The sequence below is a fragment of the Pleurodeles waltl genome, chromosome 4_2, assembly GCF_031143425.1.
Source record: "Pleurodeles waltl isolate 20211129_DDA chromosome 4_2, aPleWal1.hap1.20221129, whole genome shotgun sequence".
Lineage (NCBI taxonomy): Eukaryota > Metazoa > Chordata > Amphibia > Caudata > Salamandridae > Pleurodeles > Pleurodeles waltl.
In genome coordinates, this window is record NC_090443.1 from 552811770 (window position 1) to 553760489 (window position 948720).

At 45.6% G+C, this 948720-nt stretch overlaps 3 protein-coding genes and 1 long non-coding RNA gene across 9 annotated transcripts; 3 read left to right on the forward strand and 1 right to left on the reverse strand.

Moving 5' to 3' along the window:
- Positions 1-59709: 59709 nt before the first annotated feature.
- On the forward strand, positions 59710-78190 carry LOC138294186 (uncharacterized). The gene is made up of 4 exons (XR_011203253.1): positions 59710-60113; positions 60975-61203; positions 70345-70441; positions 77337-78190. It is a non-coding gene; the product is annotated as an uncharacterized lncRNA (long non-coding RNA).
- Positions 78191-123417: 45227 nt separating this feature from the next.
- Positions 123418-405586, forward strand: LOC138293086 (ADAMTS-like protein 2). Of its 6 annotated transcripts, none has more exons than XM_069232092.1 (18): positions 123418-123634; positions 170226-170366; positions 198391-198466; positions 202737-202839; positions 213166-213311; positions 214440-214558; positions 215502-215582; positions 254843-255018; positions 262968-263376; positions 265649-266099; positions 293752-293855; positions 312819-312945; positions 315285-315498; positions 338977-339132; positions 375364-375534; positions 383581-383757; positions 386830-386974; positions 404422-405586. In XM_069232092.1, the coding sequence occupies exons 5-18, from the start codon at positions 213253-213255 to the stop codon at positions 404538-404540; spliced, it is 2508 nt and encodes an 835-aa protein (XP_069088193.1). In that variant the 5' UTR covers positions 123418-123634; positions 170226-170366; positions 198391-198466; positions 202737-202839; positions 213166-213252; the 3' UTR covers positions 404541-405586. The 6 variants fall into 6 exon arrangements, with proteins under 6 accessions (XP_069088193.1, XP_069088189.1, XP_069088190.1 ...); XM_069232088.1 differs by having other exon boundaries at positions 123469-123634; positions 170221-170366; positions 214440-214563; positions 404422-404758; XM_069232089.1 differs by lacking the exon at positions 198391-198466 and having other exon boundaries at positions 123509-123634; positions 214440-214563; positions 404422-404758.
- Positions 405587-417245: 11659 nt separating this feature from the next.
- On the reverse strand, positions 417246-646881 carry LOC138293088 (protein FAM163A-like). Its single transcript, XM_069232095.1, has 4 exons — positions 646609-646881; positions 446960-447064; positions 436423-436537; positions 417246-420654 (listed from the first exon to the last, which is right to left on the reverse strand). Exons 3-4 carry the CDS (start codon positions 436513-436515, stop codon positions 420277-420279), a joined length of 471 nt encoding a protein of 156 aa, XP_069088196.1. The 5' UTR covers positions 436516-436537; positions 446960-447064; positions 646609-646881; the 3' UTR covers positions 417246-420276.
- On the forward strand, positions 564865-571245 carry LOC138293087 (uncharacterized). The gene is made up of 5 exons (XM_069232094.1): positions 564865-565405; positions 568891-568942; positions 569035-569133; positions 569281-569409; positions 569534-571245. The coding sequence occupies exons 1-5, from the start codon at positions 565346-565348 to the stop codon at positions 570772-570774; spliced, it is 1581 nt and encodes a 526-aa protein (XP_069088195.1). The 5' UTR covers positions 564865-565345; the 3' UTR covers positions 570775-571245.
- Positions 646882-948720: the final 301839 nt, after the last annotated feature.

A 948720-nucleotide genomic window follows, 5' to 3' on the forward strand; every position in this document is an offset into this window, starting at 1 on the left:
GTGGGGAGCGATCCCTTAGGTAAGGGTCGCTCCCTGGGGGCAAAATTACTTTTAGGCTATTTCTGACCCCCCCCCCTTGGGGGCAGATCGGCCTATTTTTATTAGGCCAATCTGCCCCCAGGGGGGGCAGACACCACTAGACACCAGGGATTTTTTTTTTTATATTATTGAATGAGGGGAGCGGCCCCTTGGGCAAGGACTACTCCCCAAGGGGTCAAAATATTTGTGGGCCTTTTCTGCCCCCCCTAGGGGCAGATTGGCCTATTATAATTAGCCCGCTCTGCCCCCAAGGGGGGACAGAAACCCCTAGACACCAGGGATTTATTTTTTTGGTTACTCTATTTTTTTATATATGGGGAGCGACACCTTAGGCAAGGGTCGCTCCCCTGGGGGGGGGAATTTATTTTAGGCCACTTCTGCTCCCCTTGGGGGCAGATTGGCCTATTTCAATTAGGCCAATCGGCCTCCGGGGGCCAGAAACCACTTAGGCACCAGGGATTGGTGTGTGTGTATGTGTGTGTTTTGTTTGGGGGGGCAGCCCCTTGGGCAAGGGTCGCTCCCCATGGGGGCACATGGCCATTGGCCTATTTTTGGAAGGCCCATCTGCCACCTAGAAGGGCAGAGAGCCCACCAGAGACCAGGGAAGATTTTTTTTCAAAATAAGAGGGTGGGGGTATGGCCATACCCCCACCCCAAATAAATGGGACCAAAGTTACCCCCGACCCACACCCCGGGGGGGGCAGAAAGTCTACTAGATGCCAGGGAATTTTTAAAAAAGTAGTGTGGTGGTGGCTACCAACCAGTATGGGCATGGTTATGCCCCCACCCCAACTGAAGGGGGTAACAGTCTTTCAACTCTCCCCCCGCACACTAAAACATCTTATCCCATGGCAAGCAAGAGGACATTTGATTATTTTGGGTTTTGGTTTTACATTTGGGCCATGAGAGCTTGGCTAACTCTCAAAATCGTCCCACTTGGAATGGTGAGGGCTGCACTTTTTGGACTTTGGGACGCTGCCATATAGAAAAATCCACAAGACCTAGACCCATCTGAAAACTAAACATCTGGGTGAGTCCAGGGTGGTGTGCTTTACATGCACCCTGCACCATTTTCTTACCCACAATGCCCTGCAAATCTCCAACTTCGCTGGAAATCACACATTATTTCCACATTTTTGTGATGAAACCTTCTGGAATCTGCAGGAATCCACAAAATTCATACCACCCGGCATTGTCTCATTTATACCGATAAAAATTCTGCCCCACTTGTCAGCCTAAAACTTTTTTTTTTCAAACTGCCCTTTTGGACCCGCTTTGGTTCCCCCTCAATTTCGACATGTTTTTGGCTCTTCCCTGTCACAGGCACTTGGCCCACCTACACAAGTGAGGTATCATTTTCACCGGGAGACTGAGGGGAACGTTGGGTGGTAGGAAATGTATCCCGGTGAGGTGATCCCTTACAGAAATGTGGGAAAGATGTGATTTTTCAGCTAAATTTGAGGTTTGCTGAGGATTCTGGGTAAGAAAACACTTTGGGATCCACGCAAGTCACACCTCTCTGGGTGTCTAGTTTTCAGAAATGTCTGGGTTTGGTAGGTTTCCCTGTATGGCTGCTGAGCCCAGGACCAAAAACACAGATGCCCTCCCGCAAAAACAGGTAGTTTTGTATTTGATAATTTTGATGTGTCCAGATAGTGTTTTGTGGCATTTCCTTTTGCGGGCACTAGGCCTACCCACACAAGTGAGGTACCATTTTTATCGGGAGACTTGGCAGATTCCAGAACTTTCTGTCACCACAATGTGAGGAAAAAGTGTTTTTTGGCCAAATTTTGAGGTTTGTAAAGGATTTTGGGTAACAGAACCTGGTGAGAACCCCACAAGTCACCCCATCCTAGATTTCCCTAGGCGTCTAGTTTTCAAAAATGCACAGAGTTGGTAGGTTTCCCTAGCTGCCGGGTGAGCTAGAGGCCAAAATCCACAGCTAGGGACTTTGCAAAAAACACGTCAGATTTCAATGTAAAAATGTGATGTGTACATGTTGCGTTTCCTGTCGCGAGCATTAGGCCTACCCACACAAGTGAGGTGCTATTTTTATCGGGAGACTTGGAGGAACACAGAATAGCAAAACAAGTGTTATTGCCCCTTGTCTTTCTCTACATTTTTTCCTTCCAAATGTAAGACAGTGTGTAAAAAAGACATCTATTTGAGAAATGCCCTGTAATTCACATGCTATTATGGGGACCCCGGAATTCAGAGATGTGCAAATAACCACTGCTTCTCAACACCTTATCTTGTGCCCATTTTGGAAATACCTATTATTCACTCTTTATATTTCAGCAAATGAATTGCTGTATACCTGGTATTGAATAAAAACCCATTGCAAGGTGCATCTCATTTATTGGCTCTGGGTACCTAGGGTTATTGATGAACCTACAAGCCCTATATATCCCCGCAAACAGAAGGGTCCAAGAGACATAACGATATATTGCTTTTAAAAATCTGACATCGCAGGAAAAAGTTACAGAGTAAAACGTGGAGAAAAATGGCTGTTTTTTTACCTCAATTGCAATATTTTATATTTCAGCTGTTATTTTCTGTAGGAATACCCTGTAGGATCTACACAAATTACACCTTGCTGAATTCAGACTTTAGTCTACTTTTCAGAAATGTTTAGCTTTCTGGGATCCAGCACTGGTTTCACACCCATTTCTGTCACTAACTGTAAGGAGGCTGAAAGCACAAAAAATAGTAAGAATAGGGGATGTCCCAGTAAAATGCCAACATTGTGTTGAAAAATTGGGTTTTCTGATTCAAGTCTGCCTGTTCCCGAAAGCTGGGAGGATGGTGATTTTAGCACCGCAAACCCTTTGTTGATGCCATTTTCAGGGAAAAAAACACAAGCCTTCTTCTGTAGCCATTTTTCCCATTGTTTTGAAAAAATGAAAGGTTCGCTGTATTTTGGCTAATTACTTGGTCTCCTTCAGAACCCACAAAGTCTGGGTACCTCTAGAATCCCTAGGATGTTTGAAAAAAAGGACGCAAATTTGGTGTGGATAGCTTATATGGACAAAATGTTATGAGGGCCTAAGCGCGAACTGACCCAAACAGCCAAAAATGTCTTGGCACCTGAGGGGGAAAAGGCCTGGCAGCGAAGGGGTTAATATATCAAACAGTTTGTGAGCAACGAAGATTATGAGGACCCTGTATTGAATGGGTTGAGAATTTCATTCTACTTTTTGTAGACAATGCTTCAAAGACACACCTTGGGCTACAGAACCTTTTAGACAAATTATTTTTTTAAATATTTGTATTGGAAGAAATCAAAGTCTTTTGATTTAGAACTACAATTAAATGGGTGTCAATTCAACATCCATTTTATACAGACATAAATAAATAGAGGCCTTGCACATCATCAGTCCAAATCTAATCCTGCTACCATAATCTGGAAATAATCTTGCTATATTTCAGGTCAGTTCCTATCTAAATCTAGAAATACTTCCAGTATATTCTTATCTTTACATCACCTGAAAGTTCAACCTACTTCTTAGTTGACCCAGACCTTAAGGCATACGGCCTCTAACGTTCTTTTTTTTTAACCTTTTATTTATGCTTTTACACAAACAAGTAAAGCAGTACAGCAAATCATGTGTTTGCAGACTAATACAATTTAAACAGCACATTGTATCATTTCGATGGACATTTTCTCCTTCTGTATTTTAGAAGCACATAGCCTTTTACTTGTGTATCCAAACCATTGGGGGTCTTGGACTATATATCTATCTACCATCTTGCTTTGTTTATCAATCAATTGTCTCTCCTTCTGCTTCTCCAGTCTCTTTCCCTATAAGGTACTGTCTGTATATGTCCCAGAATTTCGCTGGTTTGCTAGCGGGAGGGAGTAACTCGATGTAAGTGTCTGTTTGCGTGTTGCAATAGGTCATATCTCTATGCCATTCGTCTACTTTAGGAATCGGCCCACGGTCCCACCGCATGGCAACTCTACGCTTAGCTAGTACCAGACCCATTGCCACCAATTTACGTATTGATTTTGGTAAATGGATATCCCACCCCATAAGGGCCAAAATTGGTTCAGCATCTATCTGTATACTAGTTATAGTTTCCAATTCTCTAAATATCGCTCTCCAAAAGGTTTGCATATTCTCACACCCACATGCCATATGGAAAAAATCGGCTCGCTCCTTCCCACATCTGGGGCAGTTAGAATTTTCACGCAACCCATATCTATGTAAACGGATTGGGGTATAATATATTCTGTTAAGGAATTTAAAGTGAATGAGACGGTGTCTGCCATTTAAGGAGATAAAGCGTGTCTCAGTGCAGCAGTAACGCCACTGCGCGTCTGTGATCTGTACCCCCAGATCTCTTTGCCACTCCACTCGGGGTCTTGAGAGCTCTTGGTCTCTTGTCCCCTGTATTGTTGCGTACAGACGGGACACCAAGTGTCTCGTACAATTTCCCTGCAGGATCATAGAAAGCGATGTGATCTCAGGAGGTTCTCGTATGTCATCGCCCAACAACTGTGCTAGAGCATGTCGTGTCCTGTGGTATTGGAATTGGTATAGGGGAGTAGTATCACCGGTACCCCCTTTTATTTTGTCCCAACTTTTCATACTGCCGTTCTCAAGTAGGTCCCCCAATGTGTTAATGCCTAATTCACTAAGGGGTATATCAGTTTACTGTCCCGCCAAAGTGTGAACCAAGTACAGCAATCTACTGGTATCTGTGGAGAGTACAGCATAGCCAACTTTTGTTTTTCCATAATCTCGTGCCATGCTTTTGCTACTGAGTCTAGGGATGCCAATTTTTTATATTGCCTGCTTGGGGTATGGTATAGTCTTCCCTGTAACGGAGCTGGTGCTGTCAGCTCCCTCTCTATACCAAGAAATGGGGTATCTCCTGGGCCATGGAGCCAAGCCTGTGCCACTGCAGCTCGAGCCGCTACATTGTAGGCTTCCAGATCCGGAGCCCCCAGGCAGCCGAGCTCATATGGCAAAGTCAGTACACGCCATTGCACCTGGGGCTGTTTGCCTGCCCAGGCTAGTTTTATGAGGAGTGATCTTAACGTGGCAAAATATTTCTTGGGTAGCACCATCGGGATATTCTGGAACAAAAAGAGAAAACGCGGCAACACCACCATTTTCATCAGTGCCACTCTGCCAAGCAGGGACAGCGGGAGTCGTATCTATTTCTCAACATCTGTTGCTAATTTAGTTATCGCTGTGTCATAATTCTCCATCACTATAATGTTGGGGTCGGTGTGTACCTTAATACCAAGATACCTGACTGGGGCAGTCTCCCACTTAAGCGGGAATCCCACCTCTATCTGCGCTGTGGTGGGAGTCAGCGGGAACATCAAAGATTTGCCCCAATTGACTTTAAGGCCGGATAATGCTCCGTATCGTACTATTTCTTGGAGCATTGGTGCCACATTACATTTTGGATCTTTAATGTACAGCAAAGTGTTGTCTGCGTATGCTGAAATTACTGCTTTGTAGTGCTTGAAGTCAAGGCCCCGATGTCCATGACGTTCCCTCAGTGCGCAAGCTAGCGGCTCTGCTACCAGCGCGTACAGCAAGTGGGAGAGCGGGCATCCCTGTCTAGTACCTCTGGTGATACCCAGTGCCTGTGTCACTGCCTCGTTGACCCGAACCCTGGCCTGTGGTTCCCTGTATAGTGTGGCTATTAAGTGTAGAAAAGTATCCCCAACTCCAAATTTTCGCAGTGCTGCCCATAAGAAGTCGCACTTCACCGAATCGAATGCTTTTTCCACATCCAAAAAGACCACTATTGCTTGCATGTCGGGGTTAATGTTCTGTATTATGCCGAATAACGTGCGTAGATTCATGGTTAGATTGCGGCCAGGGACGAATCCCGCCTGTTCAGGTTTTACCAGCAGAGGCAGTACTTTGGCCAGCCATTCCGCTAAAAGTTTGGCATATATTTTGACAACATTCAATAACGACAGCGGCATATAGGAGGAGCATTGTTCTTTTGGCTTCCCTGGCTTAAGCAGTGTTACTATCATGGCTTCCCTCATCGATGGAGGCATGCAACCCTCTTTGATCATCTCCTCAAATACCTCTTTTAGGTGCGGAAGTATTAGTGTTTGATATGCTTTATAGAAGTATACGGTCAGGCCATCAGGGCCCGGGGCCTTACCCTCTGCCATGCTTCCCAGCGCTTTTGCTATCTCGCCCAGAGTGAATGGTGCCCCCAGAGCCTCCCTATCGTTCTCCAAAAGTTTTGGTAATACCATGCGGGTGAGATATTCATTTATGGCGTTAGGATCTGAGTTTCCCCTTGTGGTGTATAGTGTTTGATAATATTCACTAAATCTAACGGCTATATCTTCGGGGTCATTGAGTGTGCTACCATCTGTTGCTGTTATTTTGGTAATTAGATTAGTGTTGCGACTGGGGTGGATTAAGTTTTCCAGGACTTTGCCAGGTCTGTCCCCCTCCCCGTATGTCCGGGCGACGGCGTACTTCCCCATGTGACGAATTTCCGATAGAGCTGTCTCCTGATACTCCTGTATATTGGAACGTATATGACCCAGTGTACCTGTATCTGCAGTGTTGCGATGTTTTTGTTCTAACTGGGATAGTTCCCTTTCGAGTAATTGTAGTCTTCCCCGTATTGATCGGAGTACCCCTGCGTGTTTGGACATGGTAATTCCTCTTATGTATACCTTAAATGTCTCCCAGACTGTGCCTACTCTAGCAACTGTTCCTTTATTTAGTTGGAAGAATTCTTTGATTGCGCTGGCCAGTTCCTCCTTGAACACAGTGTCTGTCAGTGAGTATGGCGGGAATCTCCAGGAGAACGGCGGTGGTGGAACACGACCCATTATCAATAATATCGGAACAGGAGAGTGGTCCGAATAGGTTCGTGGCCAGGGAGCCTCGGGCGTAACTCTGTGCGATATGCTGTGAGAGACTAACCAATAATCTATGCGTGTATGCAGGTCATGTGCTGATGAGTAATGGGTGTAGCGTCCCCTTTCCGGATGCCTGTCTCTCCAAACATCTACCAGCCCTGAGACCACCATTATGTCTCGTATTGCACGTGCTGCAGCAGCTGGGCCTCTGGTTCTACCCCCCGATCTATCCAATTCAGGAGATAATGTGCAATTAAAGTCTCCACACCAAAGTTGTGGAACATCTCTCCACTTCACTGTTCTCGCCGCTAAATCCCTGTAAAACTTGGGGTCGTCATAGTTCGGCCCGTATATTCCTATTAATATGAAAGTGAAAGCTCTACCCCTGCACTTTGCTATCACATATCGCCCTCCGGGGTCGATTTCTGCACTATCGAACTCAATGGCCGATGCGCGGGAGGCGCATAGCAGAACACCCCTGGAGTGTGTTGTGTATCCTGCAGCTAAACACTGTCCTTTCATTCTACGAGGGTTGAGCATAAGACTATCTGGGGCCAAGTGTGTCTCTTGCAGTACTGCGATATCGACCTTGTGTCTGAGCAAATACGCCACCACCCCCGGGTTTTGCGTGTGTCATTAAGACCTCTCACATTCCAGGTGACCAACCTAGGTTTGTGTTGGTCTTTTTGTGTGTCAGTAGTTGTATATACCGGAGTCATCTATTTTTCCAAATTGTTTTTCTGCGCCTGATTGTGTATAGTATTCGTCTGCATTTTGTCTGCTTTGTTTTGCCCTACATTTCCACCATACTACTGCTGCAACTTTTACCCTCCCGCCAACCCCCCTCCCACAATAGGCTAAACCCCAACCTGCCCATCTGATAGTAACATTTAATTTCCTCCCACGAACTACCTCTCTAAATGCTAACCCCAACATTTCCGTAGTGGAACACACACGAGGGCGGATGTTGCTTCGCCCTAACAATGGTTTTGTTATCTTGGCTACCAATGTACTTTTCTAACAGACCTTCCCTATATCTCTGGGGACGTCGCACGCATTGCGTAATACACGTATGGTTTATCTCTGGACCTAGAAGGCCTCGGACATTCTTATTGTGGGTGATATTCAATTGTCACTGATTTACAACTATATTGCACATAACTTTCTCAGTTTTGGTGTACTGAACATATTACTACAGATAGAGGCCAAAATCTAGTCTTTGATTAGTCATTTGCCGGGTCAGCATCCAGAACATTTATTTTATCTGCTAGCTTACGGTTAACAAATTGTTCCAACTTTTTATGGTCGGTGAAGAATATTGTTACCATCTACATCTACTCTCAGTTTAGCTGGGTATAACATTCTATAATCTAGTTGCAAAGTTCTTAGCTGTTTCTTTCCTGGCAGAAATTGCTTCCTCGCTTCCTGAACCTGCAGTGTGAAGTCAGGGTACAACGAGAGAGTCATTCCCTCGTATCGCAATGTTTTCCACTCACGCGCCCGTTTCAATGCAGCATCACGGTCCCTATAGTTCAACAGTCTTGCTATCACAGGGCGAGGTGGAGCCCCCGGCGGAGACCGGATCGCCAGCGACCTATGTGCTCATTCCCACAATGAAGAACGTCGAGAAAGTGTCCTGCCCCAGCAGTTGTATTAGCAAGTTCTCAACAAATTTCTCCATATTTACAATCGATGTGGACTCCGCAAGCCATACGATGCGAAGATTGTTCCGTCGAGAGTGGGATTCCAAATCATCCATTTTGTGTTTAAGGATATCCAGTTCCGTGATCCCTTTTAGCTGCCCAGTTGCCCAGTTGCCCAGTGTGTCCATCCCCCACTGCTGATACACGCCGTTCCACTTGGTCCAAACGCTCTGTTTGCTTATCTAATCTTTCCGACATTCTATCCACTCGGTATGATAGTGAGTCGATTTTACTGTCTATTTGAGTTAGACTTTGTTGCATAGTTGTTAAAATGTGGCGCAGGTTTTGTTCATCATGAATTGGGGCCTCTGGGGTCCCCTCAGGTCTGGCTTCAGCTCCTTCATCGGTCTGACTCATAGTTTTGCGTCTCTCGAAATGCAGTTTAGGCTGTGCTTTATCGTGTTTTCCCAAGTTGGTATGGGCTAATGACTTTTTCTCGCAATCTGTTTCCTGTAGGTATTAGTATCCTCTGTGTCCCAAACTCTTGTCCCTAAAGGCTGCACCAAAGGGTCAGTGCTTCCAATCTTATGCCCAGTTCTGGTTTCCAGGGTTGCCGCGACAGCGCACCGCAAACAGCTCACTTGGGGGCCTTCTTACTTTTGTTGTGTGTGCGCGCGATATGCCGTATCGGCCCTCACCGAAGCTTCTCTCCTAGTTTTGTTGCAGCCGTGTCAATTCTGGGCTATCTGGTTCGATTCCCCCGTCCGCAACAGCGGTAGGTTTCTTTCTGCACACCCCGGCACATCTCCAGGCCTTTACTTCTCTCGCCGGGTCAACTGTGCCTCCGATCTGGAAGGGGAGCATTGCCACGTGCATTCTATGCCACCCGGGGGCTCCCGCAGCTACGCTGAGCTGACCGGGGCTGCCTTCTGTGCACCCACGTTCTTGTCCCGGGCGCCGCCGCTCCCGCCGTTGCACCCCTCGGGATCTCTCCTGCACCACCACCACCTGACTCACAGTTTCCTGGCCTCGCCCGATTCGCTCCAGCCCTTGCGCTCCGCTTTTCCAGTCCGACACTCACGCTGGGTCTCGTCGGAGCCCCCGGACGGCAGAATCTTCTCCCCTGACGTGCAGGCATCAGTTGCTCACTCAGGGAGTTCGAGAACTCGGGTTAGGTCTGCAGGATTGTGAAGGATTTTCTGGTAGCCGGCGGAGCTCTGCTAAAGCGCGGCCATCTTTCGGCTTGGCAAGCTCCGCCCCCCTCTAACGTTCTTTTACTCTCAGCATCTCAACTTTCCATAATTCAACCGTGGGTCCATTAGGTGTTCACCAATTTAACTAAATTAATTAATGTGCTATAAGTGTTATTATTTCACTTTTCGTACATTGTTCTGACTCCAAGACTACATTAGATGAGTATCCCAATAATATTAATTGGGGATCTTCAGGAAAGGTAAATTACAACATTGCCTTGCAATATTGAGGTTTTCCAACCAAAAATCCCTCTAATTACAGACATAAAAAAATAATGTGTGTCCAACTACCCTCTGACTGAGGCGAACATCTAAAGCAGCTAGATGGAATGCGCAGCATAATTCTATGTATAGGTGCAGGTGTTCTATATAAAAGACATTTTGTGAAAAAAATGAATTCTACAGAAAGTTGACCTTTTAAAATGGAAAAATTCAAGGCATTTATTTTATTACATGTTTCCTGCGAAATAGTCAATTTCTCAGTTGTGCACACTTCTGAGCCATTTTTGAGAATACATCAGTCTCTTTTGCTGCCTCTAAAATGGTTTTCCAGTAGCTGACTGATCTAATCTCAATCAGGTCTCCAACCAACTTCGAGCTCTCCCTTGTTACTATGGGATCACATTTCTTCAAAAGCTGAAAAATTTGATTATTGGACCAAATTATGGAGGCTTTAAAACACTGAATTTCGGTATCAATATTAGCCCAGGTTTTCGAAGTGTCCGGAACCACAAAATCTGACAAACTAGTATATCCATTTTTTCCTCATCTGCACCACATATCGTTCCATAAGTGGCTGATCTAATTGCCTAATATCCTTTAAGGCGGTAGGCATATATAAACATGAAATGGAGTAAGTTCTGAACAATTGGTGCCTCCTTTTCAGAGCACAGAAGATAGTTCTTAAGTGGATAAAGGTTCCAATTTAAAAAATATGTATTTAATCATATTTATTAGACTTCCATAGTTTAAGTCATATAGATCATCAATGGTAGCCACTGTATATCCCTAAATACCACTTTGGACTCCAATTAACTAATGGTCGTAAATCGGGATTTACATGTCTAAAGTTCCATAGCAAAATCTCGGTTTTCCATTTAATAATCTTATAGCCACCTAGGGGCCAGATGTAGCAAGGCATTAGCGCCTCGCAAACGGCGAAAAACGCCGTTTGCGAGGCGCTAATGCCTGTGCGCGATGCAGAAACACATTTTGCGAGTCGGAACCGACTCGCAAAATGTGTTTCCGACTTGCAAATAGGAAGGGGTGTTCCCTTCCTATTTGCAACTCGCACCGCGATGTAAGTTGATTTGTGACCGCAAAAGCGGTCACAAATCAACTCGCAGTTACCATCCACTTGAAGTGGATGGTAACTCATTCGCAAACGGGAAGGGGTCCCCATGGGACCCCTTCCCCTTTGTGAATGATCACAAAAATAATTTTTCAGAGCAGGCAGTGGTCCAATGGACCACTACCTGCCCTGAAAAATACCGAAACAAAAGGTTTCGGTTTATTTTTCAAAGTGCAGCTCGTTTTCCTTTAAGGAAAACGGGTTGCACTTTGAAAAAAAAAACCTGCTTTATTGAAAAGCAGTCGCAAACATGGAGGTCTGCTGACGACAGCAGGCCTCCATGTTTGCGAGTGCCCATAGTCGGTATGGGGCCGCAATTTGCGACCCACCTCATTAATATTAAAGAGGTGGGTCATTGCGACCCCATACCGACTCGCAGAAGGTGTCTGAGACACCTTTCTGCATGTGGTTTTGCGAGTTGCAATTTGCGAGTCTCTATGACTCGCAAATTGCAACTCGCAAAACCATACTTACCTACATCTGGCCCCTAGTTCTTGGAATTCTGAAAAACATGTTACGTTATGTTACTTTTTTGACCGCATTAAGACCTGCAGTATCGAATCGCTAAGCGGGTCAGGAGGACTGACGCAAACCAAAATACACTACTGTGAAAATAATCAATTCTTAAGTTGCTTTCGAAACAATAAAAGGGCCATTACACCCCTCAACTTGGCTGGTAACGAGATATATAGCTTGGCTGCTGCCACTGAAAAGGCCCAGTCCCCCCATTTTACTTTTTTGCTTCTCTGAATAAGTGCTAACCTAAGGTCCACTGACCTTAACGTGCAATTAGGGGAGTACCAATTAATAGCCTCTTGCAGATAATCTGAGCCCTGAGAATGAAGGGCTTTGTATGTCAGACACAATGCCTTAAAAGAAATGCGATTCTTGACAGGTTGCCAGAACTCTGCTCTGAAAACCTAGCCCAGGTCTTAAAATGAGCATAATTTTGTTCGCAATAAGCTTAATTTTGAATATTTCATTTGTTGGGGCTTTGATTTGGTCGTCCTTTCTAACAGCAATTGCTAGTAGCTCAATAAAGTGAGCAAATGGAATGGGAGACAATAGGCATCCCTGCATGGTACCTGCGTTAACTTTACATGCTCTGGTGGAATTCACGATCGATCGAGCTCTTGATCCTTCATAAAGATGAGTTCATATTGAAATGAATAGAGATGCGAACCCCGAACCTTTCAACGTTGAAAATAGATTTTCCTAGTTAACCACGTCAAAGGGATTTTCAGCATCGAAAAACAAATATGTGCTGGAATCCATTTACTATTAAAAAAATCATGCGTTTCAACTAAATAATGTGTCTTTGTTGATAAATGCCTTCCTGCTAGAAAGCTAACTAGATCTTTATTTATCAGCACAGCCGCTACTTGATTTAATCTGTTGGCCAACAGTTTAACTACTATTTCGTAATCCGAATTCAGCAAACTAATTGATCTATAGGAGGTTAGATTTACTGGGTCTTTATTTTTTCATAGAAAACATACAACAACCACGGTATTAAAAGATGGAGTGATGCTTCCTTCCTGTAAAATATGATCTGCAAGATGCACAATGTAAGCATTTAACATTTTTGCAAACCTTTTAAAGAACTCAGCATGGAGACCATCTTCTCCACAACTTTCCATTAGATAGAGAATTCATCACATTTTCCACTTCTTCCAGTAAAACTAGTTGTAGTAAGGCATTTCCTGCCTGTTGGCCTAAGACTGGGATTGGTAGATGTTTTAGAACATCTTGCAATTTAATATGATCTATGGTCATAAATTATTTCATAAAGTTAGAATACTCTGCCCTGAATATGTTTAGTATAAATAAGAGATTTAATTACATTTTGGATGCCATTTCGAAGCTTGCTGTGCTAGAATCCGACATGAATATTCACTTTCTTAATAGACCTGCTGCATGTAGACTTTATTACTTTGAATAACTTCCTTGCAATAATAATCTTGTATGTCTCTTTTTTGCCTGCTCAAATTGCTGGCACTAAGCACTACTTTTAAGGCACGGGTATTTTTTTAGTTGGTCTGCAAGCTCTTCCTTTCCTGTTTAGAGTTTCTCCTCCTTGCAATATCTTTCGATATTATAATCTTCCTGATGTTTGCCCCAAATGTATCCCACACTATCACTAGGCTTGCTGAATGCATGTTCAGTAGAAAGAACTGGATGATTTATTTTTCGTTTCTATAACCTAAAGTTCCTTCTCCTAGTAAACCTTATTAAAGCATGGATTGATCTGAAAAGCTATTTGGACGCTGAATGTAGTGTTTGAGAACGAAATCGGCAGGTACCAAGAAGAAATCTAACCTCGCTTCAGAATTAAATCTGGCCAATAGGCATGTATATTCCTATAGATTAGGTAATTTCACCCTCTAGGTGTCAACTATTTCAGGTTTTCCTGATATTGTAACAATATCCGGGCAATTGTACATTTATTTTATCTATGATTTTCAGCAGATGAGTCAAGGCTTGGGTTCTGGAGAAAATTAAAAACCCCTTGTCCATGGAAGACCACGAATGACTAAAACAGCCCACCAAATAATTTGGGCTGGTCTTCCATAGGGGAATAAATTGTAGCAAATGTGAACCAAGAACCCCCTATTAAACATTTAATCCAGAGCCATCTAACATAATTATTGACCTTGAAACCTAAAATCTCCATCTGCACACACTTATTGCTAAAAATACCAATGCCTTTGTGGGCTGCAGCTGAGGAAGAGATAGATACCTTCAAACCCTGGCCCTTTCTGAAACATATGATAAACATCTGATTTAGAATGCTTTATTTGGTTCTCTTGTACAAAGATTATGGCCCTCATTACGACTTCAGTGGTCTTTTACAAAAACCGCCGAAGCCGCAGGCACCGAAAGACTGCCTTATCATGACTGCTGTCAGATTTCCACCCGATTTTAGGTGGAAATCCAACAGCAGTTGTCCTGGCGTACGGCGATGGAGGGGCGGTTCCACCACCGGCACCGGCTCGCCAAAAAGACTCCGCCCGCCGTATTATGACCTGTAATACGGCGTGGCAATGTCCTGAAGGCGGTTTTGATGCTGGCAGTGGAAGCGCCGGGACCCATCCCCTCCTGGACGACCTCCTCACCGGAAAAGGTAAGTGATCGTCTGACAAGGGAGGGGGGGTGTCTGTGTGTGCGTGTCTGCGTGTGTGAGTGTGTCTGTGAATGAACTGAATGGGGGGGAGGGGTGTCTGTGCATGTGAGTGCCTGAGGTGCGAGTAAGCGGATGGGGGATGTTGTATTCGTGTGTGTATGTGGAGGGGAAGGGGATGGTGTATGCCAGTGAATGTGAATGTATGCATGCATGTATGTGAATGAATGTGAATGTATGCATGCATGTATGCGAGTGAATGTGAATGAATGCATGCATGTATGCGAGTGAATGTGCATGTATGAGTTTGTGTATGCAAGTGAATGTGAATGTATGCGTGCGTGTATATGAGTGAATGTGAATGTATGCATGCATGTACACAAGTGAATGTGAATGTATGTGTGCTTGTGCGCATGAATGGGGGTGTTCATGTGAGCATTTGCATGGGTGTGCCTGAGTGCATGTACGTGCGTGAATGAGTATTTCTGTTTGAGTGGGTGTGCTCGAGTGAATGGGGGTGTACGTAGCGAGTGCATAGGTGAGTGTTTGTAAGAGTTTAGAAGTGTGTGGGTGCATGTGTGCGGGTGTGTGGACGTGTAGGGGTGAGTCTCCTGGCAAAAAGAATGAAGATTCCTGTCACCAGGTGCAGGAACTGGCGGTCTGCCTCCCAAAACCGCAAGGTTGGTCTTTACCGCCGGCCCGTCGGCGTTAAAACCGCCACCGCAAGTCTGGCGGTCTTAGACTGCCAGAGTCGTAATGAGGTCCTATGTCTCGGACATGGCTTGATAACTAGATTTTTACAGCTTGCCTTTTACTTTTATTATGCAGGTCATTAGCATTAAATGAGAGAATCTTCAGTTCATCCCACCTATTTTTGTCTAGATTGAAGAGGCTATATCTAGCTAAGTGGACTTCAGCAGACCTGCATATTCTAAAATGTTATGCTGCTGAATATCTGAAAGTGTTTGAAAATTATGCGTGTTGGACCTGGCCCTTTTGGCAGGTTCATCCCCTGAATTTTTGTCTCCTTCCTCCTATTTTTTCTGACCTCTTGCAGTTGGCTCTAGGACTCTGAGCACTTTATCACTGCTGATTAGTGCTAAAGTGCAGGTGCTTCCCCTTCTAAAGTTGGTATGATTAGCTTATACCTAATTAACATATTTAATTTACCTGTAAGTCCCTTGTTCAGTGGTATCTCTATAGCCAGGGCCTGTAAATTAAATGCTACCAGTGGGCCTGAGCGCTGGTTGCGCCACCCACTAAAGTAGCCTTCAAACATGTCTCAGGCCTGCTAGCGCAGGGCCTGTGTGCACAGTTTGCTGCTGCACGGGCCTGGCATCTAAATTAATTTGCCAGACCCAGAACTCCTCTTTTACTACATGTAATTCACCCCTAAGGTTGGCCCTAGCTAGCCCTATGGGCAGGGTGCTATGTATGTAGAAGGCAGGACATGTGCCTAGTAGCGTGGTTTGTCCTGGTAGTGACCAATAGCCTATTTGCTTTCTCACTGCTGTGAGTGCTGCCTTCTCATAGATTTACATTAGAAATGCACTGCCTTATGTCTAGGGGGTATTGTCTGATTTATAAGGGGTAATGTAGGCATGCTTGGTATGGTTGTAATGGTAGTGAGAAATGCTGCTTAATGGCGTAAGTGGAATGTTTTATTACTATTACAGAAATGGCACTTCTAGAAAATGAGTATTTCTCTGTGCTTATGACTCTGGTGTTTTGCAGCTTGACTCCAATCCACATCTGGGCAGAGTGACAGTTGGGCCTTGTGCATACTTTTCAGACAGCCTGTACACAGGGAGGGTGGAGGGTGCATCTGCATTTTGAAAAGTCTTCATGGGCTGAGAAAAAGGGGAGGTGGGACACACTTGCATCTGTAAAGGCTGGGTCATGGCCTCACACAAAAGGGTTGTTTACCCCCAAATGATGTTTGGAGCCTGTGCTGGAGGAGAGAGGGGGCTCTCCCAGAACCAGTTGTAACTGGTTGGAACCTCCTCTCCCCTTCTTTGTTAACACACTGCAAAACTGAGTATAAGGTCAGGGGAATTTTCCCCACAGTTGGGTGACATTTTGGAACTGGACACAGAATGCTGCTGGAGGGACTCACCAGGAATCGCCATGGACTGCTGCTGCTGTGCTGGCCTGTGACCTGCTTGGTCTTGGGGAGGAACTGCCAACTGTTTGCATTCACCTTGTGCTGGCCTGCTTGTGGGCCCTGCCACCCTGTGCTTCCCTTGTACTGTTGTACCCCAGGGGCTGGGTGCTGTGGACCCTGACCCCTGCAACTGTCTGTGGTGACTCTGCCTGAAAGAGCGTTTCCTGTCGAAGGGTGCAGAGCCTGGAGAGAGTTTCACTAATGCCCCCAGCACTTTGAGAGCACCCTATGTAATTTTCTCAAAGCGCATTGGGAGCGCTTTTCTGTGGATTCTCCACATGCTCTGCAAGCGCTCTACTGCCATTAAAAATCATTGCAGCGACCAGGGCTCATTGAATTTCCCCCAGCGCTCGTAAGCGCGTTGTTGCCAAGGGATTCACAGCCGCAAGCAGGCTTTGTTTTTCCAGTGTGCCAGAGTCGCGCTGCCCCTGGGACCACCGGGGCACCACTGGAGTCAAAAAAGGAGCGAGCGCACTCCTACCAGGCCCTCGGGGCAAAGCAGCCCTGAGGAGCGCCCCCAGAGCACAAGCAGGCACCTACTTTGGTGCCTGCTCACCGCTGTGCCCCGGACGGGCCTTTCTGAAGCTAGAAGCCGGGTGGGAAAGGAAGCAACTCAGAGGCTCCCCGCCCCACCAGGCCCCCTTTTGCTGCTGTGAGGACAGGTGGGGGAAAGGAAGCCTCATCCGAGGCTCCCACTGGAGCCCTGATAGCTCATATGAGACCAGGGGCGGAGTGAAAGCCTCGCCAGAGCCCCCCGCACCGCGAGGTCTCCCTGGTCAGGCCCCCGTGAGAGACGGGTGAGGACCCTCCTGATTTGGACCCCATGTTGTTGCGCTGGCTTTGGCCCCTCTCCCTCTGGAGGGCCTGTTGTGAGCAGGGGGCCCCCAGAGATCGCAGGCCCCAGGCGGGGCCCATTAGAAAAGCAGGAGGGGGTGCATGTCACCCCCCCAAATTATCACGAGGCCACCCGTTTTGCGCAGTAGAGTGAAGGGGCGCCCTTTGTTCTCTTCGTGGCATAAGAGGTGCTCTCACACCAGTAAACAGGTACTCTTTTTGGGGACATATGCTTTCTGAATTATCCTGATATGGACATTATAGATTAATAAGTTTTCCTGTCTAGTAAAACCAGAAAGGGAGCACCCTGCCTCACACTCCAGCATGCAGTCAGCCCCAATGCATCATGGTAAATGCAGTACAAGTTCGTTTTTTATCCTTAAAGCAAACTAAAGTTTTTCACCTTAGTAGGTGCAGCAAGTGCTGTAAATCTCTGGACATGTGTTTCTGGGTAAGCCCTTCATCAGCAGAGAGCAGCTTTGTCTGTGGGGTTGCTGGAAATGATGCCAAAAGTCCTCTCAGGTTTCTGTACCACTCACTGGCACGCAGGTGCTTCAAGGGAGCCTTTTTAAACAGGAAAACCAGAAAGGGAGCATCCTGCCTCACACTCCAGCATGCAGTCAGCCCCAGTAACCTGTGTGTTATGTGTGACTACTGCTGGTTCTGCAGAGTAACTATTGTGTAACGTTCTGACAACTGCTTGGGTAGCAGGATGTTACTGACATGTTGTATTTGGTCTAATAATTATGTTGTGTACCATACAGTTTATTTTTATATAACTTGGTGTTGTGTTTTCTTTGTGCGTCACATGTGTTGTGTGTGTTGTGCAAATGCTTTACACATTGCCTCTGGGATAGGCCTGACTGCTCATGCCAACCGGAAACCCCATTTCTAACACATACCTTTGAGGGGAATAGGATCCTTAGTATATCCGCTAGGTGATATGTCCAGAGTGTGTAGATTAGCATCTTCATTGCCTAACATAGATTTCAAATTTGAAAAGTTAATGAGTGTGAATGGGGACCATAAATCTGCAAATATTTTAATGGACTTACAGTCAAAATAAACTTTACACTCAGGGTATTTGATTTGATTAATAGAGTTGCTGTCTTTTATTTGTAGGATAATTTTCTTTACAACTTTGGACCCATCTTCAGGTGTTCTATTTTCACTTCCTTTCCCATTTCTGATTATGTCCCTGCACACCCTGACGAAGTGGCGTTTGTTGTTGTGTTTCCTGCATGTGGCACATCCGGCTTCGCAATTCAAGTGATTAGCTAAATGATTACTGCTGCCAAAGTGATAGCATTTAGGCTTGTGACTTTCCCTTCATTTCTTTGGCGGTATTTATTTTTGGGATCATTGTTCGATTTTATTTTGCATACTACAGTTTTTTGTTCTTCTGTTATCGCAGAAATTCGCTCATTTGTGGCAGGTGTTTTTATTTCCTTCAAACGCCTGGCTGTGTCCTCTTAGTACTGCTGTATAATTGGTCACACTTTCTTGTTTGTTTTGGGCTTTTTAACTTCCACATACAGGATCCTTGCAGTGAGCTGTCACAGGAAAGTTTTCTGACACACTGCATATAGGTCTGCGTGTCACTGAGAGTTCCCGTGTATGCTATATATAAAGCATAGATGTGCATGTTTTCATCAGTTAATGTTTGCGCTTCAATGCTGACCGCATTATTATATTCCTGAAATTCTTAAGTTATGAGGTGTGAGTATCACCGCAATAATATATTTTATGGCTTGAGGCATGCTAAGCACTATCTTGGTGCCCGCATCATCACTGGATTTCAAAGACGCCAGAGACACTTCATAAAGGGTGTGCGTATCACAGCAGCAGGCACAGCGAAGACACACCAGAGACATTTGTTAATGGTGTGCATGTCACCGTGTGAGCACGTCTGACCTTATTTGGTCTTTTATAATTTATTCATGAGGGGGCACGTTAGAGGTTTAATAGATCTTTTGACTGCGCTTTGAGGAAACTCACCATCATTTCTCTCAACTCTCTCCACAACCAAATCTAGTGACAAACAACATATACAACAATCAATTTGTCAAAATCTTGAGTCAGTAAACTTCACACACCATGACCCATGTGGCCATGAATAACCACACCTTTTGGTAAAAGTTTAGTAAAAGTTAGAAAGTTTATTTCTCTATATTAACAATGCTAACATCACGTATATTAGTCTCCAAATGATAAACATATATGAAAAACACTGGCTGACCAAATCTTCTAAAGAATCTCAATTTAACCAAAGCTCTTACAATGAAGCATTCCAAAGTCACAGTGCAAATCAATAGAAACAATAACTGCGCAATAGAAATTACATACATCTCAATTCAATCAGGTGAACAAGATGAAGGCCCTCACTATGACTTTGGCGGTCTCAAAATGAGACCGCCAAAGCCACGGGCGCCAGGAGATCACCATATTATGGATACTGCTGGATTTCTGCCACACTTTGGGTGGAAATCCGCAGTAGCCATGCTGGCGGTTGGATGCACCTGGGCAGTGCTACCACCTGCATCGTCCCACCAGTAGGATGCCGCCAGCTGTATTTTGACCATACAGATGGGCTGGCGGTGTCCTGCTGGAGGGGCGCTGGCAGTGGTAGCAGCGCCCCTTTCCGTTCCCTGCCGGATGACCTCCTCGCCGGACAAGGTAAGTTGGCATCCGACAGAGGAGGAGGAGGTTGGGAGGGTGGGGGGTGTTGTGTGTGAGTGTGTGGTGTCTGCGTGTATGTATGAATGTGTGTGTGCATGTGTGAATGCGTCTGTGAGTGTTGTGGTGTATGCGTGGTTGTATGCATGTGAGTGAATGCGTGTTTGAATGTTACAGTGAGTGCGTGTCTGCATGTCAGTGTGTATGCGTGTGAGCATGTTAGTGTGGATGCGTCCCTGAATGTATTTGAGTATGGGTGAGTGAATCCATGTATGGATGAGTGTGAGTGGATGAGTGTATGGAAGTGGAGGTGAATGGGTGTATGCGTGGTGCATGTGGGTGTGTGTTTGCATGTATGCTTGGGTGATTTGTGACTCTACGGGGTGGGGGCGCTATGACTCTGGGAGGTTGGGGGTGGGTGCACTGTGACTCAAGGGGGTGGAGGGCACTGTGACTCTAGTGGGGTGGAGGGGTCAGGTGATTGCTGGAGGGGTGGGGGAGCTGTCTACTGATGACAGGGAAGGAATTCCCTGTCACCGGTAGCCCTACCACCAGGGTTTTCGTGGCAGTGCTATGGCTGCAGAAACCATGGCGGTAGGCCGGCTCATTATACCGCCAGTGGTCTTGTGTGGACCGTCGGGTCAGAGATGCACAGCTCCGGCCCGACGGTGCATACCACCATGGCAGTATGAGTGGAGATGTGGCAGGTTGGCAGCGGCCAACCCGTCACACTCATAATGTGTTGGTGTACACTGCCAGCCTGTTGGTAGTGATACCACCACATTAACCCTGGTAGTCAAAAGATCGCCAGGGTCAAAATGAGGGCCTAAGTTCTTAGCTAATAACATTTTCCAATGTTGGGATTACTAACTAACACTCAAATTAGCACAGCATGTTTGGACTTCATGCAAAACTAATTTAGTCAAAGTTAATTTAGAAAACATCTAACTAGGGCTCTGTCAAAATAGCAGTTGGTACCCAGAAAGCAAAAGAACAAAAACCTATAACAAACAATAGCATTTTGTTATACCTCTCCTCAATAAATCAGCAAGCTGCAATACTCTTTGTCAGTTGGACATCCATCTGGTCAGCTTCAGCAATGGGACAGTGAAAGGGAATGGCTCAGACACGATGGACTCTAAGCTATCTGAATCATTTAAGTAGCGATTTCTAAAGGATCAGCATTCACCATCAGCAATTTAAGCAATAAAATCAAAGTTAGAAAATAAAGTCATCAGGAACTGTTCAGCTCCTCAAACAGAATAAGGCAGTGCGTAAAAGAAGAATGGCGAAAAATGGCACAGAGCTCTCTCTGCAGTCAGGCTAAGTTAGAATTACCTAAAGAATCTTCCGACATCGTCATTGGTCAGGAAATCGTACGTTTACAGTTGGTCCAATAAAGACTAAAACCTAAATCTAAGATATAACTAAACTGTCTTTCACATGTCAATGATTGGCTCCTTTTCTCCTGTTCTCATCATCAGGCTCGTCAGGTAACTCTTTTGTTGCAACCCATACTCTAGTCAGTGCATTCATTGTTGGTTCCTGGGAACATTTCAGTCTCACGCATCAAGTGTACATTGTAACAATCTATAATACAGCATGATTCTACAAGCAGTTCTCATGAGAAAGTTAAAGACATCTGCAAATCGTGTGGTCAGCACAGTGTGAACAATGCAAGCATTAGTTCTCTAGCCGTACAACACATTTTCCACTATTTATTAAACATTGCAGCTTACCATGAGGTTCTGTAAACTAGGCCCAAACCTCGCCAACTTACAGCCTAAAGTTAATAAGACTAATACATAGCATGAAATGATTAATATGATATACTAATACATTTTTCTCTACACGTGCACAATAACCAATAATAATATGCATTCTGTCAAAGCATTACGTATTTTGAGACAGCCACTCAAGTAGGCACATCTTCTAAGTCACACATTATTTTCTCTTTTAGCCTAATTCCATGCTGATTCATAACTCTTAAGAAATGCAAATAAGTTATAATTAATTCAGCTTTCACAATCCCTTCCCTGCTGATTAAATATGTCATCACACCTTACATCATTCTATACACATTTTTGTTTACTTAAAATTAGGATTCACTGTAACTTTTAACTATTCTTTCCCTTTTTTAATTTTCTCTAAAGAACTTCTCCCTTTTAATTTCATCCCTCCTCTGATCATTTTTTGAACTTCTTCATTTTAATCACACAATACAGTTTAAAGATTCCCCATGCTCCAATTATATAAATCACAATATTCAATATTATCTGTATTATTTTCAAAATTATACCTTTCCCTAGGTTTCCCAGCGAGTCTCCCACAGAAGCAAAACCTTTGCCAACCTTTTCCGAAACTTCAGGCTCTTTCAATTTGTTTATATAAGAGCTGCTATTAGTCAAATTAATTAATAAGGCTTCTAACTTGCTTACTATTGTCTGGAATGAAAGTACAACAATGTTGCAACTGTGCCAACTTACAAACTCCGCCCTCCTTTGCTAAAAGGATATCTAACGCAAGGCGGTTCTGAAGAGTCATAGATATTACTGCAGCCATTTCTGTGCCCGTTAGCATCATGGATCCTGAAAAAACTGTCAGCATGGGATCCACAATAGAAGTCAACTTTCAAATTTTCACCCAATTCAGAATAACTCCCACTGATGGAATCATTGCTCCAAATATATCTCCAACTATGCCCGAATAAGATCCTCTCTTTGGTATAACATGATATAACCCTTTCAGGTTCTCAAACTGATAAATCTTTGGGAAAACCATCCCCAAGTACGATATGCCATACCATCCTCTTGGAAGACTGTAATAAACATTTAGTCCACAGATGTGATAAACTCCTGGAATTGCTGGCTCTTGTCCATTTAACATAAAAGTCCATTTACTCTGGAAAAGAAACACATGTCTACATTCACTTGTTCCCACAAATAATGTGTCAGTTCTAGATTTTGGCCTATATACACAAATCTTCCCTGCGTGTTGTACAGCTAAAGCTAATTTCCCCTGTGTTTAGATTTAATTAAATGCATAGCCCTTTTCTAACTTCTCCTTTAATGCTTTTCTCCTGTTAACAGTCTGATCTAAAAAAATATTTTCTATTGGTGTTAGCAAACATGTCAAATTGCTCCGGTGTGCGTAAGCTGTGCCAAATGTCAATGTAGGTTCAAAGAAACCTCTCACTAATTCTATACTATTTTCTTTAGCTGCTCTACTCAAGTATTAAATTATAGGAACAAATGAAAATACTACTTCATGATTTGAATAGAAATACTGAATAAACTCCTGGTTATAGAATCTTGTTAATAAAAGACTACAACTAATCTAATTAGTTAGTGGTAAGCCATGATAGATAATCCCGTCCTCTGTTGGTGAAGGAATTTGCGTGCATACATAACATTCTCTCGCATTCATTGTCTCAATATACTCATTTAATGAGTGATAGAAAACAATAGAAGAAAGATCTTGCTGCGCATTATTTGCATGTAAGTATATCTCATCCCTCTTGAACTTCTCTAATTCTGTAAGTACAGTAGTCGCCTAAGTACAGTAGTCGTCTCTAAAGCACTAACATTATTAGCCATAGTCTTTTCAATGAGATTCATGCTCAAAATCAGTATCAAGCATACTATCAAGCACACAATTGCTAGGCCAATACCTATGTATTTACAATACCTACTCTCTCTAATTTGCTTGTTAGGGTTACTCATGGTCTGTAAAAATTACAAAGTAGAAAGGACCCAAATATTATAGCTATGCAGCGAAACAAAAATCTTCTTTTGCAAATATTTACAGCTTTTAGTCTCATTTCCAGGACTTTTGTCAAAAATTGGTAACTTGTCAAAATTGGCAATTGTTGTCACAAATCGGTTTAGCAATTTGTCAAATCAGTTTACTCAAAATGACTCTTCTGGTTACTTTCAATTGTCTCTTTTCTGACAAAATATTGACCGGGAATTTCACGATCAAAACAAAAAGGCAAAAATCCACTCTGCCAATCACTTGTTGTGGCATATGCCCATTCAGGTCCAGCGTCCCTTCTGCTTGCAATTAGCTTTCTTTGCAACCTTCGATCTCCATTTAACTCTCCATCGCTCAAATCTTCTCTTTTTGTTGTGTCTATTTCCTCTTCAATTGTCAACACTGTAATTGATTAGTTTCTCTTAGCTTGTGATTTGGCCACTTATATAATTTCAGTGGACCCTTGGTCAATGCTCTTTTCAGCGATAAACTTTCAACTTCTTCTAGTTCTGCATATTTTGACTTGATGTACCTGAAACTTCTGTCAGAGGAGTCGGATCACTTTGACTTTGATCTGCCTCAACTCCTTCAACCTCGGGACTTGTTGTTTGCTCTGTTTGTCCTTCAAGACCGTCTGCTTCTAGGAGAGCCTTCCACTGACTAGACGCTCCTGTTGTCTCATATCAGGTTGGTTTGCTGTTATCTTCCTGTAGGTCTTCTACTTCGTCTCTCACAGGAGTGCCTGAACCTCTTTCAGTCTGTTCAGATTCAGTCTCTGATTTTCCCGTTGCCTTCTCCCTTTCTGGTGATTGTCTAGAAGTTGTTGGTACTCTCAACAACTCATCTTCAGTATCCAGAAGACTGAATACTTTCCAAGTATGGCTTGCATGAATCCAGTTCGGGTGTCCTGCACACTTCACAGCTGTAGTAGTAGCCAGTACTACTTGAGATGGGCCTTTCTACTGAGGCTCCAAGCACGGCTTCCTCATGTGTTTTTTGATCACAACCCAATCTCCCGCTCTCAGGTTGTGGGTTTGATCTTGGGACAGTTGCACAGTGGTGGCTTCCACTTGATGAGAGAAAGAGCAAACTACATCAGCCAGACCCTTGCAGTAGTCCAACACCATGTCATCTCTTATATTCACAAGAGCATTTGCAGGAACCGCCAGCAACCTCATTGCTCTGCCCATGAGGATTTCATGTGGCGACAGTCCAGTCTTCCTGTTTGGTGTGTTTCTCATACTCATCAGAACTAGCTGTAGTGTGTCTGGCCATTTCAGATTCGTTGACTTCAAGGTACCATTCATTTGCTCAACAAGTCCTGATGCTTCGGACGGTAGCTACAATGCAATTTCTGCTCAATGTTTAAAGCTGAACATAGCTATTTAATTACTTCATTGTTGAAGTGACTTCCTCTATCGATTCTAAAAAGACCAGAAACCCAAAATGAAGTATCAGTTCCCTAAGCAGTAATTTTAAAGACTATCATTTCTTTGTGTGGGGTAAGCCTTAATCCATTGACTAAAAATGCACACAATCACTAGCACATATCTCAATCCTCAACACACAGGCATCTCAATAAAATCCATCTGCACCCTGCTAGATGGACCTCCTTCTCTTTCAGTGTGGCTCAAATTGACCACAGTTATCTTTCCCACGTTCATCTGCTGACAGATGAGGCAATGGTGGCAAACTGCTTCGGTAATTTTGGATTGAACCAAAAGTGTTTAAATACGCGAATCATGGCATCTCTCCCAACATGTGCTTGACCATGATAATATCTAGCCATATGAGTCAACAAATGATTTGGTAAAACCACTTGTCCCTTCCCGGACACCCAAACATCGTCTTCTCACTGAACACATTTCAATTTGACCCAAGCTTTCTTCTCTTCCTTGTCAACATTATCCTGAAGCGCTTTCAATTCTTCCCAAATGTCAATCACATTTAGGGCATAATTGGTACATATCTCTTCCTCCAGTAACAATTCCCATTTGTCCTTGAAGGATATACAACTCAGGGCACAAAACCTTGCTACTTGATCCACATATCAATTTCCCATTGATACAAAATCTTGGGACTTTAGGTGTGCACTGCATTTCATCACAGCAGTCTTTTCAGGCATTTGTAAAGCTTGTAACAAATCATGGAATATTTCACCATTTCTAACTGGCGAACCAGAAGAGGTCAGGAAAGCTCTCTGTGACCATAGCTGGCCAAAGCCATGGACTATTCCAAATCCATACTGACTATAAGTATAAATGGTAACTTTAAGCTGAGCAGAAACATGGCATGCTCTAGTAACAGCCACTAATTCAGCCATCTGAGCAGAATACACTCCTCAAAGCCAAGACACTTCAAGTATACCAGAAATTGTGCACACAGCATATCCTGCTCTCAGTATTCCCATGTTATCTCTTATACAGGAACCATCAACAAAAATAATGTGGTCGTTTTCTTCCAATTGAGTATCCTTAATGGCAGGTCTTGGTTTTGTGCACAAATCAGTTATCTCCAGACAGTCATGTTCAACTTCCTTCAGTTTATCAATGTCAACATTTTATTTTGGAAGTAAAGTTGATGGGTTAAGCTCTGTACACCTTTTCAGTGTGACATTCGGAGAACCTAAAATTACAGTTTCATATCTGGTCAATCTAGCATTGGTCAGATATTGGGTCTTAGTTTGGGTAAGCAAAACTTCAATGGAGTGAGGGACCACAACAATTAAAAGATGTCCCATCACAATGCTCTCACTCTGAGTGAGGCTCGGTCTAACCGCTGCTACTGTGCGCAAACAGCCAGGTAGTGATGCTGCAAGTGGGTCCAGAGTAGCTGAAAAATATGCTACTGGGTGGTTTACACCACCATGGACTTGTGTCAAAACAGACAAAGAACATGCATCACGCTCATGACAAAACAACATGAAGGATTTTGGTAGTCAGGCATTCCCAAAGCCAGGACTTTGCACATACTCTCTCTCAATTCAGTAAAGGCTTTCATACAGACTTGGTCTAACCCTAAGGGATCAGTAACTTCTTTGTGAGTCAGCTTCTGCAATGGCTTTGAAATACTCGAAAAGTTGGCAATCCACTGGCGACATTAGCACACCATTGCCAGAAACAGTCCGACCTCTCTCTGTGTAACAGGGGGATTCATTTGTAATATAGTTGTAATCCACTCCCTGGAAATTTTCCTAGCTCCCTTTTCATTTTGGTGTCCCAAATATTTTGCTTCTTTCTGACAGTACTTTAACTTAGCCGGGGACACTTTGGCCCTCATTCCAATCCTGGCGGGAGGATGCCGGAAGCACCGCCAACAGGCTGGCGGTGCTTCACACGGCATTCTGACCGCGGCTGTAAAGCTGCGATCTCCCAGCCGGATCCGGCGGTTTCCCGCCGGATTTCCCCCGGCTGGGGGAATCGCCATGGGGATTCCGACCCCCTTCCCGCCAGCCTGTTTCTGGCGGTTTTCACCGCCAGAAACAGGATGGCGGGAACGGGTGTCGTGGGGCCCCTGGGGGCCCCTGCACTGCCCATGCCACTGGCCCATGCCACTGGCATGGGCAGTGCAGAGGCCCCCTAACAGGGCCCCAGCAGGATTTTCACTGTCTGCTTTGCAGACAGTGAAAATCGCGACGGGTGCAACTGCACCTGTCGCACCCCTGCAACACCGCCGGCTCCATTCGGAGCCGGCTTCAATGTTGCAGGGGCTTTCCCGCTGGGCCGGCGGGCGCTCTTTTGGAGGGAGCCCGCCGGCCCAGCGGGAAAGTAGGAATGGCCGCTGCGGTCTTTTGACCGCAGTGCGGTCTTTCGGCGGCCAGATTTTGGCGGGCTGCAACCGCCGCCCGCCAAAATCAGAATGAGGGCCTTTATGTCCATTCTTTCCCACGTTATTTAACAAGGCAATAGTATCATACTTGCATGCTTCTCTTGTCTTTGAAGCAACCAATAAATCATCAAAGTACTGTACCAAAGTCAATTGGAAAGGCAATTACAATGACTCCAAATTCTTCTTCAATATCTGATTGAAAATGGACGGTGACCTTGAAAATTCTTGAGGAATTCTGCATCAACAATAGACTCGGTCCATGAATTTAAAGCAAAAGAGAAATTGGCTATCCTCATGCAGAGGCAGGGAAAAGAATGCTTGTGACAGGTCCACTACGGTAAACCATTCAGCATTGCATGGGATCTAAAACAATATCACTGCTGGATTTGGCACCACGGGACAACATTTAATCACAATATATATTTTACTTTCTTTAAATTCTGAACAATCCGACTTTGTAAGTCCATTATTGGAGAGTTACATGGGCTGCTTAGTACTTCTTTTAAAACACCTTGGTTTACGAATTCTGCAATTATAGGTGCAATCCCTTCAATTGTGTCCTGTGTCATGTATTATTGGGTTATCTGGGAAAAAATTGCATTTGGCTTGACTGGGACTTTAACTGGTTCAACTCCTTTAATTAGACCAATTTTTTTTCCTGTAACATCCCACACTTTCATTTGAACTGTTCTCTTTAAGTCAGATGTTAGATCTTATATTGTAAAAACTGGAAAAACTCATTCTCTGAGTCACAATCTGCTTCTGCAGGCAAGTCATCTTCATCATCATTGTTAGTCTGGATGGCAATGCCATCGTTCAAACAAGTAAGTGAACATCTTGTTTTGCAAAGCAAGTCTCTTCCTAGTAAGGAAACTGGACTTGAGTCACAAACTATGTATTTGTGTAATCCTTTAAAGTTTCAAATTTTAACCTGAACTGGTTCTGTAATTGGATTTGCAACTCCTACAATCTGTACTGTTTTCCCCGAAAGAGGCAAGTTTGGAACTTCTGCAGTCCTCACTGTACAGCGTGTAGCTCCTGTGTCAACTAAAAATGAGACTTTGTGACCCATCACTTTTTACTTCACGTATGGACCCTTTTGATCTACTAATGAAGCTGCTAACACGCATTCCTTTTCAACTGAACTCTCACTCACCCAAGCATCATTCGCTTCATCCTCACTGTGTAGTGGGAATTGATGCACTGTGTTATTACCCTGGTTAAGCCTTTGACTTATGACCTGCGAAGGAAGCATCACATGCTGCCACTCCAATGGGGCTTGAGGTATCTGAATTTGCTGCCTAGGTACCATTTGGACTTTCATTTGCTGTGACTGGGGCATCTACAAACATGGCATTTGCATATGTTGCATTGCCTGAAAACCTTGCATCTGGTTCACATTACTTTGGAAGTTTGGATTTTGTCCTCTCATTCTTGGTCCGCTCATATTTTGAAAATAATTGATTTTGTTTGTCTGCTGAACACCTTCCTGACTTAATATTGGACACTCCAGTTTCCAATTTCCGATGCCTCCACAAGCATGACAAGGTAACATCCTTTTCATCCCCTGCATGCCATTCTGAATGACCACAGTATTCAAATCAGGACCACGGTTCACATTTCCAATTCCACCACGACCTCTACCTTTCGCCTGGTTCTGCAACCACACGTTTTCCTACTGCTGCTGCAGAAAACTTCCCTGCCTTCCTGATTGTGCCGCTTTACTCTCCTCACCATTGCCTTTTCTTTCAACTTTCTCTATTTCAACTCAATCTCATCACTACAGTACTTTGCAAGTTTCAACACTTCATAAATCGGCTTCGCTTGTCAACAAATCAAATGACTCTTAATCATCTGGCTAATTTCAGGTCTCAAACCTTCAACAAACCTAAACACAAAGTGAATCGTCTTTTGGCTTGTTTGTTTCTGTCCCACTGTAATGTTTGAATGCTTGCAACAATCTCTCATAGTACGCATGTATCAACTCTTTCCCTTCCTGACCTGTCCTGTCTATTCTCTGACAATCAATATTCTTGGGCAAAGTTCTTGTTTTCAAAAATGCAATCACCTTATAGTAATATCTCATTATATCAGGAGACGGTGCACCTGTAGCCAGATCTCTGAGGTTCTCTTGTTGGCCAATCTACACGCCTCTTGCATTCGATCCATAAGTCTGCCGGAACTACGAGTTCTAACAGGGTGTTTAAATCCTCCCACAAGCATTTTGCAAGCTTCACAAACCTATCTGTTTGCTGGTACCATTCCACTGGCTTCTCTCTCAACCTGGGATAATCACTGGTAAACGACAATATGTCACTTCTGCTTCAAGGGACATGAACAAAGTTCCCTCCCGGAATTTATCCCATTCATAATATTTTTACTGGGTCCTCATCCTGCTGTACATTTGCAGTAAGATTCGCAGAAACCCTTTTCTACTTGTCTCTTTTCTTCACCCATCTGCCTTCCCACTTATCTAATGCTCCCCCTGTTTGAATTACTGAATGAATTCTCTATTGTGAATTTTCATTTCCAGTATTCTCATGTTCTCAATGTCCTCTGAGTCAAACTCTAATCTGTAACTCCTCTTTAAAAGCTTTGTTTTCTCAATTTCTACATCATATTTCTCTACCAGATCTGCTAATTTCTGATGGACTATTCCTACTTTGTTGGTAATCAGTTTGCACAAATAACGCAACTCCTTTTCACTGTATGAGTCAATTCTGTCTATCCCTACCGTTCCTTAAATCAAGTCCTGTGTTTCTCGTCTAAGCCTGGTCAAATTCAGTGCACTTCCTCCACTGGAATCTCCTTGTGTGCTACTCAACTTCTCCAACCATTCAGTTAACTGCTGAGCTGTCAAACCTTGTAATGAAATGTTGTCATTATTTACACTGGATACTTGCTGTAACGTTAAGCTCGGGGCCTCTGGTGTTACCATGCGTGGATTGCAACCTATATAGAATCTCCCCTGATTATTTGGAGTAGTCCTAAAAGAACTCAATTCAATTAGTGGGCCTGTTCCATCAAATGTCAGTCTTGTGGGGGTCATCATTCCTGCGGTTTCATTGAACCTCTCCCTTTCTATGCTTTGAGTCAGGATTTTCGGTTCAGTGCTCCTATTATTTCCCTGGGCAAGCAATGGTATAACTGGACCTATGGTTACCAGGTACTGATACGGCATCTGGACTTGATCGGACATTTGGATCTCTAGGGTACATTAGGGTACATTACTCCTGAATTCTGACTTTGTCAATGCAGACATCTCCGTCTGTGACCCTGTTATGGGGGTGCATCTAGGGATCGTCGGTGTTTGTATTGGAGTCATTAAATTCGGGGTAGACTCTATCTGGACCAATTGTGTCTTCTGATAAACCTGTCTCATGTGGGCAGTCTGTCCTGTCGGCACTACTAAGTTTGTTACAGCATCTATAATAGGTACATCTGGATAAATCCTCGGTGTGTCAATCTGGGGCATAGGCACACCCGACTGACCTATTAAACAGACAAATTACCACATAAACCAAGTGTCTCATACACTTATATAATACTCCGGAGTGTTAGACCATGCTGGGCCCGGATACCAACAACCATGTGGGCAATTTTTTAGTACAAAGCGCCACACACGTATGAAGTTCGACGACTTCCCTACTCACACACTTTGGAGTACGCAAACTCCCTAAACAACTTCATTTGGAGTACGCAAACTCCTTAAACAATCTCATTTGGAGGACGCAGACTCCCTATCCACTCACAAACATCACAATTCACCTGTGATTTACTTAAGCTGTGCAAGCGCAAACCTATTTCATTCACTCTCTCACTAGAACGTCAAGAACATCTTCAAACAAGCATTGGCAAACTCCAAGTTTTCGGGAAAATCACGTTAGGCTCTTAGGAGACATAACTGGGAAATGCTGGTGTGTTCTTGGTGAGACAAACCATTCGACTGTCCAAACTGGGAAAACTGACAACCTGGAAAAATGATGGTTTCCTCATAAGGAGACTAACCATCCTCTGCTACCAAAAACTGTGAGCGTGTCTGACCTTATTTGGTCGTTCATAATTTATTCATAAGGGGACCCGTTAGAGGTTCGATAGATCTTTTGACTGTGTTTGGAGGAATCTCACCATTATTTTTCTCAGCACTCTCCACAGCCAAATCTAGTGACAAACAACATATACAACAATCAATTTGTTAAAATCTTGAGTCAGTAAACTTCACGCACCATGACTCATGTGGCCATGAATAACCACACCTTTTAGTAAAAGTTAGAAAGTTTATTTCCCTATATTAACAATGCTAACATCACGTATATTAGTCTCAATACCAAATGATAAACATATATGAATAACAATGCCTGATCAAATCTTTTAAAGAATCTCAAATTAACCAAAACACTTACAATTAAGCATTCCAAAGTCACAGTACACATCAATAGCAACAATAACTGCGCAATAGAAATGACATGCATCTAAATTCAATCAGGTGAAAAAGATTACATTCTTAGTTAATAACATTTGCCAACATTGGGATTAATAACACTCAAATTAACATAGCATATTTGAACATCATGCAAAAGTAATTTAGTCAAGGTTAGGCTGGAAAACATCTAACTAACTAGGGCTCTATCATAATAGTGGTTGCTATCTAGAAAGCAAAAGAACAAAAACCTACAACAAACAATAGCATTTTGTTATACCTCTCTTCAATAGATCGGCAAGCTGTGATTCTCTTCATCAGTTAGACATCTGTCTGGTCAGCTTCAGCAACAGGACAGTGAAAGGGACTGGCTCAGACACAGTGGGCTCTAAGCTATCCAAACCATTTAAGTGGCAATTTCTAAAGGATCAGCCTTCACCATTAGCAATTTAAGCAATAAAATCAAAGTTAGAAAATAAAGTCATCAGGAACTGTTTAGCTCCTCTAACAGAATAAGACAGTGCATAAAAGAAAAATGGTGAAAAATGGCACGGAACTCTCTCTGCAGTCAGGCTAAGTTAGAATTAGCTTAAGAGTTTTCCGACATCGTCATTGGTCAGGAAATCATACGTTTATAGTGGTCCAATAAAGACTAAAACCCAAATCTAAGATATAACTAAACTGTCTTTCATACGACGATGATTGCCTCCTCTTCTCCTGTTCCCATCGTCTGGCTTGTCAGGTAACACTTTTGTTGCAATCCATACTCCAGTCAGTGCATCCATTGTTGGTTCCTGGGAACAGTTCAGTCTAACGCATCAAGTTTACATTGTAACGACCTTTAATACAGCATGACCCTACAAGCTGTTCTCATGAGAAAGTTAAACACATCTGCAAATCGTTTGGTCAGCACAGCGTGAACAATTAAAGCATTAGTTCTCTAGTCTTACAATACATTTTCCACTATTTATTAAACATTGCAGCTTGATATGAGGTTCTGCAAACTATGCCCAAACCTCACCAACTTACGGCCTAAAATTAATACATTTATCTCTACACATGCACAATAACTAATAATAATATGCATTCTTTAAAAGCGTAATTTGTGGCGGCCCCTCAAGTGGTCACGTCTTCCAAGTGGCACATTATTTTTTATGTTAGCCTAATTCCATGCAAATTCTTAACTCATAATACATGCAAGTCATTATTAATTAATTCAGCTTTCACAACCGTAGCCAGCATAGGGAAAGACATGCCCCTAGGCTGCAAGGTTGTGTGTGTATGGAGATGCCTTGAAAGCCTCAGAGCCTCCCATCGATGACTGTTACACGCCTGGAAGTACTGCCCATTTAGGAACACGCCCTGAAGTGGGTTGTTCCCTGATGCCTCAACCGGAACTCTGAAACAATGGTAGAGGGGAAGCGAAGGTGCTAAAGCCCTGGTAAGGTGAATCTTAAGGAGTGTAACCGCGTCCTCCAGAGCACAGTCAGGTAAGGTGCTTCCCGTAATTTGAGGGAGTATAAGAGACCTGAAAGGTGCCAAAGAGGACACAGTGGACACCGCAAATATTAATGATTATGCTGATACTCTTTCAGAAGGAATATGGCTCCACTAAAGGTCACAGCACTCTACACCCAACGGGTGCAGAAAAATTTGCCGCACTGTATCTTGAAGTATGGGTATGTCCCTTTAAAGACAATAATTACAGTACCTTACGACTTGTTTCCTCTTATCGGAGGAAGCTCATAGGAGTTCCGTAGATTCTCAATTGGCATGAATTCCCAAGCCAGGAGATCATAAACTTGGTTAAAGTGGAGGTCACTTAGAAGGGGAGGAGACAGCCTCTGCCTCCTTATGCGAACCGCTCATTGCCACTGTTATAAAGACAACACTCTGATGATTGATTAAACACTGGTATTTAGTCTGTGTCTCCTCTCTCCACTCACATCGCAGGTTCTGTCACCTGCTTGACAGAGTAGAATCTCCTGACCCCATTTAATCCACAGATATTCATAAATATCTGAACTTTCTGTATGTTAAGGTTACAGCAGTTTTTGGGTTCATACTTCATTGTCAATGTGGATAGGAATGAAACATTTTATTTGCAAAGGTGTATTGGAGGGAGGCCTGGAATGATAACGAAATGAAAACAAACCACCCTGTATGTCCTCATCAAGAGGTTATTGTTACAGTTGATCACCGAAACCCCACATTCGGTCAGCATGTCACCCAGAAGTTCAACATAAATGAAAAGAGTAATGGGGCAGGTATGGAGCACACAAGGACGCCACATAGAAGTGGAGAGATTTTATTGAGTGAGTTCTCGATTTTTAATTGAGGGCCATACATTTGTTTTAGTAAGACATGAACCATTTTAGAACTTTTCAACGCCCATTGTCTTGCTTTTGAAAGTATTTGAAAGCTGCAGAAGCACGTTTGCCCAGGATGTGAGAGAGCACTTCATTATAGTTTGTGACTAAAGCAGTTAGGTCAGAATTTGTATTTAGTGGGAGTGTTATGGAAGAGAATCATGAGACTATGGGAAGACTTTACATCATAAGTCCAAGGGCAATGGTGAAAGAGTGTTGCCCCACGGGCTGAGCCAGCAGCCTTAAAATATATTTTATATATTTATTTTTATATTTCACTATTGTTTTATTTTTCAGCTACTGGCTCAGCCAGCATGTGCAGGGAGGGGCAGGCTCGGCCATGGGAGAGGGGATAAGAAGTGGAGTGTCCTAAGTGTGCATGACATGCGCATTCAGGTTTCTCCAACCCAGCTGTGTTGCAAGGCCGGGTTGGAGAAACTGCACAGACCCCAGTGCACAGTCTGAGTGCAGACCAAGCCGCTCAGACCAATCCTGTCACGGCTCTCATACTAGGCATAGCATGGAAGCAGCACCAGGATTGTGTCGGGAGCCTGTGCTGGTGTCCCAGGGACTGCTGGGACATCAGGAGAGCAAAGGAGCGAGGAGGCAGGCAGCGGCGGCGGAACAGTAAGTTTAAAAAAATAAAATATATATATTTTATTCTCCCCACCCCTACACCCGCCTGCCCCTCCCCTTGAGATTTGCGGCAGCAGCTGCCACCAAGGGAGCCCACTCCATGCTAGATTTTCAGAATACACTATGACTATGTAAATGAGTTCCATTTAATCTAATTGTATGTAGATGTATCATATGAGGATGTCTTTAAAATCTAGCCTGGATCAGGCCCTATGGATGAACTGTGGACATAACTGACCTAAGGCATCTCTATCAATCAATGATGTACCTTATCTCTATCATATTTTTGTCTGGTTGAACTATGAGTGCTTGAAGTACTAATCGTGAAAGGTATGTGCATGTGGTTAGATCAATCAATATTACAGGTTAACGAACCTGCAGACAATCATATCTAGAGCTGATAAGATCATGAGTAGCACTTCCATTGTGACTACATAAGATGTAGCGTAGAAAGAGGTTATTCTGTTTTAAGACGGACTCAAAGAGGGATGTGTTAGCTTTGTCATCCTTTTTTCCCAGTGGAGATTAAAACCACAAGGAAAAAATATGAGAAAAAAGCTAAGTTGGTATATGAGGACCTATATGAGATTTATGAGAAAAAGAAGATGGATAGTGCGAATTCCAGTAATGATATTGTTCATAAATAATGTGGAGTGCTGTTGGACATGGCCCTTCTTATGGGAGTACCCTAAAACCTTTTGCTTTTTCCTCCCAGTTTCTTGCTGACTCTCTTTGCGTGGCCTTAGGACACTGGGCACTCTCCAGCTGTTCTGCAGTGGGAAAGTGAGCTCGCCCATGCTACACATGCCAGGAAGGGGCGCTTACGTGATTGGTTGAGTTGCTGTACCCAGGAGTGCCCTGTAAAAAGGTACAACACATACCCAGGGTGGGTACGGCCCTGGATATTAGTGGAAGCTGCACTGAGTGTGCCACCTACCAGAATGGCCTGCCAAATAGGTATCAGGCCTGTTATTGCAGGCCTGTGGGGACGCAGATGAGCTTGCGCTTATGGTGGCATTTCTCAATCCTTGGCCAACACTGAGTGGGTCTTAAACTACCCCTAGAGCACCCCCTGAAGGGTGTTCCATGCCCCTACCTAGGAGGGTTTTCCGTGCCTATGAGATTGGCTCTTTCCATAAGGCTTGCTGATTCTCTTTTAGTGGCCTTAGGGCCCTGGGCACTTCCCCACTGTAAGTATAGTGTGAAAGTGCGCGCACCCTTCCTACATATGTTAGGAAGTGGTACAAACCAGTATGCATGAGCTTGTACGATGGTATTCTCAAACATGCGCGGAACCCGCCATTGCAGGCCGGGGGGTGCGATCTTGCGCCAAGGGTTTTGTCAAACATGTGCTGAGCCTGCCATTGCAGGCAAGTGTATGCCTGCTTGCCAGTAGTGTTTTAACATGTCTCCAGCCTGACATGCAGGCCCATGTGTGCACGCTTATAGAATGGTGTTTTAACATGTGCCCAGCCTGCCATTGCAGGCCTGTCAATGCGCACTTGCACACTGGTGTTTTAACATGTGTCCAGGCTGCCATCGCAGGCACACTTGCACTAAGGGTGTTTCTTAACGTAGTGAAGAATACACATACGTGTTCTTACTACCTCTGAAGTTTTCTCTCCCCATAGGCTAACATGGGGGAATGATTGAAATCTCTCCTAGCTGCAATAGTGGATTGCAGTGGAGTAGCCTCATGTTATTTCCTATCATTGGATTCACAGTGATAAACCCCTTCCTATGGTAAGGGTGGTTTCATTATTTATAGCTGAGAAATGCCACTTCTGGAAGTGGGCATTTCTCTGCTCTAGAGTTCACAGTGTGCCTTTCTGCCTGGCTCCAATCGACACCTGAGGTTGGGGGAGCACATTTGTACATTCCCCAGTGACAGCTATAAACAATGGGCAAGCAACTGGATGCCAGACCTCTGCCATTTGAGGGTCTGGCTGGATAGATTGGACTGGGAGGTTAAGCTCTGCACTTCACGGCTTCATGGCAGACAGGACTGAAATTTAGAGGAGAGATCTGTGGTTCAAAGAGAGAACCTTTGAAGCACCAAAAACTTCAAAGGGACATTACAGTATAACTACTGGTGCCATACTACAGAAGGGTAGAAATACACTTGCAGTGATTTGGGACTGGAGAAGCTTGTCTGCGTGGTGCACACTGGCAGAGGAATCTGTTGTGCACAAGGAGAATTACTGCCCTTGAAAGAGACCGTGCACTCTTCCTGAATCGTAGCTGGTCTGAACAGACCACACTTGCTGCTGTGTGGCACCTTGAAGTATGCCCTCCAAGGGCCTGTTGGCTTGCCCCCTGTTCTCTTCTGGAGATCTCAGGGACATGAAAGACCTCCTGCGGGGCACCCACAATGCCTGCTTGTGACACCTGAATAGCAGTTCACTCATAAGGGCCCACATTGCCTGCTGGGTTCCATCTGACATTGCAAAGTGAGTGTGAAACTAAGAATTGCACCTGGAGACCGGATTGCCTGGAGTGGAGTCCCAGAAGCACTGCCCGCATTTAAGGAGTGTGGCCCGTGCATCGTTGGGCATCAGCCCACATAAGTGTCTTGTTGGTGGGGAGTGGATTTACCGGTTGTGAGGCCCCACGTGGCCTGCTTCGAAGATCAAGCTGCATCTCTCTTGTGCGTCATGCCAACTGCATGCTTATTGCGTGCGGTGTCCAATTCACAGGTTGCGACCCTCGGAGCTGGGGGCGTAACCGTATTAGTGGCTCATTCTACCTCATGTGGCACTACTGAACTTGTGCATGTCTGTGGGACCAGAACAGTCTTGTGCTGCCCGTATCAATGTGAAGCGGGCATTGTGCCTCATTTCCATGGAAATACTGAATTTGCATCTTTTCGATTGTGTGAGATTGTAACTGTCTGGTGCAACTCGTATCAATGCACATTGGGTGTTGTGCCTCGTTTCCAGGGAGGCACGGAACTGGATTGCCTGGGTGCAACTCTGATCACTGTGTACTAGACTAGGCTCTTCTACCTTCTTAGAGGCTCCTCTGTTACATTCCCCTCTTCATTGATAATTCCTTTTGGGCCCTCTAAGTGGCAAACTACCTGCCCTCTCCTCACCTGGCCCCACACCACAGCGTGTCCTAGGTAGTATTGCCCGGGTGCAAGAGTAATTGACTGGGCTGGAGGAACGCTTTGGAGAGCGATCGGAAAGTGGGTCAAGAAACTACGTAACTCCCCCGGTGTTTTGCAGAACTACGCTGGTGCTGGAAAACACGTTACAGAATCCTTTAATTCAACAAATTATTACCCTCAGCTGCTTCTGCTCCGCATCCTGTGGGTGAACTTCCTGAGTAGTGGCCAACCCCTTTTTGTTTGTCAACTGCCACATAATCAGTCCTGCTACCTACCCCCGACCTGTTTCCGTAGGACCTCAATTAAGTGTGACTCTGGCTGAAAGCGGCCTTATGTCGGGGTGATCTCTTTCGAATCCGTGGTTTTGGAGTAGTCGGTGAGATTGAGGGTGGAGGAGGGTTTGGGCCTTGAGGTCTTCATTGTGCTACAAATTGACCTGCTGGATAAGTGTGCTCCATACGGACCTGTCTGATATCCATTGCACCGCATAGCGGTGCTGAGTGAATGTGTGCGTGTGGGAGAGCTTGCATGAAGTCCGCCTGCTACTGATTACATCAACCGGTGGTGCTGCTTTACATGCTGATTTCTTGCCAACTGAATACAACAGTTCTACCCGTGCGGCCATGACCCACGGTGCTACTAAAAGTGTTATTGTTAACTGTGTGTACATATTCCTGATATAATTGTGATCTGGGGTATATCCTATAACTGTGCGGTATTATATTAATTGCCAGGGTGGGCCTAGTAGTGACAACGTATGGCCTCGTATAAGGGTGCGGGGTTAATGTATGATTTCTCCTAATAGTACATGCTATTGATGTCTTTTTAACTTTAACACGGTTGGTCCTAGTACTGCTTGTAATATTACCAAGTGTGATTTAGGCCCAGAAGTTCATGACTTTTATATGCTGTGTTAATTAATGTGCGTATTGAATACAAACTGTGTTTTCCTATCACACGTGTGAAGTCTCTTTTGTGACTCTCAGTGTATTTATTGCATGGGAGTGCTGTGCCAATGCTTTACACATTGCCTCTGTGATAAGCCTGACTGCTCAGTGCCAAGTTACCCAGGGTGAGCACAGGTTATAGAGTGAGTGTAATCACCCACCCCTGACAGGAATGGCAGGTTCTGCCTGGCTGGGGCCGCACCACAGCCAACCAGAACGGGCCGCCTCCAAAAAGTGCTTACCTAAAACTCAACCTGTTGACTATCAAACTCCTTTTATTCACCAAAAGGAGCAAACTACTACAGATTCAGGTCTGGCTATCAGAAATAAACTTGGACAGCATCCCCCTCTAGCTGATGCCAAACAAATCATTAGGAATCACCATTGACACCAACCTCACCTTCAAAAAACACTTCAACAAAAAAATCAGGACAGCATGGTAACAACTGTTCCTCCTGAAGCCAGTGAATCCTTTCCTACCTGTAAATGACTTAAAAAAAACATTGCATGTCTTAGTACTCTCACACTTGAAGACAGCAAAGTACTGTACTATAATCTCTTTAACAACACAAAAGGATGATGGACGGCGTGCTGAACAATGCAAACACTCACCCCCAGTCACAGATCTGGGTTTAATCCATCGTTCTTTTGCTCACCATGCCACCCCAGTTTGGACCCAGCCATATGCAAATCAGTATTGACCCTGTTCCTCATGGGAACAGTCCAGACCGAACTTCCAAGCCAGGTCCTCACTGGACCGGAAACAAGCATCCTGGGACCGGTTTCAGGGTTTCACCCTTTATCAGCCAGGCTAGCTTGAATCCAGTGGCACAGTGAGCAAGGCACCCACGTCTGGGCATACCCTTCCCACTTAGCGCAACTTTAGCAACACAAAAGGATGATGGACGGAGTGCTGAACAATGCAAACACTCAACCCCAGTCACAGATCTGGGTTTAATCCATCGTTCTTTTGCTCACCATGCCACCCCAGTTTGGACCCAGCCATATGCAAATCAGTCTTGACCCTGTTCTTCATGTGAACAGTCCAGCCCAAACTGCCAAGCCAGGTCCTCACTGGACTGGAAACAAGCATCCTGGGACCGGTTTCAGGGTTTCACCCTTCATCAGCCAGGCTAGCTTGAATCCAGTGGCACAGTGAGCAAGGGACCGACGTCTGGGCACACCCTTCCCACTTAGGGCAACTTTAGCAACACAAAAGGATGATGGATTAAACCCATATCTTTGACTGGGGGTGAATGTTTGATTTGTTCTACATTCCGTCCATCAACTGTTCTTTTTGCTATAATCTCTTTAACACCACAGTGTCCCTCCAACCCTCTACCCCCCCCCAAAAAAAAAGGCATTCTACTTGCTTTATTACATTTCATCAAAGGACTGAAGACATTCAACCACATAACTTCAAACCTGAAAAGAATATACTGGCTCCAGATCGCCATCCTGAATGATCTTCAAGACCCACTGCATCATCTACAAGGCTAATAGAAAAGGCACCCCTTCAAACTGGGCAGAGGAAATAACTATCTCAGGTGGACACCAACAGGCGAGAAGCCACAACATCCCAAGACTGGAAACAAAAGAATTGCATGACAGAAAAAACCTATGATATGCCTTCTCCAGCTACAGTCCCAATAGCAGAAAAAGCACCCCTTTCAGTATCAGAACTACCCAAACCCTCCTGCAGTTCATAAAGTATCTGAAAACTCACGTCTTCAGAAACCCAACATTACAGCATGATAAGACCCACCACCCAGAAACATTGTAAACAATCCTGAATCATATCTTTTGGCTTCCACCCTTGTTAACTACTGTGTTGCCATCCAGCTAGATTTGTGCTTTAAAAATACCAGTACATACATACTTGAGGTTGGTGAATGTAGTCACAGATGCTCTCAAGGAGTCAAAGTTAGTTGTGAAAATGTGAAGGTTATTGTTAGGGGACTGATGGCAAATGGTCCGACTGTATACTTATGTGTACTTCACAGGTTTAGATAATTTATTATTCGAATTTTGTAAGTGATGCATCACTCCTTTTGGGTATTCCAGTGTGTCTGACAAAGGGGGGACATTTTTACAATAGTATGAGAGAGTTTGCAGGTTAGAGTCCAGACTGACGGTGATTTGTATGAAATGCTTCAATCACAACTGGTGTTCCATATTCAGATTAATAAATAGCAAGTCTGACTAGTTCAGTTTTCAAACGTTTCCTAAACTGCCTGCAGTTGGGTTTTAAACTTAAGGGCAGTTTTAAGAAAAGTGGCCCTGCACCTAGTGCAGGGCCACTTTTCTGGCGCCCCTTAGCACCCCCCCGATGCCACAATGTGTGCGGCAAATTTAATATGCGGTGCACCATGGTGGTAGTTAGGAAACCAGCATCATAATTTTTTACACTAGTTTGGCGCTTTGCAGGGTTAGCGTCAAAAATGTTTACATTAATCCTACCAAGCCCATTGAGGTCCATTGTCAACAATTATGTGCCTCCTTTTAACGCCTGCTCCGAGCAGGCGTTAAAAGTGCCGAAAAAAATGATGCAAAGAAATCTCTTAGATTTCTTTGGCCATTTTTTTGCAGCCCCCACCCCCCAACGGGAGAACGCCCCCTTTGCATGCATTATACCTGGAACAGGCATAATGTGTTGCAAAGGGTTACAAAGTGGCGCAAAGCATGCATTGCGCCACTTTGTAAATTTGGTGCAGTGATTTTTGCCTCATTGGTGCACATTAGCGAAATAAATTACGCTAATGTGGTGAATGGCGGCGCTAGGGGCTCTTAAATCTGCCCCTTAATCTTATGCCCTTGTATGATTTTTTGTTTTTTTTAATATCTTCATTAGTTTTGATACAGTCACTTAGAGCAAAATGATCACATGCAGCAACAAGTGAAAGGTGTAGTTACAGAGATAAGGGTTATACTAATCAAAAATACTGCAATTGAAATAATATTTAACTTTGGCACGTAATGAGAGTAAGTGTTTCAGTGCAATTTGCAAGGGTGGGACACCATCATTTGATTCTAGGAGCAGTTGCGCTATGGTGAATTAGCGTATAGTTCTTTGCCCTCTAAGTGTGCAGAGCAGCGCTGAGTAGTATTACTCATAGAGTGATGTGGTATACAATACATCACAGATGACTGGGTCGGGTGAGTAAATCCCAATAGCATCATACATGTGGACGATGGAGCAGCAGTGTGGCACACCCCAAGGGTGCTGAAGAATTCACACCAACAAGGTGTTGTAAACCCCAAGGGTGGGCGTGTATCATTTTTAGCTTCAATATGTACAATGAAGGCATCCCAAATTTCAAAGCCTCGATCTGCCAGCCCCCTGAACTGTAAAAGCTGCAGGGTTTGGGCCTCTGCATGAGACCACTGAAGCAGGTCGTGTAGCCACTTGGTGTAGCTAGGGGCGTGTGGAGCCTTCCAGTGGGTTGCTATTAAATGTTTAAAAGTTATGAAGGCCAGATCAATAAATCTATGTAGTTGTTTGTCCCCTTTGGTACGGCAACACAGTCCCAGTAAGCAGGACTCTGGGTCCGGCGTCAGAACATAGTCAGGAATTTCCGCAACCGTTTCTGTGATGCGTTGCCAAGCTGTCGCCAACGGTGGCCAATCCCATACCATATGATAGAAATCCGCTCTTGGTTCCCCGCATCGACGGCACACAGGGTTCGATGTAGGAAACATATGTTTTATGTGGGAGGGGGACAAGTAGGAATGGTGTAAGTAGTTAAATTGGGTGTAACAGAACTTATGGTTCCGTGAAACACTCTTAACGGTAGAAAGCGCTGCTTTCCAAGCCAACTGCGACAGGGGAGCAGGGAGTACTGCATCTCAGCAAGATCGTGTGTGTTCCAAACTCGGGCAGGCCTCCGACAATAACATAGAGTATAACTGTGATATCACTCTTTTGGTGACCCTAATAGAGAGGATCAGCGGGAGAATCTGTGACTTCTGGGGTTCGTCATCTCCTGTGTCCCATGTGAGTAGCAGTGAGTGACGTATTGTGCAATATGTCAGAAAGGCGCCAGCATGTATCCCCATGCTCTCTGTCAGCTTGCCAAAAGTTAACAGTGTAGCGTCCGAGTAGAAATCACCTACTTTCTCAAGACCTGCTTCCCGCCATGGGGCCATGTTATGGTGCACTAGCAGGTCACGGGTTCTAGGCAAATGTAACAGTGGAATCAGAGGTGAGTACGGTGCATTAGGACCCCTTCCATGGACATAATGCAGGCAGCATGTCTTAGCAGTGTCCAATATGACGTTACCACGAGATGTGGGGCATGCCTTTTCCAATAACCAAGTCAGCAATGGTGTCGGTGCAAGTGTGCCCGTCATCATTTTTTTCTCTGCTGTGTGATGTTCCCCCTTCCAACCGACAGGACATTGCAGCTGGGCGGCAGCGTAATACATTTCAAAGTTAGGCATACCTAAACCCCTATTATCAAGTGTGTACTGGGTCGTGGTTAATGCTACGCAGCGTCTGTCTTTTCCCCATAATAAATTGGTTGTTATACTTTGTAGGGACTTAAAGAATGAGCGAGGGAGAACAACCAGTAGCGCTGCAAAGTGGTATAATAATCGAGGAAGGATGAGCATTTTGGCAATGGCTACTCTGCCCATGGGTGATAAAGGGAGAGATCCCCAGAAGGGGAGCGAACCCCGTATAGAACAGATAACGCTATCCATGTTGCCCTCTCTAATGTCCTCCATCGAATGATACACCTGTATTCCCAGATACGTAAAGGTGGTATGACACCATGGTAAGTGGTACTCTGGTAGGTCCGATTGGAGATCTAGGGGGACAGGAGTTAAGGGGAAAATACAGGATTTAGACCAGTTTACTCGCAAGCCAGAAATGTCCGCAAAGGTATCTAATGTGTCCATAACCCCTGGCATACAGATTGCGTGGTCACGCAAGTAAATCAAGGCGTCGTCTGCATATAGGGATATAATCTGGTGTGTGTGTAGCTCCAGAATGCCCCACTGCTGTGCATGCTTGCGAAGATTGGCGGCCAGGGGCTCTATAGCTATGGCGAACAGTAGGGGAGAGAGGGGGCACCCCTGTCTAGTGCCCCTGTGTATGGGGAATGGATCTGAGATGATTTGCCCCGTCTTAAGTTGAGGCGATGGGCTAGAGTATAATGTTGTGATCCATGCTATATACCCTTTGCCAAGTCCCTTTGGGCCAATCATTTTGATGAGGAAGTCCCAGCTCAGTGTATCGAATGCCTTCTCTATGTCTAACGATATGGCTACCTAACGTCCTACTGGTGGCGCCTGTAGGAGGCTGGCCTGGCTTGTAGTGGGTACCGGAGGTACTTACACCTTGTGCCAGGTCCAGTTATCCCTTATTAGTGTAGAAGAGGTGATTCTAGCAGCTTAGACTGATAGAAGGTAGCTATGGCAAAGCAGCTTAGGCTGAACTAGGAGACATGTAAAGCTCCTACCATACCACTGGAGTCATGTGCACAATATCATAAGAAAACACAATACACAGATATACTAAAAATAAAGGTACTTTATTTTTATGACAATATGCCAAAAGTATCTCAGTGAGTACCCTCAGTATGAGGATAAGTTATATACACAAGATGTCTGTACACAAACCAAAATTATGCAGATAATAGCAAAAGGAAGTAATGCAAGCGATGTAAAGTTACAGTAGATTGCAATAGGAGCACATAGGTATAGGGGCAACAGAAACCATATACTCCAAAAGTGAAATGCGAACCACGAATGGACCTCAAACCTATGTGAGCTTGTAGAGGGTCGCTGGGACTGAAGGAAAACATTGAGGGTTAGAAAAATAGCCCACCCCAAGACCCTGAAAGGTAGGTGTAAAGTGCACCTACTATCCCCAGAGAGCACCAAAGTTGTGATAGGGGGATTCTGCAGGAAGAACAAACACCAGCAATGCAACAACAGTGGATTTCCGGACCTGAGTACCTGTAAGACAAGGGGACCAAGTCCAATAGCCGCGACAGTGTCGAGAGTGGGCAGGAGCCCGGGAAATGCCAGCTGAAGGTGCAAGGAAGCTGCCACCTGTTGAAAGAAGCTTGGTGTTCTGCAAGAACGAAGAGGACTAGGAAGTTTCCCTTTGGAGGATGGATGTCCCACGTCGTGAAGAAGATTGCAGAGGTGTTCCCACGCAGAAAGACCGCAAACAAGCCTTGCTAGCTGCAAGGGTCGCGTTTAGGGTTTTTCGATGCTGCTGTGGCCCAGGACGGACCAGGATGTCGCCACTTGGATGAGGAGACAGAGGGGGTGTCCAGCAGGTCAGGGAGCCCTCACAGAAGCAGGCAGCACCCGCAGAAGTACCTGAACAGGCACTTAGAAGAAAAGTGAACCGGAGTCCACCCGAAGTCACAAAAGGGAGTCCCACGAGGACAACTCAGAAGGTTGTGCACTGCAGGTTAGAGTGTCGGGGACCCAGGCTTGGCTGTGCACGAAGGAAATCCTGGAAGAGTGCACAGGAGCCGGAGCAGCTGCAATTCACGCGGTACCCAGCAATGCAGTCTAGCATGGGGAGGCAAGGACTTACCTCCACCAAACTTGGACTGAAGAGTCACTGGACTGTGGGAGTCACTTGGACAGAGTTGCTGAGTTCCAGGGACCACGCCTCAACACTACAAAAGAGGGTCCCACAAAGCCGGAGGTCAACTCAGGGAGTTGAGCAATGCAGGACTGAGTGCTGGGGACCTGGGCTTGGCTGTGTACGAATGACTCCCTAGAAATGTGCACAGAAGCCCTAGCAGCTGCAGTTCATGCAGTGCACAGGATTAGTGTCTGGAGAGGGGAGGCAAGGACTTACCTCCTCCAAATTTGGACAGTTGGACCACTGGACAGTCTGGGTCACTTGGGTCCACCACCTGTGTTCCAGGGGCCATGCTTGTCAGGATGAGAGGGGTCCCAGAGTACCAGTGACGCTGAAGTTTGGTGCCTGCTGGAGCAGGGGGAAGATTCTGTCACCCACAGGAGATTTCTTTGTGGCTTCCAGTGCAGGATGAAGGCAGGCAGCCCCCAAAGCATGCGCCACCAGGAAACGGTCGAGAAAGCCGGCAGGATTAGGTGCTACAATGTCGCTGGTAGTCTTCTTGCTACTTTGTTGCAGTCTTGCAGGCCTCCTGGAGCAGTCAGCGGTCGATCCTTGGCAGAAGTCGAAGAGAGAGGTGCAGAGGAACTCTGGTGAATTCTTGCAAGTTGTTATCTGAGGAAAGGCCCACAGGAGAGACCCTAAATAGCCCTCAGAGGAGGATTGGCCACCTATCAGGTAAGCACCTATCAGGAGGGGTCTCGGACGTCACCTGCTGGCACTGGGCACTCAGAGGCCTCCAAAGTGCCCTTACACCTCTGGATCCAAGATGGCAGAGGTCTGAGACACACTGGAGGAGCTCTGGGCACCACCCCTGGAGTGGTGATGGACAGGGGAGTGGTCACTCCCCTTTCCTTTGTCCAGTTTCGTGCCAGAGCAAGGACTGGGGGTTCCCTGAACCGGTGTAGACTGGCTTATGCAAGGAGGGCACCATCTGTGCCCTTCAAAGCATTTCCAGAGGCTGGGAGAGGCAACCCCTCCCCAGCCTTTAACACCAATTTCCAAAGGGAGAAGGTGTAACACCCTCTCTCAGATGAAATTCTTTGTTCTGCCTTCCTGGGGCTGGTCTGTCCATATCCCAGGAGGGCAGAACCCTGTCTGTGGGGTGGCAGCAGCAGAAGATGCAGAGCAAAACCCAGAGAGCTGGATTGGCAGTACCCGGGATCCATAGTGGAGCCCGGGGATGCATGGGATTGGCACCCCAATGCCAGATTTGGCATGGTGGGACAATTTCATGATCTTAGACATGTTACATGGCCATATTTGGAGTTACCATGGTGAAGCTACATATAGGTATTGACCTATATGTAGTGCATGCGTGTAATGGTGTCACTGGACTCACAAAGTCCGGGGAAATGGCCCTGGAGTATGTGGGGGCACCTTTGCTAGTGCAAGGGTGCCCTCACACTTAGTAACTTTGCACCTAACCTTTAGCAAGTGAAGGCTAGACATATAGGTGACTTATAAGTTACTTAAGTGCAGTGAAAAATGGCTGTGAAATAACGTGTGCATTATTTCACTCAGGCTGCAGTGGCAGTCCTGTATAAGATTTGTCTGAGCTCTCTATGGGTGGCAAAAGAAATGCTGCAGCCCATAGGGATCTCCTGGAACCCCAATACCCTGGGCACCTACATACCATATACTAGGGTATTATAAGGGTGTTCCAGTGTGCCAATTAGAATTGATAAAAATGGTCACTAGCCTATAGTGACACTTTTAAAGGCAGAGTGTCAGAGTCACCAGATCCTCGGGGTCCGTGCATGTTCCCAACACTTCCACCACAAGACAGCTCCAATACTCTGATTAGATTTATCACAGAGTCTAAGAGAGTCCAAGTCGGGAAAAGGGGATTAGGACGGGAACAGCTGGGAAGGAGACCTGTAGGAAGCAAAAGGTTAAAACACAACATCAAAATTACATCTCATGAAATCAGTACCATGCTACAACTCTAAGCTTCGTCTTTTCTAGAATAATCCTAAAACTGACTAGGCTTTAGATGACCGAATACCTGAGGGGGAAACAGGAAAAGTTAAATAGGACTTTCAGATTCAAGTACTTTCTTTAGCATGAGAATCAGGAAACACTCTGAGCAATTTCTAAACAACCATATGAATCTCCTTTTAGGAATACAAATCAGGAACACACAGAATTACATCTAGAACTCTGGTATTGTGTTGTGTTCATCTCAGAAAAAACATTGGGAAGTAAATTGCGCACACTGCAGATTTTTATATGAGTGTTAAACACCATAAAGGTTTGTGCACCATGAAATCACACAACGTAGATTCAAGGAATAAATCATGCGACGTGTCAACTTGAAATGCTACCAAGAAAATGTCTTAGAATGGTAGCGCACAGTAACTTACATTATTTATACACGAGGAAAGAATTGCGCGTCTTGCCGATTCAAATGCCACCATACAAAAGCCAAGAAATGGTAGCGCACAATGAATAACATGAAAAAACACTCAAGGAAAGAATTGCGCGTGTTGCCGATTCGAAAGCCACCATGTAAATGCCAGAAAATGGTAGCGCACAATGAACAGCATGAATTACACACGAGAAGTGAATTGCGCGTTTCGCCGATTCGAATGCCACCATGTAAATGGCAAGAAAAGGTAGCGTGCAATGAACAACAAAGTTAAATGCTCATGAAACGAGTTGCACGTCTTGCCAACTCGTAAAACATCATGTAAATGTCAAGAAATATCAGCGCGCAATGAACAATAATGTAATAACGAAGTCAAATCTTTATGGAATAAATTGCGCGTCCTCCCTATTTGCAAACCACCATACAAATGTCAAAAAATGGCAGCGCACAAGTAATCTGTTATTCATTTAAGAATTAAAATCAAGAATATGAAGATTCTCAATTACGGTGTTGGGAAATGTCCAAACACCGTCTTACCGCCTGGAAACAGTGATCACCAATGAGAGATGAGTGCAGAAGACTGGAAAATCCAAATAGGCCGCCGGGACAGGAGCTCAGGAAGAAGCTGCTGCTTTGCACCGGGACCTCTGAATAGTGAGCACTGGAAGTTGGGCTGACTCTCTTTTATAGAGTCTTGGCCCAGCCTAGAACCACGCCCAGGCATGTTGCAGGGAAATTCTCCAGAAGGCCCTGGAAAGGGACCACACCCTAACACACTCTGAATGTCTGCAGCAACACATTGTAAATGTACAGTATTTATAAGCACCTTAAAAATTAATCTTTTGGATGGAATTCTGCAATGCAAAAGGTTAAACAATAACATATCATCACAATGCATAAATTACTTTATCTTGCGAGTGTTGGGTTTTTGCATTCTAGATGCCCATAGAGCGCGCACTGTCCTGGTGTTGACACAGAGAGAGCATAAGCACTGAGGTTCTGGTTAGCAGAGCCTCAGTGACACAGTTAGTCACTACACAGGTGCACACATTCAGGCCACCAACTATGAACACTGGGGTCCTGGCTAGGAGGATCCCAGTGAGACAGGCAAAAACAAACTTACATACCTGTAAAAATGGGGGTAACATGACAGGCAAGATGGTATTTTCCTACACCATTCGCCATATGTCACATAAGCCATTCTTCACTCTCCAAGCCTCATACTCGTGAGAAATATGCCTACTCGGTGTAGTCGGCAGTGGGGGGAAGGAGCGGTCAAGATGAACTTCAAGGACACAGTTGAAGTCACCCCCCCATAGGCTCTCCCCAGCAGGATCTCGAAGCAGCCCAGCTGTTGTCGTATTTAAGAAACTTCTTTGATTAGTATTGGATGTGTATAGTGCCACTAGGGACAATGGTGCGCAGTCAAGATAGCCCTCGGTTACTACATATCTACCGTTGGGGTCTACTTGTGTGTGGTCAACCATGTAGGGCACTCCGGGGGCAATCCAAATCGCCACGCCCAGGGCGAATGATGAGGAAGTGGTACCAAAGGTTTGGCCTTTCCAGCTAGAGTGTATTCTCCCTAAAGTGGACTCTGAGAAGTGTGTTTCCTGCAGCATAGCTATATGCACTAGGTGGCGCTTCAGGTATGCGTATATACGTCATCGCTTTTGTGGTGTGGTCATTCCCCTTACGTTCCATGTGACCACATTGTAGTGTGGTGTATGTGCTTGTGTCTGTGTAGTCATGTCTGTGTAGTAATGTGAGTCAGTGATGGATCCCAAGGATTCTGGTCCACATCCGTCCAAACAGGACCTGTCTGTGCCCACTCTGGAGGTATAACATCACCCCTAAGACTGTGATCGTGCCCCCTTCCCTTCTCTCTAAGTATGATTAGTGGCAGTTACAAAGCGAACCGATGGGAATATAAAAGGAGAAACCCATACAAGTCTAACACGGGACCAACATTATGAGTCATTAACAATGTACATATAAAGACAAAACGTAGCCTGCGAGCAGACATGGGGAACAACTGGTCCATACGGAGTAAGGCGAGGGTGGTGAAAGCCAGACAGTGAGACCTGTGCTCCCAGCCATCCGGACAGCAGCTCGAGTCCTGTCGCCCCCTGGCTCCGCCAAGGGATCCCGGGTGTCAACCCAGAGATCCGACATCGCCCAACCATGGGCCCGGAAGGGCGGTCAACTGCCAGCCAGGGAGTTAACAGGGGGCCCATTGTAGCATGATTTCTAACAATGTAAGGAACTTAGTTCAGATATCATCCGCAGAGCGTGGGGTGAGCAGCGGGCCCTCGGGGGAGTCCTCGGAATCAGAGAGCCCCCCCCCTCGATCAGTGTCCGTGTCCATGGGCTCCTGTAGTGTAGAGAAAGGGTTAGCCACGAACTGTGTGGTCTCGCGCAACAGTCGAGAATGTTCCTCCACCGCCTGGGCCGGGGTGGGCTTGGCCCTCATCCGTGCCCGGCGTTTACGTTTCCCCTTAGGAGTCGACCATTGCTCCCCGGTATCGGCCGGATGCGTAGGTTGAGGGAGTCCTTTGGTATGAAGCCAGGTCCAGGCATCTTCCGAGGAGGCAAAAATGTGTACTTTGGAGCCATCTTGTACACGTAGTTTGCAGGATACAGAAGAGCATACTTGATGTTATGCTCTTGAAGGCGTTGCTTCACCTGATAGAAGGAGCTGCGTTTCTTTTGGACTTCAGCAGTGAAGTCCGGGTAGGCAGATATTAGTGCATTCTCAAACCTCTGCGGTCCATCTTTACGGAAAAGCTGAAGCACAAGGTCCCTATCTCGGTAATTGAGCAAGCCGGCTATTAATGGACGGGGTGTGCTCCCGGCAGTGGGGTTCTGCCTGGCACTCTGTGTGCTCGTTCCACAGAGAAAAATGTCAGTATTTTATCCTGTAGGACTGTATCTGCAAGCCACTGTTCCAGGCACAATTTAGCGTTGGAGCCCTCTGCCCATTCCAGGAATCCCACCAGGCGGATGTTGTTACGCTGCGACCTCCCCTCCGCATACTCCGCTCTTCGCCTCAGAGTGTCCACTTCCATAGATAATTGAAGCATCTTCTTTTGAAGTTCCTTCATAGTGGGATTTAGCGCAGCCACTTCTTTCTCCATTTCTGTGACTCTCGCGGTCAATGTGCGATGGTCGGCTCGTAGTAAGTTAACATCAAGTGTTACCTCGTCGACCTTTGCTTCCAAGGTGGTTTTGGTGTCCAATATGGGCTGTAGTACCTTTTCGAATTGCGATGTGTGATTGTGTAGCGTGGCATCCATTTGCTGTAGTGCCTGGGAGGCTATGTCCAGGCCCGTAGGTGGGGTTTCTGGCGTGTCCATAATCGCCGCAGGTGTCCTAGCAGACTTTTGCTCGCCCATCCGAGCACTAAACGTTGAGGAGGCCCCCGGGGGTCACCCATCCACTGGCCCGCCAGGTAGCGTGGCACAAACTGTGTTTGTCAGGGGGGTGGTGGCTAGCATCCCCTTGGGCAGCCACAGATCCCAGAGAGGCCCCTGTCCCGGCACAGATTCAGCACTACTATATAGGGCTGATTAAGGCCTGCGCCTTTCTGCGTGGTGATGACCTGATATACCTTGTGTCTGCCAGGCTGTGGTACAGTCTAATTACAAAGTATCACAGGCGCGATACAGCTTCACCGTCAAGGAGGCGCGGAGAAGATGTCACCAACCGTCACCTCCTCGTTGCAGCTCAAACTGGGGGCCACGACAAGGCCGGTCCCAGGGCTTGGTCCGTTTATTGGGCCCTGCACTACAATTCTGGTTGGATCTCTTCCGTGGTCCACCAAGCCACTGTGAAAGGGTGTGAGTACCAGTCCCCCAGCTGCTGGGCTGAGCCTCTCTGCATCAGATCACTGCAGCGGCCCTCCAGTCCCCGATCAGGCAGCTGGGACCTCACCAAAAGCCATGCTCCTCATCCGATCAAAGCAGCGCAGACCGCACAGGCTGCGGCCCGAAGAGTGCTGGTGAGGCGCCGCTCCATGGCTCAGAACCGCCGTCCGCCCAGGCGCGGGCCCTCGTGCCCCTTCAGCGACCGTCAGCGACGGGTCACAGACCTCCGATCGCCCTCTGCCACTCACCCCAAGCAGGCTGGTGTCCAGCACTAGCGGTGTTTACCAATGCGCTTACCAGGGCTGGCGCGTGACTCCACCGCAGGGCCGCGTAGCCTTGGCCCCCTCCACGCCGCAGACGAGGCATTGTCACTGCCTCCAATTGCGCCACACCGCGGTCCGTCACCTTCCGGGGTGGCCCAGGGGCGACAGGGTTCGCTACGATCTGCCGGGAAAGCCGGAGATCGCCTGGATACAGGAGATTACTTTTGGCTTGGCGCAGAGCTCCAAACTACGCTGCCGCTCTGGTCGCCATCTTGGCCAAGTCCATGCCCTTGTATGCTATGAACTGGTGGATGCTGTTTAAGGGAGCCATAACACTCCAGTGGTTTGTCATAGGTCACCCACACTGTGTGGTATTGTACCCTATAGTACATCAGTGCTAGTCCCCGTGGAACTTAGGGGGACAGTTCTTTTTCAGTTGAGGGGCTACCAAGAAACCAGGCTTTCCGTTCTCCTTATCACCTCAAGTGGTTACCTAGCCATCCGTTCAAATACCTCTACCCACTTACCACCCTTTGCAAGGCTGGTACAGGCAGGCTTGTGGCTTTCATAGGTGTCTGGTATTAAGGGGCCCCAAAGAGAGAGCACAACAAGGGGCTGCCATGTCACAGAATCAAGGTAAAGTACCAGAAAGGTGGAAGGATCCCTTCTTCTGATAGTGAGTGGGGTAATCAAAGTAGAAGAGCTAATGTGGAGACAGGGACTCTCCCAAGCATGGGCCCTCCCTAAGACAGACCAATCCTATCCACTTCTGGAAGGATGAGAGAGGGGATGGGGCCAAGCTCCATATAAACCCAACATTGCAAGCCTTACAGTGTTAGATTGGAAAGCTTGGTGGCTTCCTAATGCCTCCTCACCATTCCCTGCAGGCAAGCCAGGAGAGCCAAGGGAAAGGGTAATGTGAGATCTTCGTGCAGGATGAAAGCTGGGTTAGAAAGCTTGGCAACTTCCTGATGTCTCCTCACCATTCCTTGCACGTGATTGAAGCAAGTACCCTGGTCCCTCTCCCCTGGACCTCATAAATCCCTCAACCCTACTCCTTTTGGGAACAAGCCCACCAAAAATAAATTTGGTCAAAGGTTTCCATAATGGATTATGCACAGGACTGGGTACCTCTGTGAATGAAACAGGCAGACTACCAGCCCCCTTCCTGATGAAAAAGATTGTTGGCTGAGAATAGACTAAAAGTCTTCATAAAGCACTAATCAATGGCTTGTGGTGAAAGACTCTGTCAGACTTGGAGATTTTGTAACTGGGAGATTTTCCCTGGAGTTATAGGTCTAATCATCTTCACCTTGTACCAAAATTAGATTGTTCCAATAAAAAGATCTGCACTACCTCAGCATCTGGGTCTTCAGTAGCATTATTTTACATATGTCCAGTGATGTCTTTTATGTTTCATACTTTTGAGTGATTGATGGTTTATCTGATTGGTGTTATGTAGCAGCACACTTTAAAGACTTGAACCACTCCACACTGAATAGGACAGGTTAAGGTGGTGTCCTGCTATTTGATGGAGTTTTGTTTTGACCAATGACTTTGTGTTTCACCACTGCGCATATTAGTTGCTCAATGTTCACCAGTAGCACATGGTATGTTTTGTTCAGTTGAGCCGCCTATTGGCTTTGACATGGCATTAGCCATTACTTTCTGTATTCAGTTTAGCCGTCTATGGGCTTTGACATTGCATTAGTCATTACATTCTGTATTGTGCCTATTGGCTTTGACATGGCATTAGCCATTGCTTTCTGTATTCAGTTTAGCCGCCTATGGGCTTTGACATTGCATTAGCCATTACATTCTGTATTCTGCCTATTGGCTTTGACATGCTGTATCCAGTCTAGCCGCCTATTGGCTTTGACATTGCATGCCTATTGACTTTGACATGATGTATTCAATTTAGCTGCCTATTGACTTTGACATGCTATTAGATATTCTGCCTATTGGCTTTGACATGATATCATATATTCCGCTGCCTATTGGCTTTGACATGATATCATATATTACACTTTGTATTCAGCCTAACTGCCTATTGGCTTTGACATGATATTCAGCTCCGCTGCCTATTGGCTTTGACATGATATTCAGCTTAACTGCCTATTGGCTTTGACATGATATTAGACATTGCATTTTGTATTCAGCTCCGCTGCCTTTTGGCTTTGACATGATATTATACATTGCATTTTGTATTCAGCTCAGCTGCCTATGGGCTTTGACATGATATAAGACATTGCATTTTGTATTCAGCTTAGATGCCTATTGGCTTTGACATGACACTAGACATTGCATTTGATATTTAGGTTAGCTGCCTATTGCCTTTAACATGACATTGCATTTGATATTTAGGTTAGCTGCCCATTGCCTTTAACGTGGAGTTCTGTATTTTTCCAAGCTGTGTTTTTGCACCAGAGAACCAAGATGTTTTGCTCTCACAGTAGACTAGACCTGATAAGAGAGAGTACATGGGCGTCGTTTCTCTTCCCTTGAGCTTGGGAACAGGAGTAGTCTTGGAGACCTGGCCAGTCTCCAAAAGGCTTGCTCAGTTTCCCAGGTCTGAGAGGAGGGGGCACACCTTTGTAACGAATGTAACAGGCTGCAGAGAGTCAGATTCGAATCTGCCGGACCTCGTGCTGGAGCTTGGCGCCAGTTGCCAGCATCCCGTGTGGGTAGATGACACTCTTTCTCGCGGCTGACAGGGGTCTCAGCTTGCAGACCTTAGAAAGATGTAGCTGTAAATAGTTCCTACACGGTGAAGTATTTGTTTTGCTTTGCATTCAATATCTTATAAATATAACCTGCTGTGTATATTGCAAACTGATATATTTTGTTTGATTAACGCGGACTTGAAAGCTACTAATTCGTCATTCATTCATAAACATTGTGGTTGGGGAAGAATAAAATAACAATAAAAGTCTTCTTTGACCTCAGAAGTGCATTTATGTTAGTGCTTAGAAACTAAATAAGAGGAAAGCACTACAATTGGTACCTGGAGTCGTGGGGTCGGTCATTAAGAGGTGATTAAAGGGGTTTGACGAGTTAGTAGATTTCTAAGTGCACACTTTAAAAGTGTAATTGTTTTTTGTTGTTTGGAGAATTACAGAAATTGTTTTCTGTTTGGAGAATCACAGTAGCACGGCAGACCATGTCTGAGAATACATGTGTTGATGAACTGCCTGATGGTGCTAAGAAAAACTGTGAATTGTTTTCTGTTTGGGGAATTACAGAAGAAAATGCATGTGTAGCTAAAATGCCTGATGTTGTTTTGAGAAATAATTCCCGTTGTATATATGTAGAAAAAGTGTGTTTTGGAAGTAATGATGACAGAAAGGTCTGGATACCTTTATCTGCTTACAGAGAAATGCAGGAGAAATGTAGGAAGTTGGAACATGAAAATAGGAATTTACGTGAGCAAATTAGCCCGACTGAAAGTTATAAAAAGGCTGTTTTTGAAGAATCTTTCTTGTCCCATTCCAGTAATGAGGGGGTTAAGACAGCTCCGAGCTGCACTGAGTTTCCGTGTGAGCCAGGGTTTTTGGCAGCCAAAGTGCATTCCTTAACTGATAACAGGGATGAGAGACCAGAATGTGATTTACGAGTTACGTTGCAAAATGCACAAAAGATTTTAGAGCAAGACACCCCGAGTTTCATTAGCTTGTTTGATTTTTGGAAAAAGAATAGCCCTCATTTGAGAGAAATCCTAACACTTTTGTACATGGTCACTGTGAAAAATAATATGCAGCTGCGCGCTTGTGATTTGGCAAATGAAATAATGCAGACTTTAGGTTTCTGCGCAGTGCAAGAAGGAAATACTGATGTACATTTAAATCAAGAACAAGGAAAGAAAATAGGGCCCCTAGCTAGAATCATACAATGGATCTGGTACTTGCAAGACAGGGCTAGAGTACCACAGGTAAAAGAATTATCAATGAAATTGTGTGCACCATTTGAATTCGTGTCTACTGAAGATAAAAAGCATGTTTGTTTTACTAATGATTCATTGACTGAAATGTTGCTTTCTGGCACAGTAGAAGGAACAGCGTTGTATAATGTGTGTCAGATTTTAAAGCAAGAGCTACGTGAGATGTGTCATTTTTACGCTGATTTTTGGTTCTTTGATAATGTTTTAGCACCTAACTGGTTCAATTACCTTGCAGATGTTAATGAGAAAAATGCAGAGAGAGAAGTGTTCACCCAGAATTCTGCCTTAGTGGGGATGGCTATGTGGGTGCCCCAGAAATGTGAAAAGGCCACTTACAGGTGGGCAGAGATGAGAGAGATGCCCATTCCCCTAGATTTGATAAAAACTGTGCAGCACGCACAAAAGCAATCTGTCATGCAAGCAGTCACAGAGCAGTTGGGGAGAGGAAAGTTACCAGAACAGAAATGGCAAATTGATCAGGTTTTAGGGAGAGTGATTGCTGCAAATTACCAAGGAAAAATCGAAATTATGCTGATACCTAGAAAAGAATCTGATTCATTCATACAAATTGGAGACAGAATGGCCCAAATTGGCAAAAGTGCAGTGAATGGAGGTTTGGTAAAGAAGGAGTCTGCCCCAGCCCTTCTGACAGTGCAAGAAAAGGGAAGCTGTGGTGCAGCAGATAAAAACCTCAGTGCTGATGTGTGGGCTGACGCCCCAAGTTACCCTCCAGAACCTGCAGAAAATATAACAAAGGGCCCCAAAAACGTCCTGCTGATTATAAAACAGGGAAAGAAAGAGGAAGGGTGCAGTTTAAATGAAAAATGTTATTTGCAAGAAAAGTCATACTTGTTTCTTTTGCAGATCCTACCACGTTTCGCCACTGTCCCTGAGTGCGCTGTGTGGTCCCCCTTCCGGTGTGTGCGTGTGGGGTCGGGGAAGGGACCGAATCCCCAACCTGAACCTGGCTGAGTAAAGTGCCAGCACCATGGATCCATTTTGCGCAAACTGCGCCTTCAGTTCAAGTTCAACTTGTTTGCTGTGTTTTTTTTTTTTTTCTCCCCTCTCGTATGGAACTCTGACTTTTGCTTACCTTCCAGCAAACCTTTCAAGTGGACCGTGCATCTTTACATGAGTAGAACTCATGCCACATCAAATTGCTAACACTGTTGAATTAGAGACTCATTCAGAAAAAAAAAAAAAAATTGCCCAGTCTTTTCTGTATAGATGTATCTGATGTGAAAGGTTATGAAATCAATGTGTTAATTCACTTCTATTGCTTTACAGGGATTGCTTTGATCATTGAAATTTGATTTGCTGATAATGTTTTTTTTGTTTGTTTGAAATATGAGATATGTGAAACAAAAATTCATTGGTCAAAGGGCGGAATGTCCTGCTATTTGATGGAGTTTTGTTTTGACCAATGACTTTGTGTTTCACCACTGCGCATATTAGTTGCTCAATGTTCACCAGTAGCACATGGTATGTTTTGTTCAGTTGAGCCGCCTATTGGCTTTGACATGGCATTAGCCATTACTTTCTGTATTCAGTTTAGCCGTCTATGGGCTTTGACATTGCATTAGTCATTACATTCTGTATTGTGCCTATTGGCTTTGACATGGCATTAGCCATTGCTTTCTGTATTCAGTTTAGCCGCCTATGGGCTTTGACATTGCATTAGCCATTACATTCTGTATTCTGCCTATTGGCTTTGACATGCTGTATCCAGTCTAGCCGCCTATTGGCTTTGACATTGCATGCCTATTGACTTTGACATGATGTATTCAATTTAGCTGCCTATTGACTTTGACATGCTATTAGATATTCTGCCTATTGGCTTTGACATGATATCATATATTCCGCTGCCTATTGGCTTTGACATGATATCATATATTACACTTTGTATTCAGCCTAACTGCCTATTGGCTTTGACATGATATTCAGCTCCGCTGCCTATTGGCTTTGACATGATATTCAGCTTAACTGCCTATTGGCTTTGACATGATATTAGACATTGCATTTTGTATTCAGCTCCGCTGCCTTTTGGCTTTGACATGATATTATACATTGCATTTTGTATTCAGCTCAGCTGCCTATGGGCTTTGACATGATATAAGACATTGCATTTTGTATTCAGCTTAGATGCCTATTGGCTTTGACATGACACTAGACATTGCATTTGATATTTAGGTTAGCTGCCTATTGCCTTTAACATGACATTGCATTTGATATTTAGGTTAGCTGCCCATTGCCTTTAACGTGGAGTTCTGTATTTTTCCAAGCTGTGTTTTTGCACCAGAGAACCAAGATGTTTTGCTCTCACAGTAGACTAGACCTGATAAGAGAGAGTACATGGGCGTCGTTTCTCTTCCCTTGAGCTTGGGAACAGGAGTAGTCTTGGAGACCTGGCCAGTCTCCAAAAGGCTTGCTCAGTTTCCCAGGTCTGAGAGGAGGGGGCACACCTTTGTAACGAATGTAACAGGCTGCAGAGAGTCAGATTCGAATCTGCCGGACCTCGTGCTGGAGCTTGGCGCCAGTTGCCAGCATCCCGTGTGGGTAGATGACACTCTTTCTCGCGGCTGACAGGGGTCTCAGCTTGCAGACCTTAGAAAGATGTAGCTGTAAATAGTTCCTACACGGTGAAGTATTTGTTTTGCTTTGCATTCAATATCTTATAAATATAACCTGCTGTGTATATTGCAAACTGATATATTTTGTTTGATTAACGCGGACTTGAAAGCTACTAATTCGTCATTCATTCATAAACATTGTGGTTGGGGAAGAATAAAATAACAATAAAAGTCTTCTTTGACCTCAGAAGTGCATTTATGTTAGTGCTTAGAAACTAAATAAGAGGAAAGCACTACAGGTGGCTAACATGAGCCGATGGCTTTAGCTGCTGTTGTTCAGTACCTGTTGTCCTCTCTTTTTTCTTTACTTAGTGATAGCAAATATCAGCACCAGAGACCATGGAACACATATACATTCGATATTGTGTTTGTTTATTGTACCAGCATGGAGGTTATTAAGAGGTAGTTTTCCCAATACAAGATGAACATCATAATCTCGCAAGATTTGCGAGTTTTGCAAGATTTTATGAGGCTTCCTACGTGGCAGCCATGTTTAGCTTTCACCCTTCATCTAGATAGCCATTGTCTTCAGTTACTTGTTGAGTGTTTTGAGAACTTATTATTTCAAGCAAAGGATTATTCATTATTGGATTGTGCAGTAACAAAGAACAGAGTGGCTTGATTTTCTAGACACAATTAAGGACATGATGATGGAACAGTAAAAGAGAGGTTGAAATCGAAGAGAATCCTCTGATGATTTACATTTGGCAAAATTAAGGACCAGGCTAATGGTAGTAAATTGGAATTAGTCTATCCAGTTACTAAGATCACGATCTTGATGCCATTCATGCGCAAGACGTTCTGCGTCAGAACATATTGTGCAGGCATACATTGATGGTGGTTAGATTCCCAGACCTGTTTTCCAAGTGGTAGTGGATTTGTGTGTTGTCAGTGTACGTTTGGAAGTTCACCTATCATTTGCTGGAAGAGCTAAGCCAGCAGGCACAAGGTGGGGCTTGCGGGACAGCTGACTGGAGGGAGGTCCATCGCCCAGGGGCATTTGGGCATGAGGTGGCACAGTATAGATGGCCGGTGCTACCTTTGGGCTACATCTGGTAAAGGAGGTAGCCCAACCATTACAGAGCCGACATTTTGGGGCTGCCACCCACCATTTTGTGTGTATAGGTATACCCGGTGGCCCCAGAGACATTTCACGACAGCAGTTTTTTTGTCAGTTGGCTTATTTAAAATTGGGAAGGCTGTTTCTGTTGTAGCGGCGAGGAGTTAGTTCAAGGCAGCAGATCAGTGGAAGGGTGGTGGTGACGTCAGACTGAAGGACAAGGACTGCCGGCATGGCAGTGGGTCCATGGGTGCAGGAGGCACTGCAGCTCCTCATGGCGGCTGGGCACCTCGAATTGATCCGAGGGAGCGTGTCGGCGTAGCCCGCGCGTCGAGCTTCCAGCGGTGTAGCGGCAGCAGAGTTCGCCTGCTCGCCAGGTGGAGGACAAAGTCAGTGGGGAATGAAGTAGGAAGGCGGGCCGCCCGCATTTGGGTGGTGCGGCCCGATCAGTGGTGAGGGGTAGGGGTGGGGGAGATGGGGCCGCGGGCTAAAAGCGGCTTAGAGGAATCGAGGGGGGCTTCAAAACAGTGCCTGACATGGGGGAAGGGGTAGGTGAGGGATAATCAAGGGGTTGTCCAGGCTCCAGGGCAGGAGGAGGATGTCACCGCCCACATAACACAAATAGCCTGCACACCCACTACGAGCTATGTAAGCCAAGGGGAGCACAGGGAGGAACAAAATGGGCAGCATAAAGGTACAGTAGGGGCCGGGGGAAAGTCAGAGGGTGGTTTAATTCCTGGAGGGGGTTACAGAGCCCCAGTAGATCATTAGGCAGTAACGGATAGGGGAGATGTAGACCAGGAATCCCTACTGGCTTACTGGGAGTGACTGGTGAGGACATCTGAAGAAGGGCAAAGGAAAACACAGGAATCCAATGTTTGCGGGGAAGAGGTCAAGGGCAGGACAATGGTGCCAGTGGGGAGGGACCCCCTGCAAGATCAGGGTTAGCTCAAGGGTTTAGGACAAGGGGTAGAGCAGCAGGTGAGAGTAGAGGGCACCTAAGTACCGGATGTAGCAGATTTGGAATGGAGCGAGGATGAGGGGGAGATGGCACAGTTCTCTGTGGAGAGAAAGAGGCCACAAAGAGTCTACGCTCGTAAAAAGAGTGCAAAGACACTCCACTTGGAGGCATAATCAGGACTCGAGTTACCATTCCATAGCATAGAAGCTAATTGGGGGGACATAGAGAAAGCAAAGAGGGAGGACCATGCACACCGGACTTACCAAGTTTTTTGCAGATTCCAGGTGGAAACAGGGATGCTGACTCGGGAGAGCACTATGTGGCTGCAACACCTTGAGGGGAAGAGAAGGCATGGTGCAGTGCGACCGGCTGGACATCGGCAGGGAACAAGGAGGCGTGCATCCAGCGAAGGTCTGTAGCGGCCTCGCAGGGGAGAATGCAGTTGGATCAAGGAGCAGCAGTGGCTACATATCCTTTCATATTTGAAGCGTGTTTGAGCGAGTCTGGTACGTCTCTTCAAGGTCCATTGGAACATCTCACGGGGGACTGGCAGGCAAAGATTTTGATGCCAGGCAAGACCTCACTGTTTGGGAACAGGTGACAACCCATTGGGTGATGTGGCAGGTGTAAAAAGAGTGTGGGTGCGCGGAGAGTGCTCAGAGTTAGAAGAGCTGGATTATGAAGAGGAAAGTGTGGAGGAGAGAGAGATTGTGGAGGATACTAAGCCACGTGGGAGGTAGAGGGCCCAGAGTACAGCCCAACGTTTTTTCAGAACGACGGGGTGCACCTCTTACTTTTTAGGATGCGCCTTTGCTTGTTAGAGGTAAGAGGATTTTTGTAAGAAAATATTAAAATTTAGAAACAGGTAAGTAGCGCTCATACATGGGAGTGGGACGGAAGAAAAGGCCAGTTGGCTTGCCTTTCTTCTGGTGGTGGGTTGCCCACAAGTCACAGGGCTTCAAAAAAGGTTATTGGGGTTTCTTGACAGAGGAAGAGCAGGCTGGAAAGGAGGGGATCAGAAAATTCACAACAGAAACAGAGCAAAACGTTAAGTTACCTCACAGGTTCTTTGTAGGCACATATAACGTTTAAGTTTACAAATGCTGGAGTGCATTGATTTATAATGTACAATGCTTTTTTTTTAGTTAAGGGGAGTTTGAGTTTTAGGGGTGGGGGTAAGGAGTAGGAGGCAGAGTAAGTACAGTGGGGTTTAGTTTTGTAAGGCCACATGCCAGGGTATTTCTTTGTGATGCACACCTGGTTCAATAAAGTGCCCTTTTTCACACACACAATATTAGGAGTCAGTGGTCTGATTTGTGCCCCATCCTTGCCCAAGGTGGTGCTTGGGGGATATCTGTCCCATGGGGCATTTGGGCATGAGGTGGCATAGTTTAGACGACTGTGCTACCTTTGGGCTACATACGGTAAAGGAGGTAGCCAATGATTATACAGCTGACATTTTGGGGTTCCCACACACCTTTTTGTGTGGGTAGGTGTAAACTAGGCAGCCCCATAGACACTTCACAATAGCAGTTTTTGCCCACCCACCCAGCCCTATAGTATAATTTTTTGGAGGAGCAGGCCAGGTGTAGTTAGAATAAGTGGCTTGTTGGGGACAGGTGTGCAGGTTTTGGTCGGTATGGTTGTCGCTGATGCAGGTGTTGCAGGGGCGGGTCGCCCACAAGTCACACAGCTTCACAGACGTTTATTGGGGTTTCGTGATAGTGGAAGAGCAGGCTGGAAAGGAGGGGATCAGAAAATTCACAACAGAAAAGAATGTTAAGTTACCTTACAGGAGGTTGAGGGAAGGGTGGTTTATAGGGCTGGGGGGCAGGTGTAGGAGGCAGTGTATGTATAGTGAGGTTGTTAGTTTTGTAAGGGCACAGGCCAGGGTATTTCTTTGTGATGCACTCCTGTTTTAATAAAGCAGCCTTTTTCACACGCACTATATTGGGAGTCAGTGGTATGGTTTGTGCCTCATTTTTTCCCAAGCAGCAACTGAGAAATAATAATTTTATATTAGCGTAATTGTAACCTGCTTTGCCATGTTTTTCTGCCTGAAGGAACTGCCCTAGTTTAGTGTCTGTCTTTCGCATATTGGCTCCCAAGAAGAATGTTGATAATAAGCTTTGGAGCTGAATTGTTTACATCCTTACTACAATCTGAAGATCATATTTTTCCTTTCTCGTTCTCTCAGTCTTCGGAAATCTCTATGTTCTCTTTTGTTTGAATCTATCACGTTTCCTACTGTATAACTGCTCTTCTGTTTTGAAAAACCTTTTTATTTGTCTTTTAACAGGTGCATACCACATCCAAAAAGGATATATACAGTAATACCACCTCTTTGCACCCCGTTTATCAAACACCAACACCATTAAACCACCCCCCTTCCCTACCTCCCTCCACAGAACCAATAACATACCGCCGGACAATCAGCCCGTTCTTCATTTCCCATTCATAGTCGTCCCCGCCTCTGCGTCTCTTATTAGGCCGCCAGTCTCGTCTTTTTACTCAACCTGTGCCTCCTCAGCTGTTGGGCTCCTGGAAATCCAGTGAATAGTAGTTCCTCCAGGCCCCCCAGACCTTCCCAAATTTCCTAGGGCAGCCTTTATACCCATATGTAACCTGCTCTGCCATCATAAATCAGTCTATTCCTCTTCGCCACATTTCCACCTCCGGGCCTACCTCTGATTACTATAAACGGGCGATATCTCTTTTAGCCACCGCCAGCCCAAGGTTACAAAAAAGGAAGCAGGCCCGAGGTAGGTCCACATTATTGGGAATCCCTAGGAGAATGAATTTGGGGTCTAGCGGGATCTGTTCCATCAATATTCCTTGTAACTCCCCCACAATCCTTGACCAGTAGTCCTGTATTACAGGGCTCCCCCAGATAGTGTGTATGAAGTCTCCCATTCTAGTTCTGCATCTAAGACATTCCGGATATTGCGACTTACCAACCTCATGTAACCGCTGTCTATCGTAATAGATCCTATGCAGGATCTTAAACTGGATTAATCGCAACTGTGACCGGATGGCCACCTCTCTCTGGAACATAGATGCAGCCTTTCAATCCAGATCCCCTATTTCCACCATACTCTCACCATAGCCACTGGACTGCAACAGAGCAATCTCAACCACTCTCAATATCTTGGGCCCATGCTACATCCCTCCAAAGTACTTTCCAGGAAAGGTCAATATACTGCATCAAATGCCTTTTTGGCTTTCGAGGGGCCAGGAACATATGGGAGTTCAGGTGCCTTAATATAGTATGTATCCAATTATGGGTACGCCTTAGATTATATCTCGTGGAGCATCCAGGCATAAAGACAGATTGGTCTCTATGAAAAAGAGGAGCGGTAACTCCCATCAATCGCATTGCTAAAACCATGGCTAGAATTTTCACCTCTACATTTAGGAGGGAGACTGGTCTGCAGGATGTGCATGAAGTCCCAGGCCTCCCCTCATTAGGAATTACCACTATTTCTGCCAGTCGAAGAACTAGGGGGAGGGCCCCTTGGGCTCTCACCTCTTTAAACATATCCAGTAAATGAGGGGCCAGAATGTCATTGTATCTCTTGTATAGCTCCATTGGGAACACATTGAGGCCCAGGACCTTCCCAGAACGGAGCTTCGTGGTAGCTGCTTTAATCTCCTCCAAGGTAATCTCCCCTTCCAGCACCTCCTGAGCCTCGGCATACCAGGACTTCAAGGCCTTCTAGGTAGGCCCGAATCTGCTGTTTATCTCGTAGCAGTCGTGCTGCATATAACTTCTAGTGGTATTCAGCGAAGGCCCCTGCTATGTCTTTGCTAGATATCGCCCTTTCCCCCTTCGGGGTCACTAGCTCGTCTATCCATCTGGCTTCCATTTCCTTTTCCCAAGACAACCCAGGAGTTTCCCTGCTTTGTCCCCCGTATCGTATAGCCGATATTGGGCGTTACAAAGCCTGGCCCTTGCCTTCTTTTCTGCCCCTGCCCTATTCTCTACCCTTTTGAGTTCTAGCCGGCGAAGGGCCTGGAGGGTCAGTTCCCATCCCACTACCTCCTCCAGATCCTCAAGCTGGTGCTCCTCTTACGCACTACCGGAGACTCAACCGCTTCCATATTCTCTCGAACATAGAGCTCGGCATCCACCCGCAGCCCATGTGACACCTCCTCATCCAGTAAATCCCAAGTCGCCATCTACGCTGTCCCTCTCCACCTCTCCCAAACCTCACTAGTAGGGGCGAATGGTCGGACAAACCCCGGGCCAAATAATCTGCTTATGTAACTGATTCCACCTCTCCCTCTGGTGGAAAAATGTGATCTAACCTCAAAAAGACCTTATGAGCTCCAGAGAAATAAGAATACTTGCGTTCACCTGGATGAGCCCTCTGCCACAAGTCAGAGAGTCCTGGGGCTGTGACAAGGTGGTTTAGTGGAGTGGGGGAAGTCCTGCTCTCAGTCCCTCCCGATCTATCCACCTCCATGTCCATCACATGAGTAAAGTTGCCTCCTACCACACGCACCTCAGACTCTGTCCCCTGGAGTATCTCTGTCAGTTTCTCTAACACCGGGGACTGGAGCCTCGGTGGTGCATAGACACTCAGGAGTAACATCTTTTGCCCCGCCCCAGGACCCCTACACCCCCACCTATCTCCCTGCCTTGTAGGCCGGAAGGGAGGGGACCTATGAACTAGGATCGCCACTCCTCTCAAGCCCGAAGTGAAGCCTACATGCGCCAAGTGACATATGTCCCCCTGCCCAAACATTTACACTTCGTCCCTTCGAGATTACTCCTGGAGAAGCACTATATCCGATCGCAGCTTCTTTATATAGTGAGACACCAGACCCCTCTTTACCTTATCTCCCAATACGTTAATGTGCCATGATAAGACCGACAAGGCCCTGAGGGCTGTCCTGGGGGCTCTGGATCACCCATGGTAGCCATGTTGATTCATCTGTTGAATATCATTGAGGGGAGTAGTCCGTTTCTCTACAACCCCCACGAAAGCCCTGGGGACGCCTATAGTCTGACACCTCTTCAGTAAAGACCTGTGGCATGTCTGTGTCTGTAGCTTTAGAACCCTACACATAAACCCCTCAGAAACAAACTTTTTCAAAACAGATAACTCACCCACTCCCTCCCCACCTCTGATGAACCCCTGTGAGCCTGAAACCTTAAACAGCGTCTCATCGGGAGTTGAGAGGTATGTAGCCCCCCCCACTACCCTATCCCTTCAACTCACAACTTTCAAGCTTCAACAACCCAAAATGTCTGAAATTGGATATCACGGCAAGATCAGCGCCCACTCTTCTCCACTTAAGGTGGGGGATCACGGAAAGAAAAACCCATTCATCCTCCTATGGTCTTGTATTAAGTTGCTGCCTCAGCAGTTTTGGCACCGCCATTGGCCCCCAGGGCCTTCTCCTCTGTCTCCAGATGGCTGATGGCTGATGGCCACTGCCAAGGGATGGGGAGACTCAGCCTCTGACTCTGTGTCCATCCCGTCTCATTCATTCTTGAAATTTAAGCAGGATTGTCTCTTCTGTCGCTCTTCCTAATGGACCAGCTGCAGCTCCCTTCCAATTCAGACCAATCCACTCCAGTCCTTGCCCCCCGCGACTGTCTCAACGGGCTGCCTCCATCTCCTCTCTGCCTTCTTCGACTTCATCTCTTAGGGTGCTGCCATTTGTTTGATCCCATGCCTTCCTTTTCTCTGGGCCTGCAGTCAGTCCCTTGACCCCCTCTATCAGGGAGCTGGAGGCAGTACTACAACCACTCCTACACCTCCTCCGGCGTTTGAAAGAAAAAGGGTTTTCCTCAGAATAGAACCTTCAGTTTGGCTGGGAAAAGGAGCATGTACTGCATCTGGAGGGTGCGGAGCTTGGCCTTCACAAAGTTAAATGAGCGCTGCTGCTTCTGAACCTCTCTTGTGTAGTCGGGGAAGATAGGATTCTTATAGTTTCTGTGACGCACTTCTCACCGCTTAGGGAATCTCCTTCAGGATCATGTCTCTATCTTGAAAGTTCAGGAGCTGGGCGATGGTTGGCCTGGGGGTCTGTCAGCGAGACCGGATCCTCGGGGTTTGCGCCTGTTCCCAATGCGTTCACCTCTTGGCAGCTCCAAACTCTACTAGCTATCATAGCACAGATTTAAAGAATGGCCAAGTGGGGGATGGGGTTTTAGGTCGGGAACAGCGGGGAAAGAGACCTGTGGAAGCAAGAGTTAAGAACACAATAGCAAGGTTATTCACATTAATCTTCATGAACTTTGTTTTAATTATCTATACTCTAATAACATGAGAGATCAAGAACTTTTCAATAACGTGACCTTTTTAACTCTGGATACCTGGAAATAAAAGAAGGATTACGCAGACTTTCATATGAACGTTTTCAAAATAACATCTTCTTATAATCATATACTCTGAACATTGAACTCTCTCAAGTTAGTCCTTAGAATAGCAATTACTTATTATAACAAGAATCAATGAGTACATTCGTTCCCAAATAATTCCCTGTTATAGGATTCATGAATGATACTGTAGAAGAGGTAAACTGACTGAACTTGTTTTGTCTAGAAGGATCACACTCTGTTTGGTCTGAGTTTCAAGATTCAATTGTTCAGAAATTATTGCGCACCTTATTGCCAGACTGCGCATCAAGACTCAAATACCTGAAATGATCGCGCACTCTGCCGATCTGAACTGCAAGGGTTAATTGCCAAGAATGAATCACGCACACTGTTGCCGATTCAACCATCAAGATTCAAATGCCTCGAAATGATTGCGCCCTCTGCAGATCCGATCTGCAAAGGTTAATTGCCAAGAATGATTTGCGCACACTGTTGCCGATTCAACCATCAAGATTCAAATGCCTTGAAATGATCGCGCCCTCTGCCAATCCGAACTGCAAGGGTTAATTGCCAAGAATGAATCACGCACACTGTTGCAGATTCAACCATCAAGATTCAAATGCCTCGAAATGATTGCGCACTCTGCCGATCCGAACTGCAAGGTTAACTGCCATGAATGAATTGCGCACACTGTTGCAGATTCAACCACCAAGATTCAAATGCCTCGAAATGATTGCGCACTCTGCCGATCCGAACTGCAAGGGTTAATTGCCAAGAATGAATCGCGCACACTGTTGCAGATTCAACCACCAAGATTCAAATGCCTCAAAATGATTGCGCACTCTGCCGATCCGAACTGCAAGGGTTAATTGCCAAGAATGAATCACGCACACTGTTGCAGATTCAACCATCAAGATTCAAATGCCTCGAAATGATTGCGCACTCTGCCGATCCGAACTGCAAGGGTTAACTGCCAAGAATGAATCGCGCACACTGTTGCAGATTCAACCACCAAGATTCAAATGCCTCGAAATGATTGCGCACTCTGCCGATCCGAACTGCAAGGGTTAATTGCCAAGAATGAATCGTGCACACTGTAAATCACAAGGTCAAAACTCAAAAGCTTCTAGAAACGGAGTCTGGGGCCTACCCCGACCTCCACCTTACCGCCCTGCTTGAAGATCAGCAAAATAATTAGGACAGGGACAGGTAAATGCCTAAGTATGCCTCCGGAACAGGAGTTCAGGGAAATGCTGCTGCTCTGCATCGGGAGCACGTGGAGTGAGCACGTGGAGCTGGGCTGGGTCCCTTTAATAGACCCAAGCCCCGCCCACATGCCACACCCACCCAGGCAGCAGGAAAGGCGTCTAGAAAGGCTCAGAATAGGGACCACACCCTGTATTCCTGCAGCAAAACCTTGAAAATGAACAATACATTACAAACAGCATTAATGACATTTCAAGATAAATACCTGCAATGCAAAAGGTTAATATACAATATCAACACATAATGCATGAATTATTACATTGCATAAGGTTTGTCATTTTGCATTATGCTGCCCATAGAGCACGCACTGTCCTGGTGTTGACAGGGTCTACCTCCCAGAGCCCTGTGTGCGCGATCAACCACAAAGCAAGCCGAGAGCCTTGTCTCCAGGAAGTGACCCCTATCCGACCCCTCAGCTCCCTCCGGAAAGCCTACAAATCGTAAGTTGTTTCTGCGGGCCCGGTTCTCGGCAGCCGCCATATGATGTCCTTATCCCGGACCCAGGCTCTGCTACTTCTTTACAGAGGTCTTGAACAGTATCTTCAAGATAGGATATCCAAGTTTCCGCGGATGTGGCTCATTCGGCCACATTCCGGAGTTCTTGCAGAAGGAGGGAAACCTCTGATCTTACCTCCCCCACTCCGCCCTCCAGGGCCTCACCAGAAGACTGAATGGGAGCCAGAAGGGCTGCATTATCTGGCACCATCAGACATTCTAGGGCCGGTGGCGGAGGGGGGGGGTCATCACCTTCGTGTAGTGGTCCCTCTGGAGCGACCTTACCAGCGACTCCACCCCCACTTACTGCATCCGTGTGGGCCCCCTTCACGCCCTCCGGTCCCCCCAGAACGCCAAACACAGGGGGTTGGGGAGGGCTGGGGGGAATCAGGAGTCCTTCCACCCCCACTGGCCGTGGAGCTAATATGGTCCCCTCACCCCGGCTTCAACATCGCTGCGACCGAGGTCGGCCAGCCGCGCCGAAAAACGTCTGCCCGTCAACAGGCCTAGTCGAACCCTCACACAGCCTCAGCCGCACCTCCAGCACTTGGGCAGCGGCTCCAGAGGCTCACTCGACAGCCCCAGGGCCCGAACTGCATGGCAGCAGGATCTTCTGCACGAATGGTAAGAGGCCAGGACGGAGCTCGTGCCTTAGGTGTCCGTCCCGCGCACCATCTTGCTGGAAGTGCTATAACTGATTTTCTGATGCTATAAATCTGGCATACGTTATCAGTGTGCTTTCAATTTTTTTACATGTAAAGTTTGATTATGCTTAGTGACGATATGAGTCTAATTTAATTTGTGTTTGAAATCAACATATTTTATCTGGACAAAAACAATGTGGCTGGCTGGGGGTTGGGGTAGGGTTCCTGGGGGGGTGATGAAGAGACATCAGTTGTGTGCATGCATGAAATCTACAGACAAGAGCAGGAGGTTTCTAGAGGAGTACAGGGGCAAATGTTACCTAGGATCCTTTGACCAGATCCTGGCAGATGACTGTGTCAATGAAATAGGCAGCTGATTTACCTGCCCTAAAATCTCTGTGAGCCGCAAAAGGCTGTGATGGGAGGTCTCCAAGCACAAGGGGACAGTGAAGAAGCATGAATGCACATTCCTCCCTTCCTCCTCAGAACACAGGAAGAGCTACTTGTCAGAAACCTGAGACAAAAGCCTAGGAGAGGATAGGAAGTCAATGAAATAGGCGTACATACCCTAGTCAGCAGGGAGCAATAGTATGACATAGAAGAGCACTGAGTGAATGGAGAAGGTGACAGCTGAGCCTGTGGAGAATGGGGAGACAGAGTAAGAGGTCAGACTTCTAGGCCATGAGCTGGCATAAGACCAATAGAAGAAGATGAAGTGGTGGGTAGGACGTTTCAGGTTACCTTATGTAGAGTCAGCAGAATTGAAGAAGTGGCCTCTTAACTTCATTGGTTGTAGGGTCTTGGTAGCTGCTAGTTTGTCCAGTGTTGGCATCTCACTACACGTTTGTTATGTTTCCCTTTCCTCTGGCTTTCTTTATTTGCACTAAAGTTTTGATCTTTGTGTCTGTTAGGCATTTTGGACATGTGTCAAACGTTAGTGCTCCTGAGTATGCAGCGAGTTCCTGGTACTCTCTGGGGTGGTCAACTACTCATTCACTGGATCGTCAGGTAAGCGGGCAAAGAGATTCTGTTAGCATGCTCTCATTAAGTGAATTATATAATTAATATATGTCTATTCATATTTTCTACGAGTTCACATATGTGAGAAGCATGAGTCCAATAGTCAGAGGAAATAGCAAACTCATCTGCAATTGGCTTAAGTTTGATTGCTGATTAATTAGCGGGCTGGAATTTTTCGCAGAACAAAATGGTTCTTGATTTTTTCCTGTCATCCAAAGGTGGAGTTTGTGCTGTTATAGGGTCAGTATGTTGCACATTTATTCCAAATGTCTGTACAGGAATACATGAGCAGAGGCAAATTGACCACACATGTGATAGTGTTTAGCGACTGCTTACCATAGACAACGGTTTTGAATTCAGTGGTGTTTGGTTCTGGCAAAGAAGAATTTTGGGGGTTGTGGAATGAAGACTATGGAGATTGTGTTGATCATCTATTTGTAATATTATAAATTTGTGCCTCACCTTTGCTTACAGAGAACACTCCATTACAACTTTCTGGGAGATACTCTGGCCGACTGGACCTGTGATTAACAGGCTATCAATTTTGCTTTTGTTAATAAACCCTTTCAGACTTTGAATGGTGTGTGAACAGATTTCTTTAACAATGTTCAACAGACAACAGGAGAGTTTAGATCCTTCAGGAGCGACTCAAGACATTGCATCTGTGGATTATATAATGATGCAATCCTGACATTTTGATTCCATTACAGCACAGGGTGGATATGTCTGCCAACTGTTTCAGTCTCTCCAGTAAGTCTGTACAGGCTACAGTGGAATAGGCAGTGAGGAGTCAAGAAGTATAAGGGCAGTTTTGTTGTCTTGGTCCGGGAGAGGAGAGCGCGATCTTCTTATTGACCAATTTAATATCTGAGATTCCTGAGGGGTGCAATCCTGGCTGTTGGTCCTGGAGGAGGTGGTTAAACTCCACTTAATCTTGAAGTTGTCTTTCACCTCCCCTGCCAGATTTTTACTGATTGAATGGGAGTTTTGAGATGTATTGGTGGATTGCCAGATGTTCCTTTTTTGAGATTGGTGTGACAAGGACATGTTCCACAGTCCAGGAATTGTGCCAGAGAGAAAGGATGAGTTGATCGTGTTGTCTGAGTGGTGGGGAAAGAGTGTGATGTATGCAATGTAGCATAAATGCATAGGGTAAATTGGTAATTACAAGAGAGTCCAATAACGTACAGTTTGGCTGAGAAGAAAATTAGGACTGGTTTAATATCTCTAGTCTTCAAACTATGACATTTGACAAAAGTGAAGGATTCTGGGTTTGCAGTCAAAGCATTTTGGTCCTCAACTATTAAGGCATTTTTGGATACACTTTAGGGGAATGTGATTTTTATCGATTGACTCAACATAATCTACAGTTTGATTTTATTTGGTCTTTTTTTATTTAGCATGTGTTATAGCAGGATGGGAATGCAGACAAGGGCATGGATGAAATACTTTAAAGGGAGTTCTAGAGTAGGGGGTGATTAAAGGGTTTAGGGAGGAAATGGTTGAGACGTTTTATTTGGATAGGAAAGTAGCTACTATCATGTTTAACTCGGTAACCATCTCTCCAAACAAAACTGATCACACTGTAAAATTAGCTTAGTGAAAAGTGGCTGAACGAGAGGTTAGTTATTATGTAACGTTTCCGCAACACCAGTGTATTTAACGTTGTGTACTATATATAAACAGATTTAAGGGATAGTCATTGTACTAGAAGTATTGTTTAATATTTTCGAGACAATGTTTTTTTGTTTTGTAAAGTGACTATGTGGTAATCATCTTTGTGGACTATGAGATACCAGACTACTATAAAGGGATCTGCAGATCTGGGTAAGGCGGAAAACATACTACTCACCATAAAGTGAACATCTGTCTTTTAAACTTCATCACCCTCCACACTATCCTCATATTCCTAATCTTCAAACTTGGCACTCACATAAGAGAGATGTGCTACAGATCTTGTCAATCAACTAGTTCTGTTCTAGCTTCCAAACCTGACTTCTCCATCTAGAGTGGAAGAGGTCAGCTTATACTGCTGGCTGATCTGATCTAGAACACCACTGCAGGTCCCCTGTAGCTACATACTATGGTGACTTCTTTACATTTCACAATGACAATTAGATATGATGTCATAGCAACAAAGTCCATCCCAGCAAATTTCCAAACTACTCCTCTCTCCAACTTATGACAGCTCAGGACGATAAACTTTAAACCAATTATCTCATATTGGAAAATCCAGTGCAGTACCGAGCAAAGTGGATTATAATCATAAGAAATACCATAACAGGACATGCAGTGTGCAGGAAAGTGCCACTTTTTGTCATGGTTGCCACCTTTTGTCACGGTTGCCCGCACTTTTTGCTTACCTGTACTGATCTTATTGATCGGTGGTGCACTGTGGTCTCTGCTAACGAGGCCTCCATACCAGTGCTCTTTCCCCTAAAACAGGACACATGTTCAATTGTAACTCAATTGGCAAGGACATTAGCACCCCTGCAAGCTCCTAGTAAATGGTACCCCTGGTCTCCAGGGCATGGATACTAAAGAGGGACCCTGAGGGCAGCAGTATGTATTATGCCACCCTAAGGAACAATCCCACAATCCCACAAACTGCATGCAGACTGCCATTGAAGGATGTGTGAAATTGTGCAAACCATACTGAAAACACCACATGGCACGCTCACTGTGTGCTATGCCCATGTACACTACATGTATTATATGTAAGCCACCCCTACAGCAGGGTGCACTATATTTCAGGTGAGGGCACATCTGCATGAGCAGATGTGTCCCTGTAATGCCTAGTTCAAATGCTAGACATTTTAAGTATCAGGAAGTCATCTTAAACTGAAAATAAGGTTGTTTGGTATCAAATATACTGATGCCAATATCGGATTTATGAAGATATGCACCCAGAGGGCATCTTAGAAGAGCCCCCTATATCCCTACTACTCACTTAAGTGTGCTGGCTGACTGGTATAGTCTAGACTACCACCACAAACGACTTTCTGAACCCCAGCAGTTGGGAGCCATGCTCCCAGAGGTCAAGAGCAATGCCTGCCTGGTGGAAGATGATCACAACCCCTCCAGCAGGGTGGCTAGCGAATTTAGCATATCAAGGCCAGAGGCTTCAAAGCCTCTGCTGCCTTTGATATGTGACCTGGCTTCCCAACACCTCTCAACACCAGAAAGACAGATTCATCTACCCGGGAACAGAAGAAGGACAAAGAAGAGTCAACACCACGAGGATGTGGACCTACACCGAACTTGGCAGAAAACCATGCCTGGCTGCGGGTACCTCAACAATTTTGAAGACCCAACTTGTCCGAAAGCTGTGCATCCCCCTCAACACCGGGGGGACTGCCCAGCACTTTGCCAAACATCTAGCATCTCCCTTGGGGTGGAGTTGTCATTTCCTGGCATCTGCAGGCACTGACTGCATCTATCGGGAACATCGTAAAAATGTTGTAATACCATAAACGGCTAAGCTCTGCATTCCATAACACAGCCTGATCATGCTCAACATAGGAACACTTCCTACATAAGATGAAAACAAGGACAACACCCTTTCAACTACACAGCCTACCTGTTGCAGCATAGAAAGCGCTATATTTTTCCCCAACAACCTTTATTGCATTTTAGATTTTGCAGACGTTCCAATATAATTTACAATTTTAAAGGTACATTTTCATGCCTATCAGGAGTTGCAAAACAGGAAAATTACAGGTATATAGATTTAATAACAGTGCATTACCTAACTATATCCCCCCTCCCTAGCCCATAGCAACAGCGTTCATTTCCGGTGGGTTACATTGCAGGATGTAGGAACAAATGACTGGCTGTGTGATTATATACCCAGTAGGGCTTAAGTGTTCATTACACTCTAACATGTTGGGAAACGAGTGTTATTTGTGTTGATTCCTGTCGCTATCCATAGGTCTAATTCCGGTGGGACGTCACTCCCAATGTGCTCAGTCCTTAATCCACAGTGTATACCAAAATCGTGTCCTTAGTACAGTGAGGGTGGTTAATTTGGTGCCAAGTCACAGGACTTGAAACCTTCAAGCAGTGCATCCCATTTCATGGCTATGTGTTTTTTTTTTACAGAGGCCCCTGTACTCTTCATGTCATAGGGCCTCACTCTCTGTTTGCCCCCAGTCTTCTTGTTATGCCATCTGACCAGTATCGGGCTGACTGCGCTTTCCACTGTTGTGTAATCAAGTGCTTTCTTTGCCAATAAGAGTGCTAGGTTTGTGAAATGCTGTACCCTGGAACCTCGAGGCGTAGGGTGCAACCCCAAGAGGCACTGTGCCGGTGTGTTCTACTGATCTAACCCTGTAGTTTGCGTCAGGATCTCGGCTACACCAGACTACTACCCAGCCAAACGGGGACAAGTTCATAACATGTGCAACAAATCTGCCCCTGTAGCCCAACAGCGAGGGCAATTAGAGGGAGCATTTGGATATATTTTTGCAATTTTAAGAGGCGTTAGATATGCTCTGTGAAGGATTAAAAACTGTACCAATTTAAATCTACAATTTACTGAGACCTGTTTTGGATATTGTAGTATGTGCTCCCATTCCCTGTCAATTATTTAAAAATAGGCCAGTTTCCCACGTATGTTTTAGAGTGATTAAGGTTGTTCCCGAGTGTGTATGAATACCGCAATAGAGAAGGGTGTGCCTGCCGTTCCCCATAACATGTATTGATTGTATTAATTCATGATTAGCTGGTTCGACGCCATCAGGGGCCCAATGCTGTCTTATGTATTTGAGTATACTAGTGTGAGTTAGAAATAATGAGTCAGGAAGGTAATACTGGTGAACAAATTCGGTGTGGGATAATAATGTATGTTCTTGAAACAGGGAGCCCACAGTCGACACCCCTTCTAGTGTCCATGGCAGTAGGCGTCATTCAGTGAGTGTCTCAGAGGGCACTGGGAGTCCACAGAGAGGGATGTTTGGTGCCTATGGCGTAGTATACGCAGTACATTTCAGCACCAGTTTCCAATATGCTAACGCTATGTGTAGTAAAGGGGGACAATCCCTAGGTATTATTGCTTCAGGCATAACAGTTTGTGCAGTTGCCCCTTCTCAATCTGCGCAGGTAAATAACCAATTGCAGACAGGTTGTGACCAGCCACCCAGTATGCCAGCCATTGCAACTACCTGACTATACAATATGATTTAAAATCTGGGGCCTCCAAATCACCTCTAGGTGAAGGTAGCTGCAATTTATTAAAACTCACCCGTCGGCGGGATTGCCCCACGCCAGCGCAGCTAGCATAGTGTTAAGTGTTCGAAAGATACTCGCCGGTACTGTCACCGGTAAACTGACAAAATTATATAATAATCTAGGTAGCATAACCATTTTGGCTAGAGCTTGGCGGTCAGCAACCGACAAAGGTAGTGTGATCCAAAACTCTATCTGTGTCTTAAGCAGTGCTTTAAATGGGCCGGTACTCACAGGTACTGAGTACCGGCACTTCTTATTTTTTTCACTCTGAGTACCGGCACTTCTCTGCTGCCAAGGAGAGTACCTGTACTCATGAAAGGTAGGCTCATTAACTGCTAGTGCTGGTGAGCACTAGGCTGTCAGGGTTGAACCCGCCTCAGACAGTAAAGGTGCTTCTGTCGCCCTAAACTGACGGGATTATGATCCTAATGTCTGGGTATTCACGATCACGCTGTGTTTGACAGAACAGGGTTCATTCAGACCCTGTGCTGTCAATCACATTTACACACTTGTGTGCTTTTGTGTAAACACAGGAATTGAGGCAGCCCCGCTGACAGTGACAACTAAGAAAGCCATGGGAGGAAAGTTTAAAATGGCTTTGATCCCACCTGAGTCTCTCGAACGAGGGTCTGCTTATGTATGCGTGTTTGCCTGCTTGTATGTGTGTGTCTTTGTGTGAGAAAAAAGCGTATGAAAGAGGGAGAGATTCGAAACACTTTAAGGAGGACTGTGGGTGTGCTTTGGGTGTACGTGTCGGCTTGTTTCTGTCTGTGTGTGCACGTTCAAGAATATATAGTATTGTACAAAACGACAGCAAATAACAGTATGCCAGTAAGATAAATAGCATTGTGTTTTGCTTTCATTTCGTTTAACGAGTTAACTTGTTTTGTTTATTCAAACACATTTCTCATGGGCCTTGGCATGTGCTGCAACTGGTATATAAGTCTAAGTATCCTCATGTCTTGCTCTTAGCCCCGCCCCGCCCCTAGCCCCACCCCCACACTAATAGTATATGTTAATGAGTACCTGCACTTATTTTTTCCCATTTAAAGCCCTGGTCTTAATGGGTATTTATTGTCCACACAAGGTTACCTTCTAGTAAATCGTGTGTAGTGCAGTAAGTGTGGATGCCCAGGTATCAGAAGGTATGTGTGGCAAGAGGCAATGGCAATCCATCAAAGATGGGTGCAGGGCCTTGAGCATCTGCATTGAAATAAAATGTGAAGGATTTCTCGATATTAATGAGAAGTGCAGACAAGGCCCGGAAGGTAGTAAGCAGTCTAGGAACATTTCACAAACAGAGTGGGAGAACCTGATAATATATTATCATGTCATCTGGATACATAGAGACGGAGTGCAGCACACATGCCAGTTGCATACCCCACTCCCCTGAACTCTGACGAATATGCTGTTGTTGAAGCAGATATGCTAATAAAGAAATTATTGATGGGCTATATGTCATTACTAATAAGAAATTGCATAGAGAAATTAATTAGAGAAAAATAATGTGCCCGTTTGAAAATGTGCCCTCAGGGAGTGAGCACCATGTGTACTAAAATGACTAAAGCTTTATGAAATAATGAAAATGTATGAAGATAAATGTAATAATATGTCATAATGAGATGTATAACCTATGTTTTATATTAATTTGTAGTATTACGTTAGCGGGACTAAAGGCCTAGTTCCACTGGGCCTCGCACACTCTGAAAGCATGAAATACTGAACGCTTTGCAAAGGACTGGAAATCGTTATAACCAACCTTGACCCGTTCGAAGTTCAAGTAGCTAGAACGTTCTGCAATGTACCAGCGGACTGGAGATGATGAAGACAATTTGATACAATTATGTGTAGAGCAGGCTAAATGTACTTTCCCAGGACTTGAACAATAGGAGCACTGACTGAAGAAGGATATGCAACAATTTTGATACCTGATGAGCCGGATGATGAGGGCATCGCACAAGGAACCAATCCGCATCTTGTGACCCGAGACATATGAAAATTTGTAGATTTGGTAAACAAAAACTATAGGTTAAAATCATATCTGCCGACTGACTGACCAATTAGCAATTAGGGGGATGGACTGGGAGACCCTAAAAAAAGTCATGACAAGGGCAAGAAATCAGAGTTGAGGAGAAAAGTTGATGACGTCAGGAGACGCTGTCCGAGGTGCTGATATTGGGCTCATGGTCTGTGAGCCTGATCCGTAGCTGACTAATAGATAACCTGAAGACAAAGACTGACTTGTTGCTGATCCATCCTGGATAGGTAGCTATGAAAATGAGACTGATTATTTTGTGCCTTTTCTTCTAGGTACCAACTGTGCTGTGTTATAAAGATCCTCACTTAAGTAGATTTTTCCAAAATGATGTTTTCCCTTAATTGTTTTTGCATGAAGACCCCATGCTAATGCTAATCTGGGTTAAGTAGGTTGTTAGGGGTGAAGTTTACAGTGACCAATGACTGACAAACTTAATTGCTGAATTTCACTATTAATGCTGGTATTCTTAGTTGTGGTATTGCATTGTCGTATAAGCTTTCTTTAAGAATTGATGTCTTTTATAAATGATAAATAAAAAGATTGATTTGAATAAAGATTGAACTAATTGATGATCTAGAATTGTAATCAATAGGGAATAAAATTGTTAACTCCTTTCTGCATAGTGGTTATTCCTGAGTATTATGGTTTAAGCTGTTTCCCATAGAATGTTTCTTGATTATTGATGTTAGTTATCGATTCAGTAGTTACTGTATGACTAGGATACTCCATGCGATTCAAAAGGTTCATCAACCTATACGCGTCCCCTTGTAAGTTTACTTACTAAGAACAAGGCGTGCTAGCAGTTTTTGGTAGCAGCTTGATGGTTGGTTTCCTTGGAGAACTAGTTATGTGGTAATTATTGGCTATGGTGGTAGTTTTAAGTTAAGGTTATTTGTGTGTATTTTATGAGGTTTGAATTTTGTTTTTCTGAAATGGCAATTGTAGCAAAGATGATGTCCCCTTAAGCCCAGAAATGACTTTCCCAAATCCTGTATCCTGCTATTAAAGTTGGGTATGTTCTGAGCGTGTTTTGTGATAGTGTGAAAGTGGTAGGTTGCGCTTGCACAGGCTTAAGCAAACCGCAGGTGAATTGTGATGTATGTGAGGTAAAGTAGGGAGTCTGCGTACTCCAGTTGAGGTTAGTAGGAGTGTGCGTACTCCGCAGTGTGAGAGTAGGGAAGTCGTCGAACTTCACATGTGAGTGGCGCTTCATGCTTAAAAATAATCCACGTGGTTGTTGGTGATGTACGGACCCTGCGTGGTCTAAGACTCCGGAGTATATTGACAATTGTAGGAGACACTTGGCTATATGTTGTAATCTGTCTGGTTTAGTAGGTTGATCGGGCATGGTCAACAAGTCAGTGAGTTAACTGAGTAACTGAAAACATTTCGACTGAGATTTGGCAAGTTCTATGTGCACTAGGACAGACCCACTGATCAGTTGAGAGTAAAATTTGTGGGTCGAATTTTGCTTGCGAATGTGGGAGACTGAGAAAGAGGAATAGCTACATGAGCGAAAGAGCCATTAGTGAAAATCCGCAAGGTCTCTGAAGCGATTGTGTCCCTTCCTGTAGTAAACCACCAGGTTTGTTTTAGTTATTGGTATTTGGTTAAAGTGCTCGCAATAATTTGCATTAGTTGTGTGAGTCGAGGTAGGAGGACGAACCGCAAGACTTTGTCAGCCGCTGTGTGTGGGTGTGATGTCAGAGTGTGCCGTGCTGGGATAGGCTGGTTAGTGAGAAGAGTCGCAAGCGGATTGGCAGCTGTCCGTAGGAAGCAATTGGTTGATTAAGCAGGTGAAGGGAATCTTGGGAGTAAGATTCATTTCATTATTGAATCGAAGTAAACAAACAGACAAAATGAAGTTTTTCAAGGCGTTTAGAAGTGCGATGAAAGGAGATACTAATATTAAAGCGTCAGTGGGGGAGCTGACCCCACCCTAAAATTCTCCAGCTTATATCATAATGGAAGAGCGAGGTGTAACGCTGTGTCTTTGGTTAAAGCAGTGGTGTAAGCTAACAAAGAAGCGAGGGTCCTTAGCGTTTCTAGAGCATGGAACATTTAATTTGAGAATTTTGGACCAATTGTGAATGTCATTATATGAGATGAAGCCGTTACCAAGGCCAGCACAGTTTGAGGCTTTAGCGGTTTGGGAACTGGTAGCCAGACAGCAACAAGAGATGAAGTTCAAAAGGAGGATGAAACGAGTAGAGAAAACTTTAGCTGAAGCTAGATGGGATTGGGAACAGAAAAAATGGAGAGTGGAGGCCCTACAGTGTGACAAATTGTTTCCTGCCATTACGGAGGAAGATGAGGCAAAGAAGGAAGATAGCGCTAAAGAGGATGAAAGTGCAGAAAATAAGAAAAAGAGGAATTCTTATGTAGATGATGAAGATTCTGATGAGGATCTCATTACGCAGTTGTTGAGGGAACGACCTGCACCTTTTGCAACCTATTCAGGGGGTCCAGGTTTTGTACTGCTACAGCTGCTCCAGCACAAGCATCAGGAACAGAGGGAGCAGGACAGACAGATAGTGGACAGATACCAGGGGTAGTACAAACTTCACCCAATGAAGGGACTACTGCTGTGGTCCAAGTGCAAATACATCCACCTTCAGGTCAGAGGATTTATCCAGATGTGCCAGTATTCAAGACAGTTTCAAATATAGTGGTGCCAATGGAGCAAGTGCTCCCGAGGCCAATGCTAGTTCTGACAGAGCTGACTCCAATGTTATTACCCTCTGCACAGTCACAGGGTTTGCCGAAATTCATACCAATGACAGGAACACAGTCAGATATTACACCAGTCATGAATCAGGCAATGGGGGTAATATTCCCACAAGGTGCGGGTGTCAGAACAGCTCCAGATGCAATATCGCTACCAATTGCTGTAGGTCCAGCGGTACCCTTATTTGCGCAAAACAAATCAAGCACAGGGGAGCAGAATGAGATGTCACAGAATCTAGTGAGAAGGGGAATGAGTGATCCTGTACAGATGATGTCATCCACGGGTCAGACTTTCAATGGATCTAGACCTTTAATGGATCTAAGTCCACTTGTAGCGCTTCCAGATACAGTGAATGGCCCAAATGCGAGTCATAGTTTGAAACTTTTGACGCCGCAGACTCTAGGAGCAGTGGTGCAACAGCTACCAGTGCCAAATGCGAGTAACATTTTGTTACAGGGATTCTCAGTTCAGCAATTGAGTGAATGGTTAGTGTAGGAAAGTAGCCTCTTTCTAGCCTTGTTACCCGCACTTTTGGCCTGTTTGTGAGTATATGTCAGGGTGTTTTCACTGTCTCACTGGGATCCTGCTAGCCAGGGCCCAGTGTTCATATTGAAAACCCTATGTTGTCAGTATGTTTGTTATGTGTCACTGGGATCCTGCTAGCCTGGACCCCAGTGCTCATAAGTTTGTGGCCTATATGTGTTCCCTGTGTGGTGCCTAACTGTCTCACTGAGGCTCTGCTAACCAGAACCTCAGTGGTTATGCTCTCTCTGCTTTCCAAATTTGTCACTAACAGGCTAGTGACTAAATTTACCAATTCACATTGGCATACTGGTACACCCATATAATTCCCTTGTATATGGTACTAAGGTACCCAGGGTATTGGGGTTCCAGGAGATCCCTATGGGCTGCAGCATTTCTTTTGCCACCCATAGGGAGCTCTGACAATTCTTACACAGGCCTGCCACTGCAGCATGCGTGAAATAACTTCCACGTTATTTCACAGCCATTTACCACTGCACATAAGTAACTTATAAGTCACCTATATGTCTAACCTTCACCTGGTGAAGGTTGGGTGCAAAGTTACTTAGTGTGTGGGCACCCTGGCACTAGCCAAGGTGCCCCCACATCGTTCAGGGCAAATTCCCCGGACTTTGTGAGTGCGGGGACACCATTACACGTGTGCAATATACGTAGGTCACTACCTATGTGTAGCGTCACTATGGTAACTCCGAACATGGCCATGTAACATGTCTAAGATCATGGAATTGTCACCCCAATACCATTCTGGTATAGGGGGGGCAATTCCATGATCCCCCGGGTCTCTAGCACAGAACCCGGGTACTGCCAAACTGCCTTTCCGGGGTCTCCACTGCAGCTGCTGCTGCTGCCAACCCCTCAGACAGGTTTCTGCCCTCCTGGGGTCCAGGCAGCCCTGGCCCAGGAAGGCAGAACAAAGGATTTCCTCTGAGAGAGGGTGTTACACCCTCTCCCTTTGGAAATAGGTGTGAGGGGCTGGGGAGGAGTAGCCTCCCCCAGCGTCTGGAAATGCTTTGATGGGCACAGATGGTGCCCATCTCTGCATAAGCCAGTCTACACCGGTTCAGGGATCCCCCAGCCCTGCTCTGGCGCAAAACTGGACAAAGGAAAGGGGAGTGACCACTCCCCTGACCAGTACCTCCCTGGGGAGGTACCCAGAGTTCCTCCAGTGTGTCCCAGACCCCTGCCATCTTGGAAACAGAGTTGTTGGGGGCACACTGGACTGCTCTGAGTGGCCAGTGCCAGTAGGTGACATCAGAGGCTCCTTTGGATAGGCTCTTACCTCTCTTGGTAGCCAATCCTCCTTCCTTGGTAGCCAAACCTCCTTTTCTGGCTATTTAGGGTCTCTGCTTTGGGGAATTCTTCAGATAACGAATGCAAGAGCTCACCAGAGTTCCTCTGCATCTCCCTCTTCACCTTCTACCAAACGATTGACCTCTGACTGCTCCAGGACGCCTGCAAAACCGCAACAAAGTAGCAAGATGACTACCAGCAACATTGTAGCGCCTAATCCTGACGGCTTTCTCGACTGTTTCCAGGTGGTGCATGCTCTGGGGGTAGCCTGCCTTCACCCTGCACCAGAAGCTCAGAAGAAATCTCCTGTTGGTCGACGGAATCTTCCCCCTGCTAACGCAGGCACCAAAAGACTGCATCACTGGTCCTCTGGGTCCCCTCTCATCCTGGCGAGTGTGATCCCTGGAACACAGCAACTCTGTCCAACCCACAGTCCAGTGACTCTTCAGTCCAAGTTTGGTGGAGGTAAGTCCTTGCCTCCCCACACTAGACTGCAAAGCTGTGTACCTCGTGATTTGCAGCTGCTCCGGCTCCTGTGCACTCTTCCAGGATTTCCTTCGTGCACAGCCAAGCCTGGGTCCCCAGCACTCCGTCCTGCAGCGCACAACCTTCTGAGTTGTCTTCCGGTGTTGTGGGACTCCCTTTTGTGACTTTGCGTGGACTCCAATTCACTTTATTTCCAAGTGCCTGTTGGGGTACTTCTGCGGGTGCTGCCTGCTTCTGTGAGGGCTCTCTGAGATGCTGAGCACCCCTTCTGTCTCCTCCTCCAAGTGGCGACATCCTGGTCCCTCCTGGGCCCCTGCAGCACCCAAAAACCTCTACCGCAACCCTTACAGCTAGAAAGGCTTGTTTGCGGTCTTTCTGCGTGCTTCATCGCGACGTGGGACATCCGTCTTCCAAAGGAGAAGTTCCTAGTCCTCCTCTTTCTTGCAGAACTCCAAGCTTCTTCCAACCAGTGGCAGCTTCCTTGCACCTTCAGCTGGCATTTCCTGGGCTCCTGCCCCCTCTCGACACTGTCGTGACTATTGGACTTGGTCCCCTTGTCTTACAGGTACTCAGGTCCTGAAATCCGTAGTCAGTGCACTGCTGGTGTGTGTTCTTCCTGCAGAATCCCCATATCACGACTTCTGTGCTCTCTGGAGGTAGTAGGTGCACTTTACTCCTACTTTTCAGGGTCTTGGGGTGGGGTAGTTTTCTAACCCTCACTGTTTTCTTACAGTCCCAGTGACCCTCTACAAGCTCACATAGGTCTGGGGTCCATTTGTGGTTCGCATTCCACTTTTGGAGCATATGGTTTGTGTTGCCCCTATACCTATGTGCTCCTATGGCAACCTATTGTGATTCTACACAGTTTGCATTACTTTTCTTGCTATTACTTACCTAATTTTGGTTTGTGTACATATAACTTGTGTATATATATTACCTTCTTACTGAGGGTACTCACTGAGATACTTTTGGCATATTGTCATAAAAATAAAGTACCTTTATTTTTAGTAACTGTTTATTGTGTTTTCTTATGATATTGTGCATATGACATGAGTGGTATAGTAGGAGCTTTGCATGTCTCCTAGTTCAGCCTAAGCTGCTTTGCCATAGCTACCTTCTATCAGTCTAAGCTGCTAGAAACACCTCTTCTACACTAATAAGGGATAACTGGACCTGGCACAAGGTGTATGTACCTCTGGTACCCACTACAAGCCAGGCCAGCCTCCTACATTGGTTATGCAGCAGTGGGATAAGTACTTGTAACTACTTACCACTTTGTCATTGTGTACTTTTCATAAGAGAATCATATACCAAACAGGTCAGTGTATGTACACTTAACCAAAAAGTTTGCTTTTCTTCTCTAAAACGTTTTACAAAAGTTCTGAAACGTTTCTTAAAACTTCTAAAAGTTTTCTAAAAGTTAGAAAAAGTTTTTTCTCTGTGCTTTCTAAAGTTCTGAAACTTTTTCTTTCTTCTCACTATCTCTAAACCTTTTGCTATCATGTCTGTGGTAGATTCAGCCCTTAAAACTGTCAATGCAACTTATGACAATTTGAATTATAAGAGCTTAAGGAGTCTCTGCTTAGATAGAGGTTTAGTTATAGGAAATAACCCTACAAAAGAGTTTCTGTTTAACATGCTTATTGTAAATGATGAGTCCCAAGCTGGCCCATCAAATGAGAGGTTAATAGAAGCTTCCCAGTCTGATTCAGAGGAATCCCCTGAGGAAGTTGGGGAGGGTTCTGTCAAGGGTCTGCCCTCTAGCAGGACACCTAGTAATGTTGGTAGTAATGGAGGGTCCCATCACAGTAGGGCATCCTTCATTCCTAGAGGCCAAGTTACCAGGGTCCAGACAGATAGGGACAGATCCCTCTCTGAAGTTTCCAATTTGTCATCTGTGTCAAGGCATTCCCAACCCACCCACCTTGAGGATAACTTGTTAGAAAGGGAACTCAAAAAGTTGAGGGTTGAAGAGACCAGACTGAAGTTTAAACAGCAACAGCTGGCCTTACATAGGGAATCTCTAGACATTGAGAAGGAAAGAAAGAGGTTGGGGTTAGGACCCCATGGTGGCAGCAGCAGTATTCCTGATAGTAATCCTGTTAGACAGCATGATCCAGGAATCTGCACAAGATAGTCCCCCCTTACAAGGAGGGGGATGACATCAACAAGTGGTTTACTGCACTTGAGAGGGCCTGTATGGTATAGGGGGTCCCTCAAAGGCAGTGGGCTGCTATTTTGTGTTTCTTTCACTGGAAAGGGTAGGGATAGGCTCAATACTGTTAGAGAAAGTGAAGCTAACAATTTCACAGTTTTGAAGGATGCACTCGTGGATGGATTTGGCTTAACCACTTAACAATACAGGATTAAGTTCAGAGACACCATAAAAGATTCCTCCCAAGACTGGACAGACTTTGTGGACTGTTCAGTGAAGGCCTTGGAAGGGTGGTTACATGGCAGTAAGTTGTCTTGACTATGAAAGCCTGTATAATCTTATTCTGAGAGAGCATATTCTTAACAATTCTGTGTCTGATTTGTTACACCAGTACTCGATAGACTCAGATCTGACCTCTCCCCAAGATTTGGGAAAGAAGGCAGACAAATGGGTCAGAACAAGAGTGAACAGAAAAGTTCATAAAGGAGGTGACAAGGATGGCAAGAAGAAAGATGGTGAGAAATATCAGGATAAGCATGGGGATAAGGGTAAAACCAAAGATCCTTCTTCAAATCCTCAACACTCTTCAGGGGGTGGGGATAAATCAAATTCTTCCTCTTCTTCACAACTTACACACATTAAAAAGCCTTGGTGCTATGTGTGTAAAAATAAAGGCCATTGGCAAGGGGATAAGTCCTGTCCAGGTAAACCCCCTGAGCCAACCACCACTAATACATCAAACTCTAGTGCCCCTAGCAGTAGTGGTAATAGTGGTGGGACTGCTGGCAACAGCCAAAGTAAGGGTGTAGTTGGGTTCACTTATGGGTCCATCATAGAAACTGGGGTAGTCAGTCCCAAGACAGTTTCTGTCACACCTAGTGGCATTGGCCTTGCCACACTGGCTGCTTGTCCCCTTACAATGGATAAGTACAGGCAGACAGTTTCAATAAATGGTGTTGAGGCCCAGGCCTACAGAGACACAGGTGCCAGTATCACTTTGGTGACTGAAAACCTAGTGTCTCCTGAACAACACATCATTGGACAACAGTACAAGATTATTGATGTCCATAACTCCACTAAGATTCTTCCCTTAGCTATAGTTCAGCTTAGTTGGGGTGGAGTTACTGGCCCTAAGCAGGTGGTAGTGTCACCTAGCTTACCTGTAGACTGTCTCTTAGGTAATGACCTAGATACCTCGGTTGTATGTCGGAACGACGCCTGCCGGAACAACGAATGCCAGAACAACGAGGTCGGAACAACGACCTCGTTGTTACCACTAATGCCTTTACCACGAATGCCTTAACAACGATTTTTTGTTGTAAAGGCATTCCTGGTAAAGGCATTAGTGATAGGCATCCATTGTTCCTGCATGCGTCCCCCCTAGCCCCTCACCCCACCCCTAAAAATTACCACAACCCCCCCTAAAACCACACCAACCCCCCACCCTTGCCCCTAAAACTACCCCCGCCCACCTCTAAAACTGACCCCCACCCTACCCCCAAAACCTAAAACAACCCCAACCCCCACCCCATCCCTGAAACCTAAAGTACCCCCACCACTAAAACTACTCCGAGCCCCCCACCCTGCCCCTAAACCTAAACCCCCCAACCCGCCCCTAAAATTACCCGACCCCCCCAACCCACCCCTAAAACCTAAAACCCCAACCCCCCACCCGCCCCTAAAACTGACCCCCACCCTACCCCCAAAACCTAAAACAACCTCCACCCAATCCCTGAAACCTAAAGTACCCAAACCCCCACCCCTAAAACTATTCCGAGTCCCCCACTCTGCCCCAAAACCTCAACCCCCAACCCCCCACCCCACCACTAAAATTACCTGACCCCCACCCCTAAAACCTAAAACCCCAACCCCAACCCCCACCCCCGCCCCTAAACCAGAAAATATCCCGACCCCACCACCCCGACCCTAAACCTGAAACCTAAAGTACCCCAACCCCCACCCCTAAAACTACTCCGAGCCCCCCACCCTGCCCCTAAACCTAAACCCCCCCAACCCCCCACCCCGCCCCTAAAATTACCCGACCCCCAACCCACCCCTAAAACCTAAAACCCCAACCCCGCCCCTAAAACTGATCCCCACCCTACCCCCAAAACCTAAAACAACCCCAACCCCCACCCCATCCCTGAAACCTAAAGTACCCCAACCCCCACCCCTAAAACTACTCCGAGCCCCCCACCCTGCCCCTAAACCTAAACCCCCCCAACCCCCTTCCCCGCCCCTAAAATTACCCGACCCCCAACCCACCCCTAAAACCTAAAACCCCAACCCCCACCCCCGCCCCTAAACCAGAAAATACCCCGACCCCACCACCCCGGCCCTAAACCTAAAACCCGACCCCCCACCCTGCCCCTAAACCAGAAAATACCCCGACACCCCAACCCTGGCCCTAAACCTAAAACCCCGACCCCCCACACCGGCCCCCAAACAGAAAATACCCCGACCCCCCACCCCCGGCCCTAAAACTTAAATCCCTACCCCCCACCCCTAAAACAGAAAGTACCCCGATCCCCCACCCCCGGCCCTAAAACTTAAACCCCAACCCCCCACCCCCGCCCCACTTACCTGAATCGCCACCTCGTCGCGTCGTCCTCCTCAGCCGACTCCCTTGTTTGTGCCTTAACCACACATGTGCGTTGTTCAGCACATGCGTGGTTAAGGCACAAAATAACGAAGTCGTGGTTAAGGAAAGCGGTGTTTCCGCTTTCGTTAACCAGGACTTCGTTGTTCGGGAGTCGGCCTTAAGGCCGTTTACCAGATACCTCAGGTTGGGCTGAGGTAGAATTTCATACCCATGCAGCCATGCTGGGTATCCCTGAGGAATTGCTTCCTCTCATTTCAGCTGAAATGAAAAAGCAAAGGAGAGGAACGGCCTGAAAACTCAGGATCCTTCTCCAACAACAGGTAAAAAGGGAATCACAGTATCCCCTACCCACCCTGCCATTCAGGATACCATTCCTGTTGTAGGAGAACCCTCTCCTGGGGTGGCATCTGTACCAAGGGAACAATCAGCTGGCACAGCTGAACTTTCTGAGGTAAAAGTACCTCTCTGTGGGATAACTAATATTGGTGAGGAAAAGAGCACCATTTTAGTTAACATGGAGCATCCCTCCAACCCTCCCAGAGAACCTTTAGTCCAGAAACCCTGCACTGCCTCAAAATACTTAGGACAGCAGCCCTGCCCTAGTGTGGAGCTCATAGGACAGCAGCCCTGCCCTGCTCCAACTCAAGAGAAACAGCATCCCTGTTCTCTCTTACAGCCATATGGACAACGTTTTTGCCCAGCTATGGCTTTACTGAGACAGCATCCCTGTCTGGCATTCTCATCACTTGAAATAGGTCCAGTGGACAATTCCCACTGCTCTAAACTAAAACTTACTGATAGGAACTCTGAGAATATATCTTCACATTGTTGGCTAGCTAAAAAACTTCAAACAGGGTGGTTTACATCACCACAGGGAAGTAACCATATAGTGGATGATAAAGGGAGTAACCAGTCTATTGCAGAGCTACTCTCCACTTATCACCACTTAGACAATAAAGACTCAACTGACCAAGGTTAGCCTTATTGTCCTTCGTTTGTGGGGGTTGTGTAGGAAAGTAGCCTCTTTCTAGCCTTGTTACCCCCACTTTTGGCCTGTTTGTGAGTATATGTCAGGGTGTTTTCACTGTCTCACTGGGATCCTGCTAGCCAGGGCCCAGTGTTCATAGTGAAAACCCTATGTTGTCAGTATGTTTGTTATGTGTCACTGGGATCCTGCTAGCCAGGACCCCAGTGCTCATAAGTTTGTGGCCTATATGTGTTCCCTGTGTGGTGCCTAACTGTCTCACTGAGGCTCTGCTAACCAGAACCTCAGTGGTTATGCTCTCTCTGCTTTCCAAATTTGTCACTAACAGGCTAGTGACTAAATTTACCAATTCACATTGGCATACTGGTACACCCATATAATTCCCTTGAATATGGTACTAAGGTACCCAGGGCATTGGGGTTCCAGGAGATCCCTACGGGCTGCAGCATTTCTTTTGCTACCCATAGGGAGCTCTGACAATTCTTACACAGGCCTGCCACTGCAGCCTGCGTGAAATAACGTCCACGTTATTTCACAGCCATTTACCACTGCACAAAAGTAGCTTATAAGCCACCTATATGTCTAACCTTCACCTGGTGAAGGTTGGGTGCAAAGTAACTTAGTGTGTGGGCACCCTGGCACTAGCCAAGGTGCCCCCACATCGTTCAGGGCAAATTCCCCGGACTTTGTGAGTGCGGGTACACCATTGCACGCGTGCACTATACATAGGTCACTACCTATGTATAGCGTCACAATGGTAACTCCGAACATGGCCATGTAACATGTCTAAGATCATGGAATTGTCCCCCAATACCATTCTGGAAATGCTTTGATGGGCACAGATGGTGCCCATCTCTGCATAAGCCAGTCTACACCGGTTTAGGGATCCCCCAGCCCTGCTCTGGCGCGAAACTGGACAAAGGAAAGGGGAGTGACCACTCCCCTGACCAGTGCCTCCAAGGGGAGATACCCAGAGCTCCTCCAGTGTGTCCCAGACCCCTGCCATCTTGGAAACAGAGATGTTTGGGGCACACTGGACTGCTCTGAGTGGTCAGTGCCAGTAGGTGACGTCAGATAGGCTCTTACCTCTCTTGGTAGCCAAACCTCCTTTTCTGGCTATTTAGGGTCTCTGCTTTGGGGAATTCTTCAGATAATGAATGCAAGAGCTCACCAGAGTTCCTCTGCATCTCCCTCTTCACCTTCTACCAAAGGATCGACCGCTGACTGCTCCAGGACGCCTGCAAAACCGCAACAAAGTAGCAAGACGACTACCAGCAACATTGTAGTGCCTAATCCTGCCAGCTTTCTCGACTGTTTCCAGGTGGTGCATGCTCTGGGGGTAGCCTGCCTTCACTCTGCACCAGAAGCTCCGAAGAAATCTCCTGTGGGTCGACGGAATCTTCCCCCTGCTAACGCAGGCACCAAAAGACTGCATCACTGGTCCTCTGGGTCCCCTCTCATCCTGACGAGCGTGGTCCCTGGAACACAGCAACTCTGTCCAAGTGACTCCCACAGTCCAGTGACTCTTCAGTCCAAGTTTGGTGGAGGTAAGTCCTTGCCTCCCCACGCTAGACTGCAAAGCTGTGTACCTCGTGATTTGCAGCTGCTCCGGCTCCTGTGCACTCTTCCAGGATTTCCTTCGTGCACAGCCAAGCCTGGGTCCCCAGCACTCCGTCCTGCAGTGCACAACCTTCTGAGTTGTCCTCCAGCGTCGTGGGACTCCCTTTTGTGACTTTGCGTGGACTCATGTTCACTTTACTTCCAAGTGCCTGTTGGGGTACTTCTGCGGGTGCTGCCTGCTTCTGTGAGGGCTCTCCGAGTTGCTGAGCGCCCCCTCTGTCTCCTCCTCTAAGTGGCGACATCCTGGTCCCTCCTGGGCCCCTGCAGCACCCAAAAACCTCTACCATGACCCTTGCAGCTAGCAAGGCTTGTTTGCGGTCTTTCTGCGTGTGAACACCTCTGCATGCTTCATCGCAACGTGGGACATCCGTCTTCCAAAGGAGAAGTTCCTAGTCCTCTTCTTTCTTGCAGAACTACAAGCGTCTTCCAACTGGTGGCAGCTTCCTTGCACCTTCAGCTGGCATTTCCTACTGGGCTCCTGCCCCCTCTCGACACTGTTGCGACTATTGGGCTTGGTCCCCTTGTCTTACAGGTACTCAGGTCCGGAAATCCATTGTCAGTGAACTGCTGATGTGTGTTCTTCCTGCAGAATCCCCCTATCACGACTTCTGTGCTCTCTGGGTGTAGTAGGTGCACTTTACTCCTACTTTTCAGGGTCTTCGGGTGGGGTATTTTTCTAACCCTCACTGTTTTCTTACACTCCCAGCAACCCTCTACAAGCTCACATAGGTGTGGGGTCCATTCGTGGGTCGCATTCCACTTTTGGAGTATATGGTTTGTGTTGCCCCTATACCTATGTGCTCCTATTGCAACCTATTGTGATTCTACACTGTTTGCATTACTTTTCTTGCTATTACTTACCTAATTTTGGTTTGTGTACATATAACTTGTGTATATGTATTACCTTCTTACTGAGGGTACTCACTGAGATACTTTTGGCATATTGTCATAAAAATAAAGGTGGTCATTACAACCCTGGTGGACGATGTTAAAGCGGCGGTAAGACAGCCAACAGGCCGGTGGTACAAAAATAGCAATTACGACCGTGGCAGAAACCGCCAACAAAGACAGCCACTTTAACACTCCGACCGCCACGGCAGTACAAACAAACAGCGCAGCGGTCACCACCAACAGACAGGCGGGAGTCACTGTACCGCCCACAGTATCACAACCTACCAATCCGCCACCTTTTCTGGGGCGGATACGCCGCGGATAAAAACACAGTGGAAACAGGAATTTCGAAGGGAAAACGCTCACCTCTACACACTCCACGAGGAACGAGGACACCATGGAACCGGAACTCCAAATTCTACCTGCGATAGTCTTCCTGCTCCTCTACCAGGAGCACGAACGTCGGCGGCGAGGACCACGGTGAGTACTGCACCTACAACACAGGGGAGGAGGAAGGCAAAAAACAGGGACACACACACGCAACAACCCCACCCCCACCCACTACAACACACACACTAATGCATATCAATACATCACAGTTACACCCCCAAACCTCCCCGGAAGAATGCAAAGACCAAATAAAATGAGTGTAACCATCTGAATATATTACAAACAAGTAGGCAGAAATATATATATATATATATATATATACACACCATGTAAAAAATATATACTAGGCATAGTAGTCCAGGTACTGCACAAAGAAAGTCCGTGGAACACTGGGACCACACGGTATGGGCGAGGCCCACACACGATCCCCGACCACAACAGAGAGAACACTGCAGGAGCATCAGACAGCAAGAAAACAGGCACCTCAGGGGGAGGGAAAGGGGGGGCACCTCAGCCGCTTGAGTGCACGATGCCAAATCCACGAGGGGGCCACATGCCCACTGTCCAATCCTGGGGAGTGCAAAGCCACAGTCTCTCAAGTCTCTACAGTGGGTGGCTTGCCCATTGTTCAATCCTGGGGAGTGCAAAGCCACAGTCTCTCAAGTCTCTACAGTGGGTGGGTTGCCCACTGCCATATTCTGGGAAGTGCAAAGCCACAGTCTATCAAGTCTCTACAGTGGGTGGGTTGCCCACTGTTCAATTCTGGGGAGTGCAAAGCCACAGTTTCTCAAGTGGATAACAGTCTCCACTGGTTCTGGAGGGGGACTGGTGCTCAGAGTGCTTCATCCTGTGAAGGACAGAGGTAGTGGATAACAGTCTCCACTGGTTCTGGAAGGGGACTGGTGCCCAGAGTGCTTCATCCTATGAAAGACAGAGGTAGTGGATGGATCTCTCCACTGGTTCTGGAGGTGGACTGGTGCCCAGAGTGCTTCATCCTGTGAAGGACAGAGGTAGTGGATAACAGTCTCCAGTGGTTCTGGAGGGGGACTGGTGCCCAGAGTGCTTCATCCTGTGAAGGACAGAGGTAGTGGATGGATCTCTCCACTGGTTCTGGAGGGGGACTGGTGCCCAGAGTGCATCACTCACCCCGTGACGGACCCAGTTGCATCAGTGCCCCTGCCGCTCATGGGCTAGCGGTGCTTGAGTTGGGGGTGCCCTGTTCAGCGGTGCTTGAGTTGGCTGTGCCCTGTTCAGCGGTGCTTGAGTTGGCGGTGCCCTGTTCAGCGGTGCTTGAGTTGGCGGTGCCGTGTTCAGCAGGGCTTGTGCTGGCGGTCCTTCATGGCCCAGCGGGGCTGGTGCTGGCGGTGGCCTCCTGGGCAGCTGGGCTGGGGCTGGCAGTGGCCTCCTGGGCAGCTGGGCTGGGGCTGGCGGTGGCCTCCTGGGCAGCTGTGCTGGGGCTGGCGGTGGCCTCCTGGGCAGCTGAGCTGGGCCTGGTGGTGGCCTCTTGGGCAGCTGGGGTGGGGCTGGCGGTGGCCTCCTGGGCAGCGGGGATGATGGCGGTCTTCTCCGCCGTGCAGCTCTTCCCAGACTTGCCGGGTTTCTTGTGGCCCTTCCCCACCTTGGAAGGTGTCACAGCTGACTCCACACTCCCAACGGGACCCCTGGGAGCGGCTTGGGTGACTGGAGTCTTCCCCCTCTCCCGCTGGGCACTGGCCAACTTCTGATGCTTCACAGGTGGGGGACTGTCTGTGCTGTGGCTCAGTGCCACACTGGCTGTCCTGGTGGCCGGTGCACTCCACATACCAGTGACTACAGGCACCACTGGTCCCGGAGATGTTGTGGCTGAGGTGCTACTTCGGGATCTATGAGATGGACGGGGTGGGGGAGGTGTGGGAAAAAGGTCAAGGAAAAAGGAAAGGTTTTTGGACACACTGGGACGGGTAGCTGGAGGGGGTTTGGGAGTGGAGGAAGAGGTGGTGGTAGTAGGAGGTGTACGTTTGGTGACTTTGGGTGCAGGTGTATGCTCTGGAGGCTGTCGTGAGGTGGATGGCTGTTGGGTGGGTGTGTGCCTGCGTTTTTGTATCTTGGGAGGGGGCGTCACAGACACACTGGGAGAGGACACAGGGGACGTGTGAATGGTAGTGGGGGTGGTGACTGCACGTGAGCGGGGTGTGGTGGTGGGTGTGCTGGTGAGGGACGTAGTGGCTGTAGAGGTAGTGCATGCAGGTGTGAGTGTAGACTACACTAGGAGGGAGGAGGGAGACGACGAGGAGGGGGACACAGTGGAGGCAGTGGATGTTGGTGTGTCTGCATGTGTGTGTTGCTTGCGTGAGTGCCTGTGGGATGTGTGGTGCTTATGTTTGCCTGAGCTTCCCTTGTGTGTTGAGGTGTGTGCAGGCTGGTCTGATGGTGTGCTTGGGATAGGCAGAGGTACAGGGGATTGGGCCTGGGTGGAGGAAGTTGGAGGGGGGAGGCTAGAGACGGGGACAATGGCTGCCATCAGTGCTGAGGCCAGAGTTTGAAAAGCTCGGTGAAGGGCCACCTGACCAGAATGAATGCCCTCCAGGAATGCATTAGTTTGTTGCAACTACCTTTCTACACCCTGGATGGCATTCAAAATGGTAGACTGCCCAACAGTGAGGGACCTGAGGAGGTCAATGGCCTCCTCACTGAGGGCAGCAGGGGTGATTGGGGCAGGGTCTGAGGTGCCTGGGGCGAAGGTGATGCCCACCCTCCTGGGTGAGCGGGCACGGGGCGAAGGCTGAGGAGCTGCTCGGAGGGCGGTGCTGGTAGGGGGGGTGGCGGCCGTACCTGTAGATGCGGGGGACACAGATGTTGCCACCACCACAAGGGAGCTCCCATCAGAGGACGAGTCCGTGTCGCTGGTGTCAGCTCCTGTCTCCGCCGTGAATCTCCCCTCGCCCTCCGTCCAACTGGTGAATTCCAAGTCCGTAGTCTCGCCCTCCCCGGCCATGTGGGATGCAGCTCTGTCGTGCTCCGGTGCCACTGCTCCTCCGCCTGATGATGCTAATGCACACAAGAACAGGGAGACCACAAAAAGGGGGACGACGACACAAGAAAGACATGTTGAGTGCATGGATTACCGCTACTGTTGGCGGACAAGACTGACACAGAAGCCCCCTGCACTACGCCGCGCTCTTGGGCTCCACTGTTCAATTCCTGGGAAATGGCCTACAAGGCTATGGACGACATCTGCACACATAGATGACACAGGGCCATTGTAGGAAGTTGGCTCTGTATGTACTATTTCAAAGTAAGAAATAGCATGCACAGAGTCCAAGGGTTCACCTTAGAGGTAAGATAGTAGCAAAAAGAGATCATTCTAATGCTCTATTTTGTAGTAGTGTAGTCGAGCAGTAGGCTTATCAGAGGGTAGTGTTAAGCATTTGTTGTACACACACAGGCAATAAATGAGGAACACACACTCAAAGACAATTCCAGGCCAATAGGTTTTTGTATAGAAAAATATATTTTCTTAGTTTATTTTAAGAACCACTGGTTCAAGATTTACAAGTAATACTTCAAATGAAAGGTATTTCACTTAGGTACTTTAGGAACTTTGGATTAGCAAAATAGCATGTACAGTTTTCACAAAAATGGCAATAAGCTATTTTAAAACTAGACACAGTGCAATTTTCAACAGTTCCTGGGGAGGTAAGTGTTTGTTAGTTTTGCAGGTAAGTAATCCACCTACAGGGTTCAAAGTTGGGTCCAAGGTAGCCCACCGTTGAGGGGTTCAGGGCAACCCCAAAGTTACACACCAGCAGCTCAGGGCTGGTCAGGTGCAGAGGTCAAAGTGGTGCCCAAAACGCATAGGCTTCAATGGAGAAGGGGGTGCCCCAGTTCCAGTCTGCCAGCAGGTAAGTATCCGCGTCTTCGGAGGGCAGACCAGGGGGGTTTTGTAGGGCACCAGGGGGGACACAAGTCAGCACAAAAAGTACACCCTCAGCGGCACGGGGGCGGCCGGGTGCAGAGTGCAAACAGGCGTCGGGTTTGCAATAGAGTTCAATGGGAGACCCAGGGGTCTCTTCAGCGAGAAGCAGGCAGGCAAGGGGGGGGGGCTCCTCGGGGTAGCCACCACCTGGGCAAGGGAGAGGGCCACCTGGGGGTCGCTTCTGCACTGGAGGTCGGATCCTTCAGGTCCTGGGGGCTGCGGGTGCAGTGTCTTTACCAGGCGTCGGGTTCTTAGAAGCAGGCAGTTGCGGTCAGGGGGAGCCTCTGGATTCCCTCTGCAGGCGTCGCTGAGGGGACTCAGGGGGGTCAACTCTGGCTACTCACAGGGTTGCAGTCGCCGGGGAGTACTCCCTGTAGTGTTGGTTCTCCGCAGGTCGAGCCGGGGGCGTCGGGTGCAGAGTGGAAAGTCTCACGCTTCCGGCGGGAAACGAGTGGTCTTTAAAAGTTGCTTCTTTGTTGCAAAGTTGCAGTCTTTTTGGAACAGGGCCGCTATCCTCTGGAGTTCTTGGTCCTTTTAGACGCAGGGTAGTCCTCTGAGGCTTCAGAGGTCGCTGGACCCTGGGGAACGCGTTGCTGTTGCAGTTTTTCTTGAAGTGGGGAGACAGGCCGGTAGGGCTGGGGCCAAAGCAGTTGGTGTCTCCGTCTTCTCTGCAGGGCTTTCAGGTCAGCAGTCCTTCTTCGTCTTGGGTTGCAGGAATCTATCTTGCTTGGTTCTGGGGGCCCCTAAATATTCAATTTAGGGGTGTGTTTAGGTCTGGGGGGTTAGTAGCAATGGCTACTAGCCCTGAGGGTATCTACACCCTCTTTGTGCCTCCTCCCTGAGGGGAGGGGGGCACATCCCTAATCCTATTGGGGGAATCCTCCATCTGCAAGATGGAGGATTTCTAAAAGTCAGAGTCACCTCAGCTCAGGACACCTTAGGGGCTTGTTTTTCTCATTATCTCCTCCGGCCTTGCCCCCAATAATGGGACGTGGCCGGAGGGGGCGGGCATCTCCACTAGCTGGAGTGCCCTGGGGTGCTGTAACAAAGGGGGTGAGCCTTTGAGGCTCACCGCCAGGTGTTACAGTTCCTGCAGGGGGAGGTGAAAAGCACCTCCACCCAGTACAGGCTTTGTTACTAGCCACAGAGTGACAAAGGCACTCTCCCCATGTGGCCGGCTGGTAAAACTAGTCAGCCCACACTGGAAGTCGGGTATGTTTTCAGGGGGCATCTCTAAGATGCCCTCTGGGGTGTATTTCACAATAAAATGTAGACTGGTATCAGTGTGCATTTATTGTGCTGAGAAGTTTGATACCAAACTTCCCAGTTTTCAGTGTAGCCATTATGGTGCTGTGGAGTTCGTGTATGACAGACTCCCAGAACATATACTCTTATGGCTACCCTGCACTTGCAATGTCTAAGGTTTTGCTTAGACACTGTAGGGTTATAGTGATCATGCACCTATGCCCTCACCTATGGTATAGTGCACCCTGCCTTAGGGCTGTAAGGCCTGCTAGAGGGGTGACTTGTCTATGCCATAGGCAGTGTGAGGTTGGCATGGCACCCTGAGGGGAGTGCCATGTCGACTTAGTCATTTTCTCCCCACCAGCACACACAAGCTGGCAAGCAGTGTGTCTGTGCTGAGTGAGGGGTCTCCAGGGTGGCATAAGACATTGCAGCCCTTAGAGACCTTCCCTGGCATCAGGGCCCTTGGTACCAGGGGTACCAGTTACAAGGGACTTACCTGGATGCCAGGGTGTGTTAATTGTGGAAACAAAGGTACCGGTTAGGGAAAGAACACTGGTGCTGGGTCCTGGTTAGCAGGCATCAGCACACTTTCAAATCATAACTTGGCATCAGCAAAGGCAAAAAGTCAGGGGGTAACCATGCCAAGGAGGCATTTCCTTACAGCCATGAATAGCTGTACTTGGCAATCTACAGAGGTGGGTTGGGGTGCCACATGGCCTGCCTTACGGAGGGGCCTTGCCTACGGAACTCGCCCTGGCCTAGGGAAACCCACAGCCCTCCTCCCCCACCCAGACAACTCCACTGTGTGCAAAGTCAGCAGAATGAGAGTGTACTCACCCCCTTGTGTCTGCTGTGATGCCCTCAAGCGCCCATCCAACTCCGGGTAGGCCACCGCCAGGATCCTGAACATCAGGGGGGTCATTGTGCGACGGGCACCCCTCCCACGTTGGGAGGCCATCCCCAGCTGAGCCTCCGCCGTCTTCTTGCTCCAGCAGCGAATGTCCTCCCATCTTTTACGGCAGTGGGTGCTCCGTCTGTGGTAGACCCCCAGGGTCCGGACGTCCTTGGCGATGGCACGCCAAATATCTTTCTTCTGGTGGGCGCTGACCTACATGAAATGTACAGGGGAAGAAGAGAAGTCATTACCAACTGCACCGTCAAAGTGATTGGCCCCCATCCCTACCCTTGCCATGTGGCACATGCATTCACCGTCTTTCATGCACGCAGCACTCTGCCCCCTTCCTTCTTACATCCAGCCCTCTCCACACAGGCATAGCCCATACAACATGCTCCCTGTGTACTTACCTGTTTGTCTGGAGGACCGTAGAGTAGCGTGTACTGGGGGAGGACCCCATCCACGAGCTTCTCCAACTCCTCCGATGTGAAGGCTGGGGCCCTTTCCCCAGACGCACGAGCCATTGTCTCTTCCAGACCGAGGTCACAGCAGCACTTGCAGTGTAGGTCCTCTCCTGTCGAAGATCAGGTATCGAGTGATTGAACAGATAGAAAATGGCGGTCACGTCCGTGGCAGTGCGTACCGTCACCGCCGACGTACATCATCATTGGCTCCAGGGACCCATAGGGTCCAATGTTAACCAATGCAGCATTGCGCCCCGGTCTTCGACCACCTACCGCAACGGTGTACAACGCCAGCGCAGTTACCGCACATCCCACTGACCCACTTTACAGGTCAGGCAGCCGCCATTTCAGGGGCCCACATGGCTTCATTTTCAACTGCGTCACACATACCTAGGCCTAGGCTCAACACATACAGGCCACCTTTTGTGTATGATTGGTGTTCTGGGTAAACTGTGGGTACGTACCTCTGAGTTGTTTTACTCTGTGCTTGCTGTTGTCCTTCATAGGCAGAGTCTGCTGGGACATGTGAGGAGATGGCGGAATCCTCCGGTGTACCGACCGTTGGTGGACCTGTCGACAATGGAGGAGCGACATTTGATAATCACCTACAGGCTTGACCGTGCCACAATCCAGGAACTGTGTACCCAGTTGGAGCCAGACCTGATGTCAGCAATCCGCCATCCCACAGGAATCCCCCCTCAAGTGCAGGTGCTGTCAGTGCTCCATTTCCTTGCAAGTGGCTCTTTTCAAACAACTGTGGCCATGGAATCATTGATGTTCCAGCCTATGTTTTCTAACGTATTGTCCAGAGTGTTGTCTTCCCTTCTGAAACACATGCGGAGCTACATCGTTTTCCCTCAGGTGGAGGATTTGCCTACAGTGAAAGGTGATTTCTATGCCCAGGGACATATCCCCAACATCATAGGTGCCATTGATGGGACCCATGTGGCTTTGCCCCCCCGCCCCCCACAGGAGTGAACAGGTGTACAGGAACCGGAATAATTATCATTCTATGAATGTACAGATGGGATGTTTGGCAGACCAGTACATCTCCCATGTGAATGCCTTGTTCCCTGGTTCAGTGCATGACGCCTACATCCTGCGGAATAGCAGCATCCCTTATGTGATGGGTCAACTCCAGAGGCACCGTGTGTGGCTATTAGTTGAGCACCTGGAAGCAAGTCAGTGGGAATGGTTGTCTGGGTCTGGGGTTATCCCTCCAGGTTAGTGTGTGTCTAACAGTTGCCCCTCACCATTTGCAGGTGACTCTGGTTACCCCAACCTGTCATGGCTACTGACCCCAGTGAGGAATCCCAGGACAAGGGCAGAGGAACGCTACAATGAGGCCCATGGGTGAACTAGGAGGGTAATCGAGCGGACCTTCGGCCTCCTGAAAGCCAGGTTCAGGTGCCTCCATATGACAAGTGGATCCCTATTCTACTCACCAAAGAAGGTGTGCCAGATTATCGTAGCCTGCTGTATGCTTCACAACTTGGCTTTGCGATGCCAGGTGCCTTTTCTGCAGGAGGATGGTCCAGATGGCGGTGTTGTTGCAGCTGTGGAGCCTGTGGACAGTGATGAGGAGGAAGCAGAGGAAGAAGACATGCACAACAGGGACTAAGTGATCCAGCAATATTTCCAGTGAGACACAGGTAAGAATACAATCCTGCCTACTACATGTACTTTAACACTACTACCTCTCTCCTGTCTGTCGTTTTCACCCAGTGTATGGTCACTGAGTTGTCACTTTCCCTTACGGTTTCACAGACGTGGGTCCCACTGTGTGACATCTGCTTAGATTCCTCATGGACTACAGCTGTGTGACATAGGTATGTTGACATTATTATTTAAAAAACATTTTGTCACTGTAATTGCTAATACACTATTTCGAAATCACAGACAGACTCCAGATCATTTTGTGCTTTAGGTGTGTTTATTTAAAAGCTCAAAATTGGAGGGGGTAGTGAAATGGTGAGGGGTGATGGCGGAGGAGTGTCCATGGCAGAGTCCAGTCTATTAGTCTCACAGGTGCATTACCCATATGGGTATAGGAAGTGGAGCTGGAGCAGTTTAATTATGGACAGGGTGACAAAGTGGGACAGTAGGATGACAATCAGGGTGGTCTCATTTCTTGGCGGGGGTCTTGGCATCGTTCTCTGTTTTGTTCCTGGATCTCAGTGACCGTTTGCGGGGTAGTTCTCCCTCTGCAGGGGGTGGGGTGCTGGTGTGGTGGTCCTGTGGTGGGGCGTCCTGTGCACTAGCGCCGGCGGAGATGGTGGGCAGTTCATCGTCCATGCTAGTGTCAGGGGCCCCTTGTAGTGCCACAGTGTCCCTCCTGATGTTGAGTACTTCCCTCAGCACCCCTACGATGGTGCCCAGGTTGGAGCTGATGGTTCTGAGTTCTTCCCTGAAGCCCATATACTGTTCCTTCTGCAGACGCTGGGTCTCCTGAAACTTGGCCAGTACCATTGCCATCGTCTTCTGGGAGTGGTGGTAGGCTCCCATGATGGAGGAGAGGGCCTCATGGAGAGTGGGTTCCCTTGGCCTGTCCGCCCCCTGTCGCACGGCAGCCCTCCCAGTTCCCCTGTGTTCCAGTGCCTCCGTCCCCTGAACCATGTGCCCACTACCACTGCCCCCAGGTCCCTGTTGTTGTTGGGGTGGTGGGTTATCCTGGGTTCCATGAAGTGGTGGACACACAGCTGATTGACGTGTCCTGGGGACGGAGGTATGGGCCCGCTGGGTGGGTGCTATGCTGGTGTTTCCAAAGGGGGGAAGGCCTGTGGTGGCCTGTGCCTGTGTGAGGGGAATCGACTGTCCAGAGGTTCCCGATGGTCCGGGCTGGTCATCTAGATCCAGTTGGACAGAGGTGCTGTCATCACTTTGGGCCTCTTCTGTTGGTGGTGTGGACATGTGTGGACCCTCCTGTCCGGTGACGTTGGGTAGGCCTCCTGCAGGGGTATAAAAGGATGTTTATTACATCTGTGTGTGCCATGGTGTGCAAAGGGTGGGTGACCGTGTACCCCAGTGCTAGTATTCCTGTGTGGGAGCTTGTGTGATGATGGTTTAGGGGGGGTGTATGGGTATGTGCAGTGGGCATGCTTTGGTGATGGGTGTCCATGCTTTGTTGTTGCATGCAGGGCTTGGTGTTGGGATGTGTGGTTTGTGATGTTGGGACATTTGTGAGGAGTTGGGGTGCTGGGGGTGAGGGTGACGGTGGGGGTATGTGATAGCATGCAGGTAGGGTGGGGGATGTAAGAGTAAAGCTTTGACTTACCAGAGTCCATTCCTCCACCTACTCCTGCGAGGCCCTCAGGATGCAGAATCACCAAGACCTGCTCCTCCCATGTTGTTAGTTGTGGGGGAGGAGATGGGGGTCCGCCGCCAGTCCGCTGAACCGCCAGGTGGTGTCTTGAGACCACGGAACGCACCTTCCCCCGTAGGTCGTTCCACCTCTTCCTGATGTCCTCCCGATTTCTTGGGTGTTGTCCCACTGCGTTGACCCTGTCCACTATTCTGTGCCATAGCTCCATCTTCCTAGCTATAGAGGTGTGGTGCACCTGTGCTCCGAATAGCTGTGGCTCTACCCGGATGATTTCCTCCACCGTGACCCTGAGCTCCTCCTCCGAGAACCTGGGGTGTCTTTGCCGTACCATGGGGTGGTGTAGGTGATGTGTGGGGTGGAGTGTGTGGTGATGAGTGTGGTGATATGTAGTGGTGTGTTGTGTGAGGTGCGTGGAAGTTGTGTGGGTGATGGTGTTGTGTGCCTGTGGATGCTGTTGTTCTTGCTGGTGGTGTCTCTCTCTGGCCTTCTTTCGGATTTTTTGTTGTGGGGGTTTGTGGGTGATGTGGGTGTGTGTTTTATATTGTAATGGGTGTGTGGGTGTGGTGGGTGTATGTGTATCAGGTGTGTGTATTTTGAATTGTCCAATGTGGCAGTGTTTTGTAAATATGTGTGTATTTAGAGCGCGGCGGTGTGTACCGCCAATGGAATACTGCGGTTGAAAGACCGCCGCGTGGATTCGTGTGTCATGATAGTGTGGGTGTATTTCTGTTGGCGTGACGGTGTCGGTTTTGTTTTCGCCAGTTTATCACTGACCTTTGGTGTGGCGGACTTGTGTGGGTGTCTGACTTTTGGCGGATTCCGAGATGTGGGTCACAATAGCTGTGGCGGAATTCCGCGGCGGTGTGTTGGCGGTCTTCTGCACAGCGGTAAGCGGCTTTTACCGCCAATGTTGTAATGAGGGCCAAAGTACCTTTATTTTTAGTAACTCTGTGTATTGTGTTTTCTTATGATATTGTGCATATGACATGAGTGGTATAGTAGGAGCTTTGCATGTCTCCTAGTTCAGCCTAAGCTGCTTTGCCATAGCTACCTTCTATCAGTCTAAGCTGCTAGAAACACCTTTTCTACACTAATAAGGGATAACTGGACCTGGCACAAGGTGTAAGTACCTCTGGTACCCACTACAAGCCAGGCCAGCCTCCTACAGTTAGACAGTCTAAACACTCCTCAAAATGCATCCAAAGGCGAAGAGCAGATAAATTGTGTGAGGCTGAATATGGAAGCAACCAAGTTAGTCGAAGAAACTATGGGTGTGAATAGGTTAGAGTCCTACACTGAAGAAGAGCTAAGGTACTTGTGCCCAAGAATTACAAGAGAAGTGAGTAAAATTCATAAAAAATTGGCAGAGCTGGCAGAAAAACATAATATTGAGATTGAGAAAACAAAGCATTTGAAACGCAGTTACAGATTAGATATCGAGGCAAAGGATTTTGACATGAGATCAGAAGGAATGAAGGCTCATTTAAGGGAATTGCTGCAGAGTGCTCAGATTTGGGGAGCATTAGAGAAGTGGGAAGGTAGATGGATGAAAAAAAAGACAAACGAAAGAGGGATTCACAAGAGGGGTCTGAAGATGTTCAAAAGGAAAGGGAATCAGTAAAAAATGGTGAGAGATTCCAGGAGGGCAGTTTTTTCATGTGCCATGGCACAGGAGTGATATACTATCATTCACAAATGTTTACCCAAAATTGAGAGAGAAGCTGGTCGAGTGGTATCAGCAGACAGATAGATTTGTAAAACTTTCCAAATGTTTGTGGGCAGAATTAAACATGCTATTGGAGATAGTGGTGCCAACCAACTTGTGGGTTGAGTGCAAGAGAGCAGTGGATTGGCCAACAAGTGAATCGGAAAGGGATAAAGTAACGGGTGCATCTTCACCTGAGGTAATGAAAAATTATTATAAGGTGATCGAGTTCCTGAATACAAGACTTTCTCCCAAAAATATTGATTGGCAGCAAATTGATAGAACAGTTCAGGCGTCTAAAGAGTCAATACATACCTACTATGAAAGATTGTTAAAAGCATTCAAGGAATACAGTGGCAAGGAAGCAATTGAGCCGAAAGACATGTTACATTTTGTGTCTAGGTTCGTTAAAGGTTTGAGACCAGATGTAGGACAGATGATTAAGAGTCATTTGATTTTCTGGCAGCCAAAGCCGATTGATGAATTGCTGCAGTATGCAAAATACTGTAGTGACGAGACTGAATTGAAGCAGAAAAAGTTAAAGGAGGAAGTGATGGTGATGCAAATAAAAGCAGCTCAGACAGGAGTGCAGGGAGCAATAGTACCGCCTATGCCGCCACAGCAGAGGGCCGTTATGTTCCAGCCTCAAATGAGAGGTGGAGGATGTGGAGTTGCCACCATGCGTAGTCTGGAGTTAGGGACTGTAGAATGACATGCAGGGAATGAAAAAGATGTTGCTGTGTCATTTGTGCGGAAACGTGGGACACTGGAAGCAGGAGTGTCCGTTGATGGTGCAGGATGGTGTTATTCAGTAAAGTGATGTAGGTACATTTCAAACTGTGAAAGTCCCAAGAATGAACGGATTTATTCCTAATATTCAGAATAAAGGACAGAATTTTCTACCAGTACAGCAAATGCAGGTGCCACGCACACAATTTACACAGGTGCAACCAGTACAGCAGCAGGTTCCCATGGTACCTAGACAGCAAATGCAGATACCTCAAGCCCCAATGGAGCAGCAACAAGTGATGCTTACTCAACAGGTCACAGGTCAGAGACAGGAGAGTAGTAATAACACAGTGCACCAATTCCCATTTTATAGTGAGGATGAAATAAACGAAGAATGGATGAGTAACAGTTCGGATGAAGGAGCGTGTATGCTTGCAGCATCTTTAGAAGTAGATCAGAGAGGACCTTTTGTGAAGGGAAAGGTGATAGGTTACAAGGTCTCATTCTTGATGGATACAGGAGCTACGCGCTCTACATTGAGATGTATAGAGGTCCAGAATTGACCTCTTTCAGGCAATACAATGTTTGGCCAGGTGAACACTCCCCGCGCACACAGCACCACCGAGCCGTGCCCGTGTCTCCCCCTCCCCGCCCTCGCTGCTCCAAGGGATCGAGGCCCTCCTGGACCCGATCCTCCCTGGTGCCTGGTAAGCGCTAGAGTGCTTTTCTGTTTCTTTGTCTATCTTTCTTGCATTTCTTGTTCTGGTTTTTGCCTTTTCACTTTTTCACTTTTCTGCCCGCTGCTCTCCTGTTTATTTTATTTGTTCTCCTATTGTGCCTTTTTCCCGCTCTCTCTCTCCATTCCCCCGCCCCCGCACCACCATTCGCCCGCGCCTCCCGCCTCCCAGCTGCTCCTCCCTCCCCCCTCCCTTCTTAATGGTGGTTGCTGTGCACTAAGGTGAGTGTCCCCTGACCTGTTTTGGCCAGGTGAACACTCCCCGTGCGCACAGCACCACTGAGCCATGCCCGTGTCTCCCCCTCCCCGCCCTCGCTGCTCCAAGGGATCGAGGCCCTCCTGAACCCGATCCTCCCTGGTGCCTGGTAAGTGCTAGAGTGCATTTATGTTTCTTTGTCTATCTTTGTCTATCTTTTTTGCATTCCTTGTTCTGGTTTTTGCCTTTTCACTTTTTTTGACTTTTTCACTTTTCTGCCTGCTGCTTTCCTGTTTATTATATTTGTTCTCCTTTTGCGCCTTTTTCCCGCTCTCTCTCTCTGTTCCCCCTGCCCCCCGCGCCCCTATTCGCCCACGCCTCCCAGCTGCTCTTCCCTCCCCCCTCCCTTCTTAATGGCGGTCGCTGCGCGCTAAGGTGAGTGTCCCCTGACCTGTTTTGGCCAGATGAACACTCCCCGCGCGCACAGCACCACCGAGCCGTGCCAGTGTCTCCACCTCCCCGCCCTCACTGCTCCAAGGGATCGAGGCCCTCCCGGACCCGATCCTCCCTAGTGCCTGGTAAGCGCTAGAGTGCTTTCCTGTTTCTTTGTCTATCTTTCTTGCATTCCTTGTTCTGATTTTTGCCTTTTCACTTTTTTTCACTTTTTCACTTTTCTGCCCGCTGCTCTCCTGTTTGTTTTATTTGTTCTCCTATTGCGCCTTTTTCCCGCTCTCTCTCCGTTCCCCCCGCCCCGTGCCCCCATTCGCCTGTGCCACCCGCCTCCCAGCTGCTCCTCCCTCCCCCCTCCCTTCTTAATGGCGGTTGCTGTGCGACTGCACAGAGGGCATGCCAAAGGCGCGCCAGAGGCGGGCCAGAGGCAAGCCCGTCTGCGCCCGTCCAAACCTGGACTGCGCCCAGCACCAGAACCCCTGGACCCCGCAACAGCCACACCGCCAGTCTCCATTACGACGCCAGCACCCTCCTCGCACTCAACAACGGTCGAAGCACCACCTGCTTCCAGGCCACTCCGAAAAGCACACACGGACCCTTCTCCTGCCACAACTGTAGCTTCACCTGCGACAGAGCCTATAAACCTCCCAGGACCAAAACCAACCACCTCCACTGCAAACTCCTCAACACTCGCTCCGCACGTAAACACGCCATCGAGCTCTGGGACCGCATCAACGGAACAGGAGGAGGCATAGCCATCGTCCACAAGGCCACCCTCGAAGTTCACACCCACCTGGACGACACCCTCAACTCCGCCGAACTCCTACACTTCCAAATCCACACCGACCCAAACACCACCCTCAGAGGAACGCTCGTCTACAGACCCCCTGGACCCAGGGCGCTGTTCAGCAACGCCATCGCCGACCTTGCCAGCACCCACGCACTCGCCTCCACGGATTACATCCTCCTCGGGGACCTAAACTTCCACCTCGAAAACAATAACGACGTCAACTCCACCACCCTGATTGACAACCTTGCCAACCTCGGCCTCAGACAACTTGTCGACGCACCCACCCACGCCGCCGGTCACACTCTAGACCCCATCTTCTCCACAAGCGACCACATCGCCTTCAACCGCACCACCGAACTCTACTGGACCGACCACCACTGCATCCACTTCACCTTCAAGAAACAAACCAAACACCACCACACTGAGTGACCACCCGTCGATGCTGGAGCAAAGTCAGCGAATATCAGCTGACCAACGCCCTAGCCCAGAAACTGCCCACTGACCCCACCAACCCTGACATCGCCGCCCACAACCTCAGGCTATAGATCAACGACTGCGCCAACCGCCTCGCACCACTCAAAAAGACCACCAACAACCAAACCAGCAAGAAAGCCACCTGGTTCACCAACGACCTCCAAGCCTCCAAACGTAACTGCTCCAACCTCAAGAAGAAATGGCTCCACGAATGCACACCCGACAGCCACACAGCACTCAAGAACGCCACACGCAGACATCACCAACTCATCAGGCTAGCAAAGAGATCCTCCTTCAAAACCCGCCTGGAAAACAACGCTCACGACTGCAAAGAACTCTTCAACATCGTGAAGGAACTCTCCAACCCCAGCGCCACCGTCAACGACATCCCACCCTCCCAAGAACTGTGCGACGCTCTAGCCACCGCTTTCCACCAAAAGATTGCTGACATCCACGACAGCTTCAACGCCCCAACTACCTCAAACACGCCAATCTCCCCCTCCACGAAGTCCACCCGCACCAACCGCCTGACCGCTTGGACGACGATGAGACTCGCAAGACCATGAATTCCATCCACTCAGGATCACTGTCAGACCCGTGCCCACACCACATTTACAACAAAGCAGACACAGCCATCGCACCCCACCTACGGAAGGTCATCAACATCTCCTTCGAAACAGTAAGATTCCCGGAAAGCTGGAAACATGCGGAAATCAACACCCTACTCAAGAAATCGAAGGCGGACCCCAAGGACCACAAGAATTTGCGGCCCATCTCTCTGCTTACATTCCCAGCAAAGGTCATTGAGAAAATCATCAACACACAACTAACCCGCTACCTCGAAGACAACATCCTCGACCCCTCTCAGTCACCACAGCACCGAGACCGCCCTCCTCACCGCCACAGACGACATCAGAAGCCAACTCGACAATGGAGAAACATCAGCCCTCATCCTCCTAGACCTGTCTGCCACTTTCGACACAGTCTGCCACCACACTCTGAAAATCCGCCTCCACGAAGCAGGGATCCAAGAGAAAGCCCTTGACTGGACCACATCCTTCCTCTCCGGCAGAACCCAGAGAGTCCGCCTCCCCCATTTCCAATCCGAAGCCACCAACATCATCTGCGGCGTACCCCTGGGCTCAGCCCGACGCTGTTCAATATCTACATGGCCCCCCTCGCACAAGTGGCCCACCAACACAACCTCAACATCATCTCCTACGCCGACGACACCCAACTCATCCTCTCCCTCACCAAGGACCCACACACCGGCAAAACCAACCTCCACGAGGGCATGAAGGCCGTCGCCGACTGGATGAGAGGCAGCCGGCTGAAACTGAACTCGGACAAAACAGAGGTGGTCATCCTTGGGCCCACCCCCTCCGCCTGGGATGACTCGTGGTGGCCAGCCTCACTGGGGACCCCACCGACACCAACTGACCACGCGCACAACCTTGGCTTTATCTTCGACTCATCCCTCTCCATGTCAAAACAGGTCAACGCCATCTCTTCCTCCTGCTATAACAGCCTCCGCATGCTTCGCAGGATCTACAAATGGATCCCAACCGAAACAAGAAAAACAGTAACACAGGCCCTCGTCAGCAGCAGGCTCGACTACGGCAACGTACTCTACGCAGGCATCCCGTCCAAACACCTGCAACGCCTCCAACGCATCCAACACGCCTCCGCCCGACTCATCCTCAACATACCCTGCCACAGCACCCCCCACCTGAGAGACCTGCACTGGCTCCCCGTCTACAAGAGGATTACCTTCAAGCTCCTCACCCACGCACACAAAGCACTCCACAACACCGGACCAGCCTACCTGAACAACTGACTCAGCTTCTACACCCGCACCCGTCAGCTCCGCTCTTCCAACTCGCCCTTGCCTCCGTCCCCCGCATCCGACGAAAATCCTCCAGCGGCAGATCTTTCTCCTACCTCGCCGCCTAGACTTGGAACACCCTCCCGACCGACCTAAGAAAGATCCAAGACCTACTCACCTTCAGAAGACACCTCTAGACTTGGCTCTTCGAGCAGTAGCAGCACCCCTCCCCCCCCCTTTTTTCCCAGCGCTTTGAGACCCTTGAGGGTATGTAGTGCGCTTTATAAATGTATTGATAGATTGAAGTTGTGGGAGTGGAAAATAGACAGTTGACAAACCCAATCACAGAACCAGTGCAGGCTGAAAGTGGCAATTACCAGGGACTACATAGATTTGTGGTGTGTGACTCGAGTCCCGTATCTCTACTTGGAAGAGACTTACTGTGTAAGACAAGATGCTCCATTAATTGTTCAGACACTGGAATAGAAGTTCAAACAAATAGTGATGATGAGGAAGAACAGGTGACTGGAATTATAGTTAACAATGCTAATGGAGAATACCCGTTGATTGAATTTTTCCCAGTGTTTACTGTGAAGGAATTGCATGCAGATTTACAGGGAACAGTGAAAGAAGAAGTCTGGGACCTGACAGGTAAAGACGTAGGTCAGATTAAGGGAGTGGAGCCAATTAGGATCACTTTAAAGCCTAATGTAGTATTTCTGCAGCTTCCAAGATATAACATGCCACAAGATGATTTGATGAAAGTGGCGCAAATAACTATAGATTTTCTAAAACAAGGAGTTTTGAAGGAAGTGTTAAGCAGCCCATGCAATTCGCCAATAATGAGCTTGAAAAGGCCATGTGGGAAAGTATGCGTTGTACAGGACTTGCGAAAAGTGAATGATTTGGTGGTTAAATGTTGTCCAGTGGTGCCAAATCCAGCAGTGATACTGTTTCAGATTCCTTGCGATGCAGAGTGTTTCACAGTGGTTGATTTGCCACAAGCTTTCTTTTCCGTGCCTCTTCATGAGGACAGTCAGTTTCTTTTTAGTTTCAAATTCCTAGACAGAGTCTACAGCTGGTGCAGGCTTCCACAAGGGTATACGGAGTCACTGTTTAATCAGATCTTGAAAAAGAACTTGGAGTCATTAGAATTACCATACCAATCGATTCTAGTGCAATACATTGATGATTTGCTGATCGCATCCAGAACAAGGGACGTGTGTAAGTATGACTCGATTGCCCTGTTGAATCATTTGGGAGAATTTGGACATGAAGTTTCACCTGTGAAATTGCAGTATTGCCAAAAATCAGTAAAATATCTGGGACACCAGATTGAGAAGGGATTAAGGAGAATCTCCAGGGAGAGAATTACCATGATTCTGCAGAGAAGTCCCCCGACTTCAGAGATGTCAGAATGTTTCTGGCAATGGTGGGGTACTGTAGACAGTGGATTCCAAATTTTGCTGAAATTGATAAACCCTTACAGCAGTAGACACATAAGGAAGTTACAGATCCCATTACCCTAGATGAAGATCAGCTGAAAGCATTCACTGAATTGAGAGAGAGTTTCTGCAGAGCTCCAGCGTTGGGAATGCCTGATTACACAAAGCCTTTAACATTGTTTTGCCATGAGCATGATGCTTGTTCTTTGTCTGTTTTGACACAGGTCCATGGAGGTGCTTATCGCCCTGTAGTTTATTTTTCAGCTACCTTGGACCCGGTCACAGCAGCTTTACCAGGGTGCCTTCGTGCAGTAGCCACAGTTGGTCAAAGTCTTTCCCAATGTGAGGGGGTAGTGATGGGATACCCGTTGACGGTAATGGTACCACATTCTGTTGAAAATTTACTGACAAGGACGAAAACGCAATACTTGATGGGTGCAAAACTGACAAGGTATGAGACAAACATATTGGGTGCTCCAAACGTAACGTTAAAGAGATGTATAGTGCTGAATCCAGTGACATTGCTTCCAAGTGATACTGTTGAAATTGAAAAAGAAGAAGACATCGAGCATGATTGTCTTGAGGTAACTGAATTGTGTACAAAACTGAGACCTGATATTAGAGACACACGTTTGGAAGAAAATGACCAAATTGTCTTTGTTGATGGTTCGTGTCTCAGAGATGGAACAAGGACTTTGAGAGCAGGATATGCAGTATGCACAATTACAGGCACATTAGAAGCTTCATGGCTTCCAGGTGTATACTCTGCACAGGTGGCAGAATTAGTAGCTCTTACTAGAGCATGCAAGATTAAGAATGACAATCTATACTGACAGTCAATATGGAGTTGGAATTGTTCATGATTTTGGCCAGTTGTGGTCGCAGCAAGGTTTCATGACCTCTACTGGAACACCAGTGAGAAATGGCGACCGAATAAAAGAGTTGTATTCAATACAGTTACCTGAAGAAATTGCTGTGGTAAAATGGAGTGAAAATCAAAAGACACAGGATTACATTTCATTGGGAAATGGATATGCAGATCAAGTCGCATGTTTTGTGCACTTAACTGTAGCTCGTTTAAAGACAAGTGGGAATTAATGCCAGAAGAAGAGAACAGTTGCAGAAGATTTGGCCTAAAGGCGATTGATACTTTAGAAGAACTAAAAACATTGTAGGACAATGCAGACAAGGAAGAGAAGAGGCTTTGGATTAAGTTGAAATGCGTATACAGAGCTGATGAGATTTGGGTTTCTGAGGAGGGCCAGATGGTGTTGCCAAATAGTCTGTTGACTCAGTTGGCTCGCTACTATCATGGCCAGGTGCATATTGGAAGGGACGCCATGGTCAGACTGTTTAAAGTTGATTGGTTCAATCTAAAATTCAGCAGAGGCAGTGTGTCATTGATGTGTAATTTGTCAGCAACTAAATGTGGGAAAAGGGACAGTGGTGAATTTGAGCCACATTGGAAGAGCAGGAGGACCATTCAGCAGAATGCAGTTGAATTTCATTGAGATGCCTGCATGTAGTGGATTGAGGTACGTGCTGGTGATTGTGTGTTTCTTTAGTCATTGGATTGAAGCATACCCTACACTAAGAAATTATAGTCTCACAGTAGCAAAGTTGTTTCTTAGAGAGTTAATACCACGGTTCGGATTTCCGATCTCTTTAGAATCAGATAGGGGAACTCACTTCAATAACGAAGTGATCAAACTCTTATGTGCAGCCCTAAACATTGAGCAGAAGTTGCATTGCAGCTATAGCCCTGAAGCATCAGGACTAGTGGAACAAATGAATGGTACATTGAAATCAAGAATTGCCAAGATGTGTGCCGCAACAAATCTGAAATGGCCAGATGTCTTACCCTTCGTACTGATGTCAATGCAAAATATACCTGACAGAAAGACAAGAGTGTCACCCCATGAGATCCTCAAGGGCAGAGCAATGAGGTTGCCAACAATTCCAGCCAATGCACTTTCAATATTACAGATGATATGGTGTTGGACTACTGCAAAGGTCTGGCTGATGTTGTTCGCTCTTTCTCTCAGCAGGTGCAGGCTGTTACCCCGCCACCCATCCATGACCCAGGTCACAATCTGAGAGCTGGAGATTGGGTCGTCATCAAAAAGCATGTTTGAAAAACCTGTTTAGAACCGCGTTGGAAAGGTCCCTACCAGGTAATGCTAACAACTACAACAGCTGTAAAGTGTGCAGGACTGCTGAATTGGATACATGCAAGCCATACAAAGAGAGTGGTGGGTCTGCAAGAACATGAAGAAGTGTTGTTGAGAGCACCAACAGCAGCAGAACAAGTGGCTATACCTGAGCCATAACAAGAGCAAGCTGAACCTGAAGTTGATCCTGAGCTTGTGGAAGATGGATCAATCACCCCTGTAAGAGACGAAAGTGAAGATTTACAGGAGGGTGAGCAAGAGTATAACCCAACGGATACAGCAGGAGAACTAAGTACAGTAGGGGTTCTCCCAGAAGCAGATGGTGCTGAAAACCAACCAGAGCAAGTGCCAGATCGAGAGGGGGAAAGAGCTGAGACGGATCAAAGTCAAAGTGGTCGACTCCTCCTGAACCCACTGCAGGTCCATCAAGAGAAAACACCACATAGAGAGAAAAGGAAAAGAGTCCAATCCTGAGGAGAATATTGACAGAAGGAACGAGAAAAGGAGATAATTGGACTGAGTCGCAAATTAGGAAAAAGAAGGAATTGGTCATAAATGAACCAATAGAGGAAGAAGTGGATACTACGAGAAAGGAGGAATTAAGGGCCAGATGTAGCAAATTCCCAAATTGCGACTTGCAATTTGCGAGTCCCAGCGACTCGCAAATTGCAAGTCGCAATTTGGGATGCAGAAAGGTGCCTCAGACACCTTCTGCGAGTCGCTATGGGGTCGCAAAGACCCACCTCATTAATATTCACGAGGTGGGTCGCAATTTGCGCCCCCATAGCGACTCTGGGCACTCACGGGGATGGAGGCCTGCTGGGAACAGCAGACCTCCATGTCCGTGACTGCTTTTAAATAAAGCAGTTTTTTTTTCCCAAGTGTAGCCCGTTTTCCTTAAAGGAAAACGAGCTGCACTTAGAAAAAGAAAAAAACAACTTACGTTTCGGATTTTTTCAGGGCAGGCAGTGGTCCCTTGGACCACTGCCTGCTCTGAAAAAATATTTTTGGGTCCAGTCACAAAGGGGAAGGGGTCCCATGGGGACCCCTTCCCGTTTGCGAGTGGGTTACCATCCACTTCAAGTGGATGGTAACTGCGACTCCATTTGCGACCGCGTACGCGGTCGCAAATGGAATTGCATACCACTGCGACTCGCAAATAGGAAGGGAACACCCCTTCCTATTTGCGACTCGGAAATGCATTTTGCGAGTTGGAATGCATTTCTACATAGCAAACACGCATTTGCGAATCGCAAACGGCGATTTTCGCCGTTTGCGAGTCGCAAAGTGTTTGATACATCTGGCCCTAAGTGAAGGAGAATTAAGTGGAGAACGAAGGTTGAAAAGAAAGAGAGTAGCAAGTCGAAGATACGCAGGTCCTGAGTGGGCATATGCAGCAACAAGTGAATGGCAAAACGAGTTTATGTCCTTTTGCTTTGATAGAGGAGTTCAGAATCAGTACTTTGATGCAACCTAAAAGTGATCAATAGTCTGAGTTGTTGAGCTAATCTGAAGAAACCTGAAAAGAAAGACTGTTAAAAATAAACCGGAAAAGACATTGATAACCTGATGTGACAATTGAAAAACCGGATGTGACGAGCTGCTAATCGATTTTGACAAGGAAAAAGTGTTCCTGTGTGAAAATGAACTGTTAGAAAGAAAAATAAATTCCTCATTTTTGATTTTTCATTTTTGATTTAGATTTTGCTGTTGCACTTTATCTAAGAGTTATTTCTACTTTCTGATTCTTTACAGATCATGGTAATTAACCGCATTAGAAATATTAGATATTGGTGGTATTTGAGTTGGAGTGGCAATTATGTGTGGAATAATGTTTATAATAGTGATAGTGGGAATGTCTGTTCACAAGATGAAGGTGGCTACTATTGTTTCTATTCCTGAGACTACTACGCTAACATCTTTAAAGAAATTTAAGCTGGATGAGAAACACTTGCATGACTATACTAATGCTCAAGGAGAGCTTTCTTCTAATGTATTCTATTGGTTGTTGAGTGAGTATGTTGAGACGATGGATGCGAGGAATTGTCTTGTGTGTACGCAAATTCCTTCCTCTGTGGAAGAAGGGGTTACATACCATAGTCTGCCACTAACTTATGGCATAACTTGTAGTTTGCTACTAACTAGATTCTATAACCAAGAGTATATCCAGTATTTTTATTCTAACAATGATGTTGTATTTTCTTTTGTCCCTATTATTAGATATTTGAGTAAAGTAGCAAAAGAGCATGATATAGTTAGAGGATTCTTTGAACGTTTGGCACTGCTTAGGCTCATAAAAATAATTTAACCTGCTTACTAACCCCATTAAAAAAGAGCTTTATAGGGCATATTGATGACAGGAAGAAGGCATTGAAGGAAAAGTTAGAGAAAGGATTGGAGAAGAGGACTTATAAAAATTATAATGCTTATACTGCTACTAAAACGCAAGGGAAATTAGCTTTAGATGCATTACATGTAGGGAAGCTTTGTATATATAGGCCAAAATCACGCACTGACACTTTATTTCTGGGAACAAGTGAATGTAGGCATGTGTTTTTGTTTCAGAGTAAATGGGCTTTTATGCTGAATGGTCAGGACCCTGCAATTCCTGGGATCTACTATATTTGTGGACTTAAAGCTTATTACCGTCTTCCTAGAGGATGGTATGGGACATGCTATTTGGGGATAGTTTTCCCTAAAATTTATCAGATAGATGATTTAAAGAAATTTCAGAAAGTGACTGAATTAAATCATGAGCGACAGAGGAGGGAAACCTCATTTGAAATTATGGGAGACATTTTTGGTGCAATAATTCCTTCTGTAGGAGTTGTTTTAAATGCATTCAAGTTGGCTACTATTGTGGATAACATGCTGACAAATTTTACAGGGGCAATACTCCTGTTAGATACTGAATTCGCTGTGGATAGAGCTATGATGCTTCAAAATAGGCTTGCGTTAGATATTATTTTAGCAAGAGACGGCGGAGTCTGTAGGATGATTAGCGCTAGGCATTGTTGTTCATATATACGCAATAGTGATAAGGAGATAAGAGACTTACTTACTAACTTAACTAATTTGAGCAAGGATTTGAAGGAATTGAAGGAACCAGGAGTTTGGGAAAAAGTTGGAAATGGATTTGCTTCCGTAGGTAATTGGTGTAGTCAAATTTGGAATGGGGTGTTATGGAAAATTGTACAGGAAATATTAATTGTGATTGTTTCTATACTAGGATTATGGGGTACATGTAAATTATTGCAGAAAATAAAATTAAAGAGATCTAAGAATAATCAGAGGAGGGAAGAACAGCCTAGGACAAGAATCTATACAGAAAATTTAAGGGGAAATCAAGGTACATCAGAAACCGAACTGTAAAATAATGATAAAGGAAGTTGGGATGACATATTTAGTCATCAGAGGAGGGACTGTTGAAGCAGATATGCTAATTAAGAAATTATTGCTAGGCTACATGTCATTACTAATAAGAAATTGCTTAGAGAAATTAATTATAGAAAAATAATGTGCCCGTTTGAAAAAGTGCCCTCGGGGAGTGATCACCATGTGTACCAAAATGACTAAAGCTTTATGAAATAATGAAAATGTATACAGAAAAATGTAATAATATGTCACAGTGAGATGTATAACCTATGTTTTATATTAATTTGTAGTATTAAGTTAGCAGGAGTAAAGCCCTAGTTCCACTAGGTCTCGCACACTCTGAAAGCATGAAATACTGAACGCTTTGCAAAGGACTGAAAATCGTTATAACCAACCTTGACCCGTTCGAAGTTCAAGTAGCTAGAACATTCTGCAATGTACCATCGGACTGGAGATGATGAAGACAATTTGATACAAATATGTGTAGAGCAGGCTAAATGTACTTACCCAGGACTTGAACAATAGGAGCACTGACTGAAGACGGATATGCAATAATTTTGATACCTGATGAGCCGGATGATGAGGGCATCGAACAAGGAACCAATCCGCATCTTGTGACCCGAGACATATAAGAATTAGTAGATTTGGTAAGCAAAAACTATAGGTTAAAATCATATCTGCCGACTGACTGACCAATTAGCAATTAGGGGGATGGACTGGGAGACCCTAATAAAAAGTCATGACAAGGGCAAGATATCAGAGTTGAGGAGAAAAGTTGATGAAGTCAGGAGCGCTGTCCGAGGTGCTGATATTGGGCTCATGGTCTGTGAGCCTGATCTGTAACTGACTAATAGATGACCTGAAGACGAAGACTGACTTGTTGCTGATCCATCCTGGATAGGTAGCTATGAAAATGTGACAGATTATTGTGTGCCTTTTCTTCTAGGTACCAAGTGCGCTGTGTTATAAAGATTCTCTCTTAGGTAGATTTTTCCAAACTGATGTTTTCTCTAAATTGTTTTTGCATGAAGACCACCTTGCTAATGCTAATCTGGGTTAGGTAGGTTGTTAGGGGTGACGTTGGCAGTGACAAATGACTGACAAACGTAATTGCTGAATTTCACTATTAATGCTGGTATTCTTAGTTGTGGTATTGCATTGTCGTATAAGCTTTCTTTAAGAATTGTTGTCTTTTATAACTGATAAATAAAAAGATTGATTTGAATGAAGAGATGAACTAATGGATGATCTACAACTGTAATCAATAGGGAATAAAAATGGTTAATTCCTTTCTGCGTAGTGGTTATTCTTGAGTATTATGGTTTAAGCTGTTTCCCATAGAATGTTTCTTGATTATTGATGTTAGCTATCGATTCAGTAGTTACTGTATGACTAGGATGCTCCATGCGATTCAAAAGGTTAAGCGTCCCCTTGTAAGTTTACTTACAAAGGTCAAGGCGTGCTAGCACTGTGCTAGGGGCTCCATCACTAGCACAAAAAATAGTGGTGATAGAGGGCAGACTGCCTTGTCACATGCATTACTCCATAGGAATTAGAGATATGTGGCTCTGTTCTGGCCCTTGCCGTTGGATCGCATTATAATAGCGAGACCCATTTTATATAATTCTGTGGGATCCTGATTCACGCCAGTGCTGCAATCACATAGTTCCAACCCAATGTATCGAACACTTGTCTCACATTTAATGAGACACATCCTGCATGCGGGTGAGGGCTTTGTGATGCCATCATGATCTGAATGGATATTTAGTGAGGTGCTGCGACGTGGCACAAACCATCATTGGTCCCTGTGTACCTCTGTATTCAATAGTGAAAGGGGCCGATAAGATGCTAATTCGGAGGGTTGTTTAGTCTGCTTTAGCAGCAACATTACTACTGCTTCTCTTGTGGTAGTGGGTATTTGGCCTTTGGCCAATGAACACTTGTAAAGCTTTTCAAGTCATGGCACAAGCCTAGAGGCAAAGGCAGCATAAAACTCTAATGGTATCTCGTTTGACCCTGTTGTTTTATTTCTAGATAATTCCTTTATTGCTCCTCTTATCTCTGCTGCTGTAATGGGTGCCCTCAAGGTTTCACATTCTGTCGGAGAAAGACTAGATAAGGTGGCTGCTTGTAAAAATCTACCCACTTCTGTGGAGTCTGGGGTGGCGGGGAATTGTAAAGGAGTGAGTAGTAGTCGCAGAACGCTCCATTTATGTGTTTCTAAGTGTCAAGGACACCTCCCAGATGGTTGTGGATAGTTAATATTGAAGTGGGTGTAAGTTCAGGATGGATCAGGTGAGCCAGCAGCGCTCCCGATCTGTCTGCCTCTGAGTGAATTTTCTGGGTATATGCCTTGTAGTGAATTTGACGAAGTCTGTCCAGTAATTCTGCATATGTTATTCAGGCCTCCTGTAACTCGGCCTCTGTATCAGTAAGTGCTTGTATCTCTAAGGGGCCCAGCCTGGATTCTAATTGCGTAATTTTCCTCTGTACTTCCTGTCTGGCTTCCACCATCACTCCTATGGAAACACCCCGCACAGCAACCTTAAAGATCTTCCCTTCAATCAGTGTCGATGAGGCGGTGCCCTCGTTTTCTTTAAAGTAGTTGTCTATTGTGTGGGACAACATCTCCCCGTATACTGCGTCTTTCAACAAGGCAGGTTGCAACCGCTAAGTGGGGCTGGGTTGACAACCCCAGTGTAGGATGATTTCTACCAGGTTATGATCCGAGATTGTTTTGCCCAGGTGTGTGGACTGTGTCACATTGGGTAGGACCTTGAAGGGGCATAGGAACCTACCTACTCTTGAGTGGAGGATATGTGGGAGAGAGTAAAACATGTATTCCCACATGTGTTAATTCTGGCAACGCCATATGTCAAAAAGCCCCCATACCCCCACCCAGTGGCACACGGACGCCGACTGTCGGATGAGAAGTGTGCCTGGTAAAAGGGGGTTAAACCTGTCCAAATTTGTGTCTAATGCTGCATTAAAGTCTTCACCCAGGATCCATGTGTACGCTGACCAGTCTGTTAACACAGTTGATAAATGTGAAAGGAAGATCTCCTGTCCTGTGTTTGGTGCATATAAGCTGTCCAGTACAATATGGTTGCCATCTAATATGCCTCGGAGCACGATGTATCTACAGAATGCTCTACATAATACATTACAAATATACATATGGCATTGTGCGAAGCACTATGAAAGTACTGAAAGAGAGAGAGTTATCAAATTTGAGTCTAAGTGAAAAGCATCAGAGACAGTTTCCACAATATCTGAGTGTGCGACAAGCAGTATTTCAGTACTTTTCAATCTCTCCCTTATTTGGAAATTAGACTCTGATAGATTGGAAGTGTGCATTCTGCCGGTCTGTATCCAAGGATATTCTGAATAGAGCAGCAGCTCCCTCCTCCCTTCCACAGGGGCTTGGGCCTACTGATTGGCTCTCTAGCTCCCAGGCAACCTGATCCCTCCTCTAACACCTAAACTGGGCCTTTATAGTTTTTTAGAGGGAACCCCAAGACAGCCACCTCAATTTTGTAAGCCCAACTTTTTCCCTGTGCCCTAATACAGCCCACTGATTAAGAAATCCCAGGCGACTGGTAAGAGCCCCAGGCATTCTAGGAAATCTTGTTATTTGTTAAAAAGTGTTTGTGCTGCAACCCGTGCCTGTTTACTGTGGCCTCCCTGTGTTTCAGCCAGCTTGGCCTTTTTAAACTGCTTTTTCCCCCGTGATTGCATGAAATTTTCCTCCTAGTTTGTGGCAAAAGACTGCATAAGGCCAACTGCCATCTCCCCCTTCCCTCCTTTTTGAGGAAATAGGCTACATACACCTCAGTGGCTAACCAGAGTGTGTTTAGGAGACTGCTTAATCTGTTTCTGTGATTTAAATTGTATTTTTTGTGTTTGGAAGGTATCTGCAACACTTGTTTTTGCCTTGAAGAGGCCAAATATCTGAGTGCGCAACAAGCAATATTTCAGTACTTTTCAGTCTGCCACTTGCCTGGAAGGCAGACTCTTCTAGCTTGGAAGTGTGGATTCTGCCTATCTGTATCTAAGGAAATTTTGAATAGAGCAGCAGCTCTCTCCTCCCTTCCACAGGGACTTGGGCTTCAGTTAACTTGGCCTTCAGTTAACTTGGCCCATATATAAGTTTCTATTGGTTGCTGTATATGTTGTTGTGATTGGTTGCTGGGATTAGTATTTTTATTGGCTTTTAGGATTGGTGTTGTGATTGGTACTAGTGTTGAGATTCCTATTGGCTCATGGTTTTAGGGTTGGTGTTGTGATTGGTACTAGCGATGGGATTCCTATTGGTTCATGATTTTAGGGTTGGTGTTGTGATTGGTACTGGGGTTGGGATTCCTATTGGTTCATGGTTTTAGGGTTAGTGTTGTGTTTGGTTGTCAGGACTAGATGTGTGATTGGTTAATAGGGCTAGGTCTCCCATTGGCTGTGGGGTTTAGGGTTACAAATCTGATTGGCTAGCGTTAGGACTAGGTTTCTATTGGCCAGTAGGGCTATTTACTCCTATGGCTCAAAGCGTCTCAGCCCTGGGGTCACAGCTAAGGGCGGAGAGGACAAGGGCAATTGCCTGTTTGAGTCTGTTTGGGACTGGTCGGGCCTAGAGCCAGAAATGCTACACCAGTGTTCCCCAACCCCCGGGCCGCGGACCGGTGCCGGTCCGTGGATCAATCGGCACCGGGCCGCCCCACTGTGGTGGGCGGTAAATGTTTGATAATTTTTCCGTGGCCCGCTTGTCACACAATGGGACAAGCGGTCCACGGAAAAATGATCAAACATTTACCGGTCCGCGGCGATAAAAAGGTTGGACAACACTGTGCTACACAATTTACCTTTAACTAGAAAGGACCTTACTCCCTACATATCCTTCAACATGCAAACACAGTATAAGCAAAGGCATTCAAATCTTCTACCACATACTGACCTCATACAGATTGCAATGTCTCATCAACCAACACAAAACCCCACATACCACACCTATGCACATATCCTCAAATACAATGGTAAGACACCTTCATTCTGACACCAAACACTACTCTGTCCATTCACAGTAACGCATTCTGCTATTGCCCACACAACACAAAACCACGTTATACATTACTTTCAGCCATCCAGATACACACTCCCTGTTCATACAAACCAACAGCACTATCTTCTATTTGCTCCTGCCAGACCCCCTGTTATCATGACAATACCTAAACCCAGCCTTCCAACACACCATATACAAACATCCTCCCCCTCTCTTCACCAATTACACACAACCATACAATCCTTACACTCCACTCCACCACACATATTATCTCTTCCAGTGATCAAAACTAACACAAACACAAGACAGACCACAAACATCAGCATATCAAAATACCACATACTTTCACAATACTTTCCATCACACCAACTCCCACCCTTATGACTACACAAAAAATACAAATCTTAACCAATCTTTGCTCCTAATTCTCACTCTTTACAAACATCTACCCCCAACTCAGCAACATTCATTCACCCGCATCTCGCTCATTGCACAATTTAGAGCCTTACATTATGATCCACATAGGTCTCTACCACCCATAACCCATACTCCTTCCACACTCAACAGATGCAAACAAAATAAACAGCATGCCACTCTGAACAACTTTGCATCCCCTTGTCTATTACACAATAAGGCTACTCTACAAAAAAACTATACTCATCATTCAGTTGCCTAGGAGTTGTTGATCAGTGGATGACTTGCAGGCATCTCAAACTGAATGCTTCCATACCAGAAATACTCACATGTGGCGAATGGAAAAATTATGATCCACTGTGCGCCTGGCATGACGATCTGGGACCACCTCCTCAAGTATCCAAGGAAGTTAAAAACCTTGGAATTACCATGGACTCCAAGTTAACAATGAATGCCCAAGTGGATGAATTAGCACGATCAAGCTTTATCACCTTGAAGACTCTGTGATGCATCGTTCCGCACCTCGTATTTACACACAAGGTGCAGGCTACTATCTCTCTTGTATTAGCCAACTTGTATTATGTCAATGGCCTCTACCGTGGATCATCTCTATCTATTATGAAAAACTACAATGTATTCAGAACTCGGCTGCCAGGCTACTATTACAGGTGAAGCCACAAGCTCACATCTCCCCAGCCTTGACAGCACAACACTGGTTACCCTTGCCAGAGGAACCACCTTCAAGCTGCTTTGTATCACCCACAAAGCTATACTTGGAATAGGACCGCTTCTCATCAGAAACAAATTAACCAAATACATTCAACAAAGAAACATCCGCTCAAGATTGGCACCCCGTCTTAAAACACCACCGTACAAGAAAAAGACAATAGGTGGTACATCCTTCTCTGTTCAAGCAGCCAAACTACGGAATTCATTACCCCCAAATAAAAGATGCACAGATACCTAATTTTGCCTTCAGAAGACTACTCAAGAGTTGGCTCTTTCCTTCATAACCACTATATTCAAACAGAAACGGGTTGCATATGCCTGTATTGATAAATATTTATAATCTGATTATGTGGATAATCTAGATATGTATATTTCTTTAAGAAATATGTATAGTTACTATTTCATAATAATAAATTATACACATATTCTTTAAGCCTGTTTAACAAATGTATATTTACTCACGGTTATATATATATATATGTATATATATATATATATATATACATATATATATATATATGTATATTATTCTATGCTTAACATGTTCATTGCTCATTGCATGGCTCCTAGATAAGTTGTTATATAGGATAGTTTGAATCCCTGATTTTTATATCACAATGAGCAAATGTTATCTTAACTATTTAACATCAAGCATTTTGCTATTGAAAAACTGAGGACAGATAAATGAATTAGAAAAGTACACTTATTAATTAACATCAAATATAACAAATCTTGAAAGTCTGTGTTTATAGAATACCACTTTTCTTCTCATATAATTATACCCATTATTATATTCCCTGCACATATATTCCCTTACTATGTATTTACACATCTATTTATTACTCTAGTCCTACTGTACTAGAGAAAAAATAATAAAATTAAATCTATAAATAGAATTCAAATTATTAATAATTAAATTAAATTTTAAAAAATAAAAATTATAACAAATAAAAAAAAAGATATAAGTATATGTATATATATATATGAAGATATAAAATAATAAATAAATAAAATAATATAAATGTACTCTCTCATAAGCTTTACTCTGCCTCCCCATCACCCTATGTCTCTATCAATCTATCCTCCATCCTCTCTGACTCATCCCAAACCCATTCTACTACTTTAATCTCCAAAATAACCCTGCCCAAGCTCTTCTCTTCTCTACCACATTTAGCTCAGCCCAAGCCTCAGTTTACAACCATGATCTCCAAACAACCCTACTAAATTCTCCCTCATTTATCTCACCTTTGACTCATCCGAAACCCCTCGTGCTACTATGATCTCCCTAACCCCTTTCCACAGGCTCTTCCCTCCTCCATCTATCATCCCAAGCCTCATCCTCTTACTATAAACTACCAATTAACACTTCTGGATTCTTCCCTCCTTTGTCCCTCCATTACTGTAGTCAATCCAACTAACAAACTCACATATCCTCTGCTCAAATTAACTCATGATAATACTAAAACTGTACTCATATTTCCCTGTACTAATCTACTAATTCCTCTTGGGTTCCGGAGTAGTGTGCTACTCGCCGAAAAGCGCTTAGACGCCTCCTCAGGGGTAGTAAGCGATATTTAAAAACAATTACAATTACAAATTATAGTATAGGGGTTCAACATGGTTTCATATATCAATTTTTACAATTTTCTGTCAAGGTTTACTACACAAATCATTATTGTTTAACAATTAAATTTCGCCAGTGTGGCAACGTGGATATAAATCATAAGGAGACACGCGTATATGATGCTTGGTATGATAAAAGTGTGTTCATGAAATTCACCAAGCGCTTTGGAGCTGCCATTGGCGGAGTACTAGCACTTCTATAAACAAATAAATAGATGATGCTCTTCCCCAAAGAAGCCTGAGAATCACTTGACCTCGGGACACACACAGCCCCCTCCTGTGGGCCTTTGCTCTACCCACATGTCTGGGCTCTGCCTCCTCGGTGCTCTGCCCCTCTCTCTTCGCTCCCCTCCCATTGCCCCTCCCTCCTCTCAGCCCACCCCTTCCTCTGCCCGGGGGGCTCAGGTTGGCATGCCAATCAGGGCCCGACGCCTGAGCAGGCTTCCCTCCAGTGGACAGGTTGTAAAGGCCGGTCCGCTCACCATGCGGCCTCTCATTGAACTGGTGCTGTGCACTGCTGTTGCTGCTGGCGCGCGCGCTGCTCCGAGCCCGGACCATGCCCGGGGGTGCCCGCCTCCTGCCCCCACTGCTGCTGCTGCTGCTCTGGCCTCTCCCGCTGCACCTTAAGGTAAGGCTGGACTCTGCCCCTCGACTCGCTAGCTCTTCTTGGGCGGGGAATTGCGACGGGTTGGCCTGTGTGAATGTGCGGTGTTTGCGACAAGGCGGGAACCTTTGAAAGGCCGGTAGGGCTGGGGTGAGTGCGTCAGATGTGGCGCGGTGCTTCGGCAGTGCCTCCCAGCTCACTGTGGCTGCTATGAAATCACAACGCAATGCATACCGAATTCAGTATTGGGCCCCAACATGGGTTAACCACTATTATTTTGGAATCTAAACCTTATACACTCCCAGTTGGGTAACTCCTGTTTATGCGCAGTTTAACTACTATATGGTTCTTACCATAAATGTATGTATATATATATATATATATATATATATATATATATATACACACACACACACACACACACACACACACATAAATCATGAACACTGAAGCACTCATCTGGCGAACTGCAATCCTTATTTGCTGTCTTTCATGAAAATTGTCATTCCATAATTTAGGTGCACAAGTTCAGATACGCTTTTAAATCTGGTTCACTGGTTCAGTGAAAGATGTGTCTGGAGCTCACACCTTAGCCACCCCCCCCCCCCCCCCCCCCCCCCCCCAAAAAGAGGAATTTCCATATCCCTCGGCGGGGAGTTTTTACATATCTTGAAAGGAGCATGCATATCACACTGAGAGGAGCTTGTACATTCTCTTCAGGGGAGCTTTCGCACCCCACCGTATACATCCTCCTGAGAAGAGTGTGTGCGTCACAAAGGGCATTTATGGGAGATTTCATATTCCACTGAAAGGAGCGTGCGCATCCTACTGACAGGAGCTTGTGCATCTGACTGAGATGAACTTTCACATCCCACGATGCAAGCTTTCACATCCTACTGGAAGGCATACACATCCTACTGAGGGGAGCTTGCACATGCCGCTGAGTGGAGCCTGCCCATCCCACCGAGGTAAGATGGTGCATCCCACCTGTGGGCTTTTTTTTTTAATTCCTTAATCACTCTTCTGAGTGAAGTTTGCCCATCGCTTATGGGGTGCTGTGAAATCTGGCTGAGGGAAGCTTTTGCATTCCACTGAGAGGAGCATAGAGATCCCACTGAGGGAACTGACACACACCATTTATTGAAACTTGTACATCCAGCTAGGAGAAGCTTATGCTTTCCAGTGAGGTACATTATTCATTACTTATAGACACCAAAGGTAGCTTGCACATCTAAATGAGGAGAGCTTTAGCTTGCACATCCAACTGAGGTGAGCTTACACATCCTCTTGAGGGGACCTTGAACGTGCAACTGAAGGGTGCTTGCACATTTCACTGAAGGAAGTTACTTCTTTTCACCAATGGGAATGTGTGCTTATGACTGAGGGGGGCTTGTTCACCCTAATGAATGGAACTTATTCTCCGAACTTAAGGAAGCTTCTCCTTTCCATTTAGGGGAGCTTGAAAATCCCACTGAATGGAGTGTGTACAATCTATTAAGTGAGCATGTGCATTCCATTAAGGGGAGTTTGCACATACCCCTCATAGCACCTAACACTTCCTACTGAGGTAAGCAAGTATGCACAGAGGAGGGGAGCTTGCCCATCCCACAGGGCGAAGCTTGAACACCACAGAGAGACCGGATTTGTACATCCATTCCCTTGAGAGGAACTTGCTCTTCCCACCGCATGAAGCGTACACATCCCACTATGGGAATTGTACACATCCCTCTAATCAGGATCTTGTACGTCTCAGTGATGAAGCTTGTATAACTCAGACTAAGTTTTTAGATCGCACTGAGGGTAAATTAGGCCCGTGCTTGTCAATGAAAAGGATTTTGTGCCAAGAGCCAAGGCCCTCCCTTGCACTCTTTGTAGGATACAGCCTGATCCCAGACACCAGATCCCGCCCTCTCCCAATCCTGTTCAAACATACTGCGGGAGACTTCCATTCGCAGTCATTTGACATCTTAGATCAAAGCATCTGCCTGGGGGAGTAGGTTTGTGTTCTTCCAGCTGCTGTCACCCCCTTCCCCCTCCCTTCACAACCTCCCACCTTCTCTTCCCTGCTGGTGCCTATCCGAACGGCTGGTGATGACAGAGAGGATGAAGGAGCCATATGTGAATTCACAGCTGGAAAGGACTAACCCGTGCATTATACACTGCTGCTACAGAGAAGACCTGTGTGGAGCACCCACACTCACATACATCATGGCTGTGAGGCACCCGGCATGGAGGGAGGCAGGGGCATAAATAAAACCAAACTTAAGAAATTGACTGGAGGTTCGGGGGCTACCATTTAGAACAACAGAGGTGGAGTTGCCCCCAGAGTCCCATCCAAAATACTTTTTTTGGGCGGGGGGAGGAGGGGCTTTCCATTTATTTCATTGCCTGAGACAATATGTAAGGAATAGTTCGTATTAAAACTTACTTAGCCAGTAACACTGGTCCCAGCATAACAATACTTTACTCTTTTTACACAGAATTCCTGAAGAATGTTACATTATATTTATGACTCCCGGTTTATATCTATTTTTTTGGCATTTCCTTGTGTATTTATCCATATTTATTTTTTGCTAATTTTATCTGTGTTTATCCATTACTATGTCTTGGTTTCTGAAAATATGAATGTTAGACTAGTATATTTCCACATTTATTAAACCAGTGAGTGTACGCTCATGGTTGAATACCCAACAGCTTCTAATGATATAAATCCCCGTAGATGATGAATATTTAAACTTGTATGAACGGATGCATATTTTAGTATCAGCGTTGTGCACGTATATAGCTTTTTAGGCCTCATTAGGAAACAGTCTCTCTTTTTTAACTCCCCTTCCTGTCAATCTGCACAGCTATTTACTTGCCAGTCATGACTGGCAGCATTTAGAATCACTCAAAAACAACTTAATTTCCTTTTTTTAACCCATAATTAAAAATTGCATACAGATAGGAAAATAGATGGTTTCTCTCTGTATTCATCTGTAAAACTCAGTAAAGACGAAAAACTGGGAGTTTTAATTATAATACGCATTTGCCAATAGACCAGATAGGATGTGGAATATCAGGTGTCTAGCCTTAGACAAGTAGTGACAAAAGGTACATTTGTATTATTATTTTCATAGCATATTCCCTACCCATTGTGCAGCATAAAACACTTACTGGGTGTTCTAATTGTATTTTTTATAAAGCGCTACATACTTGTGATGAGGCCACAAAGTATCCCGATTTGCATCAGGTTCCTGGGCACCCTTTGGAGTGCATTATTGAAAGAGTGTTGTTTGCAGTTTCGCCTACTTGTGATATGGAGGATGAGGACCATGAGGTTTGATGGCATGGTGGACGCATAGTGTATCTAATGTTGCTGCACATAACCATGGTATTTTACGGAGTGTGTCTTGGAAACAGGTGAAGTTGGAATGCATGCACTTTCCATCTTTAGAGGTTGCCCGTGTTGTATGTAGGAATTCTCCAACAGGTATGAAAAACCCAGCTCGTTGGAGGGAAATTGTAACCACAAAAGGAGAATTATTTTTTGGAGTATATTCAGGAGTGTCATAGAACTATTGCACTGGAGCCACTTTTAAACCAGTACCAGGAGGCACTGCCGCCCATCATCAGGAGTAACAGGAGCCCACCATGAGATGCTGTTACCATTTAAAACCAGCATTTGCAATGCAATGGGTCTTGTGTTTGCTTGAGTTAGAGCTATTAGCGTCTTAAATTCCTAACTGTACTTTTCTTGCCACATAAATTGAAAATTAAAAGTAAAACAGTTGACATATGCAAGCCGATTCAAAGCGCCACGGCCGCTGTGAGCCCGAAGGTGAGAGACACAAATGGAAAACAAGCCGATTCAAAGTACCGCTTCCTCCATGAGCGTGAGCGCGAAGGAGACACACAAAAGGAAACAAAAAGTTTGCACGCAGTCAAACGTATCGGCATACATGCAATTATCCATGTAAGAGAGTCGATGGCCAAGGCTGTAACAAAACTGAACCAAGGAGGGACAAACGTAAAGCATTTTCCAATGATAACAAAGGATTTTTGAAAGACAAGCCCATGAACGAGTGATAGTGATGGGCGAGCGGGGAGCGTGGTTAAAAGCCCACAGATAGATCAAATAGGCCAGAGCGCTTGCACTCTCGACCTAAAAACACAGACATACTATTCCTACTTGGTCTGTATGGGACAGCCACAGACAGTGCTGGAGCAGACCGTGTAGAAGCATAAGCACCACTGTAGGATTTCTGTGGGGAAGATGGGGGGGGGACTCAGTAGAGGTAAGAGGGGGGTCCAATAGTATCACCGACACTCAGTGCTGACATGCAGCCTACATCAGCGGGTCTTATTAGGGGACCAGCTGTTGTAAAATAAAACATATATCCTGTGAATGGAAGATGTGTTTGGCATTTGGGTGTGAGAAGAGTGGCAGGAAGGGGTTGAGGAGTAGAGGATATGGATCATAAAGTGATAGGAGCTCTGGCCCTAGCCCCTAATAAGCCAAGACAAGGAATACAGAATTAATTGTCTACCGTGAACCTGGGCACCTGGGCTGAACTCTATAGCAGACCAGGTGAAATGGGTCTGTGATGGCCCGGTGGGAGGCCCTGGTGTGACATGACTCTAATGTGGATGGACAATAGCCTTATTACCAGTGGTAGTAAGTGAATGGGAACAGAACAGGAAGGACTCAGCCCAAAAAGTGACTGCCCTAATGCACACAAATAAACAATGGCACTAGCCTAAAATAATGCTACAAATCTGGACCCTCATCTGCACACATGCAGGAAAATTAGACAGTTTTTCCAGCTGAAGTTGCCCTATCCTCAATACAGACCTCCAGGAAAATTAAAATGATGCACTCGTAGTTTAGATACACATTTCCCAAAAAATGTAATGTCTGCTATGATGTGTATTTAGGCCCATTAGTCTACAAGAGTTCATCCACATTTTGTCCACAGCTTTCAGGCTTGCTTCATTAGTACGCAGGAGCACAGATAGTTGCAGAACAATAAATAGTAATTTCCTTCTGGAAGTATTTGGCAACAGTGCAGGAAGATTTACAAAGCAACAACATACCGGGTGTATTTCAGTGAAATTCTTGTGTGAAATGATGGGATCATGAAATATTACATCTTGGGAGAAAATGTTCAGAAGTGGCATGGTAAAGATCTTGCATGAAGACCGATAAACGTACCCAGTGGTGGGACTAGAGATAGAACTATTAAGCTTTGGCAATGCTAAAAGATCTGTCTTATGAATGAAAGTACCTTTTGTGTCAGTGTTATGTTTAGGTACTCAGTATGTCTTCATACATGCACTCTGTCACTCATCTTTGCACTCATACTTCCATTCATCAGGCCTTCGAAAAATCATAAAAATTTTACTAGACCTGCAGGCCGAGTAACTTGAATAATATCCTCGACCTAACTATAATGTACTTGACCAGTAAATGGGTCTCAAATTGTGTGATCCTAGGGAAATATTTCAGTTTACAGAGTCAGCTTTGTCTTTATTCTCACATATGAGGGCACCTTCAACTATGTGAGCTCAACATTTCTGTACAAGAAAAACATATTTAGTTTGGATAAATTGACTAAACATTTGCTCCATGTATAATTAGGTTCTAGCCCACATATAGGGAACACATGATCCATGGTTTGGCTCTTAATTTACTAATAACATAACCATCAGGGCAGGAGTGTTTCTCATTTAATGTTTAAACACTCACTTTTAATAAATATATTATTAAGCATGATGTGGTAGCACACTGTCATTTACAGACAGTAAAGTTCCAAGAAATGTCCAAAAACCTTTCCACTAACTTGCAGCTTTACTGATAAAACTGTGTAGGTTATTAATAATAATCAGTTAAATTGGGTTTCAGAAAACATATATATCCTTTGCTCATCACCAAGTGATGTGTTGTGATTTGTTTTCATCCTATTAAAATATTTCTTTACTATCGCACAGAAGTACAGATAATGGGCTTTCACAATTACTGAAATATATTTTGAAGTGTTTGTACAATTGACTTAGTTATTTGAATGTTATGTGTTAGGAAAAACCTGACACTCTAAAGCCTTTCATTTCACACTCTTCCTACAGAAGGTCAGAAAGTTAACCTTACAAAATCCTTTAACTCTGTAGTCAGAAGGAAAGTTAATTGTAAGAAGACAAACTGACTTTTCACCTCTGTCAGTGAACATAGAGCCAGTGTGATAAGATCAAGATTTAAATTCCTGTATTGCTTCTTCACTTTCTTACTGAACATAACACCTATTCTTTGTCAACTTGCCAGAAAGGGTGGGCAAGTCCTAAATATAGCTTGACCTGATAAAATATGACGCCATAGGAGTGGGACAGTAGATTTTTCGAGGAATGCATTCATCCATCATCTGACTTATTCTTGCATTTACTATCTGACACAATCATAATAAAATATCCACAAACTCAGCAACATACGTAAGAAAAATTGAAAGAATACAAGTAGAAAAAAGAAACCCAATGCCATCTATACATGGTATATTCTTGCAATAACAAACCTAACATATCAGTGGATGTGCATCCTGCAGTGATTTTGTACATAGTTTGTCATAGCTTTGATGTTCCAGAATGGCCGCCATGTTTAGAATCAATGTGTCTGCCCCTTTGGAATGGTAAAACAATGATACACTATGGACAACAGCATTCTATAATTGGCTTCTGGTTTAGAGAAGTTGCCAAGTGGGATGCGGTGCACTGCAGATTAAATCAGTGTCAAGCAAACAGCCCTTTAGCACTACTTGGGGAGCTGCAGTATCATTTGAAAGAAAGCTTAAAATATAAAGAGAAGCAAAGAAGCAAAACTGGAACTTTAAAAGTAGACTGTTGAAAACGAAAAGACTGACCAATCAGCTGTGACACTGAAGCACACTCATTTTCAGGTGGATGTGTACATGTCATTAAAAATGCCTTCATTCACTGAGTAAGAGAACCTATGACTGATGTGGACAGAACATTACCTCCACTGTACGCTGTCATTAATGGATGCAGAGCGTAAATGACACTCAGACAGGCCAATGACAGAAGAGGGCTGATTCAAAGGCCTTCTATGTATCCATAAGGATATATATTTACATTGATGAATGTATGTATTATTGTATGATTTTCTTCTAAGATCTTGGCAGACAGCTAAGGCTATGGGACCTCAGAAGAGATTCTAGCAAGACTTACTCTAGTGCAAATGCACATTTTCTACCCCAACGGTCTGTCTAAGGGGACAACCAACATCTAATTCTTACGGACAAAGCTAATCTGTGAGATTTCATGTGTAAGGTTTAACAAAGTGTTATGGCACATATTGGAATTATTAATACTGTGACATAAATCGCATTCCTGGATACATTTTGGCAGGTCAAACTTGATATTTATTGAGGGATCACTGCCCTGTAAATATGGAACATGTGGAAATCTGCATGTGATTTCTCATTATCAGAGAAAAACTAGTAATTGAGTGGTATATATTGCACACAATATATTCCAACCTAAATGACTCAGATTTTTATTCAGGTGTGATAGCTATCATACCAATTACTAACCAACTCGTAATGAGTATCAATTAATGGTGGTAAATGTGTGCTGCTGGGATTTTTATAGTGCACCTACAGTTTGGCATATGTTACTGCATTTCCTAGCAACGTCGGACATTGCATTACATTGGACAAATCCTGTATACGTCTCTGTCATACCTGATACCATGTCCAACAGTATTTATTATCATATAATGAAGTTATTACCACAGAGTGAAGTGGGTTATAGGTACCCTTCTAATGCTTACTTCTCTCACTTACCTGTAAGCATTAGCCTGATATTGCAAATTCTGTGGGTGCACTCATTGCTAATGAATGCGATGACTGCTTCAAGCCACAATTCTTAGCACAGCATATAGCTATCTTTGACACATTTTTTACTTTTCAACATTTAAATGTGTAGAACCATGAGCCCTTATTTGGAGAATTCATAACAGGGTGTACATTATCCTGTAAATAGAAAGACTGTGTGGGAGAGATCCCAGAGTCTGGACAGGATACCATCTGGCCAATAAATTCCTCGCCTCGTGTGACGGTCCATCAGTATTCAGGAAGAGACCTACAGAAAGGAGGAGGCATATTTACATCTCGCCTACCAGACAGCACAAGCTGTTTGATAAAAGACCTATTGTCAGCTTACAGTGGGCTCAGTCCAAGCCTGTTTCTTACCATTGGTTGGATTTATTGTCACTCTCGTTTGCTTGCTTTTTATTCATTAGCTTGTGTGGACTTTATTTCCTCATTTTGTGTTTGTCCCTTATGAAGCATGTCCTTATTACTTGTGTCCCTCTTCTTATTTTCCAGGCACTACTTACTTTTCTTTTTGGTTAAGCACTCCATGAGCGAGCATGTGTTTCTAGCTGTCACCTTCATGTGCTTCTGTTCTGCCCCTTCAGCTGCACTCGGTATTGCTAACTAAAGCCTGTGTGATTCTCCACTGCTCCTCCTTTTTGTGCTCGCCCTCGTGTTTTTCTCCCCATTGCTTCCTTGATCACGTGCCTCTACTCTGTCCCACCCATGCTCCATGTTGCTCTCTCTCGCATGTGATGTGTATGTCTCCCCGCACTCTGTGTTATTCCCACTCACTGTGATGTTCACCCCACTCCTGTGTTTCTTCTTCCACCTGCTTTGAAAAAAAATCTTTTGCGGCAATTGTGCAGCACATTTTGCAGGCATGTGTGTGCATGTTGGGCACGCCAGTAAAATGAGGTGTCCGCAGCTAATAGCGCCTTTTTTTGTGTTCCACTTTACCAATGCTGCAAAGTGATAGGGGACGCTATACAGCATAACAAAACAAAAAAAACACCGTCAAAGCTAACAGGGCCTGAAGGCGAGAGTAATCTGCTTTGCCAACGCTTATTATTTTTTGGCATGAATGTAGGGGGGCCTTGAGATGGGTTTTGTTTGAAGATTTTTTAATTTTATCAGTACACCTTGCTGTGCACTTTTGCTTGTTTGTGGAGGATGCTCAGCATCATAGTATGTATGTACCCTTAAAGGCTGTTTATGCTGCAAGAGTAGCAGAACAAAACTGTGTTAAGAATCAATGTGCACAAACAGCATGACAGGATGAGTGCGGCACACTTATTGCCCCACTCAACCCAAAAGAGCAAGTTCCAGAGTAAAAGAAACACTATTAGCGGGGTAGGAAATGTTACTGTCACTTCTTGTTTCAACTCTTACTCATGTAATACTAATGCTATACTTGGTTGCTGAAAATGGAAGTTCACAACAAGTGAAAAAATCATGGGACAAACAAAAGACAGTAACACTACCAAGAAAGTGAGTGTAAAGATGGAGACTATTTAGGGCCTGTGTTTTTAGAAAGAAACACAAAGTGAGTGAACTAGATGGGTTTGGCCATACTAATTTGTCCTTTAATTCTATATTTCTGTCTTCATGGTAATAGCCGCAATGCCACTTTTGTTGGTTGTCAGACATGGTGCAACACCTAAAGGCTGTCAGACACGGTGTTGCACCTCACCATTTTTAGATGAGATGTCACAGCTCTTGTTTATCAGACATAGGGGGTCATTCCAACCCTGGCGGTCATCGACCGCCAGGGTGGAGGACCACGGAAGCACCGCTAACAGGCTGGCGGTGCTTCCCTGCCCATTCTGACCGCGGCGGTAAAGCCGCGGTCAGAAAAGGGGATCCGGCGGTTTCCCGCCGGATTTCCCCTGTCTGGGCTGAATCTCCATGGCGGCGCTGCAAGCAGTGCCGCCATGGAGATTCCGACCCCCTTCCCGCCACCCTGTTTCTGGCGGTTTTTACCGCCAGGAACGGGTGACCTGGGGGCCCCTGCACTGCCCATGCCCCCTAACAGAATGACCGCCATAGAGTCATATCTCTTGGTTACCGAACACTGTGTTGCATCTTGTGGATATGTGAAATGGTGACACATCCCATGTTTAAAAGATGAACTCTAATCAGAGCGTAACACTAATAACATAAATCTGGGAATAGGGCAACTGTACATTTCTGTCATTGCATCAGATTTTGTGACTTTGGGTGAATTCCACAACAGGTAACCACCCGTTAACATCTGATGATAGCAGCAAGGGGGCTAAACATACAGTGTACAATGTTCGGCATGTTATTACTTATTTTAAGGTTGCAGCACACCAGACTGCACAGATGTCTGTTTTGCTAAAGAAATCATGGGGACTTTCAGAAGGTTGACCTAGCAATGCATTTCACTCGTTGATTACCATTGGCTTTGTGGTTTGTAACTCACACTTTCTGGCTTTCCATTTGCTGGCTTTATTTACTTTAGGCTCCTCAGGTTCAGTTCGTCCCTCCCATGCCTAACCATGTTATCGGTCCCCTTCCACAAACTCGCTTTCTGTAACCAGGCATTTATATCTTGTTCTTATCTCGTCACATTTGCTGTGCATTCAAAGATCGAGGTCAAATGTCAGGCGCTGTCTTCCAAGGGCCCTTGTTTACTTTTCTTTCGCTGACTTCAAAGTGAGAGGATTATGTGACAATCTTGTTGGATACCTTGGGGGGTAGGAAAGAATTTCTTTCTAGCACAGGGCAACGTTTAAATGAACTGTATATGTATTTCAGAATATATCAGAATTCTGAATGTACAAATTAAGCACACTTTTTGTTATTTCTGAAGTGTGTTGGAAACAAATACTTTATGTGATCGAAACGATTCATTAAATGAGGTGATGCAATTTCCACACATTGTAGTCTATGCACAGTATAGTTTTGTTATTAAAACTGCATGCCTGTGCAAATGTAATGGCCATTTCAATTGAGAATGTGTTGTCTGTATTTACAGTGTGCCACCACACCATGAATACTTTACTCCACTCCACTCTGCACCACTCTACACCACTGTACTGTACTCTGCACAACTCTACTTTACTTCACACCTCTGCACCCTGCACCAGTCCACTCTATTCCGCTGCACTTTACAGCACTTCAGGCTACGCCTCTCTACGCTACCTTGTACTACTCTACTCTATGCCAATGCACTCTTCACTACTCTACTCTACACCACTGCACTCTACACCACATCCAGTATAGACCACACCAGTCTACTCTTTAAAACTCTACTCTACGGCACTGTACTCTACGCCACTCCACAACACTTCACTCTATGCCACTGCACGATATGCCTATGCACTCTACGCCAATGCACTTTACTCTGTAACACTCAACTCTACGCCCCTGCACTCTACCCCATCCACTTTACGCTCCTCTAATCTACTCTGCACATTACACTCTATGCCACTGCACTCAACATTACTTTAGGCCATTACACTCTAAGCCACTCTACACAACTGCACTCCACCTTGTACCACTTCAATCAACACCACTTCACTCTACTCTGAAACAATCTACTTTATGCCACTGCACTCTACGCCACTCTACTCCACTCTGCGCCACTCCACTCTTTGCCAGCGCACTACATGTCACTTTACTCTTAACCACTGCACTCTACGCCAGTGCACTCTACACAGCTGCACTCTATGTCACTGCACTCTAAGCCACTCCACTCCACTCTGCATCACTTTACTCTATGCCACTGCTTTCTACACCACTCTGTTCCACTCTACACCACTGCACTCTGACACTCTACTCTGCAACACTGCACTCTCTGCCATTAAACTCTGTGCCACTCTACACTGCACTTTTTGCCTCTCAACTTTACTCTGCTCTCTACCGATTGCACTCTATGTCACTTGACCGGTCTGAGCCACTGTCCTCTGCATCACTCAACTCTACATCACTTCACTCTATGCCACTCTACGCCACCGCACTCAACCCCACTCTACTCTGCACCACGCTTCTCTTAGCCACTCCACTCTGTACCACTCTACTTTGTGCCACTCCACTCTGTGCCACTTCACTCTGACAACTCCACTCTGCACCACTGCTTTCTACAATGCACCACTCTAATCTACTCCACTGCATTCTACGATGGTACATTGTACACCGCTGAATTCAATGCCACTACACTCAATAGTACCACTCTCTATGTCACTATACTCTGCACCACTCGCCAGTGCAATGTCCACCGGTCCGCACTACTCCAGGACACTCCTGTGTATGCCATTCTACACAACTCTATACTATGCCACTCCAGTACACAACACTCTCTACCACTCCACTTTACAACACTTTATTCCACCAACTTTTAGCCATGCTGAACAGCAGCCACACTGGTGGACAACATGGCTAAAACGCATTGGCAAACCCAAAAGCTTTTGTATAAGCAAGACCCATTTGCTTTGCTAATGTTTGTTTTGCATTGGAACCCTACTTCTTGTGCTGCCGTATTATGGTAATGCTACTAATGCATCTCTTCATTTCTTTTTGATTTATCACAACATTCTAGATTAGTCTCATGGTATTGCATCTTTTGGTTGTCGGTTGTAATGTCATGTCTCATGGTGGTGTTATGTCATGTCTCATGGTGGTGTCATAGTTCTAAGGTATCAGACATGAATCCACATCTCGTTGTTGAGACATGGAACCACATCTTTTTTATTTTAACAGGCAAGGTGACACATCTTTTGGTTTTCAGACATGGTTTCTCATATTGTTTTCAGACATGGCCTTCCCAAATCTAATTTTGCACCTGTCACAGGAGTATTTCATACAGCAGCTCATTTTGGTACTGGGAGTTGCAATTTTCCCTTTATAACATTGATCAGTTTTATGTTCTATGGCTCCCCAATGAAGCTAGATCCATTTTTAGCTCTGGTTTGGCAGTGCAGCTGTCTCCAGAGTACTGCACAGAGTTGCTTTGACTCCACACACGTTGGTAGCCAATAACACATATTTTGATAAGGCAGACATTTTGTGCTTCCACAGATAAAAGTACCTGGCCTCCAAGCAGCAGTGATTATTTTTTTATTTTTAAAAAAATCCAGCTGTCTGAGCCAGCAGCAGCATGGTTGCCTGAGCTTGAACTTTCAGGAGCATCCATTTTTTAGGTCTGGTTTGGCAGTGCAGCTGTTTCCAGAGTACTGCACAAAGGGGCTTTGACTCCGCACACATGTTGGTAGCCAATAATTCATGTTTTGATTGGGCAGAAGTTTGGTGCTTCCACAGATAAAAGTACTTGCCCTCCAAGCAGTAGTGTTTTCTTTTTGTAATCCAGCTGTCTGAGCCAGCAGCAACATGGCTGCCTGAGCTTGAACTATCAGGGGCACTCACATGGCACTGTAATGCTCTTAGAGCGTGTGAGAAATAGGGTTGTTGGTTGACTGGGGGTGTGAGCCCTGGTCAAGCAACAGCCACAATCCTGTTCAGGGTGAACCCCAAAATGTCACCAATTTAATCTGTGCTTAACCCTGGGTAGCTTTGCACAAAAAGAAGTCAGACTAAATTTAGAGGCAACGTGCTAAGTATTTATACAGTACACAAACAAGAATCAAGTGAAAACACAGCACAATAAAAATTCTAAACCAATTTAGAAAAATAGAATAATGTTTAATAAATCATCTGATCAAGACTCACTCAGGCTGGGTCCAGGTGTGGGTTCACAATGCTGAGATTCTGTTATGTCCCTGTGGCTCTGAGCAGGAGGCCAGCTAAACTAGCCTTTTGAGTCACTTGTGAAGTCATGGGTACAAGTGAAGATGCAGGGCTTCACAGCAGGGCTGGCATCTGAAGGTTCAAGGCAGGCTCCAGGCAGCTAAGCAGTCCTTCCAGGTGCAGCATACGACTGGTGGAATGCACCACAGGTCACAGCAGCAGGCAGGCCTTTAATAGTCCTTCTGCAGATCTAGTAGTGAACTGAAGAGTTGGTCTGAGAACCCTTTTTTTATACTTCTGTGCCCTGCTCCTAGAAGCTGGGAAATGTCTCCAGAAAGGTTCTCTGTAGTTCTAGGAGTTTCCTGCCTCCCCTACACTGGTTCCTAACTGACTACACTGACAATACAGGGTCTTTAAGCCTTTTGTGTGGTGGCAGAGCCCAGCCTATTCAGCTGCAAGTTGGGTCGTGCTTAGCTCTGACCCCACCATTAGTTGATGGCCCATTCAGGCTCTTCTAATCACACTATTGTGTGACTGTCTGGGTGAATTCACAAAGTCTCACCTGTCAGTTACACCCAGTTATGTGACTTATGGCAGACTGCAGGCCCAGAGGGCTAAGGGCAGAAAAATGCTAACTTTCTAAAAGTGGCATTTTAAAAATTTGTAATGATAAATCCTACTTTACAATTAAAGAGGGTTTATCATTACAAGTTCCCCACTGTTAGCCTATGGGAGGGGTAGGCCTCACAGTAGTGAAAAATGAATTTGGGAGCTTTTCACTAGTAGGACATGTAAAACTAAAAGGCTCATGTCCTACCTTTTAATTTCACAGCACCCTGTCCTATGGGCTACCTAGTGACTACCTAGGGGGTGAATTATATGTAATAAAAAGGGAGTTCAAGACTTGACAAAGGGTTTTAAATGACAAGTCGACAGGGCGGTGGGACACTGCCTTCAGGCTGCAATGGCAGGCCCAGGACATGTTTTAAGGTGCTACATAAGCGGGTGGCACAATGTGTGCTGCAGGCGCACTGGTACCATTTAATTTACAGACCCTGGGTATATGGTGTACCACTCTACAGGGGACATACATGTAAATTAAATATGCCAATCAGGTATATGCCAATCAAACCATGCTCAAGCCTCACTCATGGTGGGTCTAGGCGCGGGTTCAAGATGCTGGGAGCCTGTTATATCCCTGTGGCTCTGAACGGGAGGCTAGCTCCTTAGGTAGGAGGAGAAAAGCAAAATGTTTAGGGGTGACCCTGTAGGGAGGGCTATTTCTAACAGAGCATCTTAGATAACTAGATAATTTAATGTGTTTCTTTTTCTCTAGCAGCAGCACAGACAGGAGTAGTCATGAGGAGTGTACTGCTGTCCTAGCACCCTCAGCTTCTGTCATTAACTTTAGATTTCAGAGTGCAGTTTTGTGTTTGAGAGCAGTATGGGATGCCCCTGGCTATGCTAGTTTACATGATTTTTAGGTCTGGCTTGACAGTGCGATTTGCACCTGATTTTATGTGATCAACTACAAAGAGATTTTCGAGCACTACTGAGAGATGGGCCTAGGCCCCACCAACATATTGGTTTCCCATACCGCAGAGTACAGGATTTGACTGGGCCTAGTTGGACCTGACCCTCTCTACCGGGTCACCCCTAAATGTTTAGCCTCCACCCCTCCTATTTCTGCTTGTTGGCCTCAGGACTCTGTGCGCTTTACCACTGCTAACCAGTGCTAAAGTGCTTGTGCTCACTCCCAAAAAAACATGGTAAGATTCGCATACACCTGATTGGCATACTTAATTTACTTGTACTTTCCTAGTAACGTGGTATACCATTTACCCAGGACCTTTAAATTAAATGCTGCTAGTGGGCCTGCAGCACTTATTGTGCCATCCACTTATTTAGCCCATTACCTTAAGATGTGTCCCAGGCCTGTTGATTTGGCAATATAGCCTTCTTTCCAGGCCTTAAATTCCCCTTTTATTGCATATGTCACCCCTAAGGTTGGTCCTAGGTAACCCATACGACACAGTGCATTGTAATTAACAGGTTGGAAATGCACTTTTAAGTTTTGCATGTCTTGGTAGTGAAAAACTCCTAAATTCATTTTCACTATTGTGAGGCCTATCACTCCCATAGGATAACATTGAGTTGTCTTATTACGTTTAATAAGTGGTAACTTTTGAATATAAACATTTCACATTTGGTGTCTGAGAAAGTGTAATTAAAAATCCTCTTTAATGGTAAAGTTAGATTTGGGACTTAGGGCCAGATGTACGAAGCAGTTTTCAAGTCGCAAACGGCGAATCGGGCCGTTTGCGACTTGAAAAATGCTATTTGGGATGCACAAAGCCCAAATTGCGATTCGGTAACTTGTTACCGTATCGCAGTTTGGGTTTTGCAATTCGGTATTAGGAAGGGGCGTGACAAGGACGTCACTTCCTAATACTGAATCCAGATGGTATGTATGATTGTTTTGTGACCGCGAATGCAGTTGCAAAACAATCGGAGTTATGTACCACGGACCAATGCCTGCTCTGAAAAAATGAAAAGAAAACATTTTTATTTTTGATTTTGAAATGCATCTCATTTTCCTTTAAGGAAAATGGGCTGCATTAAAAAAAAAAAAGTTTTATTTAAAAGCAGTCATAGACATGGTGGTCTGCTGTCTCCAGCGCATATAACCCGTAGGCATCTTGGCGCTGAATAACAGATGTTTATTGTTACCCAACTCAATGGTACTCATTTTATCAACCTCAGAACTTGGTTGAAAGGCTGAGTGGACCTGCCAGGATGTGAACCTGTTACTATGAGGTAAAACACAGGCTCCTACAGTGGACACAGTCCACTAAGCAAACCAGACCAGCAATGCAGAGAAGCCCTCACACTAGGGAACAGAGCAAAGGGCTAGGGGGAACTATAATATATATTTTTCTTCCCGAAAAAATAAACAAGAAGAATTCAACAATATAAATGTTCAAGGTGATTCATGGGTGATACAGAATGAGAAAAGTACAATATTATTAGACAATTACATAACATGTATGACAAAGTTTGCATATATAAACCAAAACATACTGAGACTCCTAGTAGAACTAGGGACATAAATGAGAAATGAGAAACAAAATGCAGACTGAATAATCTCCTTACTATAGGTGTATTTTTTTGCCCAATTTGGTGCACTGCATTCTGGTCACGATCACTTTTGGTTTGGGTTATGTAACATAACGTTTCATGAATTCTGCTGAGAGTAAATAGGGTTTGAGGCAAGAGCACCTTAATGACATACCACTATTTCCCACCAACCATAAAAGCACACTTACATCTTCCACCACATTCCTGGAATAGATTTTTGACAGGTTAAGGCCTTACAGATTTGACCCTTACAAAATCTCCAACTTCAAATGATTTACAGTTCTTGGAGCTGTGTTTGTCAGAAGCCGTTTTACTGTCATTTTTAGCCATTTTTCTTAGCTACCTTTTCTGCTTCTTTTCAGTTCAAAATCGCTATAACTTGCTGGTTGCATTCAGTGTTGGCATATTTTTGAACTTTCAGGTCTACCTCTCAACAGAAAAAATAGAAAAATGCCAGTGAGACTCTGCTTTGTATTATGTAGAACCAAAGCATATTGCGAATAGATTTTTCTACTGGAGTCTCTCTAACAATGTACTGTTGAACACAGTCATTAATAAGCTTGTTGTCTCTTTCAGCTAAGCTAAGTCATTGCATTGGGGGTGGTATACAGAAACTCTTCTGTGACTGATTCCTGTATGTTTCAAAGAAGGTGCCATCTTCTGTGATGTAAATCTTACTCTATTTTCAGGGACTGTTTCTTTGGGTAACCCCTTTCTAATAAATACATCTTATAAGAAGTGGGTAACAGCCTCAGTATTACGCTCATTAGTAAATTTTACTGTAACCCATTTGCTGAAGTAGTCACTCGAAAACTACAACATATTGATACTGTCTGGTTAGAGCCCTAAATGGACAAAGGACATCAATAGCCAATTTGAACTGTGCTTGATCAGGAATTTCAGTTGGCACTAATGGAGGTGTGTTAGTTTTGTAATGTTTGGTACTTGTAAGACACACTGCATTTTTCAATTTTTCAATTCATTTTTTTGCCTGTCCATTGCCACCAATACTTGTCATCTGTTCCACATTTGGTGAGTGAAATGCCAAGATGTCCTTCTTGTGTAGAGTCTATAGCATTACTCCTCAGGTGGTATCAGTTTATCTTCGTTAAATAGTATTCCATCTATAACAAACAACTTTAGCGATACTTTCCAGTATGGTTTCAAACAAAAAAATGTTTGGTTAACCTTTTGGTTAAATCTGACCACATTTTTCAAATTAGGATCACATTCCATCGCCTTTTACCCACTGACATGGTGTTATCTTAAATGATGAGAAACTTGAATCGAGGGCTGCAAAAAATACTCACCATCATCTTTGTCCTCACTATAACATTCAACCATGGAAGATTAATGCAATAAAAAGTCTGCAAAATACTTTTTTTGTACTTGATATATGTTCTGCAACATATCTGTTTTAAAGCAGTTTTTCACTTAATCTTACAATCCTCGCAGTGGATCTGTTTGATAATAATATTTCTTAGTAGGTGATGATCAGTTCTTAATAAGAATTATTTTCCACCAAAAGAAATTCCAACATTTCTCAACTGCTCAAGTGTAGGCTAATAGTTCCTTCCCATTTACAGAGTAAGGCTTTTTCAAGATCTCTTAAAACTTTGTGAAACAAATCCATTAACTACTGCTTTTTCACTATCCATTTGACTTAAAACAGCTCCAAGAGAGTTCTGTAATGAGGCAGAAGAATGTTTGTGTTTGACCCATTCAAAATGTTCTTGTGGGTTAGATCATAACCTTTACATTTTATGTAAAGATTTCTCTTAAGCGCGCAGTGTTGCTTGCAAAACCTTGAATAAACTTTGCATGGAACTCACATAATCTTAGGACTCATTTTTGGTGTTCTTTATTGGTTAGGGGGTCTAGCCTTATCAATGACTTCTACTAGGTGTGATACATTTACTTGAAATGTTGTGACCCAAATAATCTATTTCTTCTTTACATAATAGACACTTTTCTTGTGTGAAAGCGGTACCCATTTTGAAATTGAAATTGAAAAAGCTAACCGGTGGGAGAAATTAAAGAACAACTGGACCCCATATCATTTAGTATAGATAAAACGTTGTCAAGAGTGCTCTCATTTTGTTTTCATAAATCTGTTTGTTAACATTTTAAACTTTACATTGTTTCCTGTTCTGGCATTTGCTTCAAGTTGGCATATCTTGTTGAGTATTACTACATCATTAAGCATTATTATTTAGTACATTGGCGACACATTGATGCAGTGTTTTTTGCAATTTGTCAATGCAGTTGTTCGGGTAGTCTTTACAACCATTGTGTTGTTAATAGTTTCCAACATATGTGGCTTTTGATTCCTAGTGTGCTGCGTTTTTGTTGTTCAGTACTGTGAATGTAGCTTAAGTGGTCGTTTGTATGACTATTTTTGTTTAGATCGGCACAGCGCCTGGTGGCATTTATTAATATAACGTTTTTTCATCACAATTGTTTGATTATAGTATTTTTGTTAAGAAGACAGACACTATGAATTTGATGTAAGTTAACATTTGAATAAAGAAAAAATCTAAGGAAAAAAAAACAACAACAATGTTTGCCGGGTTCGGACAGTTATGTGGTCATTTCGGGCGTGACTGTTTTAGTGTTGGGGTGAGGGTTAGTTACAACAGGTTGGTTTATCTGCGGAAAGGCTGGGTCAGCTATCTGGTTTGATGTGCATAGTTTTCCCTCCCCATGGTGCCATAGTGTGTCTCGTTAATTTCCACATTCAGTCCCCTTGTGTGTTGCCTTTACAGGGTTGTTGATACTTGTCTGTGTTAGTCCTGTCCCTCTTCTGTTGGGTGTACCCCCGTGTCACGCAGCTGTAGCAAGAGCTCTTACCAGCAGGCGGAAATCGGGAACTGTCGCAGCCCCAGGGTTTCCTCCCGTCGCAAAGCAGAGCCCTCCGCTCCCGCCCACACCTCGAGCGAGCGCCTCCAGGCCTGCACTGGTGGGGGGTCTGGCGATTTCCACCTGCGGGTCACCAATCTCTTCGCCACAATAAGTCCTAAGTCTCTGAATCGCGTCTCTGTTCTTCGTTGCTTGCTTCTGGGGAACAGTCCTAGAATGCATGTCTCCCATGTGAAGGGTATCTGTTGCACTGTGCAGTTAGATAAGTTGTCAACCACTACTCTCCAGTAGGGGGCCAGGCTAGGACAGGACCACACCATGTGCAACAGGTCCACCCCAGTCTCGCGGCATCGAGGACAGGCTGCATCTTTCCGGTTAAAATATCTATTCCCTCGGGCAGGTGTGATATAGGCTCTGTTAACTATATAGTATTGTATAAGGCGGAATCGGGAATTACGTGGTATGTTAAGGTGGCCTGCAAGAGCAGCCTTCCATCGTGCCGTCTCAATCGGGTTGCCGGTGTCTATCTCCCATGCCCTGCGCAATGGTCCTTTTCAGGGGTGGCCTGATTCCTCAAGGCGTCCGCTAGCTAGCTAATTTGATGTTGGCCACAGCCCACCACCTACAAGTACTGTACCAGCAAGTGGGTAGGTGGGGCTGTTGTGATGTCCCCCCATTTGGATCTCAGCGCCTTCACCAGAGAGCAGTGTAAAAGAAATTGGCCAGGTGGAAGCCCCATTTCTTGAAGTCTAGCAAACGGTAGTAATTGAGTGTCTTCGTAAAGGTTTCCCAGTGTGTGTAGTTCTATCTCGTGCCATGTGCGTAGCTCGGAATCTGATGTGACCTTGGGGCCTCTAGGTGTACCCAACAATGCCAGCGCGGGTGCAAATGGGATCACCGATCTTGTGAGGCAAAGCGATCTGAGGAAACATTTATGGGCTAGTTGGAGGTACAATTGCCGTGGGGTTTGTGTGTGCGTGAGCGGGTGGAAAAAGTGCTGTATCTGCTGGAGCGGCCATGGTTCCTCCCCTGATGCTGTGTCTGCAAGCTGTGTGCCGGCCAACCACTTGGATATCCACTGGAGTTGGGCTGCTAGATAATAGTGTTCCATGTTGGGGACCGTTAGCCCACCCCTATCAGGTGGTAAGTATAGTTTCTTTAGGGCAACTCTGCAACGGCCGCCGCTCCAGATGAACTCCCTAAATCCCGTCTCCAGTGCCCTGAAGAATTTTGGAGGTACGTAATATGGGATATTGGAGAAGAAGTGTAATAGCCGTGGGAGAACCATCATTTTTAGAAGTGCTATCCTGCCCACCACGGACAACGGCAGCGTCCTCCAGAACGCCATTTGGGACCTGACATGGGCACTGGCATGGGCACTGCAGGGGCCCCCAGGGGCCCCGCGGCACCCCCTACCGCCATCCTGTTCCTGGCGGGAGACCCGCCAGGAACAGGATGGCGGTAGGGGGTGTAAGAATCCCCATGGCGGCGGAGCGCGCTCCGCCGCCATGGAGGATTCTCCCGAGCAGCGGAAAGTCGGCGGGAGACCGCCGACTTTCCGTTTCTGACCGCGGCTGAACCGCCGCGGTCAGAATGCTCGAGGGAGCACCGCCAGCCTGTTGGCGGTGCTCCCGTGGTCGGTGACCCTGGCGGTCACCGGCCGCCAGGGTCATAATGACCCCCTATGTGTGAGCAGTCTCCCCAGTTACCTCCTTCCCTGCCCAAAGCAGCTGCCAGAGGCTCCATGGCAAGTGAAAATAACAGTGGCGATAGGGGGCAGCCCTGCCTTGTATCTTTGCACACCTGGATTGGTTCCGATATTTCTGGCCCCAGCCTCACCCGGATCAGTGGTTTGGTGTACAATAGTTTCACTAAGCGAATAAAGGATGGCCCCATGCCAAAGTGTTGCAACACCTTGAACAGGTAGGGCCATTCTAGGGAGTCAAAGGCTTTTTCTAGATCAAGGGCAAGACATCCCGCCCGCGGCCAATCGTGACTGGCATATTGCATTACTCGGAATAGTCTTGTGATGTTGTGGGAGGTGTCTCTGGCTGGTACAAACCCGTTTTGGTTGGGGTGTATTAGTTCTGGCACGTTCGGTGCGAGGCGTGTTGCCAGTGCTTTTGCTAGTATTTTGTAGTCAGTGTTTATTATTGCCAGCGGCCTATATGAGCCCATATCCACTGGGTCCCTCCCGGGTTTAGGAAGGGAAACCAGCAGCGCCTCCCTCTGTGTGGCCGACAAGTGGCCCTCCTGCTCAGCTGTCATGTATACCTGAAGTAGCTTGGGTGCCAACTGTGTCGCAAAGGCTTTATAAAAGTCTGCTGGTAGCCCGTCTGGGCCTGGCATTTTGCCGGATCTAAGTTCCTTGATGCTAGAGATGATCTCCTCGAGGTCAAGGGGTGCCTCTAGTGCCTCGGCCCGATCATATTCTAAGTGTGGGAGCGCTACCCCAGCAAGGAATTCGGTGCTGGTTTCACATCCAGCGGTTGCCCGCGAGGCGTAGAGCGCCTCGTAGTGTCTCGTAAATTCAGCCTGTATCTCTGCGGGAGTGTGCGTCAGTTCCCCTGTCTGTGTACAGATTTCCGTTATCGGCTTCCTCCCGGAATCACGGCGTATCAGCCAGGCCAGGAGTTTGCCTGCTTTATCCGCTGACAAGTGAGTTCTCGTGGAGTGTGCTGTGTAATTTAGGCATCTGAGACGCTCTAGTAATGACAGGTGCTCTGCGCGTATTGCAGATAGCTCTGTCTGTTAGTTTTGGTTGCTTGCAATTTCTTCTTCTGTCCTCAACAGGGCCCGTTCTATTCGGGTCAGGTCTCGTTCAACAGAACGACGCATGTTACACTGAGCCCCCAGGCAGTGTCCCCAGATGAAGACTTTGAATGCATCCCACTCAATCAATTCCGATGTGGCCGTGCCCTCATTTTGCTCAAAGAATTCTGGGATTATGGCACTGAATGATGCTCTGAAGGTAGCATCTTCCAGTAGCTCTGGCCTCAGTCTCCACGTGGGGACAGCCGAGCGCGGAGGTCCCCAACATAAGTGCACCATCAGTGGATTATGATCTGAATGTGTGCGCCCCATGTATTGCGAGTTCACCACCACTGGTGCAAAGTATGCGGTCTAGGCGCACGTGCAGGGAGTGCGGGGCAGAGTAGAAGGAGTAGACTCTGTCCCCTCTGTGTCGTTGCCGCCACACATCCACTAGGTTCCATTGTTGGGTCCAGTCAGTTAGGCCGCCGGAGATGTAGGCAAGGGGGGAAAAGAGCGGTCCAGGTCAACATCTATTACGCTGTTGTAATCTCCCCCCAATAGCCACGGAAGGGTGCTCCAACCCGCCAGATGGTGTGATAAATTGTGTAGGAAAGCGGTCTGATCTGTGTTTGTAGCATAGATAGAACCCAATATTACCACGTGGCCCGCTAACCTTCCCCTGACAAACACAAATCTGCCCCGTGAGTCCACGACTTGCTCTTCCGCTACGAAAGGGGTGCCTGCTCTGATCCAAATTAGTGCTCCTCTGGCGTATGCTGAGTGTCCTGTCGCATATAATTGTCCTTACCAGCGCTGGCGCAGTCGGGGAATCTCAGAGCTTACTAAGTGTGTCTCCTGTAAAAATGCTATTTGGATTGAATGCCTTTTAAGGTAGGAGTAGATAGCATATCGCCGCTTGGGGGTATGAATGCCTCTTACATTCCAGGTAATTGCTGTGTATGTGGCCATATTGTGGGTGTTAGGCATTTTTCCAAGTCTAACCGTCTAGTCTCAACATGTGGCCCCACCCCGTCAGTCTTCCGTTCCCATCTATCATTTAAAGGGTTAGTAAATGTCCACCGGCAAGAACGATCTAAAACTAATACCATCAGAGCAGATAGACAACAGGTCACCGCCCAAACACTGCAACAAAAACAACGTTCAATCGTACAGCTGTACACTGTGTGTCTCCACTGGTCGGAGAGTGGGGGTGTGCCAAGCATGTAAGGGAGTGGTTTCAGTCTCACACCAGATTGTTCGGCTGTGTCGGATAATTGAAAGGATGGGATAGAGGAGAGTGTGGAGGGGGGTCTCTTTGTGGTTAGTCACCAAATAGCGCAGTGCTTGGGAGCAGGGGGCGCAAACGCCAGCGAGAACAGGACTCCGGCGAGTCCGACACGCTTATTTCGCAGCCAGGGCTGTTGTTTGCTCGCCTCTTGAGACAAATCCACGTGACCGTTTCTAATTGGGTATTTCCTGGAGACTACAGTTTCTTTACCTTGTGCAAGAGTTCCTAAGAAGAGTTCGTCTGCGGTGGCCGGTGTCACGGGGGTCGAAGCCCGGCTCGGATATACTATCCGGTGTGGGAGGGTGGTCGTTGGTCAGCTGGGAGAGGTCCGTGTCCGACCCCGAGCCCGGGGGAGATGCACCCATCGCTGCTGCAGTGTGGATCGCCTCTCTTCTCTCTTGAATTAGTTGTTCCAGGTCTGGGGCGCATTTTGTTGCTTCTGCGTGAGGAGTGTTTCTTCTCCGGTCTCTTTTATTTCGATTACGCTTGGCATGGGGGATCGGCCCAGTCTGCCCCGGCGCACCGTCAGTAGATAGTCCCATCGATTCAAGCCATTCCCAGGCGGCTTCAGGTGTGGGGAAAAAGTGTGTTTTGTTATCAACCACAACTCGTAGCTTAGCAGGGAACAGCAAGGAATAAGTTATGCCAAGAGATCGCAGCTTGCGCTTCAGAGGGAGATAGGAGGCTCGGTCCTTTTGCACCGCCAAGGTGTAATCTGGAAATAGTAGGATCTGCATGTCATCTATCCTGGGTGGTGGCGCAGCACTTACCGTTTGTAGTATGGTGTCTCTGTCTGCATAGTGGAGGAGGCGGATGATGAATGGGCGTGGAGTACTCCCGAGTGGTCTTGTCCGAGCCGGTATTCGGTGGGCACGTTCCACAGAGAAGAAGGGGGTAAGCACCCCGTCGGGCACCAGTCCCCGCAGCCAGCTCTCAGAGTAGGCAGTCGGGTCTTTGCCTTCTGATCCCTCCGGCAGGTTCACCACACGGATGTTGTTTCTTCTGGAGCGGCCCTCCGCGTCCTCCGCTCGGCGCTCCAGTTCCAGTACCCTGGCCTGTATGTCTTCTATTCCTGTTTTTAGCTGGGCGGTCGCAGGCGTTAGGTCCTTTACTGTGGATTCAATCTCCTTGGTTTTGTCTGCTAGTTTGCGGTGGTCTGCGTGCAGCAAAACAAGGTCACTCGCCACCTTGTCTATTTTAGTTTCTAGCGAGGTGCGGGCACGTTCCAGTGCATCTTCGATGCGTTCCACTGCTGCGAGCATCGCGTCTAGTTTTTGACTGTCTTGGGATAAGGAGTCCAGTGCTTTCCTGGCACCAGCTCCCGAGCGCAAGCGCCCCGCTCCGGCCATGGTCCAATTCCTGGGGATTTTTGTTTGGATTTAGATCAATGCTCTCCACCCAGTTGGCCTCCTCGTGCGTGCTGCTCTTTAGTTCAGTTTGGATTGGTGTGGCTCGGGGTAGACTCGCCGTTTATTGCTGGGTCCGACCCACGGCTGTTGCTTCTGGTTCCGTAGCACTGAGTTTTATTTACGGTCAGTCTTGTGAGGAATAGTACCGGATGGGAACCGTCCTGTGGTGTCTCACTCGTCCTAATTGCCAGTGGGTCCCATGTTTAGGCCTCCGCGCCGGTCAGTGGGGGAGCCGGACCAGCTTGTTGGGGGGGGACAGCCTATCTCCCCGCAACAGCACGAGCAGCCCGGCCAAATAGTTCCTCTCCCCAAGTCCTGGATCAATTACTATTGGCTTAGTGGTGTTTTGAGGCCTCTAGAAAGTTCTGGTGGGTCGGGGGGGCCTCAGCGCCAGCACGGTTGTTGCTCGTTGATCCCCGCCGATTCACTCCCCCCTTTAACCACCAACACCGCTGGCGGGGCCCAAAGTGCTCCAAGTGTTGTCTGCCCACCCGGGGGATTCCCGCTTTACATCGGCCTCACCTTGGTTTCAGCTCAGGATCCGGTTGGGCCGTGTGTTCACTTTGCCGCTCTGCTGCTGGGGGGCCGGTATGGCCACCACCCATACGGCATGGTCCACTGAGGAGAAGAGAGGTAGAGGGCGCCTCCGGTCGGCTACGCGGCCACGGCCGTAGTGGTTGCTTTATTTCCCCCCCCCACTTGCTTGTGCCAATTTTCATCAGCTCCCCAGCTTAATGGCCCGTGTCTACCCCCAACAAGGGAGGGGGGGCCCCACAAGCGACTCCCGGGTCCGGCACTAGTTCCAGCCCGGGACCCCACGGGGGCGGTTCCAGTCCGCCGATCTATCGTCAGTGGCGGGATAGGTGGGGGCCCGCCACTTCCCAGCAGGTCGCGTTGGGCGATAAGTGAGGGCGGGTCGGAGCCGTCCCAGCTCCGGCGCACGCCCCAAGCCTCGTCGGCTGGCTCCTTTGTGGCGCGTTCGCCGCTCCGTAGTAAGGCCCTCAGGCCTAGTCCATGCGGCCGCAGCACCGATCTGCTGGTGCGGGGGTGCCAGAGCCCGCCGTCCACCCAGGCGGTCCCGCCATCTCCCCCACTCCCACCCAACGCTCTGAGCGTGTTATGCCCCCCGCATCTCCTCAGGAAAAGCGATTGTGTCGAGCGTGGCGCGGAGCTCTAACAGCTCGCGCCCGCCATATTTGCTGGCTTGGCCACGCCCCGTCAAAGGTGCACTCATGAGATGACTTGTCTACTCTAATGTTGAGTAAGTCGTCTTGGAAGGCAATAACTCTGGGTGAGTTTTTAAACAACTTTGACATTAATGTCTGAAAAGCAGAACCAGCTGAGGCAAAGTCCATCATCTGTTCTTTTTGCATTTGTCGCAAAAGTGGGAAGGGTATGCCCAGACGTGGGTCCGTGCTCACTGCGCCAGTGGATTCAAGCTAGCCTAGCTGATGAAGGGTGATACCCTGAAACCGGTCCTAGGATGCTTGTTTCCGGTCCAGGGAGGACCTGGCTTGGCAGTTCGGGCTGGACTGTTCCCATGAGGAACAGGGTCAAGACTGATTTGCATATGGCTGGGTCCAACCTGGGGTGACGTGGTGAGCAAAAAAACGATGGATTAAACCCAGATCTTTGTGACTGGGGGTGAATGTTTGATTTGCTCTGCATTCCGTCCATCATCTGTTCTTTTTGCATTTGTCGCCCCAAGTGGGAAGGGTATGCCCAGACGTGGGTCCCGTGCTCACTGCGCCACTGGATTCAAGCTAGTCTAGCTGATGAAGGGTGATACCCTGAAACTGGTCCTAGGATGCTTGTTTCTGGTCTAGGGAGGACCTTGCTTGGCAGTTCGGGCTGGACTGTTCCCATGAGGAACAGGGTCAAGACTGATTTGCATATGGCTGGGTTCAACCTGGGGTGACGTGGTGAGCAAAAAAACGATGGATTAAACCCAGATCATTGTGACTGGGGTGAATGTTTGATGTGCTCTGCATTCCGTCCATTATCTGTTCTTGAGGCAAAGTCAAAAGGCATGCATACAAATTGAAGTAGACTGTTGGGTGAGAAATGCTGTTAAATCTCACATTGGTGTTTGCTCTCTCTCATGATGTTGCTTTCCCCCTCCCATCGTGTCAGGGAAAAAAAAGCATTTGCAAAGGAAATAGGGCTCGCCTATGCGAGGGCTATTGGTTTTGTCTATTTTATTTAGGTATGTAGGATGGCAGTGTGGCTGAAAGTAAAAAAAAATGATATAAGGCAATCAACAATGGCTGCATCATAGCACTTTTAGGTTGAGCTTAGCAGCGTGCAAGCGCTGCGCTTCGACCTGTTGTAATCTACTCTGTGGGATTTAACTACACCCATCTCATGCCCATCACTTTCCTTTGTTCCGAGGCCTGCCTTTCAAAGTTCCCTTGATTTCGTAGGTAAATGGTTTACGTTTGTCCTGCCTTGAGGCTGCTTTGTTACACCTTGCAGACTGACCCTGTTACATACATTATTGCACCTTTGGCCAGATACCTTAGTGTAGTGCACTATTTTTTTCCCTTTGCTTTGCTGCTTCGTGGTGTGTGTTTCTTCCTCTTTCTTGTTTTGGGAAAGCCGCTGTTTCTTTGTGGTGTCTGCGCACAAAGGCTGCAAGCTGAAGTGGGGTTCCTTTTAATTAATTTATTATTTTATTTTTATTTTTTTAAGTTTCATATAGCGTGAACTTGATCTTAGGAGTGATTTCCATGACAACACAAAGTTTCATGTAGCGCGACCTCCATCAGCTGAGCGCTTTACATGAGGACCACTTTAAAAGTTTAGCAGTAGAAAAATATACTAACCGGAGCATTTTCAACAGAAATAAACACAGAAATCCTCAAAGCGGCTCTCCCGGCACAGCGAGAGAGCTGATACTACAATATTCACTGCACCTGGGACACTCCCGTAATGCTTTGCGGTGCATTTCTTTTTCAAAACATTTTTGCCCATAACTCAGCTCATAACTCCTACGACAATGGGACCACTACCAAACTGTTCAGCACAACACTCTCCTTCTGTCTAGGCCGTCACTGGGTCCCCACCTTGGTTGGGGGAAGGTCCAAAATAGTAACCTCTCCCACCATTCAGTGTCTATTTAAGCTCTCTCATGGCTGAAACGTTTATTTTACAGCTGAGAGTTGTTTGTGTTTTAAGGGCCTTGTTTGTAATAGACTGCAGTAGGCCTGCTAGACCTGAAAATGTGCAAGGCACTACGCTGTCTAGGGGCTATATATAAGGTGACACTGCATTGCTTTTTGCCATTCTGTTTTCATGTCGTTATGCCCTGCAGGGGCTGACTATTTGGTTACATGACCATGTTTATTACAGATGCGATTTTTATTATGGTGTCCTCTAGGAGCTGTTCTGAGCATTACAACAAAGATACTACAATACTCGCTGCACCCGGGAAATCGCCCATAATGATTTGTGGGGCATTCCTTTTACAACACATTTCTGTCCATAACTCACTTTGTGGTGGTCCTAGAACAATGGGACCATCATCAAAATGTTCAGCACAGCACACTCTATCTGTCTAGAGCACCTCTAGGTCCCCTCACTAGGTTTGTATGGATCTCAGAATAGTAACCTCTCTCACCATTCAGTGTCTTATAAAGCTCTCCCATGACTAGAATTTTTGTTTTACAACTGGGAGTAGTTTGTGTTATAAGGGCATAGTTTGTAATAGTATTGCAGTCGGCCTGCTAGGCCTGAAAATGTGTAAGTCTCTAGGGGCTACATATATTGTTATACTGCATTATTTTCTGCCATTCTGTTTTCATGTCGTTATGCCCTGTAGAGGCTGACTGTATGGTTATATGACAATGTTTCTGACAATTGGTATTTTTATTCTGGTGCCCTCTAGGGGCTGTTCTGAGCATTACAGTCAAGAAACCACAATATTTGCTTCACTCGGTTTGCGTGGTATTCCTTTTACAAAACATTTTTGTCCATAACCCACCGCACGACCTGCTCTTTCTGTCTAGGTCAACTCTGAGTCCCCACACTAGGTTGGGGGGGGACCCCCAAATAATAATAGAAAAAATATAATAAATCATGGCAATAGTTAAATTTTTTGCTATAGATAGAGGAAGAAGGTAAATGAAAGTGCTTTACTTATATGCAGGGCCACTGTAATTATGTGGCAGAGGGGACCAAATTATGCAGCAGGGTTGACCAATTTATGTGGCACGAAAAGTCCAGTTAAGCATTTACAACACCAATAGCTCTAACTCAAGCAAATGCTACGCCTGTTGCATTGCAAATGCTTCTATTTTTACCTACCGCCATGCTGCACAGCCGTCGCACTGTTGTACAACACGGTTAAGAAACACTGACCATGCCAATAGCTCTTGCATAATGAAGGCCTGTTGGCTTTCCCACTGCTTGTTTTGAGTTTGGTTTCATCTTTCCTGGCAGAACAAATTCTTGGTATGGCCAGGGAAGCTGCAGCAGCGCACCTAGCTTGCAGTCAGCCTCTGTCATCATAAGTCCTACGTTGGTCAGTTGTGTTGTGGCCCTGCTGCCCTTGCCACCTAAATGTCAGTTCTACCCTTAAAGTGATTTTGGTGCTGAGTCTTTATTGTGCTTAGGGTTATCCCAAATGTGACCTCTTCAGTGGACTTGGTGTGTACTTGTGAAAGTCCCCCGCACCTCCTTTCATGAGAGATAAAATGGGTGGTGGTGGGGAGAGGGCAGCCTCCCTCTGAGTTCTGCCCTCCCTCTGAGTTACAATGGTGACCTGAAAAACTACCACAGAGGCCTCAATGGGGTGTACTCAGGGTAACCCTGATCACTTATGTCCCTTGATGGCTGCCAACTGTTGTCTTGGCCCCACAGGTTTGAGGCCGTGATCTGCAGTCTCATGACCACTTAAAATCGAGTATGCTCGATCTGTGGCCTACCAGCTGCCTTCTGGAAGTTTATTGTTGAAAATTGTCACCTCCTGATATCCTTACCTGGGCAGGTGGTGGCAAAAGTTCTGAAGCTTATGTACGCCAATGTTGGCTTTCTAAATACTATGTGCCAGATATACTAAAAAGTGGAACAGCGCAGTGCTGCGCCAAAATTTGCAGTGCTGCATCACTTTAGAAATGCAGTGATGCAGCATATTTACTCAAATTCTGTGCACCCCCTGCGCCTCTGCTAAATTTAGCTGACAGTGCCAACGCAGGCATCCTGGCATAGTGCAAGGGTGTCTGCGTTTAGGGGATTGATTGTTTATGTGCAGGAAGGTGTCCCTTCCTGCACATAAACAATCTACAGTGGCAATTCGGCACTTCAATGTGTGCTTCAGAATGGCCACACATAGAAGTACCAAATCTTCATTTTTGAATGATTGTTTATGTGCAGGAAGGTGTGCCTTCCTGCACATAAACAATAATTCATGGCCTTTTGCTCTTTCTGTGGGGAAAAATGAAGAGGAATAAAAGTATTCCTCCTCGTTGTACTATGCTTACGCCACTCCTGGAGTGGCATTAGTTTTTAACGCTGCCACAGATTTCAGACTTGTTGTAAGTCGGGGGCAGCGTCAAAAGCAATGGGCGTTGCGGTGGAATGTCAAAGTAACATCCATTGCAGGCCCCTTTGAGGCAGAATCCTGCATCGAGGGGCCCATATTTTCAAGGCGGTGCTAAGCCACAAAAAGTGGCTTAGCTCTACCCTTGTAAATGGGCCGCACTGCACAGCGCCAACAGAGCGTCACAAAAAGTGATGCTCCGGTGGCGCAAGGGCCTTGTAAATCTGGCTCTTTGTGCCTTTTACAGGGGTTCTTGTGAATGGACATCAAAACCACCTTTGGTTTCTCAATGATAGCTTTTCGGCTAGTATATTCATGTCACCAGGCACCAGATGCTGACCTCCCACCTCCTTTTGAGTAACTGTTTGCTTGTCAGGCGTTTGGATGAGTACTCTATCTCATGTTTGGGAGGTGGCTCCCTTGGGAAACAGTGTATCCGGAAAGGATTCATAGAAAGTTTATTGAAAACTTGAAACCTTTTACGAATTGTCACAACAGTAACACAGAACTCATTGAGGACTGACACAAAGATACATGATATTTTGGAAGTGTGGCAACCATAGCTGATGGCTGCCGGTGGTAGCAAGAGAAAGGCTAAGACAGTGTGTGATGTTTCAGACTGTGAGTAGTGCCTCTAGACCACGAACAGGAGGCTTGCAAACATGATCCATTTAATAACACTGCTCGTATACTTCAGCAGTGAGGGATCTACATCACATAACACCCAAGTGTCGGAAGATAGCCTCTTTCTAGCCTTGTTACCCCCACTTTTAGCCTGTTTTTGAGTATATGTCAGGGTGTTTTTACTGTCTCACTGGGATCCTGCCAGCCAGGGCCCAGTGGTCATAGTGAAAACCCTATGTAGTCAGTGTGTTTGATATGTGTCACTGGGATCCTGCTAGTCAGGACCCCAGTGCTCATAAGTTTGTGGCCTATATGTGTTCCCTGTGTGGTGCCTAACTGTATCACCAAGGCTCTGCTAACCAGAACCTCAGTGTTTATGCTCTCTCTGCTTTCTAAAATTGTCACTGCAGGCTAGTGACTAATTTTACCAATTCTCATTGGCACACTGGTACACCCATATAATTCCCTTGTATATTGTACTTAGGTACCCAGGGTATTGGGGTTCCAGGAGATCCCTATGGGCTGCAGCATTTCTTTTGCCACCCATAGGGAGCTCAGACAATTCTTACACAGGACTGCCACTGCAGCGTGAGTGAAATAACGTCCACGTTATTTCACAGCCATTTTTCATTGCACATAAGTAACTTATAAGTCACCTATATGTCTAACCCTCACTTGGTGAAGGTTAGGTGCCAAGTTACTTAGTGTGTGGGCACCCTGGCACTAGCCAAGGTGCCCCCACATCGTTCAGGGCAAATTCCCCGGACTTTGTGAGTGCGGGGACACCATTACACACGTGCACTGCACATAGGTCACTACCTATGTGTAGCGTCACCATGGTAACTCCGAACATGGCCATGTAACATGTCTAAGATGATGGAATTGTCACCCCAATACCATTCTGGTATTGGGGTGACAATTCCATGATCCCCCAGGTCTCTAGCACAGAACCCGGGTACTGCCAAAATGCCTTTCCGGGGTTTCCACTGCAGCTGCTGCTGCTGCCAACCCCTGAGACAGGATTCTGCCCTCCTGGGGTCTGGGCAGCCCTGGCCCAGGAAGGGAGAACAAAGGATTTCCTCTGAGAGAGGGTGTTACACCCTCTCCCTTTGGAAATAGGTGTGAAGGGCTGGGGAGGAGTAGCCTCCCCCAGCCTCTGGAAATGCTTTGATGGGCACAGATGGTGCCCATCTCTGCATAAGCCAGTCTACACCGGTTTAGGGATCCCCCAGCCCTGCTCTGGTGCGAAACTGGACAAAGGAAAGGGGAGTGACCACTCCCCTGACCAGTACCTCCCAGGGGAGGTGCCCAGAGCTCCTCCAGTGTGTCCCAGACCTCTGCCATCTTGGATTCAGAGGTGTTGCGGCACACTGGATTGCTCTGAGTGGCCAGTGCCAGCAGGTGACGTCAGAGACCCCTCCTGATAGCTTCTTACCTCTCTTGGTAGCCAAACCTCCTTTCTTGCTAGCCAAACCTCCTTTTCTGGCTATTTAGGGTCTCCTCTGGGCTATTCCTCAGATAACGAATGCAAGAGCTCACCAGAGTTCCTCTGCACTTCCCTCTTCGACTTCTGCCAAGGATCGACCGCTGACTGCTCCAGGATACCTGCAAAACCGCAACAAAGTAGCAAGACGACTACCAGCAACATTGTAGCACCTCATCCTGCCGGCATTCTTGATTGTTTCCTGGTGGTGCATGCTCTGAGGGCTGTCTGCCTTCACCCTGCACCGGAAGCCAAGAAGAAATCTCCTGTGGGTTGACGGAATTTTCCCCCTGCTAACGCAGGCACCAAAAGACTGCATCACCTGTCCTCTGGGTCCTCTCTCATCCTGACTAGCGCTGTCCCTGGAACACAGGAGCTGGGTCCAAGTGTCTCCCACAGTGAAGTGGCCCTTCTGCCCAACTTTGGTGGAGGTAAGTCCTTGCCTCCCCACGCCAGACAGCAAACCTGTGTACTGCGTGATTTGCAGCTGTTCCGGCTTCTGTGCACTTCTCCAAGGATTCCTTTGTGCATAGCCTAGCCTGGGTCCCCAGCACTCCGTCCTGCAGTGCTCAACCTGCTGAGGTGGACTCCGACGTCATGGGACCCTCCTTTTGTGACTCTGAGTTCCCAGAACCTCCAAGTGCCTGCTCCGGTACTTCTGCGGATGCTGCCTGCTTCTGCAGGGGCTCTCTGAGTTGCTGAGCGCCCCCCCTGTCTCCTCCTCCAAGGGGCGACATCCTGGTCCCCAGCAGCACCCAAAAACCTCTACGGCGAGCCTTGCAGCTAGCAAGGCTTGTTTGCGGTATTTCTGCGTGGAAACACTTCTGCAACATCCAGCACGCCGTGGGACATCTTACATCCAAAGGAGAAGTTCCTAGCCCTTTTCGTTGTTGCAGAATCTTCAGCTTCTGCCACCCAGAGGCAGCCCTTTTACACCTTCATCCGGGGTTTCCTGGGCTCCTGCCCCCCCATGGAAACTATCGCGACTCTTGGACTTGGTCCCCTTCCTTTTCAGGTCCTCAGGTCCAGGAATCCATCTTCAGTGTTTTGCTGGTGCTTGTGGTTCTTGCAGAATCCCCCTATCACGACTATTGTGTCTTTCTGGGGTAGTAGGGTAACTTTACTCCTACTTTTCAGGGTCTTGGGGTGGGGTATTTTGGACACCCTTACTGTTTTCTTACAGTCCCAGCGACCCTCTACAATCCCCCATAGGTCTGGGGTCCATTTGTGATTCGCATTCCACTTTTGGAGTATATGGTTTGTGTTGCCCCTAGACCTATGTTTGCCTATTGCATCCTATTGTGATTCTACATTGTTTGCACTACTTTTCTTACTGTTACTTACCTGTTTTGGGTTTGTGGACATATACCTTGTGTATATTACTTACCTCCTAAATGAGGGTATTGTCTAAGATACTTTTGGCATATTGTCACTAAAATAAAGTACCTTTATTTTTAGTAACTCTGAGTATGGTGTTTTCTTGTGATATTGTGCTATATGATATAAGTGGTGTAGTAGGAGCTTTGCATGTCTCCTAGTTCAGCATAATCGGCCTTGCCATAGCTACCTTCTATCAGCCTAAGCTGCTAGAAACACCTCTATTCTACTAATAAGGGATAACTGGACCTGGCACAGGGTGTAAGTACCACAAGGTACCCACCATAAGCCAGGCCAGCCTCCTACACCAAGCACAACAATAACTCTTAGGTATCAGTTCTCTGGCTAGGAAGAAGCTAGAGAGAGTGCTGATTTATTTTCTATATCCTTATTTTGTGTATACTATGTTGTCATATGTGTGCTCAGAAACTTCATTTTACAAACAAAAGCGCTGATTGAAGTGGGGGCCTTTTTGACATATATTGTTGATTTTGGTTGTGTTGTTGTGTTGTGAGTGCCTAGCCCACATCACCTCCTTGAGTAAGCCTTGAACTACTTTGCGTTGCTGTCCTTGGGTTCAAGTGCTACAGGGGAGCACATGGCAATCCAGTTTGGTAGACCAAATTGCCTGGTAGGCAACATCTTTTAGTTGTCACAGCTGGAGCCCAGTATCCCCTGTTTGTTGTGGTACTCATCCGAACCCGGTCTCACATATATATCAGGAGGATCTACATCAATAAAGAAGTATGCAGCTTAAAAAATTGGACACTATAGGTTTTCCGAATGATACAGCATTCACATTTAAAAAAAAAAATACTATAGAGTCATTTAGTTTTATCGAACAGCATTAAATAGCTCTCCCTCACATATAGCCTAATTATACAGTGGTTCCCAACCTTTTGACTCCTGTGACCCCCCCCCTTTATTAATACTGAAACCTGGGGACCCCCACTGAATTATTATTGGAATCCGGGGACCCCTCCACTGAGTCATTACTGTAAGCTGGGGACCTAATCTGTTAATATTACTGAATTTTCTAAGCAGTCGTGGACACCTTGAGGAGGCTTGGCAGACCCTTAAGGGTCCCGGACCACAGGTTGGGAACCACTGGCCTAATATTTTAATAATAAATGCAATAACAGACTTGGGTATTTCTGAAAGATCAGTGGCTGTAATAACTTAGGGCCATATGTACGAACACTTTTTCCCATAGACACAGAATGGGTAAATACCTTTGCTACATCTGGCCCTTAGTTACTATTGTGCAAGCCAGACCCAAAGTATGTGTTTTTCAAAACAAGTGGTTTTGTGATCCTGTAATGTAGTAAAATGTTAGGTTCATAAAGGTATCTTGCAGCAAAAGCACAGTTTGGGAAGCATCCTTTTGTGGCTAAATTGTGCATACTTTTAACTATCACCTACAGATAACTTTTAGCTATTGTATATGCATGGTGATTCCAGCACATGCATGATGACACTGATACTGAGAGAGATCAAATTTTATGAATAAATTAGTGGCATTGAAGTTAGTATATGGTGAATAATTAAACATATTTTAAAATGCCTAACAGAGAAATTAACACAGGATTGTAAAATGTGAATGTATGAATATGTATTAATTGTATTAATGTGTATTAAGGCTTTCTTAGCTTGACTAGGCCTGAAAGATTCATTTTGTAGCAGTAGAAGAAAATTATTTGCTCATTCCGTATTCTTTACCTAGGTTGCTGACGTAATATTGAATGTCCTATTGTATTGAAGACGAAAAACATATTTTAGTGATAACTATGTAACAGTGTTTGTTCTAGCTGTCGAACATGACAGGAAACTCATAATTCCATGTGAGACTTGCTTAGTCCATCCTGTGTATCGTGAGATAGGATTCTGAAGTAACAAACGACTAGAAAATGTAATATTTTGTCAGACCTGTGTGAAATGTTTGAAATGACAACTCGCTTTTGCTGAGAAAATCTGGAATAGTTCCAAACATGATAGCACCAGCCATTGGACTCTGGATCTTGTGCGTAAGATGAGCCCACCTGAAAGACCAATCAAAGGATCATGGATATTTCTAATTAGTGAGGAACTTTGAAACTTGAAGTTAGTTCATCTGGTCACTCTGCTAGAGCCAGTCTTGATGCGCTTATGATGCCCAATTGCTCTCTGCTTCTTCTGAATCCCTTTATGCTCTAGCTAACTTCTGAAGAATAAAGTCATATTTTCTAATTACCCTACTTACTTGTGTTATTCAGTACTAATATGCCCAACTAATTCTGAAACTGCTGACTTATTCTATGTGCAGTCCGTGTTCTGCACTGTCCTGATGCTGCTGTCTACTAATTTCGGGGGAAAGTGAACGCTCGCTCTGATGAAGTATTCCTGTCTGCTGTCCCATGAGGAGAGGCATAACTAAATGTGGCCCCTTGTTACTTTTGCAGCTTAGATATTTACACCAGCATATTTTTATAGAGAGTAACCCTAGATAAATGATTTTTCCAAATTATATTTGTCTTCTCTTTTGTTTTTGCCCACATATATTAGGCCGTTACCACACATGTAAGTGCACATTTTTGTTAGTGATAGGAACAGCCCAGCCCTGAAATTGATTGTTAAATATTGTATTTTAATGATTTACTGATGTCACCATCATCTGCTTTGAAATCTGATACTAATGTGCATATTGTGGTTTTGCTAATTTATGTCATTCTTTTGACGTGTTTAACAGTATTGATGTTTAGTAGGTTAAGTCTCTTTAGGCGTTTTGATCAGCCAATGGTTTTCATGTATGTTTATAACTTATGGCCTGATTTTAAAAAAGTGGCTCTGCACCCAGTGCAGCGCCACTTTTCTTGCACCCTTAAGCGCCCTCCTAATGCCACCATGTGTGTGCTGTATCTAAGATATGACGCACCATGGTGGTAGTTAGTGAAACTAGCATAACATTTTTTTACACTACATTTTGGATGCTAATCCTGCAAAGCCCATTGACGCCCATTGAAAACACCGGTGTGCCGCCTTTTAAAGCCTTCTCTAAGTAGGCGTTAAAAGTGGCAGAAAAAATAACACAAAGAAATCTGTTTACGGGGGAACGCCCCCGTTGCATACATAATGCCTGGCGCAGGCATAATGTGGCAGAAAGGGTTACAAAGTGGTGCAATGCATGCATTGGGCCACTTTGTAAATTTGGTGCGCTGATTTTGGCCTCGTTGGGCCACATTAGTGTAAAAAACAATTCCGCTAGTGTGGCGTGAGGAGGAGATAGGGGCTCTTAAATCTGCCCCTTAGTTTTGCGCACAATATACGTTACATTGATTATGGGATTGTAATAAAGCTTTGAAACTTTTATTCGGTTTGGAGTGTTCAGAATTGTTTATGGTTTTATGTTATGGATTTGTGATTGAATGAATCTGACTACTATACTCTTCATCAAGTTTAAGGATTCACTTGCCCTCTAGTGGTGAGGTTAAGGTATGTTGTCTCACTTGAGTGCTTGCGGTTTCTGAACCTGAGGCGGGAAGTAGACCTCCGCGAGTGCACCAGCAGCTTTGGTAGCAGACTTATGGTTCTGTCTTATGAGGAGGAGAGACAGAATTTGCCCACATTGTGAGTTGTTTTTGGTGTAGTGTTTGGGTTGATGAAATTCCAACCTGATGGTTGCATTCAATACGTGAGATGCATGTAGACAAGATACAGTAGCGTTGTTGTATAATTTGGACAAAAACGGGCATAAGGTTTCTCCTACAAAATTAAAGTATTGTCAGAAAGAAGTAAAGTATTTGGATCACCAAATTGAGAAAGGTGCAAGGAGAGTATCCAGAGAGAGAATTGCAGCTATTATGCTAATGAATCCCCAGTCACACAGAGAGATGGCAGAATGTTTTTGGGTGTGGTGAGTTACTGTGGCCAGTGGATCCAAATTTTTCTAGTAATTTCCAAACCACTGCAGAAGTTAACTCACAAAGGTGTTACAGACCCAGTCACCTTTGATGAAGAATGTATGAAAGCTTTCACTGAGTTGAGAGAGAGCTTGTGCATAGCTCCAGCTTTGGGAATGCCTGATTATACTAAAGGCTTTTCACTGTTTTCGTCATGAACGTGATGGTTGTGCTCTTTCTGTTTTGACACAGTTGTTTGGAGTAACGAACAGACCTGTGGCATATTTGTAACGCCACTTTGGATCCTGTTGCTGCTGCTTTGCCTGGCTGATAAAGGCAGTAGCGGCTGCTGGTGTAAGCATAGGTCAATGCGAAGACATTGTGATGAGACACCCTTTAATTGTTTATGTGCCACATTCAGCTGAGGCTCTTTTGACAAGGACCAAGACCTAATGTCTGACCAGTGCCCATCTTAGCCGTTATGAGTTATTGAATCTTGGATCAGTCAGTGTGATTATCAAGCGGTCTGATACGTTAATCCCAGCTACATTATTGCCTGTTAATGTTAATGATTTGAATGATGTTAATGAAATGGAACATGACTGCCTAGATGTCACTGAACTGTGCACCAAACCTGGACCTGGTATTCAGGATACTCTTTTTGAGGAGAATGATCAAGTTTGTTGATGGCTCCTGTCTAAGAAACAATGAGGGTACTCTGAGAGCTGGTTATGCAGTTCGCACCCTTTCAGTAGTCGAAGCTTCTTGGCTTCACTGAGTCGTTTCTGCCCAAGTAGCTCAGTTAGTTGCTCTTACAAGAGTATGCTGCGTGTCTCAGCAGCTCAAAGTGACAACATTCACAGATAGTCAATACGGAATTGGTGTTGTGCATGTCTTCAGGCAGTTATGGCACCAGAGAGGTTTTATGACCTCTTCAGGGTCGGCCTTTCGAAATGGCGAAATAATTCACAGTTTGTTAAATGCTTTGCAGTTACCTGAGAAGATTGCACTAGTCAAGTGCACAGCCCATCAAAAGTCAAATGATTATGTATCATTGGGCAATGCCTATGCTGACCAAATTGCCAAATATTGCGCACTCCATTGCGTCACCTTCAATGAAGGGTGGAAGTGACACAAGTGAGACAAATCAAAGTTTCTTGATGTCAGTTGTTGATACTTGTATTGAGATTAAGAGGTTGCAGGAAGATGCAACAGAGGAAGAACATAGAGGTTAGAATAGAGCAGGTTGTGTTCAAAGAGAGGAAGATAATGGCTGGATTTCAAATGAAGGGAAAGTTGTGTTGCCAAATTATTTGTTGAGCTCTGCAGCTAGATATTACCATGGTCAGATTCATCTCAGCAGAGATGCAATGATTTGCACATTCAAACAGACATAGTACAACCTCAGATTTAGGTTGATTGCAGAAGCGGTTTGTCACAGATGTGTTGATTGTCAACAAATGAATGTAGGGAAACGCACAGTAATACATTTTTGCCACATAGGCAGATCAGGAGGTCCTTTTAACAGAATGGAACTTGATTTCTCTGAGATTGGTTTGGTGGAACAGATTAATGGAACATTGAAAGCTCAATTGGCAAAGGTTTGTGCCTCCACAGGGTTAAAATGGCCTGATGCATTACCACTTGTCCTGACGAGCATGTGTAGCACCCCTGACAAGAGGACAGGACTGTCTCCCCACAAGATTCTTATGGCACGTGCAATGAGGGTACCAGCAGTACCTGCAAATGCACTTGTGAACATAACAGATGAGTTACGGCTGGTTTATTGCAAAGGTACGGCTGATGTGGTTCGCTCTTTGGCCCATCACGTTGAAGCAGCAACAGTTCAAACGGCTCAAGAACAGTGTCACAGCTTGAAAGTTGGAGATTAGATTCAAATTAAAAAACAGGTAAAGAAGACTTGCCTAGAGCCAAAGTGGAAAGGACAGCATCAAGTTATCTTGGTGACGACAACAGCTGTGAAGTGTGCTGGTCTTCCAAACTGGCATCACACAAGCCACACACGCAAATTTCTGTGTCCTCTTGAAAACATAGACTCTGATCCCGTAAGAGCGAATGCAGAAGAAAAAGGAGTTCAGCTTGAACAAGCTGTGAGGACAAAATAAGTGGCTGAAGCAGAAATCTTGTAAAATGGTGAAGGTGCAAGCAATCTGAATGCAGACAAAGGTGCAGGAGAGCAAAGTCAGCTGATTCCTGCCGACACAGCAAACGTTGTGAACAAAGTTGTGCCTGAAAAGAGAACTGTGGAAGGAGATCATTGGCCTGCAGCTGCACATGAACTGGTTGCTGATAAACTCCTAGCTATAACAGAAGCAGTTGAACAGCCAAATCAGAGTGAAGACGAAGATGGTGCTGTAAGGAGAACGAAAAGGAAAAGAGTGCCAAGTTGCTGATACTTTTCACCTGAGTGGATCTATCTTGTCTCAAATGAATGAGAAAACGAGTTTATGGCATTTTGTTTTGACCGGTAAGAATTCAGTTAAACATTCTGGAACTTGGAATTGCATTTGAACTGAATTTTTAAATAACCTTGCCAATTGCTCAACAAAGACATTACACTCTGAAAGTGACCATAAGTAATCACCAGACTGTGTTTTATTGAAAAGAACACCTTGCACTATTTTGAGAACTTTTAGTTGAAACCTGATGAACTTTTTGAAGATCGAGAATTGCTGTAAATAGTGCAAAAGACCTTGAAAAGCTGTTTTGGATTTAATTTTGCTCACTTTGTGTTTTCATTTTCCTTATTCTTTCCTTATCTGATTCTGCAGAAGCCATGAACCCAGGGCAGGATAAACACAATAAATGTAAATGTATGTGAATTGGTTTAGTTATAGTATGTATGATTGCGCGTGTTTAATTGATTGCGGGAATGAGTGTTTCAATGAAAGGAAATATACAAAGCACATCAACCTCAATGCAGGGGATGACAACATCTAAGCAGGATAAGATTTATAAGGTTGTGGAATTGCTTCATTTAGATGACACAAAGGAAGATTTGACTTCCAGTGTTTATTATTGGTTGCTGTATGAGTACGTGGACACAATGAATGTGCGTGACTGTTTTGTGTGTACACAAATTCCTTTGTCAGTACAAGAGGGAATCACCTATCACAGCTTACCATTGACATATGGCATTAGTTGCAGTTTATTATTAACACGCTTGTACAATCAAGAATACATTTAGTATTTCCATTCTAACTTTCATTTAGTTTTCTCTTTGTTCCGTTCTCATTAATCAGTAATGGAACATCATTGCAAAGGCTAAGAACATAGATATAGTAAGTGGGTTCTTTGAACATACACTAACATTTGGCACAGTATATGCACACCGGAATAATCTCACATGTCTTCTTAGACAGGTAGGAAAGGAGTTAATTAATCAAGTTGGTGACAGAAGAAAGGCAAGGAAAAAAAAAATAGATAAGGGTATAATTTCCAAGAAGAAAACAGTTCACTTCACACCCGAAACACAAGGACGCTTAGCTTTAGATTGGCAATATGTAGAGAAGCTTTGTATATACAGGCCACAATTGAAAACCGACTATACGTTTTTAGGAACGCGTGTGTTTTTGTTTAAGAGTAAACAGGACTTTATGGGATTTTATGCTAAATGGACAAGACACCGCTGTGCCTGTGTATATCACATCTGTGGTAAGAACGCTTATTACAAGTTACCAAAAGGTTGGTATGGCACATGCTATTTTGGAGTGTTTTTTCCAAAAAACTACCAAGATGACAACATTTACAATTCAGCAGGGATTGAGAGACTTAAAGTGAGGTTTAAAAGAGGAGCAGATGGTTCAGAGATTACAGGAGATATTTGAGATATTTTTGGAGCTTTTATTCCATCAGTAGGTGTTATCTTGAATGACATAAATATAAGGAAGTTATCAACGATTGTAGAGAAGATATCAACTGATTTTTTAGGTGCAGTGCTCTTAATGGATACAGAAATGGTTGCCGTAAGGTTTATTATTTTGCAGAATCATCCTACATTAGACATCCTTTTAGCAAAAGAAGGCAGAGTTTGCCAAGTTTTAAAGTCACAGCACTGCTGCACTTCCATTCCAAATAACAGCATGGAGACATTTAGATATTTATCTAATCTGACAAGTCTGAAACATGATTTGAATGACCTGAAACAGACAAATGTTTGGGAGACAATAGGTGAAGGATTCTCAAAGATAGGATCTTGATTTAGAGATCTGGGGAATGGATTTGTGAGAATGATCCTGAAACCTTTATTGATTGTGACAGTGTGCATAGTTTGTGCACTTGGGTTTTACAAGGCTTACAATTTGTGGAAACACACAAAGAGTACATTATAGACAGATTTGGGAAGAAATGGAAATGCAAAATATGAGAAACAGGTATTATTAGACTATGAAGAGAATTGACAATTATCTCAGACCTAGATCTATGCGTTTTCAAACTACAAGATTTTGATTTGTCTCATTGTAAATGAGAAAAGTTATTTTGTGACAGCATAGATTGCGGTCAAAAGAGGGACTGTGAGAGATCAAATTTTATTAATGTATTAGTGGCATAGAAGTTAGCATATGGTGACTAATTACAACTGTCGCTTATCCGCCCAGGCTGATACTAGATCTGTAATTTTAGAGTGAATATGGCCACTCTATATGGATGAAAGTGGCTTTGGGACCCGGACATTTGGGACCTGTGTCAGGATTTGTGTGAAATATTCTCTGTAACTTAAAAGAAGATAATTATGTATGATGGTAATAATTAAATTGTAAGAATTTCAAATGGGTGTTCCTGGAGCTTTTATCCACAAAGTTGAGCAAGTTTGGCCATTCAATATCTGAGAGGTCTAGTACTAAGTCGTATTCCCAGCCAGCCCAAAGAGAAGAAAGATTCCCAGGTGTGTAGATGGGAGAGATTTATAAAGATAGAAACTGGGGCTCTGACCTAGGTTAAAAGCATTTGCAATTTGTGGTCTGCTTGAAGTTCTTCATATGAAGGACCCCAAACAGATTTAATGATTGGAGTCAGAGTTGCATGTGTTGAAAATTGATCTGGGGGTATGGGTGTGTCTTGTAAGTCTCATAAGGAGCCTAGGGGCAGATTTAAGAGCTCTGTGTGCCATATATCGCAACATTAGCATAATTTTTGGCTCTAATGTTTTGATATTATGGCAAAAACGCTGCACCACATTGTGCCACTTTGTAACCCCTTGCGCCACATTATGCCTGCGCAGGTCATAATGTGTGCAAGGGGGGGGGTGTTCCCCCATTAGGGGGGCCACGAAAATGGTGCAAAGAAAGCTAAAAGGTTTCTTTGCGCCATTTATTTCAGCATTTTTAACGCATGCTCAGAGCAGGTGTTAAAAGGGGGCACACCATTGGTTACTATGTACTGTTCAGGGTTCAAAATGTTGGCGCTAACCCTGTACAGTACATCAATAGCGTCAAAAGTTCTGATACTATTGCCCCCTACCCTGCGCCACGGTGTGCTGTATTTTAAATGCGGTGCACACATGGTGGCGGAAGGGGGGCGCTAAGGGGTGCAAGGAATGTGGCACTGCACTGGGTGCAGCACCACTTTTCTTAAATCTGCCCCCTAGAGTCATAAAGTTGTTCGACCTGTGTGATGGCATCATCGAGCAATACAGAAGTATTAGGTATTGTAATGTATGGGTGTTGGTACACAATCATTTTATAATGACATTCTGGTTTTCAAAAGCAACTCTAACAAGCATAGGATCAACGTAAAAACTGTTTGAAAAATATTACAGGAAAAGGTTTTACTGTGGTAATGACTGAATGCAGGATTAGAAATCCTTGTGTAAGCCTGTCAAGGGCACAGTGCACCTGGCAAAGTGGTAAGGCTTTATCATATTTTATCCCATATTTACAGAACAAAATATTCACCAGAGACGTCTAATGAAGGCATGTGCTCAGTTCAGATAGAGCACTGTGTTCAAAGAAGCATTTCACACTGCTAAAAGTACTATCAGTAACGTGCCACTTTTAAATATATTTGATCCAAATGGTTTAGTCACTACTGATACTGGTGTCTAAGGTATTGGTGCTGTGAAGAAATAATGTCATGATGGAACTGAGGGTGAAATTGACAATGCATCCACAGCAGTATCTCAGACTGAGGACAGTTACTAAAATAAGTCACATACATTGATAGCAAGGACTCTTGGATAGGATGGATGGTCACTTGTTGGTATTAAAAACCATCTTTTAACTGTACATTCTTTTTTATGCTCTCTTCAAAACCGGATGGGTTCCTGACACTTGGAGGGGGATCATACTGCTGCCATTGTATAACAATGAAAAAAATGATTGCTTTTCTAATTGTCACCTTTTCCCCTTCCTCTGTGATCTTTGGTAATGAGTTCGCTTGATGGTGTGAGTGTGAACATTCCCGTGACCTAAATGGGCTTTCAGCAAAGAATCCCAACTGTGCACATTGCAGGGCCTCTCGCATTCTGCACTTGCTAACTTATCAACAGCTCTGCTAAAGATCAGTCATGCCCTATTATGGGCTAGATCCTGAGCAAGCTCTACAATGGAAGCTGGGGACACAGCATGTATCCTAGTGGTGGAATACCATTGAAGTCCACCCACAGCAGCTTGGGTGTGAGACAGAGCAGTGTATTCTTCACCCTCCTGTTTAACATTATTGTATTGATTTGGAGATAAATGGAGGAATGGGGTGTTTTCCTCCCAGATTGCGGAGTAAAACCATGCCAGTACTCTTTTTGTCTCAGATGACATGGTGCTGCTTGATGTGATGTGGACTGAATAACTCAGGAATTATGCCTCATGAAACATCTAGCCCTTAAACAGATAGATAACCAAAGTCATGCAGTTGGGATTTGTCAGGGTCAAGTATAAATAGTTTTTAGGATGATAGGCTAGAGACAATTGATAACTGCAAGTATTTAGGCTCACAGATTGATAACAAATTGACTTAGGGCTAAATGTTTGCTATTAGCAAAAGCTGTATCCTTGCAGCGTAATAAGCAGCATAGTGTAAGCCAGGGGGTGATCTAGAGCTTGGTGGGTAGTGTACTCTGTTGAAAACGGAGAGTACCCTGTTTGCCAGTCCCTATTCCCGCTTTGGGACTTTGTTTTTGAAAAACAAAAAACTTTGGAAATGTTTGACGGTCAGCTGTCATGTATGAGCGTACTGTCGTCCATCTTTTCATACATTGACAGGAACCGACGTGGCAGATTCTTTACAGCTTCATTTATTAGCCCATCTAATTTTGATGTGAGGTTGAGAACCTGAACAACCAGCAGCGACGATGACACTTGGTTCATATCTCAAAATATAAATCATAAAACTTGATTTCTTTACATACATCCTCACAGGCCTTATCTAAACCACACAGCAACTGAGATTCCCCTTACTACTTGAAAAACTTGTCTCATTTAATGTACAATATCTAACCTCAAGCCCAAGAAATCTTGGTGAAATTCAGCAAATCCCTTTGCCCACGTGTGTCTGGTTTTCTTCCAGTTTTATGTAATTAGAGCTACCCGCTATGACCTAGCTTTGAAAATCCGCTGACTCCAAACAGAGGCCTGAGGCACTTGCTGACGCACCTACCCTGGTCCGCCCTGACATTCTCATGCGATACAGAGGGCCGCCTCTGGCCACATTTTTCTTCTATTCTAATTATTGTTTGAGATTTGTCCTGCAAAATGTGTATTTTGACTAATTCCTGCACACGTTTAGAAACCCATGACACAGTCGCTCATTCTGGGTGGCCCTATACCGGAGTTTTGAAAGTGCTAGGTTGCTATCCTCTGGGAGGCTGCTGTAAGTCTCTTTTTCCATTTGTAAGGATTGCCCCTTTTTGTCAATAAAGACGTTGGTTGTTTTAAAACTAGAGCTGTAAAATGTTGGTAAAGCTTCGCACCAGAAAATTGGTGTCTGTTACAGGGATTCATACACAAAAGATTTTGCAATCACAAAGCTTGCGATTTGTAAACTCACTGGTTATGTGAAGCTCCGCAGAATTCTTTTTGTGAATTACAACACCACCACCACTGCAAGTAGGAAAAGCCTTCCAAAAAAGGAGTTCTGGGATTTACTCAGACTCGCAATTAGGATGAGGCGTAAAACCAGCGACCCTTCTCCTAATTGCAGTTCGCCATGACATGTATGAGTAGGTTTTGACCACTGCGTGCTGCGTGCTCTCCCCCATGTCTTCCCAAATCTAAAACATTTTTTAAAAGCAGAACCAGTCTTATTAAACAGCACAGAGTGCTTTAAAAAATGGTTCCGTTTCAGTTTGGAAAGGTTAAGTATGGATAGAGGTCTGCTGTTGTCCCTTGCTAGCCACCATCCCTGTGTTCGGCGAAACTTGTCTATAAATAGCGCTTGGTACTGCAATTTGACCATTTATTAGAAAGGTAAATATCTGGTGAATTTTTATTCAAGCAATTGTACTCAGTTTATTAACCTAAAGTTAAATCAGTCCAGCCTCAATCCAAAACTATCACCTGCAGGTTATGCACTGTGGTCGACAATGAGGTCTTAATTAATGGGCTAATGTACTAGATGTTGTAGTGAATGCACTGTTTTGTATATCAGTGTGGTGAGTTGCATTTACATGTGTTTTCCATGGCTTTGTTGTGTGTCTGTGCTTTGTATCGGTCCCCTCACTGACCGCTCTCTGGTTTTGTCAGGACAGTAGTGAGGTGTCAGAAGATGGTGCTGCTTTGGAAGATGCTGTCTCCCCCTGGTGGTGGGGTGAATGGAGCTCATGGTCGACCTGTTCGCGAACGTGTGGAGGAGGTGTCATGTCTCAGGAGAGGCACTGCCTGCGGCAAAGGTGATCCGTCTGTCCTAGCATTTCAGTCATTGCTGTCTAAGCTTGGAGAGATGTGATATAAGTGTGACCTAATTAAGTCTCTCACTGTGTCCCTGATCATCCAGTGCATCTAACAAGAATGATCTCATTCATCATTTTCTGATTCTTCAAGTTATTGTTTTCAATCATTACCAAAGGATTCTTCCAATCACTCGCTTCCAGATCACCCTTTAATTATTCCATTAATTGGCCCCCACGTTACTCTCTGCTTCGTCCAATCTCTGTTTTCCACATCATCCTCTTATGCTTCAATCAGTCTCCCACATCACTCTATGATTCTGCCAACCAGTCCCTCCATCGTTATCCTCCAACTTGGCCTGTCACTGTTTTCCTCCTAATGCTTCATTCCGTAAGTTGGTGTCTCACTCATCTGTTTGTTACTTTCTCAGTAATCATCAGGTGAGTCTTCCAGTCATTGTCATACTTATCATTGCATGTATCTGACTTTGTTTTTTCTCCATATGTAATGTGTGTAGGCGCACATGCTTTCCTGTGTCTATTTACATATATATCTTCAACGTCTGTAGAAATGAAGTTAAGAATACTAAAGCAATACTTTTGCGGCATGAACCTTTTCTGGATTTGTATGATGTGCATTATTCCACTATTTAGTGGTTGGGTAAGGAATGTTTTTTTTCCTTCTCTTTTTTGTTTTTGTGTGTGTGAGACATCGGTGTTGACCACCATTTGATGCTATATCATTCCGCCAGTGATGTCTGATGTATGACCTGGAAGGCCCAGTGCCTGGTCGCCATCTTCAGATTCTTTTTTACACCATTGGGTCTGAAAGCACAATCCTGGATCTCTAATGAAGAAGTAGGAAAATCAAGTTTTTAGCAAAACATCGGTGGAAAATGGGGATGAGTTGAAGAAACCGATCAGATTGTCAAGTGAAGTTGAAAGCACTGAAGAAAACCGAAAGGTTAGGGTGTTTTCATTGAAGATTCTGTCGACTGAACTGTTTGAAAATGAGTGAAGGGTGTGGCGCATACATCTTTTAGATTTTGCTGAATGCGTCACCATATGTTTTCGCAAGAAGGACAACCAAAAAATGTGCAATTTCAAGGCCTGTTTTAGAGTTTGGAGGACGGAGTAATTACATGAAAGATACAAAGAAATTTACTCCATCACCCAGAAAGGCATCCTGTCCACCCATGTCGAGGTATCTGGCATCTCCTTAGACATTTCTTAGCATTGTAAGAAACTGCCATGATAGCAATTTCTGTCAATACTGTAAAAGTTTGACAGATTACTCTGTCAAACATGATGGCTGGTCGTACAAAATGTTTCTTTTTTTTTCAAAAACAAACTCCCAAAGCTGGAGTTTGTTTTTGAAAAAAGTAAAACCAATGACTCCCACAACATGGGAGTTTTCTCCCGAGGTATGGGGATAAGGTTTTTGTGTCCCTCAGCAGTGACGGACAATTAAAAAAGCCATCTGATTGACCACTAAATTGGATGGACGTTTGGATGGCTAATATCTGACTGCCGATACTCTGTTGAGTCATTGGAGGCGGATGTCTGCGTCAGAGCTAAAGTGGGCTCCATCTGCAACATACTGTCGGTCTGCTCACTTCTAAATTGGGTAGGTGGACTGCAAGTCTAACAGAGCGGATACCCTCTCGACAAAACTCTAAATCTGTTTGCCAAAGTTTCATTGCGCAGAGAGATGAGACTTGTGACAAATTTCTACCCAAGACTTTGAAATCCCGAAGGAAACAAGGTGGGCACACTATGTAATGGAGCAACCTCAAAACAAGTTCACCTTTTTAAAGGACCTGGGGTGATCCAGCAACAAGGGGACACAAAGAAATGAAGTTGGCGCAAGTAGAAGGATATGACACTGAGGAGGTTGAGCTGAAAAGTATGCAGAAAAGAGCATCGCAGGACAGTGAGCTGAAAAAGCACAAGGTAGCACATGAAACCCGCATTGAGGCCAAGCAGAAACACTTACACGCAAGGCCCTGGAAGAGTAGCCACGCCAAAGCCATCAGCAATCGAAGGGAGCACAAACATAAAGATCCCCTTGGGTCAATGATTAAAGGCGGTGTTGGATGAAAAACATCTGAGTCGGCATTGACTCCCAAAGTCGATTGAGAGTGCAGCAGCTGACAAAAAGAGTCCCCGACGCCAAAACGGAAAGCGTCTACACCTGACACTAAACAAAAGGCACTCAATGTCCAACATAAAAGGCATTGCCTCGAGGCTGAAATGGAGGCTTTGATAAAAAGGAAACATTAATTTGACAACTCCTTGAAGGATTACCGAGTTCTAATGAAAACTCAGGAAGGAAAGTTACAAGAGCAGGAGCCTCCTTCTATGCTAGAGCCGCAAGAGAAAGAAGAGGAAGTCTTCTTTGCCTACGAAGATGAACAATGAAAAAGCAAGTATAAAGGCCAGTACATCAGCATTGAAATGAAAGGGTTGGAGTGGCAGGACCTGGAAACCAGCTTCCCACAGGAAGGTGTAAAGTTAAATACCTCGAGATGCTCACCCCCAGAAGATTTGGCAATGATGATATGATCTTGGTGTACAATGCTCACATCAAAACAGTGGCTGATACATATGGAGTTCAGTTGGAGGAATTGTGTGTGTGGAGTATATTTGTGTAGTGGAATTACGTGGCATGGTTGCAGTAGAATTATGTAAATAGTAATTATGTGGTATTGAGTGTACTGCAATTATGTGGAGTGGGATTGTGTGTCATGGAGTGTAGGTATGTGGAATGGTGTTCTGTGTTGTGGAGTGGTATGTAGTGGAGTTTAATTATGTGGTGTGCTGTTGAATTTTGTGGCATGATGTGGAATTCTGTGGTGTGGATTGGATGTGTGTTGTGTAATTGTGTTGTTGAGTTGAATTATGTGGTTTGTTGTCAAATAATGTGGTGTTCCCGTGTGAGTGCAGTGAACGGTTTGCCTGTGTGAGTGGAGAGTGAGGTGAGTGCAAGGTGAGAGGGGTGCTGAGAGAGAGCTTGGAGATAGGTTTGTCTGTGTGAGTGTAGGGGAATGCAGGGTGAGAGGAGAACCTGTGTGATTGCTGGAGTAAAAGTGTGACTGTAAATGCACGGTGAGAGGTGTGCCTGGGTGAGTGCATGGTGAGCAGTGTGCAGGATGAGAGGTGAACCTGTGTGCCTGCAGAGAGAGAGGTGAGCTTGTGTGCTTGCAGAGAGAGAGGTGTGCTTGCATGAAGAGAGGTAAGCCCATGCATCTGCAGGGAGCGAGGTGAGCCCATGCGCCTGCAGGGAGAAAGGTGAGCCCATGTGCCTACAAGGAGAGAGGTGAGCCCATGCGCCTGCAGGGAGAGACGTGAGCCCTTGCACCTGCAGGGAGAGAGGTAACCTGTGTGAGTGCAAAATGAAAGTGTGCTTGAGTAAATGCAAGGTGAGAGATGTGCTTGCCTGTAGTGCGAGCAGTGTGCCTTTGCGTGCAGATGGAGGAAAGTGTCAATAATGAGATACGGTCCAGTTTTAGAATAAGGTTATGTTGTGTTATGCAATTGTATAGCATGCAACTCATGCAGGAGGGTATTCTGACCTTGAGTTAAACGCCTTTGTGATTACAGAGTGAGAACTGAGCCCTTATGAGCTCATGAGAGGTGAGCCTGTGTCAGTACAGGTGGAGCAGTGTGCCCATATGAATCAAGAGTTGTGCCTGTGTGGTGGCAGGGTGCAGCAGTAAAGCCCAGTATGTTTTAAATCCAATAAGGTAAGTGCTACACCCACCAGTGGTATTATGCAATAATGAAGTGTGGCTCCAAGACCGGAATGATTCGTCCCACACCCACGCCATGAAAAGTGTTTGATCATTCCACAAAGCACACTCCTTTCTTCATCCACAGTGTTTCATTGGAGTCCAAGAACACTCTGCTCTTTGCTACTGTTCTAACATTTGTACAATCATAAGTAGTTCTTGTTTTTACAGAGTGTTTAGCAAACATTGCTTTGAGAAGGGACAAAAACCTTTTTTTCTTGTATGCCTGCCAGTAACATATTCACTTCAAATGCAGCATTCATTATATTGTAAAATTAGTTTTAATTTTTAGGTTGAGCTTTCGAGACCTCTTATATATGCTTTAGTATATACTTCTTTGTGGGCTTACTGCTTTTCATTGGTTTGTTTCTGTGTTCTTTAAAAATCCTTGCTTGCTAGTGGTCAATCTTTGCTATTTGTCCCTCCTTCTCAATCCATGGAGCAGTGCCTCAGTACTTTACGCTTCCACTTGTCTCACTGTACCATGTGTTTGGGGACTACTTTTCCCTTTCTCTAAGAGCATTTGACCAGAGTGCTTGATTTCTTCCCTGCTCCTGTTACTATTCGCCTGATAGGGCTGTAATACGTGTTATCTCCTCACATTTGCTGTGCCTTCAAACACCGAGATCAAATACCAGACAGGAGGTCATTTTCTTTCTCTGAAGTGAGAGGATTTCCCCCGTTCCAAAACCCCTCCCGCTTTGCTGCTCATCTTTGTTTCCTGCTCATGTTTGTCCGACTCCTACGAATGGTCGGTGCCTGCTCCTTTAACAATCCTCGTGCTCCGCTTTGCCTTTAACTCAGCTGTTCTGCTGATCGGCAAATAAAAATAAAATGACACAATTTTCTTCCTCTGTCTTCTCAAAACTAATTGTGGCTAAGGGGTAATTCTAGCTTTGCTGCCACCGCTTGAGCCTTGTTATTCCTTTTCATCGCCACTGCCATAGGAGTTCCAACCTTCTTTCGTTGGCTCAGTCGCGATACTTATGCACGCTTTGGAGATGGTGGGTCTGACAGCATTGGAGGAGCAGCACGCTTTTGTTGTGCAAGGAAGGGGCAATGTGTTTTCATGCTCTACTGGTATAAACGCTGCAACAACTGCAGGGTTTGTTTCATATTGTTCTCTTCAAAGAGTCTGTAGTTAGAAGGATTCGGGTACTACTCTAGGTCTGCTGTGCAGGATCGGCCATATGGTGTAGCTTGACATTGTCGATGGAGACAAAGCGATTTTCTTTAGAACCAGGCAGCGGTGCTAGAATAGTAGTTCTGGTACAGTGTATTCCCAGGACTGGAAACTCCTCTTTCCCAGCAATCTTTTCACACACTAGATCCCCAACTTTTGGAATCCAACTGGGAGGTGTTATTGGTGCATCCCCTATTCCCAAGGAGTCTGCACTGCCAGATGCGTTGTCGTCACTGAACTGTTGTAAGTCCTGCAAGACATTGACATGTTCATTTATGTCAAAAGGTGTAGGAACGTACATTTGTTTTCCGAACAGGCATTCATATGGGGTACGCCCACCCAGGGAGCTTCTAGGCAGATTATTTAGTGCTCTCTGGATCTCATACAGGTGATGAAGCCAACTACGAACCGTGCCTAATACTATAGCTGTTAAGGATTACTTTAAATCACAGTTTCTTAGCTCATCGACACTGTTTCCCTCTGGATGATAAGGGGACAAATAATGCAGTTGGACCCCTAACGAAGCCATAGTGGCCCTGAATGCTCTTGAGGAGAAAGCAGGGCCCTGGTCTGAGTGGAAAGCCACACCTGCATATGTGCCGTTAAAGACTTGCAAATCTTTAATAACAGTTTGAGCGTAGGCCGAGCGTTGTAGCCATACCCATAGAAATCTGGAGCATGAGTCAACAGCGACTAGGGTGTATTTGTATGCATCTCAGGTATTAGGGGACCACAGTGGTCCAGGTACACACATTGTAAAGGTTTGTTGTAAATTAGGAGGGGTGTCTGCGGTGGGCGTTTGACGGTAAACCCTTTTTTGGGGGCAATTGTCACAGCAAAGGACATACTGCTTGGTCTGTTTTTATAGACCTAGCCACCAGTAGCGTGCTTCAAAGAATGAAATTGTAGCCGCCGTACCAGAAACAACTCCCTCATGGGCTGCTTTAATCATCTCTGGTCTTTGATCTTGGTTGGGGATCACATGGCATTGTTACTAGGGCAGTATTGAGGTTAGATATGCAGCAGGAATATTTGACAGGATATGCCTTTGGCGTGGGCTTGCCTTCAGCCGGAGCTTTCACAGCAGCCAGTGTTCCATCATCCAACCTTATCTGTGAATGGGTTATTGCAGCAACGGAAGCCGTGGCTACTGCTGACGTGGCTACTTCATCAAGCAAGGTTTTGCCAGTAATGTGTATTCCAACACGTTGGTGTCCCAATGTATGAACTACATGGACATTGGGTAGTTTTTCTTTCAGATCTGCTACTTTCCCCCACAGGAGTCTGTGTTTGATGGTGTTGCCTTTTGAATCTCTAAACCCATTTTGGCACCAGTAATGCAGAAATTCATTGAAGGACTGGACACAGTAGTACAAATCAGATGATTAATAACTGTCCTGGATCCATGTATTCCAGTGCCATCAACAGAGTCTGAACTCTGCTAATTGTGCAGTGCAGAACCCTAAGGTCTGCGTGTAAGTTTGTTGTGGATGGAATTTACCACCCTTCATGTAGCCACTCATGACTGCGCAGGCGGCAGAGTATTAATGTTTAGTGCCTACTCCGGGCTGAGTTGAACCATCGGTGTACATAATTGTTTGATATTGTTCAATAGGCAATGTGTTTGCTGGGACAGGGTATTCAAGTTAGGAATTCTTGAGTTTGTAATGTTGGGTCAAAAAACAGTCAACACCAGTGGCCGTCAGAGACTTTGCCTCTTGAATCCAATGTGGATGTAATGCCTTAGCGTTAGCAGCAGTAGATTTGCTGACAGCCTCAAGGGCTGGGATTTGAGAAACGACAATGATGTGTTTTCCGTGGGCCAGAGGTCTCTCTTTAATGACAGCCATCCGAACAGCAGTCAGAATTTTTTCTATGGAAGCAAAGCGTTGTTCAGCTGTGGAATACAAATGTGATTTGTATGCAACAGGGATGGTATCACCCTCATTGAACGTTACATAGGTGAAACCAAAGGCACCAGCAATTACTGTGATGACCAAATGTGTTTTGTTGTCCCTTGTGTGTAAGTGTTTAGCTGCAAGCATGTCTTGTTGCAATGCTCTGAGAATGCGTGTGTGTTCGACTGTCCAATAAATTGAAATTGAAAAGTCAGGACATATTAAATCATATTATGGTTTAATGCGTTGTGCATAATCTGGACTGTATGTTCTACCAAAGTTTAAAAAGCCCAACAATGACTGGAGCTTTTTGTTGTATTTGGTAGTTGTGCGCATTTTTCTAAAAATTGGGGTGCTAGGCTCTTGCCTTCATTTGATAGTTTGTATCCCAAGAAACCAACACTAAGGAAGGCTATTTTTGTTTTTTAAAAATTAAATTTGTAGCCTAATTCGGCAAATCCCACAACAACGTGGCCCAACCGTCTTACATGTTGAACGAGATCATCATCCATAAGGTAGATGTCGTCTACCTAGGACAATGCTTCAGGTTCAATCTTGTGTAAAATTGAAGTAACACGTTTGTATACCCTTTTGGGAGACAGGAACACATTTTTCTGTGAGCCTAGGGCACTAAAACTTGTTAAGTCTCTACTTTCAGGTGCTATAATTTGGCAGAAAAAACATTGGAAATATCCAAGGTTGTTTTGTATTTTTTGCTCACTATATTGTTAATAAGTGCTGTACTGTGTGCACTTTGAATGGCAAATGTGCGTGTGTGACTATTTAAATGTTTGTAGTCTAAGACTATACTATATGAGTGGTCTGGGTTGTTCATTGGTGAGACACAGTGTTCAATGACGCCCTGGTACTCTAGCTGTGTGAGGATTTCCTCACAAGTGCTCTATCTTCATGCTTTTTTGGGGTATTGGGGTTGAGGTTGGGGTTGCGATGTCATTGGTATTAAATGGTGGGGGTATAATGCAGGTGTCTGTGCCTTCGCCCAATCAATGGCATAAGCTTCCCTGAGCTCTCTGGGAGCAAGGGGTGAGAAAGCGGGTTCAATTAGCTCTTCCCCATATGGGAGATTATGGACAAATTCTGGTAGCCAATCTTTTTCAGCCAATAAGATCTAATTGTATTTTTCGTCTAAACACACTATCGGGTGTGGAGATGGGCATGTCCGCAGTCTCAACTTGTAAGAAGCCATCAGTTGCTTTCACCTCCAGATGCTCTTGAAAATTCCGGCAAACTATTGTGACCTCTGTCGCTCTGTCTAGCAGTGCCAGTGCCCACTTCCTGTTCTTCAGTAAAACTCTCATCCTGAGTGGCATTTCGTATAGAAATTGCTGCCACTTTTTTTCTCTTTGAATTAGGGTTTATGTTGACGTTTCTCTTCTTTTTTAACAGAAACTTCTGACGAGCGTTGGGAGTTCTTTCTCAGTTTCACATACTCAGTTTGCTGCTCTGTCTGCCCACTTCTTTCACTGCGTTTATCTGGTGAGTCCTGAAAGGAACGAGATTAGGGTGTATCAGTATATTGATATCTCTCAGTTTTTATATTATGTCTATTTCTAAGATTATGGCGCTTTTGAGAGGTCTCCAAATGCAGAGATTCTCCCCTTTCTTTTTTAGGTGTTTGTTTTTGTTTATCCCAGCGTTTTTAGAACCCTCAGGTGCTTGCTTGGTAGAATCCTTATTGGATTTACCCTTTAATTGTGGTTTAATTGGTCTGGCTCACAGACTAACTCGACCAATACTGGAGTAGGGCTCAGTGATAATCTGTGGCAGCAAGCGCTCTTGATCCTGTACAAGAACGCTCACAGCTGCATGCACACTGCTAGCGCAACCGCTTCCCCTTTAAAATTACTTAATATTATTGAAGATACAGTGGCAAAATTGCCCATTAATTGCATACCCAAATCCAGGGCTGGGGCAGCCCGTATTCATCTTGAATTTGTTTTAACACTTCCGGAAGATTGGCAAGTGTTGGTGTATCATGTACAGTAGTATAGTGTGTGGCTAATACTGTGCCCCAAGTATTGCAGTTGTCTACTGTGGGAACCATCCCAAGTGGCAAGCACATAGTGAGTATTCTATGTTTATCCTGAGGTCCCATATGGTGAAAAACTACTTCCAGTGCATTTATTGTTTGAGCTAACCAAAAAGGAATTTCCTCCCATTTGGCGGGTACTTTACCCATGATCGAATGTACAGTGGCAGGGTTAATGCCTGGTGTGACTGCATGTGGTTGCGCTGGGGCAGCTTGTCTTGGGTTAGTATTTAATATTTGCATTACGAACTGTAGTAACTGTCTCTATTTCGCTGTAAGCTCAACATACTAGTGGCAAACCTCAGCTACTGCCAAGGTGGCCGCATCAGGATGCTGTGTATATGTGGCCAATAAAAGCTAGGTAGGGCCATCATTAATCAGAGGACCTAACCTAGTATTGTGCATGGTAGGGCACCATCAAGCCAGTTATTATGGTCTTGAAAAGATAGAGATATCTCTAAGAATGCATATGCTCTGTATTATGCAAATATGTTTGCAGGTGTGTAGTGATGAAATGTATTAGTGTTCCCATCAACTACTGGAAATGTGACTCAGGAGTAGAATATTTCTGTTCTGTTGGCTGGATGAGCCTCAACTGCAAATGTTACAGGACCTCCCCCACCCCGGGCTGTGAGGCCATTTGCTAGCAAATGAGCAGTGAGGGGAGGTTGCATATTTACTGCAATTTCCACCCTATGAGGGTTCGCCATGGTGGATATACATGTTCAGAGATAAGGACACCAAATGGTGATTGATCCTTTTGAGGTTCAAGCATGGCCATCCTACAGCGTTGGATAGGTACTACCTACCCAGCTGAGGAGAAAATCCTCAATACCACGGACATCTCCATGTATAGTATTGAGGTGCCTTTAGCACGTAGTGAGACAGAGATAATCAGGAGAATCTGAAAATTAGTGCCTGGCCAAACGTTGGCAGTGCCATGTCTCAAGGATTCTCATTGTCCTAATGAGTCTGCTGAATTTGGGCTGGATGAGCCTCAACTGCAAATGTTACAGGACCTCCCCCACCCCGGGCTGTGAGGCCATTTGCTAGCAAATGAGCAGTGAGGGGAGGTTGCATATTTACTGCAATTTCCACCCTATGAGGGTTCGCCATGGTGGATATACATGTTCAGAGATAAGGACACCAAATGGTGATTGATCCTTTTGAGGTTCAAGCATGGCCATCCTACAGCGTTGGATAGGTACTACCTACCCAGCTGAGGAGAAAATCCTCAATACCACGGACATCTCCATGTATAGTATTGAGGTGCCTTTAGCACGTAGTGAGACAGAGATAATCAGGAGAATCTGAAAATTAGTGCCTGGCCAAACGTTGGCAGTGCCATGTCTCAAGGATTCTCATTGTCCTAATGAGTCTGCTGAATTTGGGCGGAAGCATCACCTGAATTGTGGGGAACTGGGTCCAATCCCATACCATGTGACAACTGTCAGCCTAATCGTTTCTAGCCAGCTAACAGCACCTCATCTCTACCCAAGAGCAGGGATCATTTGTGGCAACCTGGCACATGACAAGATGACTTCTCAGGGAAATCGTGGCATATCAGATCTCATCCTTTTCTCTTAGTTACGTTAGTCTCACACATGCAAAGACAGAGGCAGAAAATGGTTCAATAAAATTTATTGAAACAACTGCATCTTAGATAAAATGGCATGAATTGCAATAATTAGAATATTGAAACATAATTGAAGCAAAATGGTGACAAGAAAGTGAAACACAGAAGTCCCACCATACTGTCACTGTGCGTAAAATATGTGGTTCCTACCTAAGCTATGTTAGAGTACAGCATGATAAGCCCTAATGTGCCCTTCAGATTCCTCCCTGGAAAGACATCATCCCCATACCTGAGCAGGGAAACCTGTTGTCAATACAGCCACAATTCCCACTTAGGCCAGGGAACCGGTAGTCTCAGCAAGCAGCTGTAGCAAAGTCAATCAGCATGCAGTTCTAGTCATCTGGCTGGAATCTCCCTCTAAAGTGCATGGGACAGAGAAGTGGTTTTATAATAAAACAGCTGATGTTCTGAGAAAATGTCCCCATGTAAGGATGGGTGTGTTTCTGTGAACATAGAAAACGCAGTGTACCACTTGTGCCGGCCACCCCATCTCACTGCAGCCTTGAGGAAACCACAAAGTGAAAAGAATGTCTTGGTAAGAAGCGCAGTGCTTTCCTAGGTGAAAGAACAACTAGATAAAAAAAATAAAACAACACGACAAATGTGGCCTATGTTGAAATAATAAAAATGAAGCAGAATAAAATGTAACTGGTCTTAAGGGCACAAGCGGCAGGCCTAGTTGGTAAAATAACATGCCCAGAGACATCATTAAAATGGCTATACAACAGTACATTCTCTGTGAGTTAAGCTTACATTGTACCTTCTGTGTGAGGGAAGCTTGCATTTTATCTTCTCTGTGAGGGAAGGTTGCATAGTACTTTCTCTGTGAGGGAAGCTTACATGGTACTTTCTCTGTGAAAGCAGCTTGCATTGTACCTTCTGTGTGAGGGAGGCTTGCAATGTACCTTCTTTGTGAGGGAAGCTCGCATTGTACCTTCTCTGCGAGGCAAGCTAGCATTGTACCTTCTCTGTAAGGGAGGCTTGCTTTGCTGTTGTGCTGGTGTGTGTGAGGGAAGCTTACGCTACTGCCTGCACTGTACCTATGACTTGTGTAAGGGAAGCTTACATTGTACCTTCTCTATGAGGGAAGCGTGCACTGGTGCTGTGCTGTATCTGGAGTGTGTGAGGGAAGTTTGGACTGCTGCCTGCACTGTATCTGTTCTTTGTGTAAGTGAAGCGTGCACTGTACATTCTCTGAGAGGGAAATTTGCACTGCTGCTGTGCTGTATCTGCTGTGTGTGAGGGATTCTTGCACTGCTTCTGCCTATGCTGTATCTGCTGTGTGTGAGGGAAGCTTGTACTGCTGCTGCCTGTACTGTATCTGCTGTGTGTAAGAGAAGCTTGCACTGCTGCCTGTGCTGTATCTGCTTTGTGTGAAGTAAGCATGCACTGCTGCTGCCTTTACTGTATCTGCTGTGTGTGAGGGAAGCTTGCATGGTACATTCTCTGTGAGGGGAAACTTGCATTGTACCTTCTGTGTGAGGGAAGCTTGCTTTGTATCTTCTCTGTGAGGGAAGCTTGCATTGTCCCTTCTGTGGGAGGGAAGCTTGCATGATACCTTCTCTGTGAGGGAAGCTTGAATTGTACTTTCTGTGAGGGGTGCTTGCATTGTACCTTCTGTGTGAGGGAAGCTAGCATTGTACCTTCTCTGTGAGGGAAGTGTGCACTGCTGCTGTGCAGTATCTGATGTGCATGAGAGAAGCTTGCTCTGCTGCCTGCACTATATCTGTTCCTTGTGTAAAGGAAGCTTGCATTGTACATTCTCCTAGAAGGAAGCTTGCTCGTCTGCTGTGCTGTATCTGCTGTGTGTGAGCGAAGCTTGCACTGCTGCTGCCTATGCTATATCTGCTGTGTCTGAGGGAAGCTTGCACTGCTTCTGTGCTGTATCTGCGCTGTGTGTGAGGGGAGCTTACACTGCTGCTGTGCTGTATCTGCTGTGTGTGAGGGAGGCTTGCATGGTACATTCTTTGTGAGGGAAGCTTGTATTGTACCTTCTGTGTGAGGGAAGCTTGCATTGTACCTTCTCTGTGAGGGAATCTTGCATTGTACCTTTTGTGTGAGAGACGCTTGCATTGTTCTTTCTGTGTGAGGAAAGCTTCCACCAGTCCTTAAATAAACTACCTATCCCTCTCTATCTTCCTATCTGTCTATTCAATTCAGCTTCTACTCAAATATATTCACCATGCCACATAATTCCACTAAACAAATACTACTCTGCACCACACAATTCCACACTGCACAATTCCACATGTAACAATTAAAATACAAACCATAAATTTCCACTCCACTACACATACATCCTCTACACTCTAAACAATAACATATAAATAAAAGTCATTGTCATTTACAATGCCAATACCAATATCTTTAACTCTCACAAATGCAAGACCTATTGCATTGCAAATGCTTGTTTTTGAGTTCCAAAAATGCATTCTGTTTTTCTTTAAACTCAACTTTTACTTTTGTTACTAAACACTCATGTAAGCATTAGACCTTACCATAAGTTATTATGTACTGTGTTCACCTTCTGTTTCCAAACAGCTAATTACTAGCTGCAGATTGGAGGTAAAACTTTCCACTTCCACAATTGCTTATTAATATCCGAGTCTTGGAGGTAAAACTTTCCAAAGCTATTTCCTGGCAAAGTCTCCAGTTTTGGCTCTACCTGCCTCAACTGCAACAAAGACTTAACGTTTCAGATGAAAGCACTGTATCCGGCAAATGCTGATATTCATAACTCGCCCAACATGCATTTTAGACAGGATGGGGTTTCCCACCAGATTCAATATGGTGCTTAGGGTAAATAAGTTTACCTCAATTAGGGATGCAAGAAAGGGAGAGGCGATGTACAGCACCCTTAAATTAAAAAAAAAACTAGATACTTATGAAAACACAAGGAGTCTCCCACGAACTAAACATAAAACATGAGATTGCTCTGCAACTAAAATCACAGAACAGGCCAGACATACAAATGACGAGTAAAGGTTAATCCAGAAGCTGAGCCTTTCAACACCTTGTATAGTACTCAGTTAAATTCATTAAATTAACAGTGAATTAAATTCTGTGTTTGATTAGCAGATAATAGAATGGTAATAAAGGTAAAATAACGTGATCAAAGCCTGTATAGGGCACCTCCAAAGGTGCCCAAAAGACACATTACAGTGCACATGTCATAGCAATTATGTGGTCCCAGAGCATTAAAATGAACCACATGCTGCAGGTTCATAGAGTGCTACACTGTAGTGCCCAAGAACTACCTCTCAGACTCAGGCAATGGAATAAGTTTGAAGAAAACATCCATCAACTGAGCGGTGTTGGGCTTTGCAAAGGGCAGTAAAGGCAAAAAAAGATAATTGACCTCTCGCCCCCATCTCACAAGCTCTGCCGCCGAGTTGGTGATGCTATACCTGCCCAGACAGACCACCGCCCCATTCTTCTAACAAATCAGTCTCTGAGGCCATGTCTGTCGCCTGCTCCAGCTTCGCCAGGCCCAGTTTCACCTGCTGCTGTAATGGGCTTGTTGCTACCTTCCACGGCCTGCAGAGGGCCGTCAGCCCGACTGCAGCAGCTCGGTTAGCTTTAGGGACTCCTGCTCTTCAGCGGAGAACACCAAGGAGAAAACAGCTCTGCCACCATGATACAGTGGGCGGAAGGATGATGCGAAATCGAGTTGATTTGTACAATGTCACCCGAAGGACGCTTTATTGGGATGCACCATCTTGGTTAAGGGCTTGCACACTTATTACTGCGGCAGCAGCAGGACAAAACAAGCAATGGCGAATTAAAAATTTTCATGATGCTAAAGATGTCATTGCACATGATGTGAGGCCGCCATCTTAAAATATTCTTTCAAAATTGTAACAGTAGGGATTTTTCCTGCGCAGCATGTACCTGGAAATAAATGTAAATAGCTGTGGTCACGATTCTCTTTGCACAGCAGTGGGGGAGGGGGTGTGGAAACAGCCACCTTCGGAAAACAGCTTCTAACATATAACCTCGATCTTTGAATGCACAGCAAATGTAAAAAGAGAAGAACATGATTTACAGCCCTGTTTACAGAAAGGGACCAGGAGGACTCGAAATTTCCAGCGTTCTGGTGAAATGCTATTAGAGAAAAGGAAAGGTAGACCCTAACCAGATGCTACAATGGGACGGTGGAAGGGCACAAGTAATGGGGTGCTGCTCTGTGGGAGGGAACAACTGAGGAAAAGGAGGGACAAAGAGCAAGGATTCACCACTAGCAAGCAGGGGTTTTTAAAGGACACTGAAACTAACAAATGAGAAAGCAGAGAGCCACAAATAAGTATATACTAAAGTATATAATAGAGATCTTGAATGCTAGACCTACAAAAAGGGTTGAAAATGATCCATTGGAAATGTGTGCCCAAGGGTTGTTCGGAAGAATTCCATGTCTCATTGTGTCTAATTAACTTAAATCACACTGATTGCAGTGTTGAGTTATAGGACAAGGCAGAACTTACTGATTTTGAAGGCAAAAGATCGTAAAGATAGAATTTCACATCATACACATCTTAATCGAGGCAAAGAGTGCATTTTACCACAAATAAATAATTCTATGTTAGCTATACTCCAGGCAAACATGCTACTGGACCTGCAGCTAATTGACTCCAAAGTAAGTAGATAGTAGTCAAAACAAATCTATCTCATAGGGCTGAACATTATTATTTTAATGATTAACAGAAAATCCACATTTAAATAAACAATATCGGATAAAGGAGAACCCCTAGTATCGATCAATCAAGGTGACAATGTTCAAGACACAAGCAACTATGAGCTGACTCTACTTGAAAATACTTAACGGGCTGACATAAAACCAGAGAATAATATCTGTCTGTTAATACTTTAATTCAAAAAATGTTAAAAACGCAGCAGGGTGTCTGTATGCCTTGTAAATTTTCATTACATTAAAATGCAAAGTAAATGTGTTGTAAAATATGCATTGTAATTGAATCCGTTGACTTTGTTCTCACTGTAATGACCGTTACCCCTGTCCTCAAAGCAGAAAAATAAATTTCTACTAGTGCTGCCTAGGGTATTACACCAACGACACAAATCAACAACGGCTAAAGCAATAACGCCGAGCATAGAGAAAAAATACAAACATTCATCAAAGGACCCAGTTTGCTTCTAGAGGAATTCAGTGGTGGAGTCTGTCATCGTTGCCAGGGTTTGTGAAAGAACCACTGTGCCAACAGCAATGGGACCTGTTCCGGACAAAGTGAGCAAGAGGTTAGAAATGGTATGGAGAAGGATGGAGACAGCAACCAACGTGCAATGGGCAATCACCAGTTATGATTCAGAGCTTAAGAGGTATGGCCACTGAAAAAAGGGCGTAGATAGAAAAAATCATGCAGCACCTCCCAGAGAAGCACAAGAAAAGAACACACAGCATCCTCCATAAAGGTAAGACCCATCACCAACATATGTTTTAAGTCTGCTTTATATGCAGATGACACAGCAAACAAACAGCTCTGCTTGGAAAGCACCCTGTGGAGACATGTCTGGCTGTGAGTGCCAGGGTTCAAGCCAAAAGTACTGGTGGCCGTGGTCAATATGTCGTTCAATGGTGGAAGCAGCTTCAAAGCTGCAGTGGATGATTCATTACAAAGGATGATTAAAGATTACGATTCCACAAAGGCAATGACAGCAGTGCAGTCTAGAGGACTACGCAGAAGGGGATTTGCTCCTTCAAAGTAGTGCAAAACAATTACCGGGGCAATGGCTAGAAGCAACAAGGGAACATCCTTATCTGAGAACAGTCAGAAGAAGGGTACCAGCCCATGAGGGTGGGGCCATCAAGCAAGTGACTTAGCCAAAAATAAGCTCCAACACACAACACTAGTGGGAGGCAGAATCAAAGGTTTCCAGCACAAATGGAGAGCTATTGCTTCTGACAAATGGACACTAAACATTATAAAAATGGATACTGCATAGAACTAATACAGAAGCTACCAAACATTAGGCTAAAGGCAAGACCATGCAGCAAGGAAGAGAAGATTAACTTTCCGCCACAAATCAAGGATCTCCTAAAGAAACAGGCACTAGAGAGGGTTCTGAGGAAAGAAATACACCAAGAAATGACTCAACCTATTCCCTAGTATTCAGACCGGACAGGACACTCAGGCCAATTCTAGATCTACTTAACTTGACTCAAACATTCAAGATGACCACACTGCGGGGGGTCATCCCGCTACTAAAGAAAGGCACCATATGGTTATCATACACCTCAAACACACCTACCTGCACGTGCCGATGAATGCAGGACACAAGACGTTCCTGAGTGTCATTAAACAATGTACTTTACCAATCAATTCAAAGAGATTTCCTTTGGGATAAACTCTGCATCAACTGTTTTCACAAAGTGCCTTGCGGTTATCTAAGCACACTTAAGGAGGCACGGCATCCAAATGTACCCTTATTTAGATGACTGACCAGTAAAAATGGGAACATTCAGGCATTGCCAGGAAAACATAAACACAGCCATGGAAACAGCCCACAGACTAGACTTCTTTTTAAAAGTAGGGAAATCATCCCCACTTCCAGAGAAGGAGAAGATCTTTTAGGCGCAACAGTAAAATTAAGGCAAGCTAAAGCTTACTCAATGGCAAAAGGATCTTGGTAATTACAAAGAACACTCACTGTTCCCAAAAGGGCATGCTCTGACAATGAGGACAGAGGAGAAAAGACTGGGCATGATGGCTTTTTGCATTCAACTACTATCCCATGCCAGGTTACACTTAAGACCACTCCAGAAGTGTCTGCAACTTCAGTGATCACATGCTAATTGGATTGATCTTGTGGTTGTCACAAGGAAAATGTAGAGGGAGATACAGTGGCGGGCCATAGGGAATATCACTGTGGGCAAACGTTTTGAAACACTCAGTACCATTTGTAAGCATCACAACATAGGGGGGACTGACATCACGAGATGCAGTACTGCACATAAATTTGTTGGAATTAAGCACAGTCTTTTTAGCCATTAAATCATTCCAAGCACAAATAGAAATCATTCCAAGCACAAATAGAGGAAAGAACAGTTCAGCTCCAAACAGACAACAAGACCAAAATGTTTTAGCTGAACAAACGGGGTAACGAGGTCACATCAACCATCCCAGCTGGTGCAGGAGTTATGACAATGACCCATACGGAAAAGGATTAGCCTAACAGACATTCCCCAGCTAGCCACCCTAAACACATAGGCAGACAAACTAAGCAGGTATGCAGGCACTTCTCACGAGTAGGAACTAAAACAACAAATAGTAGGAAAAATGTACAAACTTCAGACTTTCATTTACCTGCGCTGTTGACCTTTCCTAGACCTGAATCAGGAAGGACTGTTCCCTATCGCCAAGGTTGGGTGAGGCCATGTGTGCCATTGGCCTTGCCATCCCTCAGACTTGCCATCCAACAGAGTCAGCTATCTGCTGCTGTCCCAGCCCTTTCCTTTTCAGCAATATCTCTTTGACTATGGAGCTGTGGCTCTCAAGTCAGCTCTGCATCAGCCACCCACACAGTTCAAAACAAAAGATTAATCAGAGAAATGTGAAGTACTATTTTATGGTACAAATTTGCAGGAGTGTCAAATCTTCAAAAATATTCAGGTGAGGCTCAGCCCCATGCTTACCTGAATCGATCCGCCAAGCATTCATGTCTCTTTTGGCCTCGGCCCCTCGCCTGAGGCTCCCTGCCTCTGTTTTGTTGCTCTCTTTACTCCTCTTTCTCTTTCTCTCCTGGGTGTCTTCCCTCTTCTTAATGTCTTAATCTCTCACTTCTCCATTTTGGGCCTTATCTCCTCCGTTTTCATCCTCTTCATGCCACTTTCATATTCCTCTATCCACTTTTTGTGCCTTTTCTTCCCCGTTGTTAGCCCTGTTTGTGCCACTTTCATACTCCTTTGTCTCACTTTTTGTGCTTTTTATCCTCGCTTTTAACCTCTTTGTGCCTATTTCATATCTTTCTCTCAGACTTTATTCAGTGCCTTTTCTCATCCATTTTTATCCGCTTTTCTTTCTCCTCCTCATCCACTCTTTTCAGCTTTTTTTTGCCTCTCCCACCGCTTCCCCCGTTTCCTGCTCTCGTGCCTTTTTCCCCCTTGTGCCTGCCTCATGTTGCCCGCACTACTTCCCCCTCCGGTGCTTCTTCCCACCTCCCCCAACTTCTTACCTGCTCTTCTGCCAATCTCCTTCCTGCCTCTTCTTCCCGCACCAGCTAGCCCTGCCTATTGTCCCTGCGCTCATCTCTCTTGCCAAGAGCTACTTAATGGGAGCTGTAGTGTACCAAAGGCAAGCCTATCTGTGCCCGTCTGCGCCTGCACCTTGGCCAGAGCCACAAACCCTGGTCTATCAGCCACCACCGGTACACAGCAGCGATCCTCCTCCTGCTCGAACAGGGCTGCTGCCGCACCACATACCACGGTAGGACCCTTCACATGCACCCATTGTTGATTCTGCAAGAGCACTCCCACACATGTCCCCATGCACCAACAACTTCACCTCTCACTTCGGCTAATGTCACACAACACACCAAACCAACACCACAACAACCACTCGCATACCTGGTTCTCAACAAACATGCCACAGAGATCTGGGATTTCTTAAGCAACAGCTCGCCAGACTTCCTCTTCCTTATGGAAACCTGTATCAACCCTGCTTCGGCACCCAACATCGCGATGACTATCCCAGCGGGCTACATGATCGTGCCACAGGACTGTCTTCACAAGGCAGGAGGAGGACTCCCAATCATCCACAAGGATGCCATCAAAAGCTCCACATCCATGGACATCAACGACCATTTCATGGAGAAAGTTCAGTTCAGACTACAAACAGATGACAGCTTCACCCTGAAAGGCACCCTCACATATTGACCACCAGGACCACAAACCAACTTCAGCAACTCATCACAGATTTCATTGCTCCTTTCAACTCCAAGAACTTCATGCTACTCAGCGACCCCCAACTTCCACTTCAAGGACCCACTGGACCCCTGGTTCGCAGCCCTTCTCATAAGCTTGAACAACATCTGGCTCACCCAGTTCGTCACAGAGTTCCACACATTGCAGGACATACTCTGGATCCTATCTTTGCCACCAGCAACAGGATCATGGACAACTCCACCTCACAGCTCACATGGACCGACCACTCCATCATACACTTCCAAATCACCACAAGTCAACACACTCACCAGCACCAGTGTACCTAGCCGAGCAAAGTAACAAAGGCGGACTGGCTCAATGCCCTCAAAACAGATCAACCCAACACCACCAACAACTTCAACAAGGACATCACCAACTTCAACAAGCAGAGGCGAACCACAGCCCTCATCCTACTCAACCTCTCTACAGTCTTCAATAGAGTCTCCCACTACACACTCATCAGAAGATTGCACAACATAGACATACAAGGATTGGCCCTTAACTGAATAGGCCCCCTCCTTACAGGAAGAACACAAGAATACAGTGAGTCAGACTACCACCGTACCCACTGGAATCCAGGAATCTGATCTGGTGAGTCCCTCAAGATTCATCTGTCAGTCCCACCCTGTACAGCACCAACATGATTCAACTAGCCAACTTCATCAGATGCCAAGGCATTACCATCATATCCTACGCCAATGACACCCAACTCATCTTTTCCCTGACTGACAAGTTCACCACCACTGTAACCAACTTCTCCAACTGCATGATCAATGTAGCAAACTTGATGAGATCGAATTGCCTGAAACTCAACTCCGACAAGACGGAAGTGCTGATCTTCAGGAACAAGAACTCTCTTTGGGATGCCACCTGGTGGCCATCAGAGCTTCGACTTACGCCCAAACCAACCCACCATGTCAGAAACAAGGAATCATCCTGGATGACAGCTCAGCATGACAGCGCAGGTTATCTTGGTCAGCTCTTCCATCTTCTTTGCATGCTCCACAAGATACTGAAAGGGCTACTATTGGACACCAGACTGTTGAGAAGTGGTCCAAGAAACGGTGAGGCAATACGCCGGGTTAACAGAATTGTTTATTCAAGTAAAACGAGCAAGCAGCACCGACAGACCGATCGCGATCACCGCCTCCAACCGTCCTCCTTGTTCCTGCCGCACGCGCATCCCATTCCAATTCTTAGAATACCTACCTATTCCCACACATCACCCTCTCAACAAAGAAAACTACAACAACAAAAATATATATAACTACACAACAAAGCTAACCCTAACAATCCCCAAATCCCCAATACATTTGAAATATATAGCATACAATGAATGCCGCATAATAAGGCAAAAACAAAGAACAACATTTCACTTGTGGATTACATAGTCCTTTAAAGATGTAGGCATCTTTCTGTCCCTCTCGCTACGGCGTGGCACTTCGCACTCATTGACGTGATCATCATGACATCCAGACTCAACTACGCCAGCAGAATCACTTCCAAATAGATATCCACTGCATTCCTCCCTACACTCCGCATCTTGCATCACAACATTAGGCTCTAGCCTACATATAGACACACTCCTTACATTCCAAACGTTGCCATCATCCAGTTTTACCGCATTCTTCAAAACTCTTACAATCTTCCTCGGTTCGGACCATTGGGATTTCCCTTTTTCCACAAATCCAGGTAACTTGACTCGGGCACTTTGTCCCACTTCCAGTCTACCAATACTGGATCTGACATTATGGCACAACTTAACCTAAGATTGGAACTCTAGCACCCTGTTCCTCATCTCCTCATCACAAACTACCTTGAATTTCCCACGATTTCTTTCCATCAACCACCAAGGAACCAAACTGGTAGAAGACTTCCTTCCCCTTAACAGTTCAAAAGGCATTTTCCCTGCCACAGAATGCGGCGATGCCCTGTAGGAAGAAAGCATCTTTCTTACAGCTTCCTTCCACGGAATTCCAGACTTTAAAGCTAGTTGAATAGTTTCCTTAACAACTCTGTTAAATCGTTCAACCAATCCATTTGAAGAAGGATTATACAAAGCTACTCTGACATGCTTAATACCATTTCTATCCAAAAATGCTGCCGTTTTTGTAGAAGTAAACTGCACACCGTTATCAGATACTAATGTCTCTGGAACCCCTTCTCTAGCAAAAACATTTTCCAAAAACTCTATGACAACCTCAGTGGAAATTTTGCTTACAAACTCAACCTCAGGCCATTTGGAAAAATAATCCATTAAAACAACAGCGTAAGCTTTTCTTGCTGGTGAAGTGGAGAACGGACCAATGAAATCAATAACCAATTTCCTCCAAGGCCTATCAGGTAGTTTAACTGGCAATATCAGTGCAGAACAAGGTTTGGCACTCTTGTCACTTTGGGCACAAGCAACACAATTTCGCACAAATCTGTCAACCATTGCATCCACACCTGGCCACCAGAAAAATTCCTTTACTTGCCGTTTATTCCGAGACATTCCGTTGTGACCAACATGACTCCTTTGCACAATCACATCACGTACTCCCTTCGGAGGAATTATTCTGTCACCACGCATGATTATACCATTTTCTAAACTAAGTTCACTCTGCAATTTCCATAACACTGCACTCTCACCTATCAGAGATCTCTCACTAGGCCACCCATCGCTCATGTATTTTTTTATCAATTGCATTTCATTATCTTTCATCATTTCTCGTTCCCATACTTGTTCAGTTAATACCGTTTGTTCTGTCTCACGATTCATCTCAGAACCAGAAATTACATCAGTATACGTATATGCAACATCACATTCCAAGTCTTCATGTGCATCTTGAATAGGTAACCTAGACAATCCATCAGCAATAAAATTGTCTTTACCGGGTATATACTCTGTTTCAAAGAAATACATTTGCAACTTGGAAGCAAGTCTTGCTAATCTTGGAGACAAATTCCGTCCACCGCCCGGTTGTAGAAGATTTACTAAAGGTTTGTGGTCTGTATGCAATTTAAATTTTCTTCCCCACACATATATTCGAAAACTTTCTACAGCCCATGAAGCTGCTAACAGTTCTTTCTCAATCACTGAGTAATTTCTTTCAGATTGAGATAAAAGTGCGTGAGGCATAAGATACAATCCAATTCTCACCATTATTTTTCGGCGATAAAACAGCCCCAATGCCATAATTACTTGCATCAACTGCAATCATACAATCAGCATTCGTTACAAATGGTTTCAGACATGGTGAGTTCACAATTTCTTGTTTGATACAGTCACAACATTCTGGAGGTGATTCTGACCCCGGCGGTACTAGACCGCCGGGGCCAGGGTCGGCGGGAGCACCGCCAACAGGCTGGCGGTGCCCCGCAGGGCATTCTGACCGCGGCGGTTCAGCCGCGGTCAGAAGAGGAAAACCGGCGGTCTCCCACCGGTTTTCCGCTGCCCTTCTGAATCCTCCATGGCGGCGCAGCTCGCTGCGCCGCCATGGGGATTCAGACACCCCATACCGCCATCCTGTTCCTGGCGGTTCGCCTGCCAGGAACAGGATGGCGGTATGGGGTGTCGTGGGGCCCCTGGGGGCCCCTGCAGTGCCCATGCCAATGGCATGGGCACTGCAGGGGCCCCCGTAAGCGGGCCCCACTTTGAATTTCACTGTCTGCATTGCAGACAGTGAAATTCGCGATGGGTGCAACTGCACCCGTCGCACCTTCCCACTTCGCCGGCTCAATTCTGAGCCGGCGTCCTCGTGGGAAGGGTTTTTGTACTGGGCTGGCGGGCGGCCTTTTGGCGGTCGCCCGCCAGCCCAGTGCAAAAGCCAAAATACTCTCAGCGGTCTTGCGACCGCGGAGCGGTATTTTGGAGGGGGGAAGTCTGGCGGGCGGCCTCCGCCGCCCGCCAGACTTAGAATGACCCCCTCTGACTGTTCTTGCTCCCAAACAAATTGAACATTTTTCTTTAAAAAAATTCTCAAATTCTCCACCTTGGTTGCATAATTCTCAATGAACCGAGAATAAAATTCGGTGAGACCCAAAAACGACATTAATTGTTCCTTACATTCTGGTATAGGTGAGTCCACTATTGCTTTTACATGACTCACTTTGGGACGAATACCTTCAGATGAAATGACTTGTCCTAAATATTCCACTTGGGATTGGCCAAATCTGCATTTATCTTTCCTTACAGTTGAGCCATTTTTGTCAAGCAATGTTAAAACATGCTTGAGAACTTTGTCGTGTTCCACCTTATTCTTGCCATATATCAATATGTCGTCCTGGAACTCCCTCGCATTACTCACGTCACAAAAGATCTTGCTCATCTCCCTTTGGAATACTGCAGATGCACTGGCAAGACCAAAGGGCATTCTTTTATACTGAAATGCACCTTCCGTCGTTAAAAGTGCCGTGTAATGCTTTGAACATTGATCCAGTTCTATCTGGTGATATGCACTGGATAAATCAATAGTAGAAGAGATTGAAGCTTGGCACACAGAAGAAACCAATTCTTGCAGATTTGGGAATGGAAATGTATCAACCCAGATCACTTCATTCAAGGATCTTAAGTCGACACACAATCTGAGATCCCCATTCCTCTAAAGAGATAAAACTACTAGTGATATCCAATCTGAGCTCTCAATTGGTTCGATAATATTTTTGACGCACAAATCCTTCAACAATTCTTTTAACTTAGGTCTATAATTTACTGGAACATTGCATACTTTATGCCTCACAGGACTTGCTTTTTCGTGTAATATAATGTTATGTTTAAATCCTTCCAATTTACCTAACCACTTCGAAAACACTGTAGGATACCATTCGTCTAATTTGTCATACTGCAGCTCTCCCAGAAAATCATGCTTCAACACTGCATACACGGGATGAGATTTCGTAGGATCAATCTTAATTCCTAATTTCTTTATGTGTGGCCATCCTAAAATTGTTTGGCCCCTTTCAGCTATGTATAGCTTACCTGCACACTGTTTTTGCCCAAACTCCATATGTACATTGACATAACCAACAATAGGAATTGTGTGTCCTGAGTAACTCCCAGGATTCACATCTGAAGGTATTAACTTCCTACCAGGTCACAAGCTCTTAAATTTACTTAAACACATGATCGTAAACCACGCACATGAGTCAACCATGGTAGTGACCACCACGCCATCTATGCGCAAGTCACAAGTGGGTAAACCAGCCGACCGATCCTGGGACATTCGATCATCATTAGGTAACACACTCAAAACCACTTCATGCACCCCTACACAATAGAGATCTTCTTGCCTACAAATATAACTAACCCCTTTCATACTCTTACACACTTTGCTAAAGTGTCCTATTTTCTTACATAGATTGCAACACTTGTTAATCGCTGGACACTTCTTAAAATTTGCTAAGTGGTCAGCAGCACCACATCTGTAACAATTCCTTTTAGTACTCTTCTTCCATTCAATTCTCTTTTCAACACCTTTCGAGTCTTTAGTAATAGCGCTAACATCAACCACAACATGCTCAGCATCATTCATATTCTTCCTGACGGGTTGAATACATTTTTCAGACACTTCCATTGTTCACGCTACATCAATTGCACGGTTCAGGGACAAGTCGCTACCACACGACCACAATTTCTCTTGAATTTTGCGAGATTTTGTTTTCATCTAAATCTGATCCCGCAAAACTTGGTCATACGACATTTGTTCAAACTTGCAAGTAACAGCTAAACCTCTAAGAGCAGCTACTGGATGACAGCTCAGCATGACAGCGCAGGTTATCTTGGTCAGCTCTTCCTGCTTCCATCTTCTTTGCATGCTCCACAAGATACTCAAAGGGCTACTATTTGACACCAGACGCACCACCATGCAAGCCCTCATCATAAGACTAGACTACAGCAACACACCCTAGAGTGGGATCTCCAACCATCTGATACACTGACTCCAGACCATCTAGAATGCTGTAGCGAGGCTCATCATCAACCTTTCAGAGCTCACCCACATCTCAGCACACCTCAGAGAGCTCCACTGGCTTCCGATCCAGAAACACAGCCAATTCAAACTCCTTTTGCACATTTACAAGGCACTGCACAACATCGGACCAACATACCTGAACAATCATCTACACTTTCACCAACCCTCCAGCTCACACACATCCCCGGCATTCACAAAAGCAGAACAGGAGGTTGAAGATTCTTCTACATCGTACCCAAGACCTGGACCGACCTCTCTCAACACATCAGGGCCTCCTCCTCACTTCTTGAATACTGCAAGAAGCTGGAAGACCTGGTTATTGAATATTTCTGACGCCAACATCCTTCGTCCTACGCCTGCTCCAGCACCTGGACACCCTCATGGGTGATTAGCTGTGCCATATAAGTCTACATAACATATCATAATATGGGGCAAAGCACAAGTGAATCAATGTGCAACCCCAGAGAACACAAAATGCCAAAGCTTCAAATCCAGGTACCCACACCACCAGTTACTAGGCAATGACTTTTCTGTAGACTGTTCATGGAAATTAACATACCCTTTGCCACCAATCTTGCTGATACCGCTAGTACGGGACAGATGCAAACAAGTTCAGGTGACGGCACTTCTGATAGCTTCCCAATGGGCCAGACTGACATGATTTTCAAACCTAGTGGAAATGGCATAGGGCGGAATGATGAGACTCCAAGCCCATCAGGACCTGCTCACAACACAGAGGGCCAGGTGCACCATCCAGAACTGAGTACCATCCGTCTAGTGTCAAAGCTCCTGAAGACATGGAGTTTGAACATCCTAGGTTGCCACAGAGGACACTGGAAGTCCTTAAAGAAGCCAAAAGGGTGACCAAAGGAAGGTGTTATATGGACAACTAGAACAGGTTCATTCACTGTGCAATATAAACAGACGCAAAGACACCTGGGCAAGGAGACTGCCGTTACCAAGTACCTTAAATACCTTCTAGGGACTAATGCCTCGCTTAAGATACATCCCTCTACCATAGTGGCATATTCTGGAGGTGTCATAGGAAGAAGTTTTTTTAGTACACCAGTACTCAAAAGGTTTCCGGAACGGGTAAAAAAATTAAACAACCACACTTTTATGACACTTAAATCTGGTACTCACACAGTTGATGAAGCTACCCTTTTGAGTCCTTGCACAAGGGGGACACAAATACTTACAGCTTAAGACGTCTTTGTTCATAGCCATCACACCCTTATGAAGCGTGAGAGAGTTACAAACTTTCACTGCTCAAGAACCCTACTTACAAATACACAAAGCTAGAATAGTGATGAGCACGGATACAAAATTTCTTCCTTTTATTCCTTCTTATACACTGGATGTTAGAAGGGCAGTGATGTACTGCTTAAAAGAAATAAAGCACTACAAAATGGGAACCCCTTTATTTGCAGCAGCTTGCAAGGTTTGCTGGTAACCAAGGGAACTGTTGCAAGGTGGATAGTCGAAACAATCAAGATATGCTGCAAGAGGGCAAAAGTAGCTTTGCAAGAGAAACGAAGAGCACACTCAACAAGGGAGAAGGCAGCAACACTGGCTTTCACTGTCAATGTGTTGGTTAATGACATTTTCAAAGTAGCCACATGGTTTTCTGTGTTCATGTTTACCAAGCACTACTGTATGTATGTTCAAGCTAACAAAGAGCACAAGTGGACAGCAAGTACTTTAACATCTGTTTGCAAACACACTCGATTCAACCCAACCTCCCAAAGTAAGGGAACTCTGCTACAAAATCTATCCTAAACAGGTGAATCCAGAAAAGATTCACACTGAAAAACTGAATGGTTTCTGACCCATAGGCATAGTTTTATAGCTTGAAAATATTTCTGATTTCACATGTGACCCTCCCACCCTCCAAACAAAGATGGTTGATTTGTAACACAAATGGAGAGAACAGAGACTGAACTAAGGGTAGCCAAACCTACCAAGTCGCCAGGGGAAAAAGAATCTGAAGATGATGACCATTTGCAAGCGTTTTTATGGCATTCGTGCGACTACATTGGGGGATGGATATGGCATCAAATGGCGGTCGACATCGACAACACCAACATATTAAAAAGGCATTCTGGACCCAACCACTAGATGGCGGAATAATGCACACACTTACATTTAAGAAACTACTTTGGTCCGTAAACATACATACAATATTGTGATAGTCAATATTCTGACGACAGTATTTTTGTTGGGTAATAATTTTGTGCTGAAGTTTCTGACACACCACCATGATTTCATTATAGAGCATTTGCACTCCTTGTTCTAGCGGGTGCTCTGTGGTTCCAGTGGAAAATATGTGGGCTCTAACACTGTGAAGCAGTTCTTTGAATACCCTGTACTTTCTGTGAACTCTGCTGTCTAATATCTAGCTGTTGCAGTTGCTGTTTGTTTATTGTGAGTGGTGAAGTCTGCCCCAATGTAGATAACAATGAGACTCCTCCCTGAGCTCTCATTAGTAGGTTTGTGAGCACTTTTGCGTAGTCTAAAGGTAAAAGTTGTTTGTGGACTTCCATGGCTGGTGAAGAATATCTTACCTTTTCTCTTGTCGTCCCCTAGGCTTGGAGTGTATCCAGGGTTGGACAGCTCAGTGTGTCTGGGTCAAACCAAACAGTACCAGCTGTGTCAGGAGCAGGTAAAACTGTATCTTGTATATGCATGTCTTGTGGGCCACTGGCCAAAGAGTGTGGTCCCGTCACAGTGAGTGAAAGGGGATCTCCATATTCTGTGGGTTCACAAGTCCTTCTCCATGAGGGTGAGCGAACCTCCATGTTCTGGTATGATAGTGCCTCAGTTTCTTCTGTTAATAGGTTATTTTCTGCTTTTGGTTTGGTAGGGTTATTTGTTATAGTTTTTGGATCATGCCTTGTGATATAATAAAACAATGCTTGATTTAAGGTATGGGTTCATTCACACCACCAGTGAAGCAGCGACCTGCACCCTTCTGGCCAATATCTCCACCTCCTCAAAATATATGCCGAAGATGAGGCCAGGATCCAAATGCATTCAACTGAAAGCTCACATTTAGGGGGTCATTCTGACCCCGGCGGTAATTACCGCCATGGCGGAGGTTGGCGGTAGCACCGCCAACAGGCCGGCGGTGCTCCGCCGGGCATTCTGACCGCGGCGGCCAGAAGCGGAAAGCCGGCGGTGTACCGCCGACTTTCCGCTGCCCGTCAGAATCCTCCATGGCGGCGGAGCGCGGATTCTGACACCCCCTACCGCCATCCTGTTCATGGCGGTTCTCCCGCCAGGAACAGGATGGCGGTAGGGGGTGCCGCGGGGCCCCAGTAAGAGGGCCCCACAAAGTATTTCAGTGTCTGCCTAGCAGACACTGAAATACGCGACGGGTGCAACTGCACCCGTCGCACCTTCCCACTCCGCCGGCTCAATTCTGAGCCGGCCACCTAGTGGGAAGGTTGATTTGCCCTGGGCTGGCGGGCGGTCTTTTGAATCTCAGAATCACCGCCGCGGTCTTTTGCCGTCCGCCAAGGTCAGAATGACCCCCTTAGTGTTGCTGTACTTATCAAGAGGTTAATTTCCATCCTTTTTATTTTTCAAGACAAGCCCTAGGGGTACCTTAGGAAGGTCCACCCTAGGCCTGTCTTACCTAAAGGATGCTTGTTACCCAGTACCTTTCCTAGTCCTATGGAAGAAACTATAGGCTTTATAGAACTGGTGGTTGGGAAACCGGACACATACTTACAGTGGGAAATAGCCTTGCACTTCAATATCAACTTCCGGAAGCAAAATTATCTTCAACCTGATAACATGCACATCTACACTGAACCTAACCATAATACTACCCCTTGCTTTAAAATAAGTAAAATTAAACCAAGTAACCTCAATCTAATAATATTGCTGATCCTGAATCTAAGTTAAATTAAAATACAAATACATCAAATAGTATTAAATTAAATAATATTATATTGTAGTGTGGTCAGTTTTACGTATTCGTTGCGCTTTAGCTTCAGGCTTTAGGCCTTTATGCACTTTGCCCTGAATATATTTTATTCATTTGCTGACAGCTTAGAGCCTCTGTGCACTTTGCTCTACATGCTTTTTATTAGGCTTCGTACTGTTATTTTTCGAATAGCCAGTTCTACGGTGTTGTTTTTTTTATTCATATCACACTGTTTTGCCTACTTCAGCACTGGAGTTCTCCATAACATTTACTCTGTGCTTCAGTCAAGGATACAGTCTGGTACATTGCCGATAGATGTGGTAGGAGTTTAGACTTGGCATTCCTGCGTAGGGACATTTTGTGATCACGATGACATGTTAGTTATAAAATCACTTCCTTGTCCCAATACACGCAAGAGGGAGATTCCGACCAGGGAACCACAACTAGACGCTGACTGCCTCGTTGCAGATGCTGAACCAAGATCACAGGTCTTTGCTCAGGTATGAGGGCTGATGTCTCCACAGTGATTCTAATAGGCAAGCTAGAAGCTTAACATGCTGTGCTCTAAATAGAACAAGCAGAGGGAGAGTAGAAACTGTTAGACAATATGATAGCTTTGTTCTTATGTTTTACTCTCCTGGTGACTATTTCAATCCTACTGTGTTGTATCGTTCTGGTTATTGCGGCTCACGCCTTAATATCTAAAATACAGTCGTTTTATTAAAATATTATATAAAACTTATACTGTCTTTGTCATTTGTATATGAGATCATATTGTAAATAAGAGAGTTGGTTTGGATCTGAGTAACCACGACTTCCCTGAGAAGTTCCAAAGATGTCATGCGCTCGGCTGCCGAATTATTCCTTCCACATGGGAGAAATAAGGCACTGCTAGTTAGCCGGAGCAAAAACCGGATTTAGGGTGACAGAGTTCTTTACAAGTGGGTCAGACTCAGTCCCCCACACCGTTATCGATCCTGCTGCCTAGAAATCCAGTAGTCTCATTTAGAATAATGAGAGCCCACGCGACATGGCGCCGCCAACGTTTGGTCAGGCTCTAATGTTTAGGTCCGACTGACTCTCTTGGTCTCATATATATTTTGACTCCTCGGTTCCGTATACGGAGACGTCTGTGGGGCTGAGGCTTTCCGCCGCCACGGGATAGGTGCTTCCTATTGCTTTGTGGTTGGTTGTTCAAGCTTGAACTTTGAAAGGAAAACCCCGATATTGGTGTGCCTTCTCTGACCTGGAGCTATTTTTTATAAATGGCGAATCCTAATGTAGTGAATATTTAAATAGTTCTATATTTAATTCATTTGGTAGCCTTAACCTGCCCACAAGGCTGCACCTGACCCAAATGATGTATTCAATTCCACTAAAATTATATAAATACCATTATATTAAATGAGAGAAACATATTGTTAACCCAAACACCATCCACAATTAGAGTAATTGCAATAATTGAATTAAACTTAACTTCAATGCTAAGTCTAACTAAAACCCTCAATAAAGCTAAATCAAATAATAATAATTAAATTAATAATACTTAAGTCATGTGTAATTCTTCATTAGTTTAAATGTAGATATATTTGATCGAATAAGTAACCTCAAAGTAATTTTAGTGCTAACCCTATTCCTAAAGTCAAATTACATCACATTAAATGAAGTTAGATCAAATAAGTAATTTTAGTTTATTACTAATGTTAATGCTAGAACATACCTTAACCGATGTAGAGCACTTTCAGTGGTGGTATTGTAAGTAGTGTTTTTTTTAAAGTAATGATTCTGTGTTATCAGTTAATCAGTACTGGGCGCGTGCTCGCATCATGCTCTGTCATCCCACGATTTGAGAGTACAGAACACGGTCCCTTCCCACTCCTTATTTCCCCACCTCTCCTTCTCTATTTAGTTTGACCCATTTTCTCTATTCCCCTTTCATTCATCCCATTGTCTTTTTTAATATATTTTCCATGAAAGGCTGAGGCTCAGCATGGAACACATAAACCCACCCTTATGTAGTAGGAGATTGTAACTGGTGGACTGAGGTCCCATTTCACCTGGGAACATGGACTGTTTCAGGGACGACAACTGGTGTATGAGAGGTGACTGGTGAATTATAGTCAACATGAGCAAGTCGACTATGATTGCCCCGACCTACAGAGACAGTCGCTAATGTCAGGAGTGTAGTTTGTTTCAAATAACAAAACATGACACAGTGCCTGGCATACTGGACCCTGTTTTTGTTATAGTGCATCAAGGTAAAAATCAGCCTCATTTCAATTTCTGTTAAAAACACTATTTCTTTAGTTTTGTTGATCTTCTGTTTTTTAATATGTGAGCTATATAGGTAGATATAGAAATGCATAATTTGGAGGTGCATTGTGGCCTGGAGGTGAGCATAGTTTTGGAAAGTTATAAGCCCTTTTCCAGGTGTTAAAGAAACAGTGGTAAAATATGCTGCTGCTCTTAGGGGCATCCTAGCAATCTTCCAAGGCAAAGGTTCCATATACGTGCTCAACTGATGTTGTGTGGATTCTGCTCAAACAGTTGTTTCCCCTTCCCTCCACAGAGGAGCCACTATTAATAGGGAAGCTTGTCCACCGCGACCATCCTTTGCCCTTGAAAGGTTGCAATATCCTTTTGTGAGAGGTGCAGTCTAGGGGAGAAGACTGAAGTCCTGCATGAAAGGTCAAGAGGCGCTCTGATGTGCTTTAATTGAGAGATCTTGAGCCGTAATTAAGTGTCCCAGTGTTGCCCTGACTGAGAGGTCCTGATTTACCCTTCAGTGAAAAGGGGGAATATTGGGAGGTGCCAAGTCTGTTCATTTCAAGCACCCTTAGTCTTCGGGTTTTGGCCAGAGTTCTTATGGAGTGGTCCTCAACAATGAACGGGATGTTCACGGTCAGTCTCTTTAAGAGATCAAAAAGTGCAGTGTCCATCCCCTCAGTTGACAGCCTCACCTCCACACTCTGACAGTGATTGTATTTTTGTTTGCTTGCAGGCATGTCCGTCTGATACAGTCAGTTTTAAGCAGCAACAGTGTGCGTCCTTCAATGGCAAGGCCTTCGGAAAACACTACTACATCTGGACACCACTCTATCCAGGTCAGTGCATGACGTAGATGTCTTTCAACTAACCTTCTACCCAAGACGTGATGCATACATGTGAGTGTGTGCCTGATGTGTATGCAGATGATAGTACTAAGCATGAATTATGCTTGTGAGCGAATGTGCATGTCTTTTTGGATTTGTGTGCAGTTTGTGTGTGTCTTTATTCATAAGGATGCCCAAGTGTGTGTATGTATGGATGTGTGTTGGTGAATTTGCGGATATGTATCTTTGTGTGTGTATTGCCATTGTGTGGTTATGTGTTTGTGTGCACGTCTGACCATGACTGTCTTCATGCCCAGGTGCATTTTACTGCTGCCTCTGTGTGTGTGTGTTCCTTATAGAACCTCAACAAACACAATCACAATTGTACAACTAGACTTAGGACCACATCTATTAAAGGGACATCTCCACTACCATTTCAGTGGGAAACAGCTGAACTTCTGACAGTGGAGCCTCACCTGACTCTGTTATCGGAAATTCTCTCCTTCCTTCCATTCAAAGGGTAAGATGGGTTTTAGAGGATAGTCATTGTTTCATGTCCAGCACAGTCATTGGCACCATGGTAGCCCGGCATGAGAAAGTAACAATGTCTCAAAAATGCAGGAATAAAACTCCAAGGGGACATGGATATTTATTGTTTGTTTTCCAAGGATAATCTCCGCCTTAGGGGGTTGTTGTTGGAAAAACATAAAATGCTGCCCTATGTCAATGCTGTACTGGCAGGGTGGACTAGCTGGCATAGACCAGGTTTGTGGCAAGTCTTCCGCTGTCTTGTTGACAGCTCTTTCGCCAGAAATTCAGCACCAGTCCGGTGGGGAAGGTTAAATATAACAGGCAGGTCATGTGGGGCCAATATTGGTGTCTCATTTCACCCTATGGCTTGAGGCATGTCTGCTAAGCTCTAAATGGACACCTTAGATTCAAAATAAATCATAAGGGAACATCCAGGGAATTGGTGGTAGGGGAACATGTTTCTCCAGGGTCAAAAGTTTTTTCCCTGTGGAGAGAAACAAGTTGTGAACGCCAATTGCACTCATAAAAGATTGTGAAGTTTTGATGTGCATTTGCACTCATGTAATTGTTTCACGTGCTTAATGGTATGCTCTGTGCTATTTCACATGCAGGAATTATGCTATATGCAAATGTAAATTCTCCAGTATTTTAGGGCCATATGTATGAACACATTGTCCCATAGACACAGAATAGGTCAAACCCTTTGATACATCTGACCCTTAACGAACATTCTTGGAAACCTGCTACTGTTGTAGCTTCCCCTCAACAGTGCTGGAAACCTTTGTGAATTCCAAATAAATCTGAAATGTTCTCCAAACTTACGAGGAAACCTGTGTGCGTAATTTCTGATCTATTTTTCATGAACTGGACCAGCAGACTTCCCGTTAAGTGCATATACATTTTAAATACTCCAGATTGTTTTCATTGCTTGTATCTGGAAGTTTGTTTTAGTCAGTGAGCACACACTTCACTGCAAAATCACTAAGTAGTCCTCTATTGCTGGGTTGTAAAGTGGGAAAGAAACAAAGACTATAACTTCCTCCCTAGGAGTTGGAAGTCACAGTGGTATGAAACGATGCCATTTGCTACTACACCAACTACAAGTCTCGCCTCTACTATGGTGGAGACTCCAATTCAAGCCCGTTGGCACTACTATTCGAAACATGATAAGAGATTGCTGATAAGAGGACCTACCACACCCTAATGCATCCTCCAGCTAGAACATGTGCTTCTGCAGTTTCTGAGGACTACCAGATGATGAATGGAACAGATTGGTGTGGGTGGGATAGTGTAATTCTGTACATGTCAAAAGGTGTTGGAGCCTCTGTGGATCTCTCAAGCTTTAGGAATGAGTAGATCATAGTGTAAGGGGGAAGAGTGTGTTTGATGGCATGTGTGGCCGTAGATACACAAGTTCTGAATACTTCTGCTATCTAGTGTTGGGTCCGGATGAGTGCAAGTTGTTTTCTTCGAAGAAGTTGTCAGAGTCACAAGGTAAAGTGACCCCTCCTTTTGGTGATACTGCACATGGGCATCAACTCCATTGTTAGATAGTTTTCTTTCTGCCATTGGGTTCAGACATGTTCTCTCGTGTGTTCCGGTTCGAGCCGCTTCGAGCACCTTCGGAATAACTTTGACTTCTATACTCTGCAGTATTGTTTTTGATCGCGCTTCATTCACATTCAGGATGCAAAACACACTTCGTCGGGTCGACGTACTCTGCTCTCAGCCTTTGGGCCTTGCCTGATCAAGCCTCTCTTTTTTCTACACTTTGATATCTAACTGAAATTTGCTGCTGATGGAACGGACACCTTTTCGTTTTTGCCCTAGGTGTCATGCTAAAAAAACCCACACAGATCTCCACTGGGTTTGTAACCTTTGTTTATCACCGGATCACAAAGAAGAGGGCTGTGAGGCCTGTGGATCGTTTCGGTAGAAGAAGATGCTAGGAGATCATCCGTCACGTCGAAAAGAAAGGCAGCGAAAAGACCTAGAGGAGACACCAGATGTCTTAGATCTCCAGGACATCAAGCCGCAGGAAAAGTTCCACGAGACTACTGCGGTGGAAGAGGATGCCTTATCCATTTCGGGATCTAGATCTGAGTCAGAGGCTGAAGAGGGCATACAGACACAACAGATACCATTGCTGCAGCACGCAGTAAGTACAAAGGCCCATGTACTAAGGAAGCATTCCGCTTCAACAGAGACTAATGCTATCTGGCCACCTAAGCCCGCAGGCCATGGTCAGCACCGAATCATTGCCAAGGATGCCCCGCCTTCCAGCTAGGCACTGAAGGCCAAGCCTAAAGACTCCTCCCATAAAATGGCCTCAGAGATTTCAGCACCGACCCAACCTGGGCTGTCTTCGGTCCCAACAACTTCGGCATCAAGTTTTTCAGCACTGAAATCAAAACATTCTTAGACGCCAAAAGTTCTGCCATTCGGATCGATATCACCTACTTCAACACCAGAGCCTATTTTACAGACTTTGGAAGAGAAGCTTGATCCGCATCAAAAGACTACATATTCAACCAAATACTGGTCGGATCGTGGCAAAATCTTCTCATCTTAAGCCTCAGACTTCATTTGAGGAGGCTATTGATGTCCAACCATCTCCACAGAAAAAAAGGAAAAAGAACATTGCCACCAGTCCATTACCTCCACCTTTACCCTCCCTCTCCTCCACCTCTACCTCCTTCACCACATCATTTACACTCGGAGGCAGACGATTTAATACACAACACTCCATTATAGTCACAATAATCCTATGTAGAAGATCAGGAGAGGGATAATAACACACAACAGCCATAATTAAATCCTTGGGACACATATATTGACCCACCAGAGGCACAGATCCTGATTTATATCCGTCAAAACCATCTCCACCAGATGACACTAAATCCTTAAATGAGCTGGTACCTAGGGCAGCCTCCATGCCATCAGGTCCCATTGCATAGGGACACTATAGAAGATGCTTTTCTATTCGAAACCCTTTCTTCCACCACTATGGTTTCTCAATATCTGCCCATGTTAAAGGACATGACGCGGCATGCGGAGGACATTTTTAAAGACCCTGTTTGCTCCCGAATAATTACACCCAGGGTTGGCAAAAAATATAAACCAGCCCCATCAGATCCTGCTTATATTAGGGACAGATTTCACCAGATTCCTTAGTAGTCTTCATTGCTCGTAAAAGAGCTAAAATCGCAAACATCTGGGGACGCACCTCCACCAGACAAAGAGTCACAGCTCATTGATGCTTCAGGTAAAAGGGTGAGGGTTCAAGCAACCAACCACTGGAGATTTGCCAACACACAAGCCCTATTTCAAGATATGACAGAGCACACTGGGACGAGATGGAAGATCTTATTCAACATCTCCCAGAAGAATTTCAAAAGAAAGGACAACAACTTGTACAGGAGGGCAAGTTGATTTCCAAAAACTGTAATAAATCTCCTCTTGATGCAGCAGATAACAGCTGCCAGGGGAATAAACACAAGAGTATTATTACACCGTCATGAATGGCTGCGTATATCAGGTTTTAAACCTCAAGTCCAACAAACGTTGTTAAATTCCCCCTTTGATCAAGAACATCTTTTTGATCCACAAGTAGACCAAGCTCTAGAAAAAATTAAAAAAGATGCTGATGTTGCCAAGTCTTTGGGAGCTCTACAAACTCCTGGAAGCCGAGGCTTCTTTACTCAAACAAGTTTTAAACAAAGTAATAGACAATCAGCATAAGAATCCTCCACCTCTTTCAGACAGCAACATTCACCATCCCCTTCAAGAGGTTTATATAGAGGACCATATAGGGGAAACAATTCCAAAGGTAGAGGAAGAGATGTCTCCACTCGCGCCACCCCTCCCACCTCAAAACAGTGACTCTCTCCTCATTCCCACCCAATCACACAAACTTGTCAGGGGACGTCTACAGCAGTTTTCCTCCAACTGGCAAAATATAATAACTAGTGGTTGTTGGACATTATCCAACATGGTTATTGCCTGGAGCTCATAACCACACCTCCAAATATATCCCCAGGAAAACACAAACTCTCTCTAGAACATCTACAATTGTTAAATCAAGCGGGACAGGCTCTCATTCACAAAGGTACAATAGAGTTAGATCCCAGTCATCAGAAGGGAAAATTAGTTTATTCTCTCTATTTTCACATTCCCAAAAAAGATGGGTCCCTTTGTCCAATTCTAGATTTCAGACCACTGAATCAATACATCCTATCGGAGCATTTTCATATGGTCACTCTGCAAAGTGTAGTACTACTATTACAACAAGGAGACTTCATGTCTGCCCTAGATCTAAAGGATGTTTATTTCCACATCCCAATACATCCAGCACACAGAAAACATCTGAGGTTTGTCATTTGGCAGATTTTACTAGTTCAAAGTTCTCCCATTCAGCGTAACAACTGCACCTCATGTATTCACAATTTGCATTGCAATAGTCGCAGCGCCTTTACGCAGACAAAGCATTCATGTCTTCCCATATCTGGACGATTGGCTTATCATATCTAGTTCCCTTCAGCAATGTCTTCAGCACACACAGACAACCATTCATCTCCTACACCAGTTAGGGTTTACCATCAAAGTACAAAAATCACACCTACAATCGTCTCAGATTCATCCCTACTTAGACGCTGTTCTCAACACACATTTAGGATTAGCCTACCCCAATCCAATCAGGATTCAAAATATAACAACTCTATTGACTTAACTATTTCCCAATCAATATTTTCCAGTATGAACAATCCAAACAAATCTAGGGGTGATGGCATCTTGTATTGTAATACTCCCATATGCAAGACTACACATGTGTCCGCTGCAGGAGTGTCTGGCAAGTCAATGGTCTCAAGCAAAGGGTCAGATACACGATCTAGTGTTGGTAGACAGCTGCACCCACTCTTCTCTGCAATGGTAGAGCACATAAAATCTGACAAAAGGGTGGCTGTTTCTAGACCCTGTTTCCCAGCTCACTCTCACAGCGGACATCTCACTTACAGGTTGGGGTGCTCATTGCCTCATTCTTTCAATACAGGGGATGTGGGATACCAAACATCATGCTCTGCACATAAATAACTTGAAGCTTCAACCAATTACCTAGCACTTTAAGCTTTTCTTGTTCACCTCCAAGGTAAGACTGTTTTAGTCCCGACAGACAATACAACAGCCATGTTTTATTTACAAAAACACGGGGTACTCTCTACAGTTGTCTCGATTAGCTGAGATGATCTGGTATTGGGCAATTCAACACCACATTCAACTGTTAGCAGAACACCTCCCAGGGAAGGACTACAACCTTCCGACCTACTCAACAGGACGTGGCAACAAGCCCATGAGTGGGAACTCCACCCTCCAGTCCTACAAAAATACTTCCATCAGTGGAGATTTCCACACATAGATCTGCTCTCCCCAAAATACTCAAACTTTGCCTTAAGGATCCCACACCCCCCTCTCCAAGGGTAATGCTCCATGGATGAATTGGTCAGGGATATTTGCTTACGCTTTTCCATTTCTTCTCCTCTTTTCCTTTGTGTTGAGGAAGCTCAAACAATCCTCTACTGGTGGCTCCAACTTGGGCATGTCAATCATGGTTCACAACACTACTCAAACTTTCAGAAGTTCTGCACAAGAAGCTTCCCCTATGCCCGGACCTTCTCGCTCAGAACCTTGGAGAAAGTAGACACCCAAATCCCAAAGAACTCAACCCTGTGATTTGGCTTCTGAAGTCAAAGAGTTTGGATATTTACCCTTACCTCCTGAATGCATGACCATTCCTAAGGAAGCATGCAAACCCACAACTAGATCCGCTAAATGGAAAAGGTTTGCTATTTATTATCTAAACAAACAAATGTATCTATTTAATGTAACGATTCAAGATATTGTTTGCTCTTTGCTCTACTTGCAAACATGTGGCCTAGCATATACCTCAATACTACTGCATTTGTCAGCAATAGCAGCTTATCTACAAAATAGGCAACATTTAACATTATTCAAAATCCCAGTTACTAAAGCATTTATGGAATGCCTTAAAAGCACCAACATGAAAGCCTAATATTGTGCATACCAGACTTATGTGATCTCCATTCGAACATTTATATAAATGTCCAATCCAGTTTCTTTTTTGGAAAGTAGCTTTTTTCGTGCTAATCTCTTCACTACAATGCATGAGTGAGCTTTAGGCAGTAACCTTAGAAGAACCTTTTTTCCAGGTACATAAGGATAGCGTAGTACTTTGTATCAACCCAAAGTTTTTTCCAAAAGTGTTTTCTGCTTTTCGGTTAAGCTCCCAGTTTTCTTTCCTCAACCTGATCCAGTTGCTGAAAGACGTCTACCCACCTTGGATGTTAAAAGAGCATTCATTTGTTACAATGATAGAACTAAAGACTGTTGTAACACTTAACAACTTTTTGTGGCTTTTTCACCTCCACATATAGGAAACACTATGGGTCTTATTACGAGCCTGGCGGTCTTAGGACAACCAGCCTCGCGATGGCGGTCGGACCGCCTCAGACAGGGCAGTCGGACCGCCCCAGCAGCCTGCAGCCTGGTGGTCCCTGCAGTTGTAATCCGTCAAGACAGCGCTGCAAGCATTACTGTCCTGGGGACTACGAGTCCCTATCCGTCAGCATTGTTTACCGCCCTGGAAAGGCTGGCAGAATGGGGGTGTCAGGGCCCCCTGGGAGCACCTGCACTGCCCATGCATTTGGCATGGGCAATGCAGGGGCCCCCATGCACAGCCCCACTGCACATTTCAGTGCCTGAATTACAGGTACTGAAATGTGCGATGAGTGCTGTCGCACCCGGCGCACCACAACATTGTTGCCGGCTCAATTATGAGCCGGCGTCAATGTTGTGGTGAGTGTTACACTGTTTTCTCCCGCTGGCCCAGCAGAACACTCCTAATATGGCGGGCAAACGATTTTCAGTCTTGGCGGTCTTTTGCCTGCAGCGGCTTCGGCGATCCTGTAAAAGGACCGCTGAAGTCGTAATGAGGCCCTATATCTAAAGCAGATATATCAAGATGGATAATTTAATGTATCTAAACATGCTTTACTAAGGCTAAAAGATCTTTACCTATACCTCCTAGAGCACACTCAACATGTAGAATAGGTGCTTCTACAGCTTTTTCGGGAAACATACCAATCATTGATCTATGCAAAGCAGCCACACAGTCAAATCCACACACATTTACTAAACATTACTGTGTGGAGGTCTTCGCACAGCGACAGGAACATGTTGGAGAAGCTGTGCTTTGTGCTCTTATTCAGACAACTGCAACACCCATGGGTTAGCCACAGATTTTTGAACGGCACTGCTTTACAGTCTATGCAGAGCATGTGTATCTACAGCCACACATGCCATAGAACGGATTATGTTACTTAACCCTGTAAGCATCTGTTTTTGGCATGTAGTGCTGTAGATTCACATGCATCCTCCCACTTCCCCGGACACCTGTGGCTGTTGTAGTATTTCTATTATACTTCACATGCATGGACCACTCTTACTAACACTGAATTCACACTCCATTCTCACCCAACTGTGGGAAAACAATCTAACAATGGAGTCCGTGTGCAGTATCACCGATAGGAGGGGTCACTTTACCTCATGACCATGACGACTTCTTAGAAGAAAAACAACTTGTACACATCCGGACCCAACACTGATGGCAGAAGTATGCAGTGCACGTGAATCTACAGCACTACATGCCAGGGCCAATTTCTTAAATGGTAAGTAACATAATCCTTATTGAGCAAGGAACATTGTATTTCTTCTAATTAAGCAGTTGTATGAAAAAGTAGGATATAACTCAAACCATTCTTGACAGACAGTTACTTTCAGTTGAAAATAAAATGAAAGCACTTGCGGGATGTGTCTGGCAATCAAATGCTAACAATAATGCTAAACATCACAAAGAAACTGAATATAACCAATTGGCATTATAAGTCTAAAGAGAGGAGAAACGCTAAACTGAGCGTTAAAAATATTGTTTTGTTCCACAAGTAATCTTAGTAAGTACTAGTAGTAACATTTTTTCAAAATAAATGTTTTTATTGGTTTAATAGAAAAAACACAAGTCATCTTAGGAGCAAAAGCTAACAGGCACCCTTAAAGTGACACAAAACAGCATGAAGGTGTGACAGTGGCAGCAGAAATATAAAGACAAAGTTAGTGTGAGTACAGAGGCAGTGTGAGGATGGAGGGCTATGAATATTGAAGCACTGTGAGAGCTCTAGTACATTGAGATTGGGACACAACAAAGATTGGGACACTGAAGATATAGGGGAATGGGTCCTCAGAAGAGAAGCTCGGTGTCACTGTGAGAACGGCCGTACTTGAGGACTACAGTAAAATGAGTCCAGAGGTTCTGTGAGGAGGAGGAATTTGATTGTGCGATTAATGACAAGGGTTAACCTCGAAGCAGTTTGCAATTGAGGATTGACTGTGAGGGCATGAAATGACTTAAGAGGCATTTGATAGCCTGGAGGAACGCTGATGAAAGAAGGCAAGGAGCATGTGGATGAAGAAAACTGATTACGCTCCTGATGCATGAAGAAGTTTGAGGAACTGTCTGTATAAATTGATTGAGAGAAGCGGGTCCCTTAAAGTAGTCATGTAAACAAGAAATTGGGAGTCTGAGTGTTGTTACTGGTATAATAAGCACACCCTCAAATAAAAATCCACCCTGCTTGGTTTCCTGGTTGCAGAGAGTCATCCTATTGTTTAGTAGGTCCTAATGAAAGTGGTGTAGAAAATGTGAAAGCCATCGAAACATATGTTGACCAACATTACGTGGAAGCCTTAGATATTTGGAGTACTAAATAAAAAATGATCCCTATAGTGAGCAAAATTGTATAATATAAAAAAAATTCTGAGGTTTCTGAGAGAAAATGTGCTACGAGTGTGGATGGATGTAGTTCAGAATAAGGGATGATAATTCAAGTGTGGTGGTGAGTTGTGTATATATGGATATATATTGATGTATAATAATTATCTGAATTTTGTATTGCAATTGTTGGTTGTTTAATGAGCTCAGTGTTAACCATGTTAACTGTGGTTAATGAAATGTATAGACATAATTGATGTATAAATTATGGGGGATATGTTTTTCAGAAAATTATAAAATTAAAAAAACAAAAAAAAACAAATTTGATTTGGTAAATATTGGGGTCATAGACTTGGTTAGATATATTTTGCCTATTTGTGTAGATAGATCAAGTGGTAACAATTATTTGCCACTATTAAGAACAATGGCTGTGAGTTATAAGGTTGTGTGTGAGTGCCAGTGCAGTTATTGTGAGGCAACCTCAGCCGACGACTGAGCTTGCAATCTTGCGGTATGGATAAGTGGTGATGGACTGAGGGAGCGAGTTCTTGAGCTGTCAGTTTGAGGTCTGACACTGTGTTCATCTCTACGCATCACAAAATATGAAGTCTAGGACTGAGTTGTTGTCTAAACGAGCAAGTTCTTAGGGTGCTGGTGTGAGTTCCTGCAATGGATTTATCTCCGCTTACAATAATGGCTGTTGTGGGACTAGGGCTGAGAAATCTAGGACTACATATGCTGTGTTTGTGTGTGGTGCATGTGTATGCATGTGTGTGTGTTAGAGAGAGAGAGATAACAATCTCTGCTATATTTGAGAAGTGTAGGACTATGCAGGGAGGGCCCAGAATTGTGGCTGTGACTTGAGGTCTGTGAGTGTGAGATCTTTGCTGGTGAGATTTAGGTGTAGGATTCAGACCGCCATTTTCGCTCCTCTAAGTAAATTAATTTTGTTCTGTGCCCCAGTACAGATGATTACACCAGTATCTCCAACAAGCCCTGCGACCTGCAGTGTACCACTGTGGGAGGAGAGAGGCAGCTGATGGTGCCAGCACAAGATGGCACATCTTGCAAAGATCGTACTTACCAAGGCGTCTGCATCAGCGGCAAGTGTGAGGTATTCAATTTCAATAAGTATCCTATTTTAGTGATGTCTGACAGGAAAAAAATTTAACACACTTCCTGGAGCATCAGTTCCAAACTATCCGAGTAAGTCAGATGGATTGGTCTTGGCTAGCAGGGTCCCCATGGTTCACTGGCATCTCAGGCCTACTATCCTCAAAAATCCAAAACGGTTCTTGTGGGGCAAGTGTAAGCCTCGATTTCCATGGCAGTAGTATAAACAAAGCCTCCCTAAGGTAGAGTTATGTAAATTGATTTTATTAAATATATACGCTTTAGTTCTATTTTCTTTCTTCCTTTATGCAAAACAAAGTCTTATAGTGCCTGGTTTGTCATCTGCCAATCCAACATCACATCAAAATCAAAAACATAAAAAATATACCTATGCAATTCTAAAGGTGCTTTTGAAACAAGTGAGGACGCAGTGAAAGTGAATGAGTGAATTCAAAGAGCCCCATTCAAGGTATATTTCATTCATGAGTGACGCACATATATTGTGCATCACCAATCTTCAACCCAAACAAATTGTAAACAGTCCACATTTAATATTGTCGACGCATGGACCCCAGAAGTAAATAAATTACTAACGGGCCATCATCAGGACCAAGAAAATCTATGGGAGACACCCAACAACACCTAATGACAACTCTTTGGGCTCCTTGAGACCACACCAAGGCCCTGTGACACTGCAGAGACCAAACACCCTCAAATGCTGTGCTGATAACTCAGACCAGAATAGGCATAACCTTCATATCACTGTGTGCCTGTATGTCCCATTAGTTGGACATCCAAATGAGGAGTTTTAACTAAAGAAAACCAGTCGGAAGGGTTAATCACGGGGTGGGCCAGATCCACCTTCTTATCCCTATCCCACTGGCGTCTCTTGCTCTAATTCAACCTACTATCCTGGCAGTTGGACCATACCGTTGTCTCAGCACAAGAAACATGTTTACTTACTTTCCTGACTCATTTTTCATACTTTATATGTTGGCTGGCATATTGCCAATTATTAATGAATAGCCTCATAAGATGTCTATTTTCATATACCTGTTGTTTTGATACATTGACCACGCCCCAATATCCCATTGACCATCTTTTTTTCCTCTGATCTTCTTTTTACTAGCCTGTGGGGTGTGACGGGAGGCTTCATTCCTCCAGGACGATGGATCGCTGCAGAGTGTGCGGCGGGGATGGCAGTGCTTGTTTCCGTGTCTCTGGCAGCTTCAGAAAGGGCATCTCACAGTTAGGTACTCAGGTTTCTATCATGGAATATGTCTGCCTCTAGAATCTTCTTCGCATCCTGTGCACAGTTAGGAGTGGAAGAGCAAAGGTAGAGAGAGAGAGTCAGATAAGAAATAAAGGAGAAAGAGGAGAACAAAAGAAACAATTAAATGAAATAACAGGCCCTGATGTACAAAGTCATTCTGCAGTCGCAAAGCCACAGGGTTTGCAACTGCAAAATGGCTTTTTGTTATTTACCAAACCCATTTTATGATTTGGTAAGACGTAACCGAATCTCAAAGTAGGCTGAGAAACCCATTACAAATTAGTATTTTAAAAGGGCATGTTTAGGGCATCCCACCAAACCACCAAATGGTGATTTATAATGCAAACTATGGTGCCAACTTTAAAAATATATATTTTTTTGTTTTTTGGCAAACACAGACACATTTCCTTTAAGGAAGCAGGTGGCATTCAAAAAAGTACTTAATTGAAATGCTATCAGAGATATAGTGGGCTGCTGAACCCAGCAGACCAAAATCTAATTTCTTTGATAACATCCAGGTTTAGTGAGTCACATATGTTCATGTCGTAGGAATTTGAAGAACCGACTAATTAATATGTCTGTCAGTTCTTAAAATTCTTCACAGGTTACATATTGTGACTAGTATTTTGCGACCAGTAAATAGTATATCTGGTCATCAGGAGTGGGCGAGGAATGTAGGAAGGAGAATGAGATGGACTGAAGAGGAATAGAGAGATGACTAAGGGTGAGGTATCAAAAGGGGAGATTAAATCACTCTTTGATGTATCAATAATTGTGTAAGTGTCTCATTGCAATGTTGTCAGACTGTGGAAGTGTTGAGGGTGAGGAGTTTTTGAAAGCAGTGGAGGTTTCATGACAGCAGTTTAGGTGTTAAAAGCTCTTAAAACGATGTTCTAATATATTTTCCTCCCTTTGTAGGCTACGCATTGATCACCCACATCCCTGCTGGAGCACTGGACATTCTGATCATTGAGCGCAGAAAGACTGAAAACATCTTAGGTAAACCGTTGAGTGTTTATGTACATGTTCCATGAAGGTATTTACAGATCTAGACTAGTTTACACTTTTAGCCATTTAACCACACACAGACCCCAAGATCCATGTAGGCTTAGATCTAAAGGATATAGGTAGGAGATGCCTGAACTTGTGTTGTAAAGTAGTAAACCAGACCAAGCAATAGAGAAGAAGATGACCAGGAAAAGTAAAACACAGCAAGCCAGGTGTTTGCAGCAGGCTTATATTAATAACTTCAGTTCTGCCTGTTTCCTGAGTATCAGATGTTTGCTATAGCCTTCAAGAAAGCCTTGGATATTGGTTGGATAAAAGGATGGTGCTGGGTCGTGCACATTCCTCATATCTCATGTGAAGGCTCCAGCAAGTTGTAGCATTACATTGTCCTGAATGGAGGAAGATGCTTGTTACCCGCACACACACTTATCTTCCACTTGCTCTCACTGCAAATGCCTTCATAGGGGCTTCTGTTTATGGTGACAGGGAGAGCAGTGCCAACTCTAGATGGGAAACTTGTGTCTAGAGGGACTTCCTGAGTGAGGGTGACCCTGGTAGTTATAGGAACTGTCTTTAACGCTGCATTCCCATTTATGTCCCATGTCGTCGCTGAGTTTGAGGATAGCATTATGTATAATAAGGAACATTGACAAGGAAACTGATGAAAGTATGAAAGTTAAAAATTTAAAGAGTTTAAAAAGAAATATGATGAAGTGCCAACTCTAGACAGGAAACCTGTGTCTAGAGAGACTTCCTGAGTGAGGGTGACCCTGGTAGTTGTAGGAACTGACTTTTACGCTGCATTCCCATTTATGTCCCATATCGTGGGTGAGTTTGAGAATAGCATTTTATATAATAAGGATCATTTACAAGGAAACTGATGAAAATATGAAAGTTACAGATTAAAAAAGTTTGAAAAGAAATGCACTGAAAATATGAAAACTTGGTCACAAATAATGGTGGTAAGAATTTAATGAATTGTGTTGATGAACCCAAAGATCCCAAAAGGTCTCTTTTAGTATAAGTTTGAAATTACCAAGTGAAGAATAACAGAATAGATCAGTCAAAGTTGAGTATACATCCAAGAAATCATTATTATACGTAAGGAGTGTGCAAGGAAAATGTTACTTACCCAATATGCATCTGTTTGTGGCATGTAGTGCTGTAGATTCACATGCTCTACATACATTTTCCGTATGATGGCATGTGTGGCTGTAGATACACATCCTCTGCAAAAACTGTGATGCAGTGCCTCTCCAAAGCGGTGGCTAACCTGTGGGTGTTGTAGTGGTCTGGAATACTGTACGTAGCACTGTGTGACCTATGTTAGCGTCTGTCGTGCTTAAATATCCACATAATAATGTTTAGTGAAGGTGTTTTCTGTAGACCATGTAGCTGCCTTACATATGTCAGCTATGGGAATGTTTCCTAAAAAGGCCATTGTTGCTCCTTTTCTATGAGTGGCATGTGCTCTAGGAGGAATAGGAATGCCTTTGTGTGGAAGAGAAAAGGCAAGAAAAAGTTTCCTAAATGTTTTAGCTGTGTCAGTGTAAAACATAAGCTCTCTCCTTACATCTAACGTTTGGAGGGCTCTTTCAGAAACAGAATCAGGGTGCGGAAAAAAGACTAGAACTATACCATACTTTGATTCAGATGAAATTGAGATACCACTTTTGGTACAAATTTTGGATTGGTGTTTAGAACTACTTTATCCTTGCGTATTTGACAAAGGGTTCTTGCAAGATTAAGGCCTGGAGCTCACGTACACGTCTAAAAGAAGTGATTGCAGCTAAGAATGCCACTTACCAAGATATAAATTGTAAGGGACATGAAGTAGAGGTTCAAATTGTGGGTCCATATGTCTAGTGAGTACAATGTTAAGGTTTCAAGAAGGTACTGGGGGGTGCTCTTTGCAGAAACACTCTTTTAAGTCCTTCCATAACAGCTTTAGTGACCGGGATTTTGAAAACGGAAGACTGTTATCTGTTTTGAATGTAAGCAGCGATAGCTGGCAGATGTAACGTTATGGAAGTGTACGCTAAATTAACATTTTGCTGCTTTACATACTCTTGTAGTAGGTTTACTTGCCTACATAAGAGTATCCATGCATTCATGTAGTAGTTTAATGTATCCAAACTCTATGACTTCAGGAGCCATATCGCAAGGTTTAATTCCTTGAGATTTGGGTGCCTGATTTGACCATGGTTCTGAGTGAGAAGTCCCGGTTTTAGGTGAAACGTCTCGTGAGGAACAACTGATAGCTATAACAGAGTAGTGAGCCTTAGCTGTCTGGCCCACGTTGGGGCCACTAGTATCAATGTGAGAGATTTTGCCTGAGCTTCCAAACCAGTAACAGAAGCAGGGGGAGAGGTGGAAAAGTGTAGGCAAATATCCCTAACCAGTTCATCCATAGAGCATTGCCCTTGGACTGAGAGTGTTGGAACCTGGAGGCGAAGTGTGGGCATTTTGCATTTCTTTCGTTTTAAATAGGTCTATGTCAGGAAGACCCTACTTTTGCAAATAGGGAAGCAGGACTTCTGGGTGGAGTCCTCATTTGTGGACTTGTTGCTGCATCCTGCCGAGGAAGTCGGCAAAGTTGTGTATTCCTGGGAGGTGTTCCGCTAGCTGCTAGCAGATAAATGTTGTGATGAATGCCACAGTGATAAATTGTCTGCGAAAGATGAGAGAGTTGGAGGGAGTGTGTCTCCCCCTCTTTCTGCACATAATACATCATGTCATGTTATCTGTGCGCCTGAGGACCACGTTGTTGATGAGCTGAACTACAGACACTTTGGCACATATTTATGGATTTGGACGCAAAACTGCGCTAACACAGTTTTGCATCGAAATCCATAGCACCTGCTAGCGCCATTTCATAACATCAGCCGGCCTCCATATTTATTGAATGGCACACGGTGGCGCAAAGGACAGGCTAGCGTCTAAAGAAAAGACCCCTAGAGTCAAAATAGGAATATCGAGTTAGCTATGCTCCCTTTTACCATCCACATTTTTTATGCTTTTCATGCTAAAACGGTGCAAGTGAAGAATAAATATGTACCTTTGAGCGCTAGGTGAACAGTTAGAAGCTCTAGGTAATTGATGTGCAAAATACGATGTGTGGGATCCCACAGACCCTGAACTGTGACATCTTGAGCGCCCAGCCTGTCTGAGAAGCATCTTTTGCCAGAATGATCTGTGGAACAGGGTCTAGGAAAGGCCACCCCTTCAAGAGTTTTTTTTCCACCACTACAGAGAGCGATGGGAGGAGTCACGTCAAATCTGGTGACTCAAAACGTCTTTGAAAAAAGCAAGTTGTATTGTCTTAGCCCAATAGTAAATGGCAGAGTTATATATAGCATTTGATTCTACGGCACTTAACGGTACGAACAAATGCTAACTTGGTAAATAACATGTCCTAGCCTTCCAAATTCTTTTATTACTTTTTTGATTTTTTTTGGAAAGAAAGTTTATTTGAGTGCAGGTCTTGCCTCATATTCACAAAACATAAATTTGCACTCATAAAGAGATTTATAGATGCATAAGTTTAAAGCACAATTGATAATATTCAGCGTACATAAATCCAACTCCATGAATGTACAGTAGTAATTCCAAAGGTTGAGAGTCACGCTCTGGAAAAGTTTGGGGACTCCATATGCAACATATTTGACCCTCAACCTGACCCTGTCATCCTTGCAACACAACTTCACAGCGGACGAACGAACCCAGACCTTGCGCCCTGTCATCACTACAGTAAAAATAATTGCCACCATGAAGAAAATACGCTCGGGGTCCTATATGACCCTTGTCCCAATAACACCTTCACCAAAGGACTCCTACCGATCAGTGAACCACTAACACTCACCCTCAATGCCTCCATCGACTCAGCTACATTCCCAGACACCTGGAAACACGCCACAGTCATGCCCCTGGTTATGTTACCTTCCTCTGACCCACCACGCTTTCCAAAAACAGACACATTTTTCTCCTACTATAGCTGGCAAAGGTATTAGAGAAACTAATCAAGCAACCCCTTACCAACCACTTCATCAACCACCAGCTCCTCAAGGCTGCGCAGTCCGGATTCAGGACCACCTACAGTACAGAAACAACACTCATCATCGCCACAGATGACATCTGCATGATTCTTGACAGAGGATTCATGGCAGGCCGCATTCTCGTGGACCTCTCTGCCGCATTTGACTTGGTCTCACACCTTATCCTTATCAATTGCCTGCTCAAAATTGGCATCAAGGACCTGGTCTCCGCTTTACCTGTTCCTCCTGGAAAGACAGAACACAGGCTGTCAACCTGGCACCTTATTCCTCAGAAGCCCACAAACTCATTCCTGGAGTGCCTTAGGTTCATCGCTCAGCTCCACCTGCTGAAACTCATTCATGATCTCTCAGGCCAACATCATCTGAGCACGACATCAACATCCTCTCCTATGCCGATACTTAATGGATAACCTGTTCTGCAGTGGGTTTTCCCCCTCTGGTGGAGTTGCCAGCCTGTCTGCATACATAAAAGAGTGAGCCTGTTGAGGTGTCACCATCTGCTTCACTGAGGTTGGGCCGTCTGTGGCCACTGCCCAGCAGTCATCATACTGGAGGATGCAACACCTCCTCCCACCAATTGCTCTCTTTGTTCTCTGTTCCTAAAGTGGTTCATACTTCCTTGCAGGGGGCAGCATGTTGTCGGGTGACAACTGCTGCAGATATTAAGGAAAGACTAATGGAGGTTTGGCCAACAAAGTGGTGACATTCTAAGGTCATCCTTCTTTGGCTAAAGTGGGAATGGTAATTTTATGTTTTCACTTTTAGGGCATGTTAAATAATAAAAGGAATTTGCTCTTCTTTTAATATTTAGCTCCCTGCCTGACGGGCTACCAAGGCCTCAGCTAGACATGGCTTGTTAATGTTAAAAAGGAATATTTTGATCTGGAAAAAGGGTTTATTTTGCCATGGCGAGTTGCCATTTTTAACATTGTCCTACTAGGCTGCAGTGGCAGGCCTGGAGTCACATTTCCACTTTGTCATTGTAGTGGTGGCACAATTAAGTGCTGCATTCCACTAAGTGACTAGCCCCTGCTACCATAAACTATGGACATATGGGTAAGTTAGTTAAGGCAGTCGGTATGAGCCAATTGTACACATACTTTGTGGGTCAGAGCACATGCACTGGTCCTGGACAGAAAGACTCATTGCAACTGAAGCATATCTAATAAAGGAGTGTCCAAAGTGTCTTCTTCATCAGTACAGGTCACTTCCTCTAATATTGAGGAAAGTGATGAATTTACTGAGAATAGTGGCTTTGGGCCTGATTCTAACCTTGGCGGACGGCGGAGGCCGTCCGCCAAGGTTCCGCCGCCAAATGACCGCACCGCGGTCACAAGACCGCGGCGGCCATTCTAACATTTCCTCTGGGCCGGCGGGCGCTCTCCAAAAGAGCGCCCGCCGGCCCAGAGGAAATGCCCCTGCAACGAGGACGCCGGCTCAGAATTGAGCCGGCGTAGTTGCAGGGGTGCGACGGGTGCAGTTGCACCCGTCGCGTATTTCAGTGTCTGCATGGCAGACACTGAAATACTTTGCGGGGCCCTCTTACGGGGGCCCCTGCAGTGCCCATGCCATGGGCATGGGCACTGCAGGGGCCCCCAGGGGCCCCGCGGCACCCCCTACTGCCATCCTGTTCCTGGCGGGAGACCCGCCAGGAACAGGATGGCGGTAGGGGGTGTCAGAATCCCCATGGCTGCGGAGCGCGCTCCGCAGCCATGGAGGATTCCCCCGAGCAGCGGAAAGTCGGCGGGAGACCGCTGACTTTCCGCTTCTGACCGCGGCTGAACCGCCGCGGTCAGAATGCTCGTGGGAGCACCGCCAGCCTGTTGGCGGTGCTCCCGTGGTCGGTGGCCCTGGCGGCCACCGGCCGCCAGGTTCAGAATGACCCCCTTTGTGTCTTGCCGCCCGATCCAAATGCATGTCTTTTCATTTGTCGGTTACATAAATACCTAGCACATCAATGTTCAGAGACGAGTACGGGAGAACGAGCCAGGGTAGGTGTAAGAAGCCACGACCAGCACCACACAATAATGACCGTCGAAAGGCATGTTCCTTCCCAAGGGGCCCCTCCTAGGACTGGGGATGGGCGACCTTTTGGTTCTTTTTAACTGACAGTTTACTTGAATGTAAGTGACTGTTTGCTAATACATATACAAAGCAGTTTTATGTATTTGACTTAAAAAAAAAATGTAAGCACTTTATTAATTATGAGTCAGGAGAAGTCCTGTTTACATGATGGTCCTGAAGAAGCGTCCTAGGATCTATATAGACCGCCGGACACGAAACATGTTGACCAGTTTTTAGGGGAGAGGTGATAATTTCCCCAACCCCCTCCACCGTATGAAAGTGGCTGAGCATTAATTCTCAAATTCCACTTTCCCCGTGTTTTTAACCTTGGTCTAACCCCCTTCGTTTAGATACAATAAACAGTGCTGGTTTCTGTGGGGTATAGAACCAATTTTAACATGTTACTCTCCTGCCAGAAATAGTGTCTGACCATAATAATTTCCAGTGAGATTTACACATCACGGCAGCCACTTTAGAAAGATCTCCGGCAAAGAGCGCCCTAACGGGGAGCCCGTCAGACATTGCAGCACCAGTCTGACGAGGAGCAACCCGATGATGAAGCATGACATCCGTTAGGATGTGTGAGGGCTCTTGCTCCTGAACTATTAAGTTCCCCTAGATTTATTCTTTCTCTGGAACAGTGCACACTTTTCTTGTGTGATCAGAGACAAGTGGAGCCTTGGAGGATCTAGTGTTAATGGAGCATAGGGACCAGCACAATCTTCAGTGGTGGAACAAGAGGAATTTCTTACTGGGCAGGTTTTTTTTAAGACACACAGCCATAATTCGCCATATGCTGGGGATGACACTTTGAAGCAAGTCATCACAAATGGGCATCTAATTACTCACCAATATCCTGGAGCTCAAGTCAATTCAGTTGGTGTTTCAAACATTCAAAAAAATCTGTACAACAATGTAGGGTTTATTCACAAAAGCAGTATGATCACCATGTTATGTTCTACTTCAGTATCAAAGTTTTAATATCTGCCTGTTCTTATATCGACTCCACAATGTTGTCTACCAACATATTGTCAAAGTATTGTGACTTACAACCCACCATATACTACAATGAAAAACAAGGAGGCCTTCATTCTCCCCAGCTGTTCTCGATGGCACAAACAATTTGGCCATTGGCATAATGCCATTACATTAATTTACTGGCAGACCTTCTGTGAGAGGTGGACAACAACTTTGAGCAGAAATCACCAGGAAACTCAAGAATAGGAGCTCAACATTCACATTCTAAACTAACACTATTAAACGTGGCAGAGACTACACATCGACATATATGCCAAGCACCTCAGCAAAAAATACCAGAATCACAGCCCAAGATATTTGCAACACAATTCACTGAGGTGTGCCATGTGGATCGATTAGTCTTGGAATATGCTTTTCCCAAGCTTCAGGTGATGCCATATGTAATTTGTGAGACACATCAAGTGATAATGATCCTTAATGCTCCCTCATGGGCTTGAAAACTTTGGTTCTCACAACTGCTGGAAATGTCCATCCTTCATTTTCACAAGCTATCCTATCAAGTAGACTTGGGGCCTGATTTAGATATTGGCAGACAAGTTACTACGTCCGCCAATATCTAAATCCCATTATGTACTATCAGATTTAAATATTGGCAGACGAGATATCCGTCACCATTGTGACGGAGTAACTCGTCCACCAATACCTAAATCAGGCCCTTTATAAGCCCTTGTGTCATCTTTTACATGACAATCCAGAATTTCTGAATTTAGTGATTTGACACCTGAAATCTTAAATTTGGGGCCAGGTGTACAAAGCCATTTCACCAAATAACAAGGTTTGTTACTGCAAAATGGCTTTTAAAAATGCCCTAAACTTGTTTAGTGATTCAGCAACTGGTTACTGAATCGCAAAATATTTTTTGAAATTTATTATAAATCACATTTTGGAAGTGGTGTGTTTAAGATATCCCTTCCAAATTCAATTTTTCAGTGATATGTATCAAAAATTTGTGGCTGCAGTTTTGGCTGCAAACCATTGATAGGTTATTGACTCTTCCTTGGCAGTGGTAATCCATTCTAAAAAGGGGTCAGATCCCTTAGTGTCCCCCTAACCTTTGTGAATGATAAACAAAGGTTTGTATGGGAGAGGGCAGTGGCCCAGTGGACCACTGGCATCGCTTAAACAAACTTTTTTTTAAAGTATTTTTAAGGAAGACGGTCTATATTTAAGAAACAAGCATTGGCAAAGCAATAGGTATCACCCTTTGGACCTTATCAGTGTTTAGCTATTCTGCACCTTATCCTGGGACAAATAAAATATGAAGTAAATTATGTAATATATATATATATATATATATATATATATATATATATATTTATATATATATATATATATATATATGCAACCACCGAAGTTCTTTCGTTTCTCTTCCAGGGGATCCTCATCAATAGTCATAAACATTGAGGCCCATATTTATACTTTTTGACGCTAAACTGCGCTAACGCAGTTTAGCGCCAAAAAATTTTGCGCCGTCTAACGCCATTCTGAAGCGCCATGCGGGCGCCGTATTTATGGAATGGCGTTAGACGGCGCAATCAGACCGGCGCTGCCTGGTGTGCGTGGAAAAAAACCACGTACACCAGACAGCGCCGGCGTAGGGGGAAAATGGCGTATGGGCGTCTTAAAATGGGGCAAGTCAGGTTACGTCGAAAAAATCGTCGTAACCCGACTTGCGCCATTTTTTTTCGACGCCCATCCCCCATCAACATGACTCCTATCATTGTAAAGATAGGAGTCATGCCCCCTTGCCCAATGGCCATGCCCAGGGGACTTCTGTCCCCTGGGCATGGTCATTGGGCATAGTGGCATGTAGGGGGGCACAAATCAGGCCCCCCTATGCCACAAAAAAAAAAAAAAAAAAAACGTACCTGGACTTACCTTAATGTCCATGGGATGGGTCCCTCCGTCCTTGGGTGTCCTCCTGGGGTGGGCAAGGGTGGCAGGGGGGGTCCCTGGGGGCAGGGGAGGGCACCTCTGGGCTCATTTTGAGGCCACTTGTCCCTTAACGCCATGCCTGACCCAGGCGTTAAAAAGCGGCGCAAAAGCGCCGTTTTTGGCCACGCCCACTCCCGGGCGTCATTTTTGCCCGGGAGTATAAATACCACGTAAAGGCCTGGGAGTCATTTTTTAAGACGGGAATGCCTCCCTTGCATATCATTAACGCAAGGAAGGGGTTCACGCTAAAAAATGACGCCCACTCCGGGCACTTTGGCGCCCGAAGCGTCTAACGCCATAGTATAAATATGGCGTTAGTTGGCGTTAGTTTAGCGTCGAATTTGCGTCGAAAAAAACGACGCAAATTCGGCGCAACCAGAGTATAAATACGGCCCTGAATATTCCCGCCCTTGTGCGGGGACCCCGGAGCATATATAAAATATATACACATTATACATGTGTAACAAACAGTCATGCAGGCTATCATGTTAAAAACAGGCTAAAATGCTTTATTTCTATGAAGTTTTTTTTTTTTTTTTTTTTTTAAATACTACAATAGAGCATAAATAAGTACCCAAGCTCCTAAAACTAGGCTTGGGGAAGTAAGCAGTAGCAAACTCTAGTGAAAAAATAGAGAAAACTGCATTGAAAAACAATGAAGCATTCTTAGCCAATAGGCTGCATGTAGGTTAACACAGGAGAACCATAAAAACTTTGGCACTGTGCCTTTAAGACCCTGAGCACCTCCAGTATCCCACCATGCCTCAGGGGTGAAGGAAAGGTGACAGTTGGTTCACAGTTAGGTCAGTTCTTTTTTCCGGCTTCTTCTGAGAGGATCCTGGAGCATTGAGCTCTCAGTTTTTCTGAGTTTTCCTCAGAAAAATTCTTTAAAAAAGCGTTTTTTCACTTTTCACTCGACAAGTAACATCTTTGTCTGAGCTAGGAAGGTTTTTTCTGACAGAAAAATGCCTTCTCTTTTTGTCAAATGCCCTGCTTGTGGGAAGAAGAAGGCCCAGTCAGATCCCCACTCTCTGTGCATAGTGTGCCTGCCTCAGAGTCACTGCCCTGACACTTGTAAGTACTGTAAGAACATGTCTAGGAGGACTCTGAAAGACAGAGAGAAGATCCGACTTCATGGGCTTCAGGAGAGGAAAAGAACATCGTCCTCCTCACTCCCCAGGCATCCAGAAGGCCATTCTCAGGAGAGAATGGCCCGGTCGACGTCGACAGGTAGGAAAATACCTGTTTGTTCACCGTCGACGTCGTCGCTACCACCGTCCCACCGGCATAGATCGCCGTCGACGGCGACGCACCCGACGTCGAAGGGAACGGCGTCGAGGGAACATCAGAGCAGGGGCAGGTCTCCGTCGACGGCAGCCCGCCGATCGACGTCGAGCCACCGCCGGCATGCCCGGTCGCCGCCAAAGGCTGTGCGCCCCCGACGTCAGGACACACGACGTCGAGATCTCCACGACGGCACGAGAAACATCCGCCGTCAACCTCCCATCGCTCCACGTCGAGGCACACGACGGCGAGCAGGTCGAGGTCCAAGGAACGCCGTTCGACGTCAAGGCACTCAACGTCGAGGCAATCAACGTCGAGGCAGGACCAACCGACTGGGCGTCCTTCGACGTCGAAACAGCCATCGACGTTGACGCAGGTTTTACCTGTCCAACAGGGAGCAGAACATCGCCCCTCGCCAGACAAGGCTCAGTCTCCAGTGGTCTCCATACCGAGCGACTCTTCTCGGTCAAGAGCATCTCCTGGGCATGTCTCGCCCATCAACCTATCTCCGAGATGGCTGGAGAGCCTCAACAGACCAGGGGCCTCCCCAGATTCGCAATATTCGCGAATGTATTCACCCACTGCCTCCCCGCCAAGAACGCCATCGCCGACAGCCGGGGCAGAACGGGCTCGTTCAGCTCCTCGACAGCCGACCGCGAGGCCTAGGCGCTCGGCTACAGCGTCCCGCAGCAGATCTCGCTCTCAACGGAGATCCAGGTCGCGCTCAAGAAGATCACCCTCTTGGTCTTCATCAGGTTCTTCTGTCGGGCGTTACTCACCTACTCTTACAGATTCACCACCTGCTAGAGTCTCACCAGTGGATGACATAACCACTTTCAACGAGGTGTTGCTAAGAGGAGCGCAGAAACTCAATATAGAGGTTCCAGAACCGTCTACCTCCTCATCAATCATCTTTGAGACGCTACAACAGAGATTAGCGTCGAAAAAGTTGCTGCCTCTAGTGCCTGGTTTGTTGCAGCCGACCATGGACACTTTTCTGGCCCCAGCCTCGCTTAAGTCTGCCCCGGCTCGGATTCTTAAAAAGTACAAGGCTCCAGAGCAAGACCCTTTATTCCTTAGGAAGGATCCGCCGCCAGACTCAGTGATCATAGCTGCCGCCCGAAAGACCCACTCGGTGGCATCTTCATCCACGGTACCCCCGGATAAAGAGAGCAGGCATTTAGACTCTCTGGGAAGAAAGATGTGCGGGACAGCAGCTTCAGCAATGAAGGTCTCTAGTGCGTCTGCGCTCCTGGGCAGGTACGATCGTTCTCTGTGGGATTCCCTCAGTAGATTTACAGAAAAACTGCCCAGAGAAGACAGGCAAGATTTCCAAGAGATTCTACAGGAAGGATGCCTGGTATCTAACCAAGTTATCAGCGCGGCAGCGGATGGGGCGGATTTGGCGGCTCATGGGTACGCACATGGTATCTGTGCGAGGAGATCTTCCTGGCTGAGGCTCACTGGCTTGAAACAGGAGGCACAACAACGTATCCTGAATCTCCCATTTGCCGGGAATTCTCTATTCGGTGCCCATGCAGACGAAGAGATGGCCCGCATGAAGACCGAGGTGGATACCATGAAGGCGGTAGGCCTCGAAAGAAGGAAAGATTTCAGGCGGAGGTACAGACCGTACGATAGACGCCCTTTCCAACAGAGGGTTCAAACCCCTCATTGGTCGCAAAGGTCTCAGCAACGACAGGGACGCCCTCTGTTTCAGCGAAGAAACACAAGGGAGCGACGGTCAAGTAGACCTCAACAGTCCACTCCAAAAGCACCCACTAAGCAATGAAGTCTCGCTTCCCTCGACACTGTACACCACTCCGGTGGGGGGAAGTATTATTGCTCATCTTCACGAGTGGCACTCTATCACAAGAGACAAATGGGTGCTCAATATTGTCGAACATGGCTATTCTCTCCTTTTCAAGCAGCCTCCACCACACTTGCCACCAACCAAACACAATCCGGCTCATCTCACCTTGCTACGCAAGGAGGCTCTCGCCCTCCTAAGAAAGAATGCCATAGAAAGGGTTCCACCTGCCCACAGAGGAAAGGGGGTCTACTCCCGTTACTTTCTAGTAGCAAAGAAGGGTCAAGAGGGCGTTTTCAGGCCAATCCTGGATCTAAGACTGCTGAACAAATACATAAGAAAGCAGAAGTTCAGAATGCTAGCGCTTCACCAAATTTTCCCTCAACTGCATCAGGGAGACTGGATGTGCTCCATCGACCTGCAGGATGCGTATTTCCACATCCCAATAGCTCCAAAGCATCGAAAATTCCTGCGCTTTCGAGTAGCGTTACAGCATTACCAGTTCAGGGTTCTACCCTTTGGCCTGAAATCTGCTCCAAGAGTTTTCTCGAAATGTATGGCAGTGGTGGCGGCGCATCTACGAAGACAAAGGATATACATATATCCATACCTAGACGACTGGCTACTAAAGGCTTCTTCTCCGGAGCAGGCGAGAAGCCATCGGGACATTGTACTAGGAGTTTGCGAAGCTCTAGGTCTTCAGGTCAATTACCAGAAGTCAACCTTGACTCCAACGCAGAGTCTTCACTACCTAGGAGCTATCATAAACACAGAACTACAAAAAGTGTATCCTTCGGAGGAACGACTGTCCTCAATAAACATGAAGTGCCAGGACCTGTTGAGAGCCAGCGCACCTACGGCACGTCAGGTGACATCACTACTGGGCTCCATGGCATCGTGCATCTTTATTGTCCCAAATGCCAGACTCCACATGAGACCCCTCCAAGAGGCATTGGAGGCCAATTGGAGCCAAAGAACAGGTCGCTGGGAAGACACAATGCGGCTACCGGAGGTAGCACTGCAGTCATTGAGATGGTGGATGCACAGACCTCACCTGTCAGTGGGCGCTCCGTTTCACCAGGTACTTCCATCCGACACTCTGGTAACGGATGCGTCTCTTCAGGGATGGGGGGCTCATCTGGGTCCTTTTCAAGCGCAGGGTCTGTGGTCAGACAAGGAGAAGCAGTACCACATCAATCTGCTAGAACTCAGAGCGGTCCATCTGGCTCTCAAGTCTTTCACACCGCTAATTCAGGGGAAAACTCTATTGATACAGACGGACAATACAACCACGATGTATTACTTGAACAAACAAGGGGGAACGAGATCCCTACCCCTTTCACGAGAGTCCCAAGCGATATGGCATTGGCTCCTGGCCAGAGGAATGTCAATCACAGCAGTTCACCTGCCAGGTCAGCAGAACGTAGAAGCAGACTTTCTAAGCAGACACCTGGAGGACGTTCACGATTGGGTCCTGCACGACGAAGTCGCAGAATACATCTTCGCGCAATGGGGTCGGCCTCAACTGGACCTCTTCGCAGACGATGTAAACAGGAAATGCCCAGACTTCGCATCCAGGTTCTACCGTCCAGGATCTCGAGGGAATGCCCTGTTGATCGACTGGTCAGGGACATTTCTTTACGCTTTTCCTCCGATTCCCCTCATTCCGGCAGTGATCAGCAAACTTTACGGATCCAGGACCAGAATGATTCTTATAGCGCCACAATGGCCTCGACAATTCTGGTACACGGATCTCCTCAACCTGTCGGAAAAACCTCACGGGAGGCTGCCGTGCAGACCGGATCTTCTGAGCAGAATGGAGGGCAGGATTCTGCATCCCAACCTACCCTCTCTGAGCTTAACAGCATGGCTCCTGAATTCCTGCAGTATGGGCACCTAGGACTCTCGCAGGAGTGCATGAACATCTTGAAAGAGTCCAAACGGCCTTCCACGCGGCGTTCCTACGCTTTTAAGTGGAAGAGATTCTACATATGGTGCTGTCAGCAAGGCCATAATCCCATACGGGCGCAGGAGGACGTCATACTGTCCTATTTGCTTCACCTAGCGAAATCCGGTCTGCAGGTATCATCTATTAAGGTACATTTGTCTGCTATTACTGCCTATCGCAAGTCACCTTCTCAGGAATCCTTCTTTACGAAACCTGTAGTCAAGGATTTCTTAGAAGGTTTGAAGAAAGTTTTTCCGCCAATTCGGAGGCCTTCTCCTCCGTGGGAACTGAACATAGTCCTAGCAAAACTTATGGGCCCTCCTTTCGAGCCTATCCATAAGGCCTCCTTACAACACCTTACGTGGAAAACGGCTTTTCTGGTGGCCATTACTTCAGCGAGGAGGGTCAGTGAGATCCAGGCCTTGTCTGCAAAAGAACCGTACACGGTTTTTCATGACAATAGAGTAGTTCTACGAACTCACCCATCTTTCCTTCCGAAGGTGGTGTCAGAATTCCATATTAATCAGACCATAACTTTACCGACGTTCTTTCCCAATCCGGAAACTCCGGCTGAGAAAGCATTGCACTCATTAGACTTGAAAAGAGTGCTGAAATTTTATCTGGACAAGACAAAATCGATTAGACACTCTAACCGCTTGTTTGTGAACTATGGTCATTTAAGGACAGGAGAAGCAGCATCTAAGCGAACAATATCAAGATGGATAGTCTCTTGTATTGTTAATACTTACCAGCTAGCTAATAGACAATTGCTAGCGCGGCCTAGAGCGCATTCCACAAGGGGAAAAGCGGCTACTGCTGCTCTCCTTAACAATGTTCCTATATCTGAGATTTGTAAGGCTGCTACATGGAAGTCTGTCCATACTTTTACAAGACATTATTGTTTAGACTCAGATGCAAGAGCGGATGCCCAAGTGGGGCAGGCCTCTCTAAGGAATTTATTTGCGTAAGACATGTCTATTCCTGCACTTCTATCGGACAGTCCGCTGGGTTTAGGGATGGGCTTGCTAATCTATTCAATGTTTATGACTATTGATGAGGATCCCCTGGAAGAGAAGGATAAGTTACTTACCTGTAAATCCTAGTTCTCTTCCAGGGGTATCCTCATCAAAGTCATAAACAACCCACCCTCCTCCCCGGACACACGTCTACTGGAAGTGCAGGACAGACAGTATTTTGATTCAATTATACAAATTGTCACCGTAAAAAGAACTGACCTAACTGTGAACCAACTGTCACCTTTCCTTCACCCCTGAGGCATGGTGGGATACTGGAGGTGCTCAGGGTCTTAAAGGCACAGTGCCAAAGTTTTTATGGTTCTCCTGTGTTAACCTACATGCAGCCTATTGGCTAAGAATGCTTCATTGTTTTTCAATGCAGTTTTCTCTATTTTTTCACTAGAGTTTGCTACTGCTTACTTCCCCAAGCCTAGTTTTAGGAGCTTGGGTACTTATTTATGCTCTATTGTAGTATTTAAAAAAAAAAAAAAAAAAAAAACTTCATAGAAATAAAGCATTTTAGCCTGTTTTTAACATGATAGCCTGCATGACTGTTTGTTACACATGTATAATGTGTATATATTTTATATATGCTCCGGGGTCCCCGCACAAGGGCGGGAATATTCAATGTTTATGACTTTGATGAGGATACCCCTGGAAGAGAACTAGGATTTACAGGTAAGTAACTTATCCATCACCTCTATGAAGTGACATTAATATCAGCAATCCAAAATGCATATGACTAGTCCAGGGCATGTAAACAAAGCAAAAAAGTTAAGCTTTGCCCGTAAATCTATTTTCCCAAAATAGTAAAGTAGTGGCGTGGTTGTGAAAAAAAAGATAATGAACTGCAACGTTTGTGGCTTTTTATGAAAGAATGCAGGAGCACATAAAGCTTGAGCATGGTGGATGTTCATTCCCATCTCAAAGAAGCAGGGCAACCAGGTAAGCCCTTTTTGCTAATGAAAGAGCCACTTCTGTCATTTTGAGTGTTGCTCAATATGTCTACAATGAACATGGAACAACGTGAGCAAGTGAAACGGGCCCACACGGAGCAGCTGGAACAGAGGTTTTGGCAATGCCTGCTATTCCAATTGTCCCTTTATGCCTTTGAAGACTTTTCAAAATATGAAACTTAAATGTCCTTCTTCTTCTTGGTTATGATTTGTAAAATAAATGTGTGTGGCAAATATGTAATGCATTATCCCTTTGAATAATAACAATGATCGCTGTAATTGATGACATTCAGTGAGCATGCTAAGTTGTTTATGCAAAGTATTAACACAGAGAGACTTTACTGTAGTTTCAAGAAGCTGTAATAATTCTATTTTTGATGAGTGAAGCCTGGAGTGAAGTGAGGATGAAGGAGTGTGGTAGTGGCTGGATGACGAACTTGCATTACATTTTAATGGGTGCGTCTCTGTCACCATTCTGAGCCTGAAAACGAGCCAACTCAACAAAAAAAATAGTGCGCCGACAAACAGGTACATTAAGAACAGAGTAAGTGTACATGTAAGACGGGCAGTCTCCATGGGAGGAAACCAAGCAATGAAAGGAGGGACAAATACAACTAAGTGACCAGTAAAAACACACATTTAAGAGGCACTACAAAGAACCAATTAGAAGCAACGGGCAGCAATGGGCATGTACTTACTCCACAGAGTAGATAACAGCATATTTTAAAGAGACAGCGCATATGCTGCCTAGGCGAGGCCTAAACAGTGCTTTATTTAAATGTGATCAAAGAAATGTTTGCCTGCTGGCTCCAGCATGCAACCTTCCCTGTGATGGCATCAAATCGGAGTAAGTCGCAATTTGCCACCTATCTTATTAAGATTCATGCGGTAGGTCAGATTATGAACCACATCGAACGGTGAATTAGCATACCACCAATTAATACATATGTCAGTTTACAAAATCCGATTTTGTTTGCGAAATTTGATGAGCAGTTTGCTTTTTTCAAATGAAATGTTAGTACATCTACCTATCGGTTACATATACATTCCTGAAGGATGTATGACCATCCCTTAAGAAGCCAGTCATCCTACTTCATGGGCATACTATGTATGAGAATGGAAGTGGTTTCGACATTGCTGCAATTCTCTTTGTCTGGACAATATTAAGGCAGCAGTCCAAGACAGTCTTCATTAGCTTCTCACCTTTGCAGGCTTGGCTTGCACATCTGTAAGGGTACATTTAGCAGCCCTGGCCATTAACTTACAAAGTAGACAGTGCCAAACTATTTTTAAAGCCCCAGTTCAAAAGGTAACTCTGTGGGTCTCCTCTTGCAGTATGGCAGGCCACAGTGGGATGAGATGGAAGATTCCAGCTATACGTCATAGAACATTAAAAGAAAAGTGTGGAGGAAATTGCAGCTGAAGGAAAAAAATAAGTTAATAGCATGTGTAGATGTAGATACACATTGTGTGCATACTCCTGCCATCTAGTGTTGGGCACGGATGTGTACAAGTTGTTTTTCTTCAATGAAGTCTTTCGAGTCACAAGGTATAGTGATTCGACCCATTACTAGGAATGCGCTTGGGGTTTGGCTCCATTGTCAGATTGTTTTTTCTCTGCTGTAGGTTTCAGATGTGTCCCATCAACCTTTGGTTTAATGCCGCGTGGTGTTCTTGCCAGGTCTGCTTAGATCTTTCTTACTCGTCAGACAAATTGATAGTTACGTTTCCTCACTGTTTCTAAACATGGCATACTTTTTCTCTTCGGATCCGCTGTCGAAAAACACGACACCCTAGAATGTGCTCAAAACCCTAGAATGTACCTGTGATGGGAAGAACTCCGTTCTGCTACTGCCTGAAGTGGTTAGTGAGCTTCTCGGAGACACACCTCCATCTGATGAGTACCCTCTGTCCATCCCTGGACCACCAGGAGACCGCCTGCTCGGCGTGTCCCATTCTGGAACAAAAAAAAACCTGTGTTACTGCCAAGATCATTGTATCACCTGTACTTCAATTGCGCAACACCAAGTGGACTATCCTCTGGACATGTTCAGAGAACAGGACACCGAGGACAAGCTTCCGGTGCAGAGGCTCAAGTATTGGTGATAGAGGAAAGCTCCGACGTCGAAGCAAACGAGCCTCCACCTGACAGGGTCCATCTACAAAAATGGCTGCAGTGAATACTGACATACCGCCTCCCACCCCTCTACACCACTTAGAAGACAATCATCACCCTAGAGGTGGTTGAGCGTCGAACATCGAGCTTGCAGGCCAGGCTTGAGGCCTCCTGTCCACCAAACCGCAAGGTCATGGTCGGCACTGAACTACTGAGTCTGACCTGATGCCCATCCAATTCTTGGTGCTGAAGCTTGCCTCCAAGCCTTGCCTTTGATTTGACCAGCTCTTCCGCTCGGGCTTGAAGACACCTGAGAAGCCAGCTTTGGAGTCCAGACCTTAAGAGCTGAAGTCAGACTCAGTGATGCAAAGCCAACTGACATCCTAATTTTTTAAACAAACTGGATCCAGGGCACCTTCCCCTGCAACTTTCCGAGGATCAAGACCTACCCATCCTCCCTCTGCTTCAAGAAGAACTCAGTACCAAACAGCAGCACATTCACCCAGACACTGGACGGATTCTAGCCATGCTCATTCTTCAGGCAAAGGACTCTATTCCTCCAAAGAGGAAACCGACCTTTGAGGAGCCTTTGAATCCACCCTCAGAGCCAGTGAGTAAGAAGCTTCAGTAGCATGACAAAGTCATTTCTCCAGCACCTCCTTTGCTTAAGAAGTCTCTGTGCCATGACGAAGGCAATTCTCCACCACCTACTTTGCCTTCCTCTCTACCACCTCCATGCCCACAATCCCCACACCTACCACTGGACCCTTTGGCAGAATCACTTTATGCTTCTCCTCCTTCTGGGTTTGGGGTGATAGTTCAGGGTCTTCCTGTGACCCATATGAAACGCCAAAAGACCCACAACGACCCTGACCTCTATCTGGCCAAACCTTCCCCGTCAAATGCCACTACTGCATACCATGATATATTACAAAGGGCAGCAGCATTCCACAAGGTGTAGATGCACTAACCACCAGAGGAAAACAACTTCCTTGTGGAGACACTGTCCACCATCCAGAGGCCCATACAATTCTTAACCATGCTAAGCAGGGTGCTTAAGCTCACCTCTGATATCTTTAAGGAACCTTTAAATGCGTGAGTCATCATGCCTAGCGTCGACAGAAATATAAAAGTTCTCCTTCTGACCCTGCCTACATCAGGGATCAACTGTCACCTGATTCCCTGATTGTGCACACAACCTGGAAATGTGCTAGTTCTCTGGGCACGGTAATGCCCCCCAGCACTTGATTGGGAGAGTAAAAGGTTAGACGCGGCAGCAAAACACGTTGATGCCCAATCTGCTGCGCTGAGGTATATCACCAATTCTGTGGGTTTACGACAGAGCACATTGGGATGAGATGGAGGAATTGTTGCAGTACTTCCCAGATCAGTATAAGAATAGGGGTCAGGAACTGGTAGCTGAGGGGAAGATTATATCGAACACAAACATTTGTTGTGCCCTAGATGCTACGAACACCTCTGCCCTATACACCAGTGTCCCCCTCCTCAGACACTCCTGGCTGCGCAGACACGCCTGGCTGCGTTCTTCCAGCTGTAAGCCAGAGGTCCAACAGCATCTGTCAACTTGCCTTTCCGTGGTGAGCATCGGTTCGGCCCACAAGTTGACTCGATGCTGGAAAGGATAAAAAAAGATACTGAAACAGCTAAAGTCATGGGTGTTATACAGAACTCATCTGCCTGGAGCTTATTTTGATGCACACAGCAATGATTAGGGGCTAAAAACACTACCCGAGGCATCCATTTTTTTCCTGAGGCACCAGCAGAAGCAAACACCCTTTCAGGACTACTAAAGATGAAGGTATAAAAATAACAACAGTAGATGTAGGGGGTAAAGGTGCACCTCCCAAACAGTAACTCTTGCCCTTTCCCTTGACAATTTAACACCTGTCAGTGGAAGACTTCAAGGGTTCCTGTCCTGCTGGACAGAGATCACCTTGGACCTGTGAGTTCTGAACATCATAACAGAGGGGTACTGTCTAGAACTCATGCAGACAACTCCAAATATCCCCCCAACTAAATCCCCAGAGACAGCCTCTCCTCAGAACATCAGCGTCTGCTTCAAGAAGAGATGCACTCACTACTCAGCAAAGGGCCATACTACCTGTGCCACCACACCACTGCAGCAAAGGGTTATACTCCCTATGCTTCCTCATTCCTAAGAAGGTTGGGTCACTAAGACCCACTGTCGGCCTCAGACCCCTCAACAAATACATCCTATCAGAGCACTTCCACCTGGTGACATTTCAGGATGTTATTTCTGTACTACAGCAAGGCGACTTCTTCACCACCCTCGACCTGAGGGATGTCTGCTTTTATATCCCCATCCACCCTGCACATTGCAGGTTTTTCTGGTTTGGGGTAAATGTTCAACATTTTAACTTCAAAGTGCTGCCCTTCGGAGTGAACAGCTCCCAGGGTCTCTAGCAAGTGTCTCGCAGTGGTAGCCGCTTACCTCAGAAGGAACGGCGTCCACGTCTTTCCTTACCTAGACAGCTGGCTGATCAAGAGTGCAACGGAACAGCAGTGCCTAAACACCCAAGCCACCATATATCACTTGAACAGTGTAGGATTCACCATCAATACCACCAAATCTCATCTCTAGCGCCTTCTAGTACAGCCCTACCTCAGGGCCATACTTGACCCTCACACAGGGAAAGCATACCCCAGCCATGCAAAGGTAAAAGGGTTCCAAGTGCTGCTCCCTCTTTTTCAGGCAGATTATCAGGTAATGGTCAGAAAGGTCAGGTGTCTCCTAGGTATGATGGCCTCTTACATTGCTATAGTCCCTCATGCCAGGATACACATGCACCTATTGCAGAAGCACCTATTGCAGAAGCAACACAATCGTCTGAAGCGAGGATCTAATGTTGATCTGGGGGCGTACTTATCACTCTCTACAGTGGTATAGTGCCAAGAACCTGTTGCAATGCCTGCCCTTCTTGGACCGAGTGCTCCAGGTGACCTTACAACAGACGCCTCTCCCACTGGCTGGGGGCGAATTTACAGGATCTTACAGTGCATGGGGTGTGATTGCCCAACCAACAGGGTCTCCACACCAACCGTCTGGAGTTGCTAGCCCTTAAGCCAGCCCTCAAAGCATTTGCCCACCCTCTCAATCCAACTCAAGTTGTTACTAGTTCAAACAGACAATACAACTGCCACGTTTTACATGCAGAAACAGGGTGGCACGCAGTCTCTTCACTTGTCTGCTTTAACCTAGGGCATTTGGCAGTGGGCAATACATCACAAAGTCCATCTTCTGATAGAGTACTTACAATGGGTGGAAGCGATTTTGCAGACCTGCTCAACAAAATTCAGCACCAAGTCCATGAGTGGGAACTCCACCCTCAGGTTCTACTCCCATAGTTCCAGCACTGTGGGGCTCCACATAGACTCGTTTGCCACCGCAGAAAACGCAAAATTTTCACTTCATCTGCAGGTTCCCAGATTCCATGGGCAATGCACTATGGAGAAATTGGCTAGGGATATTTGCTTATGTTTTTCTGCCGGTCGCACATCTTCAGTTCCCTGGTTTTCAGAATCGGCAAACATCCCTCACTCTCATCGTGGTAACCCCAACCTGGGCCAGGCAGCTATGGTTCACCACTCTCCCCGACCTGTCTCTAGTGCCTCATGAGAAGCTTCCCAAACCGGCCAGATCTTCTCTCACAAAATTAGTGCACACTCAGGCATCTCAACCCCAAACAGCTCAATCTTGCAATGTGGCTCCTGAAGTCCTAGAGTTTGGGTACCTCACCCTGCCTTCAGGATGCATGACCATCCTTAAGGACGAATGCAGGCCTACAACCAGAAACTGCTACACCTCTAAATGGAAAAGGATCATATATTACTGTCTTGTTAGACATACTGACTCTATCCAGGCAACAGTCCAAGACATTGGCCCTCATTACAACCCTGGCGGTCCAAGACCGCCAGGGCTGTTTTGGCTGAAGCACCGCTAACAGGCTGGTGGTGCTTCAGAGGGGATTACGACTGCGGCGGTAGCGCTGCGGTCGCACCGCCGGGGCCGGCGGTTTCCCGCCAAATTTGCCCCGGCGGTGATAATCCGCAGCGCTGCCCAGGGGATTACGAGTCCCCCTTCATGCCAGCCTTTTCCTGGCAGTTTGAACCGCCAGGAAAAGGCTGGCGGTACGGGGAGTTGCGGGGCACCTGGGGGCCCATGCAGCTTTTCACTGCCTGCTATGCAGACAGTGAAAAGCGCGACGGGTGCAACTGCACCCGTCGCACGGCCGCAACACCGCCGGCTCCATTTGGAGCCGGCTCCTGTTGCGGCCGAGATCCCCGCTGGGCCGGCGGGCGGAAACCAGGTTTCCGCCCGCCGGCCCAGCGGGGATCTCATAATGACCGCGGCTGGGGTGCGGCCGCATTGGCTTTCAACAGTGGGGTGTCTCTCAAATAGATCTCTGCCACCCATGGAAATGCAAAATACCAAAACTTTGCCTAAAGGTTTCTGCACCCACAGTACACCGGCAATGCCCTGTGGATGAACTGGTCACAGATATTTGCCTCCACTTTTCCTCTGCTCCTACTCCTTCTGTATATCAATAGAGAGTTACCACAAACGTCCCTCATGCTCATCCGGGTTGCTCACACAAAGGCCAGGCAACCATTGTCCCCAACCCTCCTTGACATTCCTGTTATCTCTCATTAGAAGCTCTCCAACAGGCCGGGCCTTCTCACTCAGAAACAAGACTCCAGGCAACTTTGTCTAGCAATATGGCACCTAAGGTCTTAGAGTTCGGTTATTTGCTACTTCCATAAGAATGTAAAGACATCCTGAAGGAAGCCTGCAGACCTATTACTATAGTATGTTATGTGGCAAAGTGGAAAGGGTGTGTCCTCTATTGTAATTGTAACAACTTGGACACCCTCACTCAGTCCAAGACATGGTCTGTTATTTCCTTCAGCTGCACAAATCAGGGTCAGCATATACCTTTATATGTCTTCACCTTGCACCTGTTGCTGCACAAATGCACAATAGGGAACATTTTTTCTATTCAGGATCCCAGTTATTAAAGCCTTCATTAAAGGCCTTAAAGGGATTATTCCACCACTAAGGGTTCCATCTGCCCTCCTATGGAACCTCAGTATAATACGCACTAGACTCATCGGCTCCTCGTTTGAGCGTCTACATTTCTGTCCTTTCTTGGAAGGTTGATTTCCTAATAGCTATTTCTTCCCCCAGACTTATAAGTGAATTGCAGGCTCTGACCCTAGAAGAACCCTTCATTCAAGTTCATGCTGACAGGGTAATCCTTACAACACACACCAAGGGGGTCATTCTGACCGCGGCGGACGGCGGTCGCCGCCCGCCACGCGGTTCCCGCCGAAAGACCGCGGCGGTCATTCTGGCTTTCCCACTGGGCTGGCGGGCGACCGCCGAAAGTCCGCCCGCCATCCCAGCGGGAAACACCCTTCCCACGAGGACGCCGGCTCAGAATTGAGCCGGCGGTGTGGGAAGGTGCGACGGGTGCAGTTGCACCCGTCGCGAATTTCAGTGTCTGCTAGGCAGACACTGAAATTCTTTTTGGGGCCCTCTTACGGGGGCCCCTGCAGTGCCCATGCCATTGGCATGGGCACTGCAGGGGCCCCCAGGGGCCCCGCGGCACCCCCTACCGCCATCCTGTTCCCGGCGGGAGAACCGCCAGGAACTGGATGGCGGTAGGGGGTGTCAGAATCCCCATGGCGGCGGAGCGCGCTCCGCCGCCATGGAGGATTCTCAAGGGCAGCGGAAAGTCGCCGGGACACCGCCGACTTTCCGTTTCTGGCCGCGGCTGAACCGCTGCGGTCAGAATGCCCAGCGGTGCACCGCCAGCCTGTTGGCGGTGCTACCGCCGACCTCCGCCATGGCGGTAATTACCGCCAGGGTCAGAATGACCCCCCAAGTGTCTACCAAAGGTGGTCTCTCCTTTCTACCTCAATCAGATGATTGAGCTGCCAGTAATTTTCTCTCACCCAGACTCAGTTGCTCTACACTGTAAATGTTAAAAGAGCTTTAACGTACTATATCAACAGAGCTAAACTCCATGAAGGGCATCCATTATCAAAAGCTGGCATGGCTAGATGTATTTTTGAATGTATCCAAACATGTTCCTTCTAGACACACACTAGGAACAGGCATTGGCAAAGCCAATAGGTCTTGCCTACGCAAGAGCTTTGCCAATGTGTTTTAGCCATGTTGTACACCAGCATGGCTGCTGTTCAGCATGGCTAAATGTTTGTGACATAAAGTAGAGTGTCTTGGAGTGTCATTGATTAGAATGGAGTGGCATGAAGTGTTGTGGAGTGTTGTTGCGTGGCATAGACAGTCGTAGAGTGGCTTAGAGTTACAGAGTGTCATAGAGTGCTGGTTTGTAGAGTGGAGTGTTCTACAGTTAAGTGACGTAGAGTAGAGTGGTGTAGAGTGGAGTGATGTAGAATGGCTTCGGGTAAAGAGACGTAGAGTGGAGAGGTTTAGAGTGTGGGGGCCTAGAGTGGAGTGGAGTGGCATATAGTGTTGTGGCATAGAGTGGAGTAGAGTGTCGTAGAGTGGATTTGCAGAGAATGTCGAGGAGTGGCATAGAGTGGAGTGGCGTAGAGAGGAGCTTTGTTGAGTGTCCTCGAGTGGAGCAGAGTCACTCAGAATGGTGTGCCTTAGAGTGTGGTAAAGTGGAGTAGAATGTCATAGAGTGTTGTGGAGTCGAGGGTCATAGAATGTCATGGAGTGCCATGGAGTAGAGTGTTGTGGCATAGAGTGAGGTAGAGTGGAGTGGAGTGTTGTGTCTTAAAATGGAGGAGCATGGCATAGAGTGGCATAGAGAGGCAAAGGGTGGAGTTGCGTAGAGTGCAGTGACGTAGAGGGGAGGAGCATAGAGTGGCATAGCATAGAGTAGAGTACATTTTTGCAGCATGGAGTAAAGTGTTGTAGAGTGGAGTGGAGGAAAGTGTCATAGAGTGGAGTGAAGTGATATAGAATGGAGTAGCATAGGGTGTCATGGAGTGGAGTCTCGTAGAGTAGACTGGCAGAGATTGTAGTGGCATACAGTGGAGTGGCAAAGAGTGAAATGACAGAGTGGAGTGGTGTAAGGAAATGCCTCCTTGGCATGGTTACCCCCTGACTTTTTGCCTTTGCTGATGCTATGTTTTGAATTGAAAGTGTGCTGAGGCCTGCTAACCAGGCCCCAGCACCAGTGTTCTTTCCCTAACCTGTACTTTTGATTTCACAATTGGCACACCCTGGCATCCAGATAAGTCCCTTGTAAGTGGTACCCCTGGTACCAAGGGCCCTGATGCCAGGGAAGGTCTCTAAGGGCTGCAGCATGTCTTATGCCACCCTGGAGACCCCTCACTCAGCACAGACACACTGCTTGCCAGCTTGTGTGTGCTGGTGAGAACAAAACGAGTAAGTCGACATGGCACTCCCCTCAGGGTGCTATGCCAGCCTATCACTGCCTATGCAGGTATAGATAAATCACCCCTCTAGTAGGCCTTACAGCCCTAAGGCAGGGTGCACTATACCATAGGTGAGGGCACCAGTGCATGAGCACTGTGCCCCTACAGTGTCTAAGCAATACCTTAGACATTGTAAGTGCAGGGTAGCCATAAGAGTATATGGTCTGGGAGTCTGTTTTACACGAACTCCACAGCACCATAATGGCTACACTGAAAACTGGGAAGTTTGGTATCAAACTTCTCAGCAGAATAAATGCACACTGATGCCAGTGTACATTTTATTGTGAAACACACCCCAGAGGGCACCTTAGAGGTGCCCCCTGAAACCTTAACCGACTATCTGTGTAGGCTGACTGGTTCCAGCAGCCTGCCACAACCGAGACATGTTGCTGGCCCCATGGGGAGAGGGCCTTTGTCACTCTGAGGCCAGTAACAAAGCCTGCACTGGGTGGAGATGCTAACACCTCCCCCAGGCAGGAGCTGTCACACCTGGCGGTGAGCCTCAAAGGCTCACCCCTTTGTGCCAGCACAGCAGGACACTCCAGCTAGTGGAGTTGCCCGCCCCCTCCGGCCCCGGCCCCCACTTTTGGAGGCAAGGCCGGAGAAAATAATGAGAAAAACAAGGAGGAGTCACTGACCAGTCAGGACAGCCCCTAAGGTGTCCTGAGCTGAAGTGACTCTAACTTTTGGAAATCCTCCATCTTGCAGATGGAGGATTCCCCCAATAGGATTAGGGATGTGACCCCCTCCCCTTGGGAGGAGGCACAAAGAGGGTGTACTCACCCTCAGGGCTAGTAGCCATTGGCTACTAACCCCCCAGACCTAAACACGCCCTTAAATTTAGTATTTAGGGGCTTCCCTGAACCTAAGAATTTAGATTCCTGAAACTACAAGAAGAAGAGGACTGCTGAGCTGAAAAACCCCTGCAGAAGAAGAACAGAAGACACCAACTGCTTTGACCCCAGACTTACCGGCCTGTCTCCTGCCTTCCAAAGAAACCTGCTCCAGCGACGCTTTCCAAGGGACCAGCGACCTCTGAATCCTCTGAGGACTGCCCTGCTTCAAGAAAGACAAGAAACTCCCGAGGACAGCGGCACTGCTCCAAAAGAACTGCAACTTTGTTTCAAGGAGCAGATTTAAAGACCCCTGCAACTCCCCACAAGAAGCTTGAGACTTGCAACACTGCACCCGGCGACCCCGACTCGACTGGTGGAGAACCAACACCTCAGGGAGGACCCTCCGGCGACTCCAAGACTGTGAGTAACCAAAGTTGTCCCCCCTGAGCCCCCACAGCGACGCCTGCAGAGGGAATCCCGAGGCTCCCCCTGACCGCGACTGCCTGAACTCCATTTCCCGACGGCTGGAAAAGACCCTGCACCCGCTGCCCCCAGCACCTAAAGGAACGGAACTCCTGTGCAGGAGTGACCCCCAGGAGGCCCTCTCCCTTGCCCAGGTGGTGGCTACCCCGAGGAGCCCCCCCCCTTGCCTGCCTGCAACGCTGAAGAGATCCCTTGGTCTCCCATAGGAAACTATTGGAAACCCGACGCGTGTTCCCACACTGCACCCGGCCACCCCCGCGCTGCTGAGGGTGTACTTTTTGTGTGGACTTGTGTCCCCCACGGTGCCCTACAAAACCCCCCTGGTCTGCCCTCCGAAGACGCGGGTACTTACCTGCTGGCAGACTGGAACCGGGGCACCCCCTTCTCTCCATTATAGCCTATGTGTTTTGGGCACCTCTTTGACCTCTGCACCTGACCGGCCCTGAGCTGCTGGTGTGGTGACTTTGGGGTTGCTCTGAACCCCCAACGGTGGGCTACCTTGGACCAAGAACTGAAACCTGTAAGTGACTTACTTACCTGTGAAACCTAACAATACTTTACCTCCCCATGGGAACTGTGAAAATTGCAGTGTGTCCACTTTTAAAACAGCTTATTGTGTTTTATGTAAAACGTATACATGCTAATGTAATGATTCAAAGTTCCTAAAGTACTTACCTGCAATACCTTTCAAATGAGATATTACATGTAGAATTTGAACCTGTGGTTCTTAAAATAAACTAAGAAAATATATTTTTCTATAACAAAACCTATTGGCTGGATTTGTCTCTGAGTGTGTGTTCCTCATTTATTGCCTGTGTGTATGTACAACAAATGCTTAACACTACTCCTTTGATAAGCCTACTGCTCGACCACACTACCACAAAATAGAGCATTAGTATTATCTCTTTTTGCCACTATCTTACCTCTAAGGGGAACCCTTGGACTCTGTGCATGCTATTCCTTACTTTGAAATAGCACATACAGAGCCAACTTCCTACAAGTGGTGTAGAGTGGACTGGCATAGAATAGAGTGTTGTAGAATGGAGAGACATAGAACGGAGAAGAGTGGAGTAGCATGGTGTGGAGTGGAGTAGAGTGGCATAGAGTAGAGTGATGTAGAGAAGTCTTAGAGTAAAGGGGAGCCGAGTGAGATGGCACAGACTGAAGTGGCATAGAGTGAATTTGCATACAGCAGAGTGGCATTCTGTGGAGTGAAGTTGGGTCGAGTGGCATAAACTGGCACTGAGTAGAGTGGAGTGGCATTGAGTGGAGTCATGTAGATTTGCCTAAAGTGAAGTAGAGTGGCGTAGAGTGGCATAGGGTGCAGCAGTGGAAACTGCAGTAACCTAGAATGTAGTGCCATAGAATGCAGTGGAGTAGATTAGAGTGGTTCAGAGTAGAGTTATTGGCCTAGACTGTAGTGGCATAGAGTGGGGTAGGGAAGAATTGAGTAGAGTAGGGTGGGCATTGAGTAGAGTACAGTGGCGTAGAGTAGAGTGGTGCAGAGTACAGTTGTGTATAGTGCAGTGGGTTAGAATGTAGTTGGGTAGAGTGGAGTGGTGCAGATTAGAGTAAAGTGGCAAAGAGTGCATTGGCATAGAGTGGTGTAGAGTGGAGTAGCGCAGAGCTGAGTGGCGTAGAGCAAAGTTGCATAAAGTGGAGTGGTGCACAGTTGAATGGCATAGAGTGTAGTGGCAGAGAGTACATTGGCCTATACTGCAGAAGAATTGCCTAGACTAGAGTGGTGCAGAGTAGAGTGCAGTGGCATAGAGTGCAAAAGTGCAGAGTAGAGTGACATAGAGTTCGGTGGCTGGAAGTGCAAATGGTGGAGAGTAGAGTGTTGTAAAGCACAGTGGTGTAGAGTGTATTGGCATACAGTACATTGATGTAGAGTGGTGCATAGTAGGGTGGTTTACAGTACATGGGCTTGGAGTGCAGTTGCGGTTCGCGGGGTGCTGAAGGGGTGGGGCAGCGCACAGAGGGTGTGGTGGGGGGAATAAAAATGTTATTTAAAAAATTAAGAAACAAACCCTACCTTCTCCGTCGCTCTGCGCCACTCCTCTGCCTCCTCCCGTCTTGCTGGTGCTGCAGGCACAGGCTCCCAGCCTGCCCTGTGACCAATCCTGACGCTGCACAAAGCAGCACAGATTTGGCTGGGAGCACCCAGTCAGGGCGCTCCCAGGCAGACTGGAAGCCTGTGCAGGCTCTCTTCAGCCCAGCAACCCTGTTGCGGGGCTGGAGAGAGACCTGCGTGCATGTGTGTTTGGCTGGACCCGAGAAGGCTGGCCAAACATACATGCGCAGTGACCCCTGTGGCCCGACCCTTTCAAAGAGAAGGATAATAAACATAGTTTATTATCCTTCTCTTTGAAAGTGTTTGCAGCTGGCGCTGCTGGCGGGGGACAACGCCCTTCCGCCCTAATGGTGGAGCCGCCCCTGGTGCAGTGGTTTAGAGTAGAGTGTTGTAGAGTGCAGTGGCATGGAGTAGAGTGGAACTGAGTACAGTGCATTTATGTAGAGTGTATTGGTGTAGAGTCCAGTGACATAGAGTGCAGTGGTGTAGAGTGCAGCGGCATACAGTGCAGTGGCATAGAGTGCAGTGGCCTAGAGTGAGTGTTGAAGAGTGCAGTGGTGCAGAGAAGAGTAGAGTAGCATAGAGTGTATTGGCATACAGAGTAGAGTGGTGCAGAGTAGAGAGACTTAGGGCCAGATGTATGAAAGCATTTTGCATTCGCAAACGGTGCGAATACCCGTTTGCGAATCCAAATGCCATTTCAGAATGTATGAAAGACATTCTGAACGCAATTTTAAGGAATCGCTAAAATAGCGATTCCTTAAAAATGCGAGCCTGTTTAGATAGTCGCAAATTACGACTCTCTAAATAAGAAATCGCAAATAAGGAATCCTTATTTGCGATTTCTTAGCACATGTATGAAGCAATTCCTAAAATGCATTTTTAAAACTTACAATGTAAAGCACACATGCCATTTTGGCATGTGTGCACCTTACATGGTAAAAAAAATAATTTTGGGGGCCCCCAGCACCCTGGGGTTTTGCATTTCCAAAATTGCGATTTCTAGTTAAGAAATCGCAATTTTGGAAATGCAAAAAATTTGCAGATGTGGGCCAACAGGCCCATAGGTGCGAATGGGGCCGGTATCGCAATTTACGATTCGGTAATAGCATTTGCGATTTTTAAGAAATTGATATTACCGATTCGCAAATATGATACATGGCATTTTGCGAGTCGGAAATAGCGATTTCTTAAAAATCGCTATTTCTGAATCGCAAAAGGCCTTCATGATACATCTGGCCCTTAGAGTAGAGTAGCATAGAGTCCAATGGTGAAGAGTAGAGTGTATTGGCATAAAGTGGATTGGCATAGAGTGGAGGACATTGTGTGGAGTCGAGTGGGGTAGAGTGGCACTGTGTGCATTGGAGTGGCACAGAGTGGAGTGGCGTGGAGTGGCAGAGTTGCGTAAACTGCCATAAAGTGGAGTGGAGTAGAGTAGAGTGGACTGGCATAGAATGCGTTGGGGTAAACTGTTTTAGAGTAGAATGCATTGATGTATAGTGGAGTGATGCAGAGTAGAGTGATGTTTAGTGCAGTGGCATAGAGTGCAGAGGTGTAGAATGCAGCAGCATAGAACGCAGTGCCATAGAATGCAGTGGAGTAGATTATAGTGGTGTAGAGTAGACTGGCTAGAATGCAGTGGCATAGAGTGGAGTGGCGCAGAGCTGAGTGAATTGGCATACAATAGAGTGGTTCAGAATAGAGTGCAGTGACAAACTGCAGTGGTGCAGAATAGATTAGAGTGGTGTAGAATGCAGTGGTGTAATGGAGTGGTACAGATTATAGTGCATTGGTGTAGTATATTGGTGTAAAGTCCAGTAGTTTAGAGTCCTGTGGCATAGAGTGCAGTGTTGCTGAGTGGATTGGAGAAGCCTAGAGGTGAGTGTTGTAGAGTACAATGGTACAGAGTACAGTAGAGAGGCCTAGAGTGCATTAGCATAGAGTAGAGTAGTGCAGAGCAGAATAGAGAGGTGTAGAGTGGAGTGACATAAAGTGGAGTGGTGCAGAGTAGAGTGCAGTGGCATAGAGTGGTCTGGCATTGTGTGGGGTGGGGTAGACTGGCATAGAGTGGTTCTGTGTGAAGTGGAGTGATGTACAGTAGTGCAGAGTAGAGTGGCGTACAGTGCAGTGTCACAGAGTGCAGTAGTGCAGAGTAGAGAGCAGTAGTGTGGCATACAGTGCAGTGGCATCGAGTGGAGTAGAGTAGAGTGGCGTAGTGGGCAGTGGTCTAGAGTAGAGTTGCATATACTGCATTGGAGTAGAGTGCAGTGGTGTAGAGTGTTGCAGAGTAGATTATTGTAGTGTAGAGTGCAGTGCTAAAGCACAGATTGTAGTGTTGTTGCAAAGCAGATTGGTTTTGAGTAGCGTGGGGTAAAGTGTATTGGCATAAAATGCAGTGGTTTCGAGTACAGTGGCCTAGACTGTAGTGGCGTAGAGTAGAGTGGTACAGAGTAGAGTAGAGTGGCATAGAATGCAGTGCCACAGCGTAGATAGCAGTGGTGTAGACTGCAGTGGCATATAGTGGAGTGGCACAGAGTGGAATAGAGTAGTCTAGAGTGCAGCAGCATAGAGTAGATTGTTTTAAGGTAGAGTGAAGTGGCGTAGAGTGGACTGGTGCAGGGTAGAATGCAGTGGCTTAGACTAGAGTGGCATAGATTGTACTGGTGCAGAGTTGCGTAGAGTGGATTGGCATGGAGTGCAGTGGCATAGATTGTGGTGGTACAGAGTAGAGAGCAGTGGCGTAGAGTGCAGTGTTGCAGAGTAGAGTGGCAAACATTGGAGTGGTGCAGAGTCAAGTGGATTGGCCTAGACTAGAGTGGTATAGAGTGCAGTGGTGCAAAGTAAAGTAGAGTGGCATAGAATGCATTGGCATAGAGTATCATGGCGCAGAGTAGAGTATAGAGGCAGAAGTGAAGTGGTGTAAAGGGCAGTGTTGTAGATTGGAGTGGTGCAGAGGAGAGTAGATTGTCATAGAGTGCAGTGACAGAATGGAGTGGTGTAAAGTGGAGGGGTGCAGAGTAGAGTGCAGTGGCGTGGATTGATGCAAAGTGGAATGGAGTGGCGTTAAGTGAGTATGCATGGTGTGGTAGCGCACTGCTATTATGGAGAACACATTTTCAATTCAACTGACCATTACATTTGCGCAGGCATGCAGTTTTACTAATAAAAATAGCAGTGCACAAGTGATACTGGGTGGAAATGTCATCACCTAGTGTATTGATTTGTTTTGATGATATTTAAATATCTGTCACCACACCTCAGAATTACAGAAAATGTGCTTCATTTGTGCTTTCCTAATTCTGATATATTCTGAAATATCTGTGTTAGTTAATTTACAGACATTTAAATTTTGTTGTGCGCTAGGAAAAAAAAACATATCTTCCACAGTGAGATTGTCACATAAATACACTCACCTTGAAGTCAGAGAAAGAAAAGTAAACACAAAGCTCCCTCTGAACACAGAGCCTGGCATTTGACTTCTGTCTTTGAATGCACAGCAAATGTGATAAGATAAAAAAACGATTTATGGGCCTATTTGCAGAAAGGAAGCACTATGGAAGAATACAGTAAACAGGTTATGCTCCATGGAAGGGACAAATTCAAGCTGGACAGCCTAAAACCAATAAACCCAGCAAATAGAAAGCAAGCAAAGGGACTTATAAGCCACAAAGTCTGTGGTAAGCAGTGGGTGGAAGGCATTCCCGGAGAAGCTTTCTGAATGTCCTCAAGATGTTTCTAGCAAACCAGGCAGTTGCACTGTCTGCTAGGCTTTGACCTAAAAAAGGGGGACAACCTTGACTTTCTTAGGGAATATTCCCAAACCTAACATGTGTAAAGCAGCTACATGGTCAACCCCACACATCTTTACAAAGCATTACTGTGTAGATATGTTTTCCCATCAACAGGCTGTGGTTGACCAAACATTCTGAAGAATTCTGTTTCAGACATCTGCACCATCAACGTACAAGCCAACTCTGGGGAGTACTGTTTACAGTCTATGCGGAGCATGCATATCTACAGCTACTCATGATTTGAAAGAAATACATTTCTCACCATGTAAGCATCTATTCATAGCTTGGCTTATTTTTGGAAGGCCCATCTGCCCCCAAAGGGGGCATAAAGCCCACCAGAAACCAGGGAAGATTTATTTTTCAAAATAAAAGGGTGGGGGTATGGCCATATGCCCCCCCCAAATAAATGGGGTCAAAGTTGTTCTGCCCACCAGTGGGCAAATGGGACAATTACCCCGATCCACACCCTGGGGGGGGGGGTGGGGGGGGGGCAGAAAGTCCACTAGGCACCAGGGATTTTTTTTTTTTTTTTCTACAGATGGGGAGTGACCCCTTAGGCAAGGGTCGTTACCCTGGGGGGTGGGGGGGGGGGGGAAATTGTATTTAGGCCTTTTCTGCCCCCTTTGGGGGCAGATCGGCTGATTTTTGCTATGCCAATCTGCCCCCAAGGGGGGCAGAAACCACTAGACACCAGGGATCTTTATTTTTTTGCGTCAGTTTCACGCAAGGGGAGCGACCCCTTAGGCAAGGGTCGTTCCCCTGGGGGGGCAAATTTATTTTAGGCCATTTCTGCCCCCCCTTGGGGGTAGATCAGCCTATTTTTATTGGCCGATCTGCCCCCGGGGGGGCAGAAACCACTTAGGCACCAGGGATTGGTGTGTGTGTGTATGTGTATGTTTTGTTTGGGGGGGCAGCCCCTTGGGCAAGGGTCGCTCCCCATGGCGGCACATTACTGTTGGCCATATCAGCCCCCTTGGGGGCAGATTGGCTTATTTTTGGAAGACCAATCTGCCCCCAAAGGGGGCAGAAAGCCCACCAGAAACCAGGGAAGATTTTTTTTTCAAAATAAAAGGGTGGGGGTATGGCCATATGCCCCCCCCCCAAATAAATGGGGTCAAAGTTGTTCTGCCCACCAGTGGGCAAATGGGACAATTACCCCGATCCACACCCTGGGGGGGGGGGGCAGAAAGTCTACTAGATGCCAGGGAATTTTAAAAAAATAATTGTGGGGTGATGGCTACCAACCAGTATGGGCCTGGTTATGCCCCCACCCCAACTGAAGGGGGTAACAGTCTTTTAGCTGTCCCCCACACACTAAAACATCTTATCCCTCGGCAAACAAGAGGACATTTGATTATTTGGGGTTTTCGTTTTACATTTGGGCCATGAGAGTTTAGCCAGCTCTCAAAATCTTCCCACTTGGAATGGTGAGGGCTGCACTTTATGGACTTTGGGACTCTACCATGTAGAAAAATCCACGAGACCTTGACACATCTGAAAACTAAACATCTGGTTGATTCCAGGGTGGTGTGCTTCACAGGCACCACGCACCATTTTCTTACCCACAATGCCCCGCAAACCTCCAACTTTGCTGGAAATCACACATTTTCCCCACATTTTTGTGATGGAACCTTCCGGAATCTGCAGGAATCCACAAAATTCCTACCACCCAGCATTGTCTCATCTATACTGATAAAAACTCAGCTGCACTTGTCAGCCTAAAAATGTGTTTTTTCTCAAACTGCCCTTTTGGACCCGCTTTGGTTCCCCCTCAATTTCGACATGTTTTTGGCTCTTCCCTGTCACAATCACTTGGCCCACCTACACAAGTAAGGTACTATTTTTATCAGGAGACATGGGGGAACGCTGGGTGGAAGGAAATTTGTGGCTCCTCTCAGATCTGAGAACTTTTTGTCACCGAAATGTGAGGAAAAAGTGTTTTTTTGGCCAAATTTTGAGGTTTGCAAAGGATTCTGGGAAACAGAACCTGGGGAGAGCCCCACAACTCACCCCATCTTGTTTTCCCCTAGGTGTCTAGTTTTAAAAAAATGCACAGGTTTGGTAGGTTTTCCTAGGTGCCGGCTGAGCTAGAGGCCAAAATCCACAGCTAGGCACTTAGCAAAAAAACAGTCTGTTTTCTTTGGGAAAATGTGATGTGTCCACGTTGTGTTTTGGGGCATATCCTGTCACGGGCGCTAGGCCTACCCACACAAGTGAGGTACCATTTTTATCGGGAGACTTGGGGGAACGCTGGGTGGAAGTAAATTTGTGGCTCCTCTCATGTTTCAGAACTTTCTGTCACCAAAATGTGAGGAAAAAGTGTTTTCTTGGCCAAATTTTGAGGTTTGCAAAGGATTCTGGGTAAGAAAACCTGGGGAGAGCCCCACAAGTCACCCCATCTTGGATTCCCCTAGGTGTCTAGTTTTAAAAAATACACTGGTTTGGTAGGTTTTCCTAGGTGCCTGCTGAGCTAGAAGCCAAAACCTACAGCTAGGCACTTTGCAAGAAACACATCAGATGTCAGTGTAAAAATGTGATGTGTCCATGTTGCGTTTCCTGTCGCGAGCATTAGGCCTATCCATGCAAGTGAGGTACCATTTGTATCGGGAGACTTGGAGGAACACAAAATAGCAAAACAAGTGTTATTGCCCCTTGTCTTTCTCTACATTTTTTCCTTCCAAATGTAAGACAGTGTGTAAAAAAGACGTCTATTTGAGAAATGCCCTGTAATTCACATGCTAGCATGGGCACCCCGGAATTCAGAGATATGCAAATAACCACTGCTTCTCAACACCTTATCTTGTGACCATTTTGGAAATACAAAGGTTTTCTTGATACCTATTTCTCGCGTTTTATATTTCACCAAATTAATTGCTGTGTGCCCGGTATACAATAAAAACCCATTGCAAGGTGCAACTCCTTTATTGGCTCTGGGTACCTAGAGTTCTTGATGAACCTACAAGCCCTATATATCCCCGCAACCAGAAGAGTCCCGCAGATGTAACGGGTATTGCTTTTGAACATCTGACATTGCAGGGTAAAACTTGGAGACAAATGGCTGTTTTTTTCACCTCAATTTCAATATTGTTTTATTTCAGCTGTTATTTTCTGTAGGAAACCCTTGTAGGATCTACACAAATGACCACTTGCTGAATTCAGAATTTTGTTTACTTTTCAGAAATGTTTAGGTTTCTGGGATCCAGCATTGGTTTCATACCCATTTCTGTCACTAACTGAAAGGAGGCTAAAAGCACAAACATTTTTTTAAATGAGGTATGTCCCAGTAAAATGCCAAAATTGTGTTGAAAAATTGGGTTTTGTGATTCAAGCCTGTCTGTTCCCGAAAGCTGGGAGGATGGTGATTTTAGCACCGCAAACCCTTTGTTGATGCCATTTTCAGAGAAAAAAACACAAGCCTTCTTCTGCAGACCTTTTTTCCAATTTTTTGTAAAAAAACGAAATATTCGCTGTATTTTGGCTAATTTCTTGGTCTCCTTCAGGGGAACCCACAAAGTCTGGGTACCTCTAGAATCCCTGGCATGTTGGAAGAAAAGGACGCAAATTTGGTGTGGGTAGCTTATGTGGAGAAAACGTTATGAGGGCCTAAGCACGAACTGCCCAAAATAGCCAAAAAAAGGCTTGGCACAGGAGGGGAAAAGGCCTGGCAGCGAAGGGGTTAAAACATAATAGGTTGACCTATTGTACAGATAAAAAGATGCCAGTATTTGAGAGGTGCAGAAAGCACAAAGGGGCAGATTTATGGAAAGTGGCACTGCATCAAGTGCAGTGTCCCTGCGTCCCTTAGCACCCCCCTACCGCCACCATGTGTGCGCCATTTTTGAAATATGGCGCACCATGGCGCTGGGTAGGGGGCAATAGCGTCATTTTTCATGACTCTATTGATGTACTCTGCGGGAGTAGCCCCAATATATGGCGCTATTCCTGCAGAGCACATAGGGCCCCATTATAAAGAATGGAAGCCCCCTTTTAACGCCTGCCCTTGAGCAGGCGTTAAAAGTGCTGAAAAAAATGACACAAGGAAATCTCATAAATTTCCATACTCCATTTTTCCGGCTCCACTAAATGGGAATGCCCCCTTTGCATACATTATGCCTGGACAGGCAAAATGTAGAGCAAAGGGTTACAGAGTGGCCCAATGCATGCATGTAAATAAGGCGAAGGGATTTCGGCCTCATTGGGCCACATTAACGTCAAGAACAATTACGTTAATGTGGCACAAGGTGGCACTAGGGCATTATAAGTATGCCCCCAGATTTCATGTTTATCATTCGAGAACAAGCAATCTATTTAGCTCATATTTCTCATTAGTAATGGTGGAGGATGAGGAGGAGAATGAAAGAACTGTGCATTAGGTGAATGGAGACAAAGGATAACAGTTATATTGCTGTCATGATTCTCTAGGTCTACGTTTATTTATTCCTTTCTTGTGTGTATATGCATTTATATCTTAATTAATATTTACACATCCATGAGTATATGAACCAATGGAATTATTCAGCATTTTGAAGAGTCTGTATGACACATTATTTTTCTGTTTTATTCCTGCCCATGGTAAACTTGTTTGAAAAATAAATATTATTAAAAACGTTTGCAAGGAAAATAGGAAAAGGCAGGTAAAAAGGACGATGGAGAAAATAAAAGTAAAGCTTACATTACTGTAGCAAATAATTTCACTGGCTTGTTGGAAGATTAAACAGTAGATTAATGGGTGAAAGTGGAGGAGATGGGTAACGTGCAGAATAAAAGCCAGAATCTAGCTTACATCTTTTTAATGCAATTTCCCTTCCACAAAATGGTGAAAAGCTGTGCATCTACAAAACAAAATATTTCGGTGCCTGTCTTGGTCTCTACAAGGTCTGGTGGCAGAGCAGGCAAAGTAAGGAGAATATTGGTAACACAGCTGTACCAGATGACACAGGGAGTCAGAGGACAAAAAATGGATCACAGTGGAGAAGCTGTGCACAAGATAACAAGAAAGTCAAAGATTACAAAGAACAGACACTCAACAGACAATTTGGTATCCATAATAACTAAATCCCAGGACATGCAAGACGTACATATAACAACATTAACTATAGAGTAAACGTGGGTAAAGCATGTGGAGCGCCACACAGTTATACTGTAGCTCAGTATGCTCCTCACTCACAATTGCTATTAAGGATACTGACTGGAAATGTTCTAAAAACTATATAATGGCAATACTCACAGGGGAGGAGAAGCTCCTCCTAGGTTATCAACGGTGCCAAAAATTCTGGCGACCACAGAGGAACACGTGCAGCGATAACAGCAAGGGTGGAGAATTTAAATACACAGGTATCAGGTATAGGCAAGGGGCTAGAGAGGAATAGTTCTTAACAGAAAAAGGGGAAACAAAGGGAACCTGGAAGCTCTGGCAGTAGAGATAAGAAGGCAGCACACTGGGAAATTAAACTAAGAAAGGCAGGGACTGGTAAAAAGGTAACTACTGAAATAGAGGATGACTGAGAAACAAGTCTGCACTAAAACAGGGAAAATCAAGTCAAGAAACAAGCATTAAGAGCTATAGCTCAGGAATCTTCTGAAAACAAAGACTTGCAATAACTCTGGAAACAAGGGGTCAGTCGAACAGGAACATTGCTACAATAACCAAACCCTGGGTTAAAGGCAGGTGTGGCTTAAAGAGCTTACTCTGATCACCAATGTGATCGGACTGCATATGCCAGGCTCGTGTGTGCTGAATTCACCCTCCCATCCTTTTCCTGTAGTTGGGGAGACGAAGCAATGAGGAGGGAATTTTAGGTAATGATGTTTTTAGCAAGAAAATCAATCTGGCTTCCACAAAACCTAGCATGGATCTGGAATGAATGGGAAATTCTGAATAGTGTCCAAGAGGCTGGAAGCCAGTATACGGATACAGAAGAAGGTCTAGAATCATATTTGAAAACTGGAAAGTCCCACAGGTAGACCCCCCCCCGATGGTGAGTACGAGCGGTCACAGTGAATCATGACAGTGCCGTAGACAACATACATTTATGTGGTTTTGGTATTTTGTTTTGATTTTTAAGGAAATTTGTTACCATCATCCCATCTCTTCTGGACATTTATGGTGACATTGTAAGGCACTGGAAGACCCTCTAACTAAGATCCCATACACAGCTCTTAATGCAAAGGCTCATAGCACACCTCATAGCATGCCCCATGTCCTGAAACACTCCAGTTTAGCGGCTGTAATGTGAGAAGGTCGCTAACGACAAGTATGTATATAAATTATGTGCAGGGGAATGAGGTATTTTATTGGTGCAGTTTATCATATTTGCTTCTACGTTTGACTGAACACACATAACTGTTAGCAAATTATCTTTCTCTCTGCAGCCCTGTCTGATGCAGCAGGAAACTTTTTCATCAATGGGAACACAGCAATTGACAACCCCCAGAACTTTCGTACTGCTGGAACTTTGATCAAGTACAGGCGTCCTACTACGCAGCACGCAGAGGGACTAGAGTACATCATGGCACAAGGCCCAATCAATCAGTCACTCAACGTCATGGTATCTATTTATTGTAAATGTGCACTGAGTAAATTAATGAATATTAATGAATATCAGTTCCTAACCTTCGATGTCTTTTCTACTCACTTTAACACCTAACTATAATGTCACTTTAACCTATGGCTTTTCCGTGAATTTCTAGAGTTCTATTAACATACGTTAAGGTATCAGCACCTAACTTAACTGTAATTTCACTTTCACCTTTGATATTTCTGTGAATTGCTGGGTTATTTTTGATCATGTTCTTAAATTGCCAAGCGCCCAACCCTGTGCTGCCATCCATCCCCGCTGCACACAGTTTATGTACCAAATGTTAAAATTTTTAGATTAGGGAGCTTTTAAGTGACTGAGAAGATGTAGAGGGGAGTAAACAGATGTGGAAAAGGGATGCTGTATTTACACAGATGCTTCTCTATTTAACTATTTTAGGTCCTTTTAAAAATACATTATGCCTCAAATTACAAAAAACCCATACTTCCATATACCTTTTAAGTGGCTGTTTTCATACTTGCATTAACCTTCCAATGCTCATTCACTTCAGCTTGCCCCCACAAAAGGATTTCAATTAACAGTTTCTTTTCAGACAAAATGCTATTGAGGAGTACCTAACTTTTATCTTGAATACAAAACGTTAGCACTCTATTTGCTCATTAGATCTGATAGATTGGAGAAGCTGCAGTCGACCACTAGGGCAGTGGTTCCCAACCTTTTGCCTTCTGTGGACCCCCACTTTATCATTACTGGAATCTGGGGACCTCCACTGAATCATTTTTGGAATCTGGGGACCCTCCAATGAGCCATTACTAAAAGCTGGGGACCTAATCTGTTAATATTATTTATTTTTCTAAGCAGTCGCGGACCCCTTGAGGAGGCTTTGTGGACTCCTAGGGGTCCTGGGACCACAGTTTGGAAACCACTGCATTAGAGAGTTAACTAAAAGACTGCTGCTGGTGTTGGAAGTAAGTTTCACTGTATGTACCGGAATATTTTACTGGCATGGATGAGAAAGATAATTGAGAACTCATAGAAAGTGGTCCCTGATGTTAGCTTTCTGGAGCAGTAACCATAATTTGTATAACAAAAAGAATCCCCTCATTTTGTTAATCTAATGTTGGAAACACATTCGGGTTTACAGTCAGGAGTGCCATACTCTTACAGAAATTAGCACTCTAGTTGTTCATCATAGCACTGTGGTGAAACTGCAATAGAACACCAGGGAATCAAATGGCGGGCTGCTGCTGTTGTTGGAAGTACATGATTCACTCAGCATACAATACTTTTTTCTGACATTGATGAGGCAGATGTTTGAAAATTAATAGAAAATGTGACCTCATTTCAGCTTTCTAGAGCCAGCACCATAATTTCTGAACCCTCTCATTTTGTTCATTTCTAAGGGAAAGTTTCCAGTTTTACAGTCTTGATTTAACCAAGATGGTGTTTAGGTGTGCCACACTTCTGTACTATACTTTGACTCTCTAAATTTGTAATAGAACGCTAGGGAATTGACTGACAGGTTGGTGCTGCTGTTGGAAGTACATGTTTTACTCAGAATAACAGGCTTGTTTTCTAACATGGCTCAAGAAGATAGTGTGAATTTATAGAAAATAAGTTTTCATTTTAGCTTCTGGAGCATCCTCCATATTTCTGTGAGAAAATTATGAGAGAAATATATTTTCCCTCAACCCTGGCTCATCAAATCCAAGCAGAGGACCAGCAGTTTTCATAGGGTAAAATCACAATAAAATACACCACAACTCTAAAATTAGTATGGTACCACCAACAAACAGTTATATTCTGACTAAAATCTGTTACCACCCTTCATTTGTATTCCTTTTTGTGACTTTGAAAATTAAGCTTTAACTGCAATGGAATTCAAGTTCTGTAACGGCTGCTACAATATGTTGCCCATGTTGCTGCTAGCCAGTTAAGTGGGATCGCTTTAGGACCCCCTGCAGATGACCCTGGGCGTCAAGATGAGCTCACGCTGCCTGCTTCTGTTTTTTTAATTCATTTTTGGAACCCAGGGACCATGTCCTTGAGTCCTGGAATGGCTGCCACAACATTTTGTTCATGATGTGGCCAGCCTGTTAGTATTGACAAATTGCCTTTAAATTGACCAATAAGGGCATATCTGGACACCAGCGGTCCAGATATCACGAATTATTTACGAAGTTTAACCCCTTCATGCCCAACCGGAGCACCTCTTTAAATGCAATTTTTCAAAGACAGAACAGATTTACACCTAATATGGGAATTACAATGGGAAATTGACGTTCTGGGACCCACCCTTATTGTTGGCCCTGCTTGTCAGACTTTCCAGGAAGGTGCCAAAGTGGATGAATTCTTGTTTTTTTGGAGAGTTATTAAGAAAAAAAAACCAATTTTCCCGGGAAGACTCTGACATAGCAATAACTACGTTGGCGCCATCACTATGAGTTATTTACTGTGTAATTATAGTTACATCACACTTTCCATAGGAAGAGCGTTCTTTGTTTTGCTAATAACTTTGGCACTGTTTGAATGCAATTTCCCTGTACAATTTCCACAAAGAATTTCAGACAGCTCTACAGCCAAAATGACTGAACTGAAGTAGAACAAATGTGGCAGAAAGCTAGATCTTTACCAGAAAGCATACTTTTTGTGATTTAGTGTAAATTTGTTTAGTAGTTTTGAAACTATTAAGGTTCAAAATGTATATATATTGGCAGTTTGAAATTCAAAAATGCAAGCCTAATTGACTGAGGAGGCTTTTTTTGGAGTGAGAGCTATGATTGACTGGCTGCAAAATGAACAGAAATGTTGCGGTGGCCATTACAGGACTGAGGGACTTGGTCCCCCATACTGAAAATGTTTTAAAAATACCATATCAGTGGGCCAGAGGTAGCCTGGCCCTTGTTGTATGGTTCTGAGGCTTCTATATGGATTACCAGGTACCAAGATTAAAAAAGAATTTTGGGTAGGGGGTCAAGGCGAAACGTGAGGGAGTACCGAAGGATTACAGAGGCACCAGCAAAATTACTTACCCCCCAAAAAAACAAGCATTGGCAAAGCCAATAGGTCTCACCTATACAAGAGTTATTCGCTTGGGCAATGTGTTTTGCCATGTTGTACACCAGTGTGGCTGCTGTTCAGCATGGCTAAAATTTTGTTCCGTGGAGTGTAAGAATGAAGTGGGAGAGTAGAGTGTTGTGGAGTAGATTTGTTGGAATGTCGTAAAGTGGAGTAGGAGGAGTAAAGTGTTGCAAAGTTTAGTAGAGGGAAATAGAGCTCAGTGGTTTAGTGGCAGAGAGTGTCGCAGAGTGCAGTGTAGTGGGGTGGAATAGGGTGGAGTGGGTTGGAATGGATTGAGATAGTGGGGTGCATTGGAATGGAGTAGAGTGGGGTGGATTGAGTGGAATGAGGTGGACTGATGTGGGGTGGATTAGTTTGAAGTAGGGTGGATTAAAATGGGATCAGTTGGATGGGATTGCAGTGGATTTGAGTGGGTGGATTAGATTGGATTGGGGTGGGTGGTTTGTATTGGAGAGATATGGGTGGGGTGGGGTGGATTGGATTAGGGTAGGGTGGAATGGATTAGAGTGGGGTGGATTAGATTGGGCTGAAGTAGGGTAGATTAGATTGGAGTAGGGTGGATTGGATTCACTGCTTTGGAGTGGGGTGGGTTGCATTGTAGTGTGGTGGATTGAAGTGCAGTAGCGTGGATGGATTGGATTAGAGTGATGTGGGCTGAACTGGGATGGGGTGGATTAGGGTGGGGTGGATTGGAGTAGGTTGGGCTGGATGGGTTGGAGTGGGACTGACTGGATGGATTGAAGTAGAGCAGGGTGGATTGGAGTGAGTGGGGTACATTGGAATGGGGTGGGGTGGATTGGAGTGGATGGACTGGAGCGGAGTGGGGAGGACTGACATAGGGTGCTGTGTGTTGGATTGGATTGGGGTGGATTGGAGAGGGGTGAATTGCATTGAGATGGGGTGGAAGAATTGGATTGGCGTGGGGTGGACTCAACTGGGATAGGGTGGGGTGGATTGGAGTGGGGTAGGCTGGCTGGGTTGGATTGGAGTGTGGTGGACTGAATTGGGATGTGGTGGGTTAGATTAGGGTGGAGTGGGTTGGAGTGCAGTGGGCCGATCAGTGTGGGAGGATTGGAGTGGGGTGGACTGGGGTGGGGTGGATTGGATTGGGGTGGGTTGGATTGCATTGATGTGAGGTGGATTGAGGTGAGGTGGATTGGATTGTTGTGGGGTGGACTGAGGTGGATTTGATTGACTGGGGTGGATTGGTTTGAGTGGAGTGGAGTAGGATGAGGTGGATTGTATTGAGTGTAGTGGATTGGATTGGGGTGGATGGGGTGGATTGGATTGGTGGATTGGGTTAGGATGGGTTGGAGTGAGGTGGGGTGTGTGGATGGATTGGATTGGGGTGAACTGAACTAGGATGGGTTGGGTGGATTGGATTGGAGTGGGATACGTTGGCTGGATTGGATAGGAGCGCTGTGGATTGAATTGTGATGGGGTGGACTAGATTAAGGTAGAGTGGGATGGATTGGAGTGGGGTGGATGAGTGGGGTGGAATAGATTGAAACGGGGTGGGCAGGAGGGGGTGGACTGGTTTGGGGTGGGAGGATTGCATTGAGTTGAGGTGGATTGGATTGGCATGGGGTGGATTGGAGTCGGGTGGAGGGGTTGGGAGTGAGGTAGATTGGATTGAGTGTAGTGGATTAGAATGTGGTGGATTGTATTGAGTGTGGTGGATTGGATTGGGGTGGATTCGTGTAGGAGTGGATAGTGATGGATTGGACTGGAGTGGGATAGATTGGATTGGATTGGAGTGGTTTTTTTTGGATTGATGTGGGGCAAATTGGATTGATTGGAGAGGGGTGGACTGGATAGAAATAGGATAGATTAAGGTGGATTGTAGTGGGGTGGACTGGACTAAAGTAGGGTGGATTAATGTGGATTGTATTGGAATGGGATGGTGTGGGTGGATTGGAGTGAAGTGAAGTGGGTTGGATGGATTGGAGTGGGATGGCTTGGATTGGAGTACGGTGGGTTGACTGGAGTAGAGTGGGCTGGATTGGAGTAGGGTGGGTTGGATTGGGGTGGGATGGAATAGATTGGAGTGGGGTAGGATGCTCTTGAGTGGGGTGGATTGGACTGGAGTGGGGTGGATTGGACTGGAGTAAGGTGGATTGGACTGGAGTGGGGTGGATTGAACTGGGGTGGGTTGGGGTGTATTGAAGTGGGGTGGATTGGATTGGTGTGGGGTGGACTGGGCTGTAGTGGGGTGGGGGGATTGGAGTGGGGTGAATTGGGTTTGAGTGGGGTGGATTGGATTTGGGCGAGGTGAGATGTGGATTGGAGTGGGGCTGATTGTTTTGGATTGGAGTGGAACAGATTGGTGTGGGGCAGATTGTTTTGGATTGGAATTGGGCAGAGTGGAGTGGGGAGAGTTGGAGTGGGACAGATCGCTTTGGATTGGAGTGGGCAAATTGGAGTGAGGCAGATTGTTTTGGATTGGAGTGGGACAGATTGTATTAGGATGTATTGGAGTGGGGTGGATTGGGTTAGTGTGGGGTGGATTGGATGGAAGCGGGATGGATTGGAATGGGGTGAATTGGGGTGGAATGGGGTAGATTGGATTGGGGTGAGTAGACTGGATTGGAGTGGGCGTATTGTTTTAGAATGGAGTGGGGCAGGTAGGAGTAGGGTGGATTGGAGTGGGACAGATTGTTTTGTAGTGGAGTGAAGCAGACAGTAGTGGGGCAGATTGGAGTGGGAGAGATTGTTTTGGATTGAAGTGGTGCAGATTGGAGGGAATGGATTTGAGTGGGACAGATTGTTTTGGATTAAAGTGGGGCAGATTGGAGTGAGGTGGACTGGAGTGGGGATGATTGTTTTGGATTGGAGTGCAGCAGATTGCACTGGTTGCAGACTGTTTTGGATTGGGGCATATTGTTTTCTATTGTAAAGGGGTAGATTGTTTTGGATTGGAGTGGGGCAGATTGTTTTGAAGTGGTGCAGATTGTTTTGGAGTAGAGTGGGGTGAATTGGAGTGGGGGAGATTAGTTTGGAGTGGGTTGGGAAGATTGGAGTGGGTGGACTGGTTTGGAGTGGGGTGGACTGTTGTGGGGTAAAGTGGGATGGATGGAAGTGGGGCAGATTAGAGTGAGGTGGTTTGGGGCATACTGCACGATTATGTGTTAAAGCATCATGTCATAAATTGCACATAATAAAGAAACAATTTCGCATTTCAATATTTTATTCACAATCTTTTAAGAAGAGCACCCACGAGCAAAAACAAAATAAAGCATGACTGCAAAGTGAAAAAAGACAGCTTGGCAAAATAGAAGAAAGTTAGCTATAAAAAAAGAAAATTTAGCAATTTTGTTTGTCCTGCTGGGCACATTTTTGCCAGTCACAAGCCTTCTGTTTGCAAGGAACTAGACATTAAAAAGAACATAATAGTACCTTGATTACGTTGGGAGCAACAAACAGTCACTGATTAAGGTGAATCAATCAGTGCTTGGTCCCTGTGCCACAAAGGGGAATGGAAATTATGCCAGGACTGAAGAGGACAAATTAAGAGGCTGTAAAGAAGAGTAGCACACAAGCCAACAAATGGTGAGCGACAGGCAGGCTCCAAGCCCTTTACTGTACACAAGAGAGTCTCGTAATCAAACTCATGCACCAATGCATGCACTTGCAGGCATACACCCTAAAATGTGGGGTGAGTGTTTCTGTGGTGGTTGGGTAGGTTAATAAGATCTAACATGTTAAAACAACCCTAGACATTCACTGACAAAACAATTATTAAAGTGATGTGATAGTTAGTTTTGGTAATAATATATTGCTTTACATTAAATAAAACTCAGAAATTTACTGAAAAAAACAAAAGTTGAAGTGACAGAGAAAATGTAATCTAAAACTTTTAAAAAACTCTGAAAATCGCCAGTTACAGTTTGCTGCCTTAACTAGAACACGTGCACCACCGTGCTCTGCGTATGACCTCACAGATTGCATCACTCATGACATGTTTAATGACATCATTGGTGACATCATTGATAACCTCTCAACTGACATCATTGATGACAACACTGGGCGTGGTGCAGACAGTAAGAACTACCTGCATTTCCTGTACTAGTAATCTGTGCATCATCAATCAACCCACTACTCACGCTACAGCAGTGCTGTGTACATCCTCTTCTAACCCTCCTGCAAACCCTATGTCAAACATCTGCACACTGTGCAAACATCCTGCACTCTGCCATCATCCTGCACACAAACTAGGTGTTCCCTAAACCACATAGCATAATTCTGCAGACTTCATGCAAATTCTCTCTTCACTCTTTCCTTACCTATTGAAAAACATTTGAAAATGTGCTGCTCACATTTTATCAATCTATGACTAGTTCTCATCCAACCTTCTGCACACCCTCTGCAATAGTCCCATGCTCACAATTCTAAATTATGCTCTGACATTTTTCTACACACTCTGTCAGCATTCTGAAAACTGCCTGCAAATCCCAGCATACTTTTTGTCAGCCTCCTGTGCGCCATCCTCCTCCTGTATACCGTCTGTCACGTCCGTCTGCCACTCCCTTAATGCCCACTGCCAGCATCCTGCACTCAGTCAATCAGCATAATTTTCACCATCTGTAGACCTGGATTCACTCTCCCGTTAATCTACCATTGTCTGCCAACCTATCACGCACCATCAGCCAAACTGTTTCTCAGCCTCAAACAAATTTCTTTGACATCCACACATCATGTGCTCTTGTAGTATCCCCTCCAGCATTGCATTATTAGGCCAACTATTCAGCGGAGAGCTTGTTGGTTAGAATCACAACAAGTCCATAAAATATTATGGTCTTCTGTGTCCTGCTTTTAATTTGTTATGCTTATTGAGTTTTATTTCAATAAAATATTATATGTTTGTGGTTTACTCTCAGTATTACAACTTCAATGGCAAATTGCCCCATATCACATATGAGTACACAGTACCTCGGATGCCAGCAGCGGCGTACGGCCTGGATGTGCCACCATACTCCCACCACTCAACCTCTCACCTAAATGCTGTTGACCTCGACTCGCCAGGTTCTGCCAGCAATCTCAACTCCACATGGCTGTCACAGGCTGAAGCATCCCGTGGCTTCACTCAGAATGGTGACAAAGACTTTAGCAGTAAGCAGTTCAACTGGGCCAACAACACTGGAGCCACTGGAGATTGGAAGTGGATAGCAGAGGAGGAGGTATTTAACGGCCGAGACACGATCTACCACACCAATCGAGTGGGAGAACAGGAAAAGGGGGAAGATGATCAAGACGCAGAGGGTGGAGATGAGGATGAAGGACATTTGGGTGAGTAGCTCCTCTGAAAGTGAGGTCTGCCTCACAGAATGTGAGTTAGTCTTGTGAAATTTGTAAGGTGAATCTCTCATTTTATTATATTTGATACTTTATTCATTGTTTTATCTAATGCTCAGTCTGTTAGGAGGAACAAGAGACAATAATGAACAAGTGGCTGAGACAGTTTGTCCTCAAATTGATGTTAGATCAAAGAGAGTCCAAGCATGTAGTGGAAGAGTTGTGATTTTTTCAGCATTTACGCAGCTTTCGCAAGTCAGTCTTCAGGAACAACTGGAGGAAGATCTGGGGAAAGAGCACTGACCATGAAGGGAATTCCCTTAAATCTGAACCACATTGGCCAGTAGAAACATCTAATTATGGGCGATCGACTGGCGGGTAAAATCACCTAGTTATGGGAGATTAACCTGAGGCATCTAGTATGTGAGCAACCGTTTTGCTCAACAACCAAGGCTGTGTTTTGAGGTCAACATGCTGCTTGACTGGCAACCAGCAAAGTGACTTAAGTGCAGGTCTTGCCTTTTTAGGCTTGTTTCGTAATTCAATGCTAGGTCACTATTGACCATCTTTGAGGTGATTTGTATGAGGACCAAGTTGACGAACTCTGGCAACATATTCCTATGTCCTAACGAGAAAGGTAAAATATCTTTTAGTTGCATTGTTAATCTACCATACAGCCAACTTCTCATCATCAAAAGTGATTGTGGTTTGGGAATCTGCAGTACAGGCATGAAGCATTTCTTGAAGTAGAGCCAGTTGAACAAAGGGATGATGGGATCTCCATAGCCTCAGAAAGGACCTATATTACAGTGGCATTAAGGCATACCTAGTTAAATTGCATTGGTTATTGAACATAGTGAGCCAGTTTGTAACATGGTACTGGTTGTCTTGGTCCTCAGCTATATGGATTCAGATCTTAGTGCAATCCATATACATGCAATAGTTGGTAAGAGACAGCAGAGCTATATGGGGGATGCCACAAACAACATTAGCGGGTTCTATAAAGAGGCCCTTATGAGCATGGCTTGAGAAGAATTAACTGAAACACAGCAGATATTTTCCTCCTGTTACTCTGACATGCACGGGCAGGAAAATGGTGGTAGATAGTTCACTTATTCTTGTCGAAAATGAGATGCATCTTCTGCATTAAGTGACCTGATTTTCTCAAGTCGAAATTAGATTAGTGTCTAGTTAGCTTTTGAGACGTGTTTTTCGCCTCAGTTGTATTGATGGATAGGAAATCAGTTTCTACGGTAGAGTGTGAGATGAGTCTCTTGTTCAGGGTCTGATATGGATTTCTGCAGTGTAGTGGCGTGAAATGAGTTGTTAATACAGGGAGTGAATTGCTGACCAGTTATACGACCGTCAGATTTTACGACTCGCAAATTGTGAATTTCAAAATCTGATGTACAACAACATCTGAGACACTTTGTGATTCCCAAATGAGTTGCAAGGGACATGCCTCAGTAATATTCATGAAGCAGGTCGCAATCTGTGACCCTTTGGGAATGGCCAGCACTCACAGGCATGGTGGACTGCTGGGGTTTGCAGACGACCATGTCTGTGACTGTTTTTTTAAATAAAGAAGTTTCTTTTTTTAAATGCAGCCAGGAAAACGGAATGCATTTCAAACAAAAAAAATTAAAAATGTTGTTTTTAGTTTTTGTGTAGGCAGTGGTCCGTGGGATGACTGCCTGCCCTGAAAAAATGTTGCCATCCCCATTCAGAAAGGGAAAGGGGTCCTAAAGAGAGCCCTTCCCGTTTGTGAATGGATTATTACTAATTTGAAATTGGCGGTAATCTTCAAATTTTTGCATGCCAGTCACAAAACATTCATACACACCAGTGCGATTAGGTACTGGGAAGAGACGCCCTAAAAACGCTACTTCCAAGTACTGAATCACAAAAGCAAAATATGATTTGGCAACAAGTTACCAAGCCACATTTTGTCTTTTGTGCAACTTACATCTGGCCCTTGGTTCCTTGTGCAAGTTCCTATACTGGTCTCTCATGGGATGCCAGTAATGCATCCCACACATGGGTTTTTCATTCAAGGTGTGAAATAGCATCTCCTGTAGTACATGAGGCTGGTCTTTTTTTAAGTGAGTGATAAGCTTGTAATGAAGTTTTCAAAATAATCTCTTGCAAATCCTGAAACCAGTCTCTGTTAAGGTGTAACATTAATTAATCGTGCATATTGACACATGTATCTCTCTGTCCGTATAGTGTCTTGTCATATTACTCACCTTCAACCATGTTCTTGCAGAAATCCAGGTAAACCACATCCCAATGAGCACAGCCCGCCCCATGGGGCCACTGAGGTCAAGAAAGGTGGGAAGTAGCAGGATTCGAGCATCCAGGCTACGATACTTCTGGAGATTGTGCCACCGTGGTGATCGTGTTGAACTGGCCCTGTGCCGAGGTATCCAACATCTAGCAGCTATTTTAGCTCGCAGGAACAGCACCGGTGGCTTTTGGGGGGCTCTGTTAGCAGGCTTGGCAGTGAAGGGAGACCTTCGTAATAGATCTGAGAAGATGAATGCTTTGGGAATGACCGGCACTGAAGACCATATTATGATTGGTGCCAAGCTGGCAGACGAAGACCATGTACCAGAAGTGTCTGAGGATATTGCCCTGATGGTGGCTGTCTCACAAGATCCAGCAGTCTCCAATGCAACGTCGAAGGTGCAGCCCTTGCAAGCCACAGATACGGACAGGTACTGATGTACAAAGTTGCATAGCTTTTGATGGCAAATAAGAACTGCCAACTCCACCTGGTGCACGAATGTACCCGACTGCTGCTAGAAGCAGTTCTAAATAACCTCTTCTGTGAATGATTGCCCTTGGCTTCTTCCCGTGCCCCTCTCCCACAACCAGTTTTAAAGTCTTATCTAGTGATCCTCCCCCCACCATTCTACAACTCCACCACCGTCCCTAGAATATGTGTGACTGGTCATATCTCTCACTTGTTACCCTCTTGTAGGTGATGCAGATTTAAACTATTACATCCCTCTTTGTATGATTTGTGAAGCAGAGTTTACATGACCTTTGTAACTCTGTTCCAGATTGCCTGGAATGTGTGGTTTTGTCTTCTTGGAGACATGGCATCAATACTGGACACAGTAGTTTATATATTGTCTCCAGACTGGTATATCATACAATGGCTTTCAGAACTGAGCACAGTTCTCTAGGGGAAGCCTTTTAATGAGTTATAAACTTTAAACTCAACTTCCTTGCTTCTGCTGGTCATATGTCTCTCTTTGCATTCCAACATTCTGTTCACTTTCCTCTCTGCCTGTACCATAAAATATTAAACACAATGAAGATGATATCCCTGGTCCCTTCTGTGAATACCTTCTAAAAACGAGGAGAAATAAAGGTATTTCTCCTTATTGTGCCACTTTTATGCATTCCCAGGTTTACGAAACCTTGTAAATCTGGGAATGCATCAGATTTCATGGGTGTTGCGTGGGAACACCCACAGCAACACCCATGGAACACCTCTTTCCCTCAGAGTTATGGGGCCATATTTAAAAGGCCAAGAAAAGCCACGTAAGGTGTGTGGGCACAAAGCACCACCGGAGAATCAGAAAAGTGACACCTGGGCAGCACTATCTTGCTGCAGGAGCGTGGTAAATATGCCCCTATGTGTTTAATTAAATCTCTTACTATGTGATCCATTTCCACAGGAGATTCATTAAACTGGAAATCATAGTATTCTATGTCAAGAGGGATTCCTTTTCTCTGCAGTGAGGTAGATTGGTGCATTGAAAAAAGAGTGGACATGTGTTGATCATGTGATATCCCTCGGGTCTCCCCATCTCCTCAGAGTGAGATCATACTGAACTGCACACACATTTAGGCACACAGGATCCCATACTGAGGCCTGCTTACTTATAGTGCAGAAGTGTCAAAAAGAGTTTCTGAATTGCCGCTAGACAAGATCGCTATCCTTCACACATCCAAATTTAATACCTACACAGTCTAACATATTGGATGTGTCTTCCGGAATCTCTCTGACAGAAAGAATCACACCACTGTGGAATCCTTCATCTTGTGACTGATTAGAACTTTAGAAAAGCAGAGTGCCACTACTTGATTTGAATCATGTGGTCTCAAGTTCCAAATTTAGAATATCGGAGAGAAGATTTACATTAGCAGCTTTTTCTAATAGTTTGCTTACGAACTGACCATTGCAAATTGTGCTTTAGTTAGAAGAGAACATTGTGTTAGGACCTGTTTTTTATTGTTGTTTGGAAATGATTCAATATAGGCAGTTTTGAGTTCATCTGGAAACAGATGACATTCCTGAAAAGTGGTTCATGATAGCTCTGTCCATGATTGCTGTTGACCAATTACCGGGATGTCCTTGCCCATGTGAATCTAGGTGCACTCAAACATTTTTCAAAAGTTCAGACAGTCATCCTATGGTAGATGTGCTCCAAAGGAGAAATGTACAGTCTGAAAACACCAAGGGACTTACAAGGCCCGTGCACCACTGGTCTGTCTTTTTTTGTGACGCACCGTAGGCGCATAGTGCAGGTCCATATCTACAAGGCATCACAAAGCCACTTTGTGTGGCTTTTAACAGCATTATGGATATGGTGTAAGGCAACACAAGGCAAGGCACTGTGGTGTCTTACATTGTGTCGTGGAGGTGTTCTGTAGGCATTGTGGTGGGTTTTCCAATGCATGGCCCATGGGTTTTGGTGCATTCCCAGATTTTCAAGGCATTGTAAACATGGGAATGCGTCAAAATTGTACGCCATCCTAAGGGAGGCACAACAAGGAGAAAGATCTTTATTTTTCCTTGTTTTTCCCTCTTTCTTTGTATGCTGCATTCTGCAGCACACATATTAAGAGGAAAAAACCTCCATGGATTATTTTTGTACAGGAAGGTATCTCTTCCTGCACAGAACCAATCCTGTATGCGACACAGGCATCCTTGCACCATGGCGCAAGGGTGCCTGCTTCGGTGATAGGCACCTCATTGAGCACCAGCGCAGGGGGAGAGGACAGACATATCCTGTATCTTGTAGATACAGCGCATTTCTGCCTTTTCCCTTTGACGCAGGGCAGCGCATCAAGCCCCCAAGTTATGCAACAAGTGAAAGCTGCTTTCCATCAGTGGAAGGAGTTCCCTTAAGCACTATTGGGTGGCTACTCTGAGCTTTCTCACAAATTAAATTCCCTCTATTTTGCAAATTTTCAAGTCCATCCGTTCATTATTCTACAAACCAGTTTTGAATTCCAGTTATAGATTGTTCAATTTTTTTTTTTTTACAATTCACTTACATGAACAAATCACATTTTGCTTTCAGATCAAGAGTTTATCACAGCAATCCTCTTGCATCAAAGAGCAGTGCTGTTTACATTCTCTTCTAACCCTCCTTCAAACCCTGGGCTAAACATCTGCACACTGTGTGCAAACATCTGCACTCCCCCAACATTCTGCACAGAAACTAATGGGCTTATTTACAAGTCCCTTGCACCGCCGGTGTGTCAAACCTTGGCGGAGCAAGGCGTTTGTATATAAGCCCACAAGTGTTCTTCAAACCACATAGCATAATTCTGAAGACCTCTAGACAATTCTCTCTTCACTCTTTTCTTACCTATTGGAAAATATTTGAAAATGTGCTTGCTCTGAACATACCCCCATTCTTACTAGACCAAATATTAACAAGAAAATCAAAGGGTTAAAAAGAAAGGAAAAAACAGAGAACCCATACGTATCACTTCATGTGTCGAGTGACACAGTGCATTTCTCTCAATACACCGCCTGTGTGTATTCGAAACAAAATCGCCAGTGATAGCAGTCATCACCAAACATCCAAATTATTAAGAGGGACCATAGGTGCTGGAAGCAGCAGTGCAGGGGGATGCTGCAGCACCCCCAGATATAACCAGGTTGTAGTTCTGAAAGCGAATTTCCATTAAAGATTACTTTAAATTGTGTTTTTATCTTGTCACATTTGCTGTGCGTTCCAAGACAGCGATCAAATGTCAAGCTAGTCTTATAACAAATTGCTACTTATTATTCTATCATTTAGACTGGTGTTTACTTTTCTTTTTCTGTCAACAAAGTAGAAGGATTTTGTAAAGTGAGCTATACAGCAATCTTGCTGATGTGAAAGTAAAGGCTGTAAGATGTTTTTTCTAACACGCAGTGCAGAGGTGTGGAATTTAATAAAATATCTACTTGTCCATTGGACAGGGTGCTTCTTAAATCTACTTGTCCCTTAGGTGCCATGTAGTACGGCGGCAAATTATGGCTGCAATCTTATTATGTAAGAGCTCTGATAATAGACTCTATGATTATGCCATGGCTACTGCTACAGTAGAGTTTAAATAATTGCAATTTCAATTCCTACTATAGCAATGTCCTTATTTTGCCACCTTTTTGCAGATCTACATACTGGGGCTGGAGGAAGCAGTAAGCAATAGTTCCAGGGCTGTAATGCATTTGAGTCTGCAAAGCTACTAACTTACATGTTTAAGAATTTTCACCAGCTTTTCTGTAATATTTTCCCATACTGAGAAAGGTTGGAAATTTACTCCTGACAACGGCAGAAGTAGAAGTTCTTCCAGGGTTGGGAAAAAAAGTGGTTGGTGGGAAAGTGAACTTGTAAACGCTCAATCGACTTTCAAATGAGCAAATCTACACATGCATATTTGCTTGTGCTAAAGTATAGATGTTTTCTAGGAGTATGATTTCCTGGTCTACTTATGTAAGTTCTTTTGAATTCATGAAAGCCACTATTTCAAAGACATATACCATGGGTGCAACTCTGTGACTTTCTTTAAGAATTGGGTCCCTAATTAGGTCTGGCATTGACCAAGACATTTTGTGTTTATTACACTTTTATTTCTCTCTCTATGTCTATGGGTTGGCTTTACTGTGAGTGTTCGCATTCTTCCACTAGGAGCATATTGGCACACAAAGTACTTTTGTTCGGTGCCAGGAATTACTGTGCAATCAGTGAAGTAACAAAACTAGATAGGGCCCCTACAAAGAACATGGAGGGCCCCCCCCCCTCCAGACTCACTCATGGCAGATACTGTGCTGAGCAGACCCCCTGGAGGGGACCCGCCGCACAGCAGGGGCTTTGGGGCCTTTGTTACGCCACTGGTGATAATGTGTGCTTTTTGAGCCCAAAAAACCTTTATTGCTTTCTGCCAGTGTTTGTTACAATTATGAGGGTCTGGCAGCTCCCATAATAACAATAAAGTGGCACAAAAGCCATGTCAAAACAAGACACGTATTGACAAAACCAAAAGACTCAAAACAAATGTAGGATTGGTTGGCTTTGCCAGTGCATTTTTATTTTCATGCTTCTCATAATCTTGTTGAAACTAGTTACACTGTTTTTTCTGGAAGTACTAGCATGCATCAACACATTTTACTAAGTGACGCTTCAAAGACATAGCACCTAAACTTTCAAAGTAGCAATTTGTTTCTTCCTACTTGCATTTTTTTCTGAACATTTGGCCCATATTTATACATTTTTGCGCCACCGACGCAAAAGCGGCGTAAACTTCCAAAATACAATTATATTTTATAAGTTTGCGCCGCATTTGCATCAAAAAGTGACACAAATGCAGCGCAAAAAAAGTATAAATATGGGCCCTTATTTTGAAAGCAAAGTATCATCACTCTTGCTTACAAGCTTCTGCAAATATTTGCATCTAATCAGAGGGCATTCTGGGAGAATTATACTCAGCCTTATATTGTTAAACCTTTCAAACAAGTGTGAACACTTTTTTTTTTAACTGGAACTATTGGCAGTAGCGCAGTGTGACCTCAAATGGCCGACACGTTTCGAGCTTGAAACTGGGAGAGGTTTAATATTAGTCCTATTGTGATTTTGTTTGTACAGGGCACTTTGTGTTTGGTGTATTTACATTTGGTGAAAGAAACGGGTCAGTTACCCGTGAACAAGAAAATTCATATTTCCGAAACGCGTTGGGACTTCGCCAAATAAACGGTTGTTTTCAACTCTTTGGAGTGATGGAGACTTGTCTGTCTACGCTCGGGCGCTGATATTTTAGGGCCGAACGTTGTGGATGTTCGTTTTTTGAAATATTGGGGTTCGCGACCCTGTCTCCATCTGCTGCCGTGAGGCAAAGACGCTGTGGCTTCTTTGCTGTATATATATATATATATATGTTCGGTGGCATGTGTAGCTGCAGATACACATGCTGTGCACAGTCCGGCGTCTGGTGTTGGGCTCGGAGTGTTACAAGTTGTTTTTCTTCGAAGAAGTCTTTTCGAGTCACGAGACCGAGGGACTCCTCCCACTTCGGTTCCATTGTGCATGGGCGTCGACTCCATCTTAGATTGTTTTTTTTCCGCCATCGGGTTCGGACGTGTTCCTTTTCGCTCCGTGTTTCGGGTCGGAAAGTTAGTCAGAATCTCGGAAAAATTCGTTGGTATTGTTTCGTTCGGTATCGGGTTAGTTGGAACAAATCGACACCGAATCTTGAAGAGCTCCAGTAGCCCTTCGGGGTAATTTCGATCCCCCGTCGGGGCCTGGTCGGCCCGACCGCGTGCGACTTCAAGACTGATGGAACGGACCCCGTTCCGATTCTGTCCTAAATGCCATAATAAATATCCGTATACGGATCAACATTTGGTCTGTAACTTGTGCCTGTCCCCCGAGCACAAGGAGGATACGTGCGAAGCCTGTCGCGCGTTTCGGTCGGGGAAAACGCTCAGAGACCGAAGAGCCAGGAGATTGTAGATGGCGTCCACGCCGACAGGACAACAACGGTTCGAGGACGAAGAGGGAGCGTTCTCCATCCACGAGTCGGACTCGGGGGAATCCGACGCCGAAGCCATAACAACGTGAGTAAGACGTCGAAAATTAAAACTCACGAAAAATCCACAAAAGCCCAGGGGACGCCACTGCCAACAGGCCATGGCTTAACCCAAAAATTAGGTGACCGAGCCAAGGCACCAAAAAAGGGCATGCTGGTGTCGAAGTCATCCGACTCCGGTCGTGATACCGCCACGCAGCAACCTCGGAGCCGAGACACTGGCTCCGAGAAACTTTGGCGCAGAGACAGCGGCACCGAAGACGTTCGGCACCGAGATACCACGCCGAAATTAAAGAAACCTTCTTCGGAACCGAAAAAGCCTGGCGAAACGGGTTCGGTACCGAAAAAAGCCTCGGAACCGAAAATTAGTTCCTATACAGAGGAACAAGGACTAAACACCCAATTGCATACATTCGGGGAACAGCTTCAAGCTGTAGAGACTGACTACACTCAAAGGAGGCTGTACATCCATGAAGACACAGGGAAGATAACCACTCTTCCCCCAATCACAATGAAAAGGAAACTTGCCTTACAACAAGGAGACAAACAACCACAATCAAAGGTGGCAAAGAAAGTAACTCCACCACCTTCTCCACCACCATCAACTCATGCATCACCGGCGCAAACTCCACCATTAACACATTCACCAGCTCATACCACAATGAGCCATGATGATCCCGATGCATGGGACCTCTACGACGCACCAGTACCGGACAATAGCCCAGAGTCGTACCCAACTAAACCGTCACCACCTGAGGACAGTACATCATATGCACAGGTGGTCGCTAGGGCAGCCGAATTCCACAATGTCTCACTACATTCAGAACCTATTGAGGATGACTTTCTCTTTAACACCCTGTCCTCCACCCATAGCCATTATCAAAGCCTTCCCATGCTCCCAGGAATGCTAAGGCACTCAAAACAAATATTTCAGGAGCCAGTTAAAAGCAGAGCCATAACTCCAAGGGTGGAGAAAAAATATAAGGCACCGCCCACAGACCCTATATTTATTACAACACAACTGACACCGGACTCAGTAGTTGTGGGGGCAGCTCGTAAGAGAGCCAACTCGCATACATCAGGCGACGCACCACCTCCGGACAAGGAGAGCCGCAAATTTGACACCGCGGGAAAAAGGGTTGCAGCACAAGCAGCAAATCAGTGGCGTATCGCCAACTCGCAAGCACTCTTGGCGAGATATGACAGGGCTCATTGGGATGGAATGCAACATTTCATCGAACACCTACCCAAAGAGTTCCAAAAAAGAGCGCAACAAGTGGTGGAAGAGGGACAAAGTATCTCGAACAATCAGATACGGTCTTCCATGGATGCAGCGGATACAGCTGCAAGGACAATAAACACTGCAGTCACAATAAGGAGGCACGCATGGCTGCGCACTTCTGGGTTCAAACCCGAAATCCAACAGGCTGTGCTCAATATGCCGTTTAATGAACAGCAATTGTTTGGGCCGGAGGTGGACACTGCCATTGAAAAACTAAAAAAGGACACCGATACAGCCAAAGCCATGGGTGCACTGTACTCCCCGCAGAGCAGAGGCACATTTCGGTAAACACCTTTTAGGGGAGGGTTTCGAGGGCAACCCACAGAAACCAACACCTCACAAACAAGACCACCTACCTACCAGGGTCAATATCAAAGGGGAGGTTTTCGGGGACAATATAGAGCAGGCCAATTCCCAAGAAATCGGGGAAAATTTCAAGGTCCCAAAACCCCTCAAAATAAACAGTGACTCACAAGTCACACAACCCCTTCACACAACACCTGTGGGGGGAAGACTACGCCAATTCTACAAAGCTTGGGAAGAAATAACAACAGAGACTTGGGTCTTAGCAATTATCCAACATGGATATTGCATAGAATTTCTCAAATTCCCTCCAAACGTCCCACCGAAAACACACAATATGTCAAAACAGCATATAGATCTTCTAGGACTAGAAGTTCAAGCATTACTACAAAAGGACGCAATAGAATTAGTACCAAGCCAACAGGAGAACACAAGAGTTTACTCACTGTACTTTCTAATACCAAAAAAGGACAACACTCTGAGACCCATACTAGATCTCAGAACACTAAATACCTACATCAAATCAGACCACTTTCACATGGTCACATTACAAGACGTAATCCCACTGCTCAAACAGCAAGACTACATGACAACATTAGACCTAAAAGATGCGTACCGATACATCATTCGCACAGGAAATACCTAAGGTTCGTATTCAAAGGAATACATTACCAATTCAAAGTATTGCCATTCGGCATAACAACTGCGCCAAGAGTCTTTACAAAATGCCTGGCAGTAGTAGCTGCACATATCAGAAGGCAGCAAATACACGTGTTCCCTTACTTAGACGACTGGTTAATCAAGACCAACACGCTAACAAGGTGTTCACATCACACAAAGTATGTCATACAAACCCTCCACAAGCTGGGTTTCTCCATCAACTATGCAAAGTCACACCTTTTGCCGTGTCAAACACAGCAATACTTAGGAGCGACAATCAACACAACAAAAGGGATAGCCACTCCAAGTCCACAAAGGGTTCAAACTTTTCACAAGGTAATACAAGCCATGTATCCAGCACAAAGGATACAAGCAAAAATAGTATTAAAACTCCTAGGCATGATGTCTTCATGCATAGCCATTGTCCCGAACGCAAGGTTGCACATGCGGCCCTTACAACAGTGCCTAGCATCACAATGGTCACATGCACAGGGTCAACTTCTAGATCTGGTGTTGATAGACCGCCAAACATACATCTCGCTTCTATGGTGGAACAGTACAAATTTAAACAAAGGGCGGCCTTTCCAAGACCCAGTGCCACAATACGTCATAACAACAGATGCTTCCATGACAGGGTGGGGAGCACACCTCAATCAACACAGCATCCAAGGACAATGGGACATACATCAAACGCAGTTTCACATAAATCACCTAGAACTGTTAGCAGTATTTCTAGCGCTGAAAGCATTTCAGCCCATGATAACCCAAAATACATTCTTGTCAAAACAGACAACATGACAACAATGTATTATTTAAACAAACAGGGGGGGACACACTCGACACAGTTGTGTCTCCTAACACAAGAAATATGGCATTGGGCGATTCACAACCACATTCGCCTAATAGCACAATTTATTCCAGGGATCCAAAACCAGCTAGCAGACAATCTGTCTCGGGATCACCAACAAATCCACGAATGGGAAATTCACCCCCAAATACTGAACACTTACTTTCAAATTTGGGGAACACCCCAAATAGATCTATTTGCAACAAAAGAAAACTCAAAATGCCAAAACTTCGCATCCAGGTACCCACACCATCAATCCCAAGGCAATGCTCTATGGATGAATTGGTCAGGGATATTTGCGTACGCTTTTCCCCCTCTCCCTCTCCTTCCATATCTAGTAAACAGATTGAGTCAAAACAAACTCAAACTCATACTAATAGCACCAACATGGGCAAGACAACCTTAGTACACAACACTACTAGACCTGTCAGTAGTACCTCATGTCAAGCTACCCAACAGACCAGATCTGTTAACACAACACAAACAACAGACCAGGCATCCAAACCCAGCATCGCTGAATCTAGCAATTTGGCTCCTGAAATCCTAGAATTTGGACACTTAGACCTCACACAGGAATGTATGGAGGTCATAAAACAAGCTAGAAGACCTTCCACTAGACACTGCTATGCAAATAAATGGAAAAGATTTGTTTGTTACTGCCATAATAATCAAATTCAACCATTACACGCATCTCCAAAAGATGTAGTAGGATATTTACTACATTTGCAAAAATCTAATCTAGCTTTCTCTTCCATAAAGATACATCTCACCGCAATATCTGCTTACCTGCAGATTACTCATTCAACTTCCCTATTTAGAATACTAATCATTAAAGCGTTTATGGAAGGCCTAAAGAGAATTATACCACCAAGGACACCACCTGTTCCTTCATGGAACCTCAACATTGTCTTAACAAGACTCATGGGTCCACCTTTCGAGCCCATGCATTCTTGTGAAATGCAATACTTAACGTGGAAAGTTGCATTTCTCATTGCCATCACATCTCTAAGAAGAGTAAGTGAGATTCAGGCATTTACCATACAAGAACCATTTATTCAAATACATAAGAATAAGGTAGTTCTAAGAACAAATCCAAAATTCTTACCAAAGGTTATCTCACCGTTCCACTTAAATCAAACAGTAGAATTACCAGTGTTCTTCCCACAACCAGATTCAGTAGCTGAAAGAGCACTACATACATTAGACATCAAAAGAGCACTAATGTACTACATTGACAGAACAAAACTAATTAGGAAGACAAAACAACTATTTATTGCCTTTCAAAAACCTCATACAGGAAATCCAATTTCAAAACAAGGCATTGCTAGATGGATAGTTAGGTGCATTCAAACCTGCTATCTTAAAACAAAGAGAGAGCTGCCTATTACACCAAAGGCACACTCAACCAGAAAAAAAGGTGCTACCATGGACTTTTTAGGAAATATTCCAATGAATGAAATATGTAAGGCAGCAACATGGTCTACGCCTCATACATTTACCAAGCACTACTGTGTAGATGTGTTATCTGCACAACAAGCCACAGTAGGTCAAGCTGTACTAAGAACTTTATTTCAAACTACTTCTACTCCTACAGGCTGAACCACCGCTTTTGGGGAGATAACTGCTTACTAGTCTATGCACAGCATGTGTATCTGCAGCTACACATGCCATTGAACGGAAAATGTCACTTACCCAGTGTACATCTGTTCGTGGCATTAGTCGCTGCAGATTCACATGCGCCCACCCGCCTCCCCGGGAGCCTGTAGCCGTTCAGAAGTAGATCTTGAACATTTGTACATTTGTAAATATATTACTTTAAACTTCATTTTGTACATACGTATTCATTCCATTGCATGGGCACTATTACTAGCATACACAACTCCTACCTCACCCTCTGCGGGGAAAAACAATCTAAGATGGAGTCGACGCCCATGCGCAATGGAACCGAAGTGGGAGGAGTCCCTCGGTCTCGTGACTCGAAAAGACTTCTTAGAAGAAAAACAACTTGTAACACTCCGAGCCCAACACCAGACGGCGGACTGTGCACAGCATGTGAATCTGCAGCGACTAATGCCACGAACAGATGCACACTGGGTAAGTGACATTTTCCATATATATATATAAATTATAAATAAAAAATAAATTTCTACCCTCTTGTAAGCTTTACTTTGTCTACCCATCACCATATGTCATGTTTCTGTCAAACTAGCCTCCATTCCCACTCTGACTCATCCCAAATCCATTCTACTACTTTCATCCCCTAAATAACCCTGCCTATGTTCTTCCCTCCTTTTCCACATCTAACTCACCCAAACCTCAGTTTACTACTATGATCTCCCAAACAACCCTACTAAATTCTCCTTCATTTATATCACCTTTAACTCATCCAAAAGCCCTCCTGCTACTATTATCTCCCTAACCCTTTCCACAGACTCTTCCCTCCTCCATCCCTCCTTTACTCATTCCAAGCCTAAATTCTATTACTATAAACTCCCAATTAACACTTCTGGATTCTTCCCTCCTCCACCCCTCCATTACTGCAGTCAATTCAACTAACAAACTCACATATCCGCGGCTCAAATTAACTCATAATACTATTAAAACTGTACTCATATTTCCCTATACTAATTCCTTTTGGGTTCCGGAGTAGCGTGCTACTCGCCGAAAAGCGCTTCGACTCCTCGTCAGGGGTAGTAAGCGGTCTATAAATACTATTACAATACAATACAATACCTATTTACTTTTTGTGATACATTAGGTATATGCTTTTAAACAGCTATTGTAATAATTGTTTTTCGCAATACATTTCAAGCCTTTTCAATTCGTTTTCAGGAGCATACAATCACCAACATTTCATTTTCAACTATCAGCGGAAAAACGATATGAAAAATAATTTGAACATAGTGTAATGCAAACAATTCACAAAAACATTCCAAAAGAGGTTTTAATTGGCATTCAAACTCACTGTGGTGTGGCACCTGTTCCCTTATTTTCTGTGTCTCTGATCTTACAGTGTCTTGCCGCCATTACCTATTGGTTTGATTTCACAGCGTAAACCCGCTGTGGTTAATATTTACTGTCACATGACCAATCCTTTTAGTAGCCAACCCGCCTCTTTTATTGTATAGATGTAATATTTCATTCCAGTTCTCTCATTACAGCCATATGGTTGTAAAGCCCCTAAGTATTTAAACCATATAGATTGTCATTGTCGAAAGTATTCAATCTGTCACCTCTTCTGTATGTGTTTTTTCACTTGTCGAATGACTAGAAAAAGAATCTGGTTCAAATTATTTTGTGCTGTCAAAAAGGGCATTACCTCTGTAAAAGTAGTTTTTTGTTTAGTCTGGTGGTAGACTTATATTTGGTCCTTCGGGCCTTTGCTTTTCTTGAGGTTTTGTCTACCGTCACTAACCCACAAGGCCACTTAATTAAACCGTTGCAGTACCTGAAGTTACACCTTCAATGCCACTACACGAGGTATGGAACTTAAACAAAACTATGGATTCAAACCTCTCCATACTTTTTCCTGTGACTAAAGTTACAAGGTGATCCTTTTACATGATTAGATTCATGTGCTAAGTTTTCCCTCATCTAGGTTTCCCTCAAAGAGTACAAACCACCATCAATCTAGTACTCTTCCCTTCAGACTATACCAAACATATATACCCTGGAGCATCCTACTGTGTGATTCAGAGGTTACAGAGAATCCAGGACACAACTGCAAGATGGAACTTAATATTCAAACTTTATTTTCATCTGCTCTTCAGTCTTTATCTACAGTGACTGCCTGTGGCCAAACATATCATTTTTAAAGCAAGGTGTAGCTCACCATGATCTTCATAGCTCTGGACCTCTTTTCCTTTAGTACAAACTTCATACCAAAGATATGGAACACACTGCATGCTATCAGTGATTAATCTACAACCATCTCACGTTCCAAAAAGCATTAAAAACCCGGTGCATCCCCCGCTCATAACTGTGTAATACAGGTAACACTTACATACATGTGTAGCTATCACTACGTGTGACTGCATCAATAGTCTTTAACACCACATGGGGAGCCTAGTGCAACCCGATCAAAAATCTTTGCTCCCATGCCTGGGAAATGAAGTGCTATATAAATGCTACAATACAAAGCAATGCTTTACTTTACTTGTACTCTTTTCTTCACCTTTTTCTTGATTGCCATTTAAGTGGTGTAAAGAAATGGCTCCCTGTTGCAGTTACCCCCCACTTTTTGCCTGATACTGATGCTGACTTGACTGAGAAGTGTGCTGGGACCCTGCTAACCAGGCCCCAGCACCAGTGTTCCTTCACCTAAAATGTACCATTGTATCCACAATTGGCACACCCTGGCATTCAGATAAGTCCCTTGTAACTGGTACTTCTAGTACCAAGGGCCCTGATGCCAAGAAAGGTCTCTAAGGGCTGCAGCATGTCTTATGCCACCCTAGAGACCCCTCACTCAGCACAGACACACTGCTTACAAGCCTGTGTGTGCTGGTGAGAACAAAATGAGTAAGTCGACATGGCACTCCCCTCAGGGTGCCATGCCAGCCTCTCACTGCCTATGCAGTATAGGTAAGACACCCCTCTAGCAGGCCTTACAGCCCTAAGGCAGGGTGCACTATACCATAGGTGAGGGTACCAGTGCATGAGCACTGTGCCCCTACAGTGTCTAAGCAAAACCTTAGACATTGTAAGTGCAGGGTAGCCATAAGAGTATATGGTCTGGGAGTCTGTTTTACACGAACTCCACAGCACCATAATGGCTACACTGAAAACTGGGAAGTTTGGTATCAAACTTCTCAGCACAATAAATGCACACTGATGCCAGTGTACATTTTATTGCAAAATACACCCCAGAGGGCACCTTAGAGGTGCCCCCTGAAACTTAACCAACTAGCTGTGTAGGCTGACTGGTTCCAGCAGCCTGCCACACTAGAGACATGTTGCTGGCCCCATGGGGAGAGTGCCTTTGTCACTCTGAGGCCAGTAACAAAGCCTGCACTGGGTGGAGATGCTAACACCTCCCCCAGGCAGGAGCTGTGACACCTGGCGGTGAGCCTCAAAGGCTCACCCCTTTGTCACAGCCCAGCAGGGCACTCCAGCTTAGTGGAGTTGCCCGCCCCCTCCGGCCACGGCCCCCACTTTTGGCGGCAAGGCTGGAGGGAACAAAGAAAGCAACAAGGAGGAGTCACTGGCCAGTCAGGACAGCCCCTAAGGTGTCCTGAGCTGAAGTGACTCTAACTTTTAGAAATCCTCCATCTTGCAGATGGAGGATTCCCCCAATAGGGTTAGGATTGTGACCCCCTCCCCTTGGGAGGAGGCACAAAGAGGGTGTACCCACCCTCAGGGCTAGTAGCCATTGGCTACTAACCCCCCAGACCTAAACACGCCCTTAAATTTAGTATTTAAGGGCTACCCTGAACCCTAGAAAATTAGATTCCTGCAACAAGAAGAAGGACTGCCCAGCTGAAAACCCCTGCAGCGGAAGACCAGAAGACGACAACTGCCTTGGCTCCAGAAACTCACCGGCCTGTCTCCTGCCTTCCAAAGATCCTGCTCCAGCGACGCCTTCCGAAGGGACCAGCGACCTCGACATCCTCTGAGGACTGCCCCTGCTTCGAAAAGACAAGAAACTCCCGAGGACAGCGGACCTGCTCCACGAAAAGCTGCAACTTTGTTTCCAGCAGCTTTAAAGAACCCTGCAAGCTCCCCGCAAGAAGCGTGAGACTTGCAACACTGCACCCGGCGACCCCGACTCGACTGGTGGAGATCCGACGCCTCAGGAGGGACCCCAGGACTACTCTGATACTGTGAGTACCAAAACCTGTCCCCCCTGAGCCCCCACAGCGCCGCCTGCAGAGGGAATCCCGAGGCTTCCCCTGACCGCGACTCTTTGAACCTAAAGTCCCGACGCCTGGGAGAGACCCTGCACCCGCAGCCCCCAGGACCTGAAGGACCGGACTTTCACTGGAGAAGTGACCCCCAGGAGTCCCTCTCCCTTGCCCAAGTGGAGGTTTCCCCGAGGAATCCCCCCCTTGCCTGCCTGCAGCGCTGAAGAGATCCCGAGATCTCTCATAGACTAACATTGCGAACCCGACGCTTGTTTCTACACTGCACCCGGCCGCCCCCGCGCCGCTGAGGGTGAAATTTCTGTGTGGACCTGTGTCCCCCCCGGTGCCCTACAAAACCCCCCTGGTCTGCACTCCGAAGACGCGGGTACTTACCTGCAAGCAGACCGGAACCGGGGCACCCCCTTCTCTCCATTCTAGCCTATGTGTTTTGGGCACCACTTTGAACTCTGCACCTGACCGGCCCTGAGCTGCTGGTGTGGTGACTTTGGGGTTGCTCTGAACCCCCAACGGTGGGCTACCTTGGACCAAGAACTAAGCCCTGTAAGTGTCTTACTTACCTGGTTAACCTAACAAATACTTACCTCCCCTAGGAACTGTGAAAATTGCACTGTGTCCACTTTTAAAACAGCTATTTGCGACTAACTTGAAAAGTATACATGCAATTTTGATGATTTGAAGTTCCTAAAGTACTTACCTGCAATACCTTTCGAATGAGATATTACATGTAGAATTTGAACCTGTGGTTCTTAAAATAAACTAAGAAAAGATATTTTTCTATAACAAAACCTATTGGCTGGATTTGTCTCTGAGTGTGTGTACCTCATTTATTGTCTAGGTGTATGTACAACAAATGCTTAACACTACTCCTTGGATAAGCCTACTGCTCGACCACACTACCACAAAATAGAGCATTAGTATTATCTATTTTTACCACTATTTTACCTCTAAGGGGAACCCTTGGACTCTGTGCATGCTATTCCTTACTTTGAAATAGCACATACAGAGCCAACTTCCTACATTGGTGGATCAGCGGTGGGGTACAAGACTTTGCATTTGCTGGACTACTCAGCCAATACCTGATCACACGACAAATTCCAAAATTGTCATTAGAAATTGATTTTTGCAATTTGAAAAGTTTTCTAAATTCTTAAAAGTCCTGCTAGGGCCTTGTGTGTTAAGTCCCTGTTTAGCATTTCTTTTAGAGTTTAAAAGTTTGTAAAAGTTTGAATTAGATTCTAGAACCAGTTGTAGATTCTTAAAAAGTATTCCAACTTTTAGAAACAAAATGTCTAGCACAGATGTGACTGTGGTGGAACTCGACACCACACCTTACCTCCATCTTAAGATGAGGGAGCTAAGGTCACTCTGTAAAATAAAGAAAATAACAATGGGCCCCAAACCTACCAAAATACAGCTCCAGGAGCTTTTGGCAGAGTTTGAAAAGGCCAACCCCTCTGAGGGTGGCAACTCAGAGGAAGAGGATAGTGACTTGGAGGACAATTCCCCCCTACCAGTCCTATCTAGGGAGAACAGGGTCCCTCAAACCCTGACTCCAAAAATAATAGTCAGAGATGCTGGTTCCCTCACAGGAGAGACCAACACCTCTGAAATCACTGAGGATAGCCCCAGTGAAGAGGACATCCAGTTAGCCAGGATGGCCAAAAGATTGGCTTTGGAAAGACAGATCCTAGCCATAGAGAGGGAAAGAAAAGAGATGGGCCTAGGTCCCATCGATGGTGGCAGCAACTTAAATAGGGTCAGAGATTCTCCTGACATCCTAAAAATCCCCAAAGGGATTGTAACAAAATATGAAGATGGTGATGACATCACCAAATGGTTCACAGCTTTTGAGAGGGCTTGTGTAACCAGAAAAGTAAACAGATCTCACTGGGGTGCTCTCCTTTGGGAAATGTTCACTGGAAAGTGTAGGGATAGACTCCTCACACTCTCTGGAAAAGATGCAGAATCTTATGACCTCATGAAGGGTACCCTGATTGAGGGCTTTGGATTCTCCACTGAGGAGTATAGAATTAGGTTCAGGGGGGCTCAAAAATCCTCGAGTCAGACCTGGGTTGATTTTGTAGACTACTCAGTAAAAACACTAGATGGTTGGTTAACTGGAAATGAAGTGTGTGACTATGTTGGGCTTTATAATTTGTTTATGAAAGAACACATTTTAAGTAACTGCTTCAATGAAAAGTTGCATCAGTATCTGGTAGACCTAGGTCCAATTTCTCCCCAAGAATTGGGAAAGAATGCAGACCACTGGGTCAAGACTAGGGTAACCAAAACTTCCACTGGGGGTGACCAAAAGAAAGGGGTTACAAAAACTCCCCAGGAGAAAGTGGGTGACACTAGAAACAAAGAAAAAGAGTCCTCTGTAGGCCCCCAAAAACCAGAACAGGTGGGTGGGCCCCAAGACACAACCCAAAACAAAGGTGGGTACCAGGGTAAGAACTGGGATGCCACTAAGGCATGGTGCCACATCTGTAAACAGTCTGGGCACCACACCAAGGACACTTCTTGTCCCAAAAACAAACCTCAGAACAAAATTCCAGGGGTAACCAGTATAGCCATGGGAGATGACTCTTCAGATGAGGAGGTCTTCATAGCCTTCAACTGGAAACAGGGCCCAACAGGTGAGTTGGAGATTCCAGAGGGAAGTAGACACTTCCACCACCTACTGGTGAATGGAATCCCAACCACTGCCCTGAGAGACACTTGTGCCAGTCACACTATTGTGCATGACAGGCTGGTGCTCTCAAACCAGTACATCCCAGGTGAGACTGCCAGGGTAAGAGTTAGCCTAGACAGGGTCACTAAGAGGCCTGTGGCTTTAGTACCCATAGAAGTGGGTGGCACTCTTAGCTGGAGAAGGGTAGTAGTCAGTACAGACCTCCCCCTTGATTGTCTCCTTGGAAATGACTACCCAGAGGTTAGTCAGAGCTCAAGAGAGGAACTGGTCCAGTGCCAGTCCTCTCCCAAGGTTTCTGGAAGTCCTGCCTCTGCAGTAAATGCAAGCAGGCCCCAGAAGAAGAAGAAAAGAAAACAGAGTAGGAAGGGTGGACAACCTTTAGCCAAGGTTACAGCAAGCCAAGGAGATTCTGCTCCAGTAGGGGAGAACTCCAAAAATGGCCCTGATAAAGTCCAACCTGACCCACAAGAAGTCCTGGCTAGTCAGGCAACTGTTAAACCTGAGTGGGTGGCTCCTCAGCTAACAGAAGAAAGAGTGGAAGAAGGGTGTTCACTACAAGATGTGGTAACCCCCCACTCCAATACAGCAGACAGGCAACCTGAACCCAAAGAAGCCTGTAACTTAGCCCCTTCCCTTTTAGGTGAAGAGCTAAAGGTGTGGTTCTGGGCACTGACAGCTGTCAGTGGCCTCTGCTGGGTGTTAGCCTTTATGGCTGCACTATCCTTGGCATGGTGGTCTGACCCCATGCCAAATAACAAGTTAGGCCCCCTGACCCTGTTGGTCATGGTGGGGTTACTCCAGCTCTGGGTAACCTCTTTGGGTAAGCTAGGGGTGACCTTGGCTAAGATAAGATTAGCAGAGGTGGATACCTCTGACCTCAAAATAGAGAGAATGGGTGAAGACATAAAAAGCACAGACAAGAGGCAGTTCAGACTAGGTCCTATCACTGTGGAAGTGGGTCAGTTCCCCAGAGGGAATGACCTGAACAGGAGGATGTAAGGCAGAGTAGGCCCTGCAACAAACCAGCCATTTCCTCTACTCTTCCTCGCCTGACAGACTAGGAAGACTCTTCCAGCGTTGGCTGAGTCTCCTGGCCTGTGGGCTGGGGGGGGCTTGTGTAAAGAAATGGCTCCCTGTTGCAGTTACCCCCCACTTTTTGCCTGATACTGATGCTGACTTGACTGAGAAGTGTGCTGGGACCCTGCTAACCAGGCCCCAGCACCAGTGTTCCTTCACCTAAAATGTACCATTGTATCCACAATTGGCACACCCTGGCATTCAGATAAGTCCCTTGTAACTGGTACTTCTAGTACCAAGGGCCCTGATGCCAAGAAAGGTCTCTAAGGGCTGCAGCATGTCTTATGCCACCCTAGAGACCCCTCACTCAGCACAGACACACTGCTTACAAGCCTGTGTGTGCTGGTGAGAACAAAATGAGTAAGTCGACATGGCACTCCCCTCAGGGTGCCATGCCAGCCTCTCACTGCCTATGCAGTATAGGTAAGACACCCCTCTAGCAGGCCTTACAGCCCTAAGGCAGGGTGCACTATACCATAGGTGAGGGTACCAGTGCATGAGCACTGTGCCCCTACAGTGTCTAAGCAAAACCTTAGACATTGTAAGTGCAGGGTAGCCATAAGAGTATATGGTCTGGGAGTCTGTTTTACACGAACTCCACAGCACCATAATGGCTACACTGAAAACTGGGAAGTTTGGTATCAAACTTCTCAGCACAATAAATGCACACTGATGCCAGTGTACATTTTATTGCAAAATACACCCCAGAGGGCACCTTAGAGGTGCCCCCTGAAACTTAACCAACTAGCTGTGTAGGCTGACTGGTTCCAGCAGCCTGCCACACTAGAGACATGTTGCTGGCCCCATGGGGAGAGTGCCTTTGTCACTCTGAGGCCAGTAACAAAGCCTGCACTGGGTGGAGATGCTAACACCTCCCCCAGGCAGGAGCTGTGACACCTGGCGGTGAGCCTCAAAGGCTCACCCCTTTGTCACAGCCCAGCAGGGCACTCCAGCTTAGTGGAGTTGCCCGCCCCCTCCGGCCACGGCCCCCACTTTTGGCGGCAAGGCTGGAGGGAACAAAGAAAGCAACAAGGAGGAGTCACTGGCCAGTCAGGACAGCCCCTAAGGTGTCCTGAGCTGAAGTGACTCTAACTTTTAGAAATCCTCCATCTTGCAGATGGAGGATTCCCCCAATAGGGTTAGGATTGTGACCCCCTCCCCTTGGGAGGAGGCACAAAGAGGGTGTACCCACCCTCAGGGCTAGTAGCCATTGGCTACTAACCCCCCAGACCTAAACACGCCCTTAAATTTAGTATTTAAGGGCTACCCTGAACCCTAGAAAATTAGATTCCTGCAACAAGAAGAAGGACTGCCCAGCTGAAAACCCCTGCAGCGGAAGACCAGAAGACGACAACTGCCTTGGCTCCAGAAACTCACCGGCCTGTCTCCTGCCTTCCAAAGATCCTGCTCCAGCGACGCCTTCCGAAGGGACCAGCGACCTCGACATCCTCTGAGGACTGCCCCTGCTTCGAAAAGACAAGAAACTCCCGAGGACAGCGGACCTGCTCCACGAAAAGCTGCAACTTTGTTTCCAGCAGCTTTAAAGAACCCTGCAAGCTCCCCGCAAGAAGCGTGAGACTTGCAACACTGCACCCGGCGACCCCGACTCGACTGGTGGAGATCCGACGCCTCAGGAGGGACCCCAGGACTACTCTGATACTGTGAGTACCAAAACCTGTCCCCCCTGAGCCCCCACAGCGCCGCCTGCAGAGGGAATCCCGAGGCTTCCCCTGACCGCGACTCTTTGAACCTAAAGTCCCGACGCCTGGGAGAGACCCTGCACCCGCAGCCCCCAGGACCTGAAGGACCGGACTTTCACTGGAGAAGTGACCCCCAGGAGTCCCTCTCCCTTGCCCAAGTGGAGGTTTCCCCGAGGAATCCCCCCCTTGCCTGCCTGCAGCGCTGAAGAGATCCCGAGATCTCTCATAGACTAACATTGCGAACCCGACGCTTGTTTCTACACTGCACCCGGCCGCCCCCGCGCCGCTGAGGGTGAAATTTCTGTGTGGACCTGTGTCCCCCCCGGTGCCCTACAAAACCCCCCTGGTCTGCACTCCGAAGACGCGGGTACTTACCTGCAAGCAGACCGGAACCGGGGCACCCCCTTCTCTCCATTCTAGCCTATGTGTTTTGGGCACCACTTTGAACTCTGCACCTGACCGGCCCTGAGCTGCTGGTGTGGTGACTTTGGGGTTGCTCTGAACCCCCAACGGTGGGCTACCTTGGACCAAGAACTAAGCCCTGTAAGTGTCTTACTTACCTGGTTAACCTAACAAATACTTACCTCCCCTAGGAACTGTGAAAATTGCACTGTGTCCACTTTTAAAACAGCTATTTGCGACTAACTTGAAAAGTATACATGCAATTTTGATGATTTGAAGTTCCTAAAGTACTTACCTGCAATACCTTTCGAATGAGATATTACATGTAGAATTTGAACCTGTGGTTCTTAAAATAAACTAAGAAAAGATATTTTTCTATAACAAAACCTATTGGCTGGATTTGTCTCTGAGTGTGTGTACCTCATTTATTGTCTAGGTGTATGTACAACAAATGCTTAACACTACTCCTTGGATAAGCCTACTGCTCGACCACACTACCACAAAATAGAGCATTAGTATTATCTATTTTTACCACTATTTTACCTCTAAGGGGAACCCTTGGACTCTGTGCATGCTATTCCTTACTTTGAAATAGCACATACAGAGCCAACTTCCTACAAGTGGCATCTGTATTGTTCTATTCTGGGTTGACCGTAGGCATAATCTTTGTGAGGGTGAGCATCCCACATGACTTGCAGCCCGTATCCATCAGCAAAATCAAGAGGAGAATTTTGAATGAGAAAAAATGCAATATATATTAATGACTGCAACAACTACTGTGTCCTGCCTTTCATTGCTACTTTATAAATGGCTTTGTTTAACTGTGTACAGATGTTTCCATTTTGATAGCGGTGCATACATGATTAATTCACAAGCCACTCCCATTTTTTTCTCTGAAGAGTGATGTATAGGGCCTTGGATGTCAGAGGCACTTTGATGTCCTCTTGCCTTACTGAAAAAGAGCATGACCAGTCATCAAAATGGATCTCACCAAAACAAGTCTCTGTGGTACCAACTATGATGTGAAACTGCTTCTCTTTTCTGATCCCCATTGTTGTTACTTACACTATGGCCCTGATTTAAAATGGCATAGCGCCACTTTAGCGCCACCTTAGCATAATTTTATTTTTTACGCTAAGGTGACCTTTTTCCTGCGCCATTTACAAAGTGGCACAATGCATGCATTGCCCCACTTTTGTAACCCTTTGTGCTACTTTAGGCCTGCCCCAGACACGATGTATGCAAAGGGGGCGTTCCCCTGTGGGGGTGGGAGGTGTCAAAAAAGGGTGCAAAGAAATCTAAGAGATTTCTTTGCTTTATTTTTGTCAGCACTTTTAACGCCTGCACCTAGCAGATGTTAAAAGGGGGCACACCATTGTTCACAATGGGTCCCTATCTACTGTACAGGGTTAGCGCCAACATTTTGGCACTAACCCTGAACAGTTTATCAATAGTGTCAGAAATTCTGACACTATTGCCCCCACCCTGCGCCATAGTGCGCCGTATTTTAAATACAGCGCACAAATGGTGGCGGTAGGGGGGCGCAAGGGGCCGCAAGAAAAGTGGCGCTACATATAATGTAGCACCACTTTTCATAAGTTTGGCTCTATATTTCATAACTCCTTTAAGTGCCACAAGCTCTGTATCTGCTCTTTAGGTATAACGTCACTCGTCTGTGTCATGCAAGTGTACTTAATAGTTTGTCTCACCTATAAGTGACATCTCCGTAGTTGCTGCTCTCTGTGTAGCAAAAAGTATCTTAAGTGCCAGTGTTGCAGACGTAGATATCTGTCGTTCCTTTCCTGCCTGACCCCCCAATCTTACTTTAACCAGTTTGCTCTAATCTTTCTTTTCTGGTAACAAGAAAACATTTGGCAGTGGCTATTCCCTTCTTTAATACTGTTTTTGTGTGAACACTTCAGTTTGCCTTTCACGTTTATCTTCCCATACTTTTACTGTCTTCTTCTGGGTTGTATGTTGCTGGACGGTATGTTTGATAAACATGGGGGCATTAGCTACAGTTGTTGAGGTTATCTATGCGCTTTCTCCACCACTATAGTTTCAATTTACCGTTGCTCAGAAGTGAACCCTTAGCTTTATGCATAACACAGGCAGTATTTATCACATTTATTAAATAGGGCGTTTTTGATATAGTGACAGCATCACTTTGTAGTCTCTGTAGAGCACTAGTTTTACAGCTAAATTTCAGGAACCTGACCGTGGACAGTTGATGTCCATCTGCATTGTGAACCCGTATTCAGTATTGTTCAGGCACTATTCTCTTTGAGGAAAGCTCTCTGTCAATAGCCCAGTTTATACTTCTCATCTTTTCAGGAGTATTATGAAGTGCCAGTGAATGTGTTCTTCCATCAGGTCAGGGATTAGAGCAGTTTTCCTCAAACTTTTTCGAACCTTGACCCACTTTTTACACCAAACTTTCGAGACCCACCAAACTTTATTGGGCATGAGACAGGTAATTGTTGAATATAACTAAAGCATGTGTGGTAGTGCACTGCCATTTAGAGTTAAGCATATGTTCCATTGAAATGACCATTAAATTGGCACTGATCTATAGTTTTATTGATAAAACTATATAACACACAAATTATACTGTGTGGAAATCGGGATTCAGTGGTTATTTATCATTTGTGCTTCACTAAGGCCCTCATCATGACCCTGGCGGTCGGCGGTAATATGGTGGAAAGTACTGCCAACAGGCTGCTGGTACTTTCCACCATATTATGACAAGGGCGGTTTGGCTGCAGCCAAACCTCCAATGTACCACACCGTCGTAACAGTATCAATCTCCAGCCCGGGGCAGTCACTGTACCGCCTGCGGGATAATGACCCCGCCTACCGCCATGGTTTCTGTGGCTTCCTTACCGTCATGAAAACCATGGCGGTAGGCACTATCAGTGACAGGGAATCCCTTCCCTGTCACTGATAAAAGTCTTCCCCACTCCCACTCCCCTCTCCAGATACCTCCTGACCCCCATTCCTCCTCAAACCCCCCTTACATTCACACCCCCTTCACACACACACCCATTCCCACATACATCCACGCATGCATACATGTATTCACACACACATCCGCACACACTTTCATGCATACACGCAGACATGCATTCACAGATCACAACATACATGCACTCACACCTCCATTCATGCAAGGACATTCAACACGGAACACGCAATCGCTTACACGCACCCACAAAAATTCTCCCCTGTTGGAGCATCCACTAACCTGTGCTCAGGGGGTCCTCCGGCAGGAGACGAGACTTGGCGCTGCTGGCCGCCAGCAGAACAGTGCCAGGCTGTATTAAGGGTCATAATACGGCTGGCGGTGGTCTACTGGCGTCGTGCTGCTGCTGGCAGCAGCGCCACCTTACCGCCATCCTCCGGCATGGCCACAGCCGGATTTCCGCCATTCTTCTGGTGGAAATCCGTCTGTGGTCATATTACGTCAGATGGGTGGTAGCCGCGGCGACAGTCTTTTGACGGGCATCGTCAACTGGGTAGGCATTTTTTACTGCCAATATCATAATGAGGGCCTAAGTGTCTTCATTTGTTTTGATACTACTAAAGTCTTTGTTTCCATCACACTACAGAATTACAAAAAATGTGCTTCATTTGTGCTTTACTAACTGCTGAATGTATACTGCACGTTTACAAGTACAATGTGTTGTGTGTTGCACAAAAAATGACATCGTACAGCCTTTCACACTCCTAGCTCCCAAGCAAGATTGTCACATAATTCACTTTACTTTTCTTTCTCTCACTGCAAAGTGAGAGGAGTTGTAAACAGCAATCCCCATGTTAAAACATAAGCATCATTCTGTCAGAAGACATAGCCTGACATTTGACCTCGGTTTTTGAAGTGCAGCAAAAGAATCAAGATAAACACAGAATTTAAGGGCATCTTTATTGCTTGGACTTTCTCGAAGCACTAAAATCGGCTCGCGACCCAACAGAAACACTGGATTAGGTTGTTGCTGAGACTTGATCCTTGGAAGCCCAGGGATTCGACCCTATGATTCTGTCATGTGAACCCTGATTGGTGAATCACATTAAAGGTGTTGGACCGAAAAAGTCAGACAGAAGTATCTTGGAATATCCGTTTATGTTATTAGTGTGTGTATTTGCACTAGTAAACCTACCGTATGGTGCAATGTCTTTTTTTAGTATACATTCTACTGGTATTTAAGTATGACAAGCTTATCACAAGTTTATCACATTAGTATATGGTTGTGAAGAAAACAAAAACCTTTCCTCCCGACCCTAACATGCTCTACGATAACACACAGAAGGGCAATATGTTTGAACAAATGAAATGGCTTATGCGAGAGCGGGCTCGTACAAATGCCCACACTCCATCTCACACAAAAGCAGCGCTTACGAAGCTGACCCTCCCCTCCATTCCAGCATCACGTCCACCCACCCTCTTGCCCACCCACAGCTCACGGGGCCTGGGTCTGTAGCCTCCAGAAGTTAGGCAAGCATTGTTATCCCTGCGTGTTTTTCGCATATGGCTCTCCTCTGCCATCGCCCATTCAGACATGTTTCACATCCTCGAGCACTAAGGTTGAGTTTAATTCAAGCATCCTTCTGGAGTCAATGGAGTGATCTCTAATCCAGCTCCCGTGGCCTTGTTTTTGTATGTTCAGGCTAATTGTGGCTTCCCGGTGTATGCCCTGCTGCAGTCTTTCTCTAAGTTTCTTCTGTTGTCTTGAACAAATTCAGTCATAATAAAATGTGGCAACTTGCCAAGGTGGGTATTTTGTTAGAGTCTCTATAGTAATTTCTTCTGTTAGTCCGAGGCTCGGGATCTGTCGGGATCCGTCCTATGCTGCACAGCTGATGACAAGCTGATGTTGTGGACCAAATGAGCATCTACCAAAAATGAAAATAAATAATTAAAAGCTGCTATTTCAGGACAATTTAGTATTTTCTTGTGAAAACAACAAGCTTTCATTTAGGGGAACAGAGTGTAATTATCCCGAAAAGAAAAGCTTGTCTTAGTAAAATGACACTCTCCCTTCACTCTCTCCACCCTCTTCTACAATGTCACCCTTCCGACTTACTTTTCTCCTTCTACAGGGAGTGCAGAATTATTAGGCAAATGAGTATTTTGACCACATCATCCTCTTCATGCATGTTGTCTTACTCCAAGCTGTATAGGCTCGAAAGCCTACTACCAATTAAGCATATTAGGTGATGTGCATCTCTGTAATGAGAAGGGGTGTGGTCTAATGACATCAACACCCTATATCAGGTGTGCATAATTATTAGGCAACTTCCTTTCCTTTGGCAAAATGGGTCAAAAGAAGGACTTGACAGGCTCAGAAAAGTAAAAAATAGAGAGATATCTTGCAGAGGGATGCAGCACTCTTAAAATTGCAAAGCTTCTGAAGCGTGATCATCGAACAATCAAGCGTTTCATTCAAAATAGTCAACAGGGTCGCAAGAAGCGTGTGGAAAAACCAAGGCGCAAAATAACTGCCCATGAACTGAGAAAAGTCAAGCGTGCAGCTGCCACGATGCCACTTGCCACCAGTTTGGCCATATTTCAGAGCTGCAACATCACTGGAGTGCCCAAAAGCACAAGGTGTGCAATACTCAGAGACATGGCCAAGGTAAGAAAGGCTGAAAGACGACCACCACTGAACAAGACACACAAGCTGAAACGTCAAGACTGGGCCAAGAAATATCTCAAGACTGATTTTTCTAAGGTTTTATGGACTGATGAAATGAGAGTGAGTCTTGATGGGCCAGATGGATGGGCCCGTGGCTGGATTGGTAAAGGGCAGAGAGCTCCAGTCCGACTCAGACGCCAGCAAGGTGGAGGTGGAGTACTGGTTTGGGCTGGTATCATCAAAGATGAGCTTGTGGGGCCTTTTCGGGTTGAGGATGGAGTCAAGCTCAACTCCCAGTCCTACTGCCAGTTCCTGGAAGACACCTTCTTCAAGCAGTGGTACAGGAAGAAGTCTGCATCCCATTCAAGAAAAACATGATTTTCATGCAGGACAATGCTCCATCACACGCGTCCAAGTACTCCACAGCGTGGCTGGCAAGAAAGGGTATAAAAGAAGGAAATCTAATGACATGGCCTCCTTGTTCACCTGATCTGAACCCCATTGAGAACCTGTGGTCCATCATCAAATGTGAGATTTACAAGGAGGGAAAACAGTACACCTCTCTGAACAGTGTCTGGGAGGCTGTGGTTGCTGCTGCACGCAATGTTGATGGTGAACAGATCAAAACACTGACAGAATCCATGGATGGCAGGCTTTTGAGTGTCCTTGCAAAGAAAGGTGGCTATATTGGTCACTGATTTGTTTTTGTTTTGTTTTTGAATGTCAGAAATGTATATTTGAGAATGTTGAGATGTTATATTGGTTTCACTGGTAATAATAAATAATTGAAATGGGTATATATTTGTTTTTTGTTAAGTTGCCTAATAATTATGCACAGTAATAGTCACCTGCACACACAGATATCCCCCTAACATAGCTAAAACTAAAAACAAACTAAAAACTACTTCCAAAAATATTCAGCTTTGATATTTATGAGTTTTTTGGGTTCATTGAGAACATGGTTGTTGTTCAATAATAAAATTAATCCTCAAAAATACAACTTGCCTAATAATTCTGCACTCCCTGTATATTTTCTGTTGCTCACTTTTACATCCATACTTATTAAATGTAATTCTTCTGTCTCTCCAGCAATGACTTTGATGTGAATCCGCTAGGCCAGGACATCAGTGTGGCAGACATGTATCGATGGAAAGTTTCGGCATATGCTCCCTGCAGCTCCAGCTGTTCCTCAGGTAAGATTAACAGATGAGCCCCATTACACACCAGTGGCTTAAAACAAGGGGAGTATCCCGCCTCAGAGAAAGTGAAATAGCTGCAGCTTGAGAAAGGGTGGGTTTCCTGCCTCATTTAAGAGCCACACCTGAGTCCGATCAAACGCAAACAGCTCTAACGAGATGGCTTTTTATATTAACTAAAGTCGACATAGAAGGCCATCACACACCAACATCTCTACAAAGTGATGTTTCTATAATAATATAAGGTCACATCCAGCCCATAATGAGAAGATCTTCCTGCCTGTTGTAAGGACTAATACAAGTGCACTACAGAGGGTTTGCTTCCCACTCATTCTAAGTCCATATATGTCCCTAACGCTCACACACAGCTCCTGTGAGGTTAGGCCAACTATCCAAGGAAGTTTCCTGTCACAATTAAGATCATACTCAAGTTTTTCAGGGAGGGTGGGAAACTCACCCCAGTTAAGGTGGCATACCAGCTGTTCTCAAGTGATTGCTATTCCTTATTTGTTAAAATACCTCAGATAAGCCACATTACACACAGGACAACGTTTCTGACTGGTGTAAGGGAACACACCTGTGTTTCCAAACTGGGTGGTTGGAGTTTGATCATTGCTAAGACGTGTATGTTTTGATGTGATTTGTAGCATGCATGCTACAGGCTAATTTGTAAGTGTTCCGTGCCAAAACCTACGTAGCCAAAGACCTGACACTACTAACAGCATGAGTCCAGGTGTTTGCTGCTTCATCACACACTTCCCTGGACCTTCTCTCACTTAATTCAAAGCTCACATTTCAGCTGACATTCATAAGTGCCGTTTGAGTTTCACTCTTGGCACTCCTCACATCCTAGATGTGTTGGATTATTCTTAGTGTAGTCCAAGGCAGTAGGTCATTTTGGGGAGTATGGCTTAGTATGTCTGATACTTGGTTGTCACCAGCATTTGCTACAAGGGAGAGAGCAGCTTAGTCATATTTATTAAAAATGGCCTTCTGCAGATGTTATTTCCTGTGCTGGGACACCTCAGAGGCTGCCTCGCACCACACACAACTTAGCACCATGGTGCAGAGGCGTGCACTTTCTGTCTACAATAGGATTTCTATTAGAAGTATAACCTTCATTTGGTTCATGGAGTCTCAATTTGTCAGGCAGCACGGGTACTAATAGCCTGGCTTCCTGATCAGCTGCTGCATAGGACAGTCTAGTATTCCACCCATTGTTCTTTTTATGCCTGGTTTGGGCTATTTCTGGAGTCTGCCAACCCTCCTACTTGATCTATTATCTGCATTGGTTAGGCTCTCTAGGGATCTTCCTGTAGCAGACAGCAGGTGCAACAGGGATTTATTACAGTGCCATCCTGCTTTAGGTTAAAAAAACATACACAGCCTGATTTACTGTTCTCTGACAAAATATCGAAACCCCAAATATCATGATACAAAAATATTGTGTCAAAAATATCGAACCCCAAAATATTGTTTTCCTATACCGATCATGAACATGACAAAAATATTGGAAAAAAATATCGCTTTACGCTAATATAAAAAAATATAGACAAAATATGGACAACAATATCGTTTTTTATGTTATATATAGTTATAAATAGTAAACATTAAATATATTAACATCTAAATGTAATATAATGTAAATTAAATATATTTAAATAATAAAAATACATATATGTAAATATATGCTTATTCAAACAAACACACATATATGTATGTGTTTATTATTTACACATATATAATGTAAAACTTATTAAAAAATATTTTTAATTTTTATCATAATTTACTATTTTTTATTTAATATTACAAGTTTATATATATATATATATGTATAATTATACACATATATGTATATATACACACAAATAATAAATTAAAAACTGTAACAAATGGAAAAAAAGGAAAAAAAAATACCAAGTTGCTTACACATAAAAAGTAAACAACATAAACAATATATTTACTAAAAATATATTAGATATTACAAATATTACCAATTAACAATGTTTAATTTAAAATACACAGAAACATAATAATGATATCTTTTTAAACAATATAAACAAATGTTTAAATTGCTAGACATAATACATATGATATTCCCACTCCAGTCCGTGCAACAATAGGTAAAGCCTTAGACTCAGAAAGGGTAGAATTTACTATTCCCACTCCAGTCTGTGCAACTGTAGGGAAAGCACTGGACTCGGGAGGGGTAAAATGTACTATTCCCACTCCAGTCAGTGCAACAGTAGGAAAAGCGTTGGATGCAGGATGGGTAAAATTTACTATTCCCACGCCAGTCTGTGCAACAGTAGGAAAAGCGTTGGACTCAGGATGGGTACAATGTACTATTGCCGCTCCAGTCGGTGCAACACCAAGGAAAGCATTGGACTCAGTAGGGGTAAAATGTACTGTTCACACTCCTGTCTGTGTAACAGTAGGGAAAGTGTTGGACTTAGGATTTGTAAAATTTACTATTCCCACTCAAGTCTGTGTAGCAGTAGGGAAAGCACTGGACTCATGAGGGGTAAATTTCACTATAGGCACTCCAGTCTGTGCAACAGTAGGGAAAGCGTTGGACTCAGGAGGTGTAAAATGTACTATTCCCACTCCAGTCTGTGTAACAGTTGGGAAAGCATTAGACTCAGGAGGGGTAAAGTTTACTATTCCTACTCCAGTCACTGCAACAGTAGGGAAAGCGCTGGAGTCAGGTGTGGTAAAATGCATTATTCTCACTTCAGTTGGTGCAACAGTAGGGAACGCGTTGGACTCAGGAGGGGTAAAATTTACTATTCCCACTCCAATCTGTGCAACAGTAGGGAAAGTGGTAGACTCAGGAGGGGTAAAATTTACTATTCCCACTCCAGTCAGTACAACAGCAGGGAAAGCGCTGGAGTCAGGTTGGGTAACATTTACTATTCCCACCCCAGTCGGTGTAACAGTAGAGAAAGTGTTGGACTCTCGAAGGGTAAAATGTACTATTCCTACTCCAGTCTGTTCAATAGTAGGGAAAGCGTTGAACTTAAGAGGGGTAAAATTAACTATTCCCACTCCAATCTGTGCAACATTAGGGAAAGCGTTAGACTGAGGAGGTGGGGGTAAAATTCACTATTCTCACTCCTTTCGGTGCAACAATAGGGAAATCGTTAGACTCATGAGGGGTAACATTTACTGTTCTCACTACTGTCTGTGTAACAGTAGGGAAAGTGTTGGACTCAGGCGGGGTAAACTTTACTATTCCCACTCCAGTCTGTGCAATAGTAGGGAAAGCGTTGAACTTAAGAGAGGTAACATTTACCATTCCCACTTCTGTTGGTGCAACAGTAGGGAAAGCGTTGGAGTCAGGAGCGGTAACATTTACTAGTCTCACTCCAGTCTGTGTAACAGTAGGGAAAGTGTTGTACTCAGGATTTGTAAAATTTACTATTCCCACTCCAGTCTGTGTAGCAGTAGGGAAAGCGCTGGACTCAGGAGGGGTAAATTTCACCATAGGCACTCCGGTCTGTGCAACAGTAGGGAAAGCGCTGGAGTCAGGTGGGGTAAAATTTACTATTCCCACTCCAGTTGGTGCAACAGTAGTGAAAGCGTTGGACTCAGGAGGGGTAACATTTACTATTCACACTCCAGTCTGTCCAATAGTAGGGAAAGTGTTGAACTTAAGAGTTGAACTTAAGAGTTAACTATTCCCACTCCAGTCTGTGCAACAGTTGTGAAATCGTTGGACTCAGGAGGGGTAAAATTTACTATTCCCACTCCACTCTGTGCAATAGTAGGGAAAGCGCTGAACTTGAGAGGGGTAAAATTTACTATTTCCACACCTGTCGGTGCAAAAGTAGGGAAATCGTTGGACTCAGGAGGCGTAAAATTCACTATTCATACTGCAGTCGGTGCAACAGTAGGGAAAACGTAATATCCCCACTCCAGTTTGTGCAACATTAGGGAAAGCGTTGGATTCGGGAGGGTAAAATTTACTATTCTCACTCCTGTCTGTGTAACAGTAGGGAAAGCGTTGGACTCAGGAGGGGTAAAATTTACTATTCTAACTCCTGTCTGTGTAACAGCAGGAAAATCGTTTGACTCAGGAGGGGTCAAATTCACTATTCGTACTCCAGTCGGTGCAACAGCAGGGAAAGCGCTGGACTCGAGAGGTGTAGAATGTAATATTCCCGCTCTAGACTGTGCAACAGTAAAGCGTTGGACTCCGGCGGGGTAAAATTTACTATTCCCACTTCAGTCGGTGCAACAGTAGGGAAGCGTGGGACTCAAGGGATAAAATGTAATAATCCCACTCCAGTCTGTGCAACAGTAGGGAAAGCATTGGACTCAGGAAGGGTACAATTTACTATTCCCACTCCAGTTGGTCTAACAGTAGGGAAAGACTCAGGAGGGGTAAAATTTACCATTCACACTACAGTCTGTGCAATAGTAGGGGGAACGTGGGACTTAAGAGGGGTGAGATTTAGCATTTCCACTCCAGTCGTTGCAACAGTAGGGAAAGCGTTGGACGCAAGAGGTGTTAAATTTAATATTCCCACTCCAGTCTGTGCAACAGTAGGGAAAGCGTTGGACTTAAAAGGGGTCAAATTAACTATTCCCACTCCAGTTGGTGCAACAGTAGGGAAAGCGTTAGACTCAGGAGGGGTAACATTTACTGTTCTCACTCCTGTCTGTGTAACAATAGGGAAAGTGTTGGACTCAGGAGGGGTAAAATTTACTATTCCCACTCGTCTGTGCAATGGTAGGGAAACCTTTGAACTTAAGAGAGGTAACATTTACTATCCTCACTCCTGTTGGTGCATCAGTAGGGAAATCGTTGGACTCAGGAGGGGTAAAAATTTTAATTTTCACTCCAGTCTGTGTAACAGTAGGGAAAGCATTGGACTCAGGAGGGGTAAAATTCACTATTCGTACTGCAGTCGGTGCAACAGTAGGTAAAACTTAATATCCTCACTCCAGTCTGTGCTACAGTAGGGAAAGCGTTAGACTCGGGAGGTTAAAATTTGCTATTCTTACTCCAGTCTGAGCAACAGTAGGAAAAGTACTGCACTTCAAACACATACCTTATTTTAATACAAGTATTAATTTCATAAAATTATAAAATAATTAACATAAAATTGAATATATACATTAAAAAACAAACAATTACAATAGTTATACATTTGTCTTTAAATATTTAATATTTAAAACTTTATTTAACAATTATTTCATTAAATTCCCAAACTATAGTCACACACTTAACATATATCTAAATTAAAAAATGGTAATTACAATAGTTACATGATTAATTAACAATTAAGTAATTAACAATAAATAAATAATTGATAATTAATCAATTGTTATTTAATTAATTTCCCACCCTACACCCATACAAACCAAGACTGTACGTAAAATATGAATTAAAAAATTATACTAATTACACAATTAACATAATTAATTACCAATTAAGTAATTAATACTTTTTCAAAAATTAAGAATTCATAATGTATTATTTAATTAACTTCCCACCCTATACCTCTACAAACCCAAGAACCCGCACCTAAAATATAACTTAAAAATATTATTTACACAATTACATACTTAATAATCAAATAAATAATTAATATGAATTGAAAAATATATAAACTAATTATAGTTAATTATCTTTGCACCCTGTACCCCTACAAACCTCACAACTTGCTACAACACCATAAATTACTATTTTACAATTAAATAAAGAATATAAATGAATTTAAATGACAAACTACATTTTAAAACATTAACAAGTACACAAACAATATAAAGTATATACAATTAAAATATTGTTTAAACACATGAAGACACTTAAAAAACAATATTTCTTACCTTTAAACATCAATATTTTTGTCAGCAATATTATTGCACAGAATATTTTATTGTCACAATATTAAAAACTCAATGTTTCTTCAACTCGATATGTTTAATTCGCCATTTTCTCTAAACACCCTGATTTACGAAGGTAAATGTACACTTTAGTGTAAGTTTACAATTTTTTTCAATTTACAAAGCTATTTTAGGAGTAGTATTTTTACAACTTCGGAGTCTCCACACTTGTGGCAGGTAGTCGTAAAGATACTACTCATAAAATTGCTTTGTGAACTGCAAAAAATTGTAGGCTTACACTAAAGTATAAGTTTAGAGCCAAGTTTAGAGCCATTGTTTCTGTAATTCAGTCTCAAAAGCATGATGGGCCAGGCCAAGTAGTCTTACTGACCACTGGACAAGAACTTGTGATGTCTCTGGTCAGTCTCGGGTTGTGATTAAATGACTTCATAGACATTTTATGTAATTGAGGCTTAGGTGCTGTTTTCTCATAGATTGCAGATGGGGACTTTCTAAACGTTAAATGATGTTCCCAGTCACACTGGCCTGTCAAACAGAACATGGTTAGGAAGGTAATGCCTTACCATAAGATCCTCTGTTTTTCCTGTATTAAAGGCTAGTCAACTGTATGTCATGCAACAAGTTTGTCTAGTTTGTTGTAATGGTATCTCCTGCAATTTGTCCTGGTCCATCCATGCCTTTTTTTTACCACCATTTGGGTTTCATCTGAATGCAGTCCAGGTTCAGATGCTTGACTCCCTTAGCCAGTAGATTTTGTTCAACAGTGGGGACAGTGCTGAGCTCTGAGAAACCTAGCTTATCAGCAGGTTTCACAGAGGTGAGATGGGATACTGCCTATATCTATTCCTCAGTTGTGACCCAGAAAATGGTCTGCAAGATAACTAAATACTCTCCTCAAAGCCTATACACCACACTGCTCATATTGCGTTTAGTATTATTAATGGCATACAGCTTCTATTTTTTTTTACTGGTCTTTTACATAAATCCAAAACTTCATGTCCATTAATATCATCAGTTGCATCCAGTATTAGAATGGACTAGTCCAGTCACCAACGAGTAAAATATGGGCAAATATTTTAGATTGACCTACACATATGCAAATACTATCCAGTAAATATGATTTTGAAGCATGATTTTACATGCCGTACATTATTCCACCTTCCTTGGTTAGATCCCAAATGCTTTTCTTAGTCTTCTTTTTTTTATTTTGCTGGCTGGGCATTTTATGTTACTGCTTGGTGTTATGTCCATCTCCTTCTGACATCAGACGTGCGCCCCAATGCCTGGTCATCACCTTCAGATTCCTTTTTCTGCAGCTCTGTAGTTACTGAAAAAGAAGACCAAGGATTTCGATGGATTGTTGAAGAAAACAGAGAAAACACAGATAATAAAGAACATCTGTAGAGGGTGAAGGGAGATTTTTTTTTAAAAACCACCAAAGATTACCAAACAGTAGGTGTACCACGTGGACTGACCAGGCAGTGGGAGAATGCGCAGACATGAGTCTCTAGAACGGTTGAAGGAAATGGAGATCACGCCTTTTGCTTCTGCCCCAAGCCTTGTGAAAAAAAGTGAACCACATGGTCCGCAACCCCTGCTTCCCAACAGACCAAATCTCAGAAGGCTGCAAGGTGTGCACCAAGTTCCTACTGAAGATGGTAAGGACCAGATCAAATCGGACAGGCACTCTATGCCGCTATGCAGGTGCAGAAAAAAGAAAGCTCGTCACTGAGGGAACTCGTGTTACCAAGCAAAGAAGAGGACAGTTTGGGCACAGAGATGAAACAGATGGAGGGATCCGATGCTGAGAGAGAGGTTGTTGAGATAGAGCCAGAAGTATCATAAAGAAAACATAAGGAGGGAGAGCACTAAAAACGCCCTCAGGTAACAGTAACAAACTGACTGGGAGTCGCAGATCGGAAGCCTTTGGACTCTGAACGTTCCACAAGACTGCCTTGACACCAAAACCCTATTGGATCAAACAAAAGTGAAAACAGGAGGAGCCTCACCTGTTCCGTCACAAGGTTACTAGTTGAGGATGTCCCTCTGAGAAACATTTGATGGCAAAGGATGATCAATAACATGATAGGACAAAAAAGGCAGCCATTGATGTAGCAGTCCCGAAGGAGAGCCTGCCATTGGTGCCAGATGCCGAAAAGAGGGCTCTCGAAGTCGAGAAAAAATACGTCAAGGTCGAAATGGTAGCGATCCTCCAGAGGAAGAGGAATTTCAATGCATCGTTATGAGAAGAGGAAGAAGAGAGTGAGTTCAAGCCACCCACCATGCCTGAGCCACAGGATGAAGACGATGAGCAAATGTTCTTCGAGGAGGAGGACCTAGAGGGCCATGGCATATGCCATGGCTCTAAATGCATTGATGAATAGTGGCAGGACCACAAAGACGACTCACAGTAGGAGGGGGTCGACCTGTACCTGTCAAGACTTTCCTATTCACATGACAAATCAATGTACAATTCGGTTGTAAACAGATTGGAAAAAGGGTGGGAAAAGAACTGCAAATAATTACGAGGCCCAGCTGGAAGAGGAGAAAGCACAGACCTGCTTCGTCTTAGAGACTCTACTACCCTCACTGACCAAGAGCCTTTTCCTCCCAGTGTTGCCCAGCAACCTAGATCAGGGAAGAGAGGTGTTCAGATAGCAGGCAGCCTGCAAATATGTTACTACAAGGATGGAGAACAAATACAAGCACTCATTGGAGACCCTTGAACATCAGGAACATCAGGATTAATGCAGCAATAGATTCATGGTGACCACTGCAAGGAAGAGAGCAAGTCAATGTCCCCTCATCCACTCCCCACCCTGAGAAGGACAGAAAAAGAGTAGAGATGGTAAGACAAAAAAGTCAAAACATGAGCAGAATCCAGTGGAGGATTGCTAGATCTCCTGCCTTCCTAAACCTCTAGGCCCACTAATATTGGGAGAAAGTGGAGAGGTGATGAAGCACCTCCCGGAGAAGTACCAAAAGAGGGCTCTCCATGAGGAGGAAAATATCATCCCCACCAATTCTGCATCTGCACTGAACATCACAGATATGGCTAACAGGGAGCCTGTCACAGGAACAAACCTGAGGAGAGACACCTGGCTGCATGTGCGAGGAGAACATTATTAATATACCCTTCACAGGACAACACCTGTTAGGTGCTGCATCAAATAAACAGTTTTGAGGGCACCAGCGAGGAGGAACAACCCCCTAGAGAAAGCTTACAGGAATAGAACACTTCCAAAATGTACCATCACGGTTGCCTTACCAACACAGAGGTCAGCAGCAAACTACAACACAGTTCCAAACAGCCCAGGACCAGCATTTCAGTGTAGGGCAAGAGGGAGGGGATAGTCTACTCAAACAAGCCACGGCACACAGCAACAGCCCCACCACAGAACACCAGTGGCTTATGTAATAGAGAGCTTTCTCCAGGACAGGAGGAGAGTCACATCAGAAAATTGGGTTCTCAACATTATCCAGCATGGTTGTAAAGATGCCCCAGAGTTCAGGACAAAAATAAGATCACACAGAGATAATAACGAGATGCCTGCAACAGGAGGTAGAGAAACCCTTACAAAAATGGCCAATAGAAAGAGTCCCCCCATGAGAAATCAGTTGGGGAAACTATTCAGCTTGCATTCTAGTCCCAAAGTCAGACAATTCACAGTACCTTTGTTTCCCAAGCAAGTTCCCAATGACACAGAAATTCAAAATGACAACACTCCATTAAGTCACTACCGGTTCAGGCTGCTTCCTTTAGTGGTCAAGTCAGCACCCAGAGTGTTTACAAAATGTTGAGCCACCATAGCAGCTTACCTGAGAAGAAAATGGATGCATTTATCCTCAGCAAACCCCAAAACTACTGGCCAATCTTCCTGCCCCCATTCCCAGCGAAGGTACTGGAAAAGATCATCAACAAGCAACTCAGAACATACCTGGGGCAGAACCAGCTACCAGCTACTCAGCGACTCCCAATCTGGCTTCCGCAACAATCATAGCACTGAATCTGCCCTGATTGCAACCACCAACAACATCTGAACCCTCCTTGACCGAGGAGAAACAGCAACTTTGATCATCCTCAAGCGCTCTCCGCAGCCTTCGACACCGTATCCCACCTCATTCTGATTAAAAAACTCCACCACATTGGCATCCAAGGAGAGGCAGTCAGATTGATCACTTCCTTCCTCACCAGAAGAACCCAGAGGATCCACCTTCCACCTTTCACCTTTGAACCAAGGAGATCACCTGCAGTGTCCCTCAGGGCTCACCTCTTAAACCCATGCTCTTATATATATGACTCAGTTGGCCAACATCGTCCGATCCCACGTCTCAACATAATTTCCTATGCAGACGACACCCAAATCATCCTCTCACTCACCGACGACCCCTCCACCACCGGAACCAACTTCCACAGATGCATGACAGGCGTCGCTAACTGGATGAAGCACAACTGCCTGCATACAAACACAGACAAGATGGATGTATTGATCTTTGGCAATAGCAGAAACACATGAAACAACTCCTGGTGGCCATCAGACTTAGGACCCACAGCCACTCCCTCTGACCATGCCAGAAACCTCAGGATCATCTTTGACATCAAGCTCACCATGAAATCACAGATCAACGCCACCTCCTCTGCCTCCTTCCTCACTTTGCACATGCTACGTAAGATCTTCAAGTGGCTACCCCTACACACGAGATGCACTGTGACACAGGCCCTCATCACCATCCGACTGGACTACAGCAACCCCCTCTATGTAGGAATTGCAGCACACCTCCTACAGAGACTTCAGACTGTATAGAGCACTGCAGCCAGATTCATCCTCAGCCTTCTCCAACAAAGCCACATCACACCCCACCTCAGGCAACTCCACTGGCTCACCGTAGACAGAGACGCCAATTCAAGCTGCTGACCCACGCACACAAGGATCTTCACTACCAAGGACCCACATACATTACACCACCTTCCACCAGCCATCAAGAAGACTACACTCTGCCTCCCTTTCATTTGCCCATACTCCCAGCATCTACTGAAGCAGAAGTGGAGGACGATCCTCCTCTCACATCACAGCAAAATCCTGGAAACAGCTTCTCCTCGCACCTCCGGACAATCACCTCGCTTCTGGAATTCCGAATGGCCCTCAAGACCTGGTTGCTCGAATAAGCCTCCGGGACCTGCAAGTGACTGGATACCCTATCAGGTGATTAGTCGTGCTTTATAAATCCTGATTTATTGATTGATTTATAACCTTATGTAGATGATTGCCTGATGCACGTAAGTTCGTTCTCTTAAGGTAAGAGGAGTATCAAGACAGTTATGGGCACCCTCCACAAGCTAGAGTTTAGGGTAAGCCTAGAAAAATCATCACAAAGCCAGGCAGGGAAAGGAGCAAGAATCAACACAGTGGAGGCGAGAACCTTCCCCATCACCACAAAGATCCAAGTGACAACAGAACAGGCTAGCTGCTACTACTGGGCTCAGTCTCTTATAGCGAGGACTGTGGGGAAAATGATGGGCATGAAGGCCTCCTGAATACCACTGATTCCCTATGTAAGACTGCATATGAGACCAATTAAGGAGTGGATCCACAATCAATGGTCAGAACAAATGGGGAGTTGGGAAGATTTAGTAGTTGGAACACAAGGGGTACAGGAAGAGATGACATGGTGGAACGTGGTCAACATACTAGTAAGCAGACCTTTCATACAACCAACTCAAATGGTGACCGTCACCACGGACGCATCCCACACGGGATGGGTAGCGCATATGGGGAGAGCTCAACATCAAGGGACTATGGAAAGCAGAAGATGTAGTCCAGCACATGAATGTCCTGGAACTCAAGATGGCCCTTCTAGCCTTAAAGACCTTCCAAACACAGGTGCAAGGAGAGACAGTGCAAGTCCAGATGGACAACACAACCACAGTGTCTTGCTTTAACAGACAAAGAGGGTCAAGGTCATATGCATTGTGTAAGAAGTTGGCTCTGTATGCACTATTTCAAAGTAAGGAATAGTATGCACAGAGTCCAAGGGTTCCCCTTAGAGGTAAGATAGTGGCAAAAAGAGATAATTCTAATGCTCTATTTTGTGGTAGTGTGGTCGAGCAGTAGGCTTATCAAAGGAGTAGTGTTAAGCATTTGTTGTACATACACAAGCAATAAATGAGGAACACACACTCAGAGACAATTCCAGGCCAATAGGTTTTTGCATAGAAAAATATATTTTCTTAGTTTATTTTAAGAACCACAGGTTCAGGATTTACATGTAATACTTTAAATGAAAGGTATTGCAGGTAGGTACTTTAGGAACTTTGAATAATCAAAATAGCATATACAGTTTTCACATAAATCACATATAGCTATTATAAAACTAGACAGTGCAATTTTCAACAGTTCCTGGGGGAGTAAGAGTTTGTTAGTTTTTGCAGGTAAGTAAACCACCTACGGGGTTCAAGTTTGGGTCCAAGGTAGCCCACTGTTGGGGGTTCAGAGCAACCCCAAAGTTACCACACCAGCAGCTCAGGGCCGGTCAGGTGCAGAGGTCAAAGTGGTGCCCAAAACGCACAGGCTTCAATAGAGAAGGGGGTGCCCCGGTTCCAGTCTGCCAGCAGGTAAGTACCTACGTCTTCGGAGGGCAGACCAGGGGGGTTTTGTAGGGCACCGGGGGGGACACAAGTCAGCACAGAAAGTACACCCTCAGCAGCACGGGGGCGGCCGGGTGCAGTGTGCAAACAAGCATCGGGTTAGCAATAGAAATCAATGGGAGACCAAGGGGTCTCTTCAGCGATGCAGGCAGGCAAGGGGGGGGCTCCTCGGGGTAGCCACCACCTGGGCAAGGGAAAGGGCCTCCTGGGGGTCACTCTTGCACTGGAGTTCGGATCCTTCAGGTCCTGGGGGCTGCGGGTGCAGAGTCTTTTCCAGGCGTCGGGATCTGAGGAACAGGCAGTCGCGGTCATGGGGAGCCTCGGGATTCCCTCTGCAGGCGTTGCTGTGGGAGCTCAGGGGGGGGCAACTCTGGCTACTCACGGTCTCGCAGTCGCCGAGGAGTCCTCCCTGAAGTGTTTGTTCTCCACAAGTCGAGCCGGGGGCATCGGGTGCAGGGTAGCAAGTCTCACGCTTCCGGCAGGAAATGCAAGTTGTTTTGTAACAAAGTTGCAGTCTTGGGTGAACAGAGCCGCTGTCCTCAGGAGTTCTTGGTCCTTCTAGAGCAGGGCAGTCCTCTGAGGATTCAGAGGTCGCTGGTCCCTGGGGAAAGCGTCGCTGGAGCAGTGTCTTCAGAAGAGGGGGAGACAGGCCGGTAGAGCTGGGGCCAAAGCAGTTGGTGTCTCCGTCTTCTCTGCAGGGTTTTTCAGCTTAGCAGTCCTCGTCTTCTTAGGTTGCAGGAATCTAAGTTCCTAGGTTCTGGGGAGCCCTTAAATACAAAATTTAAGGGCGTGTTTAGGTCTGGGGGGTTAGTAGCCAATGGCTACTAGCCCTGAGGGTGGGTACACCCTCTTTGTGCCTCCTCCCAATGGGAGGGGGTCACATTCCTATCCCTATTGGGGGAATCCTCCATCTGCAAGATGGAGGATTTCTAAAAGTCAGAGTCACCTCAGCTCAGGACACCTTAGGGGCTGTCCTGACTGGCCAGTGACTCCTACTTGTTTTTCTCATTATCTCCTCCGGCCTTGCCGCCAAAAGTGGGGCCGTGGCCGGAGGGGGGCGGGCAACTCCACTAGCTGGAGTGCCCTGTGGTGCTGAAACAAAGGGGGTGAGCCTTTGAAGCTCACCGCCAGGTGTTACAGTTCCTGCAGGGGGAGGTGTGAAGCACCTCCACCCAGTACAGGCTTTGTTACTAGCCACAGAGTGACAAAGGCACTCTCCCCATTTGGCCAGCAACATGTCTCTAGTGTGGCAGGCTGCAAAAAACAGTCAGCCTACACCGGTAGTCGGTTAAGGTATCAGGGGGCACCTCTAAGGTGCCCTCTGGGGTGTATGTTACAATAAAATGTACACTGGCATCAGTGTGCATTTATTGTGCAGAGAAGTTTGATACCAAACTTCACAGTTTTCAGTGTAGCCATTATGGTGCTGTGGAGTTCGTGCATGACAGACTCCCAGACCATATACTCTTATGGCTACCCTGCACTTACAATGTCTAAGGTTTTGCTTAGACACTGTAGGGGCACAGTGCTCTTGCACTTGTGCCCTCACCTATGGTATAGTGCACCCTGCCTTAGGGCTGTAAGGCCTGCTAGAGGGGTGACTTATCTATACTGCATAGGCAGTGTGAGGTTGGCATGGCACCCTGAGGGGAGTGCCATGTCGACGTACTCGTTTTGTCTTCACCAGCACACACAAGCTGGCAAGCAGTGTGTCTGTGCTGAGTGAGGGGTCCCCAGGGTGGCATAATACATGCTGCATCCCTTAGAGACCTTCCCTGGCATCAGGGCCCTTGGTACCAGGGGTACCAGTTACAAGGGACTTACCTGGATGCCAGGGTGTGCCAATTGTGGAAACAAAATTACAGGTTACGGAAAGAACACTTGTGCTGGGGCCTGGATAGCAGGCCTCAGCACGCTTTCAAATCAAAACTTAGCATCAGCAAGGCAAAAAGCCAGGGGGTAACCATGCCAAGGAGGCATTTCCTTACACATTGTCAAAGCTAGTCCTGGAGATCTGTCAGGCATAGAAAATGTAAAAACAGGCAGACTAAGTAGGTAAGCCTCTGTTTGTAGGAAACTGTGATTTGGTTGCAGAAGGCCCCCCCCCCCCCTTTTTGCCTGGGTTTTGATACAACTTTGACTCATATGCACTGGATTCCTGCTAAACAGGTCTCCAGTACCAGTGTTTCTTCCCCAAAAACAAGGCCACTGGTCCCTTGATGCCCAAGTGGAAATGGGTCCACAGGTCCCCTAACGCTGGTCTGACCCAGGCATTAAATAATGGGACAAAGCAAGCTTTGCAACATTATTTAGCCCCTCCTCCCACCTGTGCATCATTTTAGCATGGGGGATAAATATGGGGCTATGGGGTTAGCACCATTTTTTAGATGGGAACACCTGCCTTGCATCTCATTGACGCAAGGTAGGTGCACACATCCAAAAAATTGTGCTAACTTCAATATTTTGATGCTAGACTTGTCTAGCGTCAAAATATAAATATGGAGGTAAGTTTGCACCGTATATGCGTCAATAAAATGACACAAATTTGGCGCAAACATATTATAAATATTCCCCTTAGTGTGCACATAGTCCAGGAGTTTCCCAGAGGCTTGACAGAAGCTAAAGTAGATAAAACTAAGGCTCTCTTTTGTGGTAGTGTGATCGAGCAGTTAGGCCTATCAGAGGGTAGTGCAAAGCATTTGTTGTACGCACACAGACAATAGAAGAAGCACACACTCAATGACTTAACTCCAGAGCAATGTTTTTTTTTTTTTCCATAAATCTGTTTATTGGTATTTTCATCTTTACATTGCTTCATGTTTCTACATTTGTTTCCGTTTCACACAATATGGTATGTATTCTTATACCATTACATAGCTGGTGTTGTATATAAGATGCATTGCTGCAATATATTATTTGGCATACATTTGCAGTTATTCAGTTATACATTTCCATTGTTATGGTATCCACAGTTATCCAGACCAATGGTTTTTATATGGCAACAATAGCTTTTCTTAATTTATTTCTAGAACCACAAGATCCAAGTTGCAGGTAAGTACTTTAATAAACTTGTATTTCACCTTTGAATCAATATCACTTTGTGTAGAATTGGTAAGTAATATAGTTTAAAACAATTGGCAATAATCTGTTTTAAAAGTTGACACACTGCAATTTTCAGAAACAGTTCCAGACGGGGGGGCGAAAAGTTAGTATGATTTACAGGTAAGTACTTGGGTTAGGCTGTCCACAGGTTGGGGTTCAAGTTAACCCCAAACACCCACCAACATAAAAACGCGGCCGGCTTGGTGCAGTGGTCAAAGTTGAGGCAAATTTAACATGGGCTCCTATAGAGGCTGGGGACATTCGGTTTCAAATCTGCTGGCATGTAAGTACCTGGGTCTTTGGAGGGCAGACCTGGGGCGTTGAGAGGATCACCGGGGGGCCACAAGTAGGCACCAAACACACACCCTCAGCGGCACAGGGGCAGCCAGGTGAAGGGTGCAAACAGAGCATCGGGCTCCCAATGCTTTCCTATGAGGGGACCCCGGGGGTCACTTAGATGCTGCAGGCTGGGTCCACAGGGTCGGTTTGGGAAAACCACAGGCTGGACAAGTAGGAGGGCTGCCTGCTGAACGTTGCTGCACCAGTGATCGGGTTCACCAAGGCCTGGGGGCTGTGGGTGCAGTGTTTCTTTAGGCTTTGGATATTTTTGACCAGAGCTTTCCCGGTCAGGGGGGTCCTCTGGATTCACCCTGCAGGTGTCATTGTTGACTTGCTCAGAATTGCCTGGGGATCCTCTCTAGCCAGTTGGGCCACCTGGACACGGGCCGTGGGCGTCGGGTGCAAAGTGGTCAGGACGCACGGATCCGGGGAGGCTCTGGAGTCCTTTGTTGTAGTTTCATTTTGGACAGGGCCGCTGTCCTCAGGAGTTCTTGGTTCTTTGTGATGCAGGGCAGTCCTCTGGAGCTTGGCAGAGGTCACTGGTCCCGCAGGATGCGTTGCTGTTCTTGTGCAGGTTATTTGAAGCAGGAGAAAGGCCAGTATGGCTGGGGACAAGTCAGTTTTCATCTTCCTACTTCTCTGCTGGGGTTTCAGCTTAGCAATCCTTCTTCGTTCTTGTCAGGTCACCTGGAATCTGACGATTTGGTTTCAGGGGAGGCCTTAAATCCTGGATTTAGGAACGTTACGGGGTCAGAAACTCGTCTCTTAGTGGCAGTGTGGCACAGACCAGTCAGCTCTGCTCTAGAGGATTGGGTAAAATATAGTGGGCATCTCTAATATGCCCTTTGGGTGCAATCCTGGCATCAGTATGGATTTATTGTGCTGAGAAGTTTTATACCAGACTTCCCAGTATTCAGTGAAGCCATTATGGAGCTGTGGTGTTCGTAATGACAAACTCCCAGACCACATACTCAGTATGGCTACACTGCACTTACACTGTCTAAGAACGGACTTATGCACTGTAGGGACATATTGCTCATTCAGCTATGTCCTCACCTGTGGTATAGAGCACCCTGCCTTAGGGCTGTAAGGCCAGCTAGAGGGGTGACTTACCTATGCCACAGGTAGTGGTTTGTGGGCAGGGTGCCATGGCGACTTTGCCTTTTTCTCCCCACCAGCACACATGAGCTGCAAAGGCAGTGTGCATGTGCTTGGTGAGGGGCCCCCCAGGGGGGCATAATACATGTTGCAGCACTTAGGGACCTTCCCTGGCCACAGGGCCCTTGTGGTGTGCCAATTGTGGAAACAAAGGTACAGATTCCGGGAAAGAACACTGGTACTGGGGCCTGATTAGCAGGATCCCAGCACACTCTCAATCAAAGTTGGCGTCAATATTAGGCAAAAAGTGTGGAGGGGGACCATGCCAACAAGGGCACTTTCTTATACCACCAAAATGTCGGTGTGAAACTAGACACAAAACCTAGCGCACATTTCACAAGGAAAAGGGGAGTCATACTTTATAGCAAATGTTCCAATAAACGAAATATGTATGTCAAGCATTTGGTCATCTATTCATACATTCACAAAATATTACTGTGTGGACATCCAAGTGAACAAAGAATCACAGGTGGGACAGAGAGTACAGAAACATCTGTTTGCAAAATGAGCCTCATTTCAACCAACCCTTAAGGGGTGACCAAGGATAGAGCCACCAAATCAATGCACAGCATGTGAATCCAGAAAAGATTCACTCTGAAAAATGGAAAGGTTACTTGCAGGTTGGAATAGAAATGAGATGCAACAAAGCAAAAAAAAGAGTACCCTTTCAGACACAACTAGAAGCCAATAAGGGCAAGGCAATTTACCAAGGGGAAAAAGAATCAGAATATGCGACCACACTAACAGGATTTCAGAGCCCAGATCTAAAATCACAATGGTATTGAATAGCACCAAAAGATAACAGACCACGCCCAGCAAAAGAAAAATAGAAGAGTACCAAGAAAAGTATTCCAGATCAAACCACTAGATGGCACAGTAATGCACAGCCTGTGAATCCAGAAAATTCTTCAAGCTACAAAAAAGGTTTAACTGCTAAGTAACCATTTCCTCATTTGTAAATTTACTATATACATACCGATTATAGATACATGTAAACATTGAAGTACATTTTACAAAACAGTGGGATGACAAGTCCAATACTAGTTTGTGATCATTGTTCTACTTACGTTTTATTTAGTTTGAGCATGTATTTAATAATGCTGCATGTAGAATTCTTATGTATAATTTATGAGTCTATTGAATAATTTTGTATATTGAATAATTGTGGCATGTCACAGGTGTATTTTGTTTATTTAATTTAATTGGCAATCCCTTAGCAACTGTAGGCATTTTATATCTGACTGGAAGGACAGGCGGGCACTTCTGGCATTTCTTGAGCTTCTTGTGTCTTTTCAGTGTATAGTCGCATCACTTTATCGATCATGTTGTAATAAAGTGCATTTCCAATTTGTAATATTGCGTTTCATCAGGAAGAAATTCTATTGTTGTATGTCCAGGGCAAATGAGCTCATATGTTAAAATAAACTGTGTAATTTCTGTGAAGCTTTGTGTGCCCTCGATGGAGGCAGTCATTATGGTTAATGCACTTCCCGTCTTGACCCTCAAACTTACCTGGCAAGTGGAGAGAATGGAAGCCAACGTTGTCTCCCTGTTATGTTTTAATCCATGGTATCTCCATGGTGATTGCTTGGGTGATAGAATCCTCGTTCTTGGGATTCTATAAGGAACGGTTGGGAACTGGGAAGGTGAGACGACATTGAAGGAGGTTGGAGCTGGTTGTTGTGGGTGGATGCTAAATAAAGGAGATTTAAATAAGAACGGTCTCCATGTCACTCCCCTACACATGTATCCTCGTCTTGTGCTGGATCATATTCTAGAGTGGTTTGTGTGTGTTTTACTCCTCACAAAATCATCTGCATACCATGTCCTGATGGCTCTTTGTTTTGTTTCCATGGCAGGAATCAGCTCTTCCTATGCAATGTGTGTGCGCTATGATGGCGTGGAAGTGGATGAGGCACACTGTGATTCTGTCACCCGTCCGGAACCCACTCATGAATTCTGTTCAGGGAGAGAATGTCAGCCCAGGTGAGTGTGGAAGGAGCAGGAGTATGTGATCAAGTTGATCTGTAACGGGGCAGGGTTTCCATCAAGGTCATTGTGCGTGAATAGGGAATGTCATCTTATGGCTTTGCGTTAGGGGTTTACATGTCAGAACACATGAGTGTGTAAGGGCAGGAATTTCAGCCCAGGTGTGAGTAAGAGATGGAAGTGTCAGCCCCATTAAGTGTGAGAAGTGGAGGTGTCAGTTCATTCAGGTATGCGGAATAGCAGTGTCAGCCTTGGTGAGTGAGCATGAGTTAGGAGTGTCAACTTTGAATAGTAGAAGTATATGTGTTAGTGAGTGGGCACAGGACTGGTGTCAGCCCCGGTGACAACAGATTGACAACAGACATGTTACAAACTAGGTAAGTAATTGCAAGCTTTGGTGGGAGTATTAGCTATTCCAGTATCAGATTAGGTGAGTGTGCAAGGAATGGGAGTGTCAATCTAGATGAGATTGCAGGGAGTTGGAGTGGGAGTTTAAGTCACTAGGAGCACAAGTTCTAGCCCAGGAGGGTGTGCAGAGGTGATTAGGGCAAAGCCATCAGATTCAGTAGATCACACAGTGTGATTTCCTCAATGTAGGTGCTGGGAGAGGAAATGGGAGGCAGAAAGGAGACTTTTATCCACGTGTTACTGGGGAGCCTGTAGCAATGGATGTGGAGGAAAGACTGCACACAGATGGAACAGGAAGGGTGGAAGCTGCTGGTCAATGGTGGGGAAATTGTGAGAAGAGAGAGGCTTAATGAAGTAGTAACATATAAAGAAAGACTGGGACGTAGAGTAGGCGCTATTGCTGGAGGTAGTTAAATAGTTAATGAAGTAGGAATAAATTTAGTAAAGCAGTTGGAGAAGTAAAGGATGATTAATGAAGAAAGAGTGTCGGAACAATGAGAGTATGGACATTTGCAGGCTGACAAGATGGCTGATTGGTTGAGTGGGTTTATCGCTTGCTTTTGAGTGTTGCATGAAGATGCTGGTGAAATCCCTGTAGGGTTATCTCAGCTACTCTTATTCTCATACTTGTTAAATGAATATCAGTTAGTTGGGCAATAATTACACTTAAGTAATTATGATAGCAAGCCTTATATAAACGAAAATATTATTGCTATCACTTGATTAAGGACGTGGGAGTGAGGAAGACAGAAAAGTAAGAAGTGGATGACAGAACAACGTGACGGAATGAATTAGGGACAGTGGGAGCACAATGGCGGGAGGAGGTAGAGCTAACTGATGTGTGTCTGGAGGACGGAGGGAGGCAAAAAGGTGGCAGGACCTGAAGTAGTGAGAGAGAGGGTGAATGGAGGAAAGATAATAGAATAAAAGAAGAAAGAAGTGAAAGAAGAAGGGAGTACAGGAGACATATTTGTCAGAATGAGGGGAAGGTGTGACAAGTCTATTTAGACAACTGAATCTGGTGATATGGCGGTAGTATTGTAGAAGTAGGATTGGAATGAAAAATCAAGCAATAGGAACAGTATGAGAGGAGGGACTAAAGTGTGTAAATGAGAAAGAAAGAGAGAAAGTGAAAGTGAGGAAGGAAAGGAGTGAAGAAGGTATGAGCAAGGGAAGCAGAGGATCCTTTGGATGTGAATTACAAGGAGTTATATTATGTTTACCACACCAGTGAATCCATTCCTTTGGCCAAGGGGTGTGGAAACGATTCCCTGTAGTCAGCCCCTTCACTTGCAGTACTTAAATGACCTGTCTGTTTCCTCTGATAATGTTGTAGTGATGTGGTTTCCAGAGAGTGCTTTGCCTGCAGTTCATATGGTCTACAATCCCGAGTGTTCCGGTAGAGTCTCAAAGATGTATTGTTTGTCTACAGATTTGGCAACATGTTGATAGACTGTCTTCTCACAAAGGCACTTTTTGTTAGTGTTCGGTGTGCAAAGAAACAAAGTGGACAGTTTGTGTGAGTGCCGACCAGTGAGAAGAAGGTGTGTTGGTTCTCAGATATGAATGTTTTGTGTCACTTGTAGAATGTGCATTCCCAGATACGCTTTTTATAGGCCTTAATGCTTCTCTTTGAAGGTAATAGCTTAGATTATAGAGGGATCATTGAGGCAGATGCTTGATTTCATTCCCTTCTCTCTTCTTTCTGGAGGCGACGGATAAGAAGATGGTGTGTTTTCTCACACATATATGACTTGTGTGACTTGCATGTTTTCCCCAGAGATGATAGCAAAAGTGCTAAGAGTGATAGTTTTCATACATGTATGCATTCCCCTAGTTCACTGTATACCTGCAATTTATATTTGAGATGTTAAAGTGACATTTGTCAAACATGCATGATTTTGCTATTGTGCATCTTCTCTTTGGAGATGGGAGACGAGCCGTTGGAGTGAGTGCTCGCGTACCTGTGGTGAAGGTGTGCAGGTCCGCAGTGTCCGCTGCTGGAAGATGATGGCGCCTGGTTTTGACAGCTCTGTCTACAATCAAGTGTGTGAAGAGCAAGACTTAGTGAGGCCCATGGAAAGGAAAGTGTGTAAGAACAAGGCGTGTGGGCCACAGTGGGAGCTCTCTGAGTGGTCCGAGGTAGGTTGATTGGCAAATTACTCATGTCATAGGTGTGGATACTTGGTCCTTGGAGGATCTATAATCTTTATTTTTTATATAAACAATTTCATTGATTTTTGAAGATGCAGGGAAAGACACAACAGGGTAGGAATAATCGTACACCTTGAGAAACAAGCCAACGAAACAGAATACAGAATCAATCCATACCCGCCAACCCCAAGTCCCTTGTATCCCTGGAAGTTTATGGTATGAGACCCAGCCATTTCCCAAACACCTTTAGATGTTTGCGCGGACATCCTCTCACCTCATAAACTGACCTTTCTTGGCTAGGGCACCAGTCAACCCAGTGCCTCCACTTCAGAAGGGACGGTGCAGTGGGGGAGTTCCAATGAACTGCAATGTCTCATTTTGCTACCATCAGTGCAGTACCCACAAAAGTTATCTCTGCCCTCGAACCCCTCACTCCTTCCATCACACCCAGGTGCCCGAGACAGCTTCTTCCCCCATCCCACCACAGCATGCAGTTCTCGAAAAAGCCCTTGCCAATAGAATACAATTTGGGGGCATCACCAAACCATGTGAAAAAATTCTGCAGGTCCCCCAATGCACGTAGGGCAGTTGGAGGGAAGATCGGAGCCCAGCCCGATGAAGTTGCGCCAGAGAGAGATATGTCCCATACCGGAAGTATAATTGATTAAATCTCAATCTGGACGATATAGTTATCAACCTGGGCGCCATCAGTGCATCTTGACAGTCTACCTCTTCCACAGGACCTAGCCAACCCTCCCAGCGGGCCCAACGATGATCCAAGTCACCCGGAATATTGTTGATTAGCATTCTGTAGAGCTGGGAAACACCCCTTTTCCCAGAGCCCCCATCATCACCTTGGCTTCTTGGGGGCTATGTTCTGGAATCATGTCGATGCGCAGTAAGTGTATGTGAAGGGTATCTCGGAGTTGGAGGTATTTATAAAACTGTGTGTGGGCAAATTGATGGGTAGCCTGTAGGTCCTGAAAGGTTCTCATGGTTCCCCCCTCCGCACATCCCCCAGCAGAGATAGGCCCAGCAAATCCCACCTCCCAAACCCATGCTCAGCTGCCAGTTCCCTCAGCCAAGTACCATGTCATAGGGGGATCTACTGGGTAACTACATTCTCCCAACTCGTATGCTGCAAAGCTGCCTGCCAGGCGAGGATGACCACCCTGGTCACTGGTTCTAGGTCGCGAGGGAGAGGGGATCCGTAAAGAAGAGCTAGTATCCGAGGAAAATTCTGAGCCGTCAGTTCGAGCTGATAAGCCGGGTCCGCCCAGCCCCCATTAAACCAGTCGTGAATGACCAGCAGTTGTGTTGCCAGATAGTACAGTTGTAGGTTGGCCATGCCCATCCCACCTTCGTAAGAACTCCTATGACAGTACTGTAGCACCATACGGTGTCTCGTTCTGCGCCAAAGAAAGGAGGCTGCCACTCGGTCTAGGTCCCGGAACCACGAGCAAGGGATTGGAAGCGGAAAGTTCTGAAGAACATATAGGAACCGCGGCAAGATCATCATTTTATATAAGGCCACATGACCCAAAACGTTTGATGGCAGGGATTGCCACATCGCCAAGTCTTCCCTTGCCCGAGATGCCAGTGGGGTCATGTTCAGGGCCCACGTCAGTTCAGCGAGGAGAGTCACCCGGACACCCAGGTATTTAAAGCTCAGTCAACGGATATGGACCTGATCTTGCCAAACATAGCATTCACATGATGGGGCCAGTGGCGCGAGCACCGACTTAGCCTGATTAATTCGCAAGCCTGATGCTTCCTCAAAACAACTCAACAGATGAAGGCTTTGCAGGCCAGTTTCATTAGGGTTGACCATATATGATAGGAGGTCATCTGCATACAACGCCATGCGATCCTCATAAGTGTGATCCCAGCTCCACACACGGCATATTGTATCCATCCTAACCAGGCGAGCTAAGGGCTCGATTGCCAGAGCAAATAGAAGTGGGGATAAAGGCAGCCCTGACACATCCCTTGACAAATGGAGAAGGCAAAGGATAGGGTGTTGTTCACCTCAACCCAGCTACTGAATTGATGTATAGAGCTTGGACCATCCGGCAAAATCTTGGCCCCATGCCCGCCCGGATTAGCACTGAACTCAAGTATTCCCAGTCCACCCCTCCAAAAACCTAATCGAAATCAATAAAAAGGAGTGCTAGATCAGAGAGAATGTGGTGACGTCGAGCCAGCGCTACATGGAGATGATGTATACAAGGACGCGTACCCCGGTTGGTCATAAAGCTGCATTGGTCGTGGTGAATCAGAAGTGGCAGGACCTGGGTCGCAAGAATTTTGGCATAGATTTTTATTTTGTTATTAATAAGTGAAATTGGTCTGTAGTCCGGTAAGACCTGGTCGGTGGCTGTGTCTTAGGGAGCACCACTATGGTGGCCGTGTTCAGTCCATCCGGAAAGGAGCCAACCTGGGCCACTTCATCATAGAGGGCCTGAAGTTGTGGTGTTAACCCTTCCTTAAACATTTTGTAGTATTCCAGCGGAAACCCATCGGGTCCAGGACTTTTCCCTGCCCCCTGTGACATGATTGCATTATTATAGGTTCATGAACGATGCCTATGTCTGTTTGTGACAACTCCGAAGAGGGACATCGTTCATGAATTGTCAGGCGTGTTCTGGGGTAATCGTTGAGGAAGCTTTGTATTAAACGCTGTAATAAGAGGCAAAATTGTCTGCTACTTCTTGTAGCTTGGTGATGACCTCCCCCCATGTTGCTAATTTCGGGGATAATTCTAGATGAGTGATGATGTGATACCAACCAATAAAGCAGCTTCCCATTTTTGTCTCCCCATCCATATACCCTGGTGGTGGAGGTGCTCCATAAGTGTCTTGCTGCCTCCAGGGAGAGGTCGTGTATCTCCTCCCGTATGAGCATGAGTTGGCAATTCAGTTCCTCAGTGGGCTGTGTGTATTGATTAGCTTCCAGACCGAGGGCTCGGGCTTCCAAGCTAGAGATGTGAAGCCTCCGAGTTCGCTCCCGGGCGCCGACCAGTGGATCTGCTATCTTAACAAGAATCAGGAGCAGTCATGGAGAATGGAATCAAGTTTGTCAGCTTTGGTATTTCATACTTCCAAGGAAACAAAGGTCTAGGTTTTAGGTCTAGAGTGGATACCACACCAGCCATCATTGAGGGTAAATGTATAATCCACATTGGTTACACTTTTCTATTTGAACCCAGATTTTTATGAAGTATGGGTGTTGCCTGTTTTAACATGTCCATCCCCATTATGCCTTCCCCCCAAGTAACCCAATAGGAGATTTGGTTATTCTGAATGTTGGACCTAAATGAAAAGCAGGGTCAACAGAATATTTCTAATAATCCCCACCTTATATTTGAAAGATGAATATGGTAGTCACTGGAGAATTGGAAATGGGCTGGTAGTTGTACCTCATCAAAGTGTAGGTGTGTTTATAAGTTGGTGAGTGTTCCCCAGTTTTAGGTTAAGTAAAGCTAAAACAAATCCTTTCAGGGAACTAAACAGTGCATGTGTTTCCAACTACAGCAGTAAAGTGAAGTTTGCCAAGGAAGTGCAGGTTTTTGCAATGAACTATAGTATTACAATGAACATAAAAACTCATAGACTTTATAAGGAAAAGTAATCATCAAGTTTAATACTGCCATCAAGCTAAAAGAGAAAAACATTTTAGGACAAACGCATTATTATAAACTATGAATTCTGCTTTTACAGTTCACTTCCGCTACCACTGGACAGATTGTGCATTCTGACTCATTGGTGCTAATTCTTATCTTATTAAAATGGGAACTCCTGTTAACTACCTAGCCTGGGTTTGTTGTGATGTACATTTGATGGTAGTGAGAGTGAGATATTTGTCTTTCAGAGGCCTACTCACTGTGAAGAAGGTTGGATGTTGACCTCAATCTGTTCCACAGCTGAGCTTGAGAACTCACTAAAGGGATACCTTCTTTACCAAAGTGGCTGGACCAGGCCGACTAACCATGAATCCATCTAAATTGGACAGTGCCTTGTTGCCACTACAACTTAGAACACATTTTGTGACTGTAAAAAAGTAAATTAATAACTAATATTAACAACCTCAGAACCAGAAAATCAACAACTTGCACATATACAAAGACAGAGAATAATTGTCTTTATAAGAGGAGGTTGAATGCATGTCTGAGTTCCAAGGGGACAGTCACTTACTCAGGAAGAGTTCTCCATTGATATTACGGCTGACATGTATTAGGTCTCCCTGACTGAGGAGAAGAGCATTACACTGGAAAAGGCCCTAAATAAAGAATAGTTTATTTTTTAAAGTCTGGCAGCCATGAAACTATAGAGGTCTGTTGGTAGTTGAACTAGTTTATGGAGGGCTGGCTTAGAGCATACACATGTAGGTTGATGTGATACTAGAGGTTACTTGTGGTTGGGAGGGCAGCAGCCACTTTGTACTTTGTTGCAATACCCCTCCAGCTCCCACTTTTTGCCTGGTATTTGATGCAACTTTGACTGAAGTGCACTGGGACCCTGCTAACCAGGTCCCCAGTGCCAGTGTTCTTTCCCCCAAAACTGTACAATTGGGAAAACCTTTAACACCCTCTGTAAGTCCCTATAAATGGTACCCCTGGTACCTAGGGCCCAAAGTACTAAAGAGGGCCCCTAAGGGCTGCAGCACAAATTGTTCTACCCCATGGGACCCCCTCAACAAGCAAAGACAGGCAGCCATTGAAGGCTGCTTGTCTTGGTGCAAACAAAAGTAAAAACACAACATGCCACACCCTGTGTGCCATGTCCCCTAACACTGCTTGCAATATATGTAAGTCACCCCTACAGCAGGCCTTACAGCTCTAAGGGAGGGTGCATTATATTACATGTGAGGGCATATCCTCTGGTGCAGTAATGTCACTGCTATGTCTTTGTCAATTCTTAGACATAGTAAGTGGCCAAGGAAGCCATTCTAAATGCATGAACTGGACACTGGTCAATATGAGTTCCCCAGCTACATGATGGCTTCACTGCAGGTAGGGATGTTTGGTATCAAACATCTCGTATTGATAAGCCCACACTGATTCCAGTTAGGGATTTATCAATACATGCACCCAGAGGACACATTAAATCAAATCAAATCAGGGTTTATAAAGAGCTGTTACTTACTCGTAAGGGTCTCAAGGCTCTAAGGTTTTTTTTCCTCTGAGCTTCAGTTGAAGAGGCAGGTTTTAAGGTCCCTTCCTGAATTGAGGTAGCAATGGTGACTGCCTGAGGTGCAGGGGCAGGGTGTTCCAGCTCTTTGCTGCAAGGTAGGTGAAGGATCTTCCACCAGCCGAGGTCTTCTGCATGCGGGGTATGGTGGCTAGTGCTTGTTAAGCGGAGGGTTCTGGTGGAGGAGTAGAAGGTGATGTGGTGGTTGAGATAGGTGGGTCCTAGGTCGTGGAGGGCCTGCGTGGACGAGGAGCTTGAAGTTAATTCTTTTCTCGATAGGAAGCCAGTGGAGGTTTCTTAGGTGATTGGAGATATGTTTGTGGCGGGGAATGTCCTGGATGAGTCTGGCAGAGGAATTTTGGAGGTGCTGTAATTTCTTCAGGTCCTTCTGGGTGGAACCGGCATAGAGGGGTTGCCATAGTCAAGTCTGCTGGTAACCAGGGCATGGGTTATGGTTTTGCCACAGTCCTTTGGAATCCATTTGTAGATCTTCCGGAGAAGTCGGAGTGTGTGGAAGCAAGAAGATGCGACCAAGTTGTCTTGGCGGGTCATGGCGAGCGATGAGTCCAGGATGAAACTGAGGTTGTGTGCCTGGTTTGTTGAGGTTTGGGGCGGTTGCCGAGGGGTGATGGCCACCAGGAGTCGTCCCAGGCTGATGTGGATGGTCCCAGGATGAGGATCTTCGTCTTGTTGGAGTTGAGCTTGAGGCAGCTGTTCTTCATCCAGGCGACGACAGCATCCATCCCTTTGTGGAAATTCTTCCTGGCAGTAGTGGGGTATTTGGTCAGTGAGATGATCATCTGGGTATCATTGGTGTAGTAGACGATGTTCAGTCCATGGTCCCTGACAATGGATGCGAGCGGGGCCATGTAGACGTTGAAGACTGTGGGGCTCAGGGAGGAGCCCTGTGGAACTCCGCAGCTGATCTCTGCAGGTTCTGACAGGTAAGGCAGGAATCTGACTCTCTGTGTTCTAAGACTGTGTCTTTAGGTTTTGGGTTTTCCTTATCGAAGTGATTGTGGTAGAGGGGGGACTGCATGAAGAGGCCGCAGGTGTCATCGGGGATTCCAGGAGGAGGTGAAGAGGCTGACTAGCCTGCTGCAGAGGAGATGGAGATCAGTCGCTGCGAAAAGATGTTTAGAGGTGCCCCCTGAAAACCGACTAGCATCTGGTATGTTTGTTGACTGGTTTCCACCAGCCTGCCACTGGAGACACGCTTCTGGCCCCCTTGGGTGAGAGCCTTCTGCTCTTAGGAGGCCCAAAACAAAAGCCTGTCCAGAAAGAGAGTGTAACACTCCCTCCCACAGGATAACCTACTGATTAACCTTCCTAAGGCGGTAAGCCTCAAAGGGCTGCCATGTTTGAAATGCACATCTGGACTCCCCCCTCACAGGAGAGGAAGCTGACTCCCTTTGTCCAGAGCCCCTTGACACCTGGACAAGTGGTAAAATTAGCTAGTCAGATAGGTGTGCCCCCCTCAGGCTAGTACCACTCCTAAGGAGGGCTAAGCCGTGCAGAAGTAGCCACCTTTGAGTTGGCATACCTAGGAACTATGGGACAGGGTTATGCCCACATCCCACGGGAATTGGTCATCTACGGGGCGTAGTTTGGCTACAACACTACACACCCCTAATGCCCCTAAATCCAGTATTAAGGGGAGTCCCTGGCACCAGAAAAGCTGATCCTGATGACCTAATAAGACCAAGGACCCTTGTGAAAGCAGAAGAGAAGAAAAGAAGCAGCTGACCTAGTACCAACCCCACCGGCCTTTCTGCATCCCTCGTCAAAATCTGCACTAAAGTTGACTTTTGATGCAGCTGTGATTCCAAAAACCTGGGAGGACTAAAGACCCCCGTGAACAGTGGACCTGTTCTCCAGCATACTCCAAAGAAGCCTCTGGAACCACTGAAACGTGAAGTCTCCACTGCACCCGCTGTCTCTGACCCAAGTTAAAGTGGACCACCAGTGCCAACAAGGTTCCCCAGTCCTCCAGAGTCTGAGTCCGTTGTGGTTTCACCACATCCTTGACTCCCAGAGCCTGCAGCCTCTGCATGCAGCCTCCCTCTACCACGACCACTCTGGTAATGAAAACCCAAAACCTAAAGACACCTCTGCACCCGTCACCCCTGAGCTGTGGAGAGGAGGACCAAATGTGCCTACCTGTGCCCAAGCACCATGAAGCCTGAGCCCCACTATTAATTCAGCCTGACTGGCTTCCTGGTCAGAGCCCGCAGCCTCTTTTCGCAGTGACTGATCTCCATCGAAATGGTTTGGGCACCCTATGCTGTTTTGCACCCTGCGCCTGGCCGCCCCTCACCACTGCTAATGTACTGCTGGTGCTGCCTTGGACTTTGCCCACTCCTCACTTTAACTCTTGGAGATTGGTCTTGTAAGTCGCTGTACTCTACCTGTTTGCAGAACTTGTTTTCCTTCCCGTACGATAAAATTACAGAACTCTGAAACTGCAGTATCCACTTAAAGTGAAAAGAATTCCTTTTTTAAAAACATACTTACCTGAATGATTTTTCTTTGATGCTTAAACATATATGAAGATACTTGCTATTTTTATAAATTGGTATGGATCTCCTTTTTGAGTCGTGTGTCTCATTTATTGGCTTTTGTGTGTATTTGTGGATGCCTTGCTCTCCTCTGTGTTAAGCCTAAGGCTGCTTGCCCACACTACCGCCAAATAGAGCACTTTGAGGTTGCACAGCAAGCCCTGTCCACTCACTGGGGAACCCCTGGACCCTCTACACGGTATTGACCTACCACATAAAGGGCCAGCTTCCGACAGACACAATATTGATTCTCTCAATGACACCAATAGGTTAAAAAAGTGCAACAGTTTTAGATCACTCCTAGGAGATTTGGGCATGTAAATCTAAAAAAAACCACAAATGATAACCACACTGCAGAACCAGTGTTACCGTTGAGTAACATATTCTTCCTCACTACTAGTAGCAGGAGAGAATCAGTGAATGTAGCAAAGGAGAGACAGTAAAGGAATTAAAAATGACCTGTACCAGCTTTGATAAGTGTCCTACCATCTGGCATGGCAAACAGTGCAACACACTGGATGCCTTTATTGTCTTTATAGAGTATCTGGTTTATGACCATATATTCATGTTTTCACCATTTTCTTCTAATTGAGTTTTACTTCTAGGCATTGCCATGGATTTACTGAGAGATTGTGGTATCCAATCTAACTCCCCTGTCATGAAGATTGCACACATTCCATCTAGGAATTTGGTCCAAATCATATTGGCTCACTGCTTTTGTGGGTGTAGGAGCTTACAGGAATATAGAATTACATATACATGTTTTTCCAGCAAGTCACTCAAGGTTTATCATGCAAAGTACAGGACACTTACTTACACCCTCTACCTTCCGCATGGATTGTAGTCATGAATATCGACTACAAAAACATTGACCTACCAAAAGGTTGACTACTAAAATATTGTAAATCCTACATTTATCATTAAAACAACAAAAATGTTGATTCCAAGCATCGGCCTTCAAAAATATCTGGAAGTTAGAAAAAATCTACCACAAAAATACAGACTACAATTATATTGAGGTTTAAAATTAACATCAATGATGCCCTGACTGACACCATTATGGGCACCTAGTCTAAGCCTTGTTCCTTCCCTCCGGTAACTGACATGTTGCCCGACACCACAGGCTGACGACTGGTGATAATGATATTTTGACGTCGCACCCTACACCTGAAAGTTTGGTGGTTCTAGCTTCCAACACTAGGGTTAAACCCAATTGTTTCCAACAACTCTCCCTGACAGAGAGTCAAAATGCCTTGAGACCTTTGGGAAGCAGATTATTTCCTCAGCCAGCCTTGGTCTCTGATTAGTCAATGCCAGCTGATATTTGGGACAGTATATTTATGCTTTATGGGACATGGAGGTGAGATCTTGGCAGCAGGCCCGAAGAATTTCGGACAAGTTTGTCTCACACCATCCAGGATGGTCAGGATGCCACAAAGTATACTATTCACTCTGGGATGGGCACTACTGACTGCATGGGCAGAGCAGCTGACCCTAGTGTGGTGCTTCATCAGCATGCCTAGATGCAACTTACAGGCTTCTTTGGAGACGTGCAAGCCTCCTTGATGGGCGTGCTATTGGATATGTCTTGCTTGTTTAGCGAGAAGGCTAATTTAGCATTGAAATGCTTTAAAGGAAGCTAGGTTACAGCACATTCTCTAGGCCTTTCCCTGCAAGACTTATTCTCACGGGTTTGGCCCCTTTCAAGTCTCCTCCAAAAGATTTGTGTACTGGCCACACCAAGGTCCACCACCCAGCAACAAGCACCCCAGTCCTTTTAGGGTCACAGTTGAGGATCAAGCCAACAACGTTCAGGCCATAAAGGGCAGCAAGTTTCCTTGTCCTGTGCTTCTGTAGTGTGCATCTTCAAACTGCTTTAGTTTGCCTTTAGCAGCAAACGAGACAAGATCAGACATTTTCTCCCCAAGTGGCACAGGGCTACCCCCAACAGGTGTGTCCTGCAGATAGTCCAACAAGACTATGGTGGTCATTATGAATACTGCGGTAAAAACCGTTGTGTTCATGCTGGCGGTCAACACACTGACAGCCAGTGACCCCGTATCCCCGCCAGCCAAATAATGAACCTTCCTGTGAGCCGGCAGGCGGAAACTTTGTTTCCGCCCACAGGAAGGCCTGGCCGGGTCATTGACGGCGGCTCCACATGGACCCGCCGCCAATGCCTCTGTGCGGCGGGTGCAGCTGCACCTGTCGTGCAGATCACTGCCTGAAAATCGGGCAGTAACCTGCGTGACGGGGCACTGCACCGGGGCCCCTGCACTGCATAGGCAGTGCAGGGGCACCCCCTCTGCCAGCCTTTCCCTGGCGGAGAAACCCGCCAGGGAAAGGCTGGAGGATTTGGAAACATTATCCGAGGGGTAGCACGGCTGCCCTGTCGGATGATGTTTCCACCCACCGCCAGGCTGCATGTTCATTATGTGGCGGTTTGGCCCGCCATGTTGGCTGGCGGTTTCACCCGCCAACGCCAGCATGGCGGGCCAACCCGCCATGTGTTTAATGACCACCAATATCTTGCCATTCCTTTTGGACCTGCCCCACCTCCCACCTGCAACTGAGCATTTTTCGTAGAAGCATCTTTCCATCTTGCTCCAAGAAATACAGGCTGTTTTGGTCAAATGAGTCATAGAGAGGGTTCTTGCCCCGAAAATAGGAATTGGTTGTTCCTCTTGTTATTTCCTCATACCAAAGGACAGAGGCCTTCATCCTATTTTAGATCTCAGCCCAAGTGCCTTCTTGCAGAGTGAAAAATTCAAGATGCTCACATTAGCCCAGGTTCTGCCTGCCCTGGACCCATGCAATTGGATGGTGACTCGCACCTGTACACCCGCACCTTCGCATAGGCCACCTTTCATTGGAACACAACAAAATGATGGGCGGAGTGTTGAAACTTTTTAAACACTCACCCCCAGTCACAGACCTGGGTTAAATTAATTTTTATTTTGCTCACCATGCCACCCCAGTTTGGACCTAGTCATATGCAAATCAGTCTTGACCTTGCCTCCCATGGGAACAGTCCAGCCCGAACTGCCAGGGCCGGTGCTCCCGGGACTGAAAACAAGCATCCTGGGACTGGTTTCAGGGTATCACCCCTCATCAGCCAGGCTAGCTTGAATCCAGTGGCACAGCCAGCAAGGGACCCACATCTGGGCGTACCGTGGCCACTTACCGTGAACATAGCAACACAACATTCATTGGAGAATTCCTGAATTTGGTGTAGTTTCAGACCTTGCTTCCAACGCAATGAATCAAGAACATTTGGGCTATAATCCAGAGGTTTCAGCCTTGGTCGTGGGTCTCAGTGAGAGAGGCTCTGAGACTTCTGGGCCTCTTGGCATTCTGCATCCTACTCATCAACTATGCCAGGTTGCATATACGAGCTCTGCAGTGGAACATGAAGTCTCAGTGTGCCGAGCACCATGGGGATCTATTAGATTCCGTCCAGGCTTTGGAGGGGACAGCAAAAGACCTGCAATGGTGGCCCAACTGCAGTTTGAAAGGTGCACTCAGAGCTGACAGTGGAGTCAAAAGCATAACAGCTGGGATGGGGAGGTCATCTGGGAGCGGTGGAGATCAGAGGACTCTGGTCTCAAGTGTAAACCCATCTCCGCACCAAAATGTTGGAGCTGCGGACAAGGTCGCCTGGTGCTGAAAGCCTTCCTAGCAAAGGGAGTCTGGTTCAGGTTCTCATAGACAGCACCACCTACTTGTGGTACTGCAACAAGCATTGCAGAGTAGGGTCCTGTGGCAAGAAGACCTTCACTTCTGCAGCTGACTGAGTGCCAGGGCATTTCCCTGGTCATGAAACATCTAGCGGGATCTTTAAATGCTAAGGCGACAAACTCAGCCAATGGCAAATAGCAGTTACACCTCAAGGTGATACATGGCATCTTCCAGCAATAGGGAACACCCTAGCTAGATCCTTTCACCACCACTGAGAATGAACAACGTAATAATGTTTGCATGCTGGAGTTTCCAAGAAAGCTGTCTCTCAGAGATGCTTTCCGGCTAGAGTGAAGCACGGAACTCCTGTACGCATTTCCACCAATGTCTCTCCAATCTGGAGTTCTGAAGAAGATCAGAAGCAATTGGGCCCTAGTCTTCCTAGTGACTCCATATTGGGCAAGGAGAGTGTGATACCTGGAACTTCTTGACATTAGCATATGTCCTACGATCAAGCTACTACTTAGGGAGAAGCAGGGCAGGGACCTGCATCCGAATCTTCATGATCTGCACCTCCATGTGTAGAGACTGAGCAGCCGCAGTTGATTGTCTTTGATCCTCCTCCCAAAGATGTAGATGTCATCCTGGCTTCCAGGTTTCCCTCTACAAAGTTTGTCTATGTAGGGTGCTGGGACAAGTTTTTAGTTTAGTGTAGCACCAGCAGTACTGACCACTACAGGCCAAACCGTTGGATGTCTTGGTATTTGCAGTGGGCATTCTTGAAGGTTATTTGTAAGCTCTATTGGCCATTTAACGTTTCCAGACCAGCTGTCCCTGTTCAAATCACTTGTTGTAATGCAGTTTCTGAACAGTTTGAGTCATTTGTTTTCTCCCAAGCCCTCAGTGATTCCACAGTGAAATCTTAATTTGGTCCTCTCATGTGTACGCTTTCTGAACCCATGCACAGCTGTCCACCATGTCTCCTAACTCTAAACAATGTGCTTCTGTTAGGGGCAACATTTGCTCATCACATGAGTGAACTCTAAACTCTCTGGCCCGTATTTATACTTTTTTTAGCGCCGCATTTGCGTCGTTTTTTGACGCAAAAACGGCGCAAACTTGCAAAATACCATTGTATTTTGTAGCTTTGCGCCGTTAGCCGTCAAAAAGCGGCGCAAATGCGGCGCTAAAAAAAGTATAAATACGGGCCTCTCTGTCTAACTGCCTTACACTTCCTTTTTCCCCAGACAAATTGGTGCTGAAGACCAAGTCAGAATTTTTGCCTGGAAATCCATCACTTTCCCAACGTTCTTCTCCCCATCTTCCCTTTAAAGCAATAGGAGAAACTCCCATCAGCTGGACCCTAAAAGTCCCCTTAAGTTTTTACATTAATCATATCCAAGAACAAAGGGTGGGGGGCCTTCTCTTTGGAAGGCTCCCTGGGACAAACAAAGGCAAGATGGTGCAGAAAAAGGACTTTATCAAGGTGGATAGTCCTTTGCATCAAGATCTGGTACACGCTGGCCAAGAAGCTGCCTCCGGAGGTGTTGAGGATCCAGTCAGTGTTGAGTGTCCAATCCACTAGATCTAAGTATGATACAGTGTGCAGGGATGCAGAGAGCCTGTCCTTGACTTCTGGCTTCGACATTGGCATCAGTATGCACATTCATGAAGCAGTACCAGCTTGACACCCACTGATCCTCTTTGGGAGGTACTGCTTTTCTAAATGTGAGGAATCTGCAGTTAAAAGTATCCATCAAAAGAACAAGTTGCTTACCTTTCAAAATGCTCTTTTTGGTAGATACTGTATCTGACTAGAGATTTCTCTCCACCCTCCCTTCTACCTGTTCTGTGGAATGCTCTCTTTTTGCCATCTAAAACAGTCCTAAATCAGAGATCTGCATACTGATACCTCTGATTATTGTTGGGTTCCGCATTCAAGGACGCAGACAGAGTTAAGAACGAAATTGACATTGATGCACCAGGGTGGCACTTATATGTGGTTTCATTGACACTTCCGGAGTGTAACATAGTCAACAAGAAGCTGCACGGTGCCACCTTCTGGCGTGCAAGAGCATTGTTGTTTAAAATTTTCCAGATCCAGTCTGGCACATGGGGATTACCTAAAGGAGAGGAATCTGTCTAGATAGAGTTTCCACCAGAAAGAACATCACCAATGTGAATTTGTTAAATTGCTGGCTCCTACGTTTGGCAGCTTTAGTACTCTCAATCGATTATGCTCTTTGAAACTTGGCCATGCGTCCATCTGTTGCTCTATTCATTTGTTGATAAATGTCTTCTGCTCTTACTGTGGGCTCCCAGCCGGAGTTTTTCAGAGCGTCTTGCAGTACTTTCCTTTCACCTCCCTTCTACTTGCGTGGACCTAAGCTCTATTAGTTAGGGCAACCATAAATTCACACGTAGCATACACACAATTCATGACAAACCAAATACCACAACAAAACTCATAATGCACTAAACCATTCTGCTGCTAGTAGTATGTTGGTGAGGTAATTGTCAATATGGAGTTCTGTTGAGGATCCACAATATCTCTTTACTGTGGGGTGTTGGCTGGGTGTCGGGGTTCAGTGCGTTATGAATTGTGCCTCTCTATCTCTGTAACACTTGGGGAGCAAATCCCGCGTCTACCTCAGATAAACTCTCACAAACAGACCATGATGCGGCGATAAAATAATATGGCACTATGGGCCAGATGTATGATGCATTTTTGCGATCGCAAGCGGCTCGATTGGGCCGTTTGCAATCTCAAAAATGCATTTAGGTTTGTATGAATTCCAATTTGCAATTCGTAACTTGTTACCGAATCGCAAATTGGAATTGCGACTACATACCTATTCGGTAGTAGGAAGGTGCGTGTCAAGAGCATCCCTTCCTAATAACAAATCGCAGCGGTATGTAGGAATGTTTTGTGACCGAAATGCGGTTGCAAAACATTCTCATTTTACCACCTACTTCAAGTAGGTGGTAACCCATTTATAAACGGAAAGAGCCTCCCATGGGAGCCCTTCCCCTTTGTGAATGCATGCAAAAACATTTTTTAAGAGCAGGAAGTTGTCCCACAGACCACTGCCTACTCTTAAAAAACAAAAAGAACACTTTTCATTTTTCTTTTTTAAACGCATTCCGTTTTAATTTAAGGAAAACGGGCTGCATTTAAAAATATATATATATATATATTGCTTTATTTAAAAGCAATCACAGACATGGTGGTCTGCTGAGCCCAGCAGGCTACTATCCCTGTGATTATAGCCATTCACAATGGGTCACAAATTGTGACCTTCCTCATGAATATTCATGAGGTAGGTCGATTTGCGAGCCATTTGGGAATTGCTAAATGAAACTCTTGTAGTTTCATACATTCAAATAGTGATTACGTAATTGCGATTCGCAGATAATCGCAATTAGGTAATCACTGTTTGGATAAATGATACATCTGGCCTTATGTCTTTTATCTTTAGTACTCATTTCCAAGAAGTTCTATCTACCACTAGAACTTGCTTAGGGAATCTCAGGGCGATTCCAAGAATTGGATGAGGTGGGCTCACTCACGTAATCTGACTTGCTAGCTTCATCATTGGCCACCTCATCCCACCCTGATAAGATAGGCCTACCTTACCTTAATAGGTCCAGATCCCTAACGTGCCCTGAGACACAGCCGACTGGCTCTTATTAGCCTTTTCTAAAAATGGATAGGCTCATACATTTTATCAACAGACAATATAGCAATCTTGGAGGCTACGGGGAATGTACATTTTGGGTCTGTAGACAGAAGGACTAACCTAAGTGTTTAGCTCTCACATAGCAGAGCTATCAAATGCTCAGGTTTCAGCAGAGCTATCAAATGCTCATGTCTCAGCAGAGCTACCAAATGCTCAGGTCTTAGCAGAGCTATCAAATGTTCTTGCCTCAGATAGCAGAGCTATCTCACTAATTCAGGGCTCATGCTGAACGGACTCAGAATACATATGCTATAGATTTAGACTGTAGAACTATCTTTAAAGGGGGCTTTCTTTAGATAGCTGTAATATACCTGAGGTAACATTGATTTTACATACTTTATCAATATACATCACAGATATCTCACAGGGTATGCATAAACTACAAGTTCAAGCCTCAGATACTAGAGCTATCCCTGAGGTGACACAAAACCTGCAAGCCCAGGCCTTTGATAGTAAAGCTATTTCACTGGCTCAGGTATAACACTGCAGAGATATGCTTGAATTGGCACACACCATGTAGACTGTCACTTTAAACAAGAGTAACAGTTCTTATGTTCCACAAATCAAATTTCATTTGGACAGTAGAGCTAGGACCAAAGTTACTGCCAACGTACAGACTTTGGCATTAGCACATCTTTCGCGCTTGCTACACCGAATTTATGGATTCAGTGGCCAGTGGAGCTACTCCTTGGTTGAATTTGCTTTAGGCAGCAGACTTATTTCTTCCTATCTCTTTTACAACGTCTCTCTTTGTCACTTTCTCAATCTTGTAGTCTCACTCACTTACTCCCTGAATGTCACACTAATCTCAAAATGGTTCTTTGAAAGAGGCTATTTGGACCCCTTCCTGTGCATGAATATTGTCAATTGCAGATTCCTGTAAGTATTAAGGGTGAAACTTTCATTGCTGTCAGTATGGTTGGGAACACTGACGATCGATGGCATCTGTCGCTGTAGATACGCATGTTTTGCATAGCTCGCCATCTGGTGTTGGGTCGGAGTGTTACAAGTTGTTTTTCTTCGAAGAAGTCTTTCGAGTCACGGGACCGAGTGACTCCTCCTTTTGTCTCCATTGCGCATGGGCGTCGACTCCATCTTCGATTGTTTTTTTTCCGCCATCGGGTTCGGACGTGTTCCTGTCGCTCCGAGTTTCGGAACGGAAAGATAGCTAATTTCGGAAGATTTTCGTAGGTATTGTTGCGTTCGGGATCGGCGTAGTTAGATTCAACACCGCATCGAAGATCGAAGAGCTCCGGTGCCCTTCGGGGTAGTTTTTCGATCCCCCGTCGGGGCCTGGTCGGCCCGACCGCGTGCAGAAGAACGCCGATGGAATGGACCCCGTTCCGTTTCTGTCCCAAATGCCACAACAAATACCCCTATACAGACCAACACTTGGCCTGTAACCTGTGCCTGTCACCTGAGCACAGTGAAGACACCTGCGAGGCCTGTCGTGCGTTCCGGTCCCGAAAAACACTCCAAGACCGTCGAGCCAGAAGACTTCAAATGGCGTCCGCGCCGACAGCCCACCGAGAGTTCGAGGAACAAGAAGAGGAAGGAACCTTTTCGATCCACGAATCGGACTCGGAGGAATTCGACGATCCACGAACCGTGAGTAAGACGTCGAAAACCATTCAGAAGAAGATTGACAAGGCCCAGGGGACGCCACTGCCATCAGGCCATGGCTCGACCCATAAATTCGGTGACCGACCGTCGGCACCGAAAAAGGCCCAAACAGTGCCGAGACCGTCCGACTCCGGTCGAGACACCGGCACGCAGCCTTCTCGGGACCGAGAGAGTGCTGGAGACAAGCATCGACACCGAGATACCGGTGTAGACACGGCTCGACGCCGAGACAGCGGCACCGACGAAGATCGACGCCGAGAGGTTTCGGCCCCGAAAAAGAAAAAAGTCACCTCGGAGCCGAAAAAAGATGCAGACAGGGTTTCGGTGCCAAAACAAACTGCAACCGACCCAGTTTCAGGCTCTTATACAGAAGAGCAATCGCTAACCTCCCAAATGCGAAAGCATAGGTTTGAGGAAGAGCTGCAATCAACTGATGTAGACCATACGCAAAAGCGTATTTTCATACAGGAGGGGACAGGAAAAATAAGCACCCTTCCCCCTATTAGAAGAAAGAGAAGATTGGAGTTCCAAACTGAACAAACACCACAAACAAAGGTGGTGAAAAAGGTTACTCCGCCACCCTCTCCTCCACCTGTAATTAACGTCTCACCAGCACAAACTCCATCACATTCCCCGGCTCACACCACCATGAGCCAGGGTGACCAAGATCAGGACGCATGGGACTTATACGACGCCCCAGTGTCAGATAACAGTCCGGAGGCATACCCTACGAAGCCATCTCCACCAGAGGACAGCACTGCGTATTCTCAAGTGGTGGCTAGAGCAGCACAATTTCACAATGTAAGCCTCCACTCAGAACAGGTCGAGGATGACTTTTTATTCAACACCCTCTCCTCCACCCACAGCTCCTACCAAAGCCTGCCTATGCTCCCTGGTATGCTCCGGCACGCAAAAGAAATCTTTAAGGAGCCGGTCAAAAGTAGGGCAATCACACCAAGAGTGGAAAAAAAGTATAAGGCGCCTCCTACAGACCCGGTTTTCATCACTACACAGCTGCCACCAGATTCCGTCGTTGTGGGAGCAGCCAGGAAAAGGGCCAACTCCCACACATCTGGGGATGCACCACCCCCAGAGAAGGAAAGCCGCAAGTTCGATGCAGCCGGAAAGAGAGTCGCAGCACAGGCTGCAAACCAGTGGCGCATCGCTAACTCTCAAGCACTACTTGCGCGCTATGACAGAGCCCATTGGGATGAGATGCAACACCTCATTGAACATCTACCCAGGGACCTACAAAAGAGGGCAAAGCAAGTGGTTGAGGAAGGTCAGAACATTTCAAACAACCAAATACGCTCCTCCATGGATGCAGCAGACACAGCTGCAAGAACTATTAATACATCTGTGACCATCAGAAGGCATGCATGGCTACGAACGTCTGGGTTTAAACCAGAGATACAGCAGGCAGTTCTCAATATGCCATTCAATGAAAAAGAACTGTTCGGTCCAGAAGTGGACACGGCGATAGAAAAACTTAAAAAGGACACAGACACTGCTAAAGCCATGGGCGCACTCTACTCCCCGCAGAGCAGAGGAAACTACAACACTTTCCGCAAAACACCCTTTAGAGGGGGGTTTCGGGGTCAGGCCACACAAGCCAGCACCTCACAGGCAACACCGTCCAGTTACCAGGGACAGTACAGGGGAGGATTTCGGGGCCAATACAGAGGAGGGCAATTCCCTAGGAATAGGGGAAAATTTCAAAGCCCCAAAACCCCTACAACTAAGCAGTGACTCACATGTCACTCATCCCCTCCACACAACACCAGTGGGGGGAAGAATAGGTCATTATTACAAAGCATGGCAGGAAATCACTACAGACACTTGGGTTCTAGCAATTATCCAACATGGTTATTGCATAGAATTTCTACAATTCCCTCCAAACATACCACCAAGAGCACAGAATTTATCAAAACATCATTCCGAGCTCCTGGAGACAGAAGTTCAAGCACTATTGCAAAAGAATGCAATCAAATTAGTACCAAGCACACAAATAAACACAGGAGTTTATTCACTGTACTTCTTAATACCAAAGAAGGACAAGACGCTAAGACCAATCCTAGACCTCAGAATAGTAAACACATACATCAAATCAGACCACTTTCACATGGTCACACTACAAGAAGTGTTACCATTGCTGAAACTACACGACTACATGACAACCTTAGACCTCAAAGACGCGTATTTCCATATACCAATACATCCATCGCACAGGAAATACCTAAGGTTTGTATTCAAAGGAATACATTACCAATTCAAAGTATTGCCTTTCGGTTTAACAACAGCACCAAGAGTCTTTACAAAATGTCTAGCAGTAGTCGCTGCACACATCAGAAGGCAGCAAATACATGTATTCCCGTATCTAGACGACTGGCTAATCAAGACCCATTCGTTAGCAAAGTGCTCACACCACACAAATCAAATCATACAAACCCTCTACAAACTAGGGTTCACCGTCAACTTCGCAAAATCAAACATCCTGCCGTGCAAGGTACAACAGTACCTAGGAGCCATAATAAACACAACAAAAGGAATAGCCATTCCAAGTCCACAAAGAATTCAAAATTTCAACAACATCATACAACGCATGTATCCAACACAAAAGATACAAGCAAAGATGATATTACAACTCCTAGGCATGATGTCTTCATGCATAGCCATTGTCCCGAACGCAAGACTGCACATGAGGCCATTACAACAGTGCCTAGCATCACAATGGTCACAAGCACAGGGTCACCTTCTAGATCTGGTGTTAATAGACCGCCAAACTTACCTCTCGCTTCTATGGTGGAACAATATAAATTTAAACAAAGGGCGGCCTTTCCAAGACCCAGTGCCACAATACGTAATAACAACAGATGCTTCCATGACAGGGTGGGGAGCACACCTCGATCAACACAGCATACAAGGACAATGGAACGTACATCAAACAAAACTGCATATAAATCACCTAGAACTGCTAGCAGTTTTTCAAGCACTAAAGGCTTTCCAACCAATAATAGTTCACAAATACATTCTCGTCAAAACAGACAACATGACAACAATGTATTATCTAAACAAGCAAGGGGGGACACACTCAACGCAGTTGAGCCTGTTAGCACAAAAAAATTGGCATTGGGCAATTCACAACCAAATTCGCCTAATAGCGCAGTTTATCCCAGGGATTCAGAATCAACTCGCAGACAATCTCTCTCGAGATCACCAACAGGTCCACGAATGGGAAATTCACCCCCAAACTCTGAACACTTACTTCAAGCTCTGGGGAACACCTCAAATAGACTTGTTTGCAACAAAAGAGAACGCAAAATGCCAAAACTTCGCATCCAGATACCCACACAGGCAGTCACAGGGCAATGCCCTATGGATGAACTGGTCAGGGATATTTGCCTACGCTTTTCCTCCTCTCCCTCTCCTTCCTTATCTGGTAAACAAACTCAGTCAAAACAAACTCAAACTCATATTAATAGCCCCAACTTGGGCAAGGCAACCCTGGTACACAACGCTGCTAGACCTATCAGTAGTACCCCACATCAAATTGCCCAACAGGCCGGATCTGTTAACACAACACAACCAACAGATCAGACACCCAAATCCAGCATCGCTGAATCTAGCAATCTGGCTCCTGAAATCCTAGAATTCGGACACTTACAACTTACCCAAGAGTGTATGGAAGTCATAAAGCAAGCCAGAAGGCCATCCACTAGGCACTGCTATGCAAGTAAATGGAAAAGGTTTGTCTGCTACTGCCATACTAATAAGATCCAACCACTACACGCATCTCCGAAGGATGTAGTAGGTTACTTGCTTCACTTACAAAAGTCTAACCTAGCTTTCTCTTCCATTAAAATACACCTTGCAGCAATATCTGCATACCTACAGACTACCTATTCAACTTCCCTATATAGGATACCAGTCATTAAAGCATTCATGGAGGGCCTTAAGAGAATTATACCACCAAGAACACCACCTGTTCCTTCATGGAACCTAAATGTTGTCCTAACTAGACTTATGGGTCCACCTTTTGAACCCATGCACTCCTGCGAAATACAGTTCCTAACCTGGAAGGTTGCATTTCTCATCGCCATTACTTCCCTAAGAAGAGTAAGCGAGATTCAGGCGTTTACAATACAAGAACCTTTTATACAACTACACAAGAATAAGGTCGTCCTAAGGACTAATCCTAAATTTTTACCAAAGGTTATTTCACCGTTCCATCTAAATCAAACAGTGGAACTTCCAGTGTTCTTTCCACAGCCAGATTCCGTAGCTGAGAGGGCACTACATACATTAGATGTCAAAAGAGCATTAATGTATTACATTGACAGAACAAAGAACATCAGAAAGACTAAACAACTATTTATTGCATTCCAAAAACCTCATGCAGGAAACCCAATATCAAAACAAGGTATAGCCAGATGGATAGTTAAATGCATCCAAATCTGCTACCTTAAAGCTAAACGACAGCTGCCCATTACACCAAGGGCACACTCAACCAGAAAGAAAGGTGCTACCATGGCCTTTCTAGGAAACATCCCAATGCAAGAAATATGTAAGGCAGCCACATGGTCTACGCCTCACACATTCACCAAGCACTACTGTGTAGACGTGTTATCCGCACAACAAGCCACAGTAGGTCAAGCCGTATTAAGAACATTGTTTCAGACTACTTCCACTCCTACAGGCTGAGCCACCGCTTTTGGGGAGATAACTGCTTACTAGTCTATGCAAAACATGCGTATCTACAGCGACAGATGCCATCGAACTGAAAATGTCACTTACCCAGTGTACATCTGTTCGTGGCATCAGTCGCTGTAGATTCGCATGTGCCCACCCGCCTCCCCGGGAGCCTGTAGCAGTTCGGAAGTTACCTTCAACTATTTGTATATATATCATTTCAACCTTAAATAGGTACATACTTAGTCACTCCATTGCATGGGCACTATTACTACAATTCAACTCCTACCTCACCCTCTGCGGGGAAAAACAATCGAAGATGGAGTCGACGCCCATGCGCAATGGAGACAAAAGGAGGAGTCACTCGGTCCCGTGACTCGAAAGACTTCTTCGAAGAAAAACAACTTGTAACACTCCGACCCAACACCAGATGGCGAGCTATGCAAAACAAGCGAATCTACAGCGACTGATGCCACGAACAGATGTACACTGGGTAAGTGACATTTTCATTACAGGGCCTCTCCAAACAATTCTAAAGCAACAATCACCTCCTTGAACTACCCCTGAATGTACATACAGTTCCATTTTAAAAAACAAAAAACGATCTGATTCCTGATGACTTCATCTAGAATATTGCTTTCACGTATGTGCTTGTTATCTCTCAAAAGACAAGTCATGTTCTATTACTTGTGGGTCTTGAATAGTTGAATATCAGTCACAAAATATTGAACAGGTGATAGTATAGTGTGGAATCAGTGCCCAAAGTAAATATTTTGTATGTACTTATAGTCTAATCACAAAATATTTAAATGAACATGCATCCACCTCAGCCTTTTGTGGATATCCTAGATGGCATTAATGGTCAAAACTGCTGAGCTTCCCAACATGGGGTTTGAATTTCCAGCTATAAAAGATGGGTCAAGAATGATCTAGATAGTTCTGCATGAACACAGTGTCAGTAAAGGGAGAGTTAGCTGTGATTGGCTTCCGTTTCCATACCACAGTCAGTGAGATTTAGCAATTTATCAGTCAAATAAACAGATCTTCCAGATGTAACTCCTGGCTACTAAGGGCCCCATTTTCATGCCCCAGTGTTGTTGATATTCAGCTGTGTCAAAGTTAGCTCAAGTCTGGAATTTCAGAGGCTGAAGATATGTTTAAAAAAAGTGTATATGTAAATGAAATTCATATTTTTCCATGTACTTGGTCATCAAAGGACCTCAGATTTCAATATATATGACAAATACGTGACCAGCATTCGATTGTTGAGAAATGATTGTCACTCGGGATGCATACTTGTGCTATCTCTTGAATAGCTCCCAATGCCTAGACAAATATGTCAATAAAATTAGGAAGAGTTGGATTATCATCTCTTTCATATGAGAAGAACAGTGCCTTTTGGGTTCACAGGTCGATGCTCCAATGCAGACGGCAGTGGAAAATGCCAGTGGCCTTTTCTCCGGGATCACACTCTATCTTATTGCTAGTAACCTGCATTTCTCATTTCCTATGTATGCGTCACCAGACAAAATATTTGTGGACACCAGATTAGTTGATGGAAAAAAATTAATTGCAGCTACGTATGGCATAAATAAGTACTATCACTCAGACTTTGCACCAGACACATTACCAGTCTTGTTTACCCATAGTTGGAATGGAAGTGTTAATTGGCAGACTGTTTCACCAAAATGACTTGTTTGTGCATGAAATAATGTCCCTGAATGTTTCATTTTGTCCAGTCAACCTCAAACCACTCAGTAAGGTATTCCTGACTCTGCCAAGCTATTTTTTCACTTAAATCTGCAGCTCATAGTAGTAATTTTCATGAAGTTTGATGTCTTAACCAATGTCCTAAAAGTCTTGTTTTACCTACTTTCATACAATTAAACTAAGATGTCCTCTTTGCATCCTGCTCCATGCCTTCCATCTTTGAGAATTCACCCATCTTCACATCTTATATTACTTTAATCTTCCCTTGCTGTGTGTTAGTGCTCAGCTCCTTGTGGCTCAACTGGTGTCATGAGACGGGAGGTGCGCTGTTCGGTAGAGTCCCACCTGTGTAACGAGGCGACGAGGCCCGTCAGTGAGAAGGAATGTGCAGGACCTCCCTGTGACTGGCAATGGACAGCCTCTGACTGGGGACCGGTAAGCCTTTTTTCAGTCTTTAATCTTTGTTCCCCTTTCAAACGGGAAATGTTTATTCTCCGGAGATCATGGCTTAGCTCTGCTGATGCCAACACATATGATTTAGAATATGTGTACCTGTGTGATATATGCATGATAATATTTGTGCGATGTGGTGCAAGTCTTTTGTAATTGATATGTTGTATTCTTTTAAAATATGTTTTGCATGAATTAGGAATGTCGTCTGGTGGAGGTTCCATTCTGTAAGCAGTTTGCTGTTGGACAGGACGTTCCTGGCCATGGGTGATGTGAATGAAACTTAGTAACCCATCAATTTACAAGAACGAAAGGGCAGCCTCCGTACTTGTTACATTTAGCGAAGAGGATGGGATGGTGCAAACAAAGGCAAACCAATTAAGGTTCCATTGTGTACTGTCATTGTTAATGATATTCCTTTACAGGATATGGTAGATTCAGGATCACCCATAACTATCCTAGACAATATAACATTTAACGAGAAGTGTGGTGGAAAAATCTCTTTATATCAAACTGATGTGAACCCTTCAGCATTTGGGGATAAAGAGATTGATATGGTAGGATTTTTCTGGTCCAGTATACAGTGCTTGGACAGAGAAACGTACACCAAGGTATATGTAGCGAAAAAAGGGAAAAACATTAGTGGTTGGAGAGATTTGGCAAAAATGGGGTAATACCTTGTTCCGGTGTTATAAAATCCCATTAGGGGTGCAGGAACCAAATGTATGTCAAGTAGATTTTGATACTCTGTGATGGATATAGTAATGGAGTTCCAATCTGTATTCAGTGAATGAGTGGGGGTTGCGAAGAGTGTGGAACACCATATCCGACTCATACCCAATGCCCAACCTGTCACAATCAAGTTGCAATCAGTCCCTAACAATTTTAGAGAAGATTTAAAGCATACATTGCAAAACCTGTGTTCACACAAGGCATCATACAACCCACTAATTCTTCACAATGGGTAGCCCCCTCAAGTTGTTGCACGGAAAAGGTCAGGTGAGGTGAGGTTATGCATTTACTTACTCGCCCTGAATAAAAATATCAACATAGATTGTTATCTGTTACCCAGGATTCAAGACTACCTGGCGAATCTGGGAAGGGCAAGATGGTTTTTCATGTTCCACCTAAGATCAGCGTATCACCAAATAGCATTAACAACAGAATACCAAGAATTAACAAGATTTGCAACTTTCTTTGGAGCTTACAAATTCCTCAGGTTGCCTTTTTAAATTGGCTTCGGCAGCTAGCGTTTTCCAAAAGTTGATGGATACATTGTTCCATGACATGAGGGGAGTACAGGCGTACCAGGATGACATCCTGATACATGGAGAGTGTCTGGCCAAACACGATGACATCTGTGGAAAACCTTGGCGATACTAGAGAGTAGAGGCATGACTGTTAGGCAAGTCAAATGTAAGTATGCCATGAGTGAAGTGGAGTATTTGGGTCATACGGTGTCAGATGAAGGCATCAAACCCAAGATCTCTGTGGTAAGGGCAATAGAGGAAGCCAAACCACCAACAGTTAAGGATTCACTCAGTTCCTTTCTTGGGTTGGCAGAGTACTACACACGGTTTGTGGCTAGGCATGCTCGAGCCGTAGAACCGCTGCAAGCATTATTGAGGAAAGGCCACAGGTTTGAGTGGACCAGTGATGTAAATTTAGCATTCACAAGAGTGAAAACAATGATTGTTTTAGCACCAGCGTTCCATGCGTTTTGCAATAACTGTTTAAGTGTCATAACAGTGGATGGCAGTATGGGCAGTATGGGTTGGGTGCTATTCTCTCGCAAAATGTTAATGGTTACGAGCAGACAGTAGCTTTGGCGTTGAAAGTGCTTAAACAGTTTGAACTCCATTACAGCACCATTGAACGGGAGGCTTTGGCCTGGATGGGCAGTACAGAAATGTAAAACATACGTGTGGGGAAGTAAGTTTGAATTATTCACTGACCATAAACCGTTGGTTTATATTTTCAATGAAGTCACTGGTAACAATATGTCAGCAAGACTCACCAGACTAGTTTCTAAATTGCAGGAACACAACTTTGTGGTTAAGCCCATTTCAGGAGGGAAATAAACTTCAAGACAGACTGCCTTTCAAGGTTGCTACTTGATAATGATGAAGGTGAAATAGGTGAGGATGATGTGGAGTGTGTAGCGCTAGTAGATGCCATAGCAGATTTTGAACCTGCAATAAGTGAGAAGGATTGGGAAGGTGCATATTCCAAAGACAAGGTGGACTTAGAAGCCATCAAATACACCACTAGTAAGTGGCCTGATGCCAGATGTCTGCAAGGGGAGTAACAAAGGTTTTGCTCAGGTAGCAGATAAGTTGTCAGTAGGAAATGATTTTATGATGAGGGGAGATACATTTGTACCCCTTTCGGATTTGAGGCCCAAAATCATAAAAAGGCCACACCTGGGATATTTAGGCACAACAAAAACTTGTATGAAGATAAAACAATATTATTGGTGGCCAGCTATAGACACTCAGGTTTGGATTTTGATAGACAAGTGCCCTGAATGTTTGCTTTTGGATAAACATTGGAGGACAACAAAATTACCACTACATCTCTCTCCACTTCCCGATGGAGCTTGGGAAAAGATTGGGATGGGGTTTTCACTGCCTTTTTGAATCTAGGCAAAAATATGAAATATGTGAGTTTAGTTGTGGATTATTATTCCAATTGGATGCATTACAAATTTGTTGATAAACCTGGCACTGGTTCAACAATACAGTTCCTTAAGCAAATATTTTTGATTGAGGGAGCACCTAAAGTGGTGGTGACTGATAATAGTACACACTATGGTCCTCATTATGACAGTGGCGGTAAAAACCGCCACAGCGACAGCCACCAAAAGACCGTCGCCATGACTACCAACCGACTGCCATATTATGACCATAGCCGGAATTCCGCCAGAAGGATGGTGGAATCCCGGCTACAGTCATGGCGGCGGACGGCAGCATGGTGGTGCTGCTTCCAGAAGCAGCGCCACACCAGTAGACCACAGCAGACCGTATCATGACCCATGATACGGCCTGGCGGTGTTTTGCTGGCGGACGCTGCTGCAGGCAGCAGTGTCCCGTCTCCTGCGGGAGGACCCCCTGAAATCAGGTAAGTCGGGTGCTCCGACAGGGGAGGGGGGCGGGGGCTGTTGTGTGTTTGTGTGGGTGTGTGTGTGTATGTTTGTGTGTGCATGAATGTGGGTGCGTGCTGGGTGTGGTATGTGTGTGCATGTGTGGATGTGTGAGTGCGTGTATTGTGCGAATGTGTGTGTGCCTGTATGTATGTCAGTGTGTGTGAATGTGTGTGTGAATGGATGTATACATGTGCGGATGAATGTGGGTATGAGTGTGTGTGTGTGTGTGCGTGTGTATGATGGTGCATGAATGCGTGTATGTCGGGGGTTCTGGAGGGGAAGGGTGGGGTAGGTCTCTGGGGAAGGGGAGGGGGGCGGGGAAGACCCCTATCAGTGACTGGAAAGGGATTCTCTGTCACTGATAGTTCCTACCGCCATGGTTTTCGTAGCGGTAAGGAAGCCACAAAAACCATGGAGGTAGGTGGGGTCATAATCCCGCTGTGGGACAGTGACGGCCGACCTGGCTGGAGGCTGTTACCGCCCTGGCAGACGGAGTGGTACAAGCCAAACCGCCAATGTCATATTTTGGGCAAAGGTACCGTCTGCCTGTTGGCAGTACTTTTCTCCAAAATACCGCCGTCCGCCAGGGTCATAATGAGGGCATTTTTGTCTGAGAAGATGTGTGGATTTCTAGTCAACCAGGATTTGAAGCATCTTAAGGTAGGCTCTTTATTCATCTACATCTAATGGCCTGGTGGTAATAAGGTGATTTAAGACGGCATACAAACTACAATAGTATTGGGATTGGATTGTGTGAGTTTGTAGAAAGAACGGTGTGGAATTACAACACATCCCCGCATTGCACTACCGGGGTGACCACATTCTCTTTACTTAGAGGGAGGGAGGTACACACACCCTTATTCCCTTCATGGCTGGATGAGTAAAGACCCTTACACAAGAAATTACGTGAGTTGGAAAGTTTGGAAGAGTTTCCTGCAAACAGTTGATAGTGAAGAACAAAACACACTGACAGACAACCTTGTTTGGATGCTTTTAATGTAAAAACTATGTTTAACAAAAATAGTAATTGAAGTAATGGACATGTTAATATTGGATCAGTCATTGCTGATGTGTACAGCAGCACATTCATACACACAAACGAAGTCGCATCACCATTATTAGATCCCCCATTGTGAACTCTCCTTCAACCCCGGAATGAAGTTATGTGTCCAGGCAGGCAGTGAGGCCTAGACCTGAGAAGGCTGCCTGCTAACACATAGCAGGCAGGAAAACGCACAAACAGGAAACTTAGTGCAGTGACACCACAATGGTCCCAGGAGGTTGGATCCAATAAAACAATAAAACACACATGGGCGGAGAGGCTAGTGCATTCCCAAAAACACCATAAAGTTAGGGGCCACATGTAGTTAGGAACACATACCCAAACACAACACAGCACACACAGTAGACGCAGTCACTACGCGCCACTCAGACTGGACATCTGGACATATACTCGCTGGCCCACATTGTGTCCACGCAAGATTGAGGCCCACCTGCATTAGTTATATGAAACTGTATTTATGACTCTATGACAACTGTTCACATTTTTAACTAAAAAAGGAATATTTTTATTGCTTTATGGTACTCAGAGGAATGTATAAAAACCTACTGCAAACTGATGTACTTTTAGGAGGCAGTCCTCAGACCCCGGGTCTGTATCTGCTTTCTTGGCTGCAATGTTTAATTAAATGATCTGTTCCTGTTTTGCCAGACGCCTCATGTCTTTTGTTTTTTTAAAGGTAAATTCCCATTCGAGCAAAAGACTATGGGCCATATTTATACTTTTTGACGCAAAACTGCGCTAACGCAGTTTTGCATCAAAAAAATTAGCTCCGGCTAACGCCATTCTGAAGCACCATGCGGGCGCCGTATTTATTCAATGACGTTAGCCGGCGTTAGCGTGTCCGTGAAAAAAAATGACGTACACCAGGCAGCGCCGGCGTAGGGGAATATGGAGCTTGGGCGCCAAAAAATGGGGCAAGTCAGGCTGAGGCAAATTTTTCACCTCAACCCGATTTGCGCCATTTTTTTCGACTCCCAAACCCCATTGAAATGACTCCTGTCTTAGCAAAGACAGGAGTCATGCCCCCTTGCCCAATGGCCATGCCCAGGGGACTTCTGTCCCCTGGGCATGGTCATTGGGCATAGTGGCATGTAGGGGGGCACAAATCAGGCCCCCCTATGCCACAAAAATATATATATATATATACTTACCTGAACTTACCTTAAGTTCCCTGGGATGGGTCCCTCCATCCTTGGGTGTCCTCCTGGGGTGGGCAAGGGTGGCAGGGGGTGTCCCTGGGGGCATGGGAGGGCACCTCTGGGCTCCTTCCGAGCCCACAGGTCCCTTAACGCCTGCCTTGTCCAGGCGCTAAAAAACGGCGCAAAAGCGGCTGGACGTCATTTTTTTTGACCCGCCCACTCCCGGGCGTGAATTTTGCCCGGGAGTGTAAATACGGCGCACATGCCTCGGAGTCACTTTTTTAGACGGGAACGCCTACCTTGCATATCATTAACGCAAAGTAGGTGTCCACGCTAAAAAATGACGCAAACTCCATGGACTTTGCCGCTAGACGCGTCTAACGCCAAAGTATAAATATGGAGTTAGTTTTGCGTCGGAATTGCGTCAAAAAAAACGACGCAATTCCGGCGCAAACGGAGTATAAATATGCCCCTATATTGTCTGATTGCCTTCTTAACTACATAGTTAAGCAATACTTAGTAATGTAGCTAAGAATGTCAAAAACATTCTTCTGTAGACAGGAGAAACTGTTGTAGCTATTCCATTCATAGTGCAGTTAACAATCGGCACTGATTGGAATTAGAATGTTTGGGTTTTGTTTACCTTTCATTAATAGATTGTTGATAAAAACAATAAACAATGATCAGGGCCAGTGGCATTATGCGCTTCTGTAGTGGATACCATCCTGCCCAACTGTGGATTTATAACAAATGCCACATACTTTACATAATTTGCAGATGTACATAAAAATGTATTTGATTCCACCAACCTTTACCTGTTACCAGTGCTGCTCCCTTGCTTATCTTGAGAATTTGTCTTGGTTCTGAAAAATTGGATTCTCCCTTCCTCACTTTTACTGGATTCTTGATTATGACCCAATCACCTACTGCTAAGCCGGTAGAGGCATTGCGTTGCTTATTATCAAACCTGTTCATTTTGAAACACTTACCAATTCCCATAAGTCCACACAATACATGTTTAAAGGTTTGTGGAGGCATGCGGATGATATTTTCCAAGACCCCGCTAGAGCACGCATTATCACTCAGTGGGTGGAGAAAAAATATAAGGCCTCCCCCATCTGACCCAGTACTTATTAAAGGTCACATACCTGCTGACTCTTTAGTGGTATCTAATGCCAGTAAAGGAGCTAATTCACGATTCATGATGTACCGCCTCCTAATAAGTAGAGCAGGCTCAGTGAGGCTTCTGGCAAGCATGTTGCTGCTCAGGTTGGCCAATCACTGGCATATCGCCAATACTCAAGGTCTACTTGCCAGATACGATCGTGCCCACTAGGACGAAATGGAGGAGCTTTTCCAGTACCTCGCAGAGAAGCACAGGAAAAGAAGCCTGGAAGTTGTTAGTGAGGGGCAACTAAAATCCAACAATTCCATCCGCTGCAAGAGGAATAAATAAAGAGTCCTTTTATGCCGATATGAGTGGCTTAGCATTCCAGGTTTCAAGCAGGGGGTACAACAGACAGTCTTAAATGTACCATTTGATAAAGATCACCTTTAGATCAGGTGTTAGAAAAGATAAAGAAGAACAAAGTGGCAAAATCCATGAGGGCATTTGTTGTAACCGTCACAGAGACAAAATGCACAACACATCTGAAAATGGAGCTTAATCTTAAAAATAACTGGCAATCGCTCTGTCGGGCCGAAAATAAAGTTTCCATGCATCGGAAATCACCGTACATAAATTATTAAAAGCTTGAAAATTTGTTTCCGTAATACTTGCGGTACAAGAAGTTCTTCTGGGTTCGCTACAAGTTCTCCGGCTCGTCGCCAGTTCCTGTAATGAATATCTCTGTCACCGTGGTGAGTAAACAAGATTAATTAGTTAATTCAAACAAAGGAGGGAGACACCAAAGCTGAGTGAAGTTCGCTCCGCAAAGCTGCTCTTTCTCTCACTCACCCTCTGTCTGTCACTGTTCCAGAACCCCACTATGTCAGCGATGACATCAGGGAAAAGAGAACTGGAACGGTGCATGACTGATACATACACATAATAAACGTAATGGCTGCACATACGAAATGCACAACAACGCAGTGTTCCAACTCCCTGCCTTGCGTGGTACTTTTCACAGGCCTCAGTTTAAAACAGCCACTAAGCCCTCTACATCTGAAACTTCACTATCATACAGTAAAGGGCAACCCCCCACATCATCTCAAAGAGGATTTTACAAGGGATCCTATATAAGGAATGACTACAGAGATAGGGGAAAACCACCTTTCCCTCAAATCTCTTCCACTGTCACCATGCAGTGACTCACTCCATCTTACTCCAGTATTGGAACTTTCATAGATTCACATGATTGAGTCATTCTCCGTTGTCAAGATGGAAGCCCCCGGTGTAATACAAAAGCCATGCTTAATTACATATAAAGCTCAGAGGCACTAGACCTCTTAATTTAGTAACATCATATAGTCGTTTTATAAAAAAGGACCAAACTTAACAGACAACCAATCAGCTCACACCACCCTCTAGAACCCTCCTGTGAGGAGCTGATTTCCCTCAGATTTTCCACCGCACGTTGTGATAAGGAGTCTCCTCTGAGATGTGATCAGTTTTTCTCTCAGAAATCCTTTCTGAAGAGATTTGGATACTTTTTCTCTTCAGAAATCGTTCAAGGTGGGTCAACCTGGCTACCATGTCAGAGACACCTAAGAAGGACTTTTTAGAGCCTGTGCTACCTGCATGAAGAAAAGGCTGCATGTGGATGACCAGCATAAGGACTGCATATATTGTCTCTATCATAACCATAAACCTAGAGACTGTAAGGTATGTAGAACCTTTTTAACTAAGACTATTAAGGGAAGAGAGGGTCGTCTTCTCATCTGGCTAAAAAAATTGAAATCCAGAGACAGTCCAGTTTCTGATGAAGACAGTGCCTCTTCTTCTGTTTCTGTGGTGAAAACACCTGTCAAACGACAATCTGAAGTTTCTTCAGAGGAAAGACCCAGGAAAGCTTTTAAAAAATCTACTGAGGTGTCCTGAAAAATTGGTAGCCCTTCAAGGATGAAGACTAAGGGGGTCATTCTGATCCCGGCCGGCGGCGGAAGCCGCCGGCCTGGCGGGGACCGCCAGAATACCGCTGTGCGGTCAAAAGACCGCCGCGGGTATTCTGGGTTTCCCGCTGGGCTGGCGGGCGACCGCCAGAAGGCCGCCCGCCAGCCCAGCGGGAAACACCCTTCCATGAGGATGCCGGCTCCGAATGGAGCCGGCGGAGTGGAAGGGGTGCGACGGGTGCAGTTGCACCCGTCGCGATTTTCAGTGTCTGCATGGCAGACACTGAAAATCTTTGTGGGGCCCTGTTATGGGGGCTCCTGCAGTGCCCATGCCATTGGCATGGGCACTGCAGGGGCCCCCAGGGGCCCCAAGACACCCCATACCGCCATTCTGTTCCCGGCAGCCAAAACCGCCAGGAACAGGATGGCGGTATGGGGGTCGGAATCCCCATGGCGGCGCAGCAAGCTGCGCCGCCATGGAGAATTCCCCAGGGCAGCGGGAAACCAGCGGTACACTGCCGGTTTTCCGTTTCTGACCGCGGCTGTACCGCTGCGGTCAGAATGCCCATGGGAGCACCGCCAGCCTGTTGGCGGTGCTCCCGCGGTCGTTGGCCCTGGCGGATTTTACCGCCATGGTCAGAATGACCCCCAATAGCTTCAGACTTAAAGTAAAAAAAGAAGCCTGTCTCTGAGTCATCAACACCACCATTCAAGGTAAAGCATACCTTCAAAAAACCAACTTCTGCGCCGTCGACAGGATCATCGTCGACGATGGCGCTGTCGACGGCTCAGGTCCTGATGACGACTACCACCATCGCCACACTGTGTCTATGGTGAAATCCGGCTCTTCGTCGACGGTATGCTAATTCTCGTCGACGGCACGTCCTATATCTTCACCGTCGGCGTTGATACCGTTGACGCTTCCATCGACGACCCCGCCGGCGACGGCCTCATCGACGCTGTTTCCACTGACGATGGCAGTCCCACCGTCAACGACAACCGTTCCGTTGACGCTCTTGTCGACGATACCCCCATCAACGCCACCACCCTCGGCGGCATATCTCTCGTCGATGGCGAAGACTGCAGCGAAAGTGCAGAGACCATGTTCCTTGCCTCTGTTTTCATCAGCGGACCAGGATGAACAAAGGACGGCAAAGAAGTATCACCTAATGCCCTCAGACACGTCCCCTAGCAAGGTTTCCAGCCTTTTACCCTCACATCTCTTAGATGACGATGACTCAGATGAGGAGGGTATTTTTGAAGTAGCCAGCAGCCCTTCCCAGTTAAGGGTTAAATGCCAATAATACTCAGATGACAATGCTTCATACTATACGCAAAGCTGTTATGAGAAGCCGGGGCTAGAAGGTCTTCCCCCTGGGCTTGATTCAAACTTCAAGCAATGTTGTCAGACTTACAGGAACGTTTTCCAGCAAAGACTTAGTTGGTTCAAGAACCGATACTTCTGCCTCAACCAACAACTCCTCACTTGCAGCAGCCGCATCGTACACCTCAGCCAAGATCAAAGCATTCTGTTCTTTCCACACCAAGGAATCAGGTCTCCTCCAATGAGGATGCAGAGGAAGGTGAAATACAGCCTGACAACGATGAGTCGGATGATTACATCATACCGGCACCTGCTTCTCCTACAGCACCCGTGGTAGAGTCCCCACCTGAAGATATAGGTGACTTCCATAACCTGCTTGAGCATGCCACCACGCAGTTTCATCTTCCAATGCCCGCAACTCAGCAGGATTGCTTCCTCTATGATTTTGAAGAACCCCACAGGAAGATGGTCAGAGCTGTACCCATCATAGACCATGTTTGGAGCCAGGGCCTGAAAATTATGCAGAATCCGGCAACGGTCCCTGCAGTGCTGCCGAGACTGGACAAAAAATATAAACCCACGGAGGATGCTCGGACTTGCCTCTCAGGCCACCCGAAGCCAGACTCTGTGATTTCGCAAGCTGCCTAACGTCGCTCCAGGAACCCCTCTACGCCATTGACACCGCCAGATAAAAAGGGGAGACGCTTAGATAACATCGGCAAGCGTTTCTCCTCCATGTCCGCTATTGTAGTAAGGGCGGCCAATTCCCTTGCTCTACTTGGCAGATATGATCGACAGCTCTGGTCAGACATGTCCGAATCATTGGAAGAGCTTTCAGATGCTTCCAAAACAGAAGCCAGGAAAGTACCCATAGAGGGCCAGCGATCTTCAGCAGAGATCATCGATTGTGCACTAGATATAGCAGCGATGGGCTTCAGATTACTCGCGGGTTCAGCTGTTTTGAGGCGTCAAGGATGGCTCAAAGCCGCTAACTTCCGTCCCGAAGTACAGACAAAAATTCTGGATCTTCCATATGACGGGGAAGCACTGTTTGGGAAGCAAGTCGACGACGCTCTTCAAACCATTACATCTGATACGGAGACGGCAAAATCCTTAGGCACTCTGCAATACAGGAAAGTGCCCTTTTGTGGTGCTAGGGGCAGAGGTCAACCTTCTTTCGCGGAGGATACCAGCAATATAGGTATCCATCCTATTCCTCCACATTCCAGCCTTCTAGGACACAATACCAGCGGAGGCAACCGCCTCCTGCAGCCTATACCAGGCCCTACAAGAACAAGTCGGGGTGACAGTCTAAGGAATCCACACGTAGACAATGACTGTCTAATGACACATCCTCTACACTCTTCTCCTACAATTTATCACAGAATTTTTAAAAATCATATCCAACGCTGACAACAAATAACGAAAGATAAGTAGGTGCTGGATGTCGTCCAATTCGGACACCTGTTGGAATTCCCCCAGATTCCCCCTTCAATGCCTCTAACCCAGTCCGAATAAAAACACCTTTGTCTGCTCCGCTTGGAGGTAATAACCATGCTGAAGAAAGGGGCTGTAGAGTCTGTTCCGCATTCCTAGAGGGTAGAGGGTTTCTACTCCTGATTCTTTCTCTTCCGAAAGAAGTCTCACCTATGGAAGCCAATTCTGGATGTACGGGAGCTGAACAAGTACCTCAAGAAACAAACATTTTGGATGGTCACCCTACAACACGTTCTCCAGCTTCTGAACAGAGCAGACTACATGGCCTCTCTAGACCTTCAGGACGCGTACTTACACATTTCCATACATCTGCTACACATAAAGTACCTGAGGTTTGTGGTCAATGGCAAACACTTCCAGTTCAAGATCCTTCCCTTTGGCCTACGTTCAGCACCACGAATCTTCACCAAATGTCTAGCCCCAGTGGCGGCCTACCTAAGGAGAAACAAACACCAGGTTTTTCCCTATCTCGTCGACTGGCTAGTAAAAGCTCCAGATGTCAGGTTAGCAGAAAACTCAGTCAAGGCGATTCTGCGACTTTTCAAGGAATTAGGCCTTATGCTCAACAACGAAAAATCGTTCCTACAGCCATCCACTCGGTTAGCCCTCCTAGGGGCTATCTTAGACACTCAACAGGCCAAAGCCTATCCAGCGCCGGACAGACAAGCAAGGTTAATACAACTGGTAAGGCGCTTCCAAAGAAAAAGGTGTCTTTCAGTTCGGCGGTACAAGTCCTTACTGGGCATGATGGCGTCATGTATAAGCCTCATTCCATTCTGCCGCCTGCGCATGCGCCCAATTCAGGAGGAGCTGGACAGGCAATGGATGCAAGCATGAGGATTCTTCGAGGATACCATCCTCATAACACCGCGCATGGTCCACTCTCTGGATTGGTGGACAATTCCCGAGAACATTTCTAAAGGACTCAGCTTTTTGGCACAAATTCCTCCAATGATTGTAACTACTGATGCATCGCTCACAGGATGGGGCGCATGCCTGCAGGACCTTCGGGTGAGCGGCAGGTGGCCACCTTCTCACCATCTTTTCCACGTAAACCTTCTCGAGCTGAGAGCGGTCTATCATGCCTTGCAAGCCTTCTTTCCGAGGATACGAGGATCAGCAGTGCTTGTCTGGACAGACAGTACCACCACCAGGCACTATCTAAACAAGCAGGGAGGAACACGTTCTCACATACTTTCTCGAGAAGCGCAAACCATTTGGAAATGGTGCATTCACCACTCAGTCCACATAACAGTGGAGCATGTCCCAGGCCTACAGAATACCATTGCGAATTCGCTAAGCAGGTTGGCGACATCTTCCCACGAGTGGGAATTAGACCAGAGAACAATCAATCAATCAATCAGACAATTTGTAAAGCGCGCTACATACCCGTGAGGGTTTCAAGGCGCTGGGGGGGGAGGTGCTGCTACTGCTCGAAGAGCCAAGTCTTGAGGAGTTTTCTGAAGGAAAGAAGGTCCTGGGTCTGTCGTAGATCCGGCAGGAGGGTGTTCCAGGTCTTGGCGGCGAGGTACGAGAATGATCTGCCGCCGGAAGATTTGCGTCGGATGCGGGGGATGGAGGCGAGGGCGAGGTTAGCGGAGCGGAGATGTCAGGTGGGGGTGTAGAAGCTGAGTCTGTGGTTCAGGTATGATAGTCCAGTGTTGTGGAGTGCCTTGTGTGCGTGGGTGAGGAGCTTGAAGGTGATCCTCTTGTTGACGGGGAGCCAGTGAAAGTCTCTTAGGTGGGGGGTGATGTGGCAGTGGCGAGGGATGTTGAGGATGAGTCGGGCGGAGGTGTTTTGGATGCGTTGGAGGCATTGGAGGAGTTTGGATGAGATACCGGTGTAGAGGGCGTTGCTGTAGTTGAGTCTGCTGCTGACGAGGGCCTGGGTTACTGTTTTTCTTGTTTCTGTTGGGATCCATTTGTAAACTCTGTGAAGCATGCAGAGGGTGTTGTAGCAGGAGGAGGAGATGGCACTGACCTGCTTTGACATGGAGAGTGAGGAGTCGAGGGTGAAGCCGAGGTTTCGTGCTCTGTCGGTGGTTGTCGGTGGGGGACCCAGCGTGGACGGCCACCATGAGTTGTCCCAGGCGGAGGGGGTGCGCCCAAGGATGAGGACCTCTGTTTTGTCCGAGTTCAGTTTTAGCCGGCTGTCTCTCATCCAGTCGGCGATGGCTTTTAGTCCCTCGTGGAGGTTGGTTTTGGTGGTGTGCGGGTCCTTGGTGAGGGAGAGGATGAGTTGGGTGTCGTCGGCGTAGGAGATGATGTTGAGGTTGTGCTGGCGGGCCACTTGTGCGAGGGGGGCCATGTAGATGTCGAACAGCGTCGGGCTGAGGGATGAGCCTGGGGTACGCCGCAGATGATGTTGAAGGCTTTGGATTGGTATGGGGGGAGGCGGGCTCTTTGGGTTCTGCCAGTGAGGAAAGATGTGGCCCATTCGAGGGCTTGGTCCTGGATTCCTGCTGCGTGGAGGCAGGATTTTAGGGTGTGGTGACAGACGGTGTCAAAGGCGGCTGATAGTTCTAGGAGGATGAGGGCTGATGTTTCTCCATTGTCGAGGTGGCTTCTGATGTCGTCTGTGGCGGCGAGGAGGGCGGTTTCGGTGCTGTGGTTGCATCTGAAGCCGGACTGGGAGGGGTCGAGGATGTTGTTGTCTTCGAGGTACCGAGTGAGCTGAGTGTTGACGATTTTCTCGATGACCTTCGCCGGGAAAGGGAGCAGAGAGATGGGCCAGAAGTTTTTCAGGTCCTTGGGGTCCGCCTTTGGTTTCTTGAAAAGGGCGTTGATTTTGGCATGTTTCCAGCTTTCCGGGAATCTTGCAGTTTCGAAGGAGATGTTGATGGCTTTCCGTAGGTGTGGTGCGATGGCTGTGTCTGCTTTGTTGAAGATGTGGTGTGGGCAGGGGTCTGATGGTTATCCGGAGTGGATAGAGTTCATGGTCTTGTGGGTATCATCGTTGCTGATGTTGGTCCAGGAGGTCAGTTGGCTGGAGCGGTTGGAGTTCGTGGTGGGTGGGGTAGGAGCGTCCGGAGTGTGAGGGGAGTTGACGCTGTCGTGGATGTCTGTGATTTTTTGGTGGAAGGCGGTTGCTAGGGCGTCGCATAGTTCTTGGGAGGGGGTGATGTCGTTGCCGGTGGCGTTTGGGTTGGAGAGTTCTTTTACGATGCTGAAAAGTTCTTTACAGTCGTGGGCGTTGTTTTCTAGGTGGGTTTTGAAGGAGGATCTTTTTGCGAGCCTGATGAGTTGGTGGTGTTTGCATGTGGCATCCTTGAGTGCCGTGTGGTTGTCTAGAGTGCGTTCGAGTAGCCATATTTGCTTGAGTTTTCGGCAGTGGCGTTTGGAGGCTTGGAGGTTGTTGGTGAACCAGGTGGCTTTTTTGTTGATGTGGTTGTTGGAGGGTTTTCTGAGTGGAGCAAGGCGGTCGGCGCAGTCGTTGATCCATAGTTTGAGGTTGTGTGCCGCGATGTCGTGGTCGGTGGGGTTGACGGGTGGATTCTGGGCTAGGGCGGTGGTTAGTTGGAATTAGAACACTAGATCGAATCTTCGATCAGTGGGGACAACCGAATCTGGACCTCTTTGCAACCTCCCAGAACGTCAAATGTTGACATTATGCAAGCTGACATCACCAACAGGGATCATGGGGGGATGCATTTTCGATCGCTTGGTCAGGGATCAATGCGTATGCTTTTCCTCCGATCCCTCTCCTCTCAAGGGTGATCAGGAAGATGAAGTCGGAACCCTGCCAGATAATCCTAATAGCTCCAGCTTGGCCGTGTCAACTGTGGTACACGGAGTTGCTTCTCTTGTCTGCTTGTCCACCCATCAGACTCAGACCAATTCCAGAGCTGCTTACCATCAACCGGGGGCAAGTGAGGCACCCGAATCCCAAGCCTCTGAGTTTATGCGCATGGCTCCTGAATACAATGAATTCGGCCATCTAGATCTACTGACTGAGTGCAAGGAAGTGCTAGCTAACGCACGTACTGCTAGCACCAACAAATCTTACCGCCTAAAGTGGAAACAATTTTGTTTGTGGTGTGAAACCCCAAAAATGCACCCTCTCTCCTCCGCACCGGAGGCGGTGTTGCCATATTTCTTACAACTGGCACGTTCCGGACTGGCCTATTCCTCAATTAGAGTCCATTTAGGGGCCATCTCCAGATACAGAAGAGTACCAGGCAAGCCATCCTTATGCTCTCTTAGATTAGTCAAGCAATTTGTGAAGGGTCACTTCCTCCAGTAAAGCCTCCACCTCCGGCATGGCAACTTAACATCGTCCTTGGCCAGCTTATGAAGGGGCCTTTTGAGCCTATTCACTGGGCGGACATCAAGTACCTCACTTGGAAAGTGGTTCTCCTTCTTGCCCTTACTTCAGCACTCAGAGTTAGTGAAATTCAAGCTTTCACTATACAAGAACCTTTTTTGCAGTTCAAACAAGATAGAGTTATCCTACGCACCAATCCCAAATTAATTCCTAAAGTGCCTTAGGAACTCAATATCAACGAGCCGGTGGTGCTCAAATCTTTCTTCCCGAACCTGCAAACTACTGCAGAAAGGACTCTCCATTCACTCGACCTCAAAAGGTGCATAAAATTCTATCTGGACAGAACAAAGTCGTTCAGACAGTCCACTCAGTCATTTGTAGCTTTCAGTGCCGCTAGAAAAGGTCATTCTGTAACGAAACAGACTATAGCCCGATGGATTAAAGACGCAATCATATTCTGCCGTCAGAAAGCAGGTAGACCATTGCAAACAAGTGTGAGAGCACATTCTACCAGAGCTATATCTGCTTCCTGTGCGCTGTTTGCTGGTGTATCAATTAAAGACATCTGTCGAGCTCCGACATGGAGGACAACTCACACTTTCACGCAGCATTACTTCTTGGACACGGAGTCACTTCAGGATGCAGCCGTTGGGCAAGCAACCTGTTTTAATGAAGGTGAGCTAAATAATTATTTTCCCCCGTCCGCTTGTTTTCTGTTATCTCACATTTTCTTTAAAATAATGCTGTAGATCGTAGAAAGAAGTGTATGTACATATTATCATGCCAGTTTGCATTTCAGAGTGCTATGCTGCTATCTGTATGTCGAAAATGTGTTATCCACTGCTTACTATTCTGATTCAAGTATGTGAATCTATGAAAGTTCCAATCCTGGAGTAAGAAACAGGTTACTTACCTGTAACTGTAGTTCTCCAGGATTGGAAACTTTAATAGATTCACATGCAACCCACCCTTCCTCCCCTGAGGAGCTCACCTTCATTTTCCTCAGTCCTAGATGTATTATTGCACTTGTGCTTGGAAAATCTGATGGAAATCAGCTCCTCACAAGAGGGTTCTAGAGGGTGGTGTGAGCTGATTGGTTGTCTGTTAAGTTTGGTCCTTTTTTATAAAATGACTATAAGATGTTACCAAATTAAGAGGCCTAGTGCCTCTGAGCTTTATATGCAATTGAGCATGGCTTTTGTATTATACCGGGGACTCCCATCTCGAAGACGGGGAATGATTCAAGCATGTGAATCTATGAAAGTTTCCAATACTGGAGAACTACAGTTACAGGCAAGTAACTAGTTTCTTCCCTCCGATTACCAACATCTGTAGGAGGACGGCTTTAGTTATTTTTCCAAAACTGTCAAAAAATCACTACAGATCAATGGGTGTTGGAAATTATCCAACATGATTATGGTCTGGAGCTCAAGTCCACACCTCCAAACATTCCCCCTCACACTCACATACTTTCATAGGATCATCTCACTCTCCTCAAACAGAAAGTGCAGGCCTTACTGGCAATAGGAGCAATAGAACCAGTCCCTCTACAACATCAGGGACTAGGGATATATTCACTATATTTTCTCACACCCAGAAAAAACGGTTCCTTAAGACCTATCCTAGATCTCAGGCCTTTAAATCATTACATCATATCAGAACACTTTCACATGGTCACACTTCAGGATGTGATCCCATTGCTGCAATAAGGTGACTTTTTATCAGCACTGGATTTAAAGGACGCTTACTTTCACATTCCCATACACCCATCACATCACAAATATCTCAGATTTGTGCTAGAAGGACAACACTACAAATTCAAAGTGGACCCCTTTGGGGTCACAACAGCTTCAAGGGTGTTTAAAAAAATGCATCACAATTGTAGCAGCTCACTTGCACAGGCAGAAGAATAATGTTTACCTATACACCCAACACATCACAAATATCTCAGATTTGTGGTAGAAGGACAAAACTACCAATTCAAACTGCCCCCCTTTGGGGTCACAACAGCTCCAAGGGTGTTCAAAAAAATGCCTCGCAGTTGTAGCAGCTCATTTGCACAGGCAGAAGAATAATGTTTACCCATACCTAGATGACTGTCTCATCAAGTCAGCAATCTTAAACAAGGATTGCACCGTACTCAAACCACAAAAGCCTTACTTCATTAATTAGGCTTCACCATAAATTTTCAAAAATCACATCTAAATCCACTTCAGATACAGTCCTAACTATGGGGCATGCTCAACACACAGTTGGGAATAGCCTACTCAAATACAGCAAGGGTACAAAACTTTCAAACAGATTTCTCACTTTCGTCCCAATCACCCAGACACAGTAAAATCAGTCTGAAACTCCTAGGAATGATGGCTTCTTGCATTGTAATCGTACCACATTCCCGCCTTCACATACGCCCGTTGCAAGAATGTCTAACACCAATGGTCTCAGGCACAGGGTCGCTTAGATGATCTAGTGTTGGTAGACAGCTGCGCTTTTTGCTCTCTGCAGTGGTGGAACAAAACCAACCTTCTAAAGAGGCAGCCGTTCCTGGACCCTATTCCCCAGATCATTCTGACAGCGGACATCTCTCAGACAGGGTGGGGTGTTCATCTCCAGGATCTCACAGTTCAGGGTCCTTGAGATGACACACATCGAACTCTACACATCAAGAGTTGCTAGCTGTTCACTTAGCACTCAAAACTTTTGTAATTCATCTCACCAAAAAGGTAATTCTCATACACACAGACATGACAACCATGTATTATGTGCAAAAACAGTGGGGGACACATTGTCTACAACTGTTGCACCTTGCACAGACAATTTGGCATTGGGCCATACGTCACAATATATACCTGTTAGCGGAACACCTCCCAAGAACACACAACACTTTTTCAGACCTCCTCAGGAGAATGCAGCAACAAGTCCATGGGAACACCATTCGTAAGTCCTTCTACCCTACTTTCAAAAGTGGGGATTTCCAGACATAGGCGGTCATTCTGACCCTGGCGGTAAAAACCGCCAGGGCCGTGGTCCGCGGGAGCACCGGCAACAGGCTGGCGGTGCTCCTTTGGGCATTCTGACCGTGGCGGTACAGCCGCGGCCAGAAACGGAAAGTCGGCGGTCTCCCGCCGGCTTTCCGCTGCCCAGGGGAATCCTCCATGGGCGCCGCCATGGGGATTCCGACCCCCATACCGCCATCCTGTTCCTGGCGGTTTCGGCCGCCAGGTACAGGATGGCGGTATGGGGTGTCGTGGGGCCCCTGGGGGCCCCTGCAGTGCCCATGCCGATGGCATGGGCACTGCAGGGGCTCGCGTAAAAGGGCCCCACTTAGAATTTCAGTGTCTGCTTAGCAGACACTGAAATTCGCGACGGGTGCTACTGCACCCGTCGCACCCCTTCCACTCCGCCGGCTCCATTCGGAGCTGGCTTCCTCGTGGAAGGGTGTTTCCCGCTGGGCTGGCGGGCGGCCTTTTGGCGGTCGCCCGCCAGCCCAGTGGGAAACCCAGAATGACCGCCGCAGTCTTTTGACCGCGGTACGGTCTTCTGGCGGTTCCCGCTTGGCGGGCGGCTCCCGCCGCCCGCCAAGCTTAGAATCACCCCCATAGACTTTTCGCAACAAGAGAAAATTCAAAATGCCCACACTTCATCTCCAGGTTCCCACCCCTCAGTCGAAGGGCAATGCTGTATGGATTGACTGGTCAAGAATATTTTCCTATGTTTTTCCACCTCTCCCTCTCCTTCCGCATCTGGTTCGGAAACTCAGGCAAACCTCTGTCACACTCATTCTAGTGGCACCCACATGGGTCACACAACCATGGTTCAGCACACTATTAGACCTATCAGTAGTCCCACACGAGAAGCTTCCCCTCAACCTGGACCTTCTCTCGCAAATCCACGGTCAAATCAGACACCCAAATCTCAAGGAGTTAAATCTTGTAATTTGGCTCCTGAGGTCATGGAATGGGGTTATTTAAACCTACCTCAAGAATATATGGATATTCTTAAGGAAGCACGTAGACCAACTACTATGCAGCAAAATGGAAATGTTTTGTGCACTTTTGCATTGCTCAAAGTTGGGACTCCTTCCAATTATCAGTGCAAAATATCATTATCTACCTTCTTCATTTACAGAAGGCAAAGTTAGCATACACTTCCATAAGGTTACATTTAGCAGCTATTGCTGCTTATCTTTACCTATCTCAAAATTCCTGTTATTAAAGCTTTTGTGGAAGGGCCAAAAAGAATAATATCCCCTAGACTACCCCAGTGCCTTTATGGAACCTTTGTGTGGTCTTTGCTAGACTAATGGGCTCAACGTTTGAGCCACCACATTCATGTCCTTTACAGTTTCTGTCTTGTAAATTGGCATTCCTAGTTGCAATAACCTCCCTCAGATATGTCAGTGAACCCCAGGCATTAAACCTACAACAACCTTTTTTCCAAATAAATAAGGATAAAGTGGTTCTTCATACCAACCCAAACTTTTTACCAAAAGTAGTATCTCGATTTCATCTTAGTCAAACGATAGACTTGCAGGTCTCTTTTCCTCAACCTGATTGTGTTGCTGAGAGAGCCCTACACACATTAGATGTTAAAAGAGCGCTTATGTTCTATATTATTAGGACTAAAACCTTTAGAAAGTCAAAACAACTTTTTATTGCCTTTTCTCCACCACACAAAGGCAATCCTGTTACTAAATCAACTGTAGCAAGATGGATTGTCAAATGTATCCAAACTTGCTATGCAAAAGCCAAAAGGTAATTTCCTATTCCCACTAGAGCACACTCAACTCGTAAAAAAGGTGCATCTGTTGCCTTTTCAGGTAATATTCCCATAGCTGACATGTGTAAAGCAGCTACATGGGCTACACCACACAATTTTACCAAACATTCCTGTGTGAATGTTTTACTACGCCACAAGCTGATGTAGGCCAGGCAGTGATACGTACCCAGTTCCAAAATACTACAACACCCACAGGTTAACAACAGGTTTTTGGGAGGCACTGCTTTACAGTCTGTAGAGCATAAGTACCTACAGCCCAAATGCCATCAAATGGAAAATGCTACTTACCAAGTAAGCATCTGTTTGTGGCATGTAGTGCTGTAGATTCACATGCGCCCACCCACCTCCCCGGACACCTGTGGCTGTAGTAGTCTCTTCTACACATTTGTAAGCATGGACATTTCATTTACATTATCTAAGCCACAATCCATTCATAGAAACTGCCTAAGGGAAAACAATCTGAGGATGGAGTAGATGCCCATGGGCATCAACAGCAAGAGGAGGTGTCACTGTATCTCGTGACTCAAAAGACTTTTAGAAATAAAACAGTTTGCAACCTTCCAGACCCAACACTAGATGGCAGAAGTACACAAAGCATATGAATCTACTGCACTACATGTTTCAAACAGATGCTCACTGCGTAACATTTTCCTTCTACATTGCACATATCTCATAGGGCCAAAGTGACATAAATCATAAGTACTGTGCATAGCATGTAATCATTGGCATGGTATGTGTTACCGGGGTAATGCAATTGTCAAACAACATATACCATAACTAAGCCTATCCTATGCAGTAATGCGAAATTTCCTAGCTATCGTGAAGGAAAGTTTCAATTCTATTAAGGACACGGAGGCGAGGATTATGCATATCTTTCTTCACTTTTTATTAATCAGCAAGTTCAAAGTTAAACAAAAATGAACAGAAAAACTACAAGTTCCATGAAGCCGCCGCCATGGTAACCAGTATCCAATGAGGTTCCTCCTTTCACGCTGGTATAAATATCCTCAGCTGCGACACACTTCCTCGACTTCACTGCGGAAATCCTGTTCGAGTCAATTGGATGTAGTCTGGGAACCTATAAAAGACGGTGAAATTAGGGCCCAAACTGATAACTCAACATTGCATTATAATGCCAATAAAGTATGAAATATACATATTTTACAAACTTGAATCATAATTACAATCCTAATGACTATCAACATTGTGTAAAGAAAAACTAGATACATGAGCAAAGATAAGGAATAATAAATAAATAAATAAATAAAATAAAGATATAAAAGGTATACATGCAAATATACCACCTCCATACAAAGATATAAGAGTTCGGGTGGGCAGAAAACTCGAGAGTAGTATGTGGGTGGGATAATCCTCGCCTCCGTGTCCTTAATAGAATTGAAACGTTCCTTCACGATAGCTAGGAAATTTCGCATTCTATAGCAGGACCGGAGGCGAGGATTATGCAAGTTCAAAGCTTACCTACCACCAGAGAGGCTGCCTCATGAATTGGTTTAAAGTAAAACTTTTTAAAAGTGGATTCAGAAGACCAATCCGCAGCATGCATGATGTCGTCCAATCTACCCCCCACTTGTATGGCCTTTGAGGCCATGGCTCCCCGTGTAGAATGGGCGCCAAAAACCTGAATATCGATACCTGCTTCAGACAGAATCCAACGGACCCATCTCGCAATGGAAGGAGAAGAAACCGCCTTAAACGTTTTTTTTTTTTTTTTTTATGGAAATCAATAATTGATTTTCACCTGGAGGTCTATGATTCACGGTTATTTCCTCATAGACCTTGAGACATCTAACCACGCATAATTTTGGGGAATCAGGAAAAGCGGGATAGGATACTGACCTGGTATTATTCTTTGTTCCCCTGGAAATAGTAAACGTGACTCCTTCTGGAGTAAAGACACGAGCTGATACATCCAGAGCCCTGATATCTGACACACGTTTACATGAAATGAGGCATAAAAGCATGGCTAATTTGGCAGACAACTCCTTCCGTGACAAATACTGATTATCCTGCCATGAGGCTAAAAGATGACGGACTATGTTAACATCCCAGAGATTTGTATATCTGGGCTGTGGAGGTCTGGAGAGTCTAATACCCTTGAGGAGTTTACACATCCAGGGATGTTCGCCGACCGGGAGGTTGTTCAGAGGGGGGGGACCCACAGATATAGCTGAACGAAAAGAATTAATCGTACAATAAGCGAGACCAGATTCCGCTAATTCTGCAAGGAAATTTATGATGTCTGTAATACTGGCCCCCATGGGATCGCGGTGTTTGCCCACACACCAACGAGACCATCTGTTCCATGCTGAACTGTATCGTTTGCATGTCCCAGGGGCCCAGGCTTGCGCAATGAAGTTTTTAGCTTCCTGGGAAAGTCGGCCGTCTTGCCAACGATGCCTGAAATCTTCCAAGCTATGAGAGAGAGATGACCCTGAAGGACCAGGTGGAAGGCCTTCAGACGCTGTAGGGCTCTGTAGTAAAGGGAACCTGGAAAGATGGCCTGAATTGAGGAGGAAAGCAGGCCGACCACTCAGGCTAATTGACGTAGAGAAATCCTGTCTCGCCGAAGGACTTTCCTCAGTTCCTTCTTTATCTTGGATATCTTCGTCGTCGGAAGACTGAGGGATGCCGACCGAGAATCTATGAGAAAGCCTAGGAAGATTAACGATTGGGTCGGAGAGAGTTCCGATTTGTGTTGGTTGATTACAAACCCCAGATCCTGGAAAAGAGCAATAGTTGTGTTCATATTGGATAAAAGTTGAGACCTGGATTGATCCAATAAAAGGATGTCATCCAGGTAAATGATGAGCCGAATGCCCTGCAACCTCAGTGTTTCCACCACTGGTTTGAGGAGTTTGGTAAAGCACCACGGTGCCGACAAGAGACCGAACGGGAGAGTGATAAATTCGAATACCTGATTGTTCCAGATGAATTGTAGGAATCTGCGATGAGGGGGAAAAATAGGGACGGTGAGGTATGCGTCCTTGAGATCTAGGCGCACCATCCAGTCCCCCTGAAGAAGGAGGTCGCGGAGCAAATGAATACCTTCCATTTTGAAATGCCTGTAAACAACCCATTCGTTGAATGCTCGAAGATTGATGACAGGCCGAAAACCCTTGTCCTTCTTCTCTACTAAGAAGATGTTGCTTACAAACCCCTGGGGTGCCGGGAAGTTAAGGCTATGGCGCCCTTGTCCAGCAGATCCTGAACTTCTAAATCTATGAGGTGGCAGTCTGCTGCAGAAAACACTATCGGTGGTGGCAGTTTCCCTTGAATTGGGGTACCCCAGAATTCTATTTGAAACCCCGACACTGTCTGTAGCACCCAAGCGTCTGATGTAATACGTCTCCAGTTGGTCTTGAAATACTGCAACCACCCTCCGAAATTTCGAGGGGAAAAAGGGATAAGCCTTACCAGAGGGACCTCCTGGGGCATTAGCTGCCCCACGTGCGGTTCTGGAAGCTCTGCCTTTACCCCTTCCTCTGTTGGGGAAGAACGTTCCCTGTCGGCCATCACGCCAACCGTTGTTTCGGAAGGAACCGGGGCCTTGTTGGTAAGGACGTCCGGAAGAGCGACCCCTGCCTCGTCCGGCCCCGCCAAAAACCTTACTGGGAAAAATCTTTTTAATAGATGACTGGGCTTAATCCAGAGCCGAAAAAGTAGCCACGAATTTACCCAATTCTTAATACGAAAGGGTCACCAAATAAATTGCCTTGGGCAATAGCCCCTGCCTCCGAATTTGAAAGTTCCCCCAATTTGGGGTCAATTTTTATTAATAGAGACCTGGGTCTATATCCGGAGTAAAAGCGACCTTATCTGATAAAGATGGGCGTGGGCATTCGCCCGTAAACGAGCACGCACTTCCTTGTCCAAGGGTTGCCTAATTTTACTGGCGACAGATTCCGCAACCTTGAGGTCTGGGCGCCACTCAGAGGAACGTGGATGGTATATACCCTCCGGTTCAAACATATCTGAGTCCGAATCCCCAGGGTCAGAAGGATCCGGTAGGGTAGCATTAGGACGCAAAGGGCGACCTGAGGCATCGTCCAACGATGAGGAATCCTCGTCTGAACCACCCATGATGCCTTTAGGTGACCCTGAATTAGGGTTCCATAGATGGTGAAGCATGTCACCCATTACTCCGGGCAATCGACCCTCCCGGGAGGGTAAACGCGTATGCGCGCGCGCACTCTTGGAGTGTGATAAAAAATCGCTATCCTCCAGGTGCCCCGCGTCGCGCTTGCGCCTATTCTTGGGGGCCGAAAGGGTATATGAATCACCCTCCGCTCCCGTCACGCCAAACATGCCCGTACCCTTGGACACCTGCACTGTGAGTTTAGCTACGGTCTCCCTAAGAGGGGCCAGGGCGTGCAAAATCGCTTGCGAGAACAAAGCGTCCACCCCAGGGGGGATGGTACGGTGAGAGGTACCCTCACCTGGGGACATGTTGGCAAAAGGCTCATGTTCCTGAGAGGATTGCATGCTGAGGTTCAGACGAAGCGCAATAATGTGACAGAGAAATTACACCCTATAAAAATATATAAAGGGTAATTCCCTACCCCCTCTGTCAAGAAGAACACAATTATAACAAAAATTTCTTCCCCTCGGGGTATAACCGACCAACAGGTGTCACGGGGTAGGGAACAGCAAAACACAGAGGTGTTGCCAAATATGGAAGAAAAATGGCTCCAAAACCGAGCGCCCAGTGTTCAGAACAGCCGAGCGCTAAAAACGCTTTAAACAAGCCCGCGCGCCCTCAGCCGAGTGCGACGCGTGTAAACAAAGAATGAAAGAATGAAGAAAAACAAACACGCGCGCCCTCTGTTGGGTGCGACGCGTGTGGAGAGGCTGACAAATACAGAAAATAAAGGCGCTCGAGCGGAACGTCTTGTTCCTAGCACCTTCGTAGCAACGCCCGTTGCTACAACAGGCTAAACATACAAAAATACAAAGTCGAAGCGCTCGAGCGGAACGGGTGTTCCGAGTCGAGCACTCCCGTAACAACCCTCGTTGCTACCACAGGCCAAAGGCAATAACGCGCCAAGCAAAGCAAACACAATGCTAAGAGCAAATTTAAACGGAGGCAGTAAAGGCACTTATCTGACGGAGCAGTGAAGAAAGAGGAAGTGTGTCGCAGCTGAGGATATTTATACCAGCGTGAAAGGAGGAACCTCATTGGATACTGGTTACCATGGCGGCGGCTTCATGGAACTTGTAGTTTTTCTGTTCATTTTTGTTTAACTTTGAACTTGCTGATTAATAAAAAGTGAAGAAAGATATGCATAATCCTCGCCTCCGGTCCTGCTATAGAATCATAACTGCTGTACAACAAATGCAGCCCTGCAGTTGTTATCTGTGTTCCTAAACACTGCAAGGTAACACTAACATATACTCATCCGTGTTGGGCCCAACCTACAACAAATATTGAACAAAAAAGGCACATAAATCCTCGCAGTAGCGCAGATTAACTAACCTTGTGTGGGGGTAAAGACCCATGTATCTTTGGATATCACCAGTTATTCACCTCAGGCCATAAATACTTTGCTGGTAATGCAGACTGGTCTCGCAACATCACATGAGTCTCACACAAAACAAAAATAATATAGGACCGCTGCGCTCCTACTAGCACAGTTATGGTAGTTCCTCACAAACCAGCTACCACAATTGTATTCACGAGTCCTATGGTAGGGTGCAAAAGCACCGGTGCTTATTACAGCACTTACGGTAATCCTGGGATGGGTCCCCACCAGAAACAGGCCAATGGCGGTGGGAACTCGGTGGCCTTGCAGAGTCAAGGACAGGTGCTTCCTTTATGCGCAATAAAGGGCGTTGGTGTGGGATCGGGAAACTTCCAGAGGAAATCCCACTCCTCTCTTCAGGTCTGTGATCCTCCACCGATTTAATGTCCCCTGACACTGCGCTGTTAAGGAGGGGGGAATGTGGCACAAGCTTGTGGATCAGTGCGGGCTGCCTCCCACAGTCTATCCAGGTGGCTTGCGCCTGGGGCGAAGTGCGTCACCCTTGATGTTCACTGCAGGGTACCTCTTTGGCTGGAATGGGGACGTGTGGGACGATCCACCCGTGGTTCTTGATAGTAGCCAATGCACACCACGCGCTAAGGTACCTTCCTTAGAAGACACAGCTCCTACTCCAGTGCTCAACACGCGCCGGGAGAAAATTCAATGATCACTATGTGCTATTGAAAAGTATTAAGTAAATTGTTAAAGTGCTCGTCGTGTGCTAGTTTTTGGGGTGAGAGCAAAGGAAAATGCATATACAAGAACACTGTCCTGTAGAAGAGGGGAAGTGTTACCATTGTGCTTAGATGAGATATTGAGCTATGCACAGCACAGTAAAGCTACTTTGAGAAACTCCTACACACAGTAGATACAGATAGGCGCTTGACCTCAGGTATTTACTGCACCTTGCAAGAGGCCTCTTGAAAGTTGCTGAACGGTTACAGAAGTGGTTTCCACACCGCATGGGAGAGGGAATCGGGTATGACCTACTCGGATAAGGAATGGGATGACATTCTATTCACGCAGGAGAGATAAAAGCGTGAGAGTGAATTAAGAGTTTGAAATTTTTTTGTGAGTGGCATTACACTCCTAACAAATTGCTCACACTAGACAAAAGGCAACTTGATATCTGTTGGATAAAATGTTGGGATCGAGGGACTATTTTACATATTGCATGGGATTGTCTAAAGATCCAAGCATTTTGGGACCAAATTTTAAACTTTGCATTTCAGGTAACTTAAGTAAGATATCCAGCTCCTGCTACTCTTGGGGCAAGCACTGAGATCAGCTGGGGGCGATTTAGGGTGCATGTCAACTGGTGATGCTACCCTTGCTGTCAGCCAGACTGATTCCTTTATCAAGGTGACAGTAAGGTGAACTCCCAGTGGTGATAGGTTAGGTTCACAGGGTGTGGTACATGTGTAGGGACAGAAAAGATCTCCCATGAGAGAGGGTGTTCTCCAAAATGTAGTCAACATTACTAGCATTTGTTTCTAAAGATGCCTCTCCAAATATCTGACTAAGATCTTAAAAGGACTGCAAATGGTGCAGAATCATGAGGTATCCTGAGGTTTCCATGGTAGGACAGTTAGTGGTGGGCTCCATTTATTGCTTGGAACTGGCCATCAAAACTTTGTACTTTCATTTTTTTGGGCTATTTCGAAGAGCTTCAATCTTGGGATGTGGGCTGGAAAAGGGAAAAGGGTACGGTTTACTGTCTTGCCTTCTGCTGTCTCAAATATCAGTAACGGTTATCTTCAGCCTGAACGTCCTCTTCGGATGCCGATATACCATTAGATGACATATCTGCACTGACGCTATCCTTTGGAGGCACGCATGGCTAAGAATCTCAAGAAAAAGGGCAGTGACGCTCTTAGAGCCATGGGCCTTGCAATTCAAAGGGGCTTTCAGCAAGGGAGCTCCTTATAACTGGAGAGTTTAGGGACACCTTCCTAACCAACAAACTTTTCAAGCAAGAAAAGCCATGGGAAGTCAGCAGTCAGCAGAAATGTGGCAGCAGACAGCCCTGAACTAGAAGTCTTTATAGACAGCAAAAGGAGACAGGCTGCTAGAGGTTATGGGTGGGCCAATGAATAAAGCAATCCGAGATGGTCCTGATTACAAAATTCATTTAGGGCAGACCGTGAAGTTTTCTGCAAGAATAGCAGAAAATAACATCCAACAATTAGGGTCTAAATATTGTACGTTATGGATGCTGCATAGAAATAAGAGACTAGACCTCTAACAGTGCCAGAACAGTACAAATCAGATTGTTCACACCGTGTTCTCACTAGATTTCAAAGTCATTACGAAAAGATCTTCAACGTTTGTCTGGGGCCAAGCTCCACATACTAAAATCAATGGCCTTTCCCATTCAGAGATTAGTTCTGGCATAACAGAAGCTGGTTCCCCTCTGTTACATGACCTAGTCTGTGACAGTGAGGATGGGCATGATGGCATCATTCATTTTTCTAATAACATTAGCAAGGTAACACAAGAGGCCAAAAGAGCACTGGGACCTGAATCAGTGGTCAGAGTCATTTGGTATTGAGACAAGCTACTGGTTATCATGAGCAAATCACAAAAGGAACTGCAATGCTGATCACAAGAAAACATGATGAAGATCCAGTCTCCTCTGTGACAATCACCACAGATGCATCACATACAGTGTGGCTTGCACAAATGGGCAAACTCATAGTCAGAGGTCAGTAGACAAACAGGAAGCAGAGAAATATATCAAGGTCTTACAACTAAAGACTGGATTTCTATCTTTCAAGGCCCTCCACACACAGGTGTCTGAGCAACTCTGTAGACACCACAGACAACACCACAGCAATGTGCCTTAATAAATAGAGGGGAATGACATCCTACCCTCTCTTGAAAGTAGCACAGGAAATTTGGGCATCGGCCAACATTAGACAGATAGGTATAGTGGTAATCAAGAGAACAAAACACAGAACCAGACTGGCTAAGCAGGTAAATTGTATCACATGAATGGGTGCTGTAGGGAAATGCCTCCCTTGGCATGGTTACCCCCTAACCTTTTGCTTTTTTTATGCCAGTTATGATTGAATGTGTCCTGGGACCCTCCTATCCAGGCCCCAGCACCAGTGTTCTTTCCCTAAACTGTACCTTTGTTCCCATAATTGTCACAGCCCTGGCATACAGATAAGTCCCTTGTAACTGGTACCTCTGGTACCAATGGCCCTGTGGCCAGCGAAGGTCTCTAAGGGCTGCAGCATGTATTATGCCACCCTGGGGACCCCTCACTCAGCACATGCACACTGCCTCACAGCTTGTGTGTGCTGGTGGGGAGAAAATGACTAAGTCGACATGGCACTCCCTTCAGGTTGCCATGCCCTCAACCCACTGCCTGTGGCATAGGTAAATCACCCCTCTAGCAGGCCTTACAGCCCCAAGGCAGGGTACACTATACCACAGGTGAGGGCATAGTTGCATGAGCACTATGCCCCTACAGTGTCTAAGCCAAACCTTAGATGTTGTAAGTGCAGGGTAGCCATAAAGAGTATATGGTCTGGGAGTCTGTCAATTATGAACTCCACAGTTCCATAATGGCTACACTGAAATCTGGGAAGTTTGGTATCAAACTTTTCAGCACAATAAATGCGCATTGATGCCAGTGTGGAATTTATTGAAAAATGCACACAGAGGGCATCTTAGAGATACCCCCTGTATACCAGTCCATTTCCTAGTGTTAGGCTGACCAGTTCCTGCCAGCCTGCCACAACCAGACGAGCTCCTGGCCACATGGGGTGAGTGCCTTTTATCACTCTGTGGCCAGGAACAAAGCCTGCACTGGGAGGAGGTGCTTCTCACCTCCCCCTGCAGGAACTGTAACACCTGGCGGTGAGCCTCAAAGGCTCATGCCAGTTGTTACAGCGCCTCAGGGCATCCCACCTAGTGGAGGTGCCCGCCCCTCCAGACACAGCCCCCACTTTTGGCAGCAAGTCTGGAGGAGATAATGAGAAAAACAAGGAGGAGGCAGCCACCAGTCAGGACAGCCCCTAAGGTGTCCTGAGCTGAGGTGACCCCTGCCTTAAGAAATCCTCCATCTTGGTTTTGGAGGATCCCCCCAATAGGAATAGGGATGTGCCCTCCTCCCCTCAGGGAGGAGGCACAAAGAGGGTGTAGCCACCCTTCAGGGCAGTAGCCATTGGCTACTGCCCCCCAGACCTAAACACACCCCTAAATTCAGTATTTAGGGGCGACCCTGAACCCAGGAAATCAGATTCTTGCAACCTACAACCAGAAGAAGGACTGCTGACCTGAAAGCCCCGCAGAGACGACGAAGACGACAACTGACTTGGCCCCAGCCCTACTGGCCTGTCTCCACACTCAAAGAACCTGCACAGCGATGCATCCAGCGGGACCAGCGACCTCTGAGGACTCAGAGGATTGACCTGCACCTAAAGGACCAAGAACCTCCAGAGGACAGCGGCTCTGTCCAGAAACAGCAACAAAACTGCAACAATGAAGCAACTTTAAAGAGACTCTCACTTCCCGCCAGAAGCGTGAGTCTTCGCACTCTGCACCCGACGCCCCTGGCTCGAGTTCAGGACAACAAACACTGCAGAGAGGACTTCCATGCGACTCTAACTACGTGGACACCCTGAGTCGACCCTCCTGCACCCCCACATCGACGCCTGCAGAGAAGATCCAGAGGCTTCCCCTGACCGCGATTGCCTGGTAACAAAGGAACCCGACGCCTGGACCAAGCACTGCACCTGCAGCCCCCAGGACCGAGAGGACGCAGGTACTTACCTGCTATTAGACTGGAACCGAAGTACCCCTGTCCTCCATAGGCACCTATGTGTTTTGGGCCCTCCTTTAACCTCTGCACCTGACCGACCCTGTGTTGCTGGTGCTGTGGCTTTGGGGTTGCCTTGAACCCCCAACGGTGGGCTGCCTATGCCTAGGAGACTGACTGTGTAATTGCTTTATTTACCTTAGAATCTAACCAAAACTTACCTCCCCCAGGAACTGTTGATTGTTGCAGTGTCCACTTTTAAAATAGCTATTTGCTATTTTAACCAAAACTGTGTGTACTACTGTTTTAAGTCAAAGTTCTATACTTACCTGTGTGAAGTACCTTACATTTTATGTACTTACCACAAATTTGAATCTTGTGGTTCTAAAAATAAATTAAGAAAATATATTTTTCTATATAAAAATCTATTGGGGTGGAGTTAAGTCTTTGAGTGTGTGTTCCTCATCTGTTGCCTGTGGGTGTACAACAAATGCTTAACACTACCCTTTGATAAGCCTACTGCTCAACCACAGTACCACAAAATAGAGCATTGGTATTATCTACTTTTGCCACTATTAACCTCTAAGGGGAACCCTTGGACTCTGTGCACACTATCTCTCACTTTAAGATAGTATATACAGAGCCAACTTCCTACAGGTGCTATGTCAGGAACATGCACATATGATCTGCAAGAAATTAGAAATCTGTTTTCAAGAAAGGAGAATGCAAAATGCCTCAACTTTGCCTCTAGGTAGCCACACCCACTTTCCAGGGTAAATCACTATTGCTATGCTGGGGTGGAATATTTGCACCTCTCATCAATGATACTGTGGTATGGAATAAAGGATTCTAATACTCTACATTATACATTTTGCTTTGTATACAAAGGCTTGGACTTCCCCTGTCTCAGTTGCTTCGCCTGCATCTCATTCCCTCCCTAAATGGTCGAATCCCATACTAAGAACATTCTATACAGTTACACGCATTCCTCTAAAAACTTGCCACGCTCCCCATATTTTTCCCATTTTTCAGGGCATCCTCTACCTTCATAGATCTGCTTTTCTACCAGCATGCACCACTCCATGTCCCCTTTCCAATTTTCCAGTTCTGCTGTCTCCTGTGCCCCTCAGCTTCTGGAGACATTAGTTTGACAACTATCAAAGCTATGACTAAGCATAGCTTTGTGTGCTTGGGGATCCCATCTTCCCACCATGTATTTAATGCGAATTCTTTTGGGCAGAAGGCTATCCAGTGTCCAGTGACTTGTATCAAACATTTCTGCACTAATTCCCAGTACTGTCGCCTTTCTGGGGATGACTACAGTATATGGAACAAGACCCAAACCGCATGCACTCTCTAAGACACTCCTGGGATAGTTTGAGCACCAGAAGAAAATTTGGAAGCTTTGAAAAATAAATCTCCCCGGGGCTTCAGTGCTGCAGAGAAAAGTATCTTACCTATAGCTCCACGGTAAGAAATGAAATTTAAGCTTCATCCCCTCAAGGCTCCCAATACCTCTGGAAAACCTATTATGTCCCATTCTGTGCTGGGTCTTTTCAGGTCCATCAGAATCAGCCTGTTTCAAGTATCCGGCCTTCGGTTCCACAGTGGCAGCTTCAGTTTCAGGGACTGCCCGCTCAAGAAAGATTGTTGAACTTTTTGACTGCCATACTTTCACCTAGACCACTTGTTATATCCGGCCTCAAGTTACACCTTCATATCTCCAGGTGCCCTTAATCGATTTTTGTCGTGTTGGTCTTATTTTACTCCTATCATTTTTCTCTGTAGTATTGAAGTGGTTGTGCAGTTTTATTGTTTTGTGTGACCTTTTCTTCTGTGTATGCACTGCTTAAATTCTTTACACATTGCCTGTCTGCTTTGTTTCGCATTATCAGGAAATGAGCACAGGTTTATGTTATTTAATATGTTTAACATCCAGCAAATGATGGATCTATCTTTGAGGAGGGCAACATTCCTACAATGGTCATCAGTAGACAACTTAATAAACACTAATGTGTTTGAATGTTCACTTAAGAAGGGAGGACAGGGAATTTAAAACAGTTATTTCCAATTACCAGCACTCCTCTTTTCTCCACAATCACCCAAAACTTCTACATAAAGTATTGATTCACATTAAAAAAGGAAAAGGTTAATAACCTGTAACTGTAGACTTACGCTCAAAATCGTTGTGAGTCATCATGAGTCCTCATATGGTTGACTCCCAAAATTATTTTTTTATGGATTCAGAAGTAGTATGACATAGTAATAGACAGCATGTGACTCTAGAAGGGCTTGAAACTAGGAGTGGGCCTAACGCGCATAATTCAATGTAACGGAATTATGCAGAATTTGCTAAGAATTCAACAAGATTACACCTGGATTACTCTAAAACAGTGACTCTACATTTATGGCTATTTTCTAATGCGAAAATGCTCCCTTGTGTCCAAAATTGACGCAAGGATGCATTTTGCACTAATGAATAGCACTAAATGCAACAGAACCTGAATAGTGACCACAAGCAGCTACTTGCGCTTGCTAAATGTGCATTTAGCATAGGATTTCTCCTGGTTTACTACCGGCATTTAGTGTTATTTTGTTAGCTCAAAGTGCACCTTTGTGTCTAAAATGGATGCAAGGATGCATTTTGTACAAAGAAACAGTGATAAACGCAGCAGAACACTAATAGTGAATGGCTGCTTGCACTCTGTAAATGTGCTCTCGCGATATGATTTTCCCCCAAAATTACTCTTCATTACTCAAGGAGAAGTAATTGTGTAATTTTCGGTAATTCTGCATCAAAGAGTAACATTGTATTACCGAAATTACTACAATTACTCCTGCGTAATCAAAATTCTGCCCAGGTCTACGTGAAAGTCCAAAATTATTGTTAAAAGTAAGTACCCTGTTTCTTTCCTCTTGATAACATGGTTTACAAACTGACCGATGCCCACTTGGTCTGCTCTTCGGCATTTCGGTATAACCTGATGGAGCTGCTTCAAACAACGCTTAAGTTGTTCCACAGCCAGCATTTTGCACAGTATCTCCTTTATTCGTCCCCTACCTCTACGCCATTGTTGGACCTCAATTAGAGGAGAAAGCAAGGTCTGATGATTATTTTGTGCCGTTTTAAGGCAATTGTTTTCCCATTTCTATTAACTGCTGACATGGCTTAGTCAAACATAATAACTTAATTGGAGTAGCCCATGTTTGTTGTAGTCTGAAATGTTGAGTAGGGAATAATATTACACCTCAATATAGTAGCCAAAATATCGAGGACAAAAATATTGAAACGGAGGTGCAAATGGGGAAGTATAGATTTACTGTTTTAACTCCATATCTATGTACCTTGGCGATATATACATTGTGAAGGTACCTATATGTAGTTAGGTATAGAAAATCTATACATACTTAGCTGTCAGTATTTTGGCCATGATTTTCAGGTATATTGATATTGGCTACTCAGTATTCAGGATCCACACCATCCATGTGAAGAGCTGTTCTAGCCTTCGTCACTATGGATAATTACCACAATAGTTCAATTGAGCTTAACTCATAGAGACCACTGATAAGACAGAATGTGTGAGGGGGGATGTCGGTCATGAGGAGATCTGTCCCTAGATGGTACATTTGTTACTTGGTAGGAGGCACAACAGGTATTGCAGCTGGGGCCCGGGCAGTTTCTTCAGTAAGGAAACGTGTCCAGAATTGTGTGACATATCTCACCTGACCTCTCTGATGAACCAGCAGAGTCACATACACTGGAACTAATTCTAGACACAGGATGCAGCAAAGGTATGATCCCACAGCTATATGTAGTATTAAAGAAAGACAAAAAGTGTCAGTCGCTTAAGGCACAAAGCCTGTGGGATACAAATCTTCCGGAACCACTCACAGATGGCAAGTGGACCAGGACCTGTGCCCTGTGACCAAGAATGACAGATTCAAAATGGCCCATTTTTATTATCTGCATTGCACTTCACACCTTAGAGAATGTGTAGAATTTTCCCTGCCAGATCCAAGGCGAGCCCGGGGTGTGGCACAAAGCGAGGAACTTTTCTTCATCTGACTAGGACATGTAATAGGTGGAAAAATTATTGGACTGACGTGGTATAGCAAATTAGGGGCGTGACTGCGTTGCAGTTGGAGGTGATCATTAAACAGTGCCTCTTGCGGGAAATACCAAGGCCAATAAAGGTTGCAAAATTTAGAATTGTTTTGCTGCCTTGGGACTACTGCTAGCTAAGAGATGCATAACCATACACTAGCTTTCTCCAATTCCCCCCAGACCCCAGTCGTAAAGTGCAGACTTAGATGAGTGGGCTGTGGATGAGGAACATAGACTGCATGAAATGAGAGTGGATGAGAATGCAGAATGAGACCTGAATTTATGGGAGGAAATGGTCATCAGGCTGATGACCCCTCTGACAGATCAAAATGTAATGGATAACTCATCGGAAGGTGGGGGTACGGCCTGGGAAATGTAAGAGAAGGTTTAGATGGGATGAGACATTTTGGAGGTAGAAGAAAGGGGATGGTATGTATTGACTGATTGCTTTTAACAGAGAAGGGAAATGTACAAACACTAATCTAAGGCTTCCACACTCCCACTGAAAAAGTTGTAATGTCAATCTATCAGGTTTAATGTTGGGCACTGACTGATCTACGAGATGATATTGAAGCTGGATTCTGTTACATGTTAAGTATTAAATTGTTATTTGATGTCTAAGTGATAAATTATTAAACCTTGAAAAACATGGATGACATTAAGCCATCCCTATTGATATTAGCACCAAAGTGGCATACTCAGTTTACAACATTTGCACATGTCCAACACACTGTACCCTTTTGCTACAGCCTTTTGGTGGTTTCTCCCCATTCTTTGGCTCTTTAGCACTCGTCTGTCCTTCCTCTGCTGCTTTCCCGGGCAGCCGTACATGCTCTCCATTTTCTTTTGGACCTCCACTTTTTTCATCTCTCCATCTTTCTTGCTCACACTGTCTTCTTGTACGTCCACCTCACTATCCTTGTCAGTCCATCTCTTTTCCTCTTTCTCTCTTTTGAGCCCATTCTTTTTAATCTCCCTTCCCGTCTCTCTCTCTCTCTCTCTCTCTCTCTCTCTCTCTCCCCCCCTTGTGAATCACTAATAGTTTTTCTCTATGTTTTCTGGTCAGTCCATCTTCTTTAACTCTCTTACTCCTTTGCATTCTGCCACCCGTAGTTGCCTACCTGTTTCTCTCCATTGCACTTTTTTTCAGTATCTCCTCTCTTTTAACCTCTCTCTCTCGCTCTCTCTCTCTGTCTCCCCCTGTCTCTGTCTCCCTCTCGGTGTCAGTTCTTTTCTCTTTGACTCTAAGACTAGTTCACCTATCCCTTTTTTGGTTTCTGTTGGCCTTTCCAATATCCAGTTGGTAGCCTCCCCATAAATCAGCAGCCTGATTCTCTTTTGATGTTCTTATTCATAAGCAACAGTAAGATAATCTTTTACAGAATCTATTTGAGTAATTGGCTGGGGATTGCCAGAAAAGTTGGGTGTAAATCTATAACTTGACTTCCGCTTTTTTTTACATTGTACTGTGCTATTTTGTGATCGAAAGGTATTACGTTTGGTGTGAGCAAAGACTAAAATACTGTTTTTTGTCTTCCCAGTGCTCAGGTCCGTGTGGAGAGGGCCAGATGATTCGTCATATCGACTGCAAAAACATGGAAGGAGAGGTGATTGCGAACTCACACTGTGATCGAGACACCAAACCACTGGCAGTTCACCCATGTGGTGGCAAAAACTGCCCTGCACACTGGGTAGAACAAGAATGGGAACAGGTAATACAAGTGATTTAGAGGCATGTAATGCACATGAGGGAGAAGCATGCATGAAATGTCCTGAGTCAGACAGTAAGTTTCAGTAAAATCTGATAATAAAATCAGTCAGGCAGTTAAAATAAATGGATGTACATCCTTAAAGTGCATGATGGGTAACTATACAGTGTTTGACCATTCCTCAGCACTAGCAGAATTGCTGGAAAATGTGTCCACCCGCTGGATTAACTACTAGAAGTTCAGTCACAACAGATAAGGTGCCTATGATTCCGTAAAATGCACACTGGGCAGAACTACAATGCTGGACCGTCCACTGCAGCAGTAGATGGATGAATGTCTATGGACACCCCAAAGATTCCCTATTTGCCAAGGTTTTTAGGGGTGCGTAGCGCTTCGAGGGAGCAAAGTGCATCCCATGGCCTAAATGAGCATTGGACAGTTATACCACCCGTTTAGTTATCCTTCGCTAAACTTTACAAAAAAGTGCTAAGTGCAGTTGCAAAAGTCAGTAAATAAGCTTTTGGGTATACTTGGTTGGATTAGGAACTTTGGATCGTGGCGGAGGAGTGCTCTAAGTACGTTAGCGTATTTGCCGCACCTTGCCTAAGATCTTCCATCAGTTTGAGAAAAGCATACCGAAGAGGCAAGTGTGGGCCCCCTTCCTCAAGAAAATCGGCTTCAGCAGAGATTTCCTGGTAGCATCAAGCGAGGTGCAGCAGCACAGAAGATGGAACCAAGATTCGTTCCTAAAGTCACCCACTTGCAGGCTTCCTTCTTCCCCAGTGAGAGCCAAGCCGGGTTGAAATCTGACACGGGTAGGTTTAACAGTCGCAAATACATAATGCGGCAGTTGATGGCCTCTAGGAGGTATGGCTGAGGTCTTCCTGCCAAGTCAGACGAATTCAGTGAGAGCAAGATATCTGAAGTGCGCAGGGAAGGAGTGTCTGGCTGAAATGGCACCAAGAGGGCCTGTTTGTTGATTACCTTTTTCCATGTTAGGAAAGTAATGGTATCGAGAGGTAAGGCTGGTGTTTCTGTTTGAAGACATTGAATTGCCTTCTGCATCTGCTGCTGCCAAGGGTTCCCAAGCCTCTCAAATGTATCTTTCAAACAAGCTTTCAGTGAATTCGCAGGTGCTTTCAGTAGACGGCTGTAGTATTTCAAAATTTCCGACTCACAGGCTAGCCTTTTGCTTGACAGTCCAAATTCCAAACTTATTCTTGTTCGTTTTAGGTTTCTGGGTAATTGAAATACCTTCTTGTATCCTATAATCTGCAGATGCTCCAAAGTATTTGCACAGTCCCCTGGGTACGCCTGGTCCCGTAGTGGAGCCACAGAAGGAGACAGGCCTTTATAAATTTGAGGCAGTGGCACTTTAAAAAAAATTGTTGAGGCAAACAAGACCATACGTAATGGCTGCTGCTTTCTTTTTCTAGCCAGCATATGTGGGCTAATGGTTTGGATGCCTCAGTAAACCAGATCACCAAAAAGTTGTATTTCTGTACCGTTTTAATTGTTTTGTTCCCCATACACCATGTCAGAAGTTTCTTTTTCTTATAGCGCCTGAATATTAGGATTTTAGTCTTGTCTCCATTTACCTTGAAAAATGAATTTCATTATAAGTTTGGAGGCTGCTCAAAGCTCGCTGCATATCCATTTTCGTAGGATTCATAATGACAATATCATCAGCAAATTGGAGAATATGTAGAGTCATATGGCCTAGTCATGGGGGCACCAGGCTACCGTTTGCTAGGGCTCTTCCCAAATCTGTCATATATAGATTAAAAAGTTGTGGTGCTAGGACGCATCCTGTTTCAGACTACCCTCTGTGGAAAATTTGGGAGTGAAGGTCTGAGGCCCAGTTTTGATACGAACCCATGTTTCTGAACAGAGAGAAGTTATCGCCGTAAGAGAGTTGAGGCAATGCACCACATGCTTAATTTCCTCCATAGTGTGGGACGGTCATCTTTGTCAAATGCAGCACTTTAATCAATGAAACAGCAAAAGAGGGGAATGTGTTTTCTTTGGGCTGCTTACTGGCTCAGTACTGCGAGAGACATGATGTGATTGATGGTTGGTGCTGTCGCCCAGAAGTCTGTCTGAAAGAATAGGAGTATGTCATTGTCCAGAACCCAGGCTTCTAGGTGCTTAAGTAGTAGCCGTGGATAGGCATTTGGCTCTGAGTCCAACAGGGCTATTAGTCAATAAATAGATGGTTTGCTGGGTCGCCTTTTTTGAAGATTGGGTTCAGTATCGAACCCCTCCATGCTTCTGGAATTTGGGCAGTAAAAAAAAAAGCTTGGTTGAAAAGAGGAGTTAGCAGCTTGGTCCAGTCCTCCAAAACACATTTAAAGATACTGACTCGCAAGCCATTTGGGCCTGAAGTCCCGTCATTTTTCATTTTCTTTATAAGTTTGGACACCTGAGACAGGTTTATAAAAGCCGAATGGTTCAGGGTTATCTGGTCGGCCGATTCCTCTTTGTCTGTGTGCGCTGGGGCCGTCGGGTGACTAGAGTATTGTGCAGCTACGTAAGTTAGCCAAGCTCCTTCTGGAACTCCATGTTCTCTAGTGGAGCAGGGCGTTTTTAATTGATTAACATAATTCCAGAAGCGAGCCAGGCCTCTTTCCTGTAGCATTTTGTGCACCTTTAACCATTGATTGTCCTCCCTGGCTTTCTTCGCTTTTCACACTGCTTTTTTTTGTCCCTTGTGTATTTTGCTGGGATGCATTATTAATGTGCAGTATGACCTGTGATCTCACCAGGCCTTTCTTAGCTTGCTCTTTGAGTTTAGGATGGCCTTGTTCTGTGGTCTTTGAGGGGTAAGTGCGGGCCCCGGCTGCTTTTAGTATATCCATGAGCTCCTATAAGAGATTGCTTTACTTAGTATGCATTTCTGCCTGGGAACTTTTGGGGTCCGTAGTCGTCTTGAGTAGGCATTTGGTAATGGGTGACGTATCTACGGACCTCCATTTCAGCATCCTGATTAGCTTTGTTACTTCTGTGTGCACGGAAGACCCCACTGTCTGATATTTTACTGCAACGGGTGCTCCCAGATTCACTGTTATCGTCAGGGGGTTGTGGTCACTTTCACTCCTATTGTGGATCTCAAAGTTCATGAGACGGTTAGCTAGAGATCCAGACAAAAAAATATAATCAATTGTTGAAATTCCCCTAAAAGTCTGGGGAAGCTGAAGTTTGGGTGCGGTGGCCTTGAATACTTGTTCTGCTGAGACTAACTTGTAAGTGCTCAGGAAGTTGTTCATTTTTTCCTGTTCCTTGTTGTTTTGGTTGGCTGCCCGCCCCAGTGGGTCCCAGGTCCTTCATGTTGAAAACACCTGTCAGCAGGACTTTGTAAAAAGCGTGTTTCAAATGAATTGTTTCCAGGGGATTACGGGAATCCTCTATTGCATTTCATTTTGATGTTTCTGTCTGTTGTAATAGCAAATTGTTAGAAGCAAAGGAATCTTCCCATGGCAGATTGTTAGTCCTTAAACTGTTGCCACTTGCAGGAGCCAGACAGCATATCTTTGAATGTGTACAAGAGATAGTACATTGTTTTCTGAGGGATAATCATTGAAGTTAATTCTGTCTAGCATATTATAATGGAATGCATTGGATTCCGTTATACACTGTTCAGGAGACTGCCAAAGGTGCTTTGTTTTGCTAGTGTTAGTATTCTAAAGTGATACATGACTCTTCTGAATGTATTTTGTGGCCCATCACAAATGTATCCTAGCCCACTGTTATCATGTGTTGTGTAGAAGTGACATGGAGGGGCCGACATCTGTTTACACAGTGGGTCGGATGGAGGGGAGGCAGCATAGCTATCCTGTAACTGCAGCTTTAACAGTCCTTTTGTTTTTGTCACCCTAAGCGGGAAGGGTATGCCCAGACGTGGGTCCCGTGCTCACTATGCCACTGAATTCAAGCTAGTCTGGTGGATGAGGGGTGATACCCTGAAACCGGTGACAGGATGCTTGTTTACAGTCCAGGGAGGACCTGACTTGGCAGTTTGGGATGGACTGTCCCCATGGGGAGCAGGGTCAAGACTGATTTGCTTATGGCTGGGTCCAAACTGGGATGGCATGGTGAGCAGAAAAAATGATGAATTAAACTCAGATCTGTGACTGGGGTGAATGTTTGATTTGCTCCGAATTCCTTCTATTTTTGCTTTTGTCACCCTAAGTCCCGTGCTTACAGTACCGATGGATTCGAGCTAGCCAGGCTTATGAGGGGTGATACCATGAAACCAGTCCCAGGATACTTGTTACCAGTCCAGGGAGGACTTGACTAGGCAGTTCGGGCTGAACTGTTCCAATGGGGAGCATGGTCAAGACTGATTTGCTTAAGGCTGGTTCCAAACTGGGGTGGCATGGTGAGCAGAAGAAAATGATGGGTTAAACCTAGATCTGTGACTGGGGTAAATGTTTGATTTGTTCCGCATTCCGCCCAACATCTGTTCTTTTCACTGATAGAAGGCAACATTCTTCAAACATGTATGTTGTATCAGCTGAATTGTAAAGTTTTAAGTTTTGCTGTGAGATTTTTTTTCATAAAGATAAGCATTGGACTGGACATTACCTTACTGTGTCTGTTGATTACCTGTTGATTTATGAGCCCTTTTCCCCCACACTACATCACTGAGAAGCCTGTTATTGCTTGGCCTCGCTATCCTGAAAGTCAAGTGTTGAAAGAGTTGTACTTAGCCCAGTTTCCAGAGCCATCAGTCGGACAGAACACAGGATACCACTAACAAACAAACTCAACTACCACGCTTGAGGCTCATTAGTCTCTGTCTACCCAGTGGCCCCACAAACAGGGTCTGGCAGTGACTTACTCCACCTTTTCCACTCTCAACCATAGACTTGGAATCATACTTTTCCTTCAAATTCCACTGTCTGAGACACCCACTCTATTTGGCTTGATGCCCCACCTCCCCACTCTACATCATCACCAGCCCAACCACCCTCACTCCACTTTTGTCTTGCACTTCTCTCCTCATTCTCACCCCAAGTGATCCATCTTGGGCACCAGCTGACCTTTAAGACGCAAACTATTGAAACCCTTCTCTCTTTACTACAAATTAAGTTAGACACTTTTATGCCTAAATGCTTTCAGTCACTTCTAGTTAACTGACGTCCACCCACAAATCTTGAAATCAGGTGTGGTGCATCCTCTTTTCCAACAATCTTTTCACATCTTTCCAGTATTGGGTTCAACCTTTGCATCCAATGAAAACGGTGCTCTCCTCCATCACCAGCCTTATTTCCTTTGCTCTGCACAGTCACTGATCTTATGTCCTCAGTCTTCTTGACCGCTCTGCAGCTTTTGACACAATAGATTACTCCATATTACTGCTATGCCACCAAGCAATTACCATCAACAACAGAACTCCTGGCGGGTCTTCGTCCTCTCTGACTGATAGCGCCACAAGGATTACTTCTAGGTCCTGTCCTATGCTCTCTGTAGATCACCCCACTTGAGAACATCATGGTCTTGTTTAGTTACTCTTACCATCTCTACGCAAATGGCATGTAGATATTCTTTGCTTCTCCTACCTTTTCTCTCTACCTCCCAGACTGCAGTTTTACACTGGACAGCTCGCCCTTCCCTCTTTCAAAATGGAGGACCTCTACTTTCCCACACCATTGATCCCATCGCCTCGCCTACCACACTCCACTTCGCGTCTCACAGCCTGATCTCTGCCTCCTCTGCTACAAACCTTGGTGTACAGTTCAACTCTTTGATGAATAATGAAGAGTTTTTTTTCTACCACTGCTATGGCAGCACAATACGTAGTGATAAGTGTGCAAAAAATAACATATGCCCATGTCGCTCATTCCAAAATACTAGGGCACTAATTAATTTTCTAGTACTGGTATTTTCTTGTACTTATTATTTTGAATAATTGCAACAGTCTGCGGCATCCCTTAATATTCCTTTTCCTCACTGGAAAAGCAGTCGCGGCTGGCGACTGGGCAAATTGGCAGGGGGGAATAACACAAAAATAAATAAATATATTTTAAAAAGACTTACCTGAAGCTTACTGCTTCTCTCCGCCTCTCTCTGCTGCACTGCAGGCTCCCAGCCTGCCCTGCGGCCAATCATGATGCTGCTCCGAGCCGAATTATAATTGGCTGGAGCACCCTGGCTGGGCTCTCCAATGCAGACTGGGAGCTTGGGCTTGCTCTCCCCAACACAGGGGAGAGCCCTTGTGCGCATATGTGTTTGGCCTGCCCGAGACGGCTGGCTAAACATACATGCGCACTGAGGGGAGTACTCTGTACACTCCCCTTGCTGCTTGTCACCCCCGTGGTCCTGCCCCTTTAACAATAAAACGATAATAAACATCTTTTATTATCATTTTATTTTCACAGGTTTGCATCTCCTGTTGCTGGCGGGGGTGGGGGGTGATGCCCCTCCGCCATAGCGGGGGAGCCGCCCCTGTGGAAAAGGAGCATTGTCTATATGAACTCCTTTCACTTTGGCAACAAATCTGAGTGGCTCTCAGCTAAAAACCAGGGCCTTCTAAACTGTTTAACAGTAGAGTTGAAAATGGATCATAGTGTTACCCTGCACTATCTTGTCGCTATTCTAACCCGCCACACATTCACCAGGGACTTGCACTCCTCCACGTGGCACCAAAACCATCTCGTACGGTCTCCAAGTTCCAATCTGTCCCACACAGCGAGTTTGAAACCAAAGTGAAGAGCCACCTCGAGAGATCACAGAAAAAGTGGACCTAAAGCTCCTGTTCGGTTGACCACTCAGCACTCCCCAACATCTTCACACATTGCCTCGGTTGACTAATCTGTTTTTTGTTCCACAGCCTATCGTGTAATGTACTGACTTTGTCCTTTGTATTTCATTTCTACGCAAAATCTAGACCTGCTCGTGTAAAAAAATAGAGAAATTCTAAATGAATACATTTGAACCAATTCATCCAAATACACAGTGGTGGTCCCTTTTAGCGGTGTGTGAGGAGAGCTCCTACCAAGTCTATAGACTTTTGTGATTCTTCCCCTCCATGGACACAAGAGGGCAGCAGACCCAATTATAGCTCTCTAAACCTGTAAACTAGTCCTGTTCCTATCGCCAAATGTGCTGCTCTTTTGACCTAATCTTCCTGCCTTCGCTCCTAATGCTACCTACCTCTTTCCCGTCCCTCCCATCCTACCGTGCGCCCACCACCTCAGACCAACTCTGCCACAAGGACTGATCCGCTGTCTTCAAAATAATCTCACTCCCTGGTGGTCTGTCTTTTCTTCTGGCGGCAACATGGCGCGCCACGGGTCTGCCCGGTCCCCTTTAACATTCACTTAATAGACATCTTATATTTTGTTTGCCTTCAGGTTCACGAATACTTTACAATATGCTGCATTTGTAGGTGACGTAGATACACCATACCTTGTGTTTGCCTGCTAATAAACAAAACAAGTGATTATCAAAAAAGGCTTTGCGAGTTACATGCTGATTGCTGACATCTGGTGGGATATGCATGTCACGAGTTTGAATACTGTCAAGGCCAATTCCGCTTTTCATCGTTCCAAGGCAAATATAGTGCCTACTGTTAAATATGATGATATGCACATCTGTCACTAACACCATTCTAAAATCGCAGAACAAACTAAGGGGCAGATATATGAAAAATGGCACTGCACCGAGTGCAGCGCCACTTTCCGTGCGCCCCTTAGTGCCCCACTACCGCCACGATGTGTGCGACATATTTAAAAAACGGCACACCATGGCGTAGGGTAGGGGGCAATAGTGTCATTTTTCATGACACTATTGATGTACTGATGAACGCCCCCTTTGCATACATTATGCCTGGCGCAGGTATAATGTAGCGCTAAGGGTTATAAAGGTGCACAATGCATGCATTGCCCCACTTTGTAAATGTGGCGCAAGGATTTTGGCCTCATTGGGCCTTATTAGCATCATAAAAAATTACACTAATGTGGCGCAAGGTGGTGCTAGGGGCTTATAAATATGCCCTTAAATTCCATGATGTGCCTCTTTGCTGCTAACCATGCTGTCTCTTTGCAGTGCAATGCCAGCTGTGGACGTGGAGAGAAAACTCGCCGTGTTGTGTGTGCAGGCCTGGAGCACGGGGCTTATAAAGAGTACCCCGAAGCACGTTGTGACCTTACGAGCAAACCGGAGGTGCTGACTGCCTGTTTCCGGAGGCCTTGCTCCACCTGGTTTACCACTTCCTGGTCGCAGGTACTAGGCCTCACCTATTCATGGTTATATGGTATTGGTGCAAAAGAAACACCTTATAAAAGCTTATTTATTTATGTCATGTTTTTTAAATACTCTCAGTTGACGAGACGCAACAGGAATATCGAGGAAAGGTGGAAGGCTAGAAGGCAGGGCAGGGCTGCTCATTGTCACTGGAGAGTAAATACTCGATGGTAAAATCATGTCTTCGGGTGCTTCCGAAAGGATTAGATCAGGCTTCTCCAACGAGTACTTCGTGAGCTACTGGTAGCTATCCAGCTACTTGTACGTAGCTCTCCTGTGTGCAGCCCAGCCCAGCCCACTCATTCTGAAGCTTTGCTTGGCTAAATTCATATATCTGTACTAACATTTAAAAGTGTGTAGTTGAGACGAAAATGTATGTATTTTCAGAACTCCTAAGCTAATATTTAGAGAAAAATGTTTAAATACCCAAAATATACTTACAATTGATATTTGAGTGATAAATAATGTAGCACTAGGGTACTTATTGCTGGTATTATTCCCTTGGAGTCAGGAGCATTTTGAGCTATACCAGCAATATATTACTCATGCAAAGGCATTCTAAATAGACAACATCCTATTCTACATTACTGCTGTCAATCCTGTCTGGTGCACAGAGGTGTTCATTGCTAGTAATCTTGCCTATGGTGGCCATTCATACAATCCTGTCTGATCTGGTCCCTATTACTGTATTAATAATATTAGTAGCTTGGGATGATTTTTATTAACCATAAGTAGCTCTCATTACAGAAAAGGTTGGCGATCCCTGGATGAGATGTAGCAGTTGTTCCAGAGATGGAATTGAAGAGAAACTATTTCAGCTTGGACAGAAGCAATGTGGGACAGTTGAAAGAGGCCAAGTTCAGGGGTCTGGTCTGGTGATATGGAGGGAATAGATGTGAGAGGTAGCGCTTGGCTACGGCATGAAATCATTTGTGTAGTAGGCACAGAGTTTTAAAGGCAGTCCTTTATTTTACGGACAGCCAATGAAGCGATCAGAAGGAGTGATGTGATCCGAGCCTTTTAAGGATGAGACGAGAAGCAAAGTTCTGATCTCTTTGTGGCCTAGTGATTTGGTGGGTGACCCCTGGAAATGGAGTAGGCCATACATAAGGCCTTAACATATAATCTTCGGACTGAAGTAGTGGAGAATCGCTTGGAGATGGAAAACACAGTTCTGGAAACATAATTAACCTGATGGACAAAGGAAAAATCGTAGTAGAAGATGACTCCCAGATTTCTGATTGAGTTAACTAGAAGGGAAGGATGAGATGCCAAAGAGAGGCATCTTTTGGGGCATCGTAAGGCTCTCATTACGAGTGTCCTGCTGTTTGGTGCAATAATTAGCACCTGGTTACAAGTTTTGCCCTTAAAATGGGGCATAATTTGGATTTCGGTGCTTTTTGCACCAAAATCCTCATGTAACTGTAATTTCCCGGGCATTTCTCCTATTTAAATTCCGGCAGGTTTGACCCGTCAAAAGTTGACAAGAGGTGTGATTGATAAATGTTGCAGTTTGACTGGGCCACTCGTAATGAGGGCTATGATGCCTGTTTGAAGGTATGTTGCACCATGTGCCCGGATTTGTCACTTTTGCCAAATATGCCCCTGACCACTGCATAACTTGCAGATTTGAACAAAAAATGTCTCTAGAGCAGATAGCAAATTATTTTTTTTAAACACAGCACAGATGGTGCAAAATGGTGGTAGACACTTTATGAAAGTCAGCTTTCAGTAGTTGGGTGTTGTATTTAGGAGATAAACTGGTTCTAATAGAGTTAAACTTTTGCCCAGACGGTGGTAATGTCCAGAATTGTTGGACTGGGGAGGGGCGTTTGACTGCAGTTTAGAAACAGTACTTACATATTAATGTAATTCAAACAGGGTAGAAAAAATGAATTTGACTTTGTAATGGAAAATGAGTGGTTTCGTTATTTGTGCAAATTCACCCAGAGTAATAAAAACATTTTACTTCTCTTCTTAGGACTAATGTCTTGCAACTTAAATTGCCTGTTAGTGAAAGTCTTACGTTATACATGTGTAATTTACATTAGTACGCTGCAGGACTGTTTCTTGCTGGAAAGGGGTACTTCCAGACGCCCACAGTCTGGGCACAAAGTGAACCTGCTACTGAAGAACAGTTCTAAAATGTAGTATAATACGCTGAATAAAAGTGGCAAAACTGTTATTTCAGGGAATGTAGGCTTCTTTCCCGCTGAGTGAAGTAGCTACGGAGTTAAAAGGAATATTGTTAATAACTTGTCATTCCTGTGATTTCATGCAAGGCAAAACATTATTTTTTGGTGAATACCCTTTTTTATAGGATACGATGAATGTGTATAATTTTATTTTTTGAGAAACCTTTGTATTTGCTCGCTACTGGGATTCTTTTAGCATCAGTATATGTTAAAATAGCAAAATGATACTGCCACTGACTGTATCCCATAATTTGCATTTTCTTGCCACATAATGTAGGCATCCTTGCCATATAATTTGGTCATCCACTGGTGCATACCTCCAGTGGTCCTGCTTAGCCTTCAATCCTCAGATCTCATACTGCTTTGTAGAGAGGTTACAAATTATACAGCACCATCAAGCCACAGATTTAACAGTGCTCTTTAGTGGTTACATATTATATAGACCAGAGTTCTGCAAAGTCGGTCCTGGAGAGCCGGGTCCATGCCAGATTTTTAGCATATCCACATTTAGAAACATGTAGATTTCTGAGACATATTTTTTCTAAATGTGGATATGCTAAAAACCTGGCATGGACCCGGCTCTCCAGGACCAACTTTGCAGAACCCTGATATAGACCATCGGTCCTCAGACCTCATTACACTGTGAGGTCGCACACTATCCATCATCACTTCTAAAACAAAACACAATCATGAAGTAATAGCATGTTGTAACCTCATAAATGTAATGTTTGCTATGCCTTTTTCACAACTTCCCGTTGCCTGATGTTCATCTCCCATCTTTATCACTCATTCCTCATTGCCTGTTATTCTTTACCATTTCTGATTGCTTCTCTCTCTCCCTTTTTTTGCTCCACAGTGCAGTGCCACATGTGGCACTGGGCAACAGGTGCGTGAGGTCAAGTGCTACCAAGGTGAGCAACTGGGGCAAGGCTGTGACCCAGAATCCAAGCCCGAGGCGAAGCAGACGTGCGCGCTTCAGCCATGCCCAACCGAGGCACCAGGTGAGGCCAGCTTCCTTCACAGGGATGTAGGGTAGGAGAAATACAGGAGCACTGTATCAGGGTAACACTGCAGGGACAGTGAAATCACTGCTAAGAGTGACACTGGGGAAAGTGACATCACAGCAGAATAAAGGACATTGGGGCAGTGGCAAGACTTCAGGGACGAACTGCACCACTGGAAACGACTGACATCACTACTGGGACTTTAAGTAACAGACAGGTATGACTTCAGGAACACAGGTAACACTGCAGGGAACGGTGTTTACAGCGAGGAAGGGTAAAGTTTCGGTATCCTCAATGTAGTCATTGTTGTCACTGGACAGGCCTACGCGATACCTATGGTCTTTGGGTGGACATGGTGTGTTTTTGCAGTCTTTGTCTACATCGTGCACTCAAGGTCTTCAGCACAAATGCAGCGCAGGCCTCACAGTCCTCGTCCGGATTATCTTTTGGGAGGCAGAGGTTACAGAACTGAAGGGGGTCTCTTTGCGCGAACTTGTGATGGCAGTTGGGAGAGAATTTAAAGAGGGTATTTTTAATTTCCCTTCCCTGCCCTCATTCGCTGACCATGTGGCTCGCTCCAGTGAAATCCCTCGCTGGGAAAAAATCTGTTGAGAAGGACCTCCTTCTCTCTCGTCATTCTCACTGCGGTTTTCAGCGACTTTGAAGATTGTCTTGATAAAAACTCGAAAAAAATCAAAAAACTTTTCTGAGTTCCTCTGTTGCTTCCAGACCCTGTGGCAGAAAAAAGAATCTGAAGATTGCCTCTACATACAGGAACATCTGGGGCGCCATCAGACATCATACAGAGGATGGGCATACCACCAAATGGTGGTCGATGAAGCCCAAAAAAAAGACAAACAAGGAAGAAAGACAATTCTGGACCCAACCACTAGATGACAGAAAAATGCAAAGCATATGAATCCAGAAAAGAATTCATGCCGCAAAACCACCAATAACTTTCACAGCAGCCTCTCCTGGCAGATGGGGTCACTGCCACAGCCGCCACACGGCTTCACTTATCTCAAACAGCACTCTGCTCATGGCTAGCTTCACAGCGGCCTTCTGCTGGTATGCAGGGGTGACCAAATGGAATCCGCACATTGGCAATGACTCAACTGCAGCCTTTTCCTCACACCTCACATCAGGACTTCACTCGACTGGACTCCCCACTGGACCTTGCTCTCTCGATTCTCTCCTTTTTAACACAGGGCACACTGGTCTTGGCTAGCAGGTAGGTACTGGTGCTCTAGGCTCTAGAGCAGATGGCCTTGGTTTTCCTGGGTGATATCCCCTCACCCAGCAGGGAGAATAGCAGGCCTTGGCCCTTAGCATGAGAGATCCTGAAGCTGATAGACCTGCAACACAGGCCATGGGAGTGACTAGAGTTCACACCTAAATGTCAGCCAAAGTGATATGTGTATTAAAAGGATAATCCCGGACTCCCAGGCCCCTTAGCTTGTGTTCTCACACTGAATCAAAGAGCACCCTTTGCAGTGTACAAGGGGACTCTCCCTCTCTCTCCCTTCTTCAGTGTCTCCCACCCAGCTTACAGGATTTCAACAATACAAAAATCTGTCTGGGGGTGGATTCCTCTACTCCATGTGTCTTCATCAGGAAGGGCTGGGCTTCCCAAAGTTGAACAAAGTGTCCTCCATGTAATGTACTATTACAAGCACACGTGCACTTGGTGTATGGCCATATCACATGCACTATCCAGTAGCTACCTTCATGCATTGTGCCATTATAGACACACATACATTCAGCCCACACATTAATTCTCTGTGCACTGCTCAGTGCTGTAGCCTTTCTGTATTGTGCCATGGTGTGCTGCTTGAAGACACACACTGCCAGCACACATTCACCAAGCGTGTGATGCACAACACTTTAACCCTTCATGTATTGTACTTCTCTCAATCACACACACATCCAGCACATGCTTCCACTGCTTACACACTGCACAGCACTACATCTCTCACGTAATGTACTCCAAGCCGGTATGAATACACTCTGTGCATGCACTAACCATACATTTACTGCACATTACTCCTCTATCCCTGTACTGTACCCCTCCGAAGCACACATACATCTAGTGCAGAGCCACCACTTCGGCAGTGCATACCACTCTACTTGTACCTGATGTAGGCAAAGTTTGAGTTAAGCACACACCAGTGGAACTTTAAAAAGGTGAGAGAGCCTGTAGGTCTCACTCCAGACATGCAGATTAAAAAGGTCCAGTCCATTCCTTCTGATTACTACATGGTATGCTGCCACCACCGCCCTCGTGCTGCCTAGCTCCTAGTGAAGGCAGTAACCTTCCACCACTATGAGGGTACCGCTTCGGCCGCCCCTCCCTGTCCAACAAGACTACAATCTGTGAGACAGGCCTATGCTAGGGCGCACACGCATGATCCATGTTTGTCTATGACAACAAAAATCAACTTTAGGGATCTAGGCAACTGTACAGTCGGCCACTTAGGGTATTGGACACACATTCCTAACTATTGCATGGCAGGGAGTTGGACGCTGAAACATATGCCACGGATACTGAGAAAAAACAGGCTGAGAAGAAAGTGGCAATGTACATTGAAAGAAGGACGCAAAAGGGAATGAAACCATTGAAAGGCATCAAACACTCTTAAGTCCTCGGACAAAAAGTAAAAGTAGGCAGCCTCGGCCCCGAAAACATCCATCCAAGGTCAGCCGAAGACTAAAGAGGCCCAAAGACTCAAGAGGGGGATATAGAGACAGCCAAAACACCATTGAAATCCTCAATGTTGACACACAGCAAGGGATCAAAGTAGGAGACTAAAGCTTTGACGTCAATGTAGGAAAGTACCCTCTTTTGGCATGGTTATCTCCGCTTTATGCCTGCTGTTAGTGTGTTTTTGACTCCGTTCACTGGGATCCTGCTAACCTGGTCCCCAGTGACTGCTCTCTCCCTCTAAATTTAGTTGTCACTGACTTTCTGCACCCCGCAATTGACATACTGGTGCCCCAATGTAAGTCCCTAGTATATGGTACCTAAGTACCCAGGGCACTGGGGCACCAGGGGTTCCCCATAGGCTGCAGCATGTATTATGCCACCCTTGGGTGCCCATGCAAAATGTGTCTGCAGGCCTGCCATTGCAGCCTGCGTGAAAAGGTGCATGCACCCTTTCACTACAGGTCACTGCACCAGGTCACTATAAGGCACCCCTGTGGCAGGCCCTCCTAGCCCAGAGGGCAGGGTCCAAGTACCTGTGTGTGAGGGCACACCTGCATGAGCAGAGGTGCCCCCACGAACTCCAGCTCCATTTTCCTGGACTTCGTGAGTGTCCAGCTACACAATGGTAACTCCGAACCTGGGCATGTTTGGTATCAAATATGTCGGAATCATATCGCAATACTGTTGCCAGTATTGGTTGTATGATTCCATGGACTTTGGGGGCTCCTAAGAGGATCCCCAGTTTTGCTCCTACCAGTTTACAGGGCTTTGTCGGGCAGCCTGCGCTGCTGCTATCCTACAGACAGCTTTCTGCCTTCCTGCTGCTTGAACAGCTCAAACCCATGAAGGCAGAACAAAGGATTTCTTTTGGGAGAGGGAGGCAGCACCGTCGCCCTTTGGAAATAGGTTCACATGGCTTGGGAGGGGTAGCCTCCCCAAGCCACTGGTATGTTTTGAAGGGCACATTTGGTGCTCTCCTGCATAAACCGGTTTGCACCAGTCCAGGGACCCTTGGTCCTTGCTCTGGCGCAAGTAAAGGACAATGGAAAGGGGAGTAACCACTTCCCTGTCCATCACCACCCCAGGGGTGGTGACCAGAGTTTCTCCAGGTGGTCACTTGATTCTGCCATCTTGAATCCAAGGTAGGCAGAGGCCCCTGGGAGCATCTGGGTGGCCAGGTCAGGGAGGTGACATCACAGCCACCTCCTTATAGGTGGTCACCCTGCTAGGTGAGCAATCCCCATTTTAGGGCTATATAGGGTCTCCCGCTTGGGTGGGTCCTTGAATTCTACATGCAAGATTCGAGTAAGACTCGTCTGCAACGTTTAATTCGACTTCTGGGCACTGGAACCACAACTGGACTTCACAGAAACCTACAATCTGCAGCTCCAGCAAGGACTTCGCTCTGCCACATTGTTTCTCCGGCTCCTTCCAGCAACTGCAACATTTCCCCAGCTGTGCATCTTCTGAGAGCAGCAAGTCTTCAGTCTGCATAAGAAGCATGAAGGAATCTCCCTTGGAATGAAGGAGTCACTCTCCTGCTTCTCAGGCACCAACTGCATCGATGACCGCCCACGTGGCTCCTCTCCCCTGCAACTCTGTGTGGATCCTACAACACAGGTGGTGGTCTGAAGTGGCCCCCTCGGTCCCCTCTACCAGCTGTCCAACTTGGGAGGTAGTGAGTCTTTGCCTCTCCTTGCAGGTCAGTGTCTCTATGCACTGCGACTCTTGCAGCTACCAAGGCTTGTTGGCTCTTCTTCCAAGGGATCTTCAGGCTCTGTGCCTCCAGCATTCTTCTCTGCAATGCGTAGTCTCCTGCCTGCTGCTCCAGCGACGTGGGACTCATTTCCACGTGTGCTGAGTGGGCCTCACTGAGACTCCTGCGCCTGCTGCCTGTGAGTTGCTTGTGGGGGTTGCATCCTCGACTTTTGGCTCGCCTCACTGCTGAGGGTCGCCTGGGACTCCCCTCCTTGGGTTGAGTCCCCTCGGACCTTCCTGGTCCCCAGCAGCTCTGCAACTATTCTTCTGCAACTTTTGCCTTTGCCAAGGCTTGTTGGTGGGTTTTTGACACCACAGACGGACTGCAACTCTTCCGACGTGAGACATCGACTGCATCACTTCTGGAACTCTTCTTCTGCTACTGTGCTGCATGGCTGACTCCTGGTCTTCACCGCCAACCTGGTCCTGCATCTCCAGAAGGGTGGGTAGTGGCTCCTGCCACAATCGGACAGTCCAACTGGAACTGAAACTGGACTTGGTCTCCTTCATTTACAGGTCCCCTTTTGTTAGGATCCATCTTATGTTTCTTCCAGTCTTGCTTGAGTCTTGCACAGTCTTTTTACAAAGTTTATCTGTGTTTTGGGAAAAAACAGGTACTTACCTCTTCTCTCCTTGTGGCTGGGGGGCACTCTGATACTTACCTTTTGGGGTCCCTAGTTCCTCCAGCTTCCCTCTACAGATTCCACTTACCTGGGTGAGGGGTCTGTCTTTCACATTCCATTGTTTTAGTATATGGTTTGGTCTCCCCCTAGGGTCTATATTGGTTGCTATATTGGTTGCTGTCATTTCACTGTTTTCTATTGCTTTCTATGCCTATTCCTGATTACTAAGGTGTATATAATAGTGTTTACTCACCTGCTAATAGAGTATTGCCTATACACTATTTTAGTATTTTTGTTACTATAATAAAGTGCCTTTATTTTTGTAACAATGTGTAGTTCTTTCATGTGTGTAAGTGCTGTGTGACTATAAGTGGTATTGCATAAGCTTTGCATATCTCCTAGATAAGTCTTGGCTGCTCATCCACAGCTACCTATAGAGAGCGTGGTTTCCTGGACACTGACAACACCTCATTAATAGGGGATACCTGGACCTGGTATAATGTGATAACACCATAGGTGCTCACCACACACCAGGCCAGCTTCCTACATTGGTGGTGCAGCGCTGGGTTAAGCATTTGCAATCGCCTTACCACTCTGTCACTGGATACTTTCCACAGGAAAGATCATTTGATAACTAATAGGTACACTCTGCACTTAGTGTCAGGGATCTAGTCTCCTAAGTTTGGGTAAGCTAAGGGTCTAGCATAGCCCTTGCTCCAAACTTCTTGGGAGCCTAGTAGTTAGGGTAGTTGGGGGCAACTACACCACTCTAACTAGACATGTCCTAAGTGCACCACACCTCTCAGGCCCTGGACACACAATATGGGGATCTAACTTTTCAAGAGTTGAGGGAGGTGTGTGCTGAGAGAAAACTGAAGACAGGGAGAAATCCCAACAAGAGTCTGCTTTTGGGTCTGCTCCTCCAGGCTGACCAGGACCATGCTGGTAGCCAGGAAGAGGAGGAACAGTTAGACTCTGACCCACACCCCCTTAGTATTAGAGAGAGTAGATTTAAATACTGAGGAGGCTCAAGAAGTACCCAAGGATGATCAGAGAGATCCCAGAAACACACACAGCCCTGTTAGGAGCAGTACTAGTAGTAGAAAGGGGGGTCACACTAGTAGGGCCACCTTTGTCCTTAGAGGGCAGGTTTAGAGGGTTTCCAAAAATAGGAGCAGGTCCTCCTCTGCACATTCTCATTTTTCCTCAGTCTCTGAGGGGACCCATTGCTCAACTTCAGGTGAGGACTCCCTAGACAGGGAGCTCAGGCACCTGAGACTGGAGGAGGCCACCTGAGTTTGCAGCAGCAACAGCTGGCCCTAGAGAGGGAGGCCTTGGCAGTGGAGAGAGAAAGGCAGGGTATGGGGTTAGCACCTCATGGTGGCAACAGTTTTAGTTTCTTGGACACCAGAGTCAGGGAGGACTCTTTTGACTCTTGGAACCTGAACAAGGTAGTCCCACCTTCACTGCTCTGGAGAGGGTCTGTAAGCTACATAGAGTCCATCTGAGGCAGTGTGCAACCCAAGGAGGAGTTCTGTTACAGAAAAGAGACTGAAAGAGATGGGGGCTTTGACAACCAGTCATGGGTCAAGATGGATACAGATTCCCCAGATTCCCCAGAAGAAGGCGCATACATGTACCCCTCAAGGCCATCACCGCCAACTGACCTCTCACTGTATAATAAGCTTATCAAGAGGGCTGTTGAAACCCATGGAGTACAACTTAGAGACACTAATGCCTACTCACAAGGGTAATCTGTACCTGCCAATGCTGCCAAGCATCTTGGATCAGGGGAAGGAGGCGCTCAAAGAGCTTGCCACTGCCAAGGCAATTACTCCAAGAGTTGAGAAGAAATATAAACCCTCAACACAAGACCCAAGATACATATAGAGGAATGCACCAGCAGACTCTATAATCGTCAACTGCAGGAAAGCGAAACAGTGTGTCCACCTCAACGGGGCCCCCACCCGAGAAAGAGAATAAATGCATAGACATGGTGGGAAGAAAGATGGAGAGAGAGGCCACACCGCACTGGCGTATTGTGAACTCAAACGCACTCCTAAACCGATACGACCATCAGCAGTGGGATGAGATGGAGTCTCTCATGCAGCACCTTCCTGGAGAATACAAAAAGAGGGCCAAGGCAATCATGTAGGAGGGAAGTAATATTGTAAATACATGCCTTAAATCAGGCAGATGTGTACAGGCACCACATTAAGGAAGGATGCTTTGTTAAGAGTGTCAGGTTCAGGCACCACATTAAGGAAGGATGCTTGGTTAAGAGTGTCAGGTTTTAAACCGGAGTTGCAGGCGTTGATTATAAACATGCCATTGACAGGAGACACCCTGTTCAGCCAAGCAGTAGATGAGTCCTTACAACAAATTACAAAGGAGACCTCTAAAGACATGGGAGCTCTACTGTTCAGGGTCTCATTCAGAAGGGAAGGCAGCACAACACAAAAGCCGACAGGTAGAACACCATTTCCACAGGGCAAAAGGCAACAACAGACTCATGGCTGCTGCCTTCAGGGCACACTTCAATCAGCGTACCAACACTGGCAACATCCTGCCAGACAGTCCTTTTCGAGCGAGAGGCAAAGGAAGAGCCCAAACCCCTTGAGGGGTAGGAACGTCAATCAAGTGACTCACCGCACAGTTCAGACCCCCACATAACATCAGACAAGTGGATCTTAAATGTGATACATCACGGTTACTGCATTGAATTAACCAAAGAACCTCCTCTAAAACCACCAAAGAAAAATAATTTTCTAAGAGAAGAACTCACATAATGAAGGAAAGAGGTGAAAGAATTCTTACAAAAGAACACTATAGGAGAGTGCCCTCAAGGGAAAGAAACCTACTCACCTTACTTTCTGGCTCCCAAACAAGATCTTACTCTGAGACCAATCCTAGACCTCAGATTCTTAAACAAATTAATTCACACTCAACATTTCTAAATGACAACACTTCAAGGAGTAATTTCTCTCTTACAACAAGGAGATTGCATGTCAACCCTAGACCTCAAAGATGCCTGCATACACATCCCTATGAATCAGAGACACAGAAAGTATCTCAGTTGTGTACTAGACAGAGTGCATTACCAGGTCACAGAGCTACCATCTGGCATAAAGTCAGCACCACATATCTTTACAAAGTGCCTTGCTGCAGTAGCAGCCTACCTAAGAAGGGAAGGTATACATCTATACCCATACCTGGACGACTGGCTTGTAAAAGCAAGGACAAAGCAGAAATGCCAAAGAGAAATCCAAACAGTAATGCAAACACTATAGTGACTGGGTTTTTACATAAACCACACAAAATCGTCACCCCAAGAAAAGGTGTTCCTGGGGGCGACCCTAAACTCAAGGACAGCAAGAGCAGACCATTTCCCAAAGAGGATAGAGATAGTGGCAGACCAAGTTCGCCCTTACCAGAAGGGACACTCTCTGACAGTGAGGACAGTCATGAAACTGTTGGGCATGATGCATACCACTAATAACACATGCAAGACTGCACATGTGACCTTTCCAAGAATGGATCTGCGACAAATGCCACCGGGCGTTGGGAGAATTTAGTGGTTGTCACAGCAAAGATAGAAAAGGAAATCACTATGGTGGAATTCAAAACAGGTGACCCTGGAAGACCGTTCAAGACACCAACTTCCACAGTGACCATCACAGCAGCTGTATCCCACAAGGAGTGGGGCGCACATTCAGGGAACCTGAAAATACAGGGACTGTGGAACAGCGCAGATGCATTGAAACTAGAGGCTCCTCGTGTGATAGTTTCTTCACATCACCAGTAGTGAAGAGTTTCTTAGACAGATCAAAGAGAGTTGCGCCACCAAGATCAGTTCAGCAGCAATGTGTAACTTAAACACAGTGTTAACACAATTAACGACAAAGCCATTTGAACATATGCACAAAACAGATCTCAAATCACTCACACTCAAAACCGCATTTCTAATCATCATCACTTTACTGTGAAGAGACAGCGAACCACAAGCTTCAACAATACAGGAACTGTACCTGCAAATACGCCAAGGCAAGGTGGTCCTCAGGACCATCCTTTAAGTCCTACCTAAGATAGTCAGCAGTTTCAATGTCAATCAAAGCGTATAACTACCAGTGTTCCTAAAGGAACCACAAACACAAATGGAAAGAACCCTATACACTTTGGACAGTAAAAGGGCCTTAATATACTATCTACAAGAAACTGGAGAGTTTTGCAAGGGAAACTAACTATTTGTATCCTTCGCAAGGGCAACCGGGGGGGACCAGTAACAAAAGAAACAATATCAAGATGGATTGCAGAAATGATAAAAATTTGCTACTCAAGGGCGGGGTTGGCACTACCCACATGCTCAAGGGTACACTCAACAAGGAAGAAGGGCGCAACATTAGTGTTCCTAGCAAACATACCTACGGAAACAATCCGCACAGCTGCAACATAAGCAAATCCTCACACACTCACAAAACACTGTTGTGTGGACGTTCAAATGAACAAAGAGGCACAGGTGGGGCAAAGATTACTACAGCACCTGTTTGAAAACACTAAGGGGCATATTTATACTCCGTTCGCCGAAATTGCGTCGTTTTTTTTTACGCAATTTCGACGCAAAACTAACTCCATATTTATACTTTGGCATTAGACGCGTCTAGCGCCAAAGTCCATGGAGTTAGCGTCATTTTTTAGCGTGGCCACCTACTTTGCGTTAATTATATGCAAGGTAGGCGTTCCCGTCTAAAAAATCGACTCCGAGGCATGTGCGTGGGATTTATACTCCCGGGCAAAAATCACGCCCGGGAGTGGGCGGGTCAAAAAAAATGACGTACGGACGCTTTTGCGCCGTTTTTTAGCGCCTGCAAAACGCAGGCGTTAAGGGACCTGTGGGCTCTGAAGGAGCCCAGAGGTGCCCCCCCATGCCCCCAGGGACACCCCCTGTCACCCATGCTCACCCCAGGAGGACACCCAAGGCTGGAGGGACCCATCCCAGGGACATTAAGGTAAGTTCAGGTAAGTATAATTTTGTAACTTTTTTTTGTGGCATAGGGGGGCCTGATTTGTGCCCCCCTACATGCCACTATGCCCAATGACCATGCCCAGGGGACAGAAGTCCCCTGGGCATGGTCATTGGGCAAGGGGGCATGACTCCTGTCTTTGCTAAGACAGGAGTCATTTCTATGGGGGTTGGGAGTGAAAAAAAATGGCGCAAATCGGGTTGAGGCGAAAAAATGGCCTCAACCTGACTTGCCCCATTTCTTGACGCCCAAGCTCCATATCCCCCTACGCTAACGTCATTCAATAAATACGGCGCCCGCATGGTGCTTCAGAATGGCGTTAGCCAGCGCTAATTTTTTTGACGCAAAACTGCGTTGGCGCAGTTTTGCGTCAAAAAGTATAAATATGGGCCTAACTTATTTCAACCCAACCATCCCAACGGAGGGATACCGCTACATAATCTAATGCAAAGCATGTGAAGCCAGAAAAGGATTCATGCTGTAAAATGAAATGGTTACTTACCAGTTGAAGTATTTTTGCAGCTTGGAGCATTTTCTGGATTCACATGCGACGCACCCACCCACCTCCCCAGAAAGAGGAGTTTAATGCAACTAAGTGGGGAAAAGAAAAGGAAGAAAAAGAGAAAAAGAAGAAGGGAAAGAGACAAAATCAGACAAAATTAATCCAAAGATAACTTCTACGCACATGAACATCTGGTGCGCCGTCTGACGTGATAAAGGGGATGGGCATACCGCCAAATGGTGGTCAACGATGCCAAACCAAAAAAAAAAAAAAAAAAGAAGATAGGCTATTCTGGACCCAGCCACTAGATGGTGGAATAATGCAAAGCATGTGAATCCAGAAAAAACTTTATACTGCAAAACTACACCTACTGGTAAGTAACCATTTTGTTACAGGCCTATCAGGCCCTGGGAGAACTTGCTGCTGAAGATTGTACAGTGCTAGGACACTTTTGACTATATTAAAGCCTAATACTGAGAATTGCCCGAATGCAGCCACCAATGAATAGGGAAAAGCCCCTACCACATGCAGATTGAGCGGCAGATGTATTTGCTAGCCAAACACTAGAGCCTTAACCTCAAGGGGATGTGTGTTATTGTTTATATATGTCGTAATATTGCTTTGACTGCATAGAGTTAGAAATAAAATACTTATTTTCATTTAAAACAAAAATATTTGATTGAACATTAATTTATTGATATTGCTGTGTGCTTTTTGAGTTACGAGTCATGTTCACTTATCCCATTTACTCAGGATCCATAATAGGTGGGGCCCCAGGACACCAGGAGGAAAAAGGCTTCATCCCCATGGTTGGTCCAGTAACTCTCAGTGCCCTGTGGCCCTCTGAAAGGGGTTCTGGCAATCCACTTTTAAGTGATTAGTTTGAAATTAATGGCAAGAAATATGGTTTGTTAAATTCAGTTAGTTCTAAAGCCAGTTTGTTTAAAAACAGTTAAATTGAATGGGCAAAAACATCAAAAGCAAACACTTACAATAAATGTCCTTTGAATTAGAAACCATATTAAATATTAATGGAGGTTTGGGTTGGGAGCCAATGCAATGTTGTAAGTTAGGGGCAAAGGTGGGCAGTAGGTGCTTGGGAAGGCAGAGGTTTTAACTCATTTTAATAAGAGAAGATATATTGTAATTTGGAGCAAATTGATTCAGACTTTAAAATAGAATTATTTAAAGATATTTCTGTGTGCATAAGCAGCTTTTTCAGTCTACTAATATTGTCCTATGCCCCATGCTGCTGCTGACTTAATAGTCTGTAAAAGTCTGAGGGTAGTGCTGCCTGGGAAGCCAGCATCTGTCTCGAGCTGGCTAAATCCTGTGTGTTTTATGTCAGGAGAAGAGCTAACTTGCTGTTTTGCAACATGAATCTTTTCTGGAGTCACATGCTGTGTATTATTCTGCCATTTAGTGGTTGGGTCCGGATTTCCTACTATTTTCCTAAATTTGACGGAACCTCCATTTGGTGGCCCCTTGTGACGTCATCCCACTTCCTCTGGCTGTCTCCACCCCGATTCGCCATCTTCAGATTCTTTTTTTCCACTGTTCGGGCTGGATGGTTTTGTGGGGATGTCTTCAACTCAGCGAGGAACTTTGAAGAATTACGAGAAAACTTCCGGCAAAAAACACCCTCGCTGAGCAGATGAAGTGAGGCGCTGGAGCTTTTTTTTTTTTCTTTCACTGACGGATTGTCAATGAATGTCCGAAAGGGGGTCTCCCTGCATGGCGTGATGGAAAAGGCACCTTTATAAGTTTGTAAAATTTGGCACCATTAATACACCCAGAAATACAAACATCCAGTGTGCAATCTTTGTCTTACCGTCAACCAATGGAGTGAGGACTGTCTGGCCTGCTCTGTTTTCGCACCAAAGACACTGAGAATGAGACAAACACAGAGAATGGCTCACCGTACATTTCAGGGACAGAAATCGTTGACATCATTAAGAGATCTTAGCTTTTTCAGTGGCCATCAAGAAAATATCGCCAATGAGAAACTTCAGAGGGTGATCGAGACATCGTGGAGATCGGAGAGGAGGTGCCAAAAAAGGGCCGCAAGGAGGTTAAGTGAGCCTCAGACCTCTGTTAAATCAGACTTGCGACATCAAAAGGAGTCCTCGCCATTGAATTGCTCGCCATCTGCAGGCAGAGCCCATGAAAAAGAATCCCATGGAGTCCTCGAAGGGGTTTCTGGTGGAGCATGAGTCGTCGAAATATGGTGCATCCCCATTCAAAGCCCTCAACGCACACGCAAGCCATCTAAGCTCTCTGTCAGAGCAGGCTGCAAAAGAGGTTTTGACTTCGACGTCGAAAGGAAAACAAACTACAACTAGCCCCAAAGACCACGCAGTCAAAATGGAGAATACAAGTAAAAGGCTTGAGCCTGAGATGGCTGCACTCATCCAAAAGAAGAAGGAATTCAATAAAATTCTAAAGGCCTTAAGAATACACAAACATCCTCGACGTCGAAAGAAATCCGCGAGCCTGAGGTAGATAAAATTTGACCCCCTTTGACGTCTGAGCCTCAAGAAGAGGAAGAGGAGATGTATTATGAGGAGGAGGAAGACCAAGGTTATTTTCAATTATCAGAAGAAGATGAGCATGGGGAGAGTCTTTGGGAAGATCTTTAAGGGAACTCTCTTGAAGAGGATGTAGAGTCCTATCCATCGAAACCATCAACCCCAGATGACATAGGAACGTACAATCTTGTAATAAAAAATGCAGCAGATCGATTCAACATGGAATTGGAAGAGGACAATCCACAATCTTGTTTCCTCTTAGAGACACTATTACCAACACAAACAAAAAATCAATATCTGCCCATGCTTCCTAGTGTATTGGACTGGGGGCAGAAAAGCTTTTAAAGAGCCAGCAACATGTAGGGCGGTAACTCCCAGAACAGAGAAGAAACACAAGCCCTCCTTAAAAGATCCACCTTTCATAAAAGGAACATTCCCAGCAGACTCTATAATTACGGCAACAGCTAGAAAGAGAGCAAATGTTCCCTTAACATCAGAACTACCCCGAGACAAAGAGAGCAAGAAGATGGAGCTCATGGGCCAAAGGACTGAACACAGCGCAGCAAACCAATGGCGCATTGTTAATTCAAATGTTCTTTTAAACAGACATAATCACCAACATTGGGAACAAACAGGGGAGTTAATGAAACACCTTCCCGAACAATATAGGAAGAGAGCTGCACATCTGGTGGAATAGCAGAAAGAACATTGCAAATACATGTTTAAAATCTGCCTTAGATGCAGCAGACACCCCAAGCTACCAGTTAATGACAGGGATCACATTAAGACGACACCCCTGGTTAAGAATCTCTGGGTTCAAACCAGAGGTCCAGGCAAACATAATAAACACCCTTTTCAATGGTCAGCAATTATTTGGGAACCAAGTGGATGATTTCCTAAGCCAATTAAAGAGAGACAATGAAACAGCAAAATCAATGGGAGCATTGCAGTTTTGAGGGGTATATCCAAGGGGCACCTTTCCATCAAGAAGCTCCAGGGGTACTTTTCAGGCTGGGAGTACCCAGCAAAGTTTCCAGGGGAGCGCACAATCAGCATCTTCACAACAAAACTGGCAGTACCACCAACAAGGGAGGAATGCCTTTAGGGGTAGAGCAAGAGCCAGTTGTCAAACATCAAGAGGGAGTTCAACACCAGCAAATAAGTGACTGAGCTCCAACATCAAACAAGACTGCAACAAACCTAAACATCAACAATACAAAATTACATCACAATTCACCAGTAGGTGGAGGAATAAAACTGTTTCTCCAGGAGTGGAGAAGAATTACTTCTGACAGATGGGTACTAAACATAATAAAGCATGGATACTACATAGAATTAATAAAATTTCTACTAAGAAAATAATTAATTTGAAGGAAGAAGCCAATCTCCTTATAGAGGAAGTCTTAGAGTTGCTAGACAAGCAAGCTATAGAAGGAGTACCGAAACAGGATATCAGCAAGGGAAATTACTCAAGATATTTCCTAATCCCAAAGGTGGACGGTTCCCTTCGTCCAATTCTCAGATACATCAACAAATTCATAAAAATCAACAAATTCAAAATGACAATCTTATATGGTAACAATAGACTTAAAAGATGCTTACTTGCACATCCCGATGAACACAAAGCACAAAAAATATCTAAGGTTTGTAGTCGACAAAAGACATTCAGAGTATTGGCTTGCAGGATAAAATCAGCACCAAGAGTGTTCACAAAGTGATTAGCGGTGGTTGCAGCACACCTCAGAAGGCAAGTGTGTACCCATACCTGGGAGACTGGCTAGTGAGAGCACACTCCTACCAAAATGCAACCTGGATATTTCAAACCGATGAATACTTTGCCTCCGGACAACCACACCCTGAATCTCAGGGGAATGCCCTTTCGATAGACTGGTGATGAACATTTGCATTCGCTTTTCCACTGATATTCTTGTTACACAAGGTGATCATCAAATGCAAGAGCGCCACAATGGGAGAGACAAACATGGTACTCGGAATTGATGCAGTTAGCTCAAGGAAATGTTCAATGTATACCAAGAAAACAAGACTTGCTGCCTATGGAAGAAGGGAAGTTACTGCACCCAGAACCAGAATATTTCAAATTTAACGGCACAGCTCCTGAAGGTGCCAGAAATACACAGTGGCTGTGCTCAAAAAGCCTGAAAACCTATAACAAGGAAATGTTATATGGCAAAATGGAAAAGATTTACACTTAGGTGTGAGAAAGAAATGAATCAAAAGGATTACAAAGGAAAAGACAGTTTTAAAATATTTAAATCATCTACTACAAGAAGGGCTTACTTATGCTTCTTTAACAGTTCTTTAAGAGTTCAACTGGCCAATATAGTAGCTTATACATGAGGGCAAATGGGAAGAAGTTTTTTCATATCACCAGTGGTGAAAAGATTCCTAGAGGGGGCAAAGAGGATAGCACCGCCTGAGGGTGTTCCAACACCTGGTTGGAACCTAAATCTAGTTCTTACACAACTCATGAGGAAACGGTTCCAGCTGTTACACAAAGCTACTTTGCCAATATTAATGTTGAAGATTGCGTTCTTAGTGTCTATTACTTCCTTATGCACAGTTAGTGAGTTATAGTCACTCACTATTCAAGAACCCTTCTTTCAAATTCACAAAGACAGGATTGTCATGAGGACAGAGCCACATTTCTTACCAAAAGTGGTTTCCCACTATCATATTAATCAATATATTCAGATACCCAGTTTCTTTCAAAATCCAAAGACTCATGCGGAAAGGAGTTTACATATATTGGATGCAAGACATTTCATCATGTATTACATTGAAAGAACTAGACCTTTTAGGAAATCCCAGCAATTGTTTATAGCGTTCTCAAAATCGTTAAGGGGAAAACAGTAACCAAGAACACCGTCGCAAAATGGATTGTGCAACTAATTCAGTAAAGCCAACACAGAAGCATTACCTAGAACATCGGGAGCGCACTCAACATGGAAGAAAGGAGCTACGGTTGCTTTTATGTCAAACACTCCTTTTCAAGAAATTTGTATGGCAGCAACTTGGGCTTCAGTGCACACCTTTACAAAACATTATTGTATTGCTATACAAATGAACATAGACGCTCAGGTGGGACAAGGTGTGTTAAAACATTTATTTTGAAATCAGTATCCAACTTCAACCCAACCACCACAATAGAAGAAACTGATTAATAATCAATGCACTGCGTGTGGATCCAGAAAAGATTCACGCTGCAGAACAAAAAGTTTCTTACCTGTAGGTGTAGCTTTGCAGCTTGAAGATGTTCTGGATTCACAAGTGACCCACCCACCTCCACAAAGAAGATGGAAAAAAATGAATCTGAAGATGGCAAATTGGGGTGGAGACATCTGGAGGAAGTGGGACAACATCACAAGGAGACACCAAATGGAGGTTCTGTCAACACCCACCAAGAAACAAAAGTAGGGAAAGAAGGACTAAATGATTTAGGAAAATAGTAGAAAATCCGGACCCAACCACTAGATGGCAAAATAATGAACAGCATGTGAATATAGAAAATCTTCAAGCTGCAAAACGACACCTACAGGTAAGAAACCTTTTGTTCCTTTAATCATTCTCAGCCCACTCGATCTTCCTTCTGTAATGTCCTTCCTTCCCAAGCGATGACTGCCGGGAATGTTCCAACTGGTGCTTCTTGGATAGGTAGGAGTCCAGAAGGAAGACTTTCAAGGGCCTCTTTTTTCGGAAAAGTATTGCAACCTGACTCCCTCTGGTGACAACATATGTTGATGTCTGAAAGCAGCTGTCCAAAGTTGCCTTAGACAAGCACTAGCCCCAGAAAGCACAGTCCTTTGACACCCTGTGTGATTCTGGTAGTCTTGTCCAAGTGCTGACTATGAAATTGGGTCAGATATAGAATGGTAAGGTACTGTGAGAGAGGCTGATGCCTCAGCCTGATTTTGAATGGATCATATACTAGTGTGTTAGTGCCCCAGGTCAGTACTATTGTCTTCTTATATGCATGGCTGCAGGAGGCAGATTCCTCTACGTCTTGAGCGCAGAGTGCAGAGAGGAAGCATATATTGTTGAAATTGAAGCATGCTCACTTGTAAATTCTGCCTTCCTTGCAGTAAAGGGTGGGTGTTTGTAGTGTATAAGCTGCAGATTTTTCAAAGACAATAAAGGACATTTTAAACACTCGGGTTGGTTTGGAGGTGTCAGGGATACCCAGTCATCATTTGCCTCCAACAAAGTTAAGCAATGTATCCATACAGAAGCTGCTAGCCTCACGTGTTCTCTTTGATAAACTTTAAAAATCTTTGTTTCTTTCCACTCCAGATGAAGACTGTGAGGATAAACCAACAGCAAACTGCGTTCTGGTGTTGAGAGTGAAGCTGTGCTCTCACTGGTACTATCGAAAGGCTTGCTGCCGAGCCTGCCGTGGAAAGGTTCAATAACATCAAAGTGTAATCCCATCATCTTCTTTTCCTCGCCATGGCCCAAGCTCTTCCAGTCTCGGGTGTACTAATGCGAGGGTAAACTTGAACTCAACTCTAACATTCTTGTCTACAGAAAATTCTCAGTTAACTAAAGACTGTAATGGACAGTTGGATTCCATCTTTAACTGCATGTATGGAGGGCTCACAACAACAGGAAATAAAGAGGGGTTAAAGGAGTAAGGTGCACCTGTTTTGTTGAACTTACAATCCATGACTAAATTGGAAGGCTTTCAGAAGAGCTGATGGGTGTGGTGGTATCTGAGCCCTAATTGTAGCAGTGTCTGCAGAGGAGTAGGGATTCTGCGGCCTTCTTGGAATGTGATTTGTTGTCATATGAAAAACACAAGAAAGAGCAATTTTTGGATTATATTGTTAAAAAATAAATTGGTGGAAGCTGTATATGGATTGACCGCAAGGTTTTGCAGAAGCATCGCTTCATTTAAAACAAAAAGAAAATTGCAGAGTATCTGACCCAGAGGATGATGCTGCATCTATAGGAAACTTGTTAATTTTTAAATCAGGAATTGTATTATTAATTGACTTTCTGCAACACATTTTCCTGACTAGTGCATATCAATATGGATTTAGGACTTTATTTACAGTTGATCGGTAATGATTAACCTTCATATTTCTGGAGTAATTGCAAAATCCTACAGGGAATCCTAGCACCTCCTCCATTACCATCCAATTCTAAGTTCAGTTCCTTTTATGTTCACTCTACATCTACCTTCAAAAAAGTTCCAGAGCTCCGTTGGGCTGCAGGTGTCAAGAGCGGGAGAATTCAGTCAATATGTGACAATGTAAAATGGCAATGATTTCATTAAATTTGTTGGCAGCCTTTGGTGCTAGTCAGGAAGAAGTCTGGCTTTGAAGAATGAGACTTGCTCCCTGAGAAACGTGCAATGCTGCCAACATTTGTGGTGCTAACTGATCCTCAAAATGAGGGTTTGTACCTAATTGTAGTCTCGTGTTTTCTATATAAAATTATTTTTCTTTTGCGGTGACTCAGTGCATTTGTCTAGATGTGTTCACTTCAGTGGGAAGTTAAAATTGAAATGCATGTTAATTGACTGTGATCCTTATATCCATTTCTCAATCTAGTACACAGGGTATGTATGATTTCTTATGCACTCGTGTATCAGCCCTTAGACGTTTTGTAAAAAGTTCTTAAGGGTGAAAGTCTTGTCTAGGAGATCACCTAATAACAATGGATCCTGGTGTTTCTCCTGCAAAAGGGGGTCCCTGTAACTAGACTTAAAATGCAAACACACATTCCAAAATGGTTGCTGTACAAGTCTGGTTTGTGAGAGGAGTTGCACCAATCCTGTATTGGATACGGCCTTTCCAAGTTGTAGCAATACAGGTGCTCCAAATACAAAATAGGATTCTGCCACTGAGCCACAGGTTACATTGTGTTCTCACTGCAATGAAGACACAAGACTGATGTAACTTACTTCTTGCGTATCATAAATGATTTCATCTAGTTGGCTTTTTCGGTTCCAGCTAAGTAGAGTTGTCTTAGCTGCACACAGTCATTCTCACAGAGAACCCAAAGCAGTAGAGCCTTAGGTTCTCAACATTGATCATTAAGTTGGTGCCTTATGCCAGTCTGGACTTGTCAGAGGCTTGCTTCCTGGGTACCGTGTCTACCTTCTCCAAGCTCCTGAGAGACCTTTGCAAGGCTTTCATGCAGCAAATGCTCCTACCTCTAATGATTCTGGAATCACTACCACTTGCAGCTGTATCAAAGCCTTTGCTTCCAATAACAACAATTGAGTCAGATGATGTTTCCCCATGCCCACCATCCCCAGAACTTTCTGTTTCACCTCCCCCGCATCCCTCCAACCCCTAATAGACCCTGACATGGGTCCTGCGAGGATGGTGATGACCTGCAGAGGAATCAATTTCTAAAGCTGAATATTTTATAGCATCCTAGATGACATCATGTTCTGAATGGGCCTAAAGACCGCACTATGTCAGGGATGTCAAAGGAAACATTCACATTTTCTGACACAAGGGGTTACATTCTCCGACTTTTCAGAAGGTCAGTGTCCCAGTGCAGTCGCTCCTTCTGTGGGTGGTTACCATGTTCAATCAAAAGCCCAACCTAAATTTAAGAGTGGACACGAACATAGATGTGAAGTACAGGCCGTACTCAAGGAGATGGTTTGCTTTGGCTCCTGCCACCATCTCATTTCTCTGTGCGCTGTTGGCCAGGGCCTTTAAAGTTACAAAAATCCGGGCCTGTCCATCATCTAAATAAATGGACGTGGAATCTACCTGCTGTGACTCCATTGAAATAACTGTAATAAACACCAGTCAAAAGGCTTCCATGTGTCTCAGCTAGACAAATACAGATGTTAGCAGGATTAATCAACATTATGTTAAAACTTGGATATATCCTAAAGAACACAGGCCTACGTTCCAGGCTGTGGTAATAGCGGCAAACAGACTAAGCTGCCTGTAACATGTATTTTGTAAGGGGTACCACCATGCTTGCATTGTTCCTGTCTCTCATACATGAATGAGCTATTTGAGCCACTGCTAACGAACAATTGCTGACATGCAAATCTGGAGACATTACTGTTGACACCGACCATTATATCAAACTGTTTCTTTTCCCCGTCCTTGAGGGATAGGCGTTGGTTCCTCTAGTTGTTTCTATTTTTTATCTGCTGCTGGAAACGCCGAACATATCCAGCAGCAGAGTTCACTAACAGCTATGTCGCCTCTTCTTTTGTGTCTGAGAAGCAAAAAGGAATGTGTTTCTGAGGTCATGTACTACTCTCCTCTTGTTATAGGTAGAAATCTCCTTTGTCAGCCTGGAAAGCTTTGCCAAAGACCGAAGGACCTTGATGGTGGCAGGCAACAAACACACTGGCAAAGTCTCTCTGTCTTTTCACTCCTCCCATTGCTTGTTCCAACTCAGCCTCTCCAGGGCTTCTAGCAAAACTGCAGAAATATCTGGATTGCAATCAAGAAATACTCCTGGTGTCAAGAGTGATTTGAAATCCTGCTAAGTCCCACAAATTCGAACAAGGAGGTAAACACCAGGGAAGACACATATGTGGGCTGGTGGGGGTAGTTAGGCAGTGGCATGGTTGATGAATGAGAGTTGGGGGTAGTTGCACCCAGGGGGCTTATGGCTCATGGGAGCTAGAAACAACACGACAGGTGGAAAAGGCAGTGTCTTTCCCCAGACAAGATGGCCACCACTACCAGTGTACGGGATTGAGACAAACTATTCCAAGATGGTGCCCACCATGGGTTTAAGCCCTCTTTTGGTTTGATAGTGGCACAGTAGCTAAAAACAGCAGCTAGGACTTCACTTCCATACGTGGCAACTTAGGAGCAGATTTATCAAAATGTCATGCAATGCAGCGCAGCAAGACACCTAGCTGCGCTGTGCCGTGTTGCATGACATGGAGAGGGTGGAGTGCTCCATATTTAACATTATTTGGCACATTCCTGCCGTCTCTTTGGCGCACTATGTGTTGCAGAGGACCAACTCAGGCACTCTTACACCATGGTGCAAGGGTGCATGTGTTGCAGGTAATATTATTTTTGTGCACGCACGAAGGGACACCTTCCTGCACAAAACCAATCCTTTGAGGCCTTTTCCTCTTTCTACATGTGATTCAGTATGCAGCACATGTAGAAAGAGGGAAAAACAAGGAAAAATAAAGATATTTCTTCTCATTACGCTTCCCCTGAGAAGGTGTAGCATTTTGAGGCATTCCCAGGTCTACCACTCATGGTAAATCTGAGAATGCACCTAAATCCATGGGTGGATGCCTGACTTGTACTGCCTTGCATTACTCCACATTTACCAAGCCACGCAGGGCCACACAAGGTGCCCTTGCATGGCTTGGTAAATCTCATTATAGATTTTGCCTTGCCCTGTGTCCCCTTGTGTGGCCAAGGGCGGCACAAAACCTTTGATACATCTGGCCCTTGGTGTGTTGGTATGTATTTAACTGTAAGTCCTTGTTTACACCCAGCGTTCTGTGCACTGTACCTTTGTTGATTTCTGCCATTCCCTCAAGTTCTCTTTCCATTCAAGATTATCCTTTGGTTGAACTTACAGAGGATGGGCATATTTGCCTCCTTTGAAACTCTGATCTCGTCTTTTCATGGAATCCTTATCCTTTTCACCTCCTTAGGGCTCTGCTTGTCCTCGCTTCCAGGATGCGCTGCATCAGAGAAAGCTCAGTTTGTGTTGGTTCAACTTGTTTTAAATCTTTTGTATGTGCTATTGTGTGTTGTCAGCATAAAGAACAGTGTCTCCATTTGTTGATGAGCAACAGTGTAATGCAACTGCCCACTGTTTAGAGATAGGATCATAATGGGCCACCTTTTCACTTCTTCCCCCTCAAGTCTTGTTTTCTGCGCTGGTTTTCACATGCTGTACGGGTTTATTAGGCGACGTGGAGGCAGAGTGGCTGTCTGCTTGCATTCCTCACATGGCACAGGAAAGGAATATGGGCTTTCCTTCAGGTTCTCTGCTGTGGACAAGAGGATGGGAGCAGTATACCCTGTCCTAGCCTTTCAACTGGTTAATCTCTTTCTGCCAAAAGAGTCCAAAAGACTGCGTGCGATTGATTATTAAATCCCAGTGTCAATTCCGTACACAAAGTTCCTGGCGTTGTTGTAAGGAAATGTGCATTATCAGTAGAAAGTCCTCAGCTTGTTGAGACCAGCACATTTACATCTGGTGGTGAGGGCTAGTGTACTTAAGCTAACAGCTAATCAAACCACTCTACCCAAAGACAGCACAGGGCTTCCTTTATCAGGTTCACGTACTTTAATTTCATCACGCACTGTTAGTGAATGCAGAGTTCTTCCAAGTGCAATCACAACAACTTTCATCCATCTTTGCATTGCTGGACAGTCATTTACCAATAGGCTTTCCACCGACTTGTGTGCCAGCTGTTCAGACCTGGGCTCAATTTAACAAGTGGGGATCCACCATGGCTTGGAGCACCAAAGGCTCTAATGAAGCTTGACCTTTACCGATCGGAGGATCCGGCTAGATGGAATACTGATACTTGTGACCTGGAGAACACAGTTCCACAGTGTGATGATAAAATGGGTCAAGTGAGAACCTTTAACTTGTTAATAGAACATTGCTACAGTGTTCATGAAGCCCACTGCACTCTTGCCATGAAAAGATGCCAGGAAGTATTTCACTAGAAGAAACACTGCCTTAATTGCACAGATCCTCAAAGGTTTTCAACCAATGACTTGGGAAGTTGTGTTTCTTGTTGCACTCACCTCTGCTCACCAGGTTAGTGAATTACAGACCGGGGGGCTTTCATCAGAAGATTGTCACCTTGAAGTGGGTGAAGGGGTTACATATCTCAGTGACTTGGTGAGCTCTGCTGGCGGGAGCTTAGTCTCCTGGCAGGGTTGCCCAAGGGGGACAGGTCAAAAGATAGAGTCCAGTGCGATCCATTGGCCCTCCTGGTAGAGGATTGGGCACAAGGCTAACAACCTTGTCCCATCAAAAACATGTGTTACAGACACAGCAACAAGAATCGTAATCTTCTTGGCATGTCTTCTGGGGACAATGGACTTCCAGAGTCTCTGCATGAGACATGCATGGTTTGACAGTAATCAAAGCCACAAGGAAACTACTAACACCATGACAGAAGTTCTGAGTGCCACGTGCAAGACCAGAATCAGATTCTAGAAGGTATGGACTATTTATTTTACAGGAAAGCTGGCTCAAGTGATATCTGAGGTGAGGCGCTGCAATCTACTAACCATTGGGGTTAGCGAAATAGGTGGACGGCAGCCGGCAGAAAGAAAACCACCACAGTAGAGACTAGACTGTACTCAACAGAATGGATGATTGCCAAATTCAGAAAGGAGTGGCTATCATCCTGAGCAGGGGGACAGAGAACTGCCTAACTGAGTGCAAGCCAGGCAACAGCAAGCCCTTGACAGCCAGGTTAAAAGGCAGAAACATCAACACCGCCTTTATCCACTTCTATGCTCCAACAAATGACACAGAGAAAACAGTCAAGGATATATTCTACCAAAAGGTGAAAGCAGAGCTTGAAGCCTTGTAGAACCACGACCTGAAGAACGCTAAAGTGGGAAATGACAACACAAATCATGACAGAGGCATGGGAAAGGAAGGTTGTGGAACAATGAACAACAATGGAGAAAGACTGTTGGGATTTTGCACCACAAAAGATCTGGTCATATGAGGGACTCTCTTCCCCCACCATGATATTCACAAACCCACTTGGTTCTCACACAGTTGCAGAGACAGAAAGCAGACTTACCACCTGATATTAAGTGTCAACTAGGCACACTCCCTGCAATATATCAGAGTAAGAAGGGGAGCAAATATTGGGAATGATGGCTCTTATAAAGTTGAAGCTCAGAAAAACAGAACACAAAACATCAGGCCAACATCACTTGAATTCGGCAAAATCACTGGTCTCCAAGACCGAGGACGCATTTGTCTTATAAATCAAAAACGGGTTCTAACACATAGCAGACATAGTAAATCAGTCTGAGCCAGCTGCAGATACAGCCAAAAAGAAATGGGAACAGATCTCCTCAGTACATATGTGAAAAGCGGTGAAACATGCCTGGGGACCAAGCCAAGAAAGAGGAGAGAATGGTTAAGACAAGACATATGACAAGCAAGCAATCGAAGTCAGGAGGGCAGCAAAGAAGAAACTAATGGGGGCCAAATCTGAGAGGCTGCAGGAGAAGTACAAGCAACAGTACAAAGAAGTAAATGGAGCAGTGAAAAGAACTACGAGTAGACAAGCAGATGAACATGGGTAACCTTGCCAGCCAAGCAGAGGAGGCATTTAGTAGAGGAGAACGTGGGAAGGTCTTCGAGATCCTGAAGACAGTCAGTGGTGAATCCCGTGCAACATACAACACACCTATCATGGACAAGCAAGGCAGAGTACTTACAACAGAGAAAAAGCAGGAATCACACTGGGCAGAGCATTTCAAAGCCTGGAACAGGACACACATGGGCAATGCACATCCAAGACACAGAGGCAGACTTGGATGTGAACTCCACTGCACCACAGAATGAAGAAATCACCACTGCCATTCAATTTCTCAAGCACGGAAAAGCTCCTGGCCAAGACAACCTGAATGCAGAAATGTTCAGGCAGCCCCTGAAACATCAGCCAAGATCCTCAAACCACTGGCATGGAATCACCCTTCTGTTAATCCTGAGTAAAATCCTGGTGAAAATCATTACACAGTGGATTTCTGATGTTGTGGGCAAGCATTTAAGGAAAGAAAAGGCTGGGTTCCGCAAGGGTAGAGGAAGTGTTGATCAGATCCTTGGAGAACGCAATGTCAGAGTAGTGCGTGGAGTGGAGGAGACAACTATACATCACTTTTATTTGAGAAAACCTTTGACAGCATCTAGAGTGACAGCCTCTGGTGTATATTTAAAGCCTATGCCACACTGCAGCAGTAGTTTTCATCAAGAGCTTCTATGATAATTTGTACATGCAAGGTGGGAGATATTCAGTATAGTTTCAAAGTCAAGACCAGTTTAAGACAGGGATGTGTAATGTCAGCATTGCTCTTTAAACTAGTCAACCACTTGGTGATGCGAAGAACAACTGAAGAGCAAGCCCGAGGCATCAGATGGACATTAGTCTCACATTGGATGACCATCACTATGCAGATGAACTAGCTTTGCGCTCTCATGAACACCAGCATATGCAGTAAAAGACATCTCACCTTAGCACCTATGCACAGCAAGTGGGCCTGAAGATCAACACAAAGAAATCAGAAATCATGCCATCCAACATCCCAAACCCTTCACCATTCAAGGTAGATGAAGAGGATCTAGCTATGACTGAAGTGTTCACCTTCCTAGGTAGTACTATCAGACGTGATGGAGAGGCAGGCAGTGACATCAAGAGCTGCCTGAACAAGGCCCGATATGCCTTCAGGATTCTAAACAAAGTGCAGAGTTCATCTCAGTACAGCACCAACACCAAGCTGAGGCTTTATCATAGCTGCCATCTGTCCACTCTTGTTTGGATCAGAATGCTGATTGTAGACGAAAAGGGACATCACCAAACAGTCAGCTTTCCACACCAGTAACCTGAGAAGAATCTTGGTCATTTTCTAGCCACAAACCATCTCCAACCAGAAACTACTCACGACATTCAAGTAAGAGAGCATGGACACCATCAGTATGAGAAAAAGATGGAGATGGATAGGGCAGACCATCAAAAGAGAAAAAGCTCCTTCACAAGAACAGCTCTTCACTGGACCCCAGAGGACAAACAGTAGGGGTCAGGCCAAAGAACATCTGCAGGCGAACTGTTGAAACAGAAATAAAGACCCTGAACCACTGCAAGGGCACCGTACAGAAACTTGCCCAGGACAGAAGGAAGTGGAGGTTCTTCATTGCTGCTGTACATGCCAGTCGGGATAGAGGCCAGTAAGTGTGTAAGACTGTGGGCCTGATTCACAATGGTAAACTACACTTTTGTGTAAGTTCACTACTTTTAAGAATTCACTAACTACATGCGGAATTGTACGACTCTGCATTCCCTATATTTATGTTTGCGGAGTCTCCGGTTGTGAAGAACTCCAAACACTTAAGAATAGGGAGTGTAGATCTGTAAAACTCCACACACAGTTTGTGAATGCTAAAAAGTAGTAAACGTACACAAAGTTGTAAGTTTACCTTAGTGAATCAGTCCCCATGTCTTGTTCTGAGCCCTATACTGTATTTCATTGAGACAAGGTTATTTATTACACCGATTCACCAATGAAGCCAAAGGCTTTGCCAAAATTCCTCGTTATGCCCGAGTTTGTGCTCCACTCAATTTCCCAAATGAATCCTCTGATGCAGAGAGGACTTTACGTCCTCTAGAAATCATGCAATGTCTTCATCTTTACCTGTAGAGTAACAAGGTTGTCCACACCTTGGGTAGGTTTATGATGATTTATTGAAAACTGGCCTCCAATATTTTGATTGGTCATTACAATGTAAGTGCTACCAAACTGCTGGTGTCATTATTTGAAGTCCATTGTAATGTTCCCTTGGACATCGTCTGCTAAGCAGACTTGTGGGCTTCTCTACAAATGCTCATCAAATATTGCACAGGTAGGTTCATTTGCAAGCCCATGTTCACCTCTGTCAGGCTCTTACAAGAACCTTTTTGAGCTATCGTTCAGCTTCCCTCTTTTAAACTTGTTTTGAATTGGAGGAAGGGAGGATTAGATTACCATTCATTTACTCACCCTGGAGAGTCTTCTGTTGTTGGACTATAATTCATCCTTTACAGATGAACCCACCCCCCCACCCACTCGTCTGTCTGTAACCTTACATTTAAACAGAGCAGAAAGGTCTCCATTGGAACCAACAGGTGCAGGAACAGGCAGTCTATGGAGTACATAAGCTGCAGCCCTAAACATCACAAAACTCTGAGGAAGAGTTCCCTACAGGCTATCAACACGTGGTACACTTCACTGAGTAACTTTTACTCATTGAAAGAGCAGTTAGTTCTGGCCCTGTGAAGAGACTCAGCTAAAAACTGACATGCCATAAGGGTTCAAACACAAAAAAAGAGTTATGGTTTCAGTTAGAGGTGGGTGGTAAAGGGGCAACCACCCAAAAATTTGCAGCTGACCCCTCAGACCACTTATTGTATCCCCCACAACATTTAGTATGCAGAGGATGGTGGTTTTGCCAATGGCAGAACTGCAGTTGGATCTAACATTGGGAAATCCTGCTTAGGCACCCCAAGCTAGTAAGGATGCCATCCGAAGGGATGCCCTATATAAGGAGGTCCCTCGGATCCTATTCCCACCAGTGTTTAATTGTCCAGTCGGCCATGTAAACTATGTGTGTCCCAGAACAGAGCTGCATCTTTCTACTAAGCTTTGTCACTCTGGTTGTTCCTGCGCCTAACCAACTTAAATGCCAAGCTTGAATCATGTATTACATCACACAGTTTGGTGTACTGAATTAACATCACATCACATGCAGTAAACCTGAGTAAGGCTACTTCCCTACTTTTGCCTGAGAACAGAAACAGTCATAAACATTTTGGCTAAAAGTTGCAACCTACAGAGGAGTATCAGTGCACATACTTTTTTATACCTCAAAGAAACCCGATGCCACACCCTATGTGTGCATATACACAATCGCACACATGCACTCACAAAGTGTACAAAAATATTTCAGGGAGTGTTTTCATGCAAACCAACTTAAGAAAAATTAATTTGGGGAAACTCAGTCGAGAAGGGTATTAAATATTGGGATCCAAACTAAATGCACTTTTCATTCTTAGATATGTGTGTCTTTTCCAGGATCTGGCAGGTCACTTGAGTGACACCAGGTACATTAGTGTTAACTGTAGAGACACCTGATGAAAGACATAGTGAATCAGCAACATGAGAACTATAATAACATGAAAGACTTCCTCAATAACAACGGAGAGCTCAGTTTGCACTGGTAAGAGTGTGAGTAGCTCATATAGCTCGATGGGCCTGAATACGAGTTTAGGTGTTATGTATGTTACATGATAAATACCAATACCACAGGGTACGTTATCTATTGTGAGCAATAAGTAACACCTATCACGAGTTTGTGAAGAATAACGTGGGTTTTGGTGTTTAACTCACCAAACTCTGCACTGTATGGTAAATACCTTACAATTCCTCTTGTTAAATTTCGGCAGCTTTGACCTGTCAAAATTTAACGTTAGCTGAGGTATTTAATACATCCAATAATTATCGGATGCATTAAAGATAGCCGAACTCGTAATTTGGAACCCGTGTGTAAACAGGGGTTTATGCATGGGTCGGATGCAACTGGCTCACGCATAATCAGGCCCTATGTCTTCCTTTTTATTGTAGTAATTTTAGTATGAGTTTTCACAAAACAAATGCACTAAGTTAAAAAAGAAATATAATCAGGACATTCAATCATTGCCTTACTTTAAGTAAGATTCCTACCACCAACTACCCTCTTTTCCCTATTACTTGGCTGCCATGTAGAGCAGATGTAACTCAGCTAGGTAGGTGAGATCTGTGTCCCTCCTGGAAGAAGGCTTGGCTGCCTACTTCAGTTCCCCCCAGTCTCTACTGCAGTGGTGTAATCAGGTTCCAGGACTTTTCAGGGACATCTGTTCTTCTCATGGTACTTTCCTCTTACTCCATGATTCCTAGGTATACTTTCTGTTTGAGAATTTGTGTCTGGGTGGACCGCAGTGCAGTGCATCATTTTAATGATGATAGCAGCTTTCTTTATGGGTCCAGCAAAGATAAATTTGAACAAGAAGAAATATGCTTATTTAACAGTCGAATTAAGAGAACTTGTTATCCAGAGTGATTTTGTGCAAAAAGGTTGACAATAATAAGGTTCCCTGGTATTCCATTTTGTGGGAGGGGATGAAGCAGGGATGTTGATTCCACCTCCGGTCCAGGGATACTAAGACCCATATTTATGGGAAAATGACAGAGTGCGACGCTGCGCCAAAATTCGTAGCGCCGTGTTCTGTCATTTTCACAACGCATGGATGCACCGTATTTAAATAAATACGGGGCACCCGTGTTGTCCCCTGCGCTGGAGCTAAATTTAGCTGCCAATGCAGGCATACTTGCACCATTGTGTAAGGATGTCTGCGTGGAGGGGTGTGATTGTTTATGTGCGGGAAGGTGTCCTTTCCTGCACATAAACAATCACCAATGGTTCTTTGGCACTTCTGTCTGAATGCAGCACACACAGAAGTGCCAAAGCGTCATTTTCAAATGATTGTTTATGTGCAGGAAGGGACACCTTCCCGCACATAAATAATAATTTCTGGCATTTTGCTTTTTCTATTCGACTGCTGAATGCAACACGCATAGAAAAAGCGAAATCTCGTAAATCTGAGGCAGCGTCAAAATGCAATGGGTGTTGCTGTGGCATTCCCACAGCAACACCCATTGCACGCCTCTCTGACGCAGAATACTGTGTCGGAGGGGGCCATATTTACAAGGAGGTGTAATGCCACAAAAAGTGGCGTTGCACCTCTTCATGGAGAAGTGTGGCTCAATGGTTAGAGCGGCAGACCCTGATGCAGAAATCTGTCCTGGGACCAGGGTTCAATTCCCGCCTCTGCGGTTCTTGGGCTCAAGTTCCTCGGACCTGATAATTCTCGCATCAGTGCCTAATCTAATCATGGGTCCCACTCTGTAACTCTGGGCAATAGCTTGCTTAATCTCCACAACGGCCCCAACAGTGCTGGGATGCCTGGCTTCACCTTGGAGGTTGCCCAGGAGTGGGCACCTCACAGGGAAAAGCCAGGAGGGGTTCCACAGTGGTATGTGTACAGCGCCTTGAGACCCTAACGGGTGAGTAGTGTGCTATACAAGTACGAAGTTTACAGTTTACAGTTTTTTGTAAATATGGAGCAGTGGTTGGCGCCACTGGAGCATCAGGTAAAGTGACGCTCTAGTGGCGCTGGGGGATTATAAATATGCCCCTTAAGGTGCTGGACTGTGACTTGTGTACAACAATGCAACTTGCATCCTAGGGAGTGTTGTTCACTCAAATGGCTAAATGTGTCTTTTACCCTGATGGGGGAAGCATGGTGGGCAAGTGCAGGTCTCTTTTCCTCCTGCTATCAAGGCAGTAAAAAAACTACACAATGTAGGATGGAGTTGTTATTCAGCAGTACCTCTTTTATTAGAGACGTGGTACAGATCCTTCATAACCAAATGAGCAAGACAGGTATTGTGGGGGTTTGAACTATGGGGGAAAAGGGAGAAGAAGAGGCGAGGAAGGAGGAATAAATGCAACAAGAAAAGACTGAGAAATAGGGTGGGAGATGTGACCAGGAACCCAAATTGTGAAACATTAACAATTTCATTTCATGCTCTAATGGTGGCATATTTTCATGATCTGCCTCTAGAGAGTTGTCTCAGGTTTTATAGCCTGATATGGGATGCTTTTAGCTCAACCAGTAACCTTCTGCTGTAGTACCTGGTACTTGATAATTTAGGTACAAGTCACTGGCAGAACACATGAGGACACATACAAATGGGAATGATGCCTTCTTTGAGAGCCCAGCACATAAATACAATGTATTTTGCATTGAGCCATCTCACCGTCATTCTTTCAAATTTTAGCTGCCCTCGCTTTGGTGTGCCCCTTGAATAACAAATCCATAATATCTATTCAACAGAATGTCAAGGACAGAATATTGAAAATATATAGTTTGGTAAGTAAGTCAAGATTTTCTATAGCTAACACCGCATGCATGAACCTATGCAGTACATATATCTTCAAGGTAAGTAGATGTGGCATTAGGAATAAATACATCTTCACAACCTATACGCACCAACTTTTTTATGTTTTGTCCCTCAATATTCTGTCCTCGATATTAGCATGTCATGATCTTACTGGTGTCAATATTCAGTAGTGCAATCCCTGGCTCCTAGAAGCAGCCTAGCACCTCGACTTGAATGAGCTAAACTGCAGACAGAATGGGCCTTGGTACTCGACCTGGGATGTACTAAGTCTTAAAACAGTACTTGCTCCAGTGCCTGCATTTCATCATTCATAGTGATGCAGTAGCCTGTGTGTGCGTTTTGATGTGAAAATAAAATAAAAATAAGAATAATGCAACTCTGTTCTGCTGTTTTGTCGTTTGTCAGTGAAACAAGAATGCTACAATCTTCAGCAATGATATGTCAACTATTAATCATAGGGAGTTTTGCCTTCTTCCTACAACAGAACTTGCTGTGATTGTGAAAGTAAGCTTTAAATAAACGGCTCATCCAAACAGTCAATGAGGACTGTTTTAGTATCAGTATTTCCCTCGTTTCAGGAGTCTGTTATGAAATTGTATTGTATTGTAATTCAATTTATATAGTGCTTACTTCCCTGGATGAGGTGTTGAAGCACTTTGAGGCTCAAAGTTAGTGATTAATTCATTGGTTATTAATTATTTTTGTTGATTTGTAGAACACTGCTGATGGTGGCAGTAGTCAAGTAAGGTGTGCACAGTGTAGTCTGAGCACTTTGATCACAACTGGTCATTACTAAATATCGTTTGGTAGGTAAATAGAAACAAAATTCTCTAGTAGGCAACAATCAGATTTGCCAGTTGATGTGTGCTGGCATGTGCATTTCTGGTTGGACATTAAGGGGCAGATTTACTATTCTTTCACGCAACACAGGGCAGCAAGCAAAGCAAAGGGAGAAAGGGAGAGAGCAGAAATGCTCCATATTCACAAAGATATGGAGCATTTCTGATCTCTCCTTGTACTGGTGCACCCTGTGCTGCCAACGCAGGCACCCATAGTAAATGATTGCCTGTGTTATGGGCAGGATTATTTTAGTGCTTCCAAGGCTTAGAGGCATTTTCCTCTTTCTATGTGTGTTGCAGAATGCGAAAGTGGAAATTACGGGGAGAAAGACTGATATTTCTCCTCATAACCCCTCACTGGGGAAGACATAGCATTTTGACACATTCCTGGGATTACAAGCTTTAGTAAATCTGGGTATGCACATAAATCCATAAGCAGATGCAAGGGAACGCCCATACTCCACCTACGGAATGCCACCCAAGATGAAATGTAATGTAGCACAGCACGAGCAGCTGCGTTGCATTACATTTTTATAAAAAGCCACACAAATCAAGCCTTGCAAATTACAAATAAGCCTTTGCCTTGCCTTGAGCCCCTTGCTCAACACAAGAGCGATGCAAAGGCTCAGTAAATCTAGGCCTAATGGTTAATTATGATGTTGAATTATGATGGGGAAACTAGAAGCCATTCATTTTGTGAAGTCTAAAAAGCTGGTTGCACAATGATGGAATCAGAGTCCTCTGGTTACAGTCAATTGACTGACCTCCCTGGCAAATTGTCACTGTCCCTCATGCCAAGGACACATTTTGGCAAATGCCTCGATCAAATCCTCCATTTTTCCACGCACAAAGATTAGGGAATTTGGGGTGGCTATTGGGTTGGGGGCGGAGGTTGTTGCATATCAGGTTTTTGTAACACAAGCACAGTATAAGATTCCAAGGCTGTTACCTCTTCCGGCTGGTCCGTGCGTGCACCCAAGCCCCCCTCCCCCACCCGTTCCAATAATAACGAGAAAGGTAATGAAAACATTCCAGGCCAGCCTAGTACCACCCCATGTTTAGTAGGAGTGGAAAAGTATGATGCTTTCTTTTGTAATTTCCACCTTGGTTGTTACGTCATGGTTTTTGCAACCACACAGGCCTCACAAAGCGTACTGCAGTCTTTGATCTCGCTCTTTTCGGTCTGGTAAAACTGACACCCTCAAGTTTCGTGGAAGAGTTTCTATTGTTTGGCACATAGATATATTATTGTTTACATACATACTCATAGCCCTCAAGAAGATATATAGAAAAGTCCCAAGTGTAAGCTGAAGAAGTAGGTGACAAAACAGTAATTGCTATTTTGATTATCTCCTTCAGCTGGCAGGAGATGTAAGCATGTAAATCTAGAAAAGATCCCATGCTGACAAAAGGTTAAAAGCTCAACATTTTTTCACCTTCAGGATTTGAGGACAATTGGAAAGGACAATCCTTCCTCATAGTGTCTAAATGTTCAATCCTAGGGCTGATCACACTTGGGGTTTCTCATCCAGGAAGAATATCTACCCAAGATGTCATGTGGATTTCATCTTCGGTGCCCATGCTTCATGTATATTGGTTGTTCACACCTCAGTCGTGATAGTGCTGGGACTGGCAAATGCCTTTCGGCTGAGAGTCGGTCGGGTCACCGACTGACTCTGAGTCCCGCCCATACTGAGGAGTGGCCGAGTGTCCTTGTAGAGCGTGGGAGTATAGGTGATCCTATCCCCTCCATTGCGTACCATGTCCGCCGTCCGTATGTAAAAAGGGGAGCCATAAGGGGAGCAGGTGGGGCAGATATTGCGAGTAGCCTGTGGCAGTTGGTGATTTGGTTCTGTGGGGGGCTCCTGCTGCCCATCCAGGCTATGTGCTGCACATGGGAAGCGTGAACAGACGGCGGTCTCGGCTCGCCCCTCCTCTTCCTCCTCCTCTTCAGGTTCATCTTTTTTGCAGCAGTAATACTATAGAGGACGAGAGAAGCACAAACGTTTGATTTGTCTTATCAACAGTAGGTAACAGAAACAGAGTCAGACCACAGTAAGTAGACACCCTTAGCGTACAAATGTCTGGTTTGACATAACAAGTTCACATAATGCATTCAGTGGATACATTAGACGTAAATGTATAGTTCTAGACAGTTGTTGAACATTGAGTTGCTACTATTGCTGGTGAAATGGTGCACAAAGCGATGAAGACTATATTACAAGGCCAAGAACTATGGGCCACTGTGATTTATGCACTGTTGCTTGTAAATGTTGTTAGAGTTGTGGTAACTCCAAGCTCAGCTCCCGAGTGTCAGTATGGAGGCACCACGTGTCAGTTTTTGTACGTCCAGGTGTGCAGCACAAGAGTGACTGCATGTGAGGACATAGCTTAGGAAACCCATGGACAAAGCCTCATGGTAGTACAAGTGATATATTTCAGTTGTTACACATAATCTAAGTGACTTAAATCCAGGTCACTAGAGTCATTACTCTATTTGAACGCCTGCCATCTGAAGACTGGCAACGTGCTACTAATCAAAATGTTTTTATTTAAAAAGCAGCAAACAACTGGGGTATTCAGCCACCAATCTAGTGCAGTCAAAAGTCTTACAAGTTTAAATCTGGCTGGAGCCACGATGGTCTGTATCTCTCTTGTGTAATGAGTAACCGTCAATGGCCAACTTCGGCCAGCTTGTGGATGAATCAGAACGCAAAGCCCCTCCCTTTCAGGATCATCTGTAACATCAAATAGTAAGTGCATTACCTACCCTGTTGTTTGATGGAGATGGTGTCTCGCGAAGCAGTGTCAAAGGTTAAATGGACCCTAATTCCATAACTGTGTAATTAGGTGAGACTAGAGTTTTACATATTACTGGTAATACACGTGGCCATTACCCCTACATCCTGTCTGCATAACTATGTGAGGACATGTATCTAGTGATCTACACAAGAAGGACGAGACGTCCAAAAAGAAACAACAAGCACAGTTCAACAGAACAAACCTATTTATGCCAGGAATCCGTGACTTCTAGTAGAACACGCCTAAGAGGCATTTTGCACGGCAACCTGTGTCCAGTCTTAGAAAATGAGGTTGCTGGCTTACATTGAATGAGAGAAGTGAGGGTAGTTATCTCCCCGTGTGCAAGTGAAATAAAGCGAGCCACAGATACCCTAAAGGGGCACAGATGTAAATAACTGAAGATGGTTGCATTGACAACCAAAACATGCAGTGGTTCTCATTGGTATTACTCTAATACTTTTCAATAATTAATGAAATCACTCTTTACAATAGTGTTATCAACAAACCAGAATGACCAACACACATCTCATTTTCAGGTAAGTAGTATTTATCAAACATGTTTACAGCATTTCATACTTTCACAATTTTAAGAAAATCATGCCATGTGTCCCCAGTGAAGAAGAAAACCAAAACAAGGGGACAACAGAGAGGAGTAAAAGGAGATTTATAAATTTCAGGGCAGATTTATTAACAGGTTGCATCGCTTTTGCACCATGCAACAGGGTGCAAGCGCGACACAACCCTTACAGTGCGATTTATCAAGCCACGCTAGGTCACCTTGTGTGGACCTGAGTGGCTTGATAAATTCAGAGTAATCCAATGCAGCGCAAATTGTTGCTCTGTGTTACTCTGCCCCAGGGAAGCTTTCCATGCGTGGGTGTTCCCATACAACACCCATCTATTTTGAAACATTCCCAGATTTACCATAAGTGGTAGACCTGGGAATGTGCCAAATCTGCTGCATCTCCCCAGGTTAGGCATAACGAGGAGAAATATGTTTATTTCTCCTAATTTTTTCCTCTTTCTATGTTTGCTGCATTCTGCAGCACACAAATAAATAGTGAAATAGCTCAGGGGTTCGTTTTGTGCAGGAAGGTATGCCTTCCTGCACAAAAACAATCCTGCGTACAATGCAGGCACCCTTGCACCATGGTGCAAGAATGCCTTCATTGGCACTACACAGCACATTGTGCGCCAGGACAGGGAAAAGGCAGGAATGCGCTTTATTATATTAAATACGCCACATTCCTGCCCTTTCCCTATCAGGCAGCAGAGCAAGGTGGCTTGCGCGCTATCTCACATATTGATAAATGTGCCCCTTTGTGTTTACAACTAACAACTTTTCAATGTCTTCGGTCCAATTGCAATAAATGCCTGTCCCTAAATGCAATTAAGGCCTAATGTAGTTTGTTGTTTTTGCTGTCAACAATGTTTCGACCCTTCCCAGGGTGCAAGCATCTAATCAGGACCTTAGTAATATATAGACATCTGAAAGCTCAATAGACTCAATTAGGATGCGTATAGTGTGGTCAAAATGGCAAAAAATGCAATATTACAAGAGTAATCCAATTGGCGTGCCAGCGTAAGATGTATGCAAATGTGCAGCTGGTCTTAGTATCCTAAATGGTGATACACAGATTGGTGAAAACAACAGAGCAGATTATTAGATAGGGTCTACCCAATTCTACATACAAAAAATGAGGAACCAAGGCCCTGATTTATACTTTTTTTGTGCTGCATTAGCATCATTTTTTTACGCTAAAGCGGCACAATCTTACAAAATGCAATTGTATTTTGTAAGTTTGCGCTGCTTTTGCATCAAAATATAATGCTAAAGTGGCACAAAAAAAATATATATATATAAATCAGGGCCCAAGTGAGAAACTGATCTGTGTAACCGCATACTGTCCCTCATACCAACAAGGTCACTGAATCAATAAATAAGCTTGCAGTTTCCCTCTTCACCTGGGACACAATGCATGATTTTTCCTAAATTGTGAAAAGTATGAGACGGCTTAAATGTTAAATATTTATCTGAAAGAGAAAGGTTGTGGTCTTTTGGATTGTTAATATTAATTGGAAATTGTGATTTCAATAACTTACACAATATTTTAATGATCTCAATTTGAATGTTTGTTCAAAATAATTGTATAACAAGGTATCAGGTATTTATAGGTCTAAGTGTTACTCTTGTTACGTATTTGTGTGTGTGTATATATATATATATATATATATATATATATATAAGCCATCATCATAAGAATGAAGGGCCAGGACATGGGTCTGTCTTAGTCTAAAGTCTCAAGGTTACGATTTAGCCATAGTTTATAGGGGAGACTATTGGTCTTTAACTCAGTGACGACCTAAACAAGCATGTAGATAAGGGAACATTGATAGACATGAACTTCATTAAGACTGAATTTTAAGCTTAAATAGAAGCATACTTAGTAGCATGTGCAAGCACAAGCAAATTCCAGCGAGAGAAAGATGGGGGCAGAAAATGACCTTTTTAAATAATTGAGTATGGCCAGACTCATCACCTTGGTCAATCTGATGACAGACTGAAATTGTGGCCCGGTGGTGGGAGTGTATCATATTATATTGGATTTAAAATCTGAGGTAGATCACAAGGCAGCATAGAGATGGATTTGGAATCATAAAAATAACCCAAATACAGGACCTGCAAAAGTATTGAATTTTTAAATAACAAATAAAGTGCTTCTATTCATAAAGCAACATGGCCTGGAGTTGCACAACAGACGTCATACCTTGGAACACCAGATTTCCTCTAACAGAATGATTAGATGGAGCTAGTTTGTACCAGTGATCTAGGAGCGGACATTGGTTTATTTTGGATAGTTCAGAACAAGAATGTGTGACAGACAAAGGCCCATATTTATACTTTTTAAGCGCCGCATTTGCGTCATTTTTTGACGCAAAAGCGGTGCAAACTTCTTGTATTTTATAAGTTTGCACCGCTTTTGCGTCAAAAAATGACGCAAATGCGGCGCTTAAAAAGTATAAATATGGGCCAAAGAGTGCTGAAATGTCGCCTTGTCCTAAGAATTGTGAAAGGAAGGAAATCCCATGTCCGTGCTGATCTTCCTCCAATCCTATCGGGCATTTCTTTATCTCTTAGTAACTCTCACTCTCTTCCCCCGTTGTACTGCCCTGTAGTCACACAGTTTTATGATTCTCAACTGCTTTCCTCCAGTTGCCCTGCTTTGTTGTAGAGAACTGTTATGTAAGAATGACACGTGGGCTCGCGAGAGAAAATGGGCGAGGAGGCGCGTGGCGGAGGGGGGGGATAGAACACCAAAAAATATTTAATAATAAAAAAATAAAACGTAACTTTTTCCATGCTGCCACCACACCACAGTTTATTATGTTTTTACTATAAAGTTTTGCAGCTGCTGCTGCTGGCGGGGGAGGAGGCACCGCTCTTCCGATATAATGGAGGAGACGCCCCTGCATGATTGCCTCCAAGGGGTAACAAGTTGCCTGCCTACGGGAAGCTCTCATTGCTTCATGTAAAATACTCTTATAATGTGTATTCACTCCTGATCTATCTTGCTTGTAATCTATCATGGCTTATGTATGGTTCCAATAATTGTCAGTCTGATTACTGTATGTTGCGTGTTCTCAATAAAAGTTGTTAGAAAGGAAGAATATTCCTCCCACAGGCTCGATTAACTGAAACACACTAAAAAGTGTGATATTTACAATGCATTCAATGTCCCATACAAACCTGAAAAAAGGCACTGACACCACCTTCAACAAGGACATAGATTCCCTTACTCTCTTGGAAGATCTTTTGTGAGCGAAGAAATCCGACTTTGCCCCTTCTCTCATGTTTTTCTTGGGGGTATAAGACATCTCTCTGGCCCTCTTTTGCTGAGTGAATTTAAGAAACAAGGCATAGAAACATTACTTCTATAATCCTGTGTTATTAACTGCAGACTCCCACAGTGTTCTGCTTTACTCCCGTTCCAATTAATTGAATGTTTATGCGCAGCCACTAACTGCATTAATCTGAAGTTCTACAAATATGTTGATGGCTCCTGTTTCGCCTCAATGGCACCTGTAACAAAAACGGTTCTGTCCATGTAATCCATCGGGATTTTTCACTTTTATTCACCTGCTTTTTTAACCTTTTTACTGTTGGTGGGCCTCCCAACTGGTGGCTCACCCACAGTAAATGCACTGTTCAGGGACTGCGAATGATTACTGTCTGTGACTTGCTTGTGAGATAACGCTGCTGCAATGCAGCAAGGGTAAGGGGCACTTGGATGGTTACACATGAACATGTGTGCACAAGCGTGTTCACCTCTGTTCACAAGTGTGTGCACTTGTGTGAGGATTGCGTGTGGAAGACTACAGTTGTGCGTCGCCCAGTCACTGTGACAGCTTGGCACATAGGGGACTCTGCAGGTTAGATATTGACCTGGGGTGTGCCTTATACTATTAGTGTACACTCACTTCATATTCATAGGGAAAACTGCCTTAAAGTGCAGTTTCATTTTCCTTTGGCCTACAAAGCCCAGTGACACACCAAAATGGGGCAAAACATGTGAGCCAAGATCAAACCTGAGAGTTCAATAAAGGTATCTGTACAACTTCTGTGTCATTTAGAATTACATATTTATCAAGTTTAGCTCAGGATCAGAGCCCAGATATTTTTCTCAAGCAGCAGGAACAAAGGCCTCCCAACACAAAGGGAGCAATTAACTATGCTTCACTCTGCTCCTGAGAAGGAAAGGGGTGGGGAGAAAGACCCTGCATCCATCAATTAGCTCTCACACTGTACCAGGGATGGACCAGCCATAGGTGCAGAGGGATTATGACTACTGAAGTCAGTGATGGAACATAGTATCATTACACGAGTCTGGTATTGAAGTGTAGTTATATTGACCTAATGTAAACTGTCACCCCCTGTATGGTTATGTGCTGTACCGGACATGGAATGGGGGAACTGTGATTTTGGGGTCATGACCTTTCCTGGGTCAAGTGCAATGTTGCCAAAGGTATTTCCACAAGCCTTACACATATTTGTAAATGACTGCGTAGCATTAGGTAGTGTGGGTAATAAATGCCCTCTTCCTTTTCTAAAGAAAAAGCACAGACTGGATAATCATTTATTGAGTGTTATTATTGCATGCCAGCGAATGGTGATTACTACCCCACACCACCTCCCTTAATTAGGCCTTGGACTGCTCTGTTTTACCACCTACTGGGGTATTTGGTTCCGAGTAAGGGGGGGTGGTGAATATGGGCCCATTAATTGGGAAGACTACTCACTAATGGCCTGTTTCCTCACAACCCCTAACAAGCCACTAATGACCTCAGACACTGTTTTAGTAGGATTAAGCAATCAATGGATCAGAATTGGATAAACCTAAATACTGAGAAGACAGATGTTCTAACGTTCTAATGACTCACCTTCACTATGGGCCTCTTCTTTTTCACCTAGCAAATTTGGTAATACCACTGCCACCCCATAGACTGTCTAAAGCCTAGGCATTCAGGATCATTAATACAGCCGCTCAAGTAACAGCAGTCACAAAAACATGCAACTTCTATCTTTGGAGCCTTTAGAAAATCACTCCCTTCTCAATGAAAGATGGCCTCCGAACTGCAGTGGCTGCCCCGATCTGGTCTAGACTTAACATGGAACTCAGTTTGTCATGGTCTTGTGGAAAACCCCAGCTTCACTTTCTACAACGTATCCAAAACAGTGCTTAAAATGGAAAAATGTATTCCGGGAATCTCTAACTTGGGTGGTCAGGTGTGGTAGCGAAAAGGGAATGGATTAATGAGGGGCAGGGTATTGAAAAGAGGAGTCTGACAGTCACGTTATATATTTATGTTTTTTAAAAACCTACCACAACAAACTTGACATTAAGGACAAATGTGGTAGTAAATTTGTTCTTGGGGGCTTAATTGATCACAAAGAAGCTTCATTTTAAAATATCTCACAGGGTTAAGGCATCTGGTGCATAGATCTTTGTGTGCCCAGCAATTTTCATTTCAGGGGTTAATAATAACAGTAATGTAACTCTGGTGTCTAATTAACTTATAGATATAGCTCTGTTTTGTCTAGTGACAGTTTTGACCCATAAAGGTTCATAGAGTGTTAATGTGCCTGCTGAACAGCACACCTTGTGACATACAGATCACAGATTATATTTTATGTAGACAGGTAAGTGGGTTACTGCTTTTGACACAGAGATCCTTTCGTTATATGCAGTTCATAAATTGCAATCTTTCTACCATAGCACAGTGATATGGGCAAAACTGATCCTGGGTTGCTTGTGTTACAATTCAGGGAGGACCTGGTCTGGCAGTTCAGCCTGGACTGTTCTGACTGGAGCAGTGCCAAGGCTGATTTGCACATGGCTGGGTTTAAACTGAGGTGGCATGATGGGTAAAAAATGATGGATTGGGATGCATCTCCGAGCGATCGCCAGTGGCTGAGATTAATTTAACCATTCCATCCATCACTTGAATTTTTGATGACCTAAGTGTGACGAGTCTGCCCAGACGTGGGTCCTGTGCTCACTGTGCCACTGGAATGAAATTATACCTTGCTGATGAGCCCATAATAAGAGGGTGAAACCAGTCCTGGGTTGCTTGTGTTGCAGTTCAGAGAGCACCTGGCAATTCAGGCTGGACTATTGAGTTTGGAGTAGGGTCAAGGCTGATTTGCATATGGTTGGGTCCAAACTGAGGTGGAATGGTGGGCGAAGAACAATGGACTGGGATGTGGCCCAAGCGATCACAAGTGGCTGAGATTAATTCAAGCATTCCATCCATGACTTCGGTTTCTTGATGCCTTAAGTCTAACGGGTATGCCCAGGAGTGGGTCTCGTGCTCACTGCCACTGGAATTAAGCAATACCTGGCTGATGAGCCCAAAATAAGGATGAGCCGGACCTGGGTTAATTGTGTTCTCGTTCAGGGAGGACCTGGTCTGGCAGTTCGGGCTGGACTGTTCCAAATTGAGCAGGGTCAAGACTGATTTGCATATGACTGGGTCCAAACTTAGTTGGCATATGGGTGATTAACAATGGATTCGGATAAGGCCCCAAGCAACTGCCAGCGGCTGAGATTAATTAAAATCATTCCATCACTATTATGTTTTTTGATGCCCACAGTGAGCTATGAACCAGCATCAAGGAGCTGAGTGCAAACTGCCTGGTATGAGTTGTGTTTCCTTCTCGATCTGTAGTTATTCAAAGATTGTTTAAAGGGTTCTCCTAGGTAGTAATAAAACCTTATTGGTAAAGACAACCTCAACCACTAAGTTACGTTTTAAACCCTGACTTTGTGTTTCTCTTGACAATGCACTCCTGACATATGATGGCTATCAGTATGGACACTATGCGGCTCTGCTCCGATATCTTGCACCTCTCATTGTCTTACGTACCATTTCCTGTACAATGATTTGCAAACGTGATTGTTTCCATATAATTTGTGCGTGTAATGTGAAGCGTTCTCACACCCTACCTTGAAGAGTTGCTATATAAAATAATTAAATTAATACGTGTTATTTAAATTGTTATCTGATCAATTGGAAATACAGACAGACATATCTGACATTCTCACAGAGCATGCATATCTCTCACATACAGAAGATGAATGAAGACAAAAACCTGCCTGCAAACCATAGTTTCTCCTAAGTATTTGTAAAGTGATAATATGCTGGGTGGCTTTTGTTTCCCTTCTATTCCATTGGCATGTAGAATTTTGGCTCCAGGTATCTTCCAGCTGGGTGGATACTCAAACAAAAGGACGGCTGATGGCACTTTAAATCATTCCTTTGCTGTGGGAATAGCAGCTGGAAGTAAAAATAAAAAACCCTCCTCACCCACTGCAGGCTGCTGTTCAGTACAGAAAGCAGACAATGTATGGGTGTTGCTGAATGTGTCTCCCGGTCTCAGCAAATTAAACCAGGACACATTTGGCCTATTTAACTGAGGCCCCACCTGATCTGGCTGAATTATAGCTGCTGGACCAGGGATCCAGATGCTGGACCCCCCATTTCAACCACTGAGCCAAAATTAAATAAAATGCATCCAAAATCAGGCAGCCAGACTAGTTCTTGAAGTCCTGTACGTCTGTACAGAGTCCATTTAAAACATATGTGTCTTTTGCATCATAGTACTTGCGTCTCACTTTTGGTTCATCACGCATGCAGCATTCCACCCCTTTAAGGGAGGGTTCTCTCTTACAAGCACCTGCTATTTCAGTGCCTCAGAATCTGCAATTCCACCATGGGCAGAAGGTAATTTTCCTATCCCTCCCCAAAAATCTGGAACAATATCCCTCTACTTTTAAGAGAAACCACTTCCACTTGGCTTACAGAAAAACACTGAGGGCCAGATTTATCAAGGTTATCAACTCAACAGTGTGCAAGGGTGACACAAAACCAATGTGAAATTTATCAAGCCGCGCAAGGCCACCTTGCATGGCTTGATGAATCTAGAGGAAAATGTGACACTCATATAGATTTCAGAGTACCAACAATTGGAACTACATAAGATTCTTAAAAATTGCCCTCGTCCACTTGTAGTGGCATGCTTCATCATCAGGCTTGTTACATCATCCCCGCACCTGCCAACGTCAGGAATGGAGCACAGGTTGTTGGGGAAAGACAGTACAAAACACACATATCGGATCTACTCTGCAGAACACACAAAAGAAATAGGTAAAACTTTCTCATTGGGGTCCTAGTCAAATTTTACTCATGGACTCCCTGGACAGTATTAAAAGATATATCACGTTGATGAAATGGGGATATTAGTAACCTTTCATTCCTGCCATCTGCTCACATGTCGACATGTTTTGGCCGTTCAGCACCGCCCACCTGGGTCAGTCGACCTTCCTCCTTACTTGAGAACCCTCCCTGTGCCTGTAGTCGTTGTCTAGGGAATCGGGATATAGTGACCTTAATAGTCACTTACCAACAAACACACACAGACATTCCTAAAAATAAACATAGAAAAACAAGAAATAAAGAAAAAGAACTAAGCGTTTTTCCAAGCATCCATCCATGGTGCAATAACCATGCAATGGTTAATTCAAATCTGATATCGTTAACATAGCACTGTACAAGATTCCTGGTATGGAACCTCCTGTGTCCAATGCTTTATCATCCATCCAGCAGTCATCCCATCACCACAAGCACAAATCACCCAAGAGCTTTGTGAGGTTTTTCAGTATATTCTGTAAAATGCACCAGACATGACTTACTTTGTTTCACTTTTGATTACTCTGAAATTAGAGTGCCTCCCTCTAGTCACACACTGTTATATAGTGATGAGACGAATAGTACAACAGCCCATTCAGTTAACATACTTGTTTCCATACAAATACTCAGCTACTTAATAAGCCGCTGCCTAGATTCCTCTCCCGTCTCATAGATGCCAAACCCCATCGGGTAAATGAGCCCAATGCTCTATTCTTGGGAGTATCCCCTCATTGAATCAGCCGTGATACAATATCCTTACTTGTCCTGGTTGATCCTGCCTCTTTCTACTCAATATACCTTTCGTGACCCCTCTGAGCAGTGCTCATGTCAAGACAGTGATACCAAATGAGTACACCTTTTCTGTGCTCTACTTTGCCACCTCGCTCGCTCTCAGACTAGCGATGCATATCTTTACGCGGTTGTCCCTGTACTCACTTCTTCAGGGGACTGGTGCCACCACTAGCGACACCATTGATGTTGGCTAGCATGGGGATTCTGTAGCAAGCCCGATGATGAAGCATGCCACTACTACTGGGTGAGGTCAGAACCTCGCGCCGTTGCAATTACTGGTACTCTGAAAATGTATGAGTATCACATTTTCCTCCTTTTCCTATGTTGTGTGTATATGGTTTATAGAGATAAGGGAGGACAAAAAGGAGAAGTGCCCCTCTCCCCTTCTTTTGTGTGTTCTGATAAATCTAGAGCAACGCAAGGCAGCACAAATCGCTGCCTTGCGGTACTCTGTGGCAGGGAGGCATTCCATGGGTTGATCATGGCTGTTCCCACACATCCACCCATGGATTTTGACGCATTCCCAGATTTACTATTTCTGGTAGACCTTGGAATGCGTCAAGATGCTACGCTTCCCTAAGTGAAGCATAACGAGGAGAAATATCCTTAATTTTCCTCACTTTTTCCACTTTCTACATGTGCTGCATTCTGCAACACACATAGAAAGAAGAAAATGCCTCTCAGGATAGCTTTTGTGCAGGAAGGTCTCCCTAGAACAGAATGATAAATCTGCCCCAAAATACCTTCTTATTTGAGAAATTAATCTGCTGATAGGAACTCCCTTTTCAGGGAGTGTCTAAAGACCTGCTGGTGTATATTGCACTCATAAAATTTCCATTACTTAACATAAATGCTGCTCTTATCCCCTTCAAATATGGTGACTCATGTATTACATCTCAGAGTCTTAAAACTTAAGGGCAATATTCTCACGTCTATCTTCTGGTCTCTGTCCTCCAACCCTCTCTCCCGCTCTGGCAGTGCAACTTTATCCATATTTTATGTACACTGTGCTGTTCTACAGCATCCATAGTTCTTGGCACTGCTCCCTTACTCTGTGTTCGGTCTTCTGGGTGAGATGCTCCTGTGTCTCCTGCTTACAGCTTCCCTCATCTCAGCCGGTCCATGACCTATCCTTGGGGCTCATCTCCGAAGTATTCCAGTCCTCGTTCACTGTTCTGAGTACTTACACTAACTTACTGCATACCTGCTAGTGGTTTTTACTGAGGTGGGGAAAAGAGGGAGTGGGGTAGTACCCCATCTGTATTATCTAGCCTCCACCCTCATGTGCCCCACCACATGGTGGCAGCTGTAGTGAATAAAATACCTAGCCTCCCAGCCTGGGAACAGTGGTATTGTTCCTGTTCACATTTAATGTTTTACTTAATCTTGAATTTCCTAAGAGTATTTATTTCTGAAGTATTGTTTCGTGCAAAATATTACTCATGTATAGTGCATACTGTGAGCCTCTATATGTTTGTGTCATATCAGATTGTGGGTTTTTGTTTATACTGGGCAACAATTCCAAAGGGAATACCTCTCCAACTTCTAAGTTTAAGAAATGACATTGTGTAGGAAAATGCCACTGTTGGCATGGTCACCCCCTAACTTTTTGCCAGTTATGAATGAAAGTGTGCTGGGACCCTGCTAACCAGGCCCCAGCACCAGTGTTTTCCCTAATCTGTACCTTTGTCCCCACAATTGGGGACACACAGATAAGTCCCTTGTAAATGGTACCCCTGGTACCAAAGGCCCTGTGGTCTCTAAGGGCTGCAGCATGTATTATACCACCCTGGGGATCACTCACTCAGCACATGCACACTGTCTCACAGCTTGTGTGTGCTGGTGGGGAGAAAACCCAAAATCCAGACTATTCTGGACTGGGAAGCTCCAAAAACCCAGACTCAAGTCGGAGCATTCCTTGGCTTGACTGACTACTATAGGGGGTTTGTGAAGGGATATGGATCCATAGTGACACCCCTCACAGAACTTACCTCCAAGAAAATGCCTAGAAAAGTTAACTGGACCTTGGACTGTTAAAAGGCCTTTGATACCCTGAAAGAAGCTATGTGCTCAGCACCAGTTTCGAAAGCTCCAGATTATTCTAAGCATTGTGCAGACTGATGCCTCTGAGCATGGGATAGGAGCAGTTCTATCCCATACCAATGATGATGGCCTTGACCAGCCTGTTGCTTTTATTAGCAGGAGGTTACTCCCCAGGGAGAAGCGTTGGAGTGCCATTGAGAGGGAGGCCTTTGCTGTGGTTTGGTCCTTGAAGAAGTTGAGACCATACATGTTTGGTACTCACTTCACAGTTCAAACTGACCACAGACCTCTCAGATGGCTCATGCAAATGAAAGGAGAGAACCCCAAACTGTTAAGGTGGTCCATATCCCTACAGGGAATGGACTTTGTAGTGGAACACAGACCTGGGACTGCCCATGCCAATGCAGATGGCCTTTCCAGGTTCTTCCGCTTAGAAAATGAAGACTCTCTTGGGAAAGGTTAGTCTCATCCTCTTTCGTTTGGGGGGTGGTGTAGGAAAATGCCACTTTTGGCATGGTTATCCCCTAACTTTTTGCCTTTTGTTGATGCTAGTTATGATTGAAAGTGTGCTGGGACTCTGCTAACCAGGCCCCAGCACCAGTGTTCTTCCCTAAACTGTACCTTTGTCCCCACAATTGGCACAGCCAGGGCACACTGATAAGTCCCTTGTAAATGGTACCCCTGGTACCAAGGGCCCTGTGGCCAGGGAAGGTCTCTACGGGCTGCAGCATGTCTTATGCCACCCTGGAGATCCCTCACTCAGCACATGCACACTGCCTCACAGCTTGTGTGTGCTGGTGGGGAGAAAAAGACTAAGTCAACATGGCACTCCCCTCAGAGTGCCATGCCCACGACCCACTGCCTGTGGCATAGGTAAGTCACCCCTCTAGCAGGCCTTACAGCCCTAAGGCAGGGTGCACTATACCACAGATGAGGGCATAGCTGCATGAGCACTATGCCCCTACAGTGTCTAAGCCAATTCCTAGACATTGTAAGTGCAGGGTAGCCATAAAGAGTATATGGTCTGGGAGTTTGTCAAACATGAACTCCACAGTTTCATAATGGCTACAGTGAATACTAGTAGTTTGGTAGCAAACTTCTCAGCACAATAAATCCACACTAATGCCAGTGTGGGATTTAATGAAAAATGCACACAGAGGGCATCTTAGAAATTCCCCCTGTATACCAGTCCGACTACTAGTGCTAGGCTGACCAGTTTCTGCCAGCCTGCCACATCCAGACGGGTTTCTGGCCACATGGCATTGTGCATTCTGTGGCCAGGAACAAAGCCTGTACTGGGTGGAGGTGTTTCACCTGGAGGTGAGCCTCAAAGGCTCAAGCCTGGTGTTACAGAGTCCCAGGGCACTCCAGCTAGTAGAGATGCCCGCCCCCTGACACCACTCCCACTTTTGCCGGCAAGTCCGGAGGAGATAATGAGAAAAACAAGGAGGAGTCACACTCCAGTCAGGACAGCCCCTAAAGTGTCCTGAGCTGAGGCGACCCCTGCCTTAGGAAATCCTCCATCTTGTTTTGAAGGATTCCCCCCAATAGGACTAGGGATGTGCCCCCCTCCCCACAGGGATGAGGCACTAAGAGGGTGCAGCCACCCTCAAGGACAGTAGCCATTGGCTACTGCCCCCCAGACCTAAACACACCCCTAAATTGAGTATTTAGGGGTGACCCTGAACCCAGGAAATCAGATTCCTGATGACCTACAACAACAACAAGGACTGCTGACCTGAAAGCCCCGCAGAGAAGACAACTGACTTGGCCCCAGCCCTACCGGCCTGTCTCCAGACTCAAAGAACCTGCACAACGACGCATCCAGCGAGACCAGCAATCTCTGCAAGCAGGGAAACAGAGGAAAGCTCCGCTTGCATGAAGTGAGAGTTGTTTGCATCCGAGCATTGCTTTCAGTTCCCACCATGTTACAGCAAACAGCTATGTCCCAGGGTTGGGCACCCCTGGGACATAGCAGGAGCTGGCCCTGGGTGGTGGCAGTCCCCAGTGTCTTTATTGGCTCCTCGAAGAGGGCCGTGCAGCTCGCCCCCAACTAAAATAGCCCTGGGGAGGTGGTGGTCCCTAAGACCTGGGGGTCCTAGACATACCCTCCATCCCTTATATCTTTTTAAATTAGCACCAGGGAGGTGGCGGTCCCCGCCCCCCACATTAAAATGGCAATGCCCTCAGGGGCTGCAGCATTATCAAGCGCAGGGAACCAGCGCTTGTTTTTTTTTTTTTTTTTTTTTCAGCAGATCCGCCACAACTTCTGCCAGTTTTTTTTTTTGTGCCATTGGGGTCCCTCTGGGACCCCAGCACCAGAGCTAATTGGTCAGGGTGTCCCTACCCTGGCCCTTTTTCTTTTTTTCCTTTTTTTTTCCTGGGACTTGGCTGATGCCAAGTCCCAACATAGCTGCCAACACTTCGGTGTTGAAGTGGTGTCAGCCAATCAGATCGCAGCGCAAGATTGGGAGGGTTTGTGGAGCCTTTGTGTCTATATAGATATATAGCGAGATATTAAAAACATTAATGTATTACAAACATGCACAGTCTTCACAATTGCCCGTTGTAAATTACCCCACCACTTGTATCTATTTGACCTTGGGTGCCCTTGTAAAAAAAATCTTCTAAAGGCGCCACTGGTACCTGCCGTAGTTTACTGCCCTTCTCTTTCATGCAGCGCAGCAAGATGGCTTTTTGCGCTGCACAAAAGTTTGATAAATGTGACCCATAGTAATAGCAGACAAAGGGTAGAAAAGCGCTATAGAAATGCAGTACAAAAGAAGTTGGATTATGTAACCAAACCTGTGGTCAGCCTCCGAAAGCACTCGTTTGCAACCCGGACAAAGTCAAAGCCCTGCATACAAATCCACTTCAATGTTCTTATCTCAGTTCCAGCGTGATGGTTTTCATCATGTAAAGGTCTCACCACAGTCTTCAGAGCAACTCATAATATATCCGCCCATCTCTCTCATTTCTATAGCACATATACTCACAGTATGGCACTGTGCTCTGCAACTAACTGCAGACTCCTCAGAAACAACCCTGTGCTTGGTTCCCTTTCAGATCTCACGGCCACTGGCACCCTGCACAGGAATGCTCTCCTCTTTGAGCTACATAATATCCCATTTGCCACTTTTACATTGTACATATGTATTGTAAATATGTATAAATGCTATGGTTCCTTGTGTGCATTCTTTGTACATCGAGGATTGCATATGTTACAATACCCATCCCCCAAGCCCTTTAACACTCAAACATGTGGTCCTCCCATGCTGTGAAGACCTTATGTACCGTATTATTTGCTATTTAAAGCACTATTTCTGTGAACAGGCATACATAAATATACGGTGTAGTCTCACCTGTAACCTACAGTAGCAGAGAACTGCGATGATGCTCAGGAGGATGACCGTCGCAAGGATTCCACCGGTGATGACTACAGTTCCGGCTGTCATCCGACCGATTCTCCATCAAACTCTGCACCAAGGAAAGAAAAGAAAGACTGAGAGGCAGCGCCTGGCGCGTGACAAGAAACATACAGAGCTGGGTCCTCCATGAGAAACTGAGCAACTAACAAGATGGGCCTGTGTCCAATGCGCGTAGACGCTGTTATGTCCACACGGACATAACACACAGGATCATGCCTGCGCATATAGATACTTCATGACTGCTGAGCCTAAAGACATGGGGACAAAATGACTATTATTTCACGCAACGCAGTACAACACGTGAAGGAGCCGGGCTGTGCTGCATGAAAGGGAGAGAGCGGGACAGGGCCACATTGCTGCTCTCTTCCCAAGAGGTGGCGCACGAGCGGGCTACCTAGGGTACTACACAGCAAAGGTGTGTGTGAGTCTAGCATGGGTTTTGCACTTGAAGGCCACTCTTCCAGTACGATTCTCTTTGCTTGGACGAACTTGAAAACTTTTCCCACTTTGTATGTGCAAAGATGAAAAGTTAGAAGAAAAAACACTTTTCTCTCAGTTTACGTCTGCCTTGAGGAGGCATAATGTTTGGTGCAAACCCCTATTGCCATTCTTATTAGGTAGGGCTTTGCCTCAAAACCAGGTGTCCCATGGGACGCCTTAACGCAAAGTAATGCAGGTACTTTCAGGCAACTTTGGAGCGCTGGAAAGTAAACAACAAATCAACACTTTGTTCGGGTTTGTGTCACTTTTGGTAGCTTTGCACTTCCACACAGTGTTGATAAAAATGTCCCATACACTCATGATAGAGAAAACAGAGGTAATGGGCCTTATTTAGAGCTCGGCAGTCAGGGTGCTCTGCCAAAAACTTGGTGGAGTACACTGTCTACCAAACTTGTGGTTCTCCCACTCTGTTTAGAGTCAGAGGAAACGCCACGTTTCCAATGGCCGATCCTATGCTGGCTCCCCTGGTGACAATCTTTGGCCGATGATATAAGGCCATCACTCAATGAACACTAACCCAGCTGCTCCATGTCATTTTTCCCGTTCTTGGCCACAAGGCAAAGCCTGGCAGCCTCATTTCTGACACTCGAGCAGATTTTCTACTCAAGCGACAGCTTTCTCAACGCAAATGGACGCGACTGCCCGCATTGAGAAATCTGGCCGGCCAATGTGAATCCAACAACAATTGTAATAAACATTTGTCTTCCACTTTTCATCCTTTTTTCACATCTTCATCCATTTTAAACCTCGGATGATGGAGTTTTACCAGAACTCTGTGCTCCAAGTGCTAAGTCCGTCAGCAGAGCGAAATTGTTTCACCCACCCCTAATTGTTAGTTTTCCAACAAACATTACCTCTGTATGTAGGCACCTAGTCATACCTTCAAAAGCATAAACAGAGAAGTAATAATAATGAAAACAATATGCATGTGTGATTTGAGCTCTAACTGTGCCGTTACTATGTTTTGTCCATACTTTTGAGAAAGCCCCGGGTGACATACCACCACAGAGTGAAACGTGTCAGCTATGATCTGTTCACTTGGAAATCACATTGCAATGGCATAAACAAACAAAGAATTTGGCCTGCCAAATGAATACGACTTGCTTATTCCTACTGCATGTTAACAAAACCTACATATATCTCATTCTATCAGAACAGTGGTTACTCCTTAATCAAACAATTTAAATAAATGCGCACATACATGTTGAGCCCATACCACGTACACTGCTAGCAAAACTTGTACAGGTGCACACTTAGTAACAGCAGTGCATGTAAACACACACTTACTGCGCAGGGGCATTTCACACCAAACGTATCTGTGCACGCAGACACCCAGCCACAGCAGACAAAGGAACAGACAGCACACCTGTGCATTCAGGACCACATTGTTCTATCTGTGTAGTGGCATGCATACATAAACACAAGGAGACACTGGTGAAAGTAGGTGCAGTTATAACTGCAATGAAGGAACACAAGGAAGTAACGCAGACACACACAGCTACACCCCCTGCTCGAAGAAAAAGACCTATATTGTGTTTTTCACAGTCTCACTTGTGTATCCAGACATACAGCCATTGAAATAGGGTCACACGTCTGCATGCACCAACTCTGAGCAACACCTGTGCATGCAGTGACATTGCCATACTCATTCTTACCTGTGCACGTAAAGACAATCAGCCACAACTGTGCATCTAAACAGTGAAAAAAATCCACCCATCATCCTGTGACACACATATCTATAATGATTTTACTACTGATAGCAGCTTCCTTGTCAAAGGACACACATGGCGTTTTATGCATGAATGCGCTTTGAGCGGGATCCCAACTTTGTTGCATCTGGACTGGCGGTAGCACACCAAGAACATATTTAATTAAAGAGGAAAATAAAAAAGTGTTTACTTTTTCCATTCTGGTGCTGCATTCTCCTTGTCTCTCAGCTGTACATTGAAAGGTGACGGCTGTGAATGACAGGAGTGTTTGCTGTCAGAGACACTGAGTTGAGTTGAGTAGTGTTTAGAGCAGGAATCTCCAACGGGTAGCTTGTGAGCTACTGGTAGCTCGCCAGTGACCTGTAAGTAGTTCTACTGAGTGCAGCCCAGAGAACTAACTTAAAAGCATTTGCTTGGTTGAATTATTATATCTATACTAAAGTGAAAAGTGTGTATTCAAGACAAAAATGTGAGTCATTTTCAGAATTCATAAAATGATGTTCGGTGAAAAATGGCTGAGTGTATAAAATAAACTTAAAGGAGATATTTGAGTGATAAAACTCAAACAGTGTTGGGGAAGCTATCACTTATATTATTAAATTGGTGCTAGGGGCATTGCAGCTATGGCTGTTATGAATGAGCCATTCAGAGACTTTCCGCATTGACAAAGCATTTTTCACATTAGTGCTGGAAATTGCGCACTGAGGTGTTTACATTTGTGGCCACCTTGTGCAAGGTTACTAGCAGCAATCTTGTCTGATGTCATCACTATTACATCTCTAATAATATTAGTAGCTCGGGAGGATTTTCCTGAAACATAAGTAACTCTTATTAGAGAAAAGGATGGAGACCCCTGCTTTAGAGTTAATGATCTGCCAGACCTTACTTGACCATGAAGAGCGTGTCAGTGGGACAACACAACATACAAACATCCCTCAACAATGAGGATGCCTGAGCCGGTCTGTGCACCAGTAAGCTTGAAGAATTTCCGTTTACTCTGGTGAATGGATTTAACATTTGCCTGATTGAGTTGGGCACTAATGGTTAGAGCTGAAACTCGAGGAACTCTCCCCTCACTTTGTGGGACAGCCTCCCCGGGCTCCCAAACTTTGCATTTCAATGTGAGAGTACCTCATCCAACCCAGTGTTTTGTATTCTGGTGTATACATTCCTGTGATACACAGGAGCACAAGCAGTACAATAAGAAGAAAAACGTGCACTGACTTGGCTACTCATGCATGGAATCGGAAGCTTGCGAGCCGCCATCTCCCCTTTGACCCAATAGGCACCAATCCTATGTAAGGGCAGGACACAGGAGGCCTAGGCTTTCTCGAGCCACTAGAGGCCAGTCACTTAAGAAAGCCTTCCATAGACGTCTCTGATGAACTGGAGATGAACTTGGATCTTGATGTTTGCCCAGGAGCAGAGAGATGCCAGAGACAGCAGGAAGCTAATAAGGTGGAGTGAGACCACTAGGATTACCGAGTTCTTTGGGCTCAAGCACTGTTTCCAAAGAAAATGTCAGGAAATTAGTTGATAAGAATCTTTTCTGCAAGCCTTAGATCACAACGTTGCATGTTTCTTGTTTTTAGTTCTTGAGGACCTTACTGAAGATCTTCCTCCTATCTCACATTTGAAGTATGAAGACTGTCACCAAGGTAGAGATCGCATCACTATTTTAATATGGCAACTGGGTTTACCTGCGCCTTCTCAAGTTTCTTATTACTCAATCCAAACCATTAAGAAAAAGGTTGCCAGTTTAGGCCTTGGCTTCTCCTAAAGACTTTCTCTTCTACTATTCGCTAGTCTCCAGATCATTATGAATGATCTGGACATTTGTCATAAGGCAACCATAATACAGGCCCCGTCTTTCTTAAGCCACGTTTTAAGAAGTGTGTCTCAACTAGAAACCTTGTTCAGACCTTGTTACTAATTACTCGTCAGACCAATTCATTCATAAGGATAGCTGCAGATTTAAAACCTACTCTTATTTGACAGTGAAAATATGAAACTTGCTCCCTCTTCATCTTTGTTCTCTTACTAATCAATAAACTTTCTGCAGGCAACCTCCAGAGCCACGTAGATTTTCTTCTCATAAATGGGCTACACCCTCGAATCTCCCTAAAGCTATTATTGGAGCAGTTGGTGCTTTTTATCACACACAATAAAATCTGACTCCCCAGGGTTTAGAATTCAATGTAATTGGGTGCAATAAATAAATCCTATTCGGAGTTTCTGCGCTATAAAATACAAATTTTAGGGCCTAAGGCAAAAAAATCCATGTTGAGTTAACTAGGATACTGTTTCCCTGTTAAATTCCGGCAGGTTTGATCTCCTGAAATGTAGCAAAGGGAGAATTGTTTTATGCACCCAATAACTACTCAGTGCAGCAAACACCATCTAACTTGGGATTCCACTCCCTGAGCAAAAAGAGGTTTGCACAGGGGCGAGAAAACACCAACCAACTCAGAACCAGGAGGCAGGTGTGAGAAGAGCAAAATCTGATGTTCTCACTGATAGTGCAGAGCACACAGACCTTCAGGGCTCCGTCAGTTAAGCGCTACAACGAACCTCACAGCCCACTTGAAAAGCTGCCATTGTATGAATGGAGCCAGTTGGATTAGAAGGGATTCAGCGACAAGGTCCTGCCTCCCTAACTCCGCAGTGTTCTTTGTGTTAACTGTTCGCTCTGATGCAGTGAAACCTGCACCTAGCCTTCTATCTTGCATCACTGATATACATCAAATGTAAATATTCAGTGGCACATTGATCAACAAATCACGCAGCACACACAGCTAGTCACCTTGTTGCGCTGCATGACAGGGAAAGGGCAGGAATGTCTCATATGTAACAATATATGGCGCATTCCTGCCTTTTCCCAGAACCGGTTTACGATGTGTTGCCTACTGCCAATGCAGGCACTCTTGCACCATGGTGCATGGGTGACGGTGTTGTAAGCAGGATTGTTTTTGCTTAGGAAAAGGGGCATCTTCCTAAACAAAAACAATCCCCTGAGGCATCTTCCTCTTTCTATGTGCACTGCAGAATGCAGCGCATGTAGAAAGAGGAAAAACGAGAAGAAATAAACATATTTCTCCTCGTTCTGCCTTACTTGGGAATGCATAACAGTTTTGGCGCATTCCCACGTCTACCACTTATGGTCAATCTGGGAGTGCATCTAAATCTGTTGGTGTTGCATGGGAACACCTATGCACCTCTCATGCAAAGCCTGCTGAGTAACACAATGCAGCGATTTGCGCTGCATTGCATTACTCTGGATTTATCAAGCAACTCAGGGCCACTCAAAGTGGCCTTGCGTGGCTTGATAAATCATACTTTAAGGGTTGTGTCATACTTGCATCGCATTGCGTGGTGCAAAAAAAGGCACCCTTTAATAAATCTGACCCTCAATGTTTTCATGCCACACAAGAACCCTTAGTAAATCTAGGAAATTATATCTGTCTTCGAGGTGAAATAGACACAGACAATGGCTTTATTTGCAGCTGACATATATATCAAAGATATCCTCAGGTGTGTCTGTGAGGACTCGAAGTTAAAGAATCTTGGTTATAACACCTTGGTGAAGAAAACTGAGACAACCAGAAAGGATCCGAGACTCTATGTTCATAAGTACATTATTGAAAATGTTTACACTTACAAACAACTGTCATAGCTACCACAGTTTCAAACTTGTGATGACTAATTTCTAAGTGATGTAAGGAACTATTCTTAATATTATACTGCAGTGATTAGGATAGAATCACTTTAGAAGGGTCACATGTAAAATGTTGCAGGAAGAGCATGATGATGAAATAGATGCCAGTGATCATGACTGCATTGATGGGACAGAGTTGGGCACTAAACCAAGTCCGGATATTCAAGATGTATCACTCAAATTGGCTGGTTTTATTTTATTTGCGAATAGTTCTTGTCCGAGAGACCATCACGGAACTCATTGATCAGCATATGCAGTTTTTACAATAGTATATATTATTATCATACTTGTCTAATGTAACTTGAGCACAAGCAGCAGAATTGATAACTATTACAAGAGTATGCGTGCTGCGTGACCAATGGATTCAAGGTTAGAATCTATACAGTCAGGCAGTACTGTTTTGAAGTGGGACATCATTTAGATCCCTTTTTGGTCAAAGTCAGCTCAGTCGCTTGAGGAGCTAAGGAACTGCAGAATTAAGTGATAGAGGGTGAAAAGAAAAGACTTTATCTATTTGTGTGCCTTAGGAGGAACCTGTGTTAGATGTCCCTGTATGTTGCAATATTAAAGGTTATTGCTGCCCAAGCCATAACTGTACTTCCATTCATTTTAAAATGACTTATTATTTAGTTTGCTTCAGTAGTGCAATGTCATTTCACTTGTTTGCAGGATAAAGGGCATTCATATTTATTAATGATTTAAGGCCTGATTCCGATCTTGGCAGATGGAATACTCCATCACAAACGTGACAGATATTCCGTCCGCCGTATTGCGATTTCCATAGGATAGAATGGAATTATAATGCGCAGACGGGATATCCGTCACGTTTGTGAGAGAGTAACCCCATCCGCCAAGATCATAATCAGACCCTTGTCACTCCTTAAAGTAACCTATTAAATGTAGCACAATTCTACAATATTGATTGGTTTGTCATGTATCTTTGTTGGTACAACCTAATTTAACCATTTCATGCCACGTCAAATGCTTTGTTTTTTACTTCTCTGAAACTATAAAATCTGCCTTTTCTGTGATGTATGCCAGACATTCTAGACACCTTTTCCCAGACCTTTTGTTAGAAAACGTTTGCCTACTTCAATGAAGAAAGACTCCATATGACAGTCTGTTTACTTGATATATGTTTAAAGACCTTTCCTTGCTTTTATACTGAGCAGACCCCCATGTCTGACTATTACTATATATTATTAGACTTATGCATTTGAACTGGCGGTCTCCACCTTAGGCTGTCTGCTGATTTAGTCCTTTCCTTTATGAACTGATTAGATTGATGTTAGTTCATTATTGAACTATATTTTTTAGTATGGCTTATTCCCTTATGTTAAGGCCTTTCTCAATTGGCTTTATATTTATGCATTATTGATGCTGATGTCAATCTAACTACTATTTTTTGCCTCCTGTAATGATTCTTAATTTAGAATAAACCTTTATGGTTTTGACTTTGAATAATGTCCTGCTAGGATTTTCTTTATTTGTACTACAGCCATAGTCCTTTGGAACTCAAACTACCCGATCCTGCACATGAGTCCTTTGAATTTATTAGTGCAAAGTGCCAACACCAACAAGACAGGGTTTTAAAGTATGAACAATATTTTCCATTTTCGTCAATGTCATAGACCAATTATATTTTAATGTTGGATATCATTCCTATTAGCCTTCATGAACTACTCTCAGATCTTGAATTTGGACAATCAGGAAACTGGTTTCACAATTACTTTATAAAATAGAATTAGGAGATTTAGAACAAAATAAACTCCATACATTTGTCATTTTGGAGGCAATTAGGTAGAGAAAGTTTAAAGGTATAACTATGTGGGTATGAACATCAGTCAAGTGCTTCTCCACGCACCTCACATAACAAGTTAAAAAAATAGTTCTATGTCACTTCTTTTGGCATGAGGCCACTTATCACCGCATGCGGCGGAAGTATTGCAGTTAATGTATTACGAGTAAGAAACTTCCTCTGAAAGGATGATATCAAACCTGTATTATATGTTGATGTACACATTGAAATAATGTGATTGTCTCTGAAAACAACCTTACTTGGTATCGAAACTCGAGTCCAGATGTAAAGCAGTCCTTTCTTGGTATTTCATTTCTGTGCAGTCTGATTCTAACATTTTTCTTGGCTTCAATTCCTACACACTCCAATTTTAAAATTTACTGGTGCTTGGAGTGGTTTTTGTCAAGAAAAAACATTCTTACTGGCTTTGCCACATTGAAATAGAGGCAACGGAACAAATTTGAGTATTTTGTTAAACTGCTCCATTTGAGGACATTACTTATAATATTGGGTTTCCCCTTAAGATGGAAACCAACATAATTTGTAGCTAAGGAGTGGCATTTTTCAAAATATTGTAATGGACTAGCCAGTTAAAGGGATCTTTGATGGGTTGAGTATTTTTTATTATGACGACCAGCCTTTTGCTTATTTCTCACTCTAGAGTTTATATAGTTTTATAGTATAATGCAGAGGAATTATACTGTAAGCAATCACAATATTTGACTTTTATGGACCAATTTATCATTTTAGACCTCGGTTTTTACAGTTTAGCAATCAAACTGACCTTTTGCTAACAATATAGATAGAGTGAGCTTTGGATCTGCCCCATTCAAACATTGGGTTTCTTCTAGTAGCCTTTTTTGGCTATTGACTTAAGAATTCTGAATCACATCTCGGCTCAGACCAGTGCAGTATTCATCTCTTACCTACTGGGGGACATATTTTCAAGAGGGTTGTATCACGTTTGCACAATGCAAAGTGGTGCATGCGTAAAGCAAACCTGTAAGTCAGATTTTTGAAGGCACACAAAGCCACTTTGTATGGTTTAGAGTGGCTCCAAAAATCTGGAGTAACGCAATGCAGCACAAATAGCTGCGTTGTGTTACTCTGCCCTGGGAAGGCATTCCATAGGTGTTTTGTGGGTGTTCCCACACAACTCCCATGGATTTTGATGCATTCCCAGATTTACAAGAATTTGTAAATCTAGAAATACACCAAAATCTTACGCCTTCCCATATGCATTCTGCAGCAAGGGTAGAAAGAGGAATATGGGTCCTGGCACTGTTTTTATGCAAGAAAGTGCCCCTTCCTGCACAAAAACAATCCTGCATGCAGCGCAGGCACCCTTGCACCATTGGGCAGGAGCGTCTGCGTTAGCCCTAAGCAGTCAAAAGGGCGCCAGCGCAGGGGGAAAAGTAAGGAATGCGCCATTATGCCTTAAATGTGGTGCATTCCTGTCATTTCCCGGTGTCGCAGAGCTAGCGCAGCAAGGTGACTTGCTGCACTGCGCTGCACTGCAACACAACCTCGTAAATAGGCCCCTGAGTGTCTTGGTTTAGCTTTCTGCCTTCACTGAGAGTTCGCACTGCTTTGCATGAGACACTCATTACAACTCTAATCCTCTGTGCTCTCTCTGCTGGCTCCTTCCCGACAGTCTCACGCTGATTATACTGAGTTCTAATGGCTTTGCCGATGCTTCTGTAGTTGGCGTCAGTATTGGGATATCACATCAACTTTATCAATGTTTTGGTCTTCTGGAAAGCCATTGCTGGCGTTCTCCAACCAATGTGTATTTATTTTGTGCAAAAAAAGTACAATTCTAATGGTTGAAAGCACATGTTTAATTATGAACTTTTCTGTAGCGCTTATGTTGCACGTTTTTTCATCACTTAGGCAATATACCTTACTAAAATGTGACCTCACAAACACTATAAATAAATGAACAGGCGCCATTGTTAACTAATGTAATGGTACACAATTTATCAATTTCGTAAGGATTAAAGGTTGAGTTGATTCTACTGGAATTCAAACTGGAGAGTTGAGAGTTTGCTGCTGACATCTGATATACAGGCTACACCAGATGCCAGCAGCTAGGAAATCTGAGGGGCAGCAATGACTGAACATACAAAGTCATCTTATCAATTATGTATACATTAATTTGGAGAAGGAGAAAGTTAATATGTAAGAGAGAGAGCAAATGATGGGGCTGTGATAGAGGAGAGAACTGAAGATGGTGGAAATCAGGGAGGGAGCTTAGATAAGGAAACGCTCAAAAGAGAGAGCTAAGATAGAGAGTGCTGGTATGGAGGGTGTAGAAGAGGGGAGAGATGAGATGGAGGTGAGGTCAGAGAAGAGAATTGAGATGGAGAGCGCTGCAATAGAGGAGGTAGTTGAGATGTAGGAAGAAGCAGCAGAGGGAGTTGAGATGGAGGAGGGAGTTGAGACGAGGAAGCTGTCTGAGATGGAGAGTATTAAGACGGAGGAGGTAGCTGAGACTGAAGAAGAAGCAGAGGATGCAGTTCAGATGAAGGAGGGAACTGAGGTGCAAGAAATGACAGGGGAGAGTATTGACATGAAGAGTGCTGAAATGAAAGAGGCAGCTGAGATGGAGGAAGAAGCAGAGGAGGGAGCTGAGATGAAGGAGAGGCCAGAGAAGAGTACTGACATGGAGTGTGCTGAGATGGAGGACGTAGCTGACATGGATGCAGAAGTAGATTTGGGATGGAAGGGGCCACCTTTGCTACTTACTCTGAAATGGCAGAATCTGCGTCACTGTCACATTGGTTGGTAAGGACATGTCCGAGGCATGAACAGAGCCATAAGTGGAGCTGTAATATGGCAAGTCGCTTCTTCCTACAAACAGACAAAGAAAGAGAAAGGCATTTGTAATTGGGTGAAGGTTAAGAAGGAACAGAGAGAGAAAGAGATGGAGAGTGTGTGAGAGAGAGAAAGAAAGATAGATGGAGAGAAAGAGAGAGAGAGATACAGGAATTAAACACAATCCAACACTCTTAAAGAAAATGCACAGTGCATAACACATAGCACCTTAATTTTACTCTCTGGCAGAAAAGTAGGTGGTCAGAGAATCAGGAACAATGGTTCTCCACCTGGGAGACACAGGGAGAGATATGATGTGGTAAACTGGACACAGTTTATAGCATAATGAGGGACGGTCAGATGTGCAGTTGTCTTCTAAAAACCTGAGGAACAGCATAGCACAGGACCTAACGTGGGGCCTGCGTGCCAAAGACACTCCTCCTATCTCAGGTATAAAAGTTAGTTGGGAGTCATGAAAAACGTCCACATTCTTTCCTGATGAGGCCGATAGTGAAAGACAACATACAGAGACAGGTCAAGAGCCAACATTCATAGGTGCGTCTGATCAAAGATGGTAATCTCTGTCTCATAGGGATTACGTGTGAGGTTTCTGTACCTCCATTTGACATTCTCGATTAGGTAAACAGTAAATTGCTCCACTAAACCACTATTTGATTCTGTACTCAGTAGGACCTTAATGTGATTTACATAATTAAAAAACGTTTAGCCACATTGACCAAAGGCTGAATGAATTTTAAAAACTTATTATAAGGATGAGAATTGAGGGACACCCCAGAGCTGAGGCTTTTATGGGAAAGGCAGATGAGTCATACACTGTGTCTTCTCCATCTCCATCCTCAGCTCACATACTCCTCAGCTATCTCTACTGTCACTCTACTTGTGAAGGGTCTTCCATGAGAGTTCATCTCTTTAGTATCTTTTGTCCACTTTGTAAATTATCCAAGGACACTTTGTGAATAATATCAGGCTTCCGACTTGTACATTAACCAGCCGTTAAGTAAAATAATTATTGCTATGTGGAAAGAAAATAAAGTTAAATAAAATGTGTAATGTTGTATTAGAGAATGTTGCTTCCATGCGTCATAGCATTAATTAAGCTTAAGGAGCGTATCATAGAAGATGGGGCGGATTGGAGATGATATGGAAAAAAGAAGCAGCAAGACCTGTTCTGGTAGTGAGTTTGACAAAACAGAACTGATTTTTTTTGTCACATTTTTTCAAAGCAAGGAATGCGTCCTGATCCATAAAAGATAGATTCCATATGTAATACTCCTGTCCCAACTGATGTTTCTGAAGTAAGATCCCTTTTAGGTATGGTGGGTTACTCTTCATGGTATCTACCTCAATTTGCAACAATCAGTGCATCTATAAGGGAATTAGCAAAGAAAGGAAAAAGTTTTAACAGAACTCAAAAGTGTGAAGAAGTGTTCAAATAAATTAAAGAAAAAGTAACATCAGTTGGAAAATGGTTCATTTTGATTCAAATGTGTGCACTGAATTAACTGTAGACACAAGCCCAATTGGGTTAAATGCAATTTTTGCACAAGACAAACTAGAAAACACAATTGAAGACATGTGGTGTCTTATGACACCAGAAGTCAAACTACAATAGAACAAGCATAATCTCAACCAGAAATGGAGAACCTTGCTGTTGTGTGGGCCTGTGAACACTCAATTATTTCTTTTTGGAAAACCATTTGCAATATTTACAGATCTTCATGCTCTCTTGACTATATTTGGGAATCCTAAAGCTAAATTACCTCCAAGAATAGAAAGCTGGGGTATTCGTCTCATGGAATATGACTGTAAAATTGAACAAAATGTAATCCAGCCAACTATATATCTCGCCATCCACTTCTAACAACTGAGAGCTATGTAACAATGACAGAAGAATATATTACCTTTATAACTGAGCACTAAACTGCAGATAGAATCTCAAACTCTGGGCTTGCAAAAGCAAATATGTAAGACAATACGTTTCAAGAAACAATTAACATATTAAAGAAAAAAAATAAAAGCATGCCAATAATGTTAAAAGTTCACAAAAGATATTTTGCATTTCAAACAGATTCAAAATGAACTATCAGTATTTGCAAGTGGTGTCACGACTCACGTGCTGCTTGCGCCTGGAATTTGCAGATCTGGTGGCGTGAATCTTCAATGTTCGGCTTTGGCCCAAAAAGGGGCGACTCTTTCTGGTAGCCACGGTGCTGTAGGCAATGGAGACACCAAGAACAGACCGTGCCCTTCAGAAAGTAGCGCCAGAGGGAAAAACCCCTTCCAAAGGGGAAAAACCTCCAAACAGGAAAAGTCCTGGAGAAAAACAAGAACAAACAAACAGGAATCCAAAAGGAGCAAAATTCAGAAAACACAGAATGCTGAGTCCAAAACCAAAAGGCAAGGAAATCAGGAGCGAAGACACCAACTGAGCAGAAAGTGTTGCAGCGCAAGGAAAGAGGAAAAACACAGCCCTTATATACCAACAAACAGGAAGTGACCCACAGGAAGTAAAAGGACACCATCTTAGATAGGGAAACAATATATAGAACAGAATAGTAGAGGAACCATAGAGAATAGGGAACAAGGAATGCTGGGAAAGCACAGGAATCTGGGAAGGAGGAAAAGACATAAAGAAAGGCACACAACAGACTGCAAACAGAAGAAAGGACAAGGAAACGAAGAAAAACAGGTAAGAGGGTTCAGAGACCCCTGGGACAGTGAAAGGCAGAAGGAAGAACGAGGCCCCAAGCAAATCTGGGGCCTCGAAACACGCAGGAGAGGCTGGGGGCGCGCCGCGTCTTAATAACGCGGTGCGCGGCCCGAGCCGAACGCCCGGCCGAAGTCGAGCTCTCGGCTCGCGCCGCACCGCGCGGCGCGACAGTAGGTCCCCCTCCCGAAGGCCCAGGTTTAAGAGGGAATAAACAGTGAAAGCGTTGAGTCAGGAGAGGAGCGTGAACGGAAGAGGCATCTTCCCATGAACATTCACTGAGAGGATAACCCTTCCAATGAATCAGATACTGAAGTCGTTTATGAAAAAGACGAGAGTCACAGATTTCCTGCACTTCATATTCAGGAGCATCATTCACAAGGACAGGAGGTGGACAAGGAAACTGACGTGAGTAAGGATCAGGCACATAAGGTTTAAGCTGAGAAACATGAAAAACCGGATGGATCTTCCATGTATGGGGTAAGTGAAGACGGACAGTGACAGGATTGACCAACTGGAGAATACGGAAAGGCCCATAGTAACGAGGTGTGAACTTGTTTTGAGAGAGACGTGAGGGCAAGAATTTGGAGGAGAGCCAGACTTTATCTTGCAGATGATAATTTGGATTGGTTGTACGTCTCTTGTCTGCAGCCTTCTTCATATACCTCTTGGTATGTAACAAATTAGATCGAATTAGTTTATGGAGTTGGAGAAGGCGTTTGGAGAAATAGTTAATAGCAGGTAGAGGAGAGTTGGATTGTGGAGAAGTAGGGAAAGAGGTAGGATGAAAACCATAGGAACAGAAAAAGGGAGTGACCTTGGAGGCACTATGGACTGAGTTATTGTAGGAAAATTCAGCTAAAGAGAGGTAAGTGCTCCAGTTACTTTGGGTAGAATTGCAAAAGCATCGAAGATATTGCTCTAGTCCTTGGTTCAGACGCTCAGTCTGTCCGTTGGTCTGAGGATGGAACCCTGAAGACAGGGCTCTATTCATATTCAGTGTTTTACAAAAATGCTTCCAAAATCGGGAGATGTACTGAGGTCCTCTATCAGAGATTATGGTATGTGGAAGTCCATGGAGACGGAAGACATGATCTATGAATATTTGACCTAGTTCTTGGGAAGTAGGCAGCTTTTTTAGGCCAGTGAAATGAGCCATCTTTGTGAAAGAATCCACTGTGACCATGATAACCCGGTTTCCTGCTGATGGTGGGAGCGAACACATAAAATCAGTAGAGATAGTATGCCATGGGGCCGATGGAACAGGCAAAGGTTGTAGTAATCCTGCCGGTCTGGTGTGAGGTATTTTGACTTGGGCACATATGGGACAGGCCTGAACGTATCTTTCCACATCCAGTTTCCAGGTAGGCCACCAAAAAAATCGTGAAAGTAATTCTTGTGTGGCCTTGATGCCTCTGTGACCAGCTACAGGGGAATCATGGCACATTTGTAATGCTTTCTTTTGCACCTTGTTTGTAGGGAGGAATATCAGGTCTTGGTAATAAAAATATCCTTGTCTTTTGTACAATAATGGTCTTAGTTCTTCTATGTCATGGTCCGATAGGTTGGCGTATTCTTGTTGTACTTCTTCCAGGAAAGACTGAGCCACTCCAATGATCTTACTGGGTTCTAGAAGATACTGGGATGAGGAAGGAGAACACTCTGGATATCGGCGAGACAGAGCATCAGCCAGAATGTTTTGAGATCCTGGAATATATGTAATATAAAAATCGTACTGACTGAAGAAAAAGGCCCAGCGGGCCTGACGACTATTCTGGCATACAAAATTTCTTAAACATTGTAAATTACGGTGGTCTGTCCTCACCTCAAATGGTTCCTTGGAACCCATCAGAAACTGCCTCCACTCAAGGCAGGCTGTTTTCAGAGCCAATAATTCCCTTTCAAGTACGGAATAATGTTGTTCAGCTGTGGAAAGGATATGAGACAAATAGAAAACAGGATGTTCAAGGCCATCATCCTCTTGTCGTTGGAGTAAGACAGCTCCGATGGCTCTCTCAGAAGCATCAGTTACTACTATAAATTGCTTGGTGGTATCTGGATGTCTTAAGATGGGGGCTTGGGTGAAGGCTCTCTTTAAGCTTTGAAAGGCTGCTTCAGCAGCCTCAGTCCAGACAAACCCCTTCTTTAAATTGTCCTTCTTTAAGGTGTGAGTTATGTGGCTAGTCTGACTGGCAAAGTCTAGAATGAATTGTCGATAGAAGTTTGCTAAACCTAGGAAACATTGTGTTTCTTTTATGGTAGAAGGAGAAGGCCACTCTAGGATAGCTTGTACCTTTTCTTGATCCATAGCTATGCCGGTGGGACTTAAATGATAGCCCAGATATTTGACTTCCGTTATGTCGAACTCACATTTCTCTGGTTTGCAAAATAGTTGATGATCACGAAGTCTTTGAAGAACTTGTTTCACATGGGAAGTATGGAGTTCAGGATTTCTAGAATAAATAAGAATGTCATCTAGGTAGATCACGACTGTCTGATTAAGTAGGTCTGAAAACACTGAGTCCATAAATCTCTGGAAGATTGCCGGGGCGTTAGTAAGACCAAACGGCATAACCCTATATTCAAAATGGCCAAATGGGGTCCTGAATGCTGTCTTCCATTCGTCGCCTTCTCTTATGCGTAAAAGGTGGTAGGCTCCTCGTAAATCCAATTTAGTAAAACGTTGGGCCCCTCTGATTGCTTCCAGTATGTCCCTGATGAGAGGCAAAGGATAACGATCCTTAATGGTGATTTTATTCAGACCTCGAAAATCCAGGCACGGACGAAGATCCTTAGTCTTCTTGGGCACAAAAAAGAGAGGGGCCCCAGCCGGAGACGACGATAGAACAATAAGACCACTCTGTATATTTTCGTCCAGATACTCCTTTAGAACTTCCCTTTCGGGTTCCGTGAGGGAGTACATCCTCCCAAAAGGAACAATTGTGCCGGGTTCTAATGGAATTGCACAATCATATTCTCGATGTGGAGGTAGCACAGGTTTTGACGGTTTTTGGAAAATATCCTGAAACTCCAAATAGTGGTCTGGGACCCCTTGGACCGTATTAATGGACATACCAGTGGCACCTTCAGTAGCTAAGGATCTTTTCGGAGACCAATACTTGTCGGAAGTAAAACAGTTCTCGTGACAAAATTGCGAAGACAAAGAGACTGTCCGGGTAACCCAATTTATATATGGGTTATGTCTAATGAGCCACGGAATTCCAAGAATGATGGTATGGTTAGGGGACGTAATAAGATCGAAGGAGATGTGTTCTTGATGGTTTCCCACCTGTAGACTTAACATCAGGGTAGTGGTGTCTACAGGACCAGAGGATATCAAAGATCCATCCACAGTGTGTACCTGTTCGGGTACTTCTTTTGCTTGAGTAGGAACTAGGTTAGCAGCAGCCCATGTCTTGTCCATGTATATACCACTAGCACCACAGTCTAGTAATGCCATAGTCTTTTCTTGACGACCGTCAGGAAGTTGTAACAGGACAGGAAAGATGAACAAGGCAGTTGTATTGTCATTAAAGGAGCTGATGGAAGGTATAGCTGTAGATCCCGTCCCCTCCCTTCTTACAGAGGACGGGAGGTGGCGTTTCCCGAAGGTCTGGACGGACGTACTGGACAGGTACGGAGTATGTGACCAGCAGAACCACAATACAGGCACAACCCTCTCTTGCGTCTGTCTTCTCGTTCACTAGCAGAGAGCGGACCTCGGGTAGTATCCACCTGCATGGGTTCCCCTTCGATGTCTCTAGCAGGAGTGCGAGGTTCCTCGGAACGCTGCAGGTATGCACGTGAGCTACTTGGCTGGGTAAACCCTCTACTCCTTTTCTTTTCCGATCTCCGTTCCTGAAGACGATATTCGATGGACAGTGCTTGATCCATCAGGCCACGAAGATCTTCCGCTCTGGTAGAATGCACTAGTTCATCCTTTATTTCTTCTTTGAGTCCTCTACGAAATAATGTTACCAGAGTACGTTCCACCCAAGTGGTCTCTGCCGCCAGCTGACGAAAACGGGTTATATATTGCAGGACGTCTTGGGAGCCTTGTTGGATGTCGCACAAGGCTTCTTCAGCGGAGGCTTCCAATCCAGGACGGCTAAACATTTGTTTGAAGCGACTCACAAAGGCGGAATAGTCTGACAATACAGGGTCGTCGGAGGACACCATCGGGGTTGCCCAGGCCAAGGCTGGGCCGGATAAGGCACTGATAAGGTAACCCACCTTGGTCCTGTCGTGGGAGAATTGAGTAGGTCGGAAGGCGAAATACACCGTTAAAGCATCCAAGAACTCGCGAAGCTTGGTTGGTTCACCAGAGAAACAAGGGGTAGAAGCGGAGATTGTCGGAACATCACTGGTGCGGAGGGCCAAAGCCTGTCGTAACGCAGCATTTTCATTACGTAGTTGTTGCAACTCCTGGGCTTGTTGCTGAATCGTGGTTAACAGAGATTGCTCCGGATCTGCAGCAGCCGCCACTGTATTATCCATGGTGTTTGAGGACGTCGGAATGGTTAGGCGCTGCAATCTGTCACGACTCACGTGCTGCTTGCGCCTGGAATTTGCAGATCTGGTGGCGTGAATCTTCAATGTTCGGCTTTGGCCCAAAAAGGGGCGACTCTTTCTGGTAGCCACGGTGCTGTAGGCAATGGAGACACCAAGAACAGACCGTGCCCTTCAGAAAGTAGCGCCAGAGGGAAAAACCCCTTCCAAAGGGGAAAAACCTCCAAACAGGAAAAGTCCTGGAGAAAAACAAGAACAAACAAACAGGAATCCAAAAGGAGCAAAATTCAGAAAACACAGAATGCTGAGTCCAAAACCAAAAGGCAAGGAAATCAGGAGCGAAGACACCAACTGAGCAGAAAGTGTTGCAGCGCAAGGAAAGAGGAAAAACACAGCCCTTATATACCAACAAACAGGAAGTGACCCACAGGAAGTAAAAGGACACCATCTTAGATAGGGAAACAATATATAGAACAGAATAGTAGAGGAACCATAGAGAATAGGGAACAAGGAATGCTGGGAAAGCACAGGAATCTGGGAAGGAGGAAAAGACATAAAGAAAGGCACACAACAGACTGCAAACAGAAGAAAGGACAAGGAAACGAAGAAAAACAGGTAAGAGGGTTCAGAGACCCCTGGGACAGTGAAAGGCAGAAGGAAGAACGAGGCCCCAAGCAAATCTGGGGCCTCGAAACGCGCAGGAGAGGCTGGGGGCGCGCCGCGTCTTAATAACGCGGTGCGCGGCCCGAGCCGAACGCCCGGCCGAAGTCGAGCTCTCGGCTCGCGCCGCACCGCGCGGCGCGACAAGTGGTCTATTGCTCAGAGGGGCACGAATCATAGTTCCAGTCTTTACAGAAAAAATAATTGAAGAAGCACACGAAAGTCATATGGGTGTACTAAAAACAAAAGCATTTCTAAGAGATAAAGGGCCTGATTACAACTTTGGAGGACGGTGTTAAACCGTCCCAAAAGTGACGAATATACCACCTACCGTTTTACGAGTTCCATAGGATATAATGGACTCGTAATACGGTAGGTGGTATATCCGCCACTTTTGGGACGGTTTAACACCGTCCTCCAAAGTTGTAATCAGGCCCAAAGTCTGGTTTCCTGAATTAGACAGGCTTGTGGAAGCATTATTCAATCGTGCCATCTATGCCAGTTTATTGGGAGACATTCACCTCCAAGTAAGCTAATAATCTCTATGCTCCCTGATGTTATATGGAACTCAGTAGCTGTTGTTTTCTATGGTCCAATGGATTCTGGGAAATATTTACTTGCCAAACTAGTTGAGCACTCAGGTTTTCCAATTGTATGACATGTGTCATCTACAGCATCACCATCTGTACTTCCTGTGCTAGATGAAGTATTTGCAGAGTGGAGTATACCCAGTACACACAAGTCAAATAATGGATCCCCATTTAATGTAAAACAATTTAAATGGTTCATGAAGTAGCTAGGAATGAATCATAGGAAGATCATGCCAATGTGCCACAAGCGAATGGAAGGGTTGAAAGTTTTATTAACAACGTCAAGAAAACAATACAGGGAGCAAAACTGATGCAAATCACAGTTCATCAACCTTTATGCCAAACTCTTAGAGATGAAAGGGGAACTCCGCAAAGCTCAAAAGAAAGACACCACGATCCACAGATCCTAACATCTGGAGTAAACGAACATGACAAAATGTCTTGCCCAGTCCAAAATGACGGTGTATGCAGTCCGTAGAAGACATGCTAGAGAGTTTGATATTGCTTTGGCTGACTGGGTAATTGTAATACATTTAAAAAAAAAAGAAAGCAGAGACCTTATGTCACAAAAAATCTTTGCAGGTTACGCAAGTTAAAGGAACTATGATCTCTACAGTCTCTCCGGCCAAGACTATTAACAGAAATATTTCACATTTCAAGAAGATAAATAGTCAAAGTGGGGAACCAATAATGCCATGCGCGGTAACAGGAGATGTAGATAACTGAACAAATGAATGTTCTTTCAGTGATGAAGTGATTTCAGAACAAAGCAAAGTGGAAGATGTTAAAGGCAAACAATGTCCAGTCAGGTGTCGACCAATGGCTAATTGACAAAATATAATGAATAACAAATAAAAGAACTGAGTTGTTTTTATTTTGTTTATTCATTTAATTTATGACAATTTCTTTTCTTTCGAAAGTGAGGGAAGATATAATGTTTTATGAGAGAATGCTGCCCTTGTGCATTGTAACATTATTTGAGCTTACGGATTCTATTCTGAAAGGTGAGGCAGATTGGAAATGACATGGAAAAGAAAAGCTGCAAGACCTGTTCTGGCTACAATAGAATAACTATAAATAATACGCTGTTGTCACCTGTCTTTGACAAAACGAAGGACAGCAGTCACAGAAATTAAGAAAATGTTCCACCGACTCATGGCTTCAGCAGGGGCTAATATCTGATGACCTTAGATGAAGTCTGCAGCTGTTCCTGGTTTCTGCATTATAAAGAAGGGTAGCAGGGTGCGGAGATCAGAGATTTGGAAGACATCATCCTATGGAGACCCTTTGTTTGGTGGACTTTGCCGAGTGTGCTGACTAACAAACACCATAAAGTCACCTGACAAGGGCCTGAGGAATCTTCAGAAAGTGTAGTCAATAACTGCTATAAGAAGGTCATTATCTACTACCTTGATGGCCTTGTGGTCACCCTTTTATAGGGATGAGAACACATAAACTGAGAGTACAATCACAGAACACAAGAGCAGTATTTGTTGTAAGTGCCTGACCATAAAGTTATTAATGTACTTTACAGAGCTTAAACACACAAAGGATGATCTCCAGTGGGCAGTAACAGAGGAAATGAGAAAGAGCCACAAGTGCTGTATACAGGAAAGTGCAAAGATGGATGTTCAAATTTACCACACACAGCCAGTGCTTTGATCAATTATTCTGTTATTGTGTCATCCACATCTGAGCAACCCAGAACAGGAGCAGGTTGATGGCCACAGTTCTGTTCCTTATTTTCCTAGTTAAGATTCTGACTCTACCAAACTAATGTTTACTTCCTAAGGTTCAAACTGTTTGAATGAAGTATGGGAGGCGTGTTATTAAATCTGCTATATTGGTGACCTTATTTACATGAGAGTCTGGGGAGATGTTGACCATGGAGGTAGGCTTGGAGAGATTACTTGGGCACTGTGTTTGTCAGGGACTAGGTTGATGAGCCGTAATCCTAATGACTCAAAGGCAAAGCCTATGCATAAAATGGCCATGTACTTCAAATCAATTTTAGATCCTGGTGGACATACGATTCCATAACCCTGTACTGAGTTGGGCCACTGAAAGGACCTTGTCTTCTTGTGGGCACATGCTTTACTCACTATATCTACCCAGTAGTCACCGACCATACGTAATTTCTCTGACTGCTGCGTCAGGTTTTACATACTCTCTGATGGTCAATTGTCTGAAGAATTGCCATTGACATTTTGTTTCCACGTACCACAGCAATGACACAGGGCATTGGGTAGCTCACTTTACATTTTGGCTCCATTAAATTTGAGTGATTGCGCAAAGCCTGTGCACATTGTTCACATCCGTCTAAAAATAGTTCTGTTACCTTCAGTTGCAAAGCTAGTTCAAAATGTGCTAAATGTATTTAATTTACTTTTTATATTAAATTTAAATATCCATTTGTTTTGCCTGCATTCTTTTTTAAAGCTTTTATTATACATTGTTGATGGGGCTTTGTCAAACTGTAGCTGCCTGGTTAGGTGGTGATTTATTCACGTCTCCTTCACAAACAATAGTAATAAAATGCATAGCACAACAGAAATTTGAAACAGGCCTTTGCACCAACTTGCCAGAGCCAGACCTATTACAGTAGACAATGCTTGTTTAACTGGGGATTTCAAACAGGTGCGGCTCTTCCGTATGCCCCCCGCCAACAGCAACCACTGCAAATCCTTTTACATGGAAAGGATAATAAACTCTGGCCGGCCATCTTGGGCCGGTCAGACACACATGCGCACAAGGCTCTCTCCAGCCCAGGAACACGGTTGCTGGGCTGGAGAGAGCCTGCACAGGCTCCCAGTCTGCCTGGGAGCACCCAGCCAGGGCGCTCCTATCCAATCCTGATGCTGCTTTGAGCAGCGTCAGGATTGGCGCAGGGCACGCTGGGAGCCTGTGCCTGCAGTCAACAAGGGACAGAGGGGCGGCGGAGGAGGCAAGTGATTTTTTATTTTTTTATTAATTTTCTCCAGTGCCCTTCTGTGCCACCCCCCTCCCCCTTTTCCCTGAACCCCCGGCCCCCTCCCAACAAAGCCACCAAGCCTCTCCTGATTTCACATGATCCCAACCATGGCCTTTTGACCCTACTAAACACTTAAGCTGATTTCACGTATAATTCAAATCAATGAATATTTTTCTACGTTTCACAGAAATAAAGTTTGTGAGTTGATTATGCAGAAATCACAATTTTAAAGGGGCATAGCTGGAAAATGACTTTGACACTCAAAATGTTAGGAATAACGTCGCACAAAACACGAATTTACAAGCAGCCTAGTTCACTTTAACACAACATTAAGGTTAAAGCATGTTATTGTTGGCTCATAATTTTGCAAATGTGATGCAATCCTTGTACCCTTAGTATTAATTTTAAGGAAAGCAAAATGCAAAATTGTTCAACATCTGCTGAATAAAATGCAATCTTTGCTTCACATTTACATGTGTGGGCATATTTAAGTTTTTCAAATTACGTTTCTGCAAAGTCTAATACCTTTTATATTTAATACAAAAATGACAGACATACTACTGTAGATGCAGCTCCATGGAGCTCTAAAATATAATCAATCCTCATTAAACCTGAAATAAAATGAGGTCAGAATGTACAAAATAATTTTTTCCCTTTTTAGACGTTTCGTTGTAAATGGCACGCATCAGTAAGCCAAAGAATGATATTACAAAGTACATTATGCAGGGGTCGCTCCTTCGCAATGACGAAGGTGCGTCGCTCCACTGGCTGAGCCAGCAGTTGAAAAATAAAACAATATTTTACTATTGTTTTATTTTTCAGCTGCTGGCTCAGCCATCATGTGCAGGGAAGGGCGGGCCTGGACCCTGGGAGGGCGGAGAGGGGAGAGGGAGTGGAGTGCACCTATATGCGCATGTTAGTTTGGCCGGCTGTCTTATGCCGGCCAAACTGACATGCGCACTTACATTTCTCCAACCCAGCTGTGTTGCACTCCACATGAGAATGGTGGCAATCGCCGCTGGTATTATGAACAGATTCCTTTAAAAGTTGGCAGGCATATTTTGGGGACATGAAACCTGAGGCAATTTCAGATGAACTTATTATTATTAATAGAATTTAAATTGCGCACAGCTACCTCAAAAGGTTTCTGGGCACCTACGGCATGGCAGGGGTAGGCAGCCTAAATAGCCATGTCTTCAGGGCTTTATGAAAATCAAGCAAAAATTTGCAAGTTCAGAGGTGCTCGGGGAGAGAATTCCACAATTTCAGGGCCAAATATGAAAAAGAGTTCCATTTCAGGCACGAGCGGCGTAAGATAGGTACCAAAAAAAAACATCTGGAAAAAGATCTCAAAGATCGCAAAGGATGATAAGCGGCCACCAATTTTTTAATATAGTGAGGGCAGAGGTCAACTTTTACAGAAAGGAGTTTAGCATAAAACATAAGAAAAACCAATAGAATGGTTTAGAAAAAAACGTAAGCATAATTCAAGACACGAGGCAGGGCCTTTAAAGGGTGGGTGGAGGAGAAGGCCAGGGCAGTTGCCCCAAGCTAGGATGATTTCGGGGCTTCATGATGCCCTCTTAAATGCATTCATGTAACACAAAAGTAAGCTTAATCTTCTTATGTGATAGATTCACAATGAAGCAGGTAACATTGGTAGCGATTAGGTGATACCATGAATGCTTCTTTCCAGGCGCGGCTCACATGAGGGAAAAGGGGCGGGCGGTGCGTGGGAGGGAGGGTGGGGTGGAACCCAAACCTATAAATAAATATAATAAAACTTACCTTTTTTCTGCGCCACTCCATCCGTTCCAGCTCTGTCATTGCAGGCACAGGCTTTCAGCCTGCCCTGTGGCCAATCCTGACGCTTTTATTGTCGACAAATTCAACCCCCACCATCACAAATCTGTTTACATGATATGACCAATACGACCAATTAATTTAGTTCCCACCATCACAATGATGACTACATGATGAGCTCAATATTGGCAACAAATTCAAACACCAGGGAGAAGGGGGTGTTTTTGGACTCGCAATGGCCTGCTTGCGGTTGCGGCTGCAGGGAGAAAGCTGGAGTAGACCACGGGAGACAGCCAGGCCTCAGCTTTGGTCACCGTCTGTTGAATGGTGCTCAGGCCTAGGGAGGCTGCATTGAGTAGAAAGGGTCATTAACACAGGCCAGGCCCTTGCATGAAATGGAGTTGACGGAGAACTCCCCTGAATCACTTAACACCTGCAAACAGATCCCCTCCCCCGCAAGCATGGGTGAGGCGGAATGAGCGATCATGGACGTGGACATAGGAGCTCCCAGACTGAGGCGCCATGGTGTGACCCCTTCCTTATATTAAAAACACAAACAATGGCAAGTAACTAAACTATTGTAAGCTACACTGCAACTATACTCTTCGGTTGACCCAGCAGCTTCAAAGATGTTGATTATTTAGACTTTTCAACCCGTGTGTTTGACTGACCATGCCCCAATACTTAGTGCCATTAAGAAGACAGATTATGGAGACTGAGGGGGTCATTCTGACCCTGGCGGTCCATGACCGCCATGGCGGAGGGCGGCGGAAGCACCGCCAACAGGCTGGCGGTGCTTCCTGGGCGATTCTGACCGCGGCGGTAAAGCCGCGGTCAGAAAAGGGGAGCCGGCGGTTTCCCGCTGGCCAAGGGTATCCGCCATGGCGGCGCTGCTTGCAGCACCGCCATGGGGATTCCGACCGCCTTCCCGCCAGCCTGTTTCTGGCGGTGTCCACTGCCAGAACCAGGATGGCGGGAATGGGTGCCATGGGGCCCCTGGGGGCCCCTGCACTGCCCATGCCACTGGCATGGGCAGTGCAGGGGCCCCCTAACAGGGCCCCACAAAGATTTTCACTGTCTGCTTTGCAGACAGTGAAAATCGTGACGGGTGCCACTGCACCCGTCGCACCCCTGCAACTCCGCCGGCTCCATTCCGAGCCGGCTTCATTGTTGAAGGGGCTTTCCTGCTGGGCCGGCCGGCGGTCTACTGGCGGTCCCCCGCCGGCCCAGCGGGAAAGCCAGAATAGCCGCCGCGGTCTTTTGACCGCAGAGCGGTCTTTCGGCGGGAACCGCTTGGCGGGTGGCGACCGCCGACCGCCGCGGTCAGAATGACCGCCTGAGTGCACTGTGGCTCTGGGAGGATGACTTTGAGAACAACCTCAGACAACAGAAAGGGGGTTACTTCAAGTTACTTCAAATTAAACACTGGTACTCTTGTGTCTTCCTCCGCATTTTGGGAGTTATTTAAAAAAGATTACCTCATATTAGAGTGAAGCCAAGAAGCATAGGTACAACGTGGCCTGTGATCTAGAACCAGTATTGGGGAACTAGAGCAGGAGTTGGCAGACCACGCTGGTGAAGTGCTACTGCACCGTTTCGGACAGTTGAGGGTCTTGTTAAGACTGAACCTATTCAACACAATTACTCTGGCACACAAAGTAATGCAGCATAAAATATACAGACTGGGGGACAAAGCTGCCAAGGTCCAATATTGGCTGGCCAAAAGGGATGTAGAAATCAGACTAGTACTCAGCCTTTTCAACTGTACAGAACACACCCTTAGAGATACCCCCCAAACAGAACAGAAACGTGCTTGCTATTACGGGTCCCACAACAGCTGAGCAACATAATCCAGTTGCAGAGGACTTGATAGTACACAGATATTTTGAAGAAGCTAATGCCCTCCACTTCAGTATGGAGGGAATATCAGAGGTGCATACTTTGCTTCAGTCCCAATGGTTTTCCAATTCAGGTTTTAAAAAAAAGTACTCAGCACACTTAACTCCACCAAGTTTTATCATATATGGGGAGGTTTACAAGCACAGAATCTTGCCCTATGACCTGAGAGGTGTGATCACAACTATGATCCTGAAATGCGGAAAGCCCCCACAGGAATGTGGCACATATCAGCCAATCTTCGGAATTATTTTTGAAGCTAAAATACTGGACAAACTCTTAGCCTAAATGTTTGGTGGGGTGACACCTGTCTTGATAAACTAAGAAGAAAATGGTTTAATCCTAGAGCGAAGCAAACCTTACTGTCTCAGACCACTGTACAGTACGTTGCCGTGATCTGAAGATTTTGGGGATTACAGGGCACTCAGTCTGATTGACTTTGAAAAGGGATTTGATTTGGTGCAGTGGCCTTTTATGATGTGTCTACTCAAACATATGAATACTGGCCATCACTTTCGTAGATGTATACAGGTTTTAAACAAGGAACCATGGGTACGATTTAGAGTAAATGGTATTTTAACTTCGCCCTTCGATATTGAACTGGGCACAAGACAAGGTTGCCCTCTGTCAGTCCTCCTATGTGTCCACACCATTGAACCACAATTCTATGGCTTTAGATAGGCAGCACTGAGGAAGGACAGGTTATTGTTGTATGCGATTATATCTTGCTATACATCTGCAACCCAGAGAATTCCATGTCCAGACTGACGCAAATGTTGAGAATTCATGGCAACGCTTCTGGTCTTACCGTCAACTGGACTAAATCTACCTATGTGACAGAGCCTGGGAATTATGATAACATTAGTATGCAGAACAACCTTAAAAGGACCACAGACCATTTTCAATACCTGGGTATGTAACTCGCCCCTAATAGAGAGCATGGGAGTTGAATATTACACATCTAGGGCCATATTTATTCTTTTTGATGCACAACTGCGCCAACGCAGTTGTGCGTCAAAAATGTTAACGCCATTCCAAAGCGCCATGCGGGCGCCTTATTTATGGAATGACGTTAGCCGGCGCAGCTGACTGGTGTGCGTCAAAAAAAATGACCCACACCAGGCAGCGCCGGCGTAGGGGAAAATGGAGCTTGGGCGTCAAAAAATGGGGCAAGTCAGGTCTGAGGCAAAATATTGGCCTCAACCCGATTTGCGCCATTTTTTTTTACTCCCAACCCCCATTGAAATGACTCCTGTCTTAGCACAGACAGGAGTCATGCCCCCTTGCCCAATGACCATGCCCAGGGGACTTTGTCCCCTGGGCATGGTCATTGGGCATAGGGGCATGTAGGGGGGCACAAATCAGGCCCCCCTATGCCACAAAAAAAAATAAAAAAATACTTACCTGAACTTACCTTAAGTTCCCTGGGATGGTTCCCTCCATCCTTGGGCGTCCTCCTGGGGTGGGCAAGGGTGGCAGGGGGTGTCCCTGGGGGCATGGGAGGGCACCTCTGGGCTCCTTCCGAGTCCACAGGTCCCTTAACGCCTGCCCTGACCAGGCGTTAAAAAATGGCGCAAAAGCGGCTGGACGTAATTTTTTTTTACCCGCCCACTCCTGTGCGTCATTATTGCACGGGAGTTTAAATAAGGCGCACATGCCTTGGAGTCATTTTTTAGACGGGAACGCCTATCTTGCATATAATTAACGCAAGGTAGGTGTCCACGCTAAAAAATGACGCAAACTCCAAGATCTTTGGTGCTAGACGGGTCTAACGCCAAAGTATAAATATGGAGTTAGCTTTGCGTCGGATTTGCGTAAAAAAAAACGACGCAATTCCGGCGCAAACAGAGTATAAATATGCCCCCTACTTTCTTAAGTTAAATACAGTATGGAGACGTGGCACTCCCTATCCTTCAGTATCGCTGATAGAGGCGCCCTGTTTAAAATGATCTCCCTCCCCCCACTGCGAGTCCTCCAAAATTATTCTTATGAAATCTCGCGGTCCTTCTTCCACTTCCTGCAGTCAGCACTCACTGTTTTTTTTGGGGTAGGCAGACGTCCATGTTTTGCATTTTGGAAGGATACTATCCCCTTACAATTATTGGGTTATATAAACTGTATCAATTAATGACTGGTTTCATGTGTGCCGTGACAACCCCTGCATTACCTTCGAGTTGAATCATTTAGAAAAATATGGTGTGCTTAACCTGCTCTATGACATAGTTCAACAATCTGAACTTCCCCATACCATTGTGATGTTGTTGCTGTGCTGGCATCGAGCACTACGTTGGATTAAGTGTGAGGGAGCCTTAACAGCAGAGACTCCGTTGTGGCTCAAACAAACTATTTGACTGGAGAATTTCCGCTCTTGATGTCATAATGGTATTTCCAAATTAGGTGACTTCTGGACTATATGCAGCCATTTTTACACTTAGGCGAAACTTAGGTGACAATTCTACTGGTATCTTCAACTGTGGCATGCTCTGGATGTACACATGAGCGATATAGACCCCTCTCAGAGTTCATTCCAATAAGGTAAAGATTACACTACCAACTCTTGAAGAAAGGGGTATCTCGAGGTATATCGTGCAATAGTGAATAGCACCCAAAGATCCCAAACTAAAATGGAGGGAGAAATGGGTGACAGATGTCAGCCCCTGAGATGACGTGGAATGGGTGGAGGCAAAGATGGCTCCTGGAGTTCCAGAAGTATCTTTGAATTTGAGACTTATTCAATTGAAATACCTACACCAAATTTACCTTGGTCCAGTTAGACTGAATTAAATGAAGGGAGGTATCTACCCTCATCATCTGCGGTGCAGAGTTTTTCTTTTACGCTTTTTTTTTTATTCTATTTTATTGGTTTTTGCAGAAGTAAACATTTGAACAATATTTAATGCAACTATTCCACTAATATACATTGGCAGTAGACATCCCAACAATACTGTACAATACTGTTGCGCTTCTCAGCGCCAAACCCAGAAGAGGTAAACATTGTATACTAATGTTCAATAACTTTGCTAGTCTCCAGCAACCCCTATGATGTCCCCTGACGTTGTTCCATAATCCTATTTATCATGTTCTCCAAGATCTCCAGGTCCTCTTCTACCTTATCATCCGGCCTCACTCACTTTATGTGTTGTGTGTTGGTTACCGCCCAGTTTACGAGATCTCTTTTCCACCCCAAGACTAGTGGGGCCTGCAGTGACAACCTGTGAATTGCGATTCTACATTTTGCAAGTGCAAGGCCCATCGCAACCATATGTTTTCTTATCTTTATGCCCTTCTATGCTTTGAAAGAATTCAATAAGCAGTGCTTCACAGACCCTTCCAGGTTTAAGCACTGGTCCCTGCCGCAAAAGACAACCACAGAGAGGCACGTCCATATGATATGGAAAAAGTCAGCCATGCACACTCCACATCTGCTGCTGGCCACCGGCTTCGAAGGTTCAATTTACGTGAGCCTACAGGGCCTGAGGTAGGTTTGGTGCAGATAGCTAAACCGGACCACCTTAAGCCATGCATTGGAGGATATTGTTTTCATAGCCACACACAGGCCTTCTGCCTGTCACGCCCTGTCAGTGCGTCTGAACATGTCTCCTCCCACCTATTTTTCGCTCTTGCCGGTACCCCCTTTATCCTCTAGCAACGCTTTATGCATGTGCGTATTGTTCCTCTGGCATCCAGCCAGTTCGGACAATTGATGGTTTATATCAGTCATGCCATGTGGGCCAGCCTATCCTAGTGCCAGAAATGTACCGCGCCCACAGCGAGGTGCTCCTGCGCTTGTCTGAGAGTTATGAATCAGTTGCAGCAGTAAAGGTCGCCTGCATTTTCGCAACTGTCTGTGGTGCAGAGTTGAGTTGAGTACCTTCTACACACATGGTTTGGGAATGTATCAGTCAATAATTTTGGTCCTGTATACTCTCAGCTGTGTCCCAGATTGGGCAAGTTTTGTCCAGAATTACCCAGGACTGGTTTAAAAGATTTTCGTCAATCTCTTTACCCAGTCCTGCATCACTAACAATCACCAGCCATTAAGCATTCTAGAACGCTGCTTTGCTGGATGACATCTACTGGGCTTCTATATGAATGTTGACATCATTCACTGGGCAGTCCCTTTAAATAGCCACAAATGCTTTGCCGATGCTTTCCTGGGCCACATTACAAACAAGATCATTGATGAAGTAAGTGATGACATCCAAAGGGCATCATTGATAAACTTACTAGTGCCGTCAATGATGTCTTCAATGACATCATCAATGAGATTATTCTTTGAATCACTCAAGATGCCATAAACGTAATGCTATGTCATTTCTATTTGCTAAATCGCAGTCTGTCGTTTGTGTGGGGATGCAGCACGTATGCCGCCCCTTGGGAGTCAACGAATACTATCACTGACTGAACACACATGCTAATAAAAAGTGGCGTTGGGCTGTCAGTCCCATGGCCATCCAAGGGAAAGATTCATTAGAGGCAACACAGCTTGGCACTTGCGGTGTTTCATCCTATAAGCACTTTTGTTCCAGATGGGTGAGGCGAGGGATGGGCTTGTGGTATCATTATGAGCACCATGACGCTGGGCTTTGTAAGTACAGCAGAGTAGGAGAGCCGAGCACAGAGGTCACTATGTGTCCGTTCCCGTTAGTACAAACGCAATTGATGCCGTGGCGTGGTGAAGTCCCAGCGGCACTTCCAGCCCATTAACCAAAGAGACAGGCGATGAAGGTGATACCGTGGTGCTCGCTCCCAGCGAACATGCAACGCTCGTGCTCTGGGATCCCTCTAGGTTGCTTTAAGGTGTTAAGGTCACGACATACCTCTTGGGATCCTACAACGCATACAAGGGCTGACACAGTGCTTAATGTGAGCCGGTGATTGTAGGTTGGGCCCAGAGCCACTCGTTTCTGGGGAACAGCACTTATTTTTCTTTAAAAGACTGATTCAGAGCCAGAGAAAGAAAAAAAACACAAAAAGGGAAAAGGATGGAAAAAAACTGAAAATCAGTGACAAAGAGGAAACTGGGATTAAAAAGAGTATGCAAGAATGCAATAAAGAGGCAGGGAGTGTATGTTCTGAATTAAAGAAAAATGAGGTAGAATCAAAACTACGCAGCCTTAGTAGTTGGCAATCCAACTTTCTATAGTGCCAGTTGTGGGGTTCTGAGTCACACTTTGAGTCACAGCACATGACGAGTTAAGTGCTGACCTGAAATAAGATCCTTCATGTATAAAGCCCATATATGGTGATGCGTAGCGTTCTCTGGTGACAGCAGAGCATGCAGATAGAAGAGTATCCACAGCATTGTTCATGGTTCCACTGGTTTTATGACACTACTCCGTCAAGGTTAAAATGTAATTGCTATTCTTACCTCCATGTCTACTTACACTATTCTTACCTTTCGATGTAGTGCATAAGTTGACATAGTGGATGCAATCATTTTGTCATGTGACATAGTGAGATAAAGTACCTTTGTACAGTGCGTAATGGTTGTACAACCCACATACATGCCATGCTATTTAATGATACATACTGTTTAGTTCTATATCTAAGAATTTCAATAATGCTGTAGAAATTGTCATAAATTATGTCATCAAATGTTGGAATGACCTGTCACGCACTATGGCTCCTTGAATGGGCCAGTCTTTGGGTTGTGTTTTGGTCTCATGGGTCACACAAGGAGGCACATCTGTCATGGGCACATTGCACAATAGGCCAGACCAACACTGGCCATCGATGATGTTTTGAATTAGGTCGTACTGTGATGTAGCCTAGGGAAAACAGATTTTGATGAAAAAAATAAACCATAAAATACACCTGTTAATAACTGTGACAATTACAGGATCTTAAGAACTCATGAGCAAAAGCTAAAATGGGTGCAAACACCATTTCCAACTGCTGAATCATTGCTGCTGCCAGATGTTGTTCCCTCTCTTGCTCTCTCGCAGTCTATCTCCCCTCCGCCTTTCTCTCCTCTCATCTATTGGCATTAGCAAACCCAATAGCAGTGATCAGCCATCTTGGCATGGTATTTTCTCTAATGCCAAGATTTATGTCACATTGTATGTAAACGGAACATGGCGGCCATTTTGAGAGACTACAGCAAAAAGTATTAGGCTACCTTGGAATATTATTTTTCATACTTCCAAGATGGCCAGCGTGTTGGGTCTAACTGCAATGTGGTAGCCATTTTGGAACTATATTTTCTATTGTTACCATTTGAGCCCCAGGGTGCATCTTGACATAATATGACAGTCATTTTGAATTGTACAAAATAATGACGTTCCAGGATGGCTGAATGTTAATTTCTATACCTCCACGAGGCTACCACGTTGTGTCTACAAACAATGTGACAGCTATTTCGAGGTTACAGAAAATACCAGTCACATGGGTCTTGTATAGTTTATCCTTTGTAACTTTAAGATCACTCATCCAGGGTGTTTTCTGGAATTTTTAAGGTGATGTTACCTCAAATAAAGATTTTTCCAAGAATATATCTTTGCCACTCTGCAAACATTTTCATGTGCTATCACCTCCACCATTAACGTATTTTAAAAAACACACATCATGATTGTTCCCAAAGGTGTTTTCCAACAACATAGCACTGATGTGATTGTTAGAGGGTTAGATGACAAACTATAGGGAACTGATGCTCTTCCTTCACCCTCTCTCATGAACACTGTAGTGCACTTTATTACTGCATTAACATCATTGATATGAACCTACCTTTCCCAAACCACCCTCTTAGCCAACTGATAGCTCACATTCCTTCTAACTACCAAACATTCCCTACCTTCAGTGTCTCACACTGCAGCCACATCACACCATACCTGAATGGGCTCCACTGGCTCCCCATTCACAAACAAGCACAATTCAAACTCATCATGCACAGTTTCTAGGTATTCATAACAATGGGCAAGCATACCTCAGCAATTGCATCTGTTTTCACAAACCTTCCAAACACCTCTGCTCGTCTGGACTCCCAGATCCAGTGGTCGAGGCGTCTCCTACATCGTTCCTAAAGCATGGAATGACCTCCCACTGCACATAACAGTCTCCTCCTCAGTTCTTGAATTCCACAAGAAGCTGAAGACCTGGCTTTTTGAGTAGTCCCACTAGGCCCCAGGTGTGCATAGACTTACACCTGCTCAGCGTCATGATACCCTCCTGAGTGATGGTGCACTTTACAAATCTGCAAAACATAACATGTATGCATGAAGGTAGGGACTCCTCCCTTCTCCATAATTTTGAAGAGATATGTTTCATAGAGGGTGGATGAGTGAGACTGTGGCTATCTTTACAAGTCTTAATATCACAGAGAAGGTGTTTATTTACAAAAACACATTAAACCCTTCCCCGCCACGGACGTAATAGTTCCGTCCTTGTTCGCGGCGCTGAGGCGCAAAGGACATAACCGTTACGTCCTGGACCTCCACCAACTCCCCCCCCAGGACAGGGATGGAATGGGAATCACTTCCCCTTCCACCGCCAACCCCTCTCACCCCCATGATGTCTGATGACGTCAACGTGTGATTACGCACTAACCTCATCAGAGGCCACCCCCACTGCGCTGGAGGCTCAGCTTCCAGCGTGATCGGAGGAGAAATGCTTTAATTTCTCTTCGAATCCTGGGGTTGGGGGCGACACAGAGACATGAAAGGAAAGGCCTCTCCTTTCCTTTCATGTCCCGGAATGCCCACTAGACACCAGAGATTTTGTGTGTTTGTTTTGTGGATTTTACATTTAAGGGGAGCGCCCCCTTTGGCAGGGCCAGCTCCCTGGGGGGCAATATATTATTAGGCCTTTTCTGCCCCCACCCCCCCTCCACTTGGGGGAAGATCAGCCTATTTTTATTAGGCCGATCTGCCCCAAGGGGAGCAGAAACCACTAGGAACCATGGATTTATTTTTTTACAAATTTATTTTAGGCCATTTCTGTCCCCCTTAGGGGCAGATCAGCTTATTTCTATTAAGCTGATCTGCCGCTAGTGAGTGGGGGGGGCAGAAACCACGTAGGCACCAGGGATTGGGGTGTGTATGTGTGTTTTGTTTGGAGGGCAGCCCCTTGGGCAAGGGTCGCTCCCCATGGGGGCACATTACTGTTGCCCATTTCTACCCCCCTTGGGGTCAGATCGGGCTATTTTTGTAAGGCCCATCAGCCCCCAAGGGGGGCAGAAAGCCCACCAGAGACCAGGGAAGATTTTTTTTTTTAAAAAGAGGGTAGGGGTATGGCCATACCCCCACCCCAAATAAATGGGGACAAAGTTGTTCTGCCCACCGGTGGGTAGATGGGGCAATTACCCCCGATCCACTCCCCGGGGGTCAGAAAGCTTACTAGATTCCAGGGAATTAAAAAGAAATAGTGGGGTGGTGGCTACCAACCAGTATGGGCATGGTTATGCCCCCACCCCAACTGAAAGGGGTAACAGTCTTTCAGCTCTCCCCACACACACTAAAACATCTTATCCCACTGCAAGCAAGAGGACATTTGATTATTTTGGGTTTTGGTTTTACATTTGGGCCATGAGAGCTTGTCTAACTCTCAAAATTGTCCCACTTGGAATGGTGAGGGCTGCACTTTTTGGACTTTGGGATGCTGCGATGTAGTAAAATCTACAAGACCTAGGGCCAGATGTAGGTAAGTAAAATTTTGCGACTTGCAAATTGCGAGCCATACCGACTCGCAATTTGCAACTTGCAAAATTGCATGCAGAAAGGTGTCTCAGACACCTTCTGCAACTCGCCATGGGGTCGCAAAGACCCACCTCATGAATATTAAGGAGGTGGGTCACAAATTGCGACCCTATAGCGAGTCCCTGCACTCACAGGGATGGTGGCCTGCTGGAGACAGCAGACCTCCATGTCTGTGACTGCTTTTTTAATAAAGCAGTTTTTTTTTTCTTTTTGCAGCCCGTTTTCCTTAAAGGAAAACGAGTTGCAAAAAGAAAAACTTCCGGAACCATTTGGTTTTGGTTTTTTCAGAGTAGGGGCCTGCTCTGAAAAAACATTTTTTTGGGCATTCACAAAGGGGAAGGGGTCCCATGGGGACCCCATCCCTTTTGCGAATGAGTTACCACCCACTTCAAGTGGGTGGTAACTGCGAGTTGGTTTGCGACCGTATTTGCGGTCACAAAGCAACTCAGCATGCCGATGCAGTCGCAAATAGGAAGGGAACACCCCTTCCTATTTGCGAGTCGCATCCTCAAATTGCGAGTCGTTACCGACTCGCAATTTGAGCATGTGCATCGCGTTAGGGCTTTTGCATGTCGCAAACTGCGTTTTTCGCAGTTTGCGACATGCAAAAGGCTTCCTACATCTGGCCCCTAGAGACATCTGAAAACTAAACATCTGGGTGAATCCAGGGTGGTGTGTTTCACTTGCACCCGCACCATTTTCTTACCCATAATGCCCAGCAAACCTCCAACTTTGCTTTAAATCACACATTTTTCCCACATTTTTGTGATGGAACCTTCCAGAATCTGCAGGAATCCGCAAAATTCCTACCACCCAGCATTTCCGCATCTATACTGATAAAAATTCTGCCCCACTTGTCAGCCTAAAAAAGTTTTTTTCCAAACTGCCCTTTTGAACCCACTTTAGTTCCCCCTCATTTTAGACATGTTTTTGGCTCTTCCCTGTCAGAGGCACTTGGCCCATCTACACAAGTGAGGTATCATTTTTACCGGGAGACTGAGGGGAACATTGGGTGGTAGAAAATTTGTGCTGGTGCGGTGATCCCACACAGACATGTGGGGAAAAATGCGATTTCTGAGATAAATTTGAGGTTTGCTGAGGATTCTGGGTAAGAAAACACTGGGGGATCCACGCAAGTCACACCTCCCTGGACTGCCTAGGGGGTCTAGTTTTCAGAAATGTTTGGGTTTGGTCGGTTTCCCTAGATGGCTGCTGAGCCCAGGACCAAAAACGCAAGTGCCCCCGCAAAAATAGTTAGTTTTGTATTTGATAATTTTGATGTGTCCACAAAGTGTTTTAGGATATATTTGGCCGCGGGCATTAGGCCTACCCACATAAGCGAGGTACCATTTTTATCGGGAGACCTGGAGGAATGCTGGGTAGATGGAAGTTTGTGGCTCTCCTCAGATTCCAGAACTTTGCAATTCCGAAATGTGAGGAAAATGTTTTTTTTTTGCTAACTTTTGACGTTTGCTAAAGATTCTGGGTAACAGAACCTGGTGAGAGCCCCACAAGTCACCCCATTCGGAATTCCCCTAGGTGTCTAGCTTCAAAAATATATAGGTTTGCTCGGTTTCCCTAGGTGCTGGCTGAGCTAGAGACCAAAGTTCACAGCTAGGCACTTTCCCAAAAAAACGTCAGATTTCAATGTAAAAATGTGATGTGTCCTTGTTGCATTTCCTGTCGCAGGCATTAGGCCTACCCACGTAAGTGAGGTACCATTTTCATCAGGAGACCTGGGGGAATACTGAGTGGAAGGAAATGTGAGGCTCCTCTCAGATTCCAGAACTTTCTTTCATCGAAATGTGAGGACAAAGTGTTTCTTTTGCCAAATTGTGAGGTTTGCAAAGGATTCTGGGTAACAGAACCTGGTGAGAGCCACACAAGTCACCACATCTTGGATTCCCCTAGGTGTCTAGTTTTCATAAATGCACAGGTTTGGTAGGTTTCCATAGCTGCAAGCTGAGCTAAAGGCCAAAATCGACAGGTAGGCACTTTGCAAAAAAACAGGTCTGTCTTCTTTGATAATATGTGATGTGTCCATGTTGTGTTTTGGGGAATTTCCTGTCACGGGCACTAGGCCTACCCACACAAGTGAGGTATCATTTTTATCAGGAGACTTGGGGGAATGCTGGGTAGAAAGAAAATCGTGGCTCCTCTCAGATTCGAGAACTTTCTGTCACCAACATTTGAGGGAAAAGTGTTTTTTTGTCAGATTTTGAGGTTTGCAAAGGATTCTGGGTAACAGAACCTGCTGAGAGCCCCACAACTCACCCTATCTTTGATTCCCCCGATGTGTGTAGTTTTCAATAATGCACAGGTTTGGTAGGTTTTCCTAGGTGCCGGCAGTGCTAGAGGCCAAAATCCACAACTAGGCACTTTGAAAAAACAGGTCTGTTTTCTTTGAGCGAATAGGTAAATTTTATGAGTTATTAAAAACCATCAAATGATCCATCACCATTACATCATATAAAACCTTCATAAATACAATAAATAAAAGCTCATGGTCAGTGCAATAAAAATGAAAGATTATTGAATCCATAATAGTATATATATTCACTCTCCTAAAGTCCAAATTTACTGACGTTACCAAAATAATCCATCATCTTTACGTCATACAAGACTTTATTAAATGCAGTCAGTAAAAAAGCTCATAATCAGTGCAATAAACGTAAAAAACCCCTTTTGGCTCCAATAAATCTCATTAGGGACATTTAAAAAAGGAAAAATTGTCAAACCCATGACAGTGTGCCTATTCGCTCCCTAATATTACTCAAATTTACTGAGGTTTATAGGGGTTTATTGAAGGCGCCTAATGCTGGTACAGATTTTGGAGGGGCGATTAGGGACATAAAAAGTTCAAGAAAGTGGACCAACCTGATGTTTAATGTTATATTTCTTGGATTGAGTGCCTCAATTAGAGCACGTCTACCCCTTAATGATTTAAATTCCGCTTTCAGGATTTATCTTCTATAAATTGCCAGATATGGGCATAGGCATCCCACATGCCCAAAAGTCTCTACTGTGAGTTGACATAGGCAGCATTCTAGGTTGCATCTTTGTAACGCCAACTTCCATTTTGGTATAAGGTCTAACGTTGGCAGGTCGCTCAGTCTTAGCCTTAAAAAGTGTTGTTTGATTTTCGATTAATAGGGAGCATCCAGCGAAAAGAGGAGGAACATGACGGTCAGCTAACGAGCTGCCGTGAACTCCCGTCGGACGGATGTGACGCCGAAACCGCGCGTCTTGCATTGTGAGCAGACCTTCCCTCGGTCTCTGCTCGGGAAAGTAGCAGAGGTTTCTTCCCGTCGGATCCGCGTTTGATTGTCCCCCCTGGCCCCCCCCCGGGCGACGGCCTGAAGGATAAAGGGGCTCCGGTTTGGGAGTCTGGGCGCGTGAGACTCGGGAAAGCTGCGGTAGCTTTCACTGCCGGATCTGCGTGTGTTTGTGCCCCCGGCCCCCACCCGGGCGACGGCTTGAACGACAGGGAGGCGAGGGTGAGGATTCTCTCCTCTCGCCTTCGTGTAACGGATTGGAGCCCGGGAGCGTGAGCTTCGGATCTCCCGTTTCAGCGTTTCTTGAGGGAAGCCCCTGGAGCTGCGCTAACGGAGCAAGGAGCAGCAAAGACGGTGATAGGGTATTTCTGGTGGAGTGGGTGGGTGCCTGGGTGATTAGGCCTATGATTTTTGCTTGACTATAGCTTGTCTCCAGCAGGCAGAGACTGTTATCATTATCGTTGCTGCCCTCCCAGGAGTATTGGGGAGCTTAAAGAAAACATTTATATCTGTGAAAAGTGCTGCCTATTGCAACAATAACTAGATGCAAGAGCCTTCTACGAGAAGTTTGTATTAGAGGAACTCCAAGCCTAAATATTGAGTTTTACAGCTGCGTATTCGCTAGGGATTGCTACGTTTCATTTTATAATCACAAATTCTGTGCAAAACTTGTTGCTTTATACAGAAGGGTAGTGAGACTCAGAGGGACGCCAAAACTCAAAACGCTTTTGTATTCATGGTGCTTTGCCGTTTCCTGGAAGGACTGAGAGTGTAAAGTGTTGTTTCAATTGAGAGCTCCTCAGGTTTAAGGGTCTTGAGAAAGGAGGTGGGACATCGCTTAGATAGGTTCCCTGTCGGGTGGGGGTACTTGGCCCTCCACTTCTTGTGCTGTTTTTCCCCTGGATTTCTAGGCGTTAAAAAGAGAAAAAAGGGGCAAGAATACGTTTGGTTATTGTGCCTTGTTAATTTCATTCCTCCTCTCTACTGTGTTTTCCTTTTTCCGACTTTTGTCGGGAAAACTAGGGAGGAAAAACGGCGAACAAGAAGGGGGGGTCATTATCTACGGAGAGGGGCGGCGGGGTGCCTTGGAAGCGGGCTCTAAACTCCAGTATTTGGGCAGAAGCGGTAAAGGGTGTGCGACGTGGGAGATCTTATACCTCCCGCTGTTCTCTCCGTGGGAGCCTCCCGGAGTCCCAGGGGAGTCACACCAGATCCAACTTAAGTGGGACGGGGGCAAGAAAGGAGTGTGAGAGTGTTGGAACCCCGCAGTGCATGTCATTAATCAAGCGACGCCCCAGGGGTGCCCGGGCCGAAGTCAACGATGTGATTGTGGCCAGGAAAAGTAAGCCCGGTACCCGTGGTACAAGTGCTAATCTTCGGACTCAGGTTTCTGGAACTATAACAACAGGTATAACGGACTTAGATCCTAAAAACTATGGTGAAGGGCCACCCCACACAACATTATTAGTGGATCATCCTTTACCCCTCCGGGAAGAGAGTCAAATTGAGATCCAGGGGAGGAGTGATTCGTTGATCACAAGGTACTTCCAGACCGCAATTCCTCCACCACAGGATATGGCAAACGTTAAACCGGCCTTAGACAAGCTAGAGGCTTCTAAGCTAGTTGAAGGTGGTTCAGTTGTCGGTCCAGCACAAGAATTGTTAGATATGGAACCAGCTACAGTGAGAGAGGGCCCTCTAAAGATACTACCCTTGCCGGAAGTTGATGGTAATTTTTCCAGTGGATCAATAACGCATGACTTGGATGTACAGGCTCTGCTAATTTCTCTCACCAAAGAAATTAGAGGGAAATTCGAAATTTCAGAAACTAATCAAACTAGGATTCGGGAAGCCTGTGAGGTCTTGGAAAGTAAAATCAACCTGCTATCAGACCGGCTGGGGAAACTAGAGGCTGTGGTGGAGGCCCACGAGGAACGAGTGTTAGCTCAAGCTAAGGACATTTCACAATTGAAACGGGGAGAAAAGATGTTGCAGGATAGATTGGAAATGTTAGAAAATAATATGAGGAGAAACAATATAAGGCTCTTGGGAGTTCCAGAGGGGTTGGAAGGGGAAAATATTAAGAGCTATGTGATTTCGCTGATTAGGGATGTCCTCCCCAGTATGGTAGGGGTCAATTTGGAGGATGACATTCAGAGAGTCCATCGTGATCCTTTCAAGAAAAATCCAGGAAGGAAAAACCCCAGGAGGATTTTGATAAATTTCAACACATACTCTATTAAGGAAAGAATCTTGTCCGAAGCTCTCAAGGTTGGGGCTTTTCCCAAAGGGGAGTGGTCTCTTAGGATAAGATCTGATGTGTCTAAGGCAACGTTAGATAGGCAGTGGGAGCTGGGAAGTTTTATGCGTGAGCTCCGTGAGCTAGGGGCGACGGTCCAACTAAGGTTCCCGGCAGCTCTCCGTATAATGTGGAAGAATAAAATGTACAATATGAGAGATCCTGGGGAGGTCAGTACATTTATAGAGCAGATTAAGGCGTCTCAATAAGATCTAGTGGGAAGCCCCCGTCCGGCGTGGGGTTCGAATATAGGATAACAGGATGGTTATCCCAGTAGAAAAAGGGAGGGTTCCTCTGGGGGGGGAATGGGGTTGGGGGGGCACGTTGGTGGTGGTGGGTGTAGGGGTGGGTGACACGGGGAGTTTGGGTTTGTTTTGGGTTTGGTGGGTTGAAAGGGATAAAATAAGAAAGTCCTCATATGTTGCTAATATAGGTCGGGGGGTTGCTGTTCTCCCTTTGTTTTCCTTCTCGCTATGAATGAGCATGCAGGGTATTGAAAAGTTGAGATTTATCTCATGGAATGTGAACGGGTTAAGGGTGTTTGGTAGGAGGAGGAAGATCTTTGAGTACTTACGTTTGGTTGAAGAGGAGATTATTATATTGCAGGAAACCCATCTTCACCAAACTGAATGGGAGACCTGGCTTAAACAGCTGAATTGGGTTGCGTTTAGCGTATGCTCTTCTCAAACTAGTACAATAAAAGGTGTGGCAGTTTTGATTAAGAAATCCATGAGGTTCAGGGTAGGAACAGTACATGCTGATCCTAGAGGGAGGTGGGTAGTGGTAGAGCTGTGTGTAGGTGGTCATTGGATTACAGTGTCGGGTTACTACGGGCCGAATATTGACGACCCATCGCCATTCCAAGACTTATTTAATATTCTACTCTCAGCTAGGTACCCAGTGGTGTTGGGTGGGGATTTTAATATATTGCTAGACCCTGTACAGGATAAGTCAACCCCTAGGGGTACGGTTAATTCACCTAAAACAAGGGCAGTAGTGAAGCAAGCAATGCAGGATTTAGGCTTGGTAGATGTCTGGCACTGGAGAAGGGGTGAAGGAGATAGATATACATTCCACAATAAAAAATATGGGCATAGATCTAGAATAGACTTTTTTTTAATTCATAAAAGTTTATGCCCGGAGGTAAGAAGGGTAGCTCACAACACAGCACACTTGTCAGACCATTCTGCAGTAATACTACATTTAGATATTAGGGTGAGTAACAGGACAATTAGGAGCACAATCAATCGTGCTCTATTTTTAGACGACGCATTAGTAGAAGTGTTAAAAAAAGATACTAGAGAATTTTTTCAGTTGAATCAAGGAACAGCAAGTTTGGGGTGTGTTTGGGATGCGTTCAAGGCTTTTATAAGAGGGAGGCTAGTTAATCTTGCAGCTTATAAGTATCGTGAAGAGAGGGAAAAGTTGGGAAACATGGAGTTGTCATTGAAAACCTTGCAGGATGCAAGGTATAATGCGCAGTTAGAAGGGAAAACGGATTTAGTAATGGAGCTGTCTTGTCAAGAGGAAAAGGTCCGGTCTAATCTAGATGCTTTTTTGGAAAACCGCTGTAGGTTAAAATGGGAAAGTAGTCAATATGCTCATTTTGATTATGGAGAAGGCTGCAGTAAACTGTTAGCGTGGAAGGTTAAGTCAGACTTTTCCAAAAGGCATATTTTATCAGTCAAATTAGAGCCTGCGAATCAGGTCTGTACGGAGCAAGAGGAGATTGAGGGGGCATTCGTTTCTTTCTTCCAGGAGATATATTCAGAAAGTTCGGTTAACTTAGAAGAGCCGGTAAGAGAATTCTTAGATAATGTAGATCTTCCAGTTTTAGAGGAGTCGAAGAGGCTCCTACTGAATGATAAGTTAAATGAGGCTGAGTTGGCGGAAGGTCTAAAGGCACTAAAAAAAGGTAAGGCAGCGGGGCCAGATAGTCTCCCTAACGAATTATATAGGGCTTTGGGGGAGGAACTTATCCCTTTTTTATTAGAGTTATTCAACTCTATGTTGATAGAAGGGACCCAAATTCCCAATTCCTGGAGAGAGGCGACAATTTGCTTATTGCTAAAGCCGGGTAAGGATTCCACGTCTTGTTCCTCCTATAGGCCCATCTCTTTGCTGAACGTAGACTATAAACTTTATTCAGGACTTTTAGCCAAGAGACTGGGGAGAGTTGCTGGCAATCTAATCCATTCGGACCAAAAGGGCTTTATGAAGGGGAGGCAGCTTCACGAGATAACTCACGAGTTATTTGCTGCAATTGATTTGGCGGTTCACGAGAAGGCGCCTCTGGCGATCTTGTCTTTTGATGCGGCCAAGGCCTTTGACCGTGTTAATTGGTTGTTTCTAAAGGTGGTTCTGGAAAAAGCGGGCTTGGGAATCCCTTTTATCAGGGCAATAGGAGAACTGTATAGATGTCCTCTAGCGAGAATTCTGGTAAATGGCCATTTAACATAAGAATTTAGGATTTGGCGAGGTACGAGACAGGGATGCCCCTATCTCCTTTGCTTTTTAATTTATACATTGAACCCTTGGCAACTTTACTCCGGTCTTCTAAAGAGATTATCCCATTTCGAACTGGGGGTTGGGAAAAAAAACTGGCTTTATACGCAGATGATTTGATGATATATACGAGTGATGTTAGCTCTACTCTACCTAAGGTCACTGCTTTGATGGAACAATTTGGAAGACTTTCTGGGTACAGCATAAATGCAGAAAAGACAGAAATAATGTGTTGGAATTTGATGTATGCTTCCCCTTTAGTTAAACAAGAGATCAGATATTTGGGTATTCGGTTAACAGCTGCTTTTAACGAGGTAGCTAAATTGAACTTTGATATAGTATATAGGGAAACTAAAAAACTGTTAAAAGCATGGGTTGCTCTTCCTCTTACGATAATTGGGAGATCTAATATTTTGAAGATGTGTATCCTTCCAAAATTTACTTTTTTGTTCAACACTATCCCATTAGAGTTTGAGAAGAGTTGGTTTAAAAAACTACAAGGGGAGTTATCCTCATTTGTATGGGCTTCCAAGGGAGTTAGGATTGCTTGGAAGAAGTTGAGTAGAAAAAGGGAATGGGGAGGTATTGCGTCTCCAGACCTTTTTAAGTACTATTTGGCTTTTCACCTAAAAAATATTAGAGTCTTATTGAATAAAAGGACTGAGCACGATTCAGTCTGGGGAGCATTGACGGCGCACCTTGAGGAGGGAGCAGATCACTTTTTATATAAATTTGGACACCCCAGTTATTTCAAGAAAGTTCGCTTGAAACTCCCCAGACATGCATGTAAAGTTTGGATGCATTTTCGGAGGGCGTTAGAGATACCTTATTTTTGTAGCTCAGCTCCCATTTGGGATTCGCCTGGTACCCCGGAATGCCTCATAGATAAACTATCAACTCCTTTGAGAACAAGTGGGGTGGAAAGATGGGGCCAATTGATGGAAGGAGATGAAGTGTTAAGCTGGGGCGCATTCCAGGAAGGTACTGGCAGGACAGTTTCTAGATTTAAGTATCTTCAAATATCTAGTTGGGTAAAGTCTCGTCGAATTGGGGAAATAGGGAGGAGTATATGGGAAGGGAAGCTAAATCAGGGAGCTATCAACAAAGAGGTTGCATTGTGGTACCACGCTCTGTTAGAATCATCAGATGATAGCGCTTCCCTCCCCTTGTCGAAGTGGGGAGCAACTTTCCCAACTTTAGATGTTAAAACACTGTGGCAAAAGTCTTGTTCAATACTGTGGCTTACTACTAGTCCTGCAGGGCTGAAGAAAAATCATTTGTTCACACTCCATAGGGTTTACTGGACTCCGGCCAAATTAACAGCTATTGGGAAATCTCAGAAAAATTGTCCAAGGTGCGGGGATGATAAGGCGGATGATATTCATATGTTTTGGCATTGCACTAAGTTGTTGAATTATTGGGGGGACATAGAGAGTATTTTTAAAGTAATTTTTAATGTAAACTTAGTTGTAAATCCAGCATTGGTGGTGTTTGGGGTGTGGGACCAGGATACAAATTATCAGAAATTGTCAGTTCAGCAAGAGCATTTGCTGTTCATATTAATTCTTCTAGCTAGGAGAGAAATTTGTCGTAAATGGATTGATCCTCTGCCTCCTCGGGTGTTGGATTGGCAGATAGCTGTAAATCGAATCTGTACATTGGAACAATGGGGCCCCTTGTCTAGAAAAGATAATTTTTGGTTATATTGGGAAAATGTGTATCAATAATATATTATTTTTTTTTTTTTTTGTGTCATATAAACTTCGTATACTTTAAAAAAAAAAAAAAAAAAAAAAAAAATAATAATAATTTAAAGTCCAATGATTAAGATCTCCCCCTCGTTCTCTGGAAGTGCTGCTTTGGCTACGATTGAAGGTGATAACTTTTGATCAATGACTCCCGTACGAGAAAGTACAATCAGTAGATTAGAGGGGATGATCTACTGAGGTTTGGTGGCATGTTGTCGTTTGTTGTGTCATTGCCTTTCTCTACTTAACCAAAGCACGGGGGATGAATATGAGGACAAAAAAAAAAAAAAAAAAAAATAGGGAGCATCCAGCAGTGAGGATTCAGTAGTTGTTTTGTATGAATTAAGGACCAGCCAACCATGAGACCTTTTGGCTACTTCCTCCCTATCTTCTAGCCAACTACAAAGTTTGCTAGCTTTGTTCACTATTTTCCTAAAAACTGGACTAGGGAGCATTTGGTCCCATGTGTCTGCTAAACTCAAACAATTTATGCCTGTTTCTAAATACTTTTTATAGTTGTTGTTGCCCCTTTCAAGATTGATTTCTTGCCATACCAAGTTGGCCAACGTTCCTTTTGGAGCGTGACACTTTATAACAGCATTTGATAAAAGCCACAGGGCAGGCTAATGTCTGCTTTACAAGCATGAACTCCAGTCTCACCTGGGCAGGTGATGCCAATCCGGGTAACTGGAATACCCACTTGTAGGCCCTTACCAGAAGTTTATCTAGGAGGACTGCTTCCACCCCCGCATTATTTCAGTTCCATATGCAAGTGTTGGGAGCAGTATTGCTCTCATTACAGCGTCCATGTTGTGTTTTGGGCTATTTCCTGTCATGGGAAAGTGGCATTTCCTGTTGTGGGCACTAGGCCTACCCACACAAGTGAGGTACCATTTTTATCAGGATACTTGGGGGAATGCTGGGTGGAAGGAAATTTGAGGTTCCTCTCCGATTCCAGAACTTACTGTCACTGAAATGTGAGGGAAAAGTGTTTTTTTTTTGCCAAATTGTGAGGTTTGCAAAGGATTCTGGGTAACAGAACCTGATGAGAGCCCCACAAGTCACCCCGTTCTGAATTCCTCTAGGTGTCTAGTTTTAAAAAATCTGTAGGTTTGCTAGGTTTCCCTAGGTGCTGGCTGAGCTAAAGGCCAAAATCCACAGCTAGGCACTTTCCAAAAAACACATCAGATAGCAATGTAAAAATGTGATGTGTCCATGTTGCATTTCCTGTCACTGGCCTAAAGCCTCACATGAAATTGATGTACCATTTTTATCGGGAGACTTGGGGGAATACAGAATAGAAGAACAAGTATTATTGCACCTTGTTTTTCTCTACATTATTTCCTTCCAAATGTAAGACAGTGTGTAAAAAAGAGGTCTATTTGAGAAATGCCCTGTAATTCACAAGCTAGTATGGAGATCCCGGAATTCAGAGATGTGCAAATAAACACTTCTTCTCAACATCTTATCTTGTGCCCATTTTGAAAATACAAAGGGATCTTTGATACCTATTTTTCACTCTTTATATTTCACCAAATGAATTGCTGTATACCGGGTATACAATGAAAACCCATTGCAAGGTACAGCTCCTTTATTGGCTCTGGGTACGTAGAGTTCTTGATGAACTTACAAGCCCTATATATCTCCACAAACAGAAGAGTGCACCAGACTTAACGGTATATTGCTTTTGAAAATCTGACATCGCAGGAAGAAGTTACAGAGTAAAGTGCGGAGAGAAATGGCTGTTTTTTCACCTCAATTTCAACATTATTTTATTTCTTCCATTACTTTCTGTAGGAAAACCTTGTAGAATCTACAAAAATGACCCCTGGATTCAGAATGTCTACTTTTTGGAAATGTCTGGGATCCAGCATTGGTTTCACACCCATTTCTGTCACTAACTGGAAGGAGGATAAAAGCACAAAAAATAGTAAAAATGGGGTATGTCCCAGTTAAATGCCAAAATTGTGTTGAAAAATGTGGTTTTCCGATTTAAGTCTGCCTGTTCCTGAAAGCAGGGAAGATGGTGAATTTAGCACTGCAAACCCTTTGTTGATGCCATTTTCAGGGAAAATGCCACAAGCCTTCTTCTGCAGCCCTTTTTTCCCATTAGTTTTTTTTAAGAAAACGATTTTCTTGCTCTATTGTGGCTAATTTCTTGCTCTCCTTTAGGGGAACCCACAAACTCTGGGTACCTCTAGAATCCCTATGATGCTGGAAAAAAAGGACGCAAATTTGGCGTGGGTAGCTCATGTGGACAAAAAGTTATGAGGGCCTAAGCGCGAACTGCCCCAAATAGCCAAAAAAAGGCCTGGCACCTGAGGGAGAAAAGGCCTGACAGCGAAGGGGCTAAACAGTTTTACTGCCAGGCCTAAACATGGCTGCGCTGAAACACCAATCAAACGGTAGAGCAGTGTCTTTTTTTTAAAAAAAGAGTCTGTGCAACACCATTATCTCCCACTGACTGAAGTGGGTATTTCAGACTTCTGAGGACCAGCCAAGTCCCAGACAACATCCTATCAGATCGTTTAAATTACATTTTGTAATGCACAGATCACAGGCTCAGGGCTTAGTGCGCAGAGATATGCTGTTCATCAAATGTAACAGCTCCAGGAATCCAGGACGATAAATCCTGGAAAAAAAGTCTTGGCTTTCTCCTTACTGGTTCAATTTGCAAATTAAAGTTGAAGATAAATGCCAGCAGTGTTAAAGAAATAAAAGAGCTTACCTGGTGAAATTAAGCAGTTCTCCTTGGTGGGATATCTTTGTGAGGGTGTGCATACTAAATATCAAAGTCAGAATATCAATGGAACGAAATATTGATTACAAATTATTGAAATAAATACACATAAGTCTTTCTTTTCTGTACCTAACCCCATCTACGTGTACCTACGCAGTACATATATCTTCAAGGTAGTATGTAGCTGTGGAGTTAGGAGTAGTAAATTTAAACTTCCCCATATGTACTAACCTTTTGAAATGTTGTTCCTAAATATTCTGTCCTCGATATTCTTGTATGTTAAGATTCTTTATTTTGATATTTAGTGGTACAGTCTTTGTAAGCTATGCACTTTTGGAAGAATTTTGAAGTGTCAATTTGCTGTCTGAACTATTGAGTTACCTGAAAATGTCTGCAAAAATCACATCTTTTATATGCTTTTGAGTGAGAGGCATTTTTGTTTATGTTGTGTTTATTAAGCCTTTTAGCACTGCCAATTGCACATTTCAACTGCACTCATTCATTAAAATGCTTCTACAAACTAATTGTTGAGAAATGATTCCATTCACAAAACCTTTCCCACAACAAGTGTGGTGTCTGGGTTCCCCTTTATAAAACACTTTTCACTTTCTACAACAGGTGCCACCCTTAAGAGAAAAATGGTCGATCATGGTGAAGGATAATACATTCTACTAACTCAATAAACCAAAAAGCCACCTCTTATCACAATTAAAGCTAGATTCATAAAACAGACAGCTCAGCATGGCCTCTTTAAGCTATTCATTTAGTTTTTGGTAGTTTACTTCTACAATGATGCGTCTTTGCGCAGAACCCTTCTCCAAGGGCCAGATGTAGCAAAGGGTTTTACCCATTTTGTGTCTATGGGAAAATGTGTTCGTACATATGGCCCCAAATGAGCAATCCTCCTCATCGCCAAAATGTACTATATTTTGTCTCCAGTCTGCCTTTCTCCCAAACAGCCAGCATACAAGCAGAAAAAGCGTATCTGCAGAAGTTTCTGGCTGATTTTCTCCTGAGCCAACAGTGGCTCTCACTATTTTGTGAAAATCACCTTTGCAGCACAATACATACTGCAAGCTATCTGTCAGCAGAAAGAAATGCTATAAAATTATTAAATATAGAAATTGGCAGATTCGCCTCAAATATCATATTGAATCTCGTCAGCGATTCAAGGTTGGTGTTCTGCCTTTCTGAAAGTCTAGCAGCCTCCAAGAGAACTCCTACCACAAACTCATATTTTGAAATGCTTGGATCAGTCGAGCTGTTTGGTCTGGACACTTCAAGAACTGCAGAACTATCTGCCCACTACAAGATGGCCATCATAGAAATCAGGATAATTTATTTGTACAATTATTTAAAATCGTTACAAACACTGACATTTCTATACATTAAAGATGTACTGTAATTGATGTTTAAAATAACTTAAAAGTCGTTGTAATGCTCATATAGTGTCTTTCTTAACATGTTTAAACTTTTATGTATGTAGGCGACTTTCCTGATTAATTATTTAAATTAATTTGACAATTTTGTACCTGATTAACAATTAAGTATTAACAGCTGGTATTTTCGAGGACAGACAGTGCTGTTCCTCTTACTGTATTACCAAAAGCGGCCATCCTCTCCCATCAAGTTTGAGTTGAGGACGTGAGGATTATGTCACGTGAATGTTAGACATTTTAGGGCTCAATAGCCCAGACTGCGAGTATTCACCCTTCACCTGCGCCGCTGATGGCGGGTGAATTTAGGGTGGCCTCTGCAAGCATCAGGAATTTTCCAAATCGACAAGGCATTACTGGATCCCTGGAAATAAAGCGGGACACTACCGCTGCCGTGCATGAGCGTATGCCCTTTTCTAAGAAGGCCTGGTACAGAAGCGACCTCCCACTTTTCATCAAGGCATAACAGATGCATACTAGGTGGACAAGATCTTCTTTTCCCGCCCGCACAACCTGTCTAACATATTATCTAATGCTTTTTCTAGACTAGCATTTTATCTAATAAAGGAAGGTTTCCAAACCTAGACCCCAACATGTTTGGTTTTAGGTAGAGCGAGGAGCCCACCTCCAAATACTGTAGGGGAGATAGCATTTACCACAGAAAGATTTGTGAAAACATTGTGGCTGAGCTGATGGGGAAAAAGTAAAAAAAAGACCTGGAGAAAAGCAATAAGGTTGGGAGGACGCCATCATTGATGTGGCAACCTAGTGTGTCACAAGCACTTTGGGAATTTACCTCGCAGACCAGCTGCTGATCTCGTCTACGCCCAAGTCGCTGTATCCACTAAAAGCCTTCTGCATCTCAAAGTCTTGGTAACACCTAAACTATCCAACCTGATCTGCTTCTCCCATACACTGTTACATAATTTTACTGATAACAGTGGCAAGTATGAATGCATGATCAATAGGACACTTGGGGGCATATTTATACTCCGTTTGCGCCGAAATTGCGTCGTTTTTTTTTACGCAATTTCGACGCAAAACTAACGCCAACTAACGCCATATTTATACTATGGCGTTAGAGGCGAATAGCGCCAAAGTTCCCGGAATGTGCGTCATTTTTTAGCGTGAACCCCTTCCTTGCGTTAATGATATGCAAGGGAGGCGTTCCCGTCTAAAAAATGACTCCCAGGCCTTTACGTGGTATTTATACTCCCGGGCAAAAGAGACGCCCGGGAGTGGGCGTGGCTAAAAACGGCGCATTTGCGCCGCTTTTTAACGCCTGGGTCAGGCATGGCGTTAAGGGACAAGTGGGCTCAAAATTAGCCCAGAGTGCCCTCCCCTGCCCCCAGGGACCCCCCCTGCCACCCTTGCCCACCCCAGGAGGACACCCAAGGCTGGAGGGACCCACCCCAGGGACATTCAGGTAAGTATTTTTTTAATTTTTTTTTAATAATTTTTTGTGGCATAGGGGGGCCTGATTTGTGCCCCCCTACATGCCACTATGCCCAATGACCATGCCCAGGGGACAGAAGTCCCCTGGGCATGGCCATTGGGCAAGGGGGCATGACTCCTATCTTTACAATGATAGGAGTCATGTTGATGGGGGATGGGCGTCGAAAATAAATGGCGCAAGTCGGGTTACGACGATTTTTTCGACGTAACCTGACTTGCCCCATTTTAAGACGCCCATGCGCCATTTTCCCCCTACGCCGGCGCTGCCTGGTGTACGTGGTTTTTCTCGCGCACACCAGGCAGCGCCGGTCTGCTTGCGCCGGCTAACGCCATTCAATAAATACGGCGCCCGCATGGCGCTTCAGAATGGCGTTAGCCGGCGCAAAACTTTTTGACGCTAAACTGCGTTAGCGCAGTTTAGCGTCAAAAAGTATAAATATGGGCCTTGGGTGCACAATCTCTCTTGACCGGCAGGCCCTATTCTGTGATCTCCATGCAGGTAACAGGGAGGAACGAGGATTCCATCTCTCTGGAGCACTCTCGCAATGAAACTGGTACGCACATTCAACTCTGTGTCATTACCAGTAGCAGAGCCACAGCTTTTGATGTGTTTTTCTCTCACGGTGGGGAAAGATTTAATTTGTATTTTGATGTAAAGAAATACAAAGAGATGACTGCTGATCCTTGTGGAATTATGTCCTGAAAATAAGATGCAAAACTCAATAACATTCTTAACTACTGTAGTTCTGTAACTCACTGGTCTGCCTAGTGTCCCATCTCATCCTTCCCTTTTGAAAAAGCCTAGCACTTTTCTTCTGAAGTAGTGCCAGTTTGTTGCATTTGTTCAGAATGCAGGATAGTGTACCTGATATTGAAAAGTACCCCTCTATTGTCAGAAGATCTCTGATATCCTGTGATTGATATAGCAGTGAGAGAGAATATTTTACATGCTCCGGCTTAATGGGAGTAAGGTATTATTTCTACTTGACTATAATACATTTGTTTTCTTCTGTCACTCCTAGCTAGAATGCCCACTGCATAATATATGTTTTTATTACATTGGCATTATTATATTGCACATTGTTAGAAATGGGGTCTCTAGTTGGCAGTCGCTTTGAACCCTGTTCTAGTAGGGACCCTCACTCTAGTCAGGATAAGGGAGATACTCGCTCAGATAACCCCTGCTCACCCCCTTGGTAGCTTGGCACGAGCAGTCAGGCTTATCTCAGAAGCAAAGTGTAAAACATTTGCACATAACAAACAGTATTAAATGAAAACACTACAAAAGGAAACAACACCAGTTTTAGAAAAATAGCCAACATTGATCTATATAAGACGAGATCAAATACGATAAAAATCCACCATACAGTAATAGATATAGGAATTCTACAAGGGTTACTCAAAAATACAGTTCCTTGAAGTCGATAGCTCCACCTGGGGCTATCATGGCGTCGTGATCAACAAAATCAACAGTTCAGGCCGGCCACAGCATTGTGGGCAAGCTACGATGTCGGGAAGACCTGCATATAGTACCTTGGATTTGCAGGGCATTGTGATCCTCGCAGTGAGCTCTGGAGAGCGGCGTCCCAGGCGGTGCGGTGTCGGATCCTGAGTCGGTGTGGGAGTTGTCGGGCCCTTGAAGTCACGCCCCACGTGGATCGAACTCCAGGCTGATGAAATCAGGTGCGCTGGCGTGGATGGTGTCGGGGCTGCGGTGCAAAGTGGGACGATGCGACCTGTGGTGCCCACAGGTCAGGATGCAGGAGGAAGCTCGGTGATGGCGTCCAGCGGCGTTGGTGAGTCCAGGGCTGCAGTGTGAAGCGGGCGGTGCAGAGTCACCAGGTAACGGTGCAGGCAGTGGTGTTGTTGTTGCTGAAGCGCTGTCGTCAGTAGGCCCAAGCAAGCGGTGCGGGATGGGACGGCGCTTTGTGACCCTCACGAGCGGTGTCCACAGGCCACGATGCAGGAAGGATGCCTGATGATGACACGGGAGTCGATGATGCTGGTGTTGGTGAACCAGGGATGCGGTGCAGGACGGGACAATGCTTTGTGTACCTCTTGAGCGGTGTCCACAGGCAACGGTGCAGGCAGTAGCACCGGTGTCAGCAGGAGCATCATCGTCAGGGATGCCCAGGCTGCAGTGTGAGCCGGCGATGCCAGATTGCGGGGCCCACAGGTCGCTGTGCGAGCAGCAGCTTGGTGAAGTCGTCCAATGATGGCGAAGCGGGGAAATGCGACTCCGTGCGGCGTCGGCAGGTCACAGTGCAGGCCTGCAGTGTTGTTGGCGGTGGCGCAGTGGTTTCTCATCTTGAACAGCACAGAACACACAGTTCCCAGTCCTGCAGGTCGAGGAAACTGAAGTCTTTGGTGTCCCTGAGACTTCCAACAGGAGGCAAGCTCTACTCCAAGCCCTTAGAGAACTTTCTCAAGCAGGACACACAACAAAGTTCACCTTTTGCACTCTTTTCAGGCAGAAGCAGCAACTGCAAGCCAGTCCAGCAAAGCAACACAGCAAAGGGACTGTACACCTCCTCCAGCTCTTCAGCTCTTCTCCTTGCAGACGTTCCTCTTGATTCCAGAAAGATTCTAAAAGTCTGCGATTTTGGGTCTTCTTTTTACACCCCTCTCTGCCTTTGAAATTGGCAAACTTCAAAGCAAAGTCCCAAGTGTTTCTGAGATCCTTCCTTGTCCAGGCCCCAGATACACACCAGGGGGTTGGAGACTGCATTGTCTGAGGGCAGGCACAGTCCTTCCAGGGGTGAGTGACCACTCTTCCCCTCCCTCCAAGCACAGATGGCTCATCGGGATATGCGGGCTACACACAGCCCCCTTTGTGTCACTGTCCAGCTAGAGGTGTAAATAGCCCAACTGTCAAACTGACCCAGACAGACAATCCACAAACAGGCAGAGTCACAGAATGGTTTAAGCAAGAAAATGCCTACTTTCTAAAAGTGGCATTTTCAAACAGACAATTTAAAAACCAACTTCACTAAAAGATGTCTTTTTAAATTGTGAGTTCAGAGACCCTAACCTTCGCAATCATATCTGCCCTCAAAGGGAATCTGCGCTTTAAGGATATTTAAAGGCAGCCCCCATGTTAACCTATGAGAGAGAGAGGCTATGCACAGTGAAAACCGAATTTGGCAGTATTTTACTGTTAGGACATATAAAATGCACAAGCATATGTCCTACCTTAAACATACACTGCACCCTGCCCATGGGGCTACCTAGGGGCTTAGGGGTGCCTTACATGTAGTAAAAGGGAAGGTCTAGGCCTTGCAAGTGGGTACACTTGCCAAGTCGAATTGGCAGTTTAAAACTGCACATACAGACAATGCAGTGGCATGTCTGAGCCATGTTTACAAGGCTACTAGTGTGGGTGGCACAACTAGCGTTGCCGGCCCACTAGTAGCATTTGATTTACAGGCCCTGGGCACCTATTGTGCACTTTACTAGGGACTTACCAGTAAATCAAATATGCCCATCATGGACAATCCAATCACCACTACACCTTACCCAGGGAACACTTGCACTTTAGCACTGATTAGCAGTGGTAAAGTGTGCAGCGACAATAAACCAGCAAAAATAGACCTGTAAAAAATAGAAGGAAGGAGGCAAAAAGTTTGGGGATAACTATGCAAAAAGGGCCATTTCCAACACACATGTACCCCTAGTGTGTCCTCTTAGTGATGTGGCCCATTTCAAAAGTGCATTGTTGCACTGATCTGAATAGTCAAGCCAGTGCGTTACAGCACAGCTTTGGGTGTCTAGGAAGTTTGCTGCCACTGACTCTGAGAAGTGCCATCCATTTTGTGATGAAGAATCCCTCTAGGTGACACTAGAACAATCCAAAGCTTACCTAATGAACTTTCATACAGGATACAACCACAGTACCGGTCCACCTCATCACCATGTGCATGCCTGGCCTATGTGATAGCTTGCATGATAGTGTGGTCCTACCCCTAACATCCACCCCACCCCCATTACACTTCAAGGCCATTCACAGTTGTAGAGACAAATATAAGCAAAGAGCAAAACTCGGGTGCTCTTGCATAGCATCTACACGACACATACAGGTGGATACCTACATACTCTTCCGTCCAAAGCAGTACCATGGAGGGGCGTTCTACTCGTCTGCCAAGTGCTTCGGCGCTTTCCAGGGGTTAGACTCACTGTATAAATGAAACATTGGGCTGTGGTGTCTTCTCATGACGGAAGTGAAAAGAGGCACAACTAGATACAATTGCTATTCCACCGAATCCTCTGCTTAATCTATTGTTAACCATTATTTTAGAAACAAGTGGGTTTGGTTCTAGGATTATGAGCGCATAGTAAACTGGGAACCAGGTTTCAGTTACGAAAATGAGATCTAGGACTTTTTGTCAATCTTGTTCCTGTTTGACAATTGTGATTTGTATATAGTAAAAATATATGTTTGTAAAAGCAGGAGTTTGGCAAATCTCGGATGCACTTTGCTTTTGCTCGTAAAAGCAGCGCTAAAAAAATGAAAATCATGCCCGGGGCATAAATAGAAAATAGCGAAAAAGAGAAAAAATACATTATAAGCAATCATGGCCCTACGCAGTCTTAACACCACCCACAGATAAGTAAGTGCATAGGAGCAGAAAGGGCAATGAGGCAACAAACCGACGCAAACCTTAAAAGCAAACATAATGCTGAAGGTACAAGTGAAGTAACGGAAAACTCAATTCCACGGCATATGAGCACGTAATTATCAAATAAACAGCTGCCAAGGCACTATAATTTAGCAGAGAATCAGCAGGCCCTCCCTCACGCAACCGAAGCAGAAATACTGTTACCGGTATCATTTAGCATCAGTAGCAAACCGGCACCCAGCGCAAGGAGAACACTGGAGGCCGGGGGGCAGAGCTCAGTGGGGCGCCCGTGGGAGAGGGAATGGCTGAGGCCGAGAGAGGCTTCTCCCCCTGGGTTTTTAGGCCTGCGCCGCAGTCCGGAGACATTCCTAAATCAGAAATAGGACAGAGCCGCAGAGGATGGTGGGCGGAGTTTACGTGCAGTCAAAACGAATTACTAAAATCTTAGACGATTTATTAGGCATGTCGAGGTCTCTGCTAGATTTCATGCAGGTAGGCCAAAGCAGAACTAGCTTTTAGCTAATTATTGAGGGAAGGTAATAATGAGATGTGTGCAACTGCGCTTCTGGGGTTAAAGAGGGAAGATTTAATTCGGCCGGGTGTAAAGGAGCAAACAAGCTGAGTTCGCGTGCTGATTGATGTCTGGTATGGCAGACACCGCCTTGGCCGGCTCATCCTTGGCATGCTAGCATACATATAGCGCTATTGTCACGCGGAGGAGGTCGCTAGGGTGTCCGTGAATTGTAGGGAGTGTGGTGAGATTAGATGAATTAGTGCTGGTTAAAAACAGTAGCAGCCTACCTATATTGGCAGCTCAAGGCAGGCAGGCGGGAGTGATTCGCGGTTGGTGCGCGAGGGACGGTCCCTGGGGCACAGCCTGCGCAGTGGCTGTCAGCACAGAGTCCTTACTGTAGGGTCTTAGAACTAGGGGCAGATGTATGCAGCACATTACCTAATCTATCAGGGAGGTGTTAGGGTGTGGTCTTCAACGGTTATTGGGATATTGAGATTCAGGTGAACTTTGTACGCCGCTGAGTAAAGACTTAACAACGAGCTCCGTGTGTGGTGTGTTCTTGTGCATGTTACCAGGCTGAGGAGGACACAGCAGTTGCTAGCTTGACTCTGCACAGAGAGGGAATAGGGCCAGGCCAGGTCTGCTGTGATGTGGAGAAGGTGGGGCACCAAGAATTGCATGTCCCTGCCAGCCATGGGGAGTGCAGTGGAAGCAAGTGGGGCACAAGCGGCACCAGTGCACGTGTGAGACAGATGTGCACAACGTGCCCGTGAAATGTTGAAAAGAAGCTGAGAGTCTTGCCTCCAACTCACAGAATGAAAATTAGGAAGTAGGGCACATCGGTGGCGCCACACATGGGCAGCAAGAGAAAACACTACAGCAGGAAGACATTTTAGAGAAAGAGGTTGTAGATGATGATATTGGACAGAAGGTAGTGGGGCATGAGTGCAAGGGTAGCATGGTGATAGTAAAAGAGAGGCATTTGGGGTGATCCAGGCAGGTCAAAATGGACAAGGGCCATTAGTAATGGGTGACCTAGTATTAGGAAAGAGGGAAATGTGCCGTGGGGGGTATGAGCAAAATAGTAGGGAAGACTCAGGGAAAGGCAGTGAGTCTAGGTTAAAGGGGCACAGCAGTTGGTAGGCAGTCTTTAGTGCCGCCTCGGGCGTCTGGTGGGTCCCCTGAGGGTATACAGCTTTTGAGCACAGGCAGCTTGGAAGGAAACAGGCAAAAAGCATGGTAGACAGGGTCCTACTAGGACAGAAAATAGGACCAAACACCAAAATATATGTAGTCCCCATTAGCGAATAAGATAGTTTAAAAAGTACCCCATGTTTCTGAATCTGGATAGTTTTGAACTTATAGAGGTACGCTGTATAAGTGTTTTGCAAAGTATGGAAGACTGTACGGATTTGATCTTGCTGCAGGCAAAGTTTGTTTTAATATCAGGGAAATTGACAGAAAAAACAGCCCAGCAGACTATAAAATATGCCCACAAACAACCAAAGCAATCAGCCCACACACTGACCCATCATACCAGCCTGTTGGGCACTGCCTGATTACCATATAGGCTGGGGAAGAGTTCCTGGTACCAGGTTAGTCCAGTATAGCTCTGGGGCACCTATCTGAAGAGAGAGAGAGAGAGAGAGAGAGATCTGTTGTAACTTTATCAGTGAGTAGGGTGGCCGAGCTCAAGATTCAGGCTTCAGGGAGTATGACAGTGTGTGGTTAGCAGACACTGGATGAGAGAACAGGTGATACAGAATTGTTAGGTATGAGTGGTGTAGGTGAAGGAGATAATGGTGAATGGGAGCATAGGGAGCTGTACTAGGACGGGGAAGGTGATGCGTGAAATTGTGAAGGATGGTACTAAAGGGATAAAACGAAAAACGTCTGAAAATGGTGGGTTTCAGAGGTGGTGACCTGGGGAAAAGTTTACCTTAGGAAACATTGGTGCTTTACAAGCTAAGAGATGTGGAGAGAATTGCCAGAAAACCTCATTCAAGCCAGACAAGAAAAAGATACAGGGATTAGAGAATATCAGAGTGGAGGAGTGATCAGGAGTTTTAAGACACGGTGTGGGAAATTGGTGGTCAACATGCAAGGTTAGGGGAGATGTGGACAGAATGTAAGCCAAGTTGAAATCAGCTGGGATAGGTCAGGAATTGGAAATAGGTGTGGAAGAATGTGAAGGTAAGTATAAAAGTGAAGTTGATAACAGTGTTGAAACATAGGGCCTGAGTTAGATATTGGCGGATGAGTTACTCCATCACAATGGTGACAGTTATCCTGTCAGCTAATATCTAAATCACATTATGTCCTATGGGATTTAGATTTCGGTGGACGGGATATCCGTCTCCGTTATGACAGAGTCACTCGTCCGCCAATATCTAAATCAGGCCCATAGTGATTTATAGGATACCATGAGAAGGGGAAAACTGAAGCAAAGCTCAGCAAAGAAAATTAGATTGGGTGACATTAGAAGGGAAAATTACAGTTGTTGCACCTGGCCCTTTGTTGCAGGGTCATCCCCAGTATTTTTGTCTCCTTCCTCCTAATTGTTTTGACCAGTTTTTGTTGGCTGTAGGACTCTGGGCACTTTACCACTGCTAAAACAGTGCTAACATGCATATGCTCTCTGTATAAATTGTACTGTTGATTGATTTATCCATGATTGACATATTTGATTTACTGGTAAGTCCCTAATAAAGTTCACTAGAGGTGCCCAGTATCTGTAAATCAAATGCTACTTGTGGGACTGCAGCACTGGTTGTGCCACCCACATTAGTAGACCTGTAAACATGGCTCAGACCTGCCACTGCAGTGTCTGTGTGTGCAGTTTTAAACTGCCAATTCGACTTGGCATGTGTACCCACCTGCCAGGCCTCAATCTTCCCTTTTACTACATGTAAAGCACCCCTAAGGTAGACCCTAGGTAGCCCCATGGGCAGGGTGCAGTGTATTTAAAAGGTAGGACATATATGGGTGTGTTTTATATGTCCTAACAGTGAAATACTGCCAAAGTTGGGTTTCACTGTTGCAAGGCCTATCTCCCTCATAAGTTAACATGGGGGCTGCCTTTAAATAAATTTAAAGTGCAGATTCCTTTTGAGGGCAGATAGAAATTTGGTGTTTGGGGTCTCTGAACTCACAATTTAAAAATACATCTTTTAGTGAAGTTGGTTTTTAGATTGTGAGGTTGGAAATGCCACTTTTAGACAATGGGCATTGTCTTGCTTAAACCATTCTGTGACTCTGCCTGTTTGTGGATTCCCCGTCTGGGTCAATTTGACATTTGGGCTGTTCACACCTCTCCTCTAGACAGTGGCACAAAGGGAGCTGGGGTGTAGCCTGCATTTCCTGATGGGCTATCTGAGCTAGGGAGGATGGAGGAGTGGTCGTTCACACCTGACAGGAGTGTGCCTGCCCTCACCCAAAGCAGTCTCCGACACCCTGGTGTGTGTCTGGGGCCTGGCCTGGATAAGGAACGATCTTGCAAACACTTGAGACTTTGCTGTGAAGTTTGACAACTTCAAAGGCAGAACAGGGTAAAAGAAGAAGACCCAGAACCCCAGAGTTTTAGAATCTTTCTGGAATCAAGAGGAACCTCTTCCAAGGAGAAGAGCTGGAGGAGCAGTACTTTCCATTTGCTCTGTTGCTTTGCTGGACTGGCCTACAGTTGCTGCTTCTGCTTTAAGAGTGAAAAGGGTGAACTTTGCTGTGTGTCCTGCTTGAGAAAGTTCTCCAAGGGCTTGGAGTAGAGCTTGCCTCCTGTTGGAAGTATCAGGGACACCAAAGACTTCAGTTTCCTCGACCAGCAGCACTGGGAACTGTGTGTTCTGTGCTGTACAGTAAGAAAAACCACCACAATGCCGTCAACGAAGCTGCTGGCCTACACCGTGACCTGCCGACGCCACACGGAGTCGCATTGCCGAACTTCGCACTGCGGCCCTGGTCTTCCAGATGCCGTCATCAGATGACTTCACCGAGCTGCTGCTTGCACCGTGACCTGTGGGCCTCGCACTCCGGCATTGCCTGCTCACACCACAGCCTGGGCCTCCCCGACAACAACGCTCCTGCTGAAACCGCCGCCACTGCCTACACCATGGACACCGCTCATGAGGAGAACGAAGCACCATCACAGCCTCGGTCCACTGATGCCAGCCCCATCAAATCCAGTGTCGTGACCAGGCATCCCAGTCTCCACTTTGGCCTGTGGAAACCGCTCGTGAGGGGCACGAAGCACCGTCCCGTCCCACTGGCTTGGGCCTACTGACGACAGTGCCGCCGCTGCCTGCACCGTGACCTATGGACACTGCACGTTGCACCGCCCCGCTTCACACTGCAGCCCTGGTCTCACCGACGCCGCTGGACGCCATCACTGAGGCGCTGCCTGTACCGTGCCCTGTGGGCACTGCACGTCGCATCGTCCCTCTTCACACCGCAGCCCTCTTCATCAGTCCAGAGTTCGATCCGCAAGGGGTGTGACTTCAAGGGCCCGACGACTCCTGCACAGACTCTGGAACCGACACTGCGACGTCAGCGACGCCGCTCTCAGGAGCTCACCACGAGGATCACGACGCCCTACAAATCCAAGGTACTGTTTGCGTGTCTTCCCAACACCATAGCTAGCCCGCGATTCTGCAGCCGGCCTGAACTGTGGTTTTGTTGCTCATGATGCTGTGATAGCCCCAGGTGGAGCTATTGACTTCAAGGAACTGTATTTGTGAGTAAATCTTGCAGATTTAATATTTTTATTACTGTATGTTGGATTATTATCGTATTTGGTCTTGTTTTAAATCAATAAATATTGGCTATTTTTCTATAACTGCTGTGGTGTCCTTTTGTAGTGTCTTCACTGTGTTACTGTGTGTTATCTACAAATGCTTGACACATTGCTTCTGAGATTAGCCTGACTGTTCGTGCCAAGCTACCAAGGGGGTGAGCAGAGGTTATCTGAGCGGGTATCTCCCTTATCCCGACTAGAGTGATGGTCCCTACTTGGATAGGGTGCAAACCCCCTGCCATCTAGAGACCCCATTTCTAACAACGGTAATAACAGGAAGAGTGAAAAAATGGATAAATAAAAGAGGTTGTCTTTTAGGAGCAATACAAGGGCATTTTTGTCATCAGTGACCAAAGACAAAATTTGAAAAGAGGATTTTTTTAGATGTTTACAAATTGTTGCAAACAGACATTCGGGAGAAGGTTCAACTGACCTAGAGTGGTAGTTGGCAAGGGAAACAGCCTTTATAACATGGAAATTAGCACGCATGCCTTTACCACGCGTGGGAAATCTATTTAAGGTAAGTATAAATGTTTGTGTGTGTGTGAGTGTGTACATATTACCTACTTGCGGTCACCAGTAAGTAGTAAATCATGTTTGAGAAAAAACTGTTTTCTCATGATTTTCCCATAACTGGACGGTGTTCCAGAAGCAAAAATGAGAGCATATTTTCTTTAAATTCACACTATCTGTCTCAGCCGTATGCCAATGAAGTCAGACATTCTCAGTAAAACGTACTTCCAGCAGGTGCAGCTGATCAGTTGATTCCCCTGTGTTGTACGTAGCCTGTCTCAGTGTTCTAACAGTCTTACTTATGACAAAAGTGTGGCACACCTGAAGCCATCTTGATTGAATCAAACTGGTAAAACTTAAAACATTTAATCTAGAAAGGAACAAAATGAGGGGGTTCATTTTGTCATAGAAATTATGGATTGTGCTGTAGAAAGAAAAATTAGCACCTTTTAAGTGAGTTATCAAATATCTTTCTCATTAAAACATTCTAACATGGGGACTGAAGCATGCAGTTTCAACACCAGCAGCAGACTGCAAGTTAACCCCTAGGTCATCAGCAGTTTACAGTATTCTAATGAGCAACTAGAGAACTAACATTCTGAATTTATGCCAAACGTGTGCCACATCTGAATGCCATGAATAGAAGTGGAAAACTGAAAGGATTTTCTACTGAGGACACTGCAGTAAATAAGGAAGTCCAACACCCCCCCCCACACACACACACCGTGCATTACAATGGGCATCTTACTCAATGTTAAAAAAAACCTAGAAATTCACTGAAAAAACAAAGTTACAGAAATGTTATAGTTAAGAAATAGAACTGAAAAAACTTTAGACAATCACTAAACAAACAAAGGTTACATGGAAGTTATAGTTAGGTTCAGAAATTATATGGACAAAACTATAAAAATTGGTTTTGTCCATGTAAAATCTGAAATCGAACTATAACATTCCTATAACATTTGTTTTCTTAGTATATATATATATATATATATATATATATATATATATATATATATATATATATATATAAATATATTACCTACTGGCCAGGCACTGTAGCCAATCCCCTATAACCACCTAACCCAGTGGCATGCATGGCCTTAGGCGGTGCGCAGCGGGCATTGGACGCAGGGGCTTGCCTGTGGCCAGGCCCTGCAGCCAACACCCTATAAACACCCAACCCCATACCTGCACGGCCTTGGGCCCTATACCTTGCATCGCACACAGCATTTGGGTTTCAGCAGCAGATGACAACATGAACCCACTCATCACAGTCACTACAAGAGATATTGCATCCCAAAAAAAGAAAGGATGCAAACACCTCCATGAAGGGTTACAGATAACTTTTCAAGGTTGAAATGCAGAGAAAAGGCACTTGCTTTGTCTTCACCATGCGCAATAAATTTGGATGATTAGTACTTTACAGAAGTGGAGCTTCAACTTGAGCACCTTCTTTGTTTATATCTTTAAAGGCTTCCCGTTGAGGTTTAGTTTCTGTTAAATGAGCATTGTGCCAGACTGAATACTGCCATGCCTATTTATCCAAGAGGAGCCACCGTTTTATGCAAAATGTCTACCCAACTAGAATAATTTCTACTCGCTAATTAGTAAGTGCTACTTCGTTGGGTAAATGTATAGCACAAAGGACGCAGAGGAAATGTCTTCACTGACCTTGTGATTCTGCAACTTTGCCAGTGTGATTGCTTCTCAAGCGTCTTCATCAGATATTTATACAAGGTGAAACTGCAGAGAGAACACACTTGGATGATTTGTACTTTACATAAATAAGTGCTTATGGGTACCGGGGGGAGCCTGAAGGTCCCCGTGGTCCCAGCTGTCTCCCGTCTCCTGCGGGAGCCGGCATTGCTCCTGCATGCAGGGAGCTGCTGTAAATAGCAGCTCCCTGTGTGCAAGAGCAATGTTTTCATCTCTTTCAGGATTTTGAAAGAGATGAAAACTCCGCTTTCAGCAAGCAGGAGCATTTTTAGGCTGAAAGCAGACTGTTTGCTTTGCGTGGCGGGAGCAGCCTGCTCCCTTTAAGCAAAAGCAAACAGCTACATCCCGAGGTGACAATTTCAGGAGGTAGCAGGAGCCCCCTTCGCATTTGTTATTGTAGCCCTGGGGAGGGTGCAGTGCTTAGAAGCTCAGGGGGCAGGGTCCGCATGCCCCCCAACACATTTGGCCCCAGCGAGGGGGTGTTCCCCAGGACCCACCTAACGATTTAATTTTCTAGACCTGGAGAGGTGGAGGTCCTCAGGGCCGGGGGTCCACAAGCCCCCCTCCTGCAGTTTTTTGTATGGCACCCTGGGGAGGCAGGGGTTCCCGGGGCTTTCAAAAGCCCTAGGAATGGGGCCCATGCGCCCCCTTCTCATGTTTATAAAATCCTTCATGCCACCCAGAGGTAAAATTAAAAGCAAGCACGGCAGACCACGCTTGATTTTTTTTTAAATGCACTGAAATTTGTGAGTTTCGCTGTGAAGTTTAAAAAGTTATTTTTTGCCCTGGTGGGGTACCACGGGTACCCCTGCACCAAAACTAAGGGGTTAGGGTGAACGTACCATGCCCCCTTTTCCTTTCTTTTTTCGTTTGTTTTTGAGACTCAGCTGAAGCAGAGTCTCAACATGGTTGCCAACACTTCCAGAGTGAAGTGTTGGCAGCCAATCAGATCTCTGCAGAAGATCAGGAGGATTTCCCAAGCCTTCACACCTCTAGATATACAAATTTGGTTTTCTTTTAATATCCCAAAAACTACTGAACAGATTTACACCAAATAAGAAAAAGGGTGCTCTGTATACAAAGAGCTACCTTTCTGCCAAATCTGGTGTAATTCCGTCCAGCGGTTTGGGCTGAAGTCTTGTATCAAATCTCTATGGGAATAAAATAGTATCTCCCGTTTTTCTCTGCCCACGATTGGCAGATCACTCCGAAACTTTCTGTGCACAACAAGACCCTTGGACACATTGTTTTTGGAAACCTTTGTGAAGTTTTGTCAAGCAGAGCCAAAGATATAGCCAATTCAAAAAACGTGTTTCCAAAGGAAACTAGGTTCTAACTATAACTACCTACTGGTGAACATAGCACAGATTGAGTTTGGTAGTTTGGAAGGTTTGGGATATGGCAAGGAATTTAGCGCTTATCTGTCACTTAATCCTGAGAAAACTAATTAGGTAAAGTAGATAGAGAGCTGTGGTAATAGTCTACAATTCTTCCTGGAGACGCACACCACAGTGTGATAAAGGGACAACTGGTGGGCAACTGGATAGGCTGGGGGTACAACAAAGGTAATTGCACTAGAGACATGTGTTCATTTGAATGAATCGAAACATAGGAGTGGACACCCACTTACACAGTGTTTTGGGCAACTTAATTGTGGAGTTCTATGGAAGCGATAAATAGGTACAGGGCAACAACAACAGAATCTATCACCAGCTTGGAGATAAGGCCTCCAAATCCAGTCTGAGTTCAAGGTATTACAGAATGGATAGCTCTATGGAATCGATAAATAGGTACAGGGCAACAACAACAGAATCTATCACCAGCTTGGAGATAAGGCCTCCAAATCCAGTCTGAGTTCAAGTTATTACAAAATGGATAGCAGTCTATCCAGAAGGGGAGGTGGCAAAGGTGCTTGAAAAGAGGTTTGGAGGGTTTTAGGATAGGGTATCTGGACCCAATGGATAGGAGGTGGGCATAAAAACTGAAGTCAGCTAAGAAGCTCCCGCAGGTGATGCAAGTGAAACTTGACAAGTGGGAACAGTAGGATAGGGTGGCAGGCCCATTCTGTGACTGGCCTTTGGATAAATTGTTTAAACAATTGTGAAGTACACTGTTCCAAGAAATAGCAGAAAGAAGACACAGGGTGACCCTACTGTCAGAAGCACAAGCCCTCACACATCCGATTGGATGTCATGCTTCATCATAGGGCATGCTCCTCGTCAGACCGGCGCTGCAATGTCTGACGGGCTCCCGATGAAGGGGGCTCTTTGTCGGAGGTCTTTTATGATGTCAATGTGCTTTAGAAGATAGAAAGACGGACACTGGCGCCTAGCAAAGTCAACAAGGAAAGGAGAGCAGAAAAGAATAAAATTGGCTCAGAACCCTTCTATTCATCAAAAAAAATTGGGTCAGAAAAAGGTTAAGGCCAAGGTTAAAAAAACAAATGGAGTGTATTGAGATAATGCTCAACCACTCACTCAATCAAAAACGCGAAAGAGAAAAACCATTATGTAACTCCGCTCTTTTTCTTACATAATTTTTGGAACACTGTATTTTTGTTTAATAATGATGTTACAATGATTACATTTACCCTTGGGGCAGGGGGCTTTGGGCTCTCCTTGAATGGGAAATAGAGATAGAGTACAAAATGATTAATGTGGCACCAGCAGGAGCAAGTGAATACTATTGCTTTCTTTGAATTTTTTCACTAGAGGTCACCTTGGTTTTAAGGTTGCATGATTTAGTGGACATTGGAGCAGTTTTGCCATTGGTCAACAGACATGAGGCTAATGGTCTCAGAGTTCTTATTTTGTGGCAAGGTTTTATCTTAGGCTAATTAGGATTCATTCATTTGTTTAGAACCAGATGCTTCCAAGTATGGGTAATTACACTGCAGGTGCTTTGTCTCATTTAAAGTTGCTGAGCTTCTGTGGTTTGGCACCATGAACAGAGGTGGAGAAATTGGTGATGCTAGCAGAGTTGGTGGCTCTGGGAAAATGAAGATTTTTAAACAGATAGACAATGCACTTCCAGAGTATAATAGGAGAGGTTACAGACAGACTTGGCACACATTTTGTGCCAGCGGGGAATGGAAAAGGATTTCTGTTAGTGGAAGAATAGGGAATCAGGCAGGAATACATGAATGGTCATCGTTTTTCTCCACTGACCATTTTGTGTAAGCTAGCAGGGATTTCATTTTATGGTAACAAATGTTGGGGTTATGAGCTGTCAGTGGTGGAATTGGGTAGAAGGATAGTGATTGATGATCAGTGGAAGACAGGGGTGTCCAATGGAAGAGGCACACAATTTCAGAGTATTAATTAAGATGGATTTCTTTGGAATTTGATAAGGGCTGCTATCAGTTTTTTTAATTGAGTTTCTTTAGATCATTTATGTTATCTTATGTTTTTGAAGTCTTTGTGAGTTGGTGGGGACACAGGGTTGGAGAGATCTACAAGCGGGAGGGGAAAGAACAAAGAAGTGTGCTTAAGATTTGGTTGAGACAGTGTAATACAGACCAATGGAGCAGGAGCATTTGGATTAGGTTGTGGGAAGTACAAACGAGAGCTTGGTGCCAAGCAGCAGTATGGAGAGTTTTCAGACATTTAAACAGTGCAGATATTGAAGAAATTTTCTGTCATCAAAATTTTAGAAGTCTTTCTTTTTTAAGGTACTCTGGGTTCTAAAGTTAACACTGGGAAGATTGGTGTTGGTACCCACACATTTTGGGAATAATTCCTTTAGAATTGTTGCAGCCACAGAGGCGAGAGTTTGGGTTTCTCAGAGCTGGAGATTCGCAGGATTGGCAGGTGATGATTTGTTTGCTGCATGCGGTATATCAGACCTGATGAATTGTGAGATGTTGCTTGTAATTTATCTCCTTTTGTTTATATTGTTTTGCTGCCGGTTGTGTTCCTGGACCCCTATTACTGTGGATAACATTGTGGATCGTGCAGCATTGATTTTCATGGTATGCTGCAAAGAAGGAACATATGGGACTTTTCAGATGCCTCCTCAGACTGGATCGAAGGCAGACTTTATTCAGTGCTGAGAAAGAGTAGCATATGGTGTGAGCAGCTTTTACCATTATTGGCAAACCTATTTCAGGGAAGGAGGTGCCCCCACTTGTTAGTGTTACAGCTTTTTGACATGCTGAACATTTAGATTTTATTGTCTGGTACTAGTTTCTTATTTATGGAATTGGCTTTAGAAGGCTGTGAAGAGGCGTAATGAAGCTGGTCGCTATAGAGAAAGTGTGCAGAAAAGTAAATAAGGAGATGAGGATTTTTCAGGATCATTAGTATGGATTTGATTGTGCATGCTGCAATTGAGAAGGAGGCTCACACCTTGTTTATGTCGGGAGGTGGTCATTTCTACTTATTGGGGATAAATACTACTTATTGATGCTGAGGGAAAGAATATCTGTGGTTTAAGGAGAGAAGCTCTGGAGATCAGTGAGTTTTGCAGTCACTACTGGCGCTTTTAGTTGAGAGGCAAGGACAACACCTGTCCTCCAGGTGACAGAAGGGGATCAGCCAATGAGGGCTAGTCCAGTGTTGGATCATTACAGTTTGGACAAATCCAGCTACAGAGCAGGAGACAATATGGGCATGAAATGGCTAGAACCTCTGCTTTGAGGAAGGGGTGACTGTAAATGGCAAGATGGACATGAAAGAATTCGAAAGAGAGCCGAGTTTAGGCAATGGGCAGTTGGGTCAAGACTTTAGAAAATTATTGCAGGGAGGTGATTGGTTCAGCATTTTGGGGGGAATCCAAGGATATTTAAGGGTGGCTCCGATAGGTTGCTGTTCTATGTTAGGGGGATGAGTTGGTATGTCATATATTGATTTGGATCTCATTGACCTTTCTTATTAAAGCATAGTTTTTCACTAAACTGATGTCTGTGGTATATTGTGCCGTTCAGCTGATAAGGAGAGAGGCAATGTGATGCCTCCCTTTCCAGGCTTTTCGGGCCAGTGAGGCAGTCTCAGAGCTGACCTTGGTTAGGATAGGGCAGCATGCATTGGTGGGTGAGCCTTAGGAGTAGTCAGGAAGGCTTACCACAGTCTTGGATGTCCTCTTCACCGGGTCACCTCACCTGAGGAGGTCTTGTTAGTCTCTGGGACCCACCCAATCCATATTGATTATTCATTTAGCAGCCTTACATATAGGGACAATAGGCAAATGATTATAGTAGTAGGTAGGCCAGGGGTAAATTTGTCTCGTGGTTCATTTTTCATGTGATAAATTTGCAGCAGGTTTATTTTGTCAGAGGTTTGTCAATATAGGCAAGTCTGTGGGTAGGGTGGAACCAGACGATGATGGATAGTTCAGGGTTGGCTTATTCCTGGCAGGTGAATCCTTCTTAAAGGCGTGGGGGAAAGAGACTGATTAGAACAACTCCTCTGAGAAAGGGAAAATGGTTAAGGCCAAGATGGATAGGGAAGGAGTCAAGAGACAGCTTTGCGGGAAGGTGATCGGTTCAATGTTTTGGGGGGGCCTAATGGATGTTTAAGGGTGGGCCAGTAAGGCTGTTGGTCTATATTAAGGAGAATAGGGTGTATTATAATGTATCGTGATGTTTTTCACTCACTGACCTGTCTTACTAAACTGGTCTTGTCTGCTAAAATAGTATCTGTGCTAATACTGTGCTGTCCCACCTGATGGGGGAAAGGAAGAACATCTCACCTTCGGCTTTTCCTGCAGGTGGCACAATCTTGTGGTGCCTGTAGGTTAGGATAGGACAGCAGGCATTGGTAGGCAAAGCTTAGGAGTAGTCAAGAGGAGTTACCAAGGTCTGGGACGTCTTCTCAGTTTTTTGGGGCCCACTCACTCAATCTTGATTTTTCCTTTTAGTAGTCTTAGGTTTGACAACAATGGGAAAAGGATTAGGGGGTAGCAGTTAGGCCAGGAATAATTTTGTCTGATGATGCATTTTTCATGGGACAGGTTCTCAGCAGGTCTATATTGTCACAGGTTTGCCAGTGTAGGGAGGTCTGGGGGCAGGATAGGATCAACGATTAAGGTTAGTCCAGGGCTGGATTGTTTCCAGGGGGTGAATCCAGCTCACAGATGGCAGGTATAGAATGGTTAGAACCTCTGTTCTGAAGAAGGGAATATGGTCCCAAGATGGACAGGGAAGGGGGTCAAGAGGGATCTGAGTTTAGACAATAGACAGATGGGTCAAGACAGAAATGTTAAGGTGGAGTGATGGTCTCAGTATTTTGGGGACTCCAGGGATGTTTAAGGGTAGGTCGAAATGGTTGTTGTTCTGTAATAGTTGGCTGAAGTGTTATATCATGTTGAGTATTGTTTTTCACGCACAGACCTGCCCTATTAAAGCAGCCTTTTACACTGAAATGGTAGCTATGGTTTTATTATAATGTCGGGCTCAAAACAACATGCACCTAAGGTGCCTTACAACAGGGCAAAAGACTATGCATAAAACATAAAAGAGTCTGCTACACATGCCTCCTACATTACCTTTGCAATGATGTAATTCCTTAATACAAGGGTAGGGTGAAGGCAGGGAGGCTTGTAGGAGAAAGGTTCTCATGTGCTCAGCTTCACCAAAAGAGTTTTAGGCGGCCAGAATTTGAATTGTAAGCCAGCCTCATGAAGTGCCATTACATAGCTGCAACATCTCCCTTCAGTACCATGCACTTTACTCAAATTTCACTTCCAGGAAGAGCATGAACATCACACAACTACAAAAGAGACCAACCAAAACCATGAATGGCCCACTGCTCAAAATTAGCTAACCAGAGAACGGGATTCTTAAACACTGCCCAGAACTAGCAGTTCCAGGAGAGTGAGCCTTCCTAGCCTTGTAAACTCATAACAACACAAAAGCAGCATCACAAGGGGACTGGATGCCCGGTTAACATATACCCAGCAGCATAATAAAAATAATTCCTAACTCCTCCAGAAATAGCAATGCAATTAGTTAAATACCTTACCTGCCCTTTATGGGTGGAGGCCATCCTCCTAGTGGTTCCTGGATGGACTCTTGAGATCATCCAACACTGTGGACTTTACACAGCCAACTCTTACAGGTGACTATTGTCTTCTTCCAGGAGACTGCATACAATCTATGCCATAACTGCTGTATGCAGTGTAAGCTGTGGACTAACTGAAACTGATCAGGCCTATTCTTACCATGGCTGTCGGCCCATCTCTTCGCCCGTGGTAGATGCAATATCATGATTGCTTATAACAAAGCATCTTTGCTTTTCTTTCGCTCATGTGTGGCACCATATGGACCCACATAGGCGGACATAAGTAGGCGGAGTCAACAATTAAGTAAAATGTAAAATGCATCTACTCTATCTCTCACAACTCTTCCTTTAATCTTGTGTTTAGGTAGAGCAGATTTAGAAAAGATACAACCACTACTCTGGTAACTCATGTGTGCTAGTAATACACTTCCCACAATGGCCTTACTACAATTTGTACACTCTTACAATCAAGAGCCTACACACAGTGTAGCATGCTACCCAACCACTAAATGTTTTAGATGCCTCATCAGGGTTATCAAATGCTATACTAGAGCAACTACAATGCAACACACCCATGAGCAACCAGCAGCTCCAGGAGGTAGAATGCCTCTCATCAGCCCAGAACCCACCTACAAGGGAATTCACCTCTCCTTCTTTAGAAAAAAACAGCTTGTGAGGATGGAGCATTTCTGACACCGCTCTTCTGATACTTCAGGATTACAGAGTTGAAAGTCTCTGCCATGAGCGACAAGCAGCAATAAAAAACTGAATATTTTCAGTTTTGTGACAAAGACCGCACGAGGTGAAGAAATCCCAGGTAGTTTACTATTCCCAAAAATTACACGTTACTCATCTTGGTGACTTGTACTAATCTGACAGTCCAGCATTTTTCTAGATCATATGAGGTTGCTACAGGGACAGGAGGGACCAGCACATCTTTACCCAGATCAAAGCTGTAAGACCCTACAGCCTTAGGGTGGTCTTCCCCCAACTTTTTGTGCCTACCTCCCTCCACTTTTCTGATACTGTTTTTGCTGGTTTTAGGGCTCTGCACACTTTACCACTGCTAACCAGTGCTAAAGTGCATATGCTGTCTCCCTTAAACATGGTAATATTGGTTAATTCCCAATTGGCCTACTTGATTTACTTGTAAGTCCCTAGTAAAGTGCGCTACAGGTGCCCAGGGCCTGTACATTGTATGCTACTAGTAGGCCTGCAGCACTGGTTGTGTCACCCACATAAGTAGCCCCTTAACCATATCTCAGACCTGCCATTGCAAGGCATGTGTGTGCAGTTTTACTGCCACTTCGGCTTGGTATTTAAAAGTACTTGCCAAGCCTTAAAATCCTATTTTTCTACTTATAAGTCACCCCTAAGGTATGCCCTAGGTAACCTATAGGGCAGGGTGCTATGTCGGTAAAAGGAAGGACATGTACATGTGTGTTTATATGTCCTGGTAGTGGAAAACTCCTAAATTCGTTTTCCACTACTGTGAGCCATGTACCTTTCATAGGATAGCATTAGGACTACCCTCATATACTGTCTGAGTGGTAGATGCTGATCAGAAAGGGGTAACCAGGTCATATTTAGTATGGTCAGAATGGTAATAGAAAATCCTGCTTATTGGTGAGGTTGGATTTTATATTACTATTTTAGAAATGCCACTTTTTACAAAGTGAGCATTTCTCTGTAATTAAAATCCATCTGTGCCTTACAACCTGTCTCCAATCAACATCTGGGCTGGGGTGGTTGACAGCTTCCTTGTGCAGTTCACCCAGACAACCACAAACACAGGACACCTGCACTCATCTGCATACTGAATGGGTCTTCCTGGGCTGGAATGGTGGAGGGCCTGACACTTACATTTCAAAGGCTAGTGGCCTGCCCTCACACAATGGACTGCCAACCCCCTAATGGGTCCCTGGCAGACAGACCTGTACTGAAAGGGGAACTTGTGCACTTCAAAACCACTCTTTGAAGTCCCCCCCCACTTCAAAGGCATTTTTGGGTCTATGAACTGGGTCTCTAACACTTCTGGACCTGAACCTGTAATCTGTCAAGAGGAACTGTCTGACTGCCCAAAGGACTCATCTGTACTGCTTTGATGAGAAGGACTGCTGCCCTGCTGTTGCCCTGCTACCCTGCTAACCTCTGACTTTGCTGAGAGGTGCTCTCCAAGGGCTTGGATTGAGCTTGCCTCCTGTTTTCTGAAATCTCAGAGACTTCATCTTTTCAGTAAACTCCTTGTGCACTGAAAATCGATGCACAGCCTGATTTGCGACCTGCCTTGCGACCGAGAAATCAGCGCACAGCTGAACCGGAATGATGCAGCCGATTGCCCGTGTGGAAAATCGACGCAGCACCTGCCCTGCAACAGAAAATGTCATGCATCGCCCTACCGGATTGACACAACACCTGTGACTTCTTCCAGCGTTCCCAGGATTTACCCGCATCGTCCCTGGGTGTCAAAAAGATCCCTGCATCGCAGTGAGGAACCAAGACTGCGTGATGAAAAATTGAGCAAACCCCTTGCAGCGTGGAAAGAAATTACGCATCGTTTGTGCTGCGTGGGGAAATCCGATGCACACCTTATTTTTCAACGCATCTCCTCTCCTGCGGTCTCCGTGCGTGTTATTTTTATGCAAACCAGGTACTTTGTGTAATCCAGAGACAACTGTTGATTTCTAAGATTTAAGACTCTTTTTAAACCTGCAGAAGTGATATTTAAACTTGTGCTTATTGAATCTTTATCATTTTGGCCTTATTTTAACTAGATAAATATTATCTATTTTTCTAAACCTGTGTGGTGTATTTTTGTGGTGTTTTCATTGTGTTACTGTATGATTTATTGCACAAATACCTTACACATTGCCTTCTAATTTAAGCCTGACTCCTCAGTGCCAAGCTACTAGAGGGTGGGCACAGGATAATTTGGATTGTGTGTGACTTACCCTGACTAGGATTGTGGTCCCTACTTGGACGAGGGTGTATACCTCTGCCAACTAGAGACCCCATTTCTAACAAACGCGATTTTTAAAAATTTCAACCTCATGTCCCTATACCCCTCGACCAACACCCAGAGAGATCTAAGCCCGTATTTATACTTTTTTTGCCCCGCATTTGCGTCGTTTTTTGACTCAAAAACGGTGCAAACTTGCAAAATGCCATTGTATTTTGTAGGTTTGCGCCGTTTTGCGTCAAAAAGCGGCGCAAATGCGGCGCTAAAAAAAGTATAAATACGGGCCCTAATTCCTTACTTCTTCAGCCACGTCCAAGATAGACTTATCAACAGATACCAAGTATAGCAGATGTTGTGAAAGGGAAGGATAAAGAACTAAGGTGGTCATTCTGACCCTGGCGGTCTTTGACCGCCAGGGCGGAGGACCGCGGGAGCACCGCCGACAGGCCGGCGGTGCTCCAATGGGGATTCCGACCGCGGCGGTAAAGCCGCGGTCGGACCGGCACCACTGGCGGGGTCCCGCCAGTGTACCGCGGCTCCATTGAATCCTCCGCGGCGGCGCAGCTTGCTGCACCGCCGCGGGGATTCCGACCCCCCCTACCGCCATCCAGATCCCGGCGGTCGGACCGCCGAGATCCGGATGGCGGTAGGGGGGGTCGCGGGGCCCCTGGGGGCCCCTGCAGTGCCCATGCCACTGGCATGGGCATTGCAGGGGCCCCCGTAAGAGGGCCCCTACATGTATTTCACTGTCTGCTGCGCAGACAGTGAAATACGCGACGGGTGCAACTGCACCCGTCGCACAGCTTCCACTCCGCCGGCTCGATTCCGAGCCGGCTTCATCGTGGAAGCCTCTTTCCCGCTGGGCTGGCTGGCGGTCTGAAGGCGACCGCCCGCCAGCCCAGCGGGAAAGTCAGAATTACCGCCGCGGTCTTTCGACCGCGGAACGGTAACCTGACGGCGGGACTTTGGCGGGCGGCCTCCGCCACCCGCCAAGGTCAGAATGAGGGCCTAAGACTGCAAGACGTGCCACGGTCAATAACTTTTACTTATCCATAAATTTAAGCCATATTTGATCCCCTTACAAAAGCCCTACAGAACAATATCCAAAACGTAAGAAATCCAGAAAGGGGAAGCAACAAAATAGGCATTACAGCAACATAAGTATGTTTTCAACATACTAAACTTTCAACGTAGACTTGACGTCAAGCACATAGGGCTTGCTGTAATTTTGGCGAGTTACCCAACCGTCTTTTCCATAAACACATAGGGGGTCATTACAACCCTGGCGGTACAGGACCGCCAAGGCTGAAATGACGGAAGCACCGCCAACAGGCTGGCGGTGCTCCCCTGGTCATTACGACCGCGGCGGAAGCGCCGCGGTCGCACCGCCGGGGCCGGCGGTTTCCCGCTACAATGGCCCCGGCGGTAGTAATCCGCCAGGGCAGCGTTGCTAGCAGCGCCGCCCAGGGGATTACGAGTCCCCCTACCGCCAGCCTTTTCCTGGCGGTTCTGCAGACAGTGAAAAGCGCGGCGGGTGCAACTGCACCCGTCGCACAGCCGCAACACCGCCGGCTCCATTTGGAGCCGGCTCCCATGTTGCGGCCCACATCCCCGCAGGGCCGGCGGGCGGAAACAGAATGGGCACCGCGGAAGTGCGGCTGCACTGGCAGCCGCACGGCGGTTACAACTTGGCGGGCGGCGGTTGCCGCCCGCCAATGTTGTAATGACCCCCATAGTAACAAAACAACACATTACATCATGAGGAATGAATAGTTACACTGTGGATAATGAATATGGCAATACAATAACACAACAGCAGCATATTACATTTAATTTACATAACACATGGTCACACCTTTTTTGACTCACACATATTACAATGTGAGATACAGGGAGATGAAGGGATTTACCCATGGCCACACAATGTTTGGTCGATGACCAAAGCTGGGACTATAACCCAGGGCTTAAGGTTATAGATCATCACCTTAGCAACTAGATCCCATCATCTCCGATGATAGTGTGGAGAACGATGTTTCTGGGGTACCAAGAGCCATAAACTTTTAAAAGACCTCAAGGCAGAATGCCATCAGATACAGAATAAGAAAGTAGGTTTGCACTAGTAGATTGTTCATGTATGGCCAACGTTCATTATGTCTGAGACTGGAATCTGGTCATCCTCTAAAACCAGAAAACTGAAGGAGGAATTAAGATATGATAAAGAAAGAAGCTACTACTCATTGTGGAAGAGGGAAGGCTTTTGCAATCTCTGTGTCCACAAAGGCACCTACGGAGGTCCATTGTTGGACCTGAATCAGCCACAAATTCTTCTTGAACAGAAAGGGCTCATATAGTACTGTAATATAGTATTGAGTTAGTTGGGGCAAAGAGAGATCAGGATGTCCTACAGAGCAAAAAGTGCTTGTCGCCAGCCAGTCTTCGTGGAGAGGGTAGATGTGGGCACCAAAACACCTGAGGAAAGTAAACAATTATTTGGGGAAGGAGTGGCCAAATTAAGGTTGAAAGGGAACTTGTAACAATGAAGAATTGCTACAGTGACAAGCATGTGAAAATTCCTTTGACATTAAAAGGTGGATGATCTCCTCCCATAGAAATTTGGATCATTCAGAGTCTTTCTGGGCCTTTATAAGCCTCTTCAGTTCCACTCTGAGCCTTCATAAACCTCTCTAGTGCTTGTCTGAGCCTTAATGAACCTGTTCAGTGCCTGTCTGAGTCTGATCCTGTGCTGCGTGACAGCTGTCGTCCTAACCCTTCCGGCCAGCTAGCAGCACTTCACCAGTACCCAAGGGCAAAGGTGATTTGTGGCAGCCCTTGGCATGACTTTTTAGATTTCTCAGGGAAACCATGGTGGAACTGATCTTACCCCTTTCTCTCAGTCACACATGTCTCACACAGGCAAAGACAAACAGAAGCAGGACTAGGTTCAATACGTTTGATTGAATCAACTGCATTCTATATAAAAAAGGTATGTATTGCAATTATAAGGATGATAAAACATAATAGAAGCAAAGCAGTGACAAGGAAAGTGAAACTTAAGAAAAGTCCCACCCTATTGTCACAATAATGGTTCTGGAATCCCTACCTGTACTACTAATATTCTATACAAGAGCATGGCAGTGTAAGCTCTAATCTGCCCATCAGGCCCCTCGGAAGGAACCCATCTCCTGTATCTGTGTTTGTAGTTAAAGAAGAGGTCTGTTAGTCTACTAAGAGTCTTCCCACATAGAGGAAGAGAAGGCGTCAGATTTCAGCAGAAACTGCAAAGTCGACGTGCAGCTCATGATGACAACTGGCTGGAAATCCCTGCTAACGTAAAGGGGGCACTGAGGTCTTTTATAATAAAACATCAGATGTTCTGAGAAACTGCTGGGGCGTGACAACACGCATATTTCTGTGTATAAGATTTGAGGACAAGATTAATGCTTTGTGCCGGCAGTAACTCGTAAACCTATCACGTTCAGACTTGGGTAAAGCCCAGAGTGAAAAGATTGTGCCGAGAAATCAATAACAGAATTCTGCACGTTAGAAATAACTGATAAAATTGTAAAAACATCTCCACTAAAATAAACCTTTGCTAAAATAATAGGAGAAATAAAATATAATGTATCTAAGTAAAAGGGCACAAGTTGCAGACCTAAGCTCAAATATTGTGCCAGTGTAACTGCCAACGTAACCTCTCGACAGAATGTCACCGTTGCGCAATTATGCATTTATATTCCACATCATATTCACTGTGTGCCTCTAATCATATTACCGTGGTTGAAGCATTTATGCGTATTTATGAAATGTAATCACTATAGAAGTTAAAAGATTTATATCCATGAGCACTTATGTTCAGATGAAATACATATATTTATATATAGTGATGATTCACGTTTTACATTTACACTTCAAGTTATATTTGCATATGTAAAGGTATTCTTTTTTTCATGTTTTACATTTATTTTTAAGCTACAAGTGTGCATGTATAACCATATATTTAAAATGCACATTAAATGCTTAGTTAGCCTGACTATAGGCCTTATCTTGAAAGTTACTTTGCTTTGTTAGTATGCTGTTTTCATGCAGGATCGTTCTCATGATTTTCATTAGCAAGAGAAAGGAATATTGTAGGTATTAGATGAATGATAGTGGGGCTGCAGAAGAGAAGAATTGGCAAGGAGTGTGGAGACCTGGCGAGCAGATTAAGCCTTCTATTCATTGTGTGCCAGGAATGAGAGATGTTCAAGGTTGCATTAACTCTCTAAGTTTAGGTGGAATGGGAAACACAGGTGATGTTGCAACTGTACATCCTGGGTAATGAACAAATTGGTTCCTGGTGGTGTGAGAAAAGATACAAATGTTGCTCAAGTTGTTGTTGCCTTTAACTAGTGTTCACACAGTTAGTAGTTAGGACTGATTCCCTTAAACATTGATGGGTGCATACCTCTCGGCTTCCCTTTATTCTCGCAAGTGTGAAGCTTTATGCTAAACACTTTGGGGCATATTTTTAAGAGCTTTGTGTCGCGTTTGCACCATGCAATGTCGTATATATCTGACGAAAACCTCTAAGACAGATATATGAAACGATGCAAAGCCACTTTGCGTGGCTCTGAGTGGCCTCATAAATCTGGAGTAGTGCAACAGATCACAAATTGCTGTTTTGGGCTACTCTGCCCTGGGTAGGTGTTTCAGGGGCACTGCAGTGTGTGTTCCCACGCAACTCCCATGCATTTTGATGCATTCCCAGATTTACAAGGACTTGTAAACCTGGGAATGCACCAAAATATCATGCCTTCCGAGGAGTGCATAACAAGGAAAAACACTTTTATTTCTCCTTGTTTTTACCTCTTTCTAAACGTGCTGCATTGTGGAGCACATATAGAAAGAGGACAAAAACTCACAAGATTGTTTTTGTGCAGGGATGTGCTCCTCCCTGCAAAAAAACAATCCTTTATGCAATGCAGGCACCCTTGCAACATGGTGCTTTGGTGCTAGGCCGCCCATTGTGTGCCAGTGCAGGGAGAAAAGTCAAGAATGCGCTGTATGCCTTAAATACATTGCATTCCTGGCCTTTCCCAGTGATGCAGTGCAGCTCAGCAAGGTGACTTGCCGTGCCACTTTCTAATAAATATGCCCCTTATTCCTTTTCTTGAAGAATTTCCTCTGAAGTCTTCGCTATTCTGACACTTTCCTGAATTTCCTGAGACCCTATTTCAAAACCATTGTAATTCCATAATTAGAGCCATGATTAGATGGCCTTATACTTTTCCTATGTTTAGGAGACAGAACAGATGTTTTTTATGGAACGTTAATTTCTTATTCTGAGTTTCTGTATTGCAGTGGCTGTTACTGTTCTGTAGCCTATTTTGCTAGGACTGAACTTACTGAGGTATTTCAGCTTGACAGCTGTAGTGCTTTATCTTTTTAATATATTTCTGGCAAGTTTATATAGACCGGACTGGTCACTAATATGAAATAAATTCTTGTTCACTACAGTCACTGATTCCTGGTCCTTATTGTGGAGTAACATTGGCTTCACAAGTCCGAATTGTATTATTGATGTCGACTCCTTTTCAGTGTTTCATGTCAACTTACTAAGGTCCATACTACCAATGGGGAATAATCTTTAACAACTTTACTAAGAGACTGTGGTATACTTCCCTGTGCGCTCTCACTAGTAGCTATTTGAGCTAAAACTCACCAACGCCTTTCTGAACTTTCAGGAAACTCTGCAGTGCTGGTCTGAGCTTTCATTAACCTGTCCAGTGCCTGTTTGGTTCTAAGTACATTCACTCTTTCTAACTGTGCTCTTCCTGAACTTCTGTCCTCCCTGCTTCTCCTTTGTCTGTTATTCATGTTGTTGTAACTAGTTCATACCATGTGAACAACTCTTGGTTCTGTTTTTAAGTTATCTGTTTAACATGTTTTTTAGGTTGTCTTAACTGAAAGACCATTGTATTATTGATGGTCAATGTAAAGTTCTCTCACACCTCACAGTGTATCTGGCTCTATATGAAACTGTTAAATATAGTAATAATAAATAAAATAATCTGCCAAGTTTCCTGAATATGGCCATTGTATTGTCCAGATTGTGCATGGGCCTTTGTTAATCTTTTCAGCTCCTGTATGAGACTTCATTAACCTGTCAAAAGGATATCTGAATTTCAGTCTTTTATTAGCCTGCCAGGCAGGAGACTATCCAAACACCTTAATCAAATTGTCCAGTTGTTTTCTGGACATTTCTTAACTGCCCTGCTGCATGCATATACAGAATCTGTTCAGTTATTCTCCAGCTGCTGTCTGAACTTGAATACCTCATTCACCCATCCACTCTCTGTGTGGAGGCTTTTGTTTACCTCTCCAGCTGCTGCTTGAATATGAGTATCTGTATACACCTGACCAGTGTGTGTGTGGAGGCTTTCGTTTACTTATCTAGCTCCTGCCTGAACCTGAATACCGTCATTAGCCTGCCCTGCTGCTCTGTGAACATGAATACCTGTCCAGCTGCTGTCTGAAATGACTGTCTTTAAGGACCTCAGAATCACTGTTCTGTCTAAAGAGGTCGAGGCCAGGTGTCAGTCATGTCAGTGGCTGATGGGCATCTATTCATCTGCCAGCTGCCACTGTAAGCCGATCATATGGTATCTCACACACAGAACACTTTACTCAAGGCGGTATCACTATACGTATATATATGTATATATATATATATACACACACAAACACATATATATACACACACAATAATTTTTAATAAAAAATAAAAAAATTCTGTCCTTGTCCTTTTTGTCCTTTTTTCTGTCCTTCAGTGGTGCTGTCATCTGCTAGCTGCCTGTCATACAGTCTCTCATGCACAGAACACTTTATTGAAGGCGGTATCACTATATATATATATATATATATACACATATATTTGTTCATATATATATATTTATATATTACCTGGAGGTGGTCACCACTAGGTAGTTATAGTTAGGACCTAGTTTCTATAGAAAAAGTGTTTTTTACTTGCTTATATCTTTGGCGTCGGTTGATGAATCTCCACAACATTTTCCAAAAAAAAACACCAGTCAAATCAGCTGCTGTCTGGAAAGTTTTGGGGTGATCCGTCAAGCAGTGGCAGAGAAAAAGGGGGGTCCGAAAACGCTTTTTCCCCATTCATTTTTCCATATGGATTTTGAAGAGCAATAGCGCAGAAACCACTGGACGGAATTACACCAAATTTGGCAGAAAGCTAGGGCCTGGTCCAGAAAGCAACTTTGTTAAGATTTGGTGTAAATCCGTTCAGTAGTTTAGAGAATATATAGGGATGCAAAGGGTTTATTACCCTTTGCGATTTCATGCTGAGATCGGATTGGCCGTTAACACTTCAACCAGAAAGTGTTGTCAGCCAAGTTGGGACTTTGCTTCAGTCGAGTCCCGGAAAAAAAATTTTTTGAAACAAAGAGAAAAGTGGCCGTGTTAGATTCACCCTGACCCCCTTAGCTGTTGTGCTCTGGTGACCCCCCCAGACTAAAAGGCATTTTTTTTAAAAAAATTGCCACGATTCACGGTGGATCTGCTGAATTTTTTTTTTAAAAAGAAGCACAGCCTCACACGCTTCTTGTAGAGGAGCCCCCAGGTGGGCCAAGCCCCGTGGCATTGATATTTTAATGCGGTGGGGGGCCACCCAGCCCCCCGCTGCCCCAGGGACCGCCTCCTCCCTGAGGCTAAAAATATAATGTGTGCAGTTGGGCCACCGGGGCATCTGAGGAAGATCTTTATAAGATCGAAATGCGTTGCCATTAAAATATTGCATCTACATCAAACTCTGGATTGCGGCCTTTTAGTGCCTGTGATGAGTGGCACTTTCCTTTGCTTTTATTTTACAGTTACCGGTGGCCGTGACCTGCACTGACCTCGCGAATGGTGGATGAGGCCGGGTAATACCGGAATTCACTTGAAATAACTCTAACTATAACTGTTGAATTTCTATGGTTTCGTATATATAAAATGTGAGCCTAACTATAATGTTCCTGTGACCTTTGTTTTTTTTAAGTGAATATGTATATACGGGGAGAAACAATATATTTCTGCTTGTTTCGCTCCCCTGAGAAGGCATAGCATTTTGATGTATTCCCAGATTTACCAGTGTTAGTTAATCTAGGAATGTGCCAAAATTCATGGGTGGATGGGTATGAACACCCACACTTCACCAATGGAATGCCTCTCTGGGGCAGAGTAATGTAAGACAGCAATTTGAGCTGCCTTGTGTTACACCAGATTCATCAAGCCACTCATGGCCATGTTAGGTGGCCTTGCAGGCTTGATAAATCTCACTTTGTTGTTGTGTCGTCCTTGTGCCCCCTTGTGTGGTGCATGGGTTTGAAACTTGATGATGATAAATATGCCCCAAAGGGGTAGATTTATCATCATTTCATGCAGCACAGCACAGCAAGTCACCTGAGCTGCACTAAGGGAAAGGACAGGAATGCTCAGTATTTAACATGATATTGTGCATTCCTGTCCATGATATTGTGCATTCCTGTCCTTTCCTTGTGCTGGCACACAATGTGCTGCCTCGCGCCAATGCAGGCACACTTGGTCATGGTGCAATGGTGCCTGCATTACAGGCAGGAATGTTTTGTGCAGAAGGGACACCTTCCTATACAAACACAATCCTCAGAGGCATTTTCCTCTTTTTAAGTATGCTGCAGAGAGAAAACAACGAGGAGAAATAAATATATTTCTCCTTGTTGCACCTCCCCTGGGAAGGCGTAGCATTTTGACGCATTCACAGGTTTACCAGTGTTGGTAAATCTGGGAATGCGCCAAAATCCATTGGTGGATGCGTGGGAACGCCCACACTCGGCCCATGAAACGTCTCCCTGGGGCAGACTAGAACAAGGCAGCGATCATACTGCCTTGTGTTACTCCGGGTTTATCAAGCCACTCAGGGTCATACAAGGTGGCCTTACGTGGCTTGATAAATCTGAATTAGGGTTTGCGTCACCCTTGCGCCCTCTTGTGTGGCGCAAGGGCAACGCAAAAACATGACAAAAATGCCCTTCAGTATTTGTGGGCTAAGTTAATTACACATTAGTGCATTTTGCACTATTTTTTAGCGTGAATTGTGTCTTCGTATCCATTTTTCTGGGAGGGTGAAGTTCACGCAAACAAATAGCATCAGTTCACAAATAATGCAAACAAGTCACTGTTAATTCGTTTTGATTTCTATGTCTTGATAGCATTTTTACCGGAACTGAATCTCAATTACGCAAAATGGCACAATCTCTGGCGTTTCACATAAAAATCGCAAAGGGAAATGCCAGAAAATTATACAAGATTATTCTGGTGTCAACAAAATTTCGCCCAGGCTAATTAAAATAGAGCCTTTACAGTCCGGCACCCCACTCCACCTGAAGTAAGATGGGCGGCTTTCTTGGTTGGGCTTGTTTTCAATTACTATCTGGGGGGAGGAGTGAGCAGTAAGCAGCATGTATTGCCTGCAAAATGTCAGAGAGTGACCTCTACTGACCCCTCCCTGGAGAATTCTGCAAGGGAGCCATGCAGAAAGCAGCCAGTGATTGATGAGTGTGCACCCCCCCCCCCCCCCCCCCCCCGCGCCCCTACTGCCCACAAGGCCCCTCCCTGTCATCCTTCTCCTCCCCTCCCATCCTGGCTTCTTGCAAACCTCACTTAGTTGCAGAACTGATTTGATTTAGAACCTAAAGAGAGCTGCAGGCAATGATTAGCAGTCTGGAGAGAGATGGGGTGGGAGGGAGGAGAAACAGAGGGAAGTGCAGGCAAGTGGAGAGAAGAGGCACTGAGAGGGCAAGGGGGGATGTTTACTCAGGCTATAATATAATAATACAAGGTACTTTATTGGCATGACAAGTCGACAAGTGTTGCCAAAGTAAACACGTCATATACATTCAATATGACTCTCTCTCGGTCCGCGGGCATCTCAGGTTCCAGTCTGTCTCAAAGGCCATGTTTCTAGGGTCCGTTATCAGCATCTGTGTAGCACGCGGCTGCCATTTTACGCACCATGCCTCTTTTTTTGGACCATGCCTAAACTGGATTCCGACTTTTCTGTATTGTCTCCTAGATTATCTACTGTTTTTTATGCCTTGCTGTGAGAGAGAACTACCCAAGTGGCATATATCATGAAATCGGCTGTATGACAGGGTGCAGAATGATGTCGTCACACATGCTTACTTTGCCTTGAGAGTGCTCTCCTCCAGGGTTGGCTTAGCGCCGGTAGGCCCGGTGCAGTAACCTTTGGTGGCAACCGCACTCAGTGACTTGCTTCCCCGTGGATTCCCTTAATACCGCCCACCGACGATGCCCCTCATCTCTTCATAGCCCATCTCTCATATTTTTTTTTTAATAATGCTACTCATTCCAATGTAGGGTATCAAAGCGCTTCACATCCTACACACGTTCTACAGACACAACAAATCATACACGTTTATAAATCAGTGTATTGGAAATGAGGGCTACAAAATGTAGCAATCATATACCATCCGTACTGGTACACATTGGCTGTTAACAGTGCTTGGCCTGGACAAACATAGATGTAGAATTTAAAATGTAGAGCAGTGGTTGGGGAACCATTTTTAGCAATGTTAGAATAATAAAAGATATAAAGATTTAAGGAAAAAATCAACAATACGGTTCTAAAGCTATGCCTCGAAGTTTGTATTCAGCTGTTTGATGCTGGGCCATAGCTCTCTGTTCTATATTAGAGGGATTGTAATTTATGCAAGTAACAAAAGGATCTCAAAGAATCTTGATGTCAAAAGCAGTAAACGCCTGGCTGTCTACATAAAATACAAATTTGTGATCTGCTTGTCACACGTTGCGCTTTGCAACAGACACATTAAGCCTCTGTCCTTATGGCGAGTCAAAACGGCTACTACACAAAACCTAGATCTCGACAGTAAGTACATTAATCACCAGAGTTAATCAGACGTTTTTATTTTTATTATCACTCAAAAGTTGCTGGCCACTCAGTGAACTCCTCAGCAGGTGCATTTAATCTCGTAAAATATTTTAAAATGCAGCGCCCCCTAATCTCGGTGCAGTCGCACTAGTCGCACCACCATAAAGCCAGAACTGCTCCGCACTGCCTATGGCCGTTACTGAGATGAACCGACTGGCTACACGTAAAACTTGACTACACTAGAAGTACTGCGGCGGCCATATTGGTGAGTCAATGGAAGATAAACGTGTCATACGACCATGAACTTCCTTAGACCGTGTTACTGGAGTTCAATGTCCTTTATTAATCACTTAATAGAACGACATCTTTGGCCTCCAAAATTCCGATGAACTGAGCCAGAGCTTGTGATTGACAGAACATAGTAGGTGCATTTGCTCAGTAATTACCTGTTGCATGAGCCCATATTCCATAATTGAGTAGGGTCCAGTGACACGGTCTCAGAGATGTTCACTCTGAAGTTGGTGACTACCTCTGCTTTTCCACCTCAGTGAGCCAACTCGAGGGCCCGAGGCAACCGGAAGACCTTAGACACCTCTGGTGCCGTTTGCTGTTGAGTGAAGTCTGTCGCAAGGTGGGCCCAACCGGCTGGACTACACACTTCACCAGCGTCAGTGGTGTAAACAAGTGCCATGAGCCACCTGGTCTCATCTTGCGTCACTTCCTGCAGGCATCTATTAATCTACTTTTTGCCATTCCTGAAAACTACAGTTTCCACTTAGACCCAGGGCACAACCTAGTATTGTCGCCACAAAGTACCACTTGTGTGTGCAGGCATTAGCTCAATCTCTGTGCCTCCTGTCTGAGCACACTCTCTTGTAATCCCCACCCCGGGCCTGCACTTCTGCCAGGGGCAGTTGTGGCTTGTATCCAGGAAACGTGGCTGCCCATGATGTACTGATGCTGCCTTCACCGCAACAGAGGGACGTTTGCATTGCTACTGCACAGGCTACACCTGTTGTGTGTGCAGCAGGAAGCTTTCACTGCTCCCTGCTTTATATAATTATGTGTTAGAGTGTGTGTCTGGGTGCATACGTCATGTTTGTACCCCTGCTGTACCTGCTGTGTGTGTTTAATCAAAGTGTGTACTGCTGATGACCATGAGGTGCCTGTTCTCTGTTTATCACTAAGGCCAGAAACGTTTTATGGCATAGGCACAGTGGGCAATTGCCTGGTTCCCCCACCTTCCAAAGGGCCTCCCTGGGGAAGTAAACTCTTGTCTCTCCCTTTCACTTCTATTTCTGTATGTTATATCTCTGTCTCTGCCTCCTTATGCCCATTCTCATCTAATGATTTTAGAGTCCCTGGCAAGACATCATTTAATTGTTTTTGACTTTTAACCCCATTCTTTAAAAAAATAAAAAAACTATTTTTATTAAATTTTCAACAGGTGCGTAACAGATCCAAAGAATGTATACAGAACTGCACTTTACATCAGCACCAGAGTTTAGGGAAACGAACAATAGTCCCCACCATCCCTCCCAACCCCCCACAGACACTCAAACATATGCTCAAGCATATCTATAAAATTGGTCTCATTCCCCTATCATATGGGTCTCAGTCCCTCCTCCCTGCAGCAGTTCATAGTTTACAGTCCTCATTGAACTCCAGTGGATCCATATACATCCCTATACATGTAATGGTTGGTACGCCATCCAGGCGCCCCAGAACCTCTCAAACGTTCGTGGGCAGCCTCTGTTTGTGTATATTACCTTTTCTGCCATCTTAAATCCATCCATCCCTCTCTTCCATGTGTCTACCTTGGGGCCGAGCTCTGCTCCCCAAAGATGGTCTACATCCTTTTAGCCACCACCAACCCAAGATTGCAGAATATGAGCTTGGCCCGGGTCAAATCAACATCATTGGGGATAACTAGTAGAATAAATTTGTGGTCAAGCGGGATCTGCTCTGAGACCACCCCCTGCAGCTCCTCACGATCTTCAACTAGTATTCCTGTATAACAGGGCATCCCCAAATGGTATGTAAAAGGGTGCCAATCTGCCCCTGACATCGTATAAAATGTGGGTGTTGCACCTGCCCCATAGTATGCAGACGCTGTCTATCGTCGTAGTAAACCCTATGAAGGATCTTGAACTGGATTAGTCGCAGCCTTGACCTGATGGCTACTTCTCGTGGAAACATCAATGCTGTTTCCCAGTCTATATCCTCCATGTCCCCTAAGTCAGCCTCCCACTGACTATGTAGTCTGCAAAGGGTATCCGGCATGTTATTGTTAATGGTCCTGTACACCATACAGACGGCTTTAATATTTAACTATTCTGTCAACAGTCTACCTTCTAGTGGAGCATATTTCGGTATTCCTTCCCCGGGAGGCCCTCCGCCCTCCAAGCATGTAGAGCATAGTAGAAGAACTGCGTCTTGTTGAGCCCATATGCGGTCCCTAAGGATTCAAAGGGCATGAGATCCCCTTTTCTAACACATCTCCCAGGTTGGAAATTCCAATGCGATCCCACGCCTGAAAGCCGGTCAGTTTACTGATTTCCAGCAGCCAGCCTCCTTCCCACAGAAGGGTCATCTTGGTGAGTCTGCGCATCCACCCCAGCACCCTGGTGACCCTGGAGCCCCAAGAGCCGCCCGGGTAGCAGGTAGGAGCTGCCTTACTCCCCCACCTCCATATAAGTAATGAAGACACGATTTCCCCTCCCACTGCGTTCTTTCTAACCTAAAAGTAGAATGGTTTCCGGGGGCATACATCTAATCGTTGACATTGATCAGATGCGCCGCCCAATAGTATCTCTCTACATCTGGCAGGGACAGGCCCCTACTATATTGATTACACTGCAGCGTTTTAAGCTCAATTCGCAGGTGCTTCTTCTCCCACAGAAAAATGTGTACGTCCTGCTCCAGGGCCTGGAAAAAATCCAGTGGGATCCGATAATATGTATTTTGTAAGACATAGAGTAACTTCGGTAGAAGGATCATCTTAAACATAGCCACCGACCCATCAAAGTAAGTGGGAGGCCCCCCCAATGCTCCATATCAGCCCAGCAGATCCCATTCACTCTCCCCAAATTACAGGCATGGCAGAGGTCCGCCTTATGTGTCATGAATATACCAAGGTACTTAAATCACTCACTCTAATATTTGAATTGATGTGGGAGGGATTGGAGAACTTTGTCCTCCTGTGGGGCATACAACACCGATTTATCCCAGTTAATCTGGTACCCAGAATAGCTCCCATGCTCTACAAATACCTGAAAGAGTTTCGGCAGGGAATCTAGGGGTTTTGCCATATACAGAAGTATATCATCAGCGTATAAGGAGATGCGTTCTTCCTCCATCTCCTCCTCTTTCAGCCCGAACCCATACAACTCGAGGTGGACACGGATCCTACATGTCAGGGATTCGATTGTGAGGGCGAATAGCAAGGGGGACAAGGGACAACCCTGCCTAGTGCCTCTTGCAATAGGAAACTTGGACGAAAGGGTCCCATTAACCCTAATAGCCGCCACCAGATTACAGTAGATCAGCAGTACCCAAACCTGATATCTAGAGCTTACCCGAAATCTCTCTAAGGTACAGTCTAAGAAGGGCCAATACTCAGCATTGAATGCTTTTTCAGCATCCAGAGCCAAAATTATGTGTGCATCTGGGCGTTGCAGGACGGCATGTATCCAATTATGTGTGCGCCTTGAAATATATCTCGTGGACCATCCCGGCATGATGCCGGGTTGGTCCCTGTGAACTAGACAGGTGATAACGCCCTGGAGGCTCATTGCTAGTACTGTGGCAAACCTCCACATTAAGGAGAGAAATCGGTCTATATGATGCACAGGACGCTCTTGGTCGTCCTTCCTTATGGATGACCACTATTTCAGCTTTCCTCAGGTTCGGAGAGAGTGTGCCCTTGCTTCTTGCCTCCAGGAACATAGTAAAAAGATGGGGGGCTAAGAGGTCGCCCAGCCTCTTGAAATGCTCTGCTGGGAACCCGTTAGGGCCTGGGGCTTTCTCTGAGCACAGCCCTGTCATGGCCGTTTTAACCTCCTCCAAGGTGATGTCCCCGTCTAAAGTCACCCGGGCCTCAGCATCTAAGACTGGGACTACTATGGGGGTCATTCTGACCCTGGCAGCCGGTGACCGCCAGGGTCACCGACCACGGGAGCACCGCCAACAGGCTGGCGGTGCTCCCGAGGGCATTCTGACCGCGGCGGTTCAGCCGCGGTCAGAAAGGGTAAACCGGCGGTCTCCCGCCGGTTTACCGCTGCCCCATTGAATACTCCATGGCGGCGGAGCGCGCTCCGCCGCCATGGGGATTCAGACACCCCCTACTGCCATCCTGTTCATGGCGGGAAACCCGCCATGAACAGGATGGCGGTAGGGGGTGCCGCGGGGCCCCTGGGGGCCCCTGTAGTGCCCATGCCAATGGCATGGGCACTGCAGGGGCCCCCGTAAGAGGGCCCGCAAAGTATTTCAGTGTCTGCTTTGCAGACACTGAAATACGCGACGGGTGCAACTGCACCCGTCGCACCCCTGCAACTACGCCGGCTCAATTCTGAGCCGGCGTCCTCGTTGCAGGGGCATTTCTGCTGGGCCGGCGGGCGCTCTTTCGGAGAGTGCCTGCCGGCCCAGCGGAAATGTTTAAATGGCCGCCGCGGTCTTTTGACCGCGGTGCGGTCATTTCACGGCGGTACCTTGGCGGACGGCCTCCGCCGTCCGCCAAGGTTAAAATCACCCCCTATGTCTTGTAAATATTCCCTAATCCGAGGTGGATACTGTGACTGTTTAAAACCTGGTATAAAACCTGATAGTAACCGGTGAAGGCCTCTTCAATTTCTTTATTTGAGGAAACCCTAACCTCCTCCTGGGTCTCAACCTCGTCAACCCACCTCGCTTCCATTTCCTTCCTACCAGCCAAGCCAGATGTTTCCCTGCTTTATCACTGTTTCATATAGTCTGTATTGGGCGGTGCACACCTGAGTTCTACTCTCCATCTCCTCTGTTTCCCTATACTCCGCCCTAACTAGCTCCAATTGGTGAAGGGCTGGAAGGGCTGGAACCTGTGCCAGGTCCTCTTATAACTCTAGGAGTTGCCACTTGTATTTTTCCAGCGTTTCGGACGCCTTCTTTCTCTTCCATGACACTAAGGCCCTCATTACAACCCTGGCGGTCGGTGCTAAAGCGGCGGTAATTCCGGCAACAGGCCGGTGGTAAAAAAAAATGGAATCACGTCCATGGCGGAAACCGCTAAAAACACAGATAGCCACTTTAACACTCCTACCGCCACGGCGGTAGCAACAAACACCGCGGCGGTCACCGGCAACAGACAGGCGGAAGACAATGTACCGCCCATACTATTACAAGGCACCAATCCGCCAGATTTTCCGGGGTGGTACCAACGCCATCAAAAGCACGGCGGAAACAGCCTGTGGAACGGAAACCACTCACCTCTCGACACCCAACGAGGAACCAGGATGCCATGGAGCCCGAGTTACAGGTGTTACCAATGTTGGTTTACCTCCTCTTCTACCAGGAACATCAAAGACAGCGGCGACGACCACGGTGAGTACTGCACCTAGCACACAGGGGAGGAGGAGAGGAAAAAACACCCTCACCCCTCACCCACAACAACAGACACACAAACACATGCATCAACATTACATTTACACCCGTAACCACCTGGAAGAACGCAAAGACCAAATTAAATGATTATAACAAGTGTAATCATCGAAAATCCAGATAGGCCAACATAACTTTAAAAGATCAGTATATAAAAATATTTACAGCAAGTACACAAGTCCGTATACTGTTCCATCACATGTCCGTGGACCAGTGGTCCCAAAAAGCATGGGCGAAGCCCACACATGACACCTGCCTCAAAACGGAGAGAACACTGCAGGGGCATCAGGTCGAAAAAACACAGGCACCTCAGGAGGAAAGGGGGGGGGCACCTCAGCCGGATGATGGGACGACACCACTGCTCCTCGAGGGGGCTCCATGCCCACTGCTTGGTCCTAGGGAGTGCAAAGCCACAGTTTCTCAAGTCTCTCAAGTGGGTGCACTGCCCACTGCTTGGTCCTGGGGAGTGCAAAGCCACAGTTTCTCAAGTTTCTCAAGTGTGTGGGTCGTCCACTGCTTGGTCCTGGGGAGTGCAAAGCCACAGTCTCTCAAGTTTCTCAAGTGTGTGGGTCGCCCACTGCTTGGTCCTGGGGAGTGCAAAGCCACAGTCTCTCAAGTTTCTCAAGTGGGTGGGTCGCCCACTGCTTGGTCCTGGGGAGTGCAAAGCCACAGTCTCTCAAGTTTCTCAAGTGGGTGGTTTGCCCACGGCTTGGTCCTGGGGAGTGCAAAGCCACAGTCTCTGGAGTGGATGCAGTTCTTCACTGGTTCTGGAGGCGGGGTTTGTGCCCAGAGTGCTTCATCCTGCCAAGGACTGCTGTTCTCCACTGGTTCTGGAGGGGGCATGGTGCCCAGAGTGCTACATACTGCCAAGGACTGGGGTAGTGGATGCTGTTCTCCACTGGTCCTGGAGGGGGCTTTGTGTCCAGAGTGCTTCATCCTGCCAAGGACTGGGGTAGTGGATGCTGTTCTCCACTGGTTCTGGAGGGGGCTTTGTGCCCAGAGTGCTTCATCCTGCCAAGGACTGGGGTAGTGGATGCTGTTCTCCACTAGTTCTGGAGGGGGCATGGTGCCCAGAGTGCTACATCCTGCCAAGGACTGGGGTAGTGGACGCTGTTCTCCAGTGGTTCTGGAGGGGGCTTTGTGCCCAGAGTGCTGCACCTGGGGTGTGGCAGTTCCCATTCCCTCACCTGGGTGTCTGAGCCACGAGATTTCCTGGGAACAGGTAGCATGGTACTCCATGGAGGCAGAGGCACACTCCACCCTGTGGCGAGTTACCTTGCCAACTGCTGGTGCTGCCAGTGCTGGTTGTGGTGCCTTATGTCTCCACACTGGGGATGCTGCTGATGTCCGCTGTGGTGGCACTGGCTGGGCACGTTGCGGGGCAGGTGGCTGTGGCTGCGGCGGCGTCTGCGGTAGAGATGCTGACAGTGGTGCAGGTGTCAGCACCTGTGGAGGGAGACACCAGGACCTCTCCTGCAACCTCGGATGGCTGCCCACTGGGGATGCTGCTGATGTCCGCTGTGGTGGCACTGGCTGGGCACGTTGCAGGGCAGGTGGCTGTGGCTGCGGCGGTGTCTGCGGTAGAGATGCTGACAGTGGTGCAGGTGTCAGCATCTGTGGAGGGAAACACCAGGACCTCTCCTGCAACCTCGGATGGCTGCCCACTGGGGATGCTGCTGATGTCCGCTGTGGTGGCACTGGCTGGGCACGTTGAGAGGCAGGTGGCGGTGGCTGCGGCGGTGTCTGCGGCGGAGATGCTGCCGGTGGTGCAGGTGTCAGCACCTGTGGAGGGAGACACCAGGACGTCTCCTGCAGTCTCGGACTGCTGCCCACTGGGGATGATGCTGGGGACTGTAGCAGAGGCAGTAGACGTGCAGGTGGCGGTGCAGGTGGCGGTGTAGGTGGCGGTGGTTGCGGCGGTGGCCACCGTCGTACAGGTTGCTGTTCTGTCTTGCAGAAGGGGTGACACCAGTCCCTTACCCGGAGGCTCCTTGCCCCGAGCTGACTTCCCTTTGGCCTTGTGTCCGTTCCCCACCTTGGAAGTCGCTGCTGGGACCTTGGCAATGTCCTCTTTTGTCTTGGATGAGGCCTTGCTGGGTGGTTGGTACTGCTTTTCACTATGGCATGTGGGCCCCTTCTTCACCTTGGCAGGTGGCGGAATAGGGTGATCCTTGGCCTCACTAGGTGGCACACTGGCAGCCCTAATGGGGGTCACCTTTGATGTTCCCGGACTTGCAGGGACCACAGTGCTCGAGGAATTTGTGGCTGAGCTGCTGGGCTGGGATCTGGACATCCTGGCAGTAGGGGATGGCTGGGGGGGAGGTGTAGGGAAGAGGTCAATAGAAGCTAGGAAACGTTTTTTAGATACACTGGGACAGGAAGATGGAGGGGCTTTGGGAGTTGAGGAAGCGGTAGTGGTTGTAGGAGGTGTACGTCTGCTGAATTTGGGTGAGGGTGCATGGGCTGGAGGCTGTTGTGAGGTGGATGGCTGTTTAGTGGGTGTGTGCCTGCGTTTGTGTACTTTAGGAGGAGGGCTCACAGACACACTGGGAGAGGACACAGGGGATGTGTGAATGGTAGTGGGGGTGGTGATTGCATGTGAGTGGTGTGTGGTGATGGGCGTGCTAGTAATGGAGGTAGTGGCTGAGGATGTAGCGCATGCAGGTGTGAGTGGAGACGAGACCGGGAGGGAGGTGGAGGAGGGGGACACAGTGGAGGCAGTGGATGTTGGTGTGTCTGCATGGGGATGGGGATGGTGCTTGTGTGAGTGCCTGTGGGATGTGTGGTGCTTATGTTTGCCTGGCCACTTTTGTGTGTTGATGAGTGTGCATGCTGGTCTGATGGTGTGCTTTGGATAGGCTGAGGTAGAGGGGATTGGGTCTGGGTAGTGGCAGTAGGAGGGGGGAGGCTGGACACAGTGCTGAGGCCAGAGCCTGAAATTCTCTCTGTTGGGCCACCACACCAGAATTAATGCCCTCCAGGTATGCATTTGTTTGTTGCAAATGCCTCTCAACACCCTGGATGGCATTCAGTATGGTTAACTGCCCAACAGTGAGGGATCTCAGGAGGTCAATAGCCTCCTCACTGAGGGCAGCAGGGCTGATTGGGGCAGGGACCGAGGTGCCTGGGGCGAAGGAGATGCCCACCTTCCTGGGTGAGCGCGCACGGGAAACACGCTGAGGGGCTGCTGGGAGGGCAGTGCTGGTAGGGGGGGTGGCGGCTGTACCTGTTGTTGCGGTGGGCACTGAGATGCCCGCCACCGCAAGGGAGCTCCCATCGGAGGAGGAGTCGCTGTCTCTGGTGTCTCCTCCTGTCCCCGTCGTGGCGCTCCCCTCACCCTCCGTCCCACTGGTGCCTTCAGACTCCGTACATTCACCCTCCTGAGCCATGTGGGTTGCTGCTCCCTCCTGCTCCGGTGCCACTGCTCCTCCGCCAGATGATGCTAATGCATACAAGGACAGGGTGACAAAAAAAGGGGGTGAAAGACAGAGGAGATACATGGTCAATGCCCGCAACAACACCACCGTTGGCAGACACAGCACACAGGGAGCAGCCCTATGCACTAGGCCATGCACTAACAGTTCTTAGGAAAATCACCTGCCCATGGGGCACTGTGCCTAAGCCCATTTGCTGGACACTTGGAACCCACAGGAGCCTGACTAGGTGTAGATGGCCACTACCACTTTTGGGGTTGGAGTGCCACAGAGCCTGCCTAACAAGGGACCTACCCTAGCAAGTTTGCCCTGGCCTAGGGGAACCACAGCCCACTTCCCCCACCCAGACACCTCGTAAAGCGCGCAGAGTCAGCTGAATGACACTATACTCACCCCCTTGTGACTGCTGTGATGCCCTCAAGTGCCCAACCAACTCAGGATATGCCACCGCCAGGATCCGGTACATCAGGGGGGTCATGGTGCGACGGGCAACCCTTCCACGTTGGGAGGCGGGCCTCCGCCGTCTCCTTGCTCCAGCAGCGCAGGTCCTCCCATCTTTTGTGGCAGTGGGTACTCCGTCTATGGTAGACCCCCAGGGTCCGCACTTCCTTGGTGATGGCACGCCAAATACCCTTCTTCTGGTGGCGCTGACCTAGAGGAAAAGTGAAGTAAGAATGGATTTTACTCCCCCATCCGGTTATTGTTACTCATTGGCCACAACTTCCCAACCATGCCCTGAAACACATACACTGACCATCCTCACATGCTGGCCACAGCCCCTCCCCCACATCTATCTTCCATCCACGCCACTCCATACATTCATGTCCCATCCATCATGCTCACAGTGTACTCACCTGTTTGTCTGGAGGACCGTAGAGTAGCGTGTACTGGGGGAGGACCCCAGCCACCAGGTTGTCCAACTCCTCTGCGGTGAAGGCAGGGGCCCTTTCCCCAGACACTGTAGCCATTGTCGCTTCCAGACTCAAGTCACAGCAGCACTTACAGTGTAGGTCCTCTCCTGTTGAAGGTCAGGTATCAAGTGAGTGAACAGATAGAAAATGGCGGTTACGTCCCTCGCAGTGCGTACCGTCACCGCCGGCGTACATCGTCATTGGCTCCTGGAACCCATAGGGCCCAATGATAACCAATGCTGAATTGCGCCACGGTCTTCGTCCGCCTACTGCGACGCTGCACAACGCCAGCGCAGTTATCTCATTTCCCCTTGTCCCTCCTTACAGGTCAAGCAGCCGCCATTTCACGGGGCCACATGGCAGGCCAACTAACTGCGTCACAGCACTTTTGGGCAGGAATACGGACAGACAGTGCCACACACCGATTACATCACAATAGTGCAAAACGCCCTTGTGCAAGCTATGTGATGTATGACCCTCTGCTCACCCTTCTCCTCCATAGGGCACCTCCGCTGGGGCAGATGATGAGATGGCGTCATCCTCCAGTATACAGGCCCCTGGTGGACCTGTCGACAATAGAAGACAGACACATCATTATCACCTACAGACTTGATCGTGCCACAATCCATGAACTGTGTGCCCAGTTGGAGCCAGACCTGATCTCAGCTATCCACCATCCCACAGGTATCGCCCCTCTAGTGCAGGTCCTGTCAGTGCTCCATTTCCTGGCCAGTGGTTCCTTTCAAACAACACTGGCCATGGCATAAGGAATGTCACAGCCAATGTTCTCTAACGTGTTGTCCAGAGTGTTATCTGCCCTGCTGAAACACATGCGCAGCTACATCGTTTTCCCTCAGGTGGAGGATTTGCCCACAGTGAAAGGTGACTTCTATGCCCTGGGACATATCCCCAACATCATTGGTGCCATTGATGGTACACATGTGGCATTTGTCCCACCCCGCAGAAATGAACAGGTGTACAGAAACCGCAAAAGCTACCATTTCATGAATGTGCAGATGGTGTGTTTGGCAGACCAGTACATCTCCCATGTGAATGCCAAGTTTCCTGGCTCAGTGCATGACGCTTACATTTTGAGGAATAGCAGCATCCCTTATGTGATGGGCCAACTCCAGAGGCACCGTATGTGGCTAATAGGTGAGCCCAAGGTCCCTACACAGTTTGAATAGGTGTCTGGGTATGGGAGAGTCCCTAAGGGTTGGTGTGTGTCTAACAGATACCCCTCGATATTTGCAGGTGACTCTGGTTACCCCAACCTGTCATGGCTACTGACCCCAGTGAGGAATCCCAGGACAAGGGCAGAGGAACGCTACAATGAGGCATATGGGTGAACTAGGAGGATAATAGAGCGGACTTTCAGCCTCCTGAAGGCCAGGTTCCGGTGCCTCCATCTGACAGGTGGCTCCCTATACTACTCACCGAAGAAGGTGGGCCAGATCATCGTGGCATGCTGTATGTTGCACAACCTGGCTTTACAACGCCAGGTGCCTTTTCTGCAGGAGGATGGGCCTGATGTTGGTCTTGTGGCAGCTGCGTAGCTTGTGGACAGTGAAGAAGAGGAGGCAGAAGGAGAAGATATAGACAACCGAAACAACATCATCATGTAATACTTCCAGTGAGACATAGGTAAGAGAATGGCACTGCTCCTCTCATATCATACTACTGTAGGACATTGCATGATTCTGCCTTTTTACCTCTGTGTATGGACCCTGACAGTTCACTTTGCCTTTCCATTTCACAGATCTGGGTACCACTTTCTGCCTTCTGCTATGTTTACTGCTGCCCAACAACTGTCAAACATTGGTATGTGAAAATGAACATTAACATTGATATTTGTCAGAGAGGTTTTAATAACACACTGGTGAAAGTACAGACTGACTCCAGATCGTTTTGTCATTCAAGGGTGTTTATTGACGTGCTATTCAATGGAGGGGTATGTGCAATGGGCTGGGGTGATGGTGGAGGAATGTCCAGTCTCATTCTATCACAGGTGCATTGTCCACAGGGGCATAGAAAGTGGAGTAATAGCAGATCAAGTTTGTCTGGGTGACATAGTGGGACAGAAGGATGACAATCAGGAGAGTCTTATTTCCTGGCTGGGGTCTTGGCAATGTTCTCTGTCTTGTGCCTGGATCTCAGGAACCGGTGCAGGTGGTTCTCCTTCTGCAGGGGTTGGGATGCTGGTGGCATGTTGGTCCTGTGGCAGGACCTCCTGTGCGCCAGCGGACGTGGAGGGCTGTTCATCGTTCAGGCTAGTGTCAGGGGCCCGTTGGTGTGCCAATGTCTCCCTCATGTTGTTGGCCCTGTCTGCCAGAACCCCTTCAATGGTGACCAGGGTGGTGTTAATGGATTTCAAGTCCTCTCTGATCCCCAAGTACTGTTCCTCCTGCAGCCGCTGGGTCTCCTGAAACTTGGCCAGTACCTTGCCCATGGTCTCCTGGGAATGGTGGTATGCTCCCATGATGTTGGAGAGTGCCTCGTGGGCAGTGGGTTCCCTGGGCCTGTCTTCCCCTTGTCGCATAGCAGTCCTCCCAGCTTATCTGTTGTCATGTGCCTCTGTCCCCTAAACCGTTTGCCCACTTACCCCAGGTCCCTGATTGTCTTGGGTTAGTGGGGTTCCCTGGGTTCCCTGTAGTGGTGGACACTCTGCTGATTGACGTGTCATGGGGACAGAGGGATGGGCCAGCTGGGTGGGTGCTGTGGTGGTGTTTCCTGAGGGGGGTGGTTCAGTGGTGGTTTGGGACTGTGGCAGGAGAACCGACTGTCCAGAGGTCCCTGATGGGCCGGGCTGGTCATCTTGAGCCAGGCTTGCAGAGCTGCTGTTGTCACTGCGGGGGGACTGGATATGGCTGGCACCTCCTGTCCGGTGACGTTGGGTAGGGGTCCTGTTGGGGTGTAAATGCATTGTTATTGTATCTGTGTGCCATCTTGTGCAATGGGTGTGTTACCCTCTACTCCTGTGCTTGCATTATTGCCTTGGCCCTTGTGTGATTGGTGATTTTGGGGCCTGGGTGAGTCTATCTACTGGACATGCTTTGGTAATGGGTGACCATGCATTGGTGTTACATGCAGGGCTTGGTTTTGGGATGTGTGGGTTGCGATAGTGGGGTATTTGTGAGGTGGTGGGGTGATGGGTGTGAGGGTAGGGATAGGAGTTTGTGATGGCATGCAGGTAGGGTGGGGGAATATAATAGTAAATATTTGCCTTACCAGAGTCCAGTCCTCCTGCTACTCCTGCGAGGCCCTCAGGATGCATGATCGCCACGACTTGCTCCTCTCATGTTGTTAGCTGTGGGGATGGGGATGGTCCACCGCCAGTCCTCTGTACGGCTACCTGGTGTCTTGATACCACGGAACGCACCTTCCCCCGTACGTCGTTCCACCTCTTCCTGATGTCATCCTGTGTTCTTGGATGCTGTTCCACTGTGTTGACCCTGTCGACAATTCTCTGCCATAGCTCCATCTTCCTTGCAATGGAGGTCTGCTGCACCTGTGATCCGAATAGCTGTGGCTCTACCCGGATGATTTCCTTCACCATGACCCTGAGCTCCTCCTCAGAAAACCTGGGGTGTCTTTGAGGTGCCATAATGTGGTGTGGGTGATGTGTGAGGTGATGTTTGTTGTGCTGTGTTGTGTTGGTGTGTGTTCTTTGAGGTGCGTGGATGTTGTATGAGTGATGGTGTTGTGTGCCTGTGGATGCTGGTGTTGTGTTTGCTATTCTCTCTCTCTCTGCTTTTTGAAAAAATTTCGTTGTAAGGGGTTGTGGGTAATGTGTGTGTGTGTGTGTTTTATAGTGGTGTGAGTGTGTGGGTGTGGTGCCTGTATGTGTATCAGGTGTGTGTATTTTGAATTGTCCAATGTTGTTGTGTTTTGTAAATGTATGTGTATTTTGAGCGCAGTGGTGTGTACCGCCAATGGATTACCGCGGTTGAATGACTGCGCGTTGATTCGTGGGTCGTGATAGTGTGGGCGTATTCCTGTTGGTGTGACGGTGTAGGTTTTGCTATCGCCAGTTTATCACTGACCTTTGGTGTGGCGAACTTGTGTGGGTGTCTGTATAGTGGCGGATTACGAGATGTGGGTCGTAATACCTGTAGTGGATTTCCACTGCGGTCACGGTATCTTAACGGCCATCAGCACAGCGGTAAGCAGGATTTACAACCAGGGTTGTAATGAGGGCCTACGTTCAGAGCACTATCCCGGATCACTGTCTTGTAAGCCGCCCAGAGCACCACCGGGGATTCAACTGACCCCAAGTTTTCCCAGAAATATAATTCAGTGTCTGCTCGGAGCCCATGTGCCACCTCATGGTCCTGCAGGTCCCAGGCACCCAGCCTCCATCTCTGGGATCCCCTGTCTTGTCTCCCAATCGGTACCATCAGAGGAGAATGGTCCGACAAACCCCGGGCCAAATAGTCCACCTGGTGTACAGCCCCCACTTCCCCTGCAGGGGCAAAAATATAATCCAATCTAGAAAAGACCTTATGGGCCCCAGAAAAGTAGGAGTATTTCCTATTGGTGGGATGGGTATGGCGCCACAGGTCAGAAAGCCCCAATGTTGCTGCAAAGCGATACACTAAAGTATATGGGCCAGCTCCCCCAGACATCCCAGAGCGATCCCACTCCGTCTCCATTACATAATTAAAATCACCCCCTACCACATGGATCGGGGAGTCTGCCTCCAAATAGAATCTCTGCTAACTTTTCCAGCACGGGAGCCTGAAGTCTGGGTGGGGCATAAACACTTAACAATACTTTCTGTCTACCCCAAAGCCCCAGTTCCCCCCACATATCTACCCACTGGGTCTGTCCATTGTTGTGAGACGAAAGGGGGGGGACTTACAGATCAATATCGCCGCTCCCCTGGAGCCAGAAGTGTAGCCTGTGTGTGCCAGAGTAACATAGGGCCCTCTACGCAGAAATGTACACCTGGTGCTCTTAAGATGTGCCTCCTGTAAAAAAACACAACATACAGGTCTAATCTTTTTATGTATTGAGACACCAAACCACGTTCGACCCTGTCCTGAGTCCATTTACATTCCCCGAGAGAACAGAAAAGACCTGTGGGTCTACTCGGGGGCCCCAAATCACTTGCGGGGGTCATTGTAATCAAAGAAGCATTGTGTTAAGCGGGGGAGGACCTCCTATTTAGAATGGGCAGGACACCTAGATTCCAGTAGTTTGTGAGGAGCGCTCTGTTATGCATATGTGTCTGTGACTTATCTATAGTCAACATAAACAGGCAAAGAACAAACCCTATCAAAACAAACTTCCACCCCCACCTCCCTTAGGCCCCTGTGAGTACTAACCTCCATACAACAACTCATCAGGAGTTGAGAGGTCTGTAGCCCCCCTCCCCACCTCTTCAATGCAGATCTACAACTCACGGGTTGTCTCCGGGAAGAACAAGGCTCCCCGACTCGACCCTCAAAACAGGCAAAGTTACGTTGTGTAAGGAGAGCGCTCCAACACCACCTTCTTCTCCTCCTTACACCGGGTGGTGCAAGAGCAGTCGGTCCACTCTCCTTCGGCCCCTTATCACAGTGCTGCCTCCACAGTCTAATCGCCTCCCTCAGCCTCGAGGACCGTTTCCTCAGTTTCTAGTTGATTGATGGCCGCCACCAATGGATGAAGAGACCCAGATATCGTCTCAGTGTCTGCGCCCAGGGCCATCCCCTCTAAGCACTGAGCCGAGCCCTCTCTTATGTCTCTCTTCCGGATAACCGTGGCTCGACTTTCTTCAAAGACGGACGATGCTGCTCCACTCTTTGTCGATCATCTCAATCTCCATGGCATGTCTCCATCTCCTCTTTGTCTCCTTCGGCTCCTCCTCCTGGGGCGCGACCAGTCTCATGATCCTGTGCCACAGCTGTTACTGGGCCTTCTGCCCACCTCCTGGCTACCCCTCCCAGACAGTTGAGGGTGTTCCTTCAGCCACTCCCAGGCCTCCTCTGGGGACTGGAAGAAAAATGTTTTCTCCTGAAACATGACTTTTCGTTTGGCTGGGAAGAGGAGCACATATTATAACTGGAGGCTGCAGAGCTTAGCCTTTACAGAGCCAAATGTGCGTTGCTGCCGCTGGACCTCCATGGTGTAGTCGGGAAAAATTAGGATTTTTGAATTCTCATGATGAACTTCTCCCAGCTTACGAACTTCCATCAAAATCATACCCCAATCTTGGAAGTTTAAGAAACGGGCAATTATGGGCCTGAGAGGTGCTCCATGGGAGGGGGGGTGCACACCATAAAGCCCGATGGATGTGTTCAATCACAAAAAGGTAGAAAACTTCTCTGGCGGCAAGACTCGTCGTATCCATGCATCCATAATCTGTCCCACATTTGCACCCTCGGTTCCTTCTGGGAAACCCACAAATCTCAATTGTTTCTGCAGGCCCAGTTTTCTGCATCTTCCAACCGCCACATAATATCCTTGTTAAGGACCCTAGTTTCCACCATTTCCTAACGGAGGTCCTGGACCATATCCTCCAGGTCCGATATCCGCACCTCTGCTGAGGTGATCCGGTCTGCCCATTCCCGAGGTCTTGGCACAAGAGGGAGTCTGAACGTACCTCTCCCGTGCGTCCCTCCAGGACCTCACTAGGGGACTGAATTGCTGACAGAAGGGCAGCATTGATGGGCACCGTTGGGGGCTCATGGCCGGCAGCATCCGGGTCACCACTCTTGTATAGCGGTCGATACGCCCCTGTCTAGGCAGATTGGGTTCCTTGTCTCTCACCATCAGGTCAATTATAGCCCATCACCTCCTTTTAAGACACTGAGGTTCATCCACTCAGACCTGCCCCAAGGCCCACTCCTTTGCAGCCAGGTCCCGCCAGCGAATTCAGGGGGACACTGGTCACTCCAGTCTCAATCACTTCCAACATGGTCTCTGAGTGGTTCAAGAGCAGGGTCCGGCCATGCCACCCCCCCAATATTTCATTCTCTCTGGGGTGTAAGCGGGGGCTAGTAGGAGGGGCACCACAGTCTCTCACCAGGTACGGCCGTTGCCGGAGTCAGTCACCAGCCATGCCCAGCCTCCTCTGGTTCCGCCGCTCCCCGTCTGACCAAACTGGGATCTCAGGTCCCGAAGCCGCTGTGGTGCCCAGCCCGTCAGCGCCAGCCAGCACCCCACTGTCTTGTCACTCCAGTAGAGGAGGATGGATCCAAGTCCTCGCTGGGGCAGCGGAAAGTAGGAGGGGGGTGTCCCCGCACCCCACCTCACCTCTCAGTGTCACCACAAACCCCGTAGACCCTCACCGGGACCGTCTGTCTCCCTCTGCACACTCCATCGGGGGTGATGGGGAGGGGCCCCTACAGCAAAGCGGTCAGGCCAGAAGCCTCTCCTGCCCTCCCTCCGTCGCCATCTCGCCAGCGAACCTGGGGCAGCATCCATCTCACTCACCACACGCGGCCTTCACTGGGGACTTCTGTCTCTCCTGGTCTCCTCCTGTCCCGCCCCTTCTCATCCGATCATCGCTGGGCTGGGGGGGGGGACAACGAGGGGTACACTCAGGCTTTCACCGCCCGGGAGGCCCTTCCGACGTCTCCCGGGCCTCAGCAGGTGTCTTTCGTCCGGCGCAGTGTCAGGGGCGCCTAGGCATCAGAATCACCAGGCAGCCTGGCCGGGATGGCCAACCCCCGACCAGATCGACAGGACCGGCCCGGCTGCTCCCGCCTTCACTGCCTCCACAGTGGATCTGCAGCGCATTCCCGTAGTCCCCGTGACCAGACTGGGAGGAAAATTTATGTTTTCCCAGGATTTCTCTGGGGCTGGGACAGAGCTCGTTCAAGGAGCATCCATTCTTGGCGCCATCTTGGCTCCGCCCCCTTTTATCCCCATTCTTGAAAGCTTGGCATCGTGCTGGCTCGAATTAGCTGAAAATGCGGAATAAAGCTCAAAGTTGTTCCCAACAGGGACCCCAAAATCTGTCTTGCCCAGTGCCCCCAAAATCCTTAAGACAGCACTAAGGCGTCAGAAAATGTTTACACTGCACAAAAGCCAAAAAGATTGGTATTTGTAATGCCTGTTTGCCAAAGTCACTGGTCAGGCTTCTTCGTGTGAAGGGTAGACACAACGTTGCCCTTTCACAGTCCTTCCCAAACAACTGTTGGGGAGTTGTAAAGGTGGTGTGTTGTTTGACTATTTTGGGCTGTTTTAATCTACAAACTTATTGGGCAATGGTGTAATTTTTCATTAACAATGAAGCCATTAGTCTCGGGAGGGAGGAGGGGCTAAATTAAAGATGGCCTGGTCAATTATACTACTTCCCTGAAATGAGTTCACTGAGAGAGTGATTACTCCAAATATTAAAATTTACCGAGCAAAGGCACAGAGCGCTGCGGTCTATGGGGCAGAAATTTGGGGGTCCTCGAACACTGGCAAGCTAGCAGTGGGGGAAAACAACTTTGTAAGGTCAACCTTGGCCTGTCCTCGCAGTATCCCACTGCTGCCAATGTTCTGGGACCTTGGCCTTCCACGCATCTCAGATGTAATTGCCCTACGACCATTGCTTTTCTGGGTCCGTGTATGGACCACCCCTGAGCTATCCACATACAAGGAGTCTATTCAAGATATTCTAGATAGACCAAATGTACTTACCATTTCCTGGTTTAACCACATCTCAAAATGGTTTCATAGATTGGGTCTTAGTGAGTTTTGGAGTCATCCAGAAAGTATAAGGAAGGATCAGAAGAATCATCTGAAAACTGTTTACTGGATACATGTCAGGGAAAACTACCTGCTGTGCTCAACACACGGTAGATTGACGTCATAATTCTTTGACTTTAAATGGTATCCATATCTGGAACCATTTATGGATACAATTCTTGATCCATTAAGTAAGAGTCTACAGGGAGTGCAGAATTATTAGGCAAATGAGTATTTTGACCACATCATCCTCTTTATGCATGTTGTCTTACTCCAAGCTGTATAGGCTCGAAAGCCTACTACCAATTAAGCATATTAGGTGATGTGCATCTCTGTAATGAGAAGGGGTGTGGTCTAATGACATCAACACCCTATATCAGGTGTGCATAATTATTAGGCAACTTCCTTTCCTTTGGCAAAATGGGTCAAAAGAAGGACTTGACAGGCTCAGAAAAGTCAAAAATAGTGAGATATCTTGCAGAGGGATGCAGCACTCTTAAAATTGCAAAGCTTCTAAAGCGTGATCATCGAACAATCAAGCGTTTCATTCAAAATAGTCAACAGGGTCGCAAGAAGCGTGTGGAAAAACCAAGGCGCAAAATAACTGCCCATGAACTGAGAAAAGTCAAGCGTGCAGCTGCCACGATGCCACTTGCCACCAGTTTGGCCATATTTCAGAGCTGCAACATCACTGGAGTGCCCAAAAGCACAAGGTGTGCAATACTCAGAGACATGGCCAAGGTAAGAAAGGCTGAAAGACGACCACCACTGAACAAGACACACAAGCTGAAACGTCAACACTGGGCCAAGAAATATCTCAAGACTGATTCTTCTAAGGTTTTATGGACTGATGAAATGAGAGTGAGTCTTGATGGGCCAGATGGATGGGCCCGTGGCTGGATTGGTAAAGGGCAGAGAGCTCCAGTCCGACTCAGACGCCAGCAAGGTGGAGGTGGAGTACTGGTTTGGGCTGGTATCATCAAAGATGAGCTTGTGGGGCCTTTTCGGGTTGAGGATGGAGTCAAGCTCAACTCCCAGTCCTACTGCCAGTTCCTGGAAGACACCTTCTTCAAGCAGTGGTACAGGAAGAAGCCTGCATCCTTCAAGAAAAACATGATTTTCATGCAGGGCAATGCTCCATCACACGCGTCCAAGTACTCCACAGCGTGGCTGGCAAGAAAGGGTATAAAAGAAGGAAATCTAATGACATGGCCTCCTTGTTCACCTGATCTGAACCCCATTGAGAACCTGTGGTCCATCATCAAATGTGAGATTTACAAAGAGGGAAAACAGTACACCTCTCTGAACAGTGTCTGGGAGGCTGTGGTTGCTGCTGCACGCAATGTTGATGGTGAACAGATCAAAACACTGACAGAATCTATGGATGGCAGGCTTTTGAGTGTCCTTGCAAAGAAAGGTGGCTATATTGGTCACTGATTTGTTTTTGTTTTGTTTTTGAATGTCAGAAATGTATATTTGTGAATGTTGAGATGTTATATTGGTTTCACTGGTAATAATAAATAATTGAAATGGGTATATATTTGTTTTTTGTTAAGTTGCCTAATAATTATGCACAGTAATAGTCACCTGCACACACAGATATCCCCCTAACATAGCTAAAACTAAAAACAAACTAAAAACTACTTCCAAAAATATTCAGCTTTGATATTAATGAGTTTTTTGGGTTCATTGAGAACATGGTTGTTGTTCAATAATAAAATGAATCCTCAAAAATACAACTTGCCTAATAATTCTGCACTCCCTGTATATATTCAGTTCAGATATGGTTGTCTGCCTCTTAAATCCTATGGCAGTACGCGGAGTGCGACCCCAAGTCCTGATACTTGTCCGAGTTGCAATCAAATTTCAGAATCTATTGTACATTTTATGTTTATATGCCCTGCTTATTTGATTGCGCGACGGAAGTGGTTACGACCTGTGTGCAGTAATATGGGGGTAAGACATTGTATTGTTGCCTTAAGGATCATGATGAGGGAAACTTCTCTCCCTCTATCTTGTGCGGTTAGCAAGTATATTGTAGCTGCTTGGCATATACGTACTAAATTTTTGGGGAAATAATGATGATGAGGACCAAATGTTTTTAAAAAAAAAAAAAAAAAAAGTGCTTTAGTTGCTAAATTTTAACTACACACCTAGACTGAAATAAAACCCCATGTTTAATTTTAAATGTTAGGTATTAGGGGGTTAGGTGCTTTTTCTAAGGAAAATAATTTTATGTGTTTTAAGGCTGAAATATATGTTTTTATCTTATTCTTATCCTTTTTAAACCTAATTTCTATTTCCTTTTTCATTCAATTGTTGGTTGTTTTGCTTTTATGGTTGAAAGTAACCGAATAAAGCTATGTGTTGATGATGATGATGAGTTCACTGAGTTGTACGAAGGAACACATTTGCGCCTCCAGCTGAGTATTTGCTTCACATAATAATGAGCATGTTGACCCCTCGTTTAGCGTATGGTATAGATCTGATGCTGTATGAATGTAGGCAATTTCACCTCATCTTCGGAAAGGGACAATTTTTGTCTGTGTTATTATAATGTGGTCCGGGTCAAAGTAGACATGAGTTCATAGTGGGTGTGTAGATTATACTAAAGTAGGCATCTGATTAATGTGCCTTTGTATTAAATGTGTACATATTTTGACCCAGATATGCGTAGAATATTTTATTGCTGGTAAGATAATTCTGCTATGTTTCCCTTGTACCACACCAATCCTTTCCCCAGGCTAGCTGTCCTTTTTTGTTTTTTTGTAGCAATGACAATGTACCCCTGTGGGCAGCAGTGACTAATATTTTGTATCACAACAAATTTCCTGCGGATGACGTCATGACAGTGGGGTAACGCAAAACGATGGGGCTCCCTGCAGAATGTGCAGAGGGGTCTCTGAGTCTCCCATTTCTCACAGATATTCATTGGACTTGGCTTGAATAGGGGCCCCTTGAAGAGTTGGGGGTCCCCATGCTCCATAGGGCTGCAGGGCCTGTGTTACCCCTCTATGTCATGACCTCTCATACATTGCAGGAAGTCTCTAGTGTGCACTTATGTCCAAATAAATAAGTTTCTATAACCTACTGATTCCAACTTGTAATCATAGTAGACTTCAAGACTTCATAGTTGGAGACCAGAGCTTATGCAAGAGTTTAAAATAAGTTACTGATGGCTGACTCTAGTGCTAGCTGTAAACTCTCTGAACACAGCCCAGAAACAAAATCTAATTTTTCTCTCTCTCTTTTCAGGTATATAAATGGGATGTTCTTGTGCATTGGTTCATAGTACTACACGTATCTCATAACACATCAAAGTGCTGTACAATTTTCATTAGTACATTATATACATTTAATGATACTCGCTATGATCGAGGCCCTCTGAGGTGCTTAATAGGGTATAGGCTGTCTGGTTACAGACATGGATGGTGAAAAGTTTTCCAGAAGCCATCGGAAATATTTGTTTATTTTGCCCCAGGTCATTGCTCTATACAGCTTTGCACTCCTGCTTTCCTGGCCTGTTTCATTGTGGTGCCCAGTGCCGACTTTAGTGTTGGTAGTACCTAATAGGATAATCTTTATTGGTGTCCTCCTGACCATCAAGCGCCAATTTTTGTTGGCGTTCTCCAGACCCCCGCAAAGACTACTTTCTCCAAGGAGTCCCTCACTGCCACCCTTCAGTGGTTGCCCTCATCTCTAAATACACCTTCTTTCATGTGTATTTATTTTCTTTTATTGCGCTGCTCATCCCATGTAGGGTGTCAAAGCGCTTTACATCACACACATATTATACAGAAACAATGACCCTTAGTGTGCAAATAAATGTATAGGAGGTTACATAAGAAAATGGGGACTACAAGTGTTGGAGTCACATGAGATCCATACTGGTTAGCATTATTGAGAGTGTTTGGACTGAATGAATAAACACTCAGGGGCATATTTATACTCTGTTTGCGCCGGAATTGCGTCGTTTTTTTTTACGCAATTCCGACGCAAACTAACTCCATATTTATACTTTGGCGTTAGAAGCGTCTAGCGCCAAAGTCCATGGAGTTTGCGTCATTTTTTAGCGTGGACACCTACTTTGCGTTAATGATATGCAAGGTAGGCGTTCCCGTCTAAAAAAGTGACTCCGAAGCATGTGCGCCGTATTTACACTCCCGGGCAAAATTCACGCCCGGGAGTGGGCGGGTCAAAAAAAATGACGTTAAGCCGCTTTTGCGCCGTTTTTTAGCGCCTGGACAAGGCAGGCGTTAAGGGACCTGTGGGCTCGGAAGGAGCCCAGAGGTGCCCTCCCATGCCCCCAGGGACACCCCCTGCCACCCTTGCCCACCCCAGGAGGACACCCAAGGATGGAGGGACCCATCCCAGGGAACTTAAGGTAAGTTCAGGTAAGTATTTTTTTTAATTTTTTTTTGTGGCATAGGGGGGCCTGATTTGTGCCCCCCTACATGCCACTATGCCCAATGACCATGCCCAGGGGACAGAAGTCCCCTGCGCATGGCCATTGGGCAAGGGGGCATGACTCCTGTCTTTGCTAAGACAGGAGTCATTTCAATGGGGGTTGGGAGTCGAAAAAAATGGCGCAAATCGGGTTGAGGCGAAAAATTTGCCTCAGCCTGACTTGCCCCATTTTTTGGCACCCAAGCTCCATATTCCCCTACGCCGGCGCTGCCTGGTGTACGTCATTTTTTTTCACGCACACCAGGCAGCGCCGGCGGCTAACGCCGGCTAACGTCATTGAATAAACACGGCGCCCGCATGGCGCTTCAGAATGGCGTTAGCCGGCGCTAATTTTTTTGACGCAAAACTGCGTTAGTGCAGTTTTGCGTCAAAAAGTATAAATATGGCCTTCAGGATTTAAAACCTAACATGGTAGTTGGAGTTGTCTTTAATAATAAGTATTTATTATTATTTAAAATTACCCTAAGTAGCAACCTTAGAATAACAAAAGAGTGGGGGAAAACAAAAAAGCCTTGCATTTTCCAGGCTGCTATTTGATTCTGGTTCATAGCTCACTGTGCTATATTAGAATTGTAACTTATGAACTGCAAGTACCAAAAGGAAGCCTGTGACAACATCAGTAACCGACTGACCTGTCTACAAAAAATACAATTGTTTGATCTTCATGTTACACCTTATGCATTCTGAACCACTTTATGATGAGTCAAAACTGGGACGAGACAAAACTAAGATCTCTCCAATATATACACAAATCACCAGAGTTAAAGTGACATTTTTATTATTGCCTGAAAATTGCTTGCACAATGACACCCGTCGCACCGCCCTAAAACTGGCACTGGTGGTGCTTTTTTTGTTACTCTCCTGCGGGGCTACAATCCATGTTCTTGGTGCCTTTAGATCTCCTATTATTCCGTTTGGTGCTGTTTTTCCCAAGAGATGTAGTAGGTTTTGCATACTCAGTTCTGTGTGAGTTTGCCTTTGGGATGGATCTCCAAACCATGTCATTGATGTGCTGTGGTAAATATCTACACTGTATCAGCACTATCCCATAATTGTGTTTGGTAGGTTTCTATGGATAGTTTTCCCATTCTGTGGCTTGATAAAGTTGAACCCAATGTGAACCACTTGCTGCTGAGGGTCTTCAAAAGTGAGATTGACTCATCCCTTCTTGATGATAGAATTATCAGGTATTCCTTGTCACTGCACCTTTACATTAAGCTGCTCTTCATTAAAATGTTAATTGTTCGAATTCACCAGGAAACCACACATGTTCTTGGGCTTTGTGTTCTTGCTCTGTACCTGGACAGTATTGTGGTCAACAAATTATTAGGTTAGAGGTTGAAAACTGCATATTGTTAGCTTACCAAGAATTTACAGTGGGCTTAAATCTCACCCATTGCTTACAATTTGTTGGCTTGTCAATCTTATTTACTTGTTTCTTATTCAATGGCTTGCCTGGTTCATCATGTGTTAGTTCCCTCCTGAAGCATAGTCTCTTTACTTGTGTTCCTCCATTGCTCACTTTTGGGGAACTACTTTTTTATTTTTGCTTTGGTATTCCATGAGAGTGCATTTGTTTTTATCAGTTGTCTTCCTCGCGTGCTTCTCTCCCCCTTGCACTCTGTGTTGTTCTCTCCCATCTGTGTGCTTCCCTCCATCTCCATTTGCTGCTCTTTCTTGCTTGCGTATTTCTTTCCCTTTGCTCTGGTCCACTTTTAGTGTCTCTCATTCTTCACCATTCCCTGTATTTCTCTCCCCTATGTACTAATTTTCCCCTCTCCTGCCTAGTCCCTGTTGTTTCCTGTTCCCACACACTCCTCCGCTCCCTCCTTCACCCATAGTTCTATTTTGTTTTTAATCTTAACGTTTTATTTTAAACTTTTTTGGGGGACACCTTGACAGCAATTTGCTGCCAGCATGTTTGCTTTCTAAATAAGAGTGATTTGTGCTTCTTCATTTTTATTTTTTTTATTTACCATTCCATCTGGAATCAGTAAGTTGAAAAAAAGGCGCCCACATCATGTGCATACGTTATGATACATGTACGCTCGCCTACAAAATGGCACAGTGCTGCCTACAGAATGACGCGCGGTCATGTCATTGTGCTTTTTTTAGGTAAAGACTTGCTAACCACTTATTGCAAACATGTCAATAGCTTACCTGGAAAGCTACTCAGCCCATTGCTTTCCATTAGCTTTTTGTTTTGTCACACTTATTTTGTTTTCTTTAGCCCAACCATCTAGTTATTGTTATTCCTGTGGAGTTTTCTGTCTTTGATTGGTTCTTGTTATTCTCCCACAAGTGTCTGATTTAAGGGATCTTTTTTATTTTCTAAAAAGCACTCTATCACTGTGAACGCATTTCCTCCATTCCCTGTGTTTTCCCACTTCTCCCGCACATCTCTTTTCATAACATTATAAAAATTTACTTTTTCCACAACTTTACCCTTTGAGCTGCTCTTGTGTACAATTTCACTTGTATACAGTTTCGTTCTTCAAGTCGCTCTTTTGTACACGTTGACTTCATGTTGGTCTCTGTCTTGTTTATTTCCTTCAACCCCACTCCCCTCACCCATGTTATCCTGTCTCCTTTTGCTTGACTTTCCATGCCCTCCATGTGGCTCCTCCCACCCGATCCAACTCAGATCAGCATTTTATAGGCATACACTTGCTTGGTGCATGTGCCTACAAAATGACGGAGCTGTCCACACAGGCTTTAGTTCCGGTTTGTTAGCCATGCTGCACAAAATGCTGCACATCAGGGAAACGGTGAAGCATGACCCAAAGGCAACCTATTGACCATGCCAATGCTAATATTACTTTTTCATGCTATGCAGAGCCCAAAGGTTTTAAAGACAAGACCTGCTGGCTTTGCTAGTGCTTGTGTTGTCAAAAATCAAGTGAGTTCTCCCTGTTTGTGCTGGTTTATGCTCACATTTTATTGTTCAAGTTGATATTGCTAGTGGTTGACCGGCATGATAAAAAGTTCCTTAACACAAAATATCTTGCCAGGACTACAGTCACTTATGTGCCGAAGATCCAATATGTTCTTGATGGCCTATGTCTTCACTATGCCAGTGATGTCATACACATTTATTGCGTAAATGGTGATCTTCTTTCTTAGATCCTCATATGCACTAATAGATTTCTCATTATCACCCACTGCTTAGTTTGTGAAAGAAAGTGTTCTGTTTCCCGAACCTCTCCTCAAAAGTCAGCAGCCGGTACAATTAAACATTGCCACATCTAATCCCAAGGCCTGTAGTCTTTAATCCACAACCAGACACTCCGTTCCTATTTTCTTTGCTTTTTCAGGTGCCTTGTTTCTGTTTGTTACAGTTTTGCCGTATTTATCCTTCTCCATCTGATCTGTGTGTTTTTCCATTTCTCGCACTCAGTAAATATCTGACAAAGAAAAATAAGTGCGGGTCCCCAAAAGTAGGTGCTGGTGTCCTCCACCAGCAGCTAGTGGCTCAAATTAAGCACTGTTATACATCTTCATGTCAGTTTTGACAGCGCCACTAAATTTTCTCTTCTAGACATCATCCTGTTGAGTGTAGTAGAGAAGGCCGTTTTGCTTTTCACTTCCAGGACATTATTTCTGTATGTATTTTTATGACACAATGTTACCTCTTCAGAGCACACTGTCTCAACATTTACAGCTCCTCAACTGTAAATAGCCCTTGGACGCTTCCTCTGTTGCTTGACCCAGGATGGATATTTACCCAGAAGATTCTGTTATCAAAGTTCAATATATTCCTTTCATAAAGTTCTGATCTTTTAAGTTCCGAAATGATATGTATTCATTAAGTAAGCATAGAATGTATTGCTTAACCCTGGTGCTGTGGTTGTGCTTTAATCCAAGATTCGAAAGCATCAAACAGGCCTGCTGCTTCAGGAATATCTGAGGAATACCTTTGGTTGCTTCTGATAAGATATCTTCTTCACGTCGTTTGTCAGCTTTTCCTTGAAGATTAGGGTTTTCTGTTGATTATTTTCCTATTTCTGTTTTTCTAACTGTTTTGCTTTCTAAGCTTCACATCTTAGCCTGGTTTAGACTTTAGCTTACCTTAGAACTCCAATAGTGGGACCAGCTCTGAAGAGGGTGTTCTTCAAATAGCAAGGAGGATTCTTCAGATTCTGCAGATGTTTCACTTTTGTAGACTTCACAGTGTACTTTGCAAAGCTTTGCACAGGCCTTGGGAGTCCTGATTAGTTTCAGCACGAGAGATCGACCCTGCATAGCAGACTGAACGATACCCATCAAGAACAGAACTAAGTGTAATGGGGCTTGTCATGATTGGAGTCCACCGGGAGACAGCCTGGCCATTGCAAGCCTTGGAATGCATTAAACACTCTACACTAGAGTGCAAACACACAGTTTTTAGCTCTTGGCTGTGACAGAGCAACTATCAATCAGACTGGTTGCTTACATTATACATAGAGTGGGCTTTGGGATCACCCTTTTTCAACCATTGGCTTTCTTCAACCATTCTCTTTCAGTCGCTGGCACAAGACTTTGTAAATCATGTCTTGGGTCAGATCAGTGGAGTATTTATCTCTCACTTAATTCTGTTATATGTTATTCTTCCACCTCCACTTGAGTGTGTAATAAAGTGAGTCCACACCAGATGAAGATATGTGGTAGGAGGTATTTATTACAGCCTCAACCAACAGCCAGCATATCAACTGTCATGCAGAGAACCCTGCATGACAGAACCTCAGAACAAGCTGGTTCCATGCCCAGTGTTCTGGCATGGAGCCATGTTACATCATTACACTTCTTACTCTTTACATTAGAACAGAAATAACATGAGAACAAAAAACACATTTGAACAGAAAGAAAAAGAGGGTAGAAAGAACTACACAAAATCACGCAAATGTAAAGGAAACCTGCGTGTTCTGACACTCCTACGAGTATTATCAGACCTTAAATCAATGTCAGAGGGAAAACGATAAGAAGTATCATCTCTCCTGTCGGCCACACCACACCCCCCAAAATGTGCTACACGACTATGATTCCAGATGCGACCATCATCCGTCTTGACAGCATTTTTAAACAGCTTAATGATAGTTTTTGGAGAGGTATATTTTGACCAATTTTGACACCCAACAGGAGCTTTGACCTTTACTTTATCTCCAACCTCAAAATTTGTAACTTTCGCATTATTCCTTTTATCAACATAAATCTTCCTTTTGCTTTGCAGAGACACTTCTTTGTCTCTCTATTCCCCAATACCATTGTTTTTCAAACCCTTCCCAGCAACCATCCAGCCAGGACACAAACAAGTATTTGGAGACCTTCCCCTGAGCAGTTCAAAAGGAGTCTTCCCCGTTGATGCATGAGGAGTGTACCTGTAAGCTGTTATACGACCCTGCAGTTCTTTTCTCCAATCTAAACAGTTTACCTTTGCTAATTGTATACTCTCCTTTAAAGTCCTGTTAAATCTCTCCAAAGCACCATTTGCCTCTGGATGATATAACGCAATTTTTTTATGTACAATTCCACATTTTACAAAATACTCCTCCATCTGAGCAGAACAGAACTGCAGACCATTGTCAGAAAGAATAGAGTTGGGAAAACTCTCGCGTTTGAACACAGATTCTAAAAAACTGATCACAGATTGAGAAGTGATCTCTCTCACCAAACTCACCCCCACCCATCGTGAATACAAATCCAGCAACACCAACAGGTAAGGAGTCTGATGTTCTCCATGCAATGGCCCCACAATATCGATAGCTAATTCATCCCATGGACTTTTTGGTAAACTTCTACAAACCATAGGTGAACATCTTGGTTTGAGTACCTTATCACTAGCTTGACAAGGTGTACACTCCCTAACAGTACGTTCCACCATCAAATCTAATCCAGGCCACCAGAAATCCTGACGGATGCGCTCTTTGGTTTTAGAAATGCCCATATGCCCTTCATGAGCCATGTTCACGATGACTTCTCTCAAACTCAATGGGGGAATCATTCTTGTGCCCCTCATCAGAACACCATCAACAACGGCTAACTCATTCGCAACTAACGACCAAGGTTTAACCAGACTTCGAGACTTATGCTGATCCAAAAGAGACATCACAGAACACAATTCACTATCCTTTTGCAACTCATCCCTCCATTCATCTTCCTTTACAGCCCCCAGCGTAACATCACAAACTCTTATGCCACACTCAGCATCACATTGATCATTTTCATCCTGAGATTTATCATTCTCTACCACCTCCACCAATCTCGACAGACAGTCTGCCGTTACATTTGTCTTTCCCGGAATGTATTCAAACATGAAGTTATACTCCTGTAAGGAAATGACCCATCTCCTGATCCTCGAGGAAATCGAGTCCAAACCCTTCTTCTCAAAAATTTCTTTCAGGGGTTTATGATCAGACCTGACTACGAAAGAAGATCCCCACACAAATTTTCGGAACTTGTTTATGGCCCAGAATATTGCCAACGCTTCCTTCTCTATAACAGAATAACATATCTCTGCCCCTTTCAAGCATCTTGAAGCACAAGCTATTAGCACCTCTTGGCCCTTCCTGATCTGAAAAAGAAGAGCACCCAGCCCCTTTATACTCGCATCAGTAACAATGAAAGTGGGATTCCCAGGTATAAAAGCTTGTAAGTTTGGTGCATTCCTGAGATAATTTTTCCCTTGTTTAAATTCTGTACCACACTCTTCTGTCCAAACAAACTCTGCATTCTTACACATCAACTTCCTTAGATTTACTGTCTTATCTGCAAAATTTCGTATAAATTTGTTATAAAATTCTGCCATACCTAAGAATGAAGAAACCTCATCTTTTGTACACGGTTCTTTTAACATTTCGATAGTGTCCACCAAGTCCTTTTTAGGACTCACCCCCTGCCGTGAAATATGATGACCCAAATAGTCCAGTTCAGTGACTCCAAATTTACATTTGCTTCGCCTAAGAGATAACCCAGCATCAAGCATCCTTTTAAGCACAGCATGCACCCTCTCATCATGTTCTCTCACGTTTCTCCCACATATTAATACATCATCCTGGTAGCACTTTACGCCTGAAATGCCTTTAAAAAGATCTTCCATAATCCTCTGGAATACTGAGGCCGCAGAAACCAGCCCAAACGGCATACGCAAAAACTTGAAGGCCCCCATTGGCGTAATAAAAGCCGTTAATTCTTGACACTCTTTACTCAACGGAACCTGATGGTATGCTGATGCCATATCCAGAGTGGTAAAATAGCAAGCACCATCCAACGATGATACTAATTCCTCAATATTGGGAAGTGGGAACTTGTCAACCACCACTTCTTTATTTAAGGCACGAAGATCCACACATAAGCAAATTTAATTATTTGGTTTACGTGCCACAACAATGGGAGCTAACCACTCCGTTGCCTCTACAGGCTGTATAACACCAGTGGACAACAATTTATCTATCTCTTTTTGTACAGTGTCTTGGACACAAATGGGAATGCGTTTAACTTTTGCCACAACTGGTAATGCGCCCTGTTTCAACTTAATATGGTGATTGTACCCCTTTAAACACCCCAAGGTGTCACTGAACAATTCACCAAAAGCTCTCACAAACTTGTTTTCGTCACCCTCAATAGATTGTACCTGAAAAGATGGATGTGCATTAGGATTGAGAATGACACCCAAGCGTGCTTGATGACTCCAGCTCAACAAATTATCACCCCTCTCAGCAACATAAATCCTAGCATCTGTGAACCTACCATTGTACTCAATGCAGTCATCAAAATAACCTAATAACTTAATTGGCAACCCACCATAACCCGTAGGTTTAATATTAGGTTTGAACAGTTTCTTCCTTCCTTGAAAATTCTTCATAAAAAAATCCTTTGAGAGAAACGTGATGTGAGAGCACGAATCAAATTTCATTTTGACTCTAACATCCCCCACCAAAACCCACTCAGAGGGATGTTCCACCTCACTCTCACTAACTTGAAAACTGACTTCCTTTATTTCTGATCTAGAATCTCTCCTATTCCTCATCCTAAATTTTTTTCCAAAATGTCCTCTTTTTCCGCAAACATTACAAGTAATCCTATTAGCAGGACACTCACTTGCATTAGCCATGTGTCCAAATCTTCCACATCTGTAGCAATTTCCTTGAAAAGGTGTTGCAAACCTCCTATTCCCCTGTGTCTTTCCTGCACTATTTTCTATTACAACACCTTTCTCACGGACACCCTCATACTTTTTTTCCTTCTCATCTTTTTGTATGACTTGACACTCCACTTCTTGTGCTTTTACACTGACCTTGTCTTCTTTATGTGCTTTACTTAGTTCTCCAACACACTTTAACATATGCTCTACCCTTTTTGCAATACTAACAACCTCATCCAACGGTGGCTCGTCCTTTAGCCAGAGTTCTTCCCTCACTTTATCACTGCAACACCTCAGCACAAACTGATCTCTAATCCTTTCTTCTACCAACGCCCCAAATTTACAACTTGAAGCCAACTTCCGTAAAGCCGTAATATATTCTTCAACACTCTCCTCTTTCCCTTGCTCCCGCAAACCAAAATGGTACCTTTCCATAATAGTACTAATCTTTGGCAAGTAATGTAAATCTAGTTGTCTTGCACATATTTCATATTCATTCAACCCCCTCTGATCAGCTTGCGACAATGGAGGTAGATTTTCCAACACCTCCTGTCCTTCACCCCCTAAACAATGTAACAAAAGTGCCTGCTTCCTTTCACCACTCAAATTCGTACCACACACCCTGGCATAATTCTCAAAAATCTTTTTCCATTTCTTCCACTTAATAACCGGTTCTCCTGGATCTGACAAGAAAAACGGCGGCGCCGTAACATTCTGCATACTCACAAGAGGTGTAAAACACTTCTTCCCCACAATATATTCCAAACCCTACTAGTTGCTAAAAGTACTTAAAGTCCAAAAGGTGTGCCAGTCACTGTATGTCCCAGCACGATGCCGCTATATCAAACACGGGTCTTCAGGTGTGTTTGTCACCGCAGAGACGACCTTTTCAGTTTAATTCATTTTACAACGCCCAATACTTGTATTCCACAAGTGCAATAAAGTTTCCAAAGGAATGTATATTCCCGTGACCACAAACCAATATAGTGATCCTTATCCAGTCTCCGTCTAAGTTTCAACTTCCAATAGACCGTCGATGTTCTTCTTCGATGTCCTCCAACAATTGCGCTGTAAAAAAAAAAAAAAAATTCCTTCTTCCTCATATAAGATAGCCGCCACGAAACATTTGGTCCGTTTTCTTCAGGCAGTTGGGCTTGCTTTCTCTTTGAGCAATCTCGGATCGTTTTCCTCACTCAAAATGGCCGCAACCAAACATCCAGTCTATTTTCTTCAGTCAATCTGGCTTGTTTTTCTCCTTTCACCACACTCAAGATGGCCGCCAACAATTCCCACAGCTTTCAGTCCTTTTCCAATTGCTCACTGACCTTCTGACGTCGTGAAGCATACAGAGACCACTTTGATCCTCAGTAAACGCTCAAACAGCTTTCCATAAAGCCCCTACAACCGCAATTTCACACTTTTCTCCGCTAGAACATGCTGCAAGACGCTCGATCCTCTCCCAGCACGTCTCTGTAAGTTATCTCCGTTTTTCTCTTAAATAATCCAAGCTCTTCCTTCTTTGTTGTTGTTGAGGCTGTCCCTTCCTCTGTGTTCCTTTCTCCACCCAAGCGTCGCCAGTGTAATAAAGTGAGTCCACACCAGATGAAGATATGTGGTAGGAGGTATTTATTACAGCCTCAACCAACAGCCAGCATATCAACTGTCATGCAGAGAACCCTGCATGACAGAACCTCAGAACAAGCTGGTTCCATGCCCAGTGTTCTGGCATGGAGCCATGTTACATCATTACAGAGTGCTTGTGTTGAACTGCCTGAGCATAGCCCTTGTGCCTGCTACTACTAGTTTGCTTCTATGTGTCCACTCTTAAGTGCTACTGGTACAAGCATTAACACATAAACTAAGACCTGTTGGCTTTGGCAACGCTTGTTTAAAGGTACCAATACCCAATGTCCTCTCCTCGCCACTAAGGGCAGCCATTATCTGCCAGTCTTTCATCAACATTGAAAAAGCACCAAAGGAAAACTGACATCCACTGAGAAAAATTAAAAACGGACAGGTTTGCTCCAACATCCTTGCAGTGGTGAAAGCATTGCTGCAGTCATGAGTTATTAAAAATATATGAAGAAATTCATCTTCAATTTAAAAGCATCCACATACAAACAGAAGTATTTGATGGGGTTGCAGTTGCTTTCATACCCAGCTACAAACTGAATTTGAAGTATTACTGCTAACAGTCTGAGGAAGCTCACCTAAAAATCGACTTTTAAGTGAAAAAAATGAGAAGACAAATTAGTACAGGAATTAACTTTTGTTCTTTAGTCACATATCGGTTACTGTTCCTGCAAAAAAATCAGTGTGCCATTCCCATCATCAAAAACAAGAGCCAGAAACATAACCCCCATTTACACAAAGGCAAAAATAATTACAACATCGTCTACATTGAATTCACTCTGCAACTGTATCTTGCTCCTACCATACGGTTGAAAAAAACTCACGTAATCTTCTTTTTGTTTGAGTCTGAAAGCATTTATTGACAAAAGAAAAATGTTTAATTTCTGAATCACAGTATCAACAGCCTAGGGAATCCCTAAAAATGATCAGCGAAGGCAAATTCAGTGAACATTGTCAATTCTCAAATGTATACACTGATACACAAAGCTCTCTTTGTATCTGTCACATATTAGAACTCTCACAAAGACAAGCGGGTGCCTAGCTGAGCTCATGATAACAAAATAGTCTTCAAGAGTTAGAAAAATGTAAACGGTTTCTCCTAAACAAGCTGATTCACAGCTCCGCGCCTCGAATTAAAACCAAACAAGATGGGCACATTCTGTGGGCAAAGCTAGCATGAGCAAGGAAACATGACTGAAGAAGGTTACAGTTAAACAGGCAAACACATTTAACATTTTCTACTCTACCAAAATCCTATCTCTCTTGCATGCTTCTAATTACTTGATCAACTGATGCACACTGCAATGAAATATCAACCATATTCTAGACGCAATCTGCATCTCAGTGTTGTGGTTAAATGAGAACTCCTGCTCTGTACTAGACCTCCTGTTTACGCAAAATTACAGAATTGTGGACCAACTAACGGAAAATATGATAGAGAGTCACTTGATTTTCCCAAACAACATCTTCCTAGCTGATTTCAACCTGATCAGGGAAAAACCCCAAATGCAAATGCTCAACTGCGGTTAACAGCTTGCCTTACATAACCTCCAGCAACTTACAACAGTCTCCACCTGCACCAATGGTAATACACTGCATTTTATTTTTGATGAATGCAACTGTGTCAACTGCATGACTCATCTCAATAGACTGGCCTGACCATCTTCCATTCTGAAGGAGGGTGGCCCTTTTTTTGGTATGCTAATACAGTGTAAAGGGTCCATGGGTTTCTCAGTGAGTGGACATGGCTTGCTATGCAATCCCAAAGTGCTCTATTTAGGGATAGTGTGGTCGAGCAGCCTAAGGCTTAACACAGAGGCGTGCAGGACATCTACAAATACACACAGTAGTCAATAAATGAGACACATGGCTCAAGAAGGAGCTCCACATCAATCTATAAAAATAGCAAGTATCTTTATATAAGTTTAGGCATCAGAGAAAAATCATTCAAGTAAGCATGTTTTAAATAGGAATTCTTTTCACTTTAAAAAGTGGACACTCCAATTTCTGAGTTCTGCAGTGCTTTCCTATGGGAGGAAAAACAAGTTCTGCAAACAGGTGGAGTACGGCGACTTACAAGACCAATCTCCAGAAGTTAAGGTGAGTAGTGGGGATATTGCAAGGCAGCACCAACAGTACACCCTCAGCGGCACAGGGTGAGCCGAATGCAGAGTGCAGTGGCATCTGGAAATTTTAGGAGGGACGGGGCGGGACACACAGGCACACTCACACTCATTCATTCACACACACGCGCACTCACACATTCATTCACAACACTCATTATCAAATATTCAAACATACACGCCTGCGCGCTCCAAACATTCATGTAAAAAAATAAAACACACACACACTTACCTTCAGCTCTGCCTCCGAGGTCCCAGGAGGGCTTGGACTGCTGCCTTCCCTTACTGGCTAACCTAAGCTCATCCAATGAGGGAAGCAGCAGTCCCAACTCGTGACAGAGTGGGATGGGGTCAGTGAGAATGCTGACCCCACCCCACTCTGTGTCGAGGTGTCACTAATTGACATTTGGCCCTGGGCGCTTCAGGGTTTACAAGGTCTAAAGCAATCAGTGATGTTCCCCCTTGTCATGAGGGGGAGGGCCTCGAGGCACCTTTGCTAGGCTGAAGAGGTTATGCCCACAGGGCCGTGACTTCTTCAGCCCAACAAAGTTCAGCTCAGGCAGCCGAGCGCCTGTGCAAATAGAGCATGTCTAGTCCTGGCTGCCTGACCTGAGAATGAAGAGTGTCTGTCAGGCTGACCTTTACTCAGCCTGACAGACACTCTTCTTGGGGGGCAAAAGGTGGCAGGGTGTGGCCCCTCAGTTCCAAAGCACGGCCCGCGGCTAGACGAGTGCAAGACAGCTTCAGGTGCCCAATGCGTTCCTATGGAGCTCAGGCACAGTGGAAAGAGGCTGTTGGTTCTTGCCAGGAGGCCAATCGGGCTGAACCACTGAGTGGGCTTAGGTCTTGCTATGCTCAGGGATAGAGGGTCACCAGTGTTCCTCTTCTCCTCGGTCCGGGGCGGCAGGGTGCAAAGGGTTCTTGGATCATTGGGTGTCCATGACAGGTGGTGGTTGCGGTGAAGGGGGCCCACAGAAACAGGCTGCAGGCGAGGACTGGGGGACCAGTCCAGGTGAACTAACAAGTGGGCTCAAGTCTCATGAGCCTGGGGACACAGAGACACCAGGGGTCCTCTTCTCCTTGGTCCGAGGCGCCCGGGTACAGAAATACAGTGGACGATCGGCGCTGCCGTCACCGAAGGCAGTCGCCGTTGAGGGGGACCTGCACAAACACTGCAGGTGTCTGAGTTAAGGTTGCAGTGCAGAAACCCACATTGGACCTTGTTTCTGGAGAGGGTGGGGACCAGGTTGGCACTGTTGGTGTTAGATCTGGCATCTTTAGGGTGGTCTATGCCAGACCTTTTGCCTTTACCTTTTGTTGCTGTACCTTTTTGTTGGCCTTGGGACTCTGCCCACGTTACCACTGCTAATTGGTGCTAAAGTGCATGTGCTTCTCCCCTAAAACATGGTAACATTGGTGTATCCACAATTGGCATATCCAATTCACATGTAAATCCCTTGTACAGTTGTGTACCCAGGGACTATAAACTGAATGCTAATAGCGGGCCTGCAGCACTGATTGTGTCATCCACTTAAGCAGCCCTGAAAACCTGTCTCAGGTCTGCCACTGCAGAACCTGTGTGTGCAGTTTCAATGGCACCCCAAGCTGGCATTGAAAACCTTTCCCATGCCTTATAACTCCCTTTTTCTTACATTTAAGTCACCTCTAGGTAACCCACAGGGCAGGGTGCCATGTAAGCAGAAGGTAAAATATGTACCTTTAAGCTTTCCATGTTCTAATAATGAAAAACTCCTTAAGTCATTTGTCATTACTGTGAGGCCTGTCCCTCTCATAGGTCAGCATTGGGAATTCTTTATAATATCTTTAGGCTGTAATTCCTGATCTTAGAGGGGTAGCTGCATCATGTTTAGTACCATTGGAATGGTAATATTAAGTCCTCTTTACTGGTAATGTTGGATGTATTAATACTATTTTTAAAATGCCACTTTTAGACAGTGGACATTTCTCTGCACTCTCTGCCCTGTGTGCCTACAGCCTATCCCCAATACATGTCTGGTTTAGGCTAGGTGACAGTTCCACTTGTGCATTCCCTTCAGACACCCACAACACAGGATATTCAGCTACATCTGCATTCATCTGCATACTGATGGCTCTTCATGAGGGGGAAGTTGGGAAGGTCACCCACTTACATCTCAAAGGGTAGTGACCAGAGCTCACACAAAGAGGCTGATTACCTCCCACTGGCCTTCTGGAGCTGAGGCTGACTTGAAAGGAGGACGAGTGCACTTCACAAGAATTATTTATAATAATCCCCCACATCAAAGGCACTTTCTGGTATAAGTACTGGGCCTCTTCACCCACTAAAACAGTACATTTCTGGACTCAGGAGACTCTGCTAGGGTAAAGACTGCTGTGTGCCAGGATTGTCGCTCTGCCAGACCTGATTGTTCCCAGGAACTGCTACCCTGCTTTGCTGGCCTGCTGATCTCTGCCCTGCACTCCAAGGATTCAAGGACCATCTCACAGGAACCTAGAGTGGCCGGAGGGGTTTGCCTGGTCTGCCTTTTCTGCCAAGACATTGTGAGGATTTGCAGGATCACATTTTGCAACCCACAACCGTAATTTCTGTACTTGTTTCCGTCAGCGCATCTTGTTGTACGCTGCCTGAGTGCTGGCTGAGCTAAGATGCCAGAAAACACAACAATTGGAGAGGGAGGGAGCATAAACGAGCAGTCATAACACCCCTATTCTCATTCTATAACACAGAAATATGACTGTTCCAGGGAAGTCACCTTCCCAATTCCTTCATGCATGAACACCTCTTAAGATCAATTCCTGAGCTCACATAGCCTCACTAGGGTCATTTCCATTTATGGAAGTAGAAGCTTCACACACCTAATAGTGTCATGCTTCATCCTTGGCTCCTTCTCCCTACCCTGGTAGGATGAATACCACCAGGGCGTACTCAACCGTCTGTCTCCTCTGAGCAGATGGGAGCTCCTGATAAATATTTACTGGATAAAAAGACTGGGATCCAGACTTACAAGAATAACTTGTGTTTACCCCTGGTAATTCCTTTATTAGTGGGGAACACGGGTATTGTTAAAAACATTTGGTGAGAACACAATAGTGATGATTTGTGTCACCTATTTAAGCCAACATGTTTCTACCCATTCTTACAAGCCCCTAAGGGTCTCAGGCATTCATCAGGGCCAAGGATCCCTATCCTCCAAAAATGTTTTTCTTTTATCTCTAGTGCACCCTACAAGACATTGTGTAGGGAGTCAGCAGAGAGTCCTACCTTCTGTAAGGTTACAGCTTCATAGGGCACTTGTAAGTATATACAGCAAAAGAAATCACACCAGTTCTGCCCTTGATTTCATAAAAACAACCCACTAATAAGCCCAGTGTCCGCATGTACAAATGCACATTTCCACTCCAAACAGTGACATACAGTGATCGGATTCATGCATTAGCCTCTTTCCAATTTCGTAAGCCTGTACAAACACGACTAGAGGATTTATGGGGTGGACAATACTTCTGTTTCGAATACACCTACACATTCTTACCCTGAATTATAGGGCCTCCCATTTCATGGTCCATGATCGGGGCTATGCCCTTTGTAGTCACACCCTAAGGAAGCACAAAACTGCACAGACAAATAATTTTTACAAGTTACAGCCCATCATGGATGGTATCTTTACTAAAAGGTTAGGTTGTTTATGTCATTAATGTATATGGGAACCATAGTCAAACAGGAGGGGAAAGACAAATTACCTGGAGCCTATAACTCCAGCTGTATCCAGTTTTTACCAAGGGAAATGTGTGTAATATAGTTCTAAACACCCAGGATGCTGGGGAATGTAGTCTACCATAGCTCCCCCACTCAAATATGCCTAGACTGACCTAACCCGTCAGATTTTTTCAAACAGCACATGAAATTACATTCATACTGCTGTACATAAAACCGGGGAAGTCAAGCCATGTAGTTCACCTCATTAATCACGCTGCCAGTTCACTCTGAGTATTTCTTTTTTTTAAAACACTCAAGCCCTTAATATCAGACACAAGTATAGTACTGGAGGCCGAGGGCTAAATTATAAAATAAGGAGGAAATTAGAGGATTCTGTTCTTTCACTCTATCCCTTAACAGTAAAGGTAGATAAAGGAAGAAAACCGGGTTACCTACGGGGGAGAGAGAGAAAATAAACAGGAGAGGGAAAGAAAAGAACTAGAATTTCTTTAATTAATATACAGGACCTTATCAGGGCTATTCACAAATACACATTTCTACTGGTCCTGTCAATTTCCAAAGGTACCCCAGGCTATCTCATTGTTAGGACCCACCACATCCGTACGAAGGCGGTCAATCCATCTCTCTTCAAATATTAACAGAGGCCTTGTGATATCAGGGCGAGTCTGCACAAGTTTCTCCAAGACATACCATTCCATATCACTCTCATTATGGCTTTTCTCTATGAAATGTCCCGGAAGTTTGGTAGCATCCCGTTTGTACCTAATGGTGCTACGATGTTCTACTATTCATGTCCTGACCTTTCTTGTTGTTATCCCTACATAAAGTAAATTACAGGGGCATCTGATCAAGTAGACCACATTTTTAGAATTACAGTTTGTAAATGATTGTAATGTCCAAAGGGTCCTTGTACCTACATCTGCCTCTTTGAGTCTCCTCCTAAAATGCCGTCCACTGTAACTCCTGGCTGTGTGCCCCGTGGAGGCATTACTGGACCCGATCTGAGGCAGTCACTGTGTGCAGTAATGACCCCCCTTGCACGACCCCTTAGTCTCCCACTTGTGTCTGCAGCCTGGTTAGCGAGGAAATCGCTGCCTCTCGCAAGGAACACTTCAGCGTAGTATCCCCACTCTGGCCGCAGATCCTGCCTCGTCCTCAGTGGACGCAGCCATCCTGCAAGACACAGCGCCCAGTGCCACCTGCGATGACTTAGACGAGGTACTGAGGGTTGTGGGGCATATGAGGGAGTAACTGCAAGTCCACACGCCTTGCAAACTGCAGCCGTATTGCCCCGGCAACTGAGGCTTATAACCAGACTCACACATCAGAGAACCTCCGCAGGACTTTCCAACTAACTTGAAACAACACCGTAGTGAAGTTATCATGGAAGTGGCAATCCAAATATAAAGCAGAATTGTTCGTTTTTTAACAGCACTGTGGTGACCATACTTTTCCTAAATTGCATATCTTTATCACAATTAATTGTTTTTTTGTCACATTGATCTTACTTAAACCAGATAAATATCATCAATTTTTCTAAATCTGTGTGGATACACTGCACCAAGACAAGCAGCCTATCATGTGCTTGGCGAAGGGTCCTTTAGGGTGGCACAATACGTGCTACATCCCTTAGGGACCTCCTTTAGGACACCAGGCCCTAGGTAGTACGGTACCATTTACTAGGAAGGTACAGCGGGTGCTAAAGGTTTTGCCAATTGGGGTAACAACCGTGCAGTTTTGGGAAACAGCTCTGGCACTGGGGACCCGGATAGCAGGAACCCAGGGCACTTTCAGAAGAAATCACATCATGTACCAGGCAAAAAGTATGGGTAACCATGCCAAAAAGAGGCACTTCCCTCTTTGGTAAACTAGTTCGTCAGGTTAAGGGTCATTTAGATGGTGGCCAGAATGGTCTCATCCCTTCTGACCATCCCAAAACATACATCCACTTGCTAGTCATAGACAAGCTTCGGGAATTCCACCAGTACGACTGCCCCCATGTGTCCACCACTCAACTCAAAGCAGTCCTTCTCTTGGCAGCCAGCCTTGTCCCCCCACAGGAAATATTGAACACATCACCCCCATACTTTGTGATCTATATTGGCAATTCATCATATCCAGAATTCAATTCAAAATCAGCAGTGTAATTCATGCTACCACCCCTCTACATATGGGACCAACTCTACATCTCTGTTGACTTGAGAGGATTCTGAAGGAATACTCGCTCATACTCCAATTCCCTAAATTCAGAACCTCTACGGCACAAAAGCAATACTTCTGTGAACCTACCACATCTCTTCCCTCCAAACTAAGAACAAGCATTTGCAATGCAACGGGTCTCGCGTTTGCTCATGTTAGAGCTGATAGCGTTGTAAACTCCTAACCCGACTTTTCACCTATCGGCAAAAGTGCATTTATGTACCTAACCTGAAAAAGTGCAATTAACTGTGTAAAGCGCTCGACTTCTGCCAAGCGAAATCGCGCTAGTAAAATAGAGAAAAAGTAGTCCACGAGCCGGACAGAAAACAGCGAGCCTCGCATGTTTTCTGTACTTGGTCGCTGCGCTCGAGGAGGGCTAGCCACCGGTAAAGGCATGACTTATGCATGCCTTCGACTAATGAAAGCAAGCAGATTTTAATAAGCAAGCCCACGAACCAATGAAAAACACTGACGTGACATTGACAGGGCTCCGAGCCCTTTTCTAAACCCTAAAGCGTCTCGCTGCGATACGCATGCGCGAGCGCATGCAACGCAGGCTTGACCCTAAAAATGACTACACATCTTCTTCAGGAAACAGCTCAAGATCCATTATTTAGACAATTCCTAAACTAATATTGGCCTCGATGAACTGGGAATTTCAGGTGAGTTCCAACACTGTTCTCGTGAATATTTACTTTATGCTTCTTTCAACAATTTAATCCTCCCCTCATCTCGATGTAATCCTTATGGTTAGGTCATGTATCATTGTAAAGCACCCTAAAACCCTCTATTCCAGGCTCACTATATACATGAGAAAATCCAAAAGTACAGCTTGATTTGTCAGTGGTATTTGACACAGCAGAGCTTTGGTGCACATTCATGTTCGGCTGATATCTGACTACATATCATAATATAAAGCAACACCCCCCCTGTAGTTTCCCTACCTGAGCACTGTGCTGAGGCCACTCAGGTCTTGACATAACTGCAGCCTCCACTTCAAGGCACCTAAAATTGAGATATTCCTCTTTGTGCCCAAGCCAAGAAAGTCTTCATTATGTCCAGCAGCCACCGTCACTGGGGAAAATGCTCCTTTTCCCAGAGAATATTAAGAACCATGACATACTTTTCCACTCCACTTTTACATTAAATTGACCAAACAGCAGACATGCTGGAATACCTGGTTCCTTACCTACCCAACTTAAAAAAACTCTGAATACCAGGTAAAGATGCTAATATGCATCAAAACGCTGCCCTGATTACCAGGTAAGGATAATAATATGCAGCAACAACAAAGTGATGAATGGAACACTTGAATTAATCTCAACCTCCGGCAATTTCTCGGACTGCATCCCAATCCATTGTTTTTGCCCCCCCCCCCATACCAGTCTAGCCAAAGGCCTGCCTTCTGAAAATCAGTACCGACCCTGCTAAAGCCTAACAAGGCATGATCATTTCCCCAAACCTAAATGTCCCTCCAAAACCCATCACTGTGTTTGAGGATTCTACTGAAGATATGACATCTGGGTTTATAAATGCCTAAGTAGCATTTCCTGAACTTTTTCTCTAGAACAAGGGGAAAGGGTAGCTTCCCTGGCAGGCTCTGTGCTCTACTGAAATGCAACAATTCATACTTTGAAAGAAAAAGCAAAAAGATTCTCATTCATGTGTTCCGTGGTGAGCAACATTCTTCCAGATGACAATCGGGGGACTGAGACAGCCCAGCAGTGCTGGTCGACCCTGGCACTTACTATATTGTGCCAAGGGTCCCAAAGACTGACGTTGTCGCCTTGTAGTACTTTGTACCTGCATTACTCAGTTACTCAAATCAGTATCACCTTGCCATCAATACCGAAATATCATCAACGCACATTGATATCTTTAGATCAAGACTTCAAAATCACCACTTCATCAATATTTCAGTATCATCATCTGATCAACACCATAAAGCAATGGTATCAACATCTCAATCACCTTGCTATCAATTTCTCAATTTCAGCAGCTGATCAGTGGTTCAAAATCACCCCATCAATATAATACAATCAGCCAATCAAGAGAGACATGTCACCAGCTCATCGATGCTTCAAAATCACTAGGTCATCCATCCATAACTCCATAGCAGTAATTGAACATGACTTCCCATTGGCTGGCTTCATTGTCACTCTGATTTGCCTGCTTGGTACTCAATGACCTTCTTTGCCTACCTCGTGTTTGTCCCTTTTGACAAATTAAGCGCTGATGTTCACTAACATTCCATAGAAAGGGCCCAAGTAATGGCCTTTTACTCCGTTTCGCTTCTCTCTCTAAGGCGTATTCCTGCCTCACGTCTGTAACATCGCTACCTAGCACCATCCTTCTTTTCACTCTAACCCAGGAGTGCCCAAAGTGGCTCCAGAAGGACCGGTTCCGTGACGGATTGTTAGGATATTCAGTGATTATTTGAACAAGTTCCATTTATACTCATTGTAGGTTCCTCACATTGATAACCCACATTGCTGGATTGTATTAGGTACTTGTGTTACTGTAAATATTCCCTGTTTCACCATTATTCCTTCTCCCATCCCTTTGCTTGCGTCTTATCTCCAGTGGTTTCTTTTCTTGACTCGATCTGTTATTCCCAAGCTTTGTCACTTCTGTCCTCCCCTTTGCTCAGTCCTGTGCGTTGCTCGTACCCCTCGCTCAGGCCGCGTGCGCAGTGGGTTACCTATGCCAACACGTGCGCCAGTTCACGCTCTTCAATAATTCATCCTTCACTCCCGGGCCAGCCTCCCCTTTCTGCCGTCGAGAGGTGCTTACAGGTGCCGCAGGGGGCCGCTCGCCGCTTCTACGGAGACGGAGATGCCGAGATGGTGCAGGCATCATCAATAAGCAATGGGGATGCGGAAGGGGTCCCGGGGGCTGGGCAGGCAGCCGAGCGCAATGATGCCATATGACGGCTACAAATTCATTACAAGCTGCGGACATGCGCGCGCCTTAGCAGCGTGAACACAACGTTCGAGGTGTTGGACGGACGGGCCTCGCGCCCGCCAGGGAGGGTGTTCTGACCTCTGACCTCACCCAGTATGCCAAGGGCAGCCTTCAACAGATCAGTTTGCTACCCAGTGTCCCAAGTGAAAACACCTGTTTGTTTTAAAACAACAGTTATTAGACCCTTGGAGACTTAAAAAGTCCAATTATCACTTCCTCTCTCTTTCTTCACAGTACATGCCTAGAAAACAAGAAGTCTACTGGCTACTTCAATAAATACATACTGTTACTCCCTCCCATTGGGCTCGGGACACATAGTTATCGCTCACTGGGAGGTACCTGGCTGTCTCTTCCCTGGTACTCCAGGCACTTCCTTGAAGCTGACGAGGTGCCTACACATTTTTAGGGTCTAGGGCTTGCAAGACTGTTGTGTTCACCATTTGTTGGTGTGCGTGGCATCATTTCTTTTTCTCTGTGTGGAGAAGGAATCAAGTACCAACTGATTCAACTTAATTAGTGCCTGTCTGCTTGTCACGACGTGATGGAGGTATTATTCGTAATTTTTAAATTCTAGTGCCCCGCAAACAGAAGGATTGTGACTGGCAAAAACATGCCCAGCAGGACAAACAAAATTGCAAAGTTTTATTTGTTAAACCTAACTTTTTTTTATTTTGCCAAGTCGTCTTTTTTAGTTTCCATGCATGTTTTCTTTTGTTTTTGCTGGTGGGCCTCAAAAGATGGCAATTAACTTGTTCTAAGTATGCAAGACGAGTAGTAGGAAGGGATACCTTTAATCACCATATTAAAAGTGACAGTTGTCCCGCCCCGGAAATGACGTCATATCCGGTGGCTGGGACTTCCGGTGTCCCAGAAAGCCCTCCCCGGAAGTGACGTGCATGGGGGTGTCACGTGGTTTGTGAACACGTGGTGTCATGTGTTAGCCCTGTGTCTGGGTCCTAGCCCCTGGGTTTTGGCCTATGAGTTGTGTAAAAAAAAAAAAAGTATGACTTAGTGCTGTGCAAGTGGTTTCAGAGCCTGAGTGGGACAGGTCTGGACATGTCAGACATTCATGCCCAAGTGCCAGTTAGGGGGCCTCTGCACAGGGCTGCAAAGTGGGCGGTCTGGTCAAACCTCCACACTGTTGGCTAATCCAAAAAATAAATAAAGTGGGAATGGTCAAATGCTGCTTATGTTAGAGCCAGCCTATCAATGTAGAGAGGTAAATCTAAAACAGAGGTGGGCCTGCATTCTTTCATGGGTTCCCAGATGGTTTAAATTAGAAAACTGACCCTGTAATTAAAAGTTTGAAACACCCCAGAGGTTGTTGTGGCATGGCTAATCTAAAACAGAGACATGTCTGCATTCTTTCAGGGGTTCCCAGAACCGGCCCAGTAATTAAAAGTTTGAAACACCACAGAGGTTGAGGGGCATGGCTGATCTAAAACAGAGATGGGCCTACATTCTTTCCAGGGGTGACAGAGGTGGGGTTAAATTAGAAACTGACACGGTAATTAAAAGTTTGAAACACAACAGAGGTTGAGGGGCATGGCTGATTTAAAACAGAGATGGGCCTACATTCTTTCAGGGGTTCCCAGAACTGACACGGTAATTAAAAGTTTGAAACACAACAGAGGTTGAGGGGCATGGCTGATTTAAAACAGAGATGGGCCTACATTCTTTCAGGGGTTCCCAGAACTGACCCTGTAATTAAAAGTTTGAAACACAACAGAGGTTGTTGTGGCATGGCTAATCTAAAACAGAGATGGGCCTACATTCTTTCAGGGGTTCCCAGAACTGCCCCTGTAATTAAAAGATTGAAACACAACAGAGGTTGTTGTGGCATGGCTAATCTAAAACAGAGATGGGCTTACATTCTTTCCAGGGGTGACAGAGGTGGGGTTAAATTAGAAAACAGACATAGTAATTAAAAGTTGAAACACAACAAAGGCCAAATATTGCTAACCTATAACAGATGCCTATTTCCAGGTCCCACCAATCACAGAGCCCAGGCATAATTACCACTGTGATCCTAGTATAAGAACCCCCCAACTTCACAGGCCTCTTTTTTTCTGAACTACATACTGACATTTGTGGCAAGCAGGGACGCATCAGGACATAATGGCTGGAAACATGAAGGGCAGAGCTCAGACTGGTGATGCTGAACATCTTCTACTTAAGGTCTGTAACAGTGTGATGTGTGTATGTGTTTTACTAAAGTTTTACAATGACATTAGCACCAATCTGTTTAACTATACATAGAGATGTAAAATGCCTGCTTTTAAAAAATAAATAAAAAATAAAAAATGTAAAAGCTGCTATTAGTGTATTTTTGAGATACTGTAATTACTTTGTGGGGTGATTTTGTTTAAATGGTACTAGTAGGGTCTTGTGCTATGTATTTGTCTGTATTTTTATGGGGGTGCAATTATTTTGGGGATTGTATTGGTACTGCTTAACTTGTACCTGCTGGTTCTGGACCTGTGTATGGACATGTATTTTTGAAAATCTGCACTCATTTTGTGGGATGGTGTTCTTTTAATGTGTACTTGCTGATTCTGGGGCTGTGTATCTGTCGGTATTTTTTAAAGTCTGCACTTGTTTTGTGGGGCTAGGGGTTGTTTAATTGGTACTTGTGGGTTAATGTGCAATGTATAGGCATGTATTTCAGGGCGAGTGCACTTACGATGTGGGGTGTATTTGGACTGCTTAATATGTACATATTGGTTCTGGGACTATGTAGGGGCCTGTATTTTTGTGGGGTTGCACTTATTTTGATGGCAGTTTGGTGGGCTTATTGTGTACGTCATGGTTCAGGGGGTTGTGTAGCTAAGGGTATTAGTGGTGGGGCTGTATTTAATTTGTACAGGAAATGTTATGGGGCTCTTTATGTATTTTTTTATGTGTATTTTATGGTATGGGCCAGTATTATATGGCCGCAATAGTGTGTTTAAGTGGTGAGCTTTTGGGGGTGGCCTAGTTGTTAATTTTAGAGCTCAGCGCAATGAGTTCCGGGGTGCAGAGCTCTAAAATTAATAACTACGCTCCAAGGGGTCAACCATAGCTCTGGGGTGCCCAGGTTATGAACTTTTGCGGCGTGGCTCTCAAGAGACCGCGTGGCCTTTTGAGAGCAGCGCCAAAATGTTCATAGCAAGGGCCCCCCAGAGCCGGCCTGAGCTCTGGGGCCCTTGTGATTAACTTAGCAAAACTGGTCTCAGAGGCCACTAGGTCTCTGAAAGCTGTTTTGTTAAGTTAATCACTAGGTTCCCAGAGCCATACTGCGCTCTGGGGCTCGAGTAATTAACACAGCAAAACTGCTCCCAGAGACCTGCAGGTCTCTGAAAGCAGCTTTGCTAGGTTAATAACTCGTGGTTCCCAGAGCCGGTCTGTGCTCTGGGGACCGGTGTTATTAACCTAGCACAACTGCTTTCAGAGACCTGCTGGTCTCTGAAAGCAGCTGTGCTAGGCTAATAACGCAGGTCCCCAAACCCGTCCTGGGCTCTGGGGACCGGCGTTATTAACTTAGCAAAACTGGTCCCGGAGACCTGCAGGTCTCTGAGAGCAGCTTTGTTAAGTTAATAACGCGGGTCCCCAAAGCCGTCCTGGGCTTTGGGGACCGGCGTTATTAACTTAACAAAGCGGCTCCCAGACCGGCGTTATTAACTTAGCAAAACTGGTCCCGGAGACCTGCAGGTCTCTGAGAGCAGCTTTGTTAAGTTAATAACGCGGGTCCCCAAAGCCGTCCTGGGCTTTGGGGACCGGCGTTATTAACTTAACAAAGCGGCTCCCAGACCGGCGTTATTAACTTAGCAAAACTGGTCCCGGAGACCTGCAGGTCTCTGAGAGCAGCTTTGTTAAGTTAATAACGCGGGTCCCCAAAGCCGTCCTGGGCTCTGGGGACCGGCGTTATTAACTTAACAAAACGGCTCCTAGAGACCTGCAGGTCTCTGAGAGCCGCCTTGTTAAGTTAATAACGCCGGTCCCCAAAGCCGTCCTGGGCTCTGGGGACACGCGTTATTAACTTAACAAAACGGCTCCCAGAGACCTGCAGGTCTCTGAGAGCCGCTTTGTTAAGTTAATAACGAGGGTCCCCAAAACCGTCCTGGGCTCTGGGGACCCGCGTTATTAACTTAACAAAACGGCTCCCAGAGACCTGCAGGTCTCCGGGATCCGCTTTGTTAAGTTAATAGCGCGTGTCTCCAGAGGCTGTAAAAGCCCGGAGACAGCGTTATCAAGTTAGGAGATCTCTTCTCGGAGGTCGCGCTGCCTCCGTGAAGAGATCTCCTAACTTGATAACGAGGTCTCCGAGCGTTTACAGCCTCGGAGACCTCTGCCGGCAGTTTTTTTTTTTTTAAATGGGCTTATTAACAACGCGGCTCTCAGAAGCCGCTGGGGAACACCCCAGCGGCTTCTGAGAGCCGCGTTGAAAGTTTAATTAGAGAGAATGCCGTGCGTGTTTCAGCGCGGTATTCTCTCTAATTAAACCATCCGATCGGATCCCCAAGACCTCGTGGGGTTCCCATGGTCTCGGGGATCCGATCGCTTGCCGCCAGAGTGCGGCATTTGTTTGTTTTAAAAAAAAAAAAAAAAAAAAAATAGTAATGGCGCGAGGCCGGGTCTGTGGGCCCTGACCTCGCGCGCTAGGGCCGTAGGGCCCATACAAATATATAAAAAAAAAGAAATAAAAATGAATAGCGTTTTGGGGGCCTTGGGATTGGGGCCCCCAAGGCCCCTTAGGGCAGCATTTAAAAAAAAAAAATACAAATACAAATATGAGGTCCCTGAGCACAGGGCTCAGAGACCCCCAGGCCATCATGTGACAGCCTTTAAAAAAAAAAAAAAAAAAAAAAAAAATATATGTATATATTTATTTATTTATATATATATATATATATATATCTGTGTGTGTTTGTGTGGCAAGTGTGGACAGGGGTTTAGGGGCCTACAAGGTCGTTTTTTTTAAAAGCATATAAATAAAAAAAAATATTGAATTAAATTAAAATAATAATGATTAAAAAATAACTATCCCTGCTAAAAGCTTTTCAGACCCCTCAAGTACCACAGCCCACTCACCTTAGTTCAGGATGGCTTTGGATCTGATTTTGTTGCCTTGAAAAAACCCAGGACCTCACACATGCTGCATCCACATCCGGCCATTTTCTTTTTCTTTTAAAACAAAGACTGTGTGGTGTTGGAATTGGCTCAGCTAGGAGTTTAGACTGAGCTCCGCCCCCACACATGGTTCACAGCCTTGTTCAGCTAAGGTGAAAACCAGGCCTGGATCCTAGGATCCACTTTCCAGTCTATGTCTTATAGAGACAGTCCTAGAGGTAGTATTATGCAAGAGCGCCACCATGTGGAATTTGTTTATTAAACCTTGTATAGTTTTTGAGAAAAGTTTTACAGTTGTCAATATGTATTTATACTTACAGAACATAGGGATTCAACAATTTGAATCTTGATAGATACATTTTTTTTTTTTTTTAAATTTTTTTTTTTTTATTTATAATTTTTTTTTTTTTATTTATTATTATTTTTTTAAATTTTTTTTAAAATTTTTTTTTTTTTTCTTTTTGTCCTACCCTTGTTGTGCTTTTATGAAGGGTTCGGACGTAGAAGATGAATTGTGGTATGTTTAAAGGTAAATCTGTCTCTCTTGTACACAGGACTGTCAAGAGTCTGGGGAACCCCCTGTGCAAATGGAGACCGTGCAGCAAGGTGAGTTACAGGACCTTGGTCGTTCTGAACGACGTTGTCAGGAATGTTATTTTTTTATTTTACTTCTAATGGGCACCCATGTGTTTGCATAGGTTATGATGCAGAACTCAGGTGCGCGATTGCCTCTCTCCAACAAATCCTCCATGTTCAAGAGGGGTCAAGCACCTTGTCACAGGATAACGTTTCTGCAGGTATATATTAGGGGTCTTTTTGTACCCCCATTGAAAACCTAACAGGGTCTAACAATCAGACCTATATTTGGTCATCTCAGTGAGTTCGTATAGTCTATGTATTATATTGTATGTGTTACATTATTTTTTTATGTTTTTTATCCCGAGGGGCTCCTATGGATGAAGCGAGCCGGGATATGGATGGAAAGCTTAAAAAGCAGCCCCGCAAAAGGAAGTCCCCTGGTTCTAAGGACGGCCCGCCCATTAAGAAGGGACCCTCAAGCCGGAAAAACCATGGTGAGTTTAAGAAAATGTAGAGTTTGGTGTATACAGTGCAGCGTGTGTCTAAACGTCTTTCCGACCCATAGGTATAGCCGCTCTAACTAGCCCTAATCTATATTTTGCTATCTTTACGTCCTAGAATCATCACACCAGAGCTCCGGAGACGCCTGCCCTCAGCCTAAGCCGCGGATGTCATCTTTAAAGGTCTACACTGGGACTGTTCAAAACCCCACAAAGTCATCGGTACTCGTGAGCCAACCCGAGCACCGAGACCCGCCCTGCAACATCTCCACATCCGTCGCTCCTGGACCAGGTACAACTCATAACGACACCACATCATCCATCATAAAGGGAATACCTAGTACAGCGGGCACTTCTGCAACAACTATCCAGGGTTTGGGGTGTGACCATCCGGACATTATCGTTCTTACAACGCCAAGCGCCCAACTGATTGCACCTTGTGAAGCCTCTGGAGGGTCCCCAAAACAGTGCAGCAACCCTAAAATAAATCGGCTGTCCTTAAAGAATCGTAGGAAGAAGTTCCAGAACCCTGAGCAACAATCTGGGCCTCTAGACCTGTCTTTTAAAAATTTTGTTGAGGTACAACCGGCTCCCCCTAGGGTCCAGAGTTCTAATACCGGCGTGCCTGGCCTCGACCTAACCTCTCCAGGGTGTACAACTATCCCCGCTGTGTTATGTGACCCCTCCATGGAAAATGATCACCCTGCAGAGGATCCCTACTCCCACTGTATAGAGCTTCTTAAGGCTCTAGCTGGTACTACCCAAAGTTCTGAAGCCCCGGCATCCCCATGTCTGATGTCCCCCGATACACCCCCGGGGGCATACGACCCCACCAGTCCTGCGCCAAGTGCCCGTGCGCAATGGTCTTCACCATCATCATCAATATACCCCGACAGCAGTATAGGGTGTAGCGGAACGCAAAATCAGAGTTTTGGAACACCCTCGAGCGATGATCAGGGCTCTCAAACTCCTGGATGTTCACACTGGAATCCTGTTTTTACGTCCCGCTCTGATCCCTCAGCCGTGATTGGGGGTGATAACAACGGCCGCTGTCCTATAACTGGGGATGCTCAGGGAGTTGGCAATCACCCCTCTAGTGTCACAAGTACTGGCCTTGAAACAAACCTTTCAAGCCGGGCTAGAGTTCTAGACAACTACGTTAAAGAAATCCATCATTCGTTCAGACAGTTAAAATGCCAACTCCATCTAAAAACTTTAAAACTATGTAAGAACGACGGTAATAGAGGGGCATCCAGAGCTAGCATAAAGGCTTTAAAACAGCTGATGGCTCGGTGTAGAAACACAATGGCCCAAACTTGCGCTTCAACAATTGTGGCCATGGGTAACATCCCGTCATGACTAGGTGAGCGTACATACCCGGGGAATGTTAGAACTACATTTACCAGTACAGGGGGCCATAGGTCTAAATATGAAAAGAAGCCCCAGCACCTGCTTAGTAGAGCTCTAAGAGTTTTACGAGCGCTCAATAGTCAGAGGTCATGTCAACCCCCAAGCCCTGCACCCATAAGACCTCAAAATATAGAGTTAGGAGGTGCTGCTGGTCTTTACAGGCCGTCTGGGGGTGGCGGTCCGAGCCGTCTCAGCCTTAAGCAGTCTGGAGGAGCCCCGTCCGAAGTCGGTGTAGTGTCAGTGTCACCATTTGTAAACAAGCCAGACATTGTTCAGATCGGCGGGGGTCGTTTACCAAAAACCAGATGGGCCCATAAGAAGCCAGAGTGGCTTGGTAGCTCTAGAAAACGCAAGCTGGTAATAAAAAAGTTAAAGAAAGCCAGACTCTGCGTTACCAGAAGGTCTAAAAACACACCTACATCTAACCACACCCCTGGGAGCTCTCCAACAACCAGTAATTCTCAAACTGAGGCTTCAGAACCAGTTTTTATGGAAAGTGTGAGACGGTATAGTCGTGTTGTAGAGCGGTTTAACGCTACAGAACACTATGAGGAGTTTAGGTTCGTTAACCTAGATCGCCTACACTCCTCAGATCATGGCATCATAGCTATACATCAGGCTGTGCAAACGCTGATCGAACGATTGTTACACGATGTGGGTCCTAATGATTTCTTTCAGATGCGTTTTCAGGGACAGGGTCTCAATAGTCCCCTGTTCACCAGACGGTCATCTCGGGATGTGTTTGACGCTGTAACGTTTTTAGAAAACCTATCTAAACTTTTACAGAGCAAGGCTGAATTACTGGCGTACGGGTCCTTTAGAATCATCTCCCTCGTTGTTAGGGGGCGCGAGGGGGGTGCTTCCAGAGCCTTAAAGAGCGTTATGTACAGTAAAATCATTGACAAGAAATCACGATGGTTGCTCGATTTTAATACCGGAGCTACCAACATGTGTCTGGCCGCAAGCATTGCAGGCTTATTGATGGACCGCTCTACCCCAGACGCCGTCATTATGGCGATGGCTGTAGCAGCACATGAGGCGCTTCAGATACCGACTGACAAAATGGTCGGTTTTGGGGATCTGGGACTTTTTGAGAATCACTTCGCCGTGACGGTTAAAGTTCTATACCATGCAGGTTCTTGGAAGTACTTCACTACCAATGAAGGTGTGAAAAACAAGACCGTGTATGTGCTACACCATGAAAACCACTTTTACGGTGTCTTGAACCTGAAGGGTTTTCTAGGCGCCAAGTATGTGTGTGAGCATTGCGATCACATATACAACAACCGGACCAAACACCAGTGTGAATTACACTGTAAAATGTGTCAGAGGGACGGTTGTGTCAATGACAATGCTCTGAAAGTGAACTGTCCAACGTGCAAGCTGTTTTGTCGGTCGCAAGACTGCTTAAACACGCACATAGGCCTCGCCCAATGTGTTCTTAAAGCCGACTGTGGGACTTGCGGCCGTTATAAACCTGTCGATCACAAATGTGAAGGTATGCAGTGCCCTAGGTGTACAGCTCCTTTTATAGCCGGAACAACCCATGAGTGTTACATGCTCAGAAGTCACTACCAGAAAAAAACAGAAGACCATATCGTATTTGACATAGAGTGTACGCAAGAGACGGGGGTGCACCAACCAAACTATATTTACGCCCACCATCTAACCGGTGATGGGAGCTGGGAGTTTGAAGGTAGGGCTTGCGTGAATGATTTCCTCCTCACATTTATGCAACCCCGATACCAGGATTATACATTTCTGGCTCACAACTCCAAAGCATATGATTCTTTTTTCATTATCAGGGACCTGATACATGAAAAGCTTCCCGTTAGTCTCATAACCCAAGGTTCCAAACTAATGCTGCTTAAGGTTGTGCCTTTTGACATTAGGTTCATAGACACCTTGAATTTTCTGCCCATGAAGTTGAGCAAACTGCCAAAAGCCTTTGGGTTTGAAGGCTGTAAAGGTTATTTCCCACACTTTTTTAACACATGGGCTAATCAGAATTACTTCGGGCCTATGCCTCCGCCCGACAGTTATGGTTGCGATTATATGATGCCCTCTGAAAAAGAGAGTTTTCTACAGTGGTACGATGAAAACCGTGAAAAACGGTTTCATTTCCAAACTGAATTGAGAGCATACTGTCAGGCGGACGTTATGATATTGCGAAAAGCATGCAACCTATTCAGAGATGTTGTGGTGGCTATGACGAAGCGGGTCGTGTTTATTGAAACAGATCCGTGCGAGCGTGAAAAAAAAATAACTGTATACCTGGACCCATTTCAAAACATTACTCTGGCTTCAATGTGCATGTCTATTTATAAACACATGTTTTTAAGGTCTGAAACTATCGCCTTAATACCACCTGACCTCTATAACGGCAAGCAGAAACGTTACTCCACACCTTCTATTCAGTGGCTCATGTACGTCTCTGCGAATGAGAGCATCTTCATTCAGCACGCTTTGCAGGGCGGCGAATACCGTCTAGGCCGCTACTATCTAGACGGGTATGCATTAATTAACGGTGTTCCAACGGCCTTTGAGTTCAACGGGTGTTTTTACCACGGTTGCCCTCAGTGTTACAAACCCCATGAATTTAATAGACTGCAGGGCACCACGTTTGAACATCTGTACCGCCGGACTCTGGCAAAGGCGCAGTATATTGAGAGTTGTGGGTTTGTTCTGAGAACTCTCTGGGAACATGATTGGGTAACTGAGCTATCGAAAGATGGCGCACTGAGCACTTTTATTAAGAGCCAGCAGCTACCTTCACCGCTGGAGCCCCGTGACGCCTTATTCGGCGGCCGTACAAACGCCATTCAATTGTACCGTGTAGCTGGCCCTGGTGAGAAAATACATTACTACGACTTCACTAGTCTGTATCCATTTGTGAACAAGGTGAAGTTGTACCCTGTGGGCCACCCTACAATTGTATACAGGAACTTTAAACCTCTCAAAGAGTACTTTGGAATCATTAAGTGTCAGATTCACCCTCCGCGGAAACTTTACTTTCCGGTGCTCCCTTATAGAGTCGACGGTAAGCTAATGTTCCCCCTATGCCGTACCTGCGCTGAAAGTAAACAGCTTAGCGAATGTCGGCATAGTGATGAGCAGAGGCTGCTGGAAGGGACGTGGTGTACCATTGAGGTGCAGACGGCCCTAGAGAAAGGGTATCGGCTTGGTAAAATCCTGGAAGTCTGGCACTTTCCAAATACAACAACACAGCTCTTTTCTGAGTACATAAACTTGTTTCTTAGAGACAAGCAGGAGGCCTCGGGGTATCCAGAATGGTGTGTCGATGAGCCCTCAAAGAAAAAGTATATCGCTGATTACAAAGCGCGCGAGGGTATTAAACTGAGACCTGCGTTCATTAAGGTTAACCCCGCCCGCCGGCAGTTAGCTAAGCTCTGTCTCAACTCCTTGTGGGGAAAGTTCGCACAGCGGACCAATTTGTCAAACACATCCATCGTCACAGATCCGGATGAGCTTTTTAAGTACATATTCACACCTGTTTATGACGTATCCAGTTGTGAATTTATTGACGACGAGACGGCCGTTCTATGCTGGAAATACGCCAAAGAGTACCCCACAACGTGTAACAATATAAACATCTTTATAGCATGCTTCACAACCGCTCACGCCAGGTTAGAGCTTTACAGGCTGTTGGACCAGCTTCAGGAACGGTGTTTGTACCATGACACAGACTCTGTTATCTTTGTGAGTAAAGAGGGTGATGAAGATCCTCCGCTGGGTGATTATCTAGGGGATTTGACCAGCGAGCTCGAAAAGGGGGAGTATATACAGGAATTTACCTCATCAGGCCCTAAGACGTACAGTTATAAGACCTCAAGCAACAAGGTTTGCATGAAAGTCAAAGGTATCACTTTAAACGTCAACAATACGATTAAAATAAACTTTGACAGTCTGAAGGGCCTGGTGCACGAATACTCTGCATTGAGCGATCACAAAAATAGCAAAGCCATTGTTGTAAACCATCCGAGCATAGTCAGGTCCAAGAAAAAATGGGAAATTACAACACAGCCTATGTTTAAAACCTTAAGAGTAGTGTTTGACAAACGGGTCCTCACAACGGACTACAAAACACTGCCTTACGGTTACTAAAAGCCATTAGAGGTTTGAACATCGCCCAGATATGGACACCAGACTGCAGCACCCATTCTCCTGCGTTTTAGCGGGGCCCTCCAATAGCGGTAAAAGTTTTTTTATAAAGAAACTGTTAGAAAACGCTCCCGGTGTTTTATCTCAGACCCCCAACAACATCGTGTGGCTTTATTCATGCTGGCAGGATCTTTACACTGAGCTCACCCTAAAATTTCCCCACATTCGATTTATAGAGGGTATCCCCGATAATCTCAACGACGATGACTTGCTACCAAAACACCTTGTAAACATGGTCGTGGTGGATGACCTCATGCGTGAAGGAGGGGACCACCCCGAGCTTGAGCGGGCTTTTACGCAATATTCACACCACCGCAATCTGAGCATATGCTATATAGTGCAGAACCTGTTTTACAAGGGCAAGAGCAGCCGGTCCATAACTCTCAACGCCTCATACCTGGTCTTATTTAAAAACCCTAGAGACAAACTTCAAATCTCAATTATAGCTAAACAAATGTACCCCGGCAACACCCAGTTTTTCATGGATGCCTTTAACGATGCTACAGCAAAACCCCACGGCTACTTACTGGTGGATTTGAAACCCAACACTTTTGAAGACTACAGACTACGATCCGGTATAATACCCCCGGACTTCCCAGTCGCCTACACGCCTAAAACAGTGTCCAAAAACTATAAAAAGAACAAGTAAAAAGCTGCTTATAACATTTACACTCTAAACCTTGTAATATAAGGTCCCCACAATGTCGGCTCGGTTACGACGTAATTTAGGACTTCTAAAAATGTTGATCACGGCTAGCCCCGCGAGAAGAAAAGCCATCCTCTGCGCTGCCACGGATGATTTAGTGGCCGCCATTTCAGAAATAGCCCTAAACACCCTAAAAGGTAATGTCCCTATATCAACGCGCCAGTTCCGGGTTCTGAAGAAGAAACGCCACATTATTAAGAAGCTCAGCAATAAGAGGGCTTCACTCCTTTCCAAAAGAAAACTGTTCAAACAGTCAGGAGGCTTTATAGGGTCGTTGTTAGGTATAGCTATACCCCTAATCACAGGGCTACTGTCGCGATCCTGATGGAGCACGCCCACAAAATGTACCTCGTGCCCCGGCAACAGGTGGATCATCTGTCCCCTTCTAACACGGACGTCTGGGACATACGCAAAAACGAAACACATCGTCTCGATGCGGAAATCAAAGCCATTTTGAACCGGACTGATTTAAAACCCCACGACAAGGCAGGGCTTTACTCAGGAGCCCTTCAAAACTTTCTACAATACTACAAGCAACTCACCTCTGAAAAAACCAAACTGACGCTGTACACCCCAGATGCTGAACAGCCGCCTGGACCCTCTACGCAGGCTCATGACATAGGTCCCACACCCACAACTGATGCCTTTGTCTTAGACCTTTTAAAAAATATCAGTCAGAAATATAGAGGGGCTGCGCAAATGTTACTCAGTAAAATGAGTACTACTAAAGATTTGACCACTTGGAACGCCCGGGGTGAATTCGTTTACAAAGGGCAGCCGGTTGCTGGTTCCCATATGTATGATCTGGTCCGGGGTCTCACACACGGTAAAACCCTAACAACACGAGAAGCTCCTAGAGGCTGGGAACAGTTCCTAAATGCAGCTGCGGAACTCAACATTCCCTCCACGATCATCGGAAATGCCGAGAATCGCCGTAAGCTTGAAAGTTTAAAAGACCCGGCCCCTGCTATTTTTACAAGGAGCCCCGCTATATCGACATCGCCTTTCTTTCCACAACTAACACCCGCTCGGGACCGTGCTGATCTTCCTATGGGGCCTAAAAAGAGACTATTCAAAATGAACACATGGCTACCGATCTAATTTTGCACACATGTATAGTTTTTTTTGTTAAAAGTTTTTACGGTTCGAAAAAATGTGCTTCATTTTATATGTTTAACCATGTAAATGTTCGTGTTGAAACATGCTTGTAATAAACACTTTTAAATTTTCAGCCAGAGTATGCCATCTTTTTATTTATGAATGGTTTGAAAATGTACACAGTACGGATTAAAAAAAAAAATGCCTAGGATGAAAGCTTGTTTAAGATGTTTTTTATTTTAGACACTCACAAGTACAAATAACAGCTTTACAAGACCTTACACTTTTGACAGAGACCCGAGTCTGTTTTAACAACGTGTGACATTGTCCTGTAGTTTTCATTCACATATTTCATAACAACATCATCGTTGTTTACTAAATCGTCTGAGTATAGATTTAAAAAATTTCTAAACGTTATACCTTCAGACATTTTACTAATAAAGTATATACAATGTTCCCCACATGTGATGGCCATAGGATCCTGTACCCGCAGTTTATTATACACAACAGTGGGTGATGCTTTTTTTACATATTTGAATATCGGCTTTGTATAAATACTATGCTTAGGGAATTCAGCTAAACTATCAAACACTATAACCTTGTCCACATCCAGAAACAGTGCCGCCCAATGTGCCCCACCCTTGTAATGGGGATCGGTGTTAAAGACGAGGGTACGGGGCCTTTCCGGACCTATCTTTTCAGGTAGTCCATCGCTAGGGTATACCCCTAGAAAGTATTTCTTAGCATATTTATGTCTACTTAAGAAGTCACGTATCTCAGTAGTGTCCATTTTATATATTTTTTTTAAAAAATAAAAACAAATTTTTAATTTTTATTTTACACTTTTTCAATGGTAGTCAAACATGAGCTGACGGGCGTGGTTGATCTGAATAACACTGTCGAATACAGAGAACACAACCATGTTCACATTGGCCGCCAGTGCCTGTGTAAAACGTATTTCCGCTTTTAGATTTCCGTTTTTGATCAGGTTGTAATGGTCGCCATCTTCCATGTCCGGCGTCAGGTCGAACGCAAACAGCGTGTAGCCTGCAGCATACCCTTCCCTTGAAACAACTACTCCTGAGTCCCGCAGCTGTTTCCCCGTTATCGAGACCAGCCCTAGATATTCCCGGACAAAATTTGATGTTCCAAAATTCGGCGTGAAAGGTTTTGCGGGGATCACAGCACCCTCGTGAACCAAAGCGGCATAGTTGATATCATAGTGTTTGAAGTTGAAAGGGTTTGAGTTGTAGGCGCCACTAAAAGCGGTATTGTCCACAAACCCTATGATGATGAGTTTCGGTAACTGCCCCAGAAATAGATTCTGCTGCTGCGTTAATCGGGTTCCGGCGGGGATGCTGAATATCTTCAGAGCAACTCTTTCAATGGCATACTTGGCGTTCGATAATTGTAAAGCTTCAGCATGGGCTAGTCTGACACTTGGGGACACTTTCACTCTCTTTACAAACAGGCTCGCTGACAATATAACCAGTTTATACTGCTCTGCATCACCGCTGATGAGACAGAAAGAGTCCTTGTTACGATTGAGTTTGATCTTAAGATCAATACCGTTGACTAACAGTTTGTCTTGGAAGAAAAGGTCTGAATGTACGCGCCCCAGGAGGTCAAACTGCCTACTGCCGGCGACGAAGCTGGCTCTTTTTTTAAAACCCTCGTTGTCTCCGTCCAAAGCTGTGTTCTCCAAATGCGCTTCGGTATCTCGGTAGAAGAGCCCCGCTGAAAGATGTGTGTCCAGCGCATCACGACTATAATTTAGAATACTCTCTATGTAGGCCCTGTAGGCATACATGTTATCACTCTGTGTGACGAGGCGATCGCCTAGGTTAATGTCCACTTGATTAAACATTGTTGCGATGGGATAGGCTATAGGGGCCACTCTAGCATCATCCTCGATGTTGTCACCGTTCGCTTTGGTTATTTTACAGACGAGGTGCAGGAGAGTATTGTTGAGATCAAGGTACATATCCGTGGATCCCGACACATAAAACTCTATCGGTGCAAGGGGTGTCAGAGCTGCCATCGGTGACACTTCCATGAAAAAACTGTTTTCAATGCTTGTCTGTGTGGGTTTGAGAGAAAACAGATCTAACTCAGATTTGGCGCATTCACCCGATGCACAGTGTACGAAGGCCATGATCGATGTTTTAAAAAATATTCGCACTAGAACGAGTTCTCTTCTTCTTGGTTGATCTCTTCCGTCTTATGACTCTTCTTTTGTGAGGGCCTTTTGAAGTAGTCCGGCGCTTCTTATAGGGCCTTGGCGGCCCCCTACGCAGCGATGCCCTTCGCTTCCTTTTAACAAAACCATGCGCTTTATACAGCAACCCCGCTCCTTCTTGGGGCTGTCTATTCATGCGCTCTGCTACCGCAGACGTTACACTGCCCACAACGTCCTGGGCTATGTTTGTAGCTGCCGCTTTAACATGAGGTTTTGCAATTTCGAACCCTCTTCTCAAAAAGGGCATGGCACGTCTAAACATGCTTCGGAAGAAACCCCCCAATCCCGCCCCATACATAACCGGAGCCCCTTGAAAGTAGGGTTGGGGACCGCCATACCCGGCCTGAACTCTATAATAGTCCCTGTACATCGAGGGATCCCCGTAGGTTTTCATGGTGACCATTGCAGCTGTCTAATAGTCACCTTCGCGCCGTGGCCTTAAATGAAGCTTAACAATAACTTTCCCGTATTTAAAGGCGACCGGCTCCGACTGATCGTTGTACACCATGATGGTTATAGTGTCAAAATGGTTTTTAGAAATTGCAACATAGTCGAGTTTGTGATGTTGTATATTAACCATTGCGTTATTTTCACCCTGCACCGGGACCCACCTCAACAAAGGGGAATAACTATCCCCGACCCTCTGCGGCTCTACAATGTCGCTATAAACGTAGAGTGTATAAAAACCGCCGTTAATATCGGGGCATGTAGGGTCTGGATCCATCTGCCTTTGGTGATGCTGTACGGTCCCTAAAACCCTTTGTAATTTACCACTACATTTAAACACTGTACTGAACTCTGGGGCTTTAAGAACCACCTTTCTTCTAACGTGATCCAATACCAGATATATATTAGCATACGCTTCAGTGCTGGCTATAGACTTGTTGATGGCATCGACCACCGTTGCGACGGTAGGGTAATAGCCGTGCGGGAAAGACAAGTTATAGGTCAGTGCATCCTGAGGTCGCTTTATATGAAATTTAACATCGGCCTTTGTAAAGGTATTCCAAGTTCTAGGGTACTGTATTTCCGTTAGTGCCACCTCCCACGGGCCTTTCAAATCCACTGGCTTTGCAAGTTTCACCGTATAACTCGAAATCTGATTGTCTGGGAACATGTCCTTCGAAGCGTTGGATGGCAGCGTGATATAAAAAGGGGAGTTCTCCATCATAGCGTTTACAGCTATACCTCACACACCGTGCAACGAGCTGGCCAGAACCCAACTGTTAAATTTCTCGGGCCACCCGCGCCATTTGACCAACGCCTGTCGCCGGGCTCCGCTCCCTTTTCTTTTCAGAACCTTTTCAACCCTGTACACCCTGTTCGGGTCGTAGGGCACCTCTTGTAACTCTTCTGTGTAAAAGACACCCGATACCTCTTCCCCAGCGTAGTCCTTTAACCTGTAAATATATACCCCTTCTTTAAGCTGCACACTTTCCACTATGAATATCTCATCGCTGAATGTTTGTTGGTAGCCTTTGGTGAAGACCCCCTTCAACTTTGAAACCCTGACATGAGCCCCTTCTTTTAAATCCGGTTTATTGACCTTCTGTGTGAGACGCCTACCGTACACCGTTCTCCACACCATTAACGAATTATCCCTTGTTACCTTAACAGGGGCCATTTTGATTGTCCTGTGGTAGGTGGCGTTATAAACATCTATAAAAGCCTTTAGAACATCCACGTATCTGTAGGTGTTGTTGGCGGTGAAATATCGCCACATCTTCGACTTTAAAGTACGGTTAAAACGCTCTACAACAGCAGCCTTTACCTCTGTGTGCGTTACAAAATGTTGAACAGCGTGCAGGTCTAATAATTTTTGGAAATGTTTGTTTAAAAATTCCTTTCCGGCGTCTGTTTGTAGTTTCTGGGGCACACGCCCGCTCGCGAAGATGTCTTTAAAAGCAGCTGTAACGCTGGTACCACTTTTATCGTTTAACGCCTCTGCATATGCGTATTTGGACAAGACGTCTATGACGGTTAATATATACATGGCGCCATCGTTATGTTTTGCTAGATCTTGAAGACTGATTATGTCGGCCTGCCACTGATAATCGAGCTGTGCGTTAACAACGGTGGCCCGCCTCTTAAAGCGCCTCCTGGCAGGTTTGTGCAGCGAATAAGCCTCTTCCCCAGCTAACCAAGTCTTCACACTGGCACGTTTTACAGATTCATTTTCAGCTCGAGCCCTTCTAAATAGAGCTTCGGAGCCTCCGAAACTTCCAACCCCCTGTTTATCGTAATAAAGCTTCCTTAAATCAGCATCCGTCATGCTGTCTCACATCAACACCCCGAAATGAAAGACACCTGTTTTGTGTAAGGTCATTTTATTAAACATAAAAAACATACATGTGCGGCTGGGGTATACAACCAGCGTGTATTTGACATTTTGTGCTACATAGCTTATAAATGTCAAAACCCGGATCCAATGTGGCTTTTTTTTTTTTTTTTTTTACAAACGTATACATAGTACAACATCCACTACACATGTTACTCAGAGCATGTTCCTTTACAAACCCTAAGCGACACAAACATTGATATTTTTATAGCTATACTCTCAATAGCTCTAGACATGACTTCCCGTTCCCCACGTCTATAACTCTGAACGCTCAGGATACTGATATAATTCAACAGTTCATACAGTTCTAGATAGGACAATGCAGAACCTTTATTTGTGAGATAATCTACAGTCATGTTCTCCAAAGCCTCATGCACCCCCGTCTCAGGTGAAAGTCTTAACTTGCGCTTGTGGTCTTTGTCCAAGGCCCAGCATTTAACAGATGCGTTTAGCCGGCCATTGATACACCACTTGGCGATACACTCATGGCAGTTACATTGCAACAAGGCAGAAGGTTCCGAAATGTTCAGACATCGCAGAGTCACAGGCTGTATTTCAGCTATTCTTTCTTTAACCAGCACAAAAATCAATCTCCCGATACAGATGTAGCCCGGTTGTAACTCATAGACATCTTGCACCTCGATACCCGGAATCCCCTCCTAAAAGTGAGTAAGTATGGAGCGTTAAGTAACATATTTATGGTCTACTTTTTTTTTTTTTTTTTTTTTTTTTTTAATTTATTTTTTATTTATTTTTTTATTTATTTATTTAAAACAGTTTTCGAGGGGCTAAAGACAACATTCTTCTGTTTTTATAATAAATGTCACACATTCGTCTTTCTATAACCCGTTCTACCATACGTTTGTCAAAGGGGGGACACAACCCGTGCATGCGGTCGAGTTTTGAGCATGGCTCTGCAGCGTATCGGATCTCAAGGACAGCCGCAGCCAAGACCTTCATCATGTCACAGTGGACACTTTTCTTCACAGCAGACAGCCCATACACAACCCTTAACAGCTTATATACCCGATAAGTGTCTATCCGGTTACAAACGTGACGAATTGTTCTTGCAGTGTATGCATCGTATAGACATTCGTGAGCCTCCTGTTGAGGGTCATTAATTTTATGCCCGTAGCAAAGGTCATAATAATCCCTTTTAACACACGCGTTCACAACGGCAGCTGCAAAGCCTTTAACCGGCCATATGGTGTCACAGGGGACGCCCGGAGCTTCCTTTTCAAGATCGTGGCTAGTGTAGGTGCAAACACATTTCTTACGAGGCTCTTTGTTCTGGCTTGTAATACTTTCAGACTGTCTGGAACAGCATAAGCAGAAAAAATTTACGGTGTTAACCTTTGGAGCTGACCCTTCTAGAGGCTCTCTTTCTTCTGTTATGTTCTAGGGTTCAAACAGAAAGCACAAGACACATTATTAGTTAAAAGTATGACATTAGAGTATACAGGCATAAAAAAAATAAAATAAAAAATGTCTTTACTAACCTCAGCATTCGCTTCACACTCAGCGGCTCCTCTGAAATCTTGGGAGTCGCAGAGGTCCATTGGGACAGAAACAGCGCCTGAACTCACACCTGATGGTTGTAAAATAAAGGCTTCTGCATCGGGGTCCTCCTGGAAGCCCATGTCTTCATAGACGGGCGAATTCGGGGGTGGTACACATTCTTCAACTTCAATGTCTACGACGTTAGATGCCCCGCTTAATCCATCTTTCGAGACATCGCTGTCACTGCCGGACCCCTTAATAGGGGATATCAAGGGCGACACATCCTTGAGGTCAAGCTTTTCAAGCCGATGGCAAAGTTCCTCTTGAAAACCTGTAACATCGGTATCCCGGGTGTCTGGGAAACCCTGTTGTGCATTCTCATCCATCGTACGAGGGGCGAGGGTCCGGTAATATCTACCAATAGTGTTCAGGGCCCCTGAGGAGACGGCTTTTCTGGCGATCGGATTGTATCTCTTCATAGCGCCTTGGCAAACTGATTCAGCCCTGGTTTGCGGTTTGACAGCCGGTTCTAACCAGCTCCTTATATGCAGCATTTCAAAAAAAAAAAAAAAAAAAGGGTGGCTCTACCAGCCAACAACACGTGTTCACAAACCACGTGACACCCCCATGCACGTCACTTCCGGGGAGGGCTTTCTGGGACACCGGAAGTCCCAGCCACCGGATATGACGTCATTTCCGGGGCGGGACAACTGTCACTTTTAATATGGTGATTAAAGGTATCCCTTCCTACTACTAAGACGTATTGCGTTGCAAATGCCTGTTATCTTACAGTGGGCTTAAAGCCCCTGGATTGCTTACCAATGATTGGCTTCATTGTCACTCTCATTTGCTTGCTTGCTATTTAGTAGCTCTTGTAGGCTTTCCTTCCTCCTATGTTTGTCCCACACTAGAGCATGGACGCATTACTATGTCCTTCCATCGCTTGCTTTTGCAGGCACTATTTTTTTGTTCAAACACTCTACAAAAGTGCATGTTTTATTCTGCTGTTTCCCTTGTGCGCTTCTCTCCCTGGCCTGCTCTCTGTTCCCCTCTCTCTCACCCGTGTGCTTTATCCCCCACCAGCACCACGTTGCACACTTTCACCTGTTTGATCTCCCAGCAGTGCCCTGTGTTGCTTTTCTCACCAGTGCTCTGTATCATTTTCATTCAACACCCGGACCCTGTGTTGCTTCTGCCCCGTATTGCTTCCTACTCCCTCTTTAAAAACATGCTCCCGAACTGCGCTCCTGTTTTTTCCACCTCTCAGTGCCCGTCTTACTTTTGCCCCGCTTTACTTCTGCCCTTCAACCACACCCCCATGTTGCTTGCACTCGTGTTGCTCCCCCCACTTTAAAAAAACAAGGCTTTTATGCAGTTTTTTATTTTATGTTACCGATCCAACTTAGATCGTTAACTAATAAGAAAAGAAAGTGGCTGCATCATTCTGTCGGCACGCGCATGTATGGTGCACGCGCCTACAAAATGACACGTGTCAAAAGCTTTTTTCTAATTCTATAGCAATGCGTCACAGTTTAAACATAGGAACATTAGCAAAGCCAAAACGTCTCAAAAGTGAGACGTATTGCTTCTGGCAGTGCGTGTTATTATGCCTAGTTGTCTTACATTTTTTGTTGTAAAAAAGCCACGCATTTTTACACCACAGATTTTCTGGACAAGCTACCGGATTAAACCGTTTTAGCGTTACATTTTTTTTTTAAACATTACCTTGTGAGCAGTCTATTGGCTTTGCTTTCCCCATACCCTGCTCAGGCGCAGCCACATCAGGGTGTAGCACATCATGTTAGGGGTTTTGTTTTGTTTCAGAGTTCAGTGTCTTTCCAGTCTCCGCCATGTCACACTTCAGGGTTTGTCCACCTCACATTAGGAGGGCTCGTAGGTGTCAGATCTCAGGATTGCTTCTTTCAGCAAACCTGTCTCTTCTCATTATTATTTCACATTTTACTCGCCTTTTCCCTCTCAGCAAGCTCTGCAGCAAAGACCCCTCCCTCATGGTTTAAAGGGATTAGGATTTGGAGATCAGGGCTTGGTGGAGCAGCTATCTGAGTTCTCCCCTTTCTGTTCCTATGCAGCCTGATTTTATCAATCACGGGAGCCTGATGTCCTTGTTCTTAACAGGTTTGATTATTGGTGAAACAGTAACTGTGGGGGCGCCCTGCAAGGCATTCTCATTACCGTCCCGTCTTTACCCCTTACTTCACATTGGGCTTCAAGTTTAACCATCTCTTTTGGTTCATGATTTTTAGATTTGGCTGGACAACGCACCTTTCTAAATACATATTGTTAACAATGGTTTAGAACAGTGGTTCCCAACCTTTTGACTTCTGTGGACCCCCATTTTATTAATACTGGAGCCCAGGGATCCCCACTGAATCCTTATTGGAACACGGGGACCCCCACTGAGTAATTACTGATAGCTGGATCCTAATATTATTAAATTTTTTAAGCAGTTACGGACCCCCTGAGGAGGCTTTGCGGACACCCAGGGGTCCCCGGCCCACAGGTTGGGAACCACTGGTTTAGAATACATGTAGAGTGGCCTTTGCTCCACCACGAGGAGTGTTTCTTCCTCACCTGATGCTATCGGTTGTGTGTTGTATGATCGTTCCACCTCAAATGGAGTGCTTGTATTGTAGTGCATAATTAACTATTTTACCTACCAGAAGTGCACTGCATAGTTACAAACTACATTCTTTATCTCATAGATGCTTTGTATACAGAAACCAATCGTTTTTGGTTTTCACAGCAGCAGGCTTTTCTTAATGTTTTAGTCAGGCCTCAAAAAGCAAACCAGACATATCAGTTTACAGTGCGTGTTATCTGAGAGGCCAGGGCCTTCTCAGGTGGCTGAGAATTCTGGAGTGCTTCATTGAGAGCCCGAGAAACATAAGACTCTGTGTAAGTTGTGGCGTTCAGAGTCATTGACCTCAATGTTGTTGAAAGGTAATACAAGCAGAACAACTGTGTGTGCGAGGAAGGTTTACTGGACATGTGTCTGTCTATCTGTTAGGAAGGCCTTGCATGGATGATGCAAGAATTGCAGAGGTCCTTTAAAAGACAAACACTCACATGATGGTTGCCCATGCTTGCGCATGCGTGCATCAACACCCATTTTGGACTTGTGTTTTCTTTAGGAGAAAAAACATTCTAAAGCGGCTGTGGCACATCATGATGTGCACAGATTGGGGTACATGTTAGAATTGTTTTTTCAAATAAAAATCATTCCAAAAGGCCGCTGATGCTGTCCCTGGGTCATGACACAATGAAGGCCATTTTTGCAATTGTTTAAAGTTTAATTTTCGGTTCCAAAATAGGACCCGGACTTTATGAATGATAAGTTGAAAATAAAGTATCTGAATGATACTTTCCAAAACAAAAGAAGAGAGTGGCCTGGTAGCGGAGCACAGATACCAGGTCCTCACAGAAATATTAAAAAAATACATAAATAAGTGTGCTGGGAAGGGAAGCTGCGGAGAGCCGTAGAGATGAGGTGAGAAGTGAACAGCCAGTTAGTTGTATGTGTGCCCCAGCTAAATACTTTTTTTAAAGAAGGATTTTAAAAATTGCAGAGGGAGGAGCCACCGGAAAAGTGATGGGTGGTGGCGAGCAGATGGAAAGAGAGAGAGGGGGTAAGCCATGTGTTCTCGTTAAGCGCTAAAAGACAAACAATACGTAGTTCCCTGTTGTTAGCAGTGGAAGGGCAACTCCGCTAATCAAAACTAATAAAAATGCAACTCTCCACTGGAGGGAGCAAAATAAGAAAAGGGAACAAAGCCAACAAATCAGCAGCAATGAATAAAGAATGGAACATAAAGCAATCCAGTAATGAGAAAGATCCTTTTCTGACCCAAAGGCCACTCTTTTACAGTATTGTATACAACAAGTAGTCAGCAACAGACAACTAAGCTATCTTTAGGCTAGACCTAAAAGGGACATTAAAAAGCAAAAGCTTAGAAATCTTCCTACCAGGAGTGTCTTTGGTTATTTTGTTGGCACTGTCCAGGTAAGTATTAGTTGTATTGTACACTTTTCAGTGTGTACCGCTCTACTATTTTTGTTACACGTTGGTGCACCGCTCCCACCCTCTTTGTCAGACTCCACGTAGAGCAGACTATCTGCGCCAGGAGGTTGAATCTATGTTCTAATAAAGGCTTCCAATACCCGTGTAAATTCCAATAGGCTATGGTGATGTGCCTGCCAGCGAGGGTTGAGTGCACCTCAGAAGTTATGAGGTTGAATCACCCAGAGCCACTCAACCTTTTACCCTTCCGAGGCTAAACATATGAGTACAATTACACTGAATTATAGTAACATTATGTACAAAGCTTGAAAATAAAAAAGGCAATAAGTGCTATATAAACAAGTGCTGGCAAAGCCAGTAGGTCTGGGTTTCATACGCTAATGCATGCAGTGTTTCTTTCCTACTTTCGTTATTTTTCCTTCAATCCTTCTTTGTCTCCTACTTTTTCTTTTCCTTACACATTACTTTCCTTATTTGTATTCTTTCCTCCCTTCTTTTGTGCTCTCGTAAGCACCTGGTCTGTCTCCTGTAGAATTTCACAATCCTTTATGGAGTTAAGGGGAGGCGAGCGTTGGCTATTTTCAATGAGTTTGGGGGAATGTAGTATACATTGTGCATCTTTGGCAAGACAAGTAATATTGACCAGCCTTGTGTTAAATTTAAAAGCTGCTTTACAAGTGTCTTGGGGATTTTTTTCATTGCTCGCTCTCCTATCCTAGTGCACGTCAGGTTTCTTTTCCAGCTGTTACTATTCGCGGTCCTCTTTATCAGCCCAAAGTGTAGGACATGTTTTCAGTTCTTTCCTGGATTTCTCACCTCAGATAGCCTTTGTTGATTAAACCTGTTGTTGTCTTCTTTCTAACATCTAGCAAAATCAAACCTCTTAATACTTTTCCTCCTTGAAACTACTTCTTTCAACTGGTTCTGTCTTACTTTAAATAGTTCTCATCTTTGTACACAATTATGCCCATATACTTAACCATTATTCTTAAATCCATTTATAGTTCTTAGGTCCATCTTTTATTTTCCCTTACACTTCAAATCACTTCTTACACGTCAGCTTAATTAGCTACCATTCAATTTGAAGTGTAAATATTGTTTGTATTTCTTGTCTCAAAATGTTATCTTTACTTCTTTAAATTTCACCTATGTTTCCAGTTGTCCTTTTCCCTCAGCCTCCTGGTGTTTGCTGTCATCACTTCACCCGCCTTCTCGTTTTTGCTTATTCAAGTTTTTGGCTCCTTGGTTATGGAACCATATTTCTCTGGCTGTGAAATCTGCCCCTTCCCACCATCTTTAAGGCCTTGTTAAACACCACCTGCTCACAAGTTGTTCTTAGTTTTAGCTCTGGCAGCGGCCATCTTATTTTGTACTTTATATTTGTTACTGTATGTTCAAGAATTTGGATAAAAGTGTTCTCTATAATATTTAGTTATTTATTTGATCTAAGTAGCCGTGACCAAGTTGCATGGAGGCTATGGTGGACAGTTCATTATATCAAAGCTAAAGGTTCATCACAGACAACAAACATTTTTACGTGACAAAGATAGCAATAGTATTTTTGTTTTCAAATAAACCCTGGCCCTGATTTAGAGTTTGCCGGCCACAGAAATCTGTTGCAAATGTGACAGCGTATGCGGCACGCGACCCCTTGGTCAGTTTGCCTCATTTATAGTCAGTCAGACCTGAAGTATTCTGTTGATGGAGTCCCTATGGCAGCCCAACAGAGAAGGAGCTGCCAGAGGAAGGATATTACATTGTCTGCCCTATTTGAGGTGGATGGTGTAATGTCTCTTTTTTAGGGTCGAACATTTTAACATAACCACTACGTGACACTTGAAGATGTTACGTGTGACATTTTCAACCCAGTCTAGCATATCAGTCAACACGCTATGCATGCTGGGGCTTTTTGTTTCACCTCCAACTTTTAAATGTGAGCTTAAGGTGCCAGGATGTGCTGTTGTCTACAACGTCAGAGCAGGCTGAAACTATAACATCTTACATAGGCCACGTGGCAGTTTTTAATAAGTTTGATCAAAAAGAGACTCCATCAAAGCCAATAAGATTATTGAGTGGTTGAGAGGCAGTACAGGCCCATTCAGCAAACATGTCATTTAGTGAGGTCTGGAATGCTGAACATTATAAAGTGTCACATGTTCAGCTGCAGGCAACAAAAGGTAATTATCTCTATATTAAGTGCTACTTGTAAAGATTTTTGAACACTTTAGAAGTGGGCAGTCTCAATCTGGCCAGCTGATGCATGGCGTTGCATTGGTGCCCCTCCTGCAGGTGGGGCAAGCTTAGGGCTCACAGAAACGAGATGCTCTAACAGAATTTAAAGCAAATTCAGAAAGGGCCAAAAGAACTATTCAGTATTGTGTGACTGTTTGTACAAGCAAGCAGTTGTCGACAATTTGCAAATTAAAAGGGTAGGCTTTGCCACGTTTCCAAAGTGACTAATAAGCATAACGATGATGTAACCATAAATTCCATGTGGCCTTTGCCCTTATGATGTCATCGCAGGAAATAGCATAACTCGGGAGGATGCTTCCACGCCTGGATTCCTGGAACGGGCTGAGGGCCACTAAAGGTGCATTACACGTAACTGCCTGTAATCAGACGTGCAAGCGCTGATGCTGAGATGGAGCTAATACCAAGGTCGGGAACACATGGGAATGTGCAAAGATAACAGAGAAGCTGTCACTACTATTACCAGAAGGGGTTCCTGCTACCAGGGCTTACTCCACAGGATCTGGGCCATTGTGTCCCGTGTCCATTGCTACTGGACTAAAATCACACTTAAACAGTGGCGGCTCACACGCTACGGCGGAGGAGCGTCACCCCCCACCCCCAGCACCAACCGCTGCAAATCCTTTAACTATGAAAGGATAATAAACAAAGTTTATTAATTATCCTTTCATTTTTAAAGGGGTGGGGCATTGGGGATGACAGGGGAAAGGAAGTGCACTGTGCACTCCCCTCAGTGCGCATGCTTGTTTGGCCGGCCTCCTCGGGCCGGCCAAACATACATGCGCAGTAGGCTCTCTCCAGCCCGGCACTGTGCTGCTGGGCTGCAGAGAGATGGCACAGGCTCCCAGCCATCTCTTTACACTATTAGTGCTACCTACTTAAGGTCGTACTTTGATTCTCAGTTTTTGGTCAACATCCTTTATGTGGGATGGGGTACAAAGTTACAGATTGACTAAGAGTGAAAAAAAGAGCAGTCTGGAACTGACGCCAACCAGGACTGAGTTAGAGCACGGATGGCTAAGCTCTGTTGAGTGTGAAACCATACATCCAGCTTGGGACACCAATTTACCTTCTAAGGGAAAGTCAGTTTATCAGTTTGTGCCTCAAATACCTTGGCTGGACTGTATTACTGAATATACACCCCAAGAATATTGTGGTACAGGAATATCGCGGACAGCATATCGGAGGACAAAATACTGAACGGTAAGTGCATGTAGGGAAGTATAGATTCCACATCTATGTCCCTTGAAGATATACGTACCTCGTAGATGCATATATGTGGAGTTAGCTATAGAAAATCCAGACGTACTTATCCAAGAATTTTGTCCTCTGTATTTTGACCCATCAATATTCTGTGGTCGATATTTAGGGTCACACCATTGCCTGTCGAAAATTGGGTGCGCTTAGGGCTAAAAGTCAGAGTAAAGCAACTTGTCAACTTAAAATGGAGGGAAGAGAATTTTTGCAAGCCCTCACCCAAATTTAACGAGTAAAAGAAAAATAAGAGTGATATGTTATAAATACTCAATGGTCGATGTCAAAGTTGGTTATATCTATCAACAGTGAGGCCAAATGGGTTTACTCCGAGGTATTGTTGAATGTTGAATGGGTGCATGGGGAAGTGTAATGAGGCAGGGACCCTCATTATGCGGGCTGTCACCTCCACTGACATGAAGACATCCACAGCCTTTGATGGAGGCATAGACCAGGTTGACTTACAAACTTCAATGTTAATCCCTGTAGATGTAGCTATGCACTGGTGGAGTTCACTCTATAAGCAGTTGCATTTCTATATTTTGTGCACATCAGGTTTGGATGCATACCTGTAATACGTACACTGCATAAGGGGCTGCAGGGTTGCTCTGGGCATAACACTGTATTTCAGCATACTTGCTCTGTACACATCCCATAAGAATCTACATATTTACACCCCAGATATGGTTGTGTACCTGCCAGTAGCACACCCCAAAAGAGGCAACCGACACGAATTATGTACAACCTAGTGGAGGTTGCATTCATGTATTATGCACGTCCCAGAGATGGTTGCATATGTGCTCTATTCCTGCACCAAAATGATTGCATGTCTGCATTCCATTCACCCAACACGCATCTTAATGCCTACATTGTATACAGACAATGCACAGATTGCTGCATGTCCCTATTATGCAAATGCAAGAGTCCTGAACATCTGCAGCATATATCCTAACACCAAGAAACTAACTGGTGTAAAAGTGTTTTGGAGAAAAATTAAGGGAATATAACATCCCAGTAATGGCCGCACATCCAAAAAGTGTCTGCATGTCTACAATATCTGGACGTCAGCAAAACACTGACTTGTTTACTTTCGAGAAGTGTTTGTATCTCTACATAATAAACACAGTGTAGTGTGGAGTCCTTCCTGCATTATGGTCACCCCAGAAGTGGCTATATTGCTATGTTAGGTAAACTGCATACCGCAGACTCAAAGTAGTTGCTGCTCTGTATACTTTCATCTCAGAAACAGCTAGGTACCATCTGGAAGTGCACCCTGGAAGTGGTTGTGGAGAAAGAAGTCATCACATGATGGTTCTCCGAGAATGTTTTAGGTGAATGTCACATAACTAGTATGTAACAGTTCAGAAACACATTTAATTTCAAAGCAATTTCTTGTGTCAAGGTTTGAATGGGGGCTGACTGCATAGACAAACACTTAACAGATTACACATGAATGTAAGAGTCTGTGTTTGTATGAGAGGCCAGGTCCCAGAGCAGCATACACAAACTGACAATTATTATCACATTGCAGGCCTTAAAAAGCTGTAGGAATGATATTCCCATTGGGTAGGAGCTAGAGATAGCTAAACAGCATAGCCTACCGCTTAAATCGGTAGGGTTGGCAAGTATATGAACGCAACTGTCACCTGTGGTTTCAAGGGTTTATCAATCCTATCCATTAAGGTGGTTGGTCCTCACACTATAGGGAAATTTGCAAACTGGAAAATCAGCAACATATTTTGCATCCTTTTAAACCTAAGACTGCAGATGTTTCTAATTGAGAGTAGCACTTGAGAGTAGCACTGGACAAAGAAGCGAGATAGGTTCCCTTAAAGACCGTAAATAACAAGCATTACAGGCTTTCATCATCAAATATAACAAAACAAAAAACAGGGTACCTATTTGTTTGTTTTTTTGTCTCCTAAAAATCATTGTATTCGATCTGGTACCCAAAACTCAAGATTAAACCAGCACTGGCAAAGCCAGTAAGTCTGCCTTGCATTTGAGTCCTGCTGAAAACAAAAAAACTGCCTGCTGTTGTGAAAAAAAAAAAAAAAAAAGATTGCTTTCTCAGGGGTGTGGTATTTTATACAATATGTACTGGTCCATGGGACATGCTTCATAAATCGTTTTGCCCTGCAAAAAACATCCACTTGTCACTTTGGTGCCATGTAGTGCAGTGACAAATTGTGGCAGCAATCTCATTATATAAGAGCTCTAAAAATAGCCTCTCTGATTATTCCAAGGCTCATCCTACTGTAAGGTTTGAATCCTAGCAATTCCCTTATTTTGCCACCTTTCAGTAGATTTACATGCGGGGCAGAAGATGGGGTAAGCAGTAGTTTCAGAATTGGAATGCCCTTGTGAATCTGTGCAAACTTACTAACATGCATGCTTTAAGGGATTTCCCCTGCTCTTCTCTAATCTTTTCCCATGCAGAGAAAGGCTGGAAATGTACTCCTGTCACGGGCAGAAGTAAAACATCTTGCAGGATTTGAAAAAAGTGGCTGTAATTGCTTGTGAATTCATGAAAGCCGTAAATCTGCACTAATGCAAGGACAAATACCATGGGCGCACTTTTGTGATTATCTTTAAGAATTGGGACCTTTTGTTTTTATTCCAATTCTATCTCTTTCTTTGTTTATCAGCTAGCTTCACAGTGAGTGGCAGCATTCTGCTGTTTCACAAGGAGCATATTGGCACATAAAGCAGTTGTGTTCATTGCCATGAACGACTGTGGCAAGATGTGCTTTCTGAGATCAAAAATATTTTTGCTTTTTTTAAATGGACATGTAAAGCACACATGCCCTTTTGGCATGTGTGCACCTTACATGTCCCCCAAAATAATTTTGGGGTGCAGCAGAGGGGGCATTAGGCCCCCAGCACCCTGGGGTTTTGCATTTTCAAAATTGCGATTTCTGGTTAAAAAGATCGCAATTTTGGAAATGCAAAAAATTCGCAGATATGGGCCAAGAGGCCCATAGGTGCGAATGGGGCCAGTATCGCAATTTGCGATTCGGTAATAGCATTTGCGATTTTTAAGAAATCGCTATTACCGATTCGCAAATTTGATACATGGCATTTTGCGAGTCGGAAATAGCGATTTCTTAAAAATCGCTATTTCCGAATTGCAAAAGGCCTTCATGATACATCTGGCCCTTTGTTTTGAAAGCAAAGATCACCAACCTTGTTTTCAAGCTCCTGCAAATATTTGCATCAAACCAGAAAGTATGCTGGGAGCACTATATGTAGCGTAATATTGTTAATCATTTGCAAATGTGTGTACACACTTTTATGTCAGTAGTGCAGTCCAATCTTACAACATTTTGTTAGAGTGGTCACCCTAATAATAAAGACTTTGCATTAGTGAACAATAAATACAAGTTCAAACAGCATTAACATATGGCCACACATATTACCTTGACTGCAAACAATGCCCTTCCCAGATTCATAATGGGGTATTGTAAACTGGCAGCCAAAGTGTTTGTGCTGCAGGGCAGGATGTTGGGCCAGTAGGAAAGTAGACTTTTCTAGCTTGGTTACCCCCACTTTTGGCCTGTTTGACTGTGTCTACTAGGATCCTGCTAACCAGTGCCCCAGTAGTTATGCTCTCTCCCTTAAATTTAGTTGTTGGTTACTGTTATCACAATATTTCACCCACAATTAGCACACTGGGGCCCCCTTAGAAGTCCCTAGAATATGGTGCCTAGATACCCAGGGCACAGGGGTTCCAGGGGATCCCTATGGGCTGCAGCATATATTTTGCCACCCATAGGGAGCCCATGCAAAGGCTTCTGCAGGACTGGCATTGCAAACTGCATGAATAGGTGCAAGCACCCTTTCACTGCCAATTTTCACTACACCAGGTCACTTAGAAGTCACCCCTGTGGTAGGCCTTCTAGCCCAGAGGGCAGGGTGCAAAGTACCCTTGTGTGAGGGCACCCCTGTAATAGCAGAGGTGCCCCCACAAACTTCAGGCCCATTTTCCCAGACTTCGTGAGTGCGGGGATGCCATTTTACACGTGTACTGGACATAGGTCACTACCTATGTCCAGCTACATAATGGTAACTCCAAATATAGGCATGTTTGGTATCAAACATGTTGGAATCATACCCAAAGACTTTTGCAAGCATTGGTTGTATGATTTCATGCACTCTGAGGGCTCCTAGGAGGACCCCCAGTATTGCCATTACAGCCTTCTGAAGGTATCAGCTGCTGCCACCACCCAGACAGGTTTCTGCCCTCATGTTGCTCAAGAAGTTCAAGCCCGGGAAGGCAGAACAAAGGGTTTCCTTTGGGAGAGGGGTGTTACACCCTCTCCCTTTGGAAATAGGTGTTACAGAACTGGGTTGGTTAGCGTCCCCAAGCCACTGGTAAAGCTTTGAAGGGCACATTTGGTTCCCTCCTTGCATAAACCAGTCTACACCATTCAGGGCCCCCCAGTCCCTGCTCTGGCACAACACTGGACAAAGGAAAGGGGGTGGTGCTCGGAGCTCCTCCAGAGGATCCCTGGGTTTTGCCATCTTGGATTCAAGATTGGCAGGGAACTCTGGGAGCATCTGAGTGGCCAGTGCCAGCCGGTGATGTCAGATTTCCCTCCTGATAGGTGGTTACCCTGCTAGGTGACCAATCCCCCTTTCAGGGCTATTTAAGGTCTCTCCTCTGGGTGGTTCCTCAGATTCGGATTGCAAGACTCCAGCGGGAATCCTCTGCATCCTCCAATTCAACTTCTGACCAAAGAAACTACATCTGGACTCTTCAGGACCCTACAAGCTGCAACAATGAAGCTAGACGCCTTCTGCAACACTGTATCCTCGGCTCCTTCCAGCAACTGCAAAATTTCCCTGGTCTGAGGACAGCCTGTCTTCAGAAGGAAGAAGGAATCTGCCTTGGGGTGAAAGAGTCACTCCCCTGCTTCTGCAGGCACCCCTCTGCTGCGACAACGACCGGCTGTGTGGATCCCCTCTCCTGCTGAGCTGCATGGATCCTGCATTACGGGTGGTGGACTGAAGTGGTCCCAACGGGCCTCTCTTCCAACTGTCCATTTGGTGGAGGTAAGACCTTGCCTTCCCACTCAAGACAGTACCCCAGTGTACTACGTCCTTTGCAGCTACCAACGTTTGTTGGCATCCTTCCTCCAAGATCTTCGTGCATCTTGAAGCTCCGGCCCCCAGCACTGTATCCTGCGAAGCACAGCTTCCTGAGTGGTTCCCTGGCGGTGTGAGAGCCTTTGTCGTAGAGCTGTGTGGGCCTCCTCAGCAACTTTCGTGTCCCTGTCCTGTGGGACTCCTGTGTGGGATGCTTGGTCTTCTGTGGGCTCTCTGTGTCGCTGAGGGTACCCTCTGGTAGAGTCCATCTGGTCCTTCCTGGTCCCCGGCAGCACCATTTTCCACTAACCACGAGCGTTGTGTGTGCCAAGGCTTGTTAGCGGATTCTGATGACGCAAACCCGACTACAATCCTCCAGTAAACCAACTTCGTCTTCTTGGGTGCAGTGGTGACTTTTCTTCTTCACCGGTAGTTCAACTTTTGCACCTTCATCTGGGTTAGCAGGGGCTCCTGCTCTTCCTGGACTCTTCTGTGCTTCTTGGACTTGGTCCCTTTCTTCCACAGGTCTTCTTGTCCAGGAATCCACTGTTGGTGTCTTGCAGTCTTGTCTGGGTTTCCCATAGTTCTTCTTTTCTTCTCTGTGTGATCTGAGAAACTTACTGTGATTTACTCATGTTTTCCTGGTTGCTGGGGTGGGTTGTGGTACTTAACTTTGGGCTTTCCTAGTTCTCCCAGCTTCCCTCTACACACTACACTTGCCTAGGTGGGAGACCGACTTTCGAATTCTACTTTCTTAGTATATGTTTTGTACATGATTTGCTCCCCCTAGACCCATTTCTAACTATTGTGATTTTCACTATATGCACAATTTTCTCACTGTTGTTATGCCTATTTCTGCATACTAGTGTATATAATTTGTACATTACTTACCTCCTAAGGGTGTATAGTTTCTATGGTATTTTTGGTATTTGTGTCACCAAAATAAAGTACCTTTATTTTTGTAACACTGGGTGTTTTCCTTCATGTGTGTAAGTACTAAGTGTGACTACAATGGTATTGCATGAGCTTTGCATATCTCCTAAATAAGCCTTGACTGCTCATCCACAGCTACCTCTAGAGAGCCTGGCTTATAGACACTGCATACACTACACTAATAAGGGATACGTGGATCTGCTAGTTGTAAGTACCATAGGTACCCAGTACACACCAGGCCAGCCTCCTGCAGGCCCTACTTGTTCAAAGGTCAAAATATACATAAAAACCTGTTGTCCTTGACCCCAAACAATATGTTCTGGGTGTCGGGCTATAGGAATCCCACACCCCTGTTCCTCTATACGATGGACCTACTAGTTGAAACATGTACTTTGCATTTATTTAGAGTACTTTGAAGATGGTAAAATGTTTTCTCATGCATTACAAAGCAAGTACTCCATAGGAGGTGGCATGATACACCAAACAGTCAATACCGCATGGTAAGAGAGAAATGCACCTTGGAGGGGAACCAAAGCCAGCTCTATGTGTATTTTAAAGAATTGGTAACAACAGGTTAAACTGAAACTGCAGAATTCATACTAAAGTGTATGTATGCCCTCAGTCAGATTTACATTAAAGACAAACTTCATGCCATCTGAGACCTTCAAACAGGGAGTCAGATGAGTGCCATGTCAGTCTAACTTCACTCAAGCTTTACATTAATGACTTGCCAACATTGCTGTTGAAACCACAAACACCAGGTAGGATGCTGCATGGCTCGGAAATAAAATGTTTAGTCCATCCATGCAGTGGAACGGTTCAAACTAGCACCCAGCACTCAAGGCTTTCAGGACACTGTTAGACCCATTGACGAATACTGCAAACCAAAGCCCCTGTAAGTAATCCTAAAAGGACCAGAATGAGACGCTCTGAATTGAACATCAACAGAAAAGTATTTTCCGATTCTTTCCTAAAGGGACAGATGTTGATGACACCACCAAATAATTCACTTAACTACACCTCACATATGCAAATCTCAGCGTGTTAAAGTACATTTTGCGAAGTTCAACTGCCAGACAGTCTAATCAACCCTCTTTAGTTGGGACTGTTGCTGTCAATATAATGTATTATAGTGTATTGTGATGTTGTGTATACATAGACCTTTGTACTCCTGATGAGACACCAGAGCACAGTGGCATATGGATAGCAGACTACTCTGTGTTTTAAGTATGCCTGTCTGTCAGTTACCATATGTGGGTTTTGTTTGAAGGTTGCGCATGTGGATCATAGTTCTGCAAGCATTTTGTTGCTATGCGCATGTAACTCGTGTGACAGTAATGATTTAAGTGTTTTCATGGAAGTGACTGCTATGGCAGGAGTAATGTTAGTACCTCCACATGTCCATATTATGTTTACTGAACAGCCTTTGTTGCAGCAGTGACTTGTCTACCAAATGGGGGTTGAATACCATAGTTTGTATTTGTTCTCTGTGTAATTTGACTGTATGCCACTTGTTTGTGTGATTGCTGTTGTGCAGAAGATTGTAGGTTCAAGGTTCCTGAAACCTTAAGATGTGTTTTAGTGACCTATCTCTGTTCCTCAGAAAGAATGCTCAAAATTAGAAGGAGATAAGCTTTATTTTAAGTGTACTGCCAGGATTTCACCGCTTATGCAGCATTGAGGTAATAGAGTCAATCTCTTGAGGATTCTCAGGTGTGATTAAAAAGTGGTGCATGTGAGTGTGAGGCAGACAAGTGTAGGGCCCTTTAGCTAGATACCGGATCGTACATTCACCCATAAATTCATACCAATCATAGAGAAGTAAATATGATTTCATAGTGAAGCAGATTAAATTACCTAGATTTAGTAACACAAGTATATTTCTTTGCAACCGGGTGAGGAAGGAGCCCGTAACGGACGGCAAATGATTATAGTAGCTAGACTGAAGGAAAACACGAATAAAGTTGTAGGTAAAAGGTAAAAGGAAAAAGGCCCTGGAACAGCAAAAAATCACGAGGAACTCCTAATTAAACTGTAAATTCTGAGGAGTAAAACTAATGCAGTCACTAGCTGAGTACTATCCTTCTGGGTGCACCATGGTCAGCCTGCAGCCCAAAATCCATGCAGCTGCAAGCTACCAGACCAATACATTATGATCAACTGCAACTAAGGCAGCAGAGAGATCATCCAATAGTATTACCACCTGGTCTCCAAAGTCTCTGATCACGTTCTTCTCATCCACAATGGCCAATAGGAAAGATTCAATTCCATGTCATGGTGAAATCCTAATTGAGAGCTTAGTAGAATTATATTCTCTTCCAAACACTTGGACAATCAACCAGGAAAAGGTGTCTTCACTATCATCACAATAGTTGGGAAAACAAGTAATGGATTGATAACTAGCTGGGTCGAAAGGGGTTCAGATTTGGATTTTTGGCATTCCTCCTTTTATCACTAAAGGAACCTGTCCAGATGTTATGGATGTAATAGCCCTTAATTGTAACAGAGTGAGCTAATATCGGGGCTGGTTATTTCATAACTGACACAGGACAAGGATCACCAGGAGCTCCTGGTTTAATCTACGTAAACATGTCTGAGCCCACAGCTTCTGACAATTATTGCAGCCTTAATATCTGGCCAGGAATCTTGCATGTAACACTGAAGGTGGCAGCTTGTTTATGGAGGACAGAAGTAGCGTAGTAGATGTTTATTCATTTTTTTAGAAAAGATTGCCTTAACTTATCACTAGGATCTTGCCACAGAGAGGTCTTCGTTTTGCCACATTCTGGTGATAAAATATTTCAAATTAGATCAAATATAATTTATTTAAAATTAAAAAATGTAGATAGAAAAATCTACCTAAATGTCAAACTAAATAAGTATCGCTTACAGCACACTTCGTGGCTGTGTGGCTTCGGCTGCCTTTGATTTGCATCATGTGAATAGAATTTGTACATATGTAAATTAGCTTTTTTCTGGATTTGCACATTCTCTGAGGTTGGTTAGATGCCACTTTCTATACTGAAAATCCTCATGTTATGCCACATTTGTGGGCAAAACTTAGAATAAATACTATTCGCGCATCTGATAAATTCGAAGCCATGCGTTAGTGGATTTTACTTGCCTCAATAAATATTGCAACGCTCACCGGGGCATTTCTCCCACCAGGAGCTTTCATTGGCATACTGTAGGCAATCAGAAAATATCTCTTCAGCGGAATAGCCTGCTGGTGGAACTGCGCTTCGTTAAAGCACTCTATAAAGGAATGTTTTTATAACACGAGCCGTACGCGGGGGGAGTGTGGGTATGTGTTATCAAGGGAATTCTCATCCCACAAGGCCCTCTTCTGCAGAACAGAGCTTCCGGGTGGGGTCACATGATGAGCTTTCAGATGGGATGGTTTCCAGACGCTTATATGCCAACATTTTGAGAACAGGAAAGAGAGAAAGTTTGAGGAAAAATGTATTTTCCCCATTGACGTATACTGAAGCAGAATTAATTTCAGGTGGGAGACAGCACAAATGAAGGCATGTTGTGCATAAAAAATCGGGAGTCTCCCGCCTAGCTCGCATCTATTGGTATGTATGCGGACGCCTCTGGTTAACCTTTCTGTGGTTTGCAAACCAGTTCCTTAGCTGGCAGGTAGCAGTTCCCCTGCTTCTGCGCTGCCGCCGTATTAATGTTAATTAACTTGAAAGCCGAAACAAAGAGCTGTGTGAATATTGACGCACCGCAAGGTCTTGAAACAGACCCACGTGTACAAAGCCTCCATCCAAGCGATTGAAAATGTGAGAAGGATCGAGAGAAAGGAAATGTGCCACTGTGACCTTAGACGCTGCGCGTAGGGTGATCAATATTTAAGCCACATACCTGCTCCTTCAAATGCGTTAATGCTGCCCTGGGGTAGAGATCCTATATCTAACGAGAGAGAACGGTGATTGGCCAGTGTGGGGCTGTTCGGCGCTCTTAGAGGTCCTGTGAATCAGCAGCATGGCGGTCTCAGGGTATCTGGTGACATAAGCTTGACACCTTTTGGAGTCACTCCTTTCTGTGTTTGTAGAGTAGTCTTACTACAGGAGGTGGTTGAATGAATGAATACACGATTGTAGGTACTTCTGGCAAGGCTTGAACATAAGGGAGGTAACTCTGGATCTGCTCTGAATAGGTTATTTACTGGTCGTAGACAAAATGTCAGAATTGGATCAATCAAATTGTCCACATGTTCAGTGACGTGCTACATTCCTCAAGGATCTTACCTCTTGCATATTTTATTCAACTTCAGGTATGCCTCCTTGGCAGAGCCCCTGTTTAATTTCCACATGCATGCCAATGGTACACAAATCCACTACTACTTGGAAAATTGGGCCAGATAATCCAACCAGTATCTCTGTGTGCAAGGCCTGGGACATCTGTTGCACTTGATGAAGGAGAGCTTCCTGTGGAACAATGGCACCAAAACAATGATAGACGTACTCAGGCCCATAATTATACTTTTTTAGCGCTGCATTTGCATCATTTTTTGATGCAATAGCGGCGCAAACTTACAAAATACAATTGTATTTTGTAAGTTTGCGCAGCTTTTGGGTCAAAAAGTGGCGCAAATGCAGCGCTAAAAAAATATAAATATGGGCCTCAGTCTCTAAACCCGATGTGCGATTTGCCTGGCCCATAAATCGAAAGTGTACTGTGGCAAAGGTCTTGCATACCTATATGAACTGACACCTCAGTACATCATGGCATGTTTGCCAATTAGATAAAGCAACAATCCATCAAGACAATGAAAGCAGGAGATCACTGGGTGTGCAAGGACCAAGACTCTCAAACTCTCCTGCCCTCGACCAATGAGTTGAACCAAGCCTCATGCAGTTAAAAAAAACTAGTGAAAAGTTTTCAGACTTGCCTCCAACTTATTGTCTAGCAACAAGGCTTTGGCTATAGAAGATCCACCATGTTTAATCATCATCCCTAGTAACAAGGCAAGGGCTATAGAATATCTGCCATTTTTACTCATCCCGCCCAATTGGATGCTAAATTCCCTTTCGAGCAATCAGTCTGTTGCCTCTTCCTACTAGCCTCCTGAAGTCCAAAGGCAACTCACAGCGTTATACAAAACTCAATAAATAAATAAACTGAGACATTAAGATGGGTCAGCAACATCCCTGCCAAAGGTAACTTATCAGGAGTTAATGACTAACACAAATGTGGTAATTTCCCCACATTACAGTACCAAGGGCGACTTCTTCGCTATGGCAAAGCAGCGTCGCCTCCCTGGCTGAGCCAGCATCAGAAAAATAAAACAACAGTTTACTATTGTTTTATTTTTCTGATGCTGGCTCAGCCAGCATGCAGGGAGGGGTGGGGCTGGGTCACGGAAGGTGAGAGGGGGAAGGTGGACAGTGTGTGCACCTAAGTGCACATGTGTGTTTGGCCGGCCGGCCGGCTTAGGCCTGCCAAACACACATGCGCACTTATATTTCTCCAGCCCGGCTCTGCTTAACAGCCGGTCTGGAGAAACTGCACAGACCCCAGGGCTGTGTCTGAGCGGCTGGCCAAGCCACTCAGACCAATCCTGGCACTGCTTTCGTGCTAGATGTAGCATGAAAGCAGCACCAGGATTGTTGGGGAGTCTGTGCTGGTGTCTCAGTGAATGCTGGGATACCACATCTAGGCAAGAGGAGCGCGAGGCGGCAGGAGACAGGTGCATCATGGCAGAGGTAAGTTTATTATTATTTTTTTATTATTATTTTCACCCCTTCTCCGTTTCCGCCTTCCCTTGAGATTTGCAGCTGCCGCCTCTGTATAGCACTTGAAGAAAAATGTAACACAAAACCTGCTGGCTCCTGAATCGTGGTCGTGATTTGTTGACCTGTCAACCTGCAGATCGTAGCTGCCCTGCGTGGACTTATGGTGGGTTCTGATACATCATTTCAAGATAAGCCCTCCTCTGCTGGTATTCTATTAGGTTGCGCCCGTTGAAAGACAAAATATAAAATATTAGGGCTGCTAACTACACCTGTGGCTTAAAGACTGAGGGACAAATTTACGAACTTCTGATGCAGGGCAGCACTGCAAGCCTTCCTGCTGCCCTGCCCTGCGTCAAAAGAAAAGGGCAGGAATGCATTGTATCTACAAGATACACCGCATTCCTATCCTTTTCCCCTGCACTGGAGCACAATGGGCTGCCATGCACCAATGCAAGTACCCTTGCACCATGGTGCAAGGGTGTCTGTGTTGCAGGGATGATGTTTTTTGTTCAAGAAGTGCACCTTCCTGCACAAAAACAATCAAGAGAGGCGTTTTCCTCTTTCTGTGTGTGCTGCAGAATGCTTCACATCTAGAAAAAGGGAAAAATTAGGAGAAATAAAGGTATTGGCCCTCGCTGCGCCTCCCTTATGCCTCCCCTGGGAAGGCATGGGCTTTTGACGCATTTCCAGGTTTACAAATCCTTGTAAATCTGGGAATGCGTCAAAATTCATGGGTGTTGCATGGGAACACCCATGGAACACCTCTTTGACGCAGAGTAAGGCAACAAAGCGACTTGTGCTGCCTTGCTTTACTCCATATCTACCAGGCCATGAAAAGCCATGCAAAGTTGCTTTGCATGGCTGTAAGAATGACCAGCAGGGTAAGACACTTGAGGAGGTTGAATGAAAGCAGGTTTATTCTGAAATAGGTCGTATAACAAGTCCTACACCAACCACGTCCTTATCTCTTCATGCCATCTCTCTCTCTCCGTCTCAACGGCCTCTTCACTCACGCCTCCCACATTCCATTTACCAACATTCCACATTCTCCCTATTCTTACGCTCGTTCTGACTTTCACATTCTTATGCTCGTGCCAGAGGAACCCACATAGAGGATACCACACCATCTTCCTCATATCAACTCGAAAAGAAATAAATAAATAAATACATAAACAGCGTATTAACGGAACTACAAATTAACAACACCTAAATATTAATAACACTTGAGCAATAAGTACATTATGTTACATGCAATCCGACACAACCCGCCTGAAGTTAGCATCACAAAATCCATGAAGAAAGTGCAAAGCTCAATGTTCACGTTACATAGTCTTTGAACCATAACGGTGTTGATGCATTTCTCTTCGGTCGAGTCTCAGTTGGATCTCGTATGCTAGGAACACTTAAAGCATTTCGAGCCTCTCGAGCAGTAACATCTGTGTGACCTACAACAGGCCTCAAACATTTGGCCACTCTATTCAAGTTCCAAATCCTGTGATCTTCCGTTTTCACAGCATTCTTGAACAATTTTATGACTTTAAAAGGACCTTTAAATTTAGATGATTTCCCTTCCTTTCTAGGGGACTTTATTTTAACATAATCACCTTCACACAACACTGTCCTCTTTACAGCTTTACGCTGGTCATACCACTACTTTCTTTTCGCTTTCACCTCTCTCTCTCTCTCTCTCCAACCTTCAATGTTACCCACCTGATCACTGACTTCCTTTCTTTTCTCCGTTACCCAACTAGGTTCCATCTCACTGTAAGGTGCCCTACCCTTAAACAATTGAAAAGGAGTGACCCCTGTGGTGGAGTGTGGCGTTAAACGATATTCTCTAACTTTTTTCTTCACATCACCCTCCCACTCAACACCATTAACTAGCGCTAATTGCATGCATTGCTTCAACACCTTAATAAAGCGTTCAACAACTCCATTGGACTCAGGGTGATAAAGAGCTGTTCTCTTATGTACTACATTTCTTTCTTTCAAGAAGGACTCCGTTGCTTCAGAAACAAACTGCACTCCATTGTCAGTTAACAAAGTACAGGGGAAACCCTCTCTTTCAAATAGATCATCTAAAAAATTAATGATGTCCTTTGATTCAACAGAATTCACGAATCTGACTTCTGGCCAACGTGAAAACATATCAATGCAGACTAATATATATCGGTCAGTAGAATTCAGTCTTATTGGACCTAAAATGTCCAAAGCTATATCAACCCAGGGACCGGAGGACTCTTCACGCATGACCATGGGTTGAATCCTACACTTCAATACTTTATCCGAACACCCACACTCTTGACAATTCCTCACTGCCCTTTCTACCATCATGTCCATGGCAGGCCACCAGTAGGCATTCCTTAATCTCTCCTTTGTTTTGGATATGCCCATGTGACTAGAGTGAGCACAATTTACAAGTTCCATTCTCAAGTTAGTTGGGGGAACCAACTTACTGCCTCTCATTATAAGCCCTTTCACCACAGATAATTCATTTTTAACCTGCCAGTAACCTGACAATTCTTCATCTACTTTTTCTTTGACACCCCAACCATTAATGACCTTATCCAGCACTAGCTGCAACGTGGTATCTTTAGACAATTCATCCATCCATGTTGATTCTGAAATCACTCTCTCTGTAACTAAACAAACTTTTATCTCCTCATCAGCCACTATGTCTGCAAAACACCCTCCTTCGAAAATCTCATCTTCTTTTCCTGTGTTTATACAAAGTCTTGAAAGACAATCCGCCTGAATATTTAATGTGCCAGGCATGTAGGAGATCACAAAAATAAATTCTTGCAGTGCCACTACCCACTTTCTGATCCTATGAGAAATCAACTCTATTCCTTTTTTAGTAAATACCTCTATGAGAGGCTTATGGTCCGTCACTATCTGAAATTTATGTCCCCACAAAAATTTCCTCAGTTTCCTCACTGCCCAAAAGACACTAAGCGCCTCTTTTTCAACCACAGAATAGTTTAATTCTGCTTCCTTCAAACATCTGGACACAAAAAGAATCGTTCTCACTTGACCTTGTTTTCTTTGCAATAAAACTGCACCAAGCCCTTTTGAGCTAGCGTCAGTCATCAGAATGATATCATCACGTGCATCAAAACTTCCTAAATCTGCTGCTTTATCTAGGCTGGCTTTGATGTCTTGATACTCTCTTTCACATGCCTGATCCCACTTAAATTCCGCTCTTTTCTTTAATAACTGTCTCATGTTATAAGTTCTTTCTGCAAAGCATGGGACAAATTTATTATAAAACTCCGCCATCCCTAAAAACTTCATAAGTTCTTCCTTATTTTGTGGACTTGGTAAATTTTTGATAGTATTGACTAAACTTGTCTTGGGACGAATTCCCCTTGCCGAAATTTCATGACCCAAGTAATCAATGTTGGGAATGTTTATCTTGCACTTCTCAGCCTTGAGTGTCAGACCATTGTTGCGTAGCTTCTCTAAGACCATTCTCATTCTCGTATCGTGTTCCACTAGATTGGTCCCTGTGACAAGTAGGTCATCCTGATATACTTTCACCCCTTCCATACCTCCCAAAATTCTTTCCATGACCCTCTGAAAGACTGATGCCGCTGAAATTAACCCAAAAGGCATTCTTAGGAATTTAAAGGTACCAAATGGTGTGATAAAAGTGGTCAGTTCCTGAGAAGACCTATGCAAATTAATCTGATGGTAAGCAGAGGTCAAATCTAGGGTAGAGAAGTGCTTTGCTCCACAAAGTGAACACAACAACTCAGTAATTTTTGGGAGTGGATAGTGATCTATTATGACATTCTTGTTTAGATCTCTAAGATCAACACAGAGCCTAGCGTCACCATTGGCTTTCCTTGCCATCACCACTGGTGCCACCCATTATGAAGCTTCCACCTCCTGAATAATTCCACTCGCAATGAGTTTGTCTATCTCAGCTTTCATTTTCTCTCTTACCAATAAGGGAACATTCCTTACTTTCGCTGGCCTCGGCTGTGCTCCTGGTTTAAGTCTGATTCTATGTATATAGTTCTTAAGACAACCTAAATTCTTGCTAAATACATCTGGAAACTCTTCCACCCAACCACATAGGTCTTCCGACACAGATTGAACCATATGATTTTCCTTAAGTCTTACTGGGGGATCTTCATTTGGATCAAGCAAAAGTCGAAGATCACGTTGATGAAACCACCTAATTAAAGAGTCTCCTTTTTCAGAAATGTATATCTTTGCAGGAATTAGGCGTTCTTTGAATTCTATACTTCCCCAAAAGTAACCCAACAGTTTTATTGGCTCACCACCATATCCCTTGGGTATCACGTCTGGTTTGAATAGCTCAACCGACCCTTTTAAATTCTGATCATAAAATGTTTTTGGTACTAATGTGATTTTTGCCCCAGAGTCAAAGAGAATTTTCAGAGATTTACCGTTAACCAAAATTGACTCTACGGGACCACCAGAAGACCCAACACCCATCTGCAAAACCTGGACCACATTCACCGCTTCCTTAACATTTGTGTCACTATCACACCACACTTCTCTTATTTTTTTTTCATTATTCTTCATCCTGCAACACTTTGCCAAATGTCCAACCCTACCGCAACTTCTGCAGAGCATTTTTAGGGCAGGACAATCTTTGTTATTGGCCATATGGCCGATATTCCCACACCTAAAACACTTCCCAGTAAAAGTTTTCTTCGTCAATGTCATTGCTGAATCTCGAGGACCTTTATTGTCAGTATTATTGCATCGTATCACTTTCACAGAAGCTCCTTCTTCTCTTGTTGTGTCCGACACAATGGAGTCTTTACGAAGGACCTCAACACATTTCTTGGAGTGTTCACAGGTTCTGGCCAATACTAGGACTTCATCTAGGGATGGGTTATCTTTCTGCCACATGCTCTCTTTTGCTTTTTCCAAGGAGCACCCTAGCATGAATTGATCCCTTAAATGTTCTTCATAAGTACCTCCAAACGCACAAGTGGAAGCAAGTCTTCTGAGTTCTGTTATATACTGTTCCATTGTCTCCCCTTGACGTTGAATCCTCTTCCCAAACTGGTACCTTTCTAGAACAGTACTCACTTTTGGTAAAAAATGTAAGTCCAGTTTTTTCAACGAAATCTCAAACTCATTGAGACCATTTGAATCTCCATCAGTGAGCTCCGGAAGATGTTCAAAGACTTCTTGGCCCTCAGTCCCTAAACAATGCATTAACAGTGATGTCTTCCTTTCCGCACTCAGAGAAGTACCACACACCCTAGCATAATTATTAAAAACCTTTTTCCACTTCTGCCATGGAATTGGTGGATCCCCTGGAGAGGTTAAAAAAAACGGTGCAGCGGGTACGTTCTGCATGACTTTGGATTAGAAATCAAATAGTGTGTCAAAATTCAACGTCTGGTGACTCCTCGAGTGCTGCAGCACAAGCGCAGACGTATTGCTCTGAAGAAGCAGCGCACTAAGAAGAACAAGGAGAAGGCATCTGAGTATGCCAAACTTCTGGCTAAGAGGATGAAGGAAGCCAAGGAGAAACGCCAGGAACAGATTGCGAAGAGACGCCGGTTGTTTTCACTGAAAGCTTCCACCTCCTAGCTCCGAAAGGTGCTCAAAGACACAGCATTCCCAAATATTTTATTTTCAAAATCTTAGTGAAAAACGTGTTGAATCAAACAATGTTACAACATTTTCCTGGAAAAAACAGTTGCTGGAACTGAATCCATTAAATTTCGTGCTTCTGCTAAGACGCGACGGCCCAGCGTGTCCTAGTTACTGTTGCTAAGTGCGAGGTTCGTGCTTACAACACGAAGGCTCAACGCGTGATGGTTACCATTGCTATGCGCGAGATGTGTGCTTCCTGAAAGACGCGTTGCTTAGCGTCGCCTGGGCCGCGCATGAAAACTCTCGCGCCGTAACAACTTACGGGCGGAGAGCGAAAATTATATACAGGTACAAGCGTAAAGTACCTTTGGTGACTGAAGTCTCACGGATCGTGTTGTCAGGACTGCCAAGACCTGTTCTTCACCGTTAGGAATTTGCCTCTCTTCATTTTCTCGGTGGATCCTCGTCGCCAAAATGTAAGAATGACCAGCAGGGTAAGACACTTGAGGAGGTTGAATGAAAGCAGGTTTATTCTGAAATAGGTCGTATAACAAGTCCTACACCAACCACGTCCTTATCTCTTCATGCCATCTCTCTCTCTCCGTCTCAACGGCCTCTTCACTCACGCCTCCCACATTCCATTTACCAACATTCCACATTCTCCCTATTCTTACGCTCGTTCTGACTTTCACATTCTTATGCTCGTGCCAGAGGAACCCACATAGAGGATACCACAGTGGCCTTGTAGATATCGACCAGCAGCCTACCCCATTGGTGCATCAAAAAACTGTCAGGTACCGGCGGCTCAAGCCGCTTGTAAAAATGGCCCTGAGTTCTGCTTCTGCAAGAAGGTAATAAATAATTTAAAAAGCTTCCCAAGATCCGAAAGAGATGAATCCTGCCAAACAGCTCTGTGAAGTATTTAAACCTCAAATTACATAAGCCACCTCAAGGGTAGCGGACGGGATGTTTTATCGTCTCTCAGCAGTGCAAATCCAGAGCATAGCTAGAGTGAGCCTTATTTGGTAGAAAACGATGTCTTGGACAAATAGTTTGAGCTATTTTTTCCATAAGCGAAACCTATTAGCTCATGTTGCAGAGTTTCTGGGGAGTGGGGGCATGGAGGCGGGGCTGTTGTGGTAGTTGTGAGTGATGGCAGATGGAAAGGAAGTGATTGAAACTGTGTTGCGGTGGTTGGATTAAAAAACACTAAGCATAATCAAATCTTTCCTGGAAGTTGTAGTTTTAAGAATGAATTATCAGCATATCAGTCTAGCTGTCCCTGTTGCTCAGACCACGTTGTCCTCATTAAATGGAATAAGCAACTTTGAATAATACATCATCCATCTGCAGAGGAAGTGACATCACTCCTCCCTCCTCTCAGGATGAACTTAATGGCTGCCACGGCCTGGACACAGAACAGGTATTAGCTGCTGGCCCAAAGGCAAGCACATCTGTGCCTGGTCCTTTCCCCTCTTCTATGCTGTGACCCTCTGCACCCTGAACCCCGGCTGCCACTCCACACGCTGCTGCCTCCTTGCACCACACCATAAGAATGGAGAATTCTCTGGCACTTATGCAAATTTCATGCACTTATCCACACCCAAAACTCACTGCACCCGCACCAACAGTGTCCTACACACTACTCACTCACACAGACTTCCAAACACCCACATAAACTTTTCACACTAGTATTCATGCTCACACCCACTCATTCACCAAACACACCACAGAGATCTGGGACCTGCGGCACAACAATGCCCCAGGCCTACTTTTCCTCAAGGGAACCTGGCTGAACCCTGCATTGGCACTTGACAACATGGCCCCCACCACCCTTCAATCCCCTGGCTACAAGATTGCCAGGCAATACAATTGTCACAATTCCAGAGTTGGAATTGCCACCATCCACAAGAACACCATCAGCTGCACTACATCCACAGACACCTCATCCTCCAACACATAACACTGTTGCTCAATCTCCATGTTATACCTATTTCACCGTAAGCATCACTCATCTACAGGACACTGGGACTGTGCACCAGCTTCACTGAGACCTTCATGGGCTTTGTCACACCACTCACCTTAGATACTGAAATTAAATCCTACTCAAAGACTCGAACTTCAACCTGAGAGACCACACTGACCCAAACTCAAAAACACTCATCGAATACCTTGAGGCCTGGGCCTCCCCAAACACGCAGAGGAACCTACCAACATATGAGACCTGATGGACCCTATTTTAACCACCTTTGACAATGTCCGAGTTGACTAGCCCACACCAGTCACCTGGATAGACCACACCCTCGAGAAGTTTAGCATCCTTGTCCCGGTCCAAAGCATACTCACCCCGCTAGACCAGCTCACTGAAACTGGAACAGCATCACTCACAAGGACTGAAACACCAATTTCAATATCCACCAACCTAAACACAGCTACAGCCTCCCCAAAGCCATAAACAATTTCAACAATTGGATTTCCTCCTGCTCCACCTCCCTGCTCCCCCTCAAACACATCAGTACAAAAAGATCCAGGCCAGCTGCTACATGGAGGAACTGAGACTGATGAAACTCCACTAAAACACAGTCTCAACATTGGATGCATCTTTACCATGCATTCCTGCACCACTCAGGTCTTTAAAACGACTTGTTTTAGGGAACGCATTGTTGGACTGGTGTCGGATTTTAAGTCGAGCACCTTCCCTACTGTAGCACAGACTGGAGTTGGAATAGAAAATTATACTATTCCAAAGTCCAATTTACTATTCTAAAGTCCAGCACCCCTTAAAGCAAGTTGTTGTAAAGATCTGTGTGGTTCAGGAATGCGTGGTTACAACGCATTTGCTGTTTCTTTTTTTTTTTTTTGCATTTATTGGTAACGGAACCCAAACAGAACAAAACTCTGAGGTAAACAAGTACAGATTATAGTCAGTGTAGAGTACAAGACACAACTGGAGTCACATGAACCATCATATGTATAAGTCAAGGAGAAGGCGGCATGCCGCTGCTAAGCGCTGTGTAAACAGAACCGCATCATTGGAACATCCTGATGCAGACAATGAAAGGAATGGGGAGGAAGAGGAAAGGAGGAAGAACAAAGAGCAAGATGAGGAAGAAGAAAAAGAGAAAAGGAGGGGGGGCAAAGGAACACCGCAGCCTTCAAACCACCAATAGAAATGCAAGTAGTAATTGAATGGCATTTAAGGGGAGCGTAGCTACTACATAATCAGTGGGAAGCGTTGGGCAACCGTATGTTATTCGATGCTCGGGACTCCAAAAAGGATCGCAGGGGCGCCCATATATCTCTCGGTCAGGAACCTTCAAGCATAAGTTCCCAGTATATCATTAGTTGTTCCTGACAGTATGCAATGTCCTGTAACCATTCACAGCAACAGGGAGCTCGCCCTCGCACCCAGCACATTGTTGCGCCAGCAGCAGTCCCACCAGCCTCCTGTGCGTGGGGTGATCTCCTCAACATATCCCAAAAGAGCAAGCTTAGGGGTGTGCGGCAACAGGAGTCCAGTCATCTCCTCAGTCGCCTCCAACACCTCTGTTCAGTATTCTCGCAGTGCTGTACAACTCCAGGCGAGATGCAAGAAGTCTGCCTCAGGAGCCAGACACCTCTCGCAACGTGCATCAGCTCGAATACCCATACTGTTCAATCTACGGGGCGTGTAATACAAGCGATGTAGAAAATTGAAGTGAACAAGGCGCATTCTATAGTTAGGGGACTGCTCTCTCATATCTGTACAGTATCGTCGTCACACGTCATCAGGAATGCTTTAGCCTATGTCGGCCTCCCAGTGGGTTTTAGCTTTAATCTCAGACACCGTGTTCTGCATGCAAACATATAGACTCGTGATAAGCCTGCCCGGGGATCGCGTTTGATATATAAGTTCCAACACTCTGCACACAGGGGGCATTACAGGAAAGCAGGGGTAGCGTGCGTGGGGCATGGCTCAAATTCTGAGAAAGAATAATCGGTGCAGTGCAGTGTCATGCACATCACCAAGTGCAGCCTCCAAGGAAATAAACATCCCACCCGAAAACCAAGAACCAAAGTATTTAAGTTTGACTCTCGAAGAAACTCACAGACTCGGACATCCTCAGAAAAAGGCATGTCTACAACATCACGCACCGGCATCAAAGGTGCAAAGGGGTCTCGCACTCCAGCGCGCCACACCAGCGCAGTCCAGCCCCTCTCTGTACAAGCCACAGTATCGACCCCCTGCGGTCTGGGTCTGATCGGGCCACCAATCACCCTTGGCAGCCTATCAGGCCACACTGCGTCACACTCAGGTGCCAAGTGTGGCAGGTATTGTATAGGGTGCAGCCACAAATGCGCAAAATGAGCCTGCGCGCAGTGATAATACAGTTCTAGATCCGGGACCGCCAAACAACCCAGTCCAAACGGAAGTGTCAGTTTTTCCCATGAAATTCTGGGCTGACAACCAGCCCAGGCCAGAGCCACAAGGAGAGACTTAAGCCGCTTCAGAAAGCTCATTGTAAGGACAAGAGGTAGATTGATAAATAAATACAGGAATTTGGGCAGAGTAACCACCTTCGCTATCGCTATGCGGCCTGTCAGCAAGAGCGGCAATGAACGGCACACTTCCACCTTATCTTCCAACCACGCAATCGCTTTGCCGTAATTTGCTGACCAAAGCGTATGAATATCCCTACTCAGCCAGATACCTAAATACCGCTCAGGTCCATCAGCCCAGCTGAGGGGATATCTGGAGGGGCACTGCCCAGTAGCCTCAGACAAGGGCAGCACCACCGACTTGGACCAGTTGATGGGGATCCCAGAAATCTGCCCAAAGAATCAGGCCATCCAGCCCTGGGACCTTATCACCAGGCAGACTGCGTATAGCCTGGATCACATCGCCCACCAAGAAGGGAGCGTCTAGATATTGCCTATGTGAACTCTCAAACCACGGCAGGCTAATATCCTCAAAGTAGTCAGTGGCAGCCGCAGATCTCAGCTCCGAGTGCTCAGCATACAGGTCAGAGTAGAAGTCAGTGAGGGCTCACCTGATCTCCTCAGTGCCAGTATGCCGCACACCAGTCGAATCAGACAGCTCTACAATATAATTACTTTCCCACAGCTTATGAAGCATTGCTGCCAGCGTTCAGATGGCCCTTTCACCCTCACCATATCTCCTCGCCATAGCATCTTTCCCTAGAAAACAAACCTCGCGAAGAACAGCTTCCTCATACTGTGTCATCTTTCCTCTCAGTTCAGCCAGAAGGTCACCAGACCAGTCAGAGACCAATGGTTTTTCTAGCTCAATGAGCTGGGCCTCCAGATTTGCCAAGTCCTGCCTAAGCGCCTTCAGCACTCCGTGCTGTTTAGAAAGGCAAAGCCCTCAAATTATTATCTTAAAAGCCTCCCACACGGTGCCCGCAGAGGACACAGATCCCTGATTCTCAGCAAAGTAGTGCACAATGGCGTCACGGATCTCATCCTTAAAAACCTGATCTCTAAGTGCACCATGGGGCAGCCTCCACATTAAGGCACAACTGGGGCCTCCAGGAACAAGCAACTCCAGTATGACTGGCGAGTGGTCCGACAAGGTACGGGCCTTATGCTCAATGGACCGCGTCCAGAGCTCTACGTCCCTGGTGACGAGCCATCTATCTATGCGGGACCAACTGCCATGCACATAATTGACACAAGTACCCTCCCTGTCAGTTCCATGTTTTGCCCTCCATAGGTCCACCAAAGCACCTTCAGCCATCACAAGAGACAGGGCCTTAGCAGCTGCCAAGTGCTGTGGGCTAGCCTGGCTTTCACGGTCTGCCACAAAATCCAGTACCACGTTGAAGTCCCCCCCCCCCCACTCACAGCAGGGACCCAGAACCCAGTGAGCCAACAAGCCACCACACTTCCCCAAAACATTCAGGGTCATCAGTATTTGGGCCGTAGATCGACACCAACCTACATGGTCTATCTAGCAGTTTGCCTCTCAACATGACATAACGACCATTCAGATCCACAAGCACCTTTTCAGTACACCATTGCAGCCCCACACCGCCTGCATACCTTGAATACATTGCAGCATGACACTCACCAATCCAACCAGCTTTCACCCGGTGTTTCACGGCTTCCACCCGGGGAGTCTCCTGCAGCATACAGATGTCTATCGCATGGCGCTGCATAAAGGCAGAGAGCAACTTCATCTTTCGCCCATCATTCAGCTCACAAACATTCCAAGTGAGGCAGTGTACAGGTGTCACGCTTTTTTGCGCCATACCAGCAATTTACCAAAACACACAACTCCCCATAACATCTCAATTGAGGCATCGGCTGATGCAAGGGAAGGAACAGGAGAGAAAGGAAAAAGACAAGGAGAGTAAACCAAGAACAAAGCATTACAGACCCACACCTTCGCTGTCCCCCAATTGGGTCAGTACCACAATCCCACCCAAACCCAAATACATATCCCACAACATGATAATAAACAACTTGAATGGACTCATCCAATGGGGCTTCAGCAAGGCAATCCGAGAACCATCTCAAATGGGATGGGTGGGCAAGGGGACTCACAATGTCAGGTGTATAGTACATCATACCACACCAACATTTAAATCAACAATAAATTTGTAGGCCTCCAGACACCGGACAGGGCCAAGGGGACCACAAAGAGTAGAATGAATTCATTCATTGTCACTAAGAGCATCACCCTCTCTGTCAGCAGCCCGTGGGCATTCCGGCGGCGCCTTTTTTGGGGACAGAGTTAGCGTATTTAACAGCCAGTTTCGGGTCAGTGAAAAAGTGCAGCTTGCCCTTACGCTGCACTTGTAGTTTAGCAGGATAAATGAGGGTGGATTTGGTATCGGTATGGCTCAGAGTGCGTTTAGCCAGCAAGAAAGCCTTACGGGCCACCTGCACCCCAGGAGTGTAGTCTGGGAAGATACTCAGTTGAGTATTATTATAGATCACAGGACAACGCTCTTTGGCCAGTCTAAGTATGGTATCCCTATCTGTGTAGTTCAGTAAGCGTACAATAAAAGGGCACGCCAGAGCCCCGGGCGGAGGCCGCGGCCCCAGAGACCTGTGGGCCCTCTCCAACACCTGGGAGAGCTCGCCAGGGAATAACAGAGAAAGCATGGTCTCGACATAGTCCTCCATGCGCCCCATGGCCGTCGACTCTGGAAGGCCCAAAATGCGGATGTTATTACGGCAGGAGCGGGCTTCAAGATCCTAATTTTTATTCCAAATCACCTCCAGCACGCGCTCCATGCCCAGCAACTGTTCCCCGTCTCAGCGGAGATTGTCCTACAGATCGGAGGTGCGTGATTCTAGCTGCTCAAAGCGGGCGTCATGACCATCTACCCGTTCCTTTAAATGATCCATTTGCTCAGTTAAATGGTCGAGCTTGGCATCAATGCTGGCCAGGCTGTGCTTGAGGTCTAGGAACATAGCCTTCACGGAGGAAGCAGAGGCCTGGCCGCTCTTCTTTTTCCCACCATCAAAAGTGAGCTTAGGCTGCCTCTGGTCTGCCTTCCCCATCCTCCAGGCCAGCCGACCAGGCAGGCAGCCAAAGAGACACCCACCACTCCGCACCAGTAGCAATCACCAGATAAGTAGGGCTACCAAAAGATAGAAGCTCCTCGCAGGCACTCACTCCCGGCCGTCACGCACACCATGGCAAAGAAGGAGTGAGGCGGGAGGCGCCAGTCACCAGGACTAGGCCCATGTCCGGCACTGCACAGCCGGCCTCCACCACAGAAGTCCGGCACAGCGGCCCACAGCAGCAACACTCCCACCCACGGGGCCACATGGCTCGAACCCTGCTGCCGATCAGGCCCCGCAGGTCACCAGTAGCAGGGCCCCAGCCTAGGATCACCACCCCCCCAGGAGAAAGGGGGGTAGCTCCACTCCACAGGTGTCTCCAAGGGCACCCCCCCCCCCACGGCCACAGGGCACCAGCAGCTCCCCTGAGTCCTCAAAAACAGAGGGGTGATAGGAGGCACCAACCCCTGGATCAGCCACAGGTTAACGTTCCCGCGGCCTGACCAAGCCATCGACCAGGCCCCGCAGGAGCAAAACATCAGGGCGTCAGAAGAATGGGCCAGAGGGGCAGCCGTCGGGTCCCCTGACCCCAATCACGTGGGCAAGAAAAGAAAGGGAGAAAGGGGCCGCTCCCCACGCCACTCACCAGCTCTGACCCCGGCAGCCGAAGAAGCGGGCGCTGCGAGGCCCGCGCGCACTGCGTGCCAAGTCAGAGCCCGCCCCGCAGGACCACACAGGCCAGCCCAGCACTTGGGAAGGATTATGAGGCGGGCGGCCGGTCTTCAAGGAGAAAAACGCCGGTGAAGTCCCCCACCAGGCAGAGCCTCACAGTGTAAGAGAAATGGCCAGGGCACACCCATTTCGCAGATCCAGATGATGTTCAGGACATAAAGTAGATGTCCGGTCAGAGAAGATGACGTTTTCAAAATTTATTATAAATGTAGATGGGTAGGCAGAGTTCCAATCCCAAAGACTACATGTGTAGTGAGTCCATGTATCCAAACAGCCAGATGATATTAGATGGTCAGAGTTACAGACAGAATGACCGATTGCAACAATAGTCCATACAGCAAAACAGCCAACACGTGTTTCGTCTACAAGACTTTTTCAAGGCTGTGGAAAAAATAGATGAACAATATATACAAATCGGTAACGTGGGCATTGTACAGGGATAACTTAGACATCTAGATCTTTGTGAAAACGAAGTGAGAAGAAACCAAAAAGAATGTGCAAAAGTTTTTTAACGTGATGAGGTAAAATTGAAAGGGGATGCGCAAAAAGGAAGTGTGAACAAATGTGACACGAGAGTGCAAATAGAGTCCCGTAACCAGCTAAAAGATTAAATTTACAACCGGTGGACAGCCGCGTCTACCAGGAGTAAGGTAACAGAATAAAACATCATGTGCAGTATTGCAATGACAGAAGACATATCAACAAATTATTATTTTTTGTAGGTATTTGATGCAGAGTCAATTAAGCTGACCTAACCATTGGGTGTGGTATATATATTAATAATATATATGCCCTAACCACTATGTGTGTGAAACATATAAATTTGGCAGAAAAAACGCTACTAATTAGAAATCGCCACAAGTGTAGCTAGCGGTGGCAAAGGACAAGTAAAAACCGCTCCCAACCGTCAGTGGTTAATCAAACAACGGTACAAGGGCAACGTATGAAAACAAAGTAGGTATCTGTTGAGAAGAAACCGTAGTCAAATAGTCGTTAGGCAGAGTCAAAGAGTACTAAAAATATCGAGCGGGCTGTGGTCAGAGGTTAATTAAGCAATGGTGCAGGGGCAACGTATGAAAAACGAAGTAGGTATCTGTTACGAAGCAACCGTAGTCAAAAAATCGTTAAGCAAAGTAAAAGAGTACTGAAAATATCGAGCGGGCGGTTGCAGTCAGTGCACACACCGCAAACTCAAACATTTGTACTAAGACGATTGAGTGACGGCGAAAGCGCCGAGCACAGACGGGCGTGTCTTAGAATACAGTGGGCCATATTTATACTTTTTGACGCAAAACTGCGCTAACGCAGTTTTGCGTCAAAAAAATTAGCGCCGGCTAACGACATTCTGAAGCACGATGCGGGCGCCGTATTTAATCAATGACGTTAGCCGGCGTTAGCCGCCGGCGCTGCCTGGTGTGCGTTTAAAAAAACGACATACACCAGGCAGCGCCGGCGTAGGGGGATATGGAGCTTGGGCGCCAAAAAATGGGGCAAGTCAGGCTGAGGCAAATTTTTCGCCTCAACCCGATTTGCGCCATTTTTTTCGACTCCCAACCCCCATAGAAATGACTCCTGTCTTAGCAAAGACAGGAGTCATGCCCCCTTGCCCAATGGCCATGCCCAGGGTACTTCTGTCCCCTGGGCATGGTCATTGGGCATAGTGGCATGTAGGGGGGCACAAATCAGGCCCCCCTATTCCACAATTTTTTTTTTTTTAAAGTACTTACCGGAACTTACCTTAATGTCCCTGGGAGGGGTCCCTCCAGCCTTGGGTGTCCTCCTGGGGTGGGCAAGGGTGACAGGGGGTGTCCCTGGGGGCATGGGAGGGCACCTCTGGGCTCCTTCCGAGCCCACACGTCCCTTAACGCCTGCCTTGTCCAGGCGCTAAAAAACGGCGCAAAAGCGGCCGTACGTAATTTTTTTTGACCCGCCCACTCCCGGGAGTGTAAATACGGCGCACATGCCTCGGAGTCAATTTTTTAGACGGGAACGCCTACCTTGCATCTCATTAACGCAAAGTAGGTGTCCACGCTAAAAAATGACGCAAACTCCATGGACTTTGGCGCTAGACGCGTCTAACGCCAAAGTATAAATATGGAGTTAGTTTTGCGTCGGAATTGCGTCAAAAAAAATGACGCAATTCCGGCGCAAACAGAGTATAAATATGCCCCAGTGTTTTTTGTTTTTTTAGTCCATATATCGGAGCGGGTGTAACCAAAAACCGCGTAGCTGGTAGTATCTTACCTGATAATCTGAACGAGTAGTTTGTGTAAGACGTGTCGGTATGTAGAGGTGTTCTGAACTGGTGTGTGTGTGCCATCACCATTTTAAAGGCTGAGAGAGGTGAAGGAAAATCAGTGGAAATAGAGGAAGGACTCAAAATGGAATAGGGAAGATTGTGAAACCAAAAAGTGGGGGCCATTTTAGAGTGGAGTGCACCTTAACCAAGAATTGTGTTATGAGATCGTGATGTAGGTGCCAAGAGGCATACAGAGGTCGTATAAGAAATAATGTCAATAAATAAAGGGATCACATGTATTGTGTTACGAAACAGCAAAGAATTTTCTTCTTCCATATAACAAAGCAATGATCACAGTGGAGATCAAAGTAAATACATGTGTAAGATTTTCAAAAAGACGGTGCAATTCGATCACACACCAAAGGGCTGCACAATATCCAGACGAGCTCGTAAAATGAGGAGTTGAAAATCACTTGAATGCAATATCATCGGCTCCAATTTATTGAAAAGGTTCAAATGCAGGTTAAATTGACACCGCATAAAAAAGTATAAATAAGTAAATTGCACTTATAAAAAGTCTCTAAAGTGCCTGCAAAGAACAAACACACGCTGTCCCAACCAAATGTCGACGCGTTTCGGCAATAGCCTTCAACTGGACATACGTAAGATTGCACAACAAAGCATACAAAACATGACAAAAATAAGATAATAATAATATTATGGCAAATTTTAGACAAGGAGAAAGAGTATACCTTATTCTACCATTCTAAACATCAAATGCAACAGTTGGTATTGGCCAGAAACACACAAAAAAATACACACAAAAAATAATTATATAACAGGGTGCCTAGAGTGCTTCAAGGTAAGTGTTATATTACTACAGGAAGGTGTGTAGAGCTTTGTCAATATTGATGCCCTCCTCCACAGCTCTAAGTTTAATGATCCAGCTACTTTCTAATTGTCTCAGCATCAATGTTTTGTTTCCACCTCTGGGTGGTGTATTTACAGAGTCAATACCATGTATGCTGATGCCTAATATTTCTCGCTGGCCATGTTTAGCATTGCCGTGAACCGCAAAGGGATAATTGACATTGTTATTGCGGATGGCCCTGATGTGTTCTTGTAGTCTCTCTTTAAGTGGTCGGATGGTACTACCCACATAAATGAGACTACAAGTGCAAATTATGCAGTAAACCACAAATTTGGTGTTACAGTTGATAAACTTATTGATCTTGTATGTCACTGGTGTGTTGTATTGGAACTCTGTAAGCTTATCTTTGATGAAGCAGCACAGATTGCAATGTCCACACTTGTAGGACCCATGTGGTGCCGTTGGTAGCTGAGTCTCTTTTTGCTCAGGTGGAAGGAAACTGTGGCATAGGATATTACGAAGGGCAGGTCCCCTGCTGTAGGTGATGTTAGGTTTAGGCAGGAGACTTTTTTTAAGGGACCCATCCGCTAAGAGAAAAGGCCAATGTTTGTGAAAAATCTTATATGTGTTGGAACTGAGTGCACTGAAGGGAGTGATAAAGAATGGGGGTCTAGGAGAGTCCTGTTTAGTGGAAGACATCAAAAGATCTGATCTTTTAACATGATTGATTCTGTTATTGGCTCGTAATAGTGTGTTGGGTGAATAGCCCCTTCGTAAGAATCTTGTGTTCATTAATTTAGATTCATCATGGAAGACTGAATCTTCACTGCAGTTTCTCCTGATCCTGGTGAGCTCTCCATATGGTATGGCCTTGATTTGAGAGGCCGGGTGTGCACTGTTTGCATGTAAGATGGTGTTGCATGCTGTGGGTTTTCTGTACAGTTTGGATCAGATTTTGTCGCCTTTGATATAAAGTGTAAGATCTAAAAAGTTGACATGTGACGTGCTGTATTCCCTGGAGAAGGTAATGTTAAAGGAGTTGGTATTGAGGTGATGCAAAAAAAGGTTAAAAGTCTCCAGGTTCCCTGACCAGAAGAGAAGGTCGTCATCAATGTATCTGCCCCAGTACAGTATGTATTGCGTCAGGTCTGGTGGGCACTCTCTCCATATATGTAGCCATTCAAAAAAGCCCATGTAAAGATTGGCAAAGGAGGGGGGAAATGTTGCCCCCATTGCCACACCTTGTATCTGTTTAAACCATGTACCCTCATGGACAAAATAATTGTTATCCAAAACCAGTTCAATTAAGTCCAAGAGCATGTTAGAATGTTCTAGAAATGAAACCTCACGTGTGTCTAAAAAGTGCTGGACAGCAAGAAGGCCTTTGTCTCTTGGAATACATGTGTAAAGTGAAGTTACGTCTAAAGTCGCTAAAATGTGTCCATCCGTCCAATCAAAGTCACTGAGTTTGCTAAGAAGATCTTTCGTATCTCTGATGAAGGAGGGAAGGTTGTTGACCAGAGGTTGTAAGAACAGGTCAATGTATTCCGATATTCTTTCTGTCGGTGAGCCAATTCCTGAGATAATGGGTCTCCCTGGCGGGAAGGGACCCGGTTTGTGTAATTTGGGTAGAATGTAAATGCATGGGGAGGTAGGGGTGGGATTGTACATATATTTAAATTCCAAATCAGTAATGAGACATTTATCTTTCCAAATAGATAGTTTATGGAAAATGTGTTCATTGGCCAGAGCCTCACAGTGTGGCGGCCATCTAGCGAGATGGCCAGGCCCCACACCTAACGCATTTTTTGTTTAAACTGCGTTGTAAAAGCACACGTTAAAAAGGCATGCGTGGATCCGTCATGCAACCTGCTTCAATGCTTGTCAACTACAGACCGATCTCCCTGCTACCACTCCCAGCGAAGGTCTTAGAGAAAATTATCAACAGACACCTCACTGAATATCTCAATGACCACCAACTCCTCAAACCCACTCAGTATGGTTTCAAACCCAACCACAGCCTGGAAACTGCCCTTATTGCTGCCACAGATGACATCCACATAACTCTTGATGAAGGGGACACAGTGGCCTTCATCCCCATGGACCTCTCTGCAGCATTTGACATAGTCTCCCACCCCATCCTGATCCAACACCTACACAGCATCAGAATCCAAGGACACACACTCCGATGGGCCTGCTCCTTCCTGACTGTAAGGACCCTGTCAGTCAGCCTGGCACCATACACCTCAGATGCCCACGACCTCCTCTGTGGTGTTCTCCAAGGATTTCCATTAAGCCCGACCATCTTCACCACATATGTGATCCCTCTTGCCAGCATCATCTGTTCTCGCTACATCAACTTCCTCTTCTACGCCAGTGACACGCAACTCATTCTCTCCCTCATGGACAAGACACTCATTATCTGCATCAAGTCGAATACCTGCATGAATTGGCCCACTGGATGAAGACCAACTGTCTACAGCTCAACACTAACAAGACCAAAAATGTGATCTTCAGGAACAGCAGATCACCATAGGACTCCATCTGGTGGCCCACAGAACTAGGACCAACTTGCCATGAACCTCAGGGTCATCATTGACAGCAAACTCAACATGACCGCCCAAGTCAATGCCATCACCACCTCAGGCTTTCTTACCCAGAAGATGCTGAGGAAGATTTTCAAACAGTTCCCAATTAGCACCTGGAAAACCATCCTGCACACCCTGGTCACAAGAAAACTGGACTATGGGAACTCCCTATATGCCGGGATCAACAAAAAATCAGAAGGCTGCAAACTATTCAGAACTCAGCAGCCTTAATCAAACCTCAACCTCCTATGATGCGTTTAAATCACACCACTCCTGAAGGAGGGCCACTGGCTCCTCATTCACAAATGAGCACAATTCAGACTTCTCACCCATACTTTCAAGGCACTACATAGCACTGTCCCAGCATACATCAACAATCGCATCTGCTTTCACAAACCTTCCAGACATATCCACTCACCTGGACTCCTACTTGCACACATCCCACGCATACAGAAAACCAGATCCAGCGGTCAAGCCTTCTCCTACATCGCTCCTAAAATGTGTAACAACCTGCTAAAATACCTAAGAGCCTCCTCCTCACTTCTTAAATTTTGCAAGAAGCTGAAGATTTGGCCTTTTGAGTAGCCCTACTCCCTAGCTGTTGCTAGACTCACATCTGACGGTGTTCCCATGGCTCCCTATTCACAGAGAGCTCCCTATTCACAATTCAGACTCCTCACTCACACCTTCAAGGTGCTACATGGGACTGGCCCAGCATACGTCAACAATCATGTCTGTTTTCACAAACCTTTCAGACACCTCCGTTTGTCCGGACTCCTACTTGCACACATCACAAACATAGAGAAAACCAGATCCGGAAGCCAAGCCTCCCCTCCTACATCACTCCTAAAGCATGGAACAAACTGCTGATACATGTTAGATCCTCTTCTTCACTTTTCAAATTTCACCAGAAGCTAAAGACTTGGCTTTTCAAGTAGTCTTACTCCCTGTGTGTTGCTAGACTCACTCCTGCTCATAGCCAGGATGCCCTGCCAGGTGATAGTGCACTCTACAAATCTGCATAGCATAACATCACGTGTTAAACACTTTGTCCAACATAATTCAAATGTTCTCTTTTTTTCTTCAAACCAAGCAGCAACAATAGCCTACAAAGCCTTAAGACCGCTGGTTTTCTGTAGTTCCCATATATTTTAAATCATGCACTACTGCAGTTTTCCTTCACTGCTGTTTCGCTTTAAGTTTAGGAAATATTTATGTAGCATAGCTGCTCAGACACTTTCAGTCTTAGCTTTTTTGGCAACAGTACATACTTACAATTATAGAAAGGAAAACTTTAAGCCCCACAATGCAACTTGTTCTCTTACAAAGCCCCTGCTGGCTGAAGGTGTTGCCCGTGATGTAGCCACTTGCAACTAATCAGTCTATCTGCCACATTATGGCCTACTTCTAGGTGGTGTATCTGAATGGAGCAGGTGCATAGAAAGAGTTGCATTTCCTGCATCATCATGAGACAAAGCATCACCCTTCTTTCACCTTCGAGTGACAGCTGTCATGTCACATTGTAGTGTGTATGAAGTAAATCCATCTCTAGAAAGTGAAGTGAGTGAACAAGATTACCTACTTTGTCCCCTCTCCAAGGACTTGCAACATCTGGAATCATTTTCATTCTCGCCTTTATTTGAAGCAATTTTTAATCTACTTCTGCCTCACTGAAGTCTGAGGGTGGTTTATTAAAGATAGTACGCTGACCCCATACAGCAGTACTCAACTTAAATCTGACCATCATTCAATTACTCAACTTAACCTCCATAATGTAACACAGTCAATTCATGAGAGAGAGATGGGAAGCTCAGAATTACCCAGTGGCAGTAGCTCTTGTAACCAGTGGCGCTGGAACAAATTTGGGAACAGGGCTGCTGGCCATCAACATTACTTGACTTAAGTGACTTGACTGCACTTTCCATGCGGCTGATGTATATATATTGAGATATTAGAACTTTAATTTGTAACACAACTACGTGCCTCTATTTATGTACGTGTTGGCAATCCTCCGGAAGAATGAAGCGTTCACTTTCACTGTAACCCACCAAGAGTGCCATTAGTGAACATGACAAAATACTGAATACATGCAGTATGAGAAATGAGGTAGTAAACACAGTTCTCTCCGTAAAAGAACTAGCAGCTCTTTGTTAAACAAAGTTACCTGTCATAAGAAAGTTTGTACTCGAAAGCACAATAACTGCTTCAGGACTAAGAAATGAAGGCCTCTTCCTTGCTAATTCTTGATTCAAGGATTTATGGGGGTGAAGCAGCAGCAACTGTCAAACTCCCACCCCCATTCCACTCCCTACCGCCGCCACCACCGCATCCCTACTTCCGGCCTCAGTGCATTTAACTGATACTTTTCTCTGGTCATGTTTTATAAGCCTGAAGCACTTTGCATTCAAGAAGTGCATAAACACTTTGGGAACATTGCAGGTGGCCTTTCTAGGTCATTACTTTACACAGAAGCTGGTAATTTCTGAAACTGATCATATTGCATGGACATAAGGGCTTTGTTCTTCTTGAGGTAAAGTGCCATTCAAAGTGCCACACATAAGGAATTGAAATGTCATACATAAGTGCACGGAAAACCTGGTAATGTCACACATACCTTGGCAGGCATATAGCGAGCCAAGTAATTGCTGCTGACATCTGTGTGTGTCACCTCCAGGCCAGGGGTTTGAATCTTGCTAGAGCATGCCAGCTTTTCATTCTTCCTAGTTCAGAGTACCACTGAATTACATTATAGTAATTCCAATGTACAGGGCTGTAAAACAGCATCATTAGGGTCTACAAGAATAAGTAATTAATTGATATAGCACCACATGCCACACTCCAATTTGAGGTTCACCTAGCAATGGTTTCGAATAATATGACAACACATATTACTTTTGCAACACAATAGTACAGATGGTGAAGCCTACAACCATTTTAAGACCAACATGGGGCGTGGACAGCAGGATAAATGGGGTGTGCACAGTGGTGTAGGTGGGCTTTGGGAACTGTAAGACAGCAGGTTGTAGAAAGACGAGCTCTAGGATAGGTGGGATGGGACTGAAGAACGATGGGCTGTAAATATTGCTGCACATGCGCTGTGGGTAGTAGGAAAGTTGAACGATGGGACTGCAGGATTGACGGGATGTGGGGAGTAGGATGAATAAGTAGTGGGTCTCGAGGGAATATGACCACGGTTCACCAGACTGGATGGGCGATGACACTGGGAGAGGCTGGCTATGGATAGCAAGATAGGTCAATGAGGAGCTTCAAAATAAATGGACTGTCCCCTTGTTTAAATGGGCTGTGGGCAGTAGGGTAGATTGCCTGCGGGCAGGAAGGAAGATGGCTGTGAACCATAGGATGATGATTGTACTACTGAATTTGATCCCCAGAATATCATATTACAAGAATATCGATGACAGAATATGGAGAGTCAAAAAATGTAAAGGTTAGTACGTCTAGGAAAGTAAAGAGTCACTATTCCTAACTCCACACTACATACTTTGAAGATATATGTACCATGTAGGTACATATATGTGAAGTTAAGTGCTGAAAATCTAGACTTACCTGTCAATAATTTTCAATATTTTGTCATCGATGTTGTGTCCCATTGATATTCTGGAGTCGCTATTCAGGGCATCCACTAGGATGGGTGGAACTTGCACCGTATGATTCGTGACTATGAGACTGTAGCATATATGGGCGATGGAGTGGAGGGTAAATGGGAAGGGGTGAGCAGGACGGATCAGCTGGAACTGTGAAATAGATGGGTTGTGGGCTGTAATCTATATGGGTTGTGGACAGCAGTGTGAATAGGCTGTGGGGAATAAGATAAATATAAAATAATAATAACAAGTATCATTACCACTATTGGCAGTAGTCACGTTTGTAGTAGTATTGTTATGTTATTATTATTATTATAAATATTACTAGTGTTACTGTTATTGTTACTACTACTATCATCATCATCATTTGGCAGGTTTGGTTTTACGTATGCTGTGAAGCTAGCTCCAAGGCCACAGCATACATGTAACATGGGTGAGGAAATTCGATTTTTAATACGATCGTATCGACCCGCCATTTTGTGGCCCGCCGCCATTTTATGTTGCCTTCACTCAGGCAGCACAGCGAACGAAGTCCATTCTGCCTTTTCTGCTTATTCTGCAACATGGTGTTCAAAACAGCCTTCTGCCTCTATCTTTACAAGGCTGGTATTAAGGTCTGACCGAGTACACTAATCCCTGTCTGGTTTTCTAATCCTTGTTTCAACTATCTGTAGGCTCACACTATTCTCCGCCGATCTTATCTTATCGTCTGGCCTTCGCTGTCCTTTGCTAGTATTCTCTCATTTCACAACTGTCCTCCAAACGCACACAAACTTATCGCACCACATGCAACTTCGTTGTGGATCGGTTAATGAATTAGTTCAAGGGAGGGGTGACAAACACAGCTGGAGGGGAGGCAACCTTAAGTCACTTGATACTTTGTTTTCCAATTCCTTCTATTGGTGCTGTCTTGTTTTCCGACATTTCTATTGGCTCTGTTCTATCTTTACATTATTCTTACTGGCTCCTTTCTATGTGTTCTGGGAGTGTATGTAGTTAATAAATGGTTTTTATACGGTATATAAGATTGTGCGCCACAAAGTAAAGTGGCAGTCTCCTGAGAACATACCTTGTGTACTTCTTGGACAACTGTACTAGCTGCAGCTAATAAAATCTGATCTTTTACGCCTGACAGAGTGTCCCGTGTCTCTGTTAGTTGAGGCAGGTGAATCCAAGGAGATTTCAGGCGTACCCTGCGCCGCCAGGCCCATAAGGTTCTGGTTCTTCAACTGGCGCCCAACGTGGGGCGGCTTCAGCGGTACCGGTTCTGCCTGAAGGTCGTGAGGAACCCCGCAAGAAAATTCTGGAGGAATCGCGAGCCACGTCAAGCGACCCCTGTATGTCGAAGTGGTCCGAAGGTCTTTTTCAGCGCGGTTACTCCTTCCTGACGGCTACTGACGACTGCTGCCCTGACTGCCGCCCTGCCTTGGCCCTTTCTTTGATGATGTATGGTAAAGCGAGACGATAGACGGGCCTCTGTTGGTGTAAGAAGACATCCTTAGTTAAGTATTTGGTGGGTCGCGCCCACAAATTTTGGTCTTTGTTTTGTCCTTAGGTCCTTAGATTTGGCCATTGCAGTGGCCAAAGCCGAGGGGTAAGTGCATTTGTGCTGTGTAAACTGAAAGTTTTACCCCCTTGATGTTTGTGAACAGCCAGTAAAAATCGTGAGATGTCTGGTCTGACTAAGTTTGGAAAACTTTGTTGCTTTGGTTGTAATAGGGACTCCCAGCTTGAGGACTCCTGTCCGATTCCTTCGGTTGGAACTCCCACATATGAGCTCTATTCTAAACATGGTGTTGGTCCTATTGCCTTTAATAAGACATGGACCCGATATACAAAGAAAGATGGTGTTTTAAAATGGCCAGAAAATGGTAGTTTCGAAACTGATGTGCTAGATAATTTAGAAGCAACGTTATTTAAAAGAAAAGCCCGGCCGGCAATGTTTGACTCTTTTCGCCTTTGGCGTAAGGAAGCCAAACAGAGAGAAATTAAACAAGCGAAACGAGATAGGAAAACACAGGGAATGACGATTATACAGGCTGCTCAGCAATTCAAAGATGATGAAATAGATAATGCAATGGAAATTTCAGACAGACAGCATCGAATGGCAATAGATAAATGCTATCCGACGTTGCCTATCTCTTCCCTTGATAAGAGAAAAGATTTTGAGGAAGATTCCTTAATGTCCCACTTATTGAAATTGCCTCCGCCCTATGTACAAGGTGCTAATGCACCCCCGATGTTACAGCCTGTTCAGCCGCCAGTTGTGCTTCCGCCTGCTCCAGCTTTTCCACATTTGCCTCCTCAAGTATTGCCTATGCCAGCTTTGCCTTTAACTCCTTTGCCTTCTGCTCCTTTGGCAATTCCTAATGCTCCTTTAGTTAATTCACCTAATACCTTGTCCCCTATCCTTATGTCAAATTCTCCATCTATGCGTAAGCGATTTGCAGATACTGTCTCTGGTCTCTTATCACCTTTCTTTGAAGCTTTAAATGTGTCTCCAGCTTTTTCTCGAAGACAGTCTCGTAGTCAATTCCCAGACTCCGAAGAGCGAGAAAAATTGGACTCACTTGCTTGTAGATGGATCAAGAAGGGTCCCCAATATAGTACGTCTGATATTATGTCCACCTTTCTGCAATGGAATGCACCTACGCAGAGATATGTTTTTAAAGTTATGTGCGATACTCTCGCTAAAGAATGGGAGGATATGAATTTGGGTTCGGTCCCACAGGATCTGTTAGATGTTCAGGCTGACTTTGACAAAGGACTTATTGTGGGTCCTAAGGTTGAAAACGCTGTCAGAACACTTATTTCTTTCAGATCCCTATTGTTCTCACAGACTTTTCCTGATTCTGATCCTTCAGTTAGGACAGCACTGAAAAACTATCCCATGAGAGAGGTTTCTCCAATATGGAAGGAAGAAGTTGCAGCAGCAGGTGCTAATCCAGCTATTCCTGCGCATTTTCAGCGCATATGGATACATGTCCCCTGGAAAAGGTCTGAAGTTTTAGCACTTAAACAGTCACTACCAGATTCACGCAAAAATCCTGCTGGTTACTATAAAGAGTTGTCGCAAACAGTTGATGCATGTACTATGAATCTAGCAGATATTGACATGTTGATGGGAAATGTAGTTCCACAGACAATATGGGCTAAAATTCGTAGAGAGGATCACGCTCAAGAATTAGGCGGCGATTGGAACGCTATTATTGCCGCAGATAGAGGTCAAGTAGGTGGTGCAAAGCCCGACGCTTTGATCTCAGAACTCCCTGGTAGGATTATTACATTAATGAAAACAATGATGCCTGCTTTGAGAGTTAATTGGGATAAGTTAGCAGCATGTAAACAAAAGAAAGATGAAAGTGTTTCCGATTTCTTTACCCGATTCGAGGAGACATTCATTGATCACAGTGGTCAAGATATGGCTACAGAAGGGGGACAGCGATTATTTGTGGATAAGTTCGTATATAACTTGCTTCCTGAACTATCACACAAGCTAAAAGACTCCGAGAGTTCATGGGCAGTTTCTTCTTCCGCCCAGATATTGGCTACTGCACAATATTATGAAAATAGAGACAAAGAAGAAAGGGAAAAACAAGAGAAAAAGACAAAAGAATTAAAAACTAAAGTTCTCTTGCAACAGGCTTATCCTCCTCGTTATGTTCAGCCTCAGTTTCAACAGCCTCCGCAGTTTCAGAGGTTGTATCAAAAGCCTGAACCATTCATTCCAAGACCTTTGCTAGGTCCCAATCAATGTGCTTATTGTAGGGAGGAAGGTCATTTTAAGAACAGTTGTCCGGCATTGTTGCAGCGTAATGGAGCAACATCTGCTTCACGAGGTCGTGGTGGTCCTCAGTCAGCAAATAGAGGTAGAGGTCGAGGTGTGTTAACCCAAGAGCAGCGTTCTTTTGTTCCTCCAAATTCCGGAAATTACTTTGACCAGCAAAATGTTAGGTCTACACAGTATTACAGTGAGGATCAGTATATTGAAGGAGGGAATGAAAGTCTTCATTTTGAATAGGACAGCCATGGACAAAGTAAGGGGGTTACGTCAATTCCAGTGGATCAGAATGGACCTTATGTTAATGTCACTACAATGGGTGTTTCAGAGCCATTTCTTTTAGATACTGGTGCCATGAGAAGCTCTATCATTCATTCTAAACTCCCTGGCGCACCTTTGTCTGGCTTAACGAATGTATCTGTAGGATTTTCTGGCGCCCCTGTTCGCAATCCAGTTTCTTGCCCTTTGCCTGTTTCAATAGGCCCTTATGATTTAGAAGCTCCGCTTCTTCTGACGAATGGTTGTGGTGAAAATCTGTTGGGTTTAGATCTATTAAAAAGAATGCATGCTACGATATATTGTTCACCTTCTGGTGTATACCTCACTCTAGGACAGAAAATGACTAGTCCAATGTACTTATCAAAAGATCAATTCCCACCTGAATTGCTTTCTCTTCCCGAAACGCTTTGGGCTACGGGTCCGAATGACGTTGGTTGTCTTGAGATCCCACCTTATGTTGTTACTCTTAAGCCCAATGCTGAAATGCCACGTATTCCGCAATACAGAATCTCTACTGAAGGTGAGAAAGCACTTCTGGAAATTGTCCATGATTTGATTCAGAAGGGTGTGGTTGAGGAAACGAGAGGAAATACATGTAACAGTCCTGTTCTTCCGGTTCTTAAACGCACTGATCCTTCTCAGCCTCCTGTTTATCGTTTTGTAATTGATCTTCGGGAGGTAAACAAGATTGTCGTACCGCAGTTTCCTGTAGTCCCAGATATCACTGCTCTGTTGACGATGATACCTTCTACAGCGACTTGGTTTTCAGTTATTGATCTAAAGAATGCTTTCTTTAGTATTCCCATCGCCGAAGAGAGTAGAGATATTTTTGGTTTTTCCCTCGGAGGCCGAAGCTTCCGGTTTAAACGCGCACCTCAAGGTTATTGTGAAAGTCCCTCTATTTACAGTCAAGCTCTAAAATGTCATCTTGATGCCTTTTCCTTACCGTCCGGTGCCGCTCTCATTCAGTACATGGATGACTTATTAGTTGCAGCTGATTCAGAGGAGATTTGCAAAAACGTGACCGTTGCACTGTTGCGTCATTTGTTTGATCTGAATCACAAGGTTTCTCCTTCTAAATTACAATATGTCTGTCGCGAGGTGACTTATTTGGGTCATCTCTTGTCAAAGGAGGGACGACGATTGACCCCCGAACGAATTCAGGCAATTGCACAAATGTCAGTGCCATCCACACAAAGAGAGGTACGTGCCTTTTTGGGCATTACTTCTTATTGTAGACAGTGGATTCCGAGTTTCTCTTTATTGGCTAAACCGCTGTTGGCGCTAACTTTAAAAGATACGCCTCAGCCTCTTCCGTGGACTGACGAATGTCAGAAGAGTTTTACTGATTTGCGTATTGCTTTGTGTTCTGCTCCTGTATTGGGTACTCCTGATTACAGTAAGCCCTTTACGCTCTATGTCCACGAAAGAGAGGGTTGTGCATTGTCAGTCTTAACGCAGCGTTTTGGAGATCAACAGCGACCATGCGCATATTTCTCAGCTACGTTAGATCCAGTAGCTAAAGCATTGCCTAGTTGTCTTAAGGCGACAGCGGCAGCAGCAATTTCTATTCGACAGTCTGCTGGAGTAGTGCTAGATAATACTCTCATTGTTATGGTGCCACATGCAGTGGATACTTTACTAAATAGGACAAAAACGCAGCATCTTACGAGTGCTCGGTTGTCCGGATATGAGCTGACGCTTTTGGCTAGTCACATACACATCAAACGATGTAATACCCTGAATCCAGCTACTTTGTTGCCTCTTCCAGAAGAGAGAGATGTCTCTGAACAGCATGATTGTTTTCTCCGTACTGAAGAAGAGACTAAGGGTAGAATTGACCTAAAAGACACGCCATTAGTGAATCCAGATGGAACACTATGGGTAGATGGTTCTTGTTTCAAGCTCCCGAATGGAGATACAGTTTCAGCCTACGCTATTACTACTTTGCATACGATTGTGGAGACAGCACGCATTAGACATAATTCAGCTCAGGCAGCTGAATTGATAGCCTTAACTAGAGCGTGTGTGTTATCCAAAGGAAAAAGAGTAAACATGTACACTGATAGCCAATACGCTTTTGGTGTAGCGTTTAACTTTGGGCGTTTATGGAAGGAAAGAGGATTCTTTACTTCCCATGGTACTAAGATACAACATGGTCAATTAGTGACTGAACTTCTTGAGTCACTTACAATGCCTACTCAGATAGCGATCGTGAAGTGTAGTGCACACAAAAAGATTGTGGACGATGTTGGTCGAGGAAATGCATTTGCAGATGAGGTAGCGAAAAAGACAGCCAGAGACAACACAAGTCGAATGTATGTTGCAGGTCCCGCAAACTGCGTAAGAGAAAAGGGAATGTGTGAAGATACAGTAGAGAGTGTGAAATCAATTCAAGGAGAGGCTACGGAGAATGAGTTGAGAAAGTGGAAGGAAAGTACAGGAATGTTAGATGAGATGGGATGTTGGGTTGAATTATCAGAACATCAACGTTGGCTGTTACCAGATGCTTATGTACTACCTGTAGTTACTATGGCACATGGTCCAGCTCACCTAAGTGCAAAAGGAATATGTAAACTTCTGGCTCCAGTGTGGCAAAATGAGGGGATCCCAAAGTGTGCAAATAATGTAGTAAAACATTGTATTGTTTGCTTGATGTACAATCCGGGAAAGGGAACCCCAACTCCAGCAGGTCATTTTGCTCCTCCAACATATCCATTTGAGGTGTTGCAGATCGATTATATTCACATGGAACGATGCAACAACCTCAAATATGTTCTGGTGGTAGTATGTGCTTTTTCTAGATGGGTAGAAGCCTACCCTCTGAAGGACAATACTGCTTTATCAACTGCCAAAATACTTTTGAAAGAATTCTTCCCTAGGTTTGGTTTGCCGCGCATTGTCTGGAGTGACAATGGGAGCGAATTTGTGGGTCAAGTCATGCAAAAAGTTTGTGCAGGTCTTGGCATAAAACAGAAGTTCCACGCGGCGAATCACCCACAGTCGGCTGGTTTAGTAGAATGCTACAATGGAACCTTGAAGCTTAAAATTGCTAAGGTGCAAGCTAGCACAGGACTTAATTGGCCTGATGCTTTACCATTGGCTCTTCTGTCCACCAGAACAGCAGTACACTCTCGTTTGGGGCTTAGCCCTTACGAAGTGATATTTGGTCGCCCAGCTAATGTATGGGGAGTTCCTCGCCCTAAGAAATACTCAGACTTGCCATACCCGATGTTGATTGACTACTTGCATGACCTTACAACTAAATTGCGTGTTCTTCATCAACAGGTTCAGAGTGCTCTACCAGAGGCTTCCACAGACCCAGGTCATTCCATCCGACCAGGTGACTGGGTCTGCACGAAAAATTTCCAACGACAGAGAAATTTGGAGCCGAGATGGAGAGAGCCACGCCTGGTTCTTTTGACCACAAGAACAGCAGTTAAAGTCGAAGGAAAGAAAAACTGGGTGCATGCCGTGCACTGCAAGAAAGTGCCTTTGCCCTTGCCTTTCGATCAGTGGGTCCGTAGAGGCATCAGTGACTCTGAAAGTGAGAAAGTTCTGCAATTTGTACCATTCAGTGATGCGCGTCTAATTGGAACACTTTCTGAGAAAGAGGACGACGACATCCTTCAAGAAGCAATACCATCGCATCGTCGCTTGAACACGACAAATCCAGGAACATTGTTTCAAAACCAGACTGCCTCTGGACAGGAACGCTATAATTTGAGACCAAGACCAAAGAACTTGTAAATTTCTCTCCTATGTAGTACTCTATCCCGGTTGCAGGGTCACGGTAGGAGTCTTAGTTACGACCTGAGTAAGTGGCAATAGGCCTGCAGGACCTCACAGTGTCATAGGACGGTAGATAATCGTGACTACAGTGATTGAGGAAGATTGCCGTGAGCATCCACTTAGAAAGATGGAGGCTACATTAGATAAAAGAGAAAGTAAAAATGTAAAGAATAATTGTAAAGAAATATATAGTCGTTGTAGTATTGCTCTATGCGTCATTATATTGTCGTGTATTCTTTTGGCATCTGTAAACTGGATCATTATTACTCTGCAGCAAAAAGTTGTCTCTTCTCCTACCTCTACATCTTCTTCTACTATCTCTCCGCACCTATTTCACACTCTTCCCCAGCATGAACTCATCAGAAGAACTGAATACTTTAACAATTCCTTCGTCCAGTTGTTACATCAACATCAGTTAGTGATCAATACAACTGACTGTTGGGTGTGTGGACTCATACCACATACGGTAGAAAAAGGAATGCCATATTTAGTTCTTCCATTCTCCTATGAAGGTTCCGCTTGGGCTTATTTTGTCATTTTCAATAATGCATATCAAAGTAAAATTAAACAACCTGTCAGTTCACATAGTGTTGGTTCAGATTTTAGTCATAGTTTATTGATAAAGGGAATGGTAGCTATGGCTAAAATCATGGAAAAAAGTGAAGCTTCCATAGATGAAAGAAAAGCATATACCAATTGGAACATAACTAATTACATTTCCAGCCTCAATGATAAGGTTAAGCAAGGAAAATCTCCTCCGATACGGGTCATACCCCAACAAGGAAATTTCTGTCTGCAAATAAATGGTAGAACTCCAAACACCGGACAAAGAGAAAGTTTATGTTCCCATACATATGTTTATTCAGCCCTGAATTCACTGCCGTTAGTACCATCTCAAGGTACATACTTTGTTTGCCACGATAGGGCTTATACATGGTTGCCAGCTGATTTCTCTGGTACTTGTTATATAGCCTTTCTTCTTCCCCCTACATACACCGCTCCTGCGAACCATCATAAAAATAGATATGGCAGAGGGATTGTGGATTCGAAAGACACAGCAGGACAAGAGGGAGGAGATTTCCTCAAAGGATTTCTTCCCTTCTGGGGTCCAATGGCCAACAGCAGAAATATAAGGCAATTGGTTTGTGTCGTAGAAACCACCATAGACATCACTGTAGGAGCTTTAAGTAACATTACAGCTGAACTACAGGCTGATCGTCTTATGACCTTGCAGAACCGTGTTGCCTTAGACTTTGTTCTTGCGGACCGTGGTGGAGTATTCAAATTGATCGGATCAAGTTGCTGTATTTTCATACCTAATGACGCTCCGACAGTATACCAAGTTATCTCTAAGTTACACATAATCTCCGAGTCGATTCATCAGGACGAAGGAGATTGGTCCTTTTCAGAGTGGTTTTGGGGATTACTGTCCAAATGGGGTTGGAAGGTATTGACATTCTTTGGAGTAATTTTAGCTTTTATATTCTCTTGTTGTCTTTGTATACACTGCGGTCCTGCCATCTGCAACCTATGTGCTACTGCATGTATTCCCAAACCCAAGTCACAAAGAGCAGAGAATATCAAAATGATGGTACAGCAACAGCTTGATGACCTCATGGCCATAGACATCGACTCAGATTAACATGAGTTTGTGTATCTTGCCTGAGTTCTGGCAAAAGGAGGGTCTGAGGAAATTCGATTTTTAATACGATCGTATCGACCCGCCATTTTGTGGCCCGCCGCCATTTTATGTTGCCTTCACTCAGGCAGCACAGCGAACGAAGTCCATTCTGCCTTTTCTGCTTATTCTGCAACATGGTGTTCAAAACAGCCTTCTGCCTCTATCTTTACAAGGCTGGTATTAAGGTCTGACCGAGTACACTAATCCCTGTCTGGTTTTCTAATCCTTGTTTCAACTATCTGTAGGCTCACACTATTCTCCGCCGATCTTATCTTATCGTCTGGCCTTCGCTGTCCTTTGCTAGTATTCTCTCATTTCACAACTGTCCTCCAAACGCACACAAACTTATCGCACCACATGCAACTTCGTTGTGGATCGGTTAATGAATTAGTTCAAGGGAGGGGTGACAAACACAGCTGGAGGGGAGGCAACCTTAAGTCACTTGATACTTTGTTTTCCAATTCCTTCTATTGGTGCTGTCTTGTTTTCCGACATTTCTATTGGCTCTGTTCTATCTTTACATTATTCTTACTGGCTCCTTTCTATGTGTTCTGGGAGTGTATGTAGTTAATAAATGGTTTTTATACGGTATATAAGATTGTGCGCCACAAAGTAAAGTGGCAGTCTCCTGAGAACATACCTTGTGTACTTCTTGGACAACTGTACTAGCTGCAGCTAATAAAATCTGATCTTTTACGCCTGACAGAGTGTCCCGTGTCTCTGTTAGTTGAGGCAGGTGAATCCAAGGAGATTTCAGGCGTACCCTGCGCCGCCAGGCCCATAAGGTTCTGGTTCTTCATGGGCTGTGACGCAAGACTTTGCTACCTTTACGACTGGTTGAGCTGTTGAGCATCTTACTTCGGGAACAGACATGTTGGTTGTTCACAGCATTGTTTGTTCATTAGTTTGGTGTTGGTTGAAATTAAATCCAGCCATCATAGAAATCACATGATCAGGCAGCACTATGCCTCCTGGCAGCATGTTTCAGCAGTTCTCTGCTGTCCTTCCTACGCCCTTCACAGCGCTCCTCTGCATTGACCCTTTGTGTTTGTAGTAACATTTAAACACCTGCCGGGAAAGGTTTCAGAGAAGCACATTAATGAAAATGTGAAAAAATAACTTAAAATACAGTTTGAGGTGTAGCTTTGTGAATGCCTCAAGGTGGCTATCATAGGTTATAAATCCTAATGACAATAATATGATCTGTGATGTGAGAAGTAAAAGTGTTCTCTCTGTGATTGGTCGAGCTGCCAGATTCACATTGCCATGTTTCAGGAATCAGGTCTTCTTGTCCACTGCTTTTTTCCAACAGGCTGTGCTGGCTGCATTGCCTTGCTTCGGATAGAAAAGAAATTCAGCCTTCACAGAAATCAGTTGTCAGGTACTGCATTGCCTGAGGGCAACAGTGTTCAGCAAGTATATATTATTAACTTTCGCCTACTCCATTACTACGATTTGTTGCATGGGACTCTTTCGCCAGAGTGAAATGTAAACATGCAAAATAAATGTTTCACAGGAGTACCGTATACATTTTTGTTCAAAATGAAGCACACTTAAGAATTCAGCCGCACAAACTCCCCCTGTGTATTAGAGAAAGAGAGTGTGCGTATGTGTGTTTTTCCCTTTTCTCGAAATTATAGGCCATGTGTACAAACACATTTTCCCATAGACACAGAATGGGTAAAACCCTTTGCTACATCTGGCCCTATGTTTGGGAGTCTTAGGGTCCCTGCTGCCGTTTGAACCTCAAGTCAACAAAGTATTTTTCCGGGAGATGGATGATTAAAATTCAGGAAGGTAAGAATCCTTTTTGCGTGAAGCCAGGTGACTCAGATATTCATTCCTTATAAATTTGATTCCTGCTATCAAGTTTAGAAATTTTTACAGAAAATAAACATTCTTACGAATAATGCAAGACAGCTGATCTATGACAAGCATGTGATTACCTAAAGAATCTATTTTAAGCACACATGGTTACAAGGTCTCTCAGATCAGCACAGATCCTTTACTACTGGAATATCTACTCTCAAACATGGAGCAACAAGAAAACTGTAGCCAAATTATCGACTGTAAAAATAATCGTGAAGATAAGTATAAATTTATAGCACTTACGTTCATATATATGTACCTTGACAATATGGATCTTCAAGGTATATGGATGTGGAATTAAGACTAGTAAATCTATACATACCTATATGTACTGACCTTCATGATATTTTGGTAGACGATATTTTGGCTCTGCTATTTTTGTAGCACTGTTTTTTTATTTATTTTCTGACATACAGATGACACTGATTCAATTTCCCATTCCTTCATTTACAATAAGAGGGCCCGGGTAGTATTGTGTTTACAGGAGTAAAACTACGGAAAAAGCTTCCTGACTTGAGCCCTCATTCACAGAGCTATTAGTAGGGCATAGCACATAGTGCATGGGGCCCCAAACTTTCAGGAACCCCCAATCATTCAGGGGAGGGCCCATTCAGCTCAAGGCCAATTAATTTCTGTCTCCCCAGTTAACATTCAGCGTAGCATTATCATTTGGTGTGTAAGCCACATGTTAATAGTAAATCTATGTTCAGTCTTGGTGAGCAAGAGATTGCATTTTAAGGCTAAAAGCCCATTTCTTACTGACAGAACGACGAGTGGCTGTTGGAGATTGTTGTGCAAATGAGGTTGTTCACATAGGAAGTCCACCACTATGGTCACATTTCAGTGCAAGCAAATCCGGGCCAGGAAGGCCTTTTATTCCACCATCAGTCGGGTGGAGCCTTTGGACGCAGATTATGAAAGCCCAGGGATGCTTCTGTAGCATCTGTCCACTTTCCTCAGCTCTCTGAATGTATTTGCACCAGGGCCAAATTTAATAAAGTGTCATGCAACACAAAGCAACAAGGAAACTTGCTACACTGTGTTGCGTGAAATGAGGCATGCAGAAATGCGCCATATATACTAAGATATGGTGCGCTTATGCTCCTTCCATGCATTGGTGCACTGTGAGCTGTCTAGCAAAAATGCGGGCAACCTTGTCATGGACAAAGTTACTTGTGGACAGGACTGTATTTGTGCAGGAACGGTCACCTTCCTGCACAAAAACAATCCTAAGAGGTAATTTCTATTCTTTCTATGTGTGATGTGGAATTAACTCGTAGGCATATAAAGAACAAGAGACCTGAGCACCATTCAAAAGAATTAAAATAAACAAAAAATAACGCTTCGAGTAGATTGTGATGCAAGCGCTCATTTTTGGGAACTGCACGGAGTACTCTTTCCCTACTGTAAACAACTTTAGCCAAGCAAATTACATTAGCCAAGACTTACGGTTTTACTAAAATTATATGTGTAACATACTTACATAAAGAGGTTTCTAACCACCTCTCTTCCTCGATTGGTCTGTTGTTTCATTCAGATTTTGCTTCCACCCACAGCAGCATCCAGCATGGGGCACTTGGTAAGCCTACTTGAGGCACTGACTATCTTCACTTTGAGTGACTGCATTTAGCCCGTTTGTAAAGAGCACGTCCACACAAAAGGTAGTTCCCTTCTGTGCCAATGTTTTTTTTTCTACTTTATTATTACTTCAATGTTGTCTTTTTTTGCAGAGCCTGATGTGATAGCTGGATGCTTCCTACCAGATGTGAGCACAGGGCACATTTCAGTTTTATCAGTGCCTGTCTGTGCCACTACTGTTGTAAATTCCTTCTGAAGTGGCCTTTGTTTATCTGACAGCTGCTTTTTCACACGATACCAGCAGCTCATATGAACTATGTGTATATGATCATGAGGGAGCTCTATTTTTGTAGCCCTGTCTATCATTCTTTCCTCTTTATTTCCTTCTTTCTTCTTTATTTCCTTCCTACTTTCTTTCTTCTTCTGTTTCGTCTTTTTTTCTGCCTTTCCTTCCTTATTTCCTTCTTTGCTCCTTTCTTTCCTCTTTCCTTTTTTCCTTCTTATTTCCTTGTTTCTTTATGTTTTCTTTCTTGTTGCCCTCTCTCTTTCCTTCTTTCTTCCCTCTTTCCTTCATTTGCTCTTTCTTTCTTGTTTTACACTTTCTTACCTTCGTTTTCCTTCTTTCCATTTTCTATTGTCTTTCTTTCATTTTACTTCTTATCTTGCCTTCCTCTTTCTGTCTTTCTTTCTTGCCTTCCTCTTTCTTCCTTTCTGTCTTCCTCTTTCTTTTGTCTTTCTAGCCTTTCTTCCTTTCCTTTCTCCTTCTTTCTTCTCCCTCTCTTACCTTCCTCTTCCGTGCCTTCTTCTATCTTGCTTGCCTTCCTCTTTGTTTCTTTCTATCCTGCCTTGATTGACTTTTTAAAGTCTGTGTCGGCCAAAACCTTGTAATTTTACTACAATTGTGTGTATAACATAGTTATTTATAGGGGTTTTCAGCCAGAATTCATACATTAGTCTGTGGTTGTGTCCCTCACAATTTCTTTCACCCACTCCACCACGCATCAAGGGACAATTTGTCGGCCCACTTCAGCCATTGGCCGACTTCACTATGAGTTAATACTTGCTGCCTTTTAACAAGAAGCACATCCACACACAAAGTAGTTCCCTTCAGTGCTATGGAGTAATATGGTAATGTGCATTTTTTTAAGACAGAAACAGCATTTGTGACTTTGGCCAATGTGTTTTTAGATCGATGAGGGCCTGGCAGCTTCCAGAACAATAACGTTTTGCAATAACCGTGACAAAACAAGATTTGGCAAAAGACTGGTGGCCAACATAAGACCTACTGGCTTTGCCAATGCTTGTTTTTTATGCAGTTTGCATTTTAAGGTGACTCATAGTTATTTGAGCTGACGTCAAGCTGCATAATGTTGCACCATTAACAAAATCACCACCTGTCATATCAAGGCGGACTTTACAAATCATATTTTACAAATCACTCTATTGTGACTGGCGTCACAATTAACACCACAAGGGCTATAAAAGAAGGCATTACAGGCTGCACACATGTAATCTACTGTAAATATAAATACTGACATTACAAACGACAGTGTCTGTGATACAAAGAACGACATCACAAGTGGTATTCTATGCAATATCAAGGATAGTATTGCAAGCAACACCACGATCATTGACATCACGTTGTGATTTCAAGATTGACTTCAAAATTAACATTACCCGCAGTCATGAATAGGATCACTAATGAGGCCATCTGAAAATAAGACTGACGCCCCAAATTACAGCACTTAATCAGTGGTGTAGCCAGCATGTCATGGGCCCTAGTGCAAGGAAAAATATTTACCCATTGACTGCTTTTTTAATTGCAAAATACATTTCAAATGAGTCGTCCCCCAGACTTCCAGGCCCTGGTTCCACTGCACCTGCTGCACCAATGTAAGCTACACCACTGAATATAATTTCAAAAGTGACATCACAAATATATAATACAGGGCATAAAGTAGGCCATAAAGAACCCCCTGCCATACATTATAAGGATATTACAAGTCAAAGAGGAGCTCCTTTATAAGGTTATGAAACTCCAAGGTGACTTGCAATATCTTTATCATGTTTGCCAGGGGATACTTTATCCCATATAATACATTGTCATACCTCCACCTTTCCCACAAATCACTTAAAACATCGGTGCATAGCTGCTTCATATGAAAGAGCAAGCACGTTTGCAAACATGAAGAATAAAAATAAAAAACCTTGTGCAAAATTAAACACTTCAAAATCCTGTTAGATATTTGTGCAAAGAGATATTAGAAACAGTTCAATACAAGTCTGTTAAAAAAGGCTTCAGTACCTCAGATTGTGTAGGAACATGCATAAAGATTATAGCCTTTCTCTACCTAAAGAATGCATACAATAAACATGTTCTCTGTGCTTGTCTTTTAACCCAGGAAAATAAAATAGAAGAAAGAAAAGCAATGATGGTTTTCGTGGCTTTAAATGGCTGCTTTAATTACGCTCTGTGACCTGACCAGCCTTTCACTTGGCTGTTGGTTCTGGCAACAGACATTGCGAAGTCAGAATTGACTGAAATAACTTATAATAGTCAAGTTCTGATGTATTTTCTTTATAATCAGTGACTGGGTGCGTCACAAGTCAAGTAACCAGTTATAGATCAATTAGAGACTTGCGTTTATACAGGGGTTACAGAATTACATGTGTTATATGGACAATAGCATCATAAATTGCACAAGGTGATAAGACTTTTCTTCCCAAATCACACCACGTGATATCAACGCTCATCTCACAAAGAACCGCTTGTGATGACGTTAGCCGCAAAATGGCACCACATGATATTAAAAAGCATTATGTGATAACACTGCTATCGCAAACGCCACTGCGGGTGATATGAGCAATGACATCACAAAAGCAGCAGTAAAGGCATCATAGATGCTAATAGAAGCACGAGGAACAGAGTCCATTGCACGGAGGACCGTGACGCACACACCACGCACCTGTGCACTCGACTGCGCACACTTTGCTGTGGGATGAATGCTGCTGTGTGGGGGCTCACCGGTGGGCGGTGCAGTGCCCTTCAAATGGCGAGTTCAACAGCCAGAGAAGGGCCAGCCAGCCTCTCAGACATCCATGCGTGAATGATTCCCGTGTATTAGACCCCAGCACGCACCGACCCTGATTTCTCATTTATGCTCAAAACCCACGTGACCTTTCCCAAAGCAAGACATAAATTACACAGAGACATGTCAATTAAAGGTTCTGCTACGAAGGCCTCGAGGTGCCTTCTGATCACCAGGCCCTCCATTAGCGAGGCAGAGCCGTCGTTCCCCGCCCCCCGACAGAGAGGCGAAATTCCGAGGGGACACTAGAGGGGGCAAGATAGATGGCCTGCGGAGAGAGGATGGGACAGAAAGGAGAATCTAAAGAGCATTGGCCAGTTGCGAGCGAGAAGGCGCGTAGTTTCCAATGGTGCAGCTGGTGCAGTGGCACCGGGGCAGAGAGACCTGAAGGCCCCATTGATCCCTGGTTATTGCTGCATTTCGCAGTTGAAACAACGGATATAGGGACCCATGTCCTTCCTTGTATTATGGCCCATGTATGCCCCATATTCACGTGTTGAGTGGGGGGAAAACACACCCATAACTGTGGTCCTGAGGGCCCCTGGTTCGACTGCACTTGCTGCAACATTATCAGCTACGTCCCTGGCACCGCGAGGGCTCCGGCAGTGAATGAGTAAGTATGGTCGCGAGAGTATGGTGGGGGAGAAGTGGAAGGGAGCAGGAGAGTGGGGGGTAGAGGTTGGGGAGGGCGAAGTAAGTGATTCTTCTGGGGTGATTGAATGGGGCGGCGTGGTGGGTAGGGTGTGACGGTGAACAGTGGTGGGGAGATAACATAGGTTCCTTCCAGGAGCAGGGACGGGGTGAAAATGGTTGTGAGATAGCGAGGGTTGGGACAAGGTGAGGAAAGGAGAAGCTAGGGGCGTAACAAAGGCCCCCGCGGTTCGGGGGGTGGGGAAGGGGGATCTCCCTGGGGCCTCCTCAGCACAGCACCTGGCCTGAGTGTGTCAAGAGGGGAGCCCCCTCCATGGGCTGTGCAGGGGCCCCCTTCCAGTTTCCTTAAGCCACTGGGAGAGGCGTGTCAGGCACTGACAGCCAAGGGGCGAGGTGGGGCGCGTGACGAAGAGAGGTTTCGAGTGTGAAGGGGCCATAGGGAAAGAGAAACGGTGACAGCCTGGAAATGAATGAAGGAGAAAGCATGGTAGGGGGGACTGAGAGGACTTACGCAGGAGGGAAGAGGACGGAGGGAACAGGGCAGGAGGGTGTGAGGGCGGGTGGAACCTTGTCCTTGATGAAGAAGGGGATGAGGCAGATAAGCGGGAACGGACGAAGTAAAGGGGCCTAGGGGTTGGCAGGAGGAATAGTGCCTCTGGTGGGGTATGGGAATGCACAGCTGGCGCTTGGGAGGGAGCACTGCACCGAGGGCCGGGGTAAAGGGAATGAAGGTGAATGAGGCGGAAAAACATTTAATGGAGGGAGGGAGGGCAGCAATAAGGGAATAAGGGTGGGCGCCTGGCAGGAGAGAGGCGGCATCATACGGAAGAAGCAAGGTAGGGAGTGGAAAGCGGGAGCATGTTAAGAGGAGTAGGAGGAAGGTGTAAGGAGAGCGGGGGTAAGGCTGAGGGAGCATGATATAATAGGAGCATGGCAGGGAGGGACTAAGGGAGGAGGCGTGGCAGAGAGGAAATGAGACATGGCAGGAGGGGGGAGGCAGTGACACGGAAGTCGGATGGTAGAGAGCTGGTGCTCGAGGCAGCATGGAGGAGGCAATTTTTAAGGAAGGGAGTCTGATGAAGTCTCATGTTACAGGCAAACACCAACAGTGTGAAGGAGATCCGAGCATTCAAGACCACAAAAAAACAACAAGGTCACACACAGCTTTAAAGTCACTGAGGCCTGAGTAGGGTCAAATAGAGTGGTCGAGGACACAAACTGACCTGTGAGATCTTTTTCAAAGACACCAGAACGGCTCAGATTGTGGCTTTAGAGACACTGAAAATAGGAGTATGCGAAACTTGAACAATTTATGCTTGCATAATAACGCCTCATTTTGTAAAAATTAGACAAGAAACAAAATTCAGCATCCTGTGCTATATTTGACCATGAATTACATGCCAGCAGCTTGCATTTTGAGCTTACAAATTAGTGGTAAACCGCCCATAATAAAAACAGCAGCATTCTGTTTGTTTACATTGTCCCTGTCCTACAGTTGTATACAGTTAACCTCATTTTCACTTGTCACGCTGCATGATCACATTCGGCACATTTTGCACTTTTGGAGCAACCTTCAGTACAGTGTACATAGTTTCATGTACTAGTACCATGATAGATGCACTTGCAGTCATTTCTTTTCTCTGGTTGGTTGTGCACCAAGAAGACAAAAGAGGGCCCTTCATAGAGAAAAAAACAAACAGACCAATTGGTGACGTGTTGAAGATGCCAAAACTTTAACTAGCTCAAGGAGGGAACTACATAGACTCTGTGCTGCAAAGCTCCCTTCTTGGATGGTCATCCCCCACTTCTTGCTGATGGATGCTGTTGCTTTTGTTCTGAAAGTGTATTGAGGCCTGCTGACCAGACCCCAGTATCTGTGCTCTTTCCCTTAAATTGTACTGAGTTTGCAAACCCAATTTGCCAGTTGGCAAGGACTTTAGTATCCCTGTAAGCCCCTAGTATATGGTAATAGTGGTACCCCGGGCAGGGATGGTAAAGGGGTCACCTGAGCTGCAGCACAGATTGTGTCACTCTGTGTGACCCAAGTAACAGTTAACATGCAGAGCTGCCATGTCACAAACAGCTTGTCTGCTTGAAATTGACTCTGCCCACACCAGGTGCAGAGTCCCTTCACTGCCCTAAGCACAGGTCAGTCACACCTAAGGCAGGCCTCATGAAGCCCATTAGGCAGGATGCACTGTGCTATGAGTGTGAACATATATGACCCTGTGATTGCATTTAAAATTGAATGCTATCATAAGTGACTGGCGGTTCATAGGATAACCTGGGCTGGCACCCGGGCAGCCCCAGATGCCCAGCTCCATGATGGCCCAGCCGATTTCCCCCACACCCATCATTGGTATCAAACACTGTGCTTTTTAACCCTGAGCACAATTCTTGTGCCCAGGATTAACTGGCATGTAACCTGGTGGCATCCGTCAATAAAGGAAGCAAGCTTTCTTTTGCCTTGGCTGGCTCACCTGGGCCATTTGCTACCATTTGTCATGCTAATGGTTCCCCCAGGATGAAGACAAAGGACCTGAGCAGGAAGGAGGTCACACCTCCTCCCTCCCAAGATGGCTAGTGTTTATAGGAATCAAGGTGGTGAGCCTCGAAGGCTTTCACTGCCATTGATGTGTAATCTCTTGTCACCCACTCAAGGACAAAACCCTTTCCCCCAACAGGACAACATTGGTGTTTCAGTGTCTCAAATGCACCCAACAGGGACAAGGAGGGAAGTGTAAGGAGACTAACTCACAAATAGAGTAAAGGATAGTCTCATAGACGCCCAGAGGACTAATAGAACCTGACAGTAAACCTCAGAGGCGCTGAATATCAAAGGAGCATCAGATACACTAAAATAGATCAAAACCTGGTTCTTCTCACATTCTCTGCCCCTTCAGCATTTAACCTTTCATTCTTTGCACAGGCCTGTTTCTCTGACATCAATAAAGGATCCTAGGGGCATGACGCCTTAAGGCAATCAAGTGCTTTACAAACTATCAATGAAACACCAACAGGGAACTACTAATACACTAGAATCACCACAAGGGCCAAAGAGGGAACTACAGAAACAGTGAGGGCAATGGAGGAACCTTTAGAGGGACAAAAAAGCCTAAAAGGAAAATGATGGAGACGCCAAAACTCCAACATGTCCAGCAAGGGAGTTTCACATGCAATATGACCTTCAGTGAAACAACAGGGCAAGGAAGGAGCCTCAAAGACAATGAAACACAAACCGGGCCAAGGAAGGAACTTCAAAGAGAACTAACTAGCACACGAGCTATCCTTTAGTGAAACTAAACCATGGCCAAGGAAGGATCTTCCAAAAACCAAAATATCAACAAAACCAAGGTGCTTGAGACAGGCTAATGGCAATAAGATATCCTAAAGAAAACCATAACAGGGGAGAAGGGAGCTTCAAAGACAATGAAACACCAATGAGGACGGAACTTTGGAAACACTGAAATCACCATCAATGCATGGGAGATTGCAACATACACCCATAGCATCAACAAGACCAATGAAGGAACTTCAGATACCGAAACACAACAGGCAGTGGCGTAACAAGGGTGCCATGGGTCCAACTGAGAGCACTGATATGGTCCCCTGACTGCTGTTTGTGTAAATAAAATACAGCAATATTTAGGGCCCCTGGGACCTCTGGGCTCTGGTACCACTGCACCTGCTGCACAATTGATAGCTACCCCATCTGCCAGCATGGCCAAGGACGCTCCAGTTACCAACAAGATCAAGATGGGTGTGTCATAGACACAAAACACCAATGGAATCAGTGAGTAAGCTTCAGCAACAAGGACAGGGTTCCCAAGAGAGCTTCACAGACGCTGGACTTACCCACGAGCATCATCATATGAGACCATGGAGAGAATTTCAGAGATATTGTACTTAACAGTGAGGCACCCTTCTGGGAGACGCACATATATGCATGAATTAGGTCCCTAGTCAATGGGATAGTTTACAAGAGACCCTTCAATGACACACCAACAGAGGACAAGCAAAGAGCTTTTGAGACGCCTAGCTGGTATACGAGACAGCATCCAGGGAAATATAAGTAAGAGGCATAATACTCATTGTCCAAATCGCGAGACGCCATCCAACTACGACAAGGCCCAAACGGACCAACAAAAGTGTCTAACAGACTCTGCGAGACATCCTTCAATGAAAGATCAACATGTCCATGAAGAGCGGCTCGGAGACAATGAGTTACACGGTCAGTAACGTAGCAAGGATGGCATGGGCCCCGGAACAAGCAAAGAAAATTAACAGTTTGACTGCTGTTGGGTCACACAATACAGCAATTATCAGCGTTCAATGGGCCCCGGTGCCACTTCACCAGCCGCACCAACGGTAGTTACGCCCCTTGACACGATATTAAAGGAAACAATACGATGGCTTGATGAGAGCGTTCCCCAAACCCTTGCCTCATCGGTCCGCAGGATGCGCGCAATGCCCTTCCAATAATGGCCCTCCTGCCGCAAGGGCAGAGCTCAGTCTAGCTGGACAGGGTCGGCGGGGGCAGGCAGCGCGCTTACCCGGGTGCCTAGGGCTTGGAGGCTAGCACAGGGGTGGATGTCTGACGCGGGCAGGAGACCACACTGTGGGAATCCGAACGGAGCTGAGGAGCCTGAAGATGGACCTTCGGATGGGCTGAGTGTTCTGGGGATGCAGGTCCGAGCTGGGCTGGAGGGTCAGGCACTGCCGAGATCCAACGCCAAGGGGACTTCTGCGTGCGGAGAAGGCTGGTCTGAGCTCTCCCTGGATCAGGAACTCTCTCTAGGAGGATGAAGGAGCCTTGTGCTGCTCCCGTCCCCTCCTCCTCCTCCTCTTCCCCTCCTCCCGCTGCTGGAGATGCTCAGCATCTGCAGAAGAGAACTTGGGCATGCAGACTGCAGCCTGGGGAGCCCACCAATCACCCCAGCCCGAGCAGCCTTCAGCGCGCGGCCTCACATCAGCAGCAGGGATAGAAGCACCCAGGGGAGCGAGACACGCACCGTGCATGCATCCGTCACTGTACCCACACTGTGCACTGGAGGGAAACGAAGCCACCTCAGGGAAAGCCCCTGCACTCTGCACGCACCCGTCACTGTACACAAAGTGCACTGACAGGAAACCACGCGACCCGGGGAAACGACCCCTGCACTGTGCACCCGTCACTGTGCACAAAATGCACTGACAGGAAACCACGCAACCCGGGGAAACGACCCCTGCTCTGTGCGTGCACCTCTCTGTCAGGAATCCGCTAGTGTGCACACACTGTGCACTGAAGGGAAACAAAGCTACCCCAGAAAAAGCCTTGCACCCTGCATACACCCGTCAAAACAGTGCACTAACAGGAAACCACTCAACCCTTGGAAACGACCCCTACACAGGGCGTGCACCTGTCAGCCAGTAATCCGTCACTGTACATAAACTGTGCACTGACGGGAAAGTAGGCCACCTCAAGAAAAGCCCCTGCACTCTGCATGCGCCCGTCACAGTACACAAAACAGTGCATTGACAGGAAACCACGCAAACTGTCAGTGTCACCAACTGCAGCATACACACATCAGACATATAGGCAACAGCCACAACCAAAGGAAGCGAGCCAGGCAACCGAGCTCTGTACTCTGCGTACACGCATCACTATCAACGCACATAATGATATACACACAGTAAACACTGACAGGTATAATTAGACACACAGGGAATAGCCGCGGCACAATCCATGCAACCGCCACTGTTATCACATACAATAATGTACACATATACTGACAGACTTATAGAAAAAACATACAACTAACAACTCGAGGGAGAGGCCAGTTACTGTACACATACATATACACTGTGCAATGACATAAAACCACACAATTCTGGATATAGGGCATTCAGGCATCACTGTCAACACACAATATTCTACATACAATACACTCCGGCAGAAATAAATGAAAACTAACATGCATACAACCCCTAGGAACGAGTCATGTTCTGTGCTTGTACAATCCACTGTCAATGTACACAATAATGTGCACATAATGTAATAAAAGGAATTAAGCTAAAGAAATACACAACTTAAAGGAGCGAGCCTTGACTGTGCGTGGAAGCACGACTGTCTGTGTACATTCTAAGGAGCATATTTAAGTAAAGTGGCGATGCACACAGTGCAGCGCCACTTTTCTTGCTGCCTTTAGCGCCCCCTACCACCACCATGTTATGCCGTATTTCAAATACGGTGCACTCTGGCAAAGGGTACATAGGGGCCCATTGTATTCAAGTCAAGTCAAAGAAACTTTATTTCGGCTACAAGAACCATAAAAGCTCATAGCAGCAATAAATACAAATAAATACACAAGATAATAAATATAACAATACATAAAATGATAAAAATGGAATAAAGATAAAATACACTCACACAGTGCGATGGGACAGTCTAGTTGGAATCATTAAACAGATAAGAATTTCCCTCTGACAAACCAGCTAGCTCCGAGGAACTTGGCAATGGCGATCACTAGCGTTGGCCTAGTGTCTGATCTGAGGATTCGCAGGGCTATTTCAGAGCTGCGGACGCCCAGCAATCTACATGCCGGGGCCAGCCATTTCCTACGTGAGGCGGTGTACGAGGGGCAGACAAAAAGGACGTGAGGGAGATTCTCAACGGGGGCTTTGCAGGCTGGACAGGCGGTTGATTCATTGTGTGACCAGCGGCTGGTGAAAAGTCTTAATGGTAATGTTCCAATGCGGAGCTGAAAGTACAGATTCCTTTCCCTTGGGGCCGTGATTATGTCCCAAAAAGCCCCATACTTGGATGTCTCTTTTAAGTTAACAAAGTCACAGGATAATGTAGTGTGAAGTGCAGCCCCTATATCTTCGTGATCTGCCATTTGCCAATATAGTTTCTTTAATTCGCTTTTTGAGGGAAAGACGGAGGTGGTTGGTGAATTCCAGAGTTCACTGAGCCCGAGTGAGTAGAATGACCCCTTGATGTATCATAGCCAGGGGACAAGGTAAGCAGACACCATGTTACCTAAAGTTCTGCCTATTCACAAGGGTGGGTAGGACCTGGCGTTGCCGTCTTTTTTACGGTGGAGCAAGTGTAGGCTCTGTTCCACGTTTGTATATTATATGACTTTCTTTGGCAATGATAAACCTGGATGGAATGTAATGTGTAACCGCATGCCAGATTGTGTACACAATATTGCATAATATTAGTTAAGCGCAATGTATAGTTGGTAGGCAGTTAATTCCAATGCAACACTGGAAGTGGTGAAGACGGTATAGGTGATTCAATGTGTGTTTCAATATTTTGATACAAAGGACTGCTGAAAGGCCGATTTCGTTACACTTTACCCCTGAGTAAGAACAGAACACTTGAATCAACAGACCCCCGAAATAATGTTTGCAAGTCATTCTTTGGACTATGTGGTCCATGGAATGCAGTAATCCCTCCTTACTATAGAAGGAAGCAACTAAAAACTACAGACCTAATGTGCTGTTTAGGGTAAGGGATTGTAAAAGATTTAGAATTAGTTAGAAAAGCATTTATATGTAAGAGAAAACATATTGGTGATAAATGTATGTATGCAGATGTAACCAGAAATATCTCCACAGGGTAATGTCATTTTATGATTTTATGATACACAATCTATAATTAAGGAACCAATTGATGGATTCCTTATCTTTTGAGGGATAGTGTAAACATTCAGGAAAATAAGTTTTAAATAGGTCAAACATTGAGTGAACAGATAAAAAGCAAATTTATAAAAGTTACCAGTAACGTGGGAGACTATGGAGACTCCCCTAGAACACATGGAGAAGGCCTTTCCTGGTGATCAGGAAAGATTACAGAAACACTGTAAAGAATGGTTTAAGGCTACCCAGAGATACACATATCCCTGGCCATAGGAAGGGACATTTAATGATAAGATATTACATCATACTGCCATGCACCTCAGAAGAAGATATAGAGGAGTTAAGTTGAAGAAGCAAGTGGCCACCTTATGACTGTTGTTTGTCTTTTGTGAGAAGTCTAAAGACTCCTCAAATACTGGCATATCTTGTACCTCATCTGCTCTCCCACCTCCATATGACGCTACAAATATCTCTCCCAAGGTATCCAGCATTTATCTACTAGCACAGTTACAGGAAGCTGTGGTAGGATTTGAGAATCCTGAGGTTGAGACCCCCCCACCATCTCCGAAGGGACCCCCTAGTATTGCCCTACAGATACTGTAGGAAAATGCCACTGTTGGCGTGGCTACCCCCTAACCTTTTGCCTTTTGTTGATACTAGTTATGATTAAAAGTGTGTTGGGACCCTGCTCAACAGGCCCCAGCACCAGTGTCCTTTCCCTAAAACTGTTCCTTTGTCTCCACGATTGGCACAACCCTGGCACACAGATAAGTCCCTTGTAAATGGTACCCCAGGTACCAAGGGTCCGGTGACCAGGGAAGGTCTCTGTTGGCTGAAGCATGTATTATGCCACCTTGGGGACCCCTCACTCAGCACATGCACACTGCCTCACAGCTTGTGTGTGCTGGTGGGGAAAAAAAGACTAAGTCAACATGGCACTCCCCTCAGTGTGCCATGCCTACAACCCACTGCCTGTGACATAGGTAAGACACCCTTCTAGCAGGCCTTACAGCCCTAAGGCAGGGTGCACTATACCATAGGTGAGGGCATGGCTGCATGAGCACTATGCCCCTACAGTGTCTAAGCCAATTCTTAGACATTGTAAGTGCAGGGTAGCCATAATGAATATATGGTCTGGGAGTTTGTCAAACACGAACTCCACAGTTCTGTAACGGCTACACTGAATACTGGGAAGTTTGGTATCAAACTTCTCAGCACAATAAATCCACATTGATGCCAGTGTGGGATATATTGAGAAATGCACACAGGGTGCATCTTAGAGATTCCCCTTGTATACCAGCCTTACTACTAGTGCTAGGCTAACCAGTTTCTTCCAGCCTGCCACATCCAGACGGGTTTCTGGCCACATGGGGTGAGTGCCTTTGTGCACTCTGTGACCAGGGACAAAGCCTGTACTGGGTGGAGGTACTTCACAGCTGCCCCTGCAGGAACCGTAACACCTGGCAGTGAGCGTCAAAGGCTCAAGCCTGGTGTTACAGCGCCCCAGGGCACTCCAGCTAGTGGAGATGCCCACCCCCCGGACACAGCCCCCACTTTTGGCGGCAAGTCCAGAGGAGGTTCTGAGAAAAACAAGGAGTCACCCTCCAGCCAGGGCAGCCCCTAAGGTGTCCTGAGCTGAGGGGACCCCTCCCTTAGAAAATCCTCCATCTTGTTTTGGAGGATTTCCTCCATTAGGATTAGGGATGTGCCACCCTCCCCACAGGCAGAAGGCACACGGAGGGTATTGGCTACTGCCCTCCAGCCCTAAACACCCCCCTAAATTGAGTATTTGGGGGTGACCCTGAACCCAGGAAAACAGATTCCTGATAACTTGAAACAAGAAGAAGGACTGCTGACATGAAATCCCCGCAGAGACGACGGCCGGTCTCCAGACTCAAAGAACCTACGACAGCGACACATCCAGCGGGACCAGTGACCTCTGCCGACTCAGAGGACTTCCCTGCAACCCAAAGGACCAAGAAACTCCAGAGGACAGTGGCTCTGTCCGAACATCCAAGAAGAAACCATCTTTAAAGGGACTCCAGCCTCACTCCGGAAGAGTGAGTCCCCAACACTCTGCACCCGACACCCGGCTCCTGTCTAGAGAAACCAACACTGCAGCAAGGACCCCCAGGCAACTACCACAACGTGGACACCCTGAGACAACCTCCCTGCGCCCCACTGCGACACCTGCAGAGAGAATCCAGAGGCTCCCCATGACCGCGACTGCCCGGTAACAAAGAACCTGATGCCTGGAAGAAGCACTGCACCCGCAGCCCCTAGGGCAGAGAGACACCAACTATCAGTGCAGGAGTGACCAGCAGGCAGCCCTCATCATTGCCCTGTCGGTGATGGGCCCAAGAAGCCCCCCTGTGCCCTGTCTGCATCGTCAGAGTGACTCCTGGGTCCCTCCATTGATTTATATCTAAAATCCGACACCTACTTTGCACACTGTACCCGGCCGCCCCTGTGCCGCTGAGGTTGTATTTTGTGTGCCTGTTTGAGACCCTCCCAGTGCTCTACAAAACAACCCCCTGGTCTGCTCCCTGAGGACGCAGGTACTTACCTGCTAGCAGACTGGAACCGGAGCACCCTTAGTCTCCATAGGCGCCTATGTTATTTGGGCCCTACTTTGACCTCTGCACCTGACCGGCCCTGTGTTGCTGGTGCTGGGTGTTTGGGGTTGACCTGAACCCTCAACGGTGGGCTGCCTATGCCGCAGAGACTGAACTTGTAAGTGCTTTACTTACCTGCTAAACTAACTTGTACTTACCTCCCCCAGGGACTGCTGATTTTTGCAGTGTCCACTTTTAAAATAGCTCATTGCCATTTTTGACAAAACTGTGTACATTACTGTTTTAATTCAAAGTTCCATATTTACCTATGCCAGGTACCTCATCATTTATGTACTTACTTGAATTCTGAATCTTGTGGTTCTAAAATAAATTAAGAAAATAATATTTTTCTATATAAAAACCTATTGCCCTGGAGTTAAGACTTTGAGTGTGTGTTCTCATTTATTGCCTGTGTGTGTACAACAAATGCTTAACAATACCATCTGATAAGCCTACTGTGCGACCATATTACCACAAAATAGAGCATTAGTATTATCTATTATCGCCACTATCAACCTCTAAGGGGAACCCTTGGACTCTGTGCACACTATCTCTCACTTTGAGATAGTATAAACAGAGCCACCTTCCTACATTGGAGGATCAGCGGTGGGGTCTAAGACTTTGCATTTGGTGGACTACTCAGCCAATACCTGATCACACAACAATATTCCAAAAATTGTCATTAGAAATAGATTTTTGCAATTTGACTATTTTTCAAAATTTTTAAAAGCCCTGTTAGGGCCTTGTGTAAGTCCCTGTTCGCATTTCTTTTTAAGTTTAAAAGTTTGTAAAAGTTAGGATTTAAGTACTAGAAGTAGTTTTTACTTTCTTAAAAAGTAATCCCAACTTTTAAAGTCATAATGAGTCACACAGATGAGATGGTGATGGAATTCAACCTCACCCCTTACCTGCATCTAGGGATGTCAGAGTTAAGGTCTCTCTGTAAAATAAAAAAGATAAAGACTGGGTCCAACCCTACCAAGGCAAAGCTCGAGGAGCTCTTGGCAGAGTTTACAAGGGACCACCCCTCTAAGATGGAGGATCCTCCTCCAGATGGGGAAATTAGTGAACAGAAGGATGAACTCAGCATCCTGTCCTAATTAGGGAGGACAGGGCTCCTAGAACCCTGTCCCTACAAATCATAGTCAGAGAGTCTGGTTCTTCCACAGGGGAGTCCAGTACCTCTGTACTTTTAGCAAGGATGGCCAAGAGATTAGCTTTGGAGAAGCAGCTCCTAGCTATAGAAAGGGAAAGAAAAGAAATGGCTTTAACACCCATAAATGATGGCAGCAACTTAAAAAGGGTAAGAGAGAATACTGACATCCTAAAAATCCCCAAAGGGGGTAACTAAATATGGAGAAGGTGATTACATCACCAAATGGTTCACAGCTTTTGAGAGGGTTTGTGCAACCAGAAAAGTAAGCAGATCTCACTGGGGAGCTCTCTTTTTAGAAATGTTTACTAGAAAGTGTAGGGATAGACTCCTCATACTCTCTGGTAAGGATGCAGAATCCTATGACCTCATGAAGGCTACCCTGATTAAGGGCTTTGGATTCTCAACTGAGGAGTACAGGATTAGGTTCAGGGGGGCTCACAAAACCTCGAGCCAGACCTGGGTTGATTTTGTTGAGTTCTCAGTGTAAACACTAGATGGTTGGCTAACTGGCAGTGGTGTAAGTGATTATGATGGGCTGTATAATTTATTTATGAAATGAAAGAACATCTGTTAAGTAATTGCTTCAATGACAAACTGCATCAACATCTGGTAGACCTAGGTCCAATTTCTCCCCAAGAATTGGGAAAGAAGGCAGACCACTGGGTCAAGACAAGGGTGACCAAGACTTCCACAGGTGGTGACCAAAAGAAAGGGGTCACAAAGCCTCCCCAAGGGAAGGGTGGTAAGCCATCCAAGGACAAAAACAAAGAGTCTTCACAAGGGCCCCAAAAAACCCGCTGAAGAGGGTGGGCCCGAGCCTCTTCACAGTCCACAAATGGGTATGAGGGTAAAAACCTTTATCCCAAGAAGGCCTGTTGTCACAACTATAGACAGCATGGACACCAAACTTGAGACAAGGCCTGTCCCAAGAAAAGTCCCACAACTTCTTCTCCAGTTAGCACTGGAATAGCCAGTCTCCAGGTGGGATGAACAGTGTGCCCAGATCAAATCAGGGTTCACACTGAAGTTACTTTAGTCTCAGAGGGTGTGGTGGATTTAGCCACTCTTGCTGCCTGGCCGCCTAACATGCAAAAATACAGGCAGCAGCTCTTGATAAATGGGAAGAGGGTAGAAGCCCTGAGGGATACAGGTGCCAGTGTCACCATGGTGACAGACAAACTGGTTTCCCCAGTACAGTATCTGGCTGGACAGACATATCCAGTCACTAATGCTGACAATGAAACTAAAGTCCATCCCATGGCAAAGGTAACTTTAGAATGGGGAGGGGTCACTGGCCTGAAACAGTGGTAGTCTCTTCTGCAGGCCCAGTAGAGTGTTTGCTAGGGAATGATCTGGAGTCCTCAGCATGTGCTGAGTTAGAGCTCAAGACCCTTGCAGCCATGCTGGGTATCCCTGAACTGGTGTGTGCTAAGACAAGAGCACAGAGCAGGCGACAGGGTGAAAAAGAAGCGTCGGAGTCTGGAATAATAGCCCAGCTTTCCAAGAGAAAAGGAAAGAAGACTGGGGGACAGCACAAGAAACAGAACCTCTCTTCTCAGGAAGATGTTCTGTCCCCTGAGGGAACTGAGTCAATGGAGCCTTATCAGGTACAGCTCTTGGGCCCAGGGGCGACCCTCAAGGGAACAGCTGTTCCAGGGACAAAATACTTGTCCCACTCTTGAAGGCCTAAGACAGCAAGCAGCTGAGCAAGAAAATGGAAATGTCAGTGGATCCCACAGGGTCTAATGGGAAGATGGACTCCTTTACACTGAGGCAAGAGATCCCAAACCTGGTGCCACTAGGAGAGTGGTAGTGCCTCAGGAGTTTAGGATGTTCATCCTTACCGTAGTCAACGACATTCCCCTTGCTGGGCATTTGGGACAAACCAAGACTTGGGAAAGATTAGTCAACCATTTCTATTGTCCCAATATGTGACAGAGGGTAAGGGAGTTTTCCATTACCTGTGTCACCTGTCAAGCAAGTGGTGAGACAGGTGGCCATCCAAAGGCCCCCCTCATCGCACTTCCAGTGGTGGGGGTCCCCTTTGAGAGAGTGGGAGTACACATACTGGGTCCACTTGAACCTCCCACAGCATCAGGGAACCAATATATACTGATAGGAGTGGATCATGCTACCAGGTACATTGAGGCAATTCCCCTTCGGTCCACTACTGCCCCTGCAGTAGCCAAAGCACTCATAGGTATCTTTACCAGAGTGGGATTTCCTAAGGAGGTGGTTTCTGACAGAGGTACCAACTTCATGTCAGCTTACCTAAAACATATGTGGAATGAGTGTGGGGTGACTTACAAATTCAACAAACCATACTATCCACAAACCAATGGTCTTGTGGAGAGATTTAACAACACATTGGAGGGCATGATCATGGGGCTCCCTGAAAAACTCAAAAAGAGATAGGATGTCCTCTTGCCATGTATACCTTTCGCCCACGGGGCAGTGCCACAGAAAGGAGTAGGGTTTTCCCCCTTTAAGCTTCTGTTTGGCCATCCTAAAAGGGGACCACTGGCACTTGTAAAAGAAGGCTGGGAGAGACCTCTCCATGAGCCTAAACAAGATGTAGTGGAATACGTACCAGGCCTCCGCTCTAGGATGGCAGAGTACATGGAAAAGGCAAGCAAAAACCTTGAGATAAGCCAATAACTCCAGAAGTTGTGGTATGACCAAAAGGCTGCAACGGTTGAGTTTCAGCCAGGGCAGAAAGTCTGGGTTCTGGAGCCGGTGGCTCCCAGGGCACTCCAGGACAGATAGAGTGGCCCTTACCCAGTGCTAGAAAAGAAGAGTCAGGTTGCTTACTTAGTGGACCTGGGCACTAACAGGACACCAAAGAGGGTGATCCATGTTAACCGCCTTAAGCTCTACAATGACAGGGCAGACCTAACCATGTTGATGATTACTGATGAGGATCAGGAAGCAGAAAGTAAACCTCTCCCTGACCTCCTCCCAACTGACCCTAAAGATGGCTCAGTGGATGGATTTGTCTACTCAGATACCCTCTCTAGCCAACAGCAAGCTGATTGCAGGCAAGTCCTCCAGCAGTTTGCTGAGCTCTTTTCTTTGACCCCTGGTCAGACACACCTGTGTACCCATGATGTGGATACAGGAGACAGTTTGCCTGTCAAGAATAAAATATTCAGACAGTCTGACCAAGTCAAGATAAGCATCAAAGTGGAAGTCCACAAGATGCTGGAATTGGGAGTGATAGAGCATTCTGAAAGTCTACTCAGTTCCCTTACATGAGATGAGACAGACACTGTTTTCCATAAGGCTGGAGTGAGAAATGTCACCCTTACTGATGGGTACCCATTTAACTTGGTTCAGACAGTAGTCTGCAACCAGTTGAGGAAAAGGTATCCCGACAGGCCAGATATTGGGTCTCTCATGGCTCAATGAATACAGCCCATTGAAGACCCCACCCAATTCCTCAGCATAATGAACTAGATGACCTAGAAATGGACTCAAGAAGTAAGCCAGAGTTGGGACATAATTGGGGGGGGGGATGCTGTGTTGGCCTACAATGTAGTAAAGAAGGGTTTACCCTATGATGTGCCTGATAATCTTGAAAATATGGTGGAAATTGGATGCCAAACCCTGGACAGAGATACAGGCACACCACACACTTTTGTAAAAAGTAATATAAGAGAGAGAGTAACAAACAAGAGGTAGTGGAGAAAGCAACAGCTATGTTTGTGCAGCAAAAACTAGCAAAGAAGGAAGCAATGGAAGGGGCTGTAATAGCAGCCACCACTCAGATGTCTGCAATGTCTGTGGGACTGGTCCCATAGACCACCCATCAAAAATACCTGCAACAGCAAAATAATGCAAGGGCACAAGGAAGTAGCAGAGGGGGACGAGGAGGTATAGGAAGGGGCATGATAGGCCCCCAGAAGATGGATCAGCCATGTCATTATTGGCACAGATATGGACATTTTATCAAGGAAAGAAGGACCAAGATATGGGGTGAATAAAGTGGAAGGACAGAGGTTTATAACCAGCCAGGAAATGCAGTAATGTAACTTCAAGCTACCCCACAAATATTATGTGTTTCTCAGCCATCACAGCAAAATACATGGCACCCAGTAATGCCTCAGATGCAAAAAATGCCACCACAGTGAAGCTACCAAGCATCCCCAAGGGCGACTCCACTCCCAAGTTGGACAAGGAGATGTGATTGTGAGAGGAATCCCCTTCCAAACAAATGACGTGGGAGGGTATACACAAGGATGATGCCTACAGAGTACCATGTGTCCAGTATTCCATTCACTTTGCAAGTGGAGATGAAGATAGTGATAGCCGCTTCCTATTTTCTCTAGCCCTACCAGCCAATTTATTGGGGAGAGATCTTATGACTAAACTAAACATGACTATCCATTTTGAGCCTGATGGTACTATGATTTGTTCTGGCCCTGGAGTCCCAACTTCTAGGACCATGGCTGTAAAACTAGATTTTACCACTGGAGACCAAATCAGACCTTGAACCATTGATAAAGAGATATTTGCCACAGCGATATATATACACAACAGCAGCAGAAATGCCAGAGCTATTGGGAAGGGGAGGTCCAACTACCCAAGGAGTTAATTTTCCGACGGCAGGGGCAGGATTTTTGGATAGCTGACAGTGAATTCATATTACTCATAGAGGCCTTAGAAATAAAACAGAGCTATGGTGCTCCAACAGCCTGTGATCATAACCACACCCTATGGGTATGCATTATATTTATTTAGCCAGGTAAAACGGTCAAGGAAATATTGGATGACCAACTGTTTGAAGATGATCCTAAGAAAATGATTATCGTTTTGCAGGATGACTGTAGGAAGCTGGCCCTTTATGTGGTATGTGAATACTGCGTCAGGGGTCCGGGGGTTCCACAGTTAGTGGAGAGGGTTTGCTACACGATCCCAAAGTGCTTTATTTAGGAGTAGTGCGGTCAAGCAACCTTAGGTCTAACACAGAGGAGTGCAATGCATTGACAAATACAATAGTCAATAAATGAGAGACATGACACAAGAAGGAGATCCACACCAATTTATAAAAATAGCAGGTACCTTTATATATGTTTAGGGATCAGGGTAAAATTGTTCAGGTAAGTACGTTTTTAAATAGGAATTCTTTTAACTTTAAAAAGTGGACACAGTGCAATATCTGAGTTCTGTAATGTTCCCCTATGGGAGGAAAAAGACGTTTTGCAAACAGGTAGAGTACACTGACCTACAAGATCAATCTCCAGGAGTTGAGGTGAGTATAGGGCAAGGTCCAAGGCAGCACCAATAAAACACCCTCAGCGGCATGGGGGCGGCCGGATGCAGAAACAGCGATATGTGCCCAATGCGTTCCTATGGCGTTCGGTCCCTGCAAAAAGAGGCTGGAGGCAGTCAGGCTGAACCGACAGTGGGGCTCAGGACTCACGATGCTTGGGCACAGGCAGGCACCTTTGGTCCTCTGCCCCATGGCTCAAGGGCGACGGGTGACGAGGTGTCCTTTGGTGTTAGTTTTTTTTTTACCTGAGCTGTTGCAGTAGAGGAGGGATGTTTGCAGAGGCTGCCGGTGTCATTGGGAAGTCCAGGCGGGGTGAAACCACTATGGACTAAGACTCTGGAGGGCTTGGGAACACACACACACACAGAACAACATTGTAGGAAAGAAACCGGGTCCCTTCTGGTCACTCTCGCACAGAGAGGATTTAAAGTGGAGAAAGACAAAGATCAGTAGAGTCAGGAGGCGGTCCACTATCTAGGGCAACTACTGTTAGCTTCTAGTCGCCAAGTGACCTCTGAGAGGACAACATCTATATGCCAAATGACTGAATCCGAGACTGCTAAGGGAATGAAGAAGTTCCTTGGCCTTTGCAAGTATGTGAGGCAGGCGGTCTTTGACAACAGCACTTTTAATAGCACCCTGTTGACCTCTATTAAGCAATCAAAAGAAAGATACAATAAAATAACATGGGCACAAAAAATAAGGGAACATTTCCAAAGATTAAAAACTGAGAAAACAAACACCTAAGTTTTGGAGACCCCTGACTAGACCAAAAGGTTTAACCTTTTATCTCACTTCAGGGTCAAGAGATGATGACTATACTCACACAGAAATATCCTTTAGAACACAAACCTATTGCTTACTTCAGTGGTCTGTTGGACTCAGTAATGAAAGGTCATTACCTCTGTGAACAAGCCCTCGCCACTGCAGCCTTTGTGGTACAGAAAAACACCCCCATTGTCATGGGGGCACATCTGATGCTCTACGGGGAACATCCAGTGTTTTCCATCATTCAAAATGCTTAGACTATCCTAACTACACAAAGAGTCTCAGGGCACGAGGTAATACTGTCACTCTCATCCTTGAAAACTGTAAAATGCTATATGGTAATTCCCGCAACATTTCACATAGTTTAGCAACTAACAATGCCAGCACAATATTCTACACAAACGGCAGAATTGATAGCCCTGATAGTGGCTCTTAAGCAAGGAATAGGAAAAGTTATCACAATTGATTTGGATTCGGTTTATGTAGCTACTACAGTACATACAAAACTCATGACATGGAGCAGAAGGGGCTTCCTCAAGTCAGACTGGAAGCCGTGCCATGCATACGAATCTCAGAGGCCTTAATTGAGGCACTTGTCCTACCAAAAGCCGTAGCAGGTGTGAAGGTTACGGCACACACAAATGGATAGGACTTTGTGTCACAGGGGAATTAATTAGCAGACTGGGTAGCTAAAGATGGAGCTATGTGCACACCCCGTCAATACCATCAGGTTCACAATATATTCCTGTCTTCGTCGCCCAGGCCACCTCGCACCATGAGTCTGAGTCTAACACTACTGTGAATGCTGAATTTTTACTAATAAATATTCATGTACTTTGAATTATGAATCTGCATAGAATTTGGCTAATATAGAAAATAATGTGCGTCATTGAAAATATGCCCATTTGAGTGGTCGCCATTAATCATGAAATGTCTTTATTAAAGGCTTATTATTATTCAGTGAAGTATTAACACTAAGAAAATGTAGTAGTGTGATATATTAATGAATTTGTATTATGTATTTGCTTTATTAATTGTAGGCCTTAAGTTAGCGAGGTTTTGGGCCTAGTTGCAAGGCCTCATGTCAAGTATTTGCTTTATTAATTGTAGGCCTTAAGTTAGTGAGGTTTTGGGCCTAGTTGCAAGGCCTCATGTCAAGCTGTACTGTTCTAATAAATTGTGGGAATGGTATGACTAGAGAAATTAATTAATGTATTGTTTTCCACTGAGTTGACCAAATGTTAGCAGATGTCTTTAACTTTATGATAACTGCTCGCTAGAAAAGCATGTACTAGTTATTGATACATTGTATTGTTGATGTGTGAGACAGTGATGTTCCCAGGAGCTAACAATGGACGGATGTATACAAAAATGTTGCCTGACGAGCCTGGCGGTGGGAACAGAAGAAGAGTAGCCAATCATCGACATATATAAGACAGTTTAGCTACATCTTAGATTTGAATTTTTATTTCTATTGGACTAATTGCAGATGTACGATTCTTTGACCAACGGCAACATGGGAAGTTTTTTAGATGATTTTAACTTACCCCAACTGCATAGAGAGGAGAAATTAATTCCTATTGCACCTCCGTTGAGGTATGCTCATTCCTACTTCGATTCCTTTTGAGAGGATTCTACTTAACTTTATTGCTTAAATTTCTGATCCTGGATACTGACCCCTTAGACATTGCTTTCTGATGGTTCGGATAACTTACAATCCCCATTTTTGAACCATTGCCTGTCATGGCCTGTTGCTGATGCTGGCAGAACAGATGTCCAACTGACAAAGAGAATCACAGCTTGCTGATCCATATGAGGAGAGATATAACAAATGCTATAGTTCTTCTTGTAATTTTGTCTTGTATTTCTAGGTACCAACTGCTCTTTTGACAGAGCCATAGTTAGATGTTTTTCCAAATTTATGTTGACTAAATTGTTTTGTATGAAGCCCAAACATGCTATTCTAATCCAAAGGTTAGTAAGGGAAACCCTGACAAGTTAACAGGTTGCTATTAACTAATTAATTGATGCTGCTCAGTTACTGAACCTAGATGAATGCTATTTCCTTTGCGCAGCTGCTTACATTGCTAATTTATACTGCGACTCTCGAGTGTTTCGTGATCAATGCATTAATCAATTTGAGATTCTATAGAAGGTTTAATCAACCAATGCTGTTCTTATACATGTATCAGATGGTTTTGAGAGTAATTTATGTGATATTAGGATTGTTAATCTAGGGAAATAAACTTTTACACAAGGTGTGGTTATTCTTGACCTAATGGGTCATTTATTGTGTGTGAAGATTACTGACTCCAAAGGTATTTACTATTGTTTATTGATGATATTGAGTTGTATGGGGAATTTATGGTCGGAATTACTCTAAGCGCAGTCAAAAGGTCCACCGAACCAAATAAGGTCAGACACACTAACAGAAATGGTAGCAGAGTAGGATGGTTTGTCCTCTTAAGAGCCCATCATAAAGCCCGGTGAATGGTTTGTCTCCTTAAGACACCATCATACTGGAGATGATAGCAGGATAGGACGGTTATGTATGGTCCCTTTTTGCTTCAGAAATGATGACAGAGTAGTACGGTTTCTCCTAATGAGATCAAATAATTCGTAGTTTTGGTAAGAAAAATTGGTAAAGGTTACGATTTTCAGATTCAATGATACAAAGGGGACAGAAAATGTCACCCTAAGAACCTACAGTGATATTCCCGGAACCTTAGAGCTTGCCAATTCTTGTGTGAGGATATTCTCTGCGTTCTAGTGACAGTGTGAATCAAATAGATTTTGCACTTGCACAGTTTAAGCAAACCACAGGTGACTTGTGATGTCTGTGAGGGTTTAGGGAGTTTGAGTACTCCAAAGTGTGAGAGTAGGGAAGTCGGCGAACTTCACATGTGTGGCACTTTGTGCTAAAAAATTGTCCATGTGGTTGTTGGTATATGAACCCTGCGTGGTCTAAGACTACGAAGTATTGAAAAGTGTATGAGACACTTAGTTTTTGTTGTAATGTTGTTGTAATTTGCCTGGTTTAATAGGTCAATCGGATGTGGTTGACAGCCTCAAGAGTGTGTGTTAAACTGAGTGAAAGGTTTTTCGACTGAGATTTCGTGAGTCCTATGTGCACCAGGACAGACACAATGACCAGTTGAGAGTAAAATTTGCAGCTCGAATTTTGCTTGCAAATCAGGGAAACTGAGAAAGAAAGAGTAGCTGCTAGAGCGAAAAAGGCCGTCAGTGAAAAATCAATAAGGTTTCTGAAGCAATTGAGTTACCCACCTGTAGTAAAACAGACAAATTGGGTTTTGATTTTACTTAGTGCTCGCAATTTTGCATTTAGTTTTGCGTGAAATTGAGTTGAGGAGGGCAAGCTGAAAGACTTTGTCAGCTGCTGTACGTGTGAGTGTGATGTCATTAGAGCTGCGCTGGGATAGGCTGGTTAGAGAGAAGGGTCGCGAACGGATTGGTGGACAACCATGAAGCGCAATTGGTTGAGAAGATTGGCGAAAAGGATTTTGGGATTGAAAGTCACTTCCTGATTTGATTGAAAGTAGCGCAAATTACAGAAATTAAGTATTTCAAAGCTTTAAAGAATGCCATAGGGGGAGATATGCTTATACCAGCTAGAATAAGAGAAGTTACACCGCCAGAAGGTACACCTGCATATATTGCATTCGAAGAGCAAGGTGCTGCTCCATGCCTTTGGTTAAAACAGTGGTGCAAAGAGACAGAGAAAGATGGGAGCTTTGTGTTTCCTGCCAATGGAACATTTATTTTGAGGATTTTAGAGAATTTGAGGAGGGTGCTGTATGATTTGAAACCTCCTCAGAGACCAGCACAGTTTGAAGCATTAGCGATTTGGGAACTAGTAGCTAGACAGCAACAGCAGCTGAAACTTGATAGAAGAATGAGAAAAGCTGAAAAGACACTAGCAGAGGTTAGATGGGATACTGATCAGAAATTTTGGAGAACGGAGACTTTACAGGCAATTAAGTTGTTTCCTGCAATCACCCAAGAGAACGGGAACAAGACAAGAAAGAGCACTGGAAAGAGGGATTCCTATCCTTCCGATGACAAAGAGCAGAGATCTAGAAAGACTTTGACACATGACGAAGAGTCAGATGATATATTAATTTTACAGTTATTGAGAAATCGTCCCCACCATATGCAGTACATGAGAGAAGCTCAAGCAGCAGCATAGAACCTACAGTTCTGATACCAGCTGAATCGATCCAGAGCCAGATAGAGTTTAGCCATAGTGGACCCAATACTTCAGTGATTCAAAGGCCTATGCCACAAATGGTTATTCCCAGAATTTACCCAGATATACCTATTGTAGATACTGCAACAAACCTAGTAGTGCCAACAGGACAAACTTACCAGAAGCCCACATTGGTTCAGATAGAGTATACCCCAAATTTGATGTCCCCGATACAGACACAGACAATCCTGAGATACACTCATGTAGCAGGATCACAGACAGATATGTCTGCATTGACAAGACAGAATACAGGAATACTGTATCCAAGGGACCCAAATGTCAGATCAAGTCCAGATGCAGTGTAAGTACCAGTCACCATTGATCCAGTCATACCAATATTCACCCTGGGAAATAACAGAAACAGTGAGCAGAAAATCCAGAACTCAAGCATAGCGAGGGAAAGACTTGAAGAAGATGCAAGAATGATAACCCCCATGAGACCGACACTTGATGGAACAGGTCCGTTAATTGATTTAAGTCTTTTTAGAACTCCTCCAAATAACGAGGTGAGATCATACATAGGTTCTAATCCAAGCATGGTAACACCATAGACTCCAAACCTAACCTTACAGCAGGTGCCAGGTGTAAGACATAACAACGTTTCATTACAAGGTTTGAAAGCTCATCAGTTAACCGAGTTGTTAGAAAAAGTGAGTAGCAATCAAGGAGATTCCAGCGGAGGAAGTGCCCTGATTTTGACCAGGCTCAGACTAGAGGCAGAAGACCTAACTGAGTGAACAATGGGATTGGACAGGATTGACACACTCAGAGAAGATGAGCAGGAATAGCACATCAGAAATTAGCAGACTTAGCAGAGAACTATGATATAGAGATTGAGAAAACAAAGCACTTGAGAAGGAGTTACAGGTTAGATTTTGACTTCGAAGATTTTGAAAACATGAAAGTTCCGGGAATTAAAATTCACCTTAGGGAATTGATTCAGAGCATTCAAACATGAGGAACATTAGACAAGTGGGAAGGCAGATGGGTGAAGAAAAAAGGAAAATGGATTCTGCTAATCTGACTGCAAATGCGCAGCATGTTGAGGACCCAGTGAAAACTCTATCAATGACGGAGATTCCAGGAGGGAAATTTGTCCATGTCACTTGAAGCAGAAGTGACATTCTGTAATTTATTAATGATTACCCTAGATTGAGAGAGAAGCCAGTAGAATGGTACCAGCAGACAGATAGGTTTGTGAAGCTTGCAAAATGCCTATGGGAGGATTTGAACACCGTGTTAGAGATAGTAGTTCCAGCCAACTTATGGGTTGAATGCAAGAGGAGCATAGAATGGCCGACAAGAGAGCCTCAGAGAGATCCAGTAACAGGTGCACCATCTCCTGACGCAATGAAACATTACTATAAGGTGACTGAATTTTTGAAAACAAGAATTTTGCCCATGAATATTGACTGCAGAGAATAGATAGGACAGCTCAGGAGGCAAACAAATCCATACATGCATACTATGAGAGATTGTTACAGGCATTCAAGCATTACAGTAGCACAGAGACAATAGAGCTGAAAGAAATGATTCATTTTGTGTTCAGATTTGTTGAAGAATTGAGACCCGAGATTAGGCAGATGATTAAGAGTCATTTGATTTTTTGGCAAGCAAAACCGATTGATGAAGTATTGCAGTATGCAAAATACTGTAGTGATGAGCTTGAGTTGAAGCAGAGAAAGTTGAAAGAGAAGACAATGATGATGCAGATTAAAGCAGCACAAACAGGAATGCAGGGAAGTTTTCTGCAAAAATAGCAGCTGATTTGAGTACTGTCGTAGTTCAGGGTGATGTGCAAGGAATGAAGAGCTTGTTGCAGTGTCACGCTTGTGGAGGCCTAGGACATTGGAAATGGGAGTGTCCAATGGTAAGTCTGGAAGGTGTTGTTCAACAAATGAGCGATATCAATTATTTTCCAAATATGAGAGGACCGAGAATGAGAGGTCACAATCCAAATTTTTACACAATGTGAATCAGATGCAAGGTCTGCAGCCCATGCAACAGGTACAATTACCATGTTTGCAGATGCCCCAGTCACAGCAAATGTAACCTCAAGTTCAAATGGTACCTAGACAGCAAATTCAAATACCTCAAACCCCAATAAAACAGCAGCAGGTGATGCTTCCTCAGCAGGTCACAGGTCAAAGATTTAATCAGAGTAATAATACACTACACCAATTCCCGTTACACAGTGAGGATGGAATAAACAATGATTGGGTGAGTGGCAGTTCGGATGAGGAAGAATTTGTGTTAGCAGCTTCACTAGCGGTAGATCAGAAAGGTCCATACGTGAAAGGTAAAGTAATGGGTCACAAAGTCTCATTTTTAGTTGACACAGGAGCTACACGCTCTACAGTGAGAACTGCAGAAGTTCCAAACCTGCCCCTTTCAGGGAAAACAGTCCAGATTGTAGGAGTTGCAAATCAGAATTTGACAAACTCCATTACAGAACCAGTCCATGTTAAAACTGGTAACTTTAAAGGATTACACAAATTCGTGGTTTGTGCCTTGAGTTCGGTATCCTTACTGGGAAGGGACTTGTGCAAAATGAGATGTTCGATTACTTGATCAAATAGTGATGATGAAGATGACTTGCCCACAGACACTGATTCTGACACAGTTAATGAGGAGTACCCTTTAATTAGCTTCTTTTCAGTTTTCACAGTGAGAAATCTTCCTTCTGACTTACATGGAACAGTTAAAATGAAAGTGTGGGATTTTACAGGAAAATACATTGGTCTGATCAAAAGGATTGAGCCAGTTAAGGTCCCATTAAAGCCAATTTTTTCCCAGATTCCTCAGTATCACATGACACAGGAGACAATTGAAGGTATTGCACCTATAATTGCAGAATTTGTAAACCAAGGTGTTTTGAAAGAGGTGTTGAGCAGCCCATGTAACTCACCAATAATGGGATTGTGAAATTCCGAATTGTTCAGGATTTGAGGAACGTAAATGACATTGTGATTAAATGTCCTGTGGTGCCAAATCCAGCAGTGGTATTGTTTCAGACCCATGTGAGGCTGAATGGTTCACTGTAGTGTGCCTGTCACAATCATTCTTTTCTGTACCTCTTCACGAGGAAAGTCAATTTCTCTTCTGTTTCAAATTTTTGGATCGAGTTTACTGTTGGTGTAGAATTCCTCAAGGGTTTTCAGAGTAACCATCCATTTTCAATCAGATCTTGAAAAAGAACCTGGTGGTGTTGGAAATGCTTTTCCAATCGACGTTGGTACAGTTCATTGATGATCTGTTAATTACATCAAAGACAAAAGAGGCATGCAAGTATGAAACTATTCCCTTACTGAATCATTTAGGGAAGAATGGACATAAAGTGTCCCCAGCTAAATTGCAGTACTGTCAGAAAGAAGTGAAATATCTGGGTCACCTGATTGAGAAGGGAATTAGAAAAATATCCAGAGAAAGGGTCACAGCCATATTGCAGATTAATCCACAAGCAACACAGAGAGATGTCAGGATGTTTTTAGGAATGGTGAGCTATTGTCGCCAGTGGATTCCCAATTTTTCATTAATTTTAAAGCCACTGCAGCAGCTGACTCACAAAGAAATTACTGATCCTTTAATGTTAGACCAAGCCTGTATGGAAGCCTTTACTGAGCTGAGAGAAAAGTCTGTGCAAAGCTCCAGTTTTGGGAATGCCTGATTACAGAAAACCCTTTGTGTTGTTCTGTCATGAGCGTGATGCATGTTCTTTGTATGTCTTGACTCAAGGTCATGGTGGTGTCACCCGCCCAGTAGCATATTTTTCAGCTACTTTGGACCCAGTTGCAGCAGCTTTACCAGGCTGTCTGCAATACATTGCAGCGGTTGGACTGAGCCTCACTCAAAGTGAGAGCATTGTGATGGGACATCCTTTAACTGTCATGGTCCCTCACTCCATTTAGACTTTACTCACCTGAACCAAGGTTCAGCATTTCACAAATGCCAGGCTGACACATTATGAGACGGTCATCCTGGGGTCCCCTAATGTATCCCCCAAAAGGTGTACAGTGCTTAACCCGGCAACTTTGCTTCCAAAGGAGAATGTTGAAATTGACAAATTGGATGAAGTTGAACATGATTGTCTGGAAGTAACTGAACTGTGCACAAAACAGAGACCTGATATTGGAGATACTCTATTAGAGGAAAATGACCAAATTATTTTTGTTGATGTTCCTGTTTAAAAGACAACACAGGAACATTGAGAGCAGGATATGCTGTGTGCACAATTTCTGGTATTGTCAAAGCGTCCTGGCTTTGAGGAATGTATTCTGCACAAGTGGCGGAACTGGTAGCCCTTACTAGAGCATGCCATGTTTCTGTACAGCTTAAAGTTACCATATGTACTGACACCCAGTATGGATTTGGAATAGTCCATGACTTTGGTCAGCTATGGTCAGAGAGATGGTTCACCAGTGAGAAAAGGTGAAAGAATCCATGAGTTGTTACAAGCCATTCAATTACCTGAACAAATTGCTCTGGTGAAATCACAAGATGTTGTTTCAATGGGAAATGGATATGTGGATCAAGTCACAAGGTTTTGCGCATTGAACTGTATATCATTCAAAGATAAATGGGAACTGTTACCGGAAAATTAAATGTGCCCAAATTATGCATTGCATGTTATAGATACTTTGCAATAATTGAAAGCATTTCAGGATAACGTTGACAAAGATGAAAAAATGAATTGGGTAAAGTTAAAATGTGTTCAATGTGACAATGACGTCTGGGTGTCTGGGGAGGGACAAGTAGTTCTGCCTAACAGCCTGTTCACTAAATGGCTAGATATTATCATGGTCAAGCACATGTTTGGAGGCATGCAATGGTCTGTACCTTTAAACAAGCTTGATTCAAACCAAAATTTAGACAGGTTGCTGAAGCAGTTTGCCATCGTTGTGTCATCTGTCAACAGATGAACGTGGGTAAAGGGACAGTGGTCAACATGAGCCACATTGGAAGAGCGGGACTTCCATTTAGCAGAATGCAGATGGATTTCATTGAGACGCCTGTGTGTGGAGGATTGAGATACGCGTTTGTGATTGTTTGCATTTTTAGTCACTGGATTGAAGCTTACCCTACACGAAGAAATGACAGCCTCACAGTAGCGAAGTTACTGCTTAGGGAACTGATACCTTGTTTTGGGTTTCCGGTCTCTTTAGAATCAGATAGAGGAGTCACTTCAACAACAAAGTAATTAAATTACTATATTCAGCTTTAAACATCGAGCAGAAGTTGCGTTGTAGTTACCGCCATGAAGCCTCAGGATTTGTGGAACAGATGAATGGTAACTTGAAGTCAAGAATGGCGAAAATGTGTGCGTCAACAAATCTGAAATGGCCAAACGCACTGCCATTAGTTCTGATGACTATGAGGAACACACCCGACAGAAAATCCGGACTGTCGCCACATGAAATCCTCATGGGCAGAGCAATGAGGTTGCCAGCGGTTCTTGCCAATGCTCTTGTGAACATAACAGATGATATGGTGTTGGGCTACTGCAAAGGTCTGGCTGATGTGGTTCGCTCTTATTCTCATTAGGTGGAAGCTACCACACTGCAACCATCTCAAGATCAAAGCCACAACCTGAGAGTGGGTGATTGGGTTTTGATCAGAAAGCACATGATGAAGACGTGTCTGCAGCCTCGGGGGAAAGGCCCTTACCAAGTAGTATTGATTACTACTACAGCTGTTAAGTGTGCAGGAGTTCCGAACTGGATCCATACCAGCCATACTTGGAAAGTACTGCTGGACAACGAAGAGGAGTTGTTGAGAGTACCAACAACTTCCAAGCCACCTCCAGAATTGGAAAGGGGAGAAGAAGAATCAGAGACTGAGTCTGAACAAACGGAAGCCAGTGCAAACACTTCTGTGAGAAACAAAGGAGAAGACCCATAGGAGAGTGACAGTGAGCCAACCTCAACTGAGAAGCAGGAGAGTCTAGTCAGAGGAGGGCTCTCCCAGAAGCAGACAGTCGTGAAAGTCAGACAGAGCAAATGACAAATCCTGAGGGGGAAGGAGTTGAGGCAGATCAAATCCAAAGTGGTTTGACTCCTCCTGAACTAGTTGCAGGTACGTCAAGAGAAAATCCTGCAGAACAGAGAGAAGTTGCAAACCCAGCACTGAAAAGAGCATTGACAAAAGGTCAACTGAAAGGAGATAAATGGTCAAAGTCACAAGAAAAGAGAAAGGAAGCAATTACAGTGACAACAATTGTGGAGGACGCAGCTACAACAAGGAAGGAAGATTTGAGTGACGGAGAGTTAAATAGAGATTGAAGATTGAAAAGAAAGAGAATTGCAAGCCGAAGGTACGCAGATCCTGAATGGGTGTATGCAACAACAAATAAATAGCAGGGAGAACTTTTGTCTTTTTGTTTTGATCAAGACATTCCAGGTCAATATTTTGGTACGTGAAGACAATAAGTGAACTGAACTGTTGAAAACTGTAAACTGAGAAAAATAATGAAAGTAACTGGGAAAATACTTTGCTAAACTGATTTCGACAAGCTACCTATTTTTGACAAAAAGGGTCCTGGAAGAAAGACTGAAAGCTGTATTTACTTGCTAAAGAAGGTTGAAGGTTTTTGTTTTTGATTTTTGCTGGGTAGTTATACATTTTTCACTTCTACTTTCTGATTCTTTACAGATCATGAGTAACCCTAGCCAACAGGGTAGGAAGAATAGATGCTGTAAATATATGGGTATTGGTTTGGCGATTGTATGCATGATATTGTGTCTGGTGTTGATTGTGAGCATGTCTTTTTTTGACAAGAGTGTGGCCAACAATACCTCAGCTATAGAGACAACTACTACACTCACAGAAGTAGATAGATTCAGGATAGATGAGAAATATTTGCTTGTAGATAATGACCAGGGAGAATTTTCTTCTAATGTTTTCTATTGCTTATTGCTTGAGTATGTTGATACGATGGATGTGAGAGATTGCTATGTTTGCACGCAAATTCCTTCATCAGTAGAAAAAGGAGTTACTTACGATAGTTTGCCCCTTACTTATGGGATAAATGTAGTCTCTTACTAACCAGATTCTATAACCAGGAGTACATTCAGTACTTCTACTCAAGCCACGATGTGGTGTTTTTGTTTGTCCCCATAATTAAGTACCTGAGTAGAGTAGCTAAGGAGAACACTCTAGAATTAGTAAAAGGATTAATTGACCCTAAATTGACTTTTGGCACCGCTTACACGCATAGAAACAACTTAACATGCTTGCTTACACCTATAGAAAAGAGCTTCTTAGATCAGACTGATGATAGGAGAAAGGCTTTAAAGGAGAGATTAGAGAAAGACTTAGAGAAAAGGACATTTAGAAATGATCATGAATTTAGTGGCATAAAGACGCAAGCGAGGTTTGCTTTAGATGCACAACACGTAGGAAACCTTTGCGTACATAGGCCTAAATCTAGAATTGATGCATTGTTTGTGGGAACAAGTGAATGTAGACATGTGTTTTTGTTTCAGAGTAAATGGACGTTCATGTTGAATGGACAAGACACAGCAATTCCAGGAGTTTATTACATCCATGGACCAAATACGTATTACCATCTTCCTGGAAGATGATATGGCACATGTTACCTGGGGATAGTTTTCCCAAAGATATTTCAACTAGAGAACATGAATAAGACACCTAAATTGACAGAATTACATCATACTAGACAAAAGCGAGAATCATATTCTGGCATAGTTGGAGACATATTTGGAGCAACAATTCCTTCAGTGGGAGTTATTTTGAATTCTTTGAAAGTTCAAAAGTTCTCTACTATTGTGGATAACATGCTGACAAATTGTTCAGGAGCCATGATCCTCATGGACACAGAAATGACTGTGGTAAGAACTATGACTCTTCAGAACCGCCTTGCATTAGACATCCTTTTAGCAAAAGAGGGCAGAGTTTGTAAAATGCTGAATCTGCAACATTGTTGCTCATATATACTAAATAATAGTAAAGAAATTAGGAGCCTTATTAAGAATCTGACTAATGATTGTGCTGATTAGAAAGAGCTGAAAGAACTAGGAGTTTGGGAAAATGCTGGCAAAGGATTTGCTTCTGTGGGAAATTGGCCTGGCAACCTGTGAAAGGGATAATGGTGAGGATACTGCAAGGGATATTGATTATTGTAATTTGGATAATTGGAGCATGGGGAGTATATAAATTGTATCATGTGATTTAAAATGAAGAAATTGAAAAATGTTCAGAGCAGGGAAGAAATTAAAATGGAAAAATTGTTCAGGGAAAATTCAAAAAGGGAAAGAAGAATTAAAGGTTATAAAGAAGACAAATTTTAGTGGAGCAAAAGTTTGTGTGGGAAGATGTAAGTGTAATGAAATATTTACTCATCAGAGGAGGGATTGTGAACATTGAATGTTTACTAATAAATATTTATGTAGTTTGAATTATGAATCTGCATAGAATTTGGCTAATATAGAAAATATTGTGTGCCATTGCAAAAGTGCCCACAACGTGTATTTATTAAAAGATTATTAATATTAATTGAAGTATTTACACTAGGAAAATGTAGTAATGTGATGTTTTAATGAATTTGCATTATATATTTGCTTTATTAATTGTAGGCCTTAAGCTAGCGAGGTTTTGGGCCTAGTTGCACAGCCTTATGTTAAGCTGTACTGTTCTAATAAATCATGGGAAATGTATGACTAGAGAAATTAATTCACGTATTGTTTTCCACTGAGTTGATCAAACGTTAGCAGATATCTTTAACTTTTTCATGAGAACTGCTTGCTAGAAAATCGTGTACTAGTTATTGATACATTGTATAGTTTATGCATGAGACAGTGATGTTCCCAGGAGTTAACAATGGACGCACTGACTGGAGTACAGATGGATACAAAAATGTCACCTGATGGTAGGAACAGGAGAAGAGGAGCCAATCATCGACATGTGAAAGACAGTTTAGCTATATTTTAGATTTTAACTTTTTCTCCTGTCGGACTAAATGCAAACGTACAATTCTTTGACCAATGGCAACGTGGGAGGTTTTTTAGACAATTTTAATTTACCCAGCTGCACAGAGAAGAGAAATTCATTCCTATTGTACCTCCGTTGAGGTATGCTCATTCCTACTTCGATTCCTTTTGAGAGGATTCTACTTAACTTTATTGCTTAAATTACTGATCCTGAATGCTGACCCCCTAGACATTGCTTTCTGATGGTTCGGATAACTTAGAGCCCCCATTTCTGAACCATTCCCTTTCATGGCCCGTTGCTGATGCTGACCGAACAGATGTCTAAGTGAGAAAGAGAATCGCAGCTTGTTGATCCATATGAGGAGAAGTATAACAAATGCTATTGTTCTTGTTGTAATTTTGTCTTGTGTTTCTAAGTACCAACTGCTGTTTTGACAGAGCCATAGTTAGATGTTTTTCCAAATTTATGTTGACTAAATTGTTTTGCCTGAAGCCCGAACATGCTATTCTAATCTGAAGGTTAGTAAGGGAAACCCTGACAAGTTAACAGGTTGCTATTAACTAATTACTTAATGTTGCTCAGTTGCTCAATTGCTGTACCTAGATATATGTTATTTCCATTGCGCAGCTACTCAATTGCTAATTTGTACTGTGACTCTCAAGTGTTTAGAGATCAATGCATTAATTAAATTGAGATTCTTTAGAAGGTTTGGTCAACCAGTGCTGTTCTTATACATGTGTTGAGATCCTTCATACAGATATACCTATCATTATAATAAATATTTACAAAATTAGAATTTACTTCGAGTTACTATGTATTCTCTATCTTGTGATATATATAGATTACTGGATCCAGTTCTTTGAACTGAATAGAGCTACTACTTTGCATACTTGGCTTGACAGACAGATGATCCCTGATCAAGCATCACTCGATATTCTCTTTTAGGTTATCTACACATGGATTTATCATCCTTTCCAAACCTAATATATGTCAGGTTTTCTGCCCTGTGTTGATATGTGAGCTTTTCTTTATCAAGCATCACTTTAATAATTCATTGGATCCCATTGGAAGCCACCATGTTTAAACTCTGTTACCTTTGGTCTGTCACTCTGCATAAAGATAGACGATCCTTATATCTGACTCAATAGATTTGCTCCCTACAATATGGCGACCTCTTTGCCCCATATGGTAATACAAGTTCTACATTCACGTTCTATCTTTCTATATGTCTGTGACCTTCAATATGGTGACCTCCTTGCCCAGTATGGATACCCAGGATCTACACTTACATTCTATCTTTTAACCTATTTGATTCTTATTGAAATTTGAACCGCTCTAACTTGTGCTAGTTTCACTTTTCAAAACATGCGTTTGCTATGGGTTCAACCTTCAATATGGGGACCTTTCCTCCCCATGCTCATACCGAAGCTCCATTTTCAAGCTCTAATCTTCAACTTAGTTGACTATCTTCAGAAGAAGACAATGTCTTAACCTACACTTGTCTCACTATTCAAAGATAGGTTTGCTATGTTTCTCACCCTGTATTGATACCTCAGCTCCAAACTTATACTCCATCTTTCAGTTTAGTTGATTTAAACTGGAAGTCGACCAAGTTTAAATTGTGCAGCAGTCCTGATATGAAGTGCTGATTACATCCAACAGGACCGCAATGGACTCTCTGCTGCTCCAAACCACCCAGAACTTTTTGTGAACTACTAATAGGGAGCTCCGGTGCTGCATGACCTTCACAGCTGCAAACATGTGTTCCTTTATTCAGACCATTTTTTAAAATGAATCCTTCCTCTTGGTTACCTTCCTTACATTCAATCCTGTATACTATGACACTATTGGGGACCAATAGCTTTGCCGGTAAGCGCTCATGGGTGGGTGATTCATACGCATGACCCATAGGTCACACTCACTGAATTACTGCACAGACACCTGAGAAACTAGTCTTACCGAACTGTTGGTTTTACCAGTTACACTTATGGATGGCGTTAAATGTATGAATGACTAGTAAATTCTTCAGCTCCCAATATTACGGTATTTAGGACCAATAGGCTCACTACAATGCTCACGGATGGGTGTAACAACACACCAGCTGGACATATGGATGAGTTAAAAGCGAAAACCTAACCGCTATATATCACTTCATTCGACCACCTAGACACTTGTGATAACGCTGCAGTACCACTTATGTAATACACCTATTTTAAATTTTTAGACCACTTTTAACTACCTATCCCTACACTTACTTAATTTTGGGACCTCGCGAGTAATATGTAATGAGATATCACCTTCTCTGCTGCTTATTACTGACAGACTACTTCTATTTGGCTCCCTTCTACAATGCTGCAATAGCAACATTTGTATCTTGGAATCTGATGCACTGGACCTTGTATACATATATGTGTGTGTGTGTGTGTGTGCTTGGGTGTGTTTGTGTGTGTATACATATGTCTTATCCAGGTGGATGGTTGACACCTGTTCAGTATAAGTCAATAAGGACGCTCAATGAAGGACCACTGCCAATTATAAATACAATTTAGCTTTACTAGAATTGCAGGTAAATGTAGGCATTTAGCACATTAACAATAGTAGAATAAGAATAGCAATGAAAAGCATCTATTTATATATAAGTACACTACAAAGAGCATCTATGCATATATATATATATATAAGCAAAGAGTTCATTGACAGATATAAGTTTTGATTAACTGTATACCAAAATGCATCACACTACGATGTTCAGGAAGCAGAATTTAAATGAGTTGAATACTTCAGATAAGCTTTGATTTACTGCATACCAAAATGCATGTTTCAATTACTGCAGCAGGCTCTCACTACGATGTTCAGGAGGCAAAATATAAATGAACTGAATACTTCAGATAAGCTTTGATTTGCTGCACACCAAAATGCATGTTTCAGTTACTGTAGCAGGTTCATACTACGAGGTTTAGGAAGCAAAATATAAACAAGCTGAATACTTCAGGTTATAAACACAGTGCAAGCATAAATAATCAGTCATAATAATAGAGCAAAGAAACAAAGGCCTTTCATCCCTGTGAGGAACTTACCTTAGTCCACGAAATGCTGGGAAGCCCTCTACCGCCTGCTTCGACCTCTCTCCCCCTCAAGCATCACGGTCAGCACAACAGGGAGGCAGCGCTGGGCCATGGCAGCTTTCACAACTCCATCTGCGAGCTTCAATTCCCTCACCCACCTTTCAGTGTTTAAGTAACCTGAAGCTTGGATTCTATCCCCTTCCAGTATTTTCTAGCTATGTTATTAGTACATGTCTCTTGGCTGCCTTGCCATTCCCTGGCCATTGTTTTCATTCCATCTTTTACTGTGGTCTCGTTCTCAAGGTTGAGACTGAAACTCCTTCAAAGCCTGTTTCTCACACATGCAGCTGCGAATAAGTTTATCTACGGAATGTCAAAAGAAAACAAGCTTGAAAGCAAACATTGTGAATTTCTTCCACGTTGCTCTGGATTCGGCAGGCATCACGCTCATCTACACTGTTCAAGCTAATTAACCCTTCGCGTCACAATGTCTTCTGCACCTTTCCCTATACTGATCAACATATATATTTTCTATATATATGTTTATATATATACACATAAATATATATAAATATATATATATATATATATATATATATATTCTTTGTGTGACTATACATTTCATAATATTTTTCCTATGAATCTGCATTTACGTATGACTGCTGTCTGTGGAATTTGTTATGTTTGTACCTATTCTCTGTTTAACATAGGTTCTCCTATGCAAATAAAATGCCAAACTGTAAACATTCTTTCCAACTTCTATTGTGCAAAGAAACCAGTTCATTTGCACTGGTCTTGTCCATAACATATTGTAATTTGGGGGACTATATAAATACTAATAAATAAATACACCATGGATTGTGCTACGTGCATACCAAACCCTTAATTGTGGATGATTTGCTTTGGGTAGTTTGATGTGTTTAATTTATCCTATTTCTTTAATTCATCTTATTTCATGTCAATTTGTTTTGGTAGTGGTATGGTTGACCTACCACACATATTTGGTGTTTATTTCTTTATTGGTTGTATTAATCTGTCTTTTCTTATAATTAAAACAATATATCAGCCTTCAAAAAGCCCCAGGCCTGCACATCGGGAAGGGGCAAAACAAGTTTTGGATGTTAATTTTCCATGACCCATGTGTCTCATTAGACTGTCTCTACTCAAACCAGCACCTTTTGTTTAATCATTAATGAAATAGCACTATTCAATTCACAGAACTGGATCCTCAAATTTGTATACAGCACAAGACAAGAAAATACATATTAACTCGATTCATCCTCTAATTTTATGTGACTTATGCCCTAATGGATAAGGGGTTTCCCATTTTTTGTGCAGTTTCGCACTCTGAATAGGTCCATTAACCAAGGACTGACGATCCCTGGGACATCAACCCCTTCTCTGTTTCGCAAATCATAATAAATACATCTATGTGGATTGTGAGTAGGTTAAATAAACTCCTTATGGATAAAGAATCAGTAGAACATACACCATATCCTCTATATACACGGCAACAGTGAAAATAGCAAATAGGGGTTGAGTGGCTATAGTCTTGAGATCTATGTATGCTCATCATATTATTTGAAGGTAACAACATTGAAACTAGACTAGCCACATATATTGTGTGTGTCAAAATAGAAAGATGAAGTATAGAGGGCAAAGAGATCACACTGCTGCTTATGAAGGTGTAAGTTAACCTGGCTCCGCTAAAGAAACATATATTAATTGATCAATTTATAGAAGTGCTGGCAAACTTAAGGATCCATCACAATAGAGCTAAGATGGGGGTGATTTTAATTCGAATCTGACGCAGACTGCCTTAGTGGAGCACTATGTTGAAATGTCCCAGAGACCTCCCTTCCCAATCAAGCAAATATTAGCAAAGCCAAAAGATCTGGCTTTAAAGTGACAACACATGCAAAACGATTTTAAAGGAACACTGAACTCTACAAAATCAACCTAAATTTAGAACAAACACAATTGTTAATATCACAAATATCAAAATCTCAGTTTCATATTTAGAAAAACATATTTATTGCATAATCAAAAAATATAGTGGGTCATGTCGAAGGAATAGCTACGTCCTTTTCTTGAGATCCTGAAGCAGCTCCTAGGAAGTTACAGTAAAACACAGTTATCCATACATGACACAATACATAAAATCACAAAAAAACCCTATCTCATTACATATACGATCAGCGTGTGCAGTCAACGATGTTTCAAAACACAACTAGTATAAAAAAGAACTGAGAAAAAGAGGAAGGAAAAAAGAGTAGGAAAAGGGGGAGGGATAGTTAAAATAAAACATAGGGTTACTCAGTTATCAATAAGAAGCTGAAGCATCACCCATTAGTTTAAATCATTTTAACTACCCATGAAGCCTGGGAGTCCCATGCAAGTGAGTGAGTCTAGCATCAGCAGTAACCTCATATTACAGTAAAATAATTTCTAAATAGGAGGTAAAGGGCATACCTGCCGATAATCATTGAAGTCGCTACATGGTGTGTGGAAATCTGCCACTCCTGTAAATCAACAAAGTAGGGTCTGATAGTTAAGCCAATTGAAACTGGAAAGGAAATAACACGATGTCAATCTTTAAAGCCATGATAGACCTGGAGATAGCGTGATAGTCCTTAAAGTTTAGCAACACCCAAAACAGTGATACTCAGTCACTGCCAAACGTGACACTCGCAGTCAGACAGAGACAAACCAAAGGGTCCATGAAGGGAAGGAAAAGAGCAGGCTCGTCCAATGGCCCAGCCCACAGCCCGAATCAACAGAACCTAATGGAATAGAAATAACTATAAGGACAAAAACCCTGTCCTGCATTCATGAGCATGAAGGGGCCCGTAGCTGCAAGAGCCTTTGCTATATCCTCGATACAAACAATCGTAACTAATTGTAAAACTAATTCTCCAGTCTAAAAAGAGCCTCTAATCCAAATGGGTGAGCACAAAGGGAGTCCATATCTGCACATGCAGTTAACATAAAGGTGGGATTAGCCCAGTGCATTGAGTAGGGCGTGGAAGGCAGGATTGAAGGCGCTAATTTTGAACTGCTGAGAAGTGGGCGGGCCGAAAGAGGAGAAGGGGGAAATAAACATAGAAACGAGACATAAGCCTGAGGAAAATATGAGGGTTTCCAACTCATGACCACAGGACATAAAATTATTGTAGTCAAAACCTCAATCAGGGTTTGTATTACACACAGAAGATATGCGACTGAGAGTCTTATCAGTTCATTGCTCACGTGAGACAGAGAGCATATTCATAGTCAGTTCTTACCCTGGATAGGACACAACTTGGTGGTGATGCATAGTTAAGTGGAAATGTATTACAGCAGTGACTTCCAATCCTCCAGATTATTCAATCCTGTGTGTAGGCTTTCTGTACCCAGGATCTATTTCAGTTCCTCTTTGTTCAGAATGGTGGAAATATTATCACCTTAGTGGTTGATTCACCACAGTAATCACTTGCCAACGCAGTTGATCCTCACTGTAATTATGCTGCAAAAAATGTCCCACCATTGGTGCCGACATGACCTTACACCTGAGGCAGCTGCTATGTTGACATATTTTGACACATACTTTTGCATGGTCCATCCAATGTACACAAGACTGCAAGGGCAGGTAATGGCATAAATGGCATTGTCAGTGTTGCAATTAGAGAATATTTTCAGGGTACTCTTCCCATTTTCGTAACTAAACTCCTTTGTTTCAGTGGCAAAAGCACAATTGCTACAATGAGCCCTAGCACTGGGGGAGGCTTCAACATTCATTGAGTATGGGATTCAGCTTAGCTGGCGGGAGAACTGCTCTGGTTATATGACCTTTAACAGCTTTATTTTTGTGAAGCTCATAAATTGGTATCTCAAATTTAAGGTTGCCAGTATTCAAAACATTCTAGTATTTTAAAACACATCCTTTAAGTAGATTAGTTACAGGTGAATATGTGGTCAGACATATCAATCTGTCTGAGTTCTTTTTCTCTTTGGGTGCAAGCTGTGACTCCCTAGGGCAACGCCAGGCTCTCATCATGGGCCTTTTGACTAATCCCTTGGGATAACCCCCAGCAAGGAGTTTCTGAGAATGTTTTTTTGCCTCCATAAATAAATCTTGTTTAAGAGTACAATTTCTCCTAATCCAAAACTTGGGAGCAAGGAAGGGACTCACTTAAAGCACCTAGATGGTGGCTTGAGTAGTCCAGGAAAGAGTTTCTGTGGGTCTACCATACAGTGTAGTAATCAGTAGGTCTAAAAATGCCACTTCATGTTTGCTGTATTGGAGGGTGAACTTTAAGCCCTAACTTTCAGAGTTCAACCAGTTGAGGAATGCACCCAGTCTCTCTTCATCCTGTTGCCAGATGAAAAAGATAGCATCGATATAGGGCTTCCACACCATGATGTGACTGTGAAATGGATTGTAGCTAGATAGGATGGCTTCAGTTTCCAAATTGTCCATAAACAAAATGGCGAAATTCAGTGCAAAAACAGGCCCCATAGATGTACCTGTGATTTGTGGTAAAAATCATTATCAAACAAACAAATAATTCTTAGTTAAGGCCAGTTGTAATATCTTCAGAATAAGTGATGTGGGGACAGGATGTGGTCTAGTTCTTCTATCTAGTTTCTTCCTAATTACTTCAATCCCATCTTGCTGAGGGATATTAGTATATAGTGATTCAATATCCATAGTAGCTAGGAGGAAGTATGCCTGATTGAATGGGTAATCTTCTATCTGATTTATTAAATCCATGCTGCCGCGTACATAGCAATTGGTAGGAGGGACAAAATCTTTAATAAAGAAATGAGTTTCACCCATTGGGTTCTAGAATATAGCTGCACCCAGAAATGATTGGTCTTTCAGAGGGTGAATCAGAGTCATTATGTACTTTGGGTAGAATGTACATTACTGGTGTACGTGGAATTTTGGTGTTTCATTACAGTTATGAACCCTGCCTCTATGCCTTTGGTGGTAATGCCCAAGATGGTAGCTTGCAGCTCTTTGGTGGGGTTAGTAGGCAATTTGACATAATGTTCTACATTGGCCAACTATCTCATGATTTCTAGTCTATATTTGTCAATATTCTGTAACACTATACCTCCTCCCTTGTCAGCGGGTTTCACTATTAATGAGTTTTGTTTTAGGGACTACACATCTAGGTCTTAGAAAACATATTGTGCTACTAGGTAGGTTTTAGAGAAAATACTGGCACATGTGATAATTCTATTACACTACTTCTGCTGGCTCAAACGTCCAATCAACACTGCCAAAAACATTGCTGCATGCTTGTTTTACAGATTTTAGAACAGCTTTCTATAGTGTGGCTAGGGACCGGATCTGGAGAAACCAACAATACTTGGAGTGATCCAACCCCTTCCATCAAACATTCAGTGTAGGTAAAAGTGGGGGAATATTTCACCTTGTCCATCAAAATACATGCACAAAGAGTTTTGAAGCAGGGGTGCATGCAGGCATTCCTGTTATTCACCCTATTTGTGATAGACGGAGGGTGCGCATTGGGCAATCAGAAACCACACCGTCCAGAACTAGACATTGCAGCTGGTTATAATATCTGCAAAGAACAAGTGTTATCTGAAGCAGACAGACCAAATTACAACCTTATAGTGACATCAATACAGGGAAGACAAATGTCCTTATTGCGGGTGGCAAGGCCAGGAAACCGATCTGGTAGAAATGCATAAGGGATTGTCTAGAGGAGCCCTGGGAGGCCCCTTCAGTTACTGAAGACAAGGGCATTTTTGCAAAGTTGATCCCTGGATCTCTGAGAGTTTATGACGGTTAGCTGAACTACTGTAGAGGGATTAAAATGGGAAGTATAAAGGTGGGATATGTCTGGAGTTGAGCTTTGAGGCATGACTGAGGGTCTCTGAAAGGGAACCACAGATCTTTTGAAGGCTTGCTGGAGGTGGCTTATAGCACACCAAGGCTTTCTAAGGGCTAGATCGTGAAGTGTAAGAACCAAATGGAGCATGATCAAAAAGAGGCTCAGGGTCTCTTGGGTGTATGATTTATTTATCCGAGGCCCATGCCAAGGGCTTCTGAGACACAATTAGGAGCCTTTAAGGCCCAGCTGAGGGTAAGGGTACTCAAAGGGTCTCTGAGAGAATGCTCATTAATTCTAATGGCATACTGGAGGTGTTTGAGCACATACCAAGGGTCTCTGAGAGTGAGATGAATTAAAAGACTTATTGGCACAAGTGGTTGACCCTCCAGATAACTAGTGAAAAAATAGACTTAGTTGTGAAACAGGACCATCGTTTGGCTGAGCGCAGGCAAGACAAAGGCTGACCTGAAACTAAAATAGTGGTAGTTAAGGAAAAAATATCTGACCTGGACAGAACTGACAAACCAGAACCCATGCAGATAGGCAGTCTTAGAAGACTGTTAACTAATTAGGAAAGACAAAGGCGAAGGACATTAAAACTTTGTCTGTATTGTGTTAGTAAAGGTAGTTTGTTACATGACTGTCCAGTAAAACCAAAGAGAAAAGGAGTGGTGAGAAACTAGGGCACCCGGAACCTGGTGAGGCAAGTATTTTGGGTGAACAGACTAATATAGCCTCCAGAACCCCAGCACAAACATCATGTATCAAACAATACTGTCATTTCTATATAACAGCTCACTTGTCTTAGAATGGGGGTTCAGTTACCTTTCAATTACTGTTTAATTCAGAAGCTACAGGGAATGTCATGGATCACACTCTTGCTTCATTACATGGCATTCCATGTGAACAGAAGGAGCAGGCTGACGAAATGAAAACTATTGATGTGAATGCCCTAAAGTCAGGTCCCATAACACATGCGACTACTGCCTTGTGGCTTAACATTCAGGGCAGTCATATAGAGAAGATACAATTAGACCTGATACAAGCTCCACAATTTCAAACTCTTCTAGTTTTACCATGGTTGAAGACTCATAATCCAGCCATAGATTGGAAAAGTCCTGAGGGTTCCTTTAGTTCTTCCCATTGTAGTGAACATTGTTTCCAAAGATGTTCTTGGGTAAATCCAGACAAGATTGTAGCATTATCCATTGATGTAGATAGTCCTCAGATTCCTTCATGCTATCAACATCTAGCAGACGTTTTTGATAAACAAAGGGCTACAGCTCTTCCACCACATCCCCCATACAACTGAAACTGATATGATCCCTTGGGCCTGCATACCATGCAGTAGAATATATATGCACTCACAGAAAAAGAAAACATCCATCTTGAGGGAATATCTAGATGAAATGTTAAAGATAGGATTTGTCAGGCCACCCTGTTCCAGAGCCTCTTCCTCTTTATTCTCTGTACCAAAAAAAGGGGGAGGAGTTATGTACCTGTATTGACTACAGAGCTCTCAATTATGTCACTGTGAAGAACCGCTATCCTCTGCCTCTCATTTCCAATCTAATAATTCAAGTAAAGGTTGATCAGGTTTTTACCAAATTAAATCTGAGAGGGGCCTATTATCTAGTGAGAGTGAGCAAGGGGGATGAGTGGAATACAGCATTCCATACAAAGTTTGGATTGTATGAATATATGGTGATGCCGTTTGGTTTATTTAATGCCACTGTTGCCTTTCAGTTCTTCATAAATGAAGTATTGAGGATGTTTTTGGATGTGTGTGGTGGCCTATCCTGATGATATCTTGATATACTACTCATCCAAGACAGATCATGAGAAACATGTCAGAGCTGTGTTGCAACAGTTACACGATAATAGCCTCTTTGTCAAATTGGAGAAATGTGAGTTTCCTGCTTGTGAAGTCTCCTTTATCGGGTATGTCCGCTCTTCACAGGGGGTTAGCATGGACCCACAGAAAGTCGCTGCTATTTTGCAAAGAAAATCTCCTAAAAACATAAAAGAAGTACAAAGCTTTCTTGGATTTGCCAATTTTTACTGGCGATTCATACACCATTTTTCCACCTTGGTATCTCCCTAGTGTTTAAATGGACCGAGGAAGCAGAACAGACTTTCCAGCACTTAAAAAAGGCTTTTAGGAATACCCCCATTCTACAATATCCCAACACTAAACAACCATTTATTGTGGAGGTCGACACTTCCCAGGTAACAGTTGGGGGGGACTTATCGCAGAGTAACAAGGAGAACTCCATCCTGGAGCTTATTACTCTTACAAACGTAGTCCAGCCGGAGTAAATTATTCTAATGATGACAAAAAGCTACTGACCATTCAGAAGGCCTTTAAGAAGTGGGAACATTATTTGATGGTTGCCCTGCATACTGTCACTGTCATCACTGATCATCAAAATCTCAAGTTCCAGAAGTCCACTAAAGCTCTATCAATTAGACAGTTATGCTGGACTCAATTCGTTACAGTCTATGATTTTGTAATTCAGTTACAAGCAAGCAGACAGCATGGGAAAGTAGACACATTGTCACGTTTAGGATGTGAGGTAGAAGAACAAGAATTTGAAAGTCCTCCAATCATACCCTCTGACCGTATTTTAGGGACTGTGATATCTGAAAAGTCTTTTTTGGCAGATGTAGCTGCAGCACAGCATAAGAACGAAGCACAAGAGATCCCACAAAAACAAGATAACAAGGTTATAAACAATATGCATTATGTACAGAATTATTTATTTGTTCCTACTTCTGTCTTACAGTAACAGGCATTATACTGGTGTCATAGTCATAACCTGGTAGGACACCCAGGAGAAAAAAAGATGCTAGAATTGGTTAGACGTCATTTCTGGTGGCCCACACTTGTGACTGATTCATAACAGTTTGTACAAAGATTTGTTATTTATGCTCAGAATAAAAATCCACATCAAACACCTGCTGGTTTATTACATCCCTTTCCTACTCCCCCACACCCCTAGACATACAGTTTCTCTAGATTTCATAGTAGAACTACCCAAGACAGACCACAGTTATACTACAGTCATGGTTACTGTAGACATGTTTACTGAAATGGCTCATTTTACACCATTATCAGGTTTACCTACATCTAAAGCACTTGCAGAGCAGACATCTTTTTGCAATCCTTAGTACGTTTGCATGGTCTACCTTCCATTATTGTGTCCGATAAGGACCCTCAATTTGTTTCAACATTTTGGAAAGGCTTGTGTGGGATTTTGCAGATAGAGATTCATCTGTCTACTGGGTCCCACCCACAAACTGATGGTCAGAGGGAAAGATTAAATCAGTGTTTGGAGCAATACATCAGCTGCCAAGTACTCAGTGATACTGCAGAGTGGGATAATTTTCTTTGGGCTGCAGAGTTTGCCAACAATAATGCTAAACACAGTTCTACCAAGGCAACCCTGTTTCAATGTAATTATGGTCTGCATCCCTGTTTTCTATTACTGTTTTCCACTACTACTACTGATGGCCCGGCAGTTCAGAGTTATGTGGATCAAATATAGATTATTCATCAAACAGCACAAAACTATTTGGATCAGGCAAAGCAGAAATAGAAAAACAATGTGGATGAACATTGAAAAGCAAGTCCCGAATATCAGGTGGGAGATCAAGTTTAGTTATCTACACATTATCTCAAGTTGAAGGGCCCACAAAAATGTCATCCATGGTACATAGGCCCATATCCAATTATTAGGAGGATTACCGATGTTGCAATGAAACTGGAATTACCTCCACAGATACCAGTACACCTTGTTTTTCACGTGTCTCTGTGAAAGCCAGTTACTCCTGGAACTGTACTCCCTAAACAAACCCCTGTTGGTTTGATGGATAACAAACCTGAAATTTAAGTATAGTCGATTCTGGATTCCAAACGGGTATGTAACAGATTATTTTATTTGATACATTGGAAGGGATATGGACCCAAGGCTCACACATGGGAGTCTGCGTCATGTTGAGCCCCTCCTTGCTGTCGGGTTCACTGGTTCTCTTGCTGCTGCACCTCCGTATCTGTTGACAACCCGCAAAAAACAAACAATTTTTTTTTTCAAGTGACAATCTATGCATTCTGGTATCATTTAAGAATTGTATATAGGACAAAGGAAAAATAATTATCTAATGGAGTCTTGTTGAAAGGACTGGTGAATTCAACCATTTTTTGTTTCTACAAAGAGGAAAAGAAATAGATATGTTCATTTCCAGTACAAGTTTGCAAATTGAACATAGGCTCATATTAAGGTTGTATTATTACTTGTATGGGACATTGATTATTGAAGATGATTCATAGTAAGGGCAATGATTTAATTATGTGCATTTTTGATTTCAGGAGATAAAAGCTGATTTAAGCATATGAACCATTATACGAACATTGATTCACTGTCAAAAGGACTGATGTCTATCTGTCTATCTCGATTCATGGAGCCTATACATGTAAGTAGATATTAGAGATTATTGTTATATTCTTATTCTTACTGTGTAAAATGTACCTATTGGGTTAATGGTCTTGAGTTCTGTCTTCTAGATTCCAGCATAGTGAATTCCAGTTTACCAGGAACCAGCACCTAAAAAGGGAGAAGGGACATTAGGTAATCAGAAGTGAGCTACAAAAATGAGAAGGAATCACAATGTATATGTTCCAAGTTTTAAGGTTTGTTCTTCATGCTTTCAGAAACTGAAAAAGACTACTGACATCACAAGGTGGAAATCTGGTGTTGGCCGTGGTCAACGTTTGTCTGTTCATCCGGGTAGGTCAGGTGTGACTACTCTGGAGTCTATGTGATTCGCAGGGAAGTAGGGAATTACGCTGCACCCATTTCACTCCTGCAAAAAGGTATCAGGTCTGACACCTGGTCAAATCCTGAAAGTCTCATTGATGGTGAAAAGTTCTGGAGCTTCAGCAGGACGTACCTGAATTTCAGGCTGGGTCGCGGTTCAACATCAGCATCTTGACTCTTGTCAACGGGTCAGTCACCTTATGGAGCTTTTTTCCAAAACTTCTTCAATCTTCTCCAAATTCCTGGATCTCCTTCTAGAATCCTCCTTTGGGTCTCCAGTGGTCCACAACAGCAATCAAAGGGTCTAGGTACTCTGAGATGGTGCTTGAGATGTTGGGACTACTTTTTCCAGATTGCACCTGGCGAATTCTCAAAAGTCCAGCTGAAGGTGATCAACTAAACTAAACCAAACTTTGCACTTGTATAGAGAACTACTCACCAGTTAGGGTCTCAAGGCGCTGTACGTATACTGCTGTGGAACCCCTCCTTGCTTTTCCCTGTGAGGCGCCCACTCCTGGGCAACCCCCAGGCATCCAAGTGCTGTCAGGGCCGTTGTGGAGATTAAGCAAGCTATTGCCCAGAGTGGGACCCATTAATTAGATTAGGCACTGAGGCGAGAATTATCTGGTCCAAGGGAATTGATCCCAAAACCCGCCGAGGTCGGAATTGAACCCTGGTCCCAGGCCAGATCTGTGCATCAGGGTCTGCCGCTCTAACCATTGTGCCACACTTCTCCACATTCAGCTGGATCCTTCTTGGTGGGGATATGGCTGGTGAAGCTCTTTCAACCTCTTGCTGTCAGGGAGACCACTCGCTCCTTCTCTTGAAGCCAAGCAAAGTCCTTTGAGCTGTAGTTTCTTAGCGTGCAGCAGCTGGAGCCATGCAGAGTGAAGACCTTTATGTTGCAGACCAGGGTTCCAACAAGGGTCCTTCTTCTTGTAGTTCAGGCAGTGATCTGATTTGATGAGCAACTCTCCTATATTTATTCAGTGTTCCTGGGCTGGCAAATGGGGGTCTCCTCTGACCACCCCTCTGGGGTGATCACTTCCTGCGAAGTGTGGCAAAAATCAATCCCAGGAAGCACTATTCTTCCAAAATCCAAGATGGAAAAAATCTTTCCATGGGATCAGCATTTGGCTAAGCCACCCCACTGGTGTGGCCTAATCCCCCTAACCTTCCCCTTGCCAGTCCCTCTGTTAATCTGGCTGGGGTGGCAGGATGTGGGGGTGAGGTTGGGTCTTGTCCTGTCAGTCCCTCTTTGAAGACCAGTTTGGCTACTCAGCTCCCTTCCTGCCTTTTGCTCGGCATCTAGCAGATCTCCACCCACCAGATGTCTCATTGTCTCAACGCAGGCCACTTTCCACCTCATTAAGGCAGCCTAGCTCAGCCTGGCAGAGGCTGGCCAATCAGAGGAGAGCTGCTGGAAGGCTGGATATTGGCTTACAGAAAAAAAGAAAGTTCTATAACTTATAATAAATCTAACAGTGGCAAACTGTTGGATTTATTCTATCATTTTAAGACCAAGAAGGACAGTTTTAGCTCTTCCCTATCACTAGTTATACTCTAATAAAGTATTCCCATGCTAGCCTATGGAGCTAATGTACTATAATGGGGAAAACGACAATGGTAGTTTTTCCCTCACCAAGGCATATAAAACATCTTATATAATGTCCCTGCTTATAGTTAAAAGGCACCCCTGGGGCACCTACGTGAGACCTTAGGGGTGACTTGTATGGTAAATAAGGTCATTTAAGACTTTGGAAGTACCTTTAATGTCAAAATTGAATTAGCGTAAAATATACTTTTAAAGGCAGCCTGCAGATCAGGTCTGCCTTTGAAATGACAGCAGGAACTACAGCAGTGCACACTTGAGTGCATTAAATCCACTGGGCCTCTTATCCTCCATGCCCTATTATATATAATGGACTTATAGGTAGGCCGTCATGGCCAATTATAATTATGCCTAACTTGCATATTTCTTTTACACAGAGCACTGGCCCTGCGTCTGGTTAGCAGAATCCAGGGCACAGTCAGAGTCAGTAACCACCAATATCAGTCACAAAAAATGGGGGTGATCAGGGCAAAATGATGACTTTCTCACACTGAGGCATGGTCAGAGGCCTTCTGGGAGAGTATATGTTAATGGTCTTTGATCCTAAGTTCTTCAAAATTTTGAATTTAGCCAGCTAGTAGCCTCAGTGAAATGAAAGGCACTATGGGCAATTTGGAGCTCAGTGAAAGGCAACTGAGCTCTTTGAACTTTTTTGGGGGTGGGGAGGATTAGTGATGTTTAACAACCCAGTAAGGTGTCTGGCACAGGGCGTTTATGGGGGTTTGGAGTTCCATAGGGTTCTTTTTCCTCATGTCAGCACCTCTGAGGGCACTAGAGCGAAGGATCATTTTTCAGATTCAGAAGGCCGGCAAGAGTTTAAACACATAAATCACCAATTTGCCATTTTTCATGATGCGATTGATGGACTCGTATGGCTGAGTGAAAAAACCTGCTAAATGGAAGATATTTACACCCGGGTGACTCTGATTTAAAAAAAAAAGGAATATTGAGCGCAATCTTGAAACGAAAAATACTTTGATGGAACAGCAATTGTCTTCAGTAAAAGTGCTATGAAAATAAACTCCACACTTAAAGGATAAGGCACTGCTTTTGATGTCCTGAGGAGGCCAGAAGTTGAAAGGCCGAAGCCCGTCGACTACATTTTTGAGGAATGTTTTTGAAATAATGGAATAATGAGTCATTGAAAATGGGACTGTATCGTATATAAGTATCAGGAACAAAGAATCTCAGAAAGACGATACTAAATATCATTACCTCATATTGCAATACTGCTTGCCGGGAAAAGGGTTAACAGCTTACATATTGGAAGACTTCAGTGCAAAAAATTCCTTTTTTTGGAACATTGTTTTAGACCACTGTATTTCAAGTGTTATACTTCTATTTGTGCATTGTTTGTATATATTATTTGAAATGTTGTTATGTGTATAGTGTTGTAATGTCTAAATTGTATTTCATTTATGAGAGTAAGACAAAGATAGACAAAAAAAAACTAATAAATAATTGGAATGGTAAAGACAGTAATTGTTCACAGTGATCAATTGATGTTTTCACTTAATATATATATATAAATACATATTTATCCCCTCTGTATATTTATATGTTAGACCGCTATTGATGTACTCTGCAGTAGTAGCGCCAAAACATTGGTGCTACTCCTGCAGAGTACATAGGGGCCCAGTCTAAAGAATGGAAGGCCCCTTTTAACGCCTGCTCTTGAGCAGCCGTTAAAAGTGCCGTAAAAAATGGCGTAAGGAAATCTCATATATTTCCTTACGCCATTTTTCCAGCTCCCCTAACGGGGGTACGCCCCCTTTGCATACATTATGCCTGGCACAGGCATACTGTAGCGCAAAGAGTTACAGAGTGGCGCAATGCATGCATTGCGTCACCCTGTAAATAAGGCGCAGGGATTTCCGCCTTGTTGGGACGCATTAACGTCAAAAACAATGTCGTTAATGTGGCGCAAGGTGGTGATATGGAACTATGAATATGCCCTTTGGTTTTTCAGGTTCATGCCACAGTACTGTGTGGAATCCCTGCTGCACGGAAGCTTCACAGCTAGACGTTTGAAGTATGTTTGTGAATTCTATCATGTACACCATTCACTGAGTTTTTTGATAAGAGATTGTTTCATTTTCTTAGTAAAGGAACATTTCGGTGGCATCATAGAGTACATTTTATATTATTTGTGTAGTTTAATTTGGTGTCCAGTGACTCTTTTATTTCTGATTTTCATAACGTAATTAATGTCTTCTCTTCTTTATGAGCTTTTCTGTAGCTCATTTTGATGTGTTTCATCATACAAATTACCACTCCCAATGCAGGTGGGAGAATTCCTCGTCTGTAATAATTAGATTATTTTAGCTTTTTTCCTCCTAAAACGTCCTCGACTCCAATGCAAGGTAATGGTGGAATTACACCCCACTCACCCAATATTTTGTTTTCTCAACTTCCTTTTCAGGTTACCCTAAATGACACCATGTGTATGTGAGTTTTACAAGTGTGGTGAAGATCTTACCTGCTTTGAAGTGGGTTCAGTATCTGGTGGTCTTTTTAAGAACGCAAACATACAATATAACTCGGGCACAATGCAACATGCCAAGTGGCAATGTTCCATGTCTGACACCTTTAGCTGTTCATGCCTGTTTTTTTTTTAACCTCATGGTACAATTTTTAGGCCATGCTCAAAAAAAGTTAAATTAAAAGTTTGGGCGTACACATATAGTTAACCAGAAAGCAGGGATTGAGTGCCCAACCGACATGGTAATTAGCATGTTTCTGCAGGATCCTTGCAGACATCCTTCCTACCTTTATGTCTATCTCTCAGGTTGTTTTGAGTGTGCTGTTCTTTGTCATGCTAGTGTGATCTTATCTGATAGCTGCCATGTGTATATTAGACATTGACATCTATTTGTGAAGCAGCGGTATGCAGCCTTTCTGGGAGTAAAAGAGCCAGATCAAGGCCTGTTCATTCCATTCTCTCTGCTTTTGTGGTGCTGTATCTTCCTGTGGCTATTAGTTTGAGTGCTGTTTTATTATTTCTTGTCGTTGGAAACAGCGGTAATATTGCACAACGTCACCTCATTTCAACGTGTTTGCATTTGATCTTGATGATCAGGTTCAACACCTTATACAAAGAGATGGTAGTTCTCTAAAGAGCATCTTCTGTCTGGATAAAACCGGAGTCATGCATGTTTATATTATTTGAATTGCTGGTAGATCAAGATGTTGGTTTCAGGTCTGGCACATCCATAAGCCTCAGAAAGGTCACAAAGAGGCACCAAATGAGAAGAAAGCAGCTGACAAAAATGATTTCCATGTTTTGCTTTGAATATGAATATCCTTCCGCCATTCATGGCGAGGTAAACAAACTGTATGTTATAATCCAATGTCTCTCATTAAAGGTAGACTCAGGTTATGTAAATACAGAATGTTCTTTGAAATCAGATGGCACCTTTGTTTTAGAAAGTAGATGGCCAGTCATGTTGTTGCTGCTCATTCTTATTAATTTCTTGAAAAAGCCTTATCCCTTAGCACGATTACAGAATCAAATATGCATCCTCTCAGTTTGTCACGAAGCAGTGTGTACATTGCTTTTCCATATTGAAGCTCTTCGGGTGTTGGCAGATGGGCAAGGTTGCAGTAGAGGCTTAAAAAACATGTAAAACGTGTGTTGGGAGAAGAGGAATTTCAGTCCAGCACACGTTCTCCCAGTGATATACCTTATTTTACAAAAAATGAGGTGAGCAGTTCTGTGAAATTGGACCTTTTCGCCAATTTGTAGTCAATGGATCCTTTCAGATCAACAGAAGCATCCTCCATAGGATTGACCGACCATCACCCATCAACATGGCACGCTTCATCAATGGGTTGTGCGCCTTGTTGAGCAGGCACTTGTTAGCGCATCTGACCTTAATAAGTAAACTTACAAGGGGACACGAATAGGTTGACAAACCTTTTGACTCCTTTAGGATGTTCTCGCCATAGCTCCAATACATAAACTATAATCAATATGCAATAATCAACAATCATTAGTCCAAATCAATAATCAATGGAGTCAGTAAATATCACACACCATGACCTTTCAGCCATGAATAACCACACCTTTAGTAAGGTTTAGTACTTTTATTTCCCTTATATTAACAATGCTAAAATCATGTAGATTAATCTCAAAATCAAATGAAAGCACATATAAGAACAATACTGGTTGACCAAAGCGACAGAAGAAATCATAATCTAATCTAAGCTTGAATAGCGACACAATTCTAAGGCAATGGTGCCAATCAAAAGCAAAGACAGCTGCAATAGAGATACATATTACATAGAATTCAGCAAGAATAGTTTGTCAAACATTTGTCCCTGTAATTCTTCTGTCATCATATGAATAGCCTCAACTAACCAAGATAAGCAGCAGCATGTTTGGCCTCATGCAAAACAATTTAGAACACAAATTTAGGAAACATCTAGCAAAGGAACTATCAAAACAGTGCAGTTGGTACCTAGAAAGAAAAGGCAGAAAATGCAATGTAGTCACATTGTCATATCTACCTCTCCTTGGTATGGGTCAGCAAGCACAATCAGTCTTTGTCCTCAGGTCATCAATCTATCAGCAAAGCATCAGGCTCTCTTTCAGAGAGTATGAGCCCAAAGACAGTCTCTTCTTCAAGTCTCTTCTTCTCTCAATATCGCAGTAATTCCCTAAAAGAATCTCTCTAGTCCGAAGTCTTTTCCCTCTGTCGCCTTGTTATATCAAAGTCACCTATACTAACCCCTAATTCCCTATTGGTCAATTAATCGTACGTTTATTCATTACCCAATAATATTTCTATACCAAATCTATGAATTCTAATATTTCGCTCTTCACACAAAGTTGATTGGTCCACTTTACGATGTCCTCATCATCTGGCTCGTCAGGTAACACATTTTTTGCATCTTCATCTCCAGTCAGTGTCTCCATTGTTCGTGTGCTGGGAAAGTTCATATCACACACATTTCAATACATTGCTAGAGACATCACCTCCTGTCCGTTGGTTCCCACAGAAAGCTTCGGTTAAGCACTTTTAAGAAGACAATGGACATTTCACAGTGTAGTTCACTCTGTCAGCATCTTATTAACCACTAAAAAATACAGCTTCTGCATGAGGCCTGACAAAACTAGGCCAAGACACTCGCTAAGTTAAGGCCTACAATTATAAAGCTAAAGCATACTTCATAACCCTAAATATGACATATTACTACATTAATCTAATTCATTTTCAGTATTTCATAAGTATTAATCATTAATTAGTACATTTCGTGAACACTGGTGGCCATTCTCCGAGGTCACATTCCCAAACGTGTACATTGTTTTCTCTACGTTATTCATTTTCTACATAATTCATTATTCAAAATACATAAACCCTCATTAATAATTTCTAATTAAGGCACCTGCTTCAGCAATCCCTCCTCTGATGACTAAGGTGGTCATTCTGACCTCGGCGGTAAAAGGCGCCTACCGCCGGTCAGAAATCCTCCATAATTCCGCCGCGGTCGCGGTAACCCGCCACGGTCATTCTGACCCGCAGCAGCCAAACCTCCGAAAATCCGACAGCCACAACAGACCGCCAGACCAGCGGTCGGCGGAAAAGTGGAGGTGACCAAACCTCCACCGTCACGCCAACAGAAATACGCCCATGCCATTACGACCCACGAATCCACGCGGCGGTCTTTCAAACGCGGTTTTCCATTGGCGGTACACACCGCCGCGGTCAGAATACACACAAACGAACAAAACTCAGCCACATTGGCCGATTTCAATTCCACACACCTGATACACATACACACACCACTCCCACACACACAATACAATATAAAACACACACCCACATCACCCACAAACCCCTTCGACCAAAATCCTAAAAGAAGCACTGAGAGACACATCAGCGATCACAGAATACCATCACACAGAGGCACACTACACCATCATCCACACAATATCCACACACAAAACAACACACACCACCACACTCAACACACTTAACTACACATACTCCACCCCACCAATCATACACACCACTCCATGGCACCCCAAAGACACCCCCGCTTCTCAGACGAAGAACTCAGGGTCATGGTGGAGGAAATCGTTCGGGAAGAGCCCCAGCTCTTCGGCACACAGATCCAATACACCAGCATTGCCCGGAGGACGGAGCTATGGCAGAGGATTGTCGACAGGGTCAACGCTGTGGGACAGCACCCCAGAAATCGGGAAGACATCAGGAAGCGATGGAATGACCTACGGGGGAAGGTGCGTTCCATGGTATCCAGGCACAACATCGCCGTGCAGAAGACTGGCGGAGGACCCCCACCTCAACCCCCACAATTTACAACATGGGAGGAGGAAGTCTTGAACATCCTGCATCCTGACGGCCTCGCAGGAGTCGGCGGAGGAATGGATTCTGGTAAGTTGAAGCTTCACTACTGCTTCCCCCCCACCTGCATGCCAAATCATACCCCAACCCTCACCCCCATCCTCGAACCCCACCCTCACCCCCACCCCCATCCTCACCCCCATCCTCACCCCCACCCTCACCCCCACCACCATCCTCACCCCCACCACCATCCTCACCCCCACCCCCAGCACACCTATTCCCTGCCAATGTCTCACCATCACAACCCACACATCCCAAAACCTAGGCCTGCATGCGTCCACTAAGCATGGACACCCATCACCAAAGCATGCCCAATGCATATACACATCCCCCCCACAAGCCACCCTCACCAAAGCCCCCACACACGAATGCCAGCACTTGGGGACACGGGAACCCACAGATACACCCATATGCCACACATTGAAACTATAACCATACCTCTATACCCCTGCAGGACCCGACCGTCAACACACCGCCACGGAGGGCCCAGAATTCTCCACCCCCCCCACCCAAGAGGCCGTCAGCGATGACAGCAGCTCTGTCGACCTGGACACTGATGACCAGCCCGGACCATCGGGGACCTCTGGACAGTCGGCTCCCCTCACACAGGCACAGGCCACTACAGACCCAAACCCCTCTGGGAACACCAGCACAGCTCCCACCCAGCGGGCCCATGCCTCTGTCTCCAGGGCGCGTCAATCTGCGGTGTGTCTACCACTACAGGGCACCCAGGATAACCCACCACCCCAACAACAACAGGGACCTGGGGGCAGTGGTAGTGGGCACACCGGCCAGGGGGCAGAGGCCCAGGGAAACAGGGCAACTCGGAGGGCAGCTGTGCGACAGGGGGGGGACGGGCCCAGGGAACCCACTCTCCACGAGGCCCTCACCACCATCATGGGAGCATACAACCGCTCCCAGGAGACGATGGCGACGGTACTGGCCCGGTTCCAGGAGATCCAGGTACTGCAGGAGGAACACTATCGGGGGTACAGGGAGGACATCAGAGCCCTCACCTCCACCCTGGTTACCATGGTAGGGCTGCTGCAAGAACTCATCAACACCAGGACGGACACTCAACAACAACAAAGGGCCCCTGTCACTAGCCTGGACCAAGAACAGCCAACCACCTCCGCCGGCGCTAGTGGACAGGAGGCCCCCGCACAACAGCAGCCCACCAGACCCCCACCTCCTGCAGGAGAAGAACCACCCCGCAAGAGGGCCCTGAGATCTCGCAAGAAGACAGAGTAGGATGTCAAGACCCCCGCCAGCAAAGGATACCACCTGATGTCATCCCACTGTCCCACATTGTCACCCTGTCCATCCTTGAACTGCCCATGCTCCATCTCTCCACAGGCCTATGGACAATGCACCTGTGTGACTGTTACTCTGGACTCTGCCATGGACATTCCTTCACCATAGCCCCACCCACTTGAAACCACCCATCCCATTTTGAGCACTGAAATAAACACCTATTTTGCACAAAACTATCTGGAGTCTGGCTGTGATTTCAAAATATTGTAATTGACATGACAGTGCAAATATGTCCTTGTACATAGTGAAGTCAACAAACAGCTGCCACAAAGCTGTAGTCCATGGGGAAACGAAGCACAGGACTCGTAGTGGGGACCCCAGATCTGAAATAGGGACGGAAAAGCCACAACTCAGTCATCATACACTGGGGCAAATAGACAGGCAGCAGAGATGCAGGAGAGTAGTTCACATTTACTAAATTATATTTGAATTGTTACCTGTGTCCTATTGGAAGTACTGTTCAATGATTCTGTCCCTGTTGTCTGTTTCAGCCCCGTCGTCTTCCTCCTCGTCACTCTCCACAGGTTCCACAGCTGCCACAACACCACCGTCTCGACCATCCTCCTGCAGGCAAGGCACCTGGCGGCGCAAAGCCAGGTTGTGAAGCATGCAGCAGGCCACGATGATGTGACACACCTTCTTAGGTGAGTACATTAGGGATCCACCTGTCATATGCAGGCACCGAAACCTGGCCTTTAGGAGGCCGAAGGTGCGTTCGATCACCCTCCTAGTACGCCCATGGGCCTCATTGTACCGTTCCTCTGCCCTGGTTCGGGGATTCCTTACTGGGGTCAGTAGCCACGACAGGTTGGGGTACCCAGAGTCCCCCAATAGCCATACACGGTGTCTCTCTAGCTGTTCCATCACGTAAGGGATGCTGCTATTCCTTAGGATGTAGGCGTCATGCACTGACCTAGGGAATTTGGCATTTACATGCGAGATGTACTGGTCAGCCAAACACACCACCTGGATGTTCATGGAATGGTAACTTTTTCTGTTCCTGTACACCTGCTCCCTGTCTCTTGGGGGAACCAAAGCCACATGGGTCCCATCAATGGCACCAATGACGTTGGGAATATGTCCAAGGGCATAGAAATCACCCTTCCCTGCAGCCAATTCGCCCACCTCAGGGAAAAGGATGTAGCTCCTCATGTATTTCATCAGGGCCGACAACACTCTGGATAACACCTTCGAAAACATGGGCTGAGACATCCCAGAAGCAATTCCCACTGTTGTCTGAAATGACCCACTTGCCAAGAAGTGGAGTACTGACAGGACCTGCACCAGAGGGGGAATCCCTGTGGGTTGGCGGATGGGGGACATCAGGTCGGGCTCCAGCTGAGCACACAGTTCATGTATAGTGGCACGGTCAAGCCGGTAGGTCAGGATAATGTGGCGTGCTTCCATTGTCGACAGGTCCACCAGCGGCCTGTACACGGGAGGATTCATCCGTCTCCTCGCCAAACCCAGCGGACGGTGCCTAGGAAGGACAACATGGAGCACACAGTCAAGCAACCCACAGGTACGTACTCACAGCTTGCACAGTAAACGATTCTCTATGCAGTGAATGGCGTGTCTGAGTGGCTATGCAAGGCCTAGGCCTGTGTGAAGCAGTTGAAATTGAGCCATGTGGACCCTCGAAATGGCGGCTGCCTGACCTGTGAAGTGTGACAATGGGATGTGAGGTCAATGCGCTGGCGTGGCACACCGCGGCGGTCGAAGACCGCGGCGCGAAGCCGCATTGGTTAACATTGAAGCCTATGGGTTTCAGGAGCCAATGGCGAAGGGCGCCAGCGGTGGCGGTACGCACCGCCGCGGACGTGACCGCCATTTTCTATCTACTTATTCACTTGCGACTTGAACTTTCACAGGAGAGGACCTATACTGCAAGTGTTGCTGTGACCTCGGTCTGAAAGGGACAATGGCTGCTGCGCCTGGGGAAAGGGCCCCTGCCTTCACTGGAGAAGAGTTGGAGAAACTTGTGGATGGGGTCCTCCCCCAGTATGCGCTACTCTACGGTCCTCCAGACCAACAAGTGAGTTTAATTCAATATGGATTTGGGGCCACTGGCTGGCTTGGGGGCCTGGCGGGGGGCCTGGCGGGGATGGGGGGCATGTTGGGCCTGGCGGGGATGGGGGGCATGTTGGGCATGGCGGGGGGCATGGCGGGGGGCCTGGCGGGGATGGGGGGCATGTTGGGCATGGCGGGGGGCATGGCGGGGGGCCTGGCGGGGATGGGGGGCATGTTGGGCATGGCGGGGGGCATGGCGGGGGCCTGGCGGGGATGGGGGGCATGTTGGGCCTGGCGGGGGGCCTGGCGGGGATGGGGGGCATGTTGGGCCTGGCGGGGGGCCTGGCGGGGATGGGGGGCATGTTGGGCCTGGTGGGGGGCCTGGCGGGGGGCCTGGCGGGGGGCCTGGCGGGGATGGGGGGCATGTTGGGCCTGGCGGGGGGCCTGGCGGGGATGGGGGGCATGTTGGGCCTGGCGGGGGGCATGGTGGGGGGCCTGGTGGGGATGGGGGGCATGTTGGGCCTGGCGGGGGGCATGGCGGGGGGCCTGGCGGGGATGGGGGGCATGTTGGGCCTGGCGGGGGGCCTGGCGGGGATGGGGGGCATGTTGGGCCTGGCGGGGGGCATGGCGGGGGGCCTGGCGGGGATGGGGGGCATGTTGGGCCTGGCGGGGGGCCTGGCGGGTATGGGGGGTGTTGGGCCACTGGCAACCAAAATGCAGACAAACTTGAACGTGGTATTTCTCCCTCCCTGTACGTGTCACATAGGTCCGCGCCCATGAGAAGATCGGGATTTGGCGTGCCATCGCCAAGGAAGTCCGGACCCTGGGGGTCCACCATCGACGGGGCACCCACTGCCGCAAGAGGTGGGAGGACATCCGCCGCGGGACCAAGAAGACCGCCGAGTCTCTGCTGGGGATGGCCTCCCAACGTAGGCGGGGTGCCTGCCGTCAACTGACCCCCCTGATGTTCCGGATCCTGGCGGTGGCCTACCCTGATTTGGATGGGCGCGTGAGGGCAGCACAGCAGACACAAGGGGGTGAGTACAAGCATTATCTACTCTGTTGTCGCGCAGTGGAGGTGTCTGGGTGGGGGAGGAGGGCTGTGGGTCCCCCTAGGCCAGGGCGATATCTGTAGGCTGGGCACCCCCGTAAGCCCCTGTGTCCCCAGCCACCACCCTCAGTAGTGTGCCAGTACAGCCATCCCTGGGCCGTGTCATCCATGGGTGCAGTTGTCAACTCTAGGCGTGTAGGGCATGTTCCACGGAATGCGTAGGGGACCCCAAGTGCGCAACTTAGTGCAGGGTGCATCTGTGTCTGTCATGTCCGCTAACTGTTCCGGTGATCCATGTACTCAAAATCTCTTTATTTCTCTCTCCCCCCCCTTTTTGTTTGTCTTTCTGTGCTTGTGTGCATCAGCATCATCAGGCGGAGGAGAAGTGGCATCGGGGCAGGAGGGAGCTGCATCTCACATGGCCCAGGAGGGCCATGCCACAGAGTCTGACTGGACCAGTGAGACGGAGGGCGAGGGGAGCTCCACAACGGGGACGACTGGACCCTGCAGCGACACGGACACGTCCTCGGAAGGGAGCTCCCTTGCGGGGGTGGCACCATCCGTGCACCCCGCCATTACAGGTACAGCCGCCACCCAGCGCACCATCTCCGCCCTCCCAGCAGCCCCTCAGCGTTCGCCCCGTGCCCGCTCTGCCAGGAAGCCGGGCATCTCCTTCGCCCCAGGCACCTCAGGCCCTGCCCCTGTTACCCCCGCTGCCCTCAGTGAGGAGGTCATTGACCTCCTCCGAACGCTCATTGTTGGGCAGACTACCCTTTTGAATGCCATCCAGGGGGTGGAGAGGGAGGTTCATCGCAGCAATGCGTACCTGGAGGGCATTCATTCGGGTCAGGCTGCCCATCAGCGATCGTTCCAGGCTCTGGCCTCAGCACTGACGGCAGCCATTGTCCCTGTCTCCTGCCTCCCTCTACTAACTCCCTCCTCCCAGTCTCCTGTTCCTCTGCCTGTCCCACCCACACCATCAGACCAGCCTGCACACACCTCAACACCCAGGAGCAGCTCATCCAAACATAAGCACCACAGATCACGCAGACATTCACACAAGCAACATTCCGATGCAGACATGCCAACAGTCACTACCACCTCTGTGACCCCCACCTCCTCGTCTCCCTCCTCCCTCCCTGTGACGTCTACACTCACACCTTCATTCACCTCACCATCAGCCAGTGTTTCCATCACCAGCACACCCTCCAGTCCAGTCCGCACACGTGCAGTCACCACCCCCACTGCCATTTACACGTCCCCTGTGTCCTCTCCCACTGTGTCTGTCACCCCCTCTTCCACACCACACAAACGCAGCCACCCACCCACCCAACAGCCATCCACCTCACGACAGCCTCCCGCTCCTGCACCTGCACCCAAAGACAGCAAACTTGTCTCGCCTACAACCACATCCTCTCCCTCCACTCCCATTCCCACTGTACCTACCACTATCCATTGTCCCAGGAAAATCTATCTCTCTACTGCTACCTTCTTTCCTGACCCTGAGCCCCCCCCTCCTTCTCGTCGGGGTAAGAAGAGCACCTCAGCCACCACCAGCCCTGCAGCCCCCTTGACAAGGGTGCAGGGGTATTGGAGCCCACCAGCCCGCAGGTCTGGATCTTCGCCCAGCAGCAAGGGGACAGCCAGCCCACCCCCTGGGAAGAGGAGCAGAAGGCGGAAGGGCCGCCGCCGGAGCCCGGGTTCTATATCCCCCCAGGACACTAGCCAGCCACCGTCAACAGCCACAGCTCCAAAGGGAGGAAAGGGCCACAGACTCCCGACTAAGGAGGGCAAGGGCAGCAAGGCGGAGAAGTCAGGCAGCAGGCCTGCTGCCCATGGAGGACCCGTCACAGCTGCCCAGGAGGAGCCCGCAACCCCCATAGCCGCTGCCCAGGGAGGACCCAGCCCAGCTGGCCAGGAGGGCCCCACCACCCACAGCCCAGGTGGGCATTGAAGGAGCACCATCCCCGCTGCCCAGGAGGGCACCACCAGGCAATGAGCAGTTGGCCATAGAATGGCCGCCGTCTCCAGCACCGCTCCGCTGGGGACCGCCGTCTCAAGAACCGCTGAACTGGGCCCTTCAAGGCAAGTACCGCTGAACTGGGCCCCGCCGTCTCCAGCACCGCTCCGCTGGGGACCGCCGTCTCAAGAACCGCTGAACTGGGCCCTTCAAGGCAAGAACCGCTGAACTGGGCCCCGCCGTCTCCAGCACCGCTCCGCTGGGGACCGCCGTCTCAAGAACCGCTGAACTGGGCCCCGCCGTCTCCAGCACCGCTCCGCTGGGGACCGCCGTCTCAAGAACCGCTGAACTGGGCCCTTCAAGGCAAGGACCGCTGAACTGGGCCCTTCAAGGCAAGGACCGCTGAACTGGGCCCTTCAAGGCAAGGACCGCTGAACTGGGCCCTTCAAGGCAAGAACCGCTGAACTGGGCCCTTCAAGGCAAGAACCGCTGAACTGGGCCCTTCAAGGCAAGAACCGCTGAACTGGGCCCCGCCGTCTCCAGCACCGCTCCGCTGGGGACCGCCGTCTCAAGAACCGCTGAACTGGGCCCTTCAAGGCAAGAACCGCTGAACTGGGCCCTTCCAGGCAGGAACCGCTGGCCCTTTGGCAGACGTGGCAGGGCAGGATCTGTCTCGGGCAGGGCTGCAGGATGTCCTCTGGCCAACATGCCTCCTCCAGTGGCAGTGGAGTCTGTTATGGACTGTTTGGACTGTGGCTTTGCACTCCCCAGGATGGCCCAGTGGGCAGGCCACCCACTGTATGGACTGTATGGACTGTGGCTTTGCTCTCCCCAGGATGGCCCAGTGGGCAGGCCACCCACTGTATGGACTGTTTGGACTGTGGCTTTGCTCTCCCCAGGATGGCCCAGTGGGCAGGCCACCCACTGTATGGACTGTGGCTTTGCTCTCCCCAGGATGGCCCAGTGGGCAGGCCACCCACTGTATGGACTGTTTGGACTGTGGCTTTGCTCTCCCCAGGATGGCCCAGTGGGCAGGCCACCCACTGTATGGACTGTATGGACTGTGGCTTTGCTCTCCCCAGGATGGCCCAGTGGGCAGGCCCCCCATTGTATGGACTGTATGGACTGTGGCTTTGCTCTCCCCAGGATGGCCCAGTGGGCAGGCCACCCACTGTATGGACTGTTTGGACTGTGGCTTTGCTCTCCCCAGGATGGCCCAGTGGGCAGGCCACCCACTGTATGGACTGTATGGACTGTGGCTTTGCACTCCCCAGGATGGCCCAGTGGGCAGGCCACCCACTGTATGGACTGTATGGACTGTGGCTTTGCTCTCCCCAGGATGGCCCAGTGGGCAGGCCACCCACTGTATGGACTGTTTGGACTGTGGCTTTGCTCTCCCCAGGATGGCCCAGTGGGCAGGCCACCCACTGTATGGACTGAGGCTTTGCTCTCCCCAGGATGGGCCAGTGGTCATGGAGTCCCCTCGTGGATCTGGCGTCGTGTACTCAAGTGGCTGAGGTGCCCCCCTTCCCTTCCCCCTGAGGTGCCTGTCCTTTTTTCTTTCTGATGCCCCTGCAGTGTTCTCTCCGTGGAGTTCTTGTCGTGGGACTGGGCCTTGCCCCTTTGCTCAGGACCCCTGTGGTCCACGGACAGTGGTTGGACTACATTTAGTAGATGTATATATTTTGTACATAGTTTATTTATTTATTGGGATTACTGCTGTCCATTTTTCAATATATCTGCCCGTTTAAGATCTCTTCTTTTGGTCTTTGCATTATTTCGGAGGGGGGGGTTTGTGGGTTGTGACAGTGATCTGTGGGAATGCATTGATGTGTGTGTTGTAGTGGGTGTGGGTGGGTGGGTGTGTGCCGGTAATCTTTTCCCTCCCCTGTGTCGTAGGTGCAGTACTCACCGATGTCTTCCGCGCCGCCGGGCGTGCTCCTGGTACAGGAGCAGGTATAGGAGTGCGGGGATGACCTGCAACTCGGGTTCCATACTGCCGGAATCTCGCGTGGAGTATGTAGAGGTGAGCGTTTTCCCGTTCGTAGTCTGTTTCCGCCGTGTTTTTATCGGCGGTGCTCCCGCCCCGGAAAAGGTGGCGGATTGGTGGGTCGTGATAGGGTGGGCGGTACATTGTCTGCCGTCTGGCTGTTGGCGGGGACCGCCGCGCTGTTTGTTTGTTCCGCCGTGGCGGGCGGAGTGTTAATGCGGCGGGCTGTGTTGGCGGTTCCCGCAGGGTCAGAATTGCATATTTTGGACCGCCGGCCTGTTGGCGGGTTGGCCGCCGCTTTATCACCGACCGCCAGGGTCAGAATGAGGGCCTAAATGTGTTATCACACCAATTACCACCCACAATTTTATAATTCTATTTCTTCAAAATGTTGTCTTCTCCTTAAATTTTCCCTGTAAATTCTTTCCCTTTTCTTTCTTCCTGCCTCTGATTATTTTTAGAATTCTTTAATTTAATTCTTTTACATAATTTACATAATGCCCATATCCCTAAAAGACAACCCACGACAATTAGAATTCCCTGTATTATTTTCAATAGTACCCCATTCCAAATGCTACTAAGCCAATATCCCACTGAAGCAAACCCCTTACCAACCTTTTCCCAAACACCTGGTTCCTTCAATTCCTTCAAATCACTACTTGCATTAGTCAGATTAGTAAGTAATTCTCTTATCTCTTTACTATTGTTAGGAAGGTATGAGCAGCAAAGCCTAGAATTAATCATTTTACAGACTCCGCCATCCTTCGCTAAAAGAATGTCTAAAGCAAGGCGATTTTGAAGAGTCATAGCTCTATCCGCAGCCAATTCAGTATCAATCAGGAGTATAGACCCTGAAAAATCTGTCAGCATGTTATCCACAATAGTAGACAACTTTTGAATCTTGATCGAATTCAGGATGACTCCCACTGAAGGAATCACCGCACCAAATATATCTCCCACTATCGCAGAAGAGGACTTCCTCCTCTGTCTCTTATGATGTAATTCAGTCACTTTCGGAACCTTTTTCAAATCCTCCATCTGGTAAACCTTTAGGAAAACTATCCCCAAATAACATGTCCAAAACCATCCTCTTGGAAGACGGTAATAAGCGTTAAGTCCACAAATATAATATATCCCCGAAATCGCAGGGTACTGCCCATTCAACATAAATGTCCATTTACTCTGAAACAAAAACACATGCCTACATTCACTCGTACCCACAAATAAAGTGTCAGTGCGCGACTTTGGCCTATATATATATATACATAGATATATATATATACACAAAGCTTCCCTACGTGTAAGGCATCTAAAGCTAATTTCCCTTGCGTTTTAATTGCAGTATAAGCATAATCATTCTTGTAAGGCCTTTTCTCTAAACCTTTTTCTAATTTCTCCTTCAGTGCCTTTCTCTTGTCATCAGTATGATCTAAGAAGCTCTTCTCTAAAGGTGTAAGCAAACATGTCAGGTTGTTCTTGTGCGCATAAGTTGTACCAAACGTTAATGTTAATGTGGGTTCAAAGAATCCTCTAACTAATACTATGTCATCATCCTTAGCTACTTTACTCAAATACCTAATGATAGGAACAAAAGAAAACACAGCATCATGATTAGAATAGAAATTCTGAATATACTCCTCGTTATAGAATCTTGTTAGTAACAGACTACAACTTATCCCATAAGTTAACGGTAAGCTATGATAGGTGACTCCTTCCTCGACTGATGAAGGAATCTGCATACACACAAGACAATACTTCGTATCCATCATCTCAACATACTCACTCAACAAGCGATAGAAGACATTAGAAGAAAGTTCTCTTTGTGCATTAGTATAATCATGCAAATACTTCTCATCTAGTTTAAACCTCTCTAAGGCCGTTAGTGCAGTAGTCATCTCAAAAGCAGAAGTATGGTTGGCTGCTTTCGCATCAAGAACAGACATACCCACAATCAATACTATAAACAATATCCAACACATAACTGCCAAACTAATGCTCAGATATTTATAGCGTCTAGCATCTCTAACTTGCTTATCTAAATCAGCCATGATCTGAAAAGAATCAGAAAGCAGAAGTAACTTAGAAAACTTGCAGCAAAAATAAAAATAGACAATTCTTCTTCAGCAGTTCAGTTTCGCTTCTAGGAACCCTTCTTCCTTGTCAAAATCAGTTAGCAGCTTGTCATAATCAGGTTTCAAAAGTCAAATCGGGTTATCAGTGTTTTTCCGGTTACTTTCACCAGTCTCTTTTCTCAAAAATAATTCTCTCAGATTGTTTCAACAGTTCAGTTCATCAATTTTCTTCACGTCACCTCAAAATATTGACTTGGAACCTCCCTATCAAAACAAAAAGACATAAACTCTTGTTAGTATTCGTTTGTAGTTGCATACGCTAATTTAGGACCTGCGTATCTTCGATTTGCTATTCTCTTCTTTTTTCAACTTTCTATCACCATTCAGCTCTCCTTCACTTAGTTCTTCTTTTCTCGTAGTATCTACCTCTTCCTCTATGGTCGGTCGACAACCACCTCTTTCCTTTTCTCCACTTGCGATTTAGGCCATTTATCTCTTTTCTGTGAACCTTCTGTCAATATCCTCTTCATGTTGAACTCAAACCGTTTTCTTTCTCTGTAGTGTTTTCCCTTGACGGACCTGCAACTGGTAGGAAGAGTCGGACCACCTCGGCTTTGATCCAGCTCAACTCCTTCCCCTTCTGGGTCTGGCAATTGCTCTGTTTGTCTCTCGGAATCATCTACTTCTGGGAGAGCCCCCTCTGAATTAGGCTCTTCCTCTGCTTCAGTTGAGACATGTTCTCCGATATTCTCCTGGAGGTCTCCACCCTCATCTCTCACAGGAGTAACTGAACCGTCCTCAACAAGCTCAGAATCCAGTCTCAGTTCCTCTTGGTTCTTTATCTGTGTAGGAAAGTACCATCTTGCCTGGCATGTTACCCCCATATTTCACTGTATATATGTTGTTTTAGTTGTATGTGTCACTGGGACCCTGCCAGCCAGGGCCCCAGTGCTCATAAGTGTGCCCTGTATGTGTTCCCTGTGTGATGACTAACTGTCTCACTGAGGCTCTGCTAACCAGAACCTCAGTGGTTATGCTCTCTCTTTGCTTTCCAAATTGTCACTAACAGGCTAGTGACCAATTTCACCAATTCACATTGGCATACTGGAACACCCTTATAATTCCCTAGTACATGGGACTGAGGTACCCAGGGTATTGGGGTTCCAGGAGATCCGTATGGGCTGCAGCATTTCTTTTGCCACCCATAGGGAGCTCTGACAATTCTTACACAGGCCTGCCACTGCAGCCTGAGTGAAATAACGTCCACGTTATGTCACAGCCATTTACCACTGCACTTAAGTAACTTATAAGTCACCTATATGTCTAACCTTTACCTGGTAAAGGTTGGGTGCTAAGTAACTTAGTGTGTGGGCACCCTGGCACTAGCCAAGGTGCCCCCACATTGTTCAGGGCAAATTCCCCAGACTTTGTGAGTGCGGGGACACCATTACACGCGTGCACTATACATATGTCACGACATATGTATAGCGTCACAATGGTAACTCCGAACATGGTCATGTAACATGTCTAAGATCATGGAATTGTCACCCCAATGCCATTCTGGCATTGGGGAGACAATTCCATGATCCCCCGAGTCTCTAGCACAGACCCGGGTACTGCCAAACTACCTTTCCCGGGGTTTCGCTGCAGCTGCTGCTGCCAACCTCTCAGACAGGTTTCTGCCCTCCTGGGGTCCAGCCAGGCTTGGCCCAGGAAGGCAGAACAAAGGACTTCCTCAGAGAGAGGGTGTTACACCCTCTCCCTTTGGAAAAAGGTGTCAGGGCTGGGGAGGAGTAGCCTCCCCCAGCCTCTGGAAATGCTTTGATGGGCACAGATGGTGCCCATCTCTGCATAAGCCAGTCTACACCGGTTCAGGGATCCCCCAGCCCTGCTCTGGCGCGAAACTGGACAAAGGAAAGGGGAGTAACCACTCCCCTGACCTGCACCTCCCCTGGGAGGTGCCCAGAGCTCCTCCAGTGTGCTCCAGACCTCTGCCATCTTGGAAACAGAGGTGCTGCTGGCACACTGGACTGCTCTGAGTGGCCAGGGCCAGCAGGTGACGCCAGAGACTCCTTCTGATAGGCTCTTACCTGTGTTGCTAGCCTATCCTCCTTCCTAAGTAGCCAAACCTCCTTTTCTGGCTATTTAGGGTCTCTGCTTTGGGGAATTCTTTAGATAACTAATGCAAGAGCTCATCAGAGTTCCTCTGCATCTCTCTCTTCACCTTCTGCCAAGGAATTGACCGCTGACTGCTCTGTAAGCCTGCAAAACTGCAACAAAGTAGCAAAGACAACTGCTGTGACCTTGTAACGCTGATCCGGCCGCCTTCTCGACTGTTTTCCTGGTGGTGCATGCTGTGGGGGTAGTCTGCCTCCTCTCTGCACTAGAAGCTCCAAAGAAATCTCCCGTGGGTCGACGGAATCTTCCCCCTGCAACCGCAGGCACCAAAAGACTGCGTGACCGGTCCTCTGGGTCCCCTCTCAGCACGACGAGCGTGGTCCCTGGAACTCAGCAACTCTGTCCAAGTGACTCCCACAGTCCAGTGACTCTTCAGTCCAAGTTTGGTGGAGGTAAGTCCTTGCCTCCCCACGCTAGACTGCATTGCTGGGTACCGCGTGATTTGCAGCTGCTCCGGCTCCTGTGCACTCTTCCAGGATTTCCTTTGTGCACAGCCAAGCCTGGGTCTCCGACACTCTAACCTGCAGTGCACAACCTCCTGAGTTGTCCTCCGGCGTCGTGGGACCTTCTTTTGTGATGACTTCGGGTGAGCTCCATTTCACTCTTCTTCGTAGTGCCTGTTCCGGCACTTCTGCGGTGCTGCTTGCTTCTGAGTGGGCTCTTTGTCTTGCTGGACACCCCCTCTGTCTCCTCACGCAATTGGTGACATCCTGGTCCGTTCTGGGCCACAGCAGCATCCAAAAACCCTAACTGCGACCCTTGCAGCTAGCAAGGCTTGTTTGCGGTCTTTTTGCAAGGAAACACCTCTGCAAGCTTCTTCACGACGTGGGACATCCATCCTCCAAAGGGGAAGTTTCTAGCCCTCTTCGTTCTTGCAGAATCCACAGCTTCTACCATCCGCTGGCAGCTTCTTTGCACCAACAGCTGGCATTTCCTGGGCATCTGCCCACTCCCGACTTGATCGTGACTCTTGGACTTGGTCCCCTTGTTCCACAGGTACTCTCGTCCGGAAATCCATCGTGGTTGCATTGCTGGTGTTGGTCTTCCTTGCAGAATTCCCCTATCACGACTTCTGTGCTCTCTGGGGAACTTAGGTGCACTTTACACCTACTTTTCAGGGTCTTGGTGTTGTAATTTAGCAGTGATTAGATTAAGCATTAGCAGAAGACATCTTGTATTTAGTAACTATTGTGAACATTTTGCGGAATCCATTTTTTATTCATGGCAGCCATTTTCTCTGCTACATGCTGCAATGTGCTCACCATGTGCTCTGTCCTACCTTTCTGTTAACTACTCTTGAAATCTGCCTAGTGACAAGTTATATTTATCATCTCTTACTTTCGCACATGCTCAGTAAGGTCTGCAGCTGTTAGTCCTTGGAAACTGTTAGCTCCTCCTACCTGTCGACTGTGCATTTTCCACATGACCTTACATGTATACAAGTCTTGTTTCCATAATTGTACCATCTCCTTTTAGCCCCTGTGTGGGTATAAAAGGACCATGCTCTCTCAGTTCAGTGTGCTACTTCAGACATTACCCAAGGGTGCTGTCTGAACTGTAGTACCACCTCATGAGGTTAATAAACTTTTGTCTTTTATTCCAGTTTCTGTGCCAACTTCTTCCTACATGGTCTGAGGACTTTGTGCAGAGAAAGGTGAACCCCTTGCACTAGTAGGCCTTGCTGAGGCTTACTTCAACAAATTGGCGCCCGAACAGGGACTCATCGGCGACTCGGATGCCCAACGGATTGGTCGCGACGAAGGATTGGGATCTCGCTGTGGACGATCAATGCCTGAGGAGACCCAAGTCTTGGCAACCACAGTGTTTTTCCCTTCCTTCTGACTTGACCATCCAGGTGGCGCCGGTCCTCGACTGAGATCCTTTTTGTTCATTCGTCATGCAGTGACCATTTGGTCGATTTTAGAACTTGGCAGTTGGAACCTGGACACCCTGTGATTGGTAAGAGCCGTTTTACGGCACTTGCTGTGGGTTTTGATGCCTGTGTTTGGTAATGTGGTTTAGCACTACTTACTGTGGCTTTCATGATTTGGGTGACTAGTCAATTTGTATTCTTTGGATTTGATATATAAATTGCAATTTATGTAGGCAGGTAATGAGGAGAATTTTCTCCAATTTAATTATGATTTGAACGGCACCTTAAGTGCTACTTTGATTATAATATTGCATATTCTGCACTATTTTTGGCATGCCTGTTTTTAGCGCACTTCGTAGGATGTGTTGCTTTTGTAATGGTACCAATTTGAGACTGGAAGAATCGCAACCGGCACCCTCAGAGGGGACGCCAAATAGAGATATGTATGTTAAACATGGTCTTTCTTCTATAATGTACAGCACATTATGGAATAAATACACCCGCGCGGATCCTGAGTTACGTTGGCCTATGCATGGGTCATTTGATTTGCGAAAGATTGAGTATGTGGAACAATGTATGTGTAAGCGAAAGTCTAGGCAAGATATGTTTGACTGTGTACGAATGTGGGAGAAAGAAGCGCATGGACGAGTGAAGCGTGAGCAAGCCTTGCTTGAGAAAGAGCAGCGGAAGAATGTATATGTGAAAGCATTGGAAATGAGAAAGAAAGAAATAAATGACTTAAAGGAGCTAGAAGAGAAAGAACGTAAGCTACAGGTAACTGGCCAATACACTGTTAGGCAACCTCTCTATCCTATCCTTAATAAACTACATGATGATTTATTGTTACTAGATCGCCCTCCACCTCCGTATGTCGTCCCTTCTGCCCCTCATGAGTTACCTAAAGCCTCCAGTTCGGAGCAACAGAAGATGCGGGACAGTCGCTCTATGCTGCCTGCTGACCGTGCGTCTGAGCTTAGATCTATTGCTCGTAAAACAATTCGTAGCGTTGTTTCTGCTTCTGAACTTTTAGACAACATGAAAGGGTGGACGGAAAAGGAGCAGCTATATTTTACTGAGGCATTTGGCTCAGAAGTTATTGAACTATATCGGAAATATTCTGATGAGTTAGAGCCCGATGATGTAGCAGCTGATCATAAGCAAATGCGTGATGGTCTTTTTGTTTTCTCCCAGGTGGCTGATGCAATCAGGCTCTTAATGAAATTACGTATTGTGGCAGTCCGTTTGCAAGAAGAGAAAAGGGCTGCGGACGCAGTTGCACGAGCATCTCAGACCGAAGGGGCGCAAGCTTCCATCTTTGAAACAGATAAGATTATGATAGTTCACGCGAAACCAATGCGGGAGGCCGCGCCTTTGTATGTTCCTCCTAAAGGATTGGGTACAAGTGATGATAAAACTTCTGTTGATGCTAAGGGTTATTTTATTTATAATTGGGTGTATACTCCTTGGAATAGGGCAGATGTAATGGCACTTAAAACAGCATTACCTGACCCGCGGAAAAATCCAGCCGCCTTTTATGAGGAAGTTGAGGGAGCAATTAGTTCTTGTACTATGACTTTGGACACCTTGATTCTTTTGTTTTACCTGAAGGTGTGGCTCTCATACAATATGTTGATGATATTTTGTTGGCAGCTGATACCCCGGAGCAATGTGAAAAGTGCACTTTGTCCTTACTTTCTTTTCTTGCTTCACACCATCATAAAGTGTCACAAAAGAAATTGCAATATTGTAGACCAAAGGTAACCTATTTAGGTCACCTTTTGTCTAAGGAGGGCCGTGCACTTACATCAGATCGTATTCAAGCAATTTTAGACACACCAGTACCCTCTACTCAGAAAGATGTTCATGCATTCCTTGGTCTTACTTCTTTTTGTAGGCAATGGATATTAGGGTTTTCACACATTGCCAAACCTTTGCTAGCACTTTTGACTAAAGATACTCCAATGCCCCTCCCATGGACAGATGAATGTGAGACTGCTTTCCGGCAGCTGCGACAAGCCCTTTGTTCTGTACCAGTGTTAGGTACTCCAGATTACATGAAGCCTTTTGCACTTTACGTACAAGAGAAAGATGGATGTGCATTGTCAGTTTTAGTACAGACACATGGCAATAAGCAGCGTCTCTGTGCATATTTTTCAGCAGTACTTGATCCTGTCGCTCGAGCGTTGCCTGGGTGTTTTCGTTCAGTTGCTGCAACAGCTGTCTCAATACGTCAGAGTGAAGGGATAGTTTTGTCACATAAGCTGTTGGTGCTAGTACCCCATGCAGTTGATGCTCTTTTAAATCAAACAAAGACACAACATTTAACTAGCGCCCGTATGACAGGTTATGAGTTGACATTGTTGGCTCCTCACATTACACTGAAGAGATGTGCGACACTAAATCCAGCTACTTTGTTGCCATATCCGGTGACTCAGCCTCAGTCACAAGAAACACATGATTGTATATTCCTTACCGAAGAACAGACAAAGGGTCGTGTTGATTTACAAGATACGCCCCTTTTAGATGTAGACGGGGAACTGTGGGTTGATGGGTCTTGTTTGAAGTTGCCAGATGGTACGACCTCAGCTGCATATGCAATCACCACAATACACACGGTAGTGGAGACAGCTCGTATACCACAGAAGTCAGCTCAAGCAGCTGAACTAATAGCTTTGACACGAGCATGTGAGCTTAGTACTGATTTAAGTGTGAACATTTACACAGACAGCCGCTATGCTTTTGGAGTGGCTCATGATTTTGGTTTGCTTTGGAAGGAGAGAGGTTTTCTCACATCCCACGGGATGCAGATAATGCACGGAGTATTAGTCCATAAACTCTTGACTGCATTGACATATCCAAATAAACTAGCTATTGTGAAATGTAGTGCACATAAGAAAGTGACCGATAAGATAGGGCAAGGTAATGCTCTTGCAGACCGTGTAGCACGTGAGACTGCGATGCAGCGAAGTACTATTTCTATGTATGTAGTGAAGTCACAAGCTGAACGTTGGCATAATGCTAGACAAGACGTACAGATTAGATATACAGAAATCTGCTTCTGTGAAAGAACGTGAGCAATGGTCTAAAGATGGAGAATTGGATGATGAGGGCTGTTGGCGGAATAAGCAGATGGATAAATGGAAATTGCCTATAGCTTTTGTACAACCTATGGTTCAGATGGCACATGGGCTGGCACATGTTGGAGCTTCAACAATAACGAAGTTGCTTACGCAAGTTTGGGAGCATCCAGAAATTTCCAGTACAGCTAAGAGAATAGTACAGTCTTGTTTGATCTGCTTACAATACAATCTTGGAAAAGGGACACGTACTCCTGCAGGAGGGTTTGCTACACCAACTGCACCTTTTGAAGTTCTACAAATGGATTATATTCAGCTTGAACGCTGCAACAATTTAAAGTATGTCTTGGTGGTGGTTTGTGCCTTCAGTAAATGGATAGAGGCGTACCCCACAAAGGATAATACTGCCATTACCACAGCGAAGGTGCTTTTGAAAGAATTTTTCCCTAGGTTTGGTGTTTGCAGACTTTTATGGAGTGATAACGGACCTCATTTTGTTGGGGAAGTTATTAAGTATGTCCTGAAAGGATTAGGGATCAAACAGAAGTTCCATGCGGTTTTCCACCCACAATCAGAAGGGTTGGTGGAAAGGTATAATGCTACATTGAAGCTGAAATTGGCGAAGATACAGGCTTCCACATCCTTAACTTGGCCGGATGCATTACCATTGGCATTATTGTCTATTAGGTCAGTGCCACACTCCCGACTTGGCCTTAGCCCCTATGAAGTAGTATTTGGGAGACCAATGAATATTTGGGGAGTTCCTAAACCAAAATCTGTATATGATGTACCTTGTGTCCTGATGAATGATTATTTGGCACAGTTAACCGACAATTTGGTTTCTATTCATCAACAGGTTCGAGAAGCACTTCCTGACAGATCTACAGGTGAAGGCCATGAACTCCGACCTGGTGACCAGGTGATGATTAAGTCTTTTGAAAGATCAAGCAGCTTGGAACCAAGGTGGCGAGGCCCAGAACAGGTGCTCCTTGCGACAAGGACAGCAGTCCTAGTGACGAACCGAAAGAATTGGGTCCATAGTACTCACTGCAAGAGAGTGCTACCTACCTTGGTGGAACCTGCTGTGCTGACCGATCATCGAGAGATTTTGACTACGGAGAAAGGCCGTGCTATATCACCTGACGAATCTGCAGAGGTCTTCCCGGACCATACGACTTCTGGAGTGTCGCAATATAATTTGAGACCAAGGAAAGAATCTGAAAATTGTTTTGAAAAGACTGGTTGAGCTACCGCCCTGGGTTAGTGAAACGGAGAGCCAATGTGGCAAGGGGGGTGGATCAGCCGTGCATTAGAGTAGTGACACCCGTCTTGGCCCGTGGTGAAGAAATCAGCAGCTGCCCAGGGATAAGAGCTCCAACGATTGTTTTTAATTCATTTCTGAAAGGGTCGATTATCACTGTTGCTAAAATGAATAACAAATTGATCATTAGTATTATGGGGTTTGTTGTTGTTTTGGTGGTTACAGCAACAATCACCTGGTTTATTGAAAAGAAGTCTCCTGCTCGTGAGTTTTTTGTTGACACTACTCCAGTACCAGAGGATCACTATTACTTTACGCTTCCCTATCAGGAGCAGAAGCACCGTCAATCGTACTTCAATAATACTTTAATTCAGATGTTGCATCATACTCATAATGCTACAAATACTACTAACTGTTGGGTATGTGGAATGATACCTGCGCATCAAAAGAAAGGAGGAACACCTTTCATTCCTCTTCCTTTTTCACACAATGGTTCTTGTCAAGCTTGGTACATGCTTTTGTTTGCATCTGGAAAACGTACAGAGGGCGGACTTCTTTTTCGCCTTAATAAAGTATGCTACCAAGACAAAGATGGGTATCCCCAAGCTAAAGGAACTAAATGGGAATCGGAAGAGTATCAACCAGACAATGTTTCAATACCATATGTCTTCACAAATATACGAGACTCTGACAACAAAGAACAATTTGTGATTTCTATTACAAAAACTAAAGCAGATTTATGTATACGAAGCATTGGACGAATTCCAGTAGGGATAAGCGATTGTACCTTGATTTTAACTATTGAGGGTGTAAATAATAGTAGTTTTACAGCTTCACATAATACATATTTTGTTTGTGGTAACTATGGATATTACCAACTACCTGTTGGAAGGTCCTGTGTGTAATAATTGCAATATTTTTTACATGCTGTATCTGTATTCAGTGTGGTCCAATGTTCTGCTCCATGTGTATTACTGCTTGTATGCCTACCAAAAGAAATATTACAGAAATGAAGGCACAACATATGTTAGATAAGGAAATAGCTGAAATGATGAGCATAAATATACAGGATGAATATTTAGATTATCCCAGAAAGACGAATGTCTTCAGCTAATGCTGAAAGGGTCGTCTGTTGTAATTTAGCAGTGATTAGATTAAGCATTAGCAAAAGACATCTTGTATTTAGTAACTATTGTGAACATTTTGCGGAATCTATTTTTTATTCATGGCAGCCATTTTCTCTGCTACATGCTGCCATGTGCTCACCATGTGCTCTGTCCTACCTTTCTGTTAACTGCTCTTGAAATCTGCCTAGTGACAAGTTATATTTATCATCTCTTACTTTCGCACATGCTCAGTAAGGTCTGCAGCTGTTAGTCCTTGGAAACTGTTAGCTCCTCCTACCTGTCGACTGTGCATTTTCCACATGACCTTACATGTATACAAGTCTTGTTTCCATAATTGTACCATCTCCTTTTAGCCCCTGTGTGGGTATAAAAGGACCATGCTCTCTCAGTTCAGTGTGCTACTTCAGACATTACCCAAGGGTGCTGTCTGAACTGTAGTACCACCTCATGAGGTTAATACACTTTTGTCTTTTATTCCAGTTTCTGTGCCAACTTCTTCCTACATGGTCTGAGGACTTTGTGCAGAGAAAGGTGAACCCCTTGCACTAGTAGGCCTTGCTGAGGCTTACTTCAACATTGGGGTGGGCTATTTTTCTAACCCTCACTGTTTTCTTACAGTCCCAGCGACCCTCTACAAGGTCACATAGGTTTGGGGTCCATTTGTGGTTCGCATTCCACTTCTAGAGTATATGGTTTGTGTTGCCCCTGTACCTATGTGCTCTCATTGCAATCTATTGTGACTGTACATTGCTTGCATTGCTTTCTATTGTTATTACTGCATATTTTTGGTATTGTGTACATATATCTTGTGTATATTTGCTATCCTCATACTGAGGGTACTCACTGAGATACTTTGGCATATTGTCATAAAAATAAAGTACCTTTATTTTTAGTATATCTGTGTATTGTGTTTTCTTATGATATTGTGCATATGACACCAGTGGTATAGTAGGAGCTTCACACGTCTCCTAGTTCAGCCTAAACTGCTCTGCTAAGCTACCTTTTCTATCAGCCTAAGCTGCTAGGAACACCACTTCTACACTAATAAGGGATACCTGGACCTGGTGCAGAGTGTAAGTACCCCTTGGTACTCACTACAAACCAGGCCAGCCTCCTACTTTCTGATGCTGTGATTTGCCTCACTGTTGTTGGCACTCTCAACAACACTTCTTCATAATCCAGTGGACATGCCACTTTCTTTGTGTCACTAGCCTGAATCCAGTTCGGGATCCCAGGCACTTCACAGCTGTCTTAGTTGTTAGGACCACCTGGTACGGTCCCTTCCAAAGAGGATCCAAACATGTCTTTCGTACATGCTTTCGGACATCAACCCAGTCTCCGGCTCCCAGTTTGTGCCCTGGGTCATGGATCAGTTGCAGTGTGGTGGCCTCCACCTGCTGAGAGAAAGAGCAGACTATATCAGCAAGACCCTTGCAGTAATCATACACCATATCATCTGTAATGTTGACAAGTGCATTGGCTGGAACTGCTGGCAACCTCATTGCTCTGCCCATGATGATCCCATGGGTAGACAATCCTGTCTTCCTATCAGGTGCATTTCTTATTGACATCAACACCAAAGACTATGCATCGGGCCATTTCACATTCATAGCTGCACACATTTTTGCAATTCCTGACTTCAAAGTACCATTCATCTGCTCCACTAGTCCTGATGCTTCTGCGCAGTAACTACAATGCAACTTCTGCTCAATGTTTGATGCTGCACACAATAGTTTAATCACTTCATTGTTTAAGTGACTTTCCCTATCGGATTCTAAAGAGATCGGATATCCGAAACGCGGTATCAGTTCCCTAAGCAGCAGTTTCGCTACAGTGAGACTATCACGTCTCTGTGTAGGGTACGCTTCAATCTAGTGACTAAAGATGCAAACCAACACATGTCTTAAACCTCCACACACAGGCATCTCAATAAAATCCAATTGCATTCTGCTGAATGGACCTCCTGCTCTTCCAATGTGGCTCAAATTAACCACTGTCCCTTTCCCCACATTTAACTGCTGACAAATAACACAACAATGGTATGCTGCTTCAGCTGCGTGTCTAAACTTAGTGTTGAACCAATCAATTTTAAACAGACGAACCATGGCATCCCTCCCAATGTTTGCCTGATCATGATAATACCTTGCCATCTGGGACAACAGGCTATTTGGCAAAACCAATTGACCCTTCTCGGAAACCCACAATTCATCCTGTCTTTGAACACATTTCATTTTACTCCATGATCGTTTCTCCTCTTTGTCAACATTACTCTGTAAAGATTTTAACTCTTCCAGATTGTCAATCACTTTCAATGCATAACTCGTACATGTGTTGTCCTCTTCAGGTAACAATTCCCACTTGTCTTTGAACGATATAGAGTTCAATGTGCAAAACCTTGCTACTTGATCCGCATATCCATTTCCCAATGACACATAGTCCTGTGACTTTAGATGTGCACTGCATTTCACCACGGCAATCTCTTCAGGTAATTGAATTGCATATAACAGCTCCTTTATTCTTTCACCATTTCTTACTGGTGTTCCAGAAGAGGTCAGGAAACCTCTCTGCAACCACAATTGACCAGAATCATGAACTATTCCGAATCGATATTGGCTATCTGTGTAGATAGTGACTCTCATACGAACAGAAACATGACACGCTCTAGTAAGAAGCGCGACCAATTCCGCTACCCGAGCAGAATATACTCCTCGAAGCCAGGAAGCTTCCAAGGTACCTTTAATTGTGCACACAGCATATCCTGCTCTCAATGTCCCTGTATTGTCTCTCAGACAAGAACTATCAACAAAAACAATTTGGTCATTTTCTTCCAGTCGGGTATCTCTAATGTCAGGTCTCGGTTTTGTGCACAACTCGGTTACTTCGAGAAAATCATGTTCAACATCTTCCTCTTTTTCAATTTCAGTAGTATCACTTGGAAGTAAAGTTGCCAGGTTCAGCACTGTACATCTTTTCAGTGTCACGTTTGGATCACCCAAAATACTCGTTTCATACCTAGTTAACCTAGCACCAGTCAAGTATTGGGTTTCCGTCCTGGTCAGTAAAATCTCAATCGAGTGAGGGACCATTACAGTCAGGGGATATCCCATCACTACGCCTTCACACTGTGAAGGACTGACCAACTGCAGCAACTGCACGCAAACAACCTGATAAGGCTGCTGCAACTGGGTCCAAAGTAGCTGAAAAATATGCTACTGGGTGATGAGCACCTCCATGGACCGGAGTCAAAACAGACAATGAACATGCATCACGCTCATGACAGAACAATGTGAAAGGTTTCGTGTAGCCAGGCATACCCAATGCTGGAGCTCTGCACAAACTCCCTCTCAACTCAATGAGCACTCTCATTTCATCCTGCTCTAGCACTATGGGATCAGTGACTTCCTTATGAGTCAGCTTCTGCAATGGTTTTGAAAAATTCAGGATCCATTGGCGACCGTAACCCACCATTCCCAAAAACATCCAGACATCTCTTTGTGTAGTTGGGGGACTTATCTGCAGTATCATGGTAATCCTCTCTCTGGATATTTTCCCCAACCCTTTCTCAATCTGGTGGCCCAAATACTTCACTACCTACTGACAGTACTGCAATTTCAGTGGAGACACTTTATGACCATATTTTCCCAAATGATTCAACAGGGCAATCGAGTCATACTTACAATCAATATGTCATCAAAGTACTGTACCAAAGTCGATTGGAAAGGCAATTCTAATAACTCCAAATTCTTTGTCAAGATCTAGTTGAACAAGGAAGGTGATTCTGTGTACCCCTAAGGAAGTCTACACCAGCATTAGACTTGATCCAGGAATTTGAAACAAAAGAGAAATGGACTATCCTCATGAAGAGGCACAGAAAAGAACGCTTATGACAAATCAACAACTGTGAACCATTCTGCATCACATGGAATCTGTAACATTATTAAAACTGGATTGGGCACTACGGGACAACACTTGACCACAATCTCATTTATCTTTCTCAAATCCTGAACAATTTGAACGTTCCCACACGGCTTCTTCAGTCCCATCATTGGAGAATTACATGGACCGCTCCATACCTCCTTTAGTACTCCCTGTTTCACAAAATCTGAAATTATCTGAGCCACTTTCATCAGGACATCTTGTGTCATGTTGTACTGTGGAAGTTGCAGGAAAACTGCATTCAGCTTCAAGGCTTTCTTTTTTTTTTGTAAACAAATTTTATTGAAATTTGAGTTCAGCCTTTACAGGTATATAGAAATGAAAAAAGAAACGTCCATAGTGCCATGCCACGTGTGGTGAGGATCATCATTGCTATAAATCACATAACATTACATTATTTGCTATTATATAGTCCTGACAATGGTGAAAGCTAACTGAGGGTTACATACCTTAGACATGTCCCTCCTCCCTCGATGGTAATAGCACTTAAGATGTATGTGAGGAGGGATGAGATAGGCATGTTGATTCTCTGGCCAAGATGCTATGGAAAAATAAAGGACTATCCAGCTCAACTTATAACTATACCCATCTCTCCACACCCCGCCCGAACTTGCCCTATGTTGGAATATCATATAGTGCCCATGGTCATGTGTTTCTAGGAGTCATGCTTGGTGTCCGAGTCTTGTGCTTCGGGTCGCTACTCTGTCTGTCACATCGGCCCCTCTGTAAATATGTAGGTGTATGATTCCATCAGTTAATGGGTACGGTGGTTGGCACAGGCCCGTCCGTGCGAGGAGCCAAGCGCTCTTCATGTAACCCTATAGTGATCTGCACCCAGGCCTCCTTCATCTCAGGAATGCCTCTACCCCGCCCAGACTCCGTATGCAGTACTAATCTTTCACTTTCCGCCCATTTCATGAGCTCCCTCTTCCAATTTTGAGGGCTGGGGCCGCTCGGGCTTTTCCAGTTCTTCGTCAGCTCTCTTTTAGATAAGATATATGCAAGGTCTTGGAACATACTAGTTGCCCTATTCTTGGGGGTGTGTGGGAACCAGTGCAGTAGGCAGCGGTCAGGTGTACGTACAATATTGATCTCTATAATGTTCGCCACGTCCGACACCACTGTGTCCCAGTAAGACCCCAGCCAGGGGCAGGACAACAGCATGTGGAGGAAATTTGCCACCCCTGTTCCACACTGGGGGCATTTCGCGTCCAACACGCGAAAGTGATCTTGCAGTCTCTGCGGAGTGAGATAGGCCCTATGTAACACGTAGAATTGAATAAGCTGAAATGTAGCATTTCTGGATATTTTCAGCATCCTCTCCAGTATCCGATCCCATACCCCCTCTGTAATCTGGGTACCCAGGTCCGTCTCCCCCCTCCGCCTCAGGTCGTCTAGAGGGTTCAGCGCCCGAACAGGGACTCATCGGCGACTCGGATGCCCAACGGATTGGTCGCGACGAAGGATTGGGATCTCGCTGTGGACGATCAATGCCTGAGGAGACCCAAGTCTTGGCAACCACAGTGTTTTTCCCTTCCTTCTGACTTGACCATCCAGGTGGCGCCGGTCCTCGACTGAGATCCTTTTTGTTCATTCGTCATGCAGTGACCATTTGGTCGATTTTAGAACTTGGCAGTTGGAACCTGGACACCCTGTGATTGGTAAGAGCCGTTTTACGGCACTTGCTGTGGGTTTTGATGCCTGTGTTTGGTAATGTGGTTTAGCACTACTTACTGTGGCTTTCATGATTTGGGTGACTAGTCAATTTGTATTCTTTGGATTTGATATATAAATTGCAATTTATGTAGGCAGGTAATGAGGAGAATTTTCTCCAATTTAATTATGATTTGAACGGCACCTTAAGTGCTACTTTGATTATAATATTGCATATTCTGCACTATTTTTGGCATGCCTGTTTTTAGCGCACTTCGTAGGATGTGTTGCTTTTGTAATGGTACCAATTTGAGACTGGAAGAATCGCAACCGGCACCCTCAGAGGGGACGCCAAATAGAGATATGTATGTTAAACATGGTCTTTCTTCTATAATGTACAGCACATTATGGAATAAATACACCCGCGCGGATCCTGAGTTACGTTGGCCTATGCATGGGTCATTTGATTTGCGAAAGATTGAGTATGTGGAACAATGTATGTGTAAGCGAAAGTCTAGGCAAGATATGTTTGACTGTGTACGAATGTGGGAGAAAGAAGCGCATGGACGAGTGAAGCGTGAGCAAGCCTTGCTTGAGAAAGAGCAGCGGAAGAATGTATATGTGAAAGCATTGGAAATGAGAAAGAAAGAAATAAATGACTTAAAGGAGCTAGAAGAGAAAGAACGTAAGCTACAGGTAACTGGCCAATACACTGTTAGGCAACCTCTCTATCCTATCCTTAATAAACTACATGATGATTTATTGTTACTAGATCGCCCTCCACCTCCGTATGTCGTCCCTTCTGCCCCTCATGAGTTACCTAAAGCCTCCAGTTCGGAGCAACAGAAGATGCGGGACAGTCGCTCTATGCTGCCTGCTGACCGTGCGTCTGAGCTTAGATCTATTGCTCGTAAAACAATTCGTAGCGTTGTTTCTGCTTCTGAACTTTTAGACAACATGAAAGGGTGGACGGAAAAGGAGCAGCTATATTTTACTGAGGCATTTGGCTCAGAAGTTATTGAACTATATCGGAAATATTCTGATGAGTTAGAGCCCGATGATGTAGCAGCTGATCATAAGCAAATGCGTGATGGTCTTTTTGTTTTCTCCCAGGTGGCTGATGCAATCAGGCTCTTAATGAAATTACGTATTGTGGCAGTCCGTTTGCAAGAAGAGAAAAGGGCTGCGGACGCAGTTGCACGAGCATCTCAGACCGAAGGGGCGCAAGCTTCCATCTTTGAAACAGATAAGATTATGATAGTTCACGCGAAACCAATGCGGGAGGCCGCGCCTTTGTATGTTCCTCCTAAAGGATTGGGTACAAGTGATGATAAAACTTCTGTTGATGCTAAGGGTTATTTTATTTATAATTGGGTGTATACTCCTTGGAATAGGGCAGATGTAATGGCACTTAAAACAGCATTACCTGACCCGCGGAAAAATCCAGCCGCCTTTTATGAGGAAGTTGAGGGAGCAATTAGTTCTTGTACTATGACTTTGGACACCTTGATTCTTTTGTTTTACCTGAAGGTGTGGCTCTCATACAATATGTTGATGATATTTTGTTGGCAGCTGATACCCCGGAGCAATGTGAAAAGTGCACTTTGTCCTTACTTTCTTTTCTTGCTTCACACCATCATAAAGTGTCACAAAAGAAATTGCAATATTGTAGACCAAAGGTAACCTATTTAGGTCACCTTTTGTCTAAGGAGGGCCGTGCACTTACATCAGATCGTATTCAAGCAATTTTAGACACACCAGTACCCTCTACTCAGAAAGATGTTCATGCATTCCTTGGTCTTACTTCTTTTTGTAGGCAATGGATATTAGGGTTTTCACACATTGCCAAACCTTTGCTAGCACTTTTGACTAAAGATACTCCAATGCCCCTCCCATGGACAGATGAATGTGAGACTGCTTTCCGGCAGCTGCGACAAGCCCTTTGTTCTGTACCAGTGTTAGGTACTCCAGATTACATGAAGCCTTTTGCACTTTACGTACAAGAGAAAGATGGATGTGCATTGTCAGTTTTAGTACAGACACATGGCAATAAGCAGCGTCTCTGTGCATATTTTTCAGCAGTACTTGATCCTGTCGCTCGAGCGTTGCCTGGGTGTTTTCGTTCAGTTGCTGCAACAGCTGTCTCAATACGTCAGAGTGAAGGGATAGTTTTGTCACATAAGCTGTTGGTGCTAGTACCCCATGCAGTTGATGCTCTTTTAAATCAAACAAAGACACAACATTTAACTAGCGCCCGTATGACAGGTTATGAGTTGACATTGTTGGCTCCTCACATTACACTGAAGAGATGTGCGACACTAAATCCAGCTACTTTGTTGCCATATCCGGTGACTCAGCCTCAGTCACAAGAAACACATGATTGTATATTCCTTACCGAAGAACAGACAAAGGGTCGTGTTGATTTACAAGATACGCCCCTTTTAGATGTAGACGGGGAACTGTGGGTTGATGGGTCTTGTTTGAAGTTGCCAGATGGTACGACCTCAGCTGCATATGCAATCACCACAATACACACGGTAGTGGAGACAGCTCGTATACCACAGAAGTCAGCTCAAGCAGCTGAACTAATAGCTTTGACACGAGCATGTGAGCTTAGTACTGATTTAAGTGTGAACATTTACACAGACAGCCGCTATGCTTTTGGAGTGGCTCATGATTTTGGTTTGCTTTGGAAGGAGAGAGGTTTTCTCACATCCCACGGGATGCAGATAATGCACGGAGTATTAGTCCATAAACTCTTGACTGCATTGACATATCCAAATAAACTAGCTATTGTGAAATGTAGTGCACATAAGAAAGTGACCGATAAGATAGGGCAAGGTAATGCTCTTGCAGACCGTGTAGCACGTGAGACTGCGATGCAGCGAAGTACTATTTCTATGTATGTAGTGAAGTCACAAGCTGAACGTTGGCATAATGCTAGACAAGACGTACAGATTAGATATACAGAAATCTGCTTCTGTGAAAGAACGTGAGCAATGGTCTAAAGATGGAGAATTGGATGATGAGGGCTGTTGGCGGAATAAGCAGATGGATAAATGGAAATTGCCTATAGCTTTTGTACAACCTATGGTTCAGATGGCACATGGGCTGGCACATGTTGGAGCTTCAACAATAACGAAGTTGCTTACGCAAGTTTGGGAGCATCCAGAAATTTCCAGTACAGCTAAGAGAATAGTACAGTCTTGTTTGATCTGCTTACAATACAATCTTGGAAAAGGGACACGTACTCCTGCAGGAGGGTTTGCTACACCAACTGCACCTTTTGAAGTTCTACAAATGGATTATATTCAGCTTGAACGCTGCAACAATTTAAAGTATGTCTTGGTGGTGGTTTGTGCCTTCAGTAAATGGATAGAGGCGTACCCCACAAAGGATAATACTGCCATTACCACAGCGAAGGTGCTTTTGAAAGAATTTTTCCCTAGGTTTGGTGTTTGCAGACTTTTATGGAGTGATAACGGACCTCATTTTGTTGGGGAAGTTATTAAGTATGTCCTGAAAGGATTAGGGATCAAACAGAAGTTCCATGCGGTTTTCCACCCACAATCAGAAGGGTTGGTGGAAAGGTATAATGCTACATTGAAGCTGAAATTGGCGAAGATACAGGCTTCCACATCCTTAACTTGGCCGGATGCATTACCATTGGCATTATTGTCTATTAGGTCAGTGCCACACTCCCGACTTGGCCTTAGCCCCTATGAAGTAGTATTTGGGAGACCAATGAATATTTGGGGAGTTCCTAAACCAAAATCTGTATATGATGTACCTTGTGTCCTGATGAATGATTATTTGGCACAGTTAACCGACAATTTGGTTTCTATTCATCAACAGGTTCGAGAAGCACTTCCTGACAGATCTACAGGTGAAGGCCATGAACTCCGACCTGGTGACCAGGTGATGATTAAGTCTTTTGAAAGATCAAGCAGCTTGGAACCAAGGTGGCGAGGCCCAGAACAGGTGCTCCTTGCGACAAGGACAGCAGTCCTAGTGACGAACCGAAAGAATTGGGTCCATAGTACTCACTGCAAGAGAGTGCTACCTACCTTGGTGGAACCTGCTGTGCTGACCGATCATCGAGAGATTTTGACTACGGAGAAAGGCCGTGCTATATCACCTGACGAATCTGCAGAGGTCTTCCCGGACCATACGACTTCTGGAGTGTCGCAATATAATTTGAGACCAAGGAAAGAATCTGAAAATTGTTTTGAAAAGACTGGTTGAGCTACCGCCCTGGGTTAGTGAAACGGAGAGCCAATGTGGCAAGGGGGGTGGATCAGCCGTGCATTAGAGTAGTGACACCCGTCTTGGCCCGTGGTGAAGAAATCAGCAGCTGCCCAGGGATAAGAGCTCCAACGATTGTTTTTAATTCATTTCTGAAAGGGTCGATTATCACTGTTGCTAAAATGAATAACAAATTGATCATTAGTATTATGGGGTTTGTTGTTGTTTTGGTGGTTACAGCAACAATCACCTGGTTTATTGAAAAGAAGTCTCCTGCTCGTGAGTTTTTTGTTGACACTACTCCAGTACCAGAGGATCACTATTACTTTACGCTTCCCTATCAGGAGCAGAAGCACCGTCAATCGTACTTCAATAATACTTTAATTCAGATGTTGCATCATACTCATAATGCTACAAATACTACTAACTGTTGGGTATGTGGAATGATACCTGCGCATCAAAAGAAAGGAGGAACACCTTTCATTCCTCTTCCTTTTTCACACAATGGTTCTTGTCAAGCTTGGTACATGCTTTTGTTTGCATCTGGAAAACGTACAGAGGGCGGACTTCTTTTTCGCCTTAATAAAGTATGCTACCAAGACAAAGATGGGTATCCCCAAGCTAAAGGAACTAAATGGGAATCGGAAGAGTATCAACCAGACAATGTTTCAATACCATATGTCTTCACAAATATACGAGACTCTGACAACAAAGAACAATTTGTGATTTCTATTACAAAAACTAAAGCAGATTTATGTATACGAAGCATTGGACGAATTCCAGTAGGGATAAGCGATTGTACCTTGATTTTAACTATTGAGGGTGTAAATAATAGTAGTTTTACAGCTTCACATAATACATATTTTGTTTGTGGTAACTATGGATATTACCAACTACCTGTTGGAAGGTCCTGTGTGTAATAATTGCAATATTTTTTACATGCTGTATCTGTATTCAGTGTGGTCCAATGTTCTGCTCCATGTGTATTACTGCTTGTATGCCTACCAAAAGAAATATTACAGAAATGAAGGCACAACATATGTTAGATAAGGAAATAGCTGAAATGATGAGCATAAATATACAGGATGAATATTTAGATTATCCCAGAAAGACGAATGTCTTCAGCTAATGCTGAAAGGGTCGTCTGTTGTAATTTAGCAGTGATTAGATTAAGCATTAGCAAAAGACATCTTGTATTTAGTAACTATTGTGAACATTTTGCGGAATCTATTTTTTATTCATGGCAGCCATTTTCTCTGCTACATGCTGCCATGTGCTCACCATGTGCTCTGTCCTACCTTTCTGTTAACTGCTCTTGAAATCTGCCTAGTGACAAGTTATATTTATCATCTCTTACTTTCGCACATGCTCAGTAAGGTCTGCAGCTGTTAGTCCTTGGAAACTGTTAGCTCCTCCTACCTGTCGACTGTGCATTTTCCACATGACCTTACATGTATACAAGTCTTGTTTCCATAATTGTACCATCTCCTTTTAGCCCCTGTGTGGGTATAAAAGGACCATGCTCTCTCAGTTCAGTGTGCTACTTCAGACATTACCCAAGGGTGCTGTCTGAACTGTAGTACCACCTCATGAGGTTAATACACTTTTGTCTTTTATTCCAGTTTCTGTGCCAACTTCTTCCTACATGGTCTGAGGACTTTGTGCAGAGAAAGGTGAACCCCTTGCACTAGTAGGCCTTGCTGAGGCTTACTTCAACATTGGGGTGGGCTATTTTTCTAACCCTCACTGTTTTCTTACAGTCCCAGCGACCCTCTACAAGGTCACATAGGTTTGGGGTCCATTTGTGGTTCGCATTCCACTTCTAGAGTATATGGTTTGTGTTGCCCCTGTACCTATGTGCTCTCATTGCAATCTATTGTGACTGTACATTGCTTGCATTGCTTTCTATTGTTATTACTGCATATTTTTGGTATTGTGTACATATATCTTGTGTATATTTGCTATCCTCATACTGAGGGTACTCACTGAGATACTTTGGCATATTGTCATAAAAATAAAGTACCTTTATTTTTAGTATATCTGTGTATTGTGTTTTCTTATGATATTGTGCATATGACACCAGTGGTATAGTAGGAGCTTCACACGTCTCCTAGTTCAGCCTAAGCTGCTCTGCTAAGCTACCTTTTCTATCAGCCTAAGCTGCTAGGAACACCACTTCTACACTAATAAGGGATACCTGGACCTGGTGCAGAGTGTAAGTACCCCTTGGTACTCACTACAAACCAGGCCAGCCTCCTACTTTCTGATGCTGTGATTTGCCTCACTGTTGTTGGCACTCTCAACAACACTTCTTCATAATCCAGTGGACATGCCACTTTCTTTGTGTCACTAGCCTGAATCCAGTTCGGGATCCCAGGCACTTCACAGCTGTCTTAGTTGTTAGGACCACCTGGTACGGTCCCTTCAAAAGAGGATCCAAACATGTCTTTCGTACATGCTTTCGGACATCAACCCAGTCTCCGGCTCCCAGTTTGTGCCCTGGGTCATGGATCAGTTGCAGTGTGGTGGCCTCCACCTGCTGAGAGAAAGAGCAGACTATATCAGCAAGACCCTTGCAGTAATCATACACCATATCATCTGTAATGTTGACAAGTGCATTGGCTGGAACTGCTGGCAACCTCATTGCTCTGCCCATGATGATCCCATGGGTAGACAATCCTGTCTTCCTATCAGGTGCATTTCTTATTGACATCAACACCAAAGACTATGCATCGGGCCATTTCACATTCATAGCTGCACACATTTTTGCAATTCCTGACTTCAAAGTACCATTCATCTGCTCCACTAGTCCTGATGCTTCTGCGCAGTAACTACAATGCAACTTCTGCTCAATGTTTGATGCTGCACACAATAGTTTAATCACTTCATTGTTTAAGTGACTTTCCCTATCGGATTCTAAAGAGATCGGATATCCGAAACGCGGTATCAGTTCCCTAAGCAGCAGTTTCGCTACAGTGAGACTATCACGTCTCTGTGTAGGGTACGCTTCAATCTAGTGACTAAAGATGCAAACCAACACATGTCTTAAACCTCCACACACAGGCATCTCAATAAAATCCAATTGCATTCTGCTGAATGGACCTCCTGCTCTTCCAATGTGGCTCAAATTAACCACTGTCCCTTTCCCCACATTTAACTGCTGACAAATAACACAACAATGGTATGCTGCTTCAGCTGCGTGTCTAAACTTAGTGTTGAACCAATCAATTTTAAACAGACGAACCATGGCATCCCTCCCAATGTTTGCCTGATCATGATAATACCTTGCCATCTGGGACAACAGGCTATTTGGCAAAACCAATTGACCCTTCTCGGAAACCCACAATTCATCCTGTCTTTGAACACATTTCATTTTACTCCATGATCGTTTCTCCTCTTTGTCAACATTACTCTGTAAAGATTTTAACTCTTCCAGATTGTCAATCACTTTCAATGCATAACTCGTACATGTGTTGTCCTCTTCAGGTAACAATTCCCACTTGTCTTTGAACGATATAGAGTTCAATGTGCAAAACCTTGCTACTTGATCCGCATATCCATTTCCCAATGACACATAGTCCTGTGACTTTAGATGTGCACTGCATTTCACCACGGCAATCTCTTCAGGTAATTGAATTGCATATAACAGCTCCTTTATTCTTTCACCATTTCTTACTGGTGTTCCAGAAGAGGTCAGGAAACCTCTCTGCAACCACAATTGACCAGAATCATGAACTATTCCGAATCGATATTGGCTATCTGTGTAGATAGTGACTCTCATACGAACAGAAACATGACACGCTCTAGTAAGAAGCGCGACCAATTCCGCTACCCGAGCAGAATATACTCCTCGAAGCCAGGAAGCTTCCAAGGTACCTTTAATTGTGCACACAGCATATCCTGCTCTCAATGTCCCTGTATTGTCTCTCAGACAAGAACTATCAACAAAAACAATTTGGTCATTTTCTTCCAGTCGGGTATCTCTAATGTCAGGTCTCGGTTTTGTGCACAACTCGGTTACTTCGAGAAAATCATGTTCAACATCTTCCTCTTTTTCAATTTCAGTAGTATCACTTGGAAGTAAAGTTGCCAGGTTCAGCACTGTACATCTTTTCAGTGTCACGTTTGGATCACCCAAAATACTCGTTTCATACCTAGTTAACCTAGCACCAGTCAAGTATTGGGTTTCCGTCCTGGTCAGTAAAATCTCAATCGAGTGAGGGACCATTACAGTCAGGGGATATCCCATCACTACGCCTTCACACTGTGAAGGACTGACCAACTGCAGCAACTGCACGCAAACAACCTGATAAGGCTGCTGCAACTGGGTCCAAAGTAGCTGAAAAATATGCTACTGGGTGATGAGCACCTCCATGGACCGGAGTCAAAACAGACAATGAACATGCATCACGCTCATGACAGAACAATGTGAAAGGTTTCGTGTAGCCAGGCATACCCAATGCTGGAGCTCTGCACAAACTCCCTCTCAACTCAATGAGCACTCTCATTTCATCCTGCTCTAGCACTATGGGATCAGTGACTTCCTTATGAGTCAGCTTCTGCAATGGTTTTGAAAAATTCAGGATCCATTGGCGACCGTAACCCACCATTCCCAAAAACATCCAGACATCTCTTTGTGTAGTTGGGGGACTTATCTGCAGTATCATGGTAATCCTCTCTCTGGATATTTTCCCCAACCCTTTCTCAATCTGGTGGCCCAAATACTTCACTACCTACTGACAGTACTGCAATTTCAGTGGAGACACTTTATGACCATATTTTCCCAAATGATTCAACAGGGCAATCGAGTCATACTTACAATCAATATGTCATCAAAGTACTGTACCAAAGTCGATTGGAAAGGCAATTCTAATAACTCCAAATTCTTTGTCAAGATCTAGTTGAACAAGGAAGGTGATTCTGTGTACCCCTAAGGAAGTCTACACCAGCATTAGACTTGATCCAGGAATTTGAAACAAAAGAGAAATGGACTATCCTCATGAAGAGGCACAGAAAAGAACGCTTATGACAAATCAACAACTGTGAACCATTCTGCATCACATGGAATCTGTAACATTATTAAAACTGGATTGGGCACTACGGGACAACACTTGACCACAATCTCATTTATCTTTCTCAAATCCTGAACAATTTGAACGTTCCCACACGGCTTCTTCAGTCCCATCATTGGAGAATTACATGGACCGCTCCATACCTCCTTTAGTACTCCCTGTTTCACAAAATCTGAAATTATCTGAGCCACTTTCATCAGGACATCTTGTGTCATGTTGTACTGTGGAAGTTGCAGGAAAACTGCATTCAGCTTCAAGGCTTTCTTTTTTTTTTGTAAACAAATTTTATTGAAATTTGAGTTCAGCCTTTACAGGTATATAGAAATGAAAAAAGAAACGTCCATAGTGCCATGCCACGTGTGATGAGGATCATCATTGCTATAAATCACATAACATTACATTATTTGCTATTATATAGTCCTGACAATGGTGAAAGCTAACTGAGGGTTACATACCTTAGACATGTCCCTCCTCCCTCGATGGTAATAGCACTTAAGATGTATGTGAGGAGGGATGAGATAGGCATGTTGATTCTCTGGCCAAGATGCTATGGAAAAATAAAGGACTATCCAGCTCAACTTATAACTATACCCATCTCTCCACACCCCGCCCGAACTTGCCCTATGTTGGAATATCATATAGTGCCCATGGTCATGTGTTTCTAGGAGTCATGCTTGGTGTCCGAGTCTTGTGCTTCGGGTCGCTACTCTGTCTGTCACATCGGCCCCTCTGTAAATATGTAGGTGTATGATTCCATCAGTTAATGGGTACGGTGGTTGGCACAGGCCCGTCCGTGCGAGGAGCCAAGCGCTCTTCATGTAACCCTATAGTGATCTGCACCCAGGCCTCCTTCATCTCAGGAATGCCTCTACCCCGCCCAGACTCCGTATGCAGTACTAATCTTTCACTTTCCGCCCATTTCATGAGCTCCCTCTTCCAATTTTGAGGGCTGGGGCCGCTCGGGCTTTTCCAGTTCTTCGTCAGCTCTCTTTTAGATAAGATATATGCAAGGTCTTGGAACATACTAGTTGCCCTATTCTTGGGAGTGTGTGGGAACCAGTGCAGTAGGCAGCGGTCAGGTGTACGTACAATATTGATCTCTATAATGTTCGCCACGTCCGACACCACTGTGTCCCAGTAAGACCCCAGCCAGGGGCAGGACAACAGCATGTGGAGGAAATTTGCCACCCCTGTTCCACACTGGGGGCATTTCGCGTCCAACACGCGAAAGTGATCTTGCAGTCTCTGCGGAGTGAGATAGGCCCTATGTAACACGTAGAATTGAATAAGCTGAAATGTAGCATTTCTGGATATTTTCAGCATCCTCTCCAGTATCCGATCCCATACCCCCTCTGTAATCTGGGTACCCAGGTCCGTCTCCCCCCTCCGCCTCAGGTCGTCTAGAGGGTTCAGTGCCCCCATTCAAAGTGCCTTATTTAGCCCAGTAACCACTTTATGGGGACCCTCTGAAATCAGTAGGTAGGTACTGAGACAATGAAAAGAGGGTTTGACAGTGTCCGCATGTGAGCGCGCAGTGTAACAAGAAGTGTCCCCGCTGGAGGTCATGTTCCTGTCGGTAGTCTTCGAAGGGCAACAGGCTGCCCTCCTTGTATAGGTCTCTGATCTGTGTAGCTCCCACATTCACCCAGGTCATCAACCCCCTCCAATCTCCCACCCGGGGCAACCATCGAAGCCAAGCCATTGGTATTTCAGGGGTGTAAGGCGTGGATAGCCCTGCCTTCTGGAGACAGCGCTTCCAACACTTACGGAGAACGGCAATCTCAGGAGCCAGGGCAGGATTTGTGCCTGTGAGGTTAAAAATTATTCCTGTGAGTACCAAAGCGGGGGGAGTCACTGGGTCCTCAGTGGCCACCCCAGACCAGCGATCCGCCACCCACCGGACCAGCCACTGCAGCTAGGCGGCAAGGTAGTAGGCCTCGAAGTCAGGAACCGCCAGTCCCTCCTCCGCTCGAGGCTGCTTCAAGGTAGTCAACGCCACTCTGCATGTGCCCCCTCCCCATATGAACACCGTGATCATTGTATCCAGTTCCCTGAACACTGCAAGCGGCACCCCCAGCGGCAAAATCGCAAAGTAGTATAATAGCCTGTGCAGCGCCACCATCTTAATAAGCGCAATCCTCCCAGCCACCGAAAGCGGAAGCGAGCCCCAAAAGCCGATGCTCGATTTCAGAGCCCTAATGGCTCCTCCGATATTGCCCTCTAATATGTCTGATTGAGAGTGATATACATGAACGCCCAAATATGGAATACATCGAGGCTCCCACTTCACATTACCCAGTTCAGTCAGTGGGTCGCAGCCCGCTACCAGTGGGAATAAGAAAGACTTCTGCCAGTTGACCTTCAAGCCTGTCAGCCGACCAAACAGCGCCAACAGAGCCTGGGCGCCCTCCCTCTCCGGGCCAGTGTTCAGTAGGAACAAGAGCAGGTTGTCTGCATAAAGTGCTATCGCATGGTGTTGAGTGCTCTGCACTTACCCCTGATACAAGGTGACGGCCCTAGCTTGGGCAGCCAAAGGATCCATTGCCAACGCAAATAACAACGGCGAAAGGGGGAAGCCCTGCTGTAGGAATTTGGCTCTGTATATAGTATCTTAAAGTGAGAGATAGTGTGCACAGAGTCCAAGGGTTGCCCTTAGAGGTTGATAGTGGCAAAATTAGATAATTCTAATGCTCTATTTTGTGGTAGTGTGGTCGAGCAGTAGGCTTATCAGAGGGTAGTATTAAGCATTTGTTGTACACACACAGGCAATAAATGAGGAACACACACTCAAAGACGTAATTCCAGGCCAATAGTTTTTATATAGAAAAATATATTTTCTTAATTTATTTTAAAACCACAAGATTCAAGATTTGAAGTAAATACATAGAATGCAAGGTACTCCACTCAGGTAAGTAAGGAACTTTGAATTAGAGCAGTAACATACACAGCATAGGTTAAAATGGCAAAAAGCGATTTTAAAAGTGGACACTGCAAAAATCAACAGTTCCTGGGGGAGGTAAGTAAGGTTAAGTTTCTGAGGTAAGTAAAGCACTTACAAGTTCAGTTTCTGGGGCATAGGCAGCCCACCGTTGGGGGTTCAAGGCAACCCAAAGTCACTGCACCAGCAACACAGGGCTGGTCAGGTGCAGAGGTCAAAGGAAGGCCCAAAACACATCGGCACTTATGGAGAACAGGGGTGCTCCGGTTCCAGTCTGCCAACAGGTAAGTACCTACCTCTTTGGAAGGCAGACGAGGGGGGTTTTGTAGAGCACTGGGGGGACACAAACAGAAACAGGCACACAAAACACACCCTCAGCAGCACAGGGGCAGCAGGGTGCAGTGTGCTTAGCAGGCGTTTGGTTTTCAATAGAAATCAATGGAGGGACCTGGGGGTCACTAAATCGGTGCAGGCAGGGCACAGCGGGGCTTCTTGGGCCAGCCACTGACTGGGCTAGGCAAAGGTTCACCTGATGGTCACTCCTGCACTGGAGTTCAGTTCCTTTTGGTCCTGGGTGCTGCGGGTGCAGTGCTTGGTCCAGGCGTCGGGTTCTTTGTTCCAGGCAGTCGCGGTCAGGGGGAGCCTCTGGATCCTCTCTGCATGCGTAGCTGTGGGGGTGCAGCGGGGTCGTCTCAGGTTACTCACGTAGATGTAGTCACCTGGGAGTCCTCTCTGCGGTGTTAGTTCTCTGGAGCTCGAGCGGGGGGCGTTGGGTGCAGAGTGTGAAGTCTCTTGCTTCCGGCGGGAAGAGTGAGTTCTTTAAAAGTTGCTAAAAAGTTGTAAAGTTGTTGCTGTTTTTTAACAGTGCCACTGTTCTCAGGAGTTTCTTGGTCCTTTGGGTTCAGGGCAGTCCTCTGAGGCTTCAGAGGTCGCTGGTCCCTGTCGGATGCGTCGCTGTGCAGGTTCTTTGAGTCTGGAGACAGGCCGGTAGGGCTGGGGCCAGTCAGTTGTCGTCTCCATCGTCTCTGCAGGGCTTTCAGGTCAGCAGTCCTTCTTCTTTGTGTAGGTTGCAGGAATCTGATTTCCTGGGTTCTGGGTCGCCCCTAAATACTAGTTTTAGGGGTGTGTTTAAGTCAGGAGGGCAGTAGCCAATGGCTACTGTCCTGGAGGGTGGCTACACCCTCTTTGTGCCTCCTCCCTGAGGGGAGGGGGGCACATCCCTAATCCCATTGGGGGAATCATCCAATCTCAAGATGAAGGATTTCTAAAGGCAGGGGTCACCTCAGCTCAGGGCACCTTAGGGGCAGTCCTGACTGGTGGGTGACTCCTCCTTGTTTTTCTCATTATCTCCTTATCGCCAAAAGTGGGGGCAGTGGCTGGAGGGGCGGGCATCTCCACTAGCTGGGATGCCCTGGGGTGCTGTAACAAAAGGCATTAGCCTTTGAGGCTCACCGCCAGGTGTTACAGTTCCTGCAGGGGGAGGTGAGAAGCACCTCAACCCAGTACAGGCTTTGTTCCTGGCCTCAGAGTGACAAAGGCACTCTTCCCCTGTGGCCAGAACTCGTCTGGTTGTGGCAGGCTGGCAGAAACTGGTCAGCCAGCACTAGTAGTCGGACTGGTATTCAGGGGGCATCTCTAAGATGCCCTCCGGGTGCATTTTACAATAAATTCTACACTGGCATCGGTGTGCATTTATTGTGATGAGAAGTTTGATACCAAACTTCCCAGATTTCAGTGTAGCCATTATGGAACTGTGGAGTTCGTGTTTGACAACCTCCCAGACCATATACTCTTTATGGCAACCCTGCACTTACAATGTCTAAGGTTTTGCTTAGACACTGGGGGGGCATAGTGCTCATGCACATATGCCCTCACCTGTGGTATAGTACACTCTGCCTTAAGCTGTAAGGCCTGCTAGAGGGATGACTTACCTATGCCACAGGCAGTGTGAGGTGGGCATGGCACTCTGAGGGAAGTGCCATGTCAACTTAGTCACCAGCACACACAAGCTGTGAGGCAGTGTGCATGTGCTGAATGAGGAGTCCCCAGGGTGGCATAAGACATGCTGCAACCCATAGAAACCTTCCCTGGCATCAGGGCCCTTGGTACCGGGGTACCATTTACAAGGGACTTATCTGGGTGCCAGGGCTGTGCCAATTGTGGGAACAAAGGTGCAGTTTAGGGAAAGAACACTGGTGCTGAGGCCTGGTTAGCAGGGTCCCAGCACACTTTCAATCATAACTGGCATCAACAAAAGGCAAAAGTTCAGGGGGTAACCATGCCAAGGAGGCATTTCCTTACACCTGCCTAGTGCTTCTCCCGACCAAGTACTGCTTAGATATAATTGTCCCCGTCCTAACCCTCGCCTTGAGGACTGCATATAGCTAATCCCATTCCAAACTGTCAAATGCCTTCTCTATGTCTATTGCCAGCACTGCCGACTCAGGCAAGAGTGGTGCGATGGTATCTTTAATGTGAAGCACCCACGTTATGTTCTGGGCAGCGTTTCTAGTGGGAATGAATTCCGCCTGATCAGGATGGACTAATTTTGTCATATGGGGCAGTAATCTCCCTGCCAATATTCGGCTCAGTATTTTATAATCTGAATTTAGCATAGATAGGGGTCTGTAAGCCCTGCTACCATCAGGCGGTTTGTCCGGTTTAAGCAGCGGAGCTATCAGAGTTTATTTTGTAGAGTTTGGGTGATATCCTGTTGCACGTGCTTCATTATACAGTTGCATTAACTTAGGGGTAAGTTCCTGTACGTATGTGGCGTAAAACTCTATGGGCAAACCATCTGTACCTGGGGTTTTTCCCTGAGCCAACCTTGTGATGGCCGCTCTAATTTCAGACATCTCAATATCACTTCCCAGGGCGTCTCGCTCCTCATCATTAAGGGTCTGGTGTGGCAGTGCTGACAGGAAATCCTTTATCTGAGCCCCTGCCCCCACACGATGCGCTGGCGTATAGGATAGTGTAATATTCGAGAAAGTGAGAATTTATGTCCGCTTGTTGGTAGAGCTTAGTTCCCAAGGGGGTAGTGATCTCTATGATAGTGGACCCACGTTTAGGAGGGTTGGCACACCATGCCAGCAACGCTTCTGTCTTATCTCTTTCTGCATGCGCCCTCGCCATAAGTTGTTTATAGTTGAAGCATCAGAGCGTCTCTGTGTAGCCTGCAACTCTGCCCCTGGCCTCCCGCTCCTCCCCCTGCAATTCCAGGTTGTCCGGGGTCAGTTTCTCTAATGATCGGAGCTCTCTCTCAGCTATGTCTATATCTCGCAGTAAGGACTTCCTAACCCCCATGGACTTCGCTATACAGCAGCCTCACACCACCACCTTGTATGCCTCCCAAAACTGTCTGGGGGAAGGCGCTGTGTGTTTGTTATCTTCAAAGTAACGAATAATGTGCCCTCTTATTTAATCGCGGATTGTGAGGTCCTCTAGTGAGTCTGATTTGAATTGCCAGGTGGGAATGCTTGAGATGGCCCTTATCCATGATAAATGCAATAGAACAGGGTTATGATCAGATATAGTTTTCCCCAGGTATTCTGCTCCTCGTGCCTGCATGTGCACCTCTGGGGTGCACTAGAAAGTATTGAGCCGCACATGTAGGTCATGCACTACGGAGTAGTAAGAGTAGTCCCTGGCAAGTGGATTGAAAGTTCTCCGGGAGTCTATCAGTTGCCACTCAAGTTGCCATTCCAGAAATGTTTTAGCTAACGTGTTTACCGAGGAGTCCCTCAGCAGCGGGTGGGATCTATCAAGTCCAGGGTTGGCCAAACAATTAAACCCCCCCCCCCCCCAATTAATGCCGCATGTAACATATGGGATGCTAATGTGTTCGATAATTGATTAAGAAACGTGCTTTACTCTAAGTTAGGTGCATATACATTTATCATCACTATGTCCCGCCCTCCCAGGCGGCCAGTGACTACAACAAGGCACCCAGTGGGATCCGTCAGCGTGTTAGTTACCTGGCACGGTACCCCGCACTTATCCAGACTAAAGTGCCCCTTGCGTATGCTGAGTAGGTTGTGTAGTATAATTGGCCACTCCATCTCCTTTGCAGCGCAGCGCCCTCCGCTGCCGTTAGGTGGGTCTCCAGCAGCATCGCTATGTGAACCCCCCCCTTTTACATAAAGAGGAGTATACCTTGTAACGCTTGGTCATGTTGTGCATGCCCCTTATATTACAAGAAATCACTTTATATTCTTGCGGATCACCCATTAAATATAATCAACAACTGAGCGACCCCGCCCTTCTCACATCGTCACTAATAAGGGTCACTGTTCTCCTACAGGTGTGGAAATTGGCGATTCCCTTACTAAGAAACAAAAACTCCCCTGACTCCCCTTCCCCAAGACAGGAGACAAAACAATTCCCCATCCTATTACAAACCAAAGTCAAATCTCGATAGGTGGGCGAAGAAGGCGCTCTACCCGCGCAGAGCTCACGGCCCTGGGTAGACTTCGATATCATGCTGCAAGCCTCTAGAACTTTGTGGCTTCTTTGCTCCGGGTCTCCAGTGTGGTCGGTGGTTTCAGGCCGTCCTATCATGTAATGTATCTGGCGTCACTATCGGTAGTTTCAGGCTCGTAGTCGCCGAGCTCTCAGATTCTGCATCCGAGTCCGACCCCCTCATCCCTTCAATGTCCCTGTGGAGCGTGGGCTGTTATTCCCTCGGCTGAAGGAGGCCGCCGTGGCCCGCTGTCTCTCTTTGTGGGCCTCTTCCGAGGTGGGCGCCGTTCCCCCTGTGTCGTCTGCTCCGGGATCTGGGGCCCTGGGGCACCCCCATGCCAGCTGGGTCTCCCCGCTTATCCAGCCAGGCCCTTGCCTTTTGGGGTGTGCGAAAGAATCATGCTCATCGACCGACCGTCACTCTCAATGTGGAGGGGAACAACACAGCGTATTGGTTTTTTAACCGTTGCAGTTGGTTCTTAACCTCAAAGTAAGTTGCTCTCTGCCTTTGTACTTCGTGAGAAAAGTCGGGGAAGATACGGACCAAGTTGTTCTCTACTCGTATTTCCCTAGACTCTCTAGCCTGTGCCAGGATGTGTTCATGATCTTTATAGTGCAATAGGCGGGCCACCACCGGTCGCGGCACGGCCCCCGGTGGGGGGAGCCCACATAGGCCCCCTGTGCGCCCTATCAAAAGCAAAGAAGCGTGAGAGTCCCTCCGGTGCCACAGCCTCAGAGATTCAGCGCTCCAGGTACCCAGGTAGGTTTCGCTGCTTGATTCTTTCAGGAAGGCCCACCACTTGGATATTGTTCCTCCTAGACCTGTTTTCTGCATCCTCAGCTCGGGCAACTAATGTCACTATTTGTTTCTCCAGGTTAGTGATCCGATCCCCGGCTGACTCCACCTCAGGTCTAAGTTCCTCCAAAGTTTGTTCTGTAGTCGCCACCTGCTCTGCGAGACGACGTTGGTCTTCTCGGAGTAGGCCCAGGTCCACTGCTAGCGAGTCAATTCTGGATTCAAGGCTTTCCCTGGAGAACGTAATTGCCTGCATTATGTCTGCCAATGCATGCCCCCCAGCCAGGTCCCCAGCCGCAATAGATTGCGCTGAAATAGCAGGAGGGGGATATGAGGCAACCCTGTTGCGTGTTGGAATTACCTGCCATGTCTTTTTTCTTTCCTGTTTTGCCCATCATGTGGCAGTGTATAGGTGCGTGGCTCTGGGCCCGCTGTTGGTGTCCTCCTCCACTGATATCCGCTATGGAAAGCAGCCCACGTCCGCCGTCAGGTACAGCCGCTCTGCTCCCGTAGCCCAGAGCCCCTTAGCCCAGTCAGACGCTCTTTTATTGCTCTCTCTCTCCTCCTCTCGCAGCCCCCAGAAGCGGGAAGAGGAGCCCCAGAGCAGTCCGGCACTCATTTACTGCATTTCCCTGGTGGGACTATACTATGGGATGGAACTTTCTATCTCCAAGTAGTAGTATGATATGTATTTGAAGGACTGATCATGGACTTGTACATCATCATTTTAGACTCGCAGTTTTTTTCTTTTTGACTATTTACGTCTATAAGTGTATGATGAATTTTGTATCATAATTGTCAAATAAGGTGTTACATTGTGTTGTTCTGTATATATAGATGATTTATATGTATAATTGTATGATTAAATGTTTGGTTTAGATTTCTGCCACATATAACCCTTTGCACGCATTCTTTTTAAAATTGTGATGGTCTAATTAATCAGGAACTGTGTACGAATCCATTATATTTGAAAACATACTATTTACATTTTTGGAGTGATCCACAGGTTGTTTCTTATATGTCAGTCCGGCACTCACGCTCTCCGCTTCCCTCGCTCAAAAAGCAAATTCTTCTCCTCCACTGCACAAGGAGGGGAGAGGAGGGTCTCATAGGCTGGGCGTCTCCTCCCACGATCCGGGGCAATCGGCCCACAACAGTCCAGGCCGCACTCCTCGGCGCTCTGCTCACCTCTAACGTCTGGCCCCAATGTTTCCGGCCCTAGGGCTGCCCGATCGGCAGCAGGGGCCACGCTGTCCAGGGGGGGCCGCTCCCCAACGAGCCTGTCCCCGATAGGTCAAACTCGGCTCAGGGCTCATAGGACTCAGCGCGCCTGCCATTTTGAGGTCAGGCAGCGTTCGGTGCTCCGCTCATTTCCAACGCTTGGCCCCAACGTTTCAGGCCTGATCGACAGCAGGGCCCACGCTGTCTGGTGGGGGACGCTCCTCGGCGAGCCTGTCCTTGTTAGGCCAGACTTGGCTCAGGTTTCATCGGCTTCAGTGCGCCAGCTATTTTGAGGTCATGCGGCCAGTTATCGTTTTTTTGTCTCTGCAAGCCAGTAGCTGGTCCCAAAATGAGCGATTCAACCCTTGCTCCAAAACCCCCGTCCCCCCAGACCTCAGGGAGAATGTGCGATTGCATGGGCATTGCAGTCAGGATGTTCGTTAATCAGAGAGCCCGGGCCAGAGCTCTTCCTCAAGGCTGCTCACTCCATGAGTGCCAGGCCACGCACCCTCAGAATAAAGCTCTTTCACTGTGAACATGGGGAAAAACTCAATCAAGGGATATTCCTCATTTGTAGTTTCACACTCAGTTTCTGGGGCTGGGTCTTCCTCATCATCGCCATTTGTCTGAATCTTAATTCCATCGTTTGAGCAAGTAATCAAACACTTTGTCTTACACAACAAGTCCCTTCCCAGTAGGGACACCGGACTCGAATCACAGACTACAAATTTATGCAGTCCCTGGAAATTGTCAATTTCTATTTGCACCACCACAACCTGATCTGTTCTTCCTGGAAGGGGCAAATTCAGAACTTCTGCACTTCTCACTGTAGAGCGTGTAGCTGCTGTGTCCACCAGAAATGACTCTGTGACCCATTACCTTTCCCCTCACATAGGGTCCTCTCTAATCTACCTCTAAAGGCATCACTAGCACACATGGCTCCTCATCTGAACTGTCACTCATCCATTCACCATTTATTTCATTCTCACTGTGTAACGGGAATTGGTGCACTGTGTTACTACTTCTGTCTTGTCTCCGACCTGTAACCTGTTGAGAAAGCATCATCTGTTGCTGCTCCATCGGGGCTTGAGGTATCTGCATTTGCTGTCTAGGTACCATAGGAACCTGCTGCTGCATCGGCTGCAATTGTGACACTTGTGCATGGGGCATTTGCACCTGTTGCGTGGACTGGAAGTTCTGTACTTGATTCACATTATTTTGGAAACTTGGATTAGGACCCCTTAGCCTTGGTCCTCTCACATTTTAAAATGTATTGATGTCATTACCTTGCTGAACAACACCCTCCTGCACCATCATCGGACATTCCCACTTCCAGTGTCCCACGGCTCTGCAAATGTGACGCGGCAATATCTTCTTCATTCCCTGCACATCATTCTGAACCACCACAGTATTCAAATCTAGACCACGATTCATATTATCTCCACAACCCCTACCTTTCAACTGAGGCTGAAACATGCCATTTCCCTGCTGCTGCGGCATCTGTTGAACAAAACTTCCTTGCACTCCTGTTTGAGCTGCCTTAATCTGCATCACCATTACCTTCTCCTTCAACTTTCTCTGATTCAACTCAGTCTCATCACTACAGTATTTTGCATACTGCAACACCTCATCAATTGGTTTTGCTTACCAGCAAATCAAATGACTCTTAATCATCTGACCGATTTCAGGTCTTAGTCCTTCCACCAATCTGAACACAAAATGCAGCATGTCTTTCAGCTCAGTTGCTTCTCTGCCACTATACTCCTTGAACGCCTTCAACAATCTCTCATATTACGCGTGTATCGACTCCTTTGCTTCTTGCACTGTCCTGTCAATTCTCGGCCAATCAATATTTTGGGCAAACTCTTTGTTTTCAGAAACTCAATCACCTTATAATAATATTTCATTACCCCAGGAGATGGTGCACCTATATTCTTATCTCTTTCCGGTTCACCTGTTGGCCAATCTACAGCTCTCTTACACTCAACCCGCAAGTCAGCTGGAACCACTATCTCCAGTAAGGTTTTCAAGTCCTCCCACAAACACTTAGAGAACTTCACAAACCTGGCTGTTTGCTGATACCACTCTACTAGCTTCTCCCTCAATTTTGGGTAATCATTCGTAAATGACAAAATATCGCTCCTACTCCAAGGAACGTGAACAAAATTTCCCCCTGGGATTTCCCTCATTGGTAAAATCTTCACTGGATCCTTATCCTGTTGTACATTTTCAGTCACTTCTAGAGAATCTCTTTTTCTCTTGTCTCTTTTCTTCACCCATCTGCCTTCCCACTTCTCTAATGCTCCCCAAGCCCGAGCACTCTGTAGTAATTCTTTAAGGTATGCCTTCATTCCAGCTGACCTCATCTGTTCAAAATCTTTTGCTTCAAAATCTAATCTGTAACTCCTCTCCGTTTTCTCAATTTCTTTGCCATGTTTCTCTGCCAAATCTGCTAATCACTGATGCACTTTGCTCACCTCTCTTGTAATCCTTGGGCATAAGTATCTCAACTCTGCTTCTGTGTAGGACTCTAAACTATTCACCCACATTGTTCCCGCAACTAATTCACTAGTACTCGGACTCTCATGCACTGTATATAGTGGTGGTCGGTCTCTCAATATCTGTCTAACAAGATCTTCAGCATCTGATTCCTCCTCTACTGTTGAAGACCTTCTAGCTACCTTACTCTCGGATGGACTTCTATTAGTTTTCCTAGTCGCCTTCTTTCCTTCCTTTTCATCTTCCAGCGTAATAGCTGGAAACAAGTTAACTCCCTGCAAAGTCTCTGATCTCCATTTCTTCAGCTCCCAATCCCATCTTGCTTCCACTAAAGTCTTTTCTACCCTTCTTATTCTTTGCTTGAATTTCAACTGCTGTTGCTGTCTAGCTACCAGCTCCCAAACTGCCAATGCCTCGAACTGTGCTGGTCTCGGAAGGGGCTTTGATTCATACAGCACCATCCACAATTGCTCCAAAATTCGCAAATTAAACGTCACAATCTCAGGAAATGCTAAGTTCCCATTTGTCTCTGTCACCTTGCACCATTGCTTTAACGAAAGCCAGGGTGCGGCACCTCTCTCTTCTATGACAATGTAAGCTGGTGTACCCTCCGGCGGTGTAGGCTCCCCTATACTCGTTCTAATGTACGTATCTCCCCTTAGGGCACTCTTCAATGCCTTGAAAAACGTAATCTTTTCTACTTTTGTTTATTCAAAATCAAATCAGGAAATTACTTTTACTCCCAAGATTCCTTTCACCGACGTTCTCAACCAATTGCCACTCATGGACGGCTGCCAATCCATGCACGAGCCTTCTCACCAATCAACCTATCCCAGCGTGGCTCTAATTACGTCACACTCCCACGTACTGCGGCTGATAAAGTCTTGCAGGTCGTCTTCCTAAACTTCAATTCACACAAATCTAATGCAAAATATTGCGAGCACTAATCAAAACCCCAAAAAAACAAAAAACAAATCTGCTGGTTTACTACAGGAAGGGTAACACAATCGCTTTAGAAACCTCACAGGTTTTCACTGATGGCCCTTTTGCGCATGTAGCTATTATTCTTTCTCGGTCTCCCAGATTCGCAAGCAAAATGTGACCCGCAAATTTTACTCTCAACCGATCGATGGGTCTGTCCTGGTGCACATAGGACTCGCCAAATCTCAGTCGAAATTTCCTCTCGCCCACTTTAACTCACACACTGACTTGTTGACCACGCCCGATTAACCTACCAAACCAGACAAATTACAACATATGACCAAGTGTCTCATACACTTTTCAATATACTCCGGAGTCTTAGACCACGCAGGGTCCGTACATCAACAACCACATGAACAATTGTTGAACACGAAGCGCCACACACATGTGAAGTTCGATGACTTCCCTACTCTCATACTGCGGAGTAAGCACACTCCTACTAAAACTTCATTTAGAGTACGCAAACTCCCTAATTTCTCACATGTCCCAATTCACCTGTGATTCGCATAAGCTTGTGCAAGTGCAACTTATCTCTTTTACTCTATCACTAGAACGCCAGGAACATACCCAACACCAATCCAAATTTCAATAATACTAATTACTCAATGACTGTCAACTCCAGTCACTCTGTTCTGGACACTTATGGTAAGCTCTTTAAGAGACAAACCCATGGGTCTCTCTACCACAACTGTTAACACCTGTCACTCCCTCTACGGCGAGCTCCCAAAGAGACTAACCATCAGTCTGCTACCATAACTGTTAGCGCGTCTGACCTTAATAAGTCAACTTACAAGGGGAAGCAAATAGGTCGATGAACCTTTTGACTCGGTTAGGATGTTCTCGCCATAGCTCCAATACATAAACAATAATCAATATGCAATAATTAACAATCATTAGTCCAAATCAATAATCAATGTAACCACACCTTTAGTAAGGTTTAGTATTTTTATTTCCCTGATATTAACAATGCTAAAGTCATGTAGATTAATCTCAAAATCAAATGAAAGCACATATAAGAACAATATTGGTTGACCAAAGCAACGGAAGAAACGCAATCTAAACTAAGCTTGAGTCGCGAAACATTTCTAAGGCAACGGTGCAAATCAAAAGCAAAGTCAGCTGCAATAGAGATATATAATACATAGATTTCAGCAAGAATAGTTTGTCAAACATTTGTCCCTGTAATTCGTCTGTCATCATATGAATAGCCTCAACTAACCCAGATCAGCATGTTGGGCTTCATGCAAAACAATTTAGAACACAAATTTAGGAAACATCTAGCTAAGGAACTATCAAAACAGCGCAGTTGGTACCTAGAAAGAAAAGGCATAAAATGCAATTCAGTCATATTGTCATATCTACCTATCCTCGGTATGGGTCAGCAAGCAGAATCAGTCTTCGTCCTCAGTTCATCAATCGATCAGCAAAGCATCAGTCTCTCAGTCAGAGAGTATGAGCCCAATGACAGAATCTCGAGTCTCTTCTTCTCTCAATATCGCAGTAATTCCCTAAACAAATCTCTCTCTAGTCTGAAGTTTTTCCCTCTGTCGCGTTGTCATATTAAAGTCGCTCAAACTATCCCCTAATTCCCTATTGGTCAATCGTACGTGTATTCACTAACCAATAATATTTCTATACCAAATCTATGAATTCTAGTATTTCGTTCTTCACACGAAGTTGATTGATCCACTTTACGATGTCCTCATCATCCGGATGTCAGGTAACAAATTTGTTGCATCTTGGTCTCCAGTCAGTGTCTTTACTGTTCGCGTCCTGGGAAAGTACATCTCACACACATTATACGCATTTCGATACATTGCTAGGGGCATCATCTCCTGTCCGTTGGTTCCCACAGAAAGCTTCGGTTAAGCACTTTTAACAAGACAATGAACATTTCACAGTTTAGTTCACTCTGTCAGCATTTTATTAACCGCTAAAAAATACAGCTTCTACATGAGGCCTGGCAAAACTAGGCCAAGACACTCGCTAATTTAAGGCCTACAATTATAAAGCTAAAGCATATTTCATAATCCTAAATATGACATATTACTACATAAATCTAATTCATTTTCAATATTTCATAAGTATTAATCATTAATTAGTACATTTCGTGAATAAAAGTGGCCATTCTCCGAGGTCACATTCCCAAACGTAATTTCTAATTAAGACACCTGCTTTAGCACACTGCTGTGCTCAACGGGCCCTCTGAGAGGGCTCTTTCCCAGGAGGTCTTTTTCTCATCTGGTTTTCAGACAAAAGATATTTGCGTAAAATGTCCTGTGCGGGCAAGTAGAAAGACCACTGCAAAGAGCCCCCTTGTGGGCACTCTTTGGACATTGCCGCGCCTGCCCCCAACAAGGAGCACAATCTGATGTTGAAGCATGCCACTTTGGTGAATAAGGGTCTCTGCATCCTGTAAAGGATGCATCTGTTGATCTGAAAGGATCCATTGACCACAAATTGGTGAACAGTACCGATTTCACGGCACTGCACACCTCTTTGTAAAACATTTAGTAGCGGTTTCCCAGCCAGTAGCCGTTCTCTTGCAGCGACACTGCACATAAATGTCAGTGCTTTCAATATTTTGGTATAGCCTTTTGTGGTAAATTATTCTGTAAATATATATTTGGAAATCTTAAAGGTGTTATTGTTTGTCTTCATTTTGTTGATTAGCGCTGGTATTTTAATAGCACTCTGGATTTTGTTTGTTGGTCTTTAAATCCTGTATGCTGTATATTTTTGGTTGAAATTAGAAAGAAGCTGCCATGCCTTAAAGAAACATCAGCTACTGTAACGGAACTGTCAATTGAGACAGATAGATTAGCAGCACATGTGCACAGAAAAGTTACTGCTAGGAAAGATAAAGTGAAGATATACATTCTTAATTCCAATTTCAGGCTGGTTTCATTGGGAAAGATGTGTTGATAGTTAAAATCAGCACAAGGAAGGCAGTGATGCAGGCCCCCATCACCAACCGACTGGACTACAGCAACGCACTCTACGCAGGCACCACCACCAAAGTCATGCAGAGACTCCAGACGATCCAGAATTCAGCTGCCAGACTGATCCTAAACCTGCCCAAGAGAACCCATATCACCCAGCACCTGAAGGACCTCCATTGGCTCCTGTTCCAGAAAAGAGGCCACTTCAAGTTCCTGACCCATGCCTACAAAGCCCTCCATAACCAAGGACCCGCCTACATCAACCATCGCCTTCGTCTCCATCAACCGACCGGGTACCTCTGCTCAGCACATATCGCCCTCGTAAAGATACCATGTATACGCTGCTACCGCGCCAGAGGATGCTCCTTCTCCCACCTCGACGTCAAAGCCTGGAACACCCTTCACCTCCGTACAGCACCCTTGCTGACCCACTTCAGAAAGGGCCTGAAAACCTGGCTTTTCGAATAAAAACCTGCAGCAAGCACCTGGATACCTACTCGGGTGACAAGCCGCACTATACAAATAACACCTGATTGATTGAAAATACAGAAGACCATACCAATGGAGAGACTAGAACTTGAGCAGCAAAACAGTTGCATTTTTGAAAATGAGCAGGCCTATGGGAAGTTGAAAATATGCAGCAAACAATTTGTAAGACCATTAACACAACAACAGTAAAGTATTCAATTTAGATAAGCCAAGCAAGCATCAGATGATCCCTTTGGACCATGAAACCAAATCTGCACACATTAATAACGTTTACAATTAACTACTGAATCCTTCTCTTAAGCGCTCCAGAACAATTCCATAATGCATTTGTTCAAACTAATTATTTAGTTGAAGTATTCCAAGTGGGCCATTAATAACAATCCAGTTGAGAGACTTCTATTTCTTTAAAATAGGCCAAGAACATATTAGGCAGTTTGTTTACTCCTATATGTGGCATAGTCTAATAAAATGCTTTGAAACAATCCACCCCTCAGTTTAAGTAATAGTTTTATCTTATGAGATGAATGACATTTTATATGCAGAACCCTCTGTAAATTAGTCATTATATTTATATTGTGTTTTTACCCATGTATAGTGCATACACATATGCCATTTATCAATAAGGGCCCGATTACAAGTGTGGTAGAGAGGGATGTCTGTTGCAAGAGCAACAGGAGTACCCTCTCTGCCAAACTGAAGGTCCGCCTGCCTCATTTAGAGTCCGGCGGACCTCCAATATGTCGATGACGAAGACTGCTCCAGCTCTGCCGCTGACGTATATCTCTGATGGCTGAAACAGTACTGACCATCAGAAGTTTTGCCATTTGCCTGCCCACACTATTTAGAGTGGGTGGACAAATGGCAAGTCTTCACTTGGTAAGGGACAGTAAAAACTGTAAAATGACCCCCAAGGCCATGGGACAAAACTCCAATGGGTAGGGGGGTGGGGTGTTGTTAATTGTTCCATGTTCTAAAACAAAATCCCCCTTTGGGATTTTATTTTGAAAATAATTTTTAAAAAAAAAAGTTTATGGGATGGCTCTGCCTCGTTGACGGAGCCGTCTGTCAGGCTTTCAAAGCATTTACAGGAACTGCTGTGATGCTGGTTCGTGTAAATGCAAGAGATGTCCGCTGGGCCGGCGGACATCTCTAAATTTGGCGGGCAGCATAATAAAAGGGGTAATTACCTTCACCATCTGGCTCTGCATAAGCCAAAACAACATCATTGTTTTTTGCATTTAACGAGCTCTAAAAGCAACTTACAGTCATCAAGGCAAAGTTAGTCAACCATATCATATGGATATGAAGCCTATCCAGGAGGAAACTGAAGAAGTGCAAGCTATTTGGGTAGTTTTTGATTCTATCGAACTCTACCTCATAGATACAAATTAGGTTAAAGTTTTGCCTAAACAAACAGTCAGTTTGTATGGTAGTAAAATGACGTCACAGTGCAAGGGAGCCAACAGCTATAAGTGGGCTGATCCACTGCCAATGCTGTGGTGAGTGAAGCGAAGTATGGATGACGGTTGAACAGACCAGTGGATGAAAAGGGCAGACCGAAAGCCCATGTAGGTTTGTAAATATGTATGTACTTTTTATTGATATATTTTTAATTAATAACAGGAGGATGACAAGCAGCCTATAGGCCAGACCTATAAAAGCTAGCAAACAAACATTAAACTCGTACAGGTTAGGAATAGTACAGGAACGTTTGTAACTTCTATGCCAATTAAATTGAAAATTGTAAGATTTTGGTCCGTTTTAGAAAGGGGATTTCAGCCAGGCCTGGAAGCCTCCGGCCGAGGACTCACTGGAGACTATGCGATTATAAAAAATAGCTAATGAACGTACATTTTTACTGAAGCCACGGTTTATTAAGATGGGGATTAGTACATACCAAGAGGCATCGTTAATGTCTGGAAAAGCAATTAACACGCTGTTAGAACCCAGCTTTGTAAAATGTATGGATGCAGTCAGCAATACATTATCTGAAAATTAAATTTAACATTTAAGAAAACAGCTTCCCGAAAAGCTGCCCAGCCTCTATTAACATTTCCATGTATTGTTTTGGGAGGGTGAATATTCCTAAGGGCTTTATTTATGTTTGGCAGTAAATGTTTGACAATGTTTTTAACCAGAGAGGCTGTGAATTGTGGTGGTGACAAACAATTATTTTAGCTTATGTTGTCAAGACTAGATGAAGCGCTTAAATAACTACCAGACAAATTATAAACAAGCGGGCTAAGTTATTTAGTTACCCACAGTAATAGTGTTTGAATTGAGTAGGAACATTGTAGCTAAAAATATTTTTTCTCTTTTTATTAGTCAATTTTCTTAATAATTGTATTTTTCATTAGGACATATATTGCAATGGTTTTATTGGATATATATTGTAATGGATTTAATTAACAATTCAGCAATAAAAATACATATCAATACATTTAAGTAGGGTTATCGTATCAGTGATTCAAGCACACAATTGTAATGTCCTATTTAAGCACAAAATACTAATAGCTAGGATGAAGGAAGAATGCCTTTTGACAATGTTTGACCCTTCAGCCTACTGAGTGACACCACAAGACCTTGACCATTAGGCCAGAAGTTACTCTGTTCTGCTTTGCATCCAAACATAACTAGCACATTCTTACCAAACATCTTGCTAATTTGACTCTTTGAACTCATTGTATGGAGAGACCATTGCAATAACAATCTCTCTCGCTTCCATCCCCTTATGGGATTGAAGAGAGAGAGAGAGAGAGAGTGACAGTACTGCAGGGGAGCCTCAAGGCCCCATGGTCCTAGCCGGCTCTCCATGCCCTGCGGGAGCCGGTATTGCTCCCACAAGCAGGAAGCTGCTTTAAATAGCAATGTTTTCATCATATTTCAAACACGTTGCGTGCAGGGAAAACTTAACTTTCTGCATTTTCCATTTAGTTTGAAGCCCGGGGAAGGTGGCGGTCCCTGGGGCTGCGGGGTGGCCAGGCGGCCTCCTGCATTCATTTACTTAGAAGCCCCGGGGAGGTGACGGCCCCTGGGGCTGGGGCCGCGGACAGAACTCCTGCATCCATTTAGCTTGAAGCCCTGGGGAAGTGGAGCAGGTACCTCCGCATCTATTTCGTTTAAAGCCCCCCGCATTTAATGACATACTAGCCTCAGGAGGTGGCATTCCCTGGTGCTCTGGAAGAGGCATAAGGCCTTCCCCACATCAACTCATTTTGCTCCTGGGAGGTGGGGTCCCCGGGGCATGCGAGGTGGGGCATGCACCCTCTGCATTTTACTTTGTGATCACCCTGGGGAGATGGCAGTCTCTGGAGCTTATAGAAGCCCTAGGAGGGAGGACCCATGCACCCCTTTCCTTTCTAAAGCCCCCAATGCCACCAGGACCTTGCCCTCCTGGGGGCCAATTAAAGCAAAAGAGCAGTACACTGATGTTTGTTTTTTTAAACCTCTGGAGTTCCCAAAGCCCCTGGGACCTTGCCTTCCTGGGGGCCAATTAAAACAAAAGAGCAGTACACTGATGTTTGTTTTCAAACCTCTGAAAAATCCATGGATCTGCAGTTTTTTCTGATGTTTTAAAAAAAGAAAATGCTTTTTAGCCCCTGGCGGGGTCCCAGCACCAGAGTTAGGGAGTCAGGGTGTCCTTACCTAGGCCCCTTTTATTTTCTTTTTTACTTTTTTTTCGGGGACTCTGCTAAAGGTGAGTCTCAAGATGGCTGCCAACACTTCCTTGTTGAAGTGTTGGCAGCCAATTAGATATCAGCTCAGCGACAGTTGGATCCGCGGAGGATCCGTGTCCCTATTTATCTATATTTGTTTTAAGTCTAATATCTCCAAAACTACTGATTATACCAAATCACAATAAGTGTGCTTTCTGGACAAAGACCTAGCATTCGGCCAAATTTGGTGTCATTCTGTCCGACAGTTCAGGATGTAGTCATGTTCCAAAACCTGAAAAGTCCAGTTGATGGAGAATGGGGAAAAGGTGTTTTGGTACCACCACCCCTTTTTCTCGGACCCCGCTTGATGGATCACCCCAAAACTTTCATGACAGCAGTTGAACTGACCAAAGTATGCGTTTTAAAAAGTTTGTGAAGATTCGTCAGGCAATGCCAAAGTTATTGGCATTACAAAAAATGCTCTGTCTTTGGAAACATGGTCCTAACTATAACTACCTATTGGTGACCACCAGTAGGTTATATATGTTTATATATCTGTGTATGTGTGAGTTAGGTAGGGATTAGACTATTTTGTTACAAACAGATGGGATGTGTGATGTAAACTGCTTTGTGTTTTTCTAATGTTCATCTTTCTCTATATATTAACTGCTACCATGGTAATTTCCATCATTCGGTTATATAAGTTTACGTGTAGATTGTACATAATTTGCTACCATTTATTGTAAAATACCAGCAGCTGTGTGTGTCTGCTGTTTCCAGGGCTAGGGTGATAATCTGCACATATACATATAACCCCTGCATATAGGAGTACTTCTGGCAGGTTTGTCTGACTCATAACACACAGAATCTGGATGAGCCTAACTTGCCATAGGAAGAGAGAGAGGCACCTGTTCTCGTTTTCTCTGTAACCTTTGAGGCTGAGGAGTTCTAACTGGATGCCCTCCCCTCTAAATTGGGAACGCAAATCCTCAAAGTGGGAGGTTCATGCCATTGTGCCTGTTAGCACAGCTCAAAACCTTTAAGGGCCCTTAAAGCCTGTTGACCCTGAAATCATTTTCACACAGAATTTACCTGGACACTTCCAGAGGTATTTTACAATCCTCCTCCAAGGTATTTTATAATCCTCTTCACAGGTGTTCCCTACGTCTGCTAGGTTTTGTGAAGAGCTTAACAGATACAAGGGATTAGGCCTTATTATGAGTACTATGATTTAGTATTTTGTGAGCAGTGGCTGGAGAATCAGAGGGAGCTGAGTTTGAGGAGGTAGAGATCCCAGAAGACGTTTGCTCATCCCTCACTCCCCATTTGATAGCTAGGGACTCCCATTAAGTAAGGGTGAAGTAGTACTAATGGTCGGGTACCCCTAATTATACTACAGAAGGATTTTAGTCCTGGATTAAACTAAAATCTGCTAATGCAGCAAGGCTCTTCACAAAGCATTTCAAGACTGACTGTCCTTCTCAACATGATCATACCATGTACATTGAAGTGTCTTTAACTTCCTTCGTAAGGCTTAATATAGCCCTATAGACCAATGCTGAGGGCTATACTGATTGTTAAAGGCTCTAAACCTGATTTATAGGTCCGAGCTACAGGTGGGCGAGAGGGAGGGAGGGAGAGAGCCTTTAACAAGCGGTGTAGCCCAAAGCAGAAGGGCCACAAGACTATTAGAACATTCCACCCACTTAGGGTAGAATGTTTTAAATTAAAGAGGGAAGAAAATAAAGACAAACATTGGTTTGCCGGGAGCAGAAGGCTTGGGGCTACTCATTGTCTTCAATGGAAGTTTTGACATTCCAATCTTCTAATACTATTTCAGGAAAAATTTCCACATGAAGTATAAAGGGTAAAATTAGGTTCACTCATCATTGCAGAGTAGACGTGGCCAATATCTGCTAAATATGCACTGTTTTCAGAACAAGACCACCTCCTTGTAGCAGAACCTAGAGAGATGCTCACTTAGATTATAGTGATATATAGTTTAAACAGTACACACTACAACATCGAGGTAAGGAAACACTAGGTGCTATGCAGACACATACACTGGTGCAAGCTACAGCTCTTAATTCGCAGAAAGAAAGTGCTGTAATGGGGGACTGACCGAACACCGAAATGAAATATCATTTCGGTTAGTTAGAAATGGCATTCTATCATTCTAGTCCACAGGATAAACACTGGAAATTAAATGTGTCTACCAATGAGTATGTTGGACTGAACGGACCTGACTGTCCAGTCAGTAGTGTTTGGTAAACATGTGCAGAGATGCCCATGTTGCTTCCCTTCAGATGTCAAGGACTGGAACTCCACATGTTAACGCAGTGCTTACAACAGTAGCTCTGCTAGAATGAGCATGCAGACATTGAGGTAGTTGCTTCTTGGCCATTGTGTAGCAGATTTTAATACAGAGTACGACACAACAGGAGATGATCTGCTTCTACACTCATTGTCTTTCTTTGCACCCACATAATTGACGAAGAGTTGATCATCCAACTGGAACTCTTTTGTACAATCAATGCTATTTTTGGGTCCAGACACTGCAGTCTCTCCTCTTCTTTTTTTTTTTTTAGTACATTTATTTATTGATTTCACATATTTAGTTTCAGAGAATACAATGCAATATAATGTTTCGTTGTTTCAGATTGTTGAAGTGTAAGTATGATCTTGATATATAGAGAAAACAGAACAATTACTGCTCATTTTGCCGTCGATTCTTTCTCATCTAGTAGTTAAATTATTGCATATATCAACATATGTGGCATATATTGTCAATTCCGTTAACTGTGTCAGCGACTTGCAGAGTGATCGTTAACGCATATATGAGAAGTAAAGAAAAGGGGAAAAAAGGGGAAAGAAAAAAGATTAACAAAGTTAACAACATTAACAATCACCATGCAAACATTTCGTTTTGCAGTTATCGTGGAGTGTCATGGGTACAGTGAGGGCCAGACCGTGTTGTGTAAAACGAGTGCTGAGGGTCAGGCTTAAGTGCACTTTCATACTGGTGTCTTGTCATGTGTGTGAGCTTGTAGTGACTGTGTGTATTTGTCGTTGGTGACCGTCTGGTTCATGGTGGATGCAGGTCGTTTTTAGCTTCCACATTTAGTATTAATGACTCCCAGTACTCCGTTCCTGATTTTACAATGCCCTGTGTTCGGAGCCATCTTAAATGATGGGCTTCTGCTTTAGACCATATCAAAAGGTCTTTCACCCATTGCGATAAGGATGGAGGGGCTTGGGATTTCCATGCCATGGCTATCCTGCGTTTGAATAGTACCAGTGCTAAGTCTATGAATCTGTGGAGGTATTTGTCTTGTTTTGTTTTGGGTCTAATATTTGACAGGCAAGAAGACGGTGTCTCAGGTAGGGTATAGTATGTTATTTCCGTGATTGTTGCAATAATTATGTGCCAGACACTACGTAGGGTTGGGCAATCCCATACCATGTAATAAAATCCCGCTGGGGATGTAGCACATCTCGGGCAGGCTGGTACATGTGTGGGATACATACGGTGGAGCCGTTTTGGGTCTAGGTATGCTTGGTGTATGTAGTTGAATTGAGTAAATCTGAATCTGGCATTACGGGAGAGCTCCTTTACTGAGCGCAATGCTGAGTTCCACTCTGATGCGGTGTTCCATTTTTCATGTGTTGTTTGTAGTGGGGCAATGATGGGTGCACGAAGTGCTGTGTATATAGTGGTAACAATACTTTTAGTTGTCGTTGCCGATAAAATAGCATGTAAGGTGTGAGATGTTGGTGGCTCGATATTCCCCTGACCCCATATGTGACGCATACCTTGTATTAAAGTGTAATAGGTGATGAATTGCCCTGGTGCAATATCATATTCAGTTATCATATCTTGGAAAGATTTAAGTACACCGTCTGAGAAGAGGTGTTCTGTACGTGTAATGCCCTTGTCTGCCCACAGCACTCTTGTTTGGGCTGGTATAGTCTGTGGTACACCAAGTATGTCCCATAGTGCTATCGCCGGGGAGTATGGTGGGGGTGAACGTTAGGGGTGTAAGTAACGATGCCATGAAGCTTGTGCCGCTTTCATTAGTGGATTCAGTTTAGGATCTCCCTTCTTAGTGTTGGTCAACCAAGTGTACAGTGCTGTATTACCCAGTTGGGCTAGTACCTCGCGTGTTTCCGAGCGGAGAGGACAACCATGTGGTTGGCCATTGCAGGTGTGCTGCTGCGTAGTAGGATTCAAAGTGAGGGGCTCCAAGGCCTCCTTCGTGGAGCGGTCTCTGGACTACAGAAAGTGCCACTCTACGACATTTTTCTCCCCATATTAAATCCAATAATAGGCTGTTCAGCGCTCTGAAAAAGGCCTGTGGTACTGCAATAGGCAGAGCTGAGAAATAATACAGCAACCGAGGTAGAATTAATATCTTAGATACCGCTACTCTGCCCATTGGGGATAAAGGTAGTGATTGCCAGAAAGTGAGAGATGTACGAGAGGACGTCAGTGCTCTAGTTAAGTTGCCATCCATGAGGTTGTTGGACGAGTGATAGATATGTATTCCTAGGTATTTGAAAGTGTCATATTGCCACTGCAGTTTTGTGTTATTTGCAGGAAGGCGTCTAGCGGGAGGGTATAGTACTAGTGGAAACACGCATGATTTAGGCCAATTGACCTGGAGTCCTGATGCTGTCCCAAAAAGTGAGAGTAGGTGCTCAAGTTCAGGGAGCGTGGAGTGCACATCCCTGATATATATAAGGGCATCATCCACATAAAGGGACACCACATGGAATCTTTGAGAGTCCCATATTCCCCAGGCTTCGGCTTTGGTGCGTAGGTAACATGCTAGAGGTTCCATGGCCAAAGTAAATAGCAGCCCTGATGTGTGCCTCGTTGTATGTTGAAGAAGTTCAATATTACCATGTTTGTCTTCACTCTAGCTAATGGATCACCGTATAGTGTCTTAACCCAACGCACGAGGCATGGCCCAAATCCCATTTTCCCCAGGCAAGCAAATAAGAAGTCCCAACCTAATGTGTCAAAGGCCTTCTCTATGTCCAAAGAGACCGCCACACAGTGAATGTCCTCCGCTGATGTATTGTGTATTAAGTGTAGAAGGTGTCTGATATTTATGTGTGTGGTGCGGTTTGGTATAAAACCTGATTGATCCTGGTGTACTAAGGAGTTCATTACAGGTAGCAGGCGGTTAGCAAGTATCTTACCTAATATTTTGCAAACTAGGTTGAGTAATGATAAGGGATGGTAGGATCTTACATCAGACGGGTCATGCCCTGATTTGGGGAGCACTACAATAAGAGCCTCCCGCATTGAGAGCGGTAGGGAGCCCTGTTGGAATGCCTCTTGGTAGACCTCTAATAGTCGTGAAAAGAGGGTAGTGGGGTATGTAGCATAGTATTCGATGGGCAAGCCATCGGTGCCTGGAGTCTTGCGTGCGCCATATGTTTGACCGCAGTTGCGATTTCGTCTAGTTGTATGGGTTCCTCTATGATTTTGCGTTGTGTGTCTGATAATTTAGGAAGGGGCACCTCGTCTAGGAAGCTGCATGCTCTCTCTGCGTTTAAATCCGCCACCCGTTCATAGAGCCGTTGGTAGTAAGTGCGGAAAGCATCGTTTATTGCGAGCTGTGACGTGGCCATATGTCCATCTGGCAACAGGATGGACATTGCTGGTGTTTTATGTTTCACTTCTCGGAGGAGCCAAGCAAGCACCTTACCCGAATTATCTCCCTGGGCATGTTGTAAGGCCATGCGTGTGCGGTAGTCATAATGGCTTAGAGTAGATTCTGCTTCGCGTCTACTTCGTCTAAGTTGGCGTAGTTGTGTAGGGGATCCGGAGGGTTCCGTGGCATGAATTTCTTCTTGGTGCAGTTCACGTTCAATCTTTATGAGATCACGTGTTAGTTGCTGTCGTATTCCCCAAGTTGTGGCCATACAGTGACCCCGGATAACCACTTTATGTGACTCCCACTCTATTGCGCGGGAAGAAGCAGTGTTAGCGTTAGGAAATATTGTCGTATAGTGTCTAACAGTGACTCGCAAAACGGAGGGTCTAATAAGGCCTCCGTTTGTAAACGCCAAGTGGGTATAGCGGGTCGTGGGGTGCCCCAATGCAAAAGTGCTGTTAGTGGGTTGTGATCGGAGTGTGTTTTAGCCAGATATTCTCTGTGTGATTCAGAAGGGGGCCGTTACTGGTGGTACTAAATAGTATATCTATCCTGGTGTAAAGGTCATGCACAGAGGAGTAATATGAATATTCACGTTCTTGTGGGTGACTCGAACGCCACACATCAACCAACCTCATGTGTGTGCTCCAGGTTCGAAGATGACGGGCGTTGCGTAGTCCGGGGGCGGCCGATATTGGGGGATGAGATCGGTCTAGTTGAGGATCCATAATGCAGTTAAAGTCTCCGCCCCAGATCGTCGGGCAAGTGGATCATGGAATAGGGCAGGTGTGAGGGAATCTAGGAAGGGGATCTGATTAGCGTTTGGGGCATAGACAGCTGCTAGGTTAATTGGTGTGCCATCTAGCTTACCCTCCAATTTCACATATCTACCTTCCTTGTCTATTGTCTAGGATGTGAGGGCAAAGGGAGTACCAGGAGCCAGCCATATTAGAACGCCTTTGGCAAATGCTGACGTAACAGTACCATTATATTTGACCTCGCCAGCAAGACCTTACCTTCGTTAATTCTACTTTCGTGAGATGCGTTTCCTGGAGCATTGCGATGTGTACACCATATCGCTTAAGATATCAGTGTATTTTATAAAGTTTGGTGTATGTGGCCATGCCTCTCACATTCCAGGTCAAGATTCTATATTGTGGGGGTTGGGTCGGTCGTTGTGTAGGAAGCATCATTCATAAAATTGTACGGAAGGTATTGCCGACAGTATATCACAGTTGCACCCTATGTTTTCAAGGATTTGATTCTGCATGGGTAGCTGAGGTGTCTTGGCCCTAAGTTTCGAGCTACGGTGATTTTCAAGACTGCATATCAATGAGCATGGGGAAACATGTAAAAAACCAGTAAGAAAAAACCCCAACGGCAAAAACATTTCCTCCCGGGCCGCAGCTATATAGTGTGCCACCCAATATATACTAACTATTAACAGGTAACAAGTTTCTCTGTAACTCTGAACAACGCATCCAGAGGTACATTGTGGTGGGGTAGTGATAGTTTTCGGTGAGAGTATGCCCCGCTGCGGGGCCCTGAACGATAAATGTGGTAAAGGAGGAAGGATCAGTTCAGACAATGTTCGCAGTGATAATCAAGCTTTCTATGAGGAGGTATATAAGGAGTGGTGAAGTACAACGCTCGAATGACCTGCATTAATTGTTAGATAATATCGTCTGCTGTGCGAGGTGTAATATGTGGGGTTATATTGCTGCCAGTCTCTGAAGACTCGGAGCCAGAGTCCGATCCCGATGTTTGTAAGTGCTCTGAGCTAAGAGTATTGAAGGTTGTTCTTGCAGCAAAGTGTGGCTGCCGCAACTGCACTATCGCATTCGGCTGCCGCCTGTTCCCGATTGGGGCGGGAGTTAGCTGGTTTTCTGCGACGGCGTCTCAGTTTCGGGGTGATCCATGTAGCCGCTTCTTTCTCTTCCTCAATTGCCGCCACCAGGCCCTTGGTATGGAGCCAAGTCCATACATCTTCGGGTGTTTGAAAGATGTGTGTTGTTTCTTGTCTATGATCTTGAGTTTTGCTGGGTAAAGAAGGGCATATTTAATCTGTAAGGCACGGAGGTGTTGTTTAACTGCCATGAATGACCCCCTTTTCGGTTGCACCTCCATTGTGTAATCCGGATATGCCGCTATTGTTGTGTTTTCAAAGTGCCAAGGACCCTTGGTGCGGAACAACTGTAGGATCAAGTCTCGATCCTGAAAATTCAGGAGGCAAGCTATGAGTGGGCGTGGAGGGGCACCTGCCTTTGGTGGTCGGCCCGGAACTCGGTGGGCCCTCTCAATGGAGAACAGAGGTCTTCCTAGAATATCGTGGATCTGAGCCGTTTTTCCAAAAACGATTCTGCATTAGGTAGTTCAGAGCGCTCCGGAAATCCAATGAAACGGATGTTGTTTCATCTAGAGCGGCCTTCCGCATCTTCAGCTCTGCGGTGGAGGGCACTGAGTTCCTCTTGCATGGATGTTGATCGCATTTGTATAGATTGAAAGGTTGGTGGTACAGTCTGTGTGATTTCCTCCGCCTGGGTAACTCGCTCTGTTAGTTTACGATGATCCGCTCTCAGCAGGTTCACTTCTAGTTAGACTGTGTCAATCTTGTTTTCCAGCGAAGTTTTGGTATCCAGTATTGCATGCAGAATTTTTTTAAACTTTGCAGAGTGACTTTGCAGTGTGTTTTCCAGTTGACGGAACTGTTCAGTTTGTGATGGTGGTTCTGAGGAAGTTTTGTCATTTGTAGCCCCAGTGTCACTTATCGCCTTGTTGGGCCGCGGTTTCCCCATGGTAGCAGTGAGGAGGGAGTGTATATCTGCCAGCTGTAACCGTGACTATTGGGCCGCTAAAAATGATATTCTCTTTGCGGCACTGATAAGTTTGTGGAGTTCTGAGTAGTAGTTTCACAATTGTACTCAGCACAGTAGAGTATATTTTAGTAATCACACAGCGATTCACTTGCGGAAGGGTATCTAAGCGCTGAGTGCCGGGAGTCCCAGGTTGTAAGTGATGGTAGAGATAGTTGTCAATGCGTCTTATAGGCAGGCCATAGAGCTCCAATCATAGTACACATGAGGTAGTCCTGAGGTTACTTGCAGTTTTCACACAATGGTGTTGCTGCCCGTTTTGTGGGTTACAATGTTCCTGGGCAGCAGCCCGGTCAGTTTCCCCTTACCAAGCACCGGGGTACAGTAGGCCTTCACTCGGCCTTAGGAAGCACCGGCGGTGAAATAGCAAAAGGAGGGGTGAGCAACCCCTCTTCTTCGCAGTCTTATAAAGCAGGTTGCTCCGCTGTATACGCATCTTCTTCGCTGCCGCCGCAGTGCACCTACTGCCTCATTACTGGTGCGATCTTTGAAGAGGTGCGTGCTATCTCCATTGACTCGCGGCAACAAGCGCCTCCGACTCGTGTCTCCTCAGCGGGGCGCGCGCCCTCAATCTGCTCCCGTCCGACACCTTTGGCGAGGCGGGCGACCACAGTGTCGCCGAGATCCCGCCCGCCGATCCGGAAACACGGAGGCCGGCAGCTCCACCAGACAGGTCGCCATTTTGCGGCTACCGGTCACTGACGGCGTACGGAGGCTAGCGCGTCGTAGCACACCCTCACTGACCGCATCCGTTTACACCGCTGCATTCGGGCAATGCCACAGGAGCTCGCTGCATGTAGAAAGCTGTTTTAAAGTAATTTTTTGCAGGATGTTGTGCGGGCCCCGCGCAGAGCTCGTTTAGTAGCGTCCTATGCGGCTGCCATCTTGGCCACGCCCCAGTCTCTCCTCTTCCTTATAAGGATGTGGGGGTGCATAAAAAGTAGGCACAGTGATGGATTGGCCTACATGAAAGGGGTTAACCACTTTTGGCAAAAAGGAAGCCCTAGTGCGAACCACCACTTTGTCAGGATGTATGGAAAGGTCGGTGACTTAGATGACAATGCCTGCAACTCACTCATGCTGCAGGCAGGTATAATGGTCACAAGGAAGGCTGGTTTCAAGGTGAGAAGCCTGAGAGGACAATTGTGGAAAGGCTCAAAAGGATCGCACATCAGGAATGTCAAAATCAAATTCAAATCCCATTGAGGCTTAATGAATGGGGATGGAGGAAGTATATGAAAAGGACCTTTGAGGAACCTATTAACAATAGGAGACTTAAACAAAGAAGGTTGCTCAGGCAGCCTCAAAAACACAGACGTAGCAGATAAATAACCTTTGAGAGTAACCATAGCAGAGCCCTGCTGGGCCAGAGAAAGGACAAACAATGGGACCTCAGAGAGAGGGGCAGAAAGGGGGTCAACAGACTTGTTTGTGCACCATGCCACAAATTTATTCCAATGACAGACATACACCGTTTTGGTGGGGGGACACCTGGCTGCCAAGATTATGTTACAGATTTCGAGCGGGAGGTCAAAAGCTGTCAACTGTCATCGCTCAATGACCATGCAAGATGGCATAGACTGGACAGGTTCAGGTGGAGAACCCTCCCCTGCTGCTGTGACAAAAGATCCTCCGGAAGGGGCAGTCTTATCGATGGCCGTGCTCATTACCAGACTCTCCGTGCCCAGTCTGAAACCACAAGGATGACTTGGACCCAGTTGTTCTTGATCTTATTAAGAACTCTGGGCAGAAGTGGTATGTGCACAAAGGCGCACAGGAGGCCTGAGTTCCACTCAAGATGAAAAGCGTCGCTGAGCGATTGCCGCCTTGGAAACTCCAATGCACAATACTGGCGAACAGACCTAACCAAGGCACTCCCCACTGCTAAAGGAGACCTTGCGCCACCTCTGGAAGGAGACACCATTTGTGATCTACTAAGCATTGTCGGCTGAGTTAATCGGCTCTGTAGTTCACAGAACCTGCCAGATGTTGAGCCACCAGGAAAATGCCCTGTTGTTCCAACCACGACCAGAGGCACAGAGCATCCTGACAAGGGGTCCACAACCCCCACTTCACCCTGCTTGTTGTAATACCACATGGCACTGGTGTTGCCCATAAATGCCTGCACTACCTTTCCCTTGAGAAAGGGAAGAAATGCTTTTAATGCTAGTCTGATTGCACTAAGCTCAAATAGGTTGATGTGGAGTCCGGACTCTGCCTGAGATCAGATGTCTCTGATCCCCCACTCCCCTGGATGGCCACCCCAACCCAGGAGTGACGCATCAGTCACTACTGTCAGATCTGGTTGGGGAAGGGCGAGGGATATGCCTCTGACACAATCAAGGTTTGTTAGCCACCATTGCAGATCTTGTGCAGTTCCCTCAAGATCTGCACCATGTCAGAGAGATTCCCCTGATGCTGTGCCCACTGGAACTTCAGGACCCACTGCACAGTTTGCATATGCCATCTGGCATATGTCACTAGCAGGATGCAGGAGGCCATGAGGCTCAGCAGCCTCAGAGTCATTCTCCCCAAAATCCAGGGTCACTTCAGCACGTTTATAGTGAACCTCACCGAATGCAGGAGGTCCGCCGTAGTCTGCAGGTGGGAGATGACAGCCTGGGGCATGCCCGCCTTCAACAGATAGATGTCGAAATAGGTGAAGACTGAAACCCCTGATCTGCGCAGATGAGCTGCGACCCCAGCCTTCACCTTGGTGAACACCCCAGGGGCGCTGGTAAGGCCAAAGGGGAACACGGTGAGCTGAAGGTGCTCATGGCCCACCATGAACCGCAAGTAACATCTGTGAGCAAGCAGGACAGGAATATGGAAATAAGCGTCCTGCAAGTCCAACGCTACCATCCATTCTCCTGGGTCCAGGACAGACAGCTCCTGAGCCACAATGAGCATTCTGAACTTCTTCCTGAGGAAGAGATTGAGGGACTGAAGGTCTAGGATAGGACAGAGGATCTTCTCCTTTTTAGGTACCAGAAAGTAGCGGGAAAAGTAACCATGACCTACTTCTGGCACAGGAATACTCTCTAAGGCTCCCTTGGCCACGAGAGATGGAACTTCCTCTCAGAGAAGTGCCAAGTGTTGCTCTGTCATGCGATCATAAGACGGTGGCATGGATGGAGTAGTCTCACAGGGGAAGGAATAGCCCCTTCGGACTATCTGCAAAACCCATCTGTCTGATGTGATGGATTGCCAGGGGAGCAGGTGATGGCAAATCCTGCCTCCGACTGGTCCCTGGTGGGGAAGAGTCAGACTAGGCATGTTAGAGGCAGCTTCAGATGTGGGGTGCGGTGGACTGTCCGGACCGCTGGTGGAGGTCGGTGGATCCCACGTCCCCAGACACACAGAAGCTGGACAGCATGCATGCCATGGTAGCTGGATGGGATCGGATGTGGTTGGGTGCCCCTTCCGCAGCCATGAAAGAAGTGAAAAGCAGACTGAGAGGGAACAAGGGACAGCGGCAAGGCTAAGGACCTAGCTGTAGCCCAGGAATCCTTGAAGCATTGGCGCGCTGAGTCTGCTTTTTCTCTGAAGAGCTGGGTGCCATCAAAGGGCATAACTATAAGATTTGCTTGGACATTCCCCGAAAAGCCACTGGTTGAGGACATCTGGCCAATGTTGATGAAACCTCTCTACCCAGTGAGCTGGTTGTGTCCAGTCCACATAGGATCATGAACTTTGCTACATCTCCCCCATTAGCAACTGCTTCGGAGAAGTACAGCCCGGCCTCCTCCAGGACCTGTGGCAGCACTTGCGCAACCGTATCCAACAACATGTGGGAGTAATGGCCCAAAAGGCACACAGTGATCACGGACCACGATGCCAGGCTGGCAGAAGAAAACATTTTCTTCCCCAGTGCATTCAGCCTCTTGGATTCCCTATCTGGGGGGTGTGGAAGGGAACATGCTACAGGAGGTGGAGGCTTGGATTACTATGTTCTCGAGGGTGGGGTGCTGTGTAAGGAAACATGGGTCATCCCGAGCTGGGCGATGGCGAGGGGCAATTGACCTGTTCATTGGAGCCCCTGGGGTGGGTTTGGACCAGGTACCCAGTAAGACATCTGTAAGAGCTTCATTGAACGGGAGCAGGGGTTTGGAGGATGAAGCCCCAGGTTGAAGTACCTCTGTCAGGAGGTTAGTTCTGACTTCCACCGAAGGCATCTCAAAGTCCAGGACCTCAGCTGCTCTTCACACCACCATAAAATGGGAAGCTCCCTTCTCCATAGCCACGGTAGAGGGAGAAAGCATGCCAGTATCTGGGGAGGTATTCAGTCCACTGGCTTTACCCAAGTCCGTATGCCAGTCCATAGGATCTTGGAGCTGGTATTCCAAAGGCTCCAGCAACCCCTCCCATTTCTCACTGTAACCTAGCTCCTGTCGGCACCAGAGTCGGCTTCACACAACGTCCATCCAACTCTGTGTCATAGTCAGCAATGAGAATGGGGCGCCTGTGTCGGGGAAGGTCAAGCTGGTACGCGTGACGCCATCCCGGATCCAAGCATGGATCCATGGGTGTCCCTCGGAATTGAGGCCGAAGCCGCCAGTGCGGAACCCGAAGTGTCCCCTTTCAACTCCACGGGGCTTGAAAACGCCTCAGTGTTGGACTGACCAGAAATAAGGCACATGACCTCATAGAACTCTATTAGTTGGGCATGGGTTACTCCAGCTCTTGAAAACTCTGAGAGGTGCAGAATTGGCCCAGATGCAGGCTCCACAGAGGGCAGCCTAGAACAATGTGCTCCCGCTTGGAAGTAGGAATATACAAAATACTTCAAGACTTACAGGCAGATATGCACACATCTGTAGATTTACAAACACAAGATAACACACTTAACTTGGTGGGCAGAATTGTAGCTATTCAATTCGGATACACATATATTTTATACAAGGACGGACAAACCATACGTATTGCATGTAAATCAGACCTGTATACTTCATGGGAGGAGGAATTTCCTTGTGTATAGAAAATAGTCACTGCAGTAGATACTGCAATTATCAAGGAGTGACCCAAGGAAAGAAACTAATTAGAGTAACACCAATAACACCAATACCATCCTTGGAAGCCGCCTCTAACCCAAGCATCACAAACTGATGTGCATTTCACATCCATTGGGTGCACTGGGTCCTGAATCGGTCTATTATTGGCATGCAATTTGAATATGATCCTACATTATAGACACACAAAATCCTACAACATCAACAAGTATTTCCTAAAACCTTGTCTGCAAGACAATTGCATGAGTATCATGATGTTTTTTATTCTGAAAGACACAACAGGCACAAACAGTGGCATCCCAAAGCTTGTGCAGCAGACATCTGAAGGTTCAGAATTTAAAATCAAAAACATGCATGTGAAACCCTTGGGTGACTGTACAGCACAAGTTGCAGCACTAAGGCCCTCATTTATACTTTTTGACACTAAACTTTGCTAAAGCAGTTTATCATCAAAAAGTATACCGCCGGCTAGCGCCATCCCAAGACGGCGGCCTGTCATCATATTTATGGAATGACGTTAGCCGGCAGTAAAGCCTGGTTAGCGTCAATATAGTTGACGCTAACCGGGTGGAGGAGGCATAGGGAAAACTGGAGGTTGTGCGTCAAAGAATGGCGCTAGTCAGGTTATAGTCAGGAAAATGACTCTAACCTGATTAGTGCCATATTTTGGCGCACAACGTCCAAGGACATGACTCCTGTCTAAGTAAAGACAGGAGTAATGTCCCATATGGAACTTAAAAATAAATAAATATATACTTACCTCCACTTACCTGGGATGAGGTCCACCCATCCTTAGGTGTCTTTCTGTTGTGGGTGGGGGTGTACCTGGGGTCAGGGAAAGGCACCTGGGGGCTCTTTTCATGGTCTCTGACCATGGAAAAAGGACCACAGGTCCCCTAATGCCTGCCCTGACTAAGGTGTTAAATAATGGCGCTAAGCAAGCATAGCGCCATTATTTAGGCCTGCCTCCCTCCCGTGCACCATTTTTGCACAGGAGGATAAATAAGGCGCCTGGGCCTTAGAGCCATTTTTTGCCCGGGAATGCCTACCTTGTATCTCATTGACGCAAGGTAGTTTTCCGCAGGCAAAAAATGACTTTAACTTGAATATTTTTATGCTAGACAGGTCTAGCGTCAAAATATAAATATGGAGTTAAGTTTGCGCTGAAATAGCGTCATAAAAAAATGAGGCTATTTCAGCGCAAACAGAGTATAAATATGCCCCTGAGTGTGCTCATCTTAGCCTTCCAGAAAACTGAAAAAATCAGGTCCTACCTTAATCATATGCCATTCATCATTTTATGTGTAGGGATACAATGTTGACTTAAAACATTGGGAAGCCAATGATTACAAAGACTCAAGGGGAAAAACAACAACAGCTACGCAGCGTTGGGCTCAGACAGCTGCCCTGAAACAGCAGCTTCCAATGGTGGAACACATGCACATGGTGGCAGACCAGAGGGAGGCAGTTTACTATAAAGGCAATTCTGCCACGGATCAAGCTGCAATATCTGAAGTGCAGGTTTGCAGAGTAGCAGCAATGACCTGGCAGAAAACCAGAATTGACCCAGACATTTTCTCAGCATCCCAATCATCATAGAGAAAGAAAGCTCTGCCTCCTGGCTTCCTGGAGAAGTACAATTATTTCACAGAACAAGATGGGCTCCACACAGTTAGAATACCTCAAATAGAATGCTACTTACCAAATGAAATGAGTATAACCACTTAAATTAATAAAACCCTCTCAAGAAGGAATAGGCTCTGAGCATGCAGGGGTGTCCTCTACGTCTCTTACAGGAACATTTATTGGTGGTCATTAATATCAAAGCAGACTTAGATTATGTACTATAATATTGTGAGGAAATGCAGTTTATTATATGGTGTGGTTGTGTGACTTTACTGTGTAATAAAGTCACAAACCTGTCTAGGGGCCAGCCTGCCTTATTTGCAAAACCTTAGCTCAAACCAAAGTAGCTGAGGCTTTGAACAGTCAGCCTTTAACAATGGAACTAGTTTAAAGCATTTGAAGTACCCATACAATTTAATAAGAAAAATATGAGACAAAGGAAATACAACACAAATTTATCAAAATGGATCTTGGTTTTATGAATTTTTAGACATCAAAACAATCAAAATCTACCTGATTGTTCAGGAGTTATGAATTTTTAAGTAAATCATAAATCTCAGCTTTTCCCTCAAACGCAAACAAACATTGGCAACTACTGCAGATGGCAGTTACTTTGAAAACTTTTGAAAATGTTTTATAAAGTTGTGTTTAGGTACCCCGGCCCACCTTGGGTGACTAACTCTGGCAGGGAAGAAGTCTGGGGGCCCAATAAGGCTTTGCTGCACAGTTACCTTACAAATCAGTCTCCAGTACAGTTTCAAGCTCTATGGGCAATCCCCCATAGACTTCAATTGTCCTAATGCAAGGGGTACATGATGCTGCAGATGCTGAGAATGCTTATCTGGTCAAAGAGGGGTTTTCCTGGGGCCAACCCTTGGTCCACAAGCCTGGTGAGTAACTTTGGCCACAAAGGTCGATGTCCAATGAAGTCCAGGTGGAATGGAACCAAAAGTCAGTTGCTATTGGTCTACTGGTCTCCGGTCATAGCAAAACCAGCAGTTCCCCTTTAACGTAGGCTAGTATCCATCTTGGGTGACCAAGGTGCACTTTGTTTGGCAACTGTATTCCCATCTCTGTCCCTGATGCCAACCTGTCTACCAGAACAAAAAAGCAGACTCACTTGGGTGTGCCCACCACTTGCCCTTCAAAGGGGGCTTCCCCTTTGAAGCTCGCCTTTTGGGCTCACACCCTGTGGGGTTTCCTGCCAGGAAGAGGTAACACCTCTTCCAACAGCAGGCATCTATTGTTTCCTTTCCTGGGAGTCATTCACACTTCTCCCCAGTACGACAGAAGTCTATCTTGTGGCCAGCATCTGTGAATGGCCATTGAAAAGCTTGGACAACGGAGTGGCAAAGTTCTAAAGTTGCTTTGTATTCAAAAGTTACATTGAATTTGACTTGCCCATCAAGTCATGCTTAATGTAATGATTCTTATGGTACCTTGAAGTACCAACTTTAGTAGCCCCATTCCACAGTTAGCACAGCTAAGTTGTCAATGTGGCTACTAGCCTTTCAACAGTAAAAAAAATCAATTTAGGGTTTTTACTGTTAGGGCATTTAAAAGTACATGTCCTGCCTTTTAATATAAAACACCCTGCCTTTGGGCTCGATGGGCTTTTCTTAGGGATGACATGCATATATTAAAAAGGAAGGACTGGACTTTCTCGCTAGTTTAAATGGCAAAATCAAGTTAGCAGTTTAAAACTGCTCTACCAGTCTGCAGTGGCAGGGTCGAGGGCAAGTTTAACCTTGACACCCTCGTGGTGGCACAATAAGTGCTGCAGCCCATGAGAGACACTTTAACTTACAGGTGCTGAGTACCCCTGGTACCACATACTAGGGACCTATAAGTGAGTTAAGTTGGGCCAAGTGGATAAAAGTCAATCATACATATTCTTTTGAGTGTCAGAGCACTGGCATTCAGGTCTAGTTAGCAAGCCTCAGTGCACTCTCAGAGTAGAAAAACCAGCAGCACCAGTCAGCAGCGGCCCATCCGTACGAGCTCAGGGCTCGCCCCTGTACCTTTGAACAAAAGTCAGTCTGACACATACTCTTCTGTTTCAGGTCAGCCAGCCAGGAGTTGGACATGCGCTAAATGCACAGACCCCTGGCTGCCTGAGCTGAACTTTGCTGGGCTGAAGAAGTCACAGTCCTGTAGGCGTGACCTCTTCAACCTAGCAAAAGTGCCACCTGGCTCTCCCCCTCTTGACGAGGGGGAATGACATCGATTGCCACGGATGTGGGCGCTTCAGTTTTAAGCCCTCAAGTGCCCAGGGCCGGGTGTCAATCAGTGACACTTCATCACAGAGTAGGGTGGGGTCAGCAGTCTCACTGACCACATTCCACTCTGTGACGAGTTGGGACTGCTGCCTTCCCTCATTGGCTGACCTCAGGCCAGCCAATGAGGGAAGGCAACAGTCCCAACCCATCTGGGATCGCCGAAGCTTCCTAGTCAGAGTTGCTGATGTAAGTTTTAGTTATTTTTTTATGGTTGGTGTCTGAGTGTATGAATGTATGTGTATTTGCTAGTGAGTCTCGTGAATGGGTGTGTGAACAAATGGGTGTGTGAACAAATGGGTGTGTGTGAGGTGTGTGTGTTCATGTGTAACGTAACCCCTCCCCCAAACACCTCCCTCTTAAAATTCCCGGCCACCACTGACATCAGTCCAAAGCTTTGGGGATGATCATGCAAAAAGAGGCATTTCCTTACACATGTAAAATTTATCAAAAAGAAAGCATTCTACAATTCTGAGACCACCCCCGTAAACTTCATTGAGGAAAGCAGCGGATCTCTTTCAAATGGTGTATGGGGACCAAGTTGGTCTGTTTCAATCTGTAGACAGGTATAAATACATTCTAGCAGTGGTGCATTTAAATCGTGTTAATATGACCCCAATGCCATGGAATGACTTGAGAAATCATAAAAGACTTGTTAGGCTTATTAGCCATGGATGGAGTTCACATATTTAATTCTGGCCATTTTTTACCTCTAAGGCATTGGCATAGGCACTTGCTAGGTGGGGGTAAGACTTCAATTTTCACATCCCTTTAGGACTGGTTCACACAAGGCCATTGAGAGAGCCATTGCTATGTTAAAACAAGCCTTGACTGCAAGTGTGTTAGACGATTGTGGGCTGTGGGCTCATAACCTGCTTAGAGCAAAAAAGAGCAATAAATAATATGCCAATACGTGTACTATCCTGTTCTGTTCAAAGTCAAAATGTAAGCACTGGACCTTCCAGGCTCGGAGGATCTGCACGATCATTCATGTTTTACTTTATTACAGAATTTGAAGCATGCCTGGGATAGTCTGAGTCAGACTACAACTTCAACAACGGATTCAGTGGCTGGGTGGTTATCGAAGGTTGGTGAGCTTGTGATAGAGGGTTTGAGACTGGAAAAAAGAGTTTAGTCCAACTTCTTGAGATCCTCTGCTGATGCTCGGGAGGAAAGGAAAAAGGAGGGTTTTGTTACCCATGAGAAAGAGGATGAGATATGTATCAGTAGACACAGTGAAACCCTATCATGTGACCCATCCAATACAGCACAAAACTGCAACTTCTAAAGCCTTTGCTAACTGCACATGACATCTCTGTTGCAGAATGTATTCCAGTCAGATTCTGCTCATAGAACCGAAGAGCAATCAGTCTAAAGCGCAAAAGAACTGCTGATAATGTGATATCACCAAATGCACCACCTCTACAATTTGAAAGTGAGTCAGATGAAAACCTTTTGAGTGTTCCAGTATTTGTATCACCCATGTGCAGAATTATCAGTGTGTGAGACTTTTCCTTTAAATGACTTAGGACCTCATTACAACATTGGCGGTAACTACAGCCTACCGCCACGGTGACGGCCGCCAACATACCGCTGCCGTGGCTACCAGCCATCTACGCGTATCATGGCCGCCTACGGTATTCGGCCAGAATGCTGGCCGAACACTGCCGACGGTCATGGCGGCGGACGGCGGTAAGGCAGCGTTGCTGACAGCAGCACCGCCAAGCCAGCAAAACACCGCCGGCCGTATCATGAGCAATGATACGGCCTAGCGGTGTTTTGCTGGCGGACGCTGCTGCTGACAGCAGCGCCGCGGACTGTCTCTAGCCAAAGGACCCCTTGCAAGCAGGCAAGTCGGGGTCTCCAACAGGAGAGGGGGTGGAGGGTGTTGTGTGTATGTGGGGGTGTGTGTGCATGTTTTGGAATGCGTGCATGCGGGTGTGAGTCGCGTTGAATGCATGCATGAATGAGTGATTGTGAGTATTGTGTGTTGTGAATGCATGTGTGTGACAAGGTATGTTGGTGTGTGTTGCGATGTGTGGGTATGTATGTGTGCATGCGTGGGTGGTGGTGGGTATGCGTGTGTCTATGTGTGTGTATGGGTGCGCATGTGGTTGTGTATATGTGGGGGGGGCAGAAGAGGGAGGGGGAGGGTGGGGGAGTACTCTCGGGAGGGGAAGGAGGGCAGGGGAGACCACTATCAGTGCCACGGAATGGATTCCCTGGCACTGATAGTGCCTACCGCCATGGTTTTTGTGGCAGTAAGTATGGCCCAAAAACCATGGCGGTAGGCCGGATCGTAATCCCGAGGGTGTGTTTGTGACGATCGCCAAGGCTGGAGACCGAAGTCTCCAGCCCAGCGGCCGTTACCACCCTGGCAGTCAGTGTGTTAAAGTCGCGGTCTTTGATGGCAGTTACCACCAGGAACAAAATCCCATTTTTTTTTACCGCCGGCCTGTTGGCGGTATTAACGCTACTTTAACACCGACTGCCAGGGTTGTAATGAGGGCCTTATAACTTAGCCCTTCATTACAACATTGGCGGTAACTACCGCCTACCGCCACAGCGACAGTCACCAACATACCACCGCCGTGGCTACCAGCCGTCTACGTGTATCATGACCGCCGACGGTATTCTGCCAGAATGCTGGTGGAACACTGCCGGCGGACGGCGGTAAGGCGGTGCTGCTGACAGCAGCACCGTCACGCCAGCAAAACACCGCCAACCGTATCATGAGCAATGATACGGCCTGGCGGTGTTTTGCTGGTGGACGCTGCTGCTAACAGCAGCGCCGTGGACCGTCTCCAGCCAAAGGACCCCTTGCAAGCAGGCAAGTCGGGTTCTCCAACAGGAGAGGGGGTTGGGGGGTGTTGTGTGTAGGAGGGTGTGTGTGTGTATGTTTTGGAATGCGTGCATGCGGGTGTGAGTCGCGTTGAATGCGTGCATGAATGAGTGATTGTGAGTGTTGTGTGTTGTGAATGCATGTGTGTGACAAGGTATGTTGGTGTGTGTTGCGGTGTGTGGGTATGTATGTGTGCATGCGAGGGTGGTGGTGGGTATGCATGTGTGTATATGGGTGCACATGTGGGTGTGTATATGTGCGGGGGCAGAAGAGGGAGGGGAAGGGTGGGGCGAACTCCGGGGAGGGCAAAGGGGGGGAGGGAGACCCCTATCAGTGCCAGGGAAGGGATTATGCAAAAAAAAACTCTTGCGTCCAAATATTAATGAACTGTTAAGAATAGTCTCATTGTTGGTAAAACAAACTTTTGTGTTGAAATCAGTGAGTATTTACTACAAAGCTCAAGTTACACACAGTGCACACAGAATAGTACAATTTATCCATATGCATGTTCATTTACTTGAGGTATAGAAACAATGGGCCATATATACTATCTACCAGCTGCAAAATACTAGTGGCAATTTATGACCAGCATTTGTGCGCCCACTAAAGATTTTTAAAACCTGAACTCTGTACTAATAAGTTGGTTCTTAAAAATGCGAATCATAGTGGGTTGGAATACAACTTACCCCGTGCATATTAATAAGGTAGGTCGCAAATTGTGAACCACTACAATTCGTTGCGATCACAGGAATGATGGCCAGTTGGGGTCCGCAGACCACCATGCTTGTGGTGTGTATTAAATATAGCAATTTTCGTTTTGAATGCACTTTTTTTCCTTAAAGGAAAACGGCCGCCTGCATTTAAAAAAAAGAAAGTTAAACGTTTTGAAATAAATCTTTTTTTTACTATTTATCAAGGAGGGGGGGTCCTTTGGGAACCACTTCCTGTTTGTGAATGGGTTACTACTACCTTTCATTGTCAGTAACATATTTTTTTAGAAACAAATTTTATTGATTTGAAAATGAGGTACAGCAACAAAGTAAAAGTGTGAATTATTTCCCGATCAAAAGCCCGCCTACCCCAAAGCATCAGTAGTTATGGGAGAACTGGCACACCTACAGACACAATCTCTGGCATAGAAGACAGTCAATAATACTCCCACCATTTACCCCAGATTTTGTGGAATTTCCGAGGACAGCTCCGAGCGGTACAGATTGGTTCTTCTTGTTTGGCACACCAGTTCATTTTGGATCTCCACAGTGCCAGGCTAGGTGGTTGTGGCAATTTCCAAGTTTTTGCTATGTCTCTTTTAGCCACTAGTGTTGCCAGCCCAACCAGTGTTCTATTGCCCTTCACACCCATAAGCTTATCCAGAAGACCCAGGAAGGCTATCTTTGGCATCAGCGTGACAGGTTCGTCTAGGATCCTAGAAAGTTCTCTACTGATACAGCTCCATTATTGAGTAATCCAGGGGCATTGCCACACTATTTGAAAGAAATCTGCTGCAGGTGAAGAGTAGCGGGCAGAGTTAGGTTCAGGGAAAAGGTCGGCCTGCCATATTCTTTGAGGTGTCATGTAGGTGATGTGCAAATAATGTAGTTAAGTTAATGCGAGCTTCGCTAAAATGGCAAGCTTCCAGAGGGGCCATACATATCTCTCACCACTTCACGTCTTCCAAATCTCTGACCCATTCTTCCCATTTTCACTGGAGCCGGTTCAGAGTCTCAGGGGCATTACAAACCAGGAACTGGTACAACAGGTAATCCCCCACTACCTAAACTTCCCATTAGTGACCTAGCCTCCAGGGGACAAAATTCTGGCAGGTCCTTTAAATGAGCCTTATCATGTCTGAGCTTGTATCTCAACTGCAGATATTTATGAAACTGTGTATGGGAAAGTTTGAAGTGAGTCTGTAGGACTGCATAGGAGTGCATGGGGGAACCTGGCCACACATCCCCTAATACTGTGATTCCGATCAGGTCCCAATGTAAAAAAAACATCTAATTTCCAAAAAGCGATTTCGATAAACAAGCTGTTGGGGATATGTAGCTGAAAATTTTATAGAGTGTAGAAGAAGTGTGGGAGTGTCATCATTTTTTATAAGTATGACCCATCCCAGGATATTAAGGGGAACTGTAGACCAAATGGTAAAACTGGTTTTAGTTGTAAGGAGGAAGTGAGCAAGATTAAGATTATGCGTAAACTCAGGCACCATCGATATATGGACCCTATGTATTTGAAGCTGAGATGATGGATCGGTATGTTGGACTGACAGTTAAGTACAGCATTGTCACTGTGCAGAGGAATTAGGAGCGATTTACCCTGGTTCACCCATAGCCCCGTGGAGCCCTCAAAGTGTCACAGGTTTTCCAATACATGTGGACCCAATGTCAGAGAGCCGGCCAGAAAGAGAAGGATGGCTTCCGCATAAAGGGCAATTCTGTTCTCCAATGTTGCACTCCACCTCCAAACTCGCAGCTGAGCATCACAGCCAACAACAGAGGCCAAGGTTTCTACAACCATAGTGAAGAGGAGAGGGGAAAGAGTGCAACCCTGGTGAATTCCACATCCACTCTGGAACTCATAGGATGACACCCCATTGATGAGGACTTGTGCCAAGGGCCGTGAGTACAGGAGGCTGACCAATCCAGTAAACAGGACACCGAAACCCAGGCATTGCAACACTCAGTCAAGACAGAACCAGCCCACAGTGTCGAAAGCCTTTCTGAAGACCACTACCAGTCAAGCAGTCACTCCTCCAATGTTGTGGACATTAGCCATGGCTGAATGCAGTATCTTGTGCTACCATGGGGAATAAGCCACATTGATCTAGCTGGATCAGGATGTTAAGTATTGGTTGTAGTCTTTTTGCCAGGATTTTAGCATACATCTTGGCATCAGTATTGATCAGCAAAATAAGATGATAAGAGATGCAATTGGACATTGGATGGTCTGAATAAGAAATTATCAAGATGGCGGCAAGGTCCAGATCTGGGGGAAAAGACCCAGTCTTCCCAGCCTCTATATATAGGTGAAATAGATGTGGGACAACATCACAGAGCTTAGAGTAGTATTTAATGGGAAAACCATCCGGGTCCCACCTGCCCAAAGTCTATGTTTCCTCACCGTTTCCCAAGATACTGTACTTAGGGTCTGTGCAACTCCATGACTGGCCCGCACTCCCTCGCAAGTGATTTCAGACTGTTGGAAACAACTCCGTCAAGATGTGATAGCACCATTTGGAGCTATTGTGTTTCTAAGGGCTATACTGAGATTCAATCTTTAAATATTCATATCTTTAGTTGTGTAAGTTGTCTTTTTGTTGTTTTGGTCTTGTTTTACTCAGATAATTATTGGCTTTTTTTCTCAACGGTGTGGAGTACTTTTGGTGTGTATTCACTGTGTTACTGTGTGTGTGTGTGTACAAATACTTTACCCATTGGCTCTGAGGTAAGCCTGACTGCTTGAGCCAAGCTACCAAGGGGTGAGCAGGGGTTATCTTAGCTGTGTGACTCCCTTACCCTGACTAAATGAGGGTCCTTACTGGGACACAGAGCAAACCATTGCCAACTAGAGACCCCATTTCTAAAATAGGTGATCAGCGGTGAGGATAGGACTTGTATTTGTACTTGACATACAGTGATTGGTGTACACTATTTCCATATCGCAGAAAATTACGTGACCACATACGGTTTCTCCTTTTTCATTTTGGGTCTTTTTGCCTTCTTGAACTTTGCAACTTTTGAATTTATTAACAATCATGTCTCGTCTGGGGAGCCATCCGTTGGAGCTGCAGATTTGGTGTTTGAGCAGGAAACCTTTTTCGGTGCCTCAGCTCAAAACGTTCTGTAAGGAGCTCAAATGTCCTATTAAAGGCCTCATTATAAAGGAGGTGCAAAAGACACTGGGCACCTGGTTGGCAGAAAAGGAGGCTGGTGATCCCACAGAGGAGGAGAATGCTATTGTGGATAGAGAGTAGCAGAGCCTGCATGATGATTTTGCGGATAATCTACACCTGCCTGGGGGAAAGGCACCCTCCAGGGCAGGCAGCAGTGTTTCTTCAAACAGTTTGGCCCCAGAGGAGCTGGAGGTCAGTTCACACACTAGGAAGCATTAACAGGAGCTTGAAAGGCTCGAAATGGAGGCAAAGAAGCTGGCCATAGAACAAAGGGAAATTATCTTAGGTCACCAGCTTAGCTTGAAGGAGCTGGACTTGAAGAACAGGTCCAGCACAGATGGTGGTAGAAGATCTACAATGCAGTTTGAGAGAAATGTACATATACCCAAAGATGTGGTGAAAAATGTTGTTGTGGGGGATGACATAGATCAGTGGTTTAGGGGTTATGAAGTGGCACTGAGAATTAGTAGAAATTGGGGGGCAGACCTGTGGAAGTATTTCTCAGTGAAGGGGCGGACACCTTGCTGGATTTAGAAGAAGATAGGATGAGGTACCCTGCCATGAAAGAAGTCCTAACTAGGAGGTATGGTCTCACCCTAGAAGTTACAGGATAAAGTTTAGGGAAAAACCTAAAGTTGGTTCTCAAACTTGGGTGTAGTATGTTGATTCTTTTTGCAGAGCACTGGATCGTTGGGTGAAGGGCAGCAAGGTGACAGACTATCAGGGGCTGTACAATTTGATCGCATGGGAGAACTTGCCTAGTCATTGTTTTCCAGAGCTGCACCAGCCCGTGATTCACAGCAAACGTACTGACCCCAGGAAACTTGCCAAGGAGGTAGAGCGCTGGCTCAGCAACAGGGTCCAAAAAAAATTGTATGTGTGAGACACAGCCAAGGGTGGGAAGGGTCCCAAACAGAGGAAGGAGGGGAAGGTCAAGGGAGACACAGACAGGTCGCAGGATAAAGGGGGAGAAAAAGGTTCCCCGGTCCCTTCTGACCGGAAGGAGATAGGTTCTGGTGTGCGGTGGCCCATGGCGCCCCATTTTCAACCTGATTGCTTTGAGTGCTCCCAGCTGGGACACAGGAAAGGGGACTCGGTCTGTCCTAAAAAAAACTCCACTGGTGGACTCTCTACAAAAGGGGCCAATACGGCCTTAGAGGGAGGTAATCCCTAGGGGCAGGTCATAGTCCATGCCGTAATCTCCCCTAGTTGGGAGGTGAACTCAGGAGGTGAGTTGGTGATCCCAGAGGGCGGCAGTCCTCATTTTCACAAGGTGATAGTGGAGGGGGTACCAGTCACTGCTCTGAGGCACCCTGGGGCTAGCTAAACCATGGTTGTGGAAAGGCTAGTTTCCCAGAGCAGTACACCAGCCAGGTTTGTAGAGTGACTCCAGCCCATGGACAGGACTTTTTCCACCCTATGGCTCTGGTGTCCCTAGAGTGGGGTGGGGAGGCGACCCAGAAAAGGGTCTTAGTTAGTCCCCAGATGCCCGTAGAATCCATTCTGGGGAATGAGTTACCCCTGGTGTCAGGGGAACTGGGAAGGGCAGCGGCCAAAGACATTCTAACAGTTCAGTTTTCTGGGTTACCACTCCAAAGTGGAAGATACAGAACCCCAGCAAGAGGGACTGGAGGAGGGAAAGCCCACCTGTCTTCTGCTCAGCCTGAGGGTACAGACTTTAAGTTGAGGGACCAGTCTCAGGATACCACCCCTGAACTGGTGGGAGATAAAGCCTAAAAAGGGTGCAAGGCACCTGGGACTATTGCCCCCCACTTTTCGAAACCACAGAGGGTAGAGATCCCAGAATGGCCTGTGGTCTGGCTCTTGACACTGACAGATGTCAGTGGCCTCTATTGGTTCTTTTCCGTATGGTCAGAGTTTTCCTTGGGTTGGAGAACGAAGTCAAAGCCAAGGGGTGGAATTGGCCACATTACATTGTTGGCCATGGTGGTACTGTCTGCCTACTGGGATGCATCTGTGAGCAAGGTAAGGTTAAGTGCTGCACAGATGGAGTCCACAGATGGGGAGAAGGATTCCCCCTGGGTTAGTTATTTGGGCCCTGAGAAGGTAGACATAGAGATCCACCTGGGTTCAGAGAGGGGTAGAACTGGCAAGAGCCCCTGCAGTAGTGGGCCATTGTCCAGGCTCTATCGCCTTAAGCAGGGAAGTCTAGCAAGGTATTGATTGGCCTACCCTGGCTTTAGGCTGGGAGTGGTTTGTGTTGGAAATGGCCCATTTTGCAGGATTATCTAAAAACGTTTTGCTTTTGACGTCCTGTTTTTGATCCTGTGTTGAATTTCATTTTTGCTAGCTTTAGGACTCGGGGCACTTTACCACTGTTGACCAGTGTTAAAGTGCAGGTGTTCCTTGTCTAAATTGTACTGGTGATTGGTTTATCCATAATTGGCATATTTGATTTACCAGTTAGTCCCTACCAAAGTGCACTATGTGAGCCCAGGGCCTCAACATTGAATGCAACTAGTGGGCCTGCAGCACCCATTGTGCCACCCAAATGAGTAGCCCTGTGAACATGTCTCAGACCTCCCACTGCAATGTTTGTGAGACAGTTTTAAACTGCCACTTTGACTCGGCAAGTGCATACACTTGCCAGGCTCAAACCTTCCCTTTTACTACATGTAAGTTTACAAGTCCTGATAGTGAAATACTGCTAAATACAATTTTCACTATTGCAAGGACTATCTCTACCATAGGGTAACATGGGGATTGCCTTGAAATATCTATTACGTTTAATTTCTCATTGGGAGCAGATTGAGATATGGAGCTTGGGATCTCTGAACTCACAATTTAAAAATACATCTTTTGGTGAAGTTTGGTGGTTTTTGTATTGTAGGTTTGAAAATGCCACTTTTAGAAAGTGGATGTTATCTTGCTGAACCATTCTGTGTCTCTGTCTGTCTGTGGAATGCACATCTAGGTCATGATGACAGTTGGGCTGTTTGTGAATTCACTCTAGACAGTCACACAAAGGGAGGGGAGGTGTGCACTGCATTTCCTGATGGGTCATCCTGAGCTAGAGTGGTGGGAGGAGCTGACACTTTGCACCTGAATAGGGATGTGCCTGTCCTCACACAAAGCAGTCTACAACCCCCTGGAGTGTGTCTGGGGCCAGGGCAGGGAAAGGCATTGGTTTGTGAGCTAAAAAAGACTTCTCTTTGAAGTTGGCCTTTTTCAAAGACAGAAATGGGTATAAATACTGGACCTCTGACACCACGTAGTTAGAATCCTTCTAGACTGAGGACATTCTGCCAGGAAGGACAGCTGGATCCTATAGGAGGGACTGCCACTCTACCTGTTGCTTTGCTATGCTGGTCTGCTGCTTGCTGCTTCTGTCCTAGGAGTGACAGGACTGGACTTTGCTTTCTACATCCTGCTTCCAAAGGTTCGCCAAGGGGTTGGACTGAGCATGCCTCCTGTTAAGAAGACTCAGGGATATCAAAGACTTTATCTGCCAGCACCGGGCTCTCTTGCTGAGAATCCTGACTTGGCAAGTGATGCTAAATCCATTTATGGGCCCTTAGTAGTCAATTATGGTGCAACCAAGAAGAAACCAAGCACATAAACTTCAGAGGTACTTAGGAACCGGCACCGCTGTTGTGATCCCCGCTGAGTGCAATGACGTGACTGATGCCGCAGCACCACTAAAGTCCCACCACAGTGTGCATCTAGAATGCTGTGTCACCAATGTCAGTGGCACCTAGCTCTGACTCTGCACAGCACTTGTGGCCCCGTGGTGTGATTGCAACGCCACGAAGTCGACGCCTCATGTCTTGACATGCTGGATTCATCGACCCTACCTTGCCGTAAGGAACTGACGCCTTGCTGCCGATGCTGGATCAACTCCCCTGTACCAGTAAGGAATGGATGCCTCACCTCTCCTGCCTGGCAGTAATGAAATGGAACCTCACCTCCCCGGTAGCAGTGAGGAACCGATACCGCACAGGCTCCAGCGACACTTCACCTCCCAGACTCAGTGCAAAATCTTTGTTTCCTCACTGTTTCCCAAGGTACTCTACCTGGGGTCCATGTGACTCCATGACTGGCTCACACTTTCTCGCGAGTGGCATTGGACTTTTGGAAACTACTACATCAAAACGTTATGATAGCCCCAGTTGGAGAGATTGTGTTTCTAAGCACTTTACTAAGATTTAATCTTTGAAAATTAACATCTTTACTTGTGTATGCTGGACTTTTGTTGTTTTCGTCTTGTTTAACTCAGATAAATATCAGCTATTTATCTAAACTGGTGTGGAATACTTTTGTAGTGTTTTCACTGTGTTACTGTATGTGTATACAAATACTTTACACATTGCCTCTGAGATACGCCTAACTGCTTGCACCAAGCTACCAAGGGGGTGAGAAGGGTTTATTTGAGCTGTGTGGCTTCCTTACCCTGACTAGAGTGAGGGTTCCTACTTGGACAGGGTACAAACCACTTCCAACTAGAGAACCCGTTTTTAACAGGGGAGAACTTGCCTGCCATTTAACTGGTGTTGGAGTGGGACTTCTCAGTCTCAGACTACTCAGGGCTTAACCTGATTGTCACCTATAGTTAATGGGGGAATAACCACTAGCGAGAGAGGTGCAGTGCTCAGGAACCATATTAGAACAGTACAGCCCTGACCTTGAGGACCTTGCGTATTGTTTATGAATGCCATAATTTACTTTGTGTTGGTATATTCATACTAATTTTTTCATAAAAGGAAGTATTTGACTGGACAATCCAGCATTTGTTGCTGCTATTGAATGTATTTTAAGTTTTGAGCCTGTGTTCATCCCCTTGTATCTACCTCCCCTTGAAAAGCCTTGGAATGCTAGACCAGTGCTACCACTGAGAGTCAAGTGCTGAAGGGGTACTTGGCCCAGCTGCTCAGGATCCACAGTAGATTGGTCACCGGGACATTTGGAGTAAAAGGCCTTAGCTCCCACAGTTAGGCCCAGTAGCTCCCACTTTCCCAGTGGCCCTCTGAAAGGGATTCTGCCAAGTGGTGAGAACTGGAAAGGTGCCTAACATTTAGGAATCATGGATACAGAAGTGACATTGGCCATTTCCAGTTAAGCGAGTAGTATAAGTCCAGCTTTTACGCTTAAAGTCAGTACATACAGACAATGAAAAACACAGGGTTGAGAGTAGACCTCAGCATCATGTCCACAGATTAGATGAAGGATTTTTGTTGGGATAGAGGGTAGAGGGTATCCAAGAGTAGGGACATAGATATCCTTGTTAATTTTATTACAGCCCAGTTTGAGAGAAAAGGTGAAAGGCAGTAATTGAATCTGCGGAGGAAACCATGTTAGGTACCCAGAAGAGAGCGCTGTGGATTCAGGCTCTAGGATCCCCCTAGGGCAGATCTACTGTAGACACAGACAGACTGTGTCCCCTAGTAAATTTTTCTGAGTTTTCCCAAGGCACTCACAACCTATAGTTTCTAGAATGCCCCAGGTCTGTATACCACCTCGAATTTCCAGAGTACCACTGTCACGGGCTCCAGGAGTAAATTCCTTGGGTGGGTTGAGTCTAGCAGACACACTGAGCTTGCCGCTGGCTCTTCAGAAAGCTAAAGCTGAGTAAGAGGAGAAGGCTAGGAAGTTCAAGAGGGCGTACCCAAGGCTGGCTGACCAGCAACAAGAAGAGGAAGGAGAGACGAGAGAAATGGGCCTGGGAAGAGAAATTGCGTGTAAGGGAAGAGAAACTGAGAGAAAAGGAGGAGAAGCAGAGAAAATAGGTGGAGAAACAGAAGAAAAAGGAAAGAGAGCTGGAGAGGGAAAGGACAGTCCTTGAGAGCGAGAAACTTAGGATGGCAGCATTGATAACACCAGCTGGGATAAGTGACAGGTTGTGGCCAAGGTTCCATCAGAACTTTTACATGCATATTTGGGACGTCAGGACATCTTAGAATGGTTTATGAGCTTTGAGGTCATTTGCAAGCTGCAGTCCTTAAATGAGGTGACTAAGGCAGCTGCCTTAATGGGGCGCATGCCATTGGAAGAGACAGCCATCATTGGGAGGATGCCTGTAGCAGACCAGATGGTCTATGAGTGAATGAAGGAGGCTCTGATTAGATTGTTTAGGCTGAAGCCAGCTCAATACCTTTAGAGATTTTGCGACTCCAGGAGAGTGGATGGTGCTTGGTTTCAGACTTAGATTCAGTGTATTGCATGATTGGAATGAGTGAGTCAGAGGGATGGAGGCCAACGACTTTCAGTCCCTTAACCAGTTGATGGTGACAGAGCGCCTCAATGTGCTCTCCCCGACTTAGGCAATACCTTTCTGATTTGAGAAAGAGGGATCCAAAGAAGCTTGCAGTATTGGCTATCAAGTTTTTAACCAACAGAGCTCACAAGGGGCCAGAACAGCATGGTTCTAAGCCAAAGGGGACAGGAATTCTCAACAGACTGGTTCCAAACCTGAGGGTAAGGGTCAGGGTTATTCCCATGGGACTTGAGCATGGCCCAAGCGAAATGGTAATGGTAATGTTGTGTATGGAAAGGAGCATCATGAGAAGAGAGGCCAGGGAAGTTTTTCCAAGTTCAAGGTGATCACCTGTTTCAAGTGCCGCCAGGTCTGACACTTCAAGGGGGGCTGTCAAGTGAGCGACGCTAACCCAGAAGCACCCCTAATAGCAAGTATGTTACACAATGATGAAGGGGCCAGAGAGGGCATGTTTGCTTTCAACCTAGTAGCTATGGAGATTTGGAAGAGGGACCCAGTTCTCTGAAGCACATTCATCCTAACACAATGGAGTTTGTGGGGGGTAGTTAGTATCAATGGGAGGAAAGTGCCAGTCCTGTGGGATACTGGAGTATTCCACACTATTTTTGAGAGAAAGTACCTTATGCCTGAAGAGATGCTTCCTGGTTCCAAGGATACAGGCTTGGTAGCCAGTGAAGAGGGCATGGAGTATCCGCTTGCCAGGGTTGAGATAGAGCTCAACGGCAAGGCAGACATGGTTGATTTTGGGGGTAAGGGAAAAGCAAGATGCTGGATTTCTCTCGGGCAATAACTTAATTGCCCATGGATTGGTGCGAGCACTGGAAATCTTTCTGGTTGTACAACACTTGGTTTGACCAGAGCCCAGGCTGCACATCAGTCTCAGAATGGAACTGGGATCATTCCTGATTTGCAGGGACCAGGACAAGGAAACTCCAGGAAGGCAGTGGCTGTGGCGGTCATTGCTTTTTCTCCAAGGGGAAAGGAGAAAGAGGTTCCTGAAGTGGACTAGGTGCTGGAGTCTGAGTCACTTCCAGAGTTGCAGTTTTTGTTAGCTGCTGGAAGGCCTACCCAGGAAGATTTCCACAAGGCACAGGAAGAGTGCCCTACGCTTGTGGGACTTTTGAAGGGAGCCTAGGAACAAAGCAGCAAAGGAGTGTTTAGGAAACACTATGTTAGGTGGGAGGGTTGCATACTTTATAGTGTGCTGGTGAATTGAAAGCCAGGAACTAGCAAGAGACTAGTGTTTTCATGAGTGCACAGTAATTTCATGTTGTCACTGGTCCATAGAGTGCCCTTGGCAGGATACTGGGGCATTAGAAAAAAACGCAGTAGGATAGATCCTCTATTCTACTAGCCAAGGATGTGCAGAAGCTCAGAGAGGTTCTGTAGAACATGTCCTGCTTGTCTTATGAGTGGCAAGTGGGGGGGAGGGAAAAGGCACTGTTAGTGCCTGTATTAGTTGTAGATGTTCCATTTGAGCAGGTGGTAATAGGCATAATTGGTCCATTTGACCCCCCTCACAGTCAATATATGTCTCTTGTGGTGGATCATGCCACCAAGTACCTGGAAGCTATACTTGTGAGGAGCATGACCACACAGGTGGTAGCAACAGCGCTCCTGGGGATCTTTACTAGGGTTAGATTTCTGAGAATGGTAATTTCTGACCGGGGAACCAATTTAATCTCCTCATACATGGGAGTGATATGGGAGCAAGCTGGTGTGACATACCACTTCTCCACAGCATACTACCCACAAACCAATGGTTTGGTGGAGCAATTTAAGAAGACACTGAAGAGCATGATGAGAACTCTGCCAGAGAACCTCAGGAAAAAGTGGGATATTCGTCTGCTGTGTATCTTAAGTGCCTACTGAGAGTTTTCACAGAGGAGGGCAGGGGTCAGTCCCTGTGAGCTTCTGTATGGACACTTTGTGCAGGCTCTACTTACCTTAGTCAGAGAAGGGTAGGAAGGAGGCATACAGACTCCATAGAAGGATGTCATAGAATATGTGACTGGCTTCAGGAACTTAATGGTGCAATACATAAATCAGGCAAAGGAAATCCTTCATGCTAACTAAGTACTGATGGAGTGGTACAACCAGACAGGTACACTGACTGGGTATCAGGAAGTTCAACAGGTGTAGGTACTAAAGCCTATTATTCCCAGGGCTTTGGGACACAAATGGTCAGGACCATACAAGGTAGTTCAGAAGTTTTCTGAGGTTAACTACTTAGTGGGCACAGGTACCACAAGGGAATCCAAGAGGATTTTCCATGTGAACAGGCTGAAGCCTTACATGGGACAGATTATACAGTGAAGGTGATGGCTATGGCAGAGGAATTAGAGGAGGACAGTGAGCCTCTTCCTAACTTGCTGCATACTGACATGAGGGATGGCACTGTGGAAGCTGGGTTCAGGTACCTCCTGAGTTACTGCCTGAGCAGCAGAGTGGGTGTAAAGAGGGGACTGGACGGTTTGCCAAACTCCTGTCTCTGGCTCAAGGGTTGACACCTATCTGTGTGCATGACACAGACACAGGAAAAAGACTGCCAGTGAAAGGCAGGATGTACAGAATGTCTGACCGGATTCAGGGATGCATTAAAGCGGAAACTGCCAAAGTGTTGGACTTGGTGGAGGGGATAAATTCCCTCTAATTATTCTTCCTCATGTGCGGCAGCAGAATGTTTGCATGCACACTTTTATCGGCTGTGAGAGGAGGCGAGTAATGTGGTGTGCAACTATGTAGGCAAACAAGCTACTGCTCACAAGTAGGGAATTCCCTCTTTCAGCTAGTAGAAGCCTATCCACCCTAGTTTTCTAAAGTGAGCATTTTAAAGCACATTTTGTTAATGATATTGGCTTAGAAGAAAATTATCCAGTACTTCAGCCATAGCAACTGTGCACACATCACTCTTCTGGAATTAAAAACAAATCATATAATAGCTTGAAGCATTCTTACTTTTTATATGTAAAAAACTACACATCTCTTTTTAGACACAAAAAGTGTATGCAACAATTGGAACTATACCCATATGAAAAAGTGCCACAGCAAAAATATCGATCATCACAAGTATATGCCAAATAAACAATTAAGCATCTTTTATCCAGTGTCAGGATCTGTAATTACTATCAAAATATGTCCCTCAAACAATTGTAACACAGAATAAGTCATACTATTTGCTGGTGTTAAGAATATGAGAAAATGTTAAATGTGTGTATAAGTATATATATAAAGATGTTCGGTGATTTCACTTTACACAAAGAACAAGTACTACAGTGCCTTTGCTTGTCTAGTAGTCACTGTGTCACAGAATACCTGATTGTGAGTCCCTCTGAACAGAACACACGGTTTGTCTGTTATTGGGCTACATAATATGTCATGAAGGGTCTGCAAGTTAAAGGGATGTAAAATGTCTGAACATGAGGTAGTAGGTCATATCATGCCTACTAACAGATAGTAGGTCAGATAATGCCTGTTATCAGGCCACATACTCCTTATGATTCAGCTACTGATCCATGTATTGCTTGCCTTTTAGCTGCTGGACCACCTAGTGCATCCCCAATTGATACCAGGGCTTATCTTACCTACCTGTACATTACTAGGGCACATAGTAGGTGTTCGTCAGTCATGATGCCACCGGGTGGCTGTAAATCAGTGAGTAACATTATTGGATTCCACTCGCTTTTATTGGTCACTGGTTGCTGCCTTACATGGCCAAATAACATCTGTCATAAATCAGCAGTTCATAAGAATCCTGTCTACTAGTTACTGTGATATTGAATGATTTGGCAAACTTTACTAGGGCATTACGTTCATGTCTCTCTGCTTCGGTCTGTCTTTGGTCTGTCCCCATTTTTCTCCTCTAGGCCTTCCTCCTCAAACTCTTACTTCCACTCCCTCATTATTACTCTGTTTCACAGGAACACATCCATGGCCACTCACTCTCACTGTATTTCTCTTGGTTGCTCTCCATAATGCTCAATCTTCTCATATAGTTTCCCTCCTTGTTACACTCATATTTTAATCTATTTTGTGCACACTCACTTTTTCAGTTCTGTCTTTTACTCTCATTTACGGACCGACACACAGACGTTATTGCTGCTTGGGCCTCATTTTTAGGGTCAAGCGCTCAAGTCCTCTGGCCCCTGTTGTAATCTCTCTGTGGGATTTTAACCACACCCATCAGTTTGGTTGGTTCATGGGCTTGCCTTTTAAAATTTGCTTGATTTCATTAGTGAAAGGCATGCATTTGTCATGCCTTTTCCGGTGTTTAACCCTCCTCGAGAGCACCGTTAAACTACTGAAAACATACGAGAATCCATGTTTTCCGTATAGCTTCTGTGTTATTTTTTCTTTTTATTTCTCATGCAGAACGATCTCGCTGGGCAGTAGTTGAGTGCTTTGCATGATATCGACCCTGGTACATGGATAATTGCACTTTTGCTGATACGTTTCACTGTGAGCAAACTTCTGTTTCCTTTTGTGTGTCTCCTTCACGCTTAGGGCGGCCGTCGGCTCATTTATGTGAAACTGTTTTACTTTTCATTTTCAGTTTAAGTGGCAATTAAATTCCGGTTAGGAGTTTACAACGTTAATAGCTCTAACTCCAGCAAATGCAAGACCCTTTCCATTGAAAATGTTTGTTCATAGCTTGGAATGAACAATTCAAAACAGAATGAGAGAAGATGTGCTGGATGGTGGATAAATTATGTTTTATCTAGAGGGCATGACAAAGTTCACAGACCTGTTCCCTACCTAGATTTCAGAAGTGGGTGAAATCCGGTGCTTGATGTTTCATACCTCTGGTATTTAGGCAGAAGCAAAAAAATATATATCAAGATACAATCTAAATGGGATGGCAGAGCAGGGCAGACCCAGGGCAGGCAAAGAAGGGCCAGTCCTGCTCTTACAGACACAGCAGCCTTTAGAAGATGAGCAGCTGTTCTTCTATGTGCTGCACAATTGTTTACAAATCACATCCGTGCAGTGCTCGCAAGTCACCTATCTACTTTGTCAGATACATGTGGGGGGTGGTATTAAAGGGACAGCCTCACCAAGAAATGAATAGAATGAATACCAAACTTGCCTACATTTTAGGCTTTAGGGGCGCTAGCCCTCCCCTGCTAATTTAGGGCTGTTCTCCACTGCAAATGTTCACATTCTTTTGGATCAACTTCAGGCTATAGAAAACTGCAAAAAAAACTCACACCTAGCCTATCAGTAAAACATTATGTCAAATTAACTCTGCATGGCTATCTCACTTCTAAGCGGAGAGAAAGATGTCACCCCAAATGCTTCACCAAAGCATTTTATGTTAGCCAAAAAATTCAATGAAATACATGCTGCTTCAGGCTCAATACCTGGAGGTAAAACATGCTGTGCAAGCCCGCTCATGCATGCAGCTTAGAAGGAACTATGCTTAGAGATCATTTAGAGATCTTGTAGTCCGAGGTCTAGTCCTGTGGTGCTAGTACCAAAGCAAAGGTCTACTGACTAGTGGTTCTGTGTGGACTGCAGAACCCTCAGTGAGGTAACCAAAACTGATGCCCATCCAAGTCCAAGAGGAGATGTGCTTTTGGATCGGTTAGGTAATGCAAAGTACTTGAGCACTTTGGACCTGACCATTGGGTACTAGCAGATTGCTTTGGCACCAGATGCCAAAGAGAAGACTGCATTTTCCATGGCAGAGGGGATATATATGTTTAGGGTGATACCCTTTGTGGTGAAGAATGCTCCTGCCACTTTTTAGCACCTGGTGAACCATGTTCTCACAGGGCTGGAGTAGGTCTGTGTGGCTTACCTGGATGAGATTGTGGTGTTCAGCAATTCATGGAAGGACCACCAGATTCATCTAGAACAGGTGTTAGTTAGGATACAGAAGGTACAACTGACCATCAAGGAGACCAAGTGTCAACTGGAGCAGTCCTCTGTAGTCTACCTTGGGCATGAGGCAGGGAACAGAAATATCTGCCCGTTGGATGCCACGATTCAGTCTGTGATGGAGTGAGACACGCCTGCTACCCAGACTGAGGTGAAAGCCTTTCTAGGGCTCACGGGGTAATACAGGAACTTTATGGTGAACTATGAAAGTATAGCTGCACCTTTGACTGGTTTGACCTGCGAACGGCAGCCCAGAAAAGTGATATGGACTGAAGAATTGAAAAATGCACTGTGCACTGTACCTGTACTAAAAGACCTGACTACAGTCAGCCTTTCATTTTACAGATGGATGCCTCTGACAAGGGAGTTGGAGCTCAACTGGATGACAAGGGAAGAGAGCATCAGGTCGGCTTTATAAGTAGAAGGTTACTATCCAGATAACAGAACTGGGCTGCTATTGAGAAAGAGAGCTTTGTCATAGTGTAGCTTTAAGTTCCGCCCTTCTTTGCTTGCCACTACGTTTGTGGTGCAGACGGCTCATAAGCCATTGAAATGGTTGATGGCTATGAAGGGAGAGAATACGAGCTGTTTAAATGGCCTATTTCTTTGCAATGGTTTGTCTTTGTAGTAGAACACAGAGCTGGAATGGACCATGGGAAAGCTGATTGACTGACTTTGCCACCAATTTTACCAACCAGCTTCTTCAGGTTAGGAGTTGGTTTGGGGTGTTTTGATCTGGGAGGGATGTCTGTCGGGATAGAAAAGTCTCTTGTAGGTGTATGTAATGATGTCTGTATCCTTGGTGATCAGTGGAAGTGAGCAGTCCTCTTTACTTGACACTGGAGTGAGGCCTACAGGCTCATTCATGTAAAGCTGTGCTGCTGTGTGCTGAACCCACCCTTGGCCTATATCAGGTTAGTATACAGTGCTGTGCAGTGCTTGTGAATGGTACAATACATGGAAGAAGTAAGGCTGTGCAGTGCATGTGTGTCATATTCATGTGTTAGGCGTATGTGCGCCTGTAAAGAATACAATAAAAAGGAAGATGTAGTGCTGTGAAATGTGTGTTATGCATGTGCTGGGTGTATGTGTGCTTGTGAATGAAGGAATACATCGAACTTCTGGGTTGCTTTTTAGGAGACCCAGGACTGAATGGAAGAGAATAAGGAGGTCAAGGAATACCCCCAGAGAGATGTGTGGATTGCTGCATTCCTGTGAGCATGGTGGGACACACTGGAGGAAAGGGGAACCAGGCTCTGCTGTACACTTTAAAGGGTGCTCTTGTCAGTCAGTCAAAATGTACTTTTGACTGACTACTCATAAAAAAATGATATAACAATTTAAACTAAAACAATAATAAACCAATAAATGCACATCCTATGACCATAAAAGCCCCAAGACAAGAGCAATAAAAGGCGCAAATAACATCATACAAGGCCCTCTAGTGCTAACTGCAGAATAGTTAAGAGCCTTCGAAATCATCAACCATAAATATACATCGTTAAGGTACAACATTGTTTAAAATATTTAAGAATCTAACCAGCACGCAGGTTACACCCAGGGTTTGTATATGTAGTAAAAAAAATGGTATACTGCCATTCTTGCTTTTTGATTCTGAGAGAGGTCACTGGAATGGGCGTGGGTACATCCCAGAAAGGATATGGGGCTGATAAGAGAATCATAAGGTAAAGGCTGAGGCCCTGGTGTAACCTTTTGATACACATATCACTGTGGCTGACAACCAGCTGTGAACCTCTAGTCACTTCCATGGCTTGCGTTGTGGAGCTATTAGATTTGGAGTTGCTCCTGTGGTGCCAGACTGCTTTCTCGAGGAAGGGTAGGGCACAGGAAAGAGTACTTTAAAATGAAACAGACCCCCAACATAACCTTCAAAGACTCAGACCCTAATTTACATTTGGGGCCATATTTATACTTTTTGACGCACAACTCCGCCAACGCAGTTGTGCGTCAAAAATGTTACCGCCGGCTAATGCCATTCCAAATGCGCCATGCGGGCGCCTTATTTATGGAATGACATTAGCCGGCGCTGCGGACTGGTCTTAGTAAAAAAAAAAAGACTCACACCAGGCAGCGCCGTCGTATGGGAAAATGGGGGTTGTGCGTCAAAAAATGGTGCAAGTCAGGTCTGAGGCAAAAACAACCGCCATTGACATGACTCCTGTCTTAGGAAAGACAGGAGTCATGCCCCCTTGCCCAATGGCCATGCCCAGGGGACTTCTGTCCCCAGGGCATGGCCATTGGGCATAGTGGCATGTAGGGGGGCCCAAATCAGGTCCCCCTATGCCACGTAAAAAAAACGGAAAAAAATACTTACCCCAACTTACCTCAACTTCCCTGGGATGGGTCCCTCCATCCTTTGGTGTCCTCCTGGGGTGGGTGAGGGTGGCAGGGGTGTCCCTGGGGACAGGGGAGGGCACCTGTGGACTCCTTCCGAGCCCACAGGTCCCTTAACGCCTGCCCTAACCCAGGCGTTAAAAAACGGCGCACAACAGGCTGTGCGCCGTTTTTTAAGGCCCACCCCCTCCTGTGCGTCAAAATTACGCCGGAGTATAAATAAGACGCACAGGCCTTAAAGTCATTTTTTGGAAGGGAACGCCTACCTTGCATATCATTAACGCAAGGCAGGTTCCCGCTTCCAAAAAATTACGCTCATGGTGGAGTTTTGACATCCACAGGGTTGGGCATCAAAGTTTAAATATGGGGCAAGGTTTCTGCGGGATGTGCGTCAAATTTTTTGACGCACATTCGGCACAGAGTATAAATATGCCCCTTGGTGTTTGAAAATGGACTATAGAAAAGGGAGCTTGGGCCACCCAAAACTTTCAACTGTCAAGTAGCCAGTCGGGCTGTGGGATGAGGAGCAGCTCTGCAATACTTCTGCTTGTGACCAGGACTAGAGGCTAAGGCATGTGATACTCTCAGCTAGGTGACAGGAAATCAGCCAGGGAATCCAACACCGCCTGATCGTTGAGCCTGGAGTACCTGGGCCTGCCTGCTTGCCAAGACCAATGTGCTCCGTAAAGGAAAAAGAAAGCGCTGAAGGGAGCAAGGTACAGTCAGAGATCTTGGAGAATGGATTTCTGAAGCGAGTTGTTAGGAGACGTGAAAACTACTGCTGTGGTGATTGGGCTGTAGCACACTTGCAGAGCAATGGTGTAGCCAGTGATTCATGGGCCCAAGTGCTGGGAAGGAAATTGTGCCCCTGCCTTTGTTTGAACTGTGAAATACAGCCATAATCAGTGTTAGGTAGACCCCAAACGTCTCCTGACTTGCATTATGTTTATAATGTACAGCGTAGAAATTCAGCTGTTATAGTTAGTTATTTCAAGTACCTATAACTTGTGCCCTAAGATAACTATAACTCGCACCCTCGCCATGTACATTTTTCTCAACAATAATTTTAATGCAAAGATTACAATGAAAATATCAATGATACCATACAGGATGTCATGAATGATGTAATATGTGGGGTAAATTAGCTGTGCATGTTTTCGGCCCCATCGGGGTCCCAGGGGCACCCCAGCACCAGGGATGGTGCGTCAGAGAATTTCTACCCTGCCCCCTTTTCTTTACTTTTATGTTTTTTGGCATTCGGCTAAGTCCGAGTCCCAAAGTAGCTGCCAACACTTCCTGGTTGAAGTGTTGGCAGCCAACCAGATATCAACATGGGGACTGTCGGATCTGCGGAACATCCACATCCCTAGATATCTAAATGTTTTCTTTGTTTACTCCAATTTTCTCAGAAACTATAGAACTGATTTACACCAAATAAAAACAGTCTCTCTCTCTCTCTCTATATATATATATATATGATAAACTACCCCCTGCTGTACATAATAAGGATATTGCCCAAGAAGTTACATGACCATAAAGAGGAATTGAGGCCGAAGGATGAATTCCTTTGTATGATTATGGAACTCAGAGATACTTGCAAGAATTAGACTTAGAATAATACAAGTCAGATTTTTTTTTTAAAAAGGCGCAGTAGCTTGGAATGTATAGAAACATGCAGAGAGAATCTAACTTTTAGACAATGACCTAAGGAGTGGAAAAATAAACATGTTGCAATAAATAAAAATCTTCTTTCTGCTTGTCACTGAACTTCTAGAAAAACAGAGCAGAAGAAATAAAGCTGTGTTTCATTTTCTTTCTTTAAACAGCTACTTTATTTATGCTCCGTGAACTGACCCTTGGCTGCTGGCTGTGGCACCAGGCATTGCAACATAATTACTCAACTGTAATAAGTGTGTGTGTGTATATATATATATATGTATATATATATATATATATACACACACACATATATATAGTTGTTAGGTAAGGGTTAAACAAATGTATTACAAACAGCAAGGATGCGTCATGTAAAATGCTTCAGGTTTTTGAAATGTTCATATTACTCTTGATAATGACTTCTGAGATTACCATAATAATTTCCATCATTCTGGGACATAAGGTTTATGCACTGTTTTCACATAATAAATAACGTTTTATTGTAATACTTAATAGCCCTGTGTATAAAATTCCATGGTTGAGGGTCCATGTATATACATATAACCCCTGAAGATAAAGAGTTTCTCTGGCGTGGTTGTTTGACTCATAACACTTTCAATCTGGATGAACCTAATTTGGAAAGAGAGAGAGGGGGAACCTTCAGGTGATGTATGTCTGTGTTCTCTCTCCTTTCCACAATGGGAGGTTCAAAAACAACCCTTTATCAGAAAGTAATTTAAAAGGGTCATCAAGCAAAAGGGAAACACTTGTTTGTATACCCAATGTTACAACAGCAATCCAAATAAGAGTTCCACAGTGGCTCATTGTTTTATGAGGTCCGGTTGGTTGTAAAGCCTTTTGCGACATCATTCACTAGCTAGACCCTCTGGGTCAAAGTTGCATTCAATGTCCCTCACTATCTTGTGCTTTTTATGTGGGTGGGTGTTGTCAGTTGTCATTCTGTGCCCTACAGCTGCTGCAAAATTGTAGTCCTACGCCTATGTTTATGGTATTTCTAAGTTTTTAGTTTTCAAAATCCAGTCACCCTCTCATCTGACCTATGAGTGCCTCACAAATTGTAATTATAAATGCATTTACATAGAGCTTGCTCTACCCCATTGGACAGGTGGCACGCTACACCACGAGGAGTGCTTGGTTCCGAGATGCTGTATTTGCAATGAAGACTATATGGAAAGCTTTTTGGTGTCACGCATGAGCGGGGCCTGTGCTAGGCATGGGCAGTGTGGGCAGCTGCCAGGGCCCCGCACTCAGCCCACCAACTTGGGGCCCGCCATCAGGAAGCTACAGTCATGCCACAGTGACACACCGGTCCTATTGTGCCTCCGCCTTTCCAATTAAAAAAAGGTGTCTAGTTGCAATTGGGCCCACAGAGGGGACCCTCTCTCCCTTGGCCTCACTGCTATTGTGTAGCAAGCCGATGCCCACGGAAGGGGGCTCCCTCCTATGGTCCCAGTTGTAAGGAGACATATTCTGCAGGTTTGTCCTAAAATGTGGCCTACTGCCCGGCAGCCTACACAGAGGCGCCGATTCCTGTTGTCCTACATACTACACCCCCTCCCAGTATTAACACATTGACAAGCCCTTTATGAGCAGTCAAAAATGCATGTAGGTGGCAGCGACGGAAGGGCTACACCCTGTGGGTGGGGGCAGTCTGCACAAAGAAGCTTCAGGAGCAGGGGCATATATTGATGAAAATGTCACGTTGTATGAAAATTAAAAGAGTCCCACACATTCCCTTTCTGCCCGGAGCCCCAAAAATCCTAGGACTGTCCTCGCGCGAGAGTGCGCACAGTGGCGCTTAAAAAAGCCCGGTGGAGGACAGGCAAATACTACACAATATGCTCAGCGTCGGCATTTGTGCAGAGCACGCTTTTAACCAAATACTGTGTGCAGGCCTGCTAATTACTTCAAGATTGCAGCGCACAGGGCATGACGCACACACTGCAGTGATCAGCAAAGCATTCCAGGGCTTATATTTAACAAGGCCCTTGAGTAATTAGTTCTCAATATGTCGTAAATAAAGGCCGGGAACAGCACCAGGTGCACTATGGGCTCTGAGACCAGACTAAGGAGCTCCCTGTGTCTTCGAACCTCGTGACCCTGTGAACAGGCAATGATGCCGCTGTGCGTCTCGACCCTATAGTAGGGGTTTGTGAGGTGATTTCAGAACACAACCGCCCCTGCCTGAAACAGGAGCGCCGCAATGCTGCGATGAGCTTCCGAGCCATCCCATTTTCCAGGCTATCGACTTCGCGCACAGTGCAATCAAGAAATCTATAGGAAATGCAGAGATTCATAAATCTTAAGGGGGTTTTCAAGCGCGAATGCAGCTGCAAAACTGTGTTCATATTCTGCAAAATTCAGGAGCAGTGCGCGGATTTTCTATGTCAGGAAATGTTCTATCTACCTTCAAGTGCTTTTGTCTTTACAAGTGGTCCAGAAAGCCTTATATACGCATCACTATAATACAATACCTGGTCACGTGCAGACTGGGGCATCTGGTGAGACAATCTTTTTGGCGAGCTCAAAAAACACAACAACCTCCGTCTTGAACGATTCCTTCACTATCACCTCCAACACGTACATTGAATATTTTTTATAGCGCTGCTCATACCAATAAACGGTATCAGAGCTCTTAACGTCACACACATTATACAGAGACAATGAATCATATGTTTGCAAATAAATGTATAAGAAAAGTTAGATAAAACAACGAGGATTACAAGGTGTAGGAATCATGCCATCCTTACCACTAGGGAGTATATTTTACGAGCACTTTCGTCTGGAGACGCACACATTCAGGATTTAAAACGTACCACAGTGGTTGCTATTGGCATTACTAATAAGAATATATTTCTACCGATACAACCCCTTTTTAGCAACATTAGGATAACGCAACCTTTGACCCTGCTTCTGCAGGCAGGTCGCTCCCCGCTCTGCCATCCGCACCACCTCCACTCCTTATTTTTTCCTCCTTTTCGCCGCCGCTGCGTCCCCTGCAGCCCCTCCCACCTTCCCCCTCCTCCTCACCATTTCAGATAGCCTCTTTTCCCACCGCTGCGTCCCCTGCGGCCCCAACCCCCCCAGCCCTCTCATTCGTCAAGCCCTCCCTCCTCCCAGCTGCCACTCCCACCGTCCTCTCCTCTTATGGCAGCCGCGGAGCGGTAACAGGGAGCAACCTTTGACCCTGCTTCTGCAGGCAGGTCGCTCCCCGCTCCGCCATCCGCGCCACCTCCACTCCTTATTTTTTCCTCCTTTTCCCCGCCGCTGCGTCCCCTCCGACTTCCCCCCTCCTCCGCACCGTTTCAGATAGCCTCTTTTCCCGCCGCTGCGCCCCCTGCGGCCCCTCCCGCCTCCCCCTTCCTCCTCACTGTTTCAGATAGCCTCTTTTCCCTCCGCTGCGTCCCTGCGGCCTCACACCAACCCTCTCATTCGTCAAGCCCTCCCTCCTCCCAGCTGCCACTCCCACCCTCCCCTCCTCTTATGGCAGCCGCGGCGTGCCAAAGGCAAGCCCGTCTGTGCCAAGACCGCGCCCAGCGCCTGTCCCCCTGGCACTCTCAGACACACCTACTCCCCCCTCACCCTCCACTCTCGCAGCCCAGGCCCCCGCCCCACATACACACATGGCCCCTTCACCTGCCACACCTGTCACTTCTGCTCGTCATCCCTCACAACACACACCAACCACAGCGACCCCACCTTCAACAAACACAACACCCCCAACACAAGACTCACCCACCCTGCCCCTACCAACCAACCCCGCAGCACACCAGCCCACAACCAGAACACACCCGCAACAACACCCTCACGCACCACAACAACAGGCCACCCACCACAACCACCTCAACTGCCTGCTCCTCAACATCCACTCCCTTCACAAACAAGCCATAGAACTCTGGGACCTCATCACATCACTCTCACCTGACATCGCCTTCCTCACGGAAACCTGGACCAACCCCTCCTTAGAATCCGACATAGCCATAGCCATCCCCAAGGGATACAAACTCCAACACAAAGACCGCCTCCGCAGGGCAGGCGGTGGCATGGCCATCCTACACAGAGACACCATCAAAGTCACCACCAGCTCCCAAGACACTATCAACAACACTGAACACATGCACTTCCTCATCCACATTAACAATAACTCCACCCTCAGAGGTACACTAATCTACAGACCACCCGGACCACGCCCCGCCTTCTGCGACACCATCGCCAACAGCATCAGCTTGCACGCCCTCACCTCCACAGACCACATCATCCTCGGTGATTTCAACTTTCACTTAGAAAACCCACAAGACCACAACACTACCTCCCTCATAGACAACCTCACCAACCTCGGACTCAAACAACTGGTCACCGCACCCACCAACTCAGCAGGACACACGCTCGACATAATTTTCACCGCAAGCCAACACACAGCCTACACCCACACCACCGAACTCCTCTGGACTGACCACCACTGCGTCCACTTCTCCTTCACCAAACCCCCCACACACCACCATCAACACACCACACCCTACCGCATGTGGGACAAGATCCCCACAGAACGACTAAACTCCCAACTGGCCCATAACCCCCCCCCACACCAACGACCCCAACACAGGAGCACACAACCTCTCCAAATGGATCACTACCTGCGCAGACACACTAGCCACCCGCAACATCAAGAACGCCCCATGGTTCACCCCTGAACTCCAAGACTCCAAGCGCAAATGCCGCCAAGCTGAGAAAATATGGCAACTAGAACCTTCCACAACCAACTTCTCCACCCTCAAAACAACCATTCGCACCCATCACCAACTCATACGCACCGCCAAAAGAGATCACTACAAGACACGCTTTGACAACAACTCTCAAAACAGCAAAGAACTCTTCACCATCATCAGTGAACTTGCCAAACCCAAAGCCAGCAACAAATCCTGGACATCCACAACAGCTTCATACCACACACACCCACCACACACACCCCTCACTCACCCAACCCAACCCCCACTCATTACTCCCCCACTCTCCACATGGATCCCCACCACACATTGAGAAACCGAAAAAAAAAACATGAACTCCATCCACTTCGGTTCCCCTTCCGACAGGCCCACACTGCATCTACACCAAAGCTAGCCCAACCATCGCCCCCATACTCTACAACATAATCAACTCCTCTTTCAACTCCGCCACCTACCCAGACCCCTGGAAGCACGCGGAAATCACCGCTCTCCTAAAAAGACCCCAAGCCGACCCGGAGATCCTCTCCAACTACTGCCCCATCTCCTTCCTCCCTTTCCCCGCCAAGGTTGCAGAGAAATTAGTCAACACCCGCCTATCCAACTTCCTCAAAGCAAACAACACTCTTGACCCCTCACAATCCGGGTTCCGCAAAAACCACAGCACGGAAACCGCCCTCATCGCATGCACTGACTGACATCAGGACCAAAGTCGACAAAGGCGAGACCGTCGCACTCATCCTCCTAGACCTCCCGCAGTCTTTGACACCGTCTGCCACCACACACGCCTCCACAACATAGGAATTCACCACAAAGCCTTAGACTGGCTCACCTCCTTCCTCACCGACCGGACCCAGAGAGTCCGCCTTCCGCCCTTCCACTCCAACACTACCAAGATCACCTGTGGAGCCCCCCCAAGGGTCCTCCCTCAGCCCCACACTCTTCAACATCTATATGATCCCCCTAGCCAACATCCTCCGAGCACACGGAATCACTATCCTCTCCTATGCAGATGACACCCAACTCATCCTCTCCTTCACCCGCAACCCGACCACCGCCAAAACCAACCTACACGCCGCTCTCCTCGACACCGCCAACTGGATGGGCACTAACCACCTCAAACTCAACTCAAACAAAACCAAGATCATCATCTTCGGCCCCAACAAAACCACATGGGACGTCTCCTGGTGGCCCACCGCCCTAGGCCCCGCACCCACCCCCGCAAACCACGCACGCAACCTCGGATTCATCCTTGACCCCTCCCTCTCCATGACACAGCAAATCAATGCCCTATCCTCCTCCTGCTTCCACACTCTCCGCACTCTAAAAAAACATCCTTCAAATGGATTCTCCCAGAAACCAGAAAGACAGTCACCCACGCACTCATCAGCAGCAGACTGGACTACGGTAATGCCCTCTACGCCGGCACCCCACTCAAACGCAAACTCCAGAGAATCCAGAACACAGCAGCACGCCTCGTCCTTGGCCTCCCCCGCCAAAAACGAATCTCACCACACCTCAAATCCCTTCACTGGCTCCCCATAGACAAGAGAATCACATTCAAGATCCTCATCCACGCACACAAATCCCTCCACAACACCAGCCCAATCTACCTCAACGAAAGAGTTAACTTCCACACTCCCACACGCAACCTCCGATCAGCTGACCTGGCCCTAGCCACAGTCCCCCGCATCCAACGCACTACCACAGGAGGCAGGTCTTTCTCCTACCTCGCCCCCAAAACCTGGAACTCCCTCCCCACCGACCTTCGCAAAACCAAAGACCTCCTGGTCTTCAGAAAGAACCTCAAGACATGGTTGTTAGATCAGTGCTCCCCCCCTTTGATTTCTCCTCCCCCCCAGCGCCTTGAGACCCTCACGGGTGAGTAGCGCGCTCGACAAATTTTTCTGATTGATTGATTGATTGAAGACAGGAAAAAAAAGTCCTAACGTTCTAACTATACCATGCAGTTTGCATGCAGCGGTTGGATGACAGTTAATAGGTCACTGTACTACATTAGGGTTATAACTTACGAATCGCAAGTAACAAAAAGATCTCTGTGACAAAAGCAGTAACCAACTGAGCTATCTCTCCAACAGGAACATTTATCACCAGTTATCTTGGCATTTTTATTGTTGCCTGAAAACTTGTTAGACACACAAGGAGCTCTGCAGCAGGTGTTTTTAAACCCATAACTTATTTCTCAACATAGCTCCCCCACCAGCTCAGCGCCAGGAGTAGCTGTACCAACAACACCGCCATAAAGTCAGACCTGCGTGAAGGTAGGTGCAAGGCTGTTGTCATGTTGGACCTCTGTAGAGCCAAATGTGTAGCTACCAATACTGCAACATGTTCAATGGTACCAGAGCCCAAGGGAGGGAGGGGCTCACTTCACCCAAATTGGTAGCTGTTTTTCTAAATACAAACCCAGGAAGTTGGGTATGTAAATTCATTGCTTGCATTTGGGTCCCTAGTGCCCTTGCTATGCCACTATAATGTCTCAAATTGGAGGAGAGGCGGGGGTCAGATGGCAGAAGGCGAAGGAGAGATAGGAAAAAAGGGTAAAGAGAGAAGAAAGAATAAGTGATGGTTTTGATGAGGAAGGAACCTTGCAATAGCCACACAACTGGTCTTCCACAAAATGTTGGGATCCATTAGTCATCAATTTGTTAAAGAATAAGTGCTGGGAGCAAATTTGCTTCAACCCACCAGTTCTGCTGTTGAATGTAAGGGTTGCCAAATACTAAGGTTGTCTAGTCTTGATTTCAGCTCATGTCTCCTTCATCCACCAATACATAATTCCTGCTCCGATATCTCAGTCTTGCAGGTGCCTTTTAATCGCTGGTTTCTCCCTTTGTCACTGTTTTCTTTGTCTTCCTCCTTTCCCCCTTTGCAGCTGTAGAAAAGTGTATTTTTTGGATGTCGCCCTCACACTTTTTGCTCTGGATGTTGTTGGTTATTACTCTGAGAGTGCACTGGAGCCTGCTAACCAAGCCCAGTGCCAGTGCTCTCTCGCTAAATTGGTAACTGTGAACTGATATCCCCAACTGGCAAGTATTTTAACCCTTGTATAAGTGCCTAATATATGGTATCAGAGGCACCCAGAGCATGGGTGTTAAAGGGGTCACCAGGGTCTGAACCACTGTTTGTGCCACCCTCAGTGACACAAGAAAACTACTAACAGCAGGCCTTCCATTGTCGACTGCAGGAGCAGAGCCTACAGCTAGAATTTGACCTGCACAGCCCCAGCACTGCCTTTAATATATGTCAGTCACCCCCTAAGGTAGGCCTTCTGAGCCCAGAAGACAGAGTGCATTATATTAAAGGTGGGGATATATAAGTGTAACCTAGAGTGGTCTATTCTAAGTGGATGACGGTCCATAGGGTACCATGTGCTGGCACCCGGGCAAACTCGAAGTCGCCAGTACCTTTATAGGACTGCCAAAGCGAGTCATGTTTGGTATCAAACAACATGCCATCTCACCCCTGACATGAATCCTGTGTTGAGAGTGAGGTGTCATGGACCCACACAGCAACCTTAGCAGTTGCCCACCAAGATACCCAAGTTTTCCTGTGCTCTGGGTGCCAGCCCACATTTGCTGCAGCCAAGACAGGAATCTGACACCCTGGGCAGAGGTGCGAAATCTCCCAAGGGTAAGGACAATGGGCTGGATGGGAAGGAGTTCACACCTCCCTTCCTTCCTTCCAAGAAGGGTAGTGAAATGGCTCATTAAGGCGGTGTGCTTCAAAGGGCACACCACCTCCGATATGCAAACAGGATGGCTCCAAATGAAGAATAAAGCCACCCCCAGGCACATATGCACCCAGGCAGGTGGGAAAATGAGTTAGTCAGGAGGTGTACACACACAGAAGGCTAGCCACATCTCTAAGGTTGGCAGCCCGGTCTGAACAGCCAAGAAAGACTTTTGTCATCTTGGAAAGAGGCAGAATAGAGGGTTCTGGGTAGATAAAGTGCCACAATCCAGATGTGGTCACCTCAAGGGCTGGTAACCTTTTGGCTACTTGCACCCACACCCCTAACAACTCTAAATCTATGATTAAGCGGCTCCTCTGGCACCGGAACCTAAGATCTACAACAACTTGCGAACAAAAGGTCACAAGAAGACCTACATCAGCAACAGGATCCTGCACTAACAAAAAGGATTGTACCTTGAACTTGTGGCAGCCTCCTGGAACTGCTCGACTGCAGCTTGTCCTGGACCACAGACTGCTTCCCCCAGCAATAGGGAACCCTTTGGAGCTAAAGGCAAGACCAGACTCTCTTGGACTAGTGGCACTAGTCACTTGCCCACCAGTTGTGAAGAAACGCTGGCCATTAGGCCCTCCGAGGAATTGCCTAAAGACAGGTGGTCCAGTGCATTGTGGGAGGTGTGGTCCAGCTCCCTCCCCAATTACAGCTGGCTATAGGTTTCCACCGGAACACTGGAAGGGGAGATAGCCTCTCCTCCACCTTCCCACTGGTAAGGCTTGGTTTTTACCTGGCTTGTTGGCTCAGCACCAAGGACAGCCAGGACAACTCTGCCCCTTGGCCCCACAAGCCAGGTAAAATTGGTCTGACTGTCAAAGCTTGGTCTTGGGACTCGCACAACCTTAACCAGGAGTGGGTTCCTCTAAACTCACCTGATAAGTGACCGAATGACTTTTCTCAGTGACCGCAAGGGTGAGATTTGACAGCTTGTAAATGCACTGATTTTATTTCTGCTTTAAATTCTATAACCCCAGTTCTGTATAACTGATTTGCTTTGTTTTGGTGTCTAAAATTATTTTAAAAATCTGCTCTATTTTTATAAATTGGTGTTGGATGTCTTTCGAGTTGTGTCAATTACCTATTGTCCATGTGGATACTCTGAAAAGCCTGTTCCTCTAGTAAAGCCTGACAGCTCTTTGCCACAATACCAGTATTGAGCTAAGGATTTACTATTGTGAATCTGAAGGACCATCTTTGGTGCATTGTGAGAGCATTTCATAGTGAAGCCTAACAATCCTCACTGCATAATACTCCACTCTGCTACAGCAGCTTTTTTCTGTATTGCTCTGGGTCACAGTCTGATGATTTAAAATAAATCCCAATCCCCAAAAGGACTGTTGGTAGGCACCACCTGCAATGACCAGCTTATATTAAGCACTGATATTCCCTAGGACAGAGCAAATAATACATTGTGATTTGACAACCTTTGGCTGCTGGTATGAGTTACAGTTTGTGAACTCATGTCGCAGACATTCACAGTTTGTTCTCCTGTGGTCGCAGCCAATTAACTGTAACCATTGCATGACAAAGCTTCAAGGCTCATTAGAAAGCCAGGCAATATTAAGGGCCATATGCACAAAATAATGTGCCTGATGTGCAGAATCTAGTCAATCACACTGCAAAAATGTTTTTTCATATGTAGAAAGCACATTATTTGGTATCATGTTACTGAAAAGCAATTTATGTTAAGAGATTCGGTATTTGGAAAGGGCATGCTTAGGGCATCCCTTTCAAATACAGAATCACAGTGGTATGTAATAATGTTTTGTGACCAAATTACGGTTGCAAAACATTCATATTGCATCAACACTTCAAAGGAGGTGATAACCATTTGCAAATTGGAAGGGGCACCCATGGGACCCCTTCCTGTTTGTGGATGTTGAAACATTTTTTAAGAGTGGGCAGCAGTCTCACGAACCACTGCCCATCTGAATCATTGAAACTTAAATGTTTCATTTTATTTTTTGAAATGCATCCCGATTTCTTTTAAGGAAAAAAAAGATTGCTTTATTAAAATGCAGTCACAGACAATGTGGTCTGCTGACCCCAGCAGGCCACTATCCCTGTGATGGCTACTATTCTTAACGGGACATACATTGAGACTTACCTCATTAATGTTCATGTGGTAGGTTGATTTGCGACCCACTTGGAATTGCTAATTCAGAGTTGTACGTTTCTTACATAGGGAACTGCAATTTTGTATTTGCGATTAGGTGCGAATTGCAATTAGGAAATCACAATCCCTAGATTTTGTACATCTGGCCTTAAGTATTCTTACCATCGCACTAAGGCCCATATTCATACTTTTTTGTGCCGCATTTGCATCATTTTTTGACATAAAAGCGGAGCAAACTTACAAAATACAATTATATTTTGTACGTTTGCACCGCTTTTGCATAAAAAAATTATGCAAATGCAGCACAAAAAAAGTATAAATATGGGCCTAAGTATCACACCAGGCCTGGACAGCTCTATGAAACTCATTTTGAGTTAAGGGCTAAATTCGATCTATGTGCAACACCTGATTGCACAGAGATCGGAGTTACAGATTGAGGGCTTATAATCACACACTCACAGTTAACCCCTGATAAATTCCGGCAGATCAGACCTGCCGAAATTTCTCAGGGGAGAAGACCTGCTAAAAAGGGAAAATAAGTGGAATTCGGTGCATTAAAAACTGTTCCCTCATTTTCACCAAAGAAAGCAGCACACATAATGATACTTCTCTTCTTTCCTGACAAAGATGCTTGTGAGGTGAGCCTGGCTTTGCTTTTGGCACAATGTTGATCACAATGAAATGAATCAAAGTGACTTTTAGCTCCTTGAATTCCAGTGTGGTATCTCCTTCTGTGGAAACAAATACGGATCGACCATAGCTAGTGTCTGCATCTGCTGTGGGGAGAGAAGTTACAGGCATGTTGAGGGTGGAGGTGGGGGGGAGGGGGTGAAATGGTACAGCTCTGACATAAAAAGCCCTGAGAAATCCCAGACATATTTTTATAATAACATTTTCTCTTGGTGAAGCCATCTGTAGCACATTACAATTAGAAACAAGGACGGTGTGTTTTCTTTCGATGGTGTGCAGCATGTGTTTTTTAACTGTCTTCTTGTACGAAATGGTTTATGAATGAATCATATTATTTTTTATTTTCCTTATTGATCTGTGATGATGTGATCAATGGTTGTTACTTTCTTTGTTTGGACACCGTCCTGTTCTGTTGCCCTTTGGCAAGAATGTGTCTAAATATATTGCTACAAATAGCTACCTTAAATGACAGATGGCTGTAAACGTGAAAGTCGCACTGAGACAGGTCAGCAACCTGACTTTCGCAGCACACGCTTTGATTCGTTTCCATATGTAGAGGTCCTACCTTCTCTAGTCATGAGCTAGCTTCTTCAGCCTCTTCTAACAATTTTCTCAAGGACAATACTCAGTTTGAATACAACTTGAATGCTAATTCAGTCACACGCAAACCCTTCCTTCAAAATAGGATTGAGCAAGTCTAGGTGAGCATTCAATTATTTGTAGAAGGCAGCATGATAGCACACACAGGTATAACATTTCATTGAATTAGGACATTTCTGCCCTTTTCCAATAGGTTGCTCCTTTTTGTTTCTCTTATCTGAGGCCTGATGAAGACCCGCTGATGAGGCTACAAGTGGCCGTTTCCCCTTCTCACCGGGCCAAAACGTCATTTTTATTAACCTGGACTGGTTACTTGGTACGCTCTAGGACGATGATGATTGAAGTAGTTCCCTTGTCTCGATGAGACTATATTTATGCTATGCCGAAATTGCTACTGACATGCTTCTGTGTATGGATTATGATGTATCCATGCTCAACTCCTTTTGTTTCTACTTAATTTCATTCATGAGCACTTTTTCTTTAAAAACTGCTCTTGTTTTTCTCTGATGCCTTCTGTTTTTTTGGGGCAACCATGTGTAAGATTGTGTCAATAATGTATCTGTAATGTTGAATATGATATATAAAAATATCAAATGTATGTATTTATATTTCCATGTGTGTGCTTGATTAGTATTGTAGAGATTATATGCATTGTGCTGCATTGATAAGATCTGACTTACCTCTAGTCTTAAAGGGGTTGGGCTACTATTGAAGAGCAGGGTAAGCTTAATATACAGGTCCTTCAGACTGGACCATTGTTGTTTAGTATTACTGTTTACCCAGGTCCTCCGCGTTAATGTGAGGTTACCCCTTTCTTATGTAACTCACTCCAATCTACTTCACTACAACCCAAAACAATCTGCCCACTCCAATATGCCCCACTCCAATCCAAAACAATCTGATCATCTCCAATCCAATACAATCAGCCACACCCCAGTCTGCCCCACTTCGATCTTAGACAATTGGCACCACTCTGATCTGCCCCACTCCACTCAAAAACAATCTGCCCCACTTCAGTCCAAACAATCTGCCCCACTTCAGTCCAAAAAATCTGCACCCACTCCAATCCAAAACAATCTACCTCCCTCAAATCCAAAACAATCTGCCCCACTTCAATCTAAAATTCTCTGTCCCACTCCATTCTAAACCTATTTTTCCCAACTCCAATCCAAAACAAGCTGCTTCACTTTAATCCAAAACAATCTGCCCTACTCCAATCCAAAACCATCTGCCCCACTTCAATCCAAAACAATGTATCAATATTTTGATAAGAGCCACAGCTCTCAGTCCTAAATGTATACAGCAAGTTAAGCAATCCAATCAACATATGGTGATACATAGAACACAAACTATTAGTGCAAAATTAGTGTGCAGTAATGTCAAATTCCTTTTCCTTGTGACCTCATAGGTTTATTTGTATCCCAATTTGTTTTTTTCTATTGCAGTTTAGTTCATTTGTTTTGAACTAATGACAAAAAACAGTCCTTTTCCATGGTACAGTCCATGTGATCCATGTACAGTAGGTCCAAAGCAAACAAACAGCCAACATGTGTTTCGTCACACAATGACTTTTTCAAGCCTGCAAAGAGATGGATAAAGATACTTATAGGAGGAGCACAGTTAAAAAGTTATATATATATATGTATATATATACATACATATTCACACACTCTGACATGACAAAGCATCATGCAGGGCAAATAGTAGGATACATAGAGAGATGTTGTACCATAAGTGTACCAAAAATCCCTTACTTATAGGGAAAGTAGTAGTGCAACCACAAGTGAATCCTGGAAGTGACCAAGTTGAATGCACTCACATATGAAGTATACCAGAGGTGTATATAAAGCTATACCCAAAGTGAAAGACTAGTATTCTACTGTCAGAAGTAAAAGGCATTTACAAAGAGAATAGGACTTGGTGTAATGTTAACCTATTGTCAACACCAGAGCAGTACGCACTCTATTGGCGACTAAAATGCAAAAACCCAGCACTCTCAAAACAACATAATTATGCATTGTGCTGATATGTTGTGGTTTAACCTTTTGCATTGCAGAGTTCAATCCTGAAAACATATTTTTAATATGCTTACAAATACTTTTCCTTTGCAACGTATTGCTGCAGGTTTACAGAGTGTGTTAGGGTGTGGCCCCTTTCCAAGGCCTTCTAGAGACTTTCCCTGCAAAATGCCTGGGCGTGGTTGTGGGCTGGGCCAAGACTCTATAAAAGAGAGCCAGCCCAACTCCCAGTACTCACTATTCAGAGGTCCCGGTGCAGAGCAGCAGCTTCTTCCTGAGCTCCTGTCCCAGCGGCCTATTTGGATCTTCCAGTCTTCTGCCCTTCATCCTTCATTGGTGATCATTGTTCCAGGCGGTAAGACGGTGGTTGGACTGTCCCGACACCATTATCGAGAATTTTCATATTCTTGGTTTAATTCTTTAATTAGTAACAGATTACTTGCGCGCTACCATTTCTTGACATTTATATGGTAGTTTACAAATCGGCAAGACGCGCGATTTGTTTCATAAAGGTTTGACTTTGTTATTCATTGCGTGCTACCATTTCTTGACATTTGCATGGTGGCTTAAGAATCGGCAAGACGCGCGATTCGTTTTATGGTGTTTATGGTGTTTAAACATTGTTGTCCATTGCGCGCTACTATTTCTTGGTATTTACATGATGTCTTACGAATCGGCAAGACACGCAATTCGTTTCATGAGGATTTAACTTTGTTGTTCATTGCGCTACCATTTCTTGACATTTACATGGTGGCTTAAGAATCGGCAAAAGAAGCGCAATTCGTTTCATTGTACTTTGGTCTTGTTATTCATTGTGAGTTGTTATTTCTTGGCATTTACATTGTGTTTTACAAATCGGCAAGACGCGCGATTCGTTTAATGATGATTTGACTTTGATATTCATTGCGTGCTATCATTTCTTCGCATTTTACATGGTGACACTCGAATTGGCAAGACGCATGATTCTCTCCTTGAGTTTAATTCATGTTGTTTATTGTATGCCACTATTCTAAGATATTTATTATGTAATATTCGAGTTGACAAGTTATGTGATTTGTTTCCGGAATCCATATTGTGTTATTCATGGTGCACAATCCTTTTATAGTGTTTATGTGTTATATGTGTTAATATGCACAATTTGAGTTGAAACATTTTAAGAGGACACAGAAGGCCAGAGTTTCTAGATGCAATATTGTATGGTCCTAGTATGCATTCTCAAAAACAGGATTTATGTGACTGGTTTAAAATTTAGTCAGAATGTTTTTCTGATTCTCATGTAAAGGAAAGTACTTGAATAAGAAAGTTTTCATTTAATTCATCTCGATTCCCTTACAGGTATCCGGCCATCTTGAAACTTAGTCATTTTACCAAATTCTTAGATTGTTCATGTTTTCAGAATGACTAGGCTTAGAATCATAGTCTAGTATTGATTTCAGGAGATATAATTTTCATATTGTGTGTTCTAACCTTTTTCTTACTACAGGCCTCCTTCCCAGCTGTTCCCTTCCTAATCCCCTCTTCCCCTCTTGAACTCTCTCAGCCTCTGTGATTTATCTATCAGAGTCTTGGAGCTGTTCAGTGGTGGACGTGTTGGGAATGTGTACAGACCCCGAGGATCTGGTGACTCTGACAGAATAGTGAGCCCACAAATTATTATCCTCCTGGTTTGTGTATGTTCTCAGCATGGCCACGCTAGACGAGTTAGTCAAGGCTATCACCCAGCTCCAAGCAGAGGTGGTATCATCCAAAGAATTGACAACTAGCTTAGCAGAGAGAGGAGTCAGTTGCAAGATAAGGTAGAGAAGAAGGAACAAAGTCCCACAGGTGTGTCTTGGCCAGGTACTTCTTCTCAGGCTTCTGGAAGTAATCCGATTTCCCTAAATGTTCCTTCCGCAATTCCTTTAGCTCCCCCAGAACGTTTCTCAGGTGACCCTTTGAGAGCGCAATCTTTCCTGGTTCAAGTGGAACTACACTTCGCCTGCAGACCAAATACTTTCCCCGATGCCCAGTCCAAAGTAGCTTTCTTGTTATCATATCTGTGTGGGGATGCAGCTACTTGGGCAATTCCTCTTGTGCGTAAAAATAGTCCCTTATTGTACAACTGGAGAAATTTTGTTCGTGAGTTGGAGAGAGTTTTTGATCGTAGAACTGTAACACAGTCAGCAGATCGCAAATTATTAGATTTATGCCAAGGGAATCAAGACATAGTGTCGTATTTAGCCAACTTTAACCAGCTGGTTGCCAAGACATCCTGGCCTGAAGAAAAACAAGCGGTCTTGTTTTACAAGCGACTCAAAGAGGAACTAAAAGATATCTTAGCTCAAATCGACCCACAACCTACAGACTGTCAAGAATTAATAAATCTTGTCTTGAGACTTGATAATCGTTTAGCAGAACGTAAAGGAACGCGCAAAAAGATTGAAAAATATTCATGGCGCGCTCATGATAACAGAGACTCAAGAACTCCGAAAGAAAGAACGCCGGAACCATCAGAAGACCTTTGACCAAAGATGAAAAGGACCTACGTAGAAAAAATGGACAATGTCTTTATTGTGGGCGAAAAGGTCATTTTGCCAAAGATTGTCCAATCAAACCAAAGAACAAGCAAGGTCCAGTTCAGAAGGTCGCAGCCAATGCACCGGTCGAGTTGGAAAACTAAAACACCTGAGATGCTGAGAAGGGTTGCTCTTGGGTGTCACCGTGGACCCTTCACAATCTAGACATCTTAAACTGGAAATAAGAGTTTCGGTCAAGAAAAAGATCTATTTTAAAAAAGCTCTAGTCGATTCTGGGGCTACTGGGAACTTTGTTGATGTCCAGTTGGTTTGTGCATGGGGGATCCCATGTATTGAAAAGAAGACCCCAGAAGTCATCCAGGCAGTTGATGGAAAACTCTTGACTGGAGGTCCGGTAACTCTTCAGACTATCCCCTTGTCGCTGATTTGTGAAGATAAGAATCAAAGAAAGAAACATAAAGAGAAAATCATCCTTGACGTGATGCATGCTTCCCAATATGGGATTATCCTCAGCTTGCCATGGTTAACTCATCACAATCCAGAGATCAATTGGGCAGAACGAAAAATCGTGTTCTCACCTGCGCTATGTAACGAACAATGTCTCCAAAAGATTCAAGTACCAAAAGTTTGCAACTCTTACATAGCTACTGCTGCGGAGAAAGAAATTCAGCTGCCCAAAGAGTATTCATCTTACAAAGATGTATTTGATGAGAAAGGAGCAGAGACTCTACCTCCTCATAGATCTTATGACTGTCAAATTGATCTAGCACCAGGTGCGATACTTCCCAACTGTCGTGTATATGCCCTGTCAGACCATGAAAATCAACATTTACGAAAATACCTAGATAAATTTTTGGAGAATGGCTTCATTCGCCCATCTAAGTCTCCTGCAGCTTCGCCTTTGTTTTTTGTTTCAAAAGCTAATGGAGAACTTCGAACTTGCATTGACTATAGGGGTTTGAACAAAGTCACCATCAAGAATAAATATCCTTTACCCCTAATTCCGGTCTTATTGGAACAAGTAAAGAGAGCAAAAATCTACACGAAGCTTGACCTTCGAGGTGCTTATCATTTGGTCAGAATGAGAGACAAATGGAAAACAGCGTTCAAGACAAGATATGGCCTTTTTTAATACACCGTCATGCCTTTTGGTCTGTGTAATGCTCCAGCAGCATTTCAATTTTTCTTAAATTATGTTCTTAGAGAGTACCTCGACATATTTGCCATAGTCTACATCGATGACATTTTGATCTACTCAGACAATGAAAACGAACATGTCCAACATGTCAAGAAAATTCTTGCAGCCCTTCGAAAACACCATTTATATTGCAAACTAACCAAGTGTGAGTTTCATGTTACCACAGTTGAGTTTTTAGGGGTTATTCTTAACCCTCAAGGTATGGTGATGGCAGAAAAGAAAGTAAAAGCCGTATCTGATTGGCCCACCTCAAAGACTGTTCGTGATGTACAATGTTTCCTGGGATTTGCACATTTTTACTGGAGGTTCATATATCATTTCTCCCAGACAGTGGCTCCAATCACTAAGCTACTAAGAAAGAAAGAAACGTTTGTATGATCCCCAGAAGCTGATCAAGCCTTCTCGACTTTGAAGGAAGCTTTCTCCACTGCCCCAGTCTTGACTCATCCTGATGCGAATCAACCTTTCATAGTGGAAGCTGATGCTTCAGATGTAGCAATAGGAGCTGTCTTATCACAACAAAATAAAGACACTGGTCAACTTCATCCTGTAGCTTATATGTCTCGGAAGTTGAATGCAGCCGAACAGAACTATGTAATTGCTGAAAAAAGAGCTTCTGGCGATTCGTGACGCCTTTAAAGAATGGAGACATCATTTGTTGGGTGCCAAATACACTGTCACAGTATATACTGATCAGCGTAATCTTCAATTCATGAGTTCTGCCAGACTTTTGACCCCTCGGCAATTACGCTGGATGCTTTTTTTTGCCGAATTTGATTTTGTAGTAACCTTCCGGCCTGGTAAAGATAATCGCAAGGCTGACTCCTTGTCCCGTCAAGAGTCTACCACGTTGCCTGCATTTCAAGCCTCCCGAGCTATCATTGCTCCTGACAAGGTTATATGTATCATAAAAACTGAAGATTTCTTTGAAGAAATTCGCAACTCTTTCACTGTTGAAAAATGGCAAACATGGGCCCAAGCAGATCCCAAAAGGTCAATCAAGCAAGGTTTACCCTTTCATGACGCTCGTTTGTTCGTACCCACTACCAAACTTCGCAAGATAGTGTTTCATTGGTTGCATGTTATACCTACGGCAGGTCACCCAGGTACTCCTAAAACTCTTGAACTGATCCAACGCTATTTTTGGTGGCCTACCATAATAAAAGATGTAAAAGCAATGGTAAACAACTGCGAAGTTTGTGCTCGAATTAAAACAAGTCATTCAAAACCAAAAGGATTGTTACATCCACTTCCAACCCCAAGTCGTCCATGGGAGCACATTTCTTTAGACTTTATTACCGGTCTGCCAGTGGTTCAACAGCATTCAGTAATTCTGGTGGTAGTGGATAGTCTCGCAAAATATGGACATTTCATTGCCTGTAAAAAATTGCCCACTTCTAGTGAATTGGCAACTATTTTACTGAACAGAGTGGTTCATTATCATGGACTGCCAAAGGTTATCCTCTCCGATCGGGGGTCGCAATTTGCCTCCAATTTCTGGAAGACATGGTGTAAAACACTCCAAGTGACATCTACGCTATCTACTAGTCACCATCCTCAAACAGATGGTCAAACGGAGAGACTAAATCAGACTTTGAAACAATACCTACGTGCCTACGCTGAAAAGGCACTTCATTCTTGGACATCTATGCTCTGGTTAGCTGAGTTAGCTTACAATAACTCATTCCACACTTCTATTGGCGTTACACCCTTTTTTGGTTTATTTGGCTATCATCCTTACACCCTGCCCATCACAATTCCTCAAGAAAGTTCTCTTACTCCAGCTGTGTCAGAAACCATTCAGCATTTGCATCAAACCCAGAAACTGATTCAACAGCATTTAGAAAAAGCCAAACAAAAATCCAAAAGGCATTTTGACAAAAAACATTGTGAGGGACCGCAATATCAACCAGGTGACAAAGTGTGGCTTTCCACAAAACATATAGACTTCAAGAAGAAGCACATGTTTAACCCCAAATTCATAGGTCCTTATACTGTTCTTCAGCAAATCAATCCAGTGACCTATAAACTTAAATTGCCCAGATCCTTATGGATTCATCCAGTGTTCCACACTTCCCTCTTGAAAAAGGCAGTCCAAAAGGTCCACCCTCATCCAGCTCCTATTCTAGTAAAAGGGGAAGAGATTCTAAACTGGGAGGGCATAATCTACGGTACTTAATCTCATGGAAAGGTTATGGTCCTGAAAGTAACTCATGGGTTTCCGCATCTGATGTTCATGCTCCAGTACTTGTGAGACGCTTTCATCGTCTTAATCCAAGCAAACCAGGCCCTAGAGCGCGTCTGGGAGAGGGGAGTACTGTCAACACCAGAGCAGTACACGCTCTATTGGCGATTAGAATGCAAAAACCCAGCACTCTCAAAACAACGTAATTTATGCATTGTGCCGATATGTTGTGGTTTAACCTTTTGCATTGCAGAGTTCAATCCTGAAAACTTATTTTTAATATGCTTACAAATACTGTTCCTTTGCAATGTATTGCTGCAGGTTTTCAGTGTGTTAGGGTGTGGCCCTTTTCCAGGGCCTTTCAGAGACTTTCCCTGCAACATGCCTGGGCGTGGTTGTGGGCTGGGCCAAGACTCTGTAAAAGAGAGCCAGACCAACTCCCAATGCTCACTATTTAGAGGTACCGGTGCAGAGCAGCAGCTTCTTCCTGAGCTCCTGTCCCGGCGGCCTATTTGGATCTTCCAGTCTTCTGCCCTTCATCCTTCATTGGTGATCATTGTTCCAGGCGGTAAGACGGTGGTTGGACTGTCCCGACACCGTTATCGAGAATTTTCATATTCTTGGTTTAATTCTTTAATGAGTAACAGATTACTTGCGCGCTACCATTTCTTGACATTTATATGGTAGTTTACAAATCGGCAAGACGCGCAATTTGTTTCATAAAGGTTTGACTTTGTTATTCATTGCGTGCTACCATTTCTTGACATTTGCATGGTGGCTTAAGAATCGGCAAGACGCGCGATTCGTTTTATGGTGTTTAAACATTGTTGTCCATTGCTCGCTACTATTTCTTGGTATTTACATGATGTCTTACAAATCGGCAAGACGCGCAATTCGTTTCAGGAGGATTTAACTTTGTTGTTCATTGCGCGCTACCATTTCTTGACATTTACATGGTGGCTTAAGAATCGGCAAAAGAAGTGCGATTCGTTGCATTGTACTTTGATCTTGTTATTCATTGTGAGTTGTTATTTCTTGGCATTTACATTGTGTTTTACGAATCGGCAAGACTCGCGATTCGTTTAATGATGATTTGACTTTGATATTCATTGCGTGCTATCATTTCTTGGCATTTTACATGGTGACACTCGAATCGGCAAGGTGCACGATTCTCTCCTTGAGTTTAATTCATGTTGTTTATTGTATGCCACTATTCTAAGATATTTATTATGTAATATTCGAGTTGACAAGTTATGTGATTTGTTTCCTGAATCCATATTGTGTTATTCATGGTGCACAATCCTTTTATGGTGTTTACTATATATATATATATCTGCAATATGCGCAATTTATGTTGAAACATTTTAAGAATACACAGAAGGCCAGAGTTTCTAGATGCAATATTGTATGGTCCTAGTATGCATTCTCAAAACAGGATTTATATGACTGGTTTAAAATTTAGTAAGAATGTTTTTCTGATTCTCATGTAAAGGAAAGTACTTGAATAAGAAAGTTTTCATTTAATTAATCTTGATTCCCTTACAGGTATCCGGCCGTCTTGAAACGTATTCATTTTAAACTTAATTCTTAGATTGTTCATGTTTTCAGAATGACTAGGCTTAGAATCATAGTCTAGTATTGATTTCAGGAGATATAATTTTCATATTGTGTGTTGTAACCTTTTTCTTACTACGGGCCTCCTTCCCAGCTGTTCCCTTCCTAATCCCCTCTTCCCCTCTTGAACTCTCTCAGCCTCTGTGATTTATCTATCAGAGTCTTTGAGCTGTTCAGTGGTGGACGTGTTGGGAACGTGCACAGACCCCGAGGATCTGGTGACTCTGACACCTATCCGATAGTATGAAGTGGTAGGTTCCTGTGTATTACAATCAGTAACAAAAAGGTGAGATGTAATGAATAATGTGGCAATGAGTTAATAATCTTGCATGAGACCCAGGAATGTAAGGCTCCATGGTCAAATGATCCATGTTGAGCCGTAGAGATACACAATACCTGATAGGGTATATGATAAAATAAAGTACTTGTACAAGTAACTGTGTTACAATAATAAGTAAGGTGACCATCCAGAGACGTGATCCAATAGTAGTTAATTTCGTATCATTGACTAGGTAAGTGAAGCCATGTTTCGAATACTTAAGAAAATTGTGTATGTTCATAGGACCATTGTAAGTCCCATTCTAAATAAAGACAAAAATTACAAAAGAACCTATGTAAAAATCAAAGCGTTAGCCTGGTATTATAAAAATGCCCTGGTAAAAGCCCAAGCTGTTAAATAGGAAGTCAGGGATAAACGCCAATGGATAAGCTGTTCAATGTCAGAAAACAATGGAACCTGAACTATCCTGTAGCACAGCGAATCACCAAGTAAGTACGGTAAATATGAAAAGTCTAGTTACATAACGAAAATTTATGTGGTGAACATCTTACCCCACTGCCTGTAGTTAGGGGCTTACAAACATAATAAAAAGTACAAACGATGATAAGACACCATGGCAGCTGTAATCCTAAAAATGTACATAGCCCAAAAAAAGGAGCGTAAGTCAAGGGGAAGCAGCACAAGAGTACTCGTCTGCCTAGTTACCCGATGTACGATCCTCGTGTAGTCCACTCTCCATGCGATAGAGGAGAAACACGGAAGCAGGTACGTTGCGAGCCTAAGTATGCTCGTTTGATAACAGAAAGAGGATTTCCTGTGTAGTGGCCTGTAAGGAAATGCCTCCTTGCATGGTTACCCCCTGACTTTTTGCCTTTGCTGATGCTATGTTTTGAATTGAAAGTGTGCTGAGGCCCGCTAACCAGGCCCCAGCACCAGTGTTCTTTCCCTAACCTGTACTTTTGTTTTCACAATTGGCACACCCTGGCATCCAGGTAAGTCCCTTGTAACTGGTACCCCTGGTACCAAGGGCCCTGGTGCCAGGGAAGGTCTCTAAGGGCTGCATCATATCTTATGCCACCCTGGGGACCCCTCACTCAGCACAGACACACTGCTTGCCAGCTTGTGTGTGCTGGTGAGGACAAAACGAGTAAGTCGACATGGCACTCCCCTCAGGGTGCCATGCCAACCTCACACTGCCTATGCAGTATAGATAAGTCACCCCTCTAGCAGGCCTTACAGCCCTAAGGCAGGGTGCACTATACCATAGGTGAGGGCACCAGTGCATGAGCACTGTGCCCCTACAGTGTCTAAGCCAAACCTTAGACATTGTAAGTGCAGGGTAGCCATAAGAGTATATGGTTTGGGAGTCTGTAAAACACGAACTCCACAGCACCATAATGGCTGCACTGAAAACTGGGAAGTTTGGTATCAAACTTCTCAGCACAATAAATGCATACTGATGCCAGTGTACATTTTATTGTGAAATACACCCCAGAGGGCACCTTAGAGGTGCCCCCTGAAACCTTAACCAACTGCCTGTGTAGGCTGACTGGTTTTAGCAGCCTGCCACACTCGAGACATGTTGCTGGCCACATGGGGAGAGTGCCTTTGTCACTCTGTGGCTAATAACAAAGCCTGCACTGGGTGGAGATGCTATCACCTCCCCCTTGCAGGAGCTGTAACACCTGGCGGTGAGCCTCAAAGGCTCACCCCCTTTGTTCCAGCACCACAGGGCATTCCAGCTAGTGGAGTTGCCCGCCCCCTCCGGCCACGGCCCCACTTTTGGCGGCAAGGCCGGAGGAGATAATGAGAAAAACAAGGAGGAGTCACTGGCCAGTCAGGACAGCCCCTAAGGCAACCTGAGCTGAAGTGACTCTGACTTTTAGGAATCCTCCATCTTGCAGATGGAGGATCCCCCCAATAGGGATAGGAATGTGACCCCCTCCCCTTGGGAGGAGGCACAAAGAGGGTGTAGCCACCCTCAGAGATAGTAGCCATTGGCTACTGCCCTCCCTGACCTAAACACACCCCTAAATTCTGTATTTAGGGGCTCCCCTGAACCTAGGAAATCAGATTCCTGCAACTTACGAAGAAGAGGACTGCTGAGCTGAAAAACCCCTGCAGAGAAGACGGAGACACCAACTGCTTTGGCCCCAGCCCTACCGGCCTGTCTCCCTCCTTCAGAAGAAAACTGCTCCAGCGACGCTTTCCCCAGGACCAGCGACCTCTGAATCCTCAGAGGACTGCCCTGCTTCCAAAAGACCAAGAAACTCCAGAGAACAGCGGCCCTGTTCAACAAAGACTGCAACTTTGTTTCCAGAGGAGCAGATTTAAAGACCCCTGCAATCCCCGCAAGAAGCGTGAGACTTGCAACACTGCACCCGGCGACCCCGACTCGACTGGTGGAGAAACAACGCTACAGGGAGGACCCCCCGGCGACTCAGAGACTGTGAGTAACCAAAGTTGTCCCCCCTGAGCCCCCACAGCGACGCCTGCAGAGGGAATCACGAGGCTCCCCCTGACCGCGACTGTCTGAATCCAAAATCCCGACGCCTGGAAAAGACCCTGCACCCGCAGCCCCCAGGACCTGAAGGATCGGAACTCCAGTGCAGGAGTGACCCCCAGGAGGCCCTCTCCCTTGCCCAGGTGGTGGCTACCCCGAGGAGCCCCTCCCTTGCCTGCCTGCATCGCTGAAGAGTCCCCTTGGTCTCTCATTGAAACCTATTGAAAACCCGACGCGTGTTTGCACACTGCACCCGGCCGCCCCCGTGCTGCTGAGGGTGTACATTTTGTGCTGACTTGTGTCCCCCCCGGTGTCCTACAAAACCCCCCTGGTCTGCCCTCCGAAGACGCGGGTACTTACCTGCTGGCAGACTGGAACCGGGGCACCCCCTTCTCCATTGAAGCCTATGTGTTTTGGGCACCACTTTGAACTCTGCACCTGACCGGCCCTGAGCTGCTGGTGTGGTAACTTTGGGGTTGCTCTGAACCCCCAACGGTGGGCTACCTTGGACCCCAATTTGAACCCCGTAGGTGGTTTACTTACCTGCAAGAACTAACAATAACTTACCTCCCCTAGGAACTGTGAAAATTGCACTGTGTCCACTTTTGAAACAGCTATATGTGTTTTATGTAAAAGGTATATATGCTATTGTGATTATTCAAAGTTCCTAAAGTACTTACCTGCAATACCTTTCAAATGAGATATTACATGTAGAATTTGAACCTGTGGTTCTTAAAATAAACTAAGAAAATATATTTTTCTATACAAAAACCTATTGGCCTAGAGTTGTCTCTGAGTGTGTGTTCCTCATTTATTGCCTGTGTGTATGTACAACAAATGCTTAACACTACTCCTTTGATAAGCCTATTTGCTCGACCACACTACCACAAAATAGAGCATTAGTATTATCTCTTTTTGCCACTATCTTACCTCTAAGGGGAACCCTTGGACTCTGTGCATACTATTCCTTACTTTGAAATAGTTTATACAGAGCCAACTTCCTACATGGCCATATTGGGGTGTGCATTGTGTCCAACAAGCGATAAAATGAGTAATAGGCGGGTCGGGCCCACGGCAACCTATATACAGCACAGACCTGAAGCCATAAGGTATAAAGTGGCCCAAAAATATATATAACAGTCTGTCCATTGAGCACCAGAACCTAAAAATGTGGTTCTGGTAAACCATGGGACTAGGAGTACATAAGAGATATTACTTTGGGAAAACAGCAGTCATCTTAACACGTAAATCAAACTATAGAGAAAACACAGTAAAAAGTGTCAGCACAAACCATATAAAGAGAAAGGGGAAAAGTAAAAAAAGAAATAGGGAATTGCAGATATATTGTCTAAGCTAATAGCTATGTGGAGAAAGAATGGTTAGTAGCTAAGAGGAAAAAGTAGAAAAAGTAAAATAGTAACTATACAGAAAAAGATCGAGACAGTAACAAATATTTCTGGTCCGGTACAGAAAACAGCTCCAGTAAGGTGCCTAATGTGTGAAACAACATGTCCAGTCAATGGACATATATCAGCCATCATAGGTAAGTCCCAAAAATATTAAATTGTCTAATGCGTCCAGGAAGGAGGTAAACCATTAGTAAAGGCTACGTTAGCTGGATAAACGTCACCTATATGAAAAGAAAGGGCGATGCAGGGTAAATAAGAGAGACAGAGAACCATGTGTGGTAGACCCAAGGGTAGATGTCAGAGGTAGCACACCATGAGTGCATATACAGTATCTGAGCTCCTGTATTCAAGACTGGCAAAAAACATGTGTCTTCCGAATGACACTTTTGTGTAATATGGTACTTAGAAACAGACTTTTTGTTTACAAAACCTAAGTATACACAATGTTACATAACATGTACGTTAATATACTTGTCAGACAATACTATGTCAATCACAATTCCTGGAAATCACTTATTCGAGAAACACATATAATTCCCTGTCCACATTTAGGCTAAGTTCCACAGCTTGTAATTTAATGATCTATCTCGCCTCACATTTTCTGAATTCCCTAATTCTGTCTCCTAATCTGGGGTGATTGGTCATTTCTAAAATGCCATGGAATCTGATCTTTAAGATTTCCGACTCCAGGTGTGAGAGATTATAATGTACTGCCAATGGGTAGTTGGGACTGTTATTTCTGATAGCTCTTATGTGTTCCTGGATGCTTTCCTTTAGAGGGTACTGCCCACATAAATCAGGCCACAAATACTGATAATGAAGTAAACTGTATATTTGGTGTTGCAGTTGATGAATTGTTTTATCTGATAAGTCTGCTGTGTGTTATATGAGAAAGTCCAAACTACCCCAATCAAATATACGCCACTTCAGAATGTCTACCTCACTCCAATTTACCCCACACCACCTCAATCCAATCCCCCTCAGTCCAATCTACACCACCCCAATGCACTCTACCGCAACCCAATCCAATCCACCCCACTATATTCCAATCCTCTCCAACCCAACTCACCCCAGGCCAATCCAATCCACCCCACTCCAAACTACTCAATCCATTTCACCCCACTCCAATCCACCGCACCCCACACCAATCCAATGCCCCCACACTATTTCAATCCACCCGACTCCAGTCTTCCCTATCCAGTCCACCTCACTGTACTCCAATCCGCCCCACCCCAGTTCAGTCCACCACACAAAGTAGAATTCACCCAGCAAACCCCACTCCAAATAAATCCACCCCACTAAAGTATAATCCAGCCCACTCCAATCCTCCCCCGTCCAGCCCAATTCAACCCATCACAATGCAGGCCAGTACACCACAATCCAATCTCCCCCCTCCAGTCCAATCAGAAACACCTCACTCCAAATCAATCCACCCCACCTCGTACTATTACTCCAATCCAATCAACCCAATCCAATCTAATCTGCTCCACTATAGTACACCCCATCCAAGTTATGCCACCCCATTTCAATCCACCCTATCCAGTCCACCCCATTCTACCCCAGACCAGTCCACCCCACTGTACTCCAATCCAACCCACTACCTCAATCCACCCCAATCCACTCCACCCTATTCTACCCCACTCCACTATACGCCACTCCACTCTACACCTCAGTCTATAAAACTCTTTGCACTAAACTCTACTCCCCCTACGAACTCAACACCAACAAATCCACTCTACGACACTCCACGCCACCAACCTTTAGCCATGCTGGACTGCAACCACACTGGTGTACAACAACATGGCAAAAACACATTGCCAAAACTAATAGCTCTTGTATAGGTGAGACCTATTGGCTTTGTCAATGCTTGTTTAAGGTATTGTCATCACCTCAGGTGTTGCCTCAGCTCTCAGGAACATTATCAACTTGTCACTTACATAAGGTATTGTCCCACCTCCATCCTTGAAGATCGTAGTGACATTTCCAATTAAAAACCTCAGGTAGATCCAAATAACATGAGAAAGTACAGGTCTTTTTCACACATACCCTACACATGGCTGAGCTGCTGGAGTAGATAGTAATTGAAGAGTCACAGACTTCTATCAGAGGGAAGAACTTTCCACCCCGGTCTAGATTGACTTTCGTCCAGCACAAGGCACTAAGGGCCAGATGTAGCAACCAGTTTGCGAGTCGCAAACGGCGAAAATCGCCGTTTGCGACTCGCAAACGTGGGTTTGCTATGCAGAAATGCATTTTGCGAGTCGGATCCGACTCGCAAAATGCATTTCCGACTCGCTAATAGGAAGGGGTGTTCCCTTCCTATTAGCGACTCGCACTGGTATGCAATTCCATTTGCGGCCGCGAAAGCGGCCGCAAATGGACTCGCAGTTACCATCCACTGGAAGTGGATGGTAACCCAGTCGCAAACGGGAAGGGGTCCCCGTGGGACCCCTTCCCCTTTGTGACTGGACCAGATATTAATTTTTCAGGGCAGGGAGTGGTCCAAGGGACCACTCCCTGCCCTGAAAAACCGAAACTAAAGGTTTCGGATTTTTTTAAAGTGCAGCTCGTTTTCCCTTAGGGAAAACGGGCTACACTTTAAAAAAAAAAACCTGCTTTATTGACAAGCAGGTCGCTAACATGGAGGCCTGCTGACTACAGCAGGCCTCCATGTTAGCGAGTGCCTATACTCGCAATGGGGCCGCAATTTGCGACCCACCTCATGAATATTCATGAGGTGGGTCATTGCGACCCCATTGCGAGTTGCAGTCGGTGTCTGAGACACCGTACTGCATAGCAATTTGCGAGTTGCAAATTGCGAGTCGCAGGGACTCGCAATTTGCAACTCGCAAATTGCTTTTTTCGTACATCTGGCCCTAAGTCGGTTATCACGAGTGATGGCCATTGGAGATTAATGGAGTAGGGCAGTAATTTTACTCTATCTACTCACTCTTCAAAACTGTCAACCATGCCATTCTACCATGTCAGGGTAAAGGTAGATGCTTTTCCAGACCCAGCTGAGATAATTTTTATCTGAAATAGCACTCCTTCCCCTTTCATTCTGTTACGCAGCTGTGGTGTTCATCGCTGATTGGCTTTATCTCCTTTGGTAACATTTACATAATATCTATCGTGCAGCTGATGCATTCCTTTGGAATTGATGTTCTCAATTAGAAAGATGACACAGCTTCTGTAACAAATTCTGCCCCCTCACCAAATGATCAAAGGGATTTATCATGATGCAAGTTTGATGAACACTACATGGGCTTCAACTGGTCTCTCCATTTAAGTTCATAATACTTTCCGGTCTCTTTTCCCTTGCAAAAACTTTAGTGATTGAGGTCACCTCATAACTTGTTCTCCTCCATCGATCCGTAATCTAGAAGTGACTTTCAGCTCAAATTCCATGTACAATGAGGTACAGAATTAGCACTTTTTATATAAGAGAAAAGCTACTTCTTGCCCATGATAAAGGCCAGACTTGCACTCTCAAACTCTTGGACCTCCTCGGGCCTTGCAGTATATTGACCTCCACGTTCTGCTCACTTGCTTTGCAGCTACAGTCCGGATATCTAGGGAGTTCCAATCTTGGCAAGTATTCCTTTCTAACCAATCATAAACAGCAAGTGGAAATAGTCCACTTTTTTCACTGAAGTCACCTTTGTCAGTTTTGGAGTCCAACCGTGGTTGAGCCTCTCATGGATCTCTTGTAGATCTACATGACACTGCTAGCTGATATCTTGCCATCACAGGGCAGTGGTCACCTTATACATTGAAACAGTACCAAGACCTACAGCTAGAAGAGAGATTGGGTGTCACAAAACAAGTCTAACTTCTTGAAGCATGTTCATGTTTGCATGCAGAGGAACTGCCTACTCTGCAACCAAATAAAAAACAGAAATAATACTTATGGACTCTGTGGATTACTAAGTGCAGATGGCACACAACTTGGCAGTGCTCTTTAAGTGTAACCTTTCTTTTCTCCTACAGTACTTTTAAGGTTTCCTCCCTCGCCTGTACCTCCACCAATAAAATCACCTTAATTCTTGCTTTTATTATTTCTAGGCAAGGATGTTGAAATAGGATCTGTTTAAAGATACTTCAAAGAGCACAGAATCATGCAACCCATTTCATTATCAGCCTAAAGCAATAACACTACACCATGTCGTCTTTGAAGAATCCACATTGAGAGAGAACACAATTCGAGATTCTGAGCCTAACCCATGCAGCACTCCATAACCACACCCACTGCTGCATAAACCAGGTCTTCCAGCCCTTCTAGCTAGCTTGAGATCATTATCCCGGACCTCCTTGACAATCCCCTTGATAATGTGCACACAGATGTATAGACAAGGGAACTTCCTTGCCTGACTCTCAAGCAAAATGCTCAAATTCCACAGACATCTAAACCCCTACCCATTCCAGTCCATCCACCAGTAATAGTGGCTACACTGCTCTCCCCGGACATTTTGACATCCTCTGGCACCTAAGACCAGTTTCTGCTTCTAAGATCCAGCATGTTCAAAGCATTCTTAGGGGCATCTCTTTTCCACCCATCACCCACTAATGCTTCATTATCCTCCTTGCAATCCTAGAAGGTGGAATCAATCAAACTTTGTGTTGGACTTTTTACTTATGCAGAGTCATCCCCAATCTTCTTGCCTCCTGCCTCCTATTTTTTCTGACCTGTTGTTGTTGGCTTTAGAACTCTGAGCACTTTACCATTGCTAAAGAGTGCTAAAGTGCATATGCACTCTGTGTAAATTGTATTGTTGATTGGATTTCCATGATTGGCATATTTGATTTTCTGGTAAGTCCCTAGTACAGCGCACTAGAGGTGCCCAGGGCCTGTAGATCAAATGCTACTAGTGGGCCTGCAGCACTGGTTGTGCCACCCACATTAGTAGCCCTGTAAACATGGCTCAGGCCTGCCTGAGTGTGCGATTTTAAACTGCCAATTCGACTTGGCAAGTGTACCCACCTGCCAGGCCTAAAACTTCCCTTTTCTTACATGTAAGACACCCCTAAGGTAGGACCTAGGTAGCCCCATGGGCAGGGTGCAGTGTATGTTTGAGGTAGGACATATACTTATGTTTTTATATGTCCTAACAGTGAAATACTGCCAAATTCGGTGTTCACTGTTGCAAGGCCTATCCCTCTCATAGGTTAACATGGGGCTGCCTTTAAATATGCTTAAAGCGTAGATTACCTTTGGGAGCGGATAGACATGTGGAGTTTGGGGTCTCTGAGCCCACAATTTAAAAATACATCTTTTAGTAAAGTTGATTTTAAGATTGTGTGTTTGAAAATGCCATTTTTAGAAAGTGAGCATTTTCTTGCTTAAACCATTCTGTGACTGCCTGTTTGTGGATTCCCTGTCTGGGTCAGTTTGACAGTTGGGCTGTTTGCACCTCTCTCTACACAGTGACACAAAGGGAGGTGGGGTGTAGCCTACATATCTGTGCTAGGAGGGAGGGGAGGAGTGATCACTTACACCTGAAAGGGCTGTGCCTGCCCTCACACAATGCAGTCTCCAACCCCCTTGTGTGTGTCTGGGGCCTGGCCAAGACAGGATTTCACAAACAAGAGAGACTTTCCTTTGAAGTAAGCCTACTTCAAAGGCCAAAATTGGTATAAGAAGAGTACCCCAAACCACAAATTTCAGATCACTTTGGACATCAAGAGGAACTTCTGCCTGGAGAAGAGCTGAGGAGAAGTGCTGGTCTGCCTGTGACTGTGCTTTGAGGAGCTATCCTGCAGTTGCTGCTTCTGCTTGTGCAACAGGACAAAGACTGGACTTTGTTGGCATTTCTGCTTGTGAAGAAATATCCAAGGGCTTGTCCTGCGCTTGCCTCCTGTTGTTGAAGTCTCAGTGCCATCAAAGACTTCTCTTGCCAGCACCTGGACTCTCTGCTGATACTCTTGCCCTGCCAAGTGGTGCCCTATCCAGGTCCTGGGGCCTTGGAAGGTGAAGCTGGCAGACCAAGACTGAAAATCCACTCACAGACCGCCGTGCGGGGAAAATATCGATGCACTTTCCAAGACGCAGTTGAAAAACAATGCGCTCCCAGCTTTGCGTCAGAAATCGACGCTCCACCGGCATTGCGGCTGGAAAATCAACGCATGTAGCTGGAAGAACGACGCTCCACACCCGCTGATGGAGGCTCATAAAGTTGCAGCCCACATTGCGCGGTTTTGCTGATAACGTGCGGCAGGATTTTTGACACAAACCTTACTGGGCGTGTAAAAACGACGCAACTCCTGCCCGGACCCGAGTGCTTCCCGGATCGACACATCGCTCCTTTGCGGGGAGGAAAAAGGACGCACACCGAACCGACCGGAGAGGGAGAAACAACGCACGATCTTGCTTGCGGGTGAGAAATTGATGCACTGCTTACCTTTTTGCGTGTTATTTTGACGCTACCCAGGTACTTTTCAATGCAAAGTGTTTCTACTGTTTACTAAAGGATTTAAGGCTCTTTTGCTTTTAAAATTAATAACTGACTTGTGTATGTTGGATTTTTGTCATTTTGGTCTTGTTTTGTTTAGATAAATATTTTCTATTTTTCTAAACCTGTGTTGTGTCATTTTGTAGTGTTTTCATTACATTACTCTGTGTGTTGGTACAAATACTTTACACCTAGAACTCTGAAGTTAAGCCTGCCTGCTTGTGCTAAGCTACGAAGGGGGTGAGCGGGGGATAGCTGAGGGTGATTCTCCTTTACCCTGACTAGAGTGAGTGTCCTTGCTTGGACAGGGGGTAACCTAACTGCCAACCAAAGACCCCATTTCTAACACTTGTTTATCCAGCACTCTTTCGCAACCTTTTGTACTCTTCCTTTCAGCACTTAAGAGATGGTTTGGCACTGGTGTGCAGCATTAAAAAACAAGCATTTGCAATGCAATAGGTCTTGCACATTTCAAACAAGTTAATTGTCACCTTTTTACAACAGCGGCAATGAGCAAAAACAAAACAAAACGAGTGGAAACTGAGAAAAGACGACTTAATAAAGTAAAATAAAGTTAGCTTTAAAAGAACAACTTTGCAATTTTGTCTGTCCTGCTGGGCAGGCTTTTGTCAGTCACAAGCCTTCTGTTTATGGGGCACTGGAAGTTAGAACAAAATAGTACCTCGATCAAGTCGGGAGCAGTGGATGGGCAGTAATTAAGTTGAAATCAATTAGTGCTTGATCCCTGCTCCACACAGAGGAAGGGAAAGTATGCCAGACACGCCTTAACGAATTATGAGGCTGAACAGAAGAGTGCCATGCAAACCAACAAATGGTGAGCAACAGGCAGACTCCAAGCCCTTTACTGAACACAACAGTATCTTGCATGCAAGAAGCATGCACTCGCCGGCTCGACCCTAAAAAACCCTACATGAATAAATAAAATTTAAAGATGAATGTGGATTAAATGAAAATCCTGGTACAAGGTGGTGGTTCCTGATGATGCAGATAGGGACTCTGTAGAATTAATTTAAATCCCTTACCTTGTCATCTTTAGTTAATTTCATTCAGCACTGTAAATCAGGTTGACCTACTGTTGGCCCCATTTGGGTTCATCTCTTCCATCTGTTTGTTCACATTTTTGTCACAACACTTTTCTGGAAACCATTGAATTGGTGGATGATGCTTATGCTGGCTTTCGTCTTGGTCACAGAACTGAAGTCATATCAGCTGCAGCCTTGAACGATCTCCACTTGATCATTGACACAGCTAGTGTCAAGGCCCTGACCCTGTTAGAGCTATCTGTGGAATATGACATTGTCAGTCATTGATTACTGACATTTAGGTAATGTTGGGTCGATCTGGGCGGAATGGGCTCAATTTGTTTACTGTGTTCACCTCAGTTCTTCCAGACAGCACCTAGAGAGCTGCACTAGGCCCTTTCAGCCGAGTCACCTTTTCTGTCTTTGGTGTTCTACAGGACTCTAAGCTTTGTCCATGCCTCTTTAACCTATGCATTACACTTATTGTATCCATCATCTACTCCCATAGCTTCTCTAATTTTACATCTATGCCAACAGCACACAACTTCTGGTTTGGCTGCCTTGCCAGTGACTCATCTTCAGACAGATTTAGCGGTGTTCAGAAAGTGGATGGGGAGACATTGGTTAAGTCAATTTGCTTAAAAGACGTAGGGTCTCAATGGACACGATTGGTTGATTTTTGGATCCCTAAAATAATGGTTAGATTAAAGTATTCTAAGAGATTGGGGGAATTCAACTTCCATGAGACAGAATAATTGAAGGATTTTCAAAAACAACATTGGGCCCTCCATTCTTAGAATAGAAATGGTGCTTTACAGGGATTCACCATCTTTGAAAGATGAAGGGTAATTACTTGATCTTTGAGATATACAGGATGATTCTAACAGAGTGCTCTCACAGTAAATATCAGAGGCAAAGATGGAGGGAGAGGGAATTAGATTGTGAATTGACAGAGGCCGACTGAGGCAGAATATATGAGAGAACACATCATGAAAACTGCCAAGAGGCGAGAAAACCTATGCAGGATTGTTATGTAGTGGTATCCTATGCCAGGGATATTTCATGAGTGGGATAATGAAAGATCTCACAAATGACAGAGGGGCGTGGGCTCTCCTCTGAATTTGCTTTAGCAATGTTTAAAACAAGGCGGGGTTTGGGTGAAGGTTCTCAGGGCACTGATACACAATCACCTTCATCTAAAAGGGGAAAACAAACTGTGCTGGATCCTGGGATGTGTAAAAGTGGAGTCAACTAAAGGCTCCAGCATGGAAAGTCTCACTGGACAGTGTCTCTGAATTCTTGGCAATGGAAAAGATTACACTGTCCTAGGAGCATAAACTTAAAGCATTTGCTTGTGATTGATCTCCATCTTCGGGATGCTTAGCAAATGAAGTTAGGAAGCTCATATGTCTGTCATATCGTACTGCAAACCATTCCCTCAGAAGTATCAAGGTTCCGTCAAGGGAATTGAGTTTTGGCCTCACTTGGGTTTGGGACAGGAAGGGGCCACATTTCTTGGTCAGCAAATAGAGAATAGATATTTCATGGTAATCTTGATATGTCCTCAGTTAAAGAGAAGAAGGGTGTGAGTGTGTGTGAGGGAAGTAAGTTGCTTATAAAATTTTCTTTCCTCGCAGGCTGGATGACAGTGATTGTATATGTGCTATTAAAACTTTAATAAAAGCACACAAACCTAAAAGACGAAAGGTCTATTGACTGAAAGGAAGATAGATCTTTGGAAGTCTTCTTTTTGGCCCTTAGAACTTTGGGATCTGTTGAACACTTTCGAAAGTGGTGAAAAACCTTTGTGTTAAAATCAACACCTCTCTTCAAATGTCTGATCAAGAATCTGCAGTTGTCTCATCATGCTCTTTTCAAAGGAAAAAAATGTTCAAAATTCTTCCATTTTCCATCAAGGCATGAATCCATTCCACTTACATGAGATCACTGTCAAGCTGTCTCCTTATGCTTAGAATCTGTCCTCCTTTATCAACTGCTAAATATCCTAGAACCTGGTCTCAGTAAAGCATCTCCTATTGATAAACATCTACACAGACTCCCTATTTGCACCAGAATCTCTCTTAAAGCTTTATGTTTATTTCACTGTTCCATCTATGGTAATTTGTCTGCATTTTTGTCATAGTATCTGGTCAGGTACGCTCAACTTTGAAATCTGAGCCCTTCCAGCCATTTACCCTACACAGTTCCATATGTTTGAAAATCTAGGCTAGGAGGCTTATCCTCCTCCTCCTCCTCTCCTGCCCCTTTCTCTGAAACTCTGTTTGAACTCAGGAAAAGGACATCTATTCAGTCAGTAGTTCTAACTTAGCTCTGTTTGCTCTCATTTATCTTGTATCTAGCTGTGCCTTTTAGCACCAAGGTACTCCCTGGATGATAGTTCCCTTATCAAGTCCCACATGACATGTAACATAACATGAGTCAAAAATGAGGGCTGCAGTTTCAAGGCTAAGAGTAAAATTAAAACATGGGGTACTGATGGACACACAACTTACTGCATCCCCACAGATCTAGAGAAGTATCAGAAACGTCTTTAAGTACCTGAGGTTTCCTCACCAAGTCCAATGGTCTCAGTGTTTTTAGGATTGGATCATGCCAAGAGAGCCAATTTGGGCATTCTCTCTGATTTTTATAAAAAATATTTGTATTGGTTTTGTATAGAAAAAAAGCAAATTAACATACATTAACACCTTGCAGCAGCCAATAGTCAGCACAACAGTTAACATAGGTTTAAAACTGTTACAGTGTGCAGGTAGAGTGCTGAGTTCAATAGCGGGACTTGTATAAAACTACTTCTATTCATTAGCACTATGCAATACATTGTTCTCATCCCCATGCCCTCGCTATGCTTCTCCATGAGGACCACACCTTTTCCCACATACTGGGACACCCTCTGCTTTGATAGGTTGTCCGTTCTGCAAGCATGCACCAATCCATATCTTGTTGCCAGATCTGTTGAGTCGGTGGCTCGGCCACCCCCAGTTGCGTGTTATATTTCTTTTGCCAACTGCTAGGCCAAGGGATAAGAAAATGAGTTACTTACCTGTAACTGTGGTTCTCCAGTATTGGTATCTTTCATAGATTCACATGCTTGAATCATTCCCCGTCGTCGAAGTGGGAGTCCCACGGTACATAGAAAGCAGTAAATAGAGAAAAAACTTTTTTTTTGTTTTTTTTTTTTACTGAAATGCATAGGAAAAAACACATTCAATTATAGAGCTATCAGCCTCTTTATAAAGAGCCCAAACTTCAACCAATCAGATGTGACCACCTCCTTAGAACCCTCAGCACAGAGGCTCAGTCTGTCAGATTTCTCCGCACTAGAGTACCCAGGAAAAAATCCCAGAAGGTGAGCCTCTCTGGGGAGGAGGGTGGGTCGCATGTGAATCTATGAAAGATACCAATACTCGAGAACCACAGTTACAGGTAAGTAACTCATTTTCTTCTCCAGTATTGGGGTATCTTTCATAGATTCACATGCTTGAATCAGAATAGCCAGCAGTAAGAACAAATTATTACTTTTTTGTAGTACCAATAGAATGCATAAACATAATGCTTGTTGTCTGAATGTATATAAGCAATTAACATTTGTAAAATTAAGTGCTAACCAAATTAAGTACATATAGAGTTCATCTATTATATATATATATATATATATATACATACACCTCTACCTAATAAAAAACATATGTATCCATAACTGCACATATGCAAGCATATACGTTAAATTATACCTTAAACAATACACAGAGGACGGAGGGTAAAGATTATAGGCTCACCTCATGTGAACAAATTGCGCAAAACTGCTTGTCCTACCGCAGCATCCACCTTGTCAGAAGCTTCTAGGCAGTAATGCTGGGTGAAAGTATGAGCACGTGTCCATGTCGCCGCCCTGCAGATCTGGTCCAGAGGGATTCCAGCGAACAGAGCTGTGGAAGTGGATACCGCTCTAGTGGAATGTGCTCGGACATTGGATGATAATGGCTTCCCCGCTAACTGGTGGGTCAACTGAATGGCAGAAGAGATCCAGCGCGCTATAGTTTGTTTGGTAACTGCGTTACCATGATTGATCTTTTCATAGCTGATAAATAATTGTTCAGATTTACGGAAACCACTTGTTCTTTCTATATAGAACTTTAAACAGCGTTTAATGTCTAACGAATGCAGAGCTCGCTCCGCTGCCGTTTGAGGATTTGGAATTTTTTTCGTAAAACTACTGGTTCGTTTAAGTGAAAAGATGATGGAACTTTAGGAATAAACCTTGGATTTGTTCTCAAAATGACCACCTCTGGCTTGAATTGAGGAAAGGTGGAGAAATTGTAAAGGCCTGAATATCGCTGACTCTCCTTGCCGATGTCAAGGCTAAAAGAAGGGCCGTTTTAAAAGAAACGAACTTTAGATCCACTCTATGAATAGGCTTGAACGGATGTTTCATTAATTGGGCGAGAACAATGTTCAAATGCCATTGTGGTGCAGGACGATGAATTGGTGGAAACTTTCTGAACAAACCTTTAAGAAACTGTTTTATTATTCTGGAGGACCATAGTGAAGGTGACTGAGACGTCCGTCGGTAACGTGATATGGCAGCCAAATGCACCTTAATCGATGAATGCGAAAGACCGGATTTAGCCAAATGCAATAAATATGGCAAAATTTGTTCAGGAGATGATGTTAGAGGATGGATGCTGGAAGCTGCGCACCACAAACAAAACCTCTTCCACTTGAATTTGTATGTGCGATTTGTAGACTGAGCTCTGGCGCAGGCCAACACCTCTCTGCAATCCGGAGGGATATTTAATCCATCGAATTCATAGAATTCAGGAGCCAGGCTGATAAACGAAGAGATGTCGGGTTGGGATGACGAACCTGACCCTGGCTCATTGTCAACAGATCCGGTATTGCCCTCAGCCGAATGTGAGGTTGTTCCGATAGCAATAGAAGTTCTGTGAACCAGAACTGGCGTGGCCACCTGGGAGCGATTAGAAGAATCCTGCATTGTTCCCTCTTCATCTTTAGCAGAAGTCTCGGGATGAGAGGAAGCAGGGGAAAAGCGTATGCATAAATCCCTGACCATCTGATCAAAAACGCATTCCCCTTCGAATCCCTCTGCGGACGCCAGCTTGCGAAGTGTCGGCATTTCTTGTTGTCTTTGGTCGCGAACAGATCTAGAGTGGGTTTGCCCCAAAGACGAAAGAGACTGTCGAGAACCGATTGATTGAGTTCCCACTCGTGGCAGCTGGGTCGATTCCTGCTCAAGGCGTCTGCCCAGGTGTTGGTGATCCCTGGGAGATGTTCTGCTCGGATGGAGATTCGATGCTGAATCACCCAATGCCACAGCTTCTGCGCCTCCAGAGATAATGCCCGAGATCTTGTCCCTCCCTGCTTGTTGATGTAATGCATGACCGTGGTGTTGTCCGTTCTTATCAAAACTGACGAGTCTCTGATGTTCGTGAGGAAGGACTTGAGTGCCAAAGCCACCGCTCTTAACTCTAATACATTTATGTGGAGAGTTGATTCTTGAGTGGACCATTTTCCCCTCACGGAAAGATCCTGTAAATGAGCACCCCATCCCTCCAGGGATGCGTCTGTTGTTACTATGTGCATGGTCCTGTCCTTCAAAAATGACAGTCCGTCTGAAACGAGGGGAGTTTCCCTCCACCACCTGAAAGCCTGTTTCGCTGCAGGGGTGATTTGTACTAGCTCGTCGAAAGAGCCTTCTGTCTGTTTCCATTGGTTGTCTAGTTGTTGCTGAAGAGTCCTCATGTGCAGACGACAGTTCCTTATCAACGGAATGCAAGACGATAGTATCCCTAGAAAAGACTTGTAAGTCCGCACTGAAACTGACCTTTTTCTGCTGAGCCGTGTTGCTAAGTTTCTGTCTTCTGTCCTGCGAAGCAAAGGCTTTCGCTTGTAAAGTGTCTAAGATGGCTCCTAGAAACGTGATGTTCTGAGTGGGCTCTATGTGAGACTTGGGGTAATTGACTGTCAAACCCAAAGCTCCGAAAAGGGAGAGACATCTTTCCGTGTCCCTGGCAGCCTTCGACGCTGTACGTGCCTTTATTAGCCATCTTTCCGTGTCCCTGGCAGCCTTCGACGCTGTACGTGCCTTTATTAGCCAGTCGTCAAGTCGTCAATTTGTATGTGCGATTTGTAGACTGAGCTCTGGCGCAGGCCAACACCTCTCTGCAATCCGGAGGGATATTTAATCCATCGAATTCATAGAATTCAGGAGCCAGGCTGTACCCCTAATTGCCTGAGGTGGGCTGCCACTGGCGCCAAAACCTTGGTGAACACTCTTGGAGCCGACTTGAGGCCAAACGGAAGCACTCTGAACTGGTAGTGAATGTCTGCGACCCTGAACCGCAAGTATTTCCGATGATTGGGGTGAATTGGAATGTGGAAATATGCGTACTGAAGATCTAATGAGGTCATAAAGTCCCCTCGGTTGAGAAGGCTCAGAACATCTTGAAGAGAGATCATGCGAAAAGATTGCTTCTTGAGGTATCTGTTGAGCGAACGAAGATCGAGAATAGGCCTCCAGTCTCCGGTCTTCTTCCTGATAAGGAAAAAACGGGAATAAAAACCTGTTCCCCTCTGGTTTCTTGGCACAATCTCTATTGCTCCCTTGCTCATTAAGATAGCAATCTGTTCCATAAGCTCGTTGAGATGGGCTGGCGGGGGGCCTCTTGGTGGTACCTGAGGAGGAGGTTGGTTGAATTCTAGTGTATGCCCCCGATTGATAATACCCAAAACCCATCTGTCTGTTGTTATGCTGGACCATTGGTGTAGAAATTCGGAAATTGTGCCCCCTATACGAGTGTTGATATAGGGGCTGGGTGCAGACACTTGATGTGGGTCACTGCTTTCTAGCTGTTTCTTTGGTTCTGAAAGCAGACTTTCCTCTCGGTTGTTGTCTGAAGCGAGCTGATGATTGTTGACGAAAGGAATGCGGCTGTTGCTGGCCATAGGTTGAGCGAAATTACCCTTGGTAAGAGGAGTAAGGTCGATATTGTTGAAAACCTCCTCTATGTGAAAAGGTTCCTCTCCCTCTCACTCCCCGAAAGGGTTGCCTTTTGTACTGAAGCGTTGCAAGGGACCTGGCTGTTTCAGTGTCCGCCTTAATAGACTGCAATGCATCGTCGACATGTTTGCCAAACAAAAGCTCGCCGATGGAGGTGCTGTGGTAGGGTCTGGGAATCTGGAAGGCCTAGCTGGAGTGGACACTGGTGTCTGTGGAGGCTGTACCGGTGTAGAAGAACCAGGCGGGGGAAACCTCGCATAGTAGTCCTGCATCATTTGCTGAAGGTTGTTAATCAATGATACCGGCATTTGTACTGTCTGTTCTTGTTGCTCGAAATGCCCCTGATCCTGTTGTTGCGGAAAAGGCTGAAGATCCTCCTCTTCATCTTCCTCTTGGCATTTTATACGTAGTTTGGACGGACTACGCGCTACCGGAAAAAATCCGTCATCAGAGTAACCATCGGCATCATCATCATCATCAAAAAGATGCTGCGGAGGAACGGGTGCAACCTTGCTGGGCGATGTATGCGATGGCAGCAATAAAGACGACCTGCTCTGCACAGGCAAAATCCTTTGCGGTAGGTAAGGAGATGTTCCAGGATAATGAACCGTCGACGGAACTGTCGTCGACGGAGCACTCGTCGATGGTGTCTTCGTCGACGGTGCAGGCGTCGACGGAGCAGGCGTCGATGGGGCCATCGGTGTCGGTGGTACCAGTGTCGACGAAGGTCCCGTCGACAAAGTTAATGTCAGTACGCCACCCGTCAACGGGGTTGTCGTCGACGGAGTTTTCACTATCAGGCGCGTTGATGGAATCTTCGTCGGCGAAACCGACGGCGACCTCCTGAATTTCTTCGCCGATGAATGCGTCGACGGCAAAGATTTTAGCTTCTTACCCGTCGACGGCTTCTTAGTGATCTTCAAAGTGTGCGATGACGACGGACCATACTTTAGACTCACCGATGTTATCGTCGTAGACGACAGCGGAGACGAAGTCACTATCATCGGTGATGGAGGAGCTGTAAATGTAGCCGTCACTGTAGCCGTTGTCACAGGTAGATCTGTCGTCGACGGTGTCGATTTTTTGGACGTCGACGGAGGCAGTGAACTTGAAGGCTTTTTAGGCTTCTTTGAAGAAGAAGCAGGTGTTGATGGCTCTGAGTGAACCCTGCCACATGCTACCTTGGATGTTGAAGGTAGATCCCCGGTGTCCTTAAAAGCATGCAGCTTCTTGGCTGACTTACTGCTTGAAGGGGATAGGCTCTCCACAGACCTCTTTCTTTTCTTCGACGCCACTGAAGTGTCACTCTCCTCTTCAGAAAGAGCTTCTCTTGCCTTCTTTTTCTGGAGCCAAAGTAGGAGCCTGGCTTCTCTGTCCCTCAGAGTCTTGTTAGGAAAGGTCCTGCAGATCTTACAGTCCTTGACCTTATGCTCTGGATGTAAGCAATAGATACATTCTTTGTGAGGGTCCTCACAGTGAAGTCTCAATTTGCCACAGGTCCCACAAGGCCTAAAAAGACCCTTTCTTGTAGACATGATGGAAAACGTCTTGTAGAAAAAAGTCAAGTGAAAAATTCTAAGGATTTCTCTTGAAGAGAAAGAAAACTGAGCAAAGCTCAGGGAGACTCCCTTACACACGACGTGCGGTAGAAAATCTGACAGACTGAGCCTCTGTGCTGAGGGTTCTAAGGAGGTGGTCACATCTGATTGGTTGAAGTTTGGGCTCTTTATAAAGAGGCTGATAGCTCTATAATTGAATGTGTTTTTTCCTATGCATTTCAGTAAAAAAAAATATATATATTTCTCTATTTACTGCTTTCTATGTACCGTGGGACTCCCACTTCGATGACGGGGAATGATTCAAGCATGTGAATCTATGAAAGATACCCCAATACTGGAGAACTACAGTTTTCTGTAGAGACGAAGAGCTTCATCACCGCAAACAGAGAATATACATTTGACTGTGTTTCGATATGGGACATCATATCACCTCTTCAGTGTGTCCCTGATGCTCGACCGGTACGGTTGTATGTGTGGGCAATCCCAGAGCACATGAAGAAAGGTCCCGTCCTTCCCGCAACCCCTCAAGCACACCGCTGTTGTGCATCTACCCATTGCATGCAGGGCTGTTCAGGAGTAGTGTTAAACCTGACAGCCTTAGGGTGGTCACCCCTAACTTTTTGCCTGCCTCCCTCCACTATTAAGATACTGTTTTTGCTGGTTTTTAGTAGATTAAATGCTACTGGTGGGCCTGCAGCACAGATTGTGCCAGCCACTTCAGTAGCCCCTTAACCTTGTCTCAGGTCTTCCATAGCAAGGCCTGTGTGTGCCGTTTCACTGCCAATTCGACTTGGCATTTAAAAGTACTTGCCACGCCTAAAAGTCCTCTTTTTCTACATATAAGTCACCCCTAAGGTGTGCCCTGGGTAACCCCTAGGGCAGGGTGCTGTGTAGGGAAAAGGCAGGACATGTACCTATGTAAGTTTACATGTCTTAGTAGTGTAAAACTCCTAAATGTGTTTTTACACTGCTGTGAGGCCTGCTCCCTTCATAGGCTATCATTGGGGCTGCCCTCATACATTGTTTGAGTGGTAGCTGCTGATCTGAAAGGAGTAGGAAGGTCATATTTAGTATGGCCAGAATGGTAATACAAAATCTTGCTGACTGGTGAAGTTGGATTTAATATTACTATTTTAGAAATGCCACTTTTTAGAAAGTGAGCATTTCTCTGCACTAAATCTTTCTGTGCCTTACAATCCACGTCTGGCTGGGTTCAGTTGACAGCTCCTTGTGCATTCACTCAGACACACCCCAAACACAGGATACTCAGCCTCACTTGCATACAGCTGCATTTTGAATGGGTCTTCCTGGGCTGGGAGGTTGGTGGGCCTGCTCTCACAAAAAGGACTGCCACACCCCCTTCTGGGACCCTGCCAGAAAGGATTGAACTGAAAGGGGACCTGGTGCACTTCTAAGTCACTCTTTGAAGTCTCTCCCACTTCAAAAGCACATTTGGGTATAAAAACAGGGCCTCTGACCCTACCAACTAAGACACTTCCTGGAGAAGAGAACCTGAACTAGAACCTGCATCCTGCAAAGAAGACCTGCCTGGCTGGTCAAAGGACTGCTGCTTTGCTTTTGCCCTGCTGCCTTGCTGCTCTCTGGCTATGGTGAAGAAGCTTTGTTTGTGTGTTAGCTGGTATTGGTCTGTCAAGACTGAGGTGCCATACATTGCCCAATTTGGTGATGTCTATCAGCTTCCACTTTTCAAAGCCCTGCAACCTGCACACTTCTGATAGTAGGCAACTCTACCAAAGAGGGGTCATTTCGGTTAGCCAGTTCCGATAGCCCAGGAATGTGGTTGCTTCCCTTCATATGCATGCCATCATCTTGGTGTGTGTAGGAACTGTTTGAGCTAGTTTGGACCTGTTGAATGCCCCCTCGTAGCCTTTCTTCCCCATACCAGTCTATCAATGCGTATGGTAGATTTGTCCCATGGTGCAAATGCCCAGTCATTAACTACCATTAACTGTGTGGCCCAGTAATAGTTTCGTATGTCGAGCAGCCGAATACCCTCATAGTATACTCCTCTAGTTAATTTTTGAAGTGCTATGCAGGGCAAGTCAGAACCCCAGTGGCGAAGCCATAGGGTGGCCATGTCTTAAAGAAGAAATCTTTGGGTAATAATAAGGGGTATTTTGCAATGCATAGATCCTCTGTGGGAGTGTCATCATTTTGAACATTGATGCTCTTCCCAGGAGAGAGAGCGGCAAGGCTCTCCAGTGCTGTACATCAGCTTTAAATCGCTCTAAGACGGGCATTAGATTTTTTTTATAGAAAAGGTGGGGATCTTTCATAACATAGATGCCTAGATATTTAAACCCTTCGTATACTATGGGCATGGGTATCTTACTTCATAGGGCCGGTTTAGGCCCCGTTATGAGATACATAAGTGATTTCTGCCAATTAATGATGTAGCCTGAATAGGTGCCAAAGATGTGGAGGATTTACATTAGTCATGGGATAGTAGGTGTTGGTCCGTTGCATAAAGCAAGATGTTGTCAGACTATAGGGATATGCGCTCTTCCCATGTCTCCCCCCATATGATCACCCGCACCGGTGGGTCACCCATGATCCACACCACCAAGGGCTCCCGAGCCATGGCAAACATCTGGGAGGAGAGTTGGCACTCTTGTCTCATCCCTCAGTGCAGTGTAAAGGTGCGTGACGTCACCAAGTTAACTCTAACTCAGGCCTCCGGCTCCTGGTACAAGAGACGAATCCACCCTAGGAAGGTGGGGTCAAATCTGAAGCGCTCTAGCACTGCATGCATATAGTCCCATTCTAGGGCCATGGAGGCATCCATCAAGAGGACCACTGTAGATAGTCTCTTGCCCGATGTGCCAGCCAACACATTAAAGAGGCGTTGAAGGTTTATTCTGGTGCTCCTATAGTGCATGAAGCCTGATTGATCCAGATAGGTCAAGGTAGTTACAACTTGCCTACGTCTTGTTATGAGCAGTTTGGCCAGGACTTTATCCTCCACATTTATGAGGGATATAGGTATATACGACCCACAGTGGTCAGGGGATTATTATCTTTATGGATGACTGCTATTGTGGCCTGGCGTTGGTCTTGTGGAAGTCTCCCCTCAGCCTTGGCCTCCATCCAAATTTTGAGCAAGTGAGGTGCCTCTTTACCAACTAGACCTTTGTAGGGTTCAATGGGAAGGATGTTTGGCCCCTGTGCCTTCCTGCAGGTGAGGAAGCCTATTGCCTGTATAATGTTGCTGGACGTGAAATAGCTATCTAGCATTTGTTTATGTTTTGCTGATAAAATTAGGGGTGCTAATATCTCTAAGCATGGGTAGTGCCCCATGCCTCATAAAGCTGAAAACAGTAACCTGCAAATTCCTCTGTTATCTCCTATGCCCTGGTTATAGCCTCCCCACTGTCAGTCATGAGCCGAAGCACCCAGCTTCGGGCCTGATCTCTTTTTCCCAACCATGCCAGGAGTTTGCTGGCTTTGTTGCCTACATTATAGAGTCTCCCCTGTGTCAGGATATGGGTTTTGCATGCAGCCTCTTCAGCTAGGCCTCTATATTCTTTTTCTTTGGATCTGAGGCTGTGTGCCACTGTCTCGTCCTCGCTTCCAGATAGGTTTCGCTCTAAAGCTGCGATTCCAAGTGATCCATTTCGACCAGCAGTCATGGTGGTAGTTGCAATATCAGTACACTCGGCTTGAGGAGGGCAGGTTGGTGATGGTGTGGCAGGACGTATATTGAGCAGTGATTGATGGCAATGTAAACCTATGTGCCTGACTGGGCAACATATTTCGCTGCACGTCTCTCAAAGTTGAACGGGGTGTGAATGGTGCTGTGTTTTTAACCAGAATACCCACTCCTTGTGAATCTGAGGTATAGCCCATGTATGCCATGAGTGTGAAGCCGATATATGATAACACCTTGCAGGTATTTCTCAACAAGTGGGTCTCCTGCATTAGTACTTTGTCCAGGTCGTCCCTCATGTACCACTTATCTATGCCTCTTTTCAATTTGTGGCCTAGGCCATTAACATTCCAGGACATCACCCTGGGGCAGTGGCGGCCCGTCCTTTAGGGCGGAGGGGCCACCCCCCCCCACCTTTTGCCCCTCATGAAGAGTGTCTGTTAGGCTGAACAAAGGTCAGCCTGACAGACACTCTTCATGTTCAGGTCAGGCAGCCAGGAGCCATACATGCGCGATTTGCGCTGACTCCTGGTTGCCTGAGCTGAACTTTGCTGGGCTGAGGAGATCACAGCTAAGGTCAGCCAATGAGGGAAGGCAGCAGTCCCAACCCTCCTGGGACCTGGAGGCTGAAGGTAAGTGTGTGTGTGTATGTGTGATGTTTGAAATTGAATGTTTGGTGCACGCGTGCATGTTTGAGTGTTATGAGTGTTGTTAATGGAGGTGCGTGCATGCATGTGTGTGTGAAAGAATGAGTGTGTGTGATGTTTTAAAATGAATGTTTGGTGCGTGCGTGCATGTTTGAATGGTATGAGTGTTGTTAATGGATGTGCGTGTCTGTGTGTGAAATAATTAGTGTGTGTGCTTCCCGCCCGCCCCCTCCCTCCTAAAGCTGCCGGCCGCCACTGCCCTGGGGGTTTGTGGGGTGTGCCCATGCGTCTGGGTGTCAGGCATCCAGTGTTGTGGTAGTGCGGTCTAATCTATGGAGCAAGTCCCACCTCCGGTTGCCAATAATCTGAAAAGTGCCTGCTGGAATAACCTGTACACTTTCCCCCTAGAAAATGATCCCCCCTCCCTGCACCTTGCACAGTGGTCTCTGAACTGGCCACCATTCCCCAACTTGAAGAGCACCTGTCGGCCACATTAACTTTATACCTTAACTTTAACTGAGGTGAAGTCTGATCGTACCTTTTACGGATGGAGAGCCGCCAACAGCCATACTGGCGGGAGTCGGGGAAGTGGAGGTTGCTCCACCTCCACCGCCACGCCAACAGAACACCGGCCAGTGAATCACGTCCTGTGATTCGCTGTGGCGGTGTTCTGTTGGCGGTGTGGTGTCGGTGGAGCTGCCCCCATGGCTACCGTCCCCTCCCGGAGGATCGTCAGACCAGGTAAGTTGATCGTCCGTGAGGGGAGGGGGGGTGGGGGGGTGTTGTGTGTTGCGTGGGTGCATGGGGGTGTGCTTGTGTGTATGTAGAGGGGGTATGTGAGTGTGTGTATGCTTACGGGGGTGTTGTGTGTATGGGAATGAGTACGTGTATGTCTGTGGGTATGTCTGTATGGATGTGTGCGTGTATGTTTGAATGTGGGTGTGCATGTCTGACTGTGTGTGTGGATGTAGGCATGTATGTAGGTGTTGGTGCGTGTAAGTGTGTAGGTGGTGCCTGCGTGCGTGTCGTGTGGGTATGGGTGATGTGATGTTGGGGTTCGGGGTGGGGAGGGGGGCTCTGCCACCTTTGGGGGGTGGCAGGGGTGGTGGGGGGGGTAGGGGAGGGTGGAGTCGGGTGGGGGAGACCCCTATCAGTGCCAGGGAAGGAATTCCCTGGCACTGATAGTGCTTACCGCCATGGATTTCATGGCGGTTCAAACCGCTGGAAATCCACAGTGGTAAGCCGGGTCAGAATACCGCCGGTGGTCTAGTGACGGCCGCCGGGGTGGAGACCCAGGTCTCCAGCCCAGCGGTCGTCTAAAGCCATGGTCATAATTCCACAAAGTAAGACCGCCAAGCCTGTTGGCGGTCTTACCGCAGGTTCTCCGCCTTCCGCCAGGGTCATAATGACCCCCTATGTCTTTAGCTCTCTGCAGTTACTACCAGTCACAGTAAGGTTACATTTCAAGTTACTATGCATGCTCCATAGGTCTACCAAGACGCAAGACTTCTTTCAATGAGAGTAACTGTATAACAATTTACATTGAAACTGTGATCCGCCATTCAGAACTGTTATAAAAAAGAAATCTGGGACTTTCCAGTTCTGCCGCCCTTTTCTAGCAGTCACTCATTTGTCACATTAAGCGAATTCCCTCGGACACAAAAGGCTAAAGTTTTTCGCTTTCCAGCATCGAACTAAAAACAGCATCAGGAATGTCATTTGAGGTGAGACCCTGTCGCCTAGTGCCAACAGGCCACTTTAATGTTGCATGTCTGACTTTATGAAACACTTAGAATACAACAGAGCAAAGACTTTAGGTGGGAAAGCGGTCAACCAACGGTGCATTTACCCAAACCAATGAAACCCACACTCTGACCCAACCTTTCTTCAATATGTGCACAGCACGCAGGTCTGACTTCCAAGTGGGTAGATCTTGGAAAATCAATATTTACTGGGAGTGAAAATCTTCTTTATTTTCCCGTGACTGCAAGTCATTGATCATATCCTTATATGCCAGCCGTCTGGTGGTAACCTGAATTCGAGTTCCTGGATTGATACCATAGCTACCATTTAACGTGGCGATCAATCAAATGCCTGCCACTAAGATGATCACTTGAATTCTACTCATTAAGGTGGTCAGCTACATGCCAGTCAATGGAGTCTACTTGAATGCTCGCTGTTGGGTTGATCAAAAGAGGGCAAGTCACTAGGGTGGCAACGTTAATGCATGTTGCCTGGTGGTCAATGCCAGTAACTAAGGTAGTCATACGAGTGCCAATTTCCACAGCATTTCCTTGAATGTCGCCCATCAGGCAGGTCACTTGAGTGCCAGTCACAGGGAGATCACTTGAAAGATGAATGTCAGTGCTGTGACTTGAGTAGAAGTCACTGAGATAGTTCTCTGAATGTTATTCACTAGTTTGGTCATTTGTGCACCAATCCCCAAGGCAGATCTTTGAGAGCCAATCACTGAGCTGGTACGCTGATCCACTTAACTGCAAGTCACTGGGGCTATTCCTTGAATGATAGCTTTCTTGGTGGTTGCTTGAGTTCCAGACCCTAAGGTGGTCACTTGAATGCCGCTGACTGGGAGGGGTAATCAAATCCCAGTCACAAAGTTAACTTCTTGAATTGTACAACTGAAGTATATAAACACAGAGATGACCTTTAATCTGAGGCTATGTTACACACAACACATTGTTGCTCTCTGTATTGACCTACAGATGCAAAAAGAACAGACGATGGACGGAATGTAGTACACTGTCAAACACTCACCCCAGTCACAGATCTGGGCTTAAATCCATCCTTTTTTTGCTTGCCACGTCATTCCAGTTTGGACTCAGCCATATGCAAATCAGTCTTGACCCTGCTTCCATGGGAACAGTCCAGCAGAACTGGTAGGCCAGGTCATGCCTAGGCCAGAAACTAGCATCCTGTGTCCAGTATCAGGGTATCACCACCCACCCAGGCTTGCTTGAATCGGGTGGCGTAGCGAGCATGGGACCCATTTCCCATTTAGGGTGACAAATGCAAAAAGAATAGGTGATGGTCGCAATGCTAAACAATGTCACATATCTGAGCTCCCCATGCAGCATCCTGTGACTGGTTTCGGGGTATCACCCCTCATCAGTCAGGCTAGGTTGAATCTAGTGGCATATCATTCGATCCATCACCTTGTTGTTTTTGCATTTGCCACCATATGTGCCCTGGGAGTGGCCAGACATGGGTCCTGGGCCCACTGTGCCACTGGATTGAAGCTCTGGCTAATGAGGGGTGATACCACAATATCGGTCCAGGGATAATGGTTTCCGGTCTAGAAAGGACCTGGCCTGGAAATTCAGGCTGGACTGTTCCCATGAGGAGCAGGGCCAAGACTGATTTGCATATGGCTGGGTCCGAACCGAGGTGGCATGGTGGGGGAAAAACACAATGGATTTGGATGCTGCCCGAGCGATTGCCAGTGGCTGACATTAATTCAAGCATGCAATTCCATCACCTTGTTGTTTTTGCATTGACTTACAGATGAGTCATCCAAGGAAGGTAAAGAGCTTCAATTCTACATTATCAGTTCCAAAGTGATCAACTCAGCATATCATACCCACAGAACTCGAAGTGATAATTTTTGGAAGGAAGTTGAATATAACTATGTTTGGAATTTACACCACTGTTTTAAGCATAACAATATCACTTTACAGTGTTCCTAAGGCAAAATAAGCTCCATTCCCATATCCCTGAGGTCCATATTTTGCGAACTGAAAACAATGATTATGAGCCTGCCCTGGTCAGAAGTGGGCACAATACAGCTGGTGTGATGAGCTGCAGACTCCAACATGAGCAGTCAGTGTGCTGCGAGTGAGGTCCTAGTGACTGCCATCAGCTAAGGATCCATTAATAAGTAGGTCCAACACAACTAGGCTAGGGCCCACTCATGAGTGCGCACTGTACACTTGATGTGGTCTCGCTAACAGGGAAATAATGCACCAAGCGAGATCTCACCATCTAGCAGACACTGTTTCAGATGAGTCCCCAGTGATAAGTGAGAATGAATCTCTAGGTGCAATCTACAGATTCTTGTTGAACTCACAAGTTTCCTTGCGTCAGTTGTTCTATTTATTTAGCAAGAGACAAACCTTTACACAAGAGATGTGGTATCTAGTACCAAAACCACATTACAAAATGTAAAATACGGTTTGGGTGGTATTTTGAATGTTAAATGCATGACCGATGCTGACTAAGGGACTAAACCGCAGGCAAGGTAATGATAAAAAATTAACAGTAAACAGGCTCGACACCTTTGAAGATAAACCTATCTACATACTTACATCAGGAGATAATGAAAGTTCATAGAAATACAAAAGTGAGTTGAAATTAATTGTGGCAACTTTTAAGCAAGACTTGATGAGCCTTAGGAGCAATTTTAAAAGCTGTAAGAAAGGAAACGGTGTATAGTTCCAGTAGGAGTTGATTTCAGCAGAATGGTATTCTGTGGTAAAGTTAGGCATATGCTTGTTAACACATTGATGCTGCCTACAGTACGTGTTTACGGGAGTATAATTATGAAAATCTAAAATATGTACTTTAAGGCACGGCTCCTGCTATAGTCCCAACCTCTTATTTGAACAGCAAGATTGGCGGATATATTGAGCTACATTTGGGTTACCTCTAACCTCTCAGGTTCCAGTAAGACTTATGAAGTTTCAGGAGACCATTTAAAGTATTTAGCACAAATACTTTCACAACCACAACAACATGGTACATTCAAAAGAAATACAAAAGTGAAAGCATGAATAAAGTTACCAATAATAAAATCATACTAACAAGCATTTGCAAAGCCGATAGATCTGGCATTGGCTGCCAGCTTTTTGGCTTTGTCAATTTTTGTTTTGTCATGGTTTCTGCAAAACTTAATTGAATTGCTGGGCCCTTGTCAATTAAAAAAAAAAGGCTAAAAACAAAAATATATTATTTTGGCCTAAAAAGCTTACATTGCCATTTGCAGTCCCTGACAATGATGGAACTAATGTGTGCATGTATGTACTCTTAGTGATAGGACAGAATGCCTTTACTCATAACAAGTTAGTCAATGGCTGAAATGAGCTAGCTCCCCTATCCCCCGCCCCCCAAATAAGCTGCATTGACCAGAAGAAAAATGTGAATAACACAATTATAGAATAATGCACTAAAAGGGCTTGTTGAAATCCCCTACAGATAAGTATATTATATAAATAATTTTAGTTGTAAAAAGATTTTGGCTAGTACCAGACCTAAAGATCTATATCTTGACCTGCCTTCCTTTTAGAACACTAAAGCTTAGATGCCCATGCACTATGATGCTCTATTTCTTAATGGTCATTGATCACAGATCCAGAATCATCATTTTTTTTAATTTAATTAATTCAGTGTCTTATGACCGTTTACTACGTCTCTAAACTGGAAAGGGTTACTTAGTTAAAGTGGCCACAAAAAATGGAACATTCTTTGGCAGGTTCATGGAAGCAGATTTTAAGTTCTTGCTGAAGGTGGTGGGCTATCTGCTTACTTCTCAAGGTCAGAATGGGCCTGTTTCGTTCTTCAAGGTCAATCATGAAGACCACTCTTCCTTCCTGTGTGCATCTCCTCAACCTCGAGATATTTTTAGTAGACTGTTAATTGTTGGTTGCTGGCTAACTCAGTAAAATGCTGAAACCGGCAACCAAGAGGGCAACTATACATCACTTGAAATACGGCCTATACCAGTGGCAGCCGGCAGCTTTAGGATTGGGGGCGGGCGGGACACACACACACACACTCTCATTCTTTCACACACAGGCACGCACGCACGCACATCCATTAACAACTCATACCATTCAAACATGCACACACGCACCAAACATTCATTTTAAAAGATCGCACACACAAGCACGCACGCATCCATTAACAACACTCATAACACTCAAACATGCACGGGCGCACCAAACATTCAATTTAAAACATCACACACATACACACTTACCTTCAGCCTCCAGGTCCCAGGAGGGTTGGGACTGCTGCTTTCCCTCATGAGGGAAGGCAGCAGTCCCAGCCTCGTCACAGAGTGGGATGGGGTCAGTGAGACTGCTGACCCCATCCCACTCTGTGACGAAGTGTCACTTATTGACACTCACCCTGGGCACTTCAGGGCTTAAACTGAAGCGCCCAGGGAGAGTGTCAATTGGTGACGCTTTCCTCGTCACCCAGGGGAGGGCCTTGAGGCACCTTTGCTGAGCCGAGGAGGTCACGCCCATAGGAGCTGTGACCTCCTCAGCCCAGCAAAGTTCAGATCAGACAGCCAGGAGTGTGCGCAAATCATCGCGCATGTCTGCTCCTGGCTGCCTGAGCTGAACATGGAGAGTTTCTGTCAGGCTGAGCTTTGTTCAGCCTAACAGACACACTTCATGAGGGGCAAAAAGTGGGGGGGCGTGGCCCCTCCCCCTAGAGGACAGGCCACCACTGGTCTATACAATCTTTTATGAAGTAGATAAAAACGGAAAGCATGTTGACATTGATGGACAGCAACTTTCAGAGTTGGGCGGCACTAACTAAGACTTTCTAGTTTCCATCCCGTGCGAATTTAGATTTCGAACTCGCAAGAGCCATTGATAATTACATCTCAAGGATTTTTTTTTTTTTTGCAGTTTTATATAGCGCGAACTCGACCCGAAGGTATTGGGGCGCTTCACATGAGCACCATTAATATTACACAAGTTCATGCCTAACGCTTTGGTGCGGCGGCTTCAGATGTAATCGCATCTTCTACGACAGCTGTTGGGCGGTAGTGAAATACAGCAATTATCAGGGTGCAATGGACCCCCCTGCTCTGGTGCCACTGTACCAATGGCAGCTATGCCCCTGGCTACAGTTCTATGTGCATTGGCTGTTATGGGGAGAAGAGGTGGTTGGGAAGAGAGACGGTTTCTCAAAGGGGCACTTCTCGGGAGCTCGAAGGGCACAGCTTTGTGCGTACATCACGCCTCCGCTCCCGCCTCAGAGCCGCTGAGAGTGCCGGCGAGGGGCAGCTTCACTTCGCCTGCTCTCTAACAGTCTCCAGAGAGCTCCAGTACTCACTTAGCAGAAAGGTCAAAACAAACAACGGCAGCTGGCTGGAAAACGCGAGGCAGCGTAAATGGGAAGATGATATAGTGTACTGAACAGGGAAAACACACAAATCTGCAGCGAGCATGCAATGCCCTGCTCTGCTCTTAACGACGACTGCCCCTCACCCCACAAAACGCCCACGCTGACCTCCTCCCTCGCAGGACATCCACACCGAGGACTCCGAAGACCGACACGCACAGTCTCAATCACAGGACTGCCGCAAACGCGATGACATAAGCCTCCCACGCACAGGGCCACCCACGCACAGCTTTTATACCACCCACCCGAACTCTCGACGCTCCCACACATAAACCGGGTTGTTCTTTTTTCACCAGGACTAGCACACTCCCTAACCGAGTGTCCCACTCCGTAGTAGCCTCAACTCAAACTGACTCGCAGACATCCACAAGACAGGTCAGCCCACACACATAACCTTGCCAAGGCTAGTCCTTCTATATGCACAACTGAAAGTGAGGCGCCTGTGACGAACAAGGTCGCGAGCGCTACCACCTTTCTTCCAGCCCCCACTTGTTTCCACCTCACCTGTCCTCCTACAACCTTCAGACGACCCAAGTTAAGGGTGGTTTAAGATTTGACAATACATTTCTATCTTTGATTTGGGAAATAAATAGCCGGGTTGTGGGTAGCAATTTAATTTAGAATGAAGAAAGAAAGGGAAAGCCCGTCCATTAATGTACTTAGAAACGTATGTTTGTAACCTTGAAAATAATCTTTGTGCCACCTGCGATCTTCGCACGTAGCTGAAGTTGCCAGAGGTGGAGCCATATAGAATTTGTAGTTAAAACAGTCAATAGTGAGAGAGGTTTATTCTTAGACTCTGGAATATCGGCCTTCCAATTAAATGATTAGCGTCCGACCTCATCATTGCTGATTTACCTATAACAATCGGTATGAAAACAATACTAAGTGCCTGGAGAAACTACAATAATATATCACTTCATACATGGAAATGCTTTATAAGAAGTTAGGATGAACAAGTTACTTACCTTTGGTAATGCCTTATCTGGTAGAGACTCTAGCTGCAGATTGTTTACCTTTGAATATCCCCCGGCATCAGATTGGATCCTGAAGATTTTTGAGCAGCACCCCTATGCGCTGATAGGTGATGTTGCTCGGCTCTACGTCAGTGGGCATGGAAAAGAAGTGTGCGGTACCTATAAAGGAGCTACGCTGACGTCAGTTACTTTTGCGGCTTTCCATGCCAGGAACGTGAAGTCACAATAAGAACTGTCCACCGGTGTGTAAAAACTAAGGCTCTGAGAAGGATGTCCCTGATACTACAATCGGCTCGCAGAGAGGGGAAGATGGGAGGGTCGGTAAGGAATCTGTGGCAAGAGAAATGTCATTACAGAAGGTAAGTAACTTGTTCATCTGATCAAGACTTCTAGCCACAGATTCCTTATATTAGAATATGCACCCCAGCAAGGCCTTCCATGGAGGAGGGTTTGCAAAGCCAATTCTTGATTAAAAAGTCCTGTAGGACCAAACGGGCATAGTACCCATTGCAATGGACCTGAATGTCCAGGAAGTAGTGTTTGGTAAAAGTCTGTAAGGATGACCACGTTGCTGCCTGGCAGATATCAAGGACAGAAACTCTGCAGGCTAACACAGTGGTTGCAACCTTACCTCTGGTGGAAGGAGTCCATCAGAGTTCAGAGGGTTGCTTCTTGGCTAATGCGTAGCAGATCTTGATGCAGAGCACTATCTGTAAGGAAATGCCTTCCTTGGCATGGTTACCCCCTGGCTTTTTGCCTTTTGTTGATGCCAGTTATGACTGAAAGTGCGCTGGAACCATGCTAACCAGGCCCCAGCACCAGTGTTCTTTCCCTAAAATGTACCTTTGTTCCCACAATTGGCACAGCCCTGGCACACAGATAAGTCCCTTGTAAATGGTACCCCTGGTACGAAGGGCCCTGTTGCCAGGGAAGGTCTCTAAGGGCTGCAGCATGTTTTATGCCACCCTGGAGACCCCTCACTCAGCACATGCACACTGCCTCACAGCTTGTGTGTGCTGGTGGGGAGAAAATGACTATGTCAACGTGTCACTCCCCTCAGAGTGCCATGCCCACCTCTCACTGCCTGTGGCATAGGTAAGTCACCCCTCTAGCAGGCCTTACAGCCCTAAGACAGGGTGCACTATACCACAGGTGAGGGCATACATGCATGAGCACTATGCCTCTATAATGTCTAAGCAAAACCTTAGACATTGTAAGTGCAGGGTAGCCATAAAGAGTATATGGTCTGGGAGTTTGTCAAACACGAACCCCACAGTTCCATAATGGCTACACTGAAATCTGGGAAGTTTGGTATCAAACTTCTCAGCACAATAAATGCACACTGATGCCAGTGTGGAATGTATTGTAAAATATACCCAGGGGGCATCTTAGAGATGCCCCCTGAATACCAGTCTGACTCCTACTGCGAGGCTGACCTGTTTCTGGCAGCCTGCCACAACCAGACAAGTTTCTGGCCACACGGGGAGAGTGCATTTTTTGTCACTCTGTGGCCAGGAACAATGCCTGTACTGGGAGGAGGTGCTGCTCACCTCCCCCTGCAGGAACTGTAACACCTGGCGTGATCCTCAAAGGCTCATGCCTTTTGTTACAGCACCCCAGGGCATCTCAACTAGTGGAGATGCCCGCCCCTCCGGCCACTGCACCCACGTTTGGCGGCAAGGCAGGAGAGAGTAGTGAGAAAAACAAGGAGGAGTCACCCACCAGTCAGGACAGCCCCTAAGGTGTCCTGAGCTGAGGTGACCCCTGCCTTTAGAAATCCTCCATCTTGAGTTTGGAGGATTCCCCCAATAGGAATAGGGATGTGCCCCCCTCCCCTCACGGAGGAGGCACAAAGAGGGTGTAGCCACCCTCCAGAACAGCAGCCATTGGCTACTGCCCCCAGACCTAAATACAACCCTAAATTTAGTATTTAGGGGTGACCTACACGACAGCTTCACATCGTCATCACCCAACATCACCACCACTGACACAACCAACACCACAGCACCCTGCTGCACCGATGTGCGGCACCACAGCACCTGCCGCACCAACCTACTGAACACCTGGACCCCCACCAACGACAAAGACATCAGCAAAATCATGAGCTCCATCCACTCAGGCTCCCCAACAGATCCTTGCCCCCACCACATCTTAAACAAGGCCAGCCAAATCATCGCTCTCCAGCTCTGGACCATCATCAACAGTTCCTTCGAGACCGCAACCTTCCCAGATATTTGGAAACACGCCGAAGTCAACGCTCTTCTGAAAAAGAACAAAGCAGACCCTGAAGATCTCACAAACTACCGACCCATCTCTCTACTCCCCTTTCCCGCAAAGGTCATAGAGAAGATAGTAAACATACAACTGTCTCGCTTCCTAGAAGACAACAACATACTCAACGTCTCCCAGTCTGGATTCCGCAAAAACCACAGCACCAAGACCGCCCTCATCGCCTGTACAGATGACATCAGGACCAGATCGGACAAGGGTGAAACTGTCACCCTCATCCTCCTAGACTTCTCCGCAGCTTTCAACACCGTATGCCACCAAACCCTCCGCACACGCCTCCTCAATGCCGGAATTCGCCACAAAGCCCTGGACTGGTTCACCTCCTTCCTCTCCGAAAGAACCCAAAGAGTTCGCCTTCCTCCTTTCCGGTCTACAGCCACCAAGACCATCTGTGGGGTCCCCCAAGGAACCTCCCTCAGCCCCACCCTTTTCAATATCTACATGGCTCGTCTCGCCAACATAATCCGCCCCCACGGCCTCACAATAATTTCATACGCTGACGACACCCAGCTCATCATCTCCCTCACGAGGGACCCATCTACCGCCAAGAATAACCTACACGCCGGACTCCTCGCCATCGCTAACTGGATGACAGCAAGCCACCTCAAATTGAACTCAGAAAAAACCGAGATCATCATCTTCGGTCCCAACAAGACAGCATGGAACGACTCTTGGTGGCCCACCACCCTTGGACCACCCTCAACACCCACCACCCACGCACGCAATCTTGGCATCATACTTGACTCATCTCTCTCCATGACTCAGCAAATCAACGCCATATCATCCTCCTGCTTCAACACCCTTTGCATGTTACGCAAGACTTTCAAATGGATTCCTTTAGAAACAAGAAGAACGGTCACCCACGCCCTCATAAGCAGCAGACTGGACTATGGCAACACCCTCTACGCTGGGACCACAGCCAACCTTCGAATAAAACTCCAGCGAATCCATAACGCAGCCGCACGTCTCATCCTCAACCTCTCTCGCCACAAACACATGTCCGCCCACCTCAGATCCCTACACTGGCTGCCCATCAACAAAAGGATTTTCAAAATCCTTGCCCATGATCACAAAGCCCTCCACGACACGGAACCGGCCTACCTCAACGAACGAATCAACTTCCACAAACCAACTCGACAGCTCCGCTCCGCCGACCTTGCCCTCGCTACAGTCCCCCGCATCCAATGCACCACCTCCGGTGGCAGATCCTTCTCCCACCTCGCCGCCAAAACCTGGAACTCCCTCCCCACCAACCCACTCAAGACTCAGGACCACCTCACCTTCAGAAAGTACCTCAAAACATGGCTTTTCAAGCAGTAACCCCCCCAGCGCCTTCAGACCCTACCGGGTGAGTAGTGCGCTTAAGAAATTTGTTTGATTGATTGATCGATTGACCCTGAACCCAGGAAATCTGATTCCTGCAACCTGAAGAAAGAAGAAGGACTGCTGACCTGAAAGCCCCGCAGAGACGACGGACACACCAACTGAGTTGGCCCCAGCCCTACCGGACTGTCTCCAGACTCAGGGAACAGCGACCTCTGAGGACTCAGAAGACTGCCCTGAAACCGAAGGACCAAGAAACTCCTGAGAACAGCGGCACTGTTCAAAAACAGCAACAACTTTGCAACTTTTAAACAACTTTCTCTTCCCGCCCGAAGAGTGAGACATCTCACTCTGCACCCGACGCCCCTGGCTCGAGCTCCAGAGAACAAACACCAGAGAGGACTCCCAGGTGACTACGACGACGTGAGTACCCTGAGTCGACCCCTCTGAGCCCCCACAGCAACGCCTGCAGAGAGGATCCAGAGGCTTCCCCCGACCGCGACTGCCTGGTAACAAGGAACCCGACGCCTGGACCAAGCAGTGCACCCGCAGCCCCCAGGACCGAGAGGAACCACCTTCCAGTGCAGGAGTGACCAGCAGGCGGCCCTCTTTATAGCCCAGTCGATGGCTGGCCCGAGAAGCCCCCCTGTGCCCTGCCTGCATCGCCTACTTTGCACACTGCACCTGGCTGCCCCTGTGCAGCTGAGGGTGTGTTTTGTGTGCCTGTTTGTATCCCCCCCAGTGCTCTACAAAAAAACCCTGGTCTGCTCCCCGGGGACGCAGGTACTTACCTGCCAGCAGACCATAACCAGAGCATCCCTGTTCTCCACAGGTGCCTAGGTGTTTTGGGCCCTCCTTTGACCTCTGCATCTGTGTTGCTGCTGCGGTGACTTTGGGGTTGCCTTGAACCCCCAATGTTGGGCTGCCTACACCCAGGAGACTGACTGTGTAAGTGCTTTACTTACCTGATAAACTTAACCAAACTTACCTCCCCAGGAACTGTTGATTTTTGCACTGTGCCCACTTTTAAAATAGCTATTTGCCATTTTAACCAAAAGTGTGTGTACTACAGTTTTAAGTCAAAGTTCTATACTTACCTGTGTGAAGTACCTTGCATATTATGTACTTACCTCAAATCTTGAATCTTGTGGTTCTAAAAATAAATTAAGAAAATATATTTTTCTGTATAAAAACTATTGGCCTGAAGTTGTCTTTGAGTGTGTGTTCCTCATTTATTGCCTATGTGTGTACAACAAATGCTTAACACTAGCCTTTTATAAGCCTACTGCTCGACCACACTACCACAAAATAGAGCATTAGTATTATCTAATTTTGCCACTATCAACCTCTAAGGGGAACCCTTGGACCCTGTGCACACTATCTCTCACTTTGAGATAGTGTGTACAATGCCAGCGTCCTACACTATCCTTCTAGAGATGCTCTGTTACTGTACAGCCTTTCCCTTCTTAGCTACTACGTAACCACCAAGGAGTTGTTCATCCAGCCAGAAGTCCTTTGTACTGTCTAGGTAGAACTACAATGTTCTTTTTGGATCCAGAGGATGGAGTCTCGCCTCTTTAGAAGGATGAGGTGGTGCAAAGAAGATAAGCAGGGTGATGTTTTGGCTTACATGGAAGGGAGTCACAGTCTTTGGAAGGAGGCACGTATCCTGAGAACCAACTTGTCCAAGTAGAAGATTGTATATGGAGGGTGCGCTGAGAGTGCCTGTAATTCACAGACCCTTCTAGTCGATTTTATGGTCACTAGCAAGGCAGAGTCTAGGAGGGCAATTGTGCAGAGGTTCAAATGGTGCACACATCAAGAAGGTGAAAAACCAGATTCAGATCCAAATGCAGCATAATGAATTTCCTGAGGGGAAACGTGCTGCAAGCCTTTAAGAAACCTAGCCACAACAGAGGACTTAAATAACAAAGATTAGTCCGGCACCCACAAAAAAGCAAAAATGGCTGAAAGATAACCTTTACTTGTCCCTACAGCAGAGCCCTGCTACGCTAAAGAGAGAGCAAATAAAATAACCTGGGGCAGAGGTGCAGAAAGGAGGTCAATATTGTGGGAATCACACCATGTCACAAACGTATCCCAAAGGTAGGTATATAGCAATTTCCCAGAGGGACTCGTTGCTGGCAGAACAACATCAAAGACTTCAGGAGGTAGGTCGAAAGCTGTCAACTGTCGCTAATCAATATCAAGGCATGCAGGTGAAGGGTGCACAGGTGAAGGGTGTAGAACAATTACCCTGGGGTGCTATGACAAAATTTCCTCTTAAAGGGGCAGCCTGATCAGAGGCTCAACTGTCATGCTTAACAGCTTGGGGTACCAAACTCTCAATACCCAATCCAGAGCCACAAGAACAGCTTGGACATGGTCATAACTGATCAACTTGAGAACTTCTGGGCAGGAGTCGTATTGGCTGGAGGGTGCACAGGAAGCTGGAGTTCCACTCAAAACAAAAAGTGTCTCCGAGCTAGAGTTGCCTGGGAAAGTCCAGCATGAAACTGCTGATAATGCATGTTCTAGAGGGTGAGAAATAGATCTAATTCTCCCCACCCTAGAAAGAGATCTTGCAATACCTCTGGGCGGAGATGTGATTTGTGATCCACTAGGCATCTATGTCTCAGTTTGTCCGCCCTGGAGTTCAGAGAGCTCGCCAGGTATCGAACCACCAGCTAAATGCTCTGGCGTTCCAGCCATATCCAGAGACACAGAGCCTCTTGTCAAACTGTTCATGACCCCATCCTGCCCTGTTTCTTGCAGTGCTACATGTCAGTGTTGTTGTCAATGAACACCTGTACCAGCCTTCCATTGAATGAAGGAAGAAAGGCTTTTAATGTCAAGCGAATCGCCCGAAGCTCCAACAGGTTGATGTGGAGCCCAGACTCTGCCAGAGACCAGAGTCCTCTGATCTCCACTTCCCCCAGATTGCCGCCCCACCCCATCCCAGAAGTGATGCATCTATCACTACAGTCAGCTCTGGTTGGGGAAATGAGAGGGGTCTGCCACTGACCAAATTGCTGGTCGTCAGCCACTACAGCAGATCTTTTGCAGTTCCCTCAGAGATCTGGACCATATGGGAGAGATTCCCCTCATCTTGTACCCTCTGGAACTTCAGGCCTCACTGCAGAGCCCGCATATGCCAATGGGCATGAGTCACAAGCAGGATGCAGGAGGTCACGAGGCCCAACAGCCTCAGAGTGTTTCTCACCTAAATCCAGGACAGAGGCTGAAACATCGGTATCATAGTCTGAATATCCTGGACTCGCCACGAAAGAGGATAAGTCTGAAACTGCATTGTGTTTAGAATAGGTCTGATGAAAGGGAGCATCTGACATTGAGTCAGGCATGATGTTGGCAAGTTGATAGTGAATCTCAGTGAGTGCAGGATGTTCGTCGTAGTCTGGAGGTGGAAGACTTCCTGGGGTGAGCACATCTTCAATAACCAATCATCAAGGTAGGGAAAGACTGGAATCCAACCTCTGCAGATGATTGGCAACCACCGCCAGCACTTCCGTGAATACCTGAGGGGTGCTGGTAAGGCTGAAGGGGAGCACGGCCAACTGAAAGTGCTCTTGGCCCACTGTGAACCGCAGGTAACATCTGTGGGCAAACAGGACGGGAATGTGGAAACATGCACCCTGCGAACCAAGAGGTACCATCCAGACTCCCGGGTCTAGGGGAGACAGAACTTGCACAAGCATGAGCATCTGGAATTTCTTCTTTTTCAGGAAGAAATTGAGAAGGCGCAGGTTTAGGATACGAAAAGGGCCTCCATTCTTCTTGGGCACCAGAAACTAGCGGGAATAGCAACCACAACTTACTTCTGATACCAGCCCCCTTTCCATGACTCCTTTTGCCAATAGAGTCAGCACTTCCTGACGGAGCAGAGAGAGGTGATCCACTGTCAGCTGGTTGTAAGTGGGTAGTATGGGTGGGGAGGTATCCACAAAGAGGAGGGAGTAGCCATTAAGGACAATTTGTAAAACCCAATTGTCTGATGTTACCGCCAGTGGTGCAGGTGCAGCCAACAGGTGGTGGCAGGCTACCCCGACCTTTGCTGTCTGTCACACGTGTTTTATGGGGCCTGTTTTCTCGGTCATGAAAAGGCTCGGAAACCTGTTAGCTGTGGTGGCTGGGAGGCTACGGACACGGTTGGACACTCCTTCCATGGCAATGAAAAGTATGGAAGGCAGGTTGGGGGTGACAAGGGGCCACAGACAAGCCAAGGACCTGGGTGTAGTGCTGCTGTTCTTAAAGGGCTTCAGCGCTGAGTTTGTCATACGATTCTTACAACTCAAGTAGGACTGTGTATCTGGTCAACATAAGAGTATTGGGACTCAGTCCATGTATACCATCAGGCTATGCTGACATGTCTCCTAACTAACTCATAGGGCTCTGTCTGAACCCCCAAACACACCAGGGTACCAGATGGGTTCTTCAACCTCAAACATGACTACTCAAATTCCCAAGGAACTCGTGGAAACAGATCTACCCTTTCGTTGTCATTTAGAGTACCCAAGATTAGACACAAGAAAAGTTACAAAAATGCCTTTTAGAGCATTTATTGCAACAATCTTGTTCTTGCGTAAAAAACATGAGCTGCAATTATTAGGCAAATGAGAGAGTATGGTACGAAGCATTACATAGATGATGAAAAAGATAAAGAGTTCACCCATGGTTATGTGATTGTGCTGGGAGACTCCTATCTATGTAGCTACCTGTACTGCTAAGAGCATAACGGGACCCTTTCCCAGATCTACTGGGAAAACCCAAACCCCCATACCTGGGTAAGATGTACCAGGACCCAGAAAGATGGTCTGGGGTAGTGCAGGCTAATGGTTCTGTGAAGGATAGAAATAGGATTCAGGATCATTATTAGAGTCGGCCAACCTGAATATTGGGCACTGCATGCCAAATTCCATAATAAGTCCAGTGGAAGTGCTCCTCTGTCAGATATAGATCAAAGTCAGTTTTTATAATACAAGCACCTTTTGTGTCGCACTCTATCTGAGGCACAAGCTCAACACTGTGAAATGTGTGCAAACGTGGAGTATTCTCCACGAACAATCAATGTTTAGGCATTGTGTTCTGTGTGCTCAGCCTTGGACAGAGTGTAGACTAGATGGCAACAGTTCTTACTAGGAACAAGCAACATGTCCAATGATTTTGCAATACACTATCACATAAATAATAAGCCATTAAAAAGATTACAGACAGAAAAGAAATGCTAAGTTAAAAATGGAGGCTCTAACAGGCCCTTGTGTGCCTTCACTACAAATTTGCCTTCTCTCCATAAAGGCGATAGCTATCAAAGGGCATGCGCATAAGCGAGGTTTGGACATCTCCTAAACCCCCGCCAAACAAAAAGTCGTTCTCAGACAGGTGTGGTGCTGCAGGGCCACCAACAATGAAATCGCTCTACACAGTCTTGGTTGTGTGAAGTCTACATCGTATGGTGAACTCTGCTGTGTCTCACCTGTCAGCAATAGTTTGGGATAGGATAGCTCAGGCCTCCTTCAAGACTGTCACTTGCCCAACCAAATCCCAGATCACATGGGGATATTTGCCCAAAGGACATTCAGGGGCATATTTATACTCCGTTTGCGCCGGAATTGTGTCGTTTTTTTTTACGCAATTTCGACGCAAAACTAACTCCATATTTATACTGTGGCGTTAGACGTGTCTAGCGCCAAAGTCCATGGAGTTTGCGTCATTTTTTAGCGTGGACACCTACTTTGCGTTAATGAGATGCAAGGTAGGCGTTCACGTCTAAAAAATCGACTCCGAGGCATGTGCGTCGGATTTATACTTCCAGGCAAAATTCACACCCGGGAGTGGGCGGGTCAAAAAAAATGACGTACGGCCGCTTTTGCGCCGTTTTTTAGCGCCTGCAAAAGGCAGGCGTTAAGGGACCTGTGGGCTCTGAAGGAACCCAGAGGTGCCCTCCCATGCCCCCAGGGACCCCCCCTGTCACCCTTGCCCACCCCAGGAGGACACCCAAGGCTGGAGGGCGCCATCCCAGGGACATTAAGGTAAGTTCAGGTAAGTGTTTTTTTTTTTTTTTTTTTGTGGCATAGGGGGGCCTGATTTGTGCCCCCCTACATGCCACTATGCCCAATGACCATGCCCAGGGGACAGAAGTCCCCTGGGCATGGCCATTGGGCAAGGGGGCATGACTCCTGTCTTTGCTAAGACAGGAGTCATTTCTATGGGGGTTGGGAGTGAAAAAAAATGTCGCAAATCGGGTTGAGGTGAAAAAATTGCCTCAATCTGACTTGCCCCATTTCTTGACGCCCAAGCCCCATATCCCCCTACGCCGGCGCTGCCTGGTGTACGTCGTTTTTTTCCACGCACACCAGGCAGCGCCGGCGGCTAACGCTAATTTTCTTTACGCAAAACTGCGTTAGCGCAGTTTTGCGTCAAAAAGTATAAATATGGCCCTCAGTGTTTACCAGCCGCAGTGCAAGGTTGGTGGAAGAGAATATACTCTTTCCAAAGGTATCCAGCCTTTTGGATCCCCCATCTGGTAGAGAACACGCTGGGTCAGATCCTAGATGTGGAGGCTTGGACCACCAAGCTCTCCGGGTGGGGTGCTGGTTAAGTCACCTGGGATCCACAGCAGCGGGACAATGGCAGGCAATTGTCCTATGCACAGGAGGCGCTGTGCAGGGCTTGGACCAGGCCCAAAGCAGGATGTTAGTGAGGGCTTCTTTAAATGGAAGGGTTCGTAGGGAGCAATTCACAGCTGAATCACCTCTGTCAAGTGTTTGTCGTGACTGTCACTGGGTGCAGATTAAAGTCCAAGACATCACCCACACTATGCACCACCATAGCAAGAGGACACATAGCCATGGTAGCAGAGGACCAAACCAGTGTCAGGTAAGGTGTCTAGCCCACTCTCCTCTGCCAGTTCCTCATACTGGTTGTACTCCTCATCTAAGGGATGCCAATAACCATAGATCCCTGCTGTTCCTCTCCCTCTCCAGGCCCATCAAGAGTAAAATGCATTGTCTCTGCTCTGCAAAACATGGTCCTGGTTGGCACAAGAACCAGCATTGGGCGATGCCCATCCTGCTCTATGTTGGAGTTGGGAATGAGGATGGAGCTGCTGTGTGGTTTGGGCACTGGAGCAGGCGTCGAGGAAGGTCTCAGTCTCACCAGTGGCTCTGCTCTGGATCCAGCAAGGGATCCATGCTTAAAATGGCACCAAGGGCAAACTTGCCGGCAGGAAACCAGTAGGGGCTCCTCCTAAACCCATGGGACCCAAAGGCCCTCCAGAGCGGCCGGGCCACCCAGTTATGAGGGTGGGGGGTCGCTACGGGCTCCAGGAAAGTCAAGGAAGCACTGAGCGAACTGTGATTTAGGCCCTGCCAGAGCTTCCCTTGTTTCCCAACATTTTTTTTTTTTTTTCAATCACTGGACACCAATGTCACAGTAAATTAAAGTGAAACTAGTGTGCACTGGTTTCACTGTGATTGGTGCTCTGGTTACATAACTCTGCCTTCAAGCACTGATACAAGTGAGAAAGGTACCGTTGGAAAGTGGATCCCTGCTTGGGGTTCACCCTAGGAATGTTAAAGCATAGGATCAGTTTTTTAAAATAAAAGGAGATGGGCCTGCCCTCTCTGGCATTGGGGTATGACCCCACCAAAAAAAGGGGGCACCGTTTTTTTGTCTCCTGCTAACAATCTGCTCATCCAAGGGTCAAGTGGTTGCAACAGAATGTCCATACTAGCCACCAGGCAAAATATTTATTTTTGTTTAGAAAAATGTATGGGCTGGCCTATCAAAGCATCAGGTCATGCCTCCACCCCATAAGGGCACCAGCAGTCTTTCAGCCCTCTGGGGGAGGTGGGGTTCAGATTGGGGTGGATTACCAGCAATTTGCTTTCCCAGGACGGAAAGCTCCCTAGGCACTAGGGAAAAAGCAATAAAAAAAGTAGGCTGGGGTGACCTACTCAGACTTTAGGCCATGCCCCTAACCCTAATGGGTCGAGCAATCTTTCTGCTTGATTACCCCCAATCTAACCCCCAGGGATTGAAGTGGGTGAGGGCAAGCCACAACACACCAAGAAAAATAAAATAATAAAATAATGGTTGGGGTGAGCAACCCAGGCATTGGGCTGTACCACACCCCATAACAGGCTCCATAGTCATTCTGCCTTTTCCTTAGGGGGCAGAAAGCCCACTAGGTACCAGTTTTTTTTTTTTTTTTTTTAAATGATGGAGTGAGGGCACCCCACTGAGGTATCTGCTCTAACCCAAAACCTTAAAGGTCCAGTCTTTCACCTCCAATCTTCCCTCATCCCAGGGGCTACAAAGCCCACTCAAACCCCCCACTTCTTAAGCCTCAAAAGTCTTTCTGCTGAGTTCCTGAGACAAGAACACACCAAAACAGGGACCATGAACCACTTTTTCATCAATTCCTGTTGTCAGCAATAGGCTCAGCCACACAAGTGGAGTACTGTTTTTTTGGGGGAAAAACTTTCAGAAATGTTTGGGTTTAGTAGGTTTCCCGGGGTGGGGGTATACAGAAAAGTAGAACATTTGTTATCATCAACTGAATTTCTCTCTATCTTAGGCTTTTACGTGTCTGCAAGAAAGAACACATTTTGCAAAATGTTATCTAAATCACAGGATAGTATGGATAACCCAAATTCAGAGCTGTACAAATAACTATTTCTAACCTTAGTATCTTTGGCACATATTCAAAAACACATAAGTTTATTTCATATCTATTTTTATTTAATTACATTTTAGCATTTGAATTGCTGCATGGTTGATACACCACGAAAAATTGTTGTAAGCTACAGCTCAGTTGTTGGCTTCCTGTGTCACATGTCTTTGGACAACCAACAAACTCTATATCTCCCTGTGACCAGAAGGGTCTTACAGACCCAAAAGTAGATTACTTTTGTAAATCAGCCATTAGAGCCATTTATTTCTGTTTTTATTTCTATTTTTCAAACTTTTGATTTAAATGATTAGTTTTGTTATGAAAAGCATGAGCAACCGACACAAAGTACGCCTTGCTTAATTCCAAATTTTGTGTACATTTCAGGAGTCATCGTCAATGGTGAGGCACTGGATAAAGTTGCAGTGAAGATTTCTAAGTTGAGACTTAGACCCTCATTACAACCCTAGCGGTAAATCCCGTTTACCGCCATGCCGACGGTCGCCAACATACCGTGACTGCGGCGGGGTTCCGCTATGGGTATTATGACCCACACAGAGAATACCGGCACTATATAGACACCCACACAAGTCCGCCACACCAAAGGTCAGTGATAAACTGGCGATAGCAAAACCCACACCGTCACGCCAAGAAGGAATACGCCAACAGGAATACGCCCACAGTATCACGACCCACGAATCAACGCATCGGTCTTTCAGCCGCAGTAAACCACTGGCGGTACACACCGCCGCGCTCAAAATACACACACACTTACAAAACACCACCACATTGGACAATACAAAATACACACACCTAGCACACATACACACACCACACCCTCACACACATACCACTATAAAACACACACCCTCATTACCCACAACCCTTTCAACGAACAAATTAGAACAAGCAGAGAGAGAAAAGCAAAGAGCACACCTTCATCCAGAGGCATAGAACACCATCACTCATGCACCATCCACGCACATCACATAATACATCACAACACAGCACCCCACACATCCCCTCACACATATCACTCACACCACATCATGGCACCTCAAAGACACCCCAGGTTTTCTGAGGAGGAGCTAAGGGTCATGGTGGAGGAAATCATCCGGGTAGAGCCACAGCTATTCGGATCACAGGTGCAGCAGACCTCCATTGCAAGGAAGATGGACCTATGGCGGAGAATAGTGGACAGGGTCAACGCCATAGGACAGCATCCAAGAACCAGGGATGACATCAGGAAAGGGAGGAACGACCTATGGGGGAAGGTGCATTCCGTGGTATCAAGACACCAGATAGCAGTACAGAGGACTGGCGGTGGACCCCCACCTCCTCCCCCAAAACTAACAACATGGGAGGAGCAAGTCTTGGCGATCATGCATCCTGAGGGCCTCGCAGAGTAGCAGGAGGACTGGACTCTGGTAAGTCATATCTTAACTACTATATCCCCCCCACCCTACCTGCATGCTCTCACTAACTCCCACCCCTACCCTCACCCCCATTACTCTACTACCTCACATATACCCCACTAGCACAACCCACCCATCCCAATACCAAGCCCTGCATGAAACAACAATGCATGGACACCCATCATCACAGCATGCACACTAGGAGAGACTCACCCACCCCACACAATCAGCAATCACACAAGGCCAATTCGACAGGGCCCCTACCCAACGTCACCAGACAGGAGATGCCAGCTACATCCAGTCCCCCCACAGAAGAGGCCCACAGTGACAACAGCAGCTCTGCACGCCTGGATCTGCATGACCAGCCTGGCCAATCTGGGATCTCTGGACAGTCGGTTCCCCTGCCACAGTCCCAAACCACCACAGAGCCTCCCCCCTCAGGAAACACCAGCACAGCACCCACACAACGGGCCCATGCCACTGTCCCTAGGACACGTCAATCAGCAGTGTGCCCACCACTACAGGGACCCCAGGCAACCCCACTAACTCAGGACGATCAGGGACCTGGGGTCAGTGGCAGTGGGCACACGGTTCAGGGGACAGAGGCACAGGACAACAGGGAAGATGGGTGGACTGGTGTGCGACAGGGGGAGGACAGGCCCAGGGAACCCACTCTCCACGAGGCAGTCTCCAACATCATGGGAGCATACCACCATTCCCAGGAGACCATGGACACGGTACTGGCCAAGTTTCAGGAGACCCAAAGGCTGCTGGAGGGACAGTACATGGGGATCAGGGAGGACCTCACAAAAATATACAACATCCTGGTCACCATAGCAGGGGTGCTGGCTGATATGGGCAAGACCATGAGGGAGGCAGTGGCTCAACAAAGGGCCCCTGACACTAGCCAAACCAAGGAACAGCCTTCCACCTCCGCCGGCGCTAGTGGACAGGAGGTACCGCTACAGGAACAACAGGGCACCAGCACCCCACCCCCTGCAGAAGGAGAACCACCCCGCAAACGGTCCCTGCGATCCAGGCAGAAGACAAAGAACATTGCCAAGACCCCTGCCAGGAAATAGGACTTTTCTGATTGTCACCCTTCTGTCCCACTATGTCACCCTATCCACCTTGGACTGCCATTTCTCCCCTTCCTATGCCCCATTGGACAATGCACCTGTGATACCAAGAGACTGGACTCTACCATGGACATTCCTCCATCACCCCAGCCCCTTGCAGATAACCCTATACCCATTAGCACCTAAATAAACACCCTTTAATCAAATACCAATCTGGAGTAGGTCTGATGATTCACAAATGTATTACAGCAACATTATCAAAAACCTGCAAGGTATATGTTCATTAACTCATACCAATGTATGACAGTTGTTGGGCAGCAGTACACATAGCAGAAGGCAGAATGAGGTACACAGATCTGAAAAAAGGAAATTCAAATGAAACAGTCAGTGTCCATAGACAGAGGTTAAGAGGCTGCCATGTACAATGTCCTAAAGTAAACTGATATGTGAAGAGTAGTTACAGTGTCTTACCTGTGTGTCACTGGAAGTACTGCAGGATGATGTTTGTTCGGTTGTCAACATCTTCTTCCTCTGCCACTGTCTAAGGGCTCCACCGCTGCCACAAGACCATCACCAGGCTCATCCTCCAGCAGAAAAGGAAACTGGTGTCTCAATGCCAGGTTGTGCAACATACAGCATGCAACGATGATCTGGCACACCTTCCTGGGTGAGTAGTACAGGAAGCCACCTATCAGATGGAGGCACCGGAATCTGGCCTTCAGGAGCCCGAATGTCCTCTCAATAATACGCCTAGTTCGCCCATGTGCCTCAATGTAGTGTTCCTCTGCCCTTGTCCTGGCATTCCTTACTGGGGTCAGTAGCCATGAGAGGTTGGGATAATCAGAGTCACCTGCAAATTTCGAGGGATACCTGTTAGACACACACTAACCCTTAGGGACTACCCCATACCCATACACCTACTCATACTGTGTGGGGACCTTGGGCTCACCTATTAGCCACACCTGGTGCCTCTGGAGTTGGCCCATCACATAAGGGATGCTGCTATTCCTCAAGATATAGGCGTCATGCACAGAGCCAGGATACTTGGCATTTACATGGGAGATGTACTGGTCCGCCAAAACACAACATCTGCACATTCACCGAATGGTAGCTTTTTCTATTTCTGTATACTTGTTCATTTCTGCGGGGGAGGGGGGGGAACAAATGCCACATGTGTACCATCAATGGCACCAATGATGTTGGGGATATGTCCCAGGGCATAGAAGTCAGCTTTCACTGTGGCCAAATCCTACACCTGGGGGAACACGATGTAGATGCGCATGTGTTTCAGCAGGGCAGACAACACCCCACTCAACACGTTTGAGAACATTGGCTGAGACATCCCTGATGCCATGGCCACTGTAGTTTGGAAGGAGCCACTTGCCAGGAAATGGAGCACTGACAGGACCTGCACAAGAGGGGGTATACCTGTGGGCTGGCGGATAGCTCACATCAGCTCTGGCTCCAATTGGGCACACAGTTCTTGGATTGTGGCACAATCAAGTCTGTATGTGATTATGATGTGTCTGTCTTCCATTGTCGACAGGTCCACCAGGGGTCTGTACACCGGAGGATGCCGCCATCTCATATGCTGCCTCGGTGAGCAGAACGTCATTTACCACATAGATAGCACAACTGTGTCTGAACTATTGTTACAGAATCCGTGTGTGAAATCGTGAGTCCGTATATGTGCCAATATGTGCTGTGACGCAGTTAGGTGCCATGCCATGTGCTCCCCTGAAATGGCGGCTGCCTGACTTGTGAGGAGGGACAAGGGGAAATGAGGTAACTGCGCTGGCATTGTGTAGCGTTGCGGTAGGCGGTTGAAGACACCGCGCAAATCTGCATTGGTTATCATTGGGCCCTATGGGTCCGAGGAGCCAGTGGCGATGTACGCCGGCAGTGATGGTACGCACCGCCGCGGACATGACTGCCATTTTCTATCTATTCACTCACTTGATACCTGACCATCAACAGGAGAGGACCTACACTGCAAGCGCTGCTGTGACCTGAGTCTGGAAGAGACAATGGCTACACTGTCTGGGGAAGGGCCCCTGCCTTTACTGCAGAGGAGTTGGACAAACTAGTGGATGGGGTCCTCCCCCAGTACACGCTACTCTACGGTCCTCCAGACAAACAGGTGAGTACACTGTGAGCATGATGCGTGGGAAATGCCTGTTTGTAGTGGTGTGGATGTATGCAACATGTTGGGGGGTGGCCTGAGTGCTGCATGTGAGGTGGTAAGTGTATGTGCGTCAGGGCATGGCTGGGAACTGGGGGGCAATGAGTATGACGGTCCGGATGGGTGAGTAATAAAATTTGTTTGCTCTGTTTACCCTCTAGGTCAGCGCCCACCAGAAGAAGGGTATTTGTCATGCCATCGCCAAGGAGGTGCGGCCCCTGGGGGTCTATCACAGACAGAGCACCCACTGCTGCAAGAGATGGGTGGACCTGCACCGCTGGAACAAGAAGACGGCGGAGGTCCAGCTGGGGCTGGCCTCCCAATGTGGAAGGGGTGCCCATCGCACCATGACCCCCCTGATGTTCCGCATCCTGGCTGTGGCCCATCCGGAGTTGGATGGGCACTTGAGGGCATCACAGCAGTCACAATGGGGTGAGTACAGTTTTAGAAAGCTGACTCTGCGCGGTTTAGGAACTAGCTGCGTGGGAGGTGTGGGCTGTGTGTGCCCCTAGACCAGGGCAATCATGCCAGGGTACGTCCCTTGTTTGCAGGCTCTGAAGCACCCCTACACCAATGGTACAATTGTGCAGCTACTAGTGTGCAGGGTCCTGTGGGTGTCAGGTCTGCATGTGCTGGCATTAGCCATTGTACCCCATGGCCTGGTGACTACCATAGTGTCTGGTTGGGCAAGGCCTAGTGCATAGGGCAGCTCAGTGTGTGTTGTGTCCGCCAACAGTAGTGGTGTTGCTGGCATTGACCATGTGTGTCCTCTGTCTCCCCCCCTTCTTGTTTTGTCACCCTGTCCTTGTGTGCATTAGCATCATATGGTGTAGGAGCAGAGGCATCGGCGACCGAGGGAGCTGCATGTCACATGGCCCATGAGGGTGAATCCACGGAGGGTGAAGGCACCAGTGGGACGGAGTGCGAGGTGAGCTTCACGACGGGGACAGGAGGGGTTACTAGTGACAGCGACTCCTCTGATGGAAGCTCCCTGGCGGTGGCGGACACCTCTGTGCCCACCCCAACAACAGGTACAGCCGCTACCCCCCTACCAGCACCGCCCTCCCAGCAGCCCCTCAGTGTGTTTCCCATGCCCACTCACCCAGGAGGGTGGGCATCTCCTTCGCCCCAGGCACCTCAGGCCCTGCCCTGGTCAGCACTGCTTCCCTCAGTGAGGAGGCTAATGACCTCCTGAGATCCCTCACTGTTGGGCAGTCAACCATTCTGAATGCCATCCAGGGTGTTGAGAGGCATTTGCAGCAAACAAATGCATACCTGGAGGGCATTAATTATGGCGTGGCAGCCCAACAGAGAGCATTTCAGGCTCTGGCCTCAGCACTGATGGCAGCCATAGTCTCTGTGTCAACCCTCCCCCCTCCAACTTCCACTACCCCGACCCAATCCACTCTACCTCAGCCTATCCCAAGCACACCTTCAGACCAGCATGCACACACATCAACACACAAAAGTGGCTCAGGAAAACATAAGCACCACACATCACACAGGCACTCACGCAAGCACCATACCCATGCACACATACCAACATCCACTGCCTCCACTGTGTCCCCCTCCTTCACGTCCTCCACTTCCCTCCCAATCTCGCCTCCACTCACACCTGCATGCACTACATCGCCAGCCACTGCCTCCATCACCAGCACGCCCATAACAACACACCACTCACAAGCAATCACAACCCCCACAACCATTCACACGTCCCCTGTGTCCTCTCCCAGTGTGTCTGTGAGCCCTCCTCCCAAAGTACACAAACTCAGGCACACACCCACTCAACAGCTATCCACCTCACAACAGTCTCCAGCCCATCCACCTTCACCCAAACTCAGCAGACGTACACCTCCTACAACCACTACCTCTTCCTCCACTCCCACAACCCCTCCATCTTCCCGTCCCAGTGTGTCTAAAAAACATTTCCTAGCTAACATTAACCTCTTCCCTACACCTCCCCCCCGTCCTCCCTCTAGGGCCAGGATGTCTAGATCCCAGCCCAGCACTTCAGCCTCCAAATCTGCATCTGCTGTGAGCCCTGCAAGTCCAGGTGGATAGAAGGGGGCACCCGTCAGAGCTTCCAGTGTGCCACCTACAGATGTGCAGGACCACCCGATTTCGCCACCTGTCAAGGTCAAGAAGGGGCCGGAATCCAGCAGGGGAAAGTCACACCACACACCCAGCAAGGCATCATCCAAACACAAAGATGACAGTGCCAAGGTCCCAGCAGCGACTGCCAAGGTGGGGAAGGGACACAAGACAAAGGGCAAGTCACCTCAGGGCACGATGCCTCCTGGTGAGGGGCTGGTGACCACCATTTCCTCAGAGATGGCAGCGACCTGTACCACGGTCACCACCGCCGCAACGACTGCCACCTGCACCACCACTGCCACAACGTCAGTCTGCAGCATCCTCCCCAAGGATCAGCCATCCGAGGCTGCCAGAGATGGTCTGGTGTCTCCCTCCACCACTACAGACACCTGCACCACGGGCAGCACCGGCAGCATCTCCGCCGCAGCCACCTGCACCGCCACGTGCCCAGCCGGTGCCACTATATCGGACGTCAGCAGCATCCCCAGTGGGCAGCCGTCCGAGGCTGCAGGTGACGTCCTGGACACGCCACTTGAGGCACCATCACCAGCACTGGCACTACCAGCAGTTTGCAGCCTGAGTCGCCACAGGATGGACTGTGGCTCTGCCTCCATGGAGTATCATGCTACCTGTTCCATGTACATCTCGTGGCTCAGACACCCAGGTAAGAAGATGTTAATTGCCACACCCCAGGTGCAGCATCACTGGGCACAGGGTCCCCTCCAGAACCAGTAGAGAGATGCATCCACTCCCCCTAACCTTGGCAGGATCAAGCACTCTGGGCACAATGCCTCCTCCAGAACCAGTGGAAGACGCCTCCCACTTGAGAGACTGTGGCTTTGCGCTCCCCAGGAGCAAGCAGTGGGCAAACCAGCCACTTGAGAGACTGTGGCTTTGCACTCCCCAGGACCAAGCAGTGGACAAACCAGACACTTGAGAGACTGTGGCCTTGCACTCCCCAGGACCAAGCAGTGGGCAAACCACCCACTTTAGAGACTGTGGCTTTGCACTCCCCAGGAGCAAGCAGTGGGCAAACCACCCACTTGAGAGACTGTGGCATTGCACTCCCCAGGACCAAGCAGTGGGCAAACCACCCACTTTAGAGACTGTGGCTTTGCACTCCCCAGGAGCAAGCAGTGGGCAAACCACCCACTTGAGAGACTGTGGCTTTGCACTCCCCAGGACCAGGCAGTGGGCATGGAGCCCCCTCGAGGGGCTGTGGCATTCTACCATCTTCCGGCGGAGGTGCCCCCCCCCCCAACTTTCCTTCCCCCTGATGTGCCTGTGTTTTTTCAACCTGATGCCCCTGCAGTGTTCTCTCCGTTTTGAGGCAGGTGTCATGTGTGGGCTTCACCAATGCTTTTTGGGACCACTGGCCCACGGACATTTACAAGGGACAGTGTACAGCCTTGTGTATATAATGTAAAACTTTGTATATACAGATTATTCACAAATCTGGTGCTATATCTGAATGTTCCAATATAACACTGGTTAGACTCATTTCCTTTTGTCCTTGCGTTCTTCCAGGGGGTGACGGGGTGTATCAGTAATATTGTTGGATGTATTTGTGTGTATGTTGTTGTGGGGGAGGGTGGGGGTGTTGCATGCCGCGTGTGTGTATCACTCTCTTTTCCCTCTCCCCTCCCCTCCCCTGTGTGCTAGGTGCAGTACTCACCGTTGTCACCGCCGGCGGCTTCTTTCTACTTCCTGGTGTATGAGAAGTACTGCAATTCGGGCTCCATTGTGTCCTGGTTCTTCGTGGAGTGCCGAAAGGTGAGTGGTTCCCCTTCGATGTACTGTTTCCGCCATGGTTTTGCTGTTGTTGGTACCGCCCCAGAAAAGCTGGTGGATTGGCCTCTCATAATAGGGTGGGCGGTACATTGTCCTCCACCTGTTTTTTGGCAGGGACCGCCGCAGTGTTTGTTGCTACCGCCCTAGCGGTCGGAGTGTTAAAGTGGCTGTCTATGTTGGCGGTTTCCACCATGGTCGTGATCCCATTTTATTTACTGCTGGCCTGTTGGCGGTGTTACCGCCACTTTAACACCGACCGCCAGGGTTGTAATGAGGGCCTTAGTCTGTTTTTTGGAAATCAAAAATCTTCAGTGGGATAAAGCTAAAGAAGGAAACCGACGAGTGCACCACGAGGCCAGATACCCCTTCTTGAAGGAGCTGCTGAACAGGATTTGCTGCAACGAGAAGGAAGTTGCGGGGGCAGCCACAAAGTCAGGTGGACCCCTGCTGCAGCTTACGGAGATCAACAAGCAGATAGGTCCCAGCTCCTCTTGGTTCTCAGAGCACTTTTGAGCAAAAAAAAATAACAAAAAAAAGTCCCAAGTTTTGTATTATGGCAACCAGGGCACGTTCAGTGCAACTTTCAAGGGCCCAGGACTGGATGGAAACTACTTGAATAGTCATGACTTGTTTATGATAGGACCAGATGTGGTTCAAGATGGTTGGAGCCTTTTCTGTCCCATAGGCTCTAATCAGAAGGCCAGCCAACTAGACCCTGGCTTGCTCTGGTAGTCCTGGGTTCAGGAAATGTGACAGGGCTCAAGTAGCAGGGCAGACCTCTGAGGTTTCAAATCAGGCTTCAGGCAGCAGAGCAGTTCTTTCAGGAGCAGCAAAGCAGCCTTCAGAAGTACACAGCAGCATGCAGTTCCCTGGAAGTTTTTCCGCAGGCCCAGAAGGTGAGCTGAAGAATCGGTCTTCAGGTCCTATTTTTATACCTGGTGGCTTCCTTGAAGTAGGAGTTTCTAGAGATTTTCATTTGAAGTGCTTGGAGTTTCCTGCCTCCCCTGCCCTAGTTCCAGCCTGGCTGCAGGCAGTGGGCTAGTGTGAAGGCGGGGCAAAGCCTTAACGTGTACGTGGGATTGTGTGCAGCTCCACCCTCCATCCAGGCACACCTAGTCCCTGTCTTATGTGGCAGTCTCAGAAGAATAAACAAAGTCCATCTACACCCAATCATGTGACCCAGGAACAGGCTGCAGGCACCAAACACAGCGGGGAAATTCCATCTGTCCAAAGGCGGTCTGTACGGAAATGCCTCCTTGGCATGGTTACACCCTAACATTTTGCCTTTGCTGATGCTAAGTTATGATTTGAAAGTGTGCTGGGGCCCTGCTAACCAGGCCACAGCACCAGTGTTCTTTCCCTAAACTGTACTTTTGTCTCCACAATTGGCACAAGCCTGGCACTCAGGTAAGTCCCTTGTAACTGGTACCCCTGGTACCAAGGGCCCTGATGCCAGGGAAGGTCTCTAAGGGCTGCAGCATGTCTTATGCCACCCTAGGGAACCCTCACTCAGCACAGGCACACTGCCTCACAGCTTGTGTGTGCTGGTGGGGAGAAAATGACTAAGTCGACATGGCACTCCCCTCAGAGTGCCATGCCAACCTCACACTGCCTGTGGCATAGGTAAGTCACCCCTCTAGCAGGCCTTACAGCCAGAAGGCAGGGTGCAGTATACCACAGGTGAGGGCATAAGTACATGAGCACTATGAAATTACAGTGTCTAAGCAAAACCTTAGACATTGTAAGTGCAGGGTAGCCATAAGAGTATATGGTCTGGGAGTTTGTCAAACACAAACTCCACAGTTCCATAATGGCTACACTGAAAACTGGGAAATTTGGTATCAAACTTCTCAGCACAATAAATGCACACTGATGCCAGGGTGTATTGTAAAATACACCCATAGGGCATCTTAGTGATGCCCCCTGAAAACATACCTGACTTCTAGTGTAGGCTGACTAGTTCCAGCCAGCCTGCCACACACCAGACATGTTGCTGGCCACAAGGGGAGAGTGCCTTTATCACTCTGTGGCCAGGAACAAAGCCTGTACTGGGTGGAGGTGCTTCTCACCTCCCCCTGCAGGAACTGTAACACCTGGCGGTGAGCCTCAAAGGCACACACCTTTTGTTACAGCGCCCCAGGGCATCCCAGCTAGTGGAGATGCCCACCCCTCCGGCCACTGCCCCCACTTTTGGCGGCAAGGCTGGAGGAGATAATGAGAAAAACAAGGAGGAGTCACCCAGCAGTCAGGACAGACCCTAAGGCATTCTGAGCTGAGGTGACCCCTGCCTTGAGAAATCCTCCATCCTGTGTTTGGAGGATTCACCCAATAGGATTAGGGGTGTGCCCCCCTCTCTACAGGGAGGAGGCACAAGGAGGGTGTAGCCACCCTCAAGGACAGTAGCCATTGGCTACTGCCCTCCCAGACCTAAACACACCCCTAAATTCAGTATTTAGGGGCTCCCCAGATCCCAGGAAATCAGATTCCTGCACCCTGAAGAAAGAAGAAGGACTGCTGACCTACAAGCCTGCAGAGGAGGAGGAAGACGACAACTGATTTGGCCCCAGCCCTACCGACCTGTCTCCAACATCGAAAAACTGCTCCAGCGACGCATCCGACAGGGACCAGCGACCTCTGAAGCCTCAGAGGACTGCCCTGGACTACAGGACCAAGAAACTCCCGTGAACAGTGGTCCTGTTCAAAACTTGCAACTTCTTTGCAACAAAGAAGCAACCTCCAAAAACTTCACGTTACTTCACACTCTGCACCCGATGCCCCCGGCTCGACCTGCAGAAAACCACCACCTCAGGGAGGACTACCCGGTGACTGCGAGCCCGTGAGAAACCAGAGACAACCCCCTGAGCCCCCACAGCGACGCCTGCAGAGAGAATTCGGAGGCTCCCCCTTACCGCGACTGCCTGTAACAAGGGACCCGACTCCTGGAACCAACACTGCACCCGCAGCCCCCAGGACCTGAAGGAACCGAAATTCAGTGCAACAGGGACCCCCAGGCGACCCTCTGCCTAGCCCAGGTGGTGGCTGTCCCGAAAAGCCCCCCCCTGTGCCTGCCTGCAACGCTAGAGTGACCCCCGGGTCTCTCCACTGTTTTCAACCTAAAACCCAACGCCTGTTTTGCTCACTGCACCCAGCCGCCCCTGTGAGGCTGAGGGTGTACTTTGTGTGCCTTCTTGTGTCTCCCCCGGTGCTCTACAAAACCCCCCTGGTCTGCCCCCCGAGGACGCAAGTACTTAACTGCTGGCAGACTGGAACCGGAGAACCCCTGTTCCCCATAGGCGTCTATGTGTTTTGGGCACCTCTCTGACCTCTGCACCTGACCGGCCCTGAGCTGCTGGTGGGTAACTTTGGGGTTGCCTTGAACCCTCAACGGTGGGCTGCCTATGCCCCAAACTTGAGACTTGTAAGTGTTTTACTTACTTTCAAAACTAACCTTTACTTACCTCCCCCAGAAACTGTTGATTTTTGCAGTGTCCACTTTGAAAATAGCTAATTGCCATTTTTACAAAGACTGTATATGATATTGTTTTCATTCAAAGTTCCTAAAGTATCTAAGTGAAGTACCTTACATTTAAAGTATTAACTGTAAATCTTGAACCTGTGGTTCTTAAAATAAACCAAGAAAATATATTTTTCAATATAAAAACCTATTGGCCTGGAGTAAGTCTTTGAGTGTGTGTTCCTCATTTATTGCCTGTGTGTGTACAACAAATGCTTAACACTACCCTCTGATAAGCCTACTGCTCGACAACACTACCACAAAATAGAGCATTAGAATGACCTACTTTTGCCACTATCTTACCTCTAAGGGAAACCCTTGGACTCTGTGCACACTATTTCTTACTTTGAAATAGTATATATTGAGCCAACTTCCTACATGGCCTTTTCAAACTTGCGACTTAAAATCTGACTTTAACATGAGAGGGCTTCAAATGACAATTTCCCAGACACCAAGCATGAATTTTCTTCCTGCTTTCAATCAAAAGTTACCACTTACTAAATGCAATAAGGCAACACAATGTTACTCTATGGGAGAGGTAGGCCTCAAATATGGGAGTTTTTTCAATAGGAGGACATGTAAAACATAAATGAACCGGTCCAACCTTTTAATTATAATTTACTCTGACCTATGGGCTATCTAGGGCACACCTCAAGGGTGACCTATATGCAATAAAAGGGGAGTTTAAAGCCTTGCAAAGGGGTTAATTTTACCAAGTCGAATTGGCAATTTAAAACTGAATTGAGGCTGCAATGGCAGACCTAGAACATTTTTTAAGGGGCTACTTAAGTGGGTGATGCAAACTAATGTTGCAGGCCCACTAGCAGCATTTAATTTACATGCCATGAGTATATGGTATACCACTTTACTAGGGACTTATAAGTAAATTAAATATGACAATTAGGTGTAAGCCACTTTCACAATGTTTTAGGGAGTTAACACAAGCACCTTGGCACTGGTTAACAGTGGTAAAATGCACAGTGTTCTAAGATCAGCAAAAATGAATTCTGAAAAAACAGGAGGGTGAAGGCAAAAGGTATGGGTGAAGACCGTGTGTAGGTCAGTACTTTTCCACAAACTTTCACACTAGAAGTGCAGAGCCATGAAAAGAACCAGCAGTTTTGTCTATGTAGAAAACTAAGGGTCTGAAAGGGACAATCCTTAACCCTAGTACATGAGTCCGCAGAATGGGGAGGCATGGGTGGGTGTAAGGAATCTGCAGCTAGATAGAGTCTCTACCAGATAATGTGTTACCAAAGGTACTTAACTTGTTCATCTGATAGAGACTTCTCGCAGGAGTTTCCTTACCTTTAGAACTGATACCCAAGCCATAACCTCCTGGTGGTGGGCTGCGGACAAATTCACTTTAAACTAAAAGGTCCTGCAGGACCAAACAGGCAAAGTGCCTGTCTCTGTGGACCTGACTATCTAGGCAAAAGTGTTTGGCAAATGTATATAGAGATGCCCGTGTCACAGCCTGATAGATGTCCAGGACTGGTACACCTCTTGCTAACACAGTGGTAGCAACCTTGCCTCTGGCGGAATGAGCCCTCAAGCCCTCAGGAGGCTGCTTCTGGGCCAGAGCTTAGCAGATTTTTATGCAGAGAATGACCCAGTATGAAATGGTTTGTTTCTGCACTGCCCGACCTTTCCTTGCTCCCACGTATCCCACAAAGATTTGGTCATCCACCTGGAACTCTTTTGTGCGGTCACAGTAGAATGAACGCTCTTTTTGGGTCCAGTCGATTAAGTTGCTCCTTTTCCTTAAAGGGATACAGTGGAGCAAAGAAGCTGGGCAGGGAGATGTTCTGACCCAGGTGAAATGAGGTCATCACCTTAGGGAGAAAAGAGGCATGAGTGTGAAGCACTACTCTGTCTAAAAAACATGGTGAGATATGGAGGTTTAGATAAAAGAGCCTGCATCTCACTCACCCTCCTGGCAGATGTTATTGACACTAAGTAGGCTGCCCTGATGGTGAAAAGCCGATTAGGCAGAAAAATATCCCTTGAGTGTATCCAATGCAGAGCCTTGCTGGGCAAGAGGCACAATAAAGAGAAAAATATCAGAAAGAGTATCAGAAAGAGGATCAATAGATCTTTCTGTACAATAATATACAAAGTGTTTCCACAGCAGGCATATACCGTCTTGGTGGAGGGATGCCCGGATGCCAGAATAACCTTACAGGCTTCGGGAGGAAGGTTGAAAGCTGACAACTGCCTCGGCTCAATCTCCGCGCATGAAGACGCAGACCTGACAGGTTCGGGTGGAGAACCTTCAAATGCTGCTGTGACAGAAGATAGAAGATCCTCCCGAAGGGGCAGCCGGATTAGGGAATCTATGCCGTTTTCAGAAGCTCTGGATACCAGACTCTCCGAGCCCAGTCCGGAGCTACTAGAATTACTTGGACCCAGTCATTCTTGATCTTCTTGAGAACGCTGGGCAGAAGTTGTAATGGCGGAAAGACATACAGGTGGCCTGAGCTCCACTCGCGACTAAAAGCATCACAGAGCGATTTCTGCCTTGGAAACTCAAAAGCGCAATGGTGCTGATATTGCGTGTTCTCTTCAGAGGTGTACAGATCTAACCAAGGCTCTTCCCACTGCTGAAAGAGTCCTTGTGCCATCTCCGGTTGGAGACACCACTTGTGATCGATAGGCATCGAAGGCTAAGTTCATCGGCCATGCCGTTCAGAGAACCTGCCAGGTGTTGAACCACCAGGGTTATGCCCTGCAGTTCCAGCCATGTCCAGAGACGCAAGGCCTCTTGAAAAAGGGTCCACAACCCAACACCGCCCTGCTTGTTGCAGTACCACATTGGGGTGTTGTCCGTGAACACCTGCCCTATCTTACCTCTGACAATGGGAAGAAATGCTTTCAATACTAGCCAGATCGCCCAGAGCTACATTAAGGTGATATGGAGTCCGGATTCCACCGGAGACTAAAGACCTTTGATCTCCACCTCTCCCAGATGGCCGCCCCATCCCAGAAGTGATGCATCTGTCACTACGGTACTCTCTGGTAGGAGAAGAGAGAAGTCTGCCTTTGACCCAATTGCGGTCCTTTACCCACCATTGCAGATCTTTTGCAGTTTCCTCTGAGATCTGAATTGTGTTGGAGAGATTTCCCTGATGGTGTGCCGACTGGAACTTCAGGTCCCACTGTAGAGCCCCCATATGTCACCTGGGATGTTTTACTAAGAGCAAGTAGGAGGGGATGAGGCCCAGCAGCCTCAGAGTCTGTCTCATCGAAATCCAGGACAGAAGCCGAAACATCAGAATCATAACCTGAATATCTTGGACTCGCTGTTTGGAATGATAGGCGTGAAACTACACTGTGCCCAGAACATCTCCGGTGAAAGGGCGTGTCTGAGTGGGAGTCAGGTGTGTCTTCGGCATGTTTATAGTGAACCGCAGCGGATTCAGTAGGTTCACCATAGTCTGAAGGTGGATGATGACAGCCTGGGGCGAAGGAGCCTTTAACAGCCGGTCGTCGAAGTAGGAGAAGACTGAAACCCCTAACCTGTGCAGATGAGCTGCGACCTCCACCATCATTTTGGTGAACAACCAAGGGATGCTGGTGAGGCCGGAGCAGGGTAAACTGAAAGTGCTCGTGGCCCATCTTGAACCGCAGGTAACACCTGTGGGCAGGCAGGACAGGGATATGGAAATACACATCCTGCAAGTCCAATACTATCATCCAGTCTCCTTGGTCTACGGCAGACAAGACCTGAGCTAGAGCAAGCATTCTGAATTTCTCCTTTTTGAGGAAGAGATTGATGTCCCGTAGATCCAGAATAGGATGAAGACCCTTGTTCTTTTTCGGTATCAGAAGGTAGCAGGACTAATAACCACTGCCTACTTATGATATCGGGGCTCTATCTATGGCTCCCTTGGCGAAGACAGCCGCAATTTTCTCCTGGAGCAAAATTAAGTGATCCTCCATCAACTGTTCTTTTGAGGGAGGCATTGGGGGAGGGAAAGACTGGAAGGGGAGGGAATAGCCTTTCTGTATAATCTGCAAGATCCATTTGTCTGATGGTATGGACCGACAGTGAGGGAGATGATAATGGATCCTTCCTCCAACTGGATGTGCATGGTCTTGGACGCTGTAAATGTAGGGGGCTGCGTGGTGGATGACTTCTGGCTAGCCCCTGTGGGTCTGAAGGCACCACAACTGCATCCCTTCATGAGCTGCTGGCTTGGTGCAGGACGGTGGCTAGTCTGTGGATGCCATGCCCCTGAATCCATGAAAGGACGATAGACAAACTGCTGGTGAGAGGTCACCAAGAGCCCCAAGGACTTGGCCATAGCCCGGGAGTCCTTAAAGCACTCCAGCGCTGAGTATGCCTTTTCCCAAAATAGGTGGGACCCATCGAAGGGCATGTCCATGAGGTTTGCTTGGACATCCCCCAAAAAGCGAAATGTACATAGGCAGGTGTGGCGTAGAGGTGCCACTGTCGATGAATTTGCTCTACCCGGCGAGTAAGTCTTGTCCAAACCACACTTTATGGTAAACTTTGTCGCATCTCTCCCGCCCTTAACTGCTTGGGAGAGAATCGCCAGCACGTCCTCCGGGATCTGAGGCACCACCTGCGCCACAGTATCCCACAAAGTGTGGGAAAAACAGCCCAATAGGCATGAGATGTTTAGCGACCTCAATGCCAGGATGTTGGAAAAAAACATTTTCTTCCCAAGCTGATCCAGCCTCTTGAATTCCCTATCTAGAGGTGTGGAAGGAAAGGTGCCATGGGAAGTGGAAGCTTGGACTATCAAGCTCTCTAGGGTGGGGTGTTGTGTGAGGAAACTAGGATCGCCTGATGCCAGGCAATGACGGTGGCCAATTGTCCTGTTTACAGTAGCCCGTGTGCTGTATTTGGACTAAGTCCCCAACAAGACATCAGTGAGGGCTTCTTTGAAGGGCAACATCGGTTCCGATGTGGAAGCCCTGGGCTGAAGAACCTCTGTCAGGAGTTAGTCCTTGCTGGCACTGAGGGCAGTTAGAGGTCAAGGACCTCTGCCTGTGACCCAATTGCGGTTCTTTAACCACCATTGCAGATCGTTTGTAGTTTCCTGAGATTGCTTCCCTACGTACCACCTTTGCACATGATGCACCCTTCTCTTTAGCCACTGTGGGAGAGGAGAGCAAGCCAGTGTCTGGAGCGGTGTCCAGTCCAGTGGCCTCTCTTAGTTCCTCATACCAGCCCAAGGTTTCTGAATGAATTTCTAGAGGGTCCAAAGACCCCTCCCATTCCTCACCAGTACCTGGCTGATCGAGTAAATGCCAAGGCAATGATCTGACACCTGTGGGTGCCGTCAGCTCCGAAATCTGCATTGTGTGATGGTGTTCCAGCTCTGAATCATAGGTGATGAGAATGGGCTTGAGCTACCAGTGGGTGCCCGTGGTGCCTGGATCATTGTCGTCGGGAGTGGTGCCGAAGTTCGACTGTGTGACACCGGCGCCGCTCCAGATCCACAAGGTCCCATCGAAACAGATGCCACAAGACCTGATGGGGCCTCTGCTGACCCCACGGGGTCCGAAGGCGCTTCAGAGGAGCGGGCCCACTCAAACACGAGGTGCATGGTCTCGTAAAACTTTCTTAATTGAGCGGGGGTCGTTCGGGCTTCTGGGAAGGGAGAAAGGCGCTGAGTCGGCCCTGGCAATGGTTTTGCGGTACCATGCCTGGAACGTCGATGTTCCAGAGTCACCTCGTCGTCGACGTACAAAACAAAGTCGACGTCTGCTTGGACTTCTTCTTCTGCCTCTTCATGAGTGCCCAGAGTACTTTGAGTGGGATGAAAAGGACTTGGGGATCCTGGAGCGGTCCCGCAACCTTCTCCTCGACCCAGACCATGAACCCCGAGGAGTCATGCCGTCCGATGTTGACTGCGGGCCGCCATTAGCTTCAGGGACCGCTCCCTCAAAGCTTTTGTAGCCAATACCTGGCAGTCCGATCAAAACTTCGGGTCGTAGTCGCGCTCAAGACACCAGACACATACCTAGTCGGGATCCATCACCAAAATGGCGTGATGGCAGGTGCCACACGGCTTGAATCCTGTCTTCCTCTAGATCATTTTCGCAGAGACTAAAAAACCCTAGACAAAAAGATCGAAAAAGGCCAGTCAAAAAAGACAGAAGGGTAGCTATGTTCCAGATCTGTGCTTAACTGGCACAGAAGAAAAAGAACTGATGTACGCATGCCTTTATAAGTGACCGTGATATCAGACAGCTCCAACGATGCCACGTGAACCCAAACAATGCCACCTGACGGCGCGCGCAAAGGTATTGCTCAGTTTCGGATTTCAAGCTGACGCCTTGAAATTCTATAGGTGCAGCTGGAAGAATTTATCATATACAGTTTGGCATGAAAGGAAGAGAAGAGGAGGAACAGAAAAAATAGAAAAACGTAGAAAAAGGGAGAAAGAAGGGATTAACAAGAACCTGCAATAATGAGATAAAGAGATAGTACCTTCTCTTCACTCGCCCCATACCTTACAACTGTGAGTAATATGACAGCATTACTACCAATTGCTCATTCATTCCAAAGCTTTCAACAATTTCCTTAACCATACAGTTATCCCATAAAACCTCTCTCCCCTAACCTCACATTGTTTCTTTTTGATGCCCTTCCATTCCAGTGCTCTCCAGGAAGGTTGCTGGGTGCTTTACGATTGTAGTTGAGGTGCAGGGGTCCCATTCATTACTGAGGCCCTCTTAAAATAAAAAGTCTATTTCTCTTTGTAGTTTCTGTTCTGTTGCAGTACAGTGTGCTTACAACTTGGTAGAGCCTGCAAGCAAGTATTTCTACTGGTGCTCTGAACTGCTTTCCTACTGCTTTCAGCAGTACTTGGGCCTGATTTTGGGTTAAGGTTCACAGGGTTAGGATCCCACAGGCCTCTATCTGCCAGCACGGTGACCCACATTTGCAGTTTATTGCTCACATTTCTGGGATCTTGGGAACTCCCAACTGTTTAGTGCCAGCAACATTTGTTCCTTTGGCTCACAGAGATGGGTTCCTACAAGCCTGTTTATTAAGCCGTACAATGGTCTGCTTACATTTGTTGGTCGTAGGGATAGGGTCCTGCAAAACTGCTTAATAAGAAGTGCAGCAGCCTGCTTCTGGTGTTGCTTGCAAGGTTGGGGTCCCACAAACAAGCCTAATGTTTAGCAATACACAGGCTTTCTTGTTGTTGCTCATGAGGTCCATTGAGCCTCTATTTCTTGCACAGTGCCAGTCCCCTTTTCTACTTACTGTAGGAAGTTGGCTCTGTATGTACTATTTCAAAGTAAGAAATAGCATGCACAGAGTCCAAGGGTTCCCCTTAGAGGTAAGATATTAGCAAAAAGAGATAATTCTAATGCTCTATTTTGTGGTAGTGTGGTCGAGCAGTAGGCTTATCAGAGGGTAGTGTTAAGCATTTGTTGTACCTACACACAGGCAATAAATGAGGAACACACACTCAAAGACAATTCCAGGCCAATAGGTTTTTGTATAGAAAAATATATTTTCTTAGTTTATTTTAAGAACCACAGGTTCAAGATTTACACACAATACTTTAAATGAAAGGTATTTCACTCAGGTATCTTAGGAACTTTGAATCAACAAAATAGCATGTACAGTTTTGGCAAAAATGGCAATAAGCTATTTTAAAACTAGACAGTGCAATTTTCAACAGTTCCTGGGGGAGGTAAGTTTTGGTCAGTTTTGCAGGTAAGTAAAACACCTACAGGGTTCAAAGTTGGGTCCAAGGTAGCTCACCGTTAGGGGTTCAGGGCAACCCCAAAGTTAGCACACCAGTGGCTCAGGGCCGGTCAGGTGCAGAGGTCAAAGTGGTGTCCAAAACGCATAGACTTCAATGGAGAAGGGGGTGCCCCGGTTCCAGTCTGCCAGCAGGCAAGTACCCGCGACTTCGGAGGGCAGACCAGGGTGGTTTTGTAGGGCACCGAGGGGGACACAAGTCAGCACAGAAGGTACACCCTCAGAGGCACAGGGGCGGCCAGGTGCAGAGTGCTAACAGGCATCGGTTTGCAATTGGTTTAAATGGGAGACCCAGGGGTCTCTTCAGCGAAGCAGGCAGGCAAGGGGATAGCTCCTCGGGGTAGCCACCACCTGGGAAAGGGAGAGGGCCACCTGGGGGTCGCTTCTGCACTGGAGGTCGGATCCTTCAGGTCCTGGGGGCTGCAGGTGCAGTGTCTTTACCAGGCGTCGGGTTCTTTGAAACAGGCAGTCACGGTCAGGGGGAGCCTCTGGATTCCCTCTGCAGGCGTCGCTGTGGGGGCTCAACTCTGGCTACTCACGGGCTCGCAGTCGCCGGGGAGTCCTCCCTGTAGTGTTGTTTCTCCGCAGGTCGAGCTGGGGCATCGGGTGCAGAGTGGAAAGTCTCACGCTTCCGGCGGGAAACGTGGAGTCCTTTAAAAGTTGTTTCTTTGTTGCAAGTTTCAGTCTTTGTGGAACAGGGCAGCTGTCCTCAGGAGTTCTTGGTCCTTTTAGATGCAGGGTAGTCCTCTGAGGCTTCAGAGGTCGCCGGACCCTGGGGGACGCGTCGCTGTTGCAGTTTTTCTTGAAGTGGGGAGACAGGCCGGTAGGGCTGGGGCCAAAGAAGTTGGTGTCTCCGTCTTCTCTGCAGGGCTTCAGGTCAGCAGCCTTTCTTCGTCTTCAGGTTGCAGGAATCTAGTTTCCTAGGTTCTGGGGAGCCCCTAAATACTGAATTTAGGGGTGTGTTTAGGTCTGGAAGGGCAGTAGCCAATGGCTACTGTCCTTGAGGGTGGCTACACCCTCCTTGTGCCTCCTCCCTGAGGGGAGGGGAGCACATCCCTATTCCTATTGGGGGAATCCTCCAAAATCAAGATGGAGGATTTCTAAAGGCAGGGGTCACCTCAGCTCAGGACACCTTAGGGGCTGTCCTGACTGGTGGGTGACTGCTCCTTGTTTTTCTCATTATCTCCCCTGGACTTGCCGCCAAAAGTGGGGACTGTGTCCAGGGAGCGGGCATCTCCACTAGCTGGAGTGCCCTGGGGCGTTGTGACACTAAGCCCGAGCCTTTGAGGCTCACTGCTAGGTGTTACAGTTCCTGCAGGGGGGAGGTGTGAAGCACCTCCACCCAGAGCAGGCTTTTGTTTCTGTCCAACACAAAGGCCCTCACCACATGGGGTCAGAAACTCGTCTCTCAGCAGCAGGCTGGCACAGACCAGTCAGTCCTGCACTGAACAATTGGGTAAAATACAGGGGGCATCTCTAAGATGCCCTCTGTGTACATTTCTTAATAAATGCAACCCTGGCATCAGTGTGGGTTTATTATTCAGAGAAGTTTGATACCAAACTTCCCAGTATTCAGTGTAGCCATTATGGAGCTGTGGAGTTCTTTTTTGACAAACTCCCAGACCATATACTTAATATGGCCACAACTGTTCTTACAATGTCTAAGAATAGACTTAGACACTGTAGGGGCATATTGCTCATGCAGCTATGCCCTCACCTGTGGTATAGTGCACCCTCCCTTAGGGCTGTAAGGCCTGCTATAGGGGTAACTTACCTACGCCACAGGCAGTATTTTGTGTGCATGGCATCCTGAGGGGGATGCCATGCCAACTTTGCCTTTTTCTCCCCACCAACACACACAATCTGCAATGGCAGTGTGCATGTGTTAGGTGAAGGGTCCCTTAGGGTGGCACAACATATGCTGCAGCCCTTAGGGACCTTCCCTGGTCACAGGGCCCTTGGCACCACTGGTACCTTTTACAAGGGACTTATCTGTGTGCAACTGTGGAAACAATGGTACATTTTAGGTGAAAGAACACTGGTGCTGGGGCCTGGTTAGCAGGGTTCCAGCACACTTCTCAGTCAAGTCAGCATCAGTATCAGGCAAAAAGTGGGGGGTAACTGCAACAGGGAGCCATTTCCTAACACAAGCCCTCCCCCCCCCCCCCCCCCCCCCCCCCCCAGCCCACAGGCCAGGAGACTCAGCCAAAGCTGGGAGAGTCTTCCTAGTCTGTCAGGCTTGGAAGAGAAGAGGAAATAGGCTAGTTTGTTACAGGGCCTACTCTGCCTTACATCCTCCTGTTCAGGCCATTCCCTCTGGGGAACTGACCCACTTCCACAGTGATATGACCTACTCTGAATTGCCTCTTGTCTGTGCTTCTAATGTCTTCACCCATTCTCTCTATTTTGGGGTTAGAGGTATCCACCTCTGCTAATCTTATCTTAGCCAGGGTCACCCCTAGCTTACCCAAAAAGGTTACCCAGAGCTGGAGTAACCCCACCATAACCAACAGGGTCAGGGGGCCTGACTTGCTATTTGGCATGGGGTCAGAGCACCATGCCAAGGATAATGCAGCCATAAAGGCTAACACCCAGCAGAGGCCACTGACAGCTGTCAGTGCCCAGAACCACACCTTTAGCTCTTCACCTACAAGGGAAGGAGCTAAGTTACAGGCTTCTTTGGGTTCAGGGTGCCTGTCTGCTGTGTAAGAGTAGGGGGTTACTACATCTTGTAGTAAACACCCTTCTTCCACTCTTTCTTCTGTTAACTGAGGAGCCACCCACTCAGGTTTAACAGTTGCCTGACTAGCCAGGACTTCTTGTGGGTCAGGTTGGACTTTACCAGTGCCATTTTTGGAGTTCTCCCCTACTGGAGCAGAATCTCCTTGGCTTGCTGGAACCTTGGCTGAAGGTTGTCCACCTTTCCTACACTGTTTTATTTTCTTTTTCTTCTGGGGCCTACTTGCAGTTACTGCGGGGGTAACACCTCCAGAATCCTTGGGAGAGGGCTGGCACTGGACCAGTTCCTCTCTTGGGCTCTGACTAACCTCTGGGTAGTCATTTCAAAGGAGACAATCAAGCAGGAGGTCTGTACTGACTACCACCCTTCTCCAGCTAAAAGTCCTACCCACTTCTATGGGTACAAAAGCCACAGGCCTATCAGTGACCCTGTCTGGGCTAACTCTTACTCTGGCAGTCTCACCTGGGATGTACTGGTTTGAGAACACCAGCCTGTCATGCACAATAGTGTGACTGGCACAAGTGTCTCTCAGGGCAGTGGCTGGGATTCCATTCACCAGTAGGTGGTGGAAGTGTCTACTTCCCTCTGGAATCTCCAACTCACCTGTTGGGCCCTTTTTCCAGTTGAAGGCTATGAAGACCTCCTCGTCTGAGGAGTCATCCCCAATGGCTACACTGGTTACCCCTGGGATTTTGCTAGGGGGTATGTTTTTGGGACAAGAAGTGTCCTTGGTGTGGTGCCCTGCCATAGTGGCATCCCAGTTCTTACCCTGGTACCCACCTTTGTTTTAGGTTGTGTCTTGGGTCCCACCCACCTGGTCTGGTTTTTGGGGGCCCACAGAGGACTCTTTTTCTTTGTTGTAGTGTCACACACTTTCTCCTGGGGAGGCTTTGTAACCACTTTCTTTTGGTCACCCCCAGTGGAAGTGTTGGTTACCCTAGTCTTGGCCCAGTGGTCTGCCTTCTTTCCCAATTCTTGGGGAGAAATTGGACCTAGGTCTACCAGATACTGATGCAACTTTTCATTGAAGCAGTTACTTAAAATGTGTTCTTTCATAGACAAATTGTAAAGCCCAACATAGTCATGCACTTCATTTCCAGTTACCCAACCATCCAGTGTTTTCACTGAGTAGTCTACAAAATCAACCCAGGTCTGGCTCGAGGATTTTTGAGCCCCACTGAACCTAATCCTGTACTCCTCAGTGGAGAATCCAAAGCCCTCAATCAGTGTAGCCTTCATGAGGTCATAGGATTCTGCATCTTTTCCAGAGAGTGTGAGGAGTCTATCCCTACACTTTCCAGTGAACATTTCCCAAAGGAGAGCACCCCAGTGAGATCTGTTTACTTTTCTGGTTGCACAAGCCCTCTCAAAAGCTGTGAACCATTTGGTGATGTCATCACCATCTTCATATTTGGTTACAATCCCTTTGGGGATTTTTTGCATGTCAGGAGAAGCTCTGACCCTATTTAAATTTCATCCACCATTGATGGGACCTAAGCCCCTCTCTTGTCTTTCCCTTTCTATGGCTAGGAGCTGTCTCTCCAAAGCCAATCTTTTGGCCATCCTGGCTAGCAGGAGGTCATCTTCATTGAGACTGCTCTCAATGCTTCCAGAGCTGTTGGACTCTCCTGTGAGAGAAGCAACATCTCTGACTATCACTTCTGGAGTCAGGGTTGGAGAAACCCTGTGCTCCCTATCTAGGACTGAAGGTGGTGGGAGATCCTCCACATCACTAGTGTCCCCCTCTGTGAGGCCATCATCAGAGGGGTTGTTTTTAGCAAACTCTGCCAAAAGCTCCTGGAGCTGTACTTTGGTAGGGTTTGAACCAGTCTTTATCTTTTTGATTTTGCAGAGAGACCTTAACTCTGACATCCTAAGATGCAGGTAAGGGGGGAGGTTGAGTTCCATCACTATCTCTTCTGCAGCAGACATTTTGTTTCTAAAAGTTGGAATACTTTTTAAGAAACTAAAACTATCTCTAGAACTTAATTCAAACTTTTACAAAACTTTTAAACTCTAAAAGAAATGCTAACAGGGACTAACACAAGGCCCTAGCAGGACTTTTAAAAATTTAGAAAAATAGCTCAAATTTCAAAAATCAGTTTCTAATGACAATTTTTGGAATTTAGTCGTGTGATCAGGTGTTGGCTGAGTAGTCCAGCAAATGCAAAGTCTTGTACCCAACCGCTGATCCACCAATGTAGGAAGTTGGCTCTGTATGTACTATTTCAAAGTTAGAACTAGCATGCACAGAGTCCAAGGGTTCCCCTTAGAGGTAAGATAGTGGCAAAAGAGATAATTCTAATGCTCTATTTTGTGGTAGTGTGGTCGAGCAGTAGGCTTATCAGAGTGTAGTGTTAAGCATTTGTTGTACCTACACACAGGCAATAAATGAGGAACACACACTCAAAGACAATTCCAGGCCAATAGGTTTTTGTATAGAAAAATATATTTTCTTAGTTTAAGAACCACAGGTTCAAGATTTACACACAATACTTTAAATGAAAGGTAGTTCACTCAGGTATCTTAGGAACTTTAAATCAACAAAATAGCATGTACAGTTTTGGCAAAAATGGCAATAAGATATTTTAAAACTCGACACTGTGGGGGTCATTACGACCCTGGCGGCCGGCGGTATGTTGGCGGTAACACCGCCAACAGGCTGGCGGTGTTCCGTCAGCAATTATGACTGTGGCGGAATTGCCACGGCCATACCGCCGGCCCCTCCATTTTTCCGCCAGGATTCCGCCTGGCGGTCATAATCCCCAGGGCAGCGGTGCAAGCACCGCTGCCCTGGGGATTATGAGTCCCCGACCGCCGGCCTGTCCATGGCGGTACACACCGCCATGGAAAGGCCGGCGGTAAGGGGACTTGGGATGCCCCTGCACTGCCCATGCACTTGGCATGGGCAGTGCAGGGGCCCCCATGCATAGCCCCGTCGTGCATTTCACTGCCCGAATTTCGGGCAGTGAAATGCGCGACGGGTTCTACTGCACCCGTTGCACATCAGCATTGCCACCGGCTCTATTACGAGCCGGCTGCAATGTTGATGTGACATTTCCGCTGTTACCACTGTTACCGTCCGCTGGCCCAGCGGAAATGTCATAACAGGGAGACAGAAATACCGCCGGCAATGGCGGTATTCTGTCTCCCGGGGCCTCGGCTGTCTTTTGAAAAGACCACCGAGTTCGTAATGACCCCCTGTAATTTTCAACAGTTCCTGGGGGAGGGAAGTTTTGGTTAGTTTTGCAGGTAAGAAAACACCTACAGGGTTCAAAGTTGGATCCAAGTTAGCCCACCGTTGGGGGTTCAGGGCGACCCCAACGTTACCACACCAGCAGCTCAGGGCCGTTCAGGTCCAGAGGTCAAAGTGGTGCCCAAAACGCATAGGCTTCAATGGAGAAGGGGGTGCCCCGGTTCCAGTCTGCCAGCAGGTAAGTACCCGCGACTTCGCAGGGCAGACCAGGGGGGTTTGTAGGGCACCGAGGGGGACACAAGTCAGCACAGAAGGTACACCCTCAGCAGCACAGGGGCGGCCGGGTGCAGAGTGCAAACAGGCATCGGGTTTGCAATTGGTTTTAATGGGAGACCCAGGGGTCTCTTTAGCACAGCAGGCAGGCAAGGGGGGGGGGGGGCTCCTCAGGGTAGCCACCCCCTGGGCAAGGGAGAGGGCCACCTGGGGGTTGCTTCTGTGCTGGAGGGCGGATCCTTCAGGTCCTGGGGGCTGCAGGTGCAGTGTCTTTACCAGGCGTTGGGTTCTTTGAAGCAGGCAGTCACGGTCGGGGAGAGCCTCTGGATTCCCTCTGCAGGCGTCGCTGTGACGGCTCAAGGGGGTCAACTCTGGCTACTCACTGGCTCGCAGTCGCCGGGGAGTCCTCCATGTAGTGTTGTTTCTCCGCAGGTCGAGCCGGGGGCGTCAGGTGCAGATTGGAAAGTCTCACGCTTCCGGTGGGAAACGTGGAGTCCTTTAAAAGTTGTTTCTTTGTTGCAAGTTTCAGTCTTTGTGGAACAGGGACGCTGTCCTCAGAGTTCTTGGTCCTTTTAGATGCAGGGTAGTCCTCTGAGGCTTCAGAGGTCGCTGGACCCTGGGGGACGCGTCGCTGTTGCAGTTTTTCTTGAAGTGGAGAGACAGGCCGGTAGAGCTGGGGCCAAAGCAGTTGGTGTCTCCGTCTTCTCTGCAGGGCTTCAGGGCAGCAGTCCTTCTTCGTCTTCAGGTTGCAGGAATCTAGTTTCCTAGGTTCTGATGAGCCCCTAAATACTGAATTTAGGGGTATGTTTAGGTCTGGGAGGGCAGTAGCCAATGGCTACTGTCCTTGAGGGTGGCTACAACCTCCTTGTGCCTCCTCCCTGAGGAGAGGGGGGCACATCCCTATTCCTATTGGGGGAATCCTCCAAAATCAAGATGGAGGATTTCTAAAGGCAGGGGTCACCTCAGCTCAGGACACCTTAGGGGCTGTCCTGACTGGTGGGTGACTGCTCCTTGTTTTTCTCATTATCTCCCCTGGACTTGCCGCCAAAAGTGGGGACTGTGTCCAGGGAGCGGGCATCTCCACAAGCTGGAGTGCCCTGGGGCGTTGTAACACTAAGCCCGAGCCTTTGAGGCTCACTGCTAGGTGTTACAGTTCCTGCAGGGGGGAGGTGTGAAGCACCTCCACCCAGAGCAGGCTTTTGTTTCTGTCCTCAGAGAGCACAAAGGCCCTCACCACATGGGGTCAGAAACTCGTCTCTCAGCAGCAGGCTGGCACAGACCAGTCAGTCCTGCACTGAACAATTGGGTAAAATATAGGGGGCATCTCTAAGATGCCCTCTGTGTGCATTTTTTTTAAATAAATCCAACCCTGGCATCAGTGTGGGTTTATTATTCTGAGAAGTTTGATACCAAACATCCCAGTATTCAGTGTAGCCATTATGGAGCTGTGGAGTTCTTTTTTGACAAACTCCCAGACCATATACTTAATATGGCCACAACTGTACTTACAATGTCTAAGAATAGACTTAGACACTGTAGGGGCATATTGCTCATGCAGCTATGCCCTCACCTGTGGTATAGTGCACCCTGCCTTAGGGCTGTAAGGCCTGCTATAGGGGTGACTTACCTATGCCACAGGCAGTATTTTGTGTGCATGGCATCCTGAGGGGGATGCCATGTCAACTTTGCCTTTTTCTCCCCACTAACACACACAATCTGCAATGGCAGTGTGCATGTGTTAGGTGAGGGGTTTCTTAGGGTGGCACAACATATGCTGCAGGCCTTAGGGACCTTCCCTGGTCACAGGGCCCTTGGTACCACTGGTACCTTTTACAAGGGACTTATCTGTGTGCCAGGGGTGTGCCAATTGTGGAAACAATGGCACATTTTAGGTGAAAGTACACTGGTGCTGGGGCCTGGTTAGCAGGGTCCCAGCAGACTTCTTAGTCAAGTCAGCATCAGTATCAGGCAAAAAGTGGGGGGTAACTGCAACAGGGAGCCATTTCCTTACAGTTACCAACAGCAGCTTGCCTCGTTTTCTGTGATCACAGACACTGGGATGGAGGTTAAGGTTGTAAATGCCAGGGCAGTTTTTGCCTGTAGGAAAAGGTAGAAGAAACCCTTTTGTTATATTTTAGGAGAGGGTTTACATCACAAATTATTTTTCTATTTCATGTACTTCCTCTCTCTTATGTAACTTTTTCTATTTGATGTACTTCCTCTTGCTTATGTAAGTCCATGGATGGGTGTGAGGAATTTTTTTGGATTTTACACATCCATTTCCTTGGTCGCCGTAAGCCCAGGTTCTAAGCTTCTGGTGAGAATTGAAATCCAGGCCAAGTGTTTATCAGACCAATTTTCCACAGCTAAGAGCCTCGGCTATGGCTTCTGGAGGAGCAGTAGGGGCAAGATGTCAACTCTCTGTGGCTGGAAGATTGGTGCTGCTCAAAAGAGCTGTTAAGTTGCCTTAGTCGGGCATTAAATTGTTTGGGGAAGAGTTGGACAAGCTAAGTGCTACCCCACCTGTGACCTGCCAGTCATTAACTTTCAGGCCAGATCACAGAGTCCTACGTGCTGGGATTGACGGAGAGTTCATGAACGGAGAATCCAACAGAGGTGATACGACTTTATGTATAAAAGTACAAGTTACTTACCTTCAGTAACGAAATATCTGGGAGAGACATATTCTAATTGCAGATTCCTTACCTTAGAATTTCCCCCAGGTGTCAGACTGGATCCGGAGATTTTTTCTTCAAGCAATACCCTTGCGCGTCAGTAGGTGGCATCGGTTGACTCCGCAGGCGTCATAGGCATCGTGGTTGCCGTGATGACATTGGGAGTAGTACATAGACGCCGCCCTCGCGCTGTGATGTCAGTTTCTTTTAACGACTTTCCACGCCAGAGCGCAGAGCTGCTAAGAACACTGGTATTGGTGCGCCAGAGCTAAGGACCTGAAAGGGGGGGAATCCCTGTCCCTAGAAATCAGTTCGCAAGCGGGGAGGATGGGTGGGCGGTAAGGAATCTGAAACTAGAATATGTCTCTACCAGATATTTCGTTACCGAAGGTAAGTAACTTGTACATCTGATAGAGACTTCTAGTTGCAGATTCCTTACCTTAGAATAGATACCCAAGCAATGCCATCCTCTGTGGTGGGCTGCGAACTAAGATCATATTAGAAAGTTCTGCAGGACCGAATGACCAAAGTAGCCGTCCTGACGGACCTGACTGTCCAAGCAGTAATGCTTAGCAAACGTGTGCAGAGACGCCCACGTAGCTGCATGACAGATATCCAGGACAGGAACTCCGCGTGCTAACGCAGTGGATTCAGCAGTTGCCCTGGTAGAATGAGCCCGCAAGCCATCAGGAGACTGCTTTTTCGCCAAAGCATAGCACATTTTGATGCAGAGAAGCACCCATTGAGAGATGGTACGTTTCTGTACCACCTTCCCTTTCTTCGCACCCACATAGCCAACAAAGAGTTGATTGTCTACCTTGAAGTCTTTAGTACGATTGAGATAGAACGCCAATGCTCTTTTTGGGTCCAGACGGTGGAGTCTGTACTCCTCATGGGAAGGATGTGGGGGTGTGTAGAAGGTAGGCAAAGTGATAGACTGGCCTACATGAAATGGTGTAACAACCTTGGGAAGGAAGGAAGCTCTAATGCGTAACACCACTTTGTTGTGGTGTACGGACAAGTTCGGAGGCTTTGAAGAAAGGGCCTGAAGCTCACTCACCCTGTGAGCAGAGGTGATGGCGATAAGAAAGACAGTTTTGAATGTGAGGAGCCGTAAGGGACAATTATGCGTAGGCTAAAAAGGGAGTACACATCAAGAAAGTAAGCACAAGATTAAGATCCCACTGAGGCATGATGAAGGGAGTGGGAGGAAATAAGTGGGTGAGCCCTTTTAAGAACCTACTCACAAGAGGAGATTTAAAGAGTGAGGGCTGATCAGGAAGCCTAAGAAAGGCGGAAATGGCACAGATACCCCTTAAGGGTGCCCAATGCACAGCCCTGCTGGGCTAAGGAAAGAATGAAGAGAAGAACCTCTGAAAGAGGGGCAGATAGGGGGTCAACAGATTTGTTGGTGCACCATGCCACAAATTTATTCCAACGACAGGCGTATACAGTTTTAGTCGAGGGACGCCTGGCTTCCAAGATAACATTGCAGACTTCGGGTGGAAGGGCAAATGCCGTCAACTGTTGCCGCTGAATCTCGATGCATGAAGGCGGAGGTTGGACGGGTTCGGTTGGAGGACCGACCCTGCTGCTGCGACAGAAGATCCGCCCGAAGAGGCAGTCTGAGTGGAGGATCGATGGACATGCTCAGTAGCTCGGGATACCACACTCTTCGAGCCCAGTCCGGAGCCACCAAGATAACTTGGGCCCGGTCACTCTTGATCTTCTTGAGAACTCTGGGCAGAAGAGGGAGAAGCAGGAAGGCGTAAAGGAGGCCGGAATTCCACTCGAGACGAAAAGCGTCTCCGAGCGAGTGCCGCCTTGGAAACTCCAACGCGCAAAATAGCTGACATTGCGCGTTCTCTGCAGAGGCGAACAGATCTAACCAAGGCTCTCCCCACTTGAGAAAGAGACGTTGCGCCACCTCCGGATGGAAACGCCATTCGTGATCGACAGTGTGTCGGCGGCTGAGTTCGTCTGCTCTGGCGTTGAGAGAGGCCGCCAGATGTTGAACCATCTGTTGCCCTGATGTTCCAGCCATGTCCAGAGGCATAGTGCCTCATGACATAGGGTCCAGGACCCTACCCCGCATTGTTTGTTGGAGTGCCACATGGCGGTAGTGTTGTCCGTGAACACCTGCACCACTTTCCCTTTGAGAAAGGGAAGGAATGCTTTCAACGCAAGTCTGATCGCTCTGAGCTCCAGCATGTTGATGTGGAGTCCCGACTCCGCCGGAGACCAGAGGCCTCTGATCTCCGCCTCTCCCATGTGGCCGCCCCAACCCACAAGCGACGCATCTGTCACTATTGAGAGATCTGGTTGGGGAAGGGAGAGGGATCTGCCATTGACCCAATTGGGATTCGAAAGCCACCACTTCAGGTCTTTCGCAGTCCCCTCCGAGATCTGGACCATGTTGGAGCGATTCCCCATATGCTGCGCCCACTGGAAATTCAAGTCCCACTGCAGAGCCTGCATATGCCACCTGGTATGTGTTACTAGCAGGATGCAGGAGGCCAAGAGGCCCAGCAGCCTCAGAGTCTGTCTCACCGAAACCCAAGACCAAGGCTGAAAGATCGGAATCATAGCCTGAATGTCTTGGACTCGCTTTTGGGGAGGACAAGCCCGAAACCACACTGTGTCCAGAACTGCCCCGATGAAAGGGAGCGTCTGAGAGGGAGTCAGGTGTGACTTTGGCACGTTGATAGTGAACCCCAGCTGGTGCAGGAGGTTTGCCGTAGTCTGGAGGTGTGAGACCACTGTCTGGGGCAAAGGCGCCTTCAACAGCAAGTCGTCTAGGTAGGGGAAGACTGAGACCTCTAACCTGCGCAGATGAGCTGCAACCGCCATCACTTTCGTGAACACCCGAGGGGCACTGGTAAGGCCGAAAGGGAGAATGGTAAACTGAAAGTGCTCATGACCTACCACGAATCGTAGGTAACGTCTGTGGGCAGGCAGGATGGGGATGTGGAAATAAGCGTCCTGCAAGTCCATCGCTATCATCCAGTCTTCTGGGTCTAAGGCAGAGAGAACCTGAGCCAGGGTGAGCAATTTGAACTTCTCCTTCTTGAGGAAGTAGTTCAGGTCCCGAAGATCTAGGATAGGGACGCAAGCTTTGTCCTTCTTTGGTATCAGAAAGTAGTGGGAATAACAACCACAACCTACTTCTGGCACATGGACCCTTTCTATAGCTCCTTTGGCCAAGAGAGCCGCGACTTCCTGGCGGAGAAGCACCAAATGATCCACCGAAAGGGGATGGAAGGATGGTGGCATATGTGGTGGTGCGGATTCAAAAGGAAGAGAGTAGCCCTTTCGAATGACTTGCAAAACCCACCCGTCCGTGGTGATATGTTCCCAGTGGGGCAGGTGATGGCGTATTCTGCCACCTACTGGGCGGGAGAGAGGGGACGGACTAGGAAGGTTTGGAGTCGTCTGCAGGGGCAGGGGTGGACTGGACAGACCTCTGGTCCCTTGACCCACGACCACGTGGGATTCCGTGCCCCCGGCCACGCATAGGCTGTCCAGCGTGCATGGCCCGGTGGCTAGGTTGAGGATGCGACAGGGTGCCCCTTCCGTGGCCACGAAAGGGATGAAAAGCGGACTGGGGGGTGGGGGGGCTGTTGGACATCCCCCGAGAAACCAGAAGTACGAAACCAGGCATGGCGCCGTAAGGCCACTGTCGTAGCAACCGATCTGCCAAGAGAGTCAGTCGTTTCCAGCCCTCAAAAGATGGTGAACTTCGCTGCGTCTCTCCCATCTTTGACTGCTTGGGAGACAATAGCACGGGCCTCCTCCGGTATCTGTGGCAGGACTTGCGCAATCGTATCCCACAGGAAGTGGGAATAACGGCCCAAAAGGCATGCGGTGTTCACGGACCGCAGCGCGAGGCTGGAGGAAGAAAATAACTTCTTACCAAATTGTCCCAGCCTTTTGGATTCCCTATCCGGGGGTGCGGAAGGGAACGCGCCAGAAGAAGAGGATGCCTGGATAACAAGACTCTCAGGCATAGGATGTTGGGACAGGAACGTCGGGTTGTTTGGCGCAGGCCGAAGGTGGTGAGCAATCATCCTGTTCACAGGAGCCCCTGTGTTGGGTTTGGACCACGTACCCAAAAGGACATCAGTGAGGGCTTCATTAAATGGGAGAAGGGGTTCAGATGTATAAGCCCCAGGCTGAAGCACCTCCATCAGGAGGTTAGACCTGACTTCAACAGTAGGTAGCTCAAGGCCAAGGACCTCAGTCGCCCTACTAACCATCATACCATAGGTAGCTCTCTCCGCCATAGCCATGGTAGGAGGAGGCAGCATGCCAGAGTCAGGAGAAGTATCAAGACCACTGGCTTCGCCCAAGTCCTGTGGCCAGTCCATAGTAGGGTTTTCCTGGTATTCATAAGGGTCCAGGGACCCCTCCAATTCCTCCCCGTATTCGTACCCATAGGAAAATGGGTCAGAATCCGACCTCGGGTGAATGGGACCCACTAAAGCCGATGGCGGCGTCAGCCGACGCCGCTCCGAGTCGTCGGGAATGAGAATCGGGTCAACGATGATAGTGGGCACTACCGACGTTGTGAGCGTCGCTAAATGACCCGGCGCTGGTGAAGGTCTCGACTGTGTGACCGTCGTCGGTGTGGATCTGCGCACAGATCTGGAGGCGACCTCGGTGGCCAGGGCTGAAGCCGCCAGAGCGGAACCCGAAGGCCCCTCAGCCAAGCCCCTTGCGCCCAAAGGCGCCGTATCGGGGTCGGCACGCCCAAAGATGAGGCGCATAGCCTTGTAGAACTCTTTGAGTTGGGCGGGGGTCGCTCCGGCTCTGGGAAACTCGGGGAAGCGCGGAGCCGACCCAGACGTAGGCTCCGAGGACGGAGGCCTAGTTTGTGGACGCTCGTCCCGCGTCGCGATGACCGAGCGACGGGGTAAAGTCAGAGAGCGATGGGACTTCTTCGACTTCTTCTTCTTCTTACCTTGACCCAAAGATTTTGAAGAAGACGAGTGGTGGTGGCTCCGCGACCGATCGCGAGACCTTCCTCTCGAGTGAGATCGGGACCGACGCGGAGTCGAGTGTCGGGCCGCCATCAGCTTTAGGGACCACTCCCTCAAAGCCTTCGGATGCATCGCCCGGCTCTCGGAGCACGACTTTGGGTCGTGGTCGCGCTCGAGGCACCACAGGCAGACACAATGAGGGTCCGTCACCAACATCATGCGGTGGCAGTCCTCGCACGGCTTGAACCCGGTCTTCAGGGACATCCTCGACGCACAAAGGTCACCCCAAACAATATCGACAAAATGGTTGAATTCGGCCCAAAAATAGCCGAGGGTAGCTCTCTCTCGGATCAGCGCGTGGCGCGGAAAGAAAAGAACTGACGTCACTGCGCGAGGGCAGCATCTATGTACTACTCCCAACGTCCTCACGGCGACCACGACGCCTGCGGAGTCGACCGACGCCACCTACCGGCGCCCAAGGATATTGCTCGAAGAAAAAATCTCCGGATCGAGTCTGACGCCTGGCGGAAATACTAAGATAAGGAATCTGCAACTAGAAGTCTCTATCAGATATGTATTGTTATAAAGGTGTCTTGTTGTCAGGCACACTGTCACAATCCAATATCAACATTCCTTCCTCTAGTTGAATTTTCAACTACATCATCAAACCGTATGTCATGGTAGTCACAGAGTTGGCACTTTGTTGTCCCACCTCCCTCACTACTAGTACCCTACCCAATTTGGGGTCTGCGTTTTTACAGGATGAAATCCCCAATTGTAGGAAACCACACAAAAACAGTAACTTGACGAAAACAGACAACAATGACGTGCACAAACCGGTCAGCTAGGAGAACCAGTTCATGCATCACTCTGTTCGGGGGCACCTCCCTCTTCATGCATGGCCTCCTGTAGTCAGTGCAACGCTTGAATGTCCATGTTATTGCCAGGTATGAAAGTACATGAGGGTGAACCGATTTTGGTTCATACCCCAACCTACATTGCGGTCACCAAGATATACCAATGTTGCATCACCATGAGGCAGATGGCTCTCAGTTCTTCCTTGATTGCATTAAGCAGCAGGCATTTTGCTTTTGTCTGCAAGGTGAAGAAGCCTGGGTGTACACTTCTTTTACTGGAACCTCTGTCAGTCATAAATATTTTTTGAAATACTAGCATTCATCAACACATTTTACTAAATAATGCTTCAAACAGTACCTAACATTTCACACTAATTTAGCAAAACATTTTATTTCCTACTTGCATTTTTTAATGAAAATTTTATTTTGAAAGAAAAGAATCATCAATCATACTTACAAACTTCTGCAAACATTTGCATCTAATCAGAGATCGTTCTGGGAGCATTATAATTAGTGTCATATTTCTTTTTAAACTCTTTTTATTGAAACAAGGCTAAATATTTAGTGCATACATCAGACTCAGCATGATTTGCTGAGTACAGCCATAATATTTATTAGCATCACGTAACATCATGTTAACTACAGAATTACAGAAGACCATTCAAACATCGTCCCCACTATTGCTGCCCTTACCTCCCTCATACCCCCCTCCAATGGGCCCTTCACCCCTTCTCACTATTCTTATCTTCTAAACGACGACCATCATGGCCATATTTTCTCGTATTTTGTGGGACACCCCCATGATTTGCTGAGTACAGCCATAATACTTATTAGCATCACGTAACATCATGTTAACTACAGAATTACAGAAGACCATTCAAACATCGTCCCCACTATTGCTGCCCTTACCTCCCTCATACCCCCCTCCAATGGGCCCTTCACCCCTTCTCACTGTTCTTATCTTCTAAACGACGACCATCGTGGCCATATTTTCTCGTATTTTGTGGGACAGCCCCAACACTGATAAATCACCTTCTCGGCCCTTTGGCACCAATCCAGATCCCTCTGCCACTCAAGGACCCCAGGTGCCTCGACCCTACCCCCCCCCCCCATAATCTAACTATGGTCCGTTTTGCCACTCCTGATGCCACATTTAACCAGATTTTCATGTGCTTAGGCCATGGGTTGTCCCCGGAGACATGCAGCAGGACCCATCTAGGCTCTATATAGACGTAACTTGTGACATAATTTGTATAGTCCTCCTCCAAAACTCCTGTATCCGTGGACACTCCCACAGAATATGGAAAAAGGACCCAGTCATACCAAAGCCCCTAACACACAGGTCAGTGGCGCACCACCCCAGCTTATGGAAGTGCCCTTAAGTAGTACGCCCTGTGGAGGACTCTCAACTATATCAACCTGAATCATGCCCTGATAGCAATCTCCCTGGGGATCTGAATGGCCTCTGTCCAGTCATCATCCTCTATCAGGCCTATGTTACCCTCCCATACTGATTGAAGGTATTGTAGAATATCAGGTGAGTTACTGAGTTATTTTGCATACAGCAATGAGATGGCTTTACTTGGCATTGGGTCTAGCAAAAGTCTATCCTCCAAGGGTATCGACTCCGAAAGTTGCTCCTTCTCTAGCATAGGACTCCTCAGGGCATGTCTCAGTTGTATATATCGGAACTGTTCTGAGTTAGCTAGTCCGTACTCCCTCGCCAGGTCCGTAAAAGGCACCATCGTCTCCCCTCTCCACACATCTCAATTCCAATTCCAATTAGTCTCCATAGTTTAAATCCTGTTAGCTTCCAACGTCACGCAGCACTGTGCTGCTCCACATGTTAGTTTGATTGGTCAGCTTGTTTTCCCAGCCAAGATACTTGTTAGCCTCTCTCCAAACTCAAACCATTGTCTGCGTATGTTGCGGTCTTTGCTCCCCCCCTCCCGGCCCCCTAGAGGAGAGACAGATACCCTCCACTCCCCGTGGCATGGATCATCCTGTTCTGCGAAGACCCATTCGTTAATTATACTTAAGTGAGCTCCCCAATAGTATAAGCGCATGTCTGGTATAGCTGATTCTCTCTCATAGACTCCTCGCTAGAGCTGGGACAAGGGGATATGGGCACACCCACCATCCCACAGGCGCCAATGGAGTTCCCCATTTACTTGTCTGAACAGTTCCGGTGGCACCTGATAGGGAGTATTTTGCAGGACATATAGTAGGTGAAGGAGGGTCATCCTCTTAAGGAGGACCGCTCGGCCGATCAAGGACACAGGAGTTTCCGCCAATGTTCCACATCTGTTCGTAAGCGATCCAGCTGGTGGTATATGTTTTCCCGCAAGAAAACATCAACTGCTCTGCCAAACACTTGAAGCCCTCGCATATGATCTGGGCTTTACTTCTCTCCGGGAGGGGAGAGGCTGTCCCCGCCAGAGGAAAGATCAGAGATTTTCTCCAATTAATTTCATACCATGAGTAAGAACCAAAAATCTGGAAGATATATAGTAATCTCTATCATAGTGCGTGGTCTAGTTGCATACAATAGGATATCGTCCGCATAGATTGATATGCGCTCTTCCCATCCTCCCGCCCTCTCTATGCCTGTTACCAAGGAATCATGCCTAACCCAAGTTGCTAGCGGCTTCAGTGCTATGGCGAAGAGCATGACTGCTACCCTCATGATCTCTCAATGTCTTCTCCCAACTTCTCTGTCCCTCTGCTGAAGCCAGGCTCTGAGCTTATTCGCCTTGTCTCCTTCATCACAGAGGCAGTGTTGCACCACCAGTGCGTGGGCCATTGCTTTATTTTACATCCAATCCTGCAACTCTTCCTGCTTCACTTGGATTCGGTGACTCTGCTCTAAACTAGGGCTTCCCCCTTCCAAAACCATCTAGCTATCTCTTCTTCCGTTCTGGTACATTTTAAATTCCTTTCCTTTTTACCTCCCCCAATCAATGCTTGTGCATGGCCCCAGAGGACCGCCTTGAATGCTTCCTATAGAATGCTCTGCGCATTAACCGTCCCCACATTCTCCTGGAAATATTGTGTTGCCCGTTCCCTCATCTTGTCCTGGAAGGACCTGTCTTTAAAATGCCATGCATCTATCCTCTGTGGCAGGGTTGACCCCACTCCCATGCCAGTAAATCTAACCATCACTGGGGAGTGATCCAATATGCCTCATGGGAGATGATACACCTTACTGAACTGTGCCTCCTGTGCAGCTTGGGTGAAGATGTAGTCGACTCGAGAATAACTTATGTGAATACGAGAAGCACGTGTACTGTCAGTCCATTGGATGGTATGCCCATCAAAAGTCTACCATACCCACTGCGTCGGCAAAAGCTCTGTGGTCCCCTGTCCGATCCCCCACTGCTGCCAGTCAGTCTGTCCCATTGGTGGTCCATTTTGTCATTCTTGTCCCCCCATCACCATTATTCCCACGGGAATGCTAACAGCACCTCAGCAACCTCCCTAAAGTTTTCCGCAAGTAGTTTTGGCGGCACATACACAGAACATAGGTTAATCGTTTGCACTCCAAATGTTCCAGTCTGTGCCACAAACCTCCCCAATGGGTCCATCCAGATCTCCCCAGGGATGTAGGGGGCCGACGATTTTACCATGATCCCTACCTCTCTTGATCTGGCAGTGAAACTAGAGTGTGCCCACAGGGAATATCCCAACCTGTCAAGTGCCCTGTACCTGTTGCCCTTTGGGTGGGTCTCTTGAAGAAGGACAACTTCAGTTGAATGTCTGCGAAGGTATTGGAGGACTATTGTACGCTTGATCTTATTCCCCAGGCTGTTTACATTTCAGGTCATTATCTTTAGTTCTGCATTGTGTCTAGACATATTTGCTTATACATATTCAATGCAGTATGTGGGTGCCACCCTGTCTTGTACGTCTACATTCTCTCTCTTGTTTTGGTCCCCTACCTCAAGTGTCCTCAAATACCTGTGTCGTGAGCCTATGAACAACTTCCCAACTGCTAGAACCAACTCTCCCTCTCCCACCACCCCATCCCTGCTACCCTGCACAGTAGGCATAAGATAGTCCAGCCCCCAACTCGCAGAGTGCCTGTAACCCCATCTGTAACATCTAACTCAAGTAGGGTTGACTGGCTTCGCCAATCAAGTTAACACACTTACAGAAACACTTCATCCTCCTTCTTTCCCATATAACAGTGAACAGTGCGCATCCGCCGTGACTGTACAGCAATAAAAATTTTAAGTGGTGCTGAGGAGCCTTCTCCTTGTCACTAAATTCCCATGTCGGCACCCCTTGTACCATCTTGTAGAGGCAGTTCATTTGCTTCTTGGCTTTTTGGGCCTTCTCTACGTGAGCGCCTCCGAGCTGGCCTTTGTCCCCTCCTGAGTCGGCTCCTCCTCCAAACGCTGCCTCGGTGGTCCAAGGTCTCCAATTGCTCCTCCGCCACTCCTTTGGAGTCCCCTTGGTGCTTTCCTTCCAGTGGTGCGCCAACCTTCCATCCACTCCCAGGCCTCGGCCGGTGTACTGAAGAACCAAGACCGACCCGCAATCGGGCAGGGAAGATCATCATGTACTTAATGTCTTTGGTGCGCAAACTCCTTTTGACATCATCAAAGCTCCTATGTTTCTGTTGCACCTGGAGCGTAAAATCTGGGGAAAAACGGATTGTTGCATTCTCATATTTAATGTCTCCATAGAAGCGGGCAGCTTAAAGCATAGCATCGCTGTCTCTATAACAGAACACTTGTGTGATAATAGTTCTAGGTGGGGCCCCCGGTTTCGGCGGCTGCCCAGCACCCTATGTGCCCGTTCAATGGAAAAGAACTTTGATAATTGCCTTGGGCGGAGAGTATTTGTAATTAGATCCTCTAGGAATAGGTCAACGTTTGGTCCCTCCGCTCCCTCCGGGACCCCCACCACTCGAAGATTATTCGTCCGTGCTCGGACTTCTTGATCTTTAAGTCATGTCCCCATTATCTTCTGCTGCCGTGTAAAACATTGTACTTGTTCATTTAGCTTTTAGGGCGTTGACCGCAGTAAGTTGATATGGATTTCCATCGAGGTAACTTTTTCAGACATCTTTTGAAAGTCAGCACGCAGGAGTAAAACATCCACAGTGACAGCGTCCAGCTTGGGCTTCAAGGAGGTCTTTAGATCTTGGATTGCCATATTTATCGCCCCGAGCGATGACTTTGCACCCGAGTCATCCAGGGGCCCTCCCATCTGTCCTCCTGGCATCTTGGGTGTAGCATATTTGTCCATTTTATTTGATTGAAGCACCCCCCTCCTTTTGGTTTCATGGCAGCTCTTGCGGTTGCTGCCGCTCTAATTATCTGTCAACGCGATTTTTCCTTGTCTATGTTCTACCACGTTATTCCATGTGGTGCCCTCTCACTCCCCAACAAATACCATCAAAGTCTGTCCCCCCTCCTCTCAACTCCTCAATGTCTTTTTGTCCTTTGCGTTGGGGGAGGTGGGTGGGGTAGCACCCCTTACTTGTAGTGCTGGGCCAGGGTGTCGATCTCTGTCTTGGAGCAGCCCCTGCTACTTCGTTGCAGCTGCTCCCCAACCGCCTCGCCAACCCCCAGGCCTCCCGGTCACCTCACCTCCGATCCGGCCTCTGTCTGTACCTTCTCTTAGGCTGATGCCACCACTGCAGAGAAGGGGGGGGCTCAACAAGCCTCCCCCTCCCCGGGGGGGCCTGTGTGGGTCTTCACCCAAACCACTGTGCACTGTCTCTCCATTAGGCCCACCCGTTTCTGTCCAAGTTTGCTGCCTTACCACCTCTTCGACCACAAATGCCTTTCGGCCAGCGCAGCACCTCTGCTCCAGGCCGCAGGTCGTCCTGTCTCACCCTGGCCTCCCCTGTCTCCTCACCAAGCCTGTAACCAGGGAAAGACGACCATCGCTGATCTCTGCGTGAGCACGGCTGGCCCCGTGCACACGTACTCAGTCCGTCTCCGGCCCGTGCTCTCAGGCCTGCTCCTCCCCGCCTTGACTCCGCTCAAGCTTTGGGCCTTGGCCTCCTGTCGGCTCTCTCTGCCGCTACCTGGGGTCCCCCAGCGAGACGGCCCACAGCCGCACCATCCTCGGCCAACTGCCGGCTCTACTCACTGTTTCCGACCTCCTGCTTCCTCCCCCAGTGATTCAATTGACTTCCCTCCTTCCTGGCCAGGTCTGTCATCATTGCGGTCTGGTCTTGCCTCCCGTGCCCAATGTCAGGTCCTGCTAGGCCATCACCCAGGGGGCGTGCCGGTCCGTCCCCACTCAGCCTCTCGCCGTCGGATTGCCTCTTGGAGGGGGGGTGGTTTGGGGGCCCCCTCTGCGCGTTACTTTTGTTCCTTACTCTCCCCTCGTTGTACAGGAAGAGGGTGGAGGAATTATTGTTTAACTATGGGAGTCTCTTCAGTGTGCCGCCATCTTGGCGCGTGCCTAGCCGCGCACCATAGTCCCATATTGATAAACTTTTCAAACATGTGTGTACACCTTTTTACTGGAACCACTGTCAGTAGTGCAGTGTGATCTTACAACATTTATTCAGAGCACTCACCCTAACAATAAAAGCTTTGCATTAGCATAAACATATGGACACAAACATTACCTCAATTGCAGAAAGTTTCCTTCCCTGTAAACTGGAAGCTAAAGGGTTTGTGCTTCAGGGGACTGAGCCTACTTGTTCCAAGGAAAAAATAAACATGAAAACGTGTTTTCCTTCACCCCAAACAATATGTCCTGGGCATCGGGCTATATGAATTCCACACCCCTGCTCTATGCACTTCAAAGGCCAGTCTTTGAAGTTTCTCCCACTTCAAAGGCCCAACTGGGTAAAAGTACTGGACCTCTGACACCACCAACTCAGTAAACTTCTAGACCTGTGAGTACTTTCTCATGAAGGACTGTTGTGTTATGGAAGGACTGCCACTCAGCTGGACTGCTGCTTCTCTGGACTCCTCCTTACCTGTGCTGCCTTGATATCTGTTTCCCCTGCCTGGGTGAGGACTAGATCTGCATCAATTGAAACAAGAATGACTCCGCATTGCAGCCTCTGCGCTCATTATAACGACACATCACCTTGACTGTACGATGCATCTTCGACCCCTGTCTTCTCATTGCAAGTCCCGGCCTCTGCAGCTTCAACATCAATGCAGCAGAGATTTGCATCCTAACTACGCTGCATCTCGGAACCGATGCATCACCACTGTTGTGTGGAGCAAACTGATGCATCACCTCTATTGCGTGGTTCGGAACAGACGCAAAGCTCCACAACCGGGATTTAAGGTACTTTGGTTCAGCAGGCCCAACTGGATCTCTACAACCGGCCTGCACTCCATCGCAATTGGCCTCAACTCCATTGCAGTTGGCCTGAACTTTTGCTTTTGTCCCGGTCTGGTGGGACCAGGTATCCCTGAATGCCGTTTATTGCTTCTAAGTGCTATTTTTTTGCTTTATCTTTAAAACATTAATAACTCAGGTTCTACTGATTAGATTTTTGTCATTTTGGTCTTGTTTTATTTTACAAATCTTGGTCTATTGTCCCAAATGGGTGTGGATTATTTTTAAGCGGTTTTACTGTTTTAAGTGTTGCACAAATACTTCACATACTGCCTCTAAGTTAAGCCTAACTGTGCTGTGCCAAGCAACCAGAGGGTGTGCACAGGTTATTTCAGGGTTTTCCCGACACTACCCTGACTAGGACTGCGATTGCTGCTTGATCAGGACTAATACCCCAGTCAACTCACAATCAAATTTCTAACAATAATTGTAGGAAGTTGGCTCTGTATGCACTATTTCAAAGTCAGAAATAGCATGCACAGAGTCCAAGGGTTCCCCTTAGAGGTAAGATAGTGGCAAAAAGAGATAATTCTAATGCTCTATTTTGTGGTAGTGTGGTCGAGCAGTAGGCTTATCAGAGGGTAGTGTTAAGCATTTGTTGTACACACAAAGGCAATAAATGACGAACACACTCAAAGACAATTCCAGGCCAATAGGTTTTTGTACAGAAAAATATATTTTCTTAGTTTATTTTAAGAACCACAGGTTCAAGATTTACAAGTAATACTTCAAATGAAAGGTATTTCACTTAGGAACTTTAGGAACTTTGAATTAGCAAAATAGCATGTACAGTTTTCACAAAAATGGCAATAAGCTATTTTAAAACTAGACAGTGCAATTTTCAACAGTTCCTGGGGGAGGCAAGTGTGTGTTAGTTTTGCAGGTAAGTAAACCACCTACAGGGTTCAAAGTTGAGCCCAAGATAGCCTACCGTTGGGGGTTCAGAGCAACCCCAAAGTTACCACACCAGCAGCCCAGGGCCGGACAGGTGCAGTGGTCAAAGTGGTGCCCAAAACGCATAGGCTTCAATGGAGAAGGGGGGGGGCCCCGGTTCCAGTCTGCCAGCAGGTAGGTACTCACGTCTTCAGAGGGCAGACCAGGGGGGTTTTGTAGGGCACCGGGGGGCACACAAGTCAGCACAAAAAGTACACCCTCAGTGGCACGGGGCGGCCGGGTGCAGAGTGCAAACAGGCGTCGGGTTTACAATGGAGTTCAATGGGAGACCCAGGGGTCTCTTCAGCGAAGCAGGCAGGCAAGGGGGGGGGGCCTCCTCGGGGTAGCCACCACCTGGGCAAGGGAGAGGGCCACCTGGGGGTCGCTTCTGCACTGGAGGTCGGATCCTTCAGGTCCTGGGGGCTGCGGGTGCAGTGTCTTTACCAGGCGTCGGGTTCTTTGAAGCAGGCAGTCACGGTCAGGGAGAGCCTCTGGATTCCCTCTGCAGGCGTCGCTGTGACGGCTCAAGGGGGTCAACTCTGGCTACTCACAGGGTTGCAGTCGCCGGGGAGTCCTCCCTGTAGTGGTGTTTCTCCACAGGTCGAGCCGGGGGCGTTGGGTGCAGAGTAGAAAGTCTCACGCTTCCAGCAGGAAACGTGTGGTCTTTAAAAGTTGCTTCTTTGTTGCAAAGATGTTTCTTCTTTGGAGCAGAGCCGCTGTCCTCTGGAGTTCTTGGTCCTTTTAGATGCAGGGTAGTCCTCTGAGGCTTCAGAGGTCGCTGGACCCTGTGGAACGCGTCGCTGTTGCAGTTTTTCTTGAAGTGGGGAGACAGGCCGGTAGAGCTGGGGCCAAAGCAGTTGGTGTCTTCGTCTTCTCTGCAAGGCTTTCAGGTCAGCAGTCCTTCTTCGTCTTAGGTTGCAGGAATATATCTTGCTAGGTTCTGGGAGCCCCTAAATACTCAATTTAGGGGTGTGTTTAGGTCTGGGGGGTTAGTAGCCAATGGCTACTAGTCCTGAGGGTGGCTACACCCTCTTTGTGCCTCCTCCCTGATGGGAGGGGGACACATCCCTAATCCTATTGGGGGAATCCTCCATCTACAAGCTGGAGGATTTCTAAAAGTCAGAGTCACCTCAGCCCAGGACACCTTAGGGGCTGTCCTGACTGGCCAGTGACTCCTCCTTGTTTTTCTCATTATCTCCTCTGGCCTTGCCGCCAAAAGTGGGGCCGTGGCCGGAGGGGGCGGGCATCTCCACTAGCTGGAGTGCCCTGGGGTGCTGTAACAAAGGGGGTGAGCCTTTGAGGCTCACCACCAGGTGTTACATTTCCTGCAGGGGGAGGTGAGAAGCACCTCCACCCAGTACAGGCTTTGTTACTAGCCACAGAGTGACAAAGGCACTCTCCCCATGTGGCCAGCAACATGTCTGGTGTGTGGCAGGCTGGCAAAACTAGTCAGCCCACACCGGAAGTCGGGTATGCTTTCAGGGGGCATCTCTAAGATGCCCTCTGGGGTGTATTTCACAATAAAGTGTACACTGGCATCAGTGTGCATTTATTGTGGTGAGAAGTTTGATACCAAACTTCCCAGTTTTCAGTGTAGCCATCATGGTGCTGTTGAGTTTGTGTATGACAGACTCCCAGACCATATACTCTTATGTCTACCCTGCACTTACAATGTCTAAGGTTTTTCTTAGACACTGTAGGGGCATAGTGCTCATGCACCTATGCCCTCACCTATGGTATAGTGCACCCTGCCTTAGGGCTGTAAGGCCTGCTAGAGAGGTGACTTACCTATGCCATAGGCATTGTGAGGTTGGCATGGCACCCTGAGGGGAGTGCCATGTCGACTTAGTCATTTTCTCCCCACCAGCACACACAAGCTGCCAAGGAGTGTGTCTGTGCTGAGTGAGGGGTCTCCAGGGTGGCATAAGACATGCTGCAGCCCTTAGATACCTTCCCTGGCATCAGGGCCCTTGGTACCAGGGGTACCAGTTACAAGGGACTTACCTGGATGCCAGGATGTGCCAATTGTGGAAACAAAGGTACAGGTTAGGGAAAGAACACTGGTTTCTGGGGCCTGGTTAGCAGGCCTCAGCACACTTTCAAATCATAACTTGGCATCAGCAAAGGCAAAAAGTCAGGGCGTAAGCATGCCAAGGAGGCATTTCCTTACAATAATGCTTTGATGTATGAGCCCCAGGCAGCAACTTCTGACTTAGAGGTCTCCTGGGATATCAGGTCTTAGGGTCTTACCCAGGCGAATGGACATGATGGCACTGATTGTGTTTGACAAAGAGAAGTCAATGCACTCCTAGTCATACATGACTGTTGTGCACCAGCGCTTTCCAGAAAGACTCCTGATTTTAACAGAGCTAGGAAAAGTGATTTAGTCCCAGACTTGGTTGTACACATACCTAAGGATAAGCTGCTATAGGCTATTTTGTGCCAAAACGCATCACTGTGGCTATTACGGGACACCAGTAAATGTATTTAGAGACCCAACCCAGAAGGGGAAACTTCCACAGAAAAAAAGTTTTTTTGTTAGAAAAACCCTCACCCACCAGGGTTACCCCTTGGTGGCATGCTTCATCATTGGGTTTCTTCCCGTTCTGCTGCAGAACAAGGCATGCTGCGACCGACGGAATACGTGGGAGCACTGTTGGTATCAACGATGTGAAATGCTAGAAAAGGATAGGAGTGGTGGGGTCTTGGTAAGTTAAAAATACTACCCTCTGGATGATATTACTAATTTAATATGTCTCACAGGAGTGGTATGATTAAAAAGGGGTATTAGGAGGTCGGGTATATTATGTACCTATCCTCTTTAGTGGTCTACATGTTTCGGACTTTACCCCTAAACTTCTCATCAAGACCAAAGTGATCTCTCTAGCATCACTCCTCATACGCCTACCACTAATGGAAGTACTATTACTATTCACTGTGGTAAGGAGATATATACAATTAAATTAAATACTACCCATCAGTGTCAATGTTCTGCTGGGCAAATTTTCAGTGTTTATGCTTATTGCATCATAGGTCCTCCGGGAGGGGGTGTGAGCTTGTAGTCACACAATCTTCAAAACGAAACTCCCTCCAATAACCTACTCCTCACCTCACCTCACCTCACCTGGGCCCGAATAACACCGTATTACGGGACACCTGCAATAAACAGTGCCAGTTGTTCTCATGGACCCGCCCGCCGATACTTGAGCATCAGTGAACAGTCTAAACTCCTCAGTAATGTCCTTGTACTGAGCCCAGCCAAAAAGAATCAGCTGTTCTTTTCCAAAAAGCCTGATGCAACAGTGTTGTTGTCTTCTTCAGGGGAGTAGGGACAGTACAGACAGATCTTCTGGGGGAACACTAGGGTTGGGGTGTGTATGGTGACGAGGGAGCAGAGGCCATTTAAACCAGGGATGAGCTGGGTGTAAGCGAACTCGCCACAGTGCCAGCAGGTGCCCACCAGCATGGAGGTGCCCCATTGCATGTTTGGAATGTCTAGTATTGTGCCACAATTCTTGTTTGTGCTTAGCAGAATGGTTCCTTTGCCTCTGAAACATAAGGAAAACAATGTGAGTTTCCCTACAATTAGGGATTACCCCTTCCGTTCTATCCATGTGTACCTCTCTATTTCAGTGTCCCAGATTTCCTGACACGGGGTACCTATGCTGTTATTTAACCCTCCCCTACGGGACCCCTTTCCCTTCATGTCATCAAGGTAGATGGCCCTGCACTGATACTCCATGTCTGGGGTCTTTTTGTTATTAACGAAGGCAGCCCCAGGCACGCTAAGTGCCACCCTGGGACCACAAATGGAAGCAGGGGAGGATTAGCACTGGTTAGGCATAGCATGACCAAGCTGGTGTCTTGCTGCCTACGGTGGTCATGTGCGGATGCCACATGTTGTGTAAAAGAGTGCTGTGTATTGCTTGTGGGATGCTAGGGTTGGGTGCAAATGGGGTGACATTTTGTGAATAGACTCCATTAGATAAGACTGTTCTTTGGAAATATGTGGATGTAGTAGTATCCCTAGCAACCAGAGAAACTGCATGAAAACACATAACTTAGGCATCATTGTAGATCTTTAGGTGATTCTGGCTGAGGTGTAAACCATTTTCTTGATGATAGGACTTTCTGAATTGAGAAAAACAGGTCAGAAAGTCTCCTGGGCAAGGTGTGGTATAGGATCCCATTCGAGGTATGGCTGTGAAAAAGGCATTGAGGTGAGTTATGCCTCTTGATCCTATTGGATGTGAGAGTTCTTTGGAATAGTCTGTGGCTTGTGATCCTGCTAGGGATCCAGGTGCAGCCAAGGAGAAGGAGATCATTCACTGTAGAGGTGGTGCACTTAATGGCTCGACTCCAGACATTGGGCACAAACTATATTACTTGTAAAAAAGGAAAAAATAAAACAAAATTGCCTATTTGTATTTCGCCAATTAATCCTTCAGAATTTCTGTGTTTTCTATGAATTTTTGTGAGGCACCTGAGGGTGGCCCCCAATCAGGATACCTTGTTCTGGAAGAAATAAATATTTCATTTTTAGACATCATTGGGTCTCCCTCCTCTCATATCTCACCCTTTTCCGTGATTAGGCAAGTATATGATTGAACGGTATGCTTTATGGGGTGATTCTCATGTATACAGGTCGTTTTTGACTTTTAGTTGGTGCTATGTTGGTGCTGCCAGCCCTTCAGCTCCTTGGTGTGTGCACAGGGGTGTCATCCACGCAAAGCGTGGTGTTTCACACCTACACGCGTCGGGTGTTTTAAAAGAGCAAATGTCTCACACTGGACGTTGGTCAGCGATCACAACGTGCCCTGAGGTCAAATGTCACCCATCTGGCCCCAGCAAGTGGTGTGCCCCGTGAGCCTCCCAAGTGACGCCTGGTGTCCTAACTACGCCTTTTTTTCAAGACTTCCTTTGGGCTAGCTTTGGGCTTTTCTGTTTGGCTCTTGGCCGGTTCCCCACACCTCTGAATTTTTCTGTCATGCACTGGTGTGGGTTGAAGTATGGTTTCGTGGCCCCCGTATTTGCAGAGCTCGAGTTTGGGATTGCTGTTCCCTTTGAACAATGTGTGTGAGGCCTTGCGTGCTGTCCGATTGCAAGACCTAGTGCGGGGGGTTAGCTTACTCCTGCGTTCTACTCTGCGCTGAGCTGCGATGGGTGTTTTGGACTCGCTTCCATGGCCCTTTCCCTGGACCATATCTTCTTGGGCCTACTGTTCCTGGCTACTGATGGGAATCCCTGAAGGAGAGGAGGAGGCAAAAGGCGTAGCATTGTGGGGAGTCTGGAGCAAGGCCGGGAACTCATCAGAGTTTTGCCGGCATTATAGGAATGGACTGGGGCGACTGGAGGTCCTGGTGAACCCCCTTCCTACTGACTCCATGCTGTCTGGTGCCTTGTTTGAACTCATGTGTTTTAGCGCTGTGAGTGTTTTGGTCTTTACTACCGTGAGCATAAGGGGAGCCAGGCTTCCGTCACTGAAGGATAGATTTGTTTTGGATCAAAAAATGGGGGCCCTCATTTGGCTAGGGGGCCGCTGAAGGCACTATTGCTGCTGGGGCTACACAATAAAGACATTTTGTTCCTGGCTGGGGGCCTAAGAATGGGGGCCCTTTGACTTGGTAACAGGAACCAGTCCCATTTGTTTGTGGGTTCGAGGACCTGGGGTGTCTGCCTTTTAAACAGCAGTTGGGGAGCCGCCCTGCCCCTCTCCATCAGACTGCCCTCCCCCTGGGGTGCAGCCAGATAGCCCCACGCAGGGGGACCAGCAGCAGAGTGGGGTCTAGGTTCTGGTGGGCACCCTAAACGGCAAACTTTGGAGAGGATTCCCAATCAACGGCTGCACAGCAGTCCGAGATGGTGGACTCTAGCGAGGATACCTGATCAACAGCTAAGCAACATCCCTGAAAGTCCCCAAGTACGATTAATGTAGAAATACCTAATGTTATTCTAGTTTGCTTTTTTTTTTTTTATTCCAACACAGCAAATATTTTTTAAATGTGCTCAGAAAGTATACTTTGTACCCGGGGTGCTAAGGCTTACTGCGCACTTGGGTTCTGGGTCTGCGTGACAGCAATGCTCCCGCAAAGGGCTACCTCTCCCTGGTGTGGCCCTGGTCAATGTTGGGCCTGATTCTCCGCCTGCGGTTGCTGATGCTATGCGCTGGTCCAACTACCTGACCCCTGCTTTGGTGGTGTGGCAGTGCACTCATTTTCATGTGGCTGAGTATAAGGTGCAGCTAGGTTTCCCTGGGCCTAATTCTGTGGATGGAAGTTGTGCAGGGCCTGGCCTCGTCTCATTGCATTCTGCTCATGGTGTACCTTTAGTTGGCACCTGTCCACCATGTGGCCCATTCTATGGCAATAATATCATTGTATGGGATTTAGCTGATGCCAACCACCCAGGTTTCCATCACTGTAGCCATTTTGGAACCCTTGGGGCTCCTGCAGCAGTGTTCCCTTCATAACAGGTGCCAATTGCATGCTTTTGGCCAACTAGCCCCAGCAAGGGCAGTGTTCCTTAGCGTATGTTGGATCAACTTAGCATTGTTCCTCTGGGCCTGTTCCTGTATCTCCTTACTCTTCTCTTGTTTCCTCTTGTGGAAGTGCAGTAAGTGTGCTTGTATCTCCTGCCAGTGTTTGGTGTCTAGACCTACTGCGCTGCCCAAACCACAGTGCATTTCGGTGGGAAGCACCTTCTTGAGGATGTTGTAGAAGAAAACAACTTGAGGGCCTGTATCCATTCACGGCTGTCTTGTCTCATTGCCTCACCGTTCTCGCAACCCATTTACGAAGCCTACTATGGTCTCCTAAGGTTTCATGGTTTCTGCCATCAATCGACCTACATCTGGACAGTCAGGGAATATTTCCCTCAGGGCGGTCCATATCTGGTGCCTGTATGAAGTAGATGTGGCCTGTCATGCTTCGAGTTGGTCAGCGTAACTGGTGGGCTGCAGGCGTGGGCAAACACTGTGTTGGTCTGCTCACTGATAATGCTGCTTAGCAGACCCCTGACATCGCCTATTGCTGGAGTGATCTCTGTAGTATTCTTTTCAAAGAATGAGATCCATTTCCTGGCCCCATTAAACAATGACAGCAGTTTGGCCATTAGCCCCTTTTTGTCCATCTGAACACATGGCACATAGATGGTCCCTGACGTGCCCTTCTGTAGTAGTGGACATCTCATCGTTTTGGATATCTCCTCCAGTTTCCCCTCCATATTGCGCTCCCATCTCCTCAGATACTCCTGCATGTGAGGGAAGTTCCACTTGGGATCTCCCCCTCTGTGCTGGATGCAGTCTTCGACAATTGCTATGTCCTCTGGTTCGAAGGCTCCCTCCTCTGGCCAGGGCCTACTGTATTGTTCACTTCTTTGGGTCTAGCGGGCTAGCAGGGAGAAGATTTCACCTTGCTGTGGAACTACTATGTCTATTGGCGGTTGATCCCTGCGAGTTCTGGGGCAGTAGCAGACGTCCTTGTCACTTTTCTCCTCAAGCGCATGCAGTTGTGGCATCTTGGTCCTCCTGTGTCTAAGCAAGGTTTTCACCAGGTTGCCTTGGTCCTTAATTTCCTGGCCAGCCCTTCTCCTTCGCTGGTGCCTCAGGCGAGGCACAGACACCAGTCAAAAGCTTCCCTTCTGATTCTATTTCCGATTCCTGAGTGACTGGGGCTCGTACGTACTCCCACATTCCTCTGGTGGGAGACGCGCTACTGTAGTGTCTCGCTGGACTTCCAGGGTGTGAGCTCTCTCTCTCTCCTTAGTTCACACCTTTCCTCTGACTCTCATCTAGATTGACTCCTTTGCTCTGAATTATGCGCTACTGTAAGTTGGGACTTGCTATCATGCTCGATCTCTGTCATTTTCTTGGCTACCTGAGCATACCCTGTGGCTCCCTCCTCACTGCCAGATCTCGGAGGAATGGGACCTCTTCCCTCACTCAGCTGTCTTGCCGTCCAAGACTGCTAGAAATCTCCCTTTCACTTGCATTTGTTCCCTGGGACCACAGGGGTGCGCGTACTCCGTGCTGAAGAGGTTAATTTTGTTCACCCTTTGATGGACAGGGGGAGGGGGTTGAGTTATGGAGTGCTGCAGTGCTGGACTGTAGTGTTGCAGGGAGTGTTGGGGCCTGTTGGTCCTCCATTCCTAGTCTGCTGTTCAGTCAGGCCCTTTTGAGCTCCCTTGACTGGAGGATTAGTGTATCCTAATGTGGGGATAGCAGTCATTGAGGAGAGCACCTCTGTAAGGACATGCCTCCTTGGCATGTTTACCCCTGACTTTTTGCCTTTGCTGATGCTAAGTTATGATTTGAAAGTGTGCTAGGACCCTGCTAACCAGGCCTAAACTGTACCTTTGTCTCCACAATTGGCACAACCCTGGCATTTAGGTAAGTCCCTTGTAACTGGTGCCCTGGTACGAAGGGCCCTGATGCCAGGGAAGGTCTCTAAGGGCTGCAGCATGTCTTATGCCACCCTGGGGACAACTCACTCAGCAGATATACACTGCCTCACAGCTTGTGTGTGCTGATGAGGAGAAAATGACTACGTCGACATGGCACTCCCCTCAGAGTGCCATACCCACCTCACAGTGCCTGTGGCATACGTAAGGCACCCCTCTAGCAGGCCTTAGAGCCCTAAGGCAGGGTGCACTATACCACAGGTGAGGGCATATGTGCATGAGCACTATGCCCCTACAGTGTCTAAGCAAAACCTTAGACATTGTAAGTGCAGGGTAGCTATAAGAGTATATGGTCTGGGAGTTGGTCAGACACGAACTCCACAGTTCCATAATGGTTCACTGAAAACTGGGAAGTTTGGTATCAAACTTCTCAGCACAATAAACTCACACTGATGCCAGTGTGCAATTTATTGTAAAATACACACAGAGGGCATCTAAGAGATTCCCCCTGAAAACATACCCGACTTCCAGTGTAGGCTGACTAGTTTCTGCCAGCCTGCCACACACCAGACATGTTGCTGGCCACATGGGGAGAGTGCCTTTGTCACTCTGTGGCCAGGAACAAAGCCTGTACTGGGTGGAAGTGCTTCTCACCTCCCCCTGCAGGAACGGCGACTGCGAGCCCGTGAGTAGCCAGAGACGACCCCCCTGATCCCCCACAGTGACTCCTGCAGAGGAAATCCAGAGGCTCCCCCTGACCGCGACTGCCTGTAACAAGGGACCCGACGCTTGGAACCAACAATGCACCCACAGCCCCCAGGACCTGAAGGAACCGAACTCCAGTGCAGGAGTGACCCCCATGCGACCCTCTGCCTAGCCCAGGTGGTGGCTACCCCGAGGACTCCACCCTCCCCCCCCCCCCATGTGCCTGCCTGCATCATTGAAGAGACCCCTGGGTCTCCCCATTACTTCCTATCTAAAACCCGACGCCTGTTTGCACTCTGCACCCGGCCGCCCCTGTGCCACTGAGGGTGTACTTTCTGTGCCTGCTTGTGTCCCCGCCGGTGCCCTACAAAACCCCCCTGGTCAGCCCCCCGAGGACGAGGGTACTAACCTGCTGGCAGACTGGAACCGGGGCAGCCCTGTTCTCCATTGAAGCCTATGTGTTTTGGGCACCTCTTTGGCCTCTGCACCTGACTGGCCCTGAGCTGCTGGTGTGGTAACTTTGGGGTTGCCTTGAACCCCCAACGGTAGGCTACCCTGGACCCAACTTTGAGACTTGTAAGTGTTTTACTTACCTGCAAACTTAACCTTTACTTACCTCCCCCTGGAACTGTTGATTTTTGCACAGTGTCCACTTTTAAAATAGCGTATTGCCATTTTTGCAAAGACTGTACATGATATTGTGATTATTCAAAGTTCCTAGAGTACCTAAGTGAAATACCTTTCATTTGAAGTATTACTTGTAAATCTTGAACCTGTGGTTCTTAAAATAAACTAAGAAAATATATTTTTCTATATAAAAACCTATTGGCCTGGAGTAAGTCTTTGAGTGTGTGTTCCTCATTTATTGCCTGTGTGTGTACAACAAATGCTTAACACTACCCTCTGATAAGCCTACTGCTCGACCACACTACAACAAAATAGAGCATTAGAATTATCTCTTTTTGCCACTATCTTACCTCTAAGGGGAACCCTTGGACTCCGTGCACACTAGTTCTTACTTTGAAATAGTATATACAGAGCCAACTTCCTACAACCTCCATACCTACATACGGTTAGGAAAGTATGGATGCCTTGCTTGCTGACGGTGGGTCCAGGTTATTATCCTGGATATCCTCAAAAATGGCCCAAAGCTCTAGCAGCGCTTCCCTTTTTGTCCTCCTTTTGCCCTGTGTATTTAGTTTGTATGTTCTTGTGTGCTTAATGATGTTGGTGTCGAAAGTTCCCTCTTTTGGCCAGGGGAAAGTGTGAGTCTTGGTATGTGTGTGTAACTCGTAACACAGCTTGCTAAGCTTTTTTGCCTGAATCAGGAACTTACTCTGTATGTGATCTAAAGGAGTTCCCATGGTGGTATTTGAGTAGTCTTTTCAGGGAATGGTTTCTCTTCCAGACTCGCGTTTTTAGGGGATTCTTACGTTGCACGCGTTCTAACGTTTTATTTTTATAGGGCTTTCTTCCTCTTACTTGCTACTTTTCTGTTTTTATAGGTTTGTAAATGTTTACTCTGGTGACAGAAAGTATTACCAGATCACTCCGGTAGTGGAAAATATATACACAAGGGGGTTAACAAATCTAATCAGGTGGAGGAGGATTTACACATGGATTCCTAGATCTAATTAGGTCACTTTTATTCAAGATGCATCAAGATAAACATTCAACAAACAAATTCATGAAGATTTGCAATCCTAGGAAGAGTGCAATTACTAGGAAGCTTGCAATCTGGCAACAAAATAGCAAGCTTATTTTGGCAAAAAACAACAATTTGTGTGAATCAACAATATCTTAATTTATACATTAAACACTGATAAAGAACACAACATTCAACATTTAAGGCAAACAGTCACACTGGCTTACCAGCATCATATCATAACACCACCATTTCAAGTGGCTGGGGAGATAGTGACTAGGGCCCAAAAATCATGGGAACTGTCAGCCCACAATACCTTAGCCCTGCCTACTCCTAGCGTACGTTATCCTGTGACCAGTCAATTCTCTGCGCTCTTTGGGACTAGGGGAGCCTGATAACCTTGTTGATACCCGCTTAGGGGAAAAGATTGCAACAATTTTTGCGGAGAAGGAAAGAACTTACTTCAATGACTATAGACCCTTCTTGGCAAAACACAATGTCCATAAGGTCCAGGATCCCAATTGTTTTAGTACTCTAATGTCTGAAGACCCCTCTGTCATACCCAGGGATCTTGCGTAAGATCTGTGTCACGCCCAGCAGTCAAAGCGGCTAGCAACCCGAAAGACTCTCTATTACACACAGGTGTCAAGTGTATCGTCTGTGTTACGGCCAGTAGTCCACGCGTTCACCCTTCCTAACGCTGACAATCAAGAAAGTGACTCCCACGGATTATGTATTTTCCAAGTTTGCCATATCCCTAATGTTAGGATTAAGGCTCTGATGTAGTCTCTTACCCTTGTGATGGCGGCTTCAGGATGGACCTCCGCCCAACAGATTCAGCAGAACTTCCAATCAATTGCATCGTCTGGTCACCTTTCTTGTTTGCGCAAATGCTAATCTGGCTGGTTGGGGTCCCCTTCTTTTGGACAGAGTCGAATTTGAAGAACCAATCAGCCTGACTGGCTCGCCAGAATGTTGCTCAAATGAGAATTTACCTTAAAAAAACAAGAGACAAGAGGCGTTTGGCAAAACAGGAAACAGTTTGTTTAATTAAACATTCCCACAAGGAGAGCAGGTACAGCACCGGAGTCTGAGGAATGTCTCTCCGTAGTACATTGAAATGAAGCATGTTTTATACATTTCTCTGGAAGCAATAAAGTCATTAAAACATTCCTTCCTTTGTAAAAAGTGCAAACAGTTTACAAGGAGTCGTAGAAACAATTCCAGATAGGGAATGCAGGTGGGCCTCGACTTGGCATGGACACTTTGTGGGCCAATGAGAACAATTCCAGAAGTCTGGCCTGAGGGGCACAAGGTCACTGCACATGCTGCGTGTGCTGTGTCCTGATCGGATAAGTGTACCTAATTATATGTGGCATCTAATTTTATGATGTTTTGTGATTGCTTGCATCCCTCTGACAATTTGTGCTTTACTAGGGTCTTTTTCCGGGGACCACTGTAACGCTGCTGCCTATCTGTGGGATCTGATCTAAATTTTGTGTATTCGGCTGTCGGCTAGGTGTTACCCCATTGTGACCCGACAGTCATTAACTTTCAGGCCAAGTCACAGAGCCTGCCTGACCATGTACTGACATGTGCTGGGGTTGATGACAGAGGAATCCAACAGAGGTCGTTTGTATATAAAAATGTATCATTATAAAGGTGTTTTGTTGTTGTGTGCATTGTCATTAATGAATCCAATATCAACACTAATATTACCATCTCATCAGAAAAATCGCAGATTTTCCATGGTCAACCAGTACTGACAGTTTCAGGTACTACCTTCTGACTTCAAGACCTCCCCCAGAGTGTTTAAGAAAGCTCTAGCACCTGTGCTGGGAAAGTTACATTCACAGGGGATTATGGTCCATTGTTTTCAGAATGACTTGCTGATACAAGCTCAGACCAAGGGACAGGCCCTAGGAGACACTCAGATAACAATCCAAACCCTCCAGAGCTTCAGATTTGTCATCAATTGGTTGAAGTTCCATCTGACACTGTTCCAGAGGTTCGAGGACACAGGTGTGGACACAACAGCTGGCCCCGTTCTTGCTGGAGAACACTTCAGATCTATTATTGAGCTCATCCTATCCTGTGAGTTCCATATTTTTCTATACCCATTTTGTTCTACTAAATTCATTAAAATGTACATAAATGTATATATATATATTGTTGGACTTTTTTTGCTTCTGCAGGGTCATCCCCAATCTTTTTGCCTCCTGCCTCCTATTTTTTCTGATCTGTTGCTGTTGGTTTTTTAACTCTGAGCACTTTACCACTGCTAACCAGTGCTACAGTGCATATGCTCTCTGTGTAAATTGTATTGGTAATTGGCTTATCCATGACTGGCATATTTGATTTATTAGTAAGTCCCTAGTACAGTGCACTAGAGGTGCCCAGGGCCTGTAAATCAAATGCTACTTGTGGGCCTGCAGCACTGGTTGTGCCACCCACATAAGTAGCTCTGTAATCATGTCTCAGACCTGCCACTGCAGTGTCTGTGTGTGCAGTTTTAACTGTAAATTCGACTTGGCAAGTGTACCCACTTGCTAGGCCTAAACCTTCCCTTTTCTTACATGTCAGACACCCCTAAGGTAGGCCCTAGGTACCCCGAAGGGCAGGGTGCAGTGTATGGTTAAGGTAGAACATATAGTAATGTGGTTTATATATCCTGACAGTGAGATATTGCTAAATTTGTTTTTCACTGTTGCAAGGCCTATCCCTCTCATAGGTTAACCTGAGGGCTACCTTTAAATCTGATTAAAGTGTAGATTCCCTTTGGGAGCGGTTGGCATATGGAGTTTGGGGTCTCTGAGCTCACAATTTAAAAATACATCTTTTATTAAAGTGGATTTTAAGAATGTGTGTTTGAAAATGCCACTTTTAGAAAGTGGGCATTTTGTTGCTTATACTATTTCCGTGACTCTGCCTCTTTGTGGATTCCCTGTCTGGGTCAGTTTGACAGTTGGGCTGGTTGCACCTCCCACTAGACAGTGACACATAGGGAGCTGGGGTGTAGCCTGCATATCCTGATGTGCCATCTGTGCTAGGGGGGAGGAGTGGTCACTCACAACTGAAAGGGCTGTGCCTGCCCTCACACAATACAGTCTCCAACCCCCTGGTGAGCGTCTGGGGCCTGGCTTGGGCAAGGCAGGATTTCACATTCCAAAGTGACTTTACTTTGAAGTAGGCCTACTTCAAAGGAGAAATTGGGTATAAAAAGGGCACCCAAAACCACAGACTTTAGAAACACTTCTGGAACCAAGAGGAACCTCTGCCTGGAGAAGAGCTGAATAGCTGAGGAAGAAGAGCTGCCATGCCTGTGACTGTGCTTTGTGGAGCTATCCTGCAGTTGCTGCTTCTGCCAGAGTAAGAGGGCAAAGACTGGACTTTGTGTGCCTTCCATCTTGAGAAAAAATCTCCAAGGGTTTGATCTAGAGCTTGCCTCCTGTTGTTTGAAGTCTCAGGAACAGCAAATACTTCTCTCTGCCAGCACCTGGAGTCTCTGGAGGGACTCCTACTCTGCCCTGTGGTGCCCATCCAGTTCCTGGGACCCTGAAAGTAGAATCTGGCAGCCTAAAGACAAGAAAATCCACGCACAGAGCGCCGTGCGGGGAAAAGATTGACGCGAACTCGATCTGTAGCTGAAAAAACGACACGACGCGACGCCGGCTCCGCAGCCGAGAAACGACACTCGCAGGAAACGCGACCGAAGAATCGACGCACAGCATCGCTGACGGAGGCTGGGAGATCACATCCTGCGCTGTGGGATTTTCGGATCATCGTGCGGCTGGATTTTCGACTCACGTACTGCCGTGTGGGGTTATTTTTGACGCACACCTGCCCGTGCAGGGTTATTTTTGACACGCACCAGGTACATTTTCACTCTAGCAGCGCTAGTGTATGTTTAAAACTACTTAAAGACTCATTTTGCATTTTTATTGATAACTTGACTTGTGTATGGTGGATTTTTGTTGTTTTGGTCTTGTTTTGTTTAGATAAATATGTCCTATTTTTCTAAACTGGTGTTGTGTCATTTTGTAGTGTTTTCATTAAGTTACTGTGTGTGTTGGTACAAATATTTTACACCTAGCACTCTGAAGTTAAGCCTACTGCTCTGCCAAGCTACCAAGGGGTTAAGCAGGGGTTAGCTGAGGGTGATTCTCTTTTACCCTGACTAGAGTGAGGGTCCTTGCTTGAACAGGGGGTAACCTGACTGTCAACCAAAGACCCCATTATATATATATATATATATATATATATATATATATATATATTGACTACGAATTCATGCATCCACACCGCAAAGCTACAAATAAGAATAAAAAATGCATTACCATGGGGCTTGACACCGACATCATCCCTTCGTCTGCCAACTTCAGGTCGTGGAACCATGGAAACTGAGGGAGAAGGAGACTACTACCCACAATGGGACTATCTTCTGAGCAAGGCATCCCTACTCAGAATGAGTTTCTTCTAGTCCTGGTTGTCAAGCTTCCTCCTCTCATAGACTTAAAACAAACTGGAGGTAAGAATTCTAGAAACCTTCCCTTCCATCAAGTAAGTTGTTGTTCAAACGCTGGCCAACTCTGTTTTTCCAAGACCGAGATTTTTCCTGCTTTACCATAAACATTCTCAGCCTGGTACATCTTATCATTTCAACTCCCCCATATTATGTGCCTGTTCTCAGTGAGAAAGAGCAAAAACATGCTGCACAAGCTGCGTGCGGAAAAATGCCTGTGCCACCAATGTGACGGTGTGTGAAGCTAAGCTGACCACCAAAATGGAGTCAGTGGTCAAGATGGAGCTGATGGCTAAATACAGATAGCATTACACGGGTAAGCACAAACTATTAGATCTGAGGGCGGATTATATAAGAGGAGTCCTAAATTTGCAGGCAGGCTACCTAAGAAGGGCATTCCCCTGTTCCCAGTAGCTTGTGTTGAACGCAACAATACTCCAGAAGAAATGGCAAAGATGGGGAGTTCCTCGGGTAGATCTGTTTATGAGTATTAACACTCAAGTCCTGAAGTTCCTCTCAAGGTCTCAGGCAGCAGGGTTAGGTGCTCTGTCCAGTCAGTGGCCAGACAGTGTCCTTTATTTGTTTCCTCTGATCCTTTTGATTCCCAGGGTTCTGGCAAGGCTAAAGAGGGAGTCAGAGGAAAGTGTTAGCCCTTTCATACTGGACAAGAAGGCCTTGGTTTCTGTTGCTCCATCAGTTGGCGGCGGGAAAGACATGGACACTTCCTCTGTCCCCCATCTCCCCTGAGCTATTCCCACTCCCAGTACAGACCCTTTCATGTTTCAAAAACTTGGTCTGGAGAGTGAGAGTGAGAGGGAGGGGTTTCTAAATAAGGGTATTTAAGTCAATGGAGCTGAATTCGTACAGTCTTCCAGAAGTAAATCAACAAAGAGGGCATATAATCGTCACTGGTCATCCTTTAATTCCTGGTACTTCCTTAGTCATCAACCCTGGTGTTAGCTCCTGAAATACTGCTGTATCTGAAGGATGCTTGATACACAGTTGTCTGTAGGCACCATTAAATTGAATTGGGCAACCATAATATCATTTTAAGAGCCTTGGGGTGACCCGTCTTTGATTTAACCGTAAGTATCAACACTTTTCAAGGGATTTAGCCCCTCATTATGACATTGGCGGTAAATCCCACTTACCGCCATGCCGACTGCTGCCACCATAACGCCGACGAGGTGGATAACCGCCAACCATATTATGACACCCACATACCAATCTGTCACTATACAGTCACACACAAGTCCGCCAGCCCAGGTCAGTGATAAACTGGTGGTAGCAAATCCCACACCGTTACGCCAACAGAACTACATCCACAACATTATGTCCCACGAATCACTGTGGCGGACATTCAATGGTGAAAAACCATTGGTTTAACATACCGCCACGCTCAAAATACACACAACCTAACAAAACACCACCACATTGGACAATTCAAACTACACACACCTGACACATATACACTCACCACACACCCACACCACTATAGAACACACACCCACATTACCCACAACTCTTTACGACTGCAAATAACTGCCAGCAGAGAGAGACAGCAAGAGCAAACACACAACCAGAGCCACATACCACCATCACCTATACACCACACAGGTACCTTACAACACACACCCGAACACATCACCCTACACACCCTCACCCATACCACCCACACCACACTCATGTCACCACGACATCCCAGGTTCTCTGAGGCGGAGCTAAGGGTCATGGTGGAGGAAATCATCCAGGAAGAGCCACAGCTATTCGGATCACAGGTGCACCAGATATCCATTGCTAGGAAGGTGCAGCTATGGCGGAGAATCGTGGACAGGGTCAACGCCGTGGGACAGCACCCAAGAACAAGGGATGACATCAGGAAGAGGTGAAACGACCTACAGGGGAATGTACGTTCCATTGCAGCAAGATAACAGCTCGCAGTACAGAGGACTGGCAGTGGACCCCCACCTCCTCTCCCAAAACGTACAACATAGGAGGAGCAAGTCTTGGCAATCATGCTTCCTGAGGGCCTGGCCGGAGTAGGAGGAGGACTGGACTCTGGTAAGTCAAACCTCAATTACTATCACCCCGACCTGCATGCCAACACATACCCCCACCCTTACCCTCACTCCCATCACTCCACCACCTCCTACATACCCCACCATCACTACCCCCTCATCCCAATACCAAGCCCTGACTGCAACACCAATGCATGGACACCCCTCACAGACCTGCATGGACACCTATCACCACAGCATGCACACTAGAGAGAATCACCTAGCCCACCAAATAACAACTCACACAAGGCAAAGCTGCCAGGGCAATAACAACCATAGAGGGTAACACACCCATGCACAATATGTCATACGCAGAAACAATAACACTGCATTTACATCCCCACAGGTAACCCACCCAATGTCACTGGCGAATAGGTGCCAGCAACATCTAGTCCCCCCACAGAATAGGCCCACAGGGATGACAGCAGCTCTGCTCCTCTGGATCTGGATGACCAACCTGGCCCATCAGGCACCTCTGGACAGTCGGTTACCCAGGCACACACTCACACCACCACAGAGCCTCCCCCCTCTCTGTCCCCAGGACACGTCAATCAGCAGTGTGTCCAACACTACAGGGACCCCAGGCCACCTCACAAATACAGGACAATCAGGGGCCTGGGGTCAGTGGGCACACGGTTCAGGGGACAGAGGCACAGGACAACAGGGAAGCTGGGAGGACTGCTGTGCGACGGGGGAGGACAGGCCCAGGGAACCGAATCTCCAGGAGGCACTCACCAACATCCTGGGAGCATACCATCATTCCCAGGATACACTGGGCCAGATACTGGACAAGTTGCAGGAGAACATGTGGCTGCAGGAGGGACAGTACCTGGGGATCAGGGAGGACTTGAAGGACATCAACACCACCCTGGTCTCCATTGCAGGGGTGCTGGCAGACATGGCCAACAGTATGAGGGAGGCTGTGGCACACCACCGGGCCCCTGATACTAGCCAAACCACCGAACAGCCCTCCACCTCTGCTAGTGGACAGGAGGCCCGCCACAGGGACAACAGGCCACCAGCACCCCTCCCCCTGCAGAAGGAGAACCACCCTGTAAACGTTCCCTGCGATCCAGGCAGAAACCAGAGACTATTGCCAAGACCCCGCCAGGAAATAAGATTCTCCTGATTGTCACCCTTGTGTCCCACCCTGTCCACCTTGAACTACCATTGCTCCACTTCCTATGCCCCCTTGGACAATGCACCTGTGATACAACTAGACTGGACTCTACCCTGGACTTTCCTCCATCATCACCCCAGCCCATTGCACTGCCCCCTCTTCTTCAGAGCACTGCAATAAACACACTGATAAAATACAATTATGGCGTATGTCAGATGTTTTCAAAAGGTATTCGTTTAACAAAGGTTCAAACATTGCAAATCAACTGTACAGTAATGTTTACATTGGAAATACCTGTAGTTGGCTGCACTGAACACACCAGGAACAATAGTGGGGCACCAACATCTGCAAAAATAGATGCCAAAGGGTACAGTGAGTGGGCATTGAAGTAGGAATACACAACCTGCCAGTGACAATGTCACACATCAAACTGTCAATTATATATGTATCAACACTGTCTTACCTGTGTCTCATTGGAAGTATTGACAAACAATTGCGCTTCTGTTGTCGTCATCCTCATCCTCTGCCTTCTCATGTTCACTGTCCACAGGGTCCACTGCTGCCACATGGCCATCTCCAGCCTCCTCCTCCTGCAGAAAAGGCACCTGGCGACGCAAGGCAAGGTTGTGCAACATACAGTATGCCACGATGATCTGGCAGACCTTTTTCGGTGAGCAGCAGAGGGCTCCACCTGTTAGATGGAGGCAACAAAACCTGGCCTCTCAATAATCCTTCTTGTTTGCCCATGTGCCTCATTGTAGCGTTCCTCTGCCCTTGTCCTGGCATTCCTCACAAGGGTCAGTAGCCATGAGAGGTTGGGGTAACCAGAGTCACCTGCAAATATTGAGGGACAACTGTTAGCCACACACTAACCCTTAGGGCCCACACCATATACCAACATATACTGGGTGGGAACCAGGGCTCACCTATTGGCCACACCCTGTGCCTCTGTAGTTAGGCCATCACATCTGGGATGCTGCTATTCCTCAGGATAAAGGCATCATGCACAGACCCAGGATACTTTGCATTGACGTGGGAGATGTACTGGTCCGCCAGGAACACCATCTGCACATTCATGGAGTGAAAACTCTTTCCATTTCTGAACATCTGTTCATTTCACCGGGATTGCGGGAGGGGGGCCGACAAGTGCAATATGTGTTCCATCAATAGCCCCAATAATGTCGGGATATGTCCCATTGCATAAGAGTCAGCTTTCACTGTGGCCAAATCCTCCACCTGGGGGAAAACAATGTAGCTGCATGTGCTCAGGGCAGACAACACTCTGGTCAGCACTATTGAGAACATTGGCTGTGACATTCTTGCTGCCAATCCCACTGTCACTTGGAATGAGCCAGTTGCCAGGAAATGGAGCACTGATAGAACTTGCACAAGAGGGGTGATCCAGGTGGGGTGACATATAGCAGATATTAGGTCAGGCACCAATTGGGCACACAGCTCTGCGATTGTGGCCCTGTCAAGTCTATAGGTGAAGATAATGTGCCTGCTCTCCATTGTTGCCAAGTCTACCAGGGGTCTGTACACAGGGGATGTCTCTATCTCTTATTCAACTGTTGCAGTTGCAATCTATGGGCCAGAGGAGTAAGCAGCTGGTCGTTATCTCTACATTCCAACCACTACTGTTCAATGCATGTTGTGATTGTAAAAGAATTTTGTTAGAGATGTCCAAATGGTGTATTTGCGTACTGTGACGTAGTTAGGAGCCATGGCCTGCACCCCCCCTGAAATGGCATCCGCCTGTCCTGTATGGAGGGACAGGTGGAAATGAGGTAATTCAGCTGACGTTGTGCGCCGTTCCAGGAGGCGGTCGAGAACCGCTGTGCAACTCCTCATTGGTTAACATTGGGCCCTATGGGGTACAGTGGCCAATGGTGATGTATGCCGGCGGTGACGGTATGCACCGCCTCGGACGTGACTGCCATTTTATATCTGATTCCTCACTTGCTACCTGACCTTCAACAGGAGAGGACCTACACTGCATGTGCTGCTGTGACCTGTGTCATGGCTCGTGTTACTGGGGAAAGGGCCCTTGCCTTCACCTCGGAAAGAGTTGGAGCAACTGGTGAATGGGGTCCTACCCCAGTACCAACTGCTGTATGGGCCTCCAGACCAACAGGTGAATACACCGTGAGTACGATGCATGGGTTGGTAATGCATGGAGTGCTGTGTGTGAAGGCCTCATGTGGGGGGGTTGACGGATGGGCCTTGGGTAGTGTACAGCATGTATGGTGGGCTATGTGTGTGCAAATGGGGATGGGAAGGGGGATGGTGGGCCATGAGTCTAACAGGCAGGACGGTCAAACTAATACCTTTTCCTGTGTCCATTTCCCTGCAGGTCGGCGCCCATCAAAAGAAGGGTATATGGCGTGCCATTGCCAAGGACGTGCAGGCCCTGGGGGACTATGGCAGGCGGAGCACCCAGTGTCGCAAACGGTGGGAGGACCTGAAACGCTGGGCACGGGAGATGGCCGAGGCCCCGCTGGGGATGGCCTCCCAATGAGAAGGGGTGCCCGTCGAACCCTGACCCCCTGATGGCCTGCATACTAGGGGTGACCTATCCGGAGCTCGATGGGCGCTTGGGGGCATCGCAGCAGCCACACGGGGTGAGTACAGTGCCCTAATATACAACTTACGCCTGGTGGGGTGTGTGGGCCCTGTGGGTGCCCCAGCCCAGGCCAGGCCTTGCAGAGTAGGTCCCATGTTGGGCAAGGTTCTGATGTGAAAGAACTCCAACCAAGCTAGTAGGCATCCACTACTGGGCAGGGGTCTGTGGGTCTCAGGTATGCTGCAATTGGCGTTAGGTGTCCCTATCCAAGACCTGGTGACTAGCATTGTGACTGGTAGTGCATTGCCTAGTACATAGGGCTGTTCCCTATGTGTGAGTGTATTGTGTACACCAACAGTGGTGTTGTGGGCGCCATTGACCAAGTGTATCCTTGTCTCTTCCCCCTCCTTTTTGTTTTGTCATCTTGTCCTTATATGTATTAGCATCATCTGGCTGAGGAGCAGAGGCACCGGCGACGGAAGGAGCTGCATCCCATAGGCCCCAGGAGGCCAAATCCACTGACGGTGAGGGAACCAGTGGACAGAAGGCGAGGGGAGCACCACAGCGGAGACAGGAGGGGACAGTTCGGACACGGATACCTCCTCTGATGGGAGCTCCCTGGTGGTGGCGGACACCTTTGTGCCCACCCCAGCTACAGGTAGAGCCGCCATCCCCCATAGCAGCACCGCCCTCCCAGCAGCCCCTCAGCGAGTTTCCCATTTCTGCTCACCCAGGAGGGTGGTCATCTCCTTTGCCCCAGGCACCTCAGGCCCTGCCCCAGTTAGCCCTGCTGCCCTGAGTGAGGAGGCTAATGACCTCCTGCGATCCATCTCTGTTGGGCAGTCAACCATTGTGAATGCCACCCAGGGGCTGGCAGCCCAAATGCAACAGACAAATGCATTCCTGGAGGGCTTTCACACTGGCTTGGCGACCAAACAGATATCAATCCAGACTCTGGCCTCCTCTCTGATGGCAGCCATTGTCCTGGTTTCCACCCTCCAACTTCCTCTTTCCAATCCCATTCCCCTCAACCCCAACCTATCCCAAGCACACAGCCAGAAGAGCAGGCAATCAGGACAACACACAAGAGTGGATATGGCAAACACAAGCACCACACTTCATCCCATAGGCACTCACACAAACAACATCCAGAATCAGACATACCAACATCCACTGCCTCCACTGTGGTCCCTCCTCGTCGTCCACCTCCCTCCCAGTTGCGTCTACACTCACACCTGCATTCACTACATCCTCATCCACTACCACCATCACCAGCACACCTATCAGTAGACACCCCTCACTGGCAGTCACCACCCCCCACATCCATGCACACATCCCCTGTGTCCTCTCCCACTGTCTGTGCCCCCTCCTCCCAAAGTACACAAACGCAAACACTCAGACAACCAACAGCCATCCACCTCACAACAGCATCCAGCCCATGCGCCTGCACCCAAACGCAGCAGACTCACACCTCCTACCACCACTCCCTCTTCCTCCACTCCCAAACCAGCTCCCTCTTCCCACCCCAATGTCCCTAAGAAACTTTTCCTCGCCAACACTGACCTTTTCCCTAGCCCTCCCCCCATTCCTCACGTCAGGCCAGGGTGGTCAAAACCCAGCCAAGCATCTCAGCCATCCAGTCCACGGACACAGTAGTGTCCCAAACTACCCCAGGTGGGAAAGGATCCCGGCCACCAGCCAGCCAGACGGACAGAGTGCCAGCCCCCTGGTGCAGGGACTCAGTCGGAGCCCCCACCACCAACCATGGTGGTGCAGCCGTCTGAGGCTGCAGGGGACAGGCTGGAGCCTTCCCCCACCACTGCCAGCTCCACCCTTAGCAGCACCACTGAGCAGCCGTCACCGCCGGCGGACAGTGTGTAGTCCTGTATATATAGGTTGTTGTGCGACCTGGCCCCTGCAAATCCTGTGGGTCTGACACCCAGGTGAGAGACTGTGACCTTGCACTCCCCAAGATCTGCATCACTGGGCACAATGCCCCCGGCAGGACCAGTGGAGAGGCCATCCACTCACCCCATCCCCGACAGGATGAAGATCACTGGGCACAATGCCCCCTACGGAACCAGTGGAGAAGCCAACCACTCACCCCATCCTCCACAGGATTAAGATCACTGGGCACAATGCACCCTTCAGAACCATTGGAGTATCCATCCACTTGAGAGACTGTGGCCTATCACTCCCCAGGACCAAGCACTGGGCATATCATCCACTAGAGAGACCGTGGCCTATCACTCCCTAGGACAAGCACAGGGCATGTTGCCAGTGGAGAAGCCATCCACTTGAGAGACTGTGTCCGTGCACTCCTCAGGACAGAGTAATGGGCATGTTTCACCCTCCAGAGCATGTGGGCAAGTCACCCACTTGAGAGACTGCGGCCTTGCACCTCCCAGGACAGAGCACAGGGCATGTTGCCCGCTCCAGGACCAGTGGCGTTGAACCATCTTCCGGCTGAGGTGCAACCCCCCCCACCCCAGTTCCCAGTCCCCATGCGGTGCCTGCCTATTTTTGACCTGATGCCCCTGCAGTGTTCTCTCCGTGATGTTGCAGGAGTGAGATGGGGCCTTGGACTTTGTGATGTGGCCCTGTGGCCCACAGACATTGAGGACTGGGCAGTGTCCCTACATTTGTAAATATGTATATACTTGTTGATTTGGATGCACGTATTTATACTATTTTATCTTATTACACTCACTTTAATCAGTTCCTTTTGTCCTTGCATTATTCCTGAGGGGTACGGGGTGAATATGTAATGTTACTGCATCTGCTTGTGTGTATGGTGTTGGGGGTGTTGCGTGTGTGTGTCACTCTCTTTTTCCACCCCCCCTCCCCTGTGTGCTAGACGGCAGTACTCACCATGGTCGTCTTCGCCAGCGTTGGTGTTCGTAGTGGAACATAACATAGAAGAGCATGGGAAAAACACGCAACTCAGGCTCCATGGCGGCGTGGTTCTTCCTCGAGTCTTCAGAGGTGAGTCTTTTCTCTTCTGTGCAGTGTTTGCGCTAGGCTTTAGATGTCGTTGGTACTGCCCCGGAAAAGGTGGTGGATAGGACTGTCATAATACGATGGGCGGAACATTGTCTTCCGCCTGGCTGTAGGCAGTTACCGCCGTGGTGCCTGTTGATTTCACCCTGGCAGTCGGTGTGTTAAAGTGGCTGTCTGTCTGAGTGGTTTCTGCCATGGTCATAATTTAATCTTTATTACCGGCGGCCTGTTGGCGGTATTACCGCCACTATATCTCCGACTGCCAGGGTTGTAATGAGGGCCTTAGTCTTTTATGTCCCAAGATCAGAAATGCCATTTGTCCTTGGGATCTTCCCTTGGTGGTGTCATATCTCCAAACTTCACCATGTGAACCTTGAGATCCTATATCAGAGAAGTTCCTTACTTTAAATGTCCTCTTTCTGGTAGCAATCACTACAGCCAGGATGACTGGGGAGATCTTGATTGCTGCCATCATTACCTGAGGATATTCCCAGACAGGATAGTATTATAATTAGATACTACGTTCCTGCCAAAAGTAAACCCATAAGTTTCCAAGAGCAGGAAATAATCCCCCCAGCCTTACAGGCTGGTGCAGAGGCTCAAGGCCCTGCATTTTCACCATTTAGATGTTGTGAGTGCAGTAACAATATATCTAAAATGATCTACAGAATATAGAAGCCATTTTTGTCAATTTCTACCCTTTCAGGAGAGGAGATAAGCCATCCTCATCTACATTTGGCAAGGCAGTGATTTCCATGGCCTGTGATGGCAGTGCCAGGGAGATTCCCTGTTCTCTTAAGTCCTATTCTACTAGAGGAATGGCTACATCTAGGGCAGACTGGACTGAGGTCTCTGTAACTGGGACAAGTGAGGAAGAATCTAATAAAGATTACTGGTAAGTAATCCTGTCCTTGCGTGTAGGGTGATGGAAGTAAAAGGCACATTGCTATTCAGCAACCCTGGCATTCAGTTGTGTCTCATTGATCAGAAGTGAAAAACGTAGGGCCTTGCGCTTATTTATTTAGTTATTTGCAAATTAAACACTGGTTGTCATTCACTCTAGTTCCAACTTTCTCCTGAATTGACTGAGCTATGGACTTCCGTTGTCATCTGGCTGTCATCCCAGGCATAAAACATTACATGTATCTATTCCGAATTCATCTGGTGCCCCCTGTTGGCCTATTTTAAGTTTCAGCGATCTAGTTTCGGACTCTTTTCTCTTCGTTTCCGTTGTCTTGCTGCCTGCCCAAAAAGGAGATCATGCAAATGCAGGAAGTGGAATCTCTTGTCTTATTTATTGAAGGTTAACCTCACTAGTGCAATACTTCGTCTACTGCTGTGGGAGCTTGTCACCACCTTCGTCTCTTCCTTGTTCTCCCTGCTTTCAGTGTGTTCTTTGTTTCCTTATTTCCTGTTCTTTTTCTTTTCCTTACAAGAAGTGATGTCCAGTTCTCAGTAGTCTTCCCCAGGCACTGCTTTCGTCACTTTATTCATGTCTAAGCTGAAGGGCCACTATTTCCTGGATCCACAAACGCATCTGAAAGCTGCACTCAAGGCTCTGCATTCAACCGGGCTGGTGAAGGGCATACACATCGCCCTGCTGCAGGACAAGGTCTTTAAGTGGGGAGGGCTACTCCGGGTCTCAGAACCAGCAGTAATTAAAAACAAGCATTTGTAATGCAACGGGTCTCGCATTTCTCCGAGTTAGAGCTATTAGCAGTTGTAAACTCCCAACCGGACTTTTCTTGCCTCATTAAATGGAAAAAAGAGCGCGATTGCGCTGCTACAGTTCACTCGTAGTGAAACATATCGGCAAAAGTGCAATTATCTACGTAACCGGCAAAAGTGCAATTAACTATGTAACAGGGTCGATGTCATGCAAAGTGCTCGACTTCTGCCAAGCAAGACCGTGCTGCGAAAAAAGAAGTCCACAAACCAGACAGAAAACAGCGAGCCTCGTATGTTTTCAGTACTTGGTTGCTGCACACTAGGAGGGCTAACCACCTGAAAAGGCATGACGTATGCATGCCTTCCACTAATGAAAGTAAGCAGTTTTTTAAAGGCAAGCCCACGAACCAATGAAAGACGTGACATGGACGGGGCTCCGAGCCCTTTTCTAACTACTACAGCGTCTCGCGAGCGATATGCATGCGCAAGCGCATGCTCGACCCTAAAAACTGACACAGAAATGGGTGACTGTTGGGCTTTATGTATTCACAAACACAAACACTGATCTGTTTCTGAACGATAACTGTAAAAAAAGATTGAGATGGACCATGTCAGCGATATAATTCCAGTTTAAATTTCACATTATTTACATATTCTTAGATTCTCCAAGTATGTTTGCTTTTACCGGTATGTTGCGTTTCCATTTTTTTTTTTTTCGTGCAGAGCTTTACTATTACACATTGCATACTGTCGACTGAGTCACCGCTAGAGGCCAGTGAGAGTTAATGTTAATAAGAAGCCATGAATGAGAACTCTGGATTTGAGGCTGAAGATCATTACATGTTCAGAATACATGCTCAGTCAACCCTAGGCTAGGGTGACCACCTGGCGTTCAGGCAAATTCGGGACTGAACTGTAAAAAATTCAGGACAAAGGGTCAAAATTCAGGGCAAAAATTCAAGAACAAACGTCACACCCAAGAGAGGCCATGCCTCACTATGTTGTCAATGCATTTATTTACTCTTTTTTTAACATAGCACTATTTATTTACTGTGCTCTTTTTGTGATTGCCTCCTGGTATGCTACATTTAGGTGTCACATTACATCCTTGTTCAGTAGTAGATTAATGCCCTTCAGCACTGCGTCTAGGCCATCACCCCTACCCAAATCTACCCAATCTTTCTTGAAGAGAAAGAATCAGCAGCATTTTGATTATGTTTCTGAACATTTTAAAAGCTCTGGCAAACAGTTTGAGAAACATTAGGTAACTAACCTTATGCCAGTTTAAACAACTTGAACAAAAACATCTGGCTGACCCCAACCGCGCATGGACTTTCAACCTAAAAACGATTTAATGAGGCAGGGCAGATGGTGTGGGCAACAGTATCACACCTAATGTAGGGATGTGAGGTACCCACAACTTGTCTGTAGTTTCACAGAACTAGAGTTTATGTCTGGGACTCTACATGTATCTCAGAAATGGGAGCCTGGACTGCCTGGGAGCCTGGACTACCAATCAAAGATAATAAAAGAGGAGGATGAAATCGAGATCAAATGGGTGATCCACGGCAAGTGATTCAAAAGATAGTTGCTAAGAACTGTATAAATAAGAAAGATAAGAACAATTCCTAAAATCAGACAAGATGGGTCCCACGAAGACTATCGGAAGGTATTGGGTTCCTGGGGAGATGGTTCTGCACAAAGGAGAGAAACAGAAGAGGCACTGTCAAGTGGTTGAACAAGCAACACCCATCCACCTTGGCAAACTCTTCTGGTGCAATGGTCTGCTGTTCGTGCTTGTGAAGGGTGAGCAGGGGCCAGACCCCTTGCAAGGTTGTGCAAGGCAATTGTCTGATTTGTCCATGTCTTTAAATGGTTTTGAAATTGAGCAAAAGCCAAACTAGTGGTTTGGGTTATCCCTAAGTGTCAAGTACACAAAGAATCTTCAAAATATTTGGGATGTAAATTGCACAAAAAAATGTAAAAAAATTAAAATGTAATTAGTGTTTCTTTAACATATGGCACTGTTTTCCCCTTTATATACAATAAGATCTCAGATTGCACTGGGAACCAGTTACCTTTTTGCTACCTAGTGATTAATATCTACCATTCTCCCACTGATTTGCAGTATGGAAATCTCAGCAGAGCATCACTGTCCCTCCAAGCCCAGTTTGCTTTTTGTCCTTCTCTTCTGCTTTCTGTAGTGAGCCACGTGGCCCTAGTGACAATGGTGTGCTACCCCAATGATAGTATTATTTTGCACACCTTCCCCTGCTTGTCCTTCATTCCTTCTTCAGACATGCCACACATCTGATTTGGTTGCTGCGGCGCAGTTGGGGAGCTCTTTCAACTCTTAAGCTACCTGTGAATGCGGGCGGATTAGATCTTCTGGACTTAGAATGATGAAAATTATATTTTGATTAAGGAGGATAATATTATTAAACAGATTAACACAGACTCCAACACAAATATCCTAGATATTTCATTTGATCTTCATGAGGTCCGTGGAGCCATTAATCGATCAAGGCAAGGGAAGGCTCCTGGCCCTGACGGTGTTCCTGTAGATATCTTTAAATCTATGCCTGATCTTTGGGGCCCCTTAGTCACAAATGTGCTAAGAAGTGTTGTTAAAAGTAATATACCCTCCTCATAGAAATTGGCTATTATTATTCCTATATTCAAAAAGGGCAATAGACAGGATCCTTCTTGTTATAGACCAATATCTCTTATTGACTCTACGGCCAATATTCTGGGTAGTGTGACTTTATCTCGCTTGGAGGATTGGGTGACAGAGGCACAGATTTTATCTCCAATTCAATTTGGTTTTAGACCTGGTTTAGGCATAGTTGAGCAAGTATTAAACCTGCACCTTATTCTTAGTAAATACGTAACTGTCAAAAAGGAGTCCATTCATATGGCATTTATTGATTTAACTAGCGCTTTTGACTCAGTAAATAGGGAGAAGTTATGGCAAATTATGGGATCCCTGGGGTGTGATGTGACCCTATTGGAGCTCATAAAGCGCCTACATGAAGATTTAAAGGTGTCAGTTCAGTTTGGCCCATCTGGTCAAAGAACCTCCCCCATTCCCTCAACTAGGGGAGTAAGACAGGGATGTATTTTAGCCCCTTTTCTTTTTTTGATATATATAAATGGGCGTTACGATTTTTTGATAAAATATGGGAAGGATTTACCAAAGATGGGCCAGAGATTGCTTCCAGTTTTATTATATGCAGACAATGCTGTATTAATTGCTCGCACTGCAAACGGCTTACAAGGCCTGTTGGACCTTTTTTTAAAATTTATGGTGGACCTTGATCTGAAAGTTAACCATTCTAAGACATTTTTTATGACATGTGGCCCTCGAAATACCAGGTCTAAACAATTTACTATGGGGGTGCAACATTATTAATAAGGTGAAGAATGTTTGCTATTGAGGTATACATGTAAGCTCCTCCATGTTATGGAATACTCACCTTAATTTTAAGACCCAGCAAATGTCAAGGAATATTGAGTAGATTTTCCGTTTTACTCGTAAACTGGGCCATAGATCTTCTTCTCAGATTGTAATGCTCTATAATTCTAAGTGTGTTTCAACAGCCCTATATGGGGTAGGTGTTCGGGGCTATGTCAAAGTACCCACTCTCCAACGTGTTGAGAATAAATTTATGCGTAAGTTATTGATGGTACCCAAGTGTATAGCAAACATCATTAGCATTGAGGAGGTGGGTCAATGCTTTTTAGAGGACACGGTCTCTATTGCCCCTCTCTTGCTGTGGATTAGATGTTGGACGAATCCAGCGGCAAGTCTTGTGCAGGAATGTATTACTGAATGTTTACGGTTGGCCAATTCAAATAGGATTCCCTGGCTTTCATATTTGCGAACATCTTTTGAAAAGCTGGGGCTTAGGTATATGCTTGAAGAACCACAATCGCTAACCATAAATGCAAGGTCTCTGCTGAAATTACGCCACTCTGAGCATATTTCAGATCTGAGACTTCATAGTTCTCTGAAACTGAAATCTTTTGATTCCTATACTCAGATTGTTACGGTCTTATACATGGAACCCTACTTGACTTGGCTTTCATGCCCAAAAATATATTCTCTTTTAACTTTATTTAGATTGAATTTGATTCATTTTAAGGTGGCCTTTCCTAATCAGTGTATTTGGCAAAAAGATCTACCACCTTGCCCATGTGATGCTAGATCAAAGCAGAGTACTTCTCATTTTTTTCTTTTTTGTTCTCTTTATGCTACCCCTAGACATGTTTTTATTTTAACTATTTTACGTAAATTAAGACCCATTCATTGTAAGGAAGCCCTGATATATTTTCAGAAACTGCCAGAAATTCAAATTTGTTATCATGTATTAAATTTTATTAGATCTTCTATTGTTATCAGGAATCAGTATTAATATTTTGTGAATTATTTATGTTGTCTTTTTTTTTTTTTTTTGAATTTTACATGTTGTTTATGACAGTTTTTGTGATTTTATATGGAGTGAGGATTTCTATTATATTTTATGTTATTCAAAAATGTTGGTATTACATTTTATTGTTTTATGATATTAGTAAATGTTGTGATAAGAATCATTGTAAATCCATACATCTCTAAGTGGCATCACAATCTTATTTAGTATATCTTTTCCCCATTCGTGAAAGGGGCATTTGGATTAGATGAATCTGGGATGCTTAGGTAGTTTATCTATGTTATGATATCTGAGCTGTTTTAAATTGTTTTACATCTTGTTGTCCTGTTTTTAAGATATGTGATTTTGTCTGCACTTTTATGGCAATTGCCGAATGAAGATCTTTTGACAGTAAAGACTTTTAAGGAAAGCTTAAGGCACTGCTCATTGTTTCTTATTGACCATTCTATGGAGCACCATCCAGGGTTATCATGCACAGCTTTCTCTTGCCTTGCTAGAACCTGTAAACTCACTGATGCGAAGAAACCCTGTGCTCCTGCACTACCTTTGCTAAGCCTTCCCACTCACAGAGGACGGCTTTGCTCAGAGCAACTCCATCACTGGCATGGTGCAGGTGTCTTAAAATTGGGGGATTTGTTTCTGGATGGCTAGCTCTAAATTTCCAAACCCTTGTGGCAGACTACCATCTTCACCCTAGTCAACCCCTTACTTACAACCACCTTAAATAATCTTTAAACGCCCTATTTCATGTCTGCCACCTAGCACTAACCCTACAAGAGATGTTCCAGAAGCTTTATACCATAGGACCTGGCGGCAAACTGAAAGAATGGGTATAAAGACCTTCCCTGCAACATGGAAACCACTCCAGGTCTTCTCGTCATACTACCTGGGTGATTAATGTGGCCAAACCTCTGCAAGATACGGACTGGACTAAAATACTGGACTTTCCCCACAAAGTATCACAAGGCTGTCACTTTAAGTTCATTCATAGTGCTTCCTTGGGCATGCATTCTGCCCATTGTTTGCCTTTGGCCTTGTGGTTTGTAACTCACATTTTGTTGCTTTCAATTTGCTGGTTTTATTTGTTTTAGGCTATGCAGCTTGAGTTTGTCCATTCCCTTGCCCAAACCTTATTTCCAGTATCCTTCCTAGAGCCCCCTTTCTGTAAACAGGCCTGTAAATCTAGTTCTTATCTCATCACATTTGCTGTGCATTTAGAGAACAAAGTCAAATGACAGGCTCTGTCTTCGGTGGGAACTTAGTGTTTACTTTTCTTTCTCTGGCTTCAAAGTGAGAGGATTTATGCGACAACCTTGCTGGATACTGGGGTTAGGAAAACATTTTTTCTATACATGACAACATTTAAATAAACTTCAGAATATATCAGAATTAGGAGTACAAATGAAGGGCATTTTTGTTAATTCTGAAATGTTCTGGAAACAAATACCTACTTACCTTATATGATTTTAAAAAATCATTGCATTAGGGGATGCAATTTGCACACATCATTGTCTGTGTACAGTATAGTTTGATTTGAAAAACTGTATGTCTGTGCAAATGTAATGGTCATTTAAAAAACAAATGTGTTGTCTGTAATGGCAGTGTGTTACTACACCATGCATACTCCACTCTGCTCTGCACCACTCCACACCACTGCACCCTACTCTATATCACTTCCCTTTACACCACTCCATTGCCCCTGCACTGCACTCTTCTCCATTCTGAACCACTCCACATTATGCCACTGCACTGTATGCCACTGCACTCTAAGCTAATACACTCTAAAATAATACACTCTAAAATAATACACTCTATGCTAGTGCACTTTACTCTGTAACACTCAATGTCCTTGCAGTCTACATCAATATACTGTACGTCACTCTATTCTACTCTGCACCTCTGTACTCTACACCACTTTACTCAATGCCATCACAATCTATGCCACTCTCTGCAACTCCACTCTACCCTGCACCTCTCCACTGTAAGCCACTTCGCTCTACTGTGAAACAATCTACTTTAGGCCAATGCACTCGGTGCCACTGCATTCTATGCCACTGCACTTTACCCTGAACCTCTCCACTTTATGCAACTGCACTCTACTCTGAAACAATCTATTCTATGCCACTGCACACCATGCCACTCTGACCACTGCACTATAGTTCAATGCACTCTACACCACTGCATGCTGAAACTCTACTCTGTAACACTGCACTCTACACCACTCTACTCTGTACTACTACATTCTGCAAAAACACACTCTATTTCACTGCACTGTATGCCACTTTACTCTGCCACATGCCACTCTATGCCAGTGCACTCTAAACAACTGCACTGTATGCTACTGCTCTTCACTCTGCACCACTGTTCTCTGTACCACTCTACACCACTGCACTGACACTCTACTCTGAAACACTGCACTCTACACCACTGTACTCTGTACTATTGCATTCTATGCCACTGCACTTTATGCCACTGGACGGTGCATCACTGCACTCTAGGCACTATACGCTACTCTGCACTGCACCACTCTACAATACTCCACTCTGCACCACTGCACTCTTTGGCACAAGTCTACTCTTACACTGCACCACTCTGCATTACTGCACTCTCTGCCACTCTATTGTATGCCACTCTACTCCACTGCACTATATGCTACTCTACCCCATGCCACTCTATGACACTGCACTCTGCGCCAATGCACTCTAAACAACTGCACTGTACACCACTGCCCTCTACTCTGCACCACTGTACTCTACGCCACTGCTCTCTGTGCCACTCTACTCTACATCACTGACACTCTACTCTGCAACTTCACACTCTCCGCCTCTGTACTGTAAACCAATCTACTCTGCACTACTGCATTCTATGCCACTGCACTCTCTGCCACTGCACTACTCTACATAACTGCACTCTCTGCCACTCTATTATATGCCACTGCACTCTATGCTACTCTTCTCTGTCCCACGCCACTCCATGCCACTGCACTGTGCTCGGAAACGACTGGGCTCTGCGCCACTGCTCCTATGCCACTCTACTCCACACCACTACGCCACTAACTTTTAGCCACGCTGAACAGCAGCCACTCTGGTGTATAACATGGCTAAAACACACTGGCGAAGCCAATAACTCTTGCGTAGACAAGACCTATTGGCTTGGCCAATGTTTGTTAGTACTAGGAGGTACCGAGGTCCCTGAAAGAACTGTGAATCTGTAAGTCTTTATTTTAAACAAGCGTTCGATGCCTCGTCAGGGGTAGTAAGCGCTATATAAATGCAATTACATCATAATATAGGTTGCTACAAAATGCGCAAATACATTTCGGTTAATTAAAAAAAGTGCTTCTCAAATACAGATTTGAATAATTTACAGTTTATACCTAGTACTAACACTCCATTAAAAACACACACTCCACAGCTCACCTTGGAACACCATTACAGTACCTCTCTAAAAGAAAATATCTTTGCCATCAGAAAGCTTCAAGTGACTCCTTTGATTAAAGTCACTGCAGGTTTTCACGCCCCTTTGCATTTGCAGATTTAAAAGTTGCCCACATTTGCATTTCTTTAGGAAAGGAGACACCCTGGCAAAAAGGTCTGTTTCCTTTCTGTCTGCCCCTCCCTTCCTCAGAGCACAGGAGACTCCCTGCCTTTCAGTCCAGCTGGGGAAACTGATCTGCTCGTAATTTCGCCCTGCATCAAAGGCTAAAATTACAGATAAATGCCCTCTGTTAAGCCTTTCATCACGGACAACGGACGGCAGGGCAAAATTACAGGCAGTCCGTGAAATTTACCCTACGGCCTAGGCCTCCCTGCAGATTAGGAAGAGCAGTGGGCATGTATGTCATTATAATAGTGATTTTCAGCTGTATGGTGTAGGCTACACAAAAATTATGGTGGGAACCGGGCATATAGAACATGTGAGTCAGTCTAATAAGTAAGCAGTAGCTCTGGGAAAGACCACTGTACTGGCAGGATCATGCAGAACAGAGGGTGTTTTAAAGCCAGGTGGAGCTGCACTGATAAACTCTGCACACATTATCCAATCACAGTTGACAGGTAACTGAGAGGGATCTTCCTTTCTTTGTAGGGTTGAAAGCTCATACATACTTAACATCTAAACATTACAGGCTGTGTTACAATAAATTACCTATAATCAACTATAAACTTTTGAGAACTGGAAAATAAAACACATTTCACGATGAGTGGATTAGAAATGTGTTAATGTTGTACTTTAGCGCCATCGCCTGGTGAAACTAATTATCTCCTAGTAAACAACAGGCACGCGGAGTCCTGAAATATTGTACTGTATTACAATCTTGTCTATTTATATATATATATATATATATATATATATATGGAAAATGTCACTTACCCAGTGTACATCTGTTCGTGGCATTAGTCGCTGCAGATTCACATGCTGTGCATAGTCCGCCATCTGGTGTTGGGCTCGGAGTGTTACAAGTTGTTTTTCTTCGAAGAAGTCTTTTCGAGTCACGAGACCGAGGGACTCCTCCCATTTCGACTCCATTGCGCATGGGCGTCGACTCCATCTTAGATTGTTTTTCCCGCAGAGGGTGAGGTAGGAGTTGTGTATGCTAGTAATAGTGCCCATGCAATGGAGTGAATACGTATGTACATAATGAAGCTTAAAGTAATATATTTACAAATGTACAAATGTTCAAAGTCTACTTCTAAACGGCTACAGGCTGCCGGGGAGGCGGGTGGGCGCATGTGAATCTGCGGCGACTAATGCCACGAACAGATGTACACTGGGTAAGTGACATTTTCCGTTCGATGGCATGTGTAGCTGCAGATACACATGCTGTGCATAGACTAGTAAGCAGTTATCTCCCCAAAAGCGGTGGTTCAGCCTGTAGGAGTTGAAGTAGTTTGAAATAATGTTCTTAGTACAGCTTGACCTACTGTGGCCTGTTGTGCAGTTAACACATCCACACAGTAGTGCTTGGTAAATGTATGAGGCGTAGACCATGTTGCTGCCTTACATATTTCGTTCATTGGAATATTTCCTAGAAAGGCCATGGTAGCACCCTTCTTTCTGGTTGAGTGTGCCTTTGGTGTAATAGGCAGCTCTCTCTTTGCTTTAATATAGCAGGTTTGAATGCACTTAACTATCCATCTAGCAATGCCTTGTTTAGAAATTGGATTTCCTGTATGAGGTTTTTGAAAAGCAATAAATAGTTGTTTTGTTTTTCAAATTAGTTTTGTTCTGTCAATGTAGTACATTAGCGCTCTTTTGATGTATGTAGTGCTCTTTCAGCTACAGAATCTGGCTGTGGGAAGAACACTGGTAATTCTACCGTTTGATTCAAGTGGAACGGTGAGATTACCTTTGGTAAAAAGTTTGGATTTGTTCGTAGGACTATTTTATTTTTGTGTATTTGAATAAATGGTTCTTGTATGGTAAAAGCTTGAATTTCACTCACTCTTCTTAGAGATGTGATGGCAATTAAAAACACAACTTTCCACGTTAAGTACTGCATTTCACAAGAATGCATGGGTTCAAATGGTGGACCCATGAGTCGTGTTAAGACAATGTTGAGGTTCCATGAAGGAACAGGTGGTGTTCTTGGTGGTATAATTCTCTTTAGGCCTTCCATAAACGCTTTTATGACTGGTATTCTAAATAATGAAGTTGAATGAGTAATTTGCAGGTAAGCTGATATTGTGGTAAGATGTATCTTTATGGAAGAGAAAGCTAGATTTGACTTTTGTAAATGTAGTAAATATCCTACTATATCTTTTGGAGATGTGTGTAATGGCTGGATTTGATTATTATGGCAGTAATAAACACATCTTTTCAACTTATTTGCATAGAAGTGTCTAGTGGTAGGTTTCCTAGCTTGTCTTATGACCTCCATACATTCTTGTGTGAGGTCTAAGTGTCCGAATTCTAGGATTTCAGGAGCCAAATTGCTAGATTCAGAGATGCTGGATTTGGATGTCTGATCTGTTGTTTGTGTTGTGTTAACAGATCTGGTCTGTTGGGTAGTTTGACATGAGGTACTACTGAAAGGTCTAGTAGTGTTGTGTACCAAGGTTGCCTCGCCCATGTTGGTGCTATTAGTATGAGTTTGAGTTTGTTTTGACTCAACCTGTTTACTAGATATGGAAGGAGCGGGAGAGGGGGAAAAGCGTACGCAAATATCCCTGACCAGTTCCTCCATAGACCATTACCTTGGGATTGATCCTGTGGGTACCTGGATGCGAACTTTTGGCATTTTGAGTTTTCCTTTGTTGCAAATAGATCTATTTGAGGTGTTGCCCAAATTTTAAAGTAAGTGTTTAGTATTTGGGGGTGAATCTCCCATTCGTGGATTTGTTGGTGATCCCGAGAGAGATTGTCTGCTAACTGGTTCTGAATCCCTGCAATAAATTGTGCTATTAGGCGAATGTGGTTGTGAATCGCCCAATGCCATATTTTTTGTGTAAGGAGACACAACTGTGTCGAGTGCGTCCCTCCCTGTTTAAGTAATACATTGTTGTCATGTTGTCTGTTTTGACCAGAATGTATTTGTGGGTTATTATGGGCTGAAATGCTTTCAGCGCTAGAAATACCGCTAACAGTTCTAAGTGATTTATGTGAAACTGTCTTTGATTTATGTCCCATTGTCCTTGGATGCTGTGTTGATTGAGGTGTGCTCCCTACCCTGTCATGGAAGCATCTGTTGTTATGACGTATTGTGGCACTGGGTCTTGGAAAGGCCGCCCTTGGTTTAAATTTATACTGTTCCACCATAGAAGTGAGATGTATGTTTGGCGGTCTATCAACACCAGATCTTGAAGCGGACCCTGTGCTTGTGACCATTGTGATGCTAGGCACTGTTGTAAGGGCCGCATGTGCAACCTTGTGTTTGGGACAATGGCTATGCATGAAGACATCATGCCTAGCAGTTTCATTACCATTTTGGCTTGTATCCTTTGTTTTGGATACATGGCCTGTATTACATTGTGAAATGTTTGAACCCTTTGTGGACTTGGAGTGGCAATCCCTTTTGCTGTGTTGATTTTCGCTCCTAAGTATTGCTGTGTTTGACACGGCATAAGGTGTGACTTTGCGTAGTTGATCGAGAAACCTAGTTTGTGGAGGATTTGTATGACATATTTTGTGTGCTGTGAACACTGTCTTAGCGTGTTGGTTTTGATTAACCAGTCGTCTAATTATGGGAACACATGTATTTGCTGCCTTCTGATATGTGCAGCTACTACTGCCAGGCATTTTGTAAAAACTCTTGGCGCAGTTGTTATTCCGAATGGCAACACTTTGAATTGGTAATGTATTCCTTGGAATATGAACCTTAGGTATTTTCTGTGTGAAGGATGTATTGGTATATGGAAATACGCATCCTTTAGGTCTAGTGTTGTCATGTAGTCTTGTTGTTTGAGCAGTGGGATTACGTCTTGTAATGTAACCATGTGAAAGTGGTCTGATTTGATGTAGGAATTTAGTGTTCTGAGATCTAGTATTGGTCTCAGACTGCCGTCCTTTTTGGGTATTAGAAAGTACAGTGAGTAAACTCCTGTGTTTATTTGTAGTTTTGGTACTAATTCTATTGCTTCTTTTTGTAGCAATGCTTGAACTTCTAGTCCTAGAAGGTCTATATGTTGTTTTGACATACTGTGTGTTTTCGGTGGGATGTTTGGAGGGAATTTGAGAAATTCTATGCAATAACCATGCTGGATAATTGCTAAGACCCAATTGTCTGTTGTTATTTCCTCCCAATGTTTGTAAAATTGGCTTAGTCTCCCCCCCACAGGTGTTATGTGATGGGGTTGTGTGACTTGTAAGTCACTGTTTATTTTGAGGAGTTTTGGGGCTTTGGAACTTTCCCCTATTCTTCTGGAATTGGCCCCCTCTATATTGCCCCCGAAAACCTCCCCGCTGATATTGGCTCTGGTAAGTGGGCCTTGCTTGTGATGTTGTGGTTTCTGTTGGTTGACCTCGAAACCCTCCCCTAAAAGGTGTTTTGCGAAAAGTGCCTCTGCTCTGCTGGGAGTAGAGTGCGCCCATGGCTTTGGCTGTATCAGTGTCTTTCTTGAGTTTCTCAATAGCAGTGTCGACTTCCGGCCCAAACAACTGCTGTTCATTAAAGGGCAAATTTAGCACGGCTTGTTGAATTTCCGGCTTGAACCCCGAAGTACGCAGCCATGCGTGCCTTCTTATTGTTATTGCAGTGTTTACTGTCCTTGCAGCCGTATCTGCTGCATCCATTGAAGACCGTATCTGATTATTTGAGATACTTTGTCCTTCTTCCACCACCTGTTGCGCCCTTTTCTGGAACTCTTTGGGTAAGTGTTCTATGAAATGCTGCATCTCATCCCAATGAGCTCTATCATATCTTGCCAAAAGTGCTTGTGAATTGGCAATGCGCCATTGGTTTGCTGCTTGTGCTGCCACTCTTTTGCCCGCAGCATCAAATTTACGACTCTCCTTATCTGGAGGTGGTGCGTCCCCTGAGGTATGAGAGTTCGCTCTCTTACGAGCTGCCCCGACAACTACTGAGTCCGGTGTCAATTGCGTTGTAATATAAACGGGATCTGTTGGCGGTGGCTTGTATTTTTTCTCCACCCTTGGAGTTATGGCTCTGCCTTTAACAGGATCTTGAAAGATTTGTTTTGAATGTTTTAGCATTCCTGGGAGCATAGGTAGGCTTTGGTACTGGCTATGGGTGGATGATAGGGTGTTAAACAAAAAGTCATCCTCAATTGGTTCGGAATGCAAGGTGACGTTGTGAAAAGCAGCTGCCCTTGCGACCACCTGTGTGTAAGATGTACTGTCCTCAGGTGGCGACGGCCTTGCAGGGTACGAGTCTGGGCTGTTGTCTGATACTGGGGCGTCGTAAAGGTCCCATGCATCGGGATCATCCTGACTCATTGTAGTATGAGCTGGGGAGTGCATCAGTGGTGGAGTTGTTACTGGTGATGCATGTATTGATGGTGGTGGAGACGGTGGTGGAGTTGTTTTCCTTGCCACTTTTGCCTGTGGCTGCTTGTCCTTTTGTTGAAAGGCAAGTTTTCTTTTTATTTTAATTGGGGGAAGAGTGGTTATCTTCCCTGTGTCCTCATGAATGTGGAGCCTTGTTTGTGTATAGTCTGGCTCTACAGCTTCAAGTTCCCCTCCGAATCTATGCTTTTGCATTTGGGAGGTTAATCCTTGTTCCTCTGTGTAGGAACCTGTTTTCGGCTCCGAGGCTGGATGTTTCGGAACTGAAACTTTTTCGGATGTCTTTTTAGGCTCCGAAGAAACCTTTTTTATTTTCGGCGTGGTGTCTCGGTGCCGAACGTCTTCGGAGTCGCTGTCTCGGGTCCGAGGTTGCTGTGTGGCAGTATCTCGACCTGAGTCGGATGACTTTGCCACAAGCGTGCCCTTTTTTGGTGCCGATGATCGGTCACCTATTTTCCGGGTTAAGCCATTGTTGGCGGTGGCGTCCCCTGGGCTTTTGTTGACTTCTCGTGAGTCTTATGTTTCGACGTCTTACTCGCGGTTTTTGGCGTTTCTTCGGCCTAGAGCTCTTCCGAGTCCGACTCGTGGATGGAGAAAGCTTCTTCTTCCTCCTCGAAACGCTCTTGTCCTGCCGGCGTCGACGCCATTTGCAGTCTTCTGGCTCTTCGGTCTCTTAATGTCTTTCTCGACCGAAACGCTCGACAGGCTTCACAAGTATCTTCCTTGTGCTCGGGAGACAAGCACAAGTTACAGACCAGATGCTGATCCGTATACGGATACTTGTTATGGCATTTTGTGCAGAAGCAGAATGGGGTCCGTTCCATCAGCCTTGAAGTCACGTGTGGCCGGGCCGACCAGGCCACGACGGGGGATCGAAAAAACCCTGAAGGGCCACCGGAGCTCTTCAGAATTCGGTGTCGATTTGTTCTAACTAACCCGATACCGAACGCAAACAATACCGACGTTTTTTTCCGAGATTCTAACTAACTTTCCGACCTGAAACACGGAGCGAAAAGGAACACGTCCGAACCCGATGGCGGAAAAAAAACAATCTAAGAAGGAGTCGACGCCCATGCGCAATGGAGTCGAAATGGGAGGAGTCCCTCGGTCTCGTGACTCGAAAAGACTTCTTCGAAGAAAAACAACTTGTAACACTCCGAGCCCAACACCAGATGGCGGACTGTGCACAGCATGTGTATCTGCAGCTACACATGCCATCGAACATATATATATATATACATACACACATAAATGTTTATATATATATATATATATTCACACACACACACACACACATATATAAAACACTTAAAAACGTTATAGTTAGATTCACATTTTAAATGCACCAAACCATTGAAATTCCTGTTAGAGTTATCTAAAGGGGGCGCCTTAAGGTAACTATAACTCAGGTCCCCACCATGCACAGTTATCTGATCAATACTTGTAGTGGAGATGTTACAGTGACATTATCAATGATGTTATGAAAGATGTCACAACTATAATTTGTGGGGCAATTACCAGTGCGTGAGTTACAGTTACCTTAGGGCACGAGTTATGGTTACTTTAGATAACTGGTGAATTTCTATGGTTTGGTACATTTAAAATATGAGCCGAACTATAAGGTCCCTGTAACCTTTGTTTTTTATGTGAATTTCTATGTTTTTAAAAAAATTCTATTTCCTAACAATAACATCCCTGTAACCTTAGGTTTATTCAAGCAATTTCTGTTTTTGTTTTTAACGTAAAGCAATTTTCATTACTATACGTTAATCCAACTACTGCCTCACACAGCCTTTGGCCATGCGAGGCAGTGGGTGGCCACAGGGTCTTGCCTACGGCCACACACTGTGGGCAACCCCCTTAACCACCCAACCCCAAGCTGCGCATGGCCCTTTGGCGGCGGCGGGAGCTGGCCGTGGCCTGTCTCCCTGGGTGTGAGAATATGTATGAGAAGTTTCTGGAGGTGGAGTGGCTGTGAGAGTGTCTGTCTGGGTGTGAGAATATGTGCATCAGTGTCTTAGTAGGTGTTCAGTTTCTGTGTGGGTCTTTGAGTAGGTGCATGAGGGTTTCATTGGGTCAGTGAGTGGGTGTGTGAGTCTGAGTAGGTGTATGAATGGGAGTGTGTGTCTGAGCGGATCTGTGAGTGGGTGCGCGAGTGTCTGGGTGTGTCTGTGAGTGGGTGCATAAGGACCTGAGTGGGTGGAAGATTGAAAAAGAGAAATTGAGAGAGAGAAAGAGTGAGAGGGAGAGAAATAGAGAGTTTTTTTTTAGACTTTGGTGAATGATATATGCAGAATGTAATATATCTGGACAACTTGAAAAGAAAACTGTATTTGTCAATTAAAAAGAGTGATATCACCTTTCATTATGAAGCTTTAACTTTTGGAGTAAAAAACAAATTAAAGTAAGGAAATGACTACAGACACACCTGGACTAAAACCCTCAACTTTCAGTGCGAGGGTAACTGACCTTAACCTTAGCCCATAGGTGACTCCTTACTGTGATGCTTCCAAACATACCTATGACAGTCAATCCAAAAATGTGACTGGAAAAAATATGAATGTTCTATCACTAGGAAGGTTTAACAGTCAAAACACCAGTAAATAAACAAACACACTGCCAAGTGATAAGTCCAAAAAGAGAATCATGGTCCAGCTCTCTCTTCCAGTAGAATGCCCCTTTTTTTAATTGTGGACTACCAAAAAGAGGTATGGACCAATATACCTCAATAATAATCCATGAAACTAGAAAAGAGATTGGTAGGTCCACCATAAATTAAAAATAATAGTTTAATGCGTTGTTAGTCAAGGTGTTAAGGTGTTATTATACATTGAAAAGGAGACCCCGCACATCGAAGTGTCCATTGATATCCACAAAATTATCACATTTCTTTAAAAAAATATATATATTTCATTGTCAGGAGATCGGATGGCGTTTTGCCGTGGAGCGCGTTACATACTGCAATTATGAGCCCTGAAGAAGTCCGTTTGGACAAAACGCGTTGGCTATGATGGATTAGATGTTGTCATTGTGGATAAATAAAGAACAAAAAGTTTTCATAAGAACCCTATTGAATTATGTGATTTTTGAAGAAATTTGATAATTTTGTGGATATCAATGGACTTCGATGTGCTGGGTCTCCTTTTCAATGTTATGAGCCTATGGCTATTTGAGGTCTAGGGGGTTGGCCCTCATGACCCGTGCACCAAAAAGTGCCATAAATTGCATATATGTAATAAAGGAAGAAGGTGCGGTTTCAATTCACCTTGATCCCCATTTTTTTTTAAGTGTTATTATTATTATACATATAGATGCACTGAGTAAAGTCAATAAATGTAGCTAAGAGTTTATTGTGACACACTTGAAAAAGCAAACAGCCGACACGTGTTTCACCAGCTGAGGTGCTTGTACCTGGGGCTTTCTCAAGGCTGAAAAGATGTAGGAAAGAAAAATACATCTTAGATTATATCAAAGTAAATAAGATAAAAAAACTCAAGGAAGAAAATGTGGCAAAAATACCCAAAATTCCCTCATTCAAAGTGCAGAAAAGAAAAAGGGAATGATTGTAAAAAAATCCAAAAGATTACACCCCAGGTGAAAAAATAGTGAAAAATGTAAAAATAAAGATAAAGATAAAGTAATTTAAATGAATTACAGAAGTCAAATGAGTGAATTAGTTATAAGGCGGTGCTGGCAGGTGGGTTTCTGTAGCTGTTTAAAGAATAAAAATAAAGATGCAAGAAAAAAGATAAGAAGATTATAGTGATTATGCCACTCAGGAATGCCAAAATGTGAATTAAGAAACAGGCATCATTTAATACAGAGAAAGAAATGAAAGAGAAAAAAAGGGCCTTCTGCCTTTGTTTTACTCTCCGCATGCTCATGCACTATTATGTGTTGGAGAAAGTTTAGCAGGTCTCTTCCCCTATATGTAAGGCCAAATATGCCATACTTCTCCAAATATTCAAGAGAAACTGTTCATTTTAAGGTCTTATACAGGAGATTAAAGATCAATCTTGGCTGTCAAGAAAATATAAGGTGATATCATAGTTTAATTTTTTTTTCCCACTACCAAGGGATACTAGAAGTGGAACCTTGAGTCTACAGAGTGACAGCGCAAGATCGTGACCATTAGGCCAGAAGTGACTCTGTTCCACTCTGCATCCAAATGTAACTATAACATTCACATCCGTTCCAAACATCTTGCTAGTTTAACTCTTTGAAGTTATTGCATGGAGAGACCATTACAATGACAATCTATCTCTCTCTCTTCCTTCCATCCCACTATGGGATGGAAGAGAGAGAGAGAAAGAGAGAGAGAGTGACAGGACCGAGGGGGCCTCAAGGCCCCAGCGATTCTCGCTGGCTCCCCACGTCCTGCGGAAGCCGGCGTTGCTCCCACAAGCAGGAAGCTGCTTTAAATAGCAGCTCCCTGATTTGGAAGCAATGTTTTCATCTGCTTCCTTGCACTCATATTTGCATGCAGGGAAACAGATGAACGGCCCGCTTTCTGTCAACTGGAGCTGTTTGACAGCTTTTGCTGTCGCGTGCCCCCCCCTTTACAACATTCAAATTGCACTTGCAGGGGTGCAGGAGGGGGAATTGTCCCTGGGGCTGGTGGGGGAGAGGCATGTGCCACCCGCATCAAATTTGATTTAAGCCCTCGAGAGGTGGTGGTCCCTGAGGCTGACTTGATTTAAGCCTGGGGAGGTGGTGGTGCCTAGGGCCACAGGGGGGTGCGCACTCAATTTGAAATAAGCCCCTGCGGGGGCCCACACTTGCTTTGACAGAAGCTCCGGGGAGGTGGCGGTCCCCGATGGGAGCATGCAGCCCCTCCTGCTTAAAATGTCAATGCCCCCGGGACCTGGCCCACCCGGGGGCTTCATAGAAACATTTTCGGGAAACTTTCTTTTTGAATTTTCAGGGGATCTGATCTGCTGTGACGGCCGCTGAAAACTTTCAAAAATAATGTTTCTCTGCTCTGGTGGTTGAGCCTGGGAGGGGTGGGGGTTCCCTCTGGGACCTCAGCACCAGAGCTAAAGGGTCAGGGTGTCCCAACCCTGGCCCATTTTCTTATTTTTTTTAAAACTTTTTTTCAGGGACTTGGCTGAATCTGAGTCCCAACATGACTGCCAACACTTCCTTGTTAAAGTGTGAAGAGTTGCCAGCCAATCAGATCTCAGCACGAGATCAGAAGGGGTCACGAATCCTTCACGTGCCTATATTTACTAGTTTGGATTTTCATTAATTTCACAAAAACTACTGAACGGATTTACACCAAATAACAAAAAGGGCTTTTCTGGACCAAGAGCTATCTTTCTGACAAGTTTGGTGTAACTCTGTCCAGTGGTTCTGGTGCCATGGCTGTTAAAAATCCCTATGGGAATTAACATTGGAAACACTCCTTTTTTTGACCCCCACCCCCTTCTCGCAACCCCACTGGACGGCACACCCTAAAACTTTCCTGACAGCAGCTGACGTGACTGTGAAGTTTTTTGGGAAAGTTTTGTGAAGATTTGTCAAATGGCACCAAAGATATAGGCAAGGGAAAAACTGCTTTTTCTATATAAACTAGGTCCTAACAACAACTACCTATTGGCAACCACCACCAGGTTATATATATATATATATATATATATATATATATATATATATATATATATATATATATATATATATATATATATTTAGCACTTACCACTGAAGAGGCATTGAAGTACTATCTGCACGGGTAGCAAGTTAGTCAGTGGGTCTAGAGTTAGTTTGCACTCAATGGTGTATTTGGGATTTGGAGATAAAATGAAACCATGCAGCCAGGTTTCTATACCATACTATAATTATTTGTCCTGGTGCACAGTTTTACCGGATGGGCTTATTGTTTGAGAGCATACAAATCTACATATTTTTGGACATTCCTAATCTTGAGGTCCGGGACATGGACTAGTGCAGAGTCAGAGTAACAGGTTTAGTAGCAGGGCCATCATGTAATTCAAGTGCATTTTAGGGGAGGCGTTCATATATGGTATCAAGCAATGAGTACACATACTAAAGGAGTTATAGGATAGGTAAAGATAGACTTTGGTTCAAACAAATATTCTTCTTAATAACGATTTTAATTTAGTTCCAAATGATTACACATGGTCAAAGTAATAGCCTATCATGCATTTTTATGTATGTTTTATGTACATACCTTATTTTCAGTACAGTGTCGGTGTTTTACAGCCATACAATAACACACTTTCATCATATAACAGAATATGATTTAAACCTGATAATTAAATCAATTTTCTATCTTAATTCAGAATTTAATCAACACCAGTGGTTAACTAAAATGTAAGTAGTAAAACCAAATAGGATAAAGTGCACCTTTCTGCGTGGTCACTCCCAAAAAAGGTTTATGGCTGATCTTTGGACTCTGCACTCTGGTGAACTCAAAATGGCTGATCCCTATGTAGCATATATAAATCTCCTATAATACCATAGCAGAAACTGCATCGATGGCATGGAAAATTGCCAGAGATGGCAGTCCTTACTGCACCAACCACTAGTGTGACAGGGAAAAGATTCCAGGCCTACCATTGTAGCCTGACTGCAGCAAAGTAAAATCTGCAGTGCAAACTGTTAAAATAACCCTTTTTGACAGGTAAAAATCTCCCTTTCAAATATCAGTAACTCACCTCATTAAGGTCCGGTAGCCCACAAGGCAGTGTGCATTGTATTTACAAGTGGGGACATGTAGAAAATTAATGTTGACACATTCCTACAGTGACAAGGCAGTAAAAGCTATTTTCGTGATGCTGTCGGGATTGAGGGATACGTGGCTTGAAGAGCAAGACGGCGGTCGCATTTTGCTAGAGTTCCTGATTGGCAGGGTGCCAATATCAATACTACATCCTGTTCTGAATCGGAGCACTAGCACCTCTGAACGATTGCCTGGGTCCGTTGAATGCCTGGTCCAAAGCTCAGGCTGAGATTGGGGTTGCAGACAGCCTGCCAGCTTTGGTAGAGCTAGTGCGACCAGATGGCTCGTGGGGCCTTGACCCCAGCAATGAAGCCTAGCCTCTAAGGGATGAGGAGTGCACACAGAGCATTCCTGCCAGGGTTTGGGGAGGCACTGCAAGCCCTGAGGCAACCTCCCCACTGCCTGAATAACTACACCCCTTCCCCTTTGTACCAGTCATTGAGGCTGCATGTCTGGCGCTGCTGAGGGCCTGCTGGCATGGGTGGACATATCATGGCCAGAGGCCATAGGGTCTGGCAGCAGGAGAGGTGAAAAATCCCAGTGGCCAACATGAGCCACTCCCAGCAGATTCCCGAGGGGTGTTACGTGACCTAGGGGGTGCCCACACCTCAGGAGGTACACTTGAGGGTCGCGATCACCAGGGGCCCCTCCCTTCATTGGAATTTACCAGAGCAACACACCCGTTGATACTGGAGGGAGCCAGCACAATTCAGCTGCATGTGGGGAGCTTGCAAATGTGGACCACGGGGACCCTGTAGCCAAGGTAAGAAATGAGGGTGGTTGGAGGGTCCCTCTGGAGACTGTAGGGATAGACATTGCCTCCTCCTCAATGGAAGAGCTGCAGCAGGGCTGAGGAAACCAAAAACGTGGTCCTTGGATATGACTCAGCTGGAGTAATCCCAGGTGCCCCCTCCATCGGGAATGCAAAGTGGTTGAACTTGTGACAGAGAGAACAGCAGTGAGAACCTCTCCACCAAACTGCAAATTACTGCTGTTAAAGAACCAGGGGCTTTGAATGAGGCATCTGTGCTGTGGAGAAAGAAAGATGTCTGCTGGGAGTCCTGCTCTGCAGAGATACTGGGTTGTTCATGCTGCTTCTTCAGAGAGAATCGGATGGGCCAAGTCTGACTGAGTGATCTGGGATGGCAAAAGAGAAGACGGCCCCTAAGCAGAGTAAGGTAGATAAGTACACCAAGCCAAATCTGCAGAGCAGTGACCCCGCCCCCCCGGTGCCCTAAACGGAGGGTGCTGCATCAGCAGTGGTGCCTCTGAAAGGTTCCGTCATAAACAATAGCACCAGTAGGGGCAGATGTTTTGCCTCTCAGGGAGGATCTGCACAACATGCTGACCTGGGTTGTAGAAGCAGACGATTGTGTCACTTCCCTAGAAGACACAGTAACTAAGGTGCAGCGGACTGCCCGAAAGTAGTCTGACAGAGGCGAGATGACAGAAAGGACAGAGGTTGTGAAGGGCTGCTCCTGCTGCAATAATCTATGCTTCAAGGGATTTCTAGAGAGAGTTGCAGGAACCAATCCAGGGAAGTTCCTTAAGTACTGAGTGTGTGGCTTGCTCCTCAGAGACCAACTATCTAAGTGCTTCCTCATCAAGAAAGCCCACCAAGCCGCCCCCTAGAGCACCTCCAGAAGCTACTGATGCCCGTCTTCTCAACTACCAGGGCAGGGACTTGATTCTGCGGATGAGGTCCATGGTTTAAGCTCTCTACGAGTCCCCAAAGATCTTCATTTTTTCCAGATCACACCAAATAAGTCCAGGTGCAGTGGAAATCATACCACCAGGTCACGCAAAAGCTCCAGTCCATGAACCTAAAGTGCATGATCCTGTTCCCAGCCAGACTTTAGGTGTTGTACCAAGGTAAACCCTTATTCTTCAATCATCTGGATAAAGTTTGTGAGTGGGTTGAGGAGCATTCCCTGAGGACCTGGGTCCCTGAAATGCAGCAAGGCAGAGGAGATCCAGAAAAGAGGCCGGGTGGTGCTTTAACGAGGCCCATTCGAGGCAGTACCGGCGCTACCGAAAGGGAACTCCAAGGCAGAGATCTAGCCGGTGATCGGGTGCCTGGGCTGTCTCCCAATCATGGACCTCTACGGACACTGATGGGAGCTGGAAGCCTTCTCAGCCCTGGCTAAGCCCGAAAAGTCATGGCTCCTCTCCATGTGACTGATCAGAGCACTGACCATACAGCCCGAAAGCTCTCAGACCATGCATTGGAGGAGATACAGCTTGGGACAGCTGAACCCGGGCTGACGAGAATCTGGCAGTTTCATGCCTAGTCTCTCAGGAAAGAATCCCTGGTGGACCTCCTCGGATGTCATAAGGGACTAATTTGAACTAAACCAACATTTGGTAGAGTCCTCCTTCACAAAGGTGATCCAAGAGAGAGAAAGAGAGAGAGAGAGAGAGAGAAAGAGAGAGATGGGGAGAGAGAGAGAGAGATATCGCCCAACTAAAAACCCAGATCATTCACCCATACCGCCCCATTGCATCAGAGTCCCTAAAGGATGCTACTTGACATTTGGATGAGCTCTGCGAGACACTGAGACATACATTTCGTGACCACAGCTGGAGCTCTGGATAGATTCTGATTATATGAACAAAGCAATAAGGCAGGGACAATGATTTATCAGTTATACTGGAGACAGGAGGGCTCGCCAGTCCCCATGGCGATTCAGATGCCAGAGGGACACTGACCTGTTCCTCAGCAGAGATTACACACACCTTTGCAAGTTACTATCACTCTCTCTACAGCCTCAGACCCCCAACACCACTGGAAAGGACTCACCCAATAGCCGGGGATCTAGCCACATGAAGACTTACTTGCGCTCAGCGTGCAGCATTAGATGCCTCTTTGACCCGACGATTTCTTCCTCAACAGCCCCACATCTTCTAAGCCTCTTCACAGATGTAGGACGCAAAGGCTCACTGCCGCTCAGATCTCATGACCACAACTATTACTACCATACTTGAACCCGGCAAAACCCCAGAGCTATGTTCCTCCTATGGACCTATTTCTCTGTTGAACTCCTCACTAAAATGATGGCTACTATGACAAGCTAGTGTTATTATATTGCTAGTTCATGAGGACCAAAATGGTTTATGCCTGGCTGAGTCACTCATCACTGCCCGAGTTGGCTCCAGGTTGGCCTTTCACAGCTTGACCGGCTGCAGAGCCCAGCTGCCTTGCTTCTAGTTGACTGCAAAAGAAATGTTTGACATGGTCCAGTTGCCCTTCCTTTTTCATATCCTGCGCTGAACGTACTTTGGACTGAGATTCTTAATTTTGATTGATGCACTCTATAACACTATGCACAAGGGTGCGGGTAAATGGGATGCTCTCATCCTCTTTCCCTGTCCAGTGAGGCAGGAGGCATGACTGTCCTCTCTCGTCCCTTCTCTTTGCCCTGGTGATGAAACCGTTGGAAGCATGGATCATGGTAGATGCACAGCCTCAGGGTTTCTGCTGGGCAATTGATCACAAAGACAAGGTAGAGCTGTATGCTGAAAAAATGCTGATATCCTTACAGACTAACTTCCCCTGTCTGACCTAAATGCTGGATCTTTACAGGATCGCGGCAGGTCTACAAGTCAAAGGGGGGAAATCTCACTATATCCATTTAAATGGCCCAACCCCTACCTCACTGCCAGAGGCCAGACTGAGGGTCACCCAGGAACCGTCCCACCACCTGGGCATTATCAATGCCAGAGATCCGCATGCCGTCCGGGATCTGAATATCGTCCCCCTTCTCAAGAGGATGTACAGAGACTTGGACCTCTGGACACATTTCCCCCTCAACCTCCTCGGCTGGGTGGCGTCTATAAGATGCTGGTACTCCTCCATGTCCTACACATGATACAAAACCATACATATATATTCAGTGCAGGATTCAATCTGTGGCAACAAGGTTCTTCTGGGCAGGGAAAATTTACAGAGAAGCATATTCCAAATTCATGGCACCAATATACAAAGGTGGCCCCAGTGCACCAGACCTTTACTTGTATCAACTGGCGGCTCAGATGATTTCACTGAGACTGGTGTTTATGGTGAACGCCATGACTGTGCCTCGTGCCTATAGCTGTCAATCC

Excerpts from the sequence above, each read along its gene's own strand:
- LOC138293086 (XM_069232088.1), top strand. The coding sequence starts at position 123,563 with ATGCCCGGGGGTGCCCGCCTCCTGCCCCCACTGCTGCTGCTGCTGCTC. Across the intron at positions 263,377-265,648 it reads TGAGGATGAAGGACATTTGG|AAATCCAGGTAAACCACATC; the intron begins GTGAGTAGCTCC and ends ATGTTCTTGCAG. Across the intron at positions 375,535-383,580 it reads TAGAACAAGAATGGGAACAG|TGCAATGCCAGCTGTGGACG; the intron begins GTAATACAAGTG and ends GTCTCTTTGCAG.
- LOC138293088 (XM_069232095.1), bottom strand. The coding sequence starts at position 436,515 with ATGACAGCCGGAACTGTAGTCATCACCGGTGGAATCCTTGCGACGGTC. Across the intron at positions 420,655-436,422 it reads TCTGCTACTGTAGGTTACAG|TATTACTGCTGCAAAAAAGA; the intron begins GTGAGACTACAC and ends CGTCCTCTATAG.
- LOC138293087 (XM_069232094.1), top strand. The coding sequence starts at position 565,346 with ATGGCTGGAAACATGAAGGGCAGAGCTCAGACTGGTGATGCTGAACAT. Across the intron at positions 565,406-568,890 it reads CTGAACATCTTCTACTTAAG|GACTGTCAAGAGTCTGGGGA; the intron begins GTCTGTAACAGT and ends TCTTGTACACAG. Across the intron at positions 569,410-569,533 it reads CTCAAGCCGGAAAAACCATG|AATCATCACACCAGAGCTCC; the intron begins GTGAGTTTAAGA and ends TTTACGTCCTAG.